The 1,153,433-nt window shown below is 49.8% G+C and overlaps 1 protein-coding gene across 4 annotated transcripts; it reads left to right on the forward strand.

Moving 5' to 3' along the window:
* The first annotated feature begins 17,901 nt into the window (after positions 1-17,901).
* On the forward strand, positions 17,902-939,809 carry ppef1 (protein phosphatase, EF-hand calcium binding domain 1). 4 transcript variants are annotated; one of them, XM_073044604.1, is made up of 15 exons: positions 17,902-18,025; positions 47,568-47,640; positions 303,893-304,068; positions 305,238-305,352; positions 310,574-310,620; positions 339,613-339,779; positions 340,424-340,460; positions 345,428-345,577; positions 348,203-348,610; positions 355,633-355,818; positions 356,208-356,350; positions 359,925-360,031; positions 386,863-387,026; positions 388,030-388,114; positions 939,272-939,809. In XM_073044604.1, the coding sequence occupies exons 1-15, from the start codon at positions 17,951-17,953 to the stop codon at positions 939,451-939,453; spliced, it is 2,115 nt and encodes a 704-aa protein (XP_072900705.1). In that variant the 5' UTR covers positions 17,902-17,950; the 3' UTR covers positions 939,454-939,809. The 4 variants fall into 4 exon arrangements, with proteins under 4 accessions (XP_072900705.1, XP_072900708.1, XP_072900706.1 ...); XM_073044607.1 differs by lacking the exon at positions 348,203-348,610; XM_073044606.1 differs by lacking the exon at positions 303,893-304,068 and having other exon boundaries at positions 17,956-18,025.
* Positions 939,810-1,153,433: the final 213,624 nt, after the last annotated feature.

The following is a 1,153,433-nucleotide window of genomic DNA, read 5'->3' on the forward strand; positions in this document are numbered from 1 at the left end:
CTAACTGTGTCCTGAGTCCATTCTCACTGACTAACTGTGTCCTGAGTCCATTTCCACTGACTAATGGTGACCTGGGGCCATTCACACTGACTAATGGTGCCCTGGGTCCATTCTCACTGACTAACTGTGATCCGGGGTCATTCTCACTGACTAACTGTGTCCTGAGTCCATTCTCACTGACTAATGGTGCCCTGGGTCCATTCTCACTGACTAATGGTGACCTGGGGTCATTCATACTGACTAATGGTGACCAGGGTCCATTCTCACTGACTAATGGTGCCCTGGGTCCATTCTCACTGACTAATGGTGACCTGGGGTCATTCATACTGACTAATGGTGCCCTGGGTCCATTCTCACTGACTCACTGTGCCCTGGGTCCATTCCCAATGACTAATGGTGCCCTGGGTCCATTCTCACTGACTAATGGTGACCTGGGTCCATACTCACTGACTAATGGTGACCTGGGGCCATTCTCACTGACCAACTGTGCCCTGGGTCCATTCTCACTGACTACTTGTGCCCTGGGTCTATTCTCACTGACTAATGGTGACCTGGGGCCATTCTCACTGACTATCTGTGCCCTGGGTCCATTCTCACTGACTAATGGTGCCCTGGGTCCATTCTCACTGACTAATGGTGACCTGGGTCCATTCACACTGACTAATTGTGCCCTGGGGTCATTCATACTGACTAACTGTGACCCGGGGTCATTCTCACTGTCTCACTGTGCCCTGGGTCCATTCCCAATGACTAATGGTGCCCTGGGTCCATTCTCACTGACTAATGGTGCCCTGGGTCCGTTCTCACAGACTAATGGTGACCTGGGGCCATTCGCACTGACTAATGATGCCCTGGGTCCATTCTCACTGACTAATGGTGCCCTGGGTCCATTCTCACTGACTAATGGTGTCCTGGGTCCATTCTCACTGACTAATTGTGACCTGGGGTCATTCATACTGACTAACTGTGACCCGGGGTCATTCTCACTGTCTCACTGTGCCCTGGGTCCATTCACACTGACTAATTGTGCCCTGGGGCCATTCTCACTGACCAACTGTGCCCTGGGTCCATTCTCACTGACTACTTGTGCCCTGGGTCTATTCTCACTGACTAATGGTGACCTGGGGCCATTCTCACTGACTATCTGTGCCCTGGGTCCATTCTCACTGACTAATGGTGCCCTGGGTCCATTCTCACTGACTAATGGTGACCTGGGTCCATTCACACTGACTAATTGTGCCCTGGGGTCATTCATACTGACTAACTGTGACCCGGGGTCATTCTCACTGTCTCACTGTGCCCTGGGTCCATTCCCAATGACTAATGGTGCCCTGGGTCCATTCTCACTGACTAATGGTGCCCTGGGTCCGTTCTCACAGACTAATGGTGACCTGGGGCCATTCTCACTGACTATCTGTGCCCTGGGTCCATTCTCACTGACTAATGGTGCCCTGGGTCCATTCTCACTGACTAATGGTGACCTGGGTCCATTCACACTGACTAATTGTGCCCTGGGGTCATTCATACTGACTAACTGTGACCCGGGGTCATTCTCACTGTCTCACTGTGCCCTGGGTCCATTCCCAATGACTAATGGTGCCCTGGGTCCATTCTCACTGACTAATGGTGCCCTGGGTCCGTTCTCACAGACTAATGGTGACCTGGGGCCATTCTCACTGACTAATGGTGCCCTGGGTCCATTCTCACTGACTAATGGTGTCCTGGGTCCATTCTCACTGACTAATTGTGACCTGGGTCCATTCTCACTGACTAACTGTGTCCTGAGTCCATTCTCACTGACTAATGGTGACCTGGGGCCATTCTCACTGACTAATGGTGCCCTGGGTCCATTCTCACTGACTAATGGTGACCTGGGTCCATTCACACTGACTAATTGTGCCCTGGGGTCATTCATACTGACTAACTGTGACCCGGGGTCATTCTCACTGTCTCACTGTGCCCTGGGTCCATTCCCAATGACTAATGGTGCCCTGGGTCCATTCTCACTGACTAATGGTGCCCTGGGTCCGTTCTCACAGACTAATGGTGACCTGGGTCCATTCTCACTGACTAATGGTGCCCTGGGTCCATTCTCACTGACTAATGGTGTCCTGGGTCCATTCTCACTGACTAATTGTGACCTGGGTCCATTCTCACTGACTAACTGTGTCCTGAGTCCATTCTCACTGACTAATGGTGACCTGGGGCCATTCTCACTGACTAATGGTGCCCTGGGTCCATTCTCACTGACTAATGGTGCCCTGGGTCCATTCTCACTGACTAATGGTGACCTGGGGTCATTCATACTGACTAATGGTGCCCTGGGTCCATTCTCACTGACTAATGGTGCCCTGGGTCCATTCTCACTGACTAATGGTGACCTGGGGTCATTCATACTGACTAATGGTGCCCTGGGTCCATTCCCAATGGCTAATGGTGCCCTGGGTCCATTCCCACTGACTAATGGTGCCCTGGGTCCATTTCCACTGACTAATGGTGACCTGGGGCCATTCTCACTGACTATCTGTGCCCTGGGTCCATTCTCACTGACTAATGGTGCCCTGGGTCCATTCTCACTGACTAATGGTGCCCTGGGTCCATTCTCACTGACTAATGATGACCTGGGTCCATTCTCACTGACTAATGGTGACCTGGGTCCTTTCGCATTGACTAATGGTGACCTGGGTCCATTATCACTGACTAATGGTGCCCTGGGTCCATTCTCACTGACTAATGGTGACCTGGGTCCATTCACACTGACTAATTGTTCCCTGGGGTCATTCATACTGACTAACTGTGACCCGGGGTCATTCTCACTGTCTCACTGTGCCCTGGGTCCATTCCCAATGACTAATGGTGCCCTGGGTCCATTCTCACTGACTAATGGTGCCCTGGGTCCGTTCACACAGACTAACGGTGACCTGGGGCCATTCTCACTGACTAATGGTGCCCTGGGTCCATTCTCACTGACTAATGGTGCCCTGGGTCCATTCTCACTGACTAATGGTGACCTGGGTCCATTCTCACTGACTAATTGTGACCTGGGTCCATTCTCACTGACTAACTGTGATCCGGGGTCATTCTCACTGACTAACTGTGTCCTGAGTCCATTCTCACTGACTAACTGTGTCCTGAGTCCATTTCCACTGACTAATGGTGACCTGGGGCCATTCTCACTGACTAATGGTGCCCTGGGTCCATTCTCACTGACTAATGGTGCCCTGGGTCCATTCTCACTGACTAATGGTGACCTGGGGTCATTCATACTGACTAATGGTGCCCTGGGTCCATTCTCACTGACTAATGGTGACCTGGGGTCATTCATACTGACTAACGGTGCCCTGGGTCCATTCTCACTGACTCACTGTGCCCTGGGTCCATTCCCAATGACTAATGGTGCCCTGGGTCCATTCCCACTGACTAATGGTGCCCTGGGTCCATTCCCACTGACTAATGGTGACCTGGGGCCATTCTCACTGACTATCTGTGCCCTGGGTCCATTCTCACTGACTAATGGTGCCCTGGGTCCATTCTCACTGACGGTGCCCTGGGTCCATTCTCACTGACTAATGATGACCTGGGTCCATTCTCACTGACTAATGGTGACCTGGGTCCGTTCTCACAGACTAATGGTGACCTGGGGCCATTCTCACTGACTATCTGTGCCCTGGGTCCATTCTCACTGACTAATGGTGCCCTGGGTCCATTCTCACTGACTAATGGTGACCTGGGTCCATTCACACTGACTAATTGTGCCCTGGGGTCATTCATACTGACTAACTGTGACCCGGGGTCATTCTCACTGTCTCACTGTGCCCTGGGTCCATTCCCAATGACTAATGGTGCCCTGGGTCCATTCTCACTGACTAATGGTGCCCTGGGTCCGTTCTCACAGACTAATGGTGACCTGGGGCCATTCTCACTGACTAATGGTGCCCTGGGTCCATTCTCACTGACTAATGGTGTCCTGGGTCCATTCTCACTGACTAATTGTGACCTGGGTCCATTCTCACTGACTAACTGTGTCCTGAGTCCATTCTCACTGACTAATGGTGACCTGGGGCCATTCTCACTGACTAATGGTGCCCTGGGTCCATTCTCACTGACTAATGGTGACCTGGGTCCATTCACACTGACTAATTGTGCCCTGGGGTCATTCATACTGACTAACTGTGACCCGGGGTCATTCTCACTGTCTCACTGTGCCCTGGGTCCATTCCCAATGACTAATGGTGCCCTGGGTCCATTCTCACTGACTAATGGTGCCCTGGGTCCGTTCTCACAGACTAATGGTGACCTGGGTCCATTCTCACTGACTAATGGTGCCCTGGGTCCATTCTCACTGACTAATGGTGTCCTGGGTCCATTCTCACTGACTAATTGTGACCTGGGTCCATTCTCACTGACTAACTGTGTCCTGAGTCCATTCTCACTGACTAATGGTGACCTGGGGCCATTCTCACTGACTAATGGTGCCCTGGGTCCATTCTCACTGACTAATGGTGCCCTGGGTCCATTCTCACTGACTAATGGTGACCTGGGGTCATTCATACTGACTAATGGTGCCCTGGGTCCATTCTCACTGACTAATGGTGCCCTGGGTCCATTCTCACTGACTAATGGTGACCTGGGGTCATTCATACTGACTAATGGTGCCCTGGGTCCATTCCCAATGACTAATGGTGCCCTGGGTCCATTCCCACTGACTAATGGTGCCCTGGGTCCATTCCCACTGACTAATGGTGACCTGGGGCCATTCTCACTGACTATCTGTGCCCTGGGTCCATTCTCACTGACTAATGGTGCCCTGGGTCCATTCTCACTGACTAATGATGACCTGGGTCCATTCTCACTGACTAATGGTGACCTGGGTCCTTTCGCATTGACTAATGGTGACCTGGGTCCATTATCACTGACTAATGGTGCCCTGGGTCCATTCTCACTGACTAATGGTGACCTGGGTCCATTCACACTGACTAATTGTTCCCTGGGGTCATTCATACTGACTAACTGTGACCCGGGGTCATTCTCACTGTCTCACTGTGCCCTGGGTCCATTCCCAATGACTAATGGTGCCCTGGGTCCATTCTCACTGACTAATGGTGCCCTGGGTCCGTTCACACAGACTAACGGTGACCTGGGGCCATTCTCACTGACTAATGGTGCCCTGGGTCCATTCTCACTGACTAATGGTGCCCTGGGTCCATTCTCACTGACTAATGGTGACCTGGGTCCATTCTCACTGACTAATTGTGACCTGGGTCCATTCTCACTGACTAACTGTGATCCGGGGTCATTCTCACTGACTAACTGTGTCCTGAGTCCATTCTCACTGACTAACTGTGTCCTGAGTCCATTTCCACTGACTAATGGTGACCTGGTGCCATTCTCACTGACTAATGGTGCCCTGGGTCCATTCTCACTGACTAATGGTGCCCTGGGTCCATTCTCACTGACTAATGGTGACCTGGGGTCATTCATACTGACTAATGGTGCCCTGGGTCCATTCTCACTGACTAATGGTGACCTGGGGTCATTCATACTGACTAACGGTGCCCTGGGTCCATTCTCACTGACTCACTGTGCCCTGGGTCCATTCCCAATGACTAATGGTGCCCTGGGTCCATTCCCACTGACTAATGGTGCCCTGGGTCCATTCCCACTGACTAATGGTGACCTGGGGCCATTCTCACTGACTATCTGTGCCCTGGGTCCATTCTCACTGACTAATGGTGCCCTGGGTCCATTCTCACTGACGGTGCCCTGGGTCCATTCTCACTGACTAATGATGACCTGGGTCCATTCTCACTGACTAATGGTGACCTGGGTCCATTCGCATTGACTAATGGTGACCTGGGTCCATTATCACTGACTAATAGTGCCCTGGGTCCATTTGCACTGACTAATTGTGACCTGGGTCCATTCTCACTGACTAATGGTGACCTGGGTCCATTCTCACTGACTAACTGTGATCCGGGGTCATTCTCACTGACTAACTGTGTCCTGAGTCCATTCGCACTGACTAATGGTGCCCTGGGTCCATTCTCACTGACTAATGGTGACCTGGGGTCATTCATACTGACTAATGGTGACCAGGGTCCATTCTCACTGACTAATGGTGCCCTGGGTCCATTCTCACTGACTAATGGTGACCTGGGGTCATTCATACTGACTAATGGTGCCTTGGGTCCATTCTCACTGACTCACTGTGCCCTGGGTCCATTCCCAATGACTAATGGTGACCTGGGGCCATTCTCAATGACCAACTGTGCCCTGGGTCCATTCTCACTGACTAATTGTGCCCTGGGTCTATTCTCACTGACTAATGGTGACCTGGGGCCATTCTCACTGACTATCTGTGCCCCGGGTCCATTCTCACTGACTAATGGTGCCCTGGGTCCATTCTCACTGACTAATGGTGACCTGGGTCCATTCACACTGACTAATGGTGCCCTGGGTCCATTCTCACTGACTAACTGTGATCCGGGGTCATTCTCACTGACTAACTGTGTCCTGAGTCCATTCTCACTGACTAATGGTGCCCTGGGTCCATTCTCACTGACTAATGGTGACCTGGGGTCATTCATACTGACTAATGGTGACCAGGGTCCATTCTCACTGACTAATGGTGCCCTGGGTCCATTCTCACTGACTAATGGTGACCTGGGGTCATTCATACTGACTAATGGTGCCCTGGGTCCATTCTCACTGACTCACTGTGCCCTGGGTCCATTCCCAATGACTAATGGTGCCCTGGGTCCATTCTCACTGACTAATGGTGACCTGGGTCCATACTCACTGACTAATGGTGACCTGGGGCCATTCTCACTGACCAACTGTGCCCTGGGTCCATTCTCACTGACTACTTGTGCCCTGGGTCTATTCTCACTGACTAATGGTGACCTGGGGCCATTCTCACTGACTATCTGTGCCCTGGGTCCATTCTCACTGACTAATGGTGCCCTGGGTCCATTCTCACTGACTAATGGTGACCTGGGTCCATTCACACTGACTAATTGTGCCCTGGGGTCATTCATACTGACTAACTGTGACCCGGGGTCATTCTCACTGTCTCACTGTGCCCTGGGTCCATTCCCAATGACTAATGGTGCCCTGGGTCCATTCTCACTGACTAATGGTGCCCTGGGTCCGTTCTCACAGACTAATGGTGACCTGGGGCCATTCTCACTGACTAATGGTGCCCTGGGTCCATTCTCACTGACTAATGGTGCCCTGGGTCCATTCTCACTGACTAATGGTGTCCTGGGTCCATTCTCACTGACTAATTGTGACCTGGGTCCATTCTCACTGACTAACTGTGTCCTGAGTCCATTCTCACTGACTAATGGTGACCTGGGGCCATTCTCACTGACTAATGGTGCCCTGGGTCCATTCTCACTGACTAATGGTGCCCTGGGTCCATTCTCACTGACTAATGGTGACCTGGGGTCATTCATACTGACTAATGGTGCCCTGGGTCCATTCTCACTGACTAATGGTGCCCTGGGTCCATTCTCACTGACTAATGGTGACCTGGGGTCATTCATACTGACTAATGGTGCCCTGGGTCCATTCCCAATGACTAATGGTGCCCTGGGTCCATTCCCACTGACTAATGGTGCCCTGGGTCCATTCCCACTGACTAATGGTGACCTGGGGCCATTCTCACTGACTATCTGTGCCCTGGGTCCATTCTCACTGACTAATGGTGCCCTGGGTCCATTCTCACTGACTAATGGTGCCCTGGGTCCATTCTCACTGACTAATGATGACCTGGGTCCATTCTCACTGACTAATGGTGACCTGGGTCCTTTCGCATTGACTAATGGTGACCTGGGTCCATTATCACTGACTAATGGTGCCCTGGGTCCATTCTCACTGACTAATGGTGACCTGGGTCCATTCACACTGACTAATTGTTCCCTGGGGTCATTCATACTGACTAACTGTGACCCGGGGTCATTCTCACTGTCTCACTGTGCCCTGGGTCCATTCCCAATGACTAATGGTGCCCTGGGTCCATTCTCACTGACTAATGGTGCCCTGGGTCCGTTCTCACAGACTAACGGTGACCTGGGGCCATTCTCACTGACTAATGGTGCCCTGGGTCCATTCTCACTGACTAATGGTGCCCTGGGTCCATTCTCACTGACTAATGGTGACCTGGGTCCATTCTCACTGACTAATTGTGACCTGGGTCCATTCTCACTGACTAACTGTGATCCGGGGTCATTCTCACTGACTAACTGTGTCCTGAGTCCATTCTCACTGACTAACTGTGTCCTGAGTCCATTTCCACTGACTAATGGTGACCTGGGGCCATTCTCACTGACTAATGGTGCCCTGGGTCCATTCTCACTGACTAATGGTGCCCTGGGTCCATTCTCACTGACTAATGGTGACCTGGGGTCATTCATACTGACTAATGGTGCCCTGGGTCCATTCTCACTGACTCACTGTGCCCTGGGTCCATTCCCAATGACTAATGGTGCCCTGGGTCCATTCCCACTGACTAATGGTGACCTGGGGCCATTCTCACTGACTATCTGTGCCCTGGGTCCATTCTCACTGACTAATGGTGCCCTGGGTCCATTCTCACTGACTAATTGTGCCCTGGGGTCATTCATACTGACTAACTGTGACCCGGGGTCATTCTCACTGTCTCACTGTGCCCTGGGTCCATTCCCAATGACTAATGGTGCCCTGGGTCCATTCTCACTGACTAATGGTGCCCTGGGTCCGTTCTCACAGACTAATGGTGACCTGGGGCCATTCTCACTGACTAATGGTGCCCTGGGTCCATTCTCACTGACTAATGGTGCCCTGGGTCCATTCTCACTGACTAATGGTGTCCTGGGTCCATTCTCACTGACTAATTGTGACCTGGGTCCATTCTCACTGACTAACTGTGTCCTGAGTCCATTCTCACTGACTAATGGTGACCTGGGGCCATTCTCACTGACTAATGGTGCCCTGGGTCCATTCTCACTGACTAATGGTGCCCTGGGTCCATTCTCACTGACTAATGGTGACCTGGGGTCATTCATACTGACTAATGGTGCCCTGGGTCCATTCTCACTGACTAATGGTGCCCTGGGTCCATTCTCACTGACTAATGGTGACCTGGGGTCATTCATACTGACTAATGGTGCCCTGGGTCCATTCCCAATGACTAATGGTGCCCTGGGTCCATTCCCACTGACTAATGGTGCCCTGGGTCCATTCCCACTGACTAATGGTGACCTGGGGCCATTCTCACTGACTATCTGTGCCCTGGGTCCATTCTCACTGACTAATGGTGCCCTGGGTCCATTCTCACTGACTAATGGTGCCCTGGGTCCATTCTCACTGACTAATGATGACCTGGGTCCATTCTCACTGACTAATGGTGACCTGGGTCCTTTCGCATTGACTAATGGTGACCTGGGTCCATTATCACTGACTAATGGTGCCCTGGGTCCATTCTCACTGACTAATGGTGACCTGGGTCCATTCACACTGACTAATTGTTCCCTGGGGTCATTCATACTGACTAACTGTGACCCGGGGTCATTCTCACTGTCTCACTGTGCCCTGGGTCCATTCCCAATGACTAATGGTGCCCTGGGTCCATTCTCACTGACTAATGGTGCCCTGGGTCCGTTCTCACAGACTAACGGTGACCTGGGGCCATTCTCACTGACTAATGGTGCCCTGGGTCCATTCTCACTGACTAATGGTGCCCTGGGTCCATTCTCACTGACTAATGGTGACCTGGGTCCATTCTCACTGACTAATTGTGACCTGGGTCCATTCTCACTGACTAACTGTGATCCGGGGTCATTCTCACTGACTAACTGTGTCCTGAGTCCATTCTCACTGACTAACTGTGTCCTGAGTCCATTTCCACTGACTAATGGTGACCTGGGGCCATTCTCACTGACTAATGGTGCCCTGGGTCCATTCTCACTGACTAATGGTGCCCTGGGTCCATTCTCACTGACTAATGGTGACCTGGGGTCATTCATACTGACTAATGGTGCCCTGGGTCCATTCTCACTGACTCACTGTGCCCTGGGTCCATTCCCAATGACTAATGGTGCCCTGGGTCCATTCCCACTGACTAATGGTGACCTGGGGCCATTCTCACTGACTATCTGTGCCCTGGGTCCATTCTCACTGACTAATGGTGCCCTGGGTCCATTCTCACTGACTGATGGTGCCCTGGGTCCATTCTCACTGACTAATGATGACCTGGGTCTATTCTCACTGACTAATGGTGTCCTGGGTCCATTCTCACTGACTAATGGTGCCCTGGGTCCATTCTCACTGACTCACTGTGCCCTGGGTCCATTCCCAATAACTAATGGTGCCCTGGGTCCATTCTCACTGACTAATGGTGCCCTGGGTCCATTCTCACTGACTAACTGTGATCCGGGGTCATTCTCACTGACTAACTGTGTCCTGAGTCCATTCTCACTGGCTAATGGTGCCCTGGGTCCATTCTCACTGACTAATGGTGACCTGGGGTCATTCATACTGACTAATGGTGACCAGGGTCCATTCTCACTGACTAATGGTGCCCTGGGTCCATTCTCACTGACTAATGGTGACCTGGGGTCATTCATACTGACTAATGGTGCCCTGGGTCCATTCTCACTGACTCACTGTGCCCTGGGTCCATTCCCAATGACTAATGGTGCCCTGGGTCCATTCTCACTGACTAATGGTGACCTGGGTCCATACTCACTGACTAATGGTGACCTGGGGCCATTCTCACTGACCAACTGTGCCCTGGGTCCATTCTCACTGACTACTTGTGCCCTGGGTCTATTCTCACTGACTAATGGTGACCTGGGGCCATTCTCACTGACTATCTGTGCCCTGGGTCCATTCTCACTGACTAATGGTGCCCTGGGTCCATTCTCACTGACTAATGGTGACCTGGGTCCATTCACACTGACTAATTGTGCCCTGTGGTCATTCATACTGACTAACTGTGACCCGGGGTCATTCTCACTGTCTCACTGTGCCCTGGGTCCATTCCCAATGACTAATGGTGCCCTGGGTCCATTCTCACTGACTAATGGTGCCCTGGGTCCGTTCTCACAGACTAATGGTGACCTGGGGCCATTCTCACTGACTAATGGTGCCCTGGGTCCATTCTCACTGACTAATGGTGCCCTGGGTCCATTCACACTGACTAATGGTGTCCTGGGTCCATTCTCACTGACTAATTGTGACCTGGGTCCATTCTCACTGACTAACTGTGTCCTGAGTCCATTCCCACTGACTAATGGTGACCTGGGGCCATTCTCACTGACTAATGGTGCCCTGGGTCCATTCTCACTGACTAATGGTGCCCTGGGTCCATTCTCACTGACTAATGGTGACCTGGGGTCATTCATACTGACTAATGGTGCCCTGGGTCCATTCTCACTGACTCACTGTGCCCTGGGTCCATTCCCACTGACTAATGGTGCCCTGGGTCCATTCCCACTGACTAATGGTGACCTGGGGCCATTCTCACTGACTATCTGTGCCGTGGGTCCATTCTCACTGACTAATGGTGCCCTGGGTCCATTCTCACTGACTAATGGTGACCTGGGTCCATTCTCACTGACTAATGGTGACCTGGGTCCATTCTCACTGACTAATGGTGACCTGGGTCCATTCTCACTGACGGTGCCCTGGGTCCATTCTCACTGACTAATGATGACCTGGGTCCATTCTCACTGACTAATGGTGACCTGGGTCCATTCGCATTGACTAATGGTGACCTGGGTCCATTATTCCTGACTAATAGTGCCCTGGGTCCATTTGCACTGACTAATTGTGACCTGGGTCCATTCGCACTGACTAATGGTGACCTGGGTCCATTCTCACTGACTAACTGTGATCCGGGGTCATTCTCACTGACTAACTGTGTCCTGAGTCCATTCGCACTGACTAATGGTGCCCTGGGTCCATTCTCACTGACTAATGGTGACCTGGGGTCATTCATACTGACTAATGGTGACCAGGGTCCATTCTCACTGACTAATGGTGCCCTGGGTCCATTCTCACTGACTAATGGTGACCTGGGGTCATTCATACTGACTAATGGTGCCCTGGGTCCATTCTCACTGACTCACTGTGCCCTGGGTCCATTCCCAATGACTAATGGTGACCTGGGGCCATTCTCACTGACCAACTGTGCCCTGGGTCCATTCTCACTGACTAATTGTGCCCTGGGTCTATTCTCACTGACTAATGGTGACCTGGGGCCATTCTCACTGACTATCTGTGCCCCGGGTCCATTCTCACTGACTAATGGTGCCCTGGGTCCATTCTCACTGACTAATGGTGACCTGGGTCCATTCACACTGACTAATTGTGCCCTGGGGTCATTCATACTGACTAACTGTGACCCGGGGTCATTCTCACTGTCTCACTGTGCCCTGGGTCCATTCCCAATGACTAATGGTGCCCTGGGTCCATTCTCACTGACTAATGGTGCCCTGGGTCCGTTCTCACAGACTAATGGTGACCTGGGGCCATTCTCACTGACTAATGGTGCCCTGGGTCCATTCTCACTGACTAATGGTGCCCTGGGTCCATTCTCACTGACTAATGGTGACCTGGGTCCATTCCCACTGACTAATTGTGACCTGGGTCCATTCTCACTGACTAACTGTGATCCGGGGTCATTCTCACTGACTAACTGTGTCCTGAGTCCATTCTCACTGACTAACTGTGTCCTGAGTCCATTTCCACTGACTAATGGTGACCTGGGGCCATTCTCACTGACTAATGGTGCCCTGGGTCCATTCTCACTGACTAATGGTGCCCTGGGTCCATTCTCACTGACTAATGGTGACCTGGGGTCATTCATACTGACTAATGGTGCCCTGGGTCCATTCTCACTGACTCACTGTGCCCTGGGTCCATTCCCAATGACTAATGGTGCCCTGGGTCCATTCCCACTGACTAATGGTGACCTGGGGCCATTCTCACTGACTATCTGTGCCCTGGGTCCATTCTCACTGACTAATGGTGCCCTGGGTCCATTCTCACTGACTGATGGTGCCCTGGGTCCATTCTCACTGACTAATGATGACCTGGGTCTATTCTCACTGACTAATGGTGTCCTGGGTCCATTCTCACTGACTAATGGTGCCCTGGGTCCATTCTCACTGACTCACTGTGCCCTGGGTCCATTCCCAATGACTAATGGTGCCCGGGTCCATTCTCACTGACTAATGGTGCCCTGGGTCCATTCTCACTGACTCACTGTGCCCTGGGTCCATTCCCAATGACTAATGGTGCCCTGGGTCCATTCCCAATGACTAATGGTGCCCTGGGTCCATTCTCACTGACTAATGGTGCCCTGGGTCCATTCACACTGACTAATGGTGACCTGGGGCCATTCTCACTGACTAACTCTGACCTCGGGCCATTCTCACTAAACTAACTGTGATCCGGGGTCATTCTCACTGACTATCTGTGCCCTGGGTCCATTCTCACTGACTAACTGTGCCCTGGTTCCATTCTCACTGACTAATGGTGCCCTGGGTCCATTCTCACTGACTAATGGTGACCTGGGGCCATTCTCACTGACTAACTGTGCCCTTGGTCCATTCTCTCTGACTAATGGTGACCTGGGGTCATTCATCTGACTAACTGTGTCCTGGGGTCATTCTCACTAAACTAACTGTGCCTTGGGTCCATTCTCACTGACTAATGGTGACCTGGGGTCATTCATACTGACTAATGGTGCCCTGGGGCCATTCTCACTGACTAACTGTGCCCTAGGTCCATTCTCACTGACTAACCGTGCCCTGGGTCCATTCTCACTGACTAATGGTGCCCTGGGTCCATTCCCACTGACTAATGGTGACCTGGGGCCATTCCCACTGACTAACTGTGACCCAGGGTCATTCATACTGACTAACTGTGTCCTGGGGTCATTCTCACTGACTAACTGTGTCCTGGGGTAATTCTCACTAAACTAACTGTGCCCTGGGGCCATTCATACTGACTAACTGTGTCCTGGGGTAATTGTCACCACACTAATTGTGCCCTGGGGCCATTCATACTGACTAACTGTGTCCTGTGGTAATTCTCACCACACTAACTGTGCCCTGGGGCCATTCATACTGACTAACTGTGTCCTGGGGTAATTCTCACTAAACTAACTGTGCCCTGGGGCCATTCATACTGACTAACTGTGACCTGAGGTCATTCTCACTAAACTAACTGTGTCCTGGGGTCATTCCCACTTTTCTAACTGTCCCTGGGACCATTATTACTGACTAGTTGTGACCTGCGGCCATTCTCAGTGAACTAACTATGCCCTAGGGTCTTTCTCACTGCACTAACTGTACCCTAGTGCCATTCTTACCACACTAACTGAGTACTAACAGATGAGGAATGAAAAATAATGAAGAAAAGCCCAAGCCTGATCTTGCTGAAGTCTACTGAACCTGCACCACTCCAATACCTGCCCGCTCACGCAATGGCCGCTCTGCTTGCTCCGACCTTGTTTTTATTCTCCTTTTCTAATGAATTATGTTTATTGATTGGGTGTAGTCGAACTCTGAGAACTGCCCCAAAGCGCTGCCTTTTTTTAATCTACAACCTTGGACCTAAGTGAAAATGCAGCTTCTTGAGCTTCCTCTCACATTCCAACTCAATATTCATTTCAATATCATTGAGATGCATTCTAAATTGAATTGGAGTTTACAGCTAATCAGAGAGAAGTGTTGCGTAGATATAGTGTTCAGTTAAATGATGCTTTGTGGGTAATATGTAAATTACATAAATGGCATACGTCATTACATCACCAAATGATACGTGCATGCCTCATTTAAAGTAACAAATGAAGTTGGACTTGTATTCCCAGTCCCGTGTCGTTCTTTTAATTAGTTTAATGTTCCAGAGTTACAAAACATAGCAAGAGGTTTCAGAGTAAGTTGATGAGAATGATCACAGGAATTAAAGGGATAAAGCATGAGGAGCGTTTGATGACTCTGGGCCTATTTACTCCCCGGAATTCAGACGAATGAGGGGGTCTCATTAAAACCTATTGGATATTGAAAGGCCTTGATAGTGAACATGGAGAGGATGCTTCAAATAGTGGGAGAGTTTAGGACCAGAAGGTACAGTTTTAGAACAGAAGGTCCCTGTTAAATAGAGATGAGGAGGATAGTATATCTGTGCAATTCATTGGCAGAGGAGGTCAAGTGACTGGGTACATTTGAAGCAGTGATTGATAGGTTCTTGATAGGTAATGGGTGTCAAAGGTTATAGGGAGGAGGTAGGAGTGCTTCCACTGACTCACATTGGATTTGATTTGGCTTTTTTGATCTTTCTGATCAACAGAAAAAGACTATTTAATGACAAAGTGAAAACAGATTTCTACAAAGTGATCTAAATTAATTACAAATATAAAATAGAAAATAATTGATTGTATAAGTGTTTACCCTCTTCAAGTCAGTATTTAGTAAATGCACTTTTGGCAGCAATTGCAGCCTTGAGACTGTGTGGATAGGTCTCTATCAGCTTTGCACATCTGGGACACTGCAATTTTTCCCCATTCTTCTTTACAGAAAGCTCAAATTCTGTTAGATTGCATGGGGGTCATGAGTGAACAACCATTTTCAAGTCTAGCCACACATTCTCAATTGGATTGAGGTCTGGACTCTGACTTGGCCACTCCAGGACATTAAGTTGTTTTTAAGCCATTCCTGTGCAGCTTTGGCTTTATGTTGGGGGTCATTGTCTTGGTGGAAAACAAATCTCCCAAGTCACTGTTCTCTAACAGACTGCATCACGTTTTCCTCCAGGATGTCCCTGTATTTTTCTGCATTCATTTTATCTTCTACCCTCCAGGGTCTGCTGCAGTGAAGCATCCCCACAGCATTATGCAGCCACCACCATGCTTCAGGGTAGGGATGGTGTGTTTTTGATGATGTGCAGTGTTCGGTCTTATGCCAAAAAGCTCAATTTAGGTTTCATTGGAATTGTTTCTTTGCTCTTGAAATGGCCCTCTGCAAGTCAAACCAGGTTTTCTCGTACAGACCTGGGTTATCAGCCTTAAATACCACAGATCCAGCCCTCAGCAGAAAATGAACCTCCTGGTTCATCCACGGCTTTTGATTTGGGAATGTACAGCAAGTTTTCATAGGCACACACTCAACAACACAGGTTTTAATGAAGTCAGTAAAAACTGTGGTGTACTCATCCAGACTTGAAGATGAATCCCTGAATACAGTCCAGTCCACCGATTCAAAGCAGTCCTGTAGGCACTCCTGTGCTTCCCTTGTCCATACCTTCTTGGTCCTCACTACTGGTGCTGAGGTCTTCAGTCTCTGCAGGGCTCTCCATGATTGGAACAATGGAACAGTGAAAGGCCCCGGTGCCCTGGAGAAGGAGTGAAATTGGCTCTTGCCTCCAGTCTGGGCCGGCATTTAAATAGTCTAAACAGTACTTTGTACCTTGCACCAGGAACCATCTACAGCAAAAACCTCTGGGCCTAGACCATGTCACCCAGCCTGAAGCTGCTCTCAAGTTCTTCAAATCAGCTCAGCACCCAGAGCTATCCATCCTCACTCCCAGGCCAGTTGTACAGGCACTGAATATTCTGGGCCCTGGCCTATACTTCTTTTGGCGCCCAGCACAATCCAACTTCACTCCTGGGCCAGTTGTGCAGGCACTGAATCTTCTGGGCCTGGTCTGAACTTCTTTCTACGTTCAGAGCAATCTAACCTCGTGTCTGGGCCATTAGAACAGGCACTGAATCTTCTGGGCCCTGGCCTATACTTCTTTTGGCGCCCAGCACAATCCAACTTCACTCCTGGGCCAGTTGTGCAGGCACTGAATCTTCTGGGCCTGGTCTGAACTTCTTTCTACGTTCAGAGCAATCTAACCTCGTGTCTGGGCCATTAGTACAGGCACTGAATCTTCTGGGCCCTGTCCTCGACTTTTTTTGGTGCCCAGAGCCATCCAACCTCACTCTCAGGTCAGCTGCATGGGCATTGGAACTCCATCTGCAACGACCTCGGTTCATCCCACCTTGCCATCACTGGCCTCTCAATGCTTGTGGTGATAATTTAACACAACTTACTTCAGAAAATTGATGGAGCTCATCAGCCTCGGAAGGCAGTCCATCTAAGAGAGGGAAAACCGATGACAAACCTCCGCTGCCTTGTGGCCATACCCACTCATGGGAAAGGCTTTGGGAGTAAACCCTGAGGACAAATCCGGAGCTGGAGTCCTTAAGGCAGTCCGACATTGCCTTCAACCTCGTTCTGGCATCTCCTGCGATAACACCGGTGCCAAGCTGTATTGGCCCTTGCCCTTCCCTTGGACAACGTCGGTGGCGTAGAGAGGGGAGACTCGCTGCATGGGCAACTGCCCAGGCCTGCGCCGCAGATCCATGGTCTCACGAGACTAACTGATGTCACGCACCTCAGAAAAGGTATTTTTAGTGATATTTTCAGTTGGATTTCTTAGGTTTTTGACTATAAAACTACTGATTGCCACTGTTATGTTTTGTAACTCCAGACATTAATTGAAATAAAAACCCAGGAGCCAGGAGATGTGTGTCTGCTCAGTTTTTCTCCAGTGATGCGCTCATGTGTGATGTGGTGGTATAGTGACGTATGCCATTCACATACTTTTACATAATACCCGTAGTGAATTAAGTAACAAGCAACGATGCTTAATCACACAAGATTGCTCAAATATCACTGAAATATTAAATACACTACAGTCTTCCCTGATAATAAGGATTTCTCTTGATATAATGTGTTGTCAGTGTTATCTGTGAATTCCTAGGTGTTAATGTGATTTTCCAACAGTAAGTTGGATCAGCAGAATGAGCCTTTCACTGCCCAGTCTGTGAACTAATGCCATTGTTCCCCTTCACTTTGCAGCCATTAAAGCAGCCATTCTGATTCAGCGCTGGTATCGACGTCATGTTGCACGAATGGAGATGAAACGACGCTACACGTGGACCATCTTTCAATCTATTGAGTATGCTGGAGAGCAAGACCAGTCACGGGTGAGCTTCATCCGAATTATGTACTGAACAGCATACTTATGTGCAGTCGTGGTTGCCATTGTGCAGGAGGGATGTGACAGCAATGAAAGTGTGCAGAAAACATTCACCAGGATGTTGTCTGGAATAGAGGGATTGAACCGGTTCACTTATACTCACTGGAATATAGGGAGCTCAGGAGTGACCCTCTTGAGGTCAGATACTATTCAAACTTCAAAATGCATTTCCATATGTACAATACCTGGATAGGAAAGGTGTAGCAGGATGTGGGTTGCAGGAAATTGGATGAGCATGAACAAGTTGGGCTGGGGGGGCCCACTTCTGCACTTTACATTTCTTTGATTCACATTTCAGCAATTTTCACATTATTTATTTATTTATTTCCCAATGGAAGGGAAACAGGTCCCTCCGGCCACTCCTCAGCCCACCTATTCCACCCTACTCTAATCACAGGACAACTTACAATGACCAATTAACTTGTTACCTAGTACGTTTGTAACTGTAGGAGGAAACCAGAGCATCTGGAGGAAACCCACACAGTCATGGGGAGAACATACAATCTCCTTACTAGAGTTACTGGATTGAACCCTGAAATCTGACACACCTACTGTCGTGCTAACTGCTATGTTACCATTCTGCCCAAAGTTTAAAACTTTCAAAGTAAATTTATTATCAAAGTACATATACGTTACCATATTACAACCCTGAAATTATTTTTCTTGTGGGCATACTCAATAAACCTATAATAGGATAATAACCATAACAGAATCAATGAAAGACCGTGCCAACTTGGGTGTTCAACTAGTGTGCAAAAGACAACAGACTGTGCAAATACAGAAGGAAATAAATAATAATAATAATAATAATAATAATAAATAAGAAATGAATATTGAAAACATGAGATGAAGAAACCTTGAAAGTGAGTCTATAGGTTGTGGGAACAATTCAAAGATGAGACAAGTGCCGCAGTGTGAAAGTATCCCATTTGATTCAAGAGCTTGACGGTTGAGGGGTAATAACTTCCTGAACCTGGTGGTGTGAGTCCTGAGGCTCTTGTACCTTCTTCCTGATGGAAGAAGCAGTGAAAAGAGAGCATGGCCTGGGTGGTGGGGTCCCTGATGATGGATGCTCTTTTCCTGCAACAATGCTTCGTGTAGATATGCTCATTTCATTTCATTTTTCAATCTTTTTTATTGATTTTCAAATAAAGAATATACAAATACAAATCGAAAAAGGAGTTTAACAAGTAGATAATATAAAAGACATATAAACAGCAATATTAAAGACAAAAAGCATATAATATCAAACTCAAATAGGTAATATATTATGCTATTATATATACAATGGTCAGAGAGAAATTACAACTCCTCATAGCAATCGTAAAAAATAAAGATTGGAAATTTTATTGATAGAGAAAGAAAAACCCCACTAACTAAACTAAAACAAAAAAGAGAGAAAGAAAGAAAAAGAAAGATTGGGCAGTCCAAATGAGGATAAACTTAAAAAAGAAAGAGAGAAAAAAAACACATCCTTCCAGTCATCTCCGAACCTTCATGGACAAGGATATTCTCCAAAGAGAATAAAGAAAAATAAATAAATAAAGATAAATTAAATCATGTGAAAATATTGAATAAAAGGTCACCAGACTTGTTCAAAATCAAAAGATGTATCAAATGTCCGGCTTCTAATTTTCTCCAAGCTTAAACATGGTTAGATTCTTTCCAGTGTAGCAAAATAGCTCTCCTAGCCAGTAAGGTTGAAAAAGCTATCACATGTTGGGCAGAGGCAGACACTTTGCTTGCTTCCTCTGGGAAAATCCCAAAAATTGCTGTAAGTGGATTAGGTTGAACATCCATATCTATAACTTTAGATAATATTCCAAACACATCCCTCCAAAAATTATTTAAACTTACACATGACCAAAACATATGGGCTAGAGTAGCCACTTCTGCATTACATCTATCACAAATAGGGCATATATTAGGAAAAATATGCACCAATTTATCTTTGGACATATGGGCCCTATGTACTATCTTAAACTGAATTAAAATATGGCGTGCGCAGATAGATGAATTATTAACTAAATAATAAATTTTACTCCATTGATTATCTGAGAGTGAATGTTGAAGTTCTACTTCCCAGGAGCGTTGAACCCTATCATTAGGTGATGTGCGAGCATTCATTAACTGTTTATAAATGATAGCTATTAATTGTTTTTGAAAAGGTTCAAACTGAAAAATAACATAAGCCAAATTTGAAGAGCAGATCAAGGGGTAATTTAGTAAAAAATCACGTAAGAAATTCCTAACCTGTAAATACTTGAAAAAATGTGTATTGGAGATATATTTATCCATTAACTGTGAAAAAGACATTAAACAGTCTTGTAAAAACAAATCTAAAAAAGTTTTTATTCCCTTAATTTTCCATGTTAGAAAAGCCTTATCCAAAGTTGATGGTTTAAAAAAGAAATTAGAATAAATATTACTAGAAAGTAAAAAATCATTTAATTCAAAAAATCTACGAAATTGAAACCAAATTTTTAAAGTATGTTTAACAATAGGGTTAAGAGCTTGTTTACCTATTCTGGAGAACGAAAAGGGAAGAGGAGCTCCTAATAAAGAAGCTAACAAAAACCCCACTACTGAATTTTCCTCCAGCTGTAACCATGAAGGGCGATCTTGGTCGTCTATATCATAAATCCAAAAAGTAATATAGCGAATATTAATTGCCCAATAATAAAATCTAAAGTTTGGTAATTCCATCTTTTTTTGATTTTTGCAATAAAAGTTTATTCACTCTAGAGCTTTTATTATTCCAAACATAAGACAAAAAGAGAGTCTATTTTATCAAAAAAAATTTTTGGAACAGAAGAGGGAACTGCTTGAAATATATATAAAAATTTCGGTAGAGTAACCATTTTTATAGCATTTATTTGACCTATCAATGACATCGACATAGGTGACCATTTGGAAAGTGCCTGTTGAGTATATTCAACTAAAGGGAAGAAATTATACCTATATAGGTCTTTAAAAAATTTTGTAATTTTGATACCAAGGTAAGTAAAATGGTTTTTGGCAATATTAAAAGGTATTTGATCATAATAATCAAAATAATTATTAATAGGAAATAATTCACTTTTTATGTAAATTAAGTTTATATCCAGAAAAAGTACCAAATTCCATAAATATAGATAACATAGAAGGAATAGATTTCTTAGGATTTGAAATGTAAACTAATAAATCTTCCGCATATAACGAAACTTTATGTAATTTATCCCCTCTCCTAATACCCTGCACAGAATTAGAATCCCTAAGAGCAATAGCAAGTGGTTCTAAAGCCAAATTAAATAATAAAGGGCTAAGGGGACAGCCCTGACGGGTGCCTCTATATAATCTAAAGTAAGGAGACTTTTGGTTGTTAGTGAGAACCGCAGCTACTGGGGCATGATAAATCAATTTAATCCATTGAAATAAATCCTGGACCAAAATTAAACCTCTTCAAAACCTGAAATAGATAAGGCCACTCCACCCTATCAAAGGCTTTCTCTGCATCCAAAGATACAATACATTCAGATTCTTTGGTTGAGGGGGAATAAATGATATTTAATAATCTTTGAATATTAAAATGTGAGTACCTATTTTTAATAAATCCTGTTTGATCATTTGAGATAACATTAGCCAAGATACTCTCAAGCCTATTTGCTAGAATCTTAGAGAGGATTTTAAAATCTATATTCAGTAAAGAAATAGGACTATAGGATACACATTCCAGTGGGTCTTTCCCTTTTTTTTGGAATCAATGAAATTAGTGCTTCATAAAAAGTTTCAGGAAGGTTCCCAGAAGATGTAGAATCAGTGAACGTTTGATGAAGATGTGGTATAAGCGTTTCGTGAAAGGTCTTATAAAATTCTACAGTATAACCATCAGGTCCCAGAGCTTTACCTAATTGCATAGAGGATATAGCCTTGGCTATCTCCTCTTGTTTAATAGGTGCATCTAACATATCAGCATCTTGAATCGAAATTTGAGGTATGTTTAACCTTTGCAAAAATCTATTCATAGTGATATTACTATCAGAGAATTCAGATTTATAAAGATTAGAATAAAAGTCCATAAATATCTTATTAATTTCATAAGGATCTGAAGTTTCTGTTCTATCTGGTCAGCGAATTTTTAAAATCTGTCTTCTGACCATCCCACCCTTTAACTGACCCGCTAAAAGTTTAGCAGATTTTTTCCCATGTATATAAAATAAACTTTTAGATTTAAAAATTTGCTGTTCAATGGGAAAGGTCAGAAGTAAATCATACTGTGATTGAAGTTCGACCCTTTCTTTATATAGGTCTTCAGTAGGTTTAACTGAATACGCTTTATCTATCTGTTTAATTTTATTAATAAACACTGACAATTCCGCTTTAGTTTTCTTTCTCAAGGCTGCTGAATATGAGATTATCTGTCCCCTAAGAAAAGATTTCAAGGTGTCCCATATAACCAGATTTGACATTCCTTCGGTTGTATTAAATTTAAAAAATATAGAAATTTGCTCCTTAATAAAATTAACAAAGGCTGGATCCTGTAACAAAACGGGGTTCAATCGCCACTGTGAGATTTTCAAAAATCTATCCGGGAGCTTAAGGGTTAACTTTAAAAGCACGTGATCTGAAAGCGCTATGATGTCATACGCACATTCAACAACAAGCTGCCGCTTTATTAGGAAGCGATGGATTGGTTGATGACCTGTCAATCGCCGGATTTAAGCAACAGTCACCACCAATGATCCGCTTATATTCATTGAGATTCGGTAACTCTGAAAAAAGTTTCTTTAAAAAATCAGAATTATCTACTTTAGGTGCGTATACACACACCAGAGCTACCTTTTGCTCACATAATACACCAGTAACAATTAAATATCTTCCAATCAAATCAGTAGAGTATTAAGGTGTACAAAAGGGGTTTCGGGACTAAGAAATATAGAAATGCCTCTTGTTTTACTATCCGACACTCAGTGAAAAAGAGGCTCTTTCCAAAAGCGAAAAAATCTATCCCCATCCTGTTATCGTATATGATTTTCTTGCGCAAAAATATCAGCATGTGATTTTAATTTCTTAAAAATCTTTTTACGCTTAATGGGATGATTGACACCGTTCCAATTCCAAGATGTTATATTAATTTTATTAACATCCATGTTTAAAATTGAGTTTAATATTATATAAAAGAAATGTTACGCAAGAACAGATTAAACCAAAAGGCGCGGGTACAACCAGAAGGAGTAACGAATTTCCGAAGGAGAAATCCATCAAAAGAGCTGCCTAATCAAGAAAAGAACCTACTCTAATAGACCCCTCCCCCCCGCCCAATAGATAGAAAGGAAGGAACCAATAGGCTGGTCCCATGCTAACTAATCACCTTCGACCCTGTTCTCCAATTTGCAGCTCCATATTAAAAAAAAACAAAAATCCCACGGAAAATAGCCATAATAAAAGGCACAAACAGAATTCAACTACTATAATGTTGTGTCTAACATAAATAAAAACATAATCAACAACGGCCATCTTAGAATCAGCTAAAGTAGCTTAAACACACATTCAAAAGAAAGAATAAATCCGAGCAAATAATGTTACAAAGAATATTCTTTCTCTCAAAGAAGAAAAATAAATGAATATATGTATATAACAGACCTAAAACTATAATTATTGAAACAAATTAAAACAATAAAAAAGATTAATACACAACAGGTCCTGCACGGACCACTAAAGTACAATACTATAAAGGTTCCCTACAAAACAGTTATATATGTATTAATTATTAATAAGGTAAAAAAATTAAATCAACCACGTCCCATACCAGAGAGTGAAAAGGTATAACGTGTACGTAACTCAAAAGCTCCATAAACAAATCATACAGCAGATACTTCAAAATTGGCTATTGAATAATCGATGTAACTTTAATATTTTATTCAGTAGGCTTAACTTTAAAGGTTTTAATATACTCCCATCCCTCCTGAGGAGAGTAGATTCTCAATGGTTGAGATATTTCAGGAAAAATTATCGGCTTTGCTGGAAAGCGAAGGGAGGGATTTAAATCTAATTTATACAATTCACTCATAACTTCTCGATGTTTCTTTCTTTCAGCAAAGATTTCGGGGGGGATAATCTTCAACTATACGAATGTGTGTTGAATTAAAGAGTAATTTCCGTTTCTTTCTGGCTTCTCGAAGAATAGCTTCTTTAGTCGTGTAATAATGCAAAGAAAGTACAACTGCTCAAGGACGTAATTTGGCTGAACGGCGAGAGAATGGAATTCTGTGAGCTCTGTCGATTAAGGGGCTAGTTTCGAGGGTCTCATTGAAAAGTGAGCACAGTATATCTGAAAGGAATTTTAACAGATCGTCAGCTTCAGTATTTTCAGGCAGTCCCAGAATACGCAGATTCCTCCGACGCCCTCTACTATCTAAATCAACCATTCTTTTATTTGTTTTAGATAGTTCCGAGGTAATTTCATTGATTTTCTTTTCCATCAAAGATATATTCATTCCTTGATCTTTAATAGTTTGCTTGAATAGATCATGCTCAGTCTCGATTCGGGTTGTAGTCTGCTGAAGTGTTTGAAATTGAGAATCCAAGTTTTTCAGCGAGTCTTGAATCGTAGAAATAGCTTTTTCGAGCTTCCCGTTTGAACCGGTCAGCTTATCAATTTTAATATTAAGCGATCCGAATTCCGACTTCATGTCTTGTATTGAAGAAAATATTCCCGCTAGTGTAACAGGTTCCTCCGTTTTCTTGGTTTGTTCCGTTTGCTCCATTTCGGGGAAAGTCTTGCAATACCAGAACTTTTTTCGGCCATTGTAATTCAGTCGTAAAATCCTTCAGGAGAAGTAGTAAGTCATCAGAACTAAAAGGGATCTGTTAGTGGGATATAAAATATATTAAAAGAGAGAGAGAGCCGCTAGAAACGCGACCTGCTGCAAAGATGGAGAATCCCAGATATGCTCAATGGTGGGAAGCTTTACCCACGATGGACTGGGCTGCATCCACTACTTTTTGTAGGATTTTCCATTCAAGGGCTTTGGTGTTTCCATGCCAGGCTGTGATGCAGTCAGTCAATATAATCTCCAGTACACATTCATAGAAGTTTGTCAATGTTTGAGATGTCATGCCAAATCCTTATGAACTTCTAAGAGGTGCTGCTATGCTTTCTTTGTAATGACACTTAAAAGCTGGATCAAGGACAGATCCTCTGAAATTATCACACCAAGGAGTTTAAAATTGCCGCTTCTCTCCACCTCTGGTGAAGTCTGGCTCCTGGATCTCTGGTTTCATCCTCCGGAAGTCAATAATCAGCTCCTGGGTCTTGCTGATATTGAGTAAGAGGCTGTTTTTATGGCATCACTCTGCCAGATTTTCTTCTTCCCTCCTATATGCTAATTCTTCAGCAGCTTTGATTCTGCCTATGGCAGAGGTGATGTCAGCAAACTTGAATATGTCATTGGAGCTGAGCTTAGCCACACAGTCATGTGTAAAGCGAGTAGAGCAGAGGACTAAGCACACAGCCCTGGAGGAGATGTTACTAATCTGAACTGACTGGCATCTGCAAGTGATAAATTGAAGATCCAATTACACAAAGAGGTATTGAGGTCTTGGAGCTTATTAGTTTTGAGGCGATAATGCTATTGAATGCTGAGCTGTTGTTGATAAAGAGCATCCTGATGCTACATCTTTGCTGGCCAGATGTTCCAGGGTTGAGTGAAGTGCCAATAATTGTAAAGTTGAGTAAGGTTCACGGGCCTGGCCAGCAGAACAGAAAACATTGACTGTGAATGAGTATATTAATCACTTATTTACAATGGTAAAAATTTGACCAAACATTCATATTTCCCAAGTTAGACACTACAAAGTTGAATATTCATCAAACGTTCTTAGTTAACAGTGTGTGCAAAACATACCTTCCCAATGGTTCTGTGGACCGATTGCCCTAAACAAAGGAAGAGAGAGAGAGAACTTCCACACATGTTCTCTATATACCCAGGATATTTGAAACTGGACATCAGGCAGCTAACCAATGGGAAAAGCAGCTGCAGTTTCTAAACTAACCAATCATAATGGAAGTGACTTTCGACAATCAGAATAAGCCACCCTCCTCAGGGCTCTCCACCCCTCGAAGTTGCAAACCTGTTGATCCAACCTTCAGTCTAGTATAACTCTCATAAACTCCTTACTAAGCTACATATAAAACACAAATATAAAACCCAGTACTGTAACCCAATAGTCACCCCAATACACTACAGTAGTCCACCAGCCTCCCTGTGCCCCAAAAAGACAACCAGCCCCAACCCAGAGTGTAATAGTTAATGAACTGGTATTGGTATACACTGACTCTTTAGATGTGATCAACCATGTGAGAGATGTTGTCCAACTCATCAGGAACGTAGTGCGGCATTCTTCACCAATAACAGTACAAGTGTCACCTTCCTTTGTGAGCAGGTAATCCAAGGCCATCGAATCCATTCCCTGGTCAGTCTGGCTGTACCATGCTGAGGAAGGCTTATCAATCAAAACATGCTTCCTTTGTAATTGCCCTTGTAATAACCAGCATGGACAAGGTGCTCATTCAGGGCACTGGGGTGGCATAAATATAGCACCACATATCAACTGCACCCCCCGTGGAGCAACAGCTATGCCTAGGATCTGCATACCCAGTACGTGCCTTTCAGCTTCCAACTAGTGCCCAGCCTCTCAACACCATTGGGCATGGTCCCAGGATACTGGTCCACCCAGCTTTCACGTGCCTGTACTCAATACACCTACACCCACACTCTGTCAGCCAGGAAATCACTTTAAGAGTCAGGACCTTCCAATTATACACATAGTACGTAGGGAAATACCAGCCCTTAAAACACTCACTCCACCAGGACTTTTAAGGCTCAAGTCCCTTAAAGCTTTGCATGGAACTGCAAAAACTGAAAACATACAACTCACAGAAATAACAAACATCAGAGAACAGCTGAAGAGGAAAAAGCAACTGGGCAGAGCCCAACAGAGTCTCTTAAAGGCAAAGTACATGCGTGCGTACACACACACACACACACACACACACACACACACACACACACACACACACACACACACACACACACACACACACACACACACACACACACACACACACACACACACACACACACACACACACACACACACCTGCATTCAAATCATTCACACTCTATTTACAGGGAAGAGGGATGCAGGTCGAATGACCCCCCTCCCTACAATAGTAAGCCACGAATGAGCTAGCCACCCCTGATTCCAGTCTTTTGCAGGGAATCCTGAATGAAATGTGTGGAATCTGGCAGAGGACAAAAGGAATCCTTCTATGCGGAGGGCTTGAAGAATGACCTTTCCTCCTCAATAGCCTCTATCTCTTGCTTCTCCTAACCAGACGTCCTCCACGTTGCCTAGAGGGTGGCAAACAGGCCATCTCGACCCTTCTAGTCCGTGCTGAACGCTTACTCTCACCTAGTCCCACCGACCTGCACTCAGCCAATAACCCTCCATTCCTTTCCTGTCCATATACCTATCCAATTTTACTTTAAATGACAATACCACTACCTGCCTCTACCACTTCTACTGGAAGCTCGTTCCACACAGCTACACTCTGAGTAAAGAAGTTCCCCCTCATGTTACCCCTAAACTTTTGCCCCCAACTCTCAACTCATGTCCTCTTGTTTGAATCTCCCCTACTCTCAAAGGAAAAAGCTTATCCACGTTAACTCTATCTATCCCCCTCATAATTTTAAATACCTCTATCAAGTCCCCCCTCAACCTTCTATGCTCCAAAGATTAAAGACCTAACGTGTTCAACCTTTCCCTGTAACTTAGGTGCTGAAACCCACGTAACATTCTAGTAAATCTTCTCTGTACTCTCTCTATTTTGTTGACATCTTTCTTATAATTCAGTGACCAGAACTGTACACAATACTCCAAATTTGGCCTTACCAATGCCTTGTACAATTTTAACATTACATCCCAACTCCTATACTCAATGCTTTGATTTATAAAGGCCAACATACCAGAAGCTTTCTTCACCACCCTATCCACATGAGATTCCACCTTCAGGGAACTATGCACCATTATTCCTAGATCACTCTGTTCTACTGCATTCTTCAATGCCCTACCATTTACCATGTATTTCCTATTTGGATTATTCCTACCAAAATGTAGCACCTCACACTTATCAGCATTAAACTTCATCTGCCATCGTTCAGCCCACTCTTCTAATTGGCCTAAATCTCTCTGCAAACTTTGAAAACCTACTTCATTATCCACAACGCCACCTACCTTAGTATCATCTGCATACTTACTAATCCAATTTACCACCCCATCATCCAGATGATCCATCACTCCTCCCCCACTCCACCCTGAGAAGAAGGCACGGATTGATGCCCACCAAAAAGGGTATGGGAATGTGTGATCACTGGCCTGGCCCATACTGTTTCGTACACGCAAGGGACAGGGTGATCATCTTGAGAATTAAACCGAGGGATCCATGCTACCGTCTCTTTCATTTTCATCATCCAGCCAGACATCTCCATCACCCAGCTCCAGAAAAGGATTATTAAAGCTTGAACCTTAACAGGATCAGGCTGCCAGCCAGCAGGCACGCATCGTCTAAGTGCCATAGCTTTATTAGCTGATAAATTATCTTTATATTCTTATACTCCAACTTTGCAGCCCTACAGTGATGACTGAGATTGTACAATTCACTCTTAGACTCACTATAGTTTTATACTGATGTCTTACAATCACTGCAAACAGCCAGAAAGCACCCTACTAGCTACCCTTTCTCCTGCAACAACCCAATGATTTAAGTATAAAAACAATGTGGTGTCCCATTTCAACCCTGGCAAAATCTAACTGGTCTGACCATACTATTAGCATTCCATAAGCCATCAGTAAGTTAGCGAGACTTCCAAAGCCTGCACAATTTTGTCCACCCTGGGACTCTACATCTCTTATACTGAGGGCTCTCTCTTTTAACTAACCTCTTAAAGAAATGCATTTCTGTTCTAAAAGCCATACCCTGCTCGCTGCGCCAAAATGTAACATTGAATCAGATTCATGGGTCTGGCAAGTGAGACAGGAAACACTGACTGTGAATGAGTATATAAATCATTTATTTACAACAGTAAAAATCCAAACAGAAATTCATGTTCTCCAAGTTACAAAAACTATAAGGTTGAATATTCATCAAACTGTAGTGGTGTGCTACACACAGCGCTGAAATAACGGCATGTAGTTGGTGAGCTGCAGTTGCAAAAGAGGTTTATTCAAACTTCGCGGCCTCGCTTTAAAGCCTTCCTGTTCCCGCCCTCCCCAGGCATATTCACAGTCCCGTCCTGTGCGCAGGCTTTTCCCCTTGCTGGTGAAGCAGCCTTGGCGCCCTTTTTGGGACCGGCCTCAATGCCACTTTGAGAGCCGGTTCGAGAGCGCTGGGAAGTGGGTCGCCACAAAACATACATTTAACAAACATACTTAGTTAAAAGCATACACAGAGCATAACTTCCCGATGGTTATGTGCACAAACAAAGGAAGAGAGGGAGAAGCTCTCGATAGTCAGAGGCTTTTTCCCAGGGCTGAAATGGTTGCCACAAGAGGACACAGGTTTAAGGTGCTGGGGAGTAGGTACAGAGGAGATGTCAGGGGTAAGTTTTTTTACTCAGAGAGTGGTGAGTGTGTGGAATGGGCTGCCAGCAACAGTGGTGGAGGTGGGTATGATAGGGGCTTTTAAGAGACTTTTGGAAAGGTACATGAAGCTTAGAAAAATAGAGGGCTATAGGTAAGCCTAGTAATTTCTAAAGTAGGGACATGTTCGGCACAACTTTGTGGGCTGAAGGGTCTATATTGTGCTGTAGGTTTTCTATGTTTCTAACCTTCACGTGTGCTTTCTATATATCCAGGATATTTGAAACTGGAGACCAGGCAGCTAATCAATAGGAAAAGCAGCTTCAGTTTCCAAACTAACCAATCATGACAGAAGTGACTTTTGACAATCAGAATAAGCCATGTCCCCTCAGGACAATGATACAGCCCCTGTTGCACCAGTAGACAAATTGGAGTGGATCCAAGTCACCTCTCAGGCAGGAGTTGATATGTTTTATCACCAACTTCTGAAAACACTTCAGTGGATGTAAGTGCAACTGGAAATTAGTTATTGAGGCAGGTTACTTCTTAGGCGCTGATATAATGCTTGAAGCAGGTGCCAAAGCGAGAGGTGAAAGATCTCGGTGAACACTCCAGCCAGTTTATCAGCACCTGGCTAGGTACTCCATCTGGGCTGGATGTTTTTTATAGGTTCACTCTCCTGAAGGCAGACTGAAATCACAGGATCACCGGGCTCTATGGGAGGTTGTGATGGTTCCTGCATGTTTTACAGTGAAAGTGGGCATGGAAGGCATTGAGCTCATCTGAAAGCTAAGTGTTGTTGTCACCAATGTCGGTTGATTTAACTTTATGAGGTGATGGCATTCAAGCCCTGCCACAACTATCGAGCATCCTTCATTGATTCTAGTTTAATCTGGAATTGGCACTTTGGCCTTGAGATGGATTTCCACAGATCATACCTGGACCTCTTGTAACTTTCTTGGTCATCAGACTTGAATGTCTCTGATCTGGCCCTCAGCAGATTGTGGATCTCATGGTTCATCCAGGGCTTCTGGTTGGGCAAAACTGAATGATCTTTTGAGGATGTACTCATCTACAGCTGTTTTAATAAAGTCCATGACAAGCACAGTGTATTCATTCCGTTCTGCAGATGAGTCCTTGAACACAGCCCAGACTAACTGGAAGCAATCCCATAGCCACTCCTCTGCCTCTTGTGACCACCTCTTTGCTCTTTTGCCTCAGCCTGTTTGCAGGTAGGAGAAGGACAGACAAATGATCAGATTTCCTGCAGTGCAGTCTGGGAATGATAGGAATTCCTTATCTTGATATAACAGTGGTCTAGTGTGTTGGGACCTCTGGCACTATAGGTTATATGCTGATGGTAGTTGGGTAGGATTTTCTTCAAGCAAGCTTCGTTGAAGTCCCCAACTTTGATTTGAAATGTTTCGAGATGGACTGTTTCTTGTTTGGAGATGGCATCATGCAGTATCTTAACCACTTGATTATAGTCAGCCACTGATGGTATGTAAACTGCATTCAGAATTATGGAGGAGAACTCACTAGATAAATAGAATGGATGGCATTTGACTCTAAGTGTTGAAGGTCGGTCGGGAAACACAAGTTTGGCAAACTGCCACGTCAGGCACCACCGAAAATTTATCATGAAGTTCACACCTCCACCTTTTGCCTTTTCAGAACCAGTAGTTTGGTCCATTCTGTAAATCGAGAAGCCTTTGTGTCTGATTGCGGTATCTGGCATGCTGGAAGAAAGCCACATCTAACTCAAACACAGCAATCTCTCATTTCCCTTTGAATCGGCAATCTTGACCTCAAGTCCTTAATTTTGTTCAGTGACTGCTCATGTGCTAACAAGATGCTCCTCTCTCTGTGGTTCAGACTGGCTTGGAGCTCCCCCACTCTCCTGCCTCGGTTCCCACAATTGCAATGAATCTTTGTCCGCTTAAAGGTGCCATTCTGCTTGGTCCACTGAGTTCTTCTGAAGATTGGGAGATCTGTAGATTAAGTTGGTTTTAAAATACATTGCTAAAGGGAAATTACATGCTTCAGACTGCAGTGAGAACTATTCAAAAGAGGTATAGTTAAAAGTATAGCTGGCTGGTGGTATAGTAGCACCTGCACCGGACCTTGAGCTGAATGGTTCTGGGTTTGAATCCAGCTGTCTCCTTGTACACTTTCCATCCGTGTTGGGTCAAGCATCGAGCTAGTAACATAGCCTTATGAAAAACGGACAATGCTAAAGAAATGGCAAGGTTGTCAGCTGACAAGCCACAAGGTGTGGGGAGGAACTCAAAAAAAATTAAAAGTATTGTATGTAGTCCACAGAATGTCACCAGCCATGCTTCACTGGTGCCATCATTACCAAGACCACACAGACCATCAAGCAACCATTTACAATGGTCCAATTTTTTTTCTCACCATATTCTGATCGTCTCCATGAAGCCCAGCCCCAGACTTTACCAATCACCTTCAACCTAGGAACGATTTATAACAGCTTTCCAAATGTCCTGCTATTACCTCTTTAACAATGGATTCCAAGGTTTTCCCACAGGAATAAGCAAGGAAATTATAAACCAGTAAGCCTGACATTAGTGATGGGTAAATTAATGGAAGATATTCTATAGACAGAATTATTGTATGTGTAAATATTTGGATAGACGGACCCCAATTAAGGTTGGACAAGATGGCTTTATGTGTAGTAGGTCATGTGTAACCAGTCTTGTAGAGTTCTTTGAGGAGGTTAACAAGAAGGTTGATGGAGGACATGAGATGAACATGGAATTTAGTAAGTCCTTTGACAAAGCCCTGCATGGGAGGCTGGTTTAGAAGGTTCAGTTACTTGGCATTTAGGATGAGGTATGAAACCCCTTTTTACCAGGCATCTCTAGAAAGGTGGCTGGTTAACCCCTCGCTAACAAGACAATGGACTCAGCAGTGAGAAAACCACCTTTCTCAAACTCAGTAGGTCCAGGGTCAACATGAATGGGGTCCCACCAGCACAGGAGAGCAGGGATGTTTTGACCATCCTCTGAACAAATACTGTGTAAATATTGGCCGCTTGCATTACCCATCAGCAAGAAATAGCAGATCGTACACTACAATTATAAAGGAAGTAAATTTTACAAATGTTCATTTTATGGAAGTTAGTAGGGAAAAGAAAAAAAATGAAAAGGACTCATTACAGTTAACCCAGTCCAAATGTGCAGCTAAGTTGGAGCTCATCTTGAAGTTGTCTTTAACTCTCACACTGGACCCACGGACTGTGTGAAAGCACACACCACCTTCTGAGTGTCACTAGATTTTCATTTCAAATAAACGGGCTCCCCCACGGGATTATTGGTCCTTCCTCCTTGAAGCCATTTATCTGCACCAAGCACCTTGAGCAACAGGGACAGATCCCCAGCTATCTTCTCCACCACAGTGCCCATCACAAAAACCTCTAGAACCTGATTGGATGACACATTCCTAAGCTGAACATTACAACCCCTTATCTTTAATGGTAACCCAAACACTACCAACAGAACACACTACTTCTACAGAAAACCATTAAATGAAATATCCTACAACATTAGCAGGTAGTAAATGGGATTCAACATTGGCTTAGTAGGAGAAGACTGCAAATGGTTGTCTCTTTGACTGGAGGCCTGTGACGAGTGGTGTCCCTCAGGGCTTGGTGCTAGGTCCTTTGTTGCTTATCATTTATAGTAATAATTTACAGTGCTTCTCAAACTTTTTTTTGCTTGGTTCCCAGACCACAAACCCAGCTTCCCCTTTCTGGCTATTACATAAATCTATGAAGAATTTTGATTTATGATGCACAGTGAGAGTAAATAGGAACTAGACATTCAAAGAATTGGCATAAAGTTGCAAAGTCTATTCAAATTTATTTAAAGCTACAAATAAAATTATTTCTTTAATTACAGGAAAACCAATTTTCATCAAAAATTTTAGACTGTATGTTAGTAGTCCCTATTTCATTGCTTTTTGCCACGCAGAAAGAATCTCAGATTCCCAGGTTCAGTAATTTGCAGTCTGTTTTGTTGCTTTGAAAGAAGTTGGGCAATTATACTGAAACCCAGCTTCACCTACTATGATATTGGAAAGGCAATATCCTTTTTCCACAGTGCAGGATAGCATTCAGAGGTTCCCTTCTGCAACCAAAAGTCTTAATATGATTATTTGAATCTCAGCTTCAGCTCAAAGTCATTCTGTTCTGACATCAGTTCTTCCTCCATCCTTGCTGTTAATTCCTTATTATGAGTGGTCAGAAATGGATCCAGAATTTGGATCGAAATAAGATCCTAAAATCTCTCTGATATATCTTCATGTAGCTCACCCAAGTGGGCATCATCTGCTATTCTCTCTTTCTCTTCCAACTCAGAGAGGCTTGAAAATTGGAAAAGGTCACAACGGCACTTAAATAGGGTTAACCTGGACAGAAATGTGGCGACGACTGATTTGACTTTGATAAGATTCATGTAATTTCCTTGCAATTGAAGATTGATTTTGTCAAACCTGACATAAGGGAAGATGGCTGTGGTGGTTGGAGGTTAATCATCTCACCCTCAGGACATCACTGCAGGAGTTCCTCAAGGAAGTGTCCTAGGACCAACGATCTTCAACTGCTTTATCAATGACCTTCCTTCCATCATAAGGTCAGAAGTGGAGATGTTTGCAGATGACTGCACAATGTTCTGCACCATTCATGACTCCTCAGATAGTGAAACAGTTCATACTCAATTGCAGCAGGACCTGGACAATATCCAGGCTTGGGCTGACAAGTGGCAAGTAACATTCAAACCACGCAAGTGCCAGGCAATGACCATCTACAACATGAGAGACACTAACCATTGTCCCTTGACATTCAGTGGCATCACCATCACTGAATCCCCTACTATCAACATCCTGGGGGTTACCATTGACAGTAAACTGAACTGGTCTAGCCATATAAACATCGTGTCTACCAGAGCAGGTCAAAGGCTTGGAATCCTGCTGTGTGTAACTCACCTCCTGACTCCCCAAAGCCTGTCCACCATCTACAAGGCTCAGGTCAGGAGTGTAATGGAATACTCGCCACTCGTCTGGATGAGTGCAGCTCCATCAACTCTCAAGAAGCTTGACACCATCCAGTACAAGCAGCCCACTCGATTGGTACCCCTTCCACAAGCATCCAATCCCTCCACCATCGATGAACAGTTGCAGCAGTGTGTACTATCTACAAGATGCACTGCAATAACACACCGAAGTTCCTAAGGCAGCACCTTCCAGACCCATGACCATGACCACTAGAAGGACAAGAACAGCAGATACCTGGGAACACCACCACTTGGAAATCCCCCTCCAAGTCACTCACCATCCTGACCTGGAAACATATTACCATTCCTTCATTGTCACTGGGTTCAAAATCATGGAATTCCCTCCCTAACAGCACTGTGGGTTCAAGAAGGTAGCTTATCACCACCTTCACAAGGACAACTAGGGATGGGCAATAAATGCTGGCTTAGCTGGTGACACCCACATCCCATGAATGAATACATTTTTAAAATTGCAAATAATTTTGAAAAATAAGCAATAATTATGCCTAAGTTGATTACTGAATGAAGCACTTTAAACTTCAGAGAATTTTATTACAGCTTCAAAAGCACCTTTTGAGATCAGTTTGACTTCTGTGTGCAACAGCAAGCATTCAAATTGCTCACCGTTCTCAATTTATTGCTGTGATTTGTGCAGCCAATTACAGGCTTTTTGTGACAAGATGCTGTCCATAAATGACACAGTAAGTGGTAAATACATTACTTACAGCTTTTTTCCAGGAAAGTAATAACCACACGGTGGCGTCCTGTCATCAATGTGCCCCATCAAGCAAGAATGTTGATGAGCAGATGTCCTTCTCTTGGAAAAATTGCTCAACAACTCAAATATCGACTCACCCTTTGTATCTGTTTCTAAATCCCCTTGCAAATAACAACTCTTGAACCATGATTTCATCATTTGAACTTTGAAAGTAAAGTCTGCCATAACAGTATTTCAGTGGAGTAAAGGAAATTACAGTGGTATGAGAGAAGAATTAGCCAAAGTAAATTGGAAGGAGATGCTGGCAGGGATGACAGCAGAGCAGCAATGGCTTGAGTTTCTGGGAAAACTGAGGATAGACGTATTCCAAAAATAAGCAAATACTGTACTCAAATAGCAAAACAGTACAACCGTGGCTGACAAGGAAAGTGGAAGCTAATGTAAAAAACATGAGAGGGCATACAACAAAGCAAAAGTTCACAGGATTAGGGGATTAGGAAGTTTTTAAATACCTACAGAGAGCAACTAAAAGAATTATTAGGAGGGAAAAGATGAAACATGAAAGCAAGCTGGCAAACAAAGTCAAGGAGGATAGAAAACGCTTTTTCAAGTATATAAAAAGTAAAAGAGATAGTGGATATAAGACTGATAGAAAATGAGGCCAGAGAAATCATAAAAAGGGACGAAGAGATGGCAGATGAACTAATGAGTATTTTGCATCAGTCTTCACTCTGGAAGGCATTAGCAGTGTCCCAGATGTTGAAGGGTTGAGGGAAGAGAAGTGAGTGCAGTTCCTATTACAATGGAGAAGGTGCTCAAAAAGCTGAAAGACCTAAGGGTACATAAGACACCCAGACCAGATGAACTGCACCCATGGGTTCTCAAAGAGGTAGCAGTAGAGATTGTGGAGACATAGGTAATGATTTTTCAAAAATCACTGGACTCTGGCCAAAGGACTGGAAAAGTGCAAATGTCACTCCACTCTTTAAGAAATGAGTAAGGCAGCAGAAAGGAAATTATTGACCAGTTAGCCTGATCTCAGTGGTTGGAAAGCTGTTGAAGTCAATTGTTAAGGATGAGGTTATGGAGTACTTGGTGACACAGGCAAGATCGGACAAAGTCAGCATGGTTTCCTTAAAGGAAAATCTTGCCTGATGAACCTGTTGGAATTCTTTGAGGAGATTACAAGTAGGATAGATAAAAGGGATGTAGTGGATGTTGTATATTTGGATTTTCAGAAGGCCTTTGACGAGGTGCCACACATGAGGCTGCTTACCAAGTTAAGAGCCCATGGTATTACAGGAAGGTTACTAGCATGGTTAGAACATTGGCTGATTGGTAGGAGGCAGTGAGTAAGAATAAGAGGATAATTTTCTGGTTGGTTGCCAGTGATTTACTGGTGTTCTGCAGGAGTCAGTGTTGGGACCGCTTCTTTTTATGCTGTTTATCAATGATGGAAAAGATGGCTTTGTTGCTAAGTTTGCAGATGATATGAAGTTTTCTGGAGGGGCAGGTAGTGTTGAGGAAACAGGTAGGCTGCAGAAGGACTTAGACAGATTTGAGGAATGGGCAAGAGAGTGGCTAATGAAAAACAATGTTGGAAAATGCACAGTCATGCACTTTGGTAGTAGAAATAAATGTGCAGACTATTTTCTGAATGGGGAGAAAATCCAAAAATCTGAGATGCAGAGGGACTTGGAAGTCCTTGTGCAGAACCCTCTAAAGTTTAACTTACAAGTTGAGTTGTTGGTGAGGATGGCAAATGCAAAGTTAGCATTTATTTTGAAAGGTCTAGAATACAAGAGCAAGGCTGTGATGCTCAAGTTGTATAGGGAACTGGTGAACCCTCACCTTGAGTATTGTGGACAGTTTTGGGTCCCTCATCTAAGAAAAGATGTGCTGGCATTGGAGAGGGTCCAGAAGTTCAAAAGGATGAGTCTAGGAATGAAAGGAACATTTGATAATTCTGGGTCTGTACTCATTGGAATTTAGAAGGATGAGGGGGTGATCTCATTGAAACATTTTGAATGTTGAAAGGCCTAGACAGAGCAGTTATGGAAAGGATGTTTCCCATGATGGGGAAGTCTAGGACACAAGGGCAGAGCCTCAGGATAGAGGCATCCATTAGAACAGAGATGCGGTGAAATTTCTTTAGCCAGATGGCGGTGAATTTGTGGAATTTATTACCACGGGCAGCTGCAGAGACCAGGTTGTTGGGTGTATTTAAGGTGAATGTTGACAGGTTCTTGATTGAACATGGCATCAGAGGTTAGGGCAAGGAGGCCAGGGAGTGGAGCTGAGGAGGGGGAAAAGGATCAGCTATGATTGAATGCTGGAGTTGGCTCAATGGGCCAAATAGCCTAATTCTGTTCCTATATCTTATGGCAAATAAGAGAAAATCTGCAGATGCTGTAAATCCAAGCAACACACACAAAATGCTGGAGGAACTCAACAGGCAAGGCAACATCTATGGAAAAAAGTACAGCCAATGTTTTGGGCTGAGGCCCTTTGGCAGGAGTGGAGTAGAAGGATGAGGAGTAGATTTTAAAAGGTGGGGGAGGGCAGAGAGAAACACCAGGTGATGGGTGAAACCAGGAGGGGGAGGGGTGAAGTAAAGAGCTGGGAAGTTGATTGGTGAAAGAGATACAGGGCTGGAGAAAGGGGAATCTGATAGGAGTGGACAGAAGGCTGTGGAAGAAAGAAAAGTGGGGAGGAGCACCAGAGGGAGGCAATGGGCAACCTACTCATATTTTCTCTCCTGTCCTGCTGAAGGGTCTCAGCCTGAAAAGTCGATTGTATTTTTTTTCATAGATGCTGCCTGGCCCTCTGAGTACCACCAGCATTTTGCATGTGTTCCCTTATCTAATGGTCTTATTAATGAAGCGAGCATAACCAAGAAGCAAAGATTCAATTCTTGGCAAAAAAATTTCAGATAACCACGCAGCAAATTCTGTTGTCCAAGTACGTTCCACATTCTCAGATACTTCATCTGTATGTCTTTGAGCAGAGATATCGCTGAGCAGAAAAGCTTTAATGATTTGTTCTGGTAACTTATGCAAAACCATACTCAGAACTTCCCTTACTGCTGGCAGAATCTGCCCTCCAATTGTATGAGACTTTCCAGATTTAGCAACAAACAATGAAATACATTATGAAGCACATGAGCCATTACTGTTTTGTTGTGAAGTGTTTGCAAAGATGTTTTGAAGTGTTTCCATTTCTGAAAGTTTTCATGAAGTGACTAAAAATAAGCTAAGTTCTTGTTTGCTTTATCAGAGGGCATTTTTTTTCAAATGTTCAAGGAGTCTTTATGGTTTCATTGTCTCATTTGAAAGAACTTTTTCACAGAAACAATTTGGCTGCTGTTGGTTGCTTGGTGCTGGTATAAATCCATATTACAGATAATCCACACTGTACTGTCCACACTTCTTTTTCATTAAGTCTGCTTCTGCTTCATTATGGATTAATGGCCACAGTCAATTGGCCTGTTGTTTGAGACCAACTTTCAGCACAGTGATCAATAAAAGGAAAACTTAAGACATCATCATAGGTCAGGCAAAACCCGACTCTGCCTAAAGGAACAGTGGGGCAGCGATATCTCAGTTGAGCCATGATCTAGGGAAAAATTCAAAAGGGCAGTTGCTGAACTTTATACCATTGAATGTCATGCCCATATTCACAGGACTTGTGTCACTGCATAACAGAGAAACATAGAAACAAAAAACCTACAGCACAATACAAGCCCTTCAGCCCACAAAGCTGTGCCGAACATATCCTTACCTTAGAACTACCTTGGCTTATCTATAGCCCTCTATTTTTCTAAGCTCCAAGTATCCATCCAGGAGACCTTATCATTTCTGCCTCCACCACCACCGCCGGCAGCCCATTCCACACAATCATCACTCTGAGTAAAAAAAACTTACCCCTGACATCTCCTCTGTACCTTAAAACTATGCCCTCTCGTGCTAGCCATTTCAGTCCTGGGAAAAAGCCTCTGACTATCCACACAATCAATGCCTTTCATTATTTTGTACACCTCTATCCGTCACTCCAAGGAGAAAAGGCAAAGTTCACTGAACCTATTCTCAGAAGGCATGTTCCCCAATCCAGGCAACATCCTTGTAAATCTCCTCTGCACCCTTTCCATGTCCTTGCTGTAGTGAGGGAACCAGAAATGAGCATGGTACTCCAAGTGGGGTCTGATCAGGATCCTATGTAGCTGCAACATTCACTCTCGGCTCTTAAACTCAATCCCAAGATTGATGAAGGCCTTCATTGTATGCCTTCTTAACCAGAATCAACCTGTGTAGCAGCTTTGATTGTCCTAAGGACTCGGACCCCAAGATCCCTCTGTTCCTCCACACTACCAAGAGTCTTGCCATTAATGCTATATTCTGCCATCATATTTGACCTACCAAAATGAATTACCTCACACTTATCTGGGTTGAGCTCCGCCTGCCACTTCTCAGCCCAGTTTTGCATCCTATCAATGTCCTGCTGTGACCTCTGACAGCCCTCCACACTATCCACAACACCCCAACCTTTGTGTCATCAGCAAATTTACTAATGCATCCCTCCACTTCCTCATCCAGGTTATTTATAAAAATAATGAAGAGTGAGGGTCCCAGAACAGATCCCTGAGGTACTCCACTCCCTGAGGCAAGCCAGTTCTAGATCCACAAAACAATGTCCCCTTGGATCTTTCTCATTATTTCTTGAACTTTCTCAATAAGCCTTGTATGGGGTACCTTATCAAATGCCTTGCTGAAATCCATCTACTATATCTACTGCTCTACCTTCATCAATGTGTTTAGGCACATCCTCAAACATTCCCATAATTAGAGTATGTGAATCATACTAGCTAACAGTAGGAGGCTCACAAGGATGATTCCAGGAATGAAAGGGTTAACATGTGAGGAACGTTTGACAGCTTTGCGCTTGTACTCACTAGCATTTAGAAGAATACAGGGGATCTCAATGAAATCTACTAAATGCTGCAAGGTCTAGATAGGTGGATGTGGAGAGGATGGTTCTTCTGGTGGGGGTATCCAGAACTAGAGGGCACAGTCTCAAAATTGAGAGGCAAGGAGGAATTTTTTTTAGCCAGAGAATAGTGAAAATGCGGAATTCTCTGCCACAGACTGTGTTGGAGGCCAAATCCGTGGGTATATTTAAAGCAGAAGTTGATCATTTCCTGATTGGACAGGGTATCAAAGAATAAGGTGAGTAGGCTAGTGAATGGGGTTGAGTGGATCCAGGATCAGCCATGATGTAATGGTGGACCAGATTTGATGGCCTGAATGGGTTAATTCTGCTCCTCTGTCTTATGGTCTAAAGCAGGGGTGTCAAACTCATTTTAGGTCACGGGCCGGATTGAGCAAAATGCAGCTTCATGCGGGCCGGATCAGTCGGACGCGTGCGAACGCAGCTTTCGTTGCCTCCGTTTTTTCAGCCTGCTCTCATGTGTCTCAGTCTCTGCTATAACTACAAAGTGTTTCACTTTACAAATTCCGTTTCTTATGAAGAAGACTGCCGAATAAACACTAAAAACCCTGAAAACCTGGTACCTGAATAAACTCAGCATTAGCCATATCATACGCCATAGGCGCTTCGATTACTGGGGCCAGCTTTAATAGTAATTAGATATTATCTCGCGGGCCGGATTTGGCCCGCGGGCCTTGAGTTTGACATATATGGTCTAAAGGAACACTGTACTGCAGTAGCGAACAGCAATAATACTTAGGCCAGGCCCAGAAATAACGTGATTACTCAATCCAGATTTCTCATGATATGCCAAGTACAGAAGTATCGCATTGCTCTTCAACAACTATAACATGCTTCAAACAAAGTCTAGGAGATTGGTGGGTTAGCAAGAGATGAGGTCACTACCTGATCATTGTAATCAATCAGGAAGCACTGAGGATCTAATGCTTATCAGAAATAATTCATTTCTTGAATTAATCATTTAACTGCCCCTCTTGCTACCACATAGCTGGTGTGTACATTCCACATGAGATTCTCGGTGATGTGTATGCCGAGAAACTTAAAGCTGTTTACCCTCTCAACCCCAGATACATTGATGTCAATAGGGGTTAGCCTGTATCCATTCCTCCTGTAATCCACAACCAGCTCCTTTGTTTTTGCGACATTGAGGGAGAGGTTGTTTTCTTGACACCACTGTGCCTTGTTCCTTGTGCAGAGTCGACTGTACTTCCTTAGAAGGTTGGCGTCATTCAATGTCTGTAGTGAGATGCTGAAGATGTTCTATAGGTCAGTTGTGGAGAGCGCCCTCTTCTTTGTGGTGGCGTGTTGGGGAGGAAGCATTAAGAAGAGGGACGCCTCACGTCTTAATAAGCTGGTAAGGAAGGCGGGCTCTGTCGTGGGCAAAGTACTGGAGAGTTTAACATCGGTAGCTGAGCGAAGGGCGCTGAGTAGGCTACGGTCAATTATGGATAACTCTGAACATCCTCTACATAGCACCATCCAGAGACAGAGAAGCAGTTTCAGCGACAGGTTACTATCGATGCAATGCTCCTCAGACAGGATGAAGAGGTCAATACTCCCCAATGCCATTAGGCTTTACAATTCTACCGCCAGGACTTAAGAACTTTTTAAAAGCTATTATTAATGCTTTTTGAGATAGTGATTTAGATGCATATCATATTTTTTACTGAGTTAAGTATTGTATGTAATTAGTTTTGCTACAACAAGTGTATGGGACATTGGAAAAATGTTGAATTTCCCCATGGGGATGAATAAAGTATCTATCTATCTATCTATAGTGTCATTGGCAAATTTAATTAGCAGATTAGGGCTGTGGGTGGTGACACAATCATGGGTATACAGAGAGTAAAGGAGGGGACTCAGTACACAACTCTGAGGGGCTTCTGTATTGAGAGTCAGGGGTTGGAGGTGAGGGACCCCACTCTTACCACCTGCCGGCAATCTGACAGGAAGTTCAGGATCCAGCTGCCCAAGGCAGGGTCAAGGCTAAGGTCTCTGAGCTTCTTGTCGAGACTGGATGGAACTATGGTGTTGAATACTGAACTGTAATCCAAGAACAGCATTCTCACATAAGCATCCTTCTTCTCCAGATGTGCAAGGACAGTGTGTGGCTAATGTGTCATCTGTCGATCAGTTGTGTCGGTGGGCGAATTGTAGGGGGTCCACTTTGGGTGGTAGTATGCTGTAGATGTAATCCATGACCAGACTCTCAAAGCAGTTGTGTATTATCGAGGTGAGTGCATCAGGACACCAGCCATTTAGGCATGTCACCTTGGTCTTTTTTGGTACAGGGACAATGGTGGAATGTCTTGAAGCAGGAGGGCACTCTATACTGGGAGTGCGAGAGATTAAAAATGTCTGCAATCACACCTGTCAGTTATGCTGTGCACATCTCGAGTACTCGTTCTGGGATGCCATCCGGTCCCGCAGCCTTGCGACTGTCCACTCTTTGGAAACATCTGTGTACCTCAGCCTCAGAGATGACCAGGTTGCAGGTTGTAAAGGTGGCTTTCCTTGGAGGCTCAGAGTTAGCAATATCGAACTGAGCATAAAAGCGATTGAGCTCATCTGGGAGAGAGGCCACAATGTTGACAGCACCATAACGTTTGGCTTTGCGATGGTATGCAGCCCTCACCACAAGTCACGTCTACTATTTGTTGTGAAGCTTTACTCAATCTTGTCCCTGTATTGTTGATTTGCAGCCTTGATAGTTTTGCGCAGATCATAGCTGCTTCTCTTGAGCTCTAGTTGATCGCCAGTGATGTAAGCTCTATGCTGTGCTGTAAGTGCTGCTCACAAGGATTAATCCAGGGTTTCTGGTTTGGGAAGACCCTGACCAACTTCTGAGGGACAACATTGTCCATGCACTTCCAGAGGAAGCACGCAACTCCATCAGTGAACTTGGAGACATGCTCACCATGGAGGACATTCCAGTCAATGTCATCTGGACCAGCTGAAAAAATGGGCTAAAAAATGGCAGAAAGAATTTCTGTTGTTGCTCTTTTGGAGGACAAAACATATTGGGACTTTTGCAGTGAACGATTAGGCACCAAGTGCAGCAGTTAAGATGTTCTTTTGAAGTTTTGTAAGACTTTGATAAGGCTGAATTTAGAGTACTGTGTGCAATTCTGGTCACCTATCTACAGGAAAGATATCAAGCTTGAATGAGTGCAGAGAAATTTTACAAGGTTTTGCCAGTACTTGTGACCCTGAATAATAGGTTAGGACATCCATGGATGGAGTGTCATTTTTGCAAGGTCTCTCTGGAATAAATTTTTGCTGAGATTTGTGAAATATCTTTTTAAATGTCTACCTTTGGTGATCTACCATTCTTCCCTTTATCGATTTGCCCAATGTCAAAATATGTTCTCATAAACACAAAGAGCGTTGACATCCTCATTTCTCCTGCATTAGCTTATTAAGTAAACTCCAGGTTATAGACTAAGTATGAAATTTACATTTAGGATATTTGAACTCACACATGATATATACAGCTAACTGCATTCAACAAATATTTTAGAGTCAGTAGCACAGAAACAGCCCATTGGTCCAACAAGTTCACAGCACAGAAACAGCCCATTGGTCCAACAAGTAAATGCTGACATTCTATATCAGTCTTATTCACCCCACACTTGGTCCATGGCCTTCTATGATTTGGCAATTCAAAACACCATCCAGTTACTTATTAAATGTGAGATTACTAGCTTCCATAGAACCATAGAACATTACAGCACAGAAACAGGCCTTTTGGCCCTTCCTGGCTGTGCTGAACCATTTTTCTGCCTAGTCCCACTGACCTGCACCCATCCCATATCCCTCCATACACCTCACATCCATGTACCTGTCCAAGTTTTTTCTTAAATGTTAAAAGTGAGCCCACATTTAACACTTCATCTGGCAGCTCATTCCACACTCCCACCACTCTCTGTGTGAAGAAGCCCCCTCAATGTTCCCTTTAAACTTTTCCCCCTTCACCCTTAACCCATGTCCTCTGGTTTTTTTCTCCCCTAGACTCAGTGGAAAAAGCCTGCTTGCATTCACTCTATCTATACCCATCATAATTCTATATACTTCTATCGTCTCCCCTCATTCTTCTACGCTTCAGGGAATAAAGTCCTAACCTATTCAACCTTTCTCTGTCACTCAGTTTCTCAAGTCCCGGCAACATCCTTTGTAAACCTTCTCCGCACTCTTTCAACCTTATTAATATCCTTCCTGTAATTCGGTGACCAAAACTGCACACAATACTCCAAATTCGGCCTCACCAATGCCTTATACAACCTCACCATAACATTCCAACTCTTATACTCAAAACTTAGTATTCCTAGATCCCTCTGTTCCACTGCACTCCTCAGCACACTACCATTTACCTTGTATGTTCTACCTTGGTTTGTCCTTCCAAAGTGCAATACCTCACACTTGTCTGCATTAAACTCCATCTGCCATTTTTCAGCCCATTTTTCCAGCTGGTCCAGATCCCTCTGCAAGCTTTGAAAATCTTCCTCACTGTCCACTACACCTCCAGTCTTTGTATCATCAGCAAATCTGCTGATCCAATTTACCACATTTATCATCCAGACCATTGATATAGATGACAAATATCAATGGACCCAGCACTGATCCCTGTGGCACACCACTAGTCACAGCCCTCCACTCAGAGAAGCAATCCTCCACTACCACTCTCTGACTTCTCCCATTGAGCCAATGTCTAATCCAATTTACTACCTCTCCATGTATACCTAGCGACTGAATTTTCCTAACTAACCTCCCATGCAGGACCTTGTCAAAGGCCTTACTGAAGTCCATGTAGATAAAATCCACTGCCTTCCCTTCATCCACTTTCCTTGTAACCTCCTCAAAAAGCTCTAATAAATTTGTTAAACATGACCTACCACACACAAAGCCTTGTTGACTCTCCCTAATAAGTCCCTGTCTATCCATATACTTGTAGATCCTATCTCTTAGTACTCCCTTCTAATAATTTACCTACTACCGACGTCAAACTTACCGGTGTATAATTTCCCATATTACTTATAGAACCTTTTTTAAGCAACGGAACAACATGAGCTATCCTCCAATCCTCCGGCACCTCACCTGTAGGTACAGTCATTTTAAATATATCTGCCAGGGCCCCTGCAATTTCAACACTAGTCTCCTTCAAGGTCCAAGAGAATACCCTGTCAGGTCCTGGGGATTTATCTACTCTGATTTGCCTCAAGATAACAAGCACCTCCTCCGCTTCAATCTGTATAGGTTCCATGACCTCACTACCTGTTTGCCTTATTTCCATTGACTCCATGCCAGTTTCCTTAGTAGATACAGATGCAAAAAAACCCTTTTAAGCTCTCCCTCATTTCTTTCAGTTCCATACATATCCGACCACTCTGATCTTCAAGAGGACCAACTTTATCCCTTACTATCCTTTTGCTCCTAATATACCTGTAGAAGCTCTTAGGATTATCCTTCACCCTGACTGCCAAAGTACCTCATGTCTTCTTTTAGCCCTCCTGATTTCTTTCTTAAGTCTGTTTTTGCACTTTTTATACTTCTCGTAACTTATTTGCTCCCTTTTTCCTATACATGTTATACATCTCTCTCCTCTTCTTTATCAGAGTTCCAATATCCCTCGAGAACCAAGGTTCCTTATTCTTATTCACTTTGCCTTTAATCCTGACAGGAACATACAAACTCTGCACTCTCAGAATTTCACCTTTGAAGGCCTCCCACTTACCAGCGACATCCTTGCCGGAGAACAACCTGTCCCAATCCACGCTTTCTAGATCCTTCCTCATTTCTTCAAAATTGGCCTTTTTCCAGTTTAGAACCTCAACCTGAGGACCAGATCTATCTTTATCCGTGATCAAGTTGAAACTAATGGTGTTATTTATGATCACTGGAACCAAAGTGTTCCCCTACAGACACTTCCGTCACCTGTCCTAACTCATTTCCTAATAGGAGATCTAATATTGCATCCTCTCTAGTCGGTACCTCTATATATTGATTTAGAAAACTTTCCTGAACACATTTTACAAACTCTAACCCGTCTAGACCTTTAATAGTATGGGAGTCCCAATCAATACATGGAAAATTAAAATCCCCTACTGTCACAACTTTATGTTTCCTGCAGTTGTCTGCTATCTCTCTGCAGATTTGCTCCTCCAATTCTCACTGACTATTGGGTGGTCTATAATACAACCCCATTAATGTAGTCATACCTTTCCTGTTTCTCAGCTCCAGCCATATGGCCTCGGTAGACAAGCCCTCTAATCTGTCCTGCCTGAGCACTGCTGTAACGTTTTCCCTTCATCCTCCACCCCACCCCCCCCCCCACCCTTCATCCCTCTGCCTCTATCACGTCTGAAACATCGGAACCCTGGAACATTAAGCTGCCAGTCCTGCCCTTCCTGTGGCCAAGTTTCACTAATGGCTACAATGTCATAATTCCACGTGTCAATCCACGCCCTCAGCTCATTAGCCTTCCCCACAATACTCCTCGCATTGAAATAGACACACCTCAGAAGATTATTACCACCACACACAACTCTTCTATTTGTGACTTTGCATGAAACTTAAACATCATTTATTTTCACCCTTGCTCCACTGTCTATTCTGGCACTCTGGTTCCCATTCCCCTGCAAATCCAGTTTAAACCCCACCCCCACCCCACCAATCGCACTAACAAACCTCCCTGCAAGGATATTGGTCCCCCTGTAGCCCCAGAAGAGGTCCCAATGATCCTGAAATCTAAAAACCTGACCCCTACACCAGTTCCTCAGCCATGTGTTCATCCTCCAGAGCATCCTATTCTTACCCTCACTGGCACGTGGCACAGGTAACAAGCCTTCTCATTTTTTTGCATAACAGTTCTGAGCCTCTAAGACTCTGGCCGGTGCCAAGTGTTGGTTTCATCAAGAAGACACAGAGACTGCAGACCATTCCTCCAACCCACTGCTCAACCAGTTGAATTCTTCCAGTTTTATGAAGTGATGCTGAATTGAAATTGAAGCTGTATTGCAGATATTCCTGCAGATATCAGTGATTTACTGATCCAGTCTGTGCCCTTTTCCCCCCAGCTATCACACTTCTTTACGTTTTTGATGGATTACTATGCTGATCATTGTGCAGAGCACAGTACGGCAAGAGGTGGTGAGTAAGAAACATTCCACTTCAAGTTTTCTTCAATAGATTGATAGATGTGAAACATATTACTCATTGTGAATAAATGAAGTTTTGTGGATATTCTGAAATCATTTTTAGAAATATCTTGCAAAACATCTGAAAAAAGCAGATGACTAAAGTCAAATTTGAGTTTACTATACTGAGCGTGTATACTCAGTTGACAGTTTACTAAGCACTTGCTATACCTAATAAAGTGATCCCTGAGTGTATGTCCGTGGCATTCTGCTGCTGCAGCCCAGCCATTTCAAGGTTTGACATGTTGTACATTCAGAGATGTTCTTCTGGATGACTGCTGTAACATGTACTTATCTGAGTTACATTTGCCTTGTCGTCAGGTTGAACCAGTCTGGCCATTCTCCTCTGACATCTCTCATTAATACTTGCTTGTCCACAGAACTGCACTCACTGGATGTGTCTGTTTTTCATACATTCCCTGTAAACTCCAGAGACCGATGTGCATGAAAATCCCAGGAGATCAGCATTCTCAAACCACCCCATCTGGCACCAACAGTCATTCCATGGTCAAGGTCAATTGGATAACATTTATTTTCCATTCTGATGTTTGGTCTGAATAACAATCAAACCTCTTGATCATGTCTGCCTTGAGTTGCTGCCACATGATTGGTTGTTTAGCTATTTGCATTAAAGCAGGTAGCCTCTGAATGGAGATGTATGCACAGATGCAAAGAAAAACCTAGCTGCAGCAGTATCATGGGTGCATAGCATCAGGAACACAGCATCACAAGAAAAAAATATAAGTTAAACATAAATAATACAGAACTTTTTTACACCACAAGAACACAGACTGAACAAAATCTAGAGTAGTGCAAAGTGATCATAGTGCTGTTATAGTGAGTTAGTGATCAGGGTTGTGCAGGTTGGTTCAAGGGCCAAACGGCTGGAGGTATGTAGCTGTACTTGAAACTGGTGGTGTTGGATCGCAGGCTTCTGTACCTTCTGCTTGAAGACAGTTGCAGGAAGGTGGTGTTGTCTAGATGGTGAAGATTCTTGTTTATAGATTTTACTATTTGAAGGATGACTGCTTAGAACTATCTTGGAATTAATGACTCTATATTAATTCCACCTTTATGTTGTGTACCACTCTGCTATAACGCAGACTCTACCAGTGCTTGCATTAAAGCAAGGTAGCTATGTAAAACTCCAAAGCATTTTGTAGATGTCTTTCTTTATTACTTCACAGAGTAACACCCGTGAACTCTCTGGAATAATCTAAGTTGAACAAACCTATTCTCCAGAATCCTGGGAATTTCATTAGATATTTATGGATAGCATACCCTTCAGTGCTGAGATTTGTGAAATATCTCTTTAAATATCTGCCAATATTGATCTACTATTTTACCCTTTGATCGATTTTACCAGTCCACTTTAGCCAACTCTGTCCTCAGTTTCAAGTATGATGAAATCTAGACTACCGCCACTATATTTACTGTGAGGTCACTGAGCTCTTTACAGAGCCCTACCACTAAACAAGAGGAAAGGAAGCCAGTGAGGGATTAAGGTTAATTCACCAGAAGTCAAGATGGGGCTTCCTTTCCTAGCAGTGATAAGCATATCCTTCAAGATCATCTTCCCACCAGGAGCTGGATGTCTGTATATATCTGAATAAATGAACAGGACCAACCAATCAGTGTTGTCAGCTGATCCACCATCCAATTAACTCAAAACTACTCTGAGACTCAGCTTCTGCCTCATTGTCCTAACTTTGAATATTACTGCCTACAAAAATGCATCAACCCCAGTTTTGAAATTTCCAGTTTTTCTAAATGTATTTTTGCATTGGGATGTCAGGGTATGTGCTGGTGGAGTTGGTGAGAGAGGGATCCAGTTTTCTAGTGTTCCTTTTGTATCATGAATTTGATTTAGATTTTTGAAAATGTAACCAGGCAAGTTGATGAGGGCAGGGCAGTAAACGTGCCCATATGAACTGAAGTAAGGCTTTTGTTAATAGGCTGCTCTGGAAGGCTAGATCACATGAGAATCACGGAGAGCTAGCTGAATGAACACATAACAGGCTTGACAATGGAATGATGGTGGAAGGTTGTTTGCCAGACTGGAGGCCTGCCACTGGCAATGTGCCTCAGGGGTTGGTGCTGGGCCCTTTCTTAAACCATAAGACCATTAGACATAGGAGCAGAATTAGGAACAAGTCCTTCCATCCTATGATACTCCCCCTTCTCCAGCCTTGTGTCCCTATTGCCAATCAACTTCCCAGCTCTAGGCTTCATCCCTCCCCTTCCTGTCTTCTCCTATCATTTCGGGTCTCCCCCTCCCCCTCCCACTTTCAAATCTCTTACTATCTTTTTTTTCTGTTAGTCCTGACGAAGGGTCTTGACCTGAAACGTCGACTGTACTTCTTCCTATAGGTGCTGCCTATCCTGCTGCGTTCCACCAGCATTTTGTGTGTGTTGCTTATTTTCTAAGTATTATTGATGATAGTTTTCAGAATTTTCCCTTCTAACAAGCAAATTGTTCTCTGCTTTCTCACTCCCTCCATTTCTGTAGAGTGGATTACACTTCCTACCTTCTGATTTCTGGGAACACTTCTAGGATCCATGCAATTTGGAAGTTGACAACCAGAGCACCCATTGACTCTGTAGTAACACACACAAAATGCTGGTGGAACACAGCAGGCCAGGCAGCATCTGTAGGAAGAAGTACAGACAACGTTTCAGGCCGAGACCCTTTGTCAGGACTCTGTAGTCTCCACTTTCAAAACCCTACAATGCAAACCATCAGGTCTTGGGAATTCATCACATTTTAATCCCCTGAAACCTCCTGGACAGCCTATCTGAGGGTCCCCTGATTCTTTGAGATCTCCTTATCCCATCATCAACTTCTTTAGTTTTAGACAATCCTTGTGTCCATATGATGAGGCCTCCCTCGGTCTATCACTCGTTCCTTCCTGCAATTCGGATCCCTCTGCCACTTGGCTGAGCTCAGCTTCATCCCCACTTAACCCCTTCATGCTTCAGCTGCAAGCTTGCCTGAGCACTGCTAATCCCCCCCATTTACCTACCTCAGTGTGAGAAAGGTTGGGAATCTCTTCCTCAGTTATTGGGGTGTTGGTGAAAGGCAGCATATACCACATCCCATTTCCTCATCCTCCAAGTCCGTATCCCATTCAGGGGTGAGTGCTGGTTTAGTCCTTCCTGCTACTGGTCTTTCAGTCTCCCCATGTTGCCACAGAGTCCTCTTACTAAGTGTGGTGCCTAGGTCAGGCTCTGGATCAATACACACCTCTTGTCCCAGAGGTAGAAGGTAGTTCCGATGGAGAATCTTGACATTCCCATTCCCATCCTCTGGTTTCCCCCGGAAAACTGGTACGTTTGGCATCTGACTCTCCACTACATCAGGAGTAGCTGCCCAGTGGTCAGCCATCTTATGCTTCCCAGGTAGCCCCGAATTCCTTATGAGGATTCGGGCTCCTGGCATGAGTTGGGAGAACCTAACCTTCCATACCTCCTCTTATTTCCATGATTCTGCTTGGTAGCCACGACCTCAGCTAATACAGAAGCCTTTTTCAGCTCCCTTCTCATATCAGACACATACTTCAGCTAAGTCTTCAGTGGTAGGTCTTCCTCACCAATCCCAAAACAAGGGTCGATGGGCATCATCACATTGCACCCAAACATCATTTGGCAATTGTCCAATATGTTTAGTACTTTTTTAAAGGATTATATGGGTCGGCACAACATGGAGGGCTGAAGGGACTGTACTGTGCTGTAATGTTCTATGGTTCTATGTTGACTCCATTTGCTCTTTTTTCTGATCCCCAAGGTTCCGAGCATGTCTAGCAAGGTCCAATTAAACCTCTTGGTCTGGCGATCACCCTACGGGTGTTAGGGCCTGACCCTCAACTTCTCAACTCCAAGCATGCTCAGTAAGGTCCGATAGAACCTCTCGGACTGAGGAATCATCCTGCGGGTGATAAGACATAGTCCTTGACTTCTCAACTCCAAGCATGCTCAGTAACCCATGTATGAGCCTACTCTCAAAATTCCACCCCTGATCACCGTGTATCCACATGGGAGGCCATAATAAATGTAATACTTCTCCCATTACACTTCGGCCATGGTGGATGCCCTCTGATCCTTGGAAGAGAAAGCTTGCGCATATCTGGTGTAGTGATCCATAATGTCCAAGAATTCACCATGTTGCTAGCATCTGGCTCTATTGACAGGAAATCCATACACACCAGGCCAAGTAGCCCTGCACTCTGCAAGTGGGACAACCAAGCCGCTCCCGTAGGCAGCGTTTTCCTCCGTATACATCAAATGCATGACTGGCAATACTCTTCATCCTCTGGTTTCATTTGGCCAAAAGGACCGATCTCTGAGCAATCCATAGGTCTTGTCAACCTCCAAATGGCCAGAAGCATCATGAAGTGACTTCAACACAATCCTCCGATACTTCTCAGACACAATCAGCTGGGAACGCCGAGGCCGGTCTAGAGGCAACGTGACCCAGTATAGGATCTGGTTCCTCAACTCCAATCTGGGCATTCTATCAGTAGTAGAGGCACTGCAGTGTGTTTCATCTTCTCTGCTTAGGCTATGACTCCCTTTTCGACCGCTGACCAAACAGTGCCAATGCCCAGGTTATCTCGCTGAGCAGCTGCCACTTCTCCAGGACTCAGTTCCGGCAATGGTTTGTCTTCAGAGCAGTCAAGTTGTAGTAAGCTTGTGGAAGCTTCCAGTTGTTCTTCTGCTCGATCCTGCCCTTGCCTTTCCTCTGCCTTCACCATGATGGAAAACTGGCACTTGGCAGGACCACTTTCCCACTCTCCATCCAGTCCGTCATACACACGTTGGAACAATGCATCGGCATCAATGTTCCTATTTCCCAGCCGGTACTTCAGGCTGAAATCATAGGCAGGCAACATCCCTAACCACTGATGGCCTGTGGCATCCAATTTCGTTGAGGTCAGGATATAAGTTAGGAGATTGTTGTCCGTCCCCACCTCAAACTTGGCACCATGGAGCTATAGTCACTTAACTTATCCACCACAGGCCATTTCAATGCCAGGAACTCCAGTTTGTGTGTGGGGTAGTTTTGCTTAGAGGGTGACAGACTCCGGCTGACAAATGCAACAGGTCTCAACCCTGTGCCCTGATCCTGATACAGAACACACCCTAAGCCCTCTCTGCTGGCATCTGTGTGCAGTGCATACGACAACCGGGGGTCTGCAAAAGCCAGCACAGGTGCTTTCATTAGCAGCTCCTTCAGTGACTGAAAGGCCTTTTCACATTTTGCATCCCATTTAACTCCAAAAGGCTCCAAAGGGCTAAGATGCTCTTCACCCTCCTCTCCTTTTGACCTTCTCCCTTTCTTCCCCAAGGGAGGGTACCTGCACAGAAGCTGATTTAAAGGGTGACTCACTTTTGCGTAGTCCTCATGAACTTCCAATAGTACACACAGAACCCAAGGAACAAGTATAAGGTGCTCACAGTCTGGGGCCTTGGCTATGTGGTCACCGCCTCTATCTTAGACAGATCTGTAACTACTCCACCTGTGAGACTATGCACCCAGCGTAGTTGAAAGACATCTTGTAGAACTAGCACTTATCCAGGGAAAGATTTAATCCTTCAACTTGCAGGCAGCCCAGCATCTTCAGTAGCCTTGCTTCATGTTCCTCCAAGGTGGATCCAAACACTATGAGATCATACAGGTACACCAACACCTCAAGCAAGTTCACATCCCCCACTGTTTTCTCCATGACACACTGGAAAGTCGCAGGGGCTCCCGATATGTCCTGGGGCATCCTTTCAAACTAGAAGAATCCCAGTTGACATCCCAGTTGATACATCTGTATCAACCTCACTCATGGGGATCTGATCATACCCACTCCTCAAGTCCAGCACACTGAATCACTTGGCACCACACAGACAGGCCAGTGCGTCTTCGACCCTCGGGACCGTATACTGGTCAGGGACTGTACGCCGATTTAGAGTCCTGTGGTCCACACATATCCGTATCTTCCCATTCTTTTTCTTGGCCACCACTATTGGAGACATGTAAGGGCTTCTGGACTCAATGATGATCCCAGCTTCCTTCAACTTGCACAAACGCTGCTGAACGTCTTCCACCTCTGCAAGTGCCAGTCACCACGACCATTCTCTGAATGGGGTGTCCTCTGTCACCCGGATGGTATGGCGAGTGCTCTTGGGACAACCTACAATAAACTCGTCAGTAGAAAAGACATCTTGCAGTTTCAACATCTTCTCTATCAACCTCCTCTTCCAACCTCCCGATACCAGGGAGTCCCAAAAGTTGAATGACTCAGCAATCAACTTTCCCTTTTTCAGAGAGAGTTTCTCCCAGCTTGTCTCACAGGGACACTAGATATTACCGTCACTGGGAAGAGATGCACCATTGGCATCCCCTGCTTGAAGGTGACCTCCCTCTTCGTAGCATTCCTGACAGTCACTGTCATTCCTATTCACCTGTATTACTAAGGGCTTCTGTAGTTTGGGCCTCCCCAGTACCCCAGCAAGTAAGCCTTCCTGGTCTTCCTTCCTTCCTTCCTCCACCAAGAGGACTTTGGCCTCAGACATTCAGGGAAGTTTGGGGTTTCTATTACTCTATCTACTTCCCCGGGCTGAAACATGACTTGTTTGGACTGGGTGAACTGCTCAGTCCCTTGTCTAAACTCATTGTCCAGCCCAGTGTGGCCACGCACTTCCTCAAAAGCAGCCTGGAACACTAAGTGAACGGACAATGTTCTCAGAAAGCTCTCTTCAACTTTCTCTTTGCAGGCTCCCATTAGCCTCCTCACAATAGGAATATACTTCCCCACGAGAATTGAAGCTTCGTCCTTTCGACCGGGTCCGGACAAACCAACACTAATGTATCAAGAGCCTCAGCTATTCCCACATCTGCCTCCGAAAACTCAATGACAAGTAACCATCGTACAGATAGTCATCCGTATTTAGACCCCAGATCTCTAGTGCACTGAGTGGTGTTCAATGGCAAATGTGTCAAATACTGGTTGTAAAATGAACGGTACAGCAGAGAAACCTAAGAGCCAGTGTCAAGTGTGGCTCTGGCATAAATACCCTCAATCCGTAGCGATAAACTGGAGCTTGGCCCCACTATGCCTTCAGGAATAGAGTATTTTGCTTTCAGATGTTCCTTGATATATTGCTGGGAACATGTTCCCCCTGAGACGCCAGGCTGTTCCCTCACTGGGTCTCTTCTAAGTTTCCCGAAGTCTCCCTCTGCTTAGGTACCCGGGGGTTTACTCTCTGAGGGGTTTCCCGTCGTTTACACTCCCACCTGGTGTCCCTCTTCACCACAGTTAACAGACAATACCGGCCGCTCGCCTTCTCACAGGACCCCAATCACTAGCGGTCCTCTGCATAGTCCATCCCCTTAGGGGAGGGGTCTGCCTCCCTATCAGCTCTGTCGTACGGAGTGGTTGCACCCGCCGATAACAACTGGGATGTCTCAGTTCTCAACTCTGCCACGATCTCCTTTACCACTTCCTGGGGTGGGCTATCAGTGGTCACCAGCGCAGGGGGCTACTACCAAAGACTGTAACGAGCTGATGGAGCCTCCCCCCTCACCCTGCACCTCTGATGCATTCTCCTCCCCTCTTTACTTCTCTGATCAGCTGAACAAACAAGGGAGGGTGACATGTCTTACGAGACATTTGGAAACCCATGCGATCAGGTCTTGGGACTGGGCGTCTTTTGCTATTTGGTCCATTCTTAATTGATTCACCTCAGCTGTCTGAATGGCCCCTCTACGCCGCAAGCAATTTAGTTGCCTCTCTAGCCAAAAAATGTAGGCAGAAAACTTCTCCCCCTTCTCCTGAAACATGTTCTGAAACCCCGTCATGAGCTCCATTGGGCTTCCCGTCCTGCCAAACACTTTTTCTAGTGCTTGCATGTAGTCTGCAGAGGGAGCAAAGGGGTTCTGAGTCTTTATGGATCTCACTACGTCAGCAGCTGGGCCTCTCAAGTTCTCTACAAATCACCTTCTTTTTCTGTCATCAGAGCACTGCCACTCATCCAGCATCTGAGAGGTCTGCTCTGCCCAAGTCTCATACTCCTCTTCCCCCTCAGGGGTGGGCTTTACTCCTGAGAACATTCTCTGCTTGGGCACTGGGCCATTTATTCACCAGAGAGGTAAGGGCCGATACCGACTCAGAATTCTCACTCTTCACTAGAGGACTCATTAGACATTTCAAATCAGACCACTCCTTCCCTCGCTCTGCAGAAATGAGAGCAACCTGTCCTTGAAGTTTCCACCCCCAGCTACAGGGGACTCAGCTTGCGATTTGGCCCACTCTCCTACACTTTCCTCCTCCCGGAAGGTATGGACAGCCCACGGCTCCCCCTCTGAGGGGGCCCCAATAGTACCAGGCAGTTCCACCGTCGTTACGTCTGTGCTAGTCTGAACTACAACAAATTGGGTTATTGCTGAAGATAAGGAATAAGGAGAATTGAGTGCCATCCAATTTGGATGCTCAAATTAAGGGGAGGTTTCTCTGGTGAGGGACACTAAGGTTGGGCTTGGGGCTTTTGTTTGAGAGGAGAGAAGAGGTCATAGGATTTGACCTGGAGCTGGACTGTGATTCAACGAAGCCAGGGGCGAGATCGATTAAGGATCGATCTACGATAAAATTTGCCCGCCATTTTATCAAACCTCCACTCCACAATTGTAACTGCTCCTACTGTTTTAATGGTACTTAAAGTTCAAATTAACAATTCATCAGGAATACAAATGTTTCTCCTACTCAATACACATGCATTTGTTACCAGTCACCCTGTGGATTCACACCACCACTCAACCCCGGCAGCATCCATAACCACGTGTCATAATCACTTTACCAAACAATAGTTTAGCACAGACTTAAACACACAGCGCACTGGATCAATGTTCAGGGCAATCACACAGCATCTAATGAAATTGATCCTGGACGATACCCCAAAATGAAACACACTGATTTCTTCGGCAGCATAAATTTAGGGAATACACACTCTGATCCCTCCAAACTCATGAGATTGAGGTGGCCCTCCCACCCCAAACCCCAGTTTGTGTGGATGCTGTGTAATTTGTTACCCTGTTACAAACTAGTGCCACAAAATAACAAACTGTACACCATACACGATTAAAGATTATATTTGTGAATCTTAATTTGACTAAAGGGTTAGTAAAGAAAAGAACAGAAAAGTAAGAAAAGGGCCCATTTTAATGAAACAGTTGGAGCTCAAAGTTTCCCCGTAGTCACCGATCCTTAATCGATCTCGCCCCTGGCTTCGTTGAATCACAGTCCAGCTCCAGGTCAAATCCTATGACCTCTTCTCTCCTCTCAAACAAAAGCCCCAAGCCCAACCTTAGTGTCCCTCACCAGAGAAACCTCCCCTTAATTTGAGCATCCAAATTGGATGGCACTCAATTCTCCTTATTCCTTATCTTCAGCAATAACCCAAACAGGCTGAAAACAGAACAGATTGCTCTTACGGAACTGCTAAATGGAATACGTACAGCATAAGAGTGAAAATATGAACCAAGGCATTATACCCATTAAATTCTCCATCCTAAATTTTCTTACCTGCCTCTGTTGTGAAGGTGAGGGTAGAATCTGGGAGCACTTGATGAGAATGTAGGGAGAATAAAACTGGATCAATATAAGATGCTCAATGTGGTGCAGGTGGGCTGAAGGCCCTGTCTTCTTTGTCTCTATGACACTGTGATTCTATGTCTATCTCTAGTCCAGGAATCATTCCAACGTCTACGTTTCAGCTCCTTCTAAGTATGCTGTTGATGGTGAATTACTTTGAATTCAGAGTGAAATGTGCCCAGCTCATTGATTTGGGAGGTATTACTGTGACTTTCGATTCCTTTAACCTAAACTCTTCCATTCAATGTACCAAGCATACACAGTAATTATTGGGAAAAAAACAAAATGTTGGAAGTAATCAATATGTCAGGCAGTATCTATGCGGAGAGAAACTGAGGAAGTGCTGCTGATCAATAAGCAGAACTAAAAAAGGTTGGTGTAAAAGCAATAGGGTTGTTGTCATGGGAGACTTCAGCTTCCCTAGTATCAACTAGGACCTTCTGACTGGAAGAGATCTAGATGAAGCAGAATTTGTTAGGTGTTTCCATGATGGTTTCTTCAATCAACATGTAGATAGTCCAACAAGAGGAGGGGCTGTACTGGACCTGGTGTTGGGTAATGAACTTGGCCAGGTGACCAACCTTTCAGTGGGTTAACAGTTAGGAAACAGTGACCAGAACAGTTACCAATCAATAGGGACAAGCATGGACCCTGCGAGAGTGTATTAAGTGGGAGAAGCACAAGTTACTGGAGTAATAGGCAAGAACTAGGGAGAGTTAATTGGGAACCGCTGTCTTTAGGTGTCTAATTTCAACAGATCAAGGATGTTTAAAGCCCATCTGTACAGAGTACAATTCAGGTATATTCCAGTAAGAGGAAATGACAAGGCTAGTAAGGTAAGAGAACTTTAGTGAGAAACATTGTCCAGAATTTCTGTAGGGTCCTTTGTTCTACCACCAACTGTGTCCAGTTTGACTCCTACAACAGAGCCAGCCTTTCTAATCAGCTTATTGAGCCTGTTGGCGTCACCCGTGTTGATGCCATTGCCGCAGCACACCACCACATGGAAGATTGTACTGGTGACAACAGACTGGTAGGAGAGGCCTGCATACTCCAAAAAACCTCGGTCTCCTCAGGAAGTAGAGGCGACTCTGGCCCTTCTTGTACACAGCCTCTGTGTTGGTGCTCCACTCAAGGTGCACCCCTAGGTACTCACCACCTTGGCTGAAAAGAGGAGCACTTTCAGTAATAGACTAAGACAACTGCGCTGCACCAAAGAGTGCTAACATGTATTGCATTGAACTGCTGCTTCTAAGGTACTTGTAGTTCCTCACCATCAATAGTAGCAGGGAGCAGTGTTGCAGGCTTAGTCTTCCTAAAGTCCATCACCATCTCCTTTGTCTTACTGATGTTGAACTGCTGATGATTCAGCTTGTACATTTGACAAAGTCCTCCACCAGGGCCCTGTATTCATCCTCCCATCCTCCCTTTATACACCCAACTACTGCTGAGTCATCAGAGAATTTCTGCAGATGACATGACACAGTGTTGTATCTAAAGTCGGAGGTATACAGGGTAAATAGGAAGGGAGCCAATAGGAAATAAATAAATAAATAAATCGATCAATCAATTACATTGTCTATTGAGGGCTAGATCTGTGGCATTTACATCTGGCAACCCAGGCCTGTACAAGAAAACCAGGAATGACTTGCAGGCTGCTGTTTCAAGAGCAAAGAAGCAATTCCAAGTGAGGTTGGTGGCGACATCAGATGCACGTCAACTCTGGCAGGGCTTACTGGACATTACTTCCTACAAAGCGAAACCTAATAACTTGAATGGCAGCGATGCTTCACTACCAGATGAGCTCAACGTCTTCTATGCCCGCTTTGAAAGGGAGACTGGACATTTGCCGGCAAGTTAGTGGGTACTGGGAGTCTAAAGCCCCATTTTCATAAATGCACCTGTAACCCTGACCAGCAGCTTCATTCCCAGGAGAAGTGTGGCCATGATTGGCATTGTTCCATTGGTTCTAAGTAGAGATAGTTTATGCGATTGCATTAAGACATCTTTATTAACTGTGCAGACTTTGGAAGTAGTTGTGATTCTCAGCTGTATCAGGTTGAAGTGGGAATATTTAATTGTATCGATTGATCTGTGCTGCACGAGATCGTTGTTCCCAAGGTGCCCCAGAAGTAGTTTGTTTTGGTAAGTCGGATCACTTGGCCGGACTCCTGCTACCTTCATTCAGACAGAGCCTAAAAAGCAAGGTTCCAGAGATCAAGACAACTAAGAGGAGGCTGAGGAATGGCTGCAGGATTGTCTTGAGTCAGTGGACTGGGTCATGTTCAAGAACTCATCTGAGGACTGAATGACAACACCAGGGTAGTTACAGACTTCACTAAAACTGCTGTGGATGGTGTGTCCACAAAAAATCATTCAGGGTTTTCCCTAATCAGAAGCTCTGGTTGAACAATAAAATCTGGAACCTGCTGAGAACCAGATCAGAGGCATTCAATACTGGAGATCAAGAATGCTACAAGAGGTGCAGGTATAACCTCCAGAAAACCATCTCTGGGATGAAATGGAGATTCTGGACCAGACTGGAATCAATGAGGGATGCATGACAGCTGTGGCAGGGTTTAAATTCCATGATCTCCTACAAAGTTGAATTTTGAGACATAAGGTGCAGCAGAGTTTTGCTTCCAGATGAGCTCAATGCCTTCTGTGCTCGATTTGACCACCAGAACAGGAAGGAACCATCACTCAGAAGCACCACAGGGCTGTGTGTTTAGCCCCTTGCTCTACCTGCTTTACACCCATGACTGTGTGACTAAGTACAGCTCCAACACCATACACAAGTTTGCTGGTGGTGAGGTGTCAGCATATAGGAGTGTAAATATGACTGAATGGTGTCATAACAACAACCTCTCAATTAATGTCAATAAGATACGGAGTTGATTGTAGACTTCCGGAGTGGAAAACCAGAGGTCCATGAGCCTGCCCTCATTGGAGGATCAGATGTGGAGATGGTTGGTCACTATCTCAGAAGTCTTGTCCTGGACCCATCATATAAATATAATTGTGAAGAAAGCACGACAGCACCTCTACTTCCTCTGTGGAGATTTGGCATGTCATCAAAAACCTTGGCAAACTTCTGTGGATATATGGTGGAAAATGTGCTGTCTGGCTGCATTACAGCCTGGTATGGGAACACCCATGCCTTTGAGTGGAAATTCCTACAAGAAGTAGTAGATTCGGCACAGTACATCATGGGTAAAACCCTTGCAACCACTGAGTACACCTACATAAAATATTGCCGTAGAAAAGCAGCCTCATTATCAAAGAACCTCACCACCCAGGCTTTTCTCGCTGCTGCCATCAGGTAGAAAATACAAGAGCCTCAGGACTCGCACCACCAGGTTCAACAACAGTTACTATCCCTCGACCATCAGGCCCTTGAACAAAAGGGGATAACTACACTCATTCTATTTCTGGTGTTCCCACAACCAACGATCTCACTTTAAGGACTCTTTCTCTTGTTATTTCATGTTCTCATTATTTATTGTATTTATTTATATTTGCATTTGCACAGTTTGTTGTTCATTGATCCTGTTTACAAGTACTGTTCTATATATTTGCTAAGTATACTGGCAAGAAAAAGAATCTCAGGGTTGTATGTGGTGACATTCATGTACTCTGATACTACATTTTACTTTGAACTTCGAACTTTTTGAACTTTAATAAGTTTGCGGATGATACAAAGATTGGTGGTGTTGTGGATAGAGTGGAAGACTGGCAAAGTGAACAATGTAATATAGGTTAATTGCTGATCTATAGCACATTCCCTCTGCATAACTTAACACTCCACTATTATTCCTAATGCACTTAACTTTCTCCTTGACTTTTCTTATACTAATAAAGCATTGAAAATATCCCTTAGGATATCTGCAATACCCTTCAGGGCCAGACAACATGTATCCAAGGGTACCTTAACAGGTCTGTGATTATATATACAAACACCTAACATTTAGTTTTCAAAAGTCATTGAAGACTGATGAAATCACTAAGGACTGGAAATGGGCTAATGTTGTCCCAGTATATTAGAAGGGTGATTGCACTGACCTTGGTAACTGTAGACCAGTGAGCTTAATGTGTATTGCAGACAAGATAATGGAAACAGTAGTAAAGAATGAGATGGCAATACAGTTGATAAGAACAAGGCGTGTTAGCAGAAAGCCAGCATGGGTTCAGAAAGGGGAAGTCATGTTTTACTAATATTCAGGAGCTCTATGAAGAGACAACTGTAATTTATGATAACAATAGAGCAGAAGATATCATTTACTTGGACTTCTAGGAGACTTTTGACAAGGTACCCCACGAGAGGTTAACAATCAAATTACAGGAGGTAGTGATTCAGGGTAAGGTGTGTGAGTGGGTGTAGAATTGGCTCAAAAACAGAAAACAATGAGTTATGGTGGGAGGAACATCTCACACCTAGAAGATGTTAAAAGTGGGATTCCACAGGGATCGATTTTGGAGCCACTGCTGTTTTTAATTTACATTAATGATTTGGATAAACACATAACAAATAGACTAGTAAAATTTGCCAGTGACACAAAATTAGGGGGGGACAGGCTGATAACATTCAGGCAGCAGAATCAATACAGTTAGATCTAAATAAAATCCAGATGTGGGCAATAAATGGCAGATGAAATTTAATGTAAGTAAATGTAAAATATTACATATAAGAAGTAGAAATATTAGATATAAGTATACAATGGGGGGTGGGGTCTTGAGTTAGAAAGTGCACTGTATGAGAAGGATTTGGGCATCCTGGTAGACATTGCTATCAAAATCTGGACAATGCACAAAAGCAACTAGGAAGGCCAATAGAATGCTGGGCTACATAATGCGCTCAGTGGAGTTCAAGACTAAAGACATTCTCATTAAGCTGTATAATGTGCTTGTGAGGCCACACCTTGAATACGGTTTCCATATTGTGTGAGGGATGTGAAGGCACTGGAGAGAGACCAGAGAAGAGCAATTAAACCCATTCCAGGTCTGCAGGGTACAGATAGATAGATAGATACTTTATTGATCCCAAAGGAAATTACAGTGTCACAGTAGCATTGCAAGTGCACAGATATGCAAATATGCAAATATTAAAAGAGAAGTATGAAAGAATAAAAAATAAGTTGCCTCAAACAGTCTAATGGGGGGGGGGGGGGTCATCACTTCCCCGGCTATAGGTTGACTCATTATAGAGCCTAGTGGCTGAGAATAAGAATGACCTCATATAGTGCTCTTTAGAGCAGCTCAGTTGTCTTAGTCTCTCAGTCTATTACTGAAAGTGCCCCTTTGTTCGACCAAGGTGGCATGCAGAGGGTGAGAAACATTGTTCAGAATTGCCAGGATTTTCCGTAGGGTCCTTTGTTCTACCACAGCCCCCAGTGTGTCCAGTTTGACTCCTATGACAGAGCCAGCCTTTCTAATCAGTTTATTGAGCCTGTTGGCATCACCCGTGTTGATGGCATTGCCCCAGCACACCACCGTATCGAAGGTTGTACTGATGAAAACAGACTCACAGAACTTGTGAAGGAGAGGCCTGCATACTCCAAAGGACCTCGGTCTTCTCAGGACATAGTGGTGACTCTGGCCCTTCTTGTACACAGCCTCTGTGTTGGTGCTCCACTCAAGTCTGTCATCCAGGTGCACCCCCAGTACTTGTAGGTCCTCACCACATCGACTTCCTCACCATCAACAGTAACTGGGAGCATGAAATCATTGGGGATATTCAAGGCGGTTAGAATTAACTGTGATGGGCTTGTTGGTGCTCCAGAATCACCCTGGAATCTGCATGAAAGTTAAGTAATTGAAGTAGAGATAAGCAATAATTTCAAAAAGAAATTGGGAAGGCATTTCAGAGAAATAGTGATAGAAACAGGGGTGAGGAACTCCAATTTATGGCCACACGGTACCGTTGGATAAATTTAAGGGTAAACAGCAGTTCCTCTGCTAGAGCCACTGTGTCACAGTACTAGAAACCTTTGTCTTTGGTGCTATCTGTGTCGAGTTTGCATGTTCTCCCTCACCAAGTGATTTTCCTCAGGTGCCTCTGCTTTCTACCACATTCCAATGGCACAGAGGTTGCTGTAAATTGTTGTTAGTTTGTAATACATTCTGTATCGCATTTCTCTGTGCTACATCAGTGTACTGATGTTTTAAATGATCTGCCTGGATCCTGGTGCATGTGACAACAATAAATTACCACTCTCTGCGGCCTATCATAGTCCCCCACTCTCTGCAGACTTTCATAGTCGCCCACTCTCTGCATCCTCTCAGAGTCCACCACTCTCTGCATCTTCTCATTGTCCCCCACTCTCTGCAGCCTCTCATCGTTCCCCACTCTCTGCGGCCTCTCATCGTCCCCCACTCCCTGCGGCCTCTCATCGTCCCCCACTCTCTGCGGCCTCTCATCGTCCCCCACTCCCTGTGGTCTCTCATAGTCCACCACTCTCTGCATACTCTCATCGTCCCCCAATCTCTGCGGCCTCTGATCATCCCCCACTCTCTGCATCCTCTCATAGACCACCACTCTCTGCATCCTCTCATAGTCCACCACTCTCTGTGGCCTCTCATAGTCCACCAGTCTCTGCATCCTCTCATAGTCCCCCACTCTCTGCATCCTCTCATAGTCCATCACTCTCTGCATCCTCTCATAGAACCCACTCTCCGCATCCTCTCATACTCCAACATTCTCTGCATCCTCTCATAGTCCACCACTCTCTGCATCCTCTCATAGTCCCCCACTCTCTGCAGACTTTCATACTCCAACACTCTCTGCATCCTCTCATAGTCCACCACTCTCTGCATCCTCTCATACTCCAACACTCTCTGCATCCTCTCATAGTCCACCACTCTCTGCATCCTCTCATAGTCCCCCACTCTCTGCAGACTTTCATACTCCAACACTCTCTGCATCCTCTCATAGTCCACCACTCTCTGCATCCTCTCATAGTCCATCACTCTCTGCATCCTCTCATAGTCCCCCACTCTCTGCATCCTCTCATACTCCACCACTCGCTGCATCCTCACATAGTCCCCCACTCTCTGCATCCTCTCATAGTCCCCCACTCTCTGCATCCTCTCATAGTCCCCCACTCTCTGCATCCTCTCATAGTCCCCCACTTTCTACATCCTCTCATATTCCCCACTCTCTGCAGACTTTAATAGTCGACCACTCTCTGCGGTCTCTCATAGTCTCCCACACTTTGCATCCTCTCATAGTCCCCCACTCTCTGCATCCTCTCAGAGTCCCCCACTTTCTACATCCTCTCATATTCCCCACTCTCTGCAGACTTTAATAGTCGACCACTCTCGGCGGTCTCTCATAGTCTCCCACACTTTGCATCCTCTCATAGTCCCCCACTCTCTGCATCCTCTCAGAGTCCACCACTCTCTGCATCTTCTCATCGTCCCCAACTCTCTGCGGCCTCACATCGTCCCCCACTCCCTGCGGCTTCTCATCATCCCCCACTCCCTGTGGTCTCTCATAGTCCACCACTCTCTGCATACTCTCATCGTCCCCCAATCTCTGCGGCCTCTCATCATCCCCCACTCTCTGCATCCTCTCATAGTCCACCACTCTCTGCATCCTCTCATAGTCCATCACTCTCTGCATCCTCTCATAGTCCATCACTCTCTGCATCCTCTCATAGTCCCCCACTCTCTGCATCCTCTCATAGTCCATCACTCTCTGCATCCTCTCATAGTCCCCCACTCTCTGCATCCTCTCATAGTCCATCACTCTCTGCATCCTCTCATAGTCCACCACTCTCTGTGGCCTCTCATAGTCCATCACTCTCTGCAGCCTCTCATAGTCCATCACTCTCTGCATCCTCTCATAGTCCACGACTCTCTGCATCCTCTCATAGTCCCCCACTCTCTGCAGCCTCTCATAGTCCACCACTCTCTGCATCCTCTCATACTCCACCACTCTCTGCATCCTCTCATAGTCCATCTCTCTCTGCATCCTCTCATAGTCCCCCACTCTCTGCATCCTCTCATAGTCCACCACTCTCTGCATCCTCTCATAGTCCACCACTCTCTGCATCCTCTCATAGTCCCCCACTCTCTGCATCCTCTCATAGTCCATCACTCTCTGCATCCTCTCATAGTCCCCCACTCTCTGCATCCTCTCATAGTCTATCACACTCTGCATCCTCTCATAGACCATCACTCTCTGCATCCTCTCATAGTCCCCCACTCTCTGCATCCTCTCATAGTCCATCACTCTCTGCATCCTCTCATAGTCCACCACTCTCTGCATCCTCTCATAGTCCACCACTCTCTGCATCCTCTCATACTCCACCACTCTCTGCATCCTTTAATACTCCACCACTCTCTGCATCCTCTCATAGTCCATCACTCTCTGCATCCTCTCATAGTCCACGACTCTCTGCACCCTCTCATAGTCCACCACTCTCTGCATACTCTCATCGTCCCCCAATCTCTGCGGCCTCTCATCATCCCCCACTCTCTGCATCCTCTCATAGTCCACCACTCTCTGCATCCTCTCATAGTATATCACTCTCTGCATCCACTCATAGTCCCCCACTCTCTGCATCCTCTCATTGTCCATCACTCTCAGCATCCTCTCATAGTCCACGACTCTCTGCATCCTCTCATAGTCCATCACTCTCTGCATCCTCTCATAGTCCCCCACTCTCTGCATCCTCTCATAGTCCACCACCCTCTGCATCCTCTCATAGTCAACCACTCTCTGCATCCTCTCATAGTCCCCACTCTCTGCATCCTCTCATAGTCCACCACTCTCTGCATCCTCTCATAGTCCACCACTCTCTGCATCCTCTCATAGTCTATCACTCTCTGCATCCTCTCATAGTCCATCACTCTCTGCATCCTCTCATACTCCACCACTCTCTGCATACTCTCATAGTCCACCACTCTCTGCGGCCTCTCATTGTCCACCACTCTCTGCATCCTCTCATAGTCCCCCACTCTCTGCATCCTCTCATAGTCCCCCACTCTCTGCATCCTCTCATAGTCTATCACTCTCTGCATCCTCTCATAGTCCATCACTCTCTGCATCCTCTCATACTCCACCACTCTCTGCATACTCTCATAGTCCACCACTCTCTGCGGCCTCTCATTGTCCACCACTCTCTGCATCCTGTCATAGTCCACCACTCTCTGCATCCTCTCATAGTCCATCACTCTCTGCATCCTCTCATAGTCCACGACTCTCTGCATCCTCTCATAGTCCATCACTCTCTGCATCCTCTCATACTCCAGCACTCTGCATACTCTCATAGTCCACGACTCTCTGCGGCCTCTCATTGTCCACCACTCTCTACATCCTCTCATAGTCCATCACTCTCTGCATCCTCTCAAAGTCCATCACTCTCGGCATCCTCTCATAGTCCCCCACTTTCTGCATCCTCTCATAGTATATCACTCTCTGCATCCACTCATAGTCCCCCACTCTCTGCGGCCTCTCATTGTCCACCACTCTCTGCATCCTCTCATAGTCCATCACTCTCTGCATCCTCTGATAGTCACCCACTTTCTGCATCCTCTCATAGTATATCACTCTCTGCATCCACTCATAGTCCCCCACTCTCTGCGGCCTCTCATTGTCCACCACTCTCTGCATCCTCTCATAGTCCATCACTCTCGGCATCCTCTCATAGTCCACCACTCTCTGCATCCTCTCATAGTCCCCCACTCTCTGCATCCTCTCATAGTCCACCACTCTCTGCAGACTTTCATACTCCAACACTCTCTGCATCCTCTCATAGTCCACCACTCTCTGCATCCTCTCATAGTCCATGACTCTCTGCATCCTCTCATAGTCCCCCACTCTCTGCATCCTCTCATACTCCACAACTCTCTGCATCCTCTCATAGTCCCCCACTCTCTGCATCCTCTCATAGTCCATCACTCTCTGCATCCTCTCATAGTCCCCCACTCTCTGCATCCTCTCATACTCCACCACTCGCTGCATCCTCACATAGTCCCCCACTCTCTGCATCCTCTCATAGTCCCCCACTCTCTGCATCCTCTCATAGTCCCCCACTTTCTACATACTCTCATATTCCCCACTCTCTGCAGACTTTAATAGTCGACCACTCTCTGCGGTCTCTCATAGTCTCCCACACTTTGCATCCTCTCATAGTCCCCCACTCTCTGCATCCTCTCAGAGTCCCCCACTTTCTACATCCTCTCATATTCCCCACTCTCTGCATCCTCTCATAGTCCCCCACTTTCTACATACTCTCATATTCCCCACTCTCTGCAGACTTTAATAGTCGACCACACTCGGCGGTCTCTCATAGTCTCCCACACTTTGCATCCTCTCAGAGTCCACCACTCTCTGCATCTTCTCATCGTCCCCAACTCTCTGCGGCCTCTCATCGTCCCCCACTCCCTGCGGCTTCTCATCATCCCCCACTCCCTGTGGTCTCTCATAGTCCACCACTCTCTGCATACTCTCATCGTCCCCCAATCTCTGCGGCCTCTCATCATCCCCCACTCTCTGCATCCTCTCATAGTCCACCACTCTCTGCATCCTCTCATAGTCCATCACTCTCTGCATCCTCTCATAGTCCATCACTCTCTGCATCCTCTCATAGTCCATCACTCTCTGCATCCTCTCATAGTCCCCCACTCTCTGCATCCTCTCATAGTCCATCACTCTCTGCATCCTCTCATAGTCCCCCACTCTCTGCATCCTCTCATAGTCCATCACTCTCTGCATCCTCTCATAGTCCACCACTCTCTGTGGCCTCTCATAGTCCATCACTCTCTGCAGCCTCTCATAGTCCATCACTCTCTGCATCCTCTCATAGTCCACGACTCTCTGCATCCTCTCATAGTCCCCCACTCTCTGCAGCCTCTCATAGTCCACCACTCTCTGCATCCTCTCATACTCCACCACTCTCTGCATCCTCTCATAGTCCATCACTCTCTGCATCCTCTCATAGTCCCCCACTCTCTGCATCCTCTCATAGTCCACCACTCTCTGCATCCTCTCATAGTCCACCACTCTCTGCATCCTCTCATAGTCCCCCACTCTCTGCATCCTCTCATAGTCCATCACTCTCTGCATCCTCTCATAGTCCCCCACTCTCTGCATCCTCTCATAGTCTATCACACTCTGCATCCTCTCATAGACCATCACTCTCTGCATCCTCTCATAATCCCCCACTCTCTGCATCCTCTCATAGTCCATCACTCTCTGCATCCTCTCATAGTCCCCCACTCTCTGCATCCTCTCATAGTCCATCACTCTCTGCATCCTCTCATAGTCCACCACTCTCTGCATCCTCTCATAGTCCACCACTCTCTGCATCCTCTCATAGTCCATCACTCTCTGCATCCTTTAATACTCCACCACTCTCTGCATCCTCTCATAGTCCATCACTCTCTGCATCCTCTCATAGTCCACGACTCTCTGCATCCTCTCATAGTCCACCACTCTCTGCATACTCTCATCGTCCCCCAATCTCTGCGGCCTCTCATCATCCCCCACTCTCTGCATCCTCTCATAGTCCACCACTCTCTGCATCCTCTCATAGTCCCCCACTCTCTGCAGACTTTCATACTCCAACACTCTCTGCATCCTCTCATAGTCCACCACTCTCTGCATCCTCTCATAGTCCCCCACTCTCTGCAGACTTTCATACTCCAACACTCTCTGCATCCTCTCATAGTCCACCACTCTCTGCATCCTCTCATAGTCCATGACTCTCTGCATCCTCTCATAGTCCCCCACTCTCTGCATACTCTCATCGTCCCCCAATCTCTGCGGCCTCTCATCATCCCCCACTCTCTGCATCCTCTCATAGTCCACCACTCTCTGCATCCTCTCATAGTATATCACTCTCTGCATCCACTCATAGTCCCCCACTCTCTGCATCCTCTAATTGTCCATCACTCTCAGCATCCTCTCATAGTCCACGACTCTCTGCATCCTCTCATAGTCCATCACTCTCTGCATCCTCTCATAGTCCCCCACTCTCTGCATCCTCTCATAGTCCACCACCCTCTGCATCCTCTCATAGTCAACCACTCTCTGCATCCTCTCATAGTCCCCACTCTCTGCATCCTCTCATAGTCCACCACTCTCTGCATCCTCTCATAGTCCACCACTCTCTGCATCCTCTCATAGTCTATCACTCTCTGCATCCTCTCATAGTCCATCACTCTCTGCATCCTCTCATACTCCACCACTCTCTGCATACTCTCATAGTCCACCACTCTCTGCGGCCTCTCATTGTCCACCACTCTCTGTATCCTCTCATAGTCCACCACTCTCTGCATCCTCTCATAGTCCATCACTCTCTGCATCCTCTCATAGTCCACCACTCTCTGCATCCTCTCATAGTCCACCACTCTCTGCATCCTCTCATAGTCCATCACTCTCTGCATCCTCTCATAGTCCACGACTCTCTGCATCCTCTCATAGTCCATCACTCTCTGCATCCTCTCATACTCCAGCACTCTGCATACTCTCATAGTCCACAACTCTCTGCGGCCCCTCATTGTCCACCACTCTCTACATCCTCTCATAGTCCATCACTCTCTGCATCCTCTCAAAGTCCATCACTCTCGGCATCCTCTCATAGTCCCCCGCTTTCTGCATCCTCTCATAGTATATCACTCTCTGCATCCACTCATAGTCCCCCACTCTCTGCGGCCTCTCATTGTCCACCACTCTCTGCATCCTCTCATAGTCCATCACTCTCTGCATCCTCTGATAGTCCCCCACTTTCTGCATCCTCTCATAGTATATCACTCTCTGCATCCACTCATAGTCCCCCACTCTCTGCGGCCTCTCATTGTCCACCACTCTCTGCATCCTCTCATAGTCCATCACTCTCGGCATCCTCTCATAGTCCATCACACTCTGCATCCTCTCATAGTCCCCCACTCTCTGCATCCTCTCATAGTCCCCCACTCTCTGCATCCTGTCATAGTCCACCACTCTCTGCATCCTCTCATAGTCCCCCACTCTCTGCCTCCTCTCATAGTCCATCACTCTCTGCATCCTCTCATAGTCCCCCACTCTCTGCATCCTCTCATAGTCCATCACTCTCTGCATCCTCTCATAGTCCACCACTCTCTGCATCCTCTCATAGTCTATCACTCTCTGCATCCTCTCATAGTCCATCACTCTCTGCATCCTCTCATACTCCACCACTCTCTGCATACTCTCATAGTCCCCCACTCTCTGCATCCTCTCATAGTCCATCACTCTCTGCATCCTCTCATAGTCCACCACTCTCTGCATCCTCTCATAGTCTATCACTCTCTGCATCCTCTCATAGTCCATCACTCTCTGCATCCTCTCATACTCCAGCACTCTGCATACTCTCATAGTCCACGACTCTCTGCGGCCTCTCATTGTCCACCACTCTCTACATCCTCTCATAGTCCATCACTCTCTGCATCCTCTCAAAGTCCATCACTCTCGGCATCCTCTCATAGTCCCCCACTTTCTGCATCCTCTCATAGTATATCACTCTCTGCATCCACTCATAGTCCCCCACTCTCTGCGGCCTCTCATTGTCCACCACTCTCTGCATCCTCTCATAGTCCATCACTCTCTGCATCCTCTCATAGTCCCCCACTTTCTGCATCCTCTCATAGTATATCACTCTCTGCATCCACTCATAGTCCCCCACTCTCTGCGGCCTCTCATTGTCCACCACTCTCTGCATCCTCTCATAGTCCATCACTCTCGGCATCCTCTCATAGTCCATCACACTCTGCATCCTCTCATAGTCCCCCACTCTCTGCATCCTCTCATAGTCCCCCACTCTATGCATCCTGTCATAGTCCACCACTCTCTGCATCCTCTCATAGTCCCCCACTCTCTGCATCCTCTCATAGTCCATCACTCTCTGCATCCTCTCATAGTCCCCCACTCTCTGCATCCTCTGATAGTCCATCACTCTCTGCATCCTCTCATAGTCCACCACTCTCTGTGGCCTCTCATAGTCCATCACTCTGCATCCACTCATAGTCCCCCACTCTCTGCATCCTCTCATTGTCCATCACTCTCAGCATCCTCTCATAGTCCACGACTCTCTGCATCCTCTCATAGTCCATCACTCTCTGCATCCTCTCATAGTCCCCCACTCTCTGCATCCTCTCATAGTCCACCACTCTCTGCATCCTCTCATAGTCAACCACTCTCTGCATTCTCTCATAGTCCCCACTCTCTGCATCCTCTCATAGTCCACCACTCTCTGCATCCTCTCATAGTCCACCACTCTCTGCATCCTCTCATAGTCTATCACTCTCTGCATCCTCTCATAGTCCATCACTCTCTGCATCCTCTCATACTCCACCACTCTCTGCATACTCTCATAGTCCACCACTCTCTGCGGCCTCTCATTGTCCACCACTCTCTGCATCCTCTCATAGTCAACCATTCTCTGCATCCTCTCATAGTCCCCACTCTCTGCATCCTCTCATAGTCCCCCACTCTCTGCATCCTCTCATAGTCCCCCACTCTCTGCATCCTCTCATAGTCCATCACTCTCTGCATCCTCTCATAGTCCAGGACTCTCTGCATCCTCTCATAGTCCACCACTCTCTGCATACTCTCATCGTCCCCAAATCTCTGCGGCCTCTCATCATCCCCCACTCTCTGCATCCTCTCATAGTCCACCACTCTCTGCATCCTCTCATAGTCCCCCACTCTCTGCAGACTTTCATACTCCAACACTCTCTGCATCCTCTCATAGTCCACCACTCTCTGCATCCTCTCATAGTCCCCCACTCTCTGCAGACTTTCATACTCCAACACTCTCTGCATCCTCTCATAGTCCACCACTCTCTGCATCCTCTCATAGTCCATGACTCTCTGCATCCTCTCATAGTCCCCCACTCTCTGCATACTCTCATCGTCCCCCAATCTCTGCGGCCTCTCATCATCCCCCACTCTCTGCATCCTCTCATAGTCCACCACTCTCTGCATCCTCTCATAGTATATCACTCTCTGCATCCACTCATAGTCCCCCACTCTCTGCATCCTCTCATTGTCCATCACTCTCAGCATCCTCTCATAGTCCACGACTCTCTGCATCCTCTCATAGTCCATCACTCTCTGCATCCTCTCATAGTCCCCCACTCTCTGCATCCTCTCATAGTCCACCACCCTCTGCATCCTCTGATAGTCAACCACTCTCTGCATCCTCTCATAGTCCCCACTCTCTGCATCCTCTCATAGTCCACCACTCTCTGCATCCTCTCATAGTCCACCACTCTCTGCATCCTCTCATAGTCTATCACTCTCTGCATCCTCTCATAGTCCATCACTCTCTGCATCCTCTCATACTCCACCACTCTCTGCATACTCTCATAGTCCACCACTCTCTGCGGCCTCTCATTGTCCACCACTCTCTGTATCCTCTCATAGTCCACCACTCTCTGCATCCTCTCATAGTCCATCACTCTCTGCATCCTCTCATAGTCCACCACTCTCTGCATCCTCTCATAGTCCACCACTCTCTGCATCCTCTCATAGTCCATCACTCTCTGCATCCTCTCATAGTCCATCACTCTCTGCATCCTCTCAAAGTCCATCACTCTCGGCATCCTCTCATAGTCCCCCACTTTCTGCATCCTCTCATAGTATATCACTCTCTGCATCCACTCATAGTCCCCCACTCTCTGCGGCCTCTCATTGTCCACCACTCTCTGCATCCTCTCATAGTCCATCACTCACTGCATCCTCTCATAGTCCCCCACTTTCTGCATCCTCTCATAGTATATCACTCTCTGCATCCACTCATAGTCCCCCACTCTCTGCGGCCTCTCATTGTCCACCACTCTCTGCATCCTCTCATAGTCCATCACTCTCGGCATCCTCTCATAGTCCATCACACTCTGCATCCTCTCATAGTCCCCCACTCTCTGCATCCTCTCATAGTCCCCCACTCTCTGCATCCTGTCATAGTCCACCACTCTCTGCATCCTCTCATAGTCCCCCACTCTCTGCATCCTCTCATAGTCCATCACTCTCTGCATCCTCTCATAGTCCCCCACTCTCTGCATCCTCTCATAGTCCATCACTCTCTGCATCCTCTCATAGTCCACCACTCTCTGCATCCTCTCATAGTCTATCACTCTCTGCATCCTCTCATAGTCCATCACTCTCTGCATCCTCTCATACTCCACCACTCTCTGCATACTCTCATAGTCCACCACTCTCTGCGGCCTCTCATTGTGCACCACTCTCTGTATCCTCTCATAGTCCACCACTCTCTGCATCCTCTCATAGTCCATCACTCTCTGCATCCTCTCATAGTCCACCACTCTCTGCATCCTCTCATAGTCCACCACTCTCTGCATCCTCTCATAGTCCACCACTCTCTGCATCCTCTCATAGTCCATCTCTCTCTGCATCCTCTCATAGTCCCCCACTCTCTGCATCCTCTCATAGTCCACCACTCTCTGCATCCTCTCATAGTCCACCACTCTCTGCATCCTCTCATAGTCCCCCACTCTCTGCATCCTCTCATAGTCCATCACTCTCTGCATCCTCTCATAGTCCCCCACTCTCTGCATCCTCTCATAGTCTATCACACTCTGCATCCTCTCATAGACCATCACTCTCTGCATCCTCTCATAGTCCCCCACTCTCTGCATCCTCTCATAGTCCATCACTCTCTGCATCCTCTCATAGTCCACCACTCTCTGCATCCTCTCATAGTCCACCACTCTCTGCATCCTCTCATACTCCACCACTCTCTGCATCCTTTAATACTCCACCACTCTCTGCATCCTCTCATAGTCCATCACTCTCTGCATCCTCTCATAGTCCACGACTCTCTGCATCCTCTCATAGTCCACCACTCTCTGCATACTCTCATCGTCCCCCAATCTCTGCGGCCTCTCATCATCCCCCACTCTCTGCATCCTCTCATAGTCCACCACTCTCTGCATCCTCTCATAGTATATCACTCTCTGCATCCACTCATAGTCCCCCACTCTCTGCATCCTCTCATTGTCCATCACTCTCAGCATCCTCTCATAGTCCACGACTCTCTGCATCCTCTCATAGTCCATCACTCTCTGCATCCTCTCATAGTCCCCCACTCTCTGCATCCTCTCATAGTCCACCACCCTCTGCATCCTCTCATAGTCAACCACTCTCTGCATCCTCTCATAGTCCCCACTCTCTGCATCCTCTCATAGTCCACCACTCTCTGCATCCTCTCATAGTCCACCACTCTCTGCATCCTCTCATAGTCTATCACTCTCTGCATCCTCTCATAGTCCATCACTCTCTGCATCCTCTCATACTCCACCACTCTCTGCATACTCTCATAGTCCACCACTCTCTGCGGCCTCTCATTGTCCACCACTCTCTGCATCCTCTCATAGTCCCCCACTCTCTGCATCCTCTCATAGTCCCCCACTCTCTGCATCCTCTCATAGTCTATCACTCTCTGCATCCTCTCATAGTCCATCACTCTCTGCATCCTCTCATACTCCACCACTCTCTGCATACTCTCATAGTCCACCACTCTCTGCGGCCTCTCATTGTCCACCACTCTCTGCATCCTGTCATAGTCCACCACTCTCTGCATCCTCTCATAGTCCATCACTCTCTGCATCCTCTCATAGTCCACGACTCTCTGCATCCTCTCATAGTCCATCACTCTCTGCATCCTCTCATACTCCAGCACTCTGCATACTCTCATAGTCCACGACTCTCTGCGGCCTCTCATTGTCCACCACTCTCTACATCCTCTCAAAGTCCATCACTCTCTGCATCCTCTCAAAGTCCATCACTCTCGGCATCCTCTCATAGTCCCCCACTTTCTGCATCCTCTCATAGTATATCACTCTCTGCATCCACTCATAGTCCCCCACTCTCTGCGGCCTCTCATTGTCCACCACTCTCTGCATCCTCTCATAGTCCATCACTCTCTGCATCCTCTGATAGTCCCCCACTTTCTGCATCCTCTCATAGTATATCACTCTCTGCATCCACTCATAGTCCCCCACTCTCTGCGGCCTCTCATTGTCCACCACTCTCTGCATCCTCTCATAGTCCATCACTCTCGGCATCCTCTCATAGTCCACCACTCTCTGCATCCTCTCATAGTCCCCCACTCTCTGCAGACTTTCATACTCCAACACTCTCTGCATCCTCTCATAGTCCACCACTCTCTGCATCCTCTCATAGTCCATGACTCTCTGCATCCTCTCATAGTCCCCCACTCTCTGCATCCTCTCATACTCCACAACTCTCTGCATCCTCTCATAGTCCCCCACTCTCTGCATCCTCTCATAGTCCATCACTCTCTGCATCCTCTCATAGTCCCCCACTCTCTGCATCCTCTCATACTCCACCACTCGCTGCATCCTCACATAGTCCCCCACTCTCTGCATCCTCTCATAGTCCCCCACTCTCTGCATCCTCTCATAGTCCCCCACTTTCTACATACTCTCATATTCCCCACTCTCTGCATCCTCTCATACTCCACCACTCGCTGCATCCTCACATAGTCCCCCACTCTCTGCATCCTCTCATAGTCCCCCACTCTCTGCATCCTCTCATAGTCCCCCACTTTCTACATACTCTCATATTCCCCACTCTCTGCAGACTTTAATAGTCGACCACTCTCGGCGGTCTCTCATAGTCTCCCACACTTTGCATCCTCTCAGAGTCCACCACTCTCTGCGGCTTCTCATCATCCCCCACTCCCTGTGGTCTCTCATAGTCCACCACTCTCTGCATACTCTCATCGTCCCCCAATCTCTGCGGCCTCTCATCATCCCCCACTCTCTGCATCCTCTCATAGTCCACCATTCTCTGCATCCTCTCATAGTCCATCACTCTCTGCATCCTCTCATAGTCCATCACTCTCTGCATCCTCTCATAGTCCATCACTCTCTGCATCCTCTCATAGTCCCCCACTCTCTGCATCCTCTCATAGTCCATCACTCTCTGCATCCTCTCATAGTCCCCCACTCTCTGCATCCTCTCATAGTCCATCACTCTCTGCATCCTCTCATAGTCCACCACTCTCTGTGGCCTCTCATAGTCCATCACTCTCTGCAGCCTCTCATAGTCCATCACTCTCTGCATCCTCTCATAGTCCACGACTCTCTGCATCCTCTCATAGTCCCCCACTCTCTGCAGCCTCTCATAGTCCACCACTCTCTGCATCCTCTCATACTCCACCACTCTCTGCATCCTCTCATAGTCCATCACTCTCTGCATCCTCTCATAGTCCCCCACTCTCTGCATCCTCTCATAGTCCACCACTCTCTGCATCCTCTCATAGTCCACCACTCTCTGCATCCTCTCATAGTCCCCCACTCTCTGCATCCTCTCATAGTCCATCACTCTCTGCATCCTCTCATAGTCCCCCACTCTCTGCATCCTCTCATAGTCTATCACACTCTGCATCCTCTCATAGACCATCACTCTCTGCATCCTCTCATAGTCCCCCACTCTCTGCATCCTCTCATAGTCCATCACTCTCTGCATCCTCTCATAGTCCCCCACTCTCTGCATCCTCTCATAGTCCATCACTCTCTGCATCCTCTCATAGTCCACCACTCTCTGCATCCTCTCATAGTCCACCACTCTCTGCATCCTCTCATAGTCCATCACTCTCTGCATCCTTTAATACTCCACCACTCTCTGCATCCTCTCATAGTCCATCACTCTCTGCATCCTCTCATAGTCCACGACTCTCTGCATCCTCTCATAGTCCACCACTCTCTGCATACTCTCATCGTCCCCCAATCTCTGCGGCCTCTCATCATCCCCCACTCTCTGCATCCTCTCATAGTCCACCACTCTCTGCATCCTCTCATAGTCCCCCACTCTCTGCAGACTTTCATACTCCAACACTCTCTGCATCCTCTCATAGTCCACCACTCTCTGCATCCTCTCATAGTCCCCCACTCTCTGCAGACTTTCATACTCCAACACTCTCTGCATCCTCTCATAGTCCACCACTCTCTGCATCCTCTCATAGTCCATGACTCTCTGCATCCTCTCATAGTCCCCCACTCTCTGCATACTCTCATCGTCCCCCAATCTCTGCGGCCTCTCATCATCCCCCACTCTCTGCATCCTCTCATAGTCCACCACTCTCTGCATCCTCTCATAGTATATCACTCTCTGCATCCACTCATAGTCCCCCACTCTCTGCATCCTCTAATTGTCCATCACTCTCAGCATCCTCTCATAGTCCACGACTCTCTGCATCCTCTCATAGTCCATCACTCTCTGCATCCTCTCATAGTCCCCCACTCTCTGCATCCTCTCATAGTCCACCACCCTCTGCATCCTCTCATAGTCAACCACTCTCTGCATCCTCTCATAGTCCCCACTCTCTGCATCCTCTCATAGTCCACCACTCTCTGCATCCTCTCATAGTCCACCACTCTCTGCATCCTCTCATAGTCTATCACTCTCTGCATCCTCTCATAGTCCATCACTCTCTGCATCCTCTCATACTCCACCACTCTCTGCATACTCTCATAGTCCACCACTCTCTGCGGCCTCTCATTGTCCACCACTCTCTGTATCCTCTCATAGTCCACCACTCTCTGCATCCTCTCATAGTCCATCACTCTCTGCATCCTCTCATAGTCCACCACTCTCTGCATCCTCTCATAGTCCACCACTCTCTGCATCCTCTCATAGTCCATCACTCTCTGCATCCTCTCATAGTCCACGACTCTCTGCATCCTCTCATAGTCCATCACTCTCTGCATCCTCTCATACTCCAGCACTCTGCATACTCTCATAGTCCACGACTCTCTGCGGCCTCTCATTGTCCACCACTCTCTACATCCTCTCATAGTCCATCACTCTCTGCATCCTCTCAAAGTCCATCACTCTCGGCATCCTCTCATAGTCCCCCACTTTCTGCATCCTCTCATAGTATATCACTCTCTGCATCCACTCATAGTCCCCCACTCTCTGCGGCCTCTCTTTGTCCACCACTCTCTGCATCCTCTCATAGTCCATCACTCTCTGCATCCTCTGATAGTCCCCCACTTTCTGCATCCTCTCATAGTATATCACTCTCTGCATCCACTCATAGTCCCCCACTCTCTGCGGCCTCTCATTGTCCACCACTCTCTGCATCCTCTCATAGTCCATCACTCTCGGCATCCTCTCATAGTCCATCACACTCTGCATCCTCTCATAGTCCCCCACTCTCTGCATCCTCTCATAGTCCCCCACTCTCTGCATCCTGTCATAGTCCACCACTCTCTGCATCCTCTCATAGTCCCCCACTCTCTGCATCCTCTCATAGTCCATCACTCTCTGCATCCTCTCATAGTCCCCCACTCTCTGCATCCTCTCATAGTCCATCACTCTCTGCATCCTCTCATAGTCCACCACTCTCTGCATCCTCTCATAGTCTATCACTCTCTGCATCCTCTCATAGTCCATCACTCTCTGCATCCTCTCATACTCCACCACTCTCTGCATACTCTCATAGTCCCCCACTCTCTGCATCCTCTCATAGTCCATCACTCTCTGCATCCTCTCATAGTCCACCACTCTCTGCATCCTCTCATAGTCTATCACTCTCTGCATCCTCTCATAGTCCATCACTCTCTGCATCCTCTCATACTCCAGCACTCTGCATACTCTCATAGTCCACGACTCTCTGCGGCCTCTCATTGTCCACCACTCTCTACATCCTCTCATAGTCCATCACTCTCTGCATCCTCTCAAAGTCCATCACTCTCGGCATCCTCTCATAGTCCCCCACTTTCTGCATCCTCTCATAGTATATCACTCTCTGCATCCACTCATAGTCCCCCACTCTCTGCGGCCTCTCATTGTCCACCACTCTCTGCATCCTCTCATAGTCCATCACTCTCTGCATCCTCTCATAGTCCCCCACTTTCTGCATCCTCTCATAGTATATCACTCTCTGCATCCACTCATAGTCCCCCACTCTCTGCGGCCTCTCATTGTCCACCACTCTCTGCATCCTCTCATAGTCCATCACTCTCGGCATCCTCTCATAGTCCATCACACTCTGCATCCTCTCATAGTCCCCCACTCTCTGCATCCTCTCATAGTCCCCCACTCTCTGCATCCTGTCATAGTCCACCACTCTCTGCATCCTCTCATAGTCCCCCACTCTCTGCATCCTCTCATAGTCCATCACTCTCTGCATCCTCTCATAGTCCCCCACTCTCTGCATCCTCTGATAGTCCATCACTCTCTGCATCCTCTCATAGTCCACCACTCTCTGTGGCCTCTCATAGTCCATCACTCTGCATCCACTCATAGTCCCCCACTCTCTGCATCCTCTCATTGTCCACCACTCTCTGCATCCTCTCATAGTCAACCACTCTCTGCATTCTCTCATAGTCCCCACTCTCTGCATCCTCTCATAGTCCACCACTCTCTGCATCCTCTCATAGTCCACCACTCTCTGCATCCTCTCATAGTCTATCAGTCTCTGCATCCTCTCATAGTCCATCACTCTCTGCATCCTCTCATACTCCACCACTCTCTGCATACTCTCATAGTCCACCACTCTCTGCGGCCTCTCATTGTCCACCACTCTCTGCATCCTCTCATAGTCAACCATTCTCTGCATCCTCTCATAGTCCCCACTCTCTGCATCCTCTCATAGTCCCCCACTCTCTGCATCCTCTCATAGTCCCCCACTCTCTGCATCCTCTCATAGTCCATCACTCTCTGCATCCTCTCATAGTCCAGGACTCTCTGCATCCTCTCATAGTCCACCACTCTCTGCATACTCTCATCGTCCCCCAATCTCTGCGGCCTCTCATCATCCCCCACTCTCTGCATCCTCTCATAGTCCACCACTCTCTGCATCCTCTCATAGTCCCCCACTCTCTGCAGACTTTCATACTCCAACACTCTCTGCATCCTCTCATAGTCCCCCACTCTCTGCAGAGTTTCATACTCCAACACTCTCTGCATCCTCTCATAGTCCACCACTCTCTGCATCCTCTCATAGTCCATGACTCTCTGCATCCTCTCATAGTCCCCCACTCTCTGCATACTCTCATCGTCCCCCAATCTCTGCGGCCTCTCATCATCCCCCACTCTCTGCATCCTCTCATAGTCCACCACTCTCTGCATCCTCTCATAGTATATCACTCTCTGCATCCACTCATAGTCCCCCACTCTCTGCATCCTCTCATTGTCCATCACTCTCAGCATCCTCTCATAGTCCACGACTCTCTGCATCCTCTCATAGTCCATCACTCTCTGCATCCTCTCATAGTCCCCCACTCTCTGCATCCTCTCATAGTCCACCACCCTCTGCATCCTCTCATAGTCAACCACTCTCTGCATCCTCTCATAGTCCCCACTCTCTGCATCCTCTCATAGTCCACCACTCTCTGCATCCTCTCATAGTCCACCACTCTCTGCATCCTCTCATAGTCTATCACTCTCTGCATCCTCTCATAGTCCATCACTCTCTGCATCCTCTCATACTCCACCACTCTCTGCATACTCTCATAGTCCACCACTCTCTGCGGCCTCTCATTGTCCACCACTCTCTGTATCCTCTCATAGTCCACCACTCTCTGCATCCTCTCATAGTCCATCACTCTCTGCATCCTCTCATAGTCCACCACTCTCTGCATCCTCTCATAGTCCACCACTCTCTGCATCCTCTCATAGTCCATCACTCTCTGCATCCTCTCATAGTCCATCACTCTCTGCATCCTCTCAAAGTCCATCACTCTCGGCATCCTCTCATAGTCCCCCACTTTCTGCATCCTCTCATAGTATATCACTCTCTGCATCCACTCATAGTCCCCCACTCTCTGCGGCCTCTCATTGTCCACCACTCTCTGCATCCTCTCATAGTCCATCACTCTCTGCATCCTCTCATAGTCCCCCACTTTCTGCATCCTCTCATAGTATATCACTCTCTGCATCCACTCATAGTCCCCCACTCTCTGCGGCCTCTCATTGTCCACCACTCTCTGCATCCTCTCATAGTCCATCACTCTCGGCATCCTCTCATAGTCCATCACACTCTGCATCCTCTCATAGTCCCCCACTCTCTGCATCCTCTCATAGTCCCCCACTCTCTGCATCCTGTCATAGTCCACCACTCTCTGCATCCTCTCATAGTCCCCCACTCTCTGCATCCTCTCATAGTCCATCACTCTCTGCATCCTCTCATAGTCCCCCACTCTCTGCATCCTCTCATAGTCCATCACTCTCTGCATCCTCTCATAGTCCACCACTCTCTGCATCCTCTCATAGTCCATCACTCTCTGCATCCTCTCATACTCCACCACTCTCTGCATACTCTCATAGTCCACCACTCTCTGCGGCCTCTCATTGTCCACCACTCTCTGTATCCTCTCATAGTCCACCACTCTCTGCATCCTCTCATAGTCCATCACTCTCTGCATCCTCTCATAGTCCACCACTCTCTGCATCCTCTCATAGTCCACCACTCTCTGCATCCTCTCATAGTCCATCACTCTCTGCATCCTCTCATAGTCCACGACTCTCTGCATCCTCTCATAGTCCATCACTCTCTGCATCCTCTCATACTCCAGCACTCTGCATACTCTCATAGTCCACGACTCTCTGCGGCCTCTCATTGTCCACCACTCTCTACATCCTCTCATAGTCCATCACTCTCTGCATCCTCTCAAAGTCCATCACTCTCGGCATCCTCTCATAGTCCCCCACTCTCTGCATCCTCTGATAGTCCATCACTCTCTGCATCCTCTCATAGTCCACCACTCTCTGTGGCCTCTCATAGTCCATCACTCTGCATCCACTCATAGTCCCCCACTCTCTGCATCCTCTCATTGTCCATCACTCTCAGCATCCTCTCGTAGTCCACGACTCTCTGCATCCTCTCATAGTCCATCACTCTCTGCATCCTCTCATAGTCCCCCACTCTCTGCATCCTCTCATAGTCCACCACTCTCTGCATCCTCTCATAGTCAACCACTCTCTGCATTCTCTCATAGTCCCCACTCTCTGCATCCTCTCATAGTCCCCCACTCTCTGCACCCTCTCATAGTCTATCACTCTCTGCATCCTCTCATAGTCCATCACTCTCTGCATCCTCTCATAGTCCCCCACTTTCTGCATCCTCTCATAGTATATCACTCTCTGCATCCACTCATAGTCCCCCACTCTCTGTGGCCTCTCATTGTCCACCACTCTCTGCATCCTCTCATAGTCCATCACACTCTGCATCCTCTCATAGTCCATCACACTCTGCATCCTCTCATAGTCCCCCACTCTCTGCATCCTCTCATAGTCCCCCACTCTCTGCATCCTGTCATAGTCCACCACTCTCTGCATCCTCTCATAGTCCCCCACTCTCTGCATCCTCTCATAGTCCATCACTCTCTGCATCCTCTCTTAGTCCCCCACTCTCTGCATCCTCTCATAGTCCATCACTCTCTGCATCCTCTCATAGTCCCCCACTCTCTGCATCCTCTCATCGTCCATCACTCTCTGCATCCTCTCATAGTCCACCACTCTCTGCATCCTCTCATAGTCCACCACTCTCTGCATCCTCTCATACTCCACCACTCTCTGCATCCTTTAATACTCCACCACTCTCTGCATCCTCTCATAGTCCACCACACTCTGCATCCTCTCATAGTCCATCACTCTCTGCATCCTCTCATAGTCCACGACTCTCTGCATCCTCTCATAGTCCACCACTCTCTGCATACTCTCATCGTCCCCCAATCTCTGCGGCCTCTCATCATCCCCCACTCTCTGCATCCTCTCATAGTCCACCACTCTCTGTGGCCTCTCATAGTCCATCACTCTGCATCCACTCATAGTCCCCCACTCTCTGCATCCTCTCATTGTCCATCACTCTCAGCATCCTCTCATAGTCCACGACTCTCTGCATCCTCTCATAGTCCATCACTCTCTGCATCCTCTCATAGTCCCCCACTCTCTGCATCCTCTCATAGTCCACCACTCTCTGCATCCTCTCATAGTCAACCACTCTCTGCATTCTCTCATAGTCCCCACTCTCTGCATCCTCTCATAGTCCACCACTCTCTGCATCCTCTCATAGTCCACCACTCTCTGCATCCTCTCATAGTCTATCACTCTCTGCATCCTCTCATAGTCCATCACTCTCTGCATCCTCTCATACTCCACCACTCTCTGCATACTCTCATAGTCCACCACTCTCTGCGGCCTCTCATTGTCCACCACTCTCTGCATCCTCTCATAGTCAACCATTCTCTGCATCCTCTCATAGTCCCCACTCTCTGCATCCTCTCATAGTCCCCCGCTCTCTGCATCCTCTCATAGTCTATCACTCTCTGCATCCTCTCATAGTCCATCACTCTCTGCATCCTTTCATACGCCACCACTCTCTGCATCCTCTCATACTCCATCACTCTCTGCATCCTCTAATAGTCCACCACTCTCTGCGGCCTCTCATTGTCCACCACTCTCTGTATCCTCTCATAGTCCACCACTCTCTGCATCCTCTCATACTCCACCACTCTCTGCATCCTCTCATAGTCCACCACTCTCTGCATCCTCTCATAGTCCATCACTCTCTGCATCCTCTCATAGTCCACCACTCTCTGCATCCTCTCATAGTCCATCAATCTCTGCATCCTCTCATACTCCACCACTCTCTGCATCCTCTCATAGTCCACCACTCTCTGCATCCTCTCATAGTCCATCACTCTCTGCATCCTCTCATAGTCCACCACTCTCTGCATCCTCTCATAGTCCATCAATCTCTGCATCCTCTCATAGTCCACGACTCTCTGCATCCTCTCATAGTCCATCACTCTCTGCATCCTCTCATACTCCACCACTCTGCATACTCTCATAGTCCACGACTCTCTGCGGCCTCTCATTGTCCACCACTCTCTGCATCCTCTCATAGTCCACCACTCTCTACATCCTCTCATAGTCCATCACTCTCTGCATCCTCTCATAGTCCACCACTCTCTGCATCCTCTCATAGTCCATCACTCTCTGCATCCTCTCATAGTCCACGACTCTCTGCATCCTCTCATAGTCCATCACTCTCTGCATCCTCTCATACTCCAGCACTCTGCATACTCTCATAGTCCACGACTCTCTGCGGCCTCTCATTGTCCACCACTCTCTACATCCTCTCATAGTCCATCACTCTCTGCATCCTCTCAAAGTCCATCACTCTCGGCATCCTCTCATAGTCCCCCACTTTCTGCATCCTCTCATAGTATATCACTCTCTGCATCCACTCATAGTCCCCCACTCTCTGCGGCCTCTCATTGTCCACCACTCTCTGAATCCTCTCATAGTCCATCACGCTCTGCATCCTCTCATAGTCCCCCACTTTCTGCATCATCTCATAGTATATCACTCTCTGCATCCACTCATAGTCCCCCACTCTCTGCGGCCTCTCATTGTCCACCACTCTCTGCATCCTCTCATAGTCCATCACTCTCTGCATCCTCTCATAGTCCATCACTCTCGGCATCCACTCATCGTCCATCACACTCTGCATCCTCTCATAGTCCCCCACTCTCTGCATCCTCTCATAGTCCCCCACTCTCTGCATCCTGTCATAGTCCACCACTCTCTGCATCCTCTCATAGTCCCCCACTCTCTGCATCCTCTCATCGTCTATCACTCTCTGCATCCTCTCATAGTCCATCACTCTCTGCATCCTCTCATAGTCCCCCACTCTCTGCATCCTCTCATAGTCCATCACTCTCTGCATACTCTCATAGTCCCCCACTCTCTGCATCCTCTCATAGTCCATCACTCTCTGCATCCTCTCATAGTCCACCACTCTCTGCATCCTCTCATAGTCCACCACTATCTGCATCCTCTCATAGTCCATCACTCTCTGCATCCTCTCATAGTCCCCCACTCTCTGCAGACTTTCATACTCCAACACTCTCTGCATCCTCTCATAGTCCACCACTCTCTGCATCCTCTCATAGTCCATGACTCTCTGCATCCTCTCATAGTCCCCCACTCTCTGCATACTCTCATCGTCCCCCAATCTCTGCGGCCTCTCATCATCCCCCACTCTCTGCATCTTCTCATAGTCCAACACTCTCTGCATCCTCTCATAGTATATCACTCTCTGCATCCACTCATAGTCCCCCACTCTCTGCATCCTCTCATTGTCCATCACTCTCAGCATCCTCTCATAGTCCACGACTCTCTGCATCCTCTCATAGTCCATCACTCTCTGCATCCTCTCATAGTCCCCCACTCTCTGCATCCTCTCATAGTCCACCACCCTCTGCATCCTCTCATAGTCAACCACTCTCTGCATCCTCTCATAGTCCCCACTCTCTGCATCCTCTCATAGTCCACCACTCTCTGCATCCTCTCATAGTCCACCACTCTCTGCATCCTCTCATAGTCTATCACTCTCTGCATCCTCTCATAGTCCATCACTCTCTGCATCCTCTCATACTCCACCACTCTCTGCATACTCTCATAGTCCACCACTCTCTGCGGCCTCTCATTGTCCACCACTCTCTGTATCCTCTCATAGTCCACCTCTCTCTGCATCCTCTCATAGTCCATCACTCTCTGCATCCTCTCATAGTCCACCACTCTCTGCATCCTCTCATAGTCCACCACTCTCTGCATCCTCTCATAGTCCATCACTCTCTGCATCCTCTCATAGTCCATCACTCTCTGCATCCTCTCAAAGTCCATCACTCTCGGCATCCTCTCATAGTCCCCCACTTTCTGCATCCTCTCATAGTATATCACTCTCTGCATCCACTCATAGTCCCCCACTCTCTGCGGCCTCTCATTGTCCACCACTCTCTGCATCCTCTCATAGTCCATCACTCTCTGCATCCTCTCATAGTCCCCCACTTTCTGCATCCTCTCATAGTATATCACTCTCTGCATCCACTCATAGTCCCCCACTCTCTGCGGCCTCTCATTGTCCACCACTCTCTGCATCCTCTCATAGTCCATCACTCTCGGCATCCTCTCATAGTCCATCACACTCTGCATCCTCTCATAGTCCCCCACTCTCTGCATCCTCTCATAGTCCCCCACTCTCTGCATCCTGTCATAGTCCACCACTCTCTGCATCCTCTCATAGTCCCCCACTCTCTGCATCCTCTCATAGTCCATCACTCTCTGCATCCTCTCATAGTCCCCCACTCTCTGCATCCTCTCATAGTCCATCACTCTCTGCATCCTCTCATAGTCCACCACTCTCTGCATCCTCTCATAGTCTATCACTCTCTGCATCCTCTCATAGTCCATCACTCTCTGCATCCTCTCATACTCCACCACTCTCTGCATACTCTCATAGTCCACCACTCTCTGCGGCCTCTCATTGTCCACCACTCTCTGTATCCTCTCATAGTCCACCACTCTCTGCATCCTCTCATAGTCCATCACTCTCTGCATCCTCTCATAGTCCACCACTCTCTGCATCCTCTCATAGTCCACCACTCTCTGCATCCTCTCATAGTCCATCACTCTCTGCATCCTCTCATAGTCCACGACTCTCTGCATCCTCTCATAGTCCATCACTCTCTGCATCCTCTCATACTCCAGCACTCTGCATACTCTCATAGTCCACGACTCTCTGCGGCCTCTCATTGTCCACCACTCTCTACATCCTCTCATAGTCCATTACTCTCTGCATCCTCTCAAAGTCCATCACTCTCGGCATCCTCTCATAGTCCCCCACTCTCTGCATCCTCTGATAGTCCATCACTCTCTGCATCCTCTCATAGTCCACCACTCTCTGTGGCCTCTCATAGTCCATCACTCTGCATCCACTCATAGTCCCCCACTCTCTGCATCCTCTCATTGTCCATCACTCTCAGCATCCTCTCGTAGTCCACGACTCTCTGCATCCTCTCATAGTCCATCACTCTCTGCATCCTCTCATAGTCCCCCACTCTCTGCATCCTCTCATAGTCCACCACTCTCTGCATCCTCTCATAGTCAACCACTCTCTGCATTCTCTCATAGTCCCCACTCTCTGCATCCTCTCATAGTCCACCACTCTCTGCATCCTCTCATAGTCCACCACTCTCTGCATCCTCTCATAGTCTATCACTCTCTGCATCCTCTCATAGTCCATCACTCTCTGCATCCTCTCATACTCCACCACCCTCTGCATACTCTCATAGTCCACCTCTCTCTGCGGCCTCTCATTGTCCACCACTCTCTGCATCCTCTCATAGTCAACCATTCTCTGCATCCTCTCATAGTCCCCACTCTCTGCATCCTCTCATAGTCCCCCACTCTCTGCATCCTCTCATAGTCCCCCACTCTCTGCATCCTCTCATAGTCTATCACTCTCTGCATCCTCTCATAGTCCATCACTCTCTGCATCCTCTCATAGTCCCCCACTTTCTGCATCCTCTCATAGTATATCACTCTCTGCATCCACTCATAGTCCCCCACTCTCTGTGGCCTCTCATTGTCCACCACTCTCTGCATCCTCTCATAGTCCATCACACTCTGCATCCTCTCATAGTCCATCACACTCTGCATCCTCTCATAGTCCCCCACTCTCTGCATCCTCTCATAGTCCCCCACTCTCTGCATCCTGTCATAGTCCACCACTCTCTGCATCCTCTCATAGTCCCCCACTCTCTGCATCCTCTCATAGTCCATCACTCTCTGCATCCTCTCTTAGTCCCCCACTCTCTGCATCCTCTCATAGTCCATCACTCTCTGCATCCTCTCATAGTCCCCCACTCTCTGCATCCTCTCATCGTCCATCACTCTCTGCATCCTCTCATAGTCCACCACTCTCTGCATCCTCTCATAGTCCACCACTCTCTGCATCCTCTCATACTCCACCACTCTCTGCATCCTTTAATACTCCACCACTCTCTGCATCCTCTCATAGTCCACCACTCTCTGCATCCTCTCATAGTCCATCACTCTCTGCATCCTCTCATAGTCCACGACTCTCTGCATCCTCTCATAGTCCACCACTCTCTGCATACTCTCATCGTCCCCCAATCTCTGCGGCCTCTCATCATCCCCCACTCTCTGCATCCTCTCATAGTCCACCACTCTCTGTGGCCTCTCATAGTCCATCACTCTGCATCCACTCATAGTCCCCCACTCTCTGCATCCTCTCATAGTCCATCACTCTCGGCATCCACTCATCGTCCATCACACTCTGCATCCTCTCATAGTCCCCCACTCTCTGCATCCTCTCATAGTCCCCCACTCTCTGCATCCTGTCATAGTCCACCACTCTCTGCATCCTCTCATAGTCCCCCACTCTCTGCATCCTCTCATCGTCTATCACTCTCTGCATCCTCTCATAGTCCATCACTCTCTGCATCCTCTCATAGTCCCCCACTCTCTGCATCCTCTCATAGTCCATCACTCTCTGCATACTCTCATAGTCCCCCACTCTCTGCATCCTCTCATAGTCCATCACTCTCTGCATCCTCTCATAGTCCACCACTCTCTGCATCCTCTCATAGTCCACCACTATCTGCATCCTCTCATAGTCCATCACTCTCTGCATCCTCTCATAGTCCCCCACTCTCTGCAGACTTTCATACTCCAACACTCTCTGCATCCTCTCATAGTCCACCACTCTCTGCATCCTCTCATAGTCCATGACTCTCTGCATCCTCTCATAGTCCCCCACTCTCTGCATACTCTCATCGTCCCCCAATCTCTGCGGCCTCTCATCATCCCCCACTCTCTGCATCTTCTCATAGTCCAACACTCTCTGCATCCTCTCATAGTATATCACTCTCTGCATCCACTCATAGTCCCCCACTCTCTGCATCCTCTCATTGTCCATCACTCTCAGCATCCTCTCATAGTCCACGACTCTCTGCATCCTCTCATAGTCCATCACTCTCTGCATCCTCTCATAGTCCCCCACTCTCTGCATCCTCTCATAGTCCACCACCCTCTGCATCCTCTCATAGTCAACCACTCTCTGCATCCTCTCATAGTCCCCACTCTCTGCATCCTCTCATAGTCCAGCACTCTCTGCATCCTCTCATAGTCCACCACTCTCTGCATCCTCTCATAGTCTATCACTCTCTGCATCCTCTCATAGTCCATCACTCTCTGCATCCTCTCATACTCCACCACTCTCTGCATACTCTCATAGTCCACCACTCTCTGCGGCCTCTCATTGTCCACCACTCTCTGTATCCTCTCATAGTCCACCTCTCTCTGCATCCTCTCATAGTCCATCACTCTCTGCATCCTCTCATAGTCCACCACTCTCTGCATCCTCTCATAGTCCACCACTCTCTGCATCCTCTCATAGTCCATCACTCTCTGCATCCTCTCATAGTCCATCACTCTCTGCATCCTCTCAAAGTCCATCACTCTCGGCATCCTCTCATAGTCCCCCACTTTCTGCATCCTCTCATAGTATATCACTCTCTGCATCCACTCATAGTCCCCCACTCTCTGCGGCCTCTCATTGTCCACCACTCTCTGCATCCTCTCATAGTCCATCACTCTCTGCATCCTCTCATAGTCCCCCACTTTCTGCATCCTCTCATAGTATATCACTCTCTGCATCCACTCATAGTCCCCCACTCTCTGCGGCCTCTCATTGTCCACCACTCTCTGCATCCTCTCATAGTCCATCACTCTCGGCATCCTCTCATAGTCCATCACACTCTGCATCCTCTCATAGTCCCCCACTCTCTGCATCCTCTCATAGTCCCCCACTCTCTGCATCCTGTCATAGTCCACCACTCTCTGCATCCTCTCATAGTCCCCCACTCTCTGCATCCTCTCATAGTCCATCACTCTCTGCATCCTCTCATAGTCCCCCACTCTCTGCATCCTCTCATAGTCCATCACTCTCTGCATCCTCTCATAGTCCACCACTCTCTGCATCCTCTCATAGTCTATCACTCTCTGCATCCTCTCATAGTCCATCACTCTCTGCATCCTCTCATACTCCACCACTCTCTGCATACTCTCATAGTCCACCACTCTCTGCGGCCTCTCATTGTCCACCACTCTCTGTATCCTCTCATAGTCCACCACTCTCTGCATCCTCTCATAGTCCATCACTCTCTGCATCCTCTCATAGTCCACCACTCTCTGCATCCTCTCATAGTCCACCACTCTCTGCATCCTCTCATAGTCCATCACTCTCTGCATCCTCTCATAGTCCACGACTCTCTGCATCCTCTCATAGTCCATCACTCTCTGCATCCTCTCATACTCCAGCACTCTGCATACTCTCATAGTCCACGACTCTCTGCGGCCTCTCATTGTCCACCACTCTCTACATCCTCTCATAGTCCATTACTCTCTGCATCCTCTCAAAGTCCATCACTCTCGGCATCCTCTCATAGTCCCCCACTCTCTGCATCCTCTGATAGTCCATCACTCTCTGCATCCTCTCATAGTCCACCACTCTCTGTGGCCTCTCATAGTCCATCACTCTGCATCCACTCATAGTCCCCCACTCTCTGCATCCTCTCATTGTCCATCACTCTCAGCATCCTCTCGTAGTCCACGACTCTCTGCATCCTCTCATAGTCCATCACTCTCTGCATCCTCTCATAGTCCCCCACTCTCTGCATCCTCTCATAGTCCACCACTCTCTGCATCCTCTCATAGTCAACCACTCTCTGCATTCTCTCATAGTCCCCACTCTCTGCATCCTCTCATAGTCCACCACTCTCTGCATCCTCTCATAGTCCACCACTCTCTGCATCCTCTCATAGTCTATCACTCTCTGCATCCTCTCATAGTCCATCACTCTCTGCATCCTCTCATACTCCACCACCCTCTGCATACTCTCATAGTCCACCTCTCTCTGCGGCCTCTCATTGTCCACCACTCTCTGCATCCTCTCATAGTCAACCATTCTCTGCATCCTCTCATAGTCCCCACTCTCTGCATCCTCTCATAGTCCCCCACTCTCTGCATCCTCTCATAGTCCCCCACTCTCTGCATCCTCTCATAGTCTATCACTCTCTGCATCCTCTCATAGTCCATCACTCTCTGCATCCTCTCATAGTCCCCCACTTTCTGCATCCTCTCATAGTATATCACTCTCTGCATCCACTCATAGTCCCCCACTCTCTGTGGCCTCTCATTGTCCACCACTCTCTGCATCCTCTCATAGTCCATCACACTCTGCATCCTCTCATAGTCCATCACACTCTGCATCCTCTCATAGTCCCCCACTCTCTGCATCCTCTCATAGTCCCCCACTCTCTGCATCCTGTCATAGTCCACCACTCTCTGCATCCTCTCATAGTCCCCCACTCTCTGCATCCTCTCATAGTCCATCACTCTCTGCATCCTCTCTTAGTCCCCCACTCTCTGCATCCTCTCATAGTCCATCACTCTCTGCATCCTCTCATAGTCCCCCACTCTCTGCATCCTCTCATCGTCCATCACTCTCTGCATCCTCTCATAGTCCACCACTCTCTGCATCCTCTCATAGTCCACCACTCTCTGCATCCTCTCATACTCCACCACTCTCTGCATCCTTTAATACTCCACCACTCTCTGCATCCTCTCATAGTCCACCACTCTCTGCATCCTCTCATAGTCCATCACTCTCTGCATCCTCTCATAGTCCCCCACTCTCTGCATCCTCTCATAGTCCATCACTCTCTGCATACTCTCATAGTCCCCCACTCTCTGCATCCTCTCATAGTCCATCACTCTCTGCATCCTCTCATAGTCCACCACTCTCTGCATCCTCTCATAGTCCACCACTATCTGCATCCTCTCATAGTCCATCACTCTCTGCATCCTCTCATAGTCCCCCACTCTCTGCAGACTTTCATACTCCAACACTCTCTGCATCCTCTCATAGTCCACCACTCTCTGCATCCTCTCATAGTCCATGACTCTCTGCATCCTCTCATAGTCCCCCACTCTCTGCATACTCTCATCGTCCCCCAATCTCTGCGGCCTCTCATCATCCCCCACTCTCTGCATCTTCTCATAGTCCAACACTCTCTGCATCCTCTCATAGTATATCACTCTCTGCATCCACTCATAGTCCCCCACTCTCTGCATCCTCTCATTGTCCATCACTCTCAGCATCCTCTCATAGTCCACGACTCTCTGCATCCTCTCATAGTCCATCACTCTCTGCATCCTCTCATAGTCCCCCACTCTCTGCATCCTCTCATAGTCCACCACCCTCTGCATCCTCTCATAGTCAACCACTCTCTGCATCCTCTCATAGTCCCCACTCTCTGCATCCTCTCATAGTCCACCACTCTCTGCATCCTCTCATAGTCCACCACTCTCTGCATCCTCTCATAGTCTATCACTCTCTGCATCCTCTCATAGTCCATCACTCTCTGCATCCTCTCATACTCCACCACTCTCTGCATACTCTCATAGTCCACCACTCTCTGCGGCCTCTCATTGTCCACCACTCTCTGTATCCTCTCATAGTCCACCTCTCTCTGCATCCTCTCATAGTCCATCACTCTCTGCATCCTCTCATAGTCCACCACTCTCTGCATCCTCTCATAGTCCACCACTCTCTGCATCCTCTCATAGTCCATCACTCTCTGCATCCTCTCATAGTCCATCACTCTCTGCATCCTCTCAAAGTCCATCACTCTCGGCATCCTCTCATAGTCCCCCACTTTCTGCATCCTCTCATAGTATATCACTCTCTGCATCCACTCATAGTCCCCCACTCTCTGCGGCCTCTCATTGTCCACCACTCTCTGCATCCTCTCATAGTCCATCACTCTCTGCATCCTCTCATAGTCCCCCACTTTCTGCATCCTCTCATAGTATATCACTCTCTGCATCCACTCATAGTCCCCCACTCTCTGCGGCCTCTCATTGTCCACCACTCTCTGCATCCTCTCATAGTCCATCACTCTCGGCATCCTCTCATAGTCCATCACACTCTGCATCCTCTCATAGTCCCCCACTCTCTGCATCCTCTCATAGTCCCCCACTCTCTGCATCCTGTCATAGTCCACCACTCTCTGCATCCTCTCATAGTCCCCCACTCTCTGCATCCTCTCATAGTCCATCACTCTCTGCATCCTCTCATAGTCCCCCACTCTCTGCATCCTCTCATAGTCCATCACTCTCTGCATCCTCTCATAGTCCACCACTCTCTGCATCCTCTCATAGTCTATCACTCTCTGCATCCTCTCATAGTCCATCACTCTCTGCATCCTCTCATACTCCACCACTCTCTGCATACTCTCATAGTCCACCACTCTCTGCGGCCTCTCATTGTCCACCACTCTCTGTATCCTCTCATAGTCCACCACTCTCTGCATCCTCTCATAGTCCATCACTCTCTGCATCCTCTCATAGTCCACCACTCTCTGCATCCTCTCATAGTCCACCACTCTCTGCATCCTCTCATAGTCCATCACTCTCTGCATCCTCTCATAGTCCACGACTCTCTGCATCCTCTCATAGTCCATCACTCTCTGCATCCTCTCATACTCCAGCACTCTGCATACTCTCATAGTCCACGACTCTCTGCGGCCTCTCATTGTCCACCACTCTCTACATCCTCTCATAGTCCATTACTCTCTGCATCCTCTCAAAGTCCATCACTCTCGGCATCCTCTCATAGTCCCCCACTCTCTGCATCCTCTGATAGTCCATCACTCTCTGCATCCTCTCATAGTCCACCACTCTCTGTGGCCTCTCATAGTCCATCACTCTGCATCCACTCATAGTCCCCCACTCTCTGCATCCTCTCATTGTCCATCACTCTCAGCATCCTCTCGTAGTCCACGACTCTCTGCATCCTCTCATAGTCCATCACTCTCTGCATCCTCTCATAGTCCCCCACTCTCTGCATCCTCTCATAGTCCACCACTCTCTGCATCCTCTCATAGTCAACCACTCTCTGCATTCTCTCATAGTCCCCACTCTCTGCATCCTCTCATAGTCCACCACTCTCTGCATCCTCTCATAGTCCACCACTCTCTGCATCCTCTCATAGTCTATCACTCTCTGCATCCTCTCATAGTCCATCACTCTCTGCATCCTCTCATACTCCACCACCCTCTGCATACTCTCATAGTCCACCTCTCTCTGCGGCCTCTCATTGTCCACCACTCTCTGCATCCTCTCATAGTCAACCATTCTCTGCATCCTCTCATAGTCCCCACTCTCTGCATCCTCTCATAGTCCCCCACTCTCTGCATCCTCTCATAGTCCCCCACTCTCTGCATCCTCTCATAGTCTATCACTCTCTGCATCCTCTCATAGTCCATCACTCTCTGCATCCTCTCATAGTCCCCCACTTTCTGCATCCTCTCATAGTATATCACTCTCTGCATCCACTCATAGTCCCCCACTCTCTGTGGCCTCTCATTGTCCACCACTCTCTGCATCCTCTCATAGTCCATCACACTCTGCATCCTCTCATAGTCCATCACACTCTGCATCCTCTCATAGTCCCCCACTCTCTGCATCCTCTCATAGTCCCCCACTCTCTGCATCCTGTCATAGTCCACCACTCTCTGCATCCTCTCATAGTCCCCCACTCTCTGCATCCTCTCATAGTCCATCACTCTCTGCATCCTCTCTTAGTCCCCCACTCTCTGCATCCTCTCATAGTCCATCACTCTCTGCATCCTCTCATAGTCCCCCACTCTCTGCATCCTCTCATCGTCCATCACTCTCTGCATCCTCTCATAGTCCACCACTCTCTGCATCCTCTCATAGTCCACCACTCTCTGCATCCTCTCATACTCCACCACTCTCTGCATCCTTTAATACTCCACCACTCTCTGCATCCTCTCATAGTCCACCACTCTCTGCATCCTCTCATAGTCCATCACTCTCTGCATCCTCTCATAGTCCACGACTCTCTGCATCCTCTCATAGTCCACCACTCTCTGCATACTCTCATCGTCCCCCAATCTCTGCGGCCTCTCATCATCCCCCACTCTCTGCATCCTCTCATAGTCCACCACTCTCTGTGGCCTCTCATAGTCCATCACTCTGCATCCACTCATAGTCCCCCACTCTCTGCATCCTCTCATTGTCCATCACTCTCAGCATCCTCTCATAGTCCACGACTCTCTGCATCCTCTCATAGTCCATCACTCTCTGCATCCTCTCATAGTCCCCCACTCTCTGCATCCTCTCATAGTCCACCACTCTCTGCATCCTCTCATAGTCAACCACTCTCTGCATTCTCTCATAGTCCCCACTCTCTGCATCCTCTCATAGTCCACCACTCTCTGCATCCTCTCTTAGTCCCCCACTCTCTGCATCCTCTCATAGTCCATCACTCTCTGCATCCTCTCATAGTCCCCCACTCTCTGCATCCTCTCATCGTCCATCACTCTCTGCATCCTCTCATAGTCCACCACTCTCTGCATCCTCTCATAGTCCACCACTCTCTGCATCCTCTCATACTCCACCACTCTCTGCATCCTTTAATACTCCACCACTCTCTGCATCCTCTCATAGTCCACCACTCTCTGCATCCTCTCATAGTCCATCACTCTCTGCATCCTCTCATAGTCCACGACTCTCTGCATCCTCTCATAGTCCACCACTCTCTGCATACTCTCATCGTCCCCCAATCTCTGCGGCCTCTCATCATCCCCCACTCTCTGCATCCTCTCATAGTCCACCACTCTCTGTGGCCTCTCATAGTCCATCACTCTGCATCCACTCATAGTCCCCCACTCTCTGCATCCTCTCATTGTCCATCACTCTCAGCATCCTCTCATAGTCCACGACTCTCTGCATCCTCTCATAGTCCATCACTCTCTGCATCCTCTCATAGTCCCCCACTCTCTGCATCCTCTCATAGTCCACCACTCTCTGCATCCTCTCATAGTCAACCACTCTCTGCATTCTCTCATAGTCCCCACTCTCTGCATCCTCTCATAGTCCACCACTCTCTGCATCCTCTCATAGTCCACCACTCTCTGCATCCTCTCATAGTCTATCACTCTCTGCATCCTCTCATAGTCCATCACTCTCTGCATCCTCTCATACTCCAACACTCTCTGCATACTCTCATAGTCCACCACTCTCTGCGGCCTCTCATTGTCCACCACTCTCTGCATCCTCTCATAGTCAACCATTCTCTGCATCCTCTCATAGTCCCCACTCTCTGCATCCTCTCATAGTCCCCCGCTCTCTGCATCCTCTCATAGTCTATCACTCTCTGCATCCTCTCATAGTCCATCACTCTCTGCATCCTTTCATACTCCACCACTCTCTGCATACTCTCATAGTCCACCACTCTCTGCGGCCTCTCATTGTCCACCACTCTCTGTATCCTCTCATAGTCCACCACTCTCTGCATCCTCTCATACTCCACCACTCTCTGCATCCTCTCATAGTCCACCACTCTCTGCATCCTCTCATAGTCCATCACTCTCTGCATCCTCTCATAGTCCACCACTCTCTGCATCCTCTCATAGTCCATCAATCTCTGCATCCTCTCATACTCCACCACTCTCTGCATCCTCTCATAGTCCACCACTCTCTGCATCCTCTCATAGTCCATCACTCTCTGCATCCTCTCATAGTCCACCACTCTCTGCATCCTCTCATAGTCCATCAATCTCTGCATCCTCTCATAGTCCACGACTCTCTGCATCCTCTCATAGTCCATCACTCTCTGCATCCTCTCATACTCCACCACTCTGCATACTCTCATAGACCACGACTCTCTGCGGCCTCTCATTGTCCACCACTCTCTGCATCCTCTCATAGTCCACCACTCTCTACATCCTCTCATAGTCCATCACTCTCTGCATCCTCTCATAGTCCACCACTCTCTGCATCCTCTCATAGTCCATCACTCTCTGCATCCTCTCATAGTCCACGACTCTCTGCATCCTCTCATAGTCCATCACTCTCTGCATCCTCTCATACTCCAGCACTCTGCATACTCTCATAGTCCACGACTCTCTGCGGCCTCTCATTGTCCACCACTCTCTACATCCTCTCATAGTCCATCACTCTCTGCATCCTCTCAAAGTCCATCACTCTCGGCATCCTCTCATAGTCCCCCACTTTCTGCATCCTCTCATAGTATATCACTCTCTGCATCCACTCATAGTCCCCCACTCTCTGCGGCCTCTCATTGTCCACCACTCTCTGAATCCTCTCATAGTCCATCACGCTCTGCATCCTCTCATAGTCCCACACTTTCTGCATCATCTCATAGTATATCACTCTCTGCATCCACTCATAGTCCCCCACTCTCTGCGGCCTCTCATTGTCCACCACTCTCTGCATCCTCTCATAGTCCATCACTCTCTGCATCCTCTCATAGTCCATCACTCTCGGCATCCACTCATCGTCCATCACACTCTGCATCCTCTCATAGTCCCCCACTCTCTGCATCCTCTCATAGTCCCCCACTCTCTGCATCCTGTCATAGTCCACCACTCTCCGCATCCTCTCATAGTCCCCCACTCTCTGCATCCTCTCATCGTCTATCACTCTCTGCATCCTCTCATAGTCCATCACTCTCTGCATCCTCTCATAGTCCCCCACTCTCTGCATCCTCTCATAGTCCATCACTCTCTGCATACTCTCATAGTCGCCCACTCTCTGCATCCTCTCATAGTCCATCACTCTCTGCATCCTCTCATAGTCCACCACTCTCTGCATCCTCTCATAGTCCACCACTATCTGCATCCTCTCATAGTCCATCACTCTCTGCATCCTCTCATAGTCCCCCACTCTCTGCAGACTTTCATACTCCAACACTCTCTGCATCCTCTCATAGTCCACCACTCTCTGCATCCTCTCATAGTCCATGACTCTCTGCATCCTCTCATAGTCCCCCACTCTCTGCATACTCTCATCGTCCCCCAATCTCTGCGGCCTCTCATCATCCCCCACTCTCTGCATCCTCTCATAGTCCACCACTCTCTGCATCCTCTCATAGTATATCACTCTCTGCATCCACTCATTGTCCCCCACTCTCTGCATCCTCTCATTGTCCATCACTCTCAGCATCCTCTCATAGTCCACGACTCTCTGCATCCTCTCATAGTCCATCACTCTCTGCATCCTCTCATAGTCCCCCACTCTCTGCATCCTCTCATAGTCCACCACCCTCTGCATCCTCTCATAGTCAACCACTCTCTGCATCCTCTCATAGTCCCCACTCTCTGCATCCTCTCATAGTCCACCACTCTCTGCATCCTCTCATAGTCCACCACTCTCTGCATCCTCTCATAGTCTATCACTCTCTGCATCCTCTCATAGTCCATCACTCTCTGCATCCTCTCATACTCCAACACTCTCTGCATACTCTCATAGTCCACCACTCTCTGCGGCCTCTCATTGTCCACCACTCTCTGTATCCTCTCATAGTCCACCTCTCTCTGCATCCTCTCATAGTCCATCACTCTCTGCATCCTCTCATAGTCCACCACTCTCTGCATCCTCTCATAGTCCACCACTCTCTGCATCCTCTCATAGTCCATCACTCTCTGCATCCTCTCATAGTCCATCACTCTCTGCATCCTCTCAAAGTCCATCACTCTCGGCATCCTCTCATAGTCCCCCACTTTCTGCATCCTCTCATATTATATCACTCTCTGCATCCACTCATAGTCCCCCACTCTCTGCGGCCTCTCATTGTCCACCACTCTCTGCATCCTCTCATAGTCCATCACTCTCTGCATCCTCTCATAGTCCCCCACTTTCTGCATCCTCTCATAGTATATCACTCTCTGCATCCACTCATAGTCCCCCACTCTCTGCGGCCTCTCATTGTCCACCACTCTCTGCATCCTCTCATAGTCCATCACTCTCGGCATCCTCTCATAGTCCATCACACTCTGAATCCTCTCATAGTCCCCCACTCTCTGCATCCTCTCATAGTCCCCCACTCTCTGCATCCTGTCATAGTCCACCACTCTCTGCATCCTCTCATAGTCCCCCACTCTCTGCATCCTCTCATAGTCCATCACTCTCTGCATCCTCTCATAGTCCCCCACTCTCTGCATCCTCTCATAGTCCATCACTCTCTGCATCCTCTCATAGTCCACCACTCTCTGCATCCTCTCATAGTCTATCACTCTCTGCATCCTCTCATAGTCCATCACTCTCTGCATCCTCTCATACTCCACCACTCTCTGCATACTCTCATAGTCCACCACTCTCTGCGGCCTCTCATTGTCCACCACTCTCTGTATCCTCTCATAGTCCACCACTCTCTGCATCCTCTCATAGTCCATCACTCTCTGCATCCTCTCATAGTCCACCACTCTCTGCATCCTCTCATAGTCCACCACTCTCTGCATCCTCTCATAGTCCATCACTCTCTGCATCCTCTCATAGTCCACGACTCTCTGCATCCTCTCATAGTCCATCACTCTCTGCATCCTCTCATACTCCAGCACTCTGCATACTCTCATAGTCCACGACTCTCTGCGGCCTCTCATTGTCCACCACTCTCTACATCCTCTCATAGTCCATTACTCTCTGCATCCTCTCAAAGTCCATCACTCTCGGCATCCTCTCATAGTCCCCCACTCTCTGCATCCTCTGATAGTCCATCACTCTCTGCATCCTCTCATAGTCCACCACTCTCTGTGGCCTCTCATAGTCCATCACTCTGCATCCACTCATAGTCCCCCACTCTCTGCATCCTCTCATTGTCCATCACTCTCAGCATCCTCTCGTAGTCCACGACTCTCTGCATCCTCTCATAGTCCATCACTCTCTGCATCCTCTCATAGTCCCCCACTCTCTGCATCCTCTCATAGTCCACCACTCTCTGCATCCTCTCATAGTCAACCACTCTCTGCATTCTCTCATAGTCCCCACTCTCTGCATCCTCTCATAGTCCACCACTCTCTGCATCCTCTCATAGTCCACCACTCTCTGCATCCTCTCATAGTCTATCACTCTCTGCATCCTCTCATAGTCCATCACTCTCTGCATCCTCTCATACTCCACCACTCTCTGCATACTCTCATAGTCCACCTCTCTCTGCGGCCTCTCATTGTCCACCACTCTCTGCATCCTCTCATAGTCAACCATTCTCTGCATCCTCTCATAGTCCCCACTCTCTGCATCCTCTCATAGTCCCCCACTCTCTGCATCCTCTCATTGTCCCCCACTCTCTGCATCCTCTCATAGTCTATCACTCTCTGCATCCTCTCATAGTCCATCACTCTCTGCATCCTCTCATAGTCCCCCACTTTCTGCATCCTCTCATAGTATATCACTCTCTGCATCCACTCATAGTCCCCCACTCTCTGTGGCCTCTCATTGTCCACCACTCTCTGCATCCTCTCATAGTCCATCACACTCTGCATCCTCTCATAGTCCATCACACTCTGCATCCTCTCATAGTCCCCCACTCTCTGCATCCTCTCATAGTCCCCCACTCTCTGCATCCTGTCATAGTCCACCACTCTCTGCATCCTCTCATAGTCCCCCACTCTCTGCATCCTCTCATAGTCCATCACTCTCTGCATCCTCTCTTAGTCCCCCACTCTCTGCATCCTCTCATAGTCCATCACTCTCTGCATCCTCTCATAGTCCCCCACTCTCTGCATCCTCTCATCGTCCATCACTCTCTGCATCCTCTCATAGTCCACCACTCTCTGCATCCTCTCATAGTCCACCACTCTCTGCATCCTCTCATACTCCACCACTCTCTGCATCCTTTAATACTCCACCACTCTCTGCATCCTCTCATAGTCCACCACTCTCTGCATCCTCTCATAGTCCATCACTCTCTGCATCCTCTCATAGTCCACGACTCTCTGCATCCTCTCATAGTCCACCACTCTCTGCATACTCTCATCGTCCCCCAATCTCTGCGGCCTCTCATCATCCCCCACTCTCTGCATCCTCTCATAGTCCACCACTCTCTGTGGCCTCTCATAGTCCATCACTCTGCATCCACTCATAGTCCCCCACTCTCTGCATCCTCTCATTGTCCATCACTCTCTGCATCCTCTCATAGTCCACGACTCTCTGCATCCTCTCATAGTCCCCCGCTCTCTGCATCCTCTCATAGTCCATCACACTCTGCATCCTCTCATAGTCCATCACACTCTGCATCCTCTCATAGTCCCCCACTCTCTGCATCCTCTCATAGTCCCCCACTCTCTGCATCCTGTCATAGTCCACCACTCTCTGCATCCTCTCATAGTCCCCCACTCTCTGCATCCTCTCATAGTCCATCACTCTCTGCATCCTCTCTTAGTCCCCCACTCTCTGCATCCTCTCATAGTCCATCACTCTCTGCATCCTCTCATAGTCCCCCACTCTCTGCATCCTCTCATCGTCCATCACTCTCTGCATCCTCTCATAGTCCACCACTCTCTGCATCCTCTCATAGTCCACCACTCTCTGCATCCTCTCATACTCCACCACTCTCTGCATCCTTTAATACTCCACCACTCTCTGCATCCTCTCATAGTCCACCACTCTCTGCATCCTCTCATAGTCCATCACTCTCTGCATCCTCTCATAGTCCACGACTCTCTGCATCCTCTCATAGTCCACCACTCTCTGCATACTCTCATCGTCCCCCAATCTCTGCGGCCTCTCATCATCCCCCACTCTCTGCATCCTCTCATAGTCCACCACTCTCTGTGGCCTCTCATAGTCCATCACTCTGCATCCACTCATAGTCCCCCACTCTCTGCATCCTCTCATTGTCCATCACTCTCTGCATCCTCTCATAGTCCACGACTCTCTGCATCCTCTCATAGTCCCCCGCTCTCTGCATCCTCTCATAGTCTATCACTCTCTGCATCCTCTCATAGTCCATCACTCTCTGCATCCTTTCATACTCCACCACTCTCTGCATACTCTCATAGTCCACCACTCTCTGCGGCCTCTCATTGTCCACCACTCTCTGTATCCTCTCATAGTCCACCACTCTCTGCATCCTCTCATACTCCACCACTCTCTGCATCCTCTCATAGTCCACCACTCTCTGCATCCTCTCATAGTCCATCACTCTCTGCATCCTCTCATAGTCCACCACTCTCTGCATCCTCTCATAGTCCATCAATCTCTGCATCCTCTCATACTCCACCACTCTCTGCATCCTCTCATAGTCCACCACTCTCTGCATCCTCTCATAGTCCATCACTCTCTGCATCCTCTCATAGTCCACCACTCTCTGCATCCTCTCATAGTCCATCAATCTCTGCATCCTCTCATAGTCCACGACTCTCTGCATCCTCTCATAGTCCATCACTCTCTGCATCCTCTCATACTCCACCACTCTGCATACTCTCATAGTCCACGACTCTCTGCGGCCTCTCATTGTCCACCACTCTCTGCATCCTCTCATAGTCCACCACTCTCTACATCCTCTCATAGTCCATCACTCTCTGCATCCTCTCATAGTCCACCACTCTCTGCATCCTCTCATAGTCCATCACTCTCTGCATCCTCTCATAGTCCACGACTCTCTGCATCCTCTCATAGTCCATCACTCTCTGCATCCTCTCATACTCCAGCACTCTGCATACTCTCATAGTCCACGACTCTCTGCGGCCTCTCATTGTCCACCACTCTCTACATCCTCTCATAGTCCATCACTCTCTGCATCCTCTCAAAGTCCATCACTCTCGGCATCCTCTCATAGTCCCCCACTTTCTGCATCCTCTCATAGTATATCACTCTCTGCATCCACTCATAGTCCCCCACTCTCTGCGGCCTCTCATTGTCCACCACTCTCTGAATCCTCTCATAGTCCATCACGCTCTGCATCCTCTCATAGTCCCCCACTTTCTGCATCATCTCATAGTATATCACTCTCTGCATCCACTCATAGTCCCCCACTCTCTGCGGCCTCTCATTGTCCACCATTCTCTGCATCCTCTCATAGTCCATCACTCTCTGCATCCTCTCATAGTCCATCACTCTCGGCATCCACTCATCGTCCATCACACTCTGCATCCTCTCATAGTCCCCCACTCTCTGCATCCTCTCATAGTCCCCCACTCTCTGCATCCTGTCATAGTCCACCACTCTCTGCATCCTCTCATAGTCCCCCACTCTCTGCATCCTCTCATCGTCTATCACTCTCTGCATCCTCTCATAGTCCATCACTCTCTGCATCCTCTCATAGTCCCCCACTCTCTGCATCCTCTCATAGTCCATCACTCTCTGCATACTCTCATAGTCCCCCACTCTCTGCATCCTCTCATAGTCCATCACTCTCTGCATCCTCTCATAGTCCACCACTCTCTGCATCCTCTCATAGTCCACCACTATCTGCATCCTCTCATAGTCCATCACTCTCTGCATCCTCTCATAGTCCCCCACTCTCTGCAGACTTTCATACTCCAACACTCTCTGCATCCTCTCATAGTCCACCACTCTCTGCATCCTCTCATAGTCCATGACTCTCTGCATCCTCTCATAGTCCCCCACTCTCTGCATACTCTCATCGTCCCCCAATCTCTGCGGCCTCTCATCATCCCCCACTCTCTGCATCTTCTCATAGTCCCCCACTCTCTGCATCCTCTCATTGTCCATCACTCTCAGCATCCTCTCATAGTCCACGACTCTCTGCATCCTCTCATAGTCCATCACTCTCTGCATCCTCTCATAGTCCCCCACTCTCTGCATCCTCTCATAGTCCACCACCCTCTGCATCCTCTCATAGTCAACCACTCTCTGCATCCTCTCATAGTCCCCACTCTCTGCATCCTCTCATAGTCCACCACTCTCTGCATCCTCTCATAGTCCACCACTCTCTGCATCCTCTCATAGTCTATCACTCTCTGCATCCTCTCATAGTCCATCACTCTCTGCATCCTCTCATACTCCACCACTCTCTGCATACTCTCATAGTCCACCACTCTCTGCGGCCTCTCATTGTCCACCACTCTCTGTATCCTCTCATAGTCCACCTCTCTCTGCATCCTCTCATAGTCCATCACTCTCTGCATCCTCTCATAGTCCACCACTCTCTGCATCCTCTCATAGTCCACCACTCTCTGCATCCTCTCATAGTCCATCACTCTCTGCATCCTCTCATAGTCCATCACTCTCTGCATCCTCTCAAAGTCCATCACTCTCGGCATCCTCTCATAGTCCCCCACTTTCTGCATCCTCTCATAGTATATCACTCTCTGCATCCACTCATAGTCCCCCACTCTCTGCGGCCTCTCATTGTCCACCACTCTCTGCATCCTCTCATAGTCCATCACTCTCTGCATCCTCTCATAGTCCCCCACTTTCTGCATCCTCTCATAGTATATCACTCTCTGCATCCACTCATAGTCCCCCACTCTCTGCGGCCTCTCATTGTCCACCACTCTCTGCATCCTCTCATAGTCCATCACTCTCGGCATCCTCTCATAGTCCATCACACTCTGCATCCTCTCATAGTCCCCCACTCTCTGCATCCTCTCATAGTCCCCCACTCTCTGCATCCTGTCATAGTCCACCGCTCTCTGCATCCTCTCATAGTCCCCCACTCTCTGCATCCTCTCATAGTCCATCGCTCTCTGCATCCTCTCATAGTCCCCCACTCTCTGCATCCTCTCATAGTCCATCACTCTCTGCATCCTCTCATAGTCCACCACTCTCTGCATCCTCTCATAGTCTATCACTCTCTGCATCCTCTCATAGTCCATCACTCTCTGCATCCTCTCATACTCCACCACTCTCTGCATACTCTCATAGTCCACCACTCTCTGCGGCCTCTCATTGTCCACCACTCTCTGTATCCTCTCATAGTCCACCACTCTCTGCATCCTCTCATAGTCCATCACTCTCTGCATCCTCTCATAGTCCACCACTCTCTGCATCCTCTCATAGTCCACCACTCTCTGCATCCTCTCATAGTCCATCACTCTCTGCATCCTCTCATAGTCCACGACTCTCTGCATCCTCTCATAGTCCATCACTCTCTGCATCCTCTCATACTCCAGCACTCTGCATACTCTCATAGTCCACGACTCTCTGCGGCCTCTCATTGTCCACCACTCTCTACATCCTCTCATAGTCCATTACTCTCTGCATCCTCTCAAAGTCCATCACTCTCGGCATCCTCTCATAGTCCCCCACTCTCTGCATCCTCTGATAGTCCATCACTCTCTGCATCCTCTCATAGTCCACCACTCTCTGTGGCCTCTCATAGTCCATCACTCTGCATCCACTCATAGTCCCCCACTCTCTGCATCCTCTCATTGTCCATCACTCTCAGCATCCTCTCGTAGTCCACGACTCTCTGCATCCTCTCATAGTCCATCACTCTCTGCATCCTCTCATAGTCCCCCACTCTCTGCATCCTCTCATAGTCCACCACTCTCTGCATCCTCTCATAGTCAACCACTCTCTGCATTCTCTCATAGTCCCCACTCTCTGCATCCTCTCATAGTCCACCACTCTCTGCATCCTCTCATAGTCCACCACTCTCTGCATCCTCTCATAGTCTATCACTCTCTGCATCCTCTCATAGTCCATCACTCTCTGCATCCTCTCATACTCCACCACTCTCTGCATACTCTCATAGTCCACCTCTCTCTGCGGCCTCTCATTGTCCACCACTCTCTGCATCCTCTCATAGTCAACCATTCTCTGCATCCTCTCATAGTCCCCACTCTCTGCATCCTCTCATAGTCCCCCACTCTCTGCATCCTCTCATAGTCCCCCACTCTCTGCATCCTCTCATAGTCTATCACTCTCTGCATCCTCTCATAGTCCATCACTCTCTGCATCCTCTCATAGTCCCCCACTTTCTGCATCCTCTCATAGTATATCACTCTCTGCATCCACTCATAGTCCCCCACTCTCTGTGGCCTCTCATTGTCCACCACTCTCTGCATCCTCTCATAGTCCATCACACTCTGCATCCTCTCATAGTCCATCACACTCTGCATCCTCTCATAGTCCCCCACTCTCTGCATCCTCTCATAGTCCCCCACTCTCTGCATCCTGTCATAGTCCACCACTCTCTGCATCCTCTCATAGTCCCCCACTCTCTGCATCCTCTCATAGTCCATCACTCTCTGCATCCTCTCTTAGTCCCCCACTCTCTGCATCCTCTCATAGTCCATCACTCTCTGCATCCTCTCATAGTCCCCCACTCTCTGCATCCTCTCATCGTCCATCACTCTCTGCATCCTCTCATAGTCCACCACTCTCTGCATCCTCTCATAGTCCACCACTCTCTGCATCCTCTCATACTCCACCACTCTCTGCATCCTTTAATACTCCACCACTCTCTGCATCCTCTCATAGTCCACCACTCTCTGCATCCTCTCATAGTCCATCACTCTCTGCATCCTCTCATAGTCCACGACTCTCTGCATCCTCTCATAGTCCACCACTCTCTGCATACTCTCATCGTCCCCCAATCTCTGCGGCCTCTCATCATCCCCCACTCTCTGCATCCTCTCATAGTCCACCACTCTCTGTGGCCTCTCATAGTCCATCACTCTGCATCCACTCATAGTCCCCCACTCTCTGCATCCTCTCATTGTCCATCACTCTCAGCATCCTCTCATAGTCCACGACTCTCTGCATCCTCTCATAGTCCATCACTCTCTGCATCCTCTCATAGTCCCCCACTCTCTGCATCCTCTCATAGTCCACCACTCTCTGCATCCTCTCATAGTCAACCACTCTCTGCATTCTCTCATAGTCCCCACTCTCTGCATCCTCTCATAGTCCACCACTCTCTGCATCCTCTCATAGTCCACCACTCTCTGCATCCTCTCATAGTCTATCACTCTCTGCATCCTCTCATAGTCCATCACTCTCTGCATCCTCTCATACTCCACCACTCTCTGCATACTCTCATAGTCCACCACTCTCTGCGGCCTCTCATTGTCCACCACTCTCTGCATCCTCTCATAGTCAACCATTCTCTGCATCCTCTCATAGTCCCCACTCTCTGCATCCTCTCATAGTCTATCACTCTCTGCATCCTCTCATAGTCCATCACTCTCTGCATCCTTTCATACTCCACCACTCTCTGCAAACTCTCATAGTCCACCACTCTCTGCGGCCTCTCATTGTCCACCACTCTCTGTATCCTCTCATAGTCCACCACTCTCTGCATCCTCTCATACTCCACCACTCTCTGCATCCTCTCATAGTCCACCACTCTCTACATCCTCTCATAGTCCATCACTCTCTGCATCCTCTCATAGTCCACCACTCTCTGCATCCTCTCATAGTCCATCAATCTCTGCATCCTCTCATACTCCACCACTCTCTGCATCCTCTCATAGTCCACCACTCTCTGCATCCTCTCATAGTCCATCACTCTCTGCATCCTCTCATAGTCCACCACTCTCTGCATCCTCTCATAGTCCATCAATCTCTGCATCCTCTCATAGTCCACGACTCTCTGCATCCTCTCATAGTCCATCACTCTCTGCATCCTCTCATACTCCACCACTCTGCATACTCTCATAGTCCACGACTCTCTGCGGCCTCTCATTGTCCACCACTCTCTGCATCCTCTCATAGTCCACCACTCTCTACATCCTCTCATAGTCCATCACTCTCTGCATCCTCTCATAGTCCACCACTCTCTGCATCCTCTCATAGTCCATCACTCTCTGCATCCTCTCATAGTCCACGACTCTCTGCATCCTCTCATAGTCCATCAATCTCTGCATCCTCTCATACTCCAGCACTCTGCATACTCTCATAGTCCACGACTCTCTGCGGCCTCTCATTGTCCACCACTCTCTACATCCTCTCATAGTCCATCACTCTCTGCATCCTCTCAAAGTCCATCACTCTCGGCATCCTCTCATAGTCCCCCACTTTCTGCATCCTCTCATAGTATATCACTCTCTGCATCCACTCATAGTCCCCCACTCTCTGCGGCCTCTCATTGTCCACCACTCTCTGAATCCTCTCATAGTCCATCACGCTCTGCATCCTCTCATAGTCCCCCACTTTCTGCATCATCTCATAGTATATCACTCTCTGCATCCACTCATAGTCCCCCACTCTCTGCGGCCTCTCATTGTCCACCACTCTCTGCATCCTCTCATAGTCCATCACTCTCTGCATCCTCTCATAGTCCATCACTCTCGGCATCCACTCATCGTCCATCACACTCTGCATCCTCTCATAGTCCCCCACTCTCTGCATCCTCTCATAGTCCCCCACTCTCTGCATCCTGTCATAGTCCACCACTCTCTGCATCCTCTCATAGTCCCCCACTCTCTGCATCCTCTCATCGTCTATCACTCTCTGCATCCTCTCATAGTCCATCACTCTCTGCATCCTCTCATAGTCCCCCACTCTCTGCATCCTCTCATAGTCCATCACTCTCTGCATACTCTCATAGTCCCCCACTCTCTGCATCCTCTCATAGTCCATCACTCTCTGCATCCTCTCATAGTCCACCACTCTCTGCATCCTCTCATAGTCCACCACTATCTGCATCCTCTCATAGTCCATCACTCTCTGCATCCTCTCATAGTCCCCCACTCTCTGCAGACTTTCATACTCCAACACTCTCTGCATCCTCTCATAGTCCACCACTCTCTGCATCCTCTCATAGTCCATGACTCTCTGCATCCTCTCATAGTCCCCCACTCTCTGCATACTCTCATCGTCCCCCAATCTCTGCGGCCTCTCATCATCCCCCACTCTCTGCATCCTCTCATAGTCCACCACTCTCTGCATCCTCTCATAGTATATCACTCTCTGCATCCACTCATAGTCCCCCACTCTCTGCATCCTCTCATTGTCCATCACTCTCAGCATCCTCTCATAGTCCACGACTCTCTGCATCCTCTCATAGTCCATCACTCTCTGCATCCTCTCATAGTCCCCCACTCTCTGCATCCTCTCATAGTCCACCACCCTCTGCATCCTCTCATAGTCAACCACTCTCTGCATCCTCTCATAGTCCCCACTCTCTGCATCCTCTCATAGTCCACCACTCTCTGCATCCTCTCATAGTCCACCACTCTCTGCATCCTCTCATAGTCTATCACTCTCTGCATCCTCTCATAGTCCATCACTCTCTGCATCCTCTCATACTCCACCACTCTCTGCATACTCTCATAGTCCACCACTCTCTGCGGCCTCTCATTGTCCACCACTCTCTGTATCCTCTCATAGTCCACCTCTCTCTGCATCCTCTCATAGTCCATCACTCTCTGCATCCTCTCATAGTCCACCACTCTCTGCATCCTCTCATAGTCCACCACTCTCTGCATCCTCTCATAGTCCATCACTCTCTGCATCCTCTCATAGTCCATCACTCTCTGCATCCTCTCAAAGTCCATCACTCTCGGCATCCTCTCATAGTCCCCCACTTTCTGCATCCTCTCATATTATATCACTCTCTGCATCCACTCATAGTCCCCCACTCTCTGCGGCCTCTCATTGTCCACCACTCTCTGCATCCTCTCATAGTCCATCACTCTCTGCATCCTCTCATAGTCCCCCACTTTCTGCATCCTCTCATAGTATATCACTCTCTGCATCCACTCATAGTCCCCCACTCTCTGCGGCCTCTCATTGTCCACCACTCTCTGCATCCTCTCATAGTCCATCACTCTCGGCATCCTCTCATAGTCCATCACACTCTGCATCCTCTCATAGTCCCCCACTCTCTGCATCCTCTCATAGTCCCCCACTCTCTGCATCCTGTCATAGTCCACCACTCTCTGCATCCTCTCATAGTCCCCCACTCTCTGCATCCTCTCATAGTCCATCACTCTCTGCATCCTCTCATAGTCCCCCACTCTCTGCATCCTCTCATAGTCCATCACTCTCTGCATCCTCTCATAGTCCACCACTCTCTGCATCCTCTCATAGTCTATCACTCTCTGCATCCTCTCATAGTCCATCACTCTCTGCATCCTCTCATACTCCACCACTCTCTGCATACTCTCATAGTCCACCACTCTCTGCGGCCTCTCATTGTCCACCACTCTCTGTATCCTCTCATAGTCCACCACTCTCTGCATCCTCTCATAGTCCATCACTCTCTGCATCCTCTCATAGTCCACCACTCTCTGCATCCTCTCATAGTCCACCACTCTCTGCATCCTCTCATAGTCCATCACTCTCTGCATCCTCTCATAGTCCACGACTCTCTGCATCCTCTCATAGTCCATCACTCTCTGCATCCTCTCATACTCCAGCACTCTGCATACTCTCATAGTCCACGACTCTCTGCGGCCTCTCATTGTCCACCACTCTCTACATCCTCTCATAGTCCATTACTCTCTGCATCCTCTCAAAGTCCATCACTCTCGGCATCCTCTCATAGTCCCCCACTCTCTGCATCCTCTGATAGTCCATCACTCTCTGCATCCTCTCATAGTCCACCACTCTCTGTGGCCTCTCATAGTCCATCACTCTGCATCCACTCATAGTCCCCCACTCTCTGCATCCTCTCATTGTCCATCACTCTCAGCATCCTCTCGTAGTCCACGACTCTCTGCATCCTCTCATAGTCCATCACTCTCTGCATCCTCTCATAGTCCCCCACTCTCTGCATCCTCTCATAGTCCACCACTCTCTGCATCCTCTCATAGTCAACCACTCTCTGCATTCTCTCATAGTCCCCACTCTCTGCATCCTCTCATAGTCCACCACTCTCTGCATCCTCTCATAGTCCACCACTCTCTGCATCCTCTCATAGTCTATCACTCTCTGCATCCTCTCATAGTCCATCACTCTCTGCATCCTCTCATACTCCACCACTCTCTGCATACTCTCATAGTCCACCTCTCTCTGCGGCCTCTCATTGTCCACCACTCTCTGCATCCTCTCATAGTCAACCATTCTCTGCATCCTCTCATAGTCCCCACTCTCTGCATCCTCTCATAGTCCCCCACTCTCTGCATCCTCTCATAGTCCCCCACTCTCTGCATCCTCTCATAGTCTATCACTCTCTGCATCCTCTCATAGTCCATCACTCTCTGCATCCTCTCATAGTCCCCCACTTTCTGCATCCTCTCATAGTATATCACTCTCTGCATCCACTCATAGTCCCCCACTCTCTGTGGCCTCTCATTGTCCACCACTCTCTGCATCCTCTCATAGTCCATCACACTCTGCATCCTCTCATAGTCCATCACACTCTGCATCCTCTCATAGTCCCCCACTCTCTGCATCCTCTCATAGTCCCCCACTCTCTGCATCCTGTCATAGTCCACCACTCTCTGCATCCTCTCATAGTCCCCCACTCTCTGCATCCTCTCATAGTCCATCACTCTCTGCATCCTCTCTTAGTCCCCCACTCTCTGCATCCTCTCATAGTCCATCACTCTCTGCATCCTCTCATAGTCCCCCACTCTCTGCATCCTCTCATCGTCCATCACTCTCTGCATCCTCTCATAGTCCACCACTCTCTGCATCCTCTCATAGTCCACCACTCTCTGCATCCTCTCATACTCCACCACTCTCTGCATCCTTTAATACTCCACCACTCTCTGCATCCTCTCATAGTCCACCACTCTCTGCATCCTCTCATAGTCCATCACTCTCTGCATCCTCTCATAGTCCAAGACTCTCTGCATCCTCTCATAGTCCACCACTCTCTGCATACTCTCATCGTCCCCCAATCTCTGCGGCCTCTCATCATCCCCCACTCTCTGCATCCTCTCATAGTCCACCACTCTCTGTGGCCTCTCATAGTCCATCACTCTGCATCCACTCATAGTCCCCCACTCTCTGCATCCTCTCATTGTCCATCACTCTCAGCATCCTCTCATAGTCCACGACTCTCTGCATCCTCTCATAGTCCATCACTCTCTGCATCCTCTCATAGTCCCCCACTCTCTGCATCCTCTCATAGTCCACCACTCTCTGCATCCTCTCATAGTCAACCACTCTCTGCATTCTCTCATAGTCCCCACTCTCTGCATCCTCTCATAGTCCACCACTCTCTGCATCCTCTCATAGTCCACCACTCTCTGCATCCTCTCATAGTCTATCACTCTCTGCATCCTCTCATAGTCCATCACTCTCTGCATCCTCTCATACTCCACCACTCTCTGCATCCTCTCATAGTCCACCACTCTCTGCATCCTCTCATAGTCTATCACTCTCTGCGGCCTCTCATTGTCCACCACTCTCTGCATCCTCTCATAGTCAACCATTCTCTGCATCCTCTCATAGTCCCCACTCTCTGCATCCTCTCATAGTCCCCCGCTCTCTGCTTCCTCTCATAGTCTATCACTCTCTGCATCCTCTCATAGTCCATCACTCTCTGCATCCTTTCATACTCCACCACTCTCTGCATACTCTCATAGTCCACCACTCTTTGCGGCCTCTCATTGTCCACCACTCTCTGTATCCTCTCATAGTCCACCACTCTCTGCATCCTCTCATACTCCACCACTCTCTGCATCCTCTCATAGTCCACCACTCTCTGCATCCTCTCATAGTCCATCACTCTCTGCATCCTCTCATAGTCCACCACTCTCTGCATCCTCTCATAGTCCATCAATCTCTGCATCCTCTCATACTCCACCACTCTCTGCATCCTCTCATAGTCCACCACTCTCTGCATCCTCTCATAGTCCATCACTCTCTGCATCCTCTCATAGTCCACCACTCTCTGCATCCTCTCATAGTCCATCAATCTCTGCATCCTCTCATAGTCCACGACTCTCTGCATCCTCTCATAGTCCATCACTCTCTGCATCCTCTCATACTCCACCACTCTGCATACTCTCATAGTCCACGACTCTCTGCGGCCTCTCATTGTCCACCACTCTCTGCATCCTCTCATAGTCCACCACTCTCTACATCCTCTCATAGTCCATCACTCTCTGCATCCTCTCATAGTCCACCACTCTCTGCATCCTCTCATAGTCCATCACTCTCTGCATCCTCTCATAGTCCACGACTCTCTGCATCCTCTCATAGTCCATCACTCTCTGCATCCTCTCATACTCCAGCACTCTGCATACTCTCATAGTCCACGACTCTCTGCGGCCTCTCATTGTCCACCACTCTCTACATCCTCTCATAGTCCATCACTCTCTGCATCCTCTCAAAGTCCATCACTCTCGGCATCCTCTCATAGTCCCCCACTTTCTGCATCCTCTCATAGTATATCACTCTCTGCATCCACTCATAGTCCCCCACTCTCTGCGGCCTCTCATTGTCCACCACTCTCTGAATCCTCTCATAGTCCATCACGCTCTGCATCCTCTCATAGTCCCCCACTTTCTGCATCATCTCATAGTATATCACTCTCTGCATCCACTCATAGTCCCCCACTCTCTGCGGCCTCTCATTGTCCACCACTCTCTGCATCCTCTCATAGTCCATCACTCTCTGCATCCTCTCATAGTCCATCACTCTCGGCATCCACTCATCGTCCATCACACTCTGCATCCTCTCATAGTCCCCCACTCTCTGCATCCTCTCATAGTCCCCCACTCTCTGCATCCTGTCATAGTCCACCACTCTCTGCATCCTCTCATAGTCCCCCACTCTCTGCATCCTCTCATCGTCTATCACTCTCTGCATCCTCTCATAGTCCATCACTCTCTGCATCCTCTCATAGTCCCCCACTCTCTGCATCCTCTCATAGTCCATCACTCTCTGCATACTCTCATAGTCCCCCACTCTCTGCATCCTCTCATAGTCCATCACTCTCTGCATCCTCTCATAGTCCACCACTCTCTGCATCCTCTCATAGTCCACCACTATCTGCATCCTCTCATAGTCCATCACTCTCTGCATCCTCTCATAGTCCATCACTCTCTGCATCCTCTCATAGTCCACGACTCTCTGCATCCTCTCATAGTCCATCACTCTCTGCATCCTCTCATAGTCCATCACTCTCTGCATCCTCTCATAGACCACCACTCTCTGCATCCTCTCATAGTCCATCACTCTCTGCATCCTCTCATAGTCCATCACTCTCTGCATCCTCTCATAGTCCACGACTCTCTGCATCCTCTCATAGTCCATCACTCTCTGCATCCTCTCATAGTCCATCACTCTCTGCATCCTCTCATAGTCCACCACTCTCTGCATCCTCTCATAGTCCATCACTCTCTGCATCCTCTCATAGTCCACGACTCTCTGCATCCTCTCATAGTCCATCACTCTCTGCATCCTCTCATAGTCCACGACTCTCTGCATCCTCTCATAGTCCACCACTCTCTGCATACTCTCATCGTCCCCCAATCTCTGCGGCCTCTCATCATCCCCCACTCTCTGCATCCTCTCATAGTCCACCACTCTCTGTGGCCTCTCATAGTCCATCACTCTGCATCCACTCATAGTCCCCCACTCTCTGCATCCTCTCATTGTCCATCACTCTCAGCATCCTCTCATGGTCCACGACTCTCTGCATCCTCTCATAGTCCATCACTCTCTGCATCCTCTCATAGTCCCCCACTCTCTGCATCCTCTCATAGTCCACCACTCTCTGCATCCTCTCATAGTCAACCACTCTCTGCATTCTCTCATAGTCCCCACTCTCTGCATCCTCTCATAGTCCACCACTCTCTGCATCCTCTCATAGTCCACCACTCTCTGCATCCTCTCATAGTCTATCACTCTCTGCATCCTCTCATAGTCCATCACTCTCTGCATCCTCTCATACTCCACCACTCTCTGCATACTCTCATAGTCCACCACTCTCTGCGGCCTCTCATTGTCCACCACTCTCTGCATCCTCTCATAGTCAACCATTCTCTGCATCCTCTCATAGTCCCCACTCTCTGCATCCTCTCATAGTCCATCACTCTCGGCATCCTCTCATAGTCTATCACTCTCTGCATCCTCTCATAGTCCATCACTCTCTGCATCCTCTCATACTCCACCACTCTCTGCATACTCTCATAGTCCACCACTCTCTGCGGCCTCTCATTGTCCACCACTCTCTGTATCCTCTCATAGTCCACCACTCTCTGCATCCTCTCATACTCCACCACTCTCTGCATCCTCTCATAGTCCACCACTCTCTGCATCCTCTCATAGTCCATCACTCTCTGCATCCTCTGATAGTCCACCACTCTCTGCATCCTCTCATAGTCCATCACTCTCTGCATCCTCTCATAGTCTACGACTCTCTGCATCCTCTCATAGTCCATCACTCTCTGCATCCTCTCATACTCCACCACTCTGCATACGCTCATAGTCCACGACTCTCTGCGGCCTCTCATTGTCCACCACTCTCTGCATCCTCTCATAGTCCACCACTCTCTACATCCTCTCATAGTCCATCACTCTCTGCATCCTCTCAGAGTCCACCACTCTCTGCATCCTCTCATACTCCACAACTCTCTGCATCCTCTCATAGTCCATCACTCTCTGCATCCTCTGATAGTCCCCCACTCTCTGCATCCTCTCATAGACCACCACTCTCTGCATCCTCTCATAGTCCCCCACTCTCTGCATCCTCTCATAGACCACCACTTTCTACATCCTCTCATATTCCCCACTCTCTGCAGACTTTAATAGTCGACCACTCTCTGCGGTCTCTGATAGTCTCCCACACTTTGCATCCTCTCATAGTCCCCCACTCTCTGCATCCTCTCAGAGTCCACCACTCTCTGCACCCTCTCATAGTCCCCCAATCTCTGCATCTTCTCATCGTCCCCCACTCTCAGCGGCCTCTCATCGTCCCCCACTCCCTGCGGCTTCTCATCATCCCCCACTCCCTGTGGTCTCTCATAGTCCACCACTCTCTGCATCCTCTCATAGTCCATCACTCTCTGCATCCTCTCATAGTCCACCACACTCTGCATCCTCTCATAGTCCATCACTCTCTGCATCCTCTCATAGTCCACGACTCTCTGCATCCTCTCATAGTCCCCCACTCTCTGCATCCTCTCATACTCCACCACTCGCTGCATCCTCTCATAGTCCCCCACTCTCTGCATCCTCTCATAGTCCACCACTCTCTGCATCCTCTCATACTCCACAACTCTCTGCATCCTCTCATAGTCCATTACTCTCTGCATCCTCTCATAGTCCCCCACTCTCTGCATCCTCTCATAGTCCACCACTTTCTACATCCTCTCATATTCCCCACTTTCTGCAGACTTTAATAGTCGAACACTCTCTGCGGTCTCTCATAGTCTCCCACACTTTGCATCCTCTCATTGTCCCCCACTCTCTGCATCCTGTCATCGTCCCCTACTCTCTGCATCCTCTCATCGTCCCCCACTCTCTGCGGCCTCTCATCGTCCCCCACTCCCTGCGGCTTCTCATCATCCCCACTCCCTGTGGTCTCTCATAGTCCACCACACTCTGCATACTCTCATCATCCCCCAATCTCTGCGGCCGCTCATCAACCCCCACTCTCTGCATCCTCTCATAGTCCCCCACTCTCTGCATCCTCTCATAGTCCATCACTCTCTGTGGCCTCTCATAGTCCATCACTCTCTGCATCCTCTCATAGTCCCCCACTCTCTGCATCCTCTCATAGTCCATCACTCTCTGCATCCTCTCATAGTCCCCCACTCTCTGCATCCTCTCATAGTCCATCACTCTCTGCATCCTCTCATAGTCCCCCACTCTCTGCATCCTCTCATAGTGCACCACTCTCTGCACCCTCTCATACTCCACCACTCTCTGCATCCTCTCATAGTCCATCACTCTCTGCATCCTCTCATTGTCCCCCACTCTCTGCATCCTCTCATAGTCTATCACTCTCTGCATCCTCTCATAGTCCATCACTCTCTGCATCCTCTCATAGTCCCCCAGTCTCTGCATCCACTCATAGTCCATCACTCTCTGCATCCTCTCATAGTCCCCCACTCTCTGCATCCTCTCATAGTCCATCACTCTCTGCATCCTCTCATAGTCCACCACTCTCTGCATCCTCTCATTCTCCACCACTCTCTGCATCCTTTAATACTCCACCACTCTCTGCATCCTCTCATAGTCCACCACTCTCTGCATCCTCTCATAGTCCATCACTCTCTGCATCCTCTCATAGTCCACGATTCTCTGCATCCTCTCATAGTCCACCACTCTCTGCGGCCTCTCATTGTCCCCCACTCTCTGCATCCTCTCATAGTCCCCCACTCTCTGCGGCCTCTCATTGTCCACCACTCTCTGCATCCTCTCATAGTATATCACTCTCTGCATCCACTCATAGTCCCCCACTCTCTGCGGCCTCTCATTGTCCACCACTCTCTACATCCTCTCATAGTATATCACTCTCTGCATCCACTCATAGTCCCCCACTCTCTGCGGCCTCTCATTGTCCACCACTCTCTGCATCCTCTCATAGTCCATCACTCTCTGCATCCTCTCATAGTCCCCCACTTTCTGCATCCTCTCATAGTATATCACTCTCTGCATCCACTCATAGTCCTCCACTCTCTGCGGCCTCTCATTGTCCACCACTCTCTGCATCCTCTCATAGTCCATCACTCTCTGCATCCTCTCATAGTCCCCCACTCTCTGCATCCTCTCATAGTCCACCACTCTCTGTATCCTCTCATAGTCCCCCACTCTCTGCATCCTCTCATACTCCATCACTCTCTGCATCCTCTCATAGTCCGATACTCTCTGCATCCTCTCATAGTCCCCCACTCTCTGCATCCTCTCATAGTCCCCCACTCTCTGCATCCTCTCATAGTCCACCACTCTCTACATCCTCTCATAGTCCACCACTCTCTGCATCCTCTCATAGTCCCCCACTCTCTGCATCCTGTCATAGTCCACCATTCTCTGCATCCTCTCATAGTCCCCCACTCTCTGCATCCTCTCATAGACTATCACTCTCTGCATCCTCTCATAGTCCATCACTCTCTGCATCCTCTCATAGTCCCCCACTCTCTGCATCCTCTCATAGTCCATCACTCTCAGCATCCTCTCATAGTCCCCCACTCTCTGCATCCTCTCATAGTCCATCACTCTCTGCATCCTCTCATAGTCCACCACTCTCTGCATCCTCTCATAGTCCACCACTCTCTGCATCCTCTCATACTCCACCACTCTCTGCATCCTTTAATACTCCACCACTCTCTGCATCCTCTCATAGTCCACCACTCTCTGCATCCTCTCATAGTCCATCACTCTCTGCATCCTCTCATAGTCCTCCACTCTCTGCATCCTCTCATAGTCCACCACTCTCTGCATACTCTCATCGTCCCCCAATCTCTGTGGCCTCTCATCATCCCCCACTCTCTGCATCCTCTCATAGTTTATCACTGTCTGCATCCTCTCATAGACCATCACTCTCGGCATCCACTCATCGTCCATCACTCTCTGCATCCTCTCATAGTCCCCCACTCTCTGCGGCCTCTCATTGTCCACCACTCTCTGCATCCTCTCATAGTCCCCCACTCTCTGCGGCCTCTCATTGTCCACCACTCTCTACATTCTCTCATAGTATATCACTCTCTGCATCCACTCATAGTCCCCCACTCTCTGCATCCTCTCATAGTCCACCACTCTCTGCATCCTCACATACTCCACCACTATCCGCATCCTCTCATAGTCCACCACTCTCTGCATCCTCTCATAGTCCCCCACTCTCTGCATCCTCTCATAGTCCCCCACTCTCTGCATCCTCTCATTGTCCATCACTCTCAGCATCCTCTCATAGTCCACGACTCTCTGCATCCTCTCATAGTCCATCACTCTCTGCATCCTCTCATAGTCCCCCACTCTCTGCATCCTCTCATAGTCCACCACCCTCTGCATCCTCTCATAGTCAACCACTCTCTGCATCCTCTCATAGTCCCCACTCTCTGCATCCTCTCATAGTCCACCACTCTCTGCATCCTCTCATAGTCCACCACTCTCTGCATCCTCTCATAGTCTATCACTCTCTGCATCCTCTCATAGTCCATCACTCTCTGCATCCTCTCATACTCCACCACTCTCTGCATACTCTCATAGTCCACCACTCTCTGCGGCCTCTCATTGTCCACCACTCTCTGTATCCTCTCATAGTCCACCACTCTCTGCATCCTCTCATAGTCCATCACTCTCTGCATCCTCTCATAGTCCACCACTCTCTGCATCCTCTCATAGTCCACCACTCTCTGCATCCTCTCATAGTCCATCACTCTCTGCATCCTCTCATAGTCCACGACTCTCTGCATCCTCTCATAGTCCATCACTCTCTGCATCCTCTCATACTCCAGCACTCTGCATACTCTCATAGTCCACGACTCTCTGCGGCCTCTCATTGTCCACCACTCTCTACATCCTCTCATAGTCCATCACTCTCTGCATCCTCTCAAAGTCCATCACTCTCGGCATCCTCTCATAGTCCCCCACTTTCTGCATCCTCTCATAGTATATCACTCTCTGCATCCACTCATAGTCCCCCACTCTCTGCGGCCTCTCATTGTCCACCACTCTCTGCATCCTCTCATAGTCCATCACTCTCGGCATCCTCTCATAGTCCATCACACTCTGCATCCTCTCATAGTCCCCCACTCTCTGCATCCTCTCATAGTCCCCCACTCTCTGCATCCTGTCATAGTCCACCACTCTCTGCATCCTCTCATAGTCCCCCACTCTCTGCATCCTCTCATAGTCCATCACTCTCTGCATCCTCTCATAGTCCCCCACTCTCTGCATCCTCTCATAGTCCATCACTCTCTGCATCCTCTCATAGTCCACCACTCTCTGCATCCTCTCATAGTCTATCACTCTCTGCATCCTCTCATAGTCCATCACTCTCTGCATCCTCTCATACTCCACCACTCTCTGCATACTCTCATAGTCCACCACTCTCTGCGGCCTCTCATTGTCCACCACTCTCTGTATCCTCTCATAGTCCACCACTCTCTGCATCCTCTCATAGTCCATCACTCTCTGCATTCTCTCATAGTCCACCACTCTCTGCATCCTCTCATAGTCCACCACTCTCTGCATCCTCTCATAGTCCATCACTCTCTGCATCCTCTCATAGTCCACGACTCTCTGCATCCTCTCATAGTCCATCACTCTCTGCATCCTCTCATACTCCAGCACACTGCATACTCTCATAGTCCACGACTCTCTGCGGCCTCTCATTGTCCACCACTCTCTACATCCTCTCATAGTCCATCACTCTCTGCATCCTCTCAAAGTCCATCACTCTCGGCATCCTCTCATAGTCCCCCACTTTCTGCATCCTCTCATAGTATATCACTCTCTGCATCCACTCATAGTCCCCCACTCTCTGCGGCCTCTCATTGTCCACCACTCTCTGCATCCTCTCATAGTCCATCACTCTCTGCATCCTCTCATAGTCCCCCACTTTCTGCATCCTCTCATAGTATATCACTCTCTGCATCCACTCATAGTCCCCCACTCTCTGCGGCCTCTCATTGTCCACCACTCTCTGCATCCTCTCATAGTCCATCACTCTCGGCATCCTCTCATAGCCCATCACACTCTGCATCCTCTCATAGTCCCCCACTCTCTGCATCCTCTCATAGTCCCCCACTCTCTGCATCCTGTCATAGTCCACCACTCTCTGCATCCTCTCATAGTCCCCCACTCTCTGCATCCTCTCATAGTCCATCACTCTCTGCATCCTCTCATAGTCCCCCACTCTCTGCATCCTCTCATAGTCCATCACTCTCTGCATCCTCTCATAGTCCCCCACTCTCTGCATCCTCTGATAGTCCATCACTCTCTGCATCCTCTCATAGTCCACCACTCTCTGTGGCCTCTCATAGTCCATCACTCTGCATCCACTCATAGTCCCCCACTCTCTGCATCCTCTCATAGTCCATCACTCTCTGCATCCTCTCATAGTCCACCACTCTCTGCATCCTCTCATTCTCCACCACTCTCTGCATCCTTTAATACTCCACCACTCTCTGCATCCTCTCATAGTCCACCACTCTCTGCATCCTCTCATAGTCCATCACTCTCTGCATCCTCTCATAGTCCACGATTCTCTGCATCCTCTCATAGTCCACCACTCTCTGCGGCCTCTCATTGTCCCCCACTCTCTGCATCCTCTCATAGTCCCCCACTCTCTGCGGCCTCTCATTGTCCACCACTCTCTGCATCCTCTCATAGTATATCACTCTCTGCATCCACTCATAGTCCCCCACTCTCTGCGGCCTCTCATTGTCCACCACTCTCTACATCCTCTCATAGTATATCACTCTCTGCATCCACTCATAGTCCCCCACTCTCTGCGGCCTCTCATTGTCCACCACTCTCTGCATCCTCTCATAGTCCATCACTCTCTGCATCCTCTCATAGTCCCCCACTTTCTGCATCCTCTCATAGTATATCACTCTCTGCATCCACTCATAGTCCTCCACTCTCTGCGGCCTCTCATTGTCCACCACTCTCTGCATCCTCTCATAGTCCATCACTCTCTGCATCCTCTCATAGTCCCCCACTCTCTGCATCCTCTCATAGTCCACCACTCTCTGTATCCTCTCATAGTCCCCCACTCTCTGCATCCTCTCATACTCCATCACTCTCTGCATCCTCTCATAGTCCGATACTCTCTGCATCCTCTCATAGTCCCCCACTCTCTGCATCCTCTCATAGTCCCCCACTCTCTGCATCCTCTCATAGTCCACCACTCTCTACATCCTCTCATAGTCCACCACTCTCTGCATCCTCTCATAGTCCCCCACTCTCTGCATCCTGTCATAGTCCACCATTCTCTGCATCCTCTCATAGTCCCCCACTCTCTGCATCCTCTCATAGACTATCACTCTCTGCATCCTCTCATAGTCCATCACTCTCTGCATCCTCTCATAGTCCCCCACTCTCTGCATCCTCTCATAGTCCATCACTCTCAGCATCCTCTCATAGTCCCCCACTCTCTGCATCCTCTCATAGTCCACCACTCTCTGCATCCTCTCATAGTCCACCACTCTCTGCATCCTCTCATACTCCACCACTCTCTGCATCCTTTAATACTCCACCACTCTCTGCATCCTCTCATAGTCCACCACTCTCTGCATCCTCTCATAGTCCATCACTCTCTGCATCCTCTCATAGTCCTCCACTCTCTGCATCCTCTCATAGTCCACCACTCTCTGCATACTCTCATCGTCCCCCAATCTCTGTGGCCTCTCATCATCCCCCACTCTCTGCATCCTCTCATAGTTTATCACTGTCTGCATCCTCTCATAGACCATCACTCTCGGCATCCACTCATCGTCCATCACTCTCTGCATCCTCTCATAGTCCCCCACTCTCTGCGGCCTCTCATTGTCCACCACTCTCTGCATCCTCTCATAGTCCCCCACTCTCTGCGGCCTCTCATTGTCCACCACTCTCTACATTCTCTCATAGTATATCACTCTCTGCATCCACTCATAGTCCCCCACTCTCTGCATCCTCTCATAGTCCACCACTCTCTGCATCCTCACATACTCCACCACTATCCGCATCCTCTCATAGTCCACCACTCTCTGCATCCTCTCATAGTCCCCCACTCTCTGCATCCTCTCATAGTCCCCCACTCTCTGCATCCTCTCATTGTCCATCACTCTCAGCATCCTCTCATAGTCCACGACTCTCTGCATCCTCTCATAGTCCATCACTCTCTGCATCCTCTCATAGTCCCCCACTCTCTGCATCCTCTCATAGTCCACCACCCTCTGCATCCTCTCATAGTCAACCACTCTCTGCATCCTCTCATAGTCCCCACTCTCTGCATCCTCTCATAGTCCACCACTCTCTGCATCCTCTCATAGTCCACCACTCTCTGCATCCTCTCATAGTCTATCACTCTCTGCATCCTCTCATAGTCCATCACTCTCTGCATCCTCTCATACTCCACCACTCTCTGCATACTCTCATAGTCCACCACTCTCTGCGGCCTCTCATTGTCCACCACTCTCTGTATCCTCTCATAGTCCACCACTCTCTGCATCCTCTCATAGTCCATCACTCTCTGCATCCTCTCATAGTCCACCACTCTCTGCATCCTCTCATAGTCCACCACTCTCTGCATCCTCTCATAGTCCATCACTCTCTGCATCCTCTCATAGTCCACGACTCTCTGCATCCTCTCATAGTCCATCACTCTCTGCATCCTCTCATACTCCAGCACTCTGCATACTCTCATAGTCCACGACTCTCTGCGGCCTCTCATTGTCCACCACTCTCTACATCCTCTCATAGTCCATCACTCTCTGCATCCTCTCAAAGTCCATCACTCTCGGCATCCTCTCATAGTCCCCCACTTTCTGCATCCTCTCATAGTATATCACTCTCTGCATCCACTCATAGTCCCCCACTCTCTGCGGCCTCTCATTGTCCACCACTCTCTGCATCCTCTCATAGTCCATCACTCTCGGCATCCTCTCATAGTCCATCACACTCTGCATCCTCTCATAGTCCCCCACTCTCTGCATCCTCTCATAGTCCCCCACTCTCTGCATCCTGTCATAGTCCACCACTCTCTGCATCCTCTCATAGTCCCCCACTCTCTGCATCCTCTCATAGTCCATCACTCTCTGCATCCTCTCATAGTCCCCCACTCTCTGCATCCTCTCATAGTCCATCACTCTCTGCATCCTCTCATAGTCCACCACTCTCTGCATCCTCTCATAGTCTATCACTCTCTGCATCCTCTCATAGTCCATCACTCTCTGCATCCTCTCATACTCCACCACTCTCTGCATACTCTCATAGTCCACCACTCTCTGCGGCCTCTCATTGTCCACCACTCTCTGTATCCTCTCATAGTCCACCACTCTCTGCATCCTCTCATAGTCCATCACTCTCTGCATTCTCTCATAGTCCACCACTCTCTGCATCCTCTCATAGTCCACCACTCTCTGCATCCTCTCATAGTCCATCACTCTCTGCATCCTCTCATAGTCCACGACTCTCTGCATCCTCTCATAGTCCATCACTCTCTGCATCCTCTCATACTCCAGCACACTGCATACTCTCATAGTCCACGACTCTCTGCGGCCTCTCATTGTCCACCACTCTCTACATCCTCTCATAGTCCATCACTCTCTGCATCCTCTCAAAGTCCATCACTCTCGGCATCCTCTCATAGTCCCCCACTTTCTGCATCCTCTCATAGTATATCACTCTCTGCATCCACTCATAGTCCCCCACTCTCTGCGGCCTCTCATTGTCCACCACTCTCTGCATCCTCTCATAGTCCATCACTCTCTGCATCCTCTCATAGTCCCCCACTTTCTGCATCCTCTCATAGTATATCACTCTCTGCATCCACTCATAGTCCCCCACTCTCTGCGGCCTCTCATTGTCCACCACTCTCTGCATCCTCTCATAGTCCATCACTCTCGGCATCCTCTCATAGCCCATCACACTCTGCATCCTCTCATAGTCCCCCACTCTCTGCATCCTCTCATAGTCCCCCACTCTCTGCATCCTGTCATAGTCCACCACTCTCTGCATCCTCTCATAGTCCCCCACTCTCTGCATCCTCTCATAGTCCATCACTCTCTGCATCCTCTCATAGTCCCCCACTCTCTGCATCCTCTCATAGTCCATCACTCTCTGCATCCTCTCATAGTCCCCCACTCTCTGCATCCTCTGATAGTCCATCACTCTCTGCATCCTCTCATAGTCCACCACTCTCTGTGGCCTCTCATAGTCCATCACTCTGCATCCACTCATAGTCCCCCACTCTCTGCATCCTCTCATTGTCCATCACTCTCAGCATCCTCTCATAGTCCACGACTCTCTGCATCCTCTCATAGTCCATCACTCTCCGCATCCTCTCATAGTCCCCCACTCTCTGCATCCTCTCATAGTCCACCACTCTCTGCATCCTCTCATACTCAACCACTCTCTGCATTGTCTCATAGTCCCCACTCTCTGCATCCTCTCATAGTCCACCACTCTCTGCATCCTCTCATAGTCCACCACTCTCTGCATCCTCTCATAGTCTATCACTCTCTGCATCCTCTCATAGTCCATCACTCTCTGCATCCTCTCATACTCCACCACTCTCTGCATACTCTCATAGTCCACCACTCTCTGCGGCCTCTCATTGTCCACCACTCTCTGCATCCTCTCATAGTCAACCATTCTCTGCATCGTCTCATAGTCCCCACTCTCTGCATCCTCTCATAGTCCCCCACTCTCTGCATCCTCTCATAGTCCCCCACTCTCTGCATCCTCTCATAGTCTATCACTCTCTGCATCCTCTCATAGTCCATCACTCTCTGCATCCTCTCATAGTCCCCCACTTTCTGCATCCTCTCATAGTATATCACTCTCTGCATCCACTCATAGTCCCCCACTCTCTGCGGCCTCTCATTGTCCACCACTCTCTGCATCCTCTCATAGTCCATCACACTCTGCATCCTCTCATAGTCCATCACACTCTGCATCCTCTCATAGTCCCCCACTCTCTGCATCCTCTCATAGTCCCCCACTCTCTGCATCCTGTCATAGTCCACCACTCTCTGCATCCTCTCATAGTCCCCCACTCTCTGCATCCTCTCATAGTCCATCACTCTCTGCATCCTCTCATAGTCCCCCACTCTCTGCATCCTCTCATAGTCCATCACTCTCTGCATCCTCTCATAGTCCCCCACTCTCTGCATCCTCTCATAGTCCATCACTCTCTGCATCCTCTCATAGTCCACCACTCTCTGCATCCTCTCATAGTCCACCACTCTCTGCATCCTCTCATACTCCACCACTCTCTGCATCCTTTAATACTCCACCACTCTCTGCATCCTCTCATAGTCCACCACTCTCTGCATCCTCTCATAGTCCATCACTCTCTGCATCCTCTCATAGTCCACGACTCTCTGCATCCTCTCATAGTCCACCACTCTCTGCATACTCTCATCGTCCCCCAATCTCTGCGGCCTCTCATCATCCCCCACTCTCTGCATCCTCTCATAGTCCACCACTCTCTGCGGCCTCTCATTGTCCACCACTCTCTGCATCCTCTCATAGTCCCCCACTCTCTGCGGCCTCTCATTGTCCACCACTCTCTACATTCTCTCATAGTATATCACTCTCTGCATCCACTCATAGTCCCCCACTCTCTGCATCCTCTCATAGTCCACCACTCTCTGCATCCTCACATACTCCACCACTATCCGCATCCTCTCATAGTCCACCACTCTCTGCATCCTCTCATAGTCCCCCACTCTCTGCATCCTCTCATAGTCCCCCACTCTCTGCATCCTCTCATTGTCCATCACTCTCAGCATCCTCTCATAGTCCACGACTCTCTGCATCCTCTCATAGTCCATCACTCTCTGCATCCTCTCATAGTCCCCCACTCTCTGCATCCTCTCATAGTCCACCACCCTCTGCATCCTCTCATAGTCAACCACTCTCTGCATCCTCTCATAGTCCCCACTCTCTGCATCCTCTCATAGTCCACCACTCTCTGCATCCTCTCATAGTCCACCACTCTCTGCATCCTCTCATAGTCTATCACTCTCTGCATCCTCTCATAGTCCATCACTCTCTGCATCCTCTCATACTCCACCACTCTCTGCATACTCTCATAGTCCACCACTCTCTGCGGCCTCTCATTGTCCACCACTCTCTGTATCCTCTCATAGTCCACCACTCTCTGCATCCTCTCATAGTCCATCACTCTCTGCATCCTCTCATAGTCCACCACTCTCTGCATCCTCTCATAGTCCACCACTCTCTGCATCCTCTCATAGTCCATCACTCTCTGCATCCTCTCATAGTCCACGACTCTCTGCATCCTCTCATAGTCCATCACTCTCTGCATCCTCTCATACTCCAGCACTCTGCATACTCTCATAGTCCACGACTCTCTGCGGCCTCTCATTGTCCACCACTCTCTACATCCTCTCATAGTCCATCACTCTCTGCATCCTCTCAAAGTCCATCACTCTCGGCATCCTCTCATAGTCCCCCACTTTCTGCATCCTCTCATAGTATATCACTCTCTGCATCCACTCATAGTCCCCCACTCTCTGCGGCCTCTCATTGTCCACCACTCTCTGCATCCTCTCATAGTCCATCACTCTCGGCATCCTCTCATAGTCCATCACACTCTGCATCCTCTCATAGTCCCCCACTCTCTGCATCCTCTCATAGTCCCCCACTCTCTGCATCCTGTCATAGTCCACCACTCTCTGCATCCTCTCATAGTCCCCCACTCTCTGCATCCTCTCATAGTCCATCACTCTCTGCATCCTCTCATAGTCCCCCACTCTCTGCATCCTCTCATAGTCCATCACTCTCTGCATCCTCTCATAGTCCACCACTCTCTGCATCCTCTCATAGTCTATCACTCTCTGCATCCTCTCATAGTCCATCACTCTCTGCATCCTCTCATACTCCACCACTCTCTGCATACTCTCATAGTCCACCACTCTCTGCGGCCTCTCATTGTCCACCACTCTCTGTATCCTCTCATAGTCCACCACTCTCTGCATCCTCTCATAGTCCATCACTCTCTGCATTCTCTCATAGTCCACCACTCTCTGCATCCTCTCATAGTCCACCACTCTCTGCATCCTCTCATAGTCCATCACTCTCTGCATCCTCTCATAGTCCACGACTCTCTGCATCCTCTCATAGTCCATCACTCTCTGCATCCTCTCATACTCCAGCACACTGCATACTCTCATAGTCCACGACTCTCTGCGGCCTCTCATTGTCCACCACTCTCTACATCCTCTCATAGTCCATCACTCTCTGCATCCTCTCAAAGTCCATCACTCTCGGCATCCTCTCATAGTCCCCCACTTTCTGCATCCTCTCATAGTATATCACTCTCTGCATCCACTCATAGTCCCCCACTCTCTGCGGCCTCTCATTGTCCACCACTCTCTGCATCCTCTCATAGTCCATCACTCTCTGCATCCTCTCATAGTCCCCCACTTTCTGCATCCTCTCATAGTATATCACTCTCTGCATCCACTCATAGTCCCCCACTCTCTGCGGCCTCTCATTGTCCACCACTCTCTGCATCCTCTCATAGTCCATCACTCTCGGCATCCTCTCATAGCCCATCACACTCTGCATCCTCTCATAGTCCCCCACTCTCTGCATCCTCTCATAGTCCCCCACTCTCTGCATCCTGTCATAGTCCACCACTCTCTGCATCCTCTCATAGTCCCCCACTCTCTGCATCCTCTCATAGTCCATCACTCTCTGCATCCTCTCATAGTCCCCCACTCTCTGCATCCTCTCATAGTCCATCACTCTCTGCATCCTCTCATAGTCCCCCACTCTCTGCATCCTCTGATAGTCCATCACTCTCTGCATCCTCTCATAGTCCACCACTCTCTGTGGCCTCTCATAGTCCATCACTCTGCATCCACTCATAGTCCCCCACTCTCTGCATCCTCTCATAGTCCATCACTCTCTGCATCCTCTCATAGTCCACCACTCTCTGCATCCTCTCATTCTCCACCACTCTCTGCATCCTTTAATACTCCACCACTCTCTGCATCCTCTCATAGTCCACCACTCTCTGCATCCTCTCATAGTCCATCACTCTCTGCATCCTCTCATAGTCCACGATTCTCTGCATCCTCTCATAGTCCACCACTCTCTGCGGCCTCTCATTGTCCCCCACTCTCTGCATCCTCTCATAGTCCCCCACTCTCTGCGGCCTCTCATTGTCCACCACTCTCTGCATCCTCTCATAGTATATCACTCTCTGCATCCACTCATAGTCCCCCACTCTCTGCGGCCTCTCATTGTCCACCACTCTCTACATCCTCTCAATAGTATATCACTCTCTGCATCCACTCATAGTCCCCCACTCTCTGCGGCCTCTCATTGTCCACCACTCTCTGCATCCTCTCATAGTCCATCACTCTCTGCATCCTCTCATAGTCCCCCACTTTCTGCATCCTCTCATAGTATATCACTCTCTGCATCCACTCATAGTCCTCCACTCTCTGCGGCCTCTCATTGTCCACCACTCTCTGCATCCTCTCATAGTCCATCACTCTCTGCATCCTCTCATAGTCCCCCACTCTCTGCATCCTCTCATAGTCCACCACTCTCTGTATCCTCTCATAGTCCCCCACTCTCTGCATCCTCTCATACTCCATCACTCTCTGCATCCTCTCATAGTCCGATACTCTCTGCATCCTCTCATAGTCCCCCACTCTCTGCATCCTCTCATAGTCCCCCACTCTCTGCATCCTCTCATAGTCCACCACTCTCTACATCCTCTCATAGTCCACCACTCTCTGCATCCTCTCATAGTCCCCCACTCTCTGCATCCTGTCATAGTCCACCATTCTCTGCATCCTCTCATAGTCCCCCACTCTCTGCATCCTCTCATAGACTATCACTCTCTGCATCCTCTCATAGTCCATCACTCTCTGCATCCTCTCATAGTCCCCCACTCTCTGCATCCTCTCATAGTCCATCACTCTCAGCATCCTCTCATAGTCCCCCACTCTCTGCATCCTCTCATAGTCCACCACTCTCTGCATCCTCTCATAGTCCACCACTCTCTGCATCCTCTCATACTCCACCACTCTCTGCATCCTTTAATACTCCACCACTCTCTGCATCCTCTCATAGTCCACCACTCTCTGCATCCTCTCATAGTCCATCACTCTCTGCATCCTCTCATAGTCCTCCACTCTCTGCATCCTCTCATAGTCCACCACTCTCTGCATACTCTCATCGTCCCCCAATCTCTGTGGCCTCTCATCATCCCCCACTCTCTGCATCCTCTCATAGTTTATCACTGTCTGCATCCTCTCATAGACCATCACTCTCGGCATCCACTCATCGTCCATCACTCTCTGCATCCTCTCATAGTCCCCCACTCTCTGCGGCCTCTCATTGTCCACCACTCTCTGCATCCTCTCATAGTCCCCCACTCTCTGCGGCCTCTCATTGTCCACCACTCTCTACATTCTCTCATAGTATATCACTCTCTGCATCCACTCATAGTCCCCCACTCTCTGCATCCTCTCATAGTCCACCACTCTCTGCATCCTCACATACTCCACCACTATCCGCATCCTCTCATAGTCCACCACTCTCTGCATCCTCTCATAGTCCCCCACTCTCTGCATCCTCTCATAGTCCCCCACTCTCTGCATCCTCTCATTGTCCATCACTCTCAGCATCCTCTCATAGTCCACGACTCTCTGCATCCTCTCATAGTCCATCACTCTCTGCATCCTCTCATAGTCCCCCACTCTCTGCATCCTCTCATAGTCCACCACCCTCTGCATCCTCTCATAGTCAACCACTCTCTGCATCCTCTCATAGTCCCCACTCTCTGCATCCTCTCATAGTCCACCACTCTCTGCATCCTCTCATAGTCCACCACTCTCTGCATCCTCTCATAGTCTATCACTCTCTGCATCCTCTCATAGTCCATCACTCTCTGCATCCTCTCATACTCCACCACTCTCTGCATACTCTCATAGTCCACCACTCTCTGCGGCCTCTCATTGTCCACCACTCTCTGTATCCTCTCATAGTCCACCACTCTCTGCATCCTCTCATAGTCCATCACTCTCTGCATCCTCTCATAGTCCACCACTCTCTGCATCCTCTCATAGTCCACCACTCTCTGCATCCTCTCATAGTCCATCACTCTCTGCATCCTCTCATAGTCCACGACTCTCTGCATCCTCTCATAGTCCATCACTCTCTGCATCCTCTCATACTCCAGCACTCTGCATACTCTCATAGTCCACGACTCTCTGCGGCCTCTCATTGTCCACCACTCTCTACATCCTCTCATAGTCCATCACTCTCTGCATCCTCTCAAAGTCCATCACTCTCGGCATCCTCTCATAGTCCCCCACTTTCTGCATCCTCTCATAGTATATCACTCTCTGCATCCACTCATAGTCCCCCACTCTCTGCGGCCTCTCATTGTCCACCACTCTCTGCATCCTCTCATAGTCCATCACTCTCGGCATCCTCTCATAGTCCATCACACTCTGCATCCTCTCATAGTCCCCCACTCTCTGCATCCTCTCATAGTCCCCCACTCTCTGCATCCTGTCATAGTCCACCACTCTCTGCATCCTCTCATAGTCCCCCACTCTCTGCATCCTCTCATAGTCCATCACTCTCTGCATCCTCTCATAGTCCCCCACTCTCTGCATCCTCTCATAGTCCATCACTCTCTGCATCCTCTCATAGTCCACCACTCTCTGCATCCTCTCATAGTCTATCACTCTCTGCATCCTCTCATAGTCCATCACTCTCTGCATCCTCTCATACTCCACCACTCTCTGCATACTCTCATAGTCCACCACTCTCTGCGGCCTCTCATTGTCCACCACTCTCTGTATCCTCTCATAGTCCACCACTCTCTGCATCCTCTCATAGTCCATCACTCTCTGCATTCTCTCATAGTCCACCACTCTCTGCATCCTCTCATAGTCCACCACTCTCTGCATCCTCTCATAGTCCATCACTCTCTGCATCCTCTCATAGTCCACGACTCTCTGCATCCTCTCATAGTCCATCACTCTCTGCATCCTCTCATACTCCAGCACACTGCATACTCTCATAGTCCACGACTCTCTGCGGCCTCTCATTGTCCACCACTCTCTACATCCTCTCATAGTCCATCACTCTCTGCATCCTCTCAAAGTCCATCACTCTCGGCATCCTCTCATAGTCCCCCACTTTCTGCATCCTCTCATAGTATATCACTCTCTGCATCCACTCATAGTCCCCCACTCTCTGCGGCCTCTCATTGTCCACCACTCTCTGCATCCTCTCATAGTCCATCACTCTCTGCATCCTCTCATAGTCCCCCACTTTCTGCATCCTCTCATAGTATATCACTCTCTGCATCCACTCATAGTCCCCCACTCTCTGCGGCCTCTCATTGTCCACCACTCTCTGCATCCTCTCATAGTCCATCACTCTCGGCATCCTCTCATAGCCCATCACACTCTGCATCCTCTCATAGTCCCCCACTCTCTGCATCCTCTCATAGTCCCCCACTCTCTGCATCCTGTCATAGTCCACCACTCTCTGCATCCTCTCATAGTCCCCCACTCTCTGCATCCTCTCATAGTCCATCACTCTCTGCATCCTCTCATAGTCCCCCACTCTCTGCATCCTCTCATAGTCCATCACTCTCTGCATCCTCTCATAGTCCCCCACTCTCTGCATCCTCTGATAGTCCATCACTCTCTGCATCCTCTCATAGTCCACCACTCTCTGTGGCCTCTCATAGTCCATCACTCTGCATCCACTCATAGTCCCCCACTCTCTGCATCCTCTCATTGTCCATCACTCTCAGCATCCTCTCATAGTCCACGACTCTCTGCATCCTCTCATAGTCCATCACTCTCCGCATCCTCTCATAGTCCCCCACTCTCTGCATCCTCTCATAGTCCACCACTCTCTGCATCCTCTCATACTCAACCACTCTCTGCATTGTCTCATAGTCCCCACTCTCTGCATCCTCTCATAGTCCACCACTCTCTGCATCCTCTCATAGTCCACCACTCTCTGCATCCTCTCATAGTCTATCACTCTCTGCATCCTCTCATAGTCCATCACTCTCTGCATCCTCTCATACTCCACCACTCTCTGCATACTCTCATAGTCCACCACTCTCTGCGGCCTCTCATTGTCCACCACTCTCTGCATCCTCTCATAGTCAACCATTCTCTGCATCGTCTCATAGTCCCCACTCTCTGCATCCTCTCATAGTCCCCCACTCTCTGCATCCTCTCATAGTCCCCCACTCTCTGCATCCTCTCATAGTCTATCACTCTCTGCATCCTCTCATAGTCCATCACTCTCTGCATCCTCTCATAGTCCCCCACTTTCTGCATCCTCTCATAGTATATCACTCTCTGCATCCACTCATAGTCCCCCACTCTCTGCGGCCTCTCATTGTCCACCACTCTCTGCATCCTCTCATAGTCCATCACACTCTGCATCCTCTCATAGTCCATCACACTCTGCATCCTCTCATAGTCCCCCACTCTCTGCATCCTCTCATAGTCCCCCACTCTCTGCATCCTGTCATAGTCCACCACTCTCTGCATCCTCTCATAGTCCCCCACTCTCTGCATCCTCTCATAGTCCATCACTCTCTGCATCCTCTCATAGTCCCCCACTCTCTGCATCCTCTCATAGTCCATCACTCTCTGCATCCTCTCATAGTCCCCCACTCTCTGCATCCTCTCATAGTCCATCACTCTCTGCATCCTCTCATAGTCCACCACTCTCTGCATCCTCTCATAGTCCACCACTCTCTGCATCCTCTCATACTCCACCACTCTCTGCATCCTTTAATACTCCACCACTCTCTGCATCCTCTCATAGTCCACCACTCTCTGCATCCTCTCATAGTCCATCACTCTCTGCATCCTCTCATAGTCCACGACTCTCTGCATCCTCTCATAGTCCACCACTCTCTGCATACTCTCATCGTCCCCCAATCTCTGCGGCCTCTCATCATCCCCCACTCTCTGCATCCTCTCATAGTCCACCACTCTCTGTGGCCTCTCATAGTCCATCACTCTGCATCCACTCATAGTCCCCCACTCTCTGCATCCTCTCATTGTCCATCACTCTCAGCATCCTCTCATAGTCCACGACTCTCTGCATCCTCTCATAGTCCATCACTCTCTGCATCCTCTCATAGTCCCCCACTCTCTGCATCCTCTCATAGTCCACCACTCTCTGCATCCTCTCATAGTCAACCACTCTCTGCATTCTCTCATAGTCCCCACTCTCTGCATCCTCTCATAGTCCACCACTCTCTGCATCCTCTCATAGTCCACCACTCTCTGCATCCTCTCATAGTCTATCACTCTCTGCATCCTCTCATAGTCCATCACTCTCTGCATCCTCTCATACTAGACCACTCTCTGCATACTCTCATAGACCACCACTCTCTGCGGCCTCTCATTGTCCACCACTCTCTGCATCCTCTCATAGTCAACCATTCTCTGCATCCTCTCATAGTCCCCACTCTCTGCATCCTCTCATAGTCCCCCGCTCTCTGCATCCTCTCATAGTCTATCACTCTCTGCGGCCTCTCATTGTCCACCACTCTCTGTATCCTCTCATAGTCCACCACTCTCTGCATCCTCTCATACTCCACCACTCTCTGCATCCTCTCATAGTCCATCACTCTCTGCATCCTCTCATAGTCCACCACTCTCTGCATCCTCTCATAGTCCATCACTCTCTGCATCCTCTCATAGTCCACGACTCTCTGCATCCTCTCATAGTCCATCACTCTCTGCATCCTCTCATACTCCACCACTCTGCATACTCTCATAGTCCACGACTCTCTGCGGCCTCTCATTGTCCACCACTCTCTGCATCCTCTCATAGTCCACCACTCTCTACATCCTCTCATAGTCCATCACTCTCTGCATCCTCTCATAGTCCACCACTCTCTGCATCCTCTCATAGTCCATCACTCTCTGCATCCTCTCATAGTCCACGACTCTCTGCATCCTCTCATAGTCCATCACTCTCTGCATCCTCTCATACTCCAGCACTCTGCATACTCTCATAGTCCACGACTCTCTGCGGCCTCTCATTGTCCACCACTCTCTACATCCTCTCATAGTCCATCACTCTCTGCATCCTCTCATAGTCCCCCACTCTGCATCCTCTCATAGTCCACCACTCTCTGTATCCTCTCATAGTCCCCCACTCTCTGCATCCTCTCATACTCCATCACTCTCTGCATCCTCTCATAGTCCGATACTCTCTGCATCCTCTCATAGTCCCCCACTCTCTGCATCCTCTCATAGTCCCCCACTCTCTGCATCCTCTCATAGTCCACCACTCTCTACATCCTCTCATAGTCCACCACTCTCTGCATCCTCTCATAGTCCCCCACTCTCTGCATCCTGTCATAGTCCACCATTCTCTGCATCCTCTCATAGTCCCCCACTCTCTGCATCCTCTCATAGACTATCACTCTCTGCATCCTCTCATAGTCCATCACTCTCTGCATCCTCTCATAGTCCCCCACTCTCTGCATCCTCTCATAGTCCATCACTCTCAGCATCCTCTCATAGTCCCCCACTCTCTGCATCCTCTCATAGTCCATCACTCTCTGCATCCTCTCATAGTCCACCACTCTCTGCATCCTCTCATAGTCCACCACTCTCTGCATCCTCTCATACTCCACCACTCTCTGCATCCTTTAATACTCCACCACTCTCTGCATCCTCTCATAGTCCACCACTCTCTGCATCCTCTCATAGTCCATCACTCTCTGCATCCTCTCATAGTCCTCCACTCTCTGCATCCTCTCATAGTCCACCACTCTCTGCATACTCTCATCGTCCCCCAATCTCTGTGGCCTCTCATCATCCCCCACTCTCTGCATCCTCTCATAGTTTATCACTGTCTGCATCCTCTCATAGACCATCACTCTCGGCATCCACTCATCGTCCATCACTCTCTGCATCCTCTCATAGTCCCCCACTCTCTGCGGCCTCTCATTGTCCACCACTCTCTGCATCCTCTCATAGTCCCCCACTCTCTGCGGCCTCTCATTGTCCACCACTCTCTACATTCTCTCATAGTATATCACTCTCTGCATCCACTCATAGTCCCCCACTCTCTGCATCCTCTCATAGTCCACCACTCTCTGCATCCTCACATACTCCACCACTATCCGCATCCTCTCTTAGTCCACCACTCTCTGCATCCTCTCATAGTCCCCCACTCTCTGCATCCTCTCATAGTCCCCCACTCTCTGCATCCTCTCATTGTCCATCACTCTCAGCATCCTCTCATAGTCCACGACTCTCTGCATCCTCTCATAGTCCATCACTCTCTGCATCCTCTCATAGTCCCCCACTCTCTGCATCCTCTCATAGTCCACCACCCTCTGCATCCTCTCATAGTCAACCACTCTCTGCATCCTCTCATAGTCCCCACTCTCTGCATCCTCTCATAGTCCACCACTCTCTGCATCCTCTCATAGTCCACCACTCTCTGCATCCTCTCATAGTCTATCACTCTCTGCATCCTCTCATAGTCCATCACTCTCTGCATCCTCTCATACTCCACCACTCTCTGCATACTCTCATAGTCCACCACTCTCTGCGGCCTCTCATTGTCCACCACTCTCTGTATCCTCTCATAGTCCACCACTCTCTGCATCCTCTCATAGTCCATCACTCTCTGCATCCTCTCATAGTCCACCACTCTCTGCATCCTCTCATAGTCCACCACTCTCTGCATCCTCTCATAGTCCATCACTCTCTGCATCCTCTCATAGTCCACGACTCTCTGCATCCTCTCATAGTCCATCACTCTCTGCATCCTCTCATACTCCAGCACTCTGCATACTCTCATAGTCCACGACTCTCTGCGGCCTCTCATTGTCCACCACTCTCTACATCCTCTCATAGTCCATCACTCTCTGCATCCTCTCAAAGTCCATCACTCTCGGCATCCTCTCATAGTCCCCCACTTTCTGCATCCTCTCATAGTATATCACTCTCTGCATCCACTCATAGTCCCCCACTCTCTGCGGCCTCTCATTGTCCACCACTCTCTGCATCCTCTCATAGTCCATCACTCTCGGCATCCTCTCATAGTCCATCACACTCTGCATCCTCTCATAGTCCCCCACTCTCTGCATCCTCTCATAGTCCCCCACTCTCTGCATCCTGTCATAGTCCACCACTCTCTGCATCCTCTCATAGTCCCCCACTCTCTGCATCCTCTCATAGTCCATCACTCTCTGCATCCTCTCATAGTCCCCCACTCTCTGCATCCTCTCATAGTCCATCACTCTCTGCATCCTCTCATAGTCCACCACTCTCTGCATCCTCTCATAGTCTATCACTCTCTGCATCCTCTCATAGTCCATCACTCTCTGCATCCTCTCATACTCCACCACTCTCTGCATACTCTCATAGTCCACCACTCTCTGCGGCCTCTCATTGTCCACCACTCTCTGTATCCTCTCATAGTCCACCACTCTCTGCATCCTCTCATAGTCCATCACTCTCTGCATTCTCTCATAGTCCACCACTCTCTGCATCCTCTCATAGTCCACCACTCTCTGCATCCTCTCATAGTCCATCACTCTCTGCATCCTCTCATAGTCCACGACTCTCTGCATCCTCTCATAGTCCATCACTCTCTGCATCCTCTCATACTCCAGCACACTGCATACTCTCATAGTCCACGACTCTCTGCGGCCTCTCATTGTCCACCACTCTCTACATCCTCTCATAGTCCATCACTCTCTGCATCCTCTCAAAGTCCATCACTCTCGGCATCCTCTCATAGTCCCCCACTTTCTGCATCCTCTCATAGTATATCACTCTCTGCATCCACTCATAGTCCCCCACTCTCTGCGGCCTCTCATTGTCCACCACTCTCTGCATCCTCTCATAGTCCATCACTCTCTGCATCCTCTCATAGTCCCCCACTTTCTGCATCCTCTCATAGTATATCACTCTCTGCATCCACTCATAGTCCCCCACTCTCTGCGGCCTCTCATTGTCCACCACTCTCTGCATCCTCTCATAGTCCATCACTCTCGGCATCCTCTCATAGCCCATCACACTCTGCATCCTCTCATAGTCCCCCACTCTCTGCATCCTCTCATAGTCCCCCACTCTCTGCATCCTGTCATAGTCCACCACTCTCTGCATCCTCTCATAGTCCCCCACTCTCTGCATCCTCTCATAGTCCATCACTCTCTGCATCCTCTCATAGTCCCCCACTCTCTGCATCCTCTCATAGTCCATCACTCTCTGCATCCTCTCATAGTCCCCCACTCTCTGCATCCTCTGATAGTCCATCACTCTCTGCATCCTCTCATAGTCCACCACTCTCTGTGGCCTCTCATAGTCCATCACTCTGCATCCACTCATAGTCCCCCACTCTCTGCATCCTCTCATTGTCCATCACTCTCAGCATCCTCTCATAGTCCACGACTCTCTGCATCCTCTCATAGTCCATCACTCTCCGCATCCTCTCATAGTCCCCCACTCTCTGCATCCTCTCATAGTCCACCACTCTCTGCATCCTCTCATACTCAACCACTCTCTGCATTCTCTCATAGTCCCCACTCTCTGCATCCTCTCATAGTCCACCACTCTCTGCATCCTCTCATAGTCCACCACTCTCTGCATCCTCTCATAGTCTATCACTCTCTGCATCCTCTCATAGTCCATCACTCTCTGCATCCTCTCATACTCCACCACTCTCTGCATACTCTCATAGTCCACCACTCTCTGCGGCCTCTCATTGTCCACCACTCTCTGCATCCTCTCATAGTCAACCATTCTCTGCATCGTCTCATAGTCCCCACTCTCTGCATCCTCTCATAGTCCCCCACTCTCTGCATCCTCTCATAGTCCCCCACTCTCTGCATCCTCTCATAGTCTATCACTCTCTGCATCCTCTCATAGTCCATCACTCTCTGCATCCTCTCATAGTCCCCCACTTTCTGCATCCTCTCATAGTATATCACTCTCTGCATCCACTCATAGTCCCCCACTCTCTGCGGCCTCTCATTGTCCACCACTCTCTGCATCCTCTCATAGTCCATCACACTCTGCATCCTCTCATAGTCCATCACACTCTGCATCCTCTCATAGTCCCCCACTCTCTGCATCCTCTCATAGTCCCCCACTCTCTGCATCCTGTCATAGTCCACCACTCTCTGCATCCTCTCATAGTCCCCCACTCTCTGCATCCTCTCATAGTCCATCACTCTCTGCATCCTCTCATAGTCCCCCACTCTCTGCATCCTCTCATAGTCCATCACTCTCTGCATCCTCTCATAGTCCCCCACTCTCTGCATCCTCTCATAGTCCATCACTCTCTGCATCCTCTCATAGTCCACCACTCTCTGCATCCTCTCATAGTCCACCACTCTCTGCATCCTCTCATACTCCACCACTCTCTGCATCCTTTAATACTCCACCACTCTCTGCATCCTCTCATAGTCCACCACTCTCTGCATCCTCTCATAGTCCATCACTCTCTGCATCCTCTCATAGTCCACGACTCTCTGCATCCTCTCATAGTCCACCACTCTCTGCATACTCTCATCGTCCCCCAATCTCTGCGGCCTCTCATCATCCCCCACTCTCTGCATCCTCTCATAGTCCACCACTCTCTGTGGCCTCTCATAGTCCATCACTCTGCATCCACTCATAGTCCCCCACTCTCTGCATCCTCTCATTGTCCATCACTCTCAGCATCCTCTCATAGTCCACGACTCTCTGCATCCTCTCATAGTCCATCACTCTCTGCATCCTCTCATAGTCCCCCACTCTCTGCATCCTCTCATAGTCCACCACTCTCTGCATCCTCTCATAGTCAACCACTCTCTGCATTCTCTCATAGTCCCCACTCTCTGCATCCTCTCATAGTCCACCACTCTCTGCATCCTCTCATAGTCCACCACTCTCTGCATCCTCTCATAGTCTATCACTCTCTGCATCCTCTCATAGTCCATCACTCTCTGCATCCTCTCATACTAGACCACTCTCTGCATACTCTCATAGACCACCACTCTCTGCGGCCTCTCATTGTCCACCACTCTCTGCATCCTCTCATAGTCAACCATTCTCTGCATCCTCTCATAGTCCCCACTCTCTGCATCCTCTCATAGTCCCCCGCTCTCTGCATCCTCTCATAATCTATCACTCTCTGCGGCCTCTCATTGTCCACCACTCTCTGTATCCTCTCATAGTCCACCACTCTCTGCATCCTCTCATACTCCACCACTCTCTGCATCCTCTCATAGTCCATCACTCTCTGCATCCTCTCATAGTCCACCACTCTCTGCATCCTCTCATAGTCCATCACTCTCTGCATCCTCTCATAGTCCACGACTCTCTGCATCCTCTCATAGTCCATCACTCTCTGCATCCTCTCATACTCCACCACTCTGCATACTCTCATAGTCCACGACTCTCTGCGGCCTCTCATTGTCCACCACTCTCTGCATCCTCTCATAGTCCACCACTCTCTACATCCTCTCATAGTCCATCACTCTCTGCATCCTCTCATAGTCCACCACTCTCTGCATCCTCTCATAGTCCATCACTCTCTGCATCCTCTCATAGTCCACGACTCTCTGCATCCTCTCATAGTCCATCACTCTCTGCATCCTCTCATACTCCAGCACTCTGCATACTCTCATAGTCCACGACTCTCTGCGGCCTCTCATTGTCCACCACTCTCTACATCCTCTCATAGTCCATCACTCTCTGCATCCTCTCATAGTCCACCACTCTCTGCATCCTCTCATAGTCCATCACTCTCTGCATCCTCTCATAGTCCACGACTCTCTGCATCCTCTCATAGTATATCACTCTCTGCATCCACTCATAGTCCCCCACTCTCTGCGGCCTCTCATTGTCCACCACTCTCTGAATCCTCTCATAGTCCATCACTCTCTGCATCCTCTCATAGTCCCCCACTTTCTGCATCATCTCATAGTATATCACTCTCTGCATCCACTCATAGTCCCCCACTCTCTGCGGCCTCTCATTGTCCACCACTCTCTGCATCCTCTCATAGTCCATCACTCTCTGCATCCTCTCATAGTCCATCACTCTCGGCATCCACTCATCATCCATCACACTCTGCATCCTCTCATAGTCCCCCACTCTCTGCATCCTCTCATAGTCCCCCACTCTCAGCATCCTGTCATAGTCCACCACTCTCTGCATCCTCTCATAGTCCCCCACTCTCTGCATCCTCTCATCGTCTATCACTCTCTGCATCCTCTCATAGTCCATCACTCTCTGCATCCTCTCATAGTCCCCCACTCTCTGCATCCTCTCATAGTCCATCACTCTCTGCATACTCTCATAGTCCCCCACTCTCTGCATCCTCTCATAGTCCATCACTCTCTGCATCCTCTCATAGTCCACCACTCTCTGCATCCTCTCATAGTCCACCACTATCTGCATCCTCTCATAGTCCATCACTCTCTGCATCCTCTCATAGTCCATCACTCTCTGCATCCTCTCATAGTCCAGGACTCTCTGCATCCTCTCATAGTCCATCACTCTCTGCATCCTCTCATAGTCCATCACTCTCTGCATCCTCTCATAGACCACCACTCTCTGCATCCTCTCATAGTCCATCACTCTCTGCATCCTCTCATAGTCCATCACTCTCTGCATCCTCTCATAGTCCACGACTCTCTGCATCCTCTCATAGTCCATCACTCTCTGCATCCTCTCATAGTCCACCACTCTCTGCATCCTCTCATAGTCCATCACTCTCTGCATCCTCTCATAGTCCACGACTCTCTGCATCCTCTCATAGTCCATCACTCTCTGCATCCTCTCATAGTCCGCGACTCTCTGCATCCTCTCATAGTCCACCACTCTCTGCATACTCTCATCGTCCCCCAATCTCTGCGGCCTCTCATCATCCCCTACTCTCTGCATCCTCTCATAGTCCACCACTCTCTGTGGCCTCTCATAGTCCATCACTCTGCATCCACTCATAGTCCCCCACTCTCTGCATCCTCTCATTGTCCATCACTCTCAGCATCCTCTCATAGTCCACGACTCTCTGCATCCTCTCATAGTCCATCACTCTCTGCATCCTCTCATAGTCCCCCACTCTCTGCATCCTCTCATAGTCCACCACTCTCTGCATCCTCTCATAGTCAACCACTCTCTGCATTCTCTCATAGTCCCCACTCTCTGCATCCTCTCATAGTCCACCACTCTCTGCATCCTCTCATAGTCCACCACTCTCTGCATCCTCTCATAGTCTATCACTCTCTGCATCCTCTCATAGTCCATCACTCTCTGCATCCTCTCATACTCCACCACTCTCTGCATACTCTCATAGTCCACAACTCTCTGCGGCCTCTCATTGTCCACCACTCTCTGCATCCTCTCATAGTCAACCATTCTCTGCATCCTCTCATAGTCCCCACTCTCTGCATCCTCTCATAGTCCCCCACTCTCTGCATCCTCTCATAGTCTATCACTCTCTGCATCCTCTCATAGTCCATCACTCTCTGCATCCTCTCATACTCCACCACTCCCTGCATACTCTCATAGTCCACCACTCTCTGCGGCCTCTCATTGTCCACCACTCTCTGTATCCTCTCATAGTCCACCACTCTCTGCATCCTCTCATACTCCACCACTCTCTGCATCCTCTCATAGTCCACCACTCTCTGCATCCTCTCATAGTCCATCACTCTCTGCATCCTCTCATAGTCCACCACTCTCTGCATCCTCTCATAGTCCATCACTCTCTGCATCCTCTCATAGTCTACGACTCTCTGCATCCTCTCATAGTCCATCACTCTCTGCATCCTCTCATACTCCACCACTCTGCATACGCTCATAGTCCACGACTCTCTGCGGCCTCTCATTGTCCACCACTCTCTGCATCCTCTCATAGTCCACCACTCTCTACATCCTCTCATAGTCCATCACTCTCTGCATCCTCTCATAGTCCACCACTCTCTGCATCCTCTCATACTCCACAACTCTCTGCATCCTCTCATAGTCCATCACTCTCTGCATCCTCTCATAGTCCCCCACTCTCTGCATCCTCTCATAGACCACCACTCTCTGCATCCTCTCATAGTCCCCCACTTTCTACATCCTCTCATATTCCCCACTCTCTGCAGACTTTAATAGTCGACCACTCTCTGCGGTCTCTGATAGTCTCCCACACTTTGCATCCTCTCATAGTCCCCCACTCTCTGCATCCTCTCAGAGTCCACCACTCTCTGCATCCTCTCATAGTCCCCCAATCTCTGCATCTTCTCATCGTCCCCCACTCTCAGCGGCCTCTCATCGTCCCCCACTCCCTGCGGCTTCTCATCATCCCCCACTCCCTGTGGTCTCTCATAGTCCACCACTCTCTGCATCCTCTCATAGTCCATCACTCTCTGCATCCTCTCATAGTCCACCACTCTCTGCATCCTCTCATAGTCCATCACTCTCTGCATCCTCTCATAGTCCACGACTCTCTGCATCCTCTCATAGTCCCCCACTCTCTGCATCCTCTCATACTCCACCACTCGCTGCATCCTCTCATAGTCCCCCACTCTCTGCATCCTCTCATAGTCCACCACTCTCTGCATCCTCTCATACTCCAGAACTCTCTGCATCCTCTCATAGTCCATCACTCTCTGCATCCTCTCATAGTCCCCCACTCTCTGCATCCTCTCATAATCCACCACTTTCTACATCCTCTCATATTCCCCACTCTCTGCAGACTTTAATAGTCGAACACTCTCTGCGGTCTCTCATAGTCTCCCACACTTTGCATCCTCTCATTGTCCCCCACTCTCTGCATCCTGTCATCGTCCCCTACTCTCTGCATCCTCTCATCGTCCCCCACTCTCTGCGGCCTCTCATCGTCCCCCACTCCCTGCGGCTTCTCATCATCCCCCACTCCCTGTGGTCTCTCATAGTCCACCACTCTCTGCATACTCTCATCATCCCCCAATCTCTGCGGCCGCTCATCAACCCCCACTCTCTGCATCCTCTCATAGTCCCCCACTCTCTGCGGCCTCTCATCATCCCCCACTCTCTGCATCCTCTCATAGTCCATCACTCGCTGCGGTCTCTCATCATCCCCCACTCTCTGCATCCTCTCATAGTCCCCCACTCTCTGCATCCTCTCATAGTCCATCACTCTCTGCATCCTCTCATAGTCCCCCACTCTCTGCATCCTCTCATAGTCCATCACTCTCTGCATCCTCTCATAGTCCACGACTCTCTGCATCCTCTCAAGTTCCCCACTCTCTGCAGCCTCTCATAGTCCACCACTCTCTGTATCCTCTCATACTCCACCACTCTCTGCATCCTCTCATAGTCCATCACTCTCTGCATCCTCTCATAGTCCCCCACACTCTGCATCCTCTCATAGTCCCCCACTCTCTGCATCCTCTCATAGTGCACCACTCTCTGCACCCTCTCATACTCCACCACTCTCTGCATCCTCTCATAGTCCATCACACTCTGCATCCTCTCATTGTCCCCCACTCTCTGCATCCTCTCATAGTCTATCACTCTCTGCATCCTCTCATAGTCCATCACTCTCTGCATCCTCTCATAGTCCCCCACTCTCTGCATCCACTCATAGTCCATCACTCTCTGCATCCTCTCATAGTCCCCCACTCTCTGCATCCTCTCATAGTCCATCACTCTCTGCATCCTCTCATAGTCCACCACTCTCTGCATCCTCTCATAGTCCACCACTCTCTGCATCCTCTCATTCTCCACCACTCTCTGCATCCTTTAATACTCCACCACTCTCTGCATCCTCTCATAGTCCACCACTCTCTGCATCCTCTCATAGTCCATCACTCTCTGCATCCTCTCATAGTCCACGACTCTCTGCATCCTCTCATAGTCCACCACTCTCTGCGGCCTCTCATTGTCCCCCACTCTCTGCATCCTCTCATAGTCCCCCACTCTCTGCGGCCTCTCATTGTCCACCACTCTCTGCATCCTCTCATAGTATATCACTCTCTGCATCCACTCATAGTCCCCCACTCTCTGCGGCCTCTCATTGTCCACCACGCTCTACATCCTCTCATAGTATATCACTCTCTGCATCCACTCATAGTCCCCCACTCTCTGCGGCCTCTCATTGTCCACCACTCTCTGCATCCTCTCATAGTCCATCACTCTCTGCATCCTCTCATAGTCCCCCACTTTCTGCATCCTCTCATAGTATATCACTCTCTGCATCCACTCATAGTCCTCCACTCTCTGCGGCCTCTCATTGTCCACCACTCTCTGCATCCTCTCATAGTCCATCACTCTCTGCATCCTCTCATAGTCCCCCACTCTCTGCATCCTCTCATAGTCCACCACTCTCTGTATCCTCTCATAGTCCCCCACTCTCTGCATCCTCTCATAGTCCGATACTCTCTGCATCCTCTCATAGTCCCCCACTCTCTGCATCCTCTCATAGTCCCCCACTCTCTGCATCCTCTCATAGTCCACCACTCTCTACATCCTCTCATAGTCCACCACTCTCTGCATCCTCTCATAGTCCCCCACTCTCTGCATCCTGTCATAGTCCACCATTCTCTGCATCCTCTCATAGTCCCCCACTCTCTGCATCCTCTCATAGACTATCACTCTCTGCATCCTCTCATAGTCCATCACTCTCTGCATCCTCTCATAGTCCCCCACTCTCTGCATCCTCTCATAGTCCATCACTCTCTGCATCCTCTCATAGTCCCCCACTCTCTGCATCCTCTCATAGTCCATCACTCTCTGCATCCTCTCATAGTCCACCACTCTCTGCATCCTCTCATAGTCCACCACTCTCTGCATCCTCTCATACTCCACCACTCTCTGCATACTCTCATCGTCCCCCAATCTCTGTGGCCTCTCATCATCCCCCACTCTCTGCATTTTCTCATAGTTTATCACTGTCTGCATCCTCTCATAGACCATCACTCTCGGCATCCACTCATCGTCCATCACTCTCTGCATCCTCTCATAGTCCCCCACTCTCTGCGGCCTCTCATTGTCCACCACTCTCTGCATCCTCTCATAGTCCCCCACTCTCTGCGGCCTCTCATTGTCCACCACTCTCTACATTCTCTCATAGTATATCACTCTCTGCATCCACTCATAGTCCCCCACTCTCTGCGGCCTCTCATTGTCCACCACTCTCTGCATCCTCTCATAGTCCATCACTCTCTGCATCCTCTCATAGTCCCCCACTTTCTGCATCCTCTCATAGTATATCACTCTCTGCATCCACTCATAGTCCCCCACTCTCTGCGGCCTCTCATTGTCCACCACTCTCTGCATCCTCTCATTGTCCATCACTCTCTGCATCCTCTCATAGTCCATCACTCTCGGCATCCTCTCATAGTCCATCACACTCTGCATCATCTCATAGTCCCCCACTCTCTGCATCCTCTCATAGTCCCCCACTCTCTGCATCCTGTCATAGTCCACCACTCTCTGCATCCTCTCATAGTCCCCCACTCTCTGCATCCTGTCATAGTCCACCACTCTCTGCATCCTCTCATAGTCCCCCACTCTCTGCATCCTCACATAGTCCATCACTCTCTGTGGCCTCTCATAGTCCATCACTCTCTGCATCCTCTCATAGTCCCCCACTCTCTGCATCCTCTCATAGTCCATCAATCTCTGCATCCTCTCATAGTCCCCCACTCTCTGCATCCTCTCATAGTCCATCACTCTCTGCATCCTCTCATAGTCCACGACTCTCTGCATCCTCTCATAGTCCCCCACTCTCTGCAGCCTCTCATAGTCCACCACTCTCTGCATCCTCTCATACTCCACCACTCTCTGCATCCTCTCATAGTCCATCACTCTCTGCATCCTCTCATAGTCCCCCACTCTCTGCATCCTCTCATAGTCCACCACTCTCTGCATCCTCACATACTCCACCACTATCTGCATCCTCTCATAGTCCACCACTCTCTGCATCCTCTCATAGTCCCCCACTCTCTGCATCCTCTCATAGTGAACCACTCTCTGCACCCTCTCATACTCCACCACTCTCTGCATCCTCTCATAGTCCATCACTCTCTGCATCCTCTCATTGTCCCCCACTCTCTGCATCCTCTCATAGTCTATCACTCTATGCATCCTCTCATAGTCCGTCACTCTCTGCATCCTCTCATAGTCCCCCACTCTCTGCATCCACTCATAGTCCATCACTCTCTGCATCCTCTCATAGTACCCCACTCTCTGCGGCCTCTCATTGTCCACCACTCTCTGCATCCTCTCATAGTCCATCACTCTCTGCATCCTCTCATAGTCCCCCACTCTCTGCATCCTCTCATAGTCCACCACTCTCTGTATCCTCTCATAGTCCCCCACTCTCTGCATCCTCTCATAGTCCATCACTCTCTGCATTCTCTCATAGTCCGATACTCTCTGCATCCTCTCATAGTCCCCCACTCTCTGCATCCTCTCATAGTCCCCCACTCTCTGCATCCTCTCATAGTCCACCACTCTCTACATCCTCTCATAGTCCACCACTCTCTGCATCCTGTCATAGTCCACCATTCTCTGCATCCTCTCATAGTCCCCCACTCTCTGCATCCTCTCATAGACTATCACTCTCTGCATCCTCTCATAGTCCATCACTCTCTGCATCCTCTCATAGTCCCCCACTCTCTGCATCCTCTCATAGTCCATCACTCTCTGCATCCTCTCATAGTCCCCCACTCTCTGCATCCTCTCATAGTACATCACTCTCTGCATCCTCTCATAGTCCACCACTCTCTGCATCCTCTCATAGTCCACCACTCTCTGCATCCTCTCATACTCCACCACTCTCTGCATCCTTTAATACTCCACCACTCTCTGCATCCTCTCATAGTCCACCACTCTCTGCATCCTCTCATAGTCCATCACTCTCTGCATCCTCTCATAGTCCTCCACTCTCTGCATCCTCTCATAGTCCACCACTCTCTGCATACTCTCATCGTCCCCCAATCTCTGTGGCCTCTCATCATCCCCCACTCTCTGCATTTTCTCATAGTTTATCACTGTCTGCATCCTCTCATAGACCATCACTCTCGGCATCCACTCATCGTCCATCACTCTCTGCATCCTCTCATAGTCCCCCACTCTCTGCGGCCTCTCATTGTCCACCACTCTCTGCATCCTCTCATAGTCCCCCACTCTCTGCGGCCTCTCATTGTCCACCACTCTCTACATTCTCTCATAGTATATCACTCTCTGCATCCACTCATAGTCCCCCACTCTCTGCGGCCTCTCATTGTCCACCACTCTCTGCATCCTCTCATAGTCCATCACTCTCTGCATCCTCTCATAGTCCCCCACTTTCTGCATCCTCTCATAGTATATCACTCTCTGCATCCACTCATAGTCCCCCACTCTCTGCGGCCTCTCATTGTCCACCACTCACTGCATCCTCTCATAGTCCATCACTCTCTGCATCCTCTCATAGTCCATCACTCTCGGCATCCTCTCATAGTCCATCACACTCTGCATCATCTCATAGTCCCACACTCTCTGCATCCTCTCATAGTCCATCACTCTCTGCATCCTGTCATAGTCCCCCACTCTCTGCATCCTCTCATAGTCCCCCACTCTCTGCATCCTGTCATAGTCCACCACTCTCTGCATCCTCTCATAGTCCCCCACTCTCTGCATCCTGTCATAGTCCACCACTCTCTGCATCCTCTCATAGTCCCCCACTCTCTGCATCCTCACATAGTCCATCACTCTCTGTGGCCTCTCATAGTCCATCACTCTCTGCATCCTCTCATAGTCCCCCACTCTCTGCATCCTCTCATAGTCCATCACTCTCTGCATCCTCTCATAGTCCCCCACTCTCTGCATCCTCTCATAGTCCATCACTCTCTGCATCCTCTCATAGTCCACGACTCTCTGCATCCTCTCATAGTCCCCCACTCTCTGCAGCCTCTCATAGTCCACCACTCTCTGCATCCTCTCATACTCCACCACTCTCTGCATCCTCTCATAGTCCATCACTCTCTGCATCCTCTCATAGTCCCCCACTCTCTGCATCCTCTCATAGTCCACCACTCTCTGCATCCTCACATACTCCACCACTATCTGCATCCTCTCATAGTCCACCACTCTCTGCATCCTCTCATAGTCCCCCACTCTCTGCATCCTCTCATAGTGCACCACTCTCTGCACCCTCTCATACTCCACCACTCTCTGCATCCTCTCATAGTCCATCACTCTCTGCATCCTCTCATTGTCCCCCACTCTCTGCATCCTCTCATAGTCTATCACTCTATGCATCCTCTCATAGTCCGTCACTCTCTGCATCCTCTCATAGTCCCCCACTCTCTGCATCCACTCATAGTCCATCACTCTCTGCATCCTCTCATAGTCCCCCACTCTCTGCATCCTCTCATAGTCCATCACTCTCTGCATCCTCTCATAGTCCACCACTCTCTGCATCCTCTCATAGTCCACCACTCTCTGCATCCTCTCATTCTCCACCACTCTCTGCATCCTTTAATACTCCACCACTCTCTGCATCCTCTCATAGTCCACCACTCTCTGCATCCTCTCATAGTCCATCACTCTCTGCATCCTCTCATAGTCCACGACTCTCTGCATCCTCTCATAGTCCACCACTCTCTGCGGCCTCTCATTGTCCCCCACTCTCTGCATCCTCTCATAGTCCCCCACTCTCTGAGGCCTCTCATTGTCCACCACTCTCTGCATCCTCTCATAGTATATCACTCTCTGCATCCACTCATAGTCCCCCACTCTCTGCGGCCTCTCATTGTCCACCACTCTCTACATCCTCTCATAGTATATCACTCTCTGCATCCACTCATAGTCCCCCACTCTCTGCGGCCTCTCATTGTCCACCACTCTCTGCATCCTCTCATAGTCCATCACTCTGCATCCTCTCATAGTCCCCCACTCTCTGCATCCTCTCATAGTATATCACTCTCTGCATCCTCTCATAGTCCATCACTCTCTGCATCCTCTCATAGTCCCCACTCTCTGCATCCTCTCATAGTCCACCACTCTCTGTATCCTCTCATAGTCCCCCACTCTCTGCATCCTCTCATAGTCCATCACTCTCTGCATTCTCTCATAGTCCGATACTCTCTGCATCCTCTCATAGTCCCCCACTCTCTGCATCCTCTCATAGTCCCCCACTCTCTGCATCCTCTCATAGTCCACCACTCTCTACATCCTCTCATAGTCCACCACTCTCTGCATCCTGTCATAGTCCACCATTCTCTGCATCCTCTCATAGTCCCCCACTCTCTGCATCCTCTCATAGACTATCACTCTCTGCATCCTCTCATAGTCCATCACTCTCTGCATCCTCTCATAGTCCCCCACTCTCTGCATCCTCTCATAGTCCATCACTCTCTGCATCCTCTCATAGTCCCCCACTCTCTGCATCCTCTCATAGTACATCACTCTCTGCATCCTCTCATAGTCCACCACTCTCTGCATCCTCTCATAGTCCACCACTCTCTGCATCCTCTCATACTCCACCACTCTCTGCATCCTTTAATACTCCACCACTCTCTGCATCCTCTCATAGTCCACCACTCTCTGCATCCTCTCATAGTCCATCACTCTCTGCATCCTCTCATAGTCCTCCACTCTCTGCATCCTCTCATAGTCCACCACTCTCTGCATACTCTCATCGTCCCCCAATCTCTGTGGCCTCTCATCATCCCCCACTCTCTGCATTTTCTCATAGTTTATCACTGTCTGCATCCTCTCATAGACCATCACTCTCGGCATCCACTCATCGTCCATCACTCTCTGCATCCTCTCATAGTCCCCCACTCTCTGCGGCCTCTCATTGTCCACCACTCTCTGCATCCTCTCATAGTCCCCCACTCTCTGCGGCCTCTCATTGTCCACCACTCTCTACATTCTCTCATAGTATATCACTCTCTGCATCCACTCATAGTCCCCCACTCTCTGCGGCCTCTCATTGTCCACCACTCTCTGCATCCTCTCATAGTCCATCACTCTCTGCATCCTCTCATAGTCCCCCACTTTCTGCATCCTCTCATAGTATATCACTCTCTGCATCCACTCATAGTCCCCCACTCTCTGCGGCCTCTCATTGTCCACCACTCTCTGCATCCTCTCGTAGTCCATCACTCTCTGCATCCTCTCATAGTCCATCACTCTCGGCATCCTCTCATAGTCCATCACACTCTGCATCATCTCATAGTCCCACACTCTCTGCATCCTCTCATAGTCCATCACTCTCTGCATCCTGTCATAGTCCCCCACTCTCTGCATCCTCTCATAGTCCCCCACTCTCTGCATCCTGTCATAGTCCACCACTCTCTGCATCCTCTCATAGTCCCCCACTCTCTGCATCCTGTCATAGTCCACCACTCTCTGCATCCTCTCATAGTCCCCCACTCTCTGCATCCTCACATAGTCCATCACTCTCTGTGGCCTCTCATAGTCCATCACTCTCTGCATCCTCTCATAGTCCCCCACTCTCTGCATCCTCTCATAGTCCATCACTCTCTGCATCCTCTCATAGTCCCCCACTCTCTGCATCCTCTCATAGTCCACCACTCTCTGCATCCTCTCATAGTCCACGACTCTCTGCATCCTCTCATAGTCCCCCACTCTCTGCAGCCTCTCATAGTCCACCACTCTCTGCATCCTCTCATACTCCACCACTCTCTGCATCCTCTCATAGTCCATCACTCTCTGCATCCTCTCATAGTCCCCCACTCTCTGCATCCTCTCATAGTCCACCACTCTCTGCATCCTCACATACTCCACCACTATCTGCATCCTCTCATAGTCCACCACTCTCTGCATCCTCTCATAGTCCCCCACTCTCTGCATCCTCTCATAGTGCACCACTCTCTGCACCTTCTCATACTCCACCACTCTCTGCATCCTCTCATAGTCCATCACTCTCTGCATCCTCTCATTGTCCCCCACTCTCTGCATCCTCTCATAGTCTATCACTCTATGAATCCTCTCATAGTCCGTCACTCTCTGCATCCTCTCATAGTCCCCCACTCTCTGCATCCACTCATAGTCCATCACTCTCTGCATCCTCTCATAGTCCCCCACTCTCTGCATCCTCTCATAGTCCATCACTCTCTGCATCCTCTCATAGTCCACCACTCTCTGCATCCTCTCATAGTCCACCACTCTCTGCATCCTCTCATTCTCCACCACTCTCTGCATCCTTTAATACTCCACCACTCTCTGCATCCTCTCATAGTCCACCACTCTCTGCATCCTCTCATAGTCCATCACTCTCTGCATCCTCTCATAGTCCACGACTCTCTGCATCCTCTCATAGTCCACCACTCTCTGCGGCCTCTCATTGTCCCCCACTCTCTGCATCCTCTCATAGTCCCCCACTCTCTGAGGCCTCTCATTGTCCACCACTCTCTGCATCCTCTCATAGTATATCACTCTCTGCATCCACTCATAGTCCCCCACTCTCTGCGGCCTCTCATTGTCCACCACTCTCTACATCCTCTCATAGTATATCACTCTCTGCATCCACTCATAGTCCCCCACTCTCTGCGGCCTCTCATTGTCCACCACTCTCTGCATCCTCTCATAGTCCATCACTCTGCATCCTCTCATAGTCCCCCACTCTCTGCATCCTCTCATAGTATATCACTCTCTGCATCCACTCATAGTCCTCCACTCTCTGCGGCCTCTCATTGTCCACCACTCTCTGCATCCTCTCATAGTCCATCACTCTCTGCATCCTCTCATAGTCCCCCACTCTCTGCATCCTCTCATAGTCCATCACTCTCGGCATCCTCTCATAGTCCATCACACTCTGCATCCTCTCATAGTCCCCCACTCTCTGCATCCTCTCATAGTCCACCACTCTCTGCATCCTCTCATAGTCCACCACTCTCTACATCCTCTCATAGTCCACCACTCTCTGCATCCTCTCATAGTCCCCCACTCTCTGCATCCTGTCATAGTCCACCATTCTCTGCATCCTCTCATAGTCCCCCACTCTCTGCATCCTCTCATAGACTATCACTCTCTTCATCCTCTCATAGTCCATCACTCTCTGCATCCTCTCATAGTCCCCCACTCTCTGCATCCTCTCATAGTCCATCACTCTCTGCATCCTCTCATAGTCCCCCACTCTCTGCATCCTCTCATAGTCCATCACTCTCTGCATCCTCTCATAGTCCACCACTCTCTGCATCCTCTCATAGTCCACCACTCTCTGCATCCTCTCATACTCCACCACTCTCTGCATCCTTTAATACTCCACCACTCTCTGCATCCTCTCATAGTCCACCACTCTCTGCATCCTCTCATAGTCCATCACTCTCTGCATCCTCTCATAGTCCTCCACTCTCTGCATCCTCTCATAGTCCACCACTCTCTGCATCCTCTCATAGTATATCACTGTCTGCATCCTCTCATAGTCCCCCACTCTCTGCGGCCTCTCATTGTCCACCACTCGCTGCATCCTCTCATAGTATATCACTCTCTGCATTCACTCATAGTCCCCCACTCTCTGCGGCCTCTCATTGTCCACCACTCTCTACATTCTCTCATAGTATATCACTCTCTGCATCCACTCATAGTCCCCCACTCTCTGCGGCCTCTCATTGTCCACCACTCTCTGCATCCTCTCATAGTCCATCACTCTCTGCATCCTCTCATAGTCCATCACTCTCGGCATCCTCTCATAGTCCATCACACTCTGCATCATCTCATAGTCCCCCACTCTCTGCATCCTCTCATAGTCCCCCACTCTCTGCATCCTGTCATAGTCCCACGCTCTCTGCATCCTCTCATAGTCCCCCACTCTCTGCATCCTGTCATAGTCCACCACTCTCTGCATCCTCTCATAGTCCCCCACTCTCTGCATCCTCACATAGTCTATCACTCTCTGCATCCTCTCATAGTCCCCCACTCTCTGCATCCTGTCATAGTCCCACGCTCTCTGCATCCTCTCATAGTCCCCCACTCTCTGCATCCTCTCATAGTCCCCCACTCTCTGCATCCTGTCATAGTCCCACGCTCTCTGCATCCTCTCATAGTCCCCCACTCTCTGCATCCTGTCATAGTCCACCACTCTCTGCATCCTCTCATAGTCCCCCACTCTCTGCATCCTCACATAGTCTATCACTCTCTGCATCCTCTCATAGTCCATCACTCTCTGCATCCACTCATAGTCCCCCACTCTCTGCGGCCTCTCATTGTCCACCACTCTCTGCATCCTCTCATAGTCCATCACTCTGCATCCTCTCATAGTCCCCCACTCTCTGCATCCTCTCATAGTATATCACTCTCTGCATCCTCTCATAGTCCATCACTCTCTGCATCCTCTCATAGTCCCCCACTCTCTGCATCCTCTCATAGTCCACCACTCTCTGTATCCTCTCATAGTCCCCCACTCTCTGCATCCTCTCATAGTCCATCACTCTCTGCATTCTCTCATAGTCCGATACTCTCTGCATCCTCTCATAGTCCCCCACTCTCTGCATCCTCTCATAGTCCCCCACTCTCTGCATCCTCTCATAGTCCACCACTCTCTACATCCTCTCATAGTCCACCACTCTCTGCATCCTGTCATAGTCCACCATTCTCTGCATCCTCTCATAGTCCCCCACTCTCTGCATCCTCTCATAGACTATCACTCTCTGCATCCTCTCATAGTCCATCACTCTCTGCATCCTCTCATAGTCCCCCACTCTCTGCATCCTCTCATAGTCCATCACTCTCTGCATCCTCTCATAGTCCCCCACTCTCTGCATCCTCTCATAGTACATCACTCTCTGCATCCTCTCATAGTCCACCACTCTCTGCATCCTCTCATAGTCCACCACTCTCTGCATCCTCTCATACTCCACCACTCTCTGCATCCTTTAATACTCCACCACTCTCTGCATCCTCTCATAGTCCACCACTCTCTGCATCCTCTCATAGTCCATCACTCTCTGCATCCTCTCATAGTCCTCCACTCTCTGCATCCTCTCATAGTCCACCACTCTCTGCATACTCTCATCGTCCCCCAATCTCTGTGGCCTCTCATCATCCCCCACTCTCTGCATCCTCTCATAGTCCACCACTCTCTGCATCCTCTCATAGTATATCACTGTCTGCATCCTCTCATAGTCCCCCACTCTCTGCGGCCTCTCATTGTCCATCACTCTCTGCATCCACTCATAGTCCCCCACTCTCTGCGGCCTCTCATTGTCCACCACTCTCTACATTCTCTCATAGTATATCACTCTCTGCATCCACTCATAGTCCCCCACTCTCTGCGGCCTCTCATTGTCCACCACTCTCTGCATCCTCTCATAGTCCATCACTCTCTGCATCCTCTCATAGTCCCCCACTTTCTGCATCCTCTCATAGTATATCACTCTCTGCATCCACTCATAGTCCCCCACTCTCTGCGGCCTCTCATTGTCCACCACTCTCTGCATCCTCTCATAGTCCATCACTCTCTGCATCCTCTCATAGTCCATCACTCTCGGCATCCTCTCATAGTCCATCACACTCTGCATCATCTCATAGTCCCCCACTCTCTGCATCCTCTCATAGTCCCCCACTCTCTGCATCCTGTCATAGTCCACCACTCTCTGCATCCTCTCATAGTCCCCCACTCTCTGCATCCTGTCATAGTCCACCACTCTCTGCATCCTCTCATAGTCCCCCACTCTCTGCATCCTCACATAGTCTATCACTCTCTGCATCCTCTCATAGTCCATCACTCTCTGCATCCTCTCATAGTCCCCCACTCTCTGCATCCTCTCATAGTCCATCACTCTCTGCATCCTCTCATAGTCCCCCACTCTCTGCATCCTCTCATAGTCCATCACCCTCTGCATCCTCTCATAGTCCACCACTCTCTGCATCCTTTAATACTCCACCACTCTCTGCATCCTCTCATAGTACACCACTCTCTGCATCCTCTCATAGTCCATCATTCTCTGCATCCTCTCATAGTCCACGACTCTCTGCATCCTCTCATAGTCCACCACTCTCTGCATACTCTCATCGTCCCCCAATCTCTGCGGCCTCTCATCATCCACCACTCTCTGCATCCTCTGATAGTCCACCACTCTCTGTGGCCTCTCATAGTCCATCACTCTCGGCATCCTCTCATAGTCCATCACACTCTGCATCATCTCATAGTCCCCCACTCTCTGCATCCTCTCATAGTCCCCCACTCTCTGCATCCTGTCATAGTCCCACGCTCTCTGCATCCTCTCATAGTCCCCCACTCTCTGCATCCTGTCATAGTCCACCACTCTCTGCATCCTCTCATAGTCCCCCACTCTCTGCATCCTCACATAGTCTATCACTCTCTGCATCCTCTCATAGTCCCCCACTCTCTGCATCCTGTCATAGTCCCACGCTCTCTGCATCCTCTCATAGTCCCCCACTCTCTGCATCCTCTCATAGTCCCCCACTCTCTGCATCCTGTCATAGTCCCACGCTCTCCGCATCCTCTCATAGTCCCCCACTCTCTGCATCCTGTCATAGTCCACCACTCTCTGCATCCTCTCATAGTCCCCCACTCTCTGCATCCTCACATAGTCTATCACTCTCTGCATCCTCTCATAGTCCATCACTCTCTGCATCCTCTCATAGTCCCCCACTCTCTGCATCCTCTCATAGTCCATCACTCTCTGCATCCTCTCATAGTCCCCCACTCTCTGCATCCTCTCATAGTCCATCACTCTCTGCATCCTCTCATAGTCCACCACTCTCTGCATCCTTTAATACTCCACCACTCTCTGCATCCTCTCATAGTACACCACTCTCTGCATCCTCTCATAGTCCATCACTCTCTGCATCCTCTCATAGTCCACGACTCTCTGCATCCTCTCATAGTCCACCACTCTCTGCATACTCTCATCGTCCCCCAATCTCTGCGGCCTCTCATCATCTCCCACTCTCTGCATCCTCTGATAGTCCACCACTCTCTGTGGCCTCTCATAGTCCATTACTCTGCATCCACTCATAGTCCCCCACTCTCTGAATCCTCTCATTGTCCATCACTCTCAGCATCCTCTCATAGTCCACGACTCTCTGCATCCTCTCATAGTCCATCACTCTCTGCATCCTCTCATAGTCCCCCACTCTCTGCATCCTCTCATAGTCAACCACTCTCTGCATTCTCTCATAGTCCCCACCCTCTGCATCCTCTCATAGTCCACCACTCTCTGCATCCTCTCATAGTCCACCACTCTCTGCATCCTCTCATAGTCCATCAATCTCTGCATCCTCTCATACTCCACCACTCTCTGCATACTCTCATAGTCCACCACTCTCTGCGGCCTCTCATTGTCCACCACTCTCTATCCTCTCATAGTCAACCATTCTCTGCATCCTCTCATTGTCCCCACTCTCTGCATCCTCTCATAGTCCACCACTCGCTGCATCCTCTCATAGTCTATCACTCTCTGCATCCTCTCATAGTCCACCACTCTCTGCATCCTCTCATTCTCCACCACTCTCTGCATCCTTTAATACTCCACCACTCTCTGCATCCTCTCATAGTCCACCACTCTCTGCATCCTCTCATAGTCCATCACTCTCTGCATCCTCTCATAGTCCACGACTCTCTGCATCCTCTCATAGTCCACCACTCTCTGCGGCCTCTCATTGTCCCCCACTCTCTGCATCCTCTCATAGTCCCCCACTCTCTGCGGCCTCTCATTGTCCACCACTCTCTGCATCCTCTCATAGTATATCACTCTCTGCATCCACTCATAGTCCCCCACTCTCTGCGGCCTCTCATTGTCCACCACTCTCTACATCCTCTCATAGTATATCACTCTCTGCATCCACTCATAGTCCCCCACTCTCTGCGGCCTCTCATTGTCCACCACTCTCTGCATCCTCTCATAGTCCATCACTCTCTGCATCCTCTCATAGTCCCCCACTTTCTGCATCCTCTCATAGTATATCACTCTCTGCATCCACTCATAGTCCTCCACTCTCTGCGGCCTCTCATTGTCCACCACTCTCTGCATCCTCTCATAGTCCATCACTCTCTGCATCCTCTCATAGTCCCCCACTCTCTGCATCCTCTCATAGTCCACCACTCTCTGTATCCTCTCATAGTCCCCCACTCTCTGCATCCTCTCATAGTCCGATACTCTCTGCATCCTCTCATAGTCCCCCACTCTCTGCATCCTCTCATAGTCCCCCACTCTCTGCATCCTCTCATAGTCCACCACTCTCTACATCCTCTCATAGTCCACCACTCTCTGCATCCTCTCATAGTCCCCCACTCTCTGCATCCTGTCATAGTCCACCATTCTCTGCATCCTCTCATAGTCCCCCACTCTCTGCATCCTCTCATAGACTATCACTCTCTGCATCCTCTCATAGTCCATCACTCTCTGCATCCTCTCATAGTCCCCCACTCTCTGCATCCTCTCATAGTCCATCACTCTCTGCATCCTCTCATAGTCCCCCACTCTCTGCATCCTCTCATAGTCCATCACTCTCTGCATCCTCTCATAGTCCACCACTCTCTGCATCCTCTCATAGTCCACCACTCTCTGCATCCTCTCATACTCCACCACTCTCTGCATACTCTCATCGTCCCCCAATCTCTGTGGCCTCTCATCATCCCCCACTCTCTGCATTTTCTCATAGTTTATCACTGTCTGCATCCTCTCATAGACCATCACTCTCGGCATCCACTCATCGTCCATCACTCTCTGCATCCTCTCATAGTCCCCCACTCTCTGCGGCCTCTCATTGTCCACCACTCTCTGCATCCTCTCATAGTCCCCCACTCTCTGCGGCCTCTCATTGTCCACCACTCTCTACATTCTCTCATAGTATATCACTCTCTGCATCCACTCATAGTCCCCCACTCTCTGCGGCCTCTCATTGTCCACCACTCTCTGCATCCTCTCATAGTCCATCACTCTCTGCATCCTCTCATAGTCCCCCACTTTCTGCATCCTCTCATAGTATATCACTCTCTGCATCCACTCATAGTCCCCCACTCTCTGCGGCCTCTCATTGTCCACCACTCTCTGCATCCTCTCATTGTCCATCACTCTCTGCATCCTCTCATAGTCCATCACTCTCGGCATCCTCTCATAGTCCATCACACTCTGCATCATCTCATAGTCCCCCACTCTCTGCATCCTCTCATAGTCCCCCACTCTCTGCATCCTGTCATAGTCCACCACTCTCTGCATCCTCTCATAGTCCCCCACTCTCTGCATCCTGTCATAGTCCACCACTCTCTGCATCCTCTCATAGTCCCCCACTCTCTGCATCCTCACATAGTCCATCACTCTCTGTGGCCTCTCATAGTCCATCACTCTCTGCATCCTCTCATAGTCCCCCACTCTCTGCATCCTCTCATAGTCCATCAATCTCTGCATCCTCTCATAGTCCCCCACTCTCTGCATCCTCTCATAGTCCATCACTCTCTGCATCCTCTCATAGTCCACGACTCTCTGCATCCTCTCATAGTCCCCCACTCTCTGCAGCCTCTCATAGTCCACCACTCTCTGCATCCTCTCATACTCCACCACTCTCTGCATCCTCTCATAGTCCATCACTCTCTGCATCCTCTCATAGTCCCCCACTCTCTGCATCCTCTCATAGTCCACCACTCTCTGCATCCTCACATACTCCACCACTATCTGCATCCTCTCATAGTCCACCACTCTCTGCATCCTCTCATAGTCCCCCACTCTCTGCATCCTCTCATAGTGAACCACTCTCTGCACCCTCTCATACTCCACCACTCTCTGCATCCTCTCATAGTCCATCACTCTCTGCATCCTCTCATTGTCCCCCACTCTCTGCATCCTCTCATAGTCTATCACTCTATGCATCCTCTCATAGTCCGTCACTCTCTGCATCCTCTCATAGTCCCCCACTCTCTGCATCCACTCATAGTCCATCACTCTCTGCATCCTCTCATAGTACCCCACTCTCTGCGGCCTCTCATTGTCCACCACTCTCTGCATCCTCTCATAGTCCATCACTCTCTGCATCCTCTCATAGTCCCCCACTCTCTGCATCCTCTCATAGTCCACCACTCTCTGTATCCTCTCATAGTCCCCCACTCTCTGCATCCTCTCATAGTCCATCACTCTCTGCATTCTCTCATAGTCCGATACTCTCTGCATCCTCTCATAGTCCCCCACTCTCTGCATCCTCTCATAGTCCCCCACTCTCTGCATCCTCTCATAGTCCACCACTCTCTACATCCTCTCATAGTCCACCACTCTCTGCATCCTGTCATAGTCCACCATTCTCTGCATCCTCTCATAGTCCCCCACTCTCTGCATCCTCTCATAGACTATCACTCTCTGCATCCTCTCATAGTCCATCACTCTCTGCATCCTCTCATAGTCCCCCACTCTCTGCATCCTCTCATAGTCCACCACTCGCTGCATCCTCTCATAGTCTATCACTCTCTGCATCCTCTCATAGTCCACCACTCTCTGCATCCTCTCATTCTCCACCACTCTCTGCATCCTTTAATACTCCACCACTCTCTGCATCCTCTCATAGTCCACCACTCTCTGCATCCTCTCATAGTCCATCACTCTCTGCATCCTCTCATAGTCCACGACTCTCTGCATCCTCTCATAGTCCACCACTCTCTGCGGCCTCTCATTGTCCCCCACTCTCTGCATCCTCTCATAGTCCCCCACTCTCTGCGGCCTCTCATTGTCCACCACTCTCTGCATCCTCTCATAGTATATCACTCTCTGCATCCACTCATAGTCCCCCACTCTCTGCGGCCTCTCATTGTCCACCACTCTCTACATCCTCTCATAGTATATCACTCTCTGCATCCACTCATAGTCCCCCACTCTCTGCGGCCTCTCATTGTCCACCACTCTCTGCATCCTCTCATAGTCCATCACTCTCTGCATCCTCTCATAGTCCCCCACTTTCTGCATCCTCTCATAGTATATCACTCTCTGCATCCACTCATAGTCCTCCACTCTCTGCGGCCTCTCATTGTCCACCACTCTCTGCATCCTCTCATAGTCCATCACTCTCTGCATCCTCTCATAGTCCCCCACTCTCTGCATCCTCTCATAGTCCACCACTCTCTGTATCCTCTCATAGTCCCCCACTCTCTGCATCCTCTCATAGTCCGATACTCTCTGCATCCTCTCATAGTCCCCCACTCTCTGCATCCTCTCATAGTCCCCCACTCTCTGCATCCTCTCATAGTCCACCACTCTCTACATCCTCTCATAGTCCACCACTCTCTGCATCCTCTCATAGTCCCCCACTCTCTGCATCCTGTCATAGTCCACCATTCTCTGCATCCTCTCATAGTCCCCCACTCTCTGCATCCTCTCATAGACTATCACTCTCTGCATCCTCTCATAGTCCATCACTCTCTGCATCCTCTCATAGTCCCCCACTCTCTGCATCCTCTCATAGTCCATCACTCTCTGCATCCTCTCATAGTCCCCCACTCTCTGCATCCTCTCATAGTCCATCACTCTCTGCATCCTCTCATAGTCCACCACTCTCTGCATCCTCTCATAGTCCACCACTCTCTGCATCCTCTCATACTCCACCACTCTCTGCATACTCTCATCGTCCCCCAATCTCTGTGGCCTCTCATCATCCCCCACTCTCTGCATTTTCTCATAGTTTATCACTGTCTGCATCCTCTCATAGACCATCACTCTCGGCATCCACTCATCGTCCATCACTCTCTGCATCCTCTCATAGTCCCCCACTCTCTGCGGCCTCTCATTGTCCACCACTCTCTGCATCCTCTCATAGTCCCCCACTCTCTGCGGCCTCTCATTGTCCACCACTCTCTACATTCTCTCATAGTATATCACTCTCTGCATCCACTCATAGTCCCCCACTCTCTGCGGCCTCTCATTGTCCACCACTCTCTGCATCCTCTCATAGTCCATCACTCTCTGCATCCTCTCATAGTCCCCCACTTTCTGCATCCTCTCATAGTATATCACTCTCTGCATCCACTCATAGTCCCCCACTCTCTGCGGCCTCTCATTGTCCACCACTCTCTGCATCCTCTCATTGTCCATCACTCTCTGCATCCTCTCATAGTCCATCACTCTCGGCATCCTCTCATAGTCCATCACACTCTGCATCATCTCATAGTCCCCCACTCTCTGCATCCTCTCATAGTCCCCCACTCTCTGCATCCTGTCATAGTCCACCACTCTCTGCATCCTCTCATAGTCCCCCACTCTCTGCATCCTGTCATAGTCCACCACTCTCTGCATCCTCTCATAGTCCCCCACTCTCTGCATCCTCACATAGTCCATCACTCTCTGTGGCCTCTCATAGTCCATCACTCTCTGCATCCTCTCATAGTCCCCCACTCTCTGCATCCTCTCATAGTCCATCAATCTCTGCATCCTCTCATAGTCCCCCACTCTCTGCATCCTCTCATAGTCCATCACTCTCTGCATCCTCTCATAGTCCACGACTCTCTGCATCCTCTCATAGTCCCCCACTCTCTGCAGCCTCTCATAGTCCACCACTCTCTGCATCCTCTCATACTCCACCACTCTCTGCATCCTCTCATAGTCCATCACTCTCTGCATCCTCTCATAGTCCCCCACTCTCTGCATCCTCTCATAGTCCACCACTCTCTGCATCCTCACATACTCCACCACTATCTGCATCCTCTCATAGTCCACCACTCTCTGCATCCTCTCATAGTCCCCCACTCTCTGCATCCTCTCATAGTGAACCACTCTCTGCACCCTCTCATACTCCACCACTCTCTGCATCCTCTCATAGTCCATCACTCTCTGCATCCTCTCATTGTCCCCCACTCTCTGCATCCTCTCATAGTCTATCACTCTATGCATCCTCTCATAGTCCGTCACTCTCTGCATCCTCTCATAGTCCCCCACTCTCTGCATCCACTCATAGTCCATCACTCTCTGCATCCTCTCATAGTACCCCACTCTCTGCGGCCTCTCATTGTCCACCACTCTCTGCATCCTCTCATAGTCCATCACTCTCTGCATCCTCTCATAGTCCCCCACTCTCTGCATCCTCTCATAGTCCACCACTCTCTGTATCCTCTCATAGTCCCCCACTCTCTGCATCCTCTCATAGTCCATCACTCTCTGCATTCTCTCATAGTCCGATACTCTCTGCATCCTCTCATAGTCCCCCACTCTCTGCATCCTCTCATAGTCCCCCACTCTCTGCATCCTCTCATAGTCCACCACTCTCTACATCCTCTCATAGTCCACCACTCTCTGCATCCTGTCATAGTCCACCATTCTCTGCATCCTCTCATAGTCCCCCACTCTCTGCATCCTCTCATAGACTATCACTCTCTGCATCCTCTCATAGTCCATCACTCTCTGCATCCTCTCATAGTCCCCCACTCTCTGCATCCTCTCATAGTCCATCACTCTCTGCATCCTCTCATAGTCCCCCACTCTCTGCATCCTCTCATAGTACATCACTCTCTGCATCCTCTCATAGTCCACCACTCTCTGCATCCTCTCATAGTCCACCACTCTCTGCATCCTCTCATACTCCACCACTCTCTGCATCCTTTAATACTCCACCACTCTCTGCATCCTCTCATAGTCCACCACTCTCTGCATCCTCTCATAGTCCATCACTCTCTGCATCCTCTCATAGTCCTCCACTCTCTGCATCCTCTCATAGTCCACCACTCTCTGCATACTCTCATCGTCCCCCAATCTCTGTGGCCTCTCATCATCCCCCACTCTCTGCATTTTCTCATAGTTTATCACTGTCTGCATCCTCTCATAGACCATCACTCTCGGCATCCACTCATCGTCCATCACTCTCTGCATCCTCTCATAGTCCCCCACTCTCTGCGGCCTCTCATTGTCCACCACTCTCTGCATCCTCTCATAGTCCCCCACTCTCTGCGGCCTCTCATTGTCCACCACTCTCTACATTCTCTCATAGTATATCACTCTCTGCATCCACTCATAGTCCCCCACTCTCTGCGGCCTCTCATTGTCCACCACTCTCTGCATCCTCTCATAGTCCATCACTCTCTGCATCCTCTCATAGTCCCCCACTTTCTGCATCCTCTCATAGTATATCACTCTCTGCATCCACTCATAGTCCCCCACTCTCTGCGGCCTCTCATTGTCCACCACTCTCTGCATCCTCTCATAGTCCATCACTCTCTGCATCCTCTCATAGTCCATCACTCTCGGCATCCTCTCATAGTCCATCACACTCTGCATCATCTCATAGTCCCACACTCTCTGCATCCTCTCATAGTCCATCACTCTCTGCATCCTGTCATAGTCCCCCACTCTCTGCATCCTCTCATAGTCCCCCACTCTCTGCATCCTGTCATAGTCCACCACTCTCTGCATCCTCTCATAGTCCCCCACTCTCTGCATCCTGTCATAGTCCACCACTCTCTGCATCCTCTCATAGTCCCCCACTCTCTGCATCCTCACATAGTCCATCACTCTCTGTGGCCTCTCATAGTCCATCACTCTCTGCATCCTCTCATAGTCCCCCACTCTCTGCATCCTCTCATAGTCCATCACTCTCTGCATCCTCTCATAGTCCCCCACTCTCTGCATCCTCTCATAGTCCATCACTCTCTGCATCCTCTCATAGTCCACGACTCTCTGCATCCTCTCATAGTCCCCCACTCTCTGCAGCCTCTCATAGTCCACCACTCTCTGCATCCTCTCATACTCCACCACTCTCTGCATCCTCTCATAGTCCATCACTCTCTGCATCCTCTCATAGTCCCCCACTCTCTGCATCCTCTCATAGTCCACCACTCTCTGCATCCTCACATACTCCACCACTATCTGCATCCTCTCATAGTCCACCACTCTCTGCATCCTCTCATAGTCCCCCACTCTCTGCATCCTCTCATAGTGCACCACTCTCTGCACCCTCTCATACTCCACCACTCTCTGCATCCTCTCATAGTCCATCACTCTCTGCATCCTCTCATTGTCCCCCACTCTCTGCATCCTCTCATAGTCTATCACTCTATGCATCCTCTCATAGTCCGTCACTCTCTGCATCCTCTCATAGTCCCCCACTCTCTGCATCCACTCATAGTCCATCACTCTCTGCATCCTCTCATAGTCCCCCACTCTCTGCATCCTCTCATAGTCCATCACTCTCTGCATCCTCTCATAGTCCACCACTCTCTGCATCCTCTCATAGTCCACCACTCTCTGCATCCTCTCATTCTCCACCACTCTCTGCATCCTTTAATACTCCACCACTCTCTGCATCCTCTCATAGTCCACCACTCTCTGCATCCTCTCATAGTCCATCACTCTCTGCATCCTCTCATAGTCCACGACTCTCTGCATCCTCTCATAGTCCACCACTCTCTGCGGCCTCTCATTGTCCCCCACTCTCTGCATCCTCTCATAGTCCCCCACTCTCTGAGGCCTCTCATTGTCCACCACTCTCTGCATCCTCTCATAGTATATCACTCTCTGCATCCACTCATAGTCCCCCACTCTCTGCGGCCTCTCATTGTCCACCACTCTCTACATCCTCTCATAGTATATCACTCTCTGCATCCACTCATAGTCCCCCACTCTCTGCGGCCTCTCATTGTCCACCACTCTCTGCATCCTCTCATAGTCCATCACTCTGCATCCTCTCATAGTCCCCCACTCTCTGCATCCTCTCATAGTATATCACTCTCTGCATCCTCTCATAGTCCATCACTCTCTGCATCCTCTCATAGTCCCCACTCTCTGCATCCTCTCATAGTCCACCACTCTCTGTATCCTCTCATAGTCCCCCACTCTCTGCATCCTCTCATAGTCCATCACTCTCTGCATTCTCTCATAGTCCGATACTCTCTGCATCCTCTCATAGTCCCCCACTCTCTGCATCCTCTCATAGTCCCCCACTCTCTGCATCCTCTCATAGTCCACCACTCTCTACATCCTCTCATAGTCCACCACTCTCTGCATCCTGTCATAGTCCACCATTCTCTGCATCCTCTCATAGTCCCCCACTCTCTGCATCCTCTCATAGACTATCACTCTCTGCATCCTCTCATAGTCCATCACTCTCTGCATCCTCTCATAGTCCCCCACTCTCTGCATCCTCTCATAGTCCATCACTCTCTGCATCCTCTCATAGTCCCCCACTCTCTGCATCCTCTCATAGTACATCACTCTCTGCATCCTCTCATAGTCCACCACTCTCTGCATCCTCTCATAGTCCACCACTCTCTGCATCCTCTCATACTCCACCACTCTCTGCATCCTTTAATACTCCACCACTCTCTGCATCCTCTCATAGTCCACCACTCTCTGCATCCTCTCATAGTCCATCACTCTCTGCATCCTCTCATAGTCCTCCACTCTCTGCATCCTCTCATAGTCCACCACTCTCTGCATACTCTCATCGTCCCCCAATCTCTGTGGCCTCTCATCATCCCCCACTCTCTGCATTTTCTCATAGTTTATCACTGTCTGCATCCTCTCATAGACCATCACTCTCGGCATCCACTCATCGTCCATCACTCTCTGCATCCTCTCATAGTCCCCCACTCTCTGCGGCCTCTCATTGTCCACCACTCTCTGCATCCTCTCATAGTCCCCCACTCTCTGCGGCCTCTCATTGTCCACCACTCTCTACATTCTCTCATAGTATATCACTCTCTGCATCCACTCATAGTCCCCCACTCTCTGCGGCCTCTCATTGTCCACCACTCTCTGCATCCTCTCATAGTCCATCACTCTCTGCATCCTCTCATAGTCCCCCACTTTCTGCATCCTCTCATAGTATATCACTCTCTGCATCCACTCATAGTCCCCCACTCTCTGCGGCCTCTCATTGTCCACCACTCTCTGCATCCTCTCGTAGTCCATCACTCTCTGCATCCTCTCATAGTCCATCACTCTCGGCATCCTCTCATAGTCCATCACACTCTGCATCATCTCATAGTCCCACACTCTCTGCATCCTCTCATAGTCCATCACTCTCTGCATCCTGTCATAGTCCCCCACTCTCTGCATCCTCTCATAGTCCCCCACTCTCTGCATCCTGTCATAGTCCACCACTCTCTGCATCCTCTCATAGTCCCCCACTCTCTGCATCCTGTCATAGTCCACCACTCTCTGCATCCTCTCATAGTCCCCCACTCTCTGCATCCTCACATAGTCCATCACTCTCTGTGGCCTCTCATAGTCCATCACTCTCTGCATCCTCTCATAGTCCCCCACTCTCTGCATCCTCTCATAGTCCATCACTCTCTGCATCCTCTCATAGTCCCCCACTCTCTGCATCCTCTCATAGTCCACCACTCTCTGCATCCTCTCATAGTCCACGACTCTCTGCATCCTCTCATAGTCCCCCACTCTCTGCAGCCTCTCATAGTCCACCACTCTCTGCATCCTCTCATACTCCACCACTCTCTGCATCCTCTCATAGTCCATCACTCTCTGCATCCTCTCATAGTCCCCCACTCTCTGCATCCTCTCATAGTCCACCACTCTCTGCATCCTCACATACTCCACCACTATCTGCATCCTCTCATAGTCCACCACTCTCTGCATCCTCTCATAGTCCCCCACTCTCTGCATCCTCTCATAGTGCACCACTCTCTGCACCTTCTCATACTCCACCACTCTCTGCATCCTCTCATAGTCCATCACTCTCTGCATCCTCTCATTGTCCCCCACTCTCTGCATCCTCTCATAGTCTATCACTCTATGCATCCTCTCATAGTCCGTCACTCTCTGCATCCTCTCATAGTCCCCCACTCTCTGCATCCACTCATAGTCCATCACTCTCTGCATCCTCTCATAGTCCCCCACTCTCTGCATCCTCTCATAGTCCATCACTCTCTGCATCCTCTCATAGTCCACCACTCTCTGCATCCTCTCATAGTCCACCACTCTCTGCATCCTCTCATTCTCCACCACTCTCTGCATCCTTTAATACTCCACCACTCTCTGCATCCTCTCATAGTCCACCACTCTCTGCATCCTCTCATAGTCCATCACTCTCTGCATCCTCTCATAGTCCACGACTCTCTGCATCCTCTCATAGTCCACCACTCTCTGCGGCCTCTCATTGTCCCCCACTCTCTGCATCCTCTCATAGTCCCCCACTCTCTGAGGCCTCTCATTGTCCACCACTCTCTGCATCCTCTCATAGTATATCACTCTCTGCATCCACTCATAGTCCCCCACTCTCTGCGGCCTCTCATAGTCCCCCACTCTCTGCATCCTCTCATAGTCCATCACTCTCGGCATCCTCTCATAGTCCATCACACTCTGCATCCTCTCATAGTCCCCCACTCTCTGCATCCTCTCATAGTCCACCACTCTCTGCATCCTCTCATAGTCCACCACTCTCTACATCCTCTCATAGTCCACCACTCTCTGCATCCTCTCATAGTCCCCCACTCTCTGCATCCTGTCATAGTCCACCATTCTCTGCATCCTCTCATAGTCCCCCACTCTCTGCATCCTCTCATAGACTATCACTCTCTTCATCCTCTCATAGTCCATCACTCTCTGCATCCTCTCATAGTCCCCCACTCTCTGCATCCTCTCATAGTCCATCACTCTCTGCATCCTCTCATAGTCCCCCACTCTCTGCATCCTCTCATAGTCCATCACTCTCTGCATCCTCTCATAGTCCACCACTCTCTGCATCCTCTCATAGTCCACCACTCTCTGCATCCTCTCATACTCCACCACTCTCTGCATCCTTTAATACTCCACCACTCTCTGCATCCTCTCATAGTCCACCACTCTCTGCATCCTCTCATAGTCCATCACTCTCTGCATCCTCTCATAGTCCTCCACTCTCTGCATCCTCTCATAGTCCACCACTCTCTGCATCCTCTCATAGTATATCACTGTCTGCATCCTCTCATAGTCCCCCACTCTCTGCGGCCTCTCATTGTCCACCACTCGCTGCATCCTCTCATAGTATATCACTCTCTGCATTCACTCATAGTCCCCCACTCTCTGCGGCCTCTCATTGTCCACCACTCTCTACATTCTCTCATAGTATATCACTCTCTGCATCCACTCATAGTCCCCCACTCTCTGCGGCCTCTCATTGTCCACCACTCTCTGCATCCTCTCATAGTCCATCACTCTCTGCATCCTCTCATAGTCCATCACTCTCGGCATCCTCTCATAGTCCATCACACTCTGCATCATCTCATAGTCCCCCACTCTCTGCATCCTCTCATAGTCCCCCACTCTCTGCATCCTGTCATAGTCCCACGCTCTCTGCATCCTCTCATAGTCCCCCACTCTCTGCATCCTGTCATAGTCCACCACTCTCTGCATCCTCTCATAGTCCCCCACTCTCTGCATCCTCACATAGTCTATCACTCTCTGCATCCTCTCATAGTCCCCCACTCTCTGCATCCTGTCATAGTCCCACGCTCTCTGCATCCTCTCATAGTCCCCCACTCTCTGCATCCTCTCATAGTCCCCCACTCTCTGCATCCTGTCATAGTCCCACGCTCTCTGCATCCTCTCATAGTCCCCCACTCTCTGCATCCTGTCATAGTCCACCACTCTCTGCATCCTCTCATAGTCCCCCACTCTCTGCATCCTCACATAGTCTATCACTCTCTGCATCCTCTCATAGTCCATCACTCTCTGCATCCACTCATAGTCCCCCACTCTCTGCGGCCTCTCATTGTCCACCACTCTCTGCATCCTCTCATAGTCCATCACTCTGCATCCTCTCATAGTCCCCCACTCTCTGCATCCTCTCATAGTATATCACTCTCTGCATCCTCTCATAGTCCATCACTCTCTGCATCCTCTCATAGTCCCCCACTCTCTGCATCCTCTCATAGTCCACCACTCTCTGTATCCTCTCATAGTCCCCCACTCTCTGCATCCTCTCATAGTCCATCACTCTCTGCATTCTCTCATAGTCCGATACTCTCTGCATCCTCTCATAGTCCCCCACTCTCTGCATCCTCTCATAGTCCCCCACTCTCTGCATCCTCTCATAGTCCACCACTCTCTACATCCTCTCATAGTCCACCACTCTCTGCATCCTGTCATAGTCCACCATTCTCTGCATCCTCTCATAGTCCCCCACTCTCTGCATCCTCTCATAGACTATCACTCTCTGCATCCTCTCATAGTCCATCACTCTCTGCATCCTCTCATAGTCCCCCACTCTCTGCATCCTCTCATAGTCCATCACTCTCTGCATCCTCTCATAGTCCCCCACTCTCTGCATCCTCTCATAGTACATCACTCTCTGCATCCTCTCATAGTCCACCACTCTCTGCATCCTCTCATAGTCCACCACTCTCTGCATCCTCTCATACTCCACCACTCTCTGCATCCTTTAATACTCCACCACTCTCTGCATCCTCTCATAGTCCACCACTCTCTGCATCCTCTCATAGTCCATCACTCTCTGCATCCTCTCATAGTCCTCCACTCTCTGCATCCTCTCATAGTCCACCACTCTCTGCATACTCTCATCGTCCCCCAATCTCTGTGGCCTCTCATCATCCCCCACTCTCTGCATCCTCTCATAGTCCACCACTCTCTGCATCCTCTCATAGTATATCACTGTCTGCATCCTCTCATAGTCCCCCACTCTCTGCGGCCTCTCATTGTCCATCACTCTCTGCATCCACTCATAGTCCCCCACTCTCTGCGGCCTCTCATTGTCCACCACTCTCTACATTCTCTCATAGTATATCACTCTCTGCATCCACTCATAGTCCCCCACTCTCTGCGGCCTCTCATTGTCCACCACTCTCTGCATCCTCTCATAGTCCATCACTCTCTGCATCCTCTCATAGTCCCCCACTTTCTGCATCCTCTCATAGTATATCACTCTCTGCATCCACTCATAGTCCCCCACTCTCTGCGGCCTCTCATTGTCCACCACTCTCTGCATCCTCTCATAGTCCATCACTCTCTGCATCCTCTCATAGTCCATCACTCTCGGCATCCTCTCATAGTCCATCACACTCTGCATCATCTCATAGTCCCCCACTCTCTGCATCCTCTCATAGTCCCCCACTCTCTGCATCCTGTCATAGTCCACCACTCTCTGCATCCTCTCATAGTCCCCCACTCTCTGCATCCTGTCATAGTCCACCACTCTCTGCATCCTCTCATAGTCCCCCACTCTCTGCATCCTCACATAGTCTATCACTCTCTGCATCCTCTCATAGTCCATCACTCTCTGCATCCTCTCATAGTCCCCCACTCTCTGCATCCTCTCATAGTCCATCACTCTCTGCATCCTCTCATAGTCCCCCACTCTCTGCATCCTCTCATAGTCCATCACCCTCTGCATCCTCTCATAGTCCACCACTCTCTGCATCCTTTAATACTCCACCACTCTCTGCATCCTCTCATAGTACACCACTCTCTGCATCCTCTCATAGTCCATCATTCTCTGCATCCTCTCATAGTCCACGACTCTCTGCATCCTCTCATAGTCCACCACTCTCTGCATACTCTCATCGTCCCCCAATCTCTGCGGCCTCTCATCATCCACCACTCTCTGCATCCTCTGATAGTCCACCACTCTCTGTGGCCTCTCATAGTCCATCACTCTCGGCATCCTCTCATAGTCCATCACACTCTGCATCATCTCATAGTCCCCCACTCTCTGCATCCTCTCATAGTCCCCCACTCTCTGCATCCTGTCATAGTCCCACGCTCTCTGCATCCTCTCATAGTCCCCCACTCTCTGCATCCTCTCATAGTCCACCACTCTCTGCATCCTCTCATAGTCCCCCACTCTCTGCATCCTCACATAGTCTATCACTCTCTGCATCCTCTCATAGTCCATCACTCTCTGCATCCTCTCATAGTCCCCCACTCTCTGCATCCTCTCATAGTCCATCACTCTCTGCATCCTCTCATAGTCCCCCACTCTCTGCATCCTCTCATAGTCCATCACTCTCTGCATCCTCTCATAGTCCACCACTCTCTGCATCCTTTAATACTCCACCACTCTCTGCATCCTCTCAAAGTACACCACTCTCTGCATCCTCTCATAGTCCATCACTCTCTGCATCCTCTCATAGTCCACGACTCTCTGCATCTTCTCATAGTCCACCACTCTCTGCATACTCTCATCGTCCCCCAATCTCTGCGGCCTCTCATCATCCCCCACTCTCTGCATCCTCTGATAGTCCACCACTCTCTGTGGCCTCTCATAGTCCATTACTCTGCATCCACTCATAGTCCCCCACTCTCTGAATCCTCTCATTGTCCATCACTCTCAGCATCCTCTCATAGTCCACGACTCTCTGCATCCTCTCATAGTCCATCACTCTCTGCATCCTCTCATAGTCCCCCACTCTCTGCATCCTCTCATAGTCAACCACTCTCTGCATTCTCTCATAGTCCCCACCCTCTGCATCCTCTCATAGTCCACCACTCTCTGCATCCTCTCATAGTCCACCACTCTCTGCATCCTCTCATAGTCCATCAATCTCTGCATCCTCTCATACTCCACCACTCTCTGCATACTCTCATAGTCCACCACTCTCTGCGGCCTCTCATTGTCCACCACTCTCTATCCTCTCATAGTCAACCATTCTCTGCATCCTCTCATTGTCCCCACTCTCTGCATCCTCTCATAGTCCACCACTCGCTGCATCCTCTCATAGTCTATCACTCTCTGCATCCTCTCATAGTCCATCACTCTCTGCATCCTCTCATACTCCACCACTCTCTGCATACTCTCATAGTCCACCACTCTCTGCGGCCTCTCATTGTCCACCACTCTCTGTATCCTCTCATAGTCCACCACTCTCTGCATCCTCTCATACTCCACCACTCTCTGCATCCTCTCATAGTCCACCACTCTCTGCATCCTCTCATAGTCCATCACTCTCTGCATCCTCTCATAGTCCACCACTCTCTGCATCCTCTCATAGTCCATCACTCTCTGCATCCTCTCATAGTCCACAACTCTCTGCATCCTCTCATAGTCCATCACTCTCTGCATCCTCTCATACTCCACCACTCTGCATACTCTCATAGTCCACGACTCTCTGCGGCCTCTCATTGTCCACCACTCTCTGCATCCTCTCATAGTCCATCACTCTCTGCATCCTCTCATAGTCCCCCACTCTCTGCATCCTCTCATAGTCCATCACTCTCGGCATCCTCTCATAGTCCATCACACTCTGCATCATCTCATAGTCCCCCACTCTCTGCATCCTCTCATAGTCCCCCACTCTCTGCATCCTGTCATAGTCCACCACTCTCTGTATCCTCTCATAGTCCCCCACTCTCTGCATCCTCTCATAGCCCACCACTCTCTGCATCCTCTCATAGTCCCCCACTCTCTGCATCCTCTCATAGTCCACCACTCTCTGCATCCTCTCATAGTCCACCACTCTCTACATCCTCTCATAGTCCACCACTCTCTGCATCCTCTCATAGTCCCCCACTCTCTGCATCCTGTCATAGTCCACCATTCTCTGCATCCTCTCATAGTCCCCCACTCTCTGCATCCTCTCATAGACTATCACTCTCTTCATCCTCTCATAGTCCATCACTCTCTGCATCCTCTCATAGTCCCCCACTCTCTGCATCCTCTCATAGTCCATCACTCTCTGCATCCTCTCATAGTCCCCCACTCTCTGCATCCTCTCATAGTCCATCACTCTCTGCATCCTCTCATAGTCCACCACTCTCTGCATCCTCTCATAGTCCACCACTCTCTGCATCCTCTCATACTCCACCACTCTCTGCATCCTTTAATACTCCACCACTCTCTGCATCCTCTCATAGTCCACCACTCTCTGCATCCTCTCATAGTCCATCACTCTCTGCATCCTCTCATAGTCCTCCACTCTCTGCATCCTCTCATAGTCCACCACTCTCTGCATACTCTCATCGTCCCCCAATCTCTGTGGCCTCTCATCATCCCCCACTCTCTGCATCCTCTCATAGTCCACCACTCTCTGCATCCTCTCATAGTATATCACTGTCTGCATCCTCTCATAGTCCCCCACTCTCTGCGGCCTCTCATTGTCCATCACTCTCTGCATCCACTCATAGTCCCCCACTCTCTGCGGCCTCTCATTGTCCACCACTCTCTACATTCTCTCATAGTATATCACTCTCTGCATCCACTCATAGTCCCCCACTCTCTGCGGCCTCTCATTGTCCACCACTCTCTGCATCCTCTCATAGTCCATCACTCTCTGCATCCTCTCATAGTCCCCCACTTTCTGCATCCTCTCATAGTATATCACTCTCTGCATCCACTCATAGTCCCCCACTCTCTGCGGCCTCTCATTGTCCACCACTCTCTGCATCCTCTCATAGTCCATCACTCTCTGCATCCTCTCATAGTCCATCACTCTCGGCATCCTCTCATAGTCCATCACACTCTGCATCATCTCATAGTCCCCCACTCTCTGCATCCTCTCATAGTCCCCCACTCTCTGCATCCTGTCATAGTCCACCACTCTCTGCATCCTCTCATAGTCCCCCACTCTCTGCATCCTGTCATAGTCCACCACTCTCTGCATCCTCTCATAGTCCCCCACTCTCTGCATCCTCACATAGTCTATCACTCTCTGCATCCTCTCATAGTCCATCACTCTCTGCATCCTCTCATAGTCCCCCACTCTCTGCATCCTCTCATAGTCCATCACTCTCTGCATCCTCTCATAGTCCCCCACTCTCTGCATCCTCTCATAGTCCATCACCCTCTGCATCCTCTCATAGTCCACCACTCTCTGCATCCTTTAATACTCCACCACTCTCTGCATCCTCTCATAGTACACCACTCTCTGCATCCTCTCATAGTCCATCATTCTCTGCATCCTCTCATAGTCCACGACTCTCTGCATCCTCTCATAGTCCACCACTCTCTGCATACTCTCATCGTCCCCCAATCTCTGCGGCCTCTCATCATCCACCACTCTCTGCATCCTCTGATAGTCCACCACTCTCTGTGGCCTCTCATAGTCCATCACTCTGCATCCACTCATAGTCCCCCACTCTCTGAATCCTCTCATTGTCCATCACTCTCAGCATCCTCTCATAGTCCACGACTCTCTGCATCCTCTCATAGTCCATCACTCTCTGCATCCTCTCATAGTCCCCCACTCTCTGCATCCTCTCATAGTCAACCACTCTCTGCATTCTCTCATAGTCCCCACCCTCTGCATCCTCTCATAGTCCACCACTCTCTGCATCCTCTCATAGTCCACCACTCTCTGCATCCTCTCATAGTCTATCACTCTCTGCATCCTCTCATAGTCCATCAATCTCTGCATCCTCTCATACTCCACCACTCTCTGCATACTCTCATAGTCCACCACTCTCTGCGGCCACTCATTGTCCACCACTCTCTGCATCCTCTCATAGTCAACCATTCTCTGCATCCTCTCATAGTCCCCACTCTCTGCATCCTCTCATTGTCCACCACTCTCTGCATCCTCTCATAGTCTATCACTCTCTGCATCCTCTCATAGTCCATCACTCTCTGCATCCTCTCATACTCCACCACTCTCTGCATACTCTCATAGTCCACCACTCTCTGCGGCCTCTCATTGTCCACCACTCTCTGTATCCTCTCATAGTCCACCACTCTCTGCATCCTCTCATACTCCACCACTCTCTGCATCCTCTCATAGTCCACCACTCTCTGCATCCTCTCATAGTCCATCACTCTCTGCATCCTCTCATAGTCCACCACTCTCTGCATCCTCTCATAGTCCATCACTCTCTGCATCCTCTCATAGTCCACAACTCTCTGCAACCTCTCATAGTCCATCACTCTCTGCATCCTCTCATACTCCACCACTCTGCATACTCTCATAGTCCACGACTCTCTGCGGCCTCTCATTGTCCACCACTCTCTGCATCCTCTCATAGTCCACCACTCTCTACATCCTCACATAGTCCATCACTCTCTGCATCATCTCATAGTCCCCCACTCTCTGCATCCTCTCATAGTCCATCACTCACGGCATCCTCTCATAGTACACCACTCTCTGCATCCTCACATAGTCCATCACTCTCTGCATCCTCTCATAGACCCCACTTTCTGCATCCTCTCATAGTCCCCCACTCTCTGCATCCTGTCATAGTCCACCACTCTCTGCATCCTCTCATAGTCCCCCACTCTCTGCATCCTCTCATAGTCCCCCACTCTCTGCATCCTCTCATAGTCCCATACTCACTGCATCCTCTCATAGTCCCCCACTCTCTGCATCCTCTCATAGTCCCCCACTCTCTGCATCCTCTCATAGTACATCACTCTCTGCATCCTCTCATAGTCCCCCACTCTCTGCATCCTCTCATAGTCCACCACTCACTGCATCCTCTCATAGTCCACCACTCTCTGCGGCCTCTCATAGTCCCCCACTCTCTGCATCCTCTCATAGTCCACCACTCTCTGCGGCCTCTCATAGTCAATCACTCTCTGTGGCCTCTCATAGTCCATCACTCTCTGCATCCTCTCATAGTCCACCACTCTCTGCGGCCTCTCATCATCCCCCACGCTCTGCGGCCTCTCATAGTCCACCACTCTCTGAGGCCTCTCATTGTCCCCACTCTCTGCATATTCTCATAGTCCACCACTCTCTGCATCCTCTCATAGTCCCCCACTCTCTGCATCTTCTCATTGTCCCCCACTCTCTGCAGCCTCTCATCGTCCCCCACTCTCTGCAGCCTCTCATTGTCCCCCACTCCCTGTGGCCTCTCATCGTCCCCCACTCCCTGTGGTCTCTCATAGTCCACCACTCTCTGCATACTCTCATCGTCCCCCAATCTCTGCATCCTCTCATAGCCCCCACTCTCTGCATCCTCTCATAGTCTATCACTCTCTGCATCCTCTCATAGTCCATCACTCTCTGCATCCTCTCATAGTCCCCCACTCTCTGCATCCACTCATAGTCCATCACTCTCTGCATCCTCTCATAGTCCCCCACTCTCTGCATCCTCTCATAGTCCATCACTCTCTGCATCCTCTCATAGTCCACCACTCTCTGCATCCTCTCATAGTCCACCACTCTCTGCATCCTCTCATTCTCCACCACTCTCTGCATCCTTTAATACTCCACCACTCTCTGCATCCTCTCATAGTCCACCACTCTCTGCATCCTCTCATAGTCCATCACTCTCTGCATCCTCTCATAGTCCACGACTCTCTGCATCCTCTCATAGTCCACCACTCTCTGCGGCCTCTCATTGTCCACCACTCTCTGCATCCTCTCATAGTCCATCACTCTCTGCATCCACTCATAGTCCCCCACTCTCTGCGGCCTCTCATTGTCCACCACTCTCTACATCCTCTCATAGTATATCACTCTCTGCATCCACTCATAGTCCCCCACTCTCTGCGGCCTCTCATTGTCCACCACTCTCTGCATCCTCTCATAGTCCATCACTCTCTGCATCCTCTCATAGTCCCCCACTCTCTGCATCCTCTCATAGTCCATCACTCTCGGCATCCTCTCATAGTCCATCACACTCTGCATCCTCTCATAGTCCCCCACTCTCTGCATCCTCTCATAGTCCATCACTCTCTGCATCCTCTCATAGTCCCCCACTCTCTGCATCCTCTCATAGTCCATCACTTTCGGCATCCTCTCATAGTCCATCACTCTCTGCATCCACTCATAGTCCCCCACTCTCTGCGGCCTCTCATTGTCCACCACTCTCTGCATCCTCTCATAGTCCATCACTCTCTGCATCCTCTCATAGTCCCCCACTTTCTGCATCCTCTCATAGTATATCACTCTCTGCATCCACTCATAGTCCTCCACTCTCTGCGGCCTCTCATTGTCCACCACTCTCTGCATCCTCTCATAGTCCATCACTCTCTGCATCCTCTCATAGTCCCCCACTCTCTGCATCCTCTCATAGTCCATCACTCTCGGCATCCTCTCATAGTCCATCACACTCTGCATCCTCTCATAGTCCACCACTCTCTGCGGCCTCTCATTGTCCACCACTCTCTGCATCCTCTCATAGTATATCACTCTCTGCATCCACTCATAGTCCCCCACTCTCTGCGGCCTCTCATTGTCCACCACTCTCTACATCCTCTCATAGTATATCACTCTCTGCATCCACTCATAGTCCCCCACTCTCTGCGGCCTCTCATTGTCCACCACTCTCTGCATCCTCTCATAGTCCATCACTCTCTGCATCCTCTCATAGTCCCCCACTTTCTGCATCCTCTCATAGTATATCACTCTCTGCATCCACTCATAGTCCTCCACTCTCTGCGGCCTCTCATTGTCCACCACTCTCTGCATCCTCTCATAGTCCATCACTCTCTGCATCCTCTCATAGTCCCCCACTCTCTGCATCCTCTCATAGTCCATCACTCTCGGCATCCTCTCATAGTCGATCACACTCTGCATCATCTCATAGTCCCCCACTCTCTGCATCCTCTCATAGTCCCCCACTCTCTGCATCCTGTCATAGTCCACCACTCTCTGTATCCTCTCATAGTCCCCCACTCTCTGCATCCTCTCATAGCCCACCACTCTCTGCATCCTCTCATAGTCCCCCACTCTCTGCATCCTCTCATAGTCCACCACTCTCTGCATCCTCTCATAGTCCACCACTCTCTACATCCTCTCATAGTCCACCACTCTCTGCATCCTCTCATAGTCCCCCACTCTCTGCATCCTGTCATAGTCCACCATTCTCTTCATCCTCTCATAGTCCCCCACTCTCTGCATCCTCTCATAGACTATCACTCTCTGCATCCTCTCATAGTCCATCACTCTCTGCATCCTCTCATAGTCCCCCACTCTCTGCATCCTCTCATAGTCCATCACTCTCTGCATCCTCTCATAGTCCCCCACTCTCTGCATCCTCTCATAGTCCATAACTCTCTGCATCCTCTCATAGTCCACCACTCTCTGCATCCTCTCATAGTCCACCACTCTCTGCATCCTCTCATACTCCACCACTCTCTGCATCCTTTAATACTCCACCACTCTCTGCATCCTCTCATAGTCCACCACTCTCTGCATCCTCTCATAGTATATCACTGTCTGCATCCTCTCATAGTCCCCCACTCTCTGCGGCCTCTCATTGTCCACCACTCTCTGCATCCTCTCATAGTATATCACTCTCTGCATCCACTCATAGTCCTCCACTCTCTGCGGCCTCTCATTGTCCACCACTCTCTGCATCCTCTCATAGTCCATCACTCTCTGCATCCTCTCATAGTCCCCCACTCTCTGCATCCTCTCATAGTCCATCACTCTCGGCATCCTCTCATAGTCCATCACACTCTGCATCCTCTCATAGTCCACCACTCTCTGCGGCCTCTCATTGTCCACCACTCTCTGCATCCTCTCATAGTATATCACTCTCTGCATCCACTCATAGTCCCCCACTCTCTGCGGCCTCTCATTGTCCACCACTCTCTACATCCTCTCATAGTATATCACTCTCTGCATCCACTCATAGTCCCCCACTCTCTGCGGCCTCTCATTGTCCACCACTCTCTGCATCCTCTCATAGTCCATCACTCTCTGCATCCTCTCATAGTCCCCCACTTTCTGCATCCTCTCATAGTATATCACTCTCTGCATCCACTCATAGTCCTCCACTCTCTGCGGCCTCTCATTGTCCACCACTCTCTGCATCCTCTCATAGTCCATCACTCTCTGCATCCTCTCATAGTCCCCCACTCTCTGCATCCTCTCATAGTCCATCACTCTCGGCATCCTCTCATAGTCCATCACACTCTGCATCATCTCATAGTCCCCCACTCTCTGCATCCTCTCATAGTCCCCCACTCTCTGCATCCTGTCATAGTCCACCACTCTCTGTATCCTCTCATAGTCCCCCACTCTCTGCATCCTCTCATAGACTATCACTCTCTGCATCCTCTCATAGTCCACCACTCTCTGCATCCTCTCATTCTCCACCACTCTCTGCATCCTTTAATACTCCACCACTCTCTGCATCCTCTCATAGTCCACCACTCTCTGCATCCTCTCATAGTCCATCACTCTCTGCATCCTCTCATAGTCCACGACTCTCTGCATCCTCTCATAGTCCACCACTCTCTGCGGCCTCTCATTGTCCACCACTCTCTGCATCCTCTCATAGTCCATCACTCTCGGCATCCACTCATAGTCCCCCACTCTCTGCGGCCACTCATTGTCCACCACTCTCTACATCCTCTCATAGTATATCACTCTCTGCATCCACTCATAGTCCCCCACTCTCTGCGGCCTCTCATTGTCCACCACTCTCTGCATCCTCTCATAGTCCATCACTCTCTGCATCCTCTCATAGTCCCCCACTCTCTGCATCCTCTCATAGTCCATCACTCTCGGCATCCTCTCATAGTCCATCACACTCTGCATCCTCTCATAGTCCCCCACTCTCTACATCCTCTCATAGTCCACCACTCTCTGCATCCTCTCATAGTCCCCCACTCTCTGCATCCTGTCATAGTCCACCATTCTCTTCATCCTCTCATAGTCCCCCACTCTCTGCATCCTCTCATAGACTATCACTCTCTGCATCCTCTCATAGTCCATCACTCTCTGCATCCTCTCATAGTCCCCCACTCTCTGCATCCTCTCATAGTCCATCACTCTCTGCATCCTCTCATAGTCCCCCACTCTCTGCATCCTCTCTTAGTCCATAACTCTCTGCATCCTCTCATAGTCCACCACTCTCTGCATCCTCTCATAGTCCACCACTCTCTGCATCCTCTCATACTCCACCACTCTCTGCATCCTTTAATACTCCACCACTCTCTGCATCCTCTCATAGTCCACCACTCTCTGCATCCTCTCATAGTATATCACTGTCTGCATCCTCTCATAGTCCCCCACTCTCTGCGGCCTCTCATTGTCCACCACTCTCTGCATCCTCTCATAGTATATCACTCTCTGCATCCACTCATAGTCCTCCACTCTCTGCGGCCTCTCATTGTCCACCACTCTCTGCATCCTCTCATAGTCCATCACTCTCTGCATCCTCTCATAGTCCCCCACTCTCTGCATCCTCTCATAGTCCATCACTCTCGGCATCCTCTCATAGTCCATCACACTCTGCATCCTCTCATAGTCCACCACTCTCTGCGGCCTCTCATTGTCCACCACTCTCTGCATCCTCTCATAGTATATCACTCTCTGCATCCACTCATAGTCCCCCACTCTCTGCGGCCTCTCATTGTCCACCACTCTCTACATCCTCTCATAGTATATCACTCTCTGCATCCACTCATAGTCCCCCACTCTCTGCGGCCTCTCATTGTCCACCACTCTCTGCATCCTCTCATAGTCCATCACTCTCTGCATCCTCTCATAGTCCCCCACTTTCTGCATCCTCTCATAGTATATCACTCTCTGCATCCACTCATAGTCCTCCACTCTCTGCGGCCTCTCATTGTCCACCACTCTCTGCATCCTCTCATAGTCCATCACTCTCTGCATCCTCTCATAGTCCCCCACTCTCTGCATCCTCTCATAGTCCATCACTCTCGGCATCCTCTCATAGTCCACCACTCTCTGCATCCTCTCATACTCCACCACTCTCTGCATCCTTTAATACTCCACCACTCTCTGCATCCTCTCATAGTCCACCACTCTCTGCATCCTCTCATAGTCCATCACTCTCTGCATCCTCTCATAGTCCTCCACTCTCTGCATCCTCTCATAGTCCACCACTCTCTGCATACTCTCATCGTCCCCCAATCTCTGTGGCCTCTCATCATCCCCCACTCTCTGCATCCTCTCATAGTATATCACTCTCTGCATCCTCTCATAGTCCACCACTCTCTGCATCCCCTCATAGTCCACCACTCTCTGCATCCTCTCATAGTCCACCACTCTCTGCATCCTCTCATAGTCCATCACTCTCTGCATCCTCTCATAGTCCTCCACTCTCTGCATCCTCTCATAGTCCACCACTCTCTGCATCCTCTCATAGTATATCACTGTCTGCATCCTCTCATAGTCCCCCACTCTCTGCGGCCTCTCATTGTCCACCACTCTCTGCATCCTCTCATAGTATATCACTCTCTGCATCCACTCATAGTCCCCCACTCTCTGCGGCCTCTCATTGTCCACCACTCTCTACATTCTCTCATAGTATATCACTCTCTGCATCCACTCATAGTCCCCCACTCTCTGCGGCCTCTCATTGTCCACCACTCTCTGCATCCTCTCATAGTCCATCACTCTCTGCATCCTCTCATAGTCCCCCACTTTCTGCATCCTCTCATAGTATATCACTCTCTGCATCCACTCATAGTCCCCCACTCTCTGCGGCCTCTCATTGTCCACCACTCTCTGCATTCTCTCATAGTCCATCACTCTCTGCATCCTCTCATAGTCCATCACTCTCGGCATCCTCTCATAGTCCATCACACTCTGCATCATCTCATAGTCCCCCACTCTCTGCATCCTCTCATAGACCCCACTCTCTGCATCCTGTCATAGTCCACCACTCTCTGCATCCTCTCATAGTCCCCCACTCTCTGCATCCTGTCATAGTCCACCACTCTCTGCATCCTCTCATAGTCCCCCACTCTCTGCATCCTCACATAGTCTATCACTCTCTGCATCCTCTCATAGTCCATCACTCTCTGCATCCTCTCATAGTCCCCCACTCTCTGCATCCTCTCATAGTCCATCACTCTCTGCATCCTCTCATAGTCCACCACTCTCTGCATCCTTTAATACTCCACCACGCTCCGCATCCTCTCATAGTACACCACTCTCTGCATCCTCTCATAGTCCATCACTCTCTGCATCCTCTCATAGTCCACGACTCTCTGCATCCTCTCATAGTTCACCACTCTCTGCATACTCTCATCGTCCCCCAATCTCTGCGGCCTCTCATCATCCCCCACTCTCTGCATCCTCTGATAGTCCACCACTCTCTGTGGCCTCTCATAGTCCATCACTCTGCATCCACTCATAGTCCCCCACTCTCTGAATCCTCTCATTGTCCATCACTCTCAGCATCCTCTCATAGTCCACGACTCTCTGCATCCTCTCATAGTCCATCACTTTCTGCATCCTCCCATAGTCCCCCACTCTCTGCATCCTCTCATAGTCAACCACTCTCTGCATCCTCTCATAGTCCACCACTCTCTGCATCCTCTCATAGTCTATCACTCTCTGCATCCTCTCATAGTCCATCAATCTCTGCATCCTCTCATAGTCCACCACTCTCTGCATCCTCTCATAGTCTATCACTCTCTGCATCCTCTCATAGTCCATCAATCTCTGCATCCTCTCATACTCCACCACTCTCTGCATACTCTCATAGTCCACCACTCTCTGCGGCCTCTCATTGTCCACCACTCTCTGCATCCTCTCATAGTCAACCATTCTCTGCATCCTCTCATAGTCCCCACTCTCTGCATCCTCTCATAGTCCACCACTCTCTGCATCCTCTCATAGTCTATCACTCTCTGCATCCTCTCATAGTCCATCACTCTCTGCATCCTCTCATACTCCACCACTCTCTGCATACTCTCATAGTCCACCACTCTCTGCGGCCTCTCATTGTCCACCACTCTCTGTATCCTCTCATAGTCCACCACTCTCTGCATCCTCTCATACTCCACCACTCTCTGCATCCTCTCATAGTCCACCACTCTCTGCATCCTCTCATAGTCCATCACTCTCTGCATCCTCTCATAGTCCACCACTCTCTGCATCCTCTCATAGTCCATCACTCTCTGCATCCTCTCATAGTCCACAACTCTCTGCATCCTCTCATAGTCCATCACTCTCTGCATCCTCTCATACTCCACCACTCTGCATACTCTCACAGTCCACGACTCTCTGCGGCCTCTCATTGTCCACCACTCTCTGCATCCTCTCATAGTCCACCACTCTCTACATCCTCACATAGTCCATCACTCTCTGCATCATCTCATATTCCCCCACTCTCTGCATCCTCTCATAGTCCATCACTCTCGGCATCCTCTCATAGTACACCACTCTCTGCATCCTCACATAGTCCATCACTCTCTGCATCCTCTCATAGTCCCCCACTTTCTGCATCCTCTCATAGTCCCCCACTCTCTGCATCCTGTCATAGTCCACCACTCTCTGCATCCTCTCATAGTCCCCCACTCTCTGCATCCTCTCATAGTCCCCCACTCTCTGCATCCTCTCATAGTACATCACTCTCTGCATCCTCTCATAGTCCCCCACTCTCTGCATCCTCTCATAGTCCACCACTCACTGCATCCTCTCATAGTCCACCACTCTCTGCGGCCTCTCATAGTCCCCCACTCTCTGCATCCTCTCATAGTCCACCACTCTCTGCGGCCTCTCATAGTCAATCACTCTCTGTGGCCTCTCATAGTCCATCACTCTCTGCATCCTCTCATAGTCCACCACTCTCTGCGGCCTCTCATCATCCCCCACGCTCTGCGGCCTCTCATAGTCCACCACTCTCTGAGGCCTCTCATTGTCCCCACTCTCTGCATATTCTCATAGTCCACCACTCTCTGCATCCTCTCATAGTCCCCCACTCTCTGCATCTTCTCATTGTCCCCCACTCTCTGCAGCCTCTCATCGTCCCCCACTCTCTGCAGCCTCTCATTGTCCCCCACTCCCTGCGGCCTCTCATCGTCCCCCACTCCCTGTGGTCTCTCATAGTCCACCACTCTCTGCATACTCTCATCGTCCCCCAATCTCTGCGGCCTCTCATCATCCCACACTCTCTGCATCCTCTCATAGCCCCCACTCTCTGCATCCTCTCAAAGTCCATCACTCTCTGCATCCTCTCATAGTCCCCCACTCTCTGCATCCTCTCAAAGTCCATCTCTCTCTGCATCCTCTCATAGTCCATGACTCTCTGCATCCTCTCATAGTCCACCACTCTCTGCATCCTCTCATAGTCCAACACTCTCTGCATCCTCTCATACTCCACCACTCTCTGCATACTCTCATAGTCCACCACTCTCTGCATCCTCTCATAGTCCATCACTCTGTGCATCCTCTCATAGTCCACGACTCTCTGCATCCTCTCATAGTCCATCACTCTCTGGATCCTCTCATAGTCCCCCACTCTCTGCATCCTCTCATAGTCCCCCACTCTCTGCATCCTCTCATTGTCTCCCACTCTATGCATCTTCTCATTGTCCCCCACGCTCTGCAGCCTCTCATCGTCCCCCACTCTTTGCGGCATCTCATCATCCCCCACTCCCTGCGGCCTCTCATTGTCCCCCACTCCCTGTGGTCTCTCATAGTCCACCACTCTCTGCATACTCTCATCGTTCCCCAATCTCTGCGGCCTCTCATCATCCCCCACTCTCTGCATCCTCTCATAGTCGACCACTCTCTACATACTCTCATGGTCTACCACTCTCTGCGGCCTCTCATTGTCCAACACTCTCTGCATCCTCTCATAGTCAACCATTCTCTGCATCCTCTCATAGTCCCCACTCTCTGCATTCTCTCATAGTCCCCACTCTCTGCATCCTCTCATATTCCCCCAGTCTCTGCATCCTCTCATAGTCCATCACTCTCTGCATCCTCTCATAGTCCCCCACGCTCTGCATCCTCTCATAGTCCACCACTCTCTGCATTCTCTCATAGTCCACCACTCTCTGCATTCTCTCATAGTCCCCCACGCTCTGCATCCTCTCATAGTCCACCACTCTCTGCATACTCTCTTAGTCCACCACTCTCTGCGGCCTCTCATTGTCCACCACTCTCTGCATCCTCTCATAGTCCCCCACGCTCTGCATCCTCTCATAGTCCACCACTCTCTGCATCCTCTCATAGTCCACCACTCTCTGCATCCTCTCATAGTCCATCACTCTCTGCATCCTCTCATAGTCCACGACTCTCTGCATCCGCTCATAGTCCACCACTCTCTGCATCCTCTCATAGTCCCCCACGCTCTGCATCCTCTCATAGTCCACCACTCTCTGCATCCTCTCATAGTCCACCACTCTCTGCATTCTCTCATAGTCCCCCACGCTCTGCATCCTCTCATAGTCCACCACTCTCTGCATACTCTCTTAGTCCAACACTCTCTGCGGCCTCTCATTGTCCACCACTCTCTGCATCCTCTCATAGTCAACCATTCTCTGCATCCTCTCATAGTCCATCACTCTCTGCATCCTCTCATAGTCCATCACTCTCTGCATCCTCTCATAGTCCACCACTCTCTGCGGCCTCTCATTGTCCACCACTCTCTGCATCCTCTCATAGTCAACCACTCTCTGCATCCTCTCATAGTCCCCACTCTCTGCATCCTCTCATAGTCCCCCACTCTCTGCATCCTCTCATAGTCCACCACTCTCTGCATCCTCTCATAGTCCATCACTCTCTGCATCCTCTCATAGTCCACGACTCTCTGCATCCTCTCATAGTCCATCACTCTCTGCATCCTCTCATACTCCACCACTCTGCATACTCTCATTGTCCACGACTCTCTGCGGCCTCTCATTCTCCACCACTCTCTACATCCTCTCATAGTCCATCACTCTCTGCATCCTCTCATAGTCCCCCACTCTCTGCATCCTCTCATAGTCCATCACTCTCGGCATCCTCTCATAGTCCACCACTCTCTGCATACTCTCATCGTCCCCCAATCTCTGCAGCCTCTCATCATCCCCCACTCTCTGCATCCTCTCATAGTCCACCACTCTCTGTGGCCTCTCATAGACCATCAAGCTCTGCATCCTCTCATAGTCCCCCACATTCTGCATCCTCTCATAGTATATCACTCTCTGCATCCACTCATAGTCCCCCACTCTCTGCGGCCTCTCATTGTCCACCACTCTCTGCATCCTCTCATAGTCCATCACTCTCTGCATCCTCTCATAGTCCCCGACTCTCTGCATCCTCTCATAGTCCATCACTCTCGGCATCCTCTCATAGTCCATCACACTCTGCATCCTCTCATAGTCCCCCACTCTCTGCATCCTGTCATAGTCCACCACTCTCTGCATCCTCTCATAGTCCCCCACTCTCTGCATAATGTCATAGTCCACCACTCTCTGCATCCTCTCATAGTCCCCCACTCTCTGCATCCTCTCATAGTGCCCCACTCTCTGCATCCTCTCATAGTCCGATACTCTCTGCATCCTCTCATAGTCCCCCACTCTCTGCATCCTCTCATAGTCCCCCACTCTCTGCATCCTCTCATAGTCCATCACTCTCTGCATCCTCTCATAGTCCCCCACTCTCTGCATCCTCTCATAGTCCACCACTCTCTGCATCCTCTCATAGTCCACCACTCTCTGCGGCCTCTCATAGTCCCCCTCTCTCTGCATCCTCTCATACTCCATCACTCTCTGCATCCTCTCATAGTCCATCACTCTCTGCGGCCTCTCATAGTCAATCACTCTCTGCGGCCTCTCATAGTCCATCACTCTCTGCATCCTCTCATAGTCCACCAATCTCTGCGGCCTCTCATCATCCGCCACGCTCTGCGGCCTCTCATAGTCCACCACTCTCTGAGGCCTCTCATTGTCCCCACTCTCTGCATATTCTCATAGTCCACCACTCTCTGCATCCTCTCATAGTACCCCACTCTCTGCATCTTCTCATTGTCCCCCACTCTCTGCAGCCTCTCATCGTCCCCCACTCTCTGCAGCCTCTCATCGTCCCCCACTCCCTGCGGCCTCTCATCGTCCCCCACTCCCTGTGGTCTCTCATAGTCCACCACTCTCTGCATACTCTCATCGTCCCCCAATTTCTGCGGCCTCTCATCATCCCCCACTCTCTGCATCCTCTCATAGTATATCACTCTCTGCATCCTCTCATAGTCCACCACTCTCTGCATCCTCTCATAGTCCCCCACTCTCTGCATCCTCTCATAGTCCCCCACTCTCTGCATCCTCTCATAGTACATCACTCTCTGCATCCTCTCATAGTCCCCCACTCTCTGCATCCTCTCATAGTCCACCACTCACTGCATCCTCTCATAGTCCACCACTCTCTGCGGCCTCTCATAGTCCCCCACTCTCTGCATCCTCTCATAGTCCACCACTCTCTGCGGCCTCTCATAGTCAATCACTCTCTGTGGCCTCTCATAGTCCATCACTCTCTGCATCCTCTCATAGTCCACCACTCTCTGCGGCCTCTCATCATCCCCCACGCTCTGCGGCCTCTCATAGTCCACCACTCTCTGAGGCCTCTCATTGTCCCCACTCTCTGCATATTCTCATAGTCCACCACTCTCTGCATCCTCTCATAGTCCCCCACTCTCTGCATCTTCTCATTGTCCCCCACTCTCTGCAGCCTCTCATCGTCCCCCACTCTCTGCAGCCTCTCATTGTCCCCCACTCCCTGCGGCCTCTCATCGTCCCCCACTCCCTGTGGTCTCTCATAGTCCACCACTCTCTGCATACTCTCATCGTCCCCCAATCTCTGCGGCCTCTCATCATCCCACACTCTCTGCATCCTCTCATAGCCCCCACTCTCTGCATCCTCTCAAAGTCCATCACTCTCTGCATCCTCTCATAGTCCCCCACTCTCTGCATCCTCTCAAAGTCCATCTCTCTCTGCATCCTCTCATAGTCCATGACTCTCTGCATCCTCTCATAGTCCACCACTCTCTGCATCCTCTCATAGTCCAACACTCTCTGCATCCTCTCATACTCCACCACTCTCTGCATACTCTCATAGTCCACCACTCTCTGCATCCTCTCATAGTCCATCACTCTGTGCATCCTCTCATAGTCCACGACTCTCTGCATCCTCTCATAGTCCATCACTCTCTGGATCCTCTCATAGTCCCCCACTCTCTGCATCCTCTCATAGTCCCCCACTCTCTGCATCCTCTCATTGTCTCCCACTCTATGCATCTTCTCATTGTCCCCCACGCTCTGCAGCCTCTCATCGTCCCCCACTCTTTGCGGCATCTCATCATCCCCCACTCCCTGCGGCCTCTCATTGTCCCCCACTCCCTGTGGTCTCTCATAGTCCACCACTCTCTGCATACTCTCATCGTTCCCCAATCTCTGCGGCCTCTCATCATCCCCCACTCTCTGCATCCTCTCATAGTCCACCACTCTCTACATACTCTCATGGTCTACCACTCTCTGCGGCCTCTCATTGTCCAACACTCTCTGCATCCTCTCATAGTCAACCATTCTCTGCATCCTCTCATAGTCCCCACTCTCTGCTTCCTCTCATAGTCCCCACTCTCTGCATCCTCTCATATTCCCCCAGTCTCTGCATCCTCTCATAGTCCATCACTCTCTGCATCCTCTCATAGTCCCCCACGCTCTGCATCCTCTCATAGTCCACCACTCTCTGCATTCTCTCATAGTCCACCACTCTCTGCATTCTCTCATAGTCCCCCACGCTCTGCATCCTCTCATAGTCCACCACTCTCTGCATACTCTCTTAGTCCACCACTCTCTGCGGCCTCTCATTGTCCACCACTCTCTGCATCCTCTCATAGTCCCCCACGCTCTGCATCCTCTCATAGTCCACCACTCTCTGCATCCTCTCATAGTCCACCACTCTCTGCATCCTCTCATAGTCCATCACTCTCTGCATCCTCTCATAGTCCACGACTCTCTGCATCCGCTCATAGTCCACCACTCTCTGCATCCTCTCATAGTCCCCCACGCTCTGCATCCTCTCATAGTCCACCACTCTCTGCATCCTCTCATAGTCCACCACTCTCTGCATTCTCTCATAGTCCCCCACGCTCTGCATCCTCTCATAGTCCACCACTCTCTGCATACTCTCTTAGTCCAACACTCTCTGCGGCCTCTCATTGTCCACCACTCTCTGCATCCTCTCATAGTCAACCATTCTCTGCATCCTCTCATAGTCCATCACTCTCTGCATCCTCTCATAGTCCATCACTCTCTGCATCCTCTCATAGTCCACCACTCTCTGCGGCCTCTCATTGTCCACCACTCTCTGCATCCTCTCATAGTCAACCACTCTCTGCATCCTCTCATAGTCCCCACTCTCTGCATCCTCTCATAGTCCCCCACTCTCTGCATCCGCTCATAGTCCACCACTCTCTGCATCCTCTCATAGTCCCCCACGCTCTGCATCCTCTCATAGTCCACCACTCTCTGCATCCTCTCATAGTCCACCACTCTCTGCATCCTCTCATAGTCCATCACTCTCTGCATCCTCTCATAGTCCACGACTCTCTGCATCCTCTCATAGTCCATCACTCTCTGCATCCTCTCATACTCCACCACTCTGCATACTCTCATTGTCCACGACTCTCTGCGGCCTCTCATTCTCCACCACTCTCTACATCCTCTCATAGTCCATCACTCTCTGCATCCTCTCATAGTCCCCCACTCTCTGCATCCTCTCATAGTCCATCACTCTCGGCATCCTCTCATAGTCCACCACTCTCTGCATACTCTCATCGTCCCCCAATCTCTGCAGCCTCTCATCATCCCCCACTCTCTGCATCCTCTCATAGTCCACCACTCTCTGTGGCCTCTCATAGACCATCAAGCTCTGCATCCTCTCATAGTCCCCCACATTCTGCATCCTCTCATAGTATATCACTCTCTGCATCCACTCATAGTCCCCCACTCTCTGCGGCCTCTCATTGTCCACCACTCTCTGCATCCTCTCATAGTCCATCACTCTCTGCATCCTCTCATAGTCCCCGACTCTCTGCATCCTCTCATAGTCCATCACTCTCGGCATCCTCTCATAGTCCATCACACTCTGCATCCTCTCATAGTCCCCCACTCTCTGCATCCTGTCATAGTCCACCACTCTCTGCATCCTCTCATAGTCCCCCACTCTCTGCATAATGTCATAGTCCACCACTCTCTGCATCCTCTCATAGTCCCCCACTCTCTGCATCCTCTCATAGTGCCCCACTCTCTGCATCCTCTCATAGTCCGATACTCTCTGCATCCTCTCATAGTCCCCCACTCTCTGCATCCTCTCATAGTCCCCCACTCTCTGCATCCTCTCATAGTCCATCACTCTCTGCATCCTCTCATAGTCCCCCACTCTCTGCATCCTCTCATAGTCCACCACTCTCTGCATCCTCTCATAGTCCACCACTCTCTGCGGCCTCTCATAGTCCCCCTCTCTCTGCATCCTCTCATACTCCATCACTCTCTGCATCCTCTCATAGTCCATCACTCTCTGCGGCCTCTCATAGTCAATCACTCTCTGCGGCCTCTCATAGTCCATCACTCTCTGCATCCTCTCATAGTCCACCAATCTCTGCGGCCTCTCATCATCCGCCACGCTCTGCGGCCTCTCATAGTCCACCACTCTCTGAGGCCTCTCATTGTCCCCACTCTCTGCATATTCTCATAGTCCACCACTCTCTGCATCCTCTCATAGTACCCCACTCTCTGCATCTTCTCATTGTCCCCCACTCTCTGCAGCCTCTCATCGTCCCCCACTCTCTGCAGCCTCTCATCGTCCCCCACTCCCTGCGGCCTCTCATCGTCCCCCACTCCCTGTGGTCTCTCATAGTCCACCACTCTCTGCATACTCTCATCGTCCCCCAATTTCTGCGGCCTCTCATCATCCCCCACTCTCTGCATCCTCTCATAGTATATCACTCTCTGCATCCTCTCATAGCCCCCACTCTCTGCATCCTCTCAAAGTCCATCACTCTCTGCATCCTCTCATAGTCCCCCACTCTCTGCATCCTCTCAAAGTCCATCACTCTCTTCATCCTCTCATAGTCCATGACTCTCTGCATCCTCTCATAGTCCACCACACTCTGCATCCTCTCATAGTCCACCACTCTCTGCATCCTCTGATGCTCCACCACTCTCTGCATCCTCTCATAGTCCACCACTCTCTGCATCCTCTCATACTCGACCACTCTCTGCATCCTCTCATACTCCACCACTCTCTGCATACTCTCATAGTCCACCACTCTCTGCGGCCTCTCATTGTTCCCCACACTCTGCATCCTCTCATAGTCAACCATTCTCTGCATCCTCTCATAGTCCCCACTCTCTGCATCCTCTCATAGTCCCCACTCTCTGCATCCTCTCATAGTCCCCCACTCTCTGCATCCTCTGATAGTCCACCACTCTCTGCATCCTCTCATAGTCCCCCACGCTCTGCATCCTCTCATAGTCCTCCACTCTCTGCATCCTCTCATAGTCCACCACTCTCTGCATCCTCTCATAGTCCATCACTCTCTGCATCCTCTCATAGTCCACGACTCTCTGCATCCTCTCATAGTCCACCACTCTCTGCATACTCTCATCGTCCCCCAATCTCTGCGGCCTCTCATCATCCCCCACTCTCTGCATCCTCTCATAGTCCACCACTCTCTGCATCCTCTCATAGTATATCACTTTCTGCATCCTCTCATAGTCCCCCACTCTCTGCGGCCTCTCATTGTCCACCACTCTCTGCATCCTCTCATAGTATATCACTCTCTGCATCCACTCATAGTCCCCCACTCTCTGCGGCCTCTCATTGTCCACCACTCTCTACATTCTCTCATAGTATATCACTCTCTGCATCCACTCATAGTCCCCCACTCTCTGCGGCCTCTCATTGTCCACCACTCTCTGCATCCTCTCATAGTCCATCACTCTCTGCATCCTCTCATAGTCCCCCACTTTCTGCATCCTCTCATAGTATATCACTCTCTGCATCCACTCATAGTCCCCCACTCTCTGCGGCCTCTCATTGTCCACCACTCTCTGCATCCTCTCATAGTCCATCACTCTCTGCATCCTCTCATAGTCCCCCACTCTCTGCATCCTCTCATAGTCCATCACTCTCGGTATCCTCTCATAGTCCATCACACTCTGCATCATCTCATAGTCCCCCACTCTCTGCATCCTCTCATAGTCCCCCACTCTCTGCATCCTGTCATAGTCCACCACTCTCTGCATCCTCTCATAGTCCCCCACTCTCTGCATCCTGTCATAGTCCACCACTCTCTGCATCCTCTCATAGTCCCCCACTCTCTGCATCCTCTCATAGTCTATCACTCTCTGCATCCTCTCATAGTCCATCACTCTCTGCATCCTCTCATAGTCCCCCACTCTCTGCATCCTCTCATAGTCCATCACTCTCTGCATCCTCTCATAGTCCCCCACTCTCTGCATCCTCTCATAGTCCATCACTCTCTGCATCCTCTCATAGTCCACCACTCTCTGCATCCTTTAATACTCCACCACTCTCTGCATCCTCTCATAGTACACCACTCTCTGCATCCTCTCATAGTCAAACACTCTCTGCATACTCTCATCGTCCCCCAATCTCTGCGGCCTCTCATCATCCCCCACTCTCTGCATCCTCTCATAGTCCAACACTCTCTGCATTCTCTCATAGTCCACCACTCTCTGCATTCTCTCATAGTCCCCCACGCTCTGCATCCTCTCATAGTCCACCACTCTCTGCATACTCTCTTAGTCCACCACTCTCTGCGGCCTTTCATTGTCCACCACTCTCTGCATCCTCTCATAGTCCCCCACGCTCTGCATCCTCTCATAGTCCACCACTCTCTGCATCCTCTCATAGTCCACCACTCTCTGCATCCTCTCATAGTCCATCACTCTCTGCATCCTCTCATAGTCCACGACTCTCTGCATCCGCTCATAGTCCACCACTCTCTGCATCCTCTCATAGTCCCCCACGCTCTGCATCCTCTCATAGTCCACCACTCTCTGCATCCTCTCATAGTCCACCACTCTCTGCATTCTCTCATAGTCCCCCACGCTCTGCATCCTCTCATAGTCCACCACTCTCTGCATACTCTCTTAGTCCAACACTCTCTGCGGCCTCTCATTGTCCACCACTCTCTGCATCCTCTCATAGTCAACCATTCTCTGCATCCTCTCATAGTCCATCACTCTCTGCATCCTCTCATAGTCCATCACTCTCTGCATCCTCTCATAGTCCACCACTCTCTGCGGCCTCTCATTGTCCACCACTCTCTGCATCCTCTCATAGTCAACCACTCTCTGCATCCTCTCATAGTCCCCACTCTCTGCATCCTCTCATAGTCCCCCACTCTCTGCATCCGCTCATAGTCCACCACTCTCTGCATCCTCTCATAGTCCCCCACGCTCTGCATCCTCTCATAGTCCACCACTCTCTGCATCCTCTCATAGTCCACCACTCTCTGCATCCTCTCATAGTCCATCACTCTCTGCATCCTCTCATAGTCCACGACTCTCTGCATCCTCTCATAGTCCATCACTCTCTGCATCCTCTCATACTCCACCACTCTGCATACTCTCATTGTCCACGACTCTCTGCGGCCTCTCATTCTCCACCACTCTCTACATCCTCTCATAGTCCATCACTCTCTGCATCCTCTCATAGTCCCCCACTCTCTGCATCCTCTCATAGTCCATCACTCTCGGCATCCTCACATAGTCCACCACTCTCTGCATACTCTCATCGTCCCCCAATCTCTGCAGCCTCTCATCATCCCCCACTCTCTGCATCCTCTCATAGTCCACCACTCTCTGTGGCCTCTCATAGACCATCAAGCTCTGCATCCTCTCATAGTCCCCCACATTCTGCATCCTCTCATAGTATATCACTCTCTGCATCCACTCATAGTCCCCCACTCTCTGCGGCCTCTCATTGTCCACCACTCTCTGCATCCTCTCATAGTCCATCACTCTCTGCATCCTCTCATAGTCCCCGACTCTCTGCATCCTCTCATAGTCCATCACTCTCGGCATCCTCTCATAGTCCATCACACTCTGCATCCTCTCATAGTCCCCCACTCTCTGCATCCTGTCATAGTCCACCACTCTCTGCATCCTCTCATAGTCCCCCACTCTCTGCATAATGTCATAGTCCACCACTCTCTGCATCCTCTCATAGTCCCCCACTCTCTGCATCCTCTCATAGTGCCCCACTCTCTGCATCCTCTCATAGTCCGATACTCTCTGCATCCTCTCATAGTCCCCCACTCTCTGCATCCTCTCATAGTCCCCCACTCTCTGCATCCTCTCATAGTCCATCACTCTCTGCATCCTCTCATAGTCCCCCACTCTCTGCATCCTCTCATAGTCCACCACTCTCTGCATCCTCTCATAGTCCACCACTCTCTGCGGCCTCTCATAGTCCCCCTCTCTCTGCATCCTCTCATACTCCATCACTCTCTGCATCCTCTCATAGTCCATCACTCTCTGCGGCCTCTCATAGTCAATCACTCTCTGCGGCCTCTCATAGTCCATCACTCTCTGCATCCTCTCATAGTCCACCAATCTCTGCGGCCTCTCATCATCCGCCACGCTCTGCGGCCTCTCATAGTCCACCACTCTCTGAGGCCTCTCATTGTCCCCACTCTCTGCATATTCTCATAGTCCACCACTCTCTGCATCCTCTCATAGTACCCCACTCTCTGCATCTTCTCATTGTCCCCCACTCTCTGCAGCCTCTCATCGTCCCCCACTCTCTGCAGCCTCTCATCGTCCCCCACTCCCTGCGGCCTCTCATCGTCCCCCACTCCCTGTGGTCTCTCATAGTCCACCACTCTCTGCATACTCTCATCGTCCCCCAATTTCTGCGGCCTCTCATCATCCCCCACTCTCTGCATCCTCTCATAGTATATCACTCTCTGCATCCTCTCATAGCCCCCACTCTCTGCATCCTCTCAAAGTCCATCACTCTCTGCATCCTCTCATAGTCCCCCACTCTCTGCATCCTCTCAAAGTCCATCACTCTCTTCATCCTCTCATAGTCCATGACTCTCTGCATCCTCTCATAGTCCACCACACTCTGCATCCTCTCATAGTCCACCACTCTCTGCATCCTCTGATGCTCCACCACTCTCTGCATCCTCTCATAGTCCACCACTCTCTGCATCCTCTCATACTCGACCACTCTCTGCATCCTCTCATACTCCACCACTCTCTGCATACTCTCATAGTCCACCACTCTCTGCGGCCTCTCATTGTTCCCCACACTCTGCATCCTCTCATAGTCAACCATTCTCTGCATCCTCTCATAGTCCCCACTCTCTGCATCCTCTCATAGTCCCCACTCTCTGCATCCTCTCATAGTCCCCCACTCTCTGCATCCTCTGATAGTCCACCACTCTCTGCATCCTCTCATAGTCCCCCACGCTCTGCATCCTCTCATAGTCCTCCACTCTCTGCATCCTCTCATAGTCCACCACTCTCTGCATCCTCTCATAGTCCATCACTCTCTGCATCCTCTCATAGTCCACGACTCTCTGCATCCTCTCATAGTCCACCACTCTCTGCATACTCTCATCGTCCCCCAATCTCTGCGGCCTCTCATCATCCCCCACTCTCTGCATCCTCTCATAGTCCACCACTCTCTGCATCCTCTCATAGTATATCACTTTCTGCATCCTCTCATAGTCCCCCACTCTCTGCGGCCTCTCATTGTCCACCACTCTCTGCATCCTCTCATAGTATATCACTCTCTGCATCCACTCATAGTCCCCCACTCTCTGCGGCCTCTCATTGTCCACCACTCTCTACATTCTCTCATAGTATATCACTCTCTGCATCCACTCATAGTCCCCCACTCTCTGCGGCCTCTCATTGTCCACCACTCTCTGCATCCTCTCATAGTCCATCACTCTCTGCATCCTCTCATAGTCCCCCACTTTCTGCATCCTCTCATAGTATATCACTCTCTGCATCCACTCATAGTCCCCCACTCTCTGCGGCCTCTCATTGTCCACCACTCTCTGCATCCTCTCATAGTCCATCACTCTCTGCATCCTCTCATAGTCCCCCACTCTCTGCATCCTCTCATAGTCCATCACTCTCGGTATCCTCTCATAGTCCATCACACTCTGCATCATCTCATAGTCCCCCACTCTCTGCATCCTCTCATAGTCCCCCACTCTCTGCATCCTGTCATAGTCCACCACTCTCTGCATCCTCTCATAGTCCCCCACTCTCTGCATCCTGTCATAGTCCACCACTCTCTGCATCCTCTCATAGTCCCCCACTCTCTGCATCCTCTCATAGTCTATCACTCTCTGCATCCTCTCATAGTCCATCACTCTCTGCATCCTCTCATAGTCCCCCACTCTCTGCATCCTCTCATAGTCCATCACTCTCTGCATCCTCTCATAGTCCCCCACTCTCTGCATCCTCTCATAGTCCATCACTCTCTGCATCCTCTCATAGTCCACCACTCTCTGCATCCTTTAATACTCCACCACTCTCTGCATCCTCTCATAGTACACCACTCTCTGCATCCTCTCATAGTCAAACACTCTCTGCATACTCTCATCGTCCCCCAATCTCTGCGGCCTCTCATCATCCCCCACTCTCTGCATCCTCTCATAGTCCAACACTCTCTGTGGCCTCTCATAGTCCATCACTCTGCATCCACTCATAGTCCCCCACTCTCTGAATCCTCTCATTGTCCATCACTCTCAGCATCCTCTCATAGTCCACGACTCTCTGCATCCTCTCATAGTCTATCACTCTCTGCATCCTCTCATAGTCCCCCACTCTCTGCATCCTCTCATAGGCCACCACTCTCTGCATCCTCTCATAGTCAACCACTCTCTGCATTCTCTCATAGTCCCCACCCTCTGCATCCTCTCATAGTCCACCACTCTCTGCATCCTCTCATAGTCCACCACTCTCTGCATCCTCTCATAGTCTATCACTCTCTGCATCCTCTCATAGTCCATCAATCTCTGCATCCTCTCATACTCCACCACTCTCTGCATACTCTCATAGTCCACCACTCTCTGCGGCCTCTCATTGTCCACCACTCTCTGCATCCTCTCATAGTCAACCATTCTCTGCATCCTCTCATAGTCCCCACTCTCTGCATCCTCTCATAGTCCCCCACTCTCTGCATCCTCGCATAGTCCAACACTCTCTGCATCCTCTCATACTCCACCACTCTCTGCATACTCTCATAGTCCACCACTCTCTGCATCCTCTCATAGTCCATCACTCTGTGCATCCTCTCATAGTCCACGACTCTCTGCATCCTCTCATAGTCCATCACTCTCTGGATCCTCTCATAGTCCCCCACTCTCTGCATCCTCTCATAGTCCCCCACTCTCTGCATCCTCTCATAGTCTCCCACTCTATGCATCTTCTCATTGTCCCCCACTCTCTGCAGCCTCTCATCGTCCCCCACTCTTTGCGGCATCTCATCATCCCCCACTCCCTGCGGCCTCTCATTGTCCCCCACTCCCTGTGGTCTCTCATAGTCCACCACTCTCTGCATACTCTCATCGTTCCCCAATCTCTGCGGCCTCTCATCATCCCCCACTCTCTGCATCCTCTCATAGTCCACCACTCTCTACATACTCTCATGGTCCACCACTCTCTGCGGCCTCTCATTGTCCAACACTCTCTGCATCCTCTCATAGTCAACCATTCTCTGCATCCTCTCATAGTCCCCACTCTCTGCATCCTCTCATAGTCCCCACTCTCTGCATCCTCTCATATTCCCCCACTCTCTGCATCCTCTCATAGTCCATCACTCTCTGCATCCTCTCATAGTCCCCCACGCTCTGCATCCTCTCATAGTCCACCACTCTCTGCATCCTCTCATAGTCCACCACTCTCTGCATTCTCTCATAGTCCCCCACGCTCTGCATCCTCTCATAGTCCACCACTCTCTGCATACTCTCTTAGTCCACCACTCTCTGCGGCCTCTCATTGTCCACCACTCTCTGCATCCTCTCATAGTCCCCCACGCTCTGCATCCTCTCATAGTCCACCACTCTCTGCATCCTCTCATAGTCCACCACTCTCTGCATCCTCTCATAGTCCATCACTCTCTGCATCCTCTCATAGTCCACGACTCTCTGCATCCGCTCATAGTCCACCACTCTCTGCATCCTCTCATAGTCCCCCACGCTCTGCATCCTCTCATAGTCCACCACTCTCTGCATCCTCTCATAGTCCACCACTCTCTGCATTCTCTCATAGTCCCCCACGCTCTGCATCCTCTCATAGTCCACCACTCTCTGCATACTCTCTTAGTCCACCACTCTCTGCGGCCTCTCATTGTCCACCACTCTCTGCATCCTCTCATAGTCAACCATTCTCTGCATCCTCTCATAGTCCATCACTCTCTGCATCCTCTCATAGTCCATCACTCTCTGCATCCTCTCATAGTCCACCACTCTCTGCGGCCTCTCATTGTCCACCACTCTCTGCATCCTCTCATAGTCAACCACTCTCTGCATCCTCTCATAGTCCCCACTCTCTGCATCCTCTCATAGTCCCCCACTCTCTGCATCCGCTCATAGTCCACCACTCTCTGCATCCTCTCATAGTCCCCCACGCTCTGCATCCTCTCATAGTCCACCACTCTCTGCATCCTCTCATAGTCCACCACTCTCTGCATCCTCTCATAGTCCATCACTCTCTGCATCCTCTCATAGTCCACGACTCTCTGCATCCTCTCATAGTCCATCACTCTCTGCATCCTCTCATACTCCACCACTCTGCATACTCTCATTGTCCACGACTCTCTGCGGCCTCTCATTCTCCACCACTCTCTACATCCTCTCATAGTCCATCACTCTCTGCATCCTCTCATAGTCCCCCACTCTCTGCATCCTCTCATAGTCCATCACTCTCGGCATCCTCTCATAGTCCACCACTCTCTGCATACTCTCATCGTCCCCCAATCTCTGCAGCCTCTCATCATCCACCACTCTCTGCATCCTCTCATAGTCCCCCACTCTCTGCATCCTCTCATAGTCTATCACTCTCTGCATCCTCTCATAGTCCATCACTCTCTGCATCCTCTCATAGTCCCCCACTCTCTGCATCCTCTCATAGTCCATCACTCTCTGCATCCTCTCATAGTCCCCCACTCTCTGCATCCTCTCATAGTCCATCACTCTCTGCATCCTCTCATAGTCCACCACTCTCTGCATCCTTTAATACTCCACCACTCTCTGCATCCTCTCATAGTACACCACTCTCTGCATCCTCTCATAGTCAAACACTCTCTGCATACTCTCATCGTCCCCCAATCTCTGCGGCCTCGCATCATCCCCCACTCTCTGCATCCTCTCATAGTCCAACACTCTCTGTGGCCTCTCATAGTCCATCACTCTGCATCCACTCATAGTCCCCCACTCTCTGAATCCTCTCATTGTCCATCACTCTCAGCATCCTCTCATAGTCCACGACTCTCTGCATCCTCTCATAGTCTATCACTCTCTGCATCCTCTCATAGTCCCCCACTCTCTGCATCCTCTCATAGGCCACCACTCTCTGCATCCTCTCATAGTCAACCACTCTCTGCATTCTCTCATAGTCCCCACCCTCTGCATCCTCTCATAGTCCACCACTCTCTGCATCCTCTCATAGTCCACCACTCTCTGCATCCTCTCATAGTCTATCACTCTCTGCATCCTCTCATAGTCCATCAATCTCTGCATCCTCTCATACTCCACCACTCTCTGCATACTCTCATAGTCCACCACTCTCTGCGGCCTCTCATTGTCCACCACTCTCTGCATCCTCTCATAGTCAACCATTCTCTGCATCCTCTCATAGTCCCCACTCTCTGCATCCTCTCATAGTCCCCCACTCTCTGCATCCTCGCATAGTCCAACACTCTCTGCATCCTCTCATACTCCACCACTCTCTGCATACTCTCATAGTCCACCACTCTCTGCATCCTCTCATAGTCCATCACTCTGTGCATCCTCTCATAGTCCACGACTCTCTGCATCCTCTCATAGTCCATCACTCTCTGGATCCTCTCATAGTCCCCCACTCTCTGCATCCTCTCATAGTCCCCCACTCTCTGCATCCTCTCATAGTCTCCCACTCTATGCATCTTCTCATTGTCCCCCACTCTCTGCAGCCTCTCATCGTCCCCCACTCTTTGCGGCATCTCATCATCCCCCACTCCCTGCGGCCTCTCATTGTCCCCCACTCCCTGTGGTCTCTCATAGTCCACCACTCTCTGCATACTCTCATCGTTCCCCAATCTCTGCGGCCTCTCATCATCCCCCACTCTCTGCATCCTCTCATAGTCCACCACTCTCTACATACTCTCATGGTCCACCACTCTCTGCGGCCTCTCATTGTCCAACACTCTCTGCATCCTCTCATAGTCAACCATTCTCTGCATCCTCTCATAGTCCCCACTCTCTGCATCCTCTCATAGTCCCCACTCTCTGCATCCTCTCATATTCCCCCACTCTCTGCATCCTCTCATAGTCCATCACTCTCTGCATCCTCTCATAGTCCCCCACGCTCTGCATCCTCTCATAGTCCACCACTCTCTGCATCCTCTCATAGTCCACCACTCTCTGCATTCTCTCATAGTCCCCCACGCTCTGCATCCTCTCATAGTCCACCACTCTCTGCATACTCTCTTAGTCCACCACTCTCTGCGGCCTCTCATTGTCCACCACTCTCTGCATCCTCTCATAGTCCCCCACGCTCTGCATCCTCTCATAGTCCACCACTCTCTGCATCCTCTCATAGTCCACCACTCTCTGCATCCTCTCATAGTCCATCACTCTCTGCATCCTCTCATAGTCCACGACTCTCTGCATCCGCTCATAGTCCACCACTCTCTGCATCCTCTCATAGTCCCCCACGCTCTGCATCCTCTCATAGTCCACCACTCTCTGCATCCTCTCATAGTCCACCACTCTCTGCATTCTCTCATAGTCCCCCACGCTCTGCATCCTCTCATAGTCCACCACTCTCTGCATACTCTCTTAGTCCACCACTCTCTGCGGCCTCTCATTGTCCACCACTCTCTGCATCCTCTCATAGTCAACCATTCTCTGCATCCTCTCATAGTCCATCACTCTCTGCATCCTCTCATAGTCCATCACTCTCTGCATCCTCTCATAGTCCACCACTCTCTGCGGCCTCTCATTGTCCACCACTCTCTGCATCCTCTCATAGTCAACCACTCTCTGCATCCTCTCATAGTCCCCACTCTCTGCATCCTCTCATAGTCCCCCACTCTCTGCATCCGCTCATAGTCCACCACTCTCTGCATCCTCTCATAGTCCCCCACGCTCTGCATCCTCTCATAGTCCACCACTCTCTGCATCCTCTCATAGTCCACCACTCTCTGCATCCTCTCATAGTCCATCACTCTCTGCATCCTCTCATAGTCCACGACTCTCTGCATCCTCTCATAGTCCATCACTCTCTGCATCCTCTCATACTCCACCACTCTGCATACTCTCATTGTCCACGACTCTCTGCGGCCTCTCATTCTCCACCACTCTCTACATCCTCTCATAGTCCATCACTCTCTGCATCCTCTCATAGTCCCCCACTCTCTGCATCCTCTCATAGTCCATCACTCTCGGCATCCTCTCATAGTCCACCACTCTCTGCATACTCTCATCGTCCCCCAATCTCTGCAGCCTCTCATCATCCCCCACTCTCTGCATCCTCTCATAGTCCACCACTCTCTGTGGCCTCTCATAGACCATCAAGCTCTGCATCCTCTCATAGTCCCCCACATTCTGCATCCTCTCATAGTATATCACTCTCTGCATCCACTCATAGACCCCACTCTCTGCGGCCTCTCATTGTCCACCACTCTCTGCATCCTCTCATAGTCCATCACTCTCTGCATCCTCTCATAGTCCCCGACTCTCTGCATCCTCTCATAGTCCATCACTCTCGGCATCCTCTCATAGTCCATCACACTCTGCATCCTCTCATAGTCCCCCACTCTCTGCATCCTGTCATAGTCCACCACTCTCTGCATCCTCTCATAGTCCACCACTCTCTGCATACTCTCATCGTCCCCCAATCTCTGCAGCCTCTCATCATCCCCCACTCTCTGCATCCTCTCATAGTCCACCACTCTCTGTGGCCTCTCATAGACCATCAAGCTCTGCATCCTCTCATAGTCCCCCACATTCTGCATCCTCTCATAGTATATCACTCTCTGCATCCACTCATAGTCCCCCACTCTCTGCGGCCTCTCATTGTCCACCACTCTCTGCATCCTCTCATAGTCCATCACTCTCTGCATCCTCTCATAGTCCCCGACTCTCTGCATCCTCTCATAGTCCATCACTCTCGGCATCCTCTCATAGTCCATCACACTCTGCATCCTCTCATAGTCCCCCACTCTCTGCATCCTCTCATAGTCCCCCACTCTCTGCATCCTCTCATAGTCCATCACTCTCTGCATCCTCTCATAGTCCCCCACTCTCTGCATCCTCTCATAGTCCACCACTCTCTGCATCCTCTCATAGTCCACCACTCTCTGCGGCCTCTCATAGTCCCCCTCTCTCTGCATCCTCTCATACTCCATCACTCTCTGCATCCTCTCATAGTCCATCACTCTCTGCGGCCTCTCATAGTCAATCACTCTCTGCGGCCTCTCATAGTCCATCACTCTCTGCATCCTCTCATAGTCCACCAATCTCTGCGGCCTCTCATCATCCGCCACGCTCTGCGGCCTCTCATAGTCCACCACTCTCTGAGGCCTCTCATTGTCCCCACTCTCTGCATATTCTCATAGTCCACCACTCTCTGCATCCTCTCATAGTACCCCACTCTCTGCATCTTCTCATTGTCCCCCACTCTCTGCAGCCTCTCATCGTCCCCCACTCTCTGCAGCCTCTCATCGTCCCCCACTCCCTGCGGCCTCTCATCGTCCCCCACTCCCTGTGGTCTCTCATAGTCCACCACTCTCTGCATACTCTCATCGTCCCCCAATTTCTGCGGCCTCTCATCATCCCCCACTCTCTGCATCCTCTCATAGTATATCACTCTCTGCATCCTCTCATAGCCCCCACTCTCTGCATCCTCTCAAAGTCCATCACTCTCTGCATCCTCTCATAGTCCCCCACTCTCTGCATCCTCTCAAAGTCCATCACTCTCTTCATCCTCTCATAGTCCATGACTCTCTGCATCCTCTCATAGTCCACCACACTCTGCATCCTCTCATAGTCCACCACTCTCTGCATCCTCTGATGCTCCACCACTCTCTGCATCCTCTCATAGTCCACCACTCTCTGCATCCTCTCATACTCGACCACTCTCTGCATCCTCTCATACTCCACCACTCTCTGCATACTCTCATAGTCCACCACTCTCTGCGGCCTCTCATTGTTCCCCACACTCTGCATCCTCTCATAGTCAACCATTCTCTGCATCCTCTCATAGTCCCCACTCTCTGCATCCTCTCATAGTCCCCACTCTCTGCATCCTCTCATAGTCCCCCACTCTCTGCATCCTCTGATAGTCCACCACTCTCTGCATCCTCTCATAGTCCCCCACGCTCTGCATCCTCTCATAGTCCTCCACTCTCTGCATCCTCTCATAGTCCACCACTCTCTGCATCCTCTCATAGTCCATCACTCTCTGCATCCTCTCATAGTCCACGACTCTCTGCATCCTCTCATAGTCCACCACTCTCTGCATACTCTCATCGTCCCCCAATCTCTGCGGCCTCTCATCATCCCCCACTCTCTGCATCCTCTCATAGTCCACCACTCTCTGCATCCTCTCATAGTATATCACTTTCTGCATCCTCTCATAGTCCCCCACTCTCTGCGGCCTCTCATTGTCCACCACTCTCTGCATCCTCTCATAGTATATCACTCTCTGCATCCACTCATAGTCCCCCACTCTCTGCGGCCTCTCATTGTCCACCACTCTCTACATTCTCTCATAGTATATCACTCTCTGCATCCACTCATAGTCCCCCACTCTCTGCGGCCTCTCATTGTCCACCACTCTCTGCATCCTCTCATAGTCCATCACTCTCTGCATCCTCTCATAGTCCCCCACTTTCTGCATCCTCTCATAGTATATCACTCTCTGCATCCACTCATAGTCCCCCACTCTCTGCGGCCTCTCATTGTCCACCACTCTCTGCATCCTCTCATAGTCCATCACTCTCTGCATCCTCTCATAGTCCCCCACTCTCTGCATCCTCTCATAGTCCATCACTCTCGGTATCCTCTCATAGTCCATCACACTCTGCATCATCTCATAGTCCCCCACTCTCTGCATCCTCTCATAGTCCCCCACTCTCTGCATCCTGTCATAGTCCACCACTCTCTGCATCCTCTCATAGTCCCCCACTCTCTGCATCCTGTCATAGTCCACCACTCTCTGCATCCTCTCATAGTCCCCCACTCTCTGCATCCTCTCATAGTCTATCACTCTCTGCATCCTCTCATAGTCCATCACTCTCTGCATCCTCTCATAGTCCCCCACTCTCTGCATCCTCTCATAGTCCATCACTCTCTGCATCCTCTCATAGTCCCCCACTCTCTGCATCCTCTCATAGTCCATCACTCTCTGCATCCTCTCATAGTCCACCACTCTCTGCATCCTTTAATACTCCACCACTCTCTGCATCCTCTCATAGTACACCACTCTCTGCATCCTCTCATAGTCAAACACTCTCTGCATACTCTCATCGTCCCCCAATCTCTGCGGCCTCTCATCATCCCCCACTCTCTGCATCCTCTCATAGTCCAACACTCTCTGTGGCCTCTCATAGTCCATCACTCTGCATCCACTCATAGTCCCCCACTCTCTGAATCCTCTCATTGTCCATCACTCTCAGCATCCTCTCATAGTCCACGACTCTCTGCATCCTCTCATAGTCTATCACTCTCTGCATCCTCTCATAGTCCCCCACTCTCTGCATCCTCTCATAGGCCACCACTCTCTGCATCCTCTCATAGTCAACCACTCTCTGCATTCTCTCATAGTCCCCACCCTCTGCATCCTCTCATAGTCCACCACTCTCTGCATCCTCTCATAGTCCACCACTCTCTGCATCCTCTCATAGTCTATCACTCTCTGCATCCTCTCATAGTCCATCAATCTCTGCATCCTCTCATACTCCACCACTCTCTGCATACTCTCATAGTCCACCACTCTCTGCGGCCTCTCATTGTCCACCACTCTCTGCATCCTCTCATAGTCAACCATTCTCTGCATCCTCTCATAGTCCCCACTCTCTGCATCCTCTCATAGTCCCCCACTCTCTGCATCCTCGCATAGTCCAACACTCTCTGCATCCTCTCATACTCCACCACTCTCTGCATACTCTCATAGTCCACCACTCTCTGCATCCTCTCATAGTCCATCACTCTGTGCATCCTCTCATAGTCCACGACTCTCTGCATCCTCTCATAGTCCATCACTCTCTGGATCCTCTCATAGTCCCCCACTCTCTGCATCCTCTCATAGTCCCCCACTCTCTGCATCCTCTCATAGTCTCCCACTCTATGCATCTTCTCATTGTCCCCCACTCTCTGCAGCCTCTCATCGTCCCCCACTCTTTGCGGCATCTCATCATCCCCCACTCCCTGCGGCCTCTCATTGTCCCCCACTCCCTGTGGTCTCTCATAGTCCACCACTCTCTGCATACTCTCATCGTTCCCCAATCTCTGCGGCCTCTCATCATCCCCCACTCTCTGCATCCTCTCATAGTCCACCACTCTCTACATACTCTCATGGTCCACCACTCTCTGCGGCCTCTCATTGTCCAACACTCTCTGCATCCTCTCATAGTCAACCATTCTCTGCATCCTCTCATAGTCCCCACTCTCTGCATCCTCTCATAGTCCCCACTCTCTGCATCCTCTCATATTCCCCCACTCTCTGCATCCTCTCATAGTCCATCACTCTCTGCATCCTCTCATAGTCCCCCACGCTCTGCATCCTCTCATAGTCCACCACTCTCTGCATCCTCTCATAGTCCACCACTCTCTGCATTCTCTCATAGTCCCCCACGCTCTGCATCCTCTCATAGTCCACCACTCTCTGCATACTCTCTTAGTCCACCACTCTCTGCGGCCTCTCATTGTCCACCACTCTCTGCATCCTCTCATAGTCCCCCACGCTCTGCATCCTCTCATAGTCCACCACTCTCTGCATCCTCTCATAGTCCACCACTCTCTGCATCCTCTCATAGTCCATCACTCTCTGCATCCTCTCATAGTCCACGACTCTCTGCATCCGCTCATAGTCCACCACTCTCTGCATCCTCTCATAGTCCCCCACGCTCTGCATCCTCTCATAGTCCACCACTCTCTGCATCCTCTCATAGTCCACCACTCTCTGCATTCTCTCATAGTCCCCCACGCTCTGCATCCTCTCATAGTCCACCACTCTCTGCATACTCTCTTAGTCCACCACTCTCTGCGGCCTCTCATTGTCCACCACTCTCTGCATCCTCTCATAGTCAACCATTCTCTGCATCCTCTCATAGTCCATCACTCTCTGCATCCTCTCATAGTCCATCACTCTCTGCATCCTCTCATAGTCCACCACTCTCTGCGGCCTCTCATTGTCCACCACTCTCTGCATCCTCTCATAGTCAACCACTCTCTGCATCCTCTCATAGTCCCCACTCTCTGCATCCTCTCATAGTCCCCCACTCTCTGCATCCGCTCATAGTCCACCACTCTCTGCATCCTCTCATAGTCCCCCACGCTCTGCATCCTCTCATAGTCCACCACTCTCTGCATCCTCTCATAGTCCACCACTCTCTGCATCCTCTCATAGTCCATCACTCTCTGCATCCTCTCATAGTCCACGACTCTCTGCATCCTCTCATAGTCCATCACTCTCTGCATCCTCTCATACTCCACCACTCTGCATACTCTCATTGTCCACGACTCTCTGCGGCCTCTCATTCTCCACCACTCTCTACATCCTCTCATAGTCCATCACTCTCTGCATCCTCTCATAGTCCCCCACTCTCTGCATCCTCTCATAGTCCATCACTCTCGGCATCCTCTCATAGTCCACCACTCTCTGCATACTCTCATCGTCCCCCAATCTCTGCAGCCTCTCATCATCCACCACTCTCTGCATCCTCTCATAGTCCCCCACTCTCTGCATCCTCTCATAGTCTATCACTCTCTGCATCCTCTCATAGTCCATCACTCTCTGCATCCTCTCATAGTCCCCCACTCTCTGCATCCTCTCATAGTCCATCACTCTCTGCATCCTCTCATAGTCCCCCACTCTCTGCATCCTCTCATAGTCCATCACTCTCTGCATCCTCTCATAGTCCACCACTCTCTGCATCCTTTAATACTCCACCACTCTCTGCATCCTCTCATAGTACACCACTCTCTGCATCCTCTCATAGTCAAACACTCTCTGCATACTCTCATCGTCCCCCAATCTCTGCGGCCTCGCATCATCCCCCACTCTCTGCATCCTCTCATAGTCCAACACTCTCTGTGGCCTCTCATAGTCCATCACTCTGCATCCACTCATAGTCCCCCACTCTCTGAATCCTCTCATTGTCCATCACTCTCAGCATCCTCTCATAGTCCACGACTCTCTGCATCCTCTCATAGTCTATCACTCTCTGCATCCTCTCATAGTCCCCCACTCTCTGCATCCTCTCATAGGCCACCACTCTCTGCATCCTCTCATAGTCAACCACTCTCTGCATTCTCTCATAGTCCCCACCCTCTGCATCCTCTCATAGTCCACCACTCTCTGCATCCTCTCATAGTCCACCACTCTCTGCATCCTCTCATAGTCTATCACTCTCTGCATCCTCTCATAGTCCATCAATCTCTGCATCCTCTCATACTCCACCACTCTCTGCATACTCTCATAGTCCACCACTCTCTGCGGCCTCTCATTGTCCACCACTCTCTGCATCCTCTCATAGTCAACCATTCTCTGCATCCTCTCATAGTCCCCACTCTCTGCATCCTCTCATAGTCCCCCACTCTCTGCATCCTCGCATAGTCCAACACTCTCTGCATCCTCTCATACTCCACCACTCTCTGCATACTCTCATAGTCCACCACTCTCTGCATCCTCTCATAGTCCATCACTCTGTGCATCCTCTCATAGTCCACGACTCTCTGCATCCTCTCATAGTCCATCACTCTCTGGATCCTCTCATAGTCCCCCACTCTCTGCATCCTCTCATAGTCCCCCACTCTCTGCATCCTCTCATAGTCTCCCACTCTATGCATCTTCTCATTGTCCCCCACTCTCTGCAGCCTCTCATCGTCCCCCACTCTTTGCGGCATCTCATCATCCCCCACTCCCTGCGGCCTCTCATTGTCCCCCACTCCCTGTGGTCTCTCATAGTCCACCACTCTCTGCATACTCTCATCGTTCCCCAATCTCTGCGGCCTCTCATCATCCCCCACTCTCTGCATCCTCTCATAGTCCACCACTCTCTACATACTCTCATGGTCCACCACTCTCTGCGGCCTCTCATTGTCCAACACTCTCTGCATCCTCTCATAGTCAACCATTCTCTGCATCCTCTCATAGTCCCCACTCTCTGCATCCTCTCATAGTCCCCACTCTCTGCATCCTCTCATATTCCCCCACTCTCTGCATCCTCTCATAGTCCATCACTCTCTGCATCCTCTCATAGTCCCCCACGCTCTGCATCCTCTCATAGTCCACCACTCTCTGCATCCTCTCATAGTCCACCACTCTCTGCATTCTCTCATAGTCCCCCACGCTCTGCATCCTCTCATAGTCCACCACTCTCTGCATACTCTCTTAGTCCACCACTCTCTGCGGCCTCTCATTGTCCACCACTCTCTGCATCCTCTCATAGTCCCCCACGCTCTGCATCCTCTCATAGTCCACCACTCTCTGCATCCTCTCATAGTCCACCACTCTCTGCATCCTCTCATAGTCCATCACTCTCTGCATCCTCTCATAGTCCACGACTCTCTGCATCCGCTCATAGTCCACCACTCTCTGCATCCTCTCATAGTCCCCCACGCTCTGCATCCTCTCATAGTCCACCACTCTCTGCATCCTCTCATAGTCCACCACTCTCTGCATTCTCTCATAGTCCCCCACGCTCTGCATCCTCTCATAGTCCACCACTCTCTGCATACTCTCTTAGTCCACCACTCTCTGCGGCCTCTCATTGTCCACCACTCTCTGCATCCTCTCATAGTCAACCATTCTCTGCATCCTCTCATAGTCCATCACTCTCTGCATCCTCTCATAGTCCATCACTCTCTGCATCCTCTCATAGTCCACCACTCTCTGCGGCCTCTCATTGTCCACCACTCTCTGCATCCTCTCATAGTCAACCACTCTCTGCATCCTCTCATAGTCCCCACTCTCTGCATCCTCTCATAGTCCCCCACTCTCTGCATCCGCTCATAGTCCACCACTCTCTGCATCCTCTCATAGTCCCCCACGCTCTGCATCCTCTCATAGTCCACCACTCTCTGCATCCTCTCATAGTCCACCACTCTCTGCATCCTCTCATAGTCCATCACTCTCTGCATCCTCTCATAGTCCACGACTCTCTGCATCCTCTCATAGTCCATCACTCTCTGCATCCTCTCATACTCCACCACTCTGCATACTCTCATTGTCCACGACTCTCTGCGGCCTCTCATTCTCCACCACTCTCTACATCCTCTCATAGTCCATCACTCTCTGCATCCTCTCATAGTCCCCCACTCTCTGCATCCTCTCATAGTCCATCACTCTCGGCATCCTCTCATAGTCCACCACTCTCTGCATACTCTCATCGTCCCCCAATCTCTGCAGCCTCTCATCATCCCCCACTCTCTGCATCCTCTCATAGTCCACCACTCTCTGTGGCCTCTCATAGACCATCAAGCTCTGCATCCTCTCATAGTCCCCCACATTCTGCATCCTCTCATAGTATATCACTCTCTGCATCCACTCATAGACCCCACTCTCTGCGGCCTCTCATTGTCCAACACTCTCTGCATCCTCTCATAGTCCATCACTCTCTGCATCCTCTCATAGTCCCCGACTCTCTGCATCCTCTCATAGTCCATCACTCTCGGCATCCTCTCATAGTCCATCACACTCTGCATCCTCTCATAGTCCCCCACTCTCTGCATCCTGTCATAGTCCACCACTCTCTGCATCCTCTCATAGTCCACCACTCTCTGCATACTCTCATCGTCCCCCAATCTCTGCAGCCTCTCATCATCCCCCACTCTCTGCATCCTCTCATAGTCCACCACTCTCTGTGGCCTCTCATAGACCATCAAGCTCTGCATCCTCTCATAGTCCCCCACATTCTGCATCCTCTCATAGTATATCACTCTCTGCATCCACTCATAGTCCCCCACTCTCTGCGGCCTCTCATTGTCCACCACTCTCTGCATCCTCTCATAGTCCATCACTCTCTGCATCCTCTCATAGTCCCCGACTCTCTGCATCCTCTCATAGTCCATCACTCTCGGCATCCTCTCATAGTCCATCACACTCTGCATCCTCTCATAGTCCCCCACTCTCTGCATCCTGTCATAGTCCACCACTCTCTGCATCCTCTCATAGTCCCCCACTCTCGGCATCCTCTCATAGTCCACCACTCTCTGCATAGTCTCATCGTCCCCCAATCTCTGCAGCCTCTCATCATCCCCCACTCTCTGCATCCTCTCATAGTCCACCACTCTCTGTGGCCTCTCATAGACCATCAAGCTCTGCATCCTCTCAAAGTCCATCACTCTCTGCATCCACTCATAGTCCCCCACTCTCTGCGGCCTCTCATTGTCCACCACTCTCTGCATCCTCTCATAGTCCATCACTCTCTGCATCCTCTCATAGTCCCCGAATCTCTGCATCCTCTCATAGTCCATCACTCTCGGCATCCTCTCATAGTCCATCACACTCTGCATCCTCTCATAGTCCCCCACTCTCTGCATCCTCTCATAGTCCCCCACTCTCTGCATCCTGTCATAGTCCACCACTCTCTGCATCCTCTCATAGTCCCCCACTCTCTGCATAATGTCATAGTCCACCACTCTCTGCATCCTCTCATAGTCCCCCACTCTCTGCATCCTCTCATATTCCCCCACTCTCTGCATCCTCTCATAGTCCCCCACTCTCTGCATCCTCTCATAGTCCCCCACTCTCTGCATCCTCTCATAGTCCATCACTCTCTGCATCCTCTCATAGTCCCCCACTCTCTGCATCCTCTCATAGTCCACCACTCTCTGCATCCTCTCATAGTCCACCACTCTCTGCGGCCTCTCATAGTCCCCCACTCTCTGCATCCTCTCATACTCCATCACTCTCTGCATCCTCTCATAGTCCATCACTCTCTGCGGCCTCTCATAGTCAATCACTCTCGGCGGCCTCTCATAGTCAATCACTCTCTGCGGCCTCTCATAGTCCACCACTCTCTGCATCCTCTCATAGTACCCCACTCTCTGCATCTTCTCATTGTCCCCCACTCTCTGCAGCCTCTCATCGTCCCCCACTCTCTGCAGCCTCTCATCGTCCCCCACTCCCTGCGGCCTCTCATCGTCCCCCACTCCCTGTGGTCTCTCATAGTCCACCACTCTCTGCATACTCTCATCGTCCCCCAATTTCTGCGGCCTCTCAACATCCCCCACTCTCTGCATCCTCTCATATTATATCACTCTCTGCATCCTCTCATAGCCCCCACTCTCTGCATCCTCTCAAAGTCCATCACTCTCTGCATCCTCTCATAGTCCCCCACTCTCTGCATCCTCTCAAAGTCCATCACTCTCTTCATCCTCTCATAGTCCATGACTCTCTGCATATTCTCATAGTCCACCACTATCTGCATCCTCTCATAGTCCACCACTCTCTGCATCCTCTGATGCTCCACCACTCTCTGCATCCTCTCATAGTCCACCACTCTCTGCATCCTCTCATACTCCACCACTCTCTGCATCCTCTCATACTCCACCACTCTCTGCATACTCTCATAGTCCACCACTCTCTGCGGCCTCTCATTGTCCCCCACTCTCTGCATCCTCTCATAGTCAACCATTCTCTGCATCCTCTCATAGTCCCCACTCTCTGCATCCTCTCATAGTCCCCACTCTCTGCATCCTCTCATAGTCCCCCACTCTCTGCATCCTCTGATAGTCCACCACTCTCTGCATCCTCTCATAGTCCCCCACGCTCTGCATCCTCTCATAGTCCACCACTCTCTGCATCCTCTCATAGTCCATCACTCTCTGCATCCTCTCATAGTCCACGACTCTCTGCATCCTCTCATAGTCCATCACTCTCTGCATCCTCTCATACTCCACCACTCTGCATACTCTCATTGTCCACGACTCTCTGCGGCCTCTCATTGTCCACCACTCTCTACATCCTCTCACAGTCCACCACTCTCTGCATACTCTCATCGTCCCCCAATCTCTGCAGCCTCTCATCATCCCCCACTCTCTGCATCCTCTCATAGTCCACCACTCTCTGTGGCCTCTCATAGTCCATCAAGCTCTGCATCCTCTCATAGTCCCCCACTTTCTGCATCCTCTCATAGTATATCACTCTCTGCATCCACTCATAGTCCCCCACTCTCTGCAGCCTCTCATTGTCCACCACTCTCTGCGTCCTCTCATAGTCCATCACTCTCTGCATCCTCTCATCGTCCCCCAATCTCTGCAGCCTCTCATCATCCACCACTCTCTGCATCCTCTCATAGTCCCCCACTCTCTGCATCCTCTCATAGTCTATCACTCTCTGCATCCTCTCATAGTCCATCACTCTCTGCATCCTCTCATAGTCCCCCACTCTCTGCATCCTCTCATAGTCCATCACTCTCTGCATCCTCTCATAGTCCCCCACTCTCTGCATCCTCTCATAGTCCATCACTCTCTGCATCCTCTCATAGTCCACCACTCTCTGCATCCTTTAATACTCCACCACTCTCTGCATCCTCTCATAGTACACCACTCTCTGCATCCTCTCATAGTCAAACACTCTCTGCATACTCTCATCGTCCCCCAATCTCTGCGGCCTCGCATCATCCCCCACTCTCTGCATCCTCTCATAGTCCAACACTCTCTGTGGCCTCTCATAGTCCATCACTCTGCATCCACTCATAGTCCCCCACTCTCTGAATCCTCTCATTGTCCATCACTCTCAGCATCCTCTCATAGTCCACGACTCTCTGCATCCTCTCATAGTCTATCACTCTCTGCATCCTCTCATAGTCCCCCACTCTCTGCATCCTCTCATAGGCCACCACTCTCTGCATCCTCTCATAGTCAACCACTCTCTGCATTCTCTCATAGTCCCCACCCTCTGCATCCTCTCATAGTCCACCACTCTCTGCATCCTCTCATAGTCCACCACTCTCTGCATCCTCTCATAGTCTATCACTCTCTGCATCCTCTCATAGTCCATCAATCTCTGCATCCTCTCATACTCCACCACTCTCTGCATACTCTCATAGTCCACCACTCTCTGCGGCCTCTCATTGTCCACCACTCTCTGCATCCTCTCATAGTCAACCATTCTCTGCATCCTCTCATAGTCCCCACTCTCTGCATCCTCTCATAGTCCCCCACTCTCTGCATCCTCGCATAGTCCAACACTCTCTGCATCCTCTCATACTCCACCACTCTCTGCATACTCTCATAGTCCACCACTCTCTGCATCCTCTCATAGTCCATCACTCTGTGCATCCTCTCATAGTCCACGACTCTCTGCATCCTCTCATAGTCCATCACTCTCTGGATCCTCTCATAGTCCCCCACTCTCTGCATCCTCTCATAGTCCCCCACTCTCTGCATCCTCTCATAGTCTCCCACTCTATGCATCTTCTCATTGTCCCCCACTCTCTGCAGCCTCTCATCGTCCCCCACTCTTTGCGGCATCTCATCATCCCCCACTCCCTGCGGCCTCTCATTGTCCCCCACTCCCTGTGGTCTCTCATAGTCCACCACTCTCTGCATACTCTCATCGTTCCCCAATCTCTGCGGCCTCTCATCATCCCCCACTCTCTGCATCCTCTCATAGTCCACCACTCTCTACATACTCTCATGGTCCACCACTCTCTGCGGCCTCTCATTGTCCAACACTCTCTGCATCCTCTCATAGTCAACCATTCTCTGCATCCTCTCATAGTCCCCACTCTCTGCATCCTCTCATAGTCCCCACTCTCTGCATCCTCTCATATTCCCCCACTCTCTGCATCCTCTCATAGTCCATCACTCTCTGCATCCTCTCATAGTCCCCCACGCTCTGCATCCTCTCATAGTCCACCACTCTCTGCATCCTCTCATAGTCCACCACTCTCTGCATTCTCTCATAGTCCCCCACGCTCTGCATCCTCTCATAGTCCACCACTCTCTGCATACTCTCTTAGTCCACCACTCTCTGCGGCCTCTCATTGTCCACCACTCTCTGCATCCTCTCATAGTCCCCCACGCTCTGCATCCTCTCATAGTCCACCACTCTCTGCATCCTCTCATAGTCCACCACTCTCTGCATCCTCTCATAGTCCATCACTCTCTGCATCCTCTCATAGTCCACGACTCTCTGCATCCGCTCATAGTCCACCACTCTCTGCATCCTCTCATAGTCCCCCACGCTCTGCATCCTCTCATAGTCCACCACTCTCTGCATCCTCTCATAGTCCACCACTCTCTGCATTCTCTCATAGTCCCCCACGCTCTGCATCCTCTCATAGTCCACCACTCTCTGCATACTCTCTTAGTCCACCACTCTCTGCGGCCTCTCATTGTCCACCACTCTCTGCATCCTCTCATAGTCAACCATTCTCTGCATCCTCTCATAGTCCATCACTCTCTGCATCCTCTCATAGTCCATCACTCTCTGCATCCTCTCATAGTCCACCACTCTCTGCGGCCTCTCATTGTCCACCACTCTCTGCATCCTCTCATAGTCAACCACTCTCTGCATCCTCTCATAGTCCCCACTCTCTGCATCCTCTCATAGACCCCACTCTCTGCATCCGCTCATAGTCCACCACTCTCTGCATCCTCTCATAGTCCCCCACGCTCTGCATCCTCTCATAGTCCACCACTCTCTGCATCCTCTCATAGTCCACCACTCTCTGCATCCTCTCATAGTCCATCACTCTCTGCATCCTCTCATAGTCCACGACTCTCTGCATCCTCTCATAGTCCATCACTCTCTGCATCCTCTCATACTCCACCACTCTGCATACTCTCATTGTCCACGACTCTCTGCGGCCTCTCATTCTCCACCACTCTCTACATCCTCTCATAGTCCATCACTCTCTGCATCCTCTCATAGTCCCCCACTCTCTGCATCCTCTCATAGTCCATCACTCTCGGCATCCTCTCATAGTCCACCACTCTCTGCATACTCTCATCGTCCCCCAATCTCTGCAGCCTCTCATCATCCCCCACTCTCTGCATCCTCTCATAGTCCACCACTCTCTGTGGCCTCTCATAGACCATCAAGCTCTGCATCCTCTCATAGTCCCCCACATTCTGCATCCTCTCATAGTATATCACTCTCTGCATCCACTCATAGACCCCACTCTCTGCGGCCTCTCATTGTCCACCACTCTCTGCATCCTCTCATAGTCCATCACTCTCTGCATCCTCTCATAGTCCCCGACTCTCTGCATCCTCTCATAGTCCATCACTCTCGGCATCCTCTCATAGTCCATCACACTCTGCATCCTCTCATAGTCCCCCACTCTCTGCATCCTGTCATAGTCCACCACTCTCTGCATCCTCTCATAGTCCACCACTCTCTGCATACTCTCATCGTCCCCCAATCTCTGCAGCCTCTCATCATCCCCCACTCTCTGCATCCTCTCATAGTCCACCACTCTCTGTGGCCTCTCATAGACCATCAAGCTCTGCATCCTCTCATAGTCCCCCACATTCTGCATCCTCTCATAGTATATCACTCTCTGCATCCACTCATAGTCCCCCACTCTCTGCGGCCTCTCATTGTCCACCACTCTCTGCATCCTCTCATAGTCCATCACTCTCTGCATCCTCTCATAGTCCCCGACTCTCTGCATCCTCTCATAGTCCATCACTCTCGGCATCCTCTCATAGTCCATCACACTCTGCATCCTCTCATAGTCCCCCACTCTCTGCATCCTGTCATAGTCCACCACTCTCTGCATCCTCTCATAGTCCCCCACTCTCGGCATCCTCTCATAGTCCACCACTCTCTGCATAGTCTCATCGTCCCCCAATCTCTGCAGCCTCTCATCATCCCCCACTCTCTGCATCCTCTCATAGTCCACCACTCTCTGTGGCCTCTCATAGACCATCAAGCTCTGCATCCTCTCAAAGTCCATCACTCTCTGCATCCACTCATAGTCCCCCACTCTCTGCGGCCTCTCATTGTCCACCACTCTCTGCATCCTCTCATAGTCCATCACTCTCTGCATCCTCTCATAGTCCCCGAATCTCTGCATCCTCTCATAGTCCATCACTCTCGGCATCCTCTCATAGTCCATCACACTCTGCATCCTCTCATAGTCCCCCACTCTCTGCATCCTCTCATAGTCCCCCACTCTCTGCATCCTGTCATAGTCCACCACTCTCTGCATCCTCTCATAGTCCCCCACTCTCTGCATAATGTCATAGTCCACCACTCTCTGCATCCTCTCATAGTCCCCCACTCTCTGCATCCTCTCATATTCCCCCACTCTCTGCATCCTCTCATAGTCCCCCTCTCTCTGCATCCTCTCATAGTCCCCCACTCTCTGCATCCTCTCATAGTCCATCACTCTCTGCATCCTCTCATAGTCCCCCACTCTCTGCATCCTCTCATAGTCCACCACTCTCTGCATCCTCTCATAGTCCACCACTCTCTGCGGCCTCTCATAGTCCCCCACTCTCTGCATCCTCTCATACTCCATCACTCTCTGCATCCTCTCATAGTCCATCACTCTCTGCGGCCTCTCATAGTCAATCACTCTCTGCGGCCTCTCATAGTCAATCACTCTCTGCGGCCTCTCATAGTCCACCACTCTCTGCATCCTCTCATAGTACCCCACTCTCTGCATCTTCTCATTGTCCCCCACTCTCTGCAGCCTCTCATCGTCCCCCACTCTCTGCAGCCTCTCATCGTCCCCCACTCCCTGCGGCCTCTCATCGTCCCCCACTCCCTGTGGTCTCTCATAGTCCACCACTCTCTGCATACTCTCATCGTCCCCCAATTTCTGCGGCCTCTCAACATCCCCCTCTCTCTGCATCCTCTCATATTATATCACTCTCTGCATCCTCTCATAGCCCCCACTCTCTGCATCCTCTCAAAGTCCATCACTCTCTGCATCCTCTCATAGTCCCCCACTCTCTGCATCCTCTCAAAGTCCATCACTCTCTTCATCCTGTCATAGTCCATGACTCTCTGCATATTCTCATAGTCCACCACTATCTGCATCCTCTCATAGTCCACCACTCTCTGCATCCTCTGATGCTCCACCACTCTCTGCATCCTCTCATAGTCCACCACTCTCTGCATCCTCTCATACTCCACCACTCTCTGCATCCTCTCATACTCCACCACTCTCTGCATACTCTCATAGTCCACCACTCTCTGCGGCCTCTCATTGTCCCCCACTCTCTGCATCCTCTCATAGTCAACCATTCTCTGCATCCTCTCATAGTCCCCACTCTCTGCATCCTCTCATAGTCCCCCACGCTCTGCATCCTCTCATAGTCCACCACTCTCTGCATCCTCTCATAGTCCATCACTCTCTGCATCCTCTCATAGTCCACGACTCTCTGCATCCTCTCATAGTCCATCACTCTCTGCATCCTCTCATACTCCACCACTCTGCATACTCTCATTGTCCACGACTCTCTGCGGCCTCTCATTGTCCACCACTCTCTACATCCTCTCACAGTCCACCACTCTCTGCATACTCTCATCGTCCCCCAATCTCTGCAGCCTCTCATCATCCCCCACTCTCTGCATCCTCTCATAGTCCACCACTCTCTGTGGCCTCTCATAGTCCATCAAGCTCTGCATCCTCTCATAGTCCCCCACTTTCTGCATCCTCTCATAGTATATCACTCTCTGCATCCACTCATAGTCCCCCACTCTCTGCAGCCTCTCATTGTCCACCACTCTCTGCGTCCTCTCATAGTCCATCACTCTCTGCATCCTCTCATAGTCCCCCACTCTCTGCATCCTCTCATAGTCCATCACTCTCGGCATCCTCTCATAGTCCATCACACTCTGCATCCTCTCATAGTCCCCCACTCTCTGCATCCTCTCATAGTCCCCCACTCTCTGCATCCTGTCGTAGTCCTCCACTCTCTGCATCCTCTCATAGTCCCCCACTCTCTGCATCCTGTCATAGTCCACCACTGTCTGCATCCTCTCATAGTCCCCCACTCTCTGCATCCTCTCATAGTACCCCACTCTCTGCATCCTCTCATAGTCCGATACTCTCTGCATCCTCTCATAGTCCCCCACTCTCTGCATCCTCTCATAGTCCCCCACTCTCTGCATCCTCTCATAGTCCATCACTCTCTGCATCCTCTCATAGTCCCCCACTCTCTGCATCCTCTCATAGTCCACCACTCTCTGCATCCTCTCATAGTCCACCACTCTCTGCGGCCTCTCATAGTCCCCCACTCTCTGCATCCTCTCATACTCCATCACTCTCTGCATCCTCTCATAGTCCATCACTCTCTGCGGCCTCTCATAGTCTATAATCTCTGCGGCCTCTCATAGTCCATCACTCTCTGCATCCTCTCATAGTCCACCACTCTCTGCGGCCTCTCATCATCCCCCACGCTCTGCGGCCTCTCATAGTCCACCACTCTCTGAGGCCTCTCATTGTCCCCACTCTCTGCATATTCTCATAGTCCACCACTCTCTGCATCCTCTCATAGTTCCCCACTCTCTGCAACTTCTCATTGTCCCCCACTCTCTGCAGCCTCTCATCGTCCCCCACTCTCTGCAGCCTCTCATCGTCCCCCACTCCCTGCGGCCTCTTATCGTCCCCCACTCCCTGTGGTCTCTCATAGTCCACCACTATCTGCATACTCTCATCGTCCCCCAATTCTGCGGCCTCTCATCATCCCCCACTCTCTGCATCCTCTCATAGTATATCACTCTCTGCATCCTCTCATAGCCCACACTCTCTGCATCCTCTCAAAGTCCATCACTCTCTGCATCCTCTCATAGTCCCCCACTCTCTGCATCCTCTCAAAGTCCATCACTCTCTTCATCCTCTCATAGTCCATGACTCTCTGCATCCTCTCATAGTCCACCACTCTCTGCATCCTCTCATAGTCCACCACTCTCTGCATCCTCTCATACTCCACCACTCTCTGCATCCTGTCATATTCCACCACTCTCTGCATCCTCTCATAGTCCATCACTCTGTGCATCCTCTCATAGTCCACGACTCTCTGCATCCTCTCATAGTCCATCACTCTCTGCATCCTCTCATCGTTTCCCAATCTCTGCGGCCTCTCATCATCCCCCACTCTCTGCATCCTCTCATAGTCCACCACTCTCTGCGGCCTCTCATAGTCCACCACTCTCTGCATCCTCTCATAGTCTATCACTCTCTGCATCCTCTCATAGTCCATCACTCTCTGCATCCTCTCATACTCCACCACTCTCTGCATACTCTCATTGTCCACCACTCTCTGCATCCTCTCATAGTCCACCACTCTCTGCATCCTCTCATAGTCAACCATTCTCTGCATCCTCTCATAGTCCCCACTCTCTGCATCCTCTCATAGTCCACCACTCTCTGCATCCTCTCATAGTCCACCACTGTCTGCATCCTCTCATAGTCTATCACTCTCTGCATCCTCTCATAGTCCATCACTCTCTGAATCCTCTCATACTCCACCACTCTGCATACTCTCATAGTCCACGACTCTCTGCGGCCTCTCATTGTCCACCACTCTCTACATCCTCTCATAGTCCATCACTCTCTGTATCCTCTCATAGTCCCCCACTCTCTGCATTCTCTCATAGTACACAACTCTCTGCACCCTCTCATAGTCCATCACTCTCTGCATCCTCTCATAGTCCAGCACTCTCGGCATTCTCTCATAGTCCATCACTCTCTGAATCCTCTCATATTCCACCACTCTGCATACTCTCATAGTCCACGACTCTCTGCGGCCTCTCATTGTCCACCACTCTCTACATCCTCTGATAGTCCATCACTCTCTGCATCCTCTCATAGTCCCCCACTCTCTGCATCCTTCTCCTAGTCCATCATTCTCTGCATCCTCTCATAGTCCATCACTCTCTGCATCCTCTCATAGTCCCCCACTCTCTGCATCCTCTCATAGTCCATCACTCTCTGCATCCTCTCATAGTCTATCACTCTCGGCATCCTCTCATAGTCCACCACTCTCTGCATACTCTCATCGTCCCCCAATCTCTGCAGCCTCTCATCATCCCCCACTCTCTGCATCCTCTCAAAGTCCATCACTCTCTGCATCCACTCATAGTCCCCCACTCTCTGCGGCCTCTCATTGTCCACCACTCTCTGCATCCTCTCATAGTCCCCCACTCTCTGCATCCTCTCATAGTCCATCACTCTCGGCATCCTCTCATAGTCCATCACACTCTGCATCCTCTCATAGTCCCCCACTCTCTGCATCCTCTCATAGTCCATCACTCTCGGCATCCTCTCATAGTCCATCACACTCTGCATCCTCTCATAGTCCCCCACTCTCTGCATCCTCTCATAGTCCCCCACTCTCTGCATCCTGTCATAGTCCACCACTCTCTGCATCCTCTCATAGTCCCCCACTCTCTGCATCCTCTCATAGTCCCCCACTCTCTGCATCCTCTCATAGTCCCCCACTCTCTGCAGCCTCTCATCGTCCCCCACTCTTTGCGGCATCTCATCATCCCCCACTCCCTGCGGCCTCTCATTGTCCCCCACTCCCTGTGGTCTCTCATAGTCCACCACTCTCTGCATACTCTCATCGTTCCCCAATCTCTGCGGCCTCTCATCATCCCCCACTCTCTGCATCCTCTCATAGTCCACCACTCTCTACATACTCTCATGGTCCACCACTCTCTGCGGCCTCTCATTGTCCAACACTCTCTGCATCCTCTCATAGTCAACCATTCTCTGCATCCTCTCATAGTCCCCACTCTCTGCATCCTCTCATAGTCCCCACTCTCTGCATCCTCTCATATTCCCCCACTCTCTGCATCCTCTCATAGTCCATCACTCTCTGCATCCTCTCATAGTCCCCCACGCTCTGCATCCTCTCATAGTCCACCACTCTCTGCATCCTCTCATAGTCCACCACTCTCTGCATTCTCTCATAGTCCCCCACGCTCTGCATCCTCTCATAGTCCACCACTCTCTGCATACTCTCTTAGTCCACCACTCTCTGCGGCCTCTCATTGTCCACCACTCTCTGCATCCTCTCATAGTCCCCCACGCTCTGCATCCTCTCATAGTCCACCACTCTCTGCATCCTCTCATAGTCCACCACTCTCTGCATCCTCTCATAGTCCATCACTCTCTGCATCCTCTCATAGTCCACGACTCTCTGCATCCGCTCATAGTCCACCACTCTCTGCATCCTCTCATAGTCCCCCACGCTCTGCATCCTCTCATAGTCCACCACTCTCTGCATCCTCTCATAGTCCACCACTCTCTGCATTCTCTCATAGTCCCCCACGCTCTGCATCCTCTCATAGTCCACCACTCTCTGCATACTCTCTTAGTCCACCACTCTCTGCGGCCTCTCATTGTCCACCACTCTCTGCATCCTCTCATAGTCAACCATTCTCTGCATCCTCTCATAGTCCATCACTCTCTGCATCCTCTCATAGTCCATCACTCTCTGCATCCTCTCATAGTCCACCACTCTCTGCGGCCTCTCATTGTCCACCACTCTCTGCATCCTCTCATAGTCAACCACTCTCTGCATCCTCTCATAGTCCCCACTCTCTGCATCCTCTCATAGTCCCCCACTCTCTGCATCCGCTCATAGTCCACCACTCTCTGCATCCTCTCATAGTCCCCCACGCTCTGCATCCTCTCATAGTCCACCACTCTCTGCATCCTCTCATAGTCCACCACTCTCTGCATCCTCTCATAGTCCATCACTCTCTGCATCCTCTCATAGTCCACGACTCTCTGCATCCTCTCATAGTCCATCACTCTCTGCATCCTCTCATACTCCACCACTCTGCATACTCTCATTGTCCACGACTCTCTGCGGCCTCTCATTCTCCACCACTCTCTACATCCTCTCATAGTCCATCACTCTCTGCATCCTCTCATAGTCCCCCACTCTCTGCATCCTCTCATAGTCCATCACTCTCGGCATCCTCTCATAGTCCACCACTCTCTGCATACTCTCATCGTCCCCCAATCTCTGCAGCCTCTCATCATCCCCCACTCTCTGCATCCTCTCATAGTCCACCACTCTCTGTGGCCTCTCATAGACCATCAAGCTCTGCATCCTCTCATAGTCCCCCACATTCTGCATCCTCTCATAGTATATCACTCTCTGCATCCACTCATAGTCCCCCACTCTCTGCGGCCTCTCATTGTCCACCACTCTCTGCATCCTCTCATAGTCCATCACTCTCTGCATCCTCTCATAGTCCCCGACTCTCTGCATCCTCTCATAGTCCATCACTCTCGGCATCCTCTCATAGTCCATCACACTCTGCATCCTCTCATAGTCCCCCACTCTCTGCATCCTGTCATAGTCCACCACTCTCTGCATACTCTCATCGTCCCCCAATCTCTGCAGCCTCTCATCATCCCCCACTCTCTGCATCCTCTCATAGTCCACCACTCTCTGTGGCCTCTCATAGACCATCAAGCTCTGCATCCTCTCATAGTCCCCCACATTCTGCATCCTCTCATAGTATATCACTCTCTGCATCCACTCATAGTCCCCTACTCTCTGCGGCCTCTCATTGTCCACCACTCTCTGCATCCTCTCATAGTCCATCACTCTCTGCATCCTCTCATAGTCCCCGACTCTCTGCATCCTCTCATAGTCCATCACTCTCGGCATCCTCTCATAGTCCATCACACTCTGCATCCTCTCATAGTCCCCCACTCTCTGCATCCTGTCATAGTCCACCACTCTCTGCATCCTCTCATAGTCCCCCACTCTCGGCATCCTCTCATAGTCCACCACTCTCTGCATAGTCTCATCGTCCCCCAATCTCTGCAGCCTCTCATCATCCCCCACTCTCTGCATCCTCTCATAGTCCACCACTCTCTGTGGCCTCTCATAGACCATCAAGCTCTGCATCCTCTCAAAGTCCATCACTCTCTGCATCCACTCATAGTCCCCCACTCTCTGCGGCCTCTCATTGTCCACCACTCTCTGCATCCTCTCATAGTCCATCACTCTCTGCATCCTCTCATAGTCCCCGAATCTCTGCATCCTCTCATAGTCCATCACTCTCGGCATCCTCTCATAGTCCATCACACTCTGCATCCTCTCATAGTCCCCCACTCTCTGCATCCTCTCATAGTCCCCCACTCTCTGCATCCTGTCATAGTCCACCACTCTCTGCATCCTCTCATAGTCCCCCACTCTCTGCATAATGTCATAGTCCACCACTCTCTGCATCCTCTCATAGTCCCCCACTCTCTGCATCCTCTCATATTCCCCCACTCTCTGCATCCTCTCATAGTCCCCCACTCTCTGCATCCTCTCATAGTCCCCCACTCTCTGCATCCTCTCATAGTCCATCACTCTCTGCATCCTCTCATAGTCCCCCACTCTCTGCATCCTCTCATAGTCCACCACTCTCTGCATCCTCTCATAGTCCACCACTCTCTGCGGCCTCTCATAGTCCCCCACTCTCTGCATCCTCTCATACTCCATCACTCTCTGCATCCTCTCATAGTCCATCACTCTCTGCGGCCTCTCATAGTCAATCACTCTCTGCGGCCTCTCATAGTCAATCACTCTCTGCGGCCTCTCATAGTCCACCACTCTCTGCATCCTCTCATAGTACCCCACTCTTTGCATCTTCTCATTGTCCCCCACTCTCTGCAGCCTCTCATCGTCCCCCACTCTCTGCAGCCTCTCATCGTCCCCCACTCCCTGCGGCCTCTCATCGTCCCCCACTCCCTGTGGTCTCTCATAGTCCACCACTCTCTGCATACTCTCATCGTCCCCCAATTTCTGCGGCCTCTCAACATCCCCCACTCTCTGCATCCTCTCATATTATATCACTCTCTGCATCCTCTCATAGCCCCCACTCTCTGCATCCTCTCAAAGTCCATCACTCTCTGCATCCTCTCATAGTCCCCCACTCTCTGCATCCTCTCAAAGTCCATCACTCTCTTCATCCTCTCATAGTCCATGACTCTCTGCATATTCTCATAGTCCACCACTATCTGCATCCTCTCATAGTCCACCACTCTCTGCATCCTCTGATGCTCCACCACTCTCTGCATCCTCTCATAGTCCACCACTCTCTGCATCCTCTCATACTCCACCACTCTCTGCATCCTCTCATACTCCACCACTCTCTGCATACTCTCATAGTCCACCACTCTCTGCGGCCTCTCATTGTCCCCCACTCTCTGCATCCTCTCATAGTCAACCATTCTCTGCATCCTCTCATAGTCCCCACTCTCTGCATCCTCTCATAGTCCCCACTCTCTGCATCCTCTCATAGTCCCCCACTCTCTGCATCCTCTGATAGTCCACCACTCTCTGCATCCTCTCATAGTCCCCCACGCTCTGCATCCTCTCATAGTCCACCACTCTCTGCATCCTCTCATAGTCCATCACTCTCTGCATCCTCTCATAGTCCACGACTCTCTGCATCCTCTCATAGTCCATCACTCTCTGCATCCTCTCATACTCCACCACTCTGCATACTCTCATTGTCCACGACTCTCTGCGGCCTCTCATTGTCCACCACTCTCTACATCCTCTCACAGTCCACCACTCTCTGCATACTCTCATCGTCCCCCAATCTCTGCAGCCTCTCATCATCCCCCACTCTCTGCATCCTCTCATAGTCCACCACTCTCTGTGGCCTCTCATAGTCCATCAAGCTCTGCATCCTCTCATAGTCCCCCACTTTCTGCATCCTCTCATAGTATATCACTCTCTGCATCCACTCATAGTCCCCCACTCTCTGCAGCCTCTCATTGTCCACCACTCTCTGCGTCCTCTCATAGTCCATCACTCTCTGCATCCTCTCATAGTCCCCCACTCTCTGCATCCTCTCATAGTCCATCACTCTCGGCATCCTCTCATAGTCCATCACACTCTGCATCCTCTCATAGTCCCCCACTCTCTGCATCCTCTCATAGTCCCCCACTCTCTGCATCCTGTCGTAGTCCTCCACTCTCTGCATCCTCTCATAGTCCCCCACTCTCTGCATCCTGTCATAGTCCACCACTGTCTGCATCCTCTCATAGTCCCCCACTCTCTGCATCCTCTCATAGTACCCCACTCTCTGCATCCTCTCATAGTCCGATACTCTCTGCATCCTCTCATAGTCCCCCACTCTCTGCATCCTCTCATAGTCCCCCACTCTCTGCATCCTCTCATAGTCCATCACTCTCTGCATCCTCTCATAGTCCCCCACTCTCTGCATCCTCTCATAGTCCACCACTCTCTGCATCCTCTCATAGTCCACCACTCTCTGCGGCCTCTCATAGTCCCCCACTCTCTGCATCCTCTCATACTCCATCACTCTCTGCATCCTCTCATAGTCCATCACTCTCTGCGGCCTCTCATAGTCAATAATCTCTGCGGCCTCTCATAGTCCATCACTCTCTGCATCCTCTCATAGTCCACCACTCTCTGCGGCCTCTCATCATCCCCCACGCTCTGCGGCCTCTCATAGTCCACCACTCTCTGAGGCCTCTCATTGTCCCCACTCTCTGCATATTCTCATAGTCCACCACTCTCTGCATCCTCTCATAGTTCCCCACTCTCTGCAACTTCTCATTGTCCCCCACTCTCTGCAGCCTCTCATCGTCCCCCACTCTCTGCAGCCTCTCATCGTCCCCCACTCCCTGCGGCCTCTTATCGTCCCCCACTCCCTGTGGTCTCTCATAGTCCACCACTATCTGCATACTCTCATCGTCCCCCAATTCTGCGGCCTCTCATCATCCCCCACTCTCTGCATCCTCTCATAGTATATCACTCTCTGCATCCTCTCATAGCCCACACTCTCTGCATCCTCTCAAAGTCCATCACTCTCTGCATCCTCTCATAGTCCCCCACTCTCTGCATCCTCTCAAAGTCCATTACTCTCTTCATCCTCTCATAGTCCATGACTCTCTGCATCCTCTCATAGTCCACCACTCTCTGCATCCTCTCATAGTCCACCACTCTCTGCATCCTCTCATACTCCACCACTCTCTGCATCCTCTCATATTCCACCACTCTCTGCATCCTCTCATAGTCCATCACTCTGTGCATCCTCTCATAGTCCACGACTCTCTGCATCCTCTCATAGTCCATCACTCTCTGCATCCTCTCATCGTTTCCCAATCTCTGCGGCCTCTCATCATCCCCCACTCTCTGCATCCTCTCATAGTCCACCACTCTCTGCGGCCTCTCATAGTCCACCACTCTCTGCATCCTCTCATAGTCTATCACTCTCTGCATCCTCTCATAGTCCATCACTCTCTGCATCCTCTCATACTCCACCACTCTCTGCATACTCTCATTGTCCACCACTCTCTGCATCCTCTCATAGTCCACCACTCTCTGCATCCTCTCATAGTCAACCATTCTCTGCATCCTCTCATAGTCCCCACTCTCTGCATCCTCTCATAGTCCACCACTCTCTGCATCCTCTCATAGTCCACCACTCTCTGCATCCTCTCATAGTCTATCACTCTCTGCATCCTCTCATAGTCCATCACTCTCTGAATCCTCTCATACTCCACCACTCTGCATACTCTCATAGTCCACGACTCTCTGCGGCCTCTCATTGTCCACCACTCTCTACATCCTCTCATAGTCCATCACTCTCTGTATCCTCTCATAGTCCCCCACTCTCTGCATTCTCTCATAGTACACAACTCTCTGCACCCTCTCATAGTCCATCACTCTCTGCATCCTCTCATAGTCCAGCACTCTCGGCATTCTCTCATAGTCCATCACTCTCTGAATCCTCTCATATTCCACCACTCTGCATACTCTCATAGTCCACGACTCTCTGCGGCCTCTCATTGTCCACCACTCTCTACATCCTCTGATAGTCCATCACTCTCTGCATCCTCTCATAGTCCCCCACTCTCTGCATCCTTCTCCTAGTCCATCACTCTCTGCATCCTCTCATAGTCCATCACTCTCTGCATCCTCTCATAGTCCCCCACTCTCTGCATCCTCTCATAGTCCATCACTCTCTGCATCCTCTCATAGTCTATCACTCTCGGCATCCTCTCATAGTCCACCACTCTCTGCATACTCTCATCGTCCCCCAATCTCTGCAGCCTCTCATCATCCCCCACTCTCTGCATCCTCTCAAAGTCCATCACTCTCTGCATCCACTCATAGTCCCCCACTCTCTGCGGCCTCTCATTGTCCACCACTCTCTGCATCCTCTCATAGTCCCCCACTCTCTGCATCCTCTCATAGTCCATCACTCTCGGCATCCTCTCATAGTCCATCACACTCTGCATCCTCTCATAGTCCCCCACTCTCTGCATCCTCTCATAGTCCATCACTCTCGGCATCCTCTCATAGTCCATCACACTCTGCATCCTCTCATAGTCCCCCACTCTCTGCATCCTCTCATAGTCCCCCACTCTCTGCATCCTGTCATAGTCCACCACTCTCTGCATCCTCTCATAGTCCCCCACTCTCTGCATCCTGTCATAGTCCACCACTCTCTGCATCCTCTCATAGTCCCCCACTCTCTGCATCCTCTCATAGTCCCCCACTCTCTGCATCCTCTCATAGTCCCCCACTCTCTGCATCCTCTCATTGTCCATCACTCTCTGCATCCTCTCATAGTCCCCCACTCTCTGCATCCTCTCATAGTCCACCACTCTCGGCATCCTCTCATAGTCCACCACTCTCTGCGGCCTCTCATAGTCGCCCACTCTCTGCATCCTCTCATACTCCATCACTCTCTGCATCCTCTCATAGTCCATCACTCTCTGCGGCCTCTCATAGTCAATCACTCTCTGCGGCCTCTCATAGTCCATCACTCTCTGCATCCTCTCATAGTCCACCACACTCTGCGGCCTCTCATCATCCCCCACGCTCTGCGGCCTCTGATAGTCCACCACTCTCTGAGGCCGCTCATTGTCCCCACTCTCTGCATATTCTCATAGTCCACCACTCTCTGCATCCTCTCATAGTCCCCCACTCTCTGCATCTTCTCATTGTCCCCCACTCTCTGCAGCCTCTCATCGTCCCCCACTGTCTGCAGCCTCTCATCGTCCCCCACTCCCTGCGGCCTCTCATCGTCCCCCACTCCCTGCGGCCTCTCATCGTCCCCCACTCCCTGTGGTCTCTCATAGTCCACCACTCTCTGCGTACTCTCATCGTCCCCCAATTTCTGCGGCCTCTCATCATCCCCCACTCTCTGCATCCTCTCATAGTATATCACTCTCTGCATCCTCTCATAGCCCCCACTCTCTGCATTCTCTCAAAGTCCATCACTCTCTGCATCCTCTCATAGTCCCCCACTCTCTGCATCCTCTCAAAGTCCATCACTCTCTTCATCCTCTCATAGTCCATGACTCTCTGCATCCTCTCATAGTCCACCACTCTCTGCATCCTCTCATACTCCACCACTCTCTGCATCCTCTCATACTCGACCACTCTCTGCATCCTCTCATACTCCACCACTCTCTGCATACTCTCATAGTCAACCATTCTCTGCATCCTCTCATAGTCCCCACTCTCTGCATCCTCTCATAGTCCCCCACTCTCTGCATCCTCTCATAGTCCACCACTCTCTGCATCCTCTCATAGTCCCCCACGCTCTGCATCCTCTCACAGTCCACCACTCTCTGCATCCTCTCATAGTCCACCACTCTCTGCATCCTCTCATAGTCCATCACTCTCTGCATCCTCTCATAGTCCACGACTCTCTGCATCCTCTCATAGTCCATCACTCTCTGCATCCTCTCATACTCCACCACTCTGCATACTCTCATTGTCCACGACTCTCTGCGGCCTCTCATTGTCCACCACTCTCTACATCCTCTCATAGTCCATCACTCTCTGCATCCTCTCATAGTCCCCCACTCTCTGCATCCTCTCATAGTCCATCACTCTCGGCATCCTCTCATAGTCCACCACTCTCTGCATACTCTAATCGTCCCCCAATCTCTGCAGCCTCTCATCATCCCCCACTCTCTGCATCCTCTCATAGTCCACCACTCTCTGTGGCCTCTCATTGTCCATCAAGCTCTGCATCCTCTTATAGTCCCCCACTTTCTGCATCCTCTCATAGTATATCACTCTCTGCATCCACTCATAGTCCCCCACTCTCTGCGGCCTCTCATTGTCCACCACTCTCTGCATCCTCTCATAGTCCATCACTCTCTGCATCCTCTCATAGTCCCCCACTCTCTGCATCCTCTCATAGTCCATCACTCTTGGCATCCTCTCATAGTCCATCACACTCTGCATCCTCTCATAGTCCCCCACTCTCTGCATCCTCTCATAGTCCCCCACTCTCTGCATCCTGTCATAGTCCACCACTCTCTGCATCCTCTCATAGTCCACCACTCTCTGCATCCTCTCATAGTCCACCACTCTCTGCATCCTCTCATAGTCCCCCACTCTCTGCATCCTCTCATAGTCCCCCACACTCTGCATCATCTCATAGTCCGATTCTCTCTGCATCCTCTCATAGTCCCCCACACTCTGCATCCTCTCATAGTCCATCACTCTCTGCATCCTCTCATAGTCCCCCACTCTCTGCATCCTCTCATAGTCCACCACTCTCTGCATCCTCTCATAGTCCACCACTCTCTGCGTCCTATCATAGTCCCCCACTCTCTGCATCCTCTCATAGTCCATCACTCTCGGCATCCTCTCATAGTCCATCACACTCTGCATCCTCTCATAGTCCCCCACTCTCTGCATTCTCTCATAGTCCCCCACTCTCTGCATCCTGTCATAGTCCACCACTCTCTGCATCCTCTCATAGTCCCCCACTCTCTGCATCCTCTCATAGTCCCCCACTCTCTGCATCATCTCATAGTCCGATACTCTCTGCATCCTCTCATAGTCCCCCACACTCTGCATCCTCTCATAGTCCATCACTCTCTGCATCCTCTCATAGTCCCCCACTCTCTGCATCCTCTCATAGTCCACCACTCTCGGCATCCTCTCATAGTCCACCACTCTCTGCGTCCTCTCATAGTCCCCCACACTCTGCATGCTCTCATACTCCATCACTCTCTGCATCCTCTCATAGTCCATCACTCTCTGCGGCCTCTCATAGTCAATCACTCTCTGCATCCTCTCATAGTCCACCACTCTCTGCATCTTCTCATAGTCCCCCACTCTCTGCATCTTCTCATTGTCCGCCACTCTCGGCAGCCTCTCATCGTCCCCCACTCTCTGCAGCCTCTCATCGTCCCCCACTCCCTGCGGCCTCTCATCATCCCCCACTCCCTGTGGTCTCTCATAGTCCACAACTCTCTGCATACTCTCATCGTCCCCCAAACTCTGCGGCCTCTCTTCATCCCCCACTCTCTGCATCCTCTCATAGTATATCAATCTCTGCATCCTCTCATAGCCCCCACTATCTGCATCCTCTCAAATTCCATCACTCTCTGCATCCTCTCATAGTCCCCCACTCTCTGCATCCTCTCAAAGTCCATCACTCTCTGCATCCTCTCATAGTCCATGACTCTCTGCATCCTCTCATTATCCACCACTCTCTGCATCCTCTCATACTCCACCACTCTCTGCATCCTCTCATAGTCCACCACTCTCTGCATCCTCTCATAGTCCATCACTCTCTGCATCCTCTCATAGTCCCCCACTCTCTGCATCCTCTCAGAGACCCCCACTCTCTGCATCCTCTCATAGTCCCCCACTCTATGCATCTTCTCATTGTCCCCCACTCTCTGCAGCCTCTCATCGTCCCCCACGCTCTGCGGCATCTCATCGTCCCCCACTCCCTGCGGCCTCTCATCGTCCCCCACTCCCTGTGGTCTCTCATAGTCCACCCCTCTCTGCATACTTTCATCGTTCCCCAATCTCTGCGGCCTCTCATCATCCCCGACTCTCTGCATCCTCTCATAGTCCATCACTCTCTGCATCCTCTCATAGTCCCCCACTCTCTGCATCCGCTCATAGTCCCCCACTCTCTGCATCCTCTCATAGTCCACCACTCTCTGCATCCTCTCATAGTCTATCACTCTCTGCATCCTCTCATAGTCCATCACTCTCTGCATCCTCTCATACTCCACCACTCTCTGCATACTCTCATAGTCCACCACTTCTGCGGCCTCTCATTGTCTACCACTCTCTGCATCCTCTCATAGTCAACCATTCTCTGCATCCTCTCATAGTCCCCACTCTCTGCATCCTCTCATAGTCCACCACTCTCTGCATCCTCTCATAGTCCACCACTCTCTGCATCCTCTCATAGTCTATCACTCTCTGCATCCTCTCATAGTCCATCACTCTCTGCATCCTCTCATACTCCACCACTCTCTGCATACTCTCATAGTCCACCACTCTCGGCGGCCTCACATTGTCCACCACTCTCTGTATCCTCTCATAGTCCACCACTCTCTGCATCCTCTCATAGTCCATCACTCTCTGCATCCTCTCATAGTCCACCACTCTCTGCATCCTCTCATAGTCCACCACTCTCTGCATCCTCTCATAGTCCATCACTCTCTGCATCCTCTCATAGTCCACGACTCTCTGCATCCTCTCATAGTCAATCACACTCTGCTTCCTCTAATAATCCACCACTCTGCATACTCTCATAGTCCACGACTCTCTGCGGCCTCTCATTGTCCACCACACTCTACATCCTCTCATAGTCCATCACTCTCTGCATCCTCTCATAGTCCCCCACTCTCTGCATCCTCTCATAGTCCATCACTCTCTGCATCCTCTCATAGTCCATCACTCTCTGCATCCTCTCATAGTCCCCCACTCTCTGCGGCCTCTCATTGTCCACCACTCTCTGCATCCTCTCATAGTAAATCACTCTCTGCATCCTCTCATAGTCCCCCACTCTCTGCATCCTCTCATAGTCCATCACTCTCGGCATCCTCTCATAGTCCATCACATTCTGCATCCTCTCATAGTCCCCCACTCTCTGCATCCTCTCATAGTCCCCCACTCTCTGCATCCTGTCATAGTCCACCACTCTCTGCATCCTCTCATAATCCCCCAGTCTCTGCATCCTCTCATAGTACACCACTCTCTGTGGCCTCTCATAGTCCACCACTCTCTGAGGCCTCTCATTGTCCCCACTCTCTGCATATTCTCATAGTCCGCCACTCTTTGCAACCTCTCATAGTCCCCCACTCTCTGCATCTTCTCATTGTCCCCCAATCTCTGCAGCCTCTCATCGTCCCCCACTCTCTGCAGCCTCTCATCGTCCCCCACTCCCTGCGTCCTCTCATAGTATATCACTCTCTGCATCCTCTCATAGCCCCCACTCTCTGCATCCTCTCAAAGTCCATCACTCTCTGCATACTCTCATCGTCCCCCAATTTCTGCAGCCTCTCATCATCCCCCACTCTCTGCATCCTCTCATAGTATATCACTCTCTGCATCCTCTCATAGCCCCCACTCTCTGCATCCTCTCAAAGTCCATCACTCTCTGCATCCTCTCATAGTCCCCCACTCTCTGCATTCTCTCAAAGTCCATCACTCTCTGCATCCTCTCATAGTCCATGACTCTCTGCATCCTCTCATAGTCCACCACTCTCTGCATCCTCTCATAGTCCACCACTCTCTGCATCCTCTCATACTCCACCACTCTCTGCATCCTCTCATAGTCCACCACTCTCTGCATCCTCTCATAGTCCATCACTCTGTGCATCCTCTCATAGTCCACGACTCTCTGCATCCTCTCATAGTCCATCAAACTCTGCATCCTCTCAAAGTCCCCCACTCTCTTCATCCTCTCATAGTCCCCCACTCTCTGCATCCTGTCATAGTCCACCACTCTCTGCATCCTCTCATAGTCCCCCACTCTCTGCATCCTCTCATAGTCCCCCACTCTCTGCATCATCTCATAGTCCGATACTCTCTGCATCCTCTCATAGTCCCCCACACTCTGCATCCTCTCATAGTCCATCACTCTCTGCATCCTCTCATAGTCCCCCACTCTCTGCATCCTCTCATAGTCCACCACTCTCGGCATCCTCTCATAGTCCACCACTCTCTGCGTCCTCTCATAGTCCCCCACACTCTGCATGCTCTCATACTCCATCACTCTCTGCATCCTCTCATAGTCCATCACTCTCTGCGGCCTCTCATAGTCAATCACTCTCTGCATCCTCTCATAGTCCACCACTCTCTGCATCTTCTCATAGTCCCCCACTCTCTGCATCTTCTCATTGTCCGCCACTCTCGGCAGCCTCTCATCGTCCCCCACTCTCTGCAGCCTCTCATCGTCCCCCACTCCCTGCGGCCTCTCATCATCCCCCACTCCCTGTGGTCTCTCATAGTCCACAACTCTCTGCATACTCTCATCGTCCCCCAAACTCTGCGGCCTCTCTTCATCCCCCACTCTCTGCATCCTCTCATAGTATATCAATCTCTGCATCCTCTCATAGCCCCCACTATCTGCATCCTCTCAAATTCCATCACTCTCTGCATCCTCTCATAGTCCCCCACTCTCTGCATCCTCTCAAAGTCCATCACTCTCTGCATCCTCTCATAGTCCATGACTCTCTGCATCCTCTCATTATCCACCACTCTCTGCATCCTCTCATACTCCACCACTCTCTGCATCCTCTCATAGTCCACCACTCTCTGCATCCTCTCATAGTCCATCACTCTCTGCATCCTCTCATAGTCCCCCACTCTCTGCATCCTCTCAGAGACCCCCACTCTCTGCATCCTCTCATAGTCCCCCACTCTATGCATCTTCTCATTGTCCCCCACTCTCTGCAGCCTCTCATCGTCCCCCACGCTCTGCGGCATCTCATCGTCCCCCACTCCCTGCGGCCTCTCATCGTCCCCCACTCCCTGTGGTCTCTCATAGTCCACCCCTCTCTGCATACTTTCATCGTTCCCCAATCTCTGCGGCCTCTCATCATCCCCGACTCTCTGCATCCTCTCATAGTCCATCACTCTCTGCATCCTCTCATAGTCCCCCACTCTCTGCATCCGCTCATAGTCCCCCACTCTCTGCATCCTCTCATAGTCCACCACTCTCTGCATCCTCTCATAGTCTATCACTCTCTGCATCCTCTCATAGTCCATCACTCTCTGCATCCTCTCATACTCCACCACTCTCTGCATACTCTCATAGTCCACCACTTCTGCGGCCTCTCATTGTCTACCACTCTCTGCATCCTCTCATAGTCAACCATTCTCTGCATCCTCTCATAGTCCCCACTCTCTGCATCCTCTCATAGTCCACCACTCTCTGCATCCTCTCATAGTCCACCACTCTCTGCATCCTCTCATAGTCTATCACTCTCTGCATCCTCTCATAGTCCATCACTCTCTGCATCCTCTCATACTCCACCACTCTCTGCATACTCTCATAGTCCACCACTCTCGGCGGCCTCACATTGTCCACCACTCTCTGTATCCTCTCATAGTCCACCACTCTCTGCATCCTCTCATAGTCCATCACTCTCTGCATCCTCTCATAGTCCACCACTCTCTGCATCCTCTCATAGTCCACCACTCTCTGCATCCTCTCATAGTCCATCACTCTCTGCATCCTCTCATAGTCCACGACTCTCTGCATCCTCTCATAGTCAATCACACTCTGCTTCCTCTAATAATCCACCACTCTGCATACTCTCATAGTCCACGACTCTCTGCGGCCTCTCATTGTCCACCACACTCTACATCCTCTCATAGTCCATCACTCTCTGCATCCTCTCATAGTCCCCCACTCTCTGCATCCTCTCATAGTCCATCACTCTCTGCATCCTCTCATAGTCCATCACTCTCTGCATCCTCTCATAGTCCCCCACTCTCTGCGGCCTCTCATTGTCCACCACTCTCTGCATCCTCTCATAGTAAATCACTCTCTGCATCCTCTCATAGTCCCCCACTCTCTGCATCCTCTCATAGTCCATCACTCTCGGCATCCTCTCATAGTCCATCACATTCTGCATCCTCTCATAGTCCCCCACTCTCTGCATCCTCTCATAGTCCCCCACTCCCTGCATCCTGTCATAGTCCACCACTCTCTGCATCCTCTCATAATCCCCCAGTCTCTGCATCCTCTCATAGTACACCACTCTCTGTGGCCTCTCATAGTCCACCACTCTCTGAGGCCTCTCATTGTCCCCACTCTCTGCATATTCTCATAGTCCACCACTCTTTGCAACCTCTCATAGTCCCCCACTCTCTGCATCTTCTCATTGTCCCCCAATCTCTGCAGCCTCTCATCGTCCCCCACTCTCTGCAGCCTCTCATCGTCCCCCACTCCCTGTGGTCTCTCATAGTCCACCACTCTCTGCATACTCTCATCGTCCCCCAATTTCTGCAGCCTCTCATCATCCCCCACTCTCTGCATCCTCTCATAGTATATCACTCTCTGCATCCTCTCATAGCCCCCACTCTCTGCATCCTCTCAAAGTCCATCACTCTCTGCATCCTCTCATAGTCCCCCACTCTCTGCATTCTCTCAAAGTCCATCACTCTCTGCATCCTCTCATAGTCCATGACTCTCTGCATCCTCTCATAGTCCACCACTCTCTGCATCCTCTCATAGTCCACCACTCTCTGCATCCTCTCATACTCCACCACTCTCTGCATCCTCTCATAGTCCACCACTCTCTGCATCCTCTCATAGTCCATCACTCTGTGCATCCTCTCATAGTCCACGACTCTCTGCATCCTCTCATAGTCCATCAAACTCTGCATCCTCTCAAAGTCCCCCACTCTCTTCATCCTCTCATAGTCCCCCACTCTCTGCATCCTCTCATAGTCCCCCACTCTCTGCATCCTGTCATAGTCCACCACTCTCTGCATCCTCTCATAGTCCCCCACTCTCTGCATCCTCTCATAGTCCCCCACTCTCTGCATCATCTCATAGTCCGATACTCTCTGCATCCTCTCATAGTCCCCCACACTCTGCATCCTCTCATAGTCCATCACTCTCTGCATCCTCTCATAGTCCCCCACTCTCTGCATCCTCTCATAGTCCTCCACTCTCTGCATCCTCTCATAGTCCACCACTCTCTGCGTCCTCTCATAGTCCCCCACTCTCTGCATCCTCTCATAGTCCATCACTCTCGGCATCCTCTCATAGTCCATCACACTCTGCATCCTCTCATAGTCCCCCACTCTCTGCATCCTCTCATAGTCCCCCACTCTCTGCATTCTGTCATAGTCCACCACTCTCTGCATCCTCTCATAGTCCCCCACTCTCTGCATCCTCTCATAGTCCCCCACTCTCTGCATCATCTCATAGTCCGATACTCTCTGCATCCTCTCATAGTCCCCCACACTCTGCATCCTCTCATAGTCCATCACTCTCTGCATCCTCTCATAGTCCACCACTCTCTGCATCCTCTCATAGTCCACCACTCTCTGCGTCCTCTCATAGTCCCCCACACTCTGCATGCTCTCATACTCCATCACTCTCTGCATCCTCTCATAGTCCATCACTCTCTGCGGCCTCTCATAGTCAATCACTCTCTGCATCCTCTCATAGTCCACCACTCTCTGCATCTTCTCATAGACCCCCACTCTCTGCATCTTCTCATTGTCCGCCACTCTCGGCAGCCTCTCATCGTCCCCCACTCTCTGCAGCCTCTCATCGTCCCCCACTCCCTGCGGCCTCTCATCATCCCCCACTCCCTGTGGTCTCTCATAGTCCACAACTCTCTGCATACTCTCATCGTCCCCCAAACTCTGCGGCCTCTCTTCATCCCCCACTCTCTGCATCCTCTCATAGTATATCAATCTCTGCATCCTCTCATAGCCCCCACTATCTGCATCCTCTCAAATTCCATCACTCTCTGCATCCTCTCATAGTCCATCACTCTCTTCATCCTCTCATAGTCCATGACTCTCTGCATCCTCTCATAGTCCACCACTCTCTGCATCCTCTCATACTCGACCACTCTCTGCATCCTCTCATACTCCACCACTCTCTGCATACTCTCATAGTCAACCATTCTCTGCATCCTCTCATAGTCCCCACTCTCTGCATCCTCTCATAGTCCCCCACTCTCTGCATCCTCTCATAGTCCACCACTCTCTGCATCCTCTCATAGTCCCCCACGCTCTGCATCCTCTCACAGTCCACCACTCTCTGCATCCTCTCATAGTCCACCACTCTCTGCATCCTCTCATAGTCCATCACTCTCTGCATCCTCTCATAGTCCACGACTCTCTGCATCCTCTCATAGTCCATCACTCTCTGCATCCTCTCATACTCCACCACTCTGCATACTCTCATTGTCCACGACTCTCTGCGGCCTCTCATTGTCCACCACTCTCTACATCCTCTCATAGTCCATCACTCTCTGCATCCTCTCATAGTCCCCCACTCTCTGCATCCTCTCATAGTCCATCACTCTCGGCATCCTCTCATAGTCCACCACTCTCTGCATACTCTAATCGTCCCCCAATCTCTGCAGCCTCTCATCATCCCCCACTCTCTGTGGCCTCTCATAGTCCATCAAGCTCTGCATCCTCTTATAGTCCCCCACTTTCTGCATCCTCTCATAGTATATCACTCTCTGCATCCACTCATAGTCCCCCACTCTCTGCGGCCTCTCATTGTCCACCACTCTCTGCATCCTCTCATAGTCCATCACACTCTGCATCCTCTCATAGTCCCCCACTCTCTGCATCCTCTCATAGTCCATCACTCTTGGCATCCTCTCATAGTCCATCACACTCTGCATCCTCTCATAGTCCCCCACTCTCTGCATCCTCTCATAGTCCCCCACTCTCTGCATCCTGTCATAGTCCACCACTCTCTGCATCCTCTCATAGTCCCCCACTCTCTGCATCCTCTCATTGTCCCCCACTCTCTGCATCATCTCATAGTCCGATACTCTCTGCATCCTCTCATAGTCCCCCACACTCTGCATCCTCTCATAGTCCATCACTCTCTGCATCCTCTCATAGTCCCCCACTCTCTGCATCCTCTCATAGTCCACCACTCTCTGCATCCTCTCATAGTCCACCACTCTCTGCGTCCTCTCATAGTCCCCCACTCTCTGCATCCTCTCATAGTCCATCACTCTCGGCATCCTCTCATAGTCCATCACACTCTGCATCCTCTCATAGTCCCCCACTCTCTGCATCCTCTCATAGTCCCCCACTCTCTGCATCCTGTCATAGTCCACCACTCTCTGCATCCTCTCATAGTCCCCCACTCTCTGCATCCTCTCATAGTCCCCCACTCTCTGCATCATCTCATAGTCCGATACTCTCTGCATCCTCTCATAGTCCACCACTCTCTGCGTCCTCTCATAGTCCCCCACACTCTGCATGCTCTCATACTCCATCACTCTCTGCATCCTCTCATAGTCCATCACTCTCTGCGTCCTCTCATAGTCCCCCACACTCTGCATGCTCTCATACTCCATCACTCTCTGCATCCTCTCATAGTCCACCACTCTCTGCGTCCTCTCATAGTCCCCCACACTCTGCATGCTCTCATACTCCATCACTCTCTGCATCCTCTCATAGTCCATCACTCTCTGCGGCCTCTCATAGTCAATCACTCTCTGCATCCTCTCATAGACAACCACTCTCTGCATCTTCTCATAGTCCCCCACTCTCTGCATCTTCTCATTGTCCGCCACTCTCGGCAGCCTCTCATCGTCCCCCACTCTCTGCAGCCTCTCATCGTCCCCCACTCCCTGCGGCCTCTCATCATCCCCCACTCCCTGTGGTCTCTCATAGTCCACAACTCTCTGCATACTCTCATCGTCCCCCAAACTCTGCGGCCTCTCTTCATCCCCCACTATCTGCATCCTCTCAAATTCCATCACTCTCTGCATCCTCTCATAGTCCCCCACTCTCTGCATCCTCTCAAAGTCCATCACTCTCTGCATCCTCTCATAGTCCATGACTCTCTGCATCCTCTCATAGTCCACCACTCTCTGCATCCTCTCATACTCCACCACTCTCTGCATCCTCTCATAGTCCACCACTCTCTGCATCCTCTCATAGTCCATCACTCTCTGCATCCTCTCATAGTCCCCCACTCTCTGCATCCTCTCAGAGACCCCCACTCTCTGCATCCTCTCATAGTCCCCCACTCTATGCATCTTCTCATTGTCCCCCACTCTCTGCAGCCTCTCATCGTCCCCCATGCTCTGCGGCATCTCATCGTCCCCCACTCCCTGCGGCCTCTCATCGTCCCCCACTCCCTGTGGTCTCTCATAGTCCACCCCTCTCTGCATACTTTCATCGTTCCCCAATCTCTGCGGCCTCTCATCATCCCCGACTCTCTGCATCCTCTCATAGTCCATCACTCTCTGCATCCTCTCATAGTCCCCCACTCTCTGCATCCGCTCATAGTCCCCCACTCTCTGCATCCTCTCATAGTCCACCACTCTCTGCATCCTCTCATTGTCTATCACTCTCTGCATCCTCTCATAGTCCATCACTCTCTGCATCCTCTCATACTCCACCACTCTCTGCATACTCTCATAGTCCACCACTTCTGCGGCCTCTCATTGTCTACCACTCTCTGCATCCTCTCATAGTCAACCATTCTCTGCATCCTCTCATAGTCCCCACTCTCTGCATCCTCTCATAGTCCACCACTCTCTGCATCCTCTCATAGTCCACCACTCTCTGCATCCTCTCATAGTCTATCACTCTCTGCATCCTCTCATAGTCCATCACTCTCTGCATCCTCTCATACTCCACCACTCTCTGCATACTCTCATAGTCCACCACTCTCTGCGGCCTCACATTGTCCACCACTCTCTGTATCCTCTCATAGTCCACCACTCTCTGCATCCTCTCATAGTCCATCACTCTCTGCATCCTCTCATAGTCCACCACTCTCTGCATCCTCTCATAGTCCACCACTCTCTGCATCCCCTCATAGTCCATCACTCTCTGCATCCTCTCATAGTCCACGACTCTCTGCATCCTCTCATAGTCAATCACACTCTGCTTCCTCTAATACTCCACCACTCTGCATACTCTCATAGTCCACGACTCTCTGCGGCCTCTCATTGTCCACCACACTCTACATCCTCTCATAGTCCATCACTCTCTGCATCCTCTCATAGTCCCCCACTCTCTGCATCCTCTCATAGTCCATCACTCTCGGCATCCTCTCATAGTCCACCACTCCCAGCATACTCTCATCGTCCCCCACTCTCTGCATCCTCTCATAGTCCATCACTCTCTGCATCCTCTCATAGTCCCCCACTCTCTGTGGCCTCTCATTGTCCACCACTCTCTGCATCCTCTCATAGTAAATCACTCTCTGCATCCTCTCATAGTCCCCCACTCTCTGCATCCTCTCATAGTCCATCACTCTCGGCATCCTCTCATAGTCCATCACACTCTGCATCCTCTCATAGTCCCCCACTCTCTGCATCCTCTCATAGTCCCCCACTCTCTGCATCCTGTCATAGTCCACCACTCTCTGCATCCTCTCATAGTCCCCCACTCTCTGCATCCTCTCATAGTCCACCACTCTCTGTGGCCTCTCATAGTCCACCACTCTCTGAGGCCTCTCATTGTCCCCACTCTCTGCATATTCTCATAGTCCACCACTCTTTGCAACCTCTCATAGTCCCCCACTCTCTGCATCTTCTCATTGTCCCCCAATCTCTGCAGCCTCTCATCGTCCCCCACTCTCTGCAGCCTCTCATCGTCCCCCACTCCCTGCGTCCTCTCATCGTCCCCCACTCCCTGTGGTCTCTCATAGTCCACCACTCTCTGCATACTCTCATCGTCCCCCAATTTCTGCAGCCTCTCATCATCCCCCACTCTCTGCATCCTCTCATAGTATATCACTCTCTGCATCCTCTCATAGCCCCCACTCTCTGCATCCTCTCAAAGTCCATCACTCTCTGCATCCTCTCATAGTCCCCCACTCTCTGCATTCTCTCAAAGTCCATCACTCTCTGCATCCTCTCATAGTCCATGACTCTCTGCATCCTCTCATAGTCCACCACTCTCTGCATCCTCTCATAGTCCACCACTCTCTGCATCCTCTCATACTCCACCACTCTCTGCATCCTCTCATAGTCCACCACTCTCTGCATCCTCTCATAGTCCATCACTCTGTGCATCCTCTCATAGTCCACGACTCTCTGCATCCTCTCATAGTCCATCAAACTCTGCATCCTCTCAAAGTCCCCCACTCTCTTCATCCTCTCATAGTCCACCACTCTCTGCATCCTCTCATAGTCCACAACTCTCTGCATACTCTCATCGTCCCCCAAACTCTGCGGCCTCTCTTCATCCCCCACTCTCCGCATCCTCTCATAGTATATCAATCTCTGCATCCTCTCATAGCCCCCACTCTCTGCATCCTCTCATAGTCCCCCACTCTCTGCATCCTGTCATAGTCCACCACTCTCTGCATCCTCTCATAGTCCCCCACTCTCTGCATCCTCTCATAGTCCCCCACTCTCTGCATCCTCTCATAGTCCCCCACACTCTGCATCCTCTCATAGTCCATCACTCTCTGCATCCTCTCATAGTCCCCCACTCTCTGCATCCTCTCATAGTCCACCACTCTCGGCATCCTCTCATAGTCCACCACTCTCTGCGTCCTCTCATAGTCCCCCACACTCTGCATGCTCTCATACTCCATCACTCTCTGCATCCTCTCATAGTCCATCACTCTCTGCGGCCTCTCATAGTCAATCACTCTCTGCATCCTCTCATAGACAACCACTCTCTGCATCTTCTCATAGTCCCCCACTCTCTGCATCTTCTCATTGTCCGCCACTCTCGGCAGCCTCTCATCGTCCCCCACTCTCTGCAGCCTCTCATCGTCCCCCACTCCCTGCGGCCTCTCATCATCCCCCACTCCCTGTGGTCTCTCATAGTCCACAACTCTCTGCATACTCTCTTCGTCCCCCAAACTCTGCGGCCTCTCTTCATCCCCCACTATCTGCATCCTCTCAAATTCCATCACTCTCTGCATCCTCTCATAGTCCCCCACTCTCTGCATCCTCTCAAAGTCCATCACTCTCTGCATCCTCTCATAGTCCATGACTCTCTGCATCCTCTCATAGTCCACCACTCTCTGCATCCTCTCATACTCCACCACTCTCTGCATCCTCTCATAGTCCACCACTCTCTGCATCCTCTCATAGTCCATCACTCTCTGCATCCTCTCATAGTCCCCCACTCTCTGCATCCTCTCAGAGACCCCCACTCTCTGCATCCTCTCATAGTCCCCCACTCTATGCATCTTCTCATTGTCCCCCACTCTCTGCAGCCTCTCATCGTCCCCCATGCTCTGCGGCATCTCATCGTCCCCCACTCCCTGCGGCCTCTCATCGTCCCCCACTCCCTGTGGTCTCTCATAGTCCACCCCTCTCTGCATACTTTCATCGTTCCCCAATCTCTGCGGCCTCTCATCATCCCCGACTCTCTTCATCCTCTCATAGTCCATCACTCTCTGCATCCTCTCATAGTCCCCCACTCTCTGCATCCGCTCATAGTCCCCCACTCTCTGCATCCTCTCATAGTCCACCACTCTCTGCATCCTCTCATTGTCTATCACTCTCTGCATCCTCTCATAGTCCATCACTCTCTGCATCCTCTCATACTCCACCACTCTCTGCATACTCTCATAGTCCACCACTTCTGCGGCCTCTCATTGTCTACCACTCTCTGCATCCTCTCATAGTCAACCATTCTCTGCATCCTCTCATAGTCCCCACTCTCTGCATCCTCTCATAGTCCACCACTCTCTGCATCCTCTCATAGTCCACCACTCTCTGCATCCTCTCATAGTCTATCACTCTCTGCATCCTCTCATAGTCCATCACTCTCTGCATCCTCTCATACTCCACCACTCTCTGCATACTCTCATAGTCCACCACTCTCTGCGGCCTCACATTGTCCACCACTCTCTGTATCCTCTCATAGTCCACCACTCTCTGCATCCTCTCATAGTCCATCACTCTCTGCATCCTCTCATAGTCCACCACTCTCTGCATCCTCTCATAGTCCACCACTCTCTGCATCCTCTCATAGTCCATCACTCTCTGCATCCTCTCATAGTCCACGACTCTCTGCATCCTCTCATAGTCAATCACACTCTGCTTCCTCTAATACTCCACCACTCTGCATACTCTCATAGTCCACGACTCTCTGCGGCCTCTCATTGTCCACCACACTCTACATCCTCTCATAGTCCATCACTCTCTGCATCCTCTCATAGTCCCCCACTCTCTGCATCCTCTCATAGTCCATCACTCTCGGCATCCTCTCATAGTCCACCACTCTCAGCATACTCTCATCGTCCCCCACTCTCTGCATCCTCTCATAGTCCATCACTCTCTGCATCCTCTCATAGTCCCCCACTCTCTGCGGCCTCTCATTGTCCACCACTCTCTGCATCCTCTCATAGTAAATCACTCTCTGCATCCTCTCATAGTCCCCCACTCTCTGCATCCTCTCATAGTCCATCACTCTCGGCATCCTCTCATAGTCCATCACACTCTGCATCCTCTCATAGTCCCCCACTCTCTGCATCCTCTCATAGTCCCCCACTCTCTGCATCCTGTCATAGTCCACCACTCTCTGAGGCCTCTCATAGTCCCCCACTCTCTGCATCCTCTCATAGTCCACCACTCTCTGTGGCCTCTCATAGTCCACCACTCTCTGAGGCCTCTCATTGTCCCCACTCTCTGCATATTCTCATAGTCCACCACTCTCTGCAGCCTCTCATCGTCCCCCACTCTCTGCAGCCTCTCATCGTCCCCCACTCCCTGCGTCCTCTCATCGTCCCCCACTCCCTGTGGTCTCTCATAGTCCACCACTCTCTGCATACTCTCATCGTCCCCCAATTTCTGCAGCCTCTCATCATCCCCCACTCTCTGCATCCTCTCATAGTATATCACTCTCTGCATCCTCTCATAGCCCCCACTCTCTGCATCCTCTCAAAGTCCATCACTCTCTGCATCCTCTCATAGTCCCCCACTCTCTGCATTCTCACAAAGTCCATCACTCTCTGCATCCTCTCATAGTCCATGACTCTCTGCATCCTCTCATAGTCCACCACTCTCTGCATCCTCTCATAGTCCACCACTCTCTGCATCCTCTCATACTCCACCACTCTCTGCATCCTCTCATAGTCCACCACTCTCTGCATCCTCTCATAGTCCATCACTCTGTGCATCCTCTCATAGTCCACGACTCTCTGCATCCTCTCATAGTCCATCAAACTCTGCATCCTCTCAAAGTCCCCCACTCTCTTCATCCTCTCATAGTCCCCCACTCTCTGCATCCTCTCATAGTCCCCCACTCTCTGCATCCTGTCATAGTCCACCACTCTCTGCATCCTCTCATAGTCCCCCACTCTCTGCATCCTCTCATAGTCCCCCACTCTCTGCATCATCTCATAGTCCACCACTCTCTGCATCCTCTCATAGTCCCCCACTCTCTGCATCCTCTCATAGTCCACCACTCTCTGCATCCTCTCATAGTCCACCACTCTCTGCGTCCTCTCATAGTCCCCCACTCTCTGCATCCTCTCATAGTCCATCACTCTCGGCATCCTCTCATAGTCCATCACACTCTGCATCCTCTCATAGTCCCCCACTCTCTGCATCCTCTCATAGTCCCCCACTCTCTGCATCCTGTCATAGTCCACCACTCTCTGCATCCTCTCATAGTCCCCCACTCTCTGCATCCTCTCATAGTCCCCCACTCTCTGCATCATCTCATAGTCCGATACTCTCTGCATCCTCTCATACTCCCCCACACTCTGCATCCTCTCATAGTCCCCCACTCTCTGCAGCCTCTCATCGTCCCCCACTCCCTGCGTCCTCTCATCGTCCCCCACTCCCTGTGGTCTCTCATAGTCCACCACTCTCTGCATACTCTCATCGTCCCCCAATTTCTGCAGCCTCTCATCATCCCCCACTCTCTGCATCCTCTCATAGTATATCACTCTCTGCATCCTCTCATAGCCCCCACTCTCTGCATCCTCTCAAAGTCCATCACTCTCTGCATCCTCTCATAGTCCCCCACTCTCTGCATTCTCTCAAAGTCCATCACTCTCTGCATCCTCTCATAGTCCATGACTCTCTGCATCCTCTCATAGTCCACCACTCTCTGCATCCTCTCATAGTCCACCACTCTCTGCATCCTCTCATACTCCACCACTCTCTGCATCCTCTCATAGTCCACCACTCTCTGCATCCTCTCATAGTCCATCACTCTGTGCATCCTCTCATAGTCCACGACTCTCTGCATCCTCTCATAGTCCATCAAACTCTGCATCCTCTCAAAGTCCCCCACTCTCTTCATCCTCTCATAGTCCCCCACTCTCTGCATCCTCTCATAGTCCCCCACTCTCGGCATCCTGTCATAGTCCACCACTCTCTGCATCCTCTCATAGTCCCCCACTCTCTGCATCCTCTCATAGTCCCCCACTCTCTGCATCATCTCATAGTCCACCACTCTCTGCATCCTCTCATAGTCCCCCACTCTCTGCATCCTCTCATAGTCCACCACTCTCTGCATCCTCTCATAGTCCACCACTCTCTGCGTCCTCTCATAGTCCCCCACTCTCTGCATCCTCTCATAGTCCATCACTCTCGGCATCCTCTCATAGTCCATCACACTCTGCATCCTCTCATAGTCCCCCACTCTCTGCATCCTCTCATAGTCCCCCACTCTCTGCATCCTGTCATAGTCCACCACTCTCTGCATCCTGTCATAGTCCATCACTCTCTGCATCCTCTCATACTCCACCACTCTCTGCATACTCTCATAGTCCACCACTTCTGCGGCCTCTCATTGTCTACCACTCTCTGCATCCTCTCATAGTCAACCATTCTCTGCATCCTCTCATAGTCCCCACTCTCTGCATCCTCTCATAGTCCACCACTCTCTGCATCCTCTCATAGTCCACCACTCTCTGCATCCTCTCATAGTCTATCACTCTCTGCATCCTCTCATAGTCCACCACTCTCTGCATCCTCTCATAGTCTATCACTCTCTGCATCCTCTCATAGTCCACCACTCTCTGCGGCCTCACATTGTCCACCACTCTCTGTATCCTCTCATAGTCCACCACTCTCTGCATCCTCTCATAGTCCATCACTCTCTGCATCCTCTCATAGTCCACCACTCTCTGCATCCTCTCATAGTCCACCACTCTCTGCATCCCCTCATAGTCCATCACTCTCTGCATCCTCTCATAGTCCACGACTCTCTGCATCCTCTCATAGTCAATCACACTCTGCTTCCTCTAATACTCCACCACTCTGCATACTCTCATAGTCCACGACTCTCTGCGGCCTCTCATTGTCCACCACACTCTACATCCTCTCATAGTCCATCACTCTCTGCATCCTCTCATAGTCCCCCACTCTCTGCATCCTCTCATAGTCCATCACTCTCGGCATCCTCTCATAGTCCACCACTCCCAGCATACTCTCATCGTCCCCCACTCTCTGCATCCTCTCATAGTCCATCACTCTCTGCATCCTCTCATAGTCCCCCACTCTCTGCGGCCTCTCATTGTCCACCACTCTCTGCATCCTCTCATAGTAAATCACTCTCTGCATCCTCTCATAGTCCCCCACTCTCTGCATCCTCTCATAGTCCATCACTCTCGGCATCCTCTCATAGTCCATCACACTCTGCATCCTCTCATAGTCCCCCACTCTCTGCATCCTCTCATAGTCCCCCACTCTCTGCATCCTGTCATAGTCCACCACTCTCTGCATCCTCTCATAGTCCCCCACTCTCTGCATCCTCTCATAGTCCACCACTCTCTGTGGCCTCTCATAGTCCACCACTCTCTGAGGCCTCTCATTGTCCCCACTCTCTGCATATTCTCATAGTCCACCACTCTTTGCAACCTCTCATAGTCCCCCACTCTCTGCATCTTCTCATTGTCCCCCAATCTCTGCAGCCTCTCATCGTCCCCCACTCTCTGCAGCCTCTCATCGTCCCCCACTCCCTGCGTCCTCTCATCGTCCCCCACTCCCTGTGGTCTCTCATAGTCCACCACTCTCTGCATACTCTCATCGTCCCCCAATTTCTGCAGCCTCTCATCATCCCCCACTCTCTGCATCCTCTCATAGTATATCACTCTCTGCATCCTCTCATAGCCCCCACTCTCTGCATCCTCTCAAAGTCCATCACTCTCTGCATCCTCTCATAGTCCCCCACTCTCTGCATTCTCTCAAAGTCCATCACTCTCTGCATCCTCTCATAGTCCATGACTCTCTGCATCCTCTCATAGTCCACCACTCTCTGCATCCTCTCATAGTCCACCACTCTCTGCATCCTCTCATACTCCACCACTCTCTGCATCCTCTCATAGTCCACCACTCTCTGCATCCTCTCATAGTCCATCACTCTGTGCATCCTCTCATAGTCCACGACTCTCTGCATCCTCTCATAGTCCATCAAACTCTGCATCCTCTCAAAGTCCCCCACTCTCTTCATCCTCTCATAGTCCACCACTCTCTGCATCCTCTCATAGTCCACAACTCTCTGCATACTCTCATCGTCCCCCAAACTCTGCGGCCTCTCTTCATCCCCCACTCTCCGCATCCTCTCATAGTATATCAATCTCTGCATCCTCTCATAGCCCCCACTCTCTGCATCCTCTCATAGTCCCCCACTCTCTGCATCCTGTCATAGTCCACCACTCTCTGCATCCTCTCATAGTCCCCCACTCTCTGCATCCTCTCATAGTCCCCCACTCTCTGCATCCTCTCATAGTCCCCCACACTCTGCATCCTCTCATAGTCCATCACTCTCTGCATCCTCTCATAGTCCCCCACTCTCTGCATCCTCTCATAGTCCACCACTCTCGGCATCCTCTCATAGTCCACCACTCTCTGCGTCCTCTCATAGTCCCCCACACTCTGCATGCTCTCATACTCCATCACTCTCTGCATCCTCTCATAGTCCATCACTCTCTGCGGCCTCTCATAGTCAATCACTCTCTGCATCCTCTCATAGACAACCACTCTCTGCATCTTCTCATAGTCCCCCACTCTCTGCATCTTCTCATTGTCCGCCACTCTCGGCAGCCTCTCATCGTCCCCCACTCTCTGCAGCCTCTCATCGTCCCCCACTCCCTGCGGCCTCTCATCATCCCCCACTCCCTGTGGTCTCTCATAGTCCACAACTCTCTGCATACTCTCTTCGTCCCCCAAACTCTGCGGCCTCTCTTCATCCCCCACTATCTGCATCCTCTCAAATTCCATCACTCTCTGCATCCTCTCATAGTCCCCCACTCTCTGCATCCTCTCAAAGTCCATCACTCTCTGCATCCTCTCATAGTCCATGACTCTCTGCATCCTCTCATAGTCCACCACTCTCTGCATCCTCTCATACTCCACCACTCTCTGCATCCTCTCATAGTCCACCACTCTCTGCATCCTCTCATAGTCCATCACTCTCTGCATCCTCTCATAGTCCCCCACTCTCTGCATCCTCTCAGAGACCCCCACTCTCTGCATCCTCTCATAGTCCCCCACTCTATGCATCTTCTCATTGTCCCCCACTCTCTGCAGCCTCTCATCGTCCCCCATGCTCTGCGGCATCTCATCGTCCCCCACTCCCTGCGGCCTCTCATCGTCCCCCACTCCCTGTGGTCTCTCATAGTCCACCCCTCTCTGCATACTTTCATCGTTCCCCAATCTCTGCGGCCTCTCATCATCCCCGACTCTCTTCATCCTCTCATAGTCCATCACTCTCTGCATCCTCTCATAGTCCCCCACTCTCTGCATCCGCTCATAGTCCCCCACTCTCTGCATCCTCTCATAGTCCACCACTCTCTGCATCCTCTCATTGTCTATCACTCTCTGCATCCTCTCATAGTCCATCACTCTCTGCATCCTCTCATACTCCACCACTCTCTGCATACTCTCATAGTCCACCACTTCTGCGGCCTCTCATTGTCTACCACTCTCTGCATCCTCTCATAGTCAACCATTCTCTGCATCCTCTCATAGTCCCCACTCTCTGCATCCTCTCATAGTCCACCACTCTCTGCATCCTCTCATAGTCCACCACTCTCTGCATCCTCTCATAGTCTATCACTCTCTGCATCCTCTCATAGTCCATCACTCTCTGCATCCTCTCATACTCCACCACTCTCTGCATACTCTCATAGTCCACCACTCTCTGCGGCCTCACATTGTCCACCACTCTCTGTATCCTCTCATAGTCCACCACTCTCTGCATCCTCTCATAGTCCATCACTCTCTGCATCCTCTCATAGTCCACCACTCTCTGCATCCTCTCATAGTCCACCACTCTCTGCATCCTCTCATAGTCCATCACTCTCTGCATCCTCTCATAGTCCACGACTCTCTGCATCCTCTCATAGTCAATCACACTCTGCTTCCTCTAATACTCCACCACTCTGCATACTCTCATAGTCCACGACTCTCTGCGGCCTCTCATTGTCCACCACACTCTACATCCTCTCATAGTCCATCACTCTCTGCATCCTCTCATAGTCCCCCACTCTCTGCATCCTCTCATAGTCCATCACTCTCGGCATCCTCTCATAGTCCACCACTCTCAGCATACTCTCATCGTCCCCCACTCTCTGCATCCTCTCATAGTCCATCACTCTCTGCATCCTCTCATAGTCCCCCACTCTCTGCGGCCTCTCATTGTCCACCACTCTCTGCATCCTCTCATAGTAAATCACTCTCTGCATCCTCTCATAGTCCCCCACTCTCTGCATCCTCTCATAGTCCATCACTCTCGGCATCCTCTCATAGTCCATCACACTCTGCATCCTCTCATAGTCCCCCACTCTCTGCATCCTCTCATAGTCCCCCACTCTCTGCATCCTGTCATAGTCCACCACTCTCTGAGGCCTCTCATAGTCCCCCACTCTCTGCATCCTCTCATAGTCCACCACTCTCTGTGGCCTCTCATAGTCCACCACTCTCTGAGGCCTCTCATTGTCCCCACTCTCTGCATATTCTCATAGTCCACCACTCTCTGCAGCCTCTCATCGTCCCCCACTCTCTGCAGCCTCTCATCGTCCCCCACTCCCTGCGTCCTCTCATCGTCCCCCACTCCCTGTGGTCTCTCATAGTCCACCACTCTCTGCATACTCTCATCGTCCCCCAATTTCTGCAGCCTCTCATCATCCCCCACTCTCTGCATCCTCTCATAGTATATCACTCTCTGCATCCTCTCATAGCCCCCACTCTCTGCATCCTCTCAAAGTCCATCACTCTCTGCATCCTCTCATAGTCCCCCACTCTCTGCATTCTCACAAAGTCCATCACTCTCTGCATCCTCTCATAGTCCATGACTCTCTGCATCCTCTCATAGTCCACCACTCTCTGCATCCTCTCATAGTCCACCACTCTCTGCATCCTCTCATACTCCACCACTCTCTGCATCCTCTCATAGTCCACCACTCTCTGCATCCTCTCATAGTCCATCACTCTGTGCATCCTCTCATAGTCCACGACTCTCTGCATCCTCTCATAGTCCATCAAACTCTGCATCCTCTCAAAGTCCCCCACTCTCTTCATCCTCTCATAGTCCCCCACTCTCTGCATCCTCTCATAGTCCCCCACTCTCTGCATCCTGTCATAGTCCACCACTCTCTGCATCCTCTCATAGTCCCCCACTCTCTGCATCCTCTCATAGTCCCCCACTCTCTGCATCATCTCATAGTCCACCACTCTCTGCATCCTCTCATAGTCCCCCACTCTCTGCATCCTCTCATAGTCCACCACTCTCTGCATCCTCTCATAGTCCACCACTCTCTGCGTCCTCTCATAGTCCCCCACTCTCTGCATCCTCTCATAGTCCATCACTCTCGGCATCCTCTCATAGTCCATCACACTCTGCATCCTCTCATAGTCCCCCACTCTCTGCATCCTCTCATAGTCCCCCACTCTCTGCATCCTGTCATAGTCCACCACTCTCTGCATCCTCTCATAGTCCCCCACTCTCTGCATCCTCTCATAGTCCCCCACTCTCTGCATCATCTCATAGTCCGATACTCTCTGCATCCTCTCATACTCCCCCACACTCTGCATCCTCTCATAGTCCCCCACTCTCTGCAGCCTCTCATCGTCCCCCACTCCCTGCGTCCTCTCATCGTCCCCCACTCCCTGTGGTCTCTCATAGTCCACCACTCTCTGCATACTCTCATCGTCCCCCAATTTCTGCAGCCTCTCATCATCCCCCACTCTCTGCATCCTCTCATAGTATATCACTCTCTGCATCCTCTCATAGCCCCCACTCTCTGCATCCTCTCAAAGTCCATCACTCTCTGCATCCTCTCATAGTCCCCCACTCTCTGCATTCTCTCAAAGTCCATCACTCTCTGCATCCTCTCATAGTCCATGACTCTCTGCATCCTCTCATAGTCCACCACTCTCTGCATCCTCTCATAGTCCACCACTCTCTGCATCCTCTCATACTCCACCACTCTCTGCATCCTCTCATAGTCCACCACTCTCTGCATCCTCTCATAGTCCATCACTCTGTGCATCCTCTCATAGTCCACGACTCTCTGCATCCTCTCATAGTCCATCAAACTCTGCATCCTCTCAAAGTCCCCCACTCTCTTCATCCTCTCATAGTCCCCCACTCTCTGCATCCTCTCATAGTCCCCCACTCTCTGCATCCTGTCATAGTCCACCACTCTCTGCATCCTCTCATAGTCCCCCACTCTCTGCATCCTCTCATAGTCCCCCACTCTCTGCATCATCTCATAGTCCACCACTCTCTGCATCCTCTCATAGTCCCCCACTCTCTGCATCCTCTCATAGTCCACCACTCTCTGCATCCTCTCATAGTCCACCACTCTCTGCGTCCTCTCATAGTCCCCCACTCTCTGCATCCTCTCATAGTCCATCACTCTCGGCATCCTCTCATAGTCCATCACACTCTGCATCCTCTCATAGTCCCCCACTCTCTGCATCCTCTCATAGTCCCCCACTCTCTGCATCCTGTCATAGTCCACCACTCTCTGCATCCTCTCATAGTCCCCCACTCTCTGCATCCTCTCATAGTCCCCCACTCTCTGCATCATCTCATAGTCCGATACTCTCTGCATCCTCTCATACTCCCCCACACTCTGCATCCTCTCATAGTCCATCACTCTCTGCATCCTCTCATAGTCCCCCACTCTCTGCATCCTCTCATAGTCCACCACTCTCGGCATCCTCTCATAGTCCACCACTCTCTGCGTCCTCTCATAGTCCCCCACACTCTGCATGCTCTCATACTCCATCACTCTCTGCATCCTCTCATAGTCCATCACTCTCTGCGGCCTCTCATAGTCAATCACTCTCTGCATCCTCTCATAGTCCACCACTCTCTGCATCTTCTCATAGTCCCCCACTCTCTGCATCTTCTCATTGTCCGCCACTCTCGGCAGCCTCTCATCGTCCCCCACTCTCTGCAGCCTCTCATCGTCCCCCACTCCCTGCGGCCTCTCATCGTCCCCCACTCCCTGTGGTCTCTCATAGTCCACAACTCTCTGCATACTCTCATCGTCCCCCAAACTCTGCGGCCTCTCTTCATCCCCCACTCTCTGCATCCTCTCATAGTATATCAATCTCTGCATCCTCTCATAGCCCCCACTCTCTGCATCCTCTCATAGTCCCCCACTCTCTGCATCCTGTCATAGTCCACCACTCTCTGCATCCTCTCATAGTCCCCCACTCTCTGCATCCTCTCATAGTCCCCCACTCTCTGCATCATCTCATAGTCCGATACTCTCTGCATCCTCTCATAGTCCCCCACACTCTGCATCCTCTCATAGTCCATCACTCTCTGCATCCTCTCATAGTCCCCCACTCTCTGCATCCTCTCATAGTCCACCACTCTCGGCATCCTCTCATAGTCCACCACTCTCTGCGTCCTCTCATAGTCCCCCACACTCTGCATGCTCTCATACTCCATCACTCTCTGCATCCTCTCATAGTCCATCACTCTCTGCGGCCTCTCATAGTCAATCACTCTCTGCATCCTCTCATAGACAACCACTCTCTGCATCTTCTCATAGTCCCCCACTCTCTGCATCTTCTCATTGTCCGCCACTCTCGGCAGCCTCTCATCGTCCCCCACTCTCTGCAGCCTCTCATCGTCCCCCACTCCCTGCGGCCTCTCATCATCCCCCACTCCCTGTGGTCTCTCATAGTCCACAACTCTCTGCATACTCTCATCGTCCCCCAAACTCTGCGGCCTCTCTTCATCCCCCACTATCTGCATCCTCTCAAATTCCATCACTCTCTGCATCCTCTCATAGTCCCCCACTCTCTGCATCCTCTCAAAGTCCATCACTCTCTGCATCCTCTCATAGTCCATGACTCTCTGCATCCTCTCATAGTCCACCACTCTCTGCATCCTCTCATACTCCACCACTCTCTGCATCCTCTCATAGTCCACCACTCTCTGCATCCTCTCATAGTCCATCACTCTCTGCATCCTCTCATAGTCCCCCACTCTCTGCATCCTCTCAGAGACCCCCACTCTCTGCATCCTCTCATAGTCCCCCACTCTATGCATCTTCTCATTGTCCCCCACTTTCTGCAGCCTCTCATCGTCCCCCATGCTCTGCGGCATCTCATCGTCCCCCACTCCCTGCGGCCTCTCATCGTCCCCCACTCCCTGTGGTCTCTCATAGTCCACCCCTCTCTGCATACTTTCATCGTTCCCCAATCTCTGCGGCCTCTCATCATCCCCGACTCTCTTCATCCTCTCATAGTCCATCACTCTCTGCATCCTCTCATAGTCCCCCACTCTCTGCATCCGCTCATAGTCCCCCACTCTCTGCATCCTCTCATAGTCCACCACTCTCTGCATCCTCTCATTGTCTATCACTCTCTGCATCCTCTCATAGTCCATCACTCTCTGCATCCTCTCATACTCCACCACTCTCTGCATACTCTCATAGTCCACCACTTCTGCGGCCTCTCATTGTCTACCACTCTCTGCATCCTCTCATAGTCAACCACTCTCTGCATCCTCTCATAGTCCACCACTCTCTGCATCCTCTCATAGTCCACCACTCTCTGCATCCTCTCATAGTCTATCACTCTCTGCATCCTCTCATAGTCCATCACTCTCTGCATCCTCTCATACTCCACCACTCTCTGCATACTCTCATAGTCCACCACTCTCTGCGGCCTCACATTGTCCACCACTCTCTGTATCCTCTCATAGTCCACCACTCTCTGCATCCTCTCATAGTCCATCACTCTCTGCATCCTCTCATAGTCCACCACTCTCTGCATCCTCTCATAGTCCACCACTCTCTGCATCCTCTCATAGTCCATCACTCTCTGCATCCTCTCATAGTCCACGACTCTCTGCATCCTCTCATAGTCAATCACACTCTGCTTCCTCTAATACTCCACCACTCTGCATACTCTCATAGTCCACGACTCTCTGCGGCCTCTCATTGTCCACCACACTCTACATCCTCTCATAGTCCATCACTCTCTGCATCCTCTCATAGTCCCCCACTCTCTGCATCCTCTCATAGTCCATCACTCTCGGCATCCTCTCATAGTCCATCACACTCTGCATCCTCTCATAGTCCCCCACTCTCTGCATCCTCTCATAGTCCCCCACTCTCTGCATCCTGTCATAGTCCACCACTCTCTGCATCCTCTCATAGTCCCCCACTCTCTGCATCCTCTCATAGTCCACCACTCTCTGTGGCCTCTCATAGTCCACCACTCTCTGAGGCCTCTCATTGTCCCCACTCTCTGCATATTCTCATAGTCCACCACTCTTTGCAACCTCTCATAGTCCCCCACTCTCTGCATCTTCTCATTGTCCCCCAATCTCTGCAGCCTCTCATCGTCCCCCACTCTCTGCAGCCTCTCATCGTCCCCCACTCCCTGCGTCCTCTCATCGTCCCCCACTCCCTGTGGTCTCTCATAGTCCACCACTCTCTGCATACTCTCATCGTCCCCCAATTTCTGCAGCCTCTCATCATCCCCCACTCTCTGCATCCTCTCATAGTATATCACTCTCTGCATCCTCTCATAGCCCCCACTCTCTGCATCCTCTCAAAGTCCATCACTCTCTGCATCCTCTCATAGTCCCCCACTCTCTGCATTCTCACAAAGTCCATCACTCTCTGCATCCTCTCATAGTCCATGACTCTCTGCATCCTCTCATAGTCCACCACTCTCTGCATCCTCTCATAGTCCACCACTCTCTGCATCCTCTCATACTCCACCACTCTCTGCATCCTCTCATAGTCCACCACTCTCTGCATCCTCTCATAGTCCATCACTCTGTGCATCCTCTCATAGTCCACGACTCTCTGCATCCTCTCATAGTCCATCAAACTCTGCATCCTCTCAAAGTCCCCCACTCTCTTCATCCTCTCATAGTCCCCCACTCTCTGCATCCTCTCATAGTCCCCCACTCTCTGCATCCTGTCATAGTCCACCACTCTCTGCATCCTCTCATAGTCCCCCACTCTCTGCATCCTCTCATAGTCCCCCACTCTCTGCATCATCTCATAGTCCACCACTCTCTGCATCCTCTCATAGTCCCCCACTCTCTGCATCCTCTCATAGTCCACCACTCTCTGCATCCTCTCATAGTCCACCACTCTCTGCGTCCTCTCATAGTCCCCCACTCTCTGCATCCTCTCATAGTCCATCACTCTCGGCATCCTCTCATAGTCCATCACACTCTGCATCCTCTCATAGTCCCCCACTCTCTGCATCCTCTCATAGTCCCCCACTCTCTGCATCCTGTCATAGTCCACCACTCTCTGCATCCTCTCATAGTCCCCCACTCTCTGCATCCTCTCATAGTCCCCCACTCTCTGCATCATCTCATAGTCCGATACTCTCTGCATCCTCTCATACTCCCCCACACTCTGCATCCTCTCATAGTCCATCACTCTCTGCATCCTCTCATAGTCCCCCACTCTCTGCATCCTCTCATAGTCCACCACTCTCGGCATCCTCTCATAGTCCACCACTCTCTGCGTCCTCTCATAGTCCCCCACACTCTGCATGCTCTCATACTCCATCACTCTCTGCATCCTCTCATAGTCCATCACTCTCTGCGGCCTCTCATAGTCAATCACTCTCTGCATCCTCTCATAGTCCACCACTCTCTGCATCTTCTCATAGTCCCCCACTCTCTGCATCTTCTCATTGTCCGCCACTCTCGGCAGCCTCTCATCGTCCCCCACTCTCTGCAGCCTCTCATCGTCCCCCACTCCCTGCGGCCTCTCATCGTCCCCCACTCCCTGTGGTCTCTCATAGTCCACAACTCTCTGCATACTCTCATCGTCCCCCAAACTCTGCGGCCTCTCTTCATCCCCCACTCTCTGCATCCTCTCATAGTATATCAATCTCTGCATCCTCTCATAGCCCCCACTATCTGCATCCTCTCAAATTCCATCACTCTCTGCATCCTCTCATAGTCCCCCACTCTCTGCATCCTCTCAAAGTCCATCACTCTCTGCATCCTCTCATAGTCCATGACTCTCTGCATCCTCTCATAGTCCACCACTCTCTGCATCCTCTCATACTCCACCACTCTCTGCATCCTCTCATAGTCCACCACTCTCTGCATCCTCTCATAGTCCATCACTCTCTGCATCCTCTCATAGTCCCCCACTCTCTGCATCCTCTCAGAGACCCCCACTCTCTGCATCCTCTCATAGTCCCCCACTCTATGCATCTTCTCATTGTCCCCCACTCTCTGCAGCCTCTCATCGTCCCCCACGCTCTGCGGCATCTCATCGTCCCCCACTCCCTGCGGCCTCTCATCGTCCCCCACTCCCTGTGGTCTCTCATAGTCCACCCCTCTCTGCATACTTTCATCGTTCCCCAATCTCTGCGGCCTCTCATCATCCCCGACTCTCTGCATCCTCTCATAGTCCATCACTCTCTGCATCCTCTCATAGTCCCCCACTCTCTGCATCCGCTCATAGTCCCCCACTCTCTGCATCCTCTCATAGTCCACCACTCTCTGCATCCTCTCATAGTCTATCACTCTCTGCATCCTCTCATAGTCCATCACTCTCTGCATCCTCTCATACTCCACCACTCTCTGCATACTCTCATAGTCCACCACTTCTGCGGCCTCTCATTGTCTACCACTCTCTGCATCCTCTCATAGTCAACCATTCTCTGCATCCTCTCATAGTCCCCACTCTCTGCATCCTCTCATAGTCCACCACTCTCTGCATCCTCTCATAGTCCACCACTCTCTGCATCCTCTCATAGTCTATCACTCTCTGCATCCTCTCATAGTCCATCACTCTCTGCATCCTCTCATACTCCACCACTCTCTGCATACTCTCATAGTCCACCACTCTCTGCGGCCTCACATTGTCCACCACTCTCTGTATCCTCTCATAGTCCACCACTCTCTGCATCATCTCATAGTCCGATACTCTCTGCATCCTCTCATAGTCCCCCACACTCTGCATCCTCTCATAGTCCATCACACTCTGCATCCTCTCATAGTCCCCCACTCTCTGCATCCTCTCATAGTCCACCACTCTCGGCATCCTCTCATAGTCCACCACTCTCTGCGTCCTCTCATAGTCCCCCACACTCTGCATGCTCTCATACTCCATCACTCTCTGCATCCTCTCATAGTCCATCACTCTCTGCGGCCTCTCATAGTCAATCACTCTCTGCATCCTCTCATAGTCCACCACTCTCTGCATCTTCTCATAGTCCCCCACTCTCTGCATCTTCTCATTGTCCGCCACTCTCGGCAGCCTCTCATCGTCCCCCACTCTCTGCAGCCTCTCATCGTCCCCCACTCCCTGCGGCCTCTCATCGTCCCCCACTCCCTGTGGTCTCTCATAGTCCACAACTCTCTGCATACTCTCATCGTCCCCCAAACTCTGCGGCCTCTCTTCATCCCCCACTCTCTGCATCCTCTCATAGTATATCAATCTCTGCATCCTCTCATAGCCCCCACTATCTGCATCCTCTCAAATTCCATCACTCTCTGCATCCTCTCATAGTCCCCCACTCTCTGCATCCTCTCAAAGTCCATCACTCTCTGCATCCTCTCATAGTCCATGACTCTCTGCATCCTCTCATAGTCCACCACTCTCTGCATCCTCTCATACTCCACCACTCTCTGCATCCTCTCATAGTCCACCACTCTCTGCATCCTCTCATAGTCCATCACTCTCTGCATCCTCTCATAGTCCCCCACTCTCTGCATCCTCTCAGAGACCCCCACTCTCTGCATCCTCTCATAGTCCCCCACTCTATGCATCTTCTCATTGTCCCCCACTCTCTGCAGCCTCTCATCGTCCCCCACGCTCTGCGGCATCTCATCGTCCCCCACTCCCTGCGGCCTCTCATCGTCCCCCACTCCCTGTGGTCTCTCATAGTCCACCCCTCTCTGCATACTTTCATCGTTCCCCAATCTCTGCGGCCTCTCATCATCCCTGACTCTCTGCATCCTCTCATAGTCCATCACTCTCTGCATCCTCTCATAGTCCCCCACTCTCTGCATCCGCTCATAGTCCCCCACTCTCTGCATCCTCTCATAGTCCACCACTCTCTGCATCCTCTCATAGTCTATCACTCTCTGCATCCTCTCATAGTCCATCACTCTCTGCATCCTCTCATACTCCACCACTCTCTGCATACTCTCATAGTCCACCACTTCTGCGGCCTCTCATTGTCTACCACTCTCTGCATCCTCTCATAGTCAACCATTCTCTGCATCCTCTCATAGTCCCCACTCTCTGCATCCTCTCATAGTCCACCACTCTCTGCATCCTCTCATAGTCCACCACTCTCTGCATCCTCTCATAGTCTATCACTCTCTGCATCCTCTCATAGTCCATCACTCTCTGCATCCTCTCATACTCCACCACTCTCTGCATACTCTCATAGTCCACCACTCTCTGCGGCCTCACATTGTCCACCACTCTCTGTATCCTCTCATAGTCCACCACTCTCTGCATCCTCTCATAGTCCATCACTCTCTGCATCCTCTCATAGTCCACCACTCTCTGCATCCTCTCATAGTCCACCACTCTCTGCATCCTCTCATAGTCCATCACTCTCTGCATCCTCTCATAGTCCACGACTCTCTGCATCCTCTCATAGTCAATCACACTCTGCTTCCTCTAATACTCCACCACTCTGCATACTCTCATAGTCCACGACTCTCTGCGGCCTCTCATTGTCCACCACACTCTACATCCTCTCATAGTCCATCACTCTCTGCATCCTCTCATAGTCCCCCACTCTCTGCATCCTCTCATAGTCCATCACTCTCGGCATCCTCTCATAGTCCACCACTCTCAGCATACTCTCATCGTCCCCCACTCTCTGCATCCTCTCATAGTCCATCACTCTCTGCATCCTCTCATAGTCACCCACTCTCTGCGGCCTCTCATTGTCCACCACTCTCTGCATCCTCTCATAGTAAATCACTCTCTGCATCCTCTCATAGTCCCCCACTCTCTGCATCCTCTCATAGTCCATCACTCTCGGCATCCTCTCATAGTCCATCACACTCTGCATCCTCTCATAGTCCCCCACTCTCTGCATCCTCTCATAGTCCCCCACTCTCTGCATCCTCTCATAGTCCATCACTCTCTGCATCCTCTCATACTCCACCAATCTCTGCATACTCTCATTGTCCACCACTCTCTGCATCCTCTCATAGTCCACGACTCTCTGCATCCTCTCATAGTCAACCATTCTCTGCATCCTCTCATAGTCCCCACTCTCTGCATCCTCTCATAGTCCACCACTCTCTGCATCCTCTCATAGTCCACCACTCTCTGCATCCTCTCATAGTCCATCACTCTCTGAATCCTCTCATACTCCACCACTCTGCATACTCTCATAGTCCACGACTCTCTGCGGCCTCTCATTGTCCACCACTCTCTACATCCTCTCATAGTCCATCACTCTCTGTATCCTCTCATAGTCCCCCACTCTCTGCATCCTCTCATAGTACACAACTCTCTGCACCCTCTCATAGTCCATCACTCTCTGCATCCTCTCATAGTCCATCACTCTCTGCATCCTCTCATAGTCCAGCACTCTCGGCATTCTCTCATAGTCCATCACTCTCTGAATCCTCTCATACTCCACCACTCTGCATACTCTCATAGTCCACGACTCTCTGCGGCCTCTCATTGTCCACCACTCTCTACATCCTCTGATAGTCCATCACTCTCTGCATCCTCTCATAGTCCCCCACTCTCTGCATCCTTCTCCTAGTCCATCACTCTCTGCATCCTCTCATAGTCCATCACTCTCTGCATCCTCTCATAGTCCCCCACTCTCTGCATCCTCTCATAGTCCATCACTCTCGGCATCCTCTCATAGTCCACCACTCTCTGCATACTCTCATCGTCCCCCAATCTCTGCAGCCTCTCATCATCCCCCACTCTCTGCATCCTCTCAAAGTCCATCACTCTCTGCATCCACTCATAGTCCCCCACTCTCTGCGGCCTCTCATTGTCCACCACTCTCTGCATCCTCTCATAGTCCCCCACTCTCTGCATCCTCTCATAGTCCATCACTCTCGGCATCCTCTCATAGTCCATCACACTCTGCATCCTCTCATAGTCCCCCACTCTCTGCATCCTCTCATAGTCCCCCACTCTCTGCATCCTGTCATAGTCCACCACTCTCTGCATCCTCTCATAGTCCCCCACTCTCTGCATCCTGTCATAGTCCACCACTCTCTGCATCCTCTCATAGTCCCCCACTCTCTGCATCCTCTCATAGTCCCCCACTCTCTGCATCCTCTCATAGTCCCCCACTTTCTGCATCCTCTCATAGTCCATCACTCTCTGCATCCTCTCATAGTCCCCCACTCTCTGCATCCTCTCATAGTCCACCACTCTCGGCATCCTCTCATAGTCCACCACTCTCTGCGGCCTCTCATAGTCCCCGACTCTCTGCATCCTCTCATACTCCATCACTCTCTGCATCCTCTCATAGTCCATCACTCTCTGCGGCCTCTCATAGTCAATCACTCTCTGCGGCCTCTCATAGTCCATCACTCTCTGCATCCTCTCATAGTCCACCACTCTCTGCGGCCTCTCATCATCCCCCACGCTCTGCGGCCTCTGATAGTCCACCACTCTCTGAGGCCTCTCATTGTCCCCACTCTCTGCATATTCTCATAGTCCACCACTCTCTGCATTCTCTCATAGTCCCCCACTCTCTGCATCTTCTCATTGTCCCCCACTCTCTGCAGCCTCTCATCGTCCCCCACTCTCTGCAGCCTCTCATCGTCCCCCACTCCCAGCGGCCTCTCATCGTCCCCCACTCCCTGTGGTCTCTCATAGTCCACCACTCTCTGCGTACTCTCATCGTCCCCCAATTTCTGCGGCCTCTCATCATCCCCCACTCTCTGCATCCTCTCATAGTATATCACTCTCTGCATCCTCTCATAGCCCCCACTCTCTGCATCCTCTCAAAGTCCATCACTCTCTGCATCCTCTCATAGTCCCCCACTCTCTGCATCCTCTCAAAGTCCATCACTCTCTTCATCCTCTCATAGTCCATGACTCTCTGCATCCTCTCATAGTCCACCACTCTCTGCATCCTCTCATAGTCCACCACTCTCTGCATCCTCTCATACTCCAGCACTCTCTGCATCCTCTCATAGTCCACCACTCTCTGCATCCTCTCATACTCGACCACTCTCTGCATCCTCTCATACTCCACCACTCTCTGCATACTCTCATAGTCCACCACTCTCTGCGGCCTCTCATTGTCCACCACTCTCTGCATCCTCTCATAGTCAACCATTCTCTGCATCCTCTCATAGTCCCCACTCTCTGCATCCTCTCATAGTCCCCCACTCTCTGCATCCTCTCATAGTCCACCACTCTCTGCATCCTCTCATAGTCCCGCACGCTCTGCATCCTCTCACAGTCCACCACTCTCTGCATCCTCTCATAGTCCACCACTCTCTGCATCCTCTCATAGTCCATCACTCTCTGCATCCTCTCATAGTCCACGACTCTCTGCATCCTCTCATAGTCCATCACTCTCTGCATCCTCTCATACTCCACCACTCTGCATACTCTCATTGTCCACGACTCTCTGCGGCCTCTCATTGTCCACCACTCTCTACATCCTCTCATATTCCATCACTCTCTGCATCCTCTCATAGTCCCCCACTCTCTGCATCCTCTCATAGTCCATCACTCTCGGCATCCTCTCATAGTCCACCACTCTCTGCATACTCTAATCGTCCCCCAATCTCTGCAGCCTCTCATCATCCCCCACTCTCTGCATCCTCTCATAGTCCACCACTCTCTGTGGCCTCTCATAGTCCATCAAGCTCTGCATCCTCTTATAGTCCCCCACTTTCTGCATCCTTTCATAGTATATCACTCTCTGCATCCACTCATAGTCCCCCACTCTCTGCGGCCTCTCATTGTCCACCACTCTCTGCATCCTCTCATAGTCCATCACTCTCTGCATCCTCTCATAGTCCCCCACTCTCTGCATCCTGTCATAGTCCCCCACTCTCTGCATCATCTCATAGTCCATCACTCTCTGCATCCTCTCATAGTCCCCCACTCTCTGCATCATCTCATAGTCCCCCACTCACTGCATCCTCTCATAGTCCCCCACTCTCTGCATCATCTCATAGTCCACCACTCTCTGCATCCTCTCATAGTCCCCCACTCTCTGCATCATCTCATAGTCCGATACTCTCTGCATCCTCTCATAGTCCCCCACACTCTGCATCCTCTCATAGTCCATCACTCTCTGCATCCTCTCATAGTCCCCCACTCTCCGCATCCTCTCATAGTCCACCACTCTCTGCATCCTCTCATAGTCCACCACTCTCTGCGTCCTCTCATAGTCCCCCACTCTCTGCATGCTCTCATACTCCATCACTCTCTGCATCCTCTCATAGTCCATCACTCTCTGCGGCCTCTCATAGTCAATCACTCTCTGCATCCTCTCATAGTCCACCACTCTCTGCATCTTCTCATAGTCCCCCACTCTCTGCATCTTCTCATTGTCCCCCACTCTCGGCAGCCTCTCATCGTCCCCAACTCTCTGCAGCCTCTCATCGTCCCCCACTCCCTGCGGCCTCTCATCGTCCCCCACTCCCTGTGGTCTCTCATAGTCCACAACTCTCTGCATACTCTCATCGTCCCCCAAACTCTGCGGCCTCTCTTCATCCTCCACTCACTGCATCCTCTCATAGTATATCAATCTCTGCATCCTCTCATAGCCCCCACTATCTGCATCCTCTCAAATTCCATCACTCTCTGCATCCTCTCATAGTCCCCCACTCTCTGCATCCTCTCAAAGTCCATCACTCTCTGCATCCTCTCATAGTCCATGACTCTCTGCATCCTCTCATAGTCCACCACTCTCTGCATCCTCTCATACTCCACCACTCTCTGCATCCTCTCATAGTCCACCACTCTCTGCATCCTCTCATAGTCCATCACTCTCTGCATCCTCTCATAGTCCCCCACTCTCTGCATCCTCTCAGAGACCACCACTCTCTGCATCCTCTCATAGTCCCCCACTCTATGCATCTTCTCATTGTCCTCCACTCTCTGCAGCCTCTCATCGTCCCCCACGCTCTGCGGCATCTCATCGTCCCCCACTCCCTGCGGCCTCAAATCGTCCCCCACTCCCTGTGGTCTCTCATAGTCCACCCCTCTCTGCATACTTTCATCGTTCCCCAATCTCTGCGGCCTCTCATCATCCCCCACTCTCTGCATCCTCTCATAGTCCCCCACTCTCTGCATCCGCTGATAGTCCCCCACTCTCTGCATCCTCTCATAGTCCACCACTCTCTGCATCCTCTCATAGTCTATCACTCTCTGCATCCTCTCATAGTCCATCACTCTCTGCATCCTCTCATACTCCACCACTCTCTGCATACTCTCATAGTCCACCACTTCTGCGGCCTCTCATTGTCTACCACTCTCTGCATCCTCTCATAGTCAACCATTCTCTGCATCCTCTCATAGTCCCCACTCTCTGCATCCTCTCATAGTCCACCACTCTCTGCATCCTCTCATAGTCCACCACTCTCTGCATCCTCTCATAGTCTATCACTCTCTGCATCCTCTCATAGTCCATCACTCTCTGCATCCTCTCATACTCCACCACTCTCTGCATACTCTCATAGTCCACCACTCTCTGCGGCCTCACATTGTCCACCACTCTCTGTATCCTCTCATAGTCCACCACTCTCTGCATCCTCTCATAGTCCATCACTCTCTGCATCCTCTCATAGTCCACCACTCTCTGCATCCTCTCATAGTCCACCACTCTCTGCATCCTCTCATAGTCCATCACTCTCTGCATCCTCTCATAGTCCACGACTCTCTGCATCCTCTCATAGTCCATCACACTCTGCTTCCTCTAATACTCCACCACTCTGCATACTCTCATAGTCCACGACTCTCTGCGGCCTCTCATTGTCCACCACACTCTACATCCTCTCATAGTCCATCACTCTCTGCATCCTCTCATAGTCCCCCACTCTCTGCATCCTCTCATAGTCCATCACTCTCGGCATCCTCTCATAGTCCACCACTCTCAGCATACTCTCATCGTCCCCCACTCTCTGCGGCCTCTCATTGTCCACCACTCTCTGCATCCTCTCATAGTAAATCACTCTCTGCATCCTCTCATAGTCCCCCACTCTCTGCATCCTCTCATAGTCCATCACTCTCGGCATCCTCTCATAGTCCATCACACTCTGCATCCTCTCATAGTCCCCCACTCTCTGCATCCTCTCATAGTCCCCCACTCTCTGCATCCTGTCATAGTCCACCACTCTCTGCATCCTCTCATAGTCCCCCACTCTCTGCATCCTCTCATAGTCCACCACTCTCTGTGGCCTCTCATAGTCCACCACTCTCTGAGGCCTCTCATTGTCCCCACTCTCTGCATATTCTCATAGTCCACCACTCTTTGCAACCTCAAATAGTCCCCCACTCTCTGCATCTTCTCATCGTCCCCCACTCCCTGCGTCCTCTCATCGTCCCCCACTCCCTGTGCTCTCTCATAGTCCACCACTCTCTGCATACTCTCATCGTCCCCCAATTTCTGCAGCCTCTCATTGTCCACCACTCTCTGCATCCTCTCAGAGTAAATCACTCTCTGCATCCTCTCATAGTCCCCCACTCTCTGCATCCTCTCATAGTCCATCACTCTCGGCATCCTCTCATAGTCCATCACACTCTGCATCCTCTCATAGTCCCCCACTCTCTGCATCCTCTCATAGTCCCCCACTCTCTGCATCCTGTCATAGTCCACCACTCTCTGCATCCTCTCATAGTCCCCCACTCTCTGCATCCTCTCATAGTCCACCACTCTCTGTGGCCTCTCATAGTCCACCACTCTCTGAGGCCTCTCATTGTCCCCACTCTCTGCATATTCTCATAGTCCACCACTCTTTGCAACCTCAAATAGTCCCCCACTCTCTGCATCTTCTCATCGTCCCCCACTCCCTGCGTCCTCTCATCGTCCCCCACTCCCTGTGGTCTCTCATAGTCCACCACTCTCTGCATACTCTCATCGTCCCCCAATTTCTGCAGCCTCTCATCATCCCCCACTCTCTGCATCCTCTCATAGTATATCACTCTCTGCATTCTCTCATAGCCCCCACTCTCTGCATCCTCTCAAAGTCCATCACTCTCTGCATCCTCTCATAGTCCCCCACTCTCTGCATTCTCTCAAAGTCCATCACTCTCTGCATCCTCTCATAGTCCATGACTCTCTGCATCCTCTCATAGTCCACCACTCTCTGCATCCTCTCATAGTCCACCACTCTCTGCATCCTCTCATACTCCACCACTCTCTGCATCCTCTCATAGTCCACCACTCTCTGCATCCTCTCATAGTCCATCACTCTGTGCATCCTCTCATAGTCCACGACTCTCTGCATCCTCTCATAGTCCACCACTCTCTGCATCCTCTCATAGTCTATCACTCTCTGCATCCTCTCATAGTCCATCACTCTCTGAATCCTCTCATACTCCACCACTCTGCATACTCTCATAGTCCACGACTCTCTGCGGCCTCTCATTGTCCACCACTCTCTGCATCCTCTCATAGTCAACCATTCTCTGCATCCTCTCATAGTCCCCACTCTCTGCATCCTCTCATAGTCCCCACTCTCTGCATCCTCTCATAGTCCCCCACTCTCTGCATCCGCTCGTAGTCCATCACTCTGTGCATCCTCTCATAGTCCACGACTCTCTGCATCCTCTCATAGTCCATCCCTCTCTGGATCCTCTCATAGTCCCCCACTCTCTGCATCCTCTCATAGTCCCCCACTCTCTGCATCCTCTCATAGTCTCCCACTCTGTGCATCTTCTCATTGTCCCCCACTCTCTGCAGCCTCTCATCGTCCCCCACTCTCTGCGGCCTCTCATCATCCCCCACTCCCTGCGGCCTCTCATCGTCCCCCACTCCCTGTGGTCTCTCATAGTCCACCACTCTCTGCATACTCTCATCGTTCCCCAATCTCTGCGGCCTCTCATCATCCCCCACTCTCTGCATCCTCTCATAGTCCACCACTCTCTGCATACTCTCATGGTCCACCACTCTCTGCGGCCTCTCATTGTCCAACACTCTCTGCATCATCTCATAGTCCATCACTCTCTGCGGCCTCTCATAGTCCATCACTCTCTGCATCCTCTGATAGTCCACCATTCTCTGCAGACTTCTGTAGTCCACTACTCTCTGCATCTTCTCATCGTCCACCACTCTCTGCATCCTCTCATAGTCCATCACTCTCTGCATCCTCTCATAGTCCACGACTCTCTGCATCCTCTCCTAGTCCATCACTCTCTGCATCCTCTCATAGTCCCCCACTCTCTGCATCCTCTCATAGTCCATCACACTCTGCATCCTCTCATAGTCCACCACTCTCTGCATCCTCTCATAGTCGATCACTCTCTGCGGACTCTCATTGTCCACCACTCTCTGCATCCTCTCATACTCCATCACTCTCTGCATCCTCTCATAGTCCCCCACTCTCTGCATCCTCTCATAGTCCACCACTCTCTGCGGCCTCTCATTGTCCACCACTATCTGCGGCCTCTCATAGTCCACCACTCTCTGCATCCTCTCATAGTCCATTACTCTCTGCATCCTCTCATAGTCCCATGCTCTCTGCATCCTCTCATAGTCCATCACTCTCTGCATCCTCTCATAGTCCATCACTCTCTGCATCCTCTCATAGTCCACGACTCTCTGCATCCTCTCATAGTCCATCACTCTCTGCATCCTCTAATAGTCCACCACTCTCTGCATCCTCTCATAGTCCATCACTCTCTGCATCCTCTCATAGTCCCCCACTCTCTGCATCCTCTCATAGTCCATCACACTCTGCATCCTCTCATAGTCCACCACTCTCTGCATCCTCTCATAGTTGATCACGCTCTGCGGCCTCTCATTGTCCATCACTCTCTGCATCCTCTCATAGTCCCCCTCTCTCTGCATCCTCTCATTGTCCACCACTCTCTGCGGCCTCTCATAGTCCACCACTCTCTGAATCCTCTCATAGTCCATCACTCTCTGCTTCCTCTCATAGTCCCACGCTCTCTGCATCCTCTCATAGTCCACCACTCTCTGCGGCCTCTCATCATCCCCCACTCTCTGCATCCTCTCATAGTCCCCCACTCTCTGCATCCTCTCATCGTCCATCACACTCTGCATCCTCTCATAGTCCACCACTCTCTGCATCCTCTCATAGTCGATCACTCTCTGCGGCCTCTCATTGTCCACCACTCTCTGCATCCTCTCATACTCCATCACTCTCTGCATCCTCTCATAGTCCCCCACTCTCTGCATCCTCTCATAGTCCACCACTCTCTGCGGCCTCTCATTGTACACCACTCTCTGCGGCCTCTCATAGTCCACCACTCTCTGCATCCTCTCATAGTCCATCACTCTCTGCATCCTCTCATAGTCCCACCTCTCTGCATCCTCTCATAGTCCATCACTCTCTGCATCCTCTCATAGTCCACGACTCTCTGCATCCTCTCATAGTCCATCACTCTCTGCATCCTCTCATAGTCCACCAGTCTCTGCATCCTCTCATAGTCCATCACTCTCTGCATCCTCTCATAGTCCCCCACTCTCTGCATCCTCTCATAGTCCATCACACTCTGCATCCTCTCATAGTCCATCACTCTCTGCATCCTCTCATAGTCCACGAATCTCTGCATCCTCTCATAGTCCATCACTCTCTGCATCCTCTAATAGTCCACCACTCTCTGCATCCTCTCATAGTCCATCACTCTCTGCATCCTCTCATAGTCCCCCACTCTCTGCATCCTCTCATAGTCCATCACACTCTGCATCCTCTCATAGTCCACCACTCTCTGCATCCTCTCATAGTTGATCACGCTCTGCGGCCTCTCATTGTCCATCACTCTCTGCATCCTCTCATAGTCCATCACTCTCTGCATCCTCTCATAGTCCCACCTCTCTGCATCCTCTCATAGTCCATCACTCTCTGCATCCTCTCATAGTCCACGACTCTCTGCATCCTCTCATAGTCCATCACTCTCTGCATCCTCTCATAGTCCACCAGTCTCTGCATCCTCTCATAGTCCATCACTCTCTGCATCCTCTCATAGTCCCCCACTCTCTGCATCCTCTCATAGTCCATCACACTCTGCATCCTCTCATAGTCCCCCTTACTCTGCATCCTCTCATAGTCCACCACTCTCTGCGGCCTCTCATTGTCCACCACTCTCTGCGGCCTCTCATAGTCCACCACTCTCTGCATCCTCTCATAGTCCATCACTCTCTGCATCCTCTCATAGTCCCACTCTCTCTGCATCCTCTCATAGTCCACCACTCTCTGCAGCCTCTCATTATCCCCCACTCTCTGCATCCTCTCATAGTCCATCAATCTCTGCGGTCTTTCATAGTCCACTACTCTCTGCGGCCTCTCATAGTCCCCCACCATTTGTATCCTCTCATTGTCCACCACTCTCTGCATCCTCTCATAGTCCACCACTCTCTGCATACTCTCATGGTCCACCACTCTCTGCGGCCTCTCATTGTCCAACACTCTCTGCATCATCTCATAGTCCATCACTCTCTGCGGCCTCTCATAGTCCATCACTCTCTGCATCCTCTGATAGTCCACCATTCTCTGCAGACTTCTGTAGTCCACTACTCTCTGCATCTTCTCATCGTCCACCACTCTCTGCATCCTCTCATAGTCCATCACTCTCTGCATCCTCTCATAGTCCACGACTCTCTGCATCCTCTCCTAGTCCATCACTCTCTGCATCCTCTCATAGTCCCCCACTCTCTGCATCCTCTCATAGTCCATCACACTCTGCATCCTCTCATAGTCCACCACTCTCTGCATCCTCTCATAGTCGATCACTCTCTGCGGCCTCTCATTGTCCACCACTCTCTGCATCCTCTCATACTCCATCACTCTCTGCATCCTCTCATAGTCCCCCACTCTCTGCATCCTCTCATAGTCCACCACTCTCTGCGGCCTCTCATTGTCCACCACTATCTGCGGCCTCTCATAGTCCACCACTCTCTGCATCCTCTCATAGTCCATTACTCTCTGCATCCTCTCATAGTCCCATGCTCTCTGCATCCTCTCATAGTCCATCACTCTCTGCATCCTCTCATAGTCCATCACTCTCTGCATCCTCTCATAGTCCACGACTCTCTGCATCCTCTCATAGTCCATCACTCTCTGCATCCTCTAATAGTCCACCACTCTCTGCATCCTCTCATAGTCCATCACTCTCTGCATCCTCTCATAGTCCCCCACTCTCTGCATCCTCTCATAGTCCATCACACTCTGCATCCTCTCATAGTCCCCCACTCTCTGCATCCTCTCATAGTCCATCACACTCTGCATCCTCTCATAGTCCACCACTCTCTGCATCCTCTCATAGTTGATCACGCTCTGCGGCCTCTCATTGTCCATCACTCTCTGCATCCTCTCATAGTCCCCCTCTCTCTGCATCCTCTCATTGTCCACCACTCTCTGCGGCCTCTCATAGTCCACCACTCTCTGAATCCTCTCATAGTCCATCACTCTCTGCTTCCTCTCATAGTCCCACGCTCTCTGCATCCTCTCATAGTCCACCACTCTCTGCGGCCTCTCATCATCCCCCACTCTCTGCATCCTCTCATAGTCCCCCACTCTCTGCATCCTCTCATCGTCCATCACACTCTGCATCCTCTCATAGTCCACCACTCTCTGCATCCTCTCATAGTCGATCACTCTCTGCGGCCTCTCATTGTCCACCACTCTCTGCATCCTCTCATACTCCATCACTCTCTGCATCCTCTCATAGTCCCCCACTCTCTGCATCCTCTCATAGTCCACCACTCTCTGCGGCCTCTCATTGTACACCACTCTCTGCGGCCTCTCATAGTCCACCACTCTCTGCATCCTCTCATAGTCCATCACTCTCTGCATCCTCTCATAGTCCCACCTCTCTGCATCCTCTCATAGTCCATCACTCTCTGCATCCTCTCATAGTCCACGACTCTCTGCATCCTCTCATAGTCCATCACTCTCTGCATCCTCTCATAGTCCACCAGTCTCTGCATCCTCTCATAGTCCATCACTCTCTGCATCCTCTCATAGTCCCCCACTCTCTGCATCCTCTCATAGTCCATCACACTCTGCATCCTCTCATAGTCCATCACTCTCTGCATCCTCTCATAGTCCACGACTCTCTGCATCCTCTCATAGTCCATCACTCTCTGCATCCTCTAATAGTCCACCACTCTCTGCATCCTCTCATAGTCCATCACTCTCTGCATCCTCTCATAGTCCCCCACTCTCTGCATCCTCTCATAGTCCATCACACTCTGCATCCTCTCATAGTCCACCACTCTCTGCATCCTCTCATAGTTGATCACGCTCTGCGGCCTCTCATTGTCCATCACTCTCTGCATCCTCTCATAGTCCATCACTCTCTGCATCCTCTCATAGTCCCACCTCTCTGCATCCTCTCATAGTCCATCACTCTCTGCATCCTCTCATAGTCCACGACTCTCTGCATCCTCTCATAGTCCATCACTCTCTGCATCCTCTCATAGTCCACCAGTCTCTGCATCCTCTCATAGTCCATCACTCTCTGCATCCTCTCATAGTCCCCCACTCTCTGCATCCTCTCATAGTCCATCACACTCTGCATCCTCTCATAGTCCCCCTCACTCTGCATCCTCTCATAGTCCACCACTCTCTGCGGCCTCTCATTGTCCACCACTCTCTGCGGCCTCTCATAGTCCACCACTCTCTGCATCCTCTCATAGTCCATCACTCTCTGCATCCTCTCATAGTCCCACTCTCTCTGCATCCTCTCATAGTCCACCACTCTCTGCAGCCTCTCATTATCCCCCACTCTCTGCATCCTCTCATAGTCCATCAATCTCTGCGGTCTTTCATAGTCCACTACTCTCTGCGGCCTCTCATAGTCCCCCACCATTTGTATCCTCTCATTGTCCACCACTCTCTGCATCCTCTCATAGTCCACCACTCTCTGCATACTCTCATGGTCCACCACTCTCTGCGGCCTCTCATTGTCCAACACTCTCTGCATCATCTCATAGTCCATCACTCTCTGCGGCCTCTCATAGTCCATCACTCTCTGCATCCTCTGATAGTCCACCATTCTCTGCAGACTTCTGTAGTCCACTACTCTCTGCATCTTCTCATCGTCCACCACTCTCTGCATCCTCTCATAGTCCATCACTCTCTGCATCCTCTCATAGTCCACGACTCTCTGCATCCTCTCCTAGTCCATCACTCTCTGCATCCTCTCATAGTCCCCCACTCTCTGCATCCTCTCATAGTCCATCACACTCTGCATCCTCTCATAGTCCACCACTCTCTGCATCCTCTCATAGTCGATCACTCTCTGCGGCCTCTCATTGTCCACCACTCTCTGCATCCTCTCATACTCCATCACTCTCTGCATCCTCTCATAGTCCCCCACTCTCTGCATCCTCTCATAGTCCACCACTCTCGGCGGCCTCTCATTGTCCACCACTATCTGCGGCCTCTCATAGTCCACCACTCTCTGCATCCTCTCATAGTCCATTACTCTCTGCATCCTCTCATAGTCCCATGCTCTCTGCATCCTCTCATAGTCCATCACTCTCTGCATCCTCTCATAGTCCATCACTCTCTGCATCCTCTCATAGTCCACGACTCTCTGCATCCTCTCATAGTCCATCACTCTCTGCATCCTCTAATAGTCCACCACTCTCTGCATCCTCTCATAGTCCATCACTCTCTGCATCCTCTCATAGTCCCCCACTCTCTGCATCCTCTCATAGTCCATCACACTCAGCATCCTCTCATAGTCCACCACTCTCTGCATCCTCTCATAGTTGATCACGCTCTGCGGCCTCTCATTGTCCATCACTCTCTGCATCCTCTCATAGTCCCCCTCTCTCTGCATCCTCTCATTGTCCACCACTCTCTGCGGCCTCTCATAGTCCACCACTCTCTGAATCCTCTCATAGTCCATCACTCTCTGCTTCCTCTCATAGTCCCACGCTCTCTGCATCCTCTCATAGTCCACCACTCTCTGCATCCTCTCATAGTCGATCACACTCTGCATCCTCTCATAGTCCACCACTCTCTGCATCCTCTCATAGTCGATCACTCTCTGCATCATCTCATAGTCCATCACACTCTGCATCCTCTCATAGTCCACCACTCTCTGCATCCTCTCATAGTCGATCACTCTCTGCGGCCTCTCATTGTCCACCACTCTCTGCATCCTCTCATAGTCCATCACTCTCTGCATCCTCTCATAGTCCCCCACTCTCTGCATCCTCTCATAGTCCATCACACTCTGCATCCTCTCATAGTCCACCACTCTCTGCATCCTCTCATAGTCGATCACTCTCTGCGGCCTCTCATTGTCCACCACTCTCTGCATCCTCTCATACTCCATCACTCTCTGCATCCTCTCATAGTCCCCCACTCTCTGCATCCTCTCATAGTCCACCACTCTCTGCGGCCTCTCATTGTCCACCACTATCTGCGGACTCTCATAGTCCACCACTCTCTGCATCCTCTCATAGTCCATTACTCTCTGCATCCTCTCATAGTCCCATGCTCTCTGCATCCTCTCATAGTCCATCACTCTCTGCATCCTCTCATAGTCCATCACTCTCTGCATCCTCTAATAGTCCACCACTCTCTGCATCCTCTCATAGTCCATCACTCTCTGCATCCTCTCATAGTCCCCCACTCTCTGCATCCTCTCATAGTCCATCACACTCTGCATCCTCTCATAGTCCACCACTCTCTGCATCCTCTCATAGTTGATCACGCTCTGCGGCCTCTCATTGTCCATCACTCTCTGCATCCTCTCATAGTCCATCACTCTCTGCATCCTCTCATAGTCCCACCTCTCTGCATCCTCTCATAGTCCATCACTCTCTGCATCCTCTCATAGTCCACGACTCTCTGCATCCTCTCATAGTCCATCACTCTCTGCATCCTCTCATAGTCCACCAGTCTCTGCATCCTCTCATAGTCCATCACTCTCTGCATCCTCTCATAGTCCCCCACTCTCTGCATCCTCTCATAGTCCATCACACTCTGCATCCTCTCATAGTCCCCCTTACTCTGCATCCTCTCATAGTCCACCACTCTCTGCGGCCTCTCATTGTCCACCACTCTCTGCGGCCTCTCATAGTCCACCACTCTCTGCATCCTCTCATAGTCCATCACTCTCTGCATCCTCTCATAGTCCCACTCTCTCTGCATCCTCTCATAGTCCACCACTCTCTGCAGCCTCTCATTATCCCCCACTCTCTGCATCCTCTCATAGTCCATCAATCTCTGCGGTCTTTCATAGTCCACTACTCTCTGCGGCCTCTCATAGTCCCCCACCATTTGTATCCTCTCATTGTCCACCACTCTCTGCATCCTCTCATAGTCCACCACTCTCTGCATACTCTCATGGTCCACCACTCTCTGCGGCCTCTCATTGTCCAACACTCTCTGCATCATCTCATAGTCCATCACTCTCTGCGGCCTCTCATAGTCCATCACTCTCTGCATCCTCTGATAGTCCACCATTCTCTGCAGACTTCTGTAGTCCACTACTCTCTGCATCTTCTCATCGTCCACCACTCTCTGCATCCTCTCATAGTCCATCACTCTCTGCATCCTCTCATAGTCCACGACTCTCTGCATCCTCTCCTAGTCCATCACTCTCTGCATCCTCTCATAGTCCCCCACTCTCTGCATCCTCTCATAGTCCATCACACTCTGCATCCTCTCATAGTCCACCACTCTCTGCATCCTCTCATAGTCGATCACTCTCTGCGGCCTCTCATTGTCCACCACTCTCTGCATCCTCTCATACTCCATCACTCTCTGCATCCTCTCATAGTCCCCCACTCTCTGCATCCTCTCATAGTCCACCACTCTCTGCGGCCTCTCATTGTCCACCACTATCTGCGGCCTCTCATAGTCCACCACTCTCTGCATCCTCTCATAGTCCATTACTCTCTGCATCCTCTCATAGTCCCATGCTCTCTGCATCCTCTCATAGTCCATCACTCTCTGCATCCTCTCATAGTCCATCACTCTCTGCATCCTCTCATAGTCCACGACTCTCTGCATCCTCTCATAGTCCATCACTCTCTGCATCCTCTAATAGTCCACCACTCTCTGCATCCTCTCATAGTCCATCACTCTCTGCATCCTCTCATAGTCCCCCACTCTCTGCATCCTCTCATAGTCCATCACACTCTGCATCCTCTCATAGTCCCCCACTCTCTGCATCCTCTCATAGTCCATCACACTCTGCATCCTCTCATAGTCCACCACTCTCTGCATCCTCTCATAGTTGATCACGCTCTGCGGCCTCTCATTGTCCATCACTCTCTGCATCCTCTCATAGTCCCCCTCTCTCTGCATCCTCTCATTGTCCACCACTCTCTGCGGCCTCTCATAGTCCACCACTCTCTGAATCCTCTCATAGTCCATCACTCTCTGCTTCCTCTCATAGTCCCACGCTCTCTGCATCCTCTCATAGTCCACCACTCTCTGCGGCCTCTCATCATCCCCCACTCTCTGCATCCTCTCATAGTCCCCCACTCTCTGCATCCTCTCATCGTCCATCACACTCTGCATCCTCTCATAGTCCACCACTCTCTGCATCCTCTCATAGTCGATCACTCTCTGCGGCCTCTCATTGTCCACCACTCTCTGCATCCTCTCATACTCCATCACTCTCTGCATCCTCTCATAGTCCCCCACTCTCTGCATCCTCTCATAGTCCACCACTCTCTGCGGCCTCTCATTGTACACCACTCTCTGCGGCCTCTCATAGTCCACCACTCTCTGCATCCTCTCATAGTCCATCACTCTCTGCATCCTCTCATAGTCCCACCTCTCTGCATCCTCTCATAGTCCATCACTCTCTGCATCCTCTCATAGTCCACGACTCTCTGCATCCTCTCATAGTCCATCACTCTCTGCATCCTCTCATAGTCCACCAGTCTCTGCATCCTCTCATAGTCCATCACTCTCTGCATCCTCTCATAGTCCCCCACTCTCTGCATCCTCTCATAGTCCATCACACTCTGCATCCTCTCATAGTCCATCACTCTCTGCATCCTCTCATAGTCCACGACTCTCTGCATCCTCTCATAGTCCATCACTCTCTGCATCCTCTAATAGTCCACCACTCTCTGCATCCTCTCATAGTCCATCACTCTCTGCATCCTCTCATAGTCCCCCACTCTCTGCATCCTCTCATAGTCCATCACACTCTGCATCCTCTCATAGTCCACCACTCTCTGCATCCTCTCATAGTTGATCACGCTCTGCGGCCTCTCATTGTCCATCACTCTCTGCATCCTCTCATAGTCCATCACTCTCTGCATCCTCTCATAGTCCCACCTCTCTGCATCCTCTCATAGTCCATCACTCTCTGCATCCTCTCATAGTCCACGACTCTCTGCATCCTCTCATAGTCCATCACTCTCTGCATCCTCTCATAGTCCACCAGTCTCTGCATCCTCTCATAGTCCATCACTCTCTGCATCCTCTCATAGTCCCCCACTCTCTGCATCCTCTCATAGTCCATCACACTCTGCATCCTCTCATAGTCCCCCTCACTCTGCATCCTCTCATAGTCCACCACTCTCTGCGGCCTCTCATTGTCCACCACTCTCTGCGGCCTCTCATAGTCCACCACTCTCTGCATCCTCTCATAGTCCATCACTCTCTGCATCCTCTCATAGTCCCACTCTCTCTGCATCCTCTCATAGTCCACCACTCTCTGCAGCCTCTCATTATCCCCCACTCTCTGCATCCTCTCATAGTCCATCAATCTCTGCGGTCTTTCATAGTCCACTACTCTCTGCGGCCTCTCATAGTCCCCCACCATTTGTATCCTCTCATTGTCCACCACTCTCTGCATCCTCTCATAGTCCACCACTCTCTGCATACTCTCATGGTCCACCACTCTCTGCGGCCTCTCATTGTCCAACACTCTCTGCATCATCTCATAGTCCATCACTCTCTGCGGCCTCTCATAGTCCATCACTCTCTGCATCCTCTGATAGTCCACCATTCTCTGCAGACTTCTGTAGTCCACTACTCTCTGCATCTTCTCATCGTCCACCACTCTCTGCATCCTCTCATAGTCCATCACTCTCTGCATCCTCTCATAGTCCACGACTCTCTGCATCCTCTCCTAGTCCATCACTCTCTGCATCCTCTCATAGTCCCCCACTCTCTGCATCCTCTCATAGTCCATCACACTCTGCATCCTCTCATAGTCCACCACTCTCTGCATCCTCTCATAGTCGATCACTCTCTGCGGCCTCTCATTGTCCACCACTCTCTGCATCCTCTCATACTCCATCACTCTCTGCATCCTCTCATAGTCCCCCACTCTCTGCATCCTCTCATAGTCCACCACTCTCGGCGGCCTCTCATTGTCCACCACTATCTGCGGCCTCTCATAGTCCACCACTCTCTGCATCCTCTCATAGTCCATTACTCTCTGCATCCTCTCATAGTCCCATGCTCTCTGCATCCTCTCATAGTCCATCACTCTCTGCATCCTCTCATAGTCCATCACTCTCTGCATCCTCTCATAGTCCACGACTCTCTGCATCCTCTCATAGTCCATCACTCTCTGCATCCTCTAATAGTCCACCACTCTCTGCATCCTCTCATAGTCCATCACTCTCTGCATCCTCTCATAGTCCCCCACTCTCTGCATCCTCTCATAGTCCATCACACTCAGCATCCTCTCATAGTCCACCACTCTCTGCATCCTCTCATAGTTGATCACGCTCTGCGGCCTCTCATTGTCCATCACTCTCTGCATCCTCTCATAGTCCCCCTCTCTCTGCATCCTCTCATTGTCCACCACTCTCTGCGGCCTCTCATAGTCCACCACTCTCTGAATCCTCTCATAGTCCATCACTCTCTGCTTCCTCTCATAGTCCCACGCTCTCTGCATCCTCTCATAGTCCACCACTCTCTGCATCCTCTCATAGTCGATCACACTCTGCATCCTCTCATAGTCCACCACTCTCTGCATCCTCTCATAGTCGATCACTCTCTGCATCATCTCATAGTCCATCACACTCTGCATCCTCTCATAGTCCACCACTCTCTGCATCCTCTCATAGTCGATCACTCTCTGCGGCCTCTCATTGTCCACCACTCTCTGCATCCTCTCATAGTCCATCACTCTCTGCATCCTCTCATAGTCCCCCACTCTCTGCATCCTCTCATAGTCCATCACACTCTGCATCCTCTCATAGTCCACCACTCTCTGCATCCTCTCATAGTCGATCACTCTCTGCGGCCTCTCATTGTCCACCACTCTCTGCATCCTCTCATACTCCATCACTCTCTGCATCCTCTCATAGTCCCCCACTCTCTGCATCCTCTCATAGTCCACCACTCTCTGCGGCCTCTCATTGTCCACCACTATCTGCGGAGTCTCATAGTCCACCACTCTCTGCATCCTCTCATAGTCCATTACTCTCTGCATCCTCTCATAGTCCCATGCTCTCTGCATCCTCTCATAGTCCATCACTCTCTGCATCCTCTCATAGTCCATCACTCTCTGCATCCTCTCATAGTCCACGACTCTCTGCATCCTCTCATAGTCCATCACTCTCTGCATCCTCTAATAGTCCAACACTCTCTGCATCCTCTCATAGTCCATCACTCTCTGCATCCTCTCATAGTCCCCCACTCTCTGCATCCTCTCATAGTCCATCACACTCTGCATCCTCTCATAGTCCACCACTCTCTGCATCCTCTCATAGTTGATCACGCTCTGCGGCCTCTCATTGTCCATCACTCTCTGCATCCTCTCATAGTCCCCCTCTCTCTGCATCCTCTCATTGTCCACCACTCTCTGCGGCCTCTCATAGTCCACCACTCTCTGAATCCTCTCATAGTCCATCACTCTCTGCTTCCTCTCATAGTACCACGCTCTCTGCATCCTCTCATAGTCCACCACTCTCTGCGGCCTCTCTTCATCCCCCACTCTCTGCATCCTCTCATAGTCCCCCACTCTCTGCATCCTCTCATCGTCCATCACACTCTGCATCCTCTCATAGTCCACCACTCTCTGCATCCTCTCATAGTCGATCACTCTCTGCGGCCTCTCATTGTCCACCACTCTCTGCATCCTCTCATACTCCATCACTCTCTGCATCCTCTCATAGTCCCCCACTCTCTGCATCCTCTCATAGTCCACCACTCTCTGCGGCCTCTCATTGTACACCACTCTCTGCGGCCTCTCATAGTCCACCACTCTCTGCATCCTCTCATAGTCCATCACTCTCTGCATCCTCTCATAGTCCCACCTCTCTGCATCCTCTCATAGTCCATCACTCTCTGCATCCTCTCATAGTCCACGACTCTCTGCATCCTCTCATAGTCCATCACTCTCTGCATCCTCTCATAGTCCACCAGTCTCTGCATCCTCTCATAGTCCATCACTCTCTGCATCCTCTCATAGTCCCCCACTCTCTGCATCCTCTCATAGTCCATCACACTCTGCATCCTCTCATAGTCCATCACTCTCTGCATCCTCTCATAGTCCACGACTCTCTGCATCCTCTCATAGTCCATCACTCTCTGCATCCTCTAATAGTCCACCACTCTCTGCATCCTCTCATAGTCCATCACTCTCTGCATCCTCTCATAGTCCCCCACTCTCTGCATCCTCTCATAGTCCATCACACTCTGCATCCTCTCATAGTCCACCACTCTCTGCATCCTCTCATAGTTGATCACGCTCTGCGGCCTCTCATTGTCCATCACTCTCTGCATCCTCTCATAGTCCATCACTCTCTGCATCCTCTCATAGTCCCACCTCTCTGCATCCTCTCATAGTCCATCACTCTCTGCATCCTCTCATAGTCCACGACTCTCTGCATCCTCTCATAGTCCATCACTCTCTGCATCCTCTCATAGTCCACCAGTCTCTGCATCCTCTCATAGTCCATCACTCTCTGCATCCTCTCATAGTCCCCCACTCTCTGCATCCTCTCATAGTCCATCACACTCTGCATCCTCTCATAGTCCCCCTCACTCTGCATCCTCTCATAGTCCACCACTCTCTGCGGCCTCTCATTGTCCACCACTCTCTGCGGCCTCTCATAGTCCACCACTCTCTGCATCCTCTCATAGTCCCACTCTCTCTGCATCCTCTCATTGTCCACCACTCTCTGCAGCCTCTCATTATCCCCCACTCTCTGCATCCTCTCATAGTCCATCAATCTCTGCGGTCTTTCATAGTCCACTACTCTCTGCGGCCTCTCATAGTCCCCCACCATTTGTATCCTCTCATTGTCCACCACTCTCTGCATCCTCTCATAGTCCACCACTCTCTGCATACTCTCATGGTCCACCACTCTCTGCGGCCTCTCATTGTCCAACACTCTCTGCATCATCTCATAGTCCATCACTCTCTGCGGCCTCTCATAGTGCATCACTCTCTGCATCCTCTGATAGTCCACCATTCTCTGCAGACTTCTGTAGCCACTACTCTCTGCATCTTCTCATCGTCCACCACTCTCTGCACCCTCTCATAGTCCATCACTCTCTGCATCCTCTCATAGTCCACGACTCTCTGCATCCTCTCCTAGTCCATCACTCTCTGCATCCTCTCATAGTCCCCCACTCTCTGCATCCTCTCATAGTCCATCACACTCTGCATCCTCTCATAGTCCACCACTCTCTGCATCCTCTCATAGTCGATCACTCTCTGCGGCCTCTCATTGTCCACCACTCTCTGCATCCTCTCATACTCCATCACTCTCTGCATCCTCTCATAGTCCCCCACTCTCTGCATCCTCTCATAGTCCACCACTCTCTGCGGCCTCTCATTGTCCACCACTATCTGCGGCCTCTCATAGTCCACCACTCTCTGCATCCTCTCATAGTCCATTACTCTCTGCATCCTCTCATAGTCCCATGCTCTCTGCATCCTCTCATAGTCCATCACTCTCTGCATCCTCTCATAGTCCATCACTCTCTGCATCCTCTCATAGTCCACGACTCTCTGCATCCTCTCATAGTCCATCACTCTCTGCATCCTCTAATAGTCCACCACTCTCTGCATCCTCTCATAGTCCATCACTCTCTGCATCCTCTCATAGTCCCCCACTCTCTGCATCCTCTCATAGTCCATCACACTCTGCATCCTCTCATAGTCCACCACTCTCTGCATCCTCTCATAGTTGATCACGCTCTGCGGCCTCTCATTGTCCATCACTCTCTGCATCCTCTCATAGTCCCCCTCTCTCTGCATCCTCTCATTGTCCACCACTCTCTGCGGCCTCTCATAGTCCACCACTCTCTGAATCCTCTCATAGTCCATCACTCTCTGCTTCCTCTCATAGTCCCACGCTCTCTGCATCCTCTCATAGTCCACCACTCTCTGCATCCTCTCATAGTCGATCACACTCTGCATCCTCTCATAGTCCACCACTCTCTGCATCCTCTCATAGTCGATCACTCTCTGCGGCCTCTCATTGTCCACCACTCTCTGCATCCTCTCATACTCCATCACTCTCTGCATCCTCTCATAGTCCCCCACTCTCTGCATCCTCTCATAGTCCACCACTCTCTGCGGCCTCTCATTGTACACCACTCTCTGCGGCCTCTCATAGTCCACCACTCTCTGCATCCTCTCATAGTCCATCACTCTCTGCATCCTCTCATAGTCCCACCTCTCTGCATCCTCTCATAGTCCATCACTCTCTGCATCCTCTCATAGTCCACGACTCTCTGCATCCTCTCATAGTCCATCACTCTCTGCATCCTCTCATAGTCCACCAGTCTCTGCATCCTCTCATAGTCCATCACTCTCTGCATCCTCTCATAGTCCCCCACTCTCTGCATCCTCTCATAGTCCATCACACTCTGCATCCTCTCATAGTCCATCACTCTCTGCATCCTCTCATAGTCCACGACTCTCTGCATCCTCTCATAGTCCATCACTCTCTGCATCCTCTAATAGTCCACCACTCTCTGCATCCTCTCATAGTCCATCACTCTCTGCATCCTCTCATAGTCCCCCACTCTCTGCATCCTCTCATATTCCATCACACTCTGCATCCTCTCATAGTCCACCACTCTCTGCATCCTCTCATAGTTGATCACGCTCTGCGGCCTCTCATTGTCCATCACTCTCTGCATCCTCTCATAGTCCATCACTCTCTGCATCCTCTCATAGTCCACGACTCTCTGCATCCTCTCATAGTCCATCACTCTCTGCATCCTCTCATAGTCCACCAGTCTCTGCATCCTCTCATAGTCCATCACTCTCTGCATCCTCTCATAGTCCCCCACACTCTGCATCCTCTCATAGTCCATCACACTCTGCATCCTCTCATAGTCCCCCTCACTCTGCATCCTCTCATAGTCCACCACTCTCTGCGGCCTCTCATTGTCCACCACTCTCTGCGGCCTCTCATTGTCCACCACTCTCTGCATCCTCTCATAGTCCATCACTCTCTGCATCCTCTCATAGTCCCACTCTCTCTGCATCCTCTCATAGTCCACCACTCTCTGCAGCCTCTCATTATCCCCCACTCTCTGCATCCTCTCATAGTCCACTACTCTCTGCGGCCTCTCATAGTCCCCCACCATTTGTATCCTCTCATACTCCACCACTCTCTGCATCCTCTCATAGTCCACCACTCTCTGCGGCCTCTCATAGTCCATCACTCTCTGCGGCCTCTCATTGTCTCCACTCTCTGCATATTCTCATAGTCCACCACTCTGCATCCTCTCATAGTCCACCACTCTCTGCGGCCTCTCATTGTCTCCACTCTCTGCATATTCTCATAGTCCCCCACTCTCTGCATCCTCTCATACTCCACCACTCTCTGCATCCTCTCATAGTCCACCACTCTCTGCATCCTCTCATAGTCCCCCACTCTCTGCATCCTCTCATAGTCCACCACTCTCTGCGGCCTGTCATTGTCTCCACTCTCTGCAGCCTCTCATAGTCCATCACTCTCTGCATCCTCTCATAGTCCACCACTCTCTGCATCCTCTCATAGTCCACCACTCTCTGCATCCATTACATACTCCACCACTCTCTGCATCCTCTCATAGTCCATCATTCTGCATCCTCTCATTGTCCATCACTCTCTGCATCCTCTCATAGTCCACGACTCTCTGCGGCCTCTCATAGTCCACCTCTCTCTGCAACCTCTCATAGTCCCCCACTCTATGTGGCCTCTCATAGTCCATCACTCTCTGCATCCTCTCATAGTCCATCACTCTCTGCATCCTCTCATAGTCCCCCACTCTCTGCATCCTCTCATAGTCCACGACTCTCTGCATCCTCTCATAGTCCACCACTCTCTGCATCCTCTCATAGTCCATCACTCTCTGCATCCTCTCATAGTCCCCCACTCTCTGCATCCTCTCATAGTCCATCACACTCTGCATCCTCTCATAGTCCACCACTCTCTGCATCCTCTCATAGTCGATCACTCTCTGCGGCCTCTCATTGTCCACCACTCTCTGCATCCTCTCATACTCCATCACTCTCTGCATCCTCTCATAGTCCCCCACTCTCTGCATCCTCTCATAGTCCACCACTCTCTGCGGCCTCTCATTGTCCACCACTCTCTGCGGCCTCTCATAGTCCACCACTCTCTGCATCCTCTCATAGTCCATCACTCTCTGCATCCTCTCATAGTCCCACGCTCTCTGCATCCTCTCATAGTCCATCACTCTCTGCATCCTCTCATAGTCCATCACACTCTCTGCATCCTCTCATAGTCCCCCACTCTCTGCATCCTCTCATAGTCCACCACTCTCTGCATCCTCTCATAGTCCACCACTCTCTGCATCCTCTCATAGTCCATCACTCTCTGCATCCTCTCATAGTCCATCACTCTCTGTATCCTCTCATAGTCCATCACTCTCTGCGGCCTCTCATATTCCATCACTCTCTGCATCCTCTCATAGTCCACCTCTCTCTGCATCCTCTCATAGTCCCACACTCTCTGCATCCTCTCATAGTCCACCACTCTCTGCGGCCTCTCATAGTCCACCACTCTCTGCGGCCTCTCATAGTCCACCACTCTCTGCATCCTCTCATAGTCCATCACTCTCTGCATCCTCTCATAGTCCACCACTCTCTGCGGCCTCTCATAGTCCACCACTCTCTACATCCTCTCATAGTCCCACACGCTCTGCATCCTCTCATAGTCCACCACTCTCTGCATCCTCTCATAGTCCACCACTCTCTGCATCCTCTCATAGTCCATCACTCTCTGCATACTCTCATCGTCCCCCAATTTCTGCAGCCTCTCATCATCCCCCACTCTCTGCATCCTCTCATAGTCCACCACTCTCTGCATTCTCTCATAGCCCCCACTCTCTGCATCCTCTCAAAGTCCATCACTCTCTGCATCCTCTCATAGTCCCCCACTCTCTGCATTCTCTCAAAGTCCATCACTCTCTGCATCCTCTCATAGTCCATGACTCTCTGCATCCTCTCATAGTCCACCACTCTCTGCATCCTCTCATAGTCCACCACTCTCTGCATCCTCTCATACTCCACCACTCTCTGCATCCTCTCATAGTCCACCACTCTCTGCATCCTCTCATAGTCCATCACTCTGTGCATCCTCTCATAGTCCACGACTCTCTGCATCCTCTCCTAGTCCATCACTCTCTGCATCCTCTGATAGTCCCCCACTCTCTGCATCCTCTCATAGTCCACCACTCTCTGCATCCTCTCATAGTCCACCACTCTCTGCATCCTCTCATAGTCCCCCACTCTCTGCATCCTCTCATATTCCCCCACTCTCTGCATCCTCTCATAGTCCATCACTCTGTGCATCCTCTCATAGTCCATCACTCTGTGCATCCTCTCATAGTCCACGACTCTCTGCATCCTCTCCTAGTCAATCACTCTCTGCATCCTCTCATAGTCCCCCACTCTCTGCATCCTCTCATAGTCCACCACTCTCTGCATCCTCTCATACTCCACCACTCTCTGCATCCTCTCATAGTCCACCACTCTCTGCATCCTCTCATAGTCCATCACTCTGTGCATCCTCTCATAGTCCACGACTCTCTGCATCCTCTCCTAGTCCATCACTCTCTGCATCCTCTCATAGTCCCCCACTCTCTGCATCCTCTCATAGTCCACCACTCTCTGCATCCTCTCATAGTCCACCACTCTCTGCATCCTCTCATAGTCCCCCACTCTCTGCATCCTCTCATAGTCCCCCATTCTCTGCAGCCTTTCATAGTTCACCACTCTCTGCAGTCTCCTGTAGTCCATCACTTCCTGCATCATCTCATAGTCCATCACTCTCTGCGGCCTCTCATAGTCCATCACTCTCTGCATCCTCTGATAGTCCACCATTCTCTGCAGACTTCTGTAGTCCACTACTCTCTGCATCTTCTCATCGTCCACCACTCTCTGCATCCTCTCCTAGTCCATCACTCTCTGCATCCTCTCATAGTCCCCCACTCTCTGCATCCTCTCATAGTCCATCACACTCTGCATCCTCTCATAGTCCACCACTCTCTGCATCCTCTCATAGTCGATCACTCTCTGCGGCCTCTCATTGTCCACCACTCTCTGCATCCTCTCATACTCCATCACTCTCTGCATCCTCTCATAGTCCCCCACTCTCTGCATCCTCTCATAGTCCACCACTCTCTGCGGCCTCTCATTGTCCACCACTATCTGCGGCCTCTCATAGTCCACCACTCTCTGCATCCTCTCATAGTCCATTACTCTCTGCATCCTCTCATAGTCCCATGCTCTCTGCATCCTCTCATAGTCCATCACTCTCTGCATCCTCTCATAGTCCATCACTCTCTGCATCCTCTCATAGTCCACGACTCTCTGCATCCTCTCATAGTCCATCACTCTCTGCATCCTCTAATAGTCCACCACTCTCTGCATCCTCTCATAGTCCACCACTCTCTGCATCCTCTCATAGTCCGATACTCTCTGCATCCTCTCATAGTCCCCCACACTCTGCATCCTCTCATAGTCCATCACTCTCTGCATCCTCTCATAGTCCCCCACTCTCTGCATCATCTCATACTCCGATACTCTCTGCATCCTCTCATAGTCCCCCACACTCTGCATCCTCTCATAGTCCATCACTCTCTGCATCCTCTCATAGTCCCCCACTCTCTGCATCCTCTCATAGTCCATCACACTCTGCATCCTCTCATAGTCCACCACTCTCTGCATCCTGTCATAGTTAATCACGCTCTGCGGCCTCTCATTGTCCATCACTCTCTGCATCCTCTCATAGTCCCCCTCTCTCTGCATCCTCTCATTGTCCACCACTCTCTGCGGCCTCTCATAGTCCACCACTCTCTGAATCCTCTCATAGTCCATCACTCTCTGCTTCCTCTCATAGTCCCACGCTCTCTGCATCCTCTCATAGTCCACCACTCTCTGCGGCCTCTCATCATCCCTCACTCTCTGCATCCTCTCATAGTCCCCCACTCTCTGCATCCTCTCATCGTCCATCACACTCTGCATCCTCTGATAGTCCACCACTCTCTGCATCCTCTCATACTCCATCACTCTCTGCATCCTCTCATAGTCCCCCACTCTCTGCATCCTCTCATAGTCCACCACTCTCTGCGGCCTCTCATTGTACACCACTCTCTGCGGCCTCTCATAGTCCACCACTCTCTGCATCCTCTCATAGTCCATCAGTCTCTGCATCCTCTCATAGTACCACCTCTCTGCATCCTCTCATAGTCCATCACTCTCTGCATCCTCTCATAGTCCACGACTCTCTGCATCCTCTCATAGTCCATCACTCTCTGCATCCTCTCATAGTCCACCAGTCTCTGCATCCTCTCATAGTCCATCACTCTCTGCATCCTCTCATAGTCCCCCACTCTCTGCATCCTCTCATAGTCCATCACACTCTGCATCCTCTCATAGACCCCTCACTCTGCATCCTCTCATAGTCCACCACTCTCTGCGGCCTCTGATTGTCCACCACTCTCTGCGGCCTCTCATAGTCCACCACTCTCTGCATCCTCTCATAGTCCATCACTCTCTGCATCCTCTCATAGTCCCACTCTCTCTGCATCCTCTCATAGTCCACCACTCTCTGCAGCCTCTCATTATCCCCCACTCTCTGCATCCTCTCATAGTCCATCAATCTCTGCGGTCTTTCATAGTCCACTACTCTCTGCGGCCTCTCATAGTCCCCCACCATTTGTATCCTCTCATTGTCCACCACTCTCTGCATCCTCTCATAGTCCACCACTGTCTGCATCCTCTCATAGTCCACCACTCTCTGCGGCTCTCATTGTCCCCACTGTCTGCATATTCTCATAGTCCACCACTCTGCATCCTCTCATAGTCCACCACTCTCTGCGGCCTCTCATTGTCTCCACTCTCTGCATATTCTCATAGTCCCCCACTCTCTGCATCCTCTCATACTCCACCACTCTCTGCATCCTCTCATAGTCCACCACTCTCTGCATCCTCTCATAGTCCCCCACTCTCTGCATCCTCTCATAGTCCACCACTCTCTGCGGCCTCTCATTGTCCCCACTCTCTGCAGCCTCTCATAGTCCATCACTCTCTGCATCCTCTCATAGTCCACCACTCTCTGCATCCTCTCATAGTCCACCACTCTCTGCATCCATTACATACTCCACCACTCTCTGCATCCTCTCATAGTCCATCATTCTGCATCCTCTCATTGTCCATCACTCTCTGCATCCTCTCATAGTCCACGACTCTCTGCGGCCTCTCATAGTCCACCTCTCTCTGCATCCTCTCATAGTCCCCCACTCTATGTGGCCTCTCATAGTCCATCACTCTCTGCATCCTCTCATAGTCCATCACTCTCTGCATCCTCTCATAGTCCCCCACTCTCTGCATCCTCTCATAGTCCACGACTCTCTGCATCCTCTCATAGTCCACCACTCTCTGCATCCGCTCATAGTCCATCACTCTCTGCATCCTCTCATAGTCCCCCACTCTCTGCATCCTCTCATAGTCCATCACACTCTGCATCCTCTCATAGTCCACCACTCTCTGCATCCTCTCATAGTCGATCACTCTCTGCGGCCTCTCATTGTCCACCACTCTCTGCATCCTCTCATACTCCATCACTCTCTGCATCCTCTCATAGTCCCCCACTCTCTGCATCCTCTCATAGTCCACCACTCTCTGCGGCCTCTCATTGTCCACCACTCTCTGCGGCCTCTCATAGTCCACCACTCTCTGCATCCTCTCATAGTCCATCACTGTCTGCATCCTCTCATAGTCCCACGCTCTCTGCATCCTCTCATAGTCCATCACTCTCTGCATCCTCTCATAGTCCATCACACTCTCTGCATCCTCTCATAGTCCCCCACTCTCTGCATCCTCTCATAGTCCACCACTCTCTGCATCCTCTCATAGTCCACCACTCTCTGCGGCCTCTCATAGTCCACCACTCTCTGCATCCTCTCATAGTCCATCACTCTCTGCATCCTCTCATAGTCCATCACTCTCTGTATCCTCTCATAGTCCATCACTCTCTGCGGCCTCTTATATTCCATCACTCTCTGCATCCTCTCATAGTCCACCTCTCTCTGCATCCTCTCATAGTCCCACACTCTCTGCATCCTCTCATAGTCCACCACTCTCTGCGGCCTCTCATAGTCCACCACTCTCTGCGGCCTCTCATAGTCCACCACTCTCTGCATCCTCTCATAGTCCATCACTCTCTGCATCCTCTCATAGTCCACCACTCTCTGCGGCCTCTCATAGTCCACCACTCTCTACATCCTCTCATAGTCCCACACTCTCTGCATCCTCTCATAGTCCACCACTCTCTGCATCCTCTCATTGTCCACCACTCTCTGCGGCCTCTCATAGTCCATCACTCTCTGCATCCTCTCATAGTCCATCACTCTCTGCAGCCTCTCATAGTCCAACCCTCTCGGCATCCTCTCATAGTCCACCACTCTCTGCGGCCTCTCATAGTCCCCCACTCTCTGCAGCCTTTCATAGTTCACCACTCTCTGCAGTCTCCTGTAGTCCATCACTTCCTGCATCATCTCATAGTCCATCACTCTCTGCGGCCTCTCATAGTCCATCACTCTCTGCATCCTCTCATAGTCCACCACTCTCTGCGGCCTCTCATAGTCCACCACTCACTGCATCCTCTCATAGTCCACCACTCTCTGCATCCTCTCATAGTCCACCACTCTCTGCGGCCTCTCATAGTCCATCACTCTCTGCATCCTCTCATAGTCCACCACTCTCTGCGGCCTCTCATAGTCCACCACTCACTGCATCCTCTCATAGTCCACCACTCTCTGCGGCCTCTCATTGTCCACCACTCTCTGCGGCCTCTCATAGTCCACCACTCTCTGCATCCTCTCATAGTCCATCACTCTCTGCATCCTCTCATAGTCCCACTCTCTCTGCATCCTCTCATAGTCCACCACTCTCTGCAGCCTCTCATTATCCCCCACTCTCTGCATCCTCTCATAGTCCATCAATCTCTGCGGTCTTTCATAGTCCACCACTCTCTGCATCCTCTCATAGTCCACCACTCTCTGCATCCTCTCATAGTCCACCACTCTCTGCATCCACTCATAGTCCACCACTCTCTGCGGCTCTCATTGTCCCCACTGTCTGCATATTCTCATAGTCCACCACTCTGCATCCTCTCATAGTCCACCACTCTCTGCGGCCTCTCATTGTCTCCACTCTCTGCATATTCTCATAGTCCCCCACTCTCTGCATCCTCTCATACTCCACCACTCTCTGCATCCTCTCATAGTCCACCACTCTCTGCATCCTCTCATAGTCCATCACTCTCTGCATCCTCTCATAGTCCATCACACTCTGCATCCTCTCATAGTCCCCCACTCTCTGCGGCCTCTCATTGTCCCCACTCTCTGCAGCCTCTCATAGTCCATCACTCTCTGCATCCTCTCATAGTCCACGACTCTCTGCATCCTCTCATAGTCCACCACTCTCTGCGGCCTCTCATTGTCCCCACTCTCTGCATCCTCTCATAGTCCACCACTCTCTGCATCCTCTCATAGTCCACGACTCTCTGCGGCCTCTCATAGTCCACCTCTCTCTGCATCCTCTCATAGTCCCCCACTCTATGTGGCCTCTCATAGTCCATCACTCTCTGCATCCTCTCATAGTCCACCACTCTCTGCATCCTCTCATAGTCCACGACTCTCTGCGGCCTCTCATAGTCCACCTCTCTCTGCATCCTCTCATAGTCCCCCACTCTATGTGGACTCTCATAGTCCATCACTCTCTGCATCCTCTCATAGTCCATCACTCTCTGCATCCTCTCATAGTCCACCTCTCTCTGCATCCTCTCATAGTCCCACACTCTCTGCATCCTCTCATAGTCCACCACTCTCTGCGGCCTCTCATAGTCCACCACTCTCTGCGGCCTCTCATAGTCCATCACTCTCTACATCCTCTCATAGTCCCACACTCTCTGCATCCTCTCATAGTCCACCACTCTCTGCATCCTCTCATTGTCCACCACTCTCTGCGGCCTCTCATAGTCCATCACTCTCTGCATCCTCTCATAGTCCATCACTCTCTGCAGCCTCTCATAGTCCACCCCTCTCGGCATCCTCTCATAGTCCACCACTCTCTGCGGCCTCTCATAGTCCCCCACTCTCTGCAGCCTTTCATAGTTCACCACTCTCTGCAGTCTCCTGTAGTCCATCACTTCCTGCATCATCTCATAGTCCATCACTCTCTGCGGCCTCTCATAGTCCATCACTCTCTGCATCCTCTCATAGTCCACCACTCTCTGCGGCCTCTCATAGTCCACCACTCTCTGCATCCTCTCATAGTCCACCACTCTCTGCATCCTCTCATAGTCCACCACTCTCTGCGGCCTCTCATTGTCCACCACTCTCTGCGGCCTCTCATAGTCCACCACTCTCTGCAGCCTCTCATTATCCCCCACTCTCTGCATCCTCTCATAGTCCATCAATCTCTGCGGTCTTTCATAGTCCACTACTCTCTGCGGCCTCTCATAGTCCCCCACCATTTGTATCCTCTCATTGTCCACCACTCTCTGCATCCTCTCATAGTCCACCACTCTCTGCATCCTCTCATAGTCCACCACTCTCTGCGGCTCTCATTGTCCCCACTGTCTGCATATTCTCATAGTCCACCACTCTGCATCCTCTCATAGTCCACCACTCTCTGCGGCCTATCATTGTCTCCACTCTCTGCATATTCTCATAGTCCCCCACTCTCTGCATCCTCTCATACTCCACCACTCTCTGCATCCTCTCATAGTCCACCACTCTCTGCATCCTCTCATAGTCCCCCACTCTCTGCATCCTCTCATAGTCCACCACTCTCTGCGGCCTCTCATTGTCCCCACTCTCTGCAGCCTCTCATAGTCCATCACTCTCTGCATCCTCTCATAGTCCACCACTCTCTGCATCCTCTCATAGTCCACCACTCTCTGCATTCATTACATACTCCACCACTCTCTGCATCCTCTCATAGTCCATCATTCTGCATCCTCTCATTGTCCATCACTCTCTGCATCCTCTCATAGTCCACGACTCTCTGCGGCCTCTCATAGTCCACCTCTCTCTGCATCCTCTCATAGTCCCCCACTCTATGTGGCCTCTCATAGTCCATCACTCTCTGCATCCTCTCATAGTCCATCACTCTCTGCATCCTATCATAGTCCCCCACTCTCTGCATCCTCTCATAGTCCACGACTCTCTGCATCCTCTCATAGTCCACCACTCTCTGCATCCTCTCATAGTCCATCACTCTCTGCATCCTCTCATAGTCCCCCACTCTCTGCATCCTCTCATAATCCATCACACTCTGCATCCTCTCATAGTCCACCACTCTCTGCATCCTCTCATAGTCGATCACTCTCTGCGGCCTCTCATTGTCCACCACTCTCTGCATCCTCTCATACTCCATCACTCTCTGCATCCTCTCATAGTCCCCCACTCTCTGCATCCTCTCATAGTCCACCACTCTCTGCGGCCTCTCATTGTCCACCACTCTCTGCGGCCTCTCATAGTCCACCACTCTCTGCATCCTCTCATAGTCCATCACTCTCTGCATCCTCTCATAGTCCCACGCTCTCTGCATCCTCTCATAGTCCATCACTCTCTGCATCCTCTCATAGTCCATCACACTCTCTGCATCCTCTCATAGTCCCCCACTCTCTGCATCCTCTCATAGTACACCACTCTCTGCGGCCTCTCATAGTCCACCACTCTCTGCGGCCTCTCATAGTCCACCACTCTCTGCATCCTCTCATAGTCCATCACTCTCTGCATCCTCTCATAGTCCACCACTCTCTGCGGCCTCTCATAGTCACCACTCTCTACATCCTCTCATAGTCCCACACTGCATCCTCTCATAGTCCACCACTCTCTGCATCCTCTCATTGTCCACCACTCTCTGCGGCCTCTCATAGTCCATCACTCTCTGCATCCTCTCATAGTCCACCACTCTCTGCGGCCTCTCATAGTCCACCACTCTCTGCATCCTCTCATAGTCCACCACTCTCTGCAGTCTCCTGTAGTCCATCACTTCCTGCATCATCTCATAGTCCATCACTCTCTGCGGCCTCTCATAGTCCATCACTCTCTGCATCCTCTCATAGTCCACCACTCTCTGCGGCCTCTCATAGTCCACCACTCTCTGCATCCTCTCATAGTCCACCACTCTCTGCATCCTCTCATAGTCCACCACTCTCTGCGGCCTCTCATAGTCCACCACTCTCTGCATCCTCTCATAGTTCACCACTCTCTGCAGTCTCCTGTAGTCCATCACTTCCTGCATCATCTCATAGTCCATCACTCTCTGCGGCCTCTCATAGTCCATCACTCTCTGCATCCTCTCATAGTCCACCACTCTCTGCGGCCTCTCATAGTCCACCACTCTCTGCATCCTCTCATAGTCCACCACTCTCTGCATCCTCTCATAGTCCACCACTCTCTGCGGCCTCTCATAGTCCACCACTCTCTGCATCCTCTCATAGTCCACCACTCTCTGCATCCTCTCATAGTCCACCACTCTCTGCATCCTCTCATAGTCCCCCACTCTCTGCATCCTCTCATAGTCCACCACTCTCCGCAGACTCCTGTAGTCCGTCATTCTCTGCAGCCTCTCATAGTCCATCACTCTGTGCATCCTCTCATAGACCACCACTCTCTGCATCCTCTGATAGTCCACCATTCTCTGCAGACTTCTGTAGTCCACTACTCTCTGCATCTTCTCATCGTCCACCACTCTCTGCATCCTCTCATAGTCCATCACTCTCTGCATCCTCTCATAGTCCACGACTCTCTGCATCCTCTCATAGTCCATCACACTCTGCATCCTCTCATAGTCCACCACTCTCTGCATCCTCTCATAGTCGATCACTCTCTGCGGCCTCTCATAGTCCACCACTCTCTGCATCCTCTCATAGTCCCCCACTCTCTGCATCCTCTCATAGTCCACCACTCTCCGCAGACTCCTGTAGTCCGTCATTCTCTGCAGCCTCTCATAGTCCATCACTCTTTGCATCCTCTCATAGTCCATCACTCTCTGCATCCTCTCATAGTCCCCCACTTTCTACATCCTCTCATAGTCCACCACTCTGTGCATCCTCTCATAGACCACCACTCTCTGCATCCTCTGATAGTCCACCATTCTCTGCAGACTTCTGTAGTCCACTACTCTCTGCATCTTCTCATCGTCCACCACTCTCTGCATCCTCTCATAGTCCATCACTCTCTGCATCCTCTCATAGTCCACGACTCTCTGCATCCTCTCATAGTCCATCACACTCTGCATCCTCTCATAGTCCACGACTCTCTGCATCCTGTCATAGTCCACCACTCTCTGCATCCTCTCATATTCCACCACTCTCTGCAGCCTCTCATAGTCCACCACTCTCTGCATCCTCTCATAGTCCATCACTCTCTGCAGCCTCTCATAATCCACCACTCTCTGCATCCTCTCATAGTCCACCACTCTCTGCAGACTCTCATAGTCCAGCACTCTCTGCATCCTCTCATAGTCCATCACTCTCTGCATACTCTCATAGTTCCCCACTCTCTGCATCATCTCATAGTCCATCACTCTCTGCAGCCTCTCATAGTCCATCACTCTCTGCATCCTCTCATACTCCACCACTCTCTGCATCCTCTCATAGTCCATCATTCTGCATCCTCTCATTGTCCATCACTCTCTGCATCCTCTCATAGTCCCCCACTCTCTGCATCCTCTCATAGTCCACCACTCTCTGCTTCCTCTCATAGTCCCACACTCTCTGCATCCTCTCATAGTTCACCACTCTCTGCATCCTCTCATAGTCCACCACTTTCTGCATCCTCTCATTGTCCATCACTCTCTGCATCCTCTCATAGTCCATCACTCTCTGCATCCTCTCATAGTCCACCACTCTCTGCATCCTCTCATAGTCCATCACTCTCTGCATCCTCTCATAGTCCATCACTCTCTGCATCCTCTCATTGTCCATCACTCTCTGCATCCTCTCATAGTCCCCCACTCTCTGCATCCTCTCATAGTCCACCACTCTCCGCAGACTCCTGTAGTCCGTCATTCTCTGCAGCCTCTCATAGTCCATCACTCTTTGCATCCTCTCATAGTCCATCACTCTCTGCATCCTCTCATAGTCCCCCACTTTCTACATCCTCTCATAGTCCACCACTCTGTGCATCCTCTCATAGACCACCACTCTCTGCATCCTCTGATAGTCCACCATTCTCTGCAGACTTCTGTAGTCCACTACTCTCTGCATCTTCTCATCGTCCACCACTCTCTGCATCCTCTCATAGTCCATCACTCTCTGCATCCTCTCATAGTCCACGACTCTCTGCATCCTCTCATAGTCCATCACACTCTGCATCCTCTCATAGTCCACCACTCTCTGCATCCTCTCATAGTCGATCACTCTCTGCGGCCTCTCATTGTCCACCACTCTCTGCATCCTCTCATACTCCATCACTCTCTGCATCCTCTCATAGTCCCCCACTCTCTGCATCCTCTCATAGTCCACCACTCTCTGCGGCCTCTCATTGTCCACCACTATCTGCGGCCTCTCATAGTCCATCACTCTCTGCATCCTCTCATACTCCACCACTCTCTGCATCCTCTCATAGTCCATCATTCTGCATCCTCTCATTGACCATCACTCTCTGCATCCTCTCATAGTCCCCCACACTCTGCATCCTCTCATAGTCCACCACTCTCTGCATCCTCTCATAGTCCCACACTCTCTGCATCCTCTCATAGTTCACCACTCTCTGCATCCTCTCATAGTCCCCCACACTCTGCATCCTCTCATTGTCCATCACTCTCTGCATCCTCTCATAGTCCATCACTCTCTGCATCCTCTCATAGTCCACCACTCTCTGCATCCTCTCATAGTCCCCCACTCTCTGCATCCTCTCATAGTCCACCACTCTCCGCAGACTCCTGTAGTCCGTCATTCTCTGCAGCCTCTCATAGTCCATCACTCTTTGCATCCTCTCATAGTCCATCACTCTCTGCATCCTCTCATAGTCCCCCACTTTCTACATCCTCTCATAGTCCACCACTCTGTGCATCCTCTCATAGACCACCACTCTCTGCATCCTCTGATAGTCCACCATTCTCTGCAGACTTCTGTAGTCCACTACTCTCTGCATCTTCTTATCGTCCACCACTCTCTGCATCCTCTCATAGTCCATCACTCTCTGCATCCTCTCATAGTCCACGACTCTCTGCATCCTCTCCTAGTCCATCACTCTCTGCATCCTCTCATAGTCCCCCACTCTCTGCATCCTCTCATAGTCCATCACACTCTGCATCCTCTCATAGTCCACCACTCTCTGCATCCTCTCATAGTCCATCACTCTCTGCATCCGCTCATAGTCCCCCACTCTCTGCATCCTCTCATAGTCCACGACTCTCTGCATCCTCTCATAGTCCACCACTCTCTGCATCCTCTCATAGTCCATCACTCTCTGCATCCTCTCATAGTCCCCCACTCTCTGCATCCTCTCATAGTCCATCACACTCTGCATCCTATCATAGTCCACCACTCTCTGCATCCTCTCATAGTCGATCACTCTCTGCGGCCTCTCATTGTCCACCACTCTATGCATCCTCTCATACTCCATCACTCTCTGCATCCTCTCATAGTCCCCCACTCTCTGCATCCTCTCATAGTCCACCACTCTCTGCGGCCTCTCATTGTCCACCACTCTCTGCGGCCTCTCATAGTCCACCACTCTCTGCATCCTCTCATAGTCCATCACTCTCTGCATCCTCTCATAGTCCCACGCTCTCTGCATCCTCTCATAGTCCATCACTCTCTGCATCCTCTCATAGTCCATCACACTCTCTGCATCCTCTCATAGTCCCCCACTCTCTGCATCCTCTCATAGTCCACCACTCTCTGCATCCTCTCATAGTCCACCACTCTCTGCATCCTCTCATAGTCCATCACTCTCTGCATCCTCTCATAGTCCATCACTCTCTGTATCCTCTCATAGTCCATCACTCTCTGCGGCCTCTCATATTCCATCACTCTCTGCATCCTCTCATAGTCCACCTCTCTCTGCATCCTCTCATAGTCCCACACTCTCTGCATCCTCTCATAGTCCACCACTCTCTGCGGCCTCTCATAGTCCACCACTCTCTGCGGCCTCTCATAGTCCACCACTCTCTGCGGCCTCTCATAGTCCACCACTCTCTGCGGCCTCTCATAGTCCACCACTGTCTGCGGCCTCTCATAGTCCCACACTCTCTGCATCCTCTCATAGTCCACCACTCTCTGCGGCCTCTCATAGTCCACCACTCTCTGCGGCCTCTCATAGTGCACCACTCTCTGCATCCTCTCATAGTCCACCACTCTCTGCGGCCTCTCATAGTCCACCACTCTCTGCGGCCTCTCATAGTCCACCACTCTCTGCGGCCTCTCATAGTCCACCACTCTCTGCAGTCTCCTGTAGTCCATCACTTCCTGCATCATCTCATAGTCCATCACTCTCTGCGGCCTCTCATAATCCATCACTCTCTGCATCCTCTCATAGTCCACCACTCTCTGCGGCCTCTCATAGTCCACCACTCTCTGCATCCTCTCATAGTCCACCACTCTCTGCATCCTCTCATAGTCCACCACTCTCTGCGGCCTCTCATAGTCCACCACTCTCTGCATCCTCTCATAGTCCACCACTCTCTGCATCCTCTCATAGTCCACCACTCTCTGCATCCTCTCATAGTCCCCCACTCTCTGCATCCTCTCATAGTCCACCACTCTCCGGAGACTCCTGTAGTCCGTCATTCTCTGCAGCCTCTCATAGTCCATCACTCTGTGCATCCTCTCATAGACCACCACTCTCTGCATCCTCTGATAGTCCACCATTCTCTGCAGACTTCTGTAGTCCACTACTCTCTGCATCTTCTCATCGTCCACCACTCTCTGCATCCTCTCATAGTCCATCACTCTCTGCATCCTCTCATAGTCCACGACTCTCTGCATCCTCTCATAGTCCATCACACTCTGCATCCTCTCATAGTCCACCACTCTCTGCATCCTCTCATAGTCGATCACTCTCTGCGGCCTCTCATAGTCCACCACTCTCTGCATCCTCTCATAGTCCCCCACTCTCTGCATCCTCTCATAGTCCACCACTCTCCGCAGACTCCTGTAGTCCGTCATTCTCTGCAGCCTCTCATAGTCCATCACTCTTTGCATCCTCTCATAGTCCATCACTCTCTGCATCCTCTCATAGTCCCCCACTTTCTACATCCTCTCATAGTCCACCACTCTGTGCATCCTCTCATAGACCACCACTCTCTGCATCCTCTGATAGTCCACCATTCTCTGCAGACTTCTGTAGTCCACTACTCTCTGCATCTTCTCATCGTCCACCACTCTCTGCATCCTCTCATAGTCCATCACTCTCTGCATCCTCTCATAGTCCACGACTCTCTGCATCCTCTCATAGTCCATCACACTCTGCATTCTCTCATAGTCCACGACTCTCTGCATCCTCTCATAGTCCATCACTCTCTGCATCCTCTCATAGTCCATCACTCTCTGCATCCTGTCATAGTCCTCCACTCTCTGCATCCTCTCATAGTCCACCACTCTCTGCATCCTGTCATAGTCCACCACTCTCTGCATCCTCTCATATTCCACCACTCTCTGCAGCCTCTCATAGTCCACCACTGTCTGCATCCTCTCATAGTCCATCACTCTCTGCATCCTCTCATAGTCCACCACTCTCTGCAGACTCTCATAGTCCAGCACTCTCTGCATCCTCTCATAGTCCATCACTCTCTGCATACTCTCATAGTTCCCCACTCTCTGCATCCTCTCATAGTCCATCACTCTCTGCAGCCTCTCATAGTCCATCACTCTCTGCATCCTCTCATACTCCACCACTCTCTGCATCCTCTCATAGTCCATCATTCTGCATCCTCTCATTGTCCATCACTCTCTGCATCCTCTCATAGTCCCCCACTCTCTGCATCCTCTCATAGTCCACCACTCTCTGCTTCCTCTCATAGTCCCACACTCTCTGCATCCTCTCATAGTTCACCACTCTCTGCATCCTCTCATAGTCCCCCACTTTCTGCATCCTCTCATTGTCCATCACTCTCTGCATCCTCTCATAGTCCATCACTCTCTGCATCCTCTCATAGTCCACCACTCTCTGCATCCTCTCATAGTCCCCCACTCTCTGCATCCTCTCATAGTCCACCACTCTCCGCAGACTCCTGTAGTCCGTCATTCTCTGCAGCCTCTCATAGTCCATCACTCTTTGCATCCTCTCATAGTCCATCACTCTCTGCATCCTCTCATAGTCCCCCACTTTCTACATCCTCTCATAGTCCACCACTCTGTGCATCCTCTCATAGACCACCACTCTCTGCATCCTCTGATAGTCCACCATTCTCTGCAGACTTCTGTAGTCCACTACTCTCTGCATCTTCTCATCGTCCACCGCTCTCTGCATCCTCTCATAGTCCATCACTCTCTGCATCCTCTCATAGTCCACGACTCTCTGCATCCTCTCATAGTCCATCACACTCTGCATCCTCTCATAGTCCACCACTCTCTGCATCCTCTCATACTCCATCACTCTCTGCATACTCTCATAGTCCACCACTCTCTGCGGCCTCTCATAGTCCATCACTCTCTGCATCCTCTCATACTCCACCACTCTCTGCATCCTCTCATAGTCCATCATTCTGCATCCTCTCATTGACCATCACTCTCTGCATCCTCTCATAGTCCCCCACTCTCTGCATCCTCTCATAGTCCACCACTCTCTGCATCCTCTCATAGTCCCACACTCTCTGCATCCTCTCATAGTTCACCACTCTCTGCATCCTCTCATAGTCCCCCACTCTCTGCATCCTCTCATTGTCCATCACTCTCTGCATCCTCTCATAGTCCATCACTCTCTGCATCCTCTCATAGTCCACCACTCTCTGCATCCTCTCATAGTCCCCCACTCTCTGCATCCTCTCATAGTCCACCACTCTCCGCAGACTCCTGTAGTCCGTCATTCTCTGCAGCCTCTCATAGTCCATCACTCTTTGCATCCTCTCATAGTCCATCACTCTCTGCATCCTCTCATAGTCCCCCACTTTCTACATCCTCTCATAGTCCACCACTCTGTGCATCCTCTCATAGTCCACTACTCTCTGCATCCTCTCATAGTCGCATGCTCTCTGCATCCTCTCATAGTCCATCACTCTCTGCATCCTCTCATAGTCCATCACTCTCTGCATCCTCTCATAGTCCACGACTCTCTGCATCCTCTCATAGTCCATCACTCTCTGCATCCTCTAATAGTCCACCACTCTCTGCATCCTCTCATAGTCCATCACTCTCTGCATCCTCTCATAGTCCCCCACTCTCTGCATCCTCTCATAGTCCATCACACTCTGCATCCTCTCATAGTCCACCACTCTCTGCATCCTCTCATAGTTGATCACGCTCTGCGGCCTCTCATTGTCCACCACTCTCTGCATCCTCTCATACTCCATCACTCTCTGCATCCTCTCATAGTCCCCCTCTCTCTGCATTCTCTCATAGTCCACCGCTCTCTGCGGCCTCTCATTGTCCACCACTCTCTGCGGCCTCTCATAGTCCACCACTCTCTGAATCCTCTCATAGTCCATCACTCTCTGCTTCCTCTCATAGTCCCACGCTCTCTGCATCCTCTCATAGTCCACCACTCTCTGCATCCTCTCATAGTCGATCTCTCTCTGCGGCCTCTCATTGTCCACCACTCTCTGCATCCTCTCATACTCCATCACTCTCTGCATCCTCTCATAGTCCCCCACTCTCTGCATCCTCTCATAGTCCACCACTCTCTGCGGCCTCTCATTGTACACCACTCTCTGCGGCCTCTCATAGTCCACCACTCTCTGCATCCTCTCATAGTCCATCACTCTCTGCATCCTCTCATAGTCCCACCTCTCTGCATCCTCTCATAGTCCATCACTCTCTGCATCCTCTCATAGTCCACGACTCTCTGCATCCTCTCATAGTCCATCACTCTCTGCATCCTCTCATAGTCCACCAGTCTCTGCATCCTCTCATAGTCCATCACTCTCTGCATCCTCTCATAGTCCCCCACTCTCTGCATCCTCTCATAGTCCATCACACTCTGCATCCTCTCATAGTCCACCACTCTCTGCACCCTCTCATACTCCACCACTCTCTGCATCCTCTCATAGTCCATCACTCTCTGCATCCTCTCACAGTCCCCCTCACTCTGCATCCTCTCATAGTCCACCACTCTCTGCGGCCTCTCATTGTCCACCACTCTCTGCGGCCTCTCATAGTCCACCACTCTCTGCATCCTCTCATAGTCCATCACTCTCTGCATCCTCTCATAGTCCCACGCTCTCTGCATCCTCTCATAGTCCACCACTCTCTGCGGCCTCTCATTATCCCCCACTCTCTGCATCCTCTCATAGTCCATCAATCTCTGCGGTCTTTCATAGTCCACTACTCTCTGCGGCCTCTCATAGTCCCCCACCATTTGTATCCTCTCATTGTCCACCACTCTCTGCATCCTCTCATAGTCCACCACTCTCTGCATCCTCTCATAGTCCACCACTCTCTGCGGCCTCTCATCATCCCCCACTCTCTGCATCCTCTCATAGTCCACCACTCTCTGCGGCCTCTCATCATCCCCCACTCTCTGCATCCTCTCATAGTCCACCACTCTCTGCGGCCTCTCATAGTCCCCCACCATTTGTATCCTCTCATTGTCCCCACTGTCTGCATATTCTCATAGTCCACCACTCTGCATCCTCTCATAGTCCACCACTCTCTGCGGCCTCTCATTGTCTCCACTCTCTGCATATTCTCATAGTCCCCCACTCTCTGCATCCTCTCATACTCCACCACTCTCTGCATCCTCTCATAGTCCACCACTCTCTGCATCCTCTCATAGTCCCCCACTCTCTGCATCCTCTCATAGTCCACCACTCTCTGCTGCCTCTCATTGTCCCCACTCTCTGCAGCCTCTCATAGTCCATCACTCTCTGCATCCTCTCATAGTCCACCACTCTCTGCATCCTCTCATAGTCCACCACTCTCTGCATCCATTACATACTCCACCACTCTCTGCATCCTCTCATAGTCCATCATTCTGCATCCTCTCATTGTCCATCACTCTCTGCATCCTCTCATAGTCCACGACTCTCTGCGGCCTCTCATAGTCCACCTCTCTCTGCATCCTCTCATAGTCCCCCACTCTATGTGGCCTCTCATAGTCCATCACTCTCTGCATCCTCTCATAGTCCATCACTCTCTGCATCCTCTCATAGTCCCCCACTCTCTGCATCCTCTCATAGTCCACGACTCTCTGCATCCTCTCATAGTCCACCACTCTCTGCATCCTCTCATAGTCCATCACTCTCTGCATCCTCTCATAGTCCCCCACTCTCTGCATCCTCTCATAGTCCATCACACTCTGCATCCTCTCATAGTCCACCACTCTCTGCATCCTCTCATAGTCGATCACTCTCTGCGGCCTCTCATTGTCCACCACTCTCTGCATCCTCTCATACTCCATCACTCTCTGCATCCTCTCATAGTCCCCCACTCTCTGCATCCTCTCATAGTCCACCACTCTCTGCGGCCTCTCATTGTCCACCACTCTCTGCGGCCTCTCATAGTCCACCACTCTCTGCATCCTCTCATAGTCCATCACTCTCTGCATCCTCTCATAGTCCCACGCTCTCTGCATCCTCTCATAGTCCATCACTCTCTGCATCCTCTCATAGTCCATCACACTCTCTGCATCCTCTCATAGTCCCCCACTCTCTGCATCCTCTCATAGTCCACCACTCTCTGCATCCTCTCATAGTCCACCACTCTCTGCATCCTCTCATAGTCCATCACTCTCTGCATCCTCTCATAGTCCATCACTCTCTGTATCCTCTCATAGTCCATCACTCTCTGCGGCCTCTCATATTCCATCACTCTCTGCATCCTCTCATAGTCCACCTCTCTCTGCATCCTCTCATAGTCCCACACTCTCTGCATCCTCTCATAGTCCACCACTCTCTGCGGCCTCTCATAGTCCACCACTCTCTGCGGCCTCTCATAGTCCACCACTCTCTGCATCCTCTCATAGTCCATCACTCTCTGCATCCTCTCATAGTCCACGACTCTCTGCGGCCTCTCATAGTCCACCACTCTCTACATCCTCTCATAGTCCCACACTCTCTGCATCCTCTCATAGTCCACCACTCTCTGCATCCTCTCATTGTCCACCACTCTCTGCGGCCTCTCATAGTCCATCACTCTCTGCATCCTCTCATAGTCCATCACTCTCTGCAGCCTCTCATAGTCCACCCCTCTCTGCATCCTCTCATAGTCCACCACTCTCTGCGGCCTCTCATAGTCCACGACTCTCTGCATCCTCTCATAGTCCACCCCTCTCTGCATCCTCTCATAGTCCATCACTCTCTGCGGCCTCTCATAGTTCACCACTCTCTGCAGTCTCCTGTAGTCCATCACTTCCTGCATCATCTCATAGTCCATCACTCTCTGCGGCCTCTCATAGTCCATCACTCTCTGCATCCTCTCATAGTCCACCACTCTCTGCGGCCTCTCATAGTCCACCACTCTCTGCATCCTCTCATAGTCCACCACTCTCTGCATCCTCTCATAGTCCACCACTCTCTGCGGCCTCTCATAGTCCACCACTCTCTGCATCCTCTCATAGTCCACCACTCTCTGCATCTTCTCATAGTCCACCACTCTCTGCGGCCTCTCATAGTCCCACACTCCCTGTGGCCTCTCATATTCCACCACTCTCTGCAGCCTCTCATAGTCCACCACTCTCTGCGGCCTCTCATAGTCCACCACTCTCTGCATCCTCTCATAGTCCATCACTCTCTGCATCCTCTTATAGTCCACCACTCTCTGCGGCCTCTCATAGTCCACCACTCTCTGCATCCTCTCATAGTCCACCACTCTCTGCGGCCTCTCATAGTCCCACACTCCCTGTGGCCTCTCATATTCCACCACTCTCTGCAGCCTATTAAATTCCTGTGAGCTGAAGTTTACCACGTGCAGCAAATAACAAACTAGCTGCATGACTTCTGTGTTGCCTTTGGTCTGATTGCCCTGAGTGGGACATTTTTGTTCTAGATTTGCTCATTCTTGTCAAATTGTTTATTACTTATATTTAATTTACATTTTTATATGTGTTGCCTTGTCCCTACAAGTGAGATTTCCATTGTACCTTTTACCTACCATGTCCACTTCTCAATTCTGCCCTCAGGCTGGAGGTACAGTAGCCTGCATACTCGTACTTGCGCATATGACAAGAAACTTGACTTTGACAATAATTATTGATGTTTGATCATTTTGACAACATAACTGGTAAAAAGACTAAGTGCCCTAGAGTGGGTTGGTCCTCAGAGTAAGGAATGGTGTAAAAATCTACACCTTGATCAGACAAATAGTAAAGGCTGCAGAATCCTTTGCACAAGTCTCTGCTGTTGATCCATGCAGTTCGCTAACAGATACTGCTGAGTGCAAATAATTTCCAGAAACAGTGCACTACAGATGAGGAGAAATGCAATCAGTTTATTGGCCACATAAATTAAATTATTGATCTACACCTGCTGTTGGTAACACGTATTTTTTTCTTATTCCAGGCTTGTTTTCCCAGTTATTGAATCCATCAGGAGAATTGTGTGACAGTACAGAGTCTGACCACATGCTGGGAGATTTAAGTACCAAAGTTCCCAGTTACTACTCAGGACCACGACTTTCTTTTCCCCTTACAGCTTTTGATGCCACTGTATTGCTTAAAGCATTCAAGCAGCGGAAAGTGAGTTAATGTAGCATTATACAAAGATTCAGGATAAGAGCCTCTGGTGCCGTGAATATCAATTGCACATGCCTGTGGTGACTTACTGAGCAAAGACTAGCCTGGAAAAGCCACTGCACGTTTCATATGTTTGATGTGCTATGCAATTTAATGATAGCACTCAGCCACCCCTGAACATGACTGACACAGACTCTGCAGTTCCACATCTCTGGCACCTGTGTATGACAGACACTGTCATATGCACTGCTGGTCCTGAGTAGTGGTTGACATTGCTGATGCAACTTTGCAAGGGTGAATAAACAGAAAAGCTGTTAGGGTCTCTCCATGAGTCTGAGTGAAAGGGCCAGCAACCAGACTAATCCACTACAGAAATTAAACATAATCAGTTGTCCCTGCATGTAAATGTAAGGTCTTTTACTCTCTTGGTAAGAGCGGCTAACTACAGAAATCAATACCCCAGTGTTCTTCTACATTGTTGATTGAACCAGGGTTGGTTTGATAGGAATGACAGATCATGAGATATGCCAGGCCAGAAGGTTATCCTCATGATAGCCTATTTTTAAGCTGTGACCTATTCTGAACCTCTGCCATTTCAAAATATAAAGATTTGCACTCATAAGCTACCTTTTATATTCTTGTTAGAAGTACAGCAATATAGATATCTTTCTAATGTCAAGAATTCTGCAGCTGATTTACATGCAAAATGATGAGCGACAGGAGGAGGTTTCCTAAACTGTAATTGACCTACTGCCACGTGGGGTCCAGTCGATGTTCAGGACCTCCAAGGCTCACTCTGTCCCCATCGTATGCCACAGTTCCTCAAGTCTGGGATGTTGGTTCGAGATATGATTTTGAAAGTGTGTGCCTTCTGGCGCTGATCACTTTAGGACAGGCTTTCTAACACTGCATGTCCCCAAATGTTAGTGAGAGAGCCTTTACTGGATTATTTGAGGGGTGTGAATTAAGAATGGGAAGGACACGTTGATCTATCGGGTTGGCGATAAATTGTTTGGATCTACTTTTAAATACTGAATTCTAATTTTCTAACTTCTGTAATTTTATGGATCCCTGGATACAAAACTGAAAGGGTAATTAGTGCAACATCACAGTTTGTATAGTTCCTTGGTTCTGCACTTGCCTGTAACATTGATGTTTTTATGCCGTTATAGCAGCTTCACAGCTTGTACGTGCTTCAGCTCCTGCAAGAGACCAAGAAAATTGTGAAAAAAATGCCAAACATCATCCACCTTTCAACCCATTACTCCAAGGATATAACAGTCTGTGGTAGGAAATGTTACCTCTGTTTCTCATTGTTACAAAGAGATGATTCCATCGATTTTACGCTGAATCTTACATCTCACCGTGTATCTGTGAGGGAGTATTGTAAGGCCCTCTGGTGACAAGCAAACTATCCTTATTTTTGAGTAAGTCAAAGTAGTCCAAAGAGCATCAATGAGCTGTTTCGACAGCCAAGATGGTTTGTCGAGTTATTTGGGAAATAATAAAAGAGAGAACATTGAAAGATTCTCACTGCTGCCTGTAAAGAGTGTTTATGTTCTCCCCGTGACCACGCAGTTTTCTCCATCTGTTCTGGTTTCCTCCCACCCTCCAAAGATGTACAGGTGAGGGTTAGTAAGTTGCGGGAAAGCTACATTGATGCTAGAAACATGGTGACACTGTTGGGCCAGCCCAGCACATCCTCAGACTACAATGGCCATTGATGTAAATGACACATTTCACTCTATGCTTTGATGTTTTGATGTACTTGTGACAAATAAAGTGAATCTTTAATATTAATTTTAATCTCCATCTAGAACCCATTAGGCATTCCAATCTGGGCACAGGCCACCCTTCTGAATTTACATTGTCCTTTTGTATGCGTGACGGAGCTGTGAATAGGAAAACAGTGTACAGAAAACACAGCATAGAATTTGAATCCAGGCTTTTCAATCATCTTCCCAATTGCCTGACCTTGACTTTGACCTATTTGCAAATCCCTCTGACTGTGGGGATTACCAGTCTCTCAGCTTTTCAAGAAAATATGCCACTTCTTTTTTCCCATCCAAGTGGTGAGTTTCACACTTCTTACGGTTGTCATTTTCTTGCCCTGTCCCTAAGCCTTACATGTAAACTTTATCATATATATAAATGTTTATCCATGTGCCATTCCACAGTTTACAGTCAGCCATCCCATAAATATATCCCTACTGTGCTTTCTGTACACTTAATAGATCTCTGTCCATGCTAAGTTATTATCCCAAGCCCTATAAATCCTGATTTTCTCCACAGATATTAAAGTCGTATTCAAAAGAATGTGTTCTAAAATGCAAACATGCTATACCCACTTGTTACATCTTCAATTACTTTTATAGATCTGGGAATCATAACTATGCTTCCATAAAATCTTGCTACCAACATAATAATAGATATCTGCTTGCTGTTGTTAGTAAACTTGCCTACAAGTTCTTGTTCATTCCCCCCCCCCACCCTTTTCAACAGCAGAGATACATAACCATATAACCATATAACAATTACAGCATGGAAACAGACCATCTCGGCCCTTCTAGTCCATGCCGACGCTTACACTCACCTAGTCCCACTGACCCACACTCAGCCCATAACCCTCCATTCCTTTCCTGTCCATATACCTATCTAATTTTACTTTAAATGACAATACTGAACCTGCCTCTACCACTTCTACTGGAAGCTCATTCCACACAGCAACCACTCTCTGAGTGAAGAAATTCCCCCTCATGTTACCCTTAAACTTTTCCCCTGTAACTCTCAAATCATGTTCTCTTGTTTGAATCTCCCCTACTCTCAATGGAAAAAGCCTATCCACATCAACTCGATCTATCCCCCTCATTATTTTAAATACCTCTATCAAGTCCCCCCTCAACCTTCTACGCTCCAAAGAATAAAGACCTAACTTGTTCAGCCTTTCCCTGTAACTTAGGTTCTGAAACCCAGGTAACATTCTAGTAAATCTTCTCTGTACTCTCTCTATTTTGTTGATATCTTTCCTATAATTCAGTGACCAGAACTGTACACAATACTCCATATTTGGCCTTACCAATGCCTTGTACAATTTTAACATTACATCCCAACTCCTATACTCAATGCTCTGATTTATAAAGTCCAGCATACCAAAAGCTTTCTTCACCACCCTATTCACATGAGATTCCACCTTCAGGGAACTATGCACCATTATTCCTAGATCACTGTGTTCTACTGCATTCTTCAATGCCCTACCATTTACCATGTATGTCCTATTTGGATTATTCCTACCAAAATATAGCACCTCACACTAATCAGCATTAAACTCCATCTTACAACCTATACCTTTCCAGCTTCACAGGGACAATCTCTCCAGAAAGTTACTTGAGCACCAGGGATTTTAAACTAGGTATGCCAGAATTCCAGGCCGAGAGCAGAGAAGGCAGGAATGGAAATGTTGAACATGATGTTCTGTCTGAGTTGAGATCTTTTCAATATGATGAGTATTGTAGGAAAGGGGAGTGATACATCACTAGTCAAGGAAAATGTCATAGCACTGCTCAGGCAGGACAGACTGAAGAGCTCATCTACTGAGGCTATGTGGGTGAACTGATGACCAAGAAAGGGATGATCACTTTAATGAGATTATATTATAGAAGACTCAATATTGAATGGGACTTAGAGAAGAAAGGTTGTATTAGTAGGTGATTTTAATTTTCCACATATTGACTGCAATTCCCATGCTGTAAAATGGCTGGATGCAATAGAGTTTGTCAAATGTGTTCAGGAAAGTTTCCTTAATCGGTACATAGCAGTCTCAACTAGAGAGAGAGTGACACACAATCTCTTATTAGGGAGCAAATCAGGCCAGGTGACAGAGTTTGATAGGACAACACTTTAGACCTAGAAAACAAATACCATTAGTTTCAAGATAATTATGGAGAGGGAGAGGTTTGGTCATCAGGTTGAGATTCTAAATTGAAGAAGGGACAGTTTTGATGGTATCAGAAATGATCTCGTAAAGTGTGGATTCAGACATGCTGTTTCCTGGTGAAAGTGTGCTTGCTAAGTGGGAGGCCTTCAGAAGTGAAGTTCTGAGAGTACAGAGTGCGTATGTTCCTGTCAGAATAAGAAGCAAGGATAACAGGTTTAAGGAACCTTGGTTTTTGAGAGATATTGAGGCTCTGGTTAAGAAGATGAATGAGGTGCATAGCTGGTTTAGGCAACAAGGATCAAATAAGGTACTTGATGAGTATAAGAAATGCAAGAGAACACTTAAAAGGGAAATCAGGGGGAGCTAAGACGAGGCACGGGGTTACTCTAACAGACAAGAAGAAGGAGAATTCCCAAGGGCTTCTGCAGATATATTGAAAGCAAAAGGATAGCAAAGAATACATTTTGTCCTCTTGATGATCAGCATGGTCACTTATACATGGAGCCAAAAGGCAAAGGAAAGATCTTAAATGGATCTTTTTTGCATCTGTATTTACTCAGGAGATGGGCACAGAGTCTATAGAATTGAGGCAAAACAGCAGTGAAGTTGTGTATTGCACTGGGATTGTAGAGGAGAAGGTATTTGCTTTCTTGAGGCAGATTAGGGTGGATAACTCCTCAGGGCCTGACAGGATGTTCCCTCAGACCCTGTGGGAGACTTGTGCAGAAATTGCAAGGACCTAGCAAAGATATTTAAAAATCCTTAGGCATGGATAAAGTGCCAGAGAACTGGAGGATAGCTAATGTAGTCCCGTTGTTTAAGAAAGGCACTAAGAGTAAGCCAGGAAATTATGGGCCAGTGACCCTGACATCAGTAGTAAGCAAGTTATTGGAAGGTATTCTAAGGGACTGTTATATAATTATTTGGATGGACAGGGACTGATAGGATAGTCAACGTGGCTTTGTGTGTGGTAGGCCATGTCTAATCAATTTTACAGAATTTTTTGAAGAAGTTATCAGGAGTGTTGATGAAGGAAAGAGAATAGATGTAGTCTACATGGACTTTGGCAAGGCATTTGACAGGTTGGTCAAAAAGATTCAGTCATGTGGCATTCAGGGAGGTGGTAATTAGATTAGACATTGGCTTCATGGGAGAAGCAAGAGAGTGGTTGCATTTCTGACTGGAGGCCTGTGACTAATGAAGTGTCGCAGGCGTCAGTGTTGGGTCCATTGTTGTTTGTCATCTATATCAACGATCTAGATGATAATGTGGCAAATTAGATCACCAGATTTGCGGATGACACCAAGATTTGGGGGGGGGGGGGGCGCAATGAACAGTGAGTGAGACTTTCATGGCTTGCAGCAGGATATGGACTAGCTGGAAAAATGAGCTAAAAATGGCAGATGGAATTTCCGCAGACTAGTGTGATTTGTTACACTTTGTGAGGATAAGCCAGGATAGGCCACACACTGAATGGTAGGGCACTGATGAGTGCAGTAGAACAGATAGGGAAATACAGATCCATAATCCTTGAAAGTGGCATCATAGGTAGATAGGGTCATAAAAAAGAACTTTGGCACATTTAGCACATAAATTAAAATATCAAGTCCTGGAGTTTGGAGTTGGAATATTAAAATGAAGTTGTTGACAATACTGGTGAGGCCTAATTTGGAGCATTGCATGCAGTTCTGGTCAACTACCTACAGGAAAATTATCAATAAGATTGAAAGAGTGCAGGGAAAATTTATAAGGACATTGCTGGGAGTTGAGGATCTGAGTTATAAGGGAAAAGTTGAATAGGTTAGGACTATTCGGAGAATGAGGGGAAATTTGATAGAGGTGTACAAAATTATGAGAGGTATAGATAGGGTAAATGCAAGCAGGTTTTTTACACTGAGGTTGAGTGAGGCTAGAACTAGAGGTCATGGGTTAGTGGTGGAAGTTGAATGTTTAAGGGGAACATGAGGGGGAACTTCTTCACTCAGAGGGTGGTGAGAGTGTGGAACGAGCTGCCAGCAGAAGAGGTGGATGCGGGTTCTGGGAAGTTGGGTTAGATGGATGGGAGGGCATGGAGGACCGTGGTCCAGGTGCAACTTGATGGGACTAGGCAGAATAATAGTTTGGCATGGACTGCTTGGGCCGAAGAGTCTGTTTCTGTGTTGTAGTGTTCCATGACTCTACCATGATCTGACAGTTCATTTTGTGATTGTGATGAAAACAGAACACCTTGGGGTACCACAGTAGCAAAGTGGTCCGCGTGACACTCTTACAGCTTGGTGTCAATTCTGGCACCCTCTGTAAGCAAGTCTGTTTGTTCCTTCCCCTGTGCATGTGGGTTTCCTTTGGGTGCTCTGGTTTCCTCCCACAGTCCCAAGACGTACTGGTTAGCAGGTTAATTGGTCATTGTAAATTATCCTGTGATTAGGCCAGGGTTAAATCAGTGGGTTGCTGGCTCATGTGGCTCAGTAAGTCAGAAGGGCCTATTCCACACTGTATCACTAAATAAATAAATAACTCAAGCACTTTGCTTGGTACGGAACTTGGAGAATATTAATGCTTTCTCATGTCTTTCAGGAGATTTACATGGGAAGCTAGATGACCTGCTCCTAATATTCTACAAGGTAAGGAAGGCAACACACTCTTACATGTTTAACTGTGCATCTCAGTCTAAGGAAAATGTGCTGGAGATTTAATTAGTTAGCATTAATATTTCAGAAAGATCAATATTCCAAAACACTTCAACTATCATTGTTACTGAAGTACAGTTTCAAAACCAGTAATGGAATTGTATTTTAGAGTCATGGGGTTATTGTAGATTAAAACAACACGAAACAGGCCCAACTCACCCTGCTGACCAAGAGGTTCAACTATGCTGGTTCCATTGCTCACATTTGGCCCCTATTCCTCTCAAATTTGTTTCTCCAAGTGTCTTTTAACTTTTGCTATTTATGTACTTATTCAAATACCTTTACAATGTTACCTTCTGCCACCCCAGAACAAAAGGAGAGTAACTCATTCTCTTTTCTCTAACTATACCACTGAGGGCAACTCAGTGCCCCCTGGCAAGGGTGCAACAGGAGAAATAAAAACACAAAATGTTGGCAGAACTCAGGAGGCCAGGGAGCATCTATGGGAAGAGGTAGTGACGACGTTTCTTCATCAGGAGTGAAGTAACATGGGATGGTCGAGGGGGGATAAGAAGTGGGGGGAGGGATGAAGTATCTCCCTGTGGCCACACACTTCAATTCCACAGACCACTCCCACTCTGATATGTCTGTCCATGGCCTCCTCTAGCGTCAAGATGAGGCCACACGCAGGTCGATGGAGCAATACCTTATCTCCTGCCAATGGGACGATGGCGAGCTGGGCTGAGAACGCTTGTGCACAGGACTGTCCAATGGGACGATGGTGAGCTGTGCTGAGAACGCTTGTGCACAGTACTGTCCAATGGGACGATGGCGAGCTGGGCTGAGATGCTTGTGCACAGTACTGTCCAATGGGACGATGGAGAGCTGGGCTGAGTACGCTTGTGCACTGTACTGTCCAATGGGACGATGGAGAGCTGGGCTGAGTAGGCATGGCACAGTATTGTCCAATGGGACGATGGAGAACTGGGCTGTGTATGCTTGTGCAAAGTACTGTCCAATGGGATGATAGAGACCTGGGCTGAGTACGCTTGTGCACAGTACTGTCCAATGGGACGATGGAGAGCTGGGCTGAGTATGCTTGTGCACAGTACTGTCCAATGGGACGATAGAGAGCTGGGTTGAGTACGCTTGTGCACAGTATTGTCCAATGGGCCGATGGAGAGCTGGGCTGAGTACACTTGTGCACAGTACTGTCCAATGGGACGATGGAGAGCTGGGCTGAGAACACTTGTGCACAGTACTGTCCAATGGGAGGATAGTGAGCTGGGCTGAGTACGCTTGTGCACAGTACTGTCGAATGCGAAGACAGAGACCTGGGCTGAGTACGCTTGTGCACTGTACTGTCCAATGGGACGATAGTGAGATGGGCTGAGTACGCTTGTGCACAGTACTGTCCAAAGGGACGATAGAGACCTGGGCTGAGTACGCTTGTGCACAGTACTGCCCAATGGGACGATGGAGACCTGGGCTGAGTACGCTTGTGCACTGTACTGTCCAATGGGACAATGGAGAGATGGGCTGAGTATGCTGGTGCACAGTACTGTCCAATGGGACTGTAGAGACCTGGGCTGAGAACGCTTGTGCACAGTACTGTCCAATGGGACGATAGAGACCTGGGCTGAGTACGCTTGTGCACAGTACTGCCCAATGGGACGATGGAGACCTGGGCTGAGTACGCTTGTGCACTGTACTGTCCAATGGGACAATGGAGAGATGGGCTGAGTATGCTGGTGCACAGTACCGTCCAATGGGACTGTAGAGACCTGGGCTGAGAACGCTTGTGCACTGTACTGTCCAATGGGACGATAGTGAGCTGGGCTGAGTACGCTTGTGCACAGTACTGTCCAATGGGATAATAGAGACCTGGGCTGAGTACGCTTGTGCACAGTACTGCCCAATGGGACTGTAGAGACCTGGGCTGAGAACGCTTGTGCACAGTACTGTCCAATGGGACGATGGAGAGCTGGGCTGAGTACGCTTGTGCACAGTACTGTCCAATGGGACGATGGAGAGCTGGACTGAGTATGCTTGTGCACAGTACTGTCCAATGGGACGATGGAGAGCTGGGCTGAGAACGCTTGTGCACAGTACTGTCCAATGCGACGATGGAGAGCTGGGCTGAGTATGCTTGTGCACAGTACTGTCCAATGGGACGATGGAGACCTGGGCTGAGTATGCTTGTGCACAGTACTGTCCAATGGGATGATAGAGACCTGGGCTGAGTACGCTTGTGCACAGTACTGTCCAATGGGACGATGGAGAGCTGGGCTGAGTATGCTTGTGCACAGTACTGTCCAATGGGACGATAGAGAGCTGGGTTGAGTATGCTTGTGCACAGTATTGTCCAATGGGCCGATGGAGAGCTGGGCTGAGTACGCTTGTGCACAGTACTGTCCAATGGGACTATAGAGAGCTGGGTTGAGTACGCTTGTGCACAGTATTGTCCAATGGGACGATGGAGAGCTGGGCTGAGTACGCTTGTGCACAGTACTGTCCAATGGGACGATAGAGACCTGGGCTGAGTACGCTTGTGCACAGTACTGCCCAATGGGACGATGGAGACCTGGGCTGAGTACGCTTGTGCACTGTACTGTCCAATGGGACAATGGAGAGATGGGCTGAGTATGCTGGTGCACAGTACTGTCCAATGGGACTGTAAAGACCTGGGCTGAGAACGCTTGTGCACTGTACTGTCCAATGGGACGATACTGAGCTGGGCTGAGTACGCTTGTGCACAGTACTGTCCAATGGGATGATAGAGACCTGGGCTGAGTACGCTTGTGCACAGTACTGCTCAATGGGACGATGGAGACCTGGGCTGAGTATGCTGGTGCACAGTACTGTCCAATGGGACTGTAGAGACCTGGGCTGAGAACGCTTGTGCACAGTACTGTCCAATGGGACGATGGAGAGCTGGGCTGAGTACGCTTGTGCACAGTACTGTCCAATGGGACGATGGAGAGCTGGGCTGAGTATGCTTGTGCACAGTACTGTCCAATGGGACGATGGAGAGCTGGGCTGAGAACGCTTGTGCACAGTACTGTCCAATGCGACGATGGAGAGCTGGGCTGAGTATGCTTGTGCACAGTACTGTCCAATGGGACGATGGAGACCTGGGCTGAGTATGCTTGTGCACAGTACTGTCCAATGGGATGATAGAGACCTGGGCTGAGTACGCTTGTGCACAGTACTGTCCAATGGGACGATGGAGAGCTGGGCTGAGTATGCTTGTGCACAGTACTGTCCAATGGGACGATAGAGAGCTGGGCTGAGTATGCTTGTGCACAGTACTGTCCAATGGGACAATGGAGAGATGGGCTGAGTATGCTGGTGCACAGTACTGTCCAATGGGACTGTAGAGACCTGGGCTGAGAACGCTTGTGCACAGTACTGTCCAATGGGACGATAGAGAGCTGGGCTGAGAAGGCTTGTGCACTGTACTGTCCAATGGGACAATGGAGACCTGGGCTGAGTATGCTTGTGCACAGTACTGTCCAATGGGACAATGGCGAGCTGGGCTGAGTATGCTTGTGCACAGTACTGTCCAATGGGATGATAGAGACCTGGGCTGAGTACGCTTGTGCACAGTACTGTCCAATGGGATGATGGAGAGCTGGGCTGAGTATGCTTGTGCACAGTACTGTCCAATGGGAGGATGGAGTCCTGGGCTGAGTATCCTTGTACACAGTACTGTCCAATGGTACGATAGAGAGCTGGGTTGAGTATGCTTGTGCACAGTATTGTCCAATGGGCCGATGGAGAGCTGGGCTGAGTACGCTTGTGCACAGTACTGTCCAATGGGACTATAGAGAGCTGGGTTGAGTACGCTTGTGCACAGTATTGTCCAATGGGACGATGGAGAGCTGGGCTGAGTACGCTTGTGCACAGTACTGTCCAATGGGACGATAGAGACCTGGGCTGAGTACGCTTGTGCACAGTACTGCCCAATGGGACGATGGAGACCTGGGCTGAGTACGCTTGTGCACTGTACTGTCCAATGGGACAATGGAGAGATGGGCTGAGTATGCTGGTGCACAGTACTGTCCAATGGGACTGTAAAGACCTGGGCTGAGAACGCTTGTGCACTGTACTGTCCAATGGGACGATAGTGAGCTGGGCTGAGTACGCTTGTTCACAGTACTGCTCAATGGGACGATGGAGACCTGGGCTGAGTATGCTTGTGCACACTACTGTCCAATGGGACAATGGAGAGATGGGCTGAGTATGCTGGTGCACAGTACTGTCCAATGGGACAATAGAGAGCTGGGCTGAGTACGCTTGTGCACAGTATTGTCCAATGGGCCGATGGAGAGCTGGGCTGAGTACGCTTGTGCACAGTACCGTCCAATGGGACTGTAGAGACCTGGGCTGAGAACGCTTGTGCACAGTACTGTCCAATGGGACGATGGAGAGCTGGGCTGAGTACGCTTGTGCACAGTACTGTCCAATGGGACGATGGAGACCTGGGCTGAGTATGCTTGTGCACAGTACTGTCCAATGGGATGATAGAGACCTGGGCTGAGTACGCTTGTGCACAGTACTGTCCAATGGGACGATAGAGAGCTGGGTTGAGTACGCTTGTGCACAGTACTGTCCAATGGGACAATGGAGAGATGGGCTGAGTATGCTGGTGCACAGTACTGTCCAATGGGACTGTAGAGACCTGGGCTGAGAAGGCTTGTGCACTGTACTGTCCAATGGGACGATAGTGAGCTGAGCTGAGTACGCTTGTGCACAGTACTGCCCAATGGGACGATGGAGACCTGGGCTGAGTATGCTTGTGCACAGTACTGTCCAATGGGACGATAGCGAGCTGGGCTGAGTATGCTTGTGCACAGTACTGTCCAATGGGACAATAGCGAGCTGGGCTGAGTATGCTTGTGCACAGTACTGTCCAATGGGACAATGGCGAGCCGGGCTCAGTATGCTTGTGCACAGTACTGTCCAATGGGACGACGGAGAGCTGGACTGAGTATGCTTGTGTACAGTACTGTCCAATGGGATGATAGAGACCTGGGCTGAGTACGCTTGTGCACAGTACTGTCCAATGGGACGATGGAGAGCTGGGCTGAGTATGCTTGTGCACAGTACTGTCCAATGGGACGATGGAGAGCTGTGCTGAGTATGCTTGTGCACAGTACTGTCCAATCGGACGATAGAGAGCTGGGCTGAGTATGCTTGTGCACAGTACTGTCCAATGGGACGATGGAGAGCTGTGCTGAGTATGCTTGTGCACAGTACTGTCCAATCGGACGATAGAGAGCTGGGCTGAGAACGCTTGTGCACAGTACTGTCCAATGGGACGATGGACAGCTGGGCTGAGTATGCTTGTGCACAGTACTGTCCAATCGGACGATAGAGAGCTGGGCTGAGTATGCTTGTGCACAGTACTGTCCAATGGGACGATGGAGACCTGGGCTGAGTACGCTTGTGCACAGTACTGTCCAATGGGACAATGGAGAGATGGGCTGAGTATGCTGGTGCACAGTACTGTCCAATGGGACTGTAGAGACCTGGGCTGAGAACGCTTGTGCACTGTACTGTCCAATGGGACGATAGTGAGCTGGGCTGAGTACGCTTGTGCACAGTACTGCCCAATGGGACGATGGAGACCTGGGCTGAGTATGCTTGTGCACAGTACTGTCCAATGGGACGATGGAGAGATGGGCTGAGTACGCTTGTGCACAGTACTGTCCAATGGGACAATAGCGAGCTGGGCTGAGTATGCTTGTGCACAGTACTGTCCAATGGGATGACGGAGAGCTGGGCTGAGTATGCTTGTGCACAGTACTGTCCAATGGGATGATAGAGACCTGGGCTGAGTACGCTTGTGCACAATACTGTCCAATGGGATGATGGAGAGCTGGGCTGAGTATGCTTGTGCACAGTACTGTCCAATGGGACGATGGAGACCTGGGCTGAGTACGCTTGTGCACAGTACTGTCCAATGGGACAATGGAGAGATGGGCTGAGTATGCTGGTGCACAGTACTGTCCAATGGGACTGTAGAGACCTGGGCTGAGAACGCTTGTGCACTGTACTGTCCAATGGGACGATAGTGAGCTGGGCTGAGTACGCTTGTGCACAGTACTGCCCAATGGGACGATGGAGACCTGGGCTGAGTATGCTTGTGCACAGTACTGTCCAATGGGACGATGGAGAGATGGGCTGAGTACGCTTGTGCACAGTACTGTCCAATGGGACAATAGCGAGCTGGGCTGAGTATGCTTGTGCACAGTACTGTCCAATGGGATGACGGAGAGCTGGGCTGAGTATGCTTGTGCACAGTACTGTCCAATGGGATGATAGAGACCTGGGCTGAGTACGCTTGTGCACAATACTGTCCAATGGGATGATGGAGAGCTGGGCTGAGTATGCTTGTGCACAGTACTGTCCAATGGGACGATGGAGTCCTGGGCTGAGTATGCTTGTGCACAGTACTGTCCAATGGGACTATAGAGACCTGGGTTGAGTACGCTTGTGCACAGTACTGTCCAATGGGACGATGGAGAGCTGGGCTGAGTATGCTTGTGCACAGTACTGTCCAATGGGACGATGGAGAGCTGGACTGAGTATGCTTGTGCACAGTACTGTCCAATCGGACGATAGAGAGCTGGGCTGAGTATGCTTGTGCACAGTACTGTCCAATGGGACGATGGAGAGCTGGGCTGAGTATGCTTGTGCACAGTACTGTCCAATGGGACGATGGAGTCCTGGGCTGAGTATCCTTGTGCACTGTACTGTCCAATGGGACAATGGAGAGATGGGCTGAGTATGCTTGTGCACAGTACTGTCCAATCGGACGATAGAGAGCTGGGCTGAGTATGCTTGTGGACAGTACTGTCCAATCGGACGATAGAGAGCTGGGCTGAGTATGCTTGTGGACAGTACTGTCCAATGGGACTGTAGAGACCTGGTCTGAGAACGCTTGTGCACAGTACTGTCCAATGGGACTATGGAGAGCTGGGCTGAGTATGCTTGTGCACAGTACTGTCCAATGGGACGATGGAGAGCTGGGCTGAGTATGCTTGTGCACAGTACTGTCCAATGGGACGATGGAGAACTGGGCTGTGTATGCTTGTGCACAGTAGTGTCCAATGGGACGATGGAGAGCTGGACTGAATACGCTTCTGCAAGGAACGGTTCAATGGGACGATAGAGCCCTGGGCTGTGTACGCTTGTGCACAGTACTGTCCAATGGGACGATAGAGAGCTGGGTTGAGTACGCTTGTGCACAGTATTGTCCAATGGGCCGATGGAGAGCTGGGCTGAGTACGCTTGTGCACAGTATTGTCCAATGGGCCGATGGAGAGCTGGGCTGAGTACGCTTGTGCACAGTATTGTCCAAAGGGACGATGGAGAGCTGGGCTGAGTACGCTTGTGCACAGTACTGTCCAATTTGACGATAGAGAGCTCGGTTGAGTATGCTTGTGCACAGTACTGTCCAATGGGACTATAGAGAGCTGGGCTGAGAACGCTTGTGCACAGTATTGTCCAAAGGGACGATGGAGACCTGGGCTGAGTACGCTTGTGCACAGTACTGTCCAATGGGACGACAGAGAGCTGGGCTGAGTACGCTTGTGCACAGTACTGTCCAATGGGCGGATAGTGAGCTGGGCTGAGTACGCTTGTGCACAGTACTGTCCAAAGGGGCGATAGAGTCCTGGGCTGAGTACGCTTGTGCACAGTACTGTCCAATGGGACGATAGAGCCCTGGGCTGAGTACGCTTGTGCACAGTATTGTCCAAAGGGACGATGGAGACCTGGGCTGAGTACGCTTGTGCACAGTACTGTCCAATGGGACGATAGAGAACTGGGCTGAGTACGCTTGTGTACAGTCTGTCCAATGGGAGGATAGTGAGCTGGGCTGAGTACGCTTGTGCACAGTACTGTCCAAAGGGGCGATGGAGACCTGGGCTGAGTACGCTTGTGCACTGTACTGTCCAATGGGACGATAGTGAGCTGGGCTGAGTACGCTTGTGCACAGTACTGTCCAATGGGACGATAGAGACCTGGGCTGAGTACGCTTGTGCACAGTACTGTCCAATGGGACGATAGAGAGCTGGGCTGAGTACGCTTGTGCACAGTACTGTCCAATGGGAGGATAGTGAGCTGGGCTGAGTACGCTTGTGCACAGTACTGTCCACTGGGAGGATAGTGAGCTGGTCTGAGTACGCTTGTGCACAGTACTGTCCAATGGGACGATGGAGACCTGGGCTGATTACTCTTGTGCACAGTACTGTCCAATGGGATGATAGAGACCTGGGCTGAGTCCGCTTGTGCACAGTACTGTTCAATGCGACGATGGAGAGCTGGGCTAGTATGCTTGTGGACAGTACTGTCCAATGGAATGATGGAGAGCTGGGCAGAGTATGCTTCTGCTCAGTACTGTCCAATGGGACGATGGAGAGCTGGGCAGAGTATGCTTCTGCTCAGTACTGTCCAATGAGACGATGGAGAGCTGGGCTGAGTATGCTTGTGCACAGTACTGTCCAATGGACTGTAAAGACCTGGGCTGAGAACGCTTGTGCACAGTACTGTCCAATGGGACGATGGAGAGCTGGGCTGAGTATGCTTGTGCACAGTACTGTCCAATGGGACGATGGAGAGCTGGGCTGAGAACGCTTGTGCACAGTACTGTCCAATGCGACGATGGAGAGCTGGGCTGAGTATGCTTGTGCACAGTACTGTCCAATGGGACGATGGAGACCGGGGCTGAGTATGCTTGTGCACAGTACTGTCCAATGGGATGATAGAGAGCTGGGTTGAGTACGCTTGTGCACAGTATTGTCCAATGGGCCGATGGAGAGCTGGGCTGAGTACGCTTGTGCACAGTACTGTCCAATGGGACTATAGAGAGCTGGGTTGCGTACGCATGTGCACAGTACTGTCCAATGGGACGATGGAGAGCTGGGCTGAGTACGCATGTGCACAGTACTGTCCAATGGGACGATAGAGACCTGGGCTGAGTACGCTTGTGCACAGTACTGTCCAATGGGACAATGGAGAGATGGGCTGAGTATGCTGGTGCACAGTACTGTCCAATGGGACTGTAGAGACCTGGGCTGAGAACGCTTGTGCACAGTACTGTCCAATGGGACAATGGAGAGATGGGCTGAGTATGCTGGTGCACAGTACTGTCCAATGGGACTGTAGAGACCTGGGCTGAGAACGCTTGTGCACTGTACTGTCCAATGGGACGATAGAGACCTGGGCTGAGTACGCTTGTGCACAGTACTGCCCAATGGGACGATGGAGACCTGGGCGGAGTACGCTTTTGCACTGTACTGTCCAATGGGACAATGGAGAGATGGGCTGAGTATGCTGGTGCACAGTACTGTCCAATGGGACTGTAGAGACCTGGGCTGAGAACGCTTGTGCACAGTACTGTCCAATGGGACGATAGAGACCTGGGCTGAGTACGCTTGTGCACAGTACTGCCCAATGGGACGATGGAGACCTGGGCGGAGTACGCTTTTGCACTGTACTGTCCAATGGGACAATGGAGAGATGGGCTGAGTATGCTGGTGCACAGTACTGTCCAATGGGACTGTAGAGACCTGGGCTGAGAACGCTTGTGCACTGTACTGTCCAATGGGACGATAGTGAGCTGGGCTGAGTACGCTTGTGCACAGTACTGTCCAATGGGACGATAGAGAGATGGGCTGAGTATGCTGGTGCACAGTACTGTCCAATGGGACTGTAGAGACCTGGGCTGAGAACGCTTGTGCACAGTACTGTCCAATGGGACAATGGAGAGCTGGGCTGAGTACGCTTCTGCAAGGAACTGTTCAATGGGACGATAGAGCCCTGGGCTGTGTACGCTTGTGCACAGTACTGTCCAATGGGACGATGGAGAGCTGGGCTGATTATGCTTGTGCACAGTACTGTCCAATGGGACGATGGAGAGCTGGGCTGAGTATGCTTGTGCACAGTACTGTCCAATGGGATGATAGAGAGCTGGGCTGAGTACGCTTGTGCACAGTACTGTCCAATGGGACGATAGAGAGATGGGCTGAGTATGCTGGTGCACAGTACTGTCCAATGGGACTGTAGAGACCTGGGCTGAGTATGCTTGTGCACAGTACTGTCCAATGGGACGATGGAGAGCTGGGCTGATTATGCTTGTGCACAGTACTGTCCAATGGGACGATGGAGAGCTGGGCTGAGTATGCTTGTGCACAGTACTGTCCAATGGGATGATAGAGAGCTGGGCTGAGTATGCTTGTGCACAGTACTGTCCAATGGGACGATAGTGAGCTGGGCTGATTACTCTTGTGCACAGTACTGTCCAATGGGATGATAGAGACCTGGGCTGAGTACGCTTGTGCACAGTACTGTCCAATGCGACGATGGAGAGCTGGGCTGAGTATACTTGTGCACAGTACTGTCCAATGGGACGATGGAGAGCCGGGTTGAGTAAGCTTGTGCACAGTACTGTCCAATGGGACGATGGAGAGCTGGGCTGTGTATGCTTGTGCACAGTACTGTCCAATGGGACGATGGAGAGCTGTGCTGAGTATGCTTGTGCATAGTACTGTCCAATGGGACGATGGAGACCTGGGCTGTGTATGCTTGTGCACAGTAGTGTCCAATGGGACGATGGAGAGCTGGACTGAATACGCTTCTGCAAGGAACTGTTCAATGGGACGATAGAGCCCTGGGCTGTGTACGCTTGTGCACAGTACTGTCCAATGGGACGATAGAGAGCTGGGTTGAGTACGCTTGTGCACAGTATTGTCCAATGGGCCGATGGAGAGCTGGGCTGAGTACGCTTGTGCACAGTATTGTCCAAAGGGATGATGGAGAGCTGGGCTGAGTACGCTTGTGCACAGTACTGTCCAATGGGACGATAGAGAGCTGGGTTGAGTATGCTTTTGCACAGTACTGTCCAATGGGACTATAGAGAGCTGGGCTGAGAACGCTTGTGCACAGTATTGTCCAAAGGGACGATGGAGAGCTGGGCTGTGTACGCTTGTGCACAGTACTGTCCAATGGGACGACAGAGAGCTGGGCTGAGTACGCTTGTGCACAGTACTGTCCAATGGGAGGATAGTGAGCTGGGCTGAGTACGCTTGTGCACAGTACTGTCCAAAGGGGCGATAGAGTCCTGGGCTGAGTACGCTTGTGCACAGTACTGTCCAATGGGACGATAGAGCCCTGGGCTGAGTACGCTTGTGCACAGTATTGTCCAAAGGGACGATGGAGACCTGGGCTGAGTACGCTTGTGCACAGTACTGTCCAATGGGACGATAGAGAACTGGGCTGAGTACGCTTGTGTACAGTCTGTCCAATGGGAGGATAGTGAGCTGGGCTGAGTACGCTTGTGCACAGTACTGTCCAAAGGGGCGATGGAGACCTGGGCTGAGTACGCTTGTGCACTGTACTGTCCAATGGGACGATAGTGAGCTGGGCTGAGTACGCTTGTGCACAGTACTGTCCAATGGGACGATAGAGACCTGGGCTGAGTACGCTTGTGCACAGTACTGTCCAATGGGACGATAGAGAGCTGGGCTGAGTACGCTTGTGCACAGTACTGTCCAATGGGAGGATAGTGAGCTGGGCTGAGTACGCTTGTGCACAGTACTGTCCACTGGGAGGATAGTGAGCTGGGCTGAGTACGCTTGTGCACAGTTCTGTCCAATGGGACGATGGAGACCTGGGCTGATTACTCTTGTGCACAGTACTGTCCAATGGGATGATAGAGACCTGGGCTGAGTCCGCTTGTGCACAGTACTGTTCAATGCGACGATGGAGAGCTGGGCCAGTATGCTTGTGGACAGTACTGTCCAATGGGACGATGGAGAGCTGGGCTGAGTACGCTTGTGCACAGTACTGTCCAATGGGACGATAGAGACCTGGGCTGAGTACGCTTCTGCTCAGTACTGTCCAATGGGACGATGGAGAGCTGGGCTGAGTATGCTTGTGCACGGTACTGTCCAATGGGACTGTAAAGACCTGGGCTGAGAACGCTTGTGCACAGTACTGTCCAATGGGACGATGGAGAGCTGGGCTGAGTATGCTTGTGCACAGTACTGTCCAATGGGACGATAGAGAGCTGGGTTGAGTATGCTTGTGCACAGTACTGTCCAATGGGACTATAGAGAGCTGGGCTGAGAACGCTTGTGCACAGTATTGTCCAAAGGGACGATGGAGAGCTGGGCTGTGTACGCTTGTGCACAGTACTGTCCAATGGGACGACAGAGAGCTGGGCTGAGTACGCTTGTGCACAGTACTGTCCAATGCGAGGATAGTGAGCTGGGCTGAGTACGCTTGTGCACAGTACTGTCCAAAGGGGCGATAGAGTCCTGGGCTGAGTACGCTTGTGCACAGTACTGTCCAATGGGACGATAGAGCCCTGGGCTGAGTACGCTTGTGCACAGTATTGTCCAAAGGGACGATGGAGACCTGGGCTGAGTACGCTTGTGCACAGTACTGTCCAATGGGACGATAGAGAACTGGGCTGAGTACGCTTGTGTACAGTCTGTCCAATGGGAGGATAGTGAGCTGGGCTGAGTACGCTTGTGCACAGTACTGTCCAAAGGGGCGATGGAGACCTGGGCTGAGTACGCTTGTGCACTGTACTGTCCAATGGGACGATAGTGAGCTGGGCTGAGTACGCTTGTGCACAGTACTGTCCAATGGGACGATAGAGACCTGGGCTGAGTACGCTTGTGCACAGTACTGTCCAATGGGACGATAGAGAGCTGGGCTGAGTACGCTTGTGCACAGTACTGTCCAATGGGAGGATAGTGAGCTGGGCTGAGTACGCTTGTGCACAGTACTGTCCACTGGGAGGATAGTGAGCTGGGCTGAGTACGCTTGTGCACAGTACTGTCCAATGGGACGATGGAGTCCTGGGCTGATTACTCTTGTGCACAGTACTGTCCAATGGGATGATAGAGACCTGGGCTGAGTCCGCTTGTGCACAGTACTGTCCAATGGGACGATGGAGAGCTGGGCTGAGTATGATTGTGCACAGTACTGTCCAATGGGACGATGGAGAGCTGGGCTGAGAACGCTTGTGCACAGTACTGTCCAATGGGATGATGGAGACCTGGGCTGAGTATGCTTGTGCACAGTACTGTCCAATAGGACGATGGAGAGCTGGGCTGAGAACGCTTGTGCACAGTACTGTCCAATGGGACGATGGAGAGCTGGGCTGAGAACGCTTGTGCACAGTACTGTCCAATGGGACGATGGAGAGCTGGACTGAGTATGCTTGTGCACAGTAGTGTCCAATGGGACGATGGAGAGCTGGGCTGAGAACGCTTGTGCACAGTACTGTCCAATGGGACGATGGAGAGCTGGACTGAGTATGCTTGTGCACAGTAGTGTCCAATGGGACGATGGAGAGCTGGGCTGAGAACGCTTGTGCACAGTACTTTCCAATGGGACGATGGAGAGCTGGACTGAGTATGCTTGTGCACAGTACTGTCCAATGCGACGATAGAGAGCTGGGCTGAGTATGCTTGTGCACAGTACTGTCCAATGGGACGATAGTGAGCTGAGCTGAGTACGCTTGTGCACAGTACTGCCCAATGGGACGATGGAGACCTGGGCTGAGTATGCTTGTGCACAGTACTGTCCAATGGGACGATAGCGAGCTGGGCTGAGTATGCTTGTGCACAGTACTGTCCAATGGGACAATAGCGAGCTGGGCTGAGTATGCTTGTGCACAGTACTGTCCAATGGGACAATGGCGAGCCGGGCTCAGTATGCTTGTGCACAGTACTGTCCAATGGGACGACGGAGAGCTGGGCTGAGTATGCTTGTGTACAGTACTGTCCAATGGGATGATAGAGACCTGGGCTGAGTACGCTTGTGCACAGTACTGTCCAATGGGACGATGGAGAGCTGGGCTGAGTATGCTTGTGCACAGTACTGTCCAATGGGACGATGGAGAGCTGTGCTGAGTATGCTTGTGCACAGTACTGTCCAATCGGACGATAGAGAGCTGGGCTGAGTATGCTTGTGCACAGTACTGTCCAATGGGACGATGGAGAGCTGTGCTGAGTATGCTTGTGCACAGTACTGTCCAATCGGACGATAGAGAGCTGGGCTGAGAACGCTTGTGCACAGTACTGTCCAATGGGACGATGGACAGCTGGGCTGAGTATGCTTGTGCACAGTACTGTCCAATCGGACGATAGAGAGCTGGGCTGAGTATGCTTGTGCACAGTACTGTCCAATGGGACGATGGAGACCTGGGCTGAGTACGCTTGTGCACAGTACTGTCCAATGGGACAATGGAGAGATGGGCTGAGTATGCTGGTGCACAGTACTGTCCAATGGGACTGTAGAGACCTGGGCTGAGAACGCTTGTGCACTGTACTGTCCAATGGGACGATAGTGAGCTGGGCTGAGTACGCTTGTGCACAGTACTGCCCAATGGGACGATGGAGACCTGGGCTGAGTATGCTTGTGCACAGTACTGTCCAATGGGACGATGGAGAGATGGGCTGAGTACGCTTGTGCACAGTACTGTCCAATGGGACAATAGCGAGCTGGGCTGAGTATGCTTGTGCACAGTACTGTCCAATGGGATGACGGAGAGCTGGGCTGAGTATGCTTGTGCACAGTACTGTCCAATGGGATGATAGAGACCTGGGCTGAGTACGCTTGTGCACAATACTGTCCAATGGGATGATGGAGAGCTGGGCTGAGTATGCTTGTGCACAGTACTGTCCAATGGGACGATGGAGTCCTGGGCTGAGTATGCTTGTGCACAGTACTGTCCAATGGGACTATAGAGAGCTGGGTTGAGTACGCTTGTGCACAGTACTGTCCAATGGGACGATGGAGAGCTGGGCTGAGTATGCTTGTGCACAGTACTGTCCAATGGGACGATGGAGAGCTGGACTGAGTATGCTTGTGCACAGTACTGTCCAATCGGACGATAGAGAGCTGGGCTGAGTATGCTTGTGCACAGTACTGTCCAATGGGACGATGGAGAGCTGGGCTGAGTATGCTTGTGCACAGTACTGTCCAATGGGACGATGGAGTCCTGGGCTGAGTATCCTTGTGCACTGTACTGTCCAATGGGACAATGGAGAGATGGGCTGAGTATGCTTGTGCACAGTACTGTCCAATCGGACGATAGAGAGCTGGGCTGAGTATGCTTGTGGACAGTACTGTCCAATCGGACGATAGAGAGCTGGGCTGAGTATGCTTGTGGACAGTACTGTCCAATGGGACTGTAGAGACCTGGTCTGAGAACGCTTGTGCACAGTACTGTCCAATTGGACTATGGAGAGCTGGGCTGAGTATGCTTGTGCACCGTACTGTCCAATGGGACGATGGAGAGCTGGGCTGAGTATGCTTGTGCACAGTACTGTCCAATGGGACGATGGAGAACTGGGCTGTGTATGCTTGTGCACAGTAGTGTCCAATGGGACGATGGAGAGCTGGACTGAATACGCTTCTGCAAGGAACGGTTCAATGGGACGATAGAGCCCTGGGCTGTGTACGCTTGTGCACAGTACTGTCCAATGGGACGATAGAGAGCTGGGTTGAGTACGCTTGTGCACAGTATTGTCCAATGGGCCGATGGAGAGCTGGGCTGAGTACGCTTGTGCACAGTATTGTCCAAAGGGACGATGGAGAGCTGGGCTGAGTACGCTTGTGCACAGTACTGTCCAATTTGACGATAGAGAGCTCGGTTGAGTATGCTTGTGCACAGTACTGTCCAATGGGACTATAGAGAGCTGGGCTGAGAACGCTTGTGCACAGTATTGTCCAAAGGGACGATGGAGAGCTGGGCTGTGTACGCTTGTGCACAGTACTGTCCAATGGGACGATAGAGCCATGGGCTGAGTACGATTGTGCACAGTATTGTCCAAAGGGACGATGGAGACCTGGGCTGAGTACGCTTGTGCACAGTACTGTCCAATGGGACGACAGAGAGCTGGGCTGAGTACGCTTGTGCACAGTACTGTCCAATGGGCGGATAGTGAGCTGGGCTGAGTACGCTTGTGCACAGTACTGTCCAAAGGGGCGATAGAGTCCTGGGCTGAGTACGCTTGTGCACAGTACTGTCCAATGGGACGATAGAGCCCTGGGCTGAGTACGCTTGTGCACAGTATTGTCCAAAGGGACGATGGAGACCTGGGCTGAGTACGCTTGTGCACAGTACTGTCCAATGGGACGATAGAGAACTGGGCTGAGTACGCTTGTGTACAGTCTGTCCAATGGGAGGATAGTGAGCTGGGCTGAGTACGCTTGTGCACAGTACTGTCCAAAGGGGCGATGGAGACCTGGGCTGAGTACGCTTGTGCACTGTACTGTCCAATGGGACGATAGTGAGCTGGGCTGAGTACGCTTGTGCACAGTACTGTCCAATGGGACGATAGAGACCTGGGCTGAGTACGCTTGTGCACAGTACTGTCCAATGGGACGATAGAGAGCTGGGCTGAGTACGCTTGTGCACAGTACTGTCCAATGGGAGGATAGTGAGCTGGGCTGAGTACGCTTGTGCACAGTACTGTCCACTGGGAGGATAGTGAGCTGGTCTGAGTACGCTTGTGCACAGTACTGTCCAATGGGACGATGGAGACCTGGGCTGATTACTCTTGTGCACAGTACTGTCCAATGGGATGATAGAGACCTGGGCTGAGTCCGCTTGTGCACAGTACTGTTCAATGCGACGATGGAGAGCTGGGCTAGTATGCTTGTGGACAGTACTGTCCAATGGAATGATGGAGAGCTGGGCAGAGTATGCTTCTGCTCAGTACTGTCCAATGGGACGATGGAGAGCTGGGCAGAGTATGCTTCTGCTCAGTACTGTCCAATGAGACGATGGAGAGCTGGGCTGAGTATGCTTGTGCACAGTACTGTCCAATGGACTGTAAAGACCTGGGCTGAGAACGCTTGTGCACAGTACTGTCCAATGGGACGATGGAGAGCTGGGCTGAGTATGCTTGTGCACAGTACTGTCCAATGGGACGATGGAGAGCTGGGCTGAGAACGCTTGTGCACAGTACTGTCCAATGCGACGATGGAGAGCTGGGCTGAGTATGCTTGTGCACAGTACTGTCCAATGGGACGATGGAGACCGGGGCTGAGTATGCTTGTGCACAGTACTGTCCAATGGGATGATAGAGAGCTGGGTTGAGTACGCTTGTGCACAGTATTGTCCAATGGGCCGATGGAGAGCTGGGCTGAGTACGCTTGTGCACAGTACTGTCCAATGGGACTATAGAGAGCTGGGTTGCGTACGCATGTGCACAGTACTGTCCAATGGGACGATGGAGAGCTGGGCTGAGTACGCATGTGCACAGTACTGTCCAATGGGACGATAGAGACCTGGGCTGAGTACGCTTGTGCACAGTACTGTCCAATGGGACAATGGAGAGATGGGCTGAGTATGCTGGTGCACAGTACTGTCCAATGGGACTGTAGAGACATGGGCTGAGAACGCTTGTGCACAGTACTGTCCAATGGGACAATGGAGAGATGGGCTGAGTATGCTGGTGCACAGTACTGTCCAATGGGACTGTAGAGACCTGGGCTGAGAACGCTTGTGCACTGTACTGTCCAATGGGACGATAGAGACCTGGGCTGAGTACGCTTGTGCACAGTACTGCCCAATGGGACGATGGAGACCTGGGCGGAGTACGCTTTTGCACTGTACTGTCCAATGGGACAATGGAGAGATGGGCTGAGTATGCTGGTGCACAGTACTGTCCAATGGGACTGTAGAGACCTGGGCTGAGAACGCTTGTGCACAGTACTGTCCAATGGGACGATAGAGACCTGGGCTGAGTACGCTTGTGCACAGTACTGCCCAATGGGACGATGGAGACCTGGGCGGAGTACGCTTTTGCACTATACTGTCCAATGGGACAATGGAGAGATGGGCTGAGTATGCTGGTGCACAGTACTGTCCAATGGGACTGTAGAGACCTGGGCTGAGAACGCTTGTGCACTGTACTGTCCAATGGGACGATAGTGAGCTGGGCTGAGTACGCTTGTGCACAGTACTGTCCAATGGGACGATAGAGAGATGGGCTGAGTATGCTGGTGCACAGTACTGTCCAATGGGACTGTAGAGACCTGGGCTGAGAACGCTTGTGCACAGTACTGTCCAATGGGACAATGGAGAGCTGGGCTGAGTACGCTTCTGCAAGGAACTGTTCAATGGGACGATAGAGCCCTGGGCTGTGTACGCTTGTGCACAGTACTGTCCAATGGGACGATGGAGAGCTGGGCTGATTATGCTTGTGCACAGTACTGTCCAATGGGACGATGGAGAGCTGGGCTGAGTATGCTTGTGCACAGTACTGTCCAATGGGATGATAGAGAGCTGGGCTGAGTACGCTTGTGCACAGTACTGTCCAATGGGACGATAGAGAGATGGGCTGAGTATGCTGGTGCACAGTACTGTCCAATGGGACTGTAGAGACCTGGGCTGAGTATGCTTGTGCACAGTACTGTCCAATGGGACGATGGAGAGCTGGGCTGAGTATGCTTGTGCACAGTACTGTCCAATGGGACAATGGAGAGCTGGGCTGAGTACGCTTCTGCAAGGAACTGTTCAATGGGACGATAGAGCCCTGGGCTGTGTACGCTTGTGCACAGTACTGTCCAATGGGACGATGGAGAGCTGGGCTGATTATGCTTGTGCACAGTACTGTCCAATGGGACGATGGAGAGCTGGGCTGAGTATGCTTGTGCACAGTACTGTCCAATGGGATGATAGAGAGCTGGGCTGAGTATGCTTGTGCACAGTACTGTCCAATGGGACGATAGTGAGCTGGGCTGATTACTCTTGTGCACAGTACTGTCCAATGGGACGATAGTGAGCTGGGCTGAGTACGCTTGTGCACAGTACTGTCCAATGCGACGATGGAGAGCTGGGCTGAGTATACTTGTGCACAGTACTGTCCAATGGGACGATGGAGAGCCGGGTTGAGTAAGCTTGTGCACAGTACTGTCCAATGGGACGATGGAGAGCTGGGCTGTGTATGCTTGTGCACAGTACTGTCCAATGGGACGATGGAGAGCTGTGCTGAGTATGCTTGTGCATAGTACTGTCCAATGGGACGATGGAGACCTGGGCTGTGTATGCTTGTGCACAGTAGTGTCCAATGGGACGATGGAGAGCTGGACTGAATACGCTTCTGCAAGGAACTGTTCAATGGGACGATAGAGCCCTGGGCTGTGTACGCTTGTGCACAGTACTGTCCAATGGGACGATAGAGAGCTGGGTTGAGTACGCTTGTGCACAGTATTGTCCAATGGGCCGATGGAGAGCTGGGCTGAGTACGCTTGTGCACAGTATTGTCCAAAGGGATGATGGAGAGCTGGGCTGAGTACGCTTGTGCACAGTACTGTCCAATGGGACGATAGAGAGCTGGGTTGAGTATGCTTTTGCACAGTACTGTCCAATGGGACTATAGAGAGCTGGGCTGAGAACGCTTGTGCACAGTATTGTCCAAAGGGACGATGGAGAGCTGGGCTGTGTACGCTTGTGCACAGTACTGTCCAATGGGACGACAGAGAGCTGGGCTGAGTACGCTTGTGCACAGTACTGTCGAATGGGAGGATAGTGAGCTGGGCTGAGTACGCTTGTGCACAGTACTGTCCAAAGGGGCGATAGAGTCCTGGGCTGAGTACGCTTGTGCACAGTACTGTCCAATGGGACGATAGAGCCCTGGGCTGAGTACGCTTGTGCACAGTATTGTCCAAAGGGACGATGGAGACCTGGGCTGAGTACGCTTGTGCACAGTACTGTCCAATGGGACGATAGAGAACTGGGCTGAGTACGCTTGTGTACAGTCTGTCCAATGGGAGGATAGTGAGCTGGGCTGAGTACGCTTGTGCACAGTACTGTCCAAAGGGGCGATGGAGACCTGGGCTGAGTACGCTTGTGCACAGTACTGTCCAATGGGACGATAGTGAGCTGGGCTGAGTACGCTTGTGCACAGTACTGTCCAATGGGACGATAGAGACCTGGGCTGAGTACGCTTGTGCACAGTACTGTCCAATGGGACGATAGAGAGCTGGGCTGAGTACGCTTGTGCACAGTACTGTCCAATGGGAGGATAGTGAGCTGGGCTGAGTACGCTTGTGCACAGTACTGTCCACTGGGAGGATAGTGAGCTGGGCTGAGTACGCTTGTGCACAGTTCAGTCCAATGGGACGATGGAGACCTGGGCTGATTACTCTTGTGCACAGTACTGTCCAATGGGATGATAGAGACCTGGGCTGAGTCCGCTTGTGCACAGTACTGTTCAATGCGACGATGGAGAGCTGGGCCAGTATGCTTGTGGACAGTACTGTCCAATGGGACGATGGAGAGCTGGGCTGAGTACGCTTGTGCACAGTACTGTCCAATGGGACGATAGAGACCTGGGCTGAGTACGCTTCTGCTCAGTACTGTCCAATGGGACGATGGAGAGCTGGGCTGAGTATGCTTGTGCACGGTACTGTCCAATGGGACTGTAAAGACCTGGGCTGAGAACGCTTGTGCACAGTACTGTCCAATGGGACGATGGAGAGCTGGGCTGAGTATGCTTGTGCACAGTACTGTCCAATGGGACGATAGAGAGCTGGGTTGAGTATGCTTGTGCACAGTACTGTCCAATGGGACTATAGAGAGCTGGGCTGAGAACGCTTGTGCACAGTATTGTCCAAAGGGACGATGGAGAGCTGGGCTGTGTACGCTTGTGCACAGTACTGTCCAATGGGACGACAGAGAGCTGGGCTGAGTACGCTTGTGCACAGTACTGTCCAATGCGAGGATAGTGAGCTGGGCTGAGTACGCTTGTGCACAGTACTGTCCAAAGGGGCGATAGAGTCCTGGGCTGAGTACGCTTGTGCACAGTACTGTCCAATGGGACGATAGAGCCCTGGGCTGAGTACGCTTGTGCACAGTATTGTCCAAAGGGACGATGGAGACCTGGGCTGAGTACGCTTGTGCACAGTACTGTCCAATGGGACGATAGAGAACTGGGCTGAGTACGCTTGTGTACAGTCTGTCCAATGGGAGGATAGTGAGCTGGGCTGAGTACGCTTGTGCACAGTACTGTCCAAAGGGGCGATGGAGACCTGGGCTGAGTACGCTTGTGCACTGTACTGTCCAATGGGACGATAGTGAGCTGGGCTGAGTACGCTTGTGCACAGTACTGTCCAATGGGACGATAGAGACCTGGGCTGAGTACGCTTGTGCACAGTACTGTCCAATGGGACGATAGAGAGCTGGGCTGAGTACGCTTGTGCACAGTACTGTCCAATGGGAGGATAGTGAGCTGGGCTGAGTACGCTTGTGCACAGTACTGTCCACTGGGAGGATAGTGAGCTGGGCTGAGTACGCTTGTGCACAGTACTGTCCAATGGGACGATGGAGTCCTGGGCTGATTACTCTTGTGCACAGTACTGTCCAATGGGATGATAGAGACCTGGGCTGAGTCCGCTTGTGCACAGTACAGTCCAATGGGACGATGGAGAGCTGGGCTGAGTATGATTGTGCACAGTACTGTCCAATGGGACGATGGAGAGCTGGGCTGAGAACGCTTGTGCACAGTACTGTCCAATGGGATGATGGAGACCTGGGCTGAGTATGCTTGTGCACAGTACTGTCCAATGGGACGATGGAGAGCTGGGCTGAGAACGCTTGTGCACAGTACTGTCCAATGGGACGATGGAGAGCTGGGCTGAGAACGCTTGTGCACAGTACTGTCCAATGGGACGATGGAGAGCTGGACTGAGTATGCTTGTGCACAGTAGTGTCCAATGGGACGATGGAGAGCTGGGCTGAGAACGCTTGTGCACAGTACTTTCCAATGGGACGATGGAGAGCTGGACTGAGTATGCTTGTGCACAGTACTGTCCAATGCGACGATGGAGAGCTGGACTGAGTATGCTTGTGCACAGTACTGTCCAATGGGATGATGGAGAGCTGGGCTGAGAACGCTTGTGCACAGTACTGTCCAATGGGACGATGGAGAGCTGGGCTGAGAACGCTTGTGCACAGTACTGTCCAATGGGACGATGGAGAGCTGGACTGAGTATGCTTGTGCACAGTACTGTCCAATGGGACGATGGAGAGCTGGGCTGAGAACGCTTGTGCACAGTACTGTCCAATGGGACGATGGAGAGCTGGACTGAGTATGCTTGTGCACAGTACTGTCCAATGGGACGATGGAGAGCTGGGCTGAGAACGCTTGTGCACAGTACTGTCCAATGGGACGATGGAGAGCTGGACTGAGTATGCTTGTGCACAGTACTGTCCAATGCGACGATGGAGAGCTGGGCTGAGTATGATTGTGCACAGTACTGTCCAATGGGACGATGGAGACCTGGGCTGAGTATGCTTGTGCACAGTACTATCCAATGGGATGATAGAGACCTGGGCTGAGTACGCTTTTGCACAGTACTGTCCAATGGGACAATGGAGAGCTGGGCTGAGTATGCTTGTGCACAGTATTGTCCAATGGGCCGATGGAGAGCTGGGCTGAGTACGCTTGTGCACAGTACTGTCCAATGGGACTATAGAGAGCTGGGTTGAGTACGCTTGTGCACAGTATTGTCCAATGGGACGATGGAGAGCTGGGCTGAGTACGCATGTGCACAGTACTGTCCAATGGGACGATAGAGACCTGGGCTGAGTACGTTTGTACACAGTACTGCCGAATGGGACGATGGAGACCTGGGCGGAGTATGCTTGTGCACTGTACTGTCCAATGGGACAATGGAGAGATGGGCTGAGTATGCTGGTGCACAGTACTGTCCAATGGGACTGTAGAGACCTGGGCTGAGAACGCTTGTGCACTGTACTGTACAATGGGACGATAGTGAGCTGGGCTGAGTACGCTTGTGCACAGTACTGTCCAATGGGATGATAGAGACCTGGGCTGAGTACGCTTGTGCACAGTACTGTCCAATGGGACGATGGAGAACTGGACTGAGTACGCTTCTGCAAGGAACTGTTCAATGGGACGATAGAGCCCTGGGCTGTGTACGCTTGTGCACAGTACTGTCCAATGGGATGATGGAGAGCTGGGCTGATTATGCTTGTGCACAGTACTGTCCAATGGGACGATGGAGAGCTGGGTTGAGTATGCTTGTGCACAGTACTGTCCAATGGGACGATGGAGAGCTGCGCTGAGTATGCTTGTGCACAGTACTGTCCAATGGGACTATAGAGACCTCGGCTGAGTACGCTTGTGAACAGTACTGTCCAATGGGACGATGGAGAGCTGGGTTGAGTATGCTTGTGCACAGTACTGTCCAATGGGACGATGGAGAGCTGCGCTGAGTATGCTTGTGCACAGTACTGTCCAATGGGACGACGGAGAGCTGGACTGAGTACGCTTCTGCTAGGAACTGTCCAATGGGACGATAGAGACCGGGGCTGTGTACGCATGTGCACAGTACTGTCCAATGGGACGATGGAGAGCTGGGTTGAGTATGCTTGTGCACAGTACTGTCCAATGGGACGATGGAGAGCTGGGCTGAGTATGCTTGTGCACAGTACTGTCCAATGGGACGACGGAGAGCTGGACTGAGTACGCTTCTGTTAGGAACTGTCCAATGGGACGATAGAGACCTGGGCTGTGTACGCATGTGCACAGTACTGTCCAATGGGACGATGGAGTGCTGTGCTGAGTATGCTTGTGCATAGTACTGTCCAATGGGACGATGGCGAGCTGGGCTGAGTACGCTTGTGTACAGTACTGTCCAATGGGATGATAGAGAGCTGGGCTGAGTATGCTTGTGCACAGTACTGTCCAATGGGACGATGGAGATCTGGGCTGAGTATGCTTGTGCACAGTACTGTCCAATGGGACGATGGAGAGCTGGGCTGAGTATGCTTGTGCACAGTACTGTCCAATGGGACGATGGAGAGCTGGGCTGAGTATGCTTGTGCACAGTACTGTCCAATGGGACGACGGAGAGCTGGACTGAGTACGCTTCTGCTAGGAACTGTCCAATGGGACGATAGAGACCTGGGCTGTGTACGCATGTGCACAGTACTGTCCAATGGGACGATGGAGAGCTGTGCTGAGTATGCTTGTGCACAGTACTGTCCAATGGGACGATGTGGAGCTGGGCTGAGTACGCTTGTGCACAGTACTGTCCAATGGGACGATGGAGAGCTGGGCTGAGTATGCTTGTGCACAGTACTGTCCAATGGGACAATGGAGAGCTGGGCTGAGTATGCTTGTGCACAGTACTGTCCAATGGGACTGTAGAGACCTGGGCTGAGAACGCTTGTGCACTGTACTGTCCAATGGGATGATAGTGAGCTGGGCTGAGTACGCTTGTGCACAGTACTGTCCAATGGGATGATAGAGACCTGGGCTGAGTACGCTTGTGCACAGTACTGTCCAATGGGACGATGGAGAACTGGACTGAGTACGCTTCTGCAAGGAACTGTTCAATGGGACGATAGAGCCCTGGGCTGTGTACGCTTGTGCACAGTACTGTCCAATGGGACGATGGAGAGCTGGGCTGATTATGCTTGTGCACAGTACTGTCCAATGGGACGATGGAGAGCTGGGCTGAGTACGCTTGTGCACAGTACTGTCCAATGCGACGATGGAGAGCTGGGCTGATTACTCTTGTGCACAGTACTGTCCAATGGGATGATAGAGACCTGGGCTGAGTACGCTTGTGCACAGTACTGTCCAATGCGACGATGGAGAGCTGGGCTGAGTATGCTTGTGCACAGTACTGTCCAATGGGACTATAGAGACCTCGGCTGAGTACGCTTGTGCACAGTACTGTCCAATGGGACGATGGAGACCTGGGCTGAGTACGCTTGTGCACAGTACTGTCCAATGGGACGATGTGGAGCTGGGCTGAGTATGCTTGTGCACAGTACTGTCCAATGGGATGATAGAGAGCTGGGCTGAGTATGCTTGTGCACAGTACTGTCCAATGGGACTGTAGAGACCTGGGCTGAGAACGCTTGTGCACAGTACTGTCCAATGGGACGATGGTGAGCTGGGCTGAGTACGCTTGTGCACAGTACTGTCCAATGGGACGATGGAGAGCTGGGCTGAGTATGCTTGTGCACAGTACTGTCCAATGGGACGACGGAGAGCTGGACTGAGTACGCTTCTGCTAGGAACTGTCCAATGGGACGATAGAGACCTGGGCTGTGTACGCATGTGCACAGTACTGTCCAATGGGACGATGGCGAGCTGGGCTGAGTACGCTTGTGCACAGTACTGTCCAATGGGACGATGTGGAGCTGGGCTGAGTACGCTTGTGCACAGTACAGTTCAATGGGACAATGGAGAGATGGGCTGAGTATGCTGGTGCACAGTACTGTCCAATGGGACTGTAGAGACCTGGGCTGAGTTTGCTTGTGCACAGTACTGTCCAATGGGACGATGGAGAGCTGGGCTGAGTATGCTTGTGCACAGTACTGTCCAATGGGACAATGGAGAGCTGGGCTGAGTATGCTTGTGCACAGTACTGTCCAATGGGACGATGGAGAGCTGGGCTGTGTACGCTTGTGCACAGTACTGTCCAATGGGACGATGGAGAGCTGGGCTGAGAACGCTTGTGCACAGTACTGTCCAATGGGACGATGGAGAGCTGGGCTGAGTATGCTTGTGCACAGTACTGTCCAATGGGACGATAGAGAGCTGGGCTGAGAACGCTTGTGCACAGTACTGTCCAATGGGACGATGGAGAGCTGGGCTGAGTATGCTTGTGCACAGTACTGTCCAATGGGACGATGGAGAGCTGGACTGAGTACGCTTCTGCAAGGAACTGTGCAATGGGACGATAGAGCCCTGGGCTGTGTACGCTTGTGCACAGTACTGTCCAATGGGACGATGGAGATCTGAGCTGAGTACGCTTGTGCACAGTACTGTCCAATGGGACGATGGAGAGCTGGACTGAGTACGCTTGTGCACAGTACTGTTCAATGGGACGATAGAGCCCTGGGCTGTGTACGCTTGTGCACAGTACTGTCCAATGGGACGATGGAGAGCTGGGCTGATTATGCTTGTGTACAGTACTGTCCAATGGGACGATGGAGAGCTGGGCTGAGTACGCTTGTGCACAGTACTGTCAAATGGGACGATGGAGAGCTTGGCTGAGTATGTTTGTGCACAGTACTGTCCAATGGGACGATGGAGATCTGGGCTGAGTACGCTTGTGCACAGTACTGTCCAATGGGACGATGGAGAGCTGGGCTGATTATGCTTGTGCACAGTACTGTCCAATGGGACGATGGAGAGCTGGGCTGAGTACGTTTGCACACAGTACTGTCCAATGGGACGATGGAGACCTGGGCTGTGTACGCTTGTGCACAGTACTGTCCAATGGGACGATAGAGAGCTGGGCTGAGTACGCTTGTGCACAGTACTGTCCAATGGGACAATGGAGAGATGGGCTGAGTATGCTGGTGCACAGTACTGTCCAATGGGACTGTAGAGACCTGGGCGGAGAACGCTTGTGCACAGTACTGTCCAATGGGACAATGGAGACCTGGGCTGAGTATGCTTGTGCACAGTTCTGTCCAATGGGACGATGGAGAGCTGGACTGAGTATGCTTGTGCACAGTTCTGTCCAATGGGACGATGGAGAGCTGGACTGAGTACGGTTGTGCACAGTACTGTCCATAGGGACGATGGAGAGCTGGGCTGAGTACGGTTGTGCACAGTACTGTCCAATGGGAAGATAGAGAGCTGGGCTGAGTACGCTTGTGCACAGTACTGTCCAATGGGACGATAGAGAGCTGGGCTGAGTATGCTGGTGCACAGTACTGTCCAATGGGAAGATAGAGAGCTGGGCTGAGTACGCTTGTGTACAGTACTGTCCAATGGGACGATGGAGACCTGGGCTGAGTACGCTTGTGCACAGTTCTGTCCAATGGGACGATGGAGAGCTGGACTGAGTACGGTTGTGCACAGTACTGTCCAATGGGACGATGGAGAGCTGGGCTGAGTACGCTTGTGCACAGTACTGTCCAATGGGAAGATAGAGAGCTGGGCTGAGTACGCTTGTGTACAGTACTGTCCAATGGGACGATGGAGACCTGGGCTGAGTACGCTTGTGCACAGTACTGTCCAATGAGAGTATAGTGAGCTGGGCTGAGTACGCTTGTGCACAGTACTGTCCAATGGGACTATAGAGAGCTGGGCTGAGTACGCTTGTGTACAGTACTGTCCAATGGGACGATGGAGACCTGGGCTGAGTACGCTTGTGCACAGTACTGTCCAATGAGAGTATAGTGAGCTGGGCTGAGTACGCTTGTGCACAGTACTGTCCAATGGGACTATAGAGAGCTGGGTTGAGTACGCTTGTGCACAGAACTGTCCAATGGGACAATGCAGAGCTGGGCTGAGTATGCTTTTGCACAGTACTGTCCAATGGGACGATGGAGAGCTGGGCTGAGAACGTTTGTGCACAATACTGTCCAATGGGACGATGGAGAGCTGGGTTGAGTACGCTTGTGCACAGTATTGTCCAATGGGACGATGGAGAGCTGGGCTGAGAACGCTTGTGCACAGTACTGTCCAATGGGACGATGGAGAGCTGGGCTGAGTACGCTTGTGCACAGTTCTGTCCAATGGGACGATGCAGAGCTGGGCTGAGTACGCTTGTGCACAGTACTGTGCAATGGGACGATGGAGAGCTTGGCTTAGTATGCTTGTGCACAGTACTGTCCAATGGGACGATGGAGAGCTGGGCTGAGTACGCTTGTGGACAGTACTGTCCAATGGGACGATGGAGAGCTGGGCTGAGTATGCTTGTGCACAGTACTGTCCAATGGGACGATGGAGAGCTGGGCTGAGTATGCTTGTGCACAGTACTGTCCAATGGGACGATGGAGAGCTGGGCTGAGTATGCTTGTGCACAGTACTGTCCAATGGGACGATGGTGAGCTGGGCTGTGTACGCTTGTGCACAGTACTGTCCAATGGGACGATAGAGAGCAGGGCTGAGTATGCTTGTGCACAGTACTGTCCAATGGGACAATGGAGAGCTGGGCTGAGTATGCTTGTGCACAGTACTGTCCAATGGGACGATGGAGAGCTGGGCTGAGTACGCTTGTGCACAGTACTGTCCAATGGGACGGTAGAGAGCTGGGCTTTGTACGCTTGTGCACAGTACTGTCCAATGGGACGATAGAGAGCTGGAGGCAGAAGAGACTGCAGCTGCTGGAACCTGAAACAACACAGTATGATGCAGGAATTCAGTGGCTCAGGCATCATCCGTGGAAGGAAATAACAGTTGACCGTTCATTTGGACTGAATATCACCAGTAGAAAGAGGCAAGCATAAGGCCTGGAGCAAGAGGAAGATTTCTGAGGTGCAGAAAAAGACATAGGTGGATATTGTCAGGACTTGTGAGAGAGTTTAAGAAAGCTAGTACTTTATTCATTGGAACAAAAGAAAATGAGGGGAGATCTTATAGAGGTGTATAAAATTATGAGGGGCATAGATAGGGTGAATGCCCTCAGTATTTTTCCAGGCTTGGGGAATCAAGAACTCGAGGGCATGGGTTTTATAGAACCATAGGACTAGATGGGAAGCGAGAGGTGAATGTGACAAAGGACTACGGATGCTGGACTCTGATAGGAAAGTGGAATCAACTAAGGAAGCTGGGGTAAGCAGATTGGACAGTAGGGTAGTGGACTTCGTGTGATGTGTGGATGCCTGGCAGAATGGATTGGATGGAGATGGGAGAGAAGCAGGATGATGGGGGTTTGTGGTGAAACTGCATAGATCATGAGAAGAAAGAAAAGGAAGAGAATGAGAGTATGTGACCTGAAATCACAGTCAGTTTGGTGCCATTATTATAGATTGCTTGGTCTCCATTAAAATTGACTGTTTCATGTTGCGGTAGACTGTGTTGGCCTATGGTGCTTTAGAGTTTGTGTAGTGTATGGAAGGAACTTAAGTGAAATGCTCTTTTGCGTTTACTTTAAAATGTAGCGAATGGACTATTATTCAATTTTACTCTGTTTTCCTTTAACCATGTACATTTGTTTTCACAGAATGGCCTTCCTATGCCAGAGAAACCTTACGTGTTTAATGGGGACTTTGTTGACAGAGGGGAAAACTCCATGGAGGTTATAATTATCCTCTTTGCATTTCTTCTGATCTTTCCAAATGATGTCCACTTAAATAGAGGAAATCACGAGGATTATGTTATGAATATAAGGTGAACATGTGCCTCTCAATTATTTTCTCTGATATTGCCGGACGTGACAAGAGTTCGTAAGCCTATGTGAGTGATGTAATGCCGAGATATTTTCAATGACAAGCTCCTATTGCAATATGCTTTTTAAAGAGAAATCTTACTCTGTGACTTGCTGAGTCTCTCCAACAGTTCATATTTCTGCAGTAAAAAAAACATCTGCCGATGTTTCCAGAATGACTTTAATATACAGTACACATGTTGCACACTGCTGTGGACTGGCTGCAGTTGAACTCCATGCACAGAATGAGGGCCTACCACGTGCAGGTGGTTGGAGCTGGACTCATTGAACCACCTTGCCCCAGTGAGACCCATCTGCTGCTTCTTCTAGTTACTTTCTCAATTCAATTCCCATTGAATTGAATGAAGCTGAGTGTGCTTCATTGTGAGGTCAAATATTCAACATCAGTCCTGTGTGTGGGGAAAAATAAATATCCTTATTTCAGCCCTAGAAAGTAATTGACTTTAATGTTCTGTTAAATTTTGGGAAGAAATAATGCAACAGATAATTTTGTATTAAGCCTAAGGGGTTGTGAATTAATGTGAGGGAATTTGGACAGTAAATCAGTAAAGTTGTGCACATTGTTCATTTATTTTAAATGTTTCAGGTATGGTTTTCAAAAAGAAGTTTTGCGGAAGTACAAGGTAAGGATTTTTCTTTTTATTATTTCTATCCTTACATGCTTCTAATAATGAACAAACACAGCCTGGATTAATGGCATATTGTGCTGCCCTCACATCAAACTCAGTAACAAACCGAAGTAACAACTCCCAAAGCTACAGAGAAAGGCTGTAGGCAAAACACTAAATCAGAGGATGGTGATGAGTATTGTGTGCATTTCTGGAAGGATGTGGAAGGTTTGGAAAATGTACCAGGTCGCCAGGCCTTTTCAAATGTGCATAAATCCTATCTCTCAGTAACTTTTCCAATAACTTCTGTACCACCGATATGAGTCTCACTGACCTGAAATTAACTGGGGCACCCCATTGAACAAAAGAACACCACTGAACCTGTCTCCTGGCTTATTTCCCAAAAGTATGTCCATTATGTTTTCCCTCCCGGAGAAGTCTCCATATGAAGTTCAAGTACTTCACTTGGTTGCACTGATGAATTCCTGCCTTATCTGAGCTTTTTGTATTCAGGCAGTTTTCAATCAAAACTGGGGAGGTTGAAGCCCCGTTATGACAATGCTGTTGTTTCTTCACCTTTCCGTAACTTGCATATCTGTTCCTCTACTTCTCATTGGCTATTGAGAAGCCAATAATATAATCCCATCAACATATTTTTTCCTATCCTATTTCTGAGCTGCACCCCAAATTGCCTGTGTTGATGTGTCCTCCTGTGTGTCCTCTCAGAAGACTGTGACAATCCTCTCCCAAGAACAAGAGTTTCAGGTTGTATATTGCATCCATTTCTCTGATATTAAATGGAACAATTAAATCAGTAATGCAACCCCTCCACCTATTTTACCCTCTTTCTATCAGATCCTGAAAATAAACCCAGGAACATTGAGCTTCCAGTCCTGTCCTTCACACAACAAGGTCTCTGTATGGCAACAACATGTCCTGATAAATGCTTTGTTTTCACGCACCTTAAGCTGCAGAGGAGGGAGAAGATGGAGAGAGCAGAGGTAATATGTATAGAGGCTGAGAAACATAGAAAACCTACAGCACAATACAGGCCCTTCAGCCCACAAGCTGTGCTGAACATGCCCTTACCTTAGAAATTATCTAGGGTTACCCATTGCCCTCTATTTTTCTAAGCTCCATGTACCCATCCAGGAGTCCCTTAAAAGACTATATCGTATCAGCCTCCACCACCGTTGCTGGCAGCCCATTCCACGCACTCACCACTCCCTGCATAAAAACGTACCCCTGACATCTCCTCTGTACCTACTTCCAAGCATTTTAAAACTGTGCCCTCTCGTGCTAGCCATTTCAACCCTGGGAGAAAGCGTCTGACTAGCCACGTGATCAATGCCTCTTATCATCTTATACACCTCTTTCAGGTCACCTCTCATCCTCCGTTGCTCCAAGGAGAAAAGGCCGAGTTCACTCAACCTGTTTTCATAAAGCATGCTGCCCAATCCAGGCAATCCTTGTAAATCTCCTCTGCACCCTTTCTATGGTTTCCACAACCTTGCTGTAGTGGGGTCTGACCAGGGTCCTATATAGCTGCAACATTGAGTTCCTAAACTCAATCCCACGATTGATGAAGGCCAATGCACTGTATGCTTTCTTAACCACAGAGTCAACCTGTGCAGCAGCTTTGAGTGTCCTATGGAGGCGGACCCCAAGATCCCTCTGATCTTCCACATTGCCAGGAGTCTTACTACTAATACAATATTCTGCCATCATATTTCACCTACCAAAATGAACCACTTCACACTTATTTGGGTTGAACTCCATCTGCCACTTCTCAGCCCAGTTTTGCAACCTATCAATGTCCCGCTGAAACCTCTGACAGCCCTCCACGCTATCCACAACATGCCAACCTTTGTTTCATCAGCAGACTTACTAATCCATCCTTCCACTTCCTTATCCTGGTCATTTATAAAAATCACAAAGAGTAAGGGTCCCAGGACAGATTCCTGAGGCACTCCACTGGTCACCGGCCTCCATGACCTGTCTACAACCACTCTTTGCCTGTGGGCAAGCCAGTTCTGGATCCACAAAGCAATGTCCCCTTGGATCCCGTGCCTTTTACTTTCTCAATAAGCCTTGCATGGATTACCTGATCAAATGTCTTGCTGAAATCCATATACACTACATCTACTGCTCTTCCTTCATCACTGTGTTTAGTCACATCCTCAAAAAATTCAATCAGGCTCGTAAGGCATGACCTGCCCTTGACAAAGCCATGCTGACTACTTCTAATCATACTGTGGTAGGATATGGAGAGCAAGATGTTACTCGTGCAGCAGGCTCACCCTTTCCACACAACCAATGTATGCGAAGGAATGTTACAGGTTGTGAGAGGTTACTTGAGGTGCATGCCATTGGAAGCATTTAATAGATTGTGGGAGCTTATCCCACTATTCCCGTGCCCAGGGATCCTTAAGGAACCAGGTCACTGATCTGTCATCAAAACTGGGAAAAGTTTGGAATCAAATTGTGTCTTTTAAATTAAAGACTAAAAGGACTACAGATTCTGGAATCTGGTGCAACAGACATGTTGCTGGAGAATCTCAGAAAGTCAGGCAGCATTTGTGATAGATTTAGAAACTGTTGGCCATTCATCAGAGCTGGCCAGTTCTGACACAAATGAGAAAGCCGATTATCTGTAGCTGGTGAACTCAACATCAAAATGAATAAGCAATTTATAAAGGTGAGTGCTGCTCCTTGAAGTTGTGTTGGGGTTTGTCTGAGCAGCAGGAAGAGCCAAAGGCAGGGCTGAAATGACCAGCAATTGGTATTCCTGGTGCAATGAATGGTGGAGACCTGCAAAATGTCCCTTGATGGATATTTGCAGCCTTTCCCATTGCACTAACTACATTCTTAGTTTCTCATTCTGCAAACAGTTCTTTTCTGCCCTTATTCATTTTTTTTCCACTTATACTTCCTCCAGATATACTTCCTCCTCCCCAATACTGATCGGCATCTCCCTGGAGCAAGGGGTTTAGATGGGTGGAGTTTGTTAGGTGTGTGCAGGAAGGTTTCTTGACACAATATGTAGATAAGCCGACAAGAGGAGAGGCTGTACTTGATCTGGTATTGGAAAATGAACCTGGTCAGGTGTCAGATCTCTCAGTGGGAGAGCATTTTGGAGATAGTGATCACAATTCTATCTCCTTTACCATAGCATTGAAGAGGGACAGGAACAGACAAGTTAGGAAAGCATTTAATTGGAGTAAGGCGGAATATGAAGCTATCAGGCAGGAACTTGGAAGCATAAATTGGGAACAGATGTTCTCAGGGAAATGTACAGCAGAAATGTGGCAAATGTTCAGGGGATATTTGTGTAGGATTCTGCATAGGTACATTGCAATGAGACAGGAAAAGGATGGTAGTGTGCAGGAACCATGGTGTACTAAGGCTATTGAAAATCTATTCAAGAAGAAAAGAAAAGCTTACGAAAGGTTCAAAAATCTAGTTAATGATAGAGATCTAGAAAATCATAAGGCTAGCAGAAAGGAGTTTAAGAATTAAATTAGGAGAGCCAGAAGGGGCCATGAGAAGGCCTTGGCGGGCAGGATTAAAGAAAACCCCAAGGCATTCTACAAATATGTGAAGAGCAAGAGGGTAAAATGTGAGAGAATAGGACCTATCAAGTGTGACAGTGGAAAAGTGTGTATGAAACCGGAGGAGATAGCGGAAGTACTTCATGAATAGTTTGCTTCAGTATTCAATAGACAATAGGTGCAGGAGTAGGCCATTTGGCCCTTTGAGCCAGCACCACCATTCAATGTGATCATGGCTGATCATCCACAATCAGGACCTCGTTCCTGCCTTCTCCCCAAATCCCATGACTCCATTATCTTTAAGAGCTCTATCTAACTCTTTCTTGAAAGCATCCAGAGAATTGGCCTCCACTGCCTTCTGAGGCAGAGCATTCCATAGATCCACAACGCTCTAGGTGAAAAAAAGTTTTGTTGCTATAAGATTTTGGAGAATTAGGCCCTTTGAATCTATTCCACCATTCAATCATGTTTGATTTTTTTTCTCTCAACCTCATTCTCTTGCCGTCTCCCTCTAACCTTTAACCCCTTCCCAAAGCTTTCCAACGAAGAATCTATCAATACTTGCCTTAATACACCCACTGCCTTGGTCTCCACGATCCTCTGTGGAAATAAATTGCACAGATTTCCCACCTTCTGGCTGAAGAAATTCCTCCTCATATCAGTTCTAAAGGAGCAGCCCTTTATTTGTATGGGTAAAATAAAATAAGCTTCTCCACCTGCTGTTTGTGTTCACCTTACCAGGTTTACTGACAGTGGACAAAGGTACCAGCCATGCAGTGTGAAGTTGTGGCTGACACTAAAGCTCAGTAGAACCAGTTGAAAGCAACAGCAGCAGTTGTTTTCTGCGTGACTGTCATTGTGACATCCAGAAATGTCCAGGAATTTTGGCCATTTCTGAGAAAGGATCCATTGAGGGAGACAGACCCAGGTGTGTCTGAGGAGCTGGACAGCAGCAGGTAAAACAAGGCATACTTCAGTAATCGAGGCAGATGGGAAGGGATCAGGGTAAATAGAGTAAAGGGCAGGGCAAGATTAAGGAGTTTCTCAGAGAGTTGACCTCAGAGGTTCTTGTTTTCCAGGTGTTTCCTCAGAGCAGACTGTGCTGCCTATCTGTCATTTTCTGCTCTGATTGATATGTAGGGTGCAGGAGTTAGGTTGTTGCTGCTCTCACATCTCCTCGTCTGTTACCTGGAGCCTGTCATCGGTGGGTGCTTGAGAGGATAGGGAATGGCTGTATCTGACCTTCCTGCCCCCTCTGGTTACTGGGTACTGGATGCATGGTTCGAGAACTTGGTGCATTGCAACTTTCCTTGTTGTTCCAGAGAAATCTCAGTTCCAGAATGTTTGTGGTTGATTACTCTTGAGGAGTAAAAGTCTTTGACAATAAAATTTTGCATGATGCTTTCAGCTTGTTATCAATCCTTTGTTTAGACACAAGGGAAAAGAATACTTCAGCTTGTCCAAGATGTGTTCAGATGGCTGCCATTAGCAACAGTTATTGACTCTAAGGTGCTAGTGATCCATGGTGGGATCTCAGACACAACGGACCTGGATTTCCTGGCTTCAATAGAAAGACAAAGGGTAAGGGAAAAATAATATTTTACAAGCACTGCTATTCAAAGCAAAGTCATTGTACTGATTGTTCCACCAAGTCAAGCAAGATTGGAAGGAAAATCAAGGAGAGATTATCTCTTTTTGTTGACAATAATCTGGTAACAAACATGTATTTTGACATTGAATGTACATACAGATATAGAGGCATCATGAGTCTCTCCCTCCCCAATTTACCTAATTATAGCTTCTTTAAATCTAATAGAGCCAACTTAGAGATGATGTGCACAGAATCTCTTCACTACACAACAGTGGAAATGGTCTCTTACAGCGATTCTTCCCCAACATCCTTGCATCTTCTTAATTAATTAACTTGCTAAAAAGTGTCTATATTGTTTCAAGACCAATTGGTGTTGAATATAACTTTCCATCTGATTGTAGCTCTTCATGGTAGCGGTAATATATTCCTGCATTTGAATTGTGGTTGAATGTAAACAACAGTCACTTGTTTGAAATTGCCTCTGTACCTTCTGATTCTAATAAAGAGCCTTGTACTTTATTAACATTCTTTTCAGATTAGCTTGTTATAATAAACACAAGAGATTCTGTAGATGCTAGAAATCCAGAGTTACACACACAAAATGCCAGAGGAACTTAGCAGGTCAGGCAGCATCTATGGAAATGAATAAACATTAGAGGTCAAGACCCTTCTTCAGGACTAGAAAGGAAGGGGGAAGATGTCAGAATAAAGAGGTGGGGGAGGGGAAGGATGAATAGCTAGAAGGTGATAGCTAAAGCCAGATGGGTGAGAAAGGTAAAGGGCTGGAGAAGAAGGAATCTGATAGGAGAGGACAGTGAACCTTGGGAGAAAGGGAAGAAGGGGGAAATGATAGGCAGGTGAGGAGAAGAGGTAAGAGGCCAGAGTGGGGATTAGAAGCAGAGGGAAGGGGGAGGAATAATAAGTACCAGAAAGAGAAATTGATCAGGTTAGAGGCTACCTAAACAGAATATGAGGTGTTGCTCCTCCACCGTGAGAGTGGCCTCATTGTGGCAAAAGAGGAGCCCATTACCTGACATATTGGAATGGGAATGGGGATAGGAATTAAAATGGTTGGCCACCGGGAAATTCCACTTCTGGCAAATGGAGCAGAGGTGCTCGACAAAGCCATTATCAAATCTACATTGGTTCTCATTTACATAGGAACCTATTGAAGGTTTCTATTGCGGAGGATGACGTGTTGGATGAAGAGGTCCATGGGGTGGTAGGTAAGGACAAGAAGATCTCTACTTTTGTTAAGCTGGTGGGAAGAAGGGGTGAGTGTGGATGTCTGAGAAATGGAGGAGATGTGGATGAGGACATCATCAATAATGGAAAAAGGGAAACCTCGATATCCAACACACCTGCAACTTCAATAGGATTGTACCACCAAACATACCTTTACCACCCCCCCCCCCCACCCCCGGCTTTGCTTTCTGCAGGGATCACTCTCTCTTGTGTTGTGTTGTCCTTTCACCCCTCCCCACTAATCTCCCTCTTGCCACATACCCCTGCAGGTGACAGAAATGCTACACCTGCATATTTACCTCTTCCCTCACCTTTATTCAGGGCCCCAAAAGTCCTTCTAGGTGAGGAAACACTTCACCTGTGAACCTGTTGGCACTGTCTTTTGTATCCAGTTCTCCAAATGCAGCCTCCTGTACACTGATGAGACTCGATGTAAATTAAGGGACTGCCTTGTCGAGCACCTCCACTCCTTCCACCAAAAGTGGAACCCATTTTAATTCCCATCCCCATTCCTGTTCCAATATGTTGGTCCATGGCCTCCTCTTTTGCCATGATGAGACCACTCTTAGGATGGAGAAGCTACATGCCACGTTCCATCGAGGTAGCCTCCAACCTGATGGCATGAATATCAATTTCTCTTTCCAATAATTTTCCCCCTTCCCTCTTCTAATCCCCACTCTGGCCTCTTTCCTTTTCTCCTCACCTGCCTATCACCTTCCCCAAGAATCCTTCTTCCCTTTCTCCCATAGTCCACTCCCCTCTCCTATCAGATTCCTTCTTCTACAGCTTCTCCCACATTCACATGGCTTCACATTTCAGATTCTGGCTAATCCTCCTTCCCCTCCCTGCACCTTTTTACTCTAGCATCTCTCCCCTTCCTTTCCAGTCCTGAAGAAGGGTCTTGGCCCCAAATGTCGAATATTAATTCATTTCCATAGATGCTACCTGATCTGCTGATTTCCTCCAATATTTTGTGTTACCCAGAATGAACTGTGGGTAGGTCCTTCAAATGGTACCTGTTACTAAATCTATTATGTGTCAGATACCCTTTGAAAGACCACACACACATCACCTGTATGCTCTCATCATCTCTGCCTGTTGTTAAGCTTTGTGATGTATTCTCTGGTCTTAAGCTACCTCTAGAGCTGATGCTTTTGAGGGTTAATTTTGTGTTCCTAGTGTTTTTCAGTAAGTAATTTGAAGGTGATTCTGAGGATAGCCGTCATTCATCAGAATCATTAGATTCAATTGCATGTAAAATGGCTTGGCATCTGCCGGCAAAAGCTGGAGATCAAATCTTACATGCTATTTTTTTCTGATGATATGTGTTAATGCCAGTGTTGGCATTAAGATTCATGCATTCCTTTTAGTTTAAATCCCTACTCAGGGTACAGAGAAGTCTGGGAAAGTGTGAAGAAACATGCCAGAAGAAACACTGTTTGGAGCAATATCCTTCAAAGAAGCTAGATCATGATGGCAGGGTCTGTGAAACACTGCTGAATGACCAAGGCAACAAAAGGCTTGACTCATCACCATCTTCATCATCTCCCTTAATGTCAACTTGTACTAAGCATTATGAAGACCAATGTCACTTGAGTAAATGCACCATGTCCCCAAGCAATTCAAACTACCAACAAGATCAGATGTTGGATTGTAACAAACACAAGATGACTGAGTACAATGTGTACAATGCCACCAAAATTTTACAAATGTCCTACATGAACTGTGCAATGGAAATTCCTGAAGTACCACCAAGAGAAGAACTGGAGTGGAAGCAGGTGAACTGACCAAAATATTGATAGTTATTACAACAGGAATTTTATCACAGTCAAAGCCTCTGTTAACATTCTCCATGTCAGCACCATCAAATCCTTCAAATAATGTTAGAAATCTCTTTTCACAAGCAAGCTCCCCAAATCACGTTCTATTTTTATAGTTATTCTGGGGTTAGGATCATAGAATTTAGAGTTATAGAGTGATAGAGTCATAGAAAAGTATAGCACAGAAACAGACCCTTTGGCCCATCTAGCCCATGCCAAACCATTTAAGCTACCTACTCCCATTGACCTGCATCAGGACCATTGCCCTCCATACCCCTGTCATCCATGTACCTGTCTAAACTTCTCTTAAATGTTAAAATCAAGCTCACATACACCACTTGTGCTGGCAGCTCGTTCCACACTCTCACAATCCTTTGAGCTAAGAAGTTTCCCTTCTTGTTTTCCTTAAGCATTTCATCTTTCACCCTTAATCCATGACCTCTAGTTATAGTCCCACCCAACCTCAATGGAAAAAGTCTGCTTGTATATCCTAACTATACCCTTCATAATTTTGTTTACGTCTATCAAATCTCCCCTCAATCTTTTACTTCCAAGAAATAAAGTCCTCACCTATTCAATCTTTCCTTATAACTCTGGTCCTCCAGCCCCAGCAACATTCTTCTAAATTTTCTCTGTACTCTTTCAAACTTATTTACATTTTTTCTGTAGGTAAGTGACCAAAACTCAAAATTAGGCCTCACCAAATTGTCTTATACAACTTCTACATAACATCCCATCTCCTGTACTTAATACATTTATTTATGAATACCAAGGTGCCAAAAGCTTTCTTTTCGACCCTATCTACCTGTGCTGCCAATTCCAATGAATTATGGACCCGTATTCCCAACTCCCTTTGTTCTACCACATTCCTCAGTGCCCTACCGTTCACTGTATAAGACCTACCCTGGTTGGTCCTACTGAAGTGCAAAACCTCACACTTATCTGCATTAAATTCCATCTGCCATTTTTCAGCTCATTTTTCCAGCTGATCCAGATCCCACTGCAAGCTCAATAATCCAGTTAACCACATTACAAAAGGAAATAGTAAAGGCGAGTCAAAAGAGCAATGTTATGATAGTCATGGGAGATTTTAACATGCATGTTGATTGGGAAAATCAGGCTGGTAATGGATCTCAAGAGAGTGAGTTTGTTGAATGCCTACAAGACGACTTTTTAGAGCAGTTTGTCATTGAGCCTACTAGAGGATCAGCTATACTGGATTGGGTGTTATGCAGTGAACTGGAGGCAATTAGGGAGCTTAAGGTAAAAGAACCCTTAGGAGCCCATGATCACAATATGATTGTATTCAACTTGAAATTTAATAAGCAGAGAGTAAAGTCTGACATAACAGTATTTCAGTGGAGCATAGGAAATTATAGTGGTGTGAGAGAGGAGTTGGCCAAAGTAAATTGGAAGGAAATGCTGACAAGGGTGACAGCAGAGCAGCAATGGCATGCGTTTCTGGTGGAAATGAGGAAGGTGCAGGACAGATTGTATTCAAAAACGAGGAAATGCTCAAATAGCAAAATAGTATAACCGTGACTGACAAGGGAAGTCAAAGCTATTATAAAAACAAAAGAGAGGGCATACAACAAAGCAAAAATTAGTGGGAAGACAGAGGATTGGAAAACTTTTAAAAACCTACAGAGAGCAACTAAAAGGATCATTAGAAAGGAAAAGATGAAATATGAAAAAACAAGCTAGCAAACACTATCAAACTGGATAGTAAAAGCTTTTTCAAGTATGTAAAAAATAAGAGATGAGACTGGATATAGGACTGCTAGAAAATGAGGCCAGAGAAATAACAGGGGATGAGGAGATGGCAGTCTTCACAATGGAAGGCATTAGCAGTGTCCCAGATGCTGAAGAGTGTGAAGGAAGAGAAGTGAGTGCAGTTACTATTACAAGGGAGAAGGTGCTCAAAAAGCACAAATACCTCTGGTCTGGGTACATAAGGCACCCAGACCAGATGAACTGCACCCTAGGGTTCTGAAAGAGGGAGTGCTAGAGATTGTGGAGGTATTTACAATGATCTATAAAAAAAAATCATTGCAAATGTCACTCCACTCTTTAAGAAAGGAGGTAGGCATCAGAAAGGAAATTATAGGCCAGTTAGCCTAACCTCACTCATTGGGAAGATGCTGGAGTCAATTGTTAGAGATGAAGTTATGGAGTACTTGGTGACACAGGACAAGATAAGACAAAGTCAGCATGGTTTCTTTAAGGGAAAGTCTTGCCTGACAAACTTGTTAGAATTTTTTGAGGAGGTTATAAGTGGGATAGATAAAGGGGATGTAGTGGATGTTGTATATTTGGACTTTCAGAAGGCCTTTGACAAGGTGCCAATCATGAGTCTGCTTACTAAGTTAAGAGCCCATGGTATTACAAGAAAGTTATTGGCATGGTTAGAGCATTGGCTGATTTGTAGGAGGCAGCGAGTAGGAATAAAAGGATCCTTGTCTGGTTGGCTGCCAGTGACTAATGGTGTTGGGACGGCTTCTATCAATGCTGTATATCAATGATTTAGATGTTGGAATAGATGGCTTTGTTGCGAAGTTTGCTGATGATACGAAGATTGGTGGAGGGGAAGGTAGTGTTGAGGAAACAGGTAAGATGTAGGACTTAGACAGATTAGGAGAATGGGTAAGATAGTGGCAAATGAAATACAATGTTGGAAAATGCATCGTCATGCATTTAGGTAGTAGAAATAAATGTGAAGACTGTTTTCTAAATGGGGAGATGCAAAGGGACTTGCGGGTCATTGTGCTGAATATCCTAGAGGTTAACTTGCAGGTAGAGTCGGTGGTGAGCAAGGCAAATGCAATGTTAGCATTCATTTCAAGAGATCTAGAATACAAGAGCAGGGATGTGATGCTGAGGCTTTATAAGGCAGTGGTGAGGCATCATCTTGAGTATTGTGAACAGTTTTGGACTCCTCATCTTAGAAAAGGTGTGCTGGCATTGGAGAGGGTCCAGAGGAGATTCAATAAGGATGTTTCCAGGAATGAAAGGGTTATCATATGAGGAACATTTGATAGCTCTGGGTCTGTACTTGCTGGAATTTAGAAGGATGTGGGGGGATCTCATTGAAACCTTTTGAATGTTGAAAGGCGTAGGGAAGGTATATGTGGAAAGGATGTTTCCCATGGTGGGGGAGTCTAGGACAAGAGGGCACAGCTTCAGGATAGAGAGGTGTTCATTTAAAACAGAGATGTGGAGACATCTCTTAGCCAGAGAGTGGTGAATTTGTGGAATTTATTTCCACAGGCAGCTGTGGAGGCCAGGTCATTGGGTGTATTTAAGGCAGAGTTTGATAAGTTATTGACCAGACACTGCATCAAAAATTGCAGGGAGAAGGCCGGGGGGTGGGGATCAGCCATGATTGAATGGTGGAGCAGACTCGATGGGCCAAATAGCCCAATTCTGCTCCTATGTCTTATGGTCTTATGATCATCCAGATTATTGATATAGATGACAAACAACAACAGACCCAACACTGGTTCCTGAGGCATACCACTGGTCACAGGCCTCTATTTGAAAAGGCAACCCTCTATTACCGCTCTCTGATTCTCCTACAAAGCCAATGACAAACCTCCCATGTGGGACCTTGTCAAATGCTTTGCTAAAGTCCATGTAGACAATATCCTCTGCCTTGCATTCATCAACCTCCCAGGTGTGTTCCTCAAAAAAACACTGTTAGATTGGTTAGACATGACCTACCACACACAAAGCCATGCTGACAATCTCTAACAGTCCATGTCAATCCCTTCTAATGACTTTCCCACTTCTGATACCCGGTTCACCGGCCTATAATTTCCTGATTTATTTTCAGAGTCTTTCCTGAACAGCAGAAACAAATCCATGTTGTCCATGCTAACCAAGGTTCAAACTCAGGTTAGTACCATTTCCCACATTTGGCCCATATCACTCTTAACCCTTCCCATCCATGTATCTCAATTGTCTTTTAAATGTGGAATTTTACCTGCCTCTACCGCTTCCTCTGCAGCTCGCTCTGTGTACTCTGCTTTCTGTGTGAAAAGTTGTCCGTCAGATTTCCCTTCTTTAAATCTTTCCCTTCTCACAATAAACATGTACCCTTTCGTTTTAAACTCTCCTACCCTGGGACAATGACTGTGACCATCGACTGCTCATGATCTGAACAACACAATTTCAAGATCCTCTAACTTCACAGCTCCCTAAGAACGCACAAAAGTGATTAGGGAGGAGTAGGCTACTCAGCCCCTTGAACCTGCTCTACTATTTAATGAAATCAGAACTGATTCGATTGTCACTCCATCTCCACTTTGCTGTGCATCCCAGGAATCACTAACCCTCCTACTTATCAAGAATCTATCAACATATGCCCTAAGAATATCCAGATGTTGCCTGCATTTTGAGGGGGAGTCACAACCCTTTGAGAGAAACAAGTTAATCTCAGCTTGAATTACAGAGGTAACTGCTTATTTTTACTCAGTAACACCTAATTCTAGATTCTCTCTCAAGGAGAAACATCCTCTTCACACCTGCTCCCTCAAGACTCCTCAGGATCTTTTATGTTCTTGTTAGCTTTCCTGTAAGTCTATAAACACAAGCCCAGCCTATCCAGTCTTCCTTCATGTGACAACCCATCTTTTATGGGACAGGCTAGCTAACCAACTTTGAACTGCTCCCAATGCATTAATCTTGCTATGAACCGTAGGATTATCGAAGCAAGTAGATTTGATTCCTTGTCTGGGATTATAAATAAAGACTGGCGGTATACCCTGGACTTCTGACATTCTTGGACTGATGCTCAGCAGAAAAAGTAGAAAATAACTATAGAGAACAGTATTCTAATTATAAACAATCAGTATATCTGGGATCATCATCAGTCATTTGTATTCACAGCAATTACCAATTTCCAATAAATGTTCAGATATAATGACCTGACTTTCAAAATTGGATGGTGGGCCATGTATATTAACAGTATTATATATTGTTATATAATGGCCATGTATTATAACAGTATTATATACTGTTCTGGCTCCCCGACTACAGCAAGGATGTCATTAAGCTGGAAAGGGTGAAGCAAGGGTCATGATGTTACTGGGACTGGAGAGCTTGAGTTGCAAGGAAAGACAGGACAGGCTGGGTCTGTTTACCCTGGAGAATAGAAGGCTGAGAGGCAATTTTATAGGGATATTTAACTTCACGAGGGGCATAGATAAGGTGACTGGTCATAGTAGTTTTCTCTGTGATTGGAAATAAAAAAAACTACAGGAGTTGAGTTGAATATGAAACGGGAACATTTAAAAGGAATCAGAGTGGGGATTTTTCACAGTGAGCAAATGGATTCAGCTGCCAGAGGAAGTGGTGAAGGTGACTACAATTACAATATTTATGAGAGGTTTAGAGGAGTATGGCTGTGTAAGTAAGACTAGCCTGGATAGTTAGGATGGATGAGTTAGGCAGGAGGCCCTTTTATTATGTATAACTATGACTATAAAATTAGTTCATAAAATTGTTTGGATTTTAGTATCTCAACTCCTGTTCAGAGTAGAACATAATATTTTTCATTCTTATACTGAATTAAATTTACCAAATAATGATTTTAATAAAATTAATGTATTATTATAGTTTATTGCTGAGTTCACAGCAACTTTGAACATTTAAGTAGTGCAGTGTTTGCAGAAGTTGGTTTCAGTGAAATTTGTTCTTTACCGAACTAAGACATGTCAGGTTACTGAATGATTAAAGAAGGGTATTTGATACTTCATTAACATAACAAGATGCCCCCCAAGTTATTGGGAAAGCAAGAGAGAGAGGGAGAAGTGGAAGCACCCAGGTAAGGGTGGGAGGGAGGGAGGGAGAGAGAGAGAGAGAGAGAGAGAGAGAGAGAGAGAGAGAGAGAGAGAGAGAGAGAGAGAGAGAGAGAGAGAGAGAGAGAGAGAGAGAGAGAGGGAGAGAGGAAGAAACAGAGAGGAAAAGAGGGGAAGAGAGAGAAAGAGGGAGGAAGAGAGGGCGAGGGAGCTGGAGACGGAGAGGGAGCGAGAAAGAAAGGGGTTGGAATCTGGGTAGGGATGAGAGGGAGGGTGAGAATAGAAAGAGGGAGTGAGAGGCAGAGAGAGTGAGAGAGGAAGAAGTGGTGGTACTTGGGTAGGGATGAGAGGAAGGAAGGGGGGGTAGTGAGGGAGAAGTGGTGGAACCTGGGTGGGAATGAGAGAGATGTTGGGAGAGATTGGGAGAGGGTGGGAGAGAGAGGGAGAAGTGGTGGCACCTGGTTATGCATCAAAGAGACAGACAGAGGGAGGGAGGGAGAGTGAGAGGTAGAGTGAGAGGCAGAGAGTGGGAGAGAGAGGGAGAAGTGGTGGTACGTGGGCAGTGAGGAGAAAGAAGGGAGAGTGAGAGAGTGCGACAGAGAAAGAGGATGGGGAGAGTGAGGGAGAGGTAGGGGAGAGAGAAGGAGAGAGGGAGAAAGAGAGGAGAGAGTGAGACCAAGGGAGAGTGAGTGAGAGAGAAGTAGAGACACCTGTGTAGGGATGAAAGAGAGGGAAGGAGAGGGAGGCAGAGTAAGGGAAGGAGAGAGGGAGATATGGAGAAAGAGAGGGCAAGAAGGAGATGTGGTAGCACCTGTGTGTGGATGAGAGAGGGAGGGAGGGAGAGGGCAAGAGAGAGAATGGGAGGGAGAGAGAGGGAGAGGGAGAGATGGATGGAGAGGAGGGAGAGAGAGAGAAAGAAAGTGAGGGAGGGAGAGAGAGAGGGAGGTAGAGAGAGGTGGTGAGAAAGGGGGGGATACTGATGGATGGATAAAGGGAGGTTGAGAGGGAGAGAATGAGGGAGAGGGAAGTGGGAGGGAGGGGATTGGGAGGGAGAGGGAAGTGGGAGGGAGGGGATTGGGAGGGAGCGGGAGTGGGAGGGAACATTTCTTTATTTGTATAGAAGGATATTTGCAGCTTTTAGGAATCTGTGATCTTTGAACGGAATGTTAATTTTGTTCTCAGATTGCTGATGTCCTTTGGAGTGACCCTAGAAATCAAGCTGGCTGCGTGCCCAACACCATCCGAGGAGGAGGCTGTTACTTTGGTGAAGATATCACAGATAGGATGCTGAAAAAGTATAACTTAAAACTAATTATAAGATCTCATGAATGTAAACAGGACGGCTATGAAGTGTGCCACAATGGAAAGGTGAAGTAGAAATGTTCAAACTCTTCCTGTGGCTTGCAAAGTTATCTTTTTTTATTTGAATCACTGGAGGAGTCAATTGGAATAAGTGGAGAGCTTCCACTTATCACCTCCTAGCTTCTGCCCATCATCTTCACTCTACCCCTTCCTTCATTTGCTCATCTGCCCCTCTCCATGACTTATCACTTAGCCTCTCCACTCCATCCCTGCACCGTTCAGCCTCGGTGAAGGGTCTTGGCCTGAAACCTTTCCCTTGCCTGATCTGCTAAATCCCTTCAGCACTTTACGTGCTCAGGTTCCAGCACCTGCAGTCTCTTATGTCATCCTTGTAACTACTTTGGTCTGTGTCAGGAACCCAGGTCCTGGGGCTAACTGAAATCTTTTCCGTTTAGGTTATCACTATATTTTCTGCTTCTAATTACTATGAAGAGGGCAGCAATCAAGGAGCTTATATCAAACTTGGTCCTGATTTGATTCCTCACTTTGTCAAATATCGTGTTAATAAATCCACAAGGAAGCTGACTCTTAAGGAAAGGTGAGTGTGAGACATTCTGCAGTAGTTTACTCCACCATCCACAGACTGAGATAGAAAACAACAAGCTGGGAAGTTGAAATAGAAACAGGAAGAGTTGGAAACACTTATCAGGTCAGATGGTGTCAGTGAAGAGAAAAACATAGTTATGTTTCAGGATTAGATCTAGGTGAAACGTAACCATCCTTCCAATGTCAAAGGGTTGCATTTCAACAACAGGGATCTGTGTCTATGAGCTTATGATTATGTGCAGCATACAGAACAGGAAGCTGTGTACAACACACAGGGCACAAAGCTGTCCGTATAATGCCAACTGTCGCACCTTGGCTAATGAGCACAGTTTTGGTGCTCATACGTAAAGGTAGATGTTAGTACAGAAAACAGAAACAGCCCATTCATCCCACAATGTCTCTGCTGACCACAATGCCAAATACAACAAATCCTTTCTGCCTGCATATATTTGATATACCTCCATTCCCTACATACGCATGTACCTCTAGAACACCACTATCATATCTGATTCTGCCATCACCCTCCACTCTCTGTGTAAATAAAATTGCCCCTCAATTGCCCCTTACAGGTTGAGTAGCCCATATCTATACTCAGTGGAGTTTAGAAAAATTGGAGGTGATCTTACCAGAACATGAGATGCTGATGGAGACTGAGATGAGTACTCAATGATGCAGAGAGACAGAGATTGTTCAAAATTCAATGTAAATGCATTATCAAAATGCATATATGCCATCATATACAATCCTGTGTAAATCCATAATAGAATAATAACTATAATAGAATCCATTAAAGACTGCACCAACCTAGGTGTTCAACCAGTATGCAAAAGACAACAAACTGCAAATAGAAAAAGAAAGAAATAATAGTAATAAATAAATAAGCAATAAATACTGAGAACATGAGATGAAGATTCATTGAAAGTGAGTCTGTCAGTTGTGGGAACATTACAATGCCAGAGATCTGGGTTTGCAGGTTCTCCTTGTGACTGCATTTTGTTTCCTCTGCTCTCCTCTCGCATCCCAAAATGAGGCAGAATGCCAGGTTAATGTGTCACTATAAATTCCCCAAACACATAGGTGAGCATTAGAATGGGGGGGAGTGTGGACGTGGCGAGGATAAAATGGCATTAGTGTATGCATGGCGGTCAGCATGGAATAATGGGCTGAAGGGCCTGTTTCTGTGCTGTATCATCCATGAATGACTCCGAGGTCCACCCTCCAAAAACAGTTAATTTCAATATTGCAGCTGTTTGTGAGGACACTACAGATACTTCCAAAGGTTTGCTTTACACTGGAAAGTCGCACATCATGTGTCTCTAGTTGAGGGGCAGAAACCAGAAAGTATACTCCAGCTAGCCTACCACCTGCCTGGGGATATTACCAGTCCATGGTTAAGGATGGACAATTCGGCAATGTCAGCTGATGTGATTGAACACAGAGGTACAAGAGACTGCACATTCTGGGATCCAGAGCAACACTCAAGTTGCTGGAGGAGCTCAGTGGGTCTGGCAGCATCTGTGGAGAGAAACAGACAGTCAATATTTCACTTTGAACATCTCTTTGGCTCCACAGATGCTGCTTGACCCATGAAACCATACGCCCAGAAGATATACAAGCGGAATGAGGCCATTTGGCCCATCAAGTCTGCTCTGCCATTTCATCATGGCTGATCCATCTCCCTCGCAACCCCAATCTCCTGCCTTCTCCCCGTATCCCTTCATGCCCTGACCAATCAACAATCTATCAACCTCCGAGGTGCTGGAGTTCATCCAGCTGTTTGTTTTTAGTGTATGATCTTCATGGATTTGAGAGGTAGATTATACCTGACAAACCATACACAAGATTTTGAAGAAGTAACTAAAATGGAAATGGAAATTATAGATCAGTTTCTGCTGTAGAACTGACATTAATGAGTTCAGTACATCAGATTGCAAGTTTGCCTGGTTGCTGCACTGCAGCAAAGTAGTGTACAGTTCCCTGCACTAAACAATGCTGTATTCGGTTTTCTCACAGTGGGTCAAAAAAAACTCTGGTGGAGTTCACACCCCAAAAGACCTGCACAGTTCCCAAAGGGACCAGATTCAGCTCATTACAATTTGCTGCTTGCCTGCCCAGAAAGGGTACCTATGGCAAACCGATGCTCCACCACTATAGTCATTATGGTGGCTGCCATGGAGAAGAGAGGGAGGCTGCAGGGAAGAAGAGAGAGCCCTAGGATTTAGTGAAAGAGACCTGCTCACCTTAATTGATGAATAAAAACTATTTGAATATCCAGTCTAAAGTAGCTCCAGCTATCTCTTCCAGATATGGGAATTGCTTCTTATTGAGCCTAGGTAGTATATCAATATCAGTAGGAGTGAGACATGAGATTCCTTCAGCACAGTGAAAACAAGCAATCCTGAAAGTGAAGGTCTGGGGATTTTTGTGTCTCACTTGCTCCCTCTCAGCTGACATCAAATGGTTGCCAGGGCCACTATATTCCAGGTTAATTTGACTTGTGTGTAACTTGTACAGCTCGATCCAATATCTAAGTACAAATCAGTGCAAACACTTCAATTGGAAAGTACTACAGAGAGAATGGCCAGTGGATGCAGCAGTGGTGAAAGGGAAACCAAGGCAGAATGCTGGATGTAGGCAGGCAGGTGTGAGACGGGCTGTTGAGAAGTGGCAGCAGAATCTTCCAAAGTCTCTGTAAGGGTAAGAGTCCAAGCATTCTTCCTGTGGTAGGAAAGGAATGAACCAGCCATTTCACAGTAATCAGAAATAGCACTTGTGATCTAACACTGGATTGCTTTATTTAATTCCTTCAAATTAAATTCCCCAGCTAGACTCTAGATTTAAACTAGACTCTGGAATTTAGGCTTCTGCCCTGTAACTTAACTTGTCCAGGTTAACTAGTGGCATTTTGGACTCTTGTCTGTCAGGCCAGTGAGGACAAAGTACCATCAATATGGTGATATCATTTATTATGTGTATGGGGGGGGGGGTGAAAATCCCACCAAACAAACAGAGACAAATTTCTCATGGGCACTGAGGCACCCAGGAACGAGTGCAAAAATTGTTCCACTCCAGTTAATCAGGTTCTGGAGCTGAATGCACTTACAGTCTTACTAGTTACAATAAAAGCTCATGGATTAGAGATGTCACTGACCTAGCTCAGAGGCACGGCCTCATGCACATACCGTAGATTATCACCAGGGAGGAAGGTTGTTGCTGGAAATGGGCCTTCGTATGGCCACTCACTCATCCAACATTTAATGGCCCTTTTAAGCCATGTAACATTTTCTAGGGCCTGGTTTGTGTGTTGCCATTTGTAATGCATTCTTAGAAATTATTATTGGGCATACAAAGAGAGGGCAGAAAGACAAAACTCTTTACACACTATTCTTTGACAGCTTTGTTTCATTTAGACTACTGTCCATCAATTGGTGTTGGTTATTGTGAACAACTGCTCGGGTTAAATTAACATTAAATGTCCAGTCACACAGACAATATAAGTTTGATGGAATTGATGTCTTTGACACACTTTCTAAGCAATTGAATCACTTATTCTGTTCCTTTCCAAGAGTGAGTGTGATTGAAGAATCTGCCCTGAAATCTCTGCGTGAAAAGCTGTTTGCCCACAAATCTGAAGTTATTGCCGCCTTCAGAAAGTATGACCCGGACTATACAGGTAGAAACAGCTAGTCCCTCCAACTTGCTGTCCTTTTCCTGTTTGAGTTTCTGTTCTACTGTGTTTTGCTTTACTGATTCTAGGAAATGTATATATACATTAATAATGGAATCATTATAGACATGGCCCAATTATATTAAAGTGCAATGGAATAATTTAGATGGCTGACACTTGTGGAACCCATGGTTTTGCTACATGCCAGCTTACCCAGTCAAGCATCTTGATACACTTCAGACTCCATAAGAATCATGCAAGGTAGAAACAGGACCATCATACCACCTTATTAATACTGACTGTGACTTCCATCTACACAAATCCTATTTGCCATGTTAAGCCTTTCTCTCTCTTTGCCTTTTAGCCATATAACAATTACAGCACGGAAACAGGCCATCTCGGCACTTCTAATCCATGCCGAACGCTTACTCTCACCTAATCCCACTGACCCACACTCAGCCTATAACCCTCCATTTCTTTCCTGTCCATATACCTATCCAATTTTGCTTTAAATGACAATACCGAACCTGCCACTACCACTTCTACTGGAAGCTCATTCCACACAGCAACCACTCTCTGAGTAAAGAAATTCCCCCTTGTGTTACCCTTAAACTTTTCCCCTGTAACTCTCAAATCATGTTCTCTTGTTTGCATCTCCCCTACTCTCAATGGAAAAAGCCTATCCACATCAACTCGATCTATTCCCCTCATTATTTTAAATACCTCTATTAAGTCCCCTCTCAACCTTCTACACTCCAAAGAATAAAGACCTAACTTGTTCAGCCTTTCCCTGTAACTTAGGTTCTGAAACCCAGGTAACATTCTAGTAAATCTTCTCTGTACTCTCTCTATTTTGTTGATATCTTTCCTATAATTTGGTGACCAGAACTGTACACAATACTCCAAATTCAGCCTTACCAATGCCTTGTACAATTTTAACATTACATCCCAACTCCTATACTGAATGCTCTGATTTATAAAGGCCAGCATACCAAAAGCTTTCTTCACCACCCTATCCACATGAGATTCCACCTTCAGGGAACTATGCACCATTATTCCTAGATCACCCTGTTCTACTGCATTCTTCAATGCTCTACCATTTACCATGTATGTCCTGTTTGGATTATTCCTACCAAAATGTAGCACCTCACACTTATTAGGATTAAACTCCATCTGCCATCACTCAGCCCACTCTTCTAACTGGCCTAAATCTCTCTGCAAACTTTGAAAACCTACTTCATTATCCACAACACCACCTACCTTAGTATCATCTACATACTTACTAATCCAATTTACCACCCCATCATCCAGATCATTAATTTATATGACAAACAACATTGGACCCAGTACAGATCCCTGAGGCACACCACTAGTCACCGGCCTCCAACCTGACAAACAGTCATCCACTACTACTCTCTGGCATCTCCCATCCAGCCACTGTTGAATCCATTTTACTACTTCAATATTAATACCTAACGATTGAACCTTCCTAACTAACCTTCCATGCGGAACCTTTTCTATCCATAAGTGTTTAAACCCCTTTTAAACTTCACAACAGTATCTGCCTTCAGCATCTCCTTTAGTAACTTGCTTCAGATATTCACCTCCTTGTGATAAAACTCATCTCTTAGATCCCTGTGAAATTACTTCCTCTCATTTGTAACCAACGCCTTCTAGTTAAAGACACCCTTGTCCTGGGGTGAAGATTTTGACAATCTATTCTATTATTTTATAATATTTATAAGAACATTGAATTCAGCAATATTTTTCCTTATTGATTAGTTCAGCATTTATCAACCTGTGATCAGGTTTAAAGTGTATATTCCTCTAATTTAAGTACATATTTTACTGATGTTAAATTAATAGTAAGCTTTACCTTATGATGGTATTATAATTCAATATACTATAATTTAACATTTAGATAGAAAATAACCTCCCCATTTTAATGCTACTGCAACAGGAAATTTAAAGCAGTTGCAGTTAATAAAAATTTAACTACTTTGGTTTCATGAGGAAATCAGGATTGAGGGGAATCTCATTAAAATCTACCAAATATTTAAAGGCGTGGATAGAGTGGATGTGGAGAGGATCTTTCCAGTAGTTGGAGATCTTTCAAATAGTTGATAGGGCAAAATTGCAGTCAGTAGAATGAGATGAAATGTAACATGGGGGCAAAATCTAAAAGAGTGATAAATACAGGGCTGAAAGTATTACGGTATATTTGAATGAACGCGGTAGGCAGAATAAGGTCGATGATCCTGTAGTGCAGTTAGAGATTGGCAGGTACGACATTATGGGCATCACTGAGTCATGGCTGAAAGAAGATCATAGTTTGGAGCTTAATGTCCAAGTTACACCTTGTATCAAAAGGACAGTCAGGCAGGCAGAGGGAGTGGGGTAACTCTGTTGATAAAAATGAAATAAAATCCTTAGAAAGAAGTGAAATAGAATCAAAAGATGTAGAATCCTTGTAGGTAAAGAAACTGCAAGGGGGAAAAGACCTTGATGGGAATTATATACAGGCCTGGAGGTGGGAAATAAATTTCAATGGAAAATTCTAAAACATGTAATATGATAATCATGGGGGATTTCAATATGCAAGTAAATTAGGAAAATCAGGTTGGTGATTAATCCCAAAAGAGGAAATTTGTACAATGCCTGTGAGATGACTTTAGAGCAGCTTGTGGTTGAGCTCACGAGGAGAAAGGTAATTCTGGATTTGGTGTTGTGTAATGAACCAGATTCAATTAGGGAGCTTAAGGTAAAGGAATACTTAGGAGTCTGTGATGATAATATGATAAAATACACCCTGCAGTTTGAGAAGAAGAAGATAAAGCTAGAAGTATCAGTATTACAGTAAGGAGAATTACAGAAGCATAAAAGAGGAGCTAGTTGAAATTGATTGAAAGGGAGTATTTAGCAGGGATGATGGCAACATCAATGGCTAGAGTTTTGGGGGCAATTTGGAAGGCACAGGATATATACATCCCAAAGATTATGTATTCTAAAGGTTGAATGAGACAACCAGCCTCCACGTCCAGCACATAATTTTTCGAAACTTCTGCCACCTCCAACTGGATCCCACCACTAAGCACATCTACCCCTTCCCCTACTTTTTACCTTCTACAGTGATCATTCCCTATGCAATTCCCTTGTCCATTTGTCCTTCCCCATTGATCTCTTTCCTGGCACCTATCCAGCTGAACAAGTGCTTCACCTGCCCCTACACCACCACCCTCATGAACATTCAGGACCCCAAACAGTCCTTCCAGGTGAGGCAACACTTCACCTGTGAGTCTGTTGGGATCATATACTGTGACCTCTTGTATATCGGTGAGACCCTACGTAGATTGGGAGACCACTTCGTTGAGCATCTACCCTCCTTCTGCCAGAACAAGCGAGATCTCCCAGTGCCCACCCATTTTAATTCCACTTCCCATTCCCATTCCGATATGTCCGTCCATGGCCTCCTCCACTGTCAGGATATGGCCACAATTAGGTTGGAGGAACAACACCTTATATTCCATTTGGGTAGCCTCCAAACTGATGGCATGAACATCAATTTCTCAAACTTCCAGTAATGCCTCCCATCCCCCTTCACCATTTCCCATCTTCTTGTCCCTCTCTCATGTTATCTCCTTGCCCGCCCATCACCTCCCTCTAGTGCTCCTTCCCTTCCCCCCCACCCCTCGCTTTTTTCTTTTTCCCATGGCCTTCTGTCACTTTCACCAATTAACTTCCTAAATCTTTGCTTCATCCCTCCCCCTCCAAGTTTCACCTATCGGTTGGTGTTTCTCTCTCCCCTCCCCCCCCCCCCCCCCCACCTTTCAAATCTACTCCTTAGCTTTTTTTCTCCAGTCCTGCCGAAGGGTTTCGGCCCAAAACATCAACTGTGCTTTTTTCCATAGATGCTGGCTGGCCTGCTGAGTTCCTCCAGCATTTTGTGTGTGTTGCTCGGATTTCCAGCATCTGCAGATTTTCTCGTGTTTGTGAAGTATTTTGCGTCAGTCTTCATCACGGAGTACACTAAGAGTACGCTAGAAATTTGAAAGTGACAGGGGCAGAAATGGGTGTAGCTGCTGTTACTAAGGAAAAGCTGCTCGGAAAGCTGATGTTGTATACTTGGATTTTCAGAAGGTCTTTGACAAGGTACCGTACACGAGGCTACTTAACAAGATAAGAGCCCATGGTATTACAGGAAAGGTACAAGCATGGATAGAAGATTGGCTGACTGGCAGCAGGCAAAGAGTCAGAATAAATGGGGCTTATTCTGGTTGGTTGCCGGTGTCGGTATTGGGATCTCTTCTTTTCATGCATGATGGAATTGATGGTTTTTTGGCCATTTGTAGATGATAGATGGAGGGTCAAGTATTGTTAAGGAAGCAGAATACTTGTCTGCAGAAGGACTTGGACATATTGCGAGGTTGGGCAAAGTGAAGCAGATGGAACATAGTGTAGGGAAGTGTATGGCCATGCACCTTGGTAGAAGGAATAAAGGCATAGACTATTTTCTAAACAGGGAGAAATTTCAGAAATCATATGTGCAAAGGGAATTGGGAGTCCTTGCAGAGGTTTCCGTAAAAGTTAACTTGCAGGTTCAGTCAGTGGTAATGAAAGCAAATGTAATGTTATGTAATGTAATGTTAGCATTCATTTCAAGGGTTCCTGAATGTAAGAGCAAGGGTGTGATGCTGATGCTTTATAAGGAATTGGCCAGACTGCACTTGGAATATTGTGAACAGTTTTGGGCCCCCTATCTAAGTAAAGATGTGCTGGCATTGGACAGGGTCTAGAGGAGGTTCACAAGAATTATTCCGGGAATGAAAGGGGTAACATGAGGAGCATTTGCTGCCTCTGTGCCTGTACTCACTCAAGTTTAGAAGAATGAGGGGGGATAGTGAAAGACCTAGATAGATATAGAACATAGAATAATACAGCACAGTTCAGGCCCTTCAGCCCACAATGTTGTGCCAACCCTTAAACCCTGCCTCCCATATAACCCTCCACCTTAAATTCCTCCATATACCTGTCTAGTATTCTCTTAAATTTCACGAGTGTATCTGCTTCCACCACTGACTCAGGCAGTGCATTCCACACACCAACCACTCTCTGAGCAAAAAACCTTCCTCTAATATCCCCCTTGAACTTCCCTCCCCTTACCTTAAAGCCATGTCCTCTTGTACTGAGCAGTGGTGCCCTGGGGAAGAGGCGCTGGCTGTCCACTTTGTCTATTCCTCTTAATATCTTGTACACCTCTATCATGTCTCCTCTCATCCTCCTTCTCTCCAAAGAGTAAAGCCCTAGCTCCCTTAATCTCTGATCATAATCCATACTCTCTAAACCAGGCAGCACCTTGGTAAATCTCCTCTGTACCCTTTTCAATACTTCCACATCCTGCCTATAGTGAGGCGACCAGAACTGGACACAGTACTCCAAGTATGGCCTAACCAGAGTTTTATAGAGCTGCAACCTTGCACTCTTTTACCTTGCATCTCTTAAACACTATCCCTCGACTTATGAAAGCTAACACCCCATAAGCTTTCCTAACTACCCTATCTACCTGTGAGGCAACTTTCAGATATCCGTGAACATGTACCCCCAGATCCCTCTGCTCCTCCGTACTACCAAGTATCCTGCCATTTACTTTGTACTCTGCCTTGGAGCTTGTCCTTCCAAAGTGTACCACCTCACACTTCTCCAAGTTGAAGTCCATCTGCCACTTTTCAGCCCACTTCTACATCCTTTCAATGTCTCTCTGCACTCTTCCACAATCCTGTACACTATCTACAACACCACCAACATTTGTGTCGTCTGCAAACTTGCCAACCCATCCTTCTACCCCCACATCCAGGTCGTTAATAAAAATCCCGAGAAGTAGAGGTCCCAGAACCGATCCTTGTGGGACACCACTAGTCACATCCCTCCAATCCGAATGTACTCCCTCCACCATAACCCTTTGCTTTCTGTAGGTAAGCCAATGCTGAATCCACCTGGCCAAACCTTCCTTGATCCCGTGCCTTCTGACTTTCTGAATAAGCCTACCGTGTGGAACCGTGTAAAATACCTTACTAAAATCCATGTAGATCACATCCACTGCACTACCCTCATCTATATGCCTGGTCACCTCCTCAAAGAACTCTATCAGGCTTGTTAGACATGATCTGTCCTTCACAAAGCCATGCTGACTGTCCCTGATCAGACCATGATTCTCTAAATACCCATAGATCCTATCTCTAAGAATCTTTTCCAACAGCTTTCCCACCACAGACGTAAGGCTCACTGGTCTATAATTACCCGGACTATCCCTACTACCTTTTTTGAACAAGGGGACAACATTCACCTCCCTCCAATCCTCTGGTACCATTCCCATGGACAACGAGGACATAAAGATCCTAGCCAGAGCCTCAGCAATCTCTTCCCTCGCCTCGTGGAGCAGCCTGGGGAATATTCCGTCGGGCCCAGGGGACTTAACCATCCTAATGTATTTTAACAACCCCAACACCTCCTCTCCCTTAATATCAACATGCTCCAGAACATCAACCTCACTCATATTGTCCTCACCGTCATCAAGTTCCCACTCATTGGTGAATACCAAAGAGAAGTATTCATTGAGGACCTCGCTCACTTCCACAGCCTCCAGGCACATCTTCCCACCTTTTTCTCTAATCGGTCCTACCTTCACTCCTGTCATCCTTTTTTTCTTCACATAATTGAAGAATGCCTTGGGGTTTTCCTTTACCCTACTCACCAAGGCCTTCTCATGCCCCCTTCTTGCTCTTCTCAGCCCCTTCTTAAGCTCCTTTCTTGCCACCCTATATTCCTCAATAGACTCATCTGATCCTTGCTTCCTAAACCTCATGTATGCTGCTTTCTTCCACCTGACTAGATTTCCCACCTCACTTTGTCACCCATGGTTCCTTCACCCTACCATTCTTTATCTTCCTCACTGGGACAAGTTTATCCCTAACATCCTGCAAGATATCCCTAAACATCGACCACACGTCCATAGTACATTTCCCTGCAAAAACATCATCCCAATTCACACCCGCAAGTTCTAGCCTTATAGCCTCATAATTTGCCCTTCCCCAATTAAAAATTTTCCTGTCCTCTCTGATTCTATCCTTTTCCATGATAATGTTAAAGGCCAGGGAGCGGTGATCACTGTCCCCCAGATGCTCACCCATTGAGAGATTTGTGACCTGACCCGGTTCGTTACCTAGTACGAGATCTAGTATGGCATTCCCCCTAGTTGGCCTGTCAGCATACTGTGACAGGAATCTGTCCTGGACACACTTAACAATCTCTGCCCCGTCTAAACCATTGTAACTAATCACGTGCCAATCAATATTAGGGAAGTTAAAGTCACCCATGATAACAACCCTGTTATTTTTGCACCTTTCCAAAATCTGCCTCCCAATCTGCCCCTCAGTATTTCTGCTGCTATAGTATACCCCCAGTAGAGTAACTGCTCCCTTCCTGTTCCTGACTTCCACCCACACTGACTCAAAAGAGGATCCTGCTACATTACCCACCCTTTCTGTAGCTGTAATAGTATCCCTGACCAGTAATGCCACCCCTCCTCCCCTTCCCCCCTCACTATCCCTTTTAAAGCACTGAAATCCAGGAATATTGAGAATCCATTCCTGCCCTGGTACCAGCCAAGTCTCCGTAATGGCCACTACATCATAATTCCATGTATGTATCCAAGCTCTCAGTTCACCACCTTTGTTCTGGATGCTTCTTGCATTGAAATACACGCACTTTAGCCCTTCTCCCTTACTACTTTTACACCCTTTATTCTGCTTCTCTTTCCTCAAAGCCTCTTTATATGTTATATCTGGCTTTACTCCATGCACTTCTTTCACTGCTCTATCGCTCTGGGTCCCACCCCCCTTGCAAATTAGTTTAAACCCTCCCGAACCATGCTAGCAAACCTACCTGCAAGGATATTGCTCCCCCTCGAGTTCATGTGCAACCCATCCAATCCGTACAGGTCCCACCTTCCCCAGACAAGATCCCAATGATTCAAAACTCTAAAACTCTGCCCCCTGCACCCACTCTTCAGCCACGCATTCAACTGCCATCCCCTCCAATTCTTACCATCACTATCACGTAGCACTGACAACAATCCTGAGAACGCCACCCTTGAGGTCCTGTTCTTCAGCTTTCAGCCTAGTTCCCGAAACTCACACTTCAGGACCTCATCCCTCTTCCTGCCTATGTCGTTGATACCAACATGTATCACGACTTCTGGTTGCTTTCCCTCTCGTACCAGGATGTCATGCACCCGGTCAGAGACATCCTGGACCCTGGCATCCGGGAGGCAACAAACCATGCGGGTGTCCTTCTCACGTCCACAAAATCTCCTGTCTGCTCCCGACTATAGAGTCTCCAATGACAACAGCTCTCCTCTTGGAGAGGATGTTTCCTATAGTGGGCAAGTCTAGGACTAGAGGGCCTCAGAATAGAGAGACATCCATTAAGAACAAAGATGAAAAGGAATTTCTTTAGCCAGAGAGTGGTGAATCTGTGGAATTCATTGCCACAGGTGGCTGTGGAGGCCAAGTCACTGGGTATGTTTAAAGCAGAGGTTGATTGGTTCTTGGTTAGTCAGGGTATCAAAGTTTAATGGGAGAAGGCAAGAGAATGGGTTTGAGAGAGATAATAAATCTGCCATGATAGAATGATGGAGTAGACTCGATGGGTTGAGTGGCCTAATTCTCCTGTACCTTATGGTCTTTTGGGAGTGTAGACCAGAGGGCACAGCCTCATGATAGAAGGATGTACCTTTAGAACAGAGAAGAAGAGGAACTTCTTTAGCCAAGGGTGTTTAATCTGTGGAATTCATTATTAAATATGGCTGTGGAGGCCAATTACTGGTTATATTTAAAGTGAACATTGATAGGTTATTAACTAGTAAGGTTGTCAAGGGTAACGGGGAAAAGGTAGGAGAATGGGGTTGAGAGGGATAATAAATCAGCCATGATTGAATAGTGGAGCAGATTTGATGGGCTGAATGGCTTAATTCTGCTCCTATGCCTTATGGTCTTATTGAAATCCTACAGGGTACAACTCAGCTTGTGCAGTTTGTACTAGTGCAGAAACAGGCCAAACGTATTCATTGTAGGATCACAGAGGGAAAGAGTGATTAGCACAACAGAAATCTGTTCAATCCATTGTGTCTCCACCTGTCCCTTAATCCATCAATTAGCTGGATGTTCCTGCTCCTTCACCTTCGCCTTCAAATTAGTTTCCTTTGAATGCTTCTTCTCACAGCTGTTTGTTTCACTAATATTACACCTCTGCTCCTGTCTTGCCCCTCCCTAGCCAGAAAATCCTGTAGCTAGGAATATGGTGGCAGTCCTGTCCTCCAGTGGCTGAAGTACCTGAATGATCAGTGTCTTAAGCTCAACTGTCTTACCCAATAAACTCAAGTAGCTGTTGAGGTGGGTAAATGAAACAAGCTGCCCTAGGAAGTGGTAGAGGCAGGTACAATTTCAGTGTTCAGTGATGTTTGGACACATACATAGAAAGGTTTAAAGGGGTATGGGCCAAAGACAAGCAAAGTCCAATTCATTAAGTGTATTTAAGGCAACGATTAATAGCTTCTTGATTGGAAGGGGTTAAGGGTTACAGGGAAAAGGCATGAAAATGGGACTGAATGGGATTGAATGGTGGGGAAAACTCAATGCCTAATTCTGCTCCTGTAACTTACGGTAAATGGGACTGGTTCAAGTGGGCACCTGATAAGCTGAGCCACAGGTGTTGTTTGCATGCTGTATAACTTTCTCTATCTATTTTTTCCACTTTTGTATGCCCTGTCCTTCAACCTTCCTCACAATTATTCTGCCTTCCATTTCCATTTCTCTCTTTTGTTGTGAACCTGTGTTCTGCTTTCCTCCCACACTAAGCCCAGAGAAAGTTCTAAGTTCGAAGTAAATATATTATCAAAGTACATATATGTTACCATAAACAACCCTGAGATTCATTTTCTTGCAGGCATACCCAATAAATTCAATAACCATAACAGAATCAGTGAAAGACTGTACCAATAAGGTGGACAATCAGTGTGCAAAAGTGATAATGGCTCCAAGTTGCACAAACTACAAGCACTTTCAGGGGGAAAACTATGTCATCTGGAATGAAGACAGGAGGTCTTGCTATTGCGTGGTGTTCTCTTGAAGCAGTTATTCAGAATGGTCTGGTCCTTTGTATTAATTACTATTTATCAGTTATGTTTCATGGCTATGCAGGTGCCTGAAGGATGGTAATGCCCACTTACATAGAAGGAGTGGTACAGTGCTGGACAGGCCAGTTGGCCCATTGTGTTGTGTGGATCAAGATGCCAATTTATACTAAATGCTCTCCTTTGGTGAGCTTGAGATTGTGCTAACTGTTGCTTGCAGTGAGTGAACACAAGATTTAAAAAGCGAGCGAGGCCAGTCAGGACATGCGGTGGCTTGAGATAACATAAGCTGTTACCTGTGGTGAGTGAAAAGTGAACAGAGCCAGCTGGGTCATTTGGTGGGTTAGAGATTGTTTGGTAATTGGAGCAATTGAAAGAAGTGAGGTTTAAGCAGGGCGGCCACTACAGGAACAGCCATAGTTGGAGTAAGGTTTAGCTCGAGAGGCTTCAGTCAGGAGAGGTGAGGGGTAAGGCAGGTTGCAGGTAAGTTTTGTTCTTTCTTTCTTTCCTTCATTCTATGTTTCATTCCTAGAACAGTGGGAATGCCAGGCAGAATATTGGAATGCTTCTCTTGTGGGATGTGGAGAGACAGTGTCTCTGACAGTTCTATCTGCAGAAAGTGCATCCAGATGCAGCTTTTTACAGACCGCATTGGGGATCAAGAAAAGGATAAACTCCAGATTATTCAGGAGGCTGAGGAGTTGATTGACAGGAGATACAGAGAGATATAGTTACACCTAAGGTGCAGGACACAGGTAACCAGGGGATTGTCAGGAGAGGAAAAGGGGATAAGGAGTCAATGCAGGGTACTGTGGCCATTCCTTCAATAACAAGTACATCACTTTGGTTGCTGTTGGTGGTGAGTGATAGCAGTCAGGTCTCTGGCACTGAGGCTAGTCCTGTGACACAGAAGGGAAGGGGGAAGAAAAGGCAAGCTGTAGTGATAGGTGATTCATTGGTTAGGTCAATAGACAGAACAAGATTTCCAGATGATTTGTTACCTTCCTGGTGCCAGGGTCAGGGACATCTTGGATGGAGACTATAGCATTCTTAAGGGAAAGGGCTGAGCAGCCAGAGGTCATGATCCACATCAGTACAAATTACACAGGCAGGAAGGATGAAGAGGTCCTGCAAATTGAGTTCAGGGAGTTGGGTGCTACGTTAAAGGATAGGACCTGTAGGGTTGTGTGCTCTGGGTTGCTACCTGTGCCACATTGCTTGTCAGGACAGAAATAGGAAGATAATTCAGCTTAATGTGTGGGTAAGAAGATGGTGCAGGGGGAGGGCTTCAGAGTTTTGGATCATTGGGCTCTCTTCTGAGGAAGATGGAACTTGTGGGATATAGAGGAGTAAATTTGAAGACAGATAGCAAAAAAATTGAAAAGAAAATTAAGTTGTGACAGTAGGTGATTTTCACTTTCCGCATATTGACTAGGACTCCCATACTGTAAAAGGACTGGATGGGACAGAATTTGTAAATGTGTTCAGGAAAGGTACCCTAATTCATATATAGAGGTCCCAACTAGAGGGAGTGCAGTGCTGGATCTCCTATTAGGGAATGAGAAGGACAGGTGACTGAAGTGGAGGGGAACATTTCAGCTCGAGTGATCATAATTCTATTAGCTTCAAGGTAACTCTGGAGAAGGATAGGCCTTGTTCTCAGGTTGAGAAAGGTCAGTTTTGATGGTATCAGAAATGATCTGACAAGTGTGGGTTGGGACAGGCTGTTTTCTGGCAAAGGTATACTTGGTAAGTGGGAGGCCTTCAAAATGAAATTTTGAGAATCCAGAGTTTGCATGTTCCTGCCAGAATAAAATGCAATACTAACAGGATTAGGGAACCTTGGTTTTTGAGGGATATTGAAGCCCTGGTTATGAAAAAGAAGGAGATGCATAGTAGGTATAGGCAGGTAGGAGCAAATGAGGTTCTTGAGGAGTTTATATTATTCTTTGTGTGCAGCTCTGATGGGAATGATCAAATATTCCCCTTTAGGACTACTACAGCTGAAATCCAGTCACCACCTTGGGTACTTCAGTAAACAGCATCGTTTTAAGACATTTTAAAAAATCTATCAATACTTAAAATCAAAGAAACTCGAATGGCAGACTCGGGTGCACTTCCCCTTTAAGAAAATGGAAGCGGGTCACTGCATCAATCTACAGGTATGATTAAAATGCAGACAGCTTAGACATTCACTTTTGACTATCCTATATAGTCTCAGGAAAATAAGATCTCGCAGAAATATTTCAAGGTCAGAGGGACATTAGGGACTATTGTGTACTCTGCTCTGCAGAAACATGGCTTACACCTGCAATTTCGGATGCATGATGGCTTCACCATTCTCTGCAAAGACAGGACACTCAGTCTTTTAAAGGCAAAGGAGGTGGAGTATGTTTTATGATTAATTCATTGTGGTGCAAACCCATTCCGGTTCTGTCTTAGTCCTGCTCACCTGACGTGGAACACCTAGTGGCCAAATGTTGTCTATGTTATCTGCCGAGGGAGTTTTCTGGGTAACGGTACACATTTCATCTCAGGCCAACATTACACAGGCACTAGAGGAGCTGAATAACATGATCAGCAGGCACAGAACTGCACATCCTGATGCCTTCACTGTCACTGTGGGCCAGCCTAAAGTCTCTGAACAACTACCACCAACAGATCACCTGTGGAGCCAGGAGAGCCAACACACTTGACCACTGTTAAGCCACCATTCAGAATGCCTATGATGCCACCCCACACCCTCACATACACTTTAGTACTCCTTTAGTACCTCAGCTACTCGTTCTAACACCACAACAAATTCCCTCCTTTATCCTGGAGTAGACCTACCCTGACCTTTTTAATGCAAGTATATATTCAGTGGCAATTTTATTAGACCATAAGATATGGGAGGAGAATTAGGCCATTTGGCCCATCAAGTCTACTCCACCATTTCATCATGGCTGATTCAATGTTCCTCTCAGCCTCAGTCTCCTGCCTTCTCCCATATCCTTCATACCCTGACCAATCTAGAATTTATCAACTTCTGCCTTAAATATACATAAAGACTTGACCTCATAACTATCTGTGACAAGGAATTCCACAGACACACTGCCCTCTGGCTAAAGAAATTCCTCCTCATCTCTGTTCTAAAAGAACACCCCTCTATCTAAGGCTGTGTCCTCTGAATTAGATAAGTCCTGTACCTAATTACGTGGCCATTGAATGTATTTTGTGGCCTCCTTCTGTTGTTGCCCATTCACTTCAAGGTTCAACATGTTCTGCATTCAGAGAAAATCTTCTGCACACCAACACTGTAACACATGTCTATTTGAATTACTATCGCCTTTCTGTGAGCTTGAACCAGTCTGGTCAATCTCCTCTGACCTTTCTCATTCACAAGGCATTTTCATCAACCGAACTGCCACTCACTGCATTTTTTATTTTATTTTGCACCATTCTTTGTAAACTCTAGAAACTTCTGCATGTGAAAATACCAGGAGATCAGCAGCTTCTGAGATACCCATCCACTCTGTTTGGCACCAACTATCATTCCAGAAAGTCACTAAAGTCATATTTCTTCCTCACTTGGATGTTTGGTCTGGACATCAACTGAACCTCTTGGCAACGTCTACATGCTTTTATGCATTGAGCTGCTGCCCCATGATTGTCTGTGTGCTTTAATGAGCAGGTGTACAGGTGTAGCTGATAAAAAGCCCATTGTGTGTAACTTGCCTTGCAATTCTTTTTGAACCTGCTCACCAAGGATATTTCACAGCCTTCTTAATTATTTGCTTCAGCAGTTCCTTGTTATTGTAAAATTCCACACGGGTACATTCTGATTTTTACCAGCCTTGTCCTTGCTACCATTTGAAACATGCCAATTCTGAATTGTGATCAGCTGGTATTTAAATAACTTCTGCTTGACGGACCTGGACTTGTCCAACATCAGCTACCTGTAATGAACTCCTGTCTCATCCTGTCATAACTTACCCACTCCAGTTTTGAGACCCTTACCTAAGACAATAAGACATAGGAGCAGAATTAGGCCATTCAGCCCATCGAGTCTACTCAGCAATCCACAAGACCACAATCTGTGTAGATTGGTGGTAACATATCCTCTTTGCTGACAATTAACACTGGCGTACCCCAGGGGTGTGTGATTAGCCCACTGCTCTACTCTCTGTACACATATGACTGTGTGGCTAGGCATAGCTCAAATACCATCTGCAAATTTGCTGATGATACAACCATTGATGGTAGAATCTCAGGTGGTGATGAGAGAGTGTACAGGAGTGAAATATGCCAAATAGTGGAATGGTGCCACAGCAACAACCTGGCACTCAACTTGAGTAAGACGAAAGAGCTGATTGAGGACTTCAGGAAGGGTAAGACGAAGGAACACATACCTATCCTCATAGAGGGATCAGAAGTGGAGAGAGTGAGCAGCTTCGAGTTCCTGGGTGTCAAGATCTCTGAGGATCTAACCTGGTAGTCCTAAAGAAGGCAAGACAGCGGCTATACTTTATTAGGAGTTTGAAGTTATTTGGCATGTCAACAAATACACTCAAAAACTTCTATAGTTGTACCATGTAGAGCATTCTGAAAGGCTGCATCACTGTCTGGTATGGAGGGGCTACTGCACAGGACCGAAAGAAGCTGCAGAAGGTTGTAAATCTAGTTGGCTCCATCCTGGGCACTACAAGTACCCAGGACATCTTTGGGGAGTGGTAGCTCAGAAAGGCAGCATCCATTATTAAAGACCTCCAGAACCTAGGGCATGCCCTTTTCTCACTGTTACCATTGGGTAGGAGATACAGAAGCCTGAAGGCACACACTCAGCAATTTAGGAACAGCTTCTTCCCCTCTGCCATCCGATTCCTGAATGGACTTTGAAGCTTTGGACACTAGCTCATTTTTTAAATATACAGTTTTTCTGTTTTTGCACATTTTTAATAATCTATTCAATATACATAATTTATATACTTGTTTATTTATTATTATGTTTTATTTATTTATTGTTATCATTATTTTTTCCCTTGATGCTAGATTATGTATTGCATTAAACTGTTGCTGCTAAGTTAACAACTTTCACATCGCATGCCAGTGATAATAAACCTGATTCTGATTCATGGCTGATCCTGGATCCTACTCGTCATATCCTTTGAAGCCCTGACCGATCAGGAAACTATCAACTTCCGCCTTAAATATACCCACGGACTTGGCCTCCACCACAGTCTGTGGCAGAGCATTCCACAGATTCACTACTCTCTGGCTAAAAATTCCTCCTTACCTCTGTTCTAAAAGGTTGTCCCTCAATTTTTAAGTCTGTTCCTTCTAGTTCTGGACACCCCCACTGTAGGAAGTATCCTCTCCACATCCACCCTATCTAGTCCTTTCAAAATTTGATAGGTGTCAAGGAGCCCCCCCCCCCCCCAGTATTCTTCTAAATTCCACTGAGTACAAGCCCAAAACTGCCAAAAACTCCTCATCTGTTAACCCCTTCATTCCCGGAATCATCCTAATGAACCTGCTCTGGGCTGGGCTCTCTCCAATGACAACACATCCTTTCTGAGATAAAGGGCCCGGTCAGGTGTCAGATCTCTCAGTGGGGGAGCATTTTGGAGATAGTGATCATAATTCTATCTCCTTTACCATAACATTCGAGAGGAATAGGAACAGACAAGTTAGGGAAACGTTTAATTGGAGTAATGGGAAATATGAGCCTATCAGGCAGGAACTTGGAAGCATAAATTGGAAACAGAAGTTCTCAGGGAAACATATGGAAGAAATGTGGCAAATGTTCAGGAGGTAATTGCATGGCATTCTGCGTAGATACGTTCCAATGAGACAGGGAAAGGATGGTAGGGTACAGGAACCGTGGTGTGCAAAGGCTGTTGTAAATCTAGTCAAGAAGAAAAGAAGAGCTTACGAAAGGCTCAAAAAACTAGGTAATGGTAGAGATCTAGAAGATTATAAGGCTAGCAGGAAGGTGTTTAAGAATGAAGTTAGGAGAGCCAGAAGGAGCCATGAGAAAGCATTGGTGGACAGGATTAAGGAAAACCCCAAGGCATTCTACAAGTATGTGAAGAGCAAGAGGATAAGATGTGAGAGAATAGGACCAAGCAAGTGTGACCGTAGAAAAATGTGTATGGAACTGGAGGAGATGGCAGAAAATGCCCCTTTTATTCCCATGATGCATTCTGCCTGTCAGCCATTCCTCTATCCGTGCTAGTATCTTTCCTGTAATGGCATAGGATTTTATCTTGTTAAACAGTCTCATGTGTGGCACCTTATCAAATGCCTTTGAAAATCCAAGTAAATGACATCCACCGCCTTTCCTTTGTCCACCCTGCTTGTTACTTCCTCAAGAACTCTAACAGATTTGTCAGGCAAGATTTCCTTTTCAGAACCCATGCTGATTTTGACTTATTTTATCATTAGTCTCCAAGTACCCCAAAACCTCATCCTTAATAATCGACTCTAACACTTTCCCAACCTCAGAGGTTAGGCTTACTAGCCTATAATTTCCTTTCTTTTGCCTTCCTCCCTTCTTGATGAGTGGAGTGACATTTGCAATCTTCCAGTCCTCTGGGACCATGCCAGAATCAAGTGATTCTTGAAAGATCATGACCAATGTCTTTTGGGAAAATAAGAGTTTTCTGGACAGAACCTACAGCGAGATCATTACACTGAAGATACCGGAAGAGAGAAGGGGGCGAGGATGAGGAAAGGATGGATGGTTGGAGTACAGGAGACCCCAGGGGATGTGCCTCTTGAAAACAGGTTCACCCTCTTGGAAGCTGTCGGGACAGAAGACACTGCCAGTCTGAGAGGCGGACAGGTCTGCGAGTCAAAGATTGGCGCTAAAGCAAAGCTGAGGAGACAGGTGGTGGTAGGAGACTCCATAGTGAGTGGTACAGAAAGGGGTTTTTGCGGCAACAGGCAGGATTTAAGGATGGTGTGTTGCCTTCCTGGTGCCAGGATCCAGGACGTCATGGACCAATTGCAGGGCATCCTCAAGGGTGAAGGTGAACAGCCAGAAGTGGTAGTGCATGTCGGCACAAATGATGTCGGGAAGAAGAGGAAAGAAACTCTGCAGCGGGACTTCAGAGAACTCAGAAGAAGGCTGAAAAGCAGGACCTCCGGGGTGGTTATCTCCAGTTTGCTTCCAGCTCCTTGTGCTGGTGAGGGCAAGAACAGGGAAACAGGGGATCTGAATGTGTGGCTGAGGAGCTGGTGCAGGAAGCAGGGATTTAGACTTTTAGACCACTGGGATCTGTTTTGGAGTAAGGATGAATTGTACAAAAGGGATGGGTTGCTCCTTAACAGGCGGGGAACCAACATTCTGGCAGGCAGGTTTGCCACTGCTACACGGGTGTGTTGTGTAATGAACCGGATTTGATAAGGGAACTCAAGGTAAAGGAGCCATTAGAAGGTAGTGACCATAATATGATAAGCTTTAATCTACAATTTGAGAGGGAGAAAGGAAAATCGGAAGTGTCAGTATTACAGTTGAACAAAGGGAGCTATGGAGCCATGAGGGAGGAGCTGACCAAAGTTGACTGGAAGGACACCCTAGCACGGATGGCAGGTATTTCTGGGAATAATTCAGAAGGTGCAGGATCAGTTCATTCCAAAGAGGAAGAAAGATTCTAAGGGGAGTAGGGGGCAACTGTGGCTGGCAAGGGAAGTCAAGGACAGTATAAATATAAAAGAGAAGAAGTCTAACATAGCAAAGATGAATGGGAAGCCAGAGGATTGGGAAACTTTTAAAGAGCAACAGAAGATAACTAAAAAGGCAATACAGGGAAAAAAGATGAGGTACAAAGGTAAGCTAGCCAAGAATATAAAGAAAGATAGTAAGAGCTTCTTTAGGTATGTGAAGAGGAAAAAATTAGTTTAGATCAAAGTTGGGCCCTTGAAGACAGAAACGAGTGAATTTATTATGGGGAGCAAGGAAATGGCAGACGAGTTGAACAGGTACTTTGGATCTGTCTTCACTAGGGAAGACACAAACAATCTCCCAGGTGGCCAGAGGACCTAGGGTAATGGAGGAACTGAAGGAAATTCACATTAGGCAGAAAATGGTGTTGGGTAGACTGATGGGACTGAAGGCTAATAAATCCCCAGGGCCTGATGGTCTACATCCCAGGGTACTTAAGGAGGCGGCTCTAGAAATCGTGGACGCAGTGGTAATCATTTTCCAATGTTCTATAGATTCAGGATCAGTTCCTGAGGATTGGAGGGTAGCTAATGTTATCCCACTTTTTAAGAAAGGAGGGAGAGAGAAAACGGAATTATAGACCAATTAGGCTGACATCAGTGGTGGGGAAGATGCTGGAGTCAATTATAAAAGATGAAATAGCGGCACATTGGGATAGCAGTAACATGATCGGTCTGAGTCAGCATGGATTTACGAAGGGGAAATCATGCTTGACTAATCTTCTGGAATTTTTTGAGGATGTAACTATGAAAATGGACAAGGGAGAGCCAGTGGATGTAGTGTACCTGGGCTTTCAGAAAGCCTTTGATAAGGTCCCACATAGGAGATTAGTGGGCAAAATTAGAGCACATGGTATTAGGGGTATTAATGTATATTGTAAATAGCTGCAGTCCCAGCACCAAGCCTTGCAGTACCCCACTAATCACTGCCTGCCATTCTTGCTATTGAGTGAGTGCAGTGTAGGTTCATGAGGTTAATTCCCAGGATGGCGGGACTGTCATATGTTGATAGATTGGAGCGACTGGGCTTGTATACATTAGAATTTAGAAGGATGAGAGGGAATCTAATTGAAACATATAGGGTTATTAAGGGATCGGACACACTAGAGGCAGGAAACGTTCCCGATGTTGGGGGAGTTCAGAACCAGAGGCCACAGTTTAAGAATAAGGGGTAGGCCATTTAGATTGGAGTTGAGGGAAAACTTTTTCACCCAGAGAGTTGTGGATCTGTGGAATGCTCTGCCTCAGAAGGCAGTGGAGGCCAATTCTCTGGAGGCTTTCAAGAAAGAGTTAGATAGAGCTCTTAAAGATAGCGGAGTCAAGGGATATGGAGAGAAGGCAGGAATGGGTTACTGATTGTGGATGATCAGCCATGATCACAGTGAATGGTGGTGCTGGCTCAAAGGGCCAAATGACCTACTCCTGCACCTATTGTCCATTGTCTATAATGTATTGGTTATCTCTTCAGCAACCTCTCTCAGGACTCTGGGATGTAGTCCATCTGGTCCAGGTGACTTATCTACCTCAAGACCTTTGCATTTAGAACATAGGACATAGAAATCTACAGCACATTACAGGCACTTCAGTCCACAATGTCGTGTCGACCATGTAGCCTACTCGAGAAACTATTAATATTTCCCTACCACATAGCTTTCTGTTTTTCTAAGCTCCATGTACCTAACTCAGAGTCTCTTAAAATACCCTATTGTATCCACCTCCATCACCATCGCTGGCAATGCATTCCATGCACCCACCACTCTCTGCATGAAAAACTTACCCCTGACATCTCCTCTGTATCTATTTCCAAGCACCTTAAATCTGTGCCCTCTCATGTTAGCAATTTCAGCCCAGGGAAAAAGCCTCTGACTATCCACACAATCAATGCTTCTCATCATCTTATACACCTCTCATCCTCCGTTGCTCCAAGGAGAAAAGGCCAAGTTCACTCAACCTATTCTCAAAAGGCATGCTCTCCACTTCCAACATCCTTGTAAATCTGCTCTGCACTCTCTCTATAGTATCTACATCCTTCCTATAATGAGGTGACCAGAACGGAACACAGTACTCCAAGTAGGGTCTGACCAAGTTCTGATATAGCTGTAACATTACCTCTTGGCTCTTGAACTCAATCCTATGATTGATGAATGCCAAAACGCCATACACCTTCTTAACAACGCTGTCAACCTGTGCAGTAGCTTTGAGTGTCCTGTTGACGTGGATCACAAGAGCTCTCTGATCTTCCACACTGCCAAGTGTCTTACCATTAATATTAAATTCTCTCTCCAAATTTGACCTACCAAAATGAACCACTTCACGCTTATCTGGGTTGAACTCTATCTACCACTTGTCAGCCCAGTTCTGCATCCTATTGATGTCCTGTTGTAACCTCTGACAACCCTCCAGACTATCCACAACACTCCCAACCTTTGTGTCATCAGCAAGCTTACTAACCCACCCTTCTACTTCTTCATCCAGGTAATTTATAAAAATCACAAAGAGGAGAGGTCCCAGAACAGATCACTGTGGAACACCACTAGTCACCAACCTCCATGCAGAATACAAACCATCTGTGAGCAATCCAATTCTGGACCCACAAAGCAAGGTCTCCCTGGATCCTGTGCCTCTTCCTTACTTTCTGAATGAGCTTCACATGGAAACCTTATCAAATGCCTTCCTGAAAGCCATATGTACTACATCCACTGTTTTACCTTGATCAATGTGTTTTGTTATCCTCAAGGAATTCAATAAGGCTTGCAAGCCACGACCTGCTCTTGACAAAGCCATGCTGAATATCCCTAATCAGGTTAGGCACTGTTGGGTGGTTTGTAATATGGCCCCATTATCGTGATTACACCTTTGTTATTTTATCAGTTCCACCTATAACACCTCACTAGTCGAGTTCTCCAGTTTAAAGTGATTAGTCAGGGTGTCAAAGATGGCAGGAGAATGGGAATTAAAGAGAAAATGCATCAGCAATGATGGAATGGAGGTGCAGACAAAATGGGCTGAATAGCCTGGTCTATTCCTGATCTTATGGTCTAATGGTCCTTTCTTGTAAGATCGGATTCTATGCATATTTGTAATGATCTAAAACAATGAGTTGTGATCTCTATTTACAGAATGTCCATCCACTGTCAGCTGTATCACCTGGTTTGGCTCATTTCCCAAAACCAAGCCCAGTATGTACTCTCCTCAAACTGTTTCAAGAACCCCTCTTGGTAATTGAAGAAATCTTCCCCCATCTAAGCCACTTATATTCAGGAATTTTCAGTCAATAGTGGGGAAGTTACGGAGCCAACAATAACAACCCTGTTGATTTTTCACCTTTTCATAATCTGTTTGCATATCCATTCCTCCATCTCACAGTTGCTATTGGGCATCCTGTCATAGCACTCCATCAATGTAATTGCACTTATCTTGTTTCTGAGCTCCACTCAAATTGCCTCTGTGAGTACTGCTTTGAGATTCTCTCTGATCAGTATTGAAATCCTACACTTCTCTTCACCCCTCTCCATCGTGCCTAGAACAAAACCTGGGGAACACTGAGCTGCCAGCCCTATCCCTCTCATGCAGCCAGGTCTTTAATGGTAATAACATCATACTTCCATGTACTGATCCAGGCTCCAAGTTAATTCTCCTTACCCATAATTGTCATACATTGAAATAAACACATTTCTGCCCATCTATTCCACCAGTTTATTAGCTTTCTCCTCACTGGCCTTCCTTTCGATCCCACTAGTCATACCATGTTTCTTGGCCTCCTGCTCTGGCTCCCACCCCACAGCCACTTCAGTTTAAACTCTCTCAAGAAGCACGAGCAAAATTAGAGCAAGGATATCGATTTGCCTCCAATTCAGATGCAAACCGTCTTGTTTGTACAAGTCCCATCTGCTCTGTAAGAGAGTCCAGTAATCCATAAATTGAAAGCCCTCCTTCCTGTACCAGCTACTTACCCATATATTACACTAGGAATCTATGTGTTACCTCAGGAGTCACCAACCTTTTTTGCATCGCAGACCAGTTTAATATTGACAATATTCTTGCGGACTGGCCAACGGGGCGGGGGGTGGTGTGTTAACCACGACCGAAATATAGGTGATAAGTCAACTATAGGTCACTTATAAGTGGCTAATACACTCAATTTTCTTTCTAAAAGGGTTTATCTAACGAATTTAATATTAAACACACAGTGCATATTTTCCTCATATGAACATATAAAATCATTGCAACACACCAATACTGGTGAATCAGTGGGAGCCCTGGGCTTGTTTCCCTGCAACAAGATGGTCCCATTGAGGGGTGATGGGAGACAGCTATACTCGAAGGGGGTTCCTTATGTCCAGTCTATTCGGCAATTTAGTTTTTGTTGCATTCATTGCAGAAAACCCCGCTTTGCAGAGATATGATGTTGGAAATGGAAGCAACGTTTTCAGTACTTTCGTGGCTAGCTCAGGATATTCAGCCTTGACTTTGATCCAGATGCCGGCAGAGATGTTATGTCAAACATACTTTCATTTGCAAGCTCGAGGAGTTGATCTTCTTCCCGCGCTGACATGGATGATTCACCGGGGACATTCACAAATGGGTCACTGACTCATTCCTTTGTACATCTTGGGTCATTTGCGGTTGGGAAGTAACGCTCAAATTCTGTCAACAGTGAAGATAGATGATCGCTCACCAGCTGTGAGAAGGACGGTGCTGCCTCAATCTCTCCCAAAATCCCAGCTGATGTTAGGAACATGTCAAATATGCCCCTGTCCACTCACCGTCCCACAGTTCCAGTTTGGCTTTGAAAGCAGACACATGAAGACAGCTGTCATTCTCCCCTGAAGTGACAAATTGAATTCATTGAGCAGGTTGAAGATGTCACACAAAAAGTGAGTTTTGCTATCCACTCCTCATCACAGAAGTGTGTTGCTAGTGGTGACTTTTTTCCTGAAACAAATCTCTGTAGTGGTTCACTTAACTCAAGAACCCTGGCCAGGGCTCTCCCCCTTGATAGCCACCTGACTTCAGTGTGTAAGAGAAGGCGATTGTGCTCTGCATCCATTTCCTCGCAAAGCTGCTCAAACAAATGTGAGTTAAGGGTTTTTGCTTTGATGTGATTGATAACTTCAGCAACGTCACCCAATACGCTGTTAAGATCAGGTGACATTTTTCGGCTAGCCAGCATTTCCCTGTGTATGACACAGTGTGTAGACTGGCACTGTGTCATCGACTCTCCTTGAAACTGTGGTAGCTGAAAGAGAAACCTGTGCTATCTTGTTAGCTGCAGCTTCTCCCAACAGTTCATGGCACATGTCCTTGGCAGCAGGCAGAATCAATTCTTCACCACAGTGAAAGGTTTCTTAGTCTTAGCAATATGGCTAGCCACCAAGTACGACGCTCTCAGAGCAGCAGCATTTGTGGAGGTGGTGGCTATCAGCACTTGCTTCTGTCCCGCTTGCTCACGTTTTTTCCACTCAAAAATCTCAACGGGTTTGTCTTTAAGTGCAGGGTGCTTGGACTCAAGGTGCTGAAGCAGTTTTGCGGGCTTCATTGCCTCATTAGACAGCTTGACTCCACATATCTCACACAGGGGGCTTGGAACATGCGAGTCACCGGTTGCATTAAAGCCATATTTTCTGTTGAAGGAAGCTTTCTTTCTTTTTTGCAGTCTCAGCCTCAGTTGTCTCTGCGTTATCATCATCGTTAGGCCTTTTATGTCCCCTACCACCTCTTCCAAAGAAACTCTCAAGCGACGTTTGTTTTTCACTCTTCCAGTAGTTGTATGTTAATGACCAACTGATGACCTCACGAGGGTAGTGAACTTGTGTGCGTTGAAGTTCAACAGTGGGCGTGACAGGGAATGAGGAAAGGTGCAGCTGACTCATATCATTTCATATCGCCAAATCATATCGTTTCCTTGTGGCCCAGTGTTTGGGGACCACTGTCTTACCTCACTAGCATATACCACAGATAAAAATCCTGAGAAGCCCTGCTTTTCAACTTTTGACCTTGCTCCCTAAAATGCTTTTGCAGGACTTCATCTCTGCTCCTGCTCATGTCATTGGTACCTATTTGGAGCACATCCTCTGGCTTTTTGCCCTCTTCACTCAGAATGTCCTCTATTCACAGCAAGACATCCTTGACCCTAGCACCAGGGAGCAACACACCATCCAGGAGTCTTGACTGCGGCCAAGGAATCACTTACAGTACCTGCACACCTTCCATTGAGTCCGCTATCTGCATCATTCTGCTTGACTCATCCTCCCCTTTGCCTTAGAGCCAGGCATGATGCCACCAACCCAGCTACTGCCCCTGGCCTCGCAGGGATTGTCCCCCATCAATATACAAACGGGCCTTTTAAGCTGGGGAATGGCCACAGAAGAATCTTGTTCTGTCTGCCTGCTCCCCTTACTTATCCTGGTAGTCATTTGTAGCTTGCAACTTAGATGTGACCACCTCATTAAACTCTCATCTGTGACACCCTCTGCCTGCCCGATAATCCTGAGTACAGTCAACTGCAGTATGTCAGAAGCTGCAGCTGGCTGCAAGTCCCATAGATGTAGATGTAAGGGAGACCATGAGGTTCCTTGGCTTCCCACATCCTGCAGGAAGAGCATTCCTCTGCCTTGACTGCCAACCTGTCCACTCTATCATCAGTCTGCAGAGGGAGAGTGCATTTGGTAGTCCTCTTACATCGAGGAGCAGCACAGACACAGAGATTGCTCTGTGCTGTTAGATTATGGTACCGAGAATTCCTGAAACAGCCTTTGTTCAGATGTATTAGGCGAGGTTTCAGGAGGGACACTTCAGCTGCTGGAGGGACAAACCTGTCACTTTGATGATCCATGTAATTGGGAGTGCTGATTAGATTGATTCACTTGAACAGGGAGACTGCATGATTCTACTGCGTAGTGGGGATCCTGAAGACTCTCAAGCTGTGGCTAGTCTGGAGTGGGAAGAAGACATCTCCCTATGTTCCAGAGTACCACCTGAAGCAACCCTAAGAGGATGCGAGAATGAAAGCTTGGGAAAGAGAGCAGAGTGAAAGCAGGCAACTCTCTGGGCAGGATGGTGTAGTGAGGTGCAGATCTGGGGGCAATGCACTGCCACCACCACAGGGGGAGTCTGGGGAGCACCTATCTAAAGAAGAGTGCTTGACTATTGGGTCAACTCATGCAAAGGTTGTGTGACCAAGAACTTGATGAAATCTATGGATCCAGTGAATGCAGTGGAACTTTGGAAAAATTATATCAATAGGTTGTACATAGATTGTGGGAATATTTTTCCACTGCAGTTGAGTGAGACTAGCACTAGAAGTCAGAGGCTGATGTGTGTGGAATGAGCTGCCAGTGAATGTGATTTCAGTTTCAATATTGCATAAGTACATGGATGGGAGAGGAATGGAGGGCTAGGGTTTAGGAACAAACCGATAAATTAAGTTCAGCATGGCTTAAGGCCTGTTTCTGTGCTCTATGACTCTGTTTAACTGAGTATAATTAGTATATAATGTATGTTTTTCTTATATAATGCTGTGTGCCTGTGATGCTGTTGCAAGTATTTAATGCATGTTCTTGTGCACATACAAACACAAACTTTTATTTTGGAGCAACACAGGAACTCAGTGAGTCAGACAGCTCCTATGGAGAGAAATGGACAGTTGATAGAAACATAGAAATATAGAAAACCTACAGCACAATACAGGCCCTTCGGCCCACAATGCTGTGCCGAACATGTACTTACCTTGGAAATTACCTAGGGTTATCCATAGCCCTCTATTTTTCTGAGCTCCATTTACCTATCCAGGAGTCTCTTAAAAGACCCTATCGTATCCGCCTCCACCACCGTCACCAGCAGCCCATTCCACGCACTCATCACTCTCTGCGTAAAAAACTTACCCCGATATCTCCTCTGTAACTACTTCTAAGCACCTTAAAACTGTCCCCTCTCGTGTTAGCCATTTCAGCCCTGGGAAAATGTTTTGGGGTGGGACCCTTTGCTAGACTGAGAGGCACTAACCAGCATAAAGATGTGAGGCAAGTGCTGGCAAGCAATAGGTAGATCTAAGTGAGGAAGGGTTCTAGGTACATAGAGGGAGAGGGAGGGAGGGAGAGCTGAAAAGGTGATAGGGACTGGGAAGTGATGGATGGAGGCAACAGAAGGTTAAAGATGATGGGAGGTGAGGTAAGGTCCATGCAAGAGATGATATAGTGGTTCTTGCTGAAGGTGAGGATATGGTCAAAAATGAAACCAGGGCATGAGGAACCTGACTACAGTAATCCCAGTAATTAGCACGAGGTGTATCTGAGGTGTAGTCAATGAATGAGTAATAGATTAGAGGCAAAGATGTTGCTCAGAATTGGTCCTTGAGCAATGGAATTGGCTGGCTGGATAAGTGAGCTTGGTTTCAGTGACTCATTGAGTCGTACAGCATGGGAATAGATCTTTCTGTCCAACTCCTTTGTGCTGACCAAGGTGCCCATCTAAGCTAGTCTCAATTTACTGCCCATTGGCCCTTATCCTTCTAAATCTTTTCAATACACATTCTTATCTAAATGTCTCTTAAGTGTTGTTACGTACTTGCCACAAGTATTTTCTCTAGCAGCTCATGCTATGTAAGGACCATCCAGTTTTGTTTCTTTTCCTGGGATAAAAGGCTGTGAGCATTCTCTCTGTCTACACCCCTCATGAGTTATATTCCTCTATCAGGTCACCACTCAGTCTCGTACAGGCCATTGAGTCCTGACAACATTCTTGCAAATCTTCCCTGCACACCTTCTTCATCCATCCTCCAAGTCATCCTTCAGGTTAACAACATTCCTCAATCCGGAGGATGAGTTGGGAAATGGCTGAGGACGGTGCTGTCAACCTTGTCAAAGGCAGCAGAAGTACTTCAAACTTGACAACAGGACTTTAAGCAAAATCTTCATCCTATTATCTTCCATGTGTCATTTTCTAGGGAAGATTTCACTCAATCAGTGGGCCTTAGCTGTGGATTCTGTACTCCATTTAAACCTGCCTTGGAGGACCATACGGCCTCGGCTGGTACAGAGCAATGCTGATGGCATTGTGGATTATCTCTCAACCTTCGAGTGTTTTCAGACTGAGCACCCCATGAAAGAGGTAAAATAGAAGACAATGAAGAGAATTTGACATTCTAGTACCTAACATTGTGAGAGTGCACATTATAAATAAGCCTTACATATCATCTTCACTGAGCCATTGGGTGGCTGGGGTGTTGATTGCAAACACAAAGTTCAGTCAGTCTCTAGTCAGACTTCCTACTAAATAGGCAGCAAGCTCATTGACATTCAGTACCGGGCATGTGCACAGTGGCTGATGATGGCAATTCTTTTCCAGTCCTGCTCCAACACCAACCCTATCAATTAACTTGTCCTCATCAAGCTAATGCCAAATGTTAATCACGCATTGAATAACTTCTGCAATGGATACTGAGGAAGCTGCAGATGGCCGGCGAGAATGATTTGTTTGCCCACAGAGCATCTTTTGGTAGTACCAGCTTTTATTGTCCCTCCTGAATTACCCCTGAAGAGGCAGTTAGGATTAAACCATGTTGGTGTGTCTCAAGTCATTCCAAGTAAGGAGAGCAGATTCCTTCACTGGAGGGTGTGGGTGAACCAGATGTGATTCTGACAATCCAGTAGATATGCAGTTATATTCCCCAGCTGCTGTGGCGTAGGTTTGAGTTGTCTGTCAGGATGGTTGGTGCAAAACTCCGGGTGATTGCCGCCTTTCTTTACTACTGCAGTAACCCTGGGCATGTGGCTTTACAAGGAGAAGGACTGGCAGCTCACTATTCCAATCCATTGAGAATAAGCCACGACATCAACAGAAAGCTAATTACCCAGTAAATGTCCTACAGGTTTCCATTCATAAATGGAACATTTTGCAAGGTGGAAATGTGGCTGTAAAAAGAGTTCCCATCCAGAAGAAGATGCCTGTACCCCACAGCAACTGGCAGAGTCAGTTTACCATACCCCCAAACCTTTGTTCATACAGATGGGCTGTACACAGTCTTTACTTTGTGCTTTCTGAGTTGTAGTGAATGTGCTTGAACCATTGACCCAATTGATTTAACTCATTGATTTACTACTTTGATATGTAGGTTCAACCAAATTTGATTGAAGCCATGTACAAGCATCGTGCAGACCTGGAAATCATTTTTGGAATAATTGATAAGGATCACTCAGGTAAATTGAAGCAACCCTTCTTATTGTTCATATTTGAAATTGATTCATCAAATTAATTGTGTCTGATTGTTAAGAGATTATACTGGTATAGAAAGTTACCCTCTCCCTCTCCCTTGGGATTTTTGCTCTTTATATGCCCTCACTTTGGCTTTTATGTTGTCTTTGACTTCCCTTGTCAGCCACGGTTGCATCAACCTGCCTTTAGAATACTTCCTTCCGAATTTCTCCCAGAAACTCCAGCCATTGCTTCTCTGCTGTTATTCCAGTTGGTGTCTCCTTCCAATCAACTTCAGCCAGCTCTCTCTCATGCCTCTGTAACTGTCTTTACTCCATTATAATACTGATACATCTGACTTTAGCTTCTCCCTCTGAAACTGCAGAGTGAATTCTATCACATTATGATCACGGCCATCATTTCTGACCCTGAATTTATGAGCCTTTGTCTTACACTTGTTCTTCACACACATGTAAATTTTCATTTGTGATGATCTTTGCAAACTCATCAATGAATTTCTCTGTTGCTTTGTCTCCAGTAGAAGTGGTAGAGGCAGGTTTGGTATTGTCATTTAACGTAAATTTGGATAGGTATATGGACAGGAAAGGAATGGAGGGTTATGGGCTGAGTGCGGGCCAGTGGGATTAGGTGGAAGTAAGTGTTCGGCACGGACTAGAAGGGCCGAGATGGCCTGTTTCCGTGCTGCAATCGTTATATGGTTATATGGTTATAGATGCTTTATCACCACAAAGTTTTAAATTTTTAATGTTGTGCCTTTGCTTTAATTTCTGCAAGCAGCCTGCTTAATATTCACAATTACCTTCAATTTTCAGTTCATCATGATAGATCTTTGTTGTTTCGTGATCAGCAAATCACTAAGCGGCATACATTCACTCCAGCACTGTCGAATCCACTCCTTCAATACACAATCGAGATCTAAATTTTTCACTTTATGCTGTGCTTTTCTATTTTTCGTTAACTTCTGTTCATTACATATGTCACGTCACTTCTGAAAACTGTGTCATGCAGAGACCTACGCATCACCTGGGAAACTTCCCAATGCTTTGTGGAATTTTCCATTTCAGGCATCATGTCAGTGCTCAAAAAATGTTTGGATTTTGTGGGTTTTTGGATTTTGGAATTTCCGATAAGGGGTACTCAACCTGTGCTGGGTAATGAACCTGCTCCAGTGACAGATCTCTTGGTTTTCGAGAGAGTGACAATAGCATAGCCATGGACAAGAATAGGAACAGGTGAAATGAGTAAGTATTTAATTGTTGGAAGGCTAATTACTATGGTGTCAGTGAGGTAATAGAACAGACGAGGTTAAGAAAGAGGCAATATTGGAGTTTCTGAAAAAGATTAGGATAGAAGTGTCTTCATGGGAAAACAGAAAGGAAGGGAACAAATTGTGGTGGTTCTGATAACGATCTGTATATTCTCCCTGGACATTGGAGTACAGGTTGAGGACCTCTGGATTCATCAGAGCTGGAGTGAACATACAGTATGCTGATCATGAAATAATCTGAAAGTGAAAGCAATTGTGAATATTCATCAGGGATACTGCAGAAATTTAAGAAAAGGCACAATATTAAATTCTTGATAATTTGTGGTGATACAGCATCTGCTGATCATGAATCAGCAGGGAAACCCACTCATGAGTTTACCAAGATGGTAACTGATGAAAATCTAACGCTCAGAACGTCTGCACTGGTACATACTGTATGTATGATGTACCAATGTATGACCAAAACTGCTTACCAGTGGTGCATAAATTCAGAGTCAAAGGCCTTCTCATGTCCCGTTCTAGCTCTTGTAAGCTTCTTCCTGGCTACTTTATAACTCTCAAGACCCTGTCTGTCTTCTCGCTTCCCAAACTTGGGTGCTTTCTTCTTTCTACTGACAAAATGTTCCATGTCTATTTACAACCTCAATTCACCTTCCACTGTCTCACTGGGACAAACCTATCTTCACTTCCCCTGTCTCACTGGGACAAACCTATCTTCACTTCCCCTGTCTCACTGCGACAAACCCCTCTTCACTTCCCCTGTCTCACTGGTACAAACCTATCTTCACCTTCCCTGTCTAACTGGGACAAACCTGTCTTCACCTTCCCCTGTCTCACTGGGACAAACCCCTCTTCACTTCCCCTGTCTAACTGGGGCAGACGTATCTTCACTTCCCCTGTCTCACTGGGACAGACCCCTCTTCACCTTCCCCTGTCTAACTAGGGCAAACCTATCTTCACTTCCTCTGTCTCACTGGGACAAACCTATCTTCACTTCCCCTGTCTCACTGGAACAAACCTCTCTTCACTTCCCCTGTCTCACTGGGACAAACCCCTCTTCATTTCCCCTCGCTAACTGGGACAAACCTATCTTCACTTCCACTGCCTCACTGGTACAAACCTATCTTCACTTCCCCTGTCTAACTGGGACAAACACACTTCACATTCCCCTCTCTAACTGGGGCAAACGTATCTTCACTTCCCCTGTCTCACTGGAACAAACCTCTCTTCACTTATACTGTCTAACTGGGACAAACCCCTCTTCACTTCCCCTGTCTCACTGGACAAAACCCTCTTCACTTCCCCTGTCTCACTGGGACAAACCTATCTTCACTTGCCCTCTCTAACTAGGACAAACCTAAATTCACTTTCCCTGACTCACTGGGTCAAAGCAAACTTCACTTCCCCTGTCCCACTGGGACAAACCACTCTTCAACGTCCCCTGTCTAACTGGGGCAAACCTATCTTCACTTCCCCTGTCTCACTGGAACAAACCCCTCATCACTTCCCCTCCCTAAATGGGACAAACCTCTCTTCACCTTCCCCTGTCTCACTGGGACAAAGCCCTCTTCACCTTCCCCTGTCTAACTGGGACAAACCTATCTTCACCTTCCCCTGTGTCACTGGAACAAACCTATCTTCACCTTCCCCTGTCTCAGTGGGACAAACCTATCTTCAACATCCCCTGTCTCATTGGGACAAACCCCTCTTCATTTCCCTGTCTCACTGAGACAAACATATCTTCACTTCCCCTGTCTCACTGGGACAAACCGATCTTCACCTTCCCCTGTCTCACTGGGACAAAACCCCTATTCACCTTCCCCTGTCTCACTGAGACAAACCTATCTTCACTTCACCTGTCTCACTGGGACAAACCGATCTTCACCTTCCCCTGTCTCACTGGAACAAACCCCTCTTCACTTACCCTGCCTAACTGGGACAAACCCCTCTTCACTTCCCCTGTCTCACTGGTACAAACCTACCTTCACCTTCCCTGTCTAACTGGGACAAACCTGTCTTCACCTTCCCCTGTCTCACTGGGACAAACCCCTCTTCACTTCCCCTGTCTAACTGGGGCAGACCCCTCTTCACCTTCCCCTGTCTAACTAGGGCAAACCTATCTTCACTTCCCCTGTCTCACTGGGACAAACCCCTCTTCACTTCCCCTGTCTAACTGGGGCAGACCCCTCTTCACCTTCCCCTGTCTAACTAGGGCAAACCTATCTTCACTTCCTCTGTCTCACTGGGACAAACCTATCTTCACTTCCCCTGTCTCACTGGAACAAACCTCTCTTAACTTCCCCTGTCTCACTGGGACAAACCCCTCTTCATTTCCCCTCGCTAACTGGGACAAACCTATCTTCACTTCCCCTGCCTCACTGGTACAAACCTATCTTCACTTCCCCTGTCTAACTGGGACAAACACACTTCACATTCCCCTCTCTAACTGGGGCAAACGTATCTTCACTTCCCCTGTCTCACTGGAACAAACCTCTCTTCACTTATACTGTCTAACTGGGACAAACCCCTCTTCACTTCCCCTGTCTCACTGGACAAAACCCTCTTCACTTCCCCTGTCTCACTGGGACAAACCTATCTTCACTTCCCCTCTCTAACTAGGACAAACCTAAATTCACTTTCCCTGTCTCACTGGGTCAAAGCAAACTTCACTTCCGCTGTCCCACTGGGACAAACCACTCTTCAACGTCCCCTGTCTAACTGGGGCAAACCTATCTTCACTTCCCCTGTCTCACTGGAACAAACCCCTCATCACTTCCCCTCCCTAAATGGGACAAACCTCTCTTCACCTTCCCCTGTCTCACTGGGACAAAGCCCTCTTCACCTTCCCCTGTCTAACTGGGACAAACATATCTTCACCTTCCCCTGTGTCACTGGAACAAACCTATCTTCACCTTCCCCTGTCTCAGTGGGACAAACCTATCTTCAACTTCCCCTGTCTCATTGGGACAAACCCCTCTTCATTTCCCTGTCTCACTGAGACAAACATATCTTCACTTCCCCTGTCTCACTGGGACAAACCGATCTTCACCTTCCCCTGTCTCACTGGGACAAAACCCCTATTCACCTTCCCCTGTCTCACTGAGACAAACCTATCTTCACTTCACCTGTCTCACTGGGACAAACCGATCTTCACCTTCCCCTGTCTCACTGGAACAAACCCCTCTTCACTTACCCTGCCTAACTGGGACAAACCCCTCTTCACTTCCCCTGTCTCACTGGTACAAACCTATCTTCACCTTCCCTGTCTAACTGGGACAAACCTGTCTTCACCTTCCCCTGTCTCACTGGGACAAACCCCTCTTCACTTCCCCTGTCTAACTGGGGCAGACCCCTCTTCACCTTCCCCTGTCTAACTAGGGCAAACCTATCTTCACTTCCCCTGTCTCACTGGGACAAACCCCTCTTCACTTCCCCTGTCTAACTGGGGCAGACCCCTCTTCACCTTCCCCTGTCTAACTAGGGCAAACCTATCTTCACTTCCCCTGTCTCACTGGAACAAACCTCTCTTCACTTCCACTGTCTAACTGGAACAAACCCCTCTTCACTTCCCCTGTCTCACTGGGACAAACCCCTCTTCACTTCCTCTGTCTCACGGGGACAAACCTATCTTCACTTCCCCTGTCTCACTGGGACAAACCCCTCTTCATTTCCACTCGCTAACTGGGACAAACCTATCTTCACTTCCCCTGCCTCACTGGTACAAACCTATCTTCACCTTCCCTGTCTAACTGGGACAAACCTGTCTTCACCTTCCCCTGTCTCACTGGGACAAACCCCTCTTCACTTCCCCTGTCTAACTGGGGCAGACCTATCTTCACTTCCCCTGTCTCACTGGGACAGACCCCTCATCACCTTCCCCTGTCTAACTAGGGCAAACCTATCTTCACTTCCTCTGTCTCACTGGGACAAACCTATCTTCACTTCCCCTGTCTCACTGGAACAAACCTCTCTTCACTTCCACTGTCTAACTGGAACAAACCACTCTTCACTTCCCCTGTCTCACTGGGACAAACCCCTCTTCACTTCCTCTGTCTCACGGGGACAAACCTATCTTCACTTCCCCTGTCGCACTGGGACAAACCCCTCTTCATTTCCACTCGCTAACTGGGACAAACCTATCTTCACTTCCCCTGCCTCACTGGTACAAACCTATCTTCACTTCCCCTGTCTAACTGGGACAAACACACTTCACATTCCCCTCTCTAACTGGGGCAAACGTATCTTCACTTCCCCTGTCTCACTGGAACAAACCTCTCTTCACTTATACTGTCTAACTGGGACAAACCCCTCTTCACTTCCTCTGTCTCACTGGACAAACCCCTCTTCACTTCCCCTGTCTCACTGGGACAAACCTATCTTCACTTCCCCTGTCTCACTGGGACAAACCAATCTTCATTTCCCCTCTCTAACTAGGACAAACCTAACTTCACTTCCCCTGTCTCACTGGGTCAAAGCAAACTTCACTTCCCCGTCCCACTGGGACAAACCCCTCTTCAACGTCCCCTGTCTAACTGGGGCAAACCTATCTTCACTTCCACTGTCTCACTGGAACAAACCCCTCATCACTTCCCCTCCCTAAATGGGACAAACCTCTCTTCACCTTCCCCTGTCTCACTGGGACTAAGCCCTCTTCACCTTCCCCTGTCTAACTGGGACAAACCTATCTTCACCTTCCCCTGTGTCACTGGAACAAACCTATCTTCACCTTCCCCTGTCTCAGTGGGACAAACCTATCTTCAACTTCCCCTGTCTCACTGGGACAAACCCCTCTTCATTTCCCTGTCTCACTGAGACAAACCTATCTTCACTTCCCCTGTCTCACTGGGACAAACCGATCTTCACCTTCCCCTGTCTCACTGGGACAAAACCCCTATTCACCTTCCCCTGTCTCACTGAGACAAACCTATCTTCACTTCACCTGTCTCACTGGGACAAACCGATCTTTACCTTCCCCAGTCTCACTGGAACAAACCCCTCTTCACTTACCCTGCCTAACTGGGACATTCCCCTCTTCACCTTTCCCTGTCTCACTGGGACAAACCTCTCTTCACCTTCCCCTGTCTAACTGGGGCAAACCTATCTTCATCTTCCCTTGTCTCACTGGAACAAACATATCTTCACGTTCCATGTCTAACTGGGACAAACCTATCTTCACCTTCCCCTGTCTCACTGGGAGAAACCCCTCTTCACCTTCCATTGTATAACTGGGACAAACCTATCTTCACTTCCCCTGTCTCACTGGGACAAACGGATCTTCACCTTCCCCTGTCTCACTGGAAATAACCACTCTTCATTTCCACTGTCTAACTGGGACAAACCTATCTTCACTTCCCCCGTCTCACTGGGACAAACTTATCTTCACTTCCCCTGTCTCACTGGGACAAACCTATCTTCATTTCCCCTGTCTAACTGGGGCAAACTTATCTTCACTTCCCCTGTCTAACTGGGACAAACCCCTCTTCACCTTCCCCTGTCTAACTGGGGCAAACCTATCTTCACGTCCACTGTCTCACTGGGCCAAACCACTATTCACATTCCCCTGTCACACTGGGACAAACCCCTCTTCACCATCCCCTGTTTCACTGGAACAAACCCCTCCTCACTTCCCCTGTCTAACTGGGACAAACCCCTCTTCACCTTCCCCTGTCTCACTGGGACAAACCCCTCTTCACCTTCCCCTGTCTAACTAGGGCAAACCTATCTTCACCTTCCCCTGTCTAACTGGGACAAACCTATCTTCACCTTCCCCTGTGTCACTGGAACAAAACTATCTTCACCTTCCCCTGTCTCAGTGGGACAAACCTATCTTCAACTTCCCCTGTCTCACTGGGACAAACCCCTCTTCATTTCCCCTGTCTCACTGGGAAAAACCCCTCTTCATTTCCCCTGTCTCACTGAGACAAACCTATCTTCACTTCCCCTGTCTCACTGGGACAAACCGATCTTCACCTTCCCCTGTCTCACTGGGACAAAACCCCTATTCACCTTCCCCTGTCTCACTGAGACAAACCTATCTTCACTTCACCTGTCTCACTGGGACAAACCGATCTTCACCTTCCCCTGTCTCACTGGAACAAACCCCTCTTCACTTACCCTGCCTAACTGGTACAAACCCCTCTTCACTTCCCCTGTCTCACTGGTACAAACCTATCTTCACCTTCCCTGTCTAACTGGGACAAACCTGTCTTCACCTTCCCCTGTCTCACTGGGACAAACCCCTCTTCACTTCCCCTGTCTAACTGGGGTAGACCCCTCTTCACCTTCCCCTGTCTAACTAGGGCAAACCTATCTTCACTTCCTCTGTCTCACTGGGACAAACCTATCTTCACTTCCCCTGTCTCACTGGAACAAACCTCTCTTCACTTCCACTGTCTAACTGGAACAAACCCCTCTTCACTTCCCCTGTCTCACTGGGACAAACCCCTCTTCACTTCCTCTGTCTCACTGGGACAAACCTATCTTCACTTCCCCTGTCTCACTGGGACAAACCCCTCTTCATTTCCCCTTGCTAATTGGGACAAACCTATCTTCACTTCCCCTGCCTCACTGGTACAAACCTATCTTCACCTTCCCTGTCTAACTGGGACAAACCTGTCTTCACCTTCCCCTGTCTCACTGGGACAAACCCCTCTTCACTTCCCCTGTCTCACTGGGACAGACCCCTCTTCACCTTCCCCTGTCTAACTAGGGCAAACCTATCTTCACTTCCTCTGTCTCACTGGGACAAACCTATCTTCACTTCCCCTGTCTCACTGGAATAAACCTCTCTTCACTTCCCCTGTCTCACTGGGACAAACCCCTCTTTATTTCCCCTCGCTAACTGGGACAAACCTATCTTCACTTCCCCTGCCTCACTGGTACAAACCTATCTTCACTTCCCCTGTCTAACTGGGACAAGCACACTTCACATTCCCCTCTCTAACTGGGGCAAACGTATCTTCACTTCCCCTGTCTCACTGGAACAAACCTCTCTTCACTTATACTGTCTAACTGGGACAAACCCCTCTTCACTTCCCCTGTCTCACTGGACAAACCCCTCTTCACTTCCCCTGTCTCACTGGGACAAACCTATCTTCACTTCCTCTGTCTCACTGGGACAAACCAATCTTCATTTCCCCTCTCTAACTAGGACAAACCTAACTTCACTTTCCCTGTCTCACTGGGTCAAAGCTAACTTCACTTCCCCTGACCCACTGGGACAAACCCCTCTTCAACGCCCCCTGTCTAACTGGGGAAAACCTATCTTCACATCCCCTGTCTCACTGGAACAAACCCCTCTTCACTTCCCCTCCCTAAATGGGACAAACCTCTCTTCACCTTCCCCTGTCTCACTGGGACATACCCCTCTTCACCTTCCCCTGTCTAACTGGGACAAACCTATCTTCACCTTCCCTTGTGTCACTGGAACAAACCTATCTTCACTTCCCCTGTCTAACTGGGACAAACACTCTTCACATTCCCCTCTCTAACTGGGGCAAACGTATCTTCACTTCCCCTGTCTCACTGGAACAAATCACTCTTCACTTATACTGTCTAACTGGGACAAACCCCTCTTCACTTCCCCTGTCTCACTGGACAAACCCCTCTTCCCTTCCCCTGTCTCACTGGGACAAACCAATCTTCATTTCCCCTCTCTAACTAGGACAAACCTAACTTCACTTTCCCAGTCTCACTGGGTCAAAGCAAACTTCACTTCCCCTGTCCCACTGGGACAAACTCCTCTTCAACTTCCCCTGTCTAACTGGGGCAAACCTATCTTCACTTCCCCTGTCTCACTGGAACAAACCCCTCATCACTTCCCCTCCCTAAATGGGACAAACCTCTCTTCACCTTCCCCTGTCTCACTGGGACAAAGCCCTCTTCACCTTCCCCTTTCTAACTGGGACAAACCTATCTTCACCTTCCCCTGTGTCACTGGAACAAACCTATCTTCACCTTCCCCTGTCTCAGTGGGACAAACCTATCTTCAACTTCCCCTGTCTCACTGGGACAAACCCCTCTTCATTTCTCTGTCTCACTGAGACAAACCTATCTTCACTTCCCCTGTCTCACTGGGACAAACCGATCTTCACCTTCCCCTGTCTCACTGGGACAAACCCCTCTTCATTTCCCCTCGCTAATTGGGACAAACCTATCTTCACTTCCCCTGCCTCACTGGTACAAACCTATCTTCACCTTCCCTGTCTAACTGGGACAAACCTGTCTTCACCTTCCCCTGTCTCACTGGGACAAACCCCTCTTCACTTCCCCTGTCTCACTGGGACAGACCCCTCTTCACCTTCCCCTGTCTAACTAGTGCAAACCTATCTTCACTTCCTCTGTCTCACTGGGACAAACCTATCTTCACTTCCCCTGTCTCACTGGAACAAACCTCTCTTCACTTCCCCTGTCTCACTGGGACAAACCCCTCTTTATTTCCCCTCGCTAACTGGGACAAACCTATCTTCACTTCCCCTGCCTCATTGGTACAAACCTATCTTCACTTCCCCTGTCTAACTGGGACAAGCACACTTCACATTCCCCTCTCTAACTGGGGCAAACGTATCTTCACTTCCCCTGTCTCACTGGAACAAACCTCTCTTCACTTATACTGTCTAACTGGGACAAACCCCTCTTCACTTCCCCTGTCTCACTGGACAAACCCCTCTTCACTTCCCCTGTCTCACTGGGACAAACCTATCTTCACTTCCTCTGTCTCACTGGGACAAACCAATCTTCATTTCCCCTCTCTAACTAGGACAAACCTAACTTCACTTTCCCTGTCTCACTGGGTCAAAGCTAACTTCACTTCCCCTGTCCCACTGGCACAAACCCCTCTTCAACGCCCCCTGTCTAACTGGGGAAAACCTATCTTCACTTCCCCTGTCTCACTGGAACAAACCCCTCTTCACTTCCCCTCCCTAAATGGGACAAACCTCTCTTCACCTTCCCCTGTCTCACTGGGACAAACCCCTCTTCACCTTCCCCTGTCTAACTGGGACAAACCTATCTTCACCTTCCCCTGTGTCACTGGAACAAACCTATCTTCACTTCCCCTGTCTAACTGGGACAAACACTCTTCACATTCCCCTCTCTAACTGGGGCAAACGTATCTTCACTTCCCCTGTCTCACTGGAACAAATCACTCTTCACTTATACTGTCTAACTGGGACAAACCCCTCTTCACTTCCCCTGTCTCACTGGACAAACCCCTCTTCCCTTCCCCTGTCTCACTGGGACAAACCAATCTTCATTTCCCCTCTCTAACTAGGACAAACCTAACTTCACTTTCCCAGTCTCACTGGGTCAAAGCAAACTTCACTTCCCCTGTCCCACTGGGACAAACTCCTCTTCAACTTCCCCTGTCTAACTGGGGAAAAACCTATCTTCACTTCCCCTGTCTCACTGGAACAAACCCCTCATCACTTCCCCTCCCTAAATGGGACAAACCTCTCTTCACCTTCCCCTGTCTCACTGGGACAAAGCCCTCTTCACCTTCCCCTTTCTAACTGGGACAAACCTATCTTCACCTTCCCCTGTGTCACTGGAACAAACCTATCTTCACCTTCCCCTGTCTCAGTGGGACAAACCTATCTTCAACTTCCCCTGTCTCACTGGGACAAACCCCTCTTCATTTCTCTGTCTCACTGAGACAAACCTATCTTCACTTCCCCTGTCTCACTGGGACAAACCGATCTTCACCTTCCCCTGTCTCACTGGGACAAAACCCCTATTCACCTTCCCCTGTCTCACTGAGACAAACCTATCTTCACTTCACCTGTCTCACTGGGACAAACCGATCTTTACCTTCCCCTGTCTCACTGGAACAAACCCCTCTTCACTTACCCTGCCTAACTTGGACAAACCCCTCTTCACCTTCCCCTGTCTCAATGGGACAAACCCCTCTTCACCTTTCCCTGCCTCACTGGTACAAACCCATCTTCACTTCCCCTGTCTAACTGGGACAAACACTCTTCACATTCCCCTCTCTAACTGGGGCAAACGTATCTTTACTTCCCCTGTCTCACTGGAACAAACCTCTCTTCACTTATACTGTCTAACTGGGACAAACCCCTCTTCACTTCCCCTGTCTCACTGGGAAAAACCTATCTTCACTTCCTCTGTCTCACTGGGACAAACCAATCTTCATTTCCCCTGTCTCACTGGGACAAACCTATCTTCACTTCCTCTGTCTCACTGGGACAAACCAATCTTCATTTCCCCTCTCTAACTAGGACAAACCTAAATTCACTTTCCCTGTCTCACAGGGTCAAAGCTAACTTCACTTCCCCTGTCCCACTGGGACAAACCCCTCTTCAACGCCCCCTGTCTAACTGGGGCAAACCTATCTTCACTTCCCCTGTCTCACTGGAACAAACCCCTCTTCACTTCCCCTCCCTAAATGGGACAAACCTCTCTTCACCTTACCCTGTCTCACTGGGACAAAACCCCTCTTCACCTTCCCCTGTCTAACTGGGACAAACCTATCTTCACCTTCCCCTGTGTCACTGGAACAAAACTATCTTCACCTTCCCCTGTCTCAGTGGGACAAACCTATCTTCAACTTCCCCTGTCTCACTGGGACAAACCCCTCTTCATTTCCCTGTCTCACTGAGACAAACCTATCTTCACTTCCCCTGTCTCACTGGGACAAACCGATCTTCACCTTCCCCTGTCTCACTGGGACAAAACCCCTATTCACCTTCCCCTGTCTCACTGAGACAAACCTATCTTCACTTCACCTGTCTCACTGGGACAAACCGATCTTCACCTTCCCCTGTCTCACTGGAAGAAACCCCTCTTCACTTACCCTGCCTAACTGGTACAAACCCCTCTTCACTTCCCCTGTCTCACTGGTACAAACCTATCTTCACCTTCCCTGTCTAACTGGGACAAACCTGTCTTCACCTTCCCCTGTCTCACTGGGACAAACCCCTCTTCACTTCCCCTGTCTAACTGGGGCAGACCCCTCTTCACCTTCCCCTGTCTAACTAGGGCAAACCTATCTTCACTTCCTCTGTCTCACTGGGACAAACCTATCTTCACTTCCCCTGTCTCACTGGAACAAACCTCTCTTCACTTCCACTGTCTAACTGGAACAAACCCCTCTTCACTTCCACTGTCTAACTGGAACAAACCCCTCTTCACTTCCCCTGTCTCACTGGGACAAACCCCTCTTCACTTCCTCTGTCTCACTGGGACAAACCTATCTTCACTTCCCCTGTCTCACTGGGACAAACCCCTCTTCATTTCCCCTCGCTAACTGGGACAAACCTATCTTCACTTCCCCTGCCTCACTGGTACAAACCTATCTTCACCTTCCCTGTCTAACTGGGACAAACCTGTCTTCACCTTCCCCTGTCTCACTGGGACAAACCCCTCTTCACTTCCCCTTTCTAACTGGGGCAGACGTATCTTCACGTTCCCCTGTCTCACTGGGACAGACCACTCTTCACCTTCCCCTGTCTCACTGGGACAAACCTATCTTCACTTCCTCTGTCTCACTGGAACAAACCTCTCTTCACTTCCCCTGTCTCACTGGGACAAACCCCTCTTCATTTCCCCTCGCTAACTGGGACAAACCTATCTTCACTTCCCCTGCCTCACTGGTACAAACCTATCTTCACTTCCCCTGTCTAACTGGGACAAGCACACTTCACATTCCCCTCTCTAACTGGGGCAAACGTATCTTCACTTCCCCTGTCTCACTGGAACAAACCTCTCTTCACTTATACTGTCTAACTGGGACAAACCCCTCTTCACTTCCCCTGTCTCACTGGACAAACCCCTCTTCACTTCCCCTGTCTCACTGGGACAAACCTATCTTCACTTCCTCTGTCTCACTGGGACAAACCAATCTTCATTTCCCCTCTCTAACTAGGACAAACCTAACTTCACTTTCCCTGTCTCACTGGGTCAAAGCTAACTTCACTTCCCCTGTCCCACTGGGACAAACCTATCTTCACTTCCCCTGTCTCACTGGAACAAACCCCTCTTCACTTCCCCTCCCTAAATGGGACAAACCTCTCTTCACCTTCCCCTGTCTCACTGGGACAAACCCCTCTTCACCTTCCCCTGTCTAACTGGGACAAACCTATCTTCACCTTCCCCTGTGTCACTGGATAAAACCTATCTTCACTTCCCCTGTCTAACTGGGACAAACACTCTTCACATTCCCCTCTCTAACTGGGGCAAACATATCTTCACTTCCCCTGTCTCACTGGAACAAATCTCTCTTCACTTATACTGTCTAACTGGGACAAACCCCTCTTCACTTCCCCTGTCTCACTGGACAAACCCCTCTTCACTTCCCCTGTCTCACTGGGACAAAAGTATCTTCACTTCCCCTGTCTCACTGGGACAAACCTATCTTCATTTCCCCTGTCTCACTGGGACAAACCTATCTTCACGTCCACTGTCTCACTGGGCCAAACCCTATTCACCTTCCCCTGTCTCACTGGGACAAACCCCTCTTCACCTTCCCCTGTTTCACTGGAACAAACCCCTCCTCACTTCCCCTGTCTAACTGGGACAAACCCCTCTTCACCTTCCCCTGTCTCACTGGGACAAACCCCTCTTCACATTTCCCTGTCTAACTGGGACAAACCCCTCTTCACTTCCTCTGTCTAACTGGGACAAATCCCTCTTCACCTTTCCCTGTCTAACTGGGACAAACCCCTCTTCACTTCCCCTGTCTCACTGGGACAAACCTATCTTCACTTCCTCTGTCTCACTGGGACAAACCAATCTTCATTTCCCCTCTCTAACTAGGACAAACCTAACTTCACTTCCCCTGTCCCACTGGGACAAACCCTCTTCAACGCCCCCTCTCTAACTGGGGCAAACCTATCTTCACTTGCCCTGTCTCACTGGAACAAACCCCTCTTCACTTCCCCTCACTAAATGGGACAAACCTCTCTTCACCTTCCCCTGTCTCACTGGGACAAACCCCTCTTCACCTTTCCCTGTCTAACTGGGACAAACCGCTCTTCACTTCCCCTGTCTCACTGGGACAAACCTATCTTCACTTCCTCTGTCTCACTGGGACAAACCAATCTTCATTTCCCCTCTCTAACTAGGACAAACCTAACTTCACTTTCCCTGTCTCACTGGGTCAAAGCTAACTTCACTTCCCCTGACCCACTGGGACAAACCCCTCTTCAACGCCCCCTGTCTAACTGGGGAAAACCTATCTTCACATCCCCTGTCTCACTGGAACAAACCCCTCTTCACTTCCCCTCCCTAAATGGGACAAACCTCTCTTCACCTTCCCCTGTCTCACTGGGACATACCCCTCTTCACCTTCCCCTGTCTAACTGGGACAAACCTATCTTCACCTTCCCCTGTGTCACTGGAACAAACCTATCTTCACTTCCCCTGTCTAACTGGGACAAACACTCTTCACATTCCCCTCTCTAACTGGGGCAAACGTATCTTCACTTCCCCTGTCTCACTGGAACAAATCACTCTTCACTTATACTGTCTAACTGGGACAAACCCCTCTTCACTTCCCCTGTCTCACTGGACAAACCCCTCTTCCCTTCCCCTGTCTCACTGGGACAAACCAATCTTCATTTCCCCTCTCTAACTAGGACAAACCTAACTTCACTTTCCCAGTCTCACTGGGTCAAAGCAAACTTCACTTCCCCTGTCCCACTGGGACAAACTCCTCTTCAACTTCCCCTGTCTAACTGGGGCAAACCTATCTTCACTTCCCCTGTCTCACTGGAACAAACCCCTCATCACTTCCCCTCCCTAAATGGGACAAACCTCTCTTCACCTTCCCCTGTCTCACTGGGACAAAGCCCTCTTCACCTTCCCCTTTCTAACTGGGACAAACCTATCTTCACCTTCCCCTGTGTCACTGGAACAAACCTATCTTCACCTTCCCCTGTCTCAGTGGGACAAACCTATCTTCAACTTCCCCTGTCTCACTGGGACAAACCCCTCTTCATTTCTCTGTCTCACTGAGACAAACCTATCTTCACTTCCCCTGTCTCACTGGGACAAACCGATCTTCACCTTCCCCTGTCTCACTGGGACAAACCCCTCTTCATTTCCCCTCGCTAATTGGGACAAACCTATCTTCACTTCCCCTGCCTCACTGGTACAAACCTATCTTCAGCTTCCCTGTCTAACTGGGACAAACCTGTCTTCACCTTCCCCTGTCTCACTGGGACAAACCCCTCTTCACTTCCCCTGTCTCACTGGGACAGACCCCTCTTCACCTTCCCCTGTCTAACTAGTGCAAACCTATCTTCACTTCCTCTGTCTCACTGGGACAAACCTATCTTCACTTCCCCTGTCTCACTGGAACAAACCTCTCTTCACTTCCCCTGTCTCACTGGGACAAACCCCTCTTTATTTCCCCTCGCTAACTGGGACAAACCTATCTTCACTTCCCCTGCCTCATTGGTACAAACCTATCTTCACTTCCCCTGTCTAACTGGGACAAGCACACTTCACATTCCCCTCTCTAACTGGGGCAAACGTATCTTCACTTCCCCTGTCTCACTGGAACAAACCTCTCTTCACTTATACTGTCTAACTGGGACAAACCCCTCTTCACTTCCCCTGTCTCACTGGACAAACCCCTCTTCACTTCCCCTGTCTCACTGGGACAAACCTATCTTCACTTCCTCTGTCTCACTGGGACAAACCAATCTTCATTTCCCCTCTCTAACTAGGACAAACCTAACTTCACTTTCCCTGTCTCACTGGGTCAAAGCTAACTTCACTTCCCCTGTCCCACTGGCACAAACCCCTCTTCAACGCCCCCTGTCTAACTGGGGAAAACCTATCTTCACTTCCCCTGTCTCACTGGAACAAACCCCTCTTCACTTCCCCTCCCTAAATGGGACAAACCTCTCTTCACCTTCCCCTGTCTCACTGGGACAAACCCCTCTTCACCTTCCCCTGTCTAACTGGGACAAACCTATCTTCACCTTCCCCTGTGTCACTGGAACAAACCTATCTTCACTTCCCCTGTCTAACTGGGACAAACACTCTTCACATTCCCCTCTCTAACTGGGGCAAACGTATCTTCACTTCCCCTGTCTCACTGGAACAAATCACTCTTCACTTATACTGTCTAACTGGGACAAACCCCTCTTCACTTCCCCTGTCTCACTGGACAAACCCCTCTTCCCTTCCCCTGTCTCACTGGGACAAACCAATCTTCATTTCCCCTCTCTAACTAGGACAAACCTAACTTCACTTTCCCAGTCTCACTGGGTCAAAGCAAACTTCACTTCCCCTGTCCCACTGGGACAAACTCCTCTTCAACTTCCCCTGTCTAACTGGGGCAAACCTATCTTCACTTCCCCTGTCTCACTGGAACAAACCCCTCATCACTTCCCCTCCCTAAATGGGACAAACCTCTCTTCACCTTCCCCTGTCTCACTGGGACAAAGCCCTCTTCACCTTCCCCTTTCTAACTGGGACAAACCTATCTTCACCTTCCCCTGTGTCACTGGAACAAACCTATCTTCACCTTCCCCTGTCTCAGTGGGACAAACCTATCTTCAACTTCCCCTGTCTCACTGGGACAAACCCCTCTTCATTTCTCTGTCTCACTGAGACAAACCTATCTTCACTTCCCCTGTCTCACTGGGACAAACCGATCTTCACCTTCCCCTGTCTCACTGGGACAAAACCCCTATTCACCTTCCCCTGTCTCACTGAGACAAACCTATCTTCACTTCACCTGTCTCACTGGGACAAACCGATCTTTACCTTCCCCTGTCTCACTGGAACAAACCCCTCTTCACTTACCCTGCCTAACTTGGACAAACCCCTCTTCACCTTCCCCTTTCTCACTGGGACAAACCCCTCTTCACCTTTCCCTGCCTCACTGGTACAAACCCATCTTCACTTCCCCTGTCTAACTGGGACAAACACTCTTCACATTCCCCTCTCTAACTGGGGCAAACGTATCTTTACTTCCCCTGTCTCACTGGAACAAACCTCTCTTCACTTATACTGTCTAACTGGGACAAACCCCTCTTCACTTCCCCTGTCTCACTGGGAAAAACCTATCTTCACTTCCTCTGTCTCACTGGGACAAACCAATCTTCATTTCCCCTGTCTCACTGGGACAAACCTATCTTCACTTCCTCTGTCTCACTGGGACAAACCAATCTTCATTTCCCCTCTCTAACTAGGACAAACCTAAATTCACTTTCCCTGTCTCACAGGGTCAAAGCTAACTTCACTTCCCCTGTCCCACTGGGACAAACCCCTCTTCAACGCCCCCTGTCTAACTGGGGCAAACCTATCTTCACTTCCCCTGTCTCACTGGAACAAACCCCTCTTCACTTCCCCTCCCTAAATGGGACAAACCTCTCTTCACCTTACCCTGTCTCACTGGGACAAAACCCCTCTTCACCTTCCCCTGTCTAACTGGGACAAACCTATCTTCACCTTCCCCTGTGTCACTGGAACAAAACTATCTTCACCTTCCCCTGTCTCAGTGGGACAAACCTATCTTCAACTTCCCCTGTCTCACTGGGACAAACCCCTCTTCATTTCCCTGTCTCACTGAGACAAACCTATCTTCACTTCCCCTGTCTCACTGGGACAAACCGATCTTCACCTTCCCCTGTCTCACTGGGACAAAACCCCTATTCACCTTCCCCTGTCTCACTGAGACAAACCTATCTTCACTTCACCTGTCTCACTGGGACAAACCGATCTTCACCTTCCCCTGTCTCACTGGAAGAAACCCCTCTTCACTTACCCTGCCTAACTGGTACAAACCCCTCTTCACTTCCCCTGTCTCACTGGTACAAACCTATCTTCACCTTCCCTGTCTAACTGGGACAAACCTGTCTTCACCTTCCCCTGTCTCACTGGGACAAACCCCTCTTCACTTCCCCTGTCTAACTGGGGCAGACCCCTCTTCACCTTCCCCTTTCTAACTAGGGCAAACCTATCTTCACTTCCTCTGTCTCACTGGGACAAACCTATCTTCACTTCCCCTGTCTCACTGGAACAAACCTCTCTTCACTTCCACTGTCTAACTGGAACAAACCCCTCTTCACTTCCACTGTCTAACTGGAACAAACCCCTCTTCACTTCCCCTGTCTCACTGGGACAAACCCCTCTTCACTTCCTCTGTCTCACTGGGACAAACCTATCTTCACTTCCCCTGTCTCACTGGGACAAACCCCTCTTCATTTCCCCTCGCTAACTGGGACAAACCTATCTTCACTTCCCCTGCCTCACTGGTACAAACCTATCTTCACCTTCCCTGTCTAACTGGGACAAACCTGTCTTCACCTTCCCCTGTCTCACTGGGACAAACCCCTCTTCACTTCCCCTTTCTAACTGGGGCAGACGTATCTTCACGTTCCCCTGTCTCACTGGGACAGACCACTCTTCACCTTCCCCTGTCTCACTGGGACAAACCTATCTTCACTTCCTCTGTCTCACTGGAACAAACCTCTCTTCACTTCCCCTGTCTCACTGGGACAAACCCCTCTTCATTTCCCCTCGCTAACTGGGACAAACCTATCTTCACTTCCCCTGCCTCACTGGTACAAACCTATCTTCACTTCCCCTGTCTAACTGGGACAAGCACACTTCACATTCCCCTCTCTAACTGGGGCAAACGTATCTTCACTTCCCCTGTCTCACTGGAACAAACCTCTCTTCACTTATACTGTCTAACTGGGACAAACCCCTCTTCACTTCCCCTGTCTCACTGGACAAACCCCTCTTCACTTCCCCTGTCTCACTGGGACAAACCTATCTTCACTTCCTCTGTCTCACTGGGACAAACCAATCTTCATTTCCCCTCTCTAACTAGGACAAACCTAACTTCACTTTCCCTGTCTCACTGGGTCAAAGCTAACTTCACTTCCCCTGTCCCACTGGGACAAACCTATCTTCACTTCCCCTGTCTCACTGGAACAAACCCCTCTTCACTTCCCCTCCCTAAATGGGACAAACCTCTCTTCACCTTCCCCTGTCTCACTGGGACAAACCCCTCTTCACCTTCCCCTGTCTAACTGGGACAAACCTATCTTCACCTTCCCCTGTGTCACTGGATAAAACCTATCTTCACTTCCCCTGTCTAACTGGGACAAACACTCTTCACATTCCCCTCTCTAACTGGGGCAAACGTATCTTCACTTCCCCTGTCTCACTGGAACAAATCTCTCTTCACTTATACTGTCTAACTGGGACAAACCCCTCTTCACTTCCCCTGTCTCACTGGACAAACCCCTCTTCACTTCCCCTGTCTCACTGGGACAAAAGTATCTTCACTTCCCCTGTCTCACTGGGACAAACCTATCTTCATTTCCCCTGTCTCACTGGGACAAACCTATCTTCACGTCCACTGTCTCACTGGGCCAAACCCTATTCACCTTCCCCTGTCTCACTGGGACAAACCCCTCTTCACCTTCCCCTGTTTCACTGGAACAAACCCCTCCTCACTTCACCTGTCTAACTGGGACAAACCCCTCTTCACCTTCCCCTGTCTCACTGGGACAAACCCCTCTTCACATTTCCCTGTCTAACTGGGACAAACCCCTCTTCACTTCCTCTGTCTAACTGGGACAAATCCCTCTTCACCTTTCCCTGTCTAACTGGGACAAACCCCTCTTCACTTCCCCTGTCTCACTGGGACAAACCTATCTTCACTTCCTCTGTCTCACTAGGACAAACCAATCTTCATTTCCCCTCTCTAACTAGGACAAACCTAACTTCACTTCCCCTGTCCCACTGGGACAAACCCTCTTCAACGCCCCCTCTCTAACTGGGGCAAACCTATCTTCACTTGCCCTGTCTCACTGGAACAAACCCCTCTTCACTTCCCCTCACTAAATGGGACAAACCTCTCTTCACCTTCCCCTGTCTCACTGGGACAAACCCCTCTTCACCTTCCACTGTCTAACTGGGACAAACCTATCTTCACCTTCCCCTGTGTCACTTGAACAAACCTATCTTCACTTCCCCTGTCTAACTGGGACAAACACTCTTCACATTCCCCTCTCTAACTGGGGCAAACGTATCTTCACTTCCCCTGTCTCACTGGAACAAATCTCTCTTCACTTATACTGTCTAACTGGGACAAACCCCTCTTCACTTCCCCTGTCTCACTGGACAAACCCCTCTTCACTTCCCCTGTCTCACTGGGACAAAAGTATCTTCACTTCCTCTGTCTCACTGGGACAAACCAATCTTCATTTCCCCTCTCTAACCAGGACAAACCTAACTTCACTTTCCCTGTCTCACTGGGTCAAAGCAAACTTCACTTCCCCTGTCCCACTGGGACAAACCCCTCTTCAACGTCCCCTGTCTAACTGGGGCAAACCTATCTTCACTTCCCCTGTCTCACTGGAACAAACCCCTCATCACTTCCCCTCCCTAAATGGGACAAACCTCTCTTCACCTTCCCCTGTCTCACTGGGACAAACCCCTCTTCACCTTTCCCTGTTTCACTGGAACAAACCCCTCCTCACTTCCCCTGTCTAACTGCGACAAACCCCTCTTCACCTTCCCCTGTCTCACTGGGACAAACCCCTCTTCACCTTTCCCTGTCTAACTGGGACAAACCCCTCTTCAATTCCTCTGTCTAACTGGGACAAACCCCTCTTCACCTTCCCCTGTCTCAATGGGTCAAACCTATCTTCACGTCCACTGTCTCACTGGGCCAAACCCCTATTCACCTTCCCCTGTCTCACTGGGACAAACCCCTCTTCACCTTCCCCTGTTTCACTGGAACAAACCCCTCCTCACTTCCCCTGTCTAACTGGGACAAACCCCTCTTCACCTTCCCCTGTCTCACTGGGACAAACCCCTCTTCACCTTTCCCTGTCTAACTGGGACAAATCCCTCTTCACTTCCCCTGCCTCACTGGTACAAACCTATCTTCACTTCCCCTGTCTAACTGGGACAAACACTCTTCATATTCCCCTCTCTAACTGGGGCAAACGTATCTTTACTTCCCCTGTCTCACTGGAACAAACCCCTCATCACTTCCCCTCCCTAAATGGGACAAACCTCTCTTCACCTTCCCCTGTCTCACTGGGACAAAGCCCTCTTCACCTTCCCCTGTCTAACTGGGACAAACCTATCTTCACCTTCCCCTGTGTCACTGGAACAAACCTATCTTCACCTTCCCCTGTCTCAGTGGGACAAACCTATCTTCACCTTCCCCTGTCTCACTGGGACAAACCCCTCTTCATTTCCCTGTCTCACTGAGACAAACCTTTCTTCACTTCCCCTGTCTCACTGGGTCAAACCTATCTTCACGTCCACTGTCTCACTGGGACAAACTTATCTTCACTTCCCCTGTCTCACTGGGACAAACCTATCTTCATTTCCCCTGTCTCACTGGGTCAAACCTATCTTCACGTCCACTGTCTCACTGGGCCAAACCCCTATTCACCTTCCCCTGTCTCACTGGGACAAACCCCTCTTCACCTTCCCCTGTTTCACTGGAACAAACCCCTCCTCACTTCCCCTGTCTAACTGGGACAAACCCCTCTTCACCTTCCCCTGTCTCACTGGGACAAACCCCTCTTCACCTTTCCCTGTCTAACTGGGACAAACCCCTCTTCACTTCCTCTGTCTAACTGGGGCAAACCCCTCTTCACCTTTCCCTGTCTAACTGGGACAAACCCCTCTTCACTTCCCCTGTCTAACTGGACAAAACCCTCTTCACTTCCCCTGTCTCACTGGGACAAACCTATCTTCACTTCCTCTGTCTCACTGGGACAAACCAATCTTCATTTCCCCTCTCTAACTAGGACAAACCTAAATTCACTTTACCTGTCTCACTGGGTCAAAGCAAACTTCACTTCCCCTGTCCCACTGGGACAAACCCCTCTTCAACGTCCCCTGTCTAACTGGGGCAAACCTATCTTCACTTCCACTGTCTCACTGGAACAAACCCCTCATCACTTCCCCTCCCTAAATGGGACAAACCTCTCTTCACCTTCCCCTGTCTCACTGGGACAAAGCCCTCTTCACCTTCCCCTGTCTAACTGGGACAAACCTATCTTCACCTTCCCCTGTGTCACTGGAACAAACCTATCTTCACCTTCCCCTGTCTCAGTGGGACAAACCTATCTTCAACTTCCCCTGTCTCACTGGGAAAAACACCTCTTCATTTCCCTGTCTCACTGAGACAAACCTATCTTCACTTCCCCTGTCTCACTGGGACAAACCGATCTTCACCTTCCCCTGTCTCACTGGGACAAAACCCCTATTCACCTTCCCCTGTCTCACTGAGAAAAACCTATCTTCACTTCACCTGTCTCACTGGGACAAACCGATCTTCACCTTCCCCTGTCTCACTGGAACAAACCCCTCTTCACTTACCCTGCCTAACTGGGACAAACCTCTCTTCACTTCCCCTGTCACACTGGTACAAACCTATCTTCACCTTCCCTGTCTAACTGGGACAAACCTGTCTTCACCTTCCCCTGTCTCACTGGGACAAACCCCTCTTCACTTCCCCTGTCTAACTGGGGCAGACCCCTCTTCACCTTCCCCTGTCTAACTAGGGCAAACCTATCTTCACTTCCTCTGTCTCTCTGGGACAAATCTCTCTTCACTTATACTGTCTAACTGGGACAAACCCCTCTTCACTTCCCCTGTCTCACTGGACAAACCACTCTTCACTTCCCCTGTCTCACTGGGACAAAAGTATCTTCACTTCCTCTGTCTCACTGGGACAAAAGTATCTTCACTTCCTCTGTCTCACTGGGACAAACCAATCTTCATTTCCCCTCTCTAACTAGGACAAACCTAACTTCACTTTCCCTGTCTCACTGGGTCAAAGCAAACTTCACTTCCCCTGTCCCACTGGGACAAACCCCTCTTCAACGTCCCCTGTCTAACTGGGGCAAACCTATCTTCACTTCCCCTGTCTCACTGGAACAAACCCCTCATCACTTCCCCTCCCTAAATGGGACAAACCTCTCTTCACCTTCCCCTGTCTCACTGGGAGAAACCCCTCTTCACCTTCCCCTGTTTCACTGGAACAAACCCCTCCTCACTTCCCCTGTCTAACTGCGACAAACCCCTCTTCACCTTCCCCTGTCTCACTGGGACAAACCCCTCTTCACCTTTCCCTGTCTAACTGGGACAAACCCCTCTTCAATTCCTCTGTCTAACTGGGGCAAACGTATCTTCACTTCCCCTGTCTCACTGGAACAAACCTCTCTTCACTTATACTGTCTAACTGGGACAAACCCCTCTTCACTTCCCCTGTCTCACTGGACAAAACCCTCTTCACTTCCCCTGTCTCACTGGGACAAACCTATCTTCACTTCCCCTCTCTAACTAGGACAAACCTAAATTCACTTTCCCTGTCTCACTGGGTCAAAGCAAACTTCACTTCTGCTGTCCCACTGGGACAAACCACTCTTCAAAGTCCCCTGTCTAACTGGGGCAAACCTATCTTCACTTCCCCTGTCTCACTGGAACAAACCCCTCATCACTTCCCCTCCCTAAATGGGACAAACCTCTCTTCACCTTCCCCTGTCTCACTGGGACAAAGTCCTCTTCACCTTCCCCTGTCTAACTGGGACAAACCTATCTTCACCTTCCCCTGTGTCACTGGAACAAACCTATCTTCACCTTCCCCTGTCTCAGTGGGACAAACCTATCTTCAACTTCCCCTGTCTCATTGGGACAAACCCCTCTTCATTTCCCTGTCTCACTGAGACAAACATATCTTCACTTCCCCTGTCTCACTGGGACAAACCGATCTTCACCTTCCCCTGTCTCACTGGGACAAAACCCCTATTCACCTTCCCCTGTCTCACTGAGACAAACCTATCTTCACTTCACCTGTCTCACTGGGACAAACCGATCTTCACCTTCCCCTGTCTCACTGGAACAAACCCCTCTTCACTTACCCTGCCTAACTGGGACAAACCCCTCTTCACTTCCCCTGTCTCACTGGTACAAACCTATCTTCACCTTCCCTGTCTAACTGGGACAAACCTGTCTTCACCTTCCCCTGTCTCACTGGGACAAACCCCTCTTCACTTCCCCTGTCTAACTGGGGCAGACCCCTCTTCACCTTCCCCTGTCTAACTAGGGCAAACCTATCTTCACTTCCCCTGTCTCACTGGGACAAACCCCTCTTCACTTCCTCTGTCTAACTGGGGCAGACCCCTCTTCACCTTCCCCTGTCTAACTAGGGCAAACCTATCTTCACTTCCACTGTCTCACTGGAACAAACCTCTCTTCACTTCCACTGTCTAACTGGAACAAACCCCTCTTCACTTCCCCTGTCTCACTGGGACAAACCCCTCTTCACTTCCTCTGTCTCACGGGGACAAACCTATCTTCACTTCCCCTGTCTCACTGGGACAAACCCCTCTTCATTTCCACTCGCTAACTGGGACAAACCTATCTTCACTTCCCCTGCCTCACTGGTACAAACCTATCTTCACCTTCCCTGTCTAACTGGGACAAACCTGTCTTCACCTTCCCCTGTCTCACTGGGACAAACCCCTCTTCACTTCCCCTGTCTAACTGGGGCAGACCTATCTTCACTTCCCCTGTCTCACTGGGACAGACCCCTCATCACCTTCCCCTGTCTAACTAGGGCAAACCTATCTTCACTTCCTCTGTCTCACTGGGACAAACGTATCTTCACTTCCCCTGTCTCACTGGAACAAACCTCTCTTCACTTCCACTGTCTAACTGGAACAAACCCCTCTTCACTTCCTCTGTCTCACGGGGACAAACCTATCTTCACTTCCCCTGTCTCACTGGGACAAACCCCTCTTCATTTCCACTCGCTAACTGGGACAAACCTATCTTCACTTCCCCTGCCTCACTGGTACAAACCTATCTTCACTTCCCCTGTCTAACTGGGACAAACACACTTCACATTCCCCTCTCTAACTGGGGCAAACGTATCTTCACTTCCCCTGTCTCACTGGAACAAACCTCTCTTCACTTATACTGTCTAACTGGGACAAACCCCTCTTCACTTCCCCTGTCTCACTGGACAAACCCCTCTTCACTTCCCCTGTCTCACTGGGACAAACCTATCTTCACTTCCCCTGTCTCACTGGGACAAACCAATCTTCATTTCCCCTCTCTAACTAGGACAAACCTAACTTCACTTCCCCTGTCTCACTGGGTCAAAGCAAACTTCACTTCCCCGTCCCACTGGGACAAACCCCTCTTCAACGTCCCCTGTCTAACTGGGGCAAACCTATCTTCACTTCCACTGTCTCACTGGAACAAACCCCTCATCACTTCCCCTCCCTAAATGGGACAAACCTCTCTTCACCTTCCCCTGTCTCACTGGGACTAAGCCCTCTTCACCTTCCCCTGTCTAACTGGGACAAACCTATCTTCACCTTCCCCTGTGTCACTGGAACAAACCTATCTTCACCTTCCCCTGTCTCAGTGGGACAAACCTATCTTCAACTTCCCCTGTCTCACTGGGACAAACCCCTCTTCATTTCCCTGTCTCACTGAGACAAACCTATCTTCACTTCCCCTGTCTCACTGGGACAAACCGATCTTCACCTTCCCCTGTCTCACTGGGACAAAACCCCTATTCACCTTCCCCTGTCTCACTGAGACAAACCTATCTTCACTTCACCTGTCTCACTGGGACAAAAACGATCTTTACCTTCCCCTGTCTCACTGGAACAAACCCCTCTTCACTTACCCTGCCTAACTGGGACAAACCCCTCTTCACCTTCCCCTGTCTCACTGGGACAAACCTCTCTTCACCTTCCCCTGTCTAACTGGGGCAAACCTATCTTCATCTTCCCTTGTCTCACTGGAACAAACATATCTTCACGTTTCATGTCTAACTGGGACAAACCTATCTTCACCTTCCCCTGTCTCACTGGGAGAAACCCCTCTTCACCTTCCATTGTATAACTGGGACAAACCTATCTTCACGTCCACTGTCTCACTGGGCCAAACCACTATTCACATTCCCCTGTCACACTGGGACAAACCCCTCTTCACCATCCCCTGTTTCACTGGAACAAACCCCTCCTCACTTCCCCTGTCTAACTGGGACAAACCCCTCTTCACCTTCCCCTGTCTCACTGGGACAAACCCCTCTTCACCTTCCCCTGTCTAACTAGGGCAAACCTATCTTCACCTTCCCCTGTCTAACTGGGACAAACCTATCTTCACCTTCCCCTGTGTCACTGGAACAAAACTATCTTCACCTTCCCCTGTCTCAGTGGGACAAACCTATCTTCAACTTCCCCTGTCTCACTGGGACAAACCCCTCTTCATTTCCCCTGTCTCACTGGGACAAACCCCTCTTCATTTCCCCTGTCTCACTGAGACAAACCTATCTTCACTTCCCCTGTCTCACTGGGACAAACCGATCTTCACCTTCCCCTGTCTCACTGGGACAAACCCCTCTTCAATTCCTCTGTCTAACTGGGGCAAACGTATCTTCACTTCCCCTGTCTCACTGGAACAAACCTCTCTTCACTTATACTGTCTAACTGGGACAAACCCCTCTTCACTTCCCCTGTCTCACTGGACAAAACCCTCTTCACTTCCCCTGTCTCACTGGGACAAACCTATCTTCACTTCCCCTCTCTAACTAGGACAAACCTAAATTCACTTTCCCTGTCTCACTGGGTCAAAGCAAACTTCACTTCTGCTGTCCCACTGGGACAAACCACTCTTCAAAGTCCCCTGTCTAACTGGGGCAAACCTATCTTCACTTCCCCTGTCTCACTGGAACAAACCCCTCATCACTTCCCCTCCCTAAATGGGACAAACCTCTCTTCACCTTCCCCTGTCTCACTGGGACAAAGTCCTCTTCACCTTCCCCTGTCTAACTGGGACAAACCTATCTTCACCTTCCCCTGTGTCACTGGAACAAACCTATCTTCACCTTCCCCTGTCTCAGTGGGACAAACCTATCTTCAACTTCCCCTGTCTCATTGGGACAAACCCCTCTTCATTTCCCTGTCTCACTGAGACAAACATATCTTCACTTCCCCTGTCTCACTGGGACAAACCGATCTTCACCTTCCCCTGTCTCACTGGGACAAAACCCCTATTCACCTTCCCCTGTCTCACTGAGACAAACCTATCTTCACTTCACCTGTCTCACTGGGACAAACCGATCTTCACCTTCCCCTGTCTCACTGGAACAAACCCCTCTTCACTTACCCTGCCTAACTGGGACAAACCCCTCTTCACTTCCCCTGTCTCACTGGTACAAACCTATCTTCACCTTCCCTGTCTAACTGGGACAAACCTGTCTTCACCTTCCCCTGTCTCACTGGGACAAACCCCTCTTCACTTCCCCTGTCTAACTGGGGCAGACCCCTCTTCACCTTCCCCTGTCTAACTAGGGCAAACCTATCTTCACTTCCCCTGTCTCACTGGGACAAACCCCTCTTCACTTCCTCTGTCTAACTGGGGCAGACCCCTCTTCACCTTCCCCTGTCTAACTAGGGCAAACCTATCTTCACTTCCACTGTCTCACTGGAACAAACCTCTCTTCACTTCCACTGTCTAACTGGAACAAACCCCTCTTCACTTCCCCTGTCTCACTGGGACAAACCCCTCTTCACTTCCTCTGTCTCACGGGGACAAACCTATCTTCACTTCCCCTGTCTCACTGGGACAAACCCCTCTTCATTTCCACTCGCTAACTGGGACAAACCTATCTTCACTTCCCCTGCCTCACTGGTACAAACCTATCTTCACCTTCCCTGTCTAACTGGGACAAACCTGTCTTCACCTTCCCCTGTCTCACTGGGACAAACCCCTCTTCACTTCCCCTGTCTAACTGGGGCAGACCTATCTTCACTTCCCCTGTCTCACTGGGACAGACCCCTCATCACCTTCCCCTGTCTAACTAGGGCAAACCTATCTTCACTTCCTCTGTCTCACTGGGACAAACGTATCTTCACTTCCCCTGTCTCACTGGAACAAACCTCTCTTCACTTCCACTGTCTAACTGGAACAAACCCCTCTTCACTTCCTCTGTCTCACGGGGACAAACCTATCTTCACTTCCCCTGTCTCACTGGGACAAACCCCTCTTCATTTCCACTCGCTAACTGGGACAAACCTATCTTCACTTCCCCTGCCTCACTGGTACAAACCTATCTTCACTTCCCCTGTCTAACTGGGACAAACACACTTCACATTCCCCTCTCTAACTGGGGCAAACGTATCTTCACTTCCCCTGTCTCACTGGAACAAACCTCTCTTCACTTATACTGTCTAACTGGGACAAACCCCTCTTCACTTCCCCTGTCTCACTGGACAAACCCCTCTTCACTTCCCCTGTCTCACTGGGACAAACCTATCTTCACTTCCCCTGTCTCACTGGGACAAACCAATCTTCATTTCCCCTCTCTAACTAGGACAAACCTAACTTCACTTCCCCTGTCTCACTGGGTCAAAGCAAACTTCACTTCCCCGTCCCACTGGGACAAACCCCTCTTCAACGTCCCCTGTCTAACTGGGGCAAACCTATCTTCACTTCCACTGTCTCACTGGAACAAACCCCTCATCACTTCCCCTCCCTAAATGGGACAAACCTCTCTTCACCTTCCCCTGTCTCACTGGGACTAAGCCCTCTTCACCTTCCCCTGTCTAACTGGGACAAACCTATCTTCACCTTCCCCTGTGTCACTGGAACAAACCTATCTTCACCTTCCCCTGTCTCAGTGGGACAAACCTATCTTCAACTTCCCCTGTCTCACTGGGACAAACCCCTCTTCATTTCCCTGTCTCACTGAGACAAACCTATCTTCACTTCCCCTGTCTCACTGGGACAAACCGATCTTCACCTTCCCCTGTCTCACTGGGACAAAACCCCTATTCACCTTCCCCTGTCTCACTGAGACAAACCTATCTTCACTTCACCTGTCTCACTGGGACAAAAACGATCTTTACCTTCCCCTGTCTCACTGGGACAAACCCCTCTTCACTTCCCCTGTCTAACTGGGGCAGACCTATCTTCACTTCCCCTGTCTCACTGGGACAGACCCCTCATCACCTTCCCCTGTCTAACTAGGGCAAACCTATCTTCACTTCCTCTGTCTCACTGGGACAAACGTATCTTCACTTCCCCTGTCTCACTGGAACAAACCTCTCTTCACTTCCACTGTCTAACTGGAACAAACCCCTCTTCACTTCCTCTGTCTCACGGGGACAAACCTATCTTCACTTCCCCTGTCTCACTGGGACAAACCCCTCTTCATTTCCACTCGCTAACTGGGACAAACCTATCTTCACTTCCCCTGCCTCACTGGTACAAACCTATCTTCACTTCCCCTGTCTAACTGGGACAAACACACTTCACATTCCCCTCTCTAACTGGGGCAAACGTATCTTCACTTCCCCTGTCTCACTGGAACAAACCTCTCTTCACTTATACTGTCTAACTGGGACAAACCCCTCTTCACTTCCCCTGTCTCACTGGACAAACCCCTCTTCACTTCCCCTGTCTCACTGGGACAAACCTATCTTCACTTCCCCTGTCTCACTGGGACAAACCAATCTTCATTTCCCCTCTCTAACTAGGACAAACCTAACTTCACTTCCCCTGTCTCACTGGGTCAAAGCAAACTTCACTTCCCCGTCCCACTGGGACAAACCCCTCTTCAACGTCCCCTGTCTAACTGGGGCAAACCTATCTTCACTTCCACTGTCTCACTGGAACAAACCCCTCATCACTTCCCCTCCCTAAATGGGACAAACCTCTCTTCACCTTCCCCTGTCTCACTGGGACTAAGCCCTCTTCACCTTCCCCTGTCTAACTGGGACAAACCTATCTTCACCTTCCCCTGTGTCACTGGAACAAACCTATCTTCACCTTCCCCTGTCTCAGTGGGACAAACCTATCTTCAACTTCCCCTGTCTCACTGGGACAAACCCCTCTTCATTTCCCTGTCTCACTGAGACAAACCTATCTTCACTTCCCCTGTCTCACTGGGACAAACCGATCTTCACCTTCCCCTGTCTCACTGGGACAAAACCCCTATTCACCTTCCCCTGTCTCACTGAGACAAACCTATCTTCACTTCACCTGTCTCACTGGGACAAAAACGATCTTTACCTTCCCCTGTCTCACTGGAACAAACCCCTCTTCACTTACCCTGCCTAACTGGGACAAACCCCTCTTCACCTTCCCCTGTCTCACTGGGACAAACCTCTCTTCACCTTCCCCTGTCTAACTGGGGCAAACCTATCTTCATCTTCCCTTGTCTCACTGGAACAAACATATCTTCACGTTTCATGTCTAACTGGGACAAACCTATCTTCACCTTCCCCTGTCTCACTGGGAGAAACCCCTCTTCACCTTCCATTGTATAACTGGGACAAACCTATCTTCACGTCCACTGTCTCACTGGGCCAAACCACTATTCACATTCCCCTGTCACACTGGGACAAACCCCTCTTCACCATCCCCTGTTTCACTGGAACAAACCCCTCCTCACTTCCCCTGTCTAACTGGGACAAACCCCTCTTCACCTTCCCCTGTCTCACTGGGACAAACCCCTCTTCACCTTCCCCTGTCTAACTAGGGCAAACCTATCTTCACCTTCCCCTGTCTAACTGGGACAAACCTATCTTCACCTTCCCCTGTGTCACTGGAACAAAACTATCTTCACCTTCCCCTGTCTCAGTGGGACAAACCTATCTTCAACTTCCCCTGTCTCACTGGGACAAACCCCTCTTCATTTCCCCTGTCTCACTGGGACAAACCCCTCTTCATTTCCCCTGTCTCACTGAGACAAACCTATCTTCACTTCCCCTGTCTCACTGGGACAAACCGATCTTCACCTTCCCCTGTCTCACTGGGACAAAACCCCTATTCACCTTCCCCTGTCTCACTGAGACAAACCTATCTTCACTTCACCTGTCTCACTGGTACAAACCTATCTTCACCTTCCCTGTCTAACTGGGACAAACCTGTCTTCACCTTCCCCTGTCTCACTGGGACAAACCCCTCTTCACTTCCCCTGTCTAACTGGGGCAGACCCCTCTTCACCTTCCCCTGTCTAACTAGGGCTAACCTATCTTCACTTCCTCTGTCTCACTGGGACAAACCTATCTTCACTTCCCCTGTCTCACTGGAACAAACCTCTCTTCACTTCCACTGTCTAACTGGAACAAACCCCTCTTCACTTCCCCTGTCTCACTGGGACAAACCCCTCTTCACTTCCTCTGTCTCACTGGGACAAACCTATCTTCACTTCCCCTGTCTCACTGGGACAAACCCCTCTTCATTTCCCCTCGCTAATTGGGACAAACCTATCTTCACTTCCCCTGCCTCACTGGTACAAACCTATCTTCACCTTCCCTGTCTAACTGGGACAAACCTGTCTTCACCTTCCCCTGTCTCACTGGGACAAACCCCTCTTCACTTCCCCTGTCTCACTGGGACAGACCCCTCTTCACCTTCCCCTGTCTAACTAGGGCAAACCTATCTTCACTTCCTCTGTCTCACTGGGACAAACCTATCTTCACTTCCCCTGTCTCACTGGAACAAACCTCTCTTCACTTCCCCTGTCTCACTGGGACAAACCCCTCTTTATTTCCACTCGCTAACTGGGACAAACCTATCTTCACTTCCCCTGCCTCACTGGTACAAACCTATCTTCACTTCCCCTGTCTAACTGGGACAAGCACACTTCACATTCCCCTCTCTAACTGGGGCAAACGTATCTTCACTTCCCCTGTCTCACTGGAACAAACCTCTCTTCACTTATACTGTCTAACTGGGACAAACCCCTCTTCACTTCCCCTGTCTCACTGGACAAACCCCTCTTCACTTCCCCTGTCTCACTGGGACAAACCTATCTTCACTTCCTCTGTCTCACTGGGACAAACCAATCTTCATTTCCCCTCTCTAACTAGGACAAACCTAACTTCACTTTCCCTGTCTCACTGGGTCAAAGCTAACTTCACTTCCCCTGTCCCACTGGCACAAACCCCTCTTCAACGCCCCCTGTCTAACTGGGGAAAACCTATCTTCACTTCCCCTGTCTCACTGGAACAAACCCCTCTTCACTTCCCCTCCCTAAATGGGACAAACCTCTCTTCACCTTCCCCTGTCTCACTGGGACATACCCCTCTTCACCTTCCCCTGTCTAACTGGGACAAACCTATCTTCACCTTCCCCTGTGTCACTGGAACAAACCTATCTTCACTTCCCCTGTCTAACTGGGACAAACACTCTTCACATTCCCCTCTCTAACTGGGGCAAACGTATCTTCACTTCCCCTGTCTCACTGGAACAAATCACTCTTCACTTATACTGTCTAACTGGGACAAACCCCTCTTCACTTCCCCTGTCTCACTGGACAAACCCCTCTTCCCTTCCCCTGTCTCACTGGGACAAACCAATCTTCATTTCCCCTCTCTAACTAGGACAAACCTAACTTCACTTTCCCAGTCTCACTGGGTCAAAGCAAACTTCACTTCCCCTGTCCCACTGGGACAAACTCCTCTTCAACTTCCCCTGTCTAACTGGGGCAAACCTATCTTCACTTCCCCTGTCTCACTGGAACAAACCCCTCATCACTTCCCCTCCCTAAATGGGACAAACCTCTCTTCACCTTCCCCTGTCTCACTGGGACAAAGCCCTCTTCACCTTCCCCTTTCTAACTGGGACAAACCTATCTTCACCTTCCCCTGTGTCACTGGAACAAACCTATCTTCACCTTCCCCTGTCTCAGTGGGACAAACCTATCTTCAACTTCCCCTGTCTCAGTGGGACAAACCCCTCTTCATTTCTCTGTCTCACTGAGACAAACCTATCTTCACTTCCCCTGTCTCACTGGGACAAACCGATCTTCACCTTCCCCTGTCTCACTGGGACAAACCCCTCTTCATTTCCCCTCGCTAATTGGGACAAACCTATCTTCACTTCCCCTGCCTCACTGGTACAAACCTATCTTCACCTTCCCTGTCTAACTGGGACAAACCTGTCTTCACCTTCCCCTGTCTCACTGGGACAAACCCCTCTTCACTTCCCCTGTCTCACTGGGACAGACCCCTCTTCACCTTCCCCTGTCTAACTAGGGCAAACCTATCTTCACTTCCTCTGTCTCACTGGGACAAACCTATCTTCACTTCCCCTGTCTCACTGGTACAAACCTATCTTCACTTCCCCTGCCTCACTGGTACAAACCTATCTTCACTTCCCCTGTCTAACTGGGACAAGCACACTTCACATTCCCCTCTCTAACTGGGGCAAACGTATCTTCACTTCCCCTGTCTCACTGGAACAAACCTCTCTTCACTTATACTGTCTAACTGGGACAAACCCCTCTTCACTTCCCCTGTCTCACTGGACAAACCCCTCTTCACTTCCCCTGTCTCACTGGGACAAACCTATCTTCACTTCCTCTGTCTCACTGCGACAAACCAATCTTCATTTCCCCTCTCTAACTAGGACAAACCTAACTTCACTTTCCCTGTCTCACTGGGTCAAAGCTAACTTCACTTCCCCTGTCCCACTGGGACAAACCCCTCTTCAACGCCCCCTGTCTAACTGGGGAAAACCTATCTTCACTTCCCCTGTCTCACTGGAACAAACCCCTCTTCACTTCCCCTCCCTAAATGGGACAAACCTCTCTTCACCTTCCCCTGTCTCACTGGGACAAACCCCTCTTCACCTTCCCCTGTCTAACTGGGACAAACCTATCTTCACCTTCCCCTGTGTCACTGGAACAAACCTATCTTCACTTCCCCTGTCTAACTGGGACAAACACTCTTCACATTCCCCTCTCTAACTGGGGCAAACGTATCTTCACTTCCCCTGTCTCACTGGAACAAATCACTCTTCACTTATACTGTCTAACTGGGACAAACCCCTCTTCACTTCCCCTGTCTCACTGGACAAACCCCTCTTCCCTTCCCCTGTCTCACTGGGACAAACCAATCTTCATTTCCCCTCTCTAACTAGGACAAACCTAACTTCACTTTCCCAGTCTCACTGGGTCAAAGCAAACTTCACTTCCCCTGTCCCACTGGGACAAACTCCTCTTCAACTTCCCCTGTCTAACTGGGGCAAACCTATCTTCACTTCCCCTGTCTCACTGGAACAAACCCCTCATCACTTCCCCTCCCTAAATGGGACAAACCTCTCTTCACCTTCCCCTGTCTCACTGGGACAAAGCCCTCTTCACCTTCCCCTTTCTAACTGGGACAAACCTATCTTCACCTTCCCCTGTGTCACTGGAACAAACCTATCTTCAACTTCCCCTGTCTCACTGGGACAAACCCCTCTTCATTTCTCTGTCTCACTGAGACAAACCTATCTTCACTTCCCCTGTCTCACTGGGACAAACCGATCTTCACCTTCCCCTGTCTCACTGGGACAAAACCCCTATTCAGCTTCCCCAGTCTCACTGAGACAAACCTATCTTCACTTCACCTGTCTCACTGGGACAAACCGATCTTTACCTTCCCCTGTCTCACTGGAACAAACCCCTCTTCACTTACCCTGCCTAACTTGGACAAACACCTCTTCACCTTCCCCTGTCTCACTGGGACAAACCCCTCTTCACCTTTCCCTGTCTAACTGGGACAAATCCCTCTTCACTTACCCTGCCTCACTGGTACAAACCCATCTTCACTTCCCCTGTCTAACTGGGACAAACACTCTTCACATTCCCCTCTCTAACTGGGGCAAACGTATCTTTACTTCCCCTGTCTCACTGGAACAAACCTCTCTTCACTTATACTGTCTAACTGGGACAAACCCCTCTTCACTTCCCCTGTCTCACTGGGAAAAACCTATCTTCACTTCCTCTGTCTCACTGGGACAAACCAATCTTCATTTCCCCTGTCTCACTGGGACAAACCTATCTTCACTTCCTCTGTCTCACTGGGACAAACCAATCTTCATTTCCCCTCTCTAACTAGGACAAACCTAAATTCACTTTCCCTGTCTCACAGGGTCAAAGCTAACTTCACTTCCCCTGTCCCACTGGGACAAACCCCTCTTCAACGCCCCCTGTCTAACTGGGGCAAACCTATCTTCACTTCCCCTGTCTCACTGGAACAAACCCCTCTTCACTTCCCCTCCCTAAATGGGACAAACCTCTCTTCACCTTACCCTGTCTCACTGGGACAAAACCCCTCTTCACCTTCCCCTGTCTAACTGGGACAAACCTATCTTCACCTTCCCCTGTGTCACTGGAACAAAACTATCTTCACCTTCCCCTGTCTCAGTGGGACAAACCTATCTTCAACTTCCCCTGTCTCACTGGGACAAACCCCTCTTCATTTCCCTGTCTCACTGAGACAAACCTATCTTCACTTCCCCTGTCTCACTGGGACAAACCGATCTTCACCTTCCCCTCTCTCACTGGGACAAAACCCCTATTCACCTTCCCCTGTCTCACTGAGACAAACCTATCTTCACTTCACCTGTCTCACTGGGACAAACCGATCTTCACCTTCCCCTGTCTCACTGGAAGAAACCCCTCTTCACTTACCCTGCCTAACTGGTACAAACCCCTCTTCACTTCCCCTGTCTCACTGGTACAAACCTATCTTCACCTTCCCTGTCTTACTGGGACAAACCTGTCTTCACCTTCCCCTGTCTCACTGGGACAAACCCCTCTTCACTTCCCCTGTCTAACTGGGGCAGACCCCTCTTCACCTTCCCCTGTCTAACTAGGGCAAACCTATCTTCACTTCCTCTGTCTCACTGGGACAAACCTATCTTCACTTCCCCTGTCTCACTGGAACAAACCTCTCTTCACTTCCACTGTCTAACTGGAACAAACCCCTCTTCACTTCCCCTGTCTCACTGGGACAAACCCCTCTTCACTTCCTCTGTCTCACTGGGACAAACCTATCTTCACTTCCCCTGTCTCACTGGGACAAACCCCTCTTCATTTCCCCTCGCTAACTGGGACAAACCTATCTTCACTTCCCCTGCCTCACTGGTACAAACCTATCTTCACCTTCCCTGTCTAACTGGGACAAACCTGTCTTCACCTTCCCCTGTCTCACTGGGACAAACCCCTCTTCACTTCCCCTTTCTAACTGGGGCAGACGTATCTTCACCTTCCCCTGTCTCACTGGGACAGACCCCTCTTCACCTTCCCCTGTCTCACTGGGACAAACCTATCTTCACTTCCTCTGTCTCACTGGAACAAACCTCTCTTCACTTCCCCTGTCTCACTGGGACAAACCCCTCTTCATTTCCCCTCTCTAACTAGGACAAACCTAAATTCACTTTACCTGTCTCTCTGGGTCAAAGCAAACTTCACTTCCCCTGTCCCACTGGGACAAACCCCTCTTCAACGTCCCCTGTCTAACTGGGGCAAACCTATCTTCACTTCCACTGTCTCACTGGAACAAACCCCTCATCACTTCCCCTCCCTAAATGGGACAAACCTCTCTTCACCTTCCCCTGTCTCACTGGGACAAAGCCCTCTTCACCTTCCCCTGTCTAACTGGGACAAACCTATCTTCACCTTCCCCTGTGTCACTGGAACAAACCTATCTTCACCTTCCCCTGTCTCAGTGGGACAAACCTATCTTCAACTTCCCCTGTCTCACTGGGACAAACCCCTCTTCATTTCCCTGTCTCACTGAGACAAACCTATCTTCACTTCCCCTGTCTCACTGGGACAAACCGATCTTCACCTTCCCCTGTCTCACTGGGACAAAACCCCTATTCACCTTCCCCTGTCTCACTGAGACAAACCTATCTTCACTTCACCTGTCTCACTGGGACAAACCGATCTTCACCTTCCCCTGTCTCACTGGAACAAACCCCTCTTCACTTACCCTGCCTAACTGGGACAAACCTCTCTTCACTTCCCCTGTCACACTGGTACAAACCTATCTTCACCTTCCCTGTCTAACTGGGACAAACCTGTCTTCACCTTCCCCTGTCTCACTGGGACAAACCCCTCTTCACTTCCCCTGTCTAACTGGGGCAGACCCCTCTTCACCTTCCCCTGTCTAACTAGGGCAAACCTATCTTCACTTCCTCTGTCTCTCTGGGACAAACCTATCTTCACTTCCCCTGTCTCACTGGAACAAACCTCTCTTCACTTCCACTGTCTAACTGGAACAAACCCCTCTTCACTTCCCCTGTCTCACTGGGACAAACTCACTTCACATTCCCCTCTCTAACTAGGACAAACCTAACTTCACTTCCCCTGTCTCACTGGAACAAACCCCTCATCACTTCCACTCCCTAAATGGGACAAACCTCTCTTCACCTTCCCCTGTCGCACTGGGACAAAGCCCTCTTCACCTTCCTCTGTCTAACTGGGACAAACCTATCTTCACCTTCCCCTGTGTCACCGGAACAAACCTATCTTCACCTTCCCCTGTCTCAGTGGGACAAACCTATCTTCAACTTCCCCTGTCTCACTGGGACAAACCCCTCTTCATTTCCCTGTCTCACTGAGACAAACCTATCTTCACTTCCCCTGTCTCACTGAGACAAACCGATCTTCACCTTCCCCTGTCTAACTGGGACAAAACCCCTATTCACCTTCCCCTGTCTCACTGGAACAAACCCCTCTTCACTTCCCCTCCCTAAATGGGACAAACCTCTCTTCACCTTCCCCTGTCTCACTGGGACAAACCCCTCTTCACCTTCCGCTGTCTAACTGGGACAAACCTATCTTCACCTTCCCCTGTGTCACTTGAACAAACCTATCTTCACTTCCCCTGTCTAACTGGGACAAACACTCTTCACATTCCCCTCTCTAACTGGGGCAAACGTATCTTCACTTCCCCTGTCTCACTGGAACAAATCTCTCTTCACTCATACTGTCTAACTGGGACAAACCCCTCTTCACTTCCCCTGTCTCACTGGACAAACCCCTCTTCACTTCCACTGTCTCACTGGGACAAAAGTATCTTCACTTCCTCTGTCTCACTGGGACAAACCAATCTTCATTTCCCCTCTCTAACTAGGACAAACCTAACTTCACTTTCCCTGTCTCACTGGGTCAAAGCAAACTTCACTTCCCCTGTCCCACTGGGACAAACCCCTCTTCAACGTCCCCTGTCTAACTGGGGCAAACCTATCTTCACTTCCCCTGTCTCACTGGAACAAACCCCTCATCACTTCCCCTCCCTAAATGGGACAAACCTCTCTTCACCTTCCCCTGTCTCACTGGGAGAAACCCCTCTTCACCTTCCCCTGTTTCACTGGAACAAACCCCTCCTCACTTCCCCTGTCTAACTGCGACAAACCCCTCTTCACCTTCCCCTGTCTCACTGGGACAAACCCCTCTTCACCTTTCCCTGTCTAACTGGGACAAACCCCTCTTCAATTCCTCTGTCTAACTGGGACAAACCCCTCTTCACCTTCCCCTGTCTCAATGGGTCAAACCTATCTTCACGTCCACTGTCTCACTGGGCCAAACCCCTATTCACCTTCCCCTGTCTCACTGGGACAAACCCCTCTTCACCTTCCCCTGTTTCACTGGAACAAACCCCTCCTCACTTCCCCTGTCTAACTGGGACAAACCCCTCTTCACCTTCCCCTGTCTCACTGGGACAAACCCCTCTTCACCTTTCCCTGTCTAACTGGGACAAACCCCTCTTCAATTCCTCTGTCTAACTGGGGCAAACGTATCTTCACTTCCCCTGTCTCACTGGAACAAACCTCTCTTCACTTATACTGTCTAACTGGGACAAACCCCTCTTCACTTCCCCTGTCTCACTGGACAAAACCCTCTTCACTTCCCCTGTCTCACTGGGACAAACCTATCTTCACTTCCCCTCTCTAACTAGGACAAACCTAAATTCACTTTCCCTGTCTCACTGGGTCAAAGCAAACTTCACTTCTGCTGTCCCACTGGGACAAACCACTCTTCAAAGTCCCCTGTCTAACTGGGGCAAACCTATCTTCACTTCCCCTGTCTCACTGGAACAAACCCCTCATCACTTCCCCTCCCTAAATGGGACAAACCTCTCTTCACCTTCCCCTGTCTCACTGGGACAAAGTCCTCTTCACCTTCCCCTGTCTAACTGGGACAAACCTATCTTCACCTTCCCCTGTGTCACTGGAACAAACCTATCTTCACCTTCCCCTGTCTCAGTGGGACAAACCTATCTTCAACTTCCCCTGTCTCATTGGGACAAACCCCTCTTCATTTCCCTGTCTCACTGAGACAAACATATCTTCACTTCCCCTGTCTCACTGGGACAAACCGATCTTCACCTTCCCCTGTCTCACTGGGACAAAACCCCTATTCACCTTCCCCTGTCTCACTGAGACAAACCTATCTTCACTTCACCTGTCTCACTGGGACAAACCGATCTTCACCTTCCCCTGTCTCACTGGAACAAACCCCTCTTCACTTACCCTGCCTAACTGGGACAAACCCCTCTTCACTTCCCCTGTCTCACTGGTACAAACCTATCTTCACCATCCCTGTCTAACTGGGACAAACCTGTCTTCACCTTCCCCTGTCTCACTGGGACAAACCCCTCTTCACTTCCCCTGTCTAACTGGGGCAGACCCCTCTTCACCTTCCCCTGTCTAACTAGGGCAAACCTATCTTCACTTCCCCTGTCTCACTGGGACAAACCCCTCTTCACTTCCTCTGTCTAACTGGGGCAGACCCCTCTTCACCTTCCCCTGTCTAACTAGGGCAAACCTATCTTCACTTCCACTGTCTCACTGGAACAAACCTCTCTTCACTTCCACTGTCTAACTGGAACAAACCCCTCTTCACTTCCCCTGTCTCACTGGGACAAACCCCTCTTCACTTCCTCTGTCTCACGGGGACAAACCTATCTTCACTTCCCCTGTCTCACTGGGACAAACCCCTCTTCATTTCCACTCGCTAACTGGGACAAACCTATCTTCACTTCCCCTGCCTCACTGGTACAAACCTATCTTCACCTTCCCTGTCTAACTGGGACAAACCTGTCTTCACCTTCCCCTGTCTCACTGGGACAAACCCCTCTTCACTTCCCCTGTCTAACTGGGGCAGACCTATCTTCACTTCCCCTGTCTCACTGGGACAGACCCCTCATCACCTTCCCCTGTCTAACTAGGGCAAACCTATCTTCACTTCCTCTGTCTCACTGGGACAAACCTATCTTCACTTCCCCTGTCTCACTGGAACAAACCTCTCTTCACTTCCACTGTCTAACTGGAACAAACCCCTCTTCACTTCCCCTGTCTCACTGGGACAAACCCCTCTTCACTTCCTCTGTCTCACGGGGACAAACCTATCTTCACTTCCCCTGTCTCACTGGGACAAACCCCTCTTCATTTCCACTCGCTAACTGGGACAAACCTATCTTCACTTCCCCTGCCTCACTGGTACAAACCTATCTTCACTTCCCCTGTCTAACTGGGACAAACACACTTCACATTCCCCTCTCTAACTGGGGCAAACGTATCTTCACTTCCCCTGTCTCACTGGAACAAACCTCTCTTCACTTATACTGTCTAACTGGGACAAACCCCTCTTCACTTCCCCTGTCTCACTGGACAAACCCCTCTTCACTTCCCCTGTCTCACTGGGACAAACCTATCTTCACTTCCCCTGTCTCACTGGGACAAACCAATCTTCATTTCCCCTCTCTAACTAGGACAAACCTAACTTCACTTCCCCTGTCTCACTGGGTCAAAGCAAACTTCACTTCCCCGTCCCACTGGGACAAACCCCTCTTCAACGTCCCCTGTCTAACTGGGGCAAACCTATCTTCACTTCCACTGTCTCACTGGAACAAACCCCTCATCACTTCCCCTCCCTAAATGGGACAAACCTCTCTTCACCTTCCCCTGTCTCACTGGGACTAAGCCCTCTTCACCTTCCCCTGTCTAACTGGGACAAACCTATCTTCACCTTCCCCTGTGTCACTGGAACAAACCTATCTTCACCTTCCCCTGTCTCAGTGGGACAAACCTATCTTCAACTTCCCCTGTCTCACTGGGACAAACCCCTCTTCATTTCCCTGTCTCACTGAGACAAACCTATCTTCACTTCCCCTGTCTCACTGGGACAAACCGATCTTCACCTTCCCCTGTCTCACTGGGACAAAACCCCTATTCACCTTCCCCTGTCTCACTGAGACAAACCTATCTTCACTTCACCTGTCTCACTGGGACAAAAACGATCTTTACCTTCCCCTGTCTCACTGGAACAAACCCCTCTTCACTTACCCTGCCTAACTGGGACAAACCCCTCTTCACCTTCCCCTGTCTCACTGGGACAAACCTCTCTTCACCTTCCCCTGTCTAACTGGGGCAAACCTATCTTCATCTTCCCTTGTCTCACTGGAACAAACATATCTTCACGTTTCATGTCTAACTGGGACAAACCTATCTTCACCTTCCCCTGTCTCACTGGGAGAAACCCCTCTTCACCTTCCATTGTATAACTGGGACAAACCTATCTTCACGTCCACTGTCTCACTGGGCCAAACCACTATTCACATTCCCCTGTCACACTGGGACAAACCCCTCTTCACCATCCCCTGTTTCACTGGAACAAACCCCTCCTCACTTCCCCTGTCTAACTGGGACAAACCCCTCTTCACCTTCCCCTGTCTCACTGGGACAAACCCCTCTTCACCTTCCCCTGTCTAACTAGGGCAAACCTATCTTCACCTTCCCCTGTCTAACTGGGACAAACCTATCTTCACCTTCCCCTGTGTCACTGGAACAAAACTATCTTCACCTTCCCCTGTCTCAGTGGGACAAACCTATCTTCAACTTCCCCTGTCTCACTGGGACAAACCCCTCTTCATTTCCCCTGTCTCACTGGGACAAACCCCTCTTCATTTCCCCTGTCTCACTGAGACAAACCTATCTTCACTTCCCCTGTCTCACTGGGACAAACCGATCTTCACCTTCCCCTGTCTCACTGGGACAAAACCCCTATTCACCTTCCCCTGTCTCACTGAGACAAACCTATCTTCACTTCACCTGTCTCACTGGGACAAACCGATCTTCACCTTCCCCTGTCTCACTGGAACAAACCCCTCTTCACTTACCCTGCCTAACTGGTACAAACCCCTCTTCACTTCCCCTGTCTCACTGGTACAAACCTATCTTCACCTTCCCTGTCTAACTGGGACAAACCTGTCTTCACCTTCCCCTGTCTCACTGGGACAAACCCCTCTTCACTTCCCCTGTCTAACTGGGGCAGACCCCTCTTCACCTTCCCCTGTCTAACTAGGGCAAACCTATCTTCACTTCCTCTGTCTCACTGGGACAAACCTATCTTCACTTCCCCTGTCTCACTGGAACAAACCTCTCTTCACTTCCACTGTCTAACTGGAACAAACCCCTCTTCACTTCCCCTGTCTCACTGGGACAAACCCCTCTTCACTTCCTCTGTCTCACTGGGACAAACCTATCTTCACTTCCCCTGTCTCACTGGGACAAACCCCTCTTCATTTCCCCTCGCTAATTGGGACAAACCTATCTTCACTTCCCCTGCCTCACTGGTACAAACCTATCTTCACCTTCCCTGTCTAACTGGGACAAACCTGTCTTCACCTTCCCCTGTCTCACTGGGACAAACCCCTCTTCACTTCCCCTGTCTCACTGGGACAGACCCCTCTTCACCTTCCCCTGTCTAACTAGGGCAAACCTATCTTCACTTCCTCTGTCTCACTGGGACAAACCTATCTTCACTTCCCCTGTCTCACTGGAACAAACCTCTCTTCACTTGCCCTGTCTCACTGGGACAAACCCCTCTTTATTTCCACTCGCTAACTGGGACAAACCTATCTTCACTTCCCCTGCCTCACTGGTACAAACCTATCTTCACTTCCCCTGTCTAACTGGGACAAGCACACTTCACATTCCCCTCTCTAACTGGGGCAAACGTATCTTCACTTCCCCTGTCTCACTGGAACAAACCTCTCTTCACTTATACTGTCTAACTGGGACAAACCCCTCTTCACTTCCCCTGTCTCACTGGACAAACCCCTCTTCACTTCCCCTGTCTCACTGGGACAAACCTATCTTCACTTCCTCTGTCTCACTGGGACAAACCAATCTTCATTTCCCCTCTCTAACTAGGACAAACCTAACTTCACTTTCCCTGTCTCACTGGGTCAAAGCTAACTTCACTTCCCCTGTCCCACTGGGACAAACCCCTCTTCAACGCCCCCTGTCTAACTGGGGAAAACCTATCTTCACTTCCCCTGTCTCACTGGAACAAATCACTCTTCACATACTGTCTAACTGGGACAAACCCCTCTTCACTTCCCCTGTCTCACTGGACAAACCCCTCTTCCCTTCCCCTGTCTCACTGGGACAAACCAATCTTCATTTCCCCTCTCTAACTAGGACAAACCTAACTTCACTTTCCCAGTCTCACTGGGTCAAAGCAAACTTCACTTCCCCTGTCCCACTGGGACAAACTCCTCTTCAACTTCCCCTGTCTAACTGGGGCAAACCTATCTTCACTTCCCCTGTCTCACTGGAACAAACCCCTCATCACTTCCCCTCCCTAAATGGGACAAACCTCTCTTCACCTTCCCCTGTCTCACTGGGACAAAGCCCTCTTCACCTTCCCCTTTCTAACTGGGACAAACCTATCTTCACCTTCCCCTGTGTCACTGGAACAAACCTATCTTCACCTTCCCCTGTCTCAGTGGGACAAACCTATCTTCAACTTCCCCTGTCTCACTGGGACAAACCCCTCTTCATTTCTCTGTCTCACTGAGACAAACCTATCTTCACTTCCCCTGTCTCACTGGGACAAACCGATCTTCACCTTCCCCTGTCTCACTGGGACAAACCCCTCTTCATTTCCCCTCGCTAATTGGGACAAACCTATCTTCACTTCCCCTGCCTCACTGGTACAAACCTATCTTCACCTTCCCTGTCTAACTGGGACAAACCTGTCTTCACCTTCCCCTGTCTCACTGGGACAAACCCCTCTTCACTTCCCCTGTCTCACTGGGACAGACCCCTCTTCACCTTCCCCTGTCTAACTAGGGCAAACCTATCTTCACTTCCTCTGTCTCACTGGGACAAACCTATCTTCACTTCCCCTGTCTCACTGGAACAAACCTCTCTTCACTTCCCCTGTCTCACTGGGACAAACCCCTCTTTATTTCCCCTCGCTAACTGGGACAAACCTATCTTCACTTCCCCTGCCTCACTGGTACAAACCTATCTTCACTTCCCCTGTCTAACTGGGACAAGCACACTTCACATTCCCCTCTCTAACTGGGGCAAACGTATCTTCACATCCCCTGTCTCACTGGAACAAACCTCTCTTCACTTATACTGTCTAACTGGGACAAACCCCTCTTCACTTCCCCTGTCTCACTGGACAAACCCCTCTTCACTTCCCCTGTCTCACTGGGACAAACCTATCTTCACTTCCTCTGTCTCACTGGGACAAACCAATCTTCATTTCCCCTCTCTAACTAGGACAAACCTAACTTCACTTTCCCTGTCTCACTGGGTCAAAGCTAACTTCACTTCCCCTGTCCCACTGGGACAAACCCCTCTTCAACGCCCCCTGTCTAACTGGGGAAAACCTATCTTCACTTCCCCTGTCTCACTGGAACAAACCCCTCTTCACTTCCCCTCCCTAAATGGGACAAACCTCTCTTCACCTCCCCCTGTCTCACTGGGGCAAACCCCTCTTCACCTTCCCCTGTCTAACTGGGACAAACCTATCTTCACCTTCCCCTGTGTCACTGGAACAAACCTATCTTCACTTCCCCTGTCTAACTGGGACAAACACTCTTCACATTCCCCTCTCTAACTGGGGCAAACGTATCTTCACTTCCTCTGTCTCACTGGGACAAACCTATCTTCATTTCCCCTGTCTCACTGGGACAAACCTATCTTCACTTCCTCTGTCTCACTGGGACAAACCTCTCTTCACTTATACTGTCTCACTGGGACAAACCCCTCTTCACTTCCCCTGTCTCACTGGGAAAAACCTATCTTCACTTCCTCTGTCTCACTGGGACAAACCTATCTTCATTTCCCCTGTCTCACTGGGACAAACCTATCTTCACTTCCTCTGTCTCACTGGGACAAACCAATCTTCATTTCCCCTCTCTAACTAGGACAAACCTAAATTCACTTTCCCTGTCTCACAGGGTCAAAGCTAACTTCACTTCCCCTGTCCCACTGGGACAAACCCCTCTTCAACGCCCCCTGTCTAACTGGGGCAAACCTATCTTCACTTCCCCTGTCTCACTGGAACAAACCCCTCTTCACTTCCCCTCCCTAAATGGGACAAACCTCTCTTCACCTTACCCTGTCTCACTGGGACAAAACCCCTCTTCACCTTCCCCTGTCTAACTGGGACAAACCTATCTTCACCTTCCCCTGTGTCACTGGAACAAAACTATCTTCACCTTCCCCTGTCTCAGTGGGACAAACCTATCTTCAACTTCCCCTGTCTCACTGGGACAAACCCCTCTTCATTTCCCTGTCTCACTGAGACAAACCTATCTTCACTTCCCCTGTCTCACTGGGACAAACCGATCTTCACCTTCCCCTCTCTCACTGGGACAAAACCCCTATTCAGCTTCCCCTGTCTCACTGAGACAAACCTATCTTCACTTCACCTGTCTCACTGGGACAAACCGATCTTCACCTTCCCCTGTCTCACTGGAAGAAACCCCTCTTCACTTACCCTGCCTAACTGGTACAAACCCCTCTTCACTTCCCCTGTCTCACTGGTACAAACCTATCTTCACCTTCCCTGTCTAACTGGGACAAACCTGTCTTCACCTTCCCCTGTCTCACTGGGACAAACCCCTCTTCACTTCCCCTGTCTAACTGGGGCAGACCCCTCTTCACCTTCCCCTGTCTAACTAGGGCAAACCTATCTTCACTTCCTCTGTCTCACTGGGACAAACCTATCTTCACTTCCCCTGTCTCACTGGAACAAACCTCTCTTCACTTCCACTGTCTAACTGGAACAAACCCCTCTTCACTTCCACTGTCTAACTGGAACAAACCCCTCTTCACTTCCCCTGTCTCACTGGGACAAACCCCTCTTCACTTCCTCTGTCTCACTGGGACAAACCTATCTTCACTTCCCCTGTCTCACTGGGACAAACCCCTCTTCATTTCCCCTCGCTAACTGGGACAAACCTATCTTCACTTCCCCTGCCTCACTGGTACAAACCTATCTTCACCTTCCCTGTCTAACTGGGACAAACCTGTCTTCACCTTCCCCTGTCTCACTGGGACAAACCCCTCTTCACTTCCCCTTTCTAACTGGGGCAGACGTATCTTCACCTTCCCCTGTCTCACTGGGACAGACCCCTCTTCACCTTCCCCTGTCTCACTGGGACAAACCTATCTTCACTTCCTCTGTCTCACTGGAACAAACCTCTCTTCACTTCCCCTGTCTCACTGGGACAAACCCCTCTTCATTTCCCCTCTCTAACTAGGACAAACCTAAATTCACTTTACCTGTCTCACTGGGTCAAAGCAAACTTCACTTCCCCTGTCCCACTGGGACAAACCCCTCTTCAACGTCCCCTGTCTAACTGGGGCAAACCTATCTTCACTTCCACTGTCTCACTGGAACAAACCCCTCATCACTTCCCCTCCCTAAATGGGACAAACCTCTCTTCACCTTCCCCTGTCTCACTGGGACAAAGCCCTCTTCACCTTCCCCTGTCTAACTGGGACAAACCTATCTTCACCTTCCCCTGTGTCACTGGAACAAACCTATCTTCAACTTCCCCTGTCTCACTGGGACAAACCCCTCTTCATTTCCCTGTCTCACTGAGACAAACCTATCTTCACTTCCCCTGTCTCACTGGGACAAACCGATCTTCACCTTCCCCTGTCTCACTGGGACAAAACCCCTATTCACCTTCCCCTGTCTCACTGGGACAAACCGATCTTCACCTTCCCCTGTCTCACTGGGACAAACCCCTCTTCATTTCCCCTCGCTAATTGGGACAAACCTATCTTCACTTCCCCTGCCTCACTGGTACAAACCTATCTTCACCTTCCCTGTCTAACTGGGACAAACCTGTCTTCACCTTCCCCTGTCTCACTGGGACAAACCCCTCTTCACTTCCCCTGTCTCACTGGGACAGACCCCTCTTCACCTTCCCCTGTCTAACTAGGGCAAACCTATCTTCACTTCCTCTGTCTCACTGGGACAAACCTATCTTCACTTCCCCTGTCTCACTGGAACAAACCTCTCTTCACTTCCCCTGTCTCACTGGGACAAACCCCTCTTTATTTCCCCTCGCTAACTGGGACAAACCTATCTTCACTTCCCCTGCCTCACTGGTACAAACCTATCTTCACTTCCCCTGTCTAACTGGGACAAGCACACTTCACATTCCCCTCTCTAACTGGGGCAAACGTATCTTCACTTCCCCTGTCTCACTGGAACAAACCTCTCTTCACTTATACTGTCTAACTGGGACAAACCCCTCTTCACTTCCCCTGTCTCACTGGACAAACCCCTCTTCACTTCCCCTGTCTCACTGGGACAAACCTATCTTCACTTCCTCTGTCTCACTGGGACAAACCAATCTTCATTTCCCCTCTCTAACTAGGACAAACCTAACTTCACTTTCCCTGTCTCACTGGGTCAAAGCTAACTTCACTTCCCCTGTCCCACTGGGACAAACCCCTCTTCAACGCCCCCTGTCTAACTGGGGAAAACCTATCTTCACTTCCCCTGTCTCACTGGAACAAACCCCTCTTCACTTCCCCTCCCTAAATGGGACAAACCTCTCTTCACCTCCCCCTGTCTCACTGGGGCAAACCCCTCTTCACCTTCCCCTGTCTAACTGGGACAAACCTATCTTCACCTTCCCCTGTGTCACTGGAACAAACCTATCTTCACTTCCCCTGTCTAACTGGGACAAACACTCTTCATATTCCCCTCTCTAACTGGGGCAAACGTATCTTCACTTCCCCTGTCTCACTGGAACAAATCACTCTTCACTTATACTGTCTAACTGGGACAAACCCCTCTTCACTTCCCCTGTCTCACTGGACAAACCCCTCTTCCCTTCCCCTGTCTCACTGGGACAAACCAATCTTCATTTCCCCTCTCTAACTAGGACAAACCTAACTTCACTTTCCCAGTCTCACTGGGTCAAAGCAAACTTCACTTCCCCTGTCCCACTGGGACAAACTCCTCTTCAACTTCCCCTGTCTAACTGGGGCAAACCTATCTTCACTTCCCCTGTCTCACTGGAACAAACCCCTCATCACTTCCCCTCCCTAAATGGGACAAACCTCTCTTCACCTTCCCCTGTCTCACTGGGACAAAGCCCTCTTCACCTTCCCCTTTCTAACTGGGACAAACCTATCTTCACCTTCCCCTGTGTCACTGGAACAAACCTATCTTCACCTTCCCCTGTCTCAGTGGGACAAACCTATCTTCAACTTCCCCTGTCTCACTGGGACAAACCCCTCTTCATTTCTCTGTCTCACTGAGACAAACCTATCTTCACTTCCCCTGTCTCACTGGGACAAACCGATCTTCACCTTCCCCTGTCTCACTGGGACAAAACCCCTATTCACCTTCCCCAGTCTCACTGAGACAAACCTATCTTCACTTCACCTGTCTCACTGGGACAAACCGATCTTTACCTTCCCCTGTCTCACTGGAACAAACCCCTCTTCACTTACCCTGCCTAACTTGGACAAACACCTCTTCACCTTCCCCTGTCTCACTGGGACAAACCCCTCTTCACCTTTCCCTGTCTAACTGGGACAAATCCCTCTTCACTTACCCTGCCTCACTGGTACAAACCCATCTTCACTTCCCCTGTCTAACTGGGACAAACACTCTTCACATTCCCCTCTCTAACTGGGGCAAACGTATCTTTACTTCCCCTGTCTCACTGGAACAAACCTCTCTTCACTTATACTGTCTAACTGGGACAAACCCCTCTTCACTTCCCCTGTCTCACTGGGAAAAACCTATCTTCACTTCCTCTGTCTCACTGGGACAAACCTATCTTCATTTCCCCTGTCTCACTGGGACAAACCTATCTTCACTTCCTCTGTCTCACTGGGACAAACCAATCTTCATTTCCCCTCTCTAACTAGGACAAACCTAAATTCACTTTCCCTGTCTCACAGGGTCAAAGCTAACTTCACTTCCCCTGTCCCACTGGGACAAACCCCTCTTCAACGCCCCCTGTCTAACTGGGGCAAACCTATCTTCACTTCCCCTGTCTCACTGGAACAAACCCCTCTTCACTTCCCCTCCCTAAATGGGACAAACCTCTCTTCACCTTACCCTGTCTCACTGGGACAAAACCCCTCTTCACCTTCCCCTGTCTAACTGGGACAAACCTATCTTCACCTTCCCCTGTGTCACTGGAACAAAACTATCTTCACCTTCCCCTGTCTCAGTGGGACAAACCTATCTTCAACTTCCCCTGTCTCACTGGGACAAACCCCTCTTCATTTCCCTGTCTCACTGAGACAAACCTATCTTCACTTCCCCTGTCTCACTGGGACAAACCGATCTTCACCTTCCCCTCTCTCACTGGGACAAAACCCCTATTCAGCTTCCCCTGTCTCACTGAGACAAACCTATCTTCACTTCACCTGTCTCACTGGGACAAACCGATCTTCACCTTCCCCTGTCTCACTGGAAGAAACCCCTCTTCACTTACCCTGCCTAACTGGTACAAACCCCTCTTCACTTCCCCTGTCTCACTGGTACAAACCTATCTTCACCTTCCCTGTCTAACTGGGACAAACCTGTCTTCACCTTCCCCTGTCTCACTGGGACAAACCCCTCTTCACTTCCCCTGTCTAACTGGGGCAGACCCCTCTTCACCTTCCCCTGTCTAACTAGGGCAAACCTATCTTCACTTCCTCTGTCTCACTGGGACAAACCTATCTTCACTTCCCCTGTCTCACTGGAACAAACCTCTCTTCACTTCCACTGTCTAACTGGAACAAACCCCTCTTCACTTCCACTGTCTAACTGGAACAAACCCCTCTTCACTTCCCCTGTCTCACTGGGACAAACCCCTCTTCACTTCCTCTGTCTCACTGGGACAAACCTATCTTCACTTCCCCTGTCTCACTGGGACAAACCCCTCTTCATTTCCCCTCGCTAACTGGGACAAACCTATCTTCACTTCCCCTGCCTCACTGGTACAAACCTATCTTCACCTTCCCTGTCTAACTGGGACAAACCTGTCTTCACCTTCCCCTGTCTCACTGGGACAAACCCCTCTTCACTTCCCCTTTCTAACTGGGGCAGACGTATCTTCACCTTCCCCTGTCTCACTGGGACAGACCCCTCTTCACCTTCCCCTGTCTCACTGGGACAAACCTATCTTCACTTCCTCTGTCTCACTGGAACAAACCTCTCTTCACTTCCCCTGTCTCACTGGGACAAACCCCTCTTCATTTCCCCTCTCTAACTAGGACAAACCTAAATTCACTTTACCTGTCTCACTGGGTCAAAGCAAACTTCACTTCCCCTGTCCCACTGGGACAAACCCCTCTTCAACGTCCCCTGTCTAACTGGGGCAAACCTATCTTCACTTCCACTGTCTCACTGGAACAAACCCCTCATCACTTCCCCTCCCTAAATGGGACAAACCTCTCTTCACCTTCCCCTGTCTCACTGGGACAAAGCCCTCTTCACCTTCCCCTGTCTAACTGGGACAAACCTATCTTCACCTTCCCCTGTGTCACTGGAACAAACCTATCTTCACCTTCCCCTGTCTCAGTGGGACAAACCTATCTTCAACTTCCCCTGTCTCACTGGGACAAACCCCTCTTCATTTCCCTGTCTCACTGAGACAAACCTATCTTCACTTCCCCTGTCTCACTGGGACAAACCGATCTTCACCTTCCCCTGTCTCACTGGGACAAAACCCCTATTCACCTTCCCCTGTCTCACTGAGACAAACCTATCTTCACTTCACCTGTCTCACTGGGACAAACCGATCTTCACCTTCCCCTGTCTCACTGGAACAAACCCCTCTTCACTTACCCTGCCTAACTGGGACAAACCTCTCTTCACTTCCCCTGTCACACTGGTACAAACCTATCTTCACCTTCCCTGTCTAACTGGGACAAACCTGTCTTCACCTTCCCCTGTCTCACTGGGACAAACCCCTCTTCACTTCCCCTGTCTAACTGGGGCAGACCCCTCTTCACCTTCCCCTGTCTAACTAGGGCAAACCTATCTTCACTTCCCCTGTCTCACTGGAACAAACCTCTCTTCACTTCCACTGTCTAACTGGAACAAACCCCTCTTCACTTCCCCTGTCTCACTGGGACAAACTCACTTCACATTCCCCTCTCTAACTAGGACAAACCTAACTTCACTTCCCCTGTCTCACTGGAACAAACCCCTCATCACTTCCACTCCCTAAATGGGACAAACCTCTCTTCACCTTCCCCTGTCGCACTGGGACAAAGCCCTCTTCACCTTCCTCTGTCTAACTGGGACAAACCTATCTTCACCTTCCCCTGTGTCACCGGAACAAACCTATCTTCACCTTCCCCTGTCTCAGTGGGACAAACCTATCTTCAACTTCCCCTGTCTCACTGGGACAAACCCCTCTTCATTTCCCTGTCTCACTGAGACAAACCTATCTTCACTTCCCCTGTCTCACTGAGACAAACCGATCTTCACCTTCCCCTGTATAACTGGGACAAAACCCCTATTCACCTTCCCCTGTCTCACTGGAACAAACCCCTCTTCACTTCCCCTCCCTAAATGGGACAAACCTCTCTTCACCTTCCCCTGTCTCACTGGGACAAACCCCTCTTCACCTTCCGCTGTCTAACTGGGACAAACCTATCTTCACCTTCCCCTGTGTCACTTGAACAAACCTATCTTCACTTCCCCTGTCTAACTGGGACAAACACTCTTCACATTCCCCTCTCTAACTGGGGCAAACGTATCTTCACTTCCCCTGTCTCACTGGAACAAATCTGTCTTCACTTATACTGTCTAACTGGGACAAACCCCTCTTCACTTCCCCTGTCTCACTGGACAAACCCCTCTTCACTTCCCCTGTCTCACTGGGACAAAAGTATCTTCACTTCCTCTGTCTCACTGGGACAAACCAATCTTCATTTCCCCTCTCTAACTAGGACAAACCTAACTTCACTTTCCCTGTCTCACTGGGTCAAAGCAAACTTCACTTCCCCTGTCCCACTGGGACAAACCCCTCTTCAACGTCCCCTGTCTAACTGGGGCAAACCTATCTTCCCTTCCCCTGTCTCACTGGAACAAACCCCTCATCACTTCCCCTCCCTAAATGGGACAAACCTCTCTTCACCTTCCCCTGTCTCACTGGGAGAAACACCTCTTCACCTTCCCCTGTTTCACTGGAACAAACCCCTCCTCACTTCCCCTGTCTAACTGCGACAAACCCCTCTTCACCTTCCCCTGTCTCACTGGGACAAACCCCTCTTCACCTTTCCCTGTCTAACTGGGACAAACCCCTCTTCAATTCCTCTGTCTAACTGGGACAAACCCCTCTTCACCTTCCCCTGTCTCAATGGGTCAAACCTATCTTCACGTCCACTGTCTCACTGGGCCAAACCCCTATTCACCTTCCCCTGTCTCACTGGGACAAACCCCTCTTCACCTTCCCCTGTTTCACTGGAACAAACCCCTCCTCACTTCCCCTGTCTAACTGGGACAAACCCCTCTTCACCTTCCCCTGTCTCACTGGGACAAACCCCTCTTCACCTTTCCCTGTCTAACTGGGACAAATCCCTCTTCACTTCCCCTGCCTCACTGGTACAAACCTATCTTCACTTCCCCTGTCTAACTGGGACAAACACTCTTCACATTCCCCTCTCTAACTGGGGCAAACGTATCTTTACTTCCCCTGTCTCACTGGAACAAACCCCTCATCACTTCCCCTCCCTAAATGGGACAAACCTCTCTTCACCTTCCCCTGTCTCACTGGGACAAAGCCCCTCTTCACCTTCCCCTGTCTAACTAGGGCAAACCTATCTTCACTTCCTCTGTCTCACTGGGACAAACCTATCTTCACTTCCCCTGTCTCACTGGAACAAACCTCTCTTCACTTCCCCTGTCTCACTGGGACAAACCCCTCTTTATTTCCCCTCGCTAACTGGGACAAACCTATCTTCACTTCCCCTGCCTCACTGGTACAAACCTATCTTCACTTCCCCTGTCTAACTGGGACAAGCACACTTCACATTCCCCTCTCTAACTGGGGCAAACGTATCTTCACTTCCCCTGTCTCACTGGAACAAACCTCTCTTCACTTATACTGTCTAACTGGGACAAACCCCTCTTCACTTCCCCTGTCTCACTGGACAAACCCCTCTTCACTTCCCCTGTCTCACTGGGACAAACCTATCTTCACTTCCTCTGTCTCACTGGGACAAACCAATCTTCATTTCCCCTCTCTAACTAGGACAAACCTAACTTCACTTTCCCTGTCTCACTGGGTCAAAGCTAACTTCACTTCCCCTGTCCCACTGGGACAAACCCCTCTTCAACGCCCCCTGTCTAACTGGGGAAAACCTATCTTCACTTCCCCTGTCTCACTGGGACAAACCCCTCTTCACTTCCCCTCCCTAAATGGGACAAACCTCTCTTCACCTCCCCCTGTCTCACTGGGGCAAACCCCTCTTCACCTTCCCCTGTCTAACTGGGACAAACCTATCTTCACCTTCCCCTGTGTCACTGGAACAAACCTATCTTCACTTCCCCTGTCTAACTGGGACAAACACTCTTCATATTCCCCTCTCTAACTGGGGCAAACGTATCTTCACTTCCCCTGTCTCACTGGAACAAATCACTCTTCACTTATACTGTCTAACTGGGACAAACCCCTCTTCACTTCCCCTGTCTCACTGGACAAACCCCTCTTCCCTTCCCCTGTCTCACTGGGACAAACCAATCTTCATTTCCCCTCTCTAACTAGGACAAACCTAACTTCACTTTCCCAGTCTCACTGGGTCAAAGCAAACTTCACTTCCCCTGTCCCACTGGGACAAACTCCTCTTCAACTTCCCCTGTCTAACTGGGGCAAACCTATCTTCACTTCCCCTGTCTCACTGGAACAAACCCCTCATCACTTCCCCTCCCTAAATGGGACAAACCTCTCTTCACCTTCCCCTGTCTCACTGGGACAAAGCCCTCTTCACCTTCCCCTTTCTAACTGGGACAAACCTATCTTCACCTTCCCCTGTGTCACTGGAACAAACCTATCTTCACCTTCCCCTGTCTCAGTGGGACAAACCTATCTTCAACTTCCCCTGTCTCACTGGGACAAACCCCTCTTCATTTCTCTGTCTCACTGAGACAAACCTATCTTCACTTCCCCTGTCTCACTGGGACAAACCGATCTTCACCTTCCCCTGTCTCACTGGGACAAAACCCCTATTCACCTTCCCCAGTCTCACTGAGACAAACCTATCTTCACTTCACCTGTCTCACTGGGACAAACCGATCTTTACCTTCCCCTGTCTCACTGGAACAAACCCCTCTTCACTTACCCTGCCTAACTTGGACAAACACCTCTTCACCTTCCCCTGTCTCACTGGGACAAACCCCTCTTCACCTTTCCCTGTCTAACTGGGACAAATCCCTCTTCACTTACCCTGCCTCACTGGTACAAACCCATCTTCACTTCCCCTGTCTAACTGGGACAAACACTCTTCACATTCCCCTCTCTAACTGGGGCAAACGTATCTTTACTTCCCCTGTCTCACTGGAACAAACCTCTCTTCACTTATACTGTCTAACTGGGACAAACCCCTCTTCACTTCCCCTGTCTCACTGGGAAAAACCTATCTTCACTTCCTCTGTCTCACTGGGACAAACCTATCTTCATTTCCCCTGTCTCACTGGGACAAACCTATCTTCACTTCCTCTGTCTCACTGGGACAAACCAATCTTCATTTCCCCTCTCTAACTAGGACAAACCTAAATTCACTTTCCCTGTCTCACAGGGTCAAAGCTAACTTCACTTCCCCTGTCCCACTGGGACAAACCCCTCTTCAACGCCCCCTGTCTAACTGGGGCAAACCTATCTTCACTTCCCCTGTCTCACTGGAACAAACCCCTCTTCACTTCCCCTCCCTAAATGGGACAAACCTCTCTTCACCTTACCCTGTCTCACTGGGACAAAACCCCTCTTCACCTTCCCCTGTCTAACTGGGACAAACCTATCTTCACCTTCCCCTGTGTCACTGGAACAAAACTATCTTCACCTTCCCCTGTCTCAGTGGGACAAACCTATCTTCAACTTCCCCTGTCTCACTGGGACAAACCCCTCTTCATTTCCCTGTCTCACTGAGACAAACCTATCTTCACTTCCCCTGTCTCACTGGGACAAACCGATCTTCACCTTCCCCTCTCTCACTGGGACAAAACCCCTATTCAGCTTCCCCTGTCTCACTGAGACAAACCTATCTTCACTTCACCTGTCTCACTGGGACAAACCGATCTTCACCTTCCCCTGTCTCACTGGAAGAAACCCCTCTTCACTTACCCTGCCTAACTGGTACAAACCCCTCTTCACTTCCCCTGTCTCACTGGTACAAACCTATCTTCACCTTCCCTGTCTAACTGGGACAAACCTGTCTTCACCTTCCCCTGTCTCACTGGGACAAACCCCTCTTCACTTCCCCTGTCTAACTGGGGCAGACCCCTCTTCACCTTCCCCTGTCTAACTAGGGCAAACCTATCTTCACTTCCTCTGTCTCACTGGGACAAACCTATCTTCACTTCCCCTGTCTCACTGGAACAAACCTCTCTTCACTTCCACTGTCTAACTGGAACAAACCCCTCTTCACTTCCACTGTCTAACTGGAACAAACCCCTCTTCACTTCCCCTGTCTCACTGGGACAAACCCCTCTTCACTTCCTCTGTCTCACTGGGACAAACCTATCTTCACTTCCCCTGTCTCACTGGGACAAACCCCTCTTCATTTCCCCTCGCTAACTGGGACAAACCTATCTTCACTTCCCCTGCCTCACTGGTACAAACCTATCTTCACCTTCCCTGTCTAACTGGGACAAACCTGTCTTCACCTTCCCCTGTCTCACTGGGACAAACCCCTCTTCACTTCCCCTTTCTAACTGGGGCAGACGTATCTTCACCTTCCCCTGTCTCACTGGGACAGACCCCTCTTCACCTTCCCCTGTCTCACTGGGACAAACCTATCTTCACTTCCTCTGTCTCACTGGAACAAACCTCTCTTCACTTCCCCTGTCTCACTGGGACAAACCCCTCTTCATTTCCCCTCTCTAACTAGGACAAACCTAAATTCACTTTACCTGTCTCACTGGGTCAAAGCAAACTTCACTTCCCCTGTCCCACTGGGACAAACCCCTCTTCAACGTCCCCTGTCTAACTGGGGCAAACCTATCTTCACTTCCACTGTCTCACTGGAACAAACCCCTCATCACTTCCCCTCCCTAAATGGGACAAACCTCTCTTCACCTTCCCCTGTCTCACTGGGACAAAGCCCTCTTCACCTTCCCCTGTCTAACTGGGACAAACCTATCTTCACCTTCCCCTGTGTCACTGGAACAAACCTATCTTCACCTTCCCCTGTCTCAGTGGGACAAACCTATCTTCAACTTCCCCTGTCTCACTGGGACAAACCCCTCTTCATTTCCCTGTCTCACTGAGACAAACCTATCTTCACTTCCCCTGTCTCACTGGGACAAACCGATCTTCACCTTCCCCTGTCTCACTGGGACAAAACCCCTATTCACCTTCCCCTGTCTCACTGAGACAAACCTATCTTCACTTCACCTGTCTCACTGGGACAAACCGATCTTCACCTTCCCCTGTCTCACTGGAACAAACCCCTCTTCACTTACCCTGCCTAACTGGGACAAACCTCTCTTCACTTCCCCTGTCACACTGGTACAAACCTATCTTCACCTTCCCTGTCTAACTGGGACAAACCTGTCTTCACCTTCCCCTGTCTCACTGGGACAAACCCCTCTTCACTTCCCCTGTCTAACTGGGGCAGACCCCTCTTCACCTTCCCCTGTCTAACTAGGGCAAACCTATCTTCACTTCCCCTGTCTCACTGGAACAAACCTCTCTTCACTTCCACTGTCTAACTGGAACAAACCCCTCTTCACTTCCCCTGTCTCACTGGGACAAACTCACTTCACATTCCCCTCTCTAACTAGGACAAACCTAACTTCACTTCCCCTGTCTCACTGGAACAAACCCCTCATCACTTCCACTCCCTAAATGGGACAAACCTCTCTTCACCTTCCCCTGTCGCACTGGGACAAAGCCCTCTTCACCTTCCTCTGTCTAACTGGGACAAACCTATCTTCACCTTCCCCTGTGTCACCGGAACAAACCTATCTTCACCTTCCCCTGTCTCAGTGGGACAAACCTATCTTCAACTTCCCCTGTCTCACTGGGACAAACCCCTCTTCATTTCCCTGTCTCACTGAGACAAACCTATCTTCACTTCCCCTGTCTCACTGAGACAAACCGATCTTCACCTTCCCCTGTCTAACTGGGACAAAACCCCTATTCACCTTCCCCTGTCTCACTGGAACAAACCCCTCTTCACTTCCCCTCCCTAAATGGGACAAACCTCTCTTCACCTTCCCCTGTCTCACTGGGACAAACCCCTCTTCACCTTCCGCTGTCTAACTGGGACAAACCTATCTTCACCTTCCCCTGTGTCACTTGAACAAACCTATCTTCACTTCCCCTGTCTAACTGGGACAAACACTCTTCACATTCCCCTCTCTAACTGGGGCAAACGTATCTTCACTTCCCCTGTCTCACTGGAACAAATCTGTCTTCACTTATACTGTCTAACTGGGACAAACCCCTCTTCACTTCCCCTGTCTCACTGGACAAACCCCTCTTCACTTCCCCTGTCTCACTGGGACAAAAGTATCTTCACTTCCTCTGTCTCACTGGGACAAACCAATCTTCATTTCCCCTCTCTAACTAGGACAAACCTAACTTCACTTACCCTGTCTCACTGGGTCAAAGCAAACTTCACTTCCCCTGTCCCACTGGGACAAACCCCTCTTCAACGTCCCCTGTCTAACTGGGGCAAACCTATCTTCACTTCCCCTGTCTCACTGGAACAAACCCCTCATCACTTCCCCTCCCTAAATGGGACAAACCTCTCTTCACCTTCCCCTGTCTCACTGGGAGAAACCCCTCTTCACCTTCCCCTGTTTCACTGGAACAAACCCCTCCTCACTTCCCCTGTCTAACTGCGACAAACCCCTCTTCACCTTCCCCTGTCTCACTGGGACAAACCCCTCTTCACCTTTCCCTGTCTAACTGGGACAAACCCCTCTTCAATTCCTCTGTCTAACTGGGACAAACCCCTCTTCACCTTCCCCTGTCTCAATGGGTCAAACCTATCTTCACGTCCACTGTCTCACTGGGCCAAACCCCTATTCACCTTCCCCTGTCTCACTGGGACAAACCCCTCTTCACCTTCCCCTGTTTCACTGGAACAAACCCCTCCTCACTTCCCCTGTCTAACTGGGACAAACCCCTCTTCACCTTCCCCTGTCTCACTGGGACAAACCCCTCTTCACCTTTCCCTGTCTAACTGGGACAAATCCCTCTTCACTTCCCCTGCCTCACTGGTACAAACCTATCTTCACTTCCCCTGTCTAACTGGGACAAACACTCTTCACATTCCCCTCTCTAACTGGGGCAAACGTATCTTTACTTCCCCTGTCTCACTGGAACAAACCCCTCATCACTTCCCCTCCCTAAATGGGACAAACCTCTCTTCACCTTCCCCTGTCTCACTGGGACAAAGCCCTCTTCACCTTCCCCTGTCTAACTGGGACAAACCTATCTTCACCTTCCCCTGTGTCACTGGAACAAACCTATCTTCACCTTCCCCTGTCTCAGTGGGACAAACCTATCTTCACCTTCCCCTGTCTCACTGGGACAAACCCCTCTTCATTTCCCTGTCTCACTGAGACAAACCTTTCTTCACTTCCCCTGTCTCACTGGGTCAAACCTATCTTCACGTCCACTGTCTCACTGGGACAAACTTATCTTCACTTCCCCTGTCTCACTGGGACAAACCTATCTTCATTTCCCCTGTCTCACTGGGTCAAACCCATCTTCACGTCCACTGTCTCACTGGGCCAAACCCCTATTCAACTTCCCCTGTCTCACTGAGACAAACCGATCTTCACCTTCCCCTGTGTCACCGGAACAAACCTATCTTCACCTTCCCCTGTCTCAGTGGGACAAACCTATCTTCAACTTCCCCTGTCTCACTGGGACAAACCCCTCTTCATTTCCCTGTCTCACTGAGACAAACCTATCTTCACTTCCCCTGTCTCACTGAGACAAACCGATCTTCACCTTCCCCTGTCTAACTGGGACAAAACCCCTATTCACCTTCCCCTGTCTCACTGGAACAAACCCCTCTTCACTTCCCCTCCCTAACTGGGACAAACCCCTCTTCACCTTCCCCTGTCTCACTGGGACAAACCTCTCTTCACCTTCCCCTGTCTAACTGGGGCAAACCTATCTTCATCTTCCCTTGTCTCACTGGAACAAACATATCTTCACGTTTCATGTCTAACTGGGACAAACCTATCTTCACGTCCACTGTCTCACTGGGCCAAACCACTATTCACATTCCCCTGTCACACTGGGACAAACCCCTCTTCACCATCCCCTGTTTCACTGGAACAAACCCCTCCTCACTTCCCCTGTCTAACTGGGACAAACCCCTCTTCACCTTCCCCTGTCTCACTGGGACAAACCCCTCTTCACCTTCCACTGTCTAACTAGGGCAAACCTATCTTCACCTTCCCCTGTCTAACTGGGACAAACCTATCTTCACCTTCCCCTGTGTCACTGGAACAAAACTATCTTCACCTTCCCCTGTCTCAGTGGGACAAACCTATCTTCAACTTCCCCTGTCTCACTGGGACAAACCCCTCTTCATTTCCCCTGTCTCACTGGGACAAACCCCTCTTCATTTCCCCTGACTCACTGAGACAAACCTATCTTCACTTCCCCTGTCTCACTGGGACAAACCGATCTTCACCTTCCCCTGTCTCACTGGGACAAAACCCCTATTCACCTTCCCCTGTCTCACTGAGACAAACCTATCTTCACTTCACCTGTCTCACTGGGACAAACCGATCTTCACCTTCCCCTGTCTCACTGGAACAAACCCCTCTTCACTTACCCTGCCTAACTGGTACAAACCCCTCTTCACTTCCCCTGTCTCACTGGTACAAACCTATCTTCACCTTCCCTGTCTAACTGGGACAAACCTGTCTTCACCTTCCCCTGTCTCACTGGGACAAACCCCTCTTCACTTCCCCTGTCTAACTGGGGCAGACCCCTCTTCACCTTCCCCTGTCTAACTAGGGCAAACCTATCTTCACTTCCTCTGTCTCACTGGGACAAACCTATCTTCACTTCCCCTGTCTCACTGGAACAAACCTCTCTTCACTTCCACTGTCTAACTGGAACAAACCCCTCTTCACTTCCCCTGTCTCACTGGGACAAACCCCTCTTCACTTCCTCTGTCTCACTGGGACAAACCTATCTTCACTTCCCCTGTCTCACTGGGACAAACCCCTCTTCATTTCCCCTCGCTAATTTGGACAAACCTATCTTCACTTCCCCTGTCTCACTGAGACAAACCGATCTTCACCTTCCCCTGTGTCACCGGAACAAACCTATCTTCACCTTCCCCTGTCTCAGTGGGACAAACCTATCTTCAACTTCCCCTGTCTCACTGGGACAAACCCCTCTTCATTTCCCTGTCTCACTGAGACAAACCTATCTTCACTTCCCCTGTCTCACTGAGACAATCCGATCTTCACCTTCCCCTGTCTAACTGGGACAAAACCCCTATTCACCTTCCCCTGTCTCACTGGAACAAACCCCTCTTCACTTCCCCTCCCTAACTGGGACAAACCCCTCTTCACCTTCCCCTGTCTCACTGGGACAAACCTCTCTTCACCTTCCCCTGTCTAACTGGGGCAAACCTATCTTCATCTTCCCTTGTCTCACTGGAACAAACATATCTTCACGTTTCATGTCTAACTGGGACAAACCTATCTTCACCTTCCCCTGTCTCACTGGGAGAAACCCCTCTTCACCTTCCATTGTATAACTGGGACAAACCTATCTTCACGTCCACTGTCTCACTGGGCCAAACCACTATTCACATTCCCCTGTCACACTGGGACAAACCCCTCTTCACCATCCCCTGTTTCACTGGAACAAACCCCTCCTCACTTCCCCTGTCTAACTGGGACAAAACCCTCTTCACCTTCCCCTGTCTCACTGGGACAAACCCCTCTTCACCTTCCCCTGTCTAACTAGGGCAAACCTATCTTCACCTTCCCCTGTCTAACTGGGACAAACCTATCTTCACCTTCCCCTGTGTCACTGGAACAAAACTATCTTCACCTTCCCCTGTCTCAGTGGGACAAACCTATCTTCAACTTCCCCTGTCTCACTGGGACAAACCCCTCTTCATTTCCCCTGTCTCACTGGGACAAACCCCTCTTCATTTCCCCTGTCTCACTGAGACAAACCTATCTTCACTTCCCCTGTCTCACTGGGACAAACCGATCTTCACCTTCCCCTGTCTCACTGGGACAAAACCCCTATTCACCTTCCCCTGTCTCACTGAGACAAACCTATCTTCACTTCACCTGTCTCACTGGGACAAACCGATCTTCACCTTCCCCTGTCTCACTGGAACAAACCCCTCTTCACTTACCCTGCCTAACTGGTACAAACCCCTCTTCACTTCCCCTGTCTCACTGGTACAAACCTATCTTCACCTTCCCTGTCTAACTGGGACAAACCTGTCTTCACCTTCCCCTGTCTCACTGGGACAAACCCCTCTTCACTTCCCCTGTCTAACTGGGGCAGACCCCTCTTCACCTTCCCCTGTCTAACTAGGGCAAACCTATCTTCACTTCCTCTGTCTCACTGGGACAAACCTATCTTCACTTCCCCTGTCTCACTGGAACAAACCTCTCTTCACTTCCACTGTCTAACTGGAACAAACCCCTCTTCACTTCCCCTGTCTCACTGGGACAAACCCCTCTTCACTTCCTCTGTCTCACTGGGACAAACCTATCTTCACTTCCCCTGTCTCACTGGGACAAACCCCTCTTCATTTCCCCTCGCTAATTGGGACAAACCTATCTTCACTTCCCCTGCCTCACTGGTACAAACCTATCTTCACCTTCCCTGTCTAACTGGGACAAACCTGTCTTCACCTTCCCCTGTCTCACTGGGACAAACCCCTCTTCACTTCCCCTGTCTCACTGGGACAGACCCCTCTTCACCTTCCCCTGTCTAACTAGGGCAAACCTATCTTCACTTCCTCTGTCTCACTGGGACAAACCTATCTTCACTTCCCCTGTCTCACTGGAACAAACCTCTCTTCACTTCCCCTGTCTCACTGGGACAAACCCCTCTTTATTTCCACTCGCTAACTGGGACAAACCTATCTTCACTTCCCCTGCCTCACTGGTACAAACCTATCTTCACTTCCCTTGTCTAACTGGGACAAGCACACTTCACATTCCCCTCTCTAACTGGGGCAAACGTATCTTCACTTCCCCTGTCTCACTGGAACAAACCTCTCTTCACTTATACTGTCTAACTGGGACAAACCCCTCTTCACTTCCCCTGTCTCACTGGACAAACCCCTCTTCACTTCCCCTGTCTCACTGGGACAAACCTATCTTCACTTCCTCTGTCTCACTGGGACAAACCAATCTTCATTTCCCCTCTCTAACTAGGACAAACCTAACTTCACTTTCCCTGTCTCACTGGGTCAAAGCTAACTTCACTTCCCCTGTCCCACTGGGACAAACCCCTCTTCAACGCCCCCTGTCTAACTGGGGAAAACCTATCTTCACTTCCCCTGTCTCACTGGAACAAACCCCTCTTCACTTCCCCTCCCTAAATGGGACAAACCTCTCTTCACCTTCCCCTGTCTCACTGGGACATACCCCTCTTCACCTTCCCCTGTCTAACTGGGACAAACCTATCTTCACCTTCCCCTGTGTCACTGGAACAAACCTATCTTCACTTCCCCTGTCTCACTGGAACAAATCACTCTTCACTTATACTGTCTAACTGGGACAAACCCCTCTTCACTTCCCCTGTCTCACTGGACAAACCCCTCTTCCCTTCCCCTGTCTCACTGGGACAAACCAATCTTCATTTCCCCTCTCTAACTAGGACAAACCTAACTTCACTTTCCCAGTCTCACTGGGTCAAAGCAAACTTCACTTCCCCTGTCCCACTGGGACAAACTCCTCTTCAACTTCCCCTGTCTAACTGGGGCAAACCTATCTTCACTTCCCCTGTCTCACTGGAACAAACCCCTCATCACTTCCCCTCCCTAAATGGGACAAACCTCTCTTCACCTTCCCCTGTCTCACTGGGACAAACCCCTCTTCACTTACCCTGCCTAACTGGTACAAACCCCTCTTCACTTCCCCTGTCTCACTGGTACAAACCTATCTTCACCTTCCCTGTCTAACTGGGACAAACCTGTCTTCACCTTCCCCTGTCTCACTGGGACAAACCCCTCTTCACTTCCCCTGTCTAACTGGGGCAGACCCCTCTTCACCTTCCCCTGTCTAACTAGGGCAAACCTATCTTCACTTCCTCTGTCTCACTGGGACAAACCTATCTTCACTTCCCCTGTCTCACTGGAACAAACCTCTCTTCACTTCCACTGTCTAACTGGAACAAACCCCTCTTCACTTCCCCTGTCTCACTGGGACAAACCCCTCTTCACTTCCTCTGTCTCACTGGGACAAACCTATCTTCACTTCCCCTGTCTCACTGGGACAAACCCCTCTTCATTTCCCCTCGCTAATTGGGACAAACCTATCTTCACTTCCCCTGCCTCACTGGTACAAACCTATCTTCACCTTCCCTGTCTAACTGGGACAAACCTGTCTTCACCTTCCCCTGTCTCACTGGGACAAACCCCTCTTCACTTCCCCTGTCTCACTGGGACAGACCCCTCTTCACCTTCCCCTGTCTAACTAGGGCAAACCTATCTTCACTTCCTCTGTCTCACTGGGACAAACCTATCTTCACTTCCCCTGTCTCACTGGAACAAACCTCTCTTCACTTCCCCTGTCTCACTGGGACAAACCCCTCTTTATTTCCACTCGCTAACTGGGACAAACCTATCTTCACTTCCCCTGCCTCACTGGTACAAACCTATCTTCACTTCCCTTGTCTAACTGGGACAAGCACACTTCACATTCCCCTCTCTAACTGGGGCAAACGTATCTTCACTTCCCCTGTCTCACTGGAACAAACCTCTCTTCACTTATACTGTCTAACTGGGACAAACCCCTCTTCACTTCCCCTGTCTCACTGGACAAACCCCTCTTCACTTCCCCTGTCTCACTGGGACAAACCTATCTTCACTTCCTCTGTCTCACTGGGACAAACCAATCTTCATTTCCCCTCTCTAACTAGGACAAACCTAACTTCACTTTCCCTGTCTCACTGGGTCAAAGCTAACTTCACTTCCCCTGTCCCACTGGGACAAACCCCTCTTCAACGCCCCCTGTCTAACTGGGGAAAACCTATCTTCACTTCCCCTGTCTCACTGGAACAAACCCCTCTTCACTTCCCCTCCCTAAATGGGACAAACCTCTCTTCACCTTCCCCTGTCTCACTGGGACATACCCCTCTTCACCTTCCCCTGTCTAACTGGGACAAACCTATCTTCACCTTCCCCTGTGTCACTGGAACAAACCTATCTTCACTTCCCCTGTCTAACTGGGACAAACACTCTTCACATTCCCCTCTCTAACTGGGGCGAACGTATCTTCACTTCCCCTGTCTCACTGGAACAAATCACTCTTCACTTATACTGTCTAACTGGGACAAACCCCTCTTCACTTCCCCTGTCTCACTGGACAAACCCCTCTTCCCTTCCCCTGTCTCACTGGGACAAACCAATCTTCATTTCCCCTCTCTAACTAGGACAAACCTAACTTCACTTTCCCAGTCTCACTGGGTCAAAGCAAACTTCACTTCCCCTGTCCCACTGGGACAAACTCCTCTTCAACTTCCCCTGTCTAACTGGGGCAAACCTATCTTCACTTCCCCTGTCTCACTGGAACAAACCCCTCATCACTTCCCCTCCCTAAATGGGACAAACCTCTCTTCACCTTCCCCTGTCTCACTGGGACAAAGCCCTCTTCACCTTCCCCTTTCTAACTGGGACAAACCTATCTTCACCTTCCCCTGTGTCACTGGAACAAACCTATCTTCACCTTCCCCTGTCTCAGTGGGACAAACCTATCTTCAACTTCCCCTGTCTCACTGGGACAAACCCCTCTTCATTTCTCTGTCTCACTGAGACAAACCTATCTTCACTTCCCCTGTCTCACTGGGACAAACCGATCTTCACCTTCCCCTGTCTCACTGGGACAAACCCCTCTTCATTTCCCCTCGCTAATTGGGACAAACCTATCTTCACTTCCCCTGCCTCACTGGTACAAACCTATCTTCACCTTCCCTGTCTAACTGGGACAAACCTGTCTTCACCTTCCCCTGTCTCACTGGGACAAACCCCTCTTCACTTCCCCTGTCTCACTGGGACAGACCCCTCTTCACCTTCCCCTGTCTAACTAGGGCAAAGCTATCTTCACTTCCTCTGTCTCACTGGGACAAACCTATCTTCACTTCCCCTGTCTCACTGGAACAAACCTCTCTTCACTTCCCCTGTCTCACTGGGACAAACCCCTCTTTATTTCCCCTCGCTAACTGGGACAAACCTATCTTCACTTCCCCTGCCTCACTGGTACAAACCTATCTTCACTTCCCCTGTCTAACTGGGACAAGCACACTTCACATTCCCCTCTCTAACTGGGGCAAACGTATCTTCACTTCCCCTGTCTCACTGGAACAAACCTCTCTTCACTTATACTGTCTAACTGGGACAAACCCCTCTTCACTTCCCCTGTCTCACTGGACAAACCCCTCTTCACTTCCCCTGTCTCACTGGGACAAACCAATCTTCATTTCCCCTCTCTAACTAGGACAAACCTAACTTCACTTTCCCTGTCTCACTGGGTCAAAGCTAACTTCACTTCCCCTGTCCCACTGGGACAAACCCCTCTTCAACGCCCCCTGTCTAACTGGGGAAAACCTATCTTCACTTCCCCTGTCTCACTGGAACAAACCCCTCTTCACTTCCCCTCCCTAAATTGGACAAACCTCTCTTCACCTTCCCCTGTCTCACTGGGACAAACCCCTCTTCACCTTCCCCTGTCTAACTGGGACAAACCTATCTTCACCTTCCCCTGTGTCACTGGAACAAACCTATCTTCACTTCCCCTGTCTAACTGGGACAAACACTCTTCACATTCCCCTCTCTAACTGGGGCAAACGTATCTTCACTTCCCCTGTCTCACTGGAACAAATCACTCTTCACTTATACTGTCTAACTGGGACAAACCCCTCTTCACTTCCCCTGTCTCACTGGACAAACCCCTCTTCCCTTCCCCTGTCTCACTGGGACAAACCAATCTTCATTTCCCCTCTCTAACTAGGACAAACCTAACTTCACTTTCCCAGTCTCACTGGGTCAAAGCAAACTTCACTTCCCCTGTCCCACTGGGACAAACTCCTCTTCAACTTCCCCTGTCTAACTGGGGCAAACCTATCTTCACTTCCCCTGTCTCACTGGAACAAACCCCTCATCACTTCCCCTCCCTAAATGGGACAAAACTCTCTTCACCTTCCCCTGTCTCACTGGGACAAAGCCCTCTTCACCTTCCCCTTTCTAACTGGGACAAACCTATCTTCACCTTCCCCTGTGTCACTGGAACAAACCTATCTTCACCTTCCCCTGTCTCAGTGGGACAAACCTATCTTCAACTTCCCCTGTCTCACTGGGACAAACCCCTCTTCATTTCTCTGTCTCACTGAGACAAACCTATCTTCACTTCCCCTGTCTCACTGGGACAAACCGATCTTCACCTTCCCCTGTCTCACTGGGACAAAACCCCTATTCACCTTCCCCAGTCTCACTGAGACAAACCTATCTTCACTTCACCTGTCTCACTGGGACAAACCGATCTTTACCTTCCCCTGTCTCACTGGAACAAACCCCTCTTCACTTACCCTGCCTAACTTGGACAAACACCTCTTCACCTTCCCCTGTCTCACTGGGACAAACCCCTCTTCACCTTTCCCTGTCTAACTGGGACAAATCCCTCTTCACTTACCCTGCCTCACTGGTACAAACCCATCTTCACTTCCCCTGTCTAACTGGGACAAACACTCTTCACATTCCCCTCTCTAACTGGGGCAAACGTATCTTTACTTCCCCTGTCTCACTGGAACAAACCTCTCTTCACTTATACTGTCTAACTGGGACAAACCCCTCTTCACTTCCCCTGTCTCACTGGGAAAAACCTATCTTCACTTCCTCTGTCTCACTGGGACAAACCAATCTTCATTTCCCCTGTCTCACTGGGACAAACCTATCTTCACTTCCTCTGTCTCACTGGGACAAACCAATCTTCATTTCCCCTCTCTAACTAGGACAAACCTAAATTCACTTTCCCTGTCTCACAGGGTCAAAGCTAACTTCACTTCCCCTGTCCCACTGGGACAAACCCCTCTTCAACGCCCCCTGTCTAACTGGGGCAAACCTATCTTCACTTCCCCTGTCTCACTGGAACAAACCCCTCTTCACTTCCCCTCCCTAAATGGGACAAACCTCTCTTCACCTTACCCTGTCTCACTGGGACAAAACCCCTCTTCACCTTCCCCTGTCTAACTGGGACAAACCTATCTTCACCTTCCCCTGTGTCACTGGAACAAAACTATCTTCACCTTCCCCTGTCTCAGTGGGACAAACCTATCTTCAACTTCCCCTGTCTCACTGGGACAAACCCCTCTTCATTTCCCTGTCTCACTGAGACAAACCTATCTTCACTTCCCCTGTCTCACTGGGACAAACCGATCTTCACCTTCCCCTCTCTCACTGGGACAAAACCCCTATTCACCTTCCCCTGTCTCACTGAGACAAACCTATCTTCACTTCACCTGTCTCACTGGGACAAACCGATCTTCACCTTCCCCTGTCTCACTGGAAGAAACCCCTCTTCACTTACCCTGCCTAACTGGTACAAACCACTCTTCACTTCCCCTGTCTCACTGGTACAAACCTATCTTCACCTTCCCTGTCTAACTGGGACAAACCTGTCTTCACCTTCCCCTGTCTCACTGGGACAAACCCCTCTTCACTTCCCCTGTCTAACTGGGGCAGACCCCTCTTCACCTTCCCCTGTCTAACTAGGGCAAACCTATCTTCACTTCCTCTGTCTCACTGGGACAAACCTATCTTCACTTCCCCTGTCTCACTGGAACAAACCTCTCTTCACTTCCACTGTCTAACTGGAACAAACCCCTCTTCACTTCCACTGTCTAACTGGAACAAACCCCTCTTCACTTCCCCTGTCTCACTGGGACAAACCCCTCTTCACTTCCTCTGTCTCACTGGGACAAACCTATCTTCACTTCCCCTGTCTCACTGGGACAAACCCCTCTTCATTTCCCCTCGCTAACTGGGACAAACCTATCTTCACTTCCCCTGCCTCACTGGTACAAACCTATCTTCACCTTCCCTGTCTAACTGGGACAAACCTGTCTTCACCTTCCCCTGTCTCACTGGGACAAACCCCTCTTCACTTCCCCTTTCTAACTGGGGCAGACGTATCTTCACCTTCCCCTGTCTCACTGGGACAGACCCCTCTTCACCTTCCCCTGTCTCACTGGGACAAACCTATCTTCACTTCCTCTGTCTCACTGGAACAAACCTCTCTTCACTTCCCCTGTCTCACTGGGAGAAACCCCTCTTCATTTCCCCTCTCTAACTAGGACAAACCTAAATTCACTTTACCTGTCTCACAGGGTCAAAGCAAACTTCACTTCCCCTGTCCCACTGGGACAAACCCCTCTTCAACGTCCCCTGTCTAACTGGGGCAAACCTATCTTCACTTCCACTGTCTCACTGGAACAAACCCCTCATCACTTCCCCTCCCTAAATGGGACAAACCTCTCTTCACCTTCCCCTGTCTCACTGGGACAAAGCCCTCTTCACCTTCCCCTGTCTAACTGGGACAAACCTATCTTCACCTTCCCCTGTGTCACTGGAACAAACCTATCTTCACCTTCCCCTGTCTCAGTGGGACAAACCTATCTTCAACTTCCCCTGTCTCACTGGGACAAACCCCTCTTCATTTCCCTGTCTCACTGAGACAAACCTATCTTCACTTCCCCTGTCTCACTGGGACAAACCGATCTTCACCTTCCCCTGTCTCACTGGGACAAAACCCCTATTCACCTTCCCCTGTCTCACTGAGACAAACCTATCTTCACTTCACCTGTCTCACTGGGACAAACCGATCTTTACCTTCCCCTGTCTCACTGGAACAAACCCCTCTTCACTTACCCTGCCTAACTGGGACAAAACTCTCTTCACTTCCCCTGTCACACTGGTACAAACCTATCTTCACCTTCCCTGTCTAACTGGGACAAACCTGTCTTCACCTTCCCCTGTCTCACTGGGACAAACCCCTCTTCACTTCCCCTGTCTAACTGGGGCAGACCCCTCTTCACCTTCCCCTGTCTAACTAGGGCAAACCTATCTTCACTTCCTCTGTCTCTCTGGGACAAACCTATCTTCACTTCCCCTGTCTCACTGGAACAAACCTCTCTTCACTTCCACTGTCTAACTGGAACAAACCCCTCTTCACTTCCCCTGTCTCACTGGGACAAACTCACTTCACATTCCCCTCTCTAACTAGGACAAACCTAACTTCACTTCCCCTGTCTCACTGGAACAAACCCCTCATCACTTCCACTCCCTAAATGGGACAAACCTCTCTTCACCTTCCCCTGTCGCACTGGGACAAAGCCCTCTTCACCTTCCTCTGTCTAACTGGGACAAACCTATCTTCACCTTCCCCTGTGTCACCGGAACAAACCTATCTTCACCTTCCCCTGTCTCAGTGGGACAAACCTATCTTCAACTTCCCCTGTCTCACTGGGACAAACCCCTCTTCATTTCCCTGTCTCACTGAGACAAACCTATCTTCACTTCCCCTGTCTCACTGAGACAAACCGATCTTCACCTTCCCCTGTCTAACTGGGACAAAACCCCTATTCACCTTCCCCTGTCTCACTGGGACAAACCCCTCTTCACCTTCCGCTGTCTAACTGGGACAAACCTATCTTCACCTTCCCCTGTGTCACTTGAACAAACCTATCTTCACTTCCCCTGTCTAACTGGGACAAACACTCTTCACATTCCCCTCTCTAACTGGGGCAAACGTATCTTCACTTCCCCTGTCTCACTGGAACAAATCTCTCTTCACTTATACTGTCTAACTGGGACAAACCCCTCTTCACTTCCCCTGTCTCACTGGACAAACCCCTCTTCACTTCCCCTGTCTCACTGGGACAAAAGTATCTTCACTTCCTCTGTCTCACTGGGACAAACCAATCTTCATTTCCCCTCTCTAACTAGGACAAACCTAACTTCACTTTCCCTGTCTCACTGGGTCAAAGCAAACTTCACTTCCCCTGTCCCACTGGGACAAACCCCTCTTCAACGTCCCCTGTCTAACTGGGGCAAACCTATATTCACTTCCCCTGTCTCACTGGAACAAACCCCTCATCACTTCCCCTCCCTAAATGGGACAAACCTCTCTTCACCTTCCCCTGTCTCACTGGGAGAAACCCCTCTTCACCTTCCCCTGTTTCACTGGAACAAACCCCTCCTCACTTCCCCTGTCTAACTGCGACAAACCCCTCTTCACCTTCCCCTGTCTCACTGGGACAAACCCCTCTTCACCTTTCCCTGTCTAACTGGGACAAACCCCTCTTCAATTCCTCTGTCTAACTGGGACAAACCCCTCTTCACCTTCCCCTGTCTCAATGGGTCAAACCTATCTTCACGTCCACTGTCTCACTGGGCCAAACCCCTATTCACCTTCCCCTGTCTCACTGGGACAAACCCCTCTTCACCTTCCCCTGTTTCACTGGAACAAACCCCTCCTCACTTCCCCTGTCTAACTGGGACAAACCCCTCTTCACCTTCCCCTGTCTCACTGGGACAAACCCCTCTTCACCTTTCCCTGTCTAACTGGGACAAATCCCTCTTCACTTCCCCTGCCTCACTGGTACAAACCTATCTTCACTTCCCCTGTCTAACTGGGACAAACACTCTTCACATTCCCCTCTCTAACTGGGGCAAACGTATCTTTACTTCCCCTGTCTCACTGGAACAAACCCCTCATCACTTCCCCTCCCTAAATGGGACAAACCTCTCTTCACCTTCCCCTGTCTCACTGGGACAAAGCCCTCTTCACCTTCCCCTGTCTAACTGGGACAAACCTATCTTCACCTTCCCCTGTGTCACTGGAACAAACCTATCTTCACCTTCCCCTGTCTCAGTGGGACAAACCTATCTTCACCTTCCCCTGTCTCACTGGGACAAACCCCTCTTCATTTCCCTGTCTCACTGAGACAAACCTTTCTTCACTTCCCCTGTCTCACTGGGTCAAACCTATCTTCACGTCCACTGTCTCACTGGGACAAACTTATCTTCACTTCCCCTGTCTCACTGGGACAAACCTATCTTCATTTCCCCTGTCTCACTGGGTCAAACCCATCTTCACGTCCACTGTCTCACTGGGCCAAACCCCTATTCAACTTCCCCTGTCTCACTGAGACAAACCGATCTTCACCTTCCCCTTTGTCACCGGAACAAACCTATCTTCACCTTCCCCTGTCTCAGTGGGACAAACCTATCTTCAACTTCCCCTGTCTCACTGGGACAAACCCCTCTTCATTTCCCTGTCTCACTGAGACAAACCTATCTTCACTTCCCCTGTCTCACTGAGACAAACCGATCTTCACCTTCCCCTGTCTAACTGGGACAAAACCCCTATTCACCTTCCCCTGTCTCACTGGAACAAACCCCTCTTCACTTCCCCTCCCTAAATGGGACAAACCTCTCTTCACCTTCCCCTGTCTCACTGGGACAAACCCCTCTTCACCTTCCGCTGTCTAACTGGGACAAACCTATCTTCACCTTCCCCTGTGTCACTTGAACAAACCTATCTTCACTTCCCCTGTCTAACTGGGACAAACACTCTTCACATTCCCCTCTCTAACTGGGGCAAACGTATCTTCACTTCCCCTGTCTCACTGGAACAAATCTCTCTTCACTTATACTGTCTAACTGGGACAAACCCCTCTTCACTTCCCCAGTCTCACTGGACAAACCCCTCTTCACTTCCCCTGTCTCACTGGGACAAAAGTATCTTCACTTCCTCTGTCTCACTGGGACAAACCAATCTTCATTTCCCCTCTCTAACTAGGACAAACCTAACTTCACTTTCCCTGTCTCACTGGGTCAAAGCAAACTTCACTTCCCCTGTCCCACTGGGACAAACCCCTCTTCAACGTCCCCTGTCTAACTGGGGCAAACCTATCTTCACTTCCCCTGTCTCACTGGAACAAACCCCTCATCACTTCCCCTCCCTAAATGGGACAAACCTCTCTTCACCTTCCCCTGTCTCACTGGGAGAAACCCCTCTTCACCTTCCCCTGTTTCACTGGAACAAACCCCTCCTCACTTCCCCTGTCTAACTGCTACAAACCCCTCTTCACCTTCCCCTGTCTCACTGGGACAAACCCCTCTTCACCTTTCCCTGTCTAACTGGGACAAACCCCTCTTCAATTCCTCTGTCTAACTGGGACAAACCCCTCTTCACCTTCCCCTGTCTCAATGGGTCAAACCTATCTTCACGTCCACTGTCTCACTGGGCCAAACCCCTATTCACCTTCCCCTGTCTCACTGGGACAAACCCCTCTTCACCTTCCCCTGTTTCACTGGAACAAACCCCTCCTCACTTCCCCTGTCTAACTGGGACAAACCCCTCTTCACCTTCCCCTGTCTCACTGGGACAAACCCCTCTTCACCTTTCCCTGTCTAACTGGGACAAATCCCTCTTCACTTCCCCTGCCTCACTGGTACAAACCTATCTTCACTTCCCCTGTCTAACTGGGACAAACACTCTTCACATTCCCCTCTCTAACTGGGGCAAACGTATCTTTACTTCCCCTGTCTCACTGGAACAAACCCCTCATCACTTCCCCTCCCTAAATGGGACAAACCTCTCTTCACCTTCCCCTGTCTCACTGGGACAAAGCCCTCTTCACCTTCCCCTGTCTAACTGGGACAAACCTATCTTCACCTTCCCCTGTGTCACTGGAACAAACCTATCTTCACCTTCCCCTGTCTCAGTGGGACAAACCTATCTTCACCTTCCCCTGTCTCACTGGGACAAACCCCTCTTCATTTCCCTGTCTCACTGAGACAAACCTTTCTTCACTTCCCCTGTCTCACTGGGTCAAACCTATCTTCACGTCCACTGTCTCACTGGGACAAACTTATCTTCACTTCCCCTGTCTCACTGGGACAAATCTCTCTTCACTTATACTGTCTAACTGGGACAAACCCCTCTTCACTTCCCCTGTCTCACTGGACAAACCCCTCTTCACTTCCCCTGTCTCACTGGGACAAAAGTATCTTCACTTCCTCTGTCTCACTGGGACAAACCAATCTTCATTTCCCCTCTCTAACTAGGACAAACCTAACTTCACTTTCCCTGTCTCACTGGGTCAAAGCAAACTTCACTTCCCCTGTCCCACTGGGACAAACCCCTCTTCAACGTCCCCTGTCTAACTGGGGCAAACCTATCTTCACTTCCCCTGTCTCACTGGAACAAACCCCTCATCACTTCCCCTCCCTAAATGGGACAAACCTCTCTTCACCTTCCCCTGTCTCACTGGGAGAAACCCCTCTTCACCTTCCCCTGTTTCACTGGAACAAACCCCTCCTCACTTCCCCTGTCTAACTGCGACAAACCCCTCTTCACCTTCCCCTGTCTCACTGGGACAAACCCCTCTTCACCTTTCCCTGTCTAACTGGGACAAACCCCTCTTCAATTCCTCTGTCTAACTGGGACAAACCCCTCTTCACCTTCCCCTGTCTCAATGGGTCAAACCTATCTTCACGTCCACTGTCTCACTGGGCCAAACCCCTATTCACCTTCCCCTGTCTCACTGGGACAAACCCCTCTTCACCTTCCCCTGTTTCACTGGAACAAACCCCTCCTCACTTCCTCTGTCTAACTGGGACAAACCCCTCTTCAACTTCCCCTGTCTCACTGGGACAAACCCCTCTTCACCTTTCCCTGTCTAACTGGGACAAATCCCTCTTCACTTCCCCTGCCTCACTGGTACAAACCTATCTTCACTTCCCCTGTCTAACTGGGACAAACACTCTTCACATTCCCCTCTCTAACTGGGGCAAACGTATCTTTACTTCCCCTGTCTCACTGGAACAAACCCCTCATCACTTCCCCTCCCTAAATGGGACAAACCTCTCTTCACCTTCCCCTGTCTCACTGGGACAAAGCACTCTTCACCTTCCCCTGTCTAACTGGGACAAACCTATCTTCACCTTCCCCTGTGTCACTGGAACAAAGCTATCTTCACCTTCCCCTGTCTCAGTGGGACAAACCTATCTTCACCTTCCCCTGTCTCACTGGGACAAACCCCTCTTCATTTCCCTGTCTCACTGAGACAAACCTTTCTTCACTTCCCCTGTCTCACTGGGTCAAACCTATCTTCACGTCCACTGTCTCACTGGGACAAACTTATCTTCACTTCCCCTGTCTCACTGGGACAAACCTATCTTCATTTCCCCTGTCTCACTGGGTCAAACCCATCTTCACGTCCACTGTCTCACTGGGCCAAACCCCTATTCAACTTCCCCTGTCTCACTGGGACAAACCCCTCTTCACCTTCCCCTGTTTCACTGGAACAAACCCCTCCTCACTTCCCCTGTCTAACTGGGACAAACCCCTCTTCACCTTCCCCTGTCTCACTGGGACAAACCCCTCTTCACCTTTCCCTGTCTAACTGGGACAAACCCCTCTTCACTTCCTCTGTCTAACTGGGACAAACCCCTCTTCACCTTTCCCTGTCTAACTGGGACAAACCCCTCTTCACTTCCCCTGTATAACTGGACAAAACCCTCTTCACTTCCCCTGTCTCACTGGGACAAACCTATCTTCACCTTCCCCTGTGTCACTGGAACAAACCTATCTTCACCTTCTCCTGTCTCAGTGGGACAAACCTATCTTCAACTTCCCCTGTCTCACTGGGACAAACCCCTCTTCATTTCCCTGTCTCACTGAGACAAACCTATCTTCACTTCCCCTGTCTCACTGGGACAAACCGATCTTCACCTTCCCCTGTCTCACTGGGACAAAACCCCTATTCACCTTCCCCTGTCTCACTGAGACAAACCTATCTTCACTTCACCTGTCTCACTGGGACAAACCGATCTTCACCTTCCCCTGTCTCACTTGAACAAACCCCTCTTCACTTACCCTGCCTAACTGGGACAAACCTCTCTTCACTTCCCCTGTCACACTGGTACAAACCTATCTTCACCTTCCCTGTCTAACTGGGACAAACCTGTCTTCACCTTCCCCTGTCTCACTGGGACAAACCCCTCTTCACTTCCCCTGTCTAACTGGGGCAGACCCCTCTTCAGCTTCCCCTGTCTAACTAGGGCAAACCTATCTTCACTTCCTCTGTCTCTCTGGGACAAACCTATCTTCACTTCCCCTGTCTCACTGGAACAAACCTCTCTTCACTTCCACTGTCTAACTGGAACAAACCCCTCTTCACTTCCCCTGTCTCACTGGGACAAACTCACTTCACATTCCCCTCTCTAACTAGGACAAACCTAACTTCACTTCCCCTGTCTCACTGGAACAAACCCCTCATCACTTCCACTCCCTAAATGGGACAAACCTCTCTTCACCTTCCCCTGTCGCACTGGGACAAAGCCCTCTTCACCTTCCTCTGTCTAACTGGGACAAACCTATCTTCACCTTCCCCTGTGTCACCGGAACAAACCTATCTTCACCTTCCCCTGTCTCAGTGGGACAAACCTATCTTCAACTTCCCCTGTCTCACTGGGACAAACCCCTCTTCATTTCCCTGTCTCACTGAGACAAACCTATCTTCACTTCCCCTGTCTCACTGAGACAAACCGATCTTCACCTTCCCCTGTCTAACTGGGACAAAACCCCTATTCACCTTCCCCTGTCTCACTGGAACAAACCCCTCTTCACTTCCCCTCCCTAAATGGGACAAACCTCTCTTCACCTTCCCCTGTCTCACTGGGACAAACCCCTCTTCACCTTCCGCTGTCTAACTGGGACAAACCTATCTTCACCTTCCCCTGTGTCACTTGAACAAACCTATCTTCACTTCCCCTGTCTAACTGGGACAAACACTCTTCACATTCCCCTCTCTAACTGGGGCAAACGTATCTTCACTTCCCCTGTCTCACTGGAACAAATCTCTCTTCACTTATACTGTCTAACTGGGACAAACCCCTCTTCACTTCCCCTGTCTCACTGGACAAACCCCTCTTCACTTCCCCTGTCTCACTGGGACAAAAGTATCTTCACTTCCTCTGTCTCACTGGGACAAACCAATCTTCATTTCCCCTCTCTAACTAGGACAAACCTAACTTCACTTTCCCTGTCTCACTGGGTCAAAGCAAACTTCACTTCCCCTGTCCCACTGGGACAAACCCATCTTCAACGTCCCCTGTCTAACTGGGGCAAACCTATCTTCACTTCCCCTGTCTCACTGGAACAAACCCCTCATCACTTCCCCTCCCTAAATGGGACAAACCTCTCTTCACCTTCCCCTGTCTCACTGGGAGAAACCCCTCTTCACCTTCCCCTGTTTCACTGGAACAAACCCCTCCTCACTTCCCCTGTCTAACTGCGACAAACCCCTCTTCACCTTCCCCTGTCTCACTGGGACAAACCCCTCTTCACCTTTCCCTGTCTAACTGGGACAAACCCCTCTTCAATTCCTCTGTCTAACTGGGACAAACCCCTCTTCACCTTCCCCTGTCTCAATGGGTCAAACCTATCTTCACGTCCACTGTCTCACTGGGCCAAACCCCTATTCACCTTCCCCTGTCTCACTGGGACAAACCCCTCTTCACCTTCCCCTGTTTCACTGGAACAAACCCCTCCTCACTTCCCCTGTCTAACTGGGACAAACCCCTCTTCACCTTCCCCTGTCTCACTGGGACAAACCCCTCTTCACCTTTCCCTGTCTAACTGGGACAAATCCCTCTTCACTTCCCCTGCCTCACTGGTACAAACCTATCTTCACTTCCCCTGTCTAACTGGGACAAACACTCTTCACATTCCCCTCTCTAACTGGGGCAAACGTATCTTTACTTCCCCTGTCTCACTGGAACAAACCCCTCATCACTTCCCCTCCCTAAATGGGACAAACCTCTCTTCACCTTCCCCTGTCTCACTGGGACAAAGCCCTCTTCACCTTCCCCTGTCTAACTGGGACAAACCTATCTTCACCTTCCCCTGTGTCACTGGAACAAACCTATCTTCACCTTCCCCTGTCTCAGTGGGACAAACCTATCTTCACCTTCCCCTGTCTCACTGGGACAAACCCCTCTTCATTTCCCTGTCTCACTGAGACAAACCTTTCTTCACTTCCCCTGTCTCACTGGGTCAAACCTAACTTCACGTCCACTGTCTCACTGGGACAAACTTATCTTCACTTCCCCTGTCTCACTGGGACAAACCTATCTTCATTTCCCCTGTCTCACTGGGTCAAACCCATCTTCACGTCCACTGTCTCACTGGGCCAAACCCCTATTCAACTTCCCCTGTCTCACTGAGACAAACCGATCTTCACCTTCCCCTGTGTCACCGGAACAAACCTATCTTCACCTTCCCCTGTCTCAGTGGGACAAACCTATCTTCAACTTCCCCTGTCTCACTGGGACAAACCCCTCTTCATTTCCCTGTCTCACTGAGACAAACCTATCTTCACTTCCCCTGTCTCACTGAGACAAACCGATCTTCACCTTCCCCTGTCTAACTGGGACAAAACCGCTATTCACCTTCCCCTGTCTCACTGGAACAAACCCCTCTTCACTTCCCCTCCCTAAATGGGACAAACCTCTCTTCACCTTCCCCTGTCTCACTGGGACAAACCCCTCTTCACCTTCCGCTGTCTAACTGGGACAAACCTATCTTCACCTTCCCCTGTGTCACTTGAACAAACCTATCTTCACTTCCCCTGTCTAACTGGGACAAACACTCTTCACATTCCCCTCTCTAACTGGGGCAAACGTATCTTCACTTCCCCTGTCTCACTGGAACAAATCTCTCTTCACTTATACTGTCTAACTGGGACAAACCCCTCTTCACTTCCCCTGTCTCACTGGACAAACCCCTCTTCACTTCCCCTGTCTCACTGGGACAAAAGTATCTTCACTTCCTCTGTCTCACTGGGACAAACCAATCTTCATTTCCCCTCTCTAACTAGGACAAACCTAACTTCACTTTCCCTGTCTCACTGGGTCAAAGCAAACTTCACTTCCCCTGTCCCACTGGGACAAACCCCTCTTCAACGTCCCCTGTCTAACTGGGGCAAACCTATCTTCACTTCCCCTGTCGCACTGGAACAAACCCCTCATCACTTCCCCTCCCTAAATGGGACAAACCTCTCTTCACCTTCCCCTGTCTCACTGGGAGAAACCCCTCTTCACCTTCCCCTGTTTCACTGGAACAAACCCCTCCTCACTTCCCCTGTCTAACTGCGACAAACCCCTCTTCACCTTCCCCTGTCTCACTGGGACAAACCCCTCTTCACCTTTCCCTGTCTAACTGCAACAAACCCCTCTTCAATTCCTCTGTCTAACTGGGACAAACCCCTCTTCACCTTCCCCTGTCTCAATGGGTCAAACCTATCTTCACGTCCACTGTCTCACTGGGCCAAACCCCTATTCACCTTCCCCTGTCTCACTGGGACAAACCCCTCTTCACCTTCCCCTGTTTCACTGGAACAAACCCCTCCTCACTTCCCCTGTCTAACTGGGACAAACCCCTCTTCAACTTCCCCTGTCTCACTGGGACAAACCCCTCTTCACCTTTCCCTGTCTAACTGGGACAAATCCCTCTTCACTTCCCCTGCCTCACTGGTACAAACCTATCTTCACTTCCCCTGTCTAACTGGGACAAACACTCTTCACATTCCCCTCTCTAACTGGGGCAAACGTATCTTTACTTCCCCTGTCTCACTGGAACAAACCCCTCATCACTTCCCCTCCCTAAATGGGACAAACCTCTCTTCACCTTCCCCTGTCTCACTGGGACAAAGCACTCTTCACCTTCCCCTGTCTAACTGGGACAAACCTATCTTCACCTTCCCCTGTGTCACTGGAACAAAGCTATCTTCACCTTCCCCTGTCTCAGTGGGACAAACCTATCTTCACCTTCCCCTGTCTCACTGGGACAAACCCCTCTTCATTTCCCTGTCTCACTGAGACAAACCTTTCTTCACTTCCCCTGTCTCACTGGGTCAAACCTATCTTCACGTCCACTGTCTCACTGGGACAAACTTATCTTCACTTCCCCTGTCTCACTGGGACAAACCTATCTTCATTTCCCCTGTCTCACTGGGTCAAACCCATCTTCACGTCCACTGTCTCACTGGGCCAAACCCCTATTCAACTTCCCCTGTCTCACTGGGACAAACCCCTCTTCACCTTCCCCTGTTTCACTGGAACAAACCCCTCCTCACTTCCCCTGTCTAACTGGGACAAACCCCTCTTCACCTTCCCCTGTCTCACTGGGACAAACCCCTCTTCACCTTTCCCTGTCTAACTGGGACAAACCCCTCTTCACTTCCTCTGTCTAACTGGGACAAACCCCTCTTCACCTTTCCCTGTCTAACTGGGACAAACCCCTCTTCACTTCCCCTGTATAACTGGACAAAACCCTCTTCACTTCCCCTGTCTCACTGGGACAAACCTATCTTCACCTTCCCCTGTGTCACTGGAACAAACCTATCTTCACCTTCCCCTGTCTCAGTGGGACAAACCTATCTTCAACTTCCCCTGTCTCACTGGGACAAACCCCTCTTCATTTCCCTGTCTCACTGAGACAAACCTATCTTCACTTCCCCTGTCTCACTGGGACAAACCGATCTTCACCTTCCCCTGTCTCACTGGGACAAAACCCCTATTCACCTTCCCCTGTCTCACTGAGACAAACCTATCTTCACTTCACCTGTCTCACTGGGACAAACCGATCTTCACCTTCCCCTGTCTCACTGGAACAAACCCCTCTTCACTTACCCTGCCTAACTGGGACAAACCTCTCTTCACTTCCCCTGTCACACTGGTACAAACCTATCTTCACCTTCCCTGTCTAACTGGGACAAACCTGTCTTCACCTTCCCCTGTCTCACTGGGACAAACCCCTCTTCACTTCCCCTGTCTAACTGGGGCAGACCCCTCTTCAGCTTCCCCTGTCTAACTAGGACAAACCTATCTTCACTTCCTCTGTCTCTCTGGGACAAACCTATCTTCACTTCCCCTGTCTCACTGGAACAAACCTCTCTTCACTTCCACTGTCTAACTGGAACAAACCCCTCTTCACTTCCCCTGTCTCACTGGGACAAACTCACTTCACATTCCCCTCTCTAACTAGGACAAACCTAACTTCACTTCCCCTGTCTCACTGGAACAAACCCCTCATCACTTCCACTCCCTAAATGGGACAAACCTCTCTTCACCTTCCCCTGTCGCACTGGGACAAAGCCCTCTTCACCTTCCTCTGTCTAACTGGGACAAACCTATCTTCACCTTCCCCTGTGTCACCGGAACAAACCTATCTTCACCTTCCCCTGTCTCAGTGGGACAAACCTATCTTCAACTTCCCCTGTCTCACTGGGACAAACCCCTCTTCATTTCCCTGTCTCACGGAGACAAACCTATCTTCATTTCCCCTGTCTCACTGAGACAAACCGATCTTCACCTTCCCCTGTCTAACTGGGACAAAACCCCTATTCACCTTCCCCTGTCTCACTGGAACAAACCCCTCTTCACTTCCCCTCCCTAAATGGGACAAACCTCTCTTCACCTTCCCCTGTCTCACTGGGACAAACCCCTCTTCACCTTCCGCTGTCTAACTGGGACAAACCTATCTTCACCTTCCCCTGTGTCACTTGAACAAACCTATCTTCACTTCCCCTGTCTAACTGGGACAAACACTCTTCACATTCCCCTCTCTAACTGGGGCAAACGTATCTTCACTTCCCCTGTCTCACTGGAACAAATCTCTCTTCACTTATACTGTCTAACTGGGACAAACCCCTCTTCACTTCCCCTGTCTCACTGGACAAACCCCTCTTCACTTCCCCTGTCTCACTGGGACAAAAGTATCTTCACTTCCTCTGTCTCACTGGGACAAACCAATCTTCATTTCCCCTCTCTAACTAGGACAAACCTAACATCACTTTCCCTGTCTCACTGGGTCAAAGCAAACTTCACTTCCCCTGTCCCACTGGGACAAACCCCTCTTCAACGTCCCCTGTCTAACTGGGGCAAACCTATCTTCACTTCCCCTGTCTCACTGGAACAAACCCCTCATCACTTCCCCTCCCTAAATGGGACAAACCTCTCTTCACCTTCCCCTGTCTCACTGGGAGAAACCCCTCTTCACCTTCCCCTGTTTCACTGGAACAAACCCCTCCTCACTTCCCCTGTCTAACTGCGACAAACCCCTCTTCACCTTTCCCTGTCTAACTGGGACAAACCCCTCTTCAATTCCTCTGTCTAACTGGGACAAACCCCTCTTCACCTTCCCCTGTCTCAATGGGTCAAACCTATCTTCACGTCCACTGTCTCACTGGGCCAAACCCCTATTCACCTTCCCCTGTCTCACTGGAACAAACCCCTCCTCACTTCCCCTGTCTAACTGGGACAAACCCCTCTTCACCTTCCCCTGTCTCACTGGAACAAACCCCTCATCACTTCCCCTCCCTAAATGGGACAAACCTCTCTTCACCTTTCCCTGTCTCACTGGGAGAAACCCCTCTTCACCTTCCCCTGTTTCACTGGAACAAACCCCTCCTCACTTCCCCTGTCTAACTGCGACAAACCCCTCTTCACCTTTCCCTGTCTAACTGGGACAAACCCCTCTTCAATTCCTCTGTCTAACTGGGACAAACCCCTCTTCACCTTCCCCTGTCTCAATGGGTCAAACCTATCTTCACGTCCACTGTCTCACTGGGCCAAACCCCTATTCACCTTCCCCTGTCTCACTGGGACAAACCCCTCTTCACCTTCCCCTGTTTCACTGGAACAAACCCCTCCTCACTTCCCCTGTCTAACTGGGACAAACCCCTCTTCACCTTCCCCTGTCTCACTGGGACAAACCCCTCTTCACCTTTCCCTGTCTAACTGGGACAAATCCCTCTTCACTTCCCCTGCCTCACTGGTACAAACCTACCTTCACTTCCCCTGTCTAACTGGGACAAACACTCTTCACATTCCCCTCTCTAACTGGGGCAAACGTATCTTTACTTCCCCTGTCTCACTGGAACAAACCCCTCATCACTTCCCCTCCCTAAATGGGACAAACCTCTCTTCACCTTCCCCTGTCTCACTGGGACAAAGCCCTCTTCACCTTCCCCTGTCTAACTGGGACAAACCTATCTTCACCTTCCCCTGTGTCACTGGAACAAACCTATCTTCACCTTCCCCTGTCTCAGTGGGACAAACCTATCTTCACCTTCCCCTGTCTCACTGGGACAAACCCCTCTTCATTTCCCTGTCTCACTGAGACAAACCTTTCTTCACTTCCCCTGTCTCACTGGGTCAAACCTATCTTCACGTCCACTGTCTCACTGGGACAAACTTATCTTCACTTCCCCTGTCTCACTGGGACAAACCTATCTTCATTTCCCCTGTCTCACTGGGTCAAACCCATCTTCACGTCCACTGTCTCACTGGGCCAAACCCCTATTCAACTTCCCCTGTCTCACTGAGACAAACCGATCTTCACCTTCCCCTGTGTCACCGGAACAAACCTATCTTCACCTTCCCCTGTCTCAGTGGGACAAACCTATCTTCAACTTCCCCTGTCTCACTGGGACAAACCCCTCTTCATTTCCCTGTCTCACTGAGACAAACCTATCTTCACTTCCCCTGTCTCACTGAGACAAACCGATCTTCACCTTCCCCTGTCTAACTGGGACAAAACCCCTATTCACCTTCCCCTGTCTCACTGGAACAAACCCCTCTTCACTTCCCCTCCCTAAATGGGACAAACCTCTCTTCACCTTCCCCTGTCTCACTGGGACAAACCCCTCTTCACCTTCCGCTGTCTAACTGGGACAAACCTATCTTCACCTTCCCCTGTGTCACTTGAACAAACCTATCTTCACTTCCCCTGTCTAACTGGGACAAACACTCTTCACATTCCCCTCTCTAACTGGGGCAAACGTATCTTCACTTCCCCTGTCTCACTGGACAAACCCCTCTTCACTTCCCCTGTCTCACTGGGACAAAAGTATCTTCACTTCCTCTGTCTCACTGGGACAAACCAATCTTCATTTCCCCTCTCTAACTAGGACAAACCTAACTTCACTTTCCCTGTCTCACTGGGTCAAAGCAAACTTCACTTCCCCTGTCCCACTGGGACAAACCCCTCTTCAACGTCCCCTGTCTAACTGGGGCAAACCTATCTTCACTTCCCCTGTCTCACTGGAACAAACCCCTCATCACTTCCCCTCCCTAAATGGGACAAACCTCTCTTCACCTTCCCCTGTCTCACTGGGAGAAACCCCTCTTCACCTTCCCCTGTTTCACTGGAACAAACCCCTCCTCACTTCCCCTGTCTAACTGCGACAAACCCCTCTTCACCTTCCCCTGTCTCACTGGGACAAACCCCTCTTCACCTTTCCCTGTCTAACTGGGACAAACCCCTCTTCAATTCCTCTGTCTAACTGGGACAAACCCCTCTTCACCTTCCCCTGTCTCAATGGGTCAAACCTATCTTCACGTCCACTGTCTCACTGGGCCAAACCCCTATTCACCTTCCCCTGTCTCACTGGGACAAACCCCTCTTCACCTTCCCCTGTTTCACTGGAACAAACCCCTCCTCACTTCCCCTGTCTAACTGGGACAAACCCCTCTTCACCTTCCCCTGTCTCACTGGGACAAACCCCTCTTCACCTTTCCCTGTCTAACTGGGACAAATCCCTCTTCACTTCCCCTGCCTCACTGGTACAAACCTATCTTCACTTCCCCTGTCTAACTGGGACAAACACTCTTCACATTCCCCTCTCTAACTGGGGCAAACGTATCTTTACTTCCCCTGTCTCACTGGAACAAACCCCTCATCACTTCCCCTCCCTAAATGGGACAAACCTCTCTTCACCTTCCCCTGTCTCACTGGGACAAAGCCCTCTTCACCTTCCCCTGTCTAACTGGGACAAACCTATCTTCACCTTCCCCTGTGTCACTGGAACATACCTATCTTCACCTTCCCCTGTCTCAGTGGGACAAACCTATCTTCACCTTCCCCTGTCTCACTGGGACAAACCCCTCTTCATTTCCCTGTCTCACTGAGACAAACCTTTCTTCACTTCCCCTGTCTCACTGGGTCAAACCTATCTTCACGTCCACTGTCTCACTGGGACAAACTTATCTTCAATTCCCCTGTCTCACTGAGACAAACCTATCTTCATTTCCCCTGTCTCACTGGGTCAAACCCATCTTCACGTCCACTGTCTCACTGGGCCAAACCCCTCCTCACTTCCCCTGTCTAACTGGGACAAACCCCTCTTCACTTCCTCTGTCTAACTGGGACAAACCCCTCTTCACCTTTCCCTGTCTAACTGGGACAAACCCCTCTTCACTTCCCCTGTCTAACTGGACAAAACCCTCTTCACTTCCCCTGTCTCACTGGGACAAACCTATCTTCACTTCCTCTGTCTCACTGGGACAAACCAATCTTCATTTCCCCTCTCTAACTAGGACAAACCTAAATTCACTTTACCTGTCTCACTGGGTCAAAGCAAACTTCACTTCCCCTGTCCCACTGGGACAAACCCCTCATCACTTCCCCTCCCTAAATGGGACAAACCTCTCTTCACCTTCCCCTGTCTCACTGGGACAAAGCCCTCTTCACCTTCCCCTGTCCAACTGGGACAAACCTATCTTCACCTTCCCCTGTGTCACTGGAACAAACCTATCTTCACCTTCCCCTGTCTCAGTGGGACAAACCTATCTTCACCTTCCCCTGTCTCACTGGGACAAAGCCCTCTTCACCTTCCCCTTTCTAACTGGGACAAACCTATCTCCACCTTCCCCTGTGTCACTGGAACAAACCTATCTTCACCTTCCCCTGTCTCAGTGGGACAAACCTATCTTCAACTTCCCCTGTCTCACTGGGACAAACCCCTCTTCATTTCTCTGTCTCACTGAGACAAACCTATCTTCACTTCCCCTGTCTCACTGGGACAAACCGATCTTCACCTTCCCCTGTCTCACTGGGACAAACCCCTCTTCATTTCCCCTCGCTAATTGGGACAAACCTATCTTCACTTCCCCTGCCTCACTGGTACAAACCTATCTTCACCTTCCCTGTCTAACTGGGACAAACCTGTCTTCACCTTCCCCTGTCTCACTGGGACAAACCCCTCTTCACTTCCCCTGTCTCACTGGGACAGACAACTCTTCACCTTCCCCTGTCTAACTAGGGCAAACCTATCTTCACTTCCTCTGTCTCACTGGGACAAACCTATCTTCACTTCCCCTGTCTCACTGGAACAAACCTCTCTTCACTTCCCCTGTCTCACTGGGACAAACCCCTCTTTATTTCCCCTCGCTAACTGGGACAAACCTATCTTCACTTCCCCTGCCTCACTGGTACAAACCTATCTTCACTTCCCCTGTCTAACTGGGACAAGCACACTTCACATTCCCCTCTCTAACTGGGGCAAACGTATCTTCACTTCCCCTGTCTCACTGGAACAAACCTCTCTTCACTTATACTGTCTAACTGGGACAAACCCCTCTTCACTTCCCCTGTCTCACTGGACAAACCCCTCTTCACTTCCCCTGTCTCCCTGGGACAAACCTATCTTCACTTCCTCTGTCTCACTGGGACAAACCAATCTTCATTTCCCCTCTCTAACTAGGACAAACCTTACTTCACTTTCCCTGTCTCACTGGGTCAAAGCTAACTTCACTTCCCCTGTCCCACTGGGACAAACCCCTCTTCAACGCCCCCTGTCTAACTGGGGAAAACCTATCTTCACTTCCCCTGTCTCACTGGAACAAACCCCTCTTCACTTCCCCTCCCTAAATGGGACAAACCTCTCTTCACCTTCCCCTGTCTCACTGGGACAAACCCCTCTTCACCTTCCCCTGTCTAACTGGGACAAACCTATCTTCACCTTCCCCTGTGTCACTGGAACAAACCTATCTTCACTTCCCCTGTCTAACTGGGACAAACACTCTTCACATTCCCCTCTCTAACTGGGGCAAACGTATCTTCACTTCCCCTGTCTCACTGGAACAAATCACTCTTCACTTATACTGTCTAACTGGGACAAACCCCTCTTCACTTCCCCTGTCTCACTGGAAAAAACCCCTCTTCCCTTCCCCTGTCTCACTGGGACAAACCAATCTTCATTTCCCCTCTCTAACTAGGACAAACCTAACTTCACTTTCCCAGTCTCACTGTGTCAAAGCAAACTTCACTTCCCCTGTCCCACTGGGACAAACTCCTCTTCAACTTCCCCTGTCTAACTGGGGCAAACCTATCTTCACTTCCCCTGTCTCACTGGAACAAACCCCTCATCACTTCCCCTCCCTAAATGGGACAAACCTCTCTTCACCTTCCCCTGTCTCACTGGGACAAAGCCCTCTTCACCTTCCCCTTTCTAACTGGGACAAACCTATCTTCACCTTCCCCTGTGTCACTGGAACAAACCTATCTTCACCTTCCCCTGTCTCAGTGGGACAAACCTATCTTCAACTTCCCCTGTCTCACTGGGACAAACCCCTCTTCATTTCTCTGTCTCACTGAGACAAACCTATCTTCACTTCCCCTGTCTCACTGGGACAAACCGATCTTCACCTTCCCCTGTCTCACTGGGACAAAACCCCTATTCACCTTCCCCAGTCTCACTGAGACAAACCTATCTTCACTTCACCTGTCTCACTGGGACAAACCGATCTTTACCTTCCCCTGTCTCACTGGAACAAACCCCTCTTCACTTACCCTGCCTAACTTGGACAAACACCTCTTCACCTTCCCCTGTCTCACTGGGACAAACCCCTCTTCACCTTTCCCTGTCTAACTGGGACAAATCCCTCTTCACTTACCCTGCCTCACTGGTACAAACCCATCTTCACTTCCCCTGTCTAACTGGGACAAACACTCTTCACATTCCCCTCTCTAACTGGGGCAAACGTATCTTTACTTCCCCTGTCTCACTGGAACAAACCTCTCTTCACTTATACTGTCTAACTGGGACAAACCCCTCTTCACTTCCCCTGTCTCACTGGGAAAAACCTATCTTCACTTCCTCTATCTCACTGGGACAAACCAATCTTCATTTCCCCTGTCTCACTGGGACAAACCTATCTTCACTTCCTCTGTCTCACTGGGACAAACCAATCTTCATTTCCCCTCTCTAACTAGGACAAACCTAAATTCACTTTCCCTGTCTCACAGGGTCAAAGCTAACTTCACTTCCCCTGTCCCACTGGGACAAACCCCTCTTCAACGCCCCCTGTCTAACTGGGGCAAACCTATCTTCACTTCCCCTGTCTCACTGGAACAAACCCCTCTTCACTTCCCCTCCCTAAATGGGACAAACCTCTCTTCACCTTACCCTGTCTCACTGGGACAAAACCCCTCTTCACCTTCCCCTGTCTAACTGGGACAAACCTATCTTCACCTTCCCCTGTGTCACTGGAACAAAACTATCTTCACCTTCCCCTGTCTCAGTGGGACAAACCTATCTTCAACTTCCCCTGTCTCACTGGGACAAACCCCTCTTCATTTCCCTGTCTCACTGAGACAAACCTATCTTCACTTCCCCTGTCTCACTGGGACAAACCGATCTTCACCTTCCCCTCTCTCACTGGGACAAAACCCCTATTCACCTTCCCCTGTCTCACTGAGACAAACCTATCTTCACTTCACCTGTCTCACTGGGACAAACCGATCTTCACCTTCCCCTGTCTCACTGGAAGAAACCCCTCTTCACTTACCCTGCCTAACTGGTACAAACCCCTCTTCACTTCCCCTGTCTCACTGGTACAAACCTATCTTCACCTTCCCTGTCTAACTGGGACAAACCTGTCTTCACCTTCCCCTGTCTCACTGGGACAAACCCCTCTTCACTTCCCCTGTCTAACTGGGGCAGACCCCTCTTCACCTTCCCCTGTCTAACTAGGGCAAACCTATCTTCACTTCCTCTGTCTCACTGGGACAAACCTATCTTCACTTCCCCTGTCTCACTGGAACAAACCTCTCTTCACTTCCACTGTCTAACTGGAACAAACCCCTCTTCACTTCCACTGTCTAACTGGAACAAACCCCTCTTCACTTCCCCTGTCTCACTGGGACAAACCCCTCTTCACTTCCTCTGTCTCACTGGGACAAACCTATCTTCACTTCCCCTGTCTCACTGGGACAAACCCCTCTTCATTTCCCCTCGCTAACTGGGACAAACCTATCTTCACTTCCCCTGCCTCACTGGTACAAACCTATCTTCACCTTCCCTGTCTAACTGGGACAAACCTGTCTTCACCTTCCCCTGTCTCACTGGGACAAACCCCTCTTCACTTCCCCTTTCTAACTGGGGCAGACGTATCTTCACCTTCCCCTGTCTCACTGGGACAGACCCCTCTTCACCTTCCCCTGTCTCACTGGGACAAACCTATCTTCACTTCCTCTGTCTCACTGGAACAAACCTCTCTTCACTTCCCCTGTCTCACTGGGACAAACCCCTCTTCATTTCCCCTCGCTAACTGGGACAAACCAATCTTCACTTCCCCTGCCTCACTGGTACAAACCTATCTTCACTTCCCCTGTCTAACTGGGACAAGCACACTTCACATTCCCCTCTCTAACTGGGGCAAACGTATCTTCACTTCCCCTGTCTCACTGGAACAAACCTCTCTTCACTTATACTGTCTAACTGGGACAAACCCCTCTTCACTTCCCCTGTCTCACTGGACAAACCCCTCTTCACTTCCCCTGTCTCACTGGGACAAACCTATCTTCACTTCCTCTGTCTCACTGGGACAAACCAATCTTCATTTCCCCTCTCTAACTAGGACAAACCTAACTTCACTTTCCCTGTCTCACTGGGTCAAAGCTAACTTCACTTCCCCTGTCCCACTGGGACAAACCTATCTTCACTTCCCCTGTCTCACTGGAACAAACCCCTCTTCACTTCCCCTCCCTAAATGGGACAAACCTCTCTTCACCTTCCCCTGTCTCACTGGGACAAACCCCTCTTCACCTTCCCCTGTCTAACTGGGACAAACCTATCTTCACCTTCCCCTGTGTCACTGGATCAAACCTATCTTCACTTCCCCTGTCTAACTGGGACAAACACTCTTCACATTCCCCTCTCTAACTGGGGCAAACGTATCTTCACTTCCCCTGTCTCACTGGAACAAATCTCTCTTCACTTATACTGTCTAACTGGGACAAACACCTCTTCACTTCCCCTGTCTCACTGGACAAACCCCTCTTCACTTCCCCTGTCTCACTGGGACAAAAGTATCTTCACTTCCCCTGTCTCACTGGGACAAACCAATCTTCATTTCCCCTCTCTAACTAGGACAAACCTAACTTCACTTTCCCTGTCTCACTGGGTCAAAGCAAACTTCACTTCCCCTGTCCCACTGGGACAAACTCCTCTTCAACTTCCCCTGTCTAACTGGGGCAAACCTATCTTCACTTCCCCTGTCTCACTGGAACAAACCCCTCATCACTTCCCCTCCCTAAATGGGACAAACCTCTCTTCACCTTCCTCTGTCTCACTGGGACAAAGCCCTCTTCACCTTCCCCTGTCTAACTGGGACAAACCTATCTTCACCTTCCCCTGTGTCACTCGAACAAACCTATCTTCACCTTCCCCTGTCTCAGTGGGAAAAACCTATCTTCACCTTCCCCTGTCTCACTGGGACAAACCCCTCTTCATTTCCCTGTCTCACTGAGACAAACCTTTCTTCACTTCCCCTGTCTCACTGGGTCAAACCTATCTTCACGTCCACTGTCTCACTGGGACAAACTTATCTTCACTTCCCCTGTCTCACTGGGACAAACCTATCTTCATTTCCCCTGTCTCACTGGGACAAACCTATCTTCACGTCCACTGTCTCACTGGGCCAAACCCTATTCACCTTCCCCTGTCTCACTGGGACAAACCCCTCCTCACTTCCCCTGTCTCACTGGGACAAACCGATCTTCACCTTCCCCTGTCTCACTGGAAGAAACCCCTCTTCACTTACCCTGCCTAACTGGTACAAACCCCTCTTCACTTCCCCTGTCTCACTGGTACAAACCTATCTTCACCTTCCCTGTCTAACTGGGACAAACCTGTCTTCACCTTCCCCTGTCTCACTGGGACAAACCCCTCTTCACTTCCCCTGTCTAACTGGGGCAGACCCCTCTTCACCTTCCCCTGTCTAACTAGGGCAAACCTATCTTCACTTCCTCTGTCTCACTGGGACAAACCTATCTTCACTTCCCCTGTCTCACTGGAACAAACCTCTCTTCACTTCCACTGTCTAACTGGAACAAACCCCTCTTCACTTCCACTGTCTAACTGGAACAAACCCCTCTTCACTTCCCCTGTCTCACTGGGACAAACCCCTCTTCACTTCCTCTGTCTCACTGGGACAAACCTATCTTCACTTCCCCTGTCTCACTGGGACAAACCCCTCTTCATTTCCCCTCGCTAACTGGGACAAACCTATCTTCACTTCCCCTGCCTCACTGGTACAAACCTATCTTCACCTTCCCTGTCTAACTGGGACAAACCTGTCTTCACCTTCCCCTGTCTCACTGGGACAAACCCCTCTTCACTTCCCCTTTCGAACTGGGGCAGACGTATCTTCACCTTCCCCTGTCTCACTGGGACAGACCCCTCTTCACCTTCCCCTGTCTCACTGGGACAAACCTATCTTCACTTCCTCTGTCTCACTGGAACAAACCTCTCTTCACTTCCCCTGTCTCACTGGGACAAACCCCTCTTCATTTCCCCTCGCTAACTGGGACAAACCTATCTTCACTTCCCCTGCCTCACTGGTACAAACCTATCTTCACTTCCCCTGTCTAACTGGGACAAGCACACTTCACATTCCCCTCTCTAACTGGGGCAAACGTATCTTCACTTCCCCTGTCTCACTGGAACAAACCTCTCTTCACTTATACTGTCTAACTGGGACAAACCCCTCTTCACTTCCCCTGTCTCACTGGACAAACCCCTCTTCACTTCCCCTGTCTCACTGGGACAAACCTATCTTCACTTCCTCTGTCTCACTGGGACAAACCAATCTTCATTTCCCCTCTCTAACTAGGACAAACCTAACTTCACTTTCCCTGTCTCACTGGGTCAAAGCTAACTTCACTTCCCCTGTCCCACTGGGACAAACCTATCTTCACTTCCCCTGTCTCACTGGAACAAACCCCTCTTCACTTCCCCTCCCTAAATGGGACAAACCTCTCTTCACCTTCCCCTGTCTCACTGGGACAAACCCCTCTTCACCTTCCCCTGTCTAACTGGGACAAACCTATCTTCACCTTCCCCTGTGTCACTGGATCAAACCTATCTTCACTTCCCCTGTCTAACTGGGACAAACACTCTTCACATTCCCCTCTCTAACTGGGGCAAACGTATCTTCACTTCCCCTGTCTCACTGGAACAAATCTCTCTTCACTTATACTGTCTAACTGGGACAAACCCCTCTTCACTTCCCCTGTCTCACTGGACAAACCCCTCTTCACTTCCCCTGTCTCACTGGGACAAAAGTATCTTCACTTCCCCTGACTCACTGGGACAAACCAATCTTCATTTCCCCTCTCTAACTAGGACAAACCTAACTTCACTTTCCCTGTCTCACTGGGTCAAAGCAAACTTCACTTCCCCTGTCCCACTGGGACAAACTCCTCTTCAACTTCCCCTGTCTAACTGGGGCAAACCTATCTTCACTTCCCCTGTCTCACTGGAACAAACCCCTCATCACTTCCCCTCCCTAAATGGGACAAACCTCTCTTCACCTTCCCCTGTCTCACTGGGACAAAGCCCTCTTCACCTTCCCCTGTCTAACTGGGACAAACCTATCTTCACCTTCCCCTGTGTCACTCGAACAAACCTATCTTCACCTTCCCCTGTCTCAGTGGGAAAAACCTATCTTCACCTTCCCCTGTCTCACTGGGACAAACCCCTCTTCATTTCCCTGTCTCACTGAGACAAACCTTTCTTCACTTCCCCTGTCTCACTGGGTCAAACCTATCTTCACGTCCACTGTCTCACTGGGACAAACTTATCTTCACTTCCCCTGTCTCACTGGGACAAACCTATCTTCATTTCCCCTGTCTCACTGGGACAAACCTATCTTCACGTCCACTGTCTCACTGGGCCAAACCCTATTCACCTTCCCCTGTCTCACTGGGACAAACCCCTCTTCACCTTCCCCTGTTTCACTGGAACAAACCCCTCCTCACTTCCCCTGTCTAACTGGGACAAACCCCTCTTCACCTTCCCCTGTCTCACTGGGACAAACCCCTCTTCACATTTCCCTGTCTAACTGGGACAAACCCCTCTTCACTTCCTCTGTCTAACTGGGACAAACCCCTCTTCACCTTTCCCTGTCTAACTGGGACAAACCCCTCTTCACTTCCCCTGTCTCACTGGGACAAACCTATCTTCACTTCCTCTGTCTCACTGGGACAAACCAATCTTCATTTCCCCTCTCTAACTAGGACAAACCTAACTTCACTTCCCCTGTCCCACTGGGACAAACCCTCTTCAACGCCCCCTCTCTAACTGGGGCAAACCTATCTTCACTTGCCCTGTCTCACTGGAACAAACCCCTCTTCACTTCCCCTCACTAAATGGGACAAACCTCTCTTCACCTTCCCCTGTCTCACTGGGACAAACCCCTCTTCACCTTCCGCTGTCTAACTGGGACAAACCTATCTTCACCTTCCCCTGTGTCACTTGAACAAACCTATCTTCACTTCCCCTGTCTAACTGGGACAAACACTCTTCACATTCCCCTCTCTAACTGGGGCAAACGTATCTTCACTTCCCCTGTCTCACTGGAACAAATCTCTCTTCACTTATACTGTCTAACTGGGACAAACCCCTCTTCACTTCCCCTGTCTCACTGGACAAACCCCTCTTCACTTCCCCTGTCTCACTGGGACAAAAGTATCTTCACTTCCTCTGTCTCACTGGGACAAACCAATCTTCATTTCCCCTCTCTAACCAGGACAAACCTAACTTCACTTTCCCTGTCTCACTGGGTCAAAGCAAACTTCACTTCCCCTGTCCCACTGGGACAAACCCCTCTTCAACGTCCCCTGTCTAACTGGGGCAAACCTATCTTCACTTCCCCTGTCTCACTGGAACAAACCCCTCATCACTTCCCCTCCCTAAATGGGACAAACCTCTCTTCACCTTCCCCTGTCTCACTGGGACAAACCCCTCTTCACCTTCCCCTGTTTCACTGGAACAAACCCCTCCTCACTTCCCCTGTCTAACTGCGACAAACCCCTCTTCACCTTCCCCTGTCTCACTGGGACAAACCCCTCTTCACCTTTCCCTGTCTAACTGGGACAAACACCTCTTCAATTCCTCTGTCTAACTGGGACAAACCCCTCTTCACCTTCCCCTGTCTCAATGGGTCAAACCTATCTTCACGTCCACTGTCTCACTGGGCCAAACCCCTATTCACCTTCCCCTGTCTCACTGGGACAAACCCCTCTTCACCTTCCCCTGTTTCACTGGAACAAACCCCTCCTCACTTCCCCTGTCTAACTGGGACAAACCCCTCTTCACCTTTCCCTGTCTAACTGGGACAAATCCCTCTTCACTTCCCCTGCCTCACTGGTACAAACCTATCTTCACTTCCCCTGTCTAACTGGGACAAACACTCTTCACATTCCCCTCTCTAACTGGGGCAAACGTATCTTTACTTCCCCTGTCTCACTGGAACAAACCCCTCATCACTTCCCCTCCCTAAATGGGACAAACCTCTCTTCACCTTCCCCTGTCTCACTGGGACAAAGCCCTCTTCACCTTCCCCTGTCTAACTGGGACAAACCTATCTTCACCTTCCCCTGTGTCACTGGAACAAACCTATCTTCACCTTCCCCTGTCTCAGTGGGACAAACCTATCTTCACCTTCCCCTGTCTCACTGGGACAAACCCCTCTTCATTTCCCTGTCTCACTGAGACAAACCTTTCTTCACTTCCCCTGTCTCACTGGGTCAAACCTATCTTCACGTCCACTGTCTCACTGGGACAAACTTATCTTCACTTCCCCTGTCTCACTGGGACAAACCTATCTTCATTTCCCCTGTCTCACTGGGTCAAACCTATCTTCACGTCCACTGTCTCACTGGGCCAAACCCCTATTCACCTTCCCCTGTCTCACTGGGACAAACCCCTCTTCACCTTCCCCTGTTTCACTGGAACAAACCCCTCCTCACTTCCCCTGTCTAACTGGGACAAACCCCTCTTCACCTTCCCCTGTCTCACTGGGACAAACCCCTCTTCACCTTTCCCTGTCTAACTGGGACAAACCCCTCTTCACTTCCTCTGTCTAACTGGGGCAAACCCCTCTTCACCTTTCCCTGTCTAACTGGGACAAACCCCTCCTCACTTCCCCTCCCTAAATGGGACAAACCTCTCTTCACCTTCCCCTGTCTCACTGGGACAAAGCCCTCTTCACCTTCCCCTGTCTAACTGGGACAAACCTATCTTCACCTTCCCCTGTGTCACTCGAACAAACCTATCTTCACCTTCCCCTGTCTCAGTGGGAAAAACCTATCTTCACCTTCCCCTGTCTCACTGGGACAAACCCCTCTTCATTTCCCTGTCTCACTGAGACAAACCTTTCTTCACTTCCCCTGTCTCACTGGGTCAAACCTATCTTCACGTCCACTGTCTCACTGGGACAAACTTATCTTCACTTCCCCTGTCTCACTGGGACAAACCTATCTTCATTTCCCCTGTCTCACTGGGACAAACCTATCTTCACGTCCACTGTCTCACTGGGCCAAACCCTATTCACCTTCCCCTGTCTCACTGGGACAAACCCCTCTTCACCTTCCCCTGTTTCACTGGAACAAACCCCTCCTCACTTCCCCTGTCTAACTGGGACAAACCCCTCTTCACCTTCCCCTGTCTCACTGGGACAAACCCCTCTTCACATTTCCCTGTCTAACTGGGACAAACCCCTCTTCACTTCCTCTGTCTAACTGGGACAAACCCCTCTTCACCTTTCCCTGTCTAACTGGGACAAACCCCTCTTCACTTCCCCTGTCTCACTGGGACAAACCTATCTTCACTTCCTCTGTCTCACTGGGACAAACCAATCTTCATTTCCCCTCTCTAACTAGGACAAACCTAACTTCACTTCCCCTGTCCCACTGGGACAAACCCTCTTCAACGCCCCCTCTCTAACTGGGGCAAACCTATCTTCACTTGCCCTGTCTCACTGGAACAAACCCCTCTTCACTTCCCCTCACTAAATGGGACAAACCTCTCTTCACCTTCCCCTGTCTCACTGGGACAAACCCCTCTTCACCTTCCGCTGTCTAACTGGGACAAACCTATCTTCACCTTCCCCTGTGTCACTTGAACAAACCTATCTTCACTTCCCCTGTCTAACTGGGACAAACACTCTTCACATTCCCCTCTCTAACTGGGGCAAACGTATCTTCACTTCCCCTGTCTCACTGGAACAAATCTCTCTTCACTTATACTGTCTAACTGGGACAAACCCCTCTTCACTTCCCCTGTCTCACTGGACAAACCCCTCTTCACTTCCCCTGTCTCACTGGGACAAAAGTATCTTCACTTCCTCTGTCTCACTGGGACAAACCAATCTTCATTTCCCCTCTCTAACCAGGACAAACCTAACTTCACTTTCCCTGTCTCACTGGGTCAAAGCAAACTTCACTTCCCCTGTCCCACTGGGACAAACCCCTCTTCAACGTCCCCTGTCTAACTGGGGCAAACCTATCTTCACTTCCCCTGTCTCACTGGAACAAACCCCTCATCACTTCCCCTCCCTAAATGGGACAAACCTCTCTTCACCTTCCCCTGTCTCACTGGGACAAACCCCTCTTCACCTTCCCCTGTTTCACTGGAACAAACCCCTCCTCACTTCCCCTGTCTAACTGCGACAAACCCCTCTTCACCTTCCCCTGTCTCACTGGGACAAACCCCTCTTCACCTTTCCCTGTCTAACTGGGACAAACACCTCTTCAATTCCTCTGTCTAACTGGGACAAACCCCTCTTCACCTTCCCCTGTCTCAATGGGTCAAACCTATCTTCACGTCCACTGTCTCACTGGGCCAAACCCCTATTCACCTTCCCCTGTCTCACTGGGACAAACCCCTCTTCACCTTCCCCTGTTTCACTGGAACAAACCCCTCCTCACTTCCCCTGTCTAACTGGGACAAACCCCTCTACACCTTTCCCTGTCTAACTGGGACAAATCCCTCTTCACTTCCCCTGCCTCACTGGTACAAACCTATCTTCACTTCCCCTGTCTAACTGGGACAAACACTCTTCACATTCCCCTCTCTAACTGGGGCAAACGTATCTTTACTTCCCCTGTCTCACTGGAACAAACCCCTCATCACTTCCCCTCCCTAAATGGGACAAACCTCTCTTCACCTTCCCCTGTCTCACTGGGACAAAGCCCTCTTCACCTTCCCCTGTCTAACTGGGACAAACCTATCTTCACCTTCCCCTGTGTCACTGGAACAAACCTATCTTCACCTTCCCCTGTCTCAGTGGGACAAACCTATCTTCACCTTCCCCTGTCTCACTGGGACAAACCCCTCTTCATTTCCCTGTCTCACTGAGACAAACCTTTCTTCACTTCCCCTGTCTCACTGGGTCAAACCTATCTTCACGTCCACTGTCTCACTGGGACAAACTTATCTTCACTTCCCCTGTCTCACTGGGACAAACCTATCTTCATTTCCCCTGTCTCACTGGGTCAAACCTATCTTCACGTCCACTGTCTCACTGGGCCAAACCCCTATTCACCTTCCCCTGTCTCACTGGGACAAACCCCTCTTCACCTTCCCCTGTTTCACTGGAACAAACCCCTCCTCACTTCCCCTGTCTAACTGGGACAAACCCCTCTTCACCTTCCCCTGTCTCACTGGGACAAACCCCTCTTCACCTTTCCCTGTCTAACTGGGACAAACCCCTCTTCACTTCCTCTGTCTAACTGGGGCAAACCCCTCTTCACCTTTCCCTGTCTAACTGGGACAAACCCCTCTTCACTTCCCCTGTCTAACTGGACAAAACCCTCTTCACTTCCCCTGTCTCACTGGGACAAACCTATCTTCACTTCCTCTGTCTCACTGGGACAAACCAATCTTCATTTCCCCTCTCTAACTAGGACAAACCTAAATTCACTTTACCTGTCTCACTGGGTCAAAGCAAACTTCACTTCCCCTGTCCCACTGGGACAAACCCCTCTTCAACGTCCCCTGTCTAACTGGGGCAAACCTATCTTCACTTCCACTGTCTCACTGGAACAAACCCCTCATCACTTCCCCTCCCTAAATGGGACAAACCTCCCTTCACCTTCCCCTGTCTCACTGGGACAAACCTATCTTCACCTTCCCCTGTGTCACTCGAACAAACCTATCTTCACCTTCCCCTGTCTCAGTGGGAAAAACCTATCTTCACCTTCCCCTGTCTCACTGGGACAAACCCCTCTTCATTTCCCTGTCTCACTGAGACAAACCTTTCTTCACTTCCCCTGTCTCACTGGGTCAAACCTATCTTCACGTCCACTGTCTCACTGGGACAAACTTATCTTCACTTCCCCTGTCTCACTGGGACAAACCTATCTTCATTTCCCCTGTCTCACTGGGACAAACCTATCTTCACGTCCACTGTCTCACTGGGCCAAACCCTATTCACCTTCCCCTGTCTCACTGGGACAAACCCCTCTTCACCTTCCCCTGTTTCACTGGAACAAACCCCTCCTCACTTCCCCTGTCTAACTGGGACAAACCCCTCTTCACCTTCCCCTGTCTCACTGGGACAAACCCCTCTTCACATTTCCCTGTCTAACTGGGACAAACCCCTCTTCACTTCCTCTGTCTAACTGGGACAAACCCCTCTTCACCTTTCCCTGTCTAACTGGGACAAACCCCTCTTCACTTCCCCTGTCTCACTGGGACAAACCTATCTTCACTTCCTCTGTCTCACTGGGACAAACCAATCTTCATTTCCCCTCTCTAACTAGGACAAACCTAACTTCACTTCCCCTGTCCCACTGGGACAAACCCTCTTCAACGCCCCCTCTCTAACTGGGGCAAACCTATCTTCACTTGCCCTGTCTCACTGGAACAAACCCCTCTTCACTTCCCCTCACTAAATGGGACAAACCTCTCTTCACCTTCCCCTGTCTCACTGGGACAAACCCCTCTTCACCTTCCGCTGTCTAACTGGGACAAACCTATCTTCACCTTCCCCTGTGTCACTTGAACAAACCTATCTTCACTTCCCCTGTCTAACTGGGACAAACACTCTTCACATTCCCCTCTCTAACTGGGGCAAACGTATCTTCACTTCCCCTGTCTCACTGGAACAAATCTCTCTTCACTTATACTGTCTAACTGGGACAAACCCCTCTTCACTTCCCCTGTCTCACTGGACAAACCCCTCTTCACTTCCCCTGTCTCACTGGGACAAAAGTATCTTCACTTCCTCTGTCTCACTGGGACAAACCAATCTTCATTTCCCCTCTCTAACCAGGACAAACCTAACTTCACTTTCCCTGTCTCACTGGGTCAAAGCAAACTTCACTTCCCCTGTCCCACTGGGACAAACCCCTCTTCAACGTCCCCTGTCTAACTGGGGCAAACCTATCTTCACTTCCCCTGTCTCACTGGAACAAACCCCTCATCACTTCCCCTCCCTAAATGGGACAAACCTCTCTTCACCTTCCCCTGTCTCACTGGGACAAACCCCTCTTCACCTTCCCCTGTTTCACTGGAACAAACCCCTCCTCACTTCCCCTGTCTAACTGCGACAAACCCCTCTTCACCTTCCCCTGTCTCACTGGGACAAACCCCTCTTCACCTTTCCCTGTCTAACTGGGACAAACACCTCTTCAATTCCTCTGTCTAACTGGGACAAACCCCTCTTCACCTTCCCCTGTCTCAATGGGTCAAACCTATCTTCACGTCCACTGTCTCACTGGGCCAAACCCCTATTCACCTTCCCCTGTCTCACTGGGACAAACCCCTCTTCACCTTCCCCTGTTTCACTGGAACAAACCCCTCCTCACTTCCCCTGTCTAACTGGGACAAACCCCTCTTCACCTTTCCCTGTCTAACTGGGACAAATCCCTCTTCACTTCCCCTGCCTCACTGGTACAAACCTATCTTCACTTCCCCTGTCTAACTGGGACAAACACTCTTCACATTCCCCTCTCTAACTGGGGCAAACGTATCTTTACTTCCCCTGTCTCACTGGAACAAACCCCTCATCACTTCCCCTCCCTAAATGGGACAAACCTCTCTTCACCTTCCCCTGTCTCACTGGGACAAAGCCCTCTTCACCTTCCCCTGTCTAACTGGGACAAACCTATCTTCACCTTCCCCTGTGTCACTGGAACAAACCTATCTTCACCTTCCCCTGTCTCAGTGGGACAAACCTATCTTCACCTTCCCCTGTCTCACTGGGACAAACCCCTCTTCATTTCCCTGTCTCACTGAGACAAACCTTTCTTCACTTCCCCTGTCTCACTGGGTCAAACCTATCTTCACGTCCACTGTCTCACTGGGACAAACTTATCTTCACTTCCCCTGTCTCACTGGGACAAACCTATCTTCATTTCCCCTGTCTCACTGGGTCAAACCTATCTTCACGTCCACTGTCTCACTGGGCCAAACCCCTATTCACCTTCCCCTGTCTCACTGGGACAAACCCCTCTTCACCTTCCCCTGTTTCACTGGAACAAACCCCTCCTCACTTCCCCTGTCTAACTGGGACAAACCCCTCTTCACCTTCCCCTGTCTCACTGGGACAAACCCCTCTTCACCTTTCCCTGTCTAACTGGGACAAACCCCTCTTCACTTCCTCTGTCTAACTGGGGCAAACCCCTCTTCACCTTTCCCTGTCTAACTGGGACAAACCCCTCTTCACTTCCCCTGTCTAACTGGACAAAACCCTCTTCACTTCCCCTGTCTCACTGGGACAAACCTATCTTCACTTCCTCTGTCTCACTGGGACAAACCAATCTTCATTTCCCCTCTCTAACTAGGACAAACCTAAATTCACTTTACCTGTCTCACTGGGTCAAAGCAAACTTCACTTCCCCTGTCCCACTGGGACAAACCCCTCTTCAACGTCCCCTGTCTAACTGGGGCAAACCTATCTTCACTTCCACTGTCTCACTGGAACAAACCCCTCATCACTTCCCCTCCCTAAATGGGACAAACCTCCCTTCACCTTCCCCTGTCTCACTGGGACAAAGCCCTCTTCACCTTCCCCTGTCTAACTGGGACAAACCTATCTTCACCTTCCCCTGTGTCACTGGAACAAACCTATCTTCACCTTCCCCTGTCTCAGTGGGACAAACCTATCTTCAACGTCCCCTGTCTCACTGGGACAAACCCCTCTTCATTTCCCTGTCTCACTGAGACAAACCTATCTTCACTTCCCCTGTCTCACTGGGACAAACCGATCTTCACCTTCCCCTGTCTCACTGGGACAAAACCCCTATTCACCTTCCCCTGTCTCACTGAGACAAACCTATCTTCACTTCACCTGTCTCACTGGGACAAACCGATCTTCACCTTCCCCTGTCTCACTGGAACAAACCCCTCTTCACTTACCCTGCCAAACTGGGACAAACCTCTCTTCACTTCCCCTGTCACACTGGTACAAACCTATCTTCACCTTCCCTGTCTAACTGGGACAAACCTGTCTTCACCTTCCCCTGTCTCACTGGGACAAACCCCTCTTCACTTCCCCTGTCTAACTGGGGCAGACCCCTCTTCACCTTCCCCTGTCTAACTAGGGCAAACATATCTTCACTTCCTCTGTCTCTCTGGGACAAACCTATCTTCACTTCCCCTGTCTCACTGGAACAAACCTCTCTTCACTTCCACTGTCTAACTGGAACAAACCCCTCTTCACTTCCCCTGTCTCACTGGGACAAACTCACTTCACATTCCCCTCTCTAACTAGGACAAACCTAACTTCACTTCCCCTGTCTCACTGGAACAAACCCCTCATCACTTCCACTCCCTAAATGGGACAAACCTCTCTTCACCTTCCCCTGTCGCACTGGGACAAAGCCCTCTTCACCTTCCCCTGTCTAACTGGGACAAACCTATCTTCACCTTCCCCTGTGTCACCGGAACAAACCTATCTTCACCTTCCCCTCTCTCAGTGGGACAAACCTATCTTCAACTTCCCCTGTCTCACTGGGACAAACCCCTCTTCATTTCCCTGTCTCACTGAGACAAACCTATCTTCACTTCCCCTGTCTCACTGAGACAAACCGATCTTCACCTTCCCCTGTCTAACTGGGACAAAACCCCTATTCACCTTCCCCTGTCTCACTGGAACAAACCCCTCTTCACTTCCCCTCCCTAAATGGGACAAACCTCTCTTCACCTTCCCCTGTCTCACTGGGACAAACCCCTCTTCACCTTCCGCTGTCTAACTGGGACAAACCTATCTTCACCTTCCCCTGTGTCACTTGAACAAACCTATCTTCACTTCCCCTGTCTAACTGGGACAAACACTCTTCACATTCCCCTCTCTAACTGGGGCAAACGTATCTTCACTTCCCCTGTCTCACTGGAACAAATCTCTCTTCACTTATACTGTCTAACTGGGACAAACCCCTCTTCACTTCCCCTGTCTCACTGGACAAACCCCTCTTCACTTCCCCTGTCTCACTGGGACAAAAGTATCTTCACTTCCTCTGTCTCACTGGGACAAACCAATCTTCATTTCCCCTCTCTAACTAGGACAAACCTAACTTCACTTTCCCTGTCTCACTGGGTCAAAGCAAACTTCACTTCCCCTGTCCCACTGGGACAAACCCCTCTTCAACGTCCCCTGTCTAACTGGGGCAAACCTATCTTCACTTCCCCTGTCTCACTGGAACAAACCCCTCATCACTTCCCCTCCCTAAATGGGACAAACCTCTCTTCACCTTCCCCTGTCTCACTGGGAGAAACCCCTCTTCACCTTCCCCTGTTTCACTGGAACAAACCCCTCCTCACTTCCCCTGTCTAACTGCGACAAACCCCTCTTCACCTTCCCCTGTCTCACTGGGACAAACCCCTCTTCACCTTTCCCTGTCTAACTGGGACAAACCCCTCTTCAATTCCTCTGTCTAACTGGGACAAACCCCTCTTCACCTTCCCCTGTCTCAATGGGTCAAACCTATCTTCACGTCCACTGTCTCACTGGGCCAAACCCCTATTCACCTTCCCCTGTCTCACTGGGACAAACCCCTCTTCACCTTCCCCTGTTTCACTGGAACAAACCCCTCCTCACTTCCCCTGTCTAACTGGGACAAACCCCTCTTCACCTTCCCCTGTCTCACTGGGACAAACCCCTCTTCACCTTTCCCTGTCTAACTGGGACAAATCCCTCTTCACTTCCCCTGCCTCACTGGTACAAACCTATCTTCACTTCCCCTGTCTAACTGGGACAAACACTCTTCACATTCCCCTCTCTAACTGGGGCAAACGTATCTTTACTTCCCCTGTCTCACTGGAACAAACCCCTCATCACTTCCCCTCCCTAAATGGGACAAACCTCTCTTCACCTTCCCCTGTCTCACTGGGACAAAGCCCTCTTCACCTTCCCCTGTCTAACTGGGACAAACCTATCTTCACCTTCCCCTGTGTCACTGGAACAAACCTATCTTCACCTTCCCCTGTCTCAGTGGGACAAACCTATCTTCACCTTCCCCTGTCTCACTGGGACAAACCCCTCTTCATTTCCCTGTCTCACTGAGACAAACCTTTCTTCACTTCCCCTGTCTCACTGGGACAAACCTATCTTCATTTCCCCTGTCTCACTGGGACAAACTTATCTTCACTTCCCCTGTCTCACTGGGACAAACCTGTCTTCATTTCCCCTGTCTCACTGGGTCAAACCCATCTTCACGTCCACTGTCTCACTGGGCCAAACCCCTATTCAACTTCCCCTGTCTCACTGGGACAAACCCCTCTTCACCTTCCCCTGTTTCACTGGAACAAACCCCTCCTCACTTCCCCTGTCTAACTGGGACAAACCCCTCTTCACCTTCCCCTGTCTCACTGGGACAAACCCCTCTTCACCTTTCCCTGTCTAACTGGGACAAACCCCTCTTCACTTCCTCTGTCTAACTGGAACAAACCCCTCTTCACCTTTCCCTGTCTAACTGGGACAAACCCCTCTTCACTTCCCCTGTCTAACTGGACAAAACCCTCTTCACTTCCCCTGTACTCACTGGGACAAACCTATCTTCACTTCCTCTGTCTCACTGGGACAAACCAATCTTCATTTCCCCTCTCTAACTAGGACAAACCTAAATTCACTTTACCTGTCTCACTGGGTCAAAGCAAACTTCACTTCCCCTGTCCCACTGGGACAAACCCCTCATCACTTCCCCTCCCTAAATGGGACAAACCTCTCTTCACCTTCCCCTGTCTCACTGGGACAAAGCCCTCTTCACCTTCCCCTGTCCAACTGGGACAAACCTATCTTCACCTTCCCCTGTGTCACTGGAACAAACCTATCTTCACCTTCCCCTGTCTCAGTGGGACAAACCTATCTTCAACTTCCCCTGTCTCACTGGGACAAACCCCTCTTCATTTCCCTGTCTCACTGAGACAAACCTATCTTCACTTCCCCTGTCTCACTGGGACAAACCGATCTTCACCTTCCCCTGTCTCACTGGGACAAAACCCCTATTCACCTTCCCCTGTCTCACTGAGACAAACCTATCTTCACTTCACCTGTCTCACTGGGACAAACTGATCTTCACCTTCCCCTGTCTCACTGGAACAAACCCCTCTTCACTTACCCTGCCTAACTGGGACAAACCTCTCTTCACTTCCCCTATCACACTGGTACAAACCTATCTTCACCTTCCCTGTCTAACTGGGACAAACCTGTCTTCACCTTCCCCTGTCTCACTGGGACAAACCCCTCTTCACTTCCCCTGTCTAACTGGGGCAGACCCCTCTTCACCTTCCCCTGTCTAACTAGGGCAAACCTATCTTCACTTCCTCTGTCTCTCTGGGACAAACCTATCTTCACTTCCCCTGTCTCACTGGAACAAACCTCTCTTCACTTCCACTGTCTAACTGGAACAAACCCCTCTTCACTTCCCCTGTCTCACTGGGACAAACTCACTTCACATTCCCCTCTCTAACTAGGACAAACCTAACTTCACTTCCCCTGTCTCACTGGAACAAACCCCTCATCACTTCCACTCCCTAAATGGGACAAACCTCTCTTCACCTTCCCCTGTCTCACTGGGACAAAGCCCTCTTCACCTTCCCCTGTCTAACTGGGACAAACCTATCTTCACCTTCCCCTGTGTCACTGGAACAAACCTATCTTCACCTTCCCCTGTCTCAGTGGGACAAACCTATCTTCAACTTCCCCTGTCTCACTGGGACAAACCCCTCTTCATTTCCCTGTCTCACTGAGACAAACCGATCTTCACCTTCCCCTGTCTCACTGGGACAAAACCCCTATTCACCTTCCCATGTCTCACTGAGACAAACCTATCTTCACTTCACCTGTCTCACTGGGACAAACCGATCTTCACCTTCCCCTGTCTCACTGGAACAAACCCCTCTTCACTTACCCTGCCTAACTGGGACAAACCCCTCTTCACCTTCCCCTGTCTCACTGGGACAAACCTCTCTTCACCTTCCCCTGTCTAACTGGGACAAACCAATCTTCATTTCCCCTCTCTAACTAGGACAAACCTAAATTCACTTTACCTGTCTCACTGGGTCAAAGCAAACTTCACTTCCCCTGTCCCACTGGGACAAACCCCTCATCACTTCCCCTCCCTAAATGGGACAAACCTCTCTTCACCTTCCCCTGTCTCACTGGGACAAAGCCCTCTTCACCTTCCCCTGTCCAACTGGGACAAACCTATCTTCACCTTCCCCTGTGTCACTGGAACAAACCTATCTTCACCTTCCCCTGTCTCAGTGGGACAAACCTATCTTCAACTTCCCCTGTCTCACTGGGACAAACCCCTCTTCATTTCCCTGTCTCACTGAGACAAACCTATCTTCACTTCCCCTGTCTCACTGGGACAAACCGATCTTCACCTTCCCCTGTCTCACTGGGACAAAACCCCTATTCACCTTCCCCTGTCTCACTGAGACAAACCTATCTTCACTTCACCTGTCTCACTGGGACAAACTGATCTTCACCTTCCCCTGTCTCACTGGAACAAACCCCTCTTCACTTACCCTGCCTAACTGGGACAAACCTCTCTTCACTTCCCCTATCACACTGGTACAAACCTATCTTCACCTTCCCTGTCTAACTGGGACAAACCTGTCTTCACCTTCCCCTGTCTCACTGGGACAAACCCCTCTTCACTTCCCCTGTCTAACTGGGGCAGACCCCTCTTCACCTTCCCCTGTCTAACTAGGGCAAACCTATCTTCACTTCCTCTGTCTCTCTGGGACAAACCTATCTTCACTTCCCCTGTCTCACTGGAACAAACCTCTCTTCACTTCCACTGTCTAACTGGAACAAACCCCTCTTCACTTCCCCTGTCTCACTGGGACAAACTCACTTCACATTCCCCTCTCTAACTAGGACAAACCTAACTTCACTTCCCCTGTCTCACTGGAACAAACCCCTCATCACTTCCACTCCCTAAATGGGACAAACCTCTCTTCACCTTCCCCTGTCTCACTGGGACAAAGCCCTCTTCACCTTCCCCTGTCTAACTGGGACAAACCTATCTTCACCTTCCCCTGTGTCACTGGAACAAACCTATCTTCACCTTCCCCTGTCTCAGTGGGACAAACCTATCTTCAACTTCCCCTGTCTCACTGGGACAAACCCCTCTTCATTTCCCTGTCTCACTGAGACAAACCGATCTTCACCTTCCCCTGTCTCACTGGGACAAAACCCCTATTCACCTTCCCATGTCTCACTGAGACAAACCTATCTTCACTTCACCTGTCTCACTGGGACAAACCGATCTTCACCTTCCCCTGTCTCACTGGAACAAACCCCTCTTCACTTACCCTGCCTAACTGGGACAAACCCCTCTTCACCTTCCCCTGTCTCACTGGGACAAACCTCTCTTCACCTTCCCCTGTCTAACTGGGGCAAACCTATCTTCATCTTCCCTTGTCTCACTGGAACAAACATATCTTCACCTTCCATGTCTAACTGGGACAAACCTATCTTCACCTTCCCCTGTCTCACTGGGAGAAACCCCTCTTCACCTTCCATTGTATAACTGGGACAAACCTATCTTCACCTTCCCCTGTCTCACTGGAACAAACCACGCTTCAATTCCCCTGTCTAACTGGGGCAAACGTATCTTCAATTCCCCTGACTCACTGGGACAAACCCCTCTTCACCTTCCCCTGTCTAATTAGGGCAAACCTATCTTCACTTCCCCTGTCTCACTGGGACAAACGGATTTTCACCTTCCCCTGTCTCACTGGAAATAACCACTCTTCATTTCCCCTGTCTAACTGGGACAAACCTATCTTCACTTCCCCCGTCTCACTGGGACAAACTTATCTTCACTTCCCCTGATTCACTGTGACAAACCTATCTTCATTTCCCCTGTCTAACTGGGGCAAACTTATCTTCACTTCCCCTGTCTAACTGGGACAAACTATCTTCACGTCCACTGTCTCACTGGGCCAAACCACTATTCACCTTCCCTTGTCACACTGGGACAAACCCCTCTTCACCATCCCCTGTTTCACTGGAACAAACCCCTCCTCACTTCCCCTGTCTCACTGGGACAAACGGATCTTCACATTCCCCTGTCCCACTGGAAATAACCCCTCTTCATTTCCCCTGTCTAACTGGGACAAACCTATCTTCACTTCCCCCGTCTCACTGGGACAAATTTATCTTCACTTCCCCTGTCTCACTGGGACAAACGTATCTTCATTTCCCCTGTCTCACTGGGTCAAACCTATCTTCACGTCCATTGTCTCACTGGGCCAAACCCCTATTCACCTTCCCCTGTCTCACTGGGACAAACCCCTCTTCACCTACCCCTGTTTCACTGGAACAAACCCCTCCTCACTTCCCCTGTCTAACTGCGACAAACCCCTCTTCACCTTCCCCTGTCTCACTGGGACAAACCCCTCTTCACCTTTCCCTGTCTAACTGTGACAAACCCCTCTTCACTTCCTCTGTCTAACTGGGACAAACCCCTCTTCACCTTCCCCTGTCTCACTGGGTCAAACCTATCTTCACGTTCACTGTCTCACTGGGCCAAACCCCTATTCACCTTCCCCTGTCTCACTGGGACAAACCCCTCTTCACCTTCCCCTGTTTCACTGGAACAAACCCCTCCTCACTTCCCCTGTCTAACTGGGACAATCCCCTCTTCACCTTCCCCTGTCTCACTGGGACAAAGCCCTCTTCACCTTTCCCTGTCTAACTGGGACAAATCCCTCTTCACTTTCCCTGCCTCACTGGTACAAACCTATCTTCACTTCCCCTGTCTAACTGGGACAAACACTCTTCACATTCCCCCCTCTAACTGGGGCAAACGTATCTTTACTTCCCCTGTCTCACTGGAACAAATCTCTCTTCACTTCCCCTGTCTCACTGGGACAAACCCCTCTTCACTTATACTGTCTAACTGGGACAAACCCCTCTTCACTTCCCCTGTCTCACTGGACAAACCCCTCTTCACTTCCCCTGTCTCACTGGGACAAACCTATCTTCACTTATACTGTCTAACTGGGACAAACCCCTCTTCACTTCCCCTGTCTCACTGGACAAACCCCTCTTCACTTCCCCTGTCTCACTGGGACAAACCTATCTTCACTTCCTCTGTCTCACTGGAACAAACCTCTCTTCACCTATACTGTCTAACTGGGACAAACCCCTCTTCACTTCCCCAGTCTCACTGGACAAACCCCTCTTCACTTCCCCTGTCTCACTGGGACAAACCTATCTTCACTTCCTCTGTCTCACTGGGACAAACCAATCTTCATTTCCCCTCTCTAACTAGGACAAACCTAACTTCACTTTCCCTGTCTCACTGGGTCAAAGCTAACTTCACTTCCCCTGTCCCACTGGGACAAACCCCTCTTCAACGCCCCCTGTCTAACTGGGGCAAACCTATCTTCACTTCCCCTGTCTCACTGGAACAAACCCCTCTTCACTTCCCCTCCCTAAATGGGACAAACCTCTCTTCACCTTCCCCTGTCTCACTGGGACAAACCCCTCTTCACCTTCCCCTGTCTAACTGGGACAAACCTATCTTCACCTTCCCCTGTGTCACTGGAACAAACCGATCTTCACTTCCCCTGTCTAACTGGGACAAACACTCTTCACATTCCCCTCTCTAACTGGGGCAAACGTATCTTCACTTCCCCTGTCTCAGTGGGACAAACCTATCTTCACCTTCCCCTGTCTCACTGGGACAAACCCCTCTTCATTTCCCTGTCTCACTGAGACAAACCTATCTTCACTTCCCCTGTCTCACTGGGACAAACCCCTCTTCACTTCCTCTGTCTAACTGGGACAAACCCCTCTTCACCTTTCCCTGTCTAACTGGGACAAATCCCTCTTCACTTCCCCTGCCTCACTGGTACAAAACTATCTTCACTTCCCCTGTCTAACTGGGACAAACACTCTTCACATTCCCCTCTCTAACTGGGGCAAACGTATCTTCACTTCCCCTGTCTCACTGGAACAAACCTCTCTTCACTTATACTGTCTAACTGGGACAAACCCCTCTTCACTTCCCCTGTCTCACTGGACAAACCCCTCTTCACTTCCCCTGTCTCACTGGGACAAACCTATCTTCACTTCCTCTGTCTCACTGGGACAAACCAATCTTCATTTCCCCTCTCTAACTAGGACAAACCTAACTTCACTTTCCCTGTCTCACTGGGTCAAAGCTAACTTCACTTCCCCTGTCCCACTGGGACAAACCCTCTTCAACGCCCCCTGTCTAACTGGGGCAAACTTATCTTCACTTCCCCTGTCTCACTGGAACAAACCCCTCTTCACTTCCCCTCCCTAAATGGGGCAAACCTATCTTCACTTACCCTGTCTCACTGGAACAAACCTTTCTTCACCTTCCAAGTCTCACTGGGACAAACCTATCCTCACGTCCACTGTCTCACTGGGACAAACTTATCTTCACTTCCCCTGTCTCACTGGGACAAACCTATCTTCATTTCCCCAGTCTCACTGGGTCAAACCTATCTTCACGTCCACTGTCTCACTGGGCCAAACCCCTATTCACCTTCCCCTGTCTCACTGGGACAAACCCCTCTTCACCTTCCCCTGTTTCACTGGAAAAAACCCCTCCTCACTTCCCCTGTCTAACTGGGACAAACCCCTCTTCACCTTCCCCTGTCTCACTGGGACAAACCCCTCTTCACCTTTCCCTGTCTAACTGGGACAAACCCCTCTTCACTTCCTCTGTCTAACTGGGACAAACCCCTCTTCACCTTTCCCTGTCTAACTGGGACAAACCCCTCTTCACTTCCCCTGTCTCACTGGGACAAACCTATCTTCACTTCCTCTGTCTCACTGGGACAAACCAATCTTCATTTCCCCTCTCTAACTAGGACAAACCTATCTTCACTTGCCCTGTCTCACTGGAACAAACCCCTCTTCACTTCCCCTCACTAAATGGGACAAACCTCTCTTCACCTTCCCCTGTCTCACTGGGACAAACCCCTCTTCACCTTCCCCTGTCTAACTGGGACAAACCTATCTTCACCTTCCCCTGTGTCACTGGAACAAACCTATCTTCACTTCCCCTGTCTAACTGGGACAAACACTCTTCACATTCCCCTCTCTAACTGGGGCAAACGTATCTTCACTTCCCCTGTCTCACTGGAACAAATCTCTCTTCACTTATACTGTCTAACTGGGACAAACCCCTCTTCACCTTTCCCTGTCTAACTGGGACAAACCCCTCTTCACTTCCCCTGTCTCACTGGGACAAAAGTATCTTCACTTCCTCTGTCTCACTGGGACAAACCAATCTTCATTTCCCCTCTCTAACTAGGACAAACCTAACTTCACTTTCCCTGTCTCACTGGGTCAAAGCAAACTTCACTTCCCCTGTCCCACTGGGACAAACCCCTCTTCACTTCCCCTGTCTCACTGGGACAAAAGTATCTTCACTTCCTCTGTCTCACTGGGACAAACCAATCTTCATTTCCCCTCTCTAACTAGGACAAACCTAACTTCACTTTCCCTGTCTCACTGGGTCAAAGCAAACTTCACTTCCCCTGTCCCACTGGGACAAACCCCTCTTCAACGTCCCCTGTCTAACTGGGGCAAACCTATCTTCACTTCCCCTGTCTCACTGGAACAAACCCCTCATCACTTCCCCTCCCTAAATGGGACAAACCTCTCTTCACCTTCCCCTGTCTCACTGGGACAAACCCCTCTTCACCTTCCCCTGTTTCACTGGAACAAACCCCTCCTCACTTCCCCTGTCTAACTGCGACAAACCCCTCTTCACCTTCCCCTGTCTCACTGGGACAAACCCCTCTTCACCTTTCCCTGTCTAACTGAGACAAACCCCTCTTCAATTCCTCTGTCTAACTGGGACAAACCCCTCTTCACCTTCCCCTGTCTCAATGGGTCAAACCTATCTTCACGTCCACTGTCTCACTGGGCCAAACCCCTATTCACCTTCCCCTGTCTCACTGGGACAAACCCCTCTTCACCTTCCCCTGTTTCACTGGAACAAACCCCTCCTCACTTCCCCTGTCTAACTGGGACAAACCCCTCTTCACCTTCCCCTGTCTCACTGGGACAAACCCCTCTTCACCTTTCCCTGTCTAACTGGGGCAAATCCCTCTTTACTTCCCCTGTCTCACTGGGACAAACCCCTCTTCACCTTTCCCTGTCTAACTGGGACAAATCCCTCTTCACTTCCCCTGTCTAACTGGGACAAATCCCTCTTCACTTCCCCTGCCTCACTGGTACAAACCTATCTTCACTTCCCCTGTCTAACTGGGACAAACACTCTTCACATTCCCCTCTCTAACTGGGGCAAATGTATCTTTACTTCCCCTGTCTCACTGGAACAAACCTCTCTTCACTTATACTGTCTAACTGGGACAAACCCCTCTTCACTTCCCCTGTCTCACTGGACAAACCCCTCTTCACTTCCCCTGTCTCACTGGAACAAATCTCTCTTCACTTATACTGTCTAACTGGGACAAACCCCTCTTCACTTCCCCTGTCTCACTGGACAAACCCCTCTTCACTTCCCCTGTCTCACTGGGACAAACCTATCTTCACTTCCTCTGACTCACTGGGACAAACCAATCTTCATTTCCCCTTTCTAACTAGGACAAACCTAACTTCACTTTCCCTGTCTCACTGGGTCAAAGCTAACTTCACTTCCCCTGTCCCACTGGGACAAACCCCTCTTCAACGCCCCCTGTCTAACTGGGGCAAACCTATCTTCACTTCCCCTGTCTCACTGGAACAAACCCCTCTTCACTTCCCCTCCCTAAATGGGACAAACCTCTCTTCACCTTCCCCTGTCTCACTGGGACAAACCCCTCTTCACCTTCCCCTGTCTAACTGGGACAAACCTATCTTCACCTTCCCCTGTGTCACTGGAACAAACCGATCTTCACTTCCCCTGTCTAATTGGGACAAACACTCTTCACATTCCCCTCTCTAACTGGGGCAAACGTATCTTCACTTCCCCTGTCTCAGTGGGACAAACCTATCTTCACCTTCCCCTGTCTCACTGGGACAAACCCCTCTTCATTTCCCTGTCTCACTGAGACAAACCTATCTTCACTTCCCCTGTCTCACTGGGACAAACCGATCTTCACCTTCCCCTGTCTCACTGGGACAAACCCCTCTTCTCCTTTCCCTGTCTAACTGGGACAAACCCCTCTTCACTTCCTCTGTCTAACTGGGACAAACCCCTCTTCACCTTTCCCTGTCTAACTGGGACAAATCCCTCTTCACTTCCCCTGCCTCACTGGTACAAAACTATCTTCACTTCCCCTGTCTAACTGGGACAAACACTCTTCACATTCCCCTCTCTAACTGGGGCAAACGTATCTTCACTTCCCCTGTCTCACTGGAACAAACCTCTCTTCACTTATACTGTCTAACTGGGACAAACCCCTCTTCACTTCCCCTGTCTCACTGGACAAACCCCTCTTCACTTCCCCTGTCTCACTGGGACAAACCTATCTTCACTTCCTCTGTCTCACTGGGACAAACCAATCTTCATTTCCCCTCTCTAACTAGGACAAACCTAACTTCACTTTCCCTGTCTCACTGGGTCAAAGCTAACTTCACTTCCCCTGTCCCACTGGGACAAACCCTCTTCAACGCCCCCTGTCTAACTGGGGCAAACCTATCTTCACTTCCCCTGTCTCACTGGAACAAACCCCTCTTCACTTCCCCTCCCTAAATGGGGCAAACCTATCTTCACTTACCCTGTCTCACTGGAACAAACCTTTCTTCACCTTCCAAGTCTCACTGGGACAAACCTATCCTCACGTCCACTGTCTCACTGGGACAAACATATCTTCACTTCCCCTGTCTCACTGGGACAAACCTATCTTCATTTCCCCAGTCTCACTGGGTCAAACCTATCTTCACGTCCACTGTCTCACTGGGCCAAACCCCTATTCACCTTCCCCTGTCTCACTGGGACAAACCCCTCTTCACCTTCCCCTGTTTCACTGGAAAAAACCCCTCCTCACTTCCCCTGTCTAACTGGGACAAACCCCTCTTCACCTTCCCCTGTCTCACTGGGACAAACCCCTCTTCACCTTTCCCTGTCTAACTGGGACAAACCCCTCTTCACTTCCTCTGTCTAACTGGGACAAACCCCTCTTCACCTTTCCCTGTCTAACTGGGACAAACCCCTCTTCACTTCCCCTGTCTCACTGGGACAAACCTATCTTCACTTCCTCTGTCTCACTGGGACAAACCAATCTTCATTTCCCCTCTCTAACTAGGACAAACCTAACTTCACTTCCCCTGTCCCACTGGGACAAACCCTCTTCAACGCCCCCTGTCTAACTGGGTCAAACCTATCTTCACGTCCACTGTCTCACTGGGCCAAACCCTATTCACCTTCCCCTGTCTCACTGGGACAAACCCCTCTTCACCTTCCCCTGTTTCACTGGAACAAACCCCTCCTCACTTCCCCTGTCTAACTGGGACAAACCCCTCTTCACCTTCCCCTGTCTCACTGGGACAAACCCCTCTTCACCTTTCCCTGTCTAACTGGGACAAACCCCTCTTCACTTCCTCTGTCTAACTGGGACAAACCCCTCTTCACCTTTCCCTGTCTAACTGGGACAAACCCCTCTTCACTTCCCCTGTCTCACTGGGACAAACCTATCTTCACTTCCTCTGTCTCACTGGGACAAACCAATCTTCATTTCCCCTCTCTAACTAGGACAAACCTAACTTCACTTCCCCTGTCCCACTGGGACAAACCCTCTTCAACGCCCCCTGTCTAACTGGGGCAAACCTATCTTCACTTGCCCTGTCTCACTGGAACAAACCCCTCTTCACTTCCCCTCACTAAATGGGACAAACCTCTCTTCACCTTCCCCTGTCTCACTGGGACAAACCCCTCTTCACCTTCCCCTGTCTAACTGGGACAAACCTATCTTCACCTTCCCCTGTGTCACTGGAACAAACCTATCTTCACTTCCCCTGTCTAACTGGGACAAACACTCTTCACATTCCCCTCTCTAACTGGGGCAAACGTATCTTCACTTCCCCTGTCTCACTGGAAGAAATCTCTCTTCACTTATACTGTCTAACTGGGACAAACCCCTCTTCACTTCCCCTGTCTCACTGGACAAACCCCTCTTCACTTCCCCTGTCTCACTGGGACAAACCTATCTTCACTTCCTCTGACTCACTGGGACAAACCAATCTTCATTTCCCCTTTCTAACTAGGACAAACCTAACTTCACTTTCCCTGTCTCACTGGGTCAAAGCAAACTTCACTTCCCCTGTCCCACTGGGACAAACCCCTCTTCAACGCCCCCTGTCTAACTGGGGCAAACCTATCTTCACTTCCCCTGTCTCACTGGAACAAACCCCTCTTCACTTCCCCTCCCTAAATGGGACAAACCTCTCTTCACCTTCCCCTGTCTCACTGGGACAAACCCCTCTTCACCTTCCCCTGTCTAACTGGGACAAACCTATCTTCACCTTCCCCTGTGTCACTGGAACAAACCGATCTTCACTTCCCCTGTCTAATTGGGACAAACACTCTTCACATTCCCCTCTCTAACTGGGGCAAACGTATCTTCACTTCCCCTGTCTCAGTGGGACAAACCTATCTTCACCTTCCCCTGTCTCACTGGGACAAACCCCTCTTCATTTCCCTGTCTCACTGAGACAAACCTATCTTCACTTCCCCTGTCTCACTGGGACAAACCGATCTTCACCTTCCCCTGTCTCACTGGGACAAACCCCTCTTCTCCTTTCCCTGTCTAACTGGGACAAACCCCTCTTCACTTCCTCTGTCTAACTGGGACAAACCCCTCTTCACCTTTCCCTGTCTAACTGGGACAAATCCCTCTTCACTTCCCCTGCCTCACTGGTACAAAACTATCTTCACTTCCCCTGTCTAACTGGGACAAACACTCTTCACATTCCCCTCTCTAACTGGGGCAAACGTATCTTCACTTCCCCTGTCTCACTGGAACAAACCTCTCTTCACTTATACTGTCTAACTGGGACAAACCCCTCTTCACTTCCCCTGTCTCACTGGACAAACCCCTCTTCACTTCCCCTGTCTCACTGGGACAAACCTATCTTCACTTCCTCTGTCTCACTGGGACAAACCAATCTTCATTTCCCCTCTCTAACTAGGACAAACCTAACTTCACTTTCCCTGTCTCACTGGGTCAAAGCTAACTTCACTTCCCCTGTCCCACTGGGACAAACCCTCTTCAACGCCCCCTGTCTAACTGGGGCAAACCTATCTTCACTTCCCCTGTCTCACTGGAACAAACCCCTCTTCACTTCCCCTCCCTAAATGGGGCAAACCTATCTTCACTTACCCTGTCTCACTGGAACAAACCTTTCTTCACCTTCCAAGTCTCACTGGGACAAACCTATCCTCACGTCCACTGTCTCACTGGGACAAACATATCTTCACTTCCCCTGTCTCACTGGGACAAACCTATCTTCATTTCCCCAGTCTCACTGGGTCAAACCTATCTTCACGTCCACTGTCTCACTGGGCCAAACCCCTATTCACCTTCCCCTGTCTCACTGGGACAAACCCCTCTTCACCTTCCCCTGTTTCACTGGAAAAAACCCCTCCTCACTTCCCCTGTCTAACTGGGACAAACCCCTCTTCACCTTCCCCTGTCTCACTGGGACAAACCCCTCTTCACCTTTCCCTGTCTAACTGGGACAAACCCCTCTTCACTTCCTCTGTCTAACTGGGACAAACCCCTCTTCACCTTTCCCTGTCTAACTGGGACAAACCCCTCTTCACTTCCCCTGTCTCACTGGGACAAACCTATCTTCACTTCCTCTGTCTCACTGGGACAAACCAATCTTCATTTCCCCTCTCTAACTAGGACAAACCTAACTTCACTTCCCCTGTCCCACTGGGACAAACCCTCTTCAACGCCCCCTGTCTAACTGGGTCAAACCTATCTTCACGTCCACTGTCTCACTGGGCCAAACCCTATTCACCTTCCCCTGTCTCACTGGGACAAACCCCTCTTCACCTTCCCCTGTTTCACTGGAACAAACCCCTCCTCACTTCCCCTGTCTAACTGGGACAAACCCCTCTTCACCTTCCCCTGTCTCACTGGGACAAACCCCTCTTCACCTTTCCCTGTCTAACTGGGACAAACCCCTCTTCACTTCCTCTGTCTAACTGGGACAAACCCCTCTTCACCTTTCCCTGTCTAACTGGGACAAACCCCTCTTCACTTCCCCTGTCTCACTGGGACAAACCTATCTTCACTTCCTCTGTCTCACTGGGACAAACCAATCTTCATTTCCCCTCTCTAACTAGGACAAACCTAACTTCACTTCCCCTGTCCCACTGGGACAAACCCTCTTCAACGCCCCCTGTCTAACTGGGGCAAACCTATCTTCACTTGCCCTGTCTCACTGGAACAAACCCCTCTTCACTTCCCCTCACTAAATGGGACAAACCTCTCTTCACCTTCCCCTGTCTCACTGGGACAAACCCCTCTTCACCTTCCCCTGTCTAACTGGGACAAACCTATCTTCACCTTCCCCTGTGTCACTGGAACAAACCTATCTTCACTTCCCCTGTCTAACTGGGACAAACACTCTTCACATTCCCCTCTCTAACTGGGGCAAACGTATCTTCACTTCCCCTGTCTCACTGGAACAAATCTCTCTTCACTTATACTGTCTAACTGGGACAAACCCCTCTTCACCTTTCCCTGTCTAACTGGGACAAACCCCTCTTCACTTCCCCTGTCTCACTGGGACAAAAGTATCTTCACTTCCTCTGTCTCACTGGGACAAACCAATCTTCATTTCCCCTCTCTAACTAGGACAAACCTAACTTCACTTTCCCTGTCTCACTGGGTCAAAGCAAACTTCACTTCCCCTGTCCCACTGGGACAAACCCCTCTTCAACGTCCCCTGTCTAACTGGGTCAAACCCCTCTTCACCTTCCTCTGTTTCACTGGAACAAACCCCTCCTCACTTCCCCTGTCTAACTGGGACAAACCCCTCTTCACCTTCCCCTGTCTCACTGGGACAAACCCCTCTTCACCTTTCCCTGTCTAACTGGGACAAACCCCTCTTCACTTCCTCTGTCTAACTGGGACAAACCCCTCTTCACCTTTCCCTGTCTAACTGGGACAAACCCCTCTTCACTTCCCCTGTCTCACTGGGACAAACCTATCTTCACTTCCTCTGTCTCACTGGGACAAACCAATCTTCATTTCCCCTCTCTAACTAGGACAAACCTAACTTCACTTCCCCTGTCCCACTGGGACAAACCCTCTTCAACGCCCCCAGTCTAACTGGGGCAAACCTATCTTCACTTGCCCTGTCTCACTGGAACAAACCCCTCTTCACTTCCCCTCACTAAATGGGACAAACCTCTCTTCACCTTCCCCTGTCTCACTGGGACAAACCCCTCTTCACCTTCCCCTGTCTAACTGGGACAAACCTATCTTCACCTTCCCCTGTGTCACTGGAACAAACCTATCTTCACTTCCCCTGTCTAACTGGGACAAACACTCTTCACATTCCCCTCTCTAACTGGGGCAAACATATCTTCACTTCCCCTGTCTCACTGGAACAAATCTCTCTTCACTTATACTGTCTAACTGGGACAAACCCCTCTTCACCTTTCCCTGTCTAACTGGGACAAACCCCTCTTCACTTCCCCTGTCTCACTGGGACAAAAGTATCTTCACTTCCTCTGTCTCACTGGGACAAACCAATCTTCATTTCCCCTCTCTAACTAGGACAAACCTAACTTCACTTTCCCTGTCTCACTGGGTCAAAGCAAACTTCACTTCCCCTGTCCTACTGGGACAAACCCCTCTTCAACGTCCCCTGTCTAACTGGGGCAAACCTATCTTCACTTCCCCTGTCTCACTGGAACAAACCCCTCATCACTTCCCCTCCCTAAATGGGACAAACCTCTCTTCACCTTCCCCTGTCTCACTGGGACAAACCCCTCTTCACCTTCCCCTGTTTCACTGGAACAAACCCCTCCTCACTTCCCCTGTCTAACTGCGACAAACCCCTCTTCACCTTCCCCTGTCTCACTGGGACAAACCCCTCTTCACCTTTCCCTGTCTAACTGAGACAAACCCCTCTTCAATTCCTCTGTCTAACTGGGACAAACCCCTCTTCACCTTCCCCTGTCTCAATGGGTCAAACCTATCTTCACGTCCACTGTCTCACTGGGCCAAACCCCTATTCACCTTCCCCTGTCTCACTGGGACAAACCCCTCTTCACCTTCCCCTGTTTCACTGGAACAAACCCCTCCTCACTTCCCCTGTCTAACTGGGACAAACCCCTCTTCACCTTCCCCTGTCTCACTGGGACAAACCCCTCTTCACCTTTCCCTGTCTAACTGGGGCAAATCCCTCTTTACTTCCCCTGTCTCACTGGGACAAACCCCTCTTCACCTTTCCCTGTCTAACTGGGACAAATCCCTCTTCACTTCCCCTGTCTAACTGGGACAAATCCCTCTTCACTTCCCCTGCCTCACTGGTACAAACCTATCTTCACTTCCCCTGTCTAACTGGGACAAACACTCTTCACATTCCCCTCTCTAACTGGGGCAAACGTATCTTTACTTCCCCTGTCTCACTGGAACAAACCTCTCTTCACTTATACTGTCTAACTGGGACAAACCCCTCTTCACTTCCCCTGTCTCACTGGACAAACCCCTCTTCACTTCCCCTGTCTCACTGGAACAAATCTCTCTTCACTTATACTGTCTAACTGGGACAAACCCCTCTTCACCTTTCCCTGTCTAACTGGGACAAATCCCTCTTCACTTCCCCTGCCTCACTGGTACAAAACTATCTTCACTTCCCCTGTCTAACTGGGACAAACACTCTTCACATTCCCCTCTCTAACTGGGGCAAACGTATCTTCACTTCCCCTGTCTCACTGGAACAAACCTCTCTTCACTTATACTGTCTAACTGGGACAAACCCCTCTTCACTTCCCCTGTCTCACTGGACAAACCCCTCTTCACTTCCCCTGTCTCACTGGGACAAACCTATCTTCACTTCCTCTGTCTCACTGGGACAAACCAATCTTCATTTCCCCTCTCTAACTAGGACAAACCTAACTTCACTTTCCCTGTCTCACTGGGTCAAAGCTAACTTCACTTCCCCTGTCCCACTGGGACAAACCCTCTTCAACGCCCCCTGTCTAACTGGGGCAAACATATCTTCACTTCCCCTGTCTCACTGGAACAAACCCCTCTTCACTTCCCCTCCCTAAATGGGGCAAACCTATCTTCACTTACCCTGTCTCACTGGAACAAACCTTTCTTCACCTTCCAAGTCTCACTGGGACAAACCTATCCTCACGTCCACTGTCTCACTGGGACAAACTTATCTTCACTTCCCCTGTCTCACTGGGACAAACCTATCTTCATTTCCCCAGTCTCACTGGGTCAAACCTATCTTCACGTCCATTGTCTCACTGGGCCAAACCCCTATTCACCTTCCCCTGTCTCACTGGGACAAACCCCTCTTCACCTTCCCCTGTTTCACTGGAAAAAACCCCTCCTCACTTCCCCTGTCTAACTGGGACAAACCCCTCTTCACCTTCCCCTGTCTCACTGGGACAAACCCCTCTTCACCTTTCCCTGTCTAACTGGGACAAACCCCTCTTCACTTCCTCTGTCTAACTGGGACAAACCCCTCTTCACCTTTCCCTGTCTAACTGGGACAAACCCCTCTTCACTTCCCCTGTCTCACTGGGACAAACCTATCTTCACTTCCTCTGTCTCACTGGGACAAACCAATCTTCATTTCCCCTCTCTAACTAGGACAAACCTAACTTCACTTCCCCTGTCCCACTGGGACAAACCCTCTTCAACGCCCCCTGTCTAACTGGGTCAAACCTATCTTCACGTCCACTGTCTCACTGGGCCAAACCCTATTCACCTTCCCCTGTCTCACTGGGACAAACCCCTCTTCACCTTCCCCTGTTTCACTGGAACAAACCCCTCCTCACTTCCCCTGTCTAACTGGGACAAACCCCTCTTCACCTTCCCCTGTCTCACTGGGACAAACCCCTCTTCACCTTCCCCTGTCTAACTGGGACAAACCCCTCTTCACCTTCCCCTGTCTCACTGGGACAAACCCCTCTTCACCTTTCCCTGTCTAACTGGGACAAACCCCTCTTCACTTCCTCTGTCTAACTGGGACAAACCCCTCTTCACCTTTCCCTGTCTAACTGGGACAAACCCCTCTTCACTTCCCCTGTCTCACTGGGACAAACCTATCTTCACTTCCTCTGTCTCACTGGGACAAACCAATCTTCATTTCCCCTCTCTAACTAGGACAAACCTAACTTCACTTCCCCTGTCCCACTGGGACAAACCCTCTTCAACGCCCCCAGTCTAACTGGGGCAAACCTATCTTCACTTGCCCTGTCTCACTGGAACAAACCCCTCTTCACTTCCCCTCACTAAATGGGACAAACCTCTCTTCACCTTCCCCTGTCTCACTGGGACAAACCCCTCTTCACCTTCCCCTGTCTAACTGGGACAAACCTATCTTCACCTTCCCCTGTGTCACTGGAACAAACCTATCTTCACTTCCCCTGTCTAACTGGGACAAACACTCTTCACATTCCCCTCTCTAACTGGGGCAAACATATCTTCACTTCCCCTGTCTCACTGGAACAAATCTCTCTTCACTTATACTGTCTAACTGGGACAAACCCCTCTTCACCTTTCCCTGTCTAACTGGGACAAACCCCTCTTCACTTCCCCTGTCTCACTGGGACAAAAGTATCTTCACTTCCTCTGTCTCACTGGGACAAACCAATCTTCATTTCCCCTCTCTAACTAGGACAAACCTAACTTCACTTTCCCTGTCTCACTGGGTCAAAGCAAACTTCACTTCCCCTGTCCCACTGGGACAAACCCCTCTTCAACGTCCCCTGTCTAACTGGGGCAAACCTATCTTCACTTCCCCTGTCTCACTGGAACAAACCCCTCATCACTTCCCCTCCCTAAATGGGACAAACCTCTCTTCACCTTCCCCTGTCTCACTGGGACAAACCCCTCTTCACCTTCCCCTGTTTCACTGGAACAAACCCCTCCTCACTTCCCCTGTCTAACTGCGACAAACCCCTCTTCACCTTCCCCTGTCTCACTGGGACAAACCCCTCTTCACCTTTCCCTGTCTAACTGAGACAAACCCCTCTTCAATTCCTCTGTCTAACTGGGACAAACCCCTCTTCACCTTCCCCTGTCTCAATGGGTCAAACCTATCTTCACGTCCACTGTCTCACTGGGCCAAACCCCTATTCACCTTCCCCTGTCTCACTGGGACAAACCCCTCTTCACCTTCCCCTGTTTCACTGGAACAAACCCCTCCTGACTTCCACTGTCTAACTGGGACAAACCCCTCTTCACCTTCCCCTGTCTCACTTGGACAAACCCCTCTTCACCTTTCCCTGTCTAACTGGGGCAAATCCCTCTTTACTTCCCCTGTCTCACTGGGACAAACCCCTCTTCACCTTTCCCTGTCTAACTGGGACAAATCCCTCTTCACTTCCCCTGTCTAACTGGGACAAATCCCTCTTCACTTCCCCTGCCTCACTGGTACAAACCTATCTTCACTTCCCCTGTCTAACTGGGACAAACACTCTTCACATTCCCCTCTCTAACTGGGGCAAACGTATCTTTACTTCCCCTGTCTCACTGGAACAAACCTCTCTTCACTTATACTGTCTAACTGGGACAAACCCCTCTTCACTTCCCCTGTCTCACTGGACAAACCCCTCTTCACTTCCCCTGTCTCACTGGAACAAATCTCTCTTCACTTATACTGTCTAACTGGGACAAACCCCTCTTCACTTCCCCTGTCTCACTGGACAAACCCCTCTTCACTTCCCCTGTCTCACTGGGACAAACCTATCTTCACTTCCTCTGTCTCACTGGGACAAACCAATCTTCATTTCCCCTCTCTAACTAGGACAAACCTAACTTCACTTTCCCTGTCTCACTGGGTCAAAGCTAACTTCACTTCCCCTGTCCCACTGGGAAAAACCCCTCTTCAACGCCCCCTGTCTAACTGGGGCAAACCTATCTTCACTTCCCCTGTCTCACTGGAACAAACCCCTCTTCACTTCCCCTCCCTAAATGGGACAAACCTCTCTTCACCTTCCCCTGTCTCACTGGGACAAACCCCTCTTCACCTTCCCCTGTCTAACTGGGACAAACCTATCTTCACCTTCCCCTGTGTCACTGGAACAAACCTATCTTCACTTCCCCTGTCTAACTGGGACAAACACTCTTCACATTCCCCTCTCTAACTGGGGCAAACGTATCTTCACTTCCCCTGTCTCAGTGGGACAAACCTATCTTCACCTTCCCCTGTCTCACTGGGACAAACCCCTCTTCATTTCCCTGTCTCACTGAGACAAACCTATCTTCACTTCCCCTGTCTCACTGGGACAAACCGATCTTCACCTTCCCCTGTCTCACTGGGACAAACCCCTCTTCTCCTTTCCCTGTCTAACTGGGACAAACCCCTCTTCACTTCCTCTGTCTAACTGGGACAAACCCCTCTTCACCTTTCCCTGTCTAACTGGGACAAATCCCTCTTCACTTCCCCTGCCTCACTGGTACAAAACTATCTTCACTTCCCCTGTCTAACTGGGACAAACACTCTTCACATTCCCCTCTCTAACTGGGGCAAACGTATCTTCACTTCCCCTGTCTCACTGGAACAAACCTCTCTTCACTTATACTGTCTAACTGGGACAAACCCCTCTTCACTTCCCCTGTCTCACTGGACAAACCCCTCTTCACTTCCCCTGTCTCACTGGGACAAACCTATCTTCACTTCCTCTGTCTCACTGGGACAAACCAATCTTCATTTCCCCTCTCTAACTAGGACAAACCTAACTTCACTTTCCCTGTCTCACTGGGTCAAAGCTAACTTCACTTCCCCTGTCCCACTGGGACAAACCCTCTTCAACGCCCCCTGTCTAACTGGGGCAAACATATCTTCACTTCCCCTGTCTCACTGGAACAAACCCCTCTTCACTTCCCCTCCCTAAATGGGGCAAACCTATCTTCACTTACCCTGTCTCACTGGAACAAACCTTTCTTCACCTTCCAAGTCTCACTGGGACAAACCTATCCTCACGTCCACTGTCTCACTGGGACAAACTTATCTTCACTTCCCCTGTCTCACTGGGACAAACCTATCTTCATTTCCCCAGTCTCACTGGGTCAAACCTATCTTCACGTCCACTGTCTCACTGGGCCAAACCCCTATTCACCTTCCCCTGTCTCACTGGGACAAACCCCTCTTCACCTTCCCCTGTTTCACTGGAAAAAAACCCTCCTCACTTCCCCTGTCTAACTGGGACAAACCCCTCTTCACCTTCCCCTGTCTCACTGGGACAAACCCCTCTTCACCTTTCCCTGTCTAACTGGGACAAACCCCTCTTCACTTCCTCTGTCTAACTGGGACAAACCCCTCTTCACCTTTCCCTGTCTAACTGGGACAAACCCCTCTTCACTTCCCCTGTCTCACTGGGACAAACCTATCTTCACTTCCTCTGTCTCACTGGGACAAACCAATCTTCATTTCCCCTCTCTAACTAGGACAAACCTAACTTCACTTACCCTGTCCCACTGGGACAAACCCTCTTCAACGCCCCCTGTCTAACTGGGTCAAACCTATCTTCACGTCCACTGTCTCACTGGGCCAAACCCTATTCACCTTCCCCTGTCTCACTGGGACAAACCCCTCTTCACCTTCCCCTGTTTCACTGGAACAAACCCCTCCTCACTTCCCCTGTCTAACTGGGACAAACCCCTCTTCACCTTCCCCTGTCTCACTGGGACAAACCCCTCTTCACCTTTCCCTGTCTAACTGGGACAAACCCCTCTTCACTTCCTCTGTCTAACTGGGACAAACCCCTCTTCACCTTTCCCTGTCTAACTGGGACAAACCCCTCTTCACTTCCCCTGTCTCACTGGGACAAACCTATCTTCACTTCCTCTGTCTCACTGGGACAAACCAATCTTCATTTCCCCTCTCTAACTAGGACAAACCTAACTTCACTTCCCCTGTCCCACTGGGACAAACCCTCTTCAACGCCCCCTGTCTAACTGGGGCAAACCTATCTTCACTTGCCCTGTCTCACTGGAACAAACCCCTCTTCACTTCCCCTCACTAAATGGGACAAAGCTCTCTTCACCTTCCCCTGTCTCACTGGGACAAACCCCTCTTCACCTTCCCCTGTCTAACTGGGACAAACCTATCTTCACCTTCCCCTGTGTCACTGGAACAAACCTATCTTCACTTCCCCTGTCTAACTGGGACAAACACTCTTCACATTCCCCTCTCTAACTGGGGCAAACGTATCTTCACTTCCCCTGTCTCACTGGAACAAATCTCTCTTCACTTATACTGTCTAACTGGGACAAACCCCTCTTCACCTTTCCCTGTCTAACTGGGACAAACCCCTCTTCACTTCCCCTGTCTCACTGGGACAAAAGTATCTTCACTTCCTCTGTTTCACTGGGACAAACCAATCTTCATTTCCCCTCTCTAACTAGGACAAACCTAACTTCACTTTCCCTGTCTCACTGGGTCAAAGCAAACTTCACTTCCCCTGTCCCACTGGGACAAACCCCTCTTCAACGTCCCCTGTCTAACTGGGGCAAACCTATCTTCACTTCCCCTGTCTCACTGGAACAAACCCCTCATCACTTCCCCTCCCTAAATGGGACAAACCTCTCTTCACCTTCCCCTGTCTCACTGGGACAAACCCCTCTTCACCTTCCCCTGTTTCACTGGAACAAACCCCTCCTCACTTCCCCTGTCTAACTGCGACAAACCCCTCTTCACCTTCCCCTGTCTCACTGGGACAAACCCCTCTTCACCTTTCCCTGTCTAACTGAGACAAACCCCTCTTCAATTCCTCTGTCTAACTGGGACAAACCCCTCTTCACCTTCCCCTGTCTCAATGGGTCAAACCTATCTTCACGTCCACTGTCTCACTGGGCCAAACCCCTATTCACCTTCCCCTGTCTCACTGGGACAAACCCCTCTTCACCTTCCCCTGTTTCACTGGAACAAACCCCTCCTGACTTCCCCTGTCTAACTGGGACAAACCCCTCTTCACCTTTCCCTGTCTAACTGGGACAAACCCCTCTTCACTTCCCCTGTCTCACTGGGACAAAAGTATCTTCACTTCCTCTGTCTCACTGGGACAAACCAATCTTCATTTCCCCTCTCTAACTAGGACAAACCTAACTTCACTTTCCCTGTCTCACTGGGTCAAAGCAAACTTCACTTCCCCTGTCCCACTGGGACAAACCCCTCTTCAACGTCCCCTGTCTAACTGGGGCAAACCTATCTTCACTTCCCCTGTCTCACTGGAACAAACCCCTCATCACTTCCCCTCCCTAAATGGGACAAACCTCTCTTCACCTTCCCCTGTCTCACTGGGACAAACCCCTCTTCACCTTCCCCTGTTTCACTGGAACAAACCCCTCCTCACTTCCCCTGTCTAACTGCGACAAACCCCTCTTCACCTTCCCCTGTCTCACTGGGACAAACCCCTCTTCACCTTTCCCTGTCTAACTGAGACAAACCCCTCTTCAATTCCTCTGTCTAACTGGGACAAACCCCTCTTCACCTTCCCCTGTCTCAATGGGTCAAACCTATCTTCACGTCCACTGTCTCACTGGGCCAAACCCCTATTCACCTTCCCCTGTCTCACTGGGACAAACCCCTCTTCACCTTCCCCTGTTTCACTGGAACAAACCCCTCCTGACTTCCACTGTCTAACTGGGACAAACCCCTCTTCACCTTCCCCTGTCTCACTGGGACAAACCCCTCTTCACCTTTCCCTGTCTAACTGGGGCAAATCCCTCTTTACTTCCCCTGTCTCACTGGGACAAACCCCTCTTCACCTTTCCCTGTCTAACTGGGACAAATCCCTCTTCACTTCCCCTGTCTAACTGGGACAAATCCCTCTTCACTTCCCCTGCCTCACTGGTACAAACCTATCTTCACTTCCCCTGTCTAACTGGGACAAACACTCTTCACATTCCCCTCTCTAACTGGGGCAAACGTATCTTTACTTCCCCTGTCTCACTGGAACAAACCTCTCTTCACTTATACTGTCTAACTGGGACAAACCCCTCTTCACTTCCCCTGTCTCACTGGACAAACCCCTCTTCACTTCCCCTGTCTCACTGGAACAAATCTCTCTTCACTTATACTGTCTAACTGGGACAAACCCCTCTTCACTTCCCCTGTCTCACTGGACAAACCCCTCTTCACTTCCCCTGTCTCACTGGGACAAACCTATCTTCACTTCCTCTGTCTCACTGGGACAAACCAATCTTCATTTCCCCTCTCTAACTAGGACAAACCTAACTTCACTTTCCCTGTCTCACTGGGTCAAAGCTAACTTCACTTCCCCTGTCCCACTGGGACAAACCCCTCTTCAACGCCCCCTGTCTAACTGGGGCAAACCTATCTTCACTTCCCCTGTCTCACTGGAACAAACCCCTCTTCACTTCCCCTCCCTAAATGGGACAAACCTCTCTTCACCTTCCCCTGTCTCACTGGGACAAACCCCTCTTCACCTTCCCCTGTCTAACTGGGACAAACCTATCTTCACCTTCCCCTGTGTCACTGGAACAAACCTATCTTCACTTCCCCTGTCTAACTGGGACAAACACTCTTCACATTCCCCTCTCTAACTGGGGCAAACGTATCTTCACTTCCCCTGTCTCAGTGGGACAAACCTATCTTCACCTTCCCCTGTCTCACTGGGACAAACCCCTCTTCATTTCCCTGTCTCACTGAGACAAACCTATCTTCACTTCCCCTGTCTCACTGGGACAAACCGATCTTCACCTTCCCCTGTCTCACTGGGACAAACCCCTCTTCTCCTTTCCCTGTCTAACTGGGACAAACCCCTCTTCACTTCCTCTGTCTAACTGGGACAAACCCCTCTTCACCTTTCCCTGTCTAACTGGGACAAATCCCTCTTCACTTCCCCTGCCTCACTGGTACAAAACTATCTTCACTTCCCCTGTCTAACTGGGACAAACACTCTTCACATTCCCCTCTCTAACTGGGGCAAACGTATCTTCACTTCCCCTGTCTCACTGGAACAAACCTCTCTTCACTTATACTGTCTAACTGGGACAAACCCCTCTTCACTTCCCCTGTCTCACTGGACAAACCCCTCTTCACTTCCCCTGTCTCACTGGGACAAACCTATCTTCACTTCCTCTGTCTCACTGGGACAAACCAATCTTCATTTCCCCTCTCTAACTAGGACAAACCTAACTTCACTTTCCCTGTCTCACTGGGTCAAAGCTAACTTCACTTCCCCTGTCCCACTGGGACAAACCCTCTTCAACGCCCCCTGTCTAACTGGGGCAAACATATCTTCACTTCCCCTGTCTCACTGGAACAAACCCCTCTTCACTTCCCCTCCCTAAATGGGGCAAACCTATCTTCACTTACCCTGTCTCACTGGAACAAACCTTTCTTCACCTTCCAAGTCTCACTGGGACAAACCTATCCTCACGTCCACTGTCTCACTGGGACAAACTTATCTTCACTTCCCCTGTCTCACTGGGACAAACCTATCTTCATTTCCCCAGTCTCACTGGGTCAAACCTATCTTCACGTCCACTGTCTCACTGGGCCAAACCCCTATTCACCTTCCCCTGTCTCACTGGGACAAACCCCTCTTCACCTTCCCCTGTTTCACTGGAAAAAAACCCTCCTCACTTCCCCTGTCTAACTGGGACAAACCCCTCTTCACCTTCCCCTGTCTCACTGGGACAAACCCCTCTTCACCTTTCCCTGTCTAACTGGGACAAACCCCTCTTCACTTCCTCTGTCTAACTGGGACAAACCCCTCTTCACCTTTCCCTGTCTAACTGGGACAAACCCCTCTTCACTTCCCCTGTCTCACTGGGACAAACCTATCTTCACTTCCTCTGTCTCACTGGGACAAACCAATCTTCATTTCCCCTCTCTAACTAGGACAAACCTAACTTCACTTACCCTGTCCCACTGGGACAAACCCTCTTCAACGCCCCCTGTCTAACTGGGTCAAACCTATCTTCACGTCCACTGTCTCACTGGGCCAAACCCTATTCACCTTCCCCTGTCTCACTGGGACAAACCCCTCTTCACCTTCCCCTGTTTCACTGGAACAAACCCCTCCTCACTTCCCCTGTCTAACTGGGACAAACCCCTCTTCACCTTCCCCTGTCTCACTGGGACAAACCCCTCTTCACCTTTCCCTGTCTAACTGGGACAAACCCCTCTTCACTTCCTCTGTCTAACTGGGACAAACCCCTCTTCACCTTTCCCTGTCTAACTGGGACAAACCCCTCTTCACTTCCCCTGTCTCACTGGGACAAACCTATCTTCACTTCCTCTGTCTCACTGGGACAAACCAATCTTCATTTCCCCTCTCTAACTAGGACAAACCTAACTTCACTTCCCCTGTCCCACTGGGACAAACCCTCTTCAACGCCCCCTGTCTAACTGGGGCAAACCTATCTTCACTTGCCCTGTCTCACTGGAACAAACCCCTCTTCACTTCCCCTCACTAAATGGGACAAAGCTCTCTTCACCTTCCCCTGTCTCACTGGGACAAACCCCTCTTCACCTTCCCCTGTCTAACTGGGACAAACCTATCTTCACCTTCCCCTGTGTCACTGGAACACTCCTATCTTCACTTCCCCTGTCTAACTGGGACAAACACTCTTCACATTCCCCTCTCTAACTGGGGCAAACGTATCTTCACTTCCCCTGTCTCACTGGAACAAATCTCTCTTCACTTATACTGTCTAACTGGGACAAACCCCTCTTCACCTTTCCCTGTCTAACTGGGACAAACCCCTCTTCACTTCCCCTGTCTCACTGGGACAAAAGTATCTTCACTTCCTCTGTCTCACTGGGACAAACCAATCTTCATTTCCCCTCTCTAACTAGGACAAACCTAACTTCACTTTCCCTGTCTCACTGGGTCAAAGCAAACTTCACTTCCCCTGTCCCACTGGGACAAACCCCTCTTCAACGTCCCCTGTCTAACTGGGGCAAACCTATCTTCACTTCCCCTGTCTCACTGGAACAAACCCCTCATCACTTCCCCTCCCTAAATGGGACAAACCTCTCTTCACCTTCCCCTGTCTCACTGGGACAAACCCCTCTTCACCTTCCCCTGTTTCACTGGAACAAACCCCTCCTCACTTCCCCTGTCTAACTGCGACAAACCCCTCTTCACCTTCCCCTGTCTCACTGGGACAAACCCCTCTTCACCTTTCCCTGTCTAACTGAGACAAACCCCTCTTCAATTCCTCTGTCTAACTGGGACAAACCCCTCTTCACCTTCCCCTGTCTCAATGGGTCAAACCTATCTTCACGTCCACTGTCTCACTGGGCCAAACCCCTATTCACCTTCCCCTGTCTCACTGGGACAAACCCCTCTTCACCTTCCCCTGTTTCACTGGAACAAACCCCTCCTGACTTCCCCTGTCTAACTGGGACAAACCCCTCTTCACCTTCCCCTGTCTCACTGGGACAAACCCCTCTTCACCTTTCCCTGTCTAACTGGGGCAAATCCCTCTTTACTTCCCCTGTCTCACTGGGACAAACCCCTCTTCACCTTTCCCTGTCTAACTGGGACAAATCCCTCTTCACTTCCCCTGTCTAACTGGGACAAATCCCTCTTCACTTCCCCTGCCTCACTGGTACAAACCTATCTTCACTTCTCCTGTCTAACTGGGACAAACACTCTTCACATTCCCCTCTCTAACTGGGGCAAACGTATCTTTACTTCCCCTGTCTCACTGGAACAAACCTCTCTTCACTTATACTGTCTAACTGGGACAAACCCCTCTTCACTTCCCCTGTCTCACTGGACAAACCCCTCTTCACTTCCCCTGTCTCACTGGGACAAACCCCTCTTCACTTCCTCTGTCTAACTGGGACAAACCCCTCTTCACCTTTCCCTGTCTAACTGGGACAAACCCCTCTTCACTTCCCCTGTCTCACTGGGACAAACCTATCTTCACTTCCTCTGTCTCACTGGGACAAACCAATCTTCATTTCCCCTCTCTAACTAGGACAAACCTAACTTCACTTCCCCTGTCCCACTCGGACAAACCCTGTTCAACGCCCCCTGTCTAACTGGGTCAAACCTATCTTCACGTCCACTGTCTCACTGGGCCAAACCCTATTCACCTTCCCCTGTCTCACTGGGACAAACCCCTCTTCACCTTCCCCTGTTTCACTGGAACAAACCGCTCCTCACTTCCCCTGTCTAACTGGGACAAACCCCTCTTCACCTTCCCCTGTCTCACTGGGACAAACCCCTCTTCACCTTTCCCTGTCTAACTGGGACAAACCCCTCTTCACTTCCTCTGTCTAACTGGGACAAACCCCTCTTCACCTTTCCCTGTCTAACTGGGACAAACCCCTCTTCACTTCCCCTGTCTCACTGGGACAAACCTATCTTCACTTCCTCTGTCTCACTGGGACAAACCAATCTTCATTTCCCCTCTCTAACTAGGACAAACCTAACTTCACTTCCCCTGTCCCACTGGGACAAACCCTCTTCAACGCCCCCTGTCTAACTGGGGCAAACCTATCTTCACTTGCCCTGTCTCACTGGAACAAACCCCTCTTCACTTCCCCTCACTAAATGGGACAAAGCTCTCTTCACCTTCCCCTGTCTCACTGGGACAAACCCCTCTTCACCTTCCCCTGTCTAACTGGGACAAACCTATCTTCACCTTCCCCTGTGTCACTGGAACAAACCTATCTTCACTTCCCCTGTCTAACTGGGACAAACACTCTTCACATTCCCCTCTCTAACTGGGGCAAACGTATCTTCACTTCCCCTGTCTCACTGGAACAAATCTCTCTTCACTTATACTGTCTAACTGGGACAAACCCCTCTTCACCTTTCCCTGTCTAACTGGGACAAACCCCTCTTCACTTCCCCTGTCTCACTGGGACAAAAGTATCTTCACTTCCTCTGTCTCACTGGGACAAACCAATCTTCATTTCCCCTCTCTAACTAGGACAAACCTAACTTCACTTTCCCTGTCTCACTGGGTCAAAGCAAACTTCACTTCCCCTGTCCCACTGGGACAAACCCCTCTTCAACGTCCCCTGTCTAACTGGGGCAAACCTATCTTCACTTCCCCTGTCTCACTGGAACAAACCCCTCATCACTTCCCCTCCCTAAATGGGACAAACCTCTCTTCACCTTCCCCTGTCTCACTGGGACAAACCCCTCTTCACCTTCCCCTGTTTCACTGGAACAAACCCCTCCTCACTTCCCCTGTCTAACTGCGACAAACCCCTCTTCACCTTCCCCTGTCTCACTGGGACAAACCCCTCTTCACCTTTCCCTGTCTAACTGAGACAAACCCCTCTTCAATTCCTCTGTCTAACTGGGACAAACCCCTCTTCACCTTCCCCTGTCTCAATGGGTCAAACCTATCTTCACGTCCACTGTCTCACTGGGCCAAACCCCTATTCACCTTCCCCTGTCTCACTGGGACAAACCCCTCTTCACCTTCCCCTGTTTCACTGGAACAAACCCCTCCTGACTTCCCCTGTCTAACTGGGACAAACCCCTCTTCACCTTCCCCTGTCTCACTGGGACAAACCCCTCTTCACCTTTCCCTGTCTAACTGGGGCAAATCCCTCTTTACTTCCCCTGTCTCACTGGGACAAACCCCTCTTCACCTTTCCCTGTCTAACTGGGACAAATCCCTCTTCACTTCCCCTGTCTAACTGGGACAAATCCCTCTTCACTTCCCCTGCCTCACTGGTACAAACCTATCTTCACTTCCCCTGTCTAACTGGGACAAACACTCTTCACATTCCCCTCTCTAACTGGGGCAAACGTATCTTTACTTCCCCTGTCTCACTGGAACAAACCTCTCTTCACTTATACTGTCTAACTGGGACAAACCCCTCTTCACTTCCCCTGTCTCACTGGACAAACCCCTCTTCACTTCCCCTGTCTCACTGGAACAAATCTCTCTTCACTTATACTGTCTAACTGGGACAAACCCCTCTTCACTTCCCCTGTCTCACTGGACAAACCCCTCTTCACTTCCCCTGTCTCACTGGGACAAACCTATCTTCACTTCCTCTGTCTCACTGGGACAAACCAATCTTCACCTTCCCCTGTGTCACTGGAACAAACCTATCTTCACTTCCTCTGTCTAACTGGGACAAACCCCTCTTCACCTTTCCCTGTCTAACTGGGACAAACCACTCTTCACTTCCCCTGTCTCACTGGGACAAACCTATCTTCACTTCCTCTGTCTCACTGGGGACAAACCCAATCTTCATTTCCCCTCTCTAACTAGGACAAACCTAACTTCACTTCCCCTGTCCCACTGGGACAAACCCTCTTCAACGCCCCCTGTCTAACTGGGGCAAACCTATCTTCACTTGCCCTGTCTCACTGGAACAAACCCCTCTTCACTTCCCCTCACTAAATGGGACAAACCTCTCTTCCCCTTCCCCTGTCTCACTGGGACAAACCCCTCTTCACCTTCCCCTGTCTAACTGGGACAAACCTATCTTCACCTTCCCCCTGTGTCACTGGAACAAACCTATCTTCACTTCCCCTGTCTAACAGGGACAAACACGCTTCACATTCCCTCTCTAACTGGGGCAAACGTATCTTCACTTCCCCTGTCTCACTGGAACAAATCTCTCTTCACTTATACTGTCTAACTGGGACAAACCCCTCTTCACTTTCCCTGTCTCACTGGGTCAAAGCAAACTTCACTTCCCCTGTCCCACTGGGACAAACCCCTCTTCAACGTCCCCTGTCTAACTGGGGCAAACCTATCTTCACTTCCCCTGTCCTCACTGGAACAAATCTCTCTTCACTTATACTGTCTAACTGGACAAACCCCTCTTCACTTTCCCTGTCTAACTGGGACAAACCCCTCTTCACTTCCCCTGTCTCACTGGGACAAAAGTATCTTCACTTCCTCTGTCTCACTGGGACAAACCAATCTTCATTTCCCCTCTCTATCTAGGACAAACCTAACTTCACTTTCCCTGTCTCACTGGGTCAAAGCAAACTTCACTTCCCCTGTCCCACTGGGACAAACCCCTCTTCAACGTCCCCTGTCTAACTGGGGCAAACCTATCTTCACTTCCCTGTCCTCACTGGAACAAACCCCTCATCACTTCCCCTCCCTAAATGGGACAAACCTCTCTTCACCTTCCCCTGTCTCACTGGGACAAACCCCTCTTCACCTTCCCCTGTTTCACTGGAACAAACCCCTCCTCACTTCCCCTGTCTAACTGCGACAAACCCCTCTTCACCTCCCCTGTCTCACTGGGACAAACCCCTCTTCACCTTTCCCTGTCTAACTGAGACAAACCCCTCTTCAATTCCTCTGTCTAACTGGGACAAACCCCTCTTCACCTTCCCCTGTCTCAATGGGTCAAACCTATCTTCACGTCCACTGTCTCACTGGGCCAAACCCCTATTCACCTTCCCCTGTCTCACTGGGACAAACCCCTCTTCACCTTCCCCTGTTTCACTGGAACAAACCCCTCCTCACTTCCCCTGTCCCACTGGGACAAACCCTCTTCAACGCCCCCTGTCTAACTGGGGCAAACCTATCTTCACTTGCCCTGTCTCACTGGAACAAACCCCTCTTCACTTCCCCTCACTAAATGGGACAAACCTCTCTTCACCTTCCCCTGTCTCACTGGGACAAACCCCTCTTCACCTTCCCCTGTCTAACTGGGACAAACCTATTTTCACCTTCCCCTGTGTCACTGGAACAAACCTATCTTCACTTCCCCTGTCTAACTGGGACAAACACTCTTCACATTCCCCTCTCTAACTGGGGCAAACGTATCTTCACTTCCCCTGTCTCACTGGAACAAATCTCTCTTCACTTATACTGTCTAACTGGGACAAACCCCTCTTCACCTTTCCCTGTCTAACTGGGACAAACCCCTCTTCACTTCCCCTGTCTCACTGGGACAAAAGTATCTTCACTTCCTCTGTCTCACTGGGACAAACCAATCTTCATTTCCCCTCTCTAACTAGGACAAACCTAACTTCACTTTCCCTGTCTCACTGGGTCAAAGCAAACTTCACTTCCCCTGTCCCACTGGGACAAACCCCTCTTCAACGTCCCCTGTCTAACTGGGGCAAACCTATCTTCACTTGCCCTGTCTCACTGGAACAAACCCCTCTTCACTTCCCCTCACTAAATGGGACAAACCTCTCTTCACCTTCCCCTGTCTCACTGGGACAAACCTATCTTCACTTCCTCTGTCTCACTGGGACAAACCAATCTTCATTTCCCCTCTCTAACTAGGACAAACCTAACTTCACTTCCCCTGTCCCACTGGGACAAACCCTCTTCAACGCCCCCTGTCTAACTGGGGCAAACCTATCTTCACTTGCCAAGTCTCACTGGAACAAACCCCTCTTCACTTCCCCTCACTAAATGGGACAAACCTCTCTTCACCTTCCCCTGTCTCACTGGGACAAACCCCTCTTCACCTTCCCCTGTCTAACTGGGACAAACCTATCTTCACCTTCCCCTGTGTCACTGGAACAAACCTATCTTCACTTCCTCTGTCTAACTGGGACAAACCCCTCTTCACCTTTCCCTGTCTAACTGGGACAAACCACTCTTCACTTCCCCTGTCTCACTGGGACAAACCTATCTTCACTTCCTCTGTCTCACTGGGACAAACCAATCTTCATTTCCCCTCTCTAACTAGGACAAACCTAACTTCACTTCCCCTGTCCCACTGGGACAAACCCTCTTCAACGCCCCCTGTCTAACTGGGGCAAACCTATCTTCACTTGCCCTGTCTCACTGGAACAAACCCCTCTTCACTTCCCCTCACTAAATGGGACAAACCTCTCTTCACCTTCCCCTGTCTCACTGGGACAAACCCCTCTTCACCTTCCCCTGTCTAACTGGGACAAACCTATCTTCACCTTCCCCTGTGTCACTGGAACAAACCTATCTTCACTTCCCCTGTCTAACTGGGACAAACACTCTTCACATTCCCCTCTCTAACTGGGGCAAACGTATCTTCACTTCCCCTGTCTCACTGGAACAAATCTCTCTTCACTTATACTGTCTAACTGGGACAAACCCCTCTTCACCTTTCCCTGTCTAACTGGGACAAACCCCTCTTCACTTCCCCTGTCTCACTGGGACAAAAGTATCTTCACTTCCTCTGTCTCACTGGGACAAACCAATCTTCATTTCCCCTCTCTAACTAGGACAAACCTAACTTCACTTTCCCTGTCTCACTGGGTCAAAGCAAACTTCACTTCCCCTGTCCCACTGGGACAAACCCCTCTTCAACGTCCCCTGTCTAACTGGGGCAAACCTATCTTCACTTCCCCTGTCTCACTGGAACAAACCCCTCATCACTTCCCCTCCCTAAATGGGACAAACCTCTCTTCACCTTCCCCTGTCTCACTGGGACAAACCCCTCTTCACCTTCCCCTGTTTCACTGGAACAAACCCCTCCTCACTTCCCCTGTCTAACTGCGACAAACCCCTCTTCACCTTCCCCTGTCTCACTGGGACAAACCCCTCTTCACCTTTCCCTGTCTAACTGAGACAAACCCCTCTTCAATTCCTCTGTCTAACTGGGACAAACCCCTCTTCACCTTCCCCTGTCTCAATGGGTCAAACCTATCTACACGTCCACTGTCTCACTGGGCCAAACCCCTATTCACCTTCCCCTGTCTCACTGGGACAAACCCCTCTTCACCTTCCCCTGTTTCACTGGAACAAACCCCTCCTCACTTCCCCTGTCCCACTGGGACAAACCCTCTTCAACGCCCCCTGTCTAACTGGGGCAAACCTATCTTCACTTGCCCTGTCTCACTGGAACAAACCCCTCTTCACTTCCCCTCACTAAATGGGACAAACCTCTCTTCACCTTCCCCTGTCTCACTGGGACAAACCCCTCTTCACCTTCCCCTGTCTAACTGGGACAAACCTATTTTCACCTTCCCCTGTGTCACTGGAACAAACCTATCTTCACTTCCCCTGTCTAACTGGGACAAACACTCTTCACATTCCCCTCTCTAACTGGGGCAAACGTATCTTCACTTCCCCTGTCTCACTGGAACAAATCTCTCTTCACTTATACTGTCTAACTGGGACAAACCCCTCTTCACCTTTCCCTGTCTAACTGGGACAAACCCCTCTTCACTTCCCCTGTCTCACTGGGACAAAAGTATCTTCACTTCCTCTGTCTCACTGGTACAAACCAATCTTCATTTCCCCTCTCTAACTAGGACAAACCTAACTTCACTTTCCCTGTCTCACTGGGTCAAAGCAAACTTCACTTCCCCTGTCCCACTGGGACAAACCCCTCTTCAACGTCCCCTGTCTAACTGGGGCAAACCTATCTTCACTTCCCCTGTCTCACTGGAACAAACCCCTCATCACTTCCCCTCCCTAAATGGGACAAACCTCTCTTCACCTTCCCCTGTCTCACTGGGACAAACCCCTCTTCACCTTCCCCTGTTTCACTGGAACAAACCCCTCCTCACTTCCCCTGTCTAACTGCGACAAACCCCTCTTCACCTTCCCCTGTCTCACTGGGACAAACCCCTCTTCACCTTTCCCTGTCTAACTGAGACAAACCCCTCTTCAATTCCTCTGTCTAACTGGGACAAACCCCTCTTCACCTTCCCCTGTCTCAATGGGTCAAACCTATCTTCACGTCCACTGTCTCACTGGGCCAAACCCCTATTCACCTTCCCCTGTCTCACTGGGACAAACCCCTCTTCACCTTCGCCTGTTTCACTGGAACAAACCCCTCCTCACTTCCCCTGTCTAACTGGGACAAACCCCTCTTCACCTTCCCCTGTCTCACTGGGACAAACCCCTCTTCACCTTTCCCTGTCTAACTGGGGCAAATCCCTCTTTACTTCCCCTGTCTCACTGGGACAAACCCCTCTTCACCTTTCCCTGTCTAACTGGGACAAATCCCTCTTCACTTCCCCTGTCTAACTGGGACAAATCCCTCTTCACTTCCCCTGCCTCACTGGTACAAACCTATCTTCACTTCCCCTGTCTAACTGGGACAAACACTCTTCACATTCCCCTCTCTAACTGGGGCAAACGTATCTTTACTTCCCCTGTCTCACTGGAACAAACCTCTCTTCACTTATACTGTCTAACTGGGACAAACCCCTCTTCACTTCCCCTGTCTCACTGGACAAACCCCTCTTCACTTCCCCTGTCTCACTGGAACAAATCTCTCTTCACTTATACTGTCTAACTGGGACAAACCCCTCTTCACTTCCACTGTCTCACTGGACAAACCCCTCTTCACTTCCCCTGTCTCACTGGGACAAACCTATCTTCACTTCCTCTGTCTCACTGGGACAAACCAATCTTCATTTCCCCTCTCTAACTAGGACAAACCTAACTTCACTTTCCCTGTCTCACTGGGTCAAAGCTAACTTCACTTCCCCTGTCCCACTGGGACAAACCCCTCTTCAACGCCCCCTGTCTAACTGGGGCAAACCTATCTTCACTTCCCCTGTCTCACTGGAACAAACCCCTCTTCACATCCCCTCCCTAAATGGGACAAACCTCTCTTCACCTTCCCCTGTCTCACTGGGACAAACCCCTCTTCACCTTCCCCTGTCTAACTGGGACAAACCTATCTTCACCTTCCCCTGTGTCACTGGAACAAACCTATCTTCACTTCCCCTGTCTAACTGGGACAAACACTCTTCACATTCCCCTCTCTAACTGGGGCAAACGTATCTTCACTTCCCCTGTCTCACTGGAACAAATCTCTCTTCACTTATACTGTCTAACTGGGACAAACCCCTCTTCACTTCCCCTGTCTCACTGGACAAACCCCTCTTCACTTCCCCTGTCTCACTGGGACAAAAGTATCTTCACTTCCTCTGTCTCACTGGGACAAACCAATCTTCATTTCCCCTCTCTAACTAGGACAAACCTAACTTCACTTTCCCTGTCTCACTGGGTCAAAGCAAACTTCACTTCCCCTGTCCCACTGGGACAAACTCCTCTTCAACTTCCCCTGTCTAACTGGGGCAAACCTATCTTCACTTCCCCTGTCTCACTGGAACAAACCCCTCATCACTTCCCCTCCCTAAATGGGACAAACCTCTCTTCACCTTCCCCTGTCTAACTGGGACAAACCCCTCTTCACCTTTCCCTGTCTAACTGGGACAAACCCCTCTTCACTTCCCCTGTCTCACTGGGACAAACCTATCTTCACTTCCTCTGTCTCACTGGGACAAACCAATCTTCATTTCCCCTCTCTAACTAGGACAAACCTAACTTCACTTCCCCTGTCCCACTGGGACAAACCCTCTTCAACGCCCCCTGTCTAACTGGGGCAAACCTATCTTCACTTGCCCTGTCTCACTGGAACAAACCCCTCTTCACTTCCCCTCACTAAATGGGACAAACCTCTCTTCACCTTCCCCTGTCTCACTGGGACAAACCCCTCTTCACCTTCCCCTGTCTAACTGGGACAAACCTATCTTCACCTTCCCCTGTGTCACTGGAACAAACCTATCTTCACTTCCCCTGTCTAACTGGGACAAACACTCTTCACATTCCCCTCTCTAACTGGGGCAAACGTATCTTCACTTCCCCTGTCTCACTGGAACAAATCTCTCTTCACTTATACTGTCTAACTGGGACAAACCCCTCTTCACCTTTCCCTGTCTAACTGGGACAAACCCCTCTTCACTTCCCCTGTCTCACTGGGACAAAAGTATCTTCACTTCCTCTGTCTCACTGGGACAAACCAATCTTCATTTCCCCTCTCTAACTAGGACAAACCTAACTTCACTTTCCCTGTCTCACTGGGTCAAAGCAAACTTCACTTCCCCTGTCCCACTGGGACAAACTCCTCTTCAACTTCCCCTGTCTAACTGGGGCAAACCTATCTTCACTTCCCCTGTCTCACTGGAACAAACCCCTCATCACTTCCCCTCCCTAAATGGGACAAACCTCTCTTCACCTTCCCCTGTCTCACTGGGACAAAGCCCTCTTCACCTTCCCCTGTCTAACTGGGACAAACCTATCTTCACCTTCCCCTGTGTCACTGGAACAAACCTATCTTCACCTTCCCCTGTCTCAGTGGGACAAACCTATCTTCACCTTCCCCTGTCTCACTGGGACAAACCCCTCTTCATTTCCCTGTCTCACTGAGACAAACCTTTCTTCACTTCCCCTGTCTCACTGGGTCAAACCTATCTTCACGTCCACTGTCTCACTGGGACAAACTTATCTTCACTTCCCCTGTCTCACTGGGACAAACCTATCTTCATTTCCCCTGTCTCACTGGGTCAAACCTATCTTCACATCCACTGTCTCACTGGGCCAAACCCTATTCACCTTCCCCTGTCTCACTGGGACAAACCCCTCTTCACCTTCCCCTGTTTCACTGGAACAAACACCTCCTCACTTCCCCTGTCTAACTGGGACAAACCCCTCTTCACCTTCCCCTGTCTCACTGGGACAAACCCCTCTTCAACTTTCCCTGTCTAACTGGGACAAACCCCTCTTCACTTCCTCTGTCTAACTGGGACAAACCCCTCTTCACCTTTCCCTGTCTAACTGGGACAAACCCCTCTTCACTTCCCCTGTCTCACTGGGACAAACCTATCTTCACTTCCTCTGTGTCACTGGGACAAACCAATCTTCATTTCCCCTCTCTAACTAGGACAAACCTAACTTCACTTCCCCTGTCCCACTGGGACAAACCCTCTTCAACGCCCCCTGTCTAACTGGGGCAAACCTATCTTCACTTGCCCTGTCTCACTGGAACAAACCCCTCTTCACTTCCCCTCACTAAATGGGACAAACCTCTCTTCACCTTCCCCTGTCTCACTGGGACAAACCCCTCTTCACCTTCCCCTGTCTAACTGGGACAAACCTATCTTCACCTTCCCCTGTGTCACTGGAACAAACCTATCTTCACTTCCCCTGTCTAACTGGGACAAACACTCTTCACATTCCCCTCTCTAACTGGGTCAAAGCTAACTTCACTTCCCCTGTCCCACTTGGACAAACCCCTCTTCAACGCCCCCTGTCTAACTGGGGCAAACCTATCTTCACTTCCCCTGTCTCACTGGAACAAACCCCTCTTCACTTCCCCTCCCTAAATGGGACAAACCTCTCTTCACATTCCCCTGTCTCACTGGGACAAACCCCTCTTCACCTTCCCCTGTCTAACTGGGACAAACCTATCTTCACCTTCCCCTGTGTCACTGGAACAAACCGATCTTCACTTCCCCTGTCTAACTGGGACAAACACTCTTCACATTCCCCTCTCTAACTGGGGCAAACGTATCTTCACTTCCCCTGTCTCACTGGAACAAATCTCTCTTCACTTATACTGTCTAACTGGGACAAACCCCTCTTCACTTCCCCTGTCTCACTGGACAAACCCCTCTTCACTTCCCCTGTCTCACTGGGACAAAAGTATCTTCACTTCCTCTGTCTCACTGGGACAAACCAATCTTCATTTCCCCTCTCTAACTAGGACAAACCTAACTTCACTTTCCCTGTCTCACTGGGTCAAAGCAAACTTCACTTCCCCTGTCCCACTGGGACAAACCCCTCTTCAACGTCCCCTGTCTAACTGGGGCAAACCTATCTTCACTTCCCCTGTCTCACTGGAACAAACCCCTCATCACTTCCCCTCCCTAAATGGGACAAACCTCTCTTCACCTTCCCCTGTCTCACTGGGAGAAAGCCCTCTTCACCTTCCCCTGTCTAACTGGGACAAACCTATCTTCACCTTCCCCTGTGTCACTGGAACAAACCTATCATCACATTCCCCTGTCTCAGTGGGACAAACCTATCTTCACCTTCCCCTGTCTCACTGGGACAAACCCCTCTTCATTTCCCTGTCTCACTGAGACAAACCTATCTTCACTTCCCCTGTCTCACTGGGACAAACCGATCTTCACCTTCCCCTGTCTCACTGGGACAAACCCCTCTTCACCTTTCCCTGTCTAACTGGGACAAACCCCTCTTCACTTCCTCTGTCTAACTGGGACAAACCCCTCTTCACCTTTCCCTGTCTAACTGGGACAAATCCCTCTTCACTTCCCCTGCCTCACTGGTACAAACCTATCTTCACTTCCCCTGTCTAACTGGGACAAACACTCTTCACATTCCCCTCTCTAACTGGGGCAAACGTATCTTTACTTCCCCTGTCTCACTGGAACAAACCTCTCTTCACTTCCCCTGTCTCACTGGACAAACCCCTCTTCACTTCCCCTGTCTCACTGGGACAAACCTATCTTCACTTCCTCTGTCTCACTGGGACAAACCAATCTTCATTTCCCCTCTCTAACTAGGACAAACCTAACTTCACTTTCCCTGTCTCACTGGGTCAAAGCTAACTTCACTTCCCCTGTCCCACTGGGACAAACCCTCTTCAACGCCCCCTGTCTAACTGGGGCAAACCTATCTTCACTTCCCCTGTCTCACTGGAACAAACCCCGCTTCACTTCCCCTCCCTAAATGGGGCAAACCTATCTTCACTTACCCTGTCTCACTGGAACAAACCTTTCTTCACCTTCCAAGTCTCACTGGGACAAACCTATCCTCACGTCCACTGTCTCACTGGGACAAACTTATCTTCACTTCCCCTGTCTCACTGGGACAAACCTATCTTCATTTCCCCTGTCTCACTGGGTCAAACCTATCTTCACGTCCACTGTCTCACTGGGCCAAACCCCTATTCACCTTCCCCTGTCTCACTGGGACAAACCCCTCTTCACCTTCCCCTGTTTCACTGGAACAAACCCCTCCTCACTTCCCCTGTCTAACTGGGACAAACCCCTCTTCACCTTCCCCTGTCTCACTGGGAGAAACCCCTCTTCACCTTTCCCTGTCTACCTGGGACAAACCCCTCTTCACTTCCCCTGTCTCACTGGGACAAACCTATCTTCACTTCCTCTGTCTCACTGGGACAAACCAATCTTCATTTCCCCTCTCTAACTAGGACAAACCTAACTTCACTTCCCCTGTCCCACTGGGACAAACCCTCTTCAACGCCCCCTGTCTAACTGGGGCAAACCTATCTTCACGTCCACTGTCTCACTGGGACAAACTTATCTTCACTTCCCCTGTCTCACTGGGACAAACCTATCTTCATTTCCCCTGTCTCACTGGGTCAAACCTATCTTCACGTCCACTGTCTCACTGGGCCAAACCCTATTCACCTTCCCCTGTCTCACTGGGACAAACCCCTCTTCACCTTCCCCTGTTTCACTGGAACAAACCCCTCCTCACTTCCCCTGTCTAACTGGGACAAACCCCTCTTCACCTTTCCCTGTCTAACTGGGACAAACCCCTCTTCACTTCCTCTGTCTAACTGGGACAAACCCCTCTTCACCTTTCCCTGTCTAACTGGGACAAACCCCTCTTCACTTCCCCTGTCTCACTGGGACAAACCTATCTTCACTTCCTCTGTCTCACTGGGACAAACCAATCTTCATTTCCCCTCTCTAACTAGGACAAACCTAACTTCACTTCCCCTGTCCCACTGGGACAAACCCTCTTCAACGCCCCCTGTCTAACTGGGGCAAACCTATCTTCACTTGCCCTGCCTCACTGGAACAAACCCCTCTTCACTTCCCCTCACTAAATGGGACAAACCTCTCTTCACCTTCCCCTGTCTCACTGGGACAAACCCCTCTTCACCTTCCCCTGTCTAACTGGGACACACCTATCTTCACCTTCCCCTGTGTCACTGGAACAAACCTATCTTCACTTCCCCTGTCTAACTGGGACAAACACTCTTCACATTCCCCTCTCTAACTGGGGCAAATGTATCTTCACTTCCCCTGTCTCACTGGAACAAATCTCTCTTCACTTATACTGTCTAACTGGGACAAACCCCTCTTCACTTCCCCTGTCTCACTGGGACAAAAGTATCTTCACTTCCTCTGTCTCACTGGGACAAACCAATCTTCATTTCCCCTCTCTAACTAGGACAAACCTAACTTCACTTTCCCTGTCTCACTGGGTCAAAGCAAACTTCACTTCCCCTGTCCCACTGGGACAAACCCCTCTTCAACGTCCCCTGTCTAACTGGGGCAAACCTATCTTCACTTCCCCTGTCTCACTGGAACAAACCCCTCATCACTTCCCTCCCTAAATGGGACAAACCTCTCTTCACCTTCCCCTGTCTCACTGGGACAAACCCCTCTTCACCTTCCCCTGTTTCACTGGAACAAACCCCTCCTCACTTCCCCTGTCTAACTGCGACAAACCCCTCTTCACCTTCCCCTGTCTCACTGGGACAAACCCCTCTTCACCTTTCCCTGTCTAACTGGGACAAACCCCTCTTCAATTCCTCTGTCTAACTGGGACAAACCCCTCTTCACCTTCCCCTGTCTCAATGGGTCAAACCTATCTTCACGTCCACTGTCTCACTGGGCCAAACCCCTATTCACCTTCCCCTGTCTCACTGGGACAAACCCCTCTTCACCTTCCCCTGTTTCACTGGAACAAACCCCTCCTCACTTCCCCAGTCTAACTGGGACAAACCCCTCTTCACCTTCCCCTGTTTCACTGGGACAAACCCCTCTTCACCTTTCCCTGTCTAACTGGGACAAATCCCTCTTCACTTCCCCTGCCTCACTGGTACAAACCTATCTTCACTTCCCCTGTCTAACTGGGACAAACACTCTTCACATTCCCCTGTCTAACTGGGGCAAACCTATCTTCACTTCCCCTGTCTCACTGGAACAAACCCCTCTTCACTTCCCCTCCCTAAATGGGACAAACCTCTCTTCACCTTCCCCTGTCTCACTGGGACAAACCCCTCTTCACCTTCCCCTGTCTAACTGGGACAAACCTATCTTCACCTTCCCCTGTGTCACTGGAACAAACCGATCTTCACTTCCCCTGTCTAACTGGGACAAACACTCTTCACATTCCCCTCTCTAACTGGGGCAAATGTATCTTCACTTCCCCTGTCTCACTGGAACAAATCTCTCTTCACTTATACTGTCTAACTGGGACAAACCCCTCTTCACTTCCCCTGTCTCACTGGACAAACCCCTCTTCACTTCCCCTGTCTCACTGGGACAAAAGTATCTTCACTTCCTCTGTCTCACTGGGACAAACCAATCTTCATTTCCCCTCTCTAACTAGGACAAACCTAACTTCACTTTCCCTGTCTCACTGGGTCAAAGCAAACTTCACTTCCCCTGTCCCACTGGGACAAACCCCTCTTCAACGTCCCCTGTCTAACTGGGGCAAACCTATCTTCACTTCCCCTGTCTCACTGGAACAAACCCCTCATCACTTCCCCTCCCTAAATGGGACAAACCTCTCTTCACCTTCCCCTGTCTCACTGGGAGAAAGCCCTCTTCACCTTCCCCTGTCTAACTGGGACAAACCTATCTTCACCTTCCCCTGTGTCACTGGAACAAACCTATCATCACCTTCCCCTGTCTCAGTGGGACAAACCTATCTTCACCTTCCCCTGTCTCACTGGGACAAACCCCTCTTCATTTCCCTGTCTCACTGAGACAAACCTATCTTCACTTCCCCTGTCTCACTGGGACAAACCGATCTTCACCTTCCCCTGTCTCACTGGGACAAACCCCTCTTCACCTTTCCCTGTCTAACTGGGACAAACCCCTCTTAACTTCCTCTGTCTAACTGGGACAAACCCCTCTTCACCTTTCCCTGTCTAACTGGGACAAATCCCTCTTCACTTCCCCTGCCTCAATGGTACAAACCTATCTTCACTTCCCCTGTCTAACTGGGACAAACACTCTTCACATTCCCCTCTCTAACTGGGGCAAACGTATCTTTACTTCCCCTGTCTCACTGGAACAAACCTCTCTTCACTTCCCCTGTCTCACTGGACAAACCCCTCTTCACTTCCCCTGTCTCACTGGGACAAACCTATCTTCACTTCCTCTGTCTCACTGGGACAAACCAATCTTCATTTCCCCTCTCTAACTAGGACAAACCTAACTTCACTTTCCCTGTCTCACTGGGTCAAAGCTAACTTCACTTCCCCTGTCCCACTGGGACAAACCCTCTTCAACGCCCCCTGTCTAACTGGGGCAAACCTATCTTCACTTCCCCTGTCTCACTGGAACAAACCCCTCTTCACTTCCCCTCCCTAAATGGGGCAAACCTATCTTCACTTACCCTGTCTCACTGGAACAAACCTTTCTTCACCTTCCAAGTCTCACTGGGACAAACCTATCCTCACGTCCACTGTCTCACTGGGACAAACTTATCTTCACTTCCCCTGTCTCACTGGGACAAACCTATCTTCATTTCCCCTGTCTCACTGGGTCAAACCTATCTTCACGTCCACTGTCTCACTGGGCCAAACCCCTATTCACCTTCCCCTGTCTCACTGGGACAAACCCCTCTTCACCTTCCCCTGTTTCACTGGAACAAACCCCTCCTCACTTCCCCTGTCTAACTGGGACAAACCCCTCTTCACCTTCCCCTGTCTCACTGGGAGAAACCCCTCTTCACCTTTCCCTGTCTACCTGGGACAAACCCCTCTTCACTTCCCCTGTCTCACTGGGACAAACCTATCTTCACTTCCTCTGTCTCACTGGGACAAACCAATCTTCATTTCCCCTCTCTAACTAGGACAAACCTAACTTCACTTCCCCTGTCCCACTGGGACAAACCCTCTTCAACGCCCCCTGTCTAACTGGGGCAAACCTATCTTCACGTCCACTGTCTCACTGGGACAAACTTATCTTCACTTCCCCTGTCTCACTGGGACAAACCTATCTTCATTTCCCCTGTCTCACTGGGTCAAACCTATCTTCACGTCCACTGTCTCACTGGGCCAAACCCTATTCACCTTCCCCTGTCTCACTGGGACAAACCCCTCTTCACCTTCCCCTGTTTCACTGGAACAAACCCCTCCTCACTTCCCCTGTCTAACTGGGACAAACCCCTCTTCACCTTTCCCTGTCTAACTGGGACAAACCCCTCTTCACTTCCTCTGTCTAACTGGGACAAACCCCTCTTCACCTTTCCCTGTCTAACTGGGACAAACCCCTCTTCACTTCCCCTGTCTCACTGGGACAAACCTATCTTCACTTCCTCTGTCTCACTGGGACAAACCAATCTTCATTTCCCCTCTCTAACTAGGACAAACCTAACTTCACTTCCCCTGTCCCACTGGGACAAACCCTCTTCAACGCCCCCTGTCTAACTGGGGCAAACCTATCTTCACTTGCCCTGCCTCACTGGAACAAACCCCTCTTCACTTCCCCTCACTAAATGGGACAAACCTCTCTTCACCTTCCCCTGTCTCACTGGGACAAACCCCTCTTCACCTTCCCCTGTCTAACTGGGACAAACCTATCTTCACCTTCCCCTGTGTCACTGGAACAAACCTATCTTCACTTCCCCTGTCTAACTGGGACAAACACTCTTCACATTCCCCTCTCTAACTGGGGCAAACGTATCTTCACTTCCCCTGTCTCACTGGAACAAATCTCTCTTCACTTATACTGTCTAACTGGGACAAACCCCTCTTCACTTCCCCTGTCTCACTGGGACAAAAGTATCTTCACTTCCTCTGTCTCACTGGGACAAACCAATCTTCATTTCCCCTCTCTAACTAGGACAAACCTAACTTCACTTTCCCTGTCTCACTGGGTCAAAGCAAACTTCACTTCCCCTGTCCCACTGGGACAAACCCCTCTTCAACGTCCCCTGTCTAACTGTGGCAAACCTATCTTCACTTCCCCTGTCTCACTGGAACAAACCCCTCATCACTTCCCTCCCTAAATGGGACAAACCTCTCTTCACCTTCCCCTGTCTCACTGGGACAAACCCCTCTTCACCTTCCCCTGTTTCACTGGAACAAACCCCTCCTCACTTCCCCTGTCTAACTGCGACAAACCCCTCTTCACCTTCCCCTGTCTCACTGGGACAAACCCCTCTTCACCTTTCCCTGTCTAACTGGGACAAACCCCTCTTCAATTCCTCTGTCTAACTGGGACAAACCCCTCTTCACCTTCCCCTGTCTCAATGGGTCAAACCTATCTTCACGTCCACTGTCTCACTGGGCCAAACCCCTATTCACCTTCCCCTGTCTCACTGGGACAAACCCCTCTTCACCTTCCCCTGTTTCACTGGAACAAACCCCTCCTCACTTCCCCAGTCTAACTGGGACAAACCCCTCTTCACCTTCCCCTGTCTCACTGGGTCAAACCCCTCTTCACCTTTCCCTGTCTAACTGGGACAAATCCCTCTTCACTTCCCCTGCCTCACTGGTACAAACCTATCTTCACTTACCCTGTCTAACTGGGACAAACACTCTTCACATTCCCCTCTCTAACTGGGGCAAACGTATCTTTACTTCCCCTGTCTCACTGGAATAAACCTTTCTTCACTTTCCATGTCTCACTGGGACAAACCCCTCTTCACTTATACTGTCTAACTGGGACAAACCCCTCTTCACTTCCCCTGTCTCACTGGACAAACCCCTCTTCACTTCCCCTGTCTCACTGGGACAAACCTCTCTTCACTTCCCCTGTCTCACTGGAATAAACCTTTCTTCACTTTCCATGTCTAACTGGGACAAACCCCTCTTCACCTTCCCCTGTCTCACTGGAATAAACCTTTCTTCACTTTCCATGTCTAACTGGGACAAACCCCTCTTCACCTTCCCCTGTCTCACTGGGACAAACCCCTCTTCACCTTTCCCTGTCTAACTGGGACAAACCCCTCTTCACTTCCTCTGTCTAACTGGGACAAACCCCTCTTCACCTTTCCCTGTCTAACAGGGACAAACCCCTCTTCACTTCCCCTGTCTCACTGGGACAAACCTATCTTCACTTCCTCTGTCTCACTGGGACAAACCAATCTTCATTTCCCCTCTCTAACTAGGACAAACCTAACTTCACTTCCCCTGTCCCACTGGGACAAACCCTCTTCAACGCCCCCTGTCTAACAGGGGCAAACCTATCTTCACTTGCCCTGCCTCACTGGAAGAAACCCCTCTTCACTTCCCCTCACTAAATGGGACAAAGCTCTCTTCACCTTCCCCTGTCTCACTGGGACAAACCCCTCTTCACCTTCCCCTGTCTAACTGGGACAAACCTATCTTCACCTTCCCCTGTGTCACTGGAACAAACCTATCTTCACTTCCCCTGTCTAACTGGGACAAACACTCTTCACATTCCCCTCTCTAACTGGGGCAAACGTATCTTCACTTCCCCTGTCTCACTGGAACAAATCTCTCTTCACTTATACTGTCTAACTGGGACAAACCCCTCTTCACTTCCCCTGTCTCACTGGGACAAAAGTATCTTCACTTCCTCTGTCTCACTGGGACAAACCCCTCTTCACCTTCCCCTGTTTCACTGGAACAAACCCCTCCTCACTTCCCCTGTCTAACTGCGACAAACCCCTCTTCACCTTCCCCTGTCTCACTGGGACAAACCCCTCTTCACCTTTCCCTGTCTAACTGGGACAAACCCCTCTTCAATTCCTCTGTCTAACTGGGACAAACCCCTCTTCACCTTCCCCTTTCTCAATGGGTCAAACCTATCTTCACGTCCACTGTCTCACTGGGCCAAACCCCTATTCACCTTCCCCTGTCTCACTGGGACAAACCCCTCTTCACCTTCCCCTGTTTCACTGGAACAAACCCCTCCTCACTTCCCCAGTCTAACTGGGACAAACCCCTCTTCACCTTCCCCTGTCTCACTGGGACAAACCCCTCTTCACCTTTCCCTGTCTAACTGGGACAAATCCCTCTTCACTTCCCCTGCCTCACTGGTACAAACCTATCTTCACTTCCCCTGTCTAACTGGGACAAACACTCTTCACATTCCCCTCTCTAACTGGGGCAAACGTATCTTTACGTCCCCTGTCTCACTGGAATAAACCTTTCTTCACTTTCCATGTCTCACTGGGACAAACCCCTCTTCACTTATACTGTCTAACTGGGACAAACCCCTCTTCACTTCCCCTGTCTCACTGGACAAACCCCTCTTCACTTCCCCTGTCTCACTTGGACAAACCTCTCTTCACTTCCCCTGTCTCACTGGAATAAACCTTTCTTCACTTTCCATGTCTAACTGGGACAAACCCCTCTTCACCTTCCCCTGTCTCACTGGAATAAACCTTTCTTCACTTTCCATGTCTAACTGGGACAAACCCCTCTTCACCTTCCCCTGTCTCACTGGGACAAACCCCTCTTCACCTTTCCCTGTCTAACTGGGACAAACCCCTCTTCACTTCCTCTGTCTAACTGGGACAAACCCCTCTTCACCTTTCCCTGTCTAACTGGGACAAACCCCTCTTCACTTCCCCTGTCTCACTGGGACAAACCTATCTTCACTTCCTCTGTCTCACTGGGACAAACCAATCTTCATTTCCCCTCTCTAACTAGGACAAACCTAACTTCACTTCCCCTGTCCCACTGGGACAAACCCTCTTCAACGCCCCCTGTCTAACTGGGGCAAACCTATCTTCACTTGCCCTGCCTCACTGGAACAAACCCCTCTTCACTTCCCCTCACTAAATGGGACAAACCTCTCTTCACCTTCCCCTGTCTCACTGGGACAAACCCCTCTTCACCTTCCCCTGTCTAACTGGGACAAACCTATCTTCACCTTCCCCTGTGTCACTGGAACAAACCTATCTTCACTTCCCCTGTCTAACTGGGACAAACACTCTTCACATTCCCCTCTCTAACTGGGGCAAACGTATCTTCACTTCCCCTGTCTCACTGGAACAAATCTCTCTTCACTTATACTGTCTAACTGGGACAAACCTCTCTTCACTTCCCCTGTCTCACTGGGACAAAAGTATCTTCACTTCCTCTGTCTCACTGGGACAAACCAATCTTCATTTCCCCTCTCTAACTAGGACAAACCTAACTTCACTTTCCCTGTCTCACTGGGTCAAAGCAAACTTCACTTCCCCTGTCCCACTGGGACAAACCCCTCTTCAACGTCCCCTGTCTAACTGGGGCAAACCTATCTTCACTTCCCCTGTCTCACTGGAACAAACCCCTCATCACTTCCCTCCCTAAATGGGACAAACCTCTCTTCACCATCCCCTGTCTCACTGGGACAAACCCCTCTTCACCTTCCCCTGTTTCACTGGAACAAACCCCTCCTCACTTCCCCTGTCTAACTGCGACAAACCCCTCTTCACCTTCCCCTGTCTCACTGGGACAAACCCCTCTTCACCTTTCCCTGTCTAACTGGGACAAACCCCTCTTCAATTCCTCTGTCTAACTGGGACAAACGCCTCTTCACCTTCCCCTGTCTCAATGGGTCAAACCTATCTTCACGTCCACTGTCTCACTGGGCCAAACCCCTATTCACCTTCCCCTGTCTCACTGGGACAAACCCCTCTTCACCTTCCCCTGTTTCACTGGAACAAACCCCTCCTCACTTCCCCAGTCTAACTGGGACAAACCCCTCTTCACCTTCCCCTGTCTCACTGGGACAAACCCCTCTTCACCTTTCCCTGTCTAACTGGGACAAATCCCTCTTCACTTCCCCTGCCTCACTGGTACAAACCTATCTTCACTTCCCCTGTCTAACTGGGACAAACACTCTTCACATTCCCCTCTCTAACTGGGGCAAACGTATCTTTACTTCCCCTGTCTCACTGGAATAAACCTTTCTTCACTTTCCATGTCTCACTGGGACAAACCCCTCTTCACTTATACTGTCTAACTGGGACAAACCCCTCTTCACTTCCCCTGTCTCACTGGACAAACCCCTCTTCACTTCCCCTGTCTCACTGGGACACACCTCTCTTCACTTCCCCTGCCTCACTGGAATAAACCTTTCTTCACTTTCCATGTCTAACTGGGACAAACCCCTCTTCACCTTCCCCTGTCTCACTGGAATAAACCTTTCTTCACTTTCCATGTCTAACTGGGACAAACCCCTCTTCACCTTCCCCTGTCTCACTGGGACAAACCCCTCTTCACTTCCCCTGTCTCACTGGAATAAACCTTTCTTCACTTTCCATGTCTAACTGGGACAAACCCCTCTTCACTTCCCCTGTCTCACTGGAATAAACCTTTCTTCACTTTCCATGTCTAACTGGGACAAACCCCTCTTCACCTTCCCCTGTCTCACTGGAATAAACCTTTCTTCACTTTCCATGTCAAACTGCGACAAACCCCTCTTCACCTTCCCCTGTCTCACTGGGACAAACCCCTCTTCACTTCCCCTGTCTCACAGGACAAACCCCTCTTCACTTCCCCTGTCTCACTGGGACAAACCTATCTTCACTTCCTCTGTCTCACTGGGACAAACCAATCTTCATTTCCCCTCTCTAACTAGGATAAACCTAACTTCACTTTCCCTGTCTCACTGGGTCAAAGCTAACTTCACTTCCCCTGTCCCACTGGGACAAACCCCTCTTCAACGCCCCCTGTCTAACTGGAATAAACCTTTCTTCACTTTCCATGTCTAACTGGGACAAACCCCTCTTCACTTCCCCTGTCTCACTTGAATAAACCTTTCTTCACTTTCCATGTCTAACTGGGACAAACCCCTCTTCACCTTCCCCTGTCTAACTGGGACAAACCCCTCTTCACTTCCCCTGTCTCACTGGAATAAACCTTTCTTCACTTTCCATGTCTAACTGGGACAAACCCCTCTTCACCTTCCCCTGTCTCACTGGGACAAACCCCTCTTCACTTCCCCTGTCTCACTGGAATAAACCTTTCTTCACTTTCCATGTCTAACTGGGACAAACCCCTCTTCACTTCCCCTGTCTCACTGGAATAAACCTTTCTTCACTTTCCATGTCTAACTGGGACAAACCCCTCTTCACCTTCCCCTGTCTCACTGGAATAAACCTTTCTTCACTTTCCATGTCTAACTGGGACAAACCCCTCTTCACCTTCCCCTGTCTCACTGGGACAAACCCCTCTTCACTTCCCCTGTCTCACAGGACAAACCCCTCTTCACTTCCCCTGTCTCACTGGGACAAACCTATCTTCACTTCCTCTGTCCCACTGGGACAAACCCCTCTTCAACGCCCCCTGTCTAACTGGAATAAACCTTTCTTCACTTTCCATGTCTAACTGGGACAAACCCCTCTTCACTTCCCCTGTCTCACTTGAATAAACCTTTCTTCACTTTCCATGTCTAACTGGGACAAACCCCTCTTCACCTTCCCCTGTCTAACTGGGACAAACCCCTCTTCACTTCCCCTGTCTCACTGGAATAAACCTTTCTTCACTTTCCATGTCTAACTGGGACAAACAACTCTTCACCTTCCCCTGTCTCACTGGGACAAACCCCTCTTCACTTCCCCTGTCTCACTGGACAAACCCCTCTTCACTTCCCCTGTCTCACTGGGACAAACCTATCTTCACTTCCTCTGTCTCACTGGGACAAACCAATCTTCATTTCCGCTCTCTAACTAGGACAAACCTAACTTCACTTTCCCTGTCTCACTGGGTCAAAGCTAACTTCACTTCCCCTGTCCCACTGGGACAAACCCCTCTTCAACGCCCCCTGTCAAACTGGGGCAAACCTATCTTCACTTCCCCTGTCTCACTGGAACAAACCCCTCTTCACTTCCCCTCCCTAAATGGGACAAACCTCTCTTCACCTTCCCCTGTCTCACTGGGACAAACCCCTCTTCACCTTCCCCTGTCTAACTGGGACAAACCTATCTTCACCTTCCCCTGTGTCACTGGAACAAACCTATCTTCACTTCCCCTGTCTAACTGGGACAAACACTCTTCACATTCCCCTCTCTAACTGGGGCAAACGTATCTTCACTTCCCCTGTCTCACTGGAACAAATCTCTCTTCACTTATACTGTCTAACTGGGACAAACCCCTCTTCACTTCCCCTGTCTCACTGGACAAACCCCTCTTCACTTCCCCTGTCTCACTGGGACAAAAGTATCTACACTTCCTCTGTCTCACTGGGACAAACCAATCTTCATTTCCCCTCTCTAACTAGGACAAACCTAACTTCACTTCCCCTGTCTCACTGGGACAAACCCCTCTTCATTTCCCTGTCTCACTGAGACAAACCTTTCTTCACTTCCCCTGTCTCACTGGGTCAAACCTATCTTCACGTCCACTGTCTCACTGGGACAAACTTACCTTCACTTCCCCTGTCTCACTGGGACAAACCTATCTTCATTTCCCCTGTCTCACTGGGTCAAACCTATCTTCACGTCCACTGTCTCACTGGGCCAAACCCTATTCACCTTCCCCTGTCTCACTCGGACAAACCCCTCTTCACCTTCCCCTGTTTCACTGGAACAAACCCCTCCTCACTTCCCCTGTCTAACTGGGACAAACCCCTCTTCACCTTCCCCTGTCTCACTGGGACAAACCCCTCTTCACCTTTCCCTGTCTAACTGGGACAAACCCCTCTTCACTTCCTCTGTCTAACTGGGACAAACCCCTCTTCACCTTTCCCTGTCTAACTGGGACAAACCCCTCTTCACTTCCCCTGTCTCACTGGGACAAACCTATCTTCACTTCCTCTGTCTCACTGGGACAAACCAATCTTCATTTCCCCTCTCTAACTAGGACAAACCTAACTTCACTTCCCCTGTCCCACTGGGACAAACCCTCTTCAACGCCCCCTGTCTAACTGGGGCAAACCTATCTTCACTTGCCCTGTCTCACTGGAACAAACCCCTCTTCACTTCCCCTCACTAAATGGGACAAACCTCTCTTCACCTTCCCCTGTCTCACTGGGACAAACCCCTCTTCACCTTCCCCTGTCTAACTGGGACAAACCTATCTTCACCTTCCCCTGTGTCACTGGAACAAACCTATCTTCACTTCCCCTGTCTAACTGGGACAAACACTCTTCACATTCCCCTCTCTAACTGGGGCAAACGTATCTTCACTTCCCCTGTCTCACTGGAACAAATCTCTCTTCATTTATACTGTCTAACTGGGACAAACCCCTCTTCACTTCCCCTGTCTCACTGGACAAACCCCTCTTCACTTCCCCTGTCTCACTGGGACAAAAGTATCTTCACTTCCTCTGTCTCACTGGGACAAACCAATCTTCATTTCCCCTCTCTAACAAGGGCAAACCTAACTTCACTTTCCCTGTCTCACTGGGTCAAAGCAAACTTGACTTCCCCTGTCCCACTGGGACAAACCCCTCTTCAACGTCCCCTGTCTAACTGGGGCAAACCTATCTTCACTTCCCCTGTCTCACTGGAACAAACCCCTCATCACTTCCCCTCCCAAAATGGGACAAACCTCTCTTCACCTTCCCCTGTCTCACTGGGACAAACCCCTCTTCACCTTCCCCTGTTTCACTGGAACAAACCCCTCCTCACATCCCCTGTCTAACTGCGACAAACCTCTCTTCACCTTCCCCTGTCTCACTGGGACAAACCCCTCTTCACCTTTCCCTGTCTAACTGGGACAAACCCCTCTTCAATTCCTCAGTCTAACTGGGACAAACCCCTCTTCACCTTCCCCTGTCTCAATGTGTCAAACCTATCTTCACGTCCACTGTCTCACTGGGCCAAACCCCTATTCACCTTCCCCTGTCTCACTGGGACAAACCCCTCTTCACCTTCCCCTGTTTCACTGGAACAAACCCCTCCTCACTTCCCCTGTCTAACTGGGACAGACCCCTCTTCACCTTCCCCTGTCTCAGTGGGACAAACCCCTCTTCACCTTTCCCTGTCTAACTGGGACAAATCCCTCTTCACTTCCCCTGCCTCACTGGTACAAACCTATCTTCACTTCCCCTGTCTAACTGGGACAAACACTCTTCACATTCCCCTCTCTAACTGGGTCAAACGTATCTTCACTTCCCCTGTCTCACTGGAACAAACCTCTCTTCACTTATACTGTCTAACTGGGACAAACCCCTCTTCACTTCCACTGTCTCACTGGACAAACCCCTCTTCACTTCCCCTGTCTCACTGGGACAAACCTATCTTCACTTCCTCTGTCTCACTGGGACAAACCAATCTTCATTTCCCCTCTCTAACTAGGACAAACCTAACTTCAATTTCCCTGTCTCACTGGGTCAAAGCTAACTTCACTTCCCCTGTCCCACTGGGACAAACCCCTCCTCAACGCCCCCTGTCTAACTGGGGCAAACCTATCTTCACTTCCCCTGTCTCACTGGAACAAACCCCTCTTCACTTCCCCTCCCTAAATTGGACAAACCTCTCTTCACCTTCCCCTGTCTCACTGGGACAAACCCCTCTTCACCTTCCCCTGTCTAACTGGGACAAACCTATCTTCACCTTCCCCTGTGTCACTGGAACAAACCTATCTTCACTTCCCCTGTCTAACTGGGACAAACACTCTTCACATTCCCCTCTCTAACTGCGGCAAACGTATCTTCACTTCCCCTGTCTCACTGGAACAAATCTCTCTTCACTTATACTGTCTAACTGGGACAAACCCCTCTTCACTTCCCCTGTCTCACTGGACAAACCCCTCTTCACTTCCCCTGTCTCACTGGGACAAACCTATCTTCATTTCCCCTCTCTAACTAGGACAAACCTAACTTCACTTTCCCTGTCTCACTGGGTCAAAGCAAACTTCACTTCCCCTGTCCCACTGGGACAAACTCCTCTTCAACTTCCCCTGTCTAGCTGGGGCAAACCTATCTTCACTTCCCCTGTCTCACTGGAACAAACCCCTCATCACTTCCCCTGTCTCACTGGGACAAACCCCTCTTCACCTTTCCCTGTCTAACTGGGACAAACCCCTCTTCACTTCCTCTGTCTAACTGGGACAAACCCCTCTTCACCTTTCCCTGTCTAACTGGGACAAACCCCTGTTCACTTCCTCTGTCTAACTGGGACAAACCCCTCTTCACCTTTCGCTGTCTAACTGGGACAAACCCCTCTTCACTTCCCCTGTCTCACTGGGACAAACCTATCTTCACCTTCCCCTGTCTCACTGGGACAAACCCCTCTTCATTTCCCTGTCTCACTGAGACAAACCTTTCTTCACTTCCCCTGTCTCACTGGGTCAAACCTATCTTCACGTCCACTGTCTCACTGGGACAAACTTACCTTCACTTCCCCTGTCTCACTGGGACAAACCTATCTTCATTTCCCCTGTCTCACTGGGTCAAACCTATCTTCACGTCCACTGTCTCACTGGGCCAAACCCTATTCACCTTCCCCTGTCTCACTGGGACAAACCCCTCTTCACCTTCCCCTGTTTCACTGGAACAAACCCCTCCTCACTTCCCCTGTCTAACTGGGACAAACCCCTCTTCACCTTCCACTGTCTCACTGGGACAAACCCCTCTTCACCTTTCCCTGTCTAACTGGGACAAACCCCTCTTCACTTCCCCTCACTAAATGGGACAAACCTCTCTTCACCTTCCCCTGTCTCACTGGGACAAACCCCTCTTCACCTTCCCCTGTCTAACTGGGACAAACCTATCTTCACCTTCCCCTGTGTCACTGGAACAAACCTATCTTCACTTCCCCTCTCTAACTGGGGCAAACGTATCTTCACTTCCCCTGTGTCACTGGAACAAATCTCTCTTCACTTATACTGTCTAACTGGGACAAACCCCTCTTCACTTCCCCTGTCTCACTGGACAAACCCCTCTTCACTTCCCCTGTCTCACTGGGACAAAAGTATCTTCACTTCCTCTGTCTCACTGGGACAAACCAATCTTCATTTCCCCTCTCTAACTAGGACAAACCTAACTTCACTTTCCCTGTCTCACTGGGTCAAAGCAAACTTCACTTCCCCTGTCCCACTGGGACAAACCCCTCTTCAACGTCCCCTGTCTAACTGGGGCAAACCTATCTTCACTTGCCCTGTCTCACTGGAACAAACCCCTCTTCACTTCCCCTCCCTAAATGGGACAAACCTCTCTTCACCTTCCCCTGTCTCACTGGGACTAACCCCTCTTCACCTTCCCCTGTCTCACTGGGACAAACCCCTCTTCATTTCCCTGTCTCACTGAGACAAACCTTTCTTCACTTCCCCTGTCTCACTGGGTCAAACCTATCTTCACGTCCACTGTCTCACTGGGACAAACTTATCTTCACTTCCCCTGTCTCACTGGGACAAACCTATCTTCATTTCCCCTGTCTCACTGTGTCAAACCTATCTTCACGTCCACTGTCTCACTGGGCCAAACCCCTATTCACCTTCCCCCGTCTCACTGGGACAAACCCCTCTTCACCTTCCCCTGTTTCACTGGAACAAACCCCTCCTCACTTCCCCTGTCTAACTGGGACAAACCCCTCTTCACCTTCCCCTGTCTCACTGGGACAAACCCCTCTTCACCTTTCCCTGTCTAACTGGGACAAACCCCTCTTCACTTCCTCTGTCTAACTGGGACAAACCCCTCTTCACCTTTCCCTGTCTAACTGGGACAAACCCCTCTTCACTTCCCCTGTCTCACTGGGACAAACCTATCTTCACTTCCTCTGTCTCACTGGGACAAACCAATCTTCATTTCCCCTCTCTAACTAGGATAAACCTAACTTCACTTCCCCTGTCCCACTGGGACAAACCCTCTTCAACGCCCCCTGTCTAACTGGGGCAAACCTATCTTCACGTCCACTGTCACACTGGGACAAACTTATCTTCACTTCCCCTGTCCCACTGGGACAAAAACTCTTCAACGCCCCCTGTCTAACTGGGGCAAACCTATCTTCACTTGCCCTGTCTCACTGGAACAAAACCCTCTTCACTTCCCCTCCCTAAATGGGACAAACCTCTCTTCACCTTCCCCTGTCTCACTGGGACAAACCCCTCTTCACCTTCCCCTGTCTAACTGGGACAAACCTATCTTCACCTTCCCCTGTGTCACTGGAACAAACCTATCTTCACTTCCCCTGTCTAACTGGGACAAACACTCTTCACATTCCCCTCTCTAACTGGGGCAAACGTATCTTTACTTCCCCTGTCTCTCTGGAACAAATCTCTCTTCACTTCCCCTGTCTCACTGGACAAACCCCTCTTCACTTCCCCTGTCTCACTGGGTCAAAAGTATCTTCACTTCCTCTGTCTCACTGGGACAAACCAATCTTCATTTCCCCTCTCTAACTAGGACAAACCTAACTTCACTTTCCCTGTCTCACTGGGTCAAAGCAAACTTCACTTCCCCTGTCCCACTGGGACAAACCCCTCTTCAACGTCCCCTGTCTAACTGGGGCAAACCTATCTTCACTTCCCCTGTCTCACTGGAACAAACCCCTCATCACTTCCGCTCCCTAAATGGGACAAACCTCTCTTCACCTTCCCCTGTCTCACTGGGACAAAGCCCTCTTCACCTTCCCCTGTCTAACTGGGACAAACCTATCTTCACCTTCCCCTGTGTCACTGGAACAAACCTATCTTCACCTTCCCCTCTCTCAGTGGGACAAACCTATCTTCACCTTCCCCTGTCTCACTGGGACAAACCCCTCTTCATTTCCCTGTCTCACTGAGACAAACCTATCTTCACTTCCCCTGTCTCACTGGGACAAACCGATCTTCACATTCCCCTGTCTCACTGGGACAAAACCCCTATTCACCTTCCACTGTCTCACTGAGACAAACCTATCTTCATCTTCCCTTGTCTGACTGGAACAAACATATCTTCACCTTCCATGTCTAACTGGGACAAACCTATCTTCACCTTCCCCTGTCTCACTGGGAGAAACCCCTCTTCACCTTCCATTGTATAACTGGGACAAACCTATCTTCACCTTCCCCTGTCTCACTGGAACAGACCCCACTTCAATTCCCCTGTCTAACTGGGGCAAACGTATCTTCACTTCCCCTGACTCACTGGGACAAACCCCTCTTCACCTTCCCCTGTCTAACTAGGGCAAACCTATCTTCACTTCCCCCGTCTCACTGGGACAAACTTATCTTCACTTCCCCTGTCTCACTGGGACAAACCTACCTTCATTTCCCCTGTCTAGCTGGGGCAAACTTATCTTCACTTCCCCTGTCTAACTGGGACAAACCCCTCTTCACCTTCCCCTGTCTAACTGGGGCAAACCTATCTTCACTTACCCTGTCTCACTGGAACAAACCTTTCTTCACCTTCCAAGTCTCACTGGGACAAACCCCTCTTCACTTCCCCTGTCTCACTGGGTCAAACCTATCTTCACGTCCACTGTCTCACTGGGCCAAACCACTATTCACCTTCCCCTGTCTCACTGGGACAAACCCCTCTTCACCTTCCCCTGTTTCACTGGAACAAACCCCTCCTCACTTCCCCTGTCTAACTGGGACAAACCTATCTTCACTTCCCCCGTCTCACTGGGACAAACTTATCTTCACTTCCCCTGTCTCACTGGGACAAACCTATCTTCATTTCCCCTGTCTCACTGGGTCAAACCAATCTTCACGTCCACTGTCTCACTGGGCCAGACCCCTATTCACCTACCCCTGTCTCACTGGGACAAACACTCTTCACATTCCCCTCTCTAACTGGGGCAAACGTATCTTCACTTCCCCTGTCTCACTGGAACAAATCTCTCTTCACTTATACTGTCTAACTGGGACAAACCCCTCTTCACTTTCCCTGTCTCACTGGGTCAAAGCAAACTTCACTTCCCCTGTCCCACTGGGACAAACCCCTCTTCAACGTCCCCTGTCTAACTGGGGCAAACCTATCTTCACTTCCCCTGTCTCACTGGAACAAACCCCTCATCACTTCCCCTCCCTAAATGGGACAAACCTCTCTTCACCTTCCCCTGTCTCACGGGGACAAAGCCCTCTTCACCTTCCCCTGTCTAACTGGGACAAACCTATCTTCACCTTCCCCTGTGTCACTGGAACAAACCTATCTTCACCTTCCCCTCTCGCAGTGGGACAAACCTATCTTCACCTTCCCCTGTCTCACTGGGACAAACCCCTCTTCATTTCCCTGTCTCACTGAGACAAACCTATCTTCACTTCCCCTCTCTCACTGGGACAAACCGATCTTCACCTTCCCCTGTCTCACTGGGACAAAACCCCTATTCACCTTCCCCTGTCTCACTGAGACAAACCTATCTTCATCTTCCCTTGTCTGACTGGAACAAACATATCTTCACCTTCCATGTCTAACTGGGACAAACCTATCTTCAACTTCCCCTGTCTCACTGGGAGAAACCCCTCTTCACCTTCCATTGTATAACTGGGACAAACCTATCTTCACCTTCCCCTGTCTCACTGGAACAGACCCCACTTCAATTCCCCTGTCTAACTGGGGCAAACGTATCTTCACTTCCCCTGACTCACTGGGACAAACCCCTCTTCACCTTCCCCTGTCTAACTAGGGCAAACCTATCTTCACTTCCCCTGTCTCACTGGGACAAACGGATATTCACCTTCCCCTGTCTCACTGGAAATAACCCCTCTTCATTTCCCCTGTCTAACTGGGACAAACCTATCTTCACTTCCCCCGTCTCACTGGGACAAACTTATCTTCACTTCCCCTGTCTCACTGGGACAAACCTACCTTCATTTCCCCTGTCTAACTGGGACAAACCTACCTTCATTTCCCCTGTCTAACTGGGGCAAACTTATCTTCACTTCCCCTGTCTAACTGGGACAAACCTACCTTCATTTCCCCTGTCTCACTGGGTCAAACCAATCTTCACGTCCACTGTCTCACTGGGCCAGACCCCTATTCACCTTCCCCTGTCTCACTGGGACAAACACTCTTCACATTCCCCTCTCTAACTGGGGCAAACGTATCTTCACTTCCCCTGTCTCACTGGAACAAATCTCTCTTCACTTATACTGTCTAACTGGGACAAACCCCTCTTCACTTTCCCTGTCTCACTGGGTCAAAGCAAACTTCACTTCCCCTGTCCCACTGGGACAAACCCCTCTTCAACGTCCCCTGTCTAACTGGGGCAAACCTATCTTCACTTCCCCTGTCTCACTGGAACAAACCCCTCATCACTTCCCCTCCCTAAATGGGACAAACCTCTCTTCACCTTCCCCTGTCTCACGGGGACAAAGCCCTCTTCACCTTCCCCTGTCTAACTGGGACAAACCTATCTTCACCTTCCCCTGTGTCACTGGAACAAACCTATCTTCACCTTCCCCTCTCTCAGTGGGACAAACCTATCTTCACCTTCCCCTGTCTCACTGGGACAAACCCCTCTTCATTTCCCTGTCTCACTGAGACAAACCTATCTTCACTTCCCCTCTCTCACTGGGACAAACCGATCTTCACCTTCCCCTGTCTCACTGGGACAAAACCCCTATTCACCTTCCCCTGTCTCACTGAGACAAACCTATCTTCATCTTCCCTTGTCTGACTGGAACAAACATATCTTCACCTTCCATGTCTAACTGGGACAAACCTATCTTCAACTTCCCCTGTCTCACTGGGAGAAACCCCTCTTCACCTTCCATTGTATAACTGGGACAAACCTATCTTCACCTTCCCCTGTCTCACTGGAACAGACCCCACTTCAATTCCCCTGTCTAACTGGGGCAAACGTATCTTCACTTCCCCTGACTCACTGGGACAAACCCCTCTTCACCTTCCCCTGTCTAACTAGGGCAAACCTATCTTCACTTCCCCTGTCTCACTTGGACAAACGGATCTTCACCTTCCCCTGTCTCACTGGAAATAACCCCTCTTCATTTCCCCTGCCTAACTGGGACAAACCTATCTTCACTTCCCCCGTCTCACTGGGACAAACTTATCTTCACTTCCCCTGTCTCACTGGGACAAACCTACCTTCATTTCCCCTGTCTAACTGGGGCAAACTTATCTTCACTTCCCCTGTCTAACTGGGACAAACCTACCTTCATTTCCCCTGTCTAACTGGGGCAAACTTATCTTCACTTCCCCTGTCTAACTGGGACAAACCCCTCTTCACTTCCCCTGTCTCACTGGACAAACCCCTCTTCACATCCCCTGTCTCACTGGGACAAACCTATCTTCACTTCCTCTGTCTCACTGGGACAAACCAATCTTCATTTCCCCTCTCTAACTAGGACAAACCTAACTTCACTTCCCCTGTCCCACTGGGACAAACCCTCTTCAACGCCCCCTGTCTAACTGGGGCAAACCTATCTTCACGTCCACTGTCTCACTGGGACAAACTTATCTTCACTTCCCCTGTCTCACTGGGACAAACCAATCTTCATTTCCCCTCTCTATCTAGGACAAACCTAAGTTCACTTCCCCTGTCCCACTGGGACAAACCCTCTTCAACGCCCCCTGTCTAACTGGGGCAAACCTATCTTCACTTGCCCTGTCTCACTGGAACAAACCCCTCTTCACTTCCCCTCCCTAAATGGGACAAACCTCTCTTCACCTTCCCCTGTCTCACTGGGACAAACCCCTCTTCACCTTCCCCTGTCTAACTGGGACAAACCTATCTTCACCTTCCCCTGTGTCACTGGAACAAACCTATCTTCACTTCCCCTGTCTAACTGGGACAAACACTCTTCACATTCCCCTCTCTAACTGGGGCAAACGTATCTTCACTTCCCCTGTCTCACTGGAACAAATCTCTCTTCACTTATACTGTCTAACTGGGACAAACCCCTCTTCACTTCCCCTGTCTCACTGGACAAACCCCTCTGCACTTCCCCTGTCTCACTGGGTCAAAAGTATCTTCACTTCCTCTGTCTCACTGGGACAAACCAATCTTCAATTCCCCTCTCTAACTAGGACAAACCTAACTTCACTTTCCCTGTCTCACTGGGTCAAAGCAAACTTCACTTCCCCTGTCCCACTGGGACAAACCCCTCTTCAACGTCCCCTGTCTAACTGGGGCAAACCTATCTTCACTTCCCCTGTCCCACTGGAACAAACCCCTCATCACTTCCGCTCCCTAAATGGGACAAACCTCTCTTCACCTTCCCCTGTCTCAGTGGGACAAAGCCCTCTTCACCTTCCCCTGTCTAACTGGGACAAACCTATCTTCACCTTCCCCTGTGTCACTGGAACAAACCTATCTTCACCTTCCCCTCTCTCAGTGGGACAAACCTATCTTCACCTTCCCCTGTCTCACTGAAACAAACCTATCTTCACTTCCCCTGTCTCACTGGGACAAACCGATCTTCACATTCCCCTGTCTCACTGGGACAAAACCCCTATTCACCTTCCCCTGTCTCACTGAGACAAACCTATCTTCATCTTCCCTTGTCTGACTGGAACAAACATATCTTCACCTTCCATGTCTAACTGGGACAAACCTATCTTCACCTTCCCCTGTCTCACTGGGAGAAACCCCTCTTCACCTTCCATTGTATAACTGGGACAAACGTATCTTCACTTCCCCTGTCTCACTGGAACAAATCTCTCTTCACTTATACTGTCTAACTGGGACAAACCCCTCTTCACTTCCCCTGTCTCACTGGACAAACCCCTCTCCACTTCCCCTGTCTCACTGGGTCAAAAGTATCTTCACTTCCTCTGTCTCACTGGGACAAACCAATCTTCATTTCCCCTCTGTAACTAGGACAAACCTAACTTCACTTTCCCTGTCTCACTGGGTCAAAGCAAACTTCACTTCCCCTGTCCCACTGGGACAAACCCCTCTTCAACGTCCCCTGTCTAACTGGGGCAAACCTATCTTCACTTCCCCTGTCTCACTGGAACAAACCCCTCATCACTTCCGCTCCCTAAATGGGACAAACCTCTCTTCACCTTCCCCTGTCTCACTGGGACAAAGCCCTCCTCACCTTCCCCTGTCTAACTGGGACAAACCTATCTTCACCTTCCCCTGTGTCACTGGAACAAACCTATCTTCACCTTCCCCTCTCTCAGTGGGACAAACCTATCTTCACCTTCCCCTGTCTCACTGAGACAAACCTATCTTCACTTCCCCTGTCTCACTGGGACAAACCGATCTTCACATTCCCCTGTCTCACTGGGACAAAACCCCTATTCACCTTCCCCTGTCTCACTGAGACAAACCTATCTTCATCTTCCCTTGTCTGACTGGAACAAACATATCTTCACCTTCCATGTCTAACTGGGACAAACCTATCTTCACCTTCCCCTGTCTCACTGGGAGAAACCCCTCTTCACCTTCCATTGTATAACTGGGACAAACCTATCTTCACCTTCCCCTGTCTCACTGGAACAGACCCCACTTCAATTCCCCTGTCTAACTGGGGCAAACGTATCTTCACTTCCCCTGACTCACTGGGACAAACCCCTCTTCACCTTCCCCTGTCTAACTAGGGCAAACCTATCTTCACTTCCCCTGTCTCACTTGGACAAACGGATCTTCACCTTCCCCTGTCTCACTGGAAATAACCCCTCTTCATTTCCCCTGTCTAACTGGGACAAACCTATCTTCACTTCCCCCGTCTCACTGGGACAAACTTATCTTCACTTCCCCTGTCTCACTGGGACAAACCTACCTTCATTTCCCCTGTCTAACTGGGGCAAACTTATCTTCACTTTCCCTGTCTAACTGGGACAAACCCCTCTTCACCTTCCCCTGTCTAACTGGGGCAAACCTATCTTCACTTACCCTGTCTCACTGGAACAAACCTTTCTTCACCTTCCAAGTCTCACTGGGACAAACCCCTCTTCACTTCCCCTGTCTCACTGGGTCAAACCTATCTTCACGTCCACTGTCTCACTGGGCCAAACCACTATTCACCTTCCCCTGTCTCACTGGGACAAACCCCTCTTCACCTTCCCCTGTTTCACTGGAACAAACCCCTCCTCACCTCCCCTGTCTAACTGGGACAAACCTATCTTCACTTCCCCCGTCTCACTGGGACAAACTTATCTTCACTTCCCCTGTCTCACTGGGACAAACCTATCTTCATTTCCCCTGTCTCACTGGGTCAAACCTATCTTCACGTCCACTGTCTCACTGGGCCAGACCCCTATTCACCTTCCCCTGTCTCACTGGGACAAACACTCTTCACATTCCCCTCTCTAACTGGGACAAACCACTCTTCACTTTCCCTGTCTCACTGGGTCAAAGCAAACTTCACTTCCCCTGTCCCACTGGGACAAACCCCTCTTCAACGTCCCCTGTCTAACTGGGGCAAACCTATCTTCACTTCCCCTGTCTCACTGGAACAAACCCCTCATCACTTCCCCTCCCTAAATGGGACAAACCTCTCTTCACCTTCCCCTGTCTCACGGGGACAAAGCCCTCTTCACCTTCCCCTGTCTAACTGGGACAAACCTATCTTCACCTTCCCCTGTGTCACTGGAACAAACCTATCTTCACCTTCCCCTCTCTCAGTGGGACAAACCTATCTTCACCTTCCCCTGTCTCACTGGGACAAACCCCTCTTCATTTCCCTGTCTCACTGAGACAAACCTATCTTCACTTCCCCTGTCTCACTGGGACAAACCGATCTTCACCTTCCCCTGTCTCACTGGGACAAAACCCCTATTCACCTTCCCCTGTCTCACTGAGACAAACCTATCTTCATCTTCCCTTGTCTGACTGGAACAAACATATCTTCACCTTCCATGTCTAACTGGGACAAACCTATCTTCAACTTCCCCTGTCTCACTGGGAGAAAGCCCTCTTCACCTTCCATTGTATAACTGGGACAAACCTATCTTCACCTTCCCCTGTCTCACTGGAACAGACCCCACTTCAATTCCCCTGTCTAACTGGGGCAAACGTATCTTCACTTCCCCTGACTCACTGGGACAAACCCCTCTTCACCTTCCCCTGTCTAACTAGGGCAAACCTATCTTCACTTCCCCTGTCTCACTGGGACAAACGGATCTTCACCTTCCCCTGTCTCACTGGAAATAACCCCTCTTCATTTCCCCTGTATAACTGGGACAAACCTATCTTCACTTCCCCCGTCTCACTGGGACAAACTTATCTTCACTTCCCCTGTCTCACTGGGACAAACCTACCTTCATTTCCCCTGTCTAACTGGGGCAAACTTATCTTCACTTCCCCTGTCTAACTGGGACAAACCCCTCTTCACCTTCCCCTGTCTAACTGGGGCAAACCTATCTTCACTTACGCTGTCTCACTGGAACAAACCTTTCTTCACCTTCCAAGTCTCACTGGGACAAACCCCTCTTCACTTCCCCTGTCTCACTGGGTCAAACCTATCTTCACGTCCACTGTCTCACTGGGCCAAACCACTATTCACCTTCCCCTGTCTCACTGGGACAAACCCCTCTTCACCTTCCCCTGTTTCACTGGAACAAACCCCTCCTCACTTCCCCTGTCTAACTGGGACAAACGGATCTTCACCTTCCCCTCTCTCACTGGAAAAAACCACTCTTCATTTCCCCTGTCTAACTGGGACAAACCTATCTTCACTTCCCCCGTCTCACTGGGACAAACTTATCTTCACTTCCCCCATCTCACTGGGACAAACCTATCTTCACTTCCCCCGTCTCACTGGGACAAACCTATCTTCATTTCCCCTGTCTCACTGGGTCAAACCTATCTTCACGTCCACTGTCTCACTGGGCCAGACCCCTATTCACCTTCCCCTGTCTCACTGGGACAAACCCCTCTTCACCTTCCCCTGTTTCACTGGAACAAACCCCTCCTCACTTCCCCTGTCTAACTGGGACAAACCCCTCTTCACCTTTCCCTGTCTAACTGGGACAAACCGCTCTTCACTTCCCCTGTCTCACTGGGACAAACCTATCTTCACTTCCTCTGTCTCACTGGGACAAACCAATCTTCATTTCCCCTCTCTAACTAGGACAAACCTAACTTCACTTTCCCTGTCTCACTGGGTCAAAGCTAACTTCACTTCCCCTGTCCCACTGGGACAAACCCCTCTTCAACGTCCCCTGTCTAACTGGGGCAAACCTATCTTCACTTCCCCTGTCTCACTGGAACAAACCCCTCTTCACTTCCCCTCCCTAAATGGGACAAACCTCTCTTCACCATCCCCTGTCTCACTGGGACAAAGCCCTCTTCACCTTCCCCGGTCTAACTGGGACAAACCCCTCTTCACTTCCCCTGTGTCACTGGAACAAACCTATCTTCACTTCCCCTGTCTAACTGGGACAAACACTCTTCACATTCCCCTCTCCAACTGGGGCAAACGTATCTTCACTTCCCCTGTCTCACTGGAACAAATCTCTCTTCACTTATACTGTCTAACTGGGACAAACCCCTCTTCACTTCCCCTGTCTCACTGGACAAACCCCTCTTCACTTCCCCTGTCTCACTGGGACAAAAGTATCTTCACTTCCTCTGTCTCACTGGGACAAACCAATCTTCATTTCCCCTCTCTAACTAGGACAAACATAACTTCACTTTCCCTGTCTCACTGGGTCAAAGCAAACTTCACTTCCCCTGTCCCACTGCAACAAACCCCTCTTCAACATCCCGTGTCTAACTGGGGCAAACCTATCTTCACTTCCCCTGTCTCACTGGGGCAAACCTATCTTCACTTCCCCTGTCTCACTGGAACAAATCCCTCATCTCTTCCCCTCCCTAAATGGGACAAACCTCTCTTCACCTTCCCCTGTCTCACTGAGACAAAGCCCTCTTCACCTTCCCCTGTCTAACTGGGACAAACCTATCTTCACCTTCCCCTGTGTCACTGGAACAAACCTATCTTCACCTTCCCCTGTCTCAGTGGGACAAACCTATCTTCACCTTCCCCTGTCTCACTGGGACAAACCCCTCTTCATTTTCCTGTCTCACTGAGACAAACCTATCTTCACTTCCCCTGTCTCACTGGGACAAACCGATCTTCACCTTCCCCTGTCTCACTGGGACAAAACCCCTATTCACATTCCCCTGTCTCACTGAGACAAACCTAACTTCACTTACCCTGTCTAACTGGGACAATCCCCTCTTCACCTTCCCCTGTCTTACTGGGACAAACCTCTCTTCACCTTCCCCTGTCTAATTGGGGCAAACCTATCTTAATCTTCCCTTGTCTCACTGGAACAAACATATCTTCACCTTCCATGTCTAACTGGGACAAACCTATCTTCACCTTCCCCTGTCTCACTGGGACAAAACCCCTATTCACCTTCCCCTGTCTCACTGAGACAAACCTATCTTCATCTTCCCTTGTCTGACTGGAACAAACATATCTTCACCTTCCATGTCTAACTGGGACAAACCTATCTTCACCTTCCCCTGTCTCACTGGGAGAAACCCCTCTTCACCTTCCATTGTATAACTGGGACAAACGTATCTTCACTTCCCCTGTCTCACTGGAACAAATCTCTCTTCACTTATACTGTCTAACTGGGACAAACCCCTCTTCACTTCCCCTGTCTCACTGGACAAACCCCTCTCCACTTCCCCTGTCTCACTGGGTCAAAAGTATCTTCACTTCCTCTGTCTCACTGGGACAAACCAATCTTCATTTCCCCTCTCTAACTAGGACAAACCTAACTTCACTTTCCCTGTCTCACTGGGTCAAAGCAAACTTCACTTCCCCTGTCCCACTGGGACAAACCCCTCTTCAACGTCCCCTGTCTAACTGGGGCAAACCTATCTTCACTTCCCCTGTCTCACTGGAACAAACCCCTCATCACTTCCGCTCCCTAAATGGGACAAACCTCTCTTCACCTTCCCCTGTCTCACTGGGACAAAGCCCTCTTCACCTTCCCCTGTCTAACTGGGACAAACCTATCTTCACCTTCCCCTGTGTCACTGGAACAAACCTATCTTCACCTTCCCCTCTCTCAGTGGGACAAACCTATCTTCACCTTCCCCTGTCTCACTGAGACAAACCTATCTTCACTTCCCCTGTCTCACTGGGACAAACCGATCTTCACATTCCCCTGTCTCACTGGGACAAAACCCCTATTCACCTTCCCCTGTCTCACTGAGACAAACCTATCTTCATCTTCCCTTGTCTGACTGGAACAAACATATCTTCACCTTCCATGTCTAACTGGGACAAACCTATCTTCACCTTCCCCTGTCTCACTGGGAGAAACCCCTCTTCACCTTCCATTGTATAACTGGGACAAACCTATCTTCACCTTCCCCTGTCTCACTGGAACAGACCCCACTTCAATTCCCCTGTCTAACTGGGGCAAACGTATCTTCACTTCCCCTGACTCACTGGGACAAACCCCTCTTCACCTTCCCCTGTCTAACTAGGGCAAACCTATCTTCACTTCCCCTGTCTCACTTGGACAAACGGATCTTCACCTTCCCCTGTCTCACTGGAAATAACCCCTCTTCATTTCCCCTGTCTAACTGGGACAAACCTATCTTCACTTCCCCCGTCTCACTGGGACAAACTTATCTTCACTTCCCCTGTCTCACTGGGACAAACCTACCTTCATTTCCCCTGTCTAACTGGGGCAAACTTATCTTCACTTTCCCTGTCTAACTGGGACAAACCCCTCTTCACCTTCCCCTGTCTAACTGGGGCAAACCTATCTTCACTTACCCTGTCTCACTGGAACAAACCTTTCTTCACCTTCCAAGTCTCACTGGGACAAACCCCTCTTCACTTCCCCTGTCTCACTGGGTCAAACCTATCTTCACGTCCACTGTCTCACTGGGCCAAACCACTATTCACCTTCCCCTGTCTCACTGGGACAAACCCCTCTTCACCTTCCCCTGTTTCACTGGAACAAACCCCTCCTCACCTCCCCTGTCTAACTGGGACAAACCTATCTTCACTTCCCCCGTCTCACTGGGACAAACTTATCTTCACTTCCCCTGTCTCACTGGGACAAACCTATCTTCATTTCCCCTGTCTCACTGGGTCAAACCTATCTTCACGTCCACTGTCTCACTGGGCCAGACCCCTATTCACCTTCCCCTGTCTCACTGGGACAAACACTCTTCACATTCCCCTCTCTAACTGGGGCAAACGTATCTTCACTTCCCCTGTCTCACTGGAACAAATCTCTCTTCACTTATACTGTCTAACTGGGACAAACCCCTCTTCACTTTCCCTGTCTCACTGGGTCAAAGCAAACTTCACTTCCCCTGTCCCACTGGGACAAACCCCTCTTCAACGTCCCCTGTCTAACTGGGGCAAACCTATCTTCACTTCCCCTGTCTCACTGGAACAAACCCCTCATCACTTCCCCTCCCTAAATGGGACAAACCTCTCTTCACCTTCCCCTGTCTCACGGGGACAAAGCCCTCTTCACCTTCCCCTGTCTAACTGGGACAAACCTATCTTCACCTTCCCCTGTGTCACTGGAACAAACCTATCTTCACCTTCCCCTCTCTCAGTGGGACAAACCTATCTTCACCTTCCCCTGTCTCACTGGGACAAACCCCTCTTCATTTCCCTGTCTCACTGAGACAAACCTATCTTCACTTCCCCTGTCTCACTGGGACAAACCGATCTTCACCTTCCCCTGTCTCACTGGGACAAAACCCCTATTCACCTTCCCCTGTCTCACTGAGACAAACCTATCTTCATCTTCCCTTGTCTGACTGGAACAAACATATCTTCACCTTCCATGTCTAACTGGGACAAACCTATCTTCAACTTCCCCTGTCTCACTGGGAGAAAGCCCTCTTCACCTTCCATTGTATAACTGGGACAAACCTATCTTCACCTTCCCCTGTCTCACTGGAACAGACCCCACTTCAATTCCCCTGTCTAACTGGGGCAAACGTATCTTCACTTCCCCTGACTCACTGGGACAAACCCCTCTTCACCTTCCCCTGTCTAACTAGGGCAAACCTATCTTCACTTCCCCTGTCTCACTGGGACAAACGGATCTTCACCTTCCCCTGTCTCACTGGAAATAACCCCTCTTCATTTCCCCTGTCTAACTGGGACAAACCTATCTTCACTTCCCCCGTCTCACTGGGACAAACTTATCTTCACTTCCCCTGTCTCACTGGGACAAACCTACCTTCATTTCCCCTGTCTAACTGGGGCAAACTTATCTTCACTTTCCCTGTCTAACTGGGACAAACCCCTCTTCACCTTCCCCTGTCTAACTGGGGCAAACCTATCTTCACTTACCCTGTCTCACTGGAACAAACCTTTCTTCACCTTCCAAGTCTCACTGGGACAAACCCCTCTTCACTTCCCCTGTCTCACTGGGTCAAACCTATCTTCACGTCCACTGTCTCACTGGGCCAAACCACTATTCACCTTCCCCTGTCTCACTGGGACAAACCCCTCTTCACCTTCCCCTGTTTCACTGGAACAAACCCCTCCTCACCTCCCCTGTCTAACTGGGACAAACCTATCTTCACTTCCCCCGTCTCACTGGGACAAACTTATCTTCACTTCCCCTGTCTCACTGGGACAAACCTATCTTCATTTCCCCTGTCTCACTGGGTCAAACCTATCTTCACGTCCACTGTCTCACTGGGCCAGACCCCTATTCACCTTCCCCTGTCTCACTGGGACAAACACTCTTCACATTCCCCTCTCTAACTGGGGCAAACGTATCTTCACTTCCCCTGTCTCACTGGAACAAATCTCTCTTCACTTATACTGTCTAACTGGGACAAACCCCTCTTCACTTTCCCTGTCTCACTGGGTCAAAGCAAACTTCACTTCCCCTGTCCCACTGGGACAAACCCCTCTTCAACGTCCCCTGTCTAACTGGGGCAAACCTATCTTCACTTCCCCTGTCTCACTGGAACAAACCCCTCATCACTTCCCCTCCCTAAATGGGACAAACCTCTCTTCACCTTCCCCTGTCTCACGGGGACAAAGCCCTCTTCACCTTCCCCTGTCTAACTGGGACAAACCTATCTTCACCTTCCCCTGTGTCACTGGAACAAACCTATCTTCACCTTCCCCTCTCTCAGTGGGACAAACCTATCTTCACCTTCCCCTGTCTCACTGGGACAAACCCCTCTTCATTTCCCTGTCTCACTGAGACAAACCTATCTTCACTTCCCCTGTCTCACTGGGACAAACCGATCTTCACCTTCCCCTGTCTCACTGGGACAAAACCCCTATTCACCTTCCCCTGTCTCACTGAGACAAACCTATCTTCATCTTCCCTTGTCTGACTGGAACAAACATATCTTCACCTTCCATGTCTAACTGGGACAAACCTATCTTCAACTTCCCCTGTCTCACTGGGAGAAAGCCCTCTTCACCTTCCATTGTATAACTGGGACAAACCTATCTTCACCTTCCCCTGTCTCACTGGAACAGACCCCACTTCAATTCCCCTGTCTAACTGGGGCAAACGTATCTTCACTTCCCCTGACTCACTGGGACAAACCCCTCTTCACCTTCCCCTGTCTAACTAGGGCAAACCTATCTTCACTTCCCCTGTCTCACTGGGACAAACGGATCTTCACCTTCCCCTGTCTCACTGGAAATAACCCCTCTTCATTTCCCCTGTCTAACTGGGACAAACCTATCTTCACTTCCCCCGTCTCACTGGGACAAACTTATCTTCACTTCCCCTGTCTCACTGGGACAAACCTACCTTCATTTCCCCTGTCTAACTGGGGCAAACTTATCTTCACTTCCCCTGTCTAACTGGGACAAACCCCTCTTCACCTTCCCCTGTCTAACTGGGGCAAACCTATCTTCACTTACGCTGTCTCACTGGAACAAACCTTTCTTCACCTTCCAAGTCTCACTGGGACAAACCCCTCTTCACTTCCCCTGTATCACTGGGTCAAACCTATCTTCACGTCCACTGTCTCACTGGGCCAAACCACTAGTCACCTTCCCCTGTCTCACTGGGACAAACCCCTCTTCACCTTCCCCTGTTTCACTGGAACAAACCCCTCCTCACTTCCCCTGTCTAACTGGGACAAACGGATCTTCACCTTCCCCTCTCTCACTGGAAAAAACCACTCTTCATTTCCCCTGTCTAACTGGGACAAACCTATCTTCACTTCCCCCGTCTCACTGGGACAAACTTATCTTCACTTCCCCTGTCTCACTGGGACAAACCTATCTTCATTTCCCCTGTCTCACTGGGTCAAACCTATCTTCACGTCCACTGTCTCACTGGGCCAGACCCCTATTCACCTTCCCCTGTCTCACTGGGACAAACCCCTCTTCACCTTCCCCTGTTTCACTGGAACAAACCCCTCCTCACTTCCCCTGTCTAACTGGGACAAACCCCTCTTCACCTTTCCCTGTCTAACTGGGACAAACCGCTCTTCACTTCCCCTGTCTCACTGGGACAAACCTATCTTCACTTCCTCTGTCTCACTGGGACAAACCAATCTTCATTTCCCCTCTCTAACTAGGACAAACCTAACTTCACTTTCCCTGTCTCACTGGGTCAAAGCTAACTTCACTTCCCCTGTCCCACTGGGACAAACCCCTCTTCAACGTCCCCTGTCTAACTGGGGCAAACCTATCTTCACTTCCCCTGTCTCACTGGAACAAACCCCTCTTCACTTCCCCTCCCTAAATGGGACAAACCTCTCTTCACCATCCCCTGTCTCACTGGGACAAACCAATCTTCATTTCCCCTCTCTAACTAGGACAAACCTAACTTCACTTTCCCTGTCTCACTGGGTCAAAGCAAACTTCACTTCCCCTGTCCCACTGGGACAAACCCCTCTTCAACGTCCCCTGTCTAACTGGGGCAAACCTATCTTCACTTCCCCTGTCTCACTGGAACAAACCCCTCATCACTTCCGCTCCCTAAATGGGACAAACCTCTCTTCACCTTCCCCTGTCTCACTGGGACAAAGCCCTCTTCACCTTCCCCTGTCTAACTGGGACAAACCTATCTTCACCTTCCCCTGTGTCACTGGAACAAACCTATCTTCACCTTCCCCTCTCTCAGTGGGACAAACCTATCTTCACCTTCCCCTGTCTCACTGAGACAAACCTATCTTCACTTCCCCTGTCTCACTGGGACAAACCGATCTTCACATTCCCCTGTCTCACTGGGACAAAACCCCTATTCACCTTCCCCTGTCTCACTGAGACAAACCTATCTTCATCTTCCCTTGTCTGACTGGAACAAACATATCTTCACCTTCCATGTCTAACTGGGACAAACCTATCTTCACCTTCCCCTGTCTCACTGGGAGAAACCCCTCTTCACCTTCCATTGTATAACTGGGACAAACCTATCTTCACCTTCCCCTGTCTCACTGGAACAGACCCCACTTCAATTCCCCTGTCTAACTGGGGCAAACGTATCTTCACTTCCCCTGACTCACTGGGACAAACCCCTCTTCACCTTCCCCTGTCTAACTAGGGCAAACCTATCTTCACTTCCCCTGTCTCACTTGGACAAACGGATCTTCACCTTCCCCTGTCTCACTGGAAATAACCCCTCTTCATTTCCCCTGTCTAACTGGGACAAACCTATCTTCACTTCCCCCGTCTCACTGGGACAAACTTATCTTCACTTCCCCTGTCTCACTGGGACAAACCTACCTTCATTTCCCCTGTCTAACTGGGGCAAACTTATCTTCACTTTCCCTGTCTAACTGGGACAAACCCCTCTTCACCTTCCCCTGTCTAACTGGGGCAAACCTATCTTCACTTACCCTGTCTCACTGGAACAAACCTTTCTTCACCTTCCAAGTCTCACTGGGACAAACCCCTCTTCACTTCCCCTGTCTCACTGGGTCAAACCTATCTTCACGTCCACTGTCTCACTGGGCCAAACCACTATTCACCTTCCCCTGTCTCACTGGGACAAACCCCTCTTCACCTTCCCCTGTTTCACTGGAACAAACCCCTCCTCACCTCCCCTGTCTAACTGGGACAAACCTATCTTCACTTCCCCCGTCTCACTGGGACAAACTTATCTTCACTTCCCCTGTCTCACTGGGACAAACCTATCTTCATTTCCCCTGTCTCACTGGGTCAAACCTATCTTCACGTCCACTGTCTCACTGGGCCAGACCCCTATTCACCTTCCCCTGTCTCACTGGGACAAACACTCTTCACATTCCCCTCTCTAACTGGGGCAAACGTATCTTCACTTCCCCTGTCTCACTGGAACAAATCTCTCTTCACTTATACTGTCTAACTGGGACAAACCCCTCTTCACTTTCCCTGTCTCACTGGGTCAAAGCAAACTTCACTTCCCCTGTCCCACTGGGACAAACCCCTCTTCAACGTCCCCTGTCTAACTGGGGCAAACCTATCTTCACTTCCCCTGTCTCACTGGAACAAACCCCTCATCACTTCCCCTCCCTAAATGGGACAAACCTCTCTTCACCTTCCCCTGTCTCACGGGGACAAAGCCCTCTTCACCTTCCCCTGTCTAACTGGGACAAACCTATCTTCACCTTCCCCTGTGTCACTGGAACAAACCTATCTTCACCTTCCCCTCTCTCAGTGGGACAAACCTATCTTCACCTTCCCCTGTCTCACTGGGACAAACCCCTCTTCATTTCCCTGTCTCACTGAGACAAACCTATCTTCACTTCCCCTGTCTCACTGGGACAAACCGATCTTCACCTTCCCCTGTCTCACTGGGACAAAACCCCTATTCACCTTCCCCTGTCTCACTGAGACAAACCTATCTTCATCTTCCCTTGTCTGACTGGAACAAACATATCTTCACCTTCCATGTCTAACTGGGACAAACCTATCTTCAACTTCCCCTGTCTCACTGGGAGAAAGCCCTCTTCACCTTCCATTGTATAACTGGGACAAACCTATCTTCACCTTCCCCTGTCTCACTGGAACAGACCCCACTTCAATTCCCCTGTCTAACTGGGGCAAACGTATCTTCACTTCCCCTGACTCACTGGGACAAACCCCTCTTCACCTTCCCCTGTCTAACTAGGGCAAACCTATCTTCACTTCCCCTGTCTCACTGGGACAAACGGATCTTCACCTTCCCCTGTCTCACTGGAAATAACCCCTCTTCATTTCCCCTGTCTAACTGGGACAAACCTATCTTCACTTCCCCCGTCTCACTGGGACAAACTTATCTTCACTTCCCCTGTCTCACTGGGACAAACCTACCTTCATTTCCCCTGTCTAACTGGGGCAAACTTATCTTCACTTCCCCTGTCTAACTGGGACAAACCCCTCTTCACCTTCCCCTGTCTAACTGGGGCAAACCTATCTTCACTTACGCTGTCTCACTGGAACAAACCTTTCTTCACCTTCCAAGTCTCACTGGGACAAACCCCTCTTCACTTCCCCTGTATCACTGGGTCAAACCTATCTTCACGTCCACTGTCTCACTGGGCCAAACCACTAGTCACCTTCCCCTGTCTCACTGGGACAAACCCCTCTTCACCTTCCCCTGTTTCACTGGAACAAACCCCTCCTCACTTCCCCTGTCTAACTGGGACAAACGGATCTTCACCTTCCCCTCTCTCACTGGAAAAAACCACTCTTCATTTCCCCTGTCTAACTGGGACAAACCTATCTTCACTTCCCCCGTCTCACTGGGACAAACTTATCTTCACTTCCCCTGTCTCACTGGGACAAACCTATCTTCATTTCCCCTGTCTCACTGGGTCAAACCTATCTTCACGTCCACTGTCTCACTGGGCCAGACCCCTATTCACCTTCCCCTGTCTCACTGGGACAAACCCCTCTTCACCTTCCCCTGTTTCACTGGAACAAACCCCTCCTCACTTCCCCTGTCTAACTGGGACAAACCCCTCTTCACCTTTCCCTGTCTAACTGGGACAAACCGCTCTTCACTTCCCCTGTCTCACTGGGACAAACCTATCTTCACTTCCTCTGTCTCACTGGGACAAACCAATCTTCATTTCCCCTCTCTAACTAGGACAAACCTAACTTCACTTTCCCTGTCTCACTGGGTCAAAGCTAACTTCACTTCCCCTGTCCCACTGGGACAAACCCCTCTTCAACGTCCCCTGTCTAACTGGGGCAAACCTATCTTCACTTCCCCTGTCTCACTGGAACAAACCCCTCTTCACTTCCCCTCCCTAAATGGGACAAACCTCTCTTCACCATCCCCTGTCTCACTGGGACAAAGCCCTCTTCACCTTCCCCGGTCTAACTGGGACAAACCCCTCTTCACTTCCCCTGTGTCACTGGAACAAACCTATCTTCACTTCCCCTGTCTAACTGGGACAAACACTCTTCACATTCCCCTCTCTAACTGGGGCAAACGTAACGTCACTTCCCCTGTCTCACTGGAACAAATCTCTCTTCACTTATACTGTCTAACTGGGACAAACCCCTCTTCACTTCCCCTGTCTCACTGGACAAACCCCTCTTCACTTCCCCTGTCTCACTGGGACAAAAGTATCTTCACTTCCTCTGTCTCACTGGGACAAACCAATCTTCATTTCCCCTCTCTAACTAGGACAAACATAACTTCACTTTCCTTGTCTCACTGGGTCAAAGCAAACTTCACTTCCCCTGTCCCACTGGGACAAACCCCTCTTCAACGTCCCCTGTCTAACTGGGGCAAACCTATCTTCACTTCCCCTGTCTCACTGGGGCAAACCTATCTTCACTTCCCCTGTCTCACTGGAACAAATCCCTCATCTCTTCCCCTCCCTAAATGGGACAAACCTCTCTTCACCTTCCCCTGTCTCACTGAGACAAAGCCCTCTTCACCTTCCCCTGTCTAACTGGGACAAACCTATCTTCACCTTCCCCTGTGTCACTGGAACAAACCTATCTTCACCTTCCCCTGTCTCAGTGGGACAAACCTATCTTCACCTTCCCCTGTCTCACTGGGACAAACCCCTCTTCATTTTCCTGTCTCACTGAGACAAACCTATCTTCACTTCCCCTGTCTCACTGGGACAAACCGATCTTCACCTTCCCCTGTCTCACTGGGACAAAACCCCTATTCACCTTCCCCTGTCTCACTGAGACAAACCTAACTTCACTTACCCTGTCTAACTGGGACAATCCCCTTTTCACCTTCCCCTGTCTTACTGGGACAAACCTCTCTTCACCTTCCCCTGTCTAATTGGGGCAAACCTATCTTAATCTTCCCTTGTCTCACTGGAACAAACATATCTTCACCTTCCATGTCTAACTGGGACAAACCTATCTTCACCTTCCCCTGTGTCACTGGAACAAACCTATCTTCACCTTCCCCTCTCTCAGTGGGACAAACCTATCTTCACCTTCCCCTGTCTCACTGAGACAAACCTATCTTCACTTCCCCTGTCTCACTGGGACAAACCGATCTTCACATTCCCCTGTCTCACTGGGACAAAACCCCTATTCACCTTCCCCTGTCTCACTGAGACAAACCTATCTTCATCTTCCCTTGTCTGACTGGAACAAACATATCTTCACCTTCCATGTCTAACTGGGACAAACCTATCTTCACCTTCCCCTGTCTCACTGGGAGAAACCCCTCTTCACCTTCCATTGTATAACTGGGACAAACGTATCTTCACTTCCCCTGTCTCACTGGAACAAATCTCTCTTCACTTATACTGTCTATCTGGGACAAACCCCTCTTCACTTCCCCTGTCTCACTGGACAAACCCCTCTCCACTTCCCCTGTCTCACTGGGTCAAAAGTATCTTCACTTCCTCTGTCTCACTGGGACAAACCAATCTTCATTTCCCCTCTCTAACTAGGACAAACCTAACTTCACTTTCCCTGTCTCACTGGGTCAAAGCAAACTTCACTTCCCCTGTCTCACTGGAACAAACCCCTCATCACTTCCGCTCCCTAAATGGGACAAACCTCTCTTCACCTTCCCCTGTCTCACTGGGACAAAGCCCTCTTCACCTTCCCCTGTCTAACTGGGACAAACCTATCTTCACCTTCCCCTGTGTCACTGGAACAAACCTATCTTCACCTTCCCCTCTCTCAGTGGGACAAAACTATCTTCACCTTCCCCTGTCTCACTGAGACAAACCTATCTTCACTTCCCCTGTCTCACTGGGACAAACCGATCTTCACATTCCCCTGTCTCACTGGGACAAAACCCCTATTCACCTTCCCCTGTCTCACTGAGACAAACCTATCTTCATCTTCCCTTGTCTGACTGGAACAAACATATCTTCACCTTCCATGTCTAACTGGGACAAACCTATCTTCACCTTCCCCTGTCTCACTGGGAGAAACCCCTCTTCACCTTCCATTGTATAACTGGGACAAACCTATCTTCACCTTCCCCTGTCTCACTGGAACAGACCCCACTTCAATTCCCCAGTCTAACTGGGGCAAACGTATCTTCACTTCCCCTGACTCACTGGGACAAACCCCTCTTCACCTTCCCCTGTCTCACTTGGACAAACGGATCTTCACCTTCCCCTGTCTCACTGGAAATAACCCCTCTTCATTTCCCCTGTCTAACTGGGACAAACCTATCTGCACTTCCCCCGTCTCACTGGGACAAACTTATCTTCACTTCCCCTGTCTCACTGGGACAAACCTACCTTCATTTCCCCTGTCTAACTGGGGCAAACTTATCTTCACTTCCCCTGTCTAACTGGGACAAACCCCTCTTCACCTTCCCCTGTCTAACTGGGGCAAACCTATCTTCACTTACCCTGTCTCACTGGAACAAACCTTTCTTCACCTTCCAAGTCTCACTGGGACAAACCCCTCTTCACTTCCCCTGTCTCACTGGGTCAAACCTATCTTCACGTCCACTGTCTCACTGGGCCAAACCACTATTCACCTTCCCCTGTCTCACTGGGACAAACCCCTCTTCACCTTCCCCTGTTTCACTGGAACAAACCCCTCCTCACCTCCCCTGTCTAACTGGGACAAACCTATCTTCACTTCCCCCGTCTCACTGGGACAAACTTATCTTCACTTCCCCTGTCTCACTGGGACAAACCTATCTTCATTTCCCCTGTCTCACTGGGTCAAACCTATCTTCACGTCCACTGTCTCACTGGGCCAGACCCCTATTCACCTTCCCCTGTCTCACTGGGACAAACACTCTTCACATTCCCCTCTCTAACTGGGGCAAACGTATCTTCACTTCCCCTGTCTCACTGGAACAAATCTCTCTTCACTTATACTGTCTAACTGGGACAAACCCCTCTTCACTTTCCCTGTCTCACTGGGTCAAAGCAAACTTCACTTCCCCTGTCCCACTGGGACAAACCCCTCTTCAACGTCCCCTGTCTAACTGGGGCAAACCTATCTTCACTTCCCCTGTCTCACTGGAACAAACCCCTCATCACTTCCCCTCCCTAAATGGGACAAACCTCTCTTCACCTTCCCCTGTCTCACGGGGACAAACCCCTCTTCACCTTCCCCTGTCTAACTGGGACAAACCTATCTTCACCTTCCCCTGTGTCACTGGAACAAACCTATCTTCACCTTCCCCTCTCTCAGTGGGACAAACCTATCTTCACCTTCCCCTGTCTCACTGGGACAAACCCCTCTTCATTTCCCTGTCTCACTGAGACAAACCTATCTTCACTTCCCCTCTCTCACTGGGACAAACCGATCTTCACCTTCCCCTGTCTCACTGGGACAAAACCCCTATTCACCTTCCCCTGTCTCACTGAGACAAACCTATCTTCATCTTCCCTTGTCTGACTGGAACAAACATATCTTCACCTTCCATGTCTAACTGGGACAAACCTATCTTCAACTTCCCCTGTCTCACTGGGAGAAAGCCCTCTTCACCTTCCATTGTATAACTGGGACAAACCTATCTTCACCTTCCCCTGTTTCACTGGAACAGACCCCACTTCAATTCCCCTGTCTAACTGGGGCAAACGTATCTTCACTTCCCCTGACTCACTGGGACAAACCCCTCTTCACCTTCCCCTGTCTAACTAGGGCAAACCTATCTTCACTTCCCCTGTCTCACTGGGACAAACCTACCTTCATTTCCCCTGTCTAACTGGGGCAAACTTATCTTCACTTCCCCTGTCTAACTGGGACAAACCCCTCTTCACCTTCCCCTGTCTAACTGGGGCAAACCTATCTTCACTTACGCTGTCTCACTGGAACAAACCTTTCTTCACCTTCCAAGTCTCACTGGGACAAACCCCTCTTCACTTCCCCTGTCTCACTGGGTCAAACCTATCTTCACGTCCACTGTCTCACTGGGCCAAACCACTATTCACCTTCCCCTGTCTCACTGGGACAAAACCCCTATTCACCTTCCCCTGTCTCACTGAGACAAACCTATCTTCATCTTCCCTTGTCTGACTGGAACAAACATATCTTCACCTTCCATGTCTAACTGGGACAAACCTATCTTCAACTTCCCCTGTCTCACTGGGAGAAAGCCCTCTTCACCTTCCATTGTATAACTGGGACAAACCTATCTTCACCTTCCCCTGTCTCACTGGAACAGACCCCACTTCAATTCCCCTGTCTAACTGGGGCAAACGTATCTTCACTTCCCCTGACTCACTGGGACAAACCCCTCTTCACCTTCCCCTGTCTAACTAGGGCAAACCTATCTTCACTTCCCCTGTCTCACTGGGACAAACGGATCTTCACCTTCCCCTGTCTCACTGGAAATAACCCCTCTTCATTTCCCCTGTCTAACTGGGACAAACCTATCTTCACTTCCCCCGTCTCACTGGGACAAACTTATCTTCACTTCCCCTGTCTCACTGGGACAAACCTACCTTCATTTCCCCTGTCTAACTGGGGCAAACTTATCTTCACTTCCCCTGTCTAACTGGGACAAACCCCTCTTCACCTTCCCCTGTCTAACTGGGGCAAACCTATCTTCACTTACGCTGTCTCACTGGAACAAACCTTTCTTCACCTTCCAAGTCTCACTGGGACAAACCCCTCTTCACTTCCCCTGTCTCACTGGGTCAAACCTATCTTCACGTCCACTGTCTCACTGGGCCAAACCACTATTCACCTTCCCCTGTCTCACTGGGACAAACCCCTCTTCACCTTCCCCTGTTTCACTGGAACAAACCCCTCCTCACTTCCCCTGTCTAACTGGGACAAACGGATCTTCACCTTCCCCTCTCTCACTGGAAAAAACCACTCTTCATTTCCCCTGTCTAACTGGGACAAACCTATCTTCACTTCCCCCGTCTCACTGGGACAAACTTATCTTCACTTCCCCTGTCTCACTGGGACAAACCTATCTTCATTTCCCCTGTCTCACTGGGTCAAACCTATCTTCACGTCCACTGTCTCACTGGGCCAGACCCCTATTCACCTTCCCCTGTCTCACTGGGACAAACCCCTCTTCACCTTCCCCTGTTTCACTGGAACAAACCCCTCCTCACTTCCCCTGTCTAACTGGGACAAACCCCTCTTCACCTTTCCCTGTCTAACTGGGACAAACCGCTCTTCACTTCCCCTGTCTCACTGGGACAAACCTATCTTCACTTCCTCTGTCTCACTGGGACAAACCAATCTTCATTTCCCCTCTCTAACTAGGACAAACCTAACTTCACTTTCCCTGTCTCACTGGGTCAAAGCTAACTTCACTTCCCCTGTCCCACTGGGACAAACCCCTCTTCAACGTCCCCTGTCTAACTGGGGCAAACCTATCTTCACTTCCCCTGTCTCACTGGAACAAACCCCTCTTCACTTCCCCTCCCTAAATGGGACAAACCTCTCTTCACCATCCCCTGTCTCACTGGGACAAAGCCCTCTTCACCTTCCCCTGTCTAACTAGGGCAAACCTATCTTCACTTCCCCTGTCTCACTGGGACAAACGGATCTTCACCTTCCCCTGTCTCACTGGAAATAACCCCTCTTCATTTCCCCTGTCTAACTGGGACAAACCTATCTTCACTTCCCCCGTCTCACTGGGACAAACTTATCTTCACTTCCCCTGTCTCACTGGGACAAACCTACCTTCATTTCCCCTGTCTAACTGGGGCAAACTTATCTTCACTTCCCCTGTCTAACTGGGACAAACCCCTCTTCACCTTCCCCTGTCTAACTGGGGCAAACCTATCTTCACTTACGCTGTCTCACTGGAACAAACCTTTCTTCACCTTCCAAGTCTCACTGGGACAAACCCCTCTTCACTTCCCCTGTCTCACTGGGTCAAACCTATCTTCACGTCCACTGTCTCACTGGGCCAAACCACTATTCACCTTCCCCTGTCTCACTGGGACAAACCCCTCTTCACCTTCCCCTGTTTCACTGGAACAAACCCCTCCTCACTTCCCCTGTCTAACTGGGACAAACGGATCTTCACCTTCCCCTCTCTCACTGGAAAAAACCACTCTTCATTTCCCCTGTCTAACTGGGACAAACCTATCTTCACTTCCCCCGTCTCACTGGGACAAACTTATCTTCACTTCCCCTGTCTCACTGGGACAAACCTATCTTCATTTCCCCTGTCTCACTGGGTCAAACCTATCTTCACGTCCACTGTCTCACTGGGCCAGACCCCTATTCACCTTCCCCTGTCTCACTGGGACAAACCCCTCTTCACCTTCCCCTGTTTCACTGGAACAAACCCCTCCTCACTTCCCCTGTCTAACTGGGACAAACCTCTCTTCACCTTTCCCTGTCTAACTGGGACAAACCGCTCTTCACTTCCCCTGTCTCACTGGGACAAACCTATCTTCACTTCCTCTGTCTCACTGGGACAAACCAATCTTCATTTCCCCTCTCTAACCAGGACAAACCTAACTTCACTTTCCCTGTCTCACTGGGTCAAAGCTAACTTCACTTCCCCTGTCCCACTGGGACAAACCCCTCTTCAACGTCCCCTGTCTAACTGGGGCAAACCTATCTTCACTTCCCCTGTCTCACTGGAACAAACCCCTCTTCACTTCCCCTCCCTAAATGGGACAAACCTCTCTTCACCATCCCCTGTCTCACTGGGACAAAGCCCTCTTCACCTTCCCCGGTCTAACTGGGACAAACCCCTCTTCACTTCCCCTGTGTCACTGGAACAAACCTATCTTCACTTCCCCTGTCTAACTGGGACAAACACTCTTCACATTCCCCTCTCTAACTGGGGCAAACGTATCTTCACTTCCCCTGTCTCACTGGAACAAATCTCTCTTCACTTATACTGTCTAACTGGGACAACCCCCTCTTCACTTCCCCTGTCTCACTGGACAAACCCCTCTTCACTTCCCCTGTCTCACTGGGACAAAAGTATCTTCACTTCCTCTGTCTCACTGGGACAAACCAATCTTCATTTCCCCTCTCTAACTAGGACAAACATAACTTCCTTTCCCTGTCTCACTGGGTCAAAGCAAACTTCACTTCCCCTGTCCCACTGGGACAAACCCCTCTTCAACGTCCCCTGTCTAACTGGGGCAAACCTATCTTCACTTCCCCTGTCTCACTGGGGCAAACCTATCTTCACTTCCCCTGTCTCACTGGAACAAATCCCTCATCTCTTCCCCTCCCTAAATGGGACAAACCTCTCTTCACCTTCCCCTGTCTCACTGAGACAAAGCCCTCTTCACCTTCCCCTGTCTAACTGGGACAAACCTATCTTCACCTTCCCCTGTGTCACTGGAACAAACCTATCTTCACCTTCCCCTGTCTCAGTGGGACAAACCTATCTTCACCTTCCCCTGTCTCACTGGGACAAACCGATCTTCACCTTCCCCTGTCTCACTGGGACAAAACCCCTATTCACCTTCCCCTGTCTCACTGAGACAAATCTAACTTCACTTACCCTGTCTAACTGGGACAATCCCCTCTTCACCTTCCCCTGTCTTACTGGGACAAACCTCTCTTCACCTTCCCCTGTCTAATTGGGGCAAACCTATCTTAATCTTCCCTTGTCTCACTGGAACAAACATATCTTCACCTTCCATGTCTAACTGGGACAAACCTATCTTCACCTTCCCCTGTCTCACTGGGAGAAACCCCTCTTCACCTTCCATTGTATAACTGGGACAAACCTATCTTCACTTACCCTGTCTCACTGGAACAAACCTTTCTTCACCTTCCATGTCTCACTGGGACAAACCCCTCTTCACTTCCCCTGTCTCACTGGGTCAAACCTATCTTCACGTCCACTGTCTCACTGGGCCAAACCACTATTCACCTTCCCCTGTCTCACTGGGACAAACCCCTCTTAACCTTCACCTGTTTCACTGGAACAAACCCCTCCTCACTTCCCCTGTCTAACTGGGACAAACCCCTCTTCATCTTCCCCTGTCTCACTGGGACAAACCCCTCTTCACCTTTCCCTGTCTAACTGGGACAAACCCCTCTTCACTTCCTCTGTCCCACTGGGACAAACCCCTCTTCAACATCCCCTGTCTAACTGGGGCAAACCTATCTTCACTTCCCCTGTCTCACTGGAACAAACCCCTCTTCACTTCCCCTCCCTAAATGGGACAAACCTCTCTTCACCTTCCCCTGTCTCACTGGGACAAAGCCCTCTTCACCTTCCCCGGTCTAACTGGGACAAACCTATCTTCACCTTCCCCTGTGTCACTGGAACAAACCTATCTTCACTTCCCCTGTCTAACTGGGACAAACACTCTTCACATTCCCCTCTCTAACTGGGGCAAACGTATCTTCACTTCCCCTGTCTCACTAGAACAAATCTCTCTTCACTTATACTGTCTAACTGGGACAAACCCCTCTTCACTTCCCCTGTCTCACTGGACAAACCCCTCTTCAGTTCCCCTGTCTCACTGGGACAAAAGTATCTTCACTTCCTCTGTCTCACTGGGACAAACCAATCTTCATTTCCCCTCTCTAACTAGGACAAACATAACTTCACTTTCCCTGTCTCACTGCGTCAAAGCAAACTTCACTTCCCCTGTCCCACTGGGACAAACCCCTCTTCAACGTCCCCTGTCTAACTGGGGCAAACCTATCTTCACTTCCCCTGTCTCACTGGAACAATCCCCTCAACTCTTCCCCTCCCTAAATGGGACAAACCTCTCTTCACCTTCCCCTGTCTCACTGAGACAAAGCCTTCTTCACCTTCCCCTGTCTAACTGGGACAAACCTATCTTCACCTTCCCCTGTGTCACTGGAACAAACCTATCTTCACCTTCCCCAGTCTCAGTGGGACAAACCAATCTTCACCTTCCCCTGTCTCACTGGGACAAACCCCTCTTCATTTCCCTGTCTCACTGAGACAAACCTATCTTCACTTCCCCTGTCACACTGGGACAAACCGATCTTCACCTTCCCCTGTCTCACTGGGACAAAACCCCTATTCACCTTCCCCTGTCTCACTGAGACAAACCTATCTTCACTTACCCTGTCTAAGTGGGACAAACCCCTCTTCACCTTCCCCTGTCTCACTGGGACAAACCTCTCTTCACCTTCCCCTGTCTAACTGGGGCAAACCTATCTTCATCTTCCCTTGTCTCACTGGAACAAACATATCTTCACCTTCTATGTCTAACTGGGACAAACCTATCTTCACCTTCCCCTGTCTCACTGGGAGAAACCCCTCTTCACCTTCCATTGTATAACTGGGACAAACCTATCTTCACCTTCCCCTCTCTCACTGGAACAGACCTCACTTCAATTCCCCTGTCTAACTGGGGCAAACGTATCTTCACTTCCCCTGACTCACTGGGACAAACCCCTCTTCACCTTCCCCTGTCTAACTAGGACAAACCTATCTTCACTTCCCCTGTCTCACTGGGACAAACGGATCTTCACCTTCCCCTGTCTCACTGGAAATAAACCCTCTTCATTTCCCCTGTCTAACTGGGACAAACCTATCTTCACTTCCCCCGTCTCACTGGGACAAACTTATCTTCACTTCCCCTGTCTCACTGGGACAAACCTACCTTCATTTCCCCTGTCTAACTGGGGCAAACGTATCTTCACTTCCCCTGTCTAACTGGGACAATCCCCTCTTCACCTTCCCTTGTCTAACTGGGGCAAACCTATCTTCACTTACCCTGTCTCACTGGACAAACCTTTCTTCACCTTCCAAGTCTCACTGGGACAAACCCCTCTTCACTTCCCCTGTCTCACTGGGTCAAACCTATCTTCACGTCCACTGTCTCACTGGGCCAAACCACTATTCACCTTCCCCTGTCTCACTGGGACAAACCCCTCTTCACCTTCCCCTGTTTCACTGGAACAAACCCCTCCTCACCTCCCCTGTCTAACTGGGACAAACCTACCTTAACTTCCCCTGTCTCACTGGGACAAACCCCTCTTCACCTTCCCCTATCTAACTAGGGCAAACCTATCTTAACTTCCCCTGTCTCACTGGCACAAACGGATCTTCACCTTCCCCTGTCTCACTGGAAAAAACCCCTCTTCATTTCCCCTGTCTAACTGGGAGAAACCTATCTTCACTTCCCCCGTCTCACTGGGACAAACTTATCTTCACTTCCCCTGTCTCACTGGGACAAACCTATCTTCATTTCCCCTGTCTCACTGGGTCAAACCTATCTTCACGTCCACTGTCTCACTGGGCCAAACCCCTATTCACCTTCCCCTGTCTCACTGGGACAAACCCGTCTTCACCTTCCCCTGTTTCACTGGAACAAACCCCTCCTCACTTCCCCTGTCTAACTGGGACAAACCCCTCTTCACTTTCCCCTGTCTCACTGGGACAAACCCCTCTTCACCTTTCCCTGTCTAACTGGGACAAACCCCATCTTCACTTCCTCTGTCTAACTGGGACAAACCCCTCTTCACCTTTCCCTGTCTAACTGGGACAAACCCCTCTTCACTTCCCCTGCCTTACTGGTACAAACCTATCTTCACTTCCCCTGTCTAACTGGGACAAACACTCTTCACATTCCCCTCTCTAACTGGGGCAAACGTATCTTCACTTCCCCTGTCTCACTGGAACAAACCTCTCTTCACTTATACTGTCTAACTGGGACAAACCCCTCTTCACTTCCCCTGTCTCACTGGACAAACCCCTCTTCACTTCCCCTGTCTCACTGGGACAAACCTATCTTCACTTCCTCTGTCTCACTGGGACAAACCAATCTTCATTTCCCCTCTCTAACTAGGACAAACCTAACTTCACTTTCCCTGTCGCACTGGGTCAAAGCAAACTTCACTTCCCCTGTCCCACTGGGACAAACCCCTCTTCAACGTCCCCTGTCTAACTGGGGCAAACCTATCTTCACTTCCCCTGTCTCACTGGAATAAACCCCTCTTCACTTCCCCTCCCTAAATGGGACAAACCTCTCTTCACCTTCCCCTGTCTCACTGGGACAAAGCCCTCTTCACCATCCCCTGTCTAACTGGGACAAACCTTTCTTCACCTTCCCCTGTCTCAGTCGGACAAACCTATCTTCACCTTCCCCTGTCTCACTGGGACAAACCCCTCTTCATTTCCCTGTCTCACTGAGACAAACCCCTCTTCACCTTCCCCTGTCTCACTGGGACAAAACCCCTATTCACCTTCCCCTGTCTCACTGAGACAAACCTATCTTCACTTCACCTGTCTCACTGCGACAAACCGATCTTCAACATCCCCTGTCTCACTGGAACAAACCCCTCTTCACTTACCCTGTCTAACTGGGACAAACCCCTCTTCACCTTCCCCTGTCTCACTGGGACAAACCTCTCTTCACCTTCCCCTGTCTAACTGGGGCAAACCTATCATCATCTTCCCTTGTCTCACTGGAACAAACATATCTTCACCTTTCATGTCCAGCTGGGACAAACCTATCTTCACCTTCCCCTGTCTCACTGGAACAAACCCCGCTTCACTTCCCCTGTCTAACTGGGGCAAACGTATCTTCACTTCCCCTGACTCACTGGGACAAACCCCTCTTCACCTTCCCCTGTCTAACTAGGGCAAACGTATCTTCACTTCCCCCGTCTCACTGGGACAAACTTATCTTCACTTCCCCTGTCTCACTGGGACAAACCTATCTTCATTTCCCCTGTCTCACTGGGTCAAACCTATCTTCACGTCCACTGTCTCACTGGGCCAAACCCCTATTCACCTTCCCCTGTCTCACTGGGACAAACCCCTCTTCACCTTCCCCTGTTTCACTGGAACAAACCCCTCCTCACTTCCCCTATCTAACGGCGACAAACCCATCTTCACCTTCCCCTGTCTCACTGGGACAAACCCCTCTTCACTTCCCCTGCCTCACTGGTACAAACCTATCTTCACTTCCCCTGTCTAACTGGGACAAACACTCTTCACATTCCCCTCTCTAACTGGGGCAAACGTATCTTCACTTCCCCTGTCTCACTGGAACAAACCTCTCTTCACTTATACTGTCTAACTGGGACAAACCCCTCTTCACTTCCCCTGTCTCACTGGACAAACCCCTCTTCACTTCCACTGTCTCACTGGGACAAACCTCTCTTCACCTTCCCCTGTCTAACTGGGGCAAACCTATCATCATCTTCCCTTGTCTCACTGGAACAAACATATCTTCACCTTCCATGTCCAGCTGGGACAAACCTATCTTCACCTTCCCCTGTCTCACTGGAACAAACCCCGCTTCACTTCCCCTGTCTAACTGGGGCAAACGTATCTTCACTTCCCCTGACTCACTGGGACAAACCCCTCTTCACCTTCCCCTGTCTAACTAGGGCAAACGTATCTTCACTTCCCCCGTCTCACTGGGACAAACTTATCTTCACTTCCCCTGTCTCACTGGGACAAACACTCTTCACATTCCCCTCTCTAACTGGGGCAAACGTATCTTCACTTCCCCTGTCTCACTGGAACAAACCTCTCTTCACTTATACTGTCTAACTGGGACAAACCCCTCTTCACTTCCCCTGTCTCACTGGAACAAACATATCTTCACCTTCCATGTCTAACTGGGACAAACCTATCTTCACCTTCCCCTGTCTCACTGGGAGAAACCCCTCTTCACCTTCCATTGTATAACTGGGACAAACCTATCTTCACCTTCCCCTGTCTCACTGGAACAAACCCCGCTTCAATTCCCCTGTCTAACTGGGGCAAACGTATCTTCACTTCCCCTGACTCACTGGGACAAACCCCTCTTCACCTTCCCCTGTCTAACTAGGGCAAACCTATCTTCACTTCCCCTGTATCACTGGGACAAACGGATCTTCACCTTCCCCTGTCTCACTGGAAATAACCCCTCTTCATTTCCCCTGTCTAACTGGGACAAACCTATCTTCACTTCCCCCGTCTCACTGGGACAAACTTATCTTCACTTCCCCTGTCTCACTGGGGCGAACTTATCTTCACTTCCCCTGTCTAACTGGGACAAACCCCTCTTCACCTTCCCCTGTCTAACTGGGGCAAACCTATCTTCACTTAACCTGTCTCACTGGAATAAACCTTTCTTCACTTTCCATGTCTCACTGGGACAAACCCCTCTTCACTTCCCCTGTCTCACTGGTTCAAACCTTTCTTCACATCCACTGTCTCACTGGGCCAAACCACTATTCACCTTCCCCTGTCTCACTGGGACAAACCCCTCTTCACCTTCACCTGTTTCACTGGAACAAACCCCTCTTCACCTTCCCCTGTCTAACTAGGGCAAACCTATCTTCACTTCCCCTGTCTCACTGGAACAAACAGATCTTCACCTTCCCCTGTCTCACTGGAAAAAACCCCTCTTCATTTCCCCTGTCTCACTGGAACATACCTCTCTTCACTTCCACTGTCTAACTGGAACAAACCCCTCTTCACTTCCCCTGTCTCACTGGGACAAACCCCTCCTCACTTCCCCTGTCTCACTGGGACAAACCTATCTTCACGTCCCCTGTCTCACTGGGACAAACCGATCTTCACCCTCCCCTGTCTCACTGGGACAAACAACTATTAGCCTTCCCCTGGCTCACTGACACAAACCTATCTTCACCTTCCCCTATCTCTGTGGAACAATCCCCTCTTCACTTACACTGTCTAACTGGGACAAACCCCTCTTCACCTTCCCCTGTCTCACTGGGACAAACCCCTCTTCACCTTGTCCTGTCTAACTGGGACAAAACTATCTTCATGTTCCCCTGTCTCACTGGAACAAACCTTTCTTCACTTCCCCCGTCTCACTGGGACAAACTTATCTTCACTTCCCCTGTCTCACTGGGACAAACCTATCTTCATTTCCCCTGTCTCACTGGGAAAAACTTATCTCCAATTCCCCAGTGTAACTGGGACAAACCCCTCTTCACCTTTCCCTGTCTAACTGGGACAAACCCCTCTTCACTTCCCCTGCCTCACTGGGACAAACCCCTCTTCACCTTCCCCGGTCTAACTAGGGCAAACCTATCTTCACTTCCTCTGGCTCACTAGGACAATCCTATCTTCACTTCCCCTGTCTCACTGGAACAAACCTCTCTTCACTTCCACTGTCTAACTGGAACAAACCCCTCTTCACTTCCCCTGTCTCACTGGGAGAAACCCCTCCTCACTTCCCCTGTCTCACTGGGACAAACCTATCTTCACGTCCCCTGTCTCACTGGGACAAACCGATCTTCACCCTCCCCTGTCTCACTGGGACAAACAACTATTAGCCTTCCCCTGTCTCACTGACACAAACCTATCTTCACCTTCCCCTATCTCTGTGGAACAATCCCCTCTTCACTTACACTGTCTAACTGGGACAAACCCCTCTTCACCTTCCCCTGTCTCACTGGGACAAACCCCTCTTCACCTTGTCCTGTCTAACTGGGACAAAACTATCTTCATGTTCCCCTGTCTCACTGGAACAAACCTTTCTTCACCTTCCATGTCTCACTGGGACAAACCCCTCTTCACTTCCCCTGTCTCACTGGGTCAAACCTATCTGCACTTCCCCTGTATAATTGGGACAAACCCCTCTTCACCTTTCTCTGTCTCACTGGGACAAACCCCTCTTCACCTTTCCCTGTCTAACTGGGACAAACCAATCTTCATCTTCCCCTGTCTCACTGGAACAAACCTATCTTCACCTTCCATGTCTAACTGGGGCAAACCTATCTTCACCTTCACCTGTCCCACTGGGACAAACCCCTCTTCCCCTTCCCCTGTCTCACAGTAACAAACCTATCTTCACCTTCCATGTCTAACTGGGGCAAGCCTATCTTCACCTTCCCCTGTCTCACTGGGACAAACCTATCTTCACTTCCACTGTCTCACTGGGACAAACCCCCCTTCACTTCCCCTGTCTCATTGGGACAAACCTATCTTTAGTTCCCCTGTCTCACTGGGACAAACGTATGTTCACTTCCCCTGTCTCCCTGGGAAAAACCCCTCTTCATTTCCGATGTCTAACTGGGACAAACCAATCTTCAATTCCCCGTCTCACTGGGACAAAGTTATCTTCAATTCCCCTGTCTCACTGGGACAAACCTATCTTCATTTCCCCTGTCTAAATGGGGCAAACTTATCTTCACTTCCCCTGTCTCACCGGGACAAACCCCTCTTCGCCTTCTCCTGTCACACTGGGACAAATATATCTTCACCTTCCCCTGTCTCATTGGGACAAACCTATCTACACTTCCCAGGTCTCACAGTGACAAACCTATCTTCACTTCCCCTGTCTCCCTGGGAAAAACCCCTCTTCATTTCTGCTGTCTAACTGGGACACACCTATCTTCATTTCCCCTATCTAACTGGGGCAAACTTATCTTCACTTCCCCTATCTAACTGGGACAAACCCCTCTTCTCCTTCCCCTGTCTAACTGGGGCAAACCTATCTTCACTTCCTCTTTCTCACTGAGACAAACTTATCTTCACTTCCCATGTTAATCTGGGACACACCTATCTTCACCTACCCCTGTCTAACTGGAACAAACTTATCTTCACTTCCCCTGCCTAACCGGGATAAACCCCTCTTCCCCTTCTCCTGTCACACTGGGACAAATATATCTTCAACTTCCCCTGTGTCATTGGGACAAACCTATCTTCACCTCAACAGTCTCACAGTGACAAACCTATCTTCACTTCCCCTGTCTCCCTGGGAAAAACCCCTCTTCATTTCGGTTGTCTATCTGGGGCAAACCTATCTTCACTTCCCCCGTCTCACTGGGACAAACTTATCTTCATTTCCCCTGTCTAACTGGGGCAAACTTATCTTCACTTCCCCTATCTAACTGGGACAAACCCCTCTTCACCTTCCCCTGTCTCACTGGAACAAACCCCTCTTCACCTTCCCCTCTCTAACTGGGACAAACCTATCTGCACTTCCCCTGTCTCACTGGGACAAACGAATCTCCATTGCCGCTCTCTAACTGGGACAAACCTATCTTCACTTCCCCTGTCTAACTGGGGCAAACCTATCTTCACTTCACCTGTCTCACTGTGTCAAAGCTAACTTCACTTCCCCTGTCTCACTGGGACAAACCCCTCTTGACTTTCCCCTGTCTAACTGGGGCAAACCAATCTTCACTTACCCTGTCTCACTGGAACAAACCTATCTTCACCTTCCATGACTAACTGGGACAAACCTATCTTCACTTCCCCTGTCTCACTGGAACAAACCCCTCCTCACTTCCCCTGTCTAATTTGGACAAACCTATCTTCACCTTCCTCTGTCTCACTGGGACAAACCCCTCCTCACCTTTCCCTGTCTAACTGGGAAAAACCAATCTTCATCTTCCCCTGTCTCACTGGAACAAACCTATCTTCACCTTTCATGTCTAACTGGGGCAAACCTATCTTCACCTTCCCCTGTCCGACTGGGACAAACCCCTCTTCAGTTCCAATGTCTCACTGGGACAAACCAATCTTCACCGTCCCCTGTCTCACAGGAACAAACCTATCTTCACCTTGCATGTCTAACTGGGGCAAACCTATCTTCACCTTCCCCTGTCTCACTGGGACAAACCTATCTTCACTTCCCCTGTCTCCCTGGGAAAAACCCCTCTTCATTTCCGCTGTCTAACTGGGGCAAGCCTATCTTCACCTTCCCCTGTCTCACTGGGACAAACCTATCTTCACTGCCCCTGCCTCACTGGGACAAACCCCTCTTCACCTTCCCCGGTCTAACTAGGGCAAACCTATCTTCACTTCCTCTGGCTCACTAGGACAATCCTATCTTCACTTCCCCTGTCTCACTGGAACAAACCTCTCTTCACTTCCACTGTCTAACTGGAACAAACCCCTCTTCACTTCCCCTGTCTCACTGGGAGAAACCCCTCCTCACTTCCCCTGTCTCACTGGGACAAACCTATCTTCACGTCCCCTGTCTCACTGGGACAAACCGATCTTCACCCTCCCCTGTCTCACTGGGACAAACAACTATTAGCCTTCCCCTGTCTCACTGACACAAACCTATCTTCACCTTCCCCTATCTCTGTGGAACAATCCCCTCTTCACTTACACTGTCTAACTGGGACAAACCCCTCTTCACCTTCCCCTGTCTCACTGGGACAAACCCCTCTTCACCTTGTCCTGTCTAACTGGGACAAAACTATCTTCATGTTCCCCTGTCTCACTGGAACAAACCTTTCTTCACCTTCCATGTCTCACTGGGACAAACCCCTCTTCACTTCCCCTGTCTCACTGGGTCAAACCTATCTGCACTTCCCCTGTATAATTGGGACAAACCCCTCTTCACCTTTCTCTGTCTCACTGGGACAAACCCCTCTTCACCTTTCCTTGTCTAACTGGGACAAACCAATCTTCATCTTCCCCTGTCTCACTGGAACAAACCTATCTTCACCTTCCATGTCTAACTGGGGCAAACCTATCTTCACCTTCACCTGTCCCACTGGGACAAACCCCTCTTCCCCTTCCCCTGTCTCACAGTAACAAACCTATCTTCACCTTCCATGTCTAACTGGGGCAAGCCTATCTTCACCTTCCCCTGTCTCACTGGGACAAACCTATCTTCACTTCCACTGTCTCACTGGGACAAACCCCCCTTCACTTCCCCTGTCTCATTGGGACAAACCTATCTTTAGTTCCCCTGTCTCACTGGGACAAACGTATGTTCACTTCCCCTGTCTCCCTGGGAAAAACCCCTCTTCATTTCCGATGTCTAACTGGGACAAACCAATCTTCAATTCCCCGTCTCACTGGGACAAAGTTATCTTCAATTCCCCTGTCTCACTGGGACAAACCTATCTTCATTTCCCCTGTCTAAATGGGGCAAACTTATCTTCACTTCCCCTGTCTCACTGGGACAAACGAATCTCCATTGCCGCTCTCTAACTGGGACAAACCTATCTTCACTTCCCCTGTCTAACTGGGGCAAACCTATCTTCACTTCACCTGTCTCACTGTGTCAAAGCTAACTTCACTTCCCCTGTCTCACTGGGACAAACCCCTCTTGACTTTCCCCTGTCTAACTGGGGCAAACCAATCTTCACTTACCCTGTCTCACTGGAACAAACCTATCTTCACCTTCCATGACTAACTGGGACAAACCTATCTTCACTTCCCCTGTCTCACTGGAACAAACCCCTCCTCACTTCCCCTGTCTAATTGGGACAAACCTATCTTCACCTTCCTCTGTCTCACTGGGACAAACCCCTCCTCACCTTTCCCTGTCTAACTGGGAAAAACCAATCTTCATCTTCCCCTGTCTCACTGGAACAAACCTATCTTCACCTTTCATGTCTAACTGGGGCAAACCTATCTTCACCTTCCCCTGTCCGACTGGGACAAACCCCTCTTCAGTTCCAATGTCTCACTGGGACAAACCAATCTTCACCGTCCCCTGTCTCACAGGAACAAACCTATCTTCACCTTGCATGTCTAACTGGGGCAAACCTATCTTCACCTTCCCCTGTCTCACTGGGACAAACCTATCTTCACTTCCCCTGTCTCCCTGGGAAAAACCCCTCTTCATTTCCGCTGTCTAACTGGGGCAAGCCTATCTTCACCTTCCCCTGTCTCACTGGGACAAACCTATCTTCACTGCCCCTGCCTCACTGGGACAAACCCCTCTTCACCTTCCCCGGTCTAACTAGGGCAAACCTATCTTCACTTCCTCTGGCTCACTAGGACAATCCTATCTTCACTTCCCCTGTCTCACTGGAACAAACCTCTCTTCACTTCCACTGTCTAACTGGAACAAACCCCTCTTCACTTCCCCTGTCTCACTGGGAGAAACCCCTCCTCACTTCCCCTGTCTCACTGGGACAAACCTATCTTCACGTCCCCTGTCTCACTGGGACAAACCGATCTTCACCCTCCCCTGTCTCACTGGGACAAACAACTATTAGCCTTCCCCTGTCTCACTGACACAAACCTATCTTCACCTTCCCCTATCTCTGTGGAACAATCCCCTCTTCACTTACACTGTCTAACTGGGACAAACCCCTCTTCACCTTCCCCTGTCTCACTGGGACAAACCCCTCTTCACCTTGTCCTGTCTAACTGGGACAAAACTATCTTCATGTTCCCCTGTCTCACTGGAACAAACCTTTCTTCACCTTCCATGTCTCACTGGGACAAACCCCTCTTCACTTCCCCTGTCTCACTGGGTCAAACCTATCTGCACTTCCCCTGTATAATTGGGACAAACCCCTCTTCACCTTTCTCTGTCTCACTGGGACAAACCCCTCTTCACCTTTCCCTGTCTAACTGGGACAAACCAATCTTCATCTTCCCCTGTCTCACTGGAACAAACCTATCTTCACCTTCCATGTCTAACTGGGGCAAACCTATCTTCACCTTCACCTGTCCCACTGGGACAAACCCCTCTTCCCCTTCCCCTGTCTCACAGTAACAAACCTATCTTCACCTTCCATGTCTAACTGGGGCAAGCCTATCTTCACTTCACCTGTCTCACTGTGTCAAAGCTAACTTCACTTCCCCTGTCTCACTGGGACAAACCCCTCTTGACTTTCCCCTGTCTAACTGGGGCAAACCAATCTTCACTTACCCTGTCTCACTGGAACAAACCTATCTTCACCTTCCATGACTAACTGGGACAAACCTATCTTCACTTCCCCTGTCTCACTGGAACAAACCCCTCCTCACTTCCCCTGTCTAATTGGGACAAACCTATCTTCACCTTCCTCTGTCTCACTGGGACAAACCCCTCCTCACCTTTCCCTGTCTAACTGGGAAAAACCAATCTTCATCTTCCCCTGTCTCACTGGAACAAACCTATCTTCACCTTTCATGTCTAACTGGGGCAAACCTATCTTCACCTTCCCCTGTCCGACTGGGACAAACCCCTCTTCAGTTCCAATGTCTCACTGGGACAAACCAATCTTCACCGTCCCCTGTCTCACAGGAACAAACCTATCTTCACCTTGCATGTCTAACTGGGGCAAACCTATCTTCACCTTCCCCTGTCTCACTGGGACAAACCTATCTTCACTTCCCCTGTCTCCCTGGGAAAAACCCCTCTTCATTTCCGCTGTCTAACTGGGGCAAGCCTATCTTCACCTTCCCCTGTCTCACTGGGACAAACCTATCTTCACTGCCCCTGTCTCACTGGGAGAATCCTATTTTCACCTTCCACTGTCTCACTGGGACAAACCCCCCTTCACTTCCGCTGTCTCACTGGGATAAACCTATCTTTAGTTCCCCTGTCTCACTGGGACAAACCTATGTTCACTTCCCCTGTCTCCCTGGGAAAAACCCCTCTTCATTTCCGCTGTCTAACTGGGACAAACCAATCTTCACTTCCCCGTCTCACTGGGACAAACTTATCTTCAATTCCCCTGTCTCACTGGGACAAACCTATCTTCATTTCCCCTGTCTAACCGGGGCAAACTTATCATCACTTCCCCTATCTAACTGGGACAAACCCCTCTTCACTTCCCCTGTCTCACTGGGACAAACTTATCTTCACTTCCCCAGTCTCACTGGGACAAACCTATCTTCATTTCCCCTGTTAATCTGGGACACACCTATCTTCTCCTTCCCCTGTCTAACTGTAACAAACTTATCTTCACTTCCCCTGTCTAACTGGAACAAACCTATCTTCACTTCCCCTGTCTCACTGGGACAAGCCTATCTTCATTTCCCCTGTCTAAATGGGGCAAACTTATCTTCACTTCCCCTGTCTCACCGGGACAAACCCCTCTTCTCCTTCTCCTGTCAGACTGGGACAAATATATCTTCACCTTCCCCTGTCTCAATGGGACAAACCTATCTTCACTTCCCCTGTCTCCCTGGGAAAAACCCCTCTTCATTTCCGCTGTCTAACTGGGACACACCTATCTTCATTTCCCCTATCTAACGGGGGCAAACTTATCTTCACTTCCCCTATCTAACTGGGACAAACCCCTCTTCTCCTTCCCCTGTCTAACTGGGGCAAACCTATCTTCACTTCCCCTGTCTCACTGAGACAAACTTATCTTCACTTCCCCTGTTAATCTGGGACACACCTATCTTCACCTACCCCTGTCTAACTGGAATAAACTTATCTTCACTTCCCCTGCCTAACCGGGATAAACCCCTCTTCCCCTTCTCCTGTCACACTGGAACAAATATATCTTCACCTTCCCCTGTGTCATTGGGACAAACCTATCTTCACCTCAACAGTCTCACAGTGACAAACCTATCTTCACTTCCCCTGTCTCCCTGGGAAAAACCCCTCTTCGCCTTCTCCTGTCACACTGGGACAAATATATCTTCACCTTCCCCTGTCTCATTGGGACAAACCTATCTACACTTCCCAGGTCTCACAGTGACAAACCTATCTTCACTTCCCCTGCCTCCCTGGGAAAAACCCCTCTTCATTTCGGTTGTCTATCTGGGGCAAACCTATCTTCACTTCCCCCGTCTCACTGGGACAAACTTATCTTCATTTCCCCTGTCTAACTGGGGCAAACTTATCTTCACTTCCCCTATCTAACTGGGACAAACCCCTCTTCACCTTCCCCTGTCTCACTGGAACAAACCCCTCTTCACCTTCCCCTCTCTAACTGGGACAAACCTATCTGCACTTCCCCTGTCTCACTGGGACAAACGAATCTCCATTGCCGCTCTCTAACTGGGACAAACCTATCTTCACTTCCCCTGTCTAACTGGGGCAAACCTATCTTCACTTCACCTGTCTCAATGTGTCAAAGCTAACTTCACTTCCCCTGTCTCACTGGGACAAACCCCTCTTGACTTTCCCCTGTCTAACTGGGGCAAACCAATCTTCACTTACCCTGTCTCACTGGAACAAACCTATCTTCACCTTCCATGACTAACTGGGACAAACCTATCTTCACTTCCCCTGTCTCACTGGAACAAACCCCTCCTCACTTCCCCTGTCTAATTGGGACAAACCTATCTTCACCTTCCTCTGTCTCACTGGGACAAACCCCTCCTCACCTTTCCCTGTCTAACTGGGAAAAACCAATCTTCATCTTCCCCTGTCTCACTGGAACAAACCTATCTTCACCTTTCATGTCTAACTGGGGCAAACCTATCTTCACCTTCCCCTGTCCGACTGGGACAAACCCCTCTTCAGTTCCAATGTCTCACTGGGACAAACCAATCTTCACCGTCCCCTGTCTCACAGGAACAAACCTATCTTCACCTTGCATGTCTAACTGGGGCAAACCTATCTTCACCTTCCCCTGTCTCACTGGGACAAACCTATCTTCACTTCCCCTGTCTCCCTGGGAAAAACCCCTCTTCATTTCCGCTGTCTAACTGGGGCAAGCCTATCTTCACCTTCCCCTGTCTCACTGGGACAAACCTATCTTCACTGCCCCTGTCTCACTGGGAGAATCCTATTTTCACCTTCCACTGTCTCACTGGGACAAACCCCCCTTCACTTCCGCTGTCTCACTGGGACAAACCTATCTTTAGTTCCCCTGTCTCACTGGGACAAACCTATGTTCACTTCCCCTGTCTCCCTGGGAAAAACCCCTCTTCATTTCCGCTGTCTAACTGGGACAAACCAATCTTCACTTCCCCGTCTCACTGGGACAAACTTATCTTCAATTCCCCTGTCTCACTGGGACAAACCTATCTTCATTTCCCCTGTCTAACCGGGGCAAACTTATCATCACTTCCCCTATCTAACTGGGACAAACCCCTCTTCACTTCCCCTGTCTCACTGGGACAAACTTATCTTCACTTCCCCAGTCTCACTGGGACAAACCTATCTTCATTTCCCCTGTTAATCTGGGACACACCTATCTTCTCCTTCCCCTGTCTAACTGTAACAAACTTATCTTCACTTCCCCTGTCTAACTGGAACAAACCTATCTTCACTTCCCCTGTCTCACTGGGACAAGCCTATCTTCATTTCCCCTGTCTAAATGGGGCAAACTTATCTTCACTTCCCCTGTCTCACCGGGACAAACCCCTCTTCTCCTTCTCCTGTCACACTGGGACAAATATATCTTCACCTTCCCCTGTCTCAATGGGACAAACCTATCTTCACTTCCCAGGTCTCACAGTGACAAACCTATCTTCACTTCCCCTGTCTGCCTGGGAAAAACCCCTCTTCATTTCCGCTGTCTAACTGGGACACACCTATCTTCATTTCCCCTATCTAACGGGGGCAAACTTATCTTCACTTCCCCTATCTAACTGGGACAAACCCCTCTTCTCCTTCCCCTGTCTAACTGGGGCAAACCTATCTTCACTTCCCCTGTCTCACTGAGACAAACTTATCTTCACTTCCCCTGTTAATCTGGGACACACCTATCTTCACCTACCCCTGTCTAACTGGAATAAACTTATCTTCACTTCCCCTGCCTAACCGGGATAAACCCCTCTTCCCCTTCTCCTGTCACACTGGAACAAATATATCTTCACCTTCCCCTGTGTCATTGGGACAAACCTATCTTCACCTCAACAGTCTCACAGTGACAAACCTATCTTCACTTCCCCTGTCTCCCTGGGAAAAACCCCTCTTCATTTCGGTTGTCTATCTGGGGCAAACCTATCTTCACTTCCCCCGTCTCACTGGGACAAACTTATCTTCATTTCCCCTGTCTAACTGGGGCAAACTTATCTTCACTTCCCCTATCTAACTGAGACAAACCCCTCTTCACCTTCCCCTGTCTCACTGGAACAAACCCCTCTTCACCTTCCCCTCTCTAACTGGGACAAACCTATCTGCACTTCCCCTGTCTCACTGGGACAAACGAATCTCCATTGCCCCTCTCTAACTGGGACAAACCTATCTTCACTTCCCCTGTCTAACTGGGGCAAACCTATCTTCACTTCACCTGTCTCACTGTGTCAAAGCTAACTTCACTTCCCCTGTCTCACTGGGACAAACCCCTCTTCACTTTCCCCTGTCTAACTGGGGCAAACCAATCTTCACTTCCCCTGTCTCACTGGAACAAACCTATCTACACCTTCCATGACTAACTGGGACAAACCTATCTTCACCTTCCCCTGTCTCAATGGGACAAACCCCACTTCACTTGCCCTGTCTCACTGGGAAAAACCTATCTTCACTTCCCCTGTCTCACTGGAACAAACTCCTCCTCACTTCCCCTGTCTAATTGGGACAAACCTATCTTCACCTTCCTCTGTCTCAGTGGGACAAACCCCTCTTCACCTTTCCCTGTCTAACTGGGAAAAACCAATCTTCATCTTCCCCTGTCTCACTGGAACAAACCTATCTTCACCTTTCATGTCTAACTGGGGCAAACCTATCTTCACCTTCCCCTGTCCGACTGGGACAAACCCCTCTTCAGTTCCAATGTCTCACTGGGACAAACCAATCTTCACCGTCCCCTGTCTCACAGGAACAAACCTATCTTCACCTTACATGTCTAACTGGGGCAAACCTATCTTCACCTTCCCCTGTCTCACTGGGACAAACCTATCTTCACTTCCCCTGTCTCACTGGGACAAACCTATGTTCACTTCCCCTGTCTCTCTCGGAAAAACCCCTCTTCATTTCCGCTGTCTAACTGGGACAAACCTATCTTCATTTCCCCTGTTAATCTGGGACACACTTATCTTCACCTTCCCCTGTCTAACTGGAACAAACTTATCTTCACTTCCCCTGTCTAACAGGAACAAACCTATCTTCACTTCCCCTGTCTCACTGGGACAAACCTATCTTCATTTCCCCTGTCTATCTGGGGTAAACTTATCTTCACTTCCCCTGTCTCACCGGGACAAACCCCTCTTCGCCTTCTCCTGTCACACTGGGACAAATATATCTTCACCTTCCCCTGTCTCATTGGGACAAACCTATCTTCACTTCCCCAGTCTCACAGTGACAAACCTATCTTCACTTCCCCTGTCTCACTGGAACAAACCTATCTTCACCTTCCACTGTCTCTCTGGGACAAACCAATCTTCACCTTCCCCTGTCTCACAGGAACAAACCTATCTTCACCATCCATGTCTAACTGGGGCAAACCTATCTTCACCTTCCCCTGTCCAACTGGGACAAACCCCTCTTCAGTTCCAATGTCTCACTGGGACAAACCAATCTTCAACTTCCCCTGTCTCACAGGAACAAACCTATCTTCACCTTCCATGTCTAACTGGGGAAACCTATCTTCACCTTCCCCTGTCTCACTGGGACAAACCTATCTTCACTTCCCTTGTCTCTCTGGGAGAAACCTATTTTCACATTCCCCTGTCTCACTGGGACAAACGCCCCTTCACTTCCCCTGTCTCACTGGGACAAACCTCTCTTCACCTGCCCCTGTCTCACTGGGACAAACCCCTCTTCACCTGCCCCCATCTCACTGGGACAAACTTATCTTCAATTTCCCTGTCTCACTGGGACATACCTATCTTCATTTCCCATGTCTAATTGGGGCAAACTTATCTTCAATTCCCCTATCTAACTGGGACAAACCCCTCTTCACCATCCCCTGTCGAACTGGGGCAAACCTGTCTTCACTTCCCCTGTCTCACTGGGACAAACTTATCTTCATTTCCCCTGTTAATCTGGGACATACATATCCTCACCTTCCCCTGTCTAACTGGAACAAACCTATCTTCACTTCCCCTGTCTCACTTGGACAAACCTACCTTCATTTCCCCTGTCTAACTGGGGCAAACTTATCTTCACTTCCCCTGTCTCACCGGGACAAACCCCTCTTCACCTTCTCCTGTCACACTAGGACAAATATATCTTCACCTTCCCCTGTCTCATTGGGACAAGCCTATCTTCACTTCCCCTATCTCACTGTGACAAACCTATCTTCACTTCCCCTGTCTCACTGGGACAAACCCCTCTTCACCTTCCCCTGTCTCACTGGAACAAACACCTCTTCACCTTCCCCTGTCTAACTGGGACAAACCTATCATCACCTTCCCCTGTCTAACTGGGACAAACATATCTTCACTTCCCCTGTCTAACTGGGGCAAAACTATCTTCACTTCACCTGTCTCACTGGGTCAAAGCTAGCTTCACTTCCCCTGTCTCACTGGGACAAACCCCTCTTCACTTTCCCCTGTCTAACTGGGGCAAACCAATCTTCACTTCCCCTGTCTCACTGGAACAAACCTATCTTCACCTTCAATGACTAACTGGGACAAACATATCTTCACCTTCCCCTGTCTCACTAGGACAAACCCCCCTTCACTTGCCCTGTCTCACTGGGAAAATCCTATCTTCACTTCCACTGTCTCACTGGAACAAACTCCTCCTCACTTCCCCTGTCTAATTGGGACAAACCTATCTTCACCTTCCCCTGTCTCACTGGGACTAACCCCTCTTCACCTTTCCCTGTCTAACTGGGAAAAACCAATCTTCATCTTCCCCTGTCTCACTGGAACAAACCTATCTTCACCTTCCATGTCTAACTGGGGCAAACCTATCTTCACCTTCCCCTGTCCCACTGGGACAAACCCCTCTTCAGTTCCAATGTCTCACTGGGACAAACCAATCTTCACCGTCCCCTGTCTCACAGGAACAAAACTATCTTCACCTTGCATGTCTAACTGGGGCAAACCTATCTTCACCTTCCCCTGTCTCACTGGGACAAACCTATCTTCACTTCCCCTGTCTCACTGGGAGAAACCCCACTTCACTTCCCCTGTCTCACTGGGACAAACCTATGTTCACTTCCCCTGTCTCCCTGGGAAAAACCCCTCTTCATTTCACCCGCCTCACTGGGACAAACTTATCTTCAATTCCCCTCTCTCACTGGGACAAACCTATCTACATTTCCCCTGTCTTACTGGGGCAAACTTATCTTCACTTCCCTTATCTAACTGGGACAAACCCCTCTTCACCTTCCCCTGTCTAACTGGGGCAAACCTATCTTCACTTCCCCTGTCTCACTGGGACAAACTTATCTTCACTTCCCGTCTCACTGGGACAAACCTATCTTCATTTCCCCTGTTAATCTGGGACACACCTATCTTCACCTTCCCCTGTCTAACTGGAACAAACTTATCTTCACTTCCCCTGTCTAACAGGAACAAACCTATCTTCACTTCCCCTGTCTCACTGGGACAAACCTATCTTCATTTTCCCTGTCTAACTGGGGCAAACTTATCTTCACTTCCCCTGTCTCACCGGGACAAACCCCTCTTATCCTTCTCCTGTCACACTGGGACAAATATATCTTCACCTTCCCCTGTCTCATTGGGACAAACCTATCTTCACTTCCCCAGTCTCACAGTGACAAACCTATCTTCACTTCCCCTGTCTCACTGGAACAAACCTATCTTCACCTTCCACTGTCTCTCTGGGACAAACCCCTGTTCTCCTTCCAATGTCTCACTGGGACAAACCAATCTTCACCTTCCCCTGTCTCACAGGAACAAACCTATCTTCACCATCCATGTCTAACTGGGGCAAACCTATCTTCACCTTCCCCTGTCTCATTGGGACAAACCTATCTTCACTTCCCCAGTCTCACAGTGACAAACCTATCTTCACTTCCCCTGTCTCACTGGAACAAACCTATCTTCACCTTCCACTGTCTCTCTGGGACAAACCCCTGTTCTCCTTCCCCTGTCTGACTGGAACAAACCCCTCTTCACCTTCCCCTGTCTAACAGGGACAAACATATCTTCACCTTCCCCTGTCCCACAGGAACAAACCTATCTTCACCATCCATGTCTAACTGGGGCAAACCTATCTTCACCTTCCCCTGTCCCACTGGGACAAACACCTCTTCAGTTCCAATGTCACACTGGCACAAACCAATCCTCAACTTCCCCTGTCTCACAGGAACAAACCTATCTTCACCTTCAATGTCGAACTGGGGCAAACCTATCTTCACCTTCCCCTGTCTCACTGGGACAAACCTATCTTCACTTCCCCTATCTCACTGTGACAAACCTATCTTCATTTCCCCTGTTAATCTGGGACACACTTATCTTCACCTTCCCCTGTCTAACTGGAACAAACTTATCTTCACTTCCCCTGTCTAACAGGAACAAACCTATCTTCACTTCCCCTGTCTCACTGGGACAAACCTATCTTCATTTCCCCTGTCTATCTGGGGTAAACTTATCTTCACTTCCCCTGTCTCACCGGGACAAACCCCTCTTCGCCTTCTCCTGTCACACTGGGACAAATATATCTTCACCTTCCCCTGTCTCATTGGGACAAACCTATCTTCACTTCCCCAGTCTCACAGTGACAAACCTATCTTCACTTCCCCTGTCTCACTGGAACAAACCTATCTTCACCTTCCACTGTCTCTCTGGGAGAAACCCATATTCTCCTTCCAATGTCTCACTGGGACAAACCAATCTTCACCTTCCCCTGTCCAACTGGGACAAACCCCTCTTCAGTTCCAATGTCTCACTGGGACAAACCAATCTTCAACTTCCACTGTCTCACAGGAACAAACCTATCTTCACCTTCCATGTCTAACTGGGGCAAACCTATCTTCACCTTCCCCTGTCTCACTGGGACAAACCTATCTTCACTTCCCTTGTCTCTCTGGGAGAAACCTATTTTCACATTTCCCTGTCTCACTTTGACAAACCCCCCTTCACTTCCCCTGTCTCACTGTGACAAACCCCCCTTCACTTCCCCTGTCTCACTGTGACAAACCCCCCTTCACTTCCCCTGTCTCACTGTGACAAACCCCTCTTCACCTGCCCCTGTCTCACTGTGACAAACCCCTCTTCACCTGCCCCTGTCTCACTGGGACATACCTATCTTCAATTCCCATGTCTAATTGGGGCAAACTTATCTTCAATTCCCCTATCTAACTGGGACAAACCCCTCTTCACCTTCCCCTGTCTCACTGTGACAAACCCCCCTTCACTTCCCCTGTCTCACTGTGACAAACCCCCCTTCACTTCCCCTGTCTCACTGTGACAAACCCCTCTTCACCTGCCCCTGTCTCACTGTGACAAACCCCTCTTCACCTGCCCCTGTCTCACTGGGACATACCTATCTTCAATTCCCATGTCTAATTGGGGCAAACTTATCTTCAATTCCCCTATCTAACTGTGACAAACCCCCCTTCACTTCCCCTGTCTCACTGTGACAAACCCCCCTTCACTTCCCCTGTCTCACTGTGACAAACCCCTCTTCACCTGCCCCTGTCTCACTGTGACAAACCCCTCTTCACCTGCCCCTGTCTCACTGGGACATACCTATCTTCAATTCCCATGTCTAATTGGGGCAAACTTATCTTCAATTCCCCTATCTAACTGGGACAAACCCCTCTTCACCTTCCCCTGTCGAACTGGGGCAAACCTGTCTTCACTTCCCCTGTCTCACTGGGACAAGCTTATCTTCACTTCCCCTGTCTCACTGGGACAAACCTATCTTCATTTCCCCTGTTATTCTGGGACATACATATCCTCACCTTCCCCTGTCTAACTGGAACAAACCTATCTTCACTTCCCCTGTCTCACTTGGACAAACCTACCTTCATTTCCCCTGTCTAACTGGGGCAAACTTATCTTCACTTCCCCTGTCTCACCGGGACAAACCCCTCTTCACCTTCTCCTGTCACACTAGGACAAATATATCTTCACCTTCCCCTGTCTCATTGGGACAAGCCTATCTTCACTTCCCCTATCTCACTGTGACAAACCTATCTTCACTTCCCCTGTCTCACTGGGACAAACCCCTCTTCACCTTCCCCTGTCTCACTGGAACAAACCCCTCTTCACCTTCCCCTGTCTAACTGGGACAAACCTATCATCACCTTCCCCTGTCTAACTGGGACAAACATATCTTCACTTCCCCTGTCTAACTGGGGCAAAACTATCTTCACTTCACCTGTCTCACTGGGAAAAACCTATCTTCACTTCCCCTGTCTCACTGGAACAAACTCCTCCTCACTTCCCCTGTCTAATTGGGACAAACCTATCTTCACCTTCCTCTGTCTCAGTGGGACAAACCCCTCTTCACCTTTCCCTGTCTAACTGGGAAAAACCAATCTTCATCTTCCCCTGTCTCACTGGAACAAACCTATCTTCACCTTTCATGTCTAACTGGGGCAAACCTATCTTCACCTTCCCCTGTCCGACTGGGACAAACCGCTCTTCAGTTCCAATGTCTCACTGGGACAAACCAATCTTCACCGTCCCCTGTCTCACAGGAACAAACCTATCTTCACCTTACATGTCTAACTGGGGCAAACCTATCTTCACCTTCCCCTGTCTCACTGGGACAAACCTATCTTCACTTCCCCTGTCTCACTGGGACAAACCTATGTTCACTTCCCCTGTCTCTCTCGGAAAAACCCCTCTTCATTTCCGCTGTCTAACTGGGACAAACCTATCTTCACTTCCCCCGTCTCACTGGGACAAACTTATCTTCAATTCCCCTGTCTCACTGGGACAAACCTATCTACATTTCCCCTGTCTAACTGGGGCAAACTTATCTTCACTTCCCCTATCTAACTGGGACAAACCCCTCTTCACCTTCCCCTGTCTAACTGGGGCAAACCTATCTTCACTTCCCCTGTCTCACTGGGACAAACTTATCTTCACTTCCCCTGTCTCACTGGGACAAACCTACCTTCATTTCCCCTGTTAATCTGGGACACACTTATCTTCACCTTCCCCTGTCTAACTGGAACAAACTTATCTTCACTTCCCCTGTCTAACAGGAACAAACCTATCTTCACTTCCCCTGTCTCACTGGGACAAACCTATCTTCATTTCCCCTGTCTATCTGGGGTAAACTTATCTTCACTTCCCCTGTCTCACTGGGACAAACCCCTCTTTGCCTTCTCCTGTCACACTGGGACAAATATATCTTCACCTTCCCCTGTCTCATTGGGACAAACCTATCTTCACTTCCCCAGTCTCACAGTGACAAACCTATCTTCACTTCCCCTGTCTCACTGGAACAAACCTATCTTCACCTTCCACTGTCTCTCTGGGACAAACCCCTGTTCTCCTTCCAATGTCTCACTGGGACAAACCAATCTTCACCTTCCCCTGTCTCACAGGAACAAACCTATCTTCTCCATCCATGTCTAACTGGGGCAAACCTATCTTCACCTTCCCCTGTCCAACTGGGACAAACCCCTCTTCAGTTCCAATGTCTCACTGGGACAAACCAATCTTCAACTTCCCCTGTCTCACAGGAACAAACCTATCTTCACCTTCCATGTCTAACTGGGGCAAACCTATCTTCACCTTCCCCTGTCTCACTGGGACAAACCTATCTTCACTTCCCTTGTCTCTCTGGGAGAAACCTATTTTCACATTCCCCTGTCTCACTGGGACAAACCCCCCTTCACTTCCCCTGTCTCACTGGGACAAACCGCTCTTCACCAGCCCCTGTCTCACTGGGACAAACCCCTCTTCACCTGCCCCCATCTCACTGGGACAAACTTATCTTCAATTCCCCTGTCTCACTGGGACATACCTATCTTCATTTCCCATGTCTAATTGGGGCAAACCTATCTTAAAATTCCCCTATCTAACTGGGACAAACCCCTCTTCACCATCCCCTGTCGAACTGGGGCAAACCTGTCTTCACTTCCCCTGACTCACTGGGACAAAATTATCTTCATTTCCCCTGTTAATCTGGGACATACATATCCTCACCTTCCCCTGTCTAACTGGAACAAACCTATCTTCACTTCCCCTGTCTCACTTGGACAAACCTACCTTCATTTCCCCTGTCTCACCGGGACAAACCCCTCTTCACCTTCTCCTGTCACACTAGGACAAATATATCTTCACCTTCCCCTGTCTCATTGGGACAAGCCTATCTTCACTTCCCCTGTCTCACTGGGACAAACCCCTCTTCACCTTCCCCTGTCTCACTGGAACAAACCCCTCTTCACCTTCCCCTGTCTAACTGGGACAAACCTATCATCACCTTCCCCTGTCTAACTGGGACAAACATATCTTCACTTCCCCTGTCTAACTGGGGCAAAACTATCTTCACTTCACCTGTCTCACTGGGTCAAAGCTAGCTTCACTTCCCCTGTCTCACTGGGACAAACCCCTCTTCACTTTCCCCTGTCTAACTGGGGCAAACCAATCTTCACTTCCCCTGTCTCACTGGAACAAACCTATCTTCACCTTCAATGACTAACTGGGACAAACCTATCTTCACCTTCCCCTGTCTCACTAGGACAAACCCCCCTTCACTTGCCCTGTCTCACTGGGAAAATCCTATCTTCACTTCCACTGTCTCACTGGAACAAACCCCTCCTCACTTCCCCTGTCTAATTGGGACAAACCTATCTTCACCTTCCCCTGTCTCACTGGGACTAACCCCTCTTCACCTTTCCCTGTCTAACTGGGAAAAACCAATCTCATCTTCCCCTGTCTCACTGGAACAAACCTATCTTCACCTTCCATGTCTAACTGGGGCAAACCTATCTTCACCTTCCCCTGTCCCACTGGGACAAACCCCTCTTCAGTTCCAATGTCTCACTGGGACAAACCAATCTTCACCGTCCCCTGTCTCACAGGAACAAAACTATCTTCACCTTGCATGTCTAACTGGGGCAAACCTATCTTCACCTTCCCCTGTCTCACTGGGACTAACCTATCTTCACTTCCCCTGTCTCACTGGGAGAAACCCCACTTCACTTCCCCTGTCTCACTGGGACAAACCTATGTTCACTTCCCCTGTCTCCCTGGGAAAAACCCCTCTTCATTTCCCCCGCCTCACTGGGACAAACTTATCTTCAATTCCCCTCTCTCACTGGGACAAACCTATCTACATTTCCCCTGTCTTACTGGGGCAAACTTATCTTCACTTCCCTTATCTAACTGGGACAAACCCCTCTTCACCTTCCCCTGTCTAACTGGGGCAAACCTATCTTCACTTCCCCTGTCTCACTGGGACAAACTTATCTTCACTTCCCCTGTCTCACTGGGACAAACCTATCTTCATTTCCCCTGTTAATCTGGGACACACCTATCTTCACCTTCCCCTGTCTAACTGGAACAAACTTATCTTCACTTCCTCTGTCTAACAGGAACAAACCTATCTTCACTTCCCCTGTCTCACTGGGACAAACCTATCTTCATTTTCCCTGTCTAACTGGGGCAAACTTATCTTCACTTCCCCTGTCTCACCGGGACATACCCCTCTTCGCCTTCTCCTGTCACACTGGGACAAATATATCTTCACCTTCCCCTGTCTCATTGGGACAAACCTATCTTCACTTCCCCAGTCTCACAGTGACAAACCTATCTTCACTTCCCCTGTCTCACTGGAACAAGCCTATCTTCACCTTCCACTGTCTCTCTGGGACAAACCCCTGTTCTCCTTCCCCTGTCTCACTGGAACAAACCCCTCTTCACCTTCCCCTGTCTAACAGGGACAAACCTATCTTCACCTTCCCCTGTCCCACTTGGAGAAACCCCTCTTCAGTTCCAATGTCTCACTGGGACAAACCAATCTTCACCTTCCCCTGTCTCACAGGAACAAACCTATCTTCACCATCCATGTCTAACTGGGGCAAACCTATCTTCACCTTCCCCTGTCCCACTGGGACAAACCCCTCTTCAGTTCCAATGTCACACTGGGACAAACCAATCCTCAACTTCCCCTGTCTCACAGGAACAAACAGATCTTCACCTTCCATGTCGAACTGGGGCAAACCTATCTTCACCTTCCCCTGTCTCACTGGGACAAACCTATCTTCACTTCCCCTGTCTCACTGGGACAAACTTATCTTCACTTCCCCTGTCTCACTGGGACAAACCTATCTTCATTTCCCCTGTTAATCTGGGACATACATATCCTCACCTTCCCCTGTCTAACTGGAACAAACCTATCTTCACTTCCCCTGTCTCACTTGGACAAACCTATCTTCATTTCCCCTGTCTAACTGGGGCAAACTTATCTTCACTTCCCATGTCTCACCGGGACAAACCCCTCTTCGCCTTCTCCTGTCACACTGGGACAAATATATCTTCACCTTCCCCTGTCTCATTGGGACAATCCTATCTTCACTTCCCCTATCTCACTGTGACAAACCTATCTTCACTTCCCCTGTCTCACTGGGAAAAACCCCTCTTCACCTTCCGCTGTCTCACTGGAACAAACCCCTCTTCACCTTCCCCTCTCTAACTGGGACAAACCTATCTTCACTAACCCTGTCTCACTGGGAAAAACCCCTCTTCACCTTCCGCTGTCTCACTGGAACAAACCCCTCTTCACCTTCCCCTGTCTCACAGGAACAAACCTATCTTCACCATCCATGTCTAACTGGGGCAAACCTATCTTCACCTTCCCCTGTCCCACTGGGACAAACTCCTCTTCAGTTCCAATGTCTCACTGGGACAAACCAATCTTCACCTTCCCCTGTCTCACAGGAACAAACCTATCTTCACCTTCCTTGTCGAACTGGGGCAAACCTATCTTCACCTTCCCCTGTCTCACTGGGACAAACCTATCTTCACTTCCCCTGTCTCACTGGGACAAACTTATCTTCACTTCCCCTGTCTAACTGGGACAAACCTATCTTCATTTCCCCTGTTAATCTGGGACATACATATCCTCACCTTCCCCTGTCTAACTGGAACAAACCTATCTTCACTTCCCCTGTCTCACTTGGACAAACCTATCTTCATTTCCCCTGTCTAACTGGGGCAAACTTATCTTCACTTCCCCTGTCTCACCGGGACATACCCCTCTTCGCCTTCTCCTGTCACACTGGGACAAATATATCTTCACCTTCCCCTGTCTCATTGGGACAAACCTATCTTCACTTCCCCAGTCTCACAGTGACAAACCTATCTTCACTTCCCCTGTCTCACTGGAACAAGCCTATCTTCACCTTCCACTGTCTCTCTGGGACAAACCCCTGTTCTCCTTCCCCTGTCTCACTGGAACAAACCCCTCTTCACCTTCCCCTGTCTAACAGGGACAAACCTATCTTCACCTTCCCCTGTCCCACTTGGACAAACCCCTCTTCAGTTCCAATGTCTCACTGGGACAAACCAATCTTCACCTTCCCCTGTCTCACAGGAACAAACCTATCTTCACCATCCATGTCTAACTGGGGCAAACCTATCTTCACCTTCCCCTGTCCCACTGGGACAAACCCCTCTTCAGTTCCAATGTCACACTGGGACAAACCAATCCTCAACTGCCCCTGTCTCACAGGAACAAACCTATCTTCACCTTCCATGTCGAACTGGGGCAAACCTATCTTCACCTTCCCCTGTCTCACTGGGACAAACCTATCTTCACTTCCCCTGTCTCACTGGGACAAACTTATCTTCACTTCCCCTGTCTCACTGGGACAAACCTATCTACATTTCCCCTGTTAATCTGGGACATACATATCCTCACCTTCCCCTGTCTAACTGGAACAAACCTATAATCACTTCCCCTGTCTCACTTGGACAAACCTATCTTCATTTCCCCTGTCTAACTGGCGCAAACTTATCTTCACTTCCCCTGTCTCACCGGGACAAACCCCTCTTCACCTTCTCCTGTCACACTGGGACAAATATATCTTCACCTTCCCCTGTCTCATTGGGACAAACCTATCTTCACTTCCCCAGTCTCACAGTGACAAACCTATCTTCACTTCCCCTGTCTCACCGGGACAAACCCCTCTTCACCTTCTCCTGTCACACTGGGACAAATATATCTTCACCTTCCCCTGTCTCATTGGGACAAACCTATCTTCACTTCCCCAGTCTCACAGTGACAAACCTATCTTCACTTCCCCTGTCTCACTGGAACAAGCCTATCTTCACCTTCCACTGTCTCTCTGGGAGAAACCCCTGTTCTCCTTCCCCTGTCTCACTGGAACAAACCCCTCTTCACCTTCCCCTGTCTAACAGGGACAAACCTATCTTCACCTTCCCCTGTCCCACTTGGACAAACCCCTCTTCAGTTCCAATGTCTCACTGGGACAAACCAATCTTCACCTTCCCCTGTCTCACAGGAACAAACCTATCTTCACCATCCATGTCTAACTGGGGCAAACCTATCTTCACCTTCCCCTGTCCCACTGGGACAAACCCCTCTTCAGTTCCAATGTCACACTGGGACAAACCAATCCTCAACTTCCCCTGTCTCACAGGAACAAACCTATCTTCACCTTCCATGTCGAACTGGGGCAAACCTATCTTCACCTTCCCCTGTCTCACTGGGACAAACCTATCTTCACTTCCCCTGTCTCACTGGGACAAACTTATCTTCACTTCCCCTGTCTCACTGGGACAAACCTATCTACATTTCCCCTGTTAATCTGGGACATACATATCCTCACCTTCCCCTGTCTAACTGGAACAAACTTATCTTCACTTCCCCTGTCTCACCGGGACAAACCCCTCTTCACCTTCTCCTGTCACACTGGGACAAATATATATTCACCTTCCCCTGTCTCAATGGGACAAACCTATCTTCACTTCCCCTATCTCACTGTGACAAACCTATCTTCACTTCCCCTGTCTCACTGGGAAAAACCCCTCTTCACCTTCCGCTGTCTCACTGGAACAAACCCCTCTTCACCTTCCCCTGTCTAACTGGGACAAACCTATCATCACCTTCCCCTGTCTAACTGGAACCAACCTATCTTCACTTCCCCTGTCTCACTTGGACAAACCTATCTTCATTTCCCCTGTCTAACTGGGGCAAATTTATCTTCACTTCCCCTGTCTCACCGGGACTAACCCCTCTTCACCTTCTCCTGTCACACTGGGACAAACCTATCATCACCTTCCCCTGTCTAACTGGGCCAAACCTATCATCACTTCCCCTGTCTCACTGGGACAAACAAATCTTCATTGCCCCTCTCTAACTGGGACAAACCTATCTTCACTTCCCCTGTCTAACTGGGGCAAACCTATCTTCACTTCAACTGTCTCACTGGGTCAAAGCTAACTTCACTTCCCCTGTCTCACTGGGACAAACCCCTCTTCACTTTCCCCTGTCTAACTGGGGCAAACCAATCTTCACTTCCCCTGTCTCACTGGAACAAACCTATCTTCACCTTCCATGACTAACTGGGACAAACCTATCTTCACCTTCCCCTGTCTCACTGGGACAAACCCCCTTCACTTGCCCTGTCTCACTGGGAAAAACCTATCTTCACTTCCCCTGTCTCACTGGAACAAACCCCTCCTCACTTCCCCTGTCTAATTGGGTCAAACCTATCTTCACCTTCCCCTGTCTCACTGGGACAAACCCCTCTTCACCTTTCCCTGTCTAACTGGGAAAAACCAATCTTCATCTTCCCCTGTATCACTGGAACAAACCTATCTTCACCTTCCATGTCTAACTGGGGCAAACCTATCTTCACCTGCCCCTGTCCCACTGGGACAAACTCCTCTTCAGTTCCAATGTCTCACTGGGACAAACCAATCTTCACCTTCCCCTGTCTCACAGGAACAAACCTATCTTCACCATCCATGTCTAACTGGGGCAAACTTATCTTCACTTCCCCTGTCTCACTGGGAGAAACCCCACTTCACTTCCCCTGTCTCACTGGGACAACCCTATGTTCACTTCCCCTGTCTTCCTGGGAAAAACCCCACTTCATTTCCCCCGCCTCACTGGGACAAACTTATCTTCAATTCCCCTCTCTCACTGGGACAAACCTATCTACATTTCCCCTGTCTTACTGGGGCAAACTTATTTTCACTTCCCTTATCTAACTGGGACAAACCCCTCTTCACCTTCGCCTGTCTAACTGGGGCAAACCTATCTTCACTTCCCCTGTCTCACTGGGACAAACTTATCTTCACTTCCCCTGTCTCACTGGGACAAACCTATCTTCATTTCCCCTGTTAATCTGGGACACACCTATCTTCACCTCCCCCTGTCTAACTGGAACAAACTTATCTTCACTTCCCCTGTCTAACAGGAACAAACCTATCTTCACTTCCCCTGTCTCACTGGGACAAACCTATCTTCATTTTCCCTGTCTAACTGGGGCAAACTTATCTTCACTTCCCCTGTCTCACCGGGACAAACCCCTCTTCGCCTTCTCCTGTCACACTGGGACAAATATATCTTCACCTTCCCCTGTCTCATTGGGACAAACCTATCTTCACTTCCCCAGTCTCACAGTGACAAACCTATCTTCACTTCCCCTGTCTCACTGGAACAAGCCTATCTTCACCTTCCACTGTCTCTCTGGGACAAACCCCTGTTCTCCTTCCCCTGTCTCACTGGAACAAACCCCTCTTCACCTTCCCCTGTCCAACAGGGACAAACCTATCTTCACCTTCCCTGTCCCACTTGGACAAACCCCTCTTCAGTTCCAATGTCTCACTGGGACAAACCAATCTTCACCTTCCCCTGTCTCACAGGAACAAACCTATCTTCACCATCCATGTCTAACTGGGGCAAACCTATCTTCACCTTCCCCTGTCCCACTGGGACAAACTCCTCTTCAGTTCCAATGTCACACTGGGACAAACCAATCCTCAACTTCCCCTGTCTCACAGGAACAAAGCTATCTTCACCTTCCATGTCGAACTGGGGCAAACCTATCTTCACCTTCCCCTGTCTCACTGGGACAAACCTATCTTCACTTCCCCTGTCTCACTGGGACAAACTTATCTTCACTTCCCCTGTCACACTGGGACAAACCTATCTACATTTCCCCTGTTAATCTGGGACATACATATCCTCACCTTCCCCTGTCTAACTGGAACAAACCTATCTTCACTTCCCCTGTCTCATTTGGACAAACCTATCTTCATTTCCCCTGTCTAACTGGGGCAAACTTATCTTCACTTCCCCTGTCTCACCGGGACTAACCCCTCTTCACCTTCTCCTGTCACACTGGGACAAATATATCTTCACCTTCCCCTGTCTCATTGGGTCAAGCTTATCTTCACTTCCCCTATCTCACTGGGACAAACCCCTCTTCACCTTCCCCTGTCTCACTGGAACAAACCCGTCTTCACCTTCCCCTGTCTAACTGGGACAAACCTATCATCACCTTCCCCTGTCTAACTGGGCCAAACCTATCTTCACTTCCCCTGTCTCACTGGGACAAACGAATCTTCATTGCCCCTCTCTAACTGGGACAAACCTATCTTCACTTCCCCTGTCTAACTGGGGCAAACCTATCTTCACTTCAACTGTCTCACTGGGTCAAAGCTAACTTCACTTCCCCTGTCTCACTGGGACAAACCCCTCTTCACTTTCCCCTGTCTAACTGGGGCAAACCAATCTTCACTTCCCCTGTCTCACTGGAACAAACCTATCTTCACCTTCCATGACTAACTGGGACAAACCTATCTTCACCTTCCCCTGTCTCACTGGGACAAACCCCCTTCACTTGCCCTGTCTCACTGGGAAAAACCTATCTTCACTTCCCCTGTCTCACTGGAACAAACCCCTCCTCACTTCCCCTGTCTAATTGGGTCAAACCTATCTTCACCTTCCCCTGTCTCACTGGGACAAACCCCTCTTCACCTTTCCCTGTCTAACTGGGAAAAACCAATCTTCATCTTCCCCTGTATCACTGGAACAAACCTATCTTCACCTTCCATGTCTAACTGGGGCAAACCTATCTTCACCTGCCCCTGTCCCACTGGGACAAACTCCTCTTCAGTTCCAATGTCTCACTGGGACAAACCAATCTTCACCTTCCCCTGTCTCACAGGAACAAACCTATCTTCACCATCCATGTCTAACTGGGGCAAACTTATCTTCACTTCCCCTGTCTCACTGGGAGAAACCCCACTTCACTTCCCCTGTCTCACTGGGACAACCCTATGTTCACTTCCCCTGTCTTCCTGGGAAAAACCCCACTTCATTTCCCCCGCCTCACTGGGACAAACTTATCTTCAATTCCCCTCTCTCACTGGGACAAACCTATCTACATTTCCCCTGTCTTACTGGGGCAAACTTATTTTCACTTCCCTTATCTAACTGGGACAAACCCCTCTTCACCTTCCCCTGTCTAACTGGGGCAAACCTATCTTCACTTCCCCTGTCTCACTGGGACAAACTTATCTTCACTTCCCCTGTCTCACTGGGACAAACCTATCTTCATTTCCCCTGTTAATCTGGGACACACCTATCTTCACCTTCCCCTGTCTAACTGGAACAAACTTATCTTCACTTCCCCTGTCTAACAGGAACAAACCTATCTTCACTTCCCCTGTCTCACTGGGACAAACCTATCTTCATTTTCCCTGTCTAACTGGGGCAAACTTATCTTCACTTCCCCTGTCTCACCGGGACAAACCCCTCTTCGCCTTCTCCTGTCACACTGGGACAAATATATCTTCACCTTCCCCTGTCTCACTGGGACAAACCTATCTTCACTTCCCCAGTCTCACAGTGACAAACCTATCTTCACTTCCCCTGTCTCACTGGAACAAGCCTATCTTCACCTTCCACTGTCTCTCTGGGACAAACCCCTGTTCTCCTTCCCCTGTCTCACTGGAACAAACCCCTCTTCACCTTCCCCTGTCCAACAGGGACAAACCTATCTTCACCTTCCCTGTCCCACTTGGACAAACCCCTCTTCAGTTCCAATGTCTCACTGGGACAAACCAATCTTCACCTTCCCCTGTCTCACAGGAACAAACCTATCTTCACCATCCATGTCTAACTGGGGCAAACCTATCTTCACCTTCCCCTGTCCCACTGGGACAAACTCCTCTTCAGTTCCAATGTCACACTGGGACAAACCAATCCTCAACTTCCCCTGTCTCACAGGAACAAAGCTATCTTCACCTTCCATGTCGAACTGGGGCAAACCTATCTTCACCTTCCCCTGTCTCACTGGGACAAACCTATCTTCACTTCCCCTGTCTCACTGGGACAAACTTATCTTCACTTCCCCTGTCTCACTGGGACAAACCTATCTACATTTCCCCTGTTAATCTGGGACATACATATCCTCACCTTCCCCTGTCTAACTGGAACAAACCTATCTTCACTTCCCCTGTCTCACTTGGACAAACCTATCTTCATTTCCCCTGTCTAACTGGGGCAAACTTATCTTCACTTCCCCTGTCTCACCGGGACTAACCCCTCTTCACCTTCTCCTGTCACACTGGGACAAATATATCTTCACCTTCCCCTGTCTCATTGGGACAAGCTTATCTTCACTTCCCCTATCTCACTGGGACAAACCCCTCTTCACCTTCCCCTGTCTCACTGGAACAAACCCGTCTTCACCTTCCCCTGTCTAACTGGGACAAACCTATCATCACCTTCCCCTGTCTAACTGGGCCAAACCTATCTTCACTTCCCCTGTCTCACTGGGACAAACGAATCTTCATTGCCCCTCTCTAACTGGGACAAACCTATCTTCACTTCCCCTGTCTAACTGGGGCAAACCTATCTTCACTTCACCTGTCTCACTGGGTCAAAGCTAACTTCACTTCCCCTGTCTCACTGGGACAAACTCCTCTTCACTTTCCCCTGTCTAACTGGGGCAAACCAATCTTCACTTCCCCTGTCTCACTGGAACAAACCTATCTTCACCTTCCATGACTAACTGGGACAAACCTATCTTCACCTTCCCCTGTCTCACTGGGACAAACCCCCCTTCACTTGCCCTGTCTCACTGGGAAAAACCTATCTTCACTTCCCCTGTCTCACTGGAACAAACCCCTCCTCACTTCCCCTGTCTAATTGGGTCAAACCTATCTTCACCTTCCCCTGTCTCACTGGGACAAACCCCTCTTCACCTTTCCCTGTCTAACTGGGAAAAACCAATCTTCATCTTCCCCTGTCTCACTGGAACAAACCTATCTTCACCTTCCCCTGTCTAACAGGGACAAACCTATCTTCACCTTCCCCTGTCCCACTTGGACAAACCCCTCTTCAGTTCCAATGTCTCACTGGGACAAACCAATCTTCACCTTCCCCTGTCTCACAGGAACAAACCTATCTTCACCATCCATGTCTAACTGGGGCAAACCTATCTTCACCTTCCCCTGTCCCACTGGGACAAACCCCTCTTCAGTTCCAATGTCACACTGGGACAAACCAATCCTCAACTTCCCCTGTCTCACAGGAACAAACCTATCTTCACCTTCCATGTCGAACTGGGGCAAACCTATCTTCACCTTCCCCTGTCTCACTGGGACAAACCTATCTTCACTTCCCCTGTCTCACTGGGACAAACTTATCTTCACTTCCCCTGTCTCACTGGGACAAACCTATCTTCATTTCCCCTGTTAATCTGGGACACACCTATCTTCACCTTCCCCTGTCTAACTGGAACAAACTTATCTTCACTTCCCCTGTCTAACAGGAACAAACCTATCTTCTCTTCCCCTGTCTCACTGAGACAAACCTATCTTCATTTTCCCTGTCTAACTGGGGCAAACTTATCTTCACTTCCCCTGTCTCACCGGGACAAACCGCTCTTCGCCTTCTCCTGTCACACTGGGACAAATATATCTTCACCTTCCCCTGTCTCATTGGGACAAACCTATCTTCACTTCCCCAGTCTCACAGTGACAAACCTATCTTCACTTCCCCTGTCTCACTGGAACAAGCCTATCTTCACCTTCCACTGTCTCTCTGGGACAAACCCCTGTTCTCCTTCCCCTGTCTCACTGGAACAAACCCCTCTTCACCTTCCCCTGTCTAACAGGGACAAACCTATCTTCACCTTCCCTGTCCCACTTGGACAAACCCCTCTTCAGTTCCAATGTCTCACTGGGACAAACCAATCTTCACCTTCCCCTGTCTCACAGGAACAAACCTATCTTCACCATCCATGTCTAACTGGGGCAAACCTATCTTCACCTTCCCCTGTCCCACTGGGACAAACCCCTCTTCAGTTCCAATGTCACACTGGGACAAACCAATCCTCAACTTCCCCTGTCTCACAGGAACAAAGCTATCTTCACCTTCCATGTCGAACTGGGGCAAACCTATCTTCACCTTCCCCTGTCTCACTGGGACAAACCTATCTTCACTTCCCCTGTCTCACTGGGACAAACTTATCTTCACTTCCCCTGTCTCACTGGGACAAACCTATCTACATTTCCCCTTTAATCTGGGACATACATATCCTCACCTTCCCCTGTCTAACTGGAACAAACCTATCTTCACTTCCCCTGTCTCACTTGGACAAACCTATCTTCATTTCCCCTGTCTAACTGGGGCAAACTTATCTTCACTTCCCCTGTCTCACCGGGACTAACCCCTCTTCACCTTCTCCTGTCACACTGGGACAAATATATCTTCACCTTCCCCTGTCTCATTGGGACAAGCTTATCTTCACTTCCCCTATCTCACTGTGACAAACCTATCTTCACTTCCCCTGTCTCACTGGGACAAACCCCTCTTCACCTTCCCCTGTCTCACTGGAACAAACCCCTCTTCACCTTCCCCTGTCTAACTGGGACAAACCTATCATCACCTTCCCCTGTCTAACTGGGCCAAACCTATCTTCACTTCCCCTGTCTCACTGGGACAAACGAATCTTCATTGCCCCTCTCTAACTGGGACAAACCTATCTTCACTTCCCCTGTCTAACTGGGGCAAACCTATCTTCACTTCACCTGTCTCACTGGGTCAAAGCTAACTTCACTTCCCCTGTCTCACTGGGACAAACTCCTCTTCACTTTCCCCTGTCTAACTGGGGCAAACCAATCTTCACTTCCCCTGTCTCACTGGAACAAACCTATCTTCACCTTCCATGACTAACTGGGACAAACCTATCTTCACCTTCCCCTGTCTCACTGGGACAAACCCCCCTTCACTTGCCCTGTCTCACTGGGAAAAACCTATCTTCACTTCCCCTGTCTCACTGGAACAAACCCCTCCTCACTTCCCCTGTCTAATTGGGTCAAACCTATCTTCACCTTCCCCTGTCTCACTGGGACAAACCCCTCTTCACCTTTCCCTGTCTAACTGGGAAAAACCAATCTTCATCTTCCCCTGTCTCACTGGAACAAACCTATCTTCACCTTCCCCTGTCTAACAGGGACAAACCTATCTTCACCTTCCCCTGTCCCACTTGGACAAACCCCTCTTCAGTTCCAATGTCTCACTGGGACAAACCAATCTTCACCTTCCCCTGTCTCACAGGAACAAACCTATCTTCACCATCCATGTCTAACTGGGGCAAACCTATCTTCACCTTCCCCTGTCCCACTGGGACAAACCCCTCTTCAGTTCCAATGTCACACTGGGACAAACTTATCTTCACTTCCCCTGTCTCACTGGGACAAACCTATCTTCATTTCCCCTGTTAATCTGGGACATACATATCCTCACCTTCCCCTGTCTAACTGGAACAAACCTATCATCACCTTCCCCTGTCTAACTGGAACCAACCTATCTTCACTTCCCCTGTCTCACTTGGACAAACCTATCTTCATTTCCCCTGTCTAACTGGAACAAACTTATCTTCACTTCCCCTGTCTAACAGGAACAAACCTATCTTCTCTTCCCCTGTCTCACTGAGACAAACCTATCTTAATTTTCCCTGTCTAACTGGGGCAAACTTATCTTCACTTCCCCTGTCTCACCGGGACAAACCGCTCTTCGCCTTCTCCTGTCACACTGGGACAAATATATCTTCACCTTCCCCTGTCTCATTGGGACAAACCTATCTTCACTTCCCCAGTCTCACAGTGACAAACCTATCTTCACTTCCCCTGTCTCACTGGAACAAGCCTATCTTCACCTTCCACTGTCTCTCTGGGACAAACCCCTGTTCTCCTTCCCCTGTCTCACTGGAACAAACCCCTCTTCACCTTCCCCTGTCTAACAGGGACAAACCTATCTTCACCTTCCCTGTCCCACTTGGACAAACCCCTCTTCAGTTCCAATGTCTCACTGGGACAAACCAATCTTCACCTTCCCCTGTCTCACAGGAACAAACCTATCTTCACCATCCATGTCTAACTGGGGCAAACCTATCTTCACCTTCCCCTGTCCCACTGGGACAAACCCCTCTTCAGTTCCAATGTCACACTGGGACAAACCAATCCTCAACTTCCCCTGTCTCACAGGAACAAAGCTATCTTCACCTTCCATGTCGAACTGGGGCAAACCTATCTTCACCTTCCCCTGTCTCACTGGGACAAACCTATCTTCACTTCCCCTGTCTCACTGGGACAAACTTATCTTCACTTCCCCTGTCTCACTGGGACAAACCTATCTACATTTCCCCTTTAATCTGGGACATACATATCCTCACCTTCCCCTGTCTAACTGGAACAAACCTATCTTCACTTCCCCTGTCTCACTTGGACAAACCTATCTTCATTTCCCCTGTCTAACTGGGGCAAACTTATCTTCACTTCCCCTGTCTCACCGGGACTAACCCCTCTTCACCTTCTCCTGTCACACTGGGACAAATATATCTTCACCTTCCCCTGTCTCATTGGGACAAGCTTATCTTCACTTCCCCTATCTCACTGTGACAAACCTATCTTCACTTCCCCTGTCTCACTGGGACAAACCCCTCTTCACCTTCCCCTGTCTCACTGGAACAAACCCCTCTTCACCTTCCCCTGTCTAACTGGGACAAACCTATCATCACCTTCCCCTGTCTAACTGGGCCAAACCTATCTTCACTTCCCCTGTCTCACTGGGACAAACGAATCTTCATTGCCCCTCTCTAACTGGGACAAACCTATCTTCACTTCCCCTGTCTAACTGGGGCAAACCTATCTTCACTTCACCTGTCTCACTGGGTCAAAGCTAACTTCACTTCCCCTGTCTCACTGGGACAAACTCCTCTTCACTTTCCCCTGTCTAACTGGGGCAAACCAATCTTCACTTCCCCTGTCTCACTGGAACAAACCTATCTTCACCTTCCATGACTAACTGGGACAAACCTATCTTCACCTTCCCCTGTCTCACTGGGACAAACCCCCCTTCACTTGCCCTGTCTCACTGGGAAAAACCTATCTTCACTTCCCCTGTCTCACTGGAACAAACCCCTCCTCACTTCCCCTGTCTAATTGGGTCAAACCTATCTTCACCTTCCCCTGTCTCACTGGGACAAACCCCTCTTCACCTTTCCCTGTCTAACTGGGAAAAACCAATCTTCATCTTCCCCTGTCTCACTGGAACAAACCTATCTTCACCTTCCCCTGTCTAACAGGGACAAACCTATCTTCACCTTCCCCTGTCCCACTTGGACAAACCCCTCTTCAGTTCCAATGTCTCACTGGGACAAACCAATCTTCACCTTCCCCTGTCTCACAGGAACAAACCTATCTTCACCATCCATGTCTAACTGGGGCAAACCTATCTTCACCTTCCCCTGTCCCACTGGGACAAACCCCTCTTCAGTTCCAATGTCACACTGGGACAAACTTATCTTCACTTCCCCTGTCTCACTGGGACAAACCTATCTTCATTTCCCCTGTTAATCTGGGACATACATATCCTCACCTTCCCCTGTCTAACTGGAACAAACCTATCATCACCTTCCCCTGTCTAACTGGAACCAACCTATCTTCACTTCCCCTGTCTCACTTGGACAAACCTATCTTCATTTCCCCTGTCTAACTGGGGCAAACTTATCTTCACTTCCCCTGTCTCACCGGGACTAACCCCTCTTCAACTTCTCCTGTCACACTGGGACAAATATATCTTCACCTTCCCCTGTCTCATTGGGACAAGCTTATCTTCACTTCCCCTATCTCACTGTGACAAACCTATCTTCACTTCCCCTGTCTCACTGGGACAAACCCCTCTTCACCTTCCCCTGTCTCACTGGAACAAACCCGTCTTCACCTTCCCCTGTCTAACTGGGACAAACCTATCATCACCTTCCCCTGTCTAACTGGGCCAAACCTATCTTCACTTCCCCTGTCTCACTGGGACAAACAAATCTTCATTGCCCCTCTCTAACTGGGACAAACCTATCTTCACTTCCCCTGTCTAACTGGGGCAAACCTATCTTCACTTCACCTGTCTCACTGGGTCAAAGCTAACTTCACTTCCCCTGTCTCACTGGGACAAACCCCTCTTCACTTTCCCCTGTCTAACTGGGGCAAACCAATCTTCACTTCCCCTGTCTCACTGGAACAAACCTATCTTCACCTTCCATGACTAACTGGGACAAACCTATCTTCACCTTCCCCTGTCTCACTGGGAGAAACCCCCCTTCACTTGCCCTGTCTCACTGGGAAAAACCTATCTTCACTTCCCCTGTCTCACTGGAACAAACCCCTCCTCACTTCCCCTGTCTAATTGGGTCAAACCTATCTTCACCTTCCCCTGTCTCACTGGGACAAACCCCTCTTCACCTTTCCCTGTCAAACTGGGAAAAACCAATCTTCATCTTCCCCTGTCTCACTGGAACAAACCTATCTTCACCTTCCATGTCTAACTGGGGCAAACCTATCTTCACCTGCCCCTGTCCCACTGGGACAAACTCCTCTTCAGTTCCAATGTCTCACTGGGACAAACCAATCTTCACCTTCCCCTGTCTCACAGGAACAAACCTATCTTCACCATCCATGTCTAACTGGGGCAAACTTATCTTCACTTCCCCTGTCTCACTGGGAGAAACCCCACTTCACTTCCCCTGTCTCACTGGGACAACCCAATGTTCACTTCCCCTGTCTCCCTTGGAAAAACCCCTCTTCATTTCCCCCGCCTCACTGGGACAAACTTATCTTCAATTCCCCTCTCTCACTGGGACAAACCTATCTACATTTCCCCTGTCTTACTGGGGCAAACTTATCTTCTCTTCCCTTATCTAACTGGGACAAACCCCTCTTCACGTTCCCCTGTCTAACTGGGGCAAACCTATCTTCACTTCCCCTGTCTCACTGGGACAAACTTATCTTCACTTCCCCTGTCTCACTGGGACAAACCTATCTTCATTTCCCCTGTTAATCTGGGACACACCTATCTTCACCTTCCCCTGTCTAACTGGAACAAACTTATCTTCACTTCCCCTGTCTAACAGGAACAAACCTATCTTCACTTCCCCTGTCTCACTGGGACAAACCTATCTTCATTTTCCCTGTCTAACTGGGGCAAACTTATCTTCACTTCCCCTGTCTCACCGGGACAAACCCCTCTTCGTCTTCTCCTGTCACACTGGGACAAATATATCTTCACCTTCCCCTGTCTCATTGGGACAAACCTATCTTCACTTCCCCAGTCTCACAGTGACAAACCTATCTTCACTTCCCCTGTCTCACTGGAACAAGCCTATCTTCACCTTCCACTGTCTCTCTGGGACAAACCCCTGTTCTCCTTCCCCTGTCTCACTGGAACAAACCCCTCTTCACCTTCCCCTGTCTCACTGAGACAAACCCCTCTTCACCTTCCCCTGTCTAACAGGGACAAACCTATCTTCACCTTCACTGTCCCACTTGGACAAACCCCTCTTCAGTTCCAATGTCTCACTGGGACAAACCAATCTTCACCTTCCCCTGTCTCACAGGAACAAACCTATCTTCACCATCCATGTCTAACTGGGGCAAACCTATCTTCACCTTCCCCTGTCCCACTGGGACAAACCCCTCTTCAGTTCCAATGTCACACTGGGACAAACCAATCCTCAACTTCCCCTGTCTCACAGGAACAAAGCTATCTTCACCTTCCATGTCGAACTGGGGCAAACCTATCTTCACCTTCCCCAGTCTCACTGGGACAAACCTATCTTCACTTCCCCTGTCTCACTGGGACAAACTTATCTTCACTTCCCCTGTCTCACTGGGACAAACCTATCTACATTTCCCCTTTAATCTGGGACATACATATCCTCACCTTCCCCTGTCTAACTGGAACAAACCTATCTTCACTTCCCCTGTCTCACTTGGACAAACCTATCTTCATTTCCCCTGTCTAACTGGGGCAAACTTATCTTCACTTCCCCTGTCTCACCGGGACTAACCCCTCTTCACCTTCTCCTGTCACACTGGGACAAATATATCTTCACCTTCCCCTGTCTCATTGGGACAAGCTTATCTTCACTTCCCCTATCTCACTGTGACAAACCTACCTTCACTTCCCCTGTCTCACTGGGACAAACCCCTCTTCACCTTCCCCTGTCTCACTGGAACAAACCCCTCTTCACCTTCCCCTGTCTAACTGGGACAAACCTATCATCACCTTCCCCTGTCTAACTGGGCCAAACCTATCTTCACTTCCCCTGTCTGACTGGGACAAACGAATCTTCATTGCCCCTCTCTAACTGGGACAAACCTATCTTCACTTCCCCTGTCTAACTGGGGCAAACCTATCTTCACTTCACCTGTCTCACTGGGTCAAAGCTAACTTCACTTCCCCTGTCTCACTGGGATAAACTCCTCTTCACTTTCCCCTGTCTAACTGGGGCAAACCAATCTTCACTTCCCCTGTCTCACTGGAACAAACCTATCTTCACCTTCCATGACTAACTGGGACAAACCTATCTTCACCTTCCCCTGTCTCACTGGGACAAACCCCCCTTCACTTGCCCTGTCTCACTGGGAAAAACCTATCTTCACTTCCCCTGTCTCACTGGAACAAACCCCTCCTCACTTCTCCTGTCTAATTGGGTCAAACCTATCTTCACCTTCCCCTGTCTCACTGGGACAAACCCCTCTTCACCTTTCCCTGTCTAACTGGGAAAAACCAATCTTCATCTTCCCCTGTCTCACTGGAACAAACCTATCTTCACCTTCCCCTGTCTAACAGGGACAAACCTATCTTCACCTTCCCCTGTCCCACTTGGACAAACCCCTCTTCAGTTCCAATGTCTCACTGGGACAAACCAATCTTCACCTTCCCCTGTCTCACAGGAACAAACCTATCTTCACCATCCATGTCTAACTGGGGCAAACCTATCTTCACCTTCCCCTGTCCCACTGGGACAAACCCCTCTTCAGTTCCAATGTCACACTGGGACAAACTTATCTTCACTTCCCCTGTCTCACTGGGACAAACCTATCTTCATTTCCCCTGTTAATCTGGGACATACATATCCTCACCTTCCCCTGTCTAACTGGAACAAACCTATCATCACCTTCCCCTGTCTAACTGGAACCAACCTATCTTCACTTCCCCTGTCTCACTTGGACAAACCTATCTTCATTTCCCCTGTCTAACTGGGGCAAACTTATCTTCACTTCCCCTGTCTCACCGGGACTAACCCCTCTTCAACTTCTCCTGTCACACTGGGACAAATATATCTTCACCTTCCCCTGTCTCATTGGGACAAGCTTATCTTCACTTCCCCTATCTCACTGTGACAAACCTATCTTCACTTCCCCTGTCTCACTGTGACAAACCCCTCTTCACCTTCCCCTGTCTCACTGGAACAAACCCGTCTTCACCTTCCCCTGTCTAACTGGGACAAACCTATCATCACCTTCCCCTGTCTAACTGGGCCAAACCTATCTTCACTTCCCCTGTCTCACTGGGACAAACAAATCTTCATTGCCCCTCTCTAACTGGGACAAACCTATCTTCACTTCCCCTGTCTAACTGGGGCAAACCTATCTTCACTTCACCTGTCTCACTGGGTCAAAGCTAACTTCACTTCCCCTGTCTCACTGGGACAAACCCCTCTTCACTTTCCCCTGTCTAACTGGGGCAAACCAATCTTCACTTCCCCTGTCTCACTGGAACAAACCTATCTTCACCTTCCATGACTAACTGGGACAAACCTATCTTCACCTTCCCCTGTCTCACTGGGACAAACCCCCCTTCACTTGCCCTGTCTCACTGGGAAAAACCTATCTTCACTTCCCCTGTCTCACTGGAACAAACCCCTCCTCACTACTCCTGTCTAATTGGGTCAAACCTATCTTCACCTTCCCCTGTCTCACTGGGACAAACCCCTCTTCACCTTTCCCTGTCTAACTGGGAAAAACCAATCTTCATCTTCCCCTGTCTCACTGGAACAAACCTATCTTCACCTTCCCCTGTCTAACAGGGACAAACCTATCTTCACCTTCCCCTGTCCCACTTGGACAAACCCCTCTTCAGTTCCAATGTCTCACTGGGACAAACCAATCTTCACCTTCCCCTGTCTCACAGGAACAAACCTATCTTCACCATCCATGTCTAACTGGGGCAAACCTATCTTCACCTTCCCCTGTCCCACTGGGACAAACCCCTCTTCAGTTCCAATGTCACACTGGGACAAACTTATCTTCACTTCCCCTGTCTCACTGGGACAAACCTATCTTCATTTCCCCTGTTAATCTGGGACATACATATCCTCACCTTCCCCTGTCTAACTGGAAGAAACCTATCATCACCTTCCCCTGTCTAACTGGAACCAACCTATCTTCACTTCCCCTGTCTCACTTGGACAAACCTATCTTCATTTCCCCTGTCTAACTGGGGCAAACTTATCTTCACTTCCCCTGTCTCACCGGGACTAACCCCTCTTCAACTTCTCCTGTCACACTGGGACAAATATATCTTCACCTTCCCCTGTCTCATTGGGACAAGCTTATCTTCACTTCCCCTATCTCACTGTGACAAACCTATCTTCACTTCCCCTGTCTCACTGGGACAAACCCCTCTTCACCTTCCCCTGTCTCACTGGAACAAACCCGTCTTCACCTTCCCCTGTCTAACTGGGACAAACCTATCATCACCTTCCCCTGTCTAACTGGGCCAAACCTATCTTCACTTCCCCTGTCTCACTGGGACAAACAAATCTTCATTGCCCCTCTCTAACTGGGACAAACCTATCTTCACTTCCCCTGTCTAACTGGGGCAAACCTATCTTCACTTCACCTGTCTCACTGGGTCAAAGCTAACTTCACTTCCCCTGTCTCACTGGGACAAACCCCTCTTCACTTTCCCCTGTCTAACTGGGGCAAACCAATCTTCACTTCCCCTGTCTCACTGGAACAAACCTATCTTCACCTTCCATGACTAACTGGGACAAACCTATCTTCACCTTCCCCTGTCTCACTGGGACAAACCCCCCTTCACTTGCCCTGTCTCACTGGGAAAAACCTATCTTCACTTCCCCTGTCTCACTGGAACAAACCCCTCCTCACTTCCCCTGTCTAATTGGGTCAAACCTATCTTCACCTTCCCCTGTCTCACTGGGACAAACCCCTCTTCACCTTTCCCTGTCTAACTGGGAAAAACCAATCTTCATCTTCCCCTGTCTCACTGGAACAAACCTATCTTCACCTTCCATGTCTAACTGGGCAAACCTATCTTCACCTGCCCCTGTCTCACTGGGACAAACTCCTCTTCAGTTCCAATGTCTCACTGGGACAAACCTATCTTCACCTTCCCCTGTCTCACAGGAACAAACCTATCTTCACCATCCATGTCTAACTGGGGCAAACTTATCTTCACTTCCCCTGTCTCACTGGGAGAAACCCCACTTCACTTCCCCTGTCTCACTGGGACAACCCAATGTTCACTTCCCCTGTCTCCCTTGGAAAAACCCCTCTTCATTTCCCCCGCCTCACTGGGACAAACTTATCTTCAATTCCCCTCTCTCACTGGGACAAACCTATCTACATTTCCCCTGTCTTACTGGGGCAAACTTATCTTCTCTTCCCTTATCTAACTGGGACAAACCCCTCTTCACATTCCCCTGTCTAACTGGGGCAAACCTATCTTCACTTCCCCTGTCTCACTGGGACAAACATATCTTCACTTCCCCTGTCTCACTGGGACAAACCTATCTTCATTTCCCCTGTTAATCTGGGACACACCTATCTTCACCTTCCCCTGTTAATCTGGGACACACCTATCTTCACCTTCCCCTGTCTAACTGGAACAAACTTATCTTCACTTCCCCTGTCTAACAGGAACAAACCTATCTTCACTTCCCCTGTCTCACTGGGACAAACCTATCTTCATTTTCCCTGTCTAACTGGGGCAAACTTATCTTCACTTCCCCTGTCTCACCGGGACAAACCCCTCTTCGCCTTCTCCTGTCACACTGGGACAAATATATCTTCACCTTCCCCTGTCTCATTGGGACAAACCTATCTTCACTTCCCCAGTCTCACAGTGACAAACCTATCTTCACTTCCCCTGTCTCACTGGAACAAGCCTATCTTCACCTTCCACTGTCTCTCTGGGACAAACCCCTGTTCTCCTTCCCCTGTCTCACTGGAACAAACCCCTCTTCACCTTCCCCTGTCTAACAGGGACAAACCTATCTTCACCTTCACTGTCCCACTTGGACAAACCCCTCTTCAGTTCCAATGTCTCACTGGGACAAACCAATCTTCACCTTCCCCTGTCTCACAGGAACAAACCTATCTTCACCATCCATGTCTAACTGGGGCAAACCTATCTTCACCTTCCCCTGTCCCACTGGGACAAACCCCTCTTCAGTTCCAATGTCACACTGGGACAAACCAATCCTCAACTTCCCCTGTCTCACAGGAACAAAGCTATCTTCACCTTCCATGTCGAACTGGGGCAAACCTATCTTCACCTTCCCCTGTCTCACTGGGACAAACCTATCTTCACTTCCCCTGTCTCACTGGGACAAACTTATCTTCACTTCCCCTGTCTCACTGGGACAAACCTATCTACATTTCCCCTGTTAATCTGGGACATACATATCCTCACCTTCCCCTGTCTAACTGGAACAAACCTATCTTCACTTCCCCTGTCTCACTTGGACAAACCTATCTTCATTTCCCCTGTCTAACTGGGGCAAACTTATCTTCACTTCCCCTGTCTCACCGGGACTAACCCCTCTTCACCTTCTCCTGTAACACTGGGACAAATATATCTTCACCTTCCCCTGTCTCATTGGGACAAGCTTATCTTCACTTCCCCTATCTCACTGTGACAAACCTATCTTCACTTCCCCTGTCTCACTGGGACAAACCCCTCTTCACCTTCCCCTGTCTAACTGGGACAAACCTATCATCACCTTCCCCTGTCTAACTGGGCCAAACCTATCTTCACTTCCCCTGTCTCACTGGGACAAACGAATCTTCATTGCCCCTCTCTAACTGGGACAAACCTATCTTCACTTCCCCTGTCTAACTGGGGCAAACCTATCTTCACTTCACCTGTCTCACTGGGTCAAAGCTAACTTCACTTCCCCTTCTCACTGGGACAAACTCCTCTTCACTTTCCCCTGTCTAACTGGGGCAAACCAATCTTCACTTCCCCTGTCTCACTGGAACAAACCTATCTTCACCTTCCATGACTAACTGGGACAAACCTATCTTCACCTTCCCCTGTCTCACTGGGACAAACAAATCTTCATTGCCCCTCTCTAACTGGGACAAACCTATCTTCACTTCCCCTGTCTAACTGGGGCAAACCTATCTTCACTTCACCTGTCTCACTGGGTCAAAGCTAACTTCACTTCCCCTGTCTCACTGGGACAAACCCCTCTTCACTTTCCCCTGTCTAACTGGGGCAAACCAATCTTCACTTCCCCTGTCTCACTGGAACAAACCTATCTTCACCTTCCATGACTAACTGGGACAAACCTATCTTCACCTTCCCCTGTCTCACTGGGACAAACCCCCCTTCACTTGCCCTGTCTCACTGGGAAAAACCTATCTTCACTTCCCCTGTCTCACTGGAACAAACCCCTCCTCACTTCCCCTGTCTAATTGGGTCAAACCTATCTTCACCTTCCCCTGTCTCACTGGGACAAACCCCTCTTCACCTTTCCCTGTCTAACTGGGAAAAACCAATCTTCATCTTCCCCTGTCTCACTGGAACAAACCTATCTTCACCTTCCATGTCTAACTGGGCAAACCTATCTTCACCTGCCCCTGTCTCACTGGGACAAACTCCTCTTCAGTTCCAATGTCTCACTGGGACAAACCTATCTTCACCTTCCCCTGTCTCACAGGAACAAACCTATCTTCACCATCCATGTCTAACTGGGGCAAACTTATCTTCACTTCCCCTGTCTCACTGGGAGAAACCCCACTTCACTTCCCCTGTCTCACTGGGACAACCCAATGTTCACTTCCCCTGTCTCCCTTGGAAAAACCCCTCTTCATTTCCCCCGCCTCACTGGGACAAACTTATCTTCAATTCCCCTCTCTCACTGGGACAAACCTATCTACATTTCCCCTGTCTTACTGGGGCAAACTTATCTTCTCTTCCCTTATCTAACTGGGACAAACCCCTCTTCACATTCCCCTGTCTAACTGGGGCAAACCTATCTTCACTTCCCCTGTCTCACTGGGACAAACATATCTTCACTTCCCCTGTCTCACTGGGACAAACCTATCTTCATTTCCCCTGTTAATCTGGGACACACCTATCTTCACCTTCCCCTGTTAATCTGGGACACACCTATCTTCACCTTCCCCTGTCTAACTGGAACAAACTTATCTTCACTTCCCCTGTCTAACAGGAACAAACCTATCTTCACTTCCCCTGTCTCACTGGGACAAACCTATCTTCATTTTCCCTGTCTAACTGGGGCAAACTTATCTTCACTTCCCCTGTCTCACCGGGACAAACCCCTCTTCGCCTTCTCCTGTCACACTGGGACAAATATATCTTCACCTTCCCCTGTCTCATTGGGACAAACCTATCTTCACTTCCCCAGTCTCACAGTGACAAACCTATCTTCACTTCCCCTGTCTCACTGGAACAAGCCTATCTTCACCTTCCACTGTCTCTCTGGGACAAACCCCTGTTCTCCTTCCCCTGTCTCACTGGAACAAACCCCTCTTCACCTTCCCCTGTCTAACAGGGACAAACCTATCTTCACCTTCACTGTCCCACTTGGACAAACCCCTCTTCAGTTCCAATGTCTCACTGGGACAAACCAATCTTCACCTTCCCCTGTCTCACAGGAACAAACCTATCTTCACCATCCATGTCTAACTGGGGCAAACCTATCTTCACCTTCCCCTGTCCCACTGGGACAAACCCCTCTTCAGTTCCAATGTCACACTGGGACAAACCAATCCTCAACTTCCCCTGTCTCACAGGAACAAAGCTATCTTCACCTTCCATGTCGAACTGGGGCAAACCTATCTTCACCTTCCCCTGTCTCACTGGGACAAACCTATCTTCACTTCCCCTGTCTCACTGGGACAAACTTATCTTCACTTCCCCTGTCTCACTGGGACAAACCTATCTACATTTCCCCTGTTAATCTGGGACATACATATCCTCACCTTCCCCTGTCTAACTGGAACAAACCTATCTTCACTTCCCCTGTCTCACTTGGACAAACCTATCTTCATTTCCCCTGTCTAACTGGGGCAAACTTATCTTCACTTCCCCTGTCTCACCGGGACTAACCCCTCTTCACCTTCTCCTGTAACACTGGGACAAATATATCTTCACCTTCCCCTGTCTCATTGGGACAAGCTTATCTTCACTTCCCCTATCTCACTGTGACAAACCTATCTTCACTTCCCCTGTCTCACTGGGACAAACCCCTCTTCACCTTCCCCTGTCTAACTGGGACAAACCTATCATCACCTTCCCCTGTCTAACTGGGCCAAACCTATCTTCACTTCCCCTGTCTCACTGGGACAAACGAATCTTCATTGCCCCTCTCTAACTGGGACAAACCTATCTTCACTTCCCCTGTCTAACTGGGGCAAACCTATCTTCACTTCACCTGTCTCACTGGGTCAAAGCTAACTTCACTTCCCCTTCTCACTGGGACAAACTCCTCTTCACTTTCCCCTGTCTAACTGGGGCAAACCAATCTTCACTTCCCCTGTCTCACTGGAACAAACCTATCTTCACCTTCCATGACTAACTGGGACAAACCTATCTTCACCTTCCCCTGTCTCACTGGGACAAACCCCCCTTCACTTGCCCTGTCTCACTGGGAAAAACCTATCTTCACTTCCCCTGTCTCACTGGAACAAACCCCTCCTCACTTCCCCTGTCTAATTGGGTCAAACCTATCTTCACCTTCCCCTGTCTCACTGGGACAAACACCTCTTCACCTTTCCCTGTCTAACTGGGAAAAACCAATCTTCATCTTCCCCTGTCTCACTGGAACAAACCTATCTTCACCTTCCATGTCTAACTGGGGCAAACCTATCTTCACCTTCCCCTGTCCCACTGGGACAAACTCCTCTTCAGTTCCAATGTCTCACTGGGACAAACCAATCTTCACAGTCCCCTGTCTCACAGGAACAAACCTATCTTCACCTTGCATGTCTAACTGGGGCAAACCTATCTTCACATTCCCCTGTCTCACTGGGACAAACCTATCATCACTTCCCCTGTCTCACTGGGAGAAAACTATTTTCACCTTCCCCTGTCTCACTGGGACAAACCCCACTTCACTTCCCCTGTCTCACTGGGACAAACCTATCTTCACTTCCCCTGTCTCACTGGGACAAACCCCTCTTCACCTTCCCCTGTCTAACTGGGACAAACCTATGTTCACTTCCCCTGTCTCTCTGGGAAAAACCCCTCTTCATTTCTGCTGTCTAACTGGGACAAGCCAATCTTCACTTCCCCGTCTCACTGGGACAAACTTATCTTCAATTCCCCTGTCTCACTGGGACAACCCTATCTACATTTCCCCTGTCTAACTGGGGCAAACTTATCTTCACTTCCCCTATCTAACTGGGACAAACCCCTCTTCACATTCCCCTGTCTAACTGGGGCAAACCTATCTTCACTTCCCCTGTCTCACTGGGACAAACCTATCTTCATTTCCCCTGTTAATCTGGGACACACCTATCTTCATCTTCCCCTGTCTCACTGGGACAAACCCCTCTTCACTTTCCCCTGTCTAACTGGGGCAAACCAATCTTCACTTCCCCTGTCTCACTGGAACAAACCTATCTTCACCTTCCATGACTAACTGGGACAAACCTATCTTCACCTTCCCCTGTCTCACTGGGACAAACCCCCCTTCACTTGCCCTGTCTCACTGGGAAAAACCTATCTTCACTTCCCCTGTCTCACTGGAACAAACCCCTCCTCACTTCCCCTGTCTAATTGGGTCAAACCTATCTTCACCTTCCCCTGTCTCACTGGGACAAACCCCTCTTCACCTTTCCCTGTCTAACTGGGAAAAACCAATCTTCATCTTCCCCTGTCTCACTGGAACAAACCTATCTTCACCTTCCCCTGTCTAACAGGGACAAACCTATCTTCACCTTCCCCTGTCCCACTTGGACAAACCCCTCTTCAGTTCCAATGTCTCACTGGGACAAACCAATCTTCACCTTCCCCTGTCTCACAGGAACAAACCTATCTTCACCATCCATGTCTAACTGGGGCAAACCTATCTTCACCTTCCCCTGTCCCACTGGGACAAACCCCTCTTCAGTTCCAATGTCACACTGGGACAAACCAATCCTCAACTTCCCCTGTCTCACAGGAACAAACCTATCTTCATTTCCCCTGTTAATCTGGGACACACCTATCTTCACCTTCCCCTGTCTAACTGGAACAAACTTATCTTCACTTCCCCTGTCTAACAGGAACAAACCTATCTTCACTTCCCCTGTCTCACTGAGACAAACCTATCTTCATTTTCCCTGTCTAACTGGGGCAAACTTATCTTCACTTCCCCTGTCTCACCGGGACAAACCCCTCTTCGCCTTCTCCTGTCACACTGGGACAAATATATCTTCACCTTCCCCTGTCTCATTGGGACAAACCTATCTTCACTTCCCCAGTCTCACAGTGACAAACCTATCTTCACTTCCCCTGTCTCACTGGAACAAGCCTATCTTCACCTTCCACTGTCTCTCTGGGACAAACCCCTGTTCTCCTTCCCCTGTCTCACTGGAACAAACCCCTCTTCACCTTCCCCTGTCTAACAGGGACAAACCTATCTTCACCTTCCCTGTCCCACTTGGACAAACCCCTCTTCAGTTCCAATGTCTCACTGGGACAAACCAATCTTCACCTTCCCCTGTCTCACAGGAACAAACCTATCTTCACCATCCATGTCTAACTGGGGCAAACCTATCTTCACCTTCCCCTGTCCCACTGGGACAAACCCCTCTTCAGTTCCAATGTCACACTGGGACAAACCAATCCTCAACTTCCCCTGTCTCACAGGAACAAAGCTATCTTCACCTTCCATGTCGAACTGGGGCAAACCTATCTTCACCTTCCCCTGTCTCACTGGGACAAACCTATCTTCACTTCCCCTGTCTCACTGGGACAAACTTATCTTCACTTCCCCTGTCTCACTGGGACAAACCTATCTACATTTCCCCTTTAATCTGGGACATACATATCCTCACCTTCCCCTGTCTAACTGGAACAAACCTATCTTCACTTCCCCTGTCTCACTTGGACAAACCTATCTTCATTTCCCCTGTCTAACTGGGGCAAACTTATCTTCACTTCCCCTGTCTCACCGGGACTAACCCCTCCTCACCTTCTCCTGTCACACTGGGACAAATATATCTTCACCTTCCCCTGTCTCATTGGGACAAGCTTATCTTCACTTCCCCTATCTCACTGTGACAAACTTATCTTCACTTCCCCTGTCTCACTGGGACAAACCCCTCTTCACCTTCCCCTGTCTCACTGGAACAAACCCCTCTTCACCTTCCCCTGTCTAACTGGGACAAACCTATCATCACCTTCCCCTGTCTAACTGGGCCAAACCTATCTTCACTTCCCCTGTCTCACTGGGGCAAACGAATCTTCATTGCCCCTCTCTAACTGGGACAAACCTATCTTCACTTCCCCTGTCTAACTGGGGCAAACCTATCTTCACTTCACCTGTCTCACTGGGTCAAAGCTAACTTCACTTCCCCTGTCTCACTGGGACAAACTCCTCTTCACTTTCCCCTGTCTAACTGGGGCAAACCAATCTTCACTTCCCCTGTCTCACTGGAACAAACCTATCTTCACCTTCCATGACTAACTGGGACAAACCTATCTTCACCTTCCCCTGTCTCACTGGGACAAACCCCCCTTCACTTGCCCTGTCTCACTGGGAAAAACCTATCTTCACTTCCCCTGTCTCACTGGAACAAACCCCTCCTCACTTCCCCTGTCTAATTGGGTCAAACCTATCTTCACCTTCCCCTGTCTCACTGGGACAAACCCCTCTTCACCTTTCCCTGTCTAACTGGGAAAAACCAATCTTCATCTTCCCCTGTCTCACTGGAACAAACCTATCTTCACCTTCCCCTGTCTAACAGGGACAAACCTATCTTCACCTTCCCCTGTCCCACTTGGACAAACCCCTCTTCAGTTCCAATGTCTCACTGGGACAAACCAATCTTCACCTTCCCCTGTCTCACAGGAACAAACCTATCTTCACCATCCATGTCTAACTGGGGCAAACCTATCTTCACCTTCCCCTGTCCCACTGGGACAAACCCCTCTTCAGTTCCAATGTCACACTGGGACAAACTTATCTTCACTTCCCCTGTCTCACTGGGACAAACCTATCTTCATTTCCCCTGTTAATCTGGGACATACATATCCTCACCTTCCCCTGTCTAACTGGAACAAACCTATCATCACCTTCCCCTGTCTAACTGGAACCAACCTATCTTCACTTCCCCTGTCTCACTTGGACAAACCTATCTTCATTTCCCCTGTCTAACTGGGCCAAACCTATCTTCACTTCCCCTGTCTCACTGGAACAAACCTATCTTCACCTTCCATGACTAACTGGGACAAACCTATCTTCACCTTCCCCTGTCTCACTGGGACAAACCCCCCTTCACTTGCCCTGTCTCACTGGGAAAAACCTATCTTCACTTCCCCTGTCTCACTGGAACAAACCCCTCCTCACTTCCCCTGTCTAATTGGGTCAAACCTATCTTCACCTTCCCCTGTCTCACTGGGACAAACCCCTCTTCACCTTTCCCTGTCTAACTGGGAAAAACCAATCTTCATCTTCCCCTGTCTCACTGGAACAAACCTATCTTCACCTTCCATGTCTAACTGGGCAAACCTATCTTCACCTGCCCCTGTCTCACTGGGACAAACTCCTCTTCAGTTCCAATGTCTCACTGGGACAAACCTATCTTCACCTTCCCCTGTCTCACAGGAACAAACCTATCTTCACCATCCATGTCTAACTGGGGCAAACTTATCTTCACTTCCCCTGTCTCACTGGGAGAAACCCCACTTCACTTCCCCTGTCTCACTGGGACAACCCAATGTTCACTTCCCCTGTCTCCCTTGGAAAAACCCCTCTTCATTTCCCCCGCCTCACTGGGACAAACTTATCTTCAATTCCCCTCTCTCACTGGGACAAACCTATCTACATTTCCCCTGTCTTACTGGGGCAAACTTATCTTCTCTTCCCTTATCTAACTGGGACAAACCCCTCTTCACATTCCCCTGTCTAACTGGGGCAAACCTATCTTCACTTCCCCTGTCTCACTGGGACAAACATATCTTCACTTCCCCTGTCTCACTGGGACAAACCTATCTTCATTTCCCCTGTTAATCTGGGACACACCTATCTTCACCTTCCCCTGTTAATCTGGGACACACCTATCTTCACCTTCCCCTGTCTAACTGGAACAAACTTATCTTCACTTCCCCTGTCTAACAGGAACAAACCTATCTTCACTTCCCCTGTCTCACTGGGACAAACCTATCTTCATTTTCCCTGTCTAACTGGGGCAAACTTATCTTCACTTCCCCTGTCTCACCGGGACAAACCCCTCTTCGCCTTCTCCTGTCACACTGGGACAAATATATCTTCACCTTCCCCTGTCTCATTGGGACAAACCTATCTTCACTTCCCCAGTCTCACAGTGACAAACCTATCTTCACTTCCCCTGTCTCACTGGAACAAGCCTATCTTCACCTTCCACTGTCTCTCTGGGACAAACCCCTGTTCTCCTTCCCCTGTCTCACTGGAACAAACCCCTCTTCACCTTCCCCTGTCTAACAGGGACAAACCTATCTTCACCTTCACTGTCCCACTTGGACAAACCCCTCTTCAGTTCCAATGTCTCACTGGGACAAACCAATCTTCACCTTCCCCTGTCTCACAGGAACAAACCTATCTTCACCATCCATGTCTAACTGGGGCAAACCTATCTTCACCTTCCCCTGTCCCACTGGGACAAACCCCTCTTCAGTTCCAATGTCACACTGGGACAAACCAATCCTCAACTTCCCCTGTCTCACAGGAACAAAGCTATCTTCACCTTCCATGTCGAACTGGGGCAAACCTATCTTCACCTTCCCCTGTCTCACTGGGACAAACCTATCTTCACTTCCCCTGTCTCACTGGGACAAACTTATCTTCACTTCCCCTGTCTCACTGGGACAAACCTATCTACATTTCCCCTGTTAATCTGGGACATACATATCCTCACCTTCCCCTGTCTAACTGGAACAAACCTATCTTCACTTCCCCTGTCTCACTTGGACAAACCTATCTTCATTTCCCCTGTCTAACTGGGGCAAACTTATCTTCACTTCCCCTGTCTCACCGGGACTAACCCCTCTTCACCTTCTCCTGTAACACTGGGACAAATATATCTTCACCTTCCCCTGTCTCATTGGGACAAGCTTATCTTCACTTCCCCTATCTCACTGTGACAAACCTATCTTCACTTCCCCTGTCTCACTGGGACAAACCCCTCTTCACCTTCCCCTGTCTAACTGGGACAAACCTATCATCACCTTCCCCTGTCTAACTGGGCCAAACCTATCTTCACTTCCCCTGTCTCACTGGGACAAACGAATCTTCATTGCCCCTCTCTAACTGGGACAAACCTATCTTCACTTCCCCTGTCTAACTGGGGCAAACCTATCTTCACTTCACCTGTCTCACTGGGTCAAAGCTAACTTCACTTCCCCTTCTCACTGGGACAAACTCCTCTTCACTTTCCCCTGTCTAACTGGGGCAAACCAATCTTCACTTCCCCTGTCTCACTGGAACAAACCTATCTTCACCTTCCATGACTAACTGGGACAAACCTATCTTCACCTTCCCCTGTCTCACTGGGACAAACCCCCCTTCACTTGCCCTGTCTCACTGGGAAAAACCTATCTTCACTTCCCCTGTCTCACTGGAACAAACCCCTCCTCACTTCCCCTGTCTAATTGGGTCAAACCTATCTTCACCTTCCCCTGTCTCACTGGGACAAACACCTCTTCACCTTTCCCTGTCTAACTGGGAAAAACCAATCTTCATCTTCCCCTGTCTCACTGGAACAAACCTATCTTCACCTTCCATGTCTAACTGGGGCAAACCTATCTTCACCTTCCCCTGTCCCACTGGGACAAACTCCTCTTCAGTTCCAATGTCTCACTGGGACAAACCAATCTTCACAGTCCCCTGTCTCACAGGAACAAACCTATCTTCACCTTGCATGTCTAACTGGGGCAAACCTATCTTCACATTCCCCTGTCTCACTGGGACAAACCTATCATCACTTCCCCTGTCTCACTGGGAGAAAACTATTTTCACCTTCCCCTGTCTCACTGGGACAAACCCCACTTCACTTCCCCTGTCTCACTGGGACAAACCTATCTTCACTTCCCCTGTCTCACTGGGACAAACCCCTCTTCACCTTCCCCTGTCTAACTGGGACAAACCTATGTTCACTTCCCCTGTCTCTCTGGGAAAAACCCCTCTTCATTTCTGCTGTCTAACTGGGACAAGCCAATCTTCACTTCCCCGTCTCACTGGGACAAACTTATCTTCAATTCCCCTGTCTCACTGGGACAACCCTATCTACATTTCCCCTGTCTAACTGGGGCAAACTTATCTTCACTTCCCCTATCTAACTGGGACAAACCCCTCTTCACATTCCCCTGTCTAACTGGGGCAAACCTATCTTCACTTCCCCTGTCTCACTGGGACAAACCTATCTTCATTTCCCCTGTTAATCTGGGACACACCTATCTTCATCTTCCCCTGTCTCACTGGGACAAACCCCTCTTCACTTTCCCCTGTCTAACTGGGGCAAACCAATCTTCACTTCCCCTGTCTCACTGGAACAAACCTATCTTCACCTTCCATGACTAACTGGGACAAACCTATCTTCACCTTCCCCTGTCTCACTGGGACAAACCCCCCTTCACTTGCCCTGTCTCACTGGGAAAAACCTATCTTCACTTCCCCTGTCTCACTGGAACAAACCCCTCCTCACTTCCCCTGTCTAATTGGGTCAAACCTATCTTCACCTTCCCCTGTCTCACTGGGACAAACCCCTCTTCACCTTTCCCTGTCTAACTGGGAAAAACCAATCTTCATCTTCCCCTGTCTCACTGGAACAAACCTATCTTCACCTTCCCCTGTCTAACAGGGACAAACCTATCTTCACCTTCCCCTGTCCCACTTGGACAAACCCCTCTTCAGTTCCAATGTCTCACTGGGACAAACCAATCTTCACCTTCCCCTGTCTCACAGGAACAAACCTATCTTCACCATCCATGTCTAACTGGGGCAAACCTATCTTCACCTTCCCCTGTCCCACTGGGACAAACCCCTCTTCAGTTCCAATGTCACACTGGGACAAACCAATCCTCAACTTCCCCTGTCTCACAGGAACAAACCTATCTTCATTTCCCCTGTTAATCTGGGACACACCTATCTTCACCTTCCCCTGTCTAACTGGAACAAACTTATCTTCACTTCCCCTGTCTAACAGGAACAAACCTATCTTCACTTCCCCTGTCTCACTGAGACAAACCTATCTTCATTTTCCCTGTCTAACTGGGGCAAACTTATCTTCACTTCCCCTGTCTCACCGGGACAAACCCCTCTTCGCCTTCTCCTGTCACACTGGGACAAATATATCTTCACCTTCCCCTGTCTCATTGGGACAAACCTATCTTCACTTCCCCAGTCTCACAGTGACAAACCTATCTTCACTTCCCCTGTCTCACTGGAACAAGCCTATCTTCACCTTCCACTGTCTCTCTGGGACAAACCCCTGTTCTCCTTCCCCTGTCTCACTGGAACAAACCCCTCTTCACCTTCCCCTGTCTAACAGGGACAAACCTATCTTCACCTTCCCTGTCCCACTTGGACAAACCCCTCTTCAGTTCCAATGTCTCACTGGGACAAACCAATCTTCACCTTCCCCTGTCTCACAGGAACAAACCTATCTTCACCATCCATGTCTAACTGGGGCAAACCTATCTTCACCTTCCCCTGTCCCACTGGGACAAACCCCTCTTCAGTTCCAATGTCACACTGGGACAAACCAATCCTCAACTTCCCCTGTCTCACAGGAACAAAGCTATCTTCACCTTCCATGTCGAACTGGGGCAAACCTATCTTCACCTTCCCCTGTCTCACTGGGACAAACCTATCTTCACTTCCCCTGTCTCACTGGGACAAACTTATCTTCACTTCCCCTGTCTCACTGGGACAAACCTATCTACATTTCCCCTTTAATCTGGGACATACATATCCTCACCTTCCCCTGTCTAACTGGAACAAACCTATCTTCACTTCCCCTGTCTCACTTGGACAAACCTATCTTCATTTCCCCTGTCTAACTGGGGCAAACTTATCTTCACTTCCCCTGTCTCACCGGGACTAACCCCTCCTCACCTTCTCCTGTCACACTGGGACAAATATATCTTCACCTTCCCCTGTCTCATTGGGACAAGCTTATCTTCACTTCCCCTATCTCACTGTGACAAACTTATCTTCACTTCCCCTGTCTCACTGGGACAAACCCCTCTTCACCTTCCCCTGTCTCACTGGAACAAACCCCTCTTCACCTTCCCCTGTCTAACTGGGACAAACCTATCATCACCTTCCCCTGTCTAACTGGGCCAAACCTATCTTCACTTCCCCTGTCTCACTGGGGCAAACGAATCTTCATTGCCCCTCTCTAACTGGGACAAACCTATCTTCACTTCCCCTGTCTAACTGGGGCAAACCTATCTTCACTTCACCAGTCTCACTGGGTCAAAGCTAACTTCACTTCCCCTGTCTCACTGGGACAAACTCCTCTTCACTTTCCCCTGTCTAACTGGGGCAAACCAATCTTCACTTCCCCTGTCTCACTGGAACAAACCTATCTTCACCTTCCATGACTAACTGGGACAAACCTATCTTCACCTTCCCCTGTCTCACTGGGACAAACCCCCCTTCACTTGCCCTGTCTCACTGGGAAAAACCTATCTTCACTTCCCCTGTCTCACTGGAACAAACCCCTCCTCACTTCCCCTGTCTAATTGGGTCAAACCTATCTTCACCTTCCCCTGTCTCACTGGGACAAACCCCTCTTCACCTTTCCCTGTCTAACTGGGAAAAACCAATCTTCATCTTCCCCTGTCTCACTGGAACAAACCTATCTTCACCTTCCCCTGTCTAACAGGGACAAACCTATCTTCACCTTCCCCTGTCCCACTTGGACAAACCCCTCTTCAGTTCCAATGTCTAACTGGGACAAACCTATGTTCACTTCCCCTGTCTCTCTGGGAAAAACCCCTCTTCATTTCTGCTGTCTAACTGGGACAAGCCAATCTTCACTTCCCCGTCTCACTGGGACAAACTTATCTTCAATTCCCCTGTCTCACTGGGACAACCCTATCTACATTTCCCCTGTCTAACTGGGGCAAACTTATCTTCACTTCCCCTATCTAACTGGGACAAACCCCTCTTCACATTCCCCTGTCTAACTGGGGCAAACCTATCTTCACTTCCCCTGTCTCACTGGGACAAACCTATCTTCATTTCCCCTGTTAATCTGGGACACACCTATCTTCATCTTCCCCTGTCTCACTGGGACAAACCCCTCTTCACTTTCCCCTGTCTAACTGGGGCAAACCAATCTTCACTTCCCCTGTCTCACTGGAACAAACCTATCTTCACCTTCCATGACTAACTGGGACAAACCTATCTTCACCTTCCCCTGTCTCACTGGGACAAACCCCCCTTCACTTGCCCTGTCTCACTGGGAAAAACCTATCTTCACTTCCCCTGTCTCACTGGAACAAACCCCTCCTCACTTCCCCTGTCTAATTGGGTCAAACCTATCTTCACCTTCCCCTGTCTCACTGGGACAAACCCCTCTTCACCTTTCCCTGTCTAACTGGGAAAAACCAATCTTCATCTTCCCCTGTCTCACTGGAACAAACCTATCTTCACCTTCCCCTGTCTAACAGGGACAAACCTATCTTCACCTTCCCCTGTCCCACTTGGACAAACCCCTCTTCAGTTCCAATGTCTCACTGGGACAAACCAATCTTCACCTTCCCCTGTCTCACAGGAACAAACCTATCTTCACCATCCATGTCTAACTGGGGCAAACCTATCTTCACCTTCCCCTGTCCCACTGGGACAAACCCCTCTTCAGTTCCAATGTCACACTGGGACAAACCAATCCTCAACTTCCCCTGTCTCACAGGAACAAACCTATCTTCATTTCCCCTGTTAATCTGGGACACACCTATCTTCACCTTCCCCTGTCTAACTGGAACAAACTTATCTTCACTTCCCCTGTCTAACAGGAACAAACCTATCTTCACTTCCCCTGTCTCACTGAGACAAACCTATCTTCATTTTCCCTGTCTAACTGGGGCAAACTTATCTTCACTTCCCCTGTCTCACCGGGACAAACCCCTCTTCGCCTTCTCCTGTCACACTGGGACAAATATATCTTCACCTTCCCCTGTCTCATTGGGACAAACCTATCTTCACTTCCCCAGTCTCACAGTGACAAACCTATCTTCACTTCCCCTGTCTCACTGGAACAAGCCTATCTTCACCTTCCACTGTCTCTCTGGGACAAACCCCTGTTCTCCTTCCCCTGTCTCACTGGAACAAACCCCTCTTCACCTTCCCCTGTCTAACAGGGACAAACCTATCTTCACCTTCCCTGTCCCACTTGGACAAACCCCTCTTCAGTTCCAATGTCTCACTGGGACAAACCAATCTTCACCTTCCCCTGTCTCACAGGAACAAACCTATCTTCACCATCCATGTCTAACTGGGGCAAACCTATCTTCACCTTCCCCTGTCCCACTGGGACAAACCCCTCTTCAGTTCCAATGTCACACTGGGACAAACCAATCCTCAACTTCCCCTGTCTCACAGGAACAAAGCTATCTTCACCTTCCATGTCGAACTGGGGCAAACCTATCTTCACCTTCCCCTGTCTCACTGGGACAAACCTATCTTCACTTCCCCTGTCTCACTGGGACAAACTTATCTTCACTTCCCCTGTCTCACTGGGACAAACCTATCTACATTTCCCCTTTAATCTGGGACATACATATCCTCACCTTCCCCTGTCTAACTGGAACAAACCTATCTTCACTTCCCCTGTCTCACTTGGACAAACCTATCTTCATTTCCCCTGTCTAACTGGGGCAAACTTATCTTCACTTCCCCTGTCTCACCGGGACTAACCCCTCCTCACCTTCTCCTGTCACACTGGGACAAATATATCTTCACCTTCCCCTGTCTCATTGGGACAAGCTTATCTTCACTTCCCCTATCTCACTGTGACAAACTTATCTTCACTTCCCCTGTCTCACTGGGACAAACCCCTCTTCACCTTCCCCTGTCTCACTGGAACAAACCCCTCTTCACCTTCCCCTGTCTAACTGGGACAAACCTATCATCACCTTCCCCTGTCTAACTGGGCCAAACCTATCTTCACTTCCCCTGTCTCACTGGGGCAAACGAATCTTCATTGCCCCTCTCTAACTGGGACAAACCTATCTTCACTTCCCCTGTCTAACTGGGGCAAACCTATCTTCACTTCACCAGTCTCACTGGGTCAAAGCTAACTTCACTTCCCCTGTCTCACTGGGACAAACTCCTCTTCACTTTCCCCTGTCTAACTGGGGCAAACCAATCTTCACTTCCCCTGTCTCACTGGAACAAACCTATCTTCACCTTCCATGACTAACTGGGACAAACCTATCTTCACCTTCCCCTGTCTCACTGGGACAAACCCCCCTTCACTTGCCCTGTCTCACTGGGAAAAACCTATCTTCACTTCCCCTGTCTCACTGGAACAAACCCCTCCTCACTTCCCCTGTCTAATTGGGTCAAACCTATCTTCACCTTCCCCTGTCTCACTGGGACAAACCCCTCTTCACCTTTCCCTGTCTAACTGGGAAAAACCAATCTTCATCTTCCCCTGTCTCACTGGAACAAACCTATCTTCACCTTCCCCTGTCTAACAGGGACAAACCTATCTTCACCTTCCCCTGTCCCACTTGGACAAACCCCTCTTCAGTTCCAATGTCTCACTGGGACAAACCAATCTTCACCTTCCCCTGTCTCACAGGAACAAACCTATCTTCACCATCCATGTCTAACTGGGGCAAACCTATCTTCACCTTCCCCTGTCCCACTGGGACAAACCCCTCTTCAGTTCCAATGTCACACTGGGACAAACTTATCTTCACTTCCCCTGTCTCACTGGGACAAACCTATCTTCATTTCCCCTGTTAATCTGGGACATACATATCCTCACCTTCCCCTGTCTAACTGGAACAAACCTATCATCACCTTCCCCTGTCTAACTGGAACCAACCTATCTTCACTTCCCCTGTCTCACTTGGACAAACCTATCTTCATTTCCCCTGTCTAACTGGGCCAAACCTATCTTCACTTCCCCTGTCTCACTGGGACAAACAAATCTTCATTGCCCCTCTCTAACTGGGACAAACCTATCTTCACTTCCCCTGTCTAACTGGGGCAAACCTATCTTCACTTCACCTGTCTCACTGGGTCAAAGCTAACTTCACTTCCCCTGTCTCACTGGGACAAACCCCTCTTCACTTTCCCCTGTCTAACTGGGGCAAACCAATCTTCACTTCCCCTGTCTCACTGGAACAAACCTATCTTCACCTTCCATGACTAACTGGGACAAACCTATCTTCACCTTCCCCTGTCTCACTGGGAGAAACCCCCCTTCACTTGCCCTGTCTCACTGGGAAAAACCTATCTTCACTTCCCCTGTCTCACTGGAACAAACCCCTCCTCACTTCCCCTGTCTAACTGGGAAAAACCAATCTTCATCTTCCCCTGTCTCACTGGAACAAACCTATCTTCACCTTCCATGTCTAACTGGGGCAAACCTATCTTCACCTGCCCCTGTCCCACTGGGACAAACTCCTCTTCAGTTCCAATGTCTCACTGGGACAAACCAATCTTCACCTTCCCCTGTCTCACAGGAACAAACCTATCTTCACCATCCATGTCTAACTGGGGCAAACTTATCTTCACTTCCCCTGTCTCACTGGGAGAAACCCCACTTCACTTCCCCTGTCTCACTGGGACAACCCAATGTTCACTTCCCCTGTCTCCCTTGGAAAAACCCCTCTTCATTTCCCCCGCCTCACTGGGACAAACTTATCTTCAATTCCCCTCTCTCACTGGGACAAACCTATCTACATTTCCCCTGTCTTACTGGGGCAAACTTATCTTCTCTTCCCTTATCTAACTGGGACAAACCCCTCTTCACGTTCCCCTGTCTAACTGGGGCAAACCTATCTTCACTTCCCCTGTCTCACTGGGACAAACTTATCTTCACTTCCCCTGTCTCACTGGGACAAACCTATCTTCATTTCCCCTGTTAATCTGGGACACACCTATCTTCACCTTCCCCTGTCTAACTGGAACAAACTTATCTTCACTTCCCCTGTCTAACAGGAACAAACATATCTTCACTTCCCCTGTCTCACTGGGACAAACCTATCTTCATTTTCCCTGTCTAACTGGGGCAAACTTATCTTCACTTCCCCTGTCTCACCGGGACAAACCCCTCTTCGCCTTCTCCTGTCTCACTGGGACAAACCCCTCTTCACCTTCCCCTGTCTCATTGGGACAAACCTATCTTCACTTCCCCAGTCTCACAGTGACAAACCTATCTTCACTTCCCCTGTCTCACTGGAACAAGCCTATCTTCACCTTCCACTATCTCTCTGGGACAAACCCCTGTTCTCCTTCCCCTGTCTCACTGGAACAAACCCCTCTTCACCTTCCCCTGTCTAACAGGGACAAACCTATCTTCACCTTCACTGTCCCACTTGGACAAACCCCTCTTCAGTTCCAATGTCTCACTGGGACAAACCAATCTTCACCTCTCCCTGTCTCACAGGAACAAACCTATCTTCACCATCCATGTCTAACTGGGGCAAACCTATCTTCACCTTCCCCTGTCCCACTGGGACAAACCCCTCTTCAGTTCCAATGTCACACTGGGACAAACCAATCCTCAACTTCCCCTGTCTCACAGGAACAAAGCTATCTTCACCTTCCATGTCGAACTGGGGCAAACCTATCTTCACCTTCCCCTGTCTCACTGGGACAAACCTATCTTCACTTCCCCTGTCTCACTGGGACAAACTTATCTTCACTTCTCCTGTCTCACTGGGACAAACCTATCTACATTTCACCTGTTAATCTGGGACATACATATCCTCACCTTCCCCTGTCTAACTGGAACAAACCTATCTTCACTTCCCCTGTCTCACTTGGACAAACCTATCTTCATTTCCCCTGTCTAACTGGGGCAAACTTATCTTCACTTCCCCTGTCTCACCGGGACTAACCCCTCTTCACCTTCTCCTGTCACACTAGGACAAATATATCTTCACCTTCCCCTGTCTCATTGGGACAAGCCTATCTTCACATCCCCTATCTCACTGTGACAAACCTATCTTCACTTCCCCTGTCTCACTGGAACAAACCCCTCTTCACCTTCCCCTGTCTAACTGGGACAAACCTATCATCACCTTCCCCTGTCTAACTGGGACAAACCTATCTTCACTTCCCCTGTCACACTGGGACAAACCCCTCTTCACCTTCCCCTGTCTCACTGGAACAAACCCATCTTCACCTTCCCCTGTCTAACTGGGACAAACCTATCATCACCTTCTCCTGTCTAACTGGGACAAACCTAACTTCACTTCCCCTGTCTCACTGGGACAAACTCCTCTTCACTTTCCCCTGTCTAACTGGGGCAAACCAATCTTCACTTCCCCTGTCTCACTGGAACAAACCTATCTTCACCTTCCATGACTAACTGGGACAAACCTATCTTCACTTCCCCTGTCTCACTGGAACAAACCCCTCCTCACTTCCCCTGTCTCACAGGAACAAACCTATCTTCACCATCCATGTCTAACTGGGGCAAACCTATCTTCACCTTCCCCTGTCCCACTGGGACAAACCCCTCTTCAGTTCCAATGTCACACTGGGACAAACCAATCCTCAACTTCCCCTGTCTCACAGGAACAAACTTATCTTCACCTTCCATGTCGAACTGGGGCAAACCTATCTTCACCTTCCCCTGTCTCACTAGGACAAACCTATCTTCACTTCCCCTGTCTCACTGGGACAAACTTATCTTCACTTCCCCTGTCTCACTGGGACAAACCTATCTTCATTTCCCCTGTTAATCTGGGACATACATAACCTCACCTTCCCCTGTCTAACTGGAACAAACCTATCTTCACTTCCCCTGTCTCACTAGGACAAACCTATCTTCATTTCCCCTGTCTAACTGGGGCAAACTTATCTTCACTTCCCCTGTCTCACCGGGACAAACCCCTCTTCAACTTCTCCTGTCACACTGGGACAAATATATCTTCGCCTTCCCCTGTCTCAATGGGACAAGCCTATCTTCACTTCCCCTATCTCACTGTGACAAACCTATCTTCACTTCCCCTGTGTCACTGGGAAAAACCCCTCTTCACCTTCCGCTGTCTCACTGGAACAAACCCCTCTTCACCTTCCCCTGTCTAACTGAGACAAACCTATCATCACCTTCCCCTGTCTAACTGGGCCAAACCTATCTTCACTTCCCCTGTCTCACTGGGACAAACGAATCTTCATTGCCCCTCTCTAACTGGGACAAACCTATCTTCACTTCCCCTGTCTAACTGGGGCAAACCTATCTTCACTTCACCTGTCTCACTGGGTCAAAGCTAACTTCACTTCCCCTGTCTCACTGGGACAAACTCCTCTTCACTTTCCCCTGTCTAACTGGGGCAAACCAATCTTCACTTCCCCTGTCTCACTGGAACAAACCTATCTTCACCTTCCATGACTAACTGGGACAAACCTATCTTCACCTTCCCCTGTCTCACTGGGACAATCCCCCCTTCACTTGCCCTGTCTCACTGCGAAAAACCTATCTTCACTTCCCCTGTCTCACTGGAACAAACCCCTCCTCACTTCCCCTGTCTAATTGGGTCAAACCTATCTTCACCTTCCCCTGTCTCACTGGGACAAACCCCTCTTCACCTTTCCCTGTCTAACTGGGAAAAACCAATCTTCATCTTCCCCTGTCTCACTGGAACAAACCTATCTTCACCTTCCATGTCTAACTGGGGCAAACCTATCTTCACCTTCCCCTGTCCCACTGGGACAAACTCCTCTTCAGTTCCAATGTCTCATTGGGACAAACCAATCTTCACAGTCCCCTGTCTCACAGGAACAAACCTATCTTCACCTTGCATGTCTAACTGGGGCAAACCTATCTTCACATTCCCCTGTCTCACTGGGACAAACCAATCTTCACTTCCCCTGTCTCACTGGGAGAAAACTATTTTCACCTTCCCCTGTCTCACTGGGACAAACCCCACTTCACTTCCCCTGTCTCACTGGGACAAACCTATCTTCACTTCCCCTGTCTCACTGGGACAAACCCCTCTTCACCTTCCCCTGTCTAACTGGGACAAACCTATGTTCACTTCCCCTGTCTCTCTGGGAAAAACCCCTCTTCATTTCTGCTGTCTAACTGGGACAAGCCAATCTTCACTTCCCCGTCTCACTGGGACAAACTTATCTTCAATTCCCCTGTCTCACTGGGACAACCCTATCTACATTTCCCCTGTCTACCTGGGGCAAACTTATCTTCACTTCCCCTATCTAACTGGGACAAACACCTCTTCACATTCCCCTGTCTAACTGGGGCAAACCTATCTTCACTTCCCCTGTCTCACTGGGACAAACTTATCTTCACTTCCCCTGTCTCACTGGGACAAACCTATCTTCATTTCCCCTGTTAATCTGGGACACACCTATCTTCATCTTCCCCTGTCTAACTGGAACAAACATATCTTCACTTCCCCTGTCTCACTGGGACAAACCTATCTTCATTTCCCCTGTCTAACTGGGGCAAACTTATCTTCACTTCCCCTGTCTCACCGGGACAAACCCCTCTTCGCCTTCTCCTGTCACACTGGGACAAATATATCTTCACCTTCCCCTGTCTCATTGGGACAAACCTATCTTCACTTCACCAGTCTCACAGTGACAAACCTATCTTCACTTCCCCTGTCTCACTGGAACAAACCTATCTTCACCTTCAACTGTCACTCTGGGACAAACCCCTGTTCTCCTTCCCCTATCTCACTGGAACAAACCCCTCTTCACCTTCCCCTGTCTAACAGGGACAAACCAATCTTCACCTTCCCCTGTCCCACTGGGACAAACCCCTCTTCACTTCGCTGTCTCACTGGGACAAACACCTCTTCACCTGCCCCCATCTCACTGGACAAACTTATCTTCAATTCCCCTGTCTCAGTGGGACATACCTATCTTCATTTCCCATGTCTAATTGGGGCAAACTTATCTTCAATTCCCCTATCTAACTGGGACAAACCCGTCTTCACCTTCCCCTGTCGAACTGGGGCAAACCTATCTTCACTTCCCCTGTCTCACTGGGACAAACTTATCTTCACTTCCCCTGTCTCACTGGGACAAACCTACCTTCATATCCCCTGTTAATCTGGGACATACATATCCTCACCTTCCCCTGTCTAACTGGAACAAACCTATCTTCACTTCCCCTGTCTCACTTGGACAAACCTACCTTCATTTCCCCTGTCTAACTGGGGCAAACTTATCTTCACTTCCCCTGTCTCACCGGGACAAACCCCTCTTCACCTTCTCCTGTCACGCTGGGACAAATATATCTTCACCTTCCCCTGTCTCATTGGGACAAGCCTATCTTCAATTCCCCTATCTCACTGTGACAAACCTATCTTCACTTCCCCTGTCTCACTGGGACAAACCCCACTTCACCTTCCCCTGTCTCACTGGAACAAACCCCACTTCACCTTCCCCTGTCTAACTGGGACAAACCTATCATCACCTTCACCTGTCTAACTGGAACCAACCTATCTTCACTTCCCCTGTCTCACTTGGACAAACCTATCTTCATTTCCCCTGTCTAACTGGGGCAAACTTATCTTCACTTCCCCTGTCTCACCGGGACTAACCCCTCTTCACCTTCTCCTTTCACACTAGGACAAATATATCTTCCCCTTCCCCTGTCTCATTGGGACAAGCCTATCTTCACATCCCCTATCTCACTGTGACAAACCTATCTTCACTTCCCCTGTCTCACTGGGACAAACCCCTCTTCACCTTCCCCTGTCTCACTGGAACAAACCCCTCTTCACCTTCCCCTGTCTAACTGGGACAAACCTATCATCACCTTCCCCTGTCTAACTGGGACAAACCTATCTTCAGTTCCCCTGTCTCACTGGGACAAACCCCTCTTCACCTTCCCCTGTCTCACTGGAACAAACCCCTCTTCACCTTCCCCTGTCTAACTGGGACAAACCTATCATCACCTTCTCCTGTCTAACTGGGACAAACCTATCTTCACTTCCCCTGTCTCACTGGGACAAACGAATCTTCATTGCCCCTCTCTAACTGGGACAAACCTATCTTCACTTCCCCTGTCTAACTGTGGCAAACCTATCTTCACTTCACCTGTCTCACTTGGTCAAAGCTAACTTCACTTCCCCTGTCTCACTGGGACAAACTCCTCTTCACTTTCCCCTGTCTAACTGGGGCAAACCAATCTTCACTTCCCCTGTCTCACTGGAACAAACCTATCTTCACCTTCCATGACTAACTGGGACAAACCTATCTTCACCTTCCCCTGTCTCACTGGGACAAACCCCCCTTCACTTGCCCTGTCTCACTGCGAAAAACCTATTTTCACTTCCCTGTCTCACTGGAACAAACCCCTCCTCACATCCCCTGTCTCACAGGCACAAACCTATCTTCACCATCCATGTCTAACTGGGGCAAACCTATCTTCACCTTCCCCTGTCCCACTGGGACAAACCCCTCTTCAGTTCCAATGTCACACTGGGACAAACCAATCCTCAACTTCCCCTGTCTCACAGGAACAAACTTATCTTCACCTTCCATGTCGAACTGGGGCAAACCTATCTTCACCTTCCCCTGTCTCACTGGGACAAACCTATCTTCACTTCCCCTGTCTCACTGGGACAAACTTATCTTCACTTCCCCTGTCTCACTGGGACAAACCTATCTTCATTTCCCCTGTTAATCTGGGACATACATATCCTCACCTTCCCCTGTCTAACTGGAACAAACCTATCTTCACTTCCCCTGTCTCACTTGGACAAACCTATCTTCATTTCCCCTGTCTAACTGGGGCAAACTTATCTTCACTTCCCCTGTCTCACCGGGACAAACCCCTCTTCAACTTCTCCTGTCACACTGGGACAAATATATCTTCACCTTCCCCTGTCTCAATGGGACAAGCCTATCTTCACTTCCCCTATCTCACTGTGACAAACCTATCTTCACTTCCCCTGTGTCACTGGGAAAAACCCCTCTTCACCTTCCGCTGTCTCACTGGAACAAACCCCTCTTCACCTTCCCCTGTCTAACTGAGACAAACCTATCATCACCTTCCCCTGTCTAACTGGAACCAACCTATCTTCACTTCCCCTGTCTCACTTGGACAAACCTATCTTCATTTCCCCTGTCTAACTGGGGCAAACTTATCTTCACTTCCCCTGTCTCACCGGGACTAACCGCTCTTCACCTTCTCCTGTCACACTGGGACAAATATATCTTCACCTTCCCCTGTCTCATTGGGACAAGCTTATCTTCACTTCCCCTATCTCACTGTGACAAACCTATCTTCACTTCCCCTGTCTCACTGGGACAAACCCCTCTTCACCTTCCCCTGTCTCACTGGAACAAACCCCTCTTCACCTTCCCCTGTCTAACTGGGACAAACCTATCATCACCTTCCCCTGTCTAACTGGGCCAAACCTATCTTCACTTCCCCTGTCTAACTGGGACAAACCTATCATCACCTTCCCCTGTCTAACTGGGCCAAACCTATCTTCACTTCCCCTGTCTCACTGGGACAAACAAATCTTCATTGCCCCTCTCTAACTGGGACAAACCTATCTTCACTTCCCCTGTCTAACTGGGGCAAACCTATCTTCACTTCACCTGTCTCACTGGTTCAAAGCTAACTTCACTTCCCCTGTCTCACTGGGACAAACCCCTCTTCACTTTCCCCTGTCTAACTGGGGCAAACCAATCTTCACTTCCCCTGTCTCACTGGAACAAACCTATCTTCACCTTCCATGACTAACTGGGACAAACCTATCTTCACATTCCCCTGTCTCACTGGGACAAACCCCCCTTCACTTGCCCTGTCTCACTGGGAAAAACCTATCTTCACTTCCCCTGTCTCACTGGAACAAACCCCTCCTCACTTCCCCTGTCTAATTGGGACAAATATATCTTCACCTTCCCCTGTCTCATTGGGACAAACCTATCTTCACTTCACCAGTCTCACAGTGACAAACCTATCTTCACTTCCCCTGTCTCACTGGAACAAACCTATCTTCACCTTCAACTGTCACTCTGGGACAAACCCCTGTTCTCCTTCCCCTATCTCACTGGAACAAACCCCTCTTCACCTTCCCCTGTCTAACAGGGACAAACCAATCTTCACCTTCCCCTGTCCCACTGGGACAAACCCCTCTTCACTTCGCTGTCTCACTGGGACAAACACCTCTTCACCTGCCCCCATCTCACTGGACAAACTTATCTTCAATTCCCCTGTCTCAGTGGGACATACCTATCTTCATTTCCCATGTCTAATTGGGGCAAACTTATCTTCAATTCCCCTATCTAACTGGGACAAACCCGTCTTCACCTTCCCCTGTCGAACTGGGGCAAACCTATCTTCACTTCCCCTGTCTCACTGGGACAAACTTATCTTCACTTCCCCTGTCTCACTGGGACAAACCTACCTTCATATCCCCTGTTAATCTGGGACATACATATCCTCACCTTCCCCTGTCTAACTGGAACAAACCTATCTTCACTTCCCCTGTCTCACTTGGACAAACCTACCTTCATTTCCCCTGTCTAACTGGGGCAAACTTATCTTCACTTCCCCTGTCTCACCGGGACAAACCCCTCTTCACCTTCTCCTGTCACGCTGGGACAAATATATCTTCACCTTCCCCTGTCTCATTGGGACAAGCCTATCTTCAATTCCCCTATCTCACTGTGACAAACCTATCTTCACTTCCCCTGTCTCACTGGGACAAACCCCACTTCACCTTCCCCTGTCTCACTGGAACAAACCCCACTTCACCTTCCCCTGTCTAACTGGGACAAACCTATCATCACCTTCACCTGTCTAACTGGAACCAACCTATCTTCACTTCCCCTGTCTCACTTGGACAAACCTATCTTCATTTCCCCTGTCTAACTGGGGCAAACTTATCTTCACTTCCCCTGTCTCACCGGGACTAACCCCTCTTCACCTTCTCCTTTCACACTAGGACAAATATATCTTCCCCTTCCCCTGTCTCATTGGGACAAGCCTATCTTCACATCCCCTATCTCACTGTGACAAACCTATCTTCACTTCCCCTGTCTCACTGGGACAAACCCCTCTTCACCTTCCCCTGTCTCACTGGAACAAACCCCTCTTCACCTTCCCCTGTCTAACTGGGACAAACCTATCATCACCTTCCCCTGTCTAACTGGGACAAACCTATCTTCAGTTCCCCTGTCTCACTGGGACAAACCCCTCTTCACCTTCCCCTGTCTCACTGGAACAAACCCCTCTTCACCTTCCCCTGTCTAACTGGGACAAACCTATCATCACCTTCTCCTGTCTAACTGGGACAAACCTATCTTCACTTCCCCTGTCTCACTGGGACAAACGAATCTTCATTGCCCCTCTCTAACTGGGACAAACCTATCTTCACTTCCCCTGTCTAACTGGGGCAAACCTATCTTCACTTCACCTGTCTCACTTGGTCAAAGCTAACTTCACTTCCCCTGTCTCACTGGGACAAACTCCTCTTCACTTTCCCCTGTCTAACTGGGGCAAACCAATCTTCACTTCCCCTGTCTCACTGGAACAAACCTATCTTCACCTTCCATGACTAACTGGGACAAACCTATCTTCACCTTCCCCTGTCTCACTGGGACAAACCCCCCTTCACTTGCCCTGTCTCACTGCGAAAAACCTATTTTCACTTCCCTGTCTCACTGGAACAAACCCCTCCTCACATCCCCTGTCTCACAGGCACAAACCTATCTTCACCATCCATGTCTAACTGGGGCAAACCTATCTTCACCTTCCCCTGTCCCACTGGGACAAACCCCTCTTCAGTTCCAATGTCACACTGGGACAAACCAATCCTCAACTTCCCCTGTCTCACAGGAACAAACTTATCTTCACCTTCCATGTCGAACTGGGGCAAACCTATCTTCACCTTCCCCTGTCTCACTGGGACAAACCTATCTTCACTTCCCCTGTCTCACTGGGACAAACTTATCTTCACTTCCCCTGTCTCACTGGGACAAACCTATCTTCATTTCCCCTGTTAATCTGGGACATACATATCCTCACCTTCCCCTGTCTAACTGGAACAAACCTATCTTCACTTCCCCTGTCTCACTTGGACAAACCTATCTTCATTTCCCCTGTCTAACTGGGGCAAACTTATCTTCACTTCCCCTGTCTCACCGGGACAAACCCCTCTTCAACTTCTCCTGTCACACTGGGACAAATATATCTTCACCTTCCCCTGTCTCAATGGGACAAGCCTATCTTCACTTCCCCTATCTCACTGTGACAAACCTATCTTCACTTCCCCTGTGTCACTGGGAAAAACCCCTCTTCACCTTCCGCTGTCTCACTGGAACAAACCCCTCTTCACCTTCCCCTGTCTAACTGAGACAAACCTATCATCACCTTCCCCTGTCTAACTGGAACCAACCTATCTTCACTTCCCCTGTCTCACTTGGACAAACCTATCTTCATTTCCCCTGTCTAACTGGGGCAAACTTATCTTCACTTCCCCTGTCTCACCGGGACTAACCGCTCTTCACCTTCTCCTGTCACACTGGGACAAATATATCTTCACCTTCCCCTGTCTCATTGGGACAAGCTTATCTTCACTTCCCCTATCTCACTGTGACAAACCTATCTTCACTTCCCCTGTCTCACTGGGACAAACCCCTCTTCACCTTCCCCTGTCTCACTGGAACAAACCCCTCTTCACCTTCCCCTGTCTAACTGGGACAAACCTATCATCACCTTCCCCTGTCTAACTGGGCCAAACCTATCTTCACTTCCCCTGTCTAACTGGGACAAGCCTATCATCACCTTCCCCTGTCTAACTGGGCCAAACCTATCTTCACTTCCCCTGTCTCACTGGGACAAACAAATCTTCATTGCCCCTCTCTAACTGGGACAAACCTATCTTCACTTCCCCTGTCTAACTGGGGCAAACCTATCTTCACTTCACCTGTCTCACTGGGTCAAAGCTAACTTCACTTCCCCTGTCTCACTGGGACAAACCCCTCTTCACTTTCCCCTGTCTAACTGGGGCAAACCAATCTTCACTTCCCCTGTCTCACTGGAACAAACCTATCTTCACCTTCCATGACTAACTGGGACAAACCTATCTTCACATTCCCCTGTCTCACTGGGACAAACCCCCCTTCACTTGCCCTGTCTCACTGGGAAAAACCTATCTTCACTTCCCCTGTCTCACTGGAACAAACCCCTCCTCACTTCCCCTGTCTAATTGGGTCAAACCTATCTTCACCTTCCCCTGTCTCACTGGGACAAACCCCTCTTCACCTTTCCCTGTCTAACAGGGAAAAACCAATCTTCATCTTCCCTTGTATCACTGGAACAAACCTATCTTCACCTTCCATGTCTAACTGGGGCAAACCTATCTTCACCTGCCCCTGTCCCACTGGGACAAACTCCTCTTCAGTTCCAATGTCTCACTGGGACAAACCAATCTTCACCTTCCCCTGTCTCACAGGAACAAACCTATCTTCACCATCCATGTCTAACTGGGGCAAACTTATCTTCACTTCCCCTGTCTCACTGGGAGAAACCCCACTTCACTTCCCCTGTCTCACTTGGACAACCCTATGTTCACTTCCCCTGTCTCCCTGGGAAAAACCCCTCTTCATTTCCCCCGCCTCACTGGGACAAACTTATCTTCAATTCCCCTCTCTCACTGGGACAAACCTATCTACATTTCCCCTGTCTTACTGGGGCAAACTTATCTTCACTTCCCTTATCTAACTGGGACAAACCCCTCTTCACCTTCCCCTGTCTAACTGGGGCAAACCGATCTTCACTTCCCCTGTCTCACTGGGACAAACTTATCTTCACTTCCCCTGTCTCACTGGGACAAACCTATCTTCATTTCCCCTGTTAATCTGGGACACACCTATCTTCACCTTCCCCTGTCTAACTGGAACAAACTTATCTTCACTTCCCCTGTCTAACAGGAACAAACCTATCTTCACTTCCCCTGTCTCACTGGGACAAACCTATCTTCATTTTCCCTGTCTAACTGGGGCAAACTTATCTTCACTTCCCCTGTCTCACCGGGACAAACCCCTCTTCGCCTTCTCCTGTCTCACTGGAACAAACCCCTCTTCACCTTCCCCTGTCTAACTGAGACAAACCTATCATCACCTTCCCCTGTCTAACTGGGCCAAACCTATCTTCACTTCCCCTGTCTCACTGGGACAAACGAATCTTCATTGCCCCTCTCTAACTGGGACAAACCTATCTTCACTTCCCCTGTCTAACTGGGGCAAACCTATCTTCACTTCACCTGTCTCACTGGGTCAAAGCTAACTTCACTTCCCCTGTCTCACTGGGACAAACTCCTCTTCACTTTCCCCTGTCTAACTGGGGCAAACCAATCTTAACTTCCCCTGTCTCACTGGAACAAACCTATCTTCACCTTCCATGACTAACTGGGACAAACCTATCTTCACCTTCCCCTGTCTCACTGGGACAAACCCCCCTTCACTTGCCCTGTCTAACTGCGAAAAACCTATCTTCACTTCCCCTGTCTCACTGGAACAAACCCCTCCTCACTTCCCCTGTCTAATTGGGTCAAACCTATCTTCACCTTCCCCTGTCTCACTGGGACAAACCCCTCTTCACCTTTCCCTGTCTAACTGGGAAAAACCAATCTTCATCTTCCCCTGTCTCACTGGAACAAACCTATCTTCACCTTCCATGTCTAACTGGGGCAAACCTATCTTCACCTTCCCCTGTCCCACTGGGACAAACTCCTCTTCAGTTCCAATGTCTCACTGGGACAAACCAATCTTCACAGTCCCCTGTCTCACAGGAACAAACCTATCTTCACCTTGCATGTCTAACTGGGGCAAACCTATCTTCACATTCCCCTGTCTCACTGGGACAAACCAATCTTCACTTCCCCTGTCTCACTGGGAGAAAACTATTTTCACCTTCCCCTGTCTCACTGGGACAAACCCCACTTCACTTCCCCTGTCTCACTGGGACAAACCTATCTTCACTTCCCCTGTCTAACTGGGACAAACCCCTCTTCACCTTCCCCTGTCTAACTGGGACAAACCTATGTTCACTTCCCCTGTCTCTCTGGGAAAAACCCCTCTTCATTTCTGCTGTCTAACTGGGACAAGCCAATCTTCACTTCCCCGTCTCACTGGGACAAACTTATCTTCAATTCCCCTGTCTCACTGGGACAACCCTATCTACATTTCCCCTGTCTAACTGGGGCAAACTAATCTTCACTTCCCCTATCTAACTGGGACAAACCCCTCTTCACATTCCCCTGTCTAACTGGGGCAAACCTATCTTCACTTCCCCTGTCTCACTGGGACAAACTTATCTTCACTTCCCCTGTCTCACTGGGACAAACCTATCTTCATTTCCCCTGTTAATCTGGGACACACCTATCTTCATCTTCCCCTGTCTAACTGGAACAAACATATCTTCACTTCCCCTGTCTCACTGGGACAAACCTATCTTCATTTCCCCTGTCTAACTGGGGCAAACTTATCTTCACTTCCCCTGTCTCACCGGGACAAACCCCTCTTCGCCTTCTCCTGTCACACTGGGACAAATATATCTTCACCTTCCCCTGTCTCATTGGGACAAACCTATCTTCACTTCACCAGTCTCACAGTGACAAACCTATCTTCACTTCCCCTGTCTCACTGGAACAAACCTATCTTCACCTTCAACTGTCACTCTGGGACAAACCCCTGTTCTCCTTCCCCTATCTCACTGGAACAAACCCCTCTTCACCTTCCCCTGTCTAACAGGGACAAACCAATCTTCACCTTCCCCTGTCCCACTGGGACAAACCCCTCTTCACTTCGCTGTCTCACTGGGACAAACACCTCTTCACATGCCCCCATCTCTCTGGACAAACTTATCTTCAATTCCCCTGTCTCAGTGGGACATACCTATCTTCATTTCCCATGTCTAATTGGGGCAAACTTATCTTCAATTCCCCTATCTAACTGGGACAAACCCGTCTTCACCTTCCCCTGTCGAACTGGGGCAAACCTATCTTCACTTCCCCTGTCTCACTGGGACAAACTTATCTTCACTTCCCCTGTCTCACTGGGACAAACCTACCTTCATATCCCCTGTTAATCTGGGACATACATATCCTCACCTTCCCCTGTCTAACTGGAACAAACCTATCTTCACTTCCCCTGTCTCACTTGGACAAACCTACCTTCATTTCCCCTGTCTAACTGGGGCAAACTTATCTTCACTTCCCCTGTCTCACCGGGACAAACCCCTCTTCACCTTCTCCTGTCACGCTGGGACAAATATATCTTCACCTTCCCCTGTCTCATTGGGACAAGCCTATCTTCAATTCCCCTATCTCACTGTGACAAACCTATCTTCACTTCCCCTGTCTCACTGGGACAAACCCCACTTCACCTTCCCCTGTCTCACTGGAACAAACCCCACTTCACCTTCCCCTGTCTAACTGGGACAAACCTATCATCACCTTCACCTGTCTAACTGGAACCAACCTATCTTCACTTCCCCTGTCTCACTTGGACAAACCTATCTTCATTTCCCCTGTCTAACTGGGGCAAACTTATCTTCACTTCCCCTGTCTCACCGGGACTAACCCCTCTTCACCTTCTCCTGTCACACTAGGACAAATATATCTTCACCTTCCCCTGTCTCATTGGGACAAGCCTATCTTCACATCCCCTATCTCACTGTGACAAACCTATCTTCACTTCCCCTGTCACACTGGGACAAACCCCTCTTCACCTTCCCCTGTCTCACTGGAACAAACCCCTCTTCACCTTCCCCTGTCTAACTGGGACAAACCTATGATCACCTTCCCCTGTCTAACTGGGACAAACCTATCTTCAGTTCCCCTGTCTCACTGGGACAAACCCCTCTTCACCTTCCCCTGTCTCACTGGAACAAACCCCTCTTCACCTTCCCCTGTCTAACTGGGACAAACCTATCTTCACTTCCCCTGTCTCACTGGGACAAACGAATCTTCATTGCCCCTCTCTAACTGGGACAAACCTATCTTCACTTCCCCTGTCTAACTGGGGCAAACCTATCTTCACTTCACCTGTCTCACTTGGTCAAAGCTAACTTCACTTCCCCTGTCTCACTGGGACAAATTCCTCTTCACTTTCCCCTGTCTAACTGGGGCAAACCAATCTTCACTTCCCCTGTCTCACTGGAACAAACCTATCTTCACCTTCCATGACTAACTGGGACAAACCTATCTTCACCTTCCCCTGTCTCACTGGGACAAACCCCCCTTCACTTGCCCTGTCTCACTGCGAAAAACCTATCTTCACTTCCCTGTCTCACTGGAACAAACCCCTCCTCACATCCCCTGTCTCACAGGCACAAACCTATCTTCACCATCCATGTCTAACTGGGGCAAACCTATCTTCACCTTCCCCTGTCCCACTGGGACAAACCCCTCTTCAGTTCCAATGTCACACTGGGACAAACCAATCCTCAACTTCCCCTGTCTCACAGGAACAAACTTATCTTCACCTTCCATGTCGAACTGGGGCAAACCTATCTTCACCTTCCCCTGTCTCACTGGGACAAACCTATCTTCACTTCCCCTGTCTCACTGGGACAAACTTATCTTCACTTCCCCTGCCTCACTGGGACAAACCTATCTTCATTTCCCCTGTTAATCTGGGACATACATATCCTCACCTTCCCCTGTCTAACTGGAACAAACCTATCTTCACTTCCCCTGTCTCACTTGGACAAACCTATCTTCATTTCCCCTGTCTAACTGGGGCAAACTTATCTTCACTTCCCCTGTCTCACCGGGACAAACCCCTCTTCAACTTCTCCTGTCACACTGGGACAAATATATCTTCACCTTCCACTGTCTCAATGGGACAAGCCTATCTTCACTTCCCCTATCTCACTGTGACAAACCTATCTTCACTTCCCCTGTGTCACTGGGAAAAACCCCTCTTCACCTTCCGCTGTCTCACTGGAACAAACCCCTCTTCACATTCCCCTGTCTAACTGAGACAAACCTATCATCACCTTCCCCTGTCTAACTGGAACCAACCTATCTTCACTTCCCCTGTCTCACTTGGACAAACCTATCTTCATTTCCCCTGTCTAACTGGGGCAAACTTATCTTCACTTCCCCTGTCTCACCGGGACTAACCGGTCTTCACCTTCTCCTGTCACACTGGGACAAATATATCTTCACCTTCCCCTGTCTCATTGGGACAAGCTTATCTTCACTTCCCCTATCTCACTGTGACAAACCTATCTTCACTTCCCCTGTCTCACTGGGACAAACCCCTCTTCACCTTCCCCTGTCTCACTGGAACAAACCCCTCTTCACCTTCCCCTGTCTAACTGGGACAAACCTATCATCACCTTCCCCTGTCTAACTGGGCCAAACCTATCTTCACTTCCCCTGTCTAACTGGGACAAACCTATCATCACCTTCCCCTGTCTAACTGGGCCAAACCTATCTTCACTTCCCCTGTCTCACTGGGACAAACAAATCTTCATTGCCCCTCTCTAACTGGGACAAACCTATCTTCACTTCCCCTGTCTAACTGGGGCAAACCTATCTTCACTTCACCTGTCTCACTGGGTCAAAGCTAACTTCACTTCCCCTGTCTCACTGGGACAAACCCCTCTTCACTTTCCCCTGTCTAACTGGGGCAAACCAATCTTCACTTCCCCTGTCTCACTGGAACAAACCTATCTTCACCTTCCATGACTAACTGGGACAAACCTATCTTCACATTCCCCTGTCTCACTGGGACAAACCCCCCTTCACTTGCCCTGTCTCACTGGGAAAAACCTATCTTCACTTCCCCTGTCTCACTGGAACAAACCCCTCCTCACTTCCCCTGTCTAATTGGGTCAAACCTATCTTCACCTTCCCCTGTCTCACTGGGACAAACCCCTCTTCACCTTTCCCTGTCTAACAGGGAAAAACCAATCTTCATCTTCCCTTGTATCACTGGAACAAACCTATCTTCACCTTCCATGTCTAACTGGGGCAAACAATTTTAACCTGCCCCTGTCCCACTGGGACAAACTCCTCTTCAGTTCCAATGTCTCACTGGGACAAACCAATCTTCACCTTCCCCTGTCTCACAGGAACAAACCTATCTTCACCATCCATGTCTAACTGGGGCAAACTTATCTTCACTTCCCCTGTCTCACTGGGAGAAACCCCACTTCACTTCCCCTGTCTCACTTGGACAACCCTATGTTCACTTCCCCTGTCTCCCTGGGAAAAACCCCTCTTCATTTCCCCCGCCTCACTGGGACAAACTTATCTTCAATTCCCCTCTCTCACTGGGACAAACCTATCTACATTTCCCCTGTCTTACTGGGGCAAACTTATCTTCACTTCCCTTATCTAACTGGGACAAACCCCTCTTCACCTTCCCCTGTCTAACTGGGGCAAACCGATCTTCACTTCCCCTGTCTCACTGGGACAAACTTATCTTCACTTCCCCTGTCTCACTGGGACAAACCTATCTTCATTTCCCCTGTTAATCTGGGACACACCTATCTTCACCTTCCCCTGTCTAACTGGAACAAACTTATCTTCACTTCTCCTGTCTCACTGGGACAAACCTATCTTCATTTTCCCTGTCTAACTGGGGCAAACTTATCTTCACTTCCCCTGTCTCACCGGGACAAACCCCTCTTCGCCTTCTCCTGTCACACTGGGACAAATATATCTTCACCTTCCCCTGTCTCATTGGGACAAACCTATCTTCACTTCCCCAGTCTTACAGTGACAAACCTATCTTCACTTCCCCTGTCTCACTGGAACAAGCCTATCTTCACCTTCCACTGTCTCTCTGGGACAAACCCCTGTTCTCCTTCCCCTGTCTCACTGGAACAAACCCCTCTTCACCTTCCCCTGTCTAACAGGGACAAACCTATCTTCACCTTCCCTGTCCCACTTGGACAAACCCCTCTTCAGTTCCAATGTCTCACTGGGACAAACCAATCTTCACCTTCCCCTGTCTCACAGGAACAAACCTATCTTCACCATCCATGTCTAACTGGGGCAAACCTATCTTCACCTTCCCCTGTCCCACTGGGACAAACCCCTCTACAGTTCCAATGTCACACTGGGACAAACCAATCCTCAACTTCCCCTGTCTCACAGGAACAAAGCTATCTTCACCTTCCATGTCGAACTGGGGCAAACCTATCTTCACCTTCCCCTGTCTCACTGGGACAAACCTATCTTCACTTCCCCTGTCTCACTGGGACAAACTTATCTTCACTTCCCCTGTCTCACTGGGACAAACCTATCTACATTTCCCCTGTTAATCTGGGACATACATATCCTCACCTTCCCCTGTCTAACTGGAACAAACCTATCTTCACTTCCCCTGTCTCACTTGGACAAACCTATCTTCATTTCCCCTGTCTAACTGGGGCAAACTTATCTTCACTTCCCCTGTCTCACTGGGACAAACCTACCTTCATATCCCCTGTTAATCTGGGACATACATATCCTCAACTTCCCCTGTCTAACTGGAACAAACCTATCTTCACTTCCCCTGTCTCACTTGGACAAACCTACCTTCATTTCCCCTGTCTAACTGGGGCAAACTTATCTTCACTTCCCCTGTCTCACCGGGACAAACCCCTCTTCACCTTCTCCTGTCACGCTGGGACAAATATATCTTCACCTTCCCCTGTCTCATTGGGACAAGCCTATCTTCAATTCCCCTATCTCACTGTGACAAACCTATCTTCACTTCCCCTGTCTCACTGGGACAAACCCCACTTCACCTTCCCCTGTCTCACTGGAACAAACCCCACTTCACCTTCCCCTGTCTAACTGGGACAAACCTATCATCACCTTCACCTGTCTAACTGGAACCAACCTATCTTCACTTCCCCTGTCTCACTTGGACAATCCTATCTTCATTTCCCCTGTCTAACTGGGGCAAACTTATCTTCACTTCCCCTGTCTCACCGGGACTAACCCCTCTTCACCTTCTCCTGTCACACTAGGACAAATATATCTTCACCTTCCCCTGTCTCATTGGGACAAGCCTATCTTCACATCCCCTATCTCACTGTGACAAACCTATCTTCACTTCCCCTGTCACACTGGGACAAACCCCTCTTCACCTTCCCCTGTCTCACTGGAACAAACCCCTCTTCACCTTCCCCTGTCTAACTGGGACAAACCTATCATCACCTTCCCCTGTCTAACTGGGACAAACCTATCTTCAGTTCCCCTGTCTCACTGGGACAAACCCCTCTTCACCTTCCCCTGTCTCACTGGAACAAACCCCTCTTCACCTTCCCCTGTCTAACTGGGACAAACCTATCATCACCTTCTCCTGTCTAACTGGGACAAACCTATCTTCACTTCCCCTGTCTCACAGGGACAAACGTATCTTCATTGCCCCTCTCTAACTGGGACAAACCTATCTTCACTTCCCCTGTCTAACTGGGGCAAACCTATCTTCACTTCACCTGTCTCACTTGGTCAAAGCTAACTTCACTTCCCCTGTCTCACTGGGACAAACTCCTCTTCACTTTCCCCTGTCTAACTGGGGCAAACCAATCTTCACTTCCCCCGTCTCACTGGAACAAACCTATCTTCACCTTCCATGACTAACTGGGACAAACCTATCTTCACCTTCCCCTGTCTCACTGGGACAAACCCCCCTTCACTTGCCCTGTCTCACTGCGAAAAACCTATCTTCACTTCCCTGTCTCACTGGAACAAACCCCTCCTCACATCCCCTGTCTCACAGGCACAAACATATCTTCACCATCCATGTCTAACTGGGGCAAACCTATCTTCACCTTCCCCTGTCCCACTGGGACAAACCCCTCTTCAGTTCCAATGTCACACTGGGACAAACCAATCCTCAACTTCCCCTGTCTCACAGGAACAAACTTATCTTCACCTTCCATGTCGAACTGGGGCAAACCTATCTTCACCTTCCCCTGTCTCACTGGGACAAACCTATCTTCACTTCCCCTGTCTCACTGGGACAAACTTATCTTCACTTCCCCTGTCTCACTGGGACAAACCTATCTTCATTTCCCCTGTTAATCTGGGACATACATATCCTCACCTTCCCCTGTCTAACTGGAACAAACCTATCTTCACTTCCCCTGTCTCACTTGGAAAACCTATCTTCATTTCCCCTGTCTAACTGGGGCAAACTTATCTTCACTTCCCCTGTCTCACCGGGACAAACCCCTCTTCAACTTCTCCTGTCACACTGGGACAAATATATCTTCACCTTCCACTGTCTCAATGGGACAAGCCTATCTTCACTTCCCCTATCTCACTGTGACAAACCTATCTTCACTTCCCCTGTGTCACTGGGAAAAACCCCTCTTCACCTTCCGCTGTCTCACTGGAACAAACCCCTCTTCACCTTCCCCTGTCTAACTGAGACAAACCTATCATCACCTTCCCCTGTCTAACTGGAACCAACCTATCTTCACTTCCCCTGTCTCACTTGGACAAACCTATCTTCATTTCCCCTGTCTAACTGGGGCAAACTTATCTTCACTTCCCCTGTCTCACCGGGACTAACCGGTCTTCACCTTCTCCTGTCACACTGGGACAAATATATCTTCACCTTCCCCTGTCTCATTGGGACAAGCTTATCTTCACTTCCCCTATCTCACTGTGACAAACCTATCTTCACTTCCCCTGTCTCACTGGGACAAACCCCTCTTCACCTTCCCCTGTCTCACTGGAACAAACCCCTCTTCACCTTCCCCTGTCTAACTGGGACAAACCTATCATCACCTTCCCCTGTCTAACTGGGCCAAACCTATCTTCACTTCCCCTGTCTAACTGGGACAAACCTATCATCACCTTCCCCTGTCTAACTGGGCCAAACCTATCTTCACTTCCCCTGTCTCACTGGGACAAACAAATCTTCATTGCCCCTCTCTAACTGGGACAAACCTATCTTCACTTCCCCTGTCTAACTGGGGCAAACCTATCTTCACTTCACCTGTCTCACTGGGTCAAAGCTAACTTCACTTCCCCTGTCTCACTGGGACAAACCCCTCTTCACTTTCCCCTGTCTAACTGGGGCAAACCAATCTTCACTTCCCCTGTCTCACTGGAACAAACCTATCTTCACCTTCCATGACTAACTGGGACAAACCTATCTTCACATTCCCCTGTCTCACTGGGACAAACCCCCCTTCACTTGCCCTGTCTCACTGGGAAAAACCTATCTTCACTTCCCCTGTCTCACTGGAACAAACCCCTCCTCACTTCCCCTGTCTAATTGGGTCAAACCTATCTTCACCTTCCCCTGTCTCACTGGGACAAACCCCTCTTCACCTTTCCCTGTCTAACAGGGAAAAACCAATCTTCATCTTCCCTTGTATCACTGGAACAAACCTATCTTCACCTTCCATGTCTAACTGGGGCAAACCTATCTTAACCTGCCCCTGTCCCACTGGGACAAACTCCTCTTCAGTTCCAATGTCTCACTGGGACAAACCAATCTTCACCTTCCCCTGTCTCACAGGAACAAACCTATCTTCACCATCCATGTCTAACTGGGGCAAACTTATCTTCACTTCCCCTGTCTCACTGGGAGAAACCCCACTTCACTTCCCCTGTCTCACTTGGACAACCCTATGTTCACTTCCCCTGTCTCCCTGGGAAAAACCCCTCTTCATTTCCCCCGCCTCACTGGGACAAACTTATCTTCAATTCCCCTCTCTCACTGGGACAAACCTATCTACATTTCCCCTGTCTTACTGGGGCAAACTTATCTTCACTTCCCTTATCTAACTGGGACAAACCCCTCTTCACCTTCCCCTGTCTAACTGGGGCAAACCGATCTTCACTTCCCCTGTCTCACTGGGACAAACTTATCTTCACTTCCCCTGTCTCACTGGGACAAACCTATCTTCATTTCCCCTGTTAATCTGGGACACACCTATCTTCACCTTCCCCTGTCTAACTGGAACAAACTTATCTTCACTTCTCCTGTCTCACTGGGACAAACCTATCTTCATTTTCCCTGTCTAACTGGGGCAAACTTATCTTCACTTCCCCTGTCTCACCGGGACAAACCCCTCTTCGCCTTCTCCTGTCACACTGGGACAAATATATCTTCACCTTCCCCTGTCTCATTGGGACAAACCTATCTTCACTTCCCCAGTCTTACAGTGACAAACCTATCTTCACTTCCCCTGTCTCACTGGAACAAGCCTATCTTCACCTTCCACTGTCTCTCTGGGACAAACCCCTGTTCTCCTTCCCCTGTCTCACTGGAACAAACCCCTCTTCACCTTCCCCTGTCTAACAGGGACAAACCTATCTTCACCTTCCCTGTCCCACTTGGACAAACCCCTCTTCAGTTCCAATGTCTCACTGGGACAAACCAATCTTCACCTTCCCCTGTCTCACAGGAACAAACCTATCTTCACCATCCATGTCTAACTGGGGCAAACCTATCTTCACCTTCCCCTGTCCCACTGGGACAAACCCCTCTACAGTTCCAATGTCACACTGGGACAAACCAATCCTCAACTTCCCCTGTCTCACAGGAACAAAGCTATCTTCACCTTCCATGTCGAACTGGGGCAAACCTATCTTCACCTTCCCCTGTCTCACTGGGACAAACCTATCTTCACTTCCCCTGTCTCACTGGGACAAACTTATCTTCACTTCCCCTGTCTCACTGGGACAAACCTATCTACATTTCCCCTGTTAATCTGGGACATACATATCCTCACCTTCCCCTGTCTAACTGGAACAAACCTATCTTCACTTCCCCTGTCTCACTTGGACAAACCTATCTTCATTTCCCCTGTCTAACTGGGGCAAACTTATCTTCACTTCCCCTGTCTCACTGGGACAAACCTACCTTCATATCCCCTGTTAATCTGGGACATACATATCCTCACCTTCCCCTGTCTAACTGGAACAAACCTATCTTCACTTCCCCTGTCTCACTTGGACAAACCTACCTTCATTTCCCCTGTCTAACTGGGGCAAACTTATCTTCACTTCCCCTGTCTCACCGGGACAAACCCCTCTTCACCTTCTCCTGTCACGCTGGGACAAATATATCTTCACCTTCCCCTGTCTCATTGGGACAAGCCTATCTTCAATTCCCCTATCTCACTGTGACAAACCTATCTTCACTTCCCCTGTCTCACTGGGACAAACCCCACTTCACCTTCCCCTGTCTCACTGGAACAAACCCCACTTCACCTTCCCCTGTCTAACTGGGACAAACCTATCATCACCTTCACCTGTCTAACTGGAACCAACCTATCTTCACTTCCCCTGTCTCACTTGGACAATCCTATCTTCATTTCCCCTGTCTAACTGGGGCAAACTTATCTTCACTTCCCCTGTCTCACCGGGACTAACCCCTCTTCACCTTCTCCTGTCACACTAGGACAAATATATCTTCACCTTCCCCTGTCTCATTGGGACAAGCCTATCTTCACATCCCCTATCTCACTGTGACAAACCTATCTTCACTTCCCCTGTCACACTGGGACAAACCCCTCTTCACCTTCCCCTGTCTCACTGGAACAAACCCCTCTTCACCTTCCCCTGTCTAACTGGGACAAACCTATCATCACCTTCCCCTGTCTAACTGGGACAAACCTATCTTCAGTTCCCCTGTCTCACTGGGACAAACCCCTCTTCACCTTCCCCTGTCTCACTGGAACAAACCCCTCTTCACCTTCCCCTGTCTAACTGGGACAAACCTATCATCACCTTCTCCTGTCTAACTGGGACAAACCTATCTTCACTTCCCCTGTCTCACAGGGACAAACGTATCTTCATTGCCCCTCTCTAACTGGGACAAACCTATCTTCACTTCCCCTGTCTAACTGGGGCAAACCTATCTTCACTTCACCTGTCTCACTTGGTCAAAGCTAACTTCACTTCCCCTGTCTCACTGGGACAAACTCCTCTTCACTTTCCCCTGTCTAACTGGGGCAAACCAATCTTCACTTCCCCCGTCTCACTGGAACAAACCTATCTTCACCTTCCATGACTAACTGGGACAAACCTATCTTCACCTTCCCCTGTCTCACTGGGACAAACCCCCCTTCACTTGCCCTGTCTCACTGCGAAAAACCTATCTTCACTTCCCTGTCTCACTGGAACAAACCCCTCCTCACATCCCCTGTCTCACAGGCACAAACATATCTTCACCATCCATGTCTAACTGGGGCAAACCTATCTTCACCTTCCCCTGTCCCACTGGGACAAACCCCTCTTCAGTTCCAATGTCACACTGGGACAAACCAATCCTCAACTTCCCCTGTCTCACAGGAACAAACTTATCTTCACCTTCCATGTCGAACTGGGGCAAACCTATCTTCACCTTCCCCTGTCTCACTGGGACAAACCTATCTTCACTTCCCCTGTCTCACTGGGACAAACTTATCTTCACTTCCCCTGTCTCACTGGGACAAACCTATCTTCATTTCCCCTGTTAATCTGGGACATACATATCCTCACCTTCCCCTGTCTAACTGGAACAAACCTATCTTCACTTCCCCTGTCTCACTTGGAAAACCTATCTTCATTTCCCCTGTCTAACTGGGGCAAACTTATCTTCACTTCCCCTGTCTCACCGGGACAAACCCCTCTTCAACTTCTCCTGTCACACTGGGACAAATATATCTTCACCTTCCACTGTCTCAATGGGACAAGCCTATCTTCACTTCCCCTATCTCACTGTGACAAACCTATCTTCACTTCCCCTGTGTCACTGGGAAAAACCCCTCTTCACCTTCCGCTGTCTCACTGGAACAAACCCCTCTTCACCTTCCCCTGTCTAACTGAGACAAACCTATCATCACCTTCCCCTGTCTAACTGGAACCAACCTATCTTCACTTCCCCTGTCTCACTTGGACAAACCTATCTTCATTTCCCCTGTCTAACTGGGGCAAACTTATCTTCACTTCCCCTGTCTCACCGGGACTAACCGGTCTTCACCTTCTCCTGTCACACTGGGACAAATATATCTTCACCTTCCCCTGTCTCATTGGGACAAGCTTATCTTCACTTCCCCTATCTCACTGTGACAAACCTATCTTCACTTCCCCTGTCTCACTGGGACAAACCCCTCTTCACCTTCCCCTGTCTCACTGGAACAAACCCCTCTTCACCTTCCCCTGTCTAACTGGGACAAACCTATCATCACCTTCCCCTGTCTAACTGGGCCAAACCTATCTTCACTTCCCCTGTCTAACTGGGACAAACCTATCATCACCTTCCCCTGTCTAACTGGGCCAAACCTATCTTCACTTCCCCTGTCTCACTGGGACAAACAAATCTTCATTGCCCCTCTCTAACTGGGACAAACCTATCTTCACTTCCCCTGTCTAACTGGGGCAAACCTATCTTCACTTCACCTGTCTCACTGGGTCAAAGCTAACTTCACTTCCCCTGTCTCACTGGGACAAACCCCTCTTCACTTTCCCCTGTCTAACTGGGGCAAACCAATCTTCACTTCCCCTGTCTCACTGGAACAAACCTATCTTCACCTTCCATGACTAACTGGGACAAACCTATCTTCACATTCCCCTGTCTCACTGGGACAAACCCCCCTTCACTTGCCCTGTCTCACTGGGAAAAACCTATCTTCACTTCCCCTGTCTCACTGGAACAAACCCCTCCTCACTTCCCCTGTCTAATTGGGTCAAACCTATCTTCACCTTCCCCTGTCTCACTGGGACAAACCCCTCTTCACCTTTCCCTGTCTAACAGGGAAAAACCAATCTTCATCTTCCCTTGTATCACTGGAACAAACCTATCTTCACCTTCCATGTCTAACTGGGGCAAACCTATCTTAACCTGCCCCTGTCCCACTGGGACAAACTCCTCTTCAGTTCCAATGTCTCACTGGGACAAACCAATCTTCACCTTCCCCTGTCTCACAGGAACAAACCTATCTTCACCATCCATGTCTAACTGGGGCAAACTTATCTTCACTTCCCCTGTCTCACTGGGAGAAACCCCACTTCACTTCCCCTGTCTCACTTGGACAACCCTATGTTCACTTCCCCTGTCTCCCTGGGAAAAACCCCTCTTCATTTCCCCCGCCTCACTGGGACAAACTTATCTTCAATTCCCCTCTCTCACTGGGACAAACCTATCTACATTTCCCCTGTCTTACTGGGGCAAACTTATCTTCACTTCCCTTATCTAACTGGGACAAACCCCTCTTCACCTTCCCCTGTCTAACTGGGGCAAACCGATCTTCACATCCCCTGTCTCACTGGGACAAACTTATCTTCACTTCCCCTGTCTCACTGGGACAAACCTATCTTCATTTCCCCTGTTAATCTGGGACACACCTATCTTCACCTTCCCCTGTCTAACTGGAACAAACTTATCTTCACTTCCCCTGTCTCACTGGGACAAACCTATCTTCATTTTCCCTGTCTAACTGGGGCAAACTTATCTTCACTTCCCCTGTCTCACCGGGACAAACCCCTCTTCGCCTTCTCCTGTCACACTGGGACAAATATATCTTCACCTTCCCCTGTCTCATTGGGACAAACCTATCTTCACTTCCCCAGTCTTACAGTGACAAACCTATCTTCACTTCCCCTGTCTCACTGGAACAAGCCTATCTTCACCTTCCACTGTCTCTCTGGGACAAACCCCTGTTCTCCTTCCCCTGTCTCACTGGAACAAACCCCTCTTCACCTTCCCCTGTCTAACAGGGACAAACCTATCTTCACCTTCCCTGTCCCACTTGGACAAACCCCTCTTCAGTTCCAATGTCTCACTGGGACAAACCAATCTTCACCTTCCCCTGTCTCACAGGAACAAACCTATCTTCACCATCCATGTCTAACTGGGGCAAACCTATCTTCACCTTCCCCTGTCCCACTGGGACAAACCCCTCTTCAGTTCCAATGTCACACTGGGACAAACCAATCCTCAACTTCCCCTGTCTCACAGGAACAAAGCTATCTTCACCTTCCATGTCGAACTGGGGCAAACCTATCTTCACCTTCCCCTGTCTCACTGGGACAAACCTATCTTCACTTCCCCTGTCTCACTGGGACAAACTTATCTTCACTTCCCCTGTCTCACTGGGACAAACCTATCTACATTTCCCCTGTTAATCTGGGACATACATATCCTCACCTTCCCCTGTCTAACTGGAACAAACCTATCTTCACTTCCCCTGTCTCACTTGGACAAACCTATCTTCATTTCCCCTGTCTAACTGGGGCAAACTTATCTTCACTTCCCCTGTCTCACCGGGACTAACCCCTCTTCACCTTCTCCTGTCACACTGGGACAAATATATCTTCACCTTCCCCTGTCTCATTGGGACAAGCTTATCTTCACTTCCCCTATCTCACTGTGACAAACCTATCTTCACTTCCCCTGTCTCACTGGGACAAACCCCTCTTCACCTTCCCCTGTCTCACTGGAACAAACCCCTCTTCACCTTCCCCTGTCTAACTGGGACAAACCTATCATCACCTTCCCCTGTCTAACTGGGCCAAACCTATCTTCACTTCCCCTGTCTCACTGGGACAAACGAATCTTCATTGCCCCTCTCTAACTGGGACAAACCTATCTTCACTTCCCCTGTCTAACTGGGGCAAACCTATCTTCACTTCACCTGTCTCACTGGGTCAAAGCTAACTTCACTTCCCCTGTCTCACTGGGACAAACTCCTCTTCACTTTCCCCTGTCTAACTGGGGCAAACCAATCTTCACTTCCCCTGTCTCACTGGAACAAACCTATCTTCACCTTCCATGACTAACTGGGACAAACCTATCTTCACCTTCCCCTGTCTCACTGGGACAAACCCCCCTTCACTTGCCCTGTCTCACTGGGAAAAACCTATCTTCACTTCCCCTGTCTCCCTGGAACAAACCCCTCCTCACTTCCCCTGTCTAATTGGGTCAAACCTATCTTCACCTTCCCCTGTCTCACTGGGACAAACCCCTCTTCACCTTTCCCTGTCTAACTGAGAAAAACCAATCTTCATCTTCCCCTGTCTCACTGGAACAAACCTATCTTCACCTTCCATGTCTAACTGGGGCAAACCTATCTTCACCTTCCCCTGTCCCACTGGGACAAACTCCTCTTCAGTTCCAATGTCTCACTGGGACAAACCAATCTTCACAGTCCCCTGTCTCACAGGAACAAACCTATCTTCACCTTGCATGTCTAACTGGGGCAAACCTATCTTCACATTCCCCTGTCTCACTGGGACAAACCTATCTTCACTTCCCCTGTCTCACTGGGAGAAACCTATTTTCACCTTCCCCTGTCTCACTGGGACAAACCTATCTTCACTTCCCCTGTCTCACTGGGACAAACATATCTTCACTTCCCCTGTCTCACTGGGACAAACCCCTCTTCACCTTCCCCTGTATAACTGGGACAAACCTATGTTCACTTCCCCTGTCACTCTGGGAAAAACCCCTCTTCATTTCTGCTGTCTAACTGGGACAAGCCAATCTTCACTTCCCCGTCTCACTGGGACAAACTTATCTTCAATTCCCCTGTCTCACTGGGACAACCCTATCTACATTTCCCCTGTCTAACTGGGGCAAACTTATCTTCACTTCCCTTATCTAACTGGGACAAACCCCTCTTCACATTCCCCTGTCTAACTGGGGCAAACCTATCTTCACTTCCCCTGTCTCACTGGGACAAACTTATCTTCACTTCCCCTGTCTCACTGGGACAAACCTATCTTCATTTCCCCTGTTAATCTGGGACACACCTATCTTCATCTTCCCCTGTCTAACTGGAACAAACATATCTTCACTTCCCCTGTCTCACTGGGACAAACCTATCTTCATTTCCCCTGTCTAACTGGGGCAAACTTATCTTCACTTCCCCTGTCTCACCGGGACAAACCCCTCTTCGCCTTCTCCTGTCACACTGGGACAAATATATCTTCACCTTCCCCTGTCTCATTGGGACAAACCTATCTTCACTTCCCCAGTCTCACAGTGACAAACCTATCTTCACTTCCCCTGTCTCACTGGAACAAACCTATCTTCACCTTCAACTGTCTCTCTGGGACAAACCCCTGTTCTCCTTCCCCTATCTCACTGGAACAAACCCCTCTTCACCTTCCCCTGTCTAACAGGGACAAACCAATCTTCACCTTCCCCTGTCCCACTGGGACAAACCCCTCTTCACTTCCACTGTCTCACTGGGACAAACCCCTCTTCACCTGCCCCCATCTCACAGGGACAAACTTATCTTCAATTCCCCTGTCTCAGTGGGACATACCTATCTTCATTTCCCATGTCTAATTGGGGCAAACTTATCTTCAATTCCCCTATCTAACTGGGACAAACCCGTCTTCACCTTCCCCTGTCGAACTGGGGCAAACCTATCCTCACCTTCCCCTGTCTAACTGGAACAAACCTATCTTCACTTCCCCTGTCTCACTTGGACAAACCTAGCTTCATTTCCCCTGTCTAACTGGGGCAAACTTACCTTCACTTCCCCTGTCTCACCGGGACAAACCCCTCTTCACCTTCCCCTGTCTCATTGGGACAAGCCTATCTTCAGATCCCCTATCTCACTGTGACAAACCTATCTTCACTTCCCCTGTCTCACTGGGACAAACCCCTCTTCACCTTCCCCTGTCTCACTGGAACAAACCCCTCTTCACCTTCCCCTGTCTAACTGGGACAAACCTATCATCACCTTCCCCTGTCTAACTGGGACAAACCTATCTTCACTTCCCCTGTCTCACTGGGACAAACCCCTCTTCACCTTCCCCTGTCTCACTGGAACAAACCCCTCTTCACCTTCCACTGTCTAACTGGGACAAACCTATCATCACCTTCTCCTGTCTAACTGGGACAAACCTATCTTCACTTCCCCTGTCTCACTGGGACAAACGAATCTTCATTGCCCCTCTCTAACTGGGACAAACCTATCTTCACTTCCCCTGTCTAACTGGGGCAAACCTATCTTCACTTCACCTGTCTCACTGGGTCAAAGCTAACTTCACTTCCCCTGTCTCACTGGGACAAACCCCTCTTCACTTTCCCCTGTCTAACTGGGGCAAACCAATCTTCACTTCCCCTGACTCACTGGAACAAACCTATCTTCACCTTCCATGACTAACTGGGACAAACCTATCTTCACCTTCCCCTGTCTCACTAGGACAAATCCCCCTTCACTTGCCCTGTCTCACTGGGAAAATCCTATCTTCACTTCCACTGTCTCACTGGAACAAACCCCTCCTCACTTCCCCTGTCTAATTGGGACAAACCTATCTTCACCTTCCCCTGTCTCACTGGGACAAACCCCTCTTCACCTTTCCCTGTCTAACTGGGGCAAACCTATCTTCACCTTCCCCTGTCCCACTGGGACAAACCCCTCTTCAGTTCCAATGTCTCACTGGGACAAACCAATCTTCACCGTCCCCTGTCTCACAGGAACAAAACTATCTTCACCTTGCATGTCTAACTGGGGCAAACCTATCTTCACCTTCCCCTGTCTCACTGGGACAAACCTATCTTCACTTCCCCTGTCTCACTGGGAGAAACCTATTTTCACCTTCCATGACTAACTGGGACAAACCGATCTTCACCTTCCCCTGTCTCACTGGGACAAACCCCCCTTCACTTGCCCTGTCTCACTGGGAAAAACCTATCTTCACTTCCCCTGTCTCACTGGAACAAACCCCTCCTCACTTCCCCTGTCTAATTGGGACAAACCTATCTTCACCTTCCCCTGTCTCACTGGGACAAACCCCTCTTCACCTTTCCCTGTCTAACTGGGAAAAACCAATCTTCACCGTCCCCTGTCTCACAGGAACAAACCTATCTTCACCATCCATGTCTAACTGGGGCAAACCTATCTTCACCTTCCCCTGTCCCACTGGGACAAACCCCTCTTCAGTTCCAATGTCACACTGGGACAAACCAATCCTCAACTTCCCCTGTCTCACAGGAACAAAGCTATCTTCACCTTCCATGTCGAACTGGGGCAAACCTATCTTCACCTTCCCCTGTCTCACTGGGACAAACCTATCTTCACTTCCCCTGTCTCACTGGGACAAACTTATCTTCACTTCCCCTGTCTCGCTGGGACAAACCTATCTACATTTCCCCTGTTAATCTGGGACATACATATCCTCACCTTCCCCTGTCTAACTGGAACAAACCTATCTTCACTTCCCCTGTCTCACTTGGACAAACCTATCTTCATTTCCCCTGTCTAACTGGGGCAAACTTATCTTCACTTCCCCTGTCTCACCGGGACTAACCCCTCTTCACCTTCTCCTGTCACACTGGGACAAATATATCTTCACCTTCCCCTGTCTCATTGGGACAAGCTTATCTTCACTTCCCCTATCTCACTGTGACAAACCTATCTTCACTTCCCCTGTCTCACTGGGACAAACCCCTCTTCACCTTCCCCTGTCTCACTGGAACAAACCCCTCTTCACCTTCCCCTGTCTAACTGGGACAAACCTATCATCACCTTCCCCTGTCTAACTGGGCCAAACCTATCTTCACTTCCCCTGTCTCACTGGGACAAACGAATCTTCATTGCCCCTCTCTAACTGGGACAAACCTATCTTCACTTCCCCTGTCTAACTGGGGCAAACCTATCTTCACTTCACCTGTCTCACTGGGTCAAAGCTAACTTCACTTCCCCTGTCTCACTGGGACAAACTCCTCTTCACTTTCCCCTGTCTAACTGGGGCAAACCAATCTTCACTTCCCCTGTCTCACTGGAACAAACCTATCTTCACCTTCCATGACTAACTGGGACAAACCTATCTTCACCTTCCCCTGTCTCACTGGGACAAACCCCCCTTCACTTGCCCTGTCTCACTGGGAAAAACCTATCTTCACTTCCCCTGTCTCCCTGGAACAAACCCCTCCTCACTTCCCCTGTCTAATTGGGTCAAACCTATCTTCACCTTCCCCTGTCTCACTGGGACAAACCCCTCTTCACCTTTCCCTGTCTAACTGAGAAAAACCAATCTTCATCTTCCCCTGTCTCACTGGAACAAACCTATCTTCACCTTCCATGTCTAACTGGGGCAAACCTATCTTCACCTTCCCCTGTCCCACTGGGACAAACTCCTCTTCAGTTCCAATGTCTCACTGGGACAAACCAATCTTCACAGTCCCCTGTCTCACAGGAACAAACCTATCTTCACCTTGCATGTCTAACTGGGGCAAACCTATCTTCACATTCCCCTGTCTCACTGGGACAAACCTATCTTCACTTCCCCTGTCTCACTGGGAGAAACCTATTTTCACCTTCCCCTGTCTCACTGGGACAAACCTATCTTCACTTCCCCTGTCTCACTGGGACAAACATATCTTCACTTCCCCTGTCTCACTGGGACAAACCCCTCTTCACCTTCCCCTGTATAACTGGGACAAACCTATGTTCACTTCCCCTGTCACTCTGGGAAAAACCCCTCTTCATTTCTGCTGTCTAACTGGGACAAGCCAATCTTCACTTCCCCGTCTCACTGGGACAAACTTATCTTCAATTCCCCTGTCTCACTGGGACAACCCTATCTACATTTCCCCTGTCTAACTGGGGCAAACTTATCTTCACTTCCCTTATCTAACTGGGACAAACCCCTCTTCACATTCCCCTGTCTAACTGGGGCAAACCTATCTTCACTTCCTCTGTCTCACTGGGACAAACTTATCTTCACTTCCCCTGTCTCACTGGGACAAACCTATCTTCATTTCCCCTGTTAATCTGGGACACACCTATCTTCATCTTCCCCTGTCTAACTGGAACAAACATATCTTCACTTCCCCTGTCTCACTGGGACAAACCTATCTTCATTTCCCCTGTCTAACTGGGGCAAACTTATCTTCACTTCCCCTGTCTCACCGGGACAAACCCCTCTTCGCCTTCTCCTGTCACACTGGGACAAATATATCTTCACCTTCCCCTGTCTCATTGGGACAAACCTATCTTCACTTCCCCAGTCTCACAGTGACAAACCTATCTTCACTTCCCCTGTCTCACTGGAACAAACCTATCTTCACCTTCAACTGTCTCTCTGGGACAAACCCCTGTTCTCCTTCCCCTATCTCACTGGAACAAACCCCTCTTCACCTTCCCCTGTCTAACAGGGACAAACCAATCTTCACCTTCCCCTGTCCCACTGGGACAAACCCCTCTTCACTTCCCCTGTCTCACTGGGACAAACCCCTCTTCACCTGCCCCCATCTCACAGGGACAAACTTATCTTCAATTCCCCTGTCTCAGTGGGACATACCTATCTTCATTTCCCATGTCTAATTGGGGCAAACTTATCTTCAATTCCCCTATCTAACTGGGACAAACCCGTCTTCACCTTCCCCTGTCGAACTGGGGCAAACCTATCCTCACCTTCCCCTGTCTAACTGGAACAAACCTATCTTCACTTCCCCTGTCTCACTTGGACAAACCTAGCTTCATTTCCCCTGTCTAACTGGGGCAAACTTACCTTCACTTCCCCTGTCTCACCGGGACAAACCCCTCTTCACCTTCCCCTGTCTCATTGGGACAAGCCTATCTTCAGATCCCCTATCTCACTGTGACAAACCTATCTTCACTTCCCCTGTCTCACTGGGACAAACCCCTCTTCACCTTCCCCTGTCTCACTGGAACAAACCCCTCTTCACCTTCCCCTGTCTAACTGGGACAAACCTATCATCACCTTCCCTTGTCTAACTGGGACAAACCTATCTTCACTTCCCCTGTCTCACTGGGACAAACCCCTCTTCACCTTCCCCTGTCTCACTGGAACAAACCCCTCTTCACCTTCCACTGTCTAACTGGGACAAACCTATCATCACCTTCTCCTGTCTAACTGGGACAAACCTATCTTCACTTCCCCTGTCTCACTGGGACAAACGAATCTTCATTGCCCCTCTCTAACTGGGACAAACCTATCTTCACTTCCCCTGTCTAACTGGGGCAAACCTATCTTCACTTCACCTGTCTCACTGGGTCAAAGCTAACTTCACTTCCCCTGTCTCACTGGGACAAACCCCTCTTCACTTTCCCCTGTCTAACTGGGGCAAACCAATCTTCACTTCCCCTGACTCACTGGAACAAACCTATCTTCACCTTCCATGACTAACTGGGACAAACCTATCTTCACCTTCCCCTGTCTCACTAGGACAAATCCCCCTTCACTTGCCCTGTCTCACTGGGAAAATCCTATCTTCACTTCCACTGTCTCACTGGAACAAACCCCTCCTCACTTCCCCTGTCTAATTGGGACAAACCTATCTTCACCTTCCCCTGTCTCACTGGGACAAACCCCTCTTCACCTTTCCCTGTCTAACTGGGGCAAACCTATCTTCACCTTCCCCTGTCCCACTGGGACAAACCCCTCTTCAGTTCCAATGTCTCACTGGGACAAACCAATCTTCACCGTCCCCTGTCTCACAGGAACAAAACTATCTTCACCTTGCATGTCTAACTGGGGCAAACCTATCTTCACCTTCCCCTGTCTCACTGGGACAAACCTATCTTCACTTCCCCTGTCTCACTGGGAGAAACCTATTTTCACCTTCCATGACTAACTGGGACAAACCGATCTTCACCTTCCCCTGTCTCACTGGGACAAACCCCCCTTCACTTGCCCTGTCTCACTGGGAAAAACCTATCTTCACTTCCCCTGTCTCACTGGAACAAACCCCTCCTCACTTCCCCTGTCTAATTGGGACAAACCTATCTTCACCTTCCCCTGTCTCACTGGGACAAACCCCTCTTCACCTTTCCCTGTCTAACTGGGAAAAACCAATCTTCACCGTCCCCTGTCTCACAGGAACAAACCTATCTTCACCTTGCATGTCTAACTGGGGCAAACCTATCTTCACCTTCCCCTGTCTCACTGGGACAAACCTATCTTCACTTCCCCTGTCTCACTGGAACAAGCCTATCTTCACCTTCCACTGTCTCTCTGGGACAAACCCCTGTTCTCCTTCCCCTGTCTCACTGGAACAAACCCCTCTTCACCTTCCCCTGTCCAACAGGAACAAACCTATCTTCACTTCCCCTGTCTCACTTGGACAAACCTAGCTTCATTTCCCCTGTCTAACTGGGGCAAACTTACCTTCACTTCCCCTGTCTCACCGGGACAAACCCCTCTTCACCTTCTCCTGTCACGCTGGGACAAATATATCTTCACCTTCCCCTGTCTCATTGGGACAAGCCTATCTTCAATTCCCCTATCTCACTGTGACAAACCTATCTTCACTTCCCCTGTCTCACTGGGACAAAACCCTCTTCACCTTCCCCTGTCTCACTGGAACAAACCCCACTTCACCTTCCCCTGTCTAACTGGGACAAACCTATCATCACCTTCACCTGTCTAACTGGAACCAACCTATCTTCACTTCCCCTGTCTCACTTGGACAAACCTATCTTCATTTCCCCTGTCTAACTGGGGCAAACTTATCTTCACTTCCCCTGTCTCACCGGGACTAACCCCTCTTCACCTTCTCCTGTCACACTAGGACAAATATATCTTCACCTTCCCCTGTCTCATTGGGACAAGCCTATCTTCAGATCCCCTATCTCACTGTGACAAACCTATCTTCACTTCCCCTGTCTCACTGGGACAAACCCCTCTTCACCTTCCCCTGTCTCACTGGAACAAACCCCTCTTCACCTTCCCCTGTCTAACTGGGACAAACCTATCATCACCTTCCCCTGTCTAACTGGGACAAACCTATCTTCACTTCCCCTGTCTCACTGGGACAAAACCCTCTTCACCTTCCCCTGTCTCACTGGAACAAACCCCTCTTCACCTTCCACTGTCTAACTGGTACAAACCTATCATCACCTTCTCCTGTCTAACTGGGACAAACCTATCTTCACTTCCCCTGTCTCACTGGGACAAACGAATCTTCATTGCCCCTCTCTAACTGGGACAAACCTATCTTCACTTCCCCTGTCTAACTGGGGCAAACCTATCTTCACTTCACCTGTCTCACTGGGTCAAAGCTAACTTCACTTCCCCTGTCTCACTGGGACAAACCCCTCTTCACTTTCCCCTGTCTAACTGGGGCAAACCAATCTTCACTTCCCCTGACTCACTGGAACAAACCTATCTTCACCTTCCATGACTAACTGGGACAAACCTATCTTCACCTTCCCCTGTCTCACTAGGACAAATCCCCCTTCACTTGCCCTGTCTCACTGGGAAAATCCTATCTTCACTTCCACTGTCTCACTGGAACAAACCCCTCCTCACTTCCCCTGTCTAATTGGGGCAAACCTATCTTCACCTTCCCCTGTCCCACTGGGACAAACCCCTCTTCAGTTCCAATGTCTCACTGGGACAAACCAATCTTCACCGTCCCCTGTCTCACAGGAACAAAACAATCTTCACCTTGCATGTCTAACTGGGGCAAACCTATCTTCACCTTCCCCTGTCTCACTGGGACAAACCTATCTTCACTTCCCCTGTCTCACTGGGAGAAACCTATTTTCACCTTCCATGACTAACTGGGACAAACCGATCTTCACCTTCCCCTGTCTCACTGGGACAAACCCCCCTTCACTTGCCCTGTCTCACTGGGAAAAACCTATCTTCACTTCCCCTGTCTCACTGGAACAAACCCCTCCTCACTTCCCCTGTCTAATTGGGACAAACCTATCTTCACCTTCCCCTGTCTCACTGGGAGAAACCCCTCTTCACCTTTCCCTGTCTAACTGGGAAAAACCAATCTTCACCGTCCCCTGTCTCACAGGAACAAACCTATCTTCACCTTGCATGTCTAACTGGGGCAAACCTATCTTCACCTTCCCCTGTCTCACTGGGACAAACCTATCTTCACTTCCCCTGTCTCACTGGAACAAGCCTATCTTCACCTTCCACTGTCTCTCTGGGACAAACCCCTGTTCTCCTTCCCCTGTCTCACTGGAACAAACCCCTCTTCACCTTCCCCTGTCCAACAGGGACAAACCTATCTTCACCTTCCCTGTCCCACTTGGACAAACCCCTCTTCAGTTCCAATGTCTCACTGGGACAAACCAATCTTCACCTTCCCCTGTCTCACAGGAACAAACCTATCTTCACCATCCATGTCTAACTGGGGCAAACTTATCTTCACTTCCCCTGTCTCACTGGGACAAACCCCTCTTCACTTTCCCCTGTCTAACTGGGGCAAACCAATCTTCACTTCCCCTGTCTCACTGGAACAAACCTATCTTCACCTTCCATGACTAACTGGGACAAACCTATCTTCACCTTCCCCTGTCTCACTGGGATAAACCCCCCTTCACTTGCCCTGTCTCACTGGGAAAAACCTATCTTCACTTCCCTTGTATCACTGGAACAAACCTATCTTCACCTTCCATGTCTAACTGGGGCAAACCTATCTTCACCTGCCCCTGTCCCACTGGGACAAACTCCTCTTCAGTTCCAATGTCTCACTGGGACAAACCAATCTTCACCTTCCCCTGTCTCACTGGGAGAAACCCCACTTCACTTCCCCTGTCTCACTGGGACAACCCTCTGTTCACTTCCCCTGTCTCCCTGGGAAAAACCCCTCTTCATTTCCCCCGCCTCACTGGGACAAACTTATCTTCAATTCCCCTCTCTCACTGGGACAAACCTATCTACATTTCCCCTGTCTTACTGGGGCAAACTTATCTTCACTTCCCTTATCTAACTGGGACAAACCCCTCTTCACCTTCCCCTGTCTAACTGGGGCAAACCGATCTTCACTTCCCCTGTCTCACTGGGACAAACTTATGTTCACTTCCCCTGTCTCACTGGGACAAACCTATCTTCATTTCCCCTGTTAATCTGGGACACACCTATCTTCACCTTCCCCTGTCTAACTGGAACAAACTTATCTTCACTTCCCCTGTCTAACAGGAACAAACCTATCTTCACTTCCCCTGTCTCACTGGGACAAACCTATCTTCACTTCCCCTGTCTCACTGGGACAAACCCCTCTTCACCTTCCCCTGTCTCACTGGAACAAACCCCACTTCACCTTCCCCTGTCTAACTGGGATAAACCTATCATCACCTTCACCTGTCTAACTGGAACCAACCTATCTTCACTTCCCCTATCTCACTTGGACAAACCTATCTTCATTTCCCCTGTCTAACTGGGGCAAACTTAACTTCACTTCCCCTGTCTCACCGGGACTAACCCCTCTTCACCTTCTCATGTCACACTAGGACAAATATATCTTCACCTTCCCCTGTCTCATTGGGACAAGCCTATCTTCAGATCCCCTATCTCACTGTGACAAACCTATCTTCACTTCCCCTGTCTCACTGGGACAAACCCCTCTTCACCTTCCCCTGTCTCACTGGAACAAACCCCTCTTCACCTTCCCCTGTCTAACTGGGACAAACCTATCATCACCTTCCCCTGTCTAACTGGGACAAACCTATCTTCACTTCCCCTGTCTCACTGGGACAAACCCCTCTTCACCTTCCCCTGTCTCACTGGAACAAACCCCTCTTCACCTTCCACTGTCTAACTGGGACAAACCTATCATCACCTTCTCCTGTCTAACTGGGACAAACCTATCTTCACTTCACCTGTCTCACTGGGTCAAAGCTAACTTCACTTCCCCTGTCTCACTGGGACAAACGAATCTTCATTGCCCCTCTCTAACTGGGACAATCCTATCTTCACTTCCCCTGTCTAACTGGGGCAAACCTATCTTCACTTCACCTGTCTCACTGGGTCAAAGCTAACTTCACTTCCCCTGTCTCACTGGGACAAACCCCTCTTCACTTTCCCCTGTCTAACTGGGGCAAACCAATCTTCACTTCCCCTGACTCACTGGAACAAACCTATCTTCACCTTCCATGACTAACTGGGACAAACCTATCTTCACCTTCCCCTGTCTCACTAGGACAAATCCCCCTTCACTTGCCCTGTCTCACTGGGAAAATCCTATCTTCACTTCCACTGTCTCACTGGAACAAACCCCTCCTCACTTCCCCTGTCTAATTGGGACAAACCTATCTTCACCTTCCCCTGTCTCACTGGGACAAACCCCTCTTCACCTTTCCCTGTCTAACTGGGGCAAACCTATCTTCACCTTCCCCTGTCCCACTGGGACAAACCCCTCTTCAGTTCCAATGTCTCACTGGGACAAACCAATCTTCACCGTCCCCTGTCTCACAGGAACAAAACTATCTTCACCTTGCATGTCTAACTGGGGCAAACCTATCTTCACCTTCCCCTGTCTCACTGGGACAAACCTATCTTCACTTCCCCTGTCTCACTGGGAGAAACCTATTTTCACCTTCCATGACTAACTGGGACAAACCGATCTTCACCTTCCCCTGTCTCACTGGGACAAACCCCCCTTCACTTGCCCTGTCTCACTGGGAAAAACCTATCTTCACTTCCCCTGTCTCACTGGAACAAACCCCTCCTCACTTCCCCTGTCTAATTGGGACAAACCTATCTTCACCTTCCCCTGTCTCACTGGGACAAACCCCTCTTCCCCTTTCCCTGTCTAACTGGGAAAAACCAATCTTCACCGTCCCCTGTCTCACAGGAACAAACCTATCTTCACCTTGCATGTCTAACTGGGGCAAACCTATCTTCACCTTCCCCTGTCTCACTGGGACAAACCTATCTTCACTTCCCCTGTCTCACTGGAACAAGCCTATCTTCACCTTCCACTGTCTCTCTGGGACAAACCCCTGTTCTCCTTCCCCTGTCTCACTGGAACAAACCCCTCTTCACCTTCCCCTGTCCAACAGGGACAAACCTATCTTCACCTTCCCTGTCCCACTTGGACAAACCCCTCTTCAGTTCCAATGTCTCACTGGGACAAACCAATCTTCACCTTCCCCTGTCTCACAGGAACAAACCTATCTTCACCATCCATGTCTAACTGGGGCAAACTTATCTTCACTTCCCCTGTCTCACTGGGACAAACCCCTCTTCACTTTCCCCTGTCTAACTGGGGCAAACCAATCTTCACTTCCCCTGTCTCACTGGAACAAACCTATCTTCACCTTCCATGACTAACTGGGACAAACCTATCTTCACCTTCCCCTGTCTCACTGGGACAAACCCCCCTTCACTTGCCCTGTCTCACTGGGAAAAACCTATCTTCACTTCCCTTGTATCACTGGAACAAACCTATCTTCACCTTCCATGTCTAACTGGGGCAAACCTATCTTCACCTGCCCCTGTCCCAATGGGACAAACTCCTCTTCAGTTCCAATGTCTCACTGGGACAAACCAATCTTCACCTTCCCCTGTCTCACTGGGAGAAACCCCACTTCACTTCCCCTGTCTCACTGGGACAACCCTATGTTCACTTCCCCTGTCTCCCTGGTAAAAACCCCTCTTCATTTCCCCCGCCTCACTGGGACAAACTTATCTTCAATTCCCCTCTCTCACTGGGACAAACCTATCTACATTTCCCCTGTCTTACTGGGGCAAACTTATCTTCACTTCCCTTATCTAACTGGGACAAACCCCTCTTCACCTTCCCCTGTCTAACTGGGGCAAACCGATCTTCACTTCCCCTGTCTCACTGGGACAAACTTATGTTCACTTCCCCTGTCTCACTGGGACAAACCTATCTTCATTTCCCCTGTTAATCTGGGACACACCTATCTTCACCTTCCCCTGTCTAACTGGAACAAACTTATCTTCACTTCCCCTGTCTAACAGGAACAAACCTATCTTCACTTCCCCTGTCTCACTGGGACAAACCTATCTTCATTTTCCCTGTCTAACTGGGGCAAACTTATCTTCACTTCCCCTGTCTCACCGGGACAAACCCCTCTTCGCCTTCTCCTGTCACACTGGGACAAATATATCTTCACCTTCCCCTGTCTCATTGGGACAAACCTATCTTCACTTCCCCAGTCTCACAGTGACAAACCTATCTTCACTTCCCCTGTCTCACTGGAACAAGCCTATCTTCACCTTCCACTGTCTCTCTGGGACAAACCCCTGTTCTCCTTCCCCTGTCTCACTGGAACAAACCCCTCTTCACCTTCCCCTGTCTAACAGGGACAAACCTATCTTCACCTTCCCTGTCCCACTTGGACAAACCCCTCTTCAGTTCCAATTTCTCACTGGGAGAAACCAATCTTCACCTTCCCCTGTCTCACAGGAACAAACCTATCTTCACCATCCATGTCTAACTGGGGCAAACCTATCTTCACCTTCCCCTGTCCCACTGGGACAAACCCCTCTTCAGTTCCAATGTCACACTGGGACAAACCAATCCTCAACTTCCCCTGTCTCACAGGAACAAAGCTATCTTCACCTTCCATGTCGAACTGGGGCAAACCTATCTTCACCTTCCCCTGTCTCACTGGGACAAACCTATCTTCACTTCCCCTGTCTCACTGGGACAAACTTATCTTCACTTCCCCTGTCTCACTGGGACAAACCTATCTACATTTCCCCTGTTAATCTGGGACATACATATCCTCACCTTCCCCTGTCTAACTGGAACAAACCTATCTTCACTTCCCCTGTCTCACTTGGACAAACCTATCTTCATTTCCCCTGTCTAACTGGGGCAAACTTATCTTCACTTCCCCTGTCTCACCGGGACTAACCCCTCTTCACCTTCTCCTGTCACACTGGGACAAATATATCTTCACCTTCCCCTGTCTCATTGGGACAAGCTTATCTTCACTTCCCCTATCTCACTGTGACAAACCTATCTTCACTTCCCCTGTCTCACTGGGACAAACCCCTCTTCACCTTCCCCTGTCTCACTGGAACAAACCCCTCTTCACCTTCCCCTGTCTAACTGGGACAAACCTATCATCACCTTCCCCTGTCTAACTGGGCCAAACCTATCTTCACTTCCCCTGTCTCACTGGGACAAACGAATCTTCATTGCCCCTCTCTAACTGGGACAAACCTATCTTCACTTCCCCTGTCTAACTGGGGCAAACCTGTCTTCACTTCACCTGTCTCACTGGGTCAAAGCTAACTTCACTTCCCCTGTCTCACTGGGAAAAACCTATCTTCACTTCCCCTGTCTCACTGGGAAAAACCTATCTTCACTTCCCCTGTCTCCCTGGAACAAACCCCTCCTCACTTCCCCTGTCTAATTGGGTCAAACCTATCTTCACCTTCCCCTGTCTCACTGGGACAAACCCCTCTTCACCTTTCCCTGTCTAACTGGGAAAAACCAATCTTCAACTTCCCCTGTCTCACTGGAACAAACCTATCTTCACCTTCCATGTCTAACTGGGGCAAACCTATCTTCACCTTCCCCTGTCCCACTGGGACAAACTCCTCTTCAGTTCCAATGTCTCACTGGGACAAACCAATCTTCACAGTCCCCTGTCTCACAGGAACAAACCTATCTTCACCTTGCATGTCTAACTGGGGCAAACCTATCTTCACATTCCCCTGTCTCACTGGGACAAACCTATCTTCACTTCCCCTGTCTCACTGGGAGAAACCTATTTTCACCTTCCCCTGTCTCACTGGGACAAACCTATCTTCACTTCCCCTGTCTCACTGGGACAAACCTATCTTCACTTCCCCTGTCTCACTGGGACAAACCCCTCTTCACCTTCCCCTGTCTAACTGGGACAAACCTATGTTCACTTCCCCTGTCTCTCTGGGAAAAACCCCTCTTCATTTCTGCTGTCTAACTGGGACAAGCCAATCTTCACTTCCCCGTCTCACTGGGACAAACTTATCTTCAATTCCCCTGTCTCACTGGGACAACCCTATCTACATTTCCCCTGTCTAACTGGGGCAAACTTATCTTCACTTCCCCTATCTAACTGGGACAAACCCCTCTTCACATTCCCCTGTCTAACTGGGGCAAACCTATCTTCACTTCCCCTGTCTCACTGGGACAAACTTATCTTCACTTCCCCTGTCTCACTGGGACAAACCTATCTTCATTTCCCCTGTTAATCTGGGACACACCTATCTTCATCTTCCCCTGTCTAACTGGAACAAACATATCTTCACTTCCCCTGTCTCACTGGGACAAACCTATCTTCATTTCCCCTGTCTAACTGGGGCAAACTTATCTTCACTTCCCCTGTCTCACCGGGACAAACCCCTCTTCGCCTTCTCCTGTCACACTGGGACAAATATATCTTCACCTTCCCCTGTCTCATTGGGACAAACCTATCTTCACTTCCCCAGTCTCACAGTGACAAACCTATCTTCACTTCCCCTGTCTCACTGGAACAAACCTATCTTCACCTTCAACTGTCTCTCTGGGACAAACCCCTGTTCTCCTTCCCCTATCTCACTGGAACAAACCCCTCTTCACCTTCCCCTGTCTAACAGGGACAAACCAATCTTCACCTTCCCCTGTCCCACTGGGACAAACCCCTCTTCACTTCCCCTGTCTCACTGGGACAAACCCCTCTTCACCTGCCCCCATCTCACAGGGACAAACTTATCTTCAATTCCCCTGTCTCAGTGGGACATACCTATCTTCATTTCCCATGTCTAATTGGGGCAAACTTATCTTCAATTCCCCTATCTAACTGGGACAAACCCGTCTTCACCTTCCCCTGTCGAACTGGGGCAAACCTATCTTCACTTCCCCTGTCTCACTGGGACAAACCTACCTTCATATCCCCTGTTAATCCGGGACATACATATCCTCACCTTCCCCTGTCTAACTGGAACAAACCTATCTTCACTTCCCCTGTCTCACTTGGACAAACCTAGCTTCATTTCCCCTGTCTAACTGGGGCAAACTTACCTTCACTTCCCCTGTCTCACCGGGACAAACCCCTCTTCACCTTCTCCTGTCACGCTGGGACAAATATATCTTCAACTTCCCCTGTCTCATTGGGACAAGCCTATCTTCAATTCCCCTATCTCACTGTGACAAACCTATCTTCACTTCCCCTGTCTCACTGGGACAAACCCCTCTTCACCTTCCCCTGTCTCACTGGAACAAACCCCACTTCACCTTCCCCTGTATAACTGGGACAAACCTATCATCACCTTCACCTGTCTAACTGGAACCAACCTATCTTCACTTCCCCTGTCTCACTTGGACAAACCTATCTTCATTTCCCCTGTCTAACTGGGGCAAACTTATCTTCACTTCCCCTGTCTCACCGGGACTAACCCCTCTTCACCTTCTCCTGTCACACTAGGACAAATATATCTTCACCTTCCCCTGTCTCATTGGGACAAGCCTATCTTCAGATCCCCTATCTCACTGTGACAAACCTATCTTCACTTCCCCTGTCTCACTGGGACAAACCCCTCTTCACCTTCCCCTGTCTCACTGGAACAAACCCCTCTTCACCTTCCCCTGTCTAACTGGGACAAACCTATCATCACCTTCCCCTGTCTAACTGGGCCAAACCTATCTTCACTTCCCCTGTCTCACTGGGACAAACCCCTCTTCACCTTCCCCTGTCTCACTGGAACAAACCCCTCTTCACCTTCCCCTGACTAACTGGGACAAACCTATCATCACCTTCTACTGTCTAACTGGGACAAACCTATCTTCACTTCCCCTGTCTCACTGGGACAAACGAATCTTCATTGCCCCTCTCTAACTGGGACAAACCTATCTTCACTTCCCCTGTCTAACTGGGGCAAACCTATCTTCACTTCACCTGTCTCACTGGGTCAAAGCTAACTTCACTTCCCCTGTCTCACTGGGACAAACCCCTCTTCACTTTCCCCTGTCTAACTGGGGCCAACCAATCTTCACTTCCCCTGACTCACTGGAACAAACCTATCTTCACCTTCCATGACTAACTGGGACAAACCTATCTTCACCTTCCCCTGTCTCACTAGGACAAATCCCCCTTCACTTGCCCTGTCTCACTGGGAAAATCCTATCTTCACTTCCACTGTCTCACTGGAACAAACCCCTCCTCACTTCCCCTGTTTAATTGGGACAAACCTATCTTCACCTTCCCCTGTCTCACTGGGACAAACCCCTCTTCACCTTTCCCTGTCTAACTGGGAAAAACCAATCTTCATCTTCCCCTGTCTCACTGGAACAAACCTATCTTCACCTTCCATGTCTAACTGGGGCAAACCTATCTTCACCTTCCTCTGTCCCACTGGGACAAAACCCTCTTCAGTTCCAATGTCTCACTGGGACAAACCAATCTTCACCGTCCCCTGTCTCACAGGAACAAAACTATCTTCACCTTGCATGTCTAACTGGGGCAAACCTATCTTCACCTTCCCCTGTCCCACTGGGACAAACCTATCTTCACTTCCCCTGTCTCACTGGGAGAAACCTATTTTCACCTTCCATGACTAACTGGGACAAACCGATCTTCACCTTCCCCTGTCTCACTGGGACAAACCCCCCTTCACTTGCTCTGTCTCACTGGGAAAAACCTATCTTCACTTCCCCTGTCTCACTGGAACAAACCCCTCCTCACTTCCCCTGTCTAATTGGGACAAACCAATCTTCACCTTCCCCTGTCTCACTGGGACAAACCCCTCTTCACCTTTCCCTGTCTAACTGGGAAAAACCAATCTTCACCGTCCCCTGTCTCACAGGAACAAACCTATCTTCACCTTGCATGTCTAACTGGGGCAAACCTATCTTCACCTTCCCCTGTCTCACTGGGACAAACCTATCTTCACTTCCCCTGTCTCACTGGGAGAAACCTATTTTCACCTTCCCCTGTTTCACTGGGACAAACCCCCCTTCACTTCCCCTGTCTCACTGGGACAAACCTATCTTCAATTCCCCTGTCTCACTGGGACAAACCCCTCTTCACCTTCCCCTGTCTAACTGGTACAAACGTATGTTCACTTCCCCTGTCTCCCTGGGAAAAACCCCTCTTCATTTCCCCCGCCTCACTGGGACAAACTTATCTTCAATTCCCCTCTCTCACTGGGATAAACCTATCTACATTTCCCCCGTCTTACTTGGGCAAACTTATCTTCACTTCCCTTATCTAACTGGGACAAACCCCTCTTCACCTTCCCCTGTCTAACTGGGGCAAACCTATCTTCACTTCCCATGTCTCACTGGGACAAACTTATCTTAACTTCCCCTGTCTCACTGGGACAAACCTATCTTCATTTCCCCTGTTAATCTGGGACACACCTATCTTCACCTTCCCCTGTCTAACTGGAACAAATTTATCTTCACTTCCCCTGTCTAACAGGAACAAACCTATCTTCACTTCCCCTGTCTCACTGGGACAAACCTATCTTCATTTTCCCTGTCTAACTGGGTCAAACTTATCTTCACTTCCCCTGTCTCACCGGGACAAACCCCTCTTCGCCTTCTCCTGTCACACTGGGACAAATATATCTTCACCTTCCCCTGTCTCATTGGGACAAACCTATCTTCACTTCCCCAGTCTCACAGTGACAAACCTATCTTCACTTCCCCTGTCTCACTGGAACAAGCCTATCTTCACCATCCATGTCTAACTGGGACAAACCTATCTTCACCTTCCCCTGTCTCACTAGGACAAACCCCTCCTCGCTTCCCCTGTCTAATTGGGACAAACCTATCTTCACCTTCCCCTGTCTCACTGGGACAAACCCCTCTTCACCTTTCCCTGTCTAACTGGGAAAAACCAATCTTCACCGTCCCCTGTCTCACAGGAACAAAACTATCTTCACCTTGCATGTCTAACTGGGGCAAACCTATCTTCACCTTCCCCTGTCTCACTGGGACAAACCTATCTTCACTTCCCCTGTCTCACTGGGAGAAACCTATTTTCACCTTCCATGACTAACTGGGACAAACCGATCTTCACCTTCCCCTGTCTCACTGGGACAACCCCCACTTCACTTGCCCTGTCTCACTGGGAAAAACATATCTTCACTTCCCCTGTCTCACTGGAACAAACCCCTCCTCACTTCCCCTGTCTAATTGGGACAAACCTATCTTCACCTTCCCCTGTCTCACCGGGACAAACCCCTCTTGGCCTTCTACTGTCACACTGGGACAAATATATCTTCACCTTCCCCTGTCTCATTGGGACAAACCTATCTTCACTTCCCCAGTCTCACAGTGACAAACCTATCTTCAATTCCCCTGTCTCACTGGAACAAGCCTATCTTCACCTTCCACTGTCTCTCTGGGACAAACCCCTGTTCTCCTTCCCCTGTCTCACTGGAACAAACCCCTCTTCACCTTCCCATGTCTAACTGGGACAAACCCCTCTTCACCTTCCCCTGTCTCACTGGGACAAACCCCTCTTCACCTTCCCCTGTCTAACTGGGACAAACCTATTTTCACTACCCCCGTCTCACTGGGACAAACCTATCTTCACTTCCCCTGTCTAACTGGGGCAACCCTATCTTCACTTCCCCTGTCTCACTGGGTCAAAGCTAACTTCACTTCCCCTGTCTCACTGGGACAAACCCCTGTTCACTTTCCCCTGTTTAACTGGGGAAACCTATCTTCACTTCCCCTGTCTTACTGGGACAAACGAATCTTCATTTCCCCTCTCTAACTGGGACAAACCCCTCTTCACTTCCACTGTCTCACTGGGACAAACCCCTCTTCAGCTTCCCCTGTCTCACTGGGACTAATCCCTCTTCACCTTCCCCTGTCTAACTGGGACAAACCTATCTTCACTTCCCCTGTCTTACTGGGACAAATGAATCTTCATTTCCCCTCTCTAACTGGGACAAACCTATCTTCACTTCCCCTGTCTAACTGGGGCAAACCTATCTTAACTTCCCCAGTCTCACTGGGTCAAAGCTAACTTCACTTCCCCTGTCTCACTGGGACAAACCCCTCTTCACCTTCCCCTGTCTCACTGGGACTAACCCCTCTTCACCTTCCCCTGTCTAACTGGGACAAACCTATCTTCACTTCCCCTGTCTTACTGGGACAAACGAATCTTCATTTCCCCTCTCTTACTGGGACAAACCTATCTTCACTTCCCCTGTCTAACTGGGGCAAACCTATCTTCACCTTCCCCTGTCTCACTGGGTCAAAGCTAACTTCACTTCCCCTGTCTCACTGGGACAAACCCCTCTTCACTTCCCATGTCTAACTGGGGCAAACCTATCTTCAAATTCCGCTGTCTCACTGGGACAAACCCCTCTTCACCTTCCCCTGTCTCACTGGAACAAACCTTTCTTCACCTTCCATGCCTAACTGGGACAAACCTATCTTCACCTTCCCCTGTCTCACTGGGACAAACCTATCTTCGCTTCTCCTGTCTCACTGGGACAAACCCCTCTTCACCTTCCCCTGTCTCACTGGGACAAACCTATCTTCACTTCCCCTGTCTCACTGGGCAAACCTATCTTCATTTCCCCTGTAGTCTGAGACATACCTATCTTCACCTTCCCCTGTCTAACTGGAACAAACTTATCTTCACTTCCCCTGTCTAACTGGAACAAACCCCTCTTCACTTCCCCTGTCTCACTTGGACAAACCTATTTTCATTTCCCCTGTCTAACTGGAACAAACCTATCTTCACTTCCCCTGTCTCTCTTGGACAAACCTATCTTCAGTTCCCCTGTCTAACTGGCGCAAACTTATCTTCACTTTCCCTGTCTCACTGGGACAAACCTATCTTCACTTCCCCTGTCTCACTGGGTCAAAGCTAACTTCACTTCCCCTGTCTCACTGGGACAAACCCCTGTTCACTTTCCACTGTCTAACTGGGGCAAACCTATCTTCAATCCACTGTCTTACTAGAACAAACCCGTCTTCACTTCCCCTGTCTAACTGGGACAAACCCCTCTTCACCTTCCCCTGTCTCACTGGGACAAACGATTCTTCATTTCCCCTCTCTAACTGGAACAAACCTATCTTCACTTCCCCTTTCTAACTGGGGCAAACCTATCTTCACCTTCCACTGTCTCACTGGTACAAACCCCTCTTCACTTCCCCTGTCTCACTTGGACAAACCTATCTTCACTTCCCCTGTCTCACTGGGACAAACCCCTCTTCACCTTCCCCTGTCTAACTGGGACAAACCTATTTTCACTTCCCCCGTCTCACTGGGACAAACCTATCTTCACTTCCCCTGTCTAACTGGGGCAACCCTATCTTCACTTCCCCTGTCTCACTGGGTCAAAGCTAACTTCACTTCCCCTGTCTCACTGGGACAAACCCCTGTTCACTTTCCCCTGTTTAACTGGGGCAAACCTATCTTCACTTCCCCTGTCTTACTGGGACAAACGAATCTTCATTTCCCCTCTCTAACTGGGACAAACCCCTCTTCACTTCCACTGTCTCACTGGGACAAACCCCTCTTCAGCTTCCCCTGTCTCACTGGGACTAATCCCTCTTCACCTTCCCCTGTCTAACTGGGACAAACCTATCTTCACTTCCCCTGTCTTACTGGGACAAATGAATCTTCATTTCCCCTCTCTAACTGGGACAAACCTATCTTCACTTCCCCTGTCTAACTGGGGCAAACCTATCTTCACTTCCCCAGTCTCACTGGGTCAAAGCTAACTTCACTTCCCCTGTCTCACTGGGACAAACCCCTCTTCACCTTCCCCTGTCTCACTGGGACTAACCCCTCTTCACCTTCCCCTGTCTAACTGGGACAAACCTATCTTCACTTCCCCTGTCTTACTGGGACAAACGAATCTTCATTTCCCCTCTCTTACTGGGACAAACCTATGTTCACTTCCCCTGTCTAACTGGGGCAAACCTATCTTCACCTTCCCCTGTCTCACTGGGTCAAAGCTAACTTCACTTCCCCTGTCTCACTGGGACAAACCCCTCTTCACTTCCCATGTCTAACTGGGGCAAACCTATCTTCAAATTCCGCTGTCTCACTGGGACAAACCCCTCTTCACCTTCCCCTGTCTCACTGGAACAAACCTTTCTTCACCTTCCATGCCTAACTGGGACAAACCTATCTTCACCTTCCCCTGTCTCACTGGGACAAACCTATCTTCGCTTCTCCTGTCTCACTGGGACAAACCCCTCTTCACCTTCCCCTGTCTCACTGGGACAAACCTATCTTCACTTCCCCTGTCTCACTGGGCAAACCTATCTTCATTTCCCCTGTAGTCTGAGACATACCTATCTTCACCTTCCCCTGTCTAACTGGAACAAACTTATCTTCACTTCCCCTGTCTAACTGGAACAAACCCATCTTCACTTCCCCTGTCTCACTTGGACAAACCTATTTTCATTTCCCCTGTCTAACTGGAACAAACCTATCTTCACTTCCCCTGTCTCTCTTGGACAAACCTATCTTCAGTTCCCCTGTCTAACTGGCGCAAACTTATCTTCACTTTCCCTGTCTCACTGGGACAAACATATCTTCACTTCCCCTGTCTCACTGTGTCAAAGCTAACTTCACTTCCCCTGTCTCACTGGGACAAACCCCTGTTCACTTTCCCCTGTCTAACTGGGGCAAACCTATCTTCAATCCACTGTCTTACTAAACAAACCCGTCTTCACTTCCCCTGTCTAACTGGGACAAACCCCTCTTCACCTTCCCCTGTCTCACTGGGACAAACGATTCTTCATTTCCCCTCTCTAACTGGAACAAACCTATCTTCACTTCCCCTTTCTAACTGGGGCAAACCTATCTTCACCTTCCACTGTCTCAATGGTACAAACCCCTCTTCACTTCCCCTGTCTCACTTGGACAAACCTATCTTCACTTCCCCTGTCTCACTGGGACAAACACCTCTTCACCTTCCCCTGTCACACTGGGACAAATATATCTTCATCTTCCACTGTCTCATTGGGACAAACCAATCTTCACTTCCCCTGTCTCCCTGGGAAAAACCCCGCTTCAGTTCCCCTGTCTAACTGGGACAAACCTATCTTCACTTCCCCTGTCTCACTGGGACAAACCCCTCTTCACCTTCCCCTGTCTAACTGCGACAAACCCATCTTCACTTCCCCTGTCTCCCTGGGAAAAACCCCTCTTCATTTCCCCTGTCTAACTGGGACAAACCTATCTTCACTTCCCCCGTCTCACTGGGACAAGCTTATCTTCACTTCCCCTGTCTCACTGGGACAAACGAATCTTCATTTCCCCTCTCTAACTGGGACAAACCTATCTTCACTTCCCCTGTCTAACTGGGGCAAACCTATCTTCACTTCCCCTGTCTCACTGGGTCAAAGCTAACTTCACTTCCCCTGTCTCACTGGGACAAACCCCTGTTCACTTTCCCCTGTCTAACTGGGGCAAACCTATCTTCAATCCCCTGTCTTACTAGAACAAACCCCTCTTCACTTCCCCTGTCTAACTGGGACAAACCCCTTTTCACCTTCCCCTGTCTCACTGGGACAAACCCCTCTTCACCTTCCCCTGTCTAACTGGGACAAACCTATCTTCAATCCCCTGTCTTACTAGAACAAACCCCTCTTCACTTCCCCTGTCTAACTGGGACAAACCCCTCTTCACCTTCCCCTGTCTCACTGAGACAAACCCCTCTTCACCTTCCCCTGTCTAACTGGGACAAACGAATCTTCATTTCCCATCTCTAACTGGAACAAACCCATCTTCACTTCCCCTGTCTAACTGGGGCAAACCTATCTTCACTTCCCCTGTCTCACTGGGTCAAAGCTAACTTCACTTCCCCTGTCTAACTGGGACAAACCCCTCTTCACCTTCCCCTGTCACACTGGGACAAATATATCTTCATCTTCCCCTGTCTCATTGGGACAAACCAATCTTCACTTCCCCTGTCTCCCTGGGAAAAACCCCGCTTCATTTCCCCTGTCTAACTGGGACAAACCTATCTTCATTTCCCCTGTCTCACTGGGACAAACCCCTCTTCACCTTCCCCTGTCTAACTGGGACAAACGCATCTTCACTTCCCCTGTCTCCCTGGGAAAAACCCCTCTTCATTTCCCCTGTCTAACTGGGACAAACCTATCTTCACTTCCCCCGTCTCACTGGGACAAACGAATCTTCATTTCCCCTCTCTAACTGGGACAAACCTATCTTCACTTCCCCTGTCTAACTGGGGCAAACCTATCTTCACTTCCCCTGTCTCACTGGGTCAAAGCTAACTTCACTTCCCCTGTCTCACTGGGACAAACCCCTGTTCACTTTCCCCTGTTTAACTGGGGCAAACCTATCTTCATTTCCCCTGTCTTACTGGGACAAACGAATCTTCAATTCCCCTCTCTAACTGGGACAAACCCCTCTTCACTTCCACTGTCTAACTGTGACAAACCCCTCTTCACCTTCCCCTGTCTCACTGGGACAAACAAATCTTCACTTCCCCTCTCTAACTGGGACAAACCTATTTTCACTTCCCCTGTCTAACTGGGGCAAACCTATCTTCAATCCCCTGTCTTACTAGAACAAACCCCTCTTCACTTCCCCTGTCTAACTGGGACAAACCCCTTTTCACCTTCCCCTGTCTCACTGAGACAAACCCCTCTTCACTTCCCCTGTCTCACTGGGACAAACGAATCTTCATTTCCCATCTCTAACTGGAACAAACCTATCTTCACTTCCCCTGTCTCACAGGGACAAGCCAATCTTCACTTCCCCTGTCTCACTGGGACAAACCTATCTTCACCTTCCCCTGTCTAACTGGGACAAACCTATCTTCACTTCCCCTGTCTTACTGGGACAAACGAATCTTCATTTCCCCTCTCTAACTGGGACAAACCCCTCTTCACTTCCACTGTCTCACTGGGACAAACCCCTCTTCAGCTTCCCCTGTCTCACTGGGACTAATCCCTCTTCACCTTCCCCTGTCTAACTGGGACAAACCTATCTTCACTTCCCCTGTCTTACTGGGACAAATGAATCTTCATTTCCCCTCTCTAACTGGGACAAACCTATCTTCACTTCCCCTGTCTAACTGGGGCAAACCTATCTTCACTTCCCCAGTCTCACTGGGTCAAAGCTAACTTCACTTCCCCTGTCTCACTGGGACAAACCCCTCTTCACCTTCCCCTGTCTCACTGGGACTAACCCCTCTTCACCTTCCCCTGTCTAACTGGGACAAACCTATCTTCACTTCCCCTGTCTTACTGGGACAAACGAATCTTCATTTCCCCTCTCTTACTGGGACAAACCTATCTTCACTTCCCCTGTCTAACTGGGGCAAACCTATCTTCACCTTCCCCTGTCTCACTGGGTCAAAGCTAACTTCACTTCCCCTGTCTCACTGGGACAAACCCCTCTTCACTTCCCATGTCTAACTGGGGCAAACCTATCTTCAAATTCCGCCGTCTCACTGGGACAAACCCCTCTTCACCTTCCCCTGTCTCACTGGAACAAACCTTTCTTCACCTTCCATGCCTAACTGGGACAAACCTATCTTCACCTTCCCCTGTCTCACTGGGACAAACCTATCTTCGCTTCTCCTGTCTCACTGGGACAAACCCCTCTTCACCTTCCCCTGTCTCACTGGGACAAACCTATCTTCACTTCCCCTGTCTCACTGGGCAAACCTATCTTCATTTCCCCTGTAGTCTGAGACATACCTATCTTCACCTTCCCCTGTCTAACTGGAACAAACTTATCTTCACTTCCCCTGTCTAACTGGAACAAACCCATCTTCACTTCCCCTGTCTCACTTGGACAAACCTATTTTCATTTCCCCTGTCTAACTGGAACAAACCTATCTTCACTTCCCCTGTCTCTCTTGGACAAACCTATCTTCAGTTCCCCTGTCTAACTGGCGCAAACTTATCTTCACTTTCCCTGTCTCACTGGGACAAACATATCTTCACTTCCCCTGTCTCACTGTGTCAAAGCTAACTTCACTTCCCCTGTCTCACTGGGACAAACCCCTGTTCACTTTCCCCTGTCTAACTGGGGCAAACCTATCTTCAATCCACTGTCTTACTAAACAAACCCGTCTTCACTTCCCCTGTCTAACTGGGACAAACCCCTCTTCACCTTCCCCTGTCTCACTGGGACAAACGATTCTTCATTTCCCCTCTCTAACTGGAACAAACCTATCTTCACTTCCCCTTTCTAACTGGGGCAAACCTATCTTCACCTTCCACTGTCTCAATGGTACAAACCCCTCTTCACTTCCCCTGTCTCACTTGGACAAACCTATCTTCACTTCCCCTGTCTCACTGGGACAAACACCTCTTCACCTTCCCCTGTCACACTGGGACAAATATATCTTCATCTTCCACTGTCTCATTGGGACAAACCAATCTTCACTTCCCCTGTCTCCCTGGGAAAAACCCCGCTTCAGTTCCCCTGTCTAACTGGGACAAACCTATCTTCACTTCCCCTGTCTCACTGGGACAAACCCCTCTTCACCTTCCCCTGTCTAACTGCGACAAACCCATCTTCACTTCCCCTGTCTCCCTGGGAAAAACCCCTCTTCATTTCCCCTGTCTAACTGGGACAAACCTATCTTCACTTCCCCCGTCTCACTGGGACAAGCTTATCTTCACTTCCCCTGTCTCACTGGGACAAACGAATCTTCATTTCCCCTCTCTAACTGGGACAAACCTATCTTCACTTCCCCTGTCTAACTGGGGCAAACCTATCTTCACTTCCCCTGTCTCACTGGGTCAAAGCTAACTTCACTTCCCCTGTCTCACTGGGACAAACCCCTGTTCACTTTCCCCTGTCTAACTGGGGCAAACCTATCTTCAATCCCCTGTCTTACTAGAACAAACCCCTCTTCACTTCCCCTGTCTAACTGGGACAAACCCCTTTTCACCTTCCCCAGTCTCACTGGGACAAACCCCTCTTCACCTTCCCCTGTCTAACTGGGACAAACCTATCTTCAATCCCCTGTCTTACTAGAACAAACCCCTCTTCACTTCCCCTGTCTAACTGGGACAAACCCCTCTTCACCTTCCCCTGTCTCACTGAGACAAACCCCTCTTCACCTTCCCCTGTCTAACTGGGACAAACGAATCTTCATTTCCCATCTCTAACTGGAACAAACCCATCTTCACTTCCCCTGTCTAACTGGGGCAAACCTATCTTCACTTCCCCTGTCTCACTGGGTCAAAGCTAACTTCACTTCCCCTGTCTAACTGGGACAAACCCCTCTTCACCTTCCCCTGTCACACTGGGACAAATATATCTTCATCTTCCCCTGTCTCATTGGGACAAACCAATCTTCACTTCCCCTGTCTCCCTGGGAAAAACCCCGCTTCATTTCCCCTGTCTAACTGGGACAAACCTATCTTCATTTCCCCTGTCTCACTGGGACAAACCCCTCTTCACCTTCCCCTGTCTAACTGGGACAAACGCATCTTCACTTCCCCTGTCTCCCTGGGAAAAACCCCTCTTCATTTCCCCTGTCTAACTGGGACAAACCTATCTTCACTTCCCCCGTCTCACTGGGACAAACGAATCTTCATTTCCCCTCTCTAACTGGGACAAACCTATCTTCACTTCCCCTGTCTAACTGGGGCAAACCTATCTTCACTTCCCCTGTCTCACTGGGTCAAAGCTAACTTCACTTCCCCTGTCTCACTGGGACAAACCCCTGTTCACTTTCCCCTGTTTAACTGGGGCAAACCTATCTTCATTTCCCCTGTCTTACTGGGACAAACGAATCTTCAATTCCCCTCTCTAACTGGGACAAACCCCTCTTCACTTCCACTGTCTAACTGTGACAAACCCCTCTTCACCTTCCCCTGTCTCACTGGGACAAACAAATCTTCACTTCCCCTCTCTAACTGGGACAAACCTATTTTCACTTCCCCTGTCTAACTGGGGCAAACCTATCTTCAATCCCCTGTCTTACTAGAACAAACCCCTCTTCACTTCCCCTGTCTAACTGGGACAAACCCCTTTTCACCTTCCCCTGTCTCACTGAGACAAACCCCTCTTCACTTCCCCTGTCTCACTGGGACAAACGAATCTTCATTTCCCATCTCTAACTGGAACAAACCTATCTTCACTTCCCCTGTCTCACAGGGACAAGCCAATCTTCACTTCCCCTGTCTCACTGGGACAAACCTATCTTCACCTTCCCCTGTCTAACTGGGACAAACCTTTCTTCACCTCCCCCTGTCTCACTGGAACAAACCTATCTTCACCTTCCACTGTCTCTCTGGGACAAACCCCTGTTCTACTTCCCCTGTCTCTCTGGAACAAGCCCCACTTCACCTTCCCCTGTCAAACTGGGAGAAACCGTTCATCACCTTCCCCTGTCTAACTGGGACAATCCTGTCTTCACTTCCCCTGTCTCACTGGGACAAACGAATCTTCATTTCCCCTCTCTAACTGGGACAAACCTATCTTCACTTCCCCTGTCTAACTGGGGCAAACCTATCTTCACTTCCCCTGTCTCACTGGGACAAACCCCGGTTCTCTTTCCCCTGTCTAACTGCGGCAAACCTATCTTCAATCCCCTGTCTTACTAGAACAAACCCCTCTTCACTTCCCCTGTCTAACTGGGACAAACCCCTCTTCACCTTCCCCTGTCTCACTGGGACAAACCCCTCTTCACCTTCCCCTGTCTAACTGGGACAAACCTATTTTCACTTCCCCCGTCTCACTGGGACAAACCTATCTTCACTTCCCCTGTCTAACTGGGGCAACCCTATCTTCACTTCCCCTGTCTCACTGGGTCAAAGCTAACTTCACTTCCCCTGTCTCAATGGGACAAACCCCTGTTCACTTTCCCCTGTTTAACTGGGGCAAACCTATCTTCATTTCCCCTGACTTACTGGGACAAACGAATCTTCATTTCCCCTCTCTAACTGGGACAAACCACTCTTCACTTCCACTGTCTAACTGTGACAAACCCCTCTTCACCTTCCCCTGTCTCACTGGGACAAACAAATCTTCACTTCCCCTCTCTAACTGGGACAAACCTATCTTCACTTCCCCTGTCTAACTGGGGCAAACCTATCTTCACTTCCCCTGTCTCACTGGGTCAAAGCTAACTTCTCTTCCCCTGTCTCACTGGGACAAACCCCTGTTCACTTTCCCCTGTCTAACTAGGGAAAACCTATCTTCAATCCCCTGTCTTACTAGAACAAACCACTCTTCTCTTCCCCTGTCTAACTGCGACAAACCTGTCTTCACTTCCCCTGTCTAACTGGGGAAACCTATCTTCACTTCCCCTGTCTCACTGGGACAAACCCCTGTTCTCTTTCCCCTGTCTAACTGCAGCAAACCTATCTTCAATCCCCTGTCTTACTAGGACAAACCCCTCTTCACTTCCCCTGTCTAACTGGGACAAACCCCTCTTCACCTTCCCCTGTCTCACTGGGATAAACGAATCTTCACCTTCCCCTGTCTAACTGGGACAAACCTATCTTCACTTCCCCTGTCTTACTGGGACAAACCCCTCTTCACCTTCCCCTGTCTAACTGGGACAAACCCATCTTCACTTCCCCTGTCTCCCTGGGAAAAACCCCTCTTCATTTCCCCTGTCTAACTGGGACAAATGAATCTTCATTTCCCCTCTCTAACTGGGACAAACCTATCTTCACTTCCCCTGTAGTCTGGGACATACCTATCTTCACCTTCCCCTGTCTAACTGGAACAAACTTATCTTCACTTCCCCTGTCTAACTGGAACAAACCCCTCTTCACCTTCCACTGTCTCACTGGGACTAACCCCTCTTCTCCTTCCCCTGTCTAACTGGGACAAAACTATCTTCACTTCCCTTGTCTTACTGGGACAAATGAATCTTCATTTCCCCTCTCACAACTGGGAAAAACCTACCTTCACTTCCCCTGTCTAACTGGGACAAACCTATCTTCACCTTCCCCTGTCTCACTGGAACAAACCTTTCTTCACCTTCCATGTCTAACTGGGGCAAACCTATCTTCACTTCCCCTGTCTCACTGGGACAAACACCTCTTCACCTTCCCCTGTCACACTGGGACAAATATATCTTCATCTTCCACTGTCTCATTGGGACAAACCAATCTTCACTTCCCCTGTCTCCCTGGGAAAAACCCCGCTTCAGTTCCCCTGTCTAACTGGGACAAACCTATCTTCACTTCCCCTGTCTCACTGGGACAAACCCCTCTTCACCTTCCCCTGTCTAACTGCGACAAACCCATCTTCACTTCCCCTGTCTCCCTGGGAAAAACCCCTCTTCATTTCCCCTGTCTAACTGGGACAAACCTATCTTCACTTCCCCCGTCTCACTGGGACAAGCTTATCTCGACTTCCCCTGTCTCACTGGGACAAACGAATCTTCATTTCCCCTCTCTAACTGGGACAAACCTATCTTCACTTCCCCTGTCTAACTGGGGCAAACCTATCTTCACTTCCCCTGTCTCACTGGGTCAAAGCTAACTTCACTTCCCCTGTCTCACTGGGACAAACCCCTGTTCACTTTCCCCTGTCTAACTGGGGCAAACCTATCTTCAATCCCCTGTCTTACTAGAACAAACCCCTCTTCACTTCCCCTGTCTAACTGGGACAAACCCCTTTTCACCTTCCCCTGTCTCACTGGGACAAACCCCTCTTCACCTTCCCCTGTCTAACTGGGACAAACCTATCTTCAATCCCCTGTCTTACTAGAACAAACCCCTCTTCACTTCCCCTGTCTAACTGGGACAAACCCCTGTTCACCTTCCCCTGTCTAACTGGGACAAACCTATCTTCACTTCCCCTGTCTCACTGGGACAAACGAATCTTCATATCCCATCTCTAACTGGAACAAACCTATCTTCACTTCCCCTGTCTCACTGGGACAAGCCAATCTTCACTTCCCCTGTCTCACTGGGACAAACCCCTCTTCACCTTCCCCTGTCTAACTGGGACAAACCCATCTTCACTTCCCCTGTCTAACTGGGGCAAACCTATCTTCACTTCCCCTGTCTCACTGGGTCAAAGCTAACTTCACTTCCCCTGTCTAACTGGGACAAACCCCTCTTCACCTTCCCCTGTCACACTGGGACAAATATATCTTCATCTTCCCCTGTCTCATTGGGACAAACCAATCTTCACTTCCCCTGTCTCCCTGGGAAAAACCCCGCTTCATTTCCCCTGTCTAACTGGGACAAACCTATCTTCACTTCCCCTGTCTCACTGGGACAAACCCCTCTTCACCTTCCCCTGTCTAACTGGGACAAACCCATCTTCACTTCCCCTGTCTCCCTGGGAAAAACCCCTCTTCATTTCCCCTGTCTAACTGGGACAAACCTATCTTCACTTCCCCCGTCTCACTGGGACAAGCTTATCTTCACTTCCCCTGTCTCACTGGGACAAACGAATCTTCATTTCCCCTCTCTAACTGGGACAAACCTATCTTCACTTCCCCTGTCTAACTGGGGCAAACCTATCTTCAGTTCCCCTGTCTCACTGGGTCAAAGCTAACTTCACTTCCCCTGTCTCACTGGGACAAACCCCTGTTCACTTTCCCCTGTCTAACTGGGGCAAACCTATCTTCAATCCCCTGTCTTACTAGAACAAACCCCTCTTCACTTCCCCTATCTAACTGGGACAAACCCCTTTTCACCTTACCCTGTCTCACTGAGACAAACCCCTCTTCACCTTCCCCTGTCTAACTGGGACAAACCTATCTTCACTTCCCCTGTCTCACTGGGACAAACGAATCTTCATTTCCCATTTCTAACTGGAACAAACCTATCTTCACTTCCCCTGTCTCACAGGGACAAGCCAATCTTCACTTCCCCTGTCTCACTGGGACAAACCTATCTACACCTTCCACTGTCTCTCTGGGACAAACCCCTGTTCTACTTCCCCTGTCTCTCTGGAACAAGCCCCACTTCACCTTCCCCTGTCAAACTGGGAGAAACCGTTCATCACCTTCCCCTGTCTAACTGGGACAATCCTGTCTTCACTTCCCCTGTCTCACTGGGACAAACGAATCTTCATTTCCCCTCTCTAACTGGGACAAACCTATCTTCACTTCCCCTGTCTAACTGGGGCAAACCTATCTTCACTTCCCCTGTCTCACTGGGACAAACCCCGGTTCTCTTTCCCCTGTCTAACTGCGGCAAACCTATCTTCAATCCCCTGTCTTACTAGAACAAACCCCTCTTCACTTCCCCTGTCTAACTGGGACAAACCCCTCTTCACCTTCCCCTGTCTCACTGGGACAAACACCTCTTCACCTTCCCCTGTCTAACTGGGACAAACCTATTTTCACTTCCCCTGTCTCACTGGGTCAAAGCTAACTTCACTTCCCCTGTCTAACTGGGACAAACCCCTCTTCACCTTCCCCTGTCACACTGGGACAAATATATCTTCATCTTCCCCTGTCTCATTGGGACAAACCAATCTTCACTTCCCCTGTCTCCCTGGGAAAAACCCCGCTTCATTTCCCCTGTCTAACTGGGACAAACCTATCTTCACTTCCCCTGTCTCACTGGGACAAACCCCTCTTCACCTTCCCCTGTCTAACTGGGACAAACCCATCTTCACTTCCCCTGTCTCCCTGGGAAAAACCCCTCTTCATTTCCCCTGTCTAACTGGGACAAACCTATCTTCACTTCCCCCGTCTCACTGGGACAAGCTTATCTTCACTTCCCCTGTCTCACTGGGACAAACGAATCTTCATTTCCCCTCTCTAACTGGGACAAACCTATCTTCACTTCCCCTGTCTAACTGGGGCAAACCTATCTTCAGTTCCCCTGTCTCACTGGGTCAAAGCTAACTTCACTTCCCCTGTCTCACTGGGACAAACCCCTGTTCACTTTCCCCTGTCTAACTGGGGCAAACCTATCTTCAATCCCCTGTCTTACTAGAACAAACCCCTCTTCACTTCCCCTATCTAACTGGGACAAACCCCTTTTCACCTTACCCTGTCTCACTGAGACAAACCCCTCTTCACCTTCCCCTGTCTAACTGGGACAAACCTATCTTCACTTCCCCTGTCTCACTGGGACAAACGAATCTTCATTTCCCATTTCTAACTGGAACAAACCTATCTTCACTTCCCCTGTCTCACAGGGACAAGCCAATCTTCACTTCCCCTGTCTCACTGGGACAAACCTATCTACACCTTCCACTGTCTCTCTGGGACAAACCCCTGTTCTACTTCCCCTGTCTCTCTGGAACAAGCCCCACTTCACCTTCCCCTGTCAAACTGGGAGAAACCGTTCATCACCTTCCCCTGTCTAACTGGGACAATCCTGTCTTCACTTCCCCTGTCTCACTGGGACAAACGAATCTTCATTTCCCCTCTCTAACTGGGACAAACCTATCTTCACTTCCCCTGTCTAACTGGGGCAAACCTATCTTCACTTCCCCTGTCTCACTGGGACAAACCCCGGTTCTCTTTCCCCTGTCTAACTGCGGCAAACCTATCTTCAATCCCCTGTCTTACTAGAACAAACCCCTCTTCACTTCCCCTGTCTAACTGGGACAAACCCCTCTTCACCTTCCCCTGTCTCACTGGGACAAACACCTCTTCACCTTCCCCTGTCTAACTGGGACAAACCTATTTTCACTTCCCCCGTCTCACTGGGACAAACCTATCTTCAGTTCCCCTGTCTAACTGGGGCAACCCTATCTTCACTTCCCCTGTCTCACTGGGTCAAAGCTAACTTCACTTCCCCTGTCTCAATGGGACAAACCCCTGTTCACTTTCCCCTGTTTAACTGGGGCAAACCTATCTTCATTTCCCCTGTCTTACTGGGACAAACGAATCTTCATTTCCCCTCTCTAACTGGGACAAACCCCTCTTCACTTCCACTGTCTAACTGTGACAAACCCCTCTTCACCTTCCCCTGTCTCACTGGGACAAACAAATCTTCACTTCCCCTCTCTAACTGGGACAAACCTATCTTCACTTCCCCTGTCTAACTGGGGCAAACCTATCTTCACTTCCCCTGTCTCACTGGGTCAAAGCTAACTTCTCTTCCCCTGTCTCACTGGGACAAACCCCTGTTCACTTTCCCCTGTCTAACTAGGGAAAACCTATCTTCAATGCCCTGTCTTACTAGAACAAACCACTCTTCTCTTCCCCTGTCTAACTGGGACAAACCCCTCTTCACCTTCCCCTGTCTCACTGGGACAAACCCCTCTTCACCTTCCCCTGTCTAACTGGGACAAACATATCTTCAATCCCTTGTCATACTAGAACAAACCCCTCTTCACCTTCCCCTGTCTCACTGAGACAAACCCCTCTTCACCTTCCCCTGTCTAACTGCGACAAACCCATCTTCACTTCCCCTGTCTCCCTGGGAAAAACCCCTCTTCATTTCCCCTGTCTAACTGGGACAAACCTGTCTTCACTTCCCCTGTCTCACAGGGATAAACGAATCTTCATTTCCCCTCTCTAACTGGAACAAACCTATCTTCACTTCCCCTGTCTAACTGGGGAAACCTATCTTCACTTCCCCTGTCTCACTGGGACAAACCCCTGTTCTCTTTCCCCTGTCTAACTGCAGCAAACCTATCTTCAATCCCCTGTCTTACTAGGACAAACCCCTCTTCACTTCCCCTGTCTAACTGGGACAAACCCCTCTTCACCTTCCCCTGTGTCACTGGGATAAACGAATCTTCATTTCCCCTCTCTAACTGGAACAAACCTATCTTCCCTTCCCCTGTCTAACTGGGGCAAACCTATCTTCACCTTCCCCTGTCTCACTGGGACAAACCCCCCTTCACTTCCCCTGTCTAACTGGGACAAACCTATCTTCACTTCCCCTGTCTTACTGGGACAAACCCCTCTTCACTTCCCCTATCTAACTGGGACAAACCCCTTTTCACCTTACCCTGTCTCACTGAGACAAACCCCTCTTCACCTTCCCCTGTCTAACTGGGACAAACCTATCTTCACTTCCCCTGTCTCACTGGGACAAACGAATCTTCATTTCCCATTTCTAACTGGAACAAACCTATCTTCACTTCCCCTGTCTCACAGGGACAAGCCAATCTTCACTTCCCCTGTCTCACTGGGACAAACCTATCTACACCTTCCACTGTCTCTCTGGGACAAACCCCTGTTCTACTTCCCCTGTCTCTCTGGAACAAGCCCCACTTCACCTTCCCCTGTCAAACTGGGAGAAACCGTTCATCACCTTCCCCTGTCTAACTGGGACAATCCTGTCTTCACTTCCCCTGTCACACTGGGACAAACGAATCTTCATTTCCCCTCTCTAACTGGGACAAACCTATCTTCACTTCCCCTGTCTAACTGGGGCAAACCTATCTTCACTTCCCCTGTCTCACTGGGACAAACCCCGGTTCTCTTTCCCCTGTCTAACTGCGGCAAACCTATCTTCAATCCCCTGTCTTACTAGAACAAACCCCTCTTCACTTCCCCTGTCTAACTGGGACAAACCCCTCTTCACCTTCCCCTGTCTCACTGGGACAAACCCCTCTTCACCTTCCCCTGTCTAACTGGGACAAACCTATTTTCACTTCCCCCGTCTCACTGGGACAAACCTATCTTCAGTTCCCCTGTCTAACTGGGGCAACCCTATCTTCACTTCCCCTGTCTCACTGGGTCAAAGCTAACTTCACTTCCCCTGTCTCAATGGGACAAACCCCTGTTCACTTTCCCCTGTTTAACTGGGGCAAACCTATCTTCATTTCCCCTGTCTTACTGGGACAAACGAATCTTCATTTCCCCTCTCTAACTGGGACAAACCCCTCTTCACTTCCACTGTCTAACTGTGACAAACCCCTCTTCACCTTCCCCTGTCTCACTGGGACAAACAAATCTTCACTTCCCCTCTCTAACTGGGACAAACCTATCTTCACTTCCCCTGTCTAACTGGGGCAAACCTATCTTCACTTCCCCTGTCTCACTGGGTCAAAGCTAACTTCTCTTCCCCTGTCTCACTGGGACAAACCCCTGTTCACTTTCCCCTGTCTAACTAGGGAAAACCTATCTTCAATGCCCTGTCTTACTAGAACAAACCACTCTTCTCTTCCCCTGTCTAACTGGGACAAACCCCTCTTCACCTTCCCCTGTCTCACTGGGACAAACCCCTCTTCACCTTCCCCTGTCTAACTGGGACAAACATATCTTCAATCCCTTGTCATACTAGAACAAACCCCTCTTCACCTTCCCCTGTCTCACTGAGACAAACCCCTCTTCACCTTCCCCTGTCTAACTGCGACAAACCCATCTTCACTTCCCCTGTCTCCCTGGGAAAAACCCCACTTCATTTCCCCTGTCTAACTGGGACAAACCTGTCTTCACTTCCCCTGTCTCACAGGGATAAACGAATCTTCATTTCCCCTCTCTAACTGGAACAAACCTATCTTCACTTCCCCTGTCTAACTGGGGAAACCTATCTTCACTTCCCCTGTCTCACTGGGACAAACCCCTGTTCTCTTTCCCCTGTCTAACTGCAGCAAACCTATCTTCAATCCCCTGTCTTACTAGGACAAACCCCTCTTCACTTCCCCTGTCTAACTGGGACAAACCCCTCTTCACCTTCCCCTGTGTCACTGGGATAAACGAATCTTCATTTCCCCTCTCTAACTGGAACAAACCTATCTTCCCTTCCCCTGTCTAACTGGGGCAAACCTATCTTCACCTTCCCCTGTCTCACTGGGACAAACCCCCCTTCACTTCCCCTGTCTAACTGGGACAAACCTATCTTCACTTCCCCTGTCTTACTGGGACAAACCCCTCTTCACCTTCCCCTGTCTAACTGGGACAAACCCATCTTCACTTCCTATGTCACCCTGGGAAAAACCCCTCTTCATTTCCCCTGTCTAACTGGGACAAATGAATCTTCATTTCCCCTGTCTAACTGGGACAAATGAATCTTCATTTCCCCTCTCTAACTGGGACAAACCTATCTTCACTTCCCCTGTAGTCTGGGACATACCTATCTTCACCTTCCCCTGTCTAACTGGAACAAACTTATCTTCACTTCCCCTGTCTAACTGGAACAAACCCCTCTTCACCTTCCACTGTCTCACTGGGACTAACCCCTCTTCTCCTTCCCCTGTCTAACTGGGACAAACCTATCTTCACTTCCCTTGTCTTACTGGGACAAATGAATCTTCATTTCCCCTCTCTTACTGGGACAAACCTATCTTCACTTCCCCTGTCTAACTGGGGCAAATCTATCTTCACCTTCCCCTGTCTCACTGGGACAAACACCTCTTCACATTCCCCTGTCTCACTGGAACAAACCTATCTTCACCTTCCATGCCTAACTGGGACAAACCTATCTTCACCTTCCCCTGTCTCACTGGGACAAATGAATCTTCATTTCCCCTCTCTAACTGGGACAAACCTATCTTCACTTCCCCTGTCTAACTGGGGCAAACCTATCTTCACTTCCCCAGTCTCACTGGGTCAAAGCTAACTTCACTTCCCCTGTCTCACTGGGACAAACCCCTCTTCACCTTCCCCTGTCTCACTGGGACTAATCCCTCTTCACCTTCCCCTGTCTAACTGGGACAAACCTATCTTCACTTCCCCTGTCTTACTGGGACAAATGAATCTTCATTTCCCCTCTCTAACTGGGACAAACCTATCTTCACTTCCCCTGTCTAACTGGGGCAAACCTATCTTCACTTCCCCAGTCTCACTGGGTCAAAGCTAACTTCACTTCCCCTGTCTCACTGGGACAAACTCCTCTTCACCTTCCCCTGTCTCACTGGGACTAACCCCTCTTCACCTTCCCCTGTCTAACTGGGACAAACCTATCTTCACTTCCCCTGTCTTACTGGGACAAACGAATCTTCATTTCCCCTCTCTTACTGGGACAAACCTATCTTCACTTCCCCTGTCTAACTGGGGCAAACCTATCTTCACCTTCCCCTGTCTCACTGGGTCAAAGCTAACTTCACTTCCACTGTCTCACTGGGACAAACCCCTCTTCTCTTCCCCTGTCTAACTGGGGCAAACCTATCTTCAAATTCCCCTGTCTCACTGGGACAAACCCCTCTTCACCTTCCCCTGTCTCACTGAGACAAACCCCTCTTCACCTTCCCCTGTCTAACTGGGACAAACCTATCTTCACTTCCCCTGTCTCACTGGGACAAACGAATCTTCATTTCCCATCTCTAACTGGAACAAACCTATCTTCACTTCCCCTGTCTCACTGGGACAAGCCAATCTTCACTTCCCCTGTCTCACTGGGACAAACCCCTCTTCACCTTCCCCTGTCTAACTGGGACAAACCCATGTTCACTTCCCCTGTCTTACTGGGACAAACGAATCTTCATTTCCCCTCTCTTACTGGGACAAACCTATCTTCACTTCCCCTGTCTAACTGGGGCAAACCTATCTTCACCTTCCCCTGTCTAACTGGGACAAACCTATCTTCAATCCCCTGTCTTACTAGAACAAACCCCTCTTCACTTCCCCTGTCTAACTGGGACAAACCCCTCTTCACCTTCCCCTGTCTCACTGAGACAAACCCCTCTTCACCTTCCCCTGTCTAACTGGGACAAACCTATCTTCACTTCCCCTGTCTCACTGGGACAAACGAATCTTCATTTCCCATCTCTAACTGGAACAAACCTATCTTCACTTCCCCTGTCTCACTGGGACAAGCCAATCTTCACTTCCCCTGTCTCACTGGGACAAACCCCTCTTCACCTTCCCCTGTCTAACTGGGACAAACCCATCTTCACTTCCCCTGTCTAACTGGGGCAAACCTATCTTCACTTCCCCTGTCTCACTGGGTCAAAGCTATCTTCACTTCCCCTGTCTAACTGGGACAAACCCCTCTTCACCTTCCCCTGTCACACTGGGACAAATATATCTTCATCTTCCCCTGTCTCATTGGGACAAACCAATCTTCACTTCCCCTGTCTCCCTGGGAAAAACCCCGCTTCATTTCCCCTGTCTAACTGGGACAAACCTATCTTCACTTCCCCTGTCTCACTGGGACAAACCCCTCTTCACCTTCCCCTGTCTAACTGGGACAAACCCATCTTCACTTCCCCTGTCTCCCTGGGAAAAACCCCTCTTCATTTCCCCTGTCTAACTGGGACAAACCTATCTTCACTTCCCCCGTCTCACTGGGACAAGCTTATCTTCACTTCCCCTGTCTCACTGGGACAAACGAATCTTCATTTCCCCTCTCTAACTGGGACAAACCTATCTTCACTTCCCCTGTCTAACTGGGGCAAACCTATCTTCAGTTCCCCTGTCTCACTGGGTCAAAGCTAACTTCACTTCCCCTGTCTCACTGGGACAAACCCCTGTTCACTTTCCCCTGTCTAACTGGGGCAAACCTATCTTCAATCCCCTGTCTTACTAGAACAAACCCCTCTTCACTTCCCCTGTCTAACTGGGACAAACCCCTTTTCACCTTACCCTGTCTCACTGAGACAAACCCCTCTTCACCTTCCCCTGTCTAACTGGGACAAACCTATCTTCACTTCCCCTGTCTCACTGGGACAAACGAATCTTCATTTCCCATTTCTAACTGGAACAAACCTATCTTCACTTCCCCTGTCTCACAGGGACAAGCCAATCTTCACTTCCCCTGTCTGACTGGGACAAACCTATCTACCCCTTCCACTGTCTCTCTGGGACAAACCCCTGTTCTACTTCCCCTGTCTCTCTGGAACAAGCCCCACTTCACCTTCCCCTGTCAAACTGGGAGAAACCGTTCATCACCTTCCCCTGTCTAACTGGGACAATCCTGTCTTCACTTCCCCTGTCTCACTGGGACAAACGAATCTTCATTTCCCCTCTCTAACTGGGACAAACCTATCTTCACTTCCCCTGTCTAACTGGGGCAAACCTATCTTCACTTCCCCTGTCTCACTGGGACAAACCCCGGTTCTCTTTCCCCTGTGTAACTGCGGCAAACCTATCTTCAATCCCCTGTCTTACTAGAACAAACCCCTCTTCACTTCCCCTGTCTAACTGGGACAAACCCCTCTTCACCTTCCCCTGTCTCACTGGGACAAACCCCTCTTCACCTTCCCCTGTCTAACTGGGACAAACCTATTTTCACTTCCCCCGTCTCACTGGGACAAACCTATCTTCACTTCCCCTGTCTAACTGGGGCAACCCTATCTTCACTTCCCCTGTCTCACTGGGTCAAAGCTAACTTCACTTCCCCTGTCTCAATGGGACAAACCCCTGTTCACTTTCCCCTGTTTAACTGGGGCAAACCTATCTTCATTTCCCCTGTCTTACTGGGACAAACGAATCTTCATTTCCCCTCTCTAACTGGGACAAACCCCTCTTCACTTCCACTGTCTAACTGTGACAAACCCCTCTTCACCTTCCCCTGTCTCACTGGGACAAACAAATCTTCACTTCCCCTCTCTAACTGGGACAAACCTATCTTCACTTCCCCTGTCTAACTGGGGCAAACCTATCTTCACTTCCCCTGTCTCACTGGGTCAAAGCTAACTTCTCTTCCCCTGTCTCACTGGGACAAACCCCTGTTCACTTTCCCCTGTCTAACTAGGGAAAACCTATCTTCAATGCCCTGTCTTACTAGAACAAACCACTCTTCTCTTCCCCTGTCTAACTGGGACAAACCCCTCTTCACCTTCCCCTGTCTCACTGGGACAAACCCCTCTTCACCTTCCCCTGTCTAACTGGGACAAACATATCTTCAATCCCTTGTCATACTAGAACAAACCCCTCTTCACCTTCCCCTGTCTCACTGAGACAAACCCCTCTTCACGTTCCCCTGTCTAACTGCGACAAACCCATCTTCACTTCCCCTGTCTCCCTGGGAAAAACCCCTCTTCATTTCCCCTGTCTAACTGGGACAAACCTGTCTTCACTTCCCCTGTCTCACAGGGATAAACGAATCTTCATTTCCCCTCTCTAACTGGAACAAACCTATCTTCACTTCCCCTGTCTAACTGGGGAAACCTATCTTCACTTCCCCTGTCTCACTGGGACAAACCCCTGTTCTCTTTCCCCTGTCTAACTGCAGCAAACCTATCTTCAATCCCCTGTCTTACTAGGACAAACCCCTCTTCACTTCCCCTGTCTAACTGGGACAAACCCCTCTTCACCTTCCCCTGTGTCACTGGGATAAACGAATCTTCATTTCCCCTCTCTAACTGGAACAAACCTATCTTCCCTTCCCCTGTCAAACTGGGGCAAACCTATCTTCACCTTCCCCTGTCTCACTGGGACAAACCCCCCTTCACTTCCCCTGTCTAACTGGGACAAACCTATTTTCACTTCCCCTGTCTTACTGGGACAAACCCCTCTTCACCTTCCCCTGTCTAACTGGGACAAACCCATCTTCACTTCCCCTGTCTCACTGGGTCAAAGCTAACTTCACTTCCCCTGTCTAACTGGGACAAACCCCTCTTCACCTTCCCCTGTCACACTGGGACAAATATATCTTCATCTTCCCCTGTCTCATTGGGACAAACCAATCTTCACTTCCCCTGTCTCCCTGGGAAAAAACCCCGCTTCATTTCCCCTGTCTAACTGGGACAAACCTATCTTCACTTCCCCTGTCTCACTGGGACAAACCCCTCTTCACCTTCCCCTGTCTAACTCGGACAAACCCATCTTCACTTCCCCTGTCTCCCTGGGAAAAACACCTCTTCATTTCCCCTGTCTAACTGGGACAAACCTATCTTCACTTCCCCCGTCTCACTGGGACAAGCTTATCTTCACTTCCCCTGTCTCACTGGGACAAACGAATCTTCATTTCCCCTCTCTAACTGGGACAAACCTATCTTCACTTCCCCTGTCTAACTGGGGCAAACCTATCTTCAGTTCCCCTGTCTCACTGGGTCAAAGCTAACTTCACTTCCCCTGTCTCACTGGGACAAACCCCTGTTCACTTTCCCCTGTCTAACTGGGGCAAACCTATCTTCAATCCCCTGTCTTACTAGAACAAACCCCTCTTCACTTCCCCTGTCTAACTGGGACAAACCCCTTTTCACCTTACCCTGTCTCACTGAGACAAACCCCTCTTCACCTTCCCCTGTCTAACTGGGACAAACCTATCTTCACTTCCCCTGTCTCACTGGGACAAACGAATCTTCATTTCCCATTTCTAACTGGAACAAACCTATCTTCACTTCCCCTGTCTCACAGGGACAAGCCAATCTTCACTTCCCCTGTCTGACTGGGACAAACCTATCTACACCTTCCACTGTCTCTCTGGGACAAACCCCTGTTCTACTTCCCCTGTCTCTCTGGAACAAGCCCCACTTCACCTTCCCCTGTCAAACTGGGAGGAACCGTTCATCACCTTCCCCTGTCTAACTGGGACAATCCTGTCTTCACTTCCCCTGTCTCACTGGGACAAACGAATCTTCATTTCCCCTCTCTAACTGGGACAAACCTATCTTCACTTCCCCTGTCTAACTGGGGCAAACCTATCTTCACTTCCCCTGTCTCACTGGGACAAACCCCGGTTCTCTTTCCCCTGTCTAACTGCGGCAAACCTATCTTCAATCCCCTGTCTTACTAGAACAAACCCCTCTTCACTTCCCCTGTCTAACTGGGACAAACCCCTCTTCACCTTCCCCTGTCTCACTGGGACAAACCCCTCTTCACCTTCCCCTGTCTAACTGGGACAAACCTATTTTCACTTCCCCCGTCTCACTGGGACAAACCTATCTTCACTTCCCCTGTCTAACTGGGGCAACCCTATCTTCACTTCCCCTGTCTCACTGGGTCAAAGCTAACTTCACTTCCCCTGTCTCAATGGGACAAACCCCTGTTCACTTTCCCCTGTTTAACTGGGGCAAACCTATCTTCATTTCCCCTGTCTTACTGGGACAAACGAATCTTCATTTCCCCTCTCTAACTGGGACAAACCCCTCTTCACTTCCACTGTGTAACTGTGACAAACCCCTCTTCACCTTCCCCTGTCTCACTGGGACAAACAAATCTTCACTTCCCCTCTCTAACTGGGACAAACCTATCTTCACTTCCCCTGTCTAACTGGGGCAAACCTATCTTCACTTCCCCTGTCTCACTGGGTCAAAGCTAACTTCTCTTCCCCTGTCTCACTGGGACAAACCCCTGTTCACTTTCCCCTGTCTAACTAGGGAAAACCTATCTTCAATGCCCTGTCTTACTAGAACAAACCACTCTTCTCTTCCCCTGTCTAACTGGGACAAACCCCTCTTCACCTTCCCCTGTCTCACTGGGACAAACCCCTCTTCACCTTCCCCTGTCTAACTGGGACAAACATATCTTCAATCCCTTGTCATACTAGAACAAACCCCTCTTCACCTTCCCCTGTCTCACTGAGACAAACCCCTCTTCACGTTCCCCTGTCTAACTGCGACAAACCCATCTTCACTTCCCCTGTCTCCCTGGGAAAAACCCCTCTTCATTTCCCCTGTCTAACTGGGACAAACCTGTCTTCACTTCCCCTGTCTCACAGGGATAAACGAATCTTCATTTCCCCTCTCTAACTGGAACAAACCTATCTTCACTTCCCCTGTCTAACTGGGGAAACCTATCTTCACTTCCCCTGTCTCACTGGGACAAACCCCTGTTCTCTTTCCCCTGTCTAACTGCAGCAAACCTATCTTCAATCCCCTGTCTTACTAGGACAAACCCCTCTTCACTTCCCCTGTCTAACTGGGACAAACCCCTCGTCACCTTCCCCTGTGTCACTGGGATAAACGAATCTTCATTTCCCCTCTCTAACTGGAACAAACCTATCTTCCCTTCCCCTGTCTAACTGGGGCAAACCTATCTTCACCTTCCCCTGTCTCACTGGGACAAACCCCCCTTCACTTCCCCTGTCTAACTGGGACAAACCTATCTTCACTTCCCCTGTCTTACTGGGACAAACCCCTCTTCACCTTCCCCTGTCTAACTGGGACAAACCCATCTTCACTTCCTATGTCACCCTGGGAAAAACCCCTCTTCATTTCCCCTGTCTAACTGGGACAAATGAATCTTCATTTCCCCTGTCTAACTGGGACAAATGAATCTTCATTTCCCCTCTCTAACTGGGACAAACCTATCTTCACTTCCCCTGTAGTCTGGGACATACCTATCTTCACCTTCCCCTGTCTAACTGGAACAAACTTATCTTCACTTCCCCTGTCTAACTGGAACAAACCCCTCTTCACCTTCCACTGTCTCACTGGGACTAACCCCTCTTCTCCTTCCCCTGTCTAACTGGGACAAACCTATCTTCACTTCCCTTGTCTTACTGGGACAAATGAATCTTCATTTCCCCTCTCTTACTGGGACAAACCTATCTTCACTTCCCCTGTCTAACTGGGGCAAATCTATCTTCACCTTCCCCTGTCTCACTGGGACAAACACCTCTTCACCTTCCCCTGTCTCACTGGAACAAACCTATCTTCACCTTCCATGCCTAACTGGGACAAACCTATCTTCACCTTCCCCTGTCTCACTGGGACAAATGAATCTTCATTTCCCCTCTCTAACTGGGACAAACCTATCTTCACTTCCCCTGTCTAACTGGGGCAAACCTATCTTCACTTCCCCAGTCTCACTGGGTCAAAGCTAACTTCACTTCCCCTGTCTCACTGGGACAAACCCCTCTTCACCTTCCCCTGTCTCACTGGGACTAATCCCTCTTCACCTTCCCCTGTCTAACTGGGACAAACCTATCTTCACTTCCCCTGTCTTACTGGGACAAATGAATCTTCATTTCCCCTCTCTAACTGGGACAAACCTATCTTCACTTCCCCTGTCTAACTGGGGCAAACCTATCTTCACTTCCCCAGTCTCACTGGGTCAAAGCTAACTTCACTTCCCCTGTCTCACTGGGACAAACCCCTCTTCACCTTCCCCTGTCTCACTGGGACTAACCCCTCTTCACCTTCCCCTGTCTAACTGGGACAAACCTATCTTCACTTCCCCTGTCTTACTGGGACAAACGAATCTTCATTTCCCCTCTCTTACTGGGACAAACCTATCTTCACTTCCCCTGTCTAACTGGGGCAAACCTATCTTCACCTTCCCCTGTCTCACTGGGTCAAAGCTAACTTCACTTCCCCTGTCTCACTGGGACAAACCCCTCTTCTCTTCCCCTGTCTAACTGGGGCAAACCTATCTTCAAATTCCCCTGTCTCACTGGGACAAACCCCTCTTCACCTTCCCCTGTCTCACTGGAACAAACCTTTCTTCACCTTCCATGCCTAACTGGGACAAACCTATCTTCACCTTCCCCTGTCTCACTGGGACAAACCTATCTTCGCTTCTCCTGTCTCACTGGGACAAACCCCTCTTCACCTTCCCCTGTCTCACTGGGACAAACCTATCTTCACTTCCCCTGTCTCACTGGGCAAACCTATCTTCATTTCCCCTGTAGTCTGGGACATACCTATCTTCACCTTCCCCTGTCTAACTGGAACAAACTTATCTTCACTTCCCCTGTCTAACTGGAACAAACCCCTCTTCACTTCCCCTGTCTCACTTGGACAAACCTATTTTCATTTCCCCTGTCTACCTGGAACAAACCTATCTTCACTTCCCCTGTCTCTCTTGGACAAACCTATCTTCAGTTCCCCTGTCTCACTGGGACAAACCCCTGTTCACTTTCCCCTGTATAACTGGGGCAAACCTATCTTCAATCCACTGTCTTACTAGAACAAACCCGTCTTCACTTCCCCTGTCTAACTGGGACAAACCCCTCTTCACCTTCCCCTGTCTCACTGGGACAAACGATTCTTCATTTCCCCTCTCTAACTGGAACAAACCTATCTTTACTTCCCCTTTCTAACTGGGGCAAACCTATCTTCACCTTCCACTGTCTCACTGGGACAAACCCCTCTTCACTTCCCCTGTCTCACTTGGACAAACCTATCTTCACATCCCCTGTCTCACTGGGACAAACACCTCTTCACCTTCCCCTGTCACACTGGGACAAATATATCTTCATCTTCCACTGTCTCATTGGGACAAAACAATCTTCACTTCCCCTGTCTCCCTGGGAAAAACCCCGCTTCATTTCCCCTGTCTAACTGGGACAAACCTATCTTCACTTCCCCTGTCTCACAGGTACAAACCCCTCTTCACCTTCCCCTGTCTAACTGCGACAAACCCATCTTCACTTCCCCTGTCTCCCTGGGAAAAACCCCTCTTCATTTCCCCTGTCTAACTGGGACAAACCTATCTTCACTTCCCCCGTCTCACTGGGACAAGCTTATCTTCACTTCCCCTGTCTCACTGGGACAAACGAATCTTCATTTCCCCTCTCTAACTGGGACAAACCTATCTTCACTTCCCCTGTCTAACTGGGGCAAACCTATCTTCACTTCCCCTGTCTCACTGGTCAAAGCTAACTTCACTTCCCCTGTCCCACTGGGACAAACCCCTGTTCACTTTCCCCTGTCTAACTGGGGCAAACCTATCTTCAATCCCCTGTCTTACTAGAACAAACCCCTCTTCACTTCCCCTGTCTAACTGGGACAAACCCCTTTTCACCTTCCCCTGTCTCACTGGGACAAACCCCTCTTCACCTTCCCCTGTCTAACTGGGACAAACCTATCTTCAATCCCTTGTCTTACTAGAACAAACCCCTCTTCACTTCCCCTGTCTAACTGGGACAAACCCCTCTTCACCTTCCCCTGTCTCACTGAGACAAACCCCTCTTCACCTTCCCCTGTCTAACTGGGACAAACCTATCTTCACTTCCCCTGTCTCACTGGGACAAGCCAATCTTCACTTCCCCTGTCTCACTGGGACAAACCCCTCTTCACCTTCCCCTGTCTAACTGGGACAAACCCATCTTCACTTCCCCTGTCTAACTGGGGCAAACCTATCTTCACTTCCCCTGTCTCACTGGGTCAAAGCTAACTTCACTTCCCCTGTCTAACTGGGACAAACCCCTCTTCACATTCCCCTGTCACACTGGGACAAATATATCTTCATCTTCCCCTGTCTCATTGGGACAAACCAATCTTCACTTCCCCTGTCTCCCTGGGAAAAACCCCGCTTCATTTCCCCTGTCTAACTGGGACAAACCTATCTTCACTTCCCCTGTCTCACTGGGACAAACGATTCTTCATTTCCCCTCTCTAACTGGAACAAACCTATCTTTACTTCCCCTTTCTAACTGGGGCAAACCTATCTTCACCTTCCACTGTCTCACTGGGACAAACCCCTCTTCACTTCCCCTGTCTCACTTGGACAAACCTATCTTCACTTCCCCTGTCTCACTGGGACAAACACCTCTTCACCTTCCCCTGTCACACTGGGACAAATATATCTTCATCTTCCACTGTCTCATTGGGACAAACCAATCTTCACTTCCCCTGTCTCCCTGGGAAAAACCCCGCTTCATTTCCCCTGTCTAACTGGGACAAACCTATCTTCACTTCCCCTGTCTCACAGGGACAAACCCCTCTTCACCTTCCCCTGTCTAACTGCGACAAACCCATCTTCACTTCCCCTGTCTCCCTGGGAAAAACCCCTCTTCATTTCCCCTGTCTAACTGGGACAAACCTATCTTCACTTCCCCCGTCTCACTGGGACAAGCTTATCTTCACTTCCCCTGTCTCACTGGGACAAACAAATCTTCATTTCCCCTCTCTAACTGGGACAAACCTATCTTCACTTCCCCTGTCTAACTGGGGCAAACCTATCTTCACTTCCCCTGTCTCACTGGGTCAAAGCTAACTTCACTTCCCCTGTCTCACTGGGACAAACCCCTGTTCACTTTCCCCTGTCTAACTGGGGCAAACCTATCTTCAATCCCCTGTCTTACTAGAACAAACCCCTCTTCACTTCCCCTGTCTAACTGAGACAAACCCCTTTTCACCTTCCCCTGTCTCACTGGGACAAACCCCTCTTCACCTTCCCCTGTCTAACTGGGACAAACCTATCTTCAATCCCCTGTCTTACTAGAACAAACCCCTCTTCACTTCCCCTGTCTAACTGGGACAAACCCCTCTTCACCTTCCCCTGTCTCACTGAGACAAACCCCTCTTCACCTTCCCCTGTCTAACTGGGACAAACCTATCTTCACTTCCCCTGTCTCACTGGGACAAACCTATCTTCACTTCCCCTGTAGTCTGGGACATACCTATCTTCACCTTCCCCTGTCTAACTGGAACAAACTTATCTTCACTTCCCCTGTCTAACTGGAACAAACCCCTCTTCACCTTCCTCTGTCTCACTGGGACTAACCCCTCTTCTCCTTCCCCTGTCTAACTGGGACAACCTATCTTCACTTCCCTTGTCTTACTGGGACAAATGAATCTTCATTTCCCCTCTCTTACTGGGACAAACCTATCTTCACTTCCCCTGTCTAACTGGGGCAAATCTATCTTCACCTTCCCCTGTCTCACTGGGACAAACACCTCTTCACCTTCCCCTGTCTCACTGGAACAAACCTATCTTCACCTTCCATGCCTAACTGGGACAAACCTATCTTCACCTTCCCCTGTCTCACTGGGACAAATGAATCTTCATTTCCCCTCTCTAACTGGGACAAACCTATCTTCACTTCCCCTGTCTAACTGGGGCAAACCTATCTTCACTTCCCCAGTCTCACTGGGTCAAAGCTAACTTCACTTCCCCTGTCTCACTGGGACAAACCCCTCTTCACCTTCCCCTGTCTCACTGGGACTAATCCCTCTTCACCTTCCCCTGTCTAACTGGGACAAACCTATCTTCACTTCCCCTGTCTTACTGGGACAAATGAATCTTCATTTCCCCTCTCTAACTGGGACAAACCTATCTTCACTTCCCCTGTCTAACTGGGGCAAACCTATCTTCACTTCCCCAGTCTCACTGGCTCAAAGCTAACTTCACTTCCCCTGTCTCACTGGGACAAACCCCTCTTCACCTTCCCCTGTCTCACTGGGACTAACCCCTCTTCACCTTCCCCTGTCTAACTGGGACAAACCTATCTTCACTTCCCCTGTCTTACTGGGACAAACGAATCTTCATTTCCCCTCTCTTACTGGGACAAACCTATCTTCACTTCCCCTGTCTAACTGGGGCAAACCTATCTTCACCTTCCCCTGTCTCACTGGGTCAAAGCTAACTTCACTTCCCCTGTCTCACTGGGACAAACCCCTCTTCACTTCCCCTGTCTAACTGGGGCAAACCTATCTTCAAATTCCCCTGTCTCACTGGGACAAACCCCTCTTCACCTTCCCCTGTCTCACTGGAACAAACCTTTCTTCACCTTCCATGCCTAACTGGGACAAACCTATCTTCACCTTCCCCTGTCTCACTGGGACAAACCTATCTTCGCTTCTCCTGTCTCACTGGGACAAACCCCTCTTCACCTTCCCCTGTCTCACTGGGACAAACCTATCTTCACTTCCCCTGTCTCACTGGGCAAACCTATCTGCATTTCCCCTGTAGTCTGGGACATACCTATCTTCACCTTCCCCTGTCTAACTGGAACAAACTTATCTTCACTTCCCCTGTCTAACTGGAACAAACCCCTCTTCACTTCCCCTGTCTCACTTGGACAAACCTATTTTCATTTCCCCTGTCTAACTGGAACAAACCTATCTTCACTTCCCCTGTCTCTCTTGGACAAACCTATCTTCAGTTCCCCTGTCTAACTGGCGCAAACTTATCTTCACTTTCCCTGTCTCACTGGGACAAACCTATCTTCACTTCCCCTGTCTCACTGGGTCAAAGCTAACTTCACTTCCCCTGTCTCACTGGGACAAACCCCTGTTCACTTTCCCCTGTATAACTGGGGCAAACCTATCTTCAATCCACTGTCTTACTAGAACAAACCCGTCTTCACTTCCCCTGTCTAACTGGGACAAACCCCTCTTCACCTTCCCCTGTCTCACTGGGACAAACGATTCTTCATTTCCCCTCTCTAACTGGAACAAACCTATCTTTACTTCCCCTTTCTAACTGGGGCAAACCTATCTTCACCTTCCACTGTCTCACTGGGACAAACCCCTCTTCACTTCCCCTGTCTCACTTGGACAAACCTATCTTCACTTCCCCTGTCTCACTGGGACAAACACCTCTTCACCTTCCCCTGTCACACTGGGACAAATATATCTTCATCTTCCACTGTCTCATTGGGACAAACCAATCTTCACTTCCCCTGTCTCCCTGGGAAAAACCCCGCTTCATTTCCCCTGTCTAACTGGGACAAACCTATCTTCACTTCCCCTGTCTCACAGGGACAAACCCCTCTTCACCTTCCCCTGTCTAACTGCGACAAACCCATCTTCACTTCCCCTGTCTCCCTGGGAAAAACCCCTCTTCATTTCCCCTGTCTAACTGGGACAAACCTATCTTCACTTCCCCCGTCTCACTGGGACAAGCTTATCTTCACTTCCCCTGTCTCACTGGGACAAACAAATCTTCATTTCCCCTCTCTTACTGGGACAAACCTATCTTCACTTCCCCTGTCTAACTGGGGCAAACCTATCTTCACTTCCCCTGTCTCACTGGGTCAAAGCTAACTTCACTTCCCCTGTCTCACTGGGACAAACCCCTGTTCACTTTCCCCTGTCTAACTGGGGCAAACCTATCTTCAATCCCCTGTCTTACTAGAACAAACCCCTCTTCACTTCCCCTGTCTAACTGAGACAAACCCCTTTTCACCTTCCCCTGTCTCACTGGGACAAACCCCTCTTCACCTTCCCCTGTCTAACTGGGACAAACCTATCTTCAATCCCCTGTCTTACTAGAACAAACCCCTCTTCACTTCCCCTGTCTAACTGGGACAAACCCCTCTTCACCTTCCCCTGTCTCACTGAGACAAACCCCTCTTCACCTTCCCCTGTCTAACTGGGACAAACCTATCTTCACTTCCCCTGTCTCACTGGGACAAACGAATCTTCATTTCCCATCTCTAACTGGAACAAACCTATCTTCACTTCCCCTGTCTCACTGGGACAAGCCAATCTTCACTTCCCCAGTCTCACTGGGACAAACCCCTCTTCACCTTCCCCTGTCTAACTGGGACAAACCCATCTTCACTTCCCCTGTCTAACTGGGGCAAACCTATCTTCACTTCCCCTGTCTCACTGGGTCAAAGCTAACTTCACTTCCCCTGTCTAACTGGGACAAACCCCTCTTCACATTCCCCTGTCACACTGGGACAAATATATCTTCATCTTCCCCTGTCTCATTGGGACAAACCAATCTTCACTTCCCCTGTCTCCCTGGGAAAAACCCCGCTTCATTTCCCCTGTCTAACTGGGACAAACCTATCTTCACTTCCCCTGTCTCACTGGGACAAACCCCTCTTCACCTTCCCCTGTCTAACTGGGACAAACCCATCTTCACTTCCCCTGTCTCCCTGGGAAAAACCCCTCTTCATTTCCCCTGTCTAACTGGGACAAACCTATCTTCACTTCCCCCGTCTCACTGGGACAAGCTTATCTTCACTTCCCCTGTCTCACTGGGACAAACGAATCTTCATTTCCCCTCTCTAACTGGGACAAACCTATCTTCACTTCCCCTGTCTAACTGGGGCAAACCTATCTTCACTTCCCCTGCCTCACTGGGTCAAAGCTAACTTCACTTCCCCTGTCTCACTGGGACAAACCCCTGTTCACTTTCCCCTGTCTAACTGGGGCAAACCTATCTTCAATCCCCTGTCTTACTAGAACAAACCCCTCTTCACTTCCCCTGTCTAACTGGGACAAACCCCTTTTCACCTTCCCCTGTCTCACTGAGACAAACCCCTCTTCGCCTTCCCCTGTCTAACTGGGACAAACCTATCTTCACTTCCCCTGTCTCACTGGGACAAACGAATCTTCATTTCCCATCTCTAACTGGAACAAACCTATCTTCACTTCCCCTGTCTCACAGGGACAAGCCAATCTTCACTTCCCCTGTCTCACTGGGACAAACCTATCTTCACCTTCCCCTGTCTAACTGGGACAAACCTTTCTTCACCTCCCCCTGTCTAACTGGAACAAACTTATCTTCACTTCCCCTGTCTAACTGGAACAAACCCCTCTTCACCTTCCTCTGTCTCACTGGGACTAACCCCTCTTCTCCTTCCCCTGTCTAACTGGGACAACCTATCTTCACTTCCCTTGTCTTACTGGGACAAATGAATCTTCATTTCCCCTCTCTTACTGGGACAAACCTATCTTCACTTCCCCTGTCTAACTGGGGCAAATCTATCTTCACCTTCCCCTGTCTCACTGGGACAAACACCTCTTCACCTTCCCCTGTCTCACTGGAACAAACCTATCTTCACCTTCCATGCCTAACTGGGAGAAACCTATCTTCACCTTCCCCTGTCTCACTGGGACAAATGAATCTTCATTTCCCCTCTCTAACTGGGACAAACCTATCTTCACTTCCCCTGTCTAACTGGGGCAAACCTATCTTCACTTCCCCAGTCTCACTGGGTCAAAGCTAACTTCACTTCCCCTGTCTCACTGGGACAAACCCCTCTTCACCTTCCCCTGTCTCACTGGGACTAATCCCTCTTCACCTTCCCCTGTCTAACTGGGACAAACCTATCTTCACTTCCCCTGTCTTACTGGGACAAATGAATCTTCATTTCCCCTCTCTAACTGGGACAAACCTATCTTCACTTCCCCTGTCTAACTGGGGCAAACCTATCTTCACTTCCCCAGTCTCACTGGCTCAAAGCTAACTTCACTTCCCCTGTCTCACTGGGACAAACCCCTCTTCACCTTCCCCTGTCTCACTGGGACTAACCCCTCTTCACCTTCCCCTGTCTAACTGGGACAAACCTATCTTCACTTCCCCTGTCTTACTGGGACAAACGAATCTTCATTTCCCCTCTCTTACTGGGACAAACCTATCTTCACTTCCCCTGTCTAACTGGGGCAAACCTATCTTCACCTTCCCCTGTCTCACTGGGTCAAAGCTAACTTCACTTCCCCTGTCTCACTGGGACAAACCCCTCTTCACTTCCCCTGTCTAACTGGGGCAAACCTATCTTCAAATTCCCCTGTCTCACTGGGACAAACCCCTCTTCACCTTCCCCTGTCTCACTGGAACAAACCTTTCTTCACCTTCCATGCCTAACTGGGACAAACCTATCTTCACCTTCCCCTGTCTCACTGGGACAAACCTATCTTCGCTTCTCCTGTCTCACTGGGACAAACCCCTCTTCACCTTCCCCTGTCTCACTGGGACAAACCTATCTTCACTTCCCCTGTCTCACTGGGCAAACCTATCTGCATTTCCCCTGTAGTCTGGGACATACCTATCTTCACCTTCCCCTGTCTAACTGGAACAAACTTATCTTCACTTCCCCTGTCTAACTGGAACAAACCCCTCTTCACTTCCCCTGTCTCACTTGGACAAACCTATTTTCATTTCCCCTGTCTAACTGGAACAAACCTATCTTCACTTCCCCTGTCTCTCTTGGACAAACCTATCTTCAGTTCCCCTGTCTAACTGGCGCAAACTTATCTTCACTTTCCCTGTCTCACTGGGACAAACCTATCTTCACTTCCCCTGTCTCACTGGGTCAAAGCTAACTTCACTTCCCCTGTCTCACTGGGACAAACCCCTGTTCACTTTCCCCTGTATAACTGGGGCAAACCTATCTTCAATCCACTGTCTTACTAGAACAAACCCGTCTTCACTTCCCCTGTCTAACTGGGACAAACCCCTCTTCACCTTCCCCTGTCTCACTGGGACAAACGATTCTTCATTTCCCCTCTCTAACTGGAACAAACCTATCTTTACTTCCCCTTTCTAACTGGGGCAAACCTATCTTCACCTTCCACTGTCTCACTGGGACAAACCCCTCTTCACTTCCCCTGTCTCACTTGGACAAACCTATCTTCACTTCCCCTGTCTCACTGGGACAAACACCTCTTCACCTTCCCCTGTCACACTGGGACAAATATATCTTCATCTTCCACTGTCTCATTGGGACAAACCAATCTTCACTTCCCCTGTCTCCCTGGGAAAAACCCCGCTTCATTTCCCCTGTCTAACTGGGACAAACCTATCTTCACTTCCCCTGTCTCACAGGGACAAACCCCTCTTCACCTTCCCCTGTCTAACTGCGACAAACCCATCTTCACTTCCCCTGTCTCCCTGGGAAAAACCCCTCTTCATTTCCCCTGTCTAACTGGGACAAACCTATCTTCACTTCCCCCGTCTCACTGGGACAAGCTTATCTTCACTTCCCCTGTCTCACTGGGACAAACAAATCTTCATTTCCCCTCTCTTACTGGGACAAACCTATCTTCACTTCCCCTGTCTAACTGGGGCAAACCTATCTTCACTTCCCCTGTCTCACTGGGTCAAAGCTAACTTCACTTCCCCTGTCTCACTGGGACAAACCCCTGTTCACTTTCCCCTGTCTAACTGGGGCAAACCTATCTTCAATCCCCTGTCTTACTAGAACAAACCCCTCTTCACTTCCCCTGTCTAACTGAGACAAACCCCTTTTCACCTTCCCCTGTCTCACTGGGACAAACCCCTCTTCACCTTCCCCTGTCTAACTGGGACAAACCTATCTTCAATCCCCTGTCTTACTAGAACAAACCCCTCTTCACTTCCCCTGTCTAACTGGGACAAACCCCTCTTCACCTTCCCCTGTCTCACTGAGACAAACGAATCTTCATTTCCCATCTCTAACTGGAACAAACCTATCTTCACTTCCCCTGTCTCACTGGGACAAACGAATCTTCATTTCCCATCTCTAACTGGAACAAACCTATCTTCACTTCCCCTGTCTCACTGGGACAAGCCAATCTTCACTTCCCCAGTCTCACTGGGACAAACCCCTCTTCACCTTCCCCTGTCTAACTGGGACAAACCCATCTTCACTTCCCCTGTCTAACTGGGGCAAACCTATCTTCACTTCCCCTGTCTCACTGGGTCAAAGCTAACTTCACTTCCCCTGTCTAACTGGGACAAACCCCTCTTCACATTCCCCTGTCACACTGGGACAAATATATCTTCATCTTCCCCTGTCTCATTGGGACAAACCAATCTTCACTTCCCCTGTCTCCCTGGGAAAAACCCCGCTTCATTTCCCCTGTCTAACTGGGACAAACCTATCTTCACTTCCCCTGTCTCACTGGGACAAACCCCTCTTCACCTTCCCCTGTCTAACTGGGACAAACCCATCTTCACTTCCCCTGTCTCCCTGGGAAAAACCCCTCTTCATTTCCCCTGTCTAACTGGGACAAACCTATCTTCACTTCCCCCGTCTCACTGGGACAAGCTTATCTTCACTTCCCCTGTCTCACTGGGACAAACGAATCTTCATTTCCCCTCTCTAACTGGGACAAACCTATCTTCACTTCCCCTGTCTAACTGGGGCAAACCTATCTTCACTTCCCCTGCCTCACTGGGTCAAAGCTAACTTCACTTCCCCTGTCTCACTGGGACAAACCCCTGTTCACTTTCCCCTGTCTAACTGGGGCAAACCTATCTTCAATCCCCTGTCTTACTAGAACAAACCCCTCTTCACTTCCCCTGTCTAACTGGGACAAACCCCTTTTCACCTTCCCCTGTCTCACTGAGACAAACCCCTCTTCGCCTTCCCCTGTCTAACTGGGACAAACCTATCTTCACTTCCCCTGTCTCACTGGGACAAACGAATCTTCATTTCCCATCTCTAACTGGAACAAACCTATCTTCACTTCCCCTGTCTCACAGGGACAAGCCAATCTTCACTTCCCCTGTCTCACTGGGACAAACCTATCTTCACCTTCCCCTGTCTAACTGGGACAAACCTTTCTTCACCTCCCCCTGTCTCACTGGAACAAACCTATCTTCACCTTCCACTGTCTCTCTGGGACAAACCCCTGTTCTACTTGCCCTGTCTCTCTGGAACAAGCCCCACTTCACCTTCCCCTGTCAAACTGGGAGAAACCGTTCATCACCTTCCCCTGTCTAACTGGGACAATCCTGTCTTCACTTCCCCTGTCTCACTGGGACAAACAAATCTTCATTTCCCCTCTCTAACTGGGACAAACCTATCTTCACTTCCCCTGTCTAACTGGGGCAAACATATCTTCACTTCCCCTGTCTCACTGGGACAAACCCCGGTTCTCTTTCCCCTGTCTAACTGCGGCAAACCTATCTTCAATCCCCTGTCTTACTAGAACAAACCCCTCTTCACTTCCCCTGTCTAACTGGGACAAACCCCTCTTCACCTTCCCCTGTCTCACTGGGACAAACCCCTCTTCACCTTCCCCTGTCTAACTGGGACAAACCTATTTTCACTTCCCCCGTCTCACTGGGACAAACCTATCTTCACTTCCCCTGTCTAACTGGGGCAACCCTATCTTCACTTCCCCTGTCTCACTGGGTCAAAGCTAACTTCACTTCCCCTGTCTCAATGGGACAAACCCCTGTTCACTTTCCCCTGTTTAACTGGGGCAAACCTATCTTCATTTCCCCTGTCTTACTGGGACAAACGAATCTTCATTTCCCCTCTCTAACTGGGACAAACCCCTCTTCACTTCCACTGTCTAACTGTGACAAACCCCTCTTCACCTTCCCCTGTCTCACTGGGACAAACAAATCTTCACTTCCCCTCTCTAACTGGGACAAACCTATCTTCACTTCCCCTGTCTAACTGGGGCAAACCTATCTTCACTTCCGCTGTCTCACTGGGTCAAAGCTAACTTCTCTTCCCCTGTCTCACTGGGACAAACCCCTGTTCACTTTCCCCTGTCTAACTAGGGCAAACCTATCTTCAATCCCCTGTCTTACTAGAACAAACCACTCTTCTCTTCCCCTGTCTAACTGGGACAAACCCCTCTTCACCTTCCGCTGTCTCACTGGGACAAACCCCTCTTCACCTTCCCCTGTCTAACTGGGACAAACATATCTTCAATCCCTTGTCATACTAGAAAAAAACCCCTCTTCACCTTCCCCTGTCTCACTGGGACAAACCCCTGTTCTCTTTCCCCTGTCTAACTGCGGCAAACCTATCTTCAATCCCCTGTCTTACTAGGACAAACCCCTCTTCACTTCCCCTGTCTAACTGGGACAAACCCCTCTTCACCTTCCCCTGTCTCACTGGGACAAACGAATCTTCATTTCCCCTCTCTAACTGGAACAAACCTATCTTCACTTCCCCTGTCTAACTGGGGCAAACCTATCTTCACCTTCCCCTGTCTCACTGGGACAAACCCCCCTTCACTTCCCCTGTCTAACTGGGACAAACCTATCTTCACTTCCCCTGTCTTACTGGGACAAACACCTCTTCACCTTCCCCTGTCTAACTGGGACAAACCCATCTTCACTTCCCCTGTCTCCCTGGGAAAAACCCCTCTTCATTTCCCCTGTCTAACTGGGACAAATGAATCTTCATTTCCCCTCTCTAACTGGGACAAACCTATCTTCACTTCCCCTGTAGTCTGGGACATACCTATCATCACCTTCCCCTGTCTAACTGGAACAAACTTATCTTCACTTCCCCTGTCTAACTGGAACAAACCCCTCTTCACCTTCCCCTGTCTCACTGGGACTAACCCCTCTTCTCCTTCCCCTGTCTAACTGGGACAAACCTATCTTCACTTCCCCTATCTTACTGGGACAAATTAATCTTCATTTCCCCTCTCTAACTGGGACAAACGTATCTTCACTTCCCCTGTCTATCTGGGCCAAACCTATCTTCACTTCCCCAGTCTCACTGGGTCAAAGCTAACTTCACTTCCCCTGTCTCACTGGGACAAACCCCTCTTCACCTTCCCCTGTCTCACTGGGACTAACCCCTCTTCACCTTCCCCTGTCTAACTGGGACAAACCTATCTTCACTTCCCTTGTCTTACTGGGACAAATGAATCTTCATTTCCCCTCTCTTACTGGGACAAACCTATCTTCACTTCCCCTGTCTAACTGGGGCAAATCTATCTTCACCTTCCCCTGTCTCACTGGGACAAACACCTCTTCACCTTCCCCTGTCTCACTGGAACAAACCTATCTTCACCTTCCATGCCTAACTGGGACAAACCTATCTTCACCTTCCCCTGTCTCACTGGGACAAATGAATCTTCATTTCCCCTCTCTAACTGGGACAAACCTATCTTCACTTCCCCTGTCTAACTGGGGCAAACCTATCTTCACTTCCCCAGTCTCACTGGGTCAAAGCTAACTTCACTTCCCCTGTCTCACTGGGACAAACCCCTCTTCACCTTCCCCTGTCTCACTGGGACTAATCCCTCTTCACCTTCCCCTGTCTAACTGGGACAAACCTATCTTCAGTTCCCCTGTCTTACTGGGACAAATGAATCTTCATTTCCCCTCTCTAACTGGGACAAACCTATCTTCACTTCCCCTGTCTAACTGGGGCAAACCTATCTTCACTTCCCCAGTCTCACTGGCTCAAAGCTAACTTCACCTTCCCCTGTCTCACTGGGACTAATCCCTCTTCACCTTCCCCTGTCTAACTGGGACAAACCTATCTTCACTTCCCCTGTCTTACTGGGACAAACGAATCTTCATTTCCCCTCTCTTACTGGGACAAACCTATCTTCACTTCCCCTGTCTAACTGGGGCAAACCTATCTTCACCTTCCCCTGTCTCACTGGGTCAAAGCTAACTTCACTTCCCCTGTCTCACTGGGACAAACCCCTCTTCACTTCCCCTGTCTAACTGGGGCAAACCTATCTTCAAATTCCCCTGTCTCACTGGGACAAACCCCTCTTCACCTTCCCCTGTCTCACTGGAACAAACCTTTCTTCACCTTCCATGCCTAACTGGGACAAACCTATCTTCACCTTCCCCTGTCTCACTGGGACAAACCTATCTTCGCTTCTCCTGTCTCACTGGGACAAACCCCTCTTCACCTTCCCCTGTCTCACTGGGACAAACCTATCTTCACTTCCCCTGTCTCACTGGGCAAACCTATCTTCATTTCCCCTGTAGTCTGGGACATACCTATCTTCACCTTCCCCTGTCTAACTGGAACAAACTTATCTTCACTTCCCCTGTCTAACTGGAACAAACCCCTCTTCACTTCCCCTGTCTCACTTGGACAAACCTATTTTCATTTCCCCTGTCTAACTGGAACAAACCTATCTTCACTTCCCCTGTCTCTCTTGGACAAACCTATCTTCAGTTCCCCTGTCTAACTGGCGCAAACTTATCTTCACTTTCCCTGTCTTACTGGGACAAACCTATCTTCACTTCCCCTGTCTCACTGGGTCAAAGCTAACTTCACTTCCCCTGTCTCACTGGGACAAACCCCTGTTCACTTTCCCCTGTATAACTGGGGCAAACCTATCTTCAATCCACTGTCTTACTAGAACAAACCCGTCTTCACTTCCCCTGTCTAACTGGGACAAACCCCTCTTCACCTTCCCCTGTCTCACTGGGACAAACGATTCTTCATTTCCCCTCTCTAACTGGAACAAACCTATCTTTACTTCCCCTTTCTAACTGGGGCAAACCTATCTTCACCTTCCACTGTCTCACTGGGACAAACCCCTCTTCACTTCCCCTGTCTCACTTGGACAAACCTATCTTCACTTCCCCTGTCTCACTGGGACAAACACCTCTTCACCTTCCCCTGTCACACTGGGACAAATATATCTTCATCTTCCACTGTCTCATTGGGACAAACCAATCTTCACTTCCCCTGTCTCCCTGGGAAAAACACCGCTTCATTTCCCCTGTCTAACTGGGACAAACCTATCTTCACTTCCCCTGTCTCACAGGTACAAACCCCTCTTCACCTTCCCCTGTCTAACTGCGACAAACCTATCTTCACTTCCCCCGTCTCACTGGGACAAGCTTATCTTCACTTCCCCTGTCTCACTGGGACAAACGAATCTTCATTTCCCCTCTCTAACTGGGCAAACCTATCTTCACTTCCCCTGTCTAACTGGGGCAAACCTATCTTCACTTCCCCTGTCTCACTGGGTCAAAGCTAACTTCACTTCCCCTGTCTCACTGGGACAAACCCCTGTTCACTTTCCCCTGTCTAACTGGGGCAAACCTATCTTCAATCCCCTGTCTTACTAGAACAAACCCCTCTTCACTTCCCCTGTCTAACTGAGACAAACCCCTTTTCACCTTCCCCTGTCTCACTGGGACAAACCCCTCTTCACCTTCCCCTGTCTAACTGGGACAAACCTATCTTCAATCCCCTGTCTTACTAGAACAAACCCCTCTTCACTTCCCCTGTCTAACTGGGACAAACCCCTCTTCACCTTCCCCTGTCTCACTGAGACAAACCCCTCTTCACCTTCCCCTGTCTAACTGGGACAAACCTATCTTCACTTCCCCTGTCTCACTGGGACAAACGAATCTTCATTTCCCATCTCTAACTGGAACAAACCTATCTTCACTTCCCCTGTCTCACTGGGACAAGCCAATCTTCACTTCCCCTGTCTCACTGGGACAAACCCCTCTTCACCTTCCCCTGTCTAACTGGGACAAACCCATCTTCACTTCCCCTGTCTAACTGGGGCAAACCTATCTTCACCTTCCCCTGTCTAACTGGGACAAACCTTTCTTCACCTCCCCCTGTCTCACTGGAACAAACCTATCTTCACCTTCCACTGTCTCTCTGGGACAAACCCCTGTTCTACTTGCCCTGTCTCTCTGGAACAAGCCCCACTTCACCTTCCCCTGTCAAACTGGGAGAAACCGTTCATCACCTTCCCCTGTCTAACTGGGACAATCCTGTCTTCACTTCCCCTGTCTCACTGGGACAAACAAATCTTCATTTCCCCTCTCTAACTGGGACAAACCTATCTTCACTTCCCCTGTCTAACTGGGGCAAACATATCTTCACTTCCCCTGTCTCACTGGGACAAACCCCGGTTCTCTTTCCCCTGTCTAACTGCGGCAAACCTATCTTCAATCCCCTGTCTTACTAGAACAAACCCCTCTTCACTTCCCCTGTCTAACTGGGACAAACCCCTCTTCACCTTCCCCTGTCTCACTGGGACAAACCCCTCTTCACCTTCCCCTGTCTAACTGGGACAAACCTATTTTCACTTCCCCCGTCTCACTGGGACAAACCTATCTTCACTTCCCCTGTCTAACTGGGGCAACCCTATCTTCACTTCCCCTGTCTCACTGGGTCAAAGCTAACTTCACTTCCCCTGTCTCAATGGGACAAACCCCTGTTCACTTTCCCCTGTTTAACTGGGGCAAACCTATCTTCATTTCCCCTGTCTTACTGGGACAAACGAATCTTCATTTCCCCTCTCTAACTGGGACAAACCCCTCTTCACTTCCACTGTCTAACTGTGACAAACCCCTCTTCACCTTCCCCTGTCTCACTGGGACAAACAAATCTTCACTTCCCCTCTCTAACTGGGACAAACCTATCTTCACTTCCCCTGTCTAACTGGGGCAAACCTATCTTCACTTCCGCTGTCTCACTGGGTCAAAGCTAACTTCTCTTCCCCTGTCTCACTGGGACAAACCCCTGTTCACTTTCCCCTGTCTAACTAGGGCAAACCTATCTTCAATCCCCTGTCTTACTAGAACAAACCACTCTTCTCTTCCCCTGTCTAACTGGGACAAACCCCTCTTCACCTTCCCCTGTCTCACTGGGACAAACCCCTCTTCACCTTCCCCTGTCTAACTGGGACAAACATATCTTCAATCCCTTGTCATACTAGAACAAACCCCTCTTCACCTTCCCCTGTCTCACTGGGACAAACCCCTGTTCTCTTTCCCCTGTCTAACTGCGGCAAACCTATCTTCAATCCCCTGTCTTACTAGGACAAACCCCTCTTCACTTCCCCTGTCTAACTGGGACAAACCCCTCTTCACCTTCCCCTGTCTCACTGGGACAAACGAATCTTCATTTCCCCTCTCTAACTGGAACAAACCTATCTTCACTTCCCCTGTCTAACTGGGGCAAACCTATCTTCACCTTCCCCTGTCTCACTGGGACAAACCCCCCTTCACTTCCCCTGTCTAACTGGGACAAACCTATCTTCACTTCCCCTGTCTTACTGGGACAAACCCCTCTTCACCTTCCCCTGTCTAACTGGGACAAACCCATCTTCACTTCCCCTGTCTCCCTGGGAAAAACCCCTCTTCATTTCCCCTGTCTAACTGGGACAAATGAATCTTCATTTCCCCTCTCTAACTGGGACAAACCTATCTTCACTTCCCCTGTAGTCTGGGACATACCTATCTTCACCTTCCCCTGTCTAACTGGAACAAACTTATCTTCACTTCCCCTGTCTAACTGGAACAAACCCCTCTTCACCTTCCCCTGTCTAACTGGGACAAACCCATCTTCACTTCCCCTGTCTCCCTGGGAAAAACCCCTCTTCATTTCCCCTGTCTAACTGGGACAAATGAATCTTCATTTCCCCTCTCTAACTGGGACAAACCTATCTTCACTTCCCCTGTAGTCTGGGACATACCTATCTTCACCTTCCCCTGTCTAACTGGAACAAACTTATCTTCACTTCCCCTGTCTAACTGGAACAAACCCCTCCTCACCTTCCCCTGTCTCACTGGGACTAACCCCTCTTCTCCTTCCCCTGTCTAACTGGGACAAACCTATCTTCACTTCCCCTGTCTTACTGGGACAAATGAATCTTCATTTCCCCTCTCTAACTGGGACAAACGTATCTTCACTTCCCCTGTCTATCTGGGACAAACCTATCTTCACTTCCCCAGTCTCACTGGGTCAAAGCTAACTTCACTTCCCCTGTCTCACTGGGACAAACCCCTCTTCACCTTCCCCTGTCTCACTGGGACTAACCCCTCTTCACCTTCCCCTGTCTAACTGGGACAAACCTATCTTCACTTCCCTTGTCTTACTGGGACAAACGAATCTTCATTTCCCCTCTCTTAATGGGACAAACCTATCTTCACTTCCCCTGTCTAACTGGGGCAAATCTATCTTCACCTTCCCCTGTCTCACTGGGTCAAAGCTAACTTCACTTCCCCTGTCTCACTGGAACAAACCTTTCTTCACCTTCCATGCCTAACTGGGACAAACCTATCTTCACCTTCCCCTGTCTCACTGGGACAAATGAATCTTCATTTCCCCTCTCTAACTGGGACAAACCGATCTTCACTTCCCCTGTCTAACTGGGGCAAACCTATCTTCACTTCCCCAGTCTCACTGGGTCAAAGCTAACTTCACTTCCCCTGTCTCACTGGGACAACCCCCTCTTCACCTTCCCCTGTCTCACTGGGACTAATCCCTCTTCACCTTCCCCTGTCTAACTGGGACAAACCTATCTTCACTTCCCCTGTCTTACTGGGACAAACGAATCTTCATTTCCCCTCTCTTACTGGGACAAACCTATCTTCACTTCCCCTGTCTAACTGGGGCAAACCTATCTTCACCTTCCCCTGTCTCACTGGGTCAAAGCTAACTTCACTTCCCCTGTCTCACAGGGACAAACCCCTCTTAACTTCCCCTGTCTAACTGGGGCAAACCTATCTTCAAATTCCCCTGTCTCACTGGGACAAACCCCTCTTCACCTTCCCCTGTCTCACTGGAACAAACCTTTCTTCACCTTCCATGCCTAACTGGGACAAACCTATCTTCACCTTCCCGTGTCTCACTGGGACAAACCTATCTTCGCTTCTCCTGTCTCACTGGGACAAACCCCTCTTCACCTTCCCCTGTCTAACTGGAACAAACTTATCTTCACTTCCCCTGTCTAACTGGAACAAACCCCTCTTCACTTCCCCTGTCTCACTTGGACAAACCTATTTTCATTTCCCCTGTCTAACTGGAACAAACCTATCTTCACTTCCCCTGTCTCTCTTGGACAAACCTATCTTCAGTTCCCCTGTCTAACTGGCGCAAACTTATCTTCACTTTCCCTGTCTCACTGGGACAAACCTATCTTCACTTCCCCTGTCTCACTGGGTCAAAGCTAACTTCACTTCCCCTGTCTCACTGGGACAAACCCCTGTTCACTTTCCCCTGTATAACTGGGGCAAACCTATCTTCAATCCACTGTCTTACTAGAACAAACCCGTCTTCACTTCCCCTGTCTAACTGGGACAAACCCCTCTTCACCTTCCCCTCTCTAACTGGAACAAACCTATCTTTACTTCCCCTTTCTAACTGGGGCAAACCTATCTTCACCTTCCACTGTCTCACTGGGACAAACCCCTCTTCACTTCCCCTGTCTCACTTGGACAAACCTATCTTCACTTCCCCTGTCTCACTGGGACAAACACCTCTTCACCTTCCCCTGTCACACTGGGACAAATATATCTTCATCTTCCACTGTCTCACTGGGACAAACCAATCTTCACTTCCCCTGTCTCCCTGGGAAAAACCCCGCTTCATTTCCCCTGTCTAACTGGGACAAACCTATCTTCACTTCCCCTGTCTCACAGGTACAAACCCCTCTTCACCTTCCCCTGTCTAACTGCGACAAACCCATCTTCACTTCCCCTGTCTCCCTGGGAAAAACCCCTCTTCATTTCCCCTGTCTAACTGGGACAAACCTATCTTCACTTCCCCCGTCTCACTGGGACAAGCTTATCTTCACTTCCCCTGTCTCACTGGGACAAACGAATCTTCATTTCCCCTCTCTAACTGGGACAAACCTATCTTCACTTCCCCTGTCTAACTGGGGCAAACCTATCTTCACTTCCCCTGTCTCACTGGTCAAAGCTAACTTCACTTCCCCTGTCTCACTGGTCAAACCCCTGTTCACTTTCCCCTGTCTAACTGGGGCAAACCTATCTTCAATCCCCTGTCTTACTAGAACAAACCCCTCTTCACTTCCCCTGTCTAACTGGGACAAACCCCTTTTCACCTTCCCCTGTCTCACTGGGACAAACCCCTCTTCACCTTCCCCTGTCTAACTGGGACAAACCTATCTTCAATCCCCTGTCTTACTAGAACAAACCCCTCTTCACTTCCCCTGTCTAACTGGGACAAACCCCTCTTCACCTTCCCCTGTCTCACTGAGACAAACCCCTCTTCACCTTCCCCTGTCTAACTGGGACAAACCTATCTTCACTTCCCCTGTCTCACTGGGACAAACGAATCTTCATTTCCCATCTCTAACTGGAACAAACCTATCTTCACTTCCCCTGTCTCACTGGGACAAGCCAATCTTCACTTCCCCTGTCTCACTGGGACAAACCCCTCTTCACCTTCCCCTGTCTAACTGGGACAAACCCATCTTCACTTCCCCTGTCTAACTGGGGCAAACCTATCTTCACCTTCCCCTGTCTAACTGGGACAAACCTTTCTTCACCTCCCCCTGTCTCACTGGAACAAACCTATCTTCACCTTCCACTGTCTCTCTGGGACAAACCCCTGTTCTACTTGCCCTGTCTCTCTGGAACAAGCCCCACTTCACCTTCCCCTGTCAAACTGGGAGAAACCGTTCATCACCTTCCCCTGTCTAACTGGGACAATCCTGTCTTCACTTCCCCTGTCTCACTGGGACAAACAAATCTTCATTTCCCCTCTCTAACTGGGACAAACCTATCTTCACTTCCCCTGTCTAACTGGGGCAAACATATCTTCACTTCCCCTGTCTCACTGGGACAAACCCCGGTTCTCTTTCCCCTGTCTAACTGCGGCAAACCTATCTTCAATCCCCTGTCTTACTAGAACAAACCCCTCTTCACTTCCCCTGTCTAACTGGGACAAACCCCTCTTCACCTTCCCCTGTCTCACTGGGACAAACCCCTCTTCACCTTCCCCTGTCTAACTGGGACAAACCTATTTTCACTTCCCCCGTCTCACTGGGACAAACCTATCTTCACTTCCCCTGTCTAACTGGGGCAACCCTATCTTCACTTCCCCTGTCTCACTGGGTCAAAGCTAACTTCACTTCCCCTGTCTCAATGGGACAAACCCCTGTTCACTTTCCCCTGTTTAACTGGGGCAAACCTATCTTCATTTCCCCTGTCTTACTGGGACAAACGAATCTTCATTTCCCCTCTCTAACTGGGACAAACCCCTCTTCACTTCCACTGTCTAACTGTGACAAACCCCTCTTCACCTTCCCCTGTCTCACTGGGACAAACAAATCTTCACTTCCCCTCTCTAACTGGGACAAACCTATCTTCACTTCCCCTGTCTAACTGGGGCAAACCTATCTTCACTTCCGCTGTCTCACTGGGTCAAAGCTAACTTCTCTTCCCCTGTCTCACTGGGACAAACCCCTGTTCACTTTCCCCTGTCTAACTAGGGCAAACCTATCTTCAATCCCCTGTCTTACTAGAACAAACCACTCTTCTCTTCCCCTGTCTAACTGGGACAAACCCCTCTTCACCTTCCCCTGTCTCACTGGGACAAACCCCTCTTCACCTTCCCCTGTCTAACTGGGACAAACATATCTTCAATCCCTTGTCATACTAGAACAAACCCCTCTTCACCTTCCCCTGTCTCACTGGGACAAACCCCTGTTCTCTTTCCCCTGTCTAACTGCGGCAAACCTATCTTCAATCCCCTGTCTTACTAGGACAAACCCCTCTTCACTTCCCCTGTCTAACTGGGACAAACCCCTCTTCACCTTCCCCTGTCTCACTGGGACAAACGAATCTTCATTTCCCCTCTCTAACTGGAACAAACCTATCTTCACTTCCCCTGTCTAACTGGGGCAAACCTATCTTCACCTTCCCCTGTCTCACTGGGACAAACCCCCCTTCACTTCCCCTGTCTAACTGGGACAAACCTATCTTCACTTCCCCTGTCTTACTGGGACAAACCCCTCTTCACCTTCCCCTGTCTAACTGGGACAAACCCATCTTCACTTCCCCTGTCTCCCTGGGAAAAACCCCTCTTCATTTCCCCTGTCTAACTGGGACAAATGAATCTTCATTTCCCCTCTCTAACTGGGACAAACCTATCTTCACTTCCCCTGTAGTCTGGGACATACCTATCTTCACCTTCCCCTGTCTAACTGGAACAAACTTATCTTCACTTCCCCTGTCTAACTGGGACAAACCTATCTTCACTTCCCCTGTCTAACTGGGGCAAATCTATCTTCACCTTCCCCTGTCTCACTGGGACAAACCCCTCTTCACCTTCCCCTGTCTCACTGGAACAAACCTTTCTTCACCTTCCATGCCTAACTGGGACAAACCTATCTTCACCTTCCCCTGTCTCACTGGGACAAATGAATCTTCATTTCCCCTCTCTAACTGGGACAAACCTATCTTCACTTCCCCTGTCTAACTGGGGCAAACCTATCTTCACTTCCCCAGTCTCACTGGGTCAAAGCTAACTTCACTTCCCCTGTCTCACTGGGACAACCCCCTCTTCACCTTCCCCTGTCTCACTGGGACTAATCCCTCTTCACCTTCCGCTGTCTAACTGGGACAAACCTATCTTCACTTCCCCTGTCTTACTGGGACAAATGAATCTTCATTTCCCCTCTCTAACTGGGACAAACCTATCTTCACTTCCCCTGTCTAACTGGGGCAAACCTATCTTCACTTCCCCAGTCTCACTGGGTCAAAGCTAACTTCACTTCCCCTGTCTCACTGGGACAAACCCCTCTTCACCTTCCCCTGTCTCACTGGGACTAACCCCTCTTCACTTTCCCCTGTCTAACTGGGACAAACCTATCTTCACTTCCCCTGTCTTACTGGGACAAACGAATCTTCATTTCCCCTCTCTTACTGGGACAAACCTATCTTCACTTCCCCTGTCTAACTGGGGCAAACCTATCTTCACCTTCCCCTGTCTCACTGGGTCAAAGCTAACTTCACTTCCCCTGTCTCACAGGGACAAACCCCTCTTAACTTCCCCTGTCTAACTGGGGCAAACCTATCTTCAAATTCCCCTGTCTCACTGGGACAAACCCCTCTTCACCTTCCCCTGTCTCACTGGAAGAAACCTTTCTTCACCTTCCATGCCTAACTGGGACAAACCTATCTTCACCTTCCCCTGTCTCACTGGGACAAACCTATCTTCGCTTCTCCTGTCTCACTGGGACAAACCCCTCTTCACCTTCCCCTGTCTCACTGGGACAAACCTATCTTCACTTCCCCTGTCTCACTGGGCAAACCTATCTTCATTTCCCCTGTAGTCTGGGACATACCTATCTTCACCTTCCCCTGTCTAACTGGAACAAACTTATCTTCACTTCCCCTGTCTAACTGGAACAAACCCCTCTTCACTTCCCCTGTCTCACTTGGACAAACCTATTTTCATTTCCCCTGTCTAACTGGAACAAACCTATCTTCACTTCCCCTGTCTCTCTTGGACAAACCTTTCTTCAGTTCCCCTGTCTAACTGGCGCAAACTTATCTTCACTTTCCCTGTCTCACTGGGACAAACCTATCTTCACTTCCCCTGTCTCACTGGGTCAAAGCTAACTTCACTTCCCCTGTCTCACTGGGACAAACCCCTGTTCACTTTCCCCTGTATAACTGGGGCAAACCTATCTTCAATCCACTGTCTTACTAGAACAAACCCGTCTTCACTTCCCCTGTCTAACTGGGACAAACCCCTCTTCACCTTCCCCTGTCTCACTGGGACAAACGATTCTTCATTTCCCCTCTCTAACTGGAACAAACCTATCTTTACTTCCCCTTTCTAACTGGGGCAAACCTATCTTCACCTTCCACTGTCTCACTGGGACAAACCCCTCTTCACTTCCCCTGTCTCACTTGGACAAACCTATCTTCACTTCCCCTGTCTCACTGGGACAAACACCTCTTCACCTTCCCCTGTCACACTGGGACAAATATATCTTCATCTTCCACTGTCTCACTGGGACAAACCAATCTTCACTTCCCCTGTCTCCCTGGGAAAAACCCCGCTTCATTTCCCCTGTCTAACTGGGACAAACCTATCTTCACTTCCCCTGTCTCACAGGTACAAACCCCTCTTCACCTTCCCCTGTCTAACTGCGACAAACCCATCTTCACTTCCCCTGTCTCCCTGGGAAAAACCCCTCTTCATTTCCCCTGTCTAACTGGGACAAACCTATCTTCACTTCCCCCGTCTCACTGGGACAAGCTTATCTTCACTTCCCCTGTCTCACTGGGACAAACGAATCTTCATTTCCCCTCTCTAACTGGGACAAACCTATCTTCACTTCCCCTGTCTAACTGGGGCAAACCTATCTTCACTTCCCCTGTCTCACTGGTCAAAGCTAACTTCACTTCCCCTGTCTCACTGGTCAAACCCCTGTTCACTTTCCCCTGTCTAACTGGGGCAAACCTATCTTCAATCCCCTGTCTTACTAGAACAAACCCCTCTTCACTTCCCCTGTCTAACTGGGACAAACCCCTTTTCACCTTCCCCTGTCTCACTGGGACAAACCCCTCTTCACCTTCCCATGTCTAACTGGGACAAACCTATCTTCAATCCCCTGTCTTACTAGAACAAACCCCTCTTCACTTCCCCTGTCTAACTGGGACAAACCCCTCTTCACCTTCCCCTGTCTCACTGAGACAAACCCCTCTTCACCTTCCCCTGTCTAACTGGGACAAACCTATCTTCACTTCCCCTGTCTCACTGGGACAAACGAATCTTCATTTCCCATCTCTAACTGGAACAAACCTATCTTCACTTCCCCTGTCTCACTGGGACAAGCCAATCTTCACTTCCCCTGTCTCACTGGGACAAACCCCTCTTCACCTTCCCCTGTCTAACTGGGACAAACCCATCTTCACTTCCCCTGTCGAACTGGGGCAAACCTATCTTCACTTCCCCTGTCTCACTGGGTCAAAGCTAACTTCACTTCCCCTGTCTAACTGGGACAAACCCCTCTTCACATTCCCCTGTCACACTGGGACAAATATATCTTCATCTTCCCCTGTCTCATTGGGACAAACCAATCTTCACTTCCCCTGTCTCCCTGGGAAAAACCCCGCTTCATTTCCCCTGTCTAACTGGGACAAACCTATCTTCACTTCCCCTGTCTCACTGGGACAAACGATTCTTCATTTCCCCTCTCTAACTGGAACAAACCTATCTTTACTTCCCCTTTCTAACTGGGGCAAACCTATCTTCACCTTCCACTGTCTCACTGGGACAAACCCCTCTTCACTTCCCCTGTCTCACTTGGACAAACCTATCTTCACTTCCCCTGTCTCACTGGGACAAACACCTCTTCACCTTCCCCTGTCACACTGGGACAAATATATCTTCATCTTCCACTGTCTCATTGGGACAAACCAATCTTCACTTCCCCTGTCTCCCTGGGAAAAACCCCGCTTCATTTCCCCTGTCTAACTGGGACAAACCTATCTTCACTTCCCCTGTCTCACAGGGACAAACTCCTCTTCACCTTCCCCTGTCTAACTGCGACAAACCCATCTTCACTTCCCCTGTCTCCCTGGGAAAAACCCCTCTTCATTTCCCCTGTCTAACTGGGACAAACCTATCTTCACTTCCCCCGTCTCACTGGGACAAGCTTATCTTCACTTCCCCTGTCTCACTGGGACAAACGAATCTTCATTTCCCCTCTCTAACTGGGACAAACCTATCTTCACTTCCCCTGTCTAACTGGGGCAAACCTATCTTCACTTCCCCTGTCTCACTGGTCAAAGCTAACTTCACTTCCCCTATCTCACTGGTCAAACCCCTGTTCACTTTCCCCTGTCTAACTGGGGCAAACCTATCTTCAATCCCCTGTCTTACTAGAACAAACCCCTCTTCACTTCCCCTGTCTAACTGGGACAAACCCCTTTTCACCTTCCCCTGTCTCACTGGGACAAACCCCTCTTCACCTTCCCCTGTCTAACTGGGACAAACCTATCTTCAATCCCCTGTCTTACTAGAACAAACCCCTCTTCACTTCCCCTGTCTAACTGGGACAAACCCCTCTTCACCTTCCCCTGTCTCACTGAGACAAACCCCTCTTCACCTTCCCCTGTCTAACTGGGACAAACCTATCTTCACTTCCCCTGTCTCACTGGGACAAACGAATCTTCATTTCCCATCTCTAACTGGAACAAACCTATCTTCACTTCCCCTGTCTCACTGGGACAAGCCAATCTTCACTTCCCCTGTCTCACTGGGACAAACCCCTCTTCACCTTCCCCTGTCTAACTGGGACAAACCCATCTTCACTTCCCCTGTCTAACTGGGGCAAACCTATCTTCACTTCCCCTGTCTCACTGGGTCAAAGCTAACTTCACTTCCCCTGTCTAACTGGGACAAACCCCTCTTCACATTCCCCTGTCACACTGGGACAAATATATCTTCATCTTCCCCTGTCTCATTGGGACAAACCAATCTTCACTTCCCCTGTCTCCCTGGGAAAAACCCCGCTTCATTTCCCCTGTCTAACTGGGACAAACCTATCTTCACTTCCCCTGTCTCACTGGGACAAACGATTCTTCATTTCCCCTCTCTAACTGGAACAAACCTATCTTTACTTCCCCTTTCTAACTGGGGCAAACCTATCTTCACCTTCCACTGTCTCACTGGGACAAACCCCTCTTCACTTCCCCTGTCTCACTTGGACAAACCTATCTTCACTTCCCCTGTCTCACTGGGACAAACACCTCTTCACCTTCCCCTGTCACACTGGGACAAATATATCTTCATCTTCCACTGTCTCATTGGGACAAACCAATCTTCACTTCCCCTGTCTCCCTGGGAAAAACCCCGCTTCATTTCCCCTGTCTAACTGGGACAAACCTATCTTCACGTCCCCTGTCTCACAGGGACAAACCCCGCTTCACCTTCCCCTGTCTAACTGCGACAAACCCATCTTCACTTCCCCTGTCTCCCTGGGAAAAACCCCTCTTCATTTCCCCCGTCTAACTGGGACAAACCTATCTTCACTTCCCCCGTCTCACTGGGACAAGCTTATCTTCACTTCCCCTGTCTCACTGAGACAAACGAATCTTCATTTCCCCTCTCTAACTGGGACAAACCTATCTTCACTTCCCCTGTCTAACTGGGGCAAACCTATCTTCACTTCCCCTGTCTCACTGGGTCAAAGCTAACTTCACTTCCCCTGTCTCACTGGGACAAACCCCTGTTCACTTTCCCCTGTCTAACTGGGGCAAACCTATCTTCAATCCCCTGTCTTACTAGAACAAACCCCTCTTCACTTCCCCTGTCTAACTGAGACAAACCCCTTTTCACCTTCCCCTGTCTCACTGGGACAAACCCCTCTTCACCTTCCCCTGTCTAACTGGGACAAACCTATCTTCAATCCCCTGTCTTACTAGAACAAACCCCTCTTCACTTCCCCTGTCTAACTGGGACAAACCCCTCTTCACCTTCCCCTGTCTCACTGAGACAAACCCCTCTTCACCTTCCCCTGTCTAACTGGGACAAACCTATCTTCACTTCCCCTGTCTCACTGGGACAAACGAATCTTCATTTCCCATCTCTAACTGGAACAAACCTATCTTCACTTCCCCTGTCTCACTGGGACAAGCCAATCTTCACTTCCCCTGTCTCACTGGGACAAACCCCTCTTCACCTTCCCCTGTCTAACTGGGACAAACCCATCTTCACTTCCCCTGTCTAACTGGGGCAAACCTATCTTCACTTCCCCTGTCTCACTGGGTCAAAGCTAACTTCACTTCCCCTGTCTCCCTGGGAAAAACCCCGCTTCATTTCCCCTGTCTCACTGAGACAAACCCCTCTTCACCTTCCCCTGTCTAACTGGGACAAACCTATCTTCACTTCCCCTGTCTCACTGGGACAAACGAATCTTCATTTCCCATCTCTAACTGGAACAAACCTATCTTCACTTCCCCTGTCTCACTGGGACAAGCCAATCTTCACTTCCCCTGTCTCACTGGGACAAACCCCTCTTCACCTTCCCCTGTCTAACTGGGACAAACCCATCTTCACTTCCCCTGTCTAACTGGGGCAAACCTATCTTCACTTCCCCTGTCTCACTGGGTCAAAGCTAACTTCACTTCCCCTGTCTCCCTGGGAAAAACCCCGCTTCATTTCCCCTGTCTAACTGGGACAAACCTATCTTCACTTCCCCTGTCTCACTGGGACAAACCCCTCTTCACCTTCCCCTGTCTAACTGGGACAAACCCATCTTCACTTCCCCTGTATTCCTGGGAAAAACCCCTCTTCATTTCCCCTGTCTAACTGGGACAAACCTATCTTCACTTCCCCCGTCTCACTGGGACAAGCTTATCTTCACTTCCCCTGTCTCACTGGGACAAACGAATCTTCATTTCCCCTCTCTAACTGGGACAAACCTATCTTCACTTCCCCTGCCTCACTGGGTCAAAGCTAACTTCACTTCCCCTGTCTCACTGGGACAAACCCCTGTTCACTTTCCCCTGTTAACTGGGGCAAACCTATCTTCAATCCCCTGTCTTACTAGAACAAACCCCTCTTCACTTCCCCTGTCTCACTGAGACAAACCCCTCTTCACCTTCCCCTGTCTAACTGGGACAAACCTATCTTCACTTCCCCTGTCTCACTGGGACAAACGAATCTTCATTTCCCATCTCTAACTGGAACAAACCTATCTTCACTTCCCCTGTCTCACTGGGACAAGCCAATCTTCACTTCCCCTGTCTCACTGGGACAAACCCCTCTTCACCTTCCCCTGTCTAACTGGGACAAACCCATCTTCACTTCCCCTGTCTAACTGGGGCAAACCTATCTTCACTTCCCCTGTCTCACTGGGTCAAAGCTAACTTCACTTCCCCTGTCTCCCTGGGACAAACCCCTGTTCACTTTCCCCTGTCTAACTGGGGCAAACCTATCTTCAATCCCCTGTCTTACTAGAACAAACCCCTCTTCACTTCCCCTGTCTAACTGAGACAAACCCCTTTTCACCTTCCCCTGTCTCACTGGGACAAACCCCTCTTCACCTTCCCCTGTCTAACTGGGACAAACCTATCTTCAATCCCCTGTCTTTCTAGAACAAACCCCTCTTCACTTCCCCTGTCTAACTGGGACAAAGCCCTCTTCACTTCCCCTGTCTCACTGAGACAAACCCCTCTTCACCTTCCCCTGTCTAACTGGGACAAACCTATCTTCACTTCCCCTGTCTCACTGGGAGAAACGAATCTTCATTTCCCATCTCTAACTGGAACAAACCTATCTTCACTTCCCCTGTCTCACTGGGACAAGCCAATCTTCACTTCCCCTGTCTCACTGGGACAAACCCCTCTTCACCTTCCCCTGTCTAACTGGGACAAACCCATCTTCACTTCCCCTGTCTAACTGGGGCAAACCTATCTTCACTTCCCCTGTCTCACTGGGTCAAAGCTAACTTCACTTCCCCTGTCTCCCTGGGAAAAACCCCGCTTCATTTCCCCTGTCTCACTGAGACAAACCCCTCTTCACCTTCCCCTGTCTAACCCTGACAAACCTATCTTCACTTCCCCTGTCTCACTGGGACAAACGAATCTTCATTTCCCATCTCTAACTGGAACAAACCTATCTTCACTTCCCCTGTCTCACTGGGACAAGCCAATCTTCACTTCCCCTGTCTCACTGGGACAAACCCCTCTTCACCTTCCCCTGTCTAACTGGGACAAACCCATCTTCACTTCCCCTGTCTAACTGGGGCAAACCTATCTTCACTTCCCCTGTCTCACTGGGTCAAAGCTAACTTCACTTCCCCTGTCTCCCTGGGAAAAACCCCGCTTCATTTCCCCTGTCTAACTGGGACAAACCTATCTTCACTTCCCCTGTCTCACTGGGACAAACCCCTCTTCACCTTCCCCTGTCTAACTGGGACAAACCCATCTTCACTTCCCCTGTCTCCCTGGGAAAAACCCCTCTTCATTTCCCCTGTCTAACTGGGACAAACCTATCTTCACTTCCCCCGTCTCAGTGGGACAAGCTTATCTTCACTTCCCCTGTCTCACTGGGACAAACGAATCTTCATTTCCCCTCTCTAACTGGGACAAACCTATCTTCACTTCCCCTGTCTAACTGGGGCAATCCTATCTTCACTTCCCCTGCCTCACTGGGTCAAAGCTAACTTCACTTCCCCTGTCTCACTGGGAGAAACCCCTGTTCACTTTCCCCCGTTAACTGGGGCAAACCTATCTTCAATCCCCTGTCTTACTAGAACAAACCCCTCTTCACTTCCCCTGTCTCACTGAGACAAACCCCTCTTCACCTTCCTCTGTCTAACTGGGACAAACCTATCTTCACTTCCCCTGTCTAACTGGGGCAATCCTATCTTCACTTCCCCTGCCTCACTGGGTCAAACCTAACTTCACTTCCCCTGTCTCACTGGGACAAACCCCTGTTCACTTTCCCCTGTTAACTGGGGCAAACCTATCTTCAATCCCCTGTCTTACTAGAACAAACCCCTGTTCACTTTCCCCTGTCTAACTGGGGCAAACCTATCTTCAATCCCCTGTCTTACTAGAACAAACCCCTCTTCACTTCCCCTGTCTAACTGAGACAAACCCCTTTTCACCTTCCCCTGTCTCACTGGGACAAACCACTCTTCACCTTCCCCTGTCTAACTGGGACAAACCTATCTTCAATCCCCTGTCTTACTAGAACAAACCCCTCTTCACTTCCCCTGTCTAACTGGGACAAACCCCTCTTCACCTTCCCCTGTCTCACTGAGACAAACCCCTCTTCACCTTCCCCTGTCTAACTGGGACAAACCTAACTTCACTTCCCCTGTCTCACTGGGACAAACGAATCTTCATTTCCCATCTCTAACTGGAACAAACCTATCTTCACTTCCCCTGTCTCACTGGGACAAGCCAATCTTCACTTCCCCTGTCTCACTGGGACAAACCCCTCTTCACCTTCCCCTGTCTAACTGGGACAAACCCATCTTCACTTCCCCTGTCTAACTGGGGCAAACCTATCTTCACTTCCCCTGTCTCACTGGGTCAAAGCTAACTTCACTTCCCCTGTCTCCCTGGGAAAAACCCCGCTTCATTTCCCCTGTCTCACTGAGACAAACCCCTCTTCACCTTCCCCTGTCTAACTGGGACAAACCCCTCTTCACATTCCCCTGTCACACTGGGACAAATATATCTTCATCTTCCCCTGTCTCATTGGGACAAACCAATCTTCACTTCCCCTGTCTCCCTGGGAAAAACCCCGCTTCATTTCCCCTGTCTAACTGGGACAAACCTGTCTTCACTTCCCCTGTCTCACTGGGACAAACCCCTCTTCACCTTCCCCTGTCTAACTGGGACAAACCCATCTTCACTTCCCCTGTCTCCCTGGGAAAAACCCCTCTTCATTTCCCCTGTCTAACTGGGACAAACCTATCTTCACTTCCCCCGTCTCACTGGGACAAGCTTATCTTCACTTCCCCTGTCTCACTGGGACAAACAAATCTTCATTTCCCCTCTCTAACTGGGACAAACCTATCTTCACTTCCCCTGTCTAACTGGGGCAATCCTATCTTCACTTCCCCTGCCTCACTGGGTCAAAGCTAACTTCACTTCCCCTGTCTCACTGGGACAAACCCCTGTTCACTTTCCCCTGTTAACTGGGGCAAACCTATCTTCAATCCCCTGTCTTACTAGAACAAACCCCTGTTCACTTTCCCCTGTCTAACTGGGGCAAACCTATCTTCAATCCCCTGTCTTACTAGAACAAACCCCTCTTCACTTCCCCTGTCTAACTGAGACAAACCCCTTTTCACCTTCCCCTGTCTCACTGGGACAAACCCCTCTTCACCTTCCCCTGTCTAACTGGGACAAACCTATCTTCAATCCCCTGTCTTACTAGAACAAACCCCTCTTCACTTCCCCTGTCTAACTGGGACAAACCCCTCTTCACCTTCCCCTGTCTCACTGAGACAAACCCCTCTTCACCTTCCCCTGTCTAACTGGGACAAACCTATCTTCACTTCCCCTGTCTCACTGGGACAAACGAATCTTCATTTCCCATCTCTAACTGGAACAAACCTATCTTCACTTCCCCTGTCTCACTGGGACAAGCCAATCTTCACTTCCCCTGTCTCACTGGGACAAACCCCTCTTCACCTTCCCCTGTCTAACTGGGACAAACCCATCTTCACTTCCCCTGTCTAACTGGGGCAAACCTATCTTCACTTCCCCTGTCTCACTGGGTCAAAGCTAACTTCACTTCCCCTGTCTAACTGGGACAAACCTCTCTTCACATTCCCCTGTCACACTGGGACAAATATATCTTCATCTTCCCCTGTCTCATTGGGACAAACCAATCTTCACTTCCCCTGTCTCCCTGGGAAAAACCCCGCTTCATTTCCCCTGTCTAACTGGGACAAACCTATCTTCACTTCCCCTGTCTCACTGGGACAAACCCCTCTTCACCTTCCCCTGTCTAACTGGGACAAACCCATCTTCACTTCCCCTGTCTCCCTGGGAAAAACCCCTCTTCATTTCCCCTGTCTAACTGGGACAAACCTATCTTCACTTCCACCGTCTCACTGGGACAAGCTTATCTTCACTTCCCCTGTCTCACTGGGACAAACGAATCTTCATTTCCCCTCTCTAACTGGGACAAACCTATCTTCACTTCCCCTGTCTAACTGGGGCAATCCTATATTCACTTCCCCTGCCTCACTGGGTCAAAGCTAACTACACTTCCCCTGTCTCACTGGGACAAACCCCTGTTCACTTTCCCCTATTAACTGGGGCAAACCTATCTTCAATCCCCTGTCTTACTAGAACAAACCCCTCTTCACTTCCCCTGTCTAACTGGGACAAACCCCTTTTCACCTTCCCCTGTCTCACTGAGACAAACCCCTCTTCACCTTCCCCTGTCTAACTGGGACAAACCTATCTTCACTTCCCCTGTCTCACTGGGACAAACGAATCTTCATTTCCCATCTCTAACTGGAACAAACCTATCTTCACTTCCCCTGTCTCACAGGGACAAGCCAATCTTCACTTCCCCTGTCTCACTGGGACAAACCTATCTTCACCTTCCCCTGTCTAACTGGGACAAACCTTTCTTCACCTCCCCCTGTCTCACTGGAACAAACCTATCTTCACCTTCCACTGTCTCTCTGGGACAAACCCCTGTTCTACTTGCCCTGTCTCTCTGGAACAAGCCCCACTTCACCTTCCCCTGTCAAACTGGGAGAAACCGTTCATCACCTTCCCCTGTCTAACTGGGACAATCCTGTCTTCACTTCCCCTGTCTCACTGGGACAAACGAATCTTCATTTCCCCTCTCTAACTGGGACAAACCTATCTTCACTTCCCCTGTCTAACTGGGGCAAACATATCTTCACTTCCCCTGTCTCACTGGGACAAACCCGGGTTCTCTTTCCCCTGTCTAACTGCGCCAAACCTATCTTCAATCCCCTGTCTTACTAGAACAAACCCCTCTTCACTTCACCTGTCTAACTGGGACAAACCCCTCTTCACCTTCCCCTGTCTCACTGGGACAAACCCCTCTTCACCTTCCCCTGTCTAACTGGGACAAACCTATTTTCACTTCCCCCGTCTCACTGGGACAAACCTATCTTCACTTCCCCTGTCTAACTGGGGCAACCCTATCTTCACTTCCCCTGTCTCACTGGGTCAAAGCTAACTTCACTTCCCCTGTCTCAATGGGACAAACCCCTGTTCACTTTCCCCTGTTTAACTGGAGCAAACCTATCTTCATTTCCCCTGTCTTACTGGGACAAACGAATCTTCATTTCCCCTCTCTAAGTTGGACAAACCCCTCTTCACTTCCACTGTCTAACTGTGACAAACCCCTCTTCACCTTCCCCTGTCTCACTGGGACAAACAAATCTTCACTTCCCCTCTCTAACTGGGACAAACCTATCTTCACTTCCCCTGTCTAACTGGGGCAAACCTATCTTCACTTCCGCTGTCTCACTGGGTCAAAGCTAACTTCTCTTCCCCCGTCTCACTGGGACAAACCCCTGTTCACTTTCCCCTGTCTAACTAGGGCAAACCTATCTTCAATCCCCTGTCTTACTAGAACAAACCCCTCTTCACTTCCCCTGTCTAACTGAGACAAACCCCTTTTCACCTTCCCCTGTCTCACTGGGACAAACCCCTCTTCATCTTCCCCTGTCTAACTGGGACAAACCTATCTTCAATCCCCTGTCTTACTAGAACAAACCCCTCTTCACTTCCCCTGTCTAACTGGGACAAACCCCTCTTCACCTTCCCCTGTCTCACTGAGACAAACCCCTCTTCACCTTCCCCTGTCTAACTGGGACAAACCTATCTTCACTTCCCCTGTCTCACTGGGACAAACGAATCTTCATTTCCCATCTCTAACTGGAACAAACCTATCTTCACTTCCCCTGTCTCACTGGGACAAGCCAATCTTCACTTCCCCTGTCTCACTGGGACAAACCCCTCTTCACCTTCCCCTGTCTAACTGGGACAAACCCATCTTCACTTCCCCTGTCTAACTGGGGCAAACCTATCTTCACTTCCCCTGTCTCACTGGGTCAAAGCTAACTTCACTTCCCCTGTCTAACTGGGACAAACCTCTCTTCACATTCCCCTGTCACACTGGGACAAATATATCTTCATCTTCCCCTGTCTCATTGGGACAAACCAATCTTCACTTCCCCTGTCTCCCTGGGAAAAACCCCGCTTCATTTCCCCTGTCTAACTGGGACAAACCTATCTTCACTTCCCCTGTCTCACTGGGACAAACCCCTCTTCACCTTCCCCTGTCTAACTGGGACAAACCCATCTTCACTTCCCCTGTCTCCCTGGGAAAAACCCCTCTTCATTTCCCCTGTCTAACTGGGACAAACCTATCTTCACTTCCCCCGTCTCACTGGGACAAGCTTATCTTCACTTCCCCTGTCTCACTGGGACAAACGAATCTTCATTTCCCCTCTCTAACTGGGACAAACCTATCTTCACTTCCCCTGTCTAACTGGGGCAAACATATCTTCACTTCCCCTGTCTCACTGGGACAAACCCCGGTTCTCTTTCCCCTGTCTAACTGCGGCAAACCTATCTTCAATCCCCTGTCTTACTAGAACAAACCCCTCTTCACTTCACCTGTCTAACTGGGACAAACCCCTCTTCACCTTCCCCTGTCTCACTGGGACAAACCCCTCTTCACCTTCCCCTGTCTAACTGGGACAAACCTATTTTCACTTCCCCCGTCTCACTGGGACAAACCTATCTTCACTTCCCCTGTCTAACTGGGGCAACCCTATCTTCACTTCCCCTGTCTCACTGGGTCAAAGCTAACTTCACTTCCCCTGTCTCAATGGGACAAACCCCTGTTCACTTTCCCCTGTTTAACTGGGGCAAACCTATCTTCATTTCCCCTGTCTTACTGGGACAAACGAATCTTCATTTCCCCTCTCTAAGTGGGACAAACCCCTCTTCACTTCCACTGTCTAACTGTGACAAACCCCTCTTCACCTTCCCCTGTCTCACTGGGACAAACAAATCTTCACTTCCCCTCTCTAACTGGGACAAACCTATCTTCACTTCCCCTGTCTAACTGGGGCAAACCTATCTTCACTTCCGCTGTCTCACTGGGTCAAAGCTAACTTCTCTTCCCCCGTCTCACTGGGACAAACCCCTGTTCACTTTCCCCTGTCTAAATAGGGCAAACCTATCTTCAATCCCCTGTCTTACTAGAACAAACCACTCTTCTCTTCCCCTGTCTAACTGGGACAAACCCCTCTTCACCTTCCCCTGTCTCACTGGGACAAACCCCTCTTCACCTTCCCCTGTCTAACTGGGACAAACATATCTTCAATCCCTTGTCATACTAGAACAAACCCCTCTTCACCTTCCCCTGTCTCACTGGGACAAACCCCTGTTCTCTTTCCCCTGTCTAACTGCGGCAAACCTATCTTCAATCCCCTATCTTACTAGGACAAACCCCTCTTCACTTCCCCTGTCTAACTGGGACAAACCCCTCTTCACCTTCCCCTGTCTCACTGGGACAAACGAATCTTCATTTCCCCTCTCTAACTGGAACAAACCTATCTTCACTTCCCCTGTCTAACTGGGGCAAACCTATCTTCACCTTCCCCTGTCTCACTGGGACAAACCCCCCTTCACTTCCCCTGTCTAACTGGGACAAACCTATCTTCACTTCCCCTGTCTTACTGGGACAAACCCCTCTTCACCTTCCCCTGTCTAACTGGGACAAACCCATCTTCACTTCCCCTGTCTCCCTGGGAAAAACCCCTCTTCATTTCCCCTGTCTAACTGGGACAAATGAATCTTCATTTCCCCTCTCTAACTGGGACAAACCTATCTTCACTTCCCCTGTAGTCTGGGACATACCTATCTTCACCTTCCCCTGTCTAACTGGAACAAACTTATCTTCACTTCCCCTGTCTAACTGGAACAAACCCCTCTTCACCTTCCCCTGTCTCACTGGGACTAACCCCTCTTCTCCTTCCCCTGTCTAACTGGGACAAACGTATCTTCACTTCCCCTGTCTATCTGGGCCAAACCTATCTTCACTTCCCCAGTCTCACTGGGTCAAAGCTAACTTCACTTCCCCTGTCTCACTGGGACAAACCCCTCTTCACCTTCCCCTGTCTCACTGGGACTAACCCCTCTTCACCTTCCCCTGTCTAACTGGGACAAACCTATCTTCACTTCCCTTGTCTTACTGGGACAAACGAATCTTCATTTCCCCTCTCTTAATGGGACAAACCTATCTTCACTTCCCCTGTCTAACTGGGGCAAATCTATCTTCACCTTCCCCTGTCTCACTGGGACAAACCCCTCTTCACCTTCCCCTGTCTGACTGGAACAAACCTTTCTTCACCTTCCATGCCTAACTGGGACAAACCTATCTTCACCTTCCCCTGTCTCACTGGGACAAATGAATCTTCATTTCCCCTCTCTAACTGGGACAAACCTATCTTCACTTCCCCTGTCTAACTGGGGCAAACCTATCTTCACTTCCCCAGTCTCACTGGGTCAAAGCTAACTTCACTTCCCCTGTCTCACTGGGACAAACCCCTCTTCACCTTCCCCTGTCTCACTGGGACTAATCCCTCTTCACCTTCCCCTGTCTAACTGGGACAAACCTATCTTCACTTCCCCTGTCTTACTGGGACAAATGAATCTTCATTTCCCCTCTCTAACTGGGACAAACCTATCTTCACTTCCCCTGTCTAACTGGGGCAAACCTATCTTCACTTCCCCAGTCTCACTGGGTCAAAGCTAACTTCACTTCCCCTGTCTCACTGGGACAAACCCCTCTTCACCTTCCCCTGTCACACTGGGACTAACCCCTCTTCACCTTCCCCTGTCTAACTGGGACAAACCTATCTTCACTTCCCCTGTCTTACTGGGACAAACGAATCTTCATTTCCCCTCTCTTACTGTGACAAACCTATCTTCACTTCCCCTGTCTAACTGGGGCAAACCTATCTTCACCTTCCCCTGTCTCACTGGGTCAAAGCTAACTTCACTTCCCCTGTCTCACTGGGACAAACCCCTCTTAACTTCCCCTGTCTAACTGGGGCAAACCTATCTTCAAATTCCCCTGTCTCACTGGGACAAACCCCTCTTCACCTTCCCCTGTCTCACTGGAACAAACCTTTCTTCACCTTCCATGCCTAACTGGGACAAACCTATCTTCACCTTCCTCTGTCTCACTGGGACAAACCTATCTTCGCTTCTCCTGTCTCACTGGGACAAACCCCTCTTCACCTTCCCCTGTCTCACTGGGACAAACCTATCTTCACTTCCCCTGTCTCACTGGGCAAACCTATCTTCATTTCCCCTGTAGTCTGGGACATACCTATCTTCACCTTCCCCTGTCTAACTGGAACAAACTTATCTTCACTTCCCCTGTCTAACTGGAACAAACCCCTCTTCACTTCCCCTGTCTCACTTGGACAAACCTATTTTCATTTCCCCTGTCTAACTGGAACAAACCTATCTTCACTTCCCCTGTCTCTCTTGGACAAACCTATCTTCAGTTCCCCTGTCTAACTGGCGCAAACTTATCTTCACTTTCCCTGTCTCACTGGGACAAACCTATCTTCACCTTCCCCTGTCACACTGGGAAAAATATATCTTCATTTCCCCTCTCTTACTGGGACAAAACTATCTTCACTTCCCCTGTCTCACTTGGACAAACCCCTCTTCACCTTCCCCTGTCTAACTGGGACAAACCCATCTTCACTTCCCCTGTCTCCCTGGGAAAAACCCCTCTTCATTTCCCCTGTCTAACTGGGACAAACCTATCTTCACTTCCCCCGTCTCACTGGGACAAGCTTATCTTCACTTCCCCTGTCTCACTGGGACAAACGAATCTTCATTTCCCCTCTCTAACTGGGACAAACATATCTTCACTTCCCCTGTCTAACTGGGGCAAACCTATCTTCACTTCCCCTGTCTCACTGGGTCAAATCTAACTTCACTTCCCCTGTCTCACTGGGACAAACCCCTGTTCACTTTCCCCTGTCTAACTGGGACAAACCTATCTTCAATCCCCTGTCTTACTACAACAAACCCCTCTTCACTTCCCCTGTCTAACTGGGACAAACCCCTCTTCACTTCTCCTGTCTCAATGGGACAAACCTATCTTCACCTTCCCCTGTCTAACTGGGACAAAACTTTCTTCACCTCCCCCTGTCTCACTGGAACAAACCTATCTTCACCTTCCACTGTCTCTCTGGGACAAACCCCTGTTCTACTTCCCCTGTCTCACTGGAGCAAGCCCCACTTCACCTTCCCCTGTCAAACTGGGAGAAACCGTTCATCACCTTCCCCTGTCTCACTGAGACAAACCCCTCTTCACTTCCCCTGTCTAACTGGGACAAACCCCTTTCCACCTTCCCCTGTCTCACTGAAACAAACCCCTCTTCACCTTCCCTGTCTAACTGGGACAAACCTATCTTCACTTCCCCTGTCTCACTGGGACAAACGAATCTTCATTTCCCATCTCTAACTGGAACAAACCTATCTTCATTTCCCCTGTCTCACAGGGACAAGCCAATCTTCACTTCCCCTGTCTCACTGGGACAAACCTATCTTCACCTTCCCCTGTCTAACTGGGACAAACCTTTCTTCACCTCCCCCTGTCTCACTGGAACAAACCTATCTTCACCTTCCACTGTCTCTCTGGGACAAACCCCTGTTCTACTTCCCCTGTCTCACTGGAACAAGCCCCACTTCACCTTCCCCTGTCAAACTGGGAGAAACCGTTCATCACCTTCCCCTGTCTAACTGGGACAATCCTGTCTTCACTTCCCCTGTCTCACTGGGACAAACGAATCTTCATTTCCCCTCTCTAACTGGGACAAACCTATCTTCACTTCCCCTGTCTAACTGGGGCAAACCTATCTTCACTTCCCCTGTCTCACTGGGACAAACCCCGGTTCTCTTTCCCCTGTCTAGCTGCGGCAAACCTATCTTCAATCCCCTGTCTTACTAGAACAAACCCCTCTTCACTTCCCCTGTCTAACTGGGACAAACCCCTCTTCACCTTCCCCTGTCTCACTGGGACAAACCCCTCTTCACCTTCCCCTGTCTAACTGGGACAAACCTATTTTCACTTCCCCCGTCTCACTGGGACAAACCTATCTTCACTTCCCCTGTCTAACTGAGGCAACCCTATCTTCACTTCCCCTGTCTCACTGGGTCAAAGCTAACTTCACTTCCCCTGTCTCAATGGGACAAACCCCTGTTCACTTTCCCCTGTTTAACTGGGGCAAACCTATCTTCATTTCCCCTGTCTTACTGGGACAAACGAATCTTCATTTCCCCTCTCTAACTGGGACAAACCCCTCTTCACTTCCACTGTCTAACTGTGACAAACCCCTCTTCACCTTCCCCTGTCTCACTGGGACAAACAAATCTTCACTTCCCCTCTCTAACTGGGGCAAACCTATCTTCACTTCCCCTGTCTCACTGGGTCAAAGCTAACTTCTCTTCCCCTGTCTCACTGGGACAAACCCCTGTTCACTTTCCCCTGTCTAACTAGGGCAAACCTATCTTCAATCCCCTGTCTTACTAGAACAAACCACTCTTCTCTTCCCCTGTCTAACTGGGACAAACCCCTCTTCACCTTCCCCTGTCTCACTGGGACAAACCCCTCTTCACCTTCCCCTGTCTAACTGGGACAAACATATCTTCAATCCCTTGTCATACTAGAACAAACCCCTCTTCACCTTCCCCTGTCTCACTGGGACAAACCCCTGTTCTCTTTCCCCTGTCTAACTGCGGCAAACCTATCTTCAATCCCCTGTCTTACTAGGACAAACCCCTCTTCACTTCCCCTGTCTAACTGGGACAAACCCCTCTTCACCTTCCCCTGTCTCACTGGGACAAACGAATCTTCATTTCCCCTCTCTAACTGGAACAAACCTATCTTCACTTCCCCTGTCTAACTGGGGCAAACCTATCTTCACCTTCCCCTGTCTCACTGGGACAAACCTATCTTCACTTCCCCTGTCTTACTGGGACAAACCCCTCTTCACCTTCCCCTGTCTAACTGGGACAAACCCATCTTCACTTCCCCTGTCTCCCTGGGAAAAACCCCTCTTCATTTCCCCTGTCTAACTGGGACAAATGAATCTTCATTTCCCCTCTCTAACTGGGACAAACCTATCTTCACTTCCCCTGTAGTCTGGGACATACCTATCTTCACCTTCCCCTGTCTAACTGGAACAAACTTATCTTCACTTCCCCTGTCTAACTGGAACAAACCCCTCTTCACCTTCCCCTGTCTCACTGGGACTAACCCCTCTTCTCCTTCCCCTGTCTAACTGGGACAAACCTATCTTCACTTCCCCTGTCTTACTGGGACAAATGAATCTTCATTTCCCCTCTCTAACTGGGACAAACGTATCTTCACTTCCCCTGTCTATCTGGGCCAAACCTATCTTCACTTCCCCAGTCTCACTGGGTCAAAGCTAACTTCACTTCCCCTGTCTCACTGGGACAAACCCCTCTTCACCTTCCCCTGTCTCACTGGGCCTAACCCCTCTTCACCTTCCCCTGTCTAACTGGGACAAACCTATCTTCACTTCCCTTGTCTTACTGGGACAAACGAATCTTCATTTCCCCTCTCTTACTGGGACAAACCTATCTTCACTTCCCCTGTCTAACTGGGGCAAATCTATCTTCACCTTCCCCTGTCTCACTGGGACAAACCCCTCTTCACCTTCCCCTGTCTCACTGGAACAAACCTTTCTTCACCTTCCATGCCTAACTGGGACAAACCTATCTTCACTTCCCCTGTCTCACTGGGACAAACGAATCTTCATTTCCCATCTCTAACTGGAACAAACCTATCTTCATTTCCCCTGTCTCACAGGGACAAGCCAATCTTCACTTCCCCTGTCTCACTGGGACAAACCTATCTTCACCTTCCCCTGTCTAACTGGGACAAACCTTTCTTCACCTCCCCCTGTCTCACTGGAACAAACCTATCTTCACCTTCAACTGTCTCTCTGGGACAAACCCCTGTTCTACTTCCCCTGTCTCACTGGAACAAGCCCCACTTCACCTTCCCCTGTCAAACTGGGAGAAACCGTTCATCACCTTCCCCTGTCTAACTGGGACAATCCTGTCTTCACTTCCCCTGTCTCACTGGGACAAACGAATCTTCATTTCCCCTCTCTAACTGGGACAAACCTATCTTCACTTCCCCTGTCTAACTGGGGCAAACCTATCTTCACTTCCCCTGTCTCACTGGGACAAACCCCGGTTCTCTTTCCCCTGTCTAACTGCGGCAAACCTATCTTCAATCCCCTGTCTTACTAGAACAAACCCCTCTTCACTTCCCCTGTCTAACTGGGACAAACCCCTCTTCACCTTCCCCTGTCTCACTGGGACAAACCCCTCTTCACCTTCCCCTGTCTAACTGGGACAAACCTATTTTCACTTCCCCCGTCTCACTGGGACAAACCTATCTTCACTTCCCCTGTCTAACTGAGGCAACCCTATCTTCACTTCCCCTGTCTCACTGGGTCAAAGCTAACTTCACTTCCCCTGTCTCAATGGGACAAACCCCTGTTCACTTTCCCCTGTTTAACTGGGGCAAACCTATCTTCATTTCCCCTGTCTTACTGGGACAAACGAATCTTCATTTCCCCTCTCTAACTGGGACAAACCCCTCTTCACTTCCACTGTCTAACTGTGACAAACCCCTCTTCACCTTCCCCTGTCTCACTGGGACAAACAAATCTTCACTTCCCCACTCTAACTGGGGCAAACCTATCTTCACTTCCCCTGTCTCACTGGGTCAAAGCTAACTTCTCTTCCCCTGTCTCACTGGGACAAACCCCTGTTCACTTTCCCCTGTCTAACTAGGGCAAACCTATCTTCAATCCCCTGTCTTACTAGAACAAACCACTCTTCTCTTCCCCTGTCTAACTGGGACAAACCCCTCTTCACCTTCCCCTGTCTCACTGGTACAAACCCCTCTTCACCTTCCCCTGTCTAACTGGGACAAACATATCTTCAATCCCTTGTCATACTAGAACAAACCCCTCTTCACCTTCCCCTGTCTCACTGGGACAAACCCCTGTTCTCTTTCCCCTGTCTAACTGCGGCAAACCTATCTTCAATCCCCTGTCTTACTAGGACAAACCCCTCTTCACTTCCCCTGTCTAACTGGGACAAACCCCTCTTCACCTTCCCCTGTCTCACTGGGACAAACGAATCTTCATTTCCCCTCTCTAACTGGAACAAACCTATCTTCACTTCCCCTGTCTAACTGGGGCAAACCTATCTTCACCTTCCCCTGTCTCACTGGGACAAACCTATCTTCACTTCCCCTGTCTTACTGGGACAAACCCCTCTTCACCTTCCCCTGTCTAATTGGGACAAACCCATCTTCACTTCCCCTGTCTCCCTGGGAAAAACCCCTCTTCATTTCCCCTGTCTAACTGGGACAAATGAATCTTCATTTCCCCTCTCTAACTGGGACAAACCTATCTTCACTTCCCCTGTAGTCTGGGACATACCTATCTTCACCTTCCCCTGTCTAACTGGAACAAACTTATCTTCACTTCCCCTGTCTAACTGGAACAAACCCCTCTTCACCTTCCCCTGTCTCACTGGGACTAACCCCTCTTCTCCTTCCCCTGTCTAACTGGGACAAACCTATCTTCACTTCCCCTGTCTTACTGGGACAAATGAATCTTCATTTCCCCTCTCTAACTGGGACAAACGTATCTTCACTTCCCCTGTCTATCTGGGCCAAACCTATCTTCACTTCCCCAGTCTCACTGGGTCAAAGCTAACTTCACTTCCCCTGTCTCACTGGGACAAACCCCTCTTCACCTTCCCCTGTCTCACTGGGCCTAACCCCTCTTCACCTTCCCCTGTCTAACTGGGACAAACCTATCTTCACTTCCCTTGTCTTACTGGGACAAACGAATCTTCATTTCCCCTCTCTTACTGGGACAAACCTATCTTCACTTCCCCTGTCTAACTGGGGCAAATCTATCTTCACCTTCCCCTGTCTCACTGGGACAAACCCCTCTTCACCTTCCCCTGTCTCACTGGAACAAACCTTTCTTCACCTTCCATGCCTAACTGGGACAAACCTATCTTCACCTTCCCCTGTCTCACTGGGACAAATGAATCTTCATTTCCCCTCTCTAACTGGGACAAACCTATCTTCACTTCCCCTGTCTAACTGGGGCAAACCTATCTTCACTTCCCCAGTCTCACTGGGTCAAAGCTAACTTCACTTCCCCTGTCTCACTGGGACAAACCCCTCTTCACCTTCCCCTGTCTCACTGGGACTAATCCCTCTTCACCTTCCCCTGTCTAACTGGGACAAACCTATCTTCACTTCCCCTGTCATACTGGGACAAATGAATCTTCATTTCCCCTCTCTAACTGGGACAAACCTATCTTCACTTCCCCTGTGTAACTGGGGCAAACCTATCTTCACTTCCCCAGTCTCACTGGGTCAAAGCTAACTTCACTTCCCCTGTCTCACTGGGACAAACCCCTCTTCACCTTCCCCTGTCTCACTGGGACTAACCCCTCTTCACCTTCCCCTGTCTAACTGGGACAAACCTATCTTCACTTCCCCTGTCTTACTGGGACAAACGAATCTTCATTTCCCCTCTCTTACTGGGACAAACCTATCTTCACTTCCCCTGTCTAACTGGGGCAAACCTATCTTCACCTTCCCCTGTCTCACTGGGTCAAAGCTAACTTCACTTCCCCTGTCTCACTGGGACAAACCCCTCTTCACTTCCCCTGTCTAACTGGGGCAAACCTATCTTCAAATTCCCCTGTCTCACTGGGACAAACCCCTCTTCACCTTCCCCTGTCTCACTGGAACAAACCATTCTTCACCTTCCATGCCTAACTGGGACAAACCTATCGTCACCTTCCCGTGTCTCACTGGGACAAACCTATCTTCGCTTCTCCTGTCTCACTGGGACAAACCCCTCTTCACCTTCCCCTGTCTCACTGGGACAAACCTATCTTCACTTCCCCTGTCTCACTGGGCAAACCTATCTTCATTTCCCCTGTAGTCTGGGACATACCTATCTTCACCTTCCCCTGTCTAACTGGAACAAACTTATCTTCACTTCCCCTGTCTAACTGGAACAAACCCCTCTTCACTTCCCCTGTCTCACTTGGACAAACCTATTTTCATTTCCCCTGTCTAACTGGAACAAACCTATCTTCACTTCCCCTGTCTCTCTTGGACAAACTTATCTTCAGTTCCCCTGTCTAACTGGCGCAAACTTATCTTCACTTTCCCTGTCTCACTGGGACAAACCTATCTTCACCTTCCCCTGTCACACTGGGACAAATATATCTTCATCTTCCCCTGTCTCATTGGGAAAAACCCCGCTTCATTTCCCCTGTCTAACTGGGACAAACCTATCTTCACTTCCCCTGTCTCAGTGGGACAAAACTATCTTCACTTCCCCTGTCTCACTTGGACAAACCCCTCTTCACCTTCCCCTGTCTAACTGGGACAAACCCATCTTCACTTCCCCTGTCTAACTGGAACAAACCCCTCTTCACCTTCCCCTGTCTCACTGGGACTAACCCCTCTTCTCCTTCCCCTGTCTAACTGGGACAAACCTATCTTCACCTTCCCCTGTCACACTGGGACAAATATATCTTCATCTTCCCCTGTCTCATTGGGAAAAACCCCGCTTCATTTCCCCTGTCTAACTGGGACAAACCTATCTTCACTTCCCCTGTCTCAGTGGGACAAACCTATCTTCACTTCCCCTGTAGTCTGGGACATACCTATCTTCACCTTCCCCTGTCTAACTGGAACAAACTTATCTTCACTTCCCCTGTCTAACTGGAACAAACCCCTCTTCACCTTCCCCTGTCTCACTGGGACTAACCCCTCTTCTCCTTCCCCTGTCTAACTGGGACAAACCTATCTTCACTTCCCCTGTCTTACTGGGACAAATGAATCTTCATTTCCCCTCTCTAACTGGGACAAACGTATCTTCACTTCCCCTGTCTATCTGGGCCAAACCTATCTTCACTTCCCCAGTCTCACTGGGTCAAAGCTAACTTCACTTCCCCTGTCTCACTGGGACAAACCCCTCTTCACCTTCCCCTGTCTCACTGGGCCTAACCCCTCTTCACCTTCCCCTGTCTAACTGGGACAAACCTATCTTCACTTCCCTTGTCTTACTGGGACAAACGAATCTTCATTTCCCCTCTCTTACTGGGACAAACCTATCTTCACTTCCCCTGTCTAACTGGGGCAAATCTATCTTCACCTTCCCCTGTCTCACTGGGACAAACCCCTCTTCACCTTCCCCTGTCTCACTGGAACAAACCTTTCTTCACCTTCCATGCCTAACTGGGACAAACCTATCTTCACTTCCCCTGTCTCACTGGGACAAACGAATCTTCATTTCCCATCTCTAACTGGAACAAACCTATCTTCATTTCCCCTGTCTCACAGGGACAAGCCAATCTTCACTTCCCCTGTCTCACTGGGACAAACCTATCTTCACCTTCCCCTGTCTAACTGGGACAAACCTTTCTTCACCTCCCCCTGTCTCACTGGAACAAACCTATCTTCACCTTCAACTGTCTCTCTGGGACAAACCCCTGTTCTACTTCCCCTGTCTCACTGGAACAAGCCCCACTTCACCTTCCCCTGTCAAACTGGGAGAAACCGTTCATCACCTTCCCCTGTCTAACTGGGACAATCCTGTCTTCACTTCCCCTGTCTCACTGGGACAAACGAATCTTCATTTCCCCTCTCTAACTGGGACAAACCTATCTTCACTTCCCCTGTCTAACTGGGGCAAACCTATCTTCACTTCCCCTGTCTCACTGGGACAAACCCCGGTTCTCTTTCCCCTGTCTAACTGCGGCAAACCTATCTTCAATCCCCTGTCTTACTAGAACAAACCCCTCTTCACTTCCCCTGTCTAACTGGGACAAACCCCTCTTCACCTTCCCCTGTCTCACTGGGACAAACCCCTCTTCACCTTCCCCTGTCTAACTGGGACAAACCTATTTTCACTTCCCCCGTCTCACTGGGACAAACCTATCTTCACTTCCCCTGTCTAACTGAGGCAACCCTATCTTCACTTCCCCTGTCTCACTGGGTCAAAGCTAACTTCACTTCCCCTGTCTCAATGGGACAAACCCCTGTTCACTTTCCCCTGTTTAACTGGGGCAAACCTATCTTCATTTCCCCTGTCTTACTGGGACAAACGAATCTTCATTTCCCCTCTCTAACTGGGACAAACCCCTCTTCACTTCCACTGTCTAACTGTGACAAACCCCTCTTCACCTTCCCCTGTCTCACTGGGATAAACAAATCTTCACTTCCCCACTCTAACTGGGGCAAACCTATCTTCACTTCCCCTGTCTCACTGGGTCAAAGCTAACTTCTCTTCCCCTGTCTCACTGGGACAAACCCCTGTTCACTTTCCCCTGTCTAACTAGGGCAAACCTATCTTCAATCCCCTGTCTTACTAGAACAAACCACTCTTCTCTTCCCCTGTCTAACTGGGACAAACCCCTCTTCACCTTCCCCTGTCTCACTGGTATAAACCCCTCTTCACCTTCCCCTGTCTAACTGGGACAAACATATCTTCAATCCCTTGTCATACTAGAACAAACCCCTCTTCACCTTCCCCTGTCTCACTGGGACAAACCCCTGTTCTCTTTCCCCTGTCTAACTGCGGCAAACCTATCTTCAATCCCCTGTCTTACTAGGACAAACCCCTCTTCACTTCCCCTGTCTAACTGGGACAAACCCCTCTTCACCTTCCCCTGTCTCACTGGGACAAACGAATCTTCATTTCCCCTCTCTAACTGGAACAAACCTATCTTCACTTCCCCTGTCTAACTGGGGCAAACCTATCTTCACCTTCCCCTGTCTCACTGGGACAAACCTATCTTCACTTCCCCTGTCTTACTGGGACAAACCCCTCTTCACCTTCCCCTGTCTAACTGGGACAAACCCATCTTCACTTCCCCTGTCTCCCTGGGAAAAACCCCTCTTCATTTCCCCTGTCTAACTGGGACAAATGAATCTTCATTTCCCCTCTCTAACTGGGACAAACCTATCTTCACTTCCCCTGTAGTCTGGGACATACCTATCTTCACCTTCCCCTGTCTAACTGGAACAAACTTATCTTCACTTCCCCTGTCTAACTGGAACAAACCCCTCTTCACCTTCCCCTGTCTCACTGGGACTAACCCCTCTTCTCCTTCCCCTGTCTAACTGGGACAAACCTATCTTCACTTCCCCTGTCTTACTGGGACAAATGAATCTTCATTTCCCCTCTCTAACTGGGACAAACGTATCTTCACTTCCCCTGTCTATCTGGGCCAAACCTATCTTCACTTCCCCAGTCTCACTGGGTCAAAGCTAACTTCACTTCCCCTGTCTCACTGGGACAAACCCCTCTTCACCTTCCCCTGTCTCACTGGGCCTAACCCCTCTTCACCTTCCCCTGTCTAACTGGGACAAACCTATCTTCACTTCCCTTGTCTTACTGGGACAAACGAATCTTCATTTCCCCTCTCTTACTGGGACAAACCTATCTTCACTTCCCCTGTCTAACTGGGGCAAATCTATCTTCACCTTCCCCTGTCTCACTGGGACAAACCCCTCTTCACCTTCCCCTGTCTCACTGGAACAAACCTTTCTTCACCTTCCATGCCTAACTGGGACAAACCTATCTTCACCTTCCCCTGTCTCACTGGGACAAATGAATCTTCATTTCCCCTCTCTAACTGGGACAAACCTATCTTCACTTCCCCTGTCTAACTGGGGCAAACCTATCTTCACTTCCCCAGTCTCACTGGGTCAAAGCTAACTTCACTTCCCCTGTCTCACTGGGACAAACCCCTCTTCACCTTCCCCTGTCTCACTGGGACTAATCCCTCTTCACCTTCCCCTGTCTAACTGGGACAAACCTATCTTCACTTCCCCTGTCATACTGGGACAAATGAATCTTCATTTCCCCTCTCTAACTGGGACAAACCTATCTTCACTTCCCCTGTGTAACTGGGGCAAACCTATCTTCACTTCCCCAGTCTCACTGGGTCAAAGCTAACTTCACTTCCCCTGTCTCACTGGGACAAACCCCTCTTCACCTTCCCCTGTCTAACTGGGACAAACCTATCTTCACTTCCCCTGTCTTACTGGGACAAACGAATCTTCATTTCCCCTCTCTTACTGGGACAAACCTATCTTCACTTCCCCTGTCTAACTGGGGCAAACCTATCTTCACCTTCCCCTGTCTCACTGGGTCAAAGCTAACTTCACTTCCCCTGTCTCACTGGGACAAACCCCTCTTCACTTCCCCTGTCTAACTGGGGCAAACCTATCTTCAAATTCCCCTGTCTCACTGGGACAAACCCCTCTTCACCTTCCCCTGTCTCACTGGAACAAACCTTTCTTCACCTTCCATGCCTAACTGGGACAAACCTATCTTCACCTTCCCGTGTCTCACTGGGACAAACCTATCTTCGCTTCTCCTGTCTCACTGGGACAAACCCCTCTTCACCTTCCCCTGTCTCACTGGGACAAACCTATCTTCACTTCCCCTGTCTCACTGGGCAAACCTATCTTCATTTCCCCTGTAGTCTGGGACATACCTATCTTCACCTTCCCCTGTCTAACTGGAACAAACTTATCTTCACTTCCCCTGTCTAACTGGAACAAACCCCTCTTCACTTCCCCTGTCTCACTTGGACAAACCTATTTTCATTTCCCCTGTCTAACTGGAACAAACCTATCTTCACTTCCCCTGTCTCTCTTGGACAAACTTATCTTCACTTTCCCTGTCTCACTGGGACAAACCTATCTTCACCTTCCCCTGTCACACTGGGACAAATATATCTTCATCTTCCCCTGTCTCATTGGGAAAAACCCCGCTTCATTTCCCCTGTCTAACTGGGACAAACCTATCTTCACTTCCCCTGTCTCAGTGGGACAAAACTATCTTCACTTCCCCTGTCTCACTTGGACAAACCCCTCTTCACCTTCCCCTGTCTAACTGGGACAAACCCATCTTCACTTCCCCTGTCTCCCTGGGAAAAACCCCTCTTCATTTCCCCTGTCTAACTGGGACAAACCTATCTTCACTTCCCCCGTCTCACTGGGACAAGCTTATCTTCACTTCCCCTGTCTCACTGGGACAAACGAATCTTCATTTCCCCTCTCTAACTGGGACAAACCTTTCTTCACCTCCCCCTGTTTCACTGGAACAAACCTATCTTCACCTTCCACTGTCTCTCTGGGACAAACCCCTGTTCTACTTCCCCTGTCTCACTGGAACAAGCCCCACTTCACCTTCACCTGTCAAACTGGGAGAAACCGTTCATCACCTTCCCCTGTCTAACTGGGACAATCCTGTCTTCACTTCCCCTGTCTCACTGGGACAAACGAATCTTCATTTCCCCTCTCTAACTGGGACAAACCTATCTTCACTTCCCCTGTCTAACTGGGGCAATCCTATCTTCACTTCCCCTGTCTCACTGGGACAAACCCCGGTTCTCTTTCCCCTGTCTAACTGCGGCAAACCTATCTTCAATCCCCTGTCTTACTAGAACAAACCCCTCTTCACTTCCCCTGTCTAACTGGGACAAACCCCTCTTCACCTTCCCCTGTCTCACTGGGACAAACCCCTCTTCACCTTCCCCTGTCTAACTGGGACAAACCTATTTTCACTTCCCCCGTCTCACTGGGACAAACCTATCTTCACTTCCCCTGTCTAACTGGGGCAACCATATCTTCACTTCCCCTGTCTCACTGGGTCAAAGCTAACTTCACTTCCCCTGTCTAAATGGGACAAACCCCTGTTCACTTTCCCCTGTTTAACTGGGGCAAACCTATCTTCATTTCCCCTGTCTTAATGGGACAAACGAATCTTCATTTCCCCTCTCTAACTAGAACAAACCACTCTCTCTTCCCCTGTCTAACTGGGACAAACCCCTCTTCACCTTCCCCTGTCTCACTGGGACAAACCCCTCTTCACCTTCCCCTGTCTAACTGGGACAAACATATCTTCAATCCCTTGTCATACTAGAACAAACCCCTCTTCACCTTCCCCTGTCTCACTGGGACAAACCCCTGTTCTCTTTCCCCTGTCTAACTGCGGCAAACCTATCTTCAATCCCCTGTCTTACTAGGACAAACCCCTCTTCACTTCCCCTGTCTAACTGGGACAAACCCCTCTTCACCTTCCAATGTCTCACTGGGACAAACAAATCTTCATTTCCCCTCTCTAACTGGAACAAACCTATCTTCACTTCCCCTGTCTAACTGGGGCAAACCTATCTTCACCTTCCCCTGTCTCACTGGGACAAACCCCCCTTCACTTCCCCTGTCTAACTGGGACAAACCTATCTTCACTTCCCCTGTCTTACTGGGACAAACCCCTCTTCACCTTCCCCTGTCTAACTGGGACAAACCCATCTTCACTTCCCCTGTCTCCCTGGGAAAAACCCCTCTTCATTTCCCCTGTCTAACTGGGACAAATGAATCTTCATTTCCCCTCTCTAACTGGGACAAACCTATCTTCACTTCCCCTGTAGTCTGGGACATACCTATCTTCACCTTCCCCTGTCTAACTGGAACAAACTTATCTTCACTTCCCCTGTCTAACTGGAACAAACCCCTCTTCACCTTCCCCTGTCTCACTGGGACTAACCCCTCTTCTCCTTCCCCTGTCTAACTGGGACAAACCTATCTTCACTTCCCCTGTCTTACTGGGACAAATGAATCTTCATTTCCCCTCTCTAACTGGGACAAACGTATCTTCACTTCCCCTGTCTATCTGGGCCAAACCTGTCTTCACTTCCCCAGTCTCACTGGGTCAAAGCTAACTTCACTTCCCCTGTCTCACTGGGACAAACCACTCTTCACCTTCCCCTGTCTCACTGGGACTAACCCCTCTTCACCTTCCCCTGTCTAACTGGGACAAACCTATCTTCACTTCCCTTGTCTTACTGGGACAAACGAATCTTCATTTCCCCTCTCTTACTGGGACAAACCTATCTTCACTTCCCCTGTCTAACTGGGGCAAATCTATCTTCACCTTCCCCTGTCTCACTGGGACAAACCCCTCTTCACCTTCCTCTGTCTCACTGGAACAAACCTTTCTTCACCTTCCATGCCTAACTGGGACAAACCTATCTTCACCTTCCCCTGTCTCACTGGGACAAATGAATCTTCATTTCCCCTCTCTAACTGGGACAAACCTATCTTCACTTCCCCTGTCTAACTGGGGCAAACCTATCTTCACTTCCCCAGTCTCACTGGGTCAAAGCTAACTTCACTTCCCCTGTCTCACTGGGACAAACCCCTCTTCACCTTCCCCTGTCTCACTGGGACTAATCCCTCTTCACCTTCCCCTGTCTAACTGGGACAAACCTATCTTCACTTCCCCTGTCTTACTGGGACAAATGAATCTTCATTTCCCCTCTCTAACTGGGACAAACCTATCTTCACTTCCCCTGTCTAACTGGGGCAAACCTATCTTCACTTCCCCAGTCTCACTGGGTCAAAGCTAACTTCACTTCCCCTGTCTCACTGGGACAAACCCCTCTTCACCTTCCCCTGTCTCACTGGGACTAACCCCTCTTCACCTTCCCCTGTCTAACTGGGACAAACCTATCTTCACTTCCCCTGTCTTACTGGGACAAACGAATCTTCATTTCCCCTCTCTTACTGGGACAAACCTATCTTCACTTCCCCTGTCTAACTGGGGCAAACCTATCTTCACCTTCCCCTGTCTCACTGGGTCAAAGCTAACTTCACTTCCCCTGTCTCACTGGGACAAACCCCTCTTCACTTCCCCTGTCTAACTGGGGCAAACCTATCTTCAAATTCCCCTGTCTCACTGGGACAAACCCCTCTTCACCTTCCCCTGTCTCACTGGAACAAACCTTTCTTCACCTTCCATGCCTAACTGGGACAAACCTATCTTCACCTTCCCCTGTCTCACTGGGACAAACCTATCTTCGCTTCTCCTGTCTCACTGGGACAAACCCCTCTTCACCTTCCCCTGTCTCACTGGGACAAACCTATCTTCACTTCCACTGTCTCACTGGGCAAACCTATCTTCATTTCCCCTGTAGTCTGGGACATACCTATCTTCACCTTCCCCTGTCTAACTGGAACAAACTTATCTTCACTTCCCCTGTCTAACTGGAACAAACCCCTCTTCACTTCCCCTGTCTCACTTGGACAAACCTATTTTCATTTCCCCTGTCTAACTGGAACAAACCTATCTTCACTTCCCCTGTCTCTCTTGGACAAACCTATCTTCAGTTCCCCTGTCTAACTGGCGCAAACTTATCTTCACTTTCCCTGTCTCACTGGGACAAACCTATCTTCACCTTCCCCTGTCACACTGGGACAAATATATCTTCATCTTCCCCTGTCTCATTGGGAAAAACCCCGCTTCATTTCCCCTGTCTAACTGGGACAAACCTATCTTCACTTCCCCTGTCTCAGTGGGACAAAACTATCTTCACTTCCCCTGTCTCACTTGGACAAACCCCTCTTCACCTTCCCCTGTCTAACTGGGACAAACCCATCTTCACTTCCCCTGTCTCCCTGGGAAAAACCCCCTGTTCATTTCCCCTGTCTAACTGGGACAAACCCCTTTTCACCTTCCCCTGTCTCACTGGGACAAACCACTCTTCACCTTCCCCTGTCTAACTGGGACAAACCTATCTTCAATCCCCTGTCTTACTAGAACAAACCCCTCTTCACTTCCCCTGTCTAACTGGGACAAACCCCTCTTCACTTCCCCTGTCTCACTGGGACAAACCTATCTTCACCTTCCCCTGTCTAACTGGGACAAACCTTTCTTCACCTCCCCCTGTCTCACTGGAACAAACCTATCTTCACCTTCCACTGTCTCTCTGGGACAAACCCCTGTTCTACTTCCCCTGTCTCACTGGAACAAGCCCCACTTCACCTTCCCCTGTCAAACTGGGAGAAACCGTTCATCACCTTCCCCTGTCTCACTGAGACAAACCCCTCTTCACCTTCCCCTGTCTAACTGCGACAAACCCATCTTCACTTCCCCTGTCTCCCTGGGAAAAACCCCTCTTCATTTCCCCTGTCTAACTGGGACAAACCTGTCTTCACTTCCCCTGTCTCACAGGGATAAACGAATCTTCATTTCCCCTCTCTAACTGGGACAAACCTATCTTCACTTCCCCTGTCTAACTGGGGCAAACCTATCTTCACTTCCCCTGTCTCACTGGGACAAACCCCTGTTCGCTTTCCCCTGTCTAACTGCGGCAAACCTATCTTCAATCCCCTGTCTTACTAGGACAAACCCCTCTTCACATCCCCTGTCTAACTGGGACAAACCCCTCTTCACCTTCCCCTGTCTCACTGGGACAAACGAATCTTCATTTCCCCTCTCTAACTGGAACAAACCTATCTTCACTTCCCCTGTCTAACTGGGGAAAACCTATCTTCACCTTCCCCTGTCTCACTGGGACAAACCCCCCTTCACTTCCCCTGTCTAACTGGGACAAACCTATCTTCACTTCCCCTGTCTTACTGGGACAAACCCCTCTTCACCTTCCCCTGTCTAACTGGGACAAACCCATCTTCACTTCCCCTGTCTCCCTGGGAAAAACCCTTCTTCATTTCTCCTGTCTAACTGGGACAAATGAATCTTCATTTCCCCTCTCTAACTGGGACAAACCTATCTTCACTTCCCCTGTAGTCTGGGACATACCTATCTTCACCTTCCCCTGTCTAACTGGAACAAACTTATCTTCACTTCCCCTGTCTAACTGGAACAAACCCCTCTTCACCTTCCCCTGTCTCACTGGGACTAACCCCTCTTCTCCTTCCCCTGTCTAACTGGGACAAACCTATCTTCACTTCCCCTGTCTTACTGGGACAAATGAATCTTCATTTCCCCTCTCTAACTGGGACAAACGTATCTTCACTTCCCCTGTCTATCTGGGGCAAACCTATCTTCACTTCCCCAGTCTCACTGGGTCAAAGCTAACTTCACTTCCCCTGTCTCACTGGGACAAACCCCTCTTCACCTTCCCCTGTCTCACTGGGACTAACCCCTCTTCACCTTCCCCTGTCTAACTGGGACAAACCTATCTTCACTTCCCTTGTCTTACTGGGACAAACGAATCTTCATTTCCCCTCTCTTACTGGGACAAACCTATCTTCACTTCCCCTGTCTAACTGGGGCAAATCTATCTTCACCTTCCCCTGTCTCACTGGGACAAACCCCTCTTCACCTTCCCCTGTCTCACTGGAACAAACCTTTCTTCACCTTCCATGCCTAACTGGGACAAACCTATCTTCACCTTCCCCTGTCTCACTGGGACAAATGAATCTTCATTTCCCATCTCTAACTGGGACAAACCTATCTTCACTTCCCCTGTCTAACTGGGGCAAACCTATCTTCACTTCCCCAGTCTCACTGGGTCAAAGCTAACTTCACTTCCCCTGTCTCACTGGGACAAACCCCTCTTCACCTTCCCCTGTCTCACTGGGACTAATCCCTCTTCACCTTCCCCTGTCTAACTGGGACAAACCTATCTTCACTTCCCCTGTCTTACTGGGACAAATGAATCTTCATTTCCCCTCTCTAACTGGGACAAACCTATCTTCACTTCCCCTGTCTAACTGGGGCAAACCTATCTTCACTTCCCCAGTCTCACTGGGTCAAAGCTAACATCACTTCCCCTGTCTCACTGGGACAAACCCCTCTTCACCTTCCCCTGTCTCACTGGGACTAACCCCTCTTCACCTTCCCCTGTCTAACTGGGACAAACCTATCTTCACTTCCCCTGTCTTACTGGGACAAACGAATCTTCATTTCCCCTCTCTTACTGGGACAAACCTATCTTCACTTCCCCTGTCTAACTGGGGCAAACCTATCTTCACCTTCCCCTGTCTCACTGGGTCAAAGCTAACTTCACTTCCCCTGTCTCACTGGGACAAACCCCTCTTCACTTCCCCTGTCTAACTGGGGCAAACCTATCTTCAAATTCCCCTGTCTCACTGGGACAAACCCCTCTTCACCTTCCCCTGTCTCACTGGAACAAACCTTTCTTCACCTTCCATGCCTAACTGGGACAAACCTATCTTCACCTTCCCCTGTCTCACTGGGACAAACCTATCTTCGCTTCTCCTGTCTCACTGGGACAAACCCCTCTTCACCTTCCCCTGTCTCACTGGGACAAACCTATCTTCACTTCCCCTGTCTCACTGGGCAAACCTATCTTCATTTCCCCTGTAGTCTGGGACATACCTATCTTCACCTTCCCCTGTCTAACTGGAACAAACTTATCTTCACTTCCCCTGTCTAACTGGAACAAACCCCTCTTCACTTCCCCTGTCTCACTTGGACAAACCTATTTTCATTTCCCCTGTCTAACTGGCGCAAACTTATCTTCACTTTCCCTGTCTCACTGGGACAAACCTATCTTCACCTTCCCCTGTCACACTGGGACAAATATATCTTCATCTTCCCCTGTCTCATTGGGAAAAACCCCGCTTCATTTCCCCTGTCTAACTGGGACAAACCTATCTTCACTTCCCCTGTCTCAGTGGGACAAAACTATCTTCACTTCCCCTGTCTCACTTGGACAAACCCCTCTTCACCTTCCCCTGTCTAACTGGGACAAACCCATCTTCACTTCCCCTGTCTCCCTGGGAAAAACCCCTCTTCAGTTCCCCTGTCTAACTGGGACAAACCTATCTTCACTTCCCCCGTCTCACTGGGACAAGCTTATCTTCACTTCCCCTGTCTCACTGGGACAAACGAATCTTCATTTCCCCTCTCTAACTGGGACAAACCTATCTTCACTTCCCCTGTCTAACTGGGGCAAACCTATCTTCACTTCCCCTGTCTCACTGGGTCAAAGCTAACTTCACTTCCCCTGTCTCACTGGGACAAACCCCTGTTCACTTTCCCCTGTCTAACTGGGGCAAACCTATCTTCAATCCCCTGTCTTACTAGAACAAACCCCTCTTCACTTCCCCTGTCTAACTGGGACAAACCCCTTTTCACCTTCCCCTGTCTCACTGGGACAAACCACTCTTCACCTTCCCCTGTCTAACTGGGACAAACCTATCTTCAATCCCCTGTCTTACTAGAACAAACCCCTCTTCACTTCCCCTGTCTAACTGGGACAAACCCCTCTTCACTTCCCCTGTCTAACTGGGACAAACCTTTCTTCACCTCCCCCTGTCTCACTGGAACAAACCTATCTTCACCTTCCACTGTCTCTCTGGGACAAACCCCTGTTCTACTTCCCCTGTCTCACTGGAACAAGCCCCACTTCACCTTCCCCGTCAAACTGGGAGAAACCGAACATCACCTTCCCCTGTCTCACTGAGACAAACCCCTCTTCACCTTCCCCTGTCTAACTGCGACAAACCCATCTTCACTTCCCCTGTCTCCCTGGGAAAAACCCCTCTTCATTTCCCTGTCTAACTGGGACAAACCTGTCTTCACTTCCCCTGTCTCACAGGGATAAACGAATCTTCATTTCCCCTCTCTAACTGGGACAAACCTATCTTCACTTCCCCTGTCTAACTGGGGCAAACCTATCTTCACTTCCCCTGTCTCACTGGGACAAACCCCTGTTCTCTTTCCCCTGTCTAACTGCGGCAAACCTATCTTCAATCCCCTGTCTTACTAGGACAAACCCCTCTTCACTTCCCCTGTCTAACTGGGACAAACCCCTCTTCACCTTCCCCTGTCTCACTGGGACAAACGAATCTTCATTTCCCCTCTCTAACTGGAACAAACCTATCTTCACTTCCCCTGTCTAACTGGGGCAAACCTATCTTCACCTTCCCCTGTCTCACTGGGACAAACCCCCCTTCACTTCCCCTGTCTAACTGGGACAAACCTATCTTCACTTCCCCTGTCTTACTGGGACAAACCCCTCTTCACCTTCCCCTGTCTAACTGGGACAAACCAATCTTCACTTCCCCTGTCTCCCTGGGAAAAACCCCTCTTCATTTCTCCTGTCTAACTGGGACAAATGAATCTTCATTTCCCCTCTCTAACTGGGACAAACCTATCTTCACTTCCCCTGTAGTCTGGGACATACCTATCTTCACTTTCCCCTGTCTAACTGGAACAAACTTATCTTCACTTCCCCTGTCTAACTGGAACAAACCCCTCTTCACCTTCCCCTGTCTCACTGGGACTAACCCCTCTTCTCCTTCCCCTGTCTAACTGGGACAAACCAATCTTCACTTCCCCTGTCTTACTGGGACAAATGAATCTTCATTTCCCCTCTCTAACTGGGACAAACGTATCTTCACTTCCCCTGTCTATCTGGGGCAAACCTATCTTCACTTCCCCAGTCTCACTGGGTCAAAGCTAACTTCACTTCCCCTGTCTCACTGGGACAAACCCCTCTTCACCTTCCCCTGTCTCACTGGGACTAACCCCTCTTCACCTTCCCCTGTCTAACTGGGACAAACCTATCTTCACTTCCCTTGTCTTACTGGGACAAACGAATCTTCATTTCCCCTCTCTTACTGGGACAAACCTATCTTCACTTCCCCTGTCTAACTGGGGCAAATCTATCTTCACCTTCCCCTGTCTCACTGGGACAAACCCCTCTTCACCTTCCCCTGTCTCACTGGAACAAACCTTTCTTCACCTTCCATGCCTAACTGGGACAAACCTATCTTCACCTTTCCCTGTCTCACTGGGACAAATGAATCTTCATTTCCCCTCTCTAACTGGGACAAACCTATCTTCACTTCCCCTGTCTAACTGGGGCAAACCTATCTTCACTTCCCCAGTCTCACTGGGTCAAAGCTAACTTCACTTCCCCTGTCTCACTGGGACAAACCCCTCTTCACCTTCCCCTGTCTCACTGGGACTAATCCCTCTTCACCTTCCCCTGTCTAACTGGGACAAACCTATCTTCACTTCCCCTGTCTTACTGGGACAAATGAATCTTCATTTCCCCTCTCTAACTGGGACAAACCTATCTTCACTTCCCCTGTCTAACTGGGGCAAACCTATCTTCACTTCCCCAGTCTCACTGGGTCAAAGCTAACTTCACTTCCCCTGTCTCACTGGGACAAACCCCTCTTCACCTTCCCCTGTCTCACTGGGACAAACCCCTGTTCACTTTCCCCTGTCTAACTGGGGCAAACCTATCTTCAATCCCCTGTCTTACTAGAACAAACCCCTCTTCACTTCCCCTGTCTAACTGGGACAAACCCCTTTTCACCTTCCCCTGTCTCACTGGGACAAACCACTCTTCACCTTCCCCTGTCTAACTGGGACAAACCTATCTTCAATCCCCTGTCTTACTAGAACAAACCCCTCTTCACTTCCCCTGTCTAACTGGGACAAACCCCTCTTCACTTCCCCTGTCTAACTGGGACAAACCTTTCTTCACCTCCCCCTGTCTCACTGGAACAAACCTATCTTCACCTTCCACTGTCTCTCTGGGACAAACCCCTGTTCTACTTCCCCTGTCTCACTGGAACAAGCCCCACTTCACCTTCCCCGTCAAACTGGGAGAAACCGAACATCACCTTCCCCTGTCTCACTGAGACAAACCCCTCTTCACCTTCCCCTGTCTAACTGCGACAAACCCATCTTCACTTCCCCTGTCTCCCTGGGAAAAACCCCTCTTCATTTCCCTGTCTAACTGGGACAAACCTGTCTTCACTTCCCCTGTCTCACAGGGATAAACGAATCTTCATTTCCCCTCTCTAACTGGGACAAACCTATCTTCACTTCCCCTGTCTAACTGGGGCAAACCTATCTTCACTTCCCCTGTCTCACTGGGACAAACCCCTGTTCTCTTTCCCCTGTCTAACTGCGGCAAACCTATCTTCAATCCCCTGTCTTACTAGGACAAACCCCTCTTCACTTCCCCTGTCTAACTGGGACAAACCCCTCTTCACCTTCCCCTGTCTCACTGGGACAAACGAATCTTCATTTCCCCTCTCTAACTGGAACAAACCTATCTTCACTTCCCCTGTCTAACTGGGGCAAACCTATCTTCACCTTCCCCTGTCTCACTGGGACAAACCCCCCTTCACTTCCCCTGTCTAACTGGGACAAACCTATCTTCACTTCCCCTGTCTTACTGGGACAAACCCCTCTTCACCTTCCCCTGTCTAACTGGGACAAACCCATCTTCACTTCCCCTGTCTCCCTGGGAAAAACCCCTCTTCATTTCTCCTGTCTAACTGGGACAAATGAATCTTCATTTCCCCTCTCTAACTGGGACAAACCTATCTTCACTTCCCCTGTAGTCTGGGACATACCTATCTTCACTTTCCCCTGTCTAACTGGAACAAACTTATCTTCACTTCCCCTGTCTAACTGGAACAAACCCCTCTTCACCTTCCCCTGTCTCACTGGGACTAACCCCTCTTCTCCTTCCCCTGTCTAACTGGGACAAACCAATCTTCACTTCCCCTGTCTTACTGGGACAAATGAATCTTCATTTCCCCTCTCTAACTGGGACAAACGTATCTTCACTTCCCCTGTCTATCTGGGGCAAACCTATCTTCACTTCCCCAGTCTCACTGGGTCAAAGCTAACTTCACTTCCCCTGTCTCACTGGGACAAACCCCTCTTCACCTTCCCCTGTCTCACTGGGACTAACCCCTCTTCACCTTCCCCTGTCTAACTGGGACAAACCTATCTTCACTTCCCTTGTCTTACTGGGACAAACGAATCTTCATTTCCCCTCTCTTACTGGGACAAACCTATCTTCACTTCCCCTGTCTAACTGGGGCAAATCTATCTTCACCTTCCCCTGTCTCACTGGGACAAACCCCTCTTCACCTTCCCCTGTCTCACTGGAACAAACCTTTCTTCACCTTCCATGCCTAACTGGGACAAACCTATCTTCACCTTTCCCTGTCTCACTGGGACAAATGAATCTTCATTTCCCCTCTCTAACTGGGACAAACCTATCTTCACTTCCCCTGTCTAACTGGGGCAAACCTATCTTCACTTCCCCAGTCTCACTGGGTCAAAGCTAACTTCACTTCCCCTGTCTCACTGGGACAAACCCCTCTTCACCTTCCCCTGTCTCACTGGGACTAATCCCTCTTCACCTTCCCCTGTCTAACTGGGACAAACCTATCTTCACTTCCCCTGTCTTACTGGGACAAATGAATCTTCATTTCCCCTCTCTAACTGGGACAAACCTATCTTCACTTCCCCTGTCTAACTGGGGCAAACCTATCTTCACTTCCCCAGTCTCACTGGGTCAAAGCTAACTTCACTTCCCCTGTCTCACTGGGACAAACCCCTCTTCACCTTCCCCTGTCTCACTGGGACTAACCCCTCTTCACCTTCCCCTGTCTAACTGGGACAAACCTATCTTCACTTCCCCTGTCTTACTGGGACAAACGAATCTTCATTTCCCCTCTCTTACTGGGACAAACCTATCTTCACTTCCCCTGTCTAACTGGGGCAAACCTATCTTCACCTTCCCCTGTCTCACTGGGTCAAAGCTAACTTCACTTCCCCTGTCTCACTGGGACAAACCCCTCTTCACCATCCCCTGTCTCACTGGAACAAACCTTTCTTCACCTTCCATGCCTAACTGGGACAAACCTATCTTCACCTTCCCCTGTCTCACTGGGACAAACCTATCTTCGCTTCTCCTGTCTCACTGGGACAAACCCCTCTTCACCTTCCCCTGTCTCACTGGGACAAACCTATCTTCACTTCCCCTGTCTCACTGGGCAAACCTATCTTCATTTCCCCTGTAGTCTGGGACATACCTATCTTCACCTTCCCCTGTCTAACTGGAACAAACTTATCTTCACTTCCCCTGTCTAACTGGAACAAACCCCTCTTCACTTCCCCTGTCTCACTTGGACAAACCTATTTTCATTTCCCCTGTCTAACTGGAACAAACCTATCTTCACTTCCCCTGTCTCTCTTGGACAAACATATCTTCAGTTCCCCTGTCTAACTGGCGCAAACTTATCTTCACTTTCCCTGTCTCACTGGGACAAACCTATCTTCACCTTCCCCTGTCACACTGGGAAAAATATATCTTCATGTTCCCCTGTCTCATTGGGAAAAACCCCGCTTCATTTCCCCTGTCACACTGGGACAAATATATCTTCATCTTCCCCTGTCTCATTGGGAAAAACCCCGCTTCATTTCCCCTGTCTAACTGGGACAAACCTATCTTCACTTCCCCTGTCTCACTGGGACAAAACTATCATCACTTCCCCTGTCTCACTTGGACAAACCCCTCTTCACCTTCCCCTGTCTAACTGGGACAAACCCATCTTCACTTCCCCTGTCTCCCTGGGAAAAACCCCTCTTCATTTCCCCTGTCTAACTGGGACAAACCTATCTTCACTTCCCCCGTCTCACTGGGACAAGCTTATCTTCACTTCCCCTGTCTCACTGGGACAAACGAATCTTCATTTCCCCTCTCTAACTGGGACAAACCTGTCTTCACTTCCCCTGTCTAACTGGGGCAAACCTATCTTCACTTCCCCTGTCTCACTGGGTCAAAGCTAACTTCACTTCCCCTGTCTCACTGGGACAAACCCCTGTTCACTTTCCCCTGTCTAACTGGGGCAAACCTATCTTCAATCCCCTGTCTTACTAGAACAAACCCCTCTTCACTTCCCCTGTCTAACTGGGACAAACCCCTCTTCACTTCCCCTGTCTCACTGGGACAAACCTATCTTCACCTTCCCCTGTCTAACTGGGACAAACCTTTCTTCACCTCCCCCTGTCTCACTGGAACAAACCTATCTTCACCTTCCACTGTCTCTCTGGGACAAACCCCTGTTCTACTTCCCCTGTCTCACTGGAACAAGCCCCACTTCACCTTCCCCTGTCAAACTGGGAGAAACCGTTCATCACCTTCCCCTGTCTCACTGAGACAAACCCCTCTTCACCTTCCCCTGTCTAACTGCGACAAACCCATCTTCACTTCCCCTGTCTCCCTGGGAAAAACCCCTCTTCATTTCCCCTGTCTAACTGGGACAAACCTGTCTTCACTTCCCCTGTCTCACAGGGATAAACGAATCTTCATTTCCCCTCTCTAACTGGGACAAACCTATCTTCACTTCCCCTGTCTAACTGGGGCAAACCTATCTTCACTTCCCCTGTCTCACTGGGACAAACCCCTGTTCTCTTTCCCCTGTCTAACTGCGGCAAACCTATCTTCAATCCCCTGTCTTACTAGGACAAACCCCTCTTCACTTCCCCTGTCTAACTGGGACAAACCCCTCTTCACCTTCCCCTGTCTCACTGGGACAAACGAATCTTCATTTCCCCTCTCTAACTGGAACAAACCTATCTTCACTTCCCCTGTCTAACTGGGGCAAACCTATCTTCACCTTCCCCTGTCTCACTGGGACAAACCCCCCTTCACTTCCCCTGTCTAACTGGGACAAACCTATCTTCCCTTCCCCTGTCTTACTGGGACAAACACCTCTTCACCTTCCCCTGTCTAACTGGGACAAACCAATCTTCACTTCCCCTGTCTCTCTGGGAAAAACCCCTCTTCATTTCTCCTGTCTCACTGGGACAAATGAATCTTCATTTCCCCTCTCTAACTGGGACAAACCTATCTTCACTTCCCCTGTCTAACTGGGGCAAACCTATCTTCACTTCCCCAGTCTCACTGGGTCAAAGCTAACTTCACTTCCCCTGTCTCACTGGGACAAACCCCTCTTCACCTTCCCCTGTCTCACTGGGACTAATCCCTCTTCACCTTCCCCTGTCTAACTGGGACAAACCTATCTTCACTTCCCCTGTCTTACTGGGACAAATGAATCTTCATTTCCCCTCTCTAACTGGGACAAACCTATCTTCACTTCCCCTGTCTAACTGGGACAAACCTATCTTCACTTCCCCAGTCTCACTGGGTCAAAGCTAACTTCACTTCCCCTGTCTCACTGGGACAAACCCCTCTTCACCTTCCCCTGTCTCACTGGGACTAACCCCTCTTCACCTTCCCCTGTCTAACTGGGACAAACCTATCTTCACTTCCCCTGTCTTACTGGGACAAACGAATCTTCATTTCCCCTCTCTTACTGGGACAAACCTATCTTCACTTCCCCTGTCTAACTGGGGCAAACCTATCTTCACCTTCCCCTGTCTCACTGGGTCAAAGCTAACTTCACTTCCCCTGTCTCACTGGGACAAACCCCTCTTCACTTCCCCTGTCTAACTGGGGCAAACCTATCTTCAAATTCCCCTGTCTCACTGGGACAAACCCCTCTTCACCTTCCCCTGTCTCACTGGAACAAACCTTTCTTCACCTTCCATGCCTAACTGGGACAAACCTATCTTCACCTTCCCCTGTCACACTGGGACAAATATATATTCATCTTCCCCTGTCTCATTGGGAAAAACCCCGCTTCATTTCCCCTGTCTAACTGGGACAAACCTATCTTCACTTCCCCTGTCTCAGTGGGACAAACCCCTCTTCACCTTCCCCTGTCTCACTGGGACTAATCCCTCTTCACCTTCCCCTGTCTAACTGGGACAAACCTATCTTCACTTCCCCTGTCTTACTGGGACAAATGAATCTTCATTTCCCCTCTCTAACTGGGACAAACCTATCTTCACTTCCCCTGTCTAACTGGGACAAACCTATCTTCACTTCCCCAGTCTCACTGGGTCAAAGCTAACTTCACTTCCCCTGTCTCACTGGGACAAACCCCTCTTCACCTTCCCCTGTCTCACTGGGACTAACCCCTCTTCACCTTCCCCTGTCTAACTGGGACAAACCTATCTTCACTTCCCCTGTCTTACTGGGACAAACGAATCTTCATTTCCCCTCTCTTACTGGGACAAACCTATCTTCACTTCCCCTGTCTAACTGGGGCAAACCTATCTTCACCTTCCCCTGTCTCACTGGGTCAAAGCTAACTTCACTTCCCCTGTCTCACTGGGACAAACCCCTCTTCACTTCCCCTGTCTAACTGGGGCAAACCTATCTTCAAATTCCCCTGTCTCACTGGGACAAACCCCTCTTCACCTTCCCCTGTCTCACTGGAACAAACCTTTCTTCACCTTCCATGCCTAACTGGGACAAACCTATCTTCACCTTCCCCTGTCACACTGGGACAAATATATATTCATCTTCCCCTGTCTCATTGGGAAAAACCCCGCTTCATTTCCCCTGTCTAACTGGGACAAACCTATCTTCACTTCCCCTGTCTCAGTGGGACAAACCCCTCTTCACCTTCCCCTGTCTCACTGGGACTAATCCCTCTTCACCTTCCCCTGTCTAACTGGGACAAACCTATCTTCACTTCCCCTGTCTTACTGGGACAAATGAATCTTCATTTCCCCTCTCTAACTGGGACAAACCTATCTTCACTTCCCCTGTCTAACTGGGGCAAACCTATCTTCACTTCCCCAGTCTCACTGGGTCAAAGCTAACTTCACTTCCCCTGTCTCACTGGGACAAACCCCTCTTCACCTTCCCCTGTCTCACTGGGACTAACCCCTCTTCACCTTCCCCTGTCTAACTGGGACAAACCTATCTTCAATCCCCTGTCTTACTAGGACAAACCCCTCTTCACTTCCCCTGTCTAACTGGGACAAACCCCTCTTCACCTTCCCCTGTCTCACTGCGACAAACGAATCTTCGCTTCTCCTGTCTCACTGGGACAAACCCCTCTTCACCTTCCCCTGTCTCACTGGGACAAACCTATCTTGACTTCCCCTGTCTCACTGGGCAAACCTATCTTCATTTCCCCTGTAGTCTGGGACATACCTATCTTCACCTTCCCCTGTCTAACTGGAACAAACTTATCTTCACTTCCCCTGTCTAACTGGAACAAACCCCTCTTCACTTCCCCTGTCTCACTTGGACAAACCTATTTTCATTTCCCCTGTCTAACTGGAACAAACCTATCTTCACTTCCCCTGTCTCTCTTGGACAAACCTATCTTCAGTTCCCCTGTCTAACTGGCGCAAACTTATCTTCACTTTCCCTGTCTCACTGGGACAAACCTATCTTCACCTTCCCCTGTCACACTGGGACAAATATATCTTCATCTTCCCCTGTCTCATTGGGAAAAACCCCGCTTCATTTCCCCTGTCTAACTGGGACAAACCTATCTTCACTTCCCCTGTCTCAGTGGGACAAAACTATCTTCACTTCCCCTGTCTCACTTGGACAAACCCCTCTTCACCTTCCCCTGTCTAACTGGGACAAACCCATCTTCACTTCCCCTGTCTCCCTGGGAAAAACCCCTCTTCATTTCCCCTGTCTAACTGGGACAAACCTATCTTCACTTCCCTCGTCTCACTGGGACTAGCTTATCTTCACTTCCCCTGTCTCACTGGGACAAACCCCTCTTCACCTTCCCCTGTCTCACTGGGACAAACCCCTCTTCACTTCCCCTGTCTCACTGGGACAAACCTATCTTCACCTTCCCCTGTCTAACTGGGACAAACCTTTCTTCACCTCCCCCTGTCTCACTGGAACAAACCTATCTTCACCTTCCACTGTCTCTCTGGGACAAACCCCTGTTCTACTTCCCCTGTCTCACTGGAACAAGCCCCACTTCACCTTCCCCTGTCAAACTGGGAGAAACCGTTCATCACCTTCCCCTGTCTCACTGAGACAAACCCCTCTTCACCTTCCCCTGTCTAACTGCGACAAACCCATCTTCACTTCCCCTGTCTCCCTGGGAAAAACCCCTCTTCATTTCCCCTGTCTAACTGGGACAAACCTGTCTTCACTTCCCCTGTCTCACAGGGATAAACGAATCTTCATTTCCCCTCTCTAACTGGGACAAACCTATCTTCACTTCCCCTGTCTAACTGGGGCAAACCTATCTTCACTTCCCCTGTCTCACTGGGACAAACCCCTGTTCTCTTTCCCCTGTCTAACTGCGGCAAACCTATCTTCAATCCCCTGTCTTACTAGGACAAACCCCTCTTCACATCCCCTGTCTAACTGGGACAAACCCCTCTTCACCTTCCCCTGTCTCACTGGGACAAACGAATCTTCATTTCCCCTCTCTAACTGGAACAAACCTATCTTCACTTCCCCTGTCTAACTGGGGAAAACCTATCTTCACCTTCCCCTGTCTCACTGGGACAAACCCCCCTTCACTTCCCCTGTCTAACTGGGACAAACCTATCTTCACTTCCCCTGTCTTACTGGGACAAACCCCTCTTCACCTTCCCCTGTCTAACTGGGACAAACCCATCTTCACTTCCCCTGTCTCCCTGGGAAAAACCCCTCTTCATTTCTCCTGTCTAACTGGGACAAATGAATCTTCATTTCCCCTCTCTAACTGGGACAAACCTATCTTCACTTCCCCTGTAGTCTGGGACATACCTATCTTCACCTTCCCCTGTCTAACTGGAACAAACTTATCTTCACTTCCCCTGTCTAACTGGAACAAACCCCTCTTCACCTTCCCCTGTCTCACTGGGACTAACCCCTCTTCTCCTTCCCCTGTCTAACTGGGACAAACCTATCTTCACTTCCCCTGTCTTACTGGGACAAATGAATCTTCATTTCCCCTCTCTAACTGGGACAAACGTATCTTCACTTCCCCTGTCTATCTGGGGCAAACCTATCTTCACTTCCCCAGTCTCACTGGGTCAAAGCTAACTTCACTTCCCCTGTCTCACTGGGACAAACCCCTCTTCACCTTCCCCTGTCTCACTGGGACTAACCCCTCTTCACCTTCCCCTGTCTCACTGGGACTAACCCCTCTTCACCTTCCCCTGTCTAACTGGGACAAACCTATCTTCAATCCCCTGTCTTACTAGGACAAACCCCTCTTCACTTCCCCTGTCTAACTGGGACAAACCCCTCTTCACCTTCCCCTGTCTCACTGCGACAAACGAATCTTCGCTTCTCCTGTCTCACTGGGACAAACGAATCTTCGCTTCTCCTGTCTCACTGGGACAAACCCCTCTTCACCTTCCCCTGTCTCACTGGGCAAACCTATCTTCATTTCCCCTGTAGTCTGGGACATACCTATCTTCACCTTCCCCTGTCTAACTGGAACAAACTTATCTTCACTTCCCCTGTCTAACTGGAACAAACCCCTCTTCACTTCCCCTGTCTCACTTGGACAAACCTATTTTCATTTCCCCTGTCTAACTGGAACAAACCTATCTTCACTTCCCCTGTCTCTCTTGGACAAACCTATCTTCAGTTCCCCTGTCTAACTGGCGCAAACTTATCTTCACTTTCCCTGTCTCACTGGGACAAACCTATCTTCACCTTCCCCTGTCACACTGGGACAAATATATCTTCATCTTCCCCTGTCTCATTGGGAAAAACCCCGCTTCATTTCCCCTGTCTAACTGGGACAAACCTATCTTCACTTCCCCTGTCTCAGTGGGACAAAACTATCTTCACTTCCCCTGTCTCACTTGGACAAACCCCTCTTCACCTTCCCCTGTCTAACTGGGACAAACCCATCTTCACTTCCCCTGTCTCCCTGGGAAAAACCCCTCTTCATTTCCCCTGTCTAACTGGGACAAACCTATCTTCACTTCCCCCGTCTCACTGGGACTAGCTTATCTTCACTTCCCCTGTCTCACTGGGACAAACGAATCTTCATTTCCCCTCTCTAACTGGGACAAACCTATCTTCACTTCCCCTGTCTAACTGGGGCAAACCTATCTTCACTTCCCCTGTCTCACTGGGTCAAAGCTAACTTCACTTCCCCTGTCTCACTGGGACAAACCCCTGTTCACTTTCCCCTGTCTAACTGGGGCAAACCTATCTTCAATCCCCTGTCTTACTAGAACAAACCCCTCTTCACTTCCCCTGTCTAACTGGGACAAACCCCTTTTCACCTTCCCGTGTCTCACTGGGACAAACCACTCTTCACCTTCCCCTGTCTAACTGGGACAAACCTATCTTCAATCCCCTGTCTTACTAGAACAAACCCCTCTTCACTTCCCCTGTCTAACTGGGACAAACCCCTCTTCACTTCCCCTGTCTCACTGGGACAAACCTATCTTCACCTTCCCCTGTCTAACTGGGACAAACCTTTCTTCACCTCCCCCTGTCTCACTGGAACAAACCTATCTTCACCTTCCACTGTCTCTCTGGGACAAACCCCTGTTCTACTTCCCCTGTCTCACTGGAACAAGCCCCACTTCACCTTCCCCTGTCAAACTGGGAGAAACCGTTCATCACCTTCCCCTGTCTCACTGAGACAAACCCCTCTTCACCTTCCCCTGTCTAACTGCGACAAACCCATCTTCACTTCCCCTGTCTCCCTGGGAAAAACCCCTCTTCATTTCCCCTGTCTAACTGGGACAAACCTGTCTTCACTTCCCCTGTCTCACAGGGATAAACGAATCTTCATTTCCCCTCTCTAACTGGGACAAACCTATCTTCACTTCCCCTGTCTAACTGGGGCAAACCTATCTTCACTTCCCCTGTCTCACTGGGACAAACCCCTGTTCTCTTTCCCCTGTCTAACTGCGGCAAACCTATCTTCAATCCCCTGTCTTACTAGGACAAACCCCTCTTCACATCCCCTGTCTAACTGGGACAAACCCCTCTTCACCTTCCCCTGTCTCACTGGGACAAACGAATCTTCATTTCCCCTCTCTAACTGGAACAAACCTATCTTCACTTCCCCTGTCTAACTGGGGAAAACCTATCTTCACCTTCCCCTGTCTCACTGGGACAAACCCCCCTTCACTTCCCCTGTCTAACTGGGACAAACCTATCTTCACTTCCCCTGTCTTACTGGGACAAACCCCTCTTCACCTTCCCCTGTCTAACTGGGACAAACCCATCTTCACTTCCCCTGTCTCCCTGGGAAAAACCCCTCTTCATTTCTCCTGTCTAACTGGGACAAATGAATCTTCATTTCCCCTCTCTAACTGGGACAAACCTATCTTCACTTCCCCTGTAGTCTGGGACATACCTATCTTCACCTTCCCCTGTCTAACTGGAACAAACTTATCTTCACTTCCCCTGTCTAACTGGAACAAACCCCTCTTCACCTTCCCCTGTCTCACTGGGACTAACCCCTCTTCTCCTTCCCCTGTCTAACTGGGACAAACCTATCTTCACTTCCCCTGTCTTACTGGGACAAATGAATCTTCATTTCCCCTCTCTAACTGGGACAAACGTATCTTCACTTCCCCTGTCTATCTGGGGCAAACCTATCTTCACTTCCCCAGTCTCACTGGGTCAAAGCTAACTTCACTTCCCCTGTCTCACTGGGACAAACCCCTCTTCACCTTCCCCTGTCTCACTGGGACTAACCCCTCTTCACCTTCCCCTGTCTAACTGGGACAAACCTATCTTCACTTCCCCTGTCTTACTGGGACAAACGAATCTTCATTTCCCCTCTCTTACTGGGACAAACCTATCTTCACTTCCCCTGTCTAACTGGGGCAAACCTATCTTCACCTTCCCCTGTCTCACTGGGTCAAAGCTAACTTCACTTCCCCTGTCTCACTGGGACAAACCCCTCTTCACTTCCCCTGTCTAACTGGGGCAAACCTATCTTCAAATTCCCCTGTCTCACTGGGACAAACCCCTCTTCACCTTCCCCTGTCTCACTGGAACAAACCTTTCTTCACCTTCCATGCCTAACTGGGACAAACCTATCTTCACCTTCCCCTGTCTCACTGGGACAAACCTATCTTCGCTTCTACTGTCTCACTGGGACAAACCCCTCTTCACCTTCCCCTGTCTCACTGGGACAAACCTATCTTCACTTCCCCTGTCTCACTGGGCAAACCTATCTTCATTTCCCCTGTAGTCTGGGACATACCTATCTTCACCTTCCCCTGTCTAACTGGAACAAACTTATCTTCACTTCCCCTGTATAACTGGAACAAACCCCTCTTCACTTCCCCTGTCTCACTTGGACAAACCTATTTTCATTTCCCCTGTCTAACTGGCGCAAACTTATCTTCACTTTCCCTGTCTCACTGGGACAAACCTATCTTCACCTTCCCCTGTCACACTGGGACAAATATATCTTCATCTTCCCCTGTCTCATTGGGAAAAACCCCGCTTCATTTCCCCTGTCTAACTGGGACAAACCTATCTTCACTTCCCCTGTCTCAGTGGGACAAAACTATCTTCACTTCCCCTGTCTCACTTGGACAAACCCCTCTTCACCTTCCCCTGTCTAACTGGGACAAACCCATCTTCACTTCCCCTGTCTCCCTGGGAAAAACCCCTCTTCAGTTCCCCTGTCTAACTGGGACAAACCTATCTTCACTTCCCCCGTCTCACTGGGACAAGCTTATCTTCACTTCCCCTGTCTCACTGGGACAAACGAATCTTCATTTCCCCTCTCTAACTGGGACAAACCTATCTTCACTTCCCCTGTCTAACTGGGGCAAACCTATCTTCACTTCCCCTGTCTCACTGGGTCAAAGCTAACTTCACTTCCCCTGTCTCACTGGGACAAACCCCTGTTCACTTTCCCCTGTCTAACTGGGGCAAACCTATCTTCAATCCCCTGTCTTACTAGAACAAACCCCTCTTCACTTCCCCTGTCTAACTGGGACAAACCCCTTTTCACCTTCCCCTGTCTCACTGGGACAAACCACTCTTCACCTTCCCCTGTCTAACTGGGACAAACCTATCTTCAATCCCCTGTCTTACTAGAACAAACCCCTCTTCACTTCCCCTGTCTAACTGGGACAAACCCCTCTTCACTTCCCCTGTCTAACTGGGACAAACCTTTCTTCACCTCCCCCTGTCTCACTGGAACAAACCTATCTTCACCTTCCACTGTCTCTCTGGGACAAACCCCTGTTCTACTTCCCCTGTCTCACTGGAACAAGCCCCACTTCACCTTCCCCTGTCAAACTGGGAGAAACCGTACATCACCTTCCCCTGTCTCACTGAGACAAACCCCTCTTCACCTTCCCCTGTCTAACTGCGACAAACCCATCTTCACTTCCCCTGTCTCCCTGGGAAAAACCCCTCTTCATTTCCCTGTCTAACTGGGACAAACCTGTCTTCACTTCCCCTGTCTCACAGGGATAAACTAATCTTCATTTCCCCTCTCTAACTGGGACAAACCTATCTTCACTTCCCCTGTCTAACTGGGGCAAACCTATCTTCACTTCCCCTGTCTCACTGGGACAAACCCCTGTTCTCTTTCCCCTGTCTAACTGCGGCAAACCTATCTTCAATCCCCTGTCTTACTAGGACAAACCCCTCTTCACTTCCCCTGTCTAACTGGGACAAACCCCTCTTCACCTTCCCCTGTCTCACTGGGACAAACGAATCTTCATTTCCCCTCTCTAACTGGAACAAACCTATCTTCACTTCCCCTGTCTAACTGGGGCAAACCTATCTTCACCTTCCCCTGTCTCACTGGGACAAACCCCCCTTCACTTCCCCTGTCTAACTGGGACAAACCTATCTTCACTTCCCCTGTCTTACTGGGACAAACCCCTCTTCACCTTCCCCTGTCTAACTGGGACAAACCCATCTTCACTTCCCCTGTCTCCCTGGGAAAAACCCCTCTTCATTTCTCCTGTCTAACTGGGACAAATGAATCTTCATTTCCCCTCTCTAACTGGGACAAACCTATCTTCACTTCCCCTGTAGTCTGGGACATACCTATCTTCACTTTCCCCTGTCTAACTGGAACAAACTTATCTTCACTTCCCCTGTCTAACTGGAACAAACCCCTCTTCACCTTCCCCTGTCTCACTGGGACTAACCCCTCTTCTCCTTCCCCTGTCTAACTGGGACAAACCTATCTTCACTTCCCCTGTCTTACTGGGACAAATGAATCTTCATTTCCCCTCTCTAACTGGGACAAACGTATCTTCACTTCCCCTGTCTATCTGGGGCAAACCTATCTTCACTTCCCCAGTCTCACTGGGTCAAAGCTAACTTCACTTCCCCTGTCTCACTGGGACAAACCCCTCTTCACCTTCCCCTGTCTCACTGGGACTAACCCCTCTTCACCTTCCCCTGTCTAACTGGGACAAACCTATCTTCACTTCCCTTGTCTTACTGGGACAAACGAATCTTCATTTCCCCTCTCTTACTGGGACAAACCTATCTTCACTTCCCCTGTCTAACTGGGGCAAATCTATCTTCACCTTCCCCTGTCTCACTGGGACAAACCCCTCTTCACCTTCCCCTGTCTCACTGGAACAAACCTTTCTTCACCTTCCATGCCTAACTGGGACAAACCTATCTTCACCTTCCCCTGTCTCACTGGGACAAATGAATCTTCATTTCCCCTCTCTAACTGGGACAAACCTATCTTCACTTCCCCTGTCTAACTGGGGCAAACCTATCTTCACTTCCCCAGTCTCACTGGGTCAAAGCTAACTTCACTTCCCTTGTCTCACTGGGACAAACCCCTCTTCACCTTCCCCTGTCTCACTGGGACTAATCCCTCTTCACCTTCCCCTGTCTAACTGGACAAACCTATCTTCACTTCCCCTGTCTTACTGGGACAAATGAATCTTCATTTCCCCTCTCTAACTGGGACAAACCTATCTTCACTTCCCCTGTCTAACTGGGGCAAACCTATCTTCACTTCCCCAGTCTCACTGGGTCAAAGCTAACTTCACTTCCCCTGTCTCACTGGGACAAACCCCTCTTCACCTTCCCCTGTCTCACTGGGACTAACCCCTCTTCACCTTCCCCTGTCTAACTGGGACAAACCTATCTTCACTTCCCCTGTCTTACTGGGACAAACGAATCTTCATTTCCCCTCTCTTACTGGGACAAACCTATCTTCACTTCCCCTGTCTAACTGGGGCAAACCTATCTTCACCTTCCCCTGTCTCACTGGGTCAAAGCTAACTTCACTTCCCCTGTCTCACTGGGACAAACCCCTCTTCACCATCCCCTGTCTCACTGGAACAAACCTTTCTTCACCTTCCATGCCTAACTGGGACAAACCTATCTTCACCTTCCCCTGTCTCACTGGGACAAACCTATCTTCGCTTCTCCTGTCTCACTGGGACAAACCCCTCTTCACCTTCCCCTGTCTCACTGGGACAAACCTATCTTCACTTCCTCTGTCTCACTGGGCAAACCTATCTTCATTTCCCCTGTAGTCTGGGACATACCTATCTTCACCTTCCCCTGTCTAACTGGAACAAACTTATCTTCACTTCCCCTGTCTAACTGGAACAAACCCCTCTTCACTTCCCCTGTCTCACTTGGACAAACCTATTTTCATTTCCCCTGTCTAACTGGAACAAACCTATCTTCACTTCCCCTGTCTCTCTTGGACAAACCTATCTTCAGTTCCCCTGTCTAACTGGCGCAAACTTATCTTCACTTTCCCTGTCTCACTGGGACAAACCTATCTTCACCTTCCCCTGTCACACTGGGAAAAATATATCTTCATGTTCCCCTGTCTCATTGGGAAAAACCCCGCTTCATTTCCCCTGTCACACTGGGACAAATATATCTTCATCTTCCCCTGTCTCATTGGGAAAAACCCCGCTTCATTTCCCCTGTCTAACTGGGACAAACCTATCTTCACTTCCCCTGTCTCACTGGGACAAAAGTATCTTCACTTCCCCTGTCTCACTTGGACAAACCCCTCTTCACCTTCCCCTGTCTAACTGGGACAAACCCATCTTCACTTCCCCTGTCTCCCTGGGAAAAACCCCTCTTCATTTCCCCTGTCTAACTGGGACAAACCTATCTTCACTTCCCCCGTCTCACTGGGACAAGCTTATCTTCACTTCCCCTGTCTCACTGGGACAAACGAATCTTCATTTCCCCTCTCTAACTGGGACAAACCTATCTTCACTTCCCCTGTCTAACTGGGGCAAACCTATCTTCACTTCCCCTGTCTCACTAGGTCAAAGCTAACTTCACTTCCCCTGTCTCACTGGGACAAACCCCTGTTCACTTTCCCCTGTCTAACTGGGGCAAACCTATCTTCAATCCCCTGTCTTACTAGAACAAACCCCTCTTCACTTCCCCTGTCTAACTGGGACAAACCCCTCTTCACTTCCCCTGTCTCACTGGGACAAACCTATCTTCACCTTCCCCTGTCTAACTGGGACAAACCTTTCTTCACCTCCCCCTGTCTCACTGGAACAAACCTATCTTCACCTTCCACTGTCTCTCTGGGACAAACCCCTGTTCTACTTCCCCTGTCTCACTGGAACAAGCCCCACTTCACCTTCCCCTGTCAAACTGGGAGAAACCGTTCATCACCTTCCCCTGTCTCACTGAGACAAACCCCTCTTCACCTTCCCCTGTCTAACTGCGACAAACCCATCTTCACTTCCCCTGTCTCCCTGGGAAAAACCCCTCTTCATTTCCCCTGTCTAACTGGGACAAACCTGTCTTCACTTCCCCTGTCTCACAGGGATAAACGAATCTTCATTTCCCCTCTCTAACTGGGACAAACCTATCTTCACTTCCCCTGTCTAACTGGGGCAAACCTATCTTCACTTCCCCTGTCTCACTGGGACAAACCCCTGTTCTCTTTCCCCTGTCTAACTGCGGCAAACCTATCTTCAATCCCCTGTCTTACTAGGACAAACCCCTCTTCACTTCCCCTGTCTAACTGGGACAAACCCCTCTTCACCTTCCCCTGTCTCACTGGGACAAACGAATCTTCATTTCCCCTCTCTAACTGGAACAAACCTATCTTCACTTCCCCTGTCTAACTGGGGCAAACCTATCTTCACCTTCCCCTGTCTCACTGGGACAAACCCCCCTTCACTTCCCCTGTCTAACTGGGACAAACCTATCTTCCCTTCCCCTGTCTTACTGGGACAAACACCTCTTCACCTTCCCCTGTCTAACTGGGACAAACCAATCTTCACTTCCCCTGTCTCTCTGGGAAAAACCCCTCTTCATTTCTCCTGTCTCACTGGGACAAATGAATCTTCATTTCCCCTCTCTAACTGGGACAAACCTATCTTCACTTCCCCTGTCTAACTGGGGCAAACCTATCTTCACTTCCCCAGTCTCACTGGGTCAAAGCTAACTTCACTTCCCCTGTCTCACTGGGACAAACCCCTCTTCACCTTCCCCTGTCTCACTGGGACTAACCCCTCTTCACCTTCCCCTGTCTAACTGGGACAAACCTATCTTCACTTCCCCTGTCTTACTGGGACAAACGAATCTTCATTTCCCCTCTCTTACTGGGACAAACCTATCTTCACTTCCCCTGTCTAACTGGGGCAAACCTATTTTCACCTTCCCCTGTCTCACTGGGTCAAAGCTAACTTCACTTCCCCTGTCTCACTGGGACAAACCCCTCTTCACTTCCCCTGTCTAACTGGGGCAAACCTATCTTCAAATTCCCCTGTCTCACTGGGACAAACCCCTCTTCACCTTCCCCTGTCTCACTGGAACAAACCTTTCTTCACCTTCCATGCCTAACTGGGACAAACCTATCTTCACCTTCCCCTGTCACACTGGGACAAATATATATTCATCTTCCCCTGTCTCATTGGGAAAAACCCCGCTTCATTTCCCCTGTCTAACTGGGACAAACCTATCTTCACTTCCCCTGTCTCAGTGGGACAAACCCCTCTTCACCTTCCCCTGTCTCACTGGGACTAATCCCTCTTCACCTTCCCCTGTCTAACTGGGACAAACCTATCTTCACTTCCCCTGTCTTACTGGGACAAATGAATCTTCATTTCCCCTCTCTAACTGGGACAAACCTATCTTCACTTCCCCTGTCTAACTGGGGCAAACCTATCTTCACTTCCCCAGTCTCACTGGGTCAAAGCTAACTTCACTTCCCCTGTCTCACTGGGACAAACCCCTCTTCACCTTCCCCTGTCTCACTGGGACTAACCCCTCTTCACCTTCCCCTGTCTAACTGGGACAAACCTATCTTCAATCCCCTGTCTTACTAGGACAAACCCCTCTTCACTTCCCCTGTCTAACTGGGACAAACCCCTCTTCACCTTCCCCTGTCTCACTGCGACAAACGAATCTTCGCTTCTCCTGTCTCACTGGGACAAACCCCTCTTCACCTTCCCCTGTCTCACTGGGACAAACCTATCTTGACTTCCCCTGTCTCACTGGGCAAACCTATCTTCATTTCCCCTGTAGTCTGGGACATACCTATCTTCACCTTCCCCTGTCTAACTGGAACAAACTTATCTTCACTTCCCCTGTCTAACTGGAACAAACCCCTCTTCACTTCCCCTGTCTCACTTGGACAAACCTATTTTCATTTCCCCTGTCTAACTGGAACAAACCTATCTTCACTTCCCCTGTCTCTCTTGGACAAACCTATCTTCAGTTCCCCTGTCTAACTGGCGCAAACTTATCTTCACTTTCCCTGTCTCACTGGGACAAACCTATCTTCACCTTCCCCTGTCACACTGGGACAAATATATCTTCTTCTTCCCCTGTCTCATTGGGAAAAACCCCGCTTCATTTCCCCTGTCTAGCTGGGACAAACCTATCTTCACTTCCCCTGTCTCAGTGGGACAAACCCCTCTTCACCTTCCCCTGTCTCACTGGGACTAATCCCTCTTCACCTTCCCCTGTCTAACTGGGACAAACCTATCTTCACTTCCCCTGTCTTACTGGGACAAATGAATCTTCATTTCCCCTCTCTAACTGGGACAAACCTATCTTCACTTCCCCTGTCTAACTGGGGCAAACCTATCTTCACTTCCCCAGTCTCACTGGGTCAAAGCTAACTTCACTTCCCCTGTCTCACTGGGACAAACCCCTCTTCACCTTCCCCTGTCTCACTGGGACTAACCCCTCTTCACCTTCCCCTGTCTAACTGGGACAAACCTATCTTCAATCCCCTGTCTTACTAGGACAAACCCCTCTTCACTTCCCCTGTCTAACTGGGACAAACCCCTCTTCACCTTCCCCTGTCTCACTGGGACAAACGAATCTTCATTTCCCCTCTCTAACTGGAACAAACCTATCTTCACTTCCCCTGTCTAACTGGGGCAAACCTATCTTCACCTTCCCCTGTCTCACTGGGACAAACCCCCCTTCACTTCCCCTGTCTAACTGGGACAAACCTATCTTCACTTCCCCTGTCTTACTGGGACAAACCCCTCTTCACCTTCCCCTGTCTAACTGGGACAAACCCATCTTCACTTCCCCTGTCTCCCTGGGAAAAACCCCTCTTCATTTCCCCTGTCTAACTGGGACAAATGAATCTTCATTTCCCCTCTCTAACTGGGACAAACCTATCTTCACTTCCCCTGTAGTCTGGGACATACCTATCTTCACCTTCCCCTGTCTAACTGGAACAAACTTATCTTCACTTCCCCTGTCTAACTGGAACAAACCCCTCTTCACCGTCCCCTGTCTCACTGGGACTAACCCCTCTTCTCCTTCCCCTGTCTAACTGGGACAAACCTATCTTCACTTCCCCTGTCTTACTGGGACAAATGAATCTTCATTTCCCCTCTCTAACTGGGACAAACGTATCTTCACTTCCCCTGTCTATCTGGGCCAAACCTATCTTCACTTCCCCAGTCTCACTGGGTCAAAGCTAACTTCACTTCCCCTGTCTCACTGGGACAAACCCCTCTTCACCTTCCCCTGTCTCACTGGGACTAACCCCTCTTCACCTTCCCCTGTCTAACTGGGACAAACCTATCTTCACTTCCCTTGTCTTACTGGGACAAACGAATCTTCATTTCCCCTCTCTTACTGGGACAAACCTATCTTCACTTCCCCTGTCTAACTGGGGCAAATCTATCTTCACCTTCCCCTGTCTCACTGGGACAAACCCCTCTTCACCTTCCCCTGTCTCACTGGAACAAACCTTTCTTCACCTTCCATGCCTAACTGGGACAAACCTATCTTCACCTTCCCCTGTCTCACTGGGACAAATGAATCTTCATTTCCCCTCTCTAACTGGGACAAACCTATCTTCACTTCCCCTGTCTAACTGGGGCAAACCTATCTTCACTTCCCCAGTCTCACTGGGTCAAAGCTAACTTCACTTCCCCTGTCTCACTGGGACAAACCCCTCTTCACCTTCCCCTGTCTCACTGGGACTAATCCCTCTTCACCTTCCCCTGTCTAACTGGGACAAACCTATCTTCACTTCCCCTGTCTTACTGGGACAAATGAATCTTCATTTCCCCTCTCTAACTGGGACAAAACTATCTTCACTTCCCCTGTCTAACTGGGGCAAACCTATCTTCACTTCCCCAGTCTCACTGGGTCAAAGCTAACTTCACTTCCCCTGTCTCACTGGGACAAACCCCTCTTCACCTTCCCCTGTCTCACTGGGACTAACCCCTCTTCACCTTCCCCTGTCTAACTGGGACAAACCTATCTTCACTTCCCCTGTCTTACTGGGACAAACGAATCTTCATTTCCCCTCTCTTACTGGGACAAACCTATCTTCACTTCCCCTGTCTAACTGGGGCAAACCTATCTTCACCTTCCCGTGTCTCACTGGGTCAAAGCTAACTTCACTTCCCCTGTCTCACTGGGACAAACCCCTCTTCACTTCCCCTGTCTAACTGGGGCAAACCTATCTTCAAATTCCACTGTCTCACTGGGACAAACCCCTCTTCACCTTCCCCTGTCTCACTGGAACAAACCTTTCTTCACCTTCCATGCCTAACTGGGACAAACCTATCTTCACCTTCCCCTGTCTCACTGGGACAAAACTATCTTCGCTTCCCCTGTCTCACTGGGACAAACCCCTCTTCACCTTCCCCGGTCTCACTGGGACAAACCTATCTTCACTTCCCCTGTCTCACTGGGCAAACCTATCTTCATTTCCCCTGTAGTCTGGGACATACCTATCTTCACCTTCCCCTGTCTAACTGGAACAAACTTATCTTCACTTCCCCTGTCTAACTGGAACAAACCCCTCTTCACTTCCCCTGTCTCACTTGGACAAACCTATTTTCATTTCCCCTGTCTAACTGGAACAAACCTATCTTCACTTCCCCTGTCTCTCTTGGACAAACCTATCTTCAGTTCCCCTGTCTAACTGGCGCAAACTTATCTTCACTTTCCCTGTCTCACTGGGACAAACCTATCTTCACCTTCTCCTGTCACACTGGGACAAATATATCTTCTTCTTCCCCTGTCTCATTGGGAAAAACCCCGCTTCATTTCCCCTGTCTAACTGGGACAAACCTATCTTCACTTCCCCTGTCTCAGTGGGACAAAACTATCTTCACTTCCCCTGTCTCACTTGGACAAACCCCTCTTCACCTTCCCCTGTCTAACTGGGACAAACCCATCTTCACTTCCCCTGTCTCCCTGGGAAAAACCCCTCTTCATTTCCCCTGTCTAACTGGGACAAACCTATCTTCACTTCCCCCGTCTCACTGGGACAAGCTTATCTTCACTTCCCCTGTCTCACTGGGACAAACGAATCTTCATTTCCCCTCTCTAACTGGGACAAACCTATCTTCACTTCCCCTGTCTAACTGGGGCAAACCTATCTTCACTTCCCCTGTCTCACTGGGTCAAAGCTAACTTCACTTCCCCTGTCTCACTGGGACAAACCCCTGTTCACTTTCCCCTGTCTAACTGAGGCAAACCTATCTTCAATCCCCTGTCTTACTAGAACAAACCCCTCTTCACTTCCCCTGTCTAACTGGGACAAACCCCTTTTCACCTTCCCCTGTCTAACTGGGACAAACCCCTCTTCACCTTCCCCTGTCTAACTGGGACAAACCTATCTTCAATCCCCTGTCTTACTAGAACAAACCCCTCTTCACTTCCCCTGTCTAACTGGGACAAACCCCTCTTCACTTCCCCTGTCTCACTGGGACAAACCTATCTTCACCTTCCCCTGTCTAACTGGGACAAACCTTTCTTCACCTCCCCCTGTCTCACTGGAACAAACCTATCTTCACCTTCCACTGTCTCTCTGGGACAAACCCCTGTTCTACTTCCCCTGTCTCACTGGAACAAGCCCCACTTCACCTTCCCCTGTCAAACTGGGAGAAACCGTTCATCACCTTCCCCTGTCTAACTGGGACAAACCTATCTTCACTTCCCCTGTCTTACTGGGACAAACGAATCTTCATTTCCCCTCTCTTACTGGGACAAACCTATCTTCACTTCCCCTGTCTAACTGGGGCAAACCTATCTTCACCTTCCCCTGTCTCACTGGGTCAAAGCTAACTTCACTTCCCCTGTCTCACTGGGACAAACCCCTCTTCACTTCCCCTGTCTAACTGGGGCAAACCTATCTTCAAATTCCCCTGTCTCACTGGGACAAACCCCTCTTCACCTTCCCCTGTCTCACTGGAACAAACCTTTCTTCACCTTCCATGCCTAACTGGGACAAACCTATCTTCACCTTCCCCTGTCTCACTGGGACAAACCTATCTTCGCTTCTCCTGTCTCACTGGGACAAACCCCTCTTCACCTTCCCCTGTCTCACTGGGACAAACCTATCTTCACTTCCCCTGTCTCACTGGGCAAACCTATCTTCATTTCCCCTGTAGTCTGGGACATACCTATCTTCACCTTCCCCTGTCTAACTGGAACAAACTTATCTTCACTTCCCCTGTATAACTGGAACAAACCCCTCTTCACTTCCCCTGTCTCACTTGGACAAACCTATTTTCATTTCCCCTGTCTAACTGGCGCAAACTTATCTTCACTTTCCCTGTCTCACTGGGACAAACCTATCTTCACCTTCCCCTGTCACACTGGGACAAATATATCTTCATCTTCCCCTGTCTCATTGGGAAAAACCCCGCTTCATTTCCCCTGTCTAACTGGGACAAACCTATCTTCACTTCCCCTGTCTCAGTGGGACAAAACTATCTTCACTTCCCCTGTCTCACTTGGACAAACCCCTCTTCACCTTCCCCTGTCTAACTGGGACAAACCCATCTTCACTTCCCCTGTCTCCCTGGGAAAAACCCCTCTTCAGTTCCCCTGTCTAACTGGGACAAACCTATCTTCACTTCCCCCGTCTCACTGGGACAAGCTTATCTTCACTTCCCCTGTCTCACTGGGACAAACGAATCTTCATTTCCCCTCTCTAACTGGGACAAACCTATCTTCACTTCCCCTGTCTAACTGGGGCAAACCTATCTTCACTTCCCCTGTCTCACTGGGTCAAAGCTAACTTCACTTCCCCTGTCTCACTGGGACAAACCCCTGTTCACTTTCCCCTGTCTAACTGGGGCAAACCTATCTTCAATCCCCTGTCTTACTAGAACAAACCCCTCTTCACTTCCCCTGTCTAACTGGGACAAACCCCTTTTCACCTTCCCCTGTCTCACTGGGACAAACCACTCTTCACCTTCCCCTGTCTAACTGGGACAAACCTATCTTCAATCCCCTGTCTTACTAGAACAAACCCCTCTTCACTTCCCCTGTCTAACTGGGACAAACCCCTCTTCACTTCCCCTGTCTAACTGGGACAAACCTTTCTTCACCTCCCCCTGTCTCACTGGAACAAACCTATCTTCACCTTCCACTGTCTCTCTGGGACAAACCCCTGTTCTACTTCCCCTGTCTCACTGGAACAAGCCCCACTTCACCTTCCCCTGTCAAACTGGGAGAAACCGTACATCACCTTCCCCTGTCTCACTGAGACAAACCCCTCTTCACCTTCCCCTGTCTAACTGCGACAAACCCATCTTCACTTCCCCTGTCTCCCTGGGAAAAACCCCTCTTCATTTCCCTGTCTAACTGGGACAAACCTGTCTTCACTTCCCCTGTCTCACAGGGATAAACTAATCTTCATTTCCCCTCTCTAACTGGGACAAACCTATCTTCACTTCCCCTGTCTAACTGGGGCAAACCTATCTTCACTTCCCCTGTCTCACTGGGACAAACCCCTGTTCTCTTTCCCCTGTCTAACTGCGGCAAACCTATCTTCAATCCCCTGTCTTACTAGGACAAACCCCTCTTCACTTCCCCTGTCTAACTGGGACAAACCCCTCTTCACCTTCCCCTGTCTCACTGGGACAAACGAATCTTCATTTCCCCTCTCTAACTGGAACAAACCTATCTTCACTTCCCCTGTCTAACTGGGGCAAACCTATCTTCACCTTCCCCTGTCTCACTGGGACAAACCCCCCTTCACTTCCCCTGTCTAACTGGGACAAACCTATCTTCACTTCCCCTGTCTTACTGGGACAAACCCCTCTTCACCTTCCCCTGTCTAACTGGGACAAACCCATCTTCACTTCCCCTGTCTCCCTGGGAAAAACCCCTCTTCATTTCTCCTGTCTAACTGGGACAAATGAATCTTCATTTCCCCTCTCTAACTGGGACAAACCTATCTTCACTTCCCCTGTAGTCTGGGACATACCTATCTTCACTTTCCCCTGTCTAACTGGAACAAACTTATCTTCACTTCCCCTGTCTAACTGGAACAAACCCCTCTTCACCTTCCCCTGTCTCACTGGGACTAACCCCTCTTCTCCTTCCCCTGTCTAACTGGGACAAACCTATCTTCACTTCCCCTGTCTTACTGGGACAAATGAATCTTCATTTCCCCTCTCTAACTGGGACAAACGTATCTTCACTTCCCCTGTCTATCTGGGGCAAACCTATCTTCACTTCCCCAGTCTCACTGGGTCAAAGCTAACTTCACTTCCCCTGTCTCACTGGGACAAACCCCTCTTCACCTTCCCCTGTCTCACTGGGACTAACCCCTCTTCACCTTCCCCTGTCTAACTGGGACAAACCTATCTTCACTTCCCTTGTCTTACTGGGACAAACGAATCTTCATTTCCCCTCTCTTACTGGGACAAACCTATCTTCACTTCCCCTGTCTAACTGGGGCAAATCTATCTTCACCTTCCCCTGTCTCACTGGGACAAACCCCTCTTCACCTTCCCCTGTCTCACTGGAACAAACCTTTCTTCACCTTCCATGCCTAACTGGGACAAACCTATCTTCACCTTCCCCTGTCTCACTGGGACAAATGAATCTTCATTTCCCCTCTCTAACTGGGACAAACCTATCTTCACTTCCCCTGTCTAACTGGGGCAAACCTATCTTCACTTCCCCAGTCTCACTGGGTCAAAGCTAACTTCACTTCCCTTGTCTCACTGGGACAAACCCCTCTTCACCTTCCCCTGTCTCACTGGGACTAATCCCTCTTCACCTTCCCCTGTCTAACTGGACAAACCTATCTTCACTTCCCCTGTCTTACTGGGACAAATGAATCTTCATTTCCCCTCTCTAACTGGGACAAACCTATCTTCACTTCCCCTGTCTAACTGGGGCAAACCTATCTTCACTTACCCAGTCTCACTGGGTCAAAGCTAACTTCACTTCCCCTGTCTCACTGGGACAAACCCCTCTTCACCTTCCCCTGTCTCACTGGGACTAACCCCTCTTCACCTTCCCCTGTCTAACTGGGACAAACCTATCTTCACTTCCCCTGTCTTACTGGGACAAACGAATCTTCATTTCCCCTCTCTTACTGGGACAAACCTATCTTCACTTCCCCTGTCTAACTGGGGCAAACCTATCTTCACCTTCCCCTGTCTCACTGGGTCAAAGCTAACTTCACTTCCCCTGTCTCACTGGGACAAACCCCTCTTCACCATCCCCTGTCTCACTGGAACAAACCTTTCTTCACCTTCCATGCCTAACTGGGACAAACCTATCTTCACCTTCCCCTGTCTCACTGGGACAAACCTATCTTCGCTTCTCCTGTCTCACTGGGACAAACCCCTCTTCACCTTCCCCTGTCTCACTGGGACAAACCTATCTTCACTTCCTCTGTCTCACTGGGCAAACCTATCTTCATTTCCCCTGTAGTCTGGGACATACCTATCTTCACCTTCCCCTGTCTAACTGGAACAAACTTATCTTCACTTCCCCTGTCTAACTGGAACAAACCCCTCTTCACTTCCCCTGTCTCACTTGGACAAACCTATTTTCATTTCCCCTGTCTAACTGGAACAAACCTATCTTCACTTCCCCTGTCTCTCTTGGACAAACCTATCTTCAGTTCCCCTGTCTAACTGGCGCAAACTTATCTTCACTTTCCCTGTCTCACTGGGACAAACCTATCTTCACCTTCCCCTGTCACACTGGGAAAAATATATCTTCATGTTCCCCTGTCTCATTGGGAAAAACCCCGCTTCATTTCCCCTGTCACACTGGGACAAATATATCTTCATCTTCCCCTGTCTCATTGGGAAAAACCCCGCTTCATTTCCCCTGTCTAACTGGGACAAACCTATCTTCACTTCCCCTGTCTCACTGGGACAAAAGTATCTTCACTTCCCCTGTCTCACTTGGACAAACCCCTCTTCACCTTCCCCTGTCTAACTGGGACAAACCCATCTTCACTTCCCCTGTCTCCCTGGGAAAAACCCCTCTTCATTTCCCCTGTCTAACTGGGACAAACCTATCTTCACTTCCCCCGTCTCACTGGGACAAGCTTATCTTCACTTCCCCTGTCTCACTGGGACAAACGAATCTTCATTTCCCCTCTCTAACTGGGACAAACCTATCTTCACTTCCCCTGTCTAACTGGGGCAAACCTATCTTCACTTCCCCTGTCTCACTAGGTCAAAGCTAACTTCACTTCCCCTGTCTCACTGGGACAAACCCCTGTTCACTTTCCCCTGTCTAACTGGGGCAAACCTATCTTCAATCCCCTGTCTTACTAGAACAAACCCCTCTTCACTTCCCCTGTCTAACTGGGACAAACCCCTCTTCACTTCCCCTGTCTCACTGGGACAAACCTATCTTCACCTTCCCCTGTCTAACTGGGACAAACCTTTCTTCACCTCCCCCTGTCTCACTGGAACAAACCTATCTTCACCTTCCACTGTCTCTCTGGGACAAACCCCTGTTCTACTTCCCCTGTCTCACTGGAACAAGCCCCACTTCACCTTCCCCTGTCAAACTGGGAGAAACCGTTCATCACCTTCCCCTGTCTCACTGAGACAAACCCCTCTTCACCTTCCCCTGTCTAACTGCGACAAACCCATCTTCACTTCCCCTGTCTCCCTGGGAAAAACCCCTCTTCATTTCCCCTGTCTAACTGGGACAAACCTGTCTTCACTTCCCCTGTCTCACAGGGATAAACGAATCTTCATTTCCCCTCTCTAACTGGGACAAACCTATCTTCACTTCCCCTGTCTAACTGGGGCAAACCTATCTTCACTTCCCCTGTCTCACTGGGACAAACCCCTGTTCTCTTTCCCCTGTCTAACTGCGGCAAACCTATCTTCAATCCCCTGTCTTACTAGGACAAACCCCTCTTCACTTCCCCTGTCTAACTGGGACAAACCCCTCTTCACCTTCCCCTGTCTCACTGGGACAAACGAATCTTCATTTCCCCTCTCTAACTGGAACAAACCTATCTTCACTTCCCCTGTCTAACTGGGGCAAACCTATCTTCACCTTCCCCTGTCTCACTGGGACAAACCCCCCTTCACTTCCCCTGTCTAACTGGGACAAACCTATCTTCCCTTCCCCTGTCTTACTGGGACAAACACCTCTTCACCTTCCCCTGTCTAACTGGGACAAACCAATCTTCACTTCCCCTGTCTCTCTGGGAAAAACCCCTCTTCATTTCTCCTGTCTCACTGGGACAAATGAATCTTCATTTCCCCTCTCTAACTGGGACAAACCTATCTTCACTTCCCCTGTCTAACTGGGGCAAACCTATCTTCACTTCCCCAGTCTCACTGGGTCAAAGCTAACTTCACTTCCCCTGTCTCACTGGGACAAACCCCTCTTCACCTTCCCCTGTCTCACTGGGACTAACCCCTCTTCACCTTCCCCTGTCTAACTGGGACAAACCTATCTTCACTTCCCCTGTCTTACTGGGACAAACGAATCTTCATTTCCCCTCTCTTACTGGGACAAACCTATCTTCACTTCCCCTGTCTAACTGGGGCAAACCTATCTTCACCTTCCCCTGTCTCACTGGGTCAAAGCTAACTTCACTTCCCCTGTCTCACTGGGACAAACCCCTCTTCACTTCCCCTGTCTAACTGGGGCAAACCTATCTTCAAATTCCCCTGTCTCACTGGGACAAACCCCTCTTCACCTTCCCCTGTCTCACTGGAACAAACCTTTCTTCACCTTCCATGCCTAACTGGGACAAACCTATCTTCACCTTCCCCTGTCACACTGGGACAAATATATATTCATCTTCCCCTGTCTCATTGGGAAAAACCCCGCTTCATTTCCCCTGTCTAACTGGGACAAACCTATCTTCACTTCCCCTGTCTCAGTGGGACAAACCCCTCTTCACCTTCCCCTGTCTCACTGGGACTAATCCCTCTTCACCTTCCCCTGTCTAACTGGGACAAACCTATCTTCACTTCCCCTGTCTTACTGGGACAAATGAATCTTCATTTCCCCTCTCTAACTGGGACAAACCTATCTTCACTTCCCCTGTCTAACTGGGGCAAACCTATCTTCACTTCCCCAGTCTCACTGGGTCAAAGCTAACTTCACTTCCCCTGTCTCACTGGGACAAACCCCTCTTCACCTTCCCCTGTCTCACTGGGACTAACCCCTCTTCACCTTCCCCTGTCTAACTGGGACAAACCTATCTTCAATCCCCTGTCTTACTAGGACAAACCCCTCTTCACTTCCCCTGTCTAACTGGGACAAACCCCTCTTCACCTTCCCCTGTCTCACTGCGACAAACGAATCTTCGCTTCTCCTGTCTCACTGGGACAAACCCCTCTTCACCTTCCCCTGTCTCACTGGGACAAACCTATCTTGACTTCCCCTGTCTCACTGGGCAAACCTATCTTCATTTCCCCTGTAGTCTGGGACATACCTATCTTCACCTTCCCCTGTCTAACTGGAACAAACTTATCTTCACTTCCCCTGTCTAACTGGAACAAACCCCTCTTCACTTCCCCTGTCTCACTTGGACAAACCTATTTTCATTTCCCCTGTCTAACTGGAACAAACCTATCTTCACTTCCCCTGTCTCTCTTGGACAAACCTATCTTCAGTTCCCCTGTCTAACTGGCGCAAACTTATCTTCACTTTCCCTGTCTCACTGGGACAAACCTATCTTCACCTTCCCCTGTCACACTGGGACAAATATATCTTCTTCTTCCCCTGTCTCATTGGGAAAAACCCCGCTTCATTTCCCCTGTCTAGCTGGGACAAACCTATCTTCACTTCCCCTGTCTCAGTGGGACAAACCCCTCTTCACCTTCCCCTGTCTCACTGGGACTAATCCCTCTTCACCTTCCCCTGTCTAACTGGGACAAACCTATCTTCACTTCCCCTGTCTTACTGGGACAAATGAATCTTCATTTCCCCTCTCTAACTGGGACAAACCTATCTTCACTTCCCCTGTCTAACTGGGGCAAACCTATCTTCACTTCCCCAGTCTCACTGGGTCAAAGCTAACTTCACTTCCCCTGTCTCACTGGGACAAACCCCTCTTCACCTTCCCCTGTCTCACTGGGACTAACCCCTCTTCACCTTCCCCTGTCTAACTGGGACAAACCTATCTTCAATCCCCTGTCTTACTAGGACAAACCCCTCTTCACTTCCCCTGTCTAACTGGGACAAACCCCTCTTCACCTTCCCCTGTCTCACTGGGACAAACGAATCTTCATTTCCCCTCTCTAACTGGAACAAACCTATCTTCACTTCCCCTGTCTAACTGGGGCAAACCTATCTTCACCTTCCCCTGTCTCACTGGGACAAACCCCCCTTCACTTCCCCTGTCTAACTGGGACAAACCTATCTTCACTTCCCCTGTCTTACTGGGACAAACCCCTCTTCACCTTCCCCTGTCTAACTGGGACAAACCCATCTTCACTTCCCCTGTCTCCCTGGGAAAAACCCCTCTTCATTTCCCCTGTCTAACTGGGACAAATGAATCTTCATTTCCCCTCTCTAACTGGGACAAACCTATCTTCACTTCCCCTGTAGTCTGGGACATACCTATCTTCACCTTCCCCTGTCTAACTGGAACAAACTTATCTTCACTTCCCCTGTCTAACTGGAACAAACCCCTCTTCACCGTCCCCTGTCTCACTGGGACTAACCCCTCTTCTCCTTCCCCTGTCTAACTGGGACAAACCTATCTTCACTTCCCCTGTCTTACTGGGACAAATGAATCTTCATTTCCCCTCTCTAACTGGGACAAACGTATCTTCACTTCCCCTGTCTATCTGGGCCAAACCTATCTTCACTTCCCCAGTCTCACTGGGTCAAAGCTAACTTCACTTCCCCTGTCTCACTGGGACAAACCCCTCTTCACCTTCCCCTGTCTCACTGGGACTAACCCCTCTTCACCTTCCCCTGTCTAACTGGGACAAACCTATCTTCACTTCCCTTGTCTTACTGGGACAAACGAATCTTCATTTCCCCTCTCTTACTGGGACAAACCTATCTTCACTTCCCCTGTCTAACTGGGGCAAATCTATCTTCACCTTCCCCTGTCTCACTGGGACAAACCCCTCTTCACCTTCCCCTGTCTCACTGGAACAAACCTTTCTTCACCTTCCATGCCTAACTGGGACAAACCTATCTTCACCTTCCCCTGTCTCACTGGGACAAATGAATCTTCATTTCCCCTCTCTAACTGGGACAAACCTATCTTCACTTCCCCTGTCTAACTGGGGCAAACCTATCTTCACTTCCCCAGTCTCACTGGGTCAAAGCTAACTTCACTTCCCCTGTCTCACTGGGACAAACCCCTCTTCACCTTCCCCTGTCTCACTGGGACTAATCCCTCTTCACCTTCCCCTGTCTAACTGGGACAAACCTATCTTCACTTCCCCTGTCTTACTGGGACAAATGAATCTTCATTTCCCCTCTCTAACTGGGACAAAACTATCTTCACTTCCCCTGTCTAACTGGGGCAAACCTATCTTCACTTCCCCAGTCTCACTGGGTCAAAGCTAACTTCACTTCCCCTGTCTCACTGGGACAAACCCCTCTTCACCTTCCCCTGTCTCACTGGGACTAACCCCTCTTCACCTTCCCCTGTCTAACTGGGACAAACCTATCTTCACTTCCCCTGTCTTACTGGGACAAACGAATCTTCATTTCCCCTCTCTTACTGGGACAAACCTATCTTCACTTCCCCTGTCTAACTGGGGCAAACCTATCTTCACCTTCCCGTGTCTCACTGGGTCAAAGCTAACTTCACTTCCCCTGTCTCACTGGGACAAACCCCTCTTCACTTCCCCTGTCTAACTGGGGCAAACCTATCTTCAAATTCCACTGTCTCACTGGGACAAACCCCTCTTCACCTTCCCCTGTCTCAATGGAACAAACCTTTCTTCACCTTCCATGCCTAACTGGGACAAACCTATCTTCACCTTCCCCTGTCTCACTGGGACAAAACTATCTTCGCTTCCCCTGTCTCACTGGGACAAACCCCTCTTCACCTTCCCCGGTCTCACTGGGACAAACCTATCTTCACTTCCCCTGTCTCACTGGGCAAACCTATCTTCATTTCCCCTGTAGTCTGGGACATACCTATCTTCACCTTCCCCTGTCTAACTGGAACAAACTTATCTTCACTTCCCCTGTCTAACTGGAACAAACCCCTCTTCACTTCCCCTGTCTCACTTGGACAAACCTATTTTCATTTCCCCTGTCTAACTGGAACAAACCTATCTTCACTTCCCCTGTCTCTCTTGGACAAACCTATCTTCAGTTCCCCTGTCTAACTGGCGCAAACTTATCTTCACTTTCCCTGTCTCACTGGGACAAACCTATCTTCACCTTCTCCTGTCACACTGGGACAAATATATCTTCTTCTTCCCCTGTCTCATTGGGAAAAACCCCGCTTCATTTCCCCTGTCTAACTGGGACAAACCTATCTTCACTTCCCCTGTCTCAGTGGGACAAAACTATCTTCACTTCCCCTGTCTCACTTGGACAAACCCCTCTTCACCTTCCCCTGTCTAACTGGGACAAACCCATCTTCACTTCCCCTGTCTCCCTGGGAAAAACCCCTCTTCATTTCCCCTGTCTAACTGGGACAAACCTATCTTCACTTCACCCGTCTCACTGGGACAAGCTTATCTTCACTTCCCCTGTCTCACTGGGACAAACGAATCTTCATTTCCCCTCTCTAACTGGGACAAACCTATCTTCACTTCCCCTGTCTAACTGGGGCAAACCTATCTTCACTTCCCCTGTCTCACTGGGTCAAAGCTAACTTCACTTCCCCTGTCTCACTGGGACAAACCCCTGTTCACTTTCCCCTGTCTAACTGAGGCAAACCTATCTTCAATCCCCTGTCTTACTAGAACAAACCCCTCTTCACTTCCCCTGTCTAACTGGGACAAACCCCTTTTCACCTTCCCCTGTCTAACTGGGACAAACCCCTCTTCACCTTCCCCTGTCTAACTGGGACAAACCTATCTTCAATCCCCTGTCTTACTAGAACAAACCCCTCTTCACTTCCCCTGTCTAACTGGGACAAACCCCTCTTCACTTCCCCTGTCTCACTGGGACAAACCTATCTTCACCTTCCCCTGTCTAACTGGGACAAACCTTTCTTCACCTCCCCCTGTCTCACTGGAACAAACCTATCTTCACCTTCCACTGTCTCTCTGGGACAAACCCCTGTTCTACTTCCCCTGTCTCACTGGAACAAGCCCCACTTCACCTTCCCCTGTCAAACTGGGAGAAACCGTTCATCACCTTCCCCTGTCTAACTGGGACAATCCTGTCTTCACTTCCCCTGTCTCACTGGGACAAACGAATCTTCATTTCCCCTCTCTAACTGGGACAAACCTATCTTCACTTCCCCTGTCTAACTGGGGCAAACCTATCTTCACTTACCCTGTCTCACTGGGACAAACCCCGGTTCTCTTTCCCCTGTCTAACTGCGGCAAACCTATCTTCAATCCCCTGTCTTACTAGAACAAACCCCTCTTCACTTCCCCTGTCTAACTGGGACAAACCCCTCTTCACCTTCCCCTGTCTCACTGGGACAAACCTATTTTCACTTCCCCCGTCTCACTGGGACAAACCTATCTTCACTTCCCCTGTCTAACTGGGGCAAACCTATCTTCACTTCCCCTGTCTCTTTGGGTCAAAGCTAACTTCACTTCCCCTGTCTCACTGGGACAAACCCCTGTTCACTTTCCCCTGTTTAACTGGGGCAAACCTATCTTCACTTCCCCTGTCATACTGGGACAAACGAATCTTCATTTCCCCTCTCTTACTGGGACAAACCTATCTTCACTTCCCCTGTCTAACTGGGGCAAATCTATCTTCACCTTCCCCTGTCTCACTGGGACAAACCCCTCTTCACCTTCCCCTGTCTCAATGGAACAAACCTTTCTTCACCTTCCATGCCTAACTGGGACAAACCTATCTTCACCTTCCCCTGTCTCACTGGGACAAATGAATCTTCATTTCCCCTCTCTAACTGGGACAAACCTAACTTCACTTCCCCTGTCTAACTGGGGCAAACCTATCTTCACTTCCCCAGTCTCACTGGGTCAAAGCTAACTTCACTTCCCCTGTCTCACTGGGACAAACCCCTCTTCACCTTCCCCTGTCTCACTGGGACTAATCCCTCTTCACCTTCCCCTGTCTAACTGGGACAAACCTATCTTCACTTCCCCTGTCTTACTGGGACAAATGAATCTTCATTTCCCCTCTCTAACTGGGACAAACCTATCTTCACTTCCCCTGTCTGACTGGGGCAAACCTATCTTCACTTCCCCAGTGTCACTGGGTCAAAGCTAACTTCACTTCCCCTGTCTCACTGGGACAAACCCCTCTTCACCTTCCCCTGTCTCACTGGGACAAACCTATTTTCACTTCCCCTGTCTTACTGGGACAAACGAATCTTCATTTCCCCTCTCTTACTGGGACAAACCTATCTTCACTTCCCCTGTCTAACTGGGGCAAACCTATCTTCACCTTCCCCTGTCTCACTGGGTCAAAGCTAACTTCACTTCCCCTGTCTCACTGGGACAAACCCCTCTTCACTTCCCCTGTCTAACTGGGGCAAACCTATCTTCAAATTCCCCTGTCTCACTGGGACAAACCCCTCTTCACCTTCCCCTGTCTCACTGGAACAAACCTTTCTTCACCTTCCATGCCTAACTGGGACAAACCTATCTTCACCTTCCCCTGTCTCACTGGGACAAACCTATCTTCGCTTCTCCTGTCTCACTGGGACAAACCCCTCTTCACCTTCCACTGTCTCTCTGGGTCAAACCCCTGTTCTACTTCCCCTGTCTCACAGGAACAAGACCCACTTCACTTTCCCCTGTCAAACTGGGAGAAAGCATTCATCACCTTCCCCTGTCTAACTGGGACAATCCTGTCTTCACTTCCCCTGTCTCACTGGGCCAAACGAATCTTCATTTCCCCTCTCTAACTGGGACAAACCTATCTTCACTTCCCCTGTCTAACTGGGACAAACCTATCTTCACTTCCCCTGTATAACTGCGGCAAACCTATCTTCAATCCCCTGTCTTACTAGAACAAACCCCTCTTCACTTCCCCTGTCTAACTAAGACAAACCCCTCTTCACCTTCCCCTGTCTCACTGGGACAAACCCCTCTTCACCTTCCCCTGTCTAACTGGGACAAACCTATTTTCACTTCCCCCGTCTCACTGGGACAAACCTATCTTCACTTCCCCTGTCTAACTGGGGCAACCCTATCTTCACTTCCCCTGTCTCACTGGGTCAAAGCTAACTTCACTTCCCCTGTCTCACTGGGACAAACCCCTGTTCACTTTCCCCTGTTTAACTGGGGCAAACCTATCTTCACTTCCCCTGTCTTACTGGGACAAACGAATCTTCATTTCCCCTCTCTAACTGGGACAAACACCTCTTCACTTCCACTGTCTAACTGGGACAAACCCCTCTTCACCTTCCCCTGTCTCACTGGGACAAACAAATCTTCACTTCACCTCTCTAACTGGGACAAACCTGTCTTCACTTCCCCTGTCTAACTGGGTCAAACCTATCTTCACTTCCCCTGTCTCACTGGGTCAAAGCTAACTTCACTTCCCCTGTCTCACTGGGACAAACCCCTGTTCACTTTCCCCTGTCTAACTAGGGCAAACCTATCTTCAATCCCCTGTCTTACTAGAACAAACCACTCTTCTCTTCCCCTGTCTAACTGGGACAAACCCCTCTTCACCTTCCCCTGTCTCACTGGGACAAACCCCTCTTCACCTTCCCCTGTCTAACTGGGACAAACATATCTTCAATCCCTTGTCTTACTAGAACAAACCCCTCTTCACCTTCCCCTGTCTCACTGAGACAAACCCCTCTTCACCTTCCCCTGTCTAACTGCGACAAACCCATCTTCACTTCCCCTGTCTCCCTGGGAAAAATCCCTCTTCATTTCCCCTGTCTAACTGGGACAAACCTGTCTTAACTTCCCCTGTCTCACTGGGACAAACGAATCTTCATTTCCCCTCTCTAACTGGGACAAACCTATCTTCACTTCCCCTGTCTAACTGGGGCAAACCTATCTTCACTTCCCCTGTCTCACTGGGACAAACCCCGGTTCTCTTTCCCCTGTCTAACTGCGGCAAACCTATCTTCAATCCCCTGTCTTACTAGAACAAACCCCTCTTCACTTCCCCTGTCTAACTGGGACAAACCCCTCTTCACCTTCCCCTGTCTCACTGGGACAAACCTATTTTCACTTCCCCCGTCTCACTGGGACAAACCTATCTTCACTTCCCCTGTCTAACTGGGGCAAACCTATCTTCACTTCCCCTGTCTCACTGGGTCAAAGCTAACTTCACTTCCCCTGTCTCACTGGGACAAACCCCTGTTCACTTTCCCCTGTTTAACTGGGGCAAACCTATCTTCACTTCCCCTGTCATACTGGGACAAACGAATCTTCATTTCCCCTCTCTTACTGGGACAAACCTATCTTCACTTCCCCTGTCTAACTGGGGCAAATCTATCTTCACCTTCCCCTGTCTCACTGGGACAAACCCCTCTTCACCTTCCCCTGTCTCACTGGAACAAACCTTTCTTCACCTTCCATACCTAACTGGGACAAACCTATCTTCACCTTCCCCTGTCTCACTGGGACAAATGAATCTTCATTTCCCCTCTCTAACTGGGACAAACCTATCTTCACTTCCCCTGTCTAACTGGGGCAAACCTATCTTCACTTCCCCAGTCTCACTGGGTCAAAGCTAACTTCACTTCCCCTGTCTCACTGGGACAAACCCCTCTTCACCTTCCCCTGTCTCACTGGGACTAATCCCTCTTCACCTTCCCCGGTCTAACTGGGACAAACCTATCTTCACTTCCCCTGTCTTACTGGGACAAATGAATCTTCATTTCCCCTCTCTAACTGGGACAAACCTATCTTCACTTCCCCTGTCTAACTGGGGCAAACCTATCTTCACTTCCCCAGTCTCACTGGGTGAAAGCCAACTTCACTTCCCCTGTCTCACTGGGACAAACCCCTCTTCACCTTCCCCTGTCTCACTGGGACAAACCCCTCTTCACCTTCCCGTGTCTCACTGGGACATACGAATCTTCATTTCCCCTCTCTAACTGGAACAAACCTATCTTCACTTCCCCTGTCTAACTGGGGCAAACCTATCTTCACCTTCCCCTGTCTCACTGGGACAAACCCCCCTTCACTTCACCTGTCTAACTGGGACAAACCTATCTTCACTTCCCCTGTCTTACTGGGACAAACCCCTCTTCACCTTCCCCTGTCTAACTGGGACAAACCCATCTTCACTTCCCCTGTCTCCCTGGGAAAAACCCCTCTTCATTTCCCCTGTCTAACTGGGACAAATGAATCTTCATTTCCCCTCTCTAACCGGGACAAACCTATCTTCACTTCCCCTGTAGTCTGGGACATACCTATCTTCACCTTCCCCTGTCTAACTGGAACAAACTTATCTTCACTTCCCCTGTCTAACTGGAACAAACCCCTCTTCACCTTCCCCTGTCTCACTGGGACTAACCCCTCTTCTCCTTCCCCTGTCTAACTGGGACAAACCTATCTTCACTTCCCCTGTCTTACTGGGACAAATGAATCTTCATTTCCCCTCTCTAACTGGGACAAACGTATCTTCACTTCCCCTGTCTATCTGGGACAAACCTATCTTCACTTCCCCAGTCTCACTGGGTCAAAGCTAACTTCACTTCCCCTGTCTCACTGGGACAAACCCCTCTTCACCTTCCCCTGTCTCACTGGGACTAACCACTCTTCACCTTCCCCTGTCTAACTGGGACAAACCTATCTTCACTTCCCTTGTCTTACTGGGACAAACGAATCTTCATTTCCCCTCTCTTACTGGGACAAACCTATCTTCACTTCCCCTGTCTTACTGGGGCAAATCTATCTTCACCTTCCCCTGTCTCACTGGGACAAACCCCTCTTCACCTTCCCCTGTCTCACTGGAACAAACCTTTCTTCACCTAACATGCCTAACTGGGACAAACCTATCTTCACCTTCCCCTGTCTCACTGGGACAAATGAATCTTCATTTCCCCTCACTAACTGGGACAAACCTATCTTCACTTCCCCTGTCTAACTGGGGCAAACCTATCTTCACTTCGCCAGTCTCACTGGGTCAAAGCTAATTTCACTTCCCCTGTCTCACTGGGACAAACCCCTCTTCACCTTCCCCTGTCTCACTGGGACTAATCCCTCTTCACCTTCCCCTGTCTAACTGGGACAAACCTATCTTCACTTCCCCTGTCTTACTGGGACAAATGAATCTTCATTTCCCCTCTCTAACTGGGACAAACCTATCTTCACTTCCCCTGTCTAACTGGGGCAAACCTATCTTCACTTCCCCAGTCTCACTGGGTCAAAGCTAACTTCACTTCCACTGTCTCACTGGGACAAACCCCTCTTCACCTTCCCCTGTCTCACTGGGACTAACCCCTCTTCACCTTCCCCTGTCTCACTGGGACAAACCCCTCTTCACCTTCCCCTGTCTCACTGGGACTAACCCCTCTTCACCTTCCCCTGTCTAACTGGGACAAACCTATCTTCACTTCCCCTGTCTAACTGGGGCAAACCTATCTTCACCTTCCCCTGTCTCACTGGGTCAAGGCTATCTTCACTTCCCCTGTCTCACTGGGACAAACCCCTCTTCACTTCCCCTGTCTAACTGGGGCAAACCTATCTTCAAATTCCCCTGTCTCACTGGGACAAACCCCTCTTCACCTTCCCCTGTCTCACTGGAACAAACCTTTCTTCACCTTCCATGCCTAACTGGGACAAACCTATCTTCACCTTCCCCTGTCTCACTGGGACAAACCTATCTTCGCTTCTCCTGTCTCACTGGGACAAACCCCTCTTCACCTTCCCCTGTCTCACTGGGACAAACCTATCTTCACTTCCCCTGTCTCACTGGGCAAACCTATCTTCATTTCCCCTGTAGTCTGGGACATACCTATCTTCACCTTCCCCTGTCTAACTGGAACAAACTTATCTTCACTTCCCCTGTCTAACTGGAACAAACCCCTCTTCACTTCCCCTGTCTCACTTGGACAAACCTATTTTCATTTCCCCTGTCTAACTGGAACAAACCTATCTTCACTTCCCCTGTCTCTCTTGGACAAACCTATCTTCAGTTCCCCTGTCGAACTGGCGCAAACTTATCTTCACTTTCCCTGTCTCACTGGGACAAACCTATCTTCACCTTCCCCTGTCACACTGGGACAAATATATCTTCATCTTCCCCTGTCTCATTGGGAAAAACCCCGCTTCATTTCCCCTGTCTAACTGGGACAAACCTATCTTCACTTCCCCTGTCTCACTGGGACAAAACTATCTTCACTTCCCCTGTCTCACTTGGACAAACCCCTCTTCACCTTCCCCTGTCTAACTGGGACAAACCCATCTTCACTTCCCCTGTCTCCCTGGGAAAAACCCCTCTTCATTTCCCCTGTCTAACTGGGACAAACCTATCTTCACTTCCCCCGTCTCACTGGGACAAGCTTATCTTCACTTCCCCTGTCTCACTGGGACAAACGAATCTTCATTTCCCCTCTCTAACTGGGACAAACCTATCTTCACTTCCCCTGTCTAACTGGGGCAAACCTATCTTCACTTCCCCTGTCTCACTGGGTCAAAGCTAACTTCACTTCCCCTGTCTCACTGGGACAAACCCCTGTTCACTTTCCCCTGTCTAACTGGGGCAAACCTATCTTCAATCCCCTGTCTTACTAGAACAAACCCCTCTTCACTTCCCCTGTCTAACTGGGACAAACCCCTTTTCACCTTCCCCTGTCTAACTGGGACAAACCTATCTTCACTTCCCCTGTCTCACTGGGACAAACCCCTCTTCACCTTCCCCTGTCTAACTGGGACAAACCCATCTTCACTTCCCCTGTCTAACTGGGGCAAACCTATCTTCACTTCCCCTGTCTCACTGGGTCAAAGCTAACTTCACTTCCCCTGTCTAACTGGGACAAACCCCTCTTCACCTTCCCCTGTCACACTGGGACAAATATATCTTCATCTTCCCCTGTCTCATTGGGACAAACCAATCTTCACTTCCCCTGTCTCCCTGGGAAAAACCCCGCTTCATTTCCCCTGTCTAACTGGGACAAACCTATCTTCACTTCCCCTGTCTCACTGGGACAAACCACTCTTCACCTTCCCCTGTCTAACTGGGACAAACCCATCTTCACTTCCCCTGTCTCCCTGGGAAAAACCCCTCTTCATTTCCCCTGTCTAACTGGGACAAACCTATCTTCACTTCCCCCGTCTCACTGGGACAAGCTTATCTTCACTTCCCCTATCTCACTGGGACAAACGAATCTTCATTTCCCCTCTCTAACTGGGACAAACCTATCTTCACTTCCCCTGTCTAACTGGGGCAAACCCCTCTTCACCTTCCCCTGTCTCACTGGGACTAACCCCTCTTCACCTTCCCCTGTCTAACTGGGACAAACCTATCTACACTTCCCCTGTCTTACTGGGACAAACGAATCTTCATTTCCCCTCTCTTACTGGGACAAACCTATCTTCACTTCCCCTGTCTAACTGGGGCAAACCTATCTTCACCTTCCCCTGTCTCACTGGGTCAAAGCTAACTTCACTTCCCCTGTCTCACTGGGACAAACCCCTCTTCACTTCCCCTGTCTAACTGGGGCAAACCTATCTTCAAATTCCCCTGTCTCACTGGGACCAACCCCTCTTCACTTCCCCTGTCTAACTGGGACAAACCCCTCTTCACTTCCCCTGTCTCACTGGGACAAACCTATCTTCACCTTCCCCTGTCTAACTGGGACAAACCTTTCTTCACCTCCCCCTGTCTCACTGGAACAAACCTATCTTCACCTTCCACTGTCTCTCTGGGACAAACCCCTGTTCTACTTCCCCTGTCTCACTGGAACAAGCCCCACTTCACTTTCCCCTGTCAAACTGGGAGAAACCATTCATCACCTTCCCCTGTCTAACTGGGACAATCCTGTCTTCACTTCCCCTGTCTCACTGGGACAAACGAATCTTCATTTCCCCTCTCTAACTGGGACAAACCTATCTTCACTTCCCCTGTCTAACTGGGGCAAACCTATCTTCACTTCCCCTGTCTCACTGGGACAAACCCCGGTTCTCTTTCCCCTGTCTAACTGGGACAAACCCCTCTTCACTTCCCCTGTCTCACTGGGACAAACCTATCTTCACCTTCCCCTGTCTAACTGGGACAAACCTTTCTTCACCTCCCCCTGTCTCACTGGAACAAACCTATCTTCACCTTCCGCTGTCTCTCTGGGACAAACCCCTGTTCTACTTCCCCTGTCTCACTGGAACAAGCCCCACTTCGCTTTCCCCTGTCAAACTGGGAGAAACCGTTCATCACCTTCCCCTGTCTAACTGGGACAATCGTGTCTTCACTTCCCCTGTCTCACTGGGACAAACGAATCTTCATTTCCCCTCTCTAACTGGGACAAACCTATCTTCACTTCCCCTGTCTAACTGGGGCAAACCTATCTTCACTTCCCCTGTCTCACTGGGACAAACCCCGGTTCTCTTTCCCCTGTCTAACTGCGGCAAACCTATCTTCAATCCCCTGTCTTACTAGAACAAACCCCTCTTCACTTCCCCTGTCTAACTAAGACAAACCCCTCTTCACCTTCCCCTGTCTCACTGGGACAAACGCCTCTTCACCTTCCCCTGTCTAACTGGGACAAACCTATTTTCACTTCCCCCGTCTCACTGGGACAAACCTATCTTCACTTCCCCTGTCTAACTGGGGCAACCCTATCCTCACTTCCCCTGTCTCACTGGGTCAAAGCTAACTTCACTTCCCCTGTCTCACTGGGACAAACCCCTGTTCACTTTCCCCTGTTTAACTGGGGCAAACCTATCTTCACTTCCCCTGTCTTACTGGGACAAACGAATCTTCATTTCCCCTCTCTAACTGGGACAAACACCTCTTCACTTCCACTGTCTAACTGGGACAAACCCCTCTTCACCTTCCCCTGTCTCACTGGGACAAACAAATCTTCACTTCCCCTCTCTAACTGGGACAAACCTGTCTTCACTTCCCCTGTCTAACTGGGGCAAACCTATCTTCACTTCCCCTGTCTCACTGGGTCAAAGCTAACTTCACTTCCCCTGTCTCACTGGGACAAACCCCTGTTCACTTTCCCCTGTCTAACTAGGGCAAACCTATCTTCAATCCCCTGTCTTACTAGAACAAACCACTCTTCTCTTCCCCTGTCTAACTGGGACAAACCCCTCTTCACCTTCCCCTGTCTCACTGGGACAAACCCCTCTTCACCTTCCCCTGTCTAACTGGGACAAACATATCTTCAATCCCTTGTCTTACTAGAACAAACCCCTCTTCACCTTCCCCTGTCTCACTGAGACAAACCCCTCTTCACCTTCCCCTGTCTAACTGCGACAAACCCATCTTCACTTCCCCTGTCTCCCTGGGAAAAACCCCTCTTCATTTCCCCTGTCTAACTGGGACAAACCTGTCTTCACTTCCCCTGTCTCACATGGATAAACGAATCTTCATTTCCCCTCTCTAACTGGGACAAACCTATCTTCACTTCCCCTGTCTAACTGGGGCAAACCTATCTTCACTTCCCCTGTCTCACTGGGACAAACCCCTGTTCTCTTTCCCCTGTCTAACTACGGCAAACCTATCTTCAATCCCCTGTCTTACTAGGACAAACCCATCTTCACTTCCCCTGTCTAACTGGGACAAACCCCTCTTCACCTTCCCGTGTCTCACTGGGACATACGAATCTTCATTTCCCCTCTCTAACTGGAACAAACCTATCTTCACTTCCCCTGTCTAACTGCGGCAAACCTATCTTCACCTTCCCCTGTCTCACTGGGACAAACCCCCCTTCACTTCACCTGTCTAACTGGGACAAACCTATCTTCACTTCCCCTGTCTTACTGGGACAAACCCCTCTTCACCTTCCCTTGTCTAACTGGGACAAACCCATCTTCACTTCCCCTGTCTCCCTGGGAAAAACCCCTCTTCATTTTCCCTGTCTAACTGGGACAAATGAATCTTCATTTCCCCTCTCTAACAGGGACAAACCTATCTTCACTTCCCCTGTAGTCTGGGACATACCTATCTTCACCTTCCCCTGTCTAACTGGAACAAACTTATCTTCACTTCCCCTGTCTAACTGGAACAAACCCCTCTTCACTTCCCCTGTCTAACTGGGGCAAACCTATCTTCACTTCCCCTGTCTCACTGGGACAAACCCCTGTTCTCTTTCCCCTGTCTAACTACGGCAAACCTATCTTCAATCCCCTGTCTTACTAGGACAAACCCCTCTTCACTTCCCCTGTCTAACTGGGACAAACCCCTCTTCACCTTCCCGTGTCTCACTGGGACATACGAATCTTCATTTCCCCTCTCTAACTGGAACAAACCTATCTTCACTTCCCCTGTCTAACTGGGGCAAACCTATCTTCACCTTCCCCTGTCTCACTGGGACAAACCCCCCTTCACTTCACCTGTCTAACTGGGACGAACCTATCTTCACTTCCCCTGTCTTACTGGGACAAACCCCTCTTCACCTTCCCCTGTCTAACTGGGACAAACCCATCTTCACTTCCCATGTCTCCCTGGGAAAAACCCCTCTTCATTTCCCCTGTCTAACTGGGACAAATGAATCTTCATTTCCCCTCTCTAACAGGGACAAACCTATCTTCACTTCCCCTGTAGTCTGGGACATACCTATCTTCACCTTCCCCTGTCTAACTGGAACAAACTTATCTTCACTTCCCCTGTCTAACTGGAACAAACCCCTCTTCACCTTCCCCTGTCTCACTGGGACTAACCCCTCTTCTCCTTCCCCTGTCTAACTGGGACAAACCTATCTTCACTTCCCCTGTCTTACTGGGACAAATGAATCTTCATTTCCCCTCTCTAACTGGGACAAACGTATCTTCACTTCCCCTGTCTATCTGGGACAAACCTATCTTCACTTCCCCAGTCTCACAGGGTCAAAGCTAACTTCACTTCCCCTGTCTAACTGGGACAAACCTATCTTCACTTCCCCTGTCTTGCTGGGACAAATGAATCTTCATTTCCCCTGTCTAACTGGGACAAACGTATCTTCACTTCCCCTGTCTAACTGGGGCAAACCTATCTTCACTTCCCCAGTCTCACTGGGTCAAAGCTAACTTCACTTCCCCTGTCTCACTGGGACAAACCCCTCTTCACCTTCCCCTGTCTCACTGGGACTAACCCCTCTTCACCTTCCCCTGTCTCACTGGGACAAACCCCTCTTCACCTTCCCCTGTCTCACTGGGACTAACCCCTCTTCACCTTCCCCTGTCTAACTGGGACAAACCTATCTTCACTTCCCCTGTCTTACTGGGACAAACGAATCTTCATTTCCCCTCTCTTACTGGGACAAACCTATCTTCACTTCCCCTGTCTAACTGGGGCAAACCTATCTTCACCTTCCCCTGTCTCACTGGGTCAAGGCTAACTTCACTTCCCCTGTCTCACTGGGACAAACCCCTCTTCACTTCCCCTGTCTAACTGGGGCAAACCTATCTTCAAATTCCCCTGTCTCACTGGGACAAACCCCTCTTCACCTTCCCCTGTCTCACTGGAACAAACCTTTCTTCACCTTCCATGCCTAACTGGGACAAACCTATCTTCACCTTCCCCTGTCTCACTGGGACAAACCTATCTTCGCTTCTCCTGTCTCACTGGGACAAACCCCTCTTCACCTTCCCCTGTCTCACTGGGACAAACCTATCTTCACTTCCCCTGTCTCACTGGGCAAACCTATCTTCATTTCCCCTGTAGTCTGGGACATACCTATCTTCACCTTCCCCTGTCTAACTGGAACAAACTTATCTTCACTTCCCCTGTCTAACTGGAACAAACCCCTCTTCACTTCCCCTGTCTCTCTTGGACAAACCTATCTTCAGTTCCCCTGTCGAACTGGCGCAAACTTATCTTCACTTTCCCTGTCTCACTGGGACAAACCTATCTTCACCTTCCCCTGTCACACTGGGACAAATATATCTTCATCTTCCCCTGTCTCATTGGGAAAAACCCCGCTTCATTTCCCCTGTCTAACTGGGACAAACCTATCTTCACTTCCCCTGTCTCACTGGGACAAAACTATCTTCACTTCCCCTGTCTCACTTGGACAAACCCCTCTTCACCTTCCCCTGTCTAACTGGGACAAACCCATCTTCACTTCCCCTGTCTCCCTGGGAAAAACCCCTCTTCATTTCCCCTGTCTAACTGGGACAAACCTATCTTCACTTCCCCCGTCTCACTGGGACAAGCTTATCTTCACTTCCCCTGTCTCACTGGGACAAACGAATCTTCATTTCCCCTCTCTAACTGGGACAAACCTATCTTCACTTCCCCTGTCTAACTGGGGCAAACCTATCTTCACTTCCCCTGTCTCACTGGGTCAAAGCTAACTTCACTTCCCCTGTCTCACTGGGACAAACCCCTGTTCACTTTCCCCTGTCTAACTGGGGCAAACCTATCTTCAATCCCCTGTCTTACTAGAACAAACCCCTCTTCACTTCCCCTGTCTAACTGGGACAAACCCCTTTTCACCTTCCCCTGTCTAACTGGGACAAACCTATCTTCACTTCCCCTGTCTCACTGGGACAAACCCCTCTTCACCTTCCCCTGTCTAACTGGGACAAACCCATCTTCACTTCCCCTGTCTAACTGGGGCAAACCTATCTTCACTTCCCCTGTCTCACTGGGTCAAAGCTAACTTCACTTCCCCTGTCTAACTGGGACAAACCCCTCTTCACCTTCCCCTGTCACACTGGGACAAATATATCTTCATCTTCCCCTGTCTCATTGGGACAAACCAATCTTCACTTCCCCTGTCTCCCTGGGAAAAACCCCGCTTCATTTCCCCTGTCTAACTGGGACAAACCTATCTTCACTTCCCCTGTCCCACTGGGACAAACCACTCTTCACCTTCCCCTGTCTAACTGGGACAAACCCATCTTCACTTCCCCTGTCTCCCTGGGAAAAACCCCTCTTCATTTCCCCTGTCTAACTGGGACAAACCTATCTTCACTTCCCCCGTCTCACTGGGACAAGCTTATCTTCACTTCCCCTATCTCACTGGGACAAACGAATCTTCATTTCCCCTCTCTAACTGGGACAAACCTATCTTCACTTCCCCTGTCTAACTGGGGCAAACCCCTCTTCACCTTCCCCTGTCTCACTGGGACTAACCCCTCTTCACCTTCCCCTGTCTAACTGGGACAAACCTATCTACACTTCCCCTGTCTTACTGGGACAAACGAATCTTCATTTCCCCTCTCTTACTGGGACAAACCTATCTTCACTTCCCCTGTCTAACTGGGGCAAACCTATCTTCACCTTCCCCTGTCTCACTGGGTCAAAGCTAACTTCACTTCCCCTGTCTCACTGGGACAAACCCCTCTTCACTTCCCCTGTCTAACTGGGGCAAACCTATCTTCAAATTCCCCTGTCTCACTGGGACCAACCCCTCTTCACTTCCCCTGTCTAACTGGGACAAACCCCTCTTCACTTCCCCTGTCTTACTGGGACAAACGAATCTTCATTTCCCCTCTCTAACTGGGACAAACACCTCTTCACTTCCACTGTCTAACTGGGACAAACCCCTCTTCACCTTCCCCTGTCTCACTGGGACAAACAAATCTTCACTTCCCCTCTCTAACTGGGACAAACCTGTCTTCACTTCCCCTGTCTAACTGGGGCAAACCTATCTTCACTTCCCCTGTCTCACTGGGTCAAAGCTAACTTCACTTCCCCTGTCTCACTGGGACAAACCCCTGTTCACTTTCCCCTGTCTAACTAGGGCAAACCTATCTTCAATCCCCTGTCTTACTAGAACAAACCACTCTTCTCTTCCCCTGTCTAACTGGGACAAACCCCTCTTCACCTTCCCCTGTCTCACTGGGACAAACCCCTCTTCACCTTCCCCTGTCTAACTGGGACAAACATATCTTCAATCCCTTGTCTTACTAGAACAAACCCCTCTTCACCTTCCCCTGTCTCACTGAGACAAACCCCTCTTCACCTTCCCCTGTCTAACTGCGACAAACCCATCTTCACTTCCCCTGTCTCCCTGGGAAAAACCCCTCTTCATTTCCCCTGTCTAACTGGGACAAACCTGTCTTCACTTCCCCTGTCTCACATGGATAAACGAATCTTCATTTCCCCTCTCTAACTGGGACAAACCTATCTTCACTTCCCCTGTCTAACTGGGGCAAACCTATCTTCACTTCCCCTGTCTCACTGGGACAAACCCCTGTTCTCTTTCCCCTGTCTAACTACGGCAAACCTATCTTCAATCCCCTGTCTTACTAGGACAAACCCATCTTCACTTCCCCTGTCTAACTGGGACAAACCCCTCTTCACCTTCCCGTGTCTCACTGGGACATACGAATCTTCATTTCCCCTCTCTAACTGGAACAAACCTATCTTCACTTCCCCTGTCTAACTGCGGCAAACCTATCTTCACCTTCCCCTGTCTCACTGGGACAAACCCCCCTTCACTTCACCTGTCTAACTGGGACAAACCTATCTTCACTTCCCCTGTCTTACTGGGACAAACCCCTCTTCACCTTCCCTTGTCTAACTGGGACAAACCCATCTTCACTTCCCCTGTCTCCCTGGGAAAAACCCCTCTTCATTTTCCCTGTCTAACTGGGACAAATGAATCTTCATTTCCCCTCTCTAACAGGGACAAACCTATCTTCACTTCCCCTGTAGTCTGGGACATACCTATCTTCACCTTCCCCTGTCTAACTGGAACAAACTTATCTTCACTTCCCCTGTCTAACTGGAACAAACCCCTCTTCACTTCCCCTGTCTAACTGGGGCAAACCTATCTTCACTTCCCCTGTCTCACTGGGACAAACCCCTGTTCTCTTTCCCCTGTCTAACTACGGCAAACCTATCTTCAATCCCCTGTCTTACTAGGACAAACCCCTCTTCACTTCCCCTGTCTAACTGGGACAAACCCCTCTTCACCTTCCCGTGTCTCACTGGGACATACGAATCTTCATTTCCCCTCTCTAACTGGAACAAACCTATCTTCACTTCCCCTGTCTAACTGGGGCAAACCTATCTTCACCTTCCCCTGTCTCACTGGGACAAACCCCCCTTCACTTCACCTGTCTAACTGGGACGAACCTATCTTCACTTCCCCTGTCTTACTGGGACAAACCCCTCTTCACCTTCCCCTGTCTAACTGGGACAAACCCATCTTCACTTCCCATGTCTCCCTGGGAAAAACCCCTCTTCATTTCCCCTGTCTAACTGGGACAAATGAATCTTCATTTCCCCTCTCTAACAGGGACAAACCTATCTTCACTTCCCCTGTAGTCTGGGACATACCTATCTTCACCTTCCCCTGTCTAACTGGAACAAACTTATCTTCACTTCCCCTGTCTAACTGGAACAAACCCCTCTTCACCTTCCCCTGTCTCACTGGGACTAACCCCTCTTCTCCTTCCCCTGTCTAACTGGGACAAACCTATCTTCACTTCCCCTGTCTTACTGGGACAAATGAATCTTCATTTCCCCTCTCTAACTGGGACAAACGTATCTTCACTTCCCCTCTCTATCTGGGACAAACCTATCTTCACTTCCCCAGTCTCACAGGGTCAAAGCTAACTTCACTTCCCCTGTCTAACTGGGACAAACCTATCTTCACTTCCCCTGTCTTGCTGGGACAAATGAATCTTCATTTCCCCTCTCTAACTGGGACAAACCTATCTTCACTTCCCCTGTCTAACTGGGGCAAACCTATCTTCACTTCCCCAGTCTCACTGGGTCAAAGCTAACTTCACTTCCCCTGTCTCACTGGGACAAACCCCTCTTCACCTTCCCCTGTCTCACTGGGACTAACCCCTCTTCACCTTCCCCTGTCTCACTGGGACAAACCCCTCTTCACCTTCCCCTGTCTCACTGGGACTAACCCCTCTTCACCTTCCCCTGTCTAACTGGGACAAACCTATCTTCACTTCCCCTGTCTTACTGGGACAAACGAATCTTCATTTCCCCTCTCTTACTGGGACAAACCTATCTTCACTTCCCCTGTCTAACTGGGGCAAACCTATCTTCACCTTCCCCTGTCTCACTGGGTCAAGGCTAACTTCACTTCCCCTGTCTCACTGGGACAAACCCCTCTTCACTTCCCCTGTCTAACTGGGGCAAACCTATCTTCAAATTCCCCTGTCTCACTGGGACAAACCCCTCTTCACCTTCCCCTGTCTCACTGGAACAAACCTTTCTTCACCTTCCATGCCTAACTGGGACAAACCTATCTTCACCTTCCCCTGTCTCACTGGGACAAACCTATCTTCGCTTCTCCTGTCTCACTGGGACAAACCCCTCTTCACCTTCCCCTGTCTCACTGGGACAAACCTATCTTCACTTCCCCTGTCTCACTGGGCAAACCTATCTTCATTTCCCCTGTAGTCTGGGACATACCTATCTTCACCTTCCCCTGTCTAACTGGAACAAACTTATCTTCACTTCCCCTGTCTAACTGGAACAAACCCCTCTTCACTTCCCCTGTCTCACTTGGACAAACCTATTTTCATTTCCCCTGTCTAACTGGAACAAACCTATCTTCACTTCCCCTGTCTCTCTTGGACAAACCTATCTTCAGTTCCCCTGTCGAACTGGCGCAAACTTATCTTCACTTTCCCTGTCTCACTGGGACAAACCTATCTTCACCTTCCCCTGTCACACTGGGACAAATATATCTTCATCTTCCCCTGTCTCATTGGGAAAAACCCCGCTTCATTTCCCCTGTCTAACTGGGACAAACCTATCTTCACATCCCCTGTCTCACTGGGACAAAACTATCTTCACTTCCCCTGTCTCACTTGGACAAACCCCTCTTCACCTTCCCCTGTCTAACTGGGACAAACCCATCTTCACTTCCCCTGTCTCCCTGGGAAAAGCCCCTCTTCATTTCCCCTGTCTAACTGGGACAAACCTATCTTCACTTCCCCCGTCTCACTGGGACAAGCTTATCTTCACTTCCCCTGTCTCACTGGGACAAACGAATCTTCATTTCCCCTCTCTAACTGGGACAAACCTATCTTCACTTCCCCTGTCTAACTGGGGCAAACCTATCTTCACTTCCCCTGTCTCACTGGGTCAAAGCTAACTTCACTTCCCCTGTCTCACTGGGACAAACCCCTGTTCACTTTCCCCTGTCTAACTGGGGCAAACCTATCTTCAATCCCCTGTCTTACTAGAACAAACCCCTCTTCACTTCCCCTGTCTAACTGGGACAAACCCCTTTTCACCTTCCCCTGTCTCACTGGGACAAACCCCTCTTCACCTTCCCCTGTCTAACTGGGACAAACCTATCTTCAATCCCCTGTCTTACTAGAACAAACCCCTCTTCACTTCCCCTGTCTAACTGGGACAAACCCCTCTTCACTTCACCTGTCTCACTGGGACAAACCTATCTTCACCTTCCCCTGTCTAACTGGGACAAACCTTTCTTCACCTCCCCCTGTCTCACTGGAACAAACCTATCTTCACCTTCCACTGTCTCTCTGGGACAAACCCCTGTTCTACTTCCCCTGTCTCACTGGAACAAGCCCCACTTCACCTTCCCCTGTCAAACTGGGAGAAACCGTTCATCACCTTCCCCTGTCTAACTGGGACAATCCTGTCTTCACTTCCCCTGTCTCACTGGGACAAACGAATCTTCATTTCCCCTCTCTAACTGGGACAAACCTATCTTCACTTCCCCTGTCTAACTGGGACAAACCTATCGTCACTTCCCCTGTCTCACTGGGACAAACCCCGGTTCTCTTTCCCCTGTCTAACTGCGGCAAACCTATCTTCAATCCCCTGTCTTACTAGAACAAACCCCTCTTCACTTCCCCTGTCTAACTGGGACAAACCCCTCTTCACCTTCCCCTGTCTCACTGGGACAAACCCCTCTTCACCTTCCCCTGTCTAACTGGGACAAACCTATTTTCACTTCCCCCGTCTCACTGGGACAAACCTATCTTCACTTCCCCTGTCTAACTGGGGCAACCCTATCTTCACTTCCCCTGTCTCACTGGGTCAAAGCTAACTTCACTTCCCCTGTCTCACTGGGACAAACCCCTGTTCACTTTCCCCTGTTTAACTGGGGCAAACCTATCTTCACTTCCCCTGTCTTACTGGGACAAACGAATCTTCATTTCCCCTCTCTAACTGGGACAAACCCCTCTTCACTTCCACTGTCTAACTGGGACAAACCCCTCTTCACCTTCCCCTGTCTCACTGGGACAAACAAATCTTCACTTCCCCTCTCTAACTGGGACAAACCTATCTTCACTTCCCCTGTCTAACTGGGGCAAACCTTTCTTCACTTCCCCTGTCTCACTGGGTCAAAGCTAACTTCACTTCCCCTGTCTCACTGGGACAAACCCCTCTTCACCTTCCCCTGTCTCACTGGAACAAACCTTTCTTCACCTTCCATGCCTAACTGGGACAAAACTATCTTCACCTTCCCCTGTCTCACTGGGACAAATGAATCTTCATTTCCCCTCTCTAACTGGGACAAACCTATCTTCACTTCCCCTGTCTAACTAGGGCAAACCTATCTTCACTTCCCCAGTCTCACTGGGTCAAAGCTAACTTCACTTCCCCTGTCTCACTGGGACAAACCCCTCTTCACCTTCCCCTGTCTCACTGGGACTAATCCCTCTTCATTTCCCCTCTCTAACTGGGACAAACCTATCTTCACTTCCCCTGTCTAACTGGGGCAAACCTATCTTCACTTCCCCAGTCTCACTGGGTCAAAGCTAACTTCACTTCCCCTGTCTCACTGCGACAAACCCCTCTTCACCTTCCCCTGTCTCACTGGGACTAACCCCTCTTCACCTTCCCCTGTCTCACTGGGACAAACCTATCTTCGCTTCTCCTGTCTCACTGGGACAAACCCCTCTTCACCTTCCCCTGTCTCACTGGAACAAACCTTTCTTCACCTTCCATGCCTAACTGGGACAAACCTATCTTCACCTTCCCCTGTCTCACTGGGACAAACCTATCTTCGCTTCTCCTGTCTCACTGGGACAAACCCCTCTTCACCTTCCCCTGTCTCACTGGGACAAACCTATCTTCACTTCCCCTGTCTCACTGGGCAAACCTATCTTCATTTCCCCTGTAGTCTGGGACATACCTATCTTCACCTTCCCCTGTCTAACTGGAACAAACTTATCTTCACTTCCCCTGTCTAACTGGAACAAACCCCTCTTCACTTCCCCTGTCTCACTTGGACAAACCGATTTTCATTTCCCCTGTCTAACTGGAACAAACCTATCTTCACTTCCCCTGTCTCTCTTGGACAAACCTATCTTCAGTTCCCCTGTCTAACTGGCGCAAACTTATCTTCACTTTCCCTGTCTCACTGGGACAAACCTATCTTCACCTTCCCCTGTCACACTGGGACAAATATATCTTCATCTTCCCCTGTCTCATTGGGAAAAACCCCGCTTCATTTCCCCTGTCTAACTGGGACAAACCTATCTTCACTTCCCCTGTCTCACTGGGACAAAACTATCTTCACTTCCCCTGTCTCACTTGGACAAACCCCTCTTCACCTTCCCCTGTCTAACTGGGACAAACCCATCTTCACTTCCCCTGTCTCCCTGGGAAAAACCCCTCTTCATTTCCCCTGTCTAACTGGGACAAACCTATCTTCACTTCCCCCGTCTCAATGGGACAAGCTTATCTTCACTTCCCCTGTCTCACTGGGACAAACGAATCTTCATTTCCCCTCTCTAACTGGGACAAACCTATCTTCACTTCCCCTGTCTAACTGGGGCAAACCTATCTTCACTTCCCCTGTCTCACTGGGTCAAAGCTAACTTCACTTCCCCTGTCTCACTGGGACAAACCCCTGTTCACTTTCCCCTGTCTAACTGGGGCAAACCTATCTTCAATCCCCTGTCTTACTAGAACAAACCCCTCTTCACTTCCCCTGTCTAACTGGGACAAACCCCTTTTCACCTTCCCCTGTCTCACTGGGACAAACCCCTCTTCACCTTCCCCTGTCTAACTGGGACAAACCTATCTTCAATCCCCTGTCTTACTAGAACAAACCCCTCTTCACTTCCCCTGTCTAACTGGGACAAACCCCTCTTCACTTCCCCTGTCTCACTGGGACAAACCTATCTTCACCTTCCCCTGTCTAACTGGGACAAACCTTTCTTCACCTCCCCCTGTCTCACTGGAACAAACCTATCTTCACCTTCCACTGTCTCTCTGGGACAAACCCCTGTTCTACTTCCCCTGTCTCACTGGAACAAGCCCCACTTCACCTTCCCCTGTCAAACTGGGAGAAACCGTTCATCACCTTCCCCTGTCTAACTGGGACAATCCTGTCTTCACTTCCCCTGTCTCACTGGGACAAACGAATCTGGATTTCCCCTCTCTAACTGGGACAAACCTATCTTCACTTCCCCTGTCTAACTGGGGCAAACCTATCTTCACTTCCCCTGTCTCACTGGGACAAACCCCGGTTCTCTTTCCCCTGTCTAACTGCGGCAAACCTATCTTCAATCCCCTGTCTTACTAGAACAAACCCCTCTTCACTTCCCCTGTCTAACTGGGACAAACCCCTCTTCACCTTCCCCTGTCTCACTGGGACAAACCCCTCTTCACCTTCCCCTGTCTAACTGGGACAAACCTATTTTCACTTCCCCCGTCTCACTGGGACAAACCTATCTTCACTTCCCCTGTCTAACTGGGGCAACCCTATCTTCACTTCCCCTGTCTCACTGGGTCAAAGCTAACTTCACTTCCCCTGTCTCACTGGGACAAACCCCTCTTCACTTCCCCTGTCTCACTGGGACAAACCCCTGTTCACTTTCCCCTGTTTAACTGGGGCAAACCTATCTTCACTTCCCCTGTCTTACTGGGACAAACGAATCTTCATTTCCCCTCTCTAACTGGGACAAACCCCTCTTCACTTCCACTGTCTAACTGGGAGAAACCCCTCTTCACCTTCCCCTGTCTCACTGGGACAAACAAATCTTCACTTCCCCTCTCTAACTGGGACAAACCTATCTTCACTTCCCCTGTCTAACTGGGGCAAACCTATCTTCACTTCCCCTGTCTCACTGGGTCAAAGCTAACTTCACTTCCCCTGTCTCACTGGGACAAACCCCTGTTCACTTTCCCCTGTCTAACTGGGGCAAACCTATCTTCAATCCCCTGTCTTACTAGAACAAACCCGTCTTCACTTCCCCTGTCTAACTGGGACAAACCCCTCTTCACCTTCCCCTGTCTCACTGGGACAAACGATTCTTCATTTCCCCTCTCTAACTGGAACAAACCTATCTTCACTTCCCCTTTCTAACTGGGGCAAACCTATCTTCACCTTCCACTGTCACACTGGGACAAACCCCTCTTCACTTCCCCTGTCTCACTTGGACAAACCCCTCTTCACCTTCCCCATTCTCACTGGGACAAACGATTCTTCATTTCCCCTCTCTAACTGGAACAAACCTATCTTCACTTCCCCTTTCTAACTGGGGCAAACCTATCTTCACCTTCCACTGTCACACTGGGACAAACCCCTCTTCACTTCCCCTGTCTCACTTGGACAAACCTATCTTCACTTCCCCTGTCTCACTGGGACAAACCCCTCTTCACCTTCCCCTGTCTAACTGGGACAAACCCATCTTCACTTCCCCTGTCTAACTGGGGCAAACCTATCTTCACTTCCCCTGTCTCACTGGGTCAAAGCTAACTTCACTTCCCCTGTCTAACTGGGACAAACCCCTCTTCACCTTCCCCTGTCACACTGGGACAAATATATCTTCATCTTCCCCTGTCTCATTGGGACAAACCAATCTTCACTTCCCCTGTCTCCCTGGGAAAAACCCCGCTTCATTTCCCCTGTCTAACTGGGACAAACCTATCTTCACTTCCCCTGTCTCACTGGGACAAACCCCTCTTCACCTTCCCCTGTCTAACTGGGACAAACCCATCTTCACTTCCCCTGTCTCCCTGGGAAAAACCCCTCTTCATTTCCCCTGTCTAACTGGGACAAACCTATCTTCACTTCCCCTGTAGTCTGGGACATACCTATCTTCACCTTCCCCTGTCTAACTGGAACAAACTTATCTTCACTTCCCCTGTCTAACTGGAACAAACCCCTCTTCACCTTCCCCTGTCTCACTGGGACTAACCCCTCTTCTCCTTCCCCTGTCTAACTGGGACAAACTATCTTCACTTCCCCTGTCTTACTGGGACAAATGAATCTTCATTTCCCCTCTCTAACTGGGACAAACGTATCTTCACTTCCCCTCTCTATCTGGGACAAACCTATCTTCACTTCCTCAGTCTCACAGGGTCAAAGCTAACTTCACTTCCCCTGTCTAACTGGGACAAACCTATCTTCACTTCCCCTGTCTTGCTGGGACAAATGAATCTTCATTTCCCCTCTCTAACTGGGACAAACCTATCTTCACTTCCCCTGTCTAACTGGGGCAAACCTATCTTCACTTCCCCAGTCTCACTGGGTCAAAGCTAACTTCACTTCCCCTGTCTCACTGGGACAAACCCCTCTTCACCTTCCCCTGTCTCACTGGGACTAACCCCTCTTCACCTTCCCCTGTCTCACTGGGACAAACCCCTCTTCACCTTCCCCTGTCTCACTGGGACTAACCCCTCTTCACCTTCCCCTGTCTAACTGGGACAAACCTATCTTCACTTCCCCTGTCTTACTGGGACAAACGAATCTTCATTTCCCCTCTCTTACTGGGACAAACCTATCTTCACTTCCCCTGTCTAACTGGGGCAAACCTATCTTCACCTTCCCCTGTCTCACTGGGTCAAGGCTAACTTCACTTCCCCTGTCTCACTGGGACAAACCCCTCTTCACTTCCCCTGTCTAACTGGGACAAACCCCTCTTCACCTTCCCCTGTCACACTGGGACAAATATATCTTCATCTTCCCCTGTCTCATTGGGACAAACCAATCTTCACTTCCCCTGTCTCCCTGGGAAAAACCCCGCTTCATTTCCCCTGTCTAACTGGGACAAACCTATCTTCACTTCCCCTGTCTCACTGGGACAAACCCCTCTTCACCTTCCCCTGTCTAACTGGGACAAACCCATCTTCACTTCCCCTGTCTCCCTGGGAAAAACCCCTCTTCATTTCCCCTGTCTAACTGGGACAAACCTATCTTCACTTCCCCTGTAGTCTGGGACATACCTATCTTCACCTTCCCCTGTCTAACTGGAACAAACTTATCTTCACTTCCCCTGTCTAACTGGAACAAACCCCTCTTCACCTTCCCCTGTCTCACTGGGACTAACCCCTCTTCTCCTTCCCCTGTCGAACTGGGACAAACTATCTTCACTTCCCCTGTCTCACTGGGACAAACCTATCTTCACCTTCCCCTGTCACACTGGGACAAATATATCTTCATCTTCCCCTGTCTCATTGGGAAAAACCCCGCTTCATTTCCCCTGTCTAACTGGGACAAACCTATCTTCACATCCCCTGTCTCACTGGGACAAAACTATCTTCACTTCCCCTGTCTCACTTGGACAAACCCCTCTTCACCTTCCCCTGTCTAACTGGGACAAACCCATCTTCACTTCCCCTGTCTCCCTGGGAAAAACCCCTCTTCATTTCCCCTGTCTAACTGGGACAAACCTATCTTCACTTCCCCCGTCTCACTGGGACAAGCTTATCTTCACTTCCCCTGTCTCACTGGGACAAACGAATCTTCATTTCCCCTCTCTAACTGGGACAAACCTATCTTCACTTCCCCTGTCTAACTGGGGCAAACCTATCTTCAGTTCCCCTGTCTCACTGGGTCAAAGCTAACTTCACTTCCCCTGTCTCACTGGGACAAACCCCTGTTCACTTTCCCCTGTCTAACTGGGGCAAACCTATCTTCAATCCCCTGTCTTACTAGAACAAACCCCTCTTCACTTCCCCTGTCTAACTGGGACAAACCCCTTTTCACCTTCCCCTGTCTCACTGGGACAAACCCCTCTTCACCTTCCCCTGTCTAACTGGGACAAACCTATCTTCAATCCCCTGTCTTACTAGAACAAACCCCTCTTCACTTCCCCTGTCTAACTGGGACAAACCCCTCTTCACTTCACCTGTCTCACTGGGACAAACCTATCTTCACCTTCCCCTGTCTAACTGGGACAAACCTTTCTTCACCTCCCCCTGTCTCACTGGAACAAACCTATCTTCACCTTCCACTGTCTCTCTGGGACAAACCCCTGTTCTACTTCCCCTGTCTCACTGGAACAAGCCCCACTTCACCTTCCCCTGTCAAACTGGGAGAAACCGTTCATCACCTTCCCCTGTCTAACTGGGACAATCCTGTCTTCACTTCCCCTGTCTCACTGGGACAAACGAATCTTCATTTCCCCTCTCTAACTGGGACAAACCTATCTTCACTTCCCCTGTCTAACTGGGACAAACCTATCGTCACTTCCCCTGTCTCACTGGGACAAACCCCGGTTCTCTTTCCCCTGTCTAACTGCGGCAAACCTATCTTCACTTCCCCCGTCTCACTGGGACAAACCTATCTTCACTTCCCCTGTCTAACTGGGGCAACCCTATCTTCACTTCCCCTGTCTCACTGGGTCAAAGCTAACTTCACTTCCCCTGTCTCACTGGGACAAACCCCTGTTCATTTTCCCCTGTTTAACTGGGGCAAACCTATCTTCACTTCCCCTGTCTTACTGGGACAAACGAATCTTCATTTCCCCTCTCTAACTGGGACAAACCCCTCTTCACTTCCACTGTCTAACTGGGACAAACCCCTCTTCACCTTCCCCTGTCTCACTGGGACAAACAAATCTTCACTTCCCCTCTCTAACTGGGACAAACCTATCTTCACTTCCCCTGTCTAACTGGGGCAAACCTATCTTCACTTCCCCTGTCTCACTGGGTCAAAGCTAACTTCACTTCCCCTGTCTCACTGGGACAAACCCCTCTTCACCTTCCCCTGTCTCACTGGAACAAACCTTTCTTCACCTTCCATGCCTAACTGGGACAAAACTATCTTCACCTTCCCCTGTCTCACTGGGACAAATGAATCTTCATTTCCCCTCTCTAACTGGGACAAACCTATCTTCACTTCCCCTGTCTAACTAGGGCAAACCTATCTTCACTTCCCCAGTCTCACTGGGTCAAAGCTAACTTCACTTCCCCTGTCTCACTGGGACAAACCCCTCTTCACCTTCCCCTGTCTCACTGGGACTAATCCCTCTTCATTTCCCCTCTCTAACTGGGACAAACCTATCTTCACTTCCCCTGTCTAACTGGGGCAAACCTATCTTCACTTCCCCAGTCTCACTGGGTCAAAGCTAACTTCACTTCCCCTGTCTCACTGCGACAAACCCCTCTTCACCTTCCCCTGTCTCACTGGGACTAACCCCTCTTCACCTTCCCCTGTCTCACTGGGACAAACCTATCTTCGCTTCTCCTGTCTCACTGGGACAAACCCCTCTTCACCTTCCCCTGTCTCACTGGAACAAACCTTTCTTCACCTTCCATGCCTAACTGGGACAAACCTATCTTCACCTTCCCCTGTCTCACTGGGACAAACCTATCTTCGCTTCTCCTGTCTCACTGGGACAAACCCCTCTTCACCTTCCCCTGTCTCACTGGGACAAACCTATCTTCACTTCCCCTGTCTCACTGGGCAAACCTATCTTCATTTCCCCTGTAGTCTGGGACATACCTATCTTCACCTTCCCCTGTCTAACTGGAACAAACTTATCTTCACTTCCCCTGTCTAACTGGAACAAACCCCTCTTCACTTCCCCTGTCTCACTTGGACAAACCGATTTTCATTTCCCCTGTCTAACTGGAACAAACCTATCTTCACTTCCCCTGTCTCTCTTGGACAAACCTATCTTCAGTTCCCCTGTCTAACTGGCGCAAACTTATCTTCACTTTCCCTGTCTCACCGGGACAAACCTATCTTCACCTTCCCCTGTCACACTGGGACAAATATATCTTCATCTTCCCCTGTCTCATTGGGAAAAACCCCGCTTCATTTCCCCTGTCTAACTGGGACAAACCTATCTTCACTTCCCCTGTCTCACTGGGACAAAACTATCTTCACTTCCCCTGTCTCACTTGGACAAACCCCTCTTCACCTTCCCCTGTCTAACTGGGACAAACCCATCTTCACTTCCCCTGTCTCCCTGGGAAAAACCCCTCTTCATTTCCCCTGTCTAACTGGGACAAACCTATCTTCACTTCCCCCGTCTCAATGGGACAAGCTTATTTTCACTTCCCCTGTCTCACTGGGACAAACGAATCTTCATTTCCCCTCTCTAACTGGGACAAACCTATCTTCACTTCCCCTGTCTAACTGGGGCAAACCTATCTTCACTTCCCCTGTCTCACTGGGTCAAAGCTAACTTCACTTCCCCTGTCTCACTGGGACAAACCCCTGTTCACTTTCCCCTGTCTAACTGGGGCAAACCTATCTTCAATCCCCTGTCTTACTAGAACAAACCCCTCTTCACTTCCCCTGTCTAACTGGGACAAACCCCTTTTCACCTTCCCCTGTCTCACTGGGACAAACCCCTCTTCACCTTCCCCTGTCTAACTGGGACAAACCTATCTTCAATCCCCTGTCTTACTAGAACAAACCCCTCTTCACTTCCCCTGTCTAACTGGGACAAACCCCTCTTCACTTCCCCTGTCTCACTGGGACAAACCTATCTTCACCTTCCCCTGTCTAACTGGGACAAACTTTTCTTCACCTCCCCCTGTCTCACTGGAACAAACCTATCTTCACCTTCCACTGTCTCTCTGGGACAAACCCCTGTTCTACTTCCCCTGTCTCACTGGAACAAGCCCCACTTCACCTTCCCCTGTCAAACTGGGAGAAACCGTTCATCACCTTCCCCTGTCTAACTGGGACAATCCTGTCTTCACTTCCCCTGTCTCACTGGGACAAACGAATCTTCATTTCCCCTCTCTAACTGGGACAAACCTATCTTCACTTCCCCTGTCTAACTGGGGCAAACCTATCTTCACTTCCCCTGTCTCACTGGGACAAACCCCGGTTCTCTTTCCCCTGTCTAACTGCGGCAAACCTATCTTCAATCCCCTGTCTTACTAGAACAAACCCCTCTTCACTTCCCCTGTCTAACTGGGACAAACCCCTCTTCACCTTCCCCTGTCTCACTGGGACAAACCCCTCTTCACCTTCCCCTGTCTAACTGGGACAAACCTATTTTCACTTCCCCCGTCTCACTGGGACAAACCTATCTTCACTTCCCCTGTCTAACTGGGGCAACCCTATCTTCACTTCCCCTGTCTCACTGGGTCAAAGCTAACTTCACTTCCCCTGTCTCACTGGGACAAACCCCTCTTCACTTCCCCTGTCTCACTGGGACAAACCCCTGTTCACTTTCCCCTGTTTAACTGGGGCAAACCTATCTTCACTTCCCCTGTCTTACTGGGACAAACGAATCTTCATTTCCCCTCTCTAACTGGGACAAACCCCTCTTCACTTCCACTGTCTAACTGGGAGAAACCCCTCTTCACCTTCCCCTGTCTCACTGGGACAAACAAATCTTCACTTCCCCTCTCTAACTGGGACAAACCTATCTTCACTTCCCCTGTCTAACTGGGGCAAACCTATCTTCACTTCCCCTGTCTCACTGGGTCAAAGCTAACTTCACTTCCCCTGTCTCACTGGGACAAACCCCTGTTCACTTTCCCCTGTCTAACTGGGGCAAACCTATCTTCAATCCCCTGTCTTACTAGAACAAACCCGTCTTCACTTCCCCTGTCTAACTGGGACAAACCCCTCTTCACCTTCCCCTGTCTCACTGGGACAAACGATTCTTCATTTCCCCTCTCTAACTGGAACAAACCTATCTTCACTTCCCCTTTCTAACTGGGGCAAACCTATCTTCACCTTCCACTGTCACACTGGGACAAACCCCTCTTCACTTCCCCTGTCTCACTTGGACAAACCTATCTTCACTTCCCCTGTCTCACTGGGACAAACCCCTCTTCACCTTCCCCTGTCTAACTGGGACAAACCCATCTTCACTTCCCCTGTCTAACTGGGGCAAACCTATCTTCACTTCCCCTGTCTCACTGGGTCAAAGCTAACTTCACTTCCCCTGTCTCACTGGGACAAACCCCTGTTCACTTTCCCCTGTCTAACTGGGGCAAACCTATCTTCAATCCCCTGTCTTACTAGAACAAACCCGTCTTCACTTCCCCTGTCTAACTGGGACAAACCCCTCTTCACCTTCCCCATTCTCACTGGGACAAACGATTCTTCATTTCCCCTCTCTAACTGGAACAAACCTATCTTCACTTCCCCTTTCTAACTGGGGCAAACCTATCTTCACCTTCCACTGTCACACTGGGACAAACCCCTCTTCACTTCCCCTGTCTCACTTGGACAAACCTATCTTCACTTCCCCTGTCTCACTGGGACAAACCCCTCTTCACCTTCCCCTGTCTAACTGGGACAAACCCATCTTCACTTCCCCTGTCTAACTGGGGCAAACCTATCTTCACTTCCCCGGTCTCACTGGGTCAAAGCTAACTTCACTTCCCCTGTCTAACTGAGACAAACCCCTCTTCACCTTCCCCTGTCACACTGGGACAAATATATCTTCATCTTCCCCTGTCTCATTGGGACAAACCAATCTTCACTTCCCCTGTCTCCCTGGGAAAAACCCCGCTTCATTTCCCCTGTCTAACTGGGACAAACCTATCTTCACTTCCCCTGTCTCACTGGGACAAACCCCTCTTCACCTTCCCCTGTCTAACTGGGACAAACCCATCTTCACTTCCCCTGTCTCCCTGGGAAAAACCCCTCTTCATTTCCCCTGTCTAACTGGGACAAACCTATCTTCACTTCCCCCGTCTCACTGGGACAAGCTTATCTTCACTTCCCCTGTCTCACTTGGACAAACGAATCTTCATTTCCCCTCTCTAACTGGGACAAACCTATCTTCACTTCCCCTGTCTAACTGGGGCAAACCCCTCTTCACATTCCCCTGTCTCACTGGGTCAAAGCTAACTTCACTTCCCCTGTCTCACTGGGTCAAAGCTAACTTCACTTCCCCTGTCTCACTGGGACAAACCCCTTTTCACCTTCCCCTGTCTCACTGGGACAAACCCCTCTTCACCTTCCCCTGTCTAACTGGGACAAACCTATCTTCAATCCCCTGTCTTACTAGAACAAACCCCTCTTCACTTCCCCTGTCTAACTGGGACAAACCCCTCTTCACCTTCCCCTGTCTCACTGAGACAAACCCCTCTTCACCTTCCCCTGTCTAACTGGGACAAACCTATCTTCACTTCCCCTGTCTCACTGGGACAAACGAATCTTCATTTCCCATCTCTAACTGGAACAAACCTATCTTCACTTCCCCTGTCTCACTGGGACAAGCAAATCTTCACTTCCCCTGTCTCACTGGAACAAACCTATCTTCACCTTCCACTGTCTCTCTGGGACAAACCCCTGTTCTACTTCCCCTGTCTCACTGGAACAAGCCCCACTTCACCTTCCCCTGTCAAACTGGGAGAAACCGTTCATCACCTTCCCCTGTCTAACTGGGACAATCCTGTCTTCACTTCCCCTGTCTCACTGGGACAAACGAATCTTCATTTCCCCTCTCTAACTGGGACAAACCTATCTTCACTTCCCCTGTCTAACTGGGGCAAACCTATCTTCACTTCCCCTGTCTCACTGGGACAAACCCCGGTTCTCTTTCCCCTGTGTAACTGCGGCAAACCTATCTTCAATCCCCTGTCTTACTAGAACAAACCCCTCTTCACTTCCCCTGTCTAACTGGGACAAACCCCTCTTCACCTTCCCCTGTCTCACTGGGACAAACCCCTCTTCACCTTCCCCTGTCTAACTGGGACAAACCTATTTTCACTTCCCCCGTCTCACTGGGACAAACCTATCTTCACTTCCCCTGTCTAACTGGGGCAACCCTATCTTCACTTCCCCTGTCTCACTGGGTCAAAGCTAACTTCACTTCCCCTGTCTCACTGGGACAAACCCCTCTTCACTTCCCCTGTCTCACTGGGACAAACCCCTGTTCACTTTCCCCTGTTTAACTGGGACAAACTTATCTTCACTTCCCCTGTCTCATTGGGTCAAAGCTAACTTCACTTCCCCTGTCTCACTGGGTCAAAGCTAACTTCACTTCCCCTGTCTCACTGGGACAAACCCCTGTTCACTTTCCCCTGTCTAACTGGGGCAAACCTATCTTCAATCCCCTGTCTTACTAGAACAAACCCCTCTTCACTTCCCCTGTCTAACTGGGACAAACCCCTTTTCACCTTCCCCTGTCTCACTGGGACAAACCCCTCTTCACCTTCCCCTGTCTAACTGGGACAAACCTATCTTCAATCCCCTGTCTTACTAGAACAAACCCCTCTTCACTTCCCCTGTCTAACTGGGACAAACCCCTCTTCACCTTCCCCTGTCTCACTGAGACAAACCCCTCTTCACCTTCCCCTGTCTAACTGGGACAAACCTATCTTCACTTCCCCTGTCTCACTGGGACAAACGAATCTTCATTTCCCATCTCTAACTGGAACAAACCTATCTTCACTTCCCCTGTCTCACTGGGACAAGCCAATCTTCACTTCCCCTGTCTCACTGGGACAAACCTATCTTCACCTGCCCCTGTCTAACTGGGACAAACCCATCTTCACTTCCCCTGTCTAACTGGGGCAAAGCTAACTTCACTTCCCCTGTCTCACTGGGACAAACCCCTGTTCACTTTCCCCTGTCTAACTCGGGCAAACCTATCTTCAATCCCCTGTCTTACTAGAACAAACCCCTCTTCACTTCCCCTGTCTAACTGGGACAAACCCCTTTTCACCTTCCCCTGTCTCACTGGGACAAACCCCTCTTCACCTTCCCCTGTCTAACTGGGACAAACCTATCTTCAATCCCCTGTCTTACTAGAACAAACCCCTCTTCACTTCCCCTGTCTAACTGGGACAAACCCCTCTTCACCTTCCCCTGTCTCACTGAGACAAACCCCTCTTCACTTCCCCTGTCTCACTGGGTCAAAGCTAACTTCACTTCCCCTGTCTCACTGGGACAAACCCCTGTTCACTTTCCCCTGTCTAACTGGGGCAAACCTATCTTCAATCCCCTGTCTTACTAGAACAAACCCCTCTTCACTTCCCCTGTCTAACTGGGACAAACCCCTTTTCACCTTCCCCTGTCTCACTGGGACAAACCCCTCTTCACCTTCCCCTGTCTAACTGGGACAAACCTATCTTCAATCCCCTGTCTTACTAGAACAAACCCCTCTTCACTTCCCCTGTCTAACTGGGACAAACCCCTCTTCACCTTCCCCTGTCTCACTGAGACAAACCCCTCTTCACCTTCCCCTGTCTAACTGGGACAAACCTATCTTCACTTCCCCTGTCTCACTGGGACAAACGAATCTTCATTTCCCATCTCTAACTGGAACAAACCTATCTTCACATCCCCTGTCTAACTGGGACAAACCCATCTTCACTTCCCCTGTCTAACTGGGGCAAACCTATCTTCACTTCCCCTGTCTCACTGGGTCAAAGCTAACTTCACTTCCCCTGTCTAACTGGGACAAACCCCTCTTCACCTTCCCCTGTCACACTGGGACAAATATATCTTCATCTTCCCCTGTCTCATTGGGACAAACCAATCTTCACTTCCCCTGTCTCCCTGGGAAAAACCCCGCTTCATTTCCCCTGTCTAACTGGGACAAACCCATCTTCACTTCCCCTGTCTCCCTGGGAAAAACCCCTCTTCATTTCCCCTGTCTAACTGGGACAAACCTATCTTCACTTCCCCCGTCTCACTGGGACAAGCTTATCTTCACTTCCCCTGTCTCACTGGGACAAACGAATCTTCATTTCCCCTCTCTAACTGGGACAAACCTATCTTCACTTCCCCTGTCTAACTGGGGCAAACCTATCTTCACTTCCCCTGTCTCACTGGGTCAAAGCTAACTTCACTTCCCCTGTCTCACTGGGACAAACCCCTGTTCACTTTCCCCTGTCTAACTGGGGCAAACCTATCTTCAATCCCCTGTCTTACTAGAACAAACCCCTCTTCACTTCCCCTGTCTAACTGGGACAAACCCCTTTTCACCTTCCCCTGTCTCACTGGGACAAACCCCTCTTCACCTTCCCCTGTCTAACTGGGACAAACCTATCTTCAATCCCCTGTCTTACTAGAACAAACCCCTCTTCATTTCCCCTGTCTAACTGGGACAAACCCCTCTTCACCTTCCCCTGTCTCACTGAGACAAACCCCTCTTCACCTTCCCCTGTCTAACTGGGACAAACCTATCTTCACTTCCCCTGTCTCACTGGGACAAACGAATCTTCATTTCCCATCTCTAACTGGAACAAACCTATCTTCACTTCCCCTGTCTCACTGGGACAAGCCAATCTTCACTTCCCCTGTCTCAATGGGACAAACCTATCTTCACCTTCCCCTGTCTAACTGGGACAAACCTTTCTTCACCTCCCCCTGTCTCACTGGAACAAACCTATCTTCACCTTCCACTGTCTCTCTGGGACAAACCCCTGTTCTACTTCCCCTGTCTCTCTGGAACAAGCCCCACTTCACCTTCCCCTGTCAAACTGGGAGAAACCGTTCATCACCTTCCCCTGTCTAACTGGTACAATCCTGTCTTCACTTCCCCTGTCTCACTGGGACAAACGAATCTTCATTTCCCCTCTCTAACTGGGACAAACCTATCTTCACTTCCCCTGTCTCATTGGGTCAAAGCTAACTTCACTTCCCCTGTCTCACTGGGTCAAAGCTAACTTCACTTCCCCTGTCTCACTGGGACAAACCCCTGTTGACTTTCCCCTGTCTAACTGGGGCAAACCTATCTTCAATCCCCTGTCTTACTAGAACAAACCCCTCTTCACTTCCCCTGTCTAACTGGGACAAACCCCTTTTCACCTTCCCCTGTCTCACTGGGACAAACCCCTCTTCACCTTCCCCTGTCTAACTGGGACAAACCTATCTTCAATCCCCTGTCTTACTAGAACAAACCCCTCTTCACTTCCCCTGTCTAACTGGGACAAACCCCTCTTCACCTTCCCCTGTCTCACTGAGACAAACCCCTCTTCACCTTCCCCTGTCTAACTGGGACAAACCTATCTTCACTTCCCCTGTCTCACTGGGACAAACGAATCTTCATTTCCCATCTCTAACTGGAACAAACCTATCTTCACTTCCCCTGTCTCACTGGGACAAGCCAATCTTCACTTCCCCTGTCTCACTGGGACAAACCTATCTTCACCTGCCCCTGTCTAACTGGGACAAACCCATCTTCACTTCCCCTGTCTAACTGGGGCAAACCTATCTTCACTTCCCCTGTCTCACTGGGTCAAAGCTAACTTCACTTCCCCTGTCTAACTGGGACAAACCAATTTTCACTTCCCCTGTCTCCCTGGGAAAAACCCCGCTTCATTTCCCCTGTCTAACTGGGACAAACCCATCTTCACTTCCCCTGTCTCCCTGGGAAAAACCCCTCTTCATTTCCCCTGTCTAACTGGGACAAACCTATCTTCACTTCCCCCGTCTCACTGGGACAAGCTTATCTTCACTTCCCCTGTCTCACTGGGACAAACGAATCTTCATTTCCCCTCTCTAACTGGGACAAACCTATCTTCACTTCCCCTGTCTAACTGGGGCAAACCTATCTTCACTTCCCCTGTCTCACTGGGTCAAAGCTAACTTCACTTCCCCTGTCTCACTGGGACAAACCCCTGTTCACTTTCCCCTGTCTAACTCGGGCAAACCTATCTTCAATCCCCTGTCTTACTAGAACAAACCCCTCTTCACTTCCCCTGTCTAACTGGGACAAACCCCTTTTCACCTTCCCCTGTCTCACTGGGACAAACCCCTCTTCACCTTCCCCTGTCTAACTGGGACAAACCTATCTTCAATCCCCTATCTTACTAGAACAAACCCCTCTTCACTTCCCCTGTCTAACTGGGACAAACCCCTCTTCACCTTCCCCTGTCTCACTGAGACAAACCCCTCTTCACTTCCCCTGTCTCACTGGGTCAAAGCTAACTTCACTTCCCCTGTCTCACTGGGACAAACCCCTGTTCACTTTCCCCTGTCTAACTGGGGCAAACCTATCTTCAATCCCCTGTCTTACTAGAACAAACCCCTCTTCACTTCCCCTGTCTAACTGGGACAAACCCCTTTTCACCTTCCCCTGTCTCACTGGGACAAACCCCTCTTCACCTTCCCCTGTCTAACTGGGACAAACCTATCTTCAATCCCCTGTCTTACTAGAACAAACCCCTCTTCACTTCCCCTGTCTAACTGGGACAAACCCCTCTTCACCTTCCCCTGTCTCACTGAGACAAACCCCTCTTCACCTTCCCCTGTCTAACTGGGACAAACCTATCTTCACTTCCCCTGTCTCACTGGGACAAACGAATCTTCATTTCCCATCTCTAACTGGAACAAACCTATCTTCACATCCCCTGTCTAACTGGGACAAACCCATCTTCACTTCCCCTGTCTAACTGGGGCAAACCTATCTTCACTTCCCCTGTCTCACTGGGTCAAAGCTAACTTCACTTCCCCTGTCTAACTGGGACAAACCCCTCTTCACCTTCCCCTGTCACACTGGGACAAATATATCTTCATCTTCCCCTGTCTCATTGGGACAAACCAATCTTCACTTCCCCTGTCTCCCTGGGAAAAACCCCGCTTCATTTCCCCTGTCTAACTGGGACAAACCCATCTTCACTTCCCCTGTCTCCCTGGGAAAAACCCCTCTTCATTTCCCCTGTCTAACTGGGACAAACCTATCTTCACTTCCCCCGTCTCACTGGGACAAGCTTATCTTCACTTCCCCTGTCTCACTGGGACAAACGAATCTTCATTTCCCCTCTCTAACTGGGACAAACCTATCTTCACTTCCCCTGTCTAACTGGGGCAAACCTATCTTCACTTCCCCTGTCTCACTGGGTCAAAGCTAACTTCACTTCCCCTGTCTCACTGGGACAAACCCCTGTTCACTTTCCCCTGTCTAACTGGGGCAAACCTATCTTCAATCCCCTGTCTTACTAGAACAAACCCCTCTTCACTTCCCCTGTCTAACTGGGACAAACCCCTTTTCACCTTCCCCTGTCTCACTGGGACAAACCCCTCTTCACCTTCCCCTGTCTAACTGGGACAAACCTATCTTCAATCCCCTGTCTTACTAGAACAAACCCCTCTTCACTTCCCCTGTCTAACTGGGACAAACCCCTCTTCACCTTCCCCTGTCTTACTGAGACAAACCCCTCTTCACCTTCCCCTGTCTAACTGGGACAAACCTATCTTCACTTCCCCTGTCTCACTGGGACAAACGAATCTTCATTTCCCATCTCTAACTGGAACAAACCTATCTTCACTTCCCCTGTCTCACTGGGACAAGCCAATCTTCACTTCCCCTGTCTCAATGGGACAAACCTATCTTCACCTTCCCCTGTCTAACTGGGACAAACCTTTCTTCACCTCCCCCTGTCTCACTGGAACAAACCTATCTTCACCTTCCACTGTCTCTCTGGGACAAACCCCTGTTCTACTTCCCCTGTCTCTCTGGAACAAGCCCCACTTCACCTTCCCCTGTCAAACTGGGAGAAACCGTTCATCACCTTCCCCTGTCTAACTGGTACAATCCTGTCTTCACTTCCCCTGTCTCACTGGGACAAACGAATCTTCATTTCCCCTCTCTAACTGGGACAAACCTATCTTCACTTCCCCTGTCTAACTGGGGCAAACCTATCTTCACTTCCCCTGTCTCACTGGGACAAACCCCGGTTCTGTTTCCCCTGTCTAACTGCGGCAAACCTATCTTCATTCCCCTGTCTTACTAGAACAAACCCCTCTTCACTTCCCCTGTCTAACTGGGACAAACCCCTCTTCACCTTCCCCTGTCTCACTGGGACAAACCCCTCTTCACCTTCCCCTGTCTAACTGGGACAAACCTATTTTCACTTCCCCCGTCTCACTGGGACAAACCTATCTTCACTTCCCCTGTCTAACTGGGGCAACCCTATCTTCACTTCCCCTGTCTCACTGGGTCAAAGCTAACTTCACTTCCCCTGTCTCACTGGGACAAACCCCTGTTCACTTTCCCCTGTTTAACTGGGGCAAACCTATTATCATTTCCCCTGTCTTACTGGGACAAACGAATCTTCATTTCCCCTCTCTAACTGGGACAAACCCCTCTTCACTTCCACTGTCTAACTGGGACAAACCGCTGTTCACCTTCCCCTGTCTCACTGGCACAAACAAATCTTCACTTCCCCTCTCTAACTGGGACAAACCTATCTTCACTTCCCCTGTCTAACTGGGGCACACCTATCTTCACTTCCCCTGTCTCACTGGGTCAAAGCTAACTTCTCTTCCCCTGTCTCACTGGGACAAACCCCTGTTCACTTTCCCCTGTCTAACTAGGGCAAACCTATCTTCAATCCCCTGTCTTACTAGAACAAACCACTCTTCACTTCCCCTGTCTAACTGGGACAAACCCCTCTTCACCTTCCCCTGTCTCACTGGGACAAACACCTCTTCACCTTCCCCTGTCTAACTGGGACAAACATATCTTCAATCCCTTGTCATACTAGAACAAACCCCTCTTCACCTTCCCCTGTCTCACTGAGACAAACCCCTCTTCACCTTCCCCTGTCTTACTGCGACAAACCCATCTTCACTTCCCCTGTCTCCCTGGGAAAAACCCCTCTTCATTTCCCCTGTCTAACTGGGACAAACCTGTCTTCACTTCCCCTGTCTCACAGGGATAAACGAATCTTCATTTCCCCTCTCTAACTGGGACAAACCTATCTTCACTTCCCCTGTCTAACTGGGGCAAACCTATCTTCACTTCCCCTGTCTCACTGGGACAAACCCCTGTTCTCTTTCCCCTGTCTAACTGCGGCAAACCTATCTTCAATCCCCTGTCTTACTAGGACAAACCCCTCTTCACTTCCCCTGTCTAACTGGGACAATCCTGTCTTCACTTCCCCTGTCTCACTGGGACAAACGAATCTTCATTTCCCCTCTCTAACTGGGACAAACCTATCTTCACTTCCCCTGTCTAACTGGGGCAAACCTATCTTCACTTCCCCTGTCTCACTGGGACAAACCCCGGTTCTCTTTCCCCTGTCTAACTGCGGCAAACCTATCTTCACTTCCCCTGTCTTACTGGGACAAACGAATCTTCATTTCCCCTCTCTAACTGGGACAAACACCTCTTCACTTCCACTGTCTAACTGGGACAAACCTATCTTCACTTCCCCTGTCTCACTGGGACAAACGAATCTTCATTTCCCATCTCTAACTGGAACAAACCTATCTTCACATCCCCTGTCTAACTGGGACAAACCCATCTTCACTTCCCCTGTCTAACTGGGGCAAACCTATCTTCACTTCCCCTGTCTCACTGGGTCAAAGCTAACTTCACTTCCCCTGTCTAACTGGGACAAACCCCTCTTCACCTTCCCCTGTCACACTGGGACAAATATATCTTCATCTTCCCCTGTCTCATTGGGACAAACCAATCTTCACTTCCCCTGTCTCCCTGGGAAAAACCCCGCTTCATTTCCCCTGTCTAACTGGGACAAACCCATCTTCACTTCCCCTGTCTCCCTGGGAAAAACCCCTCTTCATTTCCCCTGTCTAACTGGGACAAACCTATCTTCACTTCCCCCGTCTCACTGGGACAAGCTTATCTTCACTTCCCCTGTCTCACTGGGACAAACGAATCTTCATTTCCCCTCTCTAACTGGGACAAACCTATCTTCACTTCCCCTGTCTAACTGGGGCAAACCTATCTTCACTTCCCCTGTCTCACTGGGTCAAAGCTAACTTCACTTCCCCTGTCTCACTGGGACAAACCCCTGTTCACTTTCCCCTGTCTAACTGGGGCAAACCTATCTTCAATCCCCTGTCTTACTAGAACAAACCCCTCTTCACTTCCCCTGTCTAACTGGGACAAACCCCTTTTCACCTTCCCCTGTCTCACTGGGACAAACCCCTCTTCACCTTCCCCTGTCTAACTGGGACAAACCTATCTTCAATCCCCTGTCTTACTAGAACAAACCCCTCTTCACTTCCCCTGTCTAACTGGGACAAACCCCTCTTCACCTTCCCCTGTCTTACTGAGACAAACCCCTCTTCACCTTCCCCTGTCTAACTGGGACAAACCTATCTTCACTTCCCCTGTCTCACTGGGACAAACGAATCTTCATTTCCCATCTCTAACTGGAACAAACCTATCTTCACTTCCCCTGTCTCACTGGGACAAGCCAATCTTCACTTCCCCTGTCTCAATGGGACAAACCTATCTTCACCTTCCCCTGTCTAACTGGGACAAACCTTTCTTCACCTCCCCCTGTCTCACTGGAACAAACCTATCTTCACCTTCCACTGTCTCTCTGGGACAAACCCCTGTTCTACTTCCCCTGTCTCTCTGGAACAAGCCCCACTTCACCTTCCCCTGTCAAACTGGGAGAAACCGTTCATCACCTTCCCCTGTCTAACTGGTACAATCCTGTCTTCACTTCCCCTGTCTCACTGGGACAAACGAATCTTCATTTCCCCTCTCTAACTGGGACAAACCTATCTTCACTTCCCCTGTCTAACTGGGGCAAACCTATCTTCACTTCCCCTGTCTCACTGGGACAAACCCCGGTTCTGTTTCCCCTGTCTAACTGCGGCAAACCTATCTTCATTCCCCTGTCTTACTAGAACAAACCCCTCTTCACTTCCCCTGTCTAACTGGGACAAACCCCTCTTCACCTTCCCCTGTCTCACTGGGACAAACCCCTCTTCACCTTCCCCTGTCTAACTGGGACAAACCTATTTTCACTTCCCCCGTCTCACTGGGACAAACCTATCTTCACTTCCCCTGTCTAACTGGGGCAACCCTATCTTCACTTCCCCTGTCTCACTGGGTCAAAGCTAACTTCACTTCCCCTGTCTCACTGGGACAAACCCCTGTTCACTTTCCCCTGTTTAACTGGGGCAAACCTATTATCATTTCCCCTGTCTTACTGGGACAAACGAATCTTCATTTCCCCTCTCTAACTGGGACAAACCCCTCTTCACTTCCACTGTCTAACTGGGACAAACCGCTGTTCACCTTCCCCTGTCTCACTGGCACAAACAAATCTTCACTTCCCCTCTCTAACTGGGACAAACCTATCTTCACTTCCCCTGTCTAACTGGGGCACACCTATCTTCACTTCCCCTGTCTCACTGGGTCAAAGCTAACTTCTCTTCCCCTGTCTCACTGGGACAAACCCCTGTTCACTTTCCCCTGTCTAACTAGGGCAAACCTATCTTCAATCCCCTGTCTTACTAGAACAAACCACTCTTCACTTCCCCTGTCTAACTGGGACAAACCCCTCTTCACCTTCCCCTGTCTCACTGGGACAAACACCTCTTCACCTTCCCCTGTCTAACTGGGACAAACATATCTTCAATCCCTTGTCATACTAGAACAAACCCCTCTTCACCTTCCCCTGTCTCACTGAGACAAACCCCTCTTCACCTTCCCCTGTCTTACTGCGACAAACCCATCTTCACTTCCCCTGTCTCCCTGGGAAAAACCCCTCTTCATTTCCCCTGTCTAACTGGGACAAACCTGTCTTCACTTCCCCTGTCTCACAGGGATAAACGAATCTTCATTTCCCCTCTCTAACTGGGACAAACCTATCTTCACTTCCCCTGTCTAACTGGGGCAAACCTATCTTCACTTCCCCTGTCTCACTGGGACAAACCCCTGTTCTCTTTCCCCTGTCTAACTGCGGCAAACCTATCTTCAATCCCCTGTCTTACTAGGACAAACCCCTCTTCACTTCCCCTGTCTAACTGGGACAATCCTGTCTTCACTTCCCCTGTCTCACTGGGACAAACGAATCTTCATTTCCCCTCTCTAACTGGGACAAACCTATCTTCACTTCCCCTGTCTAACTGGGGCAAACCTATCTTCACTTCCCCTGTCTCACTGGGACAAACCCCGGTTCTCTTTCCCCTGTCTAACTGCGGCAAACCTATCTTCACTTCCCCTGTCTTACTGGGACAAACGAATCTTCATTTCCCCTCTCTAACTGGGACAAACACCTCTTCACTTCCACTGTCTAACTGGGACAAACCCCTCTTCACCTTCCCCTGTCTCACTGGGACAAACAAATCTTCACTTCCCCTCTCTAACTGGGACAAACCTGTCTTCACTTCCCCTGTCTAACTGGGGCAAACCTATCTTCACTTCCCCTGTCTCACTGGGTCAAAGCTAACTTCACTTCCCCTGTCTCACTGGGACAAACCCCTGTTCACTTTCCCCTGTCTAACTAGGGCAAACCTATCTTCAATCCCCTGTCTTACTAGAACAAACCACTCTTCTCTTCCCCTGTCTAACTGGGACAAACCCCTCTTCACCTTCCCCAGTCTCACTGGGACAAACCCCTCTTCACCTTCCCCTGTCTAACTGGGACAAACATATCTTCAATCCCTTGTCTTACTAGAACAAACCCCTCTTCACCTTCCCCTGTCTCACTGAGACAAACCCCTCTTCACCTTCCCCTGTCTAACTGCGACAAACCCATCTTCACTTCCCCTGTCTCCCTGGGAAAAACCCCTCTTCATTTCCCCTGTCTAACTGGGACAAACCTGTCTTCACTTCCCCTGTCTCACATGGATAAACGAATCTTCATTTCCCCTCTCTAACTGGGACAAACCTATCTTCACTTCCCCTGTCTTACTGGGGCAAACCTATCTTCACTTCCCCTGTCTCACTGGGACAAACCCCTGTTCTCTTTCCCCTGTCTAACTACGGCAAACCTATCTTCAATCCCCTGTCTTACTAGGACAAACCCATCTTCACTTCCCCTGTCTAACTGGGACAAACCCCTCTTCACCTTCCCGTGTCTCACTGGGACATACGAATCTTCATTTCCCCTCTCTAACTGGAACAAACCTATCTTCACTTCCCCTGTCTAACTGCGGCAAACCTATCTTCACCTTCCCCTGTCTCACTGGGACAAACCCCCCTTCACTTCACCTGTCTAACTGGGACAAACCTATCTTCACTTCCCCTGTCTTACTGGGACAAACCCCTCTTCACCTTCCCTTGTCTAACTGGGACAAACCCATCTTCACTTCCCCTGTCTCCCTGGGAAAAACCCCTCTTCATTTCCCCTGTCTAACTGGGACAAATGAATCTTCATTTCCCCTCTCTAACAGGGACAAACCTATCTTCACTTCCCCTGTAGTCTGGGACATACCTATCTTCACCTTCCCCTGTCTAACTGGAACAAACTTATCTTCACTTCCCCTGTCTAACTGGAACAAACCCCTCTTCACTTCCCCTGTCTAACTGGGGCAAACCTATCTTCACTTCCCCTGTCTCACTGGGACAAACCCCTGTTCTCTTTCCCCTGTCTAACTACGGCAAACCTATCTTCAATCCCCTGTCTTACTAGGACAAACCCCTCTTCACTTCCCCTGTCTAACTGGGACAAACCCCTCTTCACCTTCCCGTGTCTCACTGGGACATACGAATCTTCATTTCCCCTCTCTAACTGGAACAAACCTATCTTCACTTCCCCTGTCTAACTGGGGCAAACCTATCTTCACCTTCCCCTGTCTCACTGGGACAAACCCCCCTTCACTTCACCTGTCTAACTGGGACGAACCTATCTTCACTTCCCCTGTCTTACTGGGACAAACCCCTCTTCACCTTCCCCTGTCTAACTGGGACAAACCCATCTTCACTTCCCATGTCTCCCTGGGAAAAACCCCTCTTCATTTCCCCTGTCTAACTGGGACAAATGAATCTTCATTTCCCCTCTCTAACAGGGACAAACCTATCTTCACTTCCCCTGTAGTCTGGGACATACCTATCTTCACCTTCCCCTGTCTAACTGGAACAAACTTATCTTCACTTCCCCTGTCTAACTGGAACAAACCCCTCTTCACCTTCCCCTGTCTCACTGGGACTAACCCCTCTTCTCCTTCCCCTGTCTAACTGGGACAAACCTATCTTCACTTCCCCTGTCTTACTGGGACAAATGAATCTTCATTTCCCCTCTCTAACTGGGACAAACGTATCTTCACTTCCCCTCTCTATCTGGGACAAACCTATCTTCACTTCCCCAGTCTCACAGGGTCAAAGCTAACTTCACTTCCCCTGTCTAACTGGGACAAACCTATCTTCACTTCCCCTGTCTTGCTGGGACAAATGAATCTTCATTTCCCCTCTCTAACTGGGACAAACCTATCTTCACTTCCCCTGTCTAACTGGGGCAAACCTATCTTCACTTCCCCAGTCTCACTGGGTCAAAGCTAACTTCACTTCCCCTGTCTCACTGGGACAAACCCCTCTTCACCTTCCCCTGTCTCACTGGGACTAACCCCTCTTCACCTTCCCCTGTCTCACTGGGACAAACCCCTCTTCACCTTCCCCTGTCTCACTGGGACTAACCCCTCTTCACCTTCCCCTGTCTAACTGGGACAAACCTATCTTCACTTCCCCTGTCTTACTGGGACAAACGAATCTTCATTTCCCCTCTCTTACTGGGACAAACCTATCTTCACTTCCCCTGTCTAACTGGGGCAAACCTATCTTCACCTTCCCCTGTCTCACTGGGTCAAGGCTAACTTCACTTCCCCTGTCTCACTGGGACAAACCCCTCTTCACTTCCCCTGTCTAACTGGGGCAAACCTATCTTCAAATTCCCCTGTCTCACTGGGACAAACCCCTCTTCACCTTCCCCTGTCTCACTGGAACAAACCTTTCTTCACCTTCCATGCCTAACTGGGACAAACCTATCTTCACCTTCCCCTGTCTCACTGGGACAAACCTATCTTCGCTTCTCCTGTCTCACTGGGACAAACCCCTCTTCACCTTCCCCTCTCTCACTGGGACAAACCTATCTTCACTTCCCCTGTCACACTGGGCAAACCTATCTTCATTTCCCCTGTAGTCTGGGACATACCTACCTTCACCTTCCCCTGTCTAACTGGAACAAACTTATCTTCACTTCCCCTGTCTAACTGGAACAAACCCCTCTTCACTTCCCCTGTCTCACTTGGACAAACCTATTTTCATTTCCCCTGTCTAACTGGAACAAACCTATCTTCACTTCCCCTGTCTCTCTTGGACAAACCTATCTTCAGTTCCCCTGTCGAACTGGCGCAAACTTATCTTCACTTTCCCTGTCTCACTGGGACAAACCTATCTTCACCTTCCCCTGTCACACTGGGACAAATATATCTTCATCTTCCCCTGTCTCATTGGGAAAAACCCCGCTTCATTTCCCCTGTCTAACTGGGACAAACCTATCTTCACATCCCCTGTCTCACTGGGACAAAACTATCTTCACTTCCCCTGTCTCACTTGGACAAACCCCTCTTCACCTTCCCCTGTCTAACTGGGACAAACCCATCTTCACTTCCCCTGTCTCCCTGGGAAAAACCCCTCTTCATTTCCCCTGTCTAACTGGGACAAACCTATCTTCACTTCCCCCGTCTCACTGGGACAAGCTTATCTTCACTTCCCCTGTCTCACTGGGACAAACGAATCTTCATTTCCCCTCTCTAACTGGGACAAACCTATCTTCACTTCCCCTGTCTAACTGGGGCAAACCTATCTTCACTTCCCCTGTCTCACTGGGTCAAAGCTAACTTCACTTCCCCTGTCTCACTGGGACAAACCCCTGTTCACTTTCCCCTGTCTAACTGGGGCAAACCTATCTTCAATCCCCTGTCTTACTAGAACAAACCCCTCTTCACTTCCCCTGTCTAACTGGGACAAACCCCTTTTCACCTTCCCCTGTCTCACTGGGACAAACCCCTCTTCACCTTCCCCTGTCTAACTGGGACAAACCTATCTTCAATCCCCTGTCTTACTAGAACAAACCCCTCTTCACTTCCCCTGTCTAACTGGGACAAACCCCTCTTCACTTCACCTGTCTCACTGGGACAAACCTATCTTCACCTTCCCCTGTCTAACTGGGACAAACCTTTCTTCACCTCCCCCTGTCTCACTGGAACAAACCTATCTTCACCTTCCACTGTCTCTCTGGGACAAACCCCTGTTCTACTTCCCCTGTCTCACTGGAACAAGCCCCACTTCACCTTCCCCTGTCAAACTGGGAGAAACCGTTCATCACCTTCCCCTGTCTAACTGGGACAATCCTGTCTTCACTTCCCCTGTCTCACTGGGACAAACGAATCTTCATTTCCCCTCTCTAACTGGGACAAACCTATCTTCACTTCCCCTGTCTAACTGGGACAAACCTATCGTCACTTCCCCTGTCTCACTGGGACAAACCCCGGTTCTCTTTCCCCTGTCTAACTGCGGCAAACCTATCTTCAATCCCCTGTCTTACTAGAACAAACCCCTCTTCACTTCCCCTGTCTAACTGGGACAAACCCCTCTTCACCTTCCCCTGTCTCACTGGGACAAACCCCTCTTCACCTTCCCCTGTCTAACTGGGACAAACCTATTTTCACTTCCCCCGTCTCACTGGGACAAACCTATCTTCACTTCCCCTGTCTAACTGGGGCAACCCTATCTTCACTTCCCCTGTCTCACTGGGTCAAAGCTAACTTCACTTCCCCTGTCTCACTGGGACAAACCCCTGTTCACTTTCCCCTGTTTAACTGGGGCAAACCTATCTTCACTTCCCCTGTCTTACTGGGACAAACGAATCTTCATTTCCCCTCTCTAACTGGGACAAACCCCTCTTCACTTCCACTGTCTAACTGGGACAAACCCCTCTTCACCTTCCCCTGTCTCACTGGGACAAACAAATCTTCACTTCCCCTCTCTAACTGGGACAAACCTATCTTCACTTCCCCTGTCTAACTGGGGCAAACCTATCTTCACTTCCCCTGTCTCACTGGGTCAAAGCTAACTTCACTTCCCCTGTCTCACTGGGACAAACCCCTCTTCACCTTCCCCTGTCTCACTGGAACAAATGAATCTTCATTTCCCCTCTCTAACTGGGACAAACCTATCTTCACCTTCCCCTGTCTCACTGGGACAAATGAATCTTCATTTCCCCTCTCTAACTGGGACAAACCTATCTTCACTTCCCCTGTCTAACTAGGGCAAACCTATCTTCACTTCCCCAGTCTCACTGGGTCAAAGCTAACTTCACTTCCCCTGTCTCACTGGGACAAACCCCTCTTCACCTTCCCCTGTCTCACTGGGACTAATCCCTCTTCATTTCCCCTCTCTAACTGGGACAAACCTATCTTCACTTCCCCTGTCTAACTGGGGCAAACCTATCTTCACTTCCCCAGTCTCACTGGGTCAAAGCTAACTTCACTTCCCCTGTCTCACTGCGACAAACCCCTCTTCACCTTCCCCTGTCTCACTGGGACTAACCCCTCTTCACCTTCCCCTGTCTCACTGGGACAAACCTATCTTCGCTTCTCCTGTCTCACTGGGACAAACCCCTCTTCACCTTCCCCTGTCTCACTGGAACAAACCTTTCTTCACCTTCCATGCCTAACTGGGACAAACCTATCTTCACCTTCCCCTGTCTCACTGGGACAAACCTATCTTCGCTTCTCCTGTCTCACTGGGACAAACCCCTCTTCACCTTCCCCTGTCTCACTGGGACAAACCTATCTTCACTTCCCCAGTCTCACTGGGCAAACCTATCTTCATTTCCCCTGTAGTCTGGGACATACCTTTCTTCACCTTCCCCTGTCTAACTGGAACAAACTTATCTTCACTTCCCCTGTCTAACTGGAACAAACCCCTCTTCACTTCCCCTGTCTCACTTGGACAAACCGATTTTCATTTCCCCTGTCTAACTGGAACAAACCTATCTTCACTTCCCCTGTCTCTCTTGGACAAACCTATCTTCAGTTCCCCTGTCTAACTGGCGCAAACTTATCTTCACTTTCCCTGTCTCACTGGGACAAACCTATCTTCACCTTCCCCTGTCACACTGGGACAAATATATCTTCATCTTCCCCTGTCTCATTGGGAAAAACACCGCTTCATTTCCCCTGTCTAACTGGGACAAACCTATCTTCACTTCCCCTGTCTCACTGGGACAAAACTATCTTCACTTCCCCTGTCTCACTTGGACAAACCCCTCTTCACCTTCCCCTGTCTAACTGGGACAAACCCATCTTCACTTCCCCTGTCTCCCTGGGAAAAACCCCTCTTCATTTCCCCTGTCTAACTGGGACAAACCTATCTTCACTTCCCCCGTCTCAATGGGACAAGCTTATCTTCACTTCCCCTGTCTCACTGGGACAAACGAATCTTCATTTCCCCTCTCTAACTGGGACAAACCTATCTTCACTTCCCCTGTCTAACTGGGGCAAACCTATCTTCACTTCCCCTGTCTCACTGGGTCAAAGCTAACTTCACTTCCCCTGTCTCACTGGGACAAACCCCTGTTCACTTTCCCCTGTCTAACTGGGGCAAACCTATCTTCAATCCCCTGTCTTACTAGAACAAACCCCTCTTCACTTCCCCTGTCTAACTGGGACAAACCCCTTTTCACCTTCCCCTGTCTCACTGGGACAAACCCCTCTTCACCTTCCCCTGTCTAACTGGGACAAACCTATCTTCAATCCCCTGTCTTACTAGAACAAACCCCTCTTCACTTCCCCTGTCTAACTGGGACAAACCCCTCTTCACTTCCCCTGTCTCACTGGGACAAACCTATCTTCACCTTCCCCTGTCTAACTGGGACAAACCTTTCTTCACCTCCCCCTGTCTCACTGGAACAAACCTATCTTCACCTTCCACTGTCTCTCTGGGACAAACCCCTGTTCTACTTCCCCTGTCTCACTGGAACAAGCCCCACTTCACCTTCCCCTGTCAAACTGGGAGAAACCGTTCATCACCTTCCCCTGTCTAACTGGGACAATCCTGTCTTCACTTCCCCTGTCTCACTGGGACAAACGAATCTTCATTTCCCCTCTCTAACTGGGACAAACCTATCTTCACTTCCCCTGTCTAACTGGGGCAAACCTATCTTCACTTCCCCTGTCTCACTGGGACAAACCCCGGTTCTCTTTCCCCTGTCTAACTGCGGCAAACCTATCTTCAATCCCCTGTCTTACTAGAACAAACCCCTCTTCACTTCCCCTGTCTAACTGGGACAAACCCCTCTTCACCTTCCCCTGTCTCACTGGGACAAACCCCTCTTCACCTTCCCCTGTCTAACTGGGACAAACCTATTTTCACTTCCCCCGTCTCACTGGGACAAACCTATCTTCACTTCCCCTGTCTAACTGGGGCAACCCTATCTTCACTTCCCCTGTCTCACTGGGTCAAAGCTAACTTCACTTCCCCTGTCTCACTGGGACAAACCCCTCTTCACTTCCCCTGTCTCACTGGGACAAACCCCTGTTCACTTTCCCCTGTTTAACTGGGGCAAACCTATCTTCACTTCCCCTGTCTTACTGGGACAAACGAATCTTCATTTCCCCTCTCTAACTGGGACAAACCCCTCTTCACTTCCACTGTCTAACTGGGAGAAACCCCTCTTCACCTTCCCCTGTCTCACTGGGACAAACAAATCTTCACTTCCCCTCTCTAACTGGGACAAACCTATCTTCACTTCCCCTGTCTAACTGGGGCAAACCTATCTTCACTTCCCCTGTCTCACTGGGTCAAAGCTAACTTCACTTCCCCTGTCTCACTGGGACAAACCCCTGTTCACTTTCCCCTGTCTAACTGGGGCAAACCTATCTTCAATCCCCTGTCTTACTAGAACAAACCCGTCTTCACTTCCCCTGTCTAACTGGGACAAACCCCTCTTCACCTTCCCCTGTCTCACTGGGACAAACGATTCTTCATTTCCCCTCTCTAACTGGAACAAACCTATCTTCACTTCCCCTTTCTAACTGGGGCAAACCTATCTTCACCTTCCACTGTCACACTGGGACAAACCCCTCTTCACTTCCCCTGTCTCACTTGGACAAACCTATCTTCACTTCCCCTGTCTCACTGGGACAAACCCCTCTTCACCTTCCCCTGTCTAACTGGGACAAACCCATCTTCACTTCCCCTGTCTAACTGGGGCAAACCTATCTTCACTTCCCCTGTCTCACTGGGTCAAAGCTAACTTCACTTCCCCTGTCTCACTGGGACAAACCCCTGTTCACTTTCCCCTGTCTAACTGGGGCAAACCTATCTTCAATCCCCTGTCTTACTAGAACAAACCCGTCTTCACTTCCCCTGTCTAACTGGGACAAACCCCTCTTCACCTTCCCCATTCTCACTGGGACAAACGATTCTTCATTTCCCCTCTCTAACTGGAACAAACCTATCTTCACTTCCCCTTTCTAACTGGGGCAAACCTATCTTCACCTTCCACTGTCACACTGGGACAAACCCCTCTTCACTTCCCCTGTCTCACTTGGACAAACCTATCTTCACTTCCCCTGTCTCACTGGGACAAACCCCTCTTCACCTTCCCCTGTCTAACTGGGACAAACCCATCTTCACTTCCCCTGTCTAACTGGGGCAAACCTATCTTCACTTCCCCTGTCTCACTGGGTCAAAGCTAACTTCACTTCCCCTGTCTAACTGGGACAAACCCCTCTTCACCTTCCCCTGTCACACTGGGACAAATATATCTTCATCTTCCCCTGTCTCATTGGGACAAACCAATCTTCACTTCCCCTGTCTCCCTGGGAAAAACCCCGCTTCATTTCCCCTGTCTAACTGGGACAAACCTATCTTCACTTCCCCTGTCTCACTGGGACAAACCCCTCTTCACCTTCCCCTGTCTAACTGGGACAAACCCATCTTCACTTCCCCTGTCTCCCTGGGAAAAACCCCTCTTCACCTTCCCCTGTCTAACTGGGACAAACCTATCTTCAATCCCCTGTCTTACTAGAACAAACCCCTCTTCACTTCCCCTGTCTAACTGGGACAAACCCCTCTTCACCTTCCCCTGTCTCACTGAGACAAACCCCTCTTCACCTTCCCCTGTCTAACTGGAACAAACCTATCTTCACATCCCCTGTCTAACTGGGACAAACCCATCTTCACTTCCCCTGTCTAACTGGGGCAAACCTATCTTCACTTCCCCTGTCTCACTGGGTCAAAGCTAACTTCACTTCCCCTGTCTAACTGGGACAAACCCCTCTTCACCTTCCCCTGTCACACTGGGACAAATATATCTTCATCTTCCCCTGTCTCATTGGGACAAACCAATCTTCACTTCCCCTGTCTCCCTGGGAAAAACCCCGCTTCATTTCCCCTGTCTAACTGGGACAAACCCATCTTCACTTCCCCTGTCTCCCTGGGAAAAACCCCTCTTCATTTCCCCTGTCTAACTGGGACAAACCTATCTTCACTTCCCCTGTCTCACTGGGACAAGCCAATCTTCACTTCCCCTGTCTCACTGGGACAAACCTATCTTCACCTGCCCCTGTCTAACTGGGACAAACCCATCTTCACTTCCCCTGTCTAACTGGGGCAAACCTATCTTCACTTCCCCTGTCTCACTGGGTCAAAGCTAACTTCACTTCCCCTGTCTAACTGGGACAAACCAATCTTCACTTCCCCTGTCTCCCTGGGAAAAACCCCGCTTCATTTCCCCTGTCTAACTGGGACAAACCCATCTTCACTTCCCCTGTCTCCCTGGGAAAAACCCCTCTTCATTTCCCCTGTCTAACTGGGACAAACCTATCTTCACTTCCCCCGTCTCACTGGGACAAGCTTATCTTCACTTCCCCTGTCTCACTGGGACAAACGAATCTTCATTTCCCCTCTCTAACTGGGACAAACCTATCTTCACTTCCCCTGTCTAACTGGGGCAAACCTATCTTCACTTCCCCTGTCTCACTGGGTCAAAGCTAACTTCACTTCCCCTGTCTCACTGGGACAAACCCCTGTTCACTTTCCCCTGTCTAACTCGGGCAAACCTATCTTCAATCCCCTGTCTTACTAGAACAAACCCCTCTTCACTTCCCCTGTCTAACTGGGACAAACCCCTTTTCACCTTCCCCTGTCTCACTGGGACAAACCCCTCTTCACCTTCCCCTGTCTAACTGGGACAAACCTATCTTCAATCCCCTGTCTTACTAGAACAAACCCCTCTTCACTTCCCCTGTCTAACTGGGACAAACCCCTCTTCACCTTCCCCTGTCTCACTGAGACAAACCCCTCTTCACTTCCCCTGTCTCACTGGGTCAAAGCTAACTTCACTTCCCCTGTCTCACTGGGACAAACCCCTGTTCACTTTCCCCTGTCTAACTGGGGCAAACCTATCTTCAATCCCCTGTCTTACTAGAACAAACCCCTCTTCACTTCCCCTGTCTAACTGGGACAAACCCCTTTTCACCTTCCCCTGTCTCACTGGGACAAACCCCTCTTCACCTTCCCCTGTCTAACTGGGACAAACCTATCTTCAATCCCCTGTCTTACTAGAACAAACCCCTCTTCACTTCCCCTGTCTAACTGGGACAAACCCCTCTTCACCTTCCCCTGTCTCACTGAGACAAACCCCTCTTCACCTTCCCCTGTCTAACTGGGACAAACCTATCTTCACTTCCCCTGTCTCACTGGGACAAACGAATCTTCATTTCCCATCTCTAACTGGAACAAACCTATCTTCACATCCCCTGTCTAACTGGGACAAACCCATCTTCACTTCCCCTGTCTAACTGGGGCAAACCTATCTTCACTTCCCCTGTCTCACTGGGTCAAAGCTAACTTCACTTCCCCTGTCTAACTGGGACAAACCCCTCTTCACCTTCCCCTGTCACACTGGGACAAATATATCTTCATCTTCCCCTGTCTCATTGGGACAAACCAATCTTCACTTCCCCTGTCTCCCTGGGAAAAACCCCGCTTCATTTCCCCTGTCTAACTGGGACAAACCCATCTTCACTTCCCCTGTCTCCCTGGGAAAAACCCCTCTTCATTTCCCCTGTCTAACTGGGACAAACCTATCTTCACTTCCCCCGTCTCACTGGGACAAGCTTATCTTCACTTCCCCTGTCTCACTGGGACAAACGAATCTTCATTTCCCCTCTCTAACTGGGACAAACCTATCTTCACTTCCCCTGTCTAACTGGGGCAAACCTATCTTCACTTCCCCTGTCTCACTGGGTCAAAGCTAACTTCACTTCCCCTGTCTCACTGGGACAAACCCCTGTTCACTTTCCCCTGTCTAACTGGGGCAAACCTATCTTCAATCCCCTGTCTTACTAGAACAAACCCCTCTTCACTTCCCCTGTCTAACTGGGACAAACCCCTTTTCACCTTCCCCTGTCTCACTGGGACAAACCCCTCTTCACCTTCCCCTGTCTAACTGGGACAAACCTATCTTCAATCCCCTGTCTTACTAGAACAAACCCCTCTTCACTTCCCCTGTCTAACTGGGACAAACCCCTCTTCACCTTCCCCTGTCTCACTGAGACAAACCCCTCTTCACCTTCCCCTGTCTAACTGGGACAAACTTATCTTCACTTCCCCTGTCTCACTGGGACAAACGAATCTTCATTTCCCATCTCTAACTGGAACAAACCTATCTTCACTTCCCCTGTCTCACTGGGACAAACCCATCTTCACTTCCCCTGTCTCCCTGGGAAAAACCCCTCTTCATTTCCCCTGTCTAACTGGGACAAACCTATCTTCACTTCCCCCGTCTCACTGGGACAAGCTTATCTTCACTTCCCCTGTCTCACTGGGACAAACGAATCTTCATTTCCCCTCTCTAACTGGGACAAACCTATCTTCACTTCCCCTGTCTAACTGGGGCAAACCTATCTTCACTTCCCCTGTCTCACTGGGTCAAAGCTAACTTCACTTCCCCTGTCTCACTGGGACAAACCCCTGTTCACTTTCCCCTGTCTAACTCGGGCAAACCTATCTTCAATCCCCTGTCTTACTAGAACAAACCCCTCTTCACTTCCCCTGTCTAACTGGGACAAACCCCTTTTCACCTTCCCCTGTCTCACTGGGACAAACCCCTCTTCACCTTCCCCTGTCTAACTGGGACAAACCTATCTTCAATCCCCTGTCTTACTAGAACAAACCCCTCTTCACTTCCCCTGTCTAACTGGGACAAACCCCTCTTCACCTTCCCCTGTCTCACTGAGACAAACCCCTCTTCACTTCCCCTGTCTCACTGGGTCAAAGCTAACTTCACTTCCCCTGTCTCACTGGGACAAACCCCTGTTCACTTTCCCCTGTCTAACTGGGGCAAACCTATCTTCAATCCCCTGTCTTACTAGAACAAACCCCTCTTCACTTCCCCTGTCTAACTGGGACAAACCCCTTTTCACCTTCCCCTGTCTCACTGGGACAAACCCCTCTTCACCTTCCCCTGTCTAACTGGGACAAACCTATCTTCAATCCCCTGTCTTACTAGAACAAACCCCTCTTCACTTCCCCTGTCTAACTGGGACAAACCCCTCTTCACCTTCCCCTGTCTCACTGAGACAAACCCCTCTTCACCTTCCCCTGTCTAACTGGGACAAACCTATCTTCACTTCCCCTGTCTCACTGGGACAAACGAATCTTCATTTCCCATCTCTAACTGGAACAAACCTATCTTCACATCCCCTGTCTAACTGGGACAAACCCATCTTCACTTCCCCTGTCTAACTGGGGCAAACCTATCTTCACTTCCCCTGTCTCACTGGGTCAAAGCTAACTTCACTTCCCCTGTCTAACTGGGACAAACCCCTCTTCACCTTCCCCTGTCACACTGGGACAAATATATCTTCATCTTCCCCTGTCTCATTGGGACAAACCAATCTTCACTTCCCCTGTCTCCCTGGGAAAAACCCCGCTTCATTTCCCCTGTCTAACTGGGACAAACCCATCTTCACTTCCCCTGTCTCCCTGGGAAAAACCCCTCTTCATTTCCCCTGTCTAACTGGGACAAACCTATCTTCACTTCCCCCGTCTCACTGGGACAAGCTTATCTTCACTTCCCCTGTCTCACTGGGACAAACGAATCTTCATTTCCCCTCTCTAACTGGGACAAACCTATCTTCACTTCCCCTGTCTAACTGGGGCAAACCTATCTTCACTTCCCCTGTCTCACTGGGTCAAAGCTAACTTCACTTCCCCTGTCTCACTGGGACAAACCCCTGTTCACTTTCCCCTGTCTAACTGGGGCAAACCTATCTTCAATCCCCTGTCTTACTAGAACAAACCCCTCTTCACTTCCCCTGTCTAACTGGGACAAACCCCTTTTCACCTTCCCCTGTCTCACTGGGACAAACCCCTCTTCACCTTCCCCTGTCTAACTGGGACAAACCTATCTTCAATCCCCTGTCTTACTAGAACAAACCCCTCTTCACTTCCCCTGTCTAACTGGGACAAACCCCTCTTCACCTTCCCCTGTCTCACTGAGACAAACCCCTCTTCACCTTCCCCTGTCTAACTGGGACAAACCTATCTTCACTTCCCCTGTCTCACTGGGACAAACGAATCTTCATTTCCCATCTCTAACTGGAACAAACCTATCTTCACTTCCCCTGTCTCACTGGGACAAGCCAATCTTCACTTCCCCTGTCTCAATGGGACAAACCTATCTTCACCTTCCCCTGTCTAACTGGGACAAACCTTTCTTCACCTCCCCCTGTCTCACTGGAACAAACCTATCTTCACCTTCCACTGTCTCTCTGGGACAAACCCCTGTTCTACTTCCCCTGTCTCTCTGGAACAAGCCCCACTTCACCTTCCCCTGTCAAACTGGGAGAAACCGTTCATCACCTTCCCCTGTCTAACTGGTACAATCCTGTCTTCACTTCCCCTGTCTCACTGGGACAAACGAATCTTCATTTCCCCTCTCTAACTGGGACAAACCTATCTTCACTTCCCCTGTCTAACTGGGGCAAACCTATCTTCACTTCCCCTGTCTCACTGGGACAAACCCCGGTTCTGTTTCCCCTGTCTAACTGCGGCAAACCTATCTTCATTCCCCTGTCTTACTAGAACAAACCCCTCTTCACTTCCCCTGTCTAACTGGGACAAACCCCTCTTCACCTTCCCCTGTCTCACTGGGACAAACCCCTCTTCACCTTCCCCTGTCTAACTGGGACAAACCTATTTTCACTTCCCCCGTCTCACTGGGACAAACCTATCTTCACTTCCCCTGTCTAACTGGGGCAACCCTATCTTCACTTCCCCTGTCTCACTGGGTCAAAGCTAACTTCACTTCCCCTGTCTCACTGGGACAAACCCCTGTTCACTTTCCCCTGTTTAACTGGGGCAAACCTATTATCATTTCCCCTGTCTTACTGGGACAAACGAATCTTCATTTCCCCTCTCTAACTGGGACAAACCCCTCTTCACTTCCACTGTCTAACTGGGACAAACCGCTGTTCACCTTCCCCTGTCTCACTGGCACAAACAAATCTTCACTTCCCCTCTCTAACTGGGACAAACCTATCTTCACTTCCCCTGTCTAACTGGGGCACACCTATCTTCACTTCCCCTGTCTCACTGGGTCAAAGCTAACTTCTCTTCCCCTGTCTCACTGGGACAAACCCCTGTTCACTTTCCCCTGTCTAACTAGGGCAAACCTATCTTCAATCCCCTGTCTTACTAGAACAAACCACTCTTCACTTCCCCTGTCTAACTGGGACAAACCCCTCTTCACCTTCCCCTGTCTCACTGGGACAAACACCTCTTCACCTTCCCCTGTCTAACTGGGACAAACATATCTTCAATCCCTTGTCATACTAGAACAAACCCCTCTTCACCTTCCCCTGTCTCACTGAGACAAACCCCTCTTCACCTTCCCCTGTCTTACTGCGACAAACCCATCTTCACTTCCCCTGTCTCCCTGGGAAAAACCCCTCTTCATTTCCCCTGTCTAACTGGGACAAACCTGTCTTCACTTCCCCTGTCTCACAGGGATAAATGAATCTTCATTTCCCCTCTCTAACTGGGACAAACCTATCTTCACTTCCCCTGTCTAACTGGGGCAAACCTATCTTCACTTCCCCTGTCTCACTGGGACAAACCCCTGTTCTCTTTCCCCTGTCTAACTGCGGCAAACCTATCTTCAATCCCCTGTCTTACTAGGACAAACCCCTCTTCACTTCCCCTGTCTAACTGGGACAATCCTGTCTTCACTTCCCCTGTCTCACTGGGACAAACGAATCTTCAGTTCCCCTCTCTAACTGGGACAAACCTATCTTCACTTCCCCTGTCTAACTGGGGCAAACCTATCTTCACTTCCCCTGTCTCACTGGGACAAACCCCGGTTCTCTTTCCCCTGTCTAACTGCGGCAAACCTATCTTCATTCCCCTGTCTTACTAGAACAAACCCCTCTTCACTTCCCCTGTCTAACTGGGACAAACCCCTCTTCACCTTCCCCTGTCTCACTGGGACAAACCCCTCTTCACCTTCCCCTGTCTAACTGGGACAAACCTATTTTCACTTCCCCCGTCTCACTGGGACAAACCTATCTTCACTTCCCCTGTCTAACTGGGGCAACCCTATCTTCACTTCCCCTGTCTCACTGGGTCAAAGCTAACTTCACTTCCCCTGTCTCACTGGGACAAACCCCTGTTCACTTTCCCCTGTTTAACTGGGGCAAACCTATCTTCATTTCCCCTGTCTTACTGGGACAAACGAATCTTCATTTCCCCTCTCTAACTGGGACAAACCCCTCTTCACTTCCACTGTCTAACTGGGACAAACCCCTGTTCACCTTCCCCTGTCTCACTGGGACAAACAAATCTTCACTTCCCCTCTCTAACTGGGACAAACCTATCTTCACTTCCCCTGTCTAACTGGGGCAAACCTATCTTCACTTCCCCTGTCTCACTGGGTCAAAGCTAACTTCTCTTCCCCTGTCTCACTGGGACAAACCCCTGTTCACTTTCCCCTGTCTAACTAGGGCAAACCTATCTTCAATCCCCTGTCTTACTAGAACAAACCACTCTTCACTTCCCCTGTCTAACTGGGACAAACCCCTCTTCACCTTCCCCTGTCTCACTGGGACAAACCCCTCTTCACCTTCCCCTGTCTAACTGGGACAAACATATCTTCAATCCCTTGTCATACTAGAACAAACCCCTCTTCACCTTCCCCTGTCTCACTGAGACAAACCCCTCTTCACCTTCCCCTGTCTAACTGCGACAAACCCATCTTCACTTCCCCTGTCTCCCTGGGAAAAACCCCTCTTCATTTCCCCTGTCTAACTGGGACAAACCTGTCTTCACTTCCCCTGTCTCACAGGGATAAACGAATCTTCATTTCCCCTCTCTAACTGGGACAAACCTATCTTCACTTCCCCTGTCTAACTGGGGCAAACCTATCTTCACTTCCCCTGTCTCACTGGGACAAACCCCTGTTCTCTTTCCCCTGTCTAACTGCGGCAAACCTATCTTCAATCCCCTGTCTTACTAGGACAAACCCCTCTTCACTTCCCCTGTCTAACTGGGACAAACCCCTCTTCACCTTCCCCTGTCTCACTGGGACAAACGAATCTTCATTTCCCCTCTCTAACTGGAACAAACCTATCTTCACGTCCCCTTTCTAACTGGGGCAAACCTATCTTCACCTTCCACTGTCTCACTGGGACAAACCCCTCTTCACTTCCCCTGTCTCACTTGGACAAACCTATCTTCACTTCCCCTGTCTCACTGGGACAAACCCCTCTTCACCTTCCCCTGTCTAACTGGGACAAACCCATCTTCACTTCCCCTGTCTAACTGGGGCAAACCTATCTTCACTTCCCCTGTCTCACTGGGTCAAAGCTAACTTCACTTCCCCTGTCTAACTGGGACAAACCCCTCTTCACCTTCCCCTATCACACTGGGACAAATATATCTTCATCTTCCCCTGTCTCATTGGGACAAACCAATCTTCACTTCCCCTGTCTCCCTGGGAAAAACCCATCTTCACTTCCCCTGTCTAACTGGGACAAACCCATCTTCACTTCCCCTGTCTCACTGGGACAAACCCCTCTTCACCTTCCCCTGTCTAACTGGGACAAACCCATCTTCACTTCCCCTGTCTCCCTGGGAAAAACCCCTCTTCATTTCCCCTGTCTAACTGGGACAAACCCATCTTCACTTCCCCTGTCTCCCTGGGAAAAACCCCTCTTCATTTCCCCTGTCTAACTGGGACAAACCTATCTTCACTTCACCCGTCTCACTGGGACAAGCTTATCTTCACTTCCCCTGTCTCACTGGGACAAACGAATCTTCATTTCCCCTCTCTAACTGGGACAAACCTATCTTCACTTCCCCTGTCTAACTGGGGCAAACCCCTCTTCACCTTCCCCTGTCTCACTGGGTCAAAGCTAACTTCACTTCCCCTGTCTCACTGGGTCAAAGCTAACTTCACTTCCCCTGTCTCACTGGGACAAACCCCTGTTCACTTTCCCCTGTCTAACTGGGGCAAACCTATCTTCAATCCCCTGTCTTACTAGAACAAACCCCTCTTCACTTCCCCTGTCTAACTGGGACAAACCCCTTTTCACCTTCCCCTGTCTCACTGGGACAAACCCCACTTCACCTTCCCCTGTCTAACTGGGACAAACCTATCTTCAATCCCCTGTCTTACTAGAACAAACCCCTCTTCACTTCCCCTGTCTAACTGGGACAAACCCCTCTTCACCTTCCCCTGTCTCATTGAGACAAACCCCTCTTCACCTTCCCCTGTCTAACTGGGACAAACCTATCTTCACTTCCCCTGTCTCACTGGGACAAGCCAATCTTCACTTCCCCTGTCTCACTGGTACAAACCCCTCTTCACCTTCCCCTGTCTAACTGGGACAAACCCATCTTCACTTCCCCTGTCTAACTGGGGCAAACCTATCTTCACTTCCCCTGTCTCACTGGGTCAAAGCTAACTTCACTTCCCCTGTCTCACTGGGACAAACCCCTGTTCAATTTCCCCTGTCTAACTGGGGCAAACCTATCTGCAATCCCTTGTCTTACTAGAACAAACCCGTCTTCACTTCCCCTGTCTAACTGGGACAAACCCCTCTTCACCTTCCCCTGTCTCACTGGGACAAACGATTCTTCATTTCCCCTCTCTAACTGGAACAAACCTATCTTCACTTCCCCTGTCTAACAGGGACAAACCCCTCTTCACCTTCCCCTGTCTCACTGAGACAAACCCCTCTTCACCTTCCCCTGTCTAACTGGGACAAACCTATCTTCACTTCCACTGTCTCACTGGGACAAACGAATCTTCATTTCCCATCTCTAACTGGAACAAACCTATCTTCACTTCCCCTGTCTCACTGGGACAAGCCAATCTTCACTTCCCCTGTCTCACTGGTACAAACCCCTCTTCACCTTCCCCTGTCTAACTGGGACAAACCCCTCTTCACCTTCCCCTGTCACACTGGGACAAATATATCTTCATCTTCCCCTGTCTCATTGGGACAAACCAATCTTCACTTCCCCTGTCTCCCTGGGAAAAACCCCTCTTTATTTCCCCTGTCTAACTGGGACAAACCTATCTTCACTTCCCCCGTCTCACTGGGACAAGCTTATCTTCACTTCCCCTGTCTCACTGGGACAAACGAATCTTCATTTCCCCTCTCTAACTGGGACAAACCTATCTTCACTTCCCCTGTCTAACTGGGGCAAACCTATCTTCACTTCCCCTGTCTCACTGGGTCAAAGCTAACTTCACTTCCCCTCTCTAACTGGGACAAACCCCACTTCACTTCCACTGTCTAACTGGGACAAACCCCTCTTCACCTTCCCCTGTCTCACTGGGACAAACAAATCTTCACTTCCCCTCTCTAACTGGGACAAACCTATCTTCACTTCCCCTGTCTAACTGGGGCAACCTATCTTCACTTCCCCTGTCTCACTGGGTCAAAGCTAACTTCACTTCCCCTGTCTCACTGGGACAAACCCCTGTTCACTTTCCCCTGTCTAACTGGGGCAAACCTATCTTCAATCCCCTGTCTTACTAGAACAAACCCGTCTTCACTTCCCCTGTCTAACTGGGACAAACCCCTCTTCACCTTCCCCTGTCTCACTGGGACAAACGATTCTTCATTTCCCCTCTCTAACTGGAACAAACCTATCTTCACTTCCCCTGTCTAACTGGGACAAACCCCTCTTCACCTTCCCCTGTCTCACTGAGACAAACCCCTCTTCACCTTCCCCTGTCTAACTGGGACAAACCTATCTTCACTTCCCCTGTCTCACTGGGACAAACGAATCTTCATTTCCCATCTCTAACTGGAACAAACCTATCTTCACTTCCCCTGTCTCACTGGGACAAGCCAATCTTCACTTCCCCTGTCTCACTGGTACAAACCCCTCTTCACCTTCCCCTGTCTAACTGGGACAAACCCATCTTCACTTCCCCTGTCTAACTGGGACAAACCTATCTTCACTTCCCCTGTCTCACTGGGACAAAGCTAACTTCACTTCCCCTGTCTAACTGGGACAAACCCCTCTTCACCTTCCCCTGTCAAACTGGGACAAATATATCTTCATCTTCCCCTGTCTCATTGGGACAAACCAATCTTCACTTCCCCTGTCTCCCTGGGAAAAACCCCTCTTCATTTCCCCTGTCTAACTGGGACAAACCTATCTTCACTTCCCCCGTCTCACTGGGACAAGCTTATCTTCACTTCCCCTGTCTCACTGGGACAAACGAATCTTCATTTCCCCTCTCTAACTGGGACAAACCTATCTTCACTTCCCCTGTCTAACTGGGGCAAACCTATCTTCACTTCCCCTGTCTCACTGGGTCAAAGCTAAATTCACTTCCCCTCTCTAACTGGGACAAACCCCTCTTCACTTCCACTGTCTAACTGGGACAAACCCCTCTTCACCTTCCCCTGTCTCACTGGGACAAACAAATCTTCACTTCCCCTCTCTAACTGGGACAAACCTATCTTCACTTCCCCTGTCTAACTGGGGCAAACCTATCTTCACTTCCCCTGTCTCACTGGGTCAAAGCTAACTTCACTTCCCCTGTCTCACTGGGACAAACCCCTGTTCACTTTCCCCTGTCTAACTGGGGCAAACCTATCTTCAATCCCCTGTCTTACTAGAACAAACCCGTCTTCACTTCCCCTGTCTAACTGGGACAAACCCCTCTTCACCTTCCCCTGTCTCACTGGGACAAACGATTCTTCATTTCCCCTCTCTAACTGGAACAAACCTATCTTCACTTCCCCTTTCTAACTGGGGCAAACCTATCTTCACCTTCCACTGTCTCACTGGGACAAACCCCTCTTCACTTCCCCTGTCTCACTGGGACAAACCCCTCTTCACCTTCCCCTGTCTAACTGGGACAAACCCATCTTCACTTCGCCTGTCTAACTGGGGCAAACCTATCTTCACTTCCCCTGTTTCACTGGGTCAAAGCTAACTTCACTTCCCCTGTCTAACTGGGACAAACCCCTCTTCACCTTCCCCTGTCACACTGGGACAAATATATCTTCATCTTCCCCTGTCTCATTGGGACAAACCAATCTTCACTTCCCCTGTCTCCCTGGGAAAAACCCCGCTTCATTTCCCCTGTCTAACTGGGACAAACCTATCTTCACTTCCCCTGTCTCACTGGGACAAACCCCTCTTCACCTTCCCCTGTCTAACTGGGACAAAGCCATCTTCACTTCCCCTGTCTCCCTGGGAAAAACCCCTCTTCATTTCCCCTGTCTAACTGGGACAAACCTATCTTCACTTCCCCCGTCTCACTGGGACAAGCTTATCTTCACTTCCCCTGTCTCACTTGGACAAACGAATCTTCATTTCCCCTCTCTAACTGGGACAAACCTATCTTCACTTCCCCTGTCTAACTGGGGCAAACCCCTCTTCACCTTCTCCTGTCTCACTGGGTCAAAGCTAACTTCACTTCCCCTGTCTCACTGGGACAAACCCCTGTTCACTTTCCCCTGTCTAACTGGGGCAAACCTATCTTCAATCCCCTGTCTTACTAGAACAAACCCCTCTTCACTTCCCCTGTCTAACTGGGACAAACCCCTTTTCACCTTCCCCTGTCTCACTGGGACAAACCCCTCTTCACCTTCCCCTGTCTAACTGGGACAAACCTATCTTCAATCCCCTGTCTTACTAGAACAAACCCCTCTTCACTTCCCCTGTCTAACTGGGACAAACCCCTCTTCACCTTCCCCTGTCTCACTGAGACAAACCCATCTTCACCTTCCCCTGTCTAACTGGGACAAACCTATCTTCACTTCCCCTGTCTCACTGGGACAAACGAATCTTCATTTCCCATCTCTAACTGGAACAAACCTATCTTCACTTCCCCTGTCTCACTGGGACAAGCCAATCTTCACTTCCCCTGTCTCACTGGGACAAACCCCTCTTCACCTTCCCCTGTCTAACTGGGACAAACCCATCTTCACTTCCCCTGTGTAACTGGGGCAAACCTATCTGCACTTCCCCTGTCTCACTGGGTCAAGGCTAACTTCACTTCCCCTGTCTAACTGGGACAAACCCCTCTTCACCTTCCCCTGTCACACTGGGACAAATATATCTTCATCTTCCCCTGTCTCATTGGGACAAACCAATCTTCACTTCCCCTGTCTCCCTGGGAAAAACCCCGCTTCATTTCCCCAGTCTAACTGGGACAAACCCATCTTCACTTCCCCTGTCTCCCTGGGAAAAACCCCTCTTCATTTCCCCTGTCTAACTGGGACAAACCCATCTTCACTTCCCCTGTCTAACTGGGACAAACCCATCTTCACTTCCCCTGTCTCACTGGGACAAACCCCTCTTCACCTTCCCCTGTCTAACTGGGACAAACCCATCTTCACTTCCCCTGTCTCCCTGGGAAAAACCCCTCTTCATTTCCCCTGTCTAACTGGGACAAACCCATCTTCACTTCCCCTGTCTCCCTGGGAAAAACCCCTCTTCATTTCCCCTGTCTAACTGGGACAAACCTATCTTCACTTCACCCGTCTCACTGGGACAAGCTTATCTTCACTTCCCCTGTCTCACTGGGACAAACGAATCTTCATTTCCCCTCTCTAACTGGGACAAACCTATCTTCACTTCCCCTGTCTAACTGGGGCAAACCCCTCTTCACCTTCCCCTGTCTCACTGGGTCAAAGCTAACTTCACTTCCCCTGTCTCACTGGGTCAAAGCTAACTTCACTTCCCCTGTCTCACTGGGACAAACCCCTGTTCACTTTCCCCTGTCTAACTGGGGCAAACCTATCTTCAATCCCCTGTCTTACTAGAACAAACCCCTCTTCACTTCCCCTGTCTAACTGGGACAAACCCCTTTTCACCTTCCCCTGTCTCACTGGGACAAACCCCACTTCACCTTCCCCTGTCTAACTGGGACAAACCTATCTTCAATCCCCTGTCTTACTAGAACAAACCCCTCTTCACTTCCCCTGTCTAACTGGGACAAACCCCTCTTCACCTTCCCCTGTCTCATTGAGACAAACCCCTCTTCACCTTCCCCTGTCTAACTGGGACAAACCTATCTTCACTTCCCCTGTCTCACTGGGACAAGCCAATCTTCACTTCCCCTGTCTCACTGGTACAAACCCCTCTTCACCTTCCCCTGTCTAACTGGGACAAACCCATCTTCACTTCCCCTGTCTAACTGGGGCAAACCTATCTTCACTTCCCCTGTCTCACTGGGTCAAAGCTAACTTCACTTCCCCTGTCTCACTGGGACAAACCCCTGTTCAATTTCCCCTGTCTAACTGGGGCAAACCTATCTGCAATCCCTTGTCTTACTAGAACAAACCCGTCTTCACTTCCCCTGTCTAACTGGGACAAACCCCTCTTCACCTTCCCCTGTCTCACTGGGACAAACGATTCTTCATTTCCCCTCTCTAACTGGAACAAACCTATCTTCACTTCCCCTGTCTAACAGGGACAAACCCCTCTTCACCTTCCCCTGTCTCACTGAGACAAACCCCTCTTCACCTTCCCCTGTCTAACTGGGACAAACCTATCTTCACTTCCACTGTCTCACTGGGACAAACGAATCTTCATTTCCCATCTCTAACTGGAACAAACCTATCTTCACTTCCCCTGTCTCACTGGGACAAGCCAATCTTCACTTCCCCTGTCTCACTGGTACAAACCCCTCTTCACCTTCCCCTGTCTAACTGGGACAAACCCCTCTTCACCTTCCCCTGTCACACTGGGACAAATATATCTTCATCTTCCCCTGTCTCATTGGGACAAACCAATCTTCACTTCCCCTGTCTCCCTGGGAAAAACCCCTCTTTATTTCCCCTGTCTAACTGGGACAAACCTATCTTCACTTCCCCCGTCTCACTGGGACAAGCTTATCTTCACTTCCCCTGTCTCACTGGGACAAACGAATCTTCATTTCCCCTCTCTAACTGGGACAAACCTATCTTCACTTCCCCTGTCTAACTGGGGCAAACCTATCTTCACTTCCCCTGTCTCACTGGGTCAAAGCTAACTTCACTTCCCCTCTCTAACTGGGACAAACCCCTCTTCACTTCCACTGTCTAACTGGGACAAACCCCTCTTCACCTTCCCCTGTCTCACTGGGACAAACAAATCTTCACTTCCCCTCTCTAACTGGGACAAACCTATCTTCACTTCCCCTGTCTAACTGGGGCAACCTATCTTCACTTCCCCTGTCTCACTGGGTCAAAGCTAACTTCACTTCCCCTGTCTCACTGGGACAAACCCCTGTTCACTTTCCCCTGTCTAACTGGGGCAAACCTATCTTCAATCCCCTGTCTTACTAGAACAAACCCGTCTTCACTTCCCCTGTCTAACTGGGACAAACCCCTCTTCACCTTCCCCTGTCTCACTGGGACAAACGATTCTTCATTTCCCCTCTCTAACTGGAACAAACCTATCTTCACTTCCCCTGTCTAACTGGGACAAACCCCTCTTCACCTTCCCCTGTCTCACTGAGACAAACCCCTCTTCACCTTCCCCTGTCTAACTGGGACAAACCTATCTTCACTTCCCCTGTCTCACTGGGACAAACGAATCTTCATTTCCCATCTCTAACTGGAACAAACCTATCTTCACTTCCCCTGTCTCACTGGGACAAGCCAATCTTCACTTCCCCTGTCTCACTGGTACAAACCCCTCTTCACCTTCCCCTGTCTAACTGGGACAAACCCATCTTCACTTCCCCTGTCTAACTGGGACAAACCTATCTTCACTTCCCCTGTCTCACTGGGACAAAGCTAACTTCACTTCCCCTGTCTAACTGGGACAAACCCCTCTTCACCTTCCCCTGTCAAACTGGGACAAATATATCTTCATCTTCCCCTGTCTCATTGGGACAAACCAATCTTCACTTCCCCTGTCTCCCTGGGAAAAACCCCTCTTCATTTCCCCTGTCTAACTGGGACAAACCTATCTTCACTTCCCCCGTCTCACTGGGACAAGCTTATCTTCACTTCCCCTGTCTCACTGGGACAAACGAATCTTCATTTCCCCTCTCTAACTGGGACAAACCTATCTTCACTTCCCCTGTCTAACTGGGGCAAACCTATCTTCACTTCCCCTGTCTCACTGGGTCAAAGCTAAATTCACTTCCCCTCTCTAACTGGGACAAACCCCTCTTCACTTCCACTGTCTAACATGGACAAACCCCTCTTCACCTTCCCCTGTCTCACTGGGACAAACAAATCTTCACTTCCCCTCTCTAACTGGGACAAACCTATCTTCACTTCCCCTGTCTAACTGGGGCAAACCTATCTTCACTTCCCCTGTCTCACTGGGTCAAAGCTAACTTCACTTCCCCTGTCTCACTGGGACAAACCCCTGTTCACTTTCCCCTGTCTAACTGGGGCAAACCTATCTTCAATCCCCTGTCTTACTAGAACAAACCCGTCTTCACTTCCCCTGTCTAACTGGGACAAACCCCTCTTCACCTTCCCCTGTCTCACTGGGACAAACGATTCTTCATTTCCCCTCTCTAACTGGAACAAACCTATCTTCACTTCCCCTTTCTAACTGGGGCAAACCTATCTTCACCTTCCACTGTCTCACTGGGACAAACCCCTCTTCACTTCCCCTGTCTCACTGGGACAAACCCCTCTTCACCTTCCCCTGTCTAACTGGGACAAACCCATCTTCACTTCGCCTGTCTAACTGGGGCAAACCTATCTTCACTTCCCCTGTTTCACTGGGTCAAAGCTAACTTCACTTCCCCTGTCTAACTGGGACAAACCCCTCTTCACCTTCCCCTGTCACACTGGGACAAATATATCTTCATCTTCCCCTGTCTCATTGGGACAAACCAATCTTCACTTCCCCTGTCTCCCTGGGAAAAACCCCGCTTCATTTCCCCTGTCTAACTGGGACAAACCTATCTTCACTTCCCCTGTCTCACTGGGACAAACCCCTCTTCACCTTCCCCTGTCTAACTGGGACAAACCCATCTTCACTTCCCCTGTCTCCCTGGGAAAAACCCCTCTTCATTTCCCCTGTCTAACTGGGACAAACCTATCTTCACTTCCCAGGTCTCACTGGGACAAGCTTATCTTCACTTCCCCTGTCTCACTTGGACAAACGAATCTTCATTTCCCCTCTCTAACTGGGACAAACCTATCTTCACTTCCCCTGTCTAACTGGGGCAAACCCCTCTTCACCTTCTCCTGTCTCACTGGGTCAAAGCTAACTTCACTTCCCCTGTCTCACTGGGACAAACCCCTGTTCACTTTCCCCTGTCTAACTGGGGCAAACCTATCTTCAATCCCCTGTCTTACTAGAACAAACCCCTCTTCACTTCCCCTGTCTAACTGGGACAAACCCCTTTTCACCTTCCCCTGTCTCACTGGGACAAACCCCTCTTCACCTTCCCCTGTCTAACTGGGACAAACCTATCTTCAATCCCCTGTCTTACTAGAACAAACCCCTCTTCACTTCCCCTGTCTAACTGGGACAAACCCCTCTTCACCTTCCCCTGTCTCACTGAGACAAACCCCTCTTCACCTTCCCCTGTCTAACTGGGACAAACCTATCTTCACTTCCCCTGTCTCACTGGGACAAACGAATCTTCATTTCCCATCTCTAACTGGAACAAACCTATCTTCACTTCCCCTGTCTCACTGGGACAAGCCAATCTTCACTTCCCCTGTCTCACTGGGACAAACCCCTCTTCACCTTCCCCTGTCTAACTGGGACAAACCCATCTTCACTTCCCCTGTGTAACTGGGGCAAACCTATCTGCACTTCCCCTGTCTCACTGGGTCAAGGCTAACTTCACTTCCCCTGTCTAACTGGGACAAACCCCTCTTCACCTTCCCCTGTCACACTGGGACAAATATATCTTCATCTTCCCCTGTCTCATTGGGACAAACCAATCTTCACTTCCCCTGTCTCCCTGGGAAAAACCCCGCTTCATTTCCCCAGTCTAACTGGGACAAACCCATCTTCACTTCCCCTGTCTCCCTGGGAAAAACCCCTCTTCATTTCCCCTGTCTAACTGGGACAAACCTATCTTCACTTCCCCCGTCTCACTGGGACAAGCTTATCTTCACTTCCCCTGTCTCACTGGGACAAACGAATCTTCATTTCCCCTCTCTAACTGGGACAAACCTATCTTCACTTCCCCTGTCTAACTGGGGCAAACCTATCTTCACTTCCCCTGTCTCACTGGGTCAAAGCTAACTTCACTTCCCCTGTCTCACTGGGACAAACCCCTGTTCACTTTCCCCTGTCTAACTGGGGCAAACCTATCTTCAATCCCCTGTCTTACTAGAACAAACCCCTCTTCACTTCCCCTGTCTAACTGGGACAAACCCCTTTTCACCTTCCCCTGTCTCACTGGGACAAACCCCTCTTCACCTTCCCCTGTCTAACTGGGACAAACCTATCTTCAATCCCCTGTCTTACTAGAACAAACCCCTCTTCACTTCCCCTGTCTAACTGGGACAAACCCCTCTTCACCTTCCCCTGTCTCACTGAGACAAACCCCTCTTCACCTTCCCCTGTCTAACTGGGACAAACCTATCTTCACTTCCCCTGTCTCACTGGGACAAACGAATCTTCATTTCCCATCTCTAACTGGAACAAACCTATCTTCACTTCCCCTGTCTCACTGGGACAAGCCAATCTTCACTTCCCCTGTCTCACTGGGACAAACCTATCTTCACCTTCCCCTGTCTAACTGGGACAAACCTTTCTTCACCTCCCCCTGTCTCACTGGAACAAACCTATCTTCACCTTCCACTGTCTCTCTGGGACAAACCCCTGTTCTACTTCCCCTGTCTCTCTGGAACAAGCCCCACTTCACCTTCCCCTGTCAAACTGGGAGAAACCGTTCATCACCTTCCCCTGTCTAACTGGGACAATCCTGTCTTCACTTCCCCTGTCTCACTGGGACAAACGAATCTTCATTTCCCCTCTCTAACTGGGACAAACCTATCTTCACTTCCCCTGTCTAACTGGGGCAAACCTATCTTCACTTCCCCTGTCTCACTGGGACAAACCCCGGTTCTCTTTCCCCTGTCTAACTGCGGCAAACCTATCTTCATTCCCCTGTCTTACTAGAACAAACCCCTCTTCACTTCCCCTGTCTAACTGGGACAAACCCCTCTTCACCTTCCCCTGTCTCACTGGGACAAACCCCTCTTCACCTTCCCCTGTCTAACTGGGACAAACCTATTTTCACTTCCCCCGTCTCACTGGGACAAACCTATCTTCACTTCCCCTGTCTAACTGGGGCAACCCTATCTTCACTTCCCCTGTCTCACTGGGTCAAAGCTAACTTCACTTCCCCTGTCTCACTGGGACAAACCCCTGTTCACTTTCCCCTGTTTAACTGGGCAAACCTATCTTCATTTCCCCTGTCTTACTGGGACAAACGAATCTTCATTTCCCCTCTCTAACTGGGACAAACCCCTCTTCACTTCCACTGTCTAACTGGGACAAACCCCTCTTCACCTTCCCCTGTCTCACTGGGACAAACAAATCTTCACTTCCCCTCTCTAACTGGGACAAACCTATCTTCACTTCCCCTGTCTAACTGGGGCAAACCTATCTTCACTTCCCCTGTCTCACTGGGTCAAAGCTAACTTCTCTTCCCCTGTCTCACTGGGACAAACCCCTCTTCACCTTCCCCTGTCTAACTGGGACAAACCTATCTTCACTTCCCCTGTCTCACTGGGACAAACGAATCTTCATTTCCCATCTCTAACTGGAACAAACCTATCTTCACTTCCCCTGTCTCACTGGGACAAGCCAATCTTCACTTCCCCTGTCTCACTGGTACAAACCCCTCTTCACCTTCCCCTGTCTAACTGGGACAAACCCATCTTCACTTCCCCTGTCTAACTGGGACAAACCTATCTTCACTTCCCCTGTCTCACTGGGACAAAGCTAACTTCACTTCCCCTGTCTAACTGGGACAAACCCCTCTTCACCTTCCCCTGTCAAACTGGGACAAATATATCTTCATCTTCCCCTGTCTCATTGGGACAAACCAATCTTCACTTCCCCTGTCTCCCTGGGAAAAACCCCTCTTCATTTCCCCTGTCTAACTGGGACAAACCTATCTTCACTTCCCCCGTCTCACTGGGACAAGCTTATCTTCACTTCCCCTGTCTCACTGGGACAAACGAATCTTCATTTCCCCTCTCTAACTGGGACAAACCTATCTTCACTTCCCCTGTCTAACTGGGGCAAACCTATCTTCACTTCCCCTGTCTCACTGGGTCAAAGCTAAATTCACTTCCCCTCTCTAACTGGGACAAACCCCTCTTCACTTCCACTGTCTAACTGGGACAAACCCCTCTTCACCTTCCCCTGTCTCACTGGGACAAACAAATCTTCACTTCCCCTCTCTAACTGGGACAAACCTATCTTCACTTCCCCTGTCTAACTGGGGCAAACCTATCTTCACTTCCCCTGTCTCACTGGGTCAAAGCTAACTTCACTTCCCCTGTCTCACTGGGACAAACCCCTGTTCACTTTCCCCTGTCTAACTGGGGCAAACCTATCTTCAATCCCCTGTCTTACTAGAACAAACCCGTCTTCACTTCCCCTGTCTAACTGGGACAAACCCCTCTTCACCTTCCCCTGTCTCACTGGGACAAACGATTCTTCATTTCCCCTCTCTAACTGGAACAAACCTATCTTCACTTCCCCTTTCTAACTGGGGCAAACCTATCTTCACCTTCCACTGTCTCACTGGGACAAACCCCTCTTCACTTCCCCTGTCTCACTGGGACAAACCCCTCTTCACCTTCCCCTGTCTAACTGGGACAAACCCATCTTCACTTCGCCTGTCTAACTGGGGCAAACCTATCTTCACTTCCCCTGTTTCACTGGGTCAAAGCTAACTTCACTTCCCCTGTCTAACTGGGACAAACCCCTCTTCACCTTCCCCTGTCACACTGGGACAAATATATCTTCATCTTCCCCTGTCTCATTGGGACAAACCAATCTTCACTTCCCCTGTCTCCCTGGGAAAAACCCCGCTTCATTTCCCCTGTCTAACTGGGACAAACCTATCTTCACTTCCCCTGTCTCACTGGGACAAACCCCTCTTCACCTTCCCCTGTCTAACTGGGACAAACCCATCTTCACTTCCCCTGTCTCCCTGGGAAAAACCCCTCTTCATTTCCCCTGTCTAACTGGGACAAACCTATCTTCACTTCCCCCGTCTCACTGGGACAAGCTTATCTTCACTTCCCCTGTCTCACTGGGACAAACGAATCTTCATTTCCCCTCTCTAACTGGGACAAACCTATCTTCACTTCCCCTGTCTAACTGGGGCAAACCCCTCTTCACCTTCTCCTGTCTCACTGGGTCAAAGCTAACTTCACTTCCCCTGTCTCACTGGGACAAACCCCTGTTCACTTTCCCCTGTCTAACTGGGGCAAACCTATCTTCAATCCCCTGTCTTACTAGAACAAACCCCTCTTCACTTCCCCTGTCTAACTGGGACAAACCCCTTTTCACCTTCCCCTGTCTCACTGGGACAAACCCCTCTTCACCTTCCCCTGTCTAACTGGGACAAACCTATCTTCAATCCCCTGTCTTACTAGAACAAACCCCTCTTCACTTCCCCTGTCTAACTGGGACAAACCCCTCTTCACCTTCCCCTGTCTCACTGAGACAAACCCCTCTTCACCTTCCCCTGTCTAACTGGGACAAACCTATCTTCACTTCCCCTGTCTCACTGGGACAAACGAATCTTCATTTCCCATCTCTAACTGGAACAAACCTATCTTCACTTCCCCTGTCTCACTGGGACAAGCCAATCTTCACTTCCCCTGTCTCACTGGGACAAACCCCTCTTCACCTTCCCCTGTCTAACTGGGACAAACCCATCTTCACTTCCCCTGTGTAACTGGGGCAAACCTATCTGCACTTCCCCTGTCTCACTGGGTCAAGGCTAACTTCACTTCCCCTGTCTAACTGGGACAAACCCCTCTTCACCTTCCCCTGTCACACTGGGACAAATATATCTTCATCTTCCCCTGTCTCATTGGGACAAACCAATCTTCACTTCCCCTGTCTCCCTGGGAAAAACCCCGCTTCATTTCCCCAGTCTAACTGGGACAAACCCATCTTCACTTCCCCTGTCTCCCTGGGAAAAACCCCTCTTCATTTCCCCTGTCTAACTGGGACAAACCTATCTTCACTTCCCCCGTCTCACTGGGACAAGCTTATCTTCACTTCCCCTGTCTCACTGGGACAAACGAATCTTCATTTCCCCTCTCTAACTGGGACAAACCTATCTTCACTTCCCCTGTCTAACTGGGGCAAACCTATCTTCACTTCCCCTGTCTCACTGGGTCAAAGCTAACTTCACTTCCCCTGTCTCACTGGGACAAACCCCTGTTCACTTTCCCCTGTCTAACTGGGGCAAACCTATCTTCAATCCCCTGTCTTACTAGAACAAACCCCTCTTCACTTCCCCTGTCTAACTGGGACAAACCCCTTTTCACCTTCCCCTGTCTCACTGGGACAAACCCCTCTTCACCTTCCCCTGTCTAACTGGGACAAACCTATCTTCAATCCCCTGTCTTACTAGAACAAACCCCTCTTCACTTCCCCTGTCTAACTGGGACAAACCCCTCTTCACCTTCCCCTGTCTCACTGAGACAAACCCCTCTTCACCTTCCCCTGTCTAACTGGGACAAACCTATCTTCACTTCCCCTGTCTCACTGGGACAAACGAATCTTCATTTCCCATCTCTAACTGGAACAAACCTATCTTCACTTCCCCTGTCTCACTGGGACAAGCCAATCTTCACTTCCCCTGTCTCACTGGGACAAACCTATCTTCACCTTCCCCTGTCTAACTGGGACAAACCTTTCTTCACCTCCCCCTGTCTCACTGGAACAAACCTATCTTCACCTTCCACTGTCTCTCTGGGACAAACCCCTGTTCTACTTCCCCTGTCTCTCTGGAACAAGCCCCACTTCACCTTCCCCTGTCAAACTGGGAGAAACCGTTCATCACCTTCCCCTGTCTAACTGGGACAATCCTGTCTTCACTTCCCCTGTCTCACTGGGACAAACGAATCTTCATTTCCCCTCTCTAACTGGGACAAACCTATCTTCACTTCCCCTGTCTAACTGGGGCAAACCTATCTTCACTTCCCCTGTCTCACTGGGACAAACCCCGGTTCTCTTTCCCCTGTCTAACTGCGGCAAACCTATCTTCATTCCCCTGTCTTACTAGAACAAACCCCTCTTCACTTCCCCTGTCTAACTGGGACAAACCCCTCTTCACCTTCCCCTGTCTCACTGGGACAAACCCCTCTTCACCTTCCCCTGTCTAACTGGGACAAACCTATTTTCACTTCCCCCGTCTCACTGGGACAAACCTATCTTCACTTCCCCTGTCTAACTGGGGCAACCCTATCTTCACTTCCCCTGTCTCACTGGGTCAAAGCTAACTTCACTTCCCCTGTCTCACTGGGACAAACCCCTGTTCACTTTCCCCTGTTTAACTGGGGCAAACCTATCTTCATTTCCCCTGTCTTACTGGGACAAACGAATCTTCATTTCCCCTCTCTAACTGGGACAAACCCCTCTTCACTTCCACTGTCTAACTGGGACAAACCCCTCTTCACCTTCCCCTGTCTCACTGGGACAAACAAATCTTCACTTCCCCTCTCTAACTGGGACAAACCTATCTTCACTTCCCCTGTCTAACTGGGGCAAACCTATCTTCACTTCCCCTGTCTCACTGGGTCAAAGCTAACTTCTCTTCCCCTGTCTCACTGGGACAAACCCCTTTTCACTTTCCCCTGTCTAACTAGGGCAAACCTATCTTCAATCCCCTGTCTTACTAGAACAAACCACTCTTCACTTCCCCTGTCTAACTGGGACAAACCCCTCTTCACCTTCCCCTGTCTCACTGGGTCAAAGCTAACTTCACTTCCCCTGTCTCACTGGGACAAACCCCTGTTCACTTTCCCCTGTTTAACTGGGGCAAACCTATCTTCATTTCCCCTGTCTTACTGGGACAAACGAATCTTCATTTCCCCTCTCTAACTGGGACAAACCCCTCTTCACTTCCACTGTCTAACTGGGACAAACCCCTGTTCACCTTCCCCTGTCTCACTGGGACAAACAAATCTTCACTTCCCCTCTCTAACTGGGACAAACCTATCTTCACTTCCCCTGTCTAACTGGGGCAAACCTATCTTCACTTCCCCTGTCTCACTGGGTCAAAGCTAACTTCTCTTCCCCTGTCTCACTGGGACAAACCCCTGTTCACTTTCCCCTGTCTAACTAGGGCAAACCTATCTTCAATCCCCTGTCTTACTAGAACAAACCACTCTTCACTTCCCCTGTCTAACTGGGACAAACCCCTCTTCACCTTCCCCTGTCTCACAGGGACAAACCCCTCTTCACCTTCCCCTGTCTAACTGGGACAAACATATCTTCAATCCCTTGTCATACTAGAACAAACCCCTCTTCACCTTCCCCTGTCTCACTGAGACAAACCCCTCTTCACCTTCCCCTGTCTAACTGCGACAAACCCATCTTCACTTCCCCTGTCTCCCTGGGAAAAACCCCTCTTCATTTCCCCTGTCTAACTGGGACAAACCTGTCTTCACTTCCCCTGTCTCACAGGGATAAACGAATCTTCATTTCCCCTCTCTAACTGGGACAAACCTATCTTCAATTCCCCTGTCTAACTGGGGCAAACCTATCTTCACTTCCCCTGTCTCACTGGGACAAACCCCTGTTCTCTTTCCCCTGTCTAACTGCGGCAAACCTATCTTCAATCCCCTGTCTTACTAGGACAAACCCCTCTTCACTTCCCCTGTCTAACTGGGACAAACCCCTCTTCACCTTCCCCTGTCTCACTGGGACAAACGAATCTTCATTTCCCCTCTCTAACTGGAACAAACCTATCTTCACGTCCCCTTTCTAACTGGGGCAAACCTATCTTCACCTTCCACTGTCTCACTGGGACAAACCCCTCTTCACTTCCCCTGTCTCACTTGGACAAACCTATCTTCACTTCCCCTGTCTCACTGGGACAAACCCCTCTTCACCTTCCCCTGTCTAACTGGGACAAACCCATCTTCACTTCCCCTGTCTCCCTGGGAAAAACCCCTCTTCATTTCCCCTGTCTAACTGGGACAAACCTATCTTCACTTCCCCCGTCTCACTGGGACAAGCTTATCTTCACTTCCCCTGTCTCACTGGGACAAACTAATCTTCATTTCCCCTCTCTAACTGGGACAAACCTATCTTCACTTCCCCTGTCTAACTGGGGCAAACCTATCTTCATTTCCGCTGTCTCACTGGGTCAAAGCTAACTTCACTTCCCCTGTCTCACTGGGACAAACCCCTGTTCACTTTCCCCTCTCTAACTGGGACAAACCTATCTTCAATCCCCTGTCTTACTAGAACAAACCCCTCTTCACTTCCCCTGTCTAACTGGGACAAACCCCTCTTCACCTTCCCCTGTCTCACTGAGACAAACCCCTCTTCACCTTCCCCTGTCTAACTGGGACAAACCTATCTTCACTTCCCCTGTCTCACTGGGACAAACGAATCTTCATTTCCCATCTCTAACTGGAACAAACCTATCTTCACTTCCCCTGTCTCACTGGGACAAGCCAATCTTCACTTCCCCTGTCTCACTGGGACAAACCTATCTTCACCTTCCCCTGTCTAACTGGGACAAACCTTTCTTCACCTCCCCCTGTCTCACTGGAACAAACCTATCATCACCTTCCACTGTCTCTCTGGGACAAACCCCTGTTCTACTTCCCCTGTCTCTCTGGAACAAGCCCCACTTCACCTTCCCCTGTCAAACTGGGAGAAACCGTTCATCACCTTCCCCTGACTAACTGGGACAATCCTGTCTTCACTTCCCCCGTCTCACTGGGACAAACGAATCTTCATTTCCCCTCTCTAACTGGGACAAACCTATCTTCACTTCCCCTGTCTAACTGGGGCAAACCTATCTTCACTTCCCCTGTCTCACTGGGACAAACCCCAGTTCTCTTTCCCCTGTCTAACTGGGACAAACCTATCTTCACTTCCCCTGTCTAACTGGGGCAACCCTATCTTCACTTCCCCTGTCTCTCTGGGTCAAAGCTAACTTCACTTCCCCTGTCTCACTGGGACAAACCCCTCTTCACCTTACCCTGTCTAACTGGGACAAACCTATTTTCACTTCCCCCGTCTCACTGGGACAAACCTATCTTCACTTCCCCTGTCTAACTGGGGCAACCCTATCTTCACTTCCCCTGTCTCACTGGGTCAAAGCTAACTTCACTTCCCCTGTCTCACTGGGACAAACCCCTGTTCACTTTCCCCTGTTTAACTGGGGCAAACCTATCTTCATTTCCCCTGTCTTACTGGGACAAACGAATCTTCATTTCCCCTCTCTAACTGGGACAAACCCCTCTTCACTTCAACTGTCTAACTGGGACAAACCCCTCTTCACCTTCCCCTGTCTCACTGGGACAAACAAATCTTCACTTCCCCTCTCTAACTGGGACAAACCTATCTTCACTTCCCCTGTCTCACTGGGTCAAAGCTAACTTCTCTTCCCCTGTCTCACTGGGACAAACCCCTTTTCACTTTCCCCTGTCTAACTAGGGCAAACCTATCTTCAATCCCCTGTCTTACTAGAACAAACCACTCTTCACTTCCCCTGTCTAACTGGGACAAACCCCTCTTCACCTTCCCCTGTCTCACTGGGACAAACCCCTCTTCACCTTCCCCTGTCTAACTGGGACAAACATATCTTCAATCCCTTGTCATACTAGAACAAACCCCTCTTCACCATCCCCTGTCTCACTGAGACAAACCCCTCTTCACCTTCCCCTGTCTAACTGCGACAAACCCATCTTCACTTCCCCTGTCTCCCTGGGAAAAACCCCTCTTCATTTCCCCTGTCTAACTGGGACAAACCTGTCTTCACTTCCCCTGTCTCACAGGGATAAACGAATCTTCATTTCCCCTCTCTAACTGGGACAAACCTATCTTCACTTCCCCTGTCTAACTGGGGCAAACCTATCTTCACTTCCCCTGTCTCACTGGGACAAACCCCTGTTCTCTTTCCCCGGTCTAACTGCGGCAAACCTATCTTCAATCCCCTGTCTTACTAGGACAAACCCCTCTTCACTTCCCCTGTCTAACTGGGACAAACCCCTCTTCACCTTCCCCTGTCTCACTGGGACAAACGAATCTTCATTTCCCCTCTATAACTGGAACAAACCTATCTTCACTTCACCTTTCTAACTGGGGCAAACCTATCTTCACCTTCCACTGTCTCACTGGGACAAAACCCTCTTCACTTCCCCTGTCTCACTTGGACAAACCTATCTTCACTTCCCCTGTCTCACTGGGACAAACCCCTCTTCACCTTCCCCTGTCTAACTGGGACAAACCCATCTTCACTTCCCCTGTCTAACTGGGGCAAACCTATCTTCACTTCCCCAGTCTCACTGGGTCAAAGCTAACTTCACTTCCCCTGTCTAACTGGGACAAACCCCTCTTCACCTTCCCCTGTCTAACTGGGACAAACCTATCTTCACTTCCCCCGTCTCACTGGGACAAGCTTATCTTCACTTCCCCTGTCTCACTGGGACAAACGAATCTTCATTTCCCCTCTCTAACTGGGACAAACCTATCTTCACTTCCCCTGTCTAACTGGGGCAAACCCCTCTTCACCTTCCCCTGTCTCACTGGGTCAAAGCTAACTTCACTTCCCCTGTCTCACTGGGTCAAAGCTAACTTCACTTCCCCTGTCTCACTGGGACAAACCCCTGTTCACTTTCCCCTGTCTAACTGGGGCAAACCTATCTTCAATCCCCTGTCTTACTAGAACAAACCCCTCTTCACTTCCCCTGTCTAACTGGGACAAACCCCTTTTCACCTTCCCCTGTCTCACTGGGACAAACCCCTCTTCACCTTCCCCCGTCTCACTGGGACAAACCTATCTTCACTTCCCCTGTCTAACTGGGGCAACCCTATCTTCACTTCCCCTGTCTCACTGGGTCAAAGCTAACTTCACTTCCCCTGTCTCACTGGGACAAACCCCTGTTCACTTTCCCCTGTTTAACTGGGGCAAACCTATCTTCATTTCCCCTGTCTTACTGGGACAAACGAATCTTCATTTCCCCTCTCTAACTGGGACAAATCCCTCTTCACTTCCACTGTCTAACTGGGACAAACCCCTCTTCACCTTCCCCTGTCACACTGGGACAAATATATCTTCATCTTCCCCTGTCTCATTGGGACAAACCAATCTTCACTTCCCCTGTCTCCCTGGGAAAAACCCCGCTTCATTTCCCCTGTCTAACTGGGACAAACCCATCTTCACTTCCCCTGTCTCCCTGGGAAAAACCCCTCTTCATTTCCCCTGTCTAACTGGGACAAACCTATCTTCACTTCCCCCGTCTCACTGGGACAAGCTTATCTTCACTTCCCCTGTCTCCCTGGGACAAACGAATCTTCATTTCCCCTCTCTAACTGGGACAAACCTATCTTCACTTCCCCTGTCTAACTGGGGCAAACCTATCTTCACTTCCCCTGTCTCACTGGGTCAAAGCTAACTTCACTTCCCCTGTCTCACTGGGACAAACCCCTGTTCACTTTCCCCTGTCTAACTGGGGCAAACCTATCTTCAATCCCCTGTCTTACTAGAACAAACCCCTCTTCACTTCCCCTGTCTAACTGGGACAAACCCCTTTTCACCTTCCCCTGTCTCACTGGGACAAACCCCTCTTCACCTTCCCCTGTCTAACTGGGACAAACCTATCTTCAATCCCCTGTCTTACTAGAACAAACCCCTCTTCACTTCCCCTGTCTAACTGGGACAAACCCCTCTTCACCTTCCCCTGTCTCACTGAGACAAACCCCTCTTCACCTTCCCCTGTCTAACTGGGACAAACCTATCTTCACTTCCCCTGTCTCACTGGGACAAACGAATCTTCATTTCCCATCTCTAACTGGAACAAACCTATCTTCACTTCCCCTGTCTCACTGGGACAAGCCAATCTTCACTTCCCCTGTCTCACTGGGACAAACCTATCTTCACCTTCCCCTGTCTAACTGGGACAAACCTTTCTTCACCTCCCCCTGTCTCACTGGAACAAACCTATCTTCACCTTCCACTGTCTCTCTGGGACAAACCCCTGTTCTACTTCCCCTGTCTCTCTGGAACAAGCCCCACTTCACCTTCCCCTGTCAAACTGGGAGAAACCGTTCATCACCTTCCCCTGTCTAACTGGGACAATCCTGTCTTCACTTCCCCTGTCTCACTGGGACAAACGAATCTTCATTTCCCCTCTCTAACTGGGACAAACCTATCTTCACTTCCCCTGTCTAACTGGGGCAAACCTATCTTCACTTCCCCTGTCTCACTGGGACAAACCCCGGTTCTCTTTCCCCTGTCTAACTGCGGCAAACCTATCTTCATTCCCCTGTCTTACTAGAACAAACCCCTCTTCACTTCCCCTGTCTAACTGGGACAAACCCCTCTTCACCTTCCCCTGTCTCACTGGGACAAACCCCTCTTCACCTTCCCCTGTCTAACTGGGACAAACCTATTTTCACTTCCCCCGTCTCACTGGGACAAACCTATCTTCACTTCCCCTGTCTAACTGGGGCAACCCTATCTTCACTTCCCCTGTCTCACTGGGTCAAAGCTAACTTCACTTCCCCTGTCTCACTGGGACAAACCCCTGTTCACTTTCCCCTGTTTAACTGGGGCAAACCTATCTTCATTTCCCCTGTCTTACTGGGACAAACGAATCTTCATTTCCCCTCTCTAACTGGGACAAACCCCTCTTCACTTCCACTGTCTAACTGGGACAAACCCCTCTTCACCTTCCCCTGTCTCACTGGGACAAACAAATCTTCACTTCCCCTCTCTAACTGGGACAAACCTATCTTCACTTCCCCTGTCTAACTGGGGCAAACCTATCTTCACTTCCCCTGTCTCACTGGGTCAAAGCTAACTTCTCTTCCCCTGTCTCACTGGGACAAACCCCTTTTCACTTTCCCCTGTCTAACTAGGGCAAACCTATCTTCAATCCCCTGTCTTACTAGAACAAACCACTCTTCACTTCCCCTGTCTAACTGGGACAAACCCCTCTTCACCTTCCCCTGTCTCACTGGGTCAAAGCTAACTTCACTTCCCCTGTCTCACTGGGACAAACCCCTGTTCACTTTCCCCTGTTTAACTGGGGCAAACCTATCTTCATTTCCCCTGTCTTACTGGGACAAACGAATCTTCATTTCCCCTCTCTAACTGGGACAAACCCCTCTTCACTTCCACTGTCTAACTGGGACAAACCCCTCTTCACCTTCCCCTGTCTCACTGGACAAACAAATCTTCACTTCCCCTCTCTAACTGGGACAAACCTATCTTCACTTCCCCTGTCTAACTGGGGCAAACCTATCTTCACTTCCCCTGTCTCACTGGGTCAAAGCTAACTTCTCTTCCCCTGTCTCACTGGGACAAACCCCTGTTCACTTTCCCCTGTCTAACTAGGGCAAACCTATCTTCAATCCCCTGTCTTACTAGAACAAACCACTCTTCACTTCCCCTGTCTAACTGGGACAAACCCCTCTTCACCTTCCCCTGTCTCACTGGGACAAACCCCTCTTCACCTTCCCCTGTCTAACTGGGACAAACATATCTTCAATCCCTTGTCATACTAGAACAAACCCCTCTTCACCTTCCCCTGTCTCACTGAGACAAACCCCTCTTCACCTTCCCCTGTCTAACTGCGACAAACCCATCTTCACTTCCCCTGTCTCCCTGGGAAAAACCCCTCTTCATTTCCCCTGTCTAACTGGGACAAACCTGTCTTCACTTCCCCTGTCTCACAGGGATAAACGAATCTTCATTTCCCCTCTCTAACTGGGACAAACCTATCTTCACTTCCCCTGTCTAACTGGGGCAAACCTATCTTCACTTCCCCTGTCTCACTGGGACAAACCCCTGTTCTCTTTCCCCTGTCTAACTGCGGCAAACCTATCTTCAATCCCCTGTCTTACTAGGACAAACCCCTCTTCACTTCCCCTGTCTAACTGGGACAAACCCCTCTTCACCTTCCCCTGTCTCACTGGGACAAACGAATCTTCATTTCCCCTCTCTAACTGGAACAAACCTATCTTCACGTCCCCTTTCTAACTGGGGCAAACCTATCTTCACCTTCCACTGTCTCACTGGGACAAACCCCTCTTCACTTCCCCTGTCTCACTTGGACAAACCTATCTTCACTTCCCATGTCACACTGGGACAAACCCCTCTTCACCTTCCCCTGTCTAACTGGGACAAACCCATCTTCACTTCCCCTGTCTCCCTGGGAAAAACCCCTCTTCATTTCCCCTGTCTAACTGGGACAAACCTATCTTCACTTCCCCCGTCTCACTGGGACAAGCTTATCTTCACTTCCCCTGTCTCACTGGGACAAACTAATCTTCATTTCCCCTCTCTAACTGGGACAAACCTATCTTCACTTCCCCTGTCTAACTGGGGCAAACCTATCTTCACTTCCGCTGTCTCACTGGGTCAAAGCTAACTTCACTTCCCCTGTCTCACTGGGACAAACCCCTGTTCACTTTCCCCTGTCTAACTGGGACAAACCTATCTTCAATCCCCTGTCTTACTAGAACAAACCCCTCTTCACTTCCCCTGTCTAACTGGGACAAACCCCTCTTCACCTTCCCCTGTCTCACTGAGACAAACCCCTCTTCACCTTCCCCTGTCTAACTGGGACAAACCTATCTTCACTTCCCCTGTCTCACTGGGACAAACGAATCTTCATTTCCCATCTCTAACTGGAACAAACCTATCTTCACTTCCCCTGTCTCACTGGGACAAGCCAATCTTCACTTCCCCTGTCTCACTGGGACAAACCTATCTTCACCTTCCCCTGTCTAACTGGGACAAACCTTTCTTCACCTCCCCCTGTCTCACTGGAACAAACCTATCTTCACCTTCCACTGTCTCTCTGGGACAAACCCCTGTTCTACTTCCCCTGTCTCTCTGGAACAAGCCCCACTTCACCTTCCCCTGTCAAACTGGGAGAAACCGTTCATCACCTTCCCCTGTCTAACTGGGACAATCCTGTCTTCACTTCCCCCGTCTCACTGGGACAAACGAATCTTCATTTCCCCTCTCTAACTGGGACAAACCTATCTTCACTTCCCCTGTCTAACTGGGGCAAACCTATCTTCACTTCCCCTGTCTCACTGGGACAAACCCCGGTTCTCTTTCCCCTGTCTAACTGGGACAAACCTATCTTCACTTCCCCTGTCTAACTGGGGCAACCCTATCTTCACTTCCCCTGTCTCTCTGGGTCAAAGCTAACTTCACTTCCCCTGTCTCACTGGGACAAACCCCTCTTCACCTTACCCTGTCTAACTGGGACAAACCTATTTTCACTTCCCCCGTCTCACTGGGACAAACCTATCTTCACTTCCCCTGTCTAACTGGGGCAACCCTATCTTCACTTCCCCTGTCTCACTGGGTCAAAGCTAACTTCACTTCCCCTGTCTCACTGGGACAAACCCCTGTTCACTTTCCCCTGTTTAACTGGGGCAAACCTATCTTCATTTCCCCTGTCTTACTGGGACAAACGAATCTTCATTTCCCCTCTCTAACTGGGACAAACCCCTCTTCACTTCCACTGTCTAACTGGGACAAACCCCTCTTCACCTTCCCCTGTCTCACTGGGACAAACAAATCTTCACTTCCCCTCTCTAACTGGGACAAACCTATCTTCACTTCCCCTGTCTCACTGGGTCAAAGCTAACTTCTCTTCCCCTGTCTCACTGGGACAAACCCCTTTTCACTTTCCCCTGTCTAACTAGGGCAAACCTATCTTCAATCCCCTGTCTTACTAGAACAAACCACTCTTCACTTCCCCTGTCTAACTGGGACAAACCCCTCTTCACCTTCCCCTGTCTCACTGGGACAAACCCCTCTTCACCTTCCCCTGTCTAACTGGGACAAACATATCTTCAATCCCTTGTCATACTAGAACAAACCCCTCTTCACCATCCCCTGTCTCACTGAGACAAACCCCTCTTCACCTTCCCCTGTCTAACTGCGACAAACCCATCTTCACTTCCCCTGTCTCCCTGGGAAAAACCCCTCTTCATTTCCCCTGTCTAACTGGGACAAACCTGTCTTCACTTCCCCTGTCTCACAGGGATAAACGAATCTTCATTTCCCCTCTCTAACTGGGACAAACCTATCTTCACTTCCCCTGTCTAACTGGGGCAAACCTATCTTCACTTCCCCTGTCTCACTGGGACAAACCCCTGTTCTCTTTCCCCGGTCTAACTGCGGCAAACCTATCTTCAATCCCCTGTCTTACTAGGACAAACCCCTCTTCACTTCCCCTGTCTAACTGGGACAAACCCCTCTTCACCTTCCCCTGTCTCACTGGGACAAACGAATCTTCATTTCCCCTCTCTAACTGGAACAAACCTATCTTCACTTCACCTTTCTAACTGGGGCAAACCTATCTTCACCTTCCACTGTCTCACTGGGACAAAACCCTCTTCACTTCCCCTGTCTCACTTGGACAAACCTATCTTCACTTCCCCTGTCTCACTGGGACAAACCCCTCTTCACCTTCCCCTGTCTAACTGGGACAAACCCATCTTCACTTCCCCTGTCTAACTGGGGCAAACCTATCTTCACTTCCCCTGTCTCACTGGGTCAAAGCTAACTTCACTTCCCCTGTCTAACTGGGACAAACCCCTCTTCACCTTCCCCTGTCTAACTGGGACAAACCTATCTTCACTTCCCCCGTCTCACTGGGACAAGCTTATCTTCACTTCCCCTGTCTCACTGGGACAAACGAATCTTCATTTCCCCTCTCTAACTGGGACAAACCTATCTTCACTTCCCCTGTCTAACTGGGGCAAACCCCTCTTCACCTTCCCCTGTCTCACTGGGTCAAAGCTAACTTCACTTCCCCTGTCTCACTGGGTCAAAGCTAACTTCACTTCCCCTGTCTTACTAGAACAAACCCCTCTTCACTTCCCCTGTCTAACTGGGACAAACCCCTTTTCACCTTCCCCTGTCTCACTGGGACAAACCCCTCTTCACCTTCCCCCGTCTCACTGGGACAAACCTATCTTCACTTCCCCTGTCTCACTGGGTCAAAGCTAACTTCACTTCCCCTGTCTCACTGGGTCAAACCTCTGTTCACTTTCCCCTGTTTAACTGGGGCAAACCTATCTTCATTTCCCCTGTCTTACTGGGACAAACGAATCTTCATTTCCCCTCTCTAACTGGGACAAACCCCTCTTCACTTCCACTGTCTAACTGGGACAAACCCCTGTTCACCTTCCCCTGTCTCACTGGGACAAACAAATCTTCACTACCCCTCTCTAACTGGGACAAACCTATCTTCACTTCCCCTGTCTAACTGGGGCAAACCTATCTTCACTTCCCCTGTCTCACTGGGTCAAAGCTAACTTCTCTTCCCCTGTCTCACTGGGACAAACCCCTGTTCACTTTCCCCTGTCTAACTAGGGCAAACCTATCTTCAATCCCCTGTCTTACTAGAACAAACCACTCTTCACTTCCCCTGTCTAACTGGGACAAACCCCTCTTCACCTTCCCCTGTCTCACTGGGACAAACCCCTCTTCACCTTCCCCTGTCTAACTGGGACAAACATATCTTCAATCCCTTGTCATACTAGAACAAACCCCTCTTCACCTTCCCATGTCTCACTGAGACAAACCCCTCTTCACCTTCCCCTGTCTAACTGCGACAAACCCATCTTCACTTCCCCTGTCTCCCTGGGAAAAACCCCTCTTCATTTCCCCTGTCTAACTGGGACAAACCTGTCTTCACTTCCCCTGTCTCACAGGGATAAACGAATCTTCATTTCCCCTCTCTAACTGGGACAAACCTATCTTCACTTCCCCTGTCTAACTGGGGCAAACCTATCTTCACATCCCCTGTCTCACTGGGACAAACCCCTGTTCTCTTTCCCCTGTCTAACTGCGGCAAACCTATCCTCAATCCCCTGTCTTACTAGGACAAACCCCTCTTCACTTCCCCTGTCTAACTGGGACAAACCCCTCTTCACCTTCCCCTGTCTCACTGGGACAAACGAATCTTCATTTCCCCTCTCTAACTGGAACAAACCTATCTTCACGTCCCCTTTCTAACTGGGGCAAACCTATCTTCACCTTCCACTGTCTCACTGGGACAAACCCCTCTTCACTTCCCCTGTCTCACTTGGACAAACCTATCTTCACTTCCCCTGTCTCACTGGGACAAACCCCTCTTCACCTTCCCCTGTCTAACTGGGACAAACCCATCTTCACTTCCCCTGTCTAACTGGGGCAAACCTATCTTCACTTCCCCTGTCTCACTGGGTCAAAGCTAACTTCACTTCCCCTGTCTAACTGGGACAAACCCCTCTTCACCTTCCCCTGTCACACTGGGACAAATATATCTTCATCTTCCCCTGTCTCATTGGGACAAACCAATCTTCACTTCCCCTGTCTCCCTGGGAAAAACCCATCTTCACTTCCCCTGTCTAACTGGGACAAACCCATCTTCACTTCCCCTGTCTCACTGGGACAAACCCCTCTTCACCTTCCCCTGTCTAACTGGGACAAACCCATCTTCACTTCCCCTGTCTCCCTGGGAAAAACCCCTCTTCATTTCCCCTGTCTAACTGGGACAAACCTATCTTCACTTCCCCCGTCTCACTGGGACAAGCTTATCTTCACTTCCCCTGTCTCACTGGGACAAACGAATCTTCATTTCCCCTCTCTAACTGGGACAAACCTATCTTCACTTCCCCTATCTAACTGGGGCAAACCCCTCTTCACCTTCCCCTGTCTCACTGGGTCAAAGCTAACTTCACTTCCCCTGTCTCACTGGGTCAAAGCTAACTTCACTTACCCTGTCTCACTGGGACAAACCCCTGTTCACTTTCCCCTGTCTAACTAGGGCAAACCTATCTTCAATCCCCTGTCTTACTAGAACAAACCACTCTTCACTTCCCCTGTCTAACTGGGACAAACCCCTCTTCACCTTCCCCTGTCTCACTGGGACAAACCCCTCTTCACCTTCCCCTGTCTAACTGGGACAAACATATCTTCAATCACTTGTCATACTAGAACAAACCCCTCTTCACCTTCCCATGTCTCACTGAGACAAACCCCTCTTCACCTTCCCCTGTCTAACTGCGACAAACCCATCTTCACTTCCCCTGTCTCCCTGGGAAAAACCCCTCTTCATTTCCCCTGTCTAACTGGGACAAACCTGTCTTCACTTCCCCTGTCTCACAGGGATAAACGAATCTTCATTTCCCCTCTCTAACTGGGACAAACCTATCTTCACTTCCCCTGTCTAACTGGGGCAAACCTATCTTCACATCCCCTGTCTCACTGGGACAAACCCCTGTTCTCTTTCCCCTGTCTAACTGCGGCAAACCTATCCTCAATCCCCTGTCTTACTAGGACAAACCCCTCTTCACTTCCCCTGTCTAACTGGGACAAACCCCTCTTCACCTTCCCCTGTCTCACTGGGACAAACGAATCTTCATTTCCCCTCTCTAACTGGAACAAACCTATCTTCACGTCCCCTTTCTAACTGGGGCAAACCTATCTTCACCTTCCACTGTCTCACTGGGACAAACCCCTCTTCACTTCCCCTGTCTCACTTGGACAAACCTATCTTCACTTCCCCTGTCTCACTGGGACAAACCCCTCTTCACCTTCCCCTGTCTAACTGGGACAAACCCATCTTCACTTCCCCTGTCTAACTGGGGCAAACCTATCTTCACTTCCCCTGTCTCACTGGGTCAAAGCTAACTTCACTTCCCCTGTCTAACTGGGACAAACCCCTCTTCACCTTCCCCTGTCACACTGGGACAAATATATCTTCATCTTCCCCTGTCTCATTGGGACAAACCAATCTTCACTTCCCCTGTCTCCCTGGGAAAAACCCATCTTCACTTCCCCTGTCTAACTGGGACAAACCCATCTTCACTTCCCCTGTCTCACTGGGACAAACCCCTCTTCACCTTCCCCTGTCTAACTGGGACAAACCCATCTTCACTTCCCCTGTCTCCCTGGGAAAAACCCCTCTTCATTTCCCCTGTCTAACTGGGACAAACCTATCTTCACTTCCCCCGTCTCACTGGGACAAGCTTATCTTCACTTCCCCTGTCTCACTGGGACAAACGAATCTTCATTTCCCCTCTCTAACTGGGACAAACCTATCTTCACTTCCCCTATCTAACTGGGGCAAACCCCTCTTCACCTTCCCCTGTCTCACTGGGTCAAAGCTAACTTCACTTCCCCTGTCTCACTGGGTCAAAGCTAACTTCACTTACCCTGTCTCACTGGGACAAACCCCTGTTCACTTTCCCCTGTCTAACTAGGGCAAACCTATCTTCAATCCCCTGTCTTACTAGAACAAACCACTCTTCACTTCCCCTGTCTAACTGGGACAAACCCCTCTTCACCTTCCCCTGTCTCACTGGGACAAACCCCTCTTCACCTTCCCCTGTCTAACTGGGACAAACATATCTTCAATCACTTGTCATACTAGAACAAACCCCTCTTCACCTTCCCATGTCTCACTGAGACAAACCCCTCTTCACCTTCCCCTGTCTAACTGCGACAAACCCATCTTCACTTCCCCTGTCTCCCTGGGAAAAACCCCTCTTCATTTCCCCTGTCTAACTGGGACAAACCTGTCTTCACTTCCCCTGTCTCACAGGGATAAACGAATCTTCATTTCCCCTCTCTAACTGGGACAAACCTATCTTCACTTCCCCTGTCTAACTGGGGCAAACCTATCTTCACATCCCCTGTCTCACTGGGACAAACCCCTGTTCTCTTTCCCCTGTCTAACTGCGGCAAACCTATCCTCAATCCCCTGTCTTACTAGGACAAACCCCTCTTCACTTCCCCTGTCTAACTGGGACAAACCCCTCTTCACCTTCCCCTGTCTCACTGGGACAAACGAATCTTCATTTCCCCTCTCTAACTGGAACAAACCTATCTTCACGTCCCCTTTCTAACTGGGGCAAACCTATCTTCACCTTCCACTGTCTCACTGGGACAAACCCCTCTTCACTTCCCCTGTCTCACTTGGACAAACCTATCTTCACTTCCCCTGTCTCACTGGGACAAACCCCTCTTCACCTTCCCCTGTCTAACTGGGACAAACCCATCTTCACTTCCCCTGTCTAACTGGGGCAAACCTATCTTCACTTCCCCTGTCTCACTGGGTCAAAGCTAACTTCACTTCCCCTGTCTAACTGGGACAAACCCCTCTTCACCTTCCCCTGTCACACTGGGACAAATATATCTTCATCTTCCCCTGTCTCATTGGGACAAACCAATCTTCACTTCCCCTGTCTCCCTGGGAAAAACCCATCTTCACTTCCCCTGTCTAACTGGGACAAACCCATCTTCACTTCCCCTGTCTCACTGGGACAAACCCCTCTTCACCTTCCCCTGTCTAACTGGGACAAACCCATCTTCACTTCCCCTGTCTCCCTGGGAAAAACCCCTCTTCATTTCCCCTGTCTAACTGGGACAAACCTATCTTCACTTCCCCCGTCTCACTGGGACAAGCTTATCTTCACTTCCCCTGTCTCACTGGGACAAACGAATCTTCATTTCCCCTCTCTAACTGGGACAAACCTATCTTCACTTCCCCTATCTAACTGGGGCAAACCCCTCTTCACCTTCCCCTGTCTCACTGGGTCAAAGCTAACTTCACTTCCCCTGTCTCACTGGGTCAAAGCTAACTTCACTTACCCTGTCTCACTGGGACAAACCCCTGTTCACTTTCCCCTGTCTAACTAGGGCAAACCTATCTTCAATCCCCTGTCTTACTAGAACAAACCACTCTTCACTTCCCCTGTCTAACTGGGACAAACCCCTCTTCACCTTCCCCTGTCTCACTGGGACAAACCCCTCTTCACCTTCCCCTGTCTAACTGGGACAAACATATCTTCAATCACTTGTCATACTAGAACAAACCCCTCTTCACCTTCCCATGTCTCACTGAGACAAACCCCTCTTCACCTTCCCCTGTCTAACTGCGACAAACCCATCTTCACTTCCCCTGTCTCCCTGGGAAAAACCCCTCTTCATTTCCCCTGTCTAACTGGGACAAACCTGTCTTCACTTCCCCTGTCTCACAGGGATAAACGAATCTTCATTTCCCCTCTCTAACTGGGACAAACCTATCTTCACTTCCCCTGTCTAACTGGGGCAAACCTATCTTCACATCCCCTGTCTCACTGGGACAAACCCCTGTTCTCTTTCCCCTGTCTAACTGCGGCAAACCTATCCTCAATCCCCTGTCTTACTAGGACAAACCCCTCTTCACTTCCCCTGTCTAACTGGGACAAACCCCTCTTCACCTTCCCCTGTCTCACTGGGACAAACGAATCTTCATTTCCCCTCTCTAACTGGAACAAACCTATCTTCACGTCCCCTTTCTAACTGGGGCAAACCTATCTTCACCTTCCACTGTCTCACTGGGACAAACCCCTCTTCACTTCCCCTGTCTCACTTGGACAAACCTATCTTCACTTCCCCTGTCTCACTGGGACAAACCCCTCTTCACCTTCCCCTGTCTAACTGGGACAAACCCATCTTCACTTCCCCTGTCTAACTGGGGCAAACCTATCTTCACTTCCCCTGTCTCACTGGGTCAAAGCTAACTTCACTTCCCCTGTCTAACTGGGACAAACCCCTCTTCACCTTCCCCTGTCACACTGGGACAAATATATCTTCATCTTCCCCTGTCTCATTGGGACAAACCAATCTTCACTTCCCCTGTCTCCCTGGGAAAAACCCATCTTCACTTCCCCTGTCTAACTGGGACAAACCCATCTTCACTTCCCCTGTCTCACTGGGACAAACCCCTCTTCACCTTCCCCTGTCTAACTGGGACAAACCCATCTTCACTTCCCCTGTCTCCCTGGGAAAAACCCCTCTTCATTTCCCCTGTCTAACTGGGACAAACCTATCTTCACTTCCCCCGTCTCACTGGGACAAGCTTATCTTCACTTCCCCTGTCTCACTGGGACAAACGAATCTTCATTTCCCCTCTCTAACTGGGACAAACCTATCTTCACTTCCCCTATCTAACTGGGGCAAACCCCTCTTCACCTTCCCCTGTCTCACTGGGTCAAAGCTAACTTCACTTCCCCTGTCTCACTGGGTCAAAGCTAACTTCACTTACCCTGTCTCACTGGGACAAACCCCTGTTCACTTTCCCCTGTCTAACTGGGGCAAACCTATCTTCAATCCCCTGTCTTACTAGAACAAACCCCTCTTCACTTCCCCTGTCTAACTGGGACAAACCCCTCTTCACCTTCCCCTGTCTCACTGAGACAAACCCCTCTTCACCTTCCCCTGTCTAACTGGGACAAACCTATCTTCACTTCCCCTGTCTCACTGGGACAAACGAATCTTCATTTCCCATCTCTAACTGGAACAAACCTATCTTCACTTCCCCTGTCTCACTGGGACAAGCCAATCTTCACTTCCCCTGTCTCACTGGTACAAACCCCTCTTCACCTTCCCCTGTCTAACTGGGACAAACCCATCTTCACTACCCCTGTCTAACTGGGGCAAACCTATCTTCACTTCCCCTGTCTCACTGGGACAAAGCTAACTTCACTTCCCCTGTCTAACTGGGACAAACCCCTCTTCAGCTTCCCCTGTCACACTGGGACAAATATATCTTCATCTTCCCCTGTCTCATTGGGACAAACCAATCTTCACTTCCTCTGTCTCCCTGGGAAAAACCCCTCTTTATTTCCCCTGTCTAACTGGGACAAACCTATCTTCACTTCCCCCGTCTAACTGGGACAAGCTTATCTTCACTTCCCCTGTCTCACTGGGACAAACGAATCTTCATTTCCCCTCTCTAACTGGGACAAACCTTTCTTCACTTCCCCTGTCTAACTGGGGCAAACCTATCTTCACTTCCCCTGTCTCACTGGGTCAAAGCTAACTTCACTCCCCCTCTCTAACTGGGACAAACCTATCTTCACTTCTCCTGTCTAACTGGGGCAACCTATCTTCACTTCCCCTGTCTCACTGGGTCAAAGCTAACTTCACTTCCCCTGTCTCACTGGGACAAACCCCTGTTCACTTTCCCCTGTCTAACTGGGGCAAACCTATCTTCAATCCCTTGTCTTACTAGAACAAACCCGTCTTCACTTCCCCTGTCTAACTGGGACAAACCCCTCTTCACCTTCCCCTGTCTCACTGGGACAAACGATTCTTCATTTCCCCTCTCTAACTGGAACAAACCTATCTTCACTTCCCCTGTCTAACTGGGACAAACCCCTCTTCACCTTCCCCTGTCTCACTGAGACAAACCCCTCTTCACCTTCCCCTGTCTAACTGGGACAAACCTATCTTCACTTCCACTGTCTCACTGGGACAAACGAATCTTCATTTCCCATCTCTAACTGGAACAAACCTATCTTCACTTCCCCTGTCTCACTGGGACAAGCCAATCTTCACTTCCCCTGTCTCACTGGTACAAACCCCTCTTCACCTTCCCCTGTCTAACTGGGACAAACCCATCTTCACTTCCCCTGTCTAACTGGGGCAAACCTATCTTCACTTCCCCTGTCTCACTGGGACAAAGCTAACTTCACTTCCCCTGTCTAACTGGGACAAACCCCTCTTCACCTTCCCCTGTCTAACTGGGGCAAACCTATCTTCAATCCCCTGTCTTACTAGAACAAACCCGTCTTCACTTCCCCTGTCTAACTGGGACAAACCCCTCTTCAACTTCCCCTGTCTCACTGGGACAAACGATTCTTCATTTCCCCTCTCTAACTGGAACAAACCTATCTTCACTTCCCCTTTCTAACTGGGGCAAACCTATCTTCACCTTCCACTGCCTCACTGGGACAAACCCCTCTTCACTTCCCCTGTCTCACTGGGACAAACCCCTCTTCACCTTCCCCTGTCTAACTGGGACAAACCCATCTTCACTTCCCCTGTCTAACTGGGGCAAACCTATCTTCACTTCCCCTGTCTCACTGGGTCAAAGCTAACTTCACTTCCCCTGTCTAACTGGGACAAACCCCTCTTCACCTTCCCCTGTCTCACTGGGACAAACAAATCTTCACTTCCCCTCTCTAACTGGGACAAACCTATCTTCACTTCCCCTGTCTAACTGGGGCAAACCTATCTTCACTTCCCCTGTCTCACTGGGTCAAAGCTAACTTCTCTTCCCCTGTCTCACTGGGACAAACCCCTTTTCACTTTCCCCTGTCTAACTAGGGCAAACCTATCTTCAATCCCCTGTCTTACTAGAACAAACCACTCTTCACTTCCCCTGTCTAACTGGGACAAACCCCTCTTCACCTTCCCCTGTCTCACTGGGACAAACCCCTCTTCACCTTCCCCTGTCTAACTGGGACAAACATATCTTCAATCCCTTGTCATACTAGAACAAACCCCTCTTCACCTTCCCCTGTCTCACTGAGACAAACCCCTCTTCACCTTCCCCTGTCTAACTGCGACAAACCCATCTTCACTTCCCCTGTCTCCCTGGGAAAAACCCCTCTTCATTTCCCCTGTCTAACTGGGACAAACCTGTCTTCACTTCCCCTGTCTCACAGGGATAAACGAATCTTCATTTCCCCTCTCTAACTGGGACAAACCTATCTTCACTTCCCCTGTCTAACTGGGGCAAACCTATCTTCACCTTCCACTGTCTCACTGGGACAAAACCCTCTTCACTTCCCCTGTCTCACTTGGACAAACCTATCTTCACTTCCCCTGTCTCACTGGGACAAACCCCTCTTCACCTTCCCCTGTCTAACTGGGACAAACCCATCTTCACTTCCCCTGTCTAACTGGGGCAAACCTATCTTCTCTTCCCCTGTCTCACTGGGTCAAAGCTAACTTCACTTCCCCTGTCTAACTGGGACAAACCCCTCTTCACCTTCCCCTGTCTAACTGGGACAAACCTATCTTCACTTCCCCCGTCTCACTGGGACAAGCTTATCTTCACTTCCCCTGTCTCACTGGGACAAACGAATCTTCATTTCCCCTCTCTAACTGGGACAAACCTATCTTCACTTCCCCTGTCTAACTGGGGCAAACCCCTCTTCACCTTCCCCTGTCTCACTGGGTCAAAGCTAACTTCACTTCCCCTGTCTCACTGGGTCAAAGCTAACTTCACTTCCCCTGTCTCACTGGGACAAACCCCTGTTCACTTTCCCCTGTCTAACTGGGGCAAACCTATCTTCAATCCCCTGTCTTACTAGAACAAACCCCTCTTCACTTCCCCTGTCTAACTGGGACAAACCCCTTTTCACCTTCCCCTGTCTCACTGGGACAAACCCCTCTTCACCTTCCCCCGTCTCACTGGGACAAACCTATCTTCACTTCCCCTGTCTAACTGGGGCAACCCTATCTTCACTTCCCCTGTCTCACTGGGTCAAAGCTAACTTCACTTCCCCTGTCTCATTGGGACAAACCCCTGTTCACTTTCCCCTGTTTAACTGGGGCAAACCTATCTTCATTTGCCCTGTCTTACTGGGACAAACGAATCTTCATTTCCCCTCTCTAACTGGGACAAACCCCTCTTCACTTCCACTGTCTAACTGGGACAAACCCCTGTTCACCTTCCCCTGTCTCACTGGGACAAACAAATCTTCACTTCCCCTCTCTAACTGGGACAAACCTATCTTCACTTCCCCTGTCTAACTGGGGCAAACCTATCTTCACTTCCCCTGTCTCACTGGGTCAAAGCTAACTTCTCTTCCCCTGTCTCACTGGGACAAACCCCTGTTCACTTTCCCCTGTCTAACTAGGGCAAACCTATCTTCAATCCCCTGTCTTACTAGAACAAACCACTCTTCACTTCCCCTGTCTAACTGGGACAAACCCCTCTTCACCTTCCCCTGTCTCACTGGGACAAACCCCTCTTCACCTTCCCCTGTCTAACTGGGACAAACATATCTTCAATACCTTGTCATACTAGAACAAACCCCTCTTCACCTTCCCCTGTCTCACTGAGACAAACCCCTCTTCACCTTCCCCTGTCTAACTGCGACAAACCCATCTTCACTTCCCCTGTCTCCCTGGGAAAAACCCCTCTTCATTTCCCCTGTCTAACTGGGACAAACCTGTCTTCACTTCCCCTGTCTCACAGGGATAAACGAATCTTCATTTCCCCTCTCTAACTGGGACAAACCTATCTTCACTTCCCCTGTCTAACTGGGGCAAACCTATCTTCACATCCCCTGTCTCACTGGGACAAACCCCTGTTCTCTTTCCCCTGTCTAACTGCGGCAAACCTATCTTCAATCCCCTGTCTTACTAGGACAAACCCCTCTTCACTTCCCCTGTCTAACTGGGACAAACCCCTCTTCACCTTCCCCTGTCTCACTGGGACAAACGAATCTTCATTTCCCCTCTCTTACTGGAACAAACCTATCTTCACGTCCCCTTCCTAACTGGGGCAAACCTATCTTCACCTTCCACTGTCTCACTGGGACAAACCCCTCTTCACTTCCCCTGTCTCACTTGGACAAACCTATCTTCACTTCCCCTGTCTCACTGGGACAAACCCCTCTTCATCTTCCACTGTCTAACTGGGACAAACCCATCTTCACTTCCCCTGTCTAACTGGGGCAAACCTATCTTCACTTCCCCTGTCTCACTGGGTCAAAGCTAACTTCACTTCCCCTGTCTAACTGGGACAAACCCCTCTTCACCTTCCCCTGTCACACTGGGACAAATATAACTTCATCTTCCCCTGTCTCATTGGGACAAACCAATCTTCACTTCCCCTGTCTCCCTGGGAAAAACCCATCTTCACTTCCCCTGTCTAACTGGGAAAAACCCATCTTCACTTCCCCTGTCTCACTGGGATAAACCCCTCTTCACCTTCCCCTGTCTAACTGGGACAAACCCATCTTCACTTCCCCTGTCTCCCTGGGAAAAACCCCTCTTCATTTCCCCTGTCTAACTGGGACACACCTATCTTCACTTCCCCCGTCTCACTGGGACAAGCTTATCTTCACTTCCCCTGTCTCACTGGGACAAACGAATCTTCATTTCCCCTCTCTAACTGGGACAAACCTATCTTCACTTCCCCTGTCTAACTGGGGCAAACCCCTCTTCACCTTCCCCTGTCTCACTGGGTCAAAGCTAACTTCACTTCCCCTGTCTCACTGGGTCAAAGCTAACTTCACTTCCCCTGTCTCACTGGGACAAACCCCTGTTCACTTTCCCCTGTCTAACTGGGGCAATCCTATCTTCAATCCCCTGTCTTACTAGAACAAACCCCTCTTCACTTCCCCTGTCTAACTGGGACAAACCCCTCTTCACCTTCCCCTGTCTCACTGAGACAAACCCCTCTTCACCTTCCCCTGTCTGACTGGGACAAACCTATCTTCACTTCCCCTGTCTCACTGGGACAAACGAATCTTCATTTCCCATCTCTAACTGGAACAAACCTATCTTCACTTCCCCTGTCTCACTGGGACAAGCCAATCTTCACTTCCCCTGTCTCACTGGTACAAACCCCTGTTCACCTTCCCCTGTCTAACTGGGACAAACCCATCTTCACTTCCCCTGTCTAACTGGGGCAAACCTATCTTCACTTCCCCTGTCTCACTGGGACAAAGCTAACTTCACTTCCCCTGTCTAACTGGGACAAACCCCTCTTCACCTTCCCCTGTCACACTGGGACAAATATATCTTCATCTTCCCCTGTCTCATTGGGACAAACCAATCTTCACTTCCCCTGTCTCCCTGGGAAAAACCCCTCTTTATTTCCCCTGTCTAACTGGGACAAACCTATCTTCACTTCCCCCGTCTAACTGGGACAAGCTTATCTTCACTTCCCCTGTCTCACTGGGACAAACGAATCTTCATTTCCCCTCTCTAACTGGGACAAACCTTTCTTCACTTCCCCTGTCTAACTGGGGCAAACCTATCTTCACTTCCCCTGTCTCACTGGGTCAAAGCTAACTTCACTTCCCCTCTCTAACTGGGACAAACCTATCTTCACTTCCCCTGTCTAACTGGGGCAACCTATCTTCACTTCCCCTGTCTCACTGGGTCAAAGCTAACTTCACTTCCCCTGTCTCACTGGGACAAACCCCTGTTCACTTTCCCCTGTCTAACTGGGGCAAACCTATCTTCAATCCCTTGTCTTACTAGAACAAACCCGTCTTCACTTCCCCTGTCTAACTGGGACAAACCCCTCTTCACCTTCCCCTGTCTCACTGGGACAAACGATTCTTCATTTCCCCTCTCTAACTGGAACAAACCTATCTTCACTTCCCCTGTCTAACTGGGACAAACCCCTCTTCACCTTCCCCTGTCTCACTGAGACAAACCCCTCTTCACCTTCCCCTGTCTAACTGGGACAAACCTATCTTCACTTCCACTGTCTCACTGGGACAAACGAATCTTCATTTCCCATCTCTAACTGGAACAAACCTATCTTCACTTCCCCTGTCTCACTGGGACAAGCCAATCTTCACTTCCCCTGTCTCACTGGTACAAACCCCTCTTCACCTTCCCCTGTCTAACTGGGACAAACCCATCTTCACATCCCCTGTCTAACTGGGGCAAACCTATCTTCACTTCCCCTGTCTCACTGGGACAAAGCTAACTTCACTTCCCCTGTCTAACTGGGACAAACCCCTCTTCACCTTCCCCTGTCTAACTGGGGCAAACCTATCTTCAATCCCCTGTCTTACTAGAACAAACCCGTCTTCACTTCCCCTGTCTAACTGGGACAAACCCCTCTTCACCTTCCCCTGTCTCACTGGGACAAACGATTCTTCACTTCCCCTCTCTAACTGGAACAAACCTATCTTCACTTCCCCTTTCTAACTGGGGCAAACCTATCTTCACCTTCCACTGTCTCACTGGGACAAACCCCTCTTCACTTCCCCTATCTCACTGGGACAAACCCCTCTTCACCTTCCCCTGTCTAACTGGGACAAACCCATCTTCACTTCCCCTGTCTAACTGGGGCAAACCTATCTTCACTTCCCCTGTCTCACTGGGTCAAAGCTAACTTCACTTCCCCTGTCTAACTGGGACAAACCCCTCTTCACCTTCCCCTGTCACACTGGGACAAATATATCTTCATCTTCCACTGTCTCATTGGGACAAACCAATCTTCACTTCCCCTGTCTCCCTGGGAAAAACCCCACTTCATTTCCCCTGTCTAACTGGGACAAACCTATCTTCACTTCCCCTGTCTCACTGGGACAAACCCCTCTTCACCTTCCCCTGTCTAACTGGGACAAACCCATCTTCACTTCCCCTGTCTCCCTGGGAAAAACCCCTCTTCATTTCCCCTGTCTAACTGGGACAAACCTATCTTCACTTCCCCCGTCTCACTGGGTCAAAGCTAACTTCACTTCCCCTGTCTCACTGGGACAAACCCCTGTTCACTTTCCCCTGTCTAACTGGGGCAAACCTATCTTCAATCCCTTGTCTTACTAGAACAAACCCGTCTTCACTTCCCCTGTCTAACTGGGACAAACCCCTCTTCACCTTCCCCTGTCTCACTGGGACAAACGATTCTTCATTTCCCCTCTCTAACTGGAACAAACCTATCTTCACTTCCCCTGTCTAACTGGGACAAACCCCTCTTCACCTTCCCCTGTCTCACTGAGACAAACCCCTCTTCACCTTCCCCTGTCTAACTGGGACAAACCTATCTTCACTTCCACTGTCTCACTGGGACAAACGAATCTTCATTTCCCATCTCTAACTGGAACAAACCTATCTTCACTTCCCCTGTCTCACTGGGACAAGCCAATCTTCACTTCCCCTGTCTCACTGGTACAAACCCCTCTTCACCTTCCCCTGTCTAACTGGGACAAACCCATCTTCACATCCCCTGTCTAACTGGGGCAAACCTATCTTCACTTCCCCTGTCTCACTGGGACAAAGCTAACTTCACTTCCCCTGTCTAACTGGGACAAACCCCTCTTCACCTTCCCCTGTCTAACTGGGGCAAACCTATCTTCAATCCCCTGTCTTACTAGAACAAACCCGTCTTCACTTCCCCTGTCTAACTGGGACAAACCCCTCTTCACCTTCCCCTGTCTCACTGGGACAAACGATTCTTCACTTCCCCTCTCTAACTGGAACAAACCTATCTTCACTTCCCCTTTCTAACTGGGGCAAACCTATCTTCACCTTCCACTGTCTCACTGGGACAAACCCCTCTTCACTTCCCCTATCTCACTGGGACAAACCCCTCTTCACCTTCCCCTGTCTAACTGGGACAAACCCATCTTCACTTCCCCTGTCTAACTGGGGCAAACCTATCTTCACTTCCCCTGTCTCACTGGGTCAAAGCTAACTTCACTTCCCCTGTCTAACTGGGACAAACCCCTCTTCACCTTCCCCTGTCACACTGGGACAAATATATCTTCATCTTCCACTGTCTCATTGGGACAAACCAATCTTCACTTCCCCTGTCTCCCTGGGAAAAACCCCACTTCATTTCCCCTGTCTAACTGGGACAAACCTATCTTCACTTCCCCTGTCTCACTGGGACAAACCCCTCTTCACCTTCCCCTGTCTAACTGGGACAAACCCATCTTCACTTCCCCTGTCTCCCTGGGAAAAACCCCTCTTCATTTCCCCTGTCTAACTGGGACAAACCTATCTTCACTTCCCCCGTCTCACTGGGACAAGCTTATCTTCACTTCCCCTGTCTCACTGGGACAAACGAATCTTCATTTCCCCTCTCTAACTGGGACAAACCTATCTTCACTTCCCCTGTCTAACTGGGGCAAACCCCTCTTCACCTTCTCCTGTCTCACTGGGTCAAAGCTAACTTCACTTCCCCTGTCTAACTGGGACAAACCCCTTTTCACCTTCCCCTGTCTCACTGGGACAAACCCCTCTTCACCTTCCCCTGTCTAACTGGGACAAACCTATCTTCAATCCTCTGTCTTACTAGAACAAACCCCTCTTCACTTCCCCTGTCTAACGGGGACAAATCCCTCTTCACCTTCCCCTGTCTCACTGAGACAAACCCCTCTTCACCTTCCCCTGTCTAACTGGGACAAACCTATCTTCACTTCCCCTGTCTCACTGGGACAAACGAATCTTCATTTCCCATCTCTAACTGGAACAAACCTATCTTCACTTCCCCTGTCTCACTGGGACAAGCCAATCTTCACTTCCCCTGTCTCACTGGGACAAACCTATCTTCACCTTCCCCTGTCTAACTGGGACAAGCCAATCTTCACTTCCCCTGTCTCACTGGTACAAACCCCTCTTCACCTTCCCCTGTCTAACTGGGACAAACCCATCTTCACTTCCCCTGTCTAACTGGGGCAAACCTATCTTCACTTCCCCTGTCTCACTGGGACAAAGCTAACTTCACTTCCCCTGTCTAACTGGGACAATCCTGTCTTCACTTCCCCTGTCTCACTGGGACAAACGAATCTTCATTTCCCCTCTCTAACTGGGACAAACCTATCTTCACTTCCCCTGTCTAACTGGGGCAAACCTATCTTCACTTCCCCTGTCTCACTGGGACAAACACCGGTTCTCTTTCCCCTGTCTAACTGCGGCAAACCTATCTTCATTCCCCTGTCTTACTAGAACAAACCCCTCTTCACTTCCCCTGTCTAACTGGGACAAACCCCTCTTCACCTTCCCCTGTCTCACTGGGACAAACCCCTCTTCACCTTCCCCTGTCTAACTGGGACAAACCTATTTTCACTTCACCCGTCTCACTGGGACAAACCTATCTTCACTTCCCCTGTCTAACTGGGGCAACCCTATCTTCACTTCCCCTGTCTCACTGGGTCAAAGCTAACTTCACTTCCCCTGTCTCACTGGGACAAACCCCTGTTCACTTTCCCCTGTTTAACTGGGGCAAACCTATCTTCATTTCCCCTGTCTTACTGGGACAAACGAATCTTCATTTCCCCTCTCTAACTGGGACAAACCCCTCTTCACTTCCACTGTCTAACTGGGACAAACCCCTCTTCACCTTCCCCTGTCTCACTGGGACAAACAAATCTTCACTTCCCCTCTCTAACTGGGACAAACCTATCTTCACTTCCCCTGTCTAACTGGGGCAAACCTATCTTCACTTCCCCTGTCTCACTGGGTCAAAGCTAACTTCTCTTCCCCTGTCTCACTGGGACAAACCCCTTTTCACTTTCCCCTGTCTCCCTGGGAAAAACCCCTCTTCATTTCCCCTGTCTAACTGGGACAAACCTGTCTTCACTTCCCCTGTCTCACATGGATAAACGAATCTTCATTTCCCCTCTCTAACTGGGACAAACCTATCTTCACTTCCCCTGTCTAACTGGGGCAAACCTATCTTCACTTCCCCTGTCTCACTGGGACAAACCCCGGTTCTCTTTCCCCTGTCTAACTGCGGCAAACCTATCTTCATTCCCCTGTCTTACTAGAACAAACCCCTCTTCACTTCCCCTGTCTAACTGGGACAAACCCCTCTTCACCTTCCCCTGTCTCACTGGGACAAACAAATCTTCACTTCCCCTCTCTAACTGGGACAAACCTATCTTCACTTCCCCTGTCTAACTGGGGCAAACCTATCTTCACTTCCCCTGCCTCACTGGGTCAAAGCTAACTTCTCTTCCCCTGTCTCACTGGGACAAACCCCTTTTCACTTTCCCCTGTCTAACTAGGGCAAACCTATCTTCAATCCCCTGTCTTACTAGAACAAACCACTCTTCACTTCCCCTGTCTAACTGGGACAAACCCCTCTTCACCTTCCCCTGTCTCACTGGGACAAACCCCTCTTCACCTTCCCCTGTCTAACTGGGACAAACATATCTTCAATCCCTTGTCATACTAGAACAAACCCCTCTTCACCTTCCCCTGTCTCACTGAGACAAACCCCTCTTCACCTTCCCCTGTCTAACTGCGACAAACCCATCTTCACTTCCCCTGTCTCCCTGGGAAAAACCCCTCTTCATTTCCCCTGTCTAACTGGGACAAACCTGTCTTCACTTCCCCTGTCTCACAGGGATAAACGAATCTTCATTTCCCCTCTCTAACTGGGACAAACCTATCTTCACTTCCCCTGTCTAACTGGGGCAAACCTATCTTCACTTCCCCTGTCTCACTGGGACAAACCCCTGTTCTCTTTCCCCTGTCTAACTGCGGCAAACCTATCTTCAATCCCCTGTCTTACTAGGACAAACCCCTCTTCACTTCCCCTGTCTAACTGGGACAAACCCCTCTTCACCTTCCCCTGTCTCACTGGGACAAACGAATCTTCATTTCCCCTCTCTAACTGGAACAAACCTATCTTCACTTCCCCTTTCTAACTGGGGCAAACCTATCTTCACCTTCCACTGTCTCACTGGGACAAACCCCTCTTCACTTCCCCTGTCTCACTTGGACAAACCTATCTTCACTTCCCCTGTCTCACTGGGACAAACCCATCTTCACTTCCCCTGTCTAACTTGGACAAACCCCTCTTCACCTTCCCCTGTCTCACTGGGACAAATATATCTTCATCTTCCCCTGTCTCATTGGGACAAACCAATCTTCACTTCCCCTGTCTCCCTGGGAAAAACCCATCTTCACTTCCCCTGTCTAACTGGGACAAACCCATCTTCACTTCCCCTGTCTTACTGGGACAAACCCCTCTTCACCTTCCCCTGTCTAACTGGGACAAACCCATCTTCACTTCCCCTGTCTCCCTGGGAAAAACCCCTCTTCATTTCCCCTGTCTAACTGGGACAAACCTATCTTCACTTCCCCCGTCTCACTGGGACAAGCTTATCTTCACTTCCCCTGTCTCACTGGGACAAACGAATCTTCATTTCCCCTCTCTAACTGGGACAAACCTATCTTCACTTCCCCTGTCTAACTGGGGCAAACCCCTCTTCACCTTCCCCTGTCTCACTGTGTCAAAGCTAACTTCACTTCCCCTGTCTCACTGGGTCAAAGCTAACTTCACTTCCCCTGTCTCACTGGAACAAACCTATCTTCACCTTCCACTGTCTCTCTGGGACAAACCCCTGTTCTACTTCCCTTGTCTCTCTGGAACAAGCCCCACTTCACCTTCCCCTGTCAAACTGGGAGAAACCGTTCATCACCTTCCCCTGTCTAACTGGGACAATCCTGTCTTCACTTCCCCTGTCTCACTGGGACAAACGAATCTTCATTTCCCCTCTCTAACTGGGACAAACCTATCTTCACTTCCCCTGTCTAACTGGGGCAAACCTATCTTCACTTCCCCTGTCTCACTGGGACAAACCCTGGTTCTCTTTCCCCTGTCTAACTGCGGCAAACCTATCTTCATTCCCCTGTCTTACTAGAACAAACCCCTCTTCACTTCCCCTGTCTAACTGGGACAAACCCCTCTTCACCTTCCCCTGTCTCACTGGGACAAACCCCTCTTCACCTTCCCCTGTCTAACTGGGACAAACCTATTTTCACTTCCCCCGTCTCACTGGGACAAACCTATCTTCACTTCCCCTGTCTAACTGGGGCAACCCTATCTTCACTTCCCCTGTCTCACTGGGTCAAAGCTAACTTCACTTCCCCTGTCTCACTGGGACAAACCCCTGTTCACTTTCCCCTGTTTAACTGGGGCAAACCTATCTTCATTTCCCCTGTCTTACTGGGACAAACGAATCTTCATTTCCCCTCTCTAACTGGGACAAACCCCTCTTCACTTCCACTGTCTCACTGGGTCAAAGCTAACTTCTCTTCCCCTGTCTCACTGGGACAAACCCCTGTTCACTTTCCCCTGTCTAACTAGGGCAAACCTATCTTCAATCCCCTGTCTTACTAGAACAAACCACTCTTCACTTCCCCTGTCTAACTGGGACAAACCCCTCTTCACCTTCCCCTGTCTCACTGGGACAAATTCCTCTTCACCTTCCCCTGTCTAACTGGGTCAAACATATCTTCAATCCCTTGTCATACTAGAACAAACCCCTCTTCACCTTCCCCTGTCTCACTGAGACAAACCCCTCTTCACCTTCCCCTGTCTAACTGCGACAAACCCATCTTCACTTCCCCTGTCTCCCTGGGAAAAACCCCTCTTCATTTCCCCTGTCTAACTGGGACAAACCTGTCTTCACTTCCCCTGTCTCACAGGGATAAACAAATCTTCATTTCCCCTCTCTAACTGGGACAAACCTATCTTCACTTCCCCTGTCTAACTGGGGCAAACCTATCTTCACTTCCCCTGTCTCACTGGGACAAACCCCTGTTCTCTTTCCCCTGTCTAACTGCGGCAAACCTATCTTCAATCCCCTGTCTTACTAGGACAAACCCCTCTTCACTTCCCCTGTCTAACTGGGACAAACCTATCTTCAATCCCCTGTCTTACTAGAACAAACCCCTCTTCACTTCCCCTGTCTAACTGGGACAAACCCCTCTTCACCTTCCCCTGTCTCACTGGGACAAACCCCTCTTCACCTTCCCCTGTCTAACTGGGACAAACCTATCTTCAATCCCCTGTCTTACTAGAACAAACCCCTCTTCACTTCCCCTGTCTAACTGGGACAAACCCCTCTTCACCTTCCCCTGTCTCACTGAGACAAACCCCTCTTCACCTTCCCCTGTCTAACTGGGACAAACCTATCTTCACTTCCCCTGTCTCACTGGGACAAACTAATCTTCATTTCCCATCTCTAACTGGAACAAACCTATCTTCACTTCCCCTGTCTCACTGGGACAAGCCAATCTTCACTTCCCCTGTCTCACTGGGACAAACCCCTCTTCACCTTCCCCTGTCTAACTGGGACAAACCTATCTTCACTTCCCCTGTCTCACTGGGTCAAAGCTAACTTCACTTCCCCTGCCTAACTGGGACAAACCCCTCTTCACCTTCCCCTGTCACACTGGGACAAATATATCTTCATCTTCCCCTGTCTCATTGGGACAAACCAATCTTCACTTCCCCTGTCTCCCTGGGAAAAACCCCGCTTCATTTCCCCTGTCTAACTGGGACAAACCCATCTTCACTTCCCCTGTCTCCCTGGGAAAAACCCCTCTTCATTTCCCCTGTCTAACTGGGACAAACCTATCTTCACTTCCCCCGTCTCACTGGGACAAGCTTATCTTCACTTCCCCTGTCTCACTGGGACAAACGAATCTTCATTTCCCCTCTCTAACTGGGACAAACCTATCTTCACTTCCCCTGTCTAACTGGGGCAAACCTATCTTCACTTCCCCTGTCTCACTGGGTCAAAGCTAACTTCACTTCCCCTGTCTCACTGGGACAAACCCCTGTTCACTTTCCCCTGTCTAACTGGGGCAAACCTATCTTCAATCCCCTGTCTTACTAGAACAAACCCCTCTTCACTTCCCCTGTCTAACTGGGACAAACCCCTTTTCACCTTCCCCTGTCTCACTGGGACAAACCCCTCTTCACTCTCCCCTGTCTAACTGGGACAAACCTATCTTCAATCCCCTGTCTTACTAGAACAAACCCCTCTTCACTTCCCCTGTCTAACTGGGACAAACCCCTCTTCACCTTCCCCTGTCTCACTGAGACAAACCCCTCTTCACCTTCCCCTGTCTAACTGGGACAAACCTATCTTCACTTCCCCTGTCTCACTGGGACAAACGAATCTTCATTTCCCATCTCTAACTGGAACAAACCTATCTTCACTTCCCCTGTCTCACTGGGACAAGCCAATCTTCACTTCCCCTGTCTCACTGGGACAAACCTATCTTCACCTTCCCCTGTCTAACTGGGACAAACCTTTCTTCACCTCCCCCTGTCTCACTGGAACAAACCTTTCTTCACCTTCCACTGTCTCTCTGGGACAAACCCCTGTTCTACTTCCCCTGTCTCTCTGGAACAAGCCCCACTTCACCTTCCCCTGTCAAACTGGGAGAAACCGTTCATCACCTTCCCCTGTCTAACTGGGACAATCCTGTCTTCACTTCCCCTGTCTCACTGGGACAAACGAATCTTCATTTCCCCTCTCTAACTGGGACAAACCTATCTTCACTTCCCCTGTCTAACTGGGGCAAACATATCTTCACTTCCCCTGTCTCACTGGGACAAACCCCGGTTCTCTTTCCCCTGTCTAACTGCGGCAAACCTATCTTCATTCCCCTGTCTTACTAGAACAAACCCCTCTTCACTTCCCCTGTCTAACTGGGACAAACCCCTCTTCACCTTCCCCTGTCTAACTGGGACAAACCTATTTTCACTTCCCCCGTCTCACTGGGACAAACCTATCTTCACTTCCCCTGTCTAACTGGGGCAACCCTATCTTCACTTCCCCTGTCTCACTGGGTCAAAGCTAACTTCACTTCCCCTGTCTCACTGGGACAAACCCCTGTTCACTTTCCCCTGTTTAACTGGGGCAAACCTATCTTCATTTCCCCTGTCTTACTGGGACAAAAGAATCTTCATTTCCCCTCTCTAACTGGGACAAACCCCTTTTCACCTTCCCCTGTCTCACTGGGACAAACCCCTCTTCACCTTCCCCTGTCTCACTGGGACAAACAAATCTTCACTTCCCCTCTCTAACTGGGACAAACCTATCTTCACTTCCCCTGTCTAACTGGGGCAAACCTATCTTCACTTCCCCTGTCTCACTGGGTCAAAGCTAACTTCTCTTCCCCTGTCTCACTGGGACAAACCCCTGTTCACTTTCCCCTGTCTAACTAGGGCAAACCTATCTTCAATCCACTGTCTTACTAGAACAAACCCCTCTTCACTTCCCCTGTCTAACTGGGACAAACCCCTCTTCACCTTCCCCTGTCTCACTGGGACAAACCCCTCTTCACCTTCCCCTGTCTAACTGGGACAAACCTATTTTCACTTCCCCCGTCTCACTGGGACAAACCTATCTTCACTTCCCCTGTCTAACTGGGGCAACCCTATCTTCACTTCCCCTGTCTCACTGGGTCAAAGCTAACTTCACTTCCCCTGTCTCACTGGGACAAACCCCTGTTCACTTTCCCCTGTTTAACTGGGGCAAACCTATCTTCATTTCCCCTGTCTTACTGGGACAAACGAATCTTCATTTCCCCTCTCTAACTGGGACAAACCCCTCTTCACTTCCACTGTCTAACTGGGACAAACAAATCTTCACTTCCCCTCTCTAACTGGGACAAACCTATCTTCACTTCCCCTGTCTAACTGGGGCAAACCTATCTTCACTTCCCCTGTCTCACTGGGTCAAAGCTAACTTCTCTTCCCCTGTCTCACTGGGACAAACCCCTGTTCACTTTCCCCTGTCTAACTAGGGCAAACCTATCTTCAATCCCCTGTCTTACTAGAACAAACCACTCTTCACTTCCCCTGTCTAACTGGGACAAACCCCTCTTCACCTTCCCCTGTCTCACTGGGACAAATTCCTCTTCACCTTCCCCTGTCTAACTGGGTCAAACATATCTTCAATCCCTTGTCATACTAGAACAAACCCCTCTTCACCTTCCCCTGTCTCACTGAGACAAACCCCTCTTCACCTTCCCCTGTCTAACTGCGACAAACCCATCTTCACTTCCCCTGTCTCCCTGGGAAAAACCCCTCTTCATTTCCCCTGTCTAACTGGGACAAACCTGTCTTCACTTCCCCTGTCTCACAGGGATAAACAAATCTTCATTTCCCCTCTCTAACTGGGACAAACCTATCTTCACTTCCCCTGTCTAACTGGGGCAAACCTATCTTCACTTCCCCTGTCTCACTGGGACAAACCCCTGTTCTCTTTCCCCTGTCTAACTGCGGCAAACCTATCTTCAATCCCCTGTCTTACTAGGACAAACCCCTCTTCACTTCCCCTGTCTAACTGGGACAAACCCCTCTTCACCTTCCCCTGTCTCACTGGGACAAACGAATCTTCATTTCCCCTCTCTAACTGGAACAAACCTATCTTCACTTCCCCTTTCTAACTGGGGCAAACCTATCTTCACCTTCCACTGTCTCACTGGGACAAACCCCTCTTCACTTCCCCTGTCTCACTTGGACAAACCTATCTTCACTTCCCCTGTCTCACTGGGACAAACCCCTCTTCACCTTCCCCTGTCTAACTGGGACAAACCCATCTTCACTTCCCCTGTCTAACTGGGGCAAACCTATCTTCACTTCCCCTGTCTCACTGGGTCAAAGCTAACTTCACTTCCCCTGTCTAACTTGGACAAACCCCTCTTCACCTTCCCCTGTGACACTGGGACAAATATATCTTCATCTTCCCCTGTCTCATTGGGACAAACCAATCTTCACTTCCCCTGTCTCCCTGGGAAAAACCCATCTTCACTTCCCCTGTCTCACTGGGACAAACCCCTCTTCACCTTCCCCTGTCTAACTGGGACAAACCCATCTTCACTTCCCCTGTCTCCCTGGGAAAAACCCCTCTTCATTTCCCCTGTCTAACTGGGACAAACCTATCTTCACTTCCCCCGTCTCACTGGGACAAGCTTATCTTCACTTCCCCTGTCTCACTGGGACAAACGAATCTTCATTTCCCCTCTCTAACTGGGACAAACCTATCTTCACTTCCCCTGTCTAACTGGGGCAAACCCCTCTTCACCTTCCCCTGTCTCACTGGGTCAAAGCTAACTTCACTTCCCCTGTCTCACTGGGTCAAAGCTAACTTCACTTCCCCTGTCTCACTGGGACAAACCCCTGTTCACTTTCCCCTGTCTAACTGGGGCAAACCTATCTTCAATCCCCTGTCTTACTAGAACAAACCCCTCTTCACTTCCCCTGTCTAACTGGGACAAACCCCTCTTCACCTTCCCCTGTCTAACTGGGACAAACCTATCTTCAATCCCCTGTCTTACTAGAACAAACCCCTCTTCACTTCCCCTGTCTAACTGGGACAAACCCCTCTTCACCTTCCCCTGTCTCACTGAGACAAACCCCTCTTCACCTTCCCCTGTCTAACTGGGACAAACCTATCTTCACTTCCCCTGTCTCACTGGGACAAACGAATCTTCATTTCCCATCTCTAACTGGAACAAACCTATCTTCACTTCCCCTGTCTCACTGGGACAAGCCAATCTTCACTTCCCCTGTCTCACTGGGACAAACCCCTCTTCACCTTCCCCTGTCTAACTGGGACAAACCCATCTTCACTTCCCCTGTCTAACTGGGGCAAACCTATCTTCACTTCCCCTGTCTCACTGGGTCAAAGCTAACTTCACTTCCCCTGCCTAACTGGGACAAACCCCTCTTCACCTTCCCCTGTCACACTGGGACAAATATATCTTCATCTTCCCCTGTCTCATTGGGACAAACCAATCTTCACTTCCCCTGTCTCCCTGGGAAAAACCCCGCTTCATTTCCCCTGTCTAACTGGGACAAACCCATCTTCACTTCCCCTGTCTCCCTGGGAAAAACCCCTCTTCATTTCCAATGTCTAACTGGGACAAACCTATCTTCACTTCCCCCGTCTCACTGGGACAAGCTTATCTTCACTTCCCCTGTCTCACTGGGACAAACGAATCTTCATTTCCCCTCTCTAACTGGGACAAACCTATCTTCACTTCCCCTGTCTAACTGGGGCAAACCTATCTTCACTTCCCCTGTCTCACTGGGTCAAAGCTAACTTCACTTCCCACGTCTCACTGGGACAAACCCCTGTTCACTTTCCCCTGTCTAACTGGGCAAACCTATCTTCAATCCCCTGTCTTACTAGAACAAACCCCTCTTCACTTCCCCTGTCTAACTGGGACAAACCCCTTTTCACCTTCCCCTGTCTCACTGGGACAAACCCCTCTTCACCTTCCCCTGTCTAACTGGGACAAACCTATCTTCAATCCCCTGTCTTACTAGAACAAACCCCTCTTCACTTCCCCTGTCTAACTGGGACAAACCCCTCTTCACCTTCCCCTGTCTCACTGAGACAAACCCCTCTTCACCTTCCCCTGTCTAACTGGGACAAACCTATCTTCACTTCCCCTGTCTCACTGGGACAAACGAATCTTCATTTCCCATCTCTAACTGGAACAAACCTATCTTCACTTCCCCTGTCTCACTGGGACAAGCCAATCTTCACTTCCCCTGTCTCACTGGGACAAACCTATCTTCACCTTCCCCTGTCTAACTGGGACAAACCTTTCTTCACCTCCCCCTGTCTCACTGGAACAAACCTATCTTCACCTTCCACTGTCTCTCTGGGACAAACCCCTGTTCTACTTCCCCTGTCTCTCTGGAACAAGCCCCACTTCACCTTCCCCTGTCAAACTGGGAGAAACCGTTCATCACCTTCCCCTGTCTAACTGGGACAATCCTGTCTTCACTTCCCCTGTCTCACTGGGACAAACGAATCTTCATTTCCCCTCTCTAACTGGGACAAACCTATCTTCACTTCCCCTGTCTAACTGGGGCAAACCTATCTTCACTTCCCCTGTCTAACTGGGGCAATCCTGTCTTCACTTCCCCTCTCTAACTGGGACAAACCTATCTTCACTTCCCCTGTCTTACTGGGGCAAACCTATCTTCACTTCCCCTGTCTCACTGGGTCAAAGCTAACTTCTCTTCCCCTGTCTCACTGGGACAAACCCCTGTTCACTTTCCCCTGTCTAACTAGGGCAAACCTATCTTCAATCCCCTGTCTTACTAGAACAAACCACTCTTCACCTTCCCCTGTCTCACTGGGACAAATTCCTCTTCACCTTCCCCTGTCTAACTGGGTCAAACATATCTTCAATCCCTTGTCATACTAGAACAAACCCCTCTTCACCTTCCCCTGTCTCACTGAGACAAACCCCTCTTCACCTTCCCCTGTCTAACTGCGACAAACCCATCTTCACTTCCCCTGTCTCCCTGGGAAAAACCCCTCTTCATTTCCCCTGTCTAACTGGGACAAACCTGTCTTCACTTCCCCTGTCTCACAGGGATAAACGAATCTTCATTTCCCCTCTCTAACTGGGACAAACCTATCTTCACTTCCCCTGTCTAACTGGGGCAAACCTATCTTCACTTCCCCTGTCTCACTGGGACAAACCCCTGTTCTCTTTCCCCTGTCTAACTGCGGCAAACCTATCTTCAATCCCCTGTCTTACTAGGACAAACCCCTCTTCACTTCCCCTGTCTAACTGGGACAAACCTATCTTCAATCCCCTGTCTTACTAGAACAAACCCCTCTTCACTTCCCCTGTCTAACTGGGACAAACCCCTCTTCACCTTCCCCTGTCTCACTGGGACAAACCCCTCTTCACCTTCCCCTGTCTAACTGGGACAAACCTATCTTCAATCCCCTGTCTTACTAGAACAAACCCCTCTTCACTTCCCCTGTCTAACTGGGACAAACCCCTCTTCACCTTCCCCTGTCTCACTGAGACAAACCCCTCTTCACCTTCCCCTGTCAAACTGGGACAAACCTATCTTCACTTCCCCTGTCTCACTGGGACAAACTAATCTTCATTTCCCATCTCTAACTGGAACAAACCTATCTTCACTTCCCCTGTCTCACTGGGACAAGCCAATCTTCACTTCCCCTGTCTCACTGGGACAAACCCCTCTTCACCTTCCCCTGTCTAACTGGGACAAACCTATCTTCACTTCCCCTGTCTCACTGGGTCAAAGCTAACTTCACTTCCCCTGCCTAACTGGGACAAACCCCTCTTCACCTTCCCCTGTCACACTGGGACAAATATATCTTCATCTTCCCCTGTCTCATTGGGACAAACCAATCTTCACTTCCCCTGTCTCCCTGGGAAAAACCCCGCTTCATTTCCCCTGTCTAACTGGGACAAACCCATCTTCACTTCCCCTGTCTCCCTGGGAAAAACCCCTCTTCATTTCCCCTGTCTAACTGGGACAAACCTATCTTCACTTCCCCCGTCTCACTGGGACAAGCTTATCTTCACTTCCCCTGTCTCACTGGGACAAACGAATCTTCATTTCCCCTCTCTAACTGGGACAAACCTATCTTCACTTCCCCTGTCTAACTGGGGCAAACCTATCTTCACTTCCCCTGTCTCACTGGGTCAAAGCTAACTTCACTTCCCCTGTCTCACTGGGACAAACCCCTGTTCACTTTCCCCTGTCTAACTGGGGCAAACCTATCTTCAATCCCCTGTCTTACTAGAACAAACCCCTCTTCACTTCCCCTGTCTAACTGGGACAAACCCCTTTTCACCTTCCCCTGTCTCACTGGGACAAACCCCTCTTCACTCTCCCCTGTCTAACTGGGACAAACCTATCTTCACCTTCCCCTGTCTCACTGAGACAAACCCCTCTTCACCTTCCCCTGTCTAACTGGGACAAACCTATCTTCACTTCCCCTGTCTCACTGGGACAAACGAATCTTCATTTCCCATCTCTAACTGGAACAAACCTATCTTCACCTTCCCCTGTCTAACTGGGGCAAACCTTTCTTCACCTCCCCCTGTCTCACTGGAACAAACCTTTCTTCACCTTCCACTGTCTCTCTGGGACAAACCCCTGTTCACTTTCCCCTGTTTAACTGGGGCAAACCTATCTTCATTTCCCCTGTCTTACTGGGACAAACGAATCTTCATTTCCCCTCTCTAACTGGGACAAACCCCTCTTCACTTCCACTGTCTAACTGGGACAAACAAATCTTCACTTCCCCTCTCTAACTGGGACAAACCTATCTTCACTTCCCCTGTCTAACTGGGGCAAACCTATCTTCACTTCCCCTGTCTCACTGGGTCAAAGCTAACTTCTCTTCCCCTGTCTCACTGGGACAAACCCCTGTTCACTTTCCCCTGTCTAACTAGGGCAAACCTATCTTCAATCCCCTGTCTTACTAGAACAAACCACTCTTCACTTCCCCTGTCTAACTGGGTCAAACATATCTTCAATCCCTTGTCATACTAGAACAAACCCCTCTTCACCTTCCCCTGTCTCACTGAGACAAACCCCTCTTCACCTTCCCCTGTCTAACTGCGACAAACCCATCTTCACTTCCCCTGTCTCCCTGGGAAAAACCCCTCTTCATTTCCCCTGTCTAACTGGGACAAACCTGTCTTCACTTCCCCTGTCTCACAGGGATAAACGAATCTTCATTTCCCCTCTCTAACTGGGACAAACCTATCTTCACTTCCCCTGTCTAACTGGGGCAAACCTATCTTCACTTCCCCTGTCTCACTGGGACAAACCCCTGTTCTCTTTCCCCTGTCTAACTGCGGCAAACCTATCTTCAATCCCCTGTCTTACTAGAACAAACCCCTCTTCACTTCCCCTGTCTAACTGGGACAAACCTATCTTCAATCCCCTGTCTTACTAGAACAAACCCCTCTTCACTTCCCCTGTCTAACTGGGACAAACCCCTCTTCACCTTCCCCTGTCTCACTGGGACAAACCCCTCTTCACCTTCCCCTGTCTAACTGGGACAAACCTATCTTCAATCCCCTGTCTTACTAGAACAAACCCCTCTTCACTTCCCCTGTCTAACTGGGACAAACCCCTCTTCACCTTCCCCTGTCTCACTGAGACAAACCCCTCTTCACCTTCCCCTGTCAAACTGGGACAAACCTATCTTCACTTCCCCTGTCTCACTGGGACAAACTAATCTTCATTTCCCATCTCTAACTGGAACAAACCTATCTTCACTTCCCCTGTCTCACTGGGACAAGCCAATCTTCACTTCCCCTGTCTCACTGGGACAAACCCCTCTTCACCTTCCCCCGTCTAACTGGGACAAACCTATCTTCACTTCCCCTGTCTCACTGGGTCAAAGCTAACTTCACTTCCCCTGCCTAACTGGGACAAACCCCTCTTCACCTTCCCCTGTCACACTGGGACAAATATATCTTCATCTTCCCCTGTCTCATTGGGACAAACCAATCTTCACTTCCCCTGTCTCCCTGGGAAAAACCCCGCTTCATTTCCCCTGTCTAACTGGGACAAACCCATCTTCACTTCCCCTGTCTCCCTGGGAAAAACCCCTCTTCATTTCCCCTGTCTAACTGGGACAAACCTATCTTCACTTCCCCCGTCTCACTGGGACAAGCTTATCTTCACTTCCCCTGTCTCACTGGGACAAACGAATCTTCATTTCCCCTCTCTAACTGGGACAAACCTATCTTCACTTCCCCTGTCTAACTGGGGCAAACCTATCTTCACTTCCCCTGTCTCACTGGGTCAAAGCTAACTTCACTTCCCCTGTCTCACTGGGACAAACCCCTGTTCACTTTCCCCTGTCTAACTGGGGCAAACCTATCTTCAATCCCCTGTCTTACTAGAACAAACCCCTCTTCACTTCCCCTGTCTAACTGGGACAAACCCCTTTTCACCTTCCCCTGTCTCACTGGGACAAACCCCTCTTCACTCTCCCCTGTCTAACTGGGACAAACCTATCTTCACCTTCCCCTGTCTCACTGAGACAAACCCCTCTTCACCTTCCCCTGTCTAACTGGGACAAACCTATCTTCACTTCCCCTGTCTCACTGGGACAAACGAATCTTCATTTCCCATCTCTAACTGGAACAAACCTATCTTCACTTCCCCTGTCTCACTGGGACAAGCCAATCTTCACTTCCCCTGTCTCACTGGGACAAACCTATCTTCACCTTCCCCTGTCTAACTGGGGCAAACCTTTCTTCACCTCCCCCTGTCTCACTGGAACAAACCTTTCTTCACCTTCCACTGTCTCTCTGGGACAAACCCCTGTTCACTTTCCCCTGTTTAACTGGGGCAAACCTATCTTCATTTCCCCTGTCTTACTGGGACAAACGAATCTTCATTTCCCCTCTCTAACTGGGACAAACCCCTCTTCACTTCCACTGTCTAACTGGGACAAACAAATCTTCACTTCCCCTCTCTAACTGGGACAAACCTATCTTCACTTCCCCTGTCTAACTGGGGCAAACCTATCTTCACTTCCCCTGTCTCACTGGGTCAAAGCTAACTTCTCTTCCCCTGTCTCACTGGGACAAACCCCTGTTCACTTTCCCCTGTCTAACTAGGGCAAACCTATCTTCAATCCCCTGTCTTACTAGAACAAACCACTCTTCACTTCCCCTGTCTAACTGGGTCAAACATATCTTCAATCCCTTGTCATACTAGAACAAACCCCTCTTCACCTTCCCCTGTCTCACTGAGACAAACCCCTCTTCACCTTCCCCTGTCTAACTGCGACAAACCCATCTTCACTTCCCCTGTCTCCCTGGGAAAAACCCCTCTTCATTTCCCCTGTCTAACTGGGACAAACCTGTCTTCACTTCCCCTGTCTCACAGGGATAAACGAATCTTCATTTCCCCTCTCTAACTGGGACAAACCTATCTTCACTTCCCCTGTCTAACTGGGGCAAACCTATCTTCACTTCCCCTGTCTCACTGGGACAAACCCCTGTTCTCTTTCCCCTGTCTAACTGCGGCAAACCTATCTTCAATCCCCTGTCTTACTAGGACAAACCCCTCTTCACTTCCCCTGTCTAACTGGGACAAACCCCTCTTCACCTTCCCCTGTCTCACTGGGACAAACGAATCTTCATTTCCCCTCTCTAACTGGAACAAACCTATCTTCACTTCCCCTTTCTAACTGGGGCAAACCTATCTTCACCTTCCACTGTCTCACTGGGACAAACCCCTCTTCACTTCCCCTGTCTCACTTGGACAAACAAATCTTCACTTCCCCTCTCTAACTGGGACAGACCTATCTTCACTTCCCCTGTCTAACTGGGACAAACCCCTCTTCACCTTCCCCTGTCTCACTGGGACAAACAAATCTTCACTTCCCCTCTCTAACTGGGACAAACCTATCTTCACTTCCCCTGTCTAACTGGGGCAAACCTATCTTCACTTCCCCTGTCTCACTGGGTCAAAGCTAACTTCTCTTCCCCTGTCTCACTGGGACAAACCCCTGTTCACTTTCCCCTGTCTAACTAGGGCAAACCTATCTTCAATCCCCTGTCTTACTAGAACAAACCCCTCTTCACTTCCCCTGTCTAACTGGGACAAACCCCTCTTCACCTTCCCCTGTCTCACTGGGACAAACCCCTCTTCACCTTCCCCTGTCTAACTGGGACAAACCTATTTTCACTTCCCCCGTCTCACTGGGACAAACCTATCTTCACTTCCCCTGTCTAACTGGGGCAACCCTATCTTCACTTCCCCTGTCTCACTGGGTCAAAGCTAACTTCACTTCCCCTGTCTCACTGGGACAAACCCCTGTTCACTTTCCCCTGTTTAACTGGGGCAAACCTATCTTCATTTCCCCTGTCTTACTGGGACAAACGAATCTTCATTTCCCCTCTCTAACTGGGACAAACCCCTCTTCACTTCCACTGTCTAACTGGGACAAACAAATCTTCACTTCCCCTCTCTAACTGGGACAAACCTATCTTCACTTCCCCTGTCTAACTGGGGCAAACCTATCTTCACTTCCCCTGTCTCACTGGGTCAAAGCTAACTTCTCTTCCCCTGTCTCACTGGGACAAACCCCTGTTCACTTTCCCCTGTCTAACTAGGGCAAACCTATCTTCAATCCCCTGTCTTACTAGAACAAACCACTCTTCACTTCCCCTGTCTAACTGGGACAAACCCCTCTTCACCTTCCCCTGTCTCACTGGGACAAATTCCTCTTCACCTTCCCCTGTCTAACTGGGTCAAACATATCTTCAATCCCTTGTCATACTAGAACAAACCCCTCTTCACCTTCCCCTGTCTCACTGAGACAAACCCCTCTTCACCTTCCCCTGTCTAACTGCGACAAACCCATCTTCACTTCCCCTGTCTCCCTGGGAAAAACCCCTCTTCATTTCCCCTGTCTAACTGGGACAAACCTGTCTTCACTTCCCCTGTCTCACAGGGATAAACAAATCTTCATTTCCCCTCTCTAACTGGGACAAACCTATCTTCACTTCCCCTGTCTAACTGGGGCAAACCTATCTTCACTTCCCCTGTCTCACTGGGACAAACCCCTGTTCTCTTTCCCCTGTCTAACTGCGGCAAACCTATCTTCAATCCCCTGTCTTACTAGGACAAACCCCTCTTCACTTCCCCTGTCTAACTGGGACAAACCCCTCTTCACCTTCCCCTGTCTCACTGGGACAAACGAATCTTCATTTCCCCTCTCTAACTGGAACAAACCTATCTTCACTTCCCCTTTCTAACTGGGGCAAACCTATCTTCACCTTCCACTGTCTCACTGGGACAAACCCCTCTTCACTTCCCCTGTCTCACTTGGACAAACCTATCTTCACTTCCCCTGTCTCACTGGGACAAACCCCTCTTCACCTTCCCCTGTCTAACTGGGACAAACCCATCTTCACTTCCCCTGTCTAACTGGGGCAAACCTATCTTCACTTCCCCTGTCTCACTGGGTCAAAGCTAACTTCACTTCCCCTGTCTAACTTGGACAAACCCCTCTTCACCTTCCCCTGTGACACTGGGACAAATATATCTTCATCTTCCCCTGTCTCATTGGGACAAACCAATCTTCACTTCCCCTGTCTCCCTGGGAAAAACCCATCTTCACTTCCCCTGTCTCACTGGGACAAACACCTCTTCACCTTCCCCTGTCTAACTGGGACAAACCCATCTTCACTTCCCCTGTCTCCCTGGGAAAAACCCCTCTTCATTTCCCCTGTCTAACTGGGACAAACCTATCTTCACTTCCCCCGTCTCACTGGGACAAGCTTATCTTCACTTCCCCTGTCTCACTGGGACAAACGAATCTTCATTTCCCCTCTCTAACTGGGACAAACCTATCTTCACTTCCCCTGTCTAACTGGGGCAAACCTATCTTCACTTCCCCTGTCTCACTGGGTCAAAGCTAACTTCACTTCCCCTGTCTCACTGGGACAAACCCCTGTTCACTTTCCCCTGTCTAACTGGGGCAAACCTATCTTCAATCCCCTGTCTTACTAGAACAAACCCCTCTTCACTTCCCCTGTCTAACTGGGACAAACCCCTTTTCACCTTCCCCTGTCTCACTGGGACAAACCCCTCTTCACTCTCCCCTGTCTAACTGGGACAAACCTATCTTCACCTTCCCCTGTCTCACTGAGACAAACCCCTCTTCACCTTCCCCTGTCTAACTGGGACAAACCTATCTTCACTTCCCCTGTCTCACTGGGACAAACGAATCTTCATTTCCCATCTCTAACTGGAACAAACCTATCTTCACTTCCCCTGTCTCACTGGGACAAGCCAATCTTCACTTCCCCTGTCTCACTGGGACAAACCTATCTTCACCTTCCCCTGTCTAACTGGGGCAAACCTTTCTTCACCTCCCCCTGTCTCACTGGAACAAACCTTTCTTCACCTTCCACTGTCTCTCTGGGACAAACCCCTGTTCACTTTCCCCTGTTTAACTGGGGCAAACCTATCTTCATTTCCCCTGTCTTACTGGGACAAACGAATCTTCATTTCCCCTCTCTAACTGGGACAAACCCCTCTTCACTTCCACTGTCTAACTGGGACAAACAAATCTTCACTTCCCCTCTCTAACTGGGACAAACCTATCTTCACTTCCCCTGTCTAACTGGGGCAAACCTATCTTCACTTCCCCTGTCTCACTGGGTCAAAGCTAACTTCTCTTCCCCTGTCTCACTGGGACAAACCCCTGTTCACTTTCCCCTGTCTAACTAGGGCAAACCTATCTTCAATCCCCTGTCTTACTAGAACAAACCACTCTTCACTTCCCCTGTCTAACTGGGTCAAACATATCTTCAATCCCTTGTCATACTAGAACAAACCCCTCTTCACCTTCCCCTGTCTCACTGAGACAAACCCCTCTTCACCTTCCCCTGTCTAACTGCGACAAACCCATCTTCACTTCCCCTGTCTCCCTGGGAAAAACCCCTCTTCATTTCCCCTGTCTAACTGGGACAAACCTGTCTTCACTTCCCCTGTCTCACAGGGATAAACGAATCTTCATTTCCCCTCTCTAACTGGGACAAACCTATCTTCACTTCCCCTGTCTAACTGGGGCAAACCTATCTTCACTTCCCCTGTCTCACTGGGACAAACCCCTGTTCTCTTTCCCCTGTCTAACTGCGGCAAACCTATCTTCAATCCCCTGTCTTACTAGGACAAACCCCTCTTCACTTCCCCTGTCTAACTGGGACAAACCCCTCTTCACCTTCCCCTGTCTCACTGGGACAAACGAATCTTCATTTCCCCTCTCTAACTGGAACAAACCTATCTTCACTTCCCCTTTCTAACTGGGGCAAACCTATCTTCACCTTCCACTGTCTCACTGGGACAAACCCCTCTTCACTTCCCCTGTCTCACTTGGACAAACAAATCTTCACTTCCCCTCTCTAACTGGGACAGACCTATCTTCACTTCCCCTGTCTAACTGGGACAAACCCCTCTTCACCTTCCCCTGTCTCACTGGGACAAACAAATCTTCACTTCCCCTCTCTAACTGGGACAAACCTATCTTCACTTCCCCTGTCTAACTGGGGCAAACCTATCTTCACTTCCCCTGTCTCACTGGGTCAAAGCTAACTTCTCTTCCCCTGTCTCACTGGGACAAACCCCTGTTCACTTTCCCCTGTCTAACTAGGGCAAACCTATCTTCAATCCCCTGTCTTACTAGAACAAACCCCTCTTCACTTCCCCTGTCTAACTGGGACAAACCCCTCTTCACCTTCCCCTGTCTCACTGGGACAAACCCCTCTTCACCTTCCCCTGTCTAACTGGGACAAACCTATTTTCACTTCCCCCGTCTCACTGGGACAAACCTATCTTCACTTCCCCTGTCTAACTGGGGCAACCCTATCTTCACTTCCCCTGTCTCACTGGGTCAAAGCTAACTTCACTTCCCCTGTCTCACTGGGACAAACCCCTGTTCACTTTCCCCTGTTTAACTGGGGCAAACCTATCTTCATTTCCCCTGTCTTACTGGGACAAACGAATCTTCATTTCCCCTCTCTAACTGGGACAAACCCCTCTTCACTTCCACTGTCTAACTGGGACAAACAAATCTTCACTTCCCCTCTCTAACTGGGACAAACCTATCTTCACTTCCCCTGTCTAACTGGGGCAAACCTATCTTCACTTCCCCTGTCTCACTGGGTCAAAGCTAACTTCTCTTCCCCTGTCTCACTGGGACAAACCCCTGTTCACTTTCCCCTGTCTAACTAGGGCAAACCTATCTTCAATCCCCTGTCTTACTAGAACAAACCACTCTTCACTTCCCCTGTCTAACTGGGACAAACCCCTCTTCACCTTCCCCTGTCTCACTGGGACAAATTCCTCTTCACCTTCCCCTGTCTAACTGGGTCAAACATATCTTCAATCCCTTGTCATACTAGAACAAACCCCTCTTCACCTTCCCCTGTCTCACTGAGACAAACCCCTCTTCACCTTCCCCTGTCTAACTGCGACAAACCCATCTTCACTTCCCCTGTCTCCCTGGGAAAAACCCCTCTTCATTTCCCCTGTCTAACTGGGACAAACCTGTCTTCACTTCCCCTGTCTCACAGGGATAAACAAATCTTCATTTCCCCTCTCTAACTGGGACAAACCTATCTTCACTTCCCCTGTCTAACTGGGGCAAACCTATCTTCACTTCCCCTGTCTCACTGGGACAAACCCCTGTTCTCTTTCCCCTGTCTAACTGCGGCAAACCTATCTTCAATCCCCTGTCTTACTAGGACAAACCCCTCTTCACTTCCCCTGTCTAACTGGGACAAACCCCTCTTCACCTTCCCCTGTCTCACTGGGACAAACGAATCTTCATTTCCCCTCTCTAACTGGAACAAACCTATCTTCACTTCCCCTTTCTAACTGGGGCAAACCTATCTTCACCTTCCACTGTCTCACTGGGACAAACCCCTCTTCACTTCCCCTGTCTCACTTGGACAAACCTATCTTCACTTCCCCTGTCTCACTGGGACAAACCCCTCTTCACCTTCCCCTGTCTAACTGGGACAAACCCATCTTCACTTCCCCTGTCTAACTTGGACAAACCCCTCTTCACCTTCCCCTGTGACACTGGGACAAATATATCTTCATCTTCCCCTGTCTCATTGGGACAAACCAATCTTCACTTCCCCTGTCTCCCTGGGAAAAACCCATCTTCACTTCCCCTGTCTCACTGGGACAAACACCTCTTCACCTTCCCCTGTCTAACTGGGACAAACCCATCTTCACTTCCCCTGTCTCCCTGGGAAAAACCCCTCTTCATTTCCCCTGTCTAACTGGGACAAACCTATCTTCACTTCCCCCGTCTCACTGGGACAAGCTTATCTTCACTTCCCCTGTCTCACTGGGACAAACGAATCTTCATTTCCCCTCTCTAACTGGGACAAACCTATCTTCACTTCCCCTGTCTAACTGGGGCAAACCCCTCTTCACCTTCCCCTGTCTCACTGGGTCAAAGCTAACTTCACTTCCCCTGTCTCACTGGGTCAAAGCTAACTTCACTTCCCCTGTCTCACTGGGACAAACCCCTGTTCACTTTCCCCTGTCTAACTGGGGCAAACCTATCTTCAATCCCCTGTCTTACTAGAACAAACCCCTCTTCACTTCCCCTGTCTAACTGGGACAAACCCCTCTTCACCTTCCCCTGTCTAACTGGGACAAACCTATCTTCAATCCCCTGTCTTACTAGAACAAACCCCTCTTCACTTCCCCTGTCTAACTGGGACAAACCCCTCTTCACCTTCCCCTGTCTCACTGAGACAAACCCCTCTTCACCTTCCCCTGTCTAACTGGGACAAACCTATCTTCACTTCCCCTGTCTCACTGGGACAAACGAATCTTCATTTCCCATCTCTAACTGGAACAAACCTATCTTCACTTCCCCTGTCTCACTGGGACAAGCCAATCTTCACTTCCCCTGTCTCACTGGGACAAACCCCTCTTCACCTTCCCCTGTCTAACTGGGACAAACCCATCTTCACTTCCCCTGTCTAACTGGGGCAAACCTATCTTCACTTCCCCTGTCTCACTGGGTCAAAGCTAACTTCACTTCCCCTGCCTAACTGGGACAAACCCCTCTTCACCTTCCCCTGTCACACAGGGACAAATATATCTTCATCTTCCCCTGTCTCATTGGGACAAACCAATCTTCACTTCCCCTGTCTCCCTGGGAAAAACCCCGCTTCATTTCCCCTGTCTAACTGGGACAAACCCATCTTCACTTCCCCTGTCTCCCTGGGAAAAACCCCTCTTCATTTCCCCTGTCTAACTGGGACAAACCTATCTTCACTTCCCCCGTCTCACTGGGACAAGCTTATCTTCACTTCCCCTGTCTCACTGGGACAAACGAATCTTCATTTCCCCTCTCTAACTGGGACAAACCTATCTTCACTTCCCCTGTCTAACTGGGGCAAACCTATCTTCACTTCCCCTGTCTCACTGGGTCAAAGCTAACTTCACTTCCACGTCTCACTGGGACAAACCCCTGTTCACTTTCCCCTGTCTAACTGGGCAAACCTATCTTCAATCCCCTGTCTTACTAGAACAAACCCCTCTTCACTTCCCCTGTCTAACTGGGACAAACCCCTTTTCACCTTCCCCTGTCTCACTGGGACAAACCCCTCTTCACCTTCCCCTGTCTAACTGGGACAAACCTATCTTCAATCCCCTGTCTTACTAGAACAAACCCCTCTTCACTTCCCCTGTCTAACTGGGACAAACCCCTCTTCACCTTCCCCTGTCTTACTGAGACAAACCCCTCTTCACCTTCCCCTGTCTAACTGGGACAAACCTATCTTCACTTCCCCTGTCTCACTGGGACAAACGAATCTTCATTTCCCATCTCTAACTGGAACAAACCTATCTTCACTTCCCCTGTCTCACTGGGACAAGCCAATCTTCACTTCCCCTGTCTCACTGGGACAAACCTATCTTCACCTTCCCCTGTCTAACTGGGACAAACCTTTCTTCACCTCCCCCTGTCTCACTGGAACAAACCTATCTTCACCTTCCACTGTCTCTCTGGGACAAACCCCTGTTCTACTTCCCCTGTCTCTCTGGAACAAGCCCCACTTCACCTTCCCCTGTCAAACTGGGAGAAACCGTTCATCACCTTCCCCTGTCTAACTGGGACAATCCTGTCTTCACTTCCCCTGTCTCACTGGGACAAACGAATCTTCATTTCCCCTCTCTAACTGGGACAAACCTATCTTCACTTCCCCTGTCTAACTGGGGCAAACCTATCTTCACTTCCCCTGTCTAACTGGGGCAATCCTGTCTTCACTTCCCCTCTCTAACTGGGACAAACGGATCTTCACTTCCCCTGTCTAACTGGGGCAAACCTATCTTCACTTCCCCTGTCTCACTGGGTCAAAGCTAACTTCTCTTCCCCTGTCTCACTGGGACAAACCCCTGTTCACTTTCCCCTGTCTAACTAGGGCAAACCTATCTTCAATCCCCTGTCTTACTAGAACAAACCACTCTTCACCTTCCCCTGTCTCACTGGGACAAATTCCTCTTCACCTTCCCCTGTCTAACTGGGTCAAACATATCTTCAATCCCTTGTCATACTAGAACAAACCCCTCTTCACCTTCCCCTGTCTCACTGAGACAAACCCCTCTTCACCTTCCCCTGTCTAACTGCGACAAACCCATCTTCACTTCCCCTGTCTCCCTGGGAAAAACCCCTCTTCATTTCCCCTGTCTAACTGGGACAAACCTGTCTTCACTTCCCCTGTCTCACAGGGATAAACGAATCTTCATTTCCCCTCTCTAACTGGGACAAACCTATCTTCACTTCCCCTGTCTAACTGGGGCAAACCTATCTTCACTTCCCCTGTCTCACTGGGACAAACCCCTGTTCTCTTTCCCCTGTCTAACTGCGGCAAACCTATCTTCAATCCCCTGTCTTACTAGGACAAACACCTCTTCACTTCCCCTGTCTAACTGGGACAAACCTATCTTCAATCCCCTGTCTTACTAGAACAAACCCCTCTTCACTTCCCCTGTCTAACTGGGACAAACCCCTCTTCACCTTCCCCTGTCTCACTGGGACAAACCCCTCTTCACCTTCCCCTGTCTAACTGGGACAAACCTATCTTCAATCCCCTGTCTTACTAGAACAAACCCCTCTTCACTTCCCCTGTCTAACTGGGACAAACCCCTCTTCACCTTCCCCTGTCTCACTGAGACAAACCCCTCTTCACCTTCCCCTGTCTAACTGGGACAAACCTATCTTCACTTCCCCTGTCTCACTGGGACAAACTAATCTTCATTTCCCATCTCTAACTGGAACAAACCTATCTTCACTTCCCCTGTCTCACTGGGACAAGCCAATCTTCACTTCCCCTGTCTCACTGGGACAAACCCCTCTTCACCTTCCCCTGTCTAACTGGGACAAACCTATCTTCACTTCCCCTGTCTCACTGGGTCAAAGCTAACTTCACTTCCCCTGCCTAACTGGGACAAACCCCTCTTCACCTTCCCCTGTCACACTGGGACAAATATATCTTCATCTTCCCCTGTCTCATTGGGACAAACCAATCTTCACTTCCCCTGTCTCCCTGGGAAAAACCCCGCTTCATTTCCCCTGTCTAACTGGGACAAACCCATCTTCACTTCCCCTGTCTCCCTGGGAAAAACCCCTCTTCATTTCCCCTGTCTAACTGGGACAAACCTATCTTCACTTCCCCCGTCTCACTGGGACAAGCTTATCTTCACTTCCCCTGTCTCACTGGGACAAACGAATCTTCATTTCCCCTCTCTAACTGGGACAAACCTATCTTCACTTCCCCTGTCTAACTGGGGCAAACCTATCTTCACTTCCCCTGTCTCACTGGGTCAAAGCTAACTTCACTTCCCCTGTCTCACTGGGACAAACCCCTGTTCACTTTCCCCTGTCTAACTGGGGCAAACCTATCTTCAATCCCCTGTCTTACTAGAACAAACCCCTCTTCACTTCCCCTGTCTAACTGGGACAAACCCCTTTTCACCTTCCCCTGTCTCACTGGGACAAACCCCTCTTCACTCTCCCCTGTCTAACTGGGACAAACCTATCTTCAATCCCCTGTCTTACTAGAACAAACCCCTCTTCACTTCCCCTGTCTAACTGGGACAAACCCCTCTTCACCTTCCCCTGTCTCACTGAGACAAACCCCTCTTCACCTTCCCCTGTCTAACTGGGACAAACCTATCTTCACTTCCCCTGTCTCACTGGGACAAACGAATCTTCATTTCCCATCTCTAACTGGAACAAACCTATCTTCACTTCCCCTGTCTCACTGGGACAAGCCAATCTTCACTTCCCCTGTCTCACTGGGACAAACCTATCTTCACCTTCCCCTGTCTAACTGGGGCAAACCTTTCTTCACCTCCCCCTGTCTCACTGGAACAAACCTTTCTTCACCTTCCACTGTCTCTCTGGGACAAACCCCTGTTCACTTTCCCCTGTTTAACTGGGGCAAACCTATCTTCATTTCCCCTGTCTTACTGGGACAAACGAATCTTCATTTCCCCTCTCTAACTGGGACAAACCCCTCTTCACTTCCACTGTCTAACTGGGACAAACAAATCTTCACCCCCTCTCTAACTGGGACAAACCTATCTTCACTTCCCCTGTCTAACTGGGGCAAACCTATCTTCACTTCCCCTGTCTCACTGGGTCAAAGCTAACTTCTCTTCCCTTGTCTCACTGGGACAAACCCCTGTTCACTTTCCCCTGTCTAACTAGGGCAAACCTATCTTCAATCCCCTGTCTTACTAGAACAAACCACTCTTCACTTCCCCTGTCTAACTGGGTCAAACATATCTTCAATCCCTTGTCATACTAGAACAAACCCCTCTTCACCTTCCCCTGTCTCACTGAGACAAACCCCTCTTCACCTTCCCCTGTCTAACTGCGACAAACCCATCTTCACTTCCCCTGTCTCCCTGGGAAAAACCCCTCTTCATTTCCCCTGTCTAACTGGGACAAACCTGTCTTCACTTCCCCTGTCTCACAGGGATAAACAAATCTTCATTTCCCCTCTCTAACTGGGACAAACCTATCTTCACTTCCCCTGTCTAACTGGGGCAAACCTATCTTCACTTCCCCTGTCTCACTGGGACAAACCCCTGTTCTCTTTCCCCTGTCTAACTGCGGCAAACCTATCTTCAATCCCCTGTCTTACTAGAACAAACCCCTCTTCACTTCCCCTGTCTAACTGGGACAAACCCCTCTTCACCTTCCCCTGTCTCACTGGGACAAACGAATCTTCATTTCCCCTCTCTAACTGGAACAAACCTATCTTCACTTCCCCTTTCTAACTGGGGCAAACCTATCTTCACCTTCCACTGTCTCACTGGGACAAACCCCTCTTCACTTCCCCTGTCTCACTTGGACAAACCTATCTTCACTTCCCCTGTCTCACTGGGACAAACCCCTCTTCACCTTCCCCTGTCTAACTGGGACAAACCCATCTTCACTTCCCCTGTCTAACTTGGACAAACCCCTCTTCACCTTCCCCTGTGACACTGGGACAAATATATCTTCATCTTCCCCTGTCTCATTGGGACAAACCAATCTTCACTTCCCCTGTCTCCCTGGGAAAAACCCATCTTCACTTCCCCTGTCTCACTGGGACAAACACCTCTTCACCTTCCCCTGTCTAACTGGGACAAACCCATCTTCACTTCCCCTGTCTCCCTGGGAAAAACCCCTCTTCATTTCCCCTGTCTAACTGGGACAAACCTATCTTCACTTCCCCCGTCTCACTGGGACAAGCTTATCTTCACTTCCCCTGTCTCACTGGGACAAACGAATCTTCATTTCCCCTCTCTAACTGGGACAAACCTATCTTCACTTCCCCTGTCTAACTGGGGCAAACCCCTCTTCACCTTCCCCTGTCTCACTGGGTCAAAGCTAACTTCACTTCCCCTGTCTCACTGGGTCAAAGCTAACTTCACTTCCCCTGTCTCACTGGGACAAACCCCTGTTCACTTTCCCCTGTCTAACTGGGGCAAACCTATCTTCAATCCCCTGTCTTACTAGAACAAACCCCTCTTCACTTCCCCTGTCTAACTGGGACAAACCCCTCTTCACCTTCCCCTGTCTAACTGGGACAAACCTATCTTCAATCCCCTGTCTTACTAGAACAAACCCCTCTTCACTTCCCCTGTCTAACTGGGACAAACCCCTCTTCACCTTCCCCTGTCTCACTGAGACAAACCCCTCTTCACCTTCCCCTGTCTAACTGGGACAAACCTATCTTCACTTCCCCTGTCTCACTGGGACAAACGAATCTTCATTTCCCATCTCTAACTGGAACAAACCTATCTTCACTTCCCCTGTCTCACTGGGACAAGCCAATCTTCACTTCCCCTGTCTCACTGGGACAAACCCCTCTTCACCTTCCCCTGTCTAACTGGGACAAACCCATCTTCACTTCCCCTGTCTAACTGGGGCAAACCTATCTTCACTTCCCCTGTCTCACTGGGTCAAAGCTAACTTCTCTTCCCTTGTCTCACTGGGACAAACCCCTGTTCACTTTCCCCTGTCTAACTAGGGCAAACCTATCTTCAATCCCCTGTCTTACTAGAACAAACCACTCTTCACTTCCCCTGTCTAACTGGGTCAAACATATCTTCAATCCCTTGTCATACTAGAACAAACCCCTCTTCACCTTCCCCTGTCTCACTGAGACAAACCCCTCTTCACCTTCCCCTGTCTAACTGCGACAAACCCATCTTCACTTCCCCTGTCTCCCTGGGAAAAACCCCTCTTCATTTCCCCTGTCTAACTGGGACAAACCTGTCTTCACTTCCCCTGTCTCACAGGGATAAACAAATCTTCATTTCCCCTCTCTAACTGGGACAAACCTATCTTCACTTCCCCTGTCTAACTGGGGCAAACCTATCTTCACTTCCCCTGTCTCACTGGGACAAACCCCTGTTCTCTTTCCCCTGTCTAACTGCGGCAAACCTATCTTCAATCCCCTGTCTTACTAGGACAAACCCCTCTTCACTTCCCCTGTCTAACTGGGACAAACCCCTCTTCACCTTCCCCTGTCTCACTGGGACAAACGAATCTTCATTTCCCCTCTCTAACTGGAACAAACCTATCTTCACTTCCCCTTTCTAACTGGGGCAAACCTATCTTCACCTTCCACTGTCTCACTGGGACAAACCCCTCTTCACTTCCCCTGTCTCACTTGGACAAACCTATCTTCACTTCCCCTGTCTCACTGGGACAAACCCCTCTTCACCTTCCCCTGTCTAACTGGGACAAACCCATCTTCACTTCCCCTGTCTAACTTGGACAAACCCCTCTTCACCTTCCCCTGTGACACTGGGACAAATATATCTTCATCTTCCCCTGTCTCATTGGGACAAACCAATCTTCACTTCCCCTGTCTCACTGGGACAAACACCTCTTCACCTTCCCCTGTCTAACTGGGACAAACCCATCTTCACTTCCCCTGTCTCCCTGGGAAAAACCCCTCTTCATTTCCCCTGTCTAACTGGGACAAACCTATCTTCACTTCCCCCGTCTCACTGGGACAAGCTTATCTTCACTTCCCCTGTCTCACTGGGACAAACGAATCTTCATTTCCCCTCTCTAACTGGGACAAACCTATCTTCACTTCCCCTGTCTAACTGGGGCAAACCCCTCTTCACCTTCCCCTGTCTCACTGGGTCAAAGCTAACTTCACTTCCCCTGTCTCACTGGGTCAAAGCTAACTTCACTTCCCCTGTCTCACTGGGACAAACCCCTGTTCACTTTCCCCTGTCTAACTGGGGCAAACCTATCTTCAATCCCCTGTCTTACTAGAACAAACCCCTCTTCACTTCCCCTGTCTAACTGGGACAAACCCCTCTTCACCTTCCCCTGTCTAACTGGGACAAACCTATCTTCAATCCCCTGTCTTACTAGAACAAACCCCTCTTCACTTCCCCTGTCTAACTGGGACAAACCCCTCTTCACCTTCCCCTGTCTCACTGAGACAAACCCCTCTTCACCTTCCCCTGTCTAACTGGGACAAACCTATCTTCACTTCCCCTGTCTCACTGGGACAAACGAATCTTCATTTCCCATCTCTAACTGGAACAAACCTATCTTCACTTCCCCTGTCTCACTGGGACAAGCCAAACTTCACTTCCCCTGTCTCACTGGGACAAACCCCTCTTCACCTTCCCCTGTCTAACTAGGGCAAACCTATCTTCAATCCCCTGTCTTACTAGAACAAACCACTCTTCACTTCCCCTGTCTAACTGGGTCAAACATATCTTCAATCCCTTGTCATACTAGAACAAACCCCTCTTCACCTTCCCCTGTCTCACTGAGACAAACCCCTCTTCACCTTCCCCTGTCTAACTGCGACAAACCCATCTTCACTTCCCCTGTCTCCCTGGGAAAAACCCCTCTTCATTTCCCCTGTCTAACTGGGACAAACCTGTCTTCACTTCCCCTGTCTCACAGGGATAAACAAATCTTCATTTCCCCTCTCTAACTGGGACAAACCTATCTTCACTTCCCCTGTCTAACTGGGGCAAACCTATCTTCACTTCCCCTGTCTCACTGGGACAAACCCCTGTTCTCTTTCCCCTGTCTAACTGCGGCAAACCTATCTTCAATCCCCTGTCTTACTAGAACAAACCCCTCTTCACTTCCCCTGTCTAACTGGGACAAACCCCTCTTCACCTTCCCCTGTCTCACTGGGACAAACGAATCTTCATTTCCCCTCTCTAACTGGAACAAACCTATCTTCACTTCCCCTTTCTAACTGGGGCAAACCTATCTTCACCTTCCACTGTCTCACTGGGACAAACCCCTCTTCACTTCCCCTGTCTCACTTGGACAAACCTATCTTCACTTCCCCTGTCTCACTGGGACAAACCCCTCTTCACCTTCCCCTGTCTAACTGGGACAAACCCATCTTCACTTCCCCTGTCTAACTTGGACAAACCCCTCTTCACCTTCCCCTGTGACACTGGGACAAATATATCTTCATCTTCCCCTGTCTCATTGGGACAAACCAATCTTCACTTCCCCTGTCTCCCTGGGAAAAACCCATCTTCACTTCCCCTGTCTCACTGGGACAAACACCTCTTCACCTTCCCCTGTCTAACTGGGACAAACCCATCTTCACTTCCCCTGTCTCCCTGGGAAAAACCCCTCTTCATTTCCCCTGTCTAACTGGGACAAACCTATCTTCACTTCCCCCGTCTCACTGGGACAAGCTTATCTTCACTTCCCCTGTCTCACTGGGACAAACGAATCTTCATTTCCCCTCTCTAACTGGGACAAACCTATCTTCACTTCCCCTGTCTAACTGGGGCAAACCCCTCTTCACCTTCCCCTGTCTCACTGGGTCAAAGCTAACTTCACTTCCCCTGTCTCACTGGGTCAAAGCTAACTTCACTTCCCCTGTCTCACTGGGACAAACCCCTGTTCACTTTCCCCTGTCTAACTGGGGCAAACCTATCTTCAATCCCCTGTCTTACTAGAACAAACCCCTCTTCACTTCCCCTGTCTAACTGGGACAAACCCCTCTTCACCTTCCCCTGTCTAACTGGGACAAACCTATCTTCAATCCCCTGTCTTACTAGAACAAACCCCTCTTCACTTCCCCTGTCTAACTGGGACAAACCCCTCTTCACCTTCCCCTGTCTCACTGAGACAAACCCCTCTTCACCTTCCCCTGTCTAACTGGGACAAACCTATCTTCACTTCCCCTGTCTCACTGGGACAAACGAATCTTCATTTCCCATCTCTAACTGGAACAAACCTATCTTCACTTCCCCTGTCTCACTGGGACAAGCCAATCTTCACTTCCCCTGTCTCACTGGGACAAACCCCTCTTCACCTTCCCCTGTCTAACTGGGACAAACCCATCTTCACTTCCCCTGTCTAACTGGGGCAAACCTATCTTCACTTCCCCTGTCTCACTGGGTCAAAGCTAACTTCTCTTCCCTTGTCTCACTGGGACAAACCCCTGTTCACTTTCCCCTGTCTAACTAGGGCAAACCTATCTTCAATCCCCTGTCTTACTAGAACAAACCACTCTTCACTTCCCCTGTCTAACTGGGTCAAACATATCTTCAATCCCTTGTCATACTAGAACAAACCCCTCTTCACCTTCCCCTGTCTCACTGAGACAAACCCCTCTTCACCTTCCCCTGTCTAACTGCGACAAACCCATCTTCACTTCCCCTGTCTCCCTGGGAAAAACCCCTCTTCATTTCCCCTGTCTAACTGGGACAAACCTGTCTTCACTTCCCCTGTCTCACAGGGATAAACAAATCTTCATTTCCCCTCTCTAACTGGGACAAACCTATCTTCACTTCCCCTGTCTAACTGGGGCAAACCTATCTTCACTTCCCCTGTCTCACTGGGACAAACCCCTGTTCTCTTTCCCCTGTCTAACTGCGGCAAACCTATCTTCAATCCCCTGTCTTACTAGGACAAACCCCTCTTCACTTCCCCTGTCTAACTGGGACAAACCCCTCTTCACCTTCCCCTGTCTCACTGGGACAAACGAATCTTCATTTCCCCTCTCTAACTGGAACAAACCTATCTTCACTTCCCCTTTCTAACTGGGGCAAACCTATCTTCACCTTCCACTGTCTCACTGGGACAAACCCCTCTTCACTTCCCCTGTCTCACTTGGACAAACCTATCTTCACTTCCCCTGTCTCACTGGGACAAACCCCTCTTCACCTTCCCCTGTCTAACTGGGACAAACCCATCTTCACTTCCCCTGTCTAACTTGGACAAACCCCTCTTCACCTTCCCCTGTGACACTGGGACAAATATATCTTCATCTTCCCCTGTCTCATTGGGACAAACCAATCTTCACTTCCCCTGTCTCACTGGGACAAACACCTCTTCACCTTCCCCTGTCTAACTGGGACAAACCCATCTTCACTTCCCCTGTCTCCCTGGGAAAAACCCCTCTTCATTTCCCCTGTCTAACTGGGACAAACCTATCTTCACTTCCCCCGTCTCACTGGGACAAGCTTATCTTCACTTCCCCTGTCTCACTGGGACAAACGAATCTTCATTTCCCCTCTCTAACTGGGACAAACCTATCTTCACTTCCCCTGTCTAACTGGGGCAAACCCCTCTTCACCTTCCCCTGTCTCACTGGGTCAAAGCTAACTTCACTTCCCCTGTCTCACTGGGTCAAAGCTAACTTCACTTCCCCTGTCTCACTGGGACAAACCCCTGTTCACTTTCCCCTGTCTAACTGGGGCAAACCTATCTTCAATCCCCTGTCTTACTAGAACAAACCCCTCTTCACTTCCCCTGTCTAACTGGGACAAACCCCTCTTCACCTTCCCCTGTCTAACTGGGACAAACCTATCTTCAATCCCCTGTCTTACTAGAACAAACCCCTCTTCACTTCCCCTGTCTAACTGGGACAAACCCCTCTTCACCTTCCCCTGTCTCACTGAGACAAACCCCTCTTCACCTTCCCCTGTCTAACTGGGACAAACCTATCTTCACTTCCCCTGTCTCACTGGGACAAACGAATCTTCATTTCCCATCTCTAACTGGAACAAACCTATCTTCACTTCCCCTGTCTCACTGGGACAAGCCAATCTTCACTTCCCCTGTCTCACTGGGACAAACCCCTCTTCACCTTCCCCTGTCTAACTGGGACAAACCCATCTTCACTTCCCCTGTCTAACTGGGGCAAACCTATCTTCACTTCCCCTGTCTCACTGGGTCAAAGCTAACTTCACTTCCCCTGCCTAACTGGGACAAACCCCTCTTCACCTTCCCCTGTCACACAGGGACAAATATATCTTCATCTTCCCCTGTCTCATTGGGACAAACCAATCTTCACTTCCCCTGTCTCCCTGGGAAAAACCCCGCTTCATTTCCCCTGTCTAACTGGGACAAACCCATCTTCACTTCCCCTGTCTCCCTGGGAAAAACCCCTCTTCATTTCCCCTGTCTAACTGGGACAAACCTATCTTCACTTCCCCCGTCTCACTGGGACAAGCTTATCTTCACTTCCCCTGTCTCACTGGGACAAACGAATCTTCATTTCCCCTCTCTAACTGGGACAAACCTATCTTCACTTCCCCTGTCTAACTGGGGCAAACCTATCTTCACTTCCCCTGTCTCACTGGGTCAAAGCTAACTTCACTTCCACGTCTCACTGGGACAAACCCCTGTTCACTTTCCCCTGTCTAACTGGGCAAACCTATCTTCAATCCCCTGTCTTACTAGAACAAACCCCTCTTCACTTCCCCTGTCTAACTGGGACAAACCCCTTTTCACCTTCCCCTGTCTCACTGGGACAAACCCCTCTTCACCTTCCCCTGTCTAACTGGGACAAACCTATCTTCAATCCCCTGTCTTACTAGAACAAACCCCTCTTCACTTCCCCTGTCTAACTGGGACAAACCCCTCTTCACCTTCCCCTGTCTTACTGAGACAAACCCCTCTTCACCTTCCCCTGTCTAACTGGGACAAACCTATCTTCACTTCCCCTGTCTCACTGGGACAAACGAATCTTCATTTCCCATCTCTAACTGGAACAAACCTATCTTCACTTCCCCTGTCTCACTGGGACAAGCCAATCTTCACTTCCCCTGTCTCACTGGGACAAACCTATCTTCACTTCCCCTGTCTAACTGGGACAAACCCATCTTCACTTCCCCTGTCTTACTGGGACAAACCCCTCTTCACCTTCCCCTGTCTAACTGGGACAAACCCATCTTCACTTCCCCTGTCTCCCTGGGAAAAACCCCTCTTCATTTCCCCTGTCTACCTGGGACAAACCTATCTTCACTTCCCCCGTCTCACTGGGACAAGCTTATCTTCACTTCCCCTGTCTCACTGGGACAAACGAATCTTCATTTCCCCTCTCTAACTGGGACAAACCTATCTTCACTTCCCCTGTCTAACTGGGGCAAACCCCTCTTCACCTTCCCCTGTCTCACTGGGTCAAAGCTAACTTCACTTCCCCTGTCTCACTGGGTCAAAGCTAACTTCACTTCCCCTGTCTCACTGGAACAAACCTATCTTCACCTTCCACTGTCTCTCTGGGACAAACCCCTGTTCTACTTCCCCTGTCTCTCTGGAACAAGCCCCACTTCACCTTCCCCTGTCAAACTGGGAGAAACCGTTCATCACCTTCCCCTGTCTAACTGGGACAATCCTGTCTTCACTTCCCCTGTCTCACTGGGACAAACGAATCTTCATTTCCCCTCTCTAACTGGGACAAACCTATCTTCACTTCCCCTGTCTAACTGGGGCAAACCTATCTTCACTTCCACTGTCTCACTGGGACAAACCCCGGTTCTCTTTCCCCTGTCTAACTGCGGCAAACCTATCTTCATTTCCCTGTCTTACTAGAACAAACCCCTCTTCACTTCCCCTGTCTAACTGGGACAAACCCCTCTTCACCTTCCCCTGTCTCACTGGGACAAACCCCTCTTCACCTTCCCCTGTCTAACTGGGACAAACCTATTTTCACTTCCCCCGTCTCACTGGGACAAACCTATCTTCACTTCCCCTGTCTAACTGGGGCAACCCTATCTTCACTTCCCCTGTCTCACTGGGTCAAAGCTAACTTCACTTCCCCTGTCTCACTGGGACAAACCCCTGTTCACTTTCCCCTGTTTAACTGGGGCAAACCTATCTTCATTTCCCCTGTCTTACTGGGACAAACGAATCTTCATTTCCCCTCTCTAACTGGGACAAACCCCTCTTCACTTCCACTGTCTAACTGGGACAAACAAATCTTCACTTCCCCTCTCTAACTGGGACAAACCTATCTTCACTTCCCCTGTCTAACTGGGGCAAACCTATCTTCACTTCCCCTGTCTCACTGGGTCAAAGCTAACTTCTCTTCCCCTGTCTCACTGGGACAAACCCCTGTTCACTTTCCCCTGTCTAACTAGGGCAAACCTATCTTCAATCCCCTGTCTTACTAGAACAAACCACTCTTCACTTCCCCTGTCTAACTGGGACAAACCCCTCTTCACCTTCCCCTGTCTCACTGGGACAAATTCCTCTTCACCTTCCCCTGTCTAACTGGGTCAAACATATCTTCAATCCCTTGTCATACTAGAACAAACCCCTCTTCACCTTCCCCTGTCTCACTGAGACAAACCCCTCTTCACCTTCCCCTGTCTAACTGCGACAAACCCATCTTCACTTCCCCTGTCTCCCTGGGAAAAACCCCTCTTCATTTCCCCTGTCTAACTGGGACAAACCTGTCTTCACTTCCCCTGTCTCACAGGGATAAACGAATCTTCATTTCCCCTCTCTAACTGGGACAAACCTATCTTCACTTCCCCTGTCTAACTGGGGCAAACCTATCTTCACTTCCCTGTCTCACTGGGACAAACCCCTGTTCTCTTTCCCCTGTCTAACTGCGGCAAACCTATCTTCAATCCCCTGTCTTACTAGGACAAACCCCTCTTCACTTCCCCTGTCTAACTGGGACAAACCCCTCTTCACCTTCCCCTGTCTCACTGGGACAAACGAATCTGCATTTCCCCTCTCTAACTGGAACAAACCTATCTTCACTTCCCCTTTCTAACTGGGGCAAACCTATCTTCACCTTCCACTGTCTCACTGGGACAAACCCCTCTTCACTTCCCCTGTCTCACTTGGACAAACCTATCTTCACTTCCCCTGTCTCACTGGGACAAACCCCTCTTCACCTTCCCCTGTCTAACTGGGACAAACCCATCTTCATATCCCTGTCTAACTGGGGCAAACCTATCTTCACTTCCCCTGTCTCACTGGGTCAAAGCTAACTTCACTTCCCCTGTCTAACTTGGACAAACCCCTCTTCACCTTCCCCTGTCACACTGGGACAAATATATCTTCATCTTCCCCTGTCTCATTGGGACAAACCAATCTTCACTTCCCCTGTCTCCCTGGGAAAAACCCATCTTCACTTCCCCTGTCTCACTGGGACAAACCCCTCTTCACCTTCCCCTGTCTAACTGGGACAAACCCATCTTCACTTCCCCTGTCTCCTTGGGAAAAACCCCTCTTCATTTCCCCTGTCTAACTGGGACAAACCTATCTTCACTTCCCCCGTCTCACTGGGACAAGCTTATCTTCACTTCCCCTGTCTCACTGGGACAAACGAATCTTCATTTCCCCTCTCTAACTGGGACAAACCTATCTTCACTTCCCCTGTCTAACTGGGGCAAACCCCTCTTCACCTTCCCCTGTCTCACTGGGTCAAAGCTAACTTCACTTCCCCTGTCTCACTGGGTCAAAGCTAACTTCACTTCCCCTGTCTCACTGGGACAAACCCCTGTTCACTTTCCCCTGTCTAACTGGGGCAAACCTATCTTCAATCCCCTGTCTTACTAGAACAAACCCCTCTTCACTTCCCCTGTCTAACTGGGACAAACCCCTCTTCACCTTCCCCTGTCTAACTGGGACAAACCTATCTTCAATCCCCTGTCTTACTAGAACAAACCCCTCTTCACTTCCCCTGTCTAACTGGGACAAACCCCTCTTCACCTTCCCCTGTCTCACTGAGACAAACCCCTCTTCACCTTCCCCTGTCTAACTGGGACAAACCTATCTTCACTTCCCCTGTCTCACTGGGACAAACGAATCTTCATTTCCCATCTCTAACTGGAACAAACCTATCTTCACTTCCCCTGTCTCACTGGGACAAGCCAATCTTCACTTCCCCTGTCTCACTGGGACAAACCCCTCTTCACCTTCCCCTGTCTAACTGGGACAAACCCATCTTCACTTCCCCTGTCTAACTGGGGCAAACCTATCTTCACTTCCCCTGTCTCACTGGGTCAAAGCTAACTTCACTTCCCCTGCCTAACTGGGACAAACCCCTCTTCACCTTCCCCTGTCACACTGGGACAAATATATCTTCATCTTCCCCTGTCTCATTGGGACAAACCAATCTTCACTTCCCCTGTCTCCCTGGGAAAAACCCCGCTTCATTTCCCCTGTCTAACTGGGACAAACCCATCTTCACTTCCCCTGTCTCCCTGGGAAAAACCCCTCTACATTTCCCCTGTCTAACTGGGACAAACCTATCTTCACTTCCCCCGTCTCACTGGGACAAGCTTATCTTCACTTCCCCTGTCTCACTGGGACAAACGAATCTTCATTTCCCCTCTCTAACTGGGACAAACCTATCTTCACTTCCCCTGTCTAACTGGGGCAAACCTATCTTCACTTCCCCTGTCTCACTGGGTCAAAGCTAACTTCACTTCCCCTGTCTCACTGGGACAAACCCCTGTTCACTTTCCCCTGTCTAACTGGGCAAACCTATCTTCAATCCCCTGTCTTACTAGAACAAACCCCTCTTCACTTCCCCTGTCTAACTGGGACAAACCCCTTTTCACCTTCCCCTGTCTCACTGGGACAAACCCCTCTTCACCTTCCCCTGTCTAACTGGGACAAACCTATCTTCAATCCCCTGTCTTACTAGAACAAACCCCTCTTCACTTCCCCTGTCTAACTGGGACAAACCCCTCTTCACCTTCCCCTGTCTCACTGAGACAAACCCCTCTTCACCTTCCCCTGTCTAACTGGGACAAACCTATCTTCACTTCCCCTGTCTCACTGGGACAAACGAATCTTCATTTCCCATCTCTAACTGGAACAAACCTATCTTCACTTCCCCTGTCTCACTGGGACAAGCCAATCTTCACTTCCCCTGTCTCACTGGGACAAACCTATCTTCACCTTCCCCTGTCTAACTGGGACAAACCTTTCTTCACCTCCCCCTGTCTCACTGGAACAAACCTATCTTCACCTTCCACTGTCTCTCTGGGACAAACCCCTGTTCTACTTCCCCTGTCTCTCTGGAACAAGCCCCACTTCACCTTCCCCTGTCAAACTGGGAGAAACCGTTCATCACCTTCCCCTGTCTAACTGGGACAATCCTGTCTTCACTTCCCCTGTCTAACTGGGGCAAACCTATCTTCACTTCCCCTGTCTCACTGGGACAAACCCCTCTTCACCTTCCCCTGTCTAACTGGGACAAACCTATTTTCACTTCCCCTGTCTCACTGGGACAAACCTATCTTCACTTCCCCTGTCTAACTGGGGCAATCCTGTCTTCACTTCCCCTCTCTAACTGGGACAAACCTATCTTCACTTCCCCTGTCTAACTGGGGCAAACCTATCTTCACTTCCCCTGTCTAACTGGGGCAATCCTGTCTTCACTTCCCCTCTCTAACTGGGACAAACCTATCTTCACTTCCCCTGTCTAACTGGGGCAAACCTATCTTCACTTCCCCTGTCTCACTGGGTCAAAGCTAACTTCTCTTCCCCTGTCTCACTGGGACAAACCCCTGTTCACTTTCCCCTGTCTAACTAGGGCAAACCTATCTTCAATCCCCTGTCTTACTAGAACAAACCACTCTTCACCTTCCCCTGTCTCACTGGGACAAATTCCTCTTCACCTTCCCCTGTCTAACTGGGTCAAACATATCTTCAATCCCTTGTCATACTAGAACAAACCCCTCTTCACCTTCCCCTGTCTCACTGAGACAAACCCCTCTTCACCTTCCCCTGTCTAACTGCGACAAACCCATCTTCACTTCCCCTGTCTCCCTGGGAAAAACCCCTCTTCATTTCCCCTGTCTAACTGGGACAAACCTGTCTTCACTTCCCCTGTCTCACAGGGTTAAACGAATCTTCATTTCCCCTCTCTAACTGGGACAAACCTATCTTCACTTCCCCTGTCTAACTGGGGCAAACCTATCTTCACTTCCCCTGTCTCACTGGGACAAACCCCTGTTCTCTTTCCCCTGTCTAACTGCGGCAAACCTATCTTCAATCCCCTGTCTTACTAGGACAAACCCCTCTTCACTTCCCCTGTCTAACTGGGACAAACCTATCTTCAATCCCCTGTCTTACTAGAACAAACCCCTCTTCACTTCCCCTGTCTCACTGGGACAAACCCCTCTTCACCTTCCCCTGTCTAACTGGGACAAACCTATCTTCAATCCCCTGTCTTACTAGAACAAACCCCTCTTCACTTCCCCTGTCTAACTGGGACAAACCCCTCTTCACCTTCCCCTGTCTCACTGAGACAAACCCCTCTTCACCTTCCCCTGTCTAACTGGGACAAACCTATCTTCACTTCCCCTGTCTCACTGGGACAAACTAATCTTCATTTCCCATCTCTAACTGGAACAAACCTATCTTCACTTCCCCTGTCTCACTGGGACAAGCCAATCTTCACTTCCCCTGTCTCACTGGGACAAACCCCTCTTCACCTTCCCCTGTCTAACTGGGACAAACCTATCTTCACTTCCCCTGTCTCACTGGGTCAAAGCTAACTTCACTTCCCCTGCCTAACTGGGACAAACCCCTCTTCACCTTCCCCTGTCACACTGGGACAAATATATCTTCATCTTCCCCTGTCTCATTGGGACAAACCAATCTTCACTTCCCCTGTCTCCCTGGGAAAAACCCCGCTTCATTTCCCCTGTCTAACTGGGACAAACCCATCTTCACTTCCCCTGTCTCCCTGGGAAAAACCCCTCTTCATTTCCCCTGTCTAACTGGGACAAACCTATCTTCACTTCCCCCGTCTCACTGGGACAAGCTTATCTTCACTTCCCCTGTCTCACTGGGACAAACGAATCTTCATTTCCCCTCTCTAACTGGGACAAACCTATCTTCACTTCCCCTGTCTAACTGGGGCAAACCTATCTTCACTTCCCCTGTCTCACTGGGTCAAAGCTAACTTCACTTCCCCTGTCTCACTGGGACAAACCCCTGTTCACTTTCCCCTGTCTAACTGGGGCAAACCTATCTTCAATCCCCTGTCTTACTAGAACAAACCCCTCTTCACTTCCCCTGTCTAACTGGGACAAACCCCTTTTCACCTTCCCCTGTCTCACTGGGACAAACCCCTCTTCACTCTCCCCTGTCTAACTGGGACAAACCTATCTTCAATCCCCTGTCTTACTAGAACAAACCCCTCTTCACTTCCCCTGTCTAACTGGGACAAACCCCTCTTCACCTTCCCCTGTCTCACTGAGACAAACCCCTCTTCACCTTCCCCTGTCTAACTGGGACAAACCTATCTTCACTTCCCCTGTCTCACTGGGACAAACGAATCTTCATTTCCCATCTCTAACTGGAACAAACCTATCTTCACTTCCCCTGTCTCACTGGGACAAACCTATCTTCACCTTCCCCTGTCTAACTGGGACAAACCTTTCTTCACCTCCCCCTGTCTCACTGGAACAAACCTTTCTTCACCTTCCACTGTCTCTCTGGGACAAACCCCTGTTCTACTTCCCCTGTCTCTCTGGAACAAGCCCCACTTCACCTTCCCCTGTCAAACTGGGAGAAACCGTTCATCACCTTCCCCTGTCTAACTGGGACAATCCTGTCTTCACTTCCCCTGTCTCACTGGGACAAACGAATCTTCATTTCCCCTCTCTAACTGGGACAAACCTATCTTCACTTCCCCTGTCTAACTGGGGCAAACCTATCTTCACTTCCCCTGTCTCACTGGGACAAACCCCGGTTCTCTTTCCCCTGTCTAACTGCGGCAAACCTATCTTCATTCCCCTGTCTTACTAGAACAAACCCCTCTTCACTTCCCCTGTCTAACTGGGACAAACCCCTCTTCACCTTCCCCTGTCTCACTGGGACAAACCCCTCTTCACCTTCCCCTGTCTAACTGGGACAAACCTATTTTCACTTCCCCCGTCTCACTGGGACAAACCTATCTTCACTTCCCCTGTCTAACTGGGGCAACCCTATCTTCACTTCCCCTGTCTCACTGGGTCAAAGCTAACTTCACTTCCCCTGTCTCACTGGGACAAACCCCTGTTCACTTTCCCCTGTTTAACTGGGGCAAACCTATCTTCATTTCCCCTGTCTTACTGGGACAAAAGAATCTTCATTTCCCCTCTCTAACTGGGACAAACCCCTCTTCACTTCCACTGTCTAACTGGGACAAACCCCTCTTCACCTTCCCCTGTCTCACTGGGACAAACAAATCTTCACTTCCCCTCTCTAACTGGGACAAACCTATCTTCACTTCCCCTGTCTTACTAGGACAAACCCCTCTTCACTTCCCCTGTCTAACTGGGACAAACCCCTCTTCACCTTCCCCTGTCTCACTGGGACAAACGAATCTTCATTTCCCCTCTCTAACTGGAACAAACCTATCTTCACTTCCCCTGTCTAACTGGGGCAAACCTATCTTCACCTTCCCCTGTCTCACTGGGACAAACCCCCCTTCACTTCCCCTGTCTAACTGGGACAAACCTATCTTCACTTCCCCTGTCTTACTGGGACAAACCCCTCTTCACCTTCCCCTGTCTAACTGGGACAAACCCATCTTCACTTCCCCTGTCTCCCTGGGAAAAACCCCTCTTCATTTCCCCTGTCTAACTGGGACAAATGAATCTTCATTTCCCCTCTCTAACTGGGACAAACCTATCTTCACATCCCCTGTAGTCTGGGACATACCTATCTTCACCTTCCCCTGTCTAACTGGAACAAACTTATCTTCACTTCCCCTGTCTAACTGGAACAAACCCCTCTTCACCTTCCCCTGTCTCACTGGGACTAACCCCTCTTCTCCTTCCCCTGTCTAACTGGGACAAACCTATCTTCACTTCCCCTGTCTTACTGGGACAAATGAATCTTCATTTCCCCTCTCTAACTGGGACAAACGTATCTTCACTTCGTCTGTCTATCTGGGGCAAACCTATCTTCACTTCCCCAGTCTCACTGGGTCAAAGCTAACTTCACTTCCCCTGTCCCACTGGGACAAACCCCTCTTCACCTTCCCCTGTCTCACTGGGACTAACCCCTCTTCACCTTCCCCTGTCTAACTGGGACAAACCTATCTTCACTTCCCTTGTCTTACTGGGACAAACGAATCTTCATTTCCCCTCTCTTACTGGGACAAACCTATCTTCACTTCCCCTGTCTAACTGGGGCAAATCTATCTTCACCTTCCCCTGTCTCACTGGGACAAACCCCTCTTCACCTTCCCCTGTCTCACTGGAACAAACCTTTCTTCACCTTCCATGCCTAACTGGGACAAACCTATCTTCACCTTCCCCTGTCTCACTGGGACAAATGAATCTTCATTTCCCCTCTCTAACTGGGACAAACCTATCTTCACTTCCCCTGTCTAACTGGGGCAAACCTATCTTCACTTCCCCAGTCTCACTGGGTCAAAGCTAACTTCACTTCCCCTGTCTCACTGGGACAAACCCCTCTTCACCTTCCCCTGTCTCACTGGGACTAATCCCTCTTCACCTTCCCCTGTCTAACTGGGACAAACCTATCTTCACTTCCCCTGTCTTACTGGGACAAATGAATCTTCATTTCCCCTCTCTAACTGGGACAAACCTATCTTCACTACCCCTGTCTAACTGGGGCAAACCTATCTTCACTTCCCCAGTCTCACTGGTTCAAAGCTAACTTCACTTCCCCTGTCTCACTGGGACAAACCCCTCTTCACCTTCCCCTGTCTCACTGGGACTAACCCCTCTTCACCTTCCCCTGTCTAACTGGGACAAACCTATCTTCACTTCCCCTGTCTTACTGGGACAAACGAATCTTCATTTCCCCTCTCTTACTGGGACAAACCTATCTTCACTTCCCCTGTCTAACTGGGGAAACCTATCTTCACCTTCCCCTGTCTCACTGGGTCAAAGCTAACTTCACTTCCCCTGTCTCACTGGGACAAACCCCTCTTCACTTCCCCTGTCTAACTGGGGCTAACCTATCTTCAACTTCCCCTGTCTCACTGGGACAAACCCCTCTTCACCTTCCCCTGTCTCACTGGAACAAACCTTTCTTCACCTTCCATGCCTAACTGGGACAAACCTATCTTCACCTTCCCCTGTCTCACTGGGACAAACCTATCTTCGCTTCTCCTGTCTCACTGGGACAAACCCCTCTTCACCTTCCCCTGTCTCACTGGGACAAACCTATCTTCACTTCCCCTGTCTCACTGGGCAAACCTATCTTCATTTCCCCTGTAGTCTGGGACATACCTATCTTCACCTTCCCCTGTCTAACTGGAACAAACTTATCTTCACTTCCCCTGTCTAACTGGAACAAACCCCTCTTCACTTCCCCTGTCTCACTTGGACAAACCTATTTTCATTTCCCCTGTCTAACTGGAACAAACCTATCTTCACTTCCCCTGTCTAACTGGCGCAAACTTATCTTCACTTTCCCTGTCTCACTGGGACAAACCCCTCTTCACCTTCTCCTGTCACACTGGGACAAATATATCTTCACCTTCCCCTGTCTCATTGGGACAAGCCTATCTTCACTTCCCCTGTCTCACTGTGACAAACCTATCTTCACTTCCCCTGTCTCACTGGGGCAAACTTATCTTCACTTCCCCTGTCTCACTGGGACATACCTATCTTCATTTCCCCTGTCTAACTGGGGCAAACTTATCTTCACTTCCCCTGTCTCACTGGGACAAACCTCTCTTCACTTCCCCTGTCTAACTGGGACAAACCCCTCTTCACTTCCCCTGTCTCACTGGGACAAACCTATCTTCACTTCCCCTGTCTCACTAGGTCAAACCCCTCTTCACCTTCCTTTGTCTAACTGGAACAAACCTATCTTCACCTTCCCCTGTCTCACTGGGACACCCTCCTCTTCACCTTCCCCTGTCTCTCTGGGACAAACCTATTTTCACCTTCCCCTGTCTGACTGGGACAAACCCATCTTCCCCTTCCCCTGTCTCACTGGGACAAACCTATCTTCACTTCCCCTGTCTCACAGGGACAAACCTATCTTCACTTCCCCATGCAAATACTCTTTAATCTGCCTCCACATTTCTGTGATGCACTTTCCTGAGAACATCTGTTCCCAAGTTACACTCCCAATTTCCTGCCTAATACCTATGTAATTAGCTATCTGCCAATTAACTACTTATTTTATCATCAGCTCCTGTCCTTGGCTATGCTAACAAGCAGAAACCTGTGGTGACCGTCTCGGAATTTACTCTCACCATGAGATCTGTCACCGGAATTGCTTTGTTACCTAGTACTAGATTCAGAGAAGTCTGTCCACATACTGTGTAAGGAATCCTTCTAATTTTGACAAGTTCTGTCCCATCTGATCCCTTTGCACTAAGGAGCAGGTGATGAATATCAGGGAAGTTGAAATCCTGCATGATAACAACCCTGTTATATTTTCACCTTTCCAAAATCTGCATCCCAATCTCCTCCATGTCTCTGCTGCTATTGGAAGGTCGATAGAATTATTCCCAACAGAGTAATTGCTCTCTCCCTGTTTCTGGATTCCATCTAACTGACTCAGTAGATGATCGATCCATGACATTCTCCCTTTCTGCTCGGCAGATCAAGCATCTGGGGGGTTGGGGTGAGTAGAAGGAATTGTTGACCTGAAACTTCTTTCCTCTCACAGACGCTGCTCAATCCACTGAGTTCCTCCTGCAGATTGCTTGCTGCCTCAAATTCCAGATTTTGCCATCTCTGGCATCTCCGCATGCTGGTTGGCTCTGGTTGTTAACGCTGTCATTGAAACCACATTATATATGGACCTCTGGTTTAGAATCAGATATGTAGGGATATGTTGGCATGTCCTGTGTAGTGTGCCAGACTATTAGACATCTGTCTCTCCTGCCAGGATTAATCTCCATGGAGGAATTCCGGCAGACCTGGAAACTCTTCAGTTCCCATCTGCACATCCATCTGGATGACCAGTCTGTAGATGACCTGGCGCGGAGCATTGATATCAACAAAGATGGCAGCATAGACTTCAATGAATTTCTGGAGGCTTTCCGCCTCGTACAGAAGGATAACAAGTAAATCTGTAAATACTGAGGAAGAACGTTGACGTTGTTGGATTAGACTGTATAATTGTTATTATCTTTTGTCGCTGAACAATCTATACCTGCTGGTATTTTATATAACTACCTGTATACATGTAACTGTTAGTATGTTTCCTGGTGGTCACAGTATGTTTATGCAATTGTTCAGTGTGTCCCCTAGTGATTACAGTCCTTTGCATGATTCTGGAAGCTTCTCTCGGTATCATAACATTTAAATAGGGGCTATCTGATTGGTTAACTCTTATCTATGAATTTGGATAGAATTTTTCTTATCTACGGAGTATAAGAAGGGCTTCTTTAGTCTTCCCTGTTTTATGTTCTTAGATACTAGACTTCCATTGCTCTACATTTCCAAATGTCTTTGCTTTAGTTGTGCTTAATAAAATGATCATGAAGCAACAAGTTTTGTGCCTCTCTTTTGACTTCTGAAATAACCTTGGATCAAAACATCAGAATCTAACAGCTTGATAAAGTAGTTTGCCCAGATTTAACTCCATGCCTTCAGTGAATGCATCGGTAATACAATTATCATTCTTTTAATAAATAATAAAATGCAGTTCTGAATTATTTTGTCTTTCTGTTGGACTCTGACTCCTGAATTGTAGTAGTCGAACACTTGCACCAGTAAGTGGGGACCTGAAGATGTAGAACTCGACCCCTTCAGAAGTAAATGGCGGCTGCCCAGTGGCACTGACACCAATCATCATGAAGTGCTTTGAACGGCAGGTAATGGCACCCATCAAAAACTCCATTCCTGCCACATTGGACACTCACCAATATGTTTACTGACAGAACTACTCTACAATAGATCCCAAAGCATTTGTCATTCACTAGGCCTGGCACACCCATGTCAGAATGCTGTTTGTGGATTTCAGCTCAGCTTTATTGTCCCACAGACCTTGGTGAATAAACAGCTACTCCTTAGGCTAAATACACCACTGTACAGATGGCTGTTGGACTTCCTAACAAATAAATCTCAGACAGCACAATCACACCTCCCTCCCCTTCATCCTCGACGCTGTGCAGTGAGCCCATTGCTCACCGATGACTGCACAGACAAAAGTATGAGCAATCACACGATCGTGACATGACAGTGGCGGGGTTCATTGCCAACAGTGATGAGACCGCCCACAGAAAAGAGACAGAAGAGCTCAAGGCTTGCTTCCTCCTTAGTGCTAACAAGACAAAGAAGGTGGTTATAGAATTCAGGAGAGCTCACACATAGTAGTGGAAACTGCGAGAGTCTCACACAACCTCTGATGGTCCCAGACACATCCTGTCAGCAAAGCTCACCAATACCATACTTTCTGAGGAGAGCTGGACAATGCACATCATTCCATAGATTCCATAGATCCAGAAGGGAGCATCCTAACAAGCTACATCACTGCTTGGTCTTGAAACTGCACTGGTAGGGAGGAAGGCTCTGCAATGGATAGTCAAAACTACCCAATGCATCACTGGCACCAGCCTACCCACCATCATGTACAGAAACATGCCAGAAAAGGGCCAGTAACATCAGAGAGGATCCCATACACCCTGCTCATGGACTGTTTGCCCCACTCCCATCAGGGAGGAGGCTACATAGCATCCAGACCAGCACCACCAGATTCAAAAATAGTTACTTTCTCCAAGCAGTAAGACTGATCAACATCTCCTCCCACTAACTCCACTACTACTTTATTATTTCCTGTCAGTTACCTTACGAACAGCCTAGCATCACATTATGGACATACAATCTATCTATATGTACAAGCTATCTGATGTATTTATATTTGTTGTGTGTTATTTTAGTATTATTATTGTGTTCTTTATCTTTTTGGAGTTGTTTTTCCCAAAAAAGTAACAATTGCTTCATTCTCCTTACACTTGAGTACACAAAACAATATCACTTTATCTTGAATCTTGAGTGGTAAAATTGGAGGAATCAGATTACAATGCATAGAGAATAAAGTGAGATTAGGATTGGTGTAAACCATATAACCATATAACAATTACAGCACGGAAACAGGCCATCTTGGCCCTTCTAGTCCGTGCCGAACACTTACTCTCATCTAGTCCCACTGGCCCGCACTCAGCCCATAACCCTCCATTCCTTTCCTGTCCATATACCTATCCAATTTTACTTTAAATGACAATACCGAACCTGCCTCTACCACTTCTACTGGAAGCTCGTTCCACACAGCTACCACTCTCTGAGTAAAGAAATTCCCCCTCATGTTACCCTTAAACTTTTGCCCCCTAACTCTCAACTCATGTCCTCTTGTTGGAATCTTCCCTGCTCTCAATGGAAAAAGCCTATCCACATCAACTCTATCTATCCCCCTCATAATTTTAAATACCTCTATCAAGTCCCCCCTAAAATCGGTGGCTGGAGATCTGCCTGGATCAGATGAGCGAAAGGGCTTGACTCCACACCATACAAGGCATGAACTAATATATGGGTAATGGAATGAGATGATGATATGCACATGTCTGAATGAAATAATGATATGCATAGGACTGAATGAGAAGATGATATGCACATGTCTGAATGAAATAATGATATGCATAGGACTGAATGAGAAGATGATATGCACATGTCTGAATGAAATAATGATATGCATAGGACTGAATGAGAAGATGATATGCACATGTCTGAATGAAATAATGATATGCATAGGACTGAATGAGAAGATGATATGCATATGACTGAATGAGATGATATGCATATGACTGAATGAGATGATATGCATATGACTGAATGAGATGATGATATGCATATGACTGAATGAGATGATATGCATATGACCGAATGAGATGATATGCATATGACCAAATGAGATGATGATATGCATATGACTGAATGAAATGATATGCATATGACTGAATGAGATGATATGCATATGACCGAATGAGATGATATGCATATGACCAAATGAGATGATGATATGCATATGACTGAATGAAATGATATGCATATGACTGAATGAGATGATGATATGCATATGACCGAATGAGATGATATGCATATGACTGAATGAGATGATATGCATATGACCGAATGAGATGATATGCATATGACTGAATGAGATGATATGCATATGACCGAATGAGATGATATGCATATGACCGAATGAGATGATATGCATATGACTGAATGAGATGATGATATGCATATGACCGAATGAGATGATATGCATATGACTGAATGAGATGATGATATGCATATGACCGAATGAGATGATATGCATATGACCGAATGAGATGATATGCATATGACTGAATGAGATGATGATATGCATATGACCGAATGAGATGATATGCATATGACTGAATGAGATGATATGCATATGACTGAATGAGATGATATGCATATGACCGAATGAGATGATATGCATATGACTGAATGAGATGATGATATGCATATGACCGAATGAGATGATATGCATATGACCGAATGAGATGATATGCATATGACCGAATGAGATGATATGCATATGACTGAATGAGATGATGATATGCATATGACCGAATGAGATGATATGCATATGACTGAATGAGATGATATGCATATGACCGAATGAGATGATATGCATATGACTGAATGAGATGATATGCATATGACCGAATGAGATGATGATATGCATATGACCGAATGAGATGATGATATGCATATGACTGAATGAGATGATATGCATATGACCAAATGAGATGATGATATGCATATGACTGAATGAGATGATGATATGCATATGACTGAATGAGATGATGATATGCATATGACTGAATGAGATGATGATATGCATATGACCGAATGAGATGATGATATGCATATGACCAAATGAGATGATGATATGCATATGACTGAATGAGATGATGATATGCATATGACTGAATGAGATGATGATATGCATATGAATATAGAATGTGGGAGGCTGCCCAAAGGAGTTTTAGCAAAAGTGGACCTGGGTTGACAAAGGCATGGATGAACATTCCTACGAGAGGTGTGCAGAAAGATAGTGAAATTAACTGACAGCTCAGCTCATGAAGGGCTCAGATAGTGAGACAAACCCTCAACAGCCAAACAGAGTAGTATAATTGATCATTGCTGACCACATGTCTATGCTTACACTGACCATAAGACTGGATTCGATTCTAGTGTGACATGGTAGTGCAATGCCAGCAACTTAGGTTCAGTTCCACTGCTGTCTGTAAGGAATTAGTACATTCCACCACCCCACTCCTGTGACCATGTCGGTTTCCTTCTACACCCTTCGGTAGTAGGTTAACAGGTCACATGATGTATTTGATTGGTGCAGGTTTGTTGGGCCAGAAGGGCCTGATAAACAACCCTTCTGTATCTCTAAATAAATTAATTAAAATAAGACTTTCATCTCCAAAAAGAGAAAATGCTGGTGATATGTGGCGGGTCAGGCAGCATCTGTGGAAGGATAAACAGTGATAATGTCAAGTTGATGACATTTCATTAACGTTAGGAAAAGTTAGAGAATCTGCATGTGTGTATTAGTCTGCGGATTAGAGAGCTGGGTGAGGAGACACCAGCTGTGTCTGCAATTGAATAAAGGTGGATGCAGATATGAGTGGTAAATGTTGATTCATCACTAAGAGGAGAATGAGAAAGGGAGAGAGGGGATAAAATTAATGAGATACTGACGCTCTCTTAAAAATGCTCTGTATGTCAGAAAGTATCTGTGGAGAGCGAAGAATGGAGATTAAGTCACAGGCTGATGACCTTTTATCAGAATTGGTCAGAATCAGAATCAGGTTTATTATCACCAGCTTGTGATGTGAAATTTGTTAACTTAGCAGCAGCAGAGCAATGCAATACATAATCTACCAGAGAGAAAAAATAATAAATTAAAACATAATAAATAAACAAATAAATCAATTACATATATTGAATAGATTTTTTTTAAATGTTCAAAATCAGAAATACTGTATATTAAAAAAAGTGAGGTAGTGTCCAAGGGTTCAATCAGATGGCAAACAGAAAGAAGCTGTTCCTGAATCGCTGAGTGTGTGCCTTCAGGATTCTGTACCTCCTGCCTAATGGTAACAGTGAGAAAAGGGCATGCCCTGGGTGCTGGAGGTCCTTAATAATGGACACTGCATTTCTGAGACACTGTTTCCTGAAGATGTCCTGGGTACTTTGTAGGTTAGTATCCAAGATGAAGCTGACTAGATTAACAACCTTGTGCAGCTTCTTCGGTCCTGTGCAGTAGCCCCTCCATACCAGACAGTGATGCAGTCTGTCAGAATGCTCTCCATAGTACAACTATAGAAGGTTTTCAGTGTATTTGTTGACATGCCAAATCTCTTCAAACTCCTAATAAAGTACAGCCGCTGTCTTGCCTTCTTTATAACTACATTGATATGTTGGGACCAGGTTAGGTCTTCAGATCTTGATACCCAGGAACTTGAAGTTGCTCACTCTCTCCACTTCTGATCCCTCTATGAGGATTGGTATGTGTTCCTTTGTCTTACCCTTCCTGAAGTCCACACCAGCTCTTTCATCTTACTGATGTTGAGTGCCAAGTTGTTGTTGTGGCACCATTCCACTAGTTGGCATCTCTCACTCCTGTACGCCCTCTCATCACCACCTGAGATTCTACCAACATTTGTATCATCAGCAAATTTGTAGATGGTGTTTGAGCTATGCCTAGCCACACAGTCATGTGTATACAGAGAGTAGAGCAGTGGGCCTTGAGGTGCGCCAGTGTTGATTGTCAGTGAGGAGGGTATGTTACCATCAATTAGCACAGACTGTGGCCTTCTGGTTAGCAAGTCGGGGATCCAATTGCAAAGGGAAGGTATGGAGGCCCAGGTTCTGCAACTTCTCAACCAGGATTGTGGGAATGATGGTATTAAATGCTGAGCTGTAGTCGATGAACAGCATCCTGACATGGGTGTTTGTGTTGTCTAGGTGGTTTAAAGCCGTGTGGAGAGCCATTGAGATTGCATCTGCCGTTGACCTTGATAGGCAAATTGCAATGGGTCCAGGTCCTTGCTAAGGCAGGACCTCAGTCTAGTCATGACCAACCTCTCAAAGCATTTCATCACTGTCGATGTGAGTGCTAACAGGTGATAGTCATTAAGGCAGCCCACATTATTCTTCTTTGGCTCTGGTATAATTGCTGCTTAACATCAGCAGGAAAGCTTGGTTATCGGAAGTTTTGAATTCATTGTTGAGTTCCCCCTTACATATAAATGAATAACTACTGTATATGGCTCCCTGAAAGTGACATCGCAGGAATACAGGGCAGTGAAGAAGCTGTTTGGTACTGGCTTTCATCATTCAGGACAGAGAGTATAATAACTGGGACATAAGGCAGTTGTGCAAGCGGTTGGTGTGCAGTGAGTTGTATTGCATGTCATTGTGGTCACCCTGTATAGGAAAGATATCACAGGTCAAAGAAGATTTAGGAGAATTTTGCCAAGACTCAAAGGCCTGAGTTATAGGGAGAAGTTTTCAGGCCAGGAGTATACAGTATGAGAATGAGTGGTGACCTTACAAAGGAAAGTATACATGAAGAGCATACAGAGGGTCTTTTTCCTAGGATAGGGCAGTCTAAACTAGAGGCATAGCTTTAAGGTGAGAGGAGCAGTATTTAGAAGAGACCTGAAGGCAACTTTTTCATTCAGAGGATGAATGAACTGCCAGAAGAGGTGCTGAACAGCTTTCTTCACTATACACAGTGACCACTTTATTAGATACCTAATATAGTGACCTCTGAGTACAGGGTCATGGTCTTCTACCGCTGTAGCCCATCCACTCCGACCTTCAATGTATTGTGTATTCAGAGAAGCCCTTCTGCACACCATTGCTGTAATGTGTGGTCATTTAAGCTACTGTTGCCTTCTTGTCAGGTTAAACCAGTCTGACCTTACATTAACAAGGCTTTCTCATCCACAGAACTGTCTTCACTGGATGTTTTTTTGTCTTGCACTGTTCTCTGTACACTCTGGAGCAGGGATCCCAACCACGGGTCCACAGATCCCTCAGCTAACGGTAGGGGTCCATGGCATAAAAAAGGTTGGGAACCCCTGCTCTGGAGACTGGTGTGCATGAAAATTCCAGGACGACAGCAGATTCTGAAATACTCAAACCACTCTGCCTGGCACCAACAAACATTCCACGGTCAAAATCACTTAGATCACATTTCTTCCCATTCTGATGCTTGGTCTGAAGAACTAAACCTCTTGACCACGTCTACATGCTTTTATGCAGTTGCTGCCACATGATTTTCCGATTCTATATTTGCATTAAGGAGCAGGTGGCCAGGTGTATCTAATAAAGTGGCCACTGAGTGCATTGTGACCTCTGGGGGGGGGGGGGGGGCGTGGTCAACAGCCACCCCCGCTTTTCTAATGACCAGTACTGTTTATTGTTCTTGTGTTAAAATGCTTTTGTGGGATTATGGTGGGAAGTTCCAGTTCATTTATTGTTACATTTTAGCTTGGGTTATGCAGTTATTTGCTTGAGTATTTGTGGTCATCCTAATTATAACCAGGGTGTGTGATGGTCACCTCCCGTCTGTATGAGACTGGTTGGGTTCACTCTCTGGATCATGGTGCCCGGTCTGTTTTGTGTTTATCACAATAAAACAGTTGTTTAGTTTATAGAGCTTCCTCATCTATTATCATGGACTGAATGCTCGCTACAATGGTGTCAGAAGTGGGATCTGAAAGTGACACAGAGATTGAAGAACTACGACGTCTTATAGAGCACTTTAAGATGCAGGGAATAAGATAAGGGACCGAGCTGTATGCCTCCCCAGCACCCTTGGGCCAGGTTCATGAAGACAAGACCCAGAAGGAGGTCCTGAGAACCTAGCATTGTGCCTTCCCGGGGAACCCCAACAGAGTAAGCATTGTAACCCGCACTGGGAAACCCAAGATGCCATAGCCATGGGGGGACGGGTACCACAGCAGACACCGCCAGAGCAACAGGAAGATTAACAGGCCTCGATGATTTGCTCCTCAAGGTTTACCCTGAAGCTCCCCAGATAGACGGTACCAGCGCCTGGAGCCTTACCTAGGGCAAGTCAAACTTGGTGCATGGCACAACGGGTGGTGCCCCACCAAGACAGCAAATCATCTTGCCCTGGCACTGGATCGAGATGCCCTGCGGGCCCTCCTCAACCTAACGCCAGTGGAGTAGAGTGACTGCAGGGCCCTCATAGCAGCGTTTCAAGCAGGGACCATCGGTTGAAGCAATAAGGGAAGAACTGGGCAGCAGACAGTGCCAGATGGGAGAAAACTTAGGGTGCTTGCAGCAGATTTCCGCCACTGTGCTCGGTATGGCTACCCTGAGTTCCTTCCCGTGGCCCAGAAAGAGCTTGCCTCCACGCCTTTGTAAAGGCGCTGATGCCAGAGTGCTTTCGGGAGCATGGTCGCCTGAACGTCGCCATTATCTTTGCCCGAGGTGGAGAGGGCAGGAGCAATTTTAGCCCCCAAAGTGCTCCAACGTGCCCGGGCTGTGTCACCAAGGTAGAGGAGGAATCTGACCATAAGACCATAAAACAAAGGAGACAAAGGAGCAGAAGTTGGCCATTCGGCCCATTGAGTCTGCTCCACCATTTCATCATGAGCTGATCCAATCTCCCCTTTAGTCCCATTCCCCCGCCTTCTCACCATTTGATGCCCTGACTACTCAGATACCTATCAATCTCTGCCTTAAATACACACAATGACCCGGCCTCCACTGCCGCACGTGGCAACAAATTCCATAGATTCACCACCCTCCGGCTAAAAAAAATGTTTTCGTATCTCTGTTCTGGATGGGCGCCCTGCAATCCTCAAGTCATGTCCTCTCGTACTAGACTCCCCCACCATGGGAAACAACTTTGCCACATCCACCCTCTCCATGCCTTTCAACATCTGAAATGTTTCTATGAGGTCCCCCCTCATTCTTCTAAACTCCAAGGAGTACAGTCCAAGAGCCGACAAACGTTCCTCATATGTTAACCCTCTCATTCCTGGAATAATTCTAGTGAATCTTCTCTGAACCCTCTCCAATGTCAGCACATCCTTTCTTAAATAAGGAGCCCAAAACTGCACACAGCATTCCAAGTGAGGTCTACCAGTGCCTTATAGATCCTCAACATCACATCCCTGCTCCTATACTCTATTCTTCTAGAAATGAATGCCAACATTGCATTCGCCTTCTTCACCACCAACTCAACCTGGAGGTTAACCTTAAGGGTATCCTGCACGAGGACTCCCAAGTCCCGTTGCATCTCAGAACTTTGAATTCTCTCCCCATTTAAATAATAGTCTGCCATTTATTTCTCCTACCAAAGTGCATGACCGTACACTTTCTGACATTGTAATTCATTTACCATTTCTTTGCCCATTCCCCCAATCTATCCAAGTCTCTCTGCAGACTCTCTGTTTCCTCAGCACTACCGGCCCCTCCACCTACCTTTGTATCATCAGCAAACTTAGCCACAAAGCCATCTATTCCATAATCCAAATCGTTGATATACAATGTAAAAAGAAGCGGCCCCAACACGGACCCCTGTGGGACACCACTGGTAACTGGCAGCCAACCAGAATGGGATCCCTTTATTCCCACTCTCTGTTTCCTGCCAATCAACCAATGCTCTATCCACGTATGTAACTTTCCCGTAATTCCATGGGCTCTTATCTTGTTTAACAGCCTCATGTGCGGCACCTTGTCAAAGGCCTTCTGAAAATCCAAATACACAACATCCACTGCATCTCCCTTGTCTAGCCTACTTCTAATTTCCTCAAAAAATTACACTAGGTTTGTCAGGCAGGATTTTCCTTTAAGGAAACCATGCTGAGTTCTGCCTCTCTTGTCATATGCCTCCAGGTACTCCGTAAACTCATCCTTGACAATCAACTCCAACAACTTCGCAACCACCAATGTCAACCAACAGGTCTATAATTTCCTTTTTGCTTCCTTACCCCCTTTCTTAAATAGCAGAGTGACATTTGAAATCTTCCAGTCCTCCGGAACCAGGCCAGAATCTATCGACTTTTGAAAGATCATTGCTAATGCCTCCGCAATCTCCACTGCTACTTCCTTCAGAACACAAGGGTGCATTCCATCTGGTCCAGGAGATTTATCTACCCTTAGACTATTCAGCTTCCTGAGTACTTTCTCTGTCGTAATTGTGACTGCACATATTTTCCTCTTCCCTGACACTCTTGAATGTCCAGTATATTGCTGATGTCTTCCTCAGTGAAGACTGATGCAAAATACTCGTTCAGTTCCTCCGCCATCTCCTTATCTCCCATTACAATTTCTCCAGCATCATTTTTGATCGGTCCTATATCTACTCTCACCTGCCTTTTACTCTTTATATACTTGAAAAAGTTTTTAGTATCCTCTTTGATATTATTTGCTAGCTTCCTTTCATAGTTCATCTTTTCCCTCTTAATGACCTTCTTAGTTTCCTTTTGTAAGCTTTTAAAAACTTCCCAATCCTCTGTCTTCTCACAAATTTTTGCTTCCTTGTATGCCCTCTGCTTTGCTTTTACTTTGGCTTTGACTTCTCTTGTCAGCCATGGTTGCATCCTTTTTCCATTTGAAAATTTCTTCTTCTTTGGAATATATCTGTCTTGCACCTTCCTCACTTCTCACATAAACTCCAGCCACTGCTGCTCTGCCGTCCTTCCCGCTAGTGTCCCTTTACAGTCAACTTTGGCCAGTTCCTCTCTCATGTCACTGTAATTTCCTTTACTCCACTGAAATACTGACACATCAGATTTCGGCTTCTCTTTCTCAAATTTCAGAGTGAACTCAATCATGTTGTGATCACTGCCTCCTAAGAGTTCCTTCACTTCCATCTCTCTCATCACCTCTGGTTCATTACACAATACCCAATCCAGTACAGCCGATCCCCTAGTGGGCTCAACAACAAGCTGTTCTAAAAAGCCATCTCGTAGACATTCAACAAATTCTCTCTCTTGAGATCCAGTGCCAACCTAATTTTCCCAATCCACTCGCATGTTAAAATCCCCTACAATTATCATAACACTGCCCTTCTGGCAAGCCTTTTCTATTTCCTGTTGTAATTTGTAGTCCACATCACTGCAACTGTTTGGAGGCCTGTAGATAACTACCATCAGGGTCCTTTTACCCCTGCGATTTCTTAGCTCACTCAACCCATAAAGATTCTGTACCTTCCATTCCTATGTCAACTCTTTCTAATGATTTAACATCATTTCTTACCATTAAAGCCACCCCCTCTACCTACCTGCCTATCCTTCTGATACATCGTGTGTCCTTGGACATTCAGTTCCCAGAGACATGCATCCTTTAGCCATGTCTTAGTGATGGTCACAATATCATACCTGCCAATCTGTAACTGTACAACAAGATCATCCACTTTATTCCTTATGCTGTGTGCAGTTAAGTTTTACACCTTAAGTCCAGTATTTGGTACTTTTTGCATTGATTGCACTGCAACTCATCCCAATGGCTGCAAATTTGCTCCATCACCTGCCTGTCCTTCCTGACATCCTTACTGTTCACTACCTTAGATCTATTTCTGTTTTCCCTCTCCTCCGCTCCATCATTCTGGTTCCCATCCCCCTGCCAAATTCATTGAAACCCTCCCTAACAGCAGTATTAAACGTTCCTGCCAGGATATTGGTCCCCCTGGGATTCAAGTGTAACCCGTCCTTTTTGTACAGGTCACACCTGCCCCAAAAGAGGTCCCAATCATCCAGAAACTTGAATCCCCACTTCCTGCTCCAATCCCTCAGCCATGCATTTATCCTCCACCTCATTCCATTCCTACTCTTACTGTCGCGTGGCACAGGCAGTAATCCCAAGATTACTACCTTTATGGTCCTTCTTCTCAACTGCTTTCCTAACTCCCTATATTCTCCTTTCAGGACCTCTTCCCTTTTCCTACCTATGTCATTGGTACCTATATGTACCATGACCTCTGGCTCCTCACCCTCCCACTTCAGGATATCTTGGATGAGATCAGTAACATCCCGGACCCTGGCACCAGGGAGGCAAACTACCATCCGGGTCTCCTGACTGCATCCACAGAATCGCCTATCTGATCCCCTAACTATCGAGTCCCCTATTACTACTGCCTTCCTCTTCCCTTCCTTACCCCTCTGAGCTACAGGGCCGGACTCTGTGCCAGAGGCATGGCCACTGTTGCTTCCCCCAGGTAGGCTGTCCCCCCCCAACAGTACTCAAACAGGAATACTTATTGTCAAGGGGTACAGCCACTGGGGTAGTCTCTAGTATCTGATTCTTCCCCTTCACCCTCCTAACACTTGTCTGCCTCCTGTGGCCCCGGTGTGACCAACTGCCTGTAACACCTCTCTATTAACTCCTCACTCTCCCTGATCATTAGACAATAGACAATAGGTGCAGAAGTAGACCATTCATCTTTCGAGCCTGCACCGCCATTCTGAGATCATGAGATTCTGAGATCATTCTGAGATCTTCAGACAAAGATCATCGAACTGCAGCTCCAGTTCCCTAACACAGTCCCTTAGGAGCTGCAGCTCGGCACACCTGGCGCAGATGTGGATGTCCGGGAGGCTAGGAGACTCCAGGACCTCCCACATCTGACACCCAGAACAACAAGCTACCCTCACACTCATACTTCCCCCTTTCCTCAAATAACAGGAAAAACTGAAACCTAAACCTACCTTGCCTCACCTGCTTCCACCTAAGTCCATTGAGCCAAAGCCCTTAAGCCCTCACTCTGCTCCCGGCTCACTCCACTGCCCGCAAACGACACTGCCCGCTGTTTAAGGCTGTGCCCTTTTTAAATCTTCCCCACCTCACTGCCCAACGTCACACGCCTGCGCAGTCCCACCTCTCTTAACTCCGAAGAGAATAAGAAAAAATCAAAATGGCTCCTGCCGCACTCCCGTTCTGATCCTATAACCATAAAACATATAACCATATAACAATTACAGCACGGAAACAGGCGATCTCGGCCTTTCTAGTCTGTGCCGAACGCTTACTCACCTAGTCCCACTGACCCGCACTCAGCCCATAACCCTCCATTCCTTTCCTGTCCATATACCTATCCAATTTTACGTTAAATGACAATACCGAACCTGCCTCTACCACTTCTACTGGAAGCTCGTTCCACACAGCTACCACTCTCTGAGTAAAGAAATTCCCCCTTGTGTTACCCTTAAACTTTTGCCCCCTAACTCTCAACTCATGTCCTCTTGTTTGAATCTCCCCTACTCTCAATGGAAAAAGACTATCCACATCAACTCTATCTATCCCCCTCATTATTTTAAATATCTCTATCAAGTCCCCCCTCAACCTTCTACACTCCAAAGAATAAAGACCTAACTTATTCAACCTTTCCCTGTAACTTAGGTAGAAACCCAGGTAACATTCTAGTAAATCTTCTCTGTACTCTCTCTATTTTGTTGACATCTTTCCTATAATTTGGTGACCAGAACTGTACACAATACTCCAAATTCGGCCTTACCAATGCCTTGTACAATTTTAACATTACATCCCAACTCCTATATTCAATGCTCTGATTTATAAAGGCCAACATACCAAAAGCTTTCTTCACCACCCTATCCACATGAGATTCCACCTTCAGGGAACTATGCACCATTATTCCTAGATCACCCTGTTCTACTGCATTCTTCAATGCCCTATCATTTACCATGTATGTCCTATTTGGATTATTCCTACCAAAATGTAGCACCTCACACTTATCAGCATTAAACTCCATCTGCCATCACTCAGCCCACTCTTCTAACTGACCTAAATCTCTTTGCAAGCTTTGAAAACCTACTTCATTATCCACAACACCACCTACCTTAGTATCATCTGCATACTTACTAATCCAATTTATCCCCTCATCATCCAGATCATTAATGTATATGACAAACAACATTGGACCCAGTACAGATCTCTGAGGCATACCACTAATCACCGGCCTCCAACCTGACAAACAGTTATCCACCACTACTCTCTGATCTCCCATCCAGCCACTGTTGAATCCATTTTACTACTTCAATATTAATACCTAACAATTGAACCTTCTTAACTAACCTTCCGTGTGGAACCTTGTCAAAGGCCTTTCTGAAGTCCATATAGACAACGTCCACGGCTTTACCCTCATCAACTTTACTCGTAACCCCTTCAAAAAATTCAATAAGATTTGTCAAACATGACCTTCCACGCACAAATCCATGTTAACTGTTCCTAACCAGACCCTGTGTATCCAGATAATTATATATACCATCTCTAAGAATACTTTCCATTAATTTTTCCACCACTGACGTCAAACTGTCAGGCCTATAATTGCTAGGTTTACTCTTAGAACCCTTTTTAAACAATGGAACCACATGAGCAATACGCCAATCCTCTGGCACCATCCCTGTTTCTAATGACATTTGAAATATTTCTGTCAGAGCCCCTACTATTTCTACACTAACCTCCCTCAAGGTCCTAGGGAATATCCTGTCAGGACCTGGAGATTTATCCACTTTTATATTCCTTAAAAGCACCAGTACTTCCTCTTCTTTAATCGTCGTAGTTTCTGTAACTTCCCTATTTGTTTCCCTTACCTTACACAATTCAATATCCTTCTCCTTAGTGAATACCGAAGAAAAGAAATTGTTCAGAATCACCCCATCTCTTTCGGCTCCACACATAGCTATCCACTCTAATTCTCTAAGGGACAAATTTTATCCATCACTATCCTTTTGCGATTAATATAACTGTAGAAACCCTTCGGATTTATTTTCACCTTACTTGCCAAAGTAACCTCGTATCTTCTTTTAGCTTTTCTAATTTCTTTCTTAAGATTCTTCTTACATTCTTTATATTCCTCGAGCACCTCATTTACTCCATGCTGCCTATATTTATTGTAGATATCTCTCTTTTTCCTAACCAAGTTTCCAATATCCCTTGAAAACCAGGGCTCTCTCAAACTTTTAACCTTTCCTTTCAACCTATCAGGACATAAGGATCCTGTACCCTCAAAATTTCACCTTTAAATGACCGCCATTTCTCTATTACATCCTTCCCATAAAACAAATTGTCCGAATCCACTCCTTCTAAATCCTTTCACATCTCCTCAAAGTTAGCCTTTCTCCAATCAAAAATCTCAACCCTTGGTCCAGTCCTATCCTTCTCCATAATTATATTGAAACTAATGGCATTATGATCACTGGACCCGAAGTGCCCCCCAACACATACCTCCGTCACCTGACCTATTTCATTCCCTAACAGAAGATCCAGCACTGCCCCTTCTCTAGTTGGTACCTCTATGTATTGCTGCAAAAAACTATCCTGTACACACTTTACAAACTCCAAACCATCCATCCCTTTTACAGTATGGGCTTCCCAGTCTATGTGTGGAAAATTAAAATCTCCCACAATCACAACCCTGTGCTTACTACAAATATCTGCTATCTCCTTGCAAATTTGCTCCTCCAATTCTCGCTCCCCATTAGGTGGTCTATAATACACCCCTATAAGTGTTACTACACCTTTCCCATTCCTCAATTCCACCCAAATAGGCTCCCTAGACGAGCCCTCTAATCTATCCTGCCAGAGCACCGCTGTAATATTTTCTTTGACAAGCAACACAACACCTTCCCCTCTTGTCCCTCTGATTCTATCACACCTGAAGCAACAAAATCCAGGAATATTTAGTTGCCAATCACACCCCTTCTGCAACCATGTTTCACTAATAGCTACAACATCATATTTCCAGGTATCAATTCATTCTCTAAGCTCATCCACCTTTCTTACAATGCTCCTAGCATTAAAATAAATGCATTTAAGAAATTCTCTACCTCTTCCTCTCTGTTTATCTTTAACAGTACAAAGAACTTTACCGTCTTCTTTTTCTTCCTTCTCCCATACATCTATTCCTACACTCTGGTTCCCCTCCCCCCTCGTATCTAGTTTAAATCCACTGGAGCCTCTCTAGCAAACCTACCTGCAAGAATACATGTTTCCCTCCAGTTCAGATGTAAACTGTCCTGCCGGAACAAGTCCCACCTTCCCTGGAAAACTGCCCAATTATCTATAAATCTGAAGCCCTCCCTCCTGCACCATGTCTTCAGCCAGGTGTTGATCTGCACAATCTTACTATTTCTAAACCCACCTGCAATCCTGAGATTGCTATCCTGGAGGTCCTGTCCTTTAACTTGACACCTAGCTCCCTAAACTCACCTTTCAGGACCTCCTCACTCTTCCTACCCATGTCATTGGTCCCTACATGGACCACAACATCCGTCTGCTCACCCTCCCTCTTGAGAATACTGAGAACTCGATCCAAGATATCGCGGACCCTGGCACCAGGGAGGCAACAGACCATCCGGGATTCTCGATCTCTTCCACAGAACCTCCTAACTGCCCCCCTAACTATCGAATCCCCTATCACTACTGCTCTCCTCTTTTCCCTCCTTCCCTTCTGAGCTGAGGGTCCAGTCTCGGTGCCAGAGACGCAGCCACTGCAACTTGTCCCTGGTAGGTCGTCCCCACCAACAGTATCCAAAACAGTATACTTATTGTTGATGGGAACAGCCACAGCGGTGCTCTGCTCTTCCTGTCTATTCCCCTTCCCTCTCCTGACAGTCACCCAATTACCTGTCTCCTGACTCCTAGGGGTGACTATCTCCTTGAAACTCCCGTCTATTTCTGCCTCTGCCTCCCGAATGATCCGAAGTTCATCCAACTCCAGCTCCAGTTCCCTAACACGGTTTGTCAGGAGCTGCAGCTGGATGCACCTTTTACAGGTGTAGTCATCAGGGACAACAATGCTCACCCTGACTTCCCACATACTGCAGACTTCCTCCAACTTCCTTCTCCAAATGAAAACCGATTTAGAATTTTTGCCCTTTTTAAATCTTCCCCGCTTCACTGCCCGATGTCACACGCCTGCGCAGTCCCACCTCTCTTAACTCCGATGAGAATAAGAGAAAATCAAAATGGCTCCTGCCGCACTCCCGTTCTGATCCTCCAACTTCTCTTCTCCTGATGAGGACGAGTCTGTGAGATGGGTGAGAGACCAGCGCTGTGCTGACCCCGCCAGTGACCACAAAACCATCTCTGCTACCAGTGCGGTGAGGCAGGCCATTTGGACCGGGACTACCCTGCACCGGCACCATGCCACAGCCCAGAGCAGCTATCGGAAACGTTGAGTGGACAGCACCGCTCGAATCCTCCAGCTGAATACCTCCAGTGTAGCCCCTCCAGGTGGGCCATTTGGATGAAGAGCAAGGAACCCCTAGGGTTCATTTTTTCTGTGGACTGTAACTTTAAAATGCCAGGAGAATGAGACTGACTTTTGGACACTGTTTGAGGAGGGAGGGAGAGGGAGAGGGAGATTGATTAAAATGCCAGGAGAATGAGACTGGTTTAAACTTTCAGTAACCCAAAAGGAGTGAGTTGAGATCGATCCACAGTATCAATAAACGACTCTCACAAGTTTCTGCAACTAGAAGTAGTTTGCAGAGAGGGGAGAGGAGAGGAAGGTTTGAAACAGAAGAAACCTCGTGACAAAGAGATCACTGTTTGGACTCTCTCTTCAAGTAGCAAATGAGGGTGAGTTTGTTTCCATTCAGATATTAAAGTGTGATTGTCACAGTTAATCCACAGGAGTGGGTTCTCTGGTGAGGGGAAAACCTTTGTGAATCCGACATGTGTATTTACCCTTTGTTGGGGTGTGGTAATTCACTGAAGAAAGGCACCCCTGTGACAAATCAATGTTGCAGTTATTTCATATGTCGTGGAACTGGATAAGTGGCTATCACGTTGTGTGATTGGGGTAACCTTGTGGAATCTACTGGTGTGTCTACCCTTACCTGAGTGGTAGCTACCTGGAAGATGGTCCCCTTTGTGATAAGCTACTGTTGGTGATAATCCATACGTGGATTCTGTTTGAGTATCCGGTGCACACCACTTTGAGATGTCCTGTAGCTGAATTCGGGTGTGGTACCACTTGTGTGAAAGGACATTCGTTGAAGATCACTGTCGGTGATACTTCGTGTGTGGAGTGGAACAACTTTGGAGGTAAAACCTACTGCTATTGTTATTTTGCTGTCGTGGAATCTGTGGAATATCGATGTAATTGCCTTCTCACAACATACGCCTTTGATTACAAATATCTTGCATTAATTAACCTGTGCATCTGAACTAAACTTTTCTTACATACCATCGTAAGACTCTATCATTTACCAGCTAAGCCTGAAGAAGTTTGGGGATTTATATATTTACACCTATATATGCATGACACTGTTAAATCTTGATTAACCTGGTTTAAGTCACTATATGATGAAGTTACTAAAAAAACTGTTTTGTTAACAGCAAAACCAGACTCCAGGAGTGTTCTATTGTTGCTGATATTTTTACAGGGTTGTGTGTACGTGACATAAGGCTTATACGTGGAGTTTAACGACCTCATTCACCTGTCATTATGGACCAAATGCTCGCTACAGTATCTACTATTTAGCCAATCATTGTGTCATGAACAAAAATACGTTCCAGACCACCTACATTCTCATGCAAGTCAGTTATATCTCTATTACAAACATCAGGTCCCAGCACCGATCCCGGTAGTATACTACGAATTCAAATTTTCAGTCAGAAAAACAAACCTCCACCACGGCTATTAGAAGCAGAATCAGACTATTCAGTCCATCAAGTCTACTCCACCAGTCCAAAAAGTCTACCCGACCAGTCCACCAAGTCGACTCCACCAGCCCAAAAAGTCTACTCCAGCAGTCCATTAAGTCCACTCCACTAGACCATCAATTCTACTCCACAAGCCAATCAAGTCTACTCCACCACCCCATCAAGTCTACTCCACAATCCCATCAAGTCTACTCCACCAGCCCGTCAACTCTACTCCACCAGTCCATCAAGTCTACTCCACCACCCCATCAAGTCTACTCCACCAGCCCATCAAGGCTACACCACCAGCCCATCCAGTCTACTCTACCAGTCCACCAAGTCTACTCCACCACCCCATCAAGTCTACTCCACTACCCCAACAAGTCTACTCCACCAGCCCATCAAGTCTACTCCACCATCCCGTCAAGTCTACTCCACCGGCCCATCAAGTCTACTCCACCAGTACATCAAGTCTACTCCACCAGTCCATCAAGTCTACTCCACCATCCCATCAAGTCTACTCCACCATCGCATCAAGTCTACTCAACCACCCCATCAAGTCTACTCCACCATCCCATCAAGTCTACTCCACCAGCCCATCAAGTCTACTCCAACAGTCCATCATGTCTACTCCACCAGCCCACCAAGTCTACTCCACCATCCCATCAAGTCTACTCCACAATCGCATCAAGTCTACCCCAGCACCCCATCAAGTCTACTCCACCATCCCATCAAGTCTACTCCACCAGCCCATCAAGACTACTCCACCAGTCCATCATGTCTACTCCACCAGCCCAACAAGTCTACTCCACCAGTCCATCAAGTCTACTCCACTAGCCCATCAAATCTACTCCATCAGCCCATCACGTCTACTCCACCAGTCCATCAGGTCTACTCCACCAGTCCATCAAGTCTACTCCACCACCCGATAGTCTACTCCACCATCCCATCAAGTCTACTCCACCACCCCATCAAGTCTACTCAACCATCCCATCAAGTCTGCTCCACCAGTCCATCAAGTCTACTCCACCAGTCCATCAAGTCTACTCCACCAGCCCATCAAGTCTACACCACCACCCCATCAAGTCTACTCCACCAGCCCATCAAGTCTACTCCACCAGTCCACCAAGTCTACTCCACCACCCAATCAAGTCTACTCCACAACCCGATCATGTCTACTCCACCAGCCCATCAAGTCTACTCCACCAGCCCATCAAGTCTACTCCAACACCCCATCAAGTCTACTCCACCTGTCCATCAAGTCTACTCCACCAGTCCATCAAGTCTACTCCACCAGCCCATCAACTCTACTCCAACAGCCCATCAAGTCGACTCCACCAGTCCATCAAGTCTACTCCACCACCCCATAGTCTACTGCACCATCCCATCAAGTCTACTCCACCACCCCATCAAGTCTACTCAACCATCCCATCAAGTCTGCTCCACCAGTCCATCAAGTCTACTCCACCAGTCCATCAAGTCTACTCCACCAGCCCATCAAGTCAACACCACCAGCCCATCAAGTCTACTCCACCAGTCCATCAAGTCTACTCCACCACCCCATCAAGTCTACTCCACCAGCCCATCAAGTCTACTCCACCAGTCCACCAAGTCAAATCCACCACCCAATCAAGTCTACTCCACCACCCGATCATGTCTACTCCACCAGCCCATCAAGTCTACTCCACCAGCCCATCAAGTCTACTCCACCACCCCATCAAGTCTACTCCACCTGTCCATCAAGTCTACTCCACCAGTCCATCAAGTCTACTCCACCAGTCCATCAAGTCTACTCCACCAGCCCATCAACTCTACTCCAACAGCCCATCAAGTCGACTCCACCACCCCACCAAGTCTACTCCACCAGTGCATCAAGTCTAATCCACCAGTCCATTAAGTCTACTCCAACATCCCATCAAGTCTACTCCACCAGTCCAGCAAGTCTACTCCACCACACCATCAAGTCTACTCCACCAGTCCATCAAGACTACTCCACCATCCCATCAAGTCTACTCCACCAGTCCATCAAGTCTGCACCACCTGTCCATCAAGCCTGCTCCAGCAGCCCATCAAGTCTACTCCACCAGTCCATCAATTCAACTCCCCCAGCCCATCAAGTCTACTCCACCAGCCCATCAAGTCTACTCTACCAGTCCATCAACTCTACTCCACCATCCCATCAAGTCTACTCCACCAGTCCATTAAGTCTACTCCACCAGCCAATCAAGTCTACTCCACCAGTCCATCAAGTCTACTCCACCAGCCCATCAACTCTACTCCACCAGTCCATCAAGTCTACTCCATCACCCCGTCAAGTCTACTCCACCAGTCCATCAAGTCTACTCCACAACCCCATCAAGTCTACTCCACCAGTCCATCAAGTCTAATCCACCACCCCATAAAGTCTACTCCACCAGCCCATTAAGTCTACTCCACCAGCCCATCAAATCTACTCCACCAGTCCATTAAGTCCACTCCACTAGCCCATCAATTCTACTCCACCAGCCAATCAAGTCTACTCCACCAGTCCATCAAGTCTACTCCACCATCCCGTCAAGTCTACACCACCAGCCCATCAAGTCTACTCCACCAGTGCATCAAGTCTACTCCACCAGTCCATCAAGTCTACTCCACCATCCCATCAAGTCTACTCCACCATCGCATCAAGTCTACTCCACAACCCCATCAAGTCTACTCCACCATCCCATCAAGTCTACTCCACCAGCCCATCAAGTCTACTCCACCAGTCCATCATGTCTACTCCACCAGCCCACCAAGTCTACTCCACCAGTCCATCAAGTCTACTCCACTAGCCCATCAAATCTACTCCATCAGCCCATCACGACTACTCCACCAGTCCATCAAGTCTACTCCACCAGTCCATTAAGTCTACTCCACCACCCCATAGTCTACTCCACCATCCCATCAAGTCTACTCCACCACCCCATCAAGGCTACTCCACCATCCCATCAAGTCTGCTCCACCAGTCCATCAAGTCTACTCCACCAGTCCATCAAGTCTACTCCACCAGCCCATCAAGTCTACACCACCAGCCCATCAAGTCTACTCCACCAGTCCATCAAGTCTACTCCACCAGCCCATCAAGTCTACTCCACCAGTACATCAAGTCTACTCCACCAATCTATCAAGTCTACTCCACCATCCCATCAAGTCTACTCCACCATCGCATCAAGTCTACTCCAGCACCCCATCAAGTCTACTCCACCATTCCATCAAGTCTACTCCACCAGCCCATCAAGTCTACTCCACCAGTCCATTATGTCTACTCCACCAGCCCAACAAGTCTACTCCACCAGTCCATCAAGTCTACTCCACTAGCCCATCAAATCTACTCCATCAGCCCATCATGTCTACTCCACCAGTCCATCAAGTCTACTCCACCACCCCATAGTCTACTCCACCATCCCATCAAGTCTACTCCACCACCCCATCAAGTCTACTCCACCAGCCCATCAAGTCTACTCCATCAGTCCACCAAGTCTACTCCACCACCCAATCAAGTCTACTCCACCACCCGATCATGTCTACTCCACCAGCCCATCAAGTCTACTCCACCACCCCATCAAGTCTACTCCACCTGTCCATCAAGTCTACTCCACGAGTCCATCAACTCTACTCCACCAGCCCATCAAGTCCACTCCACCACCCCACCAAGTCTACTCCACCAGTGCCTCAAGTCTAATCCACCAGTCCATCAAGTCTACTCCAACATCCCATCAAGTCTACTCCACCAGTCCAGCAAGTCTACTCCACGTCCATCAATTCAACTCTCCCAGCCCATCAAGTCTACTCCACCAGCCCATCAAGTCTACTCCACCAGTCCATCAACTCAACTCCACCATCCCATCAAGTCTACTCCACCAGTCCATTAAGTCTACTCCACCAGCCAATCAAGTCTACTCCACCAGTCCATCAAGTCTACTCCACCAGCCCATCAAGTCTACTCCACCAGTCCATCAAGTCTACTCCATCACCCCGTCAAGTCTACTCCACCAGTCCATCAAGTCTACTCCACAACCCCATCAAGTCTACTACACCAGTCCATCAAGTCTAATCCACCACCCCATAAAGTCTACTCCACCAGCCCATTAAGTCTACTCCACCAGTCCATCAAGTCTACTCCACCATCCCATCACGTCTACTCCACCATCGCATCAAGTCTACTCCACCACCCCATCAAGTCTACTCCACCATCCCATCAAGTCTAATCCACCAGACCATCAAGTCCACTCCACCAGTCCATCATGTCTACTCCACCAGCCCACCAAGTCTACTCCACCAGTCCATCAAGTCTACTCCACTAGCCCATCAAATCTACTCCATCAGCCCATCACGACTACTCCACCAGTCCATCAAGTCTACTCCACCAGTCCAATAAGTCTACTCCACCACCCCATAGTCTACTCCACCATCCCATCAAGTCTACTCCACCACCCCATCAAGGCTACTCCACCATCCCATCAAGTCTGCTCCACCAGTCCATCAAGTCTACTCCACCAGTCCATCAAGTCTACTCCACTAGCCCATCAAGTCTACACCACCAGCCCATCAAGTCTACTCCACCAGTCCATCAAGTCTACTCCACCAGCCCAAAAAAGTCAACTCCACCAGTACATCAAGTCTACTCCACCAGTCTATCAAGTCTACTCCACCATCCCATCAAGTCTACTCCACCATCGCATCAAGTCTACTCCAGCACCCCATCAAGTCTACTCCACCATTCCATCAAGTCTACTCCACCAGCCCATCAAGTCTACTCCACCAGTCCATCAAGTCTACTCCACCAGCCCATCAAGTCTACTCCACCAGTCCATCATGTCTACTCCACCAGCCCAACAAGTCTACTCCACCAGTACATCAAGTCTACTCCACCAATCTATCAAGTCTACTCCACCATCCCATCAAGTCTACTCCACCATCGCATCAAGTCTACTCCAGCACCCCATCAAGTCTACTCCACCTGTCCATCAAGTCTACTCCACCAGTCCATCAAGTCTACTCCACCAGCCCATCAACTCTACTCCAACAGCCCATCAAGTCGACTCCACCACCCCACCAAGTCTACTCCACCAGTGCATCAAGTCTAATCCACCAGTCCATTAAGTCTACTCCAACATCCCATCAAGTCTACTCCACCAGTCCAGCAAGTCTACTCCACCACACCATCAAGTCTACTCCACCAGTCCATCAAGACTACTCCACCATCCCATCAAGTCTACTCCACCAGTCCATCAAGTCTGCACCACCTGTCCATCAAGCCTGCTCCAGCAGCCCATCAAGTCTACTCCACCAGTCCATCAATTCAACTCCCCCAGCCCATCAAGTCTACTCCACCAGCCCATCAAGTCTACTCTACCAGTCCATCAACTCTACGCCACCATCCCATCAAGTCTACTCCACCAGTCCATTAAGTCTACTCCACCAGCCAATCAAGTCTACTCCACCAGTCCATCAAGTCTACTCCACCAGCCCATCAACTCTACTCCACCAGTCCATCAAGTCTACTCCATCACCCCGTCAAGTCTACTCCACCAGTCCATCAAGTCTACTCCACAACCCCATCAAGTCTACTCCACCAGTCCATCAAGTCTAATCCACCACCCCATAAAGTCTACTCCACCAGCCCATTAAGTCTACTCCACCAGCCCATCAAATCTACTCCACCAGTCCATTAAGTCCACTCCACTAGCCCATCAATTCTACTCCACCAGCCAATCAAGTCTACTCCACCAGTCCATCAAGTCTACTCCACCATCCCGTCAAGTCTACACCACCAGCCCATCAAGTCTACTACACCAGGGCATCAAGTCTACTCCACCAGTCCATCAAGTCTACTCCACCATCCCATCAAGTCTACTCCACCATCGCATCAAGTCTACTCCACAACCCCATCAAGTCTACTCCACCATCCCATCAAGTCTACTCCACCAGCCCATCAAGTCTACTCCACCAGTCCATCATGTCTACTCCACCAGCCCACCAAGTCTACTCCACCAGTCCATCAAGTCTACTCCACTAGCCCATCAAATCTACTCCATCAGCCCATCACGACTACTCCACCAGTCCATCAAGTCTACTCCACCAGTCCATTAAGTCTACTCCACCACCCCATAGTCTACTCCACCATCCCATCAAGTCTACTCCACCACCCCATCAAGGCTACTCCACCATCTCATCAAGTCTGCTCCACCAGTCCATCAAGTCTACTCCACCAGTCCATCAAGTCTACTCCACCAGCCCATCAAGTCTACACCACCAGCCCATCAAGTCTACTCCACCAGTCCATCAAGTCTACTCCACCAGCCCATCAAGTCTACTCCACCAGTACATCAAGTCTACTCCACCAATCTATCAAGTCTACTCCACCATCCCATCAAGTCTACTCCACCATCGCATCAAGTCTACTCCAGCACCCCATCAAGTCTACTCCACCATTCCATCAAGTCTACTCCACCAGCCCATCAAGTCTACTCCACCAGTCCATTATGTCTACTCCACCAGCCCAACAAGTCTACTCCACCAGTCCATCAAGTCTACTCCACTAGCCCATCAAATCTACTCCATCAGCCCATCATGTCTACTCCACCAGTCCATCAAGTCTACTCCACCACCCCATAGTCTACTCCACCATCCCATCAAGTCTACTCCACCACCCCATCAAGTCTACTCCACCAGCCCATCAAGTCTACTCCATCAGTCCACCAAGTCTACTCCACCACCCAATCAAGTCTACTCCACCACCCGATCATGTCTACTCCACCAGCCCATCAAGTCTACTCCACCACCCCATCAAGTCTACTCCACCTGTCCATCAAGTCTACTCCACCAGTCCATCAACTCTACTCCACCAGCCCATCAAGTCCACTCCACCACCCCACCAAGTCTACTCCACCAGTGCCTCAAGTCTAATCCACCAGTCCATCAAGTCTACTCCAACATCCCATCAAGTCTACTCCACCAGTCCAGCAAGTCTACTCCACCACCACATCAAGTCTACTCCACCAGTCCATCAAGACTACTCCACCATCCCATCAAGTCTACTCCACCAGTCCATCAAGTCTGCACCACCTGTGCATCAAGCCTGCTCCAGCAGCCCATCAAGTCTACTCCACGTCCATCAATTCAACTCTCCCAGCCCATCAAGTCTACTCCACCAGCCCATCAAGTCTACTCCACCAGTCCATCAACTCAACTCCACCATCCCATCAAGTCTACTCCACCAGTCCATTAAGTCTACTCCACCAGCCAATCAAGTCTACTCCACCAGTCCATCAAGTCTACTCCACCAGCCCATCAAGTCTACTCCACCAGTCCATCAAGTCTACTCCATCACCCCGTCAAGTCTACTCCACCAGTCCATCAAGTCTACTCCACAACCCCATCAAGTCTACTCCACCAGTCCATCAAGTCTAATCCACCACCCCATAAAGTCTACTCCACCAGCCCATTAAGTCTACTCCACCAGTCCATCAAGTCTACTCCACCATCCCATCACGTCTACTCCACCATCGCATCAAGTCTACTCCACCACCCCATCAAGTCTACTCCACCATCCCATCAAGTCTAATCCACCAGCCCATCAAGTCTACTCCACCAGTCCATCATGTCTACTCCACCAGCCCACCAAGTCTACTCCACCAGTCCATCAAGTCTACTCCACTAGCCCATCAAATCTACTCCATCAGCCCATCACGACTACTCCACCAGTCCATCAAGTCTACTCCACCAGTCCAATAAGTCTACTCCACCACCCCATAGTCTACTCCACCATCCCATCAAGTCTACTCCACCACCCCATCAAGGCTACTCCACCATCCCATCAAGTCTGCTCCACCAGTCCATCAAGTCTACTCCACCAGTCCATCAAGTCTACTCCACTAGCCCATCAAGTCTACACCACCAGCCCATCAAGTCTACTCCACCAGTCCATCAAGTCTACTCCACCAGCCCAAAAAAGTCAACTCCACCAGTACATCAAGTCTACTCCACCAGTCTATCAAGTCTACTCCACCATCCCATCAAGTCTACTCCACCATCGCATCAAGTCTACTCCAGCACCCCATCAAGTCTACTCCAACACCCCATCAAGTCTACTCCACCAGTCCATCAAGTCTACTCCACCAGCCCATCAAGTCTACTCCACCAGTCCATTAAGTCCACTCCACTAGACCATCAATTCTACTCCACCAGCCAATCAAGTCTACTCCACCACCCCATCAAGTCTACTCCACCATCCCATCAAGTCTACTCCACCAGCCTGTCAACTCTACTCCACCAGTCCATCAAGTCTACTCCACCACCCCATCAAGTCTACTCCACCAGCCCATCAAGTCTACACCACCAGCCCATCCAGTCTACTCCACCAGCCCATCAAGTCTACTCCACCAGTCCATCATGTCTACTCCACCAGCCCAACAAGTCTACTCCACCAGTCCATCAAGTCTACTCCACTAGCCCATCAAATCTACTCCATCAGCCCATCACGTCTACTCCACCAGTCCATCAAGTCTACTCCACCAGTCCATCAAGTCTACTTCACCACCCCATAGTCTACTCCACCATCCCATCAAGTCTACTCCACCACCCCATCAAGTCTACTCAACCATCCCATCAAGTCTGCTCCACCAGTCCATCAAGTCTACTCCACCAGTCCATCAAATCTACTCCACCAGCCCATCAAGTCTACACCACCAGCCCATCAAGTCTACTCCACCAGTCCATCAAGTCTACTCCACCACCCCATCAAGTCTACTCCACCAGCCCATCAAGTCTACTCCATCAGTCCACCAAGTATACTCCACCACCCAATCAAGTCTACTCCACCACCCGATCATGTCTACTCCACCAGCCCATCAAGTCTACTCCACCACCCCATCAAGTCTACTCCACCTGTCCATCAAGTCTACTCCACCAGTCCATCAAGTCTACTCCACCAGTCCATCAACTCTACTCCACCAGCCCATCAAGTCCACTCCACCACCCCACCAAGTCTACTCCACCAGTGCCTCAAGTCTAATCCACCAGTCCATCAAGTCTACTCCAACATCCCATCAAGTCTACTCCACCAGTCCAGCAAGTCTACTCCACCACCACATCAAGTCTACTCCACCAGTCCATCAAGACTACTCCACCATCCCATCAAGTCTACTCCACCAGTCCATCAAGTATGCACCACCTGTCCATCAAGCCTGCTCCAGCAGCCCATCAAGTCTACTCCACGTCCATCAATTCAACTCTCCCAGCCCATCAAGTCTACTCCACCAGCCCATCAAGTCTACTCCACCAGTCCATCAACTCAACTCCACCATCCCATCAAGTATACTCCACCAGTCCATTAAGTCCACTCCACCAGCCAATCAAGTCTACTCCACCAGTCCATCAAGTCTACTCCACCAGCCCATCAAGTCTACTCCACCAGTCCATCAAGTCTACTCCATCACCCCGTCAAGTCTACTCCACCAGTCCATCAAGTCTACTCCACAACCCCATCAAGTCTACTCCACCAGTCCATCAAGTCTAATCCACCACCCCATAAAGTCTACTCCACCATCCCATCACGTCTACTCCACCATCGCATCAAGTCTACTCCACCACCCCATCAAGTCTACTCCACCATCCCTTCAAGTCTACTCCACCAGCCCATCAAGTCTACTCCACCAGTCCATCATGTCTACTCCACCAGCCCACCAAGTCTACTCCACCAGTCCATCAAGTCTACTCCACTAGCCCATCAAATCTACTCCATCAGCCCATCACGACTACTCCACCAGTCCATCAAGTCTACTCCACCAGTCCAATAAGTCTACTCCAACACCCCATAGTCTACTCCACCATCCCATCAAGTCTACTCCACCACCCCATCAAGGCTACTCCACCATCCCATCAAGTCTGCTCCACCAGTCCATCAAGTCTACTCCACCAGTCCATCAAGTCTACTCCACTAGCCCATCAAGTCTACACCACCAGCCCATCAAGTCTACTCCACCAGTCCATCAAGTCTACTCCACCAGCCCAAAAAAGTCAACTCCACCAGTACATCAAGTCTACTCCACCAGTCTATCAAGTCTACTCCACCATCCCATCAAGTCTACTCCACCATCGCATCAAGTCTACTCCAGCACCCCATCAAGTCTACTCCACCATTCCATCAAGTCTACTCCACCAGCCCATCAAGTCTACTCCACCAGTCCATCAAGTCTACTCCACCAGCCCATCAAGTCTACTCCACCAGTCCATCATGTCTACTCCACCAGCCCAACAAGTCTACTCCACCAGTCCATCTAGTCTACTCCACTAGCCCATCAAATCTACTCCACCACCCCATAGTCTACTCCACCATCCCATCAAGTCTACTCCACCAGCCCACCAAGCCTACTCCACCAGTCCTTCAAGTCTACTCCACCAGCCCATCAAGTCTACTCCACCAGTCCATCAAGTCTACTCCATCACCCTGTCAAGTCTACTCCACCAGTCCATCAAGTCTACTCCACCACCACATCAAGTCTACTCTACCAGTCCATCATGTCTAATCTACCAGTCCACCAAGTCTACTCCACCACCCCATCAAGTCTACTCCTATACCCCTTCAAGTCTACTCCATCACCCTGTCAAGTCTACTCCACCAGTCCATTAAGTCTACTCCACCAGTCCATCATGTCTACTCCACCAGTCCATCAAGTCTACTCCACCAGTCCATCAAGTCTACTCCACCACCCCATCAAGTCTACTCCACCAGTCCATCATGTCTACTCTACCAGTCCACCAAGTCTACTCCACCAGACCATCAAGTCTACTCCACCACCCCATCAAGTCTACTTCACCAGCCCATCAAGTCTACTCCACCAGTCCATCATGTCTACTCCACCAGCCCACCAAGTCTACTCCACCAGTCCATCAAGTCTAATCCACCACCCCATCAAGTCTACTCCACCAGCCCATCAAGTCTACTCCACCAGTCCATCAAGTCTACTCCACCATCCCGTCAAGTCTACTCCACCAGCCCATCAAGTCTACTCCACCAGTACATCAAGTCTACTCCACCAGTCCATCAAGTCTACTCCACCATCCCATCAAGTCTACTCCACCATCGCATCAAGTCTACTCCACCACCCCATCAAGTCTACTCCACCATCCCATCAAGTCTACTCCACCAGCCCATCAAGTCTACTCCACCAGTCCATCATGTCTACTCCACCAGCCCACTAAGTCTACTCCACCAGTCCATCAAGTCTACTCCACCAGCCCATCAAATCTACTCCATCAGCCCATCACGACTACTCCACCAGTCCATCAAGTCTACTCCACCAGTCCAATAAGTCTACTCCACCACCCCATAGTCTAATCCACCATCCCATCAAGTCTACTCCACCACCCCATCAAGGCTACTCCACCATCGCATCAAGTCTGCTCCACCAGTCCATCAAGACTACTCCACCAGTCCATCAAGTCTACTCCACCAGCCCATCAAGTCTACACCACCAGCCCATCAAGTCTACTCCACCAGTCCATCAAGTCTACTCCACCAGCCCAAAAAAGTCTACTCCACCAGTACATCAAGTCTACTCCACCAGTCTATCAAGTCTACTCCACCATCCCATCAAGTCTACTCCACCATCGCATCGTCTACTCCAGCACCCCATCAAGTCTACTCCACCATTCCATCAAGTCTACTCCACCAGCCAATCAAGTCTACTCCACCAGTCCATCAAGTCTACTCCACCAGCCCATCAAGTCTACTCCACCAGTCCATCATGTCTACTCCACCAGCCCAACAAGTCTACTCCACCAGTCCATCAAGTCTACTCCACTAGCCCATCAAATCTACTCCACCACCCCATAGTCTACTCCACCATCCCATCAAGTCTACTCCACAAGCCCATCAAGTCTACTCCACCAGTCCATCATGTCTACTCCACCAGCCCACCAAGCCTACTCCACCAGTCCTTCAAGTCTACTCCACCAGCCCATCAAGACTACTCCACCAGTCCATCAAGTCTTCTCCATCACCCTGTCAAGTCTACTCAACCAGTCCATCAAGTCTACTCCACCAGTCCATCAAGTCTACTCCACCAGCCCATCAACTGTACTCCAACAGCCCATCAAGTCGACTCCACCAGTCCATCATGTCTACTCCACCAGCCCACTAAGTCTACTCCACCAGTCCATCAAGTATACTCCACTAGCCCATCAAATCTACTCCATCAGCCCATCACGACTACTCCACCAGTCCAATAAGTCTACTCCACCACCCCATAGTCTAATCCACCATCCCATCAAGTCTACTCCACCACCCCATCAAGGCTACTCCACCATCCCATCAAGTCTGCTCCACCAGTCCATCAAGACTACTCCACCAGTCCATCAAGTCTACTCCACCAGCCCATCAAGTCTACACCACCAGCCCATCAAGTCTACTCCACCAGTCCATCAAGTCTACTCCACCAGCCCAAAAAAGTCTACTCCACCAGTACATCAAGTCTACTCCACCAGTCTATCAAGTCTACTCCACCATCCCATCAAGTCTACTCCACCATCGCATCGTCTACTCCAGCACCCCATCAAGTCTACTCCACCATTCCATCAAGTCAACTCCACCAGCCAATCAAGTCTACTCCACCAGTCCATCAAGTCTACTCCACCAGCCCATCAAGTCTACTCCACCAGTCCATCATGTCTACTCCACCAGCCCAACAAGTCTACTCCACCAGTCCATCAAGTCTACTCCACTAGCCCATCAAATCTACTCCACCACCCCATAGTCTACTCCACCATCCCATCAAGTCTACTCCACAAGCCCATCAAGTCTACTCCACCAGTCCATCATGTCTACTCCACCAGCCCACCAAGCCTACTCCACCAGCCCAAAAAAGTCTACTCCACCAGTACATCAAGTCTACTCCACCAGTCTATCAAGTCTACTCCACCATCCCATCAAGTCTACTCCACCATCGCATCGTCTACTCCAGCACCCCATCAAGTCTACTCCACCATTCCATCAAGTCAACTCCACCAGCCAATCAAGTCTACTCCACCAGTCCATCAAGTCTACTCCACCAGCCCATCAAGTCTACTCCACCAGTCCATCATGTCTACTCCACCAGCCCAACAAGTCTACTCCACCAGTCCATCAAGTCTACTCCACTAGCCCATCAAATCTACTCCACCACCCCATAGTCTACTCCACCATCCCATCAAGTCTACTCCACAAGCCCATCAAGTCTACTCCACCAGTCCATCATGTCTACTCCACCAGCCCACCAAGCCTACTCCACCAGTCCTTCAAGTCTACTCCACCAGCCCATCAAGTCTACTCCACCAGTCCATCAAGTCTACTCCATCACCCTGTCAAGTCTACTCAACCAGTCCATCAAGTCTACTCCACCAGTCCATCAAGTCTACTCCACCAGCCCATCAACTGTACTCCAACAGCCCATCAAGTCGACTCCACCAGTCCATCAAGTCTACTCCACCACCCCATAGTCTACTCCACAATCCCATCAAGTCTACTCCACCACCCCATCAAGTCTACTCAACCATCCGATCAAGTCTGCTCCACCAGTCCATCAAGTCTACTCCACCAGTCCATCAAGTCTACTCCACCAGCCCATCAAGTCAACACCACCAGCCCATCAAGTCTACTCCACCAGTCCATCAAGTCTACTCCACCACCCCATCAAGTCTACTCCACCAGCCCATCAAGTCTACTCCACCAGTCCACCAAGTCAACTCCACCACCCAATCAAGTCTACTCCACCACCCGATCATGTCTACTCCACCAGCCCATCAAGTCTACTCCACCAGCCCATCAAGTCTACTCCACCACCCCATCAAGTCTACTCCACCTGTCCATCAAGTCTACTCCACCAGTCCATCAAGTCTACTCCACCAGCCCATCAACTCTACTTCAACAGCCCATCAAGTCGACTCCACCACCCCACCAAGTCTACTCCACCAGTGCATCAAGTCTAATCCACCAGTCCATTAAGTCTACTCCAACATCCCATCAAGTCTACTCCACCAGTCCAGCAAGTCTACTCCCCACCCCATCAAGTCTACTCCACCAGTCCATCAAGACTACTCCACCATCCCATCAAGTCTACTCCACCAGTCCATCAAGTCTGCACCACCTGTCCATCAAGCCTGCTCCAGCAGCCCATCAAGTCTACTCCACCAGTCCATCAATTCAACTCCCCCAGCCCATCAAGTCTACTCCACCAGCCCATCAAGTCTATTCTACAAGTCCATCAACTCTACTCCACCATCCCATCAAGTCTACTCCACCAGTCCATTAAGTCTACTCCACAAGCCAATCAAGTCTACTCCACCAGTCCATCAAGTCTACTCCACCATCCCATCAAGTCTACTCCACCACCCCATCAAGGCTACTCCACCATCCCATCAAGTCTGCTCCACCAGTCCATCAAGTCTACTCCACCAGTCCATCAAGTCTACTCCACCAGCCCAAAAAAGTCAACTCCACCAGTACATCAAGTCTACTCCACCAGTCTATCAAGTCTACTCCACCATCCCATCAAGTCTACTCCACCATCGCATCAAGTCTACTCCAGCACCCCATCAAGTCTACTCCACCATTCCATCAAGTCTACTCCACCAGCACATCAAGTCTACTCCACCAGTCCATCAAGTCTACTCCACCAGCCCATCAAGTCTACTCCACCAGTCCATCATGTCTACTCCACCAGCCCAACAAGTCTACTCCACCAGTCCATCAAGTCTACTCCACTAGCCCATCAAATCTACTCCACCACCCCATAGTCTACTCCACCATCCCATCAAGTCTACTCCACAAGCCCATCAAGTCTACTCCACAAGTCCATCTTGTCTACTCCACCAGCCCACCAAGCCTACTCCACCAGTCCTTCAAGTCTACTCCACCAGCCCATCAAGTCTACTCCACCAGTCCATCAAGTCTGCTCCATCACCCTGTCAAGTCTACTCCACCAGTCCATCAAGTCTACTCCACCACCACATCAAGTCTACTCTACCAGTCCATCATGTCTAATCTACTAGTCCACCAAGTCTACTCCACCACCCCATCAAGTCTACTCCTATACCCCTTCAAGTCTACTCCATCACCCTGTCAAGTCTACTCCACCAGTCCATCAAGTCTACTCCACCACCCCATCAAGTCTACTCCACCAGTCCATCAAGTCTACTCCACCAGTCCATCATGTCTACTCCACCAGTCCATCAAGTCTACTCCACCAGTCCATCAAGTCTACTCCACCACCCCATCAAGTCTACTCCACCAGTCCATCATGTCTACTCTACCAGTCCACCAAGTCTACTCCACCAGACCATCAAGTCTACTCCACCATTCCATTAAGTCTACTCCACCAGTCCATCAACTCTACTCCACCAGTCCATTAAGTCTAGTCTAACAGTCCACCAAGTCTACACCACCAGCCCATCAAGTCTACTGCACCAGCCCATCAAGTCTACTCCAACACCCCATCAAGTCTACTCCACCAGTCCATCAAGTCTACTCCACCAGCCCATCAATTCTACTCCACAAGCCCATCAAGTCTACTCCACCAGACCAGCAAGTCTACTCCACGAGTCCATCAAGTCTACTCCACCAGCCCATCAAGTCTACTCCAACAGTCCATCAAGTCTACTCCACCAGCCCATCAAGTCTACTACACCAGTCCATCAAGTCTACTCCACCAGTCCATCAAGTCTACTCCACCATCCCATCAAGTCTACACCACCACCCCATCAAGTCTACTCCACCATCCGATCAAGTCTACTCCACCAGTCCATCAAGTCTACTCCACCAGCCCATCAGGTCTACTCCAACAGTCCATTAAGTCCACTCCACTAGACCATCAATTCTACTCCACCAGCCAATCAAGTCTACTCCACCACCCCATCAAGTCTACTCCACCATCCCATCAAGTCTACTCCACCAGCCCGTCAACTCTACTCCACCAGACCAGCAAGTCTACTCCACCACCCCATCAAGTCTACTCCACCAGCCCATCAAGTCTACTCCACCAGTCCATCAAGTCTACTCCACCAGTCCACCAAGTCTACTCCACCAGCCCATCAAGTCTACTCCACTACCCCAACAAGTCTACTCCACCAGTCCATCAAGTCTACTCCACCATCCCGTCAAGTCTACTCCACCAGCCCATCAAGTCTACTCCACCAGTACATCAAGTCTACTCCACCAGTCCATCAAGTCTACTCCACCATCCCATCAAGTCTACTCCACCATCGCATCAAGTCTACTCCACCACCCCATCAAGTCTACTCCACCATCCCATCAAGTCTACTCCACCAGCCCATCAAGTCTACTCCACCAGTCCATCATGTCTACTCCACCAGCCCACCAAGTCTACTCCACCAGTCCATCAAGTCTACTCCACTTGCCCATCAAATCTACTCCATCAGCCCATCACGACTACTCCACCAGTCCATCAAGTCTACTCCACCAGTCCAATAAGTCTACTCCACCACCCCATAGTCTACTCCACCATCCCATCAAGTCTACTCCACCACCCCATCAAGGCTACTCCACCATCCCATCAAGTCTGCTCCACCAGTCCATCAAGACTACTCCACCAGTCCATCAAGTCTACTCCACCAACCCATCAAGTCTACACCACCAGCCCATCAAGTCTACTCCACCAGTCCATCAAGTCTACTACACCAGCCCAAAAAAGTCTACTCCACCAGTACATCAAGTCTACCCCACCAGTCTATCAAGTCTACTCCACCATCCCATCAAGTCTACTCCACCATCGCATCAAGTCTACTCCAGCACCCCATCAAGTCTACTCCACCATTCCATCAAGTCTACTCCACCAGCCAATCAAGTCTACTCCACCAGTCCATCAAGTCTACTCCACCAGCCCATCAAGTCTACTCCACCTGTCCATCATGTCTACTCCACCAGCCCAACAAGTCTACTCCACCAGTCCATCAAGTCTACTCCACTAGCCCATCAAATCTACTCCACCACCCCATAGTCTACTCCACCATCCCATCAAGTCTACTCCACAAGCCCATCAAGTCTACTCCACCAGTCCATCATGTCTACTCCACCAGCCCATCAAGCCTACTCCACCAGTCCTTCAAGTCTACTCCACCAGCCCATCAAGTCTACTCCACCAGTACATCAAGTCTACTCCATCACCCTGTCAAGTTTACTCAACCAGTCCATCAAGTCTACTCCACCAGTCCATCAAGTCTACTCCACCAGCCCATCAACTGTACTCCAACAGCCCATCAAGTCGACTCCACCAGTCCATCAAGTCTACTCCACCACCCCATAGTCTACTCCACAATCCCATCAAGTCTACTCCACCACCCCATCAAGTCTACTCAACCATCCCATCAAGTCTGCTCCACCAGTCCATCAAGTCTACTCCACCAGTCCATCATGTCTACTCCACCAGCCCATCAAGTCAACACCACCAGCCCATCAAGTCAACTCCACCAGTCCATCAAGTCTACTCCACCACCCCATCAAGTCTACTCCACCAGCCCATCAAGTCTACTCCACCAGTCCACCAAGTCAACTCCACCACCCAATCAAGTCTACTCCACCACCCGATCATGTCTACTCCACCAGCCCATCAAGTCTACTCCACCAGCCCATCAAGTCTACTCCACCACCCCATCAAGTCTACTCCACCTGTCCATCAATCTACTCCACCAGTCCATCAAGTCTACTCCACCAGCCCATCAACTCTACTCCAACAGCCCATCAAGTCGACTCCACCACCCCACCAAGTCTACTCCACCAGTGCATCAAGTCTAATCCACCAGTCCATTAAGTCTACTCCAACATCCCATCAAGTCTACTCCACCAGTCCAGCAAGTCTACTCCCCACCCCATCAAGTCTACTCCACCAGTCCATCAAGACTACTCCACCATCCCATCAAGTCTACTCCACCAGTCCATCAAGTCTGCACCACCTGTCCATCAAGCCTGCTCCAGCAGCCCATCAAGTCTACTCCACCAGTCCATCAATTCAACTCCCCCAGCCCATCAAGTCTACTCCACCAGCCCATCAAGTCTATTCTACCAGTCCATCAACTCTACTCCACCATCCCATCAAGTCTACTCCACCTGTCCATTAAGTCTACTCCACAAGCCAATCAAGTCTACTCCACCAGTCCATCAAGTCTACTCCACCAGCCCATCAAGTCTACTCCACCAGTCCATCAAGTCTACTCCATCACCCCGTCAAGTCTACTCCACCAGTTCATCAAGTCTACTCCACAACCCCATCAAGTCTACTCCACCAGTCCATCAAGTCTAATCCACCACCCCATAAAGTCTACTCCACCAGCCCATTAAGTCTACTCCACCAGCCCATCAAGTCTACTCCACCAGTCCATTAAGTCCACTCCACTAGCCCATCAATTCTACTCAACCAGCCAATCAAGTCTACTCCACCAGTCCATCAAGTCTACTCCACCATCCCGTCAAGTCTACTCCACCAGCCCATCAAGTCTACTCCACCAGTACATCAAGTCTACTCCACCAGTCCATCAAGTCTACTCCACCATCCCATCAAGTCTACTCCACCATCGCATCAAGTCTACTCCACAACCCCATCAAGTCTACTCCACCATCCCATCAAGTCTACTCCACCAGCCCATCAAGTCTACTCCACCAGTCCATCATGTCTACTCCACCAGCCCACCAAGTCTACTCCACCAGTCCATCAAGTCTACTCCACAAGCCCATCAAATCTACTCCATCAGCCCATCACGACTACTCCACCAGTCCATCAAGTCTACTCCACCAGTCCATTAAGTCTACTCCACCACCCCATAGTCTACTCCACCATCCCATCAAGTCTACTCCACCATCCCATCAAGTCTACTCCACCATCGCATCAAGTCTACTCCACCACCCCATCAAGTCTACTCCACCATCCCATCAAGTCTACTCCACCAGCCCATCAAGTCTACTCCACCAGTCCATCATGTCTACTCCACCAGCCCACCAAGTCTACTCCACCAGTCCATCAAGTCTACTCCACTAGCCCATCAAATCTACTCCATCAGCCCATCACGACTACTCCACCAGTCCATCAAGTCTACTCCACCAGTCCAATAAGTCTACTCCACCACCCCATAGTCTACTCCACCATCCCATCAAGTCTGCTCCACCACCCCATCAAGGCTACTCCACCATCCCATCAAGTCTGCTCCACCAGTCCATCAAGTCTACTCCACTAGCCCATCAAATCTACTCCACCACCCCATAGTCTACTCCACCATCCCATCAAGTCTACTCCACAAGCCCATCAAGTCTACTCCACCAGTCCATCATGTCTACTCCACCAGCCCACCAAGCCTACTCCACCAGTCCTTCAAGTCTACTCCACCAGCCCATCAAGTCTACTCCACCAGCCCATCAAGTCTACTCCACCACCCCATAGTCTACTCCACCATCCCATCAAGTCTACTCCACAAGCCCATCAAGTCTACTCCACCAGTCCACGAAGTCAACTCCACCACCCAATCAAGTCTACTCCACCACCCGATCATGTCTACTCCACCAGCCCATCAAGTCTACTCCACCAGCCCATCAAGTCTACTCCACCACCCCATCAAGTCTACTCCACCTGTCCATCAATCTACTCCACCAGTCCATCAAGTCTACTCCACCAGCCCATCAACTCTACTCCACCAGTCCATCAAGTCTACTCCACCAGCCCAAAAAAGTCAACTCCACCAGTACATCAAGTCTACTCCACCAGTCTATCAAGTCTACTCCACCATCCCATCAAGTCTACTCCACCATCGCATCAAGTCTACTCCAGCACCCCATCAAGTCTACTCCACCATTCCATCAAGTCTACTCCACCAGCCCATCAAGTCTACTCCACCAGTCCATCAAGTCTACTCCACCAGCCCATCAAGTCTACTCCACCAGTCCATCATGTCTACTCCACCAGCCCAACAAGTCTACTCCACCAGTCCATCAAGTCTACTCCACTAGCCCATCAAATCTACTCCACCACCCCATAGTCTACTCCACCATCCCATCAAGTCTACTCCACAAGCCCATCAAGTCTACTCCACCAGTCCATCTTGTCTACTCCACCAGCCCACCAAGCCTACTCCACCAGTCCTTCAAGTCTACTCCACCAGCCCATCAAGTCTACTCCACCAGTCCATCAAGTCTGCTCCATCACCCTCTCAAGTCTACTCCACCAGTCCATCAAGTCTACTCCACCACCACATCAAGTCTACTCTACCAGTCCATCATGTCTAATCTACTAGTCCACCAAGTCTACTCCACCACCCCATCAAGTCTACTCCTATACCCCTTCAAGTCTACTCCATCACCCTGTCAAGTCTACTCCACAAGTCCATCAAGTCTACTCCACCACCCCATCAAGTCTACTCCACCAGTCCATCAAGTCTACTCCACCAGTCCATCATGTCTACTCCACCAGTCCATCAAGTCTACTCCACCAGTCCATCAAGTCTACTCCACCACCCCATCAAGTCTACTCCACCAGTCCATCATGTCTACTCTACCAGTCCACCAAGTCTACTCCACCAGACCATCAAGTCTACTCCACCATTCCATTAAGTCTACTCCACCAGTCCATCAACTCTACTCCACCAGTCCATTAAGTCTAGTCTAACAGTCCACCAAGTCTACACCACCAGCCCATCAAGTCTACTGCACCAGCCCATCAAGTCTACTCCAACACCCCATCAAGTCTACTCCACCAGTCCATCAAGTCTACTCCACCAGCCCATCAATTCTACTCCACAAGCCCATCAAGTCTACTCCACCAGACCAGCAAGTCTACTCCACGAGTCCATCAAGTCTACTCCACCAGTCCATCAAGTCTACTCCAACAGTCCATCAAGTCTACTCCACCAGCCCATCAAGTCTACTACACCAGTCCATCAAGTCTACTCCACCAGTCCATCAAGTCTACTCCACCATCCCATCAAGTCTACACCACCACCCCATCAAGGCTACTCCACCATCCCATCAAGTCTGCTCCACCAGTCCATCAAGACTACTCCACCAGTCCATCAAGTCTACTCCACCAGCCCATCAAGTCTACACCACCAGCCCATCAAGTCTACTCCACCAGTCCATCAAGTCTACTACACCAGCCCAAAAAAGTCTACTCCACCAGTACATCAAGTCTACTCCACCAGTCTATCAAGTCTACTCCACCATCCCATCAAGTCTACTCCACCATCGCATCAAGTCTACTCCAGCACCCCATCAAGTCTACTCCACCATTCCATCAAGTCTACTCCACCAGCCAATCAAGTCTACTCCACCAGTCCATCAAGTCTACTCCACCAGCCCATCAAGTCTACTCCACCTGTCCATCATGTCTACTCCACCAGCCCAACAAGTCTACTCCACCAGTCCATCAAGTCTACTCCACTAGCCCATCAAATCTACTCCACCACCCCATAGTCTACTCCACCATCCCATCAAGTCTACTCCACAAGCCCATCAAGTCTACTCCACCAGTCCATCATGTCTACTCCACCAGCCCATCAAGCCTACTCCACCAGTCCTTCAAGTCTACTCCACCAGCCCATCAAGTCTACTCCACCAGTACATCAAGTCTACTCCATCACCCTGTCAAGTTTACTCAACCAGTCCATCAAGTCTACTCCACCAGTCCATCAAGTCTACTCCACCAGCCCATCAACTGTACTCCAACAGCCCATCAAGTCGACTCCACCAGTCCATCAAGTCTACTCCACCACCCCATAGTCTACTCCACAATCCCATCAAGTCTACTCCACCACCCCATCAAGTCTACTCAACCATCCCATCAAGTCTGCTCCACCAGTCCATCAAGTCTACTCCACCAGTCCATCAAGTCTACTCCACCAGCCCATCAAGTCAACACCACCAGCCCATCAAGTCAACTCCACCAGTCCATCAAGTCTACTCCACCACCCCATCAAGTCTACTCCACCAGCCCATCAAGTCTACTCCACCAGACCACCAAGTCAACTCCACCACCCAATCAAGTCTACTCCACCACCCGATCATGTCTACTCCACCAGCCCATCAAGTCTACTCCACCAGCCCATCAAGTCTACTCCACCACCCCATCAAGTCTACTCCACCTGTCCATCAATCTACTCCACCAGTCCATCAAGTCTACTCCACCAGCCCATCAACTCTACTCCAACAGCCCATCAAGTCGACTCCACCACCCCACCAAGTCTACTCCACCAGTGCATCAAGTCTAATCCACCAGTCCATTAAGTCTACTCCAACATCCCATCAAGTCTACTCCACCAGTCCAGCAAGTCTACTCCCCACCCCATCAAGTCTACTCCACCAGTCCATCAAGACTACTCCACCATCCCATCAAGTCTACTCCACCAGTCCATCAAGTCTGCACCACCTGTCCATCAAGCCTGCTCCAGCAGCCCATCAAGTCTATTCTACCAGTCCATCAACTCTACTCCACCATCCCATCAAGTCTACTCCACCTGTCCATTAAGTCTACTCCACAAGCCAATCAAGTCTACTCCACCAGTCCATCAAGTCTACTCCACCAGCCCATCAAGTCTACTCCACCAGTCCATCAAGTCTACTCCATCACCCCGTCAAGTCTACTCCACCAGTTCATCAAGTCTACTCCACAACCCCATCAAGTCTACTCCACCAGTCCATCAAGTCTAATCCACCACCCCATAAAGTCTACTCCACCAGCCCATTAAGTCTACTCCACCAGCCCATCAAGTCTACTCCACCAGTCCATTAAGTCCACTCCACTAGCCCATCAATTCTACTCAACCAGCCAATCAAGTCTACTCCACCAGTCCATCAAGTCTACTCCACCATCCCGTCAAGTCTACTCCACCAGCCCATCAAGTCTACTCCACCAGTACATCAAGTCTACTCCACCAGTCCATCAAGTCTACTCCACCATCCCATCAAGTCTACTCCACCATCGCATCAAGTCTACTCCACAACCCCATCAAGTCTACTCCACCATCCCATCAAGTCTACTCCACCAGCCCATCAAGTCTACTCCACCAGTCCATCATGTCTACTCCACCAGCCCACCAAGTCTACTCCACCAGTCCATCAAGTCTACTCCACAAGCCCATCAAATCTACTCCATCAGCCCATCACGACTACTCCACCAGTCCATCAAGTCTACTCCACCAGTCCATTAAGTCTACTCCACCACCCCATAGTCTACTCCACCATCCCATCAAGTCTACTCCACCATCCCATCAAGTCTACTCCACCATCGCATCAAGTCTACTCCACCACCCCATCAAGTCTACTCCACCATCCCATCAAGTCTACTCCACCAGCCCATCAAGTCTACTCCACCAGTCCATCATGTCTACTCCACCAGCCCACCAAGTCTACTCCACCAGTCCATCAAGTCTACTCCACTAGCCCATCAAATCTACTCCATCAGCCCATCACGACTACTCCACCAGTCCATCAAGTCTACTCCACCAGTCCAATAAGTCTACTCCACCACCCCATAGTCTACTCCACCATCCCATCAAGTCTGCTCCACCACCCCATCAAGGCTACTCCACCATCCCATCAAGTCTGCTCCACCAGTCCATCAAGTCTACTCCACTAGCCCATCAAATCTACTCCACCACCCCATAGTCTACTCCACCATCCCATCAAGTCTACTCCACAAGCCCATCAAGTCTACTCCACCAGTCCATCATGTCTACTCCACCAGCCCACCAAGCCTACTCCACCAGTCCTTCAAGTCTACTCCACCAGCCCATCAAGTCTACTCCACCAGCCCATCAAGTCTACTCCACCACCCCATAGTCTACTCCACCATCCCATCAAGTCTACTCCACAAGCCCATCAAGTCTACTCCACCAGTCCACCAAGTCAACTCCACCACCCAATCAAGTCTACTCCACCACCCGATCATGTCTACTCCACCAGCCCATCAAGTCTACTCCACCAGCCCATCAAGTCTACTCCACCACCCCATCAAGTCTACTCCACCTGTCCATCAATCTACTCCACCAGTCCATCAAGTCTACTCCACCAGCCCATCAACTCTACTCCAACAGCCCATCAAGTCGACTCCACCACCCCACCAAGTCTACTCCACCAGTGCATCAAGTCTAATCCACCAGTCCATTAAGTCTACTCCAACATCGCATCAAGTCTACTACACCAGTCCAGCAAGTCTACTCCACACCCCATCAAGTCTACTCCACCAGTCCATCAAGACTACTCCACCATCCCATCAAGTCTACTCCACCAGTCCATCAAGTCTGCACCACCTGTCCATCAAGCCTGCTCCAGCAGCCCATCAAGTCTACTCCACCAGTCCATCAATTCAACTCCCCCAGCCCATCAAGTCTACTCCACCAGCCCATCAAGTCTATTCTACCAGTCCATCAACTCTACTCCACCATCCCATCAAGTCTACTCCACATGTCCATTAAGTCTACTCCACAAGCCAATCAAGTCTACTCCACCAGTCCATCAAGTCTACTCCACCAGCCCATCAAGTCTACTCCACCAGTCCATCAAGTCTACTCCATCACCCCGTCAAGTCTACTCCACCAGTCCATCAAGTCTACTCCACAACCTAATCAAGTCTACTCCACCAGTCCATCAAGTCTAATCCACCACCCCATAAAGTCTACTCCACCAGCCCATTAAGTCTACTCCACCAGCCCATCAAGTCTACTCCACCAGTCCATTAAGTCCACTCCACTAGCCCATCAATTCTACTCAACCAGCCAATCAAGTCTACTCCACCAGTCCATCAAGTCTACTCCACCATCCCGTCAAGTCTACTCCACCAGCCCATCAAGTCTACTCCACCAGTACATCAAGTCTACTCCACCAGTCCATCAAGTCTACTCCACCATCCCATCAAGTCTACTCCACCATCGCATCAAGTCTACTCCACAACCCCATCAAGTCTACTCCACCATCCCATCAAGTCTACTCCACCAGCCCATCAAATCTACTCCACCAGTCCATCATGTCTACTCCACCAGCCCACCAAGTCTACTCCACCAGTCCATCAAGTCTACTCCACAAGCCCATCAAATCTACTCCATCAGCCCATCACGACTACTCCACCAGTCCATCAAGTCTACTCCACCAGTCCATTAAGTCTACTCCACCACCCCATAGTCTACTCCACCATCCCATCAAGTCTACTCCACCATCCCATCAAGTCTACTCCACCATCGCATCAAGTCTACTCCACCACCCCATCAAGTCTACTCCACCATCCCATCAAGTCTACTCCACCAGCCCATCAAGTCTACTCCACCAGTCCTTCATGTCTACTCCACCAGCCCACCAAGTCTACTCCACCAGTCCATCAAGTCTACTCCACTAGCCCATCAAATCTACTCCATCAGCCCATCACGACTACTCCACCAGTCCATCAAGTCTACTCCACCAGTCCAATAAGTCTACTCCACCACCCCATAGTCTACTCCACCATCCCATCAAGTCTGCTCCACCACCCCATCAAGGCTACTCCACCATCCCATCAAGTCTGCTCCACCAGTCCATCAAGTCTACTCCACCAGTCCAACAAGTCTACTCCACCAGTCCATCAAGTCTACTCCACTAGCCCATCAAATCTACTCCACCACCCCATAGTCTACTCCACCATCCCATCAAGTCTACTCCACAAGCCCATCAAGTCTACTCCACCAGTCCATCATGTCTACTCCACCAGCCCACCAAGCCTACTCCACCAGTCCTTCAAGTCTACCCCACCAGCCCATCAAGTCTACTCCACCAGCCCATCAAGTCTACTCCACCAGCCCATCAAGTCTACTCCACCACCCCATCAAGTCTACTCCACCTGTCCATCAAGTCTACTCCACCAGTCCATCAAGTCTACTCCACCAGCCCATCAACTCTACTCCAACAGCCCATCAAGTCGACTCCACCACCCCACCAAGTCTACTCCACCAGTGCATCAAGTCTAATCCACCAGTCCATTAAGTCTACTCCAACATCCCATCAAGTCTACTCCACCAGTCCAGCAAGTCTACTCCCCACCCCATCAAGTCTACTCCACCAGTCCATCAAGACTACTCCACCATCCCATCAAGTCTACTCCACCAGTCCATCAAGTCTGCACCACCTGTCCATCAAGCCTGCTCCAGCAGCCCATCAAGTCTACTCCACCAGTCCATCAATTCAACTCCCCCAGCCCATCAAGTCTACTCCACCAGCCCATCAAGTCTATTCTACCAGTCCATCAACTCTACTCCACCATCCCATCAAGTCTACTCCACCAGTCCATTAAGTCTACTCCACAAGCCAATCAAGTCTACTCCACCAGTACATCAAGTCTACTCCACCATCCCATCAAGTCTACTCCACCACCCCATCAAGGCTACTCCACCATCCCATCAAGTCTGCTCCACCAGTCCATCAAGTCTACTCCACCAGTCCATCAAGTCTACTCCACTAGCCCATCAAGTCTACACCACCAGCCCATCAAGTCTACTCCACCAGTCCATCAAGTCTACTCCACCAGCCCAAAAAAGTCAACTCCACCAGTACATCAAGTCTACTCCACCAGTCTATCAAGTCTACTCCACCATCCCATCAAGTCTACTCCACCATCGCATCAAGTCTACTCCAGCACGCCATCAAGTCTACTCCACCATTCCATCAAGTCTACTCCACCAGCCCATCAAGTCTACTCCACCAGTCCATCAAGTCTACTCCACCAGCCCATCAAGTCTACTCCACCAGTCCATCATGTCTACTCCACCAGCCCAACAAGTCTACTCCACCAGTCCATCAAGTCTACTCCACTAGCCCATCAAATCTACTCCACCACCCCATATTCTACTCCACCATCCCATCAAGTCTACTCCACAAGCCCATCAAGTCTACTCCACCAGTCAATCATGTCTACTCCACCAGCCCACCAAGCCTACTCCACCAGTCCTTCAATTCTACTCCACCAGCCCATCATGTCTACTCCACCAGTCCATCAAGTCTACTCCATCACCCTGTCAAGTCTACTCCACCAGTCCATCAAGTCTACTCCACCACCACATCAAGTCTACTCTTCCAGTCCATCATGTCTAATCTACCAGTCCAACAAGTCTACTCCACCACCCCATCAAGTCTACTCCTATACCCCTTCAAGTCTACTCCATCACCCTGTCAAGTCTACTCCACCAGTCCATCAAGTCTACTCCACCACCCCATCAAGTCTACTCCACCAGTCCATCAAGTCTACTCCACCAGTCCATCATGTCTACTCCACCAGTCCATCAAGTCTACTCCACCAGTCCATCAAGTCTACTCCACCACCCCATCAAGTCTACTCCACCAGTCCATCATGTCTACTCTACCAGTCCACCAAGTCTACTCCACCAGACCATCAAGTCTACTCCACCATTCCATTAAGTCTACTCCACCAGTCCATCAACTCTACTCCACCAGTCCATAAAGTCTAGTCTAACAGTCCACCAAGTCTACACCACCAGCCCATCAAGTCTACTGCACCAGCCCATCAAGTCTACTCCAACACCCCATCAAGTCTACTCCACCAGTCCATCAAGTCTACTCCACCAGCCCATCAATTCTACTCCACAAGCCCATCAAGTCTACTCCACCAGACCAGCAAGTCTACTCCACGAGTCCATCAAGTCTACTACACCAGTCCATCAAGTCTACTCCACCAGTCCATCAAGTCTACTCCACCATCCCATCAAGTCTACACCACCACCCCATCAAGTCTACTCCACCATCCGATCAAGTCTACTCCACCAGTCCATCAAGTCTACTCCACCAGCCCATCAGGTCTACTCCAACAGTCCATTAAGTCCACTCCACTAGACCATCAATTCTACTCCACCAGCCAATCAAGTCTACTCCACCACCCCATCAAGTCTACTCCACCATCCCATCAAGTCTACTCCACCAGCCCGTCAACTCTACTCCACCAGACCAGCAAGTCTACTCCACCACCCCATCAAGTCTACTCCACCAGCCCATCAAGTCTACTCCACCAGTCCATCAAGTCTACTCCACCAGTCCACCAAGTCTACTCCACCAGCCCATCAAGTCTACTCCACTACCCCAACAAGTCTACTCCACCAGTCCATCAAGTCTACTCCACCATCCCGTCAAGTCTACTCCACCGGCCCATCAAGTCTACTCCACCACCCCATCAAGTCTACTCCACCAGCCCATCAAGTCTACTCCACCAGTCCATCATGTCTACTCCACCAGCCCACCAAGTCTACTCCACCAGTCCATCAAGTCTAATCCACCACCCCATAAAGTCTACTCCACCAGCCCATTAAGTCTACTCCACCAGCCCATCAAGTCTACTCCACCAGTCCATCAAGTCTACTCCACCATCCCGTCAAGTCTACTCCACCAGCCCATCAAGTCTACTCCACCAGTACATCAAGTCTACTCCACCAGTCCATCAAGTCTACTCCACCATCCCATCAAGTCTACTCCACCAGTCCATCATGTCTACTCCACCAGCCCACCAAGTCTACTCCACCAGTCCATCAAGTCTACTCCACAAGCCCATCAAATCTACTCCATCAGCCCATCACGACTACTCCACCAGTCCATCAAGTCTACTCCACCAGTCCATTAAGTCTACTCCACCACCCCATAGTCTACTCCACCATCCCATCAAGTCTACTCCACCATCGCATCAAGTCTACTCCACCACCCCATCAAGTCTACTCCACCATCCCATCAAGTCTACTCCACCAGCCCATCAAGTCTACTCCACCAGTCCTTCATGTCTACTCCACCAGCCCACTAAGTCTACTCCACCAGTCCATCAAGTCTACTCCACTAGCCCATCAAATCTACTCCATCAGCCCATCACGACTACTCCACCAGTCCATCAAGTCTACTCCACCAGTCCAATAAGTCTACTCCACCACCCCATAGTCTACTCCACCATCCCAACAAGTCTGCTCCACCACCCCATCAAGGCTACTCCTCCATCCCATCAAGTCTGCTCCACCAGTCCATCATGTCTACTCCACCAGTCCAACAAGTCTACTCCACCAGTCCATCAAGTCTACTCCACTAGCCCATCAAATCTACTCCACCACCCCATAGTCTACTCCACCATCCCATCAAGTCTACTCCCCACCCCATCAAGTCTACTCCACCAGTCCATCAAGACTACTCCACCATCCCATCAAGTCTACTCCACCAGTCCATCAAGTCTGCACCACCTGTCCATCAAGCCTGCTCCAGCAGCCCATCAAGTCTACTCCACCAGTCCATCAATTCAACTCCCCCAGCCCATCAAGTCTACTCCACCAGCCCATCAAGTCTATTCTACCAGTCCATCAACTCTACTCCACCATCCCATCAAGTCTACTCCACCTGTCCATTAAGTCTACTCCACAAGCCAATCAAGTCTACTCCACCAGTCCATCAAGTCTACTCCACCAGCCCATCAAGTCTACTCCACCAGTCCATCAAGTCTACTCCATCACCCCGTCAAGTCTACTCCACCAGTTCATCAAGTCTACTCCACAACCCCATCAAGTCTACTCCACCAGTCCATCAAGTCTAATCCACCACCCCATAAAGTCTACTCCACCAGCCCATTAAGTCTACTCCACCAGCCCATCAAGTCTACTCCACCAGTCCATTAAGTCCACTCCACTAGCCCATCAATTCTACTCAACCAGCCAATCAAGTCTACTCCACCAGTCCATCATGTCTACTCCACCATCCCGTCAAGTCTACTCCACCAGCCCATCAAGTCTACTCCACCAGTACATCAAGTCTACTCCACCAGTCCATCAAGTCTACTCCACCATCCCATCAAGTCTACTCCACCATCGCATCAAGTCTACTCCACAACCCCATCAAGTCTACTCCACCATCCCATCAAGTCTACTCCACCAGCCCATCAAGTCTACTCCACCAGTCCATCATGTCTACTCCACCAGCCCACCAAGTCTACTCCACCAGTCCATCAAGTCTACTCCACAAGCCCATCAAATCTACTCCATCAGCCCATCACGACTACTCCACCAGTCCATCAAGTCTACTCCACCAGTCCATTAAGTCTACTCCACCACCCCATAGTCTACTCCACCATCCCATCAAGTCTACTCCACCATCCCATCAAGTCTACTCCACCATCGCATCAAGTCTACTCCACCACCCCATCAAGTCTACTCCACCATCCCATCAAGTCTACTCCACCAGCCCATCAAGTCTACTCCACCAGTCCATCATGTCTACTCCACCAGCCCACCAAGTCTACTCCACCAGTCCATCAAGTCTACTCCACTAGCCCATCAAATCTACTCCATCAGCCCATCACGACTACTCCACCAGTCCATCAAGTCTACTCCACCAGTCCAATAAGTCTACTCCACCACCCCATAGTCTACTCCACCATCCCATCAAGTCTGCTCCACCACCCCATCAAGGCTACTCCAACATCCCATCAAGTCTGCTCCACCAGTCCATCAAGTCTACTCCACTAGCCCATCAAATCTACTCCACCACCCCATAGTCTACTCCACCATCCCATCAAGTCTACTCCACAAGCCCATCAAGTCTACTCCACCAGTCCATCATGTCTACTCCACCAGCCCACCAAGCCTACTCCACCAGTCCTTCAAGTCTACTCCACCAGCCCATCAAGTCTACTCCACCAGCCCATCAAGTCTACTCCACCACCCCATAGTCTACTCCACCATCCCATCAAGTCTACTCCACAAGCCCATCAAGTCTACTCCACCAGTCCACCAAGTCAACTCCACCACCCAATCAAGTCTACTCCACCACCCGATCATGTCTACTCCACCAGCCCATCAAGTCTACTCCACCAGCCCATCAAGTCTACTCCACCACCCCATCAAGTCTACTCCACCTGTCCATCAATCTACTCCACCAGTCCATCAAGTCTACTCCACCAGCCCATCAACTCTACTCCAACAGCCCATCAAGTCGACTCCACCACCCCACCAAGTCTACTCCACCAGTGCATCAAGTCTAATCCACCAGTCCATTAAGTCTACTCCAACATCGCATCAAGTCTACTACACCAGTCCAGCAAGTCTACTCCACACCCCATCAAGTCTACTCCACCAGTCCATCAAGACTACTCCACCATCCCATCAAGTCTACTCCACCAGTCCATCAAGTCTGCACCACCTGTCCATCAAGCCTGCTCCAGCAGCCCATCAAGTCTACTCCACCAGTCCATCAATTCAACTCCCCCAGCCCATCAAGTCTACTCCACCAGCCCATCAAGTCTATTCTACCAGTCCATCAACTCTACTCCACCATCCCATCAAGTCTACTCCACCTGTCCATTAAGTCTACTCCACAAGCCAATCAAGTCTACTCCACCAGTCCATCAAGTCTACTCCACCAGCCCATCAAGTCTACTCCACCAGTCCATCAAGTCTACTCCATCACCCCGTCAAGTCTACTCCACCAGTCCATCAAGTCTACTCCACAACCTAATCAAGTCTACTCCACCAGTCCATCAAGTCTAATCCACCACCCCATAAAGTCTACTCCACCAGCCCATTAAGTCTACTCCACCAGCCCATCAAGTCTACTCCACCAGTCCATTAAGTCCACTCCACTAGCCCATCAATTCTACTCAACCAGCCAATCAAGTCTACTCCACCAGTCCATCAAGTCTACTCCACCATCCCGTCAAGTCTACTCCACCAGCCCATCAAGTCTACTCCACCAGTACATCAAGTCTACTCCACCAGTCCATCATGTCTACTCCACCATCCCATCAAGTCTACTCCACCATCGCATCAAGTCTACTCCACAACCCCATCAAGTCTACTCCACCATCCCATCAAGTCTACTCCACCAGCCCATCAAGTCTACTCCACCAGTCCATCATGTCTACTCCACCAGCCCACCAAGTCTACTCCACCAGTCCATCAAGTCTACTCCACAAGCCCATCAAATCTACTCCATCAGCCCATCACGACTACTCCACCAGTCCATCAAGTCTACTCCACCAGTCCATTAAGTCTACTCCACCACCCCATAGTCTACTCCACCATCCCATCAAGTCTACTCCACCATCCCATCAAGTCTACTCCACCATCGCATCAAGTCTACTCCACCACCCCATCAAGTCTACTCCACCATCCCATCAAGTCTACTCCACCAGCCCATCAAGTCTACTCCACCAGTCCTTCATGTCTACTCCACCAGCCCACCAAGTCTACTCCACCAGTCCATCAAGTCTACTCCACTAGCCCATCAAATCTACTCCATCAGCCCATCACGACTACTCCACCAGTCCATCAAGTCTACTCCACCAGTCCAATAAGTCTACTCCACCACCCCATAGTCTACTCCACCATCCCATCAAGTCTGCTCCACCACCCCATCAAGGCTACTCCACCATCCCATCAAGTCTGCTCCACCAGTCCATCAAGTCTACTCCACCAGTCCAACAAGTCTACTCCACCAGTCCATCAAGTCTACTCCACTAGCCCATCAAATCTACTCCACCACCCCATAGTCTACTCCACCATCCCATCAAGTCTACTCCACAAGCCCATCAAGTCTACTCCACCAGTCCATCATGTCTACTCCACCAGCCCACCAAGCCTACTCCACCAGTCCTTCAAGTCTACTCCACCAGCCCATCAAGTCTACTCCACCAGCCCATCAAGTCTACTCCACCAGCCCATCAAGTCTACTCCACCACCCCATCAAGTCTACTCCACCTGTCCATCAAGTCTACTCCACCAGTCCATCAAGTCTACTCCACCAGCCCATCAACTCTACTCCAACAGCCCATCAAGTCGACTCCACCACCCCACCAAGTCTACTCCACCAGTGCATCAAGTCTAATCCACCAGTCCATTAAGTCTACTCCAACATCCCATCAAGTCTACTCCACCAGTCCAGCAAGTCTACTCCCCACCCCATCAAGTCTACTCCACCAGTCCATCAAGACTACTCCACCATCCCATCAAGTCTACTCCACCAGTCCATCAAGTCTGCACCACCTGTCCATCAAGCCTGCTCCAGCAGCCCATCAAGTCTACTCCACCAGTCCATCAATTCAACTCCCCCAGCCCATCAAGTCTACTCCACCAGCCCATCAAGTCTATTCTACCAGTCCATCAACTCTACTCCACCATCCCATCAAGTCTACTCCACCAGTCCATTAAGTCTACTCCACAAGCCAATCAAGTCTACTCCACCAGTCCATCAAGTCTACTCCACCATCCCATCAAGTCTACTCCACCACCCCATCAAGGCTACTCCACCATCCCATCAAGTCTGCTCCACCAGTCCATCAAGTCTACTCCACCAGTCCATCAAGTCTACTCCACTAGCCCATCAAGTCTACACCACCAGCCCATCAAGTCTACTCCACCAGTCCATCAACTCTACTCCACCATCCCATCAAGTCTACTCCTTCAGTCCATTAAGTCTACTCCACAAGCCAATCAAGTCTACTCCACCAGTCCATCAAGTCTACTCCACCATCCCATCAAGTCTACTCCACCACCCCATCAAGGCTACTCCACCATCCCATCAAGTCTGCTCCACCAGTCCATCAAGTCTACTCCACCAGTCCATCAAGTCTACTCCACTAGCCCATCAAGTCTACACCACCAGCCCATCAAGTCTACTCCACCAGTCCATCAAGTCTACTCCACCATCCCATCAAGTCTACTCCACCATCGCATCAAGTCTACTCCAGCACGCCATCAAGTCTACTCCACCATTCCATCAAGTCTACTCCACCAGCCCATCAAGTCTACTCCACCAGTCCATCAAGTCTACTCCACCAGCCCATCAAGTCTACTCCACCAGTCCATCATGTCTACTCCACCAGCCCAACAAGTCTACTCCACCAGTCCATCAAGTCTACTCCACTAGCCCATCAAATCTACTCCACCACCCCATAGTCTACTCCACCATCCCATCAAGTCTACTCCACAAGCCCATCAAGTCTACTCCACCAGTCCATCATGTCTACTCCACCAGCCCACCAAGCCTACTCCACCAGTCCTTCAATTCTACTCCACCAGCCCATCAAGTCTACTCCACCAGTCCATCAAGTCTACTCCATCACCCTGTCAAGTCTACTCCACCAGTCCATCAAGTCTACTCCACCACCACATCAAGTCTACTCTACCAGTCCATCATGTCTAATCTACCAGTCCAACAAGTCTACTCCACCACCCCATCAAGTCTACTCCTATACCCCTTCAAGTCCACTCCATCACCCTGTCAAGTCTACTCCACCAGTCCATCAAGTCTACTCCACCACCCCATCAAGTCTACTCCACCAGTCCATCAAGTCTACTCCACCAGTCCATCATGTCTACTCCACCAGTCCATCAAGTCTACTCCACCAGTCCATCAAGTCTACTCCACCACCCCATCAAGTCTACTCCACCAGTCCATCATGTCTACTCTACCAGTCCACCAAGTCTACTCCACCAGACCATCAAGTCTACTCCACCATTCCATTAAGTCTACTCCACCAGTCCATCAACTCTACTCCACCAGTCCATAAAGTCTAGTCTAACAGTCCACCAAGTCTACACCACCAGCCCATCAAGTCTACTGCACCAGCCCATCAAGTCTACTCCAACACCCCATCAAGTCTACTCCACCAGTCCATCAAGTCTACTCCACCAGCCCATCAATTCTACTCCACAAGCCCATCAAGTCTACTCCACCAGACCAGCAAGTCTACTCCACGAGTCCATCAAGTCTACTACACCAGTCCATCAAGTCTACTCCACCAGTCCATCAAGTCTACTCCACCATCCCATCAAGTCTACACCACCACCCCATCAAGTCTACTCCACCATCCGATCAAGTCTACTCCACCAGTGCATCAAGTCTACTCCACCAGCCCATCAGGTCTACTCCAACAGTCCATTAAGTCCACTCCACTAGACCATCAATTCTACTCCACCAGCCAATCAAGTCTACTCCACCACCCCATCAAGTCTACTCCACCATCCCATCAAGTCTACTCCACCAGCCCGTCAACTCTACTCCACCAGACCAGCAAGTCTACTCCACCACCCCATCAAGTCTACTCCACCAGCCCATCAAGTCTACTCCACCAGTCCATCAAGTCTACTCCACCAGACCACCAAGTCTACTCCACCAGCCCATCAAGTCTACTCCACTACCCCAACAAGTCTACTCCACCAGTCCATCAAGTCTACTCCACCATCCCGTCAAGTCTACTCCACCGGCCCATCAAGTCTACTCCACCACCCCATCAAGTCTACTCCACCAGCCCATCAAGTCTACTCCACCAGTCCATCATGTCTACTCCACCAGCCCACCAAGTCTACTCCACCAGTCCATCAAGTCTAATCCACCACCCCATAAAGTCTACTCCACCAGCCCATTAAGTCTACTCCACCAGCCCATCAAGTCTACTCCACCAGTCCATCAAGTCTACTCCACCATCCCGTCAAGTCTACTCCACCAGCCCATCAAGTCTACTCCACCAGTACATCAAGTCTACTCCACCAGTCCATCAAGTCTACTCCACCATCCCATCAAGTCTACTCCACCATCGCATCAAGTCTACTCCACCACCCCATCAAGTCTACTCCACCATCCCATCAAGTCTACTCCACCAGCCCATCAAGTCTACTCCACCAGTCCATCATGTCTACTCCACCAGCCCACTAAGTCTACTCCACCAGTCCATCAAGTCTACTCCACTAGCCGATCAAATCTACTCCATCAGCCCATCACGACTACTCCACCAGTCCATCAAGTCTACTCCACCAGTCCAATAAGTCTACTCCACCACCCCATAGTCTACTCCACCATCCCATCAAGTCTACTCCACCACCCCATCAAGGCTACTCCACCATCCCATCAAGTCTGCTCCACCAGTCCATCAAGACTACTCCACCAGTCCATCAAGTCTACTCCACCAGCCCATCAAGTCTACACCACCAGCCCATCAAGTCTACTCCACCAGTCCATCAAGTCTACTACACCAGCCCAAAAAAGTCTACTCCACCAGTCCATTAAGTCCACTCCACTAGCCCATCAATTCTACTCAACCAGCCAATCAAGTCTACTCCACCAGTCCATCAAGTCTACTCCACCATCCCGTCAAGTCTACTCCACCAGCCCATCAAGTCTACTCCACCAGTACATCAAGTCTACTCCACCAGTCCATCAAGTCTACTCCACCATCCCATCAAGTCTACTCCACCATCGCATCAAGTCTACTCCACAACCCCATCAAGTCTACTCCACCATCCCATCAAGTCTACTCCACCAGCCCATCAAGTCTACTCCACCAGTCCATCATGTCTACTCCACCAGCCCACCAAGTCTACTCCACCAGTCCATCAAGTCTACTCCACAAGCCCATCAAATCTACTCCATCAGCCCATCACGACTACTCCACCAGTCCATCAAGTCTACTCCACCAGTCCATTAAGTCTACTCCACCACCCCATAGTCTACTCCACCATCCCATCAAGTCTACTCCACCATCGCATCAAGTCTACTCCACCACCCCATCAAGTCTACTCCACCATCCCATCAAGTCTACTCCACCAGCCCATCAAGTCTACTCCACCAGTCCTTCATGTCTACTCCACCAGCCCACTAAGTCTACTCCACCAGTCCATCAAGTCTACTCCACTAGCCCATCAAATCTACTCCATCAGCCCATCACGACTACTCCACCAGTCCATCAAGTCTACTCCACCAGTCCAATAAGTCTACTCCACCACCCCATAGTCTACTCCACCATCCCAACAAGTCTGCTCCACCACCCCATCAAGGCTACTCCACCATCCCATCAAGTCTGCTCCACCAGTCCATCATGTCTACTCCACCAGTCCAACAAGTCTACTCCACCAGTCCATCAAGTCTACTCCACTAGCCCATCAAATCTACTCCACCACCCCATAGTCTACTCCACCATCCCATCAAGTCTACTCCACAAGCCCATCAAGTCAACTCCACCAGTCCATCATGTCTACTCCACCAGCCCACCAAGCCTACTCCACCAGTCCTTCAAGTCTACTCCACCAGCCCATCAAGTCTACTCCACCAGCCCATCAAGTCTACTCCACCAGCCCATCAAGTCTACTCCACCACCCCATCAAGTCTACTCCACCTGTCCATCAAGTCTACTCCACCAGTCCATCAAGTCTACTCCACCAGCCCATCAACTCTACTCCAACAGCCCATCAAGTCGACTCCACCACCCCACCAAGTCTACTCCACCAGTGCATCAAGTCTAATCCACCAGTCCATTAAGTCTACTCCAACATCCCATCAAGTCTACTCCACCAGTCCAGCAAGTCTACTCCCCACCCCATCAAGTCTACTCCACCAGTCCATCAAGACTACTCCACCATCCCATCAAGTCTACTCCACCAGTCCATCAAGTCTGCACCACCTGTCCATCAAGCCTGCTCCAGCAGCCCATCAAGTCTACTCCACCAGTCCATCAATTCAACTCCCCCAGCCCATCAAGTCTACTCCACCAGCCCATCAAGTCTATTCTACCAGTCCATCAACTCTACTCCACCATCCCATCAAGTCTACTCCACCAGTCCATTAAGTCTACTCCACAAGCCAATCAAGTCTACTCCACCAGTCCATCAAGTCTACTCCACCATCCCATCAAGTCTACTCCACCACCCCATCAAGGCTACTCCACCATCCCATCAAGTCTGCTCCACCAGTCCATCAAGTCTACTCCACCAGTCCATCAAGTCTACTCCACTAGCCCATCAAGTCTACACCACCAGCCCATCAAGTCTACTCCACCAGTCCATCAAGTCTACTCCACCAGCCCAAAAAAGTCAACTCCACCAGTACATCAAGTCTACTCCACCAGTCTATCAAGTCTACTCCACCATCCCATCAAGTCTACTCCACCATCGCATCAAGTCTACTCCAGCACCCCATCAAGTCTACTCCACCATTCCATCAAGTCTACTCCACCAGCCCATCAAGTCTACTCCACCAGTCCATCAAGTCTACTCCACCAGCCCATCAAGTCTACTCCACCAGTCCATCATGTCTACTCCACCAGCCCAACAAGTCTACTCCACCAGTCCATCAAGTCTACTCCACTAGCCCATCAAATCTACTCCACCACCCCATAGTCTACTCCACCATCCCATCAAGTCTACTCCACAAGCCCATCAAGTCTACTCCACCAGTCCATCATGTCTACTCCACCAGCCCACCAAGCCTACTCCACCAGTCCTTCAATTCTACTCCACCAGCCCATCAAGTCTACTCCACCAGTCCATCAAGTCTACTCCATCACCCTGTCAAGTCTACTCCACCAGTCCATCAAGTCTACTCCACCACCACATCAAGTCTACTCTACCAGTCCATCATGTCTAATCTACCAGTCCAACAAGTCTACTCCACCACCCCATCAAGTCTACTCCTATACCCCTTCAAGTCTACTCCATCACCCTGTCAAGTCTACTCCACCAGTCCATCAAGTCTACTCCACCACCCCATCAAGTCTACTCCACCAGTCCATCAAGTCTACTCCACCAGTCCATCATGTCTACTCCACCAGTCCATCAAGTCTACTCCACCAGTCCATCAAGTCTACTCCACCACCCCATCAAGTCTACTCCACCAGTCCATCATGTCTACTCTACCAGTCCACCAAGTCTACTCCACCAGACCATCAAGTCTACTCCACCATTCCATTAAGTCTACTCCACCAGTCCATCAACTCTACTCCACCAGTCCATTAAGTCTAGTCTAACAGTCCACCAAGTCTACACCACCAGCCCATCAAGTCTACTGCACCAGCCCATCAAGTCTACTCCAACACCCCATCAAGTCTACTCCACCAGTCCATCAAGTCTACTCCACCAGCCCATCAATTCTACTCCACAAGCCCATCAAGTCTACTCCACCAGACCAGCAAGTCTACTCCACGAGTCCATCAAGTCTACTCCACCAGCCCATCAAGTCTACTCCAACAGTCCATCAAGTCTACTCCACCAGCCCATCAAGTCTACTACACCAGTCCATCAAGTCTACTCCACCAGTCCATCAAGTCTACTCCACCATCCCATCAAGTCTACACCACCACCCCATCAAGTCTACTCCACCATCCGATCAAGTCTACTCCACCAGTCCATCAAGTCTACTCCACCAGCCCATCAGGTCTACTCCAACAGTCCATTAAGTCCACTCCACTAGACCATCAATTCTACTCCACCAGCCAATCAAGTCTACTCCACCACCCCATCAAGTCTACTCCACCATCCCATCAAGTCTACTCCACCAGCCCGTCAACTCTACTCCACCAGACCAGCAAGTCTACTCCACCACCCCATCAAGTCTACTCCACCAGCCCATCAAGTCTACTCCACCAGTCCATCAATTCTACTCCACAAGCCCATCAAGTCTACTCCACCAGACCAGCAAGTCTACTCCACGAGTCCATCAAGTCTACTCCACCAGCCCATCAAGTCTACTCCAACAGTCCATCAAGTCTACTCCACCAGCCCATCAAGACTACTACACCAGTCCATCAAGTCTACTCCACCAGTCCATCAAGTCTACTCCACCATCCCATCAAGTCTACACCACCACCCCATCAAGTCTACTCCACCATCCGATCAAGTCTACTCCACCAGTCCATCAAGTCTACTCCACCAGCCCATCAGGTCTACTCCAACAGTCCATTAAGTCCACTCCACTAGACCATCAATTCTACTCCACCAGCCAATCAAGTCTACTCCACCACCCCATCAAGTCTACTCCACCATCCCATAAAGTCTACTCCACCAGCCCGTCAACTCTACTCCACCAGACCAGCAAGTCTACTCCACCACCCCATCAAGTCTACTCCACCAGCCCATCAAGTCTACTCCACCAGTCCATCAAGTCTACTCCACCAGTCCACCAAGTCTACTCCACCAGCCCATCAAGTCTACTCCACTACCCCAACAAGTCTACTCCACCAGTCCATCAAGTCTACTCCACCATCCCGTCAAGTCTACTCCACCGGCCCATCAAGTCTACTCCACCACCCCATCAAGTCTACTCCACCAGCCCATCAAGTCTACTCCACCAGTCCATCATGTCTACTCCACCAGCCCACCAAGTCTACTCCACCAGTCCATCAAGTCTAATCCACCACCCCATAAAGTCTACTCCACCAGCCCATTAAGTCTACTCCACCAGCCCATCAAGTCTACTCCACCAGTCCATCAAGTCTACTCCACCATCCCGTCAAGTCTACTCCACCAGCCCATCAAGTCTACTCCACCAGTACATCAAGTCTACTCCACCAGTCCATCAAGTCTACTCCACCATCCCATCAAGTCTACTCCACCATCGCATCAAGTCTACTCCACCACCCCATCAAGTCTACTCCACCATCCCATCATGTCTACTCCACCAGCCCACTAAGTCTACTCCACCAGTCCATCAAGTCTACTCCACTAGCCCATCAAATCTACTCCATCAGCCCATCACGACTACTCCACCAGTCCATCAAGTCTACTCCACCAGTCCAATAAGTCTACTCCACCACCCCATAGTCTACTCCACCATCCCATCAAGTCTACTCCACCACCCCATCAAGGCTACTCCACCATCCCATCAAGTCTGCTCCACCAGTCCATCAAGACTACTCCACCAGTCCATCAAGTCTACTCCACCAGCCCATCAAGTCTACACCACCAGCCCATCAAGTCTACTCCACCAGTCCATCAAGTCTACTACACCAGCCCAAAAAAGTCTACTCCACCAGTACATCAAGTCTACTCCACCAGTCTATCAAGTCCACTCCACCATCCCATCAAGTCTACTCCACCATCGCATCAAGTCTACTCCAGCACCCCATCAAGTCTACTCCACCATTCCATCAAGTCTACTCCACCAGCCAATCAAGTCTACTCCACCAGTCCATCAAGTCTACTCCACCAGCCCATCAAGTCTACTCCACCTGTCCATCATGTCTACTCCACCAGCCCAACAAGTCTACTCCACCAGTCCATCAAGTCTACTCCACTAGCCCATCAAATCTACTCCACCACCCCATAGTCTACTCCACCATCCCATCAAGTCTACTCCACAAGCCCATCAAGTCTACTCCACCAGTCCATCATGTCTACTCCACCAGCCCACCAAGCCTACTCCACCAGTCCTTCAACTCTACTCCACCAGCCCATCAAGTCTACTCCACCAGTACATCAAGTCTACTCCATCACCCTGTCAAGTCTACTCAACCAGTCCATCAAGTCTACTCCACCAGTCCATCAAGTCTACTCCACCAGCCCATCAACTGTATTCCAACAGCCCATCAAGTCGACTCCACCAGTCCATCAAGTCTACTCCACCACCCCATAGTCTACTCCACAATCCCATCAAGTCTACTCCACCACCCCATCAAGTCTACTCAACCATCCCATCAAGTCTGCTCCACCAGTCCATCAAGTCTACTCCACCAGTCCATCAAGTCTACTCCACCAGCCCATCAAGTCAACACCACCAGCCCATCAAGTCTACTCCACCAGTCCATCAAGTCTACTCCACCACCCCATCAAGTCTACTCCACCAGCCCATCAAGTCTACTCCACCAGTCCACCAAGTCAACTCCACCACCCAATCAAGTCTACTCCACCACCCGATCATGTCTACTCCACCAGCCCATCAAGTCTGCTCCACCAGCCCATCAAGTCTACTCCACCACCCCATCAAGTCTACTCCACCTGTCCATCAATCTACTCCACCAGTCCATCAAGTCTACTCCACCAGCCCATCAACTCTACTCCAACAGCCCATCAAGTCGACTCCACCACCCCACCAAGTCTACTCCACCAGTGCATCAAGTCTAATCCACCAGTCCATTAAGTCTACTCCAACATCCCATCAAGTCTACTCCACCAGTCCAGCAAGTCTACTCCCCACCCCATCAAGTCTACTCCACCAGTCCATCAAGACTACTCCACCATCCCATCAAGTCTACTCCACCAGTCCATCAAGTCTGCACCACCTGTCCATCAAGCCTGCTCCAGCACCCCATCAAGTCTACTCCACCAGTCCATCAATTCAACTCCCCCAGCCCATCAAGTCTACTCCACCAGCCCATCAAGTCTATTCTACCAGTCCATCAACTCTACTCCACCATCCCATCAAGTCTACTCCACCAGCCCATTAAGTCTACTCCACCAGCCCATCAAGTCTACTCCACCAGTCCATTAAGTCCACTCCACTAGCCCATCAATTCTACTCAACCAGCCAATCAAGTCTACTCCACCAGTCCATCAAGTCTACTCCACCATCCCGTCAAGTCTACTCCACCAGCCCATCAAGTCTACTCCACCAGTACATCAAGTCTACTCCACCAGTCCATCAAGTCTACTCCACCATCCCATCAAGTCTACTCCACCATCGCATCAAGTCTACTCCACAACCCCATCAAGTCTACTCCACCATCCCATCAAGTCTACTCCACCAGCCCATCAAGTCTACTCCACCAGTCCATCATGTCTACTCCACCAGCCCACCAAGTCTACTCCACCAGTCCATCAAGTCTACTCCACAAGCCCATCAAATCTACTCCATCAGCCCATCACGACTACTCCACCAGTCCATCAAGTCTACTCCACCAGTCCATTAAGTCTACTCCACCACCCCATAGTCTACTCCACCATCCCATCAAGTCTACTCCACCATCCCATCAAGTCTACTCCACCATCGCATCAAGTCTACTCCACCACCCCATCAAGTCTACTCCACCATCCCATCAAGTCTACTCCACCAGCCCATCAAGTCTACTCCACCAGTCCATCATGTCTACTCCACCAGCCCACCAAGTCTACTCCACCAGTCCATCAAGTCTACTCCACTAGCCCATCAAATCTACTCCATCAGCCCATCACGACTTCTCCACCAGTCCATCAAGTCTACTACACCAGTCCAATAAGTCTACTCCACCACCCCATAGTCTACTCCACCATCCCATCAAGTCTGCTCCACCACCCCATCAAGGCTACTCCACCATCCCATCAAGTCTGCTCCACCAGTCCATCAAGTCTACTCCACCAGTCCAACAAGTCTACTCCACCAGCCCATCAAGTCTACTCCACCACCCCATCAAGTCTACTCCACCTGTCCATCAAGTCTACTCCACCAGTCCATCAAGTCTACTCCACCAGCTCATCAACTCTACTCCAACAGCCCATCAAGTCGACTCCACCACCCCACCAAGTCTACTCCACCAGTGCATCAAGTCTAATCCACCAGTCCATTAAGTCTACTCCAACATCCCATCAAGTCTACTCCACCAGTCCAGCAAGTCTACTCCCCACCCCATCAAGTCTACTCCACCAGTCCATCAAGACTACTCCACCATCCCATCAAGTCTACTCCACCAGTCCATCAAGTCTGCACCACCTGTCCATCAAGCCTGCTCCAGCAGCCCATCAAGTCTACTCCACCAGTCCATCAATTCAACTCCCCCAGCCCATCAAGTCTACTCCACCAGCCCATCAAGTCTATTCTACCAGTCCATCAACTCTACTCCACCATACCATCAAGTCTACTCCACCAGTCCATTAAGTCTACTCCACAAGCCAATCAAGTCTACTCCACCAGTCCATCAAGTCTACTCCACCATCCCATCAAGTCTACTCCACCACCCCATCAAGGCTACTCCACCATCCCATCAAGTCTGCTCCACCAGTCCATCAAGTCTACTCCACCAGTCCATCAAGTCTACTCCACTAGCCCATCAAGTCTACACCACCAGCCCATCAAGTCTACTCCACCAGTCCATCAAGTCTACTCCACCAGCCCAAAAAAGTCAACTCCACCAGTACATCAAGTCTACTCCACCAGTCTATCAAGTCTACTCCACCATCCCATCAGGTCTACTCCACCATCGCATCAAGTCTACTCCAGCACCCCATCAAGTCTACTCCACCAGCCTGTCAAGTTTACTCCACCAGTCCATCAAGTCTACTCTACCACCCCATCAATTCTACTCCACCAGCCCGTCAAGTCCACACCACCAGCCCATCCAGTCTACTCTACCAGTCCACCAAGTCTACTCCACCACCCCATCAAGTCTACTCCACTACCCCATCATGTCTACTCCACCAGTGCATCAAGTCTACTCCACCAGTCCATCAAGTCTACTCCAACATCCCATAAAGGCTACTCCACAAGCCCATCAAGTATACTCCACCATCGCATCAAGTCTACTCCAGCACCCCATCAAGTCTACTCCACCATTCCATCAAGTCTACTCCACCAGCCAATCAAGTCTACTCCACCAGTCCATCAAGTCTACTCCACCAGCCCATCAAGTCTACTCCACCTGTCCATCATGTCTACTCCACCAGCCCAACAAGTCTACTCCACCAGTCCATCAAGTCTACTCCACTAGCCCATCAAATCTACTCCACCACCCCATAGTCTACTCCACCATCCCATCAAGTCTACTCCACAAGCCCATCAAGTCTACTCCACCAGTCCATCATGTCTACTCCACCAGCCCACCAAGCCTACTCCACCAGTCCTTCAACTCTACTCCACCAGCCCATCAAGTCTACTCCACCAGTACATCAAGTCTACTCCATCACCCTGTCAAGTCTACTCAACCAGTCCATCAAGTCTACTCCACCAGTCCATCAAGTCTACTCCACCAGCCCATCAACTGTATTCCAACAGCCCATCAAGTCGACTCCACCAGTCCATCAAGTCTACTCCACCACCCCATAGTCTACTCCACAATCCCATCAAGTCTACTCCACCACCCCATCAAGTCTACTCAACCATCCCATCAAGTCTGCTCCACCAGTCCATCAAGTCTACTCCACCAGTCCATCAAGTCTACTCCACCAGCCCATCAAGTCAACACCACCAGCCCATCAAGTCTACTCCACCAGTCCATCAAGTCTACTCCACCACCCCATCAAGTCTACTCCACCAGCCCATCAAGTCTACTCCACCAGTCCACCAAGTCAACTCCACCACCCAATCAAGTCTACTCCACCACCCGATCATGTCTACTCCACCAGCCCATCAAGTCTGCTCCACCAGCCCATCAAGTCTACTCCACCACCCCATCAAGTCTACTCCACCTGTCCATCAATCTACTCCACCAGTCCATCAAGTCTACTCCACCAGCCCATCAACTCTACTCCAACAGCCCATCAAGTCGACTCCACCACCCCACCAAGTCTACTCCACCAGTGCATCAAGTCTAATCCACCAGTCCATTAAGTCTACTCCAACATCCCATCAAGTCTACTCCACCAGTCCAGCAAGTCTACTCCCCACCCCATCAAGTCTACTCCACCAGTCCATCAAGACTACTCCACCATCCCATCAAGTCTACTCCACCAGTCCATCAAGTCTGCACCACCTGTCCATCAAGCCTGCTCCAGCACCCCATCAAGTCTACTCCACCAGTCCATCAATTCAACTCCCCCAGCCCATCAAGTCTACTCCACCAGCCCATCAAGTCTATTCTACCAGTCCATCAACTCTACTCCACCATCCCATCAAGTCTACTCCACCAGCCCATTAAGTCTACTCCACCAGCCCATCAAGTCTACTCCACCAGTCCATTAAGTCCACTCCACTAGCCCATCAATTCTACTCAACCAGCCAATCAAGTCTACTCCACCAGTCCATCAAGTCTACTCCACCATCCCGTCAAGTCTACTCCACCAGCCCATCAAGTCTACTCCACCAGTACATCAAGTCTACTCCACCAGCCCATCAAGTCTACTCCACCATCCCATCAAGTCTACTCCACCATCGCATCAAGTCTACTCCACAACCCCATCAAGTCTACTCCACCATCCCATCAAGTCTACTCCACCAGCCCATCAAGTCTACTCCACCAGTCCATCATGTCTACTCCACCAGCCCACCAAGTCTACTCCACCAGTCCATCAAGTCTACTCCACAAGCCCATCAAATCTACTCCATCAGCCCATCACGACTACTCCACCAGTCCATCAAGTCTACTCCACCAGTCCATTAAGTCTACTCCACCACCCCATAGTCTACTCCACCATCCCATCAAGTCTACTCCACCATCCCATCAAGTCTACTCCACCATCGCATCAAGTCTACTCCACCACCCCATCAAGTCTACTCCACCATCCCATCAAGTCTACTCCACCAGCCCATCAAGTCTACTCCACCAGTCCATCATGTCTACTCCACCAGCCCACCAAGTCTACTCCACCAGTCCATCAAGTCTACTCCACTAGCCCATCAAATCTACTCCATCAGCCCATCACGACTTCTCCACCAGTCCATCAAGTCTACTACACCAGTCCAATAAGTCTACTCCACCACCCCATAGTCTACTCCACCATCCCATCAAGTCTGCTCCACCACCCCATCAAGGCTACTCCACCATCCCATCAAGTCTGCTCCACCAGTCCATCAAGTCTACTCCACCAGTCCAACAAGTCTACTCCACCAGCCCATCAAGTCTACTCCACCACCCCATCAAGTCTACTCCACCTGTCCATCAAGTCTACTCCACCAGTCCATCAAGTCTACTCCACCAGCTCATCAACTCTACTCCAACAGCCCATCAAGTCGACTCCACCACCCCACCAAGTCTACTCCACCAGTGCATCAAGTCTAATCCACCAGTCCATTAAGTCTACTCCAACATCCCATCAAGTCTACTCCACCAGTCCAGCAAGTCTACTCCCCACCCCATCAAGTCTACTCCACCAGTCCATCAAGACTACTCCACCATCCCATCAAGTCTACTCCACCAGTCCATCAAGTCTGCACCACCTGTCCATCAAGCCTGCTCCAGCAGCCCATCAAGTCTACTCCACCAGTCCATCAATTCAACTCCCCCAGCCCATCAAGTCTACTCCACCAGCCCATCAAGTCTATTCTACCAGTCCATCAACTCTACTCCACCATACCATCAAGTCTACTCCACCAGTCCATTAAGTCTACTCCACAAGCCAATCAAGTCTACTCCACCAGTCCATCAAGTCTACTCCACCATCCCATCAAGTCTACTCCACCACCCCATCAAGGCTACTCCACCATCCCATCAAGTCTGCTCCACCAGTCCATCAAGTCTACTCCACCAGTCCATCAAGTCTACTCCACTAGCCCATCAAGTCTACACCACCAGCCCATCAAGTCTACTCCACCAGTCCATCAAGTCTACTCCACCAGCCCAAAAAAGTCAACTCCACCAGTACATCAAGTCTACTCCACCAGTCTATCAAGTCTACTCCACCATCCCATCAGGTCTACTCCACCATCGCATCAAGTCTACTCCAGCACCCCATCAAGTCTACTCCACCAGCCTGTCAAGTTTACTCCACCAGTCCATCAAGTCTACTCTACCACCCCATCAATTCTACTCCACCAGCCCGTCAAGTCCACACCACCAGCCCATCCAGTCTACTCTACCAGTCCACCAAGTCTACTCCACCACCCCATCAAGTCTACTCCACTACCCCATCATGTCTACTCCACCAGTGCATCAAGTCTACTCCACCAGTCCATCAAGTCTACTCCAACATCCCATAAAGGCTACTCCACAAGCCCATCAAGTATACTCCACCAATCCATCAAGTCTACTCCACCACCCCATCAATTCTACTCCACCAGTCCATCAAGTCTACTCCACCATCCCATCAAGTCTACTCCACCAGTCCATCAAGTCTGCACCACCTGTCCATCAAGCCTGCTCCACCAGCCCATCAAGACTACTCCAGCAGTCCATCAAGTCTACTCCACCAGTCCATCAAGTCTACTCCACCATCCCATCAGGTCAACTCCACCAGTCCAACATGTCTACTCCAGCAGCCCAACAAGTCTACTCCACGAGTCCATCAAGTCTACTCCATCACCCCGTCAAGTCTACTCCACCAGTCCATCAAGTCTACTCCACCAGTCCATCAAGTCTATTCCATCACCCCGTCAAGTCTACTCCACCAGTCCATCAAGTCTACTCCACCACCCCATCAAGTCTACTCCACCAGTCCAACAAGTCTAATCCACCACCCCATAAAATCTACTCCACCAGCCCATCAAGTCTACTCCAGCAGTCCATTGTCTACTCCACCAGCCCATCAAGTCTACTCCACCAGTCCATCATGTCTACTCCACCAGCCCACCAAGCCTACTCCACCAGTCCTTCAAGTCTACTCCACCAGCCCATCAAGTCTACTCCACCATCCCATCAAGGCTACTCCACCATCCCATCAAGTCTACTCCACCATCCCATCAAGTCTACTACACCACCCCATCAAGTCTACTCCACCAGTCCATCAAGTCTATTCCATCACCCCGTCAAGTCTACTCCACCAGTCCATCAAGTCTACTCCACCACCCCATCAAGTCTACTCCACCAGTCCAACAAGTCTAATCCACCACCCCATAAAATCTACTCCACCAGCCCATCAAGTCTACTCCAGCAGTCCATTGTCTACTCCACCAGCCCATCAAGTCTACTCCACCAGTCCATCATGTCTACTCCACCAGCCCACCAAGCCTACTCCACCAGTCCTTCAAGTCTACTCCACCAGCCCATCGTCTACTCCACCAGTCCATCAAGTCTACTCCATCACCCCGTCAAGTCTACTCCACCAGTCCATCAAGTCTACTCCACCATCCCATCAAGTCTACTCCACCAGTCCATCAAGTCTACTCTAACAGTCCACCAAGTCTACTCCACCACCCCATCAAGTCTACTCCTATACCCCATCAAGTCTACTCCACCAGTCCATCAAGTCTACTCCACCAGCCCATCAAGTCTACTCCACAAGGCAATCAAGTCTACTCCACCAACCCATCAAGTCTACTCCACCAGTCCATCAAGTCTGCACCACCTGTCCATCAAGCCAGCTCCACCAGCCCATCAAGTCTACTCCACCAGTCCATCAAGTCTACTCCACCAATCCATCAAGTCTACTCCACCATCCCATCAAGTCTACTCCACCAGACCATCATGTCTAATCCACCAGCCCACCAAGCCTTCTCCACCAGTCCATCAAGTGTACTCCACCAGCCCATCAAGTCTACTCCACCAGTCCATCAAGTCTACTCCATCACCCCGTCAAGTCTACTCCACCAGTCCATCAAGTCTACTCCACCACCCCATCAAGTCTACTCCACCAGTCCATCAAGTCTAATCCACCACCCCATAAAGTCTACTCCACCAGTCCATAAAGTCTACTCCACCATCCCATCAAGTCTGCTCCACCATCGCATCAAGACTACTCCACCACCCCATCAAGGCTACTCCACCATCCCATCAAGTCTACTCCACCATCCCATCAGGTCTACTCCACCACCCCATCAAGTCTACTCCACCATCCCATCAAGTCTACTCCACCATCCCATCAAGTCTACTCCACCATCCCATCAAGTCTACTCCACCACCCCATCAAGTCTACTCCACCATCCCATCAAGTCTACTCCACCAGGCTGTCAAGTTTACTCCACCAGTCCATCAAGTCTACTCTACCACCCCATCAAGTCTACTCCACAAGCCCATCAAGTCCACACCACCAGCCCATCCAGACTACTCTACCAGTCCACCAAGTCTACTCCACCACCCCATCAAGACTACTCCACTACCCCATCAAGTCTACTCCACCATCCCGTCAAGTCTACTCCACCAGCCCATTAAGTCTACTCCACCAGCCCATTAAGTCTACTCCACCAGCCCATCAAGTCTACTCCACCAGTCCATCAAGTCTACTCCACCATCCCATCAAGTCTGCTCCACCATCGCATCAAGACTACTCCACCACCCCATCAAGGCTACTCCACCATCCCATCAGGTCTACTCCACCATCCCATCAAGTCTACTCCACCACCCCATCAAGTCTACTCCACCATCCCATCAAGTCTACTCCACCAGCCTGTCAAGTTTACTCCACCAGTCCATCAAGTCTACTCTACCACCCCATCAAGTCTACTCCACCAGCCCATCAAGTCCACACCACCAGCCCATCCAGTCTACTCTACCAGTCCACCAAGTCTACTCCACCACCCCATCAAGTCTACTCCACTACCCCATCAAGTCTACTCCACCATCCCGTCAAGTCTACTCCACCAGCCCATCAACTCTACTCCACCAGTGCATCAAGTCTACTCCACCAGTCCATCAAGTATACTCCAACATCCCATCAAGTCTACTCCACCATTCCATCAAGTCTACTCCACCATCCCATCAAGTCTGCTCCACCATCGCATCAAGACTACTCCACCACCCCATCAAGGCTACTCCACCATCCCATCAAGTCTACTCCACCATCCCATCAGGTCTACTCCACCACCCCATCAAGTCTACTCCACCATCCCATCAAGTCTACTCCACCATCCCATCAAGTCTACTCCACCACCCCATCAAGTCTACTCCACCATCCCATCAAGTCTACTCCACCAGGCTGTCAAGTTTACTCCACCAGTCCATCAAGTCTACTCTACCACCCCATCAAGTCTACTCCACAAGCCCATCAAGTCCACACCACCAGCCCATCCAGACTACTCTACCAGTCCACCAAGTCTACTCCACCACCCCATCAAGACTACTCCACTACCCCATCAAGTCTACTCCACCATCCCGTCAAGTCTACTCCACCAGCCCATTAAGTCTACTCCACCAGCCCATCAAGTCAACTCCACCAGTCCATGAAGTCTAATCCACCACACCATAAAGTCTACTCCACCAGCCTATCAAGTCTAGTCCACCAATCCATCAAGTCTACTCCACCACCCCATCAATTCTACTCCACCACCCCATCAAGGCTACTCCACCATCCCATCAGGTCTACTCCACCATCCCATCAAGTCTACTCCACCACCCCATCAAGTCTACTCCACCAGCCTGTCAAGTTTACTCCACCAGTCCATCAAGTCTACTCTACCACCCCATCAAGTCTACTCCACCAGCCCATCAAGTCCACACCACCAGCCCATCCAGTCTACTCTACCAGTCCACCAAGTCTACTCCACCACCCCATCAAGTCTACTCCACCAGTCCATCAAGTCTATTCCATCACCCCGTCAAGTCTACTCCACCAGTCCATCAAGTCTACTCCACCACCCCATCAAGTCTACTCCACCAGTCCAACAAGTCTAATCCACCACCCCATAAAATCTACTCCACCAGCCCATCAAGTCTACTCCAGCAGTCCATTGTCTACTCCACCAGCCCATCAAGTCTACTCCACCAGTCCATCATGTCTACTCCACCAGCCCACCAAGCCTACTCCACCAGTCCTTCAAGTCTACTCCACCAGCCCATCGTCTACTCCACCAGTCCATCAAGTCTACTCCATCACCCCGTCAAGTCTACTCCACCAGTCCATCAAGTCTACTCCACCATCCCATCAAGTCTACTCCACCAGTCCATCAAGTCTACTCTAACAGTCCACCAAGTCTACTCCACCACCCCATCAAGTCTACTCCTATACCCCATCAAGTCTACTCCACCAGTCCATCAAGACTACTCCACCAGCCCATCAAGTCTACTCCACAAGGCAATCAAGTCTACTCCACCAACCCATCAAGTCTACTCCACCAGTCCATCAAGTCTGCACCACCTGTCCATCAAGCCAGCTCCACCAGCCCATCAAGTCTACTCCACCAGTCCATCAAGTCTACTCCACCAATCCATCAAGTCTACTCCACCATCCCATCAAGTCTACTCCACCAGACCATCATGTCTAATCCACCAGCCCACCAAGCCTTCTCCACCAGTCCATCAAGTGTACTCCACCAGCCCATCAAGTCTACTCCACCAGTCCATCAAGTCTACTCCATCACCCCGTCAAGTCTACTCCACCAGTCCATCAAGTCTACTCCACCACCCCATCAAGTCTACTCCACCAGTCCATCAAGTCTAATCCACCACCCCATAAAGTCTACTCCACCAGTCCATAAAGTCTACTCCACCATCCCATCAAGTCTGCTCCACCATCGCATCAAGACTACTCCACCACCCCATCAAGGCTACTCCACCATCCCATCAAGTCTACTCCACCATCCCATCAGGTCTACTCCACCACCCCATCAAGTCTACTCCACCATCCCATCAAGTCTACTCCACCATCCCATCAAGTCTACTCCACCATCCCATCAAGTCTACTCCACCACCCCATCAAGTCTACTCCACCATCCCATCAAGTCTACTCCACCAGGCTGTCAAGTTTACTCCACCAGTCCATCAAGTCTACTCTACCACCCCATCAAGTCTACTCCACAAGCCCATCAAGTCCACACCACCAGCCCATCCAGACTACTCTACCAGTCCACCAAGTCTACTCCACCACCCCATCAAGACTACTCCACTACCCCATCAAGTCTACTCCACCATCCCGTCAAGTCTACTCCACCAGCCCATTAAGTCTACTCCACCAGCCCATTAAGTCTACTCCACCAGCCCATCAAGTCTACTCCACCAGTCCATCAAGTCTACTCCACCATCCCATCAAGTCTGCTCCACCATCGCATCAAGACTACTCCACCACCCCATCAAGGCTACTCCACCATCCCATCAGGTCTACTCCACCATCCCATCAAGTCTACTCCACCACCCCATCAAGTCTACTCCACCATCCCATCAAGTCTACTCCACCAGCCTGTCAAGTTTACTCCACCAGTCCATCAAGTCTACTCTACCACCCCATCAAGTCTACTCCACCAGCCCATCAAGTCCACACCACCAGCCCATCCAGTCTACTCTACCAGTCCACCAAGTCTACTCCACCACCCCATCAAGTCTACTCCACTACCCCATCAAGTCTACTCCACCATCCCGTCAAGTCTACTCCACCAGCCCATCAACTCTACTCCACCAGTGCATCAAGTCTACTCCACCAGTCCATCAAGTATACTCCAACATCCCATCAAGTCTACTCCACCATTCCATCAAGTCTACTCCACCATCCCATCAAGTCTGCTCCACCATCGCATCAAGACTACTCCACCACCCCATCAAGGCTACTCCACCATCCCATCAAGTCTACTCCACCATCCCATCAGGTCTACTCCACCACCCCATCAAGTCTACTCCACCATCCCATCAAGTCTACTCCACCATCCCATCAAGTCTACTCCACCATCCCATCAAGTCTACTCCACCACCCCATCAAGTCTACTCCACCATCCCATCAAGTCTACTCCACCAGGCTGTCAAGTTTACTCCACCAGTCCATCAAGTCTACTCTACCACCCCATCAAGTCTACTCCACAAGCCCATCAAGTCCACACCACCAGCCCATCCAGACTACTCTACCAGTCCACCAAGTCTACTCCACCACCCCATCAAGACTACTCCACTACCCCATCAAGTCTACTCCACCATCCCGTCAAGTCTACTCCACCAGCCCATTAAGTCTACTCCACCAGCCCATCAAGTCAACTCCACCAGTCCATGAAGTCTAATCCACCACACCATAAAGTCTACTCCACCAGCCTATCAAGTCTAGTCCACCAATCCATCAAGTCTACTCCACCACCCCATCAATTCTACTCCACCACCCCATCAAGGCTACTCCACCATCCCATCAGGTCTACTCCACCATCCCATCAAGTCTACTCCACCACCCCATCAAGTCTACTCCACCAGCCTGTCAAGTTTACTCCACCAGTCCATCAAGTCTACTCTACCACCCCATCAAGTCTACTCCACCAGCCCATCAAGTCCACACCACCAGCCCATCCAGTCTACTCTACCAGTCCACCAAGTCTACTCCACCACCCCATCAAGTCTACTCCACTACCCCATCAAGTCTACTCCACCATCCCGTCAAGTCTACTCCACCAGCCCATCAACTCTACTCCACCAGTGCATCAAGTCTACTCCACCAGTCCATCAAGTATACTCCAACATCCCATCAAGTCTACTCCACCATTCCATCAAGTCTACTCCACCACCTCAACAAGTCAACTCCACCAGTCCATGAAGTCTAATCCACCACACCATAAAGTCTACTCCACCAGCCTATCAAGTCTAGTCCACCAATCCATCAAGTCTACTCCACCACCCCATCAATTCTACTCCACCAGTCCATCAAGTCTGCACCACCTGTCCATCAAGCCTGCTCCACCAGCCCATCAAGTCTACTCCACCAGTCCATCAAGTCTACTCCACCAGTCCATCAAGTCTACTCCACCATCGCATCACGTCAACTCCACCAGTCCATCATGTCTACTCCAGCAGCCCATCAAGTCTACTCCACCAGTCCAACAAGTCTACTCCATCACCCCGTCAAGTCTACTCCACCAGTCAATCAAGTCTACTCCACCAGTCCATCAAGTCTACTCCATCACCCCGTCAAGTCTACTCCACCAGTCCATCAAGTCTACTCCACCACCCCATCAAGTCTACTCCACCAGTCCAACAAGTCTAATCCACCACCCCATAAAGTCTACTCCACCCGCCCATCAAGTCTACTCCACCAGTCCATTGTCTACTCCACAAGCCCATCAAGTCTACTCCACCAGTCCATCATGTCTACTCCACCAGCCCACCAAGCCTACTCCACCAGTCCTTCAAGTCTACTCCACCAGCCCATCAAGTCTACTCCACCAGTCCATCAAGTCTACTCCATCACCCCGTCAAGTCTACTCCACCAGTCCATCAAGTGTACTCCACCACCCCATAAAGTCTACTCCACCAGTCCATCAAGTCTACTCTACCAGTCCACCAAGTCTACTCCACAACCCCATCAAGTCTACTCCTATACCCCATCAAGTCTACTCCACCAGTCCATCAAGTCTACTCCACCATCCCGTCAAGTCTAATCCACCAGACCATCATGTCTACTCCAACAGCCCACCAAGCCTACTCCACCATTCCATCAAGTCTACTCCACCAGCCCATCAAGTCTACTCCACCAGTCCATCAAGTCTACTCCACCAGCCTGTCAAGTTTACTCCACCAGTCCATCAAGTCTACTCTACCACCCCATCAAGTCTACTCCACCAGCCCATCAAGTCCACACCACCAGCCCATCCAGTTTACTCTACCAGTCCACCAAGTCTACTCCACCACCCCATCAAGTCTACTCCACTACCCCATCATGTCTACTCCACCATCCCGTCAAGTCTACTCCACCAGCCCATCAACTCTACTCCACCAGTGCATCAAGTCTACTCCACCAGTCCATCAGGTCTACTCCAACATCCCATCAAGTCTACTCCACAATTCCATCAAGTCTACTCCACCACCTCATCAAGTCTACTCCACCAGTCCATGAAGTCTAATCCACCACCCCATAAAGTCTACTCCACCAGCCCATCAAGTCTACTCCACCAATCCATCAAGTCTACTCCACCACCCCATCAATTATACTCCACCAGTCCATCAAGTCTACTCCACCATCCCATCAAGTCTACTCCACCAGTCCATCAAGTCTGCACCACCTGTCCATCAAGCCTGCTCCACCAGCCCATCAAGTCTACTCCACCATCCCATCAAGGCTACTCCACCATCCCATCAAGTCTACTCCACCATCCCATCAAGTCTACTACACCACCCCATCAAGTCTACTCCACCACCCCATCAAGTCTACTCCACCAGTCCAACAAGTCTAATCCACCACCCCATAAAATCTACCCCACCAGCCCATCAAGTCTACTCCAGCAGTCCATTGTCTACTCCACCAGCCCATCAAGTCTACTCCACCAGTCCATCATGTCTACTCCACCAGCCCACCAAGCCTACTCCACCAGTCCTTCAAGTCTACTCCACCAGCCCATCGTCTACTCCACCAGTCCATCAAGTCTACTCCATCACCCCGTCAAGTCTACTCCACCAGTCCATCAAGTCTACTCCACCACCCCATCAAGTCTACTCCACCAGTCCATCAAGTCTACTCTACCAGTCCACCAAGTCTACTCCACCACCCCATCAAGTCTACTCCTATAACCCATCAAGTCTACTCCACCAGTCCATCAAGTCTACTCCACCAGCCCATCAAGTCTACTCCACAAGGCAATCAAGTCTACTCCACCAACCCATCAAGTCTACTCCACCAGTCCATCAAGTCTGCACCACCTGTCCATCAAGCCAGCTCCACCAGCCCATCAAGTCTACTCCACCAGTCCATCAAGTCTACTCCACCAATCCATCAAGTCTACTCCACCATCCCATCCATTCTACTCCACCAGACCATCATGTCTAATCCACCAGCCCACCAAGCCTACTCCACCAGTCCATCAAGTGTACTCCACCAGCCCATCAAGTCTACTCCACCAGTCCATCAAGTCTACTCCATCACCCCGTCAAGTCTACTCCACCAGTCCATCAAGTCTACTCCACCACCCGATCAAGTCTACTCCACCAGTCCATCAAGTCTAATCCACCACCCCATAAAGTCTACTCCACCAGTCCATCAAGTCTACTCCACCATTCCATCAAGTCTGCTCCACCATCGCATCAAGACTACTCCACCACCCCATCAAGGCTACTCCACCATCCCATCAAGTCTACTCCACCATCCCATCAGGTCTACTCCACCACCCCATCAAGTCTACTCCACCATCCCATCAAGTCTACTCCACCAGCCTGTCAAGTTTACTCCACCAGTCCATCAAGTCTACTCTACCACCCCATCAATTCTACTCCACCAGCCCGTCAAGTCCACACCACCAGCCCATCCAGTCTACTCTACCAGTCTACCAAGTCTACTCCACCACCCCATCAAGTCTACTCCACTACCCCATCAAGTCTACTCCACCAGTGCATCAAGTCTACTCCACCAGTCCATCAAGTCTACTCCAACATCCCATAAAGTCTACTCCACAAGCCCATCAAGTATACTCCACCAATCCATCAAGTCTACTCCACCACCCCATCAATTCTACTCCACCAGTCCATCAAGTCTACTCCACCATCCCATCAAGTCTACTCCACGAGTCCATCAAGTCTACTCCATCACCCCGTCAAGTCTACTCCACCAGTCCATCAAGTCTACTCCACCAGTCCATCAAGTCTATTCCATCACCCCGTCAAGTCTACTCCACCAGTCCATCAAGTCTACTCCACCACCCCATCAAGTCTACTCCACCAGTCCAACAAGTCTAATCCACCACCCCATAAAATCTACTCCACCAGCCCATCAAGTCTACTCCAGCAGTCCATTGTCTACTCCACCAGCCCATCAAGTCTACTCCACCAGTCCATCATGTCTACTCCACCAGCCCACCAAGCCTACTCCACCAGTCCTTCAAGTCTACTCCACCAGCCCATCAAGTCTACTCCACCATCCCATCAAGGCTACTCCACCATCCCATCAAGTCTACTCCACCATCCCATCAAGTCTACTACACCACCCCATCAAGTCTACTCCACCAGTCCATCAAGTCTATTCCATCACCCCGTCAAGTCTACTCCACCAGTCCATCAAGTCTACTCCACCACCCCATCAAGTCTACTCCACCAGTCCAACAAGTCTAATCCACCACCCCATAAAATCTACTCCACCAGCCCATCAAGTCTACTCCAGCAGTCCATTGTCTACTCCACCAGCCCATCAAGTCTACTCCACCAGTCCATCATGTCTACTCCACCAGCCCACCAAGCCTACTCCACCAGTCCTTCAAGTCTACTCCACCAGCCCATCGTCTACTCCACCAGTCCATCAAGTCTACTCCATCACCCCGTCAAGTCTACTCCACCAGTCCATCAAGTCTACTCCACCACCCCATCAAGTCTACTCCACCAGTCCATCAAGTCTACTCTAACAGTCCACCAAGTCTACTCCACCACCCCATCAAGTCTACTCCTATACCCCATCAAGTCTACTCCACCAGTCCATCAAGTCTACTCCACCAGCCCATCAAGTCTACTCCACAAGGCAATCAAGTCTACTCCACCAACCCATCAAGTCTACTCCACCAGTCCATCAAGTCTGCACCACCTGTCCATCAAGCCAGCTCCACCAGCCCATCAAGTCTACTCCACCAGTCCATCAAGTCTACTCCACCAATCCATCAAGTCTACTCCACCATCCCATCAAGTCTACTCCACCAGACCATCATGTCTAATCCACCAGCCCACCAAGCCTACTCCACCAGTCCATCAAGTGTACTCCACCAGCCCATCAAGTCTACTCCACCAGTCCATCAAGTCTACTCCATCACCCCGTCAAGTCTACTCCACCAGTCCATCAAGTCTACTCCACCACCCCATCAAGTCTACTCCACCAGTCCATCAAGTCTAATCCACCACCCCATAAAGTCTACTCCACCAGTCCATCAAGTCTACTCCACCATCCCATCAAGTCTGCTCCACCATCGCATCAAGACTACTCCACCACCCCATCAAGGCTACTCCACCATCCCATCAAGTCTACTCCACCATCCCATCAGGTCTACTCCACCACCCCATCAAGTCAACTCCACCATCCCATCAAGTCTACTCCACCATCCCATCAAGTCTACTCCACCATCCCATCAAGTCTACTCCACCACCCCATCAAGTCTACTCCACCATCCCATCAAGTCTACTCCACCAGGCTGTCAAGTTTACTCCACCAGTCCATCAAGTCTACTCTACCACCCCATCAAGTCTACTCCACAAGCCCATCAAGTCCACACCACCAGCCCATCCAGACTACTCTACCAGTCCACCAAGTCTACTCCACCACCCCATCAAGACTACTCCACTACCCCATCAAGTCTACTCCACCATCCCGTCAAGTCTACTCCACCAGCCCATTAAGTCTACTCCACCAGCCCATTAAGTCTACTCCACCAGCCCATCAAGTCTACTCCACCAGTCCATCAAGTCTACTCCACCATCCCATCAAGTCTGCTCCACCATCGCATCAAGACTACTCCACCATTCCATCAAGTCTGCTCCACCATCGCATCAAGACTACTCCACCACCCCATCAAGGCTACTCCACCATCCCATCAAGTCTACTCGACCATCCCATCAGGTCTACTCCACCACCCCATCAATTCTACTCCACCATCCCATCAAGTCTACTCCACCATCCCATCAAGTCTACTCCACCAGCCTGTCAAGTTTACTCCACCTGTCCATCAAGTCTACTCTACCACCCCATCAATTCTACTCCACCAGCCCGTCAAGTCCACACCACCAGCCCATCCAGTCTACTCTACCAGTCTACCAAGTCTACTCCACCACCCCATCAAGTCTACTCCACTACCCCATCAAGTCTACTCCACCAGTGCATCAAGTCTACTCCACCAGTCCATCAAGTCTACTCCAACATCCCATAAAGTCTACTCCACCAGTCCATCAAGTCTGCACCACCTGTCCATCAAGCCTGCTCCACCAGCCCATCAAGACTACTCCAGCAGTCCATCAAGTCTACTCCACCAATCCATCAAGTCTACTCCACCATCCCATTAGGTCAACTCCACCAGTCCAACATGTCTACTCCAGCAGCCCATCAAGTCTACTCCACGAGTCCATCAAGTCTACTCCATCACCCCGTCAAGTCTACTCCACCAGTCCATCAAGTCTACTCCACCAGTCCATCAAGTCTATTCCATCACCCCGTCAAGTCTACTCCACCAGTCCATCAAGTCTACTCCACCACCCCATCAAGTCTACTCCACCAGCCCAACAAGTCTAATCCACCACCCCATAAAATCTACCCCACCAGCCCATCAAGTCTACTCCAGCAGTCCATTGTCTACTCCACCAGCCCATCAAGTCTACTCCACCAGTCCATCATGTCTACTCCACCAGCCCACCAAGCCTACTCCACCAGTCCTTCAAGTCTACTCCACCAGCCCATCGTCTACTCCACCAGTCCATCAAGTCTACTCCATCACCCCGTCAAGTCTACTCCACCAGTCCATCAAGTCTACTCCACCACCCCATCAAGTCTACTCCACCAGTCCATCAAGTCTACTCTACCAGTCCACCAAGTCTACTCCACCACCCCATCAAGTCTACTCCTATAACCCATCAAGTCTACTCCACCAGTCCATCAAGTCTACTCCACCAGCCCATCAAGTCTACTCCACAAGGCAATCAAGTCTACTCCACCAACCCATCAAGTCTACTCCACCAGTCCATCAAGTCTGCACCACCTGTCCATCAAGCCAGCTCCACCAGCCCATCAAGTCTACTCCACCAGTCCATCAAGTCTACTCCACCAATCCATCAAGTCTACTCCACCATCCCATCCATTCTACTCCACCAGACCATCATGTCTAATCCACCAGCCCACCAAGCCTACTCCACCAGTCCATCAAGTGTACTCCACCAGCCCATCAAGTCTACTCCACCAGTCCATCAAGTCTACTCCATCACCCCGTCAAGTCTACTCCACCAGTCCATCAAGTCTACTCCACCACCCGATCAAGTCTACTCCACCAGTCCATCAAGTCTAATCCACCACCCCATAAAGTCTACTCCACCAGTCCATCAAGTCTACTCCACCATTCCATCAAGTCTGCTCCACCATCGCATCAAGACTACTCCACCACCCCATCAAGGCTACTCCACCATCCCATCAAGTCTACTCCACCATCCCATCAGGTCTACTCCACCACCCCATCAAGTCTACTCCACCATCCCATCAAGTCTACTCCACCAGCCTGTCAAGTTTACTCCACCAGTCCATCAAGTCTACTCTACCACCCCATCAATTCTACTCCACCAGCCCGTCAAGTCCACACCACCAGCCCATCCAGTCTACTCTACCAGTCTACCAAGTCTACTCCACCACCCCATCAAGTCTACTCCACTACCCCATCAAGTCTACTCCACCAGTGCATCAAGTCTACTCCACCAGTCCATCAAGTCTACTCCAACATCCCATAAAGTCTACTCCACAAGCCCATCAAGTATACTCCACCAATCCATCAAGTCTACTCCACCACCCCATCAATTCTACTCCACCAGTCCATCAAGTCTACTCCACCATCCCATCAAGTCTACTCCACGAGTCCATCAAGTCTACTCCATCACCCCGTCAAGTCTACTCCACCAGTCCATCAAGTCTACTCCACCAGTCCATCAAGTCTATTCCATCACCCCGTCAAGTCTACTCCACCAGTCCATCAAGTCTACTCCACCACCCCATCAAGTCTACTCCACCAGTCCAACAAGTCTAATCCACCACCCCATAAAATCTACTCCACCAGCCCATCAAGTCTACTCCAGCAGTCCATTGTCTACTCCACCAGCCCATCAAGTCTACTCCACCAGTCCATCATGTCTACTCCACCAGCCCACCAAGCCTACTCCACCAGTCCTTCAAGTCTACTCCACCAGCCCATCAAGTCTACTCCACCATCCCATCAAGGCTACTCCACCATCCCATCAAGTCTACTCCACCATCCCATCAAGTCTACTACACCACCCCATCAAGTCTACTCCACCAGTCCATCAAGTCTATTCCATCACCCCGTCAAGTCTACTCCACCAGTCCATCAAGTCTACTCCACCACCCCATCAAGTCTACTCCACCAGTCCAACAAGTCTAATCCACCACCCCATAAAATCTACTCCACCAGCCCATCAAGTCTACTCCAGCAGTCCATTGTCTACTCCACCAGCCCATCAAGTCTACTCCACCAGTCCATCATGTCTACTCCACCAGCCCACCAAGCCTACTCCACCAGTCCTTCAAGTCTACTCCACCAGCCCATCGTCTACTCCACCAGTCCATCAAGTCTACTCCATCACCCCGTCAAGTCTACTCCACCAGTCCATCAAGTCTACTCCACCACCCCATCAAGTCTACTCCACCAGTCCATCAAGTCTACTCTAACAGTCCACCAAGTCTACTCCACCACCCCATCAAGTCTACTCCTATACCCCATCAAGTCTACTCCACCAGTCCATCAAGTCTACTCCACCAGCCCATCAAGTCTACTCCACAAGGCAATCAAGTCTACTCCACCAACCCATCAAGTCTACTCCACCAGTCCATCAAGTCTGCACCACCTGTCCATCAAGCCAGCTCCACCAGCCCATCAAGTCTACTCCACCAGTCCATCAAGTCTACTCCACCAATCCATCAAGTCTACTCCACCATCCCATCAAGTCTACTCCACCAGACCATCATGTCTAATCCACCAGCCCACCAAGCCTACTCCACCAGTCCATCAAGTGTACTCCACCAGCCCATCAAGTCTACTCCACCAGTCCATCAAGTCTACTCCATCACCCCGTCAAGTCTACTCCACCAGTCCATCAAGTCTACTCCACCACCCCATCAAGTCTACTCCACCAGTCCATCAAGTCTAATCCACCACCCCATAAAGTCTACTCCACCAGTCCATCAAGTCTACTCCACCATCCCATCAAGTCTGCTCCACCATCGCATCAAGACTACTCCACCACCCCATCAAGGCTACTCCACCATCCCATCAAGTCTACTCCACCATCCCATCAGGTCTACTCCACCACCCCATCAAGTCAACTCCACCATCCCATCAAGTCTACTCCACCATCCCATCAAGTCTACTCCACCATCCCATCAAGTCTACTCCACCACCCCATCAAGTCTACTCCACCATCCCATCAAGTCTACTCCACCAGGCTGTCAAGTTTACTCCACCAGTCCATCAAGTCTACTCTACCACCCCATCAAGTCTACTCCACAAGCCCATCAAGTCCACACCACCAGCCCATCCAGACTACTCTACCAGTCCACCAAGTCTACTCCACCACCCCATCAAGACTACTCCACTACCCCATCAAGTCTACTCCACCATCCCGTCAAGTCTACTCCACCAGCCCATTAAGTCTACTCCACCAGCCCATTAAGTCTACTCCACCAGCCCATCAAGTCTACTCCACCAGTCCATCAAGTCTACTCCACCATCCCATCAAGTCTGCTCCACCATCGCATCAAGACTACTCCACCATTCCATCAAGTCTGCTCCACCATCGCATCAAGACTACTCCACCACCCCATCAAGGCTACTCCACCATCCCATCAAGTCTACTCGACCATCCCATCAGGTCTACTCCACCACCCCATCAATTCTACTCCACCATCCCATCAAGTCTACTCCACCATCCCATCAAGTCTACTCCACCAGCCTGTCAAGTTTACTCCACCTGTCCATCAAGTCTACTCTACCACCCCATCAATTCTACTCCACCAGCCCGTCAAGTCCACACCACCAGCCCATCCAGTCTACTCTACCAGTCTACCAAGTCTACTCCACCACCCCATCAAGTCTACTCCACTACCCCATCAAGTCTACTCCACCAGTGCATCAAGTCTACTCCACCAGTCCATCAAGTCTACTCCAACATCCCATAAAGTCTACTCCACCAGTCCATCAAGTCTGCACCACCTGTCCATCAAGCCTGCTCCACCAGCCCATCAAGACTACTCCAGCAGTCCATCAAGTCTACTCCACCAATCCATCAAGTCTACTCCACCATCCCATTAGGTCAACTCCACCAGTCCAACATGTCTACTCCAGCAGCCCATCAAGTCTACTCCACGAGTCCATCAAGTCTACTCCATCACCCCGTCAAGTCTACTCCACCAGTCCATCAAGTCTACTCCACCAGTCCATCAAGTCTATTCCATCACCCCGTCAAGTCTACTCCACCAGTCCATCAAGTCTACTCCACCACCCCATCAAGTCTACTCCACCAGTCCAACAAGTCTAATCCACCACCCCATAAAATCTACTCCACCAGCCCATCAAGTCTACTCCAGCAGTCCATTGTCTACTCCACCAGCCCATCAAGTCTACTCCACCAGTCCATCATGTCTACTCCACCAGCCCACCAAGCCTACTCCACCAGTCCTTCAAGTCTACTCCACCAGCCCATCAAGTCTACTCCACCATCCCATCAAGGCTACTCCACCATCCCATCAAGTCTACTCCACCATCCCATCAAGTCTACTACACCACCCCATCAAGTCTACTCCACCAGTCCATCAAGTCTATTCCATCACCCCGTCAAGTCTACTCCACCAGTCCATCAAGTCTACTCCACCACCCCATCAAGTCTACTCCACCAGTCCAACAAGTCTAATCCACCACCCCATAAAATCTACTCCACCAGCCCATCAAGTCTACTCCAGCAGTCCATTGTCTACTCCACCAGCCCATCAAGTCTACTCCACCAGTCCATCATGTCTACTCCACCAGCCCACCAAGCCTACTCCACCAGTCCTTCAAGTCTACTCCACCAGCCCATCGTCTACTCCACCAGTCCATCAAGTCTACTCCATCACCCCATCAAGTCTACTCCACCACCCCATCAAGTCTACTCCACCATCCCATCAAGTCTACTCCACCAGGCTGTCAAGTTTACTCCACCAGTCCATCAAGTCTACTCTACCACCCCATCAAGTCTACTCCACAAGCCCATCAAGTCCACACCACCAGCATATCCAGACTACTCTACCAGTCCACCAAGTCTACTCCACCACCCCATCAAGACTACTCCACTACCCCATCAAGTCTACTCCACCATCCCGTCAAGTCTACTCCACCAGCCCATTAAGTCTACTCCACCAGCCCATTAAGTCTACTCCACCAGCCCATCAAGTCTACTCCACCAGTCCATCAAGTCTACTCCACCATCCCATCAAGTCTGCTCCACCATCGCATCAAGACTACTCCACCACCCCATCAAGGCTACTCCACCATCCCATCAGGTCTACACCACTATCCCATCAAGTCTACTCCACCACCCCATCAAGTCTACTCCACCATCCCATCAAGTCTACTCCACCAGCCTGTCAAGTTTACTCCACCAGTCCATCAAGTCTACTCTACCACCCCACCAAGTCTACTCCACCACCCCATCAAGTCTACTCCTATACCCCATCAAGTCTACTCCACCAGTCCATCAAGTCTACTCCACCAGCCCATCAAGTCTACTCCACAAGGCAATCAAGTCTACTCCACCAACCCATCAAGTCTACTCCACCAGTCCATCAAGTCTGCACCACCTGTCCATCAAGCCAGCTCCACCAGCCCATCAAGTCTACTCCACCAGTCCATCAAGTCTACTCCACCAATCCATCAAGTCTACTCCACCATCCCATCAAGTCTACTCCACCAGACCATCATGTCTAATCCACCAGCCCACCAAGCCTACTCCACCAGTCCATCAAGTGTACTCCACCAGCCCATCAAGTCTACTCCACCAGTCCATCAAGTCTACTCCATCACCCCGTCAAGTCTACTCCACCAGTCCATCAAGTCTACTCCACCACCCCATCAAGTCTACTCCACCAGTCCATCAAGTCTAATCCACCACCCCATAAAGTCTACTCCACCAGTCCATCAAGTCTACTCCACCATCCCATCAAGTCTGCTCCACCATCGCATCAAGACTACTCCACCACCCCATCAAGGCTACTCCACCATCCCATCAAGTCTACTCCACCATCCCATCAGGTCTACTCCACCACCCCATCAAGTCAACTCCACCATCCCATCAAGTCTACTCCACCATCCCATCAAGTCTACTCCACCATCCCATCAAGTCTACTCCACCACCCCATCAAGTCTACTCCACCATCCCATCAAGTCTACTCCACCAGGCTGTCAAGTTTACTCCACCAGTCCATCAAGTCTACTCTACCACCCCATCAAGTCTACTCCACAAGCCCATCAAGTCCACACCACCAGCCCATCCAGACTACTCTACCAGTCCACCAAGTCTACTCCACCACCCCATCAAGACTACTCCACTACCCCATCAAGTCTACTCCACCATCCCGTCAAGTCTACTCCACCAGCCCATTAAGTCTACTCCACCAGCCCATTAAGTCTACTCCACCAGCCCATCAAGTCTACTCCACCAGTCCATCAAGTCTACTCCACCATCCCATCAAGTCTGCTCCACCATCGCATCAAGACTACTCCACCATTCCATCAAGTCTGCTCCACCATCGCATCAAGACTACTCCACCACCCCATCAAGGCTACTCCACCATCCCATCAAGTCTACTCGACCATCCCATCAGGTCTACTCCACCACCCCATCAATTCTACTCCACCATCCCATCAAGTCTACTCCACCATCCCATCAAGTCTACTCCACCAGCCTGTCAAGTTTACTCCACCTGTCCATCAAGTCTACTCTACCACCCCATCAATTCTACTCCACCAGCCCGTCAAGTCCACACCACCAGCCCATCCAGTCTACTCTACCAGTCTACCAAGTCTACTCCACCACCCCATCAAGTCTACTCCACTACCCCATCAAGTCTACTCCACCAGTGCATCAAGTCTACTCCACCAGTCCATCAAGTCTACTCCAACATCCCATAAAGTCTACTCCACCAGTCCATCAAGTCTGCACCACCTGTCCATCAAGCCTGCTCCACCAGCCCATCAAGACTACTCCAGCAGTCCATCAAGTCTACTCCACCAATCCATCAAGTCTACTCCACCATCCCATTAGGTCAACTCCACCAGTCCAACATGTCTACTCCAGCAGCCCATCAAGTCTACTCCACGAGTCCATCAAGTCTACTCCATCACCCCGTCAAGTCTACTCCACCAGTCCATCAAGTCTACTCCACCAGTCCATCAAGTCTATTCCATCACCCCGTCAAGTCTACTCCACCAGTCCATCAAGTCTACTCCACCACCCCATCAAGTCTACTCCACCAGTCCAACAAGTCTAATCCACCACCCCATAAAATCTACTCCACCAGCCCATCAAGTCTACTCCAGCAGTCCATTGTCTACTCCACCAGCCCATCAAGTCTACTCCACCAGTCCATCATGTCTACTCCACCAGCCCACCAAGCCTACTCCACCAGTCCTTCAAGTCTACTCCACCAGCCCATCAAGTCTACTCCACCATCCCATCAAGGCTACTCCACCATCCCATCAAGTCTACTCCACCATCCCATCAAGTCTACTACACCACCCCATCAAGTCTACTCCACCAGTCCATCAAGTCTATTCCATCACCCCGTCAAGTCTACTCCACCAGTCCATCAAGTCTACTCCACCACCCCATCAAGTCTACTCCACCAGTCCAACAAGTCTAATCCACCACCCCATAAAATCTACTCCACCAGCCCATCAAGTCTACTCCAGCAGTCCATTGTCTACTCCACCAGCCCATCAAGTCTACTCCACCAGTCCATCATGTCTACTCCACCAGCCCACCAAGCCTACTCCACCAGTCCTTCAAGTCTACTCCACCAGCCCATCGTCTACTCCACCAGTCCATCAAGTCTACTCCATCACCCCATCAAGTCTACTCCACCACCCCATCAAGTCTACTCCACCATCCCATCAAGTCTACTCCACCAGGCTGTCAAGTTTACTCCACCAGTCCATCAAGTCTACTCTACCACCCCATCAAGTCTACTCCACAAGCCCATCAAGTCCACACCACCAGCATATCCAGACTACTCTACCAGTCCACCAAGTCTACTCCACCACCCCATCAAGACTACTCCACTACCCCATCAAGTCTACTCCACCATCCCGTCAAGTCTACTCCACCAGCCCATTAAGTCTACTCCACCAGCCCATTAAGTCTACTCCACCAGCCCATCAAGTCTACTCCACCAGTCCATCAAGTCTACTCCACCATCCCATCAAGTCTGCTCCACCATCGCATCAAGACTACTCCACCACCCCATCAAGGCTACTCCACCATCCCATCAGGTCTACTCCACTATCCCATCAAGTCTACTCCACCACCCCATCAAGTCTACTCCACCATCCCATCAAGTCTACTCCACCAGCCTGTCAAGTTTACTCCACCAGTCCATCAAGTCTACTCTACCACCCCATCAAGTCTACTCCACCAGCCCATCAAGTCCACACCACCAGCCCATCCAGTCTACTCTACCAGTCCACCAAGTCTACTCCACCACCCCATCAAGTCTACTCCACTACCCCATCAAGTCTACTCCACCATCCCGTCAAGTCTACTCCACCAGCCCATCAACTCTACTCCACCAGTGCATCAAGTCTACTCCACCAGTCCATCAAGTATACTCCAACATCCCATCAAGTCTACTCCACCATCCCATCAAGTCTACTCCACCAGTCCATCAAGTCTGCACCACCTGTCCATCAAGCCTGCTCCACCAGCCCATCAAGTCTACTCCACCAGTCCATCAAGTCTACTCCACCAGTCCATCAAGTCTACTCCACCATCGCATCACGTCAACTCCACCAGTCCATCATGTCTACTCCAGCAGCCCATCAAGTCTACTCCACTAGTCCAACAAGTCTACTCCATCACCCCGTCAAGTCTACTCCACCAGTCAATCAAGTCTACTCCACCAGTCCATCAAGTCTACTCCATCACCCCGTCAAGTCTACTCCACCAGTCCATCAAGTCTACTCCACCACCCCAAGTCTACTCCACCAGTCCAACAAGTCTAATCCACCACCCCATAAAGTCTACTCCACCTGCCCATCAAGTCTACTCCACCAGTCCATTGTCTACTCCACAAGCCCATCAAGTCTACTCCACCAGTCCATCATGTCTACTCCACCAGCCCACCAAGCCTACTCCACCAGTCCTTCAAGTCTACTCCACCAGCCCATCAAGTCTACTCCACCAGTCCATCAAGTCTACTCCATCACCCCGTCAAGTCTACTCCACCAGTCCATCAAGTGTACTCCACCACCCCATAAAGTCTACTCCACCAGTCCATCAAGTCTACTCTACCAGTCCACCAAGTCTACTCCACCACCCCATCAAGTCTACTCCTATACCCCATCAAGTCTACTCCACCAGTCCATCAAGTCTACTCCACCATCCCGTCAAGTCTAATCCACCAGACCATCATGTCTACTCCAACAGCCCACCAAGCCTACTCCACCATTCCATCAAGTCAACTCCACCAGCCCATCAAGTCTACTCCACCAGTCCATCAAGTCTACTCCACCAGCCTGTCAAGTTTACTCCACCAGTCCATCAAGTCTACTCTACCACCCCATCAAGTCTACTCCACCAGCCCATCAAGTCCACACCACCAGCCCATCCAGTTTACTCTACCAGTCCACCAAGTCTACTCCACCACCCCATCAAGTCTACTCCACTACCCCATCATGTCTACTCCACCATCCCGTCAAGTCTACTCCACCAGCCCATCAACTCTACTCCACCAGTGCATCAAGTCTACTCCACCAGTCCATCAGGTCTACTCCAACATCCCATCAAGTCTACTCCACCATTCCATCAAGTCTACTCCACCACCTCATCAAGTCTACTCCACCAGTCCATGAAGTCTAATCCACCACCCCATAAAGTCTACTCCTCCAGCCCATCAAGTCTACTCCACCAATCCATCAAGTCTACTCCACCACCCCATCAATTATACTCCACCAGTCCATCAAGTCTACTCCACCATCCCATCAAGTCTACTCCACCAGTCCATCAAGTCTGCACCACCTGTCCATCAAGCCTGCTCCACCAGCCCATCAAGTCTACTCCACCATCCCATCAAGGCTACTCCACCATCCCATCAAGTCTACTCCACCATCCCATCAAGTCTACTACACCACCCCATCAAGTCTACTCCACCACCCCATCAAGTCTACTCCACCAGTCCAACAAGTCTAATCCACCACCCCATAAAATCTACCCCACCAGCCCATCAAGTCTACTCCAGCAGTCCATTGTCTACTCCACCAGCCCATCAAGTCTACTCCACCAGTCCATCATGTCTACTCCACCAGCCCACCAAGCCTACTCCACCAGTCCTTCAAGTCTACTCCACCAGCCCATCGACTACTCCACCAGTCCATCAAGTCTACTCCATCACCCCGTCAAGTCTACTCCACCAGTCCATCAAGTCTACTCCACCACCCCATCATGTCTACTCCACCAGTCCATCAAGTCTACTCCACCAGCCCATCAAGTCTACTCCACAAGGCAATCAAGTCTACTCCACCAACCCATCAAGTCTACTCCACAAGTCCATCAAGTCTGCACCACCTGTCCATCAAGCCAGCTCCACCAGCCCATCAAGTCAACTCCACCAGTCCATCAAGTCTACTCCACCAATCCATCAAGTCTACTCCACCATCCCATCAAGTCTACTCCACCAGACCATCATGTCTAATCCACCAGCCCACCAAGCCTACTCCACCAGTCCATCAAGTGTACTCCACCAGCCCATCAAGTCTACTCCACCAGTCCATCAAGTCTACTCCATCACCCCGTCAAGTCTACTCCACCAGTCCATCAAGTCTACTCCACCACCCCATCAAGTCTACTCCACCAGTCCATCAAGTCTAATCCACCACCCCATAAAGTCTACTCCACCAGTCCATCAAGTCTACTCCACCATCCCATCAAGTCTGCTCCACCATCGCATCAAGACTACTCCACCACCCTATCAAGGCTACTCCACCATCCCATCAAGTCTACTCCACCATCCCATCAGGTCTACTCCACCACCCCATCAAGTCTACTCCACCATCCCATCAAGTCTACTCCACCATCCCATCAAGTCTACTCCACCATCCCATCAAGTCTACTCCACCACCCCATCAAGTCTACTCCACCATCCCATCAAGTCTACTCCACAAGCCTGTCAAGTTTACTCCACCAGTCCATCAAGTCTACTCTACCACCCCATCAAGTCTACTCCACAAGCCCATCAAGTCCACACCACCAGCCCATCCAGACTACTCTACCAGTCCACCAAGTCTACTCCACCACCCCATCAAGACTACTCCACTACCCCATCAAGTCTACTCCACCATCCCGTCAAGTCTACTCCACCAGCCCATTAAGTCTACTCCACCAGCCCATCAAGTCTACTCTACCAGTCCATCAAGTCTACTCCACCATCCCATCAAGTCTGCTCCACCATCGCATCAAGACTACTCCACCACCCCATCAAGGCTACTCCACCATCCCATCAAGTCTACTCCACCATCCCATCAAGTTACTCCACCACCCCATCAAGTCTACTCCACCATCCCATCAAGTCTACTCCACCAGCCTGTCATGTTTACTCCACCAGTCCATCAAGTCTACTCTACCACCCCATCAAGTCTACTCCACCAGCCCATCAAGTCCACACCACCAGCCCATCCAGTCTACTCTACCAGTCCACCAAGTCTACTCCACCACCCCATCAAGTCTACTCCACTACCCCATCAAGTCTACTCCACCATCCCGTCAAGTCTACTCCACCAGCCCATCAACTCTACTCCACCAGTGCATCAAGTCTACTCCACCAGTCCATCAAGTATACTCCAACATCCCATCAAGTCTACTCCACCATTCCATCAAGTCTACTCCACCACCTCATCAAGTCAACTCCACCAGTCCATGAAGTCTAATCCACCACACCATAAAGTCTACTCCACCAGCCTATCAAGTCTAGTCCACCAATCCATCAAGTCTACTCCACCACCCCATCAATTCTACTCCACCAGTCCATCAAGTCTACTCCACCATCCCATCAAGTCTACTCCACCAGTCCATCAAGTCTGCACCACCTGTCCATCAAGCCTGCTCCACCAGCCCATCAAGTCTACTCCACCAGTCCATCAAGTCTACTCCACCAGTCCATCAAGTCTACTCCACCATCGCATCACTTCAACTCCACCAGTCCAGCATGTCTACTCCAGCAGCCCATCAAGTCTACTCCACCAGTCCAACAAGTCTACTCCATCACCCCGTCAAGTCTACTCCACCAGTCAATCAAGTCTACTCCACCAGTCCATCAAGTCTACTCCATCACCCCGTCAAGTCTACTCCACCAGTCCATCAAGTCTACTCCACCACCCCATCAAGTCTACTCCACCAGTCCAACAAGTCTAAACCACCACCCCATAAAGTCTACTCCACCCGCCCATCAAGTCTACTCCACCAGTCCATTGTCTACTCCACAAGTCCATCAAGTCTACTCCACCAGTCCATCATGTCTACTCCACCAGCCCACCAAGCCTACTCCACCAGTCCTTCAAGTCTACTCCACCAGCCCATCAAGTCTACTCCACCAGTCCATCAAGTCTACTCCATCACCCCGTCAAGTCTACTCCACCAGTCCATCAAGTGTACTCCACCACCCCATCAAGTCTACTCCACCAGTCCATCAAGTCTACTCTACCAGTCCACCAAGTCTACTCCACCACCCCATCAAGTCTACTCCTATACCCCATCACGTCTACTCCACCAGTCCATCAAGTCTACTCCACCATCCCGTCAAGTCTAATCCACCAGACAATCATGTCTACTCCAACAGCCCACCAAGCCTACTCCACCATTCCATCAAGTCTACTCCACCAGCCCATCAAGTCTACTCCACCAGTCCATCAAGTCTACTCCACCAGCCTGTCAAGTTTACTCCACCAGTCCATCAAGTCTACTCTACCACCCCATCAAGTCTACTCCACCAGCCCATCAAGTCCACACCACCAGCCCATCCAGTTTACTCTACCAGTCCACCAAGTCTACTCCACCACCCCATCAAGTCTACTCCACTACCCCATCATGTCTACTCGACCATCCCGTCATGTCTACTCCACCAGCCCATCAACTCTACTCCACCAGTGCATCAAGTCTACTCCACCAGTCCATCAGGTCTACTCCAACATCCCATCAAGTCTACTCCACCATTCCATCAAGTCTACTCCACCAACTCATCAAGTCTACTCCACCAGTCCATGAAGTCTAATCCACCACCCCATAAAGTCTACTCCACCAGCCCATCAAGTCTACTCCACCAATCCATCAAGTCTACTCCACCACCCCATCAATTATACTCCACCAGTCCATCAAGTCTACTCCACCATCCCATCAAGTCTACTCCACCAGTCCATCAAGTCTGCACCACCTGTCCATCAAGCCTGCTCCACCAGCCCATCAAGTCTACTCCACCAGTCCATCAAGTCTACTCCACCAGTCCATCAAGTCTACTCCACCATCGCATCAAGTCAACTCCACCAATCCATCATGTCTACTCCAGCAGCCCATCAAGTCTACTCCACCACCCCATCAATTCTACTCCACCAGTCCATCAAGTCTACTCCACCATCCCATCAAGTCTACTCCACCAGTCCATCAAGTCTGCACCACCTGTCCATCAAGCCTGCTCCACCAGCCCATCAAGTCTACTCCACCAGTCCATCAAGTCTACTCCACCAGTCCATCAAGTCTACTCCACCATCGCATCACGTCAACTCCACCAGTCCATCATGTCTACTCCAGCAGCCCATCAAGTCTACTCCACTAGTCCAACAAGTCTACTCCATCACCCCGTCAAGTCTACTCCACCAGTCAATCAAGTCTACTCCACCAGTCCATCAAGTCTACTCCATCACCCCGTCAAGTCTACTCCACCAGTCCATCAAGTCTACTCCACCACCCCAAGTCTACTCCACCAGTCCAACAAGTCTAATCCACCACCCCATAAAGTCTACTCCACCCGCCCATCAAGTCTACTCCACCAGTCCATTGTCTACTCCACAAGCCCATCAAGTCTACTCCACCAGTCCATCATGTCTACTCCACCAGCCCACCAAGCCTACTCCACCAGTCCTTCAAGTCTACTCCACCAGCCCATCAAGTCTACTCCACCAGTCCATCAAGTCTACTCCATCACCCCGTCAAGTCTACTCCACCAGTCCATCAAGTGTACTCCACCACCCCATAAAGTCTACTCCACCAGTCCATCAAGTCTACTCTACCAGTCCACCAAGTCTACTCCACCACCCCATCAAGTCTACTCCTATACCCCATCAAGTCTACTCCACCAGTCCATCAAGTCTACTCCACCATCCCGTCAAGTCTAATCCACCAGACCATCATGTCTACTCCAACAGCCCACCAAGCATACTCCACCATTCCATCAAGTCAACTCCACCAGCCCATCAAGTCTACTCCACCAGTCCATCAAGTCTACTCCACCAGCCTGTCAAGTTTACTCCACCAGTCCATCAAGTCTACTCTACCACCCCATCAAGTCTACTCCACCAGCCCATCAAGTCCACACCACCAGCCCATCCAGTTTACTCTACCAGTCCACCAAGTCTACTCCACCACCCCATCAAGTCTACTCCACTACCCCATCATGTCTACTCCACCATCCCGTCAAGTCTACTCCACCAGCCCATCAACTCTACTCCACCAGTGCATCAAGTCTACTCCACCAGTCCATCAGGTCTACTCCAACATCCCATCAAGTCTACTCCACCATTCCATCAAGTCTACTCCACCACCTCATCAAGTCTACTCCACCAGTCCATGAAGTCTAATCCATCACCCCATAAAGTCTACTCCACCAGCCCATCAAGTCTACTCCACCAATCCATCAAGTCTACTCCACCACCCCATCAATTATACTCCACCAGTCCATCAAGTCTACTCCACCATCCCATCAAGTCTACTCCACCAGTCCATCAAGTCTGCACCACCTGTCCATCAAGCCTGCTCCACCAGCCCATCAAGTCTACTCCACCATCCCATCAAGGCTACTCCACCATCCCATCAAGTCTACTCCACCATCCCATCAAGTCTACTACACCACCCCATCAAGTCTACTCCACCACCCCATCAAGTCTACTCCACCAGTCCAACAAGTCTAATCCACCACCCCATAAAATCTACCCCACCAGCCCATCAAGTCTACTCCAGCAGTCCATTGTCTACTCCACCAGCCCATCAAGTCTACTCCACCAGTCCATCATGTCTACTCCACCAGCCCACCAAGCCTACTCCACCAGTCCTTCAAGTCTACTCCACCAGCCCATCGACTACTCCACCAGTCCATCAAGTCTACTCCATCACCCCGTCAAGTCTACTCCACCAGTCCATCAAGTCTACTCCACCACCCCATCATGTCTACTCCACCAGTCCATCAAGTCTACTCCACCAGCCCATCAAGTCTACTCCACAAGGCAATCAAGTCTACTCCACCAACCCATCAAGTCTACTCCACAAGTCCATCAAGTCTGCACCACCTGTCCATCAAGCCAGCTCCACCAGCCCATCAAGTCAACTCCACCAGTCCATCAAGTCTACTCCACCAATCCATCAAGTCTACTCCACCATCCCATCAAGTCTACTCCACCAGACCATCATGTCTAATCCACCAGCCCACCAAGCCTACTCCACCAGTCCATCAAGTGTACTCCACCAGCCCATCAAGTCTACTCCACCAGTCCATCAAGTCTACTCCATCACCCCGTCAAGTCTACTCCACCAGTCCATCAAGTCTACTCCACCACCCCATCAAGTCTACTCCACCAGTCCATCAAGTCTAATCCACCACCCCATAAAGTCTACTCCACCAGTCCATCAAGTCTACTCCACCATCCCATCAAGTCTGCTCCACCATCGCATCAAGACTACTCCACCACCCTATCAAGGCTACTCCACCATCCCATCAAGTCTACTCCACCATCCCATCAGGTCTACTCCACCACCCCATCAAGTCTACTCCACCATCCCATCAAGTCTACTCCACCATCCCATCAAGTCTACTCCACCATCCCATCAAGTCTACTCCACCACCCCATCAAGTCTACTCCACCATCCCATCAAGTCTACTCCACAAGCCTGTCAAGTTTACTCCACCAGTCCATCAAGTCTACTCTACCACCCCATCAAGTCTACTCCACAAGCCCATCAAGTCCACACCACCAGCCCATCCAGACTACTCTACCAGTCCACCAAGTCTACTCCACCACCCCATCAAGACTACTCCACTACCCCATCAAGTCTACTCCACCATCCCGTCAAGTCTACTCCACCAGCCCATTAAGTCTACTCCACCAGCCCATCAAGTCTACTCCACCAGTCCATCAAGTCTACTCCACCATCCCATCAAGTCTGCTCCACCATCGCATCAAGACTACTCCACCACCCCATCAAGGCTACTCCACCATCCCATCAAGTCTACTCCACCATCCCATCAAGTCTACTCCACCACCCCATCAAGTCTACTCCACCATCCCATCAAGTCTACTCCACCAGCCTGTCATGTTTACTCCACCAGTCCATCAAGTCTACTCTACCACCCCATCAAGTCTACTCCACCAGCCCATCAAGTCCACACCACCAGCCCATCCAGTCTACTCTACCAGTCCACCAAGTCTACTCCACCACCCCATCAAGTCTACTCCACTACCCCATCAAGTCTACTCCACCATCCCGTCAAGTCTACTCCACCAGCCCATCAACTCTACTCCACCAGTGCATCAAGTCTACTCCACCAGTCCATCAAGTATACTCCAACATCCCATCAAGTCTACTCCACCATTCCATCAAGTCTACTCCACCACCTCATCAAGTCAACTCCACCAGTCCATGAAGTCTAATCCACCACACCATAAAGTCTACTCCACCAGCCTATCAAGTCTAGTCCACCAATCCATCAAGTCTACTCCACCACCCCATCAATTCTACTCCACCAGTCCATCAAGTCTACTCCACCATCCCATCAAGTCTACTCCACCAGTCCATCAAGTCTGCACCACCTGTCCATCAAGCCTGCTCCACCAGCCCATCAAGTCTACTCCACCAGTCCATCAAGTCTACTCCACCAGTCCATCAAGTCTACTCCACCATCGCATCACGTCAACTCCACCAGTCCATCATGTCTACTCCAGCAGCCCATCAAGTCTACTCCACCAGTCCAACAAGTCTACTCTATCACCCCGTCAAGTCTACTCCACCAGTCAATCAAGTCTACTCCACCAGTCCATCAAGTCTACTCCATCACCCCGTCAAGTCTACTCCACCAGTCCATCAAGTCTACTCCACCACCCCATCAAGTCTACTCCACCAGTCCAACAAGTCTAATCCACCACCCCATAAAGTCTACTCCACCCGCCCATCAAGTCTACTCCACCAGTCCATTGTCTACTCCACAAGTCCATCAAGTCTACTCCACCAGTCCATCATGTCTACTCCACCAGCCCACCAAGCCTACTCCACCAGTCCTTCAAGTCTACTCCACCACCCCATCAAGTCTACTCCACCAGTCCATCAAGTCTACTCTACCAGTCCACCAAGTCTACTCCACCACCCCATCAAGTCTACTCCTATACCCCATCAAGTCTACTCCACCAGTCCATCAAGTCTACTCCACCATCCCGTCAAGTCTAATCCACCAGACAATCATGTCTACTCCAACAGCCCACCAAGCCTACTCCACCATTCCATCAAGTCTACTCCACCAGCCCATCAAGTCTACTCCACCAGTCCATCAAGTCTACTCCACCAGCCTGTCAAGTTTACTCCACCAGTCCATCAAGTCTACTCTACCACCCCATCAAGTCTACTCCACCAGCCCATCAAGTCCACACCACCAGCCCATCCAGTTTACTCTACCAGTCCACCAAGTCTACTCCACCACCCCATCAAGTCTACTCCACTACCCCATCATGTCTACTCCACCATCCCGTCATGTCTACTCCACCAGCCCATCAACTCTACTCCACCAGTGCATCAAGTCTACTCCACCAGTCCATCAGGTCTACTCCAACATCCCATCAAGTCTACTCCACCATTCCATCAAGTCTACTCCACCAACTCATCAAGTCTACTCCACCAGTCCATGAAGTCTAATCCACCACCCCATAAAGTCTACTCCACCAGCCCATCAAGTCTACTCCACCAATCCATCAAGTCTACTCCACCACCCCATCAATTATACTCCACCAGTCCATCAAGTCTACTCCACCATCCCATCAAGTCTACTCCACCAGTCCATCAAGTCTGCACCACCTGTCCATCAAGCCTGCTCCACCAGCCCATCAAGTCTACTCCACCAGTCCATCAAGTCTACTCCACCAGTCCATCAAGTCTACTCCACCATCGCATCAAGTCAACTCCACCAATCCATCATGTCTACTCCAGCAGCCCATCAAGTCTACTCCACCAGTCCAACAAGTCTACTCCATCACCCCGTCAAGTCTACTCCACCAGTCCATCAAGTCTACTCCACCAGTCCATCAAGTCTACTCCATCACCCCGTCAAGTCTACTTAACCAGTCCATCAAGTCTACTCCACCACCTCATCAAGTCTACTCCACCATTCCAACAAGTCTAATCCACCACCCCATAAAGTCTACTCCACCAGCCCATCAAGTCTACTCCACCAGTCCATTGTCTACTCCACAAGCCCATCAAGTCTACTCCAACAGTCCATCATGTCTACTCCACCAGCCCACCAAGCCTACTCCACCAGTCCTTCAAGTCTACTCCACCAGCCCATCAAGTCTACTCCACCAGTCCATCAAGTCTACTCCATCACCCCGGCAAGTCTACTCCACCAGTCCATCAAGTCTACTCCACCACCCCATAAAGTCTACTCCACCAGTCCATCAAGTCTACTCTACCAGTCCACCAAGTCTACTCCACCACCCCATAAAGTCTACTCCACCAGTCCATCAAGTCTACTCCACCAGCCTGTCAAGTTTACTCCACCAGTCCATCAAGTCTACTCTACCACCCCATCAAGTCTACTCCACCAGCCCATCAAGTCCACACCACCAGCCCATCCAGTCTACTCTACCAGTCCACCAAGTCTACTCCACCACCCCATCAAGTCTACTCCACTACCCCATCAAGTCTACTCCACCATCCCGTCAAGTCTACTCCACCAGCCCATCAACTCTACTCCACCAGTGCATCAAGTCTACTCCACCAGTCCATCAAGTATACTCCAACATCCCATCAAGTCTACTCCACCATTCCATCAAGTCTACTCCACCACCTCATCAAGTCTACTCCACTAGTCCATGAAGTCTAATCCACCACCCCATAAAGTCTACTCCACCAGCCCATCAATTCTAGTCCACCAATCCATCAAGTCTACTCCACCACCCCATCAATTCTACTCCATCAGTCCATCAAGTCTACTCCACCATCCCATCAAGTCTACTCCACCAGTCCATCAAGTCTGCACCACCTGTCCATCAAGCCTGCTCCACCAGCCCATCAAGTCTACTCCACCAGTCCATCAAGTCTACTCCACCAGTCCATCAAGTCTACTCCACCATCGCATCACGTCAACTCCACCAGTCCATCATGTCTACTCCAGCAGCCCATCAAGTCTACTGCACCAGTCCAACAAGTCTACTCCATCACCCCGTCAAGTCTACTCCACCAGTCCATCAAGTCTACTCCACCTGTCCATCAAGTCTACTCCATCACCCCGTCAAGTCTACTCCACCAGTCCATCAAGTCTACTCCACCACCCCATCAAGTCTACTCCACCAGTCCAACAAGTCTAATCCACCATCCCATAAAGTCTACTCCACCAGCCCATCAAGTCTACTCCACCAGTCCATTGTCTACTCCACAAGCCCATCAAGTCTACTCCACCAGTCCATCATGTCTACTCCACCAGCCCACCAAGCCTACTCCACCAGTCCTTCAAGTCTACTCCACCAGCCCATCAAGTCTACTCCACCAGTCCATCAAGTCTACTCCATCACCCCGTCAAGTCTACTCCACCAGTCCATCAAGTGTACTCCACCACCCCATAAAGTCTACTCCACCAGTCCATCAAGTCTACTCCACCAATCCATCAAGTCTACTCCACCATCCCATCAAGTCTACTCCACCAGACCATCATGTCTAATCCACCAGCCCACCAAGCCTACTCCACCAGTCCATCAAGTGTACTCCACCAGCCCATCAAGTCTACTCCACCAGTCCATCAAGTCTACTCCATCACCCCGTCAAGTCTACTCCACCAGTCCATCAAGTCTACTCCACCACCCCATCAAGTCTACTCCACCAGTCCATCAAGTCTAATCCACCACCCCATAAAGTCTACTCCACCAGTCCATCAAGTCTACTCCACCATCCCATCAAGTCTGCTCCACCATCGCATCAAGACTACTCCACCACCCCATCAAGGCTACTCCACCATCCCATCAAGTCTACTCCACCATCCCATCAGGTCTACTCCACCACCCCATCAAGTCAACTCCACCATCCCATCAAGTCTACTCCACCATCCCATCAAGTCTACTCCACCATCCCATCAAGTCTACTCCACCACCCCATCAAGTCTACTCCACCATCCCATCAAGTCTACTCCACCAGGCTGTCAAGTTTACTCCACCAGTCCATCAAGTCTACTCTACCACCCCATCAAGTCTACTCCACAAGCCCATCAAGTCCACACCACCAGCCCATCCAGACTACTCTACCAGTCCACCAAGTCTACTCCACCACCCCATCAAGACTACTCCACTACCCCATCAAGTCTACTCCACCATCCCGTCAAGTCTACTCCACCAGCCCATTAAGTCTACTCCACCAGCCCATTAAGTCTACTCCACCAGTCCATCAAGTCTACTCCACCATCCCATCAAGTCTGCTCCACCATCGCATCAAGACTACTCCACCACCCCATCAAGGCTACTCCACCAGCCCATCAAGTCTACTCCACCAGTCCATCAAGTCTACTCCACCATTCCATCAAGTCTGCTCCACCATCGCATCAAGACTACTCCACCACCCCATCAAGGCTACTCCACCATCCCATCAAGTCTACTCCACCATCCCATCAGGTCTACTCCACCACCCCATCAATTCTACTCCACCATCCCATCAAGTCTACTCCACCATCCCATCAAGTCTACTCCACCAGCCTGTCAAGTTTACTCCACCTGTCCATCAAGTCTACTCTACCACCCCATCAATTCTACTCCACCAGCCCGTCAAGTCCACACCACCAGCCCATCCAGTCTACTCTACCAGTCTACCAAGTCTACTCCACCACCCCATCAAGTCTACTCCACTACCCCATCAAGTCTACTCCACCAGTGCATCACGTCTACTCCACCAGTCCATCAAGTCTACTCCAACATCCCATAAAGTCTACTCCACCAGTCCATCAAGTCTGCACCACCTGTCCATCAAGCCTGCTCCACCAGCCCATCAAGACTACTCCAGCAGTCCATCAAGTCTACTCCACCAATCCATCAAGTCTACTCCACCATCCCATTAGGTCAACTCCACCAGTCCAACATGTCTACTCCAGCAGCCCATCAAGTCTACTCCACGAGTCCATCAAGTCTACTCCATCACCCCGTCAAGTCTACTCCACCAGTCCATCAAGTCTACTCCACCAGTCCATCAAGTCTATTCCATCACCCCGTCAAGTCTACTCCACCAGTCCATCAAGTCTATTCCACCACCCCATCAAGTCTACTCCACCAGTCCAACAAGTCTAATCCACCACCCCATAAAATCTACTCCACCAGCCCATCAAGTCTACTCCAGCAGTCCATTGTCTACTCCACCAGCCCATCAAGTCTACTCCACCAGTCCATCATGTCTACTCCACCAGCCCACCAAGCCTACTCCACCAGTCCTTCAAGTCTACTCCACCAGCCCATCAAGTCTACTCCACCATCCCATCAAGGCTACTCCACCATCCCATCAAGTCTACTCCACCATCCCATCAAGTCTACTACACCACCCCATCAAGTCTACTCCACCAGTCCATCAAGTCTATTCCATCACCCCGTCAAGTCTACTCCACCAGTCCATCAAGTCTACTCCACCACCCCATCAAGTCTACTCCACCAGTCCAACAAGTCTAATCCACCACCCCATAAAATCTACTCCACCAGCCCATCAAGTCTACTCCAGCACTCCATTGTCTACTCCACCAGCCCATCAAGTCTACTCCACCAGTCCATCATGTCTACTCCACCAGCCCACCAAGCCTACTCCACCAGTCCTTCAAGTCTACTCCACCAGCCCATCGTCTACTCCACCAGTCCATCAAGTCTACTCCATCACCCCGTCACGTCTACTCCACCAGTCCATCAAGTCTACTCCACCACCCCATCAAGTCTACTCCACCAGTCCATCAAGTCTACTCTAACAGTCCACCAAGTCTACTCCACCACCCCATCAAGTCTACTCCTATACCCCATCAAGTCTACTCCACCAGTCCATCAAGTCTACTCCACCAGCCCATCAAGTCTACTCCACAAGGCAATCAAGTCTACTCCACCAACCCATCAAGTCTACTCCACCAGTCCATCAAGTCTGCACCACCTGTCCATCAAGCCAGCTCCACCAGCCCATCAAGTCTACTCCACCAGTCCATCAAGTCTACTCCACCAATCCATCAAGTCTACTCCACCATCCCATCAAGTCTACTCCACCAGACCATCATGTCTAATCCACCAGCCCACCAAGCCTACTCCACCAGTCCATCAAGTGTACTCCACCAGCCCATCAAGTCTACTCCACCAGTCCATCAAGTCTACTCCATCACCCCGTCAAGTCTACACCACCAGTCCATCAAGTCTACTCCACCACCCCATCAAGTCTACTCCACCAGTCCATCAAGTCTAATCCACCACCCCATAAAGTCTACTCCACCAGTCCATCAAGTCTACTCCACCATCCCATCAAGTCTGCTCCACCATCGCATCAAGACTACTCCACCACCCCATCAAGGCTACTCCACCATCCCATCAAGTCTACTCCACCATCCCATCAGGTCTACTCCACCACCCCATCAAGTCTACTCCACCATCCCATCAAGTCTACTCCACCATCCCATCAAGTCTACTCCACCATCCCATCAAGACTACTCCACCACCCCATCAAGTCTACTCCACCATCCCATCAAGTCTACTCCACCAGGCTGTCAAGTTTACTCCACCAGTCCATCAAGTCTACTCTACCACCCCATCAAGTCTACTCCACAAGCCCATCAAGTCCACACCACCAGCCCATCCAGACTACTCTACCAGTCCACCAAGTCTACTCCACCACCCCATCAAGACTACTCCACTACCCCATCAAGTCTACTCCACCATCCCGTCAAGTCTACTCCACCAGCCCATTAAGTCTACTCCACCAGCCCATTAAGTCTACTCCACCAGCCCATCAAGTCTACTCCACCAGTCCATCAAGTCTACTCCACCATCCCATCAAGTCTGCTCCACCATCGCATCAAGACTACTCCACCACCCCATCAAGGCTACTCCACCATCCCATCAGGTCTACTCCACCATCCCATCAAGTCTACTCCACCACCCCATCAAGTCTACTCCACCATCCCATCAAGTCTACTCCACCAGCCTGTCAAGTTTACTCCACCAGTCCATCAAGTCTACTCTACCACCCCATCAAGTCTACTCCACCAGCCCATCAAGTCCACACCACCAGCCCATCCAGTCTACTCTACCAGTCCACCAAGTCTACTCCACCACCCCATCAAGTCTACTCCACTACCCCATCAAGTCTACTCCACCATCCCGTCAAGTCTACTCCACCAGCCCATCAACTCTACTCCACCAGTGCATCAAGTCTACTCCACCAGTCCATCAAGTATACTCCAACATCCCATCAAGTCTACTCCACCATTCCATCAAGTCTACTACACCACCTCATCAAGTCAACTCAACCAGTCCATGAAGTCTAATCCACCACACCATAAAGTCTACTCCACCAGCCTATCAAGTCTAGTCCACCAATCCATCAAGTCTACTCCACCACCCCATCAATTCTACTCCACCAGTCCATCAAGTCTACTCCACCATCCCATCAAGTCTACTCCACCAGTCCATCAAGTCTGCACCACCTGTCCATCAAGCCTGCTCCACCAGCCCATCAAGTCTACTCCACCAGTCCATCAAGTCTACTCCACCAGTCCATCAAGTCTACTCCACCATCGCATCACGTCAACTCCACCAGTCCATCATGTCTACTCCAGCAGCCCATCAAGTCTACTCCACTAGTCCAACAAGTCTACTCCATCACCCCGTCAAGTCTACTCCACCAGTCAATCAAGTCTACTCCACCAGTCCATCAAGTCTACTCCATCACCCCGTCAAGTCTACTCCACCAGTCCATCAAGTCTACTCCACCACCCCAAGTCTACTCCACCAGTCCAACAAGTCTAATCCACCACCCCATAAAGTCTACTCCACCCGCCCATCAAGTCTACTCCACCAGTCCATTGTCTACTCCACAAGCCCATCAAGTCTACTCCACCAGTCCATCATGTCTACTCCACCAGCCCACCAAGCCTACTCCACCAGTCCTTCAAGTCTACTCCACCAGCCCATCAAGTCTACTCCACCAGTCCATCAAGTCTACTCCATCACCCCGTCAAGTCTACTCCACCAGTCCATCAAGTGTACTCCACCACCCCATAAAGTCTACTCCACCAGTCCATCAAGTCTACTCTACCAGTCCACCAAGTCTACTCCACCACCCCATCAAGTCTACACCTATACCCCATCAAGTCTACTCCACCAGTCCATCAAGTCTACTCCACCATCCCGTCAAGTCTAATCCACCAGACCATCATGTCTACTCCAACAGCCCACCAAGCCTACTCCACCATTCCATCAAGTCAACTCCACCAGCCCATCAAGTCTACTCCACCAGTCCATCAAGTCTACTACACCAGCCTGTCAAGTTTACTCCACCAGTCCATCAAGTCTACTCTACCACCCCATCAAGTCTACTCCACCAGCCCATCAAGTCCACACCACCAGCCCATCCAATTTACTCTACCAGTCCACCAAGTCTACTCCACCACCCCATCAAGTCTACTCCTCTACCCCATCATGTCTACTCCACCATCCCGTCAAGTCTACTCCACCAGCCCATCAACTCTACTCCACCAGTGCATCAAGTCTACTCCACCAGTCCATCAGGTCTACTCCAACATCCCATCAAGTCTACTCCACCATTCCATCAAGTCTACTCCACCACCTCATCAAGTCTACTCCACCAGTCCATGAAGTCTAATCCACCACCCCATAAAGTCTACTCCACCAGCCCATCAAGTCTACTCCACCAATCCATCAAGTCTACTCCACCACCCCATCAATTATACTCCACCAGTCCATTGTCTACTCCACCAGCCCACCAAGCCTACTCCACCAGTCCTTCAAGTCTACTCCACCACCCCATCAAGTCTACTCCACCAGTCCATCAAGTCTACTCCATCACCCCGTCAAGTCTACTCCACCAGTCCATCAAGTCTACTCCACCACCCCATCAAGTCTACTCCACCAGTCCATCAAGTCTACTCTACCAGTCCACCAAGTCTACTCCACCACCCCATCAAGTCTACTCCTATACCCAATCAAGTCTACTCCACCAGTCCATCAAGTCTACTCCACCATCCGGTCAAGTCTACTCCACCAGTCCATCAAGTCTACTCCACCAGCCCATCAAGTCTACTCCATCACCCCATCAAGTCTACTCCACAAGCCAATCAAGTCTACTCCATCACCCCGTCAAGTCTACTCCACCAGTCCATCAAGTCTACTCCACCAGTCCATCAAGTCTACTCCATCACCCCGTCAAGTCTACTCCACCAGTCCATCAAGTCTACTCCACCACCCCATCAAGTCTACTCCACCAGTCCAACAAGTCTAATCCACCACCCCATAAAGTCTACTCCACCAGCCCATCAAGTCTACTCCAACATCCCATCAAATCTACTCCACCATTCCATCAAGTCTACTCCACCACCTCATCAAGTCTACTCCACCAGTCCATGAAGTCTAATCCACCACCCAATAAAGTCTACTCCACCAGCCCATCAAGTCTACTCCACCAATCCATCAATTCTACTCCACCAGTCCATCAAGTCTACTCCACCATCCCATCAAGTCTACTCCACCAGTCCATCAAGTCTACTCCACAAGTCCATCAAGTCTACTCCACCACCTCATCAAGTCTACTCCACCAGTCCATGAAGTCTAATCCACCACCCAATAAAGTCTACTCCATCACCTCGTCAAGTCTACTCCACCAGTCCATCAAGTCTACTCCACCAGTCCATCAAGTCTACTCCATCACCCCGTCAAGTCTACTCCACCAGTCCATCAAGTCTACTCCACCACCCCATCAAGTCTACTCCACCAGTCCAACAAGTCTAATCCACCACCCCATAAAGTCTACTCCACCAGCCCATCAAGTCTACTTCACCAGTCCATTGTCTACTCCACACGCCCATCAAGTCTACTCCACCAGTCCATCATGTCTACTCCACCAGCCCACCAAGCCTACTCCACCAGTCCTTCAAGTCTACTCCACCAGCCCATCAAGTCTACTCCACCAGTCCATCAAGTCTACTCCATCACCCCGTCAAGTCTACTCCACCAGTCCATCAAGTCTACTCCACCACCCCATAAAGTCTACTCCACCAGTCCATCAAGTCTACTCTACCAGTCCACCAAGTCTACTCCACCACCCCATCAAGTCGACTCCTATACCCCATCAAGTCTACTCCACCAGTCCATCAAGTCTACTCCACCATCCCGTCAAGTCTAATCCACCAGACCATCATGTCTACTCCACCAGCCCACCAAGCCTACTCCACCATCCCATCAAGTCTACTCCACCATTCCATCAAGTCTACTCCACCACCTCATCAAGTCTACTGCACCAGTCCATGAAGTCTAATCCACCACCCCATAAAGTCTACTCCATCACCCCGTCAAGTCTACTCCACCAGTCCATCATGTCTACTCCACCACCCCATCAAGTCTACTCCACCAGTCCAACAAGTCTAATCCACCACCCCATAAAGTCTACTCCACCAGCCCATCAATTCTACTCCACCAGACAATTGTCTACTCCACAAGCCCATCAAGTCTACTCCACCAGTCCATCATGTCTACTCCACCAGCACACCAAGCCTGCTCCACCAGTCCTTCAAGTCTACTCCACCAGCCCATCAAGTCTACTCCACCAGTCCATCAAGTCTACTCCATCACACCGTCAAGTCTACTCCACCAGAACATCACGTCTACTCCACCACCCAATAAAGTCTATTCCACCAGTCCATCAGGTCTACTCTACCAGTCCACCAAGTCTACTCCACCACCCCATCAAGTCTACTCCTATACCCCATCAAGTCTACTCCACCAGTCCATCAAGTCTACTCCACCATCCCGTCAAGTCTAATCCACCAGACCATCATGTCTACTCCACCAGCCCACCAAGCCTACTCCACCAGTCCATCAAGTCTACTCCACCACCCCATCAAGTCTACTCCACCAGTCCAACAAGTCTAATCCACCACCCCATAAAGTCTACTCCACCAGCCCATCAAGTCTACTCCAACATCCCATCAAATCTACTCCACCATTCCATCAAGTCTACTCCACCACCTCATCAAGTCTACTACACCAGTCCATGAAGTCTAATCCACCACCCAATAAAGTCTACTCCACCAGCCCATCAAGTCTACTCCACCAATCCATCAATTCTACTCCACCAGTCCATCAAGTCTACTCCACCATCCCATCAAGTCTACTCCACCAGTCCATCAAGTCTACTCCACAAGTCCATCAAGTCTACTCCACCATCGCATCAAGTCAACTCCACCAGTCCATCATGTCTACTCCAGCAGCCCATCAAGTCTACTCCACCAGTCCAACAAGTCTACTCCATCACCCCGTCAAGTCTACTCCACCAGTCCATCAAGTCTACTCCACCAGTCCATCAAGTCTACTCCATCACCCCGTCAAGTCTACTCCACCAGTCCATCAAGTCTACTCCACCACCCCATCAAGTCTACTCCACCAGTCCAACAAGTCTAATCCAGCACCCCATAAAGTCTACTCCACCAGCCCATCAAGTCTACTCCACCAGTCCATTGTCTACTCCACACGCCCATCAAGTCTACTCCACCAGTCCATCATGTCTACTCCACCAGCCCACCAAGCCTACTCCACCAGTCCTTCAAGTCTACTCCACCAGCCCATCAAGTCTACTCCACCAGTCCATCAAGTCTACTCCATCACCCCGTCAAGTCTACTCCACCAGTCCATCAAGTCTACTCCACCACCCCATAAATTCTACTCCACCAGTCCATCAAGTCTACTCTACCAGTCCACCAAGTCTACTCCACCACCCCATCAAGTCTACTCCTATACCCCATCAAGTCTACTCCACCAGTCCATCAAGTCTACTCCACCATCCCGTCAAGTCTAATCCACCAGACCATCATGTCTACTCCACCAGCCCACCAAGCCTACTCCACCATCCCATCAAGTCTACTCCACCATTCCATCAAGTCTACTCCACCACCTCATCAAGTCTACTGCACCAGTCCATGAAGTCTAATCCACCACCCCATAAAGTCTACTCCATCACCCCGTCAAGTCTACTCCACCAGTCCATCATGTCTACTCCACCACCCCATCAAGTCTACTCCACCAGTCCAACAAGTCTAATCCACCACCCCATAAAGTCTACTCCACCAGCCCATCAAGTCTACTCCACCAGACAATTGTCTACTCCACAAGCCCATCAAGTCTACTCCACCAGTCCATCATGTCTACTCCACCAGCACACCAAGCCTGCTCCACCAGTCCTTCAAGTCTACTCCACCAGCCCATCAAGTCTACTCCACCAGTCCATCAAGTCTACTCCATCACACCGTCAAGTCTACTCCACCAGAACATCAAGTCTACTCCACCACCCAATAAAGTCTATTCCACCAGTCCATCAGGTCTACTCTACCAGTCCACCAAGTCTACTCCACCACCCCATCAAGTCTACTCCTATACCCCATCAAGTCTACTCCACCAGTCCATCAAGTCTACTCCACCATCCCGTCAAGTCTAATCCACCAGACCATCATGTCTACTCCACCAGCCCACCAAGCCTACTCCACCATTCCATCAAGTCTACTCCACCAGCCAATCAAGTCTACTCCACCAGTCTATCAATCTACTCCACCAGCCTGTCAAGTTTACTCCACCAGTCCATCAAGTCTACTCTACCACCAAATCAAGTCTACTCCACCAGCCCATCAAGTCCACACCACCAGCCCATCCAGTCTACTCTACCAGTCCACCAAGTCTACTCCACCACCCCATCAAGTCTACTCCACTAACCCATCAAGTCTACTCCACCATCCCGTCAAGTCTACTCCAACACCCCATAAAGACTACTCCACCAGTCCATCAAGTCTACTCTACCAGTCCACCAAGTCTACTCCACCACCCCATCAAGTCTACTCCTATACCCCATCAAGTCTACTCCACCAGTCCTTCAAGTCTACTCCACCATCCCGTCAAGTCTACTCCACCAGTCCATCAAGTCTACTCCACCACCCCATCAAGTCCACTCCACCAGTCCATCAAGTCTAATCCACCACCCCATAAAGTCTACTCCACCAGCCCATTAAGTCTCCTCCACCAGCCCATCAAGTCGACTCCACCAGTCCATCAAGTCTACTCCACCATCCCATCAAGTCTGCTCCACCATCCCATCAAGTCTACTCCACCACCCCATCAAGTCTACTCCACCATCCCATCAAGTCTACTCCACCAGCCTGTCAAGTTTACTCCACCAGTCCATCAAGTCTACTCTACCACCCCATCAAGTCTACTCCACCACCCCATCAATTCTACTCCACCAGTCCATCAAGTCTACTCCACCATCCCATCAGGTCTGCTCCACCATCCCATCAAGTCTACTCCACCACCCCATCAAGTCTACTCCACCATCCCATCAAGTCTACTCCACCAGCCTGTCCAGTTTACTCCACCAGTCCATCAAGTCTACTCTACCAACCCATCAAGTCTACTCCACCACCCCATCAATTCTACTCCACCAGTCCATCAAGTCTACTCCACCATCCCATCAAGTCTACTCCACCAGTCCATCAAGTCTGCACCAACTGTCCATCAAGCCTGCTCCACCAGCCCATCAAGTCTACTCCAACAGTCCATCAAGTCTACTCCACCAGTCCATCAAGTCTACTCCACCATCCCATCAAGCCAACTCCACCAGTCCATCATGTCTACTCCACCAGTCCATCAAGTCTACTCCACCAGTCCATCAAGTCTACTCCATCACCCCGTCAAGTCTACTCCACCAGTCCATCAAGTCTACTCCACCACCCCATCAAGTCTACTCCACCAGTCCAACAAGTCTAATCCACCACCCCATAAAGTCTACTCCACCAGCCCATCAAGTCTACTCCACCAGTCCATTGTCTACTCCACCAGTCCATCATGTCTACTCCACCAGCCCACCAAGCCTACTCCACCAGTACTTCAAGTCTACTCCACCAGCCCATCAAGTCTACTCCACCAGTCCATCGTCTACTCCACCATCCCGTCAAGTATACTCCACCAGTCCATCAAGTCTACTCCACCAGCCCATCAAGTCTACTCCACCACCCCATCAAGTCTACTCCACAAGTCCATCAAGTCTACTCCACAAACCCATCAAGTCTACTCCACCAGACCATCATGTCTACTCCACCAGCCCACCAAGCCTACTCCACCAGTCCATCAAGTCTACTCCACCACCTCATCAAGTCTACTCCACCAGTCCATGAAGTCTAATCCAAAACCCCATAAAGTCTACTCCACCAGCCCATCAAGTCTTCTCCACCAATCCATCAAGTCTACTCCACCACCCCTTCAATTCTACTCCACCAGTCCATCAAGTCTACTCCACCATCCCATCAAGTCTACTCCACCAGTCCATCAAGTCTGCACCACCTGTCCATCAAGCCTGCTCCACCAGCCCATCAAGTCTACTCCACCAGTCCATCAAGTCTACTCCACCAGCCCATCAAGTCTACTCCATCACCCCATCAAGTCTACTCCACAAGTCCATCAAGTCTACTCCACCAACCCATCAGGTCTACTCCACCAGTCCATCAAGTCTGCACCACCTGTCCATCAAGCCTGCTCCACCAGCCCATCAAGTCTACTGCACCAGTCCATCAAGTCTACTCCACCATCCGATCAAGTCTACTCCACCAGACCATCATGTCTACTCCACCACCCCATCAAGTCTACTCCACAAGTCCATCAAGTCTACTCCACCAGCCCATCAAGTCTACTCCACCACCCCATCAAGTCTACTCCACAAGTCCATCAAGTCTACTCCACCAACCCATCACGTCTACTCCACCAGTCCATCAAGTCTGCACCACCTGTCCATCAAGCCTGCTCCACCAGCCCATCAAGTCTACTCCACCAGTCCATCAAGTCTACTCCACCAGTCCATCTACTCCACCATCCGATCAAGTCTACTCCACCAGACCATCATGTCTACTCCACCAGCCCACCAAGCCTACTCCACCAGTCCATCATGTCTACTCCACCACCTCATCAAGTCTACTCCACCAGTCCATGAAGTCAAATCCAAAACCCCATAAAGTCTACTCCACCAGCCCATCAAGTCTACTCCACCAATCCATCAAGTCTACTCCACCACCCCATCAATTCTACTCCACCAGTCCATCAAGTCTACTCCACCATCCCATCAAGTCTACTCCACCAGTCCATCAAGTCTGCACCACCTGTCCATCAAGCCTGCTCCACCAGCCCATCAAGTCTACTCCACCAGTCCATCAAGTCTACTCCACCAGTCCATCAAGTCTACTCCACCATCCCGTCAAGTCAACTCCACCAGTCCATCAAGTCTACTCCACCAGCCCATCAAGTCTACTCCATCACCCCATCAAGTCTACTCCACAAGTCCATCAAGTCTACTCCACCAACCCATCAGGTCTACTCCACCAGTCCATCAAGTCTGCACCACCTGTCCATCAAGCCTGCTCCACCAGCCCATCAAGTCTACTCCACCAGTCCATCAAGTCTACTCCACCATCCGATCAAGTCTACTCCACCAGACCATCATGTCTACTCCACCAGCCCACCAGGCCTACACCACCAGTCCATCAAGTCTACTCCACCACCTCATCAAGTCAACTCCACCAGACCATGAAGTCTAATCCACCACCCCATAATGTCTACTCCACCAGCCCATCAAGTCTACACCACCAATCCATCAAGTCTACTCCACCACCCCATCAATTCTACTCCACCAGTCCATCAAGTCTACTCCACCATCCCATCAAGTCTACTCCACCAGTCCATCAAGTCTGCACCACCTGTCCATCAAGCCTGCTCCACCAGCCCATTAAGTCTACTCCATCAGTCCATCAAGTCTACTCCACCAGTCCATCAAGTCTACTCCACCATCGCATCAAGTCAACTCCACCAGTCCATCATGTCTACTCCACCAGCCCATCAAGTCTACTCCACCAGTCCAACAAGTCTACTCCATCACCCCGTCAAGTCTACTCCACCAGTCCATCAAGTCTACTCCACCAGTCCATCAAGTCTACTCCATCACCCCGTCAAGTCTACTCCACCAGTCCATCAAGTCTACTCCACCACCCCATCAAGTCTACTCCACCAGTCCAACATGTCTAATCCACCACCCCATAAAGTCTACTCCACCAGCCCATCAAGTCTACTCCACCAGTCCATTGTCTACTCCACAAGCCCATCAAGTCTACTCCACCAGTCCATCATGTCTACTCCACCAGCCCACCAAGCCTACTCTACCAACCCATCAAGTCTACTCCACCATCCCATCAATTCTACTCCACCAGTCCATCAAGTCTACTCCACCATCCCATCAAGTCTACTCCACCAGTCCATCAAGTCTGCACCAACTGTCCATCAAGCCTGCTCCACCAGCCCATCAAGTCTACTCCAACAGTCCATCAAGTCTACTCCACCAGTCCATCAAGTCTACTCCACCATCCCATCAAGCCAACTCCACCAGTCCATCATGTCTACTCCACCAGTCCATCAAGTCTACTCCACCAGTCCATCAAGTCTACTCCATCACCCCGTCAAGTCTACTCCACCAGTCCATCAAGTCTACTCCACCACCCCATCAAGTCTACTCCACCAGTCCAACAAGTCTAATCCACCACCCCATAAAGTCTACTCCACCAGCCCATCAAGTCTACTCCACCAGTCCATTGTCTACTCCACCAGTCCATCATGTCTACTCCACCAGCCCACCAAGCCTACTCCACCAGTACTTCAAGTCTACTCCACCAGCCCATCAAGTCTACTCCACCAGTCCATCGTCTACTCCACCATCCCGTCAAGTATACTCCACCAGTCCATCAAGTCTACTCCACCAGCCCATCAAGTCTACTCCACCACCCCATCAAGTCTACTCCACAAGTCCATCAAGTCTACTCCACAAACCCATCAAGTCTACTCCACCAGACCATCATGTCTACTCCACCAGCCCACCAAGCCTACTCCACCAGTCCATCAAGTCTACTCCACCACCTCATCAAGTCTACTCCACCAGTCCATGAAGTCTAATCCAAAACCCCATAAAGTCTACTCCACCAGCCCATCAAGTCTTCTCCACCAATCCATCAAGTCTACTCCACCACCCCTTCAATTCTACTCCACCAGTCCATCAAGTCTACTCCACCATCCCATCAAGTCTACTCCACCAGTCCATCAAGTCTGCACCACCTGTCCATCAAGCCTGCTCCACCAGCCCATCAAGTCTACTCCACCAGTCCATCAAGTCTACTCCACCAGCCCATCTACTCCACCATCCGATCAAGTCTACTCCACCAGACCATCATGTCTACTCCACCAGCCCACCAAGCCTACTCCACCAGTCCATCATGTCTACTCCACCACCTCATCAAGTCTACTCCACCAGTCCATGAAGTCAAATCCAAAACCCCATAAAGTCTACTCCACCAGCCCATCAAGTCTACTCCACCAATCCATCAAGTCTACTCCACCACCCCATCAATTCTACTCCACCAGTCCATCAAGTCTACTCCACCATCCCATCAAGTCTACTCCACCAGTCCATCAAGTCTGCACCACCTGTCCATCAAGCCTGCTCCACCAGCCCATCAAGTCTACTCCACCAGTCCATCAAGTCTACTCCACCAGTCCATCAAGTCTACTCCACCATCCCGTCAAGTCAACTCCACCAGTCCATCAAGTCTACTCCACCAGCCCATCAAGTCTACTCCATCACCCCATCAAGTCTACTCCACAAGTCCATCAAGTCTACTCCACCAACCCATCAGGTCTACTCCACCAGTCCATCAAGTCTGCACCACCTGTCCATCAAGCCTGCTCCACCAGCCCATCAAGTCTACTCCACCAGTCCATCAAGTCTACTCCACCATCCGATCAAGTCTACTCCACCAGACCATCATGTCTACTCCACCAGCCCACCAGGCCTGCACCACCAGTCCATCAAGTCTACTCCACCACCTCATCAAGTCAACTCCACCAGACCATGAAGTCTAATCCACCACCCCATAATGTCTACTCCACCAGCCCATCAAGTCTACTCCACCAATCCATCAAGTCTACTCCACCACCCCATCAATTCTACTCCACCAGTCCATCAAGTCTACTCCACCATCCCATCAAGTCTACTCCACCAGTCCATCAAGTCTGCACCACCTGTCCATCAAGCCTGCTCCACCAGCCCATTAAGTCTACTCCATCAGTCCATCAAGTCTACTCCACCAGTCCATCAAGTCTACTCCACCATCGCATCAAGTCAACTCCACCAGTCCATCATGTCTACTCCACCAGCCCATCAAGTCTACTGCACCAGTCCAACAAGTCTACTCCATCACCCCGTCAAGTCTACTCCACCAGTCCATCAAGTCTACTCCACCAGTCCATCAAGTCTACTCCATCACCCCGTCAAGTCTACTCCACCAGTCCATCAAGTCTACTCCACCACCCCATCAAGTCTACTCCACCAGTCCAACATGTCTAATCCACCACCCCATAAAGTCTACTCCACCAGCCCATCAAGTCTACTCCACCAGTCCATTGTCTACTCCACAAGCCCATCAAGTCTACTCCACCAGTCCATCATGTCTACTCCACCAGCCCACCAAGCCTACTCTACCAACCCATCAAGTCTACTCCACCACCCCATCAATTCTACTCCACCAGTCCATCAAGTCTACTCCACCATCCCATCAAGTCTACTCCACCAGTCCATCAAGTCTGCACCAACGGTCCATCAAGCCTGCTCCACCAGCCCATCAAGTCTACTCCAACAGTCCATCAAGTCTACTCCACCAGTCCATCAAGTCTACTCCACCATCCCATCAAGCCAACTCCACCAGTCCATCATGTCTACTCCACCAGTCCATCAAGTCTACTCCACCAGTCCATCAAGTCTACTCCATCACCCCGTCAAGTCTACTCCACCAGTCCATCAAGTCTACTCCACCACCCCATCAAGTCTACTCCACCAGTCCAACAAGTCTAATCCACCACCCCATAAAGTCTACTCCACCAGCCCATCAAGTCTACTCCACCAGTCCATTGTCTACTCCACCAGCCCACCAAGCCTACTCCACCAGTACTTCAAGTCTACTCCACCAGCCCATCAAGTCTACTCCACCAGTCCATCGTCTACTCCACCATCCCGTCAAGTATACTCCACCAGTCCATCAAGTCTACTCCACCAGCCCATCAAGTCTACTCCACCACCCCATCAAGTCTACTCCACAAGTCCATCAAGTCTACTCCACAAACCCATCAAGTCTACTCCACCAGACCATCATGTCTACTCCACCAGCCCACCAAGCCTACTCCACCAGTCCATCAAGTCTACTCCACCACCTCATCAAGTCTACTCCACCAGTCCATGAAGTCTAATCCAAAACCCCATAAAGTCTACTCCACCAGCCCATCAAGTCTTCTCCACCAATCCATCAAGTCTACTCCACCACCCCTTCAATTCTACTCCACCAGTCCATCAAGTCTACTCCACCATCCCATCAAGTCTACTCCACCAGTCCATCAAGTCTGCACCACCTGTCCATCAAGCCTGCTCCACCAGCCCATCAAGTCTACTCCACCAGTCCATCAAGTCTACTCCACCAGCCCATCAAGTCTACTCCATCACCCCATCAAGTCTACTCCACAAGTCCATCAAGTCTACTCCACCAACCCATCAGGTCTACTCCACCAGTCCATCAAGTCTGCACCACCTGTCCATCAAGCCTGCTCCACCAGCCCATCAAGTCTACTGCACCAGTCCATCAAGTCTACTCCACCATCCGATCAAGTCTACTCCACCAGACCATCATGTCTACTCCACCACCCCATCAAGTCTACTCCACAAGTCCATCAAGTCTACTCCACCAGCCCATCAAGTCTACTCCACCACCCCATCAAGTCTACTCCACAAGTCCATCAAGTCTACTCCACCAACCCATCACGTCTACTCCACCAGTCCATCAAGTCTGCACCACCTGTCCATCAAGCCTGCTCCACCAGCCCATCAAGTCTACTCCACCAGTCCATCAAGTCTACTCCACCAGTCCATCTACTCCACCATCCGATCAAGTCTACTCCACCAGACCATCATGTCTACTCCACCAGCCCACCAAGCCTACTCCACCAGTCCATCATGTCTACTCCACCACCTCATCAAGTCTACTCCACCAGTCCATGAAGTCAAATCCAAAACCCCATAAAGTCTACTCCACCAGCCCATCAAGTCTACTCCACCAATCCATCAAGTCTACTCCACCACCCCATCAATTCTACTCCACCAGTCCATCAAGTCTACTCCACCATCCCATCAAGTCTACTCCACCAGTCCATCAAGTCTGCACCACCTGTCCATCAAGCCTGCTCCACCAGCCCATCAAGTCTACTCCACCAGTCCATCAAGTCTACTCCACCAGTCCATCAAGTCTACTCCACCATCCCGTCAAGTCAACTCCACCAGTCCATCAAGTCTACTCCACCAGCCCATCAAGTCTACTCCATCACCCCATCAAGTCTACTCCACAAGTCCATCAAGTCTACTCCACCAACCCATCAGGTCTACTCCACCAGTCCATCAAGTCTGCACCACCTGTCCATCAAGCCTGCTCCACCAGCCCATCAAGTCTACTCCACCAGTCCATCAAGTCTACTCCACCATCCGATCAAGTCTACTCCACCAGACCATCATGTCTACTCCACCAGCCCACCAGGCCTACACCACCAGTCCATCAAGTCTACTCCACCACCTCATCAAGTCAACTCCACCAGACCATGAAGTCTAATCCACCACCCCATAATGTCTACTCCACCAGCCCATCAAGTCTACTCCACCAATCCATCAAGTCTACTCCACCACCCCATCAATTCTACTCCACCAGTCCATCAAGTCTACTCCACCATCCCATCAAGTCTACTCCACCAGTCCATCAAGTCTGCACCACCTGTCCATCAAGCCTGCTCCACCAGCCCATTAAGTCTACTCCATCAGTCCATCAAGTCTACTCCACCAGTCCATCAAGTCTACTCCACCATCGCATCAAGTCAACTCCACCAGTCCATCATGTCTACTCCACCAGCCCATCAAGTCTACTCCACCAGTCCAACAAGTCTACTCCATCACCCCGTCAAGTCTACTCCACCAGTCCATCAAGTCTACTCCACCAGTCCATCAAGTCTACTCCATCACCCCGTCAAGTCTACTCCACCAGTCCATCAAGTCTACTCCACCACCCCATCAAGTCTACTCCACCAGTCCAACATGTCTAATCCACCACCCCATAAAGTCTACTCCACCAGCCCATCAAGTCTACTCCACCAGTCCATTGTCTACTCCACAAGCCCATCAAGTCTACTCCACCAGTCCATCATGTCTACTCCACCAGCCCACCAAGCCTACTCCACCAGTCCTTCAAGTCTACTCCACCAGCCCATCAAGTCTACTACACCAGTCCATCAAGTCTACTCCATCACCCCGTCAAGTCTACTCCACCAGTCCATCAAGTCTACTCCACCACACAATAAAGTCTACTCCACCAGTCCATCAAGTCTACTCTACCAGTCCACCAAGTCTACTCCACCACCCCATCAAGTCTACTCCTATACCCCATCAAGTCTACTCCACCAGTCCATCAAGTCTACTCCACCATCCCGTCAAGTCTAATCCACCAGACCATCATGTCTACTCCACCAGCCCACCAAGCCTACTCCACCATTCCATCAAGTCTACTCCACCATCCCATCAAGTCTACTCCACCAGTCCATCAAGTCTACTCCACCAGCCTGTCAAGTTTACTCCACCAGTCCATCAAGTCTACTCTACCACCCCATCAAGTCTACTCCACCAGCCCATCAAGTCCACACCACCAGCCCATCCAGTCTACTCTACCAGTCCACCAAGTCTACTCCACCATCCCGTCAAGTCTACTCCACAAGCCCATCAACTCTACTCCACCAGTGCATCAATTCTACTCCACCAGTCCATCAAGTCTACTCCAACATCCCATCAAGTCTACTCCACCATTCCATCAAGTCTACTCCACCACCTCATCAAGTCTACTCCACCAGTCCATGAAGTCTAATCCACCACCCCATAAAGTCTACTCCACAAATCCATCAAGTCTACTCCACCACCCCATCAATTCTACTCCACCAGTCCATCAAGTCTACTCCACCATCCCATCAAGTCTACTCCACCAGTCCATCAAGTCTGCACCACCTGTCCATCAAGCCTGCTCCACCAGCACATCAAGTCTACTCCACCAGTCCATCAAGTCTACTCCACCAGTCCATCAAGTCTACTCCACCATCGCATCAAGTCAACTCCACCAGTCCATCATGTCTACTCCAGCAGCCCATCAAGTCTACTCCACCAGTCCATCAAGTCTACACCACCATCCCGTCAAGTCTAATCCACCAGACCATCATGGCTACTCCACCAGCCCTCCAAGCCTACTCCACCATTCCATCAAGACTACTCCACGAGCCCATCAAGTCTACTCCACCAGTCCATCAAGTCTACTCCATCACCCCGTCAAGTCTACTCCACCAGTCCATCAAGTCTACTCCACCACCCCATCAAGTCCACTCCACCAGTCCATCAAGTCTAATCCACCACCCCATAAAGTCTACTCCACCAGCCCATTAAGTCTACTCCACCAGCCCATCAAGTCTGCTCCACCAGTCCATCAAGTCAACTCCACCATCCCATCAAGTCTGCTCCACCATCCCATCAAGTCTACTCCACCAACCCATCAAGTCTACTCCACCATCCCATCAAGTCTACTCCACCAGCCTGTCAAGTTTACTCCACCAGTCCATCAAGTCTACTCTACCACCCCATCAAGTCTACTCCACCATCCCATCAAGTCTACTCCACCAGTCCATCAAGTCTGCACCACCTGTCCATCAAGCCTGCTCCACCAGCCCATCAGGTCTACTCCAACAGTCTATCAAGTCTACTCCACCAGTCCATCAAGTCTACTCCACCATCCCATCAAGTCAACTCCACCAGTCCATCATGTCTACTCCACCAGTCCATCAAGTCTACTCCACCAGTCCATCAAGTCTACTCCATCACCCCGTCAAGTCTACTCCACCAGTCCATCAAGTCTACTCCACCACCCCATCAAGTCTACTCCACCAGTCCAACAACTCTAATCCACCACCCCATAAAGTCTACTCCACCAGCCCATCAAGTCTACTCCACCAGTCCATTGTCTACTCCACCAGCCCATCAAGTCTACTCCACCAGTCCATCATGTCTACTCCACCAGCCCACCAAGCCTACTCCACCAGTCCTTCAAGTCTACTCCACCATCCCATCAACTCTACTCCACCAGTCCATCAAGTCTACTCCATCACCCCGTCAAGTCTACTCCACCAGTCCATCAAGTCTACTCCACCACCCCATCAGGTCTACTCCACCAGTCCATCAAGTCTACTCTACCAGTCCACCAAGTCTACTCCACCACCCCATCATCTACTCCTATACCCCATCAAGTCTACTCCACCAGTCCATCAAGTCTACTCCACCATCCCGTCCATTATACTCCACCAGTCCATCAAGTCTACTCCACCAGCCCATCAAGTCTACTCCATCACCCCATCAAGTCTACTCCACAAGTCCATCAAGTCTACTCCACCAACCCATCAAGTCTACTCCACCAGTCCATCAAGTCTGCACCACCTGTCCATCAAGCCTGCTCCACCAGCCCATCAAGTCTACTCCACCAGTCTATCAAGTCTACTCCACCAGTCCATCAAGTCTACTCCACCATCCGATCAAGTCTACTCCACCAGACCATCATGTCTACTCCACCAGCCCACCAAGCCTACTCCACCAGTCCATCAAGTCTACTCCACCACCTCATCAAGTCTACTCCACCAGTCCATGAAGTCTAATCCACCACCCCATAAAGTCTACTCCACCACCCCATCAATTCTACTCCACCAGTCCATCAAGTCTACTCCACCATCCCATCAAGTCTACTCCACCATTCCATCAAGTCTGCACCACCTGTCCATCAAGCCTGCTCCACCAGCCCATCAAGTCTACTCCACCAGTCCATCAAGTCTACTCCACCAGTCCATCAAGTCTACTCCACCATCCCGTCAAGTCAACTCCACCAGTCCATCAAGTCTACTCCACCAGCCCATCAAGTCTACTCCATCACCCCATCAAGTCTACTCCACAAGTCCATCAAGTCTACTCCACCAACCCATCAAGTCTACTCCACCAGTCCATCAAGTCTGCACCCCCTGTCCATCAAGCCTGCTCCACCAGCCCATCAAGTCTACTCCACCAGACCATCATGTCTACTCCACCAGCCCACCAAGCCTACTCCACCAGTCCATCAAGTCTACTCCACCACCTCATCAAGTCTACTCCACCAGTCCATGAAGGTAATTCCACCACGCCATAAAGTCTGCTCCACCAGCCCATCAAGTCTACTCCACCAATCCATTAAGTCTACTCCACCACCCCATCAATTCTACTCCACCAGTCCATCAAGTCTACTCCACCATCCCATCAAGTCTACTCCACCAGTCCATCAAGTCTGCACCACCTGTCCATCAAGCCTGCTCCACCAGCCCATCAAGTCTACTCCACCAGTCCATCAAGTCTACTCCACCAGTCCATCAAGTCTACTCCACCATCGCATCAAGTCAACTCCACCAGTCCATCATGTCTACTCCAGCAGCCCATCAAGTCTACTCCACCAGTCCAACAAGTCTACTCCATCACACCGTCAAGTCTACTCCACCAGTCCATCAAGTCTACTCCACCAGTCCATCAAGTCTACTCCATCACCCCGTCAAGTCTACTCCACCAGTCCATCAAGTCTACTCCACCACCCCATCAAGTCTACTCCACCAGTCCAACAAGTCTAATCCACCACCCCATAAAGTATACTCCACCAGCCCATCAAGTCTACTCCACCAGTCCATTGTCTACTCCACAAGCCCATCAAGTCTACTCCACCAGTCCATCATGTCTACTCCACCAGCCCACCAAGCCTACTCCACCAGTCCTTCAAGTCTACTCCACCAGCCCATCAAGTCTACTACACCAGTCCATCAAGTCTACTCCATCACCCCGTCAAATCTACTCCACCAGTCCATCAAGTCTACTCCACCACCCAATAAAGTCTACTCCACCCTTACATCAAGTCTACTCTACCAGTCCACCAAGTCTACTCCACCACCCCATCAACTCTACTCCTATACCCCATCAAGTCTACTCCACCAGTCCATCAAGTCTACTCCACCATCCCGTGAAGTCTAATGCACCAGACCATCATGTCTACTCCACCAGCCCACCAAGCCTACTCCACCATTCCATCAAGTCTACTCTACCAGCCCATCAAGTCTACTCCACCAGTCCATCAAGTCTACTCCACCAGCCTGTCAAGTTTACTCCACCAGTCCATCAAGTCTACTCTACCACCCCATCAAGTCTACTCCACCAGCCCATCAAGTCCACACCACCAGCCCATCCAGTCTACTCTACCAGTCCACCAAGTCTACTCCACCACCCCATCAAGTCTACTCCACTACCCCATCAAGTCTACTCCACCATCCCGTCAAGTCTACTCCACCAGCCCATCAACTCTACTCCACCAGTGCATCAAGTCTACTCCACCAGTCCATCAAGTCTACTCCAACATCCCATCAAGTCTACTCCATCACCCCATCAAGTCTACTCCACAAGTCCATCAAGTCTACTCCACCCACCCATCAAGTCTACTCCACCAGTCCATCAAGTCTGCACCACCTGTCCATCAAGCCTGCTCCACCAGCCCATCAAGTCTACTCCACCAGTCTATCAAGTCTACTCCACCAGTCCATCAAGTCTACTCCACCATCCGATCAAGTCTACTCCACCAGACCATCATGTCTACTCCACCAGCCCACCAAGCCTACTCCACCAGTCCATCAAGTCTACTCCACCACCTCATCAAGTCTACTCCACCAGTCCATGAAGTCTAATCCACCACCCCATAAAGTCTACTCCACCACCCCATCAATTCTACTCCACCAGTCCATCAAGTCTACTCCACCATCCCATCAAGTCTACTCCACCATTCCATCAAGTCTGCACCACCTGTCCATCAAGCCTGCTCCACCAGCCCATCAAGTCTACTCCACCAGTCCATCAAGTCTACTCCACCAGTCCATCAATTCTACTCCACCATCCCGTCAAGTAAACTCCACCAGTCCATCAAGTCTACTCCACCAGCCCATCAAGTCTACTCCATCACCCCATCAAGTCTACTCCACAAGTCCATCAAGTCTACTCCACCAACCCATCAAGTCTACTCCACCAGTCCATCAAGTCTGCACCACCTGTCCATCAAGCCTGCTCCACCAGCCCATCAAGTCTACTCCACCAGTCCATCAAGTCTACTCCACCAGTCCATCAAGACTACTCCACCATCCGATCAAGTCTACTCCACCAGACCATCATGTCTACTCCACCAGCCCACCAAGCCTACTCCACCAGTCCATCAAGTCTACTCCACCACCTCATCAAGTCTACTCCACCAGTCCATGAAGGTAATTCCACCACGCCATAAAGTCTGCTCCACCAGCCCATCAAGTCTACTCCACCAATCCATTAAGTCTACTCCACCACCCCATCAATTCTACTCCACCAGTCCATCAAGTCTACTCCACCATCCCATCAAGTCTACTCCACCAGTCCATCAAGTCTGCACCACCTGTCCATCAAGCCTGCTCCACCAGCCCATCAAGTCTACTCCACCAGTCCATCAAGTCTACTCCACCAGTCCATCAAGTCTACTCCACCATCGCATCAAGTCAACTCCACCAGTCCATCATGTCTACTCCAGCAGCCCATCAATTCTACTCCACCAGTCCATCAAGTCTACTCCACCATCCCATCAAGTCTACTCCACCAGTCCATCAAGTCTGCACCACCTGTCCATCAAGCCTGCTCCACCAGCCCATCAAGTCTACTCCACCAGTCCATCAAGTCTACTCCACCAGTCCATCAAGTCTACTCCACCATCGCATCAAGTCAACTCCACCAGTCCATCATGTCTACTCCAGCAGCCCATCAAGTCTACTCCACCAGTCCAACAAGTCTACTCCATCACCCCGTCAAGTCTACTCCACCAGTCCATCAAGTCTACTCCACCAGTCCATCAAGTCTACTCCATCACCCCGTCAAGTCTACTCCACCAGTCCATCAAGTCTACTCCACCACCCCATCAAGTCTACTCCACCAGTCCAACAAGTCTAATCCACCACCCCATAAAGTCTACTCCACCAGCCCATCAAGTCTACTCCACCAGTCCATTGTCTACTCCACAAGCCCATCAAGTCTACTCCACCAGTCCATCATGTCTACTCCACCAGCCCACCAAGCCTACTCCACCAGTCCTTCAAGTCTACTCCACCAGCCCATCAAGTCTACTACACCAGTCCATCAAGTCTACTCCATCACCCCGTCAAGTCTACTGCACCAGTCCATCAAGTCTACTCCACCACCCAATAAAGTCTACTCCACCAGTCCATCAAGTCTACTCTACCAGTCCACCAAGTCTACTCCACCACCCCATCAAGTCTACTCCTATACCCCATCAAGTCTACTCCACCAGTCCATCAAGTCTACTCCACAATCCCGTCAAGTCTAATCCACCAGACCATCATGTCTACTCCACCAGCCCAACAAGCCTACTCCACCATTCCATCAAGTCTACTCTACCAGCCCATCAAGTCTACTCCACCAGTCCATCAAGTCTACTCCACCAGCCTGTCAAGTTTACTCCACCAGTCCATCAAGTCTACTCTACCACCCCATCAAGTCTACTCCACCAGCCCATCAAGTCCACACCACCAGCCCATCCAGTCTACTCTACCAGTCCACCAAGTCTACTCCACCACCCCATCAAGTCTACTCCACTACCCCATCAAGTCTACTCCACCATCCAGTCAAGTCTACTCCACCAGCCCATCAACTCTACTCCACCAGTGCATCAAGTCTACTCCACCAGTCCATCAAGTCTACTCCAACATCCCATCAAGTCTACTCCACCATTCCATCAAGTCTACTCCACCACCTCATCAAGTCTACTCCACCAGTCCATGAAGTCTAATCCACCACCCCATAAAGTCTACTCCACCAATCCATCAAGTCTACTCCACCACCCCATCAATTCTACTCCACCAGTCCATCAGGTCTACTCCACCATCCCATCAAGTCTACTCCACCAGTCCATCAAGTCTGCACCACTTGTCCATCAAGCCTGCTCCACCAGCCCATCAAGTCTACTCCACCAGTCCATCAAGTCTACTCCACCAGTCCATCAAGTCTACTCCACCATCGCATCAAGTCAACTCAACCAGTCCATCATGTCTACTCCAGCAGCCCATCAAGTCTACTCCACCAGTCCAACAAGTCTACTCCATCACCCCGTCAAGTCTACTCCACCAGTCCATCAAGTCTACTCCACCAGTCCATCAAGTCTACTCCATCACCCCGTCAAGTCTACTCCACCAGTCCATCAAGTCTACTCCACCACCCCATCAAGTCTACTCCACCAGTCCAACAAGTCTAATCCACCACCCCATAAAGTCTACTCCACCAGCCAATCAAGTCTACTCCACCAGTCCATTGTCTACTCCACAAGCCCATCAAGTCTACTCCAACAGTCCATCATGTCTACTCCACCAGCCCACCAAGCCTACTCCACCAGTCCTTCAAGTCTACTCCACCAGCCCATCAAGTCTACTCCACCAGTCCATCAAGTCTACTCCACCAGTCCATCAAGTCTACTCCACCACCCCATAAAGTCTACTCCACCAGTCCATCAAGTCTACTCTACCAGTCCACCAAGTCTACTCCACCACCCCATCAAGTCTACTCCTATACCCCATCAAGTCTACTCCACCAGTCCATCAAGTCTACTCCACCATCCCGTCAAGTCTAATCCACCACCCCATAAAGTCTACTCCACCAGCCCACCAAGCCTACTCCACCATTCCATCAAGTCTACTCCACCAGCCCATCAAGTCTACTCCACCAGTCCATCAAGTCTACTCCATCACCCCGTCAAGTCTACTCCACCAGTCCATCGTCTACTCCACCACCCCATCAAGTCCACTCCACCAGTCCATCAAGTCTAATCCACCACCCCATAAAGTCTACTCCACAAGCCCATTAAGTCTACTCCACCAGCCCATCAAGTCTACTCCACCAGTCCATCAAGTCTACTCCACCATCCCATCAAGTCTGCTCCACCATCCCATCAAGTCTACTCCACCACCCCATCAAGTCTACTCCACCACCCCATAAAGCCTACTCCACCAGTCCTTCGAGTCTACTCCACCAGCCCATCAAGTCTACTCCACCAGTCCATCATGTCTACTCCATCACCCCGTCAAGTCTACTCCACCAGTCCATCAAGTCTACTCCACCACCCCATAAAGTCTACTCCACCAGTCCATCAAGTCTACTCTACCTGTCCACCAGGTCTACTCCACCACCCCATCAAGTCTACTCCTATACCCCATCAAGTCTACTCCACCAGTCCATCAAGTCTACTCCACCATCCCGTCAAGTCTAATCCACCAGACCATCATGTCTACTCCACCAGCCCACCAAGCCTACTCCACCATTCCATCAAGTCTACTCCACCAGCCCATCAAGTCTACTCCACCAGTCCATCAAGTCTACTCCATCACCCCGTCAAGTCTACTCCACCAGTCCATCAAGTCTACTCCACCACCCCATCAAGTCTACTCCACCATCCCATCAAGTATACTCCACCAGCCTGTCAAGTTTACTCCACCTGTCCATCAAGTCTACTCTACCACCCCATCAAGTCTACTCCACCACCCCATCAATTCTACTCCACCAGTCCATCAAGTCTACTCCACCATCCCATCAAGTCTACTCCACCAGTCCATCAAGTCTGCACCACCTGTCCATCAAGCCTGCTCCACCAGCCCATCAAGTCTACTCCAACAGTCCATCAAGTCTACTCCACCATCCCATCAAGTCAACTCCACCAGTCCATCATGTCTACTCCACCAGTCCATCAAGTCTACTCCACAAGTCCATCAAGTCTACTCCATCACCCCGTCAAGTCTACTCCACCAGTCCATCAAGTCTACTCCACCACCCCATCAAGTCTACTCCACCAGTCCAACAAGTCTAATCCACCACCCCATAAATTCTACTCCACCAGCCCATCAAGTCTACTCCACCAGTCCATTGTCTACTCCACCAGCCCATCAAGTCTACTCCACCAGTCCATCAAGTCTACTCCACCAGCCCATCAAGTCTACTCCACCAGTCCATCAAGTCTACTCCACCAGTCCATCATGTCTACTCCAGCAGCCCATCAAGTCTACTCCACCAGTCCAACAAGTCTACTCCATCACCCCGTCAAGTCTACTCCACCAGGCCATCAAGTCTACTCCACCAGTCCATCAAGTCTACTCCATCACCCCGTCAAGTCTACTCCACCAGTCCATCAAGTCTACTCCACCACCCCATCAAGTCTACTCCACCAGTCCAACAAGTCTAATCCACCACCCCATAAAGTCTACTCCACCAGCCCATCAAGTCTACTCCACCAGTCCATTGTCTACTCCACAAGCCCATCAAGTCTACTCCAACAGTCCATCATGTCTACTCCACCAGCCCACCAAGCCTACTCCACCAGACCTTCAAGTCTACTCCACCAGCCCATCAAGTCTACTCCACCAGTCCATCAAGTCTACTCCACCAGTCCATCAAGTCTACTCCACCACCCCATAAAGTCTACTCCACCAGTCCATCAAGTCTACTCTACCAGTCCACCAAGTCTACTCCACCACCCCATCAAGTCTACTCCTATACCCCATCAAGTCTACTCCACCAGTCCATCAAGTCTACTCCACCATCCCGTCAAGTCTAATCCACCAGACCATCATGTCTACTCCACCAGCCCACCAAGCCTACTCCACCATTCCATCAAGTCTACTCCACCAGCCCATCAAGTCTACTCCACCAGTCCATCAAGTCTACTCCATCACCCCGTCAAGTCTACTCCACCAGTCCATCGTCTACTCCACCACCCCATCAAGTCCACCCCACCAGTCCATCAAGTCTAATCCACCACCCCATAAAGTATACTCCACCAGCCCATTAACTCTACTCCACCAGCCCATCAAGTCTACTCCACCAGTCCATCAAGTCTACTCCACCATCCCATCAAGTCTGCTCCACCATCCCATCAAGTCTACTCCACCACCCCATCAAGTCTACTCCACCACCCCATAAAGCGTACTCCACCATTCCTTCGAGTCTACTCCACCAGCCCATCAAGTCTACTCCACCAGTCCATCAAGTCTACTCCATCACCCCGTCAAGTCTACTCCACCAGTCCATCAAGTCTACTCCACCACCCCATAAAGTCTACTCCACCAGTCCATCAAGTCTACTCTACCAGTCCACCAGGTCTACTCCACCACCCCATCAAGTCTACTCCTATACCCCATCAAGTCTACTCCACCAGTCCATCAAGTCTACTCCACCATCCCGTCAAGTCTAATCCACCAGACCATCATGTCTACTCCACCAGCCCACCAAGCCTACTCCACCATTCCATCAAGTCTACTCCACCAGCCCATCAAGTCTACTCCACCAGTCCATCAAGTCTACTCCATCACCCCGTCAAGTCTACTCCACCAGTCCATCAAGTCTACTCCACCACCCCATCAAGTCTACTCCACCATCCCATCAAGTCTACTCCACCAGCCTGTCAAGTTTACTCCACCTGTCCATCAAGTCTACTCTACCACCCCATCAAGTCTACTCCACCACCCCATCAATTCTACTCCACCAGTCCATCAAGTCTACTCCACCATCCCATCAAGTCTACTCCACAAGTCCATCAAGTCTGCACCACCTGTCCATCAAGCCTGCTCCACCAGCCCATCAAGTCTACTCCAACAGTCCATCAAGTCTACTCCACCATCCCATCAAGTCAACTCCACCAGTCCATCTTTTCTACTCCACCAGTCCATCAAGTCTACTCCACAAGTCCATCAAGTCTACTCCATCACCCCGTCAAGTCTACTCCACCAGTCCATCAAGTCTACTCCACCACCCCATCAAGTCTACTCCACCAGTCCAACAAGTCTAATCCACCACCCCATAAATTCTACTCCACCAGCCCATCAAGTCTACTCCACCAGTCCATTGTCTACTCCACCAGCCCATCAAGTCTACTCCACCAGTCCATCAAGTCTACTCCACCAGCCCATCAAGTCTACTCCACCAGTCCATCAAGTCTACTCCATCACCCCGTCAAGTCTACTCCACCAGTCCATCAAGTCTACTCCACCACCCCATAATGCCTACTCCACCAGTCCTTCGAGTCTACTCCACCAGCCCATCAAGTCTACTCCACCAGTCCATCAAGTCTACTCCATCACCCCGTCAAGTCTACTCCACCAGTCCATCAAGTCTACTCCACCACCCCATAAAGTCTACTCCACCAGTCCATCAAGTCTACTCTACCAGTCCACCAGGTCTACTCCACCACCCCATCAAGTCTACTCCTATACCCCATCAAGTCTACTCCACCAGTCCATCAAGTCTACTCCACCATCCCGTCAAGTCTAATCCACCAGACCATCATGTCTACTCCACCAGCCCAGCAAGCCTACTCCACCATTCCATCAAGTCTACTCCACCAGCCCATCAAGTCTACTCCACCAGTCCATCAAGTCTACTCCACCAGCCTGTCAAGTTTACTCCACCAGTCCATCAAGTCTAATCTACCACCCCACCAACTCTACTCCACCACCCCATCAAGTCTACTCCACTACCCCATCAAGTCTACTCCACCATCCCGTCAAGTCTACTCCACCAGCCCATCAACTCTAATCCACCAGTGCATCAAGTCTACTCCACCAGTCCATCAAGTCTACTCCAACATCCCATCAAGTCTACTCCACCATTCCATCAAGTCTACTCCACCACCTCATCAAGTCTACTCCACCAGTCCATGAAGTCTAATCCACCACCCCATAAGGTCTACTCCATCACCCCGTCAAGTCTACTCCACCAGTCCATCAAGTCTACTCCACCACCCCATCAAGTCTACTCCACAAGTCCAACAAGTCTAATCCACCACCCCATAAAGTCTACTCCACCAGCCCATCAAGTCTACTCCACCAGTCCATTGTCTACTCCACAAGCCCATCAAGTCTACTCCACCAGTCCATCATGTCTACTCCACCAGCCCACCAAGCCTACTCCACCAGTCCTTCAAGTCTACTCCACCAGCCCATCAAGTCTACTCCACCAGTCCATCAAGTCTACTCCATCACCCCGTCAAGTCTACTCCACCAGAACATCAAGTCTACTCCACCACCCAATAAAGTCTACTCCACCAGTCCATCAAGTCTACTCTACCAGTCCACCAAGTCTACTCCACCACCCCATCAAGTCTACTCCTATACCCCATCAAGTCTACTCCACCAGTCCATCAAGTCTACTCCACCATCCCGTAAAGTCTAATCCACCAGACCATCATGTCTACTCCACCAGCCCACCAAGCCTACTCCACCATTCCATCAAGTCTACTCCACCAGCCCATCAAGTCTACTCCACCAGTCCATCAAGTCTACTCCACCAGCCTGTCAAGTTTACTCCACCAGTCCATCAAGTCTACTCTACCACCCCATCAAGTCTACTCCACCAGCCCATCAAGTCCACACCACCAGCCGATCCAGTCTACTCTACCAGTCCACCAAGTCTACTCCACCACCCCATCAAGTCTACTCCACTACCCCATCAAGTCTACTCCACCATCCCGTCAAGTCTACTCCACCAGCCCATCAACTCTACTCCACCAGTGCATCAAGTCTACTCCACCAGTCCATCAAGTCTACTCCAACATCCCATCAAGTCTACTCCACCATTCCATCAAGTCTACTCCACCACCTCATCAAGTCTACTTCACCAGTACATGAAGTCTAATCCACCAGCCGATCAAGCCTACTCCACCAATCCATCAAGTCTACACCACCACCCCATCAATTCTACTCCACCAGTCCATCAAGTCTACTCCACCATCCCATCAAGTCTACTCCACCAGTCCATCAAGTCTGCACCACCTGTCCATCAAGCCTGCTCCACCAGCCCATCAGGTCTACTCCACCAGTCCATCAAGACTACTCCACCAGTCCATCAAGTCTACTCCACCATCGCATCAAGTCAACTCCACCAGTCCATCATGTCTACTCCAGCAGCCCATCAAGTCTACTCCACCAGTCCAACAAGTCTACTCCTTCACCCAGTCAAGTCTACTCCACCAGTCCATCGTCTACTCCACCAGTCCATCAAGTCTACTCCATCACCCCGTCAAGTCTACTCCACCAGTCCATCAAGTCTACTCCACCACCCCATCAAGTCTACTCCACCAGTCCAACAAGTCTAATCCACCACCCCATAAAGTCTACTCCACCACACAATCAAGTCTACTCCTATACCCCATCAAGTCTACTCCACCAGTCCATCAAGTCTACTCCACCATCCCGTCAAGTCTAATCCACCAGACAATCATGTCTACTCCACCAGCCCACCAACCCTACTCCACCATTCCATCAAGTCTACTCCACCAGCCCATCAAGTCTACTCCACCAGTCCATCAGGTCTACTCCACCAGCCTGTCAAGTTTACTCCACCAGTCCATCAAGTCTAATCTACCACCCCACCAACTCTACTCCACCACCCCATCAAGTCTACTCCACTACCCCATCAAGTCTACTCCACCATCCCGTCAAGTCTACTCCACCAGCCCATCAACTCTAATCCACCAGTGCATCAAGTCTACTCCACCAGTCCATCAAGTCTACTCCAACATCCCATCAAGTCTACTCCACCATTCCATCAAGTCTACTCCACCACCTCATCAAGTCTACTCCACCAGTCCATGAAGTCTAATCCACCACCCCATAAAGTCTACTCCATCACCCCGTCAAGTCTACTCCACCAGTCCATCAAGTCTACTCCACCACCCCATCAAGTCCACTCCACCAGTCCATCAAGCCTAATCCACCACCCCATAAAGTCTACTCCACCAGCCAATTAAGTCTACTCCACCACCCCATCAAGTCTACTCCACCATCCCATCAAGTCTACTCCACCAGCCTGTCAAGTTTACTACACCAGTCCATCAAGTCTACTCTACCACCCCATCAAGTCTACTCCACCACCCCATCAATTCTACTCCACCAGTCCATCAAGTCTACTCCACCATCCCAACAAGTCTACTCCACCAGTCCATCAAGTCTGCACCACCTGTCCATCAAGCCTGCTCCACCAGCCCATCAAGTCTACTCCACCTATCCAACAAGTCTAATCCACCACCCCATAAAGTCTACTCCACCAGCCCATCAAGTCTACTACACCAGTCCATTGTCTACTCCACCAGCCCATCAAGTCTACTCCACCAGTCCATCATGTATACTCCACCAGCCCACCAAGCCTACTCCACCAGTACTTCAAGTCTACTCCACCAGCCCAACAAGTCTACTCCACCAGTCCATCAAGTCTACTCCATCACCCCGTCAATTCTACTCCACCAGTCCATCAAGTCTACTCCACCACCCCATCAAGTCTACTCCATCAGTCCATCAAGTCTACTCTACCAGTCCACCAAGTCTACTCCACCACCCCATCAAGTCTACTCCTATACCCCATCAAGTCTACTCCACCAGTCCATCAAGTCTACTCCACCATCCCGTCAAGTCTACTCCACCAGTCCATCAAGTCTACTCCACCAGCCCATCAAGTCTACTCCATCACCCCATCAAGTCTACTCCACAATACATCATGTCTACTCCACCAACCCATCAAGTCTACTCCACCAGTCCATCAAGTCTGCACCACCTGTCCATCAAGCCTGCTCCACCAGCCCATCAAGTCTACTCCACCAGTCCATCAAGTCTACTCCACCAGTCCATCAAGTCTACTACACCATCCGATCAAGTCTACTCCACCAGACCATCATGTCTACTCCACCAGCCCACCAACCTACTCCACCAGTCCATCACGTCTACTCCACCACCTCATCAAGTCTACTCCACCAGTCCATGAAGTCTAATCCACCACCCCATAAAGTCTACTCCACCAGCCCATCAAGTCTACTCCACCAATCCATCAAGTCTACTCCACCAGCCCATCAATTCTACTCCACCAGTCCATCAAGTCTACTCCACCATCCCATCAAGTCTACTCCACCAGTCCATCAAGTCTGCACCACCTGTCCATCAAGCCTGCTCCACCAGCCCATCAAGTCTACTCCACCAGTCCATCAAGTCTACTCCACCAGTCCATCAAGTCTACTCCACCACCCCATCAACTTTACTCCACCAGTCCAACAAGTCTAATCCACCACCCCATAAAGTCTACTCCACCAGCCCATCAAGTCTACTCCACCAGTCCATTGTCTAATCCACAAGCCCATCAAGTCTACTCCACCAGTCCATCATGTCTACTCCACCAGCCCACCAAGCCTACTCCACCAGTCCTTCAAGTCTACTCCACCAGCCCATCAAGTCTACTCCACCAGTCCATCAAGTCTACTCCATCACCCCGTCAAGTCTACTCCACCAGTCCATCAAGTCTACTCCACCACCCCATAAAGTCTACTCCACTACCCCGTCAAGTCTACTCCACCATCCCGTCAAGTCTACTCCACCAGCCCATCAACTCTACTCCACCAGTGCATCAAGTCTACTCCACCAGTATATCAAGTCTACTCCAACATCCCATCAAGTCTACTCCACCATTCCATCAAGTCTACTCCACCACCTCATCAAGTCTACTCCACCAGTCCATGAAGTCTAATCCACCACCCCATAAAGTCTACTCCACCAATCCATCAAGTCTACTCCACCACCCCATCAATTCTACTCCACCAGTCCATCAAGTCTACTCCACCATCCCATCAAGTCTACTCCACCAGTCCATCAAGTCAGCACCACCTGTCCATCAAGCCTGCTCCACCAGCCCATCAGGTCTACTCCACCAGACCATCAAGTCTACTCCACCAGTCCATCAACTCTACTCCACCAGTCCATCAAGTCTACTCCACCACCCCATAAAGTCTACTACACCAGTCCATCAAGTCTACTCTATCAGTCCACCAAGTCTACTCCACCACCCCATCAAGTCTACTCCTATACCCCATCAAGTCTACTCCACCAGTCCATCAAGTCTACTCCACCATCCCGTCAAGTCTAATCCACCAAACCATCATGTCTACTCCACCAGCCCACCAAGCCTACTCCACCATTCCATCAAGTCTACTCCACCAGTCCATCAAGTCTACTCCACCAGCCTGGCAAGTTTACTCCACTAGTCCATCAAGTCTACTCTACCACCCCATCAAGTCTACTCCACCAGCCCATCAAGTCCACACCACCAGCCCATCCAGTCTACTCTACCAGTCCAGCAAGTCTACTCCACCACCCCATCAAGTCTACTCCAACATCCCATCAAGTCTACTCCACCATTCCATCGAGTCTACTCCACCACCTCATCAAGTCTACTCCACCAGTCCATGAAGTCTAATCCACCACCCCATAAAGTCTACTCCATCACCCCGTCAAGTCTACTCCACCAGTCCATCAAGTCTACTCCACCACCCCATCAAGTCTACTCCACCAGTCCAACAAATCTAATCCACCACCCCATAAAGTCTACTCCACCAGCCCATCAAGTCTACTCCACCAGTCCATTGTCTACTCCACAAGCCCATCAAGTCTACTCCACCAGTCCATCATGTCTACTCCACCAGCCCACCAAGCCTACTCCACCAGTCCTTCAAGTCTACTCCACCAGCCCATCATGTCTACTCCACCAGCCCACCAAGCCTACTCCACCAGTCCTTCAAGTCTACTCAACCAGTCCATCAAGTCTACTCCATCACCCCGTCAAGTCTACTCCACCAGAACATCAAGTCTACTCCACCACCCAATAAAGTCTACTCCACCAGTCCATCAAGTCTACTCTACCACCCCACCAACTCTACTCCACCACCCCATCAAGTCTACTCCACTACCCCATCAAGTCTACTCCACCATCCCGTCAAGTCTACTCCACCAGCCCATCAACTCTAATCCACCAGTGCATCAAGTCTACTCCACCAGTCCATCAAGTCTACTCCAACATCCCATCAAGTCTACTCCACCATTCCATCAAGTCTACTCCACCACCTCATCAAGTCTACTCCACCAGTCCATGAAGTCTAATCCACCACCCCATAAAGTCTACTCCATCACCCCGTCAAGTCTACTCCACCAGTCCATCAAGTCTACTCCACCACCCCATCAAGTCTACTCCACCAGTCCAACAAGTCTAATCCACCACCCCATAAAGTCTACTCCACCAGCCCATCAAGTCTACTCTACCAGTCCACCAAGTCTACTCCACCACACCATCAAGTCTACTCCTATACCCCATCAAGTCTACTCCAGCAGTCCATCAAGTCTACTCCACTATCCCGTCAAGTCTAATCCACCAGTCCATCATGTCTACTGCACTAGCCCACCAAGCCTACTCCACCATTCCATCAAGTCTACTCCACCAGCCCATCAAGTCTATTCCACCAGACCATCAAGTCTACTCCATCACCCCGTCAAGTCTACTCCACCAGTCCATCAAGTCTACTCCACCACCCCATCAAGTCCACTCCACCAGTCCATCAAGCCTAATCCACCACCCCATAAAGTCTACTCCACCAGCCAATTAAGTCTACTCCACCACCCCATCAAGTCTACTCCACCATCCCATCAAGTCTACTCCACCAGCCTGTCAAGTTTACTACACCAGTCCATCAAGTCTACTCTACCACCCCATCAAGTCTACTCCACCACCCCATCAATTCTACTCCACCAGTCCATCAAGTCTACTCCACCATCCCATCAAGTCTACTCCACCAGTCCATCAAGTCTGCACCACCTGTCCATCAAGCCTGCTCCACCAGCCCATCAAGTCTACTCCACCTATCCAACAAGTCTAATCCACCACCCCATAAAGTCTACTCCACCAGCCCATCAAGTCTACTACACCAGTCCATTGTCTACTCCACCAGCCCATCAAGTCTACTCCACCAGTCCATCATGTATACTCCACCAGCCCACCAAGCCTACTCCACCAGTACTTCAAGTCTACTCCACCAGCCCAACAAGTCTACTCCACCAGTCCATCAAGTCTACTCCATCACCCCGTCAATTCTACTCCACCAGTCCATCAAGTCTACTCCACCACCCCATCAAGTCTACTCCATCAGTCCATCAAGTCTACTCTACCAGTCCACCAAGTCTACTCCACCACCCCATCAAGTCTACTCCTATACCCCATCAAGTCTACTCCACCAGTCCATCAAGTCTACTCCACCATCCCGTCAAGTCTACTCCACCAGTCCATCAAGTCTACTCCACCAGCCCATCAAGTCTACTCCATCACCCCATCAAGTCTACTCCACAATACATCATGTCTACTCCACCAACCCATCAAGTCTACTCCACCAGTCCATCAAGTCTGCACCACCTGTCCATCAAGCCTGCTCCACCAGCCCATCAAGTCTACTCCACCAGTCCATCAAGTCTACTCCACCAGTCCATCAAGTCTACTACACCATCCGATCAAGTCTACTCCACCAGACCATCATGTCTACTCCACCAGCCCACCAACCTACTCCACCAGTCCATCACGTCTACTCCACCACCTCATCAAGTCTACTCCACCAGTCCATGAAGTCTAATCCACCACCCCATAAAGTCTACTCCACCAGCCCATCAAGTCTACTCCACCAATCCATCAAGTCTACTCCACCACCCCATCAATTCTACTCCACCAGTCCATCAAGTCTACTCCACCATCCCATCAAGTCTACTCCACCAGTCCATCAAGTCTGCACCACCTGTCCATCAAGCCTGCTCCACCAGCCCATCAAGTCTACTCCACCAGTCCATCAAGTCTACTCCACCAGTCCATCAAGTCTACTCCACCACCCCATCAACTTTACTCCACCAGTCCAACAAGTCTAATCCACCACCCCATAAAGTCTACTCCACCAGCCCATCAAGTCTACTCCACCAGTCCATTGTCTAATCCACAAGCCCATCAAGTCTACTCCACCAGTCCATCATGTCTACTCCACCAGCCCACCAAGCCTACTCCACCAGTCCTTCAAGTCTACTCCACCAGCCCATCAAGTCTACTCCACCAGTCCATCAAGTCTACTCCATCACCCCGTCAAGTCTACTCCACCAGTCCATCAAGTCTACTCCACCACCCCATAAAGTCTACTCCACTACCCCGTCAAGTCTACTCCACCATCCCATCAAGTCTACTCCACCAGCCCATCAACTCTACTCCACCAGTGCATCAAGTCTACTCCACCAGTATATCAAGTCTACTCCAACATCCCATCAAGTCTACTCCACCATTCCATCAAGTCTACTCCACCACCTCATCAAGTCTACTCCACCAGTCCATGAAGTCTAATCCACCACCCCATAAAGTCTACTCCACCAATCCACCAAGCCTACTCCACCATTCCATCAAGTCTACTCCACCAGTCCATCAAGTCTACTCCACCAGCCTGGCAAGTTTACTCCACTAGTCCATCAAGTCTACTCTACCACCCCATCAAGTCTACTCCACCAGCCCATCAAGTCCACACCACCAGCCCATCCAGTCTACTCTACCAGTCCAGCAAGTCTACTCCACCACCCCATCAAGTCTACTCCAACATCCCATCAAGTCTACTCCACCATTCCATCGAGTCTACTCCACCACCTCATCAAGTCTACTCCACCAGTCCATGAAGTCTAATCCACCACCCCATAAAGTCTACTCCATCACCCCGTCAAGTCTACTCCACCAGTCCATCAAGTCTACTCCACCACCCCATCAAGTCTACTCCACCAGTCCAACAAATCTAATCCACCACCCCATAAAGTCTACTCCACCAGCCCATCAAGTCTACTCCACCAGTCCATTGTCTACTCCACAAGCCCATCAAGTCTACTCCACCAGTCCATCATGTCTACTCCACCAGCCCACCAAGCCTACTCCACCAGTCCTTCAAGTCTACTCCACCAGCCCATCATGTCTACTCCACCAGCCCACCAAGCCTACTCCACCAGTCCTTCAAGTCTACTCAACCAGTCCATCAAGACTACTCCATCACCCCGTCAAGTCTACTCCACCAGAACATCAAGTCTACTCCACCACCCAATAAAGTCTACTCCACCAGTCCATCAAGTCTACTCTACCAGTCCACCAAGTCTACTCCACCACCCCATCAAGTCTACTCCTATACCCCATCAAGTCTACTCCACCAGTCCATCAAGTCTACTCCACCATCACGTCAAGTCTAATCCACCAGACCATCATGTCTACTCCACCAGCCCACCAAGCCTACTCCACCATTCCATCAAGTCTACTCCACCAGCCCATCAAGTCTACTCCACCAGTCCATCAAGTCTACTCCACCAGCCTGTCAAGTTTACTCCACCAGTACATCAAGTCTACTCTACCACCCCATCAAGTCTACTCCACCAGCCCATCAAGTCCACACCACCAGCCCATCAAGTCTACTCTACCAGTCCACCAAGTCTACTCCACCACCCCATCAAGTCTACTCCTATACCCCATCAAGTCTACTCCACCAGTCCATCAAGTCTACTCCACCATCACGTCAAGTCTAATCCACCAGACCATCATGTCTACTCCACCAGCCCACCAAGCCTACTCCACCATTCCATTAAGTCTACTCCACCAGCCCATCAAGTCCACACCACCAGTCCACCAAGTCTACTCCACCACCCCATCAAGTCTACTCCTATACCCCATCAAGTCTACTCCACCAGTCCATCAAGTCTACTCCACCATCCCGTCAAGTCTACTCCACCAGTCCATCAAGTCTACTCCACCAGCCCATCAAGTCTACTCCATCACCCCATCAAGTCTACTCCACAATACATCATGTCTACTCCACCAACCCATCAAGTCTACTCCACCAGTCCATCAAGTCTGCACCACCTGTCCATCAAGCCTGCTCCACCAGCCCATCAAGTCTACTCCACCAGTCCATCAAGTCTACTCCACCAGTCCATCAAGTCTACTACACCATCCGATCAAGTCTACTCCACCAGACCATCATGTCTACTCCACCAGCCCACCAACCTACTCCACCAGTCCATCACGTCTACTCCACCACCTCATCAAGTCTACTCCACCAGTCCATGAAGTCTAATCCACCACCCCATAAAGTCTACTCCACCAGCCCATCAAGTCTACTCCACCAATCCATCAAGTCTACTCCACCACCCCATCAATTCTACTCCACCAGTCCATCAAGTCTACTCCACCATCCCATCAAGTCTACTCCACCAGTCCATCAAGTCTGCACCACCTGTCCATCAAGCCTGCTCCACCAGCCCATCAAGTCTACTCCACCAGTCCATCAAGTCTACTCCACCAGTCCATCAAGTCTACTCCACCACCCCATCAACTTTACTCCACCAGTCCAACAAGTCTAATCCACCACCCCATAAAGTCTACTCCACCAGCCCATCAAGTCTACTCCACCAGTCCATTGTCTAATCCACAAGCCCATCAAGTCTACTCCACCAGTCCATCATGTCTACTCCACCAGCCCACCAAGCCTACTCCACCAGTCCTTCAAGTCTACTCCACCAGCCCATCAAGTCTACTCCACCAGTCCATCAAGTCTACTCCATCACCCCGTCAAGTCTACTCCACCAGTCCATCAAGTCTACTCCACCACCCCATAAAGTCTACTCCACTACCCCGTCAAGTCTACTCCACCATCCCGTCAAGTCTACTCCACCAGCCCATCAACTCTACTCCACCAGTGCATCAAGTCTACTCCACCAGTATATCAAGTCTACTCCAACATCCCATCAAGTCTACTCCACCATTCCATCAAGTCTACTCCACCACCTCATCAAGTCTACTCCACCAGTCCATGAAGTCTAATCCACCACCCCATAAAGTCTACTCCACCAATCCATCAAGTCTACTCCACCACCCCATCAATTCTACTCCACCAGTCCATCAAGTCTACTCCACCATCCCATCAAGTCTACTCCACCAGTCCATCAAGTCAGCACCACCTGTCCATCAAGCCTGCTCCACCAGCCCATCAGGTCTACTCCACCAGACCATCAAGTCTACTCCACCAGTCCATCAACTCTACTCCACCAGTCCATCAAGTCTACTCCACCACCCCATCAAGTCTACTCCACCATTCCATCAAGTCTACTCCACCACCTCATCAAGTCTACTCCACCAGTCCATGAAGTCTAATCCACCACCCCATAAAGTCTACTCCACCAATCCATCAAGTCTACTCCTATACCCCATCAAGTCTACTCCACCAGTCCATCAAGTCTACTCCACCATCCCGTCAAGTCTAATCCACCAAACCATCATGTCTACTCCACCAGCCCACCAAGCCTACTCCACCATTCCATCAAGTCTACTCCACCAGTCCATCAAGTCTACTCCACCAGCCTGGCAAGTTTACTCCACTAGTCCATCAAGTCTACTCTACCACCCCATCAAGTCTACTCCACCAGCCCATCAAGTCCACACCACCAGCCCATCCAGTCTACTCTACCAGTCCAGCAAGTCTACTCCACCACCCCATCAAGTCTACTCCAACATCCCATCAAGTCTACTCCACCATTCCATCGAGTCTACTCCACCACCTCATCAAGTCTACTCCACCAGTCCATGAAGTCTAATCCACCACCCCATAAAGTCTACTCCATCACCCCGTCAAGTCTACTCCACCAGTCCATCAAGTCTACTCCACCACCCCATCAAGTCTACTCCACCAGTCCAACAAGTCTAATCCACCACCCCATAAAGTCTACTCCACCAGCCCATCAAGTCTACTCCACCAGTCCATTGTCTACTCCACAAGCCCATCAAGTCTACTCCACCAGTCCATCATGTCTACTCCACCAGCCCACCAAGCCTACTCCACCAGTCCTTCAAGTCTACTCCACCAGCCCATCATGTCTACTCCACCAGCCCACCAAGCCTACTCCACCAGTCCTTCAAGTCTACTCAACCAGTCCATCAAGTCTACTCCATCACCCCGTCATGTCTACTCCACCAGAACATCAAGTCTACTCCACCACCCAATAAAGTCTACTCCACCAGTCCATCAAGTCTACTCTACCAGTCCACCAAGTCTTCTCCACCACCCCATCAAGTCTACTCCTATACCCCATCAAGTCTACTCCACCAGTCCATCAAGTCTACTCCACCATCACGTCAAGTCTAATCCACCAGACCATCATGTCTACTCCACCAGCCCACCAAGCCTACTCCACCATTCCATCAAGTCTACTCCACCAGCCCATCAAGTCTACTCCACCAGTCCATCAAGTCTACTCCACCAGCCTGTCAAGTTTACTCCACCAGTACATCAAGTCTACTCTACCACCCCATCAAGTCTACTCCACCAGCCCATCAAGTCCACACCACCAGCCCATCAAGTCTACTCTACCAGTCCACCAAGTCTACCCCACCACCCCATCAAGTCTACTCCACTACCCCATCAAGTCTACTCCACCATCCCGTCAAGTCTACTCCACCAGCCCATCAACTCTACTCCACCAGTGCATCAAGTCTACTCCACCAGTCCATCAAGTCTACTCCAACATCCTATCAAGTCTACTCCACCATTCCATCAAGTCTACTCCACCACCTCATCAAGTCTACTCCACCAGTCCATGAAGTCTAATCCACCAGCCCATAAAGTCTACTCCACCAATCCATCAAGTCTACTCCACCACCCCATCAATTCTACTCCACCAGTCCATCAAGTCTACTCCACCATCCCATCAAGTCTACTCCACCAGTCCATCAAGTCTGCACCACCTGTCCATCAAGCCTGCTCCACCAGCCCATCAGGTCTACTCCACCAGTCCATCAAGTCTACTCCACCAGTCCATCAAGTCTACTCCACCATCGCATCAAGTCAACTCCACCAGTCCATCATGTCTACTCCAGCAGCCCATCAAGTCTACTCCACCAGTCCAACAAGTCTACTCCATCACCCCGTCAAGTCTACTCCACCAGTCCATCAAGTCTACTCCACCAGTCCATCAAGTCTACTCCATCACCCCGTCAAGTCTACTCCACCAGTCCATCAAGTCTACTCCACCACCCCATCAAGTCTACTCCACCAGTCCAACAAGTCTAATCCACCACCCCATAAAGTCTACTCCACCAGCCCATCAAGTCTACTCCACCAGTCCATTGTCTACTCCACAAGCCCATCAACTCTACTCCAACTGTCCATCATGTCTACTCCACCAGCCCACCAAGCCTACTCCACCAGTCCTTCAAGTCTACTCCACCAGCCCATCAGGTCTACTCTACCAGTCCATCAAGTCTACTCCACCACCCAATAAAGTCTACTCCACCAGTCCATCAAGTCTACTCCACCAGTCCATCAAGTCTACTCTACCACCCCATCAAGTCTACTCCACCAGCCCATCAAGTCCACACCACCAGCCCATCCAGTCTACTCTACCAGTCCACCAAGTCTACTCCACCACCCCATCAAGTCTACTCCACCACCTCATCAAGTCTACTCCACCAGTCCATGAAGTCTAATCCACCACCCCATAAAGTGTACTCCACCAATCCATCAAGTCTACTCCACCACCCCATCAATTCTACTCCACCAGTCCATCAAGTCTACTCCACCATCCCATCAAGTCTACTCCACCAGTCCATCAAGTCTGCACCACCTGTCCATCAAGCCTGCTCCACCAGCCCATCAAGTCTACTCCACCTATCCAACAAGTCTAATCCACCACCCCATAAAGTCTACTCCACCAGCCCATCAAGTCTACTACACCAGTCCATTGTCTACTCCACCAGCCCATCAAGTCTACTCCACCAGTCCATTGTCTACTCCACAAGCCCATCAAGTCTACTCCACCAGTCCATCATGTCTACTCCATCAGCCCACCAAGCCTACTCCACCAGTCCTTCAAGTCTACTCCACCAGCCCATCATGTCTACTCCACCAGCCCACCAAGCCTACTCCACCAGTCCTTCAAGTCTACTCAACCAGTCCATCAAGTCTACTCCATCACCCCGTCAAGTCTACTCCACCAGAACATCAAGTCTACTCCACCACCCAATAAAGTCTACTCCACCAGTCCATCAAGTCTACTCTACCAGTCCACCAAGTCTACTCCACCACCCCATCAAGTCTACTCCTATACCCCATCAAGTCTACTCCACCATTCCATCAAGTCTACTCCACCACCTCATCAAGTCTACTCCACCAGTCCATGAAGTCTAATCCACCACCCCATAAAGTCTACTCCACCAATCCATCAAGTCTACTCCACCACCCCATCAATTCTACTCCACCAGTCCATCAAGTCTACTCCACCATCCCATCAAGTCTACTCCACCAGTCCATCAAGTCAGCACCACCTGTCCATCAAGCCTGCTCCACCAGCCCATCAGGTCTACTCCACCAGACCATCAAGTCTACTCCACCAGTCCATCAACTCTACTCCACCAGTCCATCAAGTCTACTCCACCACCCCATAAAGTCTACTACACCAGTCCATCAAGTCTACTCTATCAGTCCACCAAGTCTACTCCACCACCCCATCAAGTCTACTCCTATACCCCATCAAGTCTACTCCACCAGTCCATCAAGTCTACTCCACCATCCCGTCAAGTCTAATCCACCAAACCATCATGTCTACTCCACCAGCCCACCAAGCCTACTCCACCATTCCATCAAGTCTACTCCACCAGTCCATCAAGTCTACTCCACCAGCCTGGCAAGTTTACTCCACTAGTCCATCAAGTCTACTCTACCACCCCATCAAGTCTACTCCACCAGCCCATCAAGTCCACACCACCAGCCCATCCAGTCTACTCTACCAGTCCAGCAAGTCTACTCCACCACCCCATCAAGTCTACTCCAACATCCCATCAAGTCTACTCCACCATTCCATCGAGTCTACTCCACCACCTCATCAAGTCTACTCCACCAGTCCATGAAGTCTAATCCACCACCCCATAAAGTCTACTCCATCACCCCGTCAAGTCTACTCCACCAGTCCATCAAGTCTACTCCACCACCCCATCAAGTCTACTTCACCAGTCCAACAAGTCTAATCCACCACCCCATAAAGTCTACTCCACCAGCCCATCAAGTCTACTCCACCAGTCCATTGTCTACTCCACAAGCCCATCAAGTCTACTCCACCAGTCCATCATGTCTACTCCACCAGCCCACCAAGCCTACTCCACCAGTCCTTCAAGTCTACTCCACCAGCCCATCATGTCTACTCCACCAGCCCACCAAGCCTACTCCACCAGTCCTTCAAGTCTACTCAACCAGTCCATCAAGTCTACTCCATCACCCCGTCAAGTCTACTCCACCAGAACATCAAGTCTACTCCACCACCCAATAAAGTCTACTCCACCAGTCCATCAAGTCTACTCCACCACCCCATCAAGTCTACTCCTATACCCCATCAAGTCTACTCCACCAGTCCATCAAGTCTACTCCACCATCACGTCAAGTCTAATCCACCAGACCATCATGTCTACTCCACCAGCCCACCAAGCCTACTCCACCATTCCATCAAGTCTACTCCACCAGCCCATCAAGTCTACTCCACCAGTCCATCAAGTCTACTCCACCAGCCTGTCAAGTTTACTCCACCAGTACATCAAGTCTACTCTACCACCCCATCAAGTCTACTCCACCAGCCCATCAAGTCCACACCACCAGCCCATCAAGTCTACTCTACCAGTCCACCAAGTCTACTCCACCACCCCATCAAGTCTACTCCTATACCCCATCAAGTCTACTCCACCAGTCCATCAAGTCTACTCCACCATCACGTCAAGTCTAATCCACCAGACCATCATGTCTACTCCACCAGCCCACCAAGCCTACTCCACCATTCCATTAAGTCTACTCCACCAGCCCATCAAGTCCACACCACCAGTCCACCAAGTCTACTCCACCACCCCATCAAGTCTACTCCTATACCCCATCAAGTCTACTCCACCAGTCCATCAAGTCTACTCCACCATCCCGTCAAGTCTACTCCACCAGTCCATCAAGTCTACTCCACCAGCCCATCAAGTCTACTCCATCACCCCATCAAGTCTACTCCACAATACATCATGTCTACTCCACCAACCCATCAAGTCTACTCCACCAGTCCATCAAGTCTGCACCACCTGTCCATCAAGCCTGCTCCACCAGCCCATCAAGTCTACTCCACCAGTCCATCAAGTCTACTCCACCAGTCCATCAAGTCTACTACACCATCCGATCAAGTCTACTCCACCAGACCATCATGTCTACTCCACCAGCCCACCAACCTACTCCACCAGTCCATCAAGTCTACTCCACCACCTCATCAAGTCTACTCCACCAGTCCATGAAGTCTAATCCACCACCCCATAAAGTCTACTCCACCAGCCCATCAAGTCTACTCCACCAATCCATCAAGTCTACTCCACCACCCCATCAATTCTACTCCACCAGTCCATCAAGTCTACTCCACCATCCCATCAAGTCTACTCCACCAGTCCATCAAGTCTGCACCACCTGTCCATCAAGCCTGCTCCACCAGCCCATCAAGTCTACTCCACCAGTCCATCAAGTCTACTCCACCAGTCCATCAAGTCTACTCCACCACCCCATCAACTTTACTCCACCAGTCCAACAAGTCTAATCCACCACCCCATAAAGTCTACTCCACCAGCCCATCAAGTCTACTCCACCAGTCCATTGTCTAATCCACAAGCCCATCAAGTCTACTCCACCAGTCCATCATGTCTACTCCACCAGCCCACCAAGCCTACTCCACCAGTCCTTCAAGTCTACTCCACCAGCCCATCAAGTCTACTCCACCAGTCCATCAAGTCTACTCCATCACCCCGTCAAGTCTACTCCACCAGTCCATCAAGTCTACTCCACCACCCCATAAAGTCTACTCCACTACCCCGTCAAGTCTACTCCACCATCCCGTCAAGTCTACTCCACCAGCCCATCAACTCTACTCCACCAGTGCATCAAGTCTACTCCACCAGTATATCAAGTCTACTCCAACATCCCATCAAGTCTACTCCACCATTCCATCAAGTCTACTCCACCACCTCATCAAGTCTACTCCACCAGTCCATGAAGTCTAATCCACCACCCCATAATGTCTACTCCACCAATCCATCAAGTCTACTCCACCACCCCATCAATTCTACTCCACCAGTCCATCAAGTCTACTCCACCATCCCATCAAGTCTACTCCACCAGTCCATCAAGTCAGCACCACCTGTCCATCAAGCCTGCTCCACCAGCCCATCAGGTCTACTCCACCAGTCCATCAAGTCTACTCCACCAGTCCATCAACTCTACTCCACCACTCCATCAAGTCTACTCCACCACCCCATAAAGTCTACTACACCAGTCCATCAAGTCTACTCTATCAGTCCACCAAGTCTACTCCACCACCCCATCAAGTCTACTCCTATACCCCATCATGTCTACTCCACCAGTCCATCAAGTCTACTCCACCATCCCGTCAAGTCTAATCCACCAAACCATCATGTCTACTCCACCAGCCCACCAAGCCTACTCCACCATTCCATCAAGTCTACTCCACCAGTCCATCAAGTCTACTCCACCAGCCTGTCAAGTTTACTCCACTAGTCCATCAAGTCTACTCTACCACCCCATCAAGTCTACTCCACCAGCCCATCAAGTCCACACCACCAGCCCATCCAGTCTACTCTACCAGTCCAGCAAGTCTACTCCACCACCCCATCAAGTCTACTCCAACATCCCATCAAGTCTACTCCACCATTCCATCGAGTCTACTCCACCACCTCATCAAGTCTACTCCACCAGTCCATGAAGTCTAATCCACCACCCCATAAAGTCTACTCCATCACCCCGTCAAGTCTACTCCACCAGTCCATCAAGTCTACTCCACCACCCCATCAAGTCTACTCCACCAGTCCAACAAGTCTAATCCACCACCCCACAAAGTCTACTCCACCAGCCCATCAAGTCTACTCCACCAGTCCATTGTCTACTCCACAAGCCCATCAAGTCTACTCCACCAGTCCATCATGTCTACTCCACCAGCCCACCAAGCCTACTCCACCAGTCCTTCAAGTCTACTCCACCAGCCCATCATGTCTACTCCACCAGCCCACCAAGCCTACTCCACCAGTCCTTCAAGTCTACTCAACCAGTCCATCAAGTCTACTCCATCACCCCGTCAAGTCTACTCCACCAGAACATCAAGTCTACTCCACCACCCAATAAAGTCTACTCCACCAGTCCATCAAGTCTACTCTACCAGTCCACCAAGTCTACTCCACCACCCCATCAAGTCTACTCCTATACCCCATCAAGTCTACTCCACCAGTCCATCAAGTCTACTCCACCACCCCATCAAGTCTACTCCACCAGTCCAACAAGTCTAATCCACCACCCCACAAAGTCTACTCCACCAGCCCATCAAGTCTACTCCACCAGTCCATTGTCTACTCCACAAGCCCATCAAGTCTACTCCACCAGTCCATCATGTCTACTCCACCAGCCCACCAAGCCTACTCCACCAGTCCTTCAAGTCTACTCCACCAGCCCATCATGTCTACTCCACCAGCCCACCAAGCCTACTCCACCAGTCCTTCAAGTCTACTCAACCAGTCCATCAAGTCTACTCCATCACCCCGTCAAGTCTACTCCACCAGAACATCAAGTCTACTCCACCACCCAATAAAGTCTACTCCACCAGTCCATCAAGTCTACTCTACCAGTCCACCAAGTCTACTCCACCACCCCATCAAGTCTACTCCTATACCCCATCAAGTCTACTCCACCAGTCCATCAAGTCTACTCCACCATCACGTCAAGTCTAATCCACCAGACCATCATGTCTACTCCACCAGCCCACCAAGCCTACTCCACCATTCCATCAAGTCTACTCCACCAGCCCATCAAGTCTACTCCACCAGTCCATCAAGTCTACTCCACCAGCCTGTCAAGTTTACTCCACCAGTACATCAAGTCTACTCTACCACCCCATCAAGTCTACTCCACCAGCCCATCAAGTCCACACCACCAGCCCATCAAGTCTACTCTACCAGTCCACCAAGTCTACCCCACCACCCCATCAAGTCTACTCCACTACCCCATCAAGTCTACTCCACCATCCCGTCAAGTCTACTCCACCAGCCCATCAACTCTACTCCACCAGTGCATCAAGTCTACTCCACCAGTCCATCAAGTCTACTCCAACATCCTATCAAGTCTACTCCACCATTCCATCAAGTCTACTCCACCACCTCATCAAGTCTACTCCACCAGTCCATGAAGTCTAATCCACCAGCCCATAAAGTCTACTCCACCAATCCATCAAGTCTACTCCACCACCCCATCAATTCTACTCCACCAGTCCATCAAGTCTACTCCACCATCCCATCAAGTCTACTCCACCAGTCCATCAAGTCTGCACCACCTGTCCATCAAGCCTGCTCCACCAGCCCATCAGGTCTACTCCACCAGTCCATCAAGTCTACTCCACCAGTCCATCAAGTCTACTCCACCATCGCATCAAGTCAACTCCACCAGTCCATCATGTCTACTCCAGCAGCCCATCAAGTCTACTCCACCAGTCCAACAAGTCTACTCCATCACCCCGTCAAGTCTACTCCACCAGTCCATCAAGTCTACTCCACCAGTCCATCAAGTCTACTCCATCACCCCGTCAAGTCTACTCCACCAGTCCATCAAGTCTACTCCACCACCCCATCAAGTCTACTCCACCAGTCCAACAAGTCTAATCCACCACCCCATAAAGTCTACTCCACCAGCCCATCAAGTCTACTCCACCAGTCCATTGTCTACTCCACAAGCCCATCAACTCTACTCCAACAGTCCATCATGTCTACTCCACCAGCCCACCAAGCCTACTCCACCAGTCCTTCAAGTCTACTCCACCAGCCCATCAGGTCTACTCTACCAGTCCATCAAGTCTACTCCACCACCCAATAAAGTCTACTCCACCAGTCCATCAAGTCTACTCTACCAGTCCACCAAGTCTACTCCACCACCCCATCAAGTCTACTCCACCAGTCCATCAAGTCTACTCTACCACCCCATCAAGTCTACTCCACCAGCCCATCAAGTCCACACCACCAGCCCATCCAGTCTACTCTACCAGTCCACCAAGTCTACTCCACCACCCCATCAAGTCTACTCCACTACCCCATCAAGTCTACTCCACCATTCCATCAAGTCTACTCCACCACCTCATCAAGTCTACTCCACCAGTCCATGAAGTCTAATCCACCACCCCATAAAGTGTACTCCACCAATCCATCAAGTCTACTCCACCACCCCATCAATTCTACTCCACCAGTCCATCAAGTCTACTCCACCATCCCATCAAGTCTACTCCACCAGTCCATCAAGTCTGCACCACCTGTCCATCAAGCCTGCTCCACCAGCCCATCAAGTCTACTCCACCTATCCAACAAGTCTAATCCACCACCCCATAAAGTCTACTCCACCAGCCCATCAAGTCTACTACACCAGTCCATTGTCTACTCCACCAGCCCATCAAGTCTACTCCACCAGTCCATTGTCTACTCCACAAGCCCATCAAGTCTACTCCACCAGTCCATCATGTCTACTCCACCAGCCCACCAAGCCTACTCCACCAGTCCTTCAAGTCTACTCCACCAGCCCATCATGTCTACTCCACCAGCCCACCAAGCCTACTCCACCAGTCCTTCAAGTCTACTCAACCAGTCCATCAAGTCTACTCCATCACCCCGTCAAGTCTACTCCACCAGAACATCAAGTCTACTCCACCACCCAATAAAGTCTACTCCACCAGTCCATCAAGTCTACTCTACCAGTCCACCAAGTCTACTCCACCACCCCATCAAGTCTACTCCTATACCCCATCAAGTCTACTCCACCAGTCCATCAAGTCTACTCCACCATCACGTCAAGTCTAATCCACCAGACCATCATGTCTACTCCACCAGCCCACCAAGCCTACTCCACCATTCCATCAAGTCTACTCCACCAGCCCATCAAGTCTACTCCACCAGTCCATCAAGTCTACTCCACCAGCCTGTCAAGTTTACTCCACCAGTACATCAAGTCTACTCTACCACCCCATCAAGTCTACTCCACCAGCCCATCAAGTCCACACCACCAGCCCATCAAGTCTACTCTACCAGTCCACCAAGTCTACCCCACCACCCCATCAAGTCTACTCCACTAACCCATCAAGTCTACTCCACCATCCCGTCAAGTCTACTCCACCAGCCCATCAACTCTACTCCACCAGTGCATCAAGTCTACTCCACCAGTCCATCAAGTCTACTCCAACATCCTATCAAGTCTACTCCACCATTCCATCAAGTCTACTCCACAACCTCATCAAGTCTACTCCACCAGTCCATGAAGTCTAATCCACCAGCCCATAAAGTCTACTCCACCAATCCATCAAGTCTACTCCACCACCCCATCAATTCTACTCCACCAGTCCATCAAGTCTACTCCACCATCCCATCAAGTCTACTCCACCAGTCCATCAAGTCTGCACCACCTGTCCATCAAGCCTGCTCCACCAGCCCATCAGGTCTACTCCACCAGTCCATCAAGTCTACTCCACCAGTCCATCAAGTCTACTCCACCATCGCATCAAGTCAACTCCACCAGTCCATCATGTCTACTCCAGCAGCCCATCAAGTCTACTCCACCAGTCCAACAAGTCTACTCCATCACCCCGTCAAGTCTACTCCACCAGTCCATCAAGTCTACTCCACCAGTCCATCAAGTCTACTCCATCACCCCGTCAAGTCTACTCCACCAGTCCATCAAGTCTACTCCACCACCCCATCAAGTCTACTCCACCAGTCCAACAAGTCTAATCCACCACCCCATAAAGTCTACTCCACCAGCCCATCAAGTCTACTCCACCAGTCCATTGTCTACTCCACAAGCCCATCAACTCTACTCCAACAGTCCATCATGTCTACTCCACCAGCCCACCAAGCCTACTCCACCAGTCCTTCAAGTCTACTCCACCAGCCCATCAGGTCTACTCTACCAGTCCATCAAGTCTACTCCACCACCCAATAAAGTCTACTCCACCAGTCCATCAAGTCTACTCTACCAGTCCACCAAGTCTACTCCACCACCCCATCAAGTCTACTCCACCAGTCCATCAAGTCTACTCTACCACCCCATCAAGTCTACTCCACCAGCCCATCAAGTCCACACCACCAGCCCATCCAGTCTACTCTACCAGTCCACCAAGTCTACTCCACCACCCCATCAAGTCTACTCCACTACCCCATCAAGTCTACTCCACCATTCCATCAAGTCTACTCCACCACCTCATCAAGTCTACTCCACCAGTCCATGAAGTCTAATCCACCACCCCATAAAGTGTACTCCACCAATCCATCAAGTCTACTCCACCACCCCATCAATTCTACTCCACCAGTCCATCAAGTCTACTCCACCATCCCATCAAGTCTACTCCACCAGTCCATCAAGTCTGCACCACCTGTCCATCAAGCCTGCTCCACCAGCCCATCAGGTCTACTCCACTAGTCCATCAAGTCTACTCCACCAGTCCATCAAGTCTACTCCACCATCGCATCAAGTCAACTCCACCAGTCCATCATGTCTACTCCAGCAGCCCATCAAGTCTACTCCACCAGTCCAACAAGTCTACTCCATCACCCCGTCAAGTCTACTCCACCAGTCCATCAAGTCTACTCCACCAGTCCATCAAGTCTACTCCATCACCCCGTCAAGTCTACTCCACCAGTCCATCAAGTCTACTCCACCAGTCCATCAAGTCTACTCCACCATCCCGTCAAGTCTAATCCATCACCCCGTCAAGTATACTCCAACAGCCAACCAAGCCTACTCCACCAGCCCATCAAGTCTACTCCACCAGTCCATCAAGTCTACTCCACCAGCCTGTCAAGTTTACTCCACCAGTACATCAAGTCTACTCTACCACCCCATCAAGTCTACTCCACCAGCCCATCAAGTCCACACCACCAGCCCATCAAGTCTACTCTACCAGTCCACCAAGTCTACTCCACCACCACATCAAGTCTACTCCACTACCCCATCAAGTCTACTCCACCATCCCGTCAAGTCTACTCCACCAGCCCATCAACTCTACTCCACCAGTGCATCAAGTCTACTCCACCAGTCCATCAAGTCTACTCCACCACCCCATCAAGTCTACTCCACCAGTCCAACAAGTCTAATCCACCACCCCATAAAGTCTACTCCACCAGCCCATCAAGTCTACTCCACCAGTCCATTGTCTACTCCACAAGCCCATCAAGCCTACTCCACCAGTCCATCATGTCTACTCCACCAGCCCACCAAGCCTACTCCACCAGTCCTTCAAGTCTACTCCACCAGCCCATCATGTCTACTCCACCAGCCCACCAAGCCTACTCCACCAGTCCTTCAAGTCTACTCAACCAGTCCATCAAGTCTACTCCATCACCCCGTCAAGTCTACTCCACCAGAACATCAAGTCTACTCCACCACCCAATAAAGTCTACTCCACCAGTCCATCAAGTCTACTCTACCAGTCCACCAAGTCTACTCCACCACCCCATCAAGTCTACTCCTATACCCCATCAAGTCTACTCCACCAGTCCATCAAGTCTACTCCACCATCACGTCAAGTCTAATCCACCAGACCATCATGTCTACTCCACCAGCCCACCAAGCCTACTCCACCATTCCATCAAGTCTACTCCACCAGCCCATCAAGTCTACTCCACCAGTCCATCAAGTCTACTCCACCAGCCTGTCAAGTTTACTCCACCAGTACATCAAGTCTACTCTACCACCCCATCAAGTCTACTCCACCAGCCCATCAAGTCCACACCACCAGCCCATCAAGTCTACTCTACCAGTCCACCAAGTCTACCCCACCACCCCATCAAGTCTACTCCACTACCCCATCAAGTCTACTCCACCATCCCGTCAAGTCTACTCCACCAGCCCATCAACTCTACTCCACCAGTGCATCAAGTCTACTCCACCAGTCCATCAAGTCTACTCCAACATCCTATCAAGTCTACTCCACCATTCCATCAAGTCTACTCCACCACCTCATCAAGTCTACTCCACCAGTCCATGAAGTCTAATCCACCAGCCCATAAAGTCTACTCCACCAATCCATCAAGTCTACTCCACCACCCCATCAATTCTACTCCACCAGTCCATCAAGTCTACTCCACCATCCCATCAAGTCTACTCCACCAGTCCATCAAGTCTGCACCACCTGTCCATCAAGCCTGCTCCACCAGCCCATCAGGTCTACTCCACCAGTCCATCAAGTCTACTCCACCAGTCCATCAAGTCTACTCCACCATCGCATCAAGTCAACTCCACCAGTCCATCATGTCTACTCCAGCAGCCCATCAAGTCTACTCCACCAGTCCAACAAGTCTACTCCATCACCCCGTCAAGTCTACTCCACCAGTCCATCAAGTCTACTCCACCAGTCCATCAAGTCTACTCCATCACCCCGTCAAGTCTACTCCACCAGTCCATCAAGTCTACTCCACCACCCCATCAAGTCTACTCCACCAGTCCAACAAGTCTAATCCACCACCCCATAAAGTCTACTCCACCAGCCCATCAAGTCTACTCCACCAGTCCATTGTCTACTCCACAAGCCCATCAACTCTACTCCAACAGTCCATCATGTCTACTCCACCAGCCCACCAAGCCTACTCCACCAGTCCTTCAAGTCTACTCCATCAGCCCATCAGGTCTACTCTACCAGTCCATCAAGTCTACTCCACCACCCAATAAAGTCTACTCCACCAGTCCATCAAGTCTACTCTACCAGTCCACCAAGTCTACTCCACCACCCCATCAAGTCTACTCCACCAGTCCATCAAGTCTACTCTACCACCCCATCAAGTCTACTCCACCAGCCCATCAAGTCCACACCACCAGCCCATCCAGTCTACTCTACCAGTCCACCAAGTCTACTCCACCACCCCATCAAGTCTACTCCACTACCCCATCAAGTCTACTCCACCATTCCATCAAGTCTACTCCACCACCTCATCAAGTCTACTCCACCAGTCCATGAAGTCTAATCCACCACCCCATAAAGTGTACTCCACCAATCCATCAAGTCTACTCCACCACCCCATCAATTCTACTCCACCAGTCCATCAAGTCTACTCCACCATCCCATCAAGTCTACTCCACCAGTCCATCAAGTCTGCACCACCTGTCCATCAAGCCTGCTCCACCAGCCCATCAAGTCTACTCCACCTATCCAACAAGTCTAATCCACCACCCCATAAAGTCTACTCCACCAGCCCATCAAGTCTACTACACCAGTCCATTGTCTACTCCACCAGCCCATCAAGTCTACTCCACCAGTCCATTGTCTACTCCACAAGCCCATCAAGTCTACTCCACCAGCCCACCAAGCCTACTCCACCAGTCCTTCAAGTCTACTCCACCAGCCCATCATGTCTACTCCACCAGCCCACCAAGCCTACTCCACCAGTCCTTCAAGTCTACTCAACCAGTCCATCAAGTCTACTCCATCACCCCGTCAAGTCTACTCCACCAGAACATCAAGTCTACTCCACCACCCAATAAAGTCTACTCCACCAGTCCATCAAGTCTACTCTACCAGTCCACCAAGTCTACTCCACCACCCCATCAAGTCTACTCCTATACCCCATCAAGTCTACTCCACCAGTCCATCAAGTCTACTCCACCATCACGTCAAGTCTAATCCACCAGACCATCATGTCTACTCCACCAGCCCACCAAGCCTACTCCACCATTCCATCAAGTCTACTCCACCAGCCCATCAAGTCTACTCCACCAGTCCATCAAGTCTACTCCACCAGCCTGTCAAGTTTACTCCACCAGTACATCAAGTCTACTCTACCACCCCATCAAGTCTACTCCACCAGCCCATCAAGTCCACACCACCAGCCCATCAAGTCTACTCCACCAGTCCATGAAGTCTAATCCACCAGCCCATAAAGTCTACTCCACCAATCCATCAAGTCTACTCCACCACCCCATCAATTCTACTCCACCAGTCCATCAAGTCTACTCCACCATCCCATCAAGTCTACTCCACCAGTCCATCAAGTCTGCACCACCTGTCCATCAAGCCTGCTCCACCAGCCCATCAGGTCTACTCCACCAGTCCATCAAGTCTACTCCACCAGTCCATCAAGTCTACTCCACCATCGCATCAAGTCAACTCCACCAGTCCATCATGTCTACTCCAGCAGCCCATCAAGTCTACTCCACCAGTCCAACAAGTCTACTCCATCACCCCGTCAAGTCTACTCCACCAGTCCATCAAGTCTACTCCACCAGTCCATCAAGTCTACTCCATCACCCCGTCAAGTCTACTCCACCAGTCCATCAAGTCTACTCCACCACCCCATCAAGTCTACTCCACCAGTCCAACAAGTCTAATCCACCACCCCATAAAGTCTACTCCACCAGCCCATCAAGTCTACTCCACCAGTCCATTGTCTACTCCACAAGCCCATCAACTCTACTCCAACAGTCCATCATGTCTACTCCACCAGCCCACCAAGCCTACTCCACCAGTCCTTCAAGTCTACTCCACCAGCCCATCAGGTCTACTCTACCAGTCCATCAAGTCTACTCCACCACCCAATAAAGTCTACTCCACCAGTCCATCAAGTCTACTCTACCAGTCCACCAAGTCTACTCCACCACCCCATCAAGTCTACTCCTATACCCCATCAAGTCTACTCCACCAGTCCATCAAGTCTACTCCACCATCACGTCAAGTCTAATCCACCAGACCATCATGTCTACTCCACCAGCCCACCAAGCCTACTCCACCATTCCATCAAGTCTACTCCACCAGCCCATCAAGTCTACTCCACCAGTCCATCAAGTCTACTCCACCAGCCTGTCAAGTTTACTCCACCAGTACATCAAGTCTACTCTACCACCCCATCAAGTCTACTCCACCAGCCCATCAAGTCCACACCACCAGCCCATCAAGTCTACTCTACCAGTCCACCAAGTCTACCCCACCACCCCATCAAGTCTACTCCACTACCCCATCAAGTCTACTCCACCATCCCGTCAAGTCTACTCCACCAGCCCATCAACTCTACTCCACCAGTGCATCAAGTCTACTCCACCAGTCCATCAAGTCTACTCCAACATCCTATCAAGTCTACTCCACCATTCCATCAAGTCTACTCCACCACCTCATCAAGTCTACTCCACCAGTCCATGAAGTCTAATCCACCAGCCCATAAAGTCTACTCCACCAATCCATCAAGTCTACTCCACCACCCCATCAATTCTACTCCACCAGTCCATCAAGTCTACTCCACCATCCCATCAAGTCTACTCCACCAGTCCATCAAGTCTGCACCACCTGTCCATCAAGCCTGCTCCACCAGCCCATCAGGTCTACTCCACCAGTCCATCAAGTCTACTCCACCAGTCCATCAAGTCTACTCCACCATCGCATCAAGTCAACTCCACCAGTCCATCATGTCTACTCCAGCAGCCCATCAAGTCTACTCCACCAGTCCAACAAGTCTACTCCATCACCCCGTCAAGTCTACTCCACCAGTCCATCAAGTCTACTCCACCAGTCCATCAAGTCTACTCCATCACCCCGTCAAGTCTACTCCACCAGTCCATCAAGTCTACTCCACCACCCCATCAAGTCTACTCCACCAGTCCAACAAGTCTAATCCACCACCCCATAAAGTCTACTCCACCAGCCCATCAAGTCTACTCCACCAGTCCATTGTCTACTCCACAAGCCCATCAACTCTACTCCAACAGTCCATCATGTCTACTCCACCAGCCCACCAAGCCTACTCCACCAGTCCTTCAAGTCTACTCCACCAGCCCATCAGGTCTACTCTACCAGTCCATCAAGTCTACTCCACCACCCAATAAAGTCTACTCCACCAGTCCATCAAGTCTACTCTACCAGTCCACCAAGTCTACTCCACCACCCCATCAAGTCTACTCCACCAGTCCATCAAGTCTACTCTACCACCCCATCAAGTCTACTCCACCAGCCCATCAAGTCCACACCACCAGCCCATCCAGTCTACTCTACCAGTCCACCAAGTCTACTCCACCACCCCATCAAGTCTACTCCACTACCCCATCAAGTCTACTCCACCATTCCATCAAGTCTACTCCACCACCTCATCAAGTCTACTCCACCAGTCCATGAAGTCTAATCCACCACCCCATAAAGTGTACTCCACCAATCCATCAAGTCTACTCCACCACCCCATCAATTCTACTCCACCAGTCCATCAAGTCTACTCCACCATCCCATCAAGTCTACTCCACCAGTCCATCAAGTCTGCACCACCTGTCCATCAAGCCTGCTCCACCAGCCCATCAAGTCTACTCCACCTATCCAACAAGTCTAATCCACCACCCCATAAAGTCTACTCCACCAGCCCATCAAGTCTACTACACCAGTCCATTGTCTACTCCACCAGCCCATCAAGTCTACTCCACCAGTCCATTGTCTACTCCACAAGCCCATCAAGTCTACTCCACCAGTCCATCATGTCTACTCCACCAGCCCACCAAGCCTACTCCACCAGTCCTTCAAGTCTACTCCACCAGCCCATCATGTCTACTCCACCAGCCCACCAAGCCTACTCCACCAGTCCTTCAAGTCTACTCAACCAGTCCATCAAGTCTACTCCATCACCCCGTCAAGTCTACTCCACCAGAACATCAAGTCTACTCCACCACCCAATAAAGTCTACTCCACCAGTCCATCAAGTCTACTCTACCAGTCCACCAAGTCTACTCCACCACCCCATCAAGTCTACTCCTATACCCCATCAAGTCTACTCCACCAGTCCATCAAGTCTACTCCACCATCACGTCAAGTCTAATCCACCAGACCATCATGTCTACTCCACCAGCCCACCAAGCCTACTCCACCATTCCATCAAGTCTACTCCACCAGCCCATCAAGTCTACTCCACCAGTCCATCAAGTCTACTCCACCAGCCTGTCAAGTTTACTCCACCAGTACATCAAGTCTACTCTACCACCCCATCAAGTCTACTCCACCAGCCCATCAAGTCCACACCACCAGCCCATCAAGTCTACTCTACCAGTCCACCAAGTCTACCCCACCACCCCATCAAGTCTACTCCACTAACCCATCAAGTCTACTCCACCATCCCGTCAAGTCTACTCCACCAGCCCATCAACTCTACTCCACCAGTGCATCAAGTCTACTCCACCAGTCCATCAAGTCTACTCCAACATCCTATCAAGTCTACTCCACCATTCCATCAAGTCTACTCCACAACCTCATCAAGTCTACTCCACCAGTCCATGAAGTCTAATCCACCAGCCCATAAAGTCTACTCCACCAATCCATCAAGTCTACTCCACCACCCCATCAATTCTACTCCACCAGTCCATCAAGTCTACTCCACCATCCCATCAAGTCTACTCCACCAGTCCATCAAGTCTGCACCACCTGTCCATCAAGCCTGCTCCACCAGCCCATCAGGTCTACTCCACCAGTCCATCAAGTCTACTCCACCAGTCCATCAAGTCTACTCCACCATCGCATCAAGTCAACTCCACCAGTCCATCATGTCTACTCCAGCAGCCCATCAAGTCTACTCCACCAGTCCAACAAGTCTACTCCATCACCCCGTCAAGTCTACTCCACCAGTCCATCAAGTCTACTCCACCAGTCCATCAAGTCTACTCCATCACCCCGTCAAGTCTACTCCACCAGTCCATCAAGTCTACTCCACCACCCCATCAAGTCTACTCCACCAGTCCAACAAGTCTAATCCACCACCCCATAAAGTCTACTCCACCAGCCCATCAAGTCTACTCCACCAGTCCATTGTCTACTCCACAAGCCCATCAACTCTACTCCAACAGTCCATCATGTCTACTCCACCAGCCCACCAAGCCTACTCCACCAGTCCTTCAAGTCTACTCCACCAGCCCATCAGGTCTACTCTACCAGTCCATCAAGTCTACTCCACCACCCAATAAAGTCTACTCCACCAGTCCATCAAGTCTACTCTACCAGTCCACCAAGTCTACTCCACCACCCCATCAAGTCTACTCCACCAGTCCATCAAGTCTACTCTACCACCCCATCAAGTCTACTCCACCAGCCCATCAAGTCCACACCACCAGCCCATCCAGTCTACTCTACCAGTCCACCAAGTCTACTCCACCACCCCATCAAGTCTACTCCACTACCCCATCAAGTCTACTCCACCATTCCATCAAGTCTACTCCACCACCTCATCAAGTCTACTCCACCAGTCCATGAAGTCTAATCCACCACCCCATAAAGTGTACTCCACCAATCCATCAAGTCTACTCCACCACCCCATCAATTCTACTCCACCAGTCCATCAAGTCTACTCCACCATCCCATCAAGTCTACTCCACCAGTCCATCAAGTCTGCACCACCTGTCCATCAAGCCTGCTCCACCAGCCCATCAGGTCTACTCCACCAGTCCATCAAGTCTACTCCACCAGTCCATCAAGTCTACTCCACCATCGCATCAAGTCAACTCCACCAGTCCATCATGTCTACTCCAGCAGCCCATCAAGTCTACTCCACCAGTCCAACAAGTCTACTCCATCACCCCGTCAAGTCTACTCCACCAGTCCATCAAGTCTACTCCACCAGTCCATCAAGTCTACTCCATCACCCCGTCAAGTCTACTCCACCAGTCCATCAAGTCTACTCCACCAGTCCATCAAGTCTACTCCACCATCCCGTCAAGTCTAATCCATCACCCCGTCAAGTATACTCCAACAGCCAACCAAGCCTACTCCACCAGCCCATCAAGTCTACTCCACCAGTCCATCAAGTCTACTCCACCAGCCTGTCAAGTTTACTCCACCAGTACATCAAGTCTACTCTACCACCCCATCAAGTCTACTCCACCAGCCCATCAAGTCCACACCACCAGCCCATCAAGTCTACTCTACCAGTCCACGAAGTCTACTCCACCACCACATCAAGTCTACTCCACTACCCCATCAAGTCTACTCCACCATCCCGTCAAGTCTACTCCACCAGCCCATCAACTCTACTCCACCAGTGCATCAAGTCTACTCCACCAGTCCATCAAGTCTACTCCACCACCCCATCAAGTCTACTCCACCAGTCCAACAAGTCTAATCCACCACCCCATAAAGTCTACTCCACCAGCCCATCAAGTCTACTCCACCAGTCCATTGTCTACTCCACAAGCCCATCAAGTCTACTCCACCAGTCCATCATGTCTACTCCACCAGCCCACCAAGCCTACTCCACCAGTCCTTCAAGTCTACTCCACCAGCCCATCATGTCTACTCCACCAGCCCACCAAGCCTACTCCACCAGTCCTTCAAGTCTACTCAACCAGTCCATCAAGTCTACTCCATCACCCCGTCAAGTCTACTCCACCAGAACATCAAGTCTACTCCACCACCCAATAAAGTCTACTCCACCAGTCCATCAAGTCTACTCTACCAGTCCACCAAGTCTACTCCACCACCCCATCAAGTCTACTCCTATACCCCATCAAGTCTACTCCACCAGTCCATCAAGTCTACTCCACCATCACGTCAAGTCTAATCCACCAGACCATCATGTCTACTCCACCAGCCCACCAAGCCTACTCCACCATTCCATCAAGTCTACTCCACCAGCCCATCAAGTCTACTCCACCAGTCCATCAAGTCTACTCCACCAGCCTGTCAAGTTTACTCCACCAGTACATCAAGACTACTCTACCACCCCATCAAGTCTACTCCACCAGCCCATCAAGTCCACACCACCAGCCCATCAAGTCTACTCTACCAGTCCACCAAGTCTACCCCACCACCCCATCAAGTCTACTCCACTACCCCATCAAGTCTACTCTACCATCCCGTCAAGTCTACTCCACCAGCCCATCAACTCTACTCCACCAGTGCATCAAGTCTACTCCACCAGTCCATCAAGTCTACTCCAACATCCTATCAAGTCTACTCCACCATTCCATCAAGTCTACTCCACCACCTCATCAAGTCTACTCCACCAGTCCATGAAGTCTAATCCACCAGCCCATAAAGTCTACTCCACCAATCCATCAAGTCTACTCCACCACCCCATCAATTCTACTCCACCAGTCCATCAAGTCTACTCCACCATCCCATCAAGTCTACTCCACCAGTCCATCAAGTCTGCACCACCTGTCCATCAAGCCTGCTCCACCAGCCCATCAGGTCTACTCCACCAGTCCATCAAGTCTACTCCACCAGTCCATCAAGTCTACTCCACCATCGCATCAAGTCAACTCCACCAGTCCATCATGTCTACTCCAGCAGCCCATCAAGTCTACTCCACCAGTCCAACAAGTCTACTCCATCACCCCGTCAAGTCTACTCCACCAGTCCATCAAGTCTACTCCACCAGTCCATCAAGTCTACTCCATCACCCCGTCAAGTCTACTCCACCAGTCCATCAAGTCTACTCCACCACCCCATCAAGTCTACTCCACCAGTCCAACAAGTCTAATCCACCACCCCATAAAGTCTACTCCACCAGCCCATCAAGTCTACTCCACCAGTCCATTGTCTACTCCACAAGCCCATCAACTCTACTCCAACAGTCCATCATGTCTACTCCACCAGCCCACCAAGCCTACTCCACCAGTCCTTCAAGTCTACTCCACCAGCCCATCAGGTCTACTCTACCAGTCCATCAAGTCTACTCCACCACCCAATAAAGTCTACTCCACCAGTCCATCAAGTCTACTCTACCAGTCCACCAAGTCTACTCCACCACCCCATCAAGTCTACTCCACCAGTCCATCAAGTCTACTCTACCACCCCATCAAGTCTACTCCACCAGCCCATCAAGTCCACACCACCAGCCCATCCAGTCTACTCTACCAGTCCACCAAGTCTACTCCACCACCCCATCAAGTCTACTCCACTACCCCATCAAGTCTACTCCACCATTCCATCAAGTCTACTCCACCACCTCATCAAGTCTACTCCACCAGTCCATGAAGTCTAATCCACCACCCCATAAAGTGTACTCCACCAATCCATCAAGTCTACTCCACCACCCCATCAATTCTACTCCACCAGTCCATCAAGTCTACTCCACCATCCCATCAAGTCTACTCCACCAGTCCATCAAGTCTGCACCACCTGTCCATCAAGCCTGCTCCACCAGCCCATCAAGTCTACTCCACCTATCCAACAAGTCTAATCCACCACCCCATAAAGTCTACTCCACCAGCCCATCAAGTCTACTACACCAGTCCATTGTCTACTCCACCAGCCCATCAAGTCTACTCCACCAGTCCATTGTCTACTCCACAAGCCCATCAAGTCTACTCCACCAGTCCATCATGTCTACTCCACCAGCCCACCAAGCCTACTCCACCAGTCCTTCAAGTCTACTCCACCAGCCCATCATGTCTACTCCACCAGCCCACCAAGCCTACTCCACCAGTCCTTCAAGTCTACTCAACCAGTCCATCAAGTCTACTCCATCACCCCGTCAAGTCTACTCCACCAGAACATCAAGTCTACTCCACCACCCAATAAAGTCTACTCCACCAGTCCATCAAGTCTACTCTACCAGTCCACCAAGTCTACTCCACCACCCCATCAAGTCTACTCCTATACCCCATCAAGTCTACTCCACCAGTCCATCAAGTCTACTCCACCATCACGTCAAGTCTAATCCACCAGACCATCATGTCTACTCCACCAGCCCACCAAGCCTACTCCACCATTCCATCAAGTCTACTCCACCAGCCCATCAAGTCTACTCCACCAGTCCATCAAGTCTACTCCACCAGCCTGTCAAGTTTACTCCACCAGTACATCAAGTCTACTCTACCACCCCATCAAGTCTACTCCACCAGCCCATCAAGTCCACACCACCAGCCCATCAAGTCTACTCTACCAGTCCACCAAGTCTACCCCACCACCCCATCAAGTCTACTCCACTAACCCATCAAGTCTACTCCACCATCCCGTCAAGTCTACTCCACCAGCCCATCAACTCTACTCCACCAGTGCATCAAGTCTACTCCACCAGTCCATCAAGTCTACTCCAACATCCTATCAAGTCTACTCCACCATTCCATCAAGTCTACTCCACAACCTCATCAAGTCTACTCCACCAGTCCATGAAGTCTAATCCACCAGCCCATAAAGTCTACTCCACCAATCCATCAAGTCTACTCCACCACCCCATCAATTCTACTCCACCAGTCCATCAAGTCTACTCCACCATCCCATCAAGTCTACTCCACCAGTCCATCAAGTCTGCACCACCTGTCCATCAAGCCTGCTCCACCAGCCCATCAGGTCTACTCCACCAGTCCATCAAGTCTACTCCACCAGTCCATCAAGTCTACTCCACCATCGCATCAAGTCAACTCCACCAGTCCATCATGTCTACTCCAGCAGCCCATCAAGTCTACTCCACCAGTCCAACAAGTCTACTCCATCACCCCGTCAAGTCTACTCCACCAGTCCATCAAGTCTACTCCACCAGTCCATCAAGTCTACTCCATCACCCCGTCAAGTCTACTCCACCAGTCCATCAAGTCTACTCCACCACCCCATCAAGTCTACTCCACCAGTCCAACAAGTCTAATCCACCACCCCATAAAGTCTACTCCACCAGCCCATCAAGACTACTCCACCAGTCCATTGTCTACTCCACAAGCCCATCAACTCTACTCCAACAGTCCATCATGTCTACTCCACCAGCCCACCAAGCCTACTCCACCAGTCCTTCAAGTCTACTCCACCAGCCCATCAGGTCTACTCTACCAGTCCATCAAGTCTACTCCACCACCCAATAAAGTCTACTCCACCAGTCCATCAAGTCTACTCTACCAGTCCACCAAGTCTACTCCACCACCCCATCAAGTCTACTCCACCAGTCCATCAAGTCTACTCTACCACCCCATCAAGTCTACTCCACCAGCCCATCAAGTCCACACCACCAGCCCATCCAGTCTACTCTACCAGTCCACCAAGTCTACTCCACCAGCCCATCAGGTCTACTCCACCAGTCCATCAAGTCTACTCCACCAGTCCATCAAGTCTACTCCACCATCGCATCAAGTCAACTCCACCAGTCCATCATGTCTACTCCAGCAGCCCATCAAGTCTACTCCACTACCCCATCAAGTCTACTCCACCATTCCATCAAGTCTACTCCACCACCTCATCAAGTCTACTCCACCAGTCCATGAAGTCTAATCCACCACCCCATAAAGTGTACTCCACCAATCCATCAAGTCTACTCCATCACCCCATCAATTCTACTCCACCAGTCCATCAAGTCTACTCCACCATCCCATCAAGTCTACTCCACCAGTCCATCAAGTCTGCACCACCTGTCCATCAAGCCTGCTCCACCAGCCCATCAGGTCTACTCCACCAGTCCATCAAGTCTACTCCACCAGTCCATCAAGTCTACTCCACCATCGCATCAAGTCAACTCCACCAGTCCATCATGTCTACTCCAGCAGCCCATCAAGTCTACTCCACCAGTCCAACAAGTCTACTCCATCACCCCGTCAAGTCTACTCCACCAGTCCATCAAGTCTACTCCACCAGTCCATCAAGTCTACTCCATCACCCCGTCAAGTCTACTCCACCAGTCCATCAAGTCTACTCCACCAGTCCATCAAGTCTACTCCACCATCCCGTCAAGTCTAATCCATCACCCCGTCAAGTATACTCCAACAGCCAACCAAGCCTACTCCACCAGCCCATCAAGTCTACTCCACCAGTCCATCAAGTCTACTCCACCAGCCTGTCAAGTTTACTCCACCAGTACATCAAGTCTACTCTACCACCCCATCAAGTCTACTCCACCAGCCCATCAAGTCCACAACACCAGCCCATCAAGTCTACTCTACCAGTCCACCAAGTCTACTCCACCACCACATCAAGTCTACTCCACTACCCCATCAAGTCTACTCCACCATCCCGTCAAGTCTACTCCACCAGCCCATCAACTCTACTCCACCAGTGCATCAAGTCTACTCCACCAGTCCATCAAGTCTACTCCAACATCCCATCAAGTCTACTCCACCATTCCATCAAGTCTACTCCACCACCTCATCTAGTCTACTCCACCAGTCCATGAAGTCTAATCCACCACCCCATAAAGTCTACTCCACCAATCCATCAAGTCTACTCCACCACCCCATCAATTCTACTCCACCAGTCCATCAAGTCTACTCCACCATCCCATCAAGTCTACTCCACCAGTCCATCAAGTCTGCACCACCTGTCCATCAAGCCTGCTCCACCAGCCCATCAGGTCTACTCCACCAGTCCATCAAGTCTACTCCACCAGTCCATCAAGTCTACTCCACCATCGCATCAAGTCAACTCCACCAGTCCATCATGTCTACTCCAGCAGCCCATCAAGTCTACTCCACCAGTCCAACAAGTCTACTCCATCACCCCGTCAAGTCTTCTCCACCAGTCCATCAAGTCTACTCCACCAGTCCATCAAGTCTACTCCATCACCCCGTCAAGTCTACTCCACCAGTCCATCAAGTCTACTCCACCACCCCATCAAGTCTACACCACCAGTCCAACAAATCTAATCCACCACCCCATAAAGTCTACTCCACCAGCCCATCAAGTCTACTCCACCAGTCCATTGTCTACGCCACAAGCCCATCAAGTCTACTCCAACAGTCCATCATGTCTACTCCACCAGCCCACCAAGCCTACTCCACCAGTCCTTCAAGTCTACTCCACCAGCCCAACAAGTCTACTCCACCAGTCCATCAAGTCTACTACACCACCCAATAAAGTCTACTCCACCAGTCCATCAAGTCTACTCTACCAGTCCACCAAGTCTACTCCACCACCCCATCAAGTCTACTCCTATACCCCATCAAGTCTACTCCACCAGTCCATCAAGTCTACTCCACCATCCCGTCAAGTCTAATCCACCAGACCATCATGTCTACACCACCAGCCCACCAAGCCTACTCCACCATTCCATCAAGTCTACTCCACCAGCCCATCAAGTCTACTCCACCAGTCCATCAAGTCTACTCCACCAGCCTGTCAAGTTTACTCCACCAGTCCATCAAGTCTACTCTACCACCCCATCAAGTCTACTCCACCAGCCCATCAAGTCCACACCACCAGCCCATCCAGTCTACTCTACCAGTCCACCAAGTCTACTCCACCACCCCATCAAGTCTACTCCACTACCCCATCAAGTCTACTCCACCAGTCCATCAAGTCTACTCCAACATCCCATCAAGTCTACTCCACCATTCCATCAAGTCTACTCCACCACCTCATCAAGTCTACTCCACCAGTCCATGAAGTCTAATCCACCACCCCATAAAGTCTACTCCACCAATCCATCAAGTCTACTCCACCACCCCATCAATTCTACTCCACCAGTCCATCAAGTCTACTCCACCATCCCATCAAGTCTACTCCACCAGTCCATCAAGTCTGCACCACCTGTCCATCAAGCCTGCTCCACCAGCCCATCAGGTCTACTCCACCAGCCCATCAGGTCTACTCCACCAGTCCATCAGGTCTACTCCACCAGTCCATCAAGTCAACTCCACCAGTCCATCATGTCTACTCCAGCAGCCCATCAAATCTACTCCACCAGTCCAACAAGTCTACTCCATCACCCCGTCAAGTCTACTCCACCAGTCCATCAAGTCTACTCCACCAGTCCATCAAGTCTACTCCATCACCCCGTCAAGTCTACTCCACCAGTCCATCAAGTCTACTCCACCACCCCATCAAGTCTACTCCACCAGTCCAACAAGTCTAATCCACTACCCCATAAAGTCTACTCCACCAGACCATCAAGTCTACTCCAACAGTCCATCAAGTCTACTCCACCAGCCCACCAAGCCTACTCCACCAGTCCTTCAAGTCTACTCCACCAGCCCATCAAGTCTACTCCACCACCCAATAAAGTCTACTCCACCAGTCCATCAAGTCTACTCTACCAGTCCACCAAGTCTACTCCACCACCCCAAGTCTACTCCTATACCCCATCAAGTCTACTCCACCAGTCCATCAAGTCTACTCCACCATCCCGTCAAGTCTAATCCACCAGACCATCATGTCTACTCCACCAGTCCAACAAGTCTACTCCATCACCCCGTCAAGTCTACTCCACCAGCCCATCAAGTCTACTCCACCAGTCCATCAAGTCTACTCCACCAGCCTGTCAAGTTTACTCCACCAGTCCATCAAGTCTACTCTACCACCCCATCAAGTCTACTCCACCAGCCCATCAAGTCCACACCACCAGCCCATCCAGTCTACTCTACCAGTCCACCAAGTCTACTCCACCACCCCATCAAGTCTACTCCACTACCCCATCAAGTCTACTCCACCAGTCCATCAAGTCTACTCCAACATCCCATCAAGTCTACTCCACCATTCCATCAAGTCTACTCCACCACCTCATCAAGTCTACTCCACCAGTCCATGAAGTCTAATCCACCACCCCATAATGTCTACTCCACCAATCCATCAAGTCTACTCCACCACCCCATCAATTCTACTCCACCAGTCCATCAAGTCTACTCCACCATCCCATCAAGTCTACTCCACCAGTCCATCAAGTCTGCACCACCTGTCCATCAAGCCTGCTCCACCAGCCCATCAGGTCTACTCCACCAGTCCATCAAGTCTACTCCACCAGTCCATCAAGTCTACTCCACCATCGCATCAAGTCAACTCCACCAGTCCATCATGTCTACTCCAGCAGCCCATCAAGTCTACTCCACCAGTCCAACAAGTCTACTCCATCACCCCGTCAAGTCTTCTCCACCAGTCCATCAAGTCTACTCCACCAGTCCATCAAGTCTACTCCATCACCCCGTCAAGTCTACTCCACCAGTCCATCAAGTCTACTCCACCACCCCATCAAGTCTACACCACCAGTCCAACAAATCTAATCCACCACCCCATAAAGTCTACTCCACCAGCCCATCAAGTCTACTCCACCAGTCCATTGTCTACGCCACAAGCCCATCAAGTCTACTCCAACAGTCCATCATGTCTACTCCACCAGTCCACCAAGCCTACTCCACCAGTCCTTCAAGTCTACTCCACCAGCCCAACAAGTCTACTCCACCAGTCCATCAAGTCTACTACACCACCCAATAAAGTCTACTCCACCAGTCCATCAAGTCTACTCTACCAGTCCACCAAGTCTACTCCACCACCCCATCAAGTCTACTCCTATACCCCATCAAGTCTACTCCACCAGTCCATCAAGTCTACTCCACCATCCCGTCAAGTCTAATCCACCAGACCATCATGTCTACACCACCAGCCCACCAAGCCTACTCCACCATTCCATCAAGTCTACTCCACCAGCCCATCAAGTCTACTCCACCAGTCCATCAAGTCTACTCCACCAGCCTGTCAAGTTTACTCCACCAGTCCATCAAGTCTACTCTACCACCCCATCAAGTCTACTCCACCAGCCCATCAAGTCCACACCACCAGCCCATCCAGTCTACTCTACCAGTCCACCAAGTCTACTCCACCACCCCATCAAGTCTACTCCACTACCCCATCAAGTCTACTCCACCAGTCCATCAAGTCTACTCCAACATCCCATCAAGTCTACTCCACCATTCCATCAAGTCTACTCCACCACCTCATCAAGTCTACTCCACCAGTCCATGAAGTCTAATCCACCACCCCATAAAGTCTACTCCACCAATCCATCAAGTCTACTCCACCACCCCATCAATTCTACTCCACCAGTCCATCAAGTCTACTCCACCATCCCATCAAGTCTACTCCACCAGTCCATCAAGTCTGCACCACCTGTCCATCAAGCCTGCTCCACCAGCCCATCAGGTCTACTCCACCAGCCCATCAGGTCTACTCCACCAGTCCATCAGGTCTACTCCACCAGTCCATCAAGTCAACTCCACCAGTCCATCATGTCTACTCCAGCAGCCCATCAAATCTACTCCACCAGTCCAACAAGTCTACTCCATCACCCCGTCAAGTCTACTCCACCAGTCCATCAAGTCTACTCCACCAGTCCATCAAGTCTACTCCATCACCCCGTCAAGTCTACTCCACCAGTCCATCAAGTCTACTCCACCACCCCATCAAGTCTACTCCACCAGTCCAACAAGTCTAATCCACTACCCCATAAAGTCTACTCCACCAGACCATCAAGTCTACTCCACCAGTCCATTGTCTAATCCACAAGCCCATCAAGTCTACTCCAACAGTCCATCAAGTCTACTCCACCAGCCCACCAAGCCTACTCCACCAGTCCTTCAAGTCTACTCCACCAGCCCATCAAGTCTACTCCACCACCCAATAAAGTCTACTCCACCAGTCCATCAAGTCTACTCTACCAGTCCACCAAGTCTACTCCACCACCCCAAGTCTACTCCTATACCCCATCAAGTCTACTCCACCAGTCCATCAAGTCTACTCCACCATCCCGTCAAGTCTAATCCACCAGACCATCATGTCTACTCCACCAGCCCACCAAGCCTACTCCACCATTCCATCAAGTCTACTCCACCACCCCATCAATTCTACTCCACCAGTCCATCAAGTCTACTCCACCATCCCATCAAGTCTACTCCACCAGTCCATCAAGTCTGCACCACCTGTCCATCAAGCCTGCTCCACCAGCCCATCAGGTCTACTCCACCAGTCCATCAAGTCTACTCCACCAGTCCATCAAGTCTACTCCACCATCGCATCAAGTCAACTCCACCAGTCCATCATGTCTACTCCAGCAGCCCATCAAGTCTACTCCACCAGTCCAACAAGTCTACTCCATCACCCCGTCAAGTCTACTCCACCAGTCCATCAAGTCTACTCCACCAGTCCATCAAGTCTACTCCATCACCCCGTCAAGTCTACTCCACCAGTCCATCAAGTCTACTCCACCACCCCATCAAGTCTACTCCACCAGTCCAACAAGTCTAATCCACCACCCCATAAAGTCTACTCCACCAGCCCATCAAGTCTACTCCACCAGTCCATTGTCTACTCCACAAGCCCATCAACTCTACTCCAACAGTCCATCATGTCTACTCCACCAGCCCACCAAGCCTACTCCACCAGTCCTTCAAGTCTACTCCACCAGCCCATCAGGTCTACTCTACCAGTCCATCAAGTCTACTCCACCACCCAATAAAGTCTACTCCACCAGTCCATCAAGTCTACTCTACCAGTCCACCAAGTCTACTCCACCACCCCATCAAGTCTACTCCACCAGTCCATCAAGTCTACTCTACCACCCCATCAAGTCTACTCCACCAGCCCATCAAGTCCACACCACCAGCCCATCCAGTCTACTCTACCAGTCCACCAAGTCTACTCCACCACCCCATCAAGTCTACTCCACTACCCCATCAAGTCTACTCCACCATTCCATCAAGTCTACTCCACCACCTCATCAAGTCTACTCCACCAGTCCATGAAGTCTAATCCACCACCCCATAAAGTGTACTCCACCAATCCATCAAGTCTACTCCACCAGTCCATCAAGTCTACTCCATCACCCCGTAAAGTCTACTCCACCAGTCCATCAAGTCTACTCCACCAGTCCATCAAGTCTACTCCACCATCCCGTCAAGTCTAATCCATCACCCCGTCAAGTATACTCCAACAGCCAACCAAGCCTACTCCACCAGCCCATCAAGTCTACTCCACCAGTCCATCAAGTCTACTCCACCAGCCTGTCAAGTTTACTCCACCAGTACATCAAGTCTACTCTACCACCCCATCAAGTCTACTCCACCAGCCCATCAAGTCCACACCACCAGCCCATCAAGTCTACTCTACCAGTCCACCAAGTCTACTCCACCACCACATCAAGTCTACTCCACTACCCCATCAAGTCTACTCCACCATCCCGTCAAGTCTACTCCACCAGCCCATCAACTCTACTCCACCAGTGCATCAAGTCTACTCCACCAGTCCATCAAGTCTACTCCAACATCCCATCAAGTCTACTCCACCATTCCATCAAGTCTACTCCACCACCTCATCTAGTCTACTCCACCAGTCCATGAAGTCTAATCCACCACCCCATAAAGTCTACTCCACCAATCCATCAAGTCTACTCCACCACCCCATCAATTCTACTCCACCAGTCCATCAAGTCTACTCCACCATCCCATCAAGTCTACTCCACCAGTCCATCAAGTCTGCACCACCTGTCCATCAAGCCTGCTCCACCAGCCCATCAGGTCTACTCCACCAGTCCATCAAGTCTACTCCACCAGTCCATCAAGTCTACTCCACCATCGCATCAAGTCAACTCCACCAGTCCATCATGTCTACTCCAGCAGCCCATCAAGTCTACTCCACCAGTCCAACAAGTCTACTCCATCACCCCGTCAAGTCTTCTCCACCAGTCCATCAAGTCTACTCCACCAGTCCATCAAGTCTACTCCATCACCCCGTCAAGTCTACTCCACCAGTCCATCAAGTCTACTCCACCACCCCATCAAGTCTACACCACCAGTCCAACAAATCTAATCCACCACCCCATAAAGTCTACTCCACCAGCCCATCAAGTCTACTCCACCAGTCCATTGTCTACGCCACAAGCCCATCAAGTCTACTCCAACAGTCCATCATGTCTACTCCACCAGCCCACCAAGCCTACTCCACCAGTCCTTCAAGTCTACTCCACCAGCCCAACAAGTCTACTCCACCAGTCCATCAAGTCTACTACACCACCCAATAAAGTCTACTCCACCAGTCCATCAAGTCTACTCTACCAGTCCACCAAGTCTACTCCACCACCCCATCAAGTCTACTCCTATACCCCATCAAGTCTACTCCACCAGTCCATCAAGTCTACTCCACCATCCCGTCAAGTCTAATCCACCAGACCATCATGTCTACACCACCAGCCCACCAAGCCTACTCCACCATTCCATCAAGTCTACTCCACCAGCCCATCAAGTCTACTCCACCAGTCCATCAAGTCTACTCCACCAGCCTGTCAAGTTTACTCCACCAGTCCATCAAGTCTACTCTACCACCCCATCAAGTCTACTCCACCAGCCCATCAAGTCCACACCACCAGCCCATCCAGTCTACTCTACCAGTCCACCAAGTCTACTCCACCACCCCATCAAGTCTACTCCACTACCCCATCAAGTCTACTCCACCAGTCCATCAAGTCTACTCCAACATCCCATCAAGTCTACTCCACCATTCCATCAAGTCTACTCCACCACCTCATCAAGTCTACTCCACCAGTCCATGAAGTCTAATCCACCACCCCATAAAGTCTACTCCACCAATCCATCAAGTCTACTCCACCACCCCATCAATTCTACTCCACCAGTCCATCAAGTCTACTCCACCATCCCATCAAGTCTACTCCACCAGTCCATCAAGTCTGCACCACCTGTCCATCAAGCCTGCTCCACCAGCCCATCAGGTCTACTCCACCAGCCCATCAGGTCTACTCCACCAGTCCATCAGGTCTACTCCACCAGTCCATCAAGTCAACTCCACCAGTCCATCATGTCTACTCCAGCAGCCCATCAAATCTACTCCACCAGTCCAACAAGTCTACTCCATCACCCCGTCAAGGCTACTCCACCAGTCCATCAAGTCTACTCCACCAGTCCATCAAGTCTACTCCATCACCCCGTCAAGTCTACTCCACCAGTCCATCAAGTCTACTCCACCACCCCATCAAGTCTACTCCACCAGTCCAACAAGTCTAATCCACTACCCCATAAAGTCTACTCCACCAGACCATCAAGTCTACTCCACCAGTCCATTGTCTAATCCACAAGCCCATCAAGTCTACTCCAACAGTCCATCAAGTCTACTCCACCAGCCCACCAAGCCTACTCCACCAGTCCTTCAAGTCTACTCCACCAGCCCATCAAGTCTACTCCACCACCCAATAAAGTCTACTTCACCAGTCCATCAAGTCTACTCCACCATCCCGTCAAGTCTAATCCACCAGACCATCATGTCTACTCCACCAGCCCACCAAGCCTACTCCACCATTCCATCAAGTCTACTCCACCACCCCATCAATTCTACTCCACCAGTCCATCAAGTCTACTCCACCATCCCATCAAGTCTACTCCACCAGTCCATCAAGTCTGCACCACCTGTCCATCAAGCCTGCTCCACCAGCCCATCAGGTCTACTCCACCAGTCCATCAAGTCTACTCCACCAGTCCATCAAGTCTACTCCACCATCGCATCAAGTCAACTCCACCAGTCCATCATGTCTACTCCAGCAGCCCATCAAGTCTACTCCACCAGTCCAACAAGTCTACTCCATCACCCCGTCAAGTCTACTCCACCAGTCCATCAAGTCTACTCCACCAGTCCATCAAGTCTACTCCATCACCCCGTCAAGTCTACTCCACCAGTCCATCAAGTCTACTCCACCACCCCATCAAGTCTACTCCACCAGTCCAACAAGTCTAATCCACCACCCCATAAAGTCTACTCCACCAGCCCATCAAGTCTACTCCACCAGTCCATTGTCTACTCCACAAGCCCATCAACTCTACTCCAACAGTCCATCATGTCTACTCCACCAGCCCACCAAGCCTACTCCACCAGTCCTTCAAGTCTACTCCACCAGCCCATCAGGTCTACTCTACCAGTCCATCAAGTCTACTCCACCACCCAATAAAGTCTACTCCACCAGTCCATCAAGTCTACTCTACCAGTCCACCAAGTCTACTCCACCACCCCATCAAGTCTACTCCACCAGTCCATCAAGTCTACTCTACCACCCCATCAAGTCTACTCCACCAGCCCATCAAGTCCACACCACCAGCCCATCCAGTCTACTCTACCAGTCCACCAAGTCTACTCCACCACCCCATCAAGTCTACTCCACTACCCCATCAAGTCTACTCCACCATTCCATCAAGTCTACTCCACCACCTCATCAAGTCTACTCCACCAGTCCATGAAGTCTAATCCACCACCCCATAAAGTGTACTCCACCAATCCATCAAGTCTACTCCACCACCCCATCAATTCTACTCCACCAGTCCATCAAGTCTACTCCACCATCCCATCAAGTCTACTCCACCAGTCCATCAAGTCTGCACCACCTGTCCATCAAGCCTGCTCCACCAGCCCATCAGGTCTACTCCACCAGTCCATCAAGTCTACTCCACCAGTCCATCAAGTCTACTCCACCATCGCATCAAGTCAACTCCACCAGTCCATCATGTCTACTCCAGCAGCCCATCAAGTCTACTCCACCAGTCCAACAAGTCTACTCCATCACCCCGTCAAGTCTACTCCACCAGTCCATCAAGTCTACTCCACCAGTCCATCAAGTCTACTCCATCACCCCGTCAAGTCTACTCCACCAGTCCATCAAGTCTACTCCACCAGTCCATCAAGTCTACTCCACCATCCCGTCAAGTCTAATCCATCACCCCGTCAAGTATACTCCAACAGCCAACCAAGCCTACTCCACCAGCCCATCAAGTCTACTCCACCAGTCCATCAAGTCTACTCCACCAGCCTGTCAAGTTTACTCCACCAGTACATCAAGTCTACTCTACCACCCCATCAAGTCTACTCCACCAGCCCATCAAGTCCACACCACCAGCCCATCAAGTCTACTCTACCAGTCCACCAAGTCTACTCCACCACCACATCAAGTCTACTCCACTACCCCATCAAGTCTACTCCACCATCCCGTCAAGTCTACTCCACCAGCCCATCAACTCTACTCCACCAGTGCATCAAGTCTACTCCACCAGTCCATCAAGTCTACTCCAACATCCCATCAAGTCTACTCCACCATTCCATCAAGTCTACTCCACCACCTCATCTAGTCTACTCCACCAGTCCATGAAGTCTAATCCACCACCCCATAAAGTCTACTCCACCAATCCATCAAGTCTACTCCACCACCCCATCAATTCTACTCCACCAGTCCATCAAGTCTACTCCACCATCCCATCAAGTCTACTCCACCAGTCCATCAAGTCTGCACCACCTGTCCATCAAGCCTGCTCCACCAGCCCATCAGGTCTACTCCACCAGTCCATCAAGTCTACTCCACCAGTCCATCAAGTCTACTCCACCATCGCATCAAGTCAACTCCACCAGTCCATCATGTCTACTCCAGCAGCCCATCAAGTCTACTCCACCAGTCCAACAAGTCTACTCCATCACCCCGTCAAGTCTTCTCCACCAGTCCATCAAGTCTACTCCACCAGTCCATCAAGTCTACTCCATCACCCCGTCAAGTCTACTCCACCAGTCCATCAAGTCTACTCCACCACCCCATCAAGTCTACACCACCAGTCCAACAAATCTAATCCACCACCCCATAAAGTCTACTCCACCAGCCCATCAAGTCTACTCCACCAGTCCATTGTCTACGCCACAAGCCCATCAAGTCTACTCCAACAGTCCATCATGTCTACTCCACCAGCCCACCAAGCCTACTCCACCAGTCCTTCAAGTCTACTCCACCAGCCCAACAAGTCTACTCCACCAGTCCATCAAGTCTACTCCACCACCCAATAAAGTCTACTCCACCAGTCCATCAAGTCTACTCTACCAGTCCACCAAGTCTACTCCACCACCCCATCAAGTCTACTCCTATACCCCATCAAGTCTACTCCACCAGCCCATCAAGTCTACTCTACCAGTCCACCAAGTCTACTCCACCACCACATCAAGTCTACTCCACTACCCCATCAAGTCTACTCCACCATCCCGTCAAGTCTACTCCACCAGCCCATCAACTCTACTCCACCAGTGCATCAAGTCTACTCCACCAGTCCATCAAGTCTACTCCAACATCCCATCAAGTCTACTCCACCATTCCATCAAGTCTACTCCACCACCTCATCTAGTCTACTCCACCAGTCCATGAAGTCTAATCCACCACCCCATAAAGTCTACTCCACCAATCCATCAAGTCTACTCCACCACCCCATCAATTCTACTCCACCAGTCCATCAAGTCTACTCCACCATCCCATCAAGTCTACTCCACCAGTCCATCAAGTCTGCACCACCTGTCCATCAAGCCTGCTCCACCAGCCCATCAGGTCTACTCCACCAGTCCATCAAGTCTACTCCACCAGTCCATCAAGTCTACTCCACCATCGCATCAAGTCAACTCCACCAGTCCATCATGTCTACTCCAGCAGCCCATCAAGTCTACTCCACCAGTCCAACAAGTCTACTCCATCACCCCGTCAAGTCTTCTCCACCAGTCCATCAAGTCTACTCCACCAGTCCATCAAGTCTACTCCATCACCCCGTCAAGTCTACTCCACCAGTCCATCAAGTCTACTCCACCACCCCATCAAGTCTACACCACCAGTCCAACAAATCTAATCCACCACCCCATAAAGTCTACTCCACCAGCCCATCAAGTCTACTCCACCAGTCCATTGTCTACGCCACAAGCCCATCAAGTCTACTCCAACAGTCCATCATGTCTACTCCACCAGCCCACCAAGCCTACTCCACCAGTCCTTCAAGTCTACTCCACCAGCCCAACAAGTCTACTCCACCAGTCCATCAAGTCTACTACACCGCCCAATAAAGTCTACTCCACCAGTCCATCAAGTCTACTCTACCAGTCCACCAAGTCTACTCCACCACCCCATCAAGTCTACTCCTATACCCCATCAAGTCTACTCCACCAGTCCATCAAGTCTACTCCACCATCCCGTCAAGTCTAATCCACCAGACCATCATGTCTACACCACCAGCCCACCAAGCCTACTCCACCATTCCATCAAGTCTACTCCACCAGCCCATCAAGTCTACTCCACCAGTCCATCAAGTCTACTCCACCAGCCTGTCAAGTTTACTCCACCAGTCCATCAAGTCTACTCTACCACCCCATCAAGTCTACTCCACCAGCCCATCAAGTCCACACCACCAGCCCATCCAGTCTACTCTACCAGTCCACCAAGTCTACTCCACCACCCCATCAAGTCTACTCCACTACCCCATCAAGTCTACTCCACCAGTCCATCAAGTCTACTCCAACATCCCATCAAGTCTACTCCACCATTCCATCAAGTCTACTCCACCACCTCATCAAGTCTACTCCACCAGTCCATGAAGTCTAATCCACCACCCCATAAAGTCTACTCCACCAATCCATCAAGTCTACTCCACCACCCCATCAATTCTACTCCACCAGTCCATCAAGTCTACTCCACCATCCCATCAAGTCTACTCCACCAGTCCATCAAGTCTGCACCACCTGTCCATCAAGCCTGCTCCACCAGCCCATCAGGTCTTCTCCACCAGCCCATCAGGTCTACTCCACCAGTCCATCAGGTCTACTCCACCAGTCCATCAAGTCAACTCCACCAGTCCATCATGTCTACTCCAGCAGCCCATCAAATCTACTCCACCAGTCCAACAAGTCTACTCCATCACCCCGTCAAGTCTACTCCACCAGTCCATCAAGTCTACTCCACCAGTCCATCAAGTCTACTCCATCACCCCGTCAAGTCTACTCCACCAGTCCATCAAGTCTACTCCACCACCCCATCAAGTCTACTCCACCAGTCCAACAAGTCTAATCCACTACCCCATAAAGTCTACTCCACCAGACCATCAAGTCTACTCCACCAGTCCATTGTCTAATCCACAAGCCCATCAAGTCTACTCCAACAGTCCATCAAGTCTACTCCACCAGCCCACCAAGCCTACTCCACCAGTCCTTCAAGTCTACTCCACCAGCCCATCAAGTCTACTCCACCACCCAATAAAGTCTACTCCACCAGTCCATCAAGTCTACTCTACCAGTCCACCAAGTCTACTCCACCACCCCAAGTCTACTCCTATACCCCATCAAGTCTACTCCACCAGTCCATCAAGTCTACTCCACCATCCCGTCAAGTCTAATCCACCAGACCATCATGTCTACTCCACCAGCCCACCAAGCCTACTCCACCATTCCATCAAGTCTACTCCACCACCCCATCAATTTACTCCACCAGTCCATCAAGTCTACTCCACCATCCCATCAAGTCTACTCCACCAGTCCATCAAGTCTGCACCACCTGTCCATCAAGCCTGCTCCACCAGCCCATCAGGTCTACTCCACCAGTCCATCAAGTCTACTCCACCAGTCCATCAAGTCTACTCCACCATCGCATCAAGTCAACTCCACCAGTCCATCATGTCTACTCCAGCAGCCCATCAAGTCTACTCCACCAGTCCAACAAGTCTACTCCATCACCCCGTCAAGTCTACTCCACCAGTCCATCAAGTCTACTCCACCAGTCCATCAAGTCTACTCCATCACCCCGTCAAGTCTACTCCACCAGTCCATCAAGTCTACTCCACCACCCCATCAAGTCTACTCCACCAGTCCAACAAGTCTAATCCACCACCCCATAAAGTCTACTCCACCAGCCCATCAAGTCTACTCCACCAGTCCATTGTCTACTCCACAAGCCCATCAACTCTACTCCAACAGTCCATCATGTCTACTCCACCAGCCCACCAAGCCTACTCCACCAGTCCTTCAAGTCTACTCCACCAGCCCATCAGGTCTACTCTACCAGTCCATCAAGTCTACTCCACCACCCAATAAAGTCTACTCCACCAGTCCATCAAGTCTACTCTACCAGTCCACCAAGTCTACTCCACCACCCCATCAAGTCTACTCCACCAGTCCATCAAGTCTACTCTACCACCCCATCAAGTCTACTCCACCAGCCCATCAAGTCCACACCACCAGCCCATCCAGTCTACTCTACCAATCCACCAAGTCTACTCCACCACCCCATCAAGTCTACTCCACCATTCCATCAAGTCTACTCCACCACCTCATCAAGTCTACTCCACCAGTCCATGAAGTCTAATCCACCACCCCATAAAGTGTACTCCACCAATCCATCAAGTCTACTCCACCACCCCATCAATTCTACTCCACCAGTCCATCAAGTCTACTCCACCATCCCATCAAGTCTACTCCACCAGTCCATCAAGTCTGCACCACCTGTCCATCAAGCCTGCTCCACCAGCCCATCAGGTCTACTCCACCAGTCCATCAAGTCTACTCCACCAGTCCATCAAGTCTACTCCACCATCGCATCAAGTCAACTCCACCAGTCCATCATGTCTACTCCAGCAGCCCATCAAGTCTACTCCACCAGTCCAACAAGTCTACTCCATCACCCCGTCAAGTCTACTCCACCAGTCCATCAAGTCTACTCCACCAGTCCATCAAGTCTACTCCATCACCCCGTCAAGTCTACTCCACCAGTCCATCAAGTCTACTCCACCAGTCCATCAAGTCTACTCCACCATCCCGTCAAGTCTAATCCATCACCCCGTCAAGTATACTCCAACAGCCAACCAAGCCTACTCCACCAGCCCATCAAGTCTACTCCACCAGTCCATCAAGTCTACTCCACCAGCCTGTCAAGTTTACTCCACCAGTACATCAAGTCTACTCTACCACCCCATCAAGTCTACTCCACCAGCCCATCAACTCCACACCACCAGCCCATCAAGTCTACTCTACCAGTCCACCAAGTCTACTCCACCACCACATCAAGTCTACTCCACTACCCCATCAAGTCTACTCCACCATCCCGTCAAGTCTACTCCACCAGCCCATCAACTCTACTCCACCAGTGCATCAAGTCTACTCCACCAGTCCATCAAGTCTACTCCAACATCCCATCAAGTCTACTCCACCATTCCATCAAGTCTACTCCACCACCTCATCTAGTCTACTCCACCAGTCCATGAAGTCTAATCCACCACCCCATAAAGTCTACTCCACCAATCCATCAAGTCTACTCCACCACCCCATCAATTCTACTCCACCAGTCCATCAAGTCTACTCCACCATCCCATCAAGTCTACTCCACCAGTCCATCAAGTCTGCACCACCTGTCCATCAAGCCTGCTCCACCAGCCCATCAGGTCTACTCCACCAGTCCATCAAGTCTACTCCACCAGTCCATCAAGTCTACTCCACCATCGCATCAAGTCAACTCCACCAGTCCATCATGTCTACTCCAGCAGCCCATCAAGTCTACTCCACCAGTCCAACAAGTCTACTCCATCACCCCGTCAAGTCTTCTCCACCAGTCCATCAAGTCTACTCCACCAGTCCATCAAGTCTACTCCATCACCCCGTCAAGTCTACTCCACCAGTCCATCAAGTCTACTCCACCACCCCATCAAGTCTACACCACCAGTCCAACAAATCTAATCCACCACCCCATAAAGTCTACTCCACCAGCCCATCAAGTCTACTCCACCAGTCCATTGTCTACGCCACAAGCCCATCAAGTCTACTCCAACAGTCCATCATGTCTACTCCACCAGCCCACCAAGCCTACTCCACCAGTCCTTCAAGTCTACTCCACCAGCCCAACAATTCTACTCCACCAGTCCATCAAGTCTACTCCACCACCCAATAAAGTCTACTCCACCAGTCCATCAAGTCTACTCTACCAGTCCACCAAGTCTACTCCACCACCCCATCAAGTCTACTCCTATACCCCATCAAGTCTACTCCACCAGTCCATCAAGTCTACTCCACCATCCCGTCAAGTCTAATCCACCAGACCATCATGTCTACACCACCAGCCCACCAAGCCTACTCCACCATTCCATCAAGTCTACTCCACCAGCCCATCAAGTCTACTCCACCAGTCCATCAAGTCTACTCCACCAGCCTGTCAAGTTTACTCCACCAGTCCATCAAGTCTACTCTACCACCCCATCAAGTCTACTCCACCAGCCCATCAAGTCCACACCACCAGCCCATCCAGTCTACTCTACCAGTCCACCAAGTCTACTCCACCACCCCATCAAGTCTACTCCACTACCCCATCAAGTCTACTCCACCAGTCCATCAAGTCTACTCCAACATCCCATCAAGTCTACTCCACCATTCCATCAAGTCTACTCCACCACCTCATCAAGTCTACTCCACCAGTCCATGAAGTCTAATCCACCACCCCATAAAGTCTACTCCACCAATCCATCAAGTCTACTCCACCACCCCATCAATTCTACTCCACCAGTCCATCAAGTCTACTCCACCATCCCATCAAGTCTACTCCACCAGTCCATCAAGTCTGCACCACCTGTCCATCAAGCCTGCTCCACCAGCCCATCAGGTCTACTCCACCAGCCCATCAGGTCTACTCCACCAGTCCATCAGGTCTACTCCACCAGTCCATCAAGTCAACTCCACCAGTCCATCATGTCTACTCCAGCAGCCCATCAAATCTACTCCACCAGTCCAACAAGTCTACTCCATCACCCCGTCAAGTCTACTCCACCAGTCCATCAAGTCTACTCCACCAGTCCATCAAGTCTACTCCATCACCCCGTCAAGTCTACTCCACCAGTCCATCAAGTCTACTCCACCACCCCATCAAGTCTACTCCACCAGTCCAACAAGTCTAATCCACTACCCCATAAAGTCTACTCCACCAGACCATCAAGTCTACTCCACCAGTCCATTGTCTAATCCACAAGCCCATCAAGTCTACTCCAACAGTCCATCAAGTCTACTCCACCAGCCCACCAAGCCTACTCCACCAGTCCTTCAAGTCTACTCCACCAGCCCATCAAGTCTACTCCACCACCCAATAAAGTCTACTCCACCAGTCCATCAAGTCTACTCTACCAGTCCACCAAGTCTACTCCACCACCCCATCAAGTCTACTCCTATACCCCATCAAGTCTACTCCACCAGTCCATCAAGTCTACTCCACCATCCCGTCAAGTCTAATCCACCAGACCATCATGTCTACTCCACCAGCCCACCAAGCCTACTCCACCATTCCATCAAGTCTACTCCACCAGCCCATCAAGTCTACTCCACCAGTCCATCAAGTCTACTCCACCAGCCTGTCAAGTTTACTCCACCAGTCCATCAAGTCTACTCTACCACCCCATCAAGTCTACTCCACCAGCCCATCAAGTCCACACCACCAGCCCATCCAGTCTACTCTACCAGTCCACCAAGTCTACTCCACCACCCCATCAAGTCTACTCCACTACCCCATCAAGTCGAATCCACCATCCCGTCAAGTCTACTCCATCAGCCCATCAACTCTACTCCACCAGTGCATCAAGTCTACTCCACCAGTCCATCAAGTCTACTCCAACATCCCATCAAGTCTACTCCACCATTCCATCAAGTCTACTCCACCACCTCATCAAGTCTACTCCACCAGTCCATGAAGTCTAATGCACCACCCCATAAAGTCTACTCCACCAATCCATCAAGTCTACTCCACCACCCCATCAATTCTACTCCACCAGTCCATCAAGTCTACTCCACCATCCCATCAAGTCTACTCCACCAGTCCATCAAGTCTGCACCACCTGTCCATCAAGCCTGCTCCACCAGCCCATCAGGTCTACTCCACCAGTCCATCAAGTCTACTCCACCAGTCCATCAAGTCTACTCCACCATCGCATCAAGTCAACTCCACCAGTCCATCATGTCTACTCCAGCAGCCCATCAAGTCTACACCACCGGTCCAACATGTCTACTCCATCACCCCGTCAAATCTACTCCACCAGTCCATCAAGTCTACTTGATCACCCCGTCAAGTCTACTCCACCAGTCCATCAAGTCTACTCCACCAGTCCATCAAGTCTACTCCACCATCCCGTCAAGTCTAATCCATCACCCCGTCAAGTCTACTCCACCATCCCGTCAAGTCTACTCCACCAGCCCATCAACTCTACTCCACCAGTGCATCAAGTCTACTCCACCAGTCCATCAAGACTACTCCAAGATCCCATCAAGTCTACTCCACCATTCCATCAAGTCTACTCCACCACCTCATCAAGTCTACTCCACCAGTCCATGAAGTCTAATCCACCTCCCCATAAAGTCTACTCCGCGAATCCATCAAGTCTACTCCACCACCCCATCAATTCTACTCCACCAGTCCATCAAGTCTACTCCACCATCCCATCAAGTCTACTCCACCAGTCCATCAAGTCTGCACCACCTGTCCATCAAGCCTGCTCCACCAGCCCATCAGGTCTACTCCACTAGTCCATCAAGTCTACTCCACCAGTCCATCAAGTCTACTCCACCACCGCATCAAGTCAACTCCACCAGTCCATCATGTCTATTCCAGCAGCCCATCAAGTCTACTCCACCAGTCCAACAAGTCTACTCCATCACCCCGTCAAGTCTACTCCACCAGTCCATCAAGTCTACTCCATCACCCCGTCAAGTCTACTCCACCAGTCCATCAAGTCTACTCCACCACCCCATCAAGTCTACTCCACCAGTCCAACAAGTCTAATCCACCACCCCATAAAGTCTACTCCACCAGCCCATCAAGTCTACTCCACCAGTCCATTGTCTACTCCACAAGCCCATCAAGTCTACTCCAACAGTCCATCATGTCTACTCCACCAGCCCACCAAGCCTACTCCACCAGTCCTTCAAGTCTACTCCACCAGCCCATCAAGTCTACTCCACCAGTCCATCAAGTCTACTCCACCACCCAATAAAGTCTACTCCACCAGTCCATCAAGTCTACTCTACCAGTCCACCAAGTCTACTCCACCACCCCTTCAAGTCTACTCCTATACCCCATCAAGTCTACTCCACCAGTCCATCAAGTCTACTTCACCATCCCGTCAAGTCTAATCCACCAGACCATCATGTCTACTCCACCAGCCCACCAAGCCTACTCCACCATTCCATCAAGTCTACTCCACCAGCCCATCGTCTACTCCACCAGTCCATCAAGTCTACTCCACCAGCCTGTCAAGTTTACTCCACCAGTCCATCAAGTCTACTCTACCACCCCATCAAGTCTACTCCACAAGCCCATCAAGTCCACACCACCAGCCCATCCAGTCTACTCTACCAGTCCACCAAGTCTACGCCACCAACCCATCAAGTCTACTCCACTACCCCATCAAGTCTACTCCACCATCCCGTCAAGTCTACTCCACCAGCCCATCAACTCTACTCCACCAGTGCATCAAGTCTACTCCACCAGTCCATCAAGTCTACTCCAACATCCCATCAAGTCTACTCCACCATTCCATCAAGTCTACTCCACCACCTCATCAAGTCTACTCCACCAGTCCATGAAGTCTAATCCACCACCCCATAAAGTCTACTCCACCAATCCATCAAGTCTACTCCACCACCCCATCAATTCTACTCCACCAGTCCATCAAGTCTACTCCACCATCCCATCAAGTCTACTCCACCAGTCCATCAAGTCTGCACCACCTGTCCATCAAGCCTACTCCACCAGCCCATCAGGTCTACTCCACCAGTCCATCAAGTCTACTCCACCAGTCCATCAAGTCTACTCCACCATCGCATCAAGTCAACTCCCCCAGTCCATCATGTCTACTCCAGCAGCCCATCAAGTCTACTCCACCAGTCCAACAAGTCTACTCCATCACCCCGTCAAGTCTACTCCACCAGCCCATCAGGTCTACTCCACCAGTCTATCAAGTCTACTCCACCAGTCCATCAAGTCTACTCCACCATCGCATCAAGTCAACTCCACCAGTCCATCATGTCTACTCCAGCAGCCCATCAAGTCTACTCCACCAGTCCAACAAGTCTACTCCATCACCCCGTCAAGTCTACTCCACCAGTCCATCAAGTCTACTCCAACAGCCCATCAAGTCTACTCCACCAGTCCATTGTCTACTCCACAAGCCCATCAAGTCTACTCCACCAGTCCATCATGTCTACTCCACCAGCCCACCAAGCCTACTCCACCAGTCCTTCAAGTCTACTCCACCAGCCCATCATGTCTACTCCACCAGCCCACCAAGCCTACTCCACCAGTCCTTCAAGTCTACTCCACCAGTCCATCAAGTCTACTCCATCACCCCGTCAAGTCTACTCCACCAGAACATAAAGTCTACTCCACCACCCAATAAAGTCTGCTCCACCAGTCCATCAAGTCTACTCTACCAGTCCACCAAGTCTACTCCACCACCCCATCAAGTCTACTCCTATACCCCATCAAGTCTACACCACCAGTCCATCAAGTCTACTCCACCATCCCGTCAAGTCTAATCCACCAGACCATCATGTCTACTCCACCAGCCCACCAAGCCTACTCCACCATTCCATCAAGTCTACTCCACCAGCCCATCAAGTCTACTCCACCAGTCCATCAAGTCTACTCCACCAGCCTGTCAAGTTTACTCCACCAGTACATCAAGTCTACTCTACCACCCCATCAAGTCTACTCCACCAGCCCATCAAGTCCACACCACCAGCCCATCAAGTCTACTCTACCAGTCCACCAAGTCTACCCCACCACCCCATCATGTCTACTCCACTACCCCATCAAGTCAACTCCACCATCCCGTAAAGTCAACTCCACCAGCCCATCAACTCTACTCCACCAGTGCATCAAGTCTACTCCACCAGTCCATCAAGTCTACTCCAACATCCCATCAAGTCTACTCCACCATTCCATCAAGTCTACTCCACCACCTCATCAAGTCTACTCCACCAGTCCATGAAGTCTAATCCACCACCCCATAAAGTCTACTCCACCAATCCATCAAGTCTACTCCACCACCCCATCAATTCTACTCCACCAGTCCATCAAGTCTACTCCACCATCCCATCAAGTCTACTCCACCAGTCCATCAAGTCTGCACCACCTGTCCATCAAGCCTGCTCCACCAGCCCATCAGGTCTACTCCACCAGTCCATCAAGTCTACTCCACCAGTCCATCAAGTCTACTCCACCATCGCATCAAGTCAACTCCACCAGTCCATCATGACTACTCCAGCAGCCCATCAAGTCTACTCCACCAGTCCAACAAGTCTACTCCATCACCCCGTCAAGTCTACTCCACCAGTCCATCACGTCTACTCCACCAGTCCATCAAGTCTACTCCATCACCCCGTCAAGTCTACTCCACCAGTCCATCAAGTCTACTCCTCCACCCCATCAAGTCTACTCCACCAGTCCAACAAGTCTAATCCACCACCCCATAAAGTCTACTCCACCAGCCCATCAAGTCTACTCCACCAGTCCATTGTCTACTCCACAAGCCCATCAAGTCTACTCCAACAGTCCTTGAAGTCTACTCCACCAGCCCATCAAGTCTACTCCACCACCCCATCAAGTCTACTCCACTACCCCATCAAGTCAACTCCACCATCCCGTAAAGTCAACTCCACCAGCCCATCAACTCTAATCCACCAGTGCATCAAGTCTACTCCACCAGTCCATCAAGTCTACTCCAACATCCCATCAAGTCTACTCCACCATTCCATCGAGTCTACTCCACCACCTCATCAAGTCTACTCCACCAGTCCATGACGTCTAATCCACCACCCCATAAAGTCTACTCCATCACCCCGTCAAGTCTACTCCACCAGTCCATCAAGTCTACTCCACCACCCCATCAAGTCTACTCCACCAGTCCAACAAGTCTAATCCACCACCCCATAAAGTCTACTCCACCAGCCCATCAAGTCTACTCCACCAGTCCATTGTCTACTCCACAAGCCCATCAAGTCTACTCTACCAGTCCATCATGTCTACTCAACCAGCCCACCAAGCCTACTCCACCAGTCCTTCAAGTCTACTCCACCAGCCCATCATGTCTACTCCACCAGCCCACCAAACCTACTCCACCAGTCCTTCAAGTCTACTCCACCAGTCCATCAAGTCTACTCCATCACCCCGTCAAGTCTACTGCACCAGAACATCAAGTCTACTCCACCACCCAATAAAGTCTACTCCACCAGTCCATCAAGTCTACTCCACCATCCCGTCAAGTCTAATCCACCAGACCATCATGTCTACTCCACCAGCCCACCAAGCCTACTCCACCATTCCATCAAGTCTACTCCACCAGCCCATCAAGTCTACTCCACCAGTCCATCAAGTCTACTCCACCAGCCTGTCAAGTTTACTCCACCAGTCCATCAAGTCTAATCTATACCCCATCAAGTCTACTCCACCAGCCCATCAAGTCCACACCACCAGCCCATCCAGTCTACTCTACCAGTCCTCCAAGTCTACTCCACCACCCCATCAAGTCTACTCCACTACCCCATCAAGTCTACTCCACCATCCCGTCAAGTCTACTCCACCAGCCCATCAACTCTACTCCACCAGTGCATCAAGTCTACTCCACCAGTCCATCAAGTCTACTCCAACATCCCATCAAGTCCACTCCACAATTCCATCAAGTCTACTCCACCACCTCATCAATTCTACTCCACCAGTCCATGAAGTCTAATCCACCACCCCATAAAGTCTACTCCACCAATCCATCAAGTCTACTCCACCACCCCATCAATTCTACTCCACCAGTCCATCAAGTCTACTCCACCATCCCATCAAGTCTACTCCACCAGTCCATCAAGTCTGCACCACCTGTCCATCAAGCCTGCTCCACCAGCCCATCAGGTCTACTCCACCAGTCCATCAAGTCTACTCCACCAGTCCATCAAGTCTACTCCACCATCGCATCAAGTCAACCTCACCAGTCCATCATGTCTACTCCAGCAGCCCATCAAGTCTACTCCACCAGTCCAACAAGTCTACTCCATCACCCCGTCAAGTCTACTCCACCAGTCCATCAAGTCTACTCCACCAGTCCATCAAGTCTACTCCATCACCCCGTCAAGTCTACTCCACCAGTCCATCAAGTCTACTCCACCAGCTAATCAAGTCTACTCCACCATCCCGTCAAGTCTAATCCATCACCCCATCAAGTCCACACCACCAGCCCATCAAGTCTACTCTACCAGTCCACCAAGTCTACTCCACCACCCCATCAAGTCTACTCCACTACCCCATCAAGTCTACTCCACCATCCCGTCAAGTCTACTCCAACATCCCATCAAGTCTACTCCACCATTCCATGAAGTCTCCTTCACCACCTCATCAAGTCTACTCCACCAGTCCATGAAGTCTACTCCACCATCCCATCAAGTCTACTCAACCAGTCCATCAAGTCTGCACCACCTGTCCATCAAGCCTGCTCCACCAGCCCATCAGGTCTACTCCACCAGTCCATGAAGTCTACTCCACCAGTCCATCAAGTCTACTCCACCATCGCATCAAGTCAACTCCACCAGTCCATCATGTCTACTCCAGCAGCCCATCAAGTCTACTCCACCAGTCCAACAAGTCTACTCCATCACCCCGTCAAGTCTTCTCCACCAGTCCATCAAGTCTACTCCACCAGTCCATCAAGTCTACTCCATCACCCCGTCAAGTCTACTCCACCAGTCCATCAAGTCTACTCCACCACCCCATCAAGTCTACTCCACCAGTCCAACAAGTCTAATCCACCACCCCATAAAGTCTACTCCACCAGCCCATCATGTCTACTCCACCAGTCCATTGTCTACTCCACGAGCCCATCAAGTCTACTCCAACAGTCCATCATGTCTACTCCACCAGCCCACCAAGCCTACTCCACCAGTCCTTCAAGTCTACTCCCCCAGCCCATCAAGTCTACTCCACCAGTCCATCAAGTCTACTCCACCACCCAATAAAGTCTACTCCACCAGTGCATCAAGTCTACTCCACCAGTCCACCAAGTCTACTCCACCACCCCATCAAGTCTACTCCTATACCCCATCATGTCTACTCCACCAGCCCACCAAGCCTACTCCACCATTCCATCAAGTCTACTCCACCAGCCCATCAAGTCTACTCCACCAGTCCATCAAGTCTACTCCACAAGCCTGTCAAGTCTACTCCACCAGTCCATCAAGTCTACTCTACCACCCCATCAAGTCTACTCCACCAGCCCATCAAGTCCACACCACCAGCCCATCCAGTCTACTCTACCAGTCCACCAAGTCTACTCCACCACCCCATCAAGTCTACTCCACTACCCCATCAAGTCTACTCCACCAGTCCATCAAGTCTACTCCAACATCCCATCAAGTCTACTCCACCATTCCATCAAGTCTACTCCACCACCTCATCAAGTCTACTCCACCAGTCCATGAAGTCTAATCCACCACCCCATAAAGTCTACTCCACCAGCCCACCAAGTCTACTCCACCAGTCCATCAAGTCTACTCCACCAGCCTGTCAAGTTTACTCCACCAGTCCATCAAGTCTACTCTACCACCCCATCAAGTCTACTCCACCAGCCCATCAAGTCCACACCACCAGCCCATCCAGTCTACTCTACCAGTCCACCAAGTCTACTCCACCACCCCATCAAGTCTACTCCACTAACCCATCAAGTCTACTCCACCATCCCATCAAGTCTACTCCACTACCCCATCAAGTCTACTCCACCATCCCGTCAAGTCTACTCCACCAGCCCATCAAGTCTACTCCACCAGTCCATCAAGTCTACTCCACCAGCCTGTCAAGTTTACTCCACCAGTCCATCAAGTCTACTCTACCACCCCATCAAGTCTACTCCACCAGCCCATCAAGTCCACACCACCAGCCCATCCAGTCTACTCTACCAGTCCACCAAGTCTACTCCACCACCCCATCAATTCTACTCCACCAGTCCATCAAGTCTACTCCACCATCCCATCAAGTCTACTCCACCAGTCCATCAAGTCTGCACCACCTGTCCATCAAGCCTGCTCCACCAGCCCATCAGGTCTACTCCACCAGTCCATCAAGTCTACTCCACCAGTCCATCAAGTCTACTCCACCATCGCATCAAGTCAACTCCACCAGTCCATCATGACTACTCCAGCAGCCCATCAAGTCTACTCCACCAGTGCATCAAGTCTACTCCACCAGTGCATCAAGTCTACTCCACCAGTCCATCAAGACTACTCCAAGATCCCATCAAGTCTACTCCACCATTCCATCAAGTCTACTCCACCACCTCATCAAGTCTACTCCACCAGTCCATGAAGTCTAATCCACCTCCCCATAAAGTCTACTCCGCGAATCCATCAAGTCTACTCCACCACCCCATCAATTCTACTCCACCAGTCCATCAAGTCTACTCCACCATCCCATCAAGTCTACTCCACCAGTCCATCAAGTCTGCACCACCTGTCCATCAAGCCTGCTCCACCAGCCCATCAGGTCTACTCCACTAGTCCATCAAGTCTACTCCACCAGTCCATCAAGTCTACTCCACCACCGCATCAAGTCAACTCCACCAGTCCATCATGTCTATTCCAGCAGCCCATCAAGTCTACTCCACCAGTCCAACAAGTCTACTCCATCACCCCGTCAAGTCTACTCCACCAGTCCATCAAGTCTACTCCATCACCCCGTCAAGTCTACTCCACCAGTCCATCAAGTCTACTCCACCACCCCATCAAGTCTACTCCACCAGTCCAACAAGTCTAATCCACCACCCCATAAAGTCTACTCCACCAGCCCATCAAGTCTACTCCACCAGTCCATTGTCTACTCCACAAGCCCATCAAGTCTACTCCAACAGTCCATCATGTCTACTCCACCAGCCCACCAAGCCTACTCCACCAGTCCTTCAAGTCTACTCCACCAGCCCATCAAGTCTACTCCACCAGTCCATCAAGTCTACTCCACCACCCAATAAAGTCTACTCCACCAGTCCATCAAGTCTACTCTACCAGTCCACCAAGTCTACTCCACCACCCCTTCAAGTCTACTCCTATACCCCATCAAGTCTACTCCACCAGTCCATCAAGTCTACTTCACCATCCCGTCAAGTCTAATCCACCAGACCATCATGTCTACTCCACCAGCCCACCAAGCCTACTCCACCATTCCATCAAGTCTACTCCACCAGCCCATCGTCTACTCCACCAGTCCATCAAGTCTACTCCACCAGCCTGTCAAGTTTACTCCACCAGTCCATCAAGTCTACTCTACCACCCCATCAAGTCTACTCCACAAGCCCATCAAGTCCACACCACCAGCCCATCCAGTCTACTCTACCAGTCCACCAAGTCTACGCCACCAACCCATCAAGTCTACTCCACTACCCCATCAAGTCTACTCCACCATCCCGTCAAGTCTACTCCACCAGCCCATCAACTCTACTCCACCAGTGCATCAAGTCTACTCCACCAGTCCATCAAGTCTACTCCAACATCCCATCAAGTCTACTCCACCATTCCATCAAGTCTACTCCACCACCTCATCAAGTCTACTCCACCAGTCCATGAAGTCTAATCCACCACCCCATAAAGTCTACTCCACCAATCCATCAAGTCTACTCCACCATCCCATCAAGTCTACTCCACCAGTCCATCAAGTCTGCACCACCTGTCCATCAAGCCTACTCCACCAGCCCATCAGGTCTACTCCACCAGTCCATCAAGTCTACTCCACCAGTCCATCAAGTCTACTCCACCATCGCATCAAGTCAACTCCCCCAGTCCATCATGTCTACTCCAGCAGCCCATCAAGTCTACTCCACCAGTCCAACAAGTCTACTCCATCACCCCGTCAAGTCTACTCCACCAGCCCATCAGGTCTACTCCACCAGTCTATCAAGTCTACTCCACCAGTCCATCAAGTCTACTCCACCATCGCATCAAGTCAACTCCACCAGTCCATCATGTCTACTCCAGCAGCCCATCAAGTCTACTCCACCAGTCCAACAAGTCTACTCCATCACCCCGTCAAGTCTACTCCACCAGTCCATCAAGTCTACTCCAACAGCCCATCAAGTCTACTCCACCAGTCCATTGTCTACTCCACAAGCCCATCAAGTCTACTCCACCAGTCCATCATGTCTACTCCACCAGCCCACCAAGCCTACTCCACCAGTCCTTCAAGTCTACTCCACCAGCCCATCATGTCTACTCCACCAGCCCACCAAGCCTACTCCACCAGTCCTTCAAGTCTACTCCACCAGTCCATCAAGTCTACTCCATCACCCCGTCAAGTCTACTCCACCAGAACATCAAGTCTACTCCACCACCCAATAAAGTCTGCTCCACCAGTCCATCAAGTCTACTCTACCAGTCCACCAAGTCTACTCCACCACCCCATCAAGTCTACTCCTATACCCCATCAAGTCTACACCACCAGTCCATCAAGTCTACTCCACCATCCCGTCAAGTCTAATCCACCAGACCATCATGTCTACTCCACCAGCCCACCAAGCCTACTCCACCATTCCATCAAGTCTACTCCACCAGCCCATCAAGTCTACTCCACCAGTCCATCAAGTCTACTCCACCAGCCTGTCAAGTTTACTCCACCAGTACATCAAGTCTACTCTACCACCCCATCAAGTCTACTCCACCAGCCCATCAAGTCCACACCACCAGCCCATCAAGTCTACTCTACCAGTCCACCAAGTCTACCCCACCACCCCATCATGTCTACTCCACTACCCCATCAAGTCAACTCCACCATCCCGTAAAGTCAACTCCACCAGCCCATCAACTCTACTCCACCAGTGCATCAAGTCTACTCCACCAGTCCATCAAGTCTACTCCAACATCCCATCAAGTCTACTCCACCAGTCCATGACGTCTAATCCACCACCCCATAAAGTCTACTCCATCACCCCGTCAAGTCTACTCCACCAGTCCATCAAGTCTACTCCACCACCCCATCAAGTCTACTCCACCAGTCCAACAAGTCTAATCCACCACCCCATAAAGTCTACTCCACCAGCCCATCAAGTCTACTCCACCAGTCCATTGTCTACTCCACAAGCCCATCAAGTCTACTCTACCAGTCCATCATGTCTACTCAACCAGCCCACCAAGCCTACTCCACCAGTCCTTCAAGTCTACTCCACCAGCCCATCATGTCTACTCCACCAGCCCACCAAACCTACTCCACCAGTCCTTCAAGTCTACTCCACCAGTCCATCAAGTCTACTCCATCACCCCGTCAAGTCTACTGCACCAGAACATCAAGTCTACTCCAACACCCAATAAAGTCTACTCCACCAGTCCATCAAGTCTACTCCACCATCCCGTCAAGTCTAATCCACCAGACCATCATGTCTACTCCACCAGCCCACCAAGCCTACTCCACCATTCCATCAAGTCTACTCCACCAGCCCATCAAGTCTACTCCACCAGTCCATCAAGTCTACTCCACCAGCCTGTCAAGTTTACTCCACCAGTCCATCAAGTCTAATCTATACCCCATCAAGTCTACTCCACCAGCCCATCAAGTCCACACCACCAGCCCATCCAGTCTACTCTACCAGTCCACCAAGTCTACTCCACCACCCCATCAAGTCTACTCCACTACCCCATCAAGTCTACTCCACCATCCCGTCAAGTCTACTCCACCAGCCCATCAACTCTACTCCACCAGTGCATCAAGTCTACTCCACCAGTCCATCAAGTCTACTCCAACATCCCATCAAGTCCACTCCACAATTCCATCAAGTCTACTCCACCACCTCATCAATTCTACTCCACCAGTCCATGAAGTCTAATCCACCACCCCATAAAGTCTACTCCACCAATCCATCAAGTCTACTCCACCACCCCATCAATTCTACTCCACCAGTCCATCAAGTCTACTCCACCATCCCATCAAGTCTACTCCACCAGTCCATCAAGTCTGCACCACCTGTCCATCAAGCCTGCTCCACCAGCCCATCAGGTCTACTCCACCAGTCCATCAAGTCTACTCCACCAGTCCATCAAGTCTACTCCACCATCGCATCAAGTCAACCTCACCAGTCCATCATGTCTACTCCAGCAGCCCATCAAGTCTACTCCACCAGTCCAACAAGTCTACTCCATCACCCCGTCAAGTCTACTCCACCAGTCCATCAAGTCTACTCCACCAGTCCATCAAGTCTACTCCATCACCCCGTCAAGTCTACTCCACCAGTCCATCAAGTCTACTCCACCAGCTAATCAAGTGTACTCCACCATCCCGTCAAGTCTAATCCATCACCCCATCAAGTCCACACCACCAGCCCATCAAGTCTACTCTACCAGTCCACCAAGTCTACTCCACCACCCCATCAAGTCTACTCCACTACCCCATCAAGTCTACTCCACCATCCCGTCAAGTCTACTCCAAAAGCCCATCAACTCTACTCCACCAGTGCATCAAGTCTACTCCACCAGTCCATCAAGTCTACTCCAACATCCCATCAAGTCTACTCCACCATTCCATCAAGTCTCCTTCACCACCTCATCAAGTCTACTCCACCAGTCCATGAAGTCTAATCCACCACCCCATAAAGTCTACTCCACCAATCCATCAAGTCTACTCCACCACCCCATCAATTCTACTCCACCAGTCCATCAAGTCTACTCCACCATCCCATCAAGTCTACTCAACCAGTCCATCAAGTCTGCACCACCTGTCCATCAAGCCTGCTCCACCAGCCCATCAGGTCTACTCCACCAGTCCATGAAGTCTACTCCACCAGTCCATCAAGTCTACTCCACCATCGCATCAAGTCAACTCCACCAGTCCATCATGTCTACTCCAGCAGCCCATCAAGTCTACTCCACCAGTCCAACAAGTCTACTCCATCACCCCGTCAAGTCTTCTCCACCAGTCAATCAAGTCTACTCCACCAGTCCATCAAGTCTACTCCATCACCCCGTCAAGTCTACTCCACCAGTCCATCAAGTCTACTCCACCACCCCATCAAGTCTACTCCACCAGTCCAACAAGTCTAATCCACCACCCCATAAAGTCTACTCCACCAGCCCATCATGTCTACTCCACCAGTCCATTGTCTACTCCACGAGCCCATCAAGTCTACTCCAACAGTCCATCATGTCTACTCCACCAGCCCACCAAGCCTACTCCACCAGTCCTTCAAGTCTACTCCCCCAGCCCATCAAGTCTACTCCACCAGTCCATCAAGTCTACTCCACCACCCAATAAAGTCTACTCCACCAGTGCATCAAGTCTACTCCACCAGTCCACCAAGTCTACTCCACCACCCCATCAAGTCTACTCCTATACCCCATCATGTCTACTCCACCAGCCCACCAAGCCTACTCCACCATTCCATCAAGTCTACTCCACCAGCCCATCAAGTCTACTCCACCAGTCCATCAAGTCTACTCCACAAGCCTGTCAAGTTTACTCCACCAGTCCATCAAGTCTACTCTACCACCCCATCAAGTCTACTCCACCAGCCCATCAAGTCCACACCACCAGCCCATCCAGTCTACTCTACCAGTCCACCAAGTCTACTCCACCACCCCATCAAGTCTACTCCACTACCCCATCAAGTCTACTCCACCAGTCCATCAAGTCTACTCCAACATCCCATCAAGTCTACTCCACCATTCCATCAAGTCTACTCCACCACCTCATCAAGTCTACTCCACCAGTCCATGAAGTCTAATCCACCACCCCATAAAGTCTACTCCACCAGCCCACCAAGTCTACTCCACCAGTCCATCAAGTCTACTCCACCAGCCTGTCAAGTTTACTCCACCAGTCCATCAAGTCTACTCTACCACCCCATCAAGTCTACTCCACCAGCCCATCAAGTCCACACCACCAGCCCATCCAGTCTACTCTACCAGTCCACCAAGTCTACTCCACCACCCCATCAAGTCTACTCCACTAACCCATCAAGTCTACTCCACCATCCCATCAAGTCTACTCCACTACCCCATCAAGTCTACTCCACCATCCCGTCAAGTCTACTCCACCAGCCCATCAAGTCTACTCCACCAGTCCATCAAGTCTACTCCACCAGCCTGTCAAGTTTACTCCACCAGTCCATCAAGTCTACTCTACCACCCCATCAAGTCTACTCCACCAGCCCATCAAGTCCACACCACCAGCCCATCCAGTCTACTCTACCAGTCCACCAAGTCTACTCCACCACCCCATCAATTCTACTCCACCAGTCCATCAAGTCTACTCCACCATCCCATCAAGTCTACTCCACCAGTCCATCAAGTCTGCACCACCTGTCCATCAAGCCTGCTCCACCAGCCCATCAGGTCTACTCCACCAGTCCATCAAGTCTACTCCACCAGTCCATCAAGTCTACTCCACCATCGCATCAAGTCAACTCCACCAGTCCATCATGACTACTCCAGCAGCCCATCAAGTCTACTCCACCAGTCCAACAAGTCTACTCCATCACCCCGTCAAGTCTACTCCACCAGTCCATCAAGTCTACTCCACCAGTCCATCAAGTCTACTCCATCACCCCGTCAAGTCTACTCCACCAGTCCATCAAGTCTACTCCTCCACCCCATCAAGTCTACTCCACCAGTCCAACAAGTCTAATCCACCACCCCATAAAGTCTACTCCACCAGCCCATCAAGTCTACTCCACCAGTCCATTGTCTACTCCACAAGCCCATCAAGTCTACTCCAACAGTCCTTCAAGTCTACTCCACCAGCCCATCAAGTCTACTCCACCACCCCATCAAGTCTACTCCACTACCCCATCAAGTCAACTCCACCATCCCGTAAAGTCAACTCCACCAGCCCATCAACTCTAATCCACCAGTGCATCAAGTCTACTCCACCAGTCCATCAAGTCTACTCCAACATCCCATCAAGTCTACTCCACCATTCCATCGAGTCTACTCCACCACCTCATCAAGTCTACTCCACCAGTCCATCAAGTCTACTCCACCACCCCATCAAGTCTACTCCACCAGTCCAACAAGTCTAATCCACCACCCCATAAAGTCTACTCCACCAGCCCATCAAGTCTACTCCACCAGTCCATTGTCTACTCCACAAGCCCATCAAGTCTACTCTACCAGTCCATCATGTCTACTCAACCAGCCCACCAAGCCTACTCCACCAGTCCTTCAAGTCTACTCCACCAGCCCATCATGTCTACTCCACCAGCCCACCAAACCTACTCCACCAGTCCTTCAAGTCTACTCCACCAGTCCATCAAGTCTACTCCATCACCCCGTCAAGTCTACTGCACCAGAACATCAAGTCTACTCCACCACCCAATAAAGTCTACTCCACCAGTCCATCAAGTCTACTCCACCATCCCGTCAAGTCTAATCCACCAGACCATCATGTCTACTCCACCAGCCCACCAAGCCTACTCCACCATTCCATCAAGTCTACTCCACCAGCCCATCAAGTCTACTCCACCAGTCCATCAAGTCTACTCCACCAGCCTGTCAAGTTTACTCCACCAGTCCATCAAGTCTAATCTATACCCCATCAAGTCTACTCCACCAGCCCATCAAGTCCACACCACCAGCCCATCCAGTCTACTCTACCAGTCCACCAAGTCTACTCCACCACCCCATCAAGTCTACTCCACTACCCCATCAAGTCTACTCCACCATCCCGTCAAGTCTACTCCACCAGCCCATCAACTCTACTCCACCAGTGCATCAAGTCTACTCCACCAGTCCATCAAGTCTACTCCAACATCCCATCAAGTCCACTCCACAATTCCATCAAGTCTACTCCACCACCTCATCAATTCTACTCCACCAGTCCATGAAGTCTAATCCACCACCCCATAAAGTCTACTCCACCAATCCATCAAGTCTACTCCACCACCCCATCAATTCTACTCCACCAGTCCATCAAGTCTACTCCACCATCCCATCAAGTCTACTCCACCAGTCCATCAAGTCTGCACCACCTGTCCATCAAGCCTGCTCCACCAGCCCATCAGGTCTACTCCACCAGTCCATCAAGTCTACTCCACCAGTCCATCAAGTCTACTCCACCATCGCATCAAGTCAACCTCACCAGTCCATCATGTCTACTCCAGCAGCCCATCAAGTCTACTCCACCAGTCCAACAAGTCTACTCCATCACCCCGTCAAGTCTACTCCACCAGTCCATCAAGTCTACTCCACCAGTCCATCAAGTCTACTCCATCACCCCGTCAAGTCTACTCCACCAGTCCATCAAGTCTACTCCACCAGCTAATCAAGTCTACTCCACCATCCCGTCAAGTCTAATCCATCACCCCATCAAGTCCACACCACCAGCCCATCAAGTCTACTCTACCAGTCCACCAAGTCTACTCCACCACCCCATCAAGTCTACTCCACCAGTCCAACAAGTCTAATCCACCACCCCATAAAGTCTACTCCACCAGCCCATCAAGTCTACTCCACCAGTCCATTGTCTACTCCACGAGCCCATCAAGTCTACTCCAACAGTCCATCATGTCTACTCCACCAGCCCACCAAGCCTACTCCACCAGTCCTTCAAGTCTACTCCCCCAGCCCATCAAGTCTACTCCACCAGTCCATCAAGTCTACTCCACCACCCAATAAAGTCTACTCCACCAGTGCATCAAGTCTACTCCACCAGTCCACCAAGTCTACTCCACAACCCCATCAAGTCTACTCCTATACCCCATCATGTCTACTCCACCAGCCCACCAAGCCTACTCCACCATTCCATCAAGTCTACTCCACCAGCCCATCAAGTCTACTCCACCAGTCCATCAAGTCTACTCCACAAGCCTGTCAAGTTTACTCCACCAGTCCATCAAGTCTACTCTACCACCCCATCAAGTCTACTCCACCAGCCCATCAAGTCCACACCACCAGCCCATCCAGTCTACTCTACCAGTCCACCAAGTCTACTCCACCACCCCATCAAGTCTACTCCACTACCCCATCAAGTCTACTCCACCAGTCCATCAAGTCTACTCCAACATCCCATCAAGTCTACTCCACCATTCCATCAAGTCTACTCCACCACCTCATCAAGTCTACTCCACCAGTCCATGAAGTCTAATCCACCACCCCATAAAGTCTACTCCACCAGCCCACCAAGTCTACTCCACCAGTCCATCAAGTCTACTCCACCAGCCTGTCAAGTTTACTCCACCAGTCCATCAAGTCTACTCTACCACCCCATCAAGTCTACTCCACCAGCCCATCAAGTCCACACCACCAGCCCATCAAGTCTACTCTACCAGTCCACCAAGTCTACTCCACCACCCCATCAAGTCTACTCCACTAACCCATCAAGTCAACTCCACCATCCCATCAAGTCTACTCCACTACCCCATCAAGTCTACTCCACCATCCCGTCAAGTCTACTCCACCAGCCCATCAAGTCTACTCCACCAGTCCATCACGTCTACTCCACCAGCCTGTCAAGTTTACTCCACCAGTCCATCAAGTCTACTCTACCACCCCATCAAGTCTACTCCACCAGCCCATCAAGTCCACACCACCAGCCCATCCAGTCTACTCTACCAGTCCACCAAGTCTACTCCACCACCCCATCAATTCTACTCCACCAGTCCATCAAGTCTACTCCACCATCCCATCAAGTCTACTCCACCAGTCCATCAAGTCTGCACCACCTGTCCATCAAGCCTGCTCCACCAGCCCATCAGGTCTACTCCACCAGTCCATCAAGTCTACTCCACCAGTCCATCAAGTCTACTCCACCATCGCATCAAGTCAACTCCACCAGTCCATCATGACTACTCCAGCAGCCCATCAAGACTACTCCACCAGTCCAACAAGTCTACTCCATCGCCCCGTCAAGTCTACTCCACCAGTCCATCAAGTCTACTCCACCAGTCCATCAAGTCTACTCCATCACCCCGTCAAGTCTACTCCACCAGTCCATCAAGTCTACTCCTCCACCCCATCAAGTCTACTCCACCAGTCCAACAAGTCTAATCCACCATCCCGTCAAGTCTAATCCACCAGACCATCATGTCTACTCCACCAGCCCACCAAGCCTACTCCACCATTCCATCAAGTCTACTCCACCAGCCCATCAAGTCTACTCCACCAGTCCATCAAGTCTACTCCACCAGCCTGTCAAGTTTACTCCACCAGTCCATCAAGTCTAATCTATACCCCATCAAGTCTACTCCACCAGCCCATCAAGTCCACACCACCAGCCCATCCAGTCTACTCTACCAGTCCACCAAGTCTACTCCACCACCCCATCAAGTCTACTCCACTACCCCATCAAGTCTACTCCACCATCCCGTCAAGTCTACTCCACCAGCCCATCAACTCTACTCCACCAGTGCATCAAGTCTACTCCACCAGTCCATCAAGTCTACTCCAACATCCCATCAAGTCCACTCCACAATTCCATCAAGTCTACTCCACCACCTCATCAATTCTACTCCACCAGTCCATGAAGTCTAATCCACCACCCCATAAAGTCTACTCCACCAATCCATCAAGTCTACTCCACCACCCCATCAATTCTACTCCACCAGTCCATCAAGTCTACTCCACCATCCCATCAAGTCTACTCCACCAGTCCATCAAGTCTGCACCACCTGTCCATCAAGCCTGCTCCACCAGCCCATCAGGTCTACTCCACCAGTCCATCAAGTCTACTCCACCAGTCCATCAAGTCTACTCCACCATCGCATCAAGTCAACCTCACCAGTCCATCATGTCTACTCCAGCAGCCCATCAAGTCTACTCCACCAGTCCAACAAGTCTACTCCATCACCCCGTCAAGTCTACTCCACCAGTCCATCAAGTCTACTCCACCAGTCCATCAAGTCTACTCCATCACCCCGTCAAGTCTACTCCACCAGTCCATCAAGTCTACTCCACCAGCTAATCAAGTCTACTCCACCATCCCGTCAAGTCTAATCCATCACCCCATCAAGTCCACACCACCAGCCCATCAAGTCTACTCTACCAGTCCACCAAGTCTACTCCACCACCCCATCAAGTCTACTCCACCAGTCCAACAAGTCTAATCCACCACCCCATAAAGTCTACTCCACCAGCCCATCAAGTCTACTCCACCAGTCCATTGTCTACTCCACGAGCCCATCAAGTCTACTCCAACAGTCCATCATGTCTACTCCACCAGCCCACCAAGCCTACTCCACCAGTCCTTCAAGTCTACTCCCCCAGCCCATCAAGTCTACTCCACCAGTCCATCAAGTCTACTCCACCACCCAATAAAGTCTACTCCACCAGTGCATCAAGTCTACTCCACCAGTCCACCAAGTCTACTCCACAACCCCATCAAGTCTACTCCTATACCCCATCATGTCTACTCCACCAGCCCACCAAGCCTACTCCACCATTCCATCAAGTCTACTCCACCAGCCCATCAAGTCTACTCCACCAGTCCATCAAGTCTACTCCACAAGCCTGTCAAGTTTACTCCACCAGTCCATCAAGTCTACTCTACCACCCCATCAAGTCTACTCCACCAGCCCATCAAGTCCACACCACCAGCCCATCCAGTCTACTCTACCAGTCCACCAAGTCTACTCCACCACCCCATCAAGTCTACTCCACTACCCCATCAAGTCTACTCCACCAGTCCATCAAGTCTACTCCAACATCCCATCAAGTCTACTCCACCATTCCATCAAGTCTACTCCACCACCTCATCAAGTCTACTCCACCAGTCCATGAAGTCTAATCCACCACCCCATAAAGTCTACTCCACCAGCCCACCAAGTCTACTCCACCAGTCCATCAAGTCTACTCCACCAGCCTGTCAAGTTTACTCCACCAGTCCATCAAGTCTACTCTACCACCCCATCAAGTCTACTCCACCAGCCCATCAAGTCCACACCACCAGCCCATCAAGTCTACTCTACCAGTCCACCAAGTCTACTCCACCACCCCATCAAGTCTACTCCACTAACCCATCAAGTCAACTCCACCATCCCATCAAGTCTACTCCACTACCCCATCAAGTCTACTCCACCATCCCGTCAAGTCTACTCCACCAGCCCATCAAGTCTACTCCACCAGTCCATCACGTCTACTCCACCAGCCTGTCAAGTTTACTCCACCAGTCCATCAAGTCTACTCTACCACCCCATCAAGTCTACTCCACCAGCCCATCAAGTCCACACCACCAGCCCATCCAGTCTACTCTACCAGTCCACCAAGTCTACTCCACCACCCCATCAATTCTACTCCACCAGTCCATCAAGTCTACTCCACCATCCCATCAAGTCTACTCCACCAGTCCATCAAGTCTGCACCACCTGTCCATCAAGCCTGCTCCACCAGCCCATCAGGTCTACTCCACCAGTCCATCAAGTCTACTCCACCAGTCCATCAAGTCTACTCCACCATCGCATCAAGTCAACTCCACCAGTCCATCATGACTACTCCAGCAGCCCATCAAGACTACTCCACCAGTCCAACAAGTCTACTCCATCGCCCCGTCAAGTCTACTCCACCAGTCCATCAAGTCTACTCCACCAGTCCATCAAGTCTACTCCATCACCCCGTCAAGTCTACTCCACCAGTCCATCAAGTCTACTCCTCCACCCCATCAAGTCTACTCCACCAGTCCAACAAGTCTAATCCACCACCCCATAAAGTCTACTCCACCAGCCCATCAAGTCTACTCCACCAGTCCATTGTCTACTCCACAAGCCCATCAAGTCTACTACAACAGTCCTTCAAGTCTACTCCACCAGCCCATCAAGTCTACTCCACCACCCCATCAAGTCTACTCCACTACCCCATCAAGTCAACTCCACCATCCCGTAAAGTCAACTCCACCAGCCCATCAACTCTAATCCACCAGTGCATCAAGTCTACTCCACCAGTCCATCAAGTCTACTCCAACATCCCATCAAGTCTACTCCACCATTCCATCGAGTCTACTCCACCACCTCATCAAGTCTACTCCACCAGTCCATGACGTCTAATCCACCACCCCATAAAGTCTACTCCATCACCCCGTCAAGTCTACTCCACCAGTCCATCAAGTCTACTCCACCACCCCATCAAGTCTACTCCACCAGTCCAACAAGTCTAATCCACCACCCCATAAAGTCTACTCCACCAGCCCATCAAGTCTAATCCACCAGTCCATTGTCTACTCCACAAGCCCATCAAGTCTACTCTACCAGTCCATCATGTCTACTCAACCAGCCCACCAAGCCTACTCCACCAGTCCTTCAAGTCTACTCCACCAGCCCATCATGTCTACTCCACCAGCCCACCAAACCTACTCCACCAGTCCTTCAAGTCTACTCCACCAGTCCATCAAGTCTACTCCATCACCCCGTCAAGTCTACTGCACCAGAACATCAAGTCTACTCCACCACCCAATAAAGTCTACTCCACCAGTCCATCAAGTCTACTCCACCATCCCGTCAAGTCTAATCCACCAGACCATCATGTCTACTCCACCAGCCCACCAAGCCTACTCCACCATTCCATCAAGTCTACTCCACCAGCCCATCAAGTCTACTCCACCAGTCCATCAAGTCTACTCCACCAGCCTGTCAAGTTTACTCCACCAGTCCATCAAGTCTAATCTATACCCCATCAAGTCTACTCCACCAGCCCATCAAGTCCACACCACCAGCCCATCCAGTCTACTCTACCAGTCCACCAAGTCTACTCCACCACCCCATCAAGTCTACTCCACTACCCCATCAAGTCTACTCCACCATCCCGTCAAGTCTACTCCACCAGCCCATCAACTCTACTCCACCAGTGCATCAAGTCTACTCCACCAGTCCATCAAGTCTACTCCAACATCCCATCAAGTCCACTCCACCATTCCATCAAGTCTACTCCACTACCTCATCAAGTCTACTCCACCAGTCCATCAAGTCTAATCTACCACCCCATAAAGTCTACTCCACCAATCCATCAAGTCTACTCCACCACCCCATCAATTCTACTCCACCAGTCCATCAAGTCTACTCCACCATCCCATCAAGTCTACTCCACCAGTCCATCAAGTCTGCACCACCTGTCCATCAAGCCTGCTCCACCAGCCCATCAGGTCTACTCCACCAGTCCATCAAGTCTACTCCACCAGTCCATCAAGTCTACTCCACCATCGCATCAAGTCAACTCCACCAGTCCATCATGTCTACTCCAGCAGCCCATCAAGTCTACTCCACCAGTCCAACAAGTCTACTCCATCACCCCGTCAAGTCTACTCCACCAGTCCATCAAGTCTACTCCACCAGTCCATCAAGTCTACTCCATCACCCCGTCAAGTCTACTCCACCAGTCCATCAAGTCTACTCCACCAGCTAATCAAGTCTACTCCACCATCCCGTCAAGTCTAATCCATCACCCCATCAAGTCCACACCACCAGCCCATCAAGTCTACTCTACCAGTCCACCAAGTCTACTCCACCACCCCATCAAGTCTACTCCACTACCCCATCAAGTCTACTCCACCATCCCGTCAAGTCTACTCCACCAGCCCATCAACTCTACTCCACCAGTGCATCAAGTCTACTCCACCAGTCCATCAAGTCTACTCCAACATCCCATCAAGTCTACTCCACCATTCCATCAAGTCTCCTTCACCACCTCATCAAGTCTACTCCACCAGTCCATGAAGTCTAATCCACCACCCCATAAAGTCTACTCCACCAATCCATCAAGTCTACTCCACCACCCCATCAATTCTACTCCACCAGTCCATCAAGTCTACTCCACCATCCCATCAAGTCTACTCAACCAGTCCATCAAGTCTGCACCACCTGTCCATCAAGCCTGCTCCACCAGCCCATCAGGTCTACTCCACCAGTCCATGAAGTCTACTCCACCAGTCCATCAAGTCTACTCCACCATCGCATCAAGTCAACTCCACCAGTCCATCATGTCTACTCCAGCAGCCCATCAAGTCTACTCCACCAGTCCAACAAGTCTACTCCATCACCCCGTCAAGTCTTCTCCACCAGTCCATCAAGTCTACTCCACCAGTCCATCAAGTCTACTCCATCACCCCGTCAAGTCTACTCCACCAGTCCATCAAGTCTACTCCACCACCCCATCAAGTCTACTCCACCAGTCCAACAAGTCTAATCCACCACCCCATAAAGTCTACTCCACCAGCCCATCAAGTCTACTCCACCAGTCCATTGTCTACTCCACGAGCCCATCAAGTCTACTCCAACAGTCCATCATGTCTACTCCACCAGCCCACCAAGCCTACTCCACCAGTCCTTCAAGTCTACTCCCCCAGCCCATCAAGTCTACTCCACCAGTGCATCAAGTCTACTCCACCAGTCCACCAAGTCTACTCCACCACCCCATCAAGTCTACTCCTATACCCCATCATGTCTACTCCACCAGCCCACCAAGCCTACTCCACCATTCCATCAAGTCTACTCCACCAGCCCATCAAGTCTACTCCACCAGTCCATCAAGTCTACTCCACAAGCCTGTCAAGTTTACTCCACCAGTCCATCAAGTCTACTCTACCACCCCATCAAGTCTACTCCACCAGCCCATCAAGTCCACACCACCAGCCCATCCAGTCTACTCTACCAGTCCACCAAGTCTACTCCACCACCCCATCAAGTCTACTCCACTACCCCATCAAGTCTACTCCACCAGTCCATCAAGTCTACTCCAACATCCCATCAAGTCTACTCCACCATTCCATCAAGTCTACTCCACCACCTCATCAAGTCTACTCCACCAGTCCATGAAGTCTAATCCACCACCCCATAAAGTCTACTCCACCAGCCCACCAAGTCTACTCCACCAGTCCATCAAGTCTACTCCACCAGCCTGTCAAGTTTACTCCACCAGTCCATCAAGTCTACTCTACCACCCCATCAAGTCTACTCCACCAGCCCATCAAGTCCACACCACCAGCCCATCCAGTCTACTCTACCAGTCCACCAAGTCTACTCCACCACCCCATCAAGTCTACTCCACTAACCCATCAAGTCTACTCCACCATCCCATCAAGTCTACTCCACTACCCCATCAAGTCTACTCCACCATCCCGTCAAGTCTACTCCACCAGCCCATCAAGTCTACTCCACCAGTCCATCAAGTCTACTCCACCAGCCTGTCAAGTTTACTCCACCAGTCCATCAAGTCTACTCTACCACCCCATCAAGTCTACTCCACCAGCCCATCAAGTCCACACCACCAGCCCATCCAGTCTACTCTACCAGTCCACCAAGTCTACTCCACCACCCCATCAAGTCTACTCCACCACCCCATAAAGTCTACTCCACCAATCCATCAAGTCTACTCCACCACCCCATCAATTCTACTCCACCAGTCCATCAAGTCTACTCCACCATCCCATCAAGTCTACTCCACCAGTCCATCAAGTCTGCACCACCTGTCCATCAAGCCTGCTCCACCAGCCCATCAGGTCTACTCCACCAGTCCATCAAGTCTACTCCACCAGTCCATCAAGTCTACTCCACCATCGCATCAAGTCAACCTCACCAGTCCATCATGTCTACTCCAGCAGCCCATCAAGTCTACTCCACCAGTCCAACAAGTCTACTCCATCACCCCGTCAAGTCTACTCCACCAGTCCATCAAGTCTACTCCACCAGTCCATCAAGTCTACTCCATCACCCCGTCAAGTCTACTCCACCAGTCCATCAAGTCTACTCCACCAGCTAATCAAGTGTACTCCACCATCCCGTCAAGTCTAATCCATCACCCCATCAAGTCCACACCACCAGCCCATCAAGTCTACTCTACCAGTCCACCAAGTCTACTCCACCACCCCATCAAGTCTACTCCACTACCCCATCAAGTCTACTCCACCATCCCGTCAAGTCTACTCCAAAAGCCCATCAACTCTACTCCACCAGTGCATCAAGTCTACTCCACCAGTCCATCAAGTCTACTCCAACATCCCATCAAGTCTACTCCACCATTCCATCAAGTCTCCTTCACCACCTCATCAAGTCTACTCCACCAGTCCATGAAGTCTAATCCACCACCCCATAAAGTCTACTCCACCAATCCATCAAGTCTACTCCACCACCCCATCAATTCTACTCCACCAGTCCATCAAGTCTACTCCACCATCCCATCAAGTCTACTCAACCAGTCCATCAAGTCTGCACCACCTGTCCATCAAGCCTGCTCCACCAGCCCATCAGGTCTACTCCACCAGTCCATGAAGTCTACTCCACCAGTCCATCAAGTCTACTCCACCATCGCATCAAGTCAACTCCACCAGTCCATCATGTCTACTCCAGCAGCCCATCAAGTCTACTCCACCAGTCCAACAAGTCTACTCCATCACCCCGTCAAGTCTTCTCCACCAGTCCATCAAGTCTACTCCACCAGTCCATCAAGTCTACTCCATCACCCCGTCAAGTCTACTCCACCAGTCCATCAAGTCTACTCCACCACCCCATCAAGTCTACTCCACCAGTCCAACAAGTCTAATCCACCACCCCATAAAGTCTACTCCACCAGCCCATCATGTCTACTCCACCAGTCCATTGTCTACTCCACGAGCCCATCAAGTCTACTCCAACAGTCCATCATGTCTACTCCACCAGCCCACCAAGCCTACTCCACCAGTCCTTCAAGTCTACTCCCCCAGCCCATCAAGTCTACTCCACCAGTCCATCAAGTCTACTCCACCACCCAATAAAGTCTACTCCACCAGTGCATCAAGTCTACTCCACCAGTCCACCAAGTCTACTCCACCACCCCATCAAGTCTACTCCTATACCCCATCATGTCTACTCCACCAGCCCACCAAGCCTACTCCACCATTCCATCAAGTCTACTCCACCAGCCCATCAAGTCTACTCCACCAGTCCATCAAGTCTACTCCACAAGCCTGTCAAGTTTACTCCACCAGTCCATCAAGTCTACTCTACCACCCCATCAAGTCTACTCCACCAGCCCATCAAGTCCACACCACCAGCCCATCCAGTCTACTCTACCAGTCCACCAAGTCTACTCCACCACCCCATCAAGTCTACTCCACTACCCCATCAAGTCTACTCCACCAGTCCATCAAGTCTACTCCAACATCCCATCAAGTCTACTCCACCATTCCATCAAGTCTACTCCACCACCTCATCAAGTCTACTCCACCAGTCCATGAAGTCTAATCCACCACCCCATAAAGTCTACTCCACCAGCCCACCAAGTCTACTCCACCAGTCCATCAAGTCTACTCCACCAGCCTGTCAAGTTTACTCCACCAGTCCATCAAGTCTACTCTACCACCCCATCAAGTCTACTCCACCAGCCCATCAAGTCCACACCACCAGCCCATCCAGTCTACTCTACCAGTCCACCAAGTCTACTCCACCACCCCATCAAGTCTACTCCACTAACCCATCAAGTCTACTCCACCATCCCATCAAGTCTACTCCACTACCCCATCAAGTCTACTCCACCATCCCGTCAAGTCTACTCCACCAGCCCATCAAGTCTACTCCACCAGTCCATCAAGTCTACTCCACCAGCCTGTCAAGTTTACTCCACCAGTCCATCAAGTCTACTCTACCACCCCATCAAGTCTACTCCACCAGCCCATCAAGTCCACACCACCAGCCCATCCAGTCTACTCTACCAGTCCACCAAGTCTACTCCACCACCCCATCAATTCTACTCCACCAGTCCATCAAGTCTACTCCACCATCCCATCAAGTCTACTCCACCAGTCCATCAAGTCTGCACCACCTGTCCATCAAGCCTGCTCCACCAGCCCATCAGGTCTACTCCACCAGTCCATCAAGTCTACTCCACCAGTCCATCAAGTCTACTCCACCATCGCATCAAGTCAACTCCACCAGTCCATCATGACTACTCCAGCAGCCCATCAAGTCTACTCCACCAGTCCAACAAGTCTACTCCATCACCCCGTCAAGTCTACTCCACCAGTCCATCAAGTCTACTCCACCAGTCCATCAAGTCTACTCCATCACCCCGTCAAGTCTACTCCACCAGTCCATCAAGTCTACTCCTCCACCCCATCAAGTCTACTCCACCAGTCCAACAAGTCTAATCCACCACCCCATAAAGTCTACTCCACCAGCCCATCAAGTCTACTCCACCAGTCCATTGTCTACTCCACAAGCCCATCAAGTCTACTCCAACAGTCCTTCAAGTCTACTCCACCAGCCCATCAAGTCTACTCCACCACCCCATCAAGTCTACTCCACTACCCCATCAAGTCAACTCCACCATCCCGTAAAGTCAACTCCACCAGCCCATCAACTCTAATCCACCAGTGCATCAAGTCTACTCCACCAGTCCATCAAGTCTACTCCAACATCCCATCAAGTCTACTCCACCATTCCATCGAGTCTACTCCACCACCTCATCAAGTCTACTCCACCAGTCCATCAAGTCTACTCCACCACCCCATCAAGTCTACTCCACCAGTCCAACAAGTCTAATCCACCACCCCATAAAGTCTACTCCACCAGCCCATCAAGTCTACTCCACCAGTCCATTGTCTACTCCACAAGCCCATCAAGTCTACTCTACCAGTCCATCATGTCTACTCAACCAGCCCACCAAGCCTACTCCACCAGTCCTTCAAGTCTACTCCACCAGCCCATCATGTCTACTCCACCAGCCCACCAAACCTACTCCACCAGTCCTTCAAGTCTACTCCACCAGTCCATCAAGTCTACTCCATCACCCCGTCAAGTCTACTGCACCAGAACATCAAGTCTACTCCACCACCCAATAAAGTCTACTCCACCAGTCCATCAAGTCTACTCCACCATCCCGTCAAGTCTAATCCACCAGACCATCATGTCTACTCCACCAGCCCACCAAGCCTACTCCACCATTCCATCAAGTCTACTCCACCAGCCCATCAAGTCTACTCCACCAGTCCATCAAGTCTACTCCACCAGCCTGTCAAGTTTACTCCACCAGTCCATCAAGTCTAATCTATACCCCATCAAGTCTACTCCACCAGCCCATCAAGTCCACACCACCAGCCCATCCAGTCTACTCTACCAGTCCACCAAGTCTACTCCACCACCCCATCAAGTCTACTCCACTACCCCATCAAGTCTACTCCACCATCCCGTCAAGTCTACTCCACCAGCCCATCAACTCTACTCCACCAGTGCATCAAGTCTACTCCACCAGTCCATCAAGTCTACTCCAACATCCCATCAAGTCCACTCCACAATTCCATCAAGTCTACTCCACCACCTCATCAATTCTACTCCACCAGTCCATGAAGTCTAATCCACCACCCCATAAAGTCTACTCCACCAATCCATCAAGTCTACTCCACCAACCCATCAATTCTACTCCACCAGTCCATCAAGTCTACTCCACCATCCCATCAAGTCTACTCCACCAGTCCATCAAGTCTGCACCACCTGTCCATCAAGCCTGCTCCACCAGCCCATCAGGTCTACTCCACCAGTCCATCAAGTCTACTCCACCAGTCCATCAAGTCTACTCCACCATCGCATCAAGTCAACCTCACCAGTCCATCATGTCTACTCCAGCAGCCCATCAAGTCTACTCCACCAGTCCAACAAGTCTACTCCATCACCCCGTCAAGTCTACTCCACCAGTCCATCAAGTCTACTCCACCAGTCCATCAAGTCTACTCCATCACCCCGTCAAGTCTACTCCACCAGTCCATCAAGTCTACTCCACCAGCTAATCAAGTCTACTCCACCATCCCGTCAAGTCTAATCCATCACCCCATCAAGTCCACACCACCAGCCCATCAAGTCTACTCTACCAGTCCACCAAGTCTACTCCACCACCCCATCAAGTCTACTCCACCAGTCCAACAAGTCTAATCCACCACCCCATAAAGTCTACTCCACCAGCCCATCAAGTCTACTCCACCAGTCCATTGTCTACTCCACGAGCCCATCAAGTCTACTCCAACAGTCCATCATGTCTACTCCACCAGCCCACCAAGCCTACTCCACCAGTCCTTCAAGTCTACTCCCCCAGCCCATCAAGTCTACTCCACCAGTCCATCAAGTCTACTCCACCACCCAAAAAAAGTCTACTCCACCAGTGCAACAAGTCTACTCCACGAGTCCACCAAGTCTACTCCACAACCCCATCAAGTCTACTCCTATACCCCATCATGTCTACTCCACCAGCCCACCAAGCCTACTCCACCATTCCATCAAGTCTACTCCACCAGCCCATCAAGTCTACTCCACCAGTCCATCAAGTCTACTCCACAAGCCTGTCAAGTTTACTCCACCAGTCCATCAAGTCTACTCTACCACCCCATCAAGTCTACTCCACCAGCCCATCAAGTCCACACCACCAGCCCATCCAGTCTACTCTACCAGTCCACCAAGTCTACTCCACCACCCCATCAAGTCTACTCCACTACCCCATCAAGTCTACTCCACCAGTCCATCAAGTCTACTCCAACATCCCATCAAGTCTACTCCACCATTCCATCAAGTCTACTCCACCACCTCATCAAGTCTACTCCACCAGTCCATGAAGTCTAATCCACCACCCCATAAAGTCTACTCCACCAGCCCACCAAGTCTACTCCACCAGTCCATCAAGTCTACTCCACCAGCCTGTCAAGTTTACTCCACCAGTCCATCAAGTCTACTCTACCACCCCATCAAGTCTACTCCACCAGCCCATCAAGTCCACACCACCAGCCCATCAAGTCTACTCTACCAGTCCACCAAGTCTACTCCACCACCCCATCAAGTCTACTCCACTAACCCATCAAGTCAACTCCACCATCCCATCAAGTCTACTCCACTACCCCATCAAGTCTACTCCACCATCCCGTCAAGTCTACTCCACCAGCCCATCAAGTCTACTCCACCAGTCCATCACGTCTACTCCACCAGCCTGTCAAGTTTACTCCACCAGTCCATCAAGTCTACTCTACCACCCCATCAAGTCTACTCCACCAGCCCATCAAGTCCACACCACCAGCCCATCCAGTCTACTCTACCAGTCCACCAAGTCTACTCCACCACCCCATCAATTCTACTCCACCAGTCCATCAAGTCTACTCCACCATCCCATCAAGTCTACTCCACCAGTCCATCAAGTCTGCACCACCTGTCCATCAAGCCTGCTCCACCAGCCCATCAGGTCTACTCCACCAGTCCATCAAGTCTACTCCACCAGTCCATCAAGTCTACTCCACCATCGCATCAAGTCAACTCCACCAGTCCATCATGACTACTCCAGCAGCCCATCAAGTCTACTCCACCAGTCCAACAAGTCTACTCCATCGCCCCGTCAAGTCTACTCCACCAGTCCATCAAGTCTACTCCACCAGTCCATCAAGTCTACTCCATCACCCCGTCAAGTCTACTCCACCAGTCCATCAAGTCTACTCCTCCACCCCATCAAGTCTACTCCACCAGTCCAACAAGTCTAATCCACCACCCCATAAAGTCTACTCCACCAGCCCATCAAGTCTACTCCACCAGTCCATTGTCTACTCCACAAGCCCATCAAGTCTACTCCAACAGTCCTTCAAGTCTACTCCACCAGCCCATCAAGTCTACTCCACCACCCCATCAAGTCTACTCCACTACCCCATCAAGTCAACTCCACCATCCCGTAAAGTCAACTCCACCAGCCCATCAACTCTAATCCACCAGTGCATCAAGTCTACTCCACCAGTCCATCAAGTCTACTCCAACATCCCATCAAGTCTACTCCACCATTCCATCGAGTCTACTCCACCACCTCATCAAGTCTACTCCACCAGTCCATGGCGTCTAATCCACCACCCCATAAAGTCTACTCCATCACCCCGTCAAGTCTACTCCACCAGTCCATCAAGTCTACTCCACCACCCCATCAAGTCTACTCCACCAGTCCAACAAGTCTAATCCACCACCCCATAAAGTCTACTCCACCAGCCCATCAAGTCTACTCCACCAGTCCATTGTCTACTCCACAAGCCCATCAAGTCTACTCTACCAGTCCATCATGTCTACTCAACCAGCCCACCAAGCCTACTCCACCAGTCCTTCAAGTCTACTCCACCAGCCCATCATGTCTACTCCACCAGCCCACCAAACCTACTCCACCAGTCCTTCAAGTCTACTCCACCAGTCCATCAAGTCTACTCCATCACCCCGTCAAGTCTACTGCACCAGAACATCAAGTCTACTCCACCACCCAATAAAGTCTACTCCACCAGTCCATCAAGTCTACTCCACCATCCCGTCAAGTCTAATCCACCAGACCATCATGTCTACTCCACCAGCCCACCAAGCCTACTCCACCATTCCATCAAGTCTACTCCACCAGCCCATCAAGTCTACTCCACCAGTCCATCAAGTCTACTCCACCAGCCTGTCAAGTTTACTCCACCAGTCCATCAAGTCTAATCTATACCCCATCAAGTCTACTCCACCAGCCCATCAAGTCCACACCACCAGCCCATCCAGTCTACTCTACCAGTCCACCAAGTCTACTCCACCACCCCATCAAGTCTACTCCACTACCCCATCAAGTCTACTCCACCATCCCGTCAAGTCTACTCCACCAGCCCATCAACTCTACTCCACCAGTGCATCAAGTCTACTCCACCAGTCCATCAAGTCTACTCCAACATCCCATCAAGTCCACTCCACCATTCCATCAAGTCTACTCCACTACCTCATCAAGTCTACTCCACCAGTCCATGAAGTCTAATCTACCACCCCATAAAGTCTACTCCACCAATCCATCAAGTCTACTCCACCACCCCATCAATTCTACTCCACCAGTCCATCAAGTCTACTCCACCATCCCATCAAGTCTACTCCACCAGTCCATCAAGTCTGCACCACCTGTCCATCAAGCCTGCTCCACCAGCCCATCAGGTCTACTCCACCAGTCCATCAAGTCTACTCCACCAGTCCATCAAGTCTACTCCACCATCGCATCAAGTCAACTCCACCAGTCCATCATGTCTACTCCAGCAGCCCATCAAGTCTACTCCACCAGTCCAACAAGTCTACTCCATCACCCCGTCAAGTCTACTCCACCAGTCCATCAAGTCTACTCCACCAGTCCATCAAGTCTACTCCATCACCCCGTCAAGTCTACTCCACCAGTCCATCAAGTCTACTCCACCAGCTAATCAAGTCTACTCCACCATCCCGTCAAGTCTAATCCATCACCCCATCAAGTCCACACCACCAGCCCATCAAGTCTACTCTACCAGTCCACCAAGTCTACTCCACCACCCCATCAAGTCTACTCCACTACCCCATCAAGTCTACTCCACCATCCCGTCAAGTCTACTCCACCAGCCCATCAACTCTACTCCACCAGTGCATCAAGTCTACTCCACCAGTCCATCAAGTCTACTCCAACATCCCATCAAGTCTACTCCACCATTCCATCAAGTCTCCTTCACCACCTCATCAAGTCTACTCCACCAGTCCATGAAGTCTAATCCACCACCCCATAAAGTCTACTCCACCAATCCATCAAGTCTACTCCACCACCCCATCAATTCTACTCCACCAGTCCATCAAGTCTACTCCACCATCCCATCAAGTCTACTCAACCAGTCCATCAAGTCTGCACCACCTGTCCATCAAGCCTGCTCCACCAGCCCATCAGGTCTACTCCACCAGTCCATGAAGTCTACTCCACCAGTCCATCAAGTCTACTCCACCATCGCATCAAGTCAACTCCACCAGTCCATCATGTCTACTCCAGCAGCCCATCAAGTCTACTCCACCAGTCCAACAAGTCTACTCCATCACCCCGTCAAGTCTTCTCCACCAGTCCATCAAGTCTACTCCACCAGTCCATCAAGTCTACTCCATCACCCCGTCAAGTCTACTCCACCAGTCCATCAAGTCTACTCCACCACCCCATCAAGTCTACTCCACCAGTCCAACAAGTCTAATCCACCACCCCATAAAGTCTACTCCACCAGCCCATCAAGTCTACTCCACCAGTCCATTGTCTACTCCACGAGCCCATCAAGTCTACTCCAACAGTCCATCATGTCTACTCCACCAGCCCACCAAGCCTACTCCACCAGTCCTTCAAGTCTACTCCCCCAGCCCATCAAGTCTACTCCACCAGTGCATCAAGTCTACTCCACCAGTCCACCAAGTCTACTCCACCACCCCATCAAGTCTACTCCTATACCCCATCATGTCTACTCCACCAGCCCACCAAGCCTACTCCACCATTCCATCGTCTACTCCACCAGCCCATCAAGTCTACTCCACCAGTCCATCAAGTCTACTCCACAAGCCTGTCAAGTTTACTCCACCAGTCCATCAAGTCTACTCTACCACCCCATCAAGTCTACTCCACCAGCCCATCAAGTCCACACCACCAGCCCATCCAGTCTACTCTACCAGTCCACCAAGTCTACTCCACCACCCCATCAAGTCTACTCCACTACCCCATCAAGTCTACTCCACCAGTCCATCAAGTCTACTCCAACATCCCATCAAGTCTACTCCACCATTCCATCAAGTCTACTCCACCACCTCATCAAGTCTACTCCACCAGTCCATGAAGTCTAATCCACCACCCCATAAAGTCTACTCCACCAGCCCACCAAGTCTACTCCACCAGTCCATCAAGTCTACTCCACCAGCCTGTCAAGTTTACTCCACCAGTCCATCAAGTCTACTCTACCACCCCATCAAGTCTACTCCACCAGCCCATCAAGTCCACACCACCAGCCCATCCAGTCTACTCTACCAGTCCACCAAGTCTACTCCACCACCCCATCAAGTCTACTCCACTAACCCATCAAGTCTACTCCACCATCCCATCAAGTCTACTCCACTACCCCATCAAGTCTACTCCACCATCCCGTCAAGTCTACTCCACCAGCCCATCAAGTCTACTCCACCAGTCCATCAAGTCTACTCCACCAGCCTGTCAAGTTTACTCCACCAGTCCATCAAGTCTACTCTACCACCCCATCAAGTCTACTCCACCAGCCCATCAAGTCCACACCACCAGCCCATCCAGTCTACTCTACCAGTCCACCAAGTCTACTCCACCACCCCATCAAGTCTACTCCACTACCCCATCAAGTCTACTCCACCAGTCCATCAAGTCTACTCCACCACCTCATCAAGTCTACTCCACCAGTCCATGAAGTCTAATCCACCACCCCATAAAGTCTACTCCACCAATCCATCAAGTCTACTCCACCACTCCATCAATTCTACTCCACCAGTCCATCAAGTCTACTCCACCATCCCATCAAGTCTACTCCACCAGTCCATCAAGTCTGCACCACCTGTCCATCAAGCCTGCTCCACCAGCCCATCAGGTCTACTCCACCAGTCCATCAAGTCTACTCCACCAGTCCATCAAGTCTACTCCACCATCGCATCAAGTCAACTCCACCAGTCCATCATGTCTACTCCAGCAGCCCATCAAATCTACTCCACCAGTCCAACAAGTCTACTCCATCACCCCATCAAGTCTACTCCACTACCCCATCAAGTCTACTCCACCAGTCCATCAAGTCTACTCCAACATCCCATCAAGTCTACTCCACCATTCCATCAAGTCTACTCCACCACCTCATCAAGTCTACTCCACCAGTCCATGAAGTCTAATCCACCACCCCATAAAGTCTACTCCACCA

This window comes from Hemitrygon akajei, chromosome 5, assembly GCF_048418815.1.
Source record: "Hemitrygon akajei chromosome 5, sHemAka1.3, whole genome shotgun sequence".
Classification (NCBI taxonomy): Eukaryota; Metazoa; Chordata; class Chondrichthyes; order Myliobatiformes; family Dasyatidae; genus Hemitrygon; species Hemitrygon akajei.

Bases quoted from the DNA above. Each gene is read 5' to 3' on its own strand.
- ppef1 (XM_073044604.1), top strand. From the start codon at position 17,951: ATGGAGATGAAACGACGCTACACGTGGACCATCTTTCAATCTATTGAG. The intron at 18,026-47,567 runs GTGAGCTTCATC...TTTTCCCCCCAG, and splicing joins GAGAGCAAGACCAGTCACGG to CTATCACACTTCTTTACGTT. The intron at 387,027-388,029 runs GTAAAATAGAAG...TTTGATATGTAG, and splicing joins CTGAGCACCCCATGAAAGAG to GTTCAACCAAATTTGATTGA.